This window comes from Phyllobates terribilis, unplaced genomic scaffold (assembly GCF_046119375.1).
Source record: "Phyllobates terribilis strain yellow unplaced genomic scaffold, ASM4611937v1 Scaffold_3__8_contigs__length_932513732, whole genome shotgun sequence".
Taxonomy (NCBI): Eukaryota; Metazoa; Chordata; class Amphibia; order Anura; family Dendrobatidae; genus Phyllobates; species Phyllobates terribilis.
In genome coordinates, this window is record NW_027362763.1 from 563,887,787 (window position 1) to 565,041,219 (window position 1,153,433).

The 1,153,433-nt window shown below is 42.8% G+C and overlaps 1 protein-coding gene across 1 annotated transcript; it reads left to right on the forward strand.

The window, feature by feature from the left end:
- Positions 1 to 51,085: 51,085 nt before the first annotated feature.
- Positions 51,086 to 907,964, forward strand: PACRG (parkin coregulated). Its single transcript, XM_073673251.1, has 5 exons — positions 51,086 to 51,403; positions 266,091 to 266,225; positions 522,610 to 522,781; positions 541,735 to 541,884; positions 907,058 to 907,964. Exons 1-5 carry the CDS (start codon positions 51,311 to 51,313, stop codon positions 907,216 to 907,218), a joined length of 711 nt encoding a protein of 236 aa, XP_073529352.1. The 5' UTR covers positions 51,086 to 51,310; the 3' UTR covers positions 907,219 to 907,964.
- Positions 907,965 to 1,153,433: the final 245,469 nt, after the last annotated feature.

A 1,153,433-nucleotide genomic window follows, 5' to 3' on the forward strand; every position in this document is an offset into this window, starting at 1 on the left:
AAGATGAGAAGGTCAAAGAGTGAAGATGAATCTGACTATCTTAGATATACTGTGACAAGTAATCTTAAATGTCTTCCTTTTTGGCTGCAATTTTCTCCCTCCTTATGCCCAATGTCTCCACTAAGTGACATCTTAGCCTCAAAAATGTCTTGCAGCCAAATGAAGCTCAACTTCCATTAACATCCTTTGGTGGGTCACCTTCAACCGACAGGCTATATGTTGTGCAGGTCTGACATATAACAGAAATATTAACAATAATCAATACAGGGTTGAAACCATTAAAAATATACATTAATATGCTTTTTTTTTCCTTTAGTTTTTTAGATACCAAAATACCATAAGCTTCTACTAAAATGCATCTTCAAAATAATGAAATTTGAAACATTTTTAATATATCTAATAAATCAAGACGCCAGTAATCCTGTTCACCCTTACATATAGGCGAAAGGTCCATTTTGTTCAATTTCTTTTTAGAGCTTAAAAAATATAAAACACACAACCTAGGGCAGTGAGTAGACTAAAGCAATCTCCACACTCTATTCGAAACAGCCATTTAGATGTGAGATAAGTTCTTTGCTTTCTTTTTCTTAACTTTTGTTCTCCTATCGATTGTTATCGTGTGAAGTAATCAATTTCCTTAAATGTACCATGCATTTTTGTAGATAAAAAGGTGTGAATGGTGTAAATCGTAATGTTTTTAGAAATATAAAGCAAATCAAATTACTAACATTATCCACCCCCCCCAAAAAAAAAAATACAAAATAAAAAAAAGTAAAACATGTCATAACTGTTAGTAAATGCTTTAGGAAATTTGAAGTTTCAAAACAACACATTTTATTCATGTATTCTCCAAAACTTTTGTCTTAAAGCTCACCTCTACATAAAACCAAGCTGTAAATAAGGCTAAACTCAATACCCTACCTTCTCTCATTTCATAGCCACAAAGCATGAAAGTGTAACTAGTTTTTTATAAAATTTTTGGTATATCACATTGACTTGATTCAAGTTATAATAAGTGAGGTTCCAAGTACTGATATCCCACCAATCCTTAAAGCGAACTTGTCAGCAGCATCTTACAAAGTAAACTACAGGCAGTGTCATGTTGGGGCTGCTGCACTGATTATTATGATACCTGAGGTGAAGAAATCCGTCTCGTGGTTCTTGCGTAAATAGTGTTTGCAGTTTTGAGTTAATGATATGTCCATGCTCCCGGGAGGGACTGTAGGCCGGGTCTTTCCTTGGTGCTCTAAGCCAGATCAGCAAGATAAGACCTGCCCACAGGCCGCTCCAAAGCACAAGTATGTTCCTCATCATAGAGACAGCCAGACAAGAGAGACAGCAACAGACAGCCAGAGAGAGAGATAGGGGCAAGCAAGTGGACAGGTAACGTCCAGAGGCTACAAATTATACCACAAGGCTTATATGTGATGCCTTGCTGGTATAAGAAAAAAAATGATGTTTCTTTGAGAGATTTGGTTGAACTGAAAAAATCAAGTTCCTTCAATTATTAGCCCTTAGATGACACACTGACTCCTGAGCAGCAGTATGAGTGTTGCACGATACTGTTTCGGGACGTGTTTGTATTCATAGGCCACTTCACTGCTGTCCCAGCCTTATCCTCTTTCCAGTCTATCACTATTCCCAGGCCCTTCCCCATCCCACCTCTCATTCTACACACTTACATTCTTTCTCTTCACTTCTCCACTTTCTTCCATGTCTTCTTTTCCCTCACATTTTTGTCCTCACTCTACATAATCTGGCATACCTACTCTTCTTATCCATTCTCTACCTCTTCTGCATAGCTTCGTGTAACATTTAATTTGTGTCCAAAACGTTACCACAATTAGCCAAGCCAGAAAAAATATGAAATCAACCAAAAATGCTAGAGAGGGTTTTATGTGGACAAAAAGGACAATTCAACAGTCTTCATGTAATATTGGAGTGGAGCAGAGTTTCCAATTTAAAATTTTAAATAGGTGTAGCAAAACAGTCTTGCACAATTAATTTTTTAATTTATTGTAATTGCAAATTTTAGATCAAAGCACATAAGTTTCCCTGGCCAGAGAGGACAGTTAAGAACTAAAGCCAGGAGGTAGGAACATAGTCTACAAATGTTGCAACAGGCCACGGTATAGTTGTGTGGTGTACCATAGCCAAATTGGAATATTACAATACGTATGCAAAAAAGTAAAATGTGCAACTATAAATAACTTTTTCAAAATAATTTTTTTGGAGGAGTGGGGAAGGGTTATATATTTTAAATTTTAAATTCTCCCATTCTTAAACCCCCTTTCACACCATTAACAAAAATTGCTTCTCCTTTCAAAAACAATGTTGCTATGTAGTACACAAATGATAAAAGTAATTGACATTAGCTTACATAACCCTAAATTGCTACATTGCAAAGTACAGTAGCAACACAGGTTCACAGCTAAAATGAAAAGGAAACAAAATCATGTAGTATGATCGTGTAATATAATAATACATAGAAACACATAGAAAACACCTTCAAAGGTGTCCAAAAGCTGACAAACTGCTCAGAAGACACAACTAACACATGGAAAAGTGACAAGAACATATAGTCATGTGAAAAGAAAAGAGGTGGAGGAGTAAAAGGAGGGGGGACACAGATATAGCAATGTCATGCCCTTCTAAAATCCAAAAAGTGAGAAACCGACACGTTCAGTCCGCTCCTGCCCGTGCCACCCTATGTGTCGCCGGGTTTGTGCCAGAGCCGCGGTGAACCCTGATGGCCAGCCCCCCTCTCCCAATACTGGTGCCTGTCCGCTGGTGGGTCGAGCGAGCGCCCCTGTGGTGGAGGCAGCTCTAAGCTTTTTAATTTAAATGGTCTCTCTAATTTGAATGAATACACTTTAAATCCATTTACAAGGATCTATTGGAGGGCAAGTCTCATGCCAGCAGCCGCGTAATTCCAGCTCCAGTAGCGTCCACTAAAGCTGCTGCAGTTAAAAAGCTTTTATAAGGATCGAGCTTGGCTGTCCACCGCAAGGCATCCTACTGCCAGTCCCAGCCCCTATGCCTTGGGGTGCCTCCTGATGCTCTTCACTGAGTATCCCGTGGTCCCGAAGCATTTCCTTTGAAAAAATTAAGTGTCCAAACTACAGGTGGTGTAGCTTGCTTAACAGCCGGGATAATCTGCTGACTAGCAGACACTGCTACTAGGCACAAAATATTTCCTGGGCTAGATGCAGTTAAAAATTTGTAATTAGATACTCTCGTTGGATGCTGAGAAAGCATTCCATAGAGTCTCCTGGCACGCCATATATGATTCTCTTAAAAAGCTTGGGGTAGGGGTCTAGGGGACCCTTTTATAGCCAAAATCACGGCCCTGTATCACAATACGTCACCTAGGCTGAAGATAAATGGAACTGTAGCACCCTGAGGGCTCGGTTGCTACAGACGTATTGCACCTCACCCAGAGGTGTGATATCTCACTCTCAGGTAAGGATGGAGTGTGGATCAGGACCCGACACCTGCATGCATTACACCACATTGCCGTGGGGCAGGGCGACCAATATGCCTCTGAGATGGGCACGACAGTCCCTGTCCCTGGCTGGAGTGGGGGGAGGGAACACTGAGGAAGGGGAACCCTGTAGTGCAGGAGCAGGGAGGAAGCAGTTCCTTGGTGCATTGAGAAGGGAGTAGAAAAGGTGGGCACCATCTTAGTTCAGTGCAGAGAAGTCTGAGCAGAAGTGGCAGGGAGAAGGGGCTCTGCATGAGCTCTGCTCCGGAGGCGGGCCTAGTAACAGAGGCCCAGGCCTGGAAGAGGGAGAAGGAAGGAAGAGGAGCGGAGAAGGCTCCAGGAACAAGGAATGAAGGGATCCCAGGGGTGCGGACGGGCGAGTCGCCACCGCACGCCCGAATCCACCTGCGTGGAGGGGTCAGGCCAAAGGGGGAGACCGGTCCCCGAAACTAGTGGAGGCAGGAAACGACCCTCAGCTAGAAACCGGAGGCTGTGACATTTTATGTGGCGCAGCCCCTCGCTACACCCGCTAGGAAGGCACCACATAGGGTCAGGGAAACTGGCGCCAAGTTTAGCAAGAGGAGGCCCGAGGCAGCCGGACAGAAGGGTTGGTAAGAAAGGCCAGACAAAGGACACACAAAGGGGGCCCTGTGAAGCACTCCAAAGTTATCTGGAAGTTGTCTGAGCCCCTCACCTGGTGAGCACAGTACGACGTGGGCAGCCGTTACCTGCAGACGTGGTCTGGATAATAAGAACTGTGAGTAAAGGCCCTGGACTGCATCACTGACTCTGTGTCGTTACTGCTGCTGCCCTGCACCATCACCCCCATCCTCCGCATACACTGCCCTGAGGCTATACTCCTCCCATTGGGAGTTATGCTACGCTCTGCTGCACCCACAACACCAGCCTCAGCGGTCTGCCCTGCAGCGGCGGTTCACTCTGACCGCAATCCACGGGTGGCGTAGTCGGACATTTAAACATCAAAACCACATAAATAGTTCCGCCACTGGTTTGACCACCCTGAGCCACGGAACCGGGTCGCCGCCACGAAGACTACAACCACCAGCATCCACCAAAAAGGGTCCGGCTCCGAGTGTCCCAAGGCCCAGGGGGTGCATCAGAACATTTTCATCACCTTTCACAATCACCAATGGGACAAGGCAGGGATGTCCTCTGTCCCCTCTCTTATACATCCTAGTGATGGAGCACCTGCTCTCATCAATTCGCCATAACCCCAATATTAGGTGGATTGAGGTGGGAGGCACCGAGTACAAGTGCTCTCTATTTGCTGATGATGTCCTAGTATATATCACTCAATCACATATATCCATCCATGCTGTTATGGCTGAAATAGATCACTTTGTTACATGGTCAAATTTTAAAATCAATGCAGCGAAGTCTGAGGCCCTCGATGTCTCCCTCCCCAAATCCATATAGGATTCCATCCAGTCCAACTTTCCCTTTGCCTGGCCCTCACAGGGTATCAAATACTTAGGAATTCCTATTCATAGAGACCTCTCCCATCTATGTTATCTTAATTTTGGGCCCTTTATTGAACAACTGCATACAGACCACGGTTGGCAAGTTAGAACTGTAAGATTCACTACGTGAACCACTGGTGTTTTGTGGAAAAGCACATGTACACTGTGTTCCAAATTATTATGCAAAAAGTGTTTAGGAGTGATAAGGGAAGAATTTGTTTGTTTGTCAGTTAAACTCATTGATGGTGATGTGTGTCAGGGCTCTTTATATCACTGTAAGCAATTGCAGACACCTGTGCTAATTAGTTTGGCAGGTGTGTCCAATGAAAGGCAAGACTACTTAAGAAGGCTGTCTCACATTATTAAGCAGCCTACATTTTCTGCCAAAATGGGAAAGAAAAAGGATGTGTCGGCTGCTGAGAAGCAACAAATTGTGGAGTGTTTAGGTCAAGGCATGACTACAATCAACATTGTGCGATGATCAGGATGAAGTGTCTTGGCAATCAAGAAGTATGTAGCTGATTCACAGTACACACGTGTGCGTGCTGATAAGGGCAAATTGAGGACTCTTTCCTACAGGCAATTACGTCAGGTTAAAAGAGCAGCGGCAAAAAAGCCTTGTCATAGCAGCAGACAAGTTTTTGAAGCTGCTGGTGCCTCCAACGTCCCCCGAACAACAAGATGCAGGGTCCTTCAGAGGTTTGCAGCTGTGCATACGCCATCCTGTCGACCTCCTCTATCCACTTCACACAAGCAGAAACGGCTCCAGTGGGCTAAACATTACATGAAGACTGATTTCAAAACTGTTTTGTTCACGGATGAGTGCCGTGCAGCGCTCGATGGTCCAGATGGATGGAGTGGAGGATGGCTGGTTGATGGACACCCCACACAAACACGGCTACAGCGCCAACAAGGAGGAGGTGGAGTAATGTTTTGGGCTGGAATCATGGGGAGAGAGATTGTCGGCCCCTTTAGGATCCCTGAAGGCGCTAAAGATGAACTCCATAATGTATGTGGATTTTCTCAAACAGCACTTCCTGCCATGGTTCAAGAAGAAGAACCGTGTATTTCACAGCAAGATCATTTTTTTGCATGATAATGCACCATCTCATGCTGCACATAAAACATCTGCATCTCTGGCTGATATGGGCATAAAAGGGGACAAACTTATGGTGTGACCCCCATGCTCCCCTGACCTCTACCCCATTCAGAACCTCTGGAGCATCATCAAAAGGAGTGTCTATGATGGCGGGAGGCAGTTCACATCTAAGCATCAGCTCTGGGAGGGAAAACAACTGAAGCAGAAACCATCCAAAACCTGACAAATTCAATGGACGAGAGAGTTCAGAAGCTCCTTTCGAACAAGGGGTCCTATGTGAAAATGTAACATCACCTAGAATAAAGTTTTGAGTTGAAAACTGTTTGATTTCAGTTTCTAATAACCTGCTAATGCTTATAATTTCAAAAATGACAATTTTTTTGGTCTTTATTAAAATGAAAAGGTTGATCGAAAAGTTTGGGGGATCTAAGAGTGCGGCAACCCAGTAGTCATGATTACTTAGAATTCTGACAATATGAGGGTCATGTTGCAGGTAGTGCAGCAAGAAGGCACTTATGTGTCTTGCGCATCTCGGAGCCCCAAAATTATTTTCCGGGCTAGATGCAGCTAAAAATTATTATTAATTTTAAATCTGGTGGAGCTTAGTATAGATGGCCTAATAGGATCAGTGCTGCACACTGCTACAAAGCCCAAATTATTTTCCAGCCAAGATACAGATAAACATGATTAGTAATTTTAAATCTGGTGGAGCTTATTATAGATGGCCTAATAGAATCAGTGCTGCACACTGCTACAAAGCCCAAATTATTTTCCAGCCAAGATACAGATAAACACGATTAGTAATTTGAAAGCTTAAAACGGTTGGTAGGGTGATTTTAACCAATCATCAAGCTTTTACTCTCCCCAGGATGACACAGGGGTAGAAAAGTCGTTTCGGATCCATGATTTGTTCATCTTTATGAACGTGAGTCTGTCTACATTATCAGTGGAGAGCCGCGTGCGCTTATCTGTCAGCACACCACCAGCAGCGCTGAACACACGTTCAGACAGAACGCTGGCTGCGGGGCATGACAAGATCTCCAAGGCGTAAGTGGCTAGCTCCGGCCATTTATCCAGATTGGAAGCCCAAAAAGAGCAAGGGTCCAGTGACACAGTCATGGCTTCAATGTTTACTTGGAGATACTACTGTACCATCGTCTCTAGGCGTTGACTATGTGTCAGACTTCTTGTCTCCTGTGGCCTTGCAAAGGATGGGCTAAAAAAGTAGTGAAATGATTCCGCAAAATTGATGTTACCAGCAGATACTGTGGTTCTGTTACGGTTTGAGTGCTGAACACTTGACGGTCCCACGGTTGGCAAGTTGGAACTGTGAGATTCACTACGTGCACCACTGGTGTTTTGTGGAAAAGCACATGTAAGATTCTGCAACAGTCTCTGCTGATACTCCTGCATGCGTGCATCCCTTTCTATGGCAGGAATAATTTCGGCAAATTTACTTTTGTACCGGGGACCTAACAGTGTGGCAACCCAGTAGTCAGGATTATTTCTAATTCTCACAATTCGAGGGTCATGTTGCAGCTAGTGCAGCAAGAAGGCACTCATGTGTGTTGCGCATCCAGGAGCACCAAGTCCCTGTTGTGTTGGTGGCGAGGTAACAATCATGCTTCCTTCCTCTGTCCTCTCCCCCCAACCTCGCACAACAGAAATGTGATCAAGGTCTCCCTCATCTGATGAGTCTTCCATCAGTTCGTCCTCCACTTCTTCGTGGGCTCCTGCACCTTCCTCACTAGTTTGGCTGCTACCATGCGCCCTGGTAAAACCATCTCCCCCACCCTCACATGCCTGCCGCCTTGGTGCTGCCGACCGTCTGGACCTTGCAGATGTTAGCCCTTCCGCATACAACTCCTCCTCCTCTTGTGCCACCACCTGACTCCGAATTCTGTTTAACATGTGCTCCAGCATGTAAATCACCGGAATAGTCATGCTGATAATGGCATCGTCAGCACTAAACATCTTCGTCGCCATTTCAAAACTGTGCAGAAGGGTGCATAGGTCCCTGATCTGAGACCACTCCTCCAGCGTGATTTGCCCCACCTCTGGATCTCGTTGGCCCAGGCTATACGTCAGAACGTATTGCACCAGGGCTTGTCGGTGCTGCCACAGTCGCTGCAACATGTGCAGAGTTGAATTCCACCGGGTAGGCACATCGCATTTTAGCCGGTGAAGTGGCAGGCCCAACGACTTCTGTAGAGATGTAAGTCGCTGAGCTGCGGGATGCGAACGGCGGAAGTGAGCACACAGCGACCGTGCCCTCTGCAGAAGGCCATCTAGTCTGGGATAGTGGGCTAAAAATTGCTGGACAACCAGGTTCAACACGTGAGCCATACAAGGCACGTGTGTGACATTGCCCCGGCGAAGGGCCGCACCCAGGTTTGCAGCATTGTCGCACACGGCCTTCCCTGGTTTCAGGTCCAGTGGAGACAACCATTCATGAAATTGGTTCTCCAGAGCTGACCACAACTCCTCAGCTGTGTGACTCACATTTCCCAGACATTTCAAAGTAAAAACCGCCTGATGACGTTGAGCCCTACTGCCAGCATAGTAAGGAGGTGTGCAGGATCAATTCTGCGCAGTTAGAAAGCTTGTGGCATGACCAGACAGGCTTTGGGTGCAGGTGGAAGACCGAGAGGAGGTTGAGGAGGCAGAAGCAGTGGAGGAACTTTGACATAAAGAGGATTGACGCACAACTCGTGGGGACGGCAAGACTTGGACAGCAGCCCCTTGTCCTGCTGTCACCATAGTTACCCAGTGCCCAGTCAGCGACATGTAACGCCCCTGTCCATGCCTACTCGTCCAAGTGTCTGTGGTGAAATGCACCCTGTTACACACAGAGTTTCTGAAAGGAAGCGGTGATGTTGTGTGCGACATGCTGGTGGAGCGCAGGCACACCTTTCTTTGAGAAGTAGTGCCGACTGGGCATCTGGTACTGGGGCACTGCGACGGACATAAGGTCTCGAAAATCCTCTGTGTCCACCAGGCGGAAAGGCAGCATTTCTGTAGCCAAGAGCTTGCAGATGGTGAAATTCAACCTCTTAGCTTTCTCATGGCTAGGAGGAAATGGTCTTTTACTTGTCTACATCTGAGGGACCGAGGGCTGGCTATTGTGCTTAGACGGGGTTGATAAGAGTGTCCCGGGCAAACTGCCGGTCTGTGAGGAAGATGCAGGCGGACATGTTAGGTTGCCTTGATCCAAAGGTGGTGCTATCGATGTCGGACAGCGCTCAACACCAGCTGGTGTTACCACCTCCAAAGAAAATGATGACCTGCCAATCACGCTGGCTGTTGCGGGTAAAGAGGTGGCAGGTCTGCGCCCCAAAACAGGTGTGACTGCTGTCCCCCCAGTCACAGAGGATGAAGAGGCCGCGGATGCACAAGATATGGCAGACGGTGGTTGGCCCGGCCGGCTAGGCCGCATTGTAGCACACTGAGCTTCCCACTGCAACTTATCTTTCATGTCCATGTGCCGGTTCATGCATGAAGTACTCAAACTATGTATTTTTTGGCCTCTACTTAGCTTTTGCTGACAAATGTTACAGATAACACGAGTTGGGTCATCTTTATCGATCTGAAAAAATGCCCAGGCTATGCAAGGCTTAGCACCCATGCGACCTGAAGAGCCACCACGACTTGTGGTGAGAGGCAGAGTTGTGTTTGAGGATGCAGTTGTTGACGTGCTTCCAGTACTACGTCTCTGTCCAGGAAGGCGCAACCTGACCTCGTCGTCACTAGCATCTTCCTCCACCTCCTCTGCTGACCTCATCTCTTGGCTGACTGTGGGTTGACAGTAAGTGGGATCTCCAACCTCATCATCATCACCCTGTGCGTTATCACACCCGTCGTCCTCAGAGCCAACCTGTTCCTGCCCTGACAAAAAACTAAAGTTGTCGCTCCAATCATGTATTTGAGTCTCATCATCGTCTTCCTCATTGTCTCCACCAACAGGAGTTACAGTTTGGGAATGAGGGTCTACATTATGGTCAGAACCTTCTGCGTCTTTTCCTGGATCCGACTCATAAAGATTCTGGGCATCAGTGCAGATCATTTCCTCGTCTGGATTCACAGAAGCGCTGGAGTCGACCTCTGATTCCCAGGCTATAGTATGAGTAAACAGCTCTGCAGACTCAACCATCTGTTCTACCTCATACTCAGACGGGCTGCTGGAGATTTGGGAGCTGTGAGGAAGCAAGTGCGATTGGGGTGACACCTTTGAGGACTGGAGAATTTGTGATGTTGAAGTTGTTGTGGAGGAGAGCCCACTTAAAGGAGCACTTGATATCCGTTGAAGCACCTGCTGTTTTTGTGCCTCATGTGGAATTTGTAGCGATTGGTGTGGCCGTAAAAAAGGGATCTTATCACATTGTCCGCTAAAAGAAGTAGACATTTTAGTTTGGCTGGAAGATGGTCTTTCTTCTGCAGATGTTACTGTTGCTTTAACACCTACCCCACGGACACAACCTTTTTTCCCCTTCCCAACACGCCTATTCCCCTTTCCACCAGCAGCAGGCCTTTTTCCACTCATTTTGGTGGTTAACTAATTCACAACTCTGGAGTTGTTTGCACAAAAAAACAATGGATGGGAACCGAGCAGAGCTGAGTGGCCAAACTGTGGTATTAGGCCAAAACTATTGGCTGGGTTAGATGCAGAAAAAAATTATATTCGATTTGCAACCTGATGGAGGTCAGTATAGATGGACTAATAGAACAAGTCCCACACACAGCTAGAAGCCCAATATTTTTTCAGAGGTAGATGCAGAAAAAAAATTATTTTTAATTTGCAACCTGATGGAGGTCAGTATAGATGGACTAATAGAGAAAGTCCCACACACTGCTAGAAGGCCAAATATTTTTTCAGAGCTAGATGCAGAAAAAAATTATATTCAGTTTGCAACCTGATGGAGGTCAGTATAGATGGACTAATAGAACAAGTCCCACACACAGCTAGAAGCCCAAATATTTTTTCAGAGGTAGATGCAGAAAAAAATTATTTTTAATTTGCAACCTGATGGAGGTCAGTATAGATGGACTAATAGAGAAAGTCCCACACACTGCTAGAAGGCCAAATATTTTTTCAGAGCTACAGTGCCTACAAGTAGTATTCAACCCCCTGCAGATTTAGCTGGTTGACACATGCGGAATTAACTTGGCATTGTGACATTTGTACTGTAGATCAGCCTGGAAGTGGGAAATGCACTGCAGCAACTTTTTTTTTATTTTTTTATTTATTTATTTTTTTAAAACGTTAAAAGTTAATTCAGAGTGTCATTTATTACTCAACCCCTCAAACCACAAGAATTCTGTTTGGTCCCCCTAAAGTATTAAGAAGTAGTTCAGGCACCAAGAATAATGAGCTTCACATGTGTGGATTAAAGATCTCTTTTGCCAGCCTTTTATGACTATTTAAGACCCTCCCCAAACTTGTGAACAGCACTCAGACATGGTCAACATGCTAAAGACAAAGGAGCATTCCAAGGCCATCAGAGACAAGATCGTGGAGGGTCACAAGGCTGGCAAGGGGTACAAAACCCTTTCCAAGGAGTTGGGCCTACCTGTCTCCACTGTTGGGAGCATCATCCGTAAGTGGAAGGCTTATGGAACTACTGTTAGCCTTCCACGGCCTGGACAGCCTTTGAAAGTGTCCTCCCGTGCCGAGGCCAGGCTTGTCCGAAGAGTCAAGGCTAACCCAAGGACAACAAGGAAGGAGCTCCGGGAAGATCTCATGGCAGTGGGGACATTGGTTTCAGTCAATACCATAAGTAACGTACTCCACCGCAATGGTCTCCGTTCCAGACGAGCCCGTAAGGTACCTTTACTTTCAAAGCGTCATGTCAAGGCTCGTCTACAGTTTGCTCATGATCACTTGGAGGACTCTGAGACAGACTGGTTCAAGGTTCTATGGTCTGATGAGACCAAGATCGAGATCTTTGGTGCCAACCACACACGTGACGTTTGGAGACTGGATGGCACTGCATACGACCCCAAGAATACCATCCCTACAGTCAAGCATGGTGGTGGCAGCATCATGCTGTGGGGCTGTTTCTCTGCCAAGGGGCCTGGCCATCTGGTCTGCATCCATGGGAAGATGGATAGCACGGCCTACCTGGAGATTTTGGCCAAGAACCTCCGCTCCTCCATCAAGGATCTTAAGATGGGTCGTAATTTCATCTTCCAACAAGACAACGACCCAAAGCACACAGCCAAGAAAACCAAGGCCTGGTTCAAGAGGGAAAAAGTCAAGGTGTTGGAGTGGCCTAGTCAGTCTCCTGACCTTAACCCAATTGAAAACTTGTGGAAGGAGCTCAAGAATAAAGTCCACATGAGACACCCAAAGAACCTAGATAACTTGGAGAAGATCTGCATGGAGGAGTGGGCCAAGATAACTCCACAGACCTGTGCCGGCCTGATCAGGTCTTATAAAAGACGATTATTAGCTGTAATTGCAAACAAGGGTTATTCCACAAAATATTAAACATAGGGGTTGAATAATAATTGACCCACACTTTTATGTTTAAAATTCAATAAAATTCAACTGAGCAACATAACTTTTTGGTTTGTAAGATTTATGCTTCTGTTCATAAAACCTACTCTCGTTTGCAGTTTGAAGGCTCTAACTTATTTGCATCTTATCAAACCAGCTAAATCTGCAGGGGGTTGAATACTACTTGTAGGCACTGTAGATGCAGAAAAAAATTATATTCAGTTTGCAACCTGATGGAGGTCAGTATAGATGGACTAATAGAACAAGTCCCACACACAGCTAGAAGCCCAAATATTTTTTCAGAGGTAGATGCAGATAAAAATTATTTTTAATTTGCAACCTGATGGAGGTCAGTATAGATGGACTAATAGAGAAAGTCCCACACACTGCTAGAAGGCCAAATATTTTTTCAGAGCTAGATGCAGAAAAAAATTATATTCAGTTTGCAACCTGATGGAGGTCAGTATAGATGGACTAATAGAACAAGTCCCACACACTGCTAGAAGCCCAAATATTTTTTCAGAGCTAGATGCAGAAAAAAATTATATTCAATTTGCAACCTGATGGAGGTCAGTATAGATGGACTAATAGAATGATGCTATGCCCAAAAGATTTTACTTCACTAGGTGCAGTAAAAAAATTGGTATTCTATACACAGGTGGTATATCTTGCAACACAGATAGGCTACTCCACTGACTAACACACTCTGCAATAGGCCAAAAAGGATTAGCTTTGCTAGATTCAGCCAAATGCTGTGAAAAAAACTTGCACAGCACTAGCACAGACCTGCCTGGCAAAAACTGATAGGAACTGATGTAACCTAGTCCTGAAAAGGACTGCAATTACAATTAGTCTTTACTCCCACAATCTATCTATTTAAGAGCACAGACCTGCCTGATAAAAGTCGTAGGAAATGCTGTAACCTAGTCCTTAAAAGGACTGCAATCACATATATTCCCTACTCCCAAGCTATCTGTAGATTTGTGCGAAAATTGGCTTGAAATTAACAAGGTATAGCGCACACAGCAACAGCGGTGCCGTCTAACACGCAGCTGCAGCAGTGAGAAAATGGTGGCGACGGGGAAAATGGCTTGGTCTTATAGGGCAAGGACATGTGACATACACTGCCAATGACACATGCCCTTGCTTGTGTGAAAAACAGCAGTTCGCTCCGTGTGTGCGCTGCTGATAGGCTGACAGACTGCACCTCCCCACTGCAAATGCGGGAAAGAGAAAAAAAAATGGAGATCTTCATTATTCCTGCAGAGATCCATCCCCTGCCCCTCCCCCCACCCCGCTGTACACTCAAACTGCGTATTGACATTAATTTCATCATTACTGAGAAAAAATCCAGTTATGATTTTGGTGCACGAACAGTTATCGAACATAACCTCGAACAGCCGAATTTTTCTCAAATCGTTCGTGTTCGCCGAACGGCTCGAACAACGCCCAAAACAGCTCGAATTTGAGATTGGCGAACAGTTCGAGTAGAACAACGCTCATCTCTAGTTTTAAGTGCTACATATTTTCGAAAAAATGCAAGCAACTTATTTTATTTAATGGGCGCAGAAATGGGGCAGAAAATCTGCAATATCAAAAAAATTCACCAAAAGCTCAAGGAAACTTAGCCACAATCCCGAGAAACGGAGCTTTGAAGACCATCATGTTAAAGGAGCTGTGGTCAAGCATGCACACTGCTGCATCATTCATGTGTAGCTCTTCAAATAACTCCTTTTAAGGTCCCCTTCACACTTCCGTTACAAAACCAGTACCGGAAAACACAGTACCATCAGTGTCATCAGTGTTTTGGATCAGTTTGTCATCCATGTTTTTCCATTTTGGATAAAGAATGAAATTACAAAGCTTCTCTTATATTTTGAAATGTTAAACACGTATAGCACATGGATGCCATTTTTTTCGCTGACCCATAGACTTGTATTTGCCCCTGTCATCCGTACTGCCGGTAAAAAACGGACATGTCTCCATGTGATTTACAAAGGCACACAGTCCGGGTTAAAACACAGACATGTGCACAGCAGCATAGATTATAATGGGTAAGTGTGGCATCAGTGGAAAAAATGGCACACTTACTGCAAACACGAACATGTGAAAGGGACATGACAAAGTATAGCACAATTCATTGATCGGGGTGATGGGTGTTATAATATGTGGGCTGGTTTGATTTGTGTGCAAGGGCTGCTTTTTTGTCCCAGTCTGGTCCTGCATTAAGAACTATCTTTAGTGTAAAGAAAAACAATGAGTCACGAAAGTGATGATATGGCCCCACAGAGCTCTGATCTCAACATAGTTTTGTGTGTTTTGTGTGGCATTACATAAAAGGAAGAGTATGAGCAAACATACAGTACAGACCAAAAGTTTGGACACACCTTCTCATTTAAAGATTTTTCTGTATTTTCATGACTATGAAAATTGTACATTCACACTGAAGGCATCAAAACTATGAATTAACACATTTGGAATTATATACTTAACAAAAAAGTGTGAAACAACTGAAAATATGTCTTATATTCTAGGTTCTTCAAAGTAGCCACCTTTTGCTTTGATGACTGCTTTGCACACTCTTGGTATTCTCTTGATGAGCTTCAAGAGGTAGTCACCGGATATGGTTTTCACTTCACAGGTGTGCCCTGTCAGGTTTAATAAGTGGGATTTCTTGCCTTATAAATGAGGTTGGGACCATCAGTTGTGTTGTGCAGAAGTCAGGTGGATACACAGCTGATAGTCCTACTGAATAGACTGTTAGCAGCTTTTTTCTTGCCAAAATACAAATTCTAAGTAAAGAAAAACGAGTGGCCACCATTACTTTACGAAATGAAGGTCAGTCAGTCTGAAAAATTGGGCAAACTTTGAAAGTGTCCCCAAGTGCAGTTGCAAAACCCATCAAGCGCTACAAAGAAACTGGCTCTCATGAGGACCGCTCCAGGAAAGGAAGACCAAGAGTCACCTCTGCTTCTGAGGATAAGTTTATCCGAGTCACCAGCCTCAGAAATCGCAGGTTAACAGCAGCTCAGATTAGAGACCAGGTCAATGCCACACAGAGTTCTAGCAGCAGACACATCTCTTCAACAACTGTTAAGAGGAGACTTTGTGCAGCAGGCCTTCATGGTAAAATAGCTGCTAGGAAACCACTGCTAAGGACAGGCAACAAGCAGAAGAGACAAGTTTGGGCTAAAGAACACAAGGAATGGACATTAGACCAGTGGAAATCTGTGCTTTGGTCTGATGAGTCCAAATTTGAGATCTTTGGTTCCAACCATCGTGTCTTTGTGCGACGCAGAAAAGGTGAACGGATGGACTCTACATGCCTGGTTCCCACCGTGAAGCATGGAGGAGTAGGTGTGATGGTGTGGGGGTGCTTTGCTGGTGACACTGTTGGGGATTTATTCAAAATTGAAGGCATATTGAACCAGCATGGCTACCACAACATCTTGCAGCGGCATGCTATTCCATCCGCTTTGCATTTAGTTGGACCATCATTTATTTTTCAACAGGATAAGGACCCCAAACACACCTCCAGGCTGTGTAAGGGCTATTTGACCAAGAAAGAGAGTGATGGGGTGCTAAGCCAGATGACCTGGCCTCGACAGTCACCAGACCTGAACCCAATCGAGATGGTTTGGGATGAGCTGGACCGCAAAGTGAAGGCAAAAGGGCCAACAAGTGCTAAGCATCTCTGGGAACTCCTTCAAGATTGTTGGAAGACTATTTCCGGTGACTACCTCTTGAAGCTCATCAAGAGAATGCCAAGAGTGTGCAAAGCAGTCATCAAAGCAAAAGGTGGCTACTTTGAAGAACCTAGAATATAAGACATATTTTCAGTTGTTTCACACTTTTTTGTAAAGTATATAATTCCACATGTGTTAATTCATAGTTTTAATGCTTTCAGTGTGAATGTACAATTTTCATAGTCATGAAAATACAGAAAAATCTTTAAATGAGAAGGTGTGTCCAAACTTTTGGTCTGTACTGTACATCCACAGATCTGTGGTCAGTTGTCCAAGATGCTTGCAACAACTTTCCATTGAGTTCCTTCAAAAACTATATGCAAATGTACCCAGAAGAATTGATGCTGCTTTGAAGTCAAAGGGTGGTCACACTAAATATTGATTTAATTTAGATTTCTCTTTTGTTTATTCACTTTCCGGTATGTTAATTTATTTGTTTATTTTACTCACTTATATAGCATGAATTCCACAGCACTTCACAGACAATACCGGCACTGTCCCCATTGGGGCTCACAATCTAAATTCCCTATCAGCATGACTTTGGAGTGTGGGAGGAAACCGGAGAACCTAGAGGAAACCCACACAAACATGGGGAGAACATACAAACTCCTTGCAGATGTTGTCCTTGGTGGGATTTGAACCCAGGACCCCAGCGCTGTAAGGCTGCAGTGCTAAGCACTGAGCCACTGTGCTTAATTAAAATAACTATTAACACTTTTAGCACCTGCCTAAAAATTTTGCACAATACTGTATATAAAAATGATCTTATTTACACACATCTTTAGCAAAAAAAAAAGGTAACTTTCTGGCTTTATGATCTACACTGGAAAAAATCAAATCTGCTCTAACACATTATAAACTAACAGATAGCATTAGCTACATTTCTAGTATAAGCTGCCATTTACCCATCTGGTTGGAAAATATCCCAAAGGGGGGCGTGGCCTGGACACAGGAGATGTAAGAAGCAGGAGTCTGGAGCTCTGTGAAGGCTACACAGAAAACCTACGCACACACCTACTTGAAGAAGATTTTTCTACAAAATTTATTTAAGTCTCAGGAATCTTTTGAGACCAAAAGTAAGAAGATTGGACTTATACAGACTGAGCTACACCGTCTTGAAGTTGGCGGTGTAGCGGAGCCGCAGTCAGGGGATTTCCCCTCCCCTGTTTACTATAACAGAGGACCGCGCTTTGTGGGGCATGCAGCCATCTTTGTCCCCCTGGAGCTGACACCCTGCTGCAGTAAGATCCTGTCAGACCAGAAGACATGCGTGATCAATTGATCGACTGGAGCCAAGGACTGACAGGAGCTCCAGTGGATCAGCTGACTAGTCGGCAGCTCGGCGGGGAAGCACGACTCTGTTTCTCCTATGCACCGGCTGAGGCCTGGACAAGATGTACAGGCTCAAGACTCAGCTGCAACAGGATCAGGTCGCCCACCTAAGTGTCCCTAGACCCCATCTCGCATTCTGAGATGGCACAGCTGAGATCCCCACGGGAATTATCAGCGGGACCATGACTCAGCTGTTCTTCAGATACTGCGGGCAGGACTTTGCTGTCGGCTGCTGCTGGGGAAAGCAAGGGTCACCGGACCTGTCAAAGCAAACCCTGCCATGGCTAATTACATACTTACCTTCACTTGGGATCCCTTCAGATTCCTCCTGGACCTCCGGAACTGGACCACAGGAAAAGTCTAGAAGTACCGTCGGGACTGCGATGCCCTGAGTCTCCGGTGCACCAGAGAAGCGCAGAAGAAAAAGGACAGCGACAGCTGGATCGCCATAGAGGACCACAGGTTTACTATAAGGTCTAATTAAAAGCTACAGTCGCCACTATATTTTGTCAGAGGCTGTGACAGAAGCGCAGTGCCGGCATAAATCTTGCAGCGGAGCGCATAGCATCAGCTGGTACTATATCCTTACCAGAGGGTCAGTTGTCAGCTGGAGTTGCACAAGACCTGGAATAATTCCCTTCAGAGGGGACGTCGAGCCCCCCCTCCCCATCCTGTGGCACAGGAGTAAGTCGCCATTCGGAGGTTGTCTGACCAGATGCAAAAGCACACTCATATAGCTGGTAAGGGGTGAATGCTCAAACGGGGTCTCTCTTGGTATGTGACAGTGTCATAGCCTGGGGCTGTTTGGGTCCCTGTGGGGAATATTCTGCCATTTAAATCACTGGAAGTGAAGATTACAGGGGCTTTTTATGAAGATCGTTTGTGGGGTACTCTGCAACCTCCCCCACTTTAATTTTGCAGAGTAGTGTCAGTGAGGGGATTTAAGCGCTCCCAGGTAACTATAAACCTCAGCGCCTACAATAAAGGAATAAGTACATATCACTGGAGAATCAATGGTGAACATTCATCATACCATCTCTACATTTTCCCTAACTATTTTTGGAAAAATCTGATTCACCAAAATCTATATTCATGGATCCCTTAATAACATAAGAGATTCCGTCCCAAGTAGTCTGTGGAGCTGATTTTATAACTTGGACACTGTGAACTTCACTGAGGAGATCTGCAATTGGTAATTCCAAAACATAGGCAACAGACTTCCATAACCAGTCATCCATCTATACTAAATTTTTCAAGACAAGATCTGGTGACTTGTTTGTTATCTGAGATTTAAATGGTGAAAAAGTTTCTGTCTATATATTATATTATATGCACATAGGTCCTTAAAGGCCCTATACTCTTAACAGTGTATCCAACATTCACCTGTCTATATTCATATTACTGTTTTAAACACTTCAAGAATTTCTTGAATTATTATATATCTCACATATTCAACATATTTTCTATATATTGTACCCTTTAGCATTCTCAGAAAGTTACTCTACTATACAACTTTGCTGTTAAGCAACTTTATTGTAACATTAGTTTAACAGTTGTTTCACTATACACATTTATCTGTTTTGAGTACGTTGATAGGGCCATTACAAAAGTCTTGAAATACTCTGTTATAACAAATCTTAGTTTTATATATAAGGTTATAAATAGTGTTGAGCGAACATGCTCGACACTGCTCGGTACTCGCCCGAGCATCACGCTACTCGGGATGTTCGGCGAGCACCGAGCATTTCCGGGTTACTCGGGCGGGAGCTCGGGTCTCCGCCCTGCATGTTTGGCGCTCTTTACAGAGCCAATGAACATGCAGGGATTGCCAGCCAGTCACTGTAATGCTGCAGCCATGTTGGTTGTGGGCATTACAGTGATTGGCTGGCCGCACAGCGTCACCTCGAGTATTTAAAACGGGGCGCCGCCATCTTGGACACAGTCGCTCCGGATTAGACAGTGTAGGGACAGCGCTGCTGATTTAGGGAGAGATATAAACTGCGAAATAGTTAGTGTAGGGTCTGTAAAGGCTGCCAGAACAAACAAACAGTCCTTTTCAGGACTAATATCCATCCCAGATACCAGGCAGGCAGGCTGTATAGGAGACACAGTGGTTATACCAGCAAACGCTGCATTACAGTCCTGTGTGCTCCTGTTGCTGAAATTGCTGGACTTAGCACCAGGTGTCGGGGGCCAGGAAAAATCCTTTTTTTTTCATCTAAATCCTCCTTTTTTTTTCCTCCTTCACACTGTACAAATAACCGTCTTATTAACCTTTTGGTGTCCCCCCCCCCCCCCAAAAAAAAAAGCCTGTCTCTGATTTTTCAGACACAAATATAACTGTTGAAAATAGTCTGGTGTAGGCTAGAGAAACAGAAGTGTTGTTTTGCACTTCCACGGTTCAAACCTCTGTATTATCCATTTTGGGCCATTTGTATCTAAAAAAAAAAACAGTTTGAGTGTGTCGCTCACTGTTCAGCCGCAAATATCTCTATTTAAAAAAGTGTGGTATACCCCAGTAAACAATAACTGTGGTTTTGCCATCCCACGGTAAAAAATCTCTATTATTCAGCTTTTGGTAGTTTTTTCCGTAAAGAAAAACAGTAGTGTCTCCTGACTGTTGTGACACAAAAATATATCTGTTGAAAATAGTCTTGTGTAGGCCCAAGATCCCAGTGTGGTTTCGCAGTTCCACGGGTCAAATCGCTGTACTATCCAGTTTTGGGCCTTTGGTATCTAAAAAAAAAGCAGTTTGAGTGTGTCGCTCACTGTTCAGCCGCAAATATCTCTATTTAAAAAAGTGTGGTATACCCCAGTAAACAATAACTATGGTTTTCCTCTTCCACGGTTCTAATCTACTCTTTATTACCCTTTTTCCATTGATAGTGCAAGTGTAAGCTATTTTACTTAATTTACAATGGGCAAGGCGCATGGCAAGGGACGTGGAAGTGGACGTTCTGGTGATGGTTCGTGCAGAGGAGGGGGCCGTGGCCAAGGTGAAAATGTGCCACAACCAACAGCCACATCTTCTCGCTCCCACTTCTTGACCGAATTACTAGGGAAGCACAGAACAACACCAGTATTGAGAACTGATCAGTGTGAACAGGTTATTAATTGGATAGCAGATAATACTTCCAGTTACCTGTGCACCACCACCTCCGGTCTGTCTTCTACACGGTCAACTCTTAGCAGCCGTGAGTCTCGACCGCATACTCCTCCTCACCCTGATGCTCCTTCCTCCCACCATGCCGAGTGTCATCAGACAGCAAGTGATCCCACACTTGGACACTCTGAAGAGCTGTTCACTGGTCCATTTCCATATTTGGGCCCCTCGCCTGATACGCTTGAAGTGGTGGAAGAGGAGATCCCATGTTGCGATGCCCAAATATTTGAACAGCCACGGCCACAGGAAGTCGACGTTGGCAATCTGTCACAAGAGGTGGACGATGACGAGACACAGTTGCCAGGAAGTGAGGAGGAGGATAATGGTGCGCAAGTGGAAGAGGAGGAGGTGGTGGATGATCTAGTAACTGACCCAACGTGGAAGGAGGACATGCAGAGTGAGGCCAGCAGCACACAGGGGGAGGGAGGCAGAGTACCCCAACAGGCAGGAAGAAGCAGTGTGGTGGCCGCAGACAGAAGGCAGGCAACCGTTCCCCGTAACACCAACACGAGGGACGTTGCCAGTACAAGCGGTAGGTCTTCCAGAGTCTGGAATTTTTTTAAAGACTCTGCTGATAACACCAAAAAGGCCATATGTTCCACCTGCCAAGCCAGCATCAGCAGGGGTGACAAAACTACCAGCCTGACCACCACCAGCATGATCAGGCACATGGCAGCAAAGCACCCGACTTTGTGGGGCGAAACCCAGGGTCCACGACCAGTGTCAGCGGTTGTCACCACTGCTTCTTCCACTGTTGTGCGTGCAATAGAACCCCCTGTTATGTGTGCAAGGCAATCCCCTGTCCATACTGCATGTAAAGATGCCCCCTCCTCTCAGTCTTCACTTGTTATGGCAGTTTCTAAAGAAACAGCATCAACGTCCACGTCCACGTCCCACCGCAGCGTTCAATTGTCCATATCCCAGACCTTTGAACGAAAGCGGAAATTCACAGCTAAAGCCCCACAGGCCACAGTCCTAAATTCGCACATTTCATGACTGCTTGCATTGGAAATGCTGCCTTTTAGGCTGGTGGAGACGGAATCCTTCTGCAATCTTATGGCGGTGGCCGTCCCTCGGTACTCGGTCACCAGCCGACACTATTTTGCCTGGTGAGCCATCCCCGCACTACACAAGCATGTGTCCCAAAGCATCTGCCGTGCCCTCAACAATGCAGTTACTGGGAGAGTCCACCTGACAACGGACACGTGGACAAGTGCTTGTGGCCAGGGACGGTACATCTCTCTGACGGCACATTGGGTAAACATAGTGGAAGCCAGGACCCAGTCGGACTTTGGGACGGAACACATCCTCCCCACACCGAGGATTGCGGGCCCTATGTCAGTCAGAGTTGCCCCCACAGTGTACAGCTCCTGCGCATCCTCCTCCTCCTCCTCATGTTCAGCCTCCATCTCAGATATCACCACATCAGTTACAAGCTGGAAGCATTGCAGTACTGCCTCCGCCAAGCGGCAACAGGCTGTGCTGAAACTCATAAGCTTAGGTGATAAACCTCACACTGCTTGTGAGTTGTGGACAGCTGTGAAAGAGCAGGCAGATCTGTGGCTGAGACCGCTGAACCTACATCCCGGCATGGTCGTGTGTGACAATGGCCGTAACCTGGTGGCGGCTCTGAGGCGAGGTGAGATCACACACGTACAATGCCTGGCTCATGTGCTTAACTTAGCGGTTCAGCAGTTTCTTAAATCGTACCCCGAGTTGCCAGATCTGCTCGTGAAAGTACGCCGCCTGTCAGCTCATTTTCGCAAGTCGGCTACAGCTTCCGCCGCCCTTGCTGTGTTGCAGCAGCGTTTGCAGCTTCCGGCACACCGACTAGTGTGTGATGTCCCCACAAATTGGAAGTCTACCCTCCACATGTTGCAAACGATTTGTGAGCAGAAGAGAGCAGTTGTGGAGTACCAGCTGCATCAAGGCGGTCAATATTCAGGTCAGACTCCACACATAAGACGTCAGGAGTGGACCTGGATGTCTGACATATGTACCATCCTGACAAACTTTGAGGAGGCCACCAAGATGGTGAGTGGCGATGACGCCACCATTAGTGTCAGCATCCCACTTGTCTGTCTTTTGCAACGCTCTCTGCAGAGAATTAAAGAGGAGGCATTGCAGCCAGAGTATGATGAGATGGATCAAGAAGCCGTAGCGGGCGATTACACACAGCCCAGCCTCATCTCATCCCAACGTGCATTGGGGGACAATGAGGGAGAGGAGGAGGAGGAGGAAGAACAGGAGCTGCTATCATGCGTTGTAGACGGTAGTACCTGTACAAGTGTCATACCGTCGGTTCAGCGTGGGTGGCCTGAGGACAGGGGGGAGGAGGAAGAGGAGGAGGAGAGCATGGTCAGTCGTCATCTTGGTGAGGACACGGAAATCTTGCCCGTTACCAGTCTGGCACGCATGGCTGACTTTATGTTACGCTGCCTTAACCGTGACCCTCGCGTTGTCAAAATGTTGGGTGACAGTCATTACTGGTTGGTGACACTTGTAGACCCCCGCTACAAGGAGAACTTTCACTCTCTTATTCCTGAGGTGGAGAGGTCTACAAAAATGGGGCAATACCAGAAGGCCCTTGCTGCAGAACTGTTAAAAAAATTCCCATCTGAACACGCTAGCGGTAGAGGTCACAGTTCGTTGCCCAACAAAGGCGTACAGGCGAGAGAGATGCAACTCCAATCCAGCAGAGGCAGGGGAACACTGTGAACGTTCTGGGACAGTTTTCTGACACCCGCCCAGCTTACAGGCCCTGAGGCGCGGGGTACTCTCACAAGGAGTGGAAAGTTTCAAAAGATGGTGAGGGAGTACCTTGCCGATCGTACCAGCGTCATCCGTGATTCCTCTGTGCCTTTTAATTATTGGGTATCCAAGCTGGACACTTGGAATGAACTCGCTCTGTACGCCTTGGAGGTCCTGGCCTGCCCTGCCGCTAGCGTGTTATCAGAGCGTGTTTTTAGTGCCGCTGGGGGAATTATAACTGATAAGCGCACTCGCCTGTTAACTGACAATGCTGACAAGCTGACCCTTATCAAAATGAACAAGGGCTGGATTGGGCCAGACTTCTCATCACCACCAAATGACAGCAGAGTAACAAAGTCAAATCCACTGTGTTATTTCGGGAGGTGTATTCACATGCACCGCTTCACACCCACACATGGGTATACGCTTCCTCGTTTCGGCTGTTAATTCTTCTTCTCCTTATCCTCAGCCTCCACCACCACTATACCACCAGGGTGCCAGCATTGCAAGTTCCTCCGTCCTTATTTTTGGCAGCTTTTGCTTGCAAGGCATAAGCAAATACTATGGGACACCCACTCCCCAATAATGGGACTTATGTTTGTAATATGCTGCACTGCATGGCTCTTGTAAGGGGCATTTCAAGTTGCTCCGTCCTAATTTTTGGCAGCTTTTGCTTGGAAAGCATAAGCAAATACTATGGGAGACCCACTCCCCAATAATGGGACTTATGTTTGTAATATGCTGTACTGCATGGCTCTTGTAAGGGGCATTGCAAGTTGCTCCGTCCTAATTTTTGGCAGCTTTTGCTGGGAAAGCATAAGCAAATACTATGGGACACCCACTCCCCAATAATGGGACTTGTGTTTGTAATATGCTGTACTGCATGGCTCTTGTAAGGGGCATTGCAAGTTGCTCCGTCCTAATTTTTGGCAGCTTTTGCTGGGAAAGCATAAGCAAATACTATGGGACACCCACTCCCCAATAATGGGACTTATGTTTGTAATATGCTGTACTGCATGGCTCTTGTAAGGGGCATTGCAAGTTGCTCCGTCCTAATTTTTGGCAGCTTTTGCTGGGAAAGCATAAGCAAATACTATGGGAGACCCACTCCCCAATAATGGGACTTATGTTTGTAATATGCTGTACTGCATGGCTCTTGTAAGGGGCATTGCAAGTTGCTCCGTCCTAATTTTTGGCAGCTTTTGCTTGCAAGGCATAAGCAAATACCATGGGACACCCACTCCCCAATAATGGGACTTATGTTTGTAATATGCTGTACTGCATGTGACGCGCCCCCTGGGCCGTGTGTACACGTGTGTGGGATACCCGCAGCCGGGTCTCTGGGGTCTGTAGTCTCCGTGGCGGTGACCCGGTCCCGTGGCTCAGGCTGGTCAAACCAGTGGCAGTCTTTCTTAGGTTTTGAGGTTAATTGTCCGACTGCGCCACCCGTGGATTGCGGTCAGGGAGTACCACCGCTGCGAGGCAGACCGCTGAGGCTGGTGTTGTGTGCGCAGCATAGAATGGGATAACTCCCCTCGGGAGGAGTATAGCCTCAGGGCAGTGAGTGTGGATGATGGGGGTGATGGTGCACGAGCGCAGCAGGAATGACTCAGAGCCTTTGCAGTGCAGTTCAGGGTCTTTACTGATGATTATAAGGTAGACCCTCCCGGGAGTACTGGCTAGCATAAGAGGCCTGGTCAGTCTGTGAGCACGCAGGAGTTCCCCTGGCCAGGAGGAGTTGTAGGCCTCCCCATCTGTCTGCACTCTTCCTGGCTACCTTGCTGTAAGCGGGTAGAAGTAGCCCACGTCCCTGAGTGTACCGTGTAGTGCTCACCCGTATGGCTGGTGACTTGTGGCCTTCTGTTAGCCTCCGCTCCACGATGGCGGTGTTGGTCCCTTGCTTGTGACTGAGCCTCCGGGCTTCTATGGCCAGAGAACCTAAAATCCCCTGCCGGCTGGTTTCTGCTGCTGGATATATAAGTCCTCACAGCTTCGGACTCCTGTGTCCGGTTCCTATTGTCTTCTGCCAGTGCAAGCTCTGCTCAGCTTCCAGCCCCTGGTCTTTAGCTCCTAGCTCCTACAGAGCTCCTTGCTGTTACTTTCCCTTGCTCTCACTCTGACTCTGACTGTTCTCTGACGCACTCAACCCCGCCCCAGATCCAGTTTATAAGGGCAGAATTCTCCCCTCCCAGGATTGGGGCAGGAGGATGTTGCATGTTTAAGGGATCCTGACCAGGAAACCTCCCACTTGCTCTCCGACGTAATATCTCTATTACTGTGGTGACCAGACCCCTGGGGTGCCACACATGGCTCTTGTAAGGGGCATTGCAGTTCCTCATAATTTTTGGAAAGCCTTCCATTCACTGCTTAGGCCAACAGTGCACGGGAGACCCAGTTGCTATAAATGGAAAAAAAGGTTTAGTTAACGCCCTCTGACCTCCATGTCATTTCCAAGGGGCATTGGAGTGGCTCGAAATTTTTGGTAGGCATTGCACTCACTGTATGCCCTATAACTGTGTAGCCGAACCGCTCCTTTTGTTACAGAAACAGATCCTACAAGACATATCTGGTTGACTGGCCTGATATTGATGTGAATGGTCCCTGTTCCTCCTGCTCTTTCTCCTTTGCCACTACCTCATCCATCATTTATCACCTGAAGCTTTGTTTCAGCAAGAGTCATAGAACTTGGATAGTAGCAGGAAAACATCCTGCAATCCTCGGAGGAGGTAGGATATGCGCCAAAACGCTGACCACCTCAGGCCTAGCCGCTACTACATACATGCGCTTGCATTACAACAAAACAAAGCAGATGCTAACTTCTATCATCCTCATCATGCTCCTCACCTTGGCACTCTCAACTCCCCTGATGGAGAAGCCAGGGCCCACCGGAGGAGTCTGATAGTCCGGTGGGCTCGGCCAATGCTGCCCTAAAGCAGGCCAGGCTAAGAAAAGTGTGGGAAAGGTTACCGGGATAAATAGGGGTGGCTGGGGACCGAGTATGGCCACCCGGCCACCCCATGGAGGCTGGGGAGCAAGCGGGGACACCCGGCCACCAGGCGGCTGGGGACTGAGTATGGATACCAGGCCGCCGACACAGCCATGGCGTGGTGGCCAGATTCCGCCTCCACATGCCTAAAAGGCCCAATTTAAAGTGCAAGCAAGCAAGCAGTATGGTATTGCAGCCTGGGGGTGGGTGGGTGGCAGGCTGCATACTTGCGCTTGCATTGCAAGGAATGGGAGAGGTACAATTGAACACTGCCCTGGGACAAGGACTTGAATGGGGATAGTTGCAAGTCTGCAATGACAGGTGCAAGGTGGGAGGCATCTTCGCATGTACCATGAACAGGGGTTTGGCATGCACACACTACAGCGGAATAGGCTCTCCTTCCCACTAAATGCACTGGGGAGGGCACAGGTAATGTTTTGGTATACGCGCTTAATCTTATGTATAAGGCACACCAGGACAAATATGGGCGGCTGGGGACTGAGTATGGATACCTCGCTGCCGAAGCAGCCATGAGGTAGTGGCCAGCTTCGGCCTCCTCCAAACTAAAAGGCCCCATTTCAAGTGCAAGCTAGCAGTATGGAATTGCAGTCTGGGGGTGGGTGGGTGGCAGGCTGCACACTTACACTTGCATTAAAAGAAAACATAGCAGATGCTAACTTCTGTCATCACCATCATGCTCCTCACCTTGGCACTCTCAACTCCACCGATGGAGAAGTCAGGGCCCACCGGAGGAGTCAGCTTCTCTGGTGGGCTCGTCCAATGCTGACTAAAGCAGGCCGGGCTAAGAAAAGTGTGTAGGGGGATGTTCCAAGGAGAAATAGGGGCGGCTGGGGACCGTTTATGGACACCCGGCTGCCCCCAGGCGGCTGGGGACCGTGTGTGGACACCCGGCCGCGGGGCGGCTGGGGACCGAGTATGGACACCCGGCCACCGGGCGGCTGGGGACTGAGTCTGGATTCCAGGCCGCCAACACAGCCATGACGTGGTGGCCAGATTCCGCCTCCACATGCCTAAAAGGCCCAATTTCAAGTTCAAGCAAGCAAGTGTAGCACCCCGAGGGCTCGGCTGCTACAGGGGTATTGCACCTCAAACCAGAGGTGTGATATCCCACTCCCGGTTAAGGATGGAGCATGGATCAAGGCTCAGTAGGCTGCATACAGCACACTCACCCCATTTCCGAGGGACAGCTCAACGGTGCTCCCACTAGACAGAGTGCAGGCACGACAGCATCTGTCCCTGGCTGGAGTGGGGAGGGGGGTGGAATACCAAGTGCTGTAGGGGCAGGTAGGGGTTGGTTCCTGAGCGTAGGCAGGAGCCCATTGGTTGCTAGTCACCTGGGCTCATGGTCAGAGTGAGGTATAAAAGGGAGGAGCCATCTTAGATCTAGGTTCAGTCTGGGAGAGGAAGTGACAGAGCAGGGCCTCTGTGGAGCTCGGCTCCGGAGGCGGGCCTAGCCTGTGAGGCCCAGCCAGCACTGAAAGAGAAAGAAGAAGTTCAGTCTGTGAGAAGTGGAGAAGGCAGGGAGCAGGGCTGCTGTATGGGCTTTGCTCCCTGGGCAGGCCTAGGGTGAAGGCTGGAGCCAGAAGGAAGGAACAGAAACAGAAAGGAAAGTAAGAAAGGAACAGGAACACGGAGAAAGGCCCAGAGACACGAGGACAGAAGGAACCCCATAGGCCCAGGAGATTGCGGGTGACGGGTTGGCAGAACAGGGTACCGAAACCCAAATTGGTGGAGGCAATAAATTCCTCAGCCAAAGACCGGAGGTTGTGACCACAACTTGGTGCGACCCCTCACTACATCCACCAGGAAGGCATACCACATAGGGTCAGGGAAACCGGAGATAGGTTTCGCCAAGAGAAGGCCCCAGGAAGCTGGACAAAAGTGGGTCACTGATGGGGACGGCCAGAGAAAGGAAGGGAAGGGAGCCCTGTGCCACGCTCTGGAATTGCCTGGGAGTTGGTCGAGCCCCTTGCCTGGTGGACGCAGCACGGCTTGGGCAGTCACCGCCGGTACCGAGGTGACTAGGACCAGTAAAGAACTGTGAGTAAAGCATTGGAAACTGCAACCACACGTCTCTGTGTTTCATCGCCGCACCAGCACCATCAGTACTGGGACGCGCACACCATCACTCTCATCATCCACATTAGCTGCCCTGAGGCAATACTTCTCCCGTGGGGAGTTATCCCATACTTGGCTGTGGATACAGCATCAGCCCCAGCGGTCTGCAGCGCAACACTTGTTATTACACTAAGACTGCCACTGAATTGACCACCCTGGGCACGGACCGGGTCAACGCCACGGAGACTACAACCCACAGCATCCCACAGAAGGCCCGGTTCCGGGTTCCCCACGTGGCCCAGGGGGCGCGTCACAAGCAGCATGGTATTGCAGCCTGGGGGTGGGTGGGTGGCAGACTGCATACTTGCGCTTGTGTTGCAAGGAATGGGGGAGGTACAATTGAACACTGCCCTGGGACTAGAACTTGCATGGGGATAGTTGCAAGTCTGCATCTTCTGATGCGGTAAGGATCACTTATGATGGGCACACTTTTAGACAGTGACCTGGGAGTCAGAGATGCTTCCAGGGGTCTTCCCCATGCTGTTCCCTTGTCTTTTCAGCACTTTATGCATGTGTCACACAGCACATGGCCAGATAAGGTTGTAAAATTTTAAAATGACATTTCACGGTGAATGCATTTGTCATAGTTGAAAGCAATACAAAAGTGCAAAAACGCATAAAAAATGCTACTTGTGAACATAGCCGAAGGTGTGGAGGAGTATTTTTGTTTTTGGTCATTTATTTTAACTTATACACAAGTATTTACCCTGGAAAGGATGTTCCTTAACATATTTCACAGGAAAAAAGTTTCACTTTCGTTTTTGAACGTTTTATTGTGAGCCTGTAAAAGTGGCTTAATACCTCTGACCACGTTGTTGACAGCAGTGACCTGGGGGTCAGAAATGCTTCCTGGGGCGATCCCCATGCTGTCCCCATGTCATTTGAGCACTGTCACTATCATTTTGGGCACTTGTTAGGCTTTTAAAAGACTGCCGGGGGTGCCACCGCAAAAATGCTCGAGTCTCCCATAGACTAACATTGGGCTCGTTGCTCGGGTCGAGCACCCGAGTATCACGGCGAGCTCGGCCCGAGCTTCGAGCACCCGAGCATTTTAGTGCTCGCTCAACACTAGTTATAAACTTATTATTCGGACTCAATTTTAATTTCAACTTTCTGTTTAACAAATAATATCTTACGATGGCTTCTAAAACTAAAAATACTTCCTCAACGGTACATAAATCTTCTGACTACGTTAATAAACCTAAAGTTCAAAAGGACAAAACCTCTCACTACCACTTCTATTCTAACCCTTCATAGGACTCGCCTAAGCTTTTGAGTCCTATCAAGTCAAGCTCCCCCCTTAAAAGGGTGGACGACAAAGAGGATCCTAAAAAGTCTAATATGCCGCTTTCCTATAGTAAAGCAGCTAAAAATGAAGGTTCACAAAAAACCCACATAATTACATCCTCCAGGGAGCCAGGAGATTGGGGCAATAAAAGCTCAATACCCTCAGAAGACTCAGAGGACGACTTTGTCGACTCAACTCATAATTTAAGCCCAGATAGAAGATGCTCTAAAAGGGATTCACCCCCTCCTAACAGAGGGAAAGAAATCTATGAAACAATTAGTTTAGCAGATCCCTCTTTGTCTGAATTTAAAGACATTGGAACCTATTTGAATAATCTTACTAAAACAATTGATAAAAATATAAATATTGGTTTTAATCATTAAGTGGAGATAATTCAAACTTCCCTCGACGCTTTTGGCCAAAAATTAGAAGATAATGCTAAAAGACTTACATTAGTGTAGGAAAGAACTGAAAAAATGATTACTGAAAACCAGGATAACAAATCAGAAAACTCAAAACCAAACTAGCGGACTTAGAAGACCGAAGCCGCAGAAACAATTTAAAGATTAGAGGAATCTCAGAAAGCATAGAACCCTCTAATTTATCTGAATATGTTAAAACATTATTAAAAAAAACATTCCTTCACTAACTAATGTTGAAGTAAATATAGACAGAATTCACCGTTTACCACGCCCAGCGTCAATTCCCGCCGGCAAGCCTAGAGATACTCTATTACGCATACATTTCTTTAGCACCAAAGAAAAAATTCAAAATTATATAAAAGAGGAGAAAACATTCCCTGAACCCTACTCCCACTTAAAAGTTTTCGCGGATCTTTCCAAGGAAACAATGGAAGCTCGGAAAACATTTAAAGAGATCACAGCTTCCCTGAGAAGCTGGGGAATTCAATATAGATGGGGATTTCCTCTAAAGCTTCTTGTGTTCTTTAAGGGGAAAACCATTCATCTATTTAGCCCGGAAGAGGGCCTTAAATTCATCTCCCCTCTAAAGGACAATTCCCCCTTGGTGCCAAACTATCCTAAACGTTGAACAACTAGTCTCACGAACAATGTTCTCTTATTTAAATACAACATTTTTCTCAAAACAGATCTTTTTGGTCTTATAACTAAGAAGAACCGAAAAAGATCTTTGGAAGGTTATATTACCTTTTTGTTAAATCATTGAATTGTTATAAGGTTTATTGGTTTTATGACAAGAGACAATGTAATGTCTTGACATTTGTATTTTATTCCATTCTATTCTTCTTTGAACTATTTACGTGAATTCTTCTATACTGACGGCCTTCATGGTCTTTAACCACAAACTTCCCGCCCCCCCAAAAAAAGGAGAACCTCAGTTGAGTAAGGTTCCTTCTGGAAGACTTTGGATAAGAGCACTGTTATATGTACAACGCGTTTTTTGTATAAATAACCTATTGTATTGTGATTTATTGCTAAGTTTGATTTTACTAATCATTCTATCTAGTTTAATTGTCTCATTCATCCTCATTTAAGAACTACTCACACACTTTGTATCCCACCATCTTAAGAAATGTGCATTCATTCACCAACTTTATTGCAACCGTAAATCTCTAAGTACCCACACTCATTATGTCCATCAAACTCCTATCTTACAACGTAAGAGGTTTAAATAGCCCCAATAAGACATTCACTTTGTGGAAAGAACTAAATAATTACCACGCAGACCTAGCATGCATCCAAGAAACCAAGTTTGCAAAAGAGTAACACCCCAATTTTAATCACAAAAATTTTTCCCCATATTTATGAATCAGTAAATAGTAGAGAAGTAGCTACAATCATAAAAAACTCTATACCATTTGAATTTCTGGAGGAGCTTAAAGATACACAGGGAAGGTTTCACATTCTTATTTGTAATCTGAATAACCATGAGTGCACCATAGTAAATGTCTACGCTCCAAATAAAAAACACACCACGTTCTTGGAGAAATTAATGAAAAAATTCGAAAAGATAAGAAAAGACGAGATTTCAACATAGTCCCAGATGGGCACTTAGATTCTTTCTCTACTACCCGCCACCTTTCTGCCACATTAAACAATTGGCTTTTCAAAAAAGAACAATTCGATGTTTTTAGGTGCCTGAATACTACTTCTAGGGAATACTCCTACTTCTCAGAAGTACATCAATCTGCATCGCGTATTGATCTAATCTTGACAGATGTTTTTTCTTTTATAAAATTAAAAAAGTTTCTATAGGCACAAAATCCATTTCTGACCATGCCCCAGTCAGAGGTGAAATTTCCCTAGGCCCACTCCTAAAAAAACAATTTTTTATGGAAATTCCTCCCTCTTATTCACTCCCAAACATAAAGCGGAAATTGAGAAAGCTATTATCAATTATTTTAAAGAGAATAGCTCGAAACCTACCAATCCTTTCATAAAATGGAATGCACATAAGGCCGTCTTGCAAGGCATAACTATACAAATCTCTTCTAGACAAAAGAAAGAAAACAGGGCAAAGATAACCAAACTACAATCCCTAATCAGAGAAAAAGAACAAATGCAAATTAGATTTCCTTCTCTGTCAATAATTATCCAAAAGGAATTATTAAATTAAAGACAAGAATTGAAATCCGAGATTTTTGCATCTTTCGACTCGGTCATTAAAAACTCTAAGTTCAAACAATACTCTGCACTAAATAAACCCACTCGCTTTACGGCACGACGTATAAAACAAAAAAGAAATTTTAAAAGAACAGACAAAATTACAGCCCAGGATGGAACCACCTACTCTCATCCGAAAGACATTGCAAACCAATTCGCTAATTACTATAAAAGCCTATACAATCTAAATCTAAACTCTTCCTCTCCACAACCAGATAAAGAGATCATCAATACATTTCTTTCCTCTATTAGCCTCCCTAAAAGTAAACTCTTCAGATTTGGAATCTTTAAATGCCACCTTTACTGCAGAAGAAATTTTAAATACTATTCACCAATTAAAACCTTTCAAATCTCCAGGCCCAGATGGATTCATTAATGAATATTATAACATTTTTAACCAACATCTCATCCCCCATTTAACCCAAATTTTCAACTCAGCTTCATTAGGATCCTTCCCTGCAGAAATGCTCGAGGCCACCATCATTTTAATACCCAAACCCAAAGGAGAGCTAGACAATGTTAAAAACTACAGACCCATTTCATTAATTAATTCTGACGTTAAAATATATTCAAAAACTTTAGCCAACCAACTTAAAAATACTCTCCCATATCTGATCAATAATGATCAAATTGGATTCGTAGAAGGAAGGCAACCCACAGAAGGCACAAGAAGAATATTAACCATCATCAAACTGATTAACTCTTCAAAACTCCTAGCAATCCTTTTAGCGTTAGATGCAGAGAAAGCTTTTGACAGGTTAAATTGGAATTATTTAAAACTTTCTCTTCTCAAATTTGAATTCAATAACCAATTTCTCTCTTCTGCTATGGCACTTTACTCGAACCCAAGTGCCAAAGTGTATGTCAACAATCATCTATCAAATCCATTACCTATTTCCAATGGCACAAGGCAGGGATGCCCTCTTTCCCCTTTACTCTTTGTAATCGCAATGGAACCCCTTGCCCAAAAAATAAGGGAAAATCAAAGGTTTATCAACTCCATCTCATCACTACAAAATAAGTTTATTTGCAGACGATATCATGCTTACCCTCTGGGATCCTGCCAACTCTGTAAATGAAATCTCTAAAATATTGGATTCTTTTTCAGAAATATCATATTTTAAAATTAATAACAAATTTAAACTGATACACTTTAATCTAAGCGACTCCACTACAAATATATAAAAAAATAGCTCTTCCTTTGGATGGGCCGAAAATGATATTACATACTTGAGGATATCTATTTCTAAAGATATTAATACCATTATTTCTACCAACTTGGAATCCACAATTGATAATTTATTTAGAGAGATCCTTAGATTACAGAGATCAAGACATTTCATGGTGGGGCAAGATACTAACAATTAAGATGTTTATCCTCTCAAAAATCTTATATATAATTAGGAATCTTACTTTAATTATTCCTCACCCATACCTTCTTAGATTACAAAACTTAATAAACACTTGTGTATGGAATAACAAAAGAGCTAGGATTTCCACAAATATTCTTTATAAACATAAATCTAATGGTGGACTGGGGTTACCGAATATTGTAGCTTATTATTTAGCCAATCTTATTAAGCAAAGTGCATACTGGCTTAACCAAGAAAATCCACCAGCTTGGATTGACCTAGAAATTTCAATCAACAACAATTCCCCCCCACGAGATTTACTCTACAAACATTTTTTAAAAAAACTTACCACGATCCAACTCACCCAATCTTTCAGGCTGCTATATTTGCCTGGAAAAAGCTATCAAAACAAAAACAAACACACAAAAAGGTTTAAACAAATTTAACTACTTAAAGAATTTTTTGCTTTCTTTCATAGCCTCTCTCTACAAATCATCAATTCCTATCTTCTGGGAAAGTCAGGGGTTAAAGAAAATAAAGGACTTACACGATGGAACAAATTTTATTCCATTCAAAACCGTTAAAAACAAATTTAATTTAACCTCATCAGACTTTTTCCAATATTCAAGCATGAAAGAATTTATTCACAAATTTCTCACAAATAAACCGTCAATTTAGAATCAGCATCAAACCTCATCTGCAATTATAACCATAACATTTTCTGGAGTTTAAAAAATATATACAATGGGTTCAACAATGATTCACAATTTACAAAAAACTCGTATATGATAAAGTAGGAAACAGACCTAAAAGACTCCTTTCATATTGAACAATGGGAAAATGCATTAGCATTTACATACTCGTCTAATATTTCCATGCCTCTTCAGGAATCGTATTATAAACTGCTATCAAGCTGGTACTATACGCCAACAAGACTCTCTCACATTAACCCCAATAACTCCCCTTGTGCTGGAGAAATTGTGGCCAAAGGGGTAACATTTTACATTTATTTTGGAGTTGTCCCAAGATTCAAAAATTATGGGCAGAAACATTCAATCTAATTAACAGCTTTATGAACAGGTCTATAGTCATTTCTCCTCAAATGGTCCTACTCTCAATTGGTATGGAAGCTTTTAACTCATCAGAAAGACTCATCTTAATCCATATTTTTTTAGTCGTTAAAAAAGCAATAGCATTTCACTGGAAAAATCCAGCTATACCTTTATCAACAGATATAGAAAGAATAAATCTACATAGGTCATACGAAAAAAGATTCGCTACTATTAATAATTGCTTTGATAAATTTTCAAAAAAATGGGACAAATGGACTGTTAAATTTCCATACTAGATGTGTGAGCTTAGTATAACTGCATTTTGTACTTTATAAAGTTAACTACTGCAACATGTCGATGAATGTTTTGTTTGTTATATTATATGTAACACTATATTGTTCTATATTTGCTTGTTTCAAGATCTTCCCCCAGATTTTCCCCCATATTGTCCTACCCCATCCCGCTTTCATTTCCATATCCCCTTACTCCCCCTTCTTTCCCCCATATTATGATTAAAAATGTTTCAATAAAAATTATTGAAAAAGGAAAACATCCCAAAGGGTCAGTTTTTGAGACTTCCTCGAAACTGCACGGAGATTGATGAATTCAATATGAGAGGATTATCCAGGCAATAAACTACTGGATAATAAAGAGTATGTGGAAAAAAAATCCCTAGGGAAAATCTATTAGTGGATAAAATAAGAAGTAAACCAGTACAGCTGGTATTACCTTATAGAGCACTAAAAACTCCAATAATAAAACAATATTTTGCCAATGCCAGAATGTTGAAATCCAGCAATAATAAACATTGGAACATTTTAACCCTTTCACCCCCCGAGCCGGTTTTCACCTTCCTGACCAGGCCAATTTTTTCAATTCGGACTAGTGTCATCTTATGAGATAATAACTCTGAAACCCTTTAAGGGTATGTGCACACACGTTGTGTTTTGCTGAGTATTTTCTGCATATTTTTATGGAAATTATCAGCTGCGTCTGGCAGTACCAGCAAAGTCTATGAGAAACCAGAATTCACTGTTCCCACATGTTGCTTTTTGTTCGCTGCGTATTTTCAGTGATTAGAAAAACGCTGAAAGAAGTGACATGCCACTTCTTTCAGCGCTTTTTCACCCATAGGAAGTAATAGGGGGGGATGAAAAACACTACAAATACGCAGCAAAAATGCACCAAAAAATGCACCTGCATATTGTGCTGCGTATTTGCAGCGTTTTTGGGCCAGAAATGACAGAGATAACAGGATGTGACATCAGATGAGGGGGCAATAGTGTGTCGGAATCTATTCCCCCGCTGGGATGAAAGTGATGAAAAGCTTCAGTGGGAAATTGGTAAGTTTTATTTTTTTAAATAGCACTATGACTTGAACTGTATTGCAATAACCGACGAACAATTGCATTGTTGAAGAATTGAGTGAAACAATGAACTGCATCTCTGTGTGTGAACCAGCGTCTACCACAGGAATGATTCTTCTTTTATACTCCAATATATATATTTTTTTCATTATAGAAAAAGATGTCATAAAACGGTGGAGGTCTGTAAGAAATCGCTTTATCCAATGTATTGCAGCAGAAAATAAAAGTGGATCTTCCCTGTCAAGGAAGAAATGTTCATTTTATTACCAACTACAATTTCTGCAGACCAGCAGAGAAATTCATGCGTAAGAATTTTCTAAAAAATAGCTCCATATGTCTTTCGATGGCCTTGCTGACCTCATGATGATTAGCAGTTGGCTTACATTACATGACCACCGAGGAACCGTTTGCCAATCATGTCATTTATCAGGCACGCTCCATCAACAGAGCACACTGGAAAATAAAGGTGCTGCCCTTTTGACAAGACATGTTTTTTGCCTACATAATGATGTGACATATTCTACATAGGAATGTACTAAATAATTTTATATACACTGTTCAAAAAAATAAAGGGAACACTTAAACAACAGAATATAACTCCAAGTAGATCAAACTTCTGTGAAATCAAACTGTCCACTTAGGAAGCAACACTGATTGACAATCAATTTCACATGCTGTTGTGCAAATGGAATAGACAACAGATGGAAATTATTGGCAATTATCAAGACACCCTCAATAAAGGAGTGGTTCTGCAGATGGGGGACCACAGATCACATCTCAGTACCAATGCTTTCTGGCTGATGCTTTGGTCACTTTTGAATGTTGGTTGTGCTTTCACACTCGTGGTAGCATGAGACGGACTCTACAACCCACAGAAGTTGCTCAGGTAGTGCAGCTCATCCAGGATGGCACATCAATGCGAGCTGTGGCAAGAAGGTTTGCTGTGTCTGTCAGCGTAGTGTCCAGAGGCTGGCGGCCCTACCAGGAGACAGGCCAGTACACCAGGAGACATGGAGGGGGCCGTAGGAGGGCAACAACCCAGCAGAAAGAAAGCTACCTAAGCCTTTGTGCAAGGAGGAACAGGACGAACACTGTCAGGTCCCTGCAAAATGACCTCCAGCAGGCCACAAATGTGCATGTGTCTGCACAAACGGTTAGAAACTGACTCCATGAGGGTGGTATGAGGGCCCGACGTCCACAGATGGGGGTTGTGCTCACAGCCCAACACCGTGCAGGAAGCTTGGCATTTGTCACAGAACACCAGGATTGGCAAAGTCGCCACTGGCGCCCTGTGCTCTTCACAGATGAAAGCAGGTTCACACTGAGGACATGTGACAGACATGACAGAGTCTGGAGATGCCGTGGAGAGTGATCTGCTGCCTGCAACATCCTTTAGCATGACCGGTTGGCAGTGGGTCAGTAATGGTGTGGGGTGGCATTTCTTTGGAGGGCTGCACAGCCCTCCATGTGCTCGCCAGAGGTAGCCTGACTGCCATTAGGTACCGAGATGAGATCCTCAGACCCCTTGGGAGACCATATGCTGGTGCGGTTGGCCCTGGGTTCCTCCTAATGCAGGACAATGCCAGACCTCATGTGGCTGGAGTGTGTCAGCAGTTCCTGCAAGATGAAGGCATTGAAGTTATGGACTGGCTCGCCCGTTCCTCAGACCTGAATCCGATTGAGCACATGTGGGACATCATGTCTCGCTCCATCCACCAACGTCACGTTGCACCACAGACTGTCCAGGAGTTGGTGGATGCTTTAGTCCAGGTCTCGGAGGAGATCCCACAGGAGACCATCTGCAACCTCATCAGGAGCATGCCCAGGCGTTGTAGGGAGGTCATACAGGCATGTGGAGGCCACACACAATACTGAGCCTCATTTTGACTTGCTTTAAGGACATTACATCAAAGTTGGATCAGCCTGTAGTGTGTTTTTCCACTTTAATTTTGGGGGTGACTCCAAATCCAGGCTTCCATTGGTTAATACATTTGATTTCCATTGATAATTTTTGTGTGATTTTGTTGTCAGCACATTCAACTTTGTACAGAACAAAGTATTCAATGAGAATATTTCATTCATTCAGATCTAGGATGTGTTATTTGAGTGTTCCCTTTATTTTTTTGAGCAGTGTATATATATATATATTTTTTTAGAAGTGAAGGTAACATACCTACATTACCTGAAGACTACCCAGAAGAAACATTATCAGAGGCTGAAATGGAAAGCAGTGAACTTCAGCTGGAAAACACAGATGAGAATCCAGACGTGGAACTTCTGACCCCAACACCGTAAAGAGACCCCCTCAAAGCCAGCGTAGTGACAGCTTCACCTCACAACCATCAAGACCAAATAGCAAACAAACGCAGTCAAAACTTGAGAGCTTTTCCAGAGAGGCACTAGAGATGATGAAGCGGTCACAGCAAATAGATGAATATGACAACGTGGCCTCTGTTTTTGCCAGTCGTGTCTGACGCCTGAGAATGGAGAGGCAATCCCCTTTTCTTTCTGTAGTGTTTTCATTGAATGTTTTGAGAGCTCAGACCCCATCCCCAGGAGTGCAGAAATTATTCGTGTGATGACCTCTGCTTTTCAGCCAGCAGCAGGACAAAATTATCCACAAATGGATAGCCCCAATCGCCTACCCATTACCCAACCTCCCACTTCCATGTTACCATCAGGCCATTATATGTCCCAACTACACCCACCATCATTTTGCCCCACTAAGTCATACAGCCCCCAAACCTTTAACCCCCACCCTACTGCCAGGACATCCACTACTGTCCGTGAAGAGGAATTGGCATCCCATCCCCTCAATATCATAGTTTTAATTAAAATATATTACAGTTTTACAGTTAAGTAGTTCATTAGTAGTAGTGGTAGATTGCTTTGTTTACAATAATTGTGTTGTGTTTTCCAATTATAACCAAGAAAACATATAGGTGTGAGCCTACATGTAGAACATTACACAAATAAATGACATTTTTCTTTCAATTTTTTTTATTAACATTACTTGAACAAAAAAAATTTTTTTTTTTACAAATTTAATAAAACAATATCACATATTTAATGGCAAAGGAACACAAAAAGATGGGATGTAGTAGTCTTTGGTTCTAGTTGGAGGATGTCTGCTGTTGGGGCTGCACACCAGGGACACAAGAATATTGCCATGACACGGCACCTTCCGGACCAACCCAATTGATAGATCTGTATAATAAAGGCAACTGTGACTCCACAACCTGCTCTGTAGTGTACTCACGAGCATAATTATGAAGTACACAACATGCCTTTATAACAGCATCTATTGTGTGCTCTTCCAATTGGATAGCTGTATGCAACACTCTCAATTCACTACTATAATTCCAAAAGCACACTCAACAATTCTTCATGCACAGCTTAGCCGATAATTAAAGACCCTCCGCCGGGCATTCAGTCCCCTTTGTGGGTACTGGCGTAGCATGTTTGGCATCAGCGGAAAAGCCTCATCCGATACCAACACAAAGGGAACTGGAATGGTGGAACCCGGCAAAGGCCTGTTGGCAGGTAGTGTACGGCAATCTTGGAGAACTTGTAGTTCAATCTGTGAACATCGCAAAACACCCGAGAGTCCCTTGTACTGCCACAGGCACCCATATCAATTGCAAAAAAACGGTAATGTGCATCAGCCACCACCATCAGGACCACAGAAAAATACTTCTTGTAATTAAAGAATTGGGATCTTTAGTGCGGAGGCTTTTGCACCAGTATATGTTTACCATCAACGGCACCTATGCAGTTAGGGAAGTTGGCCACAGGTTGAAAGCCAGCTGTGACCTGCAGCCAAGTCTGCTCAAATGAGGTAGGCATCACAATGGGCTGCAACTTCTCCCAGATTACTTTGCATGTACACTTAACAATCTTAGAAATTGTTGACTTCCCAACATGAAATTGTAGGTGAAGCGCAGATTAGTTTTCCCCCGTGGCCAAAAACCTGCAAAAAGGATAGAAAAAAGGTTACTATAACGTCAACCACTTGTTTCACACACAAAAAGGCCTTTAAATACCAACAGCTCAAACCTGTACCGTTAGCTACAAAGGGGATGGAAAATTGTTTTTTTCCATCCCCTTTTTCTATGCAGATAAGATTAGTTGTACTTTGTGTTTGCTTTCCTTTTAGTAACTCCGTCAACAAGCAATTAATAAACTTCACGTGTCGACTCCATGATTGGACCGATCGACTATCGTCTCTACATATACACTTATGTACATTTCAGTGTCTTATACCTATAACTAAGGACATGTATGACCGAAACGCGTAAAGTTGTATTTTTCCTCCCCCCTCCTCTTTATTTTTGTTCTTTATGTCCTTTATGTATTTTTACCTTGATATGCAACAATACATTTTATATTTTTTATACATATTTTTATACATATTTTTTTCTATGATGGATTTTCTTTTCCATTTTGTGGTTCCACGTCTGGTGCTGGTCCAGCATTTTTATTCATGCATCGATCTTGCATTCCGGTATTGATGACAACTGATATTTTTGTTTTTTCTTGTATTTTTCCTACCAATTTATCGCACTTCCATTGCTGTGTATCCCAGACGTTTCTTCGCATGTATGTTTTCTATTATATATTTTTCCAAACATACATTTTTTTCTAATACTTTTTTTTTCAATTGTATGCATTTTTTCCATCTGCTTATTTTCATTTTGTGTGGGATATTATACTCACATAGGGTCTCATTATACAGGGTGGTCCAAAAGTAGGTGGCCAGAAAATAATAATATTTATTTTGATTTATATATAAAATTATATTTACTAACACAAGCTTAACATTGACAAATAAATTTTATTCTGAACAATAATACAAAAGCCCTTACATTTTACCAACGCAGGTGCTCAAACTGTTTTCCATTACACAGCTTTGAAGACTGCCTCTTACGCTTCAACAAACTTTTTGGCACAAGTCTCTTTGGGTATTAATTTCTTGAAATGCATCTGTTATGTAATTTTTCAAATCACTGACACTTTTTGGTTTTCGACTATAAACTTTGTCCTTGAGTACTCCCCAAAAGAAAAAATCCATTGGGGTCAAGTCTGGTGATCGTGCCGGCCAATCCAGTTATTAGAAAATATTTCATCAAGATACTCGCGGACTACTCTTGAATAATGTGGAGGGGCCCCATCTTGTTGGAAATAAAGGTCATTTGAATTAGGCTGCTGCTGTAACTGGGGAACAACTTGATTCATTAGAATTTCAAGATACTTCTCTCCTGTGGCTGTACCATCAAAAAATATTGGTCCTAAAACACCAAAACCTGAAATACCACCCCAAACATTGACACCAGGCTCATTTAGTTGTTGCTCTAATGTTAAATGCATGTTCTCATTATACCAGTAAATACAATTATGTCTGTTAATATGGCCGGATAATTTGAAAGAAGCTTTATCACTCCACATAATGTTATCTAAAATTACTGGATTTTCTTCAATTTCGTTAAGCATAATCTCACTAAATTGCAGCCGCCTGTCTGGATCATCCTCCAATAAACCATGAATTAGACGTGGACGATAAGCTTTCCACCCAATAGATTTCAGGATTCGCATGATAGAAGCTCGTGAAATTCCCAATTCCAAAGAGACTCTTCTGGTGGACTTTTTTGGACTCTGAACAAATGTTTCAGCAACAAGTTGTTTATTATCTTCTGTACAGACTGTTTTGGTCGACCAGTTTTTGGAGCATTAAGGATTGAGCCAGTGGCATTGAATTTGTCACGAATACGGTAAATGGTTTGTCTCTTTGGGGCTTGAGTACCAAATGTTTCAACCCAATTTGCTCTAACGGTTTCAGCATTTTGAGATTTCCAATACTATGTTAAAATCCATTTTCTTTGATCTGTATTTAAATTATTTGCCATTATGTGTTATCTGAATTATCTGAAAAGAAAACAGATTTGGGGGAGATCTATCTGTGAAAACTAGATATGTGAAACTGGCTCAGTTGCTCTTAGCAACCAATCAGATTCCACCTTTCATTTTCCAAAGAGTCTGTGAGGAATGAAAAGTCGAATCTGATTGGTTGCTAAGGGCAACTGAGCCAGTTTCACTTTACACCATGTTTGATAAATCTCCCCCTTCATAACCTTATTACACTTTCTGTCCACCTACTTTTGGACCACCCTGTATATTCTTTTCAGTCTAACATGGATACTGACACGTGTTTCACGCCCATTAATAATGAGGATAGACTCAGGAAAGCTGAACTCCTTTTCTCTCTGGATCAAGGATATTCTATCACACCAAATTCCGATCTTCATGATATTTTTTTTTTAAATTGGAAAACAACAATGATAGGTCTCAAAACTTGGTGGGATTCCATTACCTTACAAAAATCTATAGATCGCAGTATGATACCTAGAGGTTTACGATTAACAGAGTCTCCAAATATGATATATGCCAATAATTTCATCAAAGATTGGAATGATATTTTATCAGAGTGCTTGGTCAAACTCATGCAATTAATTGTTAAAACTGAAAAGACTAAACTAGAAGAATTGGAGACGCTCATCTCCCAACTACAAGAGTATATCAAGGATTTTTTTAATGATTCGAACTATGAGACACTTACAAACTACATAAAAAGATCAATACCATTGAAGATACTATTGTAGCCACCAAGAAATCCAAATTTGAACGTGATTGTCGTGATTCTAAATCAAATTCTGTGTATTCTTACAAAATGATTGACAAACCTCGTTCCATTCTTAGAAAGACTCCTTCGAGATATGTAAACAAATGTAATAGGAAAGTCAGCTTTACCTCCTCTGATAATGATGTCTCATACAACTTCATAGATGTTTCAGGTTCCAGTTTTAATTTTTTAAGGTCACCATGGAATGTCGCACGTTCTTACCAGAGTGGCACTTCCAAAATACAGAGGAAACATAGAGCCGGTCAGAAACACAAATGTAAAACGCAGATATTCGATGCGGTACCGCAAGCAGAACATGTCAATGATGAGTCATCATTATTTACGGTTATCAATCCGTCTGTGCACATCCTGTCCACAACACAAATTCAAGTATTGGAGAGAGGACTCAATGTCATTCCTACCATCAGAGCCAATCTATTTCAAACGATCAGAGATGTATATGTCTACTCACTGTCAAAAGACTTTTTCAAACGAGTGATTCCCTGGACAATCCCATTCTATATGTAGAGGATCAAAAATATTCATAGAATATTCCTTTGTCCATGGAACTTCAGGAACAACTTTCCACACTCACTCTAATGGATTTGGAACGGGTATCTATTGTATCTACCAAATTACAATCTACTAAAGATCAGCACAAATGACCTAATCCTGATTTTCACCCCATAGCAATGCGAGTTCCTGCGATGGACACTTATTCTGGAAAAAGAACTAAAGAATCTCCTGGAATCCAATAAACAGGGTATGCATAATCTTTGTTACACCGAAAGAAAGGCTCTTCAGACTTTATCTATCAATGATATTATAATACGCCCCTTGAATAAGGAAGGGGGATCGGTGGGGATTCTAGACAAAGATCTATACAAACGGGAGGTCATGTCCCTTCTGACAGACACCACTAATTAAGAGTTCCACATCATCCCACCAATACTGTCAGACAACACCTCGAATCCATTTTATTGGAAGGTGTCCAGTTGGGACTCATAGATACAAAAGGAATATTTTTTGTAGGGGATCGCGTTACTCCTATATTTCATGCATTACCTAAAACTCAAAGCACAGTTTCCTCCTCCACTACATGCTATACTGGCTGGGATCGACTCAATTACTGAACATTTATCATCTTGATTAGATGATCTTTTCCAACCCATGGTACAACAGAATGCGTGATACATACGGGATACCAAAGATCAAAAGTCTACTATACAGAATATTAAATGGACTGAGGACTCATTTTGGGTTACCTCGGATGTTTCCTCATTGTATTCCTCCATCCTCCATGACTTATCCCTATCTGCATTAATGTATCATTTCAAAAAATGTAATGAATATTTTGATACTTTAAGTTACTACATTCTGTCACCAGGTTTTCATTGAAAAGTTTTTTTTTCTCGTTTCATGGGTTCTTTTTCTTCCAGGTATGTGGTTGTCCTATGGGGGTTAAGTTTTCACCGTTCTTGGCTAACCTGTATATGTCATGGTGGGAATTCAAATTTAATTTTTGTTCACATAACCACTTTCTCACTTCTATCAGGTGGTTCGGAAGATATATCAACGGCCTGATCATGATTTGGCAGATTTGTACACCAGTCACTTTGATATAATTTCTGTGTTCAGAGATTATCTCAACAAGAATTCACTGAATTTAAAATTTACTGTGGAAATATTCAGCAACACTGCCCTTTTCTAAATGTGCATCTCATTGGGGAAGCATCTAGTGGGGTTATTCTTTCCTCTTTGAATAGAAAATCTACATGTGGCAATTCTCCACACTGCAAGCTGTCACCTAACACATGTGATACGCAATATCCCGGTGGGAGAATACATCAGAGCACGCCAGGAGTGTTCCACTACATCTTCTTATGAAAAGGAATGTGTACATATCAAAAATAATTTCCTTAACCCTGATGTATTGCTTCGGTCTATTTGACCGTAGAAAAGTTTGTGAAGCAGCAGATTATTTATTATGAGGATCGGCAAATCGTGGTTAGGCAAGTTTGTTTATGGATAAGTGTTGTTATTATTGAGTGTCGTTTTTTTTTTAATTATTTTAACTTTTTGTATGAAATAATAATTGTTACATATGTACTGTTAGGATCAATATGACCCGATTGTGTTTTATACAGATCTCCTGTCAAATTTTCAGTCACATAAACGATTTATAATATCATTGTGGGTTATTTATTGCATCTACTATTGTTTTTAATCTTCTCCAGTTCCTGCCGGTATGTGCGCTCGATATGTTTGCAAGTTACTGTAGATGGATGGGCTTTGAGTACAGGTCTGTTTTGCTGTAGTTTATAAGCTCTTACTGGTTAGTAGTTGTTGCGATTTTACTATTTATTCATATAGTGCTATTTTATTCCAGAACACTGATTTTATTCGATGAAAGTGGCACGTGTTCATTATTTCTAAAGTTGTATAAAAATGTGGCGAAGATGACCATTGCGTGAAACTGAATTGCAAAAGCTTGCCAACTACTCAGATTCTGAAGAAGATATCCAATTGAAGAAAATGTCCAAAGATGAGGACCACATAAGTGGCGGGGAAAGTGATTGAGAATTCTGATTCTGAAATTGACTAAGATGAGGCACGATATCCAGACAACTAGGCCGATGCAAGCAATTCAGTCTAAAAACAAAAATTAAATTTAGAACTTGTAGCCTTCTGCCCAAGCAGGAAAATTGTCCTCTGCTAACATCATCTAACTCTCTAATAACTAGCCGCTATAAGACAAGTTTGGAATAAATGGATAGAGATTTTTCCAAAATTATACAATACTGGTGAAAATGTCACTGTGGATTGTGGTAGTCCAAGGTAGGTGCCCGTTCAAACAATACATACCGAGTAAGCTAGCAAAGTATGGCATCAAGATATGGACACTTTGTGACAGCAGCAGTTCATATATACTCTCAGGTATATACAGGAAAAAAGCCTGGAGAAAAACCTGAAAAGAATCCGGGTATGCGAGTCATTTCAGATTTGACAACTTTTTTACATCACACCAACTGGGGAAGTTGTTGCTGAAATGAAAATTTACAATGCTGGGCACTGTAAGAAAAAGAAATCCTGAACTGCCGCAAGGTGTCCTTAGTAAAAGAGATGTTCATAGTTTAATGTTTTACTTTACTGGAGATATGACAGTGGTTTCTTACATTTCCCCCAAAAAACAAACAGGTCATTCTGATGAGCACGAAGTAGTCAAGATGACAAAGCCACAGATGATATTAGATTATAATGTCACGAAAGGGACAGTTGATACACTGGATCGACTAATAGTTATGTACACAAGCAAATGCAAAACCAATCGGTGGCCAATGGTTTTATTTTAGAACATTGTTGATGTATCTGCCTACAATACTTGTGTTTTTTGTCGTGAAATAAACCCCAAGTGGAACACCAATAAACTGCATAAATGAAGACTCGTCCTGGAAGAATTAGGAAAGTCACTTGTTATGCCATCTATTTTAGGAAGAAAAGTAAGACCCCGAAGTGAAGAAGCAGCAGCCATGGTAAACGGTATCCAGCAGCTCATCAACGTGAACCCATGGCCTCCACCAGCACTGGAAAAGCCTAAAAGGAAAAGATGCAGCATTTGTCCATCTTCACGTGATAAAACAAATATTACATGTCCTAGTCGCAGTAAATATTTATGTAAAGTACATGTGAGTTATTTCTGTGCAGACTGTAAGAATTCCTGAAGATAGAAATAAGTGAACAGGTATAAGTACAACCTTTTATAAAGAAAATAAAGCAAACAGAAGATTTGATTTTCATTTGTTTTTGACCAACCATGTTCACATACAGTTAAACAATGTAATTGGTATTCATATAATATGTTTAGAGTAGATAAATGTCAAAATTAAAACACTTTAATAGGTCGGGTCACATTGACCCGAACAGTACAAGTGTACAGTCAATACCAATAGAACAGCAGGGTTAAAATGGGTTATAGATGTAGTACCCTAAACAGAGCCATGTCCATCATGGCTAATAAAACTCGGGAGTCTCTTTGGTAGACCCACTTACCAGCAGTGCCCGTGTCTCCGACACCCGACAGTGTATCACCTTCTCAACTCTTATAGTGTTGACTATTTGCATATAAGCAACAACTTTTGAGGTATTCATCTTAGGGCTATAGGGATATTTTTTAGTTTGTAAAGTAGCAATCTTCAAGGTATTCAACTTTTAATTCTCTGCTTTTTGCTGCCCATCTGGCAGTGATGTCAGCAGGATAATCCCTGGCCAGAATTTCCCCAGAGAAACACCCACTACTGAAAATAAACAAAGACCCACAAAGAGATGCCACGTATACTTAAAATGAGGCAATAGGAAGGACACAATACACCAATGAGAAACCTGCCCCACAAAACTTGGCCTACGCATCAAATAATCTTTCCAAACGTATCAAATTTTGGGGGATTTTTAAATTTATTTTTAAAATTTAGGTTGCTATTTCACAAACTACAAATTCTTACTACAATACCCAGAGATGAATACCTCAAAGGTTCTCACTTCATAAACTAAAAATTATCCCTTTACCTCTATCTGAATACCTCGAAGATTGCTGTTTACCAATTTTCTTTTAATATATAAAGCCCAATGAATGGCAACTTATTTTTCATTTCATCTTGAATTCACCTTCTACCTCCAGGTGTTTTATACAATAGATTTTTCTTGCACTAACACATTCTAAAAAATAAAAAAAGAGATGGTTACACCTAAAGCGGTTGTCCAGGCTTAGGAGTCAGCGGTCACTCTATATGACTGCTGACTTGTTCTCTAAGGCTGGAAAACACCTTAAGGCTGTGTGCCCAAGATGCGTTTTTTAAGAGTTTCCGCAGCTGCAAAAACTCTTAAAAAACGCATGGTAGAAGGTCTGCCATGTTCCCCAATGATAATCCCCATGTGCTGTGCACATGCTGCGGAAATTTCCGCTGCGGATTATCATTGCGGAAAAAAATGCAGCACTACCAATTATTTTGCGGAAGTGCTGCGTTTTAGCCGCCATGGACTTGCATTAGACTGCATGGATTACGCATCACTGCATATGTAGACGCGCATTCCATGCGTTCCAATGTGCGGATGGTACCCAGGTCTAGAGGAGACTCTCCTCCGGACCCGGGTACCATAGAAACTGTAAAAAAAAGAAGAATAAAATAAAAAATAAATATGATACTTACCTTCTGACGGCCCCCGGTGCGCTCATCCTCTCATGCCGGCAAATCACGATGGACTGAAGGACCTGCGCTGACGTCATAGTCATGTGACGGGTCACGCGACACTGACGTCGGCAGGTCCTTCAGTGTACTGCGATCTGCCGGCAGTCAGCAGCGAGTGAAGCAAGACTGCGGGGGCCATCGGAAGGTAAGTATAGATTTATTTTTTGACATTCTCTCGGGTCACACTATATAAATCCATCCCGGTTGCATGGATTTATATAGTGTGACCAAGTTGTCAAGCACTTTCTAAGTGATGCTAAAATCGCTTGGAAAGCGCTTGTCAACCCGCATGCAGAAATGCATGTGAAGAACACTTCATTTCCGCATGTCCCTGGCAGGAAAAACGCATGTACAATCCGCATGCACAATCCGCATGTACAATCCGCATGTGTTTTTTCTGCCAGGGAGATGCAGAAATGCTCAGGAAAAATCCGGACCATTTCTGCATCGTGAGCACATAGCCTTAAGCAGTAGGTGCGGACTGGCGACTCAATAGTATCAGCGCAGCGGTGACAATGGACTAGAGATCATTTCTGAAGGTGACACACTGCCTAAAAGGGTAATTTGGATGGCATGTGGCATTGCCACCTAACAGAAACTCAGGCTGTGGGCAATCTACAGGTAACCAACAGCATAGTGCTGATTCTGCTTTTAGCAGTGATATTGATACCTAATACAATTATGCAATCAAAAATTTTATTTACCCCACCCTACCCTCAAAATAAAAATAAAAAAAGATGCTTCCACTTAAACAGTAGGTGTGGACCAAACTGGCAACTCAGTAAGATTAGACCGATCGTGACAGCGTACTGGAGATCATTGCTGTAGGTAATCTAGTGGTAACCGGGGAAAAAAATGATGCTTCAATTCAAAATGGTAGTTGCGACTGAGGACAGTAGGATCAATCTGACTTTGCTATATTGCTGCATGCAACAAGCTACATAAAAGGGTAATCTGGAGAAATTGCTACCTAAGAGAAACTTGGGCAGTCGGCAATACAGGGGTAGACACGTAATATAATTAAGAAATAAAATAAAAAATAAACAATGCTTCCACTTAACCCCTTGGCAATTTTCCGTTTTTTTCCTCCCCTTCTTCCAAGAGGCATAACTTTTTTATTTTTCCAGCCATATAGGCAAATGAGGGTTTGTTTTTTGTGGGATTTGTACTTTTGAATGACACCATTGATTTTACAATATAGTGTACTGGGAAACAGGAAAAAAAATCCAGATTTGGTGAAATTGCAAAACAAATGCAATTCCATAATGGTTTGTGGTTTTTTTTATTTGACATGTTCAATATATGATAAATTGACATGGTAATATGATTCCCCAGGTGAGTACAAACACGTAAATACCAAACATGTATATATATATTTTTTTTAATTAAGTGGTGAAAAAAAATTCAGAAATTTGCTTTTACCACCATTTTCTGAGACCTGTAACGTTCTCATTTTTTGGGATCTGGGGCCGGGTGAGGGCTTATTTTTTGTGCCCTGAGCAAACGTTTTTACTAATACCATTTTGGGGTAGATCACCTCTTATTGCAAAATGTTGCACCGACCAAAAAAATGTAATTCTGGCATTTTGATTTTTTTCTCATTACACCGTTTACTGATCAAATTAATTTTACATTTTGATAGATTGGACTTTTTTGAACGCAGCGATACCAAATATGTGTATTTTTATTTTATTTTGTTTTTAATGGGGCAAAAAGGGTGTGATTACAGCTTTTGTGGGGGTTTTTTAACTTTTTTTTTTTTTTGTTTACTTTTTATTGTATTTAATAGTCTCCACAGCATTGCTATTTATAGCAAAAATCACCATCTCCGGCATTCACAACAGAATTGTGATGACAGGCACGAGGGTCTTCAGCAGACCCCCGGCTGTCATGACAACCCATTGGTGCCCAGTGATCACGTGACAGGGGCGCCTATGAGTGGGATCAATGACATGTTTCCTGTCTGCGCAAGTTAAGTGGCGCTGACAGTGATTGACAGCGGCATTTAACTGATTAACAGCTCGCGGGTGGATTTCAGATCTGGGAAAGATGCGGGCTCAGCGCGTGAGCGCGCAACAAAGGCAGCGACATTGCTGATGACATATATATACGTTATCGGTCATGAAGGGGTTAAACAGCAGGTGCGGACTGGATCAGGCCGACTGTGACAATGGACTGGAGATCATTGCTGTAGGTGGCACCCTACCTAATCTGGTCATTGCTACCTAACAGAAACTCCGTCTATGCGCAATCTAGGAGTAGGAGACAGCACAGCGCTGCATCTCCTTATACCAGTGATTATGACATCTATTTATGGCATTCAAAATGAAATGTAATCTTCCCTAATCCCCCCCACCCTCCTAAAAAAGATGTTTCCACTTAAATACTAGGTGCAGACTGGTGACTAAGATCAGACTGACTGTGACAGCGGACTGTAGACCACAGTTACAAAGGGGAAATGTAGATGACACGTGTCATTGATACCTCACAGAGACTCGGGCACTATAGGGGTAGGAGACAGCAATGAGGTCTGGTCATAGCTGGGTTAAGCCTGCCCTAGCTATAGCCGGCAGCAAACGTTAATGCTTTCCTGCCATGGGCTGTCAGCAGTTGTAGTCACTGTACTCACAACCACTACTACAACTCCTATCATGCTTTCCCGGCAGCCATGCCCGCTGCAGGCTACTCCCACAGCTGGTAATGGGCATGAGCGTACAGAGCAGCACTGCGGACCAGCAGCTGCACCCACACACTCACATCACAGCCACACACGTCTGGAACACAGAGCGCATGCGCAACAGAGCAAAGCATGTCGGATTGGGGAGGAGTGAGCCGCTGTGTTACGCCGTTTCCCGGGTCGCAAGCTACGTCACTAGTATAGTTGACACGTCGCCTAGCAACAAGGGTCAGCGTCTCCAGTTGTTGCCTTGGTAACGGTCATAAACTACAGGACCTAGCTCCGGCTCCATCGTACATCGTCCAGCGACATCTCACCCCAGCCGAGACCCTGACCATGGTGATCGAGAGCAGCGCCAACAAGAGCAGGGACAAAACAGCGGCTGCCTCCGAGGGATTTACCGTGAAAGCCCTGATGAAGAATGCAGTGGTAAGTGAGAGCAGGGATGGCCGCTGTTTCCCATGTTATGTGATGCTGCCCCTTAGCCTGCCACTGACATCTGCACCACCATGCCATACTGTGCACGTCTGTGCAACGCCCCTAGTGGACAGAACTGCACCGTACTACATGGTGCCATGTGGGGGATGCTTGCATGGTGGTGGTGCACAATATCGGGATACTGCCCTTCTGTGCTTCAGATCGCCTTCCGCTGAGATCTACGTGACCATGCTGTGGGTTTCTGTGTGCTCCGTCTGTGTCTCTGTATGGGGCCATATTGCGGCACATTATGGGGTGTATGGCAGCACACAGTTTGGGGATACTGCCCCTCTGTGCTTCAGATCACCTTCCGCTGAGATCTACATGACCATGCTGTGTAATTTTGTGCTGTCAGTCTGCTTTCCTCTGTGGCGCCATATTGCAGCACATTATGGCGTGCTTGGTACCTTAGCGCACAATTTGGGGAATTTCCCATTTCTGAAATAGAATAGATGCACAGCAATCATACCCATTCATATCAATAGGCAAAATGTGCAATTCGTGGCATAGCAGCCCCAAACATCTCAATAGTTTACCACTAAAAACGACATGTCACTGACGGCATAGGAGTGTCATGTGTGGCTGTAATGTATATGGAAGTGCAGGACCACGCTCAGCACATATCATCAGGCTTCCTGTATTATATACTGAGAATCTGATGACAGCCACAGACTGCCCCCTATTATACCGCCACATACACCTGAGGCCTAGCAGTCAGTGCATTGGAGCGCTCTGTGGAGTCACTGGCCAAGTTGTGTGCTGATATAATAGGGAGACTCAATGACAATGGGTTATAACACATTCAGTCCCAGAGAACACATCCTAGGCTAAGAGCGGACCACCGGATGTTTTCTCCAAGAGAATCGGGTCTATTATGCAAATCACACTCTGGTCAAACTCTAATCAGAGTGTAATCATAGTGTGCTCTGATTTTCTCGGATAAGGATAAGATGGAGAAAAAATGTTTTCCATCTTCATTCTGTAAGTCTATGAAAATCGGCTGCACTCAGATGACATTGAAGCGCAGTTTGATGGTTTCCACAGACTCATTGACTTTCATGGCTGAGTGCAATCCCAATATCAGGCATGTAGCGATTTTTTTCCTCAGACCGGCTTGGTCACATTTCCAATTCAGAGAGCAACTGCAAAGAAACGATACAGTGCGACACTCGTTTCTGTACAATGGGTGCCTATGGCGGTCAGATGCCTCAGCTTTCATTCTGACTGCGGCCACTGTCGGGTGCACACCTCCCCGCATATGCACCTGACAGTGAGCACAAGCACCATCTGGAAAATGTCCAAAGAGATCGTCCGTGACTATTGAGGTTTATCTCATTTCCAGTATGGGGTCTGTTATTTTACCCAAGTAAATAGTGCAGCATGCGGCTCCTTCCGGTAATAAGGACAGAACAGGACGGAGCCTCTATTGCAGATGTGAACAAAGATTAAGGGGGTTGTCTAGTGAAAGCAAGGGATCACTTCTCAATAACATAAATGATAACAACCGATCGGTGGGTGTCCGACCGCTATATACTATATATACCGTGGTGTGAAATAATGTTTGCCCCCTTCTTGATTTCTTATCCTTTTGCATGTTTGTCACACTTAAATATTTCAGATCACAAAACAAATTTAAATATTTGACAAAGATAACACAAGTAAACACAGAATGCACTTTTTAAATGAAGGTCTTTATTATTAAGCGAAAAAGAAATCCAAACCTTAAAACATAAATTAACTGTGATTTGTTACATCATTGGGAAGCTGAGTTCAATTTCCCTAGCCACACACAGGCCTAATTACTGTCACACCTGTTCTCAATCAAGAAATCACTTAAATAGGACCTGCTTGACAAAGTGAAGTAGACCAAAAGATCCTCAAAAGCTACACATCATGATGCGATCCAAAGAAATTCAGGAACAAATCAGAAACAAAGTAACTGAGACCTATCAGTCTGGAAAACTCATAAAGGCATTTCTAAAGCTTTGGGGCTCCAGCAAACCACAGTGAGAGCCATTATCCACAAATGGCAAAAACATGTAACCGTGGTTCCCAGGTTACCAGAAGTGGACGGCAATCCAAAATTACCCCAAGAGCGCAGTGACGACTCATCCAAGAGGGCACAAAAGACCCCACAACAACACCCAAAGAACTGCAGGCCTCACTTGCCTCGGTTAAGGTCAGTGTTCATGACTCCACCATAAGAAAGAGACTGGGCAAAAATAGAAAGCATGACAGAGTTCCAAGATGAAAACCACTGCTGAGCAAAAAGAACATAAACGCTCGTCTCTGTTTTGCCAGAAAACATCTTGATGATTGCCAAGACTTTTGGGAGAATGCTCTGTTGACTGACAACACAAAAGTTTAACTTTTTGGAAGGTATATGTCCCATTGCATCTGGCATAGAAGTAGCACAGTATTTCAAAAAAGGAACATCATACCAACAGTAAAATGTGGTGGTAGTGTGATGGTCTAGGGCTGTTTTGCTGCTTCAGGACCTGGAAGACTTGCTGTGGTAAATGGAACCATGAATTCTGCTGTCTACCAAAACATCCTGAAGGAGAATGTCCGGCTGTTCGTGACCTCAAGTTGAAGCTCACTTGGGTTATGTAGTAGGACAATGATCCAAAACACACCAGCAAGTTCACCTCTGAATGGCTTAAGAAAAACAAAATTAAAACTTTGCAGTGGCCTAGTGAAAGTCCTGACCTTAATCCGACTGAAATGCTGTGGCATGACCTTAAAAAGGCGGTTCATGCTCAGACCCTCCAATGTGGCTGAATTACAACAATTTTGCAAAGATGAGTGGGTCAAAATTCCTCCAGCGCGTTGTAAAAGACTCATTGCCAGTTATCGCAAACACTTGATTGCAGTTGTTGCTGCTAAGGGTGGCCCAACCAGTTATTAGGTTTAGGGGGAAATCACTTTTTCACACAGTGCCCTGTAGGTTTGGATTTCTTTTTCCCTTAATAATAAAGACCTTCATTTAAAAACTGCATTTTGTGTATTTAAATTAGTTTTGTGATCTGAAACATTTAAGTGTGACAAACATGCAAAAGAATAAGAAATCAGGACGGGGGCAAACACTTTTTCACACCACTGTACATATTATTGTACATCTCTATAAATCGCCTGCTACTTCAGCACCGATCATTGGTGGTCTCCATTGGACTCTTACTGCCTTGAAGAAGAGAGTATAGTTTTTTTTATTATTTAACTATTTCCTGCTCTTGGCCAACTTTTCACAAATCCCCGAAAACCCCTATCATTAGAATACATTATACTATACTTTAGTTACAGATTTTCAATGAAGGTTGCAAAAGAAAATCTGCAACAAATCCAGCAAATGGTGTCAGATTTGACATTTCTTAGAAGTGGAGCTTGGCCTCTGGAGGTTTTTACCTATGAATATAAGGAAAACTGTTTCTATTTAATAACAATGAGAAAATATTTTGCAGCAGGTGATGGTTTCCCATAGCAACCATTTATTTTATGCCTTTGATTTTTCCAGGTCAGTTCAAAAATGTGAAACTGTAATCTGATTGGTTGCTATAGCAACACTGACCTTTTGCTAGAAAGTTGTTGTTTTTTTTCGCATCAGTTAAAGTTTATTAGAAACTTGCGTAGCATTTCATTACACAATGACTGAATTTATGATTAGATAACGGGATAACCCCGTATAAAATCCTCTAGATTAATTAAAGCGAATGTCTCAGTTGAGATGTAATACCAGGGAAGGTGGCAAGCCGTTGATTTTGGAAGCATGTGATTGTCTGCAGCATCTTCTGTAGGGGAAAAGTATAATTAGATGTCATTGTTCATCTGCTACAGAAAAGCCGTCCATGTAAAACACGTATGTGTCATGTCTGCCAGAGACAGTCCATCTTGTAGTGACTCGCAGCTCTGCCTTTTAGTGGAGAGTCCTGAGCAGGTGCCCTACTCAGGGGGCGCTACTGAGCATCCACCAAAGGAGTAATTCATGAATGAAGTTTAGAGTGTGTTGGCCCTCTCAGCACCCGATGTATCACTTGGCATGTCACATGACATTTTTGGTAAGTCATGTGATAGGTCGCGTGACAAACACACAGGTTCTCTGCTGCACATCTGCAGATGAACCGAGATAAAATGATCAGAATGTGTAGCCAAATTTTTCCCTTTATGTACAGCGCTATTCATAAAAAAGAGAATACTATGTAATAAGGGATGGCGCTATACATAACAAGAGGGAATGCTATGTAATAAAGGACGACGCTTTACACAACAAGGATGCTATGTAATCATGGATGGCGCTATACATAACAAGAGAGGATGCTATGTATTGTAGGATTGCACTATACATAACAAGAGGCCACTATATAATAGGGATAGCACTATACAGTGGTGGCCAAAAGTATCGGCACCCCTGCAATTCTCTCAGATAATACTCAGTTTCTTCCTGAAAATGATTGCAATCACAAATTCTTTGGTATTATTATCTTCATTTAATTTGCTTGCAAGGAAAAAACACAAAAGAGAATGAAGCAAAAATCAAATCATTGATCATTTCACACAAAACTCCAAAAATGGGCCAGACAAAAGTATTGGCACCCTCAGCCTAATACTTGGTTGCACAACCTTTAGCCAAAATAACTGCGAACAACCGCTTCCGGTAACCATCAATGAGTTTCTTACAATGCTCTGCTGGAATTGTAGACCATTCTTCTTTGGCAAACTGCTCCAGGTCCCTGATATTTGAAGGGTGCCTTCTCCAAACTGCCATTTTGAGATCTCTCCACAGGTGTTCTATGGGATTTAGGTCTGGACTCATTGCTGGCCACCTTAGAAGTCTCCAGTGCTTTCTCTCAAACCATTTTATAGTGCTTTTGGAAGTGTGTTTTGGGTCATTGTCCTGCTGGAAGACCCATGACCTCTGAGGGAGACCCAGCTTTCTCACACTGGGCCCTACATTATGCTGCAAAATTTGTTGGTAGTCTTCAGACTTCATAATGCCATGCACACGGTCAAGCAGTCCAGTGCCAGAGGCAGCAAAGCAACCCCAAAACATCAGGGAACCTCCGCCATGTTTGACTGTAGGGACCGTGTTCTTTTCTTTGAATGCCTCTTTTTTTTCCTGTACACTCTATGTTGATGCTTTTTCCCAAAAAACTCTACTTTTGTCTCATCTGACCAGAGAACATTCTTCCAAAACGTTTTAGGCTTTCTCAGGTAAGTTTTGGCAAACTCCAGCCAGGCTTTTTTATGTCTCGGGGTAAGAAGTGGGGTCTTCCTGGGTATCCTACCATACAGTCCCTTTTCATTCAGACGCCGACGGATAGTACGGGTCGACACTGTTGTACCCTCGGACTGCAGGGCAGCTTGAACTTGTTTGGATGTTAGTCGAGGTTCTTTATCCACCATCCGCACAATCTTGCGTTGAAATCTCTCATCAATTTTTCTTTTCCGTCCACATCTAGAGAGTTTAGCCACAGTGCCATGAGCTTTACAATTCTTGATGACACTGCGCACGGAAGACACAGGAACATTCAGGTCTTTGGAGATGGACTTGTAGCCTTGAGATTGCTCATGCTTTCACAATTTGGTTTCTCAAGTCCTCAGACAGTTCTTTGGTCTTCTTTCTTTTCTCCATGCTCAATGTGGTACACACAAGGACACATGACAGAGGTTGAGTCAACTTTAATCCATGTTAACTGGCTGCAAGTGTGATTTAGTTATTGCCAACACCTGTTAGGTGCCACAGGTAAGTTACATGTGCTGTTAATTACATGAATTAGAGAAGCATCACATGATTTTTCAAACAGTGCCAATACTTTTGTCCTCACCCTTTCTTAGGTTTGGTGTGGAATTATATCCAATTTGGCTTTAGGACAATTCTTTTTGTGTTTTTTCATTGAAGACAAATTAAATGAAGATAATAATACCAAAGAATTTGTGATTGCAATCATTTTCAGGAAGAAACTGAGTATTATCTGACAGAATTGCAGGGGTGCCAATACTTTTGGCCACCACTGTACACAACAAGATAGGGTGCTATATATTAAGGGACGATGCTATATATAACAAGACAGGACGCTATGTAACTAAAGGACAGCGCTATATATTGCAAGAGAGGAAGCTATTTAATAAGGGACAACGCTATACATTACAAAAGGGGAAACTATTTAATAAGGGACAGCACTATACATTACAAGAGGGGAAGCTATTTAATAAGGGACAGGGCTATATATTACAAGAGGGGAATCTATTTAATAAGGGACAGCACTATGCATTACAAGAGGGGAAGCTATTTTATAAGAGACAATGCTATACTTTACAAGAGGTGAATCTATTTAATAAGGGACAGCACTGTACATAACAAGACCAGAAGCTATTTAACAAGGGACAGTGTTGTACATAACAAGAGAGAACACTATATACTAAGGCACGGTGCTATACATAATGATGGACTTTCTTTTACAAATGAGTATTACTCCCATTATTTCTCTGCTACTAAAGATGCATTTACACTGAAAGATAATCGTGTATGAGTTTACTTAATATTAACAATGTAATAATGCTCTTTTAACAATAATCTTTCAGCATAAATGGTGTAACAATGTTTTATTACTAGAATATACTTTATTTTATAATTTATAAGTACTGTTAATTTTGTTACTATACTGGCCTCGGGCAATGGGTGGTAGCTCAGATTTCCCTCACAATAATCCGCCCCTGACAATGAGTACGCAGCAAATAGTTAGGAAAACCTGGATTATGAAGAGAAACTGGGAATTAAACTTTTGAGCTAAACATGGCCTTTGGCTGCATGCTTTTCTTTGAATGATGTGTTTGACATTTGTAGTGATGGCCATTGTGATGGCTTCTAGATAGTAACAGTGCTAATCATACGATGCAGCGCGTCTCCGAAGTCGTTCCATCTGCCTTCTTCATGTTAGGCCCCCTTCACACGTCCACTTAAAAAAATGTATGCGTGAGACGTTCCATTTTTACTATACATGTGGTTTTCTGTTGGCCATCCGTGTGTCTGTGTGTACCATCCGTGTGCCTCCCATGTGAGGTCTGTGTGCCTTCCGTGTGCCATCCTTGTACCGTCAGTTTGACACCTACCGGAATAGAATGCAGAATAGAAATTACTGATTTTTATGTGTTAAAGATGTGCAAAGATAATAGATAGATACATAAAGAGATCAATAATAGCTAAGATATCTGTCATATATAATTTGTGCCTTGCATGTGTTGCTTACTGTACATGTATTAACCTTGTAAATAATTAAATAAATGGGAAAAACAACATGGTGTACCCCCTATTTTTGATAACCAGCCAAGGTAAAGCAGATAGCTGCGGGCTGATATTATCAGGTTCGGAGGGTCCTTGGTATTTAGGCCCTTCCCAGCCGAAAAATACCAGCCTGAGATCACATGAGATGCTCCAATATTGGCTCTTTGACTTGGCTCTTCCCGATGCCTTGGTGCGTTGGCAATCGGCTTGGGGTTGATGACAGCTGTCAATTGTCCAAAAACACAGCTGACATCAAGCCCTGGTGTTAGTAAAGGAGATGTGTCTATCAGATGGGGGGGCCTTAATGGGAGACCGTCAGCAGATTTTAATTTTTCAGCCAATGCTGAGTTGTGGACTCAAATAGGATCTGTCACCAGGTCAGAGCTGCCCAGTTTTACCCCGTTTTATTCCTGCTGTTTCCCTGAGGATTCTGTTTTCTTTGTTTTGTTTTTTTTCCATGTACCTTGCTATTAATGCTAATTTTTATGATCTTTACCAAGAGGGTGTGGCTCACAGGATACTCTGGGGGCATGTCTTCAGGCTGCTGTGCCTAAAAATTTGCGCCAATTAAAAAGGCCAATATTTTTGGGAATAGTGGGATTAAAATTAGAATAAAGTCCAGGTCCTGAAACCCCCTGTGATTGCTCAGAGAGCCCCCTGAGATGTGCACAATTCAGGAGATAGGAGCACACAGCTCCTGCCTGAGGGCGTACACAAAGCTGGAGCATAGATACAATAGAAAGCATAGGTTTTCTACTGCGTCCTGTGACCCCACCGATCTGCTTGCAATTAAAAGGAAGAAAATGAATTTGTACCTGTTATGCAAACTGGCTTACAAGTGCCCAGTGGGGATTCCCAAACTAGGTGATCCCTCCTTACCCCACTTTCTCATGGCGTTCACTGCTGCAGTTCTTTTGCTGCACTTAAACACTTTGCTTCGCTGCGCAGAATGCAGTGCTGCAACCGAGCAGTGGAGATTCTCCGTTATTCCAAGTGAATGTAAACTAAGCTGCAGTACCCGAGAACGACCACTACACGATGTATGAAGCTATTCTGTGCCAGCTCCGTACACTGTTACATGCGACTACCGGAGCTGCAAGTAGGTGATCCTACACCGATCTGATATTGCTGACTTATCTATCCTAAGGGCTCATTCAGACCTCCATTTTTTGCATCCGCATGCTATCCATTTTTTTCACAGATAACACTCATACATATAATGTTGAATGGGGCGGTTCACATGTCTGTGATCTTTTGCAGACCGAACGGTCAGCGCAAAATCTTGGAGACATGTCTGATATTGATCCAAGTGTCAAATCAAAATGGACACTGCAAGTCTATGGGTTCATGAAAAAATCAGACAGTCTGTTTTTCACGGACTGCTAGATAGGAAAAAATAGACAAACTTTTTTTTTTTCTTATTCGAGAAAAACTGATGAAGCTCTGACCAAACTCTGATGGTAAAAGCTGACACACTGACCGAATTCTGATGGTAAAAACCGACACACTGACCGAAATCTGATCATAAAAGCTGACACACTGACTGAATTCTGATGGTAAAAGCTGACACGCTGACCGAAATCTGATGGTAAAAGCTGACACGCTGACCGAAATCTGATGGTAAAAACTGACACTGCCCATACTCTGATGGTAAGAACCGACACACTGACCAAACTCTGATGGTAAAAACTGACACTGCCCATACTCTGATGGTAAGAACCGACACACTGACCAAACTCTGATGGTAAAAACTGACACTGCCCATACTCTGATGGTAAGAACCGACACACTGACCGAATTCTGATGGTAAAAACCGACACACTGACCGAATTCTGATGGTAAAAGCCGACACACTGACCGAATTCTGATGGTAAAAACCGACACACTGACTGAATTCTGATGGTAAAAACCGACACACTGACCGAATTCTGATGGTAAAAACCGACACACTGACCGAATTCTGATGGTAAAAACCGACACACTGACCGAATTCTGATGGTAAAAACCGACACACTGACCGAATTCTGATGGTAAAATCTGACTCACTGACCAAATTCTGATGGTAAAAGCCGACACACTGACCGAATTCTGATGGTAAAAACCGACACGCTGACCGAATTCTGATGGTAAAAACCGACACACTGACCGAATTCTGATGGTAAAAGCCGACACACTGACTGAATTCTGATGGTAAAAGCTGACACACTGACCGAATTCTGATGGTAAAAGCCGACACGCTGACCGAATTCTGATGGTAAAAACCGACACACTGACTGAATTCTGATGGTAAAAGCTGACACACTGACTGAATTCTGATGGTAAAAGCCGACACGCTGACCGAATTCTGATGGTAAAAGCTGACACACTGATCGAATTCTGATGGTAAAAGCCGACACGCTGACCGAATTCTGATGGTAAAAACCGACACGCTGACCGAATTCTGATGGTAAAAAACGACACACTGACCGAATTCTGATGGTAAAAAACGACACACTGACCGAATTCTGATGGTAAAAACCGACACACTGACCGAATTCTGATGGTAAAAACTGACACACTGACCGAATTCTGATGGTAAAAGCTGACACACTGACCGAATTCTGATGGTAAAAACCGACACACTGACCGAATTCTGATGGTAAAAGCTGACACACTGACCGAATTCTGATGGTAAAAACCGACACACTGACCGAATTCTGATGGTAAAAAACGACACACTGACCGAATTCTGATGGTAAAAACCGACACACTGACCGAATTCTGATGGTAAAAACCGACACACTGACCGAATTCTGATGGTAAAAACCGACACGCTGACCGAATTCTGATGGTAAAAACTGACACACTGACCGAATTCTGATGGTAAAAGCTGACACACTGACCGAATTCTGATGGTAAAAACCGACACACTGACCGAATTCTGATGGTAAAAGCCGACACACTGACCGAATTCTGATGGTAAAAGCCGACACACTGACCGAATTCTGATGGTAAAGACTGACACACTGACCGAATTCTGATGGTAAAAACCAACACACTGACTGAATTCTGATGGTAAAAGCCGACACACTGACCGAATTCTGATGGTAAAAGCCGACACACTGACCGAATTCTGATGGTAAAAGCCGACACACTGACCGAATTCTGATGGTAAGAACCGACACACTGACCAAACTCTGATGGTAAAAACTGACACTGCCCATACTCTGATGGTAAGAACCGACACACTGACCAAACTCTGATGGTAAAAACTGACACTGCCCATACTCTGATGGTAAGAACCGACACACTGACCAAACTCTGATGGTAAAAACTGACACTGCCCATACTCTGATGGTAAGAACCGACACACTGACCGAATTCTGATGGTAAAAACCGACACACTGACCGAATTCTGATGGTAAAAGCCGACACACTGACCGAATTCTGATGGTAAAAACCGACACACTGACTGAATTCTGATGGTAAAAACCCACACACTGACCGAATTCTGATGGTAAAAACCGACACACTGACCGAATTCTGATGGTAAAAAACGACACACTGACCGAATTCTGATGGTAAAAACCGACACACTGACCGAATTCTGATGGTAAAAACCGACACACTGACCGAATTCTGATGGTAAAAACCGACACGCTGACCGAATTCTGATGGTAAAAACTGACACACTGACCGAATTCTGATGGTAAAAGCTGACACACTGACCGAATTCTGATGGTAAAAACCGACACACTGACTGAATTCTGATGGTAAAAGCCGACACACTGACCGAATTCTGATGGTAAAAGCCGACACACTGACCGAATTCTGATGGTAAAGACTGACACACTGACCGAATTCTGATGGTAAAAACCAACACACTGACTGAATTCTGATGGTAAAAGCCGACACACTGACCGAATTCTGATGGTAAAAGCCGACACACTGACCGAATTCTGATGGTAAAAGCCGACACACTGACCGAATTCTGATGGTAAAAACCAACACACTGACCGAATTCTGATGATTAAAACTGACACACTGACCGAATTCTGATGGTAAAAGCTGACACACTGACCGAATTTTGATGGTAAAAGCTGACACACTGACCGAAATCTGATGGTAAAAGCCGACACACTGACCGAATTCTGATGGTAAAAACCGACACGCTGACCGAAATCTGATGGTAAAATCTGACTCGCTGACCGAATTCTGATGGCAAAAACCGACACACTGACCGAATTCTGATGGTAAAAACCGACACGCTGACCGAATTCTGATGGTAAAAACCAACACGCTGACCAAATTCTGATAGTAAAAGCCGACACACTGACCGAATTCTGATGGTAAAAACCGACACGCTGACCGAATTCTGATGGTAAAAGCCGACACACTGACCGAATTCTGATGGTAAAAACCGACACACTGACCGAATTCTGATGGTAAAAACTGACACACTAACCGAATTCTGATGGTAAAAGCTGACACACTGACCGAATTCTGATGGTAAAAACCGACACACTGACCGAATTCTGATGGTAAAAGCCGACACACTGACCGAATTCTAATGGTAAAAGCCGACACACTGACCGAATTCTGATGGTAAAAACCGACACACTGACCGAATTCTGATGGTAAAAACTGACACACTGACCGAATTCTGATGGTAAAAGCTGACACACTGACCGAATTTTGATGGTAAAAGCTGACACACTGACCGAAATCTGATGGTAAAAGCCGACACACTGACCGAATTCTGATGGTAAAAACCGACACGCTGACCGAAATCTGATGGTAAAATCTGACTCACTGACCGAATTCTGATGGTAAAAACCGACACACTGACCGAATTCTGATGGTAAAAACCGACACGCTGACCGAATTCTGATGGTAAAAACCGACACGCTGACCGAATTCTGATAGTAAAAGCCGACACACTGACCGAATTCTGATGGTAAAAACCGACACGCTGACCGAATTCTGATGGTAAAAACCGACACGCTGACCGAATTCTGATGGTAAAAACCGACACGCTGACCGAATTCTGATGGTAAAAACCGACACGCTGACCGAATTCTGATGGTAAAAACCGACACGCTGACCGAATTCTGATAGTAAAAGCCGACACACTGACCGAATTCTGATGGTAAAAACCGACACGCTGACCGAATTCTGATGGTAAAAACCGACACGCTGACCGAATTCTGATGGTAAAAACTGACACGCTGACCGAATTCTGATGGTAAAAACCGACACGCTGACCGAATTCTGATTGTAAAAACCGACACGCTGACCGAATTCTGATGGTGAAATCTGAGACGGACTGAAATCTGATGACACTCTGATCAAAAACACTGATGTCGCTCGGACTCTCTTTCACGTCCAAGAAAATCACTGACGTCTGAGTGAGCCCTAAGGAATGTAAGTAGTGGACAAGCTCTTTAACCCCTTACTGGCCAAGGGTGTATTAGTACGCCCCAGGCCATCACCCCCGGTTCAGTGATGGCTCCGGCGCTGAGCCCGTACTGAACTGGGCACATGTCAGCTGATTCTTACAGCTGACATGTGCCCGTAACAGCCGTGGGTGGAATCGCGATCCACCCGCGGCTGTTAACATGTTCAATGCCGCTGTCAATCTTTGACAACGGCATTTAACATCACCGCGCCGGAAGCGCGGCATTAGCCCTGCCCATCGGTAACCCCGTCACGTGATCGCGGGTCACCGATGGGTGGTCATGACAACCCTGGGTCTGCAGCAGACACCAGTGGTTGTCATGTAAAGATTACTATGAGCGCCACCTAGTGGTCGGCGCTCATAGTACAGGAGCATTTCTGCTACATAGAGGTAATCTGCTCATCACCTCTATGTAGCAGAGGTGATCAGACAGTTGCTGCTTCTAGTCTCCTATGGAGACTATAGAAGCAAGCAAAAAGTTTAAAAAAAATGTTTTTAAAAATATTTAAAAAATTTAAAAAATGTAAAAGTTTAAATCACCCCCTCTTTCGCCCAATTCAAAATAAAATAATAAAAAATAAACCCCACATACATATATTTGGTATCGCCGCGTTCAGAATTGCCCGATCTATCAATATAAATAAAGAATTAATCCGATCGGTAAACGTCGTATTGAGAAAAAAATTCTAAACGCCAGAATTACATTTTTTTGGTCGCCGCAACATTGCAATAAAATGCAATAACAGGTGACGAAAACATCGGATCTACCCCAAAATGGTATCAATAAAAACACCAGCCCGGCACGCAAAAAATAAGCCCTCACCCGGCCCCAGATCCCAAAAAATGGAGTCACTACGGGTCTCGGAAAATGGCGTCATTTTTAAAACATTTTTTTTAGCAAACTTTGAATTTTTTTTTCACCACTTAAATAAAAAAGAACCTATGCATGTTTGGTGTCTACGAACTCGTAATGACCTGGAGAATAATAATGGCAGGTCAGTTTTAGCATTCAGTGAACGTGGTAAAAAAAATAAAAAAAAAACATCTGTGGTGTTGCACTTTTTTTGCAATTTCACCGCACTTGGAATTCTTTTCCTGTTTTCCAGTACATGATATGGTAAAACTAGTAAAGGCGTTTAAAAGTACAACTCGTCCCGCAAAAAATAAGCCCTCACACGGCCATATTGACCAAAAAATAAAAACGCTATGGCTCTGGGAACACGGGGAGCAAAAAACGAAAATGCAAAAATGGAAAATCCCAAGGTCGCGAAGGGGTTAAACCTGTTTAATTTTTCTTACAATTACATACAATTACCCTCATTCCATTGTCCACCGAGGATTATTGCTACTTATTGGTCCTGATTTGAAATAATGAAAAAATTGAATAGCCTATATTTAGAGGTCGTCAGATATTTTTTTACGTTTCATACAAATGGTAAAACATATTGCTTTTAAACAGATGAATGCAGATCTGTCTAAGTAATTCCCTGCCATTCATGCAGAGGAAAGGCTGATTAAAATAATAGCAGCGCAGTCAACCAGAGGCTCCCAGACACCATTAATACACCAATACCCTTGTTATAGCTCACTATATTGGGTACTTAATTAGTGGTGCGCCAGCAATCAGGATCATTGCCAAAAAAGAAAGCAGCCATCGATCATCAATGCTCATAATAAAACGTCAGGTATTTATATCTACTGCAGACTTGATGGCGGCCAGTGAGACCGTACAGATATTGATCACATCACTAAAACGTCAAAGCAGAAAAGCAAAACAGCAGATTTTGAGCGTTCACTGATCTTGATGTGTGAAGAAATTGTTCAATTTGAATCATAGCGGAAAAGGAGGATATTATGTCTCAGGAGACTTGGCCGCCGATAAGCTTGAGCATTTTAGTCTCTTTATTATGGCTGGCCGTCATCCATACTGTCCACTACACTTACCTTCACAATGAGATAGATGACTATAGAACCGTCGCCTGGTCACCAGTGATGTGTCCGTGCTGAAATACAGTAGCACTTTATTGGTGATCTATGTGAGACCCTCCAAAAACCACTCATGTGCATGGGACCCTAGAATCAAACATCACTGATCTGATGGCAATGTTGGCAGCTTGTCAGGAACATACCTGGAAACATCACTGGTGGCATCAGCTAGGCGCTGTATGGCTCTATTTTTGCTTACCATATACCTTTACTTCTTGGAGCTCTTTTGTAAGCACAGTATATGGACACAGTGTGAAACTGCAATTTGGCACTGTATGGCATTATTAAAATTCAGTATCTATTATTATATGAGCAATATATCAGTTATAGAAGTAATATCTCTCCTTATGAGAGCTCATTCAAATGTCCGTTTTTTTGCATACAAGTTCTATCTGTGTTTTGTATGGCTAGAACTCACACCTATGATAGTCTCTGGGGCTGTTCACGTGTCCCAGCAATCCCAGCAAAATCGCGAAAAGGAAAATCGCACTCGGATGCCACCCATGTGCTGTCCGTTTTTCAGTAGCTCAAGGGAGAAGGTAGTGCAGTAACTCATAGGAGAAGGTAGTGCAGTAACTCATAGGAGAATGTATTGCAGTAACTCATAGGAGAAGGTAGTGCAATAACTCATAGGAGAAGGTAGTGCAATAACTCATAGGAGAAGGTAGTGCAGTAACTCATAGGAGAATGTATTGCAGTAACTCATAGGAGAAGGTAGTGCAATAACTCATAGGAGAAGGTAGTGCAGTAACTCATAGGAGAAGGTAGTGCAGTAACTCATAGGAGAAGGTAGTGCAGTAACTCATAGGAGAATGTATTGCAGTAACTCATAGGAGAAGGTGGTGCAATAACTCATAGGAGAAGGTAGTGCAATAACTCATAGGAGAAGGTAGTGCAGTAACTCATTGGAGAAGGTAGTGCAGGAACTCATCGGAGAAGGTAATGCAGTAACTCATAGGAGAAGGTACTGCAGAAACTCATAGGAGAAGGTAGTGCAGTAACTCATAGGAGAAGGTAGTGCAGGAACTCATCGGAGAAGTTAGTGCAGTAACTCATAGGAGAAGGTAGTGCAGGAACTCATCGGAGAAGGTAATGCAGTAACTCATAGGAGAAGGTACTGCAGAAACTCATAGGAGAAGGTAGTGCAGTAACTCATAGAAGAAGGTAGTGCAGTAACTCATAGGAGAAGGTAGTGCAGTGACTCATAGGAGAAGGTACTGCAGTGACTCATAGGAGAAGGTAGTGACTTTTTTTTTCCTCTGAGTAAAACTGAATAAACATGGACCAATCTCTGTTGAAATCTGGTGAAATTCTGAACAAAATCACTGAAAAGAAAACAGACGTCTGAATGAGCCCCATCATATATATATATATATATATATATATATATATATATATATATATATATATATACACACAGCACAGACCAAAAGGAGAAAGTAGTGCAGTAACTCATAGAAGAAGGTAGTGCAGTAACTCATAGGAGAAGGTAGTGCATGAACTCATCGGAGAAGGTAATGCAGTAACTCTTAGGAGAAGGCACTGTAGAAACTCATAGGAGAAGGTACTGTAGAAACTCATAGGAGAAGGTAGTGCAGTAACTCATAGGAGAAGGTAGTGCAGTAACTCTTAGGAGAAGGTAGTGCCGTAACTCATAGGAGAAGGTAGTGCAGTAACTCAAAAGAGAAGGTAGTGCAGTAACTCTTAGGAGAAGGTAGTGCAGTAACTCATAGGAGAAGGTGGTGCAGTAACTCATAGGAGAAGGTAGTGCAGTAACTCATAGGAGAAGGTGGTGCAGTAACTTAGAAGAAGGTAGTGCAGTAACTCATAGGAGAAGGTAGTGCAGTAACTCATAGAAGAAGGTAGTGCAGTAACTCAGGAGAAGGTAGTGCAGTAACTCATAGGAGAAGGTAATGCAGTAACTCATAGGAGAAGGTAGTGCAGTTACTCATAGAAGAAGGTAATGCAGTAACTCATAGGAGAAGGTAATGCAGTAACTCATAGGAGAAGGTAAGGCAGTAACTCATAGGAGAAGGTAGTGCAGTAACTCACAGGTGAAGGTAGTGCAGGAACTCATAGGAGAAGGTAATGCAGTAACTCATAGGAGAAGGTAATGCAGTTACTCATTGGAGAATGTAGTGCAGTATCTCATAGGAGAAGGTAGTGCATTAAGTCATAGTAGAAGGTAGTGCAGTAAATCATAGGAGAAGGTAGTGCAGTAACTCATAGGAGAAGGTACAGTAGAAACTCGTAGGAGAAGGTACAGTAGAAACTCATAGGAGAAGGTAGTGCAGTAACTGATAGGAGAAGGTAGTGCAGTAACGCATAGGAGAAGGTACTGCAGAAACTCATAGGAGAAGGTAGTGCAGTAACTCATAGGAGAAGGTAATGCAGGAACTCATCGGAGAAGGTAGTGCAGTAATTCATAGGAGAAGGTAGTGCAGGAACTCATCGGAGAAGGTAATGCAGTAACTCATAGGAAAAGATACTGCAGAAACTCATAGGAGAAGGTAATGCAGTAACTCATAGGAGAAGGTAGTGCAGGAACTCATCGGAGAAGGTAGTGCAGGAACTCATCGGAGAAGGTAATGCAGTAACTCATAGGAGAAGGTAGTGCAGGAACTCATCGGAGAAGGTAATGCAGTAACTCATAGGAGAAGGTACTGCAGAAACTCATAGGAGAAGGTAGTGCAGTAAGTCATAGTAGAAGGTAGTGCAGTAAATCATAGGAGAATGTAGTGCAGTAACTCATAGGAGAAGGTACAGTAGAAACTCGTAGGAGAAGGTACTGTAGAAACTCATAGGAGAAGGTACTGTAGAAACTCATAGGAGAAGGTAGTGCAGTAACTCATAGGAGAAGGTAGTGCAGTAACGCATAGTAGAAGGTACTGCAGAAACTCATAGGAGAAGGTAGTGCAGGAACTCATGGGAGAAGGTAGTGCAGTAACTCATTGGAGAAGGTAGTGCAGGAACTCATCGGAGAAGGTAATGCAGTAACTCATAGGAGAAGGTACTGCAGAAACTCATAGGAGAAGGTAGTGCAGTAACTCATAGGGGAAGGTAGTGCAGGAACTCATCGGAGAAGTTAGTGCAGTAACTCATAGGAGAAGGTAGTGCAGGAACTCATCGGAGAAGGTAATGCAGTAACTCATAGGAGAAGGTACTGCAGAAACTCATAGGAGAAGGTAGTGCAGTAACTCATAGGAGAAGGTAGTGCAGTGATTCATAGGAGAAGGTACTGCAGTGACTCATAGGAGAAGGTACTGCAGTGACTCATAGGAGAAGGTAGTGACTTTTTTTTCCTCTGAGTAAAACTGAATAAACATGGACCAAGCTCTGTTGAAATCTGGTGAAATTCTGAACAAAATCACTGAAAAGAAAACAGACGTCTGAATGAGCCCCATCATATATATATATATATATATATATATATATATATATATATTATATATATACACAGCACAGACCAAAAGTTTGGACACACCTCATTTAAAGATTTTTCTGTATTTTCATGACTATGAAAATTGTACATTCACTCTGAAGGCATCAAAACTATGAATTAACACATGTGGATTTATATACTTAACAAAAAAGTGTGAAACAACTGAAAATATATCTTATATTCTTCAAAGTAGCCACCTTTTGCTTTGATGGCTACTTTGCACACTCTTGGCATTCTTTTGATGAGCTTCAAGAGGTAGTCACCGGAAATGGTCTTCCAACAATCTTGAAGGAGTTCCCAGAGATGCTTAGCACTTGTTGGCCCTTTTGCCTTCACTCTGCGGTCCATCTCACCCCAAATCATCTCGATTGGGTTCAGGTCTGGTGACTCTGGAGGCCACGTCATCAGGCGTAGCACCACATCACTCTCTCTCTTGGTCAAATAGCCCTTACACAGCCTGGAGGTGTGTTTGGGGTCATTGTCCTGTTGAAAAATAAATGATGGTCCAATTAAACGCAAACCGGATGGAATAGCATGCCGCTGCAAGATGCTGTGGTAGCCATGCTGGTTCAATATGCCTTCAATTTTTAATAAATCCCCAACAGTGTCACCAGCAAAGCCCCCTCACACCATCACACCTCCTCATCCATGCTTCACGGTGGGAACCAGGCATGTAGAGTCCATCCGTTCACCTTTTCTGCGTCGCACAAAGACACAGTGGTTGGAACCAAAGATCTCAAATTTGGACTCATCAGACCAAAGCACATATTTACACTGGTCTAATTTCCATTCATTGTGTTCTTTAGCCCAAACAAGTCTCTTCTGCTTGTTGCCTGTCCTTAGCAGTGGTTTCCTAGCAGCTATTTTACCATGAAGGCCTGCTGCACAAAGTGTCCTCTTATCAGTTGTTGTAGAGATGTGTCTACTGCTAGAACTCTGTGTGGCATTGACCTGGTCTCTAATCTGAGCTGCTGTTAACCTGCGATTTCTGAGGCTGGTGACTTGGATAAACTTATCCTCAGAAGCAGAGGTGACTCTTGGTCTTCCTTTCCTGGGGTGGTCCTCATGTGAGCCAGTTTCTTTGTAGCACTTGATGGTTTTTGCAACTGCACTTGGGGACACTTACAAAGTTTGCCCAATTTTTTGGACTGACTGACCTTCATTTCTTAAAGTAATGATGGCCACTCGTTTTTCTTAACTTAGCTGCTTTTTTCTTGCCATAATACAAATTCTAACAGTCTATTCAGTAGGACTATCAGCTGTGTATACACCTGACTTCTGCACAACACAACTGATGGTCCCAACCCCATTTATAAGGAAGAAATCCCACTTATTAAACCTGACAGGGCACACCTGTGAAGTGAAAACCATTTCCGGTGACTACCTCTTGAAGCTCATCAAGAGAATGCCAAGAGTGTGCAAAGCAGTCATCAAAGCAAAAGGTGGCTACTTTGAAGAACCTAGAATATAAGACATATTTTCAGTTGTTTCACACTTTTTTGTTAAGTATATAATTCCACATGTGTTAATTCATAGTTTTGATGCCTTCAGTGTGAATGTACAATTTTCATAGTCATGAAAATACAGAAAAATCTTTAAATGAGAAGGTGTGTCCAAACTTTTGGTCCATACTGTACATTATATATTATTATTTATTTACAGTATATAGCATGATTGATTCCATGGTGCTGTACATGAGAAGTGCTTTCATACAAAATACAGATATCACTTAGCAAACTAATAAAGATAGACTAGTACAGAGGTAAGAGGAGCCTTACATTCTGTATATATAATACAATATTGTAAAGGCCGACACATTTTTCCTAGGTTAATAACTAAGCTATGGTGAGATTACATGGGTACATTTGGAAACACATTCTTGCGGTACTATTAACATTATTATTCCGTTTTTTAAATTCACTAATGTAGTTTAATATTTGGAGGACACCACTCAATGCATTAGATGGCAGCATCTGATTGATAGTGGCATGCTCGCCACCACTTAACAGCCTCTCCTAAAATTACCATTAGTGCTAAAGCTTTTTGAAATGCAGTAATCATCAGGAAAGGGATTGTCACCTCTGGACATCACCTTGTTAAATGAAATGTCCTTCAGTGCTGATTTGACGCATGGGGGGCTTATCCTAGGAATTCCGGCATTACAGATCTCGGATGTCAAGCCTTTATGTTTGTGCTTGTTACCCAGCGCTGCAAGTAAACAAAGCACTACAGGCCATTCCAGAACCACAGCAGCAGCATACACATGTGCTAAAAATATGTACAGAACAATGATTTGACACAAAGGAGAACATCTTTAAAGGGAACCTATAAGAAGGATCTTGCAAGGGGAACTAATGGTACTGTATGGCTTATACGCCCAAAGGCAACATCAACAATTACACAAATCTTGCAGTAATGCCATGTGCCAGCACTGAGAAATCAAGCTTTAAATGTAAATCATTTGAAGAACAGAAAACAATGTTGAAGCTTTTAACCCATCCTATACAAGGCGATTTTTGACTATGTGTTTTAATTTTTCCCTCCCCTTCTTTCAAAAGTCATAACCTTTTCATTTTTCCATGGATATAGAAATATGAGGTCTTGTTTTTTGCTGGATGAGTTGTAGTTTTGAATGACACCATCCAGTTTACCATACAGCAACGTACGTATATGCAGAGACTTGTCAGTCACTGTCATCAGATGCTTGGGACCTGCCTGTAACACTAGTGCATAGTGTAGCTCAGTCCCCGGCAGGTATTAAAAGTATATTTTTCTTTGAAACGCCGCAACGTTTCAGAGTCAAACATACATGGCTGTGATCGTACAGCCAGTGCCTGATACATGCTGCTCACAGTTTGGACAGCATGTATCACCTGTCAGGTTCCCTTTAATGTACAAAAAAAGGTAAACTGCTTCACACACCCTGATGTATTGTTATGTGAAGAAGCAAGCTGCCACTAACAGCCAGCACCTGCCTCTATCAGCAGTGACCTGAGCTGGCACTGATTGCTGCTGTTTAATTAATTACATGCTGACAGTGGCATTTTAGTGTCATGATCCCAAAGGGCAGTCAATTCTGGCACCCACAACACAACACCATAACACAATTGCAGTGTGTCTATGGGTAGCTATTGCAGCTGTAGGTATTTTGAAGGCCACTTCACTGCCTTAAGCCCCCTTCACACATCCGCTTTTCATGTCCGTATGCGGTCCATTTTTTAAGAACCGCAAATATGGACACACGCACAACAATTGTATTCGATGGTGGTGCGAACATGTCAGGTTTTTTACACGGACCGTGTAACATGTACGCAGACATGTACGTTTTTTACCAGCACCACAGACGAAATGCGTACTGCACACGTGCACACCAATGGCACACGGATGTGTCATCAGTGTGACACGTCCAGCGCCTGGAAAAAGCCGTACAGTTCGCGCTGTTCCTAGTCGCCAGGTGTTGAAGGCAGCTCTCATCATTGTTGCCTCCCTAAGATCAGCGTGACCAGGCGACACTAATGGTAGTTGTATTCAGCACCGTGTTTGTACATAGTGTATAAATAAATAAATGAAAAAAAAAAATCATGTGGTGTTCCCCATAATATTCATAAACAGCAGAGGGAAAACCGACCACTGGGGGCTGATGTTAATAATCTGGGAAAGGGGCCAATAGCCCTAAAGGTTCCCAGGCTATTAGTAACAGCTCACAGCTGTTTGCTTATCTTTTACTGGTTAGATTATGATTAATCTATGATCTATAAGAATTAACCACCAAAGGATAAACAGACTGCTGTGGGCTGATATTAATATTCAGGGAAGGGGTCATGGATATTGGCCCCCTCTCAGACTAAGAACATCAGCCCTCAGCTGTCCCAGAAATGGCACATCAATACGATGCATCAAATGTTCCGCTTAGCCTCACTCTTCCCACTTTCAATTTCACAGAAATAAATGGATAAAAGAGAGTGGGGAGTGTTTATTTCAAATAAAGGGTTTTTTTAATGTGTGACTTTTTTCTGTGTTTGTCTTTATTTAATTTTCACTACAAGGTTAGTAATGGGGGTGTATTATAGATGCCTCTCCATTACTAACCCCTGGGCTTGATGTCAGCTGACATTAAAAAGCTGACATCAACCCCACAAATATTACCCCACTTGCCACCGCACCAGGGCAAGTGGAAAGAATTTGCTGGTTGTAATTATAGGGGGACCCTACGTAATTTTTTTTCTTGAGTCCCCTAGTAAACCAGTAAAGGCTAAGCAAACAGCTGTGAGCTGTTATTAATAGCCTGGGAACCTTTAGGGCTACTGGCCCCTTTCCCAGATTATTAACATTAGCCCTCAGTGGTCGGCTTTCCCTCTGGTTATGATAATTACAAGGGATTTAACAACTTTTTTTTTATTATTATTTATTTATTTTAAAAAAAGTACAGGAAAAAACACACAAAGCACTGATTATATAGCACACTGACATATTTCTATCTATCTATCTATCTATCTATCTAAAAGCAGCACTAGCAAGCAGTAAGATGAGATACTGGTGCCAATCCTTCCAGCCGTATACCAATCCTCAATATAGAATAAAAAAATGAAAAAATTGAATACACCATAGCGCTGTCTTCACTTTTTATTCTATCTATCTACGGTATCTATGTATCTATCTATCTATCTAGCTATCATGTTCCTCATCTCTATATATCTCTATCTTTGAACATCTTTAATACCTAACACTCTTTAATTTCTATTCTGCATTTTATTCCATACGTGTCACACTCACAGCACACGGACACATGGATGTGTCACGGATGTCACACAGATGTCACATACTTACACACTGACCACGGATCACACCAGTACTGTTTTTTCCTGTATAGAAATCACCAGGACGTGTGAAGGAGACCTTACTTCTGTGAAGTCCTGCCATAAACTTTATATGTAGGAGAGCGTAGTATTGCAGTATATAGTATAAGGATCAAATTATCACAGATTGAAGTCCCTTATGGAGACTATAAAATACAGTGAATTAAAAAGTTTTACAAATATTAAAATAAAAAAACCTTAAAAATGCAAATCATTACTCGTTTTACCCATTTAAAAAAAAAAAGAAATGAAAAAAAGGCTTATTCAGAAATGCTACATCTGTAAAATCTGATCTATCAGAATGTAAAATTAGTTAACCTGTTAAGTGAACAACATAAAAAAAAAGAAGCTAAAATTGCTGTATTTCAGTCAGCACACCATCCCCCCAAAAAATGTAATAAAACAATATGAAATCATCGTACAAGTTGATAACAATAAAAACTACAGCTTGGCATGAAAAAGGCAAGCCTTCATGCAGCTCCGTCATAAGAAAAATACAAAAGCTACAGGCCTCAGAAAATAATGACACAAACCATATACTGAAAAAGTTATGGCTCTCAGAAAAAGGGGAGGAAAAAAAAAAGCAGGAAAACAAATATTGTCTGCATCCTTAACCCCTTAATGACCGCTGATACGGCTTTTCACGGCATCAGGGAACGGTACTTATTCCTCAGCGCCACTGTTCCACGGCGCTGAAGAATAACTGTGTAGCGCCCCCCAGCATCAGAAAATCTCCGGGATCTCAGCTGCCAGGGGTAGCTGAGACCATGGAGAACATGATCAGGGCCGGTTTTTACGGTCCCCTGTCACGTGATCGCCGTTATTCACCAAGTAACGGCGATCACAAAAAAAGTCAGATTTAAAATTAATTTCACTCACCTCTGATAATATCTAACATGTCAGAGAGGGGAGAAGTAAGGTCCCCGATCCCCCATGGTACCTTAGGTTCCGTGATATACGATCCCCGTCTCTTCTCCTTCTTCTGACGAAAGAAAATGGCGGGTGCATGCGCAGTGCGCCCGCCAAGATCTACCTCCCTGCACCCGGCTCAAAAGCAAGGATTTTTCTCATTGGCTGGTGGCTTTTGATTACTGTGAAAGACCCTATCACAGTGATCAAATGCCCCAATAATAGGTTCAGTAAATCTCCTAAACCTCATTGATCACCCCCCCTTCTGTGTCATCTCCCTTGTCAGATTACTTTTTTTTATATAATCTTTTTTTTCATCCTTGTAGTTAGGGTTAGGGTTACTAGGGTTAGGGTTACTTAGGGTTAGGGTTGCTAGGGTTAGGTTTATTTAGAGTTAGACTTATTAGGGCTAGGCTTATTAGGGTTAGGCTTACTAGGGCTAAGCTTACTAGGGCTAAGCTTACTAGGGCTAGGCTTATTAGGGTTAGGCTTATTAGGGCTAGGCTTGTTAGGGCTAGGCTTGTTAGGGTTAGTCTTACAGTTTTTTTAAAAGTAAAAAAATATATAAAAAAATACTAGTGTTAGATTAGGTTTAGGTCTAGTAGTGTTAAGTTTAGGTCTAGTAGTGTTAGATTAGGTTTAGGCTTCTTTGTTAGGCAGGCATATAAAAAATACTAATGGCTTGAAGAACATTCAACGCAGAGCAGGCGTACACCCTACTTTGCTCCTTGTGCTCCGAGCTCTGCCATTTGTCCAAACAGAACTTTTTGACTACATGTGGGGTATTGCCGCGCTCGTAAGAAAGTGGGTAACAAATTGTGGGGTCCACTTTTCAGTGTTACCTCTGGCAAAAGTGAGAAATTTGGGGCTAAAGCAAGATTTGTGAAAAAAGTCAACGTTTTCAATATGATGACCTAATGTTATCAAATTCTGTGTTGTACCTGTGGGTTCAAAATGCTCACTATACCCCTAGATTAAATACTCGAGGGGTGTAGTTTCCAAATGGTGTTAATTGTGGGGGTTTCCACTGTTTAGGCGCATCAGAGGCTCTCCAGATGCAACTTGACGTCTGCTCTCAATTCCAGCCAATTTTGCGTTCAAAAAGTCAAACAGTGTTCCTTCCCTTCCGAGCCCTGCCGTGCAACCAAACAGTGGTTTTCCCCCCACATATGGGGTATGCTCAGGAGAAATTGCTCAACAAATTTTATGGTCCATTTTCTCTTGTTACCCTTGTGAAAATAAAAAACATTTGGGTCTAAAGTAAAAGTTTTGTGAAAAAATGTTAAATGTTAATTTTTTCCTTCCACGTTGCTTCAGTTCCCGTAAAGCACCTGAAAGGTTCATAAACTTCTTAATTCTGGTTTTGAGCACCGTGAGGGGTGCAGTTTTTAGAATGGTGTCACTTTTGGGTATTTTCTGTCATATAGACCCCTCAAAGTCACTTCAAATGTGATGTGGTCCCTAAAAAAATGATTTTGTAAATTGTGTTGGAAAAATGAGAAATCGCTGGTTAACTTTTAACCCTTATAGCTCCCTAACAAAAAAAATTGTGTTTCAAAAATTGTGCTGATGTAAAGTAGGCATGGGGGAAATGTAATTTAGTAGCTATTTTGTGTGACATATCTCTCTGATTTAAGGGCATAAGAATTCAGAGTTTGAAAATTGTAAAATTTTCGCCAAATTTCCGTTTTTTTCACAAATAAACGCAAGTGATATCAAAGAAATTTTACCACTATCATGAAGTACAATATGTCATGGAAAAACATTCTCAGAATCAGGGGGATCCGTTGAAGCGTTCCAGAGTAATTACCTCATAAAGTGACAGTTGTCAGAATTGTAAAATTTGGCCTGGTCATTAAGGACATAATTGGCTGGGTCACTTAGGGGTCAAAGGGAACTTGTCAGGTCAAATAACACTATTAACCTTCAGATAAAGAGTCATCTGCAGGTCAATAGCAATAGAAAGGTGCCTGGCCTCCACACTGAAAGTGTGGCTGCTGGGAGATTTCAACTTTAAATCTCCTGGGAACCGCTGGCTGTCAGTCAGTGCCGGTGCGACTACAGTCCACAGCACTGTGAGCGGCGTCTGTAAGCATACCCCAGCACTGACTGATAGCCGGCATGGCAGTGCCTCAGTGCAGAGCCTTCTGTCAGTCAAAGTGATTACCGCCGCCACTCACAGTACACTGAGGGATGACTGAAGCCGCTCTAGCACGCCTCTACGACTGAAAGTCGGCTGCTCCTGGGAGGAATAAAGTTTATTTTTTCCCAGTTGCTGTACTTTTATGGAAGCTGGGCACCTTTACAATGCTATTAATCTGCAGATTAACCCTATATCTGCAAATTAATAACATCTGACCTGACAAGTTTCCTTTAAGAAGTTAACAGGGGAAAAGACCTGGTTGTGAACTGGTTAAGAGGCGTTTGAGATGCCTCCTATCTAGCAAGAGAAATGAGACTGGATGCTAATATTATTAATATGGAAGACGCATGTAGGATAAAAATATCATAGAACAAAAATGTTGTTGCTTGAGGTATAAACATTGGTAAATTTAGTGCAGCTGTTATACAAAGGAATGAAATAGATATAGGGATATTTACAGCCCACGGTCCTGCATCTCCAGACGGCAGGATGAATGTCCCTGGCATGATGAGACGTACAATTAGGACTGAGACCCATTTAATCACTGATTCTGCAGCACTGTAAATAAGACCGCAGCCATCTAGTAAATAATAGAAGTAAAATGACTCCGTCCTGCGCAAAGTATAATGGGAAGATTCTCCCTGCCGCCCTGACTAATGTAGCGGGATGAACATGGATTGTAACGCGCCTATTGTACAGTCACCGAGAAAGTAATTAATACTATTGAGTAAATAAAAAAGAATCATCATTTACATATTGCCGAGTTTTCCATGGACCACGTACAGCTGGTTATTTATGCTGCTGGCATTTCTGAAAAGTTGCTTTACAATACCAATGTTTCATTTACAAATAGCTTCTTTTTTTTTTTTCGCTTTCAAGTCACTAAAACTGTTCAATGAATTTTCCCTTCAAGATGTCGCTTGCCAAAAGCTGCCATAAATCCACAGATAGTCGGTCAAATTTATCAGAGTGCTTCTATAAATACTGCTACTATACACCTTGTCTTGCATTAATAAATTTGAGTGAGGTACATTTGACCTTGGTTGATGAATCGCTGTTCCCTTGGATTCCGTTTTTTCTCTTACTGGTGGGCAGAGATGTCGGGAAACCTCATTAGTGGGTTTAGAGATTAATCTTTTAGAGACACGTGTGTTTCGGCGTACAGAAGCTCTTCAATTATATGTGACAGGTATAGCAGTATTGCTCCGCTTGTTATAGAAAGAACCCGCGTCGTCATTGATGACAGTAATGGTCATAGGGTGTCTAATTTGGAGAAAGGAAATGTATAAATCCCTATTACTGTATTTATTATTGTATTTATATTAATGACATAACAAGATGAATAGTTAGCTGTTGCAATTTTGGAAGTCATTTTTTACCTGGACAGAATTTTGTTGGCACATAACCGTTGCACCTGCCTTAAGATTCTTTTTAAAGCACCACTCCAGCGTCTTTTTTTTATTTCAGCTCTGGAGTGGCGCTACTAATCTAAGTTCCCTTACAATATTATCATACTCACCAGCCACTGTCTTCATCCCGCGCCACCATCTTTTGACCGCAACTTCTCAGTGACCGGAAGTCAAAGGTAACAGCCACAAGCTCTCAATATAAGTCTATGGTTGCCTCGTTCTGGCTTTCATAGACTTACATTGAGTAGTGACTTCCGGATCGACCAGCTAACACTGGAGCAAAGAGGCAGGTAACAAACTCTGGAGATTGACCGGAGCAGCGCTGATAACAGATGAAGATAACGGCTGGTAAGTATAAGACTAGGAGCAGGGAACTTAGATAAGTAGCACCACTCCAACGGTTCAATAAAAAAACACTGGAGTGGTGCTTTAATGTCACCAATACAAGGTAAACATGTGGCTGGACATGGTTTTCCTTTTGCGTTGCAGGTGGTCTCTAAAGCCAGACAAACTGTGTTCACCTGACTTGACAACATCATGTGAATGAAAAGTTGACTTTATAAAATCGTTGCTCTAAACATACAGCAGGCACATTTATGTATGGCAATAGACATGTTTGTAAAAAAATTCTTCAAATATCTTCTTCAGAGAAAAAGTGGATATGAATTCTAGTAGCACCTAACTTGACTTACCCTTAGAATCCGTGTCAGAAGCCCCTTGCCTAGCCAACCAGTTCTCTTTCCTTGCACTGATGAGGTTCAAAACCCCTGAAATACACCTACAATGGGAGGTTCTCATCCTAAATCATTGCATGGCCTATAAGTCTCACTATGCCAACTTAGCATTCTCCACTGGGAAAACCGTAACACCTTTCCTTTGACCCTCAAAAAATAAAAAAAATGAAATAAAAAAAAATAATAATAATTAAAAAGAAAAAAAATAAATATATATATATATATATATATATATATATATATACACAGTCATGGCCAAAAGTGTTTGCACCCTTGAAATTGTTCCAGAGAATGAAGTGTTTCTCCCAGAAAATTATTGAAATTACACATATTTTGTAATCCACATGTTTATTTCTGGCTTTTATGAAAGGCCTTTGACTGGGTTCTAAGTGGTAACATCTCTTCCTGTGTAGAGAGACATGCCTGATATGCCTGTGTAAGGAGACTTATAAGCCAACATTTTAATTGACAGCCCCACTACAAAATCTGGTCTAGCCTGCGGGCATTTCCCCTAGTGCCTCCCATCTTTCATTATTTGCTAGCTATTTAGCTGGGTTGCTGTCTGCAGTCCAATGTCAGTTGTAGCTTTGCTTAAGTTAGGTGTGTGCGCTTGCTCTGTGTTTGACTTCTTGATCTTGTTTCTGACCTCGGATTTGTTGTGACTATTCATGTGCATTATCCCTTCTGCTTTTGACGCTCTCTAACTTCAGGTATCTGACTCCGGACTGGGCCTCTGAGTATGTGTTTTTTGTATTCCCAGATCTTGATTTACCCTCCTGGCATTTGACCCCGGGCTGTTATCTGATCACGCCTTTGCCTAACCCCTCTGTACTACGAGCCCTCCTGGTATCTGACCGTTGACCCCCTGACTACTCTTCCTCATGGCTTGTCCATGAGTAGTGACTCAGTGTCACATTTACACGATGTGCTGCCACATTTCAAATATATATTTTTTGGACTAAAAAGTGACTTTGATTATTTGGACAGAGCAATTAGTTGCTACATTGTGGAAGCCATACTGTGACAATAAGTAATTGGAACATAAATATTTTACTATGTACAGCTAGAGAACACATACAATGTCTATGTGATTTCTATCCATTTTTACTTGGCTTGTCTGTAAGATTTTAGTATGCAGGCAGTGCCTTTTCATATACAGTTAAAGGAAAAAATTGAGCTGACCTTAAGATAACTCATGTGTGGTATTTCATGTTCATATATATAATTTCATTTTTATGTTTCTCATTTAATTTGATAGCAGCAACCTAGAAATCCCTGCAGATAGAAGTGAATAGAATAAGTACTGTACAATAATATCACTGACTGTACAACACAAACAGACGGTTCTGGGACGTGCAGGTTGTTTGCTTTTTGAAGGTCACTGGCACAGGAGCAGAATCAATTTTATCAATGAAGATTGTCCATTTTCTGGGTAGTAGTGATAATATTAACATTTATGATAACAGTATCTGTGGTATAGGAAGATGTCAGCACGAATATTTAAATGGATTTTCTAACCACATGAATTTTTTTTAGAAGCAGCTTACAATTGACATTGTGACAGCTGCCGCCAATCATTGGCTGCTGCATGGAATTCTTTAATACTACTACAGCTAGTGATTGGTTCCTGCTACATATTGCTGGAGACTGGTAAACAAAGATTCTTAGGATAGCGATGACTCCATTTATTTGAGAGGAATTACATTTTACTGGAATGTAAAATTAAATCTGCATTTTTGCAGAATTTTGAGAACACAGTTTTTTTGTAAATTTGCTTTACGCCGATTCCGCAAAACGGAGACCGGCTAGCCATCATTTTGCTGAACTGTAGATGACCAGCTAAAGTTTTTTAAAAAAAAAAAAAATATATATATATATATATATATATATATATATGTATACTCACCTTACCACTAGCTTGTCCTCAGGGCCTCTTCTTTGTGCTGTCACATCTTCCTGCCTGTTCACTCTAGATAGGGTCTTCTGGCTGTAACCAGACCTTGAAGGTCACTGCATGTTGCACATCATCATGTCATGGACGTGCAATTCGCAGTGACCTCTCAGACCTGGCAGAGGCGGTAAGTCCTGGCCTAGGGTGACCAGATCAAAGATGCGACAGCGGAAAGAGGAGCGGAGAGCGGGCAGTGCTGCTCAGGGCTCAGAGGTCTCTGCACATCGTCCATTACATCACGACGTGTGATGGGCAGTGACCTCCAAGGCCTAGTTACGGCTAGAGCCTAAAGTGAACAGACCGGGAGACGTGGCTCGCGATGGGGAAAAGAAGAGGCTAGATGACTAGACAGCGCGCAGCCAGCAGTAGAGGGGTCAGACAGGAGAGCTGCGAGTATGGGGTTTTTTTGTTTGTTTTTTACATCTTATTCACAAAAAATAACTTTTCTACAAATAGATTTTCCTGGGATATTCTGCATGATTTAGCGAATTCTAATTTTGTCAGATAGGCTCATCTTTAGTGGGTGACCAAGGAAGTCTTAACATGGCTGTGGCAGGAATTAGTAATACAAGTATTAATCTTTTTTTTTACGTTTGTGAAAAAAAAATTATTGGGTTGATTAACCCTTTTAAAGCAGGTTCTTCCGTAAAAAAAAATACTTATAAATCAATGGGGATCCGACAGCTGGGACCCACACTGATTGGCAGAACTGAGAACTTTTCAATGCACTAGAAGAATGGAACATCCGTGCGTATGCTTCCGACCTTTCCCAACGGGCGGCTCGCCATTTATTCTCTGTGCAGCTGCCAAATAAAGCCAATCACAGTGCTTAGCAGCTCCATAGGGAATAAATGTAGAGCCACAATGGCATGCGCACTGCCGCTCCATTCTAACAGGGATAATAGTTTCCCATCGATGATAAAGTTCCCCAGTGCTCTGCCGATTGGTGCGGATCCCAGCGGTCAGACCCACACAGATCTATAAGTCGTCACCTATCCTTCAGATAAACTTCACTGAATAACCCTTCTACGGAAGTAATATGCAGGGACGTAAGGTCCATTTACACTGCATGATTATTGTGAACGAGCATTCATAGGAATGTGTAAACAGGACTCGCGCTGCTGAGAATAATGGCAGACTATGTGCACTGAACAATCTATTACCATATTAACCAATCGGCAGTAATTCAACTCCATAATATTGGATAATGTAATTGCAGTTTTATATGTACACCTAGAAAATTTGTTTAATCTCTGATCTAGATTTTATAGAATCATTACCCATTTGTTTCATTTGCAGTTGTTTCTGTCATGTTTTAAGCCTGTAAATACATATATAATTCCAGTCAAAAGTTTGGACACATCTGTTCACGCAATGGTGTTTTGGGTCATTTTCTTGTTGCAACACAAATGATGGACCCACTAAGTGCAAACCAGGTGGGATAGCATGTCGTTACAGAATACTGTGATAGCCATTCTAAGTAAATGTACTTTGAATTTGGAATTAATCACTAACATTGTCACTAGAAAAGCACCCCCACACCATACACCATAACAACTCTCCCTCCATACTTCGTGGTGCATCACTTGTGTAGAAACCATCTGATCAACTTTCCTGCGTCTCACATAGACTTGGAAGTTGGTACCACAAATTTTGATTTAGCAGACCATAGTAGAGATTTCCATTAATTGACCCAAAAAATCTCTTCTATTTGTTTGCGGTTTTTAGTGGAGACTTCTTTGCAGCAATACCATAAAGGCTTGCTTCTCGCAGTCTCCTCTGGAAAGTTGATGTTGAGATATGTCTGCTACTTGATGTCTATGCATCATATATGAGGACTATTCTCTTAAGTGCTGTCAATTTGAGGTTTCTGAGACTGGTTACTCTGATGAACTTATCATCTGCAGCAGAGGTAATTCTTAGTCTTCCTTTTCTAGGCTGACCCTCATGAGAGCCAGTGACTTATGGTTTCATGACTGATCTTGAAAATTTCTTCAAACTTCTAGCAATTTTTCGGATTGACTGACTTCTATGTCTTAAATTAATAATTGGCTGTCATTTCTCTTTAGTTAGTTGCCATATTCTGGCTTAGAACATATGTGGAATAGAGCTTGGCATTGTATGGAACTGTTTGAGAAAGGCTTGTTGTAGAGCCAAAACCTTGCACACTATGTGGTGGTAATAAATCCACACTTCTCAATTTTTCAAGACCCTTGGTGCTGCTCTCTTTAAATGTATAGATATGTATTTATGTGAAAAGATTTGGTGCAAGTATGTATTTATTGAGAAGCGTTTCTGAAAGGTCATTGCTTTACAGACACCATCATCACTGTCCCCATTGGGGCTCACAATCTTCCCTATCATGTCTTTGGAATGTGGGAGGAAACCGGAGAACCCAGAGGAAACCCACGCAAACACGGGGAGAACATACAAACTCCTTGCAGATGTTGTCCTTGGTGGGATATAAACCCAGGACCCCAGCGCTGCAAGGCTGTACATATACAAATGCACAGTTCTGAATTTTTGATACATATATCTAAAATATATATAATATATATATTACCCACTAAGATCTTCATGTGCTTTATAAGATTATATGCTGATGTTGAGTATATTGGGTATATTGAGCAATCACACCTGGTGCACCATCTTCTTGCCCCTTGTCGTGGTTCTGTTGTTGCAAAAAGGCTGCTGCGCTTCTCAGGCTTCTCCTTATTCCCCATCATTAATATCAGATTGTCACTGGAGGGTCACTTGGAAGAGGACCAATGATCCCTCCTGACATTTCTGATTTAGTAAATACTCCAAAATAACAATGTTGGAGCATCTTTTATAAAAACTGTGTATTGTGCGGGTTCGCTGTTAATCTTACTAGAAGATGATGAATAAATTGATTCATGGTTGTTACCAGTTGGGGGGGTGCTCTTGCACAGCCTGACACTATCCAATCAGTGTTGACAAGGTAGAAATACGCCCATTTGACGTGAGGAACGTTAACACCCAGTTGTCAATTGTTTTACAATTATAAAGGAGGAATAATAAAGGAACAGCACAATATGGAGTTTATGGAGAGATGCTCCACTATTGACTCCTGTGAGATATTGAGATGTGTCGGGTAGGGCTTTAAGTAACTTCATTTAGCATTTTTCTGTTAAAGTTGCCGTTTCTTTCTCATTTCGGAGTAGAATGTGTATCAGTAGATGTTAGGTATCACATCTTCTCGGTCAGACCACTGTGGATCAGCTTTGCTGTCTCTGTCTAGTAAATTATCATGATGGAAACTAAAATATTCCATAATACACAATTACAGTAAAATCTAATTTGCCAGTGGCAGTTGTCAATGATTTGTGAAACAATACAAGTCGTCTGTCTTTGTCCTTATTGCTGACATACACATCAAACACAAAGTATTGCAGGGAATTGACAGAATTGTACCACTGTGGAAGGAGCTGTAGTGACGGAGATAATAAATCAATCTCAATATGCTTCTGTCTGTCAGTGTCAGAAATGACACATATTTTAACATTTCAGAGCAAAGCCACAAATTGATGGATATCACAGAATAAAACATTAGCTCAAATAAATTGATTCTGAGTTTCTGCGGCATGCATACAAATTTCTTTTATCAGACTTGGTGCCATGTATTGAATATATTGTAAAACAACCTGCATATTCTGCGCCAGCACAAACACTACCATTAATGTGCCCGTCTTAGGAAAGGGAAGGTCAGTCTGATTTGCTCCTTTGTATGGCTTAGAAAAAAAATTGAGTCCATTTTCCTGATGCACATAGGAAAGGTATATGGTCCCATTTAGACAGGTCAATAAATGGAAATTGCTCATTCCCAGCCGTCTACACAGGCCAGCAAACATGCCGAGGCTAAAAATGCCCGTCTGTTGGGTGCAATGACTTTTAATATGGCTTCGTAGCTCTCTACACATGGGATTCTGGGCTTCTTCTCATGTCCGGGATCAGGCAGTGTAAATCAATAGGGTTAGAGTAAGAATCCTTAGTATTCCAGACCTCTGCTGCCAATCACTGCAGTGGGAAACCCTGTTACTGGCGTACCGGAAATATCAGAAGACGCTGATTCCGAAGGCAGGACATCTTTAGAGATGAATATGAAGGAGAGTCATTCTTTCCCATGAGGTTACTGATCATTTCTGCTTTCTTAGCCATTTTTAGGATTATAAGACGCGTCGTATAAGTGCGTCTGATAATGCAAAGGTATGGTATTTTACCTGGGGGGCGGTGTCGGTGGAGCGGGGTCACAGATACAAGAGGTTGGCGGTGGCTGTGGCAGGAGTCAGGCGATGCTGATTCAGGATGACTTGGGCGCTGGTGGCTGCAGGAGTGGAGTGATACTGCCAGCCCCGTCCTCTCAAAAGTATTCGGTGGCGAGCAGAGGTTCCCTCTCTTGTACATAGCCCTGCGGTATGCTTCGGGAAAATGGCCAGAGCATGCGCAGATTGAGATCTCGGGAGCTGAGATCTCGTCTTTTGAGGTCTCGATCTGCGCATGCTCCGGCGGCCATTTTCCCGAAGCCCACTGCAGTGCTATGTATGGGAGAGGGAGCCGCCACCACTGCCCAAGGCATCCTAAATCAGCGACGGGGCCAGCAGCATTGCTCGACTCCTGCCGCAGTCGTCGCCAACCTCTAGAAGCGGAGACCTTGACCCCCGCTCTATCACTGCCGCCCCCCAGGTAAAACGGATTATAAGGGGCACCACTTGATTTAAAAAAAAAAATCCTATTTTCCACCCCAATTTGGGTTGCGTCTTATAATCTTCAAAATACGGTATGTATCAGACTACAAAAACGTTGATAGTTGCATTGTCTCTGATTTGCTCCACCATGAGAACATTTCCGCTATGGAGCTAGGGTGAAATATCTTCATGTAAGGGAGGCCATAGCTGCAGCAATCGCTGCTTATAAACACTTTATTTTGTATTGGCTTAATAAAAAGGTAGATGGATCACACAAAAAGCCCATCCTTGTATCAGACAGGATTGTTTTCACATAACAAACATGACCTTTAAAATGAAATAAAAGCATGCATGTGAAAAGGAAAAGTCAATAAGACATTTAGATTTTATGATACACATATAAGCAAAAGGGCAGAGGATTTACCCAATTAAAGTGTTCCTGAGTGAACTACTTGACCCTGGAAACAAACAGGTGCAGGGTCTCAATGAAGAGTCCTAGCCTTCAGACAAAGTATTTGACAGTGGTACGAATTTAAAGGGAATCTGTCAGAAGGTTTTGCTTTGTAATCTGACAGCACCATGATGTAGGGACAGAGACCCCAATTCCAGCGATGTGTCATTTAACTTACTGGGTGCAACAGTTTTCTCTGCTGTAGATCTAGCAGAGCTCAGTTGTTGAGCTGTTGTGTATAGCCCGCGCGCACCACAGCTTTCTGTGTACATTGTATAGTGACAGCGAGCTGCTCATCACTGCTGGGGGTGGGGTTGGATCAGCATGCACAAGGCCAGTTGTCCTGTAGTGATAATCTCCTGCTGATAAACCACTTATTGTATTGAAACAGCAAAACACAGCCTAGTAAGTAACACATCGCTGTAATCAGGGTCTCTGCAACTACATTATGTTTTACATTTTTATTTGACAGTTTTCAGAAATTGTAGTGTAATATCAGTTTGTGACACACTGAATTCTCAAGATGCTCCAAAATGATTACAAGATTTATGCCTTTTCATTCATTTGGCAGCCTTCTGCCCAGGATTGGCATGAAGCTGGCTATACACATTAGATCGCTGTCGACCATGATCAGCGTATTCTCACCAGTACTAATAGCACGTTTATTAGTTCATATGGTAAGAACTGTTCACCTTAAAGAGAACAGCCGAGTATGGAGTCATACATGCAGTGCTCTAAGTGTAAGATAAGCCAGGGAAAGCAGGAAACTGCTTGCAAATACCTCCTAGAAGAGGTAGCTATCACGTAAGTGATTGTCATATGTCCCTGGTCATGATGCAATGCTTGCTTAAAAAGTGAACATTGTATTATTTTTTTTCAGAAATCAATAGTTCAAATAAAAAACTTTGTAATAAAGCTGGACTGATCTCTCATTCTCAAAATAATCAGATTTTCCCATTACTGAGATTGGAAATGCCAGTTGGTGCTTATAAAGTTCTATGGGGAACTGTAACTGACTTTTCAGTAGAACTTTCAACAGAATGTATCTGCCTCTAGCTCCTCCCTCCTACATAGAATTTGAAAAGCACCAACTGTCATCCCTTATCTCAGGAATGGGAAAATCAGTCTTCACTGAATACAGATTATACCTGTGAATTGAAAGTGAAAGATCAGCCCAAGGGAAGCAAATTCCTTTGATAATGTATTACAAAGTTTCTTATTTTTATGTGTACTGTTGATTTATGCAAATTGCCTCTTCAGAGAGGAAGAGGACCAGAACTCTAGTGCCACCTACAAGAAGTAGCAATCCTAAAAGGCAATATCGACCCTTTAACGAGCCTTATCACATGACTTAGGATAAAAGCCAATACCAGAAACTCAATTTACAGACACTGTGTTTTGGGGTACTGCCCCTCGTCAGTGCAAAGTGTGAGTTCTGGTTTGGCTGGATGAGAGGCGTCAGACTGGTATCTAGGGGTACTATTTCTCCTTGCGGAGAGAGACGTGTTAAGCACGTCAGATGAGGAGACTTTTAAAGCTGCTTAACATGTCACTCTCCGCAAGGAGAAGTATTACCTCTAGATACCGGTCTGACGCCTCTCATCCAACCAAACCAGAACTCACACTTTGCACTGACGAGGGGCAGTACCCCGAAACACAGTGTCTGCAAATTGAGTTTCTGGTTCTGGCTTACATCCTAAGTCATGTGATAAGGCTCGTTAAAGGGTCACTATTGACTTTTAGGATTGCTCCCTCCTGTAGGTGGCACTAGAGTTCTGGTCCTCTTCCTCTCTGAAGAGACAATTTGCATATTTCCCAGAGGAGCATTGCGGCTTTAAAAGTCTCCTCCCCTGACGTGCTTAACACATCAATCTCCGCAAGGAGAAATATTACCCCTAGATACCTATTGATTTATGAAATTCAAATTTAAATGAAGTTTACTCTTTAAAGGTTGTACATCGACTTGTAGAGTAGATATTGTTAACTCTTCTATGTGATAGTGCACCGGCTCACACTAAAATCCTTCTGTCCTGCATATGGCTGGAGCTCGAGACACAGCACAAGCACACTGAAAGGGATTCACTAATACTTGAATATATAGGTGTAACCCTATATGATTACAGGTTTTGTAGCATTTTTGACATTTAGGTATGAAATTTATAGTTGTATGGTGCGCAGACACTGGCGTAGAGGCAATGCTCCATGGAAAAAAGTGTATAAGTAAGCTAATGTTAAAAAGGAAGAAAATATCAACCAAACGAGCCACCTATCTGTAGACAGCTGTATCAGGGTTGTTACCCCTCATCAGTGCAGAGCAGGGTGCTGGTTGCTGGAGATAGCTCTGCTGCTGCTCAGGAGAAGTGTTGGCTCGTATTAAAGGGACCTGGTGTATGCAGATTTATCTACAGGCAGTGCTCAATGGGAAAAGTATACAGATTAGCTCTGCGTAGTGGCCCAACTGCATGCTATAGTGTTAAATCACAATGAGATAATAGTTTTCATATTTCCAGAAGAGTCACTGCAGTCCATATAGTACATAAGTACCTATTTTTTGGCTTTATTTTTTTGGTTGCCACAAACAATCCATATGTATAAAGGCTTTATTTCAAGTACATTCTGCTTTTTACAATGTGCATAAAAAAATGTGAACTTCTTTTTATTAGGAGACAGTCAGGAAAGCATCCGTTCCTGTTCAGTGCTTCTCTTCAGTCTGCGCCTCATGAGGACACATATCATCTTGTCATGAGATACGGACTGGGCTACAGCCCAACAGCACAATTCCACCTTGAGTAGTCAAAAAGACACATAAGCTGGGAAGCTGTCATAATAAAAAATGCCTATCTTAGCTGGAAAAGTAGACTCGTATGAGAATTTTTAAAAATATTTCTAGCATGATATAATGTTTGAGAATATCATATCTTAAATGGTGAACTTAAAGGAGTTGTCTTGTTTTCAGTCTTCAGTAGTGCACCGCACTTTTGCTTGCCTGATGATTGACAGATCGGGTGTGCTCTGGTGCTGCTAACAGGAGCAGCATTTACATAGCTACGTAGGCTGAAAAACACCAAGGTCCATCAAGTGCAAATATCCGGATCCAGCAATCCGGACAGCTTCAGAGTAGCTATTGGAAGGTGTATAGTAAACAGCTTACAAGCGTACACCAATTGCCTAGGAAACTGTCCACCTCTGAGGTGTCTGGTAGCCTTGGCAACAAGATATAAGCTATAGAATTATACTTCCCTCTGTTCTTGAGAACAGAGAAGATTTGTAATGGGGGGGGGGGGGATTGCAAAGTTGCTTGTTTTTACAAACGCTGCAATTTTTCCATTTTATTAAGATGAATCAACTATTTAATACTATAAAGCCTATAACAGAGTATATTTAGTGTACATTTATACTGGCCAAGACTCAGTCAGGTGAAACGATGAACACAGCAAAATTGTATTAGTGATCATACTGGCTTACATGTAGCCAATTGGCAGCCACAATCAGCCAGTGAAAAAGGAGTGAGGAGGCTATTAGAGTTTACCAGACAAATCAGAAACTGCTACCGGATGAGTGAGTGTTACTATCGATCCACAGAACACTAGTTGATCTTTGCTATGGAAATCATCATACTCATAGTTATACACAGTTGAAATCAGAAGTTTAAATACACTATATAAAAAGAAAGATATGCATGTTTTTCTCAATATCTGACATGAAATCAGAATAAACCTTTCCCGTTTTAGGTAATTAGAATTACCAGAATTTTTAATATTTGCCAAATGCCAGAATAATGAGATAGAGAGGATGTTTTAAGGCATTTTTATTACTTACGCTTGGAGGAAAAAGGGAGAAGCTTAGAAGCCTAAGAACAACATCCCAACTGTGAAACATGGGGGTGGCAGCATCATGTTGGTGGGTTGTTTTTCTGCAGGAGAGACTGGTGCATTTCACAAAATAGCTGGCATCATGAGAAAAGAAGATTATGTGGCAATACTGGAACAACATCTGAAGACATCAGCCAGGAAGTTAAAGCTTGGGCGGAAGTAGGTCTTGCAAATGGACAATGACCCGAAGCATACTGACAAAATGGTAACAAAGTCAATGTTTTGGAGTGGCCATCACAAAGCCCTGATCTCAATCCTATTGAAAATTTATGGGCAAAGCTGAAAAGGCAGGCGCGAGCAAGGCGACCTACAAACCTGGATCAGTTACACCAGTTTTGTCAGGAATGGGCCCAAATTCCGACCAACTATTGAGAAGCTTGTGGAAGGATATCTCAACCCTTTGACCCAAGTCATTTAGTTTAAGGGCAATGGTACCAAATACTAATGAAATGTATGTAAACTTTTGCCTTTGCAGTAAGTAATAAAAATGCCTTAAAACATTCTCTCTCTCTCATTATTCTAGCATTTGGCAAATATTACAAATTCTGGTAATCCTAATTGACCTAAAACAGGAAAGGTTTATTCTGATTTCATGTCAGATATTGAGAAAAACATGCATATATGTCTTTTTATATAGTGTATGTAAACTTCTGGTTTCAACTGTAGGTTAAAAAAGGCCCAGCTTCATCAAGCTCAACCTTTCTCCACCAGTGATACATTACTGATCACTAGATTGTCTATAACTTATAATGCTATTTATTGGGAGAAAATCATCCTGCCCAATTTTAAATCCAGATATCTTTTTGAATTTACTAATTTATCATTTGCTTTAACACCATATAATCCGGTTAATGAATGATTACCATGAGCTTCATGTGTGAACATTAATTAGAACTACAGCCATTAGTAATATAACTGATGTCCAAACAGGCCTAAAACATTTAATCAAATGTTATTTTCTTCCGCTTCTGTCTGTAATGGTCCATGTCCTGTTGAAGTGTCAAATAAAATATTGAGTGATCCAACCACAATTGTGGATGCTGGTGAACTTTATGGTTTTTGGGCTGCAACTGCTATGAACAGGGTGGGCAGACCACTTCTCTATTTTTTTTTCTGGTCATTTGTAAGGTCCATGATAATCAGTTTTTTGCATTGACCACACAAACTAATACATGTGAGATCTTTGAGGCATCTTCTAAATAAAACAAGCCCAACTTTTCTAACCTCTCATTATAGTAAAGGCCTTCCATTACTTGTAATAATAGGTAGGTGCTAGTGTTGATCGAGCACTAAAATGCTTGGGTGCTCGAAGCTCGTGCCGAGCTCGCCGTGATACTCGGGAGCTCGACCCGAGCAACGAGCCCAATGTTAGTCTATGGGAGACCCGAGCATTTTTGGCGCGGCACCCCCGGCAGTCTTTTAAAAGCCTAACAAGTGCCCAAAACGATAGTGACAGTGCTCAAATGACATGGGGACAGCATGGCGATAGCCCTAGGAAGCATTTCTGACCCCCAGGTCACTGCTGTCAACAACGTGGTCAGAGGTATTAAGCCACTTTTACGAGCTCACAATAAAACGTTCAAAAACGAAACTGAAACTTTTTTCCTGTGAAATATGTTAAGGAATTTCCTTTCCAGGGTAAAGACTTGTGTATAAGGTAAAATAAATAACCAAAAACAAAAATACACCCTCCACACCTTGGGCTATGTTCACAAGTAGCCTTTTTTATGCATTTTTGCACTTTTGTATTGCTTTCAACTGTGACAAATACATTCACCGGGAAATGTCATTTTAACATTTTACAACCTATCTGGCCATGTGCTGTGTGACACATGCATAAAGTGCTGAAAAGACATGGGATCAGCATGGGGAAGACCCCTGGAAGCATCTCTGACACCCAGGTCACTGTCTAAAAGTGTGCCCATCATAAGTGATCGTTGCAACTATCCCCGTGCAAGTTCTAGTCCCAGGGCAGTGTTCAATTGTACCTCCCCCATTCCTTGCAATACAAGCGCAAGTATGCAGCCTGCCACCCACCCACCCCCAGGCTGCAATGCTATACTGCTTGCTTGCACTTGAAATTGGGCCTTTTAGGCATGTGGATGCGGAATCTGGCCACCACGTCATGGCTGCGTTGGCAGCCTGGAATCCATACTCAGTCCCCAGCCGCCCGGCGGCCAGGTGTCCATGCTCGGTCCCCTGCCGCCCCGCGGCCGGGTGTCCACACACGGTTCCCAGCCGCCTGGGGGCAGCCGGGTGTCCATAAACGGTCCCCAGCCGCCCCTATTTCTCCTTGAAACATCCCCCCACACACTTTTCTTAGCCCGGCCTGCTTTAGGGCAGCATTGAACGAGCCCACCAGAGAACCAGACTACTCCGGTGGGCCCTGGCTTCTCCATCAGGGTAGTTGAGAGTGCCAAGGTGAGGAGCATGATGATGATGACAGAAGATGCAGACTTGCAACTATCCCCGTGCAAGTTCTAGTCCCAGGGCAGTGTTCAATTGTACCTCCCCCATTCCTTGCAATACAAGCGCAAGTATGCAGCCTGCCACCCACCCACCCCCAGGCTGCAATACTATACTGCTTGCTGGCTTGCACTTTAAATTGGGCCTTTAGGCATGTGGAGGCGGAATCTGGCCACCACGCCATGGCTGCGTCGGCGGCCTGGTATCCATACTCAGTCTTCAGCCCCCCAGTGGCCGGATGTCCCCGCTTGCTCCCCAGCCTCCAAGGGGCGGCCGGGTGTCCATACTCGGTCCCCAGCCACCCGTATTTGTTCCGGTAACCTTTCCCACACTTTTCTTAGCCTGGCCTGCTTTAGGGCAGAGTTGGCCGAGCCCACCAGACAACCAGACTCCTCCGGTGGGCCCTGGCTTCTCCAACAGGGGAGTTGAGAGTGCCAAGGTGAGGAGCATGATGAGGATGATAGAAGTTAGCATCTGCTTTGTTTTGTTGGAATGCAAGCGTATGTATGTAGTAGCGGCTAGGCCTGAGGTGGTCAGCGTTTTGGCGCATATCCTACCTCCTCCGAGGATTGCTGGATGTTTTCCTGCTACTATCCAAGTTCTATGACTCCCGTTAAAACAAAGCTTCAGGTGATAAATGATGGATGAGGTAGTGGCAAAGGAGAAAGAGCAGGAGGAAAAGGGACCATTCACATCAATATCAGGCCAGTCAACCAGATATGTCTTGTAGGATATGTTTCTGTAACAAAAGGAGCGGTTCGACTACACAGTTATAGGGCATACAGTGAGTGCAATGCCTACCAAAAATTTCGAGGCACTCCAATGCCCCTTGGAAATGACATGGAGGTCAGAGGGTCTTAACTTAACCTTTTTTTCCATTTATAGCAACTGGGTCTCCTGTGCACTGTTGGCCTAAGCAGTGAATGGAAGGCTTTCCAAAAATTATGAGGAACTGCAATGCCCCTTACAAGAGCCATGCAGTACAGCATATTACAAACATAAGTCCCATTATTGGGGAGTGGGTCTCCCATAGGATTTGCTTATGCCTTCCAAGCAAAAGCTTCCAAAAATTAGGACGGAGCAACCTGCAATGCCCCTTACAAGAGCCATGCAGTACAGCATATTACAAACATAAGCCCCATTATTGGGGGCTGGGTCTCCCACAGTCTTTGCTTATGCCTTCCAAGCAAAAGCTGACAAAAATAAGGACGGAGGAACATACAATGCTGGCACCCTGGTGGTATAGTGGTGGTGGATGCTGAGGATAAGGAGAAGAACATAAAACAGCCGAAATGAGGAAGCGTATACCCATGTGTGGGTGTGAAGCAGTGCATGTGAATACACCTCCCGAAATAACACAGTGAATTTGACTTTATGTTACTCTGCTGTCATTTGGTGGTGATGAGAAGTCTGGCCCAATCCAGCCCTTGTTCATTTTGATAAGGGTCAGCTTGTCAGCATTGTCAGTTGACAGGCGAGTGCGCTTATCCGTTATAATTCCCCCAGCGGCACTAAAAACACGCTCCGATAACACGCTAGCGGCAGGGCAGGCCAGGACCTCCAAGGCGTACAGAGCGAGTTCATTCCAAGTGTCCAGCTTGGATACCCAATAATTAAAAAGCACAGAGGAATCACGGAGGATGCTGGTGCGGTCGGCAAGGTACTCCCTCACCATCTTTTGAAACGTTCCACTCCTTGTGAGAGTACCCCGCGCCTCAGGGCCTGTAAGCTGGGCGGGTGTCAGAAATCTGTCCCAGAACGTTGACAGTGTTCCCCTGCCTCTGCTGGATTGGAGTTGCATCTCTCTCGCCTGTACGCCTTGGTTGGGCAACGAACTGTGACCTCTGCCGCTAGCGTGTTCAGATGGGAATTTTTTTAAGAGTTCTGCAGCAAGGGCCTTCTGGTACTGCCCCATTTTTGTAGACCTCTCCACCTCAGGAATAAGAGAGTGAAAGTTCTCCTTGTAGCGGGGGTCTAAAAGTGCCACCAACCAGTAATGACTGTCACCCAACATTTTGACAACGCGAGGGTCACGGTTAAGGCAGCGTAACATAAAGTCAGCCATGCATGCCAGACTGGTAACTGGCAAGATTTCCGTGTCCTCACCAAGATGACGACTGACCATGCTCTCCTCCTCCTCCTTCCCCCTGTCCCCAGGCCACCCACGCTGAACCGACGGTATGACACTTGTACAGGTACTACCGTCTACAGCGCATGATAGCAGCTCCTGTTCTTCCTCCTCCTCCTCCTCTCCCTCATTGTCCCCCAATGCACGTTGGGATCAGATGAGGCTGGGCTGTGTGTAATCGCCCACTACTTCTTCTTGATCCATCTCATCATACTCTGGCTGCAATGCCTCCTCTTTAATTCTCTGCAGAGAGCGTTGCAAAAGACAGACAATTGGGATCCTGACACTAATGATTGCTTCATCGCCACTCACCATCTTAGTGGCCTCCTCAAAGTTTGTCAGGATGGTACATATGTCAGACATCCAGGTCCACTCCTGAGGTCTTATGTGTGGAGTCTGACCTGAATATCGACGGCATTGTTGCATCTGGTACTCCACAACTGCTCTCTTCTGCTCACAAATCCTTTGCAACATGTGGAGGGTAGAGTTCCAACGTGTGGGGACATCACACACCAGTCGGTGTGCCGGAAGCTGCAAATGCTGCTGCAACACAGCAAGGGTGGCGGAAGCTGTAGCCGACTTGTGAAAATGAGCTGACAGGCGGCGTACTTTCACGAGCAGATCTGGCAACTCGGGGTACGATTTAAGAAACCGCTGAACCACGAGGTTAAGCACATGAGCCAGGCATGGTACGTGTGTGACCTCACCTCGCCTCAGAGCCGCCACCAGGTTACGGCCATTGTCATACACGACCATGCCGGGATGTAGGTTCAGCGGTCTCAGCCACAGATCTGCCTGCTCTTTCACAGCTGTCCACAACTCACAAGCATTGTGAGGTTTATCGCCTAAGCTTATGAGTTTCAGCACAGCCTGTTGCCGCTTGGCGTAGGCAGTACTGCAGTGCTTCCAGCTTGTATCTGATGTGATATCTGAGATGGAGGCTGAACATGAGGAGGAGGAGGAGGATGATGCGCAGGAGCTATACACTGTGGGGGCAACTATGACTGACATAGGGCCCGCAATCCTCGGTGTGGGGAGGACGTGTTCCGTCCCAAGGTCCGACTGGGTCCTGGCTTCCACTATGTTTACCCAGTGTGCCGTCAGAGAGATGTACCGTCCCTGGCCACAAGCACTTGTCCACGTGTCCTTTGTCAGGTGGACTCTTCCAGTAACTGCATTGTTGAGGGCACGGCAGATGCTTTGGGACACGTGCTTGTGTAGTGCGGGAATGGCACACTGGGCAAAATAGTGTCGGCTGAGGACCGAGGGCTGAGGACCGAGTACTGAGAGACGGCCACCGCCATAAGATTGCGGAAGGATTCCGTCTCCACCAGCCTAAAAGGCAGCATTTCCAACGCAAGCAGTCGTGAAATGTGCGAATTTAGGACTGTGGCCTGTGGGGCGTTAGCTGCGAATTTCCGCTTTCGTTCAAAGGTCTGGGATATGGACAATTGAACGCTGCGGTGGGACTTGGACATGGACGTTGATGCTGTTTCTTGAGAAACTGCCATAACAAGTCTAAGTCCAGCAATTTCAGCAACAGGAGCAGCACACAGGACTGTAATACAGCCTGCCTGCCTGATATCTGGGATGGATATTAGTCCTGAGAAGGACGGTTTGTTTGATCTGGCAGCCTTTACAGACCCTACACTAACTATTTTGCAGTTTATATCTCTCCTTAAATCAGCAGCGCTGTCCCTACACTGTCTGATCCGGAGCGACTGTGTCCAAGATGGCGGCGCCCGGTTTTAAATACTCGAGTTGACGCTGTGCGGCCAGCCAATCACTGTAATGCCCACAACCAACATGGCTGCGGCATTACAGTGACTGGCTGGCAATCCCTGCATGTTCATTGGCTCTGAAAAGAGCGCCAAACATGCAGGGCGGAGACCCGAGCTCCCGCCCGAGTAACCCGGAAATGCTCGGTGCTCGCCGAACATCCCGAGTAGCGTGATGCTCGGGCGAGTACCGAGCAGTGTCGAGCATGTTTGCTCAACACTAGTAAGTGCCAGTTCAAAGGCAAAAACTCAAACTTTCCAATATACATTTAAAAATATGGAGCCCAAAACCATATCCCATATTCTAGATGTGGCCTTACAAGTGATTTTGTCTTTTTTTATACAAAGTTATATCTTGTTTGCTTTTGCATCTGCTGCTTGACTTTGAGTATTGCTGCTTAGCTTACTTGTAACCAGGAAACCTAAGTTTTTCTACCGTTCTGTAATCTCTAGTATTTTTCCCTTAAATGTATATGCAGTAATAGGATTACTTTGGCCTAGGTGAATTACTCTACATTTATTAACATTAAACCTAATCGGCCATGTGTTTTGCCTATGCAGATGTTTATTTTATCTAGATCCTGTGTAATATTATACTATAAAGCTCAGTTTTTATCCTACATAGTTTTTTGTCAATACCTATGTACGAACAATAATTAAAGGGGATACTTCCAAAAACATATATACCCAATACCCAAAAAAAAGGGAAATAGATACACCCAAATGATAAAATATAGAAATTTTTATTATCCACTTAGCTGTTTTTACTAAGTGTATAATAAACATTTCTATATTTTTTCATTTGCGTGTATTTACTTCCCTTTCTTTTGAGTATATAGTTTTGTGTCATCAGCAAACAATGACACTTTACTCTCAAACACATCCACTAGCTCATTAATATAGAGGTTAAAATGAATTGTTCCGAACACAGATCCTTGTGGTCCCACTTCTCCCTATACTGATCCTTGTGATCCCACTGCTCCCAGTACTGATCCTTGTGGGTCCATTGCTCCCTGTACTGATCCTTGTGGTCCCACTTCTCCCAGTACTGATCCTTGTGGTCACACTGCTCCCAGTACTGATCCTTGTGGTCCCACTGCTCCCAGTACTGATCCTTGTGGTCCCACTGCTCCCAGTATTGATCCTTGTAGTCCCACTGCTCCTTGTACTGATCCTTGTGATCCCACTGCTCCCAGTACTGATCCTTGTGGTCCCACTGCTCCCAGTACTGATCCTTGTGATCCTCACTGCTCCCTGCACTGATCCTTGTGGTCCCTCTGCTCCCAGTACTGATCCTTGTGGTCCCACTGCTCCCAGTACTGGTCCTTGTGGTCCTTCCGCTCCCAGTACTGATCCTCGTGGTCACACTGCTCCCAATACTGATCCTTGTGATCCCACTGCTCCCAGTACTGATCCTTGTGGTTCTACTGCTCCCAGTATTGATCCCTGTAGTCCCACTGCTCCTTATACTGATCTTTATGGTCCCACTGCTCCTTGTACTGATCCTTGTGGTCCCACTGCTCCCAGTACTGATCCTTGTGATCCTCACTGCTCCCAGCACTGATCCTTGTGGCCCCACTGCTCCCAGCACTCATCCTTGTTGTACCACTGCTCCCTGTACTGATCCTTGTGGTCCCACTGCTCCCAGCACTGATCCTTGTGATCCTCACTGCTAACTTTATCCCATCTAGAGAATTTATATTTACGTACCGTATGTTCCAGAGTATACGACGACTGGGTGTATAAGACGACCCCCAACTTATCCAGTTAAAATATAGAGTTTGGGATATACTCGACGTATAAGGCTACCCCGCTTCTAAAGCACATACGGTAAAAATTAAAAAAAAATCAGATTTGATTTCAATATGGTAATTTTAAAGTGATGAACCTTACCGGCGATTGGCTGGTTGTTGTATACAAATCCTGCTTGGATTGGTCAGCTCTCCCTGCCTGCCCAGCTCTCCCTGTCTCCAAGACTATCAGAGCGGTAGCACATCTCTCTGGCCCGCCCTTGTATCCTATTACTGGTACCTCCTTCTCTGCCTCTCTGATCTCGCTCTTGAGGACTGCAGTGACGAGGTGAGGGGGAGCCTCACCGGGAAGGTGTAAGTGAACCAAGCTGCAGGTGTCCGGGACGCCTGGAGTATGGAAAAAAGAGAAAGAGCGGTGCTGTGCCCAGAAAAACACGCCTCTTTCACTTTTCTGGCCTGCCCTTGTATTACCTCCTTCTCTGCCTTTCAGATCTCGCACATGCGTGCCTGTGCCACTTCACTGCCGTCCTCAGGAGCGAGATCTGAGAGGCAGAGAAGGAGGTAATACAAGGGCAGGCCAGACAAGTGAAAGAGGTATGTTTTTTTGGGCACAGCACCGCTCTTTTTTTTTCATACCCCGGGCATCCCGGACACCTGCAGCTTGCTTCACTTACACTTTCCCGGTGAGGCGCCCCCTCACCTCGTCACTGCAGTCCTTAAGAGCGAGATCAGAGAGCAGAGAAGGAGGTACCAGTAATAGGATACAAGGGCAGGCCAGAGGGATGTGCAAATTTAAGGGGGAAGACCGGGGTGTAAGTGCTTTCAGAACAAGGGATCCGAAACTGCCGGGGCTGTGCCTCTGGTTGCAGGGGGAAGACAGACTGCGATCACAGGAGTCAGGTGACCGGGAAGCTGGGGGGCATGGCCAGAGCTCAGGGGTCAGGTGACCGGGGAGCTGGGGGAGTGTCTAGGAAGAGGGAGAAAAAGGAGGTTTGCGCGGGAAAGCAGGGAGTTGTGAGTTGGTGTCAAGCCCGACTAGAGGGAGAAGAGACGCAGGGTCCGTTTAGCCGAGCAAGTGAGGTGCATTGTTATGGACTAGGGGCTCAGCGGGTCAAACCAGAGACCGCCCACTGCCACCAGAAGACGTGGAGCCGAGCAAATGAGGTGCAGTGTTATGGACTAGTGGCTCAGCGGGTCAAACCAGAGACCGCCCTCTGCCGCCAGAAGACGGAGCATTGTTTAGGCGGGGAAGCCAGAAGAAAACAATACCGGCATCAGCCGGCAACTGCCTTATGGGGAACAAGAGTTAGCTAAGTGTAAAACTGCCGATTACAACCGTTTCGACTCTGCTACATCTAGCCAAACTGTGGATTGTCGGTTATAGCCTGTAAACTGCTACTCTCCTTGTTGTCCCCGTATTTCCCCTGTTACTCCCTGCGTGGAGATTGACCCTGTTACAATAAATCCCCCCATGTTTATTAACTCTGTACTGGCTGCTCTGTGTTTCTGTGTCACTGCATCTAAAGTACCTGTGTTACACTACCGCTCTGATAGTCTTGGAGACAGGGAGGGCTTATAAATTACCATAAATACCGTATTTTTCGGACTATAAGACGCACCGGACCATAAGACGCACCAAGGTTTTAGAGGAGGAAAATAGAAAAAAAATGTAAGCAAAAAATGTGTTCACAATGCACTTTTAAGGGGGAGGGGGTCTTCTGCTGACACTGGTATCGGGGTAATGTCACCCAATTCTGACAATATCCCCCATCCTGGTATATATGCCCCCCTTCCTTTTCTAAGTGGCCCCCATCCCCATCTTGGTATTCCTGGCATCCCTCCATCCTGGTATGCATTCACCCCTCATCTCTATCCTGGTATGCATGGCACCCCTCATCCCTATCCTGGTATGCATGGAACCCCTCCATCCTGGTATGCATGGCACCCCTCATCCTTATCCTGGTATGCATGGCACCCCTCATCCTTATCCTGGTATGCATGGCACCCCTCATCCCTGTCCTGGTATGCATGGCACCCCTCATCCCTATCCTGGTATGCATGGCACCCCTAATCCCTCTCCTGGTATGCATGGCCCAGCAAACCCCATTCTGGTATGCATGGCACCCCTCATCCCTCTCCTGGTATGCATGGCACCCCTCATCCCTCTCCTGGTATGCATGGCACCCCTCATCCCTGTCCTGGTATGCATGGCACCCCTCATCCCTGTCCTGGTACGCATGGCACACCTCATGCCTATCCTGGTATGCATGGCACCCCTAATCCCTATCCTGGTATGCATGGCACCCCTCATCCTTATCCTGGTATGTATGGCCCCTCATCCTTATCCTGGCATGTATGGCCCCCTCATCTTTATTCTGTTATGTATGCCCCCTCATCCTTATTTTGGTATGCATGGTCCCCCTAATCCCCAAAATAAACACTCCTACTCACCTTTCTTCTCTCCTCCAGCGCTGCATCCTGTCTGCCCGCACTGATCTCACCATGTGAGCCACGCATGGCGTCACTACCATGCGCGGCTCACAAGGAGAGATCAGCTGCCGGAAGTCACTGCTCCCCACGCTGGGACTGTGTGCGCGGGGAGCAGTGACTTCATTCTCCTTAATAGCCGGAAAACAGGGTAGCCGCAGCGCGGCTCCTGCTGCTGCCAGGCGATCGTGTGTGCCCGCTTTTAAAGGGCATGAATATTCACCCCTCCCCACGCCCATGGGCGTGGAGAGAGGTTGAATATTCATGCCCTTTAACAGCGGGCACAGGCGATTCCGGCAGCAGCAGGAGCCGTGCTGCGGCTACACTGTGTGCCGCTATTAAAGAGCATGAATATTCACTGCTCCCCAAGCCCCATGGGCGTGGAGAGCACTGAATATTCATTTTCTTTAGCAGTGGGGACAGTGTAGGCTGCAGCAGGCAGCTGCTGCCTCCTGTGCCCCGCTGCTCCGCGGCTATCGCTCCCCCCTCACCCCACACATCATATATATATACCCCCTCCTCCCCCAACATTCGGACTATAAAGGTATATGCCCTATAAGATGACACCTGGTGTATAAGACGACTCCTGACTTTTGAGAAGATTTTCAGGGGTTAAAAAGTCATCTTATACGCCGGAAAATACAGTACATATATTTATTTATGTACATATAGTGCCTTCTAGTCCCTGCGTCTGGGGCTTCAGTATAAGGCTGTTGTGTGCTACAGTATCAAATGCCTTTGCAAAGTCCAGATAGATATATCACATCAACAGTCTGACCAACATCCAGATTTTCACTTATCTTCTCATAGAAACCTAGCATGTTGAGTTCTGGACATGATCCCAGTCTACAAGACTAAGCTCTTCCCTAAATTGATTGAATTTAGCTTTCCTAAAAATGCTGGCTTTTGTATTTCTCTTTGTTATGTTTTATTGAATATTACATTGAAACTTGCCGTAATATGGACACTGCAGCCAAATGCTTCCTGACCTGTAGATCTAATATTGTATCTGGCCTGTTTGAAAGGACCAAATCTAACATATTGTCTCCTCTGGTTGGTTCATCAACCAACTGAGAGAGGAAGTTGCCTGAAGCCGACACGACATCTTGGTCCAGTTATTTATGAACCCAAACCATTCCTTCCTTCCTGCACCAGTTTTAAGCCAGTTATTTAACTCCCTGTCACCCATGGCATTGAGAGTATTTCTGAAAACACAATCTTGGAGACCTGGACTTCAGCTTCTCTCTTACCGCCCTAAAATAGTATTTAAGGACTATTTATCACCTTCTAACTTTGTCATTGGTACCAATATGTACCATTACCCCTGGGTCTTTCCAAGCTCCACCAGCAATATGTCTTTCCAGTCTGCAACATACTGAGCCCAGGCACCAGGAAGACAACACACTGTTCGGTATTCCCTTTCTCGGCAGCAGATGATCCTGTCTGTCCACCTAATTATAAAAGCCCTTACCACCAACATGTCCTGACTTTCCTGCACTCCTATTTCCCGCCTTCCTACAGCATTCATTGTTCTGGTTGCTGGGCCAGTGATCCTAGTCCTGGACTTGCATTATCCATAATATCAAACAAACTGTCATAATTACTAGGGTGTGGCAGTCCAGTTCAGGACTAGCCTCCCTGACACTACTTTCTCTACCCCTTTTTCTTACTGTTACCCTGCTTTCCTTCTTCTTGGTCTTGATCTTGCCCACCTCCACCCACTTCCATATCATTGACCCCAGTCAGAGCATGCTCAGTGAGCTCTAAACTCCTCTCCATGTTTGCACTGCTAAGTGTGACAAGCTGCATATTTAGATCCATTGCTTTGGCTTACCAACATTCAAGATGCTGGAATTGTCCACGGAGGACACACTTAAATGGGGACAAGCAGTACAGAGAATGTCTGAAAAACAATGCAAAAACAAAGAAAACGCCAAATCTTGGTTTTCTATGTTCTTGTGTTGAATTATTTTATTGTGAGAAACAATGCACTTATCTGATCTTCGCCCTTGAAGGCAATCCTCTCTCCTTTCAGTAAGCCTTGCTTGGAGTCTCTAGAACCTGTAGTGCAAATAAGCTGCAGGTTCAATAAAATGCCTATCAGTCCCGCAAACCGATCCAGTCAACCAGTAGGGTACCATGGTATCTGGGGCCTGCTGAAGGCCATCTTAGCCATCCTGTGAAGATCAGCCACATGCTGAGCTCCATAGGAGGACAACGATTTCCCATACGCTGCATTACTATTACTGCTATTATTATTTCTATTATTATTATTATTGCTGCAGAGTTTAAGCCTCAAAGCGGTAGAGCAGTCAAGCTCATAAGGAGTAGCCACTGAGTCCTGATGCACCTGGCAGAGAGGTGCAGCTTGGCTGTGCAAATAATACTTGACTCTTAGTCATATAAAGTATTCAGCTCTATGAAAGATTTGGTAGGGAATTTAGATTGTGAGCACCAATGGTGATGATGATGTTTTATATAGCGTCATCATATTCCACAGTGCTTTACAGTGAAATAACTAAATATGTGCTAAATGGGTGCAAAATCTGCAGCTCTGGGGCCATGTGTGTTCTGGATGACCACTCTTTGCGGCTCCCAACCATATAGCCAGAGACATGCTTTATTGTATATGATGGCTTCCCATGCGTATTTTCCATGCCAGACAGAAGAGGGAGTGGCAAGTATGGGAGGTATGGGTATGTACTATTGGTAGCCTTTGTGGCCATCTCTGGGATCCCTGTAGTTATGAGGCATGGTGTCTTCCTTTCTGGAGTACAAATGGAGGAGAACATGGCCTCCATCTTTCTGCTGGGTACCTGAAAATGGAAAACAATGTCTATCATACATTCATGGCATATACTTGCAACTGGTTATTCAACCCTTTGCATTGGTTCTTTCCGACAATATGACCCTAAAACCAGAAAAGGTTGTGCACCCCTGGTCTATAGCAATCAATATCTATCACATTTGCCTTTTTACCACTGAGCCTTTGGCCTCACCGTAGATCTGTATCACATTGCAGATCTTTGTTGTTTTATTGCGTATCTGTATTACTGTATTCTGTATGGTGATTATCACAAGTATCTACAGGGATGATGATTACCATTATTACATGGCCATTGCTGCCATCACATTTGTCTTATTTTGCCTAATGCTGTTGGTGCTCCATTTTGCTATAAACTACACTCTTTCTACAGCCAATATGCTTTTTAGCGCCATAGATCTATACCTGTGATAATAAAGCGTAGAGAGAATTCATAATCACCACCGCAGAACTCATGAAATGATTCTCCCTTTGACCTATAGTGTTATAATTGGGCTCAACCTTGAATTTCACCACCACCCTTCAAATAAATGATCTGTGAGCTGGTGCCATTGCCTGAGGAAGGAAGCTAAGTGGTCATGAAAGCCGGCAGCTAAAAACATTCATTAGCCTATAATAATATGATCTTTATTGAACCTTTGTGAGCTTCTCTGTCAAGCAATTGTGATGAAACCACTGGAAGTCTCTGCGAGACGTTACCTTTCCTCCGGCCCTATGAGGTGTACTAGGATGAAGTGAGCGGCACGTTCCTTTACCTTGGTACCGTATCCAAATGCGCCTCATTCATTATTAACAGCATTTCCTATACAGTGTGTTACTATTACAGCACCCAGCATCCCTATTATCTACATCCAAACACAAAAACACATAGATACATTTCTTTTCCACTTTCTAACGTAGTTTGACATCTTTATGGTGATGAATATGTATGCTATGCCTCTATAATGTGCCAGTAAATGATAAATATTAGCCGGCTGCCATTTGCTTGCGTTGTAAATACTGCGGGTGCGCTCTGGGTTATGATTGATTCACATGAGTTTTATTGTGTTTTGCTGCCCCCCTGCTGGTAAAACAAAAATTCAGACATTTCTTATGCGAAAATAGCTAAATATAAAAGAAGTAAGATGTGTTGTTGACAATTCAAGCAAAGGAAAAATGATTTCTGTAACTGTATAAAGACATTTTGCAGGTTAGTAGTATACTTCAACTTATTGGGCAATACTTTACATTTTTTTGTTTTTTATGATGTAGCGTACTAGTAAAGATTTATAGAATATCAGAGATAATTTTGAAATAATAGAGCACATGGAACGCTAACATTTTCTAATTTATAACCTGTTAAAACTCAATTTCTGCGTTGATCGCTTAAGGCGCTGATGAAAGAAAGGCGGGTATTTCTTTCAAATGCCATATTATCTGTCTCAGCTGATACCCGATGTGATTTGGTCTGAAGAATCAATTAATTTGATTTGCCAGAGCTATGGCATAATGGTATGGCAATTTAACTCCTTGGCCTTACCACCATTAAAAGCAACCATACACATTAGACTAATGTCAGCCGAACCCACCGATATTTTCATGTTCGTCTGACAATCTGTGTATGGTTGGAAGAGATCCCAGGTCCAGAAATTCCTGCACAGTCCAACAAAATGGGGAATTTTTTTCTACAGCCCATGAAAAATTGTTGATGTGTCCATGATTTTTTTGGAAGCTGGAGAGACCTGTGCAGATTTTTATGACTCTTTGATAACCCTTTTACAGTTTACAGTGAAGTCAGCTGATGTCTCCATAAAAAGTTCACACTTTTTAGTAATGGATCATTTAATGTGTCCTTAAAAAAAAATTGTCTATCCGTTATTTTTTGAGAAGCTGTCCAGAAAAAAAAATAAATAAATTTGACAACCCTGTCAATCAGGATGGCATTTTTTTCCTGGAGATAATCTGCCAGTCAAGTGCTCCTGTGTATGGGAGAGTCAGCTGAGATGGTTGTCGGCCAAACGATTGGTTGAAGCATTGTTCGGCTGGCAGCCATCTAATGTGTATGGGGCCTTTACACTTGGGTGAGCCAGCGGGCTGTGGAAGACATGTACAGTATAGCTTTTTCTGTAATATCTGTTGCAAACATTGTTGATAGTTTGCACAAAGGCAGAGACCTCATAACATAAGAATTGCTGCAGATTCTCTGCAATCTTCTAATTAACAGAAGGTATAGCTTTTTCTTAAGAACAGTTGTGTTTCAGGATCTTGCACAATTTTACAAGTTGGTCCATCAATAGAGATGCTAGCATATAGGAACCCATTTTAGAAGCCTGATCTTCCTTGGAGCGCTTCGAGCTCGTAATCCAGAACACACGATTATCAGGACCTAAGGGCTCGATTAGACAAGTGTATAATCGATCTGTGTGCTGTCCATGTATGACAGACTGCATAGAGAGATCATAGACCCATTATAGCCTGTGTGCCAGTGCACATGGCCAATTTCCCACACGGACCGATTGTCTGCATGGAAAAAATCGGAGCATGTACTACTTCGGCCTGTTTTTCGTTCAAGAATAATGCATGCATTGCAAATGTAGCTCCTGCACCCATCCGCAATGTGGAGAAGAACACAAAGCTGCACCAAACAGGTCCGCAGATTCCAGTTGCAAATGACCCACTTTCCAATATGGCAATCTTAAAAAAAAGTAATAGAATACTAATAACTGCTAATTATTTACCAGTTCCAACTGCCAATGTCACAGCTGGAAATAGGATGCTCTATATATTGTACAATGAAAGCATGCTAACAGATGGGAAAAACTAAAATGTTACAAAGATATAATGTTTCTAATATTAAAGTGGCTGTCTGATCGATGGGGGTGCGATACCCGGCACCCCCGCCAATCACCTGTACCCAGTGTTGGCAGCAGCCAAAACTGTTCAGTTACGGAACTGCACAAGTCCATCAACAGAATAGTGGCTGCGACCAAGTACTGCACATCCACCCCCTATTGATTTGAATAAGGGACAGGTGTGCAGTACCCTGCTGTGGCCACTATACAGTAGATGGAGCAGTACTGTGCAGCTCAATAACTGAGCAGTTCCGTTCGCTGACTACATCGGAAATAGCTGATGCTGGGTGTAGCAACCCCCCCAATCCGAATGCAAGGATATAGGCAAGAATGAAGTAAAAATAAATTAACAGTGACACTATACATAAAGAAAACATTCTGTGGTTGTTGTTAAACAAGTGTAACATTTCTTCAGCAGTCTTGGCTAGTAATAGCAAGCATAAAATATTATAGTTTTATACATATATTATATTTATATGTATTATAGTATCTATATGTCAATAGTGTTTCATATAAAGCATGGGGCTTGCTTGTTAGTACTGCAGATAAGAATTATTCCAATATTCATCTCTACTAAATGGTATAGACATTCACCTATACTGTATTTACTTATAAAATATTTCACTATGGGGAGTGGCAGACAGCTGTATAAGGGCCCTTGGGAAAGGGGTGCCCATTCGGCACTGCATGTTTGTCTGGCAATGCTGTGGGTTTTCCACTTTCTCTTGGTATAGATTCTCCATGTCTGACTCATGACGAAAGGGGAAGAGTCCCCCTACATCTCTGTATTCTCACTAAATGCATTCATTATATACAGTGGTGTGAAAAAGTGTTTTCCCCCTTACTGATATCATGTTCTTTTGCATGTTTGTCACACTTAAATGTTTCAGATCACAAAACAAATTTAAATAGAAGACAATAATAACACAAGTAAACAAAAAATGCAGCTTTTGATTAAAGACCTTTATTATTAAGGGAAAAAGAAATCCAAACCTACAGGGTCCTGTGTTAAAAAGCGTTTGCCCCCTAAACCTAATAACTGGTTGGGCCACTCTTAGCAGCAACAACTGCAATCAAGCGTTTGCAATAACTTGCAATGAGTCTTTTACAATGCTCTGGAATTTTGGCCTCTCATCTTTTCAAAATTGTTGTATTTCAGCCATATTGGAGGGTTTCCGAGCATGAACCCCATTTTTAAGGTCATGCCACAGCATTTCAATCTGATTAAGGTTAAGACTTTGACTAGGCCACTCCAATGTCTTAATTTTGTTTTTCTTAAGCCTTTCAGAAATGGACTTGCTGGCTTGTTTTGGATAATTGTCCTGCTGTATAACTCAAGTGTGCTTCAGCTTGAGGTCACAAACAGATAACCGGACATTCTCCTTCAGGATTTGTTGGTAGACAGCAGAATTCATGGTTCCATTTACCACAGCATGTCTTCCAGGTCCTGAAGCAGCAAAACAGTCCCAGACCATCACACTACCACCACATATTTTACTGTTAGTATGACGTTCCTTTTCTGAAATGCTGTGTTACTTCTATTCCAGAAGTAATGGGGCATACACCTTCCAAAAAGTTCAACTTTTGTCTCCTTAGTCCACAGAGTATTCTCCCAATATTTTTGTCTTGCAACTCTGCCATGCATGCCATTTTTGCCCAGTCTCTTTCTTATGGTGGAGTCATGAACATTGACCTTAACAGAGGCAAGTGAGACCTGCAGTTTTTTGGATGTTGTTGCTGGGTCTTTTGTGACCTTCTGGATGAGTTGTCACTGCGCTCTTGGAGTAATTTTGGTTGGTCGACCACTCCTGGGAAGGTTCACCATTGTTCCATGTTTTTGCCGTTTGTGGATAATGACTTTCACTGTGGTTCGCTGTAGTCCCAAAGCTTTAGGAATGGCTTTATAACCTTTTCCTGACTGATAGATCTCAATTACTTTGTTTTTCATTCTTACCTGAATTTCTTTGGATCGCAGCATAATGTGCAGATTTTGAGGATCTTTTGGTCTACTTCACTTTGTCAGGTAGGTCTTATTTAAGTGACTTCTAAATTATAATAATAATTTTTATTTTTATAGCGCCAGCATATTCCGTAGCACTTTACAATTTAAGGGGGACTTGTACAGACAAAAAGACATTACAGAATAAGCATAACTCAGATATCAAATGGAGTGAGGGCCAGCCTTGCTTGCAATCTTACAGTCTATAAGCTTGATTAAGAACAGGCGTGGCAATAATCAGGCCTGTGTGTGGCTAGGGAAATTGAACTCAGCTTCCCAAAGATGTGATAAGCCACAGTTAATTTATGTTATACAGGGCCCTTTTTTAGACAGGACCCTGTAGGTTTGGATTTCTTTTTCCCTTAATAATACAGACCTTCATGTAAAAATGCATTTTGTGTTTACTTGTGTTATCTTTGTCTAATATTTAAATTTATTTTGTGATCTGAAACATTTAAGTGTGACAAATATGCAAAAGAATAAGATACCAGGAAGGGTGCAAACACTTTTTTCATACCACTGTAAAATTAACTAGTAGCTTTTTTAAATGTTTAAATATAATATTGTACGTTTTTTAGCAATTGAATTAGTAAAATAGCTTATTCTAAAAGGAGCTTTACCTGTTAAACACAGCCTGCTCTGCAAAGTATAAGGGATTTTTTTGTTTAAAGAATGAAATGCTGTTCTTCTTTACAGGCATATTGTGCTGATACAGAGAGAAATGTCTCCATATACCAGTACAGCTCTAAGTACGTGTGTCTTAAGGATTAAAGAAAAGTGAACAGATTTTTTTTCCTAAAAAATTAACTCTTACAATAATTACATTTTTAATACACTTTTTACAAATAAATGTCACAAATAAGTAAATAATATAAATATATTTGGTATCCCTACAATTGTATAATCCAGTGAACAGTATCTTTACGGTGATCAGGAAAAAGTGTTACAAAATGGCGTGATTGGTTTTTTTTCTCCATCACATCCATAAAAAAGTTAATATAATTGTAGCTCTTATATACGTGTTTGGCAAAATAACACTTAAAGAAGCACTCCCAACCAAATTTTTATCCTTTTAATATATTGTAATCATCATATTATACCGCACTGTGTACTTACAATTGCTCATTTTGCAGTTAATTTTCTTTTCCATTAGGTCTGTGATATCACGTGATGAAAAACTGACGAGCTGAATCCTTCTAAGCTCTATGTAAAAACATGAGGTCAATTTTGTCTGCACAAGTCATGAGTCACTGCAAAAGTCTATGGCAGGGGGTTGGAGGGAATGATAAATGCAGGAACAAGAGACTTCCTGTTTCTACACAGAACAGAGAAAAGAGGAGAATTAGCTGTGTAGAAAGGCAAAATGAGCAATTGTTAGTACACAGTGCTATATAATATGATGATTACAATATATTAAGAGGATAAAAACTTTGATGGGAGGAGTGCTTTTTTAAAGGGAACCTGTCATGCATTGCGCATGATCGGAGGTTTTCTGCACTTCTGCAAAAAATCATCTAGGCACGTGAGCAAAAATGTAATTGTATACATGTGTATGTGTGTATTTTTATATGCATGTGTGCATGTTTGTACTTTGTACAGTATATGCGTGTAAAACTTGTAAGTGCGCGTATATGATACTGTATATTTGCAAGTACAATTTTTATTATTTTGTGCATATTGTGAATATATATGTAAATATGCATGTTGATGCTGGGGCCCAGACAGAAGTCTTGCACAGGCGCCCGCCACTGTCCGTGTTAGAGAGAGACATATATCTTGATCTGTGGAGTTGTGACACTAGCGGGGAAGAGGAGAACATTAAACACTAATGTTTTCATACTTTAAGCAGCTTTGTCATTTCTTCCTGGTGTCTTGGTAAAGTCTGATTTTTCATCACTTATGAAGTAAAGGAACTTGCACAATAATAGCTGTGTAATTAGATCTTGGCCAGATGAAAGGCTAGAAGCTTACAATGAAGCCCCTATTCTTTGAGACCAGCATGATTGGTAGCTATGGGGAAATTGTGGAGCCACATGAGTTCATATAAGCAAATGTTGTAATGAGATAACTGTTCCCGAACTTAAACGGATAACAGAAGAATGTGAAATGGACTGTCAGCATTCTGTTACAAATGAGATCTGGTGAAAATACTGTAATGTACAAACTAAAGAATCCTCGAAAAAGATGTCAAATTGGTATATCCAAGATATAGAAGATCCCTTTTATATGCAGAATGTGCAGGTAATGTCGCTTATGGGATTGTCACTTTCTGAGCTGATACCCCGTTACGCCTGGGAACCATTTATGGCCGAATTTATCAAAACTATGTAACAAATAAACTGACCTTTTTGCCTCTAACAGTCAATAAAGTGCAGTTTTATTTTTCAGAGCTGCTAAAATCGATTGTACATAATTGGAAAAACGTGACAGCCACAATATCTATCTACCGGTTGTGTCTGGTATCTGAGCTCAGCTACACTAAAGTGATCAGGACTAGAGATGAGCGTTGTTCTACTCGAACTGTTCGCCAATCTCAAATTCGAGCTGTTTTGGGAGGTGTTCGAGCCGGTCGGCGAACACGAACAATTTGAGAAAAATTCGGCTGTTCGAGGTTATGTTCGATAACTGTTCGTGCACCAAAATCATAACTGGATTTTTTCTCAGTAATGATGAAAATTAATGTTAATACGCAGTTTGAGTGTACAGCGGGGCGGGGGGAGGGGCAGGGGATGGATCTCTGCAGGAACAATGAAGATCTCCATTTTTTTTTCTCTTTCCCGCATTTGCAGTGGGGAGGTGCAATCTGTCAGCCTATCAGCAGCGCACACACGGAGCGAAGTGCTTTTTTTCACACAAGCAAGGGCATGTGTGATTGGCAGTGTATGTCACATGTCCTTGCCCTATAAGACCAAGCCATTTTCCCCGTCGCCACCATTTTCTCACTGCTGCAGCTGCGTGTTAGACGGCACCTCTGTTGCTGTGTGCGCTATACCTTGTTAATTTCAAGCCAATTTTCGCACAAATATACAGATAGCTTGGGAGTAGGGAATAGTTGTGATTGCAGTCCTTTTAAGGACTAGGTTACAGCATTTCCTACGACTTTTATCAGGCAGGTCTGTGCTCTTAAATAGATAGATTGTGGGAGTAAAGACTAATTGTAATTGGAGTCCTTTTCAGGACTAGGTTACATCAGTTCCTATCAGTTTTTGCCAGGCAGGTCTGTGCCAGTGCTGTGCAAGTTTTTTTCACAGCATTTGGCTGAATCTAGCAAACCTAATCCTTTTTGGCCTATTGCAGAGTGTGTTAGTCAGTGGAGTAGCCTATCTGTGTTGCAAGATATACCACCTGTGTATAGAATACCAATTTTTTTACTGCACCTAGTGAAGTAAAATCTTTTGGGCATAGCATCATTCTATTAGTCCATCTATACTGACCTCCATCAGGTTGCAAACTGAATATAATTTTTTTCTGCATCTAGCTCTGAAAAAATATTTGGGCTTCTAGCAGTGTGTGGGACTTGGTCTATTAGTCCATCTATACAGACCTCCATCAGGTTGCAAATTAAAAATAATTTTTTTCTTCATTTAGCTCTGAAAAAATATTTGGGCTTCTAGCAGTGTGTGGGACTTGTTCTATTAGTCCTTCTATACTGACCTCCAGCAGGTTGCAAATTGAATATAATTTTTTTCTGCATCTAGCTCTGAAAAAATATTTGGGCTTCTAGCGGTGTGTGGGACTTGGTCTATTAGTCCATCTATACTGACCTCCATCAGGTTGCAAATTAAAAATAATTTTTTTCTGCATCTAGCTCTGAAAAAATATTTGGGCTTCTAGCAGTGTGTGGGACTTGGTCTATTAGTCCATCTATACTGACCTCCATCAGCTTGCAAATTAAAAATAATTTTTTTCTTCATTTATCTCTGAAAAAATATTTGGGCTTCTAGCAGCGTGTGGGACTTGTTCTATTAGTCCATCTATACTGACCTCCATCAGGTTGCAAATTAAAAATAATTTTTTTCTGCATCTAGCTCTGAAAAAATATTTGGGCTTCTAGCAGTGTGTGGGACTTGGTCTATTAGTCCATCTATACTGACCTCCATCAGGTTGCAAATTAAAAATAATTTTTTTCTGCATCTAGCTCTGAAAAAATATTTGGGCTTCTAGCAGTGTGTGGGACTTGGTCTATTAGTCCATCTATACTGACCTCCATCAGGTTGCAAATTAAAAATAATTTTTTTCTTCATTTAGCTCTGAAAAAATATTTGGGCTTCTAGCAGTGTGTGGGACTTGTTCTATTAGTCCTTCTATACTGACGTCCAGCAGGTTGCAATTTGAATATAATTTTTTTCTGCATCTAGCTCTGAAAAAATATTTGGGCTTCTAGCGGTGTGTGGGACTTGGTCTATTAGTCCATCTATACTGACCTCCATCAGGTTGCAAATTAAAAATAATTTTTTTCTGCATCTAACCCAGCCAATGGTTTTGGCCTAATACCACAGTTTGGCCACTCAGCTCTGCTCGGTTACCATCCATTGTTTTTTTGTGCAAACAACTCCAGAGTTGTGAATTAGTTAACCACCAAAATGAATGGAAAAAGGCCTGCTGCTGGTGGAAAGGGGAATAGGCGTGTTGGGAAGGGGAAAAAAGGTTGTGTCCGTGGGGTAGGTGCAGAAGAAAGACCATCTTCCAGCCAAACTAAAATGTCTACTTCTTTTAGCGGACAATGTGATAAGATCCCTTTCTTACGGCCACGCCAATCGCTACAAATTCCAGATGAGGCACAAAAACAGCAGGTGCTTCAACCTATATCAAGTGCTCCTTTAAGTGGGCTCTCCTCCACATCAACTTCAACATCACAAATACTCCAGTCCTCAAAGGTGTCACCCAAATCGCACTTGCTTCCTCACAGCTCCCAAATCTCCAGCTGCCCGTCTGAGTATGAGGTAGAACAGATGGTTGAGTCTGCAGAGCTGTTTACTCATACTATAGCCTGGGAATCAGAGGTCGACTCCAGCGCTTCTGTGAATCCAGACGAGGAAATGATCTGCACTGATGCCCAGAATCTTTATGAGTCGGATCCAGGACCAGACGCAGAAGGTTCTGACCATAATGTAGACCCTCATTCCCAAACTGTAACTCCTGTTGGTGGAGACAATGAGGAAGACGATGATAAGACTCAAATACCTGATTGGAGCGACAACTTTAGTTTTTTGTCAGGGCAGGAACAGGTTGGCTCTGAGGACGACGGGTGTGATAACGCACAGGGTGATGATGATGAGGTCGGAGATCCCACTTACTGTCAACCCACAGTCAGCCAAGAGATGAGGTCAGCAGAGGAGGTGGAGGAAGATGCTAGTGACGACGAGGTCAGGTTGCGCCTTCCTGGACAGAGACGTAGTACTGGAAGCACGTCAACAACTGCATCCTCAAACACAACTCTGCCTCTCACCACAAGTCGTGGTGGCTCTTCAGGTCGCTTGGGTGCTAAGCCTTGCATAGCCTGGGCATTTTTTCAGATCGATAAAGATGACCCAACTCGTGTTATCTGTAACATTTGTCAGCAAAAGCTAAGTAGAGGCCAAAAAATACATAGTTTGAGTACTTCATGCATGAACCGGCACATGGACATGAAGCATAAGTTGCAGTGGGAAGCTCAGTGTGCTACAATGCGGTCTAGCCGGCCGGGCCAACCACCATCTGCCATATCTTGTGCATCCGCGGCCTCTTCATCCTCTGTGACTGGGGGGACAGCAGTCACACCTGTTTTGGGGCGCAGACCTGCCACCTCTTTACCTGCAACAGCCAGCGTGATTGGCAGGTCATCATTTTCTTTGGAGGTGGTAACACCAGCTGGTCTTGAGCGCTGTCCGACATCGATAGCACCACCTTTGGATCAAGGCAACCTAACATGTCCGCCTGCATCTTCCTCACAGACCGGCAGTTTGCCGGGGACACCCTTATCAACCCCGTCTAAGCACAATAGCCAGCCCTCGGTCCCTCAGATGTGGACAAGTAAAAGACCATTTCCTCCTAGCCATGAGAAAGCTAAGAGGTTGAATTTCTCCATCTGCAAGCTCTTGGCTACAGAAATGCTGCCTTTCCGCCTGGTGGACACAGAGGATTTTCGAGACCTTATGTCCGTCGCAGTGCCCCAGTACCAGATGCCCAGTCGGCACTACTTCTCAAAGAAAGGTGTGCCTGCGCTCCACCAGCATGTCGCACACAACATCACCGCTTCTTTGAGAAACTCTGTGTGTGACAGGGTGCATTTCACCACAGACACTTGGACGAGTAGGCATGGACAGGGGCGTTACATGTCGCTGACTGGGCACTGGGTAACTATGGTGACAGCAGGACAAGGGGCTGCTGTCCAAGTCTTGCCGTCCCCACGAGTTGTGCGTCAATCCTCTTTATGTCATTTTTCCTCCACTGCTTCTGCCTCCTCAACCACCTCTCGGTCTTCCACCTGCACCCAAAGCCTGTCTGGTCATGCCACAAGCTTTCTAACTGCGCAGAAGGGATCCTGCACACCTCCTTACTATGCTGGCAGTAGGGCTCAACGTCATCAGGCGGTTTTTACATTGAAATGTCTGGGAAATGTGAGTCACACAGCTGAGGAGTTGTGGTCAGCTCTGGAGAACCAATTTCATGAATGGTTGTCTCCACTGGACCTGAAACCAGGGAAGGCCGTGTGCGACAATGCTGCAAACCTGGGTGCGGCCCTTCGCCGGGGCAATGTCACACACGTGCCTTGTATGGCTCACGTGTTGAACCTGGTTGTCCAGCAATTTTTAGCCCACTATCCCAGACTAGATGGCCTTCTGCAGAGGGCACGGTCGCTGTGTGCTCACTTCCGCCGTTCGCATCCCGCAGCTCAGCGACTTACATCTCTACAGAAGTCGTTGGGCCTGCCACTTCACCGGCTAAAATGCGATGTGCCTACCCGGTGGAATTCAACTCTGCACATGTTGCAGCGACTGTGGCAGCACCGACAAGCCCTGGTGCAATACGTTCTGACGTATAGCCTGGGCCAACGAGATTCAGAGGTGGGGCAAATCACGCTGGAGGAGTGGTCTCAGATCAGGGACCTATGCACCCTTCTGCACAGTTTTGAAATGGCGACGAAGATGTTTAGTGCTGACGATGCCATTATCAGCATGACTATTCCGGTGATTTACATGCTGGAGCACATGTTAAACAGAATTCGGAGTCAGGTGGTGGCACAAGAGGAGGTGGAGGAAGTAGAGGAGGAGGAGTTGTATGCGGAAGGGCTAACATCTGCAAGGTCCAGACGGTCGGCAGCACCAAGGCGGCAGGCATGTGAGGGTGGGGGAGATGATTTTACCAGGGCGCATGGTAGCAGCCAAACTAGTGAGGAAGGTGCAGGAGCCCAGGAAGAAGTGGAGGACGAACTGATGGAAGACTCATCAGATGAGGGAGACCTTGATCACATTTCTGTTGTGCGAGGTTGGGGGGAGAGGACAGAGGAAGGAAGCATGATTGCTACCTCGCCACCAACACAACAGGGACTTGGTGCTCCTGGATGCGCAACACACATGAGTGCCTTCTTGCTGCACTACCTGCAACATGACCCTCGAATTGTGAGAATTAGAAATAATCCTGACTACTGGGTTGCCACACTGTTAGATCCCCGGTACAAACGTAAATTTGCAGAAATTATTCCTGCCATAGAAAGGGATGCACGCATGCAGGAGTATCAGCAGAGACTGTTGCAGAATCTTACATGTGCTTTTCCACAAAATACCAGTGGTGCACGTAGTGAATCTCACAGTTCCAACTTGCCAACCGTGGGACCGTCAAGTGTTCAGCACTCAAACCGTAACAGAACCACAGTATCTGCTGGTAACATCAATTTTGCGGAATCATTTCACCACTTTTTTAGCCCATCCTTTGCAAGGCCACAGGAGACAAGAAGTCTGACACATAGTCAACGCCTAGAGACGATGGTACAGGAGTATCTCCAAGTAAACATTGAAGCCACGACTGTGTCACTGGACCCTTGCTCTTTTTGGGCTTCCAATCTGGATAAATGGCCGGAGCTAGCCACTTACGCCTTGGAGATCTTGTCATGCCCCGCAGCCAGCGTTCTGTCTGAACGTGTGTTCAGCGCTGCTGGTGGTGTGCTGACAGATAAGCGCACGCGGCTCTCCACTGATAATGTAGACAGACTCACGTTCATAAAGATGAACAAATCATGGATCCGAAACGACTTTTCTACCCCTGTGTCATCCTGGGGAGAGTAAAAGCTTGATGATTGGTTAAAATCACCCTACCAACCGTTTTAAGCTTTCAAATTACTAATCATGTTTATCTGTATCTTGACTGGAAAATAATTTGGGCTTTGTAGCAGTGTGCAGCACTGATCCTATTAGGCCATCTATAATAAGCTTCACCAGATTTAAAATTAAAAATAATTTTTAGCTGCATCTAGCCCGGAAAATAATTTTGGGGCTCCGAGATGCGCAAGACACATAAGTGCCTTCTTGCTGCACTACCTGCAGCATGACCCTCATATTGTCAGAATTCGAAGTAATCATGACTACTGGGTTGCCACACTCTTAGATCCCCCAAACTTTTCGATCAACCTTTTCATTTTAATAAAGACCAAAAAAATGGTCATTTTTGAAATTATAAGCATTAGCAGGTTGTTAGAAACTGAAATCAAACAGTTTTCAACTCAAAACTTTATTCTAGGTGATGTTACATTTTCACATAGGACCCCTTGTTCGAAAGGAGCTTCTGAACTCTCTCGTCCATTGAATTTGTCAGGTTTTGGATGGTTTCTGCTTCAATTGTTTTGCATGAGGACAGAATACCCTCCCAGAGCTGTTGCTTAGATGTGAACTGCCTCCCGCCATCATAGACACTCCTTTTAATGATGCTCCAAAGGTTCTGAATGGGGTAGAGGTCAGGGGAGCATGGGGGTTGACGCGCCCCCTGGGACATATTCCTTTTTGAGGGGAATACCCGGCACCGGATCAGATGGGGGGGTTTGTAGTCTCCGAGCGGCTGTGACCCGGCCCGTGCCCAGGGCGTCAAGCTCAGTGTTATGTGGCAGTCCTACAGATGTTATTAAGAGTTCTTTTGTGTCGACTACGCCACCCGTTGTGATGCGGTCACTGTGGCCGCCACTGCAGCAGGGTCCGCTGAGGCTGATGGTGGGTGCGCAGCTTGGTGGGATAACCCCCAACGGGAGGGGTATAGCCTCAGGGGGGACAGGTGCAGAGGATGGGGGTTGTGGTGGTGCAGTGCAGACGGCAATGAAGACAGAGTCGGGTTGTGCAGTTAAGGGTGTTTACTTACTGCAGATGTTGTACTGGTCACTCCAGCTGCGAGTGACCACCCGAGCCGTGCTGCGTCCACCAGGTCCTGGATCCAGCCAACCCCCAAACAAGTCCGGAGCGTGGCCCTGAGCTCTCCTTCTGTCCCGTTCTCTGGCCGTCCCCACCAGTGATCCACCTAGGTCCAGCTCCCTCGGGCCTTCTGTTGGGACACCCTTGGCCTTGGGTTCCCTGACCCTTCATGTGGTGTGCCTTCGGGGTGGATGTGATGGGTGACCGTGACAAACGCTGCCCACGGTCTCCGGTCTCTGGCTGGGGTGTGTTTTCTGCCCCCACCAGCTTGGGTTCCGGTACCCTGTGCCGACTCCTCACCCGGTGCTTTAATTTGGGTTCTTGGGTCCTCTCTGTTCTCCCCTCTGGGTACTCCTTCTCTGCTCCTCTCTCACTCAGGGTCTCTCTTCTCCCTTGCTGCAGGCTGACTTCCTCTCTGCTTGCTGTCTGCTCCTCTGCAGCTGTCTTGCTGTCTCCAACTGACTTGTTCTCTGCATCTGACTTGTTCTCTGCATCTGACCCTGTTCTTAGTTGGTGCCCACCTTATATACACCCTCTATGTGTGAGCTCAGGTGACCAGCACCCAATGAGCTCCTATCTTTACCCAGGCTGCTCCCCCTATCTGCCCCTACACTACTTGGGATGTACCACCCCCCTCCCACTCCAGCCAGGAACAGACTCGGTCGTACCTGCACATTTCTAAGTGGGAGTACTGTCGGTCTGCTCCTCGGAAATGGGATGTGTGTAGTGCATGCAGCCTACCGAGCTCAGTTCCACACTCCATCCTTACCCGGGAGTGGAATACCACACCTCTGGGTTGAGGTGCAATACCCCTGTAGCAGCCGAATCCTCAGGGTGCCACATTCCCCCCTGGTAAATCACAGCACGTCCTCGGGCTGTAAGACATAACACCAAAAACATACAAAATTTTTTCATAAACATATAAAATATATAAAACATTATATATATAAAACTTTCTCGTCGCCTCTGGCTCCTCCTCCGGTCACTGTGCAACGTGTGACCGGGTAAAGTGCGACAGTCTTTCTGGAAAACTGGTTTTCCTATAAAACCGGTAGGGGGCGCTTTAGGAAGCGCAACTATGTACAAGGGTATGGCCGCTCTCAGTCCTCGGCCAGGTAAAGGGAAGGGAATGGCTGCTCACAGTCCTCAGCCTGGTATGGATTACGGAATAACGGGTACACAGTTCACTCATACTGGTCCCAACGGGGACTATATATATTTAGCAACAGTTTCTTTATACCCGGTCGGGTAACTATTTACATCTCCTGCTCTGCCGCACTCAACGGCGTCTTCCTCCTGCTCTTTGCTTGTAGCTGGTTGTAGCTTCAGACCCGTCCGGGTCCTCTTGCTCCTCCTCCTCGCACCGCAACTCCTCCTCCGTCAGGCGGTGTACGTGGAGGGCATAAGGTCCTTTGGCACACTTGTGCCGGGTGAAGGTGACCTCGTCTCCGATGTAGAGGTCACGACCTCTGTGCCCCTCCGGCAGATGGGACTCCACGTCTCTGCGCGTGACAAAGACGTCGCCGGGGGTGTTGTTGTCTCGAATGAAGCCCCACCCATGCTGCTGGTTGAACTTGATCACTGTCCCGATGGTGCGGGGACAATGCGCTGCACGGGGGTCCCTCCTGGTCCGGCTCTTCTGCTCGGCGCTCCTTATTTGGGCCTGTTGTTCCCGGACCCGCCTCTCTCCGCTCCCTCGCAAACTCTTCGAGCTGCTGTCGGCAACACTCAGCGCGCTCTGCTGCAGCTGCCCTAGTTTCCTGAGTGAACCCCATTAGATCTTCTCCGGTGGGGTCCCACTCAAACTGTGCTTCCTCTAGCGGGGGCGAGATCCGTGCCACGGGCTTCGGAGCCGGAATCAGGGGTTCATCCAGGGGTCTTAGTCTCTGCTGCCGTTCCAGCTCATGGTATTCTTCGGGCCAGATGAAGGGCCGCCCGTCCGGCCATGTGAGCTGGCTGAACAAGTCCTCCCCCAGGTGTGGCACCCTTGGTTTTACGGGCGCGGGCGCGGTGGTGGTGGCGCCCGGGTTGCCCAGGCCTTGCGGCCAGGCCTGGGGCACCTGGAAGGTGAAGGGCACCGTTAGGACGGCGGCGCCCTGGGCTACCTGGCCTTGCGGCCAGGCCGGAGGCTCCGCGGAGGTAGGGGGCGCTGTTGGTGATGCGGCGCCCGGGGGTACTAGGCCTTGCGACCAGGCTGGTGGTATTTCCTGCTTTGTCACGCTCCGGGTCGAGGCGCGTGACGTCACAGGGGTCGCTGCGGCGGCTTCCGGTCGGGGCCTAGTCCATAGCGGTGACATGGCGGCTACGGGCACAGCAGGGGGACTTTCGGGCTCTGCGACGGGGAGCTGGGGCAGGTGGGCGGTTTCCCGGCTTGGGGTATAGGCGTCCCCTTTACCTGCCTCCATGCGTTCGGCTCCCTTCTCGGCGCCGTCTTCAGCCTTTGGTCCTCCCGCGCCATCCTCAGAGGCGGTCGGCTTCCTCTTCCAGGGTAGCGTGCTCCGTTGACTGGTCTCAGCTTGCTGGGTCATCTCCCGGCTCCATTCCGCCAATATCTCGCGCTGTACCCGGGCCATCCTCCGTGCGAGGCCCTCCAGGGCAGTCTGTGCACACTCCCGGTCTCGGGGGAGCTGTGCAAGGACCTCCACTAGGCCTAGTGGGGTCGTGGTGTCTAGCAGGCTCCTGACCAACGGGTCGGTGCTGCTCTGCTCTTCTTCCAGCAGGCTCCTGGCCAGCGGGCCGGTGCTGCTCTGCTCTCCTTCCTCGGTCTCTAGCAGACTCCTGGCCAGCGGGCCGGTGCTGTTCTGCTTTCTCTCCATATCCGGGTAAGCTCCTCCGATACTCTTCGTTAGACCTCTTGCCTCCGGGTGCGCTCGCTCCAGACTCCTCCAGGCGGCACCCATCTTCGTTCTTTTCTTTCGTCTCCTCCCACTTCGAGGGCGGTCCCGGGGCAACTCGGTGACTGTCAGCTCCAGGGGTAGTTCTTTCACGCTGACAGACACCTCCAGCATCACAGTCTCTGTTGGTGGGGGCGGTTTCCACTTTTGGCGCCATTTTCTGTCCTGGCCCACGATGGGAGGCGGCCTCTTGCCCTCCTTTGGCACGCCCATAATGGCGTCCGCTGCTCTTCCAAGGCGGGAAATCTTCGGATTTGGCGGGAAGCGTCGCCCAGTGGCGGGAAACTCTGCAGATGGCGGGAACAAGCTGGAAATGGCGGACAATCGGCGGGAAACGACCTGTGATGGGGTCCGATGGCGTGGACCCTCCGGAACCGGCGGGAGACTTCTTTCTGAGGTAAACTCGTTCTTTTCTTCAGGCACGCAGTACCCGGGTGTTGCGGGCACGTAATCCTGCCGACTACGCCAAAGTTGACGCGCCCCCTGGGACATATTCCTTTTTGAGGGGAATACCCGGCACCGGATCAGATGGGGGGGTTTGTAGTCTCCGAGCGGCTGTGACCCGGCCCGTGCCCAGGGCGTCAAGCTCAGTGTTATGTGGCAGTCCTACAGATGTTATTAAGAGTTCTTTTGTGTCGACTACGCCACCCGTTGTGATGCGGTCACTGTGGCCGCCGCTGCAGCAGGGTCCGCTGAGGCTGATGGTGGGTGCGCAGCTTGGTGGGATAACCCCCAACGGGAGGGGTATAGCCTCAGGGGGGACAGGTGCAGAGGATGGGGGTTGTGGTGGTGCAGTGCAGACGGCAATGAAGACAGAGTCGGGTTGTGCAGTTAAGGGTGTTTACTTACTGCAGATGTTGTACTGGTCACTCCAGCTGCGAGTGACCACCCGAGCCGTGCTGCGTCCACCAGGTCCTGGATCCAGCCAACCCCCAAACAAGTCCGGAGCGTGGCCCTGAGCTCTCCTTCTGTCCCGTTCTCTGGCCGTCCCCACCAGTGATCCACCTAGGTCCAGCTCCCTCGGGCCTTCTGTTGGGACACCCTTGGCCTTGGGTTCCCTGACCCTTCATGTGGTGTGCCTTCGGGGTGGATGTGATGGGTGACCGTGACAAACGCTGCCCACGGTCTCCGGTCTCTGGCTGGGGTGTGTTTTCTGCCCCCACCAGCTTGGGTTCCGGTACCCTGTGCCGACTCCTCACCCGGTGCTTTAATTTGGGTTCTTGGGTCCTCTCTGTTCTCCCCTCTGGGTACTCCTTCTCTGCTCCTCTCTCACTCAGGGTCTCTCTTCTCCCTTGCTGCAGGCTGACTTCCTCTCTGCTTGCTGTCTGCTCCTCTGCAGCTGTCTTGCTGTCTCCAACTGACTTGTTCTCTGCATCTGACTTGTTCTCTGCATCTGACCCTGTTCTTAGTTGGTGCCCACCTTATATACACCCTCTATGTGTGAGCTCAGGTGACCAGCACCCAATGAGCTCCTATCTTTACCCAGGCTGCTCCCCCTATCTGCCCCTACACTACTTGGGATGTACCACCCCCCTCCCACTCCAGCCAGGAACAGACTCGGTCGTACCTGCACATTTCTAAGTGGGAGTACTGTCGGTCTGCTCCTCGGAAATGGGATGTGTGTAGTGCATGCAGCCTACCGAGCTCAGTTCCACACTCCATCCTTACCCGGGAGTGGAATACCACACCTCTGGGTTGAGGTGCAATACCCCTGTAGCAGCCGAATCCTCAGGGTGCCACAGGGTCACACCATAAGTTTGTCCCCTTTTATGCCCATATCAGCCAGAGATGCAGATGTTTTATGTGCAGCATGAGATGGTGCATTATCATGCAGAAAAATGATCTTGCTGTGAAATACACGGTTCTTCTTCTTGAACCATGGCAGGAAGTGCTGTTTGAGAAAATCCACATACATTATGGAGTTCATCTTTAGCGCCTTCAGGGATCCTAAAGGGGCCGACAATCTCTCTCCCCATGATTCCAGCCCAAAACATTACTCCACCTCCTCCTTGTTGGCGCTGTAGCCGTATTTGCGTGGGGTGTCCATCAACCAGCCATCCTCCACTCCATTCATCTGGACCATCGAGCGCTGCACGGCACTCCTCCGTGAACAAAACAGTTTTGAAATCAGTCTTCATGTAATGTTTGGCCCACTGGAGCCGTTTCTGCTTGTGTGAAGTGGATAGAGGAGGTCGACAGGATGGCATATGCACAGCTGCAAACCTCTGAAGGACCCTGCATCTTGTTGTTCGGGGGACGTTGGAGGCACAAGCAGCTTCAAAAACTTGTCTGCTGCTATGACAAGGCTTTTTTGCCGCTGCTGTTTCAACCTGACGTAATTGCCTGTAAGAAAGAGTCCTCAATTTGCCCTTATCAGCACGCACACGTGTGTACTGTGAATCAGCTACATACTTCTTGATTGCCAAGACACTTCATCCTGATCATCGCACAATGTTGATTGTAGTCATGCCTTGACCTAAAAACTCCACAATTTGTTACTTCTCAGCAGCCGACACATCCTTTTTCTTTCCCATTTTGGCAGAAAATGTAGGCTGCTTAATAATGTGAGAGAGCCTTCTTAAGTAGTCTTGCCTTTCATTGGACACACCTGCCAAACTAATTAGCACAGGTGTCTGCAATTGCTTACAGTGATATAAAGAGCCCTGACACACATCACCATCAATGAGTTTAACTGACAAACAAACAAATTCTTCCCTTATCACTTCTAAACACTTTTTGCATAATAATTTGGAACGCGGTGTACATGTGCTTTTCCACAAAACACCAGTGGTTCACGTAGTGAATCTTACAGTTCTAACTTGCCAACCGTGGTCTGTATGGAATTGTTCAATAAAGGGCCCAAAATTAAGATAACATAGATGGGAGAGGTCTCTATGAATAGGAATTCCTAAGTATTTGATACCCTGTGAGGGCCAGGCAAAGGGAAAGTTGGACTGGATGGAATCCTATATGGATTTAGGGAGGGAGACATCGAGGGCCTCAGACTTCGCTGCATTGATTTTAAAATTTTACCATGTAACAAAGTGATCTATTTCAGCCATAACAGCAGGGATGGATATATGTGATTGAGTGATATATACTAGGACATCATCAGCAAATAGAGAGCACTTGTACTCGGTGCCTCCCACCTCAATCCACCTAATATTGGGGTTATGGCGAATTGATTAGAACAGGTGCTCCGTCACTAGGATGTATAAGAGAGGGGACAGAGGACATCCCTGCCTTGTCCCATTGGTGATTGTGAAAGGTGATGAAAATGTTCTGACGCACCCCCTGGGCCTTGGGACACCCGGAGCCGGACCCTTTTTGGTGGATGCTGGTGGTTGTAGTCTTCGTGGCGGCGATCCGGTTCCGTGGCTCAGGGCGGTCAAACCAGTGGCGGAACTATTTATTTGGTTTTGATGTTTAAATGTCCGACTACGCCACCCGTGGATTGCGGTCAGAGTGAACCGCCGCTACAGGGCAGACCGCTAAGGCTGGTGTTGTGGGTGCAGCAGAGCGTAGCATAACTCCCCACGGGAGGAGTATAGCCTCAGGGCAGTGTATGCGGAAGATGGGGGTGATGGTGCAGGGCAGCAGCAGTAACGACACGGAGTCAGTGATGCAGTTCAGGGCCTTTACTCACAGTTCTTATTATCCAGACCACGTCTGCAGGTAACGGCTGCCCACGTCGTACTGTGCTCACCAGGTGAGGGGCTCAGACAACTCCCAGATAACTTTGGAGCGCTTCACAGGACCCCCTTTGTGTGTCCTTTGTCTGGCCTTTCTTACCAACACTTCTGTCCGGCTGCCTCGGGCCTCCTCTTGGTAAACTTGGCGCCAGTTTCCCTGACCCTATGTGGTGCCTTCCTAGCGGGTGGAGCGAGGGGCTGCGCCACATAAAATGTCAGAGCCTCCGGTTTCTAGCTGAGGGTCGTTTCCTGCCTCCACTAGTTCGGGGACCGGTCTCCCCCTTTGGCCTGACCCCTCCACGCAGGTGGATTCGGGCGTGCGGTGGCGACTCGCCCGTCCGCACCCCTGGGATCCCTTCATTCCTCGTTCCTGGAGCCTTCTCCGCTCCTCTTCCTTCCTTCTCCCTCTTGCAGGCCTGGGCCTCTGTTACTAGGCCCGCCTCCGGAGCAGAGCTCATGCAGAGCCCCTGCTCCCTGCCACTTCTGCTCAGACTTCTCTGCACTGAACTAAGATGGTGCCCACCTTTTATACTCCCTTCTCAATGCACCCAGGAACTGCTTCCTCCCTGCTCCTGCACTGCAGGGTTCCCCTTCCTCAGTGTTCCCTCCCCCCACTCCAGCCAGGGACAGGGACTGTCGTGCCCATCTCAGGGGCATATTGGTCGCCCTGCCCCACGGCAATGTGGTGTAATGCATGCAGGTGTCGGGTCCTGATCCACACTCCATCCTTATCTGAGAGTGAGATATCACACCTCTGGGTGAGGTGCAATACGTCTGTAGCAACCGAGCCCTCGGTGCTACAGTTCCATTTATCTTCAGCCTAGGTGACGTATTGTGATACAGGGCCGTGATTTTGGCTATAAAAGGGTCCCCTAGACCCCTACCCCAAGCTTTTTAAGAGAATCATATATGGCGTGCCAGGAGACTCTATGGAATGCTTTCTCAGCATCCAACGAGAGTATCTACTTACAAATTTTTAACTGCATCTAGCCCAGGAAATACTTTGTGCCTAGTAGCAGTGTCTGCTAGTCAGCGGATTATCCCGGCTGTTAAGCAAGCTACACCACCTGTAGTTTGGACACTTAATTTTTTCAAAGGAAATGCTTCGGGACCACGGGATACTTAGTGAAGAGCACCAGGAGGCACCCCAAGGCATAGGGGCTGGGACTGGCACTAGGATGCCTTGCGGTGGACAGCCGAGCTCGATCCTCATAAAAGCTTTTTAACTGCAGCAGCTTTAGTGGACGCTACTGGAGCTGGAATTACGCGGCTGCTGGCATGAGACTTGCCCTCCAATAGATCCTTGTAAATGGATTTAAAGTGTATTCATTCAAATTAGAGGGACAATTTAAATTAAAAAGCTTAGAGCTGCCTCCACCACAGGGGGGCTCTCTCGACCCACCAGCGGACAGGCACCAGTATTGGGAGAGGGGGGCTGGCCGTCAGGGTTCACCGCGGCTCTGGCACAAACCCGGCGACACGGAGGTGGCACGGGCAGGAGCGGACTGGCCGTCTCGGCTTCTCACTTTTTGGATTTTAGAAGGGCATGACATGCCTATATCTGTGTCTCCCCCTCCTTTTACTCCTCCACCTCTTTTCTTTTCGCATGACTATATGTACTTGTCACTTTTCCATGTGTTAGTTGTGTCTTCTGAGCAGTTTGTCAGCTTTTGGACACCTTTGAAGGTGTTTTCTATGTGTTTCTATGTGTTTTTGTTTGCCTGCCATTGGTTTTAACGGTGTTCGAAGGTGTTCGACGAACAGTTCGACGAACAGTTCGGCGAACACACGGGTGTTCGACGAACCGAACCGAACTCGAACACTACGGGGGTGGCTCAACACTAATCAGGACAGAGCAGCAGTACGACAAACAACCTGGCTGTGGCACTAGTTGTGTAGATAACTATGTAGTATTTATGGGTAACTAGACATTTTGTTGCTATAAATATAGGTTAATTGGTTTTCTGGAAAATGGCTTCTTATTTATTTCATATGTAAGAGTAAATTTAGTATGTGCATACACAGTCTATTGTGGCTGATGTTCAGCCCATCCTAACATCCTGTAGAGCAAGATGTCCGCACTGATATCAATTAGCAATACATGGGCAGCTCTAGAGCGATCGTTATACCTAATATCGGTGTGGGTGAAACAGCAAGCAACTATTGTTACAGGTAGCCCCACCTTTCAAGACAGGGACAGTGGTAAATCAGACCATCATTTTTAATAAAAAATCATTTTTTATAGAATTCATACGTCTCAGTCAGAAGACGTGCGTCTGTTTTTACCATCAGTGTGTCATCAGTGTATATCTCGTGCGTCCGTTTTTACCATCAGTGTGTCATCCGTATATTTCCAGTGTGTCCCTTTTTACCATCAGTGTGTCATCAGTGTATTTCCAGTGTGTCCGTTTTTACCATCAGTGTGTCATCAGTGTATATCTCATGCGTCCGTTTTTACCATAAGTGTGTCATCAGTGTATTTCCAGTGTGTCCCTCTTTACCATCAGTGTGTCATCAGTGTATTTCCAGTGTGTCCCTCTTTACCATCAGTGTCATCAGTGTATTTCCAGTGTGTCCGTTTTTACCATCAGTGTGTCATCAGTGTATATCTCATGCGTCCGTTTTTACCATCAGTGTGTCATCAGTGTATTTCCAGTGTGTCCCTCTTTACCATCAGTGTGTCATCAGTGTATTTCCAGTGTGTCCCTTTTTACCATCAATGTGTCATCAGTGTATTTCCAGTGTGTCCCTCTTTACCATCAGTGTGTTATCAGTGTATTTCCAGTGTGTCCCTCTTTACCATCAGTGTGTCATCAGTGTATTTCCAGTGAGTCCCTCTTTACCATCAGTGTGTCATCAGTGTATTTCCAGTGTGTCCCTTTTTACCATCAGTGTGTCATCAGTGTATTTCCAGTGTGTCCTTCTTTACCATCAGTGTATTTCCAGTGTGTCCGTTTTTACCATCAGTGTGTCATCAGTGTATTTCCAGTGTGTCCCTCTTTACCATCAGTGTGTCATCAGTGTATTTCCAGTGTGTCCCTCTTTACCATCAGTGTGTCATCAGTGTATTTCCAGTGTGTCCCTCTTTACCATCAGTGTGTCATCAGTGTATTTCCAGTGTGTCCCTCTTTACCATCAGTATGTCATCCGTATATTTCCAGTGTGTCCCTTTTTACCATCAGTGTGTCGTCAGTGTATGTTCCGTGTGTCCCTCTTTACCATCAGTGTGTCATCAGTGTATTTCCAGTGTGTCCCTCTTTACCATCAGTGTGTCATCCGTATATTTCCAGTGTGTCCCTTTTTACCATCAGTGTGTCATCAGTGTATTTCCAGTGTGTCCCTCTTTACCATCAGTGTGTCATCAGTGTATTTCCAGTGTGTCCGTCTTTACCATCAGTGTGTCATCCGTATATTTCCAGTGTGTCCCTTTTTACCATCAGTGTGTCATCAGTGTATGTTCCGTGTGTCCCTCTTTACCATCAGTGTGTCATCAGTGTATTTCCAGTGTGTCCCTTTTTACCATCAGTGTGTCATCAGTGTATGTTCCGTGTGTCCCTCTTTACCATCAGTGTGTCATCAGTGTATTTCCAGTGTGTCCCTTTTTACCATCAGTGTGTCATCAGTGTATTTCCAGTGTGTCCCTTTTTACCATCAGTGTGTCATCAGTGTATTTCCAGTGTGTCCGTTTTTACCATCAGTGTGTCATCAGTGTATATCTCATGCGTCCGTTTTTACCATCAGTGTGTCATCAGTGTATTTCCAGTGTGTCCCTCTTTACCATCAGTGTCATCAGTGTATTTCCAGTGTGTCCGTTTTTACCATCAGTGTGTCATCAGTGTATATCTCATGCGTCCGTTTTTACCATCAGTGTGTCATCAGTGTATTTCCAGTGTGTCCCTCTTTACCATCAGTGTGTCATCAGTGTATTTCCAGTGTGTCCCTTTTTACCATCAGTGTGTCATCAGTGTATTTCCAGTGTGTCCCTCTTTACCATCAGTGTGTTATCAGTGTATTTCCAGTGTGTCCCTCTTTACCATCAGTGTGTCATCAGTGTATTTCCAGTGAGTCCCTCTTTACCATCAGTGTGTCATCAGTGTGTCCCTTTTTACCATCAGTGTGTCATCAGTGTATTTCCAGTGTGTCCTTCTTTACCATCAGTGTATTTCCAGCGTGTCCGTTTTTACCATCAGTGTGTCATCAGTGTATTTCCAGTGTGTCCCTCTTTACCATCAGTGTGTCATCAGTGTATTTCCAGTGTGTCCCTCTTTACCATCAGTGTGTCATCAGTGTATTTCCAGTGTGTCCCTCTTTACCATCAGTGTGTCATCAGTGTATTTCCAGTGTGTCCCTCTTTACCATCAGTGTGTCATCAGTGTATTTCCAGTGTGTCCCTCTTTACCATCAGTGTGTCATCAGTGTATTTCCAGTGTGTCCCTTTTTACCATCAGTGTGTCATCAGTGTATTTCCAGTGTGTCCCTCTTTACCATCAGTGTGTTATCAGTGTATTTCCAGTGTGTCCCTCTTTACCATCAGTGTGTCATCAGTGTATTTCCAGTGAGTCCCTCTTTACCATCAGTGTGTCATCAGTGTATTTCCAGTGTGTCCCTTTTTACCATCAGTGTGTCATCAGTGTATTTCCAGTGTGTCCTTCTTTACCATCAGTGTATTTCCAGTGTGTCCGTTTTTACCATCAGTGTGTCATCAGTGTATTTCCAGTGTGTCCCTCTTTACCATCAGTGTGTCATCAGTGTATTTCCAGTGTGTCCCTCTTTACCATTAGTGTGTCATCAGTGTATTTCCAGTGTGTCCCTCTTTACCATCAGTGTGTCATCAGTGTATTTCCAGTGTGTCCCTCTTTACCATCAGTATGTCATCCGTATATTTCCAGTGTGTCCCTTTTTACCATCAGTGTGTCGTCAGTGTATGTTCCGTGTGTCCCTCTTTACCATCAGTGTGTCATCAGTGTATTTCCAGTGTGTCCCTCTTTACCATCAGTGTGTCATCCGTATATTTCCAGTGTGTCCCTTTTTACCATCAGTGTGTCATCAGTGTATTTCCAGTGTGTCCCTCTTTACCATCAGTGTGTCATCAGTGTATTTCCAGTGTGTCCGTCTTTACCATCAGTGTGTCATCCGTATATTTCCAGTGTGTCCCTTTTTACCATCAGTGTGTCATCAGTGTATGTTCCGTGTGTCCCTCTTTACCATCAGTGTGTCATCAGTGTATTTCCAGTGTGTCCCTTTTTACCATCAGTGTGTCATCAGTGTATGTTCCGTGTGTCCCTCTTTACCATCAGTGTGTCATCAGTGTATTTCCAGTGTGTCCCTTTTTACCATCAGTGTGTCATCAGTGTATTTCCAGTGTGTCCCTTTTTACCATCAGTGTGTCATCAGTGTATTTCCAGTGTGTCCGTTTTTACCATCAGTGTGTCATCAGTGTATATCTCATGCGTCCGTTTTTACCATCAGTGTGTCATCAGTGTATTTCCAGTGTGTCCCTCTTTACCATCAGTGTCATCAGTGTATTTCCAGTGTGTCCGTTTTTACCATCAGTGTGTCATCAGTGTATATCTCATGCGTCCGTTTTTACCATCAGTGTGTCATCAGTGTATTTCCAGTGTGTCCCTCTTTACCATCAGTGTGTCATCAGTGTATTTCCAGTGTGTCCCTTTTTACCATCAGTGTGTCATCAGTGTATTTCCAGTGTGTCCCTCTTTACCATCAGTGTGTTATCAGTGTATTTCCAGTGTGTCCCTCTTTACCATCAGTGTGTCATCAGTGTATTTCCAGTGAGTCCCTCTTTACCATCAGTGTGTCATCAGTGTGTCCCTTTTTACCATCAGTGTGTCATCAGTGTATTTCCAGTGTGTCCTTCTTTACCATCAGTGTATTTCCAGCGTGTCCGTTTTTACCATCAGTGTGTCATCAGTGTATTTCCAGTGTGTCCCTCTTTACCATCAGTGTGTCATCAGTGTATTTCCAGTGTGTCCCTCTTTACCATCAGTGTGTCATCAGTGTATTTCCAGTGTGTCCCTCTTTACCATCAGTGTGTCATCAGTGTATTTCCAGTGTGTCCCTCTTTACCATCAGTGTGTCATCAGTGTATTTCCAGTGTGTCCCTCTTTACCATCAGTGTGTCATCAGTGTATTTCCAGTGTGTCCCTTTTTACCATCAGTGTGTCATCAGTGTATTTCCAGTGTGTCCCTCTTTACCATCAGTGTGTTATCAGTGTATTTCCAGTGTGTCCCTCTTTACCATCAGTGTGTCATCAGTGTATTTCCAGTGAGTCCCTCTTTACCATCAGTGTGTCATCAGTGTATTTCCAGTGTGTCCCTTTTTACCATCAGTGTGTCATCAGTGTATTTCCAGTGTGTCCTTCTTTACCATCAGTGTATTTCCAGTGTGTCCGTTTTTACCATCAGTGTGTCATCAGTGTATTTCCAGTGTGTCCCTCTTTACCATCAGTGTGTCATCAGTGTATTTCCAGTGTGTCCCTCTTTACCATTAGTGTGTCATCAGTGTATTTCCAGTGTGTCCCTCTTTACCATCAGTGTGTCATCAGTGTATTTCCAGTGTGTCCCTCTTTACCATCAGTATGTCATCCGTATATTTCCAGTGTGTCCCTTTTTACCATCAGTGTGTCGTCAGTGTATGTTCCGTGTGTCCCTCTTTACCATCAGTGTGTCATCAGTGTATTTCCAGTGTGTCCCTCTTTACCATCAGTGTGTCATCCGTATATTTCCAGTGTGTCCCTTTTTACCATCAGTGTGTCATCAGTGTATTTCCAGTGTGTCCCTCTTTACCATCAGTGTGTCATCAGTGTATTTCCAGTGTGTCCCTTTTTACCATCAGTGTGTCATCAGTGTATGTTCCGTGTGTCCCTCTTTACCATCAGTGTGTCATCAGTGTATTTCCAGTGTGTCCCTTTTTACCATCAGTGTGTCATCAGTGTATGTTCCGTGTGTCCCTCTTTACCATCAGTGTGTCATCAGTGTATTTCCAGTGTGTCCCTTTTTACCATCAGTGTGTCATCAGTGTATTTCCAGTGTGTCCCTTTTTACCATCAGTGTGTCATCAGTGTATTTCCAGTGTGTCCGTTTTTACCATCAGTGTGTCATCAGTGTATATCTCATGCGTCCGTTTTTACCATCAGTGTGTCATCAGTGTATTTCCAGTGTGTCCCTCTTTACCATCAGTGTCATCAGTGTATTTCCAGTGTGTCCGTTTTTACCATCAGTGTGTCATCAGTGTATATCTCATGCGTCCGTTTTTACCATCAGTGTGTCATCAGTGTATTTCCAGTGTGTCCCTCTTTACCATCAGTGTGTCATCAGTGTATTTCCAGTGTGTCCCTTTTTACCATCAGTGTGTCATCAGTGTATTTCCAGTGTGTCCCTCTTTACCATCAGTGTGTTATCAGTGTATTTCCAGTGTGTCCCTCTTTACCATCAGTGTGTCATCAGTGTATTTCCAGTGAGTCCCTCTTTACCATCAGTGTGTCATCAGTGTATTTCCAGTGTGTCCCTTTTTACCATCAGTGTGTCATCAGTGTATTTCCAGTGTGTCCTACTTTACCATCAGTGTATTTCCAGCGTGTCCGTTTTTACCATCAGTGTGTCATCAGTGTATTTCCAGTGTGTCCCTCTTTACCATCAGTGTGTCATCAGTGTATTTCCAGTGTGTCCCTCTTTACCATCAGTGTGTCATCAGTGTATTTCCAGTGTGTCCCTCTTTACCATCAGTGTGTCATCAGTGTATTTCCAGTGTGTCCCTCTTTACCATCAGTGTGTCATCAGTGTATTTCCAGTGTGTCCCTCTTTACCATCAGTGTGTCATCAGTGTATTTCCAGTGTGTCCCTCTTTACCATCAGTGTGTCATCCGTATATTTCCAGTGTGTCCCTTTTTACCATCAGTGTGTCGTCAGTGTATGTTCCGTGTGTCCCTCTTTACCATCAGTGTGTCATCAGTGTATTTCCAGTGTGTCCCTCTTTACCATCAGTGTGTCATCCGTATATTTCCAGTGTGTCCCTTTTTACCATCAGTGTGTCATCAGTGTATTTCCAGTGTGTCCCTCTTTACCATCAGTGTGTCATCAGTGTATTTCCAGTGTGTCCGTCTTTACCATCAGTGTGTCATCCGTATATTTCCAGTGTGTCCCTTTTTACCATCAGTGTGTCATCAGTGTATGTTCCGTGTGTCCCTCTTTACCATCAGTGTGTCATCAGTGTATTTCCAGTGTGTCCCTTTTTACCATCAGTGTGTCGTCAGTGTATGTTCCGTGTGTCCCTCTTTACCATCAGTGTGTCATCAGTGTATGTTCCGTGTGTCCCTCTTTACCATCAGTGTGTCATCAGTGTATTTCCAGTGTGTCCCTTTTTACCATCAGTGTGTCATCAGTGTATTTCCAGTGTGTCCCTCTTTACCATCAGTGTGTCATCAGTGTATTTCCAGTGTGTCCCTTTTTACCATCAGAGTGTCATCAGTGTATTTCCAGTGGGTCCCTCTTTACCATCAGTGTGTCATCAGTGTATTTCCAGTGTGTCCCTTTTTACCATCAGTGTGTCATCAGTGTATTTCCAGTGTGTCCCTCTTTACCATCAGTGTGTCATCATTGTATTTCCAGTGTGTCCCTTTTTACCATCAGTGTCATCAGTGTATTTCCAGTGTGTCCTTCTTTACCATCAGTGTGTCATCAGTGTATTTCCAGTGTGTCCGTTTTTACCATCAGTGTGTCATCAGTGTATATCTCATGCGTCCGTTTTTACCATCAGTGTGTCATCAGTGTATTTCCAGTGTGTCCCTCTTTACCATCAGTGTGTCATCAGTGTATTTCCAGCGTGTCCCTCTTTACCATCAGTGTGTCATCAGTGTATTTCCAGTGTGTCCCTTTTTACCATCAGTGTGACATCAGTGTATTTCCAGTGTGTCCCTCTTTACCATCAGTGTGTCATCAGTGTATTTCCAGTGTGTCCCTTTTTACCATCAGTGTGTCATCAGTGTATTTCCAGTGTGTCCCTCTTTACCATCAGTGTGTCGTCAGTGTATGTTCCGTGTGTCCCTCTTTACCATCAGTGTGACATCAGTGTATTTCCAGTGTGTCCCTCTTTACCATCAGTGTGTCATCAGTGTATTTCCAGTGTGTCCCTTTTTACCATCAGTGTGTCATCAGTGTATTTCCAGTGTGTCCCTCTTTACCATCAGTGTGTCGTCAGTGTATGTTCCGTGTGTCCCTCTTTACCATCAGTGTGTCATCAGTGTATTTCCAGTGTGTCCCTCTTTACCATCAGTGTGTCATCCGTATATTTCCAGTGTGTCCCTTTTTACCATCAGTGTGTCGTCAGTGTATGTTCCGTGTGTCCCTCTTTACCATCAGTGTGTCATCAGTGTATTTCCAGTGTGTCCCTCTTTACCATCAGTGTGTCATCCGTATATTTCCAGTGTGTCCCTTTTTACCATCAGTGTGTCATCAGTGTATTTCCAGTGTGTCCCTCTTTACCATCAGTGTGTCATCAGTGTATTTCCAGTGTGTCCGTCTTTACCATCAGTGTGTCATCTGTATATTTCCAGTGTGTCCCTTTTTACCATCAGTGTGTCGTCAGTGTATGTTCCGTGTGTCCCTCTTTACCATCAGTGTGTCATCAGTGTATTTCCAGTGTGTCCCTTTTTACCATCAGTGTGTCGTCAGTGTATGTTCCGTGTGTCCCTCTTTACCATCAGTGTGTCATCAGTGTATGTTCCGTGTGTCCCTCTTTACCATCAGTGTGTCATCAGTGTATTTCCAGTGTGTCCCTTTTTACCATCAGTGTGACATCAGTGTATTTCCAGTGTGTCCCTCTTTACCATCAGTGTGTCATCAGTGTATTTCCAGTGTGTCCCTTTTTACCATCAGTGTGTCATCAGTGTATTTCCAGTGTGTCCCTCTTTACCATCAGTGTGTCGTCAGTGTATGTTCCGTGTGTCCCTCTTTACCATCAGTGTGTCATCAGTGTATTTCCAGTGTGTCCCTCTTTACCATCAGTGTGTCGTCAGTGTATGTTCCGTGTGTCCCTCTTTACCATCAGTGTGTCATCAGTGTATTTCCAGTGTGTCCCTTTTTACCATCAGTGTGTCGTCAGTGTATGTTCCGTGTGTCCCTCTTTACCATCAGTGTGTCATCAGTGTATTTCCAGTGTGTCCCTTTTTACCATCAGTGTGTCGTCAGTGTATGTTCCGTGTGTCCCTCTTTACCATCAGTGTGTCATCAGTGTATGTTCCGTGTGTCCCTCTTTACCATCAGTGTGTCATCAGTGTATTTCCAGTGTGTCCCTTTTTACCATCAGTGTGACATCAGTGTATTTCCAGTGTGTCCCTCTTTACCATCAGTGTGTCATCAGTGTATTTCCAGTGTGTCCCTTTTTACCATCAGTGTGTCATCAGTGTATTTCCAGTGTGTCCCTCTTTACCATCAGTGTGTCGTCAGTGTATGTTCCGTGTGTCCCTCTTTACCATCAGTGTGTCATCAGTGTATTTCCAGTGTGTCCCTTTTTTCCATCAGTGTGTCGTCAGTGTATGTTCCGTGTGTCCCTTTTTACCATCAGTGTGTCATCAGTGTATTTCCAGTGTGTCCCTTTTTACCATCAGTGTGTCATCAGTGTATTTCCAATGTGTCCCTCTTTACCATCAGTGTGTCATCAGTGTATTTCCAGTGTGTCCCTCTTTACCATCAGTGTGTCATCAGTGTATTTCAAGTGTGTCCCTCTTTACCATCAGTGTGTCATCAGTGTATTTCCAGTGTGTCCCTTTTTACCATCAGTGTGTCATCAGTGTATTTCCAGTGTGTCCCTCTTTACCATCAGTGTGTCATCAGTGTATTTCCAGTGTGTCCCTCTTTACCATCAGTGTGTGCTTTTCACTGATGGATGAATAAATGACAAAGCTTCTCCTATAATTTGCAGTGTAAAATACGGACAGCACAAGGATGGCATCCGTGTTCTTTACGTGCTTTTCATGGACTCATAGACTTTTATAGGCAGTTTTCATCCATGATAAAACAAAACAACCAATCATATCTCTGTGAGTTCTGTATTGCCACAAGGTCCGTGAAAAAGCACAAATATGTGAGTAGCACCATAGATCTGGCATTGAGCAGACCAGTCCATCAGCCTCCTCTGATTGAAAAACAGCTTTACCACAGTGCTTTCAGTTGGACGAGGCTGATGGACTGGTTTTCCGCCCCATAGGAAAAAAGGGCAGTCAGCAGCACTCTCTAGAAAGACGCAAGATCAGAACATCCAAGGAAGATTTGAAGATAGTCCAATACATTCACAAGAGACAGCGTCCAAATCCCGGGTGTAGAAGTAAAACAAAAGATATCACTTTTGTATATGGCTGAATGAATTTTGTTTTACTTCTACACCCAGGATTTGGACGCTGGTCTTGCCCCCCATCAGCAGGAGCACTGTGCAGACTGAAAGGAAGTCAGCACTTATATATTAACTCCATCTCATTTAATAAAAGAAAGCTTACAACTTAAATATAAAATCAGGCTAAATAATGTTTTGATTTTTATTATTTTTTTTTTTTACAAGTTTTTGTTTTCTTTAATAAAGCAGATCACGGCAAATTTCCAGACACAATGAGGGAGATTCCTAGCATATCTCCCTAGCATAAAACTCTTTGAAAAGTTGTACATTTTTTGCATAAAGTGGAGTTGTTAAAAAAAATGTGAATTTTGGCATTTTCACGCCAGTTTCAATCAGCCCCGTCAAAATGGGCGAAGCTGGGAGGAAAGGGAGCAGGGTAGGTGATGACTATGCCCGCCCTACAAATTCACCAAAATTGTAGGCGTTTTTCACGCCAGAAGTGCTCCTCCAGTCAGAGCAGCATTTCTGCTGAGGCTCACAGAGGCGCACGTCACAGAGGGAATGTGCCAAATTCATTAAGCGGCATGTGCCTCTTAATTCGGAGGATCATATTTCAGCGAGTCCTTCATTAAGGTTGGCATACATAGCACCAGACTTAAGGACAGACCCTTTGTCCATCTGACTCCTGGTATTTGCCAGACTCAACATATACTGCAAAATGAGCACTTTTTGTTTCTGGCTAAACGCACATGACTATATTTTTACATTATATACTTTTCTTTGAAATGTTAGCCTTAAACATAATTTATGTCTATAACGACAGGGCGCGTGATAATTGGTGAAATCACAAGCTAATAGACATACAGCGGCTTTATGGTCCTCAGGATGATCATGTGTTTATATGATAGTGGAGATCACTTTCATCTTTGTACAATATAGAAGTAACTTTGTACACATACAACTTGTCCAAAAATAAAATGCATCGTATCAGCAACAACAATCTAGCAAAATATAAATCAGAAAAAGATTCAGATTTTTTTTTAAAGAACGAGTGTACAGATGTAACTTGCCAGTTGAGCGAAATCCATTACCATTCCCAGATGTCTCTCTGTCGAAAAACGTGTTTTGTTCTTAGTTTTGAGATACATGAAGAACTTCTGTAACTGTTTCCAAAAAGTGTCAAAAATAATTAGTCCCATTGGTTTTCCTTGTGACTGTGCAGTTTTATGTAGTCACAAAAATATTATATCAAGCGTTTACTAGCCTAAAATAAAAAAAAAATATTACAAATGTTCTCTGATACTTTCCCGAAGGACTAATTAATGCAGTGCATTAAACATGTAGATGGCCATTACCTTATCATTGCACAATATGCGGAAAATCATGTCCACATTTCCGTTGTGCGTATAATAAATGTAAAACTATGGAACAGCTGGAGAAGATCGAATCTGTGGACTGCACCTTTTATCAACATAATACGGTGTGAAGATGAAATAAATACCAAAGTAAAATTAGTCATTCAATAAAGTGGTCCTATATTACATAATTTTTATGCTAAAATATGATTTTTAAAGAAAAGCAAATGGGCAGCTCACCCTTCTATACAATTATGGGTAAGGCGTCAAGAACATTGGCAAAAAGTGTTTACAGTATTCTCAAAGAGGATTAATCGAAAAGAAAGAAGGCACGCCAGGTATTTTAGAATATCCAGCTACCGTATATATTATTATTATAATCCAAATTTCACATGATGATTAAATAATAAAATAAAAACTGATTGTGACGACCCAGCGTCAATCTGGTCACTGGTGCGGGGGGTGAATTATTCTTAATTATGCCAGAAGTATTGTTCCTTTGTTCAGTAGGTCATTGGACATGAGCCATTGTTTCATATGAGCCTGTATGTTGGCTCTTGTTGTATTAATCTGTGTAATGCCTGCTGATTACATATTGTATCAGCCCCCTGCGGGTTTATTAGAATACACACCTTGAAGGACAAATATGCAGGTTAATTAAACAATCAAACAATGAGGGATTACCTCCCCCCTCCTTCCCCCAATCCTGTGGGAGAATGTAAAGAATGAGAGCTGTGGAATATAAAAGGGGTCTGCCCCCATCTCCACAGAGACTGTACAGGACATCAGCTGAGAAACCATGGCTCTTACTGATGGAATACAGATCTGCTCCACTGCCCATCGCTGAACCTACGAAGACACTTGGAGAACCCAGGTTGGGACAATCATGTCACTTGGCCGCATACCTCATCTGTACTCAGATAGCATCCTAAACTTGCCGCTACCTCATTCCGGTGGATGTCCACCAAAAGTGGGGTTCTACTGGTTGGGGTAATTGGCCCTGGATGCCCCGAAGAGGTTCTACTCCCTGGCAAGCCAGCGGAAGGGCGATACTCTGTCATTTGCACCATCTTGTGTACTTGCTGACAATATACTACTTATTGTTGACTCTTAGTGATCCAATAAAGTATTACTGCAGTGTGTTACCCTCACCCTGTGTTGTCTGAGTAGTGTTCTGCCCATGGGGAAGGAGTGCAGGCATTCAGTGGGATGAGTCCTGGCCCATGTGTTCTTTCTAAAGACAGCCAGGCCAGCAGACATCTCAGAGCACCCACTGTCCCTTGTGCATCCACACTGATAAAGGCCAATAATATCGATGTCTGAAGGGCTGGATTTATTTTCTTTACAAACAGACTCAGACTGGCCCACGGACGAGCAGGTGAATTCTCAGGCCCCTTGCAGGAGTGGGCCCTTACTTCCCCACATGAGTCGTACTTGGCATAGTGTATTTGATCTACTATATAGAGACAAAGGCAGCAAATTATTGTTCATTTATCAAATTACCCAGATTATTGTGATATAGTAGTATAGGCAAAATTGTGAATGTGGATAATGTAATATTTGCATGTAGCTGACCAGTGGGCCCCCAGAGTGAATGTTACTATTTGGCCTTTGGCATCTCCATTCGACCCTAGATGTACCATAGTCATACCATACCATAGTCTTCATGCAGAACTGCACTTTCCAAAGACTTTACAGATGTGGCATAGTGATATATCAGAAGTTTTTAGTTAGAGGTATTTGGGTACGGAGAATGCCGCCAATTGCTAAAATAAAAGATCTGAAGCATTAACCTAGCCCTCACCCTGAAGTACATGTATATCACACACAGGGTGCCGATTGTCTACGGTAGGCTTAAGTACTACAGTCCTGCTCATTGTTATTGACACCCATGAAATTTAAGTATATAATGAAACAGTTTTTTTGTATAGTGCACTCGTGTTAAATACAAAAGAGCAAATGATAAACAAATGATAAACAATAATTTAAAACAAAAGGCAGGGAAAAATAGAAAAATCTAAAGCTTGCTGTGTCACTGGTATTGGCACACTTTACATTAATTTAGTATGGAAAGACATTTTGACTCGCCTGTGGTAAATCACATAAGAAATTCACCTGTGATTAATTGTCGGTGCCCATGTGACATGAATTAGCCAATGAATGATGACTTCAGTGTTTTAAAAAGCCACATGATAGGCCCTGCCCTGTTCCTGTGTCACAATAGTGAAGACAAAGGAACTGTCTGTGGACATCAGAACTGATATTATTAGCAAACACAAGACTTCCAAAGGGTATAAGGTCATTTTCAAAGATATTGGTATCCCAGTTTCAATAGTGAGCATAGTTATTAAGAAGTTTACCAAGCATGGAACTGTCAAGAACCTCCCTGGACCTGGGGGAAAGATGAAAATTGACAAGAGATGTCTTCGAAGGTTGGTGCGAATGGTAGTAAAAAAAAACATGAAAAACTTCCAAAGACCTGAAGGCCAACCTGTAACAGTCTGGGGTCATGGTTTCAACAAGTAACATACGCCGCACACTATACCAAGCAGAGCTTTATGGGCAAAGGCCAAGGAACCATTGCTGAAGAAAATACATAAAAAGGAACGACTGATCTTTGCCAAAGAGTACCTTGAAAAAACACAATCCTTCTGGAAAAATGTTCTGTGGACAGATGAAACAGAAGTAGAGCTTTTTGGCAATGCAAAGCAGCAGTTTGTTTACAGATGGCACGATGAAGCGTATAAGGAAAAGAACTCCTTCCCAACAGTTAAGCATAGTGGAGGATCCATAATGCTGTGGGATTGCTTTGCTGCGTCTGGTGCTGGAGGCCTTGACAGTATCACAGGAATCATGAAATCAGAGAATTATCAAGAGATTTTAGAGTGAAATGTCCTACCCAGTGTAAGAAAACTTGGTTTGAGTCGAAATCATGGGTCCCCCAGCAAGACAATAACCCAAAGTGCACATCCAAAAGTACACAGGAATGGTTGAATACTTTGTTCTGTACGAAGTTGAATGTGCTAACAACAAAATCACACAAAAATCATCAATGGAAATCAAATTTATTAACCAATGGAGGCCTGGATTTGGAGTCACCCCCAAAATTAAAGTGGAAAAACACACTACAGGCTGATCCAACTTTGATGTAATGTCCTTAAAACAAGTCAAAAAGAGGCTCAGTATTGTGTGTGGCCTCCACGTGCCTTTATGACCTCCCTACAATGCCTGGGCATGCTCCTGATGAGGTTGCAGATGGTCTCCTGTGGAATCTCCTCCCAGACCTGGACTAAAGCATCCTCCAACTCCTGGACAGTCTGTAGTTCAACATGACATTGGTGGATGGAGCGAGACATGATGTCCCAGATGTGCTCAATCGGATTCAGGTCTGGGGAACGGGGGGGCCAGTCCATAGCTTCTATGCCTTCATCTTGCAGGAACTGCTGACACACTCCAGCCACATGAGGTCTGGCGTTGTCCTGCATTAGGAGGAACCCAGGGACAACCGCACCAGCATATGGTCTCACAAGGGGTCTGAGGATCTCATCTCGGTACCTAATGGCAGTCAGGCTACCTCTTGCGAGCACATGGAGGGGTGTGCAGCCCTCTAAAGAAATGCCACCCCACACCATTACTGACCTACTGCCAAACTGGTCATGCTGAAGGATGTTACTGTTCACAATAACAGTAATTTTGACCAGGGGTGCCCAAAATTTTACATGCCACTTTATATATATGTATGAGGGCCCGACGTCCACAGATGGGGGTTGTGCTCACAGCCCAACACCGTGCAGGACGCTTGGCATTTGCCACAGAACACCAGGATTGACAAAGTCGCCACTGGCGCCCTGTGCTCTTCACAGATGAAAGCAGGTTCACACTGAGCACATGTGATAGACGTGACAGAGTCTGGAGACGCCGTGGAGAGTGATCTGCTGTGTGCAATATCCTTCAGCATGACCGGTTTGGCAGTGGGTCAGTAATGGTGTGGGGTGGCATTACTTTAGAGGGCTGCACAGCCCTCCATGTGCTCGCAAGAGGTAGCCTGACTGCCATTAGGTACCGAGATGAGATCCTCAGACCCCTTGTGAGACCATATGCTGGTGCGGTTGGCCCTGGGTTCCTCCTAATGCCGAACAATGCCAGACCTCATATGACTGGAGTGTGTCAGCAGTTCCTGCAAGATGAAGGCATTGAAGCTATGGACTGGCCTGCCCATTCCCCAGACCTGAATCCGATTGAGTATATCTGGGACATCATGTCTCGCTCCATCCACCAACGTCACGTTGCACCACAGACTGTCCAGGAGTAGAGATGAGCGTTGTTCGACTCGAACTGTTCGTCAATCTCAAATTCGAGCTGTTTTGGGCGGTGTTCGAGCCGTTCGGCGAACACGAACGATTTGAGAAAAATTAGGCTGTTCGAGGTTATGTTCGATAACTGTTCGTGCACCAAAATCATAACTGGATTTTTTCTCAGTAATGATGAAAATTAATGTTAATACGCAGTTTGAGTGTACAGCGGGGTGGGGGGAGGGGCAGGGGATGGATCTCTGCAGGAATAATGAAGATCTCCATTTTTTTTTCTCTTTCCCGCATTTACAGTGGGGAGGTGCAATCTGTCAGCCTATCAGCAGCGCACACACTCTGCGAAGTGCTTTTTTTCACACAAGCAAGGGCATGTGTCATTGGCAGTGTATGTCACATGTCCTTGCCCTATAAGACCAAGCCATTTTCCCCATCGCCACCATTTTCTCACTGCTGCAGCTGCGTGTTAGACGGCAACGCTGCTGCTGTGTGCGCTATACCTTGTTAATTTCAAGCCAATTTTCGCACAAATCTACAGATAGCTTGGGAGTAGGGAATAGTTGTGATTGCAGTCCTTTTAAGGACTAGGTTACAGCATTTCCTACGACTTTTATCAGGCAGGTCTGTGCTCTTAAATAGATAGATTGTGGGAGTAAAGACTAATTGTAATTGCAGTCCTTTTCAGGACTAGGTTACATCAGTTCCTATCAGTTTTTGCCAGGCAGGTCTGTGCCAGTGCTGTGCAAGTTTTTTTCACAGCATTTGGCTGAATCTAGCAAAGCTAATCCTTTTTGGCCTATTGCAGAGTGTGTTAGTCAGTGGAGTAGCCTATCTGTGTTGCAAGATATACCACCTGTGTATAGAATACCAATTTTTTTACTGCACCTAGTGAAGTAAAATCTTTTGGGCATAGCATCATTCTATTAGTCCATCTATACTGACCTCCATCAGGTTGCAAATTGAATATAATTTTTTTCTGCATCTAGCTCTGAAAAAATATTTGGGCTTCTAGCAGTGTGTGGGACTTGTTCTATTAGTCCATCTATACTGACCTCCATCAGGTTGCAAACTGAATATCATTTTTTTCTGCATCTAGCTCTGAAAAAATATTTGGCCTTCTAGCAGTGTGTGGGACTTGTTCTATTAGTCCATCTATACTGACCTCTATCACGCTGCAAATTCAAAATAATTTTTTGTCTGCATCTAGCTCTGAAAAAATATTTGGCCTTCTAGCAGTGTGTGGGACTTTCTCTATTAGTCCATCTATACTGACCTCCATCAGGTTGCAAATTAAAAATAATTTTTTGTCTGCATCTAGCTCTGAAAAAATATTTGGCCTTCTAGCAGTGTGTGGGACTTTCTCTATTAGTCCATCTATACTGACCTCCATCAGGTTGCAAACTGAATATATTTTTTTTCTGCATCTACCTCTGAAAAAATATTGGGCTTCTAGCTGTGTGTGGGACTTGTTCTATTAATCCATCTATACAGACCTCCATCAGGTTGCAAACTGAATATAATTTTTTTCTGCATCTACCTCTGAAAAAATATTTGGCCTTCTAGCTGTGTGTGGGACTTGTTCTATTAGTCCATCTATACTGACCTCCATCAGGTTGCAAACTGAATATAATTTTTTTCTGCATCTAGCTCTGAAAAAATATTTGGCCTTGCAGTGTGTGGGACTTTCTCTATTAGTCCATCTATACTGACCTCCATCAGGTTGCAAATTAAAAATAATTTATATCTGCATCTAGCTCTGAAAAAATATTTGGCCTTCTAGCAGTGTGTGGGACTTTCTCTATTAGTCCATCTATACTGACCTCCATCAGGTTGCAAATTAAAAATAATTTTTTGTCTGCATCTAGCTCTGAAAAAATATTTGGCCTTCTAGCAGTGTGTGGGACTTTCTCGATTAGTCCATCTATACTGACCTCCATCAGGTTGGAAACTGAATATATTTTTTTTCTGCATCTACCTCTGAAAAAATATTTGGGCTTCTAGCTGTGTGTAGGACTTGTTCTATTAGTCCATCTATACTGACCTCCATCAGGTTGCAAACTGAATACAATTTTTTTCTGCATCTACCTCTGAAAAAATATTTGGGCTTCTAGCTGTGTGTGGGACTTGTTCTATTAGTCCATCTATACTGACCTCCATCAGGTTGCAAATAGAATATAATTTTTTTCTGCATCTAACCCAGCCAATAGTTTTGGCCTAATACCACAGTTTGGCCACTCAGCTCTGCTCGGTTCCCATCCATTGTTTTTTTGTGCAAACAACTCCAGAGTTGTGAATTAGTTAACCACCAAAATGAGTGGAAAAAGGCCTGCTGCTGGTGGAAAGGGGAATAAGCGTGTTGGGAAGGGGAAAAAAGGTTGTGTCCGTGGAGTAGGTGTTAAAGCAACAGTAACATCTGCAGAAGAAAGACCATCTTCCAGCCAAACTAAAATGTCTACTTCTTTTAGCGGACAATGTGATAAGATCCCTTTCTTACGGCCACGCCAATCGCTACAAATTCCAGATGAGGCACAAAAACAGCAGGTGCTTCAACGGATATCAAGTGCTCCTTTAAGTGGGCTCTCCTCCACATCAACTTCAACATCACAAATACTCCAGTCCTCAAAGGTGTCACCCCAATCGCACTTGCTTCCTCACAGCTCCCATATCTCCAGCTGCCCGTCTGAGTATGAGGTAGAACAGATGGTTGAGTCTGCAGAGCTGTTTACTCATACTATAGCCTGGGAATCAGAGGTCGACTCCAGCACTTCTGTGAATCCAGACGAGGAAATGATCTGCACTGATGCCCAGAATCTTTATGAGTCGGATCCAGGACCAGACGCAGAAGGTTCTGACCATAATGTAGACCCTCATTCCCAAACTGTAACTCCTGTTGGTGGAGACAATGAGGAAGACGATGATGAGACTCAAATACCTGATTGGGACGACAACTTTAGTTTTTTGTCAGGGCAGGAACAGGTTGGCTCTGAGGATGACGGGTGTGATAACGCACAGGGTGATGATGATGAGGTTGGAGATCCCACTTACTGTCAACCCACAGTCAGCCAAGAGATGAGGTCAGCAGAGGAGGTGGAGGAAGATGCTAGTGACGATGAGGTCAGGTTGCGCCTTCCTGGACAGAGACGTAGTACTGGAAGCACGTCAACAACTGCATCCTCAAACACAACTCTGCCTCTCACCACAAGTCGTGGTGGCTCTTCAGGTCGCATGGGTGCTGAGCCTTGCATAGCCTGGGCATTTTTTCAGATCGATAAAGATGACCCAACTCATGTTATCTGTAACATTTGTCAGCAAAAGCTAAGTAGAGGCCAAAAAATACATAATTTGAGTACTTCATGCATGAACCGGCACATGGACATGAAGCATAAGTTGCAGTGGGAAGCTCAGTGTGCTACAATACGGCCTAGCCGGCCGGGCCAACCACCGTCTGCCATATCTTGTGCATCCGCGGCCTCTTCATCCTCTGTGACTGGGGGGACAGCAGTCACACCTGTTTTGGGGCGCAGACCTGCCACCTCTTTACCCGCAACAGCCAGCGTGATTGGCAGGTCATCATTTTCTTTTGAGGTGGTAACACCAGCTGGTGTTGAGCGCTGTCCGACATCGATAGCACCACCTTTGGATCAAGGCAACCTAACATGTCCGCCTGCATTTTCCTCACAGACCGTTAGTTTGCCGGGGACACCCTTATCAACCCCGTCTAAGCACAATAGCCAGCCCTCGGTCCCTCAGATGTGGACAAGTAAAAGACCATTTCCTCCTAGCCATGAGAAAGCTAAGAGGTTGAATTTCACCATCTGCAAGCTCTTGGCTACAGAAATGCTGCCTTTCCGCCTGGTGGACACAGAGGATTTTCGAGACCTTATGTCCGTCGCAGTGCCCCAGTACCAGATGCCCAGTCGGCACTACTTCTCAAAGAAAGGTGTGCCTGCGCTCCACCACCATGTCGCACACAACATCACCGCTTCTTTGAGAAACTCTGTGTGTGACAGGGTGCATTTCACCACAGACACTTGGACGAGTAGGCATGGACAGGGGCGTTACATGTCGCTGACTGGGCACTGGGTAACTATGGTGACAGCAGGACAAGGGGCTGCTGTCCAAGTCTTGCCGTCCCCACGAGTTGTGCGTCAATCCTCTTTATGTCAAAGTTCCTCCACTGCTTCTGCCTCCTCAACCTCCTCTCGGTCTTCCACCTGCACCCAAAGCCTGTCTGGTCATGCCACAAGCTTTCTAACTGCGCAGAAGGGATCCTGCACACCTCCTTACTATGCTGGCAGTAGGGCTCAACGTCATCAGGCGGTTTTTACTTTGAAATGTCTGGGAAATGTGAGTCACACAGCTGAGGAGTTGTGGTCAGCTCTGGAGAACCAATTACATGAATGGTTGTCTCCACTGGACCTGAAACCAGGGAAGGCCGTATGCGACAATGCTGCAAACCTGGGTGCGGCCCTTCGCCGGGGCAATGTCACACACGTGCCTTGTATGGCTCACGTGTTGAACCTGGTTGTCCAGCAATTTTTAGCCCACTATCCCAGACTAGATGGCCTTCTGCAGAGGGCACGGTCGCTGTGTGCTCACTTCCACCGTTCGCATCCCGCAGCTCAGCGACTTACATCTCTACAGAAGTCGTTGGGCCTGCCACTTCACCGGCTAAAATGCGATGTGCCTACCCGGTGGAATTCAACTCTGCACATGTTGCAGCGACTGTGGCAGCACCGACAAGCCCTGGTGCAATACGTTCTGTCATATAGCCTGGGCCAACGAGATCCAGAGGTGGGGCAAATCACGCTGGAGGAGTGGTCTCAGATCAGGGACCTATGCACCCTTCTGCACAGTTTTGAAATGGCGACGAAGATGTTTAGTGCTGACGATGCCATTATCAGCATGACTATTCCGGTGATTTACATGCTGGAGCACATGTTAAACAGAATTCGGAGTCAGGTGGTGGCACAAGAGGAGGTGGAGGAAGTAGAGGAGGAGGAGTTGTATGCGGAAGGGCTAACATCTGCAAGGTCCAGACGGTCGGCAGCACCAATGCGGCAGGCATGTGAGGGTGGGGGAGGTGGTTTTACCAGGGCGCATGGTAGCAGCCAAACTAGTGAGGAAGGTGCAGGAGCCCAGGAAGAAGTGGAGGACGAACTGATGGAAGACTCATCAGATGAGGGAGACCTTGATCACATTTCTGTTGTGCGAGGTTGGGGGGAGAGGACAGAGGAAGGAAGCATGATTGTTAACTCGCCACCAACACAACAGGGACTTGGTGCTCCTGGATGCGCAACACACATGAGTGCCTTCTTGCTGCACTACATGACCCTCGAATTGTGAGAATTAGAAATAATCCTGACTACTGGGTTGCCACACTGTTAGATCCCCAATACAAAAGTAAATTTGCAGAAATTATTCCTGCCATAGAAAGGGATGCACGCATGCAGGAGTATCAGCAGAGACTGTTGCAGAATCTTACATGTGCTTTTCCACAAAACTCCAGTGGTGCACGTAGTGAATCTCACAGTTCCAACTTGCCAACCGTGGGACCGTCAAGTGTTCAGCACTCAAACCGTAACAGAACCACAGTATCTGCTGGTAACATCAATTTTGCGGAATCATTTCACCACTTTTTTAGCCCATCCTTTGCAAGGCCACAGGAGACAAGAAGTCTGACACATAGTCAACGCCTAGAGACGATGGTACAGGAGTATCTCCAAGTAAACATTGAAGCCATGACTGTGTCACTGGACCCTTGCTCTTTTTGGGCTTCCAATCTGGATAAATGGCCGGAGCTAGCCACTTACGCCTTGGAGATCTTGTCATGCCCCGCAGCCAGCGTTCTGTCTGAACGTGTGTTCAGCGCTGCTGGTGGTGTGCTGACAGATAAGCGCACGCGGCTCTCCACTGATAATGTAGACAGACTCACGTTCATAAAGATGAACAAATCATGGATCCGAAACGACTTTTCTACCCCTGTGTCATCCTGGGGAGAGTAAAAGCTTGATGATTGGTTAAAATCACCCTACCAACCGTTTTAAGCTTTCAAATTACTAATCATGTTTATCTGTATCTTGACTGGAAAATAATTTGGGCTTTGTAGCAGTGTGCAGCACTGATCCTATTAGGCCATCTATACTAAGCTCCACCAGATTTAAAATTAATAATAATTTTTAGCTGCATCTAGCCCGGAAAATAATTTTGGGGCTCCGAGATGCGCAAGACACATAAGTGCCTTCTTGCTGCACTACCTGCAACATGACCCTCATATTGTCAGAATTCGAAGTAATCATGACTACTGGGTTGCCACACTCTTAGATCCCCCAAACTTTTCGATCAACCTTTTCATTTTAATAAAGACCAAAAAAATGGTCATTTTTGAAAATATAAGCATTAGCAGGTTATTAGAAACTGAAATCAAACAGTTTTCAACTCAAAACTTTATTCTAGGTGATGTTACATTTTCACATAGGACCCCTTGTTCGAAAGGAGCTTCTGAACTCTCTCGTCCATTGAATTTGTCAGGTTTTGGATGGTTTCTGCTTCAATTGTTTTGCATGAGGACAGAATACCCTCCCAGAGCTGTTGCTTAGATGTGAACTGCCTCCCGCCATCATAGACTCTCCTTTTGATGATGCTCCAGAGGTTCTGAATGGGGTAGAGGTCAGGGGAGCATGGGGTCACACCATAAGTTTGTCCCCTTTTATGCCCATATTAGCCAGAGATGCAGATGTTTTATGTGCAGCATGAGATGGTGCATTATCATGCAAAAAAATGATCTTGCTGTGAAATACACGGTTCTTCTTCTTGAACCATGGCAGGAAGTGCTGTTTGAGAAAATCCACATACATTATGGAGTTCATCTTTAGCGCCTTCAGGGATCCTAAAGGGGTCGACAATCTCTCTCCCCATGATTCCAGCCCAAAACATTACTCCACCTCCTCCTTGTTGGCGCTGTAGCCATGTTTGCGTGGGGTGTCCATCAACCAGCCATCCTCCACTCCATCCATCTGGACCATCGAGCGCTGCACGGCACTCATCCGTGAACAAAACAGTTTTGAAATCAGTCTTCATGTAATGTTTGGCCCACTGGCGCCGTTTCTGCTTGTGTGAGGTGGATAGAGGAGGTTGACAGGATGGCGTATGCACAGCTGCAAACCTCTGAAGGACCCTGCATCTTGTTGTTCAGGGGACGTTGGAGGCACCAGCAGCTTCAAAAACTTGTCTGCTGCTATGACAAGGCTTTTTTGCCGCTGCTCTTTTAACCTGACGTAATTGCCTGTAGGAAAGAGTCCTCAATTTGCCCTTATCAGCACGCACACGTGTGTACTGTGAATCAGCTACATACTTCTTGATTGCCAAGACACTTCATCCTGATCATCGCACAATGTTGATTGTAGTCATGCCTTGACCTAAACACTCCACAATTTGTTGCTTCTCAGCAGCCGACACATCCTTTTTCTTTCCCATTTTGGCAGAAAATGTAGGCTGCTTAATAATGTGAGACAGCCTTCTTAAGTAGTCTTGCCTTTCATTGGACACACCTGCTAAACTAATTAGCACAGGTGTCTGCAATTGCTTACAGTGATATAAAGAGCCCTGACACACATCACCATCAATGAGTTTAACTGACAAACAAACAAATTCTTCCCTTATCACTCCTAAACACTTTTTGCATAATAATTTGGAACACAGTGTACATGTGCTTTTCCACAAAACACCAGTGGTTCACGTAGTGAATCTTACAGTTCTAACTTGCCAACCGTGGTCTGTATGGAGTTGTTCAATAAAGGGCCCAAAATTAAGATAACATAGATGGGAGAGGTCTCTATGAATAGGAATTCCTAAGTATTTGATACCCTGTGAGGGCCAGGCAAAGGGAAAGTTGGACTGGATGGAATCCTTTAAGGATTTGGGGAGGGAGACATCGAGGGCCTCAGACTTCGCTGCATTGATTTTAAAATTTGACCATGTAACAAAGTGATCTATTTCAGCCATAACAGCATGGATGGATATATGTGATTGAGTGATATATACTAGGACATCATCAGCAAATAGAGAGCACTTGTACTCGGTGCCTTCCACCTCAATCCACCTAATATTGGGGTTATGGCGAATTGATGAGAGCAGGTGCTCCGTCACTAGGATGTATAAGAGAGGGGACAGAGGACATCCCTGCCTTGTCCCATTGGTGATTGTGAAAGGTGATGAAAATGTTCTGATGCACCCCCTGGGCCTTGAGACACCCGGAGCCGGACCCTTTTTGGTGGATGCTGGTGGTTGTAGTCTTCGTGGCGGCGACCCGGTTCCGTGGCTCAGGGTGATCAAACCAGTGGCGGAACTATTTATGTGGTTTTGATGTTTAAATGTCCGACTACGCCACCCGTGGATTGCGGTCAGAGTGAACCGCCGCTGCAGGGCAGACCGCTGAGGCTGGTGTTGTGGGTGCAGCAGAGCGTAGCATAACTCCCCACGGGAGGAGTATAGCCTCAGGGCAGTGTATGCGGAGGATGGGGGTGATGGTGCAGTAACGACACGGAGTCAGTGATGCAGTCCAGGGCCTTTACTCACAGTTCTTATTATCCAGACCACGTCTGCAGGTAACGGCTGCCCACGTCGTACTGTGCTCACCAGGTGAGGGGCTCAGACAACTCCCAGATAACTTTGGAGCGCTTCACAGGACCCCCTTTGTGTGTCCTTTGTCTGGCCTTTCTTACCAACCCTTCTGTCCGGCTGCCTCGGGCCTCCTCTTGGTAAACTTGGCGCCAGTTTCCCTGACCCTATGTGGTGCCTTCCTAGCGGGTGTAGCGAGGGGCTGCGCCACATAAAATGTCACAGCCTCCGGTTTCTAGCTGAGGGTCGTTTCCTGCCTCCACTAGTTTCGGGGACCGGTCTCCCCCTTTGGCCTGACCCCTCCACGCCGGTGGATTCGGGCGTGCGGTGGCGACTTGCCCGTCCGCACCCCTGGGATCCCTTCATTCCTCGTTCCTGGAGCCTTCTCCGCTCCTCTTCCTTCCTTCTCCCTCTTCCAGGCCTGGGCCTCTGTTACTAGGCCCGCCTCCGGAGCAGAGCTCATGCAGAGCCCCTGCTCCCTGCCACTTCTGCTCAGACTTCTCTGCACTGAACTAAGATGGTGCCCACTTTTTATACTCCCTTCTCAACCCAGGAACTGCTTCCTCCCTGCTCCTGCACTACAGGGTTCCCCTTCCTCAGTGTTCCCTCCCCCCACTCCAGCCAGGGACAAGGACTGTCGTGCCCATCTCAGAGGCATATTGGTCCCCCTGCCCCACGGCAATGTGGTGTAATGCATGCAGGTGTCGGGTCCTGATCCACACTCCATCCTTACCTGAGAGTGAGATATCACACCTCTAGGTGAGGTGCAATACCTCTGTAGCAACCGAGCCCTCAGGGTGCTACAGTTCCATTTATCTTCAGCCTAGGTGACGTATTGTGATACAGGGCCGTGATTTTGGCTATAAAAGGGTCCCCTAGACCCCTACCCCAAGCTTTTTAAGAGAATCATATATGGCGTGCCAGGAGACTCTATGGAATGCTTTCTCAGCATCCAACGAGAGTATCTAATTACAAATTTTTAACTGCATCTAGCCCAGGAAATACTTTGTGCCTAGTAGCAGTGTCTGCTAGTGAGCGGATTATCCCGGCTGTTAAGCTAGCTACACCACCTGTAGTTTGGACACTTAATTTTTTCAAAGGAAATGCTTCGGGACCACGGGATACTCAGTGAAGAGCATCAGGAGGCACCCCAAGGCATAGGGGCTGGAACTGGCAGTAGGATGCCTTGCGGTGGACAGCCGAACTCGATCCTTATAAAAGCTTTTTAACTGCAGCAGCTTTAGTGGACGCTACTGGAGCTGGAATTACGCGGCTGCTGGCATGAGACTTGCCCTCCAATAGATCCTTGTAAATGGATTTAAAGTGTATTCATTCAAATTAGAGAGACAATTTAAATTAAAAAGCTTATAGCTGCCTCCACCACAGGGGGGCTCGCTCGACCCACCAGCGGACAGGCACCAGTATTGGGAGAGGGGGGCTGGCCGTCAGGGTTCACCGCGGCTCTGGCACAAACCCGGCGACACGGAGGTGGCACGGGCAGGAGCGGACTGAACGTGTCGGCTTCTCACTTTTTGGATTTTAGAAGGGCATGACATGCCTATATCTGTGTCTCCCCCTCCTTTTACTCCTCCACGTCTTTTCTTTTCGCATGACTATATGTACTTGTCACTTTTCCATGTGTTAGTTGTGTCTTCTGAGCAGTTTGTCAGCTTTTGGACACCTTTGAAGGTGTTTTCTATGTGTTTCTATGTGTTTTTGTTTGCCTGCCATTGGTTTTAACGGTGTTCGAAGGTGTTCGACGAACAGTTCGACGAACAGTTCGGCGAACACACGGGTGTTCGATGAACCGAACCGAACTCGAACACTACGGGGGTGGCTCAACACTATCCAGGAGTTGGAGGATGCTTTAGTCCAGGTCTGGGAGGAGATCCCACCGGAGACCATCCGCAACCTCATCAGGAGCATGCTCAGGCGTTGTAGGGTGGTCATAAAGGCATGTGGAGGCCACACACAATACTGAGCGTCATTTTGACTTGTTTTAAGGACATTACATCAAAGTTGGATCAGCCTGTAGTGTGTTTTTCCACTTTAATTTTGTGGGTGACTCCAAATCCAGGCCTCCATTGGTTAATAAATTTGATTTCCATTGATGATTTTTGTGTGATTTTCTTGTCAGCACATTCAATTTTGTACAGAACAAAGTTTTCAATGAGAATATTTCATTCATTCAGATCTAGGATGTGTTATTTGAGTGTTCCCTTTATTTTTTTGAGCAGTGTATATATATATTGTAGGCTTGCAGCCAGACAGGATCTCGAGGGGAGCTATGTGTCACAGAGATGCTTAGCCTATGATGTAAAGACCGAAAAAAGCAGGCTCCAGCACATGTAGCGCAGAGGTGGTTAATAGGGCATAGCAAGGTTTTTAGGAGCAATCAGAATGAGATGGGCGGGACTGGATGCTTCCATATGTCCACCCTTGAGGGTGGTACAGCCTATATAAATTTGCCAGGCTGTCTTATCGGGGTCTGTGTGTGCAAGGCGACAAGACCTTGCTTGTGTGTCTCAGTTTCTGCTAGTAGAGGCTGAGTGAAGGTCTGACGTTTAAAAGGATAAGCCCATGCTATATATATACTGTTTATTTTCTGTTTTCGTTCTGTTATACCTTTTGTACCCAGAGGCGGCTGTTTTGTTTTGAATTTACGTGGAAGTTTATGGAGATAATAAACTACAGCTGTTTTGGACCCAACTGTATTGCCTGCCTGTGTGAACACTACCGCCTAAAAGTGAGTGAATACTCACTATATATATATACAGTACAGACCAAAAGTTTGCACACACCTTCTCATTTAAAGATTTTTCTGCATTTTCATGACTATGAAAATTGTACATTCCCACTGAAGGCATCAAAACTATGAATTAACACATGTTGAATTATATACTTAACAAAAAAGTGTGAAACAACTGAAAATATGTCTTATATTCTAGGTTCTTCACAGTAGCAACCTTTAGCTTTGATGACTGCTTTGCACACTCTTGGCATTCTCTTGATGAGCTTCAAGTGGTAGTCACCGGAAATGGTCTTCCGACAATCTTAAAGGAGTTCCCAGAGATGCTTAGCACTTGTTGGCCCTTTTGCCTTCACTCTGCGGTCCAGCTCAACCAAAACCATCTCGATTGTGTTCAGGTCTGGTGACTGTGGAGTCCAGGTCATCTAGCGTAGCACCCCATCACCCTCCTTCTTGGTCAAATAGCCCTTAAACAGCCTGGAGGTGTGTTTGGGGTAATTGTCCTGATGAAAAATAAATGATGGTCCAACTAAACGCAAACCGGATGGAATAGCATGCCGCTGCAAGATGCTGTGGTAGCCATGCTGGTTCAGTATGCCTTACATTTTTAATAAATCCCCAACAGTGACACCAGCAAAGCACCCCCACACCATCACACCTCCTCCTCCATACTTCACGGTGGGAACCAGGCATGTAGAGTCCATCCATTCACCTATTCTGCGTCGCACAAAGACACAGTGGTTGGAACCAAAGATCTCAAATTTGGACTCATCAGACCAAAGCACAGATTTCCACTGGTCTAATGTCCATTCCTTGTGTTCTTTAGCCCAAACAAGTCTCTTCTGCTTGTTGCCTGTCCTTAGCAGTGGTTTCCTAGCAGCTAATTTACCATGAAGGCCTGCTGCACAAAGTCTCCTCTTAACAGTTGTTGTAGAGATGTGTCTGCTGCCAGAACTTTGTGTGGCAGTGACCTGGCCTCTACTCTGAGCTGCTGTTAACCTGCGATTTCTGAGGCTGGTGACTCGGATAAACTTATCTTCAGAAGCAGAGGTGACTCTTGGTCTTCCTTTCCTGGGGCGGTCTTCATTTGAGCCAGTTTCTTTGTAGCGCTTGATGGTCTTTGCAACTGCATTTGGGGACACTTTCAAAGTTTTCTCAATTTTTCGGACTGACTGACCTTCATTTCTTAAAGTAATGATGGCCACTCGTTTTTCTTTACTTAGCTGCTTTTTTCTTGCCATAATACAAATTCTAACAGTCTATTCAGTAGGACTATCAGCTGTGTATCCACCAGACTTCTGCACAACACAACTGATGGTCCCAACCCCATTTCTAAGGCAAGAAATCCCACTTATAAAACCTGACAGAGCACACCTGTGAAGTGAAAACCATTTCCGGTGACTACCTCTTGAAGCTCATCAAGAGAATGCCAAGAGTGTGCAAAGCAGTCATCAAAGCAAAACATGACTACTTTGAAGAGCCTAGAATATAAGACATATTTTCAGTTGTTTCACACTTTTTGGTTAAGTATATAATTCCACATGTGTTAATTCATAGTTTTGATGCCTTCAGTGTGAATGTTCAATTTTCAAAGTGATGAAAATGCAGAAAAATCTTTAAATGAGAAGGTATGTCCAAACTTTTTGCCTGTACTGTATATATATAAATATATATATATATATATATACACATACATATATATATATATATATATATATATATACACATACATATATGTGATATCTCTATGTCCATAAAAGACTGATCTATGAAAATATAATATTAATTAACCCACATGGTAAACAGCATAAAGAAAACAGGAATTAAAACAGCCTGAAGTGCTGTTTTTTTAATCACTGAACCCAGCACTCAAAATTCAATAATAAGCGATCAAAGCATTGTATGTACCCTAAAATTATACAGATAAAAACTACATCCCACTACACATTAAGCAAGTCCTTATACAGTTCCTTTGACAGAAAAGTAAAAAAGATATAGATCTCAGAGATACAATATTTTTAGAAAGTTCTGATTTTTTTAACTATTAAAGTATAAAAAAAAATAAACAAATTTGGTATCACCATAATCAAAATTAACAGACGTATCATATGGCCAGGTCGTTTTTACCATACAATGAGCATTGTAAAAACTAACCGCCAAAAAACATTGGCAGAAATGTTTTTTTTTCACCATTTCATCCCACATGAAATTTTTTTTGTTGTTTTTCAGTACATTTTTTTTAGCAAAGTTAATGGTGTCATTCAATACAATTTGTCCCACAAAAAATAAGCCCTCAGGCTACGTTGACGGAAAAATAAAAAACTTATGGCTCTTGGAAGAAAAGGAGAATTAAACGAATGCCCAAAACCGAAAATTTGTCCCAATCCCAAAGTTAATCTTTTGTCTCCTCCGAGACTCCTTCGAGATCTTTGATCTTGGAGAATGAGCAGCACTTGGCTGAACACCTTTGTTTTCGTGTTCATAGGGTTCTCAGAACTCAGAAAAGTGCTTTGATTGGTCCATAAATCAGCTTAGAAGATCATTCTGGAGAAAAGAGATAAGAAAATGGCTTAGCTTATTCTAGTCTAGCCTGCACCAAACTGACCATGGCACACAAAATGAATTATTGCTTTACTAAATACTATTTTTTTATTGAAGTATAACTGCTATAAACTGTGACAGCACCAAATAATATAATTCATTATGTGGTTACATTTTGGAACAATAACTTCTGTTAAAATTGCAAAAATTAAAATTTTAGTTCCCAAATGTAACCTTAGATCTGTCAAGCCATCGCATCAGGAGTTTGAAGCAGAGCAGAGATTGCATATAGCCAACATTTACACACAGATCAGCTGTTGACTGCTGTAGCTGCAAGATAAAATAACGTGACCATAGTGTGGTAAGCTTCTGAAATAAGAAGGACTGAGCAGTGTTTTACTACTGTACATGGTATTATATAGGTGCAAAAGAGCAGACACATGGTTTGTCAACTTAGAATTCCGTATTATACTCATATTCTGAGAGCTATAAGTTTTGGCGGTGGATGAATGGGTTAAATAATGGGACATTTTTATAGCTAGGTTCATTACAAGAGTGTCGATACCAATTATGTACTATTTTTTACATGATATCAAAAGGTTTAAAAGGAACCTGTCAGAAGATTTCACCCCCAAATGATTTATATGTGCATGAAGCTCTTTCAAAGGAAACTCCAGCAATACCTTTACGTGGCCAGTTCGTTCCTCTGTTACTTAGAAATAAGTGATATGCACATGAGGCTGAAGAAATATTTGTAGATCTGAAGCCTCTGTCACACCTGCTCTATTCCCTGCTTAGAGCCACTTCCTTGTGCTTGTATGACAGGCTCCTTTGGCTGATGTCACACAGCATTGAGGCTGTCAGTGAGGCAGCAGAAGGCAGCTCTGGGTGGAGAATAGAGTTAAAGTGACAGAGGCTTCAGATCTTCCGTAAATATTTGCATATCAATTCAAACACTGATTTCTCATTAACGGTGGAGACCCCACCCCATAACCTATGGGGAACTTGTCAGTAACCCTCCTAAGCCATCTATCTGGGCATATAGATTACTGAAAGCTGAATAAAACGAAAAATAAACTCTGTAGGCAGATTCTCAGCGAGATCAGTGTCAGGCCCTTATATGTTACAAGCTCATTTACACATTAAGAAAAACGTAGCTTTCGCTGGAATAAGATCTCGAATCGCAGATATCAAGATATCATTTTATTTAACTTCTTATGACCTACATGTCTATATAGATGGCATAGGAGGAGTGTGATCCTACTGACAGTTTCCCTTTAAAAATGCTAACATTTTGGTGTCCTAAACCATGGGACACCTTCAGAGGTCTTGTTTGCCCAGATGAGTCCATCGTGTTGCCAGATGGACATAACATAAAGATGACCCTGCATCTCACAGGTATTGTTGACGCAGCGGAGTATGGGAGCATAATCATGACATGACATAGATCTGACATTGAAGCCATGTTTTTTCTGTAAGAGTTTTGTGAATTCTAAGCCAGCAAATGGCAATGATTCTCTAAAGTAGCAGATGTAGGGAATATAAATCTAGTATTCACAATAAAATCATTTTAGAACTGTGTTACTGGGTAATTTTTCTACCTTTTTGGAGGTTGTTAAAATAATATAGTCACGTGCTAAACTTTAATTAAATGATATACATAAGGAGACGACAGAGAAATGTAAGTGAGGAAGAAGAATTACTCTACCATTAATTATAAACCAACTCTCTTGTCATTCCCCTATGTTGATCACCAATCATTCATTATGCAATCGACTTTTATTACATTAAAAACACTTTCACATCTCAATAAGCAGAACCTGTATAAACTATAAGATGAACAGATTTCATGGGAAAGAACACACAGCTCAGAGTCCATTGTGTTCTGCTTTTTATCTCCAATTGCTTGGTAAAGCCAACTGGCACAGCCATCCAGATCTGCATCTGAATATCGTCCCCTTGCTATTTTAACGGTTATGCACTGTGGGTTCTGTTTTAACACTGGTTTTCTCTGGATGGATCTTTTGAAAGCAGTGCTAAGAATCTGGATTGTTTTGCTTTTAGACAAGTGGAACTAAATGCTTTGGAGCCAACAGAGGAAGCCATTTACAAAGCTCAAAAGCACTTTCCGATTGCCAAGCACAGTTACGCTTCATGGCAGGAGATCTCTTGGTGATGTCAGGAAGTCACCAAAACAGGAATGGAATAATGGCAGTCAGACAAATCACATTCAATAAATTCTCTTGCCCTTATTGTGGGATGAAAGCATTTCTTTTCACAAAATATTGCAAAACATGTTAGCTCTACAGCAATCAGAGTTTAATAAACTAAACACATTTCTGTAGGTGATTTGTCTTTCTTCATTTTCACATTTTTAATTCCAGGTGAAAAAAAATAATTATACTCAGTGAGCTTATTATTAGATTTCCATTTTCACGAGAAAGATGTTGCTTTCAGATTTTTTTTATTATTAATAATAATAATAATAATATACACACATATGCAGGTGCATCTCTCAAAATTATAATATCATCAAAAAGTTAATTTATTTCAGTTCTTCAGTACAAAAAGTGAAACTCCTATATTATATAAAGTCATTACAAACATAGTGATCTATTTCAAGTGTTTATTTCTGTAATGTTGATGATTATGGCTTACAGCCAATGAAAACACAAAAGTCATTATCTCAATAAGCTGGAATAATTAACAAAAAACACCTGCAAAGGCTTCTGTCTGTTTCAGTAGGCTCCACAAACATGGGGAATACTGCTGACTTGACAGATGTCCAGAAGGCAGTCATTGACACTAAGTAAATGCAAAGTACACTTTGCATTTCATTTGGAAATCAAGCTCACAGAGTCTGGAGGAAGAGAGGCACACAATCCAAGCTGCTTGAGGTCTAATGTGAAGTTCCCACAATCAGTGGTGGTTTGGGGAGCCATGTCATCTGCTGGTGTAGTTCCACTGTGTTTTATCAAGACCAAAGTGAGCGCAGCCGTCTCTCAGGAAATTTTAGAGGACTTCATACTTCCCTCTGCCGACAAGCTTTATGGAGATGGAAATTTCATTCTCCAGCAGGACTTGGCACCTGTCCACACTGCCAAAAGTACCAATACCTGGTGTAAAAACAACAGTATCACTGTTCTTGATTGGCCAGCAAACTCACCTGACCTTAAACCCATAGGGAATCTATGGGGTATTGTCAAGAGGAAGATGAGAGTCACCAGACCCAACAATGCAGACAAGCTGAAGGCTGCTATCAAAGCAACCTGGGCTTCCATAACACCTCAGCAGTGCCACAAGCTGATCGCCTCCATGCCACGCCGCATTGATGCAGTAATTGATTCAAAAGGAGCCCCGACCAAGTATTGAGTGCATTTACTGAACATACATTCAGTAGGCCAACATTTCGGATTTTAAAAACATTTTCCAAGCCGTTGTTATAAAGTATTCTAATTTACTGAGATAATGACTTTTGTGTTTTCATTTGCTGTAAGCCATAATCATCAACATTAACAGAAATAAACACTTGAAATAGATCACTCTGTTTGTAATGACTCTATATAATATATGAGTTTCACTTTTTGTATTGCAGAACTGAATTAACTTTTTGATGATATTCTAATTTTGAGAGATGCACGTGTGTGTGTGTGTGTGTATATATAGATATACAGTACAGACCAAAAGTTTGGACACACCTCATTTAAAGATGTTTCTGTATTTTCATGACTATGAAAATTGTACATTCACACTGAAGGCATCAGAACTATGAATTAACACATGTGGAATTATATACTTAACAAAAAAGTGTGAAACAACTGAAAATATGTCTTATATTCTAGGTTCTTCAAAGTAGCCACCTTTTGCTTTGATGACTGCTTTGCACACTCTTGGCATTCTCTTGATGAGCTTCAAGAGGTAGTCACTGGAAATGGTTTTCACTTCACAGGTGTGCCCTGTCAGGTTTAATAAGTGGGATTTCTTGCCTTATAAATGGGGTTGGGACCATCAGTTGTGTTGTGCAGAAGTCTGGTGGATACACAGCTGATAGTCCTACTGAATAGACTGTTAGAATTTGTATTACGGCAAGAAAAAAGCAGCTAAGAAAAGAAAAATGAGTGGCCATCATTACTTTAAGAAATGAAGGTCAGTCAGTCCGAAAAATTGGGAAAACTTTGAAAGTGTCCCCAAGTACAGTTGCAATAACCATCAAGCGCTACAAAGAAACTGGCTCACATAAGGACCGTCCCAGGAAAGGAAGACCAAGAGTCACCTCTGCTTCTGAGGATAAGTTTATCCGAGTCACCAGCCTCAGAAATCGCAGGTTAACAGCTGCTCAGATTAGAGACCAGGTCAATACCACAAAGACTTCTAGCAGCAGACACATCTCTTCAACAACTGTTAAGAGAAGACTTTGTGCAGCAGGCCTTCATGGTAAAATAGCGGCTAGGAAACCACTGCTAAGGACAGGCAACAGGCAGAAGAGACTTGTTTTGGCTAAAGAACACAAGGAATGGACATTAGACCAGAGGAAATCTGTGCTTTGGTCTGATGAGTCCAAATTTGAGATCTTTGGTTCCAACCACCGTGTCTTTGTGCGACGCAGAAAAGGTGAATGGATGGACTCTTCATGCCTGGTTCCCACCGTGAAGCATGGAGGAGGAGGTGTGATGGTGTGGGGGTGCTTTGCTGGTGACACTGTTGGGGATTTAATCAAAATTGAAGGCATACTGAACCAGCACGGCTACCACAGCATCTTGCAGCGGCATGCTATTCCATCCGGTTTGCGTTTAGTTGAACCATCATTTATTTTTCAACAGGACAATGACCTCAAACACACCTCCAGGCTATGTAAGGGCTATTTGACCAAGAAGGAGAGTGATGGGGTGCTACACCAGATGACCTGGCCTCCACAGTCACCAGACCTGAACCCAATCGAGATGGTTTGGGGTGAGTTGGACCGCAGAGTGAAGGCAAAAGGGCCAACAAGTGCTAAGCATCTCTGGGAACTCCTTCAAGATTGTTGGAAGACCATTTCCGGTGACTACCTCTTGAAGCTCATTAAGAGAATGCCAAGAGTGTGCAAAGCAGTCATCAAAGCAAAAGGTGGCTACTTTGAAGAACCTAGAATATAAGACATATTTTCAGTTGTTTCACACTTTTTTGTTAAGTATATAATGCCACATGTGTTAATTCATAGTTTTGATGCCTTCAGTGTGAATGTACAATTTTCATAGTCATGAAAATACAGAAAAATCTTTAAATGAGAAGGTGTGTCCAAACTTTTGGTCTGTACTGTATATATGTATATACAGTACAGACCAAAAGTTTGGACACACCTTCTCATTTACATTTTTTTCTGTATTTTCATGACTTTGAAAATTGTACATTCACACTGAAGGCATCAAAACTATGAATTAACACATGTGGAATTACATACTTAACAAAAAAGTGTGAAACATCTGAAAATATGTCTTATATTCTAGGTTCTTCAAAGAAGCCACCTTTTTCTTTGATGACTGCTTTGTACACTCTTGGCATTCTCTTGGTGAGCTTCAAGAGGTAGTCACCGGAAATGGTTTTCACTTCACAGGTGTGCCCTGTCAGGTTTAATAAGTGGGGTTTCTTGCCTTATAAATGGTGTTGGGACCATCAGTTGTGTTGTGCAGAAGTCAGGTGGATACACAGCTGATAGTCCTACTGAATAGACTGTTAGAATTTGTATTATGGCAAGAAAAAAGCAGCTAAGTAAATAAAAATGAGTGGCCATCATTACTTTAAGAAATGAAGGTCAGTCAGTCCGAAAAATTGGGCAAACTTTGAAAGTGTCCCCAAGTGCAGTTGCAAAAACCATCAAGCGCTACAAAGAAACTGGCTCACATGAGGACCGCCCCAGGAAAGGAAGACCAAGAGTCACCTCTGCTTCTGAGGATAAGTTTACCCGAGTCACCAGCCTCAGAAATCGCAGGTTAACAGCAGCTCAGATTAGAGACCAGGTCAATGCCACACAGAGTTCTAGCAGCAGACACATCTCTACAACAACTGTTAAGAGGAGACTTTGTGCAGCAGGCCTTCATGGTAAAATAGCTGCTAGGAAACCACTGCTAAGGACAGGCAACAAGCAGAAGAGACTTGTTTGGGCTAAAGAACACAAGGAATGGACATTAGACGAGTGGAAATCTGTGCTTTGGTCTGATGAGTCCAAATTTGAGATCTTTGGTTCCAACCACCGTGTCTTTGTGCGACGCAGAAAAGGTGAACGGATGGACTCTACATGTCTGGTTCCCACCGTGAAGCATGGAGGAGGAGGTGTGATAGTGAGGGGGGGGGGTGCTTTGCTGGTGACACTGTTGGGGATTTATTCAAAATTGAAGGCATACTGAACCAGCATGGCTACCACAGCATCTTGCAGCGGCATGCTATTCCATCTGGTTTGCTTTTAATTGGACCATCATTTATTTTTCAACAGGACAATGACCCCAAACACACCTCCAGGCTGTGTAAGGGCTATTTGACCAAGAAGGAGAGTGATGGGGTGCTACCCCAGATGACCTGGCCTCCACAGTCACCAGACCTGAACCCAATCGAGATGGTTTGGGGTGAGTTGGACCGCAGAGTGAAGGCAAAAGGGCCAACAAGTGCTAAGCATCTCTGGGAACTCCTTCAAGATTGTTGGAAGACCATTTCCGGTGACTACCTCTTAAAGCTCCTTAAGAGAATGCCAAGAGTGTGCAAAGCAGTCATCAAAGCAAAAGGTGGCTACTTTGTTTCACACTTTTTTGTTAAGTATATAATTCCACATGTGCTAATTCATAGTTTTGATGCCTTCAGGGTGAATGTACAATTTTCATAGTCATGAAAATACAGGAAAATCTTTAAATGAGATGGTGTGTCCAAAGTTTTGGTCTGTACTGTATATATATATATTCTTAATACATAAAGTATTTTTATCTGTAATAAGGCAGGTAAATTAATAATTATGAAGACTTTGTTTGAGACTAAACTATTGTTGATCTATCTATAAAATTGGCCATCGACATTAGATTATTGGAGTCTGACATCCAGCACCGCTGTGATCAGCTGATCAGTGGTGGTAAGATGACTGGATGTAAGCTAGTAATGGCTAGATGTAAGTAGTGTATGGAGTGGAACACCGCATTGTTTAGTGGCCGCTGCCTATTACTTCAGATAATTCCAAAATGATAATTCATCAATAGATTAGTCCTGGTCAATCCCTTTTATAAAAATATTTTTTAACTAGATCTTAGACAAAACAGACATAATAGGGTTAAAAAGTTAATCGTCAGTGCTTGGGGGTTTTGGGCTTGAAAAGTTTCTCTCCACTGTATAAACAACCCATCAGTGACACAAAATAAGACAAAATATCTATCTAACTACCTATCTCCATATGTGTAAATATATTTGTCTCAAAATGTGGGGCAAAGTTGGTCAACCAGTAGCTGGTGTGATCTTAGGGTGCATTTATACCGCGCAATTATCAGAATCATTCATCACGTGAAATGGGCTTAAAAGTCATCGTAAACAGGACTTGTACTTCCGAGAACAATGAAGTCTTTGTGCACAAAACAATCTCTGTGAACACCGTAAACAGAGTCAGCCTTTATAAAGTGGCTATTAAACTACCGCCGAATAGGAAACTTGTAGCCGATTTAACACCGCGCATCATGTACTGTTAACGAGCCATTACACAAACAATATACCAAATTTATTGTCCAGCATAAGTCGTTTTGATAAGTTTGGCACAATTTAAGACTGTTTAGTCTATGTTAACATTGTCTAAACATTGAACAGGATTAGTAAATCTTCCCCAGTGTATATGCAAAGTCAACTTACAAAAAGCTAAACTAGCTGAATAAACCAAATAACTAAATAAACTAAAATAATTGAAGCAAATTTTCAGAATAAATTACAAAATTTGATATAGTATAGTTCCCCAAAAAATCAAGCTCTTTGAAGGATCTTGGTGTGCAGTGGGAATCCTTTCCCCATGTCATGAAGTTTGGTGAACAGTACATATACCTACTCCATACTGTAAATGTGCCTGTAGTGGGGCAAAAAGAAAATATGCCCTTTACATTATTACCCATCTGGTTACAGAGAATCACATTTGTGAACGTAGAAAAACAATGAGATTAATTTTAATTAAGCGTAGGCTAATAATTAAAGTGATTGTCCAGTCACAGAAGAAAAGTCTTCAGTCACTATATGTTACTACGGACAGCCAAATCATGACAGTGTGCGCACACTGTCACGATTCCCCTGTATTCTTCATGCAGGTAAAATAGTAACGTGACCACATGTATATGATTTGGAAACAAACTTCTTAATAATTTTATTCAGTTTTTTATTCAGTCCCACTACCACAGGTATAAGAAATCAAGCACCTAGCCATGTGGACTTCTTTACAGGGACCTTTCGCTGGATAATTGGAACTGGGTGCCACCTCCTATTGCCTCTGTGCCTCTTTTCCACTGATTCTGGAACAGTTTTTTTCTGTGCTCCTCTGTTGTAAAGGTATGCCCCCCATTAGTAAAGATGTACATTTTCCCTTATAACAACTGGGCGTACACGTGTGGTCAAAATTGTTGGTACCCCTCGTTTAATGAAAGAAAAACCCACAATGGTCACAGAAATAACTTGAATCTGACAAAAGTAAGAATAAATTCAAAATCTATGAAAATGAATAAATGAAAGTTAGACATTGCTTTTCAACCCTGCTTCCACAGAATTTAAAAAAAAATTTAATTCATGAAATAGGCCTGGACAGAAATGATGGTACTCTTAACTTAATATTTTGTTGAACAACCTTTTGAGGCAATCACTGCAATCAAATGATTCCTGTAACTGTCAATGAGACTTCTGCACCTCTCGACAGATATTTTGGCCCACTCCTCATGAGCAAACTGCTCCAGTTGTCTCGTGTTTGAAGGTTGCCTTTTCCAGACTTCATGTTTCAGCTCTTTCCAAAGATGCTCAATAGGATTTAGGTCAGGGCTCATAGAAGGCCACTTCAGAATAGTCCAATGTTTTCCTCTTAGCCATTCTTGGGTGTTTTTAGCTGTGTGTTTTGGGTCATTATCCTGTTACAAGACCCATGACCTGCAACTGAGACCAAGCTTTCTGACACTGGGCAGCACATTTCTCTCTAGAATCCCTTGATAGTCTTGAAGTTTCATTGTACCCTGCACAGATTCAAGACACCCTGTGCCAGATGTAGCAAAGCAGCCCCAGAACATAACAGAGCCTCTTCCATGTTTCACAGTAGGGATAGTGTTCTTTTCTTGATATTCTTCATTTTTCCGTCTGTGAACATAGAGCTGATGTGCCTTGCCAAAAACTTCCATTTTTGTCTCATCTGTCCATAGGACATTCTCCCAGAAGCTTTGTGGCTTGTCAACATGTAGTTTGGCAAATTCCAGTCTGGCTTTTTTAGGATTTTTTTTAACAATGGTGTTTTCCTTGGTCATCTCCCATGAAGTCCACTTTGAATCAAACAACGACGGATGGTGCAATCTGACACTGATGTTCCTTGAGCTTGAAGTTCACCTTTAATCTCTTTAGAAGTTTTCCTGGGCTCTTTTGTTACCATTCGTATTATCCATTTCTTTGATTTGTCATAAATTTTCCTCCTGCGGCCACATCCAGGGAGGTTGGCTACAGTCCCATGGATCTTAAATTTCTGAGTAATATGTGCAACTGTAGTCACAGGAACATTAAGCTGCTTGGAGATGGTCTTATAACCTTTACCTTTAACATGCTTGTCTATAATTTTCTTTCTAATCTCCTGAGACTACTCTTTCCTTTGCTTCCTCTGGTCCATGTTGAGTGTGGTACACACCATGTCACCAAACAGCACAGTGAGTATCTGTAGCCCTATATACAGGCCCACTGACTGATTACAAGATTGTAGACACCTGTGATGCTAATTAGTCGACACAACTTGATTTAACATGTCCCTTTTGTTACATTATTTTCAGGAGTACCATCATTTCCGTCCAGGCCTATTTCATGAGTTTAATTTTTTTTTTAATTCTGTGGAAGCAGGGTTGAAAAGCCATGTCTGACTTTCATTTGTTCACTTTCAAAGATTTCTAATTTATTATTACTTTTGTCAGATTCAAGTTATTTCTGTGACCATTGTGGGTTTTTCTTTCATTAAATGAGGGGTACCAACAATTTTGACCAAGTGTGTAAATCACAGAATTTCTGTCATAGATGATAAAAAGCAAATATGACCATGTGAGGGCTTGTTTTTGCGAGATGAGTTGTACTTTTGAATGACATCATTGGTTTTACCATATTGTGTGCTGGAAAATGGGAAAAAAATTCAAACTGCGGTGAAATTGCAAAAAAAGTGCAATTCCACAATTGTTTTTTTCTTACCATGTTCAGTAAATGCTAAAACTGACCAGCCATTATGATTCCCCAGGTCATTATGAGTTCTTAGATACCAAACATGTATAAGTTCTTTCTTATTTAAAAAAAAATCCAAAGTTTGCAAAAAAAAAGACACCATTTTTCAAGACCCGTAGTGTCTGGTGCTGGTGAGGGCTTATCTTTTGTGCACCGAGGTGAAGTTTTTATTGATACTATTTTGGGGTAGATACAGTGTTTTGATCGCCTGTTATTGCATTTTATTGCAATGTTGCAGCAACCAAAAAAACGTAATTTTGGAGTTTTGATTCATTTTATCATTATGCCGTTTACCGATCGGATTAATTATTTTTATATTTTGATAAATTGAGCGTTTCTGAACGTGGTGATTCCAAATATGTGTATATTTGATTTTTTTTTTTGTTTTATTTTGAATGTTGCGAAAGGGGGGTGGGTGATTTGAACTTTTATATATTTTTTATTTTTTCATATTTTTAAAAGCTTTTTTTTTCTTTACTTTTCACATACTTCAATAGTTTCCATTGGAGACTAGAAGCTGCGATCATCCGATCACCTGTGCTACAGACAGCAGAGCTTCAGCCCTGCTGGGTGTAGCAAAAATGCTCTCTTGCTATGAGTGCCAACACGCTTCCAGGGCGTGCATGTTAAATGCCGCTGTCAGAGATTGACAGCGGCATTTAACATGTTAACAGCCCCGGGGGAATCATGACCCGTGGCTGTTAGGGGCTCATGTCAGCTGTACAGATCAGCTGTCATGTGCCCAAAAACATGTGTGCTCTGCGCCGGAGCCCTCATGGAGTGCAGGGATACGACCTTGGACATACTCATACGTCCCAGGTCATAAAGGGTTTGTCCAATACTAGGACAACCACTTCTCATCCCCCTTGTTTGGCCATGATAAAATAAAAATGCTTCTACTCAACTCCCGTGCCGGCACCATTCCAGCACAATAAGAAACAAGAGATGGAGTGGTGCAAAGCACAATGCCACTGGACTCTGGAGCAATGGAAACATGTTCTGTGGAGTGATGGATCAAGCTACTCTGGCAGTTTGCTGGACGAGTCTGGGTTTGGCGGATGCTGGAAGTACGTTACCTGCCTAACTGCATTGTGCCAGTTGTAAAGTTTGGCGGAGAAGGGATAATGCTCTATGTTGTTTTTCAGGGGTTGTCCTAGGTCCTTAGTTTCAGTGAAGGGAAACCTTAATTCTTCGGAATGGCAAGACATTTTGGACAATTTTGTGCTTCCAGCTTTGTGCTAATAATTTGGGTAAGGCCCTTTTCTGTTCCTGCATGACTGTGCTCCAGTGCACAAAATAAGGTCCATAATGGCAAGGTTGGGGGAATTTGCTATGGAAGAACCTGACTAGCCTGCACAGAGGCCTGACCTCAACCCCATCAAATACCTTTGGGATGAAATAGAATGGATATTGTAAGTCAAGCCCTCTCATATAACCATCTCAGCCTGACCTCACAAATGCTCTTCTGGATGAATGTGATAAAATGTCCACAGACACATTCCAACATTTTGTAGAAAGCTTTCCCAGATGAGCAAAACCTATTATAACTCCATGTGAATGCATATAGATGTAGAATGGGATGTGATCAAACCTCCACTTGTAATGTAATAGGTTTCCAATACTTTAATCCTGTCTATAGCTCAGAACACTGCTATGAACACATTAGCAGTAAAATGGTGATATCTACAATACCTGTAGAAGTTCTTCTAGCCTTAAAAATTGCAGAAAATTTTATTTTCCAAAATAGATTCTTGGTCACCAACCAAAGTTCCCCTAATATTGTAGAATGTGTGTGAATCTCTAAGCCTGAATTGCAACATAAAATGTATTGTAATCACAGTTTGCATTATATACAGCTTAGTAGGCATAGTTTACCAGTATCTTCATCTCTGCTGTCCAAGGTCTACCCTCCAAACCTGCTGAGTTTCTGGAAACAACCATTTTTACAAGCTCTATAATTTGGACAGAGGGAGTCAGCATTCTCCCCATGGTAGCATTTTAATTATTATTCTATATAATCAGATTCATTAAACTACATCACATCTGTGCGGCAAAGAAATGGGTTTTGTTAATTTTATTCTCATTCCATTGAAGGTAACTTCAAAAAGACCTGTTTGTTCTTCACACCTTTTAAGTAAAACCCATAACACTGGAATTCTTTAGAAGGTTGATGTTTTATCATGAGACTTATATTACACTTTTCTCCTTGACCAAACTTTTTGTAGTCATTTGGTTTATTTTACCTTAAAAAAAACCCTTAAAGTAGACAAAACAATCAGTGTATCTTTTCCCTAATGTATAAAGTTATATTACACAGTAGATGCATCTCAGTGAAATATTAATTACCTGCTATGAATGTTTCCTTGCTAAATGTAATGCATACAATCTTAAAAAGATTAATTAATGGAAAATATATTCCAAACTTCTACATTTTAGCCGGTAATTTGTTTCTGTGGCTTTATGTTGCATGGTTGTCAGCCTTTGAAAACAATGACTATGATTTTCAAACAGATTTTTAATAATCTGTGAAGTGAAATAAACACATGCTGGTGTTTAGTGGTTTTGCAATAATGACAATAAGAAGTTCTTAAAAATTGTTTGCTGAGCCTTTGCAGCAACCTGGAGATATCTGCCAGTTTATGCCTGCCTTAAGACCTTTTCAGCCAAGAAAATACCAAGTAGGCTTAGCATATTTCCTGAAATTCTGCCTGTATGTATTCACTATTAAAATTGATATTTTCCTATGTGCACACTAAATTTCCAGTCATATTAAAAAGCACACAGACATCATGACCAATTTGGACAATAACACAATATCAGGATGAACTGCTGTGATAAAGAATCCTTAGTACCAAGATGAGTTGAGCCGGTTTTATTTCCACAACATGTTTCAACGCTGGACTAGCATCTTTTTCAAGTGAAAAAATGATTGCAATCGTTTTTTCACTTAAAAAAGACTCTTGTCCAGCATACTCACATAAACCCTTTCTGAGGAAGAAAGTCCATGCTTCCTCAATGTAAAGTCCATACTTCCTCATGTAAAGTCCATGCTTCCTCATGTAATGTCCATGCTTCCTCATGTAAAGTCCATGCTTCCTCATGTAAAGTCCATGCTTCCTCATGTAAAGTCCATGCTTCCTCATGTAAAGTCCATGCTTCCTCATGTAAAGTCCATGTTTCCTCATGTAATGTCCATGCTACCTCATGTAAAGTCCATGCTACCTCATGTAAAGTCCATGCTTCCTCATGTAAAGTCCATGCTACCTCATGTAAAGTCCATGCTACCTCATGTAAAGTCCATGCTTCCTCATGTAAAGTCCATGCTTCCTCATGTAATGTCCATGCTTCCTCATGTAAAGTCCATGCTACCTCATGTAAAGTTCATGCTACCTCATGTAAAGTCCATGCTTCCTCATGTAATGTCCATGCTACCTCATGTAAAGTCCATGCTACCTCATGTAAAGTCCATGCTTCCTCATGTAAAGTCCATGCTTCCTCATGTAAAGTCCATGCTTCCTCATGTAAAGTCCATGCTTCCTCATGTAATGTCCATGCTTCCTCATGTAATGTCCATGCTTCCTCATGTAATGTCCATGCTTCCTCATGTAATGTCCATGTTTCCTCATGTAATGTCCATGCTTTCTCATGTAAAGTCCATGCTTCCTCATGTAAAGTCCATGCTTCCTCATGTAAAGTCCATGCTTCCTCATGTAATGTCAATGCTTCCTCATGTAAAGTCCATGTTTCCTCATGTAATGTCCATGCTTCCTCATGTAAAGTCCATGTTTCCTCATGTAATGTCCATGCTTCCTCATGTAAAGTCCATGCTTCCTCATGTAATGTCCATGCTTCCTCATGTAATGTCCATGCTTCCTCATGTAAAGTCCATGCTTCCTCATGTAATGTCCATGCTTCCTCATGTAATGTCCATGCTTCCTCATGTAAAGTCCATGTTTCCTCATGTAAACCCTTTCTGAGGAAGCATTGCAAGTGAAACGCGTGTAAAAGGGTACATCTGGGTAATGTAACTATCTTTATAATCTGTCTTCTCTGTAGTATGCATTTTGGTATGTGGGCATTGTGGGGTCTGACACATTCTTGCTGCTTCTGGATGTATGCACTGGCAATGAGGATTCTATGTGAAGCAGTGACCGTGTCATGCATATAATTCCGCACAGACCCTATGGAACAAGGTATCTAGCAGTTTTTGCTTACAATATACTTTCAATACTTTTATGAGCACTGTCACTTTATTAGATTATGGACTTTTTTATATATGAATTGTAAACTTTCCCTATTTATATAGTGAATTATTACTTACCACTATGTGGAGATGTTGCACTGAAAACTGTCAAGAACATAGATTTGTATGGTGTGTGAGTGTTGTACTTTTTCCATATGGGCGTCGTACTCAAATCTGCATATATGTAAATGATTTTTGTGAATTACTTCTTGAGACGGATTGGAATACATTTATTTGTATACTTGCTCTATGATTTTTCTTTGCACTGTTATTCTCTTTTTTAACCCCTTTACCCTCGGGCCATTTTCCATTTTTGCGTTTTCGTTTTTTGCTCCCCTTGTTCCCAGAGCCATTTTTCAGTCAATATGGCCATGTGAGGGCTTTTTTTTTTTGCGGGACAAGTTGTACTTTTGAATAACATCACTGGTTTTACCATATCGTGTACGGGAAAACAGGAAAAAAATTCTAAGTGCTGTGAAATTGCAAAAAAATGCAATTCCACAGTTATTTTTTGGTTGTCTTTTTTACCACGTTCACTGAATGCTAAAACTGACCTATCAATATTATTCTCCAGATCATTATGAATTCATAGACACCAAACATGTATAGGTTCTTTTTTATTTAAATGGTGAAGAAAAAAATCAAAAATTTTCTAAAAAAAAAAAGAATGGTGCCATATTCCGAGACCCGTAGCGTCTTCATTTGTCGGAATCTGGGGTCGGCTGATGGCTTATGTTTTGCGTGCCGAGCTGACATTTTTATTGTTACCATTTTGGGGTAGATACGATGTTTTGATCGCCCGTTATTGTATTTTACTGCAATGTTGCGGCGACCAAAAAACGTAATTCTGGCATTTAGAAATGTTTTCTCGTTACGCCATTTATTGATCGGATTATTTATTTTTTTATATTGATAGATCAGGCAATTCTGAATGCGGTGATACCAAATATGTGTATACCTTTTTTTTTATTGTTTCATTTTGAATGGGGTGAAAGGGGGGGGTGATTTGAACTTTTATATTTTTTTTAATATTTTTAAAAACTTTTTTTTTACTTTTTGCATGCTTCAATAGTCTCCATAGGAGACTACTGTAGAAGCAGCAGTTGCCTGATCAGCTCTGCTACATACAGGCAATGAGCAGATCGCCTGTATGCAGCAGATGTGCTCACTTGCTATGAGCGCCGACCACTGGGCGGCGCTCATAGGAATCTTGCCATGACAACCACAGGGGTTTGCTGCGGACCACGGGTTGTCATGCCAACTCATTGGTGACCCCGATCATGTGACGAGGTCACCGATGTCCGGAACCAGTGACGCGCTTCCTGCGCGGTGATGTTAAACGCTGCTTTCAGAGATTGACCGCCGCATTTAATTGGTTAACAGCTGCGGGTGGATCGCACCCGCAACTGTTGCGGGCACATGTCAGCTGTATAGATCAGCTGACATGTGCCAGGTTTAGCACGGGGGCCCAACACCGGAGCCCGCGCTCAACAGGTGGTTATGACGTGGGGCATATTAATACGCCCCACGTCATAAAGGGGTAAATATGTTTTTATGTATTTTGTTGAAATAAAGAAATAGTTTTTTTTTACTGAAATTTTTTTATGGGAGTAATTTCTGTAGGTTGTGCTGCTCAGGTGAGCACCTTCCTTTTGCTTTCCTTTGCACCCAAAAGGGTATCACCCGATGGTCTTCTGCGCTTTTGTTCCCCTATAGTCTTTCTACATGGACATCATGGCTTCAATACATAATGGAGTCCTGAAATCTATGCCGGCTCTGTCTTTACATACTTCCTGAGAAATCCTCTTGTATTCTATTGGGTTATTAGAAAAGCATGGTTGCTTTTGTTTCCAGAAGTGAAGCTATACTAGTCCATAAGTTTTCTCTCGTATGCTATATAGCTTTATTGAAGTGGGTCTGAATGGAAATACCACGCACACAACTTGTGAACCATCGGTGTGGCACTGTTTCTGCTAAAACAGGCATATTTTTCTAAAAGACTCTCTTAAGTCCCTACGCAGATAATAGCTATGTTTCCCGACTCATCTATGCACAGAAGTGCTCTGCATAGCCGAGCATTCCTGTGTTCTCTGTGAGAAAGCCACTGCCAGACTTTGGCAGCCCAAAATTGGATAAGTTGTATCTTTATCTCCTCCAACATCATCTGCCAGGGAAGAGTTGGGAGGCCGCTTACACATTAGACTGTCGGATGAGCCCATGGATATCGACACTTCAGGAGAAGACCATTGTGTATGAGGGACCTTTATTCTCCTTACAACAGAGCAATTTACGTAATACCATTGGTGAATCTTCATGTGTGAATTGACTGTATTTGTTCATCTACATCATGGTTCTTAGTAAAATTTGAACATTTTCACACATCTTGTATTCCAGACCTTATCAGTGACCCAACCTTGTGAATTAATCAACGCTTGTTACACAAAAATCACTCAACTTACTTCATTAACACAAAAACCTTCTTAGCCTTTGATAAATGATCCCCATGGCTCCAAAACCACAATAGGAAGTTTTCATGCATAGAGCTATACTTGGTAATCAATTTAATGAACAAATTAATTTGGCTTCTTGTAATGAAGTGCTTAATTAACATCCATTGTCCTTCAGTGAGATTGGTATTTCTCCGATGCAAATCCCACTGCATTCAGTAACCATTACATAAAAAAACCCTACAATATTGAAGTGTAACAGTAACACAATATTAAATGATAAAATCCACTATAAACCTTTCCATAAAGTTTGTAAAGCGAGATGTTTTTTGTTTTGTCTTCCATTTATCGAGGTCGAATAGAATATAAATATTTTTCTGAAAGTGTGATATCAATTGTAGGCTTAAATGCCCTTGATTAATAAAAATACATGTGGTTGCAAAGTATAGCTCTGCTTTTAAGCTGTTAAGAAGAACATAAAATGATTATAGCTTGCAGTAAATGTTATTACTGATCGGAGATGTTTCCTGAGGGATCAAGCAATCTTCTGCACTTTTCTTAAAGCTGACCCTCTCACCTTGAGAAAGCAGACATGAAGGAGAGCTGCAAATACAGGACCACTGTCAGGTCAAGCTGTCGTGGCTCTGACAGGTCTCTGATATAAAACCCAATTTACTGTATAAGAAGCACATCCATTATCCTCCTGATTTTAAAATAGAACATACATCAGCAAAGTTATAAAAGAAAGTGCTTAAGAATTATGAAAGTCAAGGACTATGTCATATTGGAAAGTTTTTTTTGCATATTACTGATTCAAATTACGTTAAACCTTAATAACATTCTTCTTTCTTCATATTTCATACAAGTGCTTAGCACCACAGAAAATGAATTGCTCATCCAAATTTATCCAGCAGCAGCCATTAGATTAAATATATTGCTGTTTCTTCCTTCGAGCAGAGTGTAAAAACAGTTCCCTCATATGTTATAAATATGCTACTTAATTATGTTTTGTTTTATACGCCGTTTGACTTAGTAATGTTTAACGGGATGTGCAGTTGGCTGCGTGACCTCATAAATTGCATTTCGGTTTCTCCATACGTTTAGGCTTGTGGCATGAAGGATCACAATGATTTATGTTCAATGCTTAAATGTGGGTGATTTTTATGGAGTTAGATGAAAAGCTGTGCATAGCCAGTTCATAAGATATCTATTTAGTGGAGCTTTAAATTCATTGGTCTGGAATTATTAAAATGATAGCATGCAAATGATCAACCCTTATTCAGGATGAGTCTCATGCATCTCTGTATGTTCAGGCTATGAATAAGTAGCAGATAAACCAGTGATGCAAAGATCTGCTTTATAATGACTTTTCTTCATGTGACGTCAAAAGGCTTCATGTGGTTGCTTTTTTGCATGCTTCTTGGAAATACCTACGATCTCTCCAAAACCAATTTTCCCAAAATGACACCTAGTCAGAAAGGCAGTATCTATTCTGGTCGGGTGTAGAAAAGTCAGCAAAATGTTATTTTGATCTGTACTATGACTGTTTCAATCATACTGTTATGTAGTCATTATAATATATACCCTCCAGCGATCATATAGCCTGAGCCCATCTGGAGACTGTAGAATATAGTAAACTACTCGTTTTAGCTTTTTGATGGATGCTTAGGAAAACTGTTAATTCATAATCCTCCATGCCAAGAGGGTGGATGATTGCTGCAGTGAGAGGGCACAATTTCACTAGTTAAAGGGAATTTGCCTCCAAATTTGTGACTCCTAATTTGAGAACACATCATGTAGAGACAGAGATTCTGATTCCAGTGATGTACTGTGCTGCTTGGTGAAGTTTTGATAAAATGAAAGTTTTATCAGCAGGAGATTATCACTAGAGGTCTAGTAAACCTACAGCTATGTAGCTTGACCAAGACCCCACCACTGATTGGCAGCTTTATGCCTATGCACAGTGTACACAGAAAGCAGCGAAGCAGTAGTGTGGGTGGTGTTATGCTGAGCTCAGCATTCAGAGAACTGCTAGATCTGCAGCAGATAAAACTGTGATTTTATAAAAACTGCAGCCCCGTAAGTGTAACATTGCTGCAATCAGGGTCTCTGCCCATAAATCATACTGTATTATCCTTTGAAAAATAGCAAAAAAGAACATAGACATTTTTGTCTTTGAATATCGATGTAAATACTTTTATGCCCAAAAAAGACAAAAGTATTCAAGGAGTGATACCTTCATTGCCTAACCAGAAAAATGATATATGCAGCATTCAGAGCACAGGGGCTCCTTCATTAGGCGGGTTTACAATACAAACTTGACTGATGAAGGGGCCTCTGTGCTCTGAAAGCTTGGAAATATATATATTTTTGTTAGCCAATAACGGTATCACTCTTAGAATACTTTTATCTTTTTTGGGCATAAAAGTATTTACATTGATTTTTCTGATTAACACCATACCACAATACACTTTTTAATTGTAAATCATGTCTGAATATAAAATAATGGTTTTGCAAATGTATTTGTGCTTTACTTGACACATAGAGCATTAGTATATTATTTTATATTATGATGTTACAATTTCACACATTAAAGACTAGACAGTATAAATAATAGTTGAATTGCAGTGTCATTAGCTTCCGTTTTCCTTAGCTTGTGAACGCAGTTTTTCCTTTGAGCTAAGTAGTGTTGGCAATGAAGCGAGATCAATATAAGAATGAAGTTAGATTTAATGTATTTGCAATAGTTCAGAGGAAAGGTTTAGTAAATTGAGTCACATTGCACAAGAAAAAAGAGCCGAAATTTAAAAGCAATAAATAACACTTGTAGTTCAATCACATTCCTAGCTCCAGAAGGATCTGTGTCATTAACCAAAAATGATTTTTCTGAAAGGTCAAGAATGGTTCCTTAAGGGTAACCTAGCAGGTCTAAAGGATTGAGAAGAGTAGTTCCAGTTCCTTATAAAATGTAAAACTTTACTTAGTCATCATTAAAAGCAGATTCCAAATTAAACTGGGAAAAGAGAAAGTACACCGCGTCTGAGCTGAGTCTCAGCATTTCCCAAAATGCTTATATATCGAAGCTAAGCCAATATAAAAATAGGAATCACATGAAATATACAGACAAAACAGATTAAAAAGTCTGATGAAAACAAGAAAGGTTCATTTTTACAAAAATCATAATGACATATAAAGAAAATGAGATTAAAAAGAGTGAAAAAAATCCATAATGGATAGTCTGTCTTTTCCCCGTGTAACTTGGTATCTGCTTTTAATGAGGACTAAATAAAGTTTTACATTTTATAAGGATGTGGAGCGACTCTTCTCAATCCTTTTACTTACGTATGGTCAATACGGCGTTCTGTGCACTGCATACCTCAGGCCTCTATGATGAGCTGGTATCAGGTCACCAACTGCGACTATTGCGGTATACCCTCCAAATCTAATAAGGTGTATGATGTAAAATACTAATGACACAGTATCTTGAGAATTACCTTTTATTCTACAGCGACTGTTATGCTAATGAGACTCGGCTAATCCAGCTCTTCCCCAGGCTAGTCCTGCCTCAGATCTTCTAATCACACCTCTTTGGGTGTGACTGACAGGCTGTGTGATGGTCCTAACATAATGGGCATGTGTTTGCAGGCTGGCAATCACTCTCAGTGTATGACAGGTGTCCACATGTATGTCTTCCATTCAATATTGGTTTACCCTAAGGCTCGTCATCTTTACATTCCAGTATGCATATCTACGGAAAGTAGTGGGAGCATAGGAGTAGTAGTCTGCGCTGCTGATGTAATTAGAGCAATTAAAATACTTAATATTGTGATTCTCCTGATGAAGAAGTTGGTCAACTTCGAAACGCGTTGAGAACAAACTGCATGGTCAGTCCTGCTCAACGTCTTCTGGATTCTGGCATTACATAAGCAGCACGGACTACTACTCCTATCCTCCCACTACTTGCCCTATACGGAGGGATCTCCCAACCTGAGGGTCCTGCAGTAGCTGTCAATCCTTGATTCCTTGGTTGGGGGCTTAACATCCCCAGAAGGTGAGCAATTTATTTCTCACCTATGCAAATTTAATAAGACCCTATGGTCATGGTATTCTGATGGTGTCCCCTGGTTTTCTCTTAGTATACATATCTAGACTGATTCTATTTATACAGTCACTATGTTGTATTGACTCTGGCTATTATATTCCTGCTGCATATACCTGTTTTCGATCATGTTCTTTATTTTATATATTTCTTTTACTTCCCTGGTCACAATACTATGTAGACATAAGGAGGGAAGAGCTATTGACAGAGCGCCCCCCCCACTCCCGTCTACATGGAAGTGTATCAGTAGCAGCTGCCATCTCCTATCTCAGTAATGGGAAAGTCTGTCTTCACTAAATACAGATTTTACCTCAGAATTGAGAATTTTGATAATGACTGATCAGTTCTGGCAGAGAAAGAAGCAAATCCATCGGATTAGATATATTACAAAGTTGCTTATTTTTATGTGTACTACTGATTTATGAAACAAAAATTAAAACGACAGGTACTCTTTAATGTAGATTAAAAAAATATGAATCCTATCGATAAACGGCATAACGAGAAAAAAATCAAAACGCCAGAATTACGTTTTTTTGGTTGCCGCAACATTGCAAATAAAAATGCAATAACGAGCGATCAAAACATTGTATGTACCCAAAAATGGTATCACTAGAAACGTCAGCTCGGTGCCCAAATAATAAGCTCTCACTCGGCCCCAGATCCCGAGAAATGAAGACGCTAAGGGTCTCGGAAAATGGTGCCATTTTTTTCCAAACTTTGGAATTTTTTTTTCACTACTTTAATATACATGTTTTGTATCTACAAACTCGTAATGACCTGGAGAATCATAATGGCAAGTCAGTTTTAGCATTTAGTGAACATGGTAAAAAAAAACATAATAATTGTAAAATTGCACTTTTTTTGGTATTTCACTGCACTTGGATTTTTTTCCCCTTTTTCCAGTACATTATATGGTAAAATCTATGGTGTCGTTCAAAAGTACAACTCGTCCCGCAAAAAGCAAACCCTCACATGGCCTTATTGATGGAAAAATGAAAAACGTTATGGCTCTGGGAAGAAGGAGAGCAAAAACCAAAAGTGCAAAAACAGAAAATCCCAAGGTTGTGAAAAGGTTAAAAACTATGAAACTATAAAAAATTATATTGATACTGTTAGGAGGGTGGTTGCAGACAACTTTATTATAATGGAACGCAACCGACCCCGGGGTCCGCGATGCAGCCTGGTGGGCTGCTGCCGAACACTTTCCGGGTGAAAAGGAAAGTAACCAACTTAAATGATAAACCCTTCCGTGTTACTGCACACAGGAACGGGTATAGCGGTTCGCTCTATCTCCATTAACTGCACGGGAGATGCGCGACCGGGGAAGTAGCTGTAGCCCTGTTTACTACACAGGGACTACACTGGCGGCGCTAGGATGCGTGTGTGACTACGCCGACGGGTACACGTGCCTCCAGCCGGCGTGCTACCGGACTGAAGGGTATTATTCCACGTGGCTGACAGGCGATATCCATGGACAGGACGTCTGCAGGCTGCTCGGGGTGTTAGGCGACCCCTTTGGCAGAGCCAGACTGCAAGACGGAGCTACCTGCCTATTTCCACTACACCTGCCTATGGAAACTACGTGGAACACAGTCGCCCACACATCAGCATCACTGCTCAATGATCAGAGCGCGCCGCCATGTTTATGGGCGGGTCTTTTAAAGACTAAGCCCTGCCCACCTTCGCACTATTGGTGGCGTCACCCGCAACCAATTAGGCTGTGCCAGGTCACCGGATCAGGTGGTTGCCAAACCACCAATCACGGTCCGCCAGGTCACGGACATGCTCAGTGCGGAGAATCCTGGACTTAGGCTCCAACAGCCCTTTCTACCTCTGCAACCTATGCTTAACATTGCTAGGCACAAATGCCTGAGTGACAATCTGTACAACTCGTGGACCAGCTAGGTGTTGGGGCTGATGATGATGCTGAGCAGCATCAGTCCTGGCTGGACTAGAATGGGAGACCACAGAAGTTTCTGGACCCATTTCAAATCCAGCAACAGCTCAACGCCTAACAGATCCTATCTAATAAGCTTCTATTTTTAGATTACTTCTGATTCATTCCGGTCATGTTTATGCCTTTTTGCTCATGGGTTATCAGGACATTCATTTACCAACCTATTATATGTTGCTCTTTTTTATTGGAAGGTAAGACCTGAATGACTTTGATATCTCTCATCTTTATGGCATATCCACAAGATATACACTGCTCAAAAAAATAAAGGGAACACTCAAATAACACATCCTAGATCTGAATGAATGAAATATTCTCATTGAATACTTTGTTCTGTACAAAGTTGAATGTGCTGAAAACAAAATCACACAAAAATCATAAATGGAAATCAAATTTATTAACCAATGGAGGCCTGGATTTGGAGTCACCCCCAAAATTAAAATGGAAAAACACACTATAGGCTGATCCAACTTTGATGTAATGTCCTTAAAACAAGTCAAAATGAGGCTCAGTATTGTGTGTGGCCTCCACGTGCCTGTATGATCTCCCTTCAATGTCTGGGCATGCTCCTGATGAGGTTGTGGATGGTCTCCTGTGGGATCTCCTCCCAGACCTAGACTAAAGCATCCGCCAACTCCTGGACAGTCTGTGGTGCAACGTGACGTTGGTGGATGGAGCGAGACTCTCAGATGCGCTCAGTCGGATTAAGGTCTGGGGAACTGGCGGGCCAGTCCATAGCTTCAATGCCTTCATCTTGCAGGAACTGCTGACACACTCCAGCCAAATGAGGTCTGGCATTGTCCTGCATTAGGAGGAACCCAGGGCCAACCGCACCAGCATATGGTCTCACAAGGGGTCTGAAGATCTCATCTCGGTACCTAATAGCTGTCACGTCTGTCACGTGCTCAGTGTGAACCTGCTTTCATCTGTGAAGAGTACAGGGCGCCAGTGGCGACTTTTCCCATCCTGGTGTTCTGTGGCAAATGCAAAGCGTCCTGCACGGTGTTGGGCTGTGAGCATAACCCCCATCTGTGGACGTCGGACCCTCATACCACCCTCATGGAGTCGGTTTCTAACCGTTTGTGCAGACACATGCACATTTGTGGCCTGCTGGAGGTCATTTTGCAGGGCTCTGGCAGTGCTCCTCCTGTTCCTCCTTGCACAAAGGCGGAAGTAGCTGCTGGGTTGTTGCCCTCCTACGGCCCCCTCCACGTCTCCTGGTGTACTGGCCTGTCCCCTGGTAGCGCCTCCAGCCTCTGGACACTACGCTGACAGACACAGCAAATCTTCTTGCCACAGCTCGCATTGATGTGCCATCCTGGATGAGCTGCACTACCTGAGCTACTTCTGTGGGTTGTAGAGTCTGTCTCATGCTACCACGAGTGTGAAAGCACAACCAACAATCAAAAGTAACCAAAACATCAGCCAGAAAGCATTGGTACTGAGATGTGGTCTGTGGTCCCCACCTGCAGAACCACTCATTTATAATTGCCAATAATTTCCATCTATTGTCTATTCCATTTGCACAACAGCATGTGAAATTGATTGTCAATCAGTGTTGCTTCCTAAGTGGACAGTTTGATTTCACAGAAGTTTGATTTACTTGGAGTTATATTCTGTTGTTTAAGTGTTCCCTTTATTTTTTTGAGCAGTGTACCATACATGTCTGAAAGATGTATGTCCCACCCCTAGACTGACAGATATAGTGAAAATAAGGACATGCCTATATATAGACATACTGATAGGGAATGTAGATTGTGATCCCCAATGGGGACAGTGGTGATAATGTCTGTAAATTGTTTGAATTGTAAAGTGCTGCGGAATATGTTGGCGCTATATAAATAAAAAGATTATTATTATATTTTATGCTATAAACAACATGATACTAATGTAAGGTGCCCCAGCAAGGTAGTCGTGGGCGAGCTTTAGTCCCCACTCGCTATGGAACCCTACAGACAATACGTGTCCTCCCTCTGAAGTGTGGCTGTGTATGTGTTGCTCTTCACTTACTTCAAGCCATCCGATCGCGGCTGTCTCCAGGCATTTCTCTTCTGGGACCAGGGCAGCAAGAACTTCAGAGGACACAAGGCTCTTAACCAGAACTTGAACTTTACTTGGGGAAGAGGGATATATACAGTATTTACAGGCAGATATAATGGATAAGGGCCGACAGGCTATCATCTCTCTCACAGGCACTGACAACATCTTCAGCCCTGGTTCCCTCTTTAAGTGAAGCATCTCTTGTGACTCTATCTCTAGTCCACGAGACTCTTCTGTAACATTATCAGTGACCTGGATCAAATATCTCCCCCACGTCCTAGCCTGGAGTCCTATTTATCTTCTTCTGCTTCCTGCAGACTAGAAGTGCCTCGGGTCCTCACTAGCTCTGATGAGTTTCTCCGACCAGCTAACAGGACTCTTGCTCTTGCGTGAGGAGACTTGCACAGTAGTGATCCTACTGTCTGAGGGTGTAGAGCTCCCGTCTACCCTAGCAGCCACTATAGTCAGGCTGCCCGCACGAATCCCCGTACTGTCTCTTAATGGCCTCTGGACACTAAAACCGAGGCTTTTTGTCAATGTGCCCACCCCCTGTGAGCTGTCATAACACAGCATTAACTCACCACTGCCTGCAACCCTGCTAGCAGACTCAACCTGACATCTGCACTCAGAACAGTGGCATCTTGTTGCTGTTTACCGGTACTGCAGCCCACAACGAATTATGCCAGGAACAAGCTCTATATCACTCAAGGCTTGATCCGGGCACTAAGTTCCCCCTTTACTCTACTGACTGGACCAGTAAAGCTAACCCCTTAGCTTGGTCTACCAACAGTTCAGAAAGGTCTGACTTCAGGAACACTCCCTTTAACTATCTCAGTACCAAGGGAAGGCTAAGCCCTTCCCCACTATTACATTCCCCGACACTTTAATATTGGTCGTCCCCGACCACACTAAACAATAAACACAAATCAGCAGCTATGACATTATATCACATTACTAAATTTTACTAAAACATTTTAGCAAACGATTGGTCCTGAGGTCATCTTCTTGGATGGAACACCGACCCATCTCGGTTAAGGGCCCCGGAACAGCAATTCAGGACAGTCCGTTATCCACTTTTCAGAGGTACCGGTCCTTCTTGGTAAGGACCCTGGAAACGCAATGTCCATGTCCATATTTTTAGGGCAGACCAACACCTCAATAGCCCCCAATCTCCTTCCAGGGCTGCATTCTGAGGCACACAGTCACAGGTAACACCCTGTGAGTCTCTTTCTTCTTGGCCCTAGCGGGGGTCACCGGTTCTTCCCGCCAAGTCTCTTAGGTTTGGAGGATATCCATCCTCAAGGTGTGCCTCAGCATTATAAATTCCAGCAGAAAAAGGCGCAACAGGCGCAGCGAAAAGAAAAATAAAAAGTAAAAAACAAAAGAGCAGCTCTCCTGGACACACAACTTTTGGGTGCTGCTTAAGGCCTTCCTGGCCTGGGAGGTAGGGGAACAGTCCTCCATTTTTATTTTTTTTCACTTAAATCAACATGGGGCACTCCGCCCCCACTGGGTAACAGTCCCAAACTGGAGACAGGACCAACATCGATGGGTCCTAAAGAGTAAAGTGGAAGGTCAACGGACCTTTCAGCCAGCTCACTTCTTTCAGGCCTCCTTCCTTTCCTTCATTAAGGCGGCCCATGCTGTAGAGGAAGGTGGCTTCTTCCACCTCCTGGGCTAGTCAGGGTATCGGCTACGCCCGGAGTCCTCATCCGAGGAGGTGGCGCTGCCACAGCCAACTTGTGTGGGGCCGTAGCTAGTCACGGTAAAGTTGTGAACCTCCTGACTGACAGCAGCCTGAGTCCTTTCGGTGACTCCACGACTAACCGCCTCGGCCCCTTCTGGGTGTTTGGTGGTTGAGCCTACAGCCTCACTGGGAGAGTCAGCCCTACTACAACCTGGGACATCCTCCTCTTTTTCGACGCCATCACCCCGCTGCTGGCGTCTGGACTCTTCTTCCTGTGGGATGCCGGCCTTGGGAGGGGACACGAATCCTCCAGGGGCTTCCCTAGCCCGACGTTGCCGAGCCTCCCTCTCAGCTCTTCGCCGGAAGACCTGCCTGTCCTTTTCCAGGACGTCCTCCCATTTATATGGGCGGGTGACCCCAGCCGCGTACCACCCCCCTGCACATTCGTATTTTACGAAGCGAACAATCTCCCCTTCATGCAGGTTGTGGAGGCGATCGGGCAGGTATTCGCGCTTGACGGCTTCCTGGCTGACAAACACCTCATGCCGGGTCCACTCTTCCTCGAGGAACCCGTATCCCTCGCGGACACGGAACTCCACAACCCGCCCCCGGGTCTGGGAGTCCTCCACTGACTCCATCCGCGCCGCGTTGGACCCCTCTAGCCAGCCTCTTAGGAAGGTGTCGGTCCACCGCCGCTGCTCCCGCGAGGTCATCGGAGGGTCGCGGGTGGCCCACTGTGGACTTCCGGGCTTGGTGTACCGCTCTGCGGAGGGGGAAAGTAGGGCCTCCAAGGCCAATGACCAGAAGCTCTCTTGCGGAGCCTTTATTTTAGGGGGCTTCTCCTCTGCTCCGCCTCCTGAGGGCCTGAGGGCCTCTGTTGCCGCCGAGGCTGCTGGGGCAGGTTCTACAGGGGTGACCGGCCGCTGGGGCATGGACCGCTCACCTTCTCTTAGCTCCGCTGCAACTATGGCTCCGGCCCCACCGGGATATTCTCCTCCCTCAGCCGAGGGGGACAACTCCTCCGGTATCCGGCTCCAGCACCACACACGAAGCTCGTGAAGAAGCAGGCCCAGCTCCGGATCGGGCCTAGTGGCCCACTGGACAGCCACTGGGGGTAAAGGCAACGGTTCGCGGGCAGCGCCCGCCGGCGAACAGCTTCCAGCCGCGGCCCCTGGGGTAATAATCTGCAGGGTTTCCAACTCTCCACCGGTCTCTCGCACGCTGTTAGGCTCTGAGGCTGCCATTCTTGCAAGACATCCGCTGCCGGATCTCCTTCTCCTGACGTGTCGGACAGAAAATGGCGCCGGTCGCTTACCGGTGACGCGCGTCCTGCGCGTCCAGCTCCGCCTCTTCCTAGGCCGGACCCCTGACGCGAGTACGCCAAATGTAAGGTGCCCCAGTGAGGTAGTCGTGGGCGAGCTGTAGTCCCCACTTGCTATGGCACCCTACAGACAATACGTGTCCTCCCTCTGAAGTGTGGCTGTGTATGTGTTGCTCTTCACTTACTTCAAGCCATCCGATCGCGGCTGTCTCCAGGCATTTCTCTTCTGGGACCAGGGCAGCAAGAATTTCAGAGGACACAAGGCTCTTAACTAGAGATGAGCGTTGTTCTACTCGAACTGTTCGCCAATCTCAAATTCGAGCTGTTTTGGGCGGTGTTCGAGCCGTTCGGCGAACACGAACAATTTGAGAAAAATTCGGCTGTTCGAGGTTATGTTCGATAACTGTTCGTGCACCAAAATCATAACTGGATTTTTTCTCAGTAATGATGAAAATTAATGTTAATACGCAGTTTGAGTGTACAGCGGGGTGGGGGGAGGGGCAGGGGATGGATCTCTGCAGGAACAATGAAGATCTCCATTTTTTTTTCTCTTTCCCGCATTTACAGTGGGGAGGTGCAATCTGTCAGCCTATCAGCAGCGCACACACGGAGCGAAGTGCTTTTTTTCACACAAGCAAGGGCATGTGTCATTGGCAGTGTATGTCACATGTCCTTGCCCTATAAGACCAAGCCATTTTCCCCGTCGCCACCATTTTCTCACTGCTGCAGCTGCGTGTTAGACGGCACCGCTGTTGCTGTGTGCGCTATACCTTGTTAATTTCAAGCCAATTTTCGCACAAATATACAGATAGCTTGGGAGTAGGGAATAGTTGTGATTGCAGTCCTTTTAAGGACTAGGTTACAGCATTTCCTACGACTTTTATCAGGCAGGTCTGTGCTCTTAAATAGATAGGTTGTGGGAGTAAAGACTAATTGTAATTGGAGTCCTTTTCAGGACTAGGTTACATCAGTTCCTATCAGTTTTTGCCAGGCAGGTCTGTGCCAGTGCTGTGCAAGTTTTTTTCACAGCATTTGGCTGAATCTAGCAAAGCTAATCCTTTTTGGCCTATTGCAGAGTGTGTTAGTCAGTGGAGTAGCCTATCTGTGTTGCAAGATATACCACCTGTGTATAGAATACCAATTTTTTTACTGCACCTAGTGAAGTAAAATCTTTTGGGCATAGCATCATTCTATTAGTCCATCTATACTGACCTCCATCAGGTTGCAAACTGAATATATTTTTTTCTGCATCTACCTCTGAAAAAATATTGGGCTTCTAGCTGTGTGTGGGTCTTGTTCTATTAATCCATCTATACAGACCTCCATCAGGTTGCAAACTGAATATAATTTTTTTCTGCATCTAGCTCTGAAAAAATATTTGGCCTTCTAGTAGTGTGTGGGACTTTCTCTGTTAGTCCATCTATACTGACCTCCATCAGGTTGCAAACTGAATATATTTTTTTCTGCATCTACCTCTGAAAAAATATTGGGCTTCTATCTGTGTGTGGGTCTTGTTCTATTAATCCATCTATACTGACCTCCATCAGGTTGCAAACTGAATATAATTTTTTTCTGCATCTAGCTCTGAAAAAATATTTGGCCTTCTAGTAGTGTGTCGGACTTTCTCTATTAGTCCATCTATACTGACCTCCATCAGGTTGCAAATTAAAAATAATTTTTATCTGCATCTACAGTACCTCTGAAAAAATATTTGGGCTTCTAGCTGTGTGTGGGACTTGTTGTATTAGTCCATCTATACTGACCTCCATGAGGTTGCAAACTGAATATATTTTTTTCTGCATCTACCTCTGAAAAAATATTGGGCTTCTAGCTGTGTGTGGGTCTTGTTCTATTAATCCATCTATACAGACCTCCATCAGGTTGCAAACTGAATATAATTTTTTTCTGCATCTAGCTCTGAAAAAATATTTGGCCTTCTAGTAGTGTGTGGGACTTTCTCTGTTAGTCCATCTATACTGACCTCCATCAGGTTGCAAACTGAATATATTTTTTTCTGCATCTACCTCTGAAAAAATATTGGGCTTCTAGCTGTGTGTGGGTCTTGTTCTATTAATCCATCTATACTGACCTCCATCAGGTTGCAAACTGAATATAATTTTTTTCTGCATCTAGCTCTGAAAAAATATTTGGCCTTCTAGTAGTGTGTCGGACTTTCTCTATTAGTCCATCTATACTGACCTCCATCAGGTTGCAAATTAAAAATAATTTTTATCTGCATCTACAGTACCTCTGAAAAAATATTTGGGCTTCTAGCTGTGTGTGGGACTTGTTGTATTAGTCCATCTATACTGACCTCCATCAGGTTGCAAACTGAATATATTTTTTTCTGCATCTACCTCTCAAAAAATATTGGGCTTCTAGCTGTGTGTGGGACTTGTTGTATTAGTCCATCTATACTGACCTCCATCAGGTTGCAAATTGAATATAATTTTTTTCTGCATCTAACCCAGCCAATAGTTTTGGCCTAATACCACAGTTTGGCCACTCAGCTCTGCTCGGTTACCATCCATTGTTTTTTTGTGCAAACAACTCCAGAGTTGTGAATTAGTTAACCACCAAAATGAGTGGAAAAAGGCCTGCTGCTGGTGGAAAGGGGAATAGGCGTGTTGGGAAGGGGAAAAAAGGTTGTGTCCGTGGGGTAGGTGTTAAAGCAACAGTAACATCTGCAGAAGAAAGACCATCTTCCAGCCAAACTAAAATGTCTACTTCTTTTAGCGGACAATGTGATAAGATCCCTTTCTTACGGCCACGCCAATCGCTACAAATTCCAGATGAGGCACAAAAACAGCAGGTGCTTCAACGGATATCAAGTGCTCCTTTAAGTGGGCTCTCCTCCACATCAACTTCAACATCACAAATACTCCAGTCCTCAATGTTGTCACCCAAATCACACTTGCTTCCTCACAGCTCCAAAATCTCCAGCTGCCCGTCTGAGTATGAGGTAGAACAGATGGTTGAGTCTGCAGAGCTGTTTACTCATACTATAGCCTGGGAATCAGAGGTCGACTCCAGCGCTTCTGTGAATCCAGACGAGGAAATGATCTGCACTGATGCCCAGAATCTTTATGAGTCGGATCCAGGACCAGACGCAGAAGGTTCTGACCATAATGTAGACCCTCATTCCCAAACTGTAACTCCTGTTGGTGGAGACAATGAGGAAGACGATGATAAGACTCAAATACCTGATTGGAGCGACAACTTTAGTTTTTTGTCAGGGCAGGAACAGGTTGGCTCTGAGGACGACGGGTGTGATAACACACAGGGTGATGATGATGAGGTTGGAGATCCCACTTACTGTCAACCCACAGTCAGCCAAGAGATGAGGTCAGCAGAGGAGGTGGAGGAAGATGCTAGTGACGACGAGGTCAGGTTGCGCCTTCCTGGACAGAGACGTAGTACTGGAAGCACGTCAACAACTGCATCCTCAAACACAACTCTGCCTCTCACCACAAGTCGTGGTGGCTCTTCAGGTCGCATGGGTGCTAAGCCTTGCATAGCCTGGGCATTTTTTCAGATCGATAAAGATGACCCAACTCGTGTTATCTGTAACATTTGTCAGCAAAAGCTAAGTAGAGGCCAAAAAATACATAGTTTGAGTACTTCATGCATGAACCGGCACATGGACATGAAGCATAAGTTGCAGTGGGAAGCTCAGTGTGCTACAATGCGGCCTAGCCGGCCGGGCCAACCACCGTCTGCCATATCTTGTGCATCCGCGGCCTCTTCATCCTCTGTGACTGGGGGGACAGCAGTCACACCTGTTTTGGGGCGCAGACCTGCCACCTCTTTACCCGCAACAGCCAGCGTGATTCGCAGGTCATCATTTTCTTTGGAGGTGGTAACACCAGCTGGTGTTGAGCGCTGTCCGACATCGATAGCACCACCTTTGGATCAAGGCAACCTAACATGTCCGCCTGCATCTTCCTCACAGACCGGCAGTTTGCCGGGGACACCCTTATCAACCCCGTCTAAGCACAATAGCCAGCCCTCGGTCCCTCAGATGTGGACAAGTAAAAGACCATTTCCTCCTAGCCATGAGAAAGCTAAGAGGTTGAATTTCACCATCTGCAAGCTCTTGGCTACAGAAATGCTGCCTTTCCGCCTGGTGGACACAGAGGATTTTCGAGACCTTATGTCCGTCGCAGTGCCCCAGTACCAGATGCCCAGTCGGCACTATTTCTCAAAGAAAGGTGTGCCTGCGCTCCACCAGCATGTCGCACACAACATCACCGCTTCTTTGAGAAACTCTGTGTGTGACAGGGTGCATTTCACCACAGACACTTGGACGAGTAGGCATGGACAGGGGCGTTACATGTCGCTGACTGGGCACTGGGTAACTATGGTGACAGCAGGACAAGGGGCTGCTGTCCAAGTCTTGCCGTCCCCACGAGTTGTGCGTCAATCCTCTTTATGTCAAAGTTCCTCCACTGCTTCTGCCTCCTCAACCTCCTCTCGGTCTTCCACCTGCACCCAAAGCCTGTCTGGTCATGCCACAAGCTTTCTAACTGCGCAGAAGGGATCCTGCACACCTCCTTACTATGCTGGCAGTAGGGCTCAACGTCATCAGGCGGTTTTTACTTTGAAATGTCTGGGAAATGTGAGTCACACAGCTGAGGAGTTGTGGTCAGCTCTGGAGAACCAATTTCATGAATGGCTGTCTCCACTGGACCTGAAACCAGGGAAGGCCGTGTGCGACAATGCTGCAAACCTGGGTGCGGCCCTTCGCCGGGGCAATGTCACACACGTGCCTTGTATGGCTCACGTGTTGAACCTGGTTGTCCAGCAATTTTTAGCCCACTATCCCAGACTAGATGGCCTTCTGCAGAGGGCACGGTCGCTGTGTGCTCACTTCCGCCGTTCACATCCCGCAGCTCAGCGACTTACATCTCTACAGAAGTCGTTGGGCCTGCCACTTCACCGGCTAAAATGCGATGTGCCTACCCGGTGGAATTCAACTCTGCACATGTTGCAGCGACTGTGGCAGCACCGACAAGCCCTGGTGCAATACGTTCTGACATATAGCCTGGGCCAACGAGATACAGAGGTGGGGCAAATCACGCTGGAGGAGTGGTCTCAGATCAGGGACCTATGCACCCTTCTGCACAGTTTTGAAATGGCGACGAAGATGTTTAGTGCTGATGATGCCATTATCAGCATGACTATTCCGGTGATTTACATGCTGGAGCACATGTTAAACAGAATTCGGAGTCAGGTGGTGGCACAAGAGGAGGTGGAGGAAGTAGAGGAGGAGGAGTTGTATGCGGAAGGGCTAACATCTGCAAGGTCCAGACGGTCGGCAGCACCAAGGCGGCAGGCATGTGAGGGTGGGGGAGATGGTTTTACCAGGGCGCATGGTAGCAGCCAAACTAGTGAGGAAGGTGCAGGAGCCCAGGAAGAAGTGGAGGACGAACTGATGGAAGACTCATCAGATGAGGGAGACCTTGATCACATTTCTGTTGTGCGAGGTTGGGGGGAGAGGACAGAGGAAGGAAGCATGATTGTTACCTCGCCACCAACACAACAGGGACTTGGTGCTCCTGGATGCGCAACACACATGAGTGCCTTCTTGCTGCACTACCTGCAACATGACCCTCGAATTGTGAGAATTAGAAATAATCCTGACTACTGGGTTGCCACACTGTTAGATCCCCGGTACAAAAGTAAATTTGCCGAAATTATTCCTGCCATAGAAAGGGATGCACGCATGCAGGAGTATCAGCAGAGACTGTTGCAGAATCTTACATGTGCTTTTCCACAAAACACCAGTGGTGCACGTAGTGAATCTCACAGTTCCAACTTGCCAACCGTGGGACCGTCAAGTGTTCAGCACTCAAACCGTAACAGAACCACAGTATCTGCTGGTAACATCAATTTTGCGGAATCATTTCACCACTTTTTTAGCCCATCCTTTGCAAGGCCACAGGAGACAAGAAGTCTGACACATAGTCAACGCCTAGAGACGATGGTACAGGAGTATCTCCAAGTAAACATTGAAGCCACGACTGTGTCACTGGACCCTTGCTCTTTTTGGGCTTCCAATCTGGATAAATGGCCGGAGCTAGCCACTTACGCCTTGGAGATCTTGTCATGCCCCGCAGCCAGCGTTCTGTCTGAACGTGTGTTCAGCGCTGCTGGTGGTGTGCTGACAGATAAGCGCACGCGGCTCTCCACTGATAATGTAGACAGATTCACGTTCATAAAAATTAACAAATCATGGATCCGAAACGACTTTTCTACCCCTGTGTCATCCTGGGGAGAGTAAAAGCTTGATGATTGGTTAAAATCACCCTACCAACCGTTTTAAGCTTTCAAATTACTAATCATGTTTATCTGTATCTTGACTGGAAAATAATTTGGGCTTTGTAGCAGTGTGCAGCACTGATCCTATTAGGCCATCTATAATAAGCTCCACCAGATTTAAAATTAAAAATAATTTTTAGCTGCATCTAGCCCGGAAAATAATTTTGGGGCTCCGAGATGCGCAAGACACATAAGTGCCTTCTTGCTGCACTACCTGCAGCATGACCCTCATATTGTCAGAATTCGAAGTAATCATGACTACTGGGTTGCCACACTCTTAGATCCCCCAAACTTTTCGATCAACCTTTTCATTTTAATAAAGACCAAAAAAATGGTCATTTTTGAAATTATAAGCATTAGCAGGTTGTTAGAAACTGAAATCAAACAGTTTTCAACTCAAAACTTTATTCTAGGTGATGTTACATTTTCACATAGGACCCCTTGTTCGAAAGGAGCTTCTGAACTCTCTCGTCCATTGAATTTGTCAGGTTTTGGATGGTTTCTGCTTCAATTGTTTTGCATGAGGACAGAATACCCCCCCAGAGCTGTTGCTTAGATGTGAACTGCCTCCCGCCATCATAGACACTCCTTTTAATGATGCTCCAAAGGTTCTGAATGGGGTAGAGGTCAGGGGAGCATGGGGGTCACACCATAAGTTTGTCCCCTTTTATGCCCATATCAGCCAGAGATGCAGATGTTTTATGTGCAGCATGAGATGGTGCATTATCATGCAGAAAAATAATCTTGCTGTGAAATACACGGTTCTTCTTCTTGAACCATGGCAGGAAGTGCTGTTTGAGAAAATCCACATACATTATGGAGTTCATCTTTAGCGCCTTCAGGGATCCTAAAGGGGCCGACAATCTCTCTCCCCATGATTCCAGCCCAAAACATTACTCCACCTCCTCCTTGTTGGCGCTGTAGCCGTGTTTGCGTGGGGTGTCCATCAACCAGCCATCCTCCACTCCATCCATCTGGACCATCGAGCGCTGCACGGCACTCATCCGTGAACAAAACAGTTTTGAAATCAGTCTTCATGTAATGTTTGGCCCACTGGAGCCGTTTCTGCTTGTGTGAAGTGGATAGAGGAGGTCGACAGGATGGCGTATGCACAGCTGCAAACCTCTGAAGGACCCTGCATCTTGTTGTTCGGGGGACGTTGGAGGCACAAGCAGCTTCAAAAACTTGTCTGCTGCTATGACAAGGCTTTTTTGCCGCTGCTCTTTCAACCTGACGTAATTGCCTGTAGGAAAGAGTCCTCAATTTGCCCTTATCAGCACGCACACGTGTGTACTGTGAATCAGCTACATACTTCTTGATTGCCAAGACACTTCATCCTGATCATCGCACAATGTTGATTGTAGTCATGCCTTGACCTAAACACTCCACAATTTGTTGCTTCTCAGCAGCCGACACATCCTTTTTCTTTCCCATTTTGGCAGAAAATGTAGGCTGCTTAATAATGTGAGAGAGCCTTCTTAAGTAGTCTTGCCTTTCATTGGACACACCTGCCAAACTAATTAGCACAGGTGTCTGCAATTGCTTACAGTGATATAAAGAGCCCTGACACACATCACCATCAATGAGTTTAACTGACAAACAAACAAATTCTTCCCTTATCACTCCTAAACACTTTTTGCATAATAATTTGGAACGCAGTGTACATGTGCTTTTCCACAAAACACCAGTGGTTCACGTAGTGAATCTTACAGTTCTAACTTGCCAACCGTGGTCTGTATGGAATTGTTCAATAAAGGTCCTAAAATTAAGATAACATAGATGGGAGAGGTCTCTATGAATAGGAATTCCTAAGTATTTGATACCCTGTGAGGGCCAGGCAAAGGGAAAGTTGGACTGGATGGAATCCTATATGGATTTGGGGAGGGAGACATCGAGGGCCTCAGACTTCGCTGCATTGATTTTAAAATTTTACCATGTAACAAAGTGATCTATTTCAGCCATAACAGCAGGGATGGATATATGTGATTGAGTGATATATACTAGGACATCAACAGCAAATAGAGAGCACTTGTACTCGGTGCCTCCCACCTCAATCCACCTAATATTGGGCTTATGGCGAATTGATGAGAGCAGGTGCTCCGTCACTAGGATGTATAAGAGAGGGGACAGAGGACATCCCTGCCTTGTCCCATTGGTGATTGTGAAAGGTGATGAAAATGTTCTGAAGCACCCCCTGGGCCTTGGGACACCCGGAGCCAGACCCTTTTTGGTGGATGCTGGTGGTTGTAGTCTTCGTGGCGGCGACCCGGTTCCGTGGCTCAGGGCGGTCAAACCAGTGGCGGAACTATTTATGTGGTTTTGATGTTTAAATGTCCGTCTACGCCACCCGTGGATTGCGGTCAGAGTGAACCGCCGCTACAGGGCAGACCGCTGAGGCTGGTGTTGTGGGTGCAGCAGAGCGTAGCATAACTCCCCACGGGAGGAGTATAGCCTCAGGGCAGTGTATGCGGAGGATGGGGGTGATGGTGCAGGGCAGCAGCAGTAACGACACGGAGTCAGTGATGCAGTCCAGGGCCTTTACTCACAGTTCTTATTATCCAGACCACGTCTGCAGGTAACGGCTGCCCACGTCGTACTGTGCTCACCAGGTGAGGGGCTCAGACAACTCCCAGATAACTTTGGAGCACTTCACACAACCCCATTTGTGTGTCTTTTGTCTGGCCTTTCTTACCAACACTTCTGTCCGGCTGCCTCGGGCCTCCTCTTGGTAAACTTGGCGCCAGTTTCCCTGACCCTATGTGGTGCCTTCCTAGCGGGTGTAGCGAGGGGCTGCGCCACATAAAATGTCAGAGCCTCCGGTTTCTAGCTGAGGGTCGTTTCCTGCCTCCACTAGTTCGGGGACCGGTCTCCCCCTTTGGCCTGACCCCTCCACGCAGGTGGATTCGGGCGTGCGGTGGCGACTCGCCCGTCCGCACCCCTGGGATCCCTTCATTCCTCGTTCCTGGAGCCTTCTCCGCTCCTCTTCCTTCCTTCTCCCTCTTCCAGGCCTGGGCCTCTGTTACTAGGCCCGCCTCCGGAGCAGAGCTCATGCAGAGCCCCTGCTCCCTGCCACTTCTGCTCAGACTTCTCTGCACTGAACTAAGATGGTGCCCACCTTTTATACTCCCTTCTCAATGCACCCAGGAACTGCTTCCTCCCTGCTCCTGCACTACAGGGTTCCCCTTCCTCAGTGTTCCCTCCCCCCACTCCAGCCAGGGACAGGGACTGTCGTGCCCATCTCAGGGGCATATTGGTCGCCCTGCCCCATGGCAATGTGGTGTAATGCATGCAGGTGTCGGGTCCTGATCCACACTCCATCCTTACCTGAGAGTGAGATATCACACCTCTGGGTGAGGTGCAATACGTCTGTAGCAACCGAGCCCTCAGGGTGCTACAGTTCCATTTATCTTCAGCCTAGGTGACGTATTGCGATACAGGGCCGTGATTTTGGCTATAAAAGGGTCCCCTAGACCCCTACCCAAAGCTTTTTAAGAGAATTATATATGGCGTGCCAGGAGACTCTATGGAATGCTTTCTCAGCCTCCAACGAGAGTATCTAATTACAAATTTTTAACTGCATCTAGCCCAGGAAATACTTTGTGCCTAGTAGCAGTGTCTGCTAGTCAGCGGATTATCCCGGCTGTTAAGCAAGCTACACCACCTGTAGTTTAGACACTTAATTTTTTCAAAGGAAATGCTTTGGGACCATGGGATACTTAGTGAAGAGCATCAGGAGGCACCCCAAGGCATAGGGGCTGGGACTGGCAGTAGGATGCCTTGCGGTGGACAGCCGAGCTCGATCCTTATAAAAGCTTTTTAACTGCAGCAGCTTTAGTGGACGCTACTGGAGCTGGAATTACCGCGGCTGCTGGCATGAGACTTGCCCTCCAATAGATCCTTGTAAATGGATTTAAAGTGTATTCATTCAAATTAGAGAGACAATTTAAATTAAAAAGCTTAGAGCTGCCTTCACCACAGGGGGGCTCGCTCGACCCACCAGCGGACAGGCACCAGTATTGGGAGAGGGGGGCTGGCCGTCAGGGTTCACCGCGGCTCTGGCACAAACCCGGCGACACGGAGGTGGCACGGGCAGGAGCAGACTGGCCGTGTCGGCTTCTCACTTTTTGGATTTTAGAAGGGCATGACATGCCTATATCTGTGTCTCCCCCTCCTTTTACTCCTCCACCTCTTTTATTTTCGCATGACTATATGTACTTGTCACTTTTCCATGTGTTAGTTATGTCTTCTGAGCAGTTTGTCAGCTTTTGGACACCTTTGAAGGTGTTTTCTATGTGTTTCTATGTGTTTTTGTTTGCCTGCCATTGGTTTTAACGGTGTTCGAAGGTGTTCGACGAACAGTTCGACGAACAGTTCGGCGAACACACGGGTGTTCGACAAACCGAACCGAACTCGAACACTACGGGGGTGGCTCAACACTACTCTTAACCAGAACTTGAACTTTACTTGGGGAAGAGGGATATATACAGCATTTACAGGCAGATATAATGGATAAGGCCCGACAGGCTATCATCTCTCTCACAGGCACTGACAACATCTTCAGCCCTGGTTCCCTCTTTAAGTGAAGCATCTCTTGTGACTCTATCTCTAGTCCACGAGACTCTTCTGTAATATTAACAGTGACCTGGATCAAATATCTCCCCCACGTCCTAGCCTGGAGTCCTATTTATCTTCTTCTGCTTCCTGCAGACTAGAAGTGCCTCGGGTCCTCACTAGCTCTGATGAGTTTCTCCGACCAGCTAACAGGACTCTTGCTCTTGCGTGAGGAGACTTGCACAGTAGTGATCCCACTGTCTGAGGGTGTAGAGCTCCCGTCTACCCTAGCAGCCACTATAGTCAGGCTGCCCGCACGATTCCCCGTACTGTCTCTTAATGGCCTCTGGACACTAAAACCGAGGCTTTTTGTCATCACACAGCATTAACTCATCACTGCCTGCAACCCTGCTAGCAGACTCAACCTGACATCTGCATTCAGAACAGTGGCATCTTGTGGCCGTTTACAGGTACTGCAGCCCACAACGAATTATGCCAGGAATAAGCTCTATATCACTCAAGGCTTGATCCGGGCACTAAGTTCCCCCTTTACTCTACTGACTGGACCAGTAAAGCTAACCCCTTAGCTTGGTCTACCAACAGTTCAGAGAGGTCTGACTTCAGGAACACTCCCTTTAACTATCTCAGTACCAAGGGAAGGCTAAGCCCTTCCCCACTATTACACTAATACTCAAAAAGTGCTCTTATTCTCTGTATTGAGCTTGACCAGTCTTTCATTTAATAGCTGCTTCTTTTATTGTGAACACTTCCATTAGCAGGAACCTGTCAGTCAATTCATGCTGCCAAAGCTATGCTCCTGTGTTTCAGAGAAAGCATAGTTGGAGGAGCCAGCCCGGGACTATGGGAATGGGTGTGATAGTCTGCCGCCGCTCCAACAGCCTTTTACCGCACTGCTCTAGATGATTGACAGGTCTCTCCCTATTCTTTCAGAGATACTACTAGGCTTTCATTCATACTACCCGTAGTTTGGGCAGCATAAATCGAGTGACAAATTCCCTTTACATTTGTTAGAATGTATATTAACCCATACATCCTGATTCCTGTACTTTTTCCAAAGCCTCCTGAAACCTCAGTATCTTTAACACAGCATAAATAGGCTTTTATTAAAGACCTTAGAGGCAAGAGAGAAAGGACTCTATATTCATCCACAAACTAAATTACACCAAATAACGTTTGTGCTAATTTTTGCAAAAACTTTGAATCTCGTGTTTCTCCCATTTGTTGGAACTGATTCGAAATGCATGAAGACAGTTTCATGACCGTTAATCACAAACATTGCAGATGTCTGACATCTATCTGTAGAGAAAAAGAATGAAAACAATAAAAGCGAATCTTGTGTTTTTTCGAATACACTTGCAAGTCAAGATAGTGTATGGGAAGTGATATATGCTTTATAGAGGTGTTGTCAACAGCCAGCCGCTTCCTGCAAGGAAAGTGAGTGCACACAATGGATGCTGTGGGAGGTGAGAAAGATTATTGGATTATGACAACTAAATAGGATGAGAAGATTAATAGAAGGCGACAAGCTTTAGAGAGGTACGAGTGATGGATAGCACTGTTCTGTTATTACAGATGATATCCGCTGCATCTTACTCTGGTTTGGAGAGCCAACTCACTATAATAAATGTACAAAGCACCTAAAGTAATTACAATGCAGTGATTGGTAATGTAGAAACTAGACTTGTAAGTGTATAGTTATATTAGATATACCGTACATACACTTGTGCGTGTTCGGCACTTGACGTGTATACACGTCTAGAGGAACATACACATGTAATAACTAGTGTTGAGCGATACCTTCTGATATCGGGAAATATCGGATCAGATTGAATCAGACCGATACCCAAAAAATATCGGATATCGCCTATTCCGATACCGGAAACCAATGCAAGTCAATGGGACACAAATAGCGGAATGAAAATAAACCCTTTCTTTCCTTGTAGGTTAATTCTACATGAAGGAAAACAACTAAGAATAATGTAGAATGTATTACACGCTGTCAGTGACGTGCATGAGGTGAGCTGAGTTCATTGGACATGATCTCGGCTCATCTGGATGCCGTCAGAGCCAGACACTGAGGAGCGCAAGCATGCCTGCGCTTCTCAGTGTCTGCGGCATGGCAAGTTGGATGGCAGCTTTCGGCTGCGATCCAGCCTGTCATGTGAATGTAGCAGAGCTGGAGCCGAGATCATGTCCAATGAACTCAGCTCACCTCATGCACGTCACTGACAACGTGGGAAAATTCTCCTGCGCTTGCACTTGCCGTGAGCGCAGGAGAATTCTCTCACTCTCACCGCATGCGCAGGAGAATTCTCCCACGCTGTCAGTGACGTGCATGAGGTGAGCTGAGTTTATTGGACATGATCTCGACTCATCTGGATGCTGTCACAGCCAGACACTGAGGAGAGCAAGCATGCCTGCACTTCTCAGTGTCTGCGGCATGGCAAGCTGGATGGCAGCTTTCGGCTGCGATCCAGCCTGTCATGTGAATGTAGCAGAGCTGGAGCCATCCTGGGAACCATGGAAAGGTAAGGATGAGGTTGCTTTATTATTTTACTTTTATTGCAGAAGACATTGGCTTATAGAATCATAGAATCATAGAATGGTAGAGTTGGAAGGAACCTCCTGGGTCATCTGGTCCAACCCCCTGCTCAAAGCAGGATTCACTAGATCATCTCAGACAGATGTCTGTCCAGCCTCTGTTTGAAGACGTCCATTGAAGGGGAACTCACCACCTCTCGTGGCAGCCTGTTCCACTCATTAATCACCCTAACTGTCAAAAAGTTTTTTCTAATATCTAATCTGTGTCTCCTCCCATTTAGTTTCATCCCATTGCTTCTAGTCTTTCCTTGTGCAAATGAGAATAAAGATGATCCTTCTACAATGTGACAGCCCTTGACATATTTGTAGACAGCTATTAAGTCTCCTCTCAGTCTTCTTTTTTGCAAGCTAAAGCTGGAATAGGCGTGATGGTAAGTATGGTTTAATTTAGAACATTAAAGAATTGTGTGTTTATTTCAATTAAAGGACTTTATTCTGGGTGTTGTGTTTTTTTTTAACTTTGACTATGGGGTTAGTAATGGGGGTGTCTTATAGACGCCTCTCCATTACTAACCTGGGCTTGATGTCAGCTGGCATTATAAGCTGACATCAACCCCAGCCCTATTACCCCACTGCCACCGCTACAGAGCAGTGGGAAGAGCGAGGCTAAGTGCCAGAATGGGCGTATCCTATGGATGCGCCATTCCTGGGGCGGCTGACGGCTGGTGTTTCTAGCCTGGGAGGGGGCCAATATTCATGGCACCCTTCCTGGGCTATTAATATCAGCCCCCAGCTGTCTGCCTAGCCTTTGCTAGCTATTAAAATAGGGGGGACCCCACGTCATTTTTTTTGGGGTCCCCCATTTTAATAGCTAGTAAAGGCTAGGTATTCAGCTGGGGTCTGATATTAGTAGCCTGGGAAGCTCCGTGGGTATTACCCCCTTCCCAGGCTTCAAACATCTGCCCCAGCCATCTGCTTAACCTCCGCTAGAGACTAAAATTACGGGGAACCCCACGGCAATTTTTTTTTTTAATAAAACCTTTATTTTAACACTAAATGACAAGTACAGTAAACAACACTATCACTGTACTTCTTATATATGTGACTGACATGTTTCTATGTATCTAATCTATGTGTGATGCTCTATTCTTTCTGTTATAAATTGTCGGGTACCGATGCTGAATTGCCGGCCGGCTTTTTTAAAGAGACGGTGCATGAAAACACTATTATTTTTTTTAATAAATCCTTTAACACTAAATGACAAGTACAGTAAGCAACACTTTCACTGTACTTCTTATATATGTGACTGACATGTTTCTATCTATCTAATCTATGTGTGATGCTCTATTCTTTCTGTTCTAAATTGTCGGGTACCGGTGTATACCGCTGCTGAATTGCCAGCTTTTCATGTAATACATTCTACATTATTCTTAGCCATCCAGCTTGTCATCCTTCAGAGACACTGCAGAGCGCAGGCATTATGGGAACTTCCGATACCGGTATTCGATATTCTAAAAGTATTGGAACTCAGTATCGGAACTCCGATACCGCGAATATCGGTCGATACCCGATATTTCAGTATCGGAATGCTCAACACTAGTAATAACACTTACATTTTAGAGATCAGCAAAAACATTTTCAGGACCCTGATCCAGCAACTGTATCAGTAGTCTGTGGACATACATGAGGTTGCCCACCGGGCCTACTATTTAGAAAAAGCACTAGGAATGCCATTAGGGTCTACCAATGTGGAAGCTGGACCATGATCCTGCAAACCATTTTGCTAATCTCTGACGTATATACCGTTTTTTTCGGACTATAAGACGCACCGGACCATAAGAGGCACCCCAAATTTTGGGGTGGAAAATAGGAAAAAAATATATTTTTTTATAAAATAGGGGTCCGTCTTATAGTTTGAATAGTTATCTTACCTGGCTAGGGCCGGTACCTGTGCCTGGCTGGGGCTGGTGCCTGGCTGGGGCCTGTGCCTGTGCCTGGCTGGGGCCTGTACCAGGCTGGGGCCGGCATCGGGCTTTGAGCGGCGTGCGCTGCTTTCTGGTGGCAGTGAGACAGTGCAGCAGAGCGGCGGTTAGGAAGAGCGGTGGGTGAGGCGGTGCAGCAGAGCGGCTTTCCGGTGGCCGCGGCCATCTTCCTGAAGCTTTGATCTACTGGAAAATGGCTGCCCGAGCTCCCAGATTGCACATGTGGCGGCCATTTTCCTGTAGATCACGTCTTCATGAAAATGGCTACAGCCACCGGAAAGCCGCTCTGCTGCACCGTCTCACCGCCGTTCTGCTTCACCTCTTCTCTGCTGCACCGCTTCACCACACCACTGACAGCATCTATCCTTTCTTCTGCTGCTGCCGCCGCCGTGTTCCTGAGGGAGGGAGGGAACGGAGGGCTCTGTGATCCCACTCCACCACCACCCCAAATATACAGTAAGCTACGTTCGGACTATAAGATGTACCCCTCATTTTTCTCCCAAATTTGGGGGAAAAAAGTGTATCTTATTGTCAGAAAAATATGGTACGTTCTTTGGTGGAGAATGTCTTCTATTGGAGGGATTAATCACACACGGAATAAAACAGTTCCATACATTTTACAGGAATTATTTTTGATACATGCTGATATATTTCTACAAACCACATCCAGACGAATGGGACAGGCTCAGACATTTCTGCTACAGATTCAGCACCCAGCAGGATCATGCAGCAGAATACAGGATGCCACTTGCAGTAGCCATTTTTTAGAGCTAGCGCACTGCAAAAACTGTTTATAGAGTTTGGGTTTTCATTATATTTATTCTGCATTTAGATACTGTAACATACAGTTATATGAAAAAGTTTGGGCACCCCTATTTATCTTAAGCTTAATGTTTTATAAAAATTGGTGTTTTTGCAACAGCTATTTCAGTTTGATATATTTAATAACTGTTGGACACAGTAATGTTTCTGCCTTGAAATGAGGTTTATTGTATCAACAGAAAATGTGCAATCTGCATTCAAACAAAATTTGACAGGTGCATAAGTATGGGCACCCTTATCATTTTCTTGTTTTAAATACTGCTACCTACTTTTTACTGACGTACTAAAGCACTTTTTTTGGTTTTGTACCTCATTGAGCTTTGAACTTCATAGCCAGGTGTATGCAATCATGAGAAAAGCTACTTAAAGTGGCCACTTGCAAGTTGTTCTCCTGTTTGAACCTCCTCTGAAGAGTGGCATCATAGGCTCCTCAAAACAACTGTCAAATGATCTGAAAACAAAGATTATTCAACATAGTTGTTCAGGGGAAGGATACAAAAAGCTGTCTCAGAGATTTAACCTGTCAGTTTCCACTGTGAGGAACATAGTAAGGAAATGGAAGAACACAGGGACAGTTCTTGTTTGAACCTCCTCTGAAGAGTGGCATCATAGGCTCCTCAAAACAACTGTCAAATGATCTGAAAACAAAGATTATTCAACATAGTTGTTCAGGGGAAGGATACAAAAAGCTGTCTCAGAGATTTAACCTGTCAGTTTCCACTGTGAGGAACATAGTAAGGAAATGGAAGAACACAGGGACAGTTCTTGTTAAGGTCAGAAGTGGCAGGCCAAGAAAAACATCAGAAAGGCAGAGAAGAAGAATGGTGAGATCAGTCAAGGACAATCCTCAGACCACCTCCAGAGAGCTGCAGCATCAACTTGCTGCAGATGGTGTCACTGTGCATCGGTCAACTATACAACGCACTTTGCACAAGGAGAAGCTGTATGGGAGAGTGATGCGAAAGAAGCCGTTTCTGCAAGCACGCCACAAACAGAGTCGGCTGAGGTATGCAAAAGCACATTTGGAGAAGCCAATTTCTTTTTGGAAGAAGGTCCTGTGGATTGATGAATCCAAGATTGAGTTGTTTGGTCATACAAAAGGCGTTATGCATGGCGGCAAAAAAACACAGCATTCCAAGAAAAACACTTGCTACCCACAGTAAAATTTGGTGGAGGTTCCATCATGCTTTGGGACTGTGTGGCCAATGCCGGCACCGGGAATCTTGTTAAAGTTGAGGGACGCATGGATTCCACTCAATATCAGCAGATTCCTGACAATAATGTTCAAGAATCAGTGATAAAGTTGAAGTTACGCAGGGGATGGATCTTTCAGCAAGACAATGATCCAAAACACCGCTCCAAATCTACTCAGACATTCATGCAGAGGAACAATTACAATGTTCTGGAATGGCCATCCCAGTCCCCAGACCTGAATATCATTGAACATCTGTGGGATCATTTGAAGAGGACTGTCCATGCTTGGCGACCATCAAACTTAACTGAACTGGAATTGTTTTGTAAAGAGGAAGGGTCAAAAATACCTTCATCCAGGATCCAGGAACTCATTAAAAGCTACAGGAAGCGACTAGAGGCTGTTATTTTTGCAAAAGGAGGATCTACTAAATAATAATGTCACTTTTCTGGTGAGGTGCCCATACTTATGCACCTGTCAAATTTTGTTTGAATGCAGATTGCACATTTTCTGTTAGTACAATAAACCTCATTTCAAGGCAGAAACATTACTGTGTCCAACAGTTATTACATATATTAAACTGAAATAGCTGTTGCAAAAACACCAATTTTTAAAAAACATTAAGCTTAAGATTAATAGGGGTGCCCAAACTTTTTCATATAACTGTATTTGCCTGTCGTCTCTCCAATGGCATCTGCCTTTAGTGTCAGGTGCTGCGACTCTGACTCACTGACTGCTGGGGAGACTGAGATGATCGTCACTGGACAGAATGCTTGCTGCCTAGCTCACCTTTCATTCAGGAGTCTGATCTCTCTTCCTGCTAGGTGGTGTACATGCCACCTAGTTAAAGCCTTAAAGGGTTTGTCCGGTCAAAACCGATAAGTCTGCAGTCACTCTATGTGACTGCAGACTTATGAATCCCCCAAGTACACACCATGCGCTGCAGGGATTCACCGGTTTCAGAGCTGGGACCAGATGGTACATATGAGTTATTCATACTCCCGGCCAGTGGGGGCGGCCTCGCTCTCTATACCCTAGTATTGAGTGACAAGTGTATGGAGCAGGGCACGCCCACTAGGGTTTCTATTACTCATGCATACCCCTCATTACTGGGTCTGAAACTAGGCGGGTTCATAAGTCTGCAGTCACATAGAGTGACTGCAGACTTATCAGTATTGACAGGATAAACCTTTAAGACTTTCTCAAATGCTGCTGTACAGCATGACTGCCACCTACCTATTTGTTTAGTTCTATTCATGTATGTACAGTAAGTGAGGTCTTGCAGGCTGGACATAGATTTGTGATGGTTAACAGTCCAATGGAAAGGAAAATTCTGCTACCAATGACTACATCGCAGCTTGATGATTCTGTCATTTTTCCTTTTCCTCTAGTCCAGATCCAGCAAGCCGACAGTACTTCCTTCATGTCACTCCCTCATTCAGCAGCTACTCTGTGGACACAACCCAGGGCCTCTGCAATGAAAGCCATTCACTTTATAGAGACCTGCTATGGAGTGTCTTTAGCCAAGTCTGTCAATAAAAATATGAATTGACAGATTTTCATGTCAGAAACCACATGCCCAATCTATGAACTCAAACAGGGTAAATGCGGGAAGTTTGAAATTTCTCACTGGGTATATTTTGATTGCTTGTAAGTCTGTTCAACAATAACATTATATTCTTGAGTGTCTAATGTAATTAATTTCCAATATGAGTTTCACTTAAAATGTGGTTCAACAGAAACACAGGGGACTAGGTCTTGTAGCTGTTATATGGACATTGACATTTGGTAAAATTACGGCAGTCTAAACTCCAGTCTAAACCATAAATTACTGAAAAGACTTTTAGCTTAAAGGGGTTATCCCATAAACAAAGTACACTTTAATCAATAGATCTTGGAATAATAATAACTTCCACAATTGGATGTGTTAAAAAAAAGTTCCTGTGCTGAGATAATCTTATAAATGTGCCCCTGCTGTGTACTGTGTAATGGCTGTGTCTGACTGTACAGGAACACGGTCTGATCATACCACAGCTCCTGGGCAGGGGAGGAAGCAAAAGAGTATACAGACATTACAGCAGGGGATCACAGCTGATTCTTTCTGTGAGGTAAAACATGTTTTTAAAGAAGGCAAGGAAATGTTTTACCTCTCAGAAAGAATCAGCTTTGATCCCATGCTGTAATGTCTGTATCCTCTTTTTCTCCTCCCTTGCCTAGGAGATGTGATATGATCAGACCATGTCCCTGCACGGTCAGACACAGCCATTACACAGTACATAGCAGGGGCACATTTATAAGATTATCTCAGCACAGGAACATTTTATTTAAACACATCTAATTGTGGAAATTATTATTATTCCAAGATCTATTGATTAAAATGTACTTTGTTCTTGGGAAAAACACTTTAACAAATTCTGTGCAAACTTTAATAGCGATCTCCTGTTTTCAGGGTCATTCTTTGCCAATAGAGACACAGTTTCAGTGTTATTACTGAATATTATATTTATTATTACTACTTACTACCAGTATTTAATAATGATAATAAATGTCATTAATGCTCAGAAATGCTTAAAAGGATCTGCTCCCCTGCAATAGTTAACAAAATGTGTTATTTTACTATATTATCAGCCTTATCCCATATCAACTAAAACACCCTGTTCACCTTGTTACCAGCAATAGGAAGCAGTGATAATAACTGAGCAAGCCTTTAGATCTGCTTATCTGCTCACAAAGACTGAGGTCTTATGTTCAAATTCTATTAAAATTCATATTTGCATCTTGCTACAAACTCCAGTGCGATTTTTCATCACAGAAATTCATTAAATTCACATTGTTTTCATTTTACAAATCTCCGCTCCTGACAGGTTCCTGTGATTAGTAAACACAATATATATGCGATCTGACACCGCTGATGATGGAATTGATGCTGACATGATATTCAGAAAGCATTATTTATCCCCACTTCGTATTTTACTTGTACTGTTTGGAATCTTTCTTCCTAATTAATAAAAATTCTTGACTTCCGCAGGCAAAGCATGTTTAGTTTTTCTGCAAAACAGTCTTCATTATTGAACTGTTATAGAGTTAGGAAAATATTATATCAACTTATTTATTATCTTTTTCCCAGAAAAGGAAGTTATTTTAACGTTTTGGGAAGGTCTCCTCAGGTATGGTGGGCACTCAGTAGCTGAGCTCCCGCCACACGCAGCAGATACCGGCTATATCACACAGCCGGCATCTATCTCTAACCATGACAGCTGGCGACAAGTTCCAGCCACAGCTGGTAGCCATTTATATACCTCTGTCAATCACTGACAGCTGCATTTAAATGGAACATGTGCCAGTGCCTGAGCGCACCATCTCCCATCGCCCTGGCCATGTAGGTTACTATGATAGCTGGGGGTCTGCTGAAGACCATCGCTGTCTTCTTGATACTCCTATGAAGCTCAGCCATAGGTGATTCGATTGCACTTGGACCAAAAATCTTGATCCTCCTTTGAGGCTCAGCTGTAGGCGATCCAGTTGCACTTGGACCGAAAATACGGTCTATCGTCTGCATGAGCCCTAAAGACAAGCTACCAATATGAAAGCACCGGACAACCCATTTAATAATGATTGGACCATATAGAAATAGAGGCCATGCTAGCAGGTTGTGCTGAGCCATAACGCGGCCATGTGAAAAAGGCCAGCACAAGAACATTTCCAAATTTTAAGGAACTTTGTAGACAATCTTACATGCATATGGGAGGTTCAGTTGATGTCAATGTAAAATTTTCTTGTTGAAATATAAAAAGTATTTAATCCATCATTTTTTAATACAGCGCACACATTTTTCTCTGTCCCTACACAAACATTATAAAATATAGCAGTTACAGATTAAAAATGATTTAAGTGACCTCGGCGCAGAGGATTAAATGCCTTTGCAGCAAGTGTTTTTTTGAGATAATTCTCTAGACTCTTCAATAACTTATTATACCAAATAATTGTAGTATATTTGCATTGTGAGAATTCTTCCTCTACTGTCCGTCCTATTGTACCATTGTATTTACAAAATGTTTCCGACAGTGATATCAATTGCAAAACATTTCTAAATTGACTTTTCAGGAAGGTCTCATTGCCTAGCAACTACTTGGAATTCACATTTTTGAAGGCAATTTTCATCAATTCTGCTTATTGAGAAGAGCTCTCATTTTCATGTCTCTTGGAATAAAAGTGGATATAAATTACACATATGGAGAAAATGAAGTATAGATGGTTACATTTTCTGCCTCCCATGACAACAGTGAATTTGTTGGCATATTGAAGTCTTCCTTATCTTCAGATGGTTAAGAGTTCTTAGTTCATGACTGGTTACTACGGAAAACACAACCGGATATGAACATTTAGATGACTATCATAATGACTAAATACTGAAGAGACAAAAAATACTTAAAGGGTATCTGTTAGTTAAATCAAACCCCCCAACTGAATATATGGTCAAGCAGGTCCATGTAAATCCATCTACACCTTTATATCTTCTATCTGTTGCTCCATTCCTGGTAAATTAATATTTTAATACATATACCAATGAGGCATTTATTGCTCTGGGCATGACAGACAAATTAGCAAGCGTCTGCCTCCCGAGGATGTTTCTGTGTCCTCTGTGTGTGATGTCAGGCACCAAGCAAGGAAATCAGATAGTGAGCTATCAATCAAGATGAAGTGGCTGGTGCTGGGTGGGGAAAAAACCTCAGAAGGCAGATACTAGTTAAGTGCTTTGTCTCGCCCAGAACTTGTAACATCTCATTTGCATATGAGTAAAAATCTCATTTCTATGGTGTCTGGTCTGCCAGCACAAAGGTATAATGCAGGAGGAGCTGAAGAGATTGACATATAGGTTTGTGGGAGAAGATTCTGTATTCGGTGTTGGAGGGGTTTAATAGCGATCAATGTAAATACTAATATAGAAGTGATTAATTGGGACCACCCGCTTAACTCCTAAGCCCAGAATGATCAGATATTTTAATAAATAACATTGGACAAAAACAGTTTTGCTTCCGGAACACTTTTGGGTGTATCTAATCTAATTTGATCACCTTGAAATGTTCCTGTCATGTACCGTTTTTCTAAAATCTTCTATTTGAACTATTTTTTTTTTTCATATTTTCATGCTGTCCATGTATTGTCCACAATATATGTGCTGTTATGTAATTTATATGCAAGCAAAGGCAGCAAGCAAAGGCATGCATTCCTTGCATTTCATTGAAGTTGCAAAACTTCAGTGTAATTGTTACAGACTAGGCACAACCAGGGCCGGCGTCAGCACCCGGCGCACCCGGGCAAATGCCGGGGCCCTGAGCAGGCAGAGGGGCCCACTGGCAGTCGCGCACCCCACTGGGCTATGGGCGGAGGAGAGTGGTGTCAGCGCCCGCCCTTCTCCGCCGCTTGCTCAGGGCCCCGGCAGCTGGATACTTACCTCTCCCCGTGCCTCCGCAGATCAGCTCTCTTCCTGCTCTGCGCTCCCTGTGACGTCTCAGGTCAGAGGGCGCGGTGACGTCTTTACACCGCGCCCTCCCCTGAGCCGTCACAGGGAGCGCTGAGCGGGAAGACGCTGACAACGCTGGAGTTCGGACCCGAGCAGCGGGCAGCGGGTAGCGGGTAGCAGGTGAGGAGAAGGGAGGTGAGTATTTGATTTTTTTTTTTTTAATGTATGGAGTCATGGGGCATTATAAAGAGGGGGGGGGACATCCTGCATGGGGCATTATAAAGAGAGGGGGGGCATCCTGCATGGGGCATTATAAAGAGAGGGGGGGCATCCTGCATGGGGCATTATAAAGAGAGGGAGGGACATCCTGCATGGGGCATTATAAAGAGGGGGGGGTGACATCCTGCATGGGGCATTATAAAGAGAGGGGGGGCATCCTGCATGGGGCATTATAAAGAGAGGGGGGGACATCCTGCATGGGGCATTATAAGGTGGGGAACAGCCTGCATGGGCCATTATAAAGGGGGGGGCAGCCTGCATAGTGCATTATGTGGGGGGGAACAGCCTGCATGCAGCATTATGTGGGGGGTAACAGCGTGCATGGAGCATTAAAAGTGGGGGGGCCTGTATGGGGCATTATAAGGGGGGGACAGCCTGTATGGGGCATTATGTGGGGGGTAACAGCCTGCATGCAGCATTATATGGGGGCCAGTATCCTGTATGGAGCGTTATAAGGGGACCGGTATCCTGTATGGAGCGTTATATGGGGGTCAGTATTCCGTATGGAGCCTTATATGGGGGCCAGTATTCCGTATGGAGCCTTATATGGGGGCCAGTATTCCGTATGGAGCCTTATATGGGGGCCAGTATTCCGTATGGAGCCTTATATGGGGGCCAGTATTCCGTATGGAGCCTTATATGGGGGTCAGTATTCCGCATGGAGCCTTATATGGGGGCCAGTATTCCGTATGGGGCCTTACATGGGGGCCAGTATTACTTATGGGGCCTTATATGGGGGCCAGTATTCCGTATGGGGCCTTATATGGGGGCCAGTATTCCGTATGGAGCCTTAAATGGGGGCCAGTATTCTGTGTAGAGCGATTCACCGGTTTCTGAGCTATTGTGGAATTTACAGTAGATATCACTCATGTAATGTAAGAAGTGAAATCTTTGCATTGTACTATATATATATATATATATATATATATATATATATATATATTTCTCCACCGTATCTGTGCATCATGAATCGTGGTATGTGTTAAAGGGGCCCACTGAGACTCTTTCGCCCGGGGCCCAGAAAAACCTGGATCCGGCCCTGGGCACAACTAGACATGTCTGGGACAAGTCAATGCTGTTTGCTGTCCCAGTGATATGGGGGGATCGGGGGGATCATGTGACCGACTTACTACTGTCTAATTAATGTCTCTGGTTTCTCCGCTAAGAATAAGAAATCCACGGAATATCCCAAATCTGTCTTCAGCTATGAGACCAGTGCCACATGCTGAAACTCTTCCAGTATCAATACCAACGCTGATTCAAACTTTGAGCCGTGTATGTCTGGTGAGCCTCATCTTAAAACCGAGCCAGAACTGAAGAGGATGGCATTTTCTGTCACCTGGTACAAAGGTTTCTGTCTTTCGAAGCCGCCAAGATGACAACACAGTCTTTTTAACAGGTTGACAACCAACATTGATGGGTTGTAAGCAGCTTTGGGTTGTGAGCATGAGCCGAAACAGTGTTGTCTCTGTATTGCCTCATCAGTGTTAAGCCTCAAGGCTGTCTTGTTACACAATGGTAATGTTCATCCTTCAATACCTGTTGGCTATGCTGCACACATGAAAAATACATACGAGAACATGGAACTGTTGTTGAATCACATCAAGTACAGTAACTACAACTGGAACACCTGTGGAGATTTAAAAGTAGTGGCACTGCTGCTTGGATTGCATCTCAGATATACCAAGTACTTCTATTTCATTTGTGAATGGGGCAGCTGTTCTAAGCAGTCACATTACAGTAGAAAGAAGTGACCAATCCGTGACTAGTAATGCCACCATTTCACATAAAACTTGGGCTGATGAAAAATTTTGTGAAAGCAATGAACTCTGAAGAAGAACGTTTTCATTATTTGAGACAAATGTTCCAAGAATAACCAATGCCAAGATTAAGGAAGTCACTTTTGTTGGTCCACAAATCCAACACATTATGAATGGCAAGCACTTCAAAGAGCTGATAATAGGACCTGAGAAAATTGCTTGGAAATCATTCAAGGATATTTCCGAGAATTTCCTTGGCAACTGTCCAGCACCAAACTACATCAAATTCGTTGACAACCTTCTAGAAGCTTTCAAAGTGATGAAGTGCAACTTGTCATTGAAAATTTTCTGCATTCACATTTCGAATTTTTCCCTGAAAATCTTGGTGCTGTCAGTGACAAACATGGCAAGCGGTTTCACCAAGATATTGCCACTATGGAAAAGTGTTATCAAGGCTACAGGAATCCATCAGTGTTCGCTGACTATTGTTGGACACTAATAGGTGATGCATCGGACGTTGAGTACAAACGAAAATCAGCAGCAAAACACTTTTGGTTCAGTTGAACTAATGCTGCGGATAACATTTAAATGCTTCATAATCAGTAAAACTTAATCTCATGTTTCTCAAAATTTCTATGTGATATAGACTATCCCAAATTATATTTTTGCTTAGCTCGAATGGGTTTATCATAATCACCTCAAATTTTCAAGGAAGAAAAACTTCCTAAAAAATTTGTTGTCCGGTGTAATATACAAGTAATATAGGTAAGGCCTCATTAAGACATCTATAAATCACGTACGTGTTATTTTAGCTGTGTGCTTAGGGTCATTGTCTTGTTGGAAGATGAAACTTCGGCCAAGTCTGAGGTCCAAAGCACCCTGGAAGAGGTTTTCATCCAGGATATCTCTGTACTTGGCCGCATTCATTTGCAACCAGTCGTCCTGTCTCTGGAGCTGAAAAACACCCCCATAGCATGATGCTGCCACCACCTTGTTTCACTGTTGGGATTGTATTGGGCAGGTGATGAGTAGTGCCTGGTTTTCTCCACACATACCGCTTAGAATTATCACCAAAAAGTTCTCTCTTGGTCTCATCAGACCAGAGAATCTTACTTCTCATAGTCTGGGAGTCATTCATGTGTTTTTGAGTAAACTCTATGTGGGCTTTCATATGTCTTGCACTGAGGAGAGGCTTCCGTCGGGCCACTCTGCCATAAAGGCCCTACTGGTGGAGGGCTGCAGTGATAGTTGACTTTGTGGAACTTTCTCCTATCTCCCTACTGCATCTCTGGAGCTCAGCCACAGTGATCTTGGGGTTCTTCTTTACCTCTTTCACCAAGGCTCTTCTCCCACGATTGCTCAGTTTGGCTGTACGGCCAGGTCTAGGAAGATTTCTGGTGGTCCCAAACTTCTTCCATTTAAAGATTATGGAGGCCACTGTGCTCTTAGGAACCTTGAGTAATGCAGAATTTTTTTGTAACCTTGGTCAGATCTGTGCCTTGCCACAATTCTGTCTCTGAGCTCCTTGGGCAGTTCCTTTGAGCTCATGATTCTCATTTGGTCTGACAAGCACTATGAGATGTAAGGTCTTATATAGGCAGGTGTGTGTCTTTCCAAATCAAGTTCTATCAGTTTAATTAAACACAGCTGGACTCCAATGAAGGAGTAGAACCGTCTCAATTAGGATCACAAGGAAATGGACAGCATGTGACTTAAATATGAGTGTCTGAGCAAAGGGTCTTAATACTTTTGACCATGTGATATTTCTGCTTTTTTTTTAATAAATTTGCAAAAATTTCTACATTTCTGTTTTTTTCAGTCAAGATGGGGTGCAGAGTGTACTTTAATGAGGAAAAAAAATGAACTTTTTAGAATTTACCAAATGGCTGCAATGAAACAAAGAGTGAAAAATTTAAAGGGGTCTGAATACTTTCCGTACCCACTGTACATTAATGAAAGTTACAGAAACCAATAAGAAACTAAGCCAATGTTATAGGATGTCATTTTTGACCGAATGACAACAGTCATTTACTCTTTTAGCTCTAAAACCGACAGCCATGCCAAAATGACATATAAAGCTGCATTTACACTGTTAGATAATCATGAACCAGCGTTATTAAAATGCTTATTTCATGATTATCCTTCAGCTGATGACCCTATGAACATGCAAAACTTTTGTTTAGAAGAGTGAAATGATCTTTTGTGCGGTTCATCATCCTGTGTAAACAGGACTTGCACGGCCAAGAACCATGGCATCTTATTCGCACTTTGCGATCTGGTAAAGATTGCTAAGTTAACATCGTTTGCTTTGGTATGCCTGCGTAATCAGTCATTTATATGACCGGCTACAAGGAAAAGTTTAAAGATTGGCAGTCATATCTTGCCACTGGTGGGTCCACATGGACCCTTAGAATCACCCAGACACAAATGGAAGTTTGTTTCCCAAAATCCTGAATATCTGCGAACAAAAAAAGTCATGTTTTATTGCATATGGTAATACAAAGATATACTCATTGTGGTACTATTAGGTGACAAATAATACAGTACATAATCAAAGGGACACAGTGCACCTATACAGGCACTGTGCACATGGAAATGCTCTGTGCATGGAACCTTATTCATAAAGTAAATTAAATGCTAAAATGATGGAAAGTATATTTGCCAACACATAGTATGGCAAAACTAACAGAATGTGAATGGTGTTACTTATATGTCCCAAGTTCACTTTATTATACTGCAGAATGTGGTTGACCTTTTACTCCAGAGGTTTATTATATGGTATAATGCAACTCTATTTTAGAGGACCTTCTACTTCTTAGCATACACATTGCGCTCTTATGGGAAATGTATTATTAGTCCGTGCACATGTTTCAAATGTTAATTTTATGAACACCCAGAATCTGTCAGTAAAGCTCAATGTTTAGTAGAAAATACCAATACCAATTATATTCATTTGCCCAGCCAATAATATAAACAGGCTGCAAATCGACTTTTGTCATATTACAGTGGATTATACAAGATGTTGAAAATTCCAAAATAATAGAAGAAAGCAGCTACAAAAAAATAGTGCACAAATAGTGGTAAAAGTTATATCAAAACATGTCCCTCATGGGTAGGGCTTGTGGAGTGTTGATGGGTGACCATCAGAGATGATTCACACTATCCTGGTCCGGCAAACACTTTGTTTCTCCATGGCAGCCAAACCAAGGCAGTGTGAACTTGCTGGTCCCCGGGGTGACTTTTGTGATTGTAAGGCCCAGAAGACATCACGACTAACATCATAATGTCGCAGCATCCTAGTAATTGCAAGAAGTGTCCAGAATGCGGCATCTGAGAGTCAGCTGAAGAAGGTCGCATTTCCCTGGATTGACTGTCGCAGACTGAATTGGACACCGGACCAGGGTAGTGCGAGTCTTTATGCTCATCTCTAGTCACCATAGCTTCTACCTATTAGGTTATACCAGATAAATTGACATTACATAATGCTTTCTAAGTAATTGCAACTGTAAATCCTCCAGTGGGACTGAAAAGAACAAAAGAGAAATTTGAATCAATTAAGTGTAATATAAAAAGTCGCACTTTCCAATGTTTTTATTTTTATAAAAAAAAAAATTGTATGCTTAAGTGTACCCAGTTTTATTTAGCTGCAGCCTTGCCGGAGAAGCTTGGAGAATGAAAGGTATGAAGTATGAGACCGGTTATGGTGATCGTCTGTGTTTAATCTTTGATGCTGTCACAAGAAAGCAGTAATTTTATTAAGACTGGAGATGGAATCCATATTTGTTGTTTTATTAGTTGTTTGATAAGCGACAGAATAATGTCACTGTTAATAGCAGGCATGTAGTGCTTTCTTATGTCTGATTGATAGTTTCCTGCTGGCCTTCTCTATATGATTGTGAAGTGCTAATTTTCCTTGGAGCATCCTTATAGTCGCTGGAGTGCGTAGCTGAACGCCCTCTTTTGTTTCTCGGAGTCACTTTCGATGCTGACGTGCTGTTCAGATCTGCAGTATAATATTAGTCTTCCCCAACAGGGATTATCAAGCAACTGTCCACATAAAGCATCTTGACGTTGTTAATTACTTGGTGTTAGCTGACATTTGTCACTAACACCCGGGTAGGAACATTTTTCTTCTTTTGTGATTTAATAGTTTGGATGTATTAATGACATGACCAGTAAGTATTACAAACACATTCAGAAATTCTTCCTTCTGTATCTCAGCTTGTGACAGGCTTTCTATTCACAGCTGGATTGTGTACGTACTATACATTTTCTGGTTCATGCAGGACATTTTGAAATGCATGAAATTCACAAAGCAATGGCCTGACCGATAAAGTATAGTATCCAGTTAAGTAATACTAAAGAAGCTGGCTCAGAATAGACCATAGCAGAATATTTCTTGGTGGATATACACCCAATGTCCAATCAGTTGGGGTCCACGTACTGTAACCCCGGTCTATTACTAGCAATGACAATGCCACCCTGTTTCATCTATTGTTGTCTCCACCTGGCTTTTTTCTAGTGGTCACAGTGACCAACAGCAGAAAAAAACAAGAGGATCAAATTGGAGACTCTTGTTGTCCTAGCGTTCAACAAGAGTCACAGTGGGTAGACTACCACCACTCGAACATTGGCTGCATAAACTAGCCACATGCCATAATGTCTTTTATTACACAAACTCTTTATAAGGAATCTGTCATCAGGATTTCATCCCACAAACTATGAATATGTGCAAGTAGGTCTTTCAAAGACAATTCCAGCAATACCTTTACATGGCCAGTTTATGCCTCCATTATTGAGAAATCAACATTTTAGTTGATATGTAAATGAAGCTGAAAGGGCTATGGTAGATCTGAAGCCTGTGGCACTCAAGCTCTATTCCTTGCCCAGCGCCGTGACTTCCTGCTTGACTGACAGCCTCTATGCTGTGTGACTTCAGGAAAAGGAACCATCAGTCAAGCAGGAGGAAGCTTTTGTAGGCTGGGAATAGAGCTGGAGTGACGGAGGCTTCAGATTTACAAATAGTTCTAAGCCTCGTTTGCATATAAATTCAAATGCTGAATTCTCAATAATGGAGGAACAGACTGGTCCTGTAAAAATATTGCTGCACTTCTCTTTAAAAGGGCTACATGCGCATATAAATATTTTGGGGTTTGAAATCCTGCTGACAGATTCCCTTTAAAGTGGATCTGTCACCAGATTTCACAATCCAAATTGCATACTTTATTAAATAGATCTTTGAGAAATGTTGTGCTTGCTTTGAAAATCCGTGTCAGAATGGCTGTATAATCCCCTTCCTATTAAAATGAGCACTTTATGAGTCTAGCTACAGATGATAACCAACATGCCAGCCTCATCAGGTCTGAGTCATCTATGAAGTAATGTATTCAGTTTGTATTGTAAAATCTGATGACAGATCCATATCCTGTTGGTAAGGGATAAATGTCCATTGAGGAATAACCCATTTTATAAGTAATTACAAGATGTAAACATTTTTATTATGAGTCATACATATTTTTTCTCCGTAATAACCTCATATTACAACATGCATACATTTTCAAAGCAAGGATATTGTTCAAATGTTGTAATAAATATTTTTCTCACCACCTGCTACATTCATTCAACTTAGTACTATTGCTTGACAGTGCATTTGCCAAGCTGTCTTAGCTATTCAGGCATTTTATCAACTCAACTAAGACAAAATAGCATGAACTAAATTGAATCTTTGATGACTCTCTGGAGATAATGGGCTCCTGGCAAGATGTATACTAGTGCCATTAAAGATGCAGCCATCACTCATGCTTGACCTATCCTCATCACAGTGGCCTGAAATATTGTACGGCTGAACAATAAGGTCCATATAATAAAGATCTATAAGCTAGTGGGAGGGATATAGTGAGTCTTCTAAGCCAGAATAATTATTTGTGGGGAAACATAATACAATGCAAATGTTTAGGATGCTTGGTACTGACCGATATACATCAATTATTTATTTTCTCATTACATACATTAATAAATCACACTGTCTATGTTTTATACAAATTCTAATCTGCTAATGTTGGAATTGAAAAATCTGCGTGATTTTAGGCAGTTTTTACTTCACATATTGCAATAAGTAATTTTTTAATAATAATACATTTACATATATGTATACATATATATATACATACATATATATATATATATGTATATATATATATATATATATATATATATACAGCTCTGGCAAAAATTAAGAGCCCACTGCAAAATTTACAGTTTCTCTGATTTTTCTCTTTATAGGTATATTTTTGAGTAAAATGTACATTGTTGTTTTAGTCTATAAACTAATCACAACATGTCTCCGAAATTCAAAGCCAAAAATTTCGTATTTATTTGTAGCAAATGATAAAGCATCAAAATACTAAAAAAGAAACAGAGCTTTCAGACCTCAAATTACTCATGTTTTACCTCAGGAGCAGTTCAGAAATCAATATTTGGTGGACTAACCATGATTTTTAATCACAGCTTTCATGTTTGTTGGCATGCTTTCCACCAGTCTTTCCATGCTTTCCAATAGAAAACTGTTCAGTGGTCTCTTAATTTTTGCCAGAGCTGGATATATATATATGTTACTGTAAAAGTCAGAAGGCCGGTAAAACCTAGGATTTACCTGTCAATCTGGACATTTACCGAGGCCGTCGGTAAAAGCTCAAAATGAAAAGTAAAATTGGACTTTTACCGGTGAAGTCTTGGTAAATCTTAACATTTCTCAACAGCGTTGGTAAAAGTCAGATGTATTCCATATAAACGAACGATTTTGGACTTTTACCTGAGCGAATTGGTAAATCTTTACATTTACCAGCATGTGTTGGTAAAAGTAACTACCAGCATGTGTTGGTAAAAGTAACTACCAGCATGTGTTGGTAAAAGTAACTTTGAGTCACAGAATTCTGACTCTTACCAGCAGATGATGGTGGTAAAAGTTAACTAAACGCAATTTCCGACTCTGATGAAGGCCTTAATCGTTAGAAATATTTTTATTCTTCAAAATGCAAATGCAAAGGAACAAATACAAATAGGAAAATGCAAATAGAAAACATTTATGTAGGAAAATACTTCTCAAAAATGACAAATTCCCACAAATACAAGAATAACGCAACTTCAAAACTAAGTAATTCTGTAATTGTGACTAGGGATAAGCGGATAGATCCGTCCAGACCCGTTATCCGAGCGGATAACGGGCTGTACGGATACAGATAATCCCGATATCTGTCAGATATATCCGTGCCTTCCGATAATGCATGTTTCATGCATCATCGGAAGGCATGGATGGTGCGAGTGTGCAGGGCAGACAGGTATAAAGCTACTTACCGGAGGTTTCCCAGGTCTCGTCGTCCGCGTTCTCCTTCCGGGTCACATGACTGCATACGTCACCACGCAAGTGACGCATGCGTAAGTCATGTGACATAACTCGTGTCACATGACTTATGCACCTGTCACTTTCGTGGTGACGTATGCAGTCATGTGACCTGGAAGAAGGAGGATGCGGCCGGCCGACGAGACCTGGGAAGCCTCTGGTAGCCTCCGGTAAGTAGTGATCTTTAAGTGGTGGAGAAGGGGGGTCCGGCCAGAGGGCGGGATGACCCTAGTGGGCGGGGAGTTCCTACTGCATTTAGGATCCCAGCGGTAGTCCCCATTTGGTAGAAGTCATCTTCTTTTTTTATAATAATCGCAATGATCGACTTAGGGTCCATTTTTAAACGGTCGATGTCTGGAATTCTGATTCTGATGTTCTGTCCAATGTTAGGTTCGGGTAATTTTTGACTGGAACATTTCAACATTTTCTTGGCCTGTGTTTCAAGTCCTTCTCTTGCAGCTTTTCGAACTCTTCTGACCGCACCAATTCTTCTATTGATTGTATGCAAAATCAAAACGTCAGGTTGCTGATCATCATGAAGTTCTCCATCTTTCTTAGAAGGCTTTGACTGGACACTTTTTTCTTTTAGGTCTTCATTATTCTTGGACGGCAAAATTGGTTGAGTTTCATATGCTGTTAAGGTGTGCGGACAGTTGGATAAGTCCAAAGCTTCTCCTTCCGTTGTGAACAGCTGATGACAGTTGGATTCATCCGAAGCTTCTGCTTCTGTCGGTGCTGACGTGTGATGAAAGTTAGATTCATCTGACCCTTCGGCTTCTGTTGGTGATGTCGGATCACTAGGTTCCTCTTGCAAACCAACAAACATTTTTTCAAGATCTTCTTCTGAAGAGAGATTTCTGATCCCATCACTAGGAATTTTGGAGGTAGCTAGACCCATCTGCATTTTTACTCCGAACATAGCTTCATAGGGCAAGCATTTTATTCCCTCATGGTATGCTCTATTTTTCATTGCTTGTACAAAGCGAAGGCCCTCAGACCACTTAGGTGTCTTATTTGTTTCCATCCACATTGACAACATGTTTTTAATGTCTTGATTTGCTCTTTCCATGGAGCCTTGGGACTGGCTGTGTCTTGGTTTACCATGCACTATTTTCATATCAGGCCACATCGCGCACAAACTCTGTATGACCTTGTTACAAAATTCCCTCCCATTATCAGAATGCAGAATATACGGGGCACCAAAAGTGGAAAAAATGTCAAGGAGGTGGTACGCAACCTCTTCTGCTCTTTTAGTGCATAAAGCACGTAGAAGAACAAATTTAGTGACGTGGTCTTGATAGACGAATATGAACTTGAAATCATTATCACAATTGGATTGCATGTCAATGAGATTGACTTGAGCACGAGAATTCATTTCACTGTGTAGGATGGGTTTCACAACAAGGCCTTTTTTGGTAATTTTCTGTTTTTTCTGGCATGGCTGGCAGAGTCGCAAATAAATAACTATTGACTCCGTTGTGACATTTTTGAACTTACGGTTCACCTCCTTTAGGATCCTGGTCCGCCCTCCGTGGCCGGTACTGATGTGCGCATTATGAATGACACTAAAGAGTTCTGCACACCGAACGTAATGCAACACGTTGTCTTTTTCACATGAGATTGGTGCAACTTACTTTTCATCACTTCCGACGGTCATGATGTCGTACCTCTTCAAACGCCTGTAGTGAATACTCTGTTTAGGTACCGCCACCTTAGCCTCCTTCACTTCTTTCAATATATTCTCGTATTTATCGTCCGTGAGATAAAAATTATCTCGCTTTTTCTCCACCACTTCATTCAAGAGCTCCTCACTCATGATCTGACAATCAGCTAGTGCCTGTGCAGCTTTGACAGGCAGTCGGCTATGCAGCTTTGAGCAGTATGTGCAGCTTGCAAAACACTCAGGCAGTCGTCCAGCATGAGGACACAAACAGGAAGTACGCCCATTTACCCACATTGCTTGGCAAGAATCCCATGTTCTTTTGTAATAGGGTTACTCAGCATTGTGTGAAAGACTGTACAACAGCACCATCTACTGGTCTAACACTGCCATTGATGAGTTAGTGATTTTCTTCAGGCAGTGATTGGGCAGTAATCTAAGAAGAGAAGCCCAGGAAACTAGGACTTGAGGCAGGAGCTATTTTAGGGAGAGTGAGAGGACTGGTGCTGTGCTGACTAGACTGAGCCCAGACAGGGCTGTTGCGCTGTTTCCTTCCAGCCTTTTCTCGGAATGCGCTGTCTTCCGATTCCCCTGATCAGAGACTACGGTGCTCGGGTGGAACAGACCATTCATGGCACCCAGCAACTCCGGCTCAGAGCTTATCTGCATATCTTCTGGTTCTACCACATTGGCGCGGCAACGGTAAATCGTGTGAGCGGTGATAGCGTCCACCTTGCAAGGGGCCCTTGGAAAGACTTTGGACTCTGCGCTCTACAGGAAGCTAAGTACAGGACAATTTATACACTACTATACCGGCAGCGTGTGTACTTCTTGTAACTTTTTGTGAGAGGGTTCTGCGGAACACTGATACCCTAAGATTCATAGGACGTTCTCTTTTGCATATTTTAGTGTGGGGTTAGTGGTTGTATGTTAGCGGGAAGAGGGCACTTTTTGTATGATCGGAACAATAATCATAGGATAGTCAGGATTGACATCTGTATATATAGAACGTACATACATTAAGGATAGTCAGGATTGACATCTGTATATATAGAACATACATATGTTACAGGGTAGCAGATACCTTACAGGGTAGCAGATTTTGTTCATTGTTATTACCATATTTTCCCCATTTACTCTTATTACATTTATAAAAACTTTGAACACTGTGTCCTCCATTTCCTCGCTGTATCTGCCTAATCAGACACCTTTCCCACTGTGTCCTCCATTTCCTCGCCGTATCTGCCTAATCAGACACCTTTCCCGCGGTGGCTTACACTTTTTATTACACCCTTCTCAGCTACATTTACCAAGAAGCCGTGGTAAATGTGCACATTTACCAACTGCGCTTGGTTAAAGTCAGATGTTCCATCTTCACACCTGATATTTCTGACTTTAAACACGCTCGAAGGTAAATGTTAACATTTACCAAGACTTCACAGGTAAAAGTCCAATTTTACTTTTCATTTTGAGCTTTTACCGACGGCCTCGGTAAATGTCCAGATTGACCGGTAAATCCTAGGTTTTACCGGCCTTCTGACTTTTACAGTAACATATGTATATATATATATATATATATATATATATATATATATATACACTACAGACCAAAAGTTTGGACACACCTTCTCATTTAAAGATTTTTCTATATTTTCATGACTATGAAAATTGTACATTCACACTGAAGGCATCAAAACTATGAATCAACACATGTGGAATTATATACTTAACAAAAAAGTGTGAAACAACTGAAAATATGTCTTATATTCTAGGTTCTTCAAAGTAGCCATATTTTGCTTTGATGACTGCTTTGCACACTTCTGGCATTCTCTTGATGAGCTTCCAGAGATATTCACCGGAAATGGTCTTCCAACAATCTTGAAGGAGTTCCCAGAGATGCTTAGCACTTGTTGGCCCTTTTGCCTTCACTCTGCGGTCCAGCTCACCCCAAACCATCTCGAATGGGTTCAGGTCTGGTGACTGTGGAGGCCAGGTCATCTGGCGTAGCACCCCATCACTCTCCTTCTTGTTCAAATAACCCTTACACAGCCTGGAGGTGTGTTTGGGGTCATTGTCCTGTTGAAAATGAAATGATGGTCCAACTAAATGCAAACCGGATGGAATAGCATGCCGCTGCAAGATGCTGTGGTAGCCATGCTGGTTCAGTATGCCTTCAATTTTGAATAAATCCCCAACAGTGTCACCAGCAAAGCACCCCCACAACATCACACCTCCTCCTCCATGCTTCACGGTGGGAACCAGGCATGTAGAGTCCATCCGTTCACCTTTTCTGTGTCGCACAAAGACACGGTGGTTGGAACCAAAGATCTCAAATTTGGACTCATCAGACCAAAGCACAGATTCCCACTGGTCTAATGTCCATTCCTTGTGTTCTTTAGCCCAAACAAGTCTCTTCTGCTTGTTGCCTGTCCTTAGCAGTGGTTTCCTAGCAGCTATTTTACCATGAAGGCCTGCTGCACAAAGTCTCCTCTTAACAGTTGTTGTAGAGATATGTCTGCTGCTAGAACTCTGTGTGGCATTGACCTGGTCTCTAATCTGAGCTGCTGTTAACCTGCAATTTCTGAGGCTGGTGACTCGGATAAACTTATCCTCAGAAGCAGAGGTGACTCTTGGTCTCCATTTCCTGGGGCGGTCCTCATGTGAGCCAGTTTCTTTGTAGCGCTTGATGGTTTTTGCATCTGCACTTGGGGACATTTTCAAAGTTTTCCCAATTTTTCGCACTGACTGACCTTCATTTCTTGCCTTCTGACCTTTTTTTCTTGCCATAATACAAATTCTAACAGTCTATTCAGTAGGACTATCAGCTGTGTATCCACCAGACTTCTGCACAACTCAACTGATGGTCCCAACCCCATTTATAAGGCAAGAAATCCCACTTATTAAACCTGACAGGGCACACCTGTGAAGTGAAAACCATTTCCGTTGACTACCTCTTGAGGCTCATCAAGAGAATGCCAAGAGTGTGCAAAACAGTCATCAAAGCAAAAGGTGGCTACTTTAAAGAACCTAGAATATAAGACATATTTTCAGTTGTTTCACTCTTTTTAGTTAAGTATATAATTCCACATGTGTTAATTCATAGTTTTGATGCCTTCAGTGTGAATGTACAATTTTCATAGTCATGAAAATACAGAAAAGTCTTTAAATGAGAAGGTGTGTCCAAACTTTTGGTCTGTACTATATATATATATATATTTCTTTTATGAAATTCTATGGTGCCCTAATCATTCGACGTATGAAACATTGGCAGGCTCCGACCTTTTTAAGAGCAGAAATGTCTTAAAAAGAAACAAGGGTGGAGAGAAGTGTCTGCTGGTTGATACTTTTCCAGCTTCTTCCGGGCCTGACTCAGCTTGATTAACAGATCTGTCCCTATGTGCAAGTAGGATGATGAGTGTGACCCAGACCGAGCTGGTGATGGTGGAGCTGATGGGAGCAGCCTAGAAGATACTTCTTCTCGTCTCGTGATGGTGGAGCTGATGGGAGCAGCCTAGAAGATACTTCTTCTCGTCTCGCGATGGTGGAGCTGATGGGAGCAGCCTAGAAGATACTTCTTCTCGTCTCGCGATGGTGGAGCTGATGGGAGCAGCCTAGAAGATACTTCTTCTCGTCTCGCGATGGTGGAGCTGATGGGAGCAGCCTAGAAGATACTTCTTCTCGTCTCGCGATGGTGGAGCTGATGGGAGCAGCCTAGAAGATACTTCTTCTCGTCTCGCGATGGTGGAGCTGATGGGAGCAGCCTAGAAGATACTTCTTCCCGTCTCTTGTTTTTTTTACAACAATGGGTCTCACCAACACTGTCTAAAAGAAAAACTGTTACCCATAGCAAATGATTTGTTAGACTGGTCTGGTAAAATGGTAATAAAATTGATAAGGTTTTTTTTTGCCAATGTTTATCCTTAAAGGATTCATCCACCCGTACCATTAAAAAAACTTCCTTCTTAAAATGCAATAGGTTATATGCTAATCATATGCAATTATGTCATCACTGATAATCTCCAAAATAACAATTTGAATCAAGTAGACCTAAGGCCCATTTACATTAGTCTATATATGGCACTTAATGACCGCTGATCGATAAACAAGCTGCTGATTGGTGATCATTAAGTTGTTTAATTGCCTGCTTATACAGGCAGACTGCACTCCTGATGTGCATTGAACGATCTGTAATGGCGGGATCATTGTGCATAATCTATCGTTGTTTTCGGCAGCATGAGTCCTGTTTGCACAGGATGGTGTTCTACCCAGAATGATGATTTTAAGACAGCTTAAAAATCATTTCCCCCGACAAATAAGTGTTTTGCATTTAGTTCATCCAGTGATTGGCAGTCTATTTACACTGCAAGATTATCATGAAGTGAGCGTTCCTAGGAATGCGCATTCACAATAGTATTGCTGTGTACATGCACCCCTAGACTGAGCCTATGTAGTTCATTTCTTTTGACTTCACCTATTTATGATCAGAAATATATAGTAAAGCAGATACCGTTGACTATTGCAGACATATTTCATGCGTTCACATATTTATGGCTATATACAGTGAATAAACTGTCTAGAGTTAGAATATGTTGGCATTTTGTGGTTTCTCTTCGCATTTTCAATAAATGGTACACAGCAGTAAGCATTGACATTTTAAAAGTTATTTTAGTTTTGCTGCTGAAGAATCAACCTTTGCCCCTATATCAACAAATCCTGCAAGCATATAGTTTTCAGCAGCACCTTCAACCTGGCGGCATGCAAAGAGGTAGAATACCCCAGAGAATTATTGTGGCTGTAGAAATTGGCTCTCACCCTCACTTCTTAGTTTTTCTTAAGAAAAAAAAACAGATATAAACCAGGTTTTACATTTTTATATTGGTAACATATTCTTATATTTATCATATTAAAAAATAAAATCCACAAAAATCAGCATTTTTCATGTTTTTTTTTGTACTTGAAATATTTTGTCACAATAAATCTTGCATGCTTGTCCGGTGAATAAACTCCTTTTATTTAAGTTAGAGCCCTGCGGATCTTCTTATGTCACTTCTTTAATGCTCCCTTAATCTAGCAGGAGCATTTACGGTCCTCAGCAGAAAGAGACAGAAGGGGACCCTGAGTAAAAGACACAAGCGGTTTATATATATAATGAATAGAAACATCGGCAATATTGATGCTAGTATTGGGCCCAGCATTCACATGGTCACTATGTGTCTACCTGGCTTTGCAGGGCTACTGGGTCATAGCAGATCCAAATCAGCTCTGCCAGTTACTTACAGTCATGGAAAAGTGTTGGCACCCTTGAAATTGTTCCAGAAAATTATTGCAATTACACATGTTTTGTTATACACATGTTTATTTCCTTTGTGTATATTGGAACCACTCTAAAAAAAACTGAGAAAAAAAGTAGAATTGGACATAATTTCACAAAAAACACCCAAAATGGGCCAGCCAAAATTGTTGGCACCGTTCCAAAACAACTTTGTTTCAAGCATGTGATGCTCGTTCAAAATCCCCTATGGCAAGTAACAAGTATGGGCAATATGTTAATCACACCTGAAACCACATAAAAAGGGGAGAAGTTGACTCAATCTTTGCATTGTGTGTCTGTGTGTGCCTCACTAAGAATGGAGAAAAGAAAGAGAAGAGAACTGTCTAAGGATAATATAGTTGAAAAATAATCCATCTCCAGAGACCTAGATGTTCCTTTGTCCACCATGCACAACATAATGATAAAGTTTACAACCCATGGAACTGTAGCTAATCTCCCTGGACGTGGACGACAGAGAAAAATTTCTGAAAGGTTACAACTTAGGATACTCCGGATGGTGGATAAGCAGCGCCAATCAAGTTCCAGAGAAATTCAAGCTGTCCTGCATGTTCAGGATGCACCAGTGTCAGCTCGAAGTACATTTGAATGAAATGAAACGCTATGGCAGGAGACCCAGGAGGACCCCACTGTTGATACAGAGACATAAAAAAGCTAGACTGCAGTTTCCCAAAATGCACGTGAGTAAGCCAAAATCCTTCTGGGAAAGCGTCTTGTGGACAGATGAGACGAAGATAGAGCTTTTTGGTAAAACATATCATTCTACTGTTTACCGAAAACGGAATGAGTCTTACAAAGAAAAGAACACTGAACCTCCACTATATTTGACTGTAGATACTAAGATGTTTTGGTGTTGTTTTGCTGCCTCTGGCACTGGGCGCCCTGCTGTGTGAAAGGCATTATCAAATCTGAATACTATCAAAATATTTTGGGTCCCAATGTAGTGCTCAGTGTCAGAAAGCTGAGTTTGCATCCTAGATCATGGGTCTTCCAGCAGGACACTGGCCCCAAACATACTTCCAAAAGCACCCATAAATGAATGGTAACGAAGTGCTGGAGAGTTCTGAAGTGGCCAGTATGAGTACGGATCTAAATCCCATTGAACACCCGTGGAGAGATCTTAAAATTGCTGCTGGGAGAACACACCCTTCAAATATGAGAGGCCTGGAGCAGTTTGCAAAAGAAGAGTGGTGCAAAATTCCAGTTGAAAGGTGTAAGAAGCTTGGTGATGGTTATAGGAAACAATTGATTGCAGTTATTTATTCCAAAGGGAGTGAAACCAAATATTAAGTTCTGGGTGCCAACAATTTTGTCCAGCCTATTTTTGGGGTTTTGTGTGAAATAATGTCCAATTTGCCTTTTTTTCTCTTCTTTTTTGTGTTGTTCCAATACACAGAAAGGAAATAAACATGTGTAAAACAAAATGTGTAATTGCAATAATTTTCTGTGAGAAATACTTCCTTTACTGGAACAATTTCAAGGGTGCTAACACTTTCGGCCAAATTTATTGGATATTTTAAACTTTTTAAAAAAATTAAAAACTGAAAAGTGGGGCGTGCAATATTATTCAGCCCCTTTACTTTCAGTGCAGCAAACTCACTCCAGAAGTTCAGTGAGGATCTCTGAATGTTCCAATGTTGTCCTAAATGACTGGTAATGATAAATAGAATCCACCTGTGTGTAATCCATCTCCGTAATAAATGCACCTGCTCTGTGATAGTCTCAGGGTTCTGTTTCAAGTGCAGAGAGCATCATGAAGACCAAGGAACACACCAGGCAGGTCCGAGATAATGTTGTGGTGAAGTTTAAACCCGGATTTGGATACAAAAAGATTTCCCAAGTTTTAAACTTCTCAAGGAGCACTGTGCAAGCAATTATATTGAAATGGAAGGAATATCAGACAACTGCAAATCTACCAAGACCCGGCCGTCCCTCTAAACTTTCATCTTGAACAAGGAGAAGACTGATCAGAGATGCAGCCAAAAGGCCCATGATCACTCTGGATGAACTGCAAAGATCTACAGCTGAGGTGGAAGAGTCTGTCCATAGGACAACAATCAGTCGTACACTGCACAAATCTGGCCTTTATGGAAGAGTGGCAAGAAGAAAGCCATTTCTCAAAGATATCCATAAAAAGTCTAGTTTGAAGTTTGCCACAAGCCACCTGGGAGACACACCAAACATGTGGAATAAGGTGCTCTGGTCAGATGAAACCAAAATCGAACTTTTTGGCCACAATGCAAAATGATATGTTGGGCGTAAAAGCTACACAGCTCATCACGCTCAAAACACCATCCCCACTGTCAAACATGGTGGTGGCAGCATCATGATTTGGGCCTGCTTTTCTTCAGCAGGGACAGGGAAGATGGTTAAAATTGATGGGAAGATGGACGGAGCCAAATACAGGACCATTCTGGTAGAAAACCTGTTGGAGTCTGCAAAAGACTTGAGATTGCGAAGGAGATTTATCTTCCATCAAGACAATGATCCCAAACATAAAGCGAAATCTACAATGGAATGGTTAAAAAATAAACGTATTCAGGTGTTAGAATGGCCAAGTCAAAGTCCAGACCTGAATCCAATCGAGAATCTGTGGAAAGAGCTGAAAACTGCTGTTCACAAACGCTCTCCATCCAACCTCACTGAGCTCGAGCTGTTTTGCAAGGAAGAATGGGCAAGAATTTAAGCCTCTCGATGTGCAAAACTGATAGAGACATACCCCAAGTGACTTGCAGCTGTAATCGCAGCAAAAGGTGGCGCTACAAAGTATTATCTCAAGAGGGCCGAATAATATTACACGCCCCACTTTTCAGTTTTTAATTTTTAAAAAAAGTTTAGAATATCCAATAAATTTCGTTGCACTTCACGATTGTGTCCCACTTGTTGATTCTTCCCAAAAAATTTGAATTTTATATTTTTATGTTAGAAGCCAGAAATATGGCAAAAGGTAGAAAAGTTCAAAGGGGCCAAATACTTTCACAACGCACTGTATGTACACATACATATATATATACATATATATTGTGTGTGTATCTCTACACATTGGATTTGAACCCTTGATCCTATGTTCTGTGGTCGGCATCTCTTTACGCTGGGTCACAGCAGATACACCTTTTCTTTGGATGTTTTAGTTCTGTTATCTTTATTTCTGTAGGTTTTAGGTAACAGGTGTTTTTAATTTACTCTGTTTGTCTGCCCTATCACCTTTCAGGTGCAGCTTTATATTCCTTACCCTGCTGGTGATAGTCTTTGTTCAATTCTTTCACTTTGCCGTAGTTTATGTTGGTTGGAGTGGTTTTCTATGTGATTCCTTTGTTGCTTAGGGAATTGCTACTCTAGCCATTCTAGGAGCTGCTAAAGACATTCAGAGTAAGCTGCCGTCGATGGGGGCGCCATTGTGTTATGTTAGGGTGCCAATCTCCACGGTCAGGCAGGGACAGACCAAAGTCTGTGCAGACAAGGAGGGCTTTTTCTATTCTGAACAGGAATCTGTCAGGTTCAGGTATTTGTCCCCCTGGTTTGTACACTACCCGTGTGAATGTGCTTTAGCAGTTATAACGGATAATGGTAAAATATAGGAGAAAGAGAGGTCCCATTCCAAACATAGCAAAAAAAATTGAAAAAAATGAATTTCATGCCAAAGGCACACAACGTTTTGGCTCAAGGTGTGGGCCCTTTTCAAGTGAACATACTAGTGCATCAAAAGACCATGCACATGGCTGTAGATAATTACATAATTAACATATGATAAATATAAAAACACTACTTGTAGTGTATAATTAAATCCTTTCTTTTTCTCCCTTTAATATGAAAGGTTTTTTTTTAAATATGATATTAATATTCCTGATTCCTATTTTGGACATTTATGACATATTTCCTGGAGCACGCCTGCTCTGCAGTTTTCTGAACTCACATAGAAGTGAATAGAAAGAGCCATGGGTGCATGGACTACTCTTCATTCTCAGGGGCATAAGAGACTGTTTTTGTGACATGTGCAGATCCGAGTGGTGGTACTAACATATATCAGGTATTTATGACATATCTTGTAGATTTCCATAAACGTTTTCCATAAAAATTTCCCTAAATGTCTGAGATGGGATTACCCTGAAAATAAACGGATTCCTTTATTATTGTTTTAAAATTCATATTCACAAGAAAGAAAAATTTTATAATAATTTTGCAGTTTAAGTCGGATATTAAAAATTGCCTCTGCTAGGAAGGCCTCAGTCATGGCAACCTGTATTAAACTATGAGCATGCGAGGCATGAATTGAAGATCCTGAGCTCGCTTCTCTGAAATAGAACATATTTATTGATACTCTATGAAAGAATACAAATATAATGGATATAATAATGGTGAAATCCCTAAAAAGCACCACTCTGGTACTTCACTTTGTTATTCACTTGTTAATCATTGTGCTATACACGTGGCACACTGATATAAGTAATTGATTTTACCTTTAGTATTAGTACGACACCGGCTAGCACCCCCGGTTCAGCGCGGGCTCCGGTGCTGAGCCCGCACTGAACCGGGCACATGTCAGCTGATAAATACACCTGACATGTGCCCGCAACAGCCGCGGGTGAATCTCTGACAGCGGCATTTAACTCGCGCTTCTGGAAGCACATCGTTAGCCCCGCCCATCGGTGACCCCGTCACCGGTGGGTTGGCATGACAACCCGGGGACTGCAGCAGACCCCTGTGGTTGTCATGTCCTGATTGCTATGAGCACCGCCCAGTGGTTGACTCTCATAGCAAGTGAGCATTTCTGCTGCATATAGAGGATCTGCTCATCCCCTGTATGCAGCAGAGCCGATCGGGCAAGTGCTGCTTCTAGTCTCCCATGGAGACTATATAAGCATGCAAAAAGTGTAAAAAAAAGTTTTTAAAAATATTAAAAAAATAAAAAATATATAAAAGTTGAAATCACCCCCCTTTTGCCCCATTCAAAATAAAATAATAAAAAAAAACCCACATACACATATTTGGTATCGCCGAGTTCAGAACAGAATCGCCCGATCTATCAAAATAAAAAAATAATTAATCCGATCGGTAAACGACGTAACGAAAAAAAAAAATTCTAAACGCCACATTTACGTTTTTTTGGTTGACACAACACTGCAATAAAATACAATAACGGGCAGTCAAAACATTGTATCTACCCCAAAATGGTATCAATAAAAAACTTCAACTCGGCGCGCAAAATATAAGACCTCACACGGCCCCAGATCCTGAAAGATGGAGATGCTACGGGTCTTGGAAAATGGCGGCATTTTTTTTTTTTTTTAGCAATCGTTGCATTTTTTTTTTTCACCACTTAAATAAACAAGAACCTATACATGTTTGGTGTCTACAATCTTGTAATGACCTGGAGAATAATAATGGCAGGTCAGTTTTACCATTCAGTGAACGTGGTAAAAAAAACAACAACTGTGGAATTGCATTTTTTTGCAATTTCACTGCACTTGGAATTTTTTTCCCATTTTCCAGTACACAATATGGTAAAACCAATGATGGCGTTCAAAAGTACAACTCATCCCACAAAACATAAGCCCTCACACGGCCATATTTACCAAAAAATAAAAATGCTATGGCTCTGGGAACAAGGGGAGCAAAAAACGAAAACGCAAAAACGGAAAATCCCAAGGTTTTTAAAGGGTTAAAGAAGACCTTTCACAATATTTTTTAATTTTAAACTGAACAGCTCACTAAAAAGGAGGTGATTAAAACTTTATTTTTCTTTTTGTTTTTTTTTCTCCACCCTTTTGCTGAGATATGGGCATTTGAAGTTAGGGCGCCCAATATGCAAGTTTCCTCTTCCACTAAAGGGGCAGTAAAAAAGATTCTTATCTGGGGGTGATTTCTTTTTCCCTTTTATGACACTGTCAGTTATAAGAAGGCAGCATCATAAAGGAGATGAAAAAGCAGACATCCCCAGAAAAGGTCAAAAACGGGCATTTCCAGCGTGATCTGGTGAGACTCACTTGACCTTGCTGAGAACTTTTCACTCCCGTTGTTTCCTGTGACTATGACGCCGGGAGAGAAGGAGAGCTGTAGCATGGGTAGCCCCCCGAGCAGTGAAGATCATCGTGGGTCAACATGTGTCAAATAATGGACCTACTGCAGGTATCTAAATAATCCAAGGAAATTTAGGGATAACTCGGGCAGCACCAAATCCAAGTGGCGAGACAAATTCTCTATCCACAAAATGAGCGTTTCTTTATCAAGTGATAAAATACTGTGTTAAATGTATTTTAATACATACAAAAGAAGCTCTGGTTTTGTAGACCTACCGTTTAACTCTCCACTTGGATTAATTGTGCACCCTTATATGTACACCCCATTGTGAATAGAGTGCTTTCACAAACCGTCAAAACGGCACCTGTTAACACCCTCTGAGTCATAGGGCTACGGCTGCAGTCAGTTCGTAGACGGCAATCGCTGCTAGCCGTGTTATAGTGGGTAGTCTAGATTTCTCATGACAATGACATTTCCTAACATTTACAGCGGCTCCAAACCGGAATTTTTCTCTAGATTGTAATAAAAGCCAGGGTACTTCTAGCCTAAAAGATGCATGTTTCCAGTAATTTAGAAATGTTCTAATCATTTTTCTCGCACCAGCCTTATCTTAAGTATTATTTGTTTACAGTTATTATCCACGAGCAAAGCAATTGAGGCAGGATCCGCGGTAAAATTTGGCCAATTATAATGATTTTCATCCATATGTGGGAAATAGAATACATTTATTTCATTTTAACTAATTTGTATCTTGAATGTTTACAGAAACAACGAGAAATTAATCATTTCATTTTTATTTTCCATTAGCAAAAAGATATGTAAAATTATCCTTTCTAATAGAATGGCTGAAGCACTGCTTGGGTTTTATAATGAAAGCTAGTGTTGGTTATGTATAATTTTTACATAACGCACAAGGTGAAATTTGTTTGCTCTGGAGAATCCAATTGAGAATCTCTGAGCCTTGCAGCAGGTCACAAAGAACTAATTAACCTGCAGAATTGTCAACATCATTTGGACAAAGCTCATCTATGTATTGGAGACAATCAATAACACTTTTCTTCAAAAGGAAATCAAGGTAATAGTGAATAATGGGGTGTAGGAACCAATTTTCTAGTATAGCATGAAAAATAGAATTTTTTTGGAAATGTAATAATGCAGTTACACCCTCTTTCATAAAAGCTACCTGCATGTCCTTAGCCTGAATGGGGTTCTCATATCCTTGTCTGGTTATATGTGATCCTTCTAGTTATCTATATTAGGGCTTATACATACTGTAGTGTTATGTAATTGTGGTGTACGGTCTTTGAAACGTTAGTTATTATGGATGCTTTCTCCTGTAGAAGTTCAGTAACGTACTGCTTCGTGGTAAGAATATGGTGCATTACAGTGCACTACACAAGGGTAGAGGCTCACTGGGCCACCATTGAGATTCTGTCCTCGTGGCTTGGTTATATGTACAGAGGGCACCCCTGATCAAAATTACTGTTATTATGAACAGCTAAGCAAGTTGAAGATGCAATGATCTCTAAAAGGGCAAAAGTTAAAGATGACGCATTTCCTTTGTAGTTTAGGCAATAAAAAAATATATATATTGTCATTTTTTACATTTTAAAAATTACTAAAAGGAAAATGGGTAGATGCAAAAGTTTGGGCACCCTTTGAGTGTGCTCAGGTAACTTTGACCAAGGTTTCAGACCTTAACCCCTTCACCCCTGAGCCATTTTCTGTTTTTGCGCTTTCGTTTTTTGCTCCCCTTCTTCCCAGAGCCATAACTTTTTTATTTTTCCGTCAGTAAGGCCATTTGAGGGCTTGTTTTTTTGCAGGAGTTGTACTTTTGAATGACACCATTGATTTTACTATATAATGTACTGGAAAAAAGTGCAATTCCACAATTGTTTTTTTTTTTACCATATTCACTAAATACTAAAACTGACCTGCCATTATGATTCTCCAGGTCATTACGAGTTCACAGATACCAAACATGTATAGGTTCTTTTATATTTAAGTGGTGAAAAAATTCAAAGTTTATTTAAAAAAAAATGGTGCCATTTTCTGAGACCTGTAGTGTCTCAATTTTTTGGAATTTGGGGCTGGGTGAGTGCTTATTTTTGCATGCTGAGCTGACGTTTTTATTTATACCATATTAGTCCAGATATGATGTTTTGATCGCCTGTTATTGCATTTTATTGCAATGTTGTGGTGACCAAAAAAATCGTAATTCTGACGTTTTGATTTTTTTTCTCATTTCACTGTTTACTGATCAGATTAATTCTTTTTATATTTTGATAGATATTCAGCCCTGCTATGTGTGGCAGAACTGCTCATCTGCTATGAACGCAGACCACTGGGCGGCGCTCATTGCAAATTGGGTATGACAACCACAGGAGTCTTCTGCAGATCTCGGGTTGTCATGCCAACCCATCGGTGGCCCGTTAACATGATAACAATTCCACCCGCTGCTGTTAGGGGCACATGAGAGATGATCAGATCAGCTCTCATGTGCCTGAAATGATACGAGCTCAGCGCTGGAGCCCGAATCAAAGGGAGGTGACATATGATATATATATGCGTCGTATGTAGTGAAAGGGTTCATTAGCCTCTTAGGGTTATGGCTTGTTCACTATCATCATTAAGAAAGGCCAGGTGATTCAAATTTCCCAGCTTTTTTAAAACCCAGCCTCCTCTAACCTTGTTTCAAAAAACAGCCGTCATGGGTTCTTCTAAGCAGCTGCCTAGCACTCTGAAAATTAAAATGTTTGAGGCCTGCAAAGCAGGAGAAGGCTATAAGAAGATAGTAACGTGATTTCAAGTTGCCCTTTCCTCAGTTCGAAATGTAATTAAGAAATGACAGTTAACAGGACAAGTGGAGGTCAAGATAAGGTCTGGAAGACCAAGGAAAATTTCAGCGACAGCTGCTCGTAGGATTGCTAAAGAGGCAAATCAGATACCCCACTTGACTGCAAAAGACATTCAGAAAGATTTAGCAGACTCTGCAGTTGTGGTACATTGTTCTACGGTTAAGAGACATTTGCACAAATATGGCCTTCATGGAAGAGTCATCAGAAGAAAACCTTTTCTGCGGCCTCACCATATAATTCTGCATCAGAAGTATGCAAAAGAACATCTAAACAAGCCTGATGCATTTTGGAAAAAAAGTCCTGTAGACCAATAAGGTTAAAATAGAACTCTTTGGCCACAATGATCAAAGGTATGTGTGGAGAAAAAAGGGCACAGATTTTCAGGAAAAGAACATCTCGCCAACCATTAAGCATGGGGTTGGATCAATCAGGCTTTTGGGGTTGTGTTTCAGCCAATGGCACGGGGAACATTTCACGGGTTTAGGGAAGAATAGATTCAATGACATTTCAACAAATTCTTGATGCAAACATAACACCATCTGTAAAAAAGCTGAAGTTGAAAAGAGAATGGCTTCTACAAATGGATAATGATCTAGACTAGATCAATAGACTACCTCAAAAGGCGCAAGCTGAAGGTTTTACCATGGCCCTCACAGTCCCCTGATCTGAACATCATTGAAAATCTGGGGCTAGACCTCAAAATAGCAGTGCATGCAAGACAACCCAGGAATCTCACAGAACTGGAAGAGTTTTCCAAGAAAGAATGGATGAAGATCCCTCAAACAAGAATTGAAAGAATCTTGGCTGGCTACAAAAAGTGTTTACAAGCTGTGATACTTGCAAAAGGGGGTACTACTAGGTACTAACCATGCAGGGTGCCCAAACTTGCCTAAATTACAAAGTAAATGTGTCATATTTAACTTTAGCCCTTTTAGAGATCATTTAATCTTCAACTTGCTTAACTGTTCACAATAACAGTAATTTCGACCAGGGGTACCCAAACTTTTGCATGCCACTCTATCTGCCCTAATAAATAAAAAAAATAGAGGCAACACTTTAATGAATAATGAGAAACAATGTGGATTTATTCACCAAAGATGTAACGTTTCAGCTGACCTTTTCTATTACTTGAAAAAATATTTGGCTTTTCCCCTTAGGAGGATATTAATGCACCCACGATTTAGGACTGTATTGCTAAATCCAATTGTATTTTTTCCTAATACAGGTGATCCTCACAAAATTAGAATATCATCAAAAAGTTAATTTATTTCAGTTCTTCAATTCAAAAAGTGAACTCATATATTATATAGAGTCATTACAAACAGAGTGATCTATTTCAAGTTTTTATTTCTGCTAATGTTGGTGATTATGGCTTACAGACAATGAAAACACAAAAGTCATTATCTGAGTAAATTAGAATAATTAACAAAAAACACCTTCAAAGGCTTCCGAAGCGTTTAAAAAGGTCTCTTAGTCTGTTTAAGTAGGCTCCACAGTCATGGGGAAGACTGCTGACTTGACAGATGTCCAGAAGGCAGTCATTGACACACTCCACAAGGAGGGTAAGCCACAAAAGTTCATTGCTAAAGAAGCTGGCTGTTCACAGAGTGCTGTATCCAAGCATATTAATGGAAGTGGAAGGTAAAAGTGTGGTTGAAAAAGGTGCACAAGCAACCGGGATAACCGCAGCCTTGAAAGGATTGTTAAGAAAAGGCCATTCAAAAATTTGGGGGAGATTCACAAGGAGTGGACTGCTGCTGGAGTCATTGCTTCAAGAGCCACCACACACAGACGTATCCAGGACATGGGCTACAAGTGTCGCATTCCTTGTGTTAAGCCACTCATGATCAATAGACAATGCCAGAAGCGTCTTACCTGGCCAAGGAGAAAAAGACCTGGACTGTTGCTCAGTGGTCCAAGGTGTTGTTTTCAGATTAAAGTAAATTTTGCATTTCATTTGGAAATCAAGGTCCCAGAGTCTGGAGGAAGAGTAATTACAAACAGAGTGATCTGTTTCAAGTTTTTATTTCTGCTAATGTTGGTGATTATGGCTTACAGACAATGAAAACACAAAAGTCATTATCTGAGTAAATTAGAATAATTAACAAAAAACACCTTCAAAGGCTTCCGAAGCGTTTAAAAAGGTCTCTTAGTCTGTTTAAGTAGGCTCCACAGTCATGGGGAAGACTGCTGACTTGACAGATGTCCAGAAGGCAGTCATTGACACACTCCACAAGGAGGGTAAGCCACAAAAGTTCATTGCTAAAGAAGCTGGCTGTTCACAGAGTGCTGTATCCAAGCATATTAATGGAAGTGGAAGGTAAAAGTGTGGTTGAAAAAGGTGCACAAGCAACCGGGATAACCGCAGCCTTGAAAGGATTGTTAAGAAAAGGCCATTCAAAAATTTGGGGGAGATTCACAAGGAGTGGACTGCTGCTGGAGTCATTGCTTCAAGAGCCACCACACACAGACGTATCCAGGACATGGGCTACAAGTGTCGCATTCCTTGTGTTAAGCCACTCATGACCAATAGACAATGCCAGAAGCGTCTTACCTGGCCAAGGAGAAAAAGACCTGGACTGTTGCTCAGTGGTCCAAAGTGTTGTTTTCAGATTAAAGTAAATTTTGCATTTCATTTGGAAATCAAGGTCCCAGAGTCTGGAGGAAGAGTGGAGAGGCCACAATCCAAGCTGCTTGAGGTCTAGTGTGAAGTTTCCACAATCAGTGATGGTTTGGGGAGCCATGTCATCTGCTGGTGTAGGTCCACTGTGTTTTATCAAGACCAAACTCAGCACAGCCATCTACCAGGACATTTTAGAGCACTTCATGCTTCCCTCTGCCGACAAGCTTTTTGGAGATGGAAATTTTATTCTCCAGCAGGACTTGACACCTGCCCACACTGCCAAAAGTACCAATACCTGGTTTAAAAACAACAGTATCACTGTGCTTGATTGGCCAGTAAATTTGCCTGACCTTAACCCCATAGAGAATCTATGGGGTATTGTCAAAAGGAAGATGAGAGACATCAGACCCAACAATGCAGACAAGCTGAATGCTGCTATCAAAGCAACCTGGGCTTCCATAACACCTCAGCAGTGCCACAGGCTGATCGCCGCCATGCCACGCCACATTGATGCAGTAATTGATGCAAAAGGAGCCCCGACCAAGTATTGAGTGCATTTACTGAACATACATTTCAGTAGGCCAAAATTTCGGATTTTAAAAACATTTTTCAAGCTGTTGTTATAAAGTATTCTAATTTACTGAGATAATGACTTTTGTGTTTTCATTGGCTGTAAGCCATAATCATCAACATTAACTGAAATAAACACTTGAAATAGATCACTCTGGTTGTAATGACTCTATATGATATGAGTTTCACTTTTTTTTTTTGATATTTTGAAATTCAAATTCGCAGACTTCACCATTTTCCCAAAAAATTAGATTTGCTGTGATTGCATTGGCATCAATCTCAGTATTTGAAAGCATATATTTTCTTGGAAAACTTCAAGTGAGAGAGAGGACCCTGCTGACCATAAGAGCTTACACTCTACAGGAGAGAGAGAGGAGCCTGCTGATCATAATAGATTTCACTCTATAGTAGAGAGAACTGACTCCACTGACCATAAGCGCTTACAATTTACGTGTGAGAGAGGACCCCATTGACCATAATAACTTACACTCTATAGGACCATAAGAGCTTACACTTTACAGGCTAGAGAGGACTTCTCTGGCTATAAGAGCTTATACTTTACAAGAGAAAGAGGACCCTGCTGACCATAAGAGCTTACACTCTATAGGAGAGAGAGAAGACCCCGTAGACCATAAGTGCTTATACTCTATAGCTCTATAGGAGAGAGAGAAGACCACGTGGGCCATAAGAGCTCACACTTCAGAGTTAGAGAGGACCCCGCTGACCATAAGAGCTTACACTCTACAGTACAGACCAAAAGTTTGGACACACCTTCTCATTTAAAGATTTTTCTGTATTTTCATGACTATGAAAATTGTACATTTACACTGAAGGCATCAAAAGTATGAATAAACACATGTGGAATTATATACTTAACAAAAAAGTGTGAAACAACTGAAAATATGTCTTATATTCTAGGTTCTTCAAAGTAGCCACCTTTTGCTTTGATGACTGCTTTGCACACTCTTGGTATTCTCTTGATGAGCTTCAAGAGGTAGTCACCGGAAATGGTCTTCCAACAATCTTGAAGGAGTTCCCAGAGATGCTTAGCACTTGTTGGCCCTTTTGCCTTCACTCTGCGGTCCAGCTCACCCCAAACCATCTCGATTGGGTTCAGGTCTGGTGACTGTGGAGGCCAGGTCATCTGGCGTAGCACCCCATCACTCTCCTTCTTTGTCAAATAGCCTTTACACAGCCTGGAGGTGTGTTTGGGGTCATTGTCCTGTTGAAAAATAAATGATGGTCCAAGTAAACGCAAACTGGATGGAATAGCATGCCGCTGCAAGATGCTGTGGTAGCCATTCTGGTTCAGTATGCCTTCAATTTTGAATAAATCCCCAACAGTGTCACCAGCAAAGCATCCCCACACCATCACACCTCCTCCTCCATGCTTCACGGTGGGAACCAGGCATGTAGAGTCCATCCGTTCACCTTTTCTGCGTCGCACAAAGACACGGTGGTTAGAACCAAAGATCTGAAATTTGGTCTCATCAGACCAAAGCACAGATTTCCACTGGTCTAATGTCCATTCCTTGTGTTCTTTAGCCCAAACAAGTCTCTTCTGCTTGTTGCCTGTCCTTAGCAGTGGTTTCCTAGCAGCTATTTTACCATGAAGGCCTGCTGCACAAAGTCTCCTCTTAACAGTTGTTGTAGAGATGTGTCTGCTGCTAGAACTCTGTGTGGCATTGACCTGGTCTCTAATCTGAGCAGCTGTTAACCTGCGATTTCTGAGGCTGGTGACTCGGATAAACTTATCCTCAGAAGCAGAGGTGACTCTTGGTCTTCCTTTCCTGGGGTGGTCCTCGTGTGAGCCAGTTTCTTTGTAGCGCTTGCTGGTTTTTGCAACTGCACTTGGGGACACTTTCAAAGTTTGCCCAATTTTTCGGACTGACTGACCTTCATTTCTTAAAGTAATGATGGCCACTCATTTTTCTTTACTTAGCTGCTTTTTTCTTGCCATAATACAAATTCTAACAGTCTATTCAGTAGGACTATCAGCTGTGTATCCACCTGACTTCTGCACAACACAACTGATGGTCCCAACCCCCTTTATAAGCCAAGAAATCCCACTTATTAAACCTGACAGGGCACACCTGTGAAGTGAAAACCATTTCCGGTGACTACCTCTTGAAGCTCATCAAGAGAATGCCAAGAGTGTGCAAAGCAGTCATCAAAGCAAAAGGTGGCTACTTTGAAGAACCTAGAATATAAGACATATTTTCAGTTGTTTCACACTTTTTTGTTAAGTATATAATTCCACATGTGTTAATTCATAGTTTTGATGCCTTTAGTGTGAATGTACAATTTTCAAAGTTATGAAAAGACAGAAAAATCTTTAAATTAGAAGGTGTGTCCAAACGTTTGGTTTGTACTGTATATGGGAGTGAGAGATAGGTCTCTGCTGGCTATTTCTGCTGAAATTGACTCTACCATGCAAACTGTGCTCCACTGGGAACCGCTGATCTGTGATGGTCCATGTACTGAATCCCCAGTAAAGATTGACTACACCGGCCAAATACACCTGTACAGCACGTCATCAATGCAAGCCTAGAGAAGGCAAGTGGTGACCACCAGAGTTATGTTGCTGGATATCCAAGGAAAACAGGTACAGTGGTGTGAAAAAGTGTTTGCCTACTTCCTGATTTCTTATTCTTTTGCATGTTTATCACACTTAAATCTTTCAGATCACAAAACAAATTTAAATATTTGACAAAGATAACAAACGTAAACACAAAATGCAGTTTTTAAACGAAGGCCTTTATTATTAAGAGAAAAAGAAATCCAAACCTACAGGGCCTGTGTGAAAAAGTGATTTTCCCCTAAACCTAATAACTGTTTGGGCCACCCTTAGCAGCAACAACTGCAATCAAGCATTTGTGATAGCTGTCAATCTTTTACAATGGTCTGTAGGAATTTTGACCCACTCATCTTTGCAAAATTATTGTAATTCTGCCACATTGAAGGGTTTCCGAGCATGAACAGCCTTTTTAAGGTCATGCCACAGCATCTCAATCGGATTAAGTTAAGGACTTTGACTAGGCCACTCCCAAGTCTTAATTTTGTTTTAAGCCATTCAGAGGTGGGCTTGCTGTGTTTTGGATCATTGTCCTGTTGCATACACCAAGTGCGCTTGGTTCCGAACAGATGGACGGACATTCTCCTTCAGGATTTTTTGGTAGACAGCAGAATTCATTGTTCCATTTACCACAGCAAGTCTTCCAGGTCCTGAAGCAGCAAAACAGCCCCAGACCATCACACTACCACCACCATATTTTACTGCTGGTATGATGTTCCTTTTCTATAATGCTGTGTTAATACAATGCCAGATGTAATGGGACATACACCTTCCAAAAATTTAAACTTTTGTCTCATCAAAAGTATTCTCCAAAAAGTCTTGGCGATCATCAAGATGTTTTCTGGCAAAACTGAGACATGCCTTTATGTTTTTTATGCTCAGCAGTGGTTTTCGTCTCAGAACTCTACCAAGCATGCATTTTTGCCAAGTCTCTTTCTTACTGTGTAGTCATGAACACTGACCTTAACTGAAGCAAGTGAAGGCTGCAGTTCTTTGGATGTTGTTGCGGGATCTTCTGTGCCCTCTTGGATGAGTCGTCACTGCTCTCTTGGGATCATTTTGGTCGGCCGGCCACTCATGGGAAGGTTCACCTCTGTTCCATATTTTTGCCATTAGTGGACAAAGGCTTTCACTGTGGTTCACTGGAGTCCTAAAGTTTTAGAAATGGCTTTATGACCTTTTCCAGACTGATAGATCTCAATTACTTTGTTTCTCATCTGTTCCTGAATTTCTGTGGATCGCAGCATGATGTCTAGCTTTTGAGGATCTTTTAGTCTACTTCACTTGGTCAGGCAGGTCTTATTTAAGTGATTTCTTGATTGAGAACAGGTGTGGCAATAATCAGCCTGTGCGTGGCTAGGGAAATTGAACTCAGCTTCCCAAAGATGTGATAAACCACAGTTCATTTATGTTTTAAGGAGGGAGGGAGGGCAATCACTTTTTCACGCAGGCCCTGTAGGTTTGGATTTCTTTTTCCCTTAGTAATATAGACCTTCATTTAAAAACTGAATCAGGAAGGGGCAAACATTATTTCACACCACTGTAAGTATACATTTTTTTTATTTTACAATTTTTCTGGCTATTATTACATTTTTAAAAAATCCTGGACAACCTCTTTAAGTTTTCAGGGTACACAGAGGTATACTAGAAATGTGCTTACTTGCTATATATGCTTTATTTGTTATCTCAGGGCTCTGAATGTAATTGTAAAGGAACATTATTTTAATACTGGTGTCATTGCATTCTTACTCTCCCACCTCCCGCCTGGGATTCCGTTATGCTCACTGCTGAGCCGTGTCCTCTGCTCCAGCTCCCGTGTCCTAAGGTCTGCACACGCCACACAGGTCTTCTAGCAGCGCGCTTAGGGAGTACGCGCGCACTGCCTGACTCTTAAAGAGACAGCATGCATGCACTTGATATGTCTCCAGCCAATAGCTAGGAGGCTCTTAGTATTTAAGGCACCTTTACCTGTTGGAAGGTGCCTGATCAACTTTAGTACATTGTCAGTTTGTACTTGATTCCTTGTTGTGAGGTCTCTGAATCCGTCCTGCCTGAACCTTATCCTGTACTATCCTGTCAGAACCTTTTCCTGTACCTGACCAGCAAATACCTTGTCCCAAACCTGAAACTCCCTTGTCTGGTCCTGTCTTGTATCCAGAAGCCTCACAGTCTGAACTCATACCAGCGGCCATCCTGTCTTCTATCCTGAAGCTCTACAGTCTGAACACGTACCAGTAGCTGTCCTGTTTTCTATCCAGAAAATGAACAGTCTGAGCCCATACCAGTGGCCGTCCTGTCTTTTATCCAGAAGCCGCACAGTCTGAACCCATATCAGTGGCTGTCCTGTCTTGTATCCAGAAGCCACACTGTCTGCACCTGCACCAGTATCCGGTCCTGCCTGGGACTCCGAACCTAAACCAGCGTCCCTGAGCCTTGGGGTCAGCTGCTACTGCTCCGGAGACTGCTCTGGAGTGGTACCTGGCGGCTACCTGCAGCTCAAGCCAGACCTCACCACTAGAGGCTACAGTGAAGACCAGGTAGCCATTTAGTTACAGCACTCCAGGGTAAGCCCGGCCAGTGGCACAGTGTGTCCACGATCCACCAGCGTGATAACTACTGTGCATACAGTGGGTCATTTTAGTCAGCTGTCTTGTCTTCATGTATTGACTGAAAAATCTACCCATGGTGCCATATTGTAGTTACGTAAGATTAAAAGGTTATTCCTGATTCATTAATTGATTTCCTATCCATTGCTGGTAGTCTGACCACTGTGACCCCAACTGATCCTGAGAATGGGGCTCTAAACTGCCATGTTGTGGTGGCCGGCACTGTACTCGGTTAACTCCAGCAGTCCCAGTACCAAAGAATAGAGTGGGAGTACTTTTGTGTGGATCCACTCCATTCTATAAGGGCATTTCTCTGGATCAGTGGGGGTCCTAACGGCCAGACCTCCAGCAATCAACAAGTTATCAGCTATGCTGTGAATAGGTGGAAATCCCCCTCTAACAAATTAGTGTATGCCTTATAAAGATATTTACCCTGACGTTTTCAGTCTTGCTTTCCCTTATGGAAATGACATAACTTTTCTCTATTAGCTATATCTCTTGCATGAGTCTGTTCTTATGGAGTTCATCACCTAACATACTGTGCAGAGCTGCAGACATGCTGCGACTATAAATAAATGGTAACGATAATAATAAAATGTGTATTTGAACTACATATTATAAGCTATTGAGTGAGAGATGATTTACTAGCCCCCCGCAATATCCCACCGTTCAGGTGTGCGTGAAAGCTTAATTAGGTCCGTGCTGCATGTATTATTTCTCTGCATTTGGCCATGAGTGATACATTGCTGGACAGATAAAGCAATTTTTCACTTCACGATGCCACATTTAAATCGCCACAGGATCTATGCATCTCGCTGAGTGGAGGTCTATTTTATTTGCTCAACCTCCTGGTGTTTTCTTGTTCCTTCTGCTTCCTTTAGCCTGAAGAACTCCTCCACAAACAGACAACACACCATATTAATAAGACGCGATGCAATATAAACACAGCGTAAAGCATCGAATCATTTTACTGGGCTTTTTCCATGCTCAGTCTGTGCTTACGTTTCAGTTAGCACGTTTGCTTGGAACGTTAAAAGGGCATAAAATGAAGTAGATAGGAAGACATGTAGCGATCCTTGAAGCTGCGGAGGATGTATTTATATATATATATATATATATATATATATATATATTGGGTTGTTTGATGTTGGTTTTCTATTAGCCTTGTTGACCAGCCTTATCACATACTGTTCTGTAAAATACCACAGTAAATGTCATCAGATCCATGGGCGAAGAGTGATTTTCCCCTCTTTGTTATTCCGCTTGGTAGTGAAACTTGGATCAGTAACTTGTGTTGCTTTTGAGGAAGATAATCCTCACATATAGGAGATGTTAGAGACAAGTAGCCATTACTTTGCTTTCTGTTAGTTTTCATTGTGCCCACAGAAGTAGTAAATGTGGATGATGATAACAATGATAGTGGGTCATTTAAGTGTCTTTTACCCGAATGGTGCAGCTACAAACGGAGCAGAGCTGAGCTTGTCATCTGGCATACCGCCTATCGTTTTCCATTTACAGACACAATTAGGCCTTATTCACTATTATAGTAGAATAAAGTTCTCTGATGGAATGACCAGGGGCAGAATTACTATATGTGCAGCCTTAAAAAAGGGGCTACTGTGTCCCTAAAAGCAGCTATCTGCTATAGGATGGCATGTATGGCACTGACCTATTGTTAATGCATCATAGGTACTGGTTGGAGAACAAGTGGCCCATTTACTGTTCTCACACAGGGGTCCTCTGCTGTCTGTGTCCTCCCCCAGGAATGTTGTGTGTCACCTATGTATTGTCAACCATAGAAACTAAAGCCTTATTCAGACTTCCATGATTTTTCATGTACATTAAAACTTGGATCGTAGTTCATAAGTGTTTCGGATTCCATTTTCGTCAGTTTTTGTTCCGCTTATCAACTTTGACTATGAGGATTTCATCAGTGATTTATCACTGAGAAAAAAACAAACATTACAAAAAAAACCTATCCATTACAATATTAATCCCATACAGCACACAGATTACACACTGATACCATCCCTGTGCTGTCCGTCATTTTTCCAGACCCATAGACTTGTATCTGTATTTTTGATCATAGACTTGTATAGGTATCTTTAATTGCAGACTTGTATGAGTATTTTTATTGCAGACTTGTATCTGTATTTTTTATCGTAAACTTGTAGATATTTTCGCTGATAGACTTGTATGGGTATTTTTTATCGTAGACTTGTGTGGGCATTTTTGATCATAGACTTGTGTGGATATCTTTAATTACGGACTGGTATGGTTATTTTTGATCGTAGACTTGCATAGGTATTTTTGATCATAGACTAGTATGGATATTTTTAATCACAGAGTTGTGTGGGTATTTTTGATTGTAGGTTTGTATGGTTATTTTTCATCATAGACTTATAATGGTAGATTTGATCCATGATTTAGATATTTAGACCACTTGGTCGACAACAAATACGTAAACATGTGAACAGCCCAATTCACCATAATGGGTACGTGTTCTATCTGCGAAAAACACAGCTAGCACTCATACATGACTCACAAATGTCTGACTGAATCTTTAATCTTTTCACTACACACCGATTACTAGGAGAGTAGGCACAAAATACTGCAGTTATCAGTTATAACATTGTGTTAAAGGGAACCTGTCAGCAGGATTTTGCTAAGTAAAGTTCACATGTGGCCTTATTGGCGCTGACATACTGATTAAAACGATACCTGTGGTGAAGCAATCCGTTTTGTGGATTTTGTGTGATCAGGGTTTGAAGTTTTCTTATAATCATAACTTCGTTCCGTCATCGTCCTAGTCACGGGCGGCGCTTGCGCCCATTGATCTCCTGGCACTCTTCAGAAAAATGGTGCAGGCGGCGGCACATGTGCAGATCAAGGTTTAAACCAGGTGGACGATGAAGACAACAGGAGCAGCAGGGGGCCAGGACAGAGACAAAGACCCTACCCACAGTCCCGCCCAATGCAGTAAGCTATGATTAGAGATGAGCGGTGTTCGACTAGAACTGTTCGCCAATCTCAAATTCGAGCTGTTTTGGGCGGTGTTCGAGTTGTTCGACGAACCCGAACGATTTGCAAAAAATTCGGCTGTTCGAGGTTATGTTCGATAACTGTTCGTGCACCAAAAGCTTGTCCTGCATGTCTGGCGCTATTTAGAGCACCAATCATGCAGGGATTGTCTACCACTCACTGTAATGCCACAGGCATGGTGGTTGTGGCATTACAGTGATTGCCCAAATCGATGGGAACAGTGCCAACAGTGAAACATGAAAAGCCGGCAATTCAGCAGCGGCATACACCGGTACCCGACAATTTAGAACCGAAAGAATAGAGCTTCACACATAGATTAGATAGATAGAAACATGTCAGTCACATATATATGAAGTACAGTGACAGTGTTGCTTACTGTACTTGTCATTTAGTGTAAAGGATTTATCAAAAAAAATAATAGTGTTTTCATGCACCGTCTCTTTAAAAAAGCCGGCCGGCAATTCAGCAGCGGTACCCGACAATTTGGAATAGAAAGAATAGAGAATCACACATAGATTAGATAGATAGAAACATGTCAGTCACATATATATGAAGTACAGTGACAGTGTTGCTTACTGTACTTGTCATTTAGTGTAAAGGATTTATTAAAAAAAATAATAGTGTTTTCATGCACCGTCTCTTTAAAAAAGCCGGCCGGCATTTCAGCAGCGGTACCCGACAATTTAGAATAGAAGGAATGAAGCATCACACATAGATTAGATAGATAGAAACATGTCAGTCACATATATAAGAAGTACAGTGATAGTGTTGATTACGGTACTTGTCATTTAGTGTTAAAATAAAGGATTTATTTAAAAAAAAATTGGCGTGGGGTTCCCCGTAATTTTAGTCTCTAGCGGAGGTTAAGCAGACGGCTGGGGCAGATGTTTGAAGCCTGGGAAGGGGGTAATACCCATGGAGCTTCCCAGGCTACTAATATGAGCCCCCAGCTGAATACCTAGCCTTTACTAGCTATTAAAATGGGGGACCCCCCAAAAAAATGACGTGGGGTCCCCCCTATTTTAATAGCTAGCAAAGGCTAGGCAGACAGCTGGGGGCTGATATTAATAGCCCAGGAAGGGTGCCATGAATATTGGCCCCCTCCCAGGCTAGAAACACCAGCCGTCAGCCGCCCCAGAAATGGCGCATCCATAGGATGCGCCAATTCTGGCACTTAGCCTCGCTCTTCCCACTGCCCTGTAGCGGTGGCAGTGGGGTAATAGGGCTGGGGTTGATGTCAGCTTATAATGCCAGCTGACATCAAGCCCAGGTTAGTAATGGAGAGGCGTCTATAAGACACCCCCATTACTAACCCCATAGTCAAAGTTAAAAGAAAACACAAATACCCAGAATAAAGTCCTTTAATTGAAATAAAGACACAATCCTTTATTGTTCTAAATTAAACCATACTTACCACCACGCCCATTCCAGCTGAAGCCAACGATCTCCTGCAATAAAAGTAAAATAGTAAACCAACCTCATCCTTACCTTTCCATGGTTCCCACGACAGCTTCAGCTCTGCTACATCGAGATGACAGGCTGGACCGCAGCAGAACGCTGCCATCCAGCCTGTCATCCCGCAGACACTGAGAAGCGCAGGCATGCTTGCGCTCCTCAGTGTCTCGCTGTGACGGCATCCAGATGAGCCGACAATGAACTCGGCTCACCTCATGCACGTCACTGACAGCGTGGGAGAATTCTCCTGCACTCAGCGCTTCAGCGTGAGAATTTTCCCACGCTGTCAGTGACGTGCATGAGGTGAGCCGAGTTCATTGGACATGAATGAGCTCACCTCATGCACGTCACTGACAGCGTGGGAAAATTCTCACGCAGAAGCGCTGAGTGCAGGAGAATTTTCCCACGCTGTCAGTGACGTGCATGAGGTGAGCTCATTCATGTCCATTGAACTCAGCTGACCTCATGTACGTCACTGACAGCGTGGGAGAATTCTCACGCTGAAGCGCTGAGTACAGGAGAATTCTTCCACGCTGTCAGTGACGTACATGAGGTGAGCTGAGTTCATTGGACATGACCTCGGCTCATCTGGATGCCGTCACAGCCAGACACTGAGGAGCGCAAGCATGCCTGCGCTTCTCAGTGTCTGCGGGATGACAGGCTGGATGGCAGCGTTCTCCTGCGGTCCAGCCTGTCATCTCGATGTAGCAGAGCTGAAGCTGTCGCGGGAACCATGGGAAGGTAAGGATGAGGTTGCTTTATTATTTTACTTTTATTGCAGGAGATCGTTGGCTTCAGCTGGAATGGGCGTGATGGTAAGTATGGTTTAATTTAGAACAATAAAGAATTGTGTGTTTATTTCAATTAAAGGACTTTTTTCTGGGTGTTGTGTTTTTTTTAAATACTTTACTAGAAATTCATAGTGGTCATGTCTAATATTGGCGTGACCCCATGAATTTCGGGCTTAGGGCCAGCTGATAATGCCAAGCTGGCCCTAACCCCTTTATTACCCAGTGAGCCACCGCACCAGGGCCCTGGATGAGTTGGGTACAGCGCCAGAAGATGGCGCTTCTATGAACGCGCCATTTTCCGGGGTGGCTGCGGACTGCAATTTGCAGCGGGTGGGGCCCAGAAAGCTTGGGCCTCCCTGCGTTGCAGATTCCAGCCCCCAGCTGCCTAGTTGTACCTGGCTGGACACAAAAATAGGGCGAAGCCCCACGTATTTTTTTTTTTAATTATTTCATGAAATTCATGAAATAATTAAGGAAAAAGGGGCTTCCCTATATTGTTGTGTCCGGCCAGGTACAAATAGGCAGCTGGTGGTTGGGGGCAGCCCGTTCCTGCCTGCTGTACCTGGCTGGACACAAATATAGTGCGAAGCCCCACGTCAATTTTTTTTAAAATTATTTCATGAAGCTAGATGGTGGCCCGATTCTAACGCATCGGGTATTCTAGAATATGTATGCGGCAGACCCGGCGCAATCAGCAGAGCGGTGTTTAAATTTGGCGCCAAAATCGCTGACTGGTCGCGGCCAGCAACCGCGACCAATCAGCAAAGCGGTGTTGAAATTTGGCGACTATATCACTGATTGGTCACGGCCGGCGGTCGCGACTAATCAGCAGAGCGGGGTTTAAATTTTGCGCCAATAATGCTGATAGGTTGTGGTCGCGACCAATCAGCAAAGCGGTGTTTAAATTTGGCGCCAATAATGGTGATTGGTCACGACCTCGACCATTCAGCAGAGCGGTGTTTAAATTTGGCGGCAACAATGTTGATTAGTCGCGGCCGGCGGTCGCGACCAATCAGCAGAGCGGGGTTTAAATTTGGCGCCAATAATGCTGATTGGTCGCAATCGCCGGCCGCGACCAATCAGCAGAGCGGTGTTTAAATTTGGCGTCAAAATCGCTGATTGGTCGCGGAAGGCAACTGTGACCAATCAGCCGAGCAGGGTTTAAATTTGGCGCCAATACTACTGATTGGTCGCGGACGGCGACCGCGATCAATCAGCAGAGCGGTGTTTAAATTTGGCGCCAATAATGCTGATTAGTCGCGGCCGGCATCCGCGACCAATTAGCAGAGCGGGGTTTAAATTTGGCGCCAATCTCGCTGATTGGTCGCGGCTGGAGTCCGCGACCAATCAGCAGAGCGTTGTTTAAATTTGGCGCCAATCTCACTGATTGGACGCGTCTGGCGTCCGCGACCAATCAGCAGAGCGTTGTTTAAATTTGGCGCCAAGCTCTCTGATTGGTCGCGGCCGCTATTTAAATGTGGCGCCCAAATCGGTGATTGGTCGCGGGCAGCGTCCGCGACCATTCAGCAGAGCGGTGTTTAACTTTAGCGCCAAGATCACTGATTGGTCGCGTGCGGAGAGCGCGACCAATCAGCTAATCGTATTGGTGAGGACCGGGGAGCGCCGCTGCCTGGTCGGATACTTCCGTTGCGAGAAGCCAGGAGATGAGCGACTGCTCGCAGCAGAAGTATCCCGACCCGCAGCGCCGCTCCCCGTCCTCCCTTGACACCCTAGCCGCTGATGTCCCCACAGTATCCGCATGGTGTTACAAAGATCCGGACATTTGTGTTAAAAATCGCTGATTGGTCGCTGGCGCTGCCCGCGACCAATCATCGATTTGGGCGCCAAATTTAAATATCGGCCGCAACCAATCACCAATCTTGGCTCCAGATTTAAACACCGCTGTGCTGATTGGTCGCGGAAGCTGGGCGCGACCAATCACCGATTTTGGCGCCACATTTAAATAGCGTCTGCGACCAATCAGTACAGCGGTGTTTAAATGTGGAGCCAAGATGGGTGATTGGTCGCGGAGGATATTTAAATTTGGCGCCCAAATCGGTGATTGGTCGCGGCTGATATTTAAATTTGGCGCCCAAATCGGTGATTGGTCGCGGGCAGCGCCAGCGACCAATCAGCGATTTTCAACACAAATGTCCGGACCTTTGTAACACCATGCGGATACTGTGGGGACATCAGCGGCTAGGGTGTGAAGGGAGGACCGGGGAGCAGCGCTGCGGGTCGGGATACTTCTGCGAGCGCCCGCTCATGTCCCGGGTTCTCGCAGCGGAAGTACCCGCACAGGCAGCGCCGCTGACATCCATGCGGCTAGGGTGTGAAGGGAGGACCGGGGAGCGGCGCTGCGGGTCGGGATACTTCTGCTCCGAGCGCCCGCTCATGTCCCGGGTTCTCGCAGCGGAAGTATCCGCACAGGCAGCGCCGCTGACATCCATGCGGCTAGGGTGTGAAGGGAGGACCGGGGAGCGGCGCTGACATCCAATTGGTCGCGGCCGCTATTTAAATGTGCCGCACAAATCGGTGATTGGTCGCCGTCTTGACCGCGACCAATCACTGATCTTGCCGCCAAAGTTAAACACTACTGTGCTGATTGGTCGCGGACGCTGCCCGCGACCAATCACAGATTTGTGCGCCAAATTTAAATATCGGCCGCGACCAATCACCGATCTTGGATCCACATTTAAACAACGCTGTGCTGATTGGTCGCGGCCGATATTTAAATGTGGCGCCCAAATCGGTGATTGGTCGCGGTCTTGGCGCGCGACCAATCACTGATCTTGCCGCCAAAGTTAAACACTACCGTGCTGATTGGTCGCGGACGCTGCTCGCGACCAATCACCGATTTGTGTGCCAAATTTAAATATCAGCCTCATGCACGTCACTGACAGCGTGGGAAAATTCTTCTGCACTCAGCGCTTCAGCGTGAGAATTCTCCCACGCTGTCAGTGACGTACATGAGGTGAGCTGAGTTCATTGGACATGACCTCACCTCATGCACGTCACTGACAGCGTGGGAAAATTCTCACGCTGAAGCGCTGAGTGCAGGAGAATTCTCCCACGCTGTCAGTGACGTGCATGAGATGCGCCGAGTTCATTGGACATGACCTCGGCTCATCTTTATGCCGTCACAGCGAGACACTGAGGAGCTCAAGCATGCCTGCGCTTCTCAGTGTCTGCGGGATGACAGGCTGGATGGCAGCGTTCTGCTGCGGTCCAGCCTGTCATCTCGATGTAGCAGAGCTGAAGCTGTCGTGGGAACCATGGAAAGGTAAGGATGAGGTTACTTTATTATTTTTCTTTTATTGCAGGAGATCGTTGGCTTCAGCTGGAATGGGCGTGATGGTAAGTATGGTTTAATTTAGAACAATAAAGAATTGTGTGTTTATTTCAATTAAAGGATTTTATTCTGGGTGTTTGTGTTTTTTTGTAACTTTGACTATGGGGTTAGTAATGGGGGTGTCTTATAGACGCCTCTCCATTACTAACCTGGGCTTGATGTCAGCTGGCATTATAAGCTGACATCAACCCCAGCCCTATTACCCCCTGCCACCGCTACAGGGCATTGGTAAGAGCGAGGCTAAGTGCCAGAATTGGCGCATCCTATGGATGCGCCATTTCTGGGGCGGCTGACGGCTGGTGTTTCTAGCCTGGGAGGGGGCCAATATTCATGGCACCCTTCCTGGGCTATTAATATCAGCCCCTAGCTGTCTGCCTAGCCTTTGCTAGCTATTAAAATAGGGGGGACCCCACGTCATTTTTTTGGGGGGGTCCCCCATTTTAATAGCTAGTAAAGGCTAGGTATTCAGCTGGGGGCTCATATTAGTAGCCTGGGAAGCTCCGTGGGTATTACCCCCTTCCCAGGCTTCAAACATCTGCCCCAGCCGTCTGCTTAACCTCCGCTAGAGACTAAAATTATGAGGAACCCCACGCCAATTTTTTTTTTTAATAAATCCTTTATTTTAACACTAAATGACAAGTACAGTAATCAACACTGTCACTGTACTTCATATATATGTGACTGACATGTTTCTATCTATCTAATCTATGTGTGAAGCTCTATTCTTTGTGTTCTAAATTGTCGGGTACAGATGCTGAATTGCCGGACGGCTTTTTTAAAGAGACGGTGCATGAAAACACTATTATTTTTTTTAATAAATCCTTTACACTAAATGACAAGTACAGTAAGCAACACTGTCACTGTACTTCATATATATGTGACTCACATGTTTCTATCTATCTAATCTATGTGTGATTCTCTATTCCTTCTATTCTAAATTATCGGGTACAGATACTGAATTGCCGGCCGGCTTTTTTAAAGAGACAGTGCATGAAAACACTATTATTTTTTTTAATAAATCCTTTACACTAAATGACAAGTACAGTAAGCAACACTGTCACTGTACTTATTATATATGTGACTGACATGTTTCTATCTATCTAATCTATGTGTGATTCTTTATTCTTTCTATTCTAAATTGTCGGGTACTGAATTGCCGGCCGGCTTTTTTAAAGAGATGGTGCATGAAAACACTAATATTTTTTTAAATAAATCCTTTACACTAAATGACAAGTACAGTAACCAACACTATCACTGTACTTATTACATATGTGACTGACATGTTTATATCTATCTATGTGTGAAGCTCTATTCTTTCTGTTATAAATTGTCGGGTACCGCTGCTGAATTGCCGGCCGGCTTTTTTAAAGAGACGGTGCACGAAAACACTATTATTTTTTTAAATAAATCCTTTACACTAAATGACAAGTACAGTAAGCAACACTGTCACTGTACTTCATATATATGTGACTGACATGCTTCTATCTATCTAATGTATGTGTGATGCTCTATTCCTTCTTGTCTAAATTGTCGGGTACCGGTGTATGCCGCTGCTGAATTGCCGGCCGGCTTTTTTAAAGAGAGCGTCTTCTGAGCAGTTTGTCAGCTTTTGGACACCTTTGAAGGTGTTTTCTATGTGTTTCTATGTGTTTTTGTTTGCCTGCCATTGGTTTTAACGGTGTTCGACGGTGTTCTAAGGTGTTCGACGAACAGTTCCTCGAACATCCCGGTGTTCGACGAACCGAACCCGAACACTACGGGGGTGGCTCAACACTAGCTATGATTATAAGAAAACTTCAAGCCCTGATTACATAAAATGCACAAAACAGATTTCTTCACCACAGGTATCATTTTAATCAGTATCACAGCGCCAGTATGGCCATGTGTGTACTCTATTTAGCAAAATCCTGCTGACAGCTTCTCTTTAAATATTGTAAAATAAAGAGCTTTGTTAGCATTTAAAATTGCTCCAATGTGCATAGGACTGTAAATATTGCATACGTTCCAATAGGACTGCCAGTATTGTGTACATTTGTATAAGATTGCAAGTACTGCATACATTTTCACAAGTATTGCATATATTTTGGATAGGATTGCAGATATTGCATACATTTGCATAGAGATTCCAAATTTTGCATACATTTGCATAGGATAGCATTTTGGGACTAGTGTAAGAAAGTCTATTAAAACACCTAGCGGAGGCATATTCCACACGATCAATTTTATCTGAAGTGCCTTCGGAGAATTAGACACAAATACTAATAGTCTCACCTGCTAGCTTTGTTTTGTCTTTTTTTCAGGCTACTAAGGAGAAAATTGTTTCAGGTAACAGCGAGGTACTTCCAGAACAGCAAATATTGATGTTTTGTGTGCTTCCTGCCTTCCCAACCTGACACTTACTTTGTAGTCGCACAGCTATAGTTGATTTTTAGCATGAAGAGCTGCGAAAGTAAAATTCTTTTGAGAGCCAAAGACCTGAATTATATTTCGTAAAAGAAAACTGATTTATAAGAATAGCTACAAGTATCAAACCTATTGAGATATAATTGTCAGAAGCGTTGTAGAAAGGCTCTATATGCACACATTTAGCGCTAGGTTAGTCTGCGGTCTCTTTAATGGTGCGATTTGAAAAGAAGCTCTTATCAGAAAGTTTACTAATGGGACATACTTTCTAAAGCAAAAGAACATAATAACATATTTTAGTTCAAACTGCGCTGAATCCAATTTCCTTGTGTGTTTTTAGCATTGAGGAAATGTAAATGTGGTTGTCTTTTGTACCCTTGTCTTAAAGCCAGAAACGCTCGTAAATGCCTTTTTGGATTGATATTCCAGCTACTTTCCTCATCAAATCACTAAAGACGTTGTCTGATAAAAAAAAAACTTTATTTTCAGATTAGAGCACGTTGGTAGGGTATATATACTATTTCTCAAAATGAAGGTTGGTTCCCATTGGTCCTTGCTTCTCGTACGCCTGTACTTGATTTCAGCTGTCATTCTGTACTGACAGTCCCTTTAAGTGGTAAGAACAGATTTGGAAATTTGCAAAATAATTTTTTGCTTCTTTTGACATTTTCCAAGACATGTAGCATTTTTATTTTTTGGATCTGGGGCTGTGTGAGGGCTCATTTTTTTGTACCTTGAGCAGATGTTTTTACTGATACCATTTTGAAGCAGATGTGATGTTTTGATCGCATCTGATCCATTTTATTGCAATGTTGTGGCTGCAAAATTCTGGTGTTTCAATGTTTTTCTCGTTAAGCCATTTACCGATCGGATTAATTTATTTCATATTTTGATAGATTGGACTTTTACGAATGTAGTGATTCTAAATATGTTTTTTCTTAATTGTTTTATTTTTAATGGGGAAAAAGAGGGAGGATTTGAACGTTTGTATTTTTTACATTTTTTTCATATTTTTTAAAAATTTTTTTTACTGTATTTAATAGTCTTCCTAAGGGAACTTGAAGCCGTGATCACTTGTACTATATAATTCTGATCTCCTCTGTGTGCCAGTTAAAAGCTGGCTTTCACAGAAGAATCATCATGACATGCAGGGAGGTCTTCAGCAGACCCCTAGCTGTCATGGCAAATCATCAGCGCCACATGATCACATCACAGGCGTGGACTCCCCCTTGCCTGCACATGTTAAATGCCGCTGTCAGAGATTGACAGCAGCATTTAACAGGTTAACAGCCACATACAGAGCTGTGCTATACTGTAGCTCTGCTCTGCCTGTGGCTGTTAGAGGCACATGATGGCTGATTAAGTCAGCCATCATCTCCCGGTAAAGGTGTGGGTTTGGCGTATGAGCCCACATCAAAGTCAGGAATTTTCTCCTGATCCACTGTCTCTGTGTTTTACCACACGCTGTCTAATAAAGTGCTAATGGTAGCCATTAGTCATGCTTTTAATGAAAATACATGGCAAATCAATACATTTGCAGTGAACTATGGTGATTTTTCATCATGGACAGTGATTAGAAAATAGAAATTTTACTAATTCATTGATCTACTTAAAATGGAAAAAACTGATCCACCAGGTTTGACATTTTCATTAAATCCGCCTTGTTCACTGCAGAAGTGTAAAGAATAAGGATCAGGCATCCCCATCAGTATACGTATGATGCCTTCAGCATTTCTCTTCTCACCTTGTGCTAATATTTGTATAGTCAGAATCAACCATTTTCAAATAGTAAACTGCTAGCTTGGGTTTTTCATGGTCAGAAGAAGACATGATAGAGAATTCTGTCTCATTACTCAGCTTTTTTTTTACATTTATTTAATTAAAACAATCTCTCTGCACATCTATTTTCATGAATTAGGTGAAAGTATCTCCACATTTAATGCTAAGTTAGATCACTACTGCAAGTACACTGATCTACATGCTGATTTATGGCAGATTGCATCATCTAACATTTATTACAGTAACCACTTAATAGAAGACAAGAAGTGTTTAAAATCATAGCCAGACAGCAAGATTTAATGCTAAGGGCATCACTATGCAGGTTATACAAGATGTTCAAAGACAGACTTAGAATGAGAGGAGAGATGAGCTGATCAATTCAATTCAGATTGACTGTGTCAAACTTTTTGGAATTCCCTGGACCTGGCCAATTCAAACAATTTGCAATTCATTTTGTGTGAAGCAACAAATCTACCTGCTGCCATTTTACCAAAGGCCAGGAAAGGCTTAAATGAGCTCGACCACAGCCAGTCTTCCCATAATGCCTTAGTTTTATTACATTATACAGAGAAGAGACTATCGTAGCCTGCATAAAAGCAGAGGCAGGGAAAGCAGCAACCATTTTGTGATGAACCTGGATCACAGCTTCAGTGGACACATTCTACAGAAAGTGTATGTTAGTCAAAAGCAGTGGTGAAGAAGGTCAATGTAGTCTGTGAAGAAAAAGAATAATAATTAGATCAATTGATAGGGGGAGAGAGAAATAGGAGAGCTATCAGTAGTGTTTAATTCAGTTTCATTTTTTTTTTTTTTCATTTTTCATGCAGTAGCAAGCCAACAATATTGGTGAAAAGAAACTTCAGTGTTGGCAAGACAAACTGAGCGAGTCAGAAACGACTATCTGAATTGTCCGGTGTGAATTTCCCCGGTGTTATCCTGCACAGGATTGGGTCCTTGTGCAGGGCTGGACACAAAAGACTAAAACATTTTTAAAACAAAATTCATGAGCTTTCCATTGTTACAATTTTATTTTACCACCATCCTCATTTTTTTGTAAAAATCAATATTTTTTATGCATTGACTAGGGTGAATTTGGCCTATAGGCCAATGAGTCCAATGGACAGGGCAGGGAACGAAAAGCTTTTTTTGTTTTTGTTTGTAAATTCAGGGTTTCTTTAATTTTTTTTAAATTAAGTGTCTCTCGTTCCATGACTGGTGGTCACTACCTTGGCTAGCTTTGGGCATCCACTCATGACCAGGAACATAAGAGGATGTTGTACTGTTACTTTTTATCACTAATCCACATAGTTGGACATGGCATTCAAATTAGGAATCTACTAGGAATCTACATTTCTGGTGGTCTGGACATCAAGGTAGACAGAAAAACCTACATAAAAATGGACATAGAAAGCTGATAGGACAGAAAGTGATGCAAGAATGGATGGTCATCATGAAGTCATGGCCCCTGTGTTCATAGTTTATAAAATGCAGTTTATAAGATGCACGGTTAGACCAGCTTTCGCGTTGGCCACAGGCCTATGTAGGAGAATTCTTAGCAGAGCCCTATCAGGAACATCTCACTTGTTCTCCTGGACTTACTGTATAGGCAGCGAATGAACAGTCTGCCTGATAACAAATGATTAGATTAATAATTTTTGGATCTTTTTTCATTCTAAAAAGCATGAGTGTGTTATTAAATGGGCTGTTGATTTCTGTCTGTACCGTTTTTTATGGTGAGGTCCCTTTGACATTATTAAGGTTATGTGCCCACGATGCAGAAATGAAGCAGAAAATTTCTGCAGCATTTCTGCATCTCCCTGGCAGAAAAAACACATGCAGATTGTACATGCGTTTTTCCGGCAGAATACATGCGGATCCACATGCAGATTCACATGCTTTTCCGCATGAAGATTGACAAGCGCTTTCCAGGCGATAGCATCACTTGGAAAGTGCTTGACAACTAGGTCACACTGTATAAATCCATGCAGCCGGCATGGATTTATATAGTGTGACCGAAAAAATAAAAAAAATAAAGCTATACTTACCCCCCGATCCCCCGCCGCGTGTGCTGTCGAGCTCGTCCTGGCTTCTTCCGGGTTGCCGGCATATCGCGAGACAGCCAGCGGTCACATGACCGCGACGTCATCTCAGGTCCTGGAAGGAGAAGCGCTGCAGGGGCCGCCGGACAGGTGAGTATAAACTTTATTTATTATTTTATTCTTTTTTTTCCAGGTACAATGGTACCCAGGTCAGGATGAGAGTCTTCTCTCCTCCAGAACTGGGTACCATCCGCACATTGAAACGCATATTATCCGCTTGTACAAATGTACAGACACGGATTCTATGCGTCTCAATGCAAGTCAATGGCGGCGCTTCCGCTGCGCTTCCACAAAATTAATGAACATGCTGCGGATTTATGAGCGCCGCAGAAACGCTGCCAAAAAATCCGCAGCATGTACATTGACATTGCGGAATGCCATTGGGGACCATAGGGTGCGGATTACCATGCGTTTTTGATGCAGAAATTCCGCAGCGGAAATCATGAAAAACGCATCGTGTGCACGCAGCCTAAGTCTGTGTTTACATTTAACAGTTTGAAAAGTGGTTGGATACAGTCCTAGGAGCTTGGTACTATTAACAAAATACAGAGAATCAAGTTTTATAAAAAAAAAAATTGTCAAAGCTGGCAAATTTGAATTTCATCTCATCTTTAATATACAGTTATGAATAAGATGCATTTCTTTCTGTTGTAGTTGTTATCAAATTTACCTGTGGAATATGTGAGAAATGTGTACTCCAGATATACATGATAGGGTAAATTGGACTATTACCCTGAGACCTGAGCATTACCATAGCCCGTGTAGAATTTGACTCCAATTCTTATGGAGCTGCTTCTATTTCTTGGCCACATTCTCTTTACGGGCCAGAATGGGGACGCTGCAGGAATATCTCACTCCAGGAGACCAGGCTCATCCATGTCTTTTATATTCGGCAATTCGTTGGAATGGTTGATATATGATACTTTCTGTATAGTACACAGCTTTCCCCTGAGAAATGTCTGCTAAATGCTCCTTCAGCTGGCAGTGAGAATGTAGTAAAAAGAGTAAGCATCTTATGTTATGGGGGAACCAGGTATTAATCATGTTTAACTAAAGCATGCCTGATCCTTCTGTTATTGAATATTAAATTGTCCCATACACATTAGGTTGATGAATCCCACTAAAATTACAGGCTTTACTTAAAGTACCCTGCAAAATTCAGTGGGACCAGCCAATCATATAATGTGTTCAGCGGCTTCCTAAATCCTGCCTCACACATGATGCTGAGAGAAAGAATGATCGAGCTTGTAGAATTTCATTTCCTAATGCTTTAGTTCCTACTGGAGAAAGATGCTTCATCTCCCCTTTGCCAGAGCAGTCCGAGAGTGGCTTATTCCCCTTTTCCTACTCCAAACATAGTCATGCTCAACTAAACTAAGCAGGCATGTGTATGGATGGTCAGGAGAACAAGCTATGGGGTGGGAATCCTTACACCCTTTTTACAGAAAAACAGGATGTCTAGTCTTAAGTGCTATTCTTGCTATCTAAAAAGAAAATCCTGATTAAAACCTGGTTGAGCCATTAGAGGTTAATGAGATCCATCAGGATTCATTAGGATCTATCAAGGCTTTCATGGCTCTATAATTTCAGCTTGAGTAGAGCCTTAATCTACAACCCCAATGGTAGACATCATAAATATTTTTGGACCAAGTTCTTACTCTAGCCATCCTCCAGCCTCTCAGGCTATGCAATATTTTTGATTTTCACACATACACAATTGCATGTTCCTTGTTCATAGTGACCTTTAGGTGAAAGATACAGATGTAGGAGGATGACCAAATATAATTCCGGTCCTTAATATATCCAAATGCTACAATCTGAGAGCAAAATCGAACAAAAACTTTACGGAAATCATTACATTCTTGAGCAGTTCTGTCTTACTATTACCAAGTGATGGAAGTAGAATGGTGAGAGCTGCACAATATGGAGTTCTTCTCCAGACAGGAGTAGTTTGGGGCTGAATTCATACATTCAGTGGTAATTGTAGCCTTGTTCTGTGGGGTGTTTTAAAATCTTCCAAAGTACAGCACCGCTGCTGAAATGGACTTATATATATAGGCTTTAGAATTGCAACAGCGTTTTCTCATTGAATAACTGTGTAACAAAGCATTATCGTTATAATAAGAAGTTCTGCGGCTTTAAAAAAATATTTGAAACCTTTAAATTGATTGCTGATTCCTTTCACTTCCTCTTGTGTCTTAATCTATCAAAAGAGAGAGAATTAAAATGAGATTTGACACGTCTTTCTTATACCCTGCCAAAGTGGTTTTACAAGCGGTAATTGTACTTGCTGCAGCTAAGTATACACGCGCGGTATGAGGCGGCTCTTTGCATCTTTCAATTGGTGTTGTCATTATTGAGCTGGAAGCAGCAATGTGTGATCTGTTCATAGAAAAGCCGCTCTATGCCAATGGGCTGAAATTGAAATCTAACAAAGTTTACAATATGAAATCAATAGTTTCATTAAAAAAACATTTTTTTTGTCTAATCTTGCTTTCACATGTGGTTGGACCATAATAGACATTAATGCTGCTGAACTAAACATATTCTTTTACCAGTGTCCTCTTTGTTAAAAGACAGCACATGGATAATTTAAGAACTGAACAATGTATTAAATTCCACTGTGCATGTACATTTTCTTATATCATTCATTAAATATAACCCTCTCTAGACCTTTCTGGAGATTGACAAGGAGAAACTGTAGAGCTTTATGCCTTTTTTATTTTTCAATGCGAGGTAACCTTATGTTTTGAGCCGCATAACGCTAAATTGTTGTGCGTGCAATGTGTTATTTTTGTGTTTTTGTTTCCTTCCCTGAAGGCAGAGTAGGGGTACGATATTTTATCTGCAGAATAGCAATACCATTTTCCATCTCAGGCTGTGGTCTTAAACTGGCCATACTCATAAGATTAGGATCTGCAATAATGCAGCTGATCAGTCACTTGTAAGTACATTTGTACGAATGATTAGACATTAAAGAGAATCTGACAGCCGATTTCACCCCCAAATTATTTATATGCATATGTAGATCTTTCAAAGACAAGTCCAGCAATACATTTACATGTGCAGTCTGTTCTTCCATTACTGAGAAATCAACATTGGAATTGATGTGCAATTGAGGCTGTAGATCTGAAGCCTCTGTCACTCCAGCTCTATTCCCTGCCTAGTGCCACCTCCTCCTGCTTAACTGACAGCCTATACGCTGTGTGACTTCAGGCAAAGGTGTTGTCAGTCAAGTAGAAGGAGGCGGCCCTTGGCGGGAAATAGGGCTGGAGTGACAGAGGCTTTTAATCTGCAGCACATCAATTAAAACGTGGATTACTCCATAATGGAGGAATGGACTGGCCATCTAAAGGTTTTGCTAGACTTATCTTTGGAAGAACTACATGCACATGTAAATAGTTTGGGGTGTGAAATTCTGCCGACAGATTCCCTTTAATATGCTAGATTGAATTGACTGATCAGGAGCACAACAAAAAAAATGTGTTTAACACCTGTTAGGATACACATTGGTGAACGATCCCCCAGTAATGGCCAACCACATCATAAACACAGTTTCAGCAGATGAGTAGTCAAAAAAACAACACGACTTGACACGGTTACCTTTTTCATAAGACTCGGATGATCCATTGGGTAAAATGTTAAAACTATGATTAAGCGAAATGATTAAAAACACCCATTTCTGGAAAATCTCGTGTTATGCAAATTGGCTCTAGGACTAGACCTGATCTCAACCTATAAGATCTGTAAAGACTTTCCCAAAGTGCTCTATGGTAACTAGTATGTGTGTCTGTAAAGTACGAGACCCTGATAAAGTTTTATGCTAATATGTTGTCACGCTGAGCATGCCAATGATAAAATGGGTCTAATTCATTAAGTGGTCTCTTAATATCATTTTGTGCATCATATTCCTGCACACCACTTATTAAGGTGGGTGTGCAAAACGCCAGTCTTAATGAATCAAGACCATAGTATGGATCGGGGCCATAATACTCAAATTTATTCCATATTTAGGGTAACTTGCATCCTACTGTATGTTTGTGTATGTAATCAGAAGCAACAAAAAATATATATGGCCACATTTGCTATTATTCTACTGGAAGTGGCACCTTTTATTTGCCACAAATCATTTCAGATAAATGTCCTAGATATTTTTGCCTCATTAGACATTCTTGAAAATGTCTAGAAAAGAGTGCTTGGTTTGGTGAGTCTAAAAATGCCACACTATTTTTTGGCAATGGCTGTTTTTGATGCAAATTATTGGTCTAGACTAGGGATGTTAAACACACAGAGGGCCAAAATTAAAAACTTGGGCAAAGTTGGGGGCCAACCGGTATACAGTATAGTGGGCCTCACATAGTCCTCCATATAGAATAATTGGCCCCACAAAGTCCTCTATTCAGAATAATGGGCCCCACAAAGTCCTCCATACAGAATAATTGGCCCCACAAAGTCCTCCATTTAGAATAATGGGCCCCACATAGTCCTCCATACAGAATAATGGGCTCCACATAGTCCTCCATATAATGGGCCCCACATAGTCCTCCATACAGAATAATTGGCTCCACAAAGTCCTCTATTCAGAATAATGGGCCCCACAAAGTCCTCCATACAGAATAATTGGCCCCACAAAGTCCTCCATACAGAATAATGAGCCATACAATGTCCTCCATACAGTATAATTTGCCCCACATAGTCCTCCATACATAATAATGGGCCCGATAAAGTCCTCCATACAGAATAATTGGCCTCACAAAGTCCTCCATTCAGAATAATGGGCCCCACAAAGTCCTCCATACAGAATAATTGGCCCCACAAAGCCCTCCATTCAGAATAATAGGCCCCATAAAGTCCTCCATACAGAATAATGGGCCCCACAAAGTCATCCATACAGTATAATGGCCCCACATAGTCCTCCATGCAGAATAATGAGCCCCACATAGTCCTCCATACAGAAAAATGGGCCCCACAAAGTCCTACATACAGAATAATTGGCCTCACAAAGTCCTCCATACAGAATAATGGGCCCCACATAGTCCTCCATACAGAATAATGGGCCCCACATAATCCTCCATACAGTACAATTGGCCCCACATAGTCCTCCATATGTAATAAGGAACCCCACATAGTTCTCCATACAGTATAATGGGCCCCACATAGTCCTCCATACAGTATAATGGGCCTCACATAGTCCTCCATACAGTATAATGGGCCCCACATAGTCCTCCATACAGTATAATGGGCCCCACATAGTCCTCCATGCAGAATAATGCGCCCCACATAGTCCTCCATACAGTACAATTGGCCCCACATAGTCCTCCATATGTAATAAGGAACCCCACATAGTTCTCCATACGGTATAATGGGCCCTACATAGTCCTCCATACAGTATAATGGGCCTCACATAGTCCTCCATACAGTATAATGGGCCCCACATAGTCCTCCATACAGTATAATGGCCCCACATAGTCCTCCATACAGTATAATGGGCCTCACATAGTCCTCCATACAGTATAATGGGCCCCACATAGTCCTCCATACAGTATAATGGGCCCACATAGGGGTGGCGATTCTGGTGTCGTGGGCTAAAAAAACACACTGTGGGCCAGATTTGGCCCACGGGCCAGACTTTGACATGTGTGGTCTAGACTCTAAAGTAAGCCAAGTAAGAGTTGGAATTGGTAAAAAGAATATGTCTAATATTTTGGATGAGCCAAATCTATTACTAAGGGTATGTTCAAACGCTGCACTTTTGCAGTGACTTGGCAGGACTTGGCAGGAAAAACACTACGTATAATATGCACGTTTTGTACGTGTTTTTAAGTGCGATTTTGCAGCATTTTTCACCCATTTATTTGATAAAAAACAAAACACTGGAAAGAATTGACGTGCTGCATCTTGGAAATAATGTAGCGGGGCTCAAAATACGTTTGGAAAGAAATCTCAGCGGGGTCATGAGATTCCAGAAATCTCAGCGATTATGTAGTTACAGTAAAAAGCTGTGTATGTTATTCATAGTACACTGCGTAAAAACCGCAGCGTAAACACCATGTGTGAACATACCATCAGTGTGTGGCAGTGTGATACATTTGGCATGTTTTCACCCTGCCTAGTCTAAGGTTATACGCCGTTTAACTATTAGAAAGCATTAGTAAATGGGGGCCATAATCTACATAATCTATACATTAGTAAATGGGGGCCATAGTCTATACATTAGTAAATGGGGGCCATAATCTATACATTAGTAAATGGGGGCCATAATCTATACATTAGTAAATGGGGGCCATAGTCTATACATTAGTAAATGGGGGCCATAATCTACATAATCTATACATTAGTAAATGGGGGCCATAGTCTATACATTAGTAAATGGGGGCCATAATCTATACATTAGTAAATGGGGGCCATAATCTATACATTAGTAAATGGGGGCCATAGTCTATACATTAGTAAATGGGGGCCATAATCTATACATTAGTACATGGGTGCCATAATCTATACATTAGTAAATGGGGGCAATAATCTATACATTTGTAAATGGGGGCCATAATCTATACATTAGTAAATGGGGGCCATAGTCTATACATTAGTAAATGGGGGCCATAATCTATACATTAGTACATGGGTGCCATAGTCTATACATTAGTAAATGGGGGCAATAATCTATACATTTGTAAATGGGGGCCATAATCTATACATTAGTAAATGGGGGCCATAGTCTATACATTTGTAAATGGGGGCCATAGTCTATACATTAGTAAATGGGGGCCATAATCTATACATTAGTAAATGGGGGCCATAGTCTATACATTTGTAAATGGGGGCCATAATCTATACATTAGTAAATGGGGGCCATAGTCTATACATTAGTAAATGGGGGCCATAATATATACATTAGTAAATGGGGGCCATAATCTATATATTAGTAAATGGGGGCCATAGTCTATACATTAGTAAATGGGGGCCATAGTCTATACATTAGTAAATGGGTGCCATGGTCTATACATTAGTAAATGGGGGCCATAATGTATACATTAGAAAATGGGGGCCATAATGTATACATTAGTAAATGGGGGCCATAATCTATACATTAGTAAATGGGGGCCATAGTCTATACATTAGTAAATGGGGGCCATAGTCTATACATTAGTAAATGGGTGCCATGGTCTATACATTAGTAAATGGGGGCCATAATGTATACATTAGAAAATGGGGGACGTAGTCTATACATTAGTAAATGGGGGCCATAATCTATACATTCGTAAATGGGGGCCATAGTCTATACATTAGTAAATGGGGGCCATAGTCTATACATTAGTAAATGGGGGCCATAGTCTATACATTAGTAAATGGGGGCCATAGTCTATACATTAGTAAATGGGGGCCATAATCTATACATTAGTAAATGGGGGCCATAGTCTATACATTAGAAAATGGGGGCCATAGTCTATACATTAGTAAATGGGGGCCATAGTCTATACATTAGTAAATGGGGGCCATAGTCTATACATTAGTAAATGGGGGCCATAGTCTATACATTAGTCTATGATATCATGTACCTCAGAGACATGACATATCTTTTGCTCAGACGTAAGCACAGCTATATGTCAGAAGACTATAACAAAAGACTTTGAGGCTTTACAGCACGATGAATATTTGTATTTTTAAGGAGGTCTGCAGTAAAAAGCTCCATTAGCGTTATTGCTTTCTGCTTCGCCAAAGTTCCATTCCATTATGATTGTCAGAAGTATTAGACATGCCATTTTCCCTGTCATTGGCTAAATCTCAGAAAGTGGCTGCATTAATGAATCTGAAGAGGTCAAACAATAAGATTGCTTCTGACTTGTACTTTTCTTAATGAAATTAAAGGTCTATACAATTGAGAGTGGTGGCTAGATTGATGGACAGTCTCACTTCTCTAGTATTACTAGGAGAAATATCAAATCATTGAAAATATGTTGATGGTATCAATTTATATACATGTGTGTGTTTTTATACCCTTGATCATTTACCTATACATTATGCTAGAAATCAAATTATTAAGTCTGATTAACCAACCCTTTAAAGATCTATGATGTATATTATGTTCATCACAGGTCACGTGAATGGTGTATGGTTTGGGCTCATACCGTGCACATGCTTTCTGTGTTACACAGCCTGCATCTGCTGGTAAAAGTAACATCCAGAGCTACTGCTGTTTACCATTTAAATGTCACTGTCATTTACTGACAGCAGAATTTAAAGGTTCCGGTCGGTCGTGAACCCTCTCCCATCAGGCTCCTGCTATGCAATCAGACAAAATAAATGTATTACTATGGCAACCGGAGGCCTACTTAAAGCCCCTGTCACTGCCATCTTGGTTCTCCTATGAAGTTAAATCTGTGGCTGGGCGTCATAGGAGACCATATGCTGCAATGCTGTAGTAATGCAGTATACAGTTAGGTCCAGAAATATTTGGACAGTGACCGAATCTTCATGATTTCAGCTCTGCATGCCACTATTTTTTATTTAAAATGAAACAACTGAGATGCAATTGAGGTGTAGAATCTCAGGTTTAATTTTAGGGGTTGATCAAAAATATCCTGTGAAACGTTTAGGAATTGCAACCATTTTTCTACAAAGCCTCCTCATTTCAGGGGCTCAAAGGTAATTGGACAAATTAACTTTACCATAAATAAATGTTCATTTGTAATACTTTGTAGAGAATCCTTTGCAGGCAATGACTGCCTGAAGCCTGGAAGCCATGAGTCACACCAAACGCTGGGTTTCCTCCTTTGTGATGCTTTGCCAGGCCTTTACTGCAGCTGACTTCAGTCGTTGCTTGTTGGTGGGTCTTTCTGCCTTCTTTTGTCTTAAGCATGAGAGATGCTGCTCAATGGGGTGCAGATCTGGTGATTGGTTATTTTGATGGGGTCTACCTATAGTCTTATGTATATCAGCTGCTGTATGGGAGTACAAGGATCATTGCGGCACCATCCTAGTTACTGTAGGGAGAATAAAAGCTCATTTCCTCCCTGGAACTATTCCTCCAGTAAACCTGATCGATATGATTTATGGTCCATTTACCCTGCATGATTATCATGAACAGGTGTTGCTAGGAACGCTTGTCTGACAATAATCCTGTAATCTGAACAGGCTCCTGATCATCTGATGAATGACGGGCATGCAAGTTCATCAGGTGAAATGATCTTTTGTGCTGCACCTACTGATCATTGTTCTTGGCAATGCTTATCCTGCTTGCACAGGACACTTGTAGCCTTGGCACGCTGCACTACCTGTTACAGATCATACAGTGCTCCTCTGAAGCGGGGTCGGCCTGGAGGTGACAGGTTCCCCTGTCTGAGGACTTCCATTATGCACAGAGTATAACTGCATGCAAGGTAGGGTTCACCATTTGGCACTGTAGGCATGTGCTTGCACAGCTTTCCTCCATGCACAACAAAGGTGCCAAGCGGAGGGAATAAATAACATATGTATGGGATGAAAGGAGACATGTATTGGATGAAAGGAGATATCTACCTCATGGTATCTGGGCTTTCTGTTCTCAGGATCAGTATTTGCCCTAAAAGTCAGGCCCCCGAAACTGCCCATTCATGGCATCACCAGTCAATATGCCATACGTTTGTCACGAGAAACCCCCTTGCAGGTAAAACTTGCTGGATACTCTTGACAAAATATTTTTTAGCCTACAGGGTCCTTTCTGATAAAGTATTGAGTGTAAGGAAGCAACTTGGTACCAGTGCCACACTGGTAGGCTTGGGTCACACCACCATATTTTCTCATTCTGGGGAATTGGGCTGATTATTCTAGTGACACTCTGATAAGAGTATGATTACAGTGTGATCCGATTTTCTCAGATGAGAAGAAGATGGAAAAAAATGTCTCCATCTGCTTCATTCTGTCAGTCCATGAAAATCGGACTGCCCTCAGATGTCATCCGAGTGCAGCATGATGTTTTCCACCAACTCATTGACTTGCATGACCGAGTGTTATCCGAATATCAGATGCAAATCGTGCATGCTGCAATTATTTCCTCCGACAGACTCTGTCCAAGGAAAACATCGGACATGTGCACGGCCCCATAGAATAACATTGGTCTGAGTGTGATGCGATATTTTGCCAGATCGCAATGTAGCCAGAATGATTTGTGACCCCACTAACTTACATTTATGGTATATGTAATAAACATAGGAGAAGTGTGTCCGGGGAGGAACCTCTGTGACTACACATAGCCCTGCATCCTGTACCAGAGTCAAATGCCCGGGCAAGTTCTCCAATATTGTCCATTACTTATTGAGTTTGCTGCTTTTCATTTCCTATAGAAGTTCTGATAGAAATCATTACATATATGACTAAATGAGTATTCACTATTTGTATTGCATTGAACACACGCTGGGCCATTTAGCTTGATCAATATATGGAGGACATCGTGTATCAGGTTATGGACATACATTAAGAAATTGCTTTTCGCAGATCTCCATAGAAGAGGCATTACCATGCAGAGCTCATTTCCATCTCCCCCCCCAATGCTTTGTGCTGTAACATTGAATATATGTACAAGTATGATGAATGAGACAGCGGGGTCTCACTGATATATGCATTGCTTTGTAGGTGAGAGGCCCCCCTGCCGCGGGAGCATTCAAGGAGCGACCTGCAAAGCCCACGGCTTTTCGCAAGTTTTATGAGCGAGGAGACTTCCCAATTGCCCTTGAACATGATACGAAAGGAAACAAAATCGCCTGGAAGGTAAGTGCGGGCACAGCTGTGATGCCAGCTGTGCCTACTGAAGGGACATGTTCTGGTGCCAAACAAAGTTGGCTTCTAAGTAAATAAACCGGAGACATTTCTTTACAAATGAAAGTTTTTTGGTAGAAGCTGTTCAAAGGCAGCCCCCCGAGCCGCCCGTCCTCCTTGCCTAACAATTAAGTTATCGTCTGGAAGAGAGGAAGATGACAGAGCCTCTTTGCCTGCGAGAATTATCTCCTACATCAATTCATCTCTATTTTTATGAGGACCTGGCAACCCTGGCTGCTTCAGACAGTCCATCAAGTGATTGCATATTGCTAGCAGTAGCCATTTATCTCCCCCAAATTTCACCTTCCTGCAGGACACTTCCAAATGGAAGCTTTAATTACCTAAATGGATAGGTCAGATCTGGCTGCTCCCTGGGAAACGCGGAGCAGAATAGAGACGAAGGCAGATTCTTATTCCGAGCCTGTGCTTTTAGTCTGCAGCATATGTCAAGCAACGTAATCGCTGTCATACATGCCTCTGTTAGAGGCTGACCTCCACCGCTGAAATCATTACAGCGCCGACATTTCTCTGACAAAAGGTTAATTGGCTTCAAAATAAATGTATTGCCTAATGACTCCATTCCGATACGGCGGGGCTCCTGTCTCCGAGAGGACCACTGATGTTATTTGTAAAAGCTTGCCAATCTCTTTAACTCACCAGGGCAAGCTTTTACATTTCATTTGAAAGAACGGATACTGATCTTTTCCCAGCCCCGGCCATTTAATTATGTGTCTTCCCGGAATCTTTTCTTCCTCCTTTATTTCTCCTGGTCAGAATCATAAATTCATCAAAACAAAATAAGTGAAAAATTATTGTTTCAGCGTTACAGCAAGACAGATTGTATGAAAGCCAATGCTGGTTCCAGCCCAGGCTAGTGACTCTGCACAGCGCAGCCGCTCGCTGAGTGTGAACAGAGGCGAGGCTGTAGACCGGCGGCCCCTTCTTGCCTTCATCAGACTAAATTGCAGAATGCCATTGACAGACAACTGATATTATATGTATTTCCCAGATTTGCTTTGCTCTCCTGCTGGCCAGAAAAGTAACATCTTTAAGAAATGTGGCTGGTTTGATAAATTGGATTTAATAAGATATCCAGCCATTTATTGTAAAAGACTTTTAAGAAGAGCTGCAGATTTTACTTACACTGTGCAAATATTATTTTTTCTTTGTCTGAGTAAACCCGACTGGAAGGAAATTATTCCAAAGTTTAGATGGTTCCAAAATTTAAAGTCCTAATATTACGTCCTTCATTTGACAGCTTGTGATCTGAACCTAAGCAGATTATGTATCTGTACAATGATAATGGCTGATATGGTTGTTTGTGAATAGGAAAGCTAAGCAGATCATAGCGCTCCTATGTCCCCGAGCTGAATCCAACACAGTGTGGTATTCTCTCAGATTTAACTGCTGATTAGACGAGTCCTAATACATGAAAAACAATTGCCGATCTAGATATATTTACTAGGTATGCCTGCTCGGAATAGAAATGGTTCAGATACTGTATATGAACATCATTCTTTCCATTAGGCGTCATTACTCATATCCCTGCCTTTACTGTATAGCATTTCACTTACTTGTCATTTTAATCCTAATGATAAAGAACAAAGGTCTTGGTTATAGGAAGGAAAAGCATTGCTTTAGTGATCACCTTCTACTGCTGATCTACTTTATTCTGGTGGCCTGTGGTTGCATTCTTAAGGGGAATCGGCCACCAGGTTTTTGCCACCTAATCTAAGAGCAGCATGATGTAGGGACAGAAACCCTGATTCCAACGATGTATCGCTTACTGGGCAGCTTTATGTAGTTTGATGAAACCACAGTTTTATCAGCAGGAGATTATCTCTTGAGGACTAGTAAACCTGCTGCCAAGTGGTCCTTCATATTCATGAGCTCTGTATAACCCAACCCCCACCACTTATTAGCAGCTTACTGCCTATACACAGTGCACAAAGAAAGCTGCCAGCGATGTGGGCCGAGTTATACATTGCTCACTGCTCAGTACTCAGAGAACTGGTAGATCTGCAGCAAAAAACTGTGATTTTTTAATAAATAGAAGAAGAAACTCAGTAAGTGACACATCTTTGGAATCAGGGTCTCTGTCTCTACATCATGCCGCTCTCAGAAGGGGTAGCAAAAACCTGGCTACAGATTCCCTTTAAGTCTCACTACAAACTGGTTGTCACTACCCAGCCCAACAGTGATTTTATAATAAATACAAGAAGAAGGTCAGTAAGTGATACATCACTGCAATCAGGGACTCTGTCTCTACGTCATGCTGCTCTCAGATGGGGTAGCAAAAACCTGGTGACTGCTTCGCTTTTAGTCTCACGACAAACTGGATGTCATTAACATGCTCAATAGTAATTTTATCAAAACTGCAGCAAGCCGCCCAATAAGTGATACATCATACTACTCTCAGATATAAGCAAAAACCTGGCAACATATTCCCTTCAGGTTTCTGTGTCTGCTAGTCTTATCTCCCGGCCCCCCTCCTCTCTCCATAGAGGTTATTTGAAGAAGCAACCTAAAACGTCCTTGTGGTGGCATTTAGTCTTGATTTGACCAAGATGGATTTGAGATGTTTTTCAGAGTGGAGAACAAGTTCAGGAGGCAGGAGGGTGCAGAAAAAGAGGCTCATAGGTGGGGAAACAAGCAAGCTTTTCCCATAAGATATATTAGAAAGTTTCACTTGTACTATTAAGTTCTTGGCAAGTTTGTTAAAAAGACAGTGACTGTTTAAATAGACCGTTTCATAGATTTAGGCCAGTGATGGTCGAACCTTTTGGAGACCGAGTGCCCAAACTACAATCCAAAACCCCTTTAATTATCGCCAAGTGCCAACATGGCAATTTAACCTGAATACTGAGGTTTTGGTTCAGAAAAACAACTCATACATTAGCATGCTATGGAGTCTATAGCAGAGAGCTTGTAAGCACTGCACTCCAAGCCTAAGATACTAGCCATCGATTGCAGAGGAGGTCTGTTCTTGTGAATGGAGAGGATTTTTAATTTGCAATTGTAACCCTTTACCTTGACGATAATAACCCTTTAAGACAGGGATGTCAAACTCAAATACACAGAGGGCCAAAGTTAAAAGCTTGGATAAAGTCGCGGGCCGACCTTGATATTTGTTTAAAAAAAAATGTATACAATTGAGGAAGTTTTTCCTTATCAAATAAAACAATTAACTTTTGGAATTTTATTGATATGATATAATGTTATGTAAAAGCAGTAAAAAGCATATGGTCCAATGGCCTCATTTAAATATGTAATAAAGGGCAAAAAACCTTGAATAATACAGATAATAAAGTATGATGACAACAAACACGGTATGAAACCTCAACAGTGAATTTCTCCACACGCACAGTATGACAACCCTACGGTACCCCTCTCCTTCAATCCCCCCAACAAAGAATGGTGACCCCATCACAGTATGATTCTCCAACTGTAATCCTCACACAGCCCTACATACAGAATAATGGGCCCCACATAGTGCTCCACACAGGGTGATGGACCCCAAACAGTGCGATTGACCCCAAACAGTGCTCCACACAGGGTGATGGACTCCGCACAGTGCTCCACACAGGGCAATGGACCCCACACAGGGCGATGGACCCCACACAGTGCTCCACACAGTGCGATGGGCCCCACACAGTGCTCCTCACAGGGCAATGGGCTCCACACAGGGCGATGGACCCCACACAGTGCTCCACACAGTGCGATGGGCCCCACACAGTGCTCCTCACAGGGCAATGGGCTCCACACAGTGCGATGGGCCCCACACAGTGCTCCTCACAGGGCAATGGGCTCCACACAGGGCGATGGGCCCCACACAGGGCTCCACACAGAGCGATGGGCTCCACACAGGGGGATGGGCCCCACTCACTTCTCCACACCGGGCGATTGACCCCACACAGTGCTCCACACAGGGCAATGGGCCCCACACAGCACTCCGCATTGGGCGATGGACCCCACACAGCGCTCCACACAGGGCGATAGACCCCACACAGGGTGATGGGCCCCACACAGCGCTCCACACCGCGTGATGGACCCCACACAGGGCTATGGGTTCCACACAACGCTCCACACAAGGCGATGGGCCCCACACAGCACTGCACACAGGGCGATGGGCTCCACACAGGGCTCCACACAGGGTGATGGGCCACACACAGCGCTGCACACAGGGCGATGGGCCCCACACAGCGCTCCACACAGGGCGATGGGCCCCACACAGGGCAATGGGCCCCACACAGTGCTCCACACAGGGTGATGGGCCCCACACAGGGCGATGGGCCCTACACAGCACTCCACACAGGGCAATGGGCCCCACACAGCGCTGCACACGATGGGCCCCACACAGTGCTCCACACAGGGCGATGGACCCCACACAGCACTGGGCACAGGGCGATGGGCCTCACACAGCGCTCCACACAGGGCGATGGGTCCCACACAGGGCTTCACACAGGGCGATGGGCCCCACACAGCACTCCACACTGGGCGATGGGCCCCACACAGCGCTCCACACAGGGCGATGGACCCCACACAGCACTGCACACAGGGCGATGGGCCTCACACAGCGCTCCACACAGGGCGATGGGTCCCACACAGGGCTTCACACAGGGCGATGGGCCCCACACAGCACTCCACACTGGGCGATAGGCCCCACACAGTGCTCCACACAGGGCGATGGGCCCCACACAGGGTGATGGACCCCACACAGTGATCCACACAGTGCGATGGACTCCACACTGCGCTCCACACAGGGCAATGGGCCCCACACAGCTCTCCACACTTGGCAATGAGCTCCACACAGGGTGATGGACCCCACACAGGGCACTGGGCTCCACACAGGGCGATGGGCCCCATACAGTGTGATGGGCCCCACACAGGGCTCCACATAGGGCAATGGGCCTCACACAACGCTCTACACAGAGCGATGGGCCACACACAGCGCTCCACACAGGGCGATGGGCCCCACACAGCCCTCCACACATTGTGATGGGCCCCACACAGGGCGATGGGCCCCACACAGTGCTCCACACAGGGCGATGGGCCCCACACAGGGCGATGGGCCCCACACAGCGCTCCACACAGGGCATTGGGCCCCACACAGGGCTCCGTACAGGGCGATGGGCTCCACACAGGACTCCACACAGGGCGATGGGCCCCACACAACGCTCCACACAGGGCGATGGGCCCCACACAGCGCTGCACACAGGGCGATGGGCCCCACACAGCACTCCACACAGGGCGATGGGCCCAACACATGGCTATGGGCCCCACACAGCGCTGCTCACAGGGAGATGGGCCCCACACAGCGCTCCACACAGGGTGATGGGCCCCACACAGGGCGATGTGCCCCACACAGCGCTACACACATGGCGATGGGCCCCACACAGGGCGATGGGCCCCACACAGCACTCCACACAGGGCGTTGGGCCCCACACTGGGCTCCGCACAGGGCGATGTGCCCCACACAGGGCGATGGGCCCTGCACAGCGCTCCACACAGGGTGATGGGCCCCACACAGGGCGATGTGCCCCACACAGCGCTCCACACAGGGCGATGGGCCCCACACAGGGCGATGGGCCCCACACAGCGCTCCACACAGGGCGATGAGCCCCACAACACACAGTGCAATACGGCTCCACGCTGTATAATGGCCCCAGATTAAAATAATAATAATAAATACTCACCTCTGCCCGTTCCAACACTGATCTGGACTTTACATATTACAGCCCTATCTGTGGGCAGTGCGCCGTCTCCTCACACTCCTCAGCGCTTCACTGCTCTCATCAGACCGCGCACCCAGCTCCCTTCAGACCGCGGCTCTAGTGAGAGGCGGACATTGCGGGCTGAGGCGAGTGGTGGCGGTGGCAGTGCTGAGGAAATGGTGCACGTGCCCACCAGGAGGGCTCTGCGTGTCCTCTCTGGCACTCGTGCCATAGGTTCGCCACCACTGATTTTGGCTATCCTTTTTATAGATAGAAGCTGCTGCAAGTTAATCCATCAACATGGGTCCAGCTTCCCACTCCTTCAGTAATAAATACATGATTTTGCCTAGAGATCTTTATGTCAGCTATACATTCTCTCTGCTTTGGCCACTAGAGGAGAGATACGGTATTGCATGCAAGATATTCAAGTGAATGGTCCATGTAATACATCTTGCCAATTATAAGTTCAAAATGTTTTTTTAATATAAGGTAATAGAGGCTGCAACTTCATGCCTAGGTCCATCAACTTTAACCTTCCTCTACCAATTATACATTTTGTCACTAATTTAACTGTAGCCCACAATGTTATGTGTATCGAGGAAATCGTCCAGCCCTTCTTTGAAAGCTGTTATAGTGTCTGCCATCGGTACCTCTTATGGCAGGGTATTCCACAGTCTGACTGCTCTGACTGTAAAGAACCCTTTCCTGTTTAGGTGACGGAATTGCCTTTCTTCCACCCTTAATGAGCGCCCCCTGGTCCTTAGTATAGTCTTTGGAAGGAATAAGTCATGTGCTAGTCCTTTGTACTGACCACCCATATATCTGTACATGTAAATGAGATCTCATCTGAGGCGTTGTTTTTCTAAGCTAAACAAGCTCAACTTTTTCCACCTCCCATCATATGAGAGGCCTTTCATCCCAAAACTGGATCCCATATTCCAGATGTGGCCTCACCAGTGATTTATAAAGGGGTAACAGTACCTTGGGATCGCGGGATTTTATTTCTCTTTTTATACATCCTAAAATCTTATTTGCTTTTGCGGCTGCTGCTTGACATTGAGTACTGCTGCTCAGCTTACTTGTAACCAGAATCCCCAAGTCCTTCTCCTGTTCTGTAGTCCCTAGTATACTCCCATTTAATGTATATGTAGCAATAGGATTACTCTACATTTATCTACATTAAATCTCATTTGTCATACAGAACTCCAAATCTATTACTTAGGCATAGTAGAGAAAGGTAATCTGCTAGCTACCTGCAGCTGCCACTAGAGGGAGCATGGGTGCTTACTGCATACTGTCTTATCTTTGCATTTACTGTGTAGCAGCCTCTAGTCAGGTCCTAAGCTCCCTCTAGTGGTGGCTGCAGGTAGTCAGCATGTTTTGTACAGTATGTCTATTTATGTGTATCCCAGATACTTGGAGCTCTGTATCCGACCACTTTTCAAATATATTAAGGCATTAAAAAGCAATTATTTGTAAGCATTCTTAGGTAAAAGTCTAAAAAAGCATTCATAATTATTTTAACCTCTGAAATCACCATGATTTATTTTACTTTTGGTTGGCCTCTTCTCATTGCAAAAAAAGTTGTATCAAGATTTTAACAGATTTCTTCTGAAATGCAGATATGAGATATTTTTTAATCTCTATAGCTGGGTAGAGTAGTCATATTTAAGAAGTCTCCTATAAAGAACAAGAGATCAGCCTCAATATATATGTGCTACTATTGTCATTGCCACTAATATTTTACTTTCTGGGTCTATTATATGTTCTATCTTCATTTTGTCATTGTAATGAATCACAGTTGTGTCCATAATGACAATTTGAGCAGATTGGCTAAAAAGATTGGCTTTTTTTATCTTTTCTATATATTTTTACTCTGACTTAGTGGGGAGTTGTAGTTCTACTAGATTTAAAGTAAGCCTGACACCACGTTTTTGCCGCCTAATCTGAGAGCAGTATAAATGTAGAGACAGATACCCTGATTCCAGTGATTTGTCAATTTGTCACTTACTGTGCTGCTCGCTGTGGTTTAAAAAATGTCCTGCATATAAAGCAATGATTTTATGACTAGTCCTTCATAGTCATGAGGTCTGAATTATCCCGCCTCCACCACTGATTGGCTGTTTTCTGCCTATGCACAGTGTTCACAGAAAGCTGACAATAAGTGGTGTGGGTGGGGATATAGACAGCTCAGCATTCAGAGAACTAGTAGATCCGGAGCTGATAAAACTGTGATTTTTTCAAAACTGCAGAAAGCAACCCAGTAAGGAATTCTTCGCTGAAAGCAAGTTTTCTGCCCCTACATAATGCTGCTCTCAAATGAGGTAGCAAAAGCCTGGTGACAGATTCTGAGAACGAAAATATTTAATCAATAAGGGAAAAACCATAACAGCAGTACAGTTATATTTAGTTAACAAAAGGGTGAAACTGTGGATATACCAGTATTGTAAGAACAAAGGGGTTTTTGCTGGAGGTGTCAAATCTGGCACTTAGCTCCTGAACAATGAGATTCACAGGGTGTGAGGGGGCATGCATTTATAAAATGGTCTATACTTGGCAGAATATTTCCTATTGTCTGTATAGGAAGACACAGGTATTTGAAACGCCACAACTTCGCTTATAGTCCCTTCATAGACAGCATCATTTAAATAGACCAATCCAGGTAATCCTGGAAATCTGAGCCTATGGTCCAGACTATAAAAAGCTGGGTGACACAAAGAGAAGTGTTCACATGTGAGGGCAGCTTAAGCGCTGATGTGCTCCATGATTTACTCTCCTTCCATCAGAAAAGCAGGCGATAACTGCAGACGGAAACCCTGATGTATCTTTGTTATTTTCTCCCTTTTTATTTCATATCTGTTTTGCATATTTCGGTGTCATTTTATTTTTACCTTTTTATATATTTATTGTAAGCACTGTATATTTTTATGTTAAAGCTTGAAACCTTTAAGAAGTTGATCCTTGTTCGCTCTAAAGAACCTATAGCTTTTAATAGCGTGTGTGACCCTTTTTGATTGTCTGACAGTAACATAGATATCGGGGAGTCATCACCCCATGTGTTTGATGAGTAGTGGCAGCGTTAAGTAATCCAGGAGGGCTGAATGTGTTGGGGTGTGATTTATGCTGAAAATATAGCCTTAAACAGAGGTTAAGTGCTGTATTGAGTGCGAGGAGATGAGTTAACCCCTGCGGGCGCACTCCAGGTCACGTGCTGAGAAGTGTGTAAGTGACAGATTCCCTTTAAGTCAGTGATATAAAGTGATACAATGTCCGTATTACAGTGAGCAGCGACACTTACCTTTGCACAATCTACTTTGGTCTGAAGCTATGGCAGACAGGCTGCTCACAGTACAGCCTGAATAATATTACGCAGCGTAATAAACTGCCATAATTTATACCCCCACTGCCTAAGTGCAGTTATTAATTCACTATTCATTTGTGCAGTATAAAATGTACAACATTTTCCTAAGAACCTTCACGGCGCTATCCACGTTACCCGTGATGTCATGCAGAACCGAATGGCGGCTAGAATTACAAGCTTTGGTCTTGCTTCAGTAACACGGCATTAAATTCTTGGATGCAAAGCTTCCTAGCACAGTGGATCTAATCTTCTATCCGCGTGCGAGCACATATATTGCTTGTAACGACACTATTTGCTGTGCTAACAGGCTGATTAAACCTGTAAGCACAGAACAGCCTTAGCATTCAATCATTATCATCCTCTACGTGATTGGGGTAATGCCTGTCATCAATCGCAAAACTGCAAAAATGTTTAGAAAAGAACAATTCTTCACCTTCCATCGGTTGATATAATGGACTGAAGAAATTCTGACCCGCTGATCTGCTCACCCTGTAAATGGCGGTAAGAGGAAATATATAGAGCGCTGGACAGAAGGCACTGGAGCAGTACAGCTGAAGAACCGCTCTTCCCAACAAGTGCATTTAGTAGTCTAACTTCATCCTACTGAAGGAAGCGTTTAAGGAATATTGCAGATAGTGATGTTTTCAATGAGGATGGATTCTCTACACATGCCTAAGGTACTAAATTCTGTAACAAACCTCTCAAGCAAGGCTTTAGGAGTTCATTAAGCAACCTACATGGAGGGATACAGCAGTGAGTAATGAAAAGTGTTTTACACACAAGTGTTGGATGTAATCTAAACCCTTCCAGCAAAGTTGAAAGGATGATTATGCAGCTATTTTTTTCACTCATAACAAACCAAGTTGTATTTTCCATAATTGCTTAGAAGCATATTTCCCCTGATATACCAATTGCATGAAGAGCTACGAAAAGCACAGTGTGACGCCTAAAAATACTGTAATATGGAATATTTGGGATTTCTGTTGAAAATAAGACAGCAAAGGAGACTAAATAAATCTAATATGTCTCTATTTGTGTGTGTATATGGGATTTCAGAGGTGCAAGATTATGAAATATTGTGGATTTTCGGAGCGGTCATTGTTGGAAGACTTAATAAAATACTCATCTGTCACTTTGTTTTTCAGTCTGTGGAATTTTTTGAAGTAATTTGCGCTGCCCAGTCTTCTACTTGCTTTTTTATATACATATAAAGTATTATCTTGTGGGTCTCTTAAGCAGGGCCTGGCTGGGAAGTTTGAGTATGGGTAGGAGGGGGAATAAACACACAGCCCTTGTCTTTTACATGAATCACACTATTAATACACAGATAAAAATGTGAGGTTTTTAGCGCTACATAGATACCAGATGGTTCCAGAACCAAACTCACTGAATAAATACGTCTACAGAACAAAACTTACTACATAGATGTGGTAAAGCTAAAAAGTGAATAAAACCAGCAGTAAATGCAATAGTAGAAAGAGATATACGGATAATTCTGTTACACTGCTGGTCAAGAACATATCCAATAAAGGTGAAGGTGTTGAACAAAGAGCAGTTTTATTTTTAGGAAAAAAAACTGATGAAGTTTGTTCAACTCTGAAACATGTAGATTAATAAAACTGCTCTTTGTTCAACACCATCATTTCCGTTGGATATGTTCTTGACCAGCAGCGCAGCAAATTTATCTGCATAGGCTTTAGTCTGCGTCCATCGCCTTAAATATCTATTGCGTAAGTGTGAAAAATAAGAATTATACCAGAATTGAATCAGAAGGGAACTGAAGGTAACTGGATACTTGGACACTGTAAACAATTTTTGTGTTTGTTTTCACTCTCACCCCCATAATCCTTCACTTTTTACAATCACCCCTAATCCCTACACCTAGTAATGAACTCTTCATCTCTCCTTCCATCTTCCCCATTCATCTCACCTCCTTCTCGGAACTATTCCTCAACATTTAATCCTGTGTCTCTAAGCACAGACAGCCACCTCATGCTCTTTCCTACTCCCACCTACTAACACTTTCTTTGCTCCTACTCACTGCCGGCGATATCTCTCTAAATCCTTTACGCAGTCACCAAATCCCCACAGTCACTTCCACCTCTCTTCCACAATCTATCACAATCTCTCGCAACCCTTCTAACTTTAAAACATCCACCCAGCCTCCCACTTCCCCAGTCTTCCTAACAGGAGCTCTATGGAACGCTCACTCCATCTGCAACAAACCTTCCTACATCAATAATCTTTTCATTACTAACAAACTTTCCTACATCCATGATCTTTTCATTCCTAACAAACTTTCCTTCCTCGGCATCACTGAAACGAAACCTGGCTCACCCCTTCTGACACAGCCTCTCCAGCTCCACTTTCGTATGGCGAATTGCATTTTTCTCACCCCCCCGCCCCATTGGCAAGCATGGTGGAGGAGTAGGGTTTCCCCTGTCAGATAACTGCTCCTTCACCCAAATCCCACTGCCACCCTCCGTTACTCTCCCTTCTTTTGAGATGCACTGTGTGCTTATTTACTCCCCCTTCAGCCTCCAACTGGCTGTCATCTACCACCCCCTAGAACCAGCCACCACCTTCTTTGACCACTTCACAACCTGGCTACTTTACTTCCTTTCCGCTGACATCCCCACTATCATCATAGGTAACTTCAACATCCCCATTGACACTTCCCTCTCAGCTGTCTCTAAGCTTCTATCCCTCACTTCCTCCTTCGGCCTTTCTCAATGGTCTTCCGCAGCCACTCACAATGATGGCCACAATCTGGACCTCATCTTCACCCGCCTCTGTTCCCTATCTAACCTCTCTAACTCAACTCTCCCTCTTTCTGACCACAACCTACTTACATTCTCTACCCTCTCCTCTCAAGGGCCACAATCCCCACTCCACAAACTTGCACACCCTCGCAGAAATCTTAAACACCTTGACTTACACTCACTCTCTGAATCCCTTCTCCCTCTTACAGACATTAGTTCCTTACATGATGCAGATGTTGCTGCCGCTTTATACAACACCACAACAGCTTAAGCTCTCAATTCGCTCACACACATGCCAAAGCTCGCAAAATCAACAGGCTGAGCATAGATGGAAATGGTCCCACTCCAATGATCACTTCACCGCATTCAAACTATTCCTCACTACCATCAAGTCCACACTGACTGCAGCAAAACAAATATATTTCTCATCTCTCATATCCTCCTTGTCTCACAATCCTAAACAGCTATTCAACATTTTCAATTCTCTCCTCTGTCCCCCAGCGCCTCCTCCCTCTCCTCTATCTCAGCCGAAGACTTTGCCTCATTCTTTATACAAAAGATTGGCACCATCAGACAAAGCTTTTGTCTAAAGGCCCCGCAGCCCCTCCTCATATCTGCTCAATCCTCCTCCTTCAAAACCAGCTTCTCCACCATTATGGAAGATTGACTTTCCTCTTTACTTTCCCTAGTCACACCTCACCACCTGTGAACTTGACCCAGTCCCGTCCCACCTCATCTCCAACCTTACCACTATCTTCAGCCCAACCCTAACCAACCTTTTCAACCTGTCACTAACAACTAGTGCCTTCTCCTCATGCTTAAAACATGCCTCGATCACACCCATCCTCAAAAAGCCCTTGACCCATCCTCTCTGACTAGCTATCGCCCCATATCACTTCTCCTCTATTCCTCAAAACTACTGGAACAACATGTCCATTTTGAACTGTCCTCCCACATCTCCTCATGCTCCCTCTTTGACCACTTACAATCTGGCTTCTGGCCGCACCATTCTACTGAAACTGCCCTGACTAAAGTCACCGACGACCTACTAATCGCCAAATTGAAGCGGCACTACTCTGTCCTCCTCCTCCTGGATCTGTCATCTGCCTTCGACACAGTGGACCATTCCCTCTTACTACAGGCTCTCTCATCACTCGGCATCACAGACTTGGCCCTATCTTGGTTCTCTTCATACCTAACAGACAGGACATTCAGTGTCTTCCACTTACACACCACCTCCTCATCTCTCCCCCTATCTGTCGGTGTCCCCCAAGGTTCAGTCCTAGGGCCCCTGCTCTTCTTCATTTACACCTTTGGCCTGGGACAGCTCATAGAGTCTCACGGCTTTCAGTATCACCTCTACGCTGATGACACACAGATCTACCTCTCTGGACCCAATATCTCCTCCCTACTAACCAGAATCCCACAATGTCTGTTCGCTATTTCATCCTTCTTCTCTGCTAGATTTCTAAAATGTAACATGGATAATAATTCATCATCTTTCCATCATCTCACTAAACCCCCCCCCATCTGACCTATCCATCAACGTCAATGGCTATCCACTCTCTCCAGTCCCATAAGCTCACCACCTTGGGGTAACTGTGGACTCTAATCTCTCCTTCAAACTACATATCCAAGCCCTTTCCACTTCCTGCCAACTCCAACTCAAAAATATCTCCCGGATCCGCACATTCCTCAACCACAAATCTTCACTAGTGCATGCCCTCATCATCTTCCCCCCTCAACTACTGCAAGCTCTTGCTCTGTGACCTCCCTTCTAAAACTCTCGCACCCCTCCAATCTATCCTAAACTCTGCTGCCCAACTAATCCACCTGTCCCCCCGCTATTCCCCGGCCTCTCCTCTCTGTCAATCCTTTCACTGGCTCCCCATTACCCAGAGACTCCAGTTCAAATCCATAACCTTGGCATACAAAGCCATCCACAACCTGTCTCCTCCATACATCTGTGACCTAGTCTCCCGGTACTTACCTGCACGCAACCTCCGATCCTCACAAGATCTTCTTCTCTATTACCCTCTTATCTCCTCTTCCCACAATCACAAACAAGATTTCTGCCGTGCATCCTCCCTACTCTAGAACTCTCTACCCCAACATATCAGACTCTCGCCTACCGTGGAAACCTTCAAAAGGAACCTGAAGACCGACCTCTTCTGACAAGTCTACAACCTGCAGTAACCACCGCTCCACCATACCACTGCGCGACCTTCTTTACCCTCACCTACTGTATTCTCACCCATCCCTTGTAGACTGTGAGCCCTCACGGGCCGGGTCCTCTCTCCTCCTGTACCATTCGCCATCACATTTTTGTTCAAGATTATTGTAATTGTTTTTGATATTTATGCCCCTTTCTCACATGCAAAGCGCCATGAAATAAACGTCACTATAATAATAAATAATGATAATATCCCTTTCTACTATTACATAGACATGATAATAGAATCAAACCTAATACATAGACAATTCAACAGAATTATGCTTGCTACCTAGATTTAGCAACAGTACCAAGCTTACTACATAGACACAGAAACACAACTAGGCTTGCTACTTAGATACAGCCACAGAACAAAACTTACTACATAGATATGGCAACAGAACCAAGCTTACTATATATGGTAAAGGAACAGAACCAAGTTTACTTTATAGCAATACTAGCTTTTACCCGCGGCTTCGCTCACGTGGAATTTGGTCTACCACATTAAGTTTCGTGACAGATCATTTTAATAGTAAAAAAAAATAATCTTAATAGTAAAAAAAAATAATCTTATTTAGTTACTCGTACATCCAAAATTTCAGATGTCTAACTTCAAAACTGACGGATTCCATACAATCTTTGAACCCCTATAATAGGAAGAGGGAAACTCTTGAGGGTGGAATTATCAAAATTCCTTTCTTAGTGCTCATTTAACCCTCCGTCACATACAATAGGCCTGACAGGTACATCTCTTTTATTTGGCTGGAGTTTTGAAATGTTTGTATTTCAGAGTTATTCGTTTTATGTTAAGTAAATGGTTTTTTTTTGCACCTGATTATGTGTAGTCTCTTTTATTACATCCCTATGAAGGTCACTGATCACTTTTAGAGCACTGAAATTTCAAACATTAGATATTATAGGTATTTTTCTAGCCTGCGCCTGACAGTCACATTGTATGTGAACTCGTTAGAACCGATATTGTATGTGACGGAGGGTTAAGCTATAATAGAACCTATCTGCAAATTTCAAGATGCTAAGCTCAGTGGTTTCGGCTGTGCGTTGACCGCTAGGTGTGTCAGTCAATCAGGTTTACAGTTTTATATAATCTTCGCCTGTATGGTGTGTTTATAAAAAGTAGCCCTATGTCCTTCCCCAGGCTTGAAATTATCCATATCAAATTTCATCACAAACGGATTACTAAACACTGATTAATAAACAGGACGGACTGAAGTTACTTGCGTTTAATATTGTTTGTGTTAGTAAAGAATTAGTATGTAATTGGAATAATGGACATCTGCAGGTAATTTATCTATGTGTTTTTACTGCAATATACTCCTGTAAACTATGTTATTTGATTTCTTTCGTTCTGCGAAAATATGTAGATTTTGCGATTTAGAAACACGTGAGCAAGCTACGTATAGCTGACCGTGGGAAAAACAGGGCGTGCCTAAATGTATCCCCGCTACCTTCAAAGTTTGCCCTTGCGATTTATTGATGGTCATTGAAAATACAACTTTAAGTGGGAACTGCAACCGTTTGAAATTAAAGGGTAAGTTATTGGGTATTATTGGGATGCGTGGTATAAGAATATTTTCACCCTTAGCTTCTCCAGTTAAAATTGTGGCCTTTACAATGTGCCTGCCTAGTTCAGTGACTCGCAATCTAGTGCCATTACATAATCTCGGGGCGTCCAAGTTGCGCATTAACAAAATGGGTATACCGACCTTTAATTCGAGCTTATGAGATGGGACCCCGGATAGCTCCAAAGAGTTAAGAAACTCCACTGGGTAGCTTGTACAGTCTTCAGATGACATGACTGTGTCGATGGAGTTGTAGGTTGTTGCATCGCTGGTTCCTTGGTCCAAGATAATTTATTGATTTTCGCAACTGTTTCATTTCTTGGTGCTAGTATAGTTCTTTCACATATCCAATTTTCATCGTGGATGTTTTGTTGCAAATTTGGAAAAACTTGAGCAATAAGTGCGTCTTCCGAATCCACAACATGACAAAATTGGTTAGTGAATAGAACCATACCTTCTTTGTCAGTTTCGATTCGACCTTCACCGATCTCGAGCAGTTTCTCAGCAAACGCGCCCGACTCTAGATCACTGAATAACTGGACACGCATGTTGGTGGTGAGGTGCAGCTTTTCAACTTTGGTCCATAAATATGAGGATTTCAGACATGCGTTAATTTCGTCTGCTGCAGTGCCTCGCTCGATGACAGGCAAAGTTTGCCTAAAGTCTCCAGCCAATAAAACAACCACACCACCCATTATTGTTTGTTTACTGTGTAAGTCTTGTAGACAACGATCAAGAGCTTCGATGGCACGTTTGTGTGACATTGTGCACTCGTCCCAAACTCGTCTTCAAATGTTTTTAAATCCGAGAAGTTGGTTGGACCCCTTATTACATTCAGCAGCATACGCAAGCAATAACATTCAAAATTGCTAACGTGCACCGTGTAAATGCGACCTAGAGCGTCTCCTGCCTTCACACCTGGCCAGCCATCGACAGGCGTTCCTTGTAAACGACGTTTCCATTGCTTCCGTGCCACATTCCAAGTATAGTAGCGAGACACGTCAATGTAAAGTATTGTTTTTGCAAACGTATCACTTTGGCACAACAGGAAAAATGCAGTTAGTGTAGTTTTAGGTGGTGCTTCTAATCTCTCTCTAAAATTATTTTCCGTAAAGTAAACCCTCTCACCATTGGGTAAATGAATCGCGAGATGAGTGACGGTTGGGTGTCTCTCGTGCAGAGGCAGACCTAAGATCCGCCACGCTGCTTCGTTACTACTAACATATCGGCCGGTTCTAAAGGTCTGCACCTCATTTCTTGGGTCAATGTTAACATTCCCTTGCTGGCGGATGTTAAAAATAGCCTGGTCGCTACCCTTATTAATATATTTACAAATATATTTTATCGCCTGTACCGTATTACAGAACTCGACATTTAAATGAGAATTAAAAATTTTTGATAAGAGTGGAGAATATGGGACCACCCAGCTATTGTCCAACAATATTTCCTGTGTTCCTCTATGGGTTTTTATAATCGTCGTGCGTCCACCATTCTCTGGTGCTCTGCGCCAGTACAAAGGATAACCTTTGTCATTGGTTTGAGTATCTTTTAAAAGCTTCCTCGGATATTTTTTGGTACATTTTCCTTCCTTCATGCATGGCGATGAAGAATTGAATGTACCACATGGCCCGTGAATCATATTCTTTGTCACTGTATCATAGAGCTTTTGATCGGTTTCTGGGTTTGGTATCTCAGCACATATGATTTCGTCAATTTGGTTCGGATGCAATTTTTCCTTTAACCACAGCAGTAAGTGCACATGAGGCAAACCTCGCTTTTGCCACTCGATCGAGTACATGAAGCATTGCATATCACCAAATATGTTACCTTTTGTAAGTAGAGCTACCAACTTCTGTACTTTTATTCTAAATACTCGAGCTGTTAAGTCATGTCTGTCCGTTGAATTTTGACCAGCCATAAGCTCTTTGGTGATTTCTGGCCAAGCGGGGTTGCAAGTCATTGTAATAAATAAATCAGGCCTCCCATAATTACGTACGTATGTGAACGCATCTTGTGTGTATTCGTGTAGGTATCTCGGGCTATTTACAAATGATGACGGGAGAATCACCATCTGACCTAAGTTATTTGGATCCAAATCCGCATCATTTCTTATTGCATCTTGCAAGTGAATATAATTTTCTGCGCGCAGTTTTTTTTTATTTAAAGAAATGAACCTTAAGCGCTCACTTTCCATCTTTACATACATGTCGTCCAGAAACTGATGAAGTAGGAGCCTACACTTAAGCATCAAATTAAAATCGCTGCGACGGACCATCAAGTGAAAGGCATAAAAATCTTTGCAGGACACCTTTTTGCTTGGCATTGCTTGTTTGGTAATTGGATTTATCTAAGGAATATCAATGCTGTACCCCTCTTGTCCTTTCCAAAAAATTATTGGGTACTCGAGAGCGTCATAGAATCTATGTGTATCGGGAGCCCTAGTGAGCATGCCATCGCGCGGCTGCACAACGATGTCCCGAGACATAGTTTGTTCGCTACTAACTATTACAGCAGCTATTTCATTTGTAGTAGGGGCATTGAATCGTCTCTCATGTTGACCACGTGGTGCACGGTCTGGGTGAATCACTACTTTGAAATGATCGTCATTGATCATTCTGTCTCTAGCCGTTTTAAATTCATGCACCAAAATGTTGTGGTCGTGAAGTACTCGTTGTAATTTTTTAACTATGTTTCTATCTACGCTTTGCACGCACTCAGTACGCCTGTTGATTTGTTCTTCTTCGTCACCTATGAAATAAACTTGTAAAAATTGTGGTTGCGAAATGGACGTAGGAATTAAAGAACCGATACGGTGGTATACTTGTCCTTGTATTGTAAAGGTCGGGCAAAACCCTGGCATTAAGACAATTTGATCTGCTCCAAAAGACGTCATATGAAAGCACATGTTGTATTTTCTTATATTATTTAGAAAAAGGCGAGATTCATCAGTTTCATTAGAGAAAAGCTCTTTTAAAGGTTGAACTGGCTCGTCTATATAAGGAAGAGCTACTTTCCCGCCCAAACAACACATACCTGCTGCTTCCTCTTTCCACTTAGGAGCTCCGCAATATTTGCAATCTATGGTCATTGCATCTATTTTTATAAGCTTGTGAGTTTCATAATCAAGAGTCTCGTCATACTCAAATGCAGCTTTATTAAACAATATCCATGTATTTCTTGTAAATGTTTGACGTCGCTGTGCTGCCCTTCCAGCAACAGTGCGTCTGCGAGATTCGGCCATTTCATAAGTTTCAGTGGCTCTTTGGGACGCCATGTAAGTCGCTTGCTGCTGACGTCGAGCTTGGGACTGTTCTGGAGTTTCAGCAGCCCGTTGAGACGCCAGATACTCCGCATGCTGTTCACGTCGGGCTTGGGACTGTTCTTGAGTTTCAGCAGCCCGTTGAGACGCCAGATACTCCGCATGCTGTTCACGTCGGGCTTGGGACTGTTCTGGAGTTTCAGCAGCCCGTTGAGACGCCAGATACTCCGCATGCTGTTCACGTCGGGCTTGGGACTGTTCTGGAGTTTCAGCAGCCCGTTGAGACGCCAGATACTCCGCATGCTGTTCACCTCGGGCTTGGGACTGTTCTGGAGTTTCAGCAGCCCGTTGAGACGCCAGATACTCCGCATGCTGTTCACCTCGGGCTTGGGACTGTTCTGGAGTTTCAGCAGCCCGTTGAGACGCCAGATACTCCGCATGCTGTTCACGTCGGGCTTGGGACTGTTCTTGAGTTTCAGCAGCCCGTTGAGACGCCAGATACTCCGCATGCTGTTCACGTCGGGCTTGGGACTGTTCTTGAGTTTCAGCAGCCCGTTGAGACGCCAGATACTCCGCATGCTGTTCACGTCGGGCTTGGGACTGTTCTGGAGTTTCAGCAGCCCGTTGAGACGCCAGATACTCCGCATGCTGTTCACGTCGGGCTTGGGACTGTTCTGGAGTTTCAGCAGCCCGTTGAGACGCCAGATACTCCGCATGCTGTTCACCTCGGGCTTGGGACTGTTCTGGAGTTTCAGCAGCCCGTTGAGACGCCAGATACTCCGCATGCTGTTCACCTCGGGCTTGGGACTGTTCTGGAGTTTCAGCAGCCCGTTGAGACGCCAGATACTCCGCATGCTGTTCACGTCGGACTTGGGACTGTTCTTGAGTTTCAGCAGCCCGTTGAGATGCCAAAAGCTCCGCATTCTGTTCACGTCGGGCTTGGGATTGGTCTGGAGTCTCTGCAGCTCTATGTGCCGCACAACGCACCGCCTGCTCAAGCCTTCGTTGCTCGGCTTGTTGAGACGTCTCATCACGTCTAATTATTTTCATAGCTCGGGCTTTATTAGAGCTTTGCGAAATGTTAGACTTACGCTTTCGCAGCATTTTTATAAGTACTAATTACAAAATAGGTACTTAGTAAAGTTCAAACAAAATACTTAAACAATCTAATTAGTTATATTACGATCGCTGTACAGACGATATCAGTTGTATATGACTGGTCTATGAGGAGCAGCTGTGGCGCGGTTACCCATAGCAACCATTCCCAGTGGGAGCTGAGAGCAGCCTGCTGGTGCTGTGGGTGACATGCTGCGCTGCACACACACAGGGCTGTGCTGCACACAGGAGGGGAGGACGCCATTTGTGTAGCGCTGCTGCCGGTGCTGTCAGGCTGCAGTGTGTGCATCCTCCATGGAGCCGCGCTCAGGTTACTGCCCCTCCCCGTGTGTGAGTCACTTCCCCTCCGCCCAGGTGAGGCGCTCGGAACTTTCCCGGCTGCAGCAGCTGGCGCAGGTGAGCGCATGTTTTATTATACAGTGTTATGTGGAGGGACAGTGGCGGCGGGGACCCCCTGTGTGAGGACAATGACGGCCCGGTGCCCCCGGGCAACCTGCAGGAGGAAGCCTCACACTCCCCCCGGGCTGTGGGCGCGGGCAGGCCGTGCTGGGACGTGTAGTTCCCTAGTAACCTGTTCCTGACATATGGGCTGTTTTCTGGGCTATTTTTTATTTTTTTTTTTAAGTCTGAGAAAATGTCATAAATTATCCTTCTCCCTTCAGCTGTTTCCAGAGTGTAATGTATCAGGGTGAGCTCATGACTGACAGCTGCCAAAGTTTCTAGGAAATGTCAGTCCCTGGGGGTCGTGTGTGAACCCCCTGTGCCACACTTGTACCTGGCCACGGTATATGATCACCCCTGTATTCTGACTGTGGACAGACGGCAACTGTGACCTCACTATACAATGATCCACTATGGGCAAATTATTGTATTATCAATCTCTTCTGACTGCTGTAAATCAGCCATTTAAATATCACCTGTGTATGTGTGTATATAAGAGAGCTCTCAGAGGCCAGATTTTTTTCCGACTTAATTGACATGTATCGTTATATTACGACCAAAATTACATAAAATCATTACAAATTGTAGCCTATATGTTATTCCGATGTATAATCTATATTACTGTAAAGTTTCATGCAAATCCGTCCAGTAGTTTTTTCGTGAAAGAGTAACAAACATACATACTCACAAACTTTCGCATTTATAATATTAGTAGGATATGTATATATACAGTTAAAACCATAAGTTTACATACACTATATAAAAAGACACATATGCATGTTTTTCTCAATTTGTCCGTTTTGATTGCAAAGTGTCTTTTTAAAGTAATTCTGATAAAGGTTTGGAGGTCCAAAAATATGTCCAAGTCCTTAAATTTGTAGGTGGGACAAAAGGATAACCCTTTGGACAGTAGGGAAATTTCATGTTTATTTAGTGCATATGATGATAAATACGTTGGATATTTCTGATTTGCTATGCTCTGCTAGTTAATTAATCCTTTTTTGCTTCCCTCTCCCTCTACAATCTCTCCTGTGTTTTTTCGTTTTCCTAGTCTCTTGAAGTAATAGTTTAACATGTCCTGTCTGGGAAAGGGCCCGGGGTAAAAAATCAGTGACACATGAGGGACTGTCATTATTAGTATTGTATTGTCAACCAGTGTTGTGTTGTCCGGTATGACGCGGGAGTTCGATGTGTGATTTGTTAAACTAGTTATGTTTGTGGATATATAAATCTATATATATACCGTTGAAACCAGAAGTTTACATACACTATATAAAAATACACATATGCATGTTTTTATTAATATCTGACATGAAATCAGAATAAACCTTTCCCGTTTTAGGTCAATTAGGATTACTATAATTTTTAATATTTGCCAAATGCCAGAATAATGAGAGAGAAAGAGAGAATGTTTTAAGGCATTTTTATTACTTACTGCAAAGTCAAAAGTTTACATACATTTCATTAGTATTTGGTACCATTGCCCTTAAACTGAATGAATTGGGTCAAACATTTGGGATATCCTTCCACAAGCTGCTCACAATAGTTGGTTGGAATTTGGGCCCATTCCTCCTGACAAAACTGGTGTAACTGATCCAGGTTTGTAGGTCGCGAGGCGACCAGGCTTGTAGGTCGCCTTGCTCGCACCTACCTTTTCAGGATTGAGATCAGGGCTTTGTGATAGCCTCTCCAAAACATGGACTTTATTATCCTTAAGCCACTTTGTTACCATTTTGGCAGTATGCTTTTGGTCATTGTCCATTTGGAAAACCCATTTCTGCCCAAGCTTTAACTTCCTGGCTGATGTCTTGAGATGTTGCTTCAGTATTGCCACATGATCATCTTTTCTCATGATGCCATCTATTTTGTGAAGTGGACAGTCCCTCCTTCAGCAAAACAACCCCACAACATGATGCTGCCACCCCCATGTTTCTTTTCTTTTGGAGTAATGACTTCTTCCTGGCAGAGTAGTCCTTTCAGCCCATGTTTATACTGTACTTGTTTAACTTTCGATATTGACACAATCTTACTAGCTTCCGCCATCATCTTCACAAGGTCTTTTGCTTTTCTCCTTGGGTTGATATGCACATGTCGGACCAAACCATGTTCATTTCTGGGACACAGAACCCGTCTCCTTCCTGAGCGGTATCATGGCTGGACATTTCCATCTTGTTTGTACTTGCGTATAATTGTTTGTACAGATGAACAAAGCACCTTCAAATATCTTGAAATTGTACCCAAGGATGAGCCAGACTTGCAAGTCCACAATTCTCTTCCTGATATCTTGCCTGATTTCTTTAGACTTTCCCATGATGCTACACAAAGAAGCAGTGTGTTTCAGGTGTGCATTAAAATACATCTAGACTGAAAAAAGATAATTAGCTCATATCACCTGGTCTATCTTTCATTCTTAATAACAATTATTTCACTTTTCTTCAACATACTTACCATCAAATCAAAGGGACCGTGATGGGGTCAAAGGTCGCACCTACTTTCGCTAATATTTTCATGGGCGTCTTCGAACTGGTGTTCATCTATAGGGGTTCATTCTGGGAAGGCATTGTATTTTATAAGAGATACATTGACGATTTGATTTTTATCCTAAATAGGAACATCGCACAAACCCATTGCTTTTGTTATGTATATCCCTATCACATGTAAAGCGCCACGGAATAAATGGCGCTATAATAATAAATAATAATAATAATAACCCTCAGCCATTACTAGTTTCCTAAATAATAACTGCTGGGGTATTTCCTTCAATTCTGATTCAAGTGATATCAGCATTAATTTTCTAGATCTGACTTTATTTATAGAGAACAACAGGATTTGCAACCAAGACTTATTTCAAGAAAGTGGATGCGAACACTTACATTCAGTATAGTAGCAGACACTACCACAAATGGCTACCCAATATTCTTTTTAACCAATTTCAAAGGATCAGTAGAAATTGCACTTCTGAAATGGATTTTTTAGAACAATCAGGTACGCTCAAACAGAAATTTCTGAAACAGGGTTTTCCTAAAAATCTTGTTGAAAAGGTGAAGGATACCTGCAGCCAGAATTCAGTTCTTATAAGATCAAGCTCGGATAAAACAACCTATGAGCACAGTGTAAAATTCATCACCATTCAGGTTTGGCGCCAGTTTTTTTCACATTTTTTTTCTTTTTGATCTTGTTTATATGTATGTCCACACCTTGTTATACCCAGTATAAGCTAAGCACTTGATGTAGTGGACAGGGCGTCCACGAAACGCGTCTGATTTTAGCTTTTAATAAATGGACTCATAACTAAGCACTGGATATTGCATCCTTATTTGGACCGGGAGGAGCGCGGATTTTCGGACACTTCTTGCATCCACTACTTACGTACTCGGACCCTTGAGGTTTGGTGTCTCCTGCAGCACTCCATTTACCATCATATGAGTTGTACATTCTCACAACTCACCAAGGTGAGCGTCTTCATCTTTTTACTACTGGTTATCTGGGTAACAGCGCTATTGGCGCCCCCTCTCCTTCTTATTGCACAAACATATCAGACATATATTCATGTATGGACAAATTTTGACATATACACATACACAATGTACATATAAACACACACACACATGTATTTACATCTCCACACATATGCGCCATCGATGTCTAAGATAAGTGCTCCATGGCTATATTCATACATTATATTAAAACAATCATACATACGCATATACATATTGATCGATATACATATTCAAACATGATATTTACATAAACACACAAGTATATACATACTTTACACATATACATATATATATATATAACAACCGCTTCCAGTAACCATCAATGAGCTTCTTACAATGCTCTGCAGGAATTGTAGACCATTCTTCTTTGGCAAACTGCTTCAGGTCCCTGATATTTGAAGGGTGCCTTCTCCAAACTGCCATTTTGAGACCTCTCCACAGGTGTTCTATGGGATCCAGGTCTGGACTCATTGCTGGTCACCTTAGAAGTCTCCAGTGCTTTCTCTCAAACCATTTTATAGTGCTTTTGGAAGAGTGTTTTGGTCATTGTCCTGCTGGAAGACCCATGACCTATGAGGGAGACCCAGCTTTCTCACACTGGGCCCTACATTATGCTGCAAAATTTGTTGGTAGTCTTCAGACTTCATAATGCCATGCACACGGTCAAGCAGTCCAGTGCCAGAGGCAGCAAAGCAACCCCAAAACATCAGGGAACCTCCGCCATGTTTGACTGTAGGGACCGTGTTCTTTTCTTTGAATGCCTCTTTTTTTTCCTGTACACTCTATGTTGATGCTTTTTCCCAAAAACCTCTACTTTTGTCTCATGTGACCAGAGAACATTCTTCCAAAACGTTTTCGGCTTTCTCAGGTAAGTTTTGGCAAACTCCAGACTGGCTTTTTTATGTCTCGGGGTAAGAAGTGGGGTCTTCCTGGGTATCATACCATACAGTCCCTTTTCATTCAGACACCGACGGATAGTACGGGTTGACACTGTTGTACCCTCGGACTGCAGGGCAGCTTGAACTTGTTTGGATGTTAGTCGAGGTTGTTTATCCACCATCCGCACAATCTTGTGTTGAAATCTCTCATCAATTTTTCTTTTCCGTCCACATCTAGGGAGGTTAGCCACAGTGCCATGTGCTTTAAACTTCTTGATGACACTGCGCACGGAAGTCACAGGAACATTCAGGTCTTTGGAGATGGACTTGTAGCCTTGAGATTGCTCATGCTTCGTCACAATTTGGTTTCTCAAGTCCTCAGACAGTTCTTTGGTCTTCTTTCTTTTCTCCATGCTCAATGTGGTACACACAAGGACACAGCACAGAGGTTGAGTCAACTTTAATCCATGTTAACTGGCTGCAAGTGTGATTTAGTTATTGCCAACACCTGTTAGGTGCCACAGGTAAGTTACAGGTGCTGTTAATTACACGAATTAGAGAAGCATCACATGATTTTTCAAACAGTGCCAATACTTTTGTCCACCTCCTTTTTTAGGTTTGGTGTGGAATTATATCCAATTTGGCTTGAGGACAATTCTTTTTGTGCTTTTTCATTGAAGAGAAATTAAATGAAGATAATAATACCATAGAATTTGTGATTGCAATCATTTTCAGGAAGAAACTAAGTATTATCTGACAGAATTGTAGGGGTGCCAATACTTTTGGCCACTACTGTATATATATACACACTTTACACACTAATTCTGATTCTATCCATTCAGTCGTGTCCGATCTTTGGATACTCTATCGGCCATTTCTCGGCATGCTTCCCTGATCTCCCCAGCTTCTTTCAGTTGCTTGTTGCTCAGTCCAGTGTCATTCTTATTGTTATCCAGCCAACAGGTCATCGGTTTTTCTGTTTCCTTTTACCACTGACCAACACTTTCCACACATAATCATGAAACATGCATACACATTACATGCACAGATATACTAACTCTCTTGTGCAGGTAGCATTTCTTCTTCATTATCATGTAGCAGAGGACAATACTCTCTGGTTCCTTTTGTGTGGGGAGGAGTCCTATTATAAGAAATTAGCAACCATAGGGAGAGTTGTTCACAGAGGACTGAAACCACCCATTCTAGTCTCAGCCCTGCATTGACCCTGATGTTACACATTCCCTCCCACATACTCTGTCTCGACTTCTGACCTGCGAGTAGCAGGAAAGGGAGGAAAACGTTAGAGCTGCGGTTTGTCCACAGCAGCCATGGAGGAGGAGCTCAGCTCTAAAATCTTCCTGGCCTCTCCCTGGCTGTCTTCTTTGCCATGCATACTTGGTCTTGCCCACCTCCTCTAATTGGATTGTCTGGCCGTTTTCTGGCTTCATATCATTGGCTGAGTGTAGGAGAGGCAGCGCGAGACTTGTAGCTGTTGCTTGCTCAGCGCTGCTGTGTCCTTCTGGCTTATGCAGTAGAAACTTCAAGGTGATAACTTCAATCAGCCATTCCGACCACGAACATCTAATGGGGGACTAACATGGGGAACAAATGTCCCCCTGCCCTCCAGCCAAGCTGGCTCCTGCTTTTAAATAACAAAATTGCTGCTTTTTAATAGGATCTGGATCATTCTATGCTGCATTAAAAAAGAGCAGTCAGCTTTCTTTGTAATTGTGCCATGGTATGTCCTCCCATGGCACCGTATGATATATATATATATATCATACGGTGCCATGGGAGGACATACCATTGGACAGATGCACAGGGACCCGATAGTTAAGAGGGCCCCCTTCCACCTCCAAAACTAGTGGAATTGTGCATTATAATGAGCTATTGGACAGTAAAGGGCTCATATATTCTTCTTGTACAGGGACTAGAGATGAGCGGTGTTCGACTAGAACTGTTCGCCAATCTCAAATTCGAGCTGTTTTGGGCGGTGTTCGAGTTGTTCGACGAACCCGAACGATTTGCAAAAAATTCGGCTGTTCGAGGTTATGTTCGATAACTGTTCGTGCACCAAAAGCGTGTCCTGCATGTCTGGCGCTATTTAGAGCACCAATCATGCAGGGATTGTCTGCCACTCACTGTAATGCCACAGCCATGGTGGTTGTGGCATTACAGTGATTGCCCAAATCGATGGGAACAGTGCCAACAGTGAAACATGAAAAGCCGGCAATTCAGCAGCGGCATACACCGGTACCCGACAATTTAGAACCGAAAGAATAGAGCTTCACACATAGATTAGATAGATATAAACATGTCAGCCACATATATACGAAGTACAGTGACAGTGCTGCTTACTGTACTTGTCATTTAGCGTAAAGGATTTATCAAAAAAAATAATAGTGTTTTCATGCACCGTCTCTTTAAAAAAGCCGGCCGGCAATTCAGCAGCGGTACCCGACAATTTATAACAGACAGAATAGAGCTTCACACATAGATTAGATAGATAGAAACATGTCAGTCACATATATATGAAGTACAGTGACAGTGCTGCTTACTGTACTTGTCATTTAGCGTAAAGGATTTATCAAAAAAAATAATAGTGTTTTCATGCACCGTCTCTTTATAAAAGCCGGCCGGCAATTCAGCAGCGGTACCCGACAATTTATAACAGACAGAATAGAGCTTCACACATAGATTAGATAGATAGAAACATGTCAGTCACATATATATGAAGTACAGTGATAGTGTTGGTTACTGTACTTGTCATTTAGTATTAAAATAAAGGATTTATTATTAAAAAAATTGGCGTGGGGTTCCCCTTAATTTTAGGCTCTAGCGGAGGTTAAGCAGACGGCTGGGGCAGCTGTTTGAAGCCTGGGAAGGGGGTAATACCCACGGAGCTTCCCAGGCTACTAATATCAGCCCCCAGCTGAATACATAGCCTTTACTAGCTATTAAAATGGGGGACCCCCCAAAAAAAATGACGTGGGGTCCCCCCTAATTTAATAGCTAGCAAAGGCTAGGCAGACAGCTGGGGGCTGATATTAATAGCCCAGGAAGGGAGCCATGAATATTGGCCCCCTCCCAGGCTAGAAACACCAGCCGTCAGCCGCCCCAGAAATGGCGCATTCATAGGATGCGCCAATTCTGGCACTTAGCCTCGCTCTTCCACGCTGCCCTGGTGCGGTGGCAGGGGGTAATAGGGTTGGGGTTGATGTCAGCTTATAATGCCAGCTGACATCAAGCCCAGGTTAGTAATGGAGAGGCGTCTATAAGACACCCCCATTACTAACCCCATAGTCAAAGTTAAAAAAAGCACAAACACCCAGAATAAAGTCCTTTAATTGAAATAAAGACACAATCCTTTATTGTTCTAAATTAAACCATACTTACCGTCACGCCCATTCCAGCTGAAGCCAACGATCTCCTGCAATAAAAGAAAAATAATAAAGCAACCTCATCCTTACCTTTCCATGGTTCCCACGACAGCTTCAGCTCTGCTTCATCGAGATGACAGGCTGGACCGCAGCAGAACGCTGCCATCCAGCCTCTCATCCCGCAGACACTGAGAAGCGCAGGCTTGCTTGCGCTGCTCAGCGTCTCTCTGTGACGACATCCAGATGAGCCGAGTTCATGTCCAATGAACTCGGCTCACCTCATGCACGTCACTGACAGCGTGGGAAAATTCTCAAGCTGAAGCGGTGAGTGCAGGAGAATTCTCCCACGCTGTCAGTGACGTGCATAAGGTGAGCTCATGTCCAATGAACTCAGCTCACCTCCTGCACGTCACTGACAGCGTGGGAGAATTCTCCTGCACTCAGCGCTTCAGCGTGAGAATTCTCCCGCTGAAACGCTGAGTGCAGGAGAATTTTCCCACGCTGTCAGTGACGTGCATAAGGTGAGCTCATGTCCAATGAACTCAGCTCACCTCCTGCACGTCACTGACAGCGTGGGAGAATTCTCCTGCACTCAGCGCTTCAGTGTGAGAATTCTCCCACGCTGAAGCGCTGAGTGCAGGAGAATTTTCCCACGCTGTCAGTGACGTGCATGAGGTGAGCCGAGTTCATTGGACATTAACTCGGCTCATCTGGATGCCCTCACAGAGAGACACTGTGGAGCGCAAGCAAGCCTGCGCTTCTCAGTGTCTGCGGGATGACAGGCTGGATGGCAGCGTTCTGCAGCGGTCCAGCCTGTCATCTCGATGTAGCAGAGCTGAAGCTGTCATGGGAACCATGGAAAGGTAAGGATGATGTTGCTTTATTATTTTTCTTTTATTTCAGGAGATCGTTGGCTTCAGCTGGAATGGGCGTGATGGTAAGTATGGTTTAATTTAGAACAATAAAGAATTGTGTGTTTATTTCAATTAAAGGACTTTATTCTGGGTGTTGTGTTTTTTTTAAATACTTTACTAGAAATTCATGGTGGTCATGTCTAATATTGGCGTGACCCCATGAATTTCGGGCTTAGGGCCAGCTGATAATGCCAACCTGGCCCTAACCCCTTTATTACCCAGTGAGCCACCGCATCAGGGCCCTGGATGAGTTGGGTACAGCGCCAGAAGATGGCGCTTCTATGAACGCGCCATTTTCCGGGGTGGCTGCGGACTGCAATTTGCAGCGGGGGTGGCCCAGAAAGCTTGGGCCTCCCTGCGCTGCGGATTCCAGCCCCCAGCTGCCTAGTTGTACCTGGCTGGACACAAAAACAGGGCGAAGCCCCACGTCAATTTTCTTTAAATTATTTCATGAAATAATTAAGAAAAAAAGGGCTTCCCTATATTGTTGTGTCCGGCCAGGTACAAATAGGCAGCTGGTGGTTGGGGGCAGCCCGTTCCTGCCTGCTGTACCTGGCTGGACACAAATATAGTGCGAAGCCCCACGTCAATTTTTTTTAAATTATTTCATGAATTTCCTGAAATAATTTAAAAAAATTGAAGTGGGGCTTCGCACTATATTTGTGTCCAGCCAGGTACAGCAGGCAGCAACGGGCTGCCCCCATCCACCAGCTGCCTATTTGTACCTGGCCGGACACAACAATATAGGGAAGCCCTTTTTTTCTTAATTATTTCATGAATTTCATGAAATAATTAAAAAAAATTGAAGTGGGGCTTCGCACTATATTTGTGTCCAGCCAGGTACAGCAGGCAGGAACGGGCTGCCCCCATCCACCAGCTGCCTATTTATACCTGGCCGGACACAACAATATAGGGAAGCCCTTTTTTTCTTAATTATTTCATGAATTTCATGAAATAATTAAAAAAAATTGAAGTGGGGCTTCGCACTATATTTGTGTCCAGCCAGGTACAGCAGGCAGGAACGGGCTGCCCCCAACCACCAGCTGCCTATTTGTACCTGGCCGGACACAACAATATAGGGAAGCCCTTTTTTCTTAATTATTTCATGAATTTCATGAAATAATTAAAAAAAAAGTACGTGGGGCTTCGCCCTATTTTTGTGTCCAGCCAGGTACAACTAGGCAGCTGGGGGCTGGAATCTGCAGCGCAGGGAGGCCCAAGCTTTCTGGGCCCCCCCCCGCTACAAATTGCAGTCCGCAGCCACCCCGGAAAATGGCGCGTTCATAGAAGCGCCATCTTCTGGCGCTGTACCCAACTCATCCAGGGCCCTGGTGCGGTGGCTCACTGGGTAATAAAGGGGTTAGGGCCAGCTTGGTATTATCAGCTGGCCCCAAGCCCAAAATTCATGGGGTCACGCCAGTATTAGACATGACCGCCATGAATTTCTAGTAAAGTATTTAAAAAAAACACAACACCCAGAATAAAGTCCTTTAATTGAAATAAAGACACAATTCTTTATTGTTCTAAATTAAACCATACTTACCATCACACCCATTCCAGCTGAAGCCAACGATCTCCTGCAATAAAAGAAAAATAATAAACCAACCTCATCCTTACCTTTCCATGGTTCCCACGACAGCTTCAGCTCTGCTACATCGAGATGACTGGCTGGACCGCAGCAGAACGCTGCCATCCAGTCTGTCATCCCGCAGACACTGAGAAGCGCAGGCATGCTTGCGCTCCTCACTGTCTCGCTGTGACGGCATCCAGATGAGCCGAGGTCATGTCCAATGAACTCGGCTCACCTCATGCACGTCACTGACAGCGTGGGAAAATTCTCACGCTGAAGTGCTGAGTGCAGGAGAATTCTCCCACGCTGTCAGTGATGTGCATGAGGTGAGCTCATGTCCAATGAACTCAGCTCACCTCCTGCACGTCACTGACAGCGTGGGAAAATTCTCCTGCAATCAGCGCTTCAGCGTGAGAATTTTCCCACGCTGTCAGTGACGTGCATGAGGTGAGCCGAGTTCATTGGACATGAACTCGGCTCATCTGGATGTCGTCACAGAGAGACGCTGAGCAGTGCAAGCAAGCCTGCGCTTCTCAGTGTCTGCGGGATGAGAGGCTGGATGGCAGAGTTCTGCTGCGGTCCAGCCTGTCATCTCGATGTAGCAGAGCTGAAGCTGTCGTGGGAACCATGGAAAGGTAAGGATGAGGTTGCTTTATTATTTTTCTTTTATTGCAGGAGATCGTTGGCTTCAGCTGGAATGGGCGTGATGGTAAGTATGGTTTAATTTAGAACAATAAAGGATTGTGTCTTTATTTCAATTAAAGGACTTTATTCTGGGTGTTTGTGTTTTTTTTAACTTTGACTATGGGGTTAGTAATGGGGGTGTCTTATAGACGCCTCTCCATTACTAACCTGGGCTTGATGTCAGCTGGCATTATAAGCTGACATCAACCCCAACCCTATTACCCCCTGCCACCGCACCAGGGCAGCGTGGAAGAGCGAGGCTAAGTGCCAGAATTGGCGCATCCTATGAATGCGCCATTTCTGGGGCGGCTGACGGCTGGTGTTTCTAGCCTGGGAGGGGGCCAATATTCATGGCTCCCTTCCTGGGCTATTAATATCAGCCCCCAGCTGTCTGCCTAGCCTTTGCTAGCTATTAAATTAGGGGGGACCCCACGTCATTTTTTTTGGGGGGTCCCCCATTTTAATAGCTAGTAAAGGCTATGTATTCAGCTGGGGGCTGATATTAGTAGCCTGGGAAGCTCCGTGGGTATTACCCCCTTCCCAGGCTTCAAACATCTGCCCCAGCCGTCTGCTTAACCTCCGCTAGAGCCTAAAATTAAGGGGAACCCCACGCCAATTTTTTTAATAATAAATCCTTTATTTTAATACTAAATGACAAGTACAGTAACCAACACTATCACTGTACTTCATATATATGTGACTGACATGTTTCTATCTATCTAATCTATGTGTGATGCTCTATCTTTCTGTTCTAAATTGTCGGGTACCGCTGCTGAATTGCCGGCCGGCTTTTTTAAAGAGACAGTGCATGAAAACACTATTATTTTTTTAAATAAATCCTTTACACTAAATGACAAGTACAGTAAGCAACACTATCACTGTACTTATTATATATGTGACTGACATGTTTCTATCTATCTAATCTATGTGTGAAGCTCTATTCTTTCTGTTCTAAATTGTCGGGTACAGATGCTGAATTGCCGGCCGGCTTTTTTAAAGAGACGGTGCATGAAAACACTAATATTTTTTTTAATAAATCCTTTACACTAAATGACAAGTGCAGTAACCAACACTGTCACTGTGCTTCTTATATGTGTGACTGACATGTTTCTATCTATCTAATCTATGTGTGATGCTCTATTCCTTCTTGTCCAAATTGTCGGGTACCGGTGTATGCCGCTGCTGAATTTGTCGGCCGGCTTTTTTAAAGAGAGTGTCTTCTGAGCAGTTTGTCAGCTTTTGGACACCTTTGCAGGTGTTTTCTATGTGTTTCTATGTGTTTTTGTTTGCCTGCCTTTGGTTTTAACGGTGTTCGACGGTGTTCTAAGGTGTTCGACGAACAGTTCGACGAACAGTTCCTCGAACATCCCGGTGTTCGACGAACCGAACCGAACCCGAACACTACGGGGGTGGCTCAACACTAACAGGGACCTCTTATGTCTGTGTCCGCTCCTGTACAGTTCTGTGCAAAATTTTTAGGCAGGTATGGAAAAATGCTGCAAAGTAAGAAAGACACTTTCAAAAATAAAAGTAATAGTAATCTTTATTCTATGAATTAACAAAATGCAAAGTGAGAGAACAAAAGAGAAATCTAAATCAAATCCATATTTGTTGTGACCAGCTTTTGCCTTCAAAACAGCATCGATTCTTCTAGTTACATTTACACAAAGTCAGGAATTTTGTAGGATTATAGTCGGGTGTATCAGTAACCACCTACACCGGATAGGTGATACTAATCATCATTTTCATATGGAGGGTGTAACAGAAATTAATAGAAACAGAAACAGCTGCGTTGGAGGCTTAAAACTGTTTTATTGCATTGGTCACCTGACACTCCCATCCAAAAGTGGAAGCCAGCAGACCTTTTAAAAAAATTAATTGATTAAGTAATTACTTTATTTATTTCAGCATTGCTGTTTATTAGTATTGGACAACCCTTAATTACAGCATTCAATAACATGAATAAAACAAGGAGACCAGCCACTAAATTCTAACGTCAGAATATAAGCCTGTATTCTCCTTATATTCTCCTTGTCATAACCTGAACCGAGCAAATCCTGCCTTTAGCGTCCCTTACATAATATGCTCATATGTATATACAGATATATTTTCACTCTATTGTAATAAAGGACTGAAAAAGACAGTGAGAAGCTTCCTACCTCCTTCACTGTGAGGCTGACACAATAGAATTGCAAATTTCCCTGTCATCAATTAATAGCTAGGGCTTATCACAAATTTTTCTGAAATCTTGAATAGTGCAGCATGTAATTTATTGCTCTCCTTTTTTGGGATCCAGACACAATTAAAGACGTCTTTTTATTTGATGTAAATTGCAAACTCTTGGAAACATACAGGATGAAAATGCAGTCATGTATTAGAAATAACTTTAATTTAAATTTGCTAAATGACCTCCGAAAGCTAGATGAAAGATTTTCTGCTGAATGGGCTGACGCACCATGCCTGTATAATTTATGTGGGAAATTAGTGCGAATGGTTCACTTTTATGGAGAAGTGCTGCTTGTAGCAGGCCGGCAGAAACCATTTTCCCCCCAAGCTTCCATCTGTTCTTGAAACCAGGGCATATGCCATCTCATCGAGCTTGAAAGTCAACTGATTTATAACTCCTGAAAAGTGCATAGATTGAAAAGAAAGGTCGACTGCCGTTATATGACAGTGATTTGTTAGGCACTTGGATAAAGACAATTCACATTACTATGGACCCGAGGGAAAACGAGCGATTCTGTAAGCTTCAAAACTTGCCGGATTGACAAACAGGATAAAAAAAAAAAACCACTATTGAGTTAAAATTCTATTGTTGACCGTTTTCTCCTTTTACAATGCAGGGGTTAAGGGTGGGATGTAGAGCAACAAAGCTAAAATGATATTGTTATCAATTTGTTTCAGGCAGAATAAGGTTTCTTCCCCGGCTGCAAAGGTTGCCATCTAAAAGTGTCAGAGCTTGTTACACTTTAATCTCTTAACTGTAAGCTGAGACATCAGTCTTAAAAGTGCCGCTTGCTGCTTGTCAGAAAGTTCCGCTCAGAATCACATACAAGGCGCTGATGAGTTTTCTCAAGCTGCCCTGAAGGTGAATCCTCCTCCGTCCAGGCCCAATTAGCAATTTAATAAATGTTTAAGGCTTGGTTCCATCACTTTAATTCTTCCCACCCACCAATAATACCGCAGGACTACACAGTAATAAACCGTCTGTTGGGTAGGGAACCAAATCAAATTGACAATATGTCCGTAAAAAGAAATCAATGTGCGTTTTGATGTTTTCATTTGAAGCTGAATTCCTTCCTATATTTTCGCATTTGAATCAGTGAGATCTGGGATTCTGTGCTCTCTGCTGGAGGAAATGGTTTTATAGGATATTTAAATTAAAGCCGAAATATATCATAGTTACATAATACATGTGAGACAGAACAAATAAGTCAAATATGGGAAAATTCTTTTGCTGACACATTTTACAAATTTGTGCTAATATGTATATTTCGGTATATATTTATGTATATATGTAGATTTTGATATATCCCCCTACTATAGTTCTGCAAAGAACACTGTTCCATATCTGTCTTTAATTAAAATCTTTAGTAAAAATTGTCCATTTGTCATGAAGGGTCATCAATACATCTTCTGGAAGGGGTTTCCTTGGTCGGGCAAAATTTTGCCAAGGTGTGAAATGGGATAAAATGATTAAAGACCAAGTACTCATTATTGTAGTCAACCATGTCGTCACAACAGCCATATAAACAGTAATTGATGGGGATGACTGAAGCATTAGTGCTAGAATGGCATTGGCAATTAACAGGTTAGTACTTATTTCATCCCATTTCACCTCCTTGGGTAATTTTCTGATATCTGTTTAACTATAGTCCTCACGGCCCCCCACAGGTCATGTTTTCAGGATTTCCTTAGTGTTACACACGTGATGTAAGTATCATCAAGGCATCAGGAATTCTCTCACCGGTCAACACTATGGAAATCCTGAAAACATGACCTGTTGGGGGCCGTGAGTACTGGAGTTTTGGAAACATCGATTTAGCTTGAGAACAAGACTCTACTGCTCATACTGCATAAGTTGAATTGGGATTAGACACAAAAATCTAGGACTACAGGTACCAACAAATGGTCCCTGATGGACCCCATCAACTCCTAATGCAGTAAGTTGTCATTATACATTTTTCTATATACATTATTGACACTACAAATTGATGATCAGTGGGGGTCTGCGTTCTGGGATTCCCACCGATCACACAAAGCATTGCTCTTAAGTGCTGAGCTGCTGTATGCAACGGGCACACAGATCGGTATACAGGTTCAATAGAGAGTCTATGCATCCGTTCACCGCTTTATGAAATGGAGTGTATAGATCCATAGACTTACTATTAAAAGGAATCTGGCAGCAGGTTTTTGCTACCTCATCTGAGAGCAGCATGATGTAGGCAAAGAGAAGCTGAATCCAACAATGTGTCACTTAGGTTACTGGGTGCAGCTGTTCTGACACCGAGTTTTTAGCTTTAACAATGCTTCAGAGCTGAGAAAGCTACCCTTGCCCAGACCAGGCACTGCATTTACATTGTCTATTGACAGTGAGCTTCTTATCACAGGAGGGGGCGGGGTCAGACTAGCAGCTGTAGTCTGGGCAATGATAATCATCAGGTGATAAAACCTTTATTGTAAGAAAACAACAGCACACAGCCTGACATGTGACACATTGTTGAACTCTGTGTTTTAACCCCTACCTCATGCTGTCCTCAGATTACTTATCAAAAACCTGCTGACAGATTCCGTTTAAGTCCTTACACTACTGTGTGAGCTGCACCCCTTAGAGCATTATTTTATGAGATCGGTGGGGGTTTCTGATCACCGATTGGCAGTTATTTGCAGTGTCTATATTATATAAATAATATGCATAATGGCCGTTATGGCCGGCTGCGTCCTGGTGTGCATTTTTCCTGATACCTTGGCTGGTGAGTACCATTGCCTTTTTGCTGTTTTCTGTAATGGCAGTTATACTTGAAGCCATTCCGGTGCACTTTTGGATTGTTTAGGGCTGGGGTCATGCCAGAAAATGTATTAATAACTCATACATTATTTATTATAAGTGGTTAACTAATCATTCATCAACTAGTTTACCCAACTGGTAACATATGCACTATGAGCTGCAAATGGAAGCAGAACAATTCCACTTGTGGTTGGGTGGTAATTGTAAGTAATATATTGTGGAAATATCCCTCAGTGAACACTGGTTTTAAAAGCAAGACATAAAAGAGTGGCTTTATCTGTAGCTCGTGAAGCTGTGCGCAGTTTATGATTCACTGAATAAAGCCTTTGTCTTTACTATGATTACAGCTTTCACTAAGTGTTAAGCGTATTACAAATAACACTTCAATGCTGTATATCAGGCACGGCTTCATAAGAGTTTGTATAAGCTTTTCTGTAGTATTCTTGTTTAGAATATTGATAGTTTGAGGTCCCTGTAGCTGTTACAGTATGGTGCTGTTGTTTTATTGTCATTCTATTGTATGATGGTACAATATTTTCTGCTTTTGAAAATGTCCCATTGAGGGTTCAAAAAATGTATTTATGTACAGTTGAAACCAGAAGTTTACATACACTATATAAAAAGACACATATGCATGTTTTTCTCAATATCTGACATGAAATCAGAATAAACCTTTCCCGTTTTAGGTCAATTAGAATTACCATAATTTTTAATATTTGCCAAATGCCAGAATAATGAGAGAGAGAGAGTGTTTTAAGGCATTTTTATTACTTACTGCGAAGTCAAAAGTTTACATACATTTCATTAGTATTTGGTACCATTGACCTTAAACTGAATGACTTGGGTCAAACGTTTGGGATCTCCTTCCATAAGCTTCTCACAATAGTTGGTCGGAATTTGGGGCCATTCCTCCTGACAAAACTGGTGTAACTGATCCAGGTTTGTAGGTCGCCTTGCTCACACCTGCCTTTTCAGCTTTACCCATATATTTTCAATAGGATTGGGATCAGGGCTTTGTGATGGCCACTCCAAAACATTGACTTTGTTATCCTTAAGCCACTTTGTTACCATTTTGGCATTATGCTTCGGGTCATTGTCCATTTGGAAGACCCATTTCTGCCCAAGCTTTAACTTCCTGGCTGATGTCTTGAGATGTTGCTTCAGTATTGCCACATAATCTTCTTTTCTCATGGTGTCATCTATTTTGTGAAATGCACCAGTCCCTCCTGCAGCAAAACAACCTGTTTTGCCAAGTTTTTAACACTAATCTTTGGATACGGCTTTAAAAAAGGCAACCACTTGCGATATAACACAATTTTATTTATAATAGTTGATTTAAAAGATAAAATACACAATTAAAGGAATAGTATGATATTATGATATTGTGTACACTTTTCTATATGTTAACATACAAATGTTAAGTGCATATACTTACATCATCACCAAGTAGCTTTTAAACATCATCCATCTGGAATATCAGAGAAGCAACCACCAAGACACAGAACCCCTGGAAATATCACAACGCTGCATGGGCGTCCCCACTTATGCAGGCATTACAACACTACACACCAGTGAAGGTACAACTTTGGCTTCTGTCTTAGTAATATTTCTCTGGCCTTATATATAGTGAATCTACACTAGTAAATCTCGTTCACCTTTATCCTCCAGTGGCCAGCCTTCAGAAAAAGATCAGAGACACAGGCTCTCATCTAACAATGGGGACAATAAACCCACTCAATTCAAAAGCTCTCAGGAATCACATAAGTCAACTGCAGACAAAGAAACAAATCTCCATGTTTTACAATTACATATAATAAACAAAAGACGATTTGAGAAGTGAACTTTCAGACAATGTGAGTAAATAGTTTCTCAAGATTTTGTTACTATGAACATTGTCTGTGTGTAAACATAAGACAAGACTTGGACAAAATATCTATCTGTGAATATATAACCAGACCAATGCTTGTCTGTCACGGTTTGAATGTATTCTGTATATTTCAATATGGACTCAAAATATCCATTTTTATGTTCACACACAACATGATGTTGCCACCACCGTGTTTCACAATTGGGATGATGTTCTTAGGCTTCCAAGCTTCTCCCTTTTTCCTCCAAATGTAATAATGGTCAATATGCCCAAAAAGTTCAATTTTAGTTTCATCAGACTACAGGACGTGTCTCCAAAAATTATGGTCTTTGTTCTTGTGTATATTTGCAAACATTAATCTGTTTTTTTTTATGTTTCTTTTGGAGTAATGGCTTCTTCCTGGCAGAGTGCCTTTCAGCCCATGTTGATACCGTACTTGTTTCACTGTGGATATTGACACAATCTTACCAGCTTCCACCATCACCTTCACAAGGTCTTTTGCTTTTGTCCTTGGGTTGATATGCACATGTCAGACCAAAGCATGTTCATCTCTGGGACACAGAACCCATTTCCTTCCTGAGCGGTATGATGGCTGGACATTCCCATCTTGTTTGAACTTGCATATAATTGTTTGTACAGATGAACAAGGCACCTTCAGGTATCTTGAAATTGTACCCAAGGATGAGCCAGACTTGTGCAAGTCTACAATTCTCTTCCTGATATCTTGGCTGATTTCTTTATACTTTCCCATGATGCTACACAAAGAAGCAGTGTGTTTCAGGTGTGCATTAAAATACATCCACAGGTGTGTCTCCGATTAACTCAGATGTTGCCAAAAAATCTATCAGAAGCTTCCAAACATATGACATCATCATATGGGCAATCCAGAATTGTTTAAAAGCATAGTAATCTTAGTGTATGTAAACTTTTTACTTTGCAATAAGTAATAAAAATGCCTTAAAACTTTCTCTCTATCTCATTATTCTGGCATTTGGCAAGTATTAAAAATGATGGTAATCCTAATTGACCTAAAATGGCAACGGTTTATTCTGATTTAATGTCAGATATTGAGAAAAACATGCATATGTGTCTTTTTTATATAGTGTATGTAAACTTCTGGTTTCAACTGTATTTATTTCCAAAAAACTGATGCCCAAAATGTTTTTCCAGGCCTAGGACAATGGGAAAGGTAAAGGCAGTTTTCTATAGAGCCGTTGGTTTGCCCACTGTATAGATTAGCTGCCTATAGTGCCATAAGGTGTGGGCTAGGATAAGCACTTTACTCTTTATGTGCTGGTGAAAAAACAGCATTTCTCATGCAGGAACAAACATGACGACAATGTAGACATGTACCCAAAAAAGCTTGTCCCACCCATACAAGAAGGAAAAGGGTATAAGAAATGACCATACAGAATTAATAAAAAACAGGGACGTACTGTTGATTTTAGTTCAGTTTTGGCCATTTTTTAACAAATGTGATATTTCATTTAGCTTGCTGCGTCCTCTAACGGAGAAAATGCAAGGCCAAAAGTGTCTTCGATGAAAATAGAGGAGGTTGTTGAGTTTTTGTAAAGCTGAACTTCAGGACTCTTTGTTAGACTACTCTTTTAATCTAAATAATGCATCTATTTAATATCAAGTAGGCTACTTTCTACAGTCTGGCTAACTCAAAGCGTACATAAAAAATATATAAAAATACAAACCTCTAACTTCAGAAATTCAAATTATAAAGGCAAAATTGAGAGGATTGGAAAAGCCCAGAAAAGAAAAAAATTACAACAGCGTAAACATATCCATTGATCCGTTATGTGAAAAATTAATAGTTTTTTTCCAAAATGAGAATTTGTAATATATGATCAAAATAGGATAAAAGAAATGAATATTAATAACTTAGGCAGCATGTCTCCTTTTTCAAGCCAAAAGATCCCCAAAACATGTTGCCTATTTTGTAAGTTATTCATATTTATCTCTTTTATCCTCCTTTTTTTTATCATATTTCACAAGTTTTCCCTTTTTTATACATTTGTAATAAACCTGTTCGTTTTGCACATTAAGGATCAGTGGATTTATTTGTTCTATATTTTTTCCTTTTTTTTCTGTTTTTTCTTTTATATTTTATATCAGCGTATCTTAGGCTAAGGTGGCTACCGACGTCTAGGGATACTGGAAAAATCAGCTGCATTTTCCATATCAGTCCAATATTTGTAATATTCTAGGCAAGCACCATTTTTTCCATTATCTCATACTATAATATCCGTTAACATACTCACTCTATGTACTACTTTTTTTTTCCATTTTTTACTGCTTTTCTTGTAAAAGAAAAAATATATACACTTGCATATCAAATCATATAAAACGAGGCACTTTTGTATTCTATTTTAACACTTTATATGCCTACTTTTAATAAATTCATTCCTTAAATATCTAGATAATATAGTTAATAAACACTGTATATTTCACCACGTTGTGCAGCCCAGAATTTAGTGCGGTAGACAGTACCAAATTCCGCTATCAAGGTCAAGAATGGCAACCTTATATTTACAAAGTATGGTAGTGAGTTAGTCAACTGCTAAGAACAGAAAAAGTAGGAAATGACTATAAACTTTTCAGAAAGCATAAAACATTGAAGACACTAAACTGATTTGTGTATTGTGATATAAAATGAATTGCTGTTGTAGGTGCGGTAACAAATCCGTCACATTAATGGCCACAAAGAAAGAACAGGAGAGAACGCAACTGTAATAGTTATATTGCATGGTAAAAGAAAAAGCCACACAGATGCCGTACTAAAAATATAAACTGAACAAAGCCTTGTAGAGTCATAAAGTGAGGAAAAAGATACATTTAGAAGCAAGGGGGAAATAAAAACCTTTCAATAAGATCTGACCTCAGCTGACACAAAAGGACTTGGAGTTACTAAAATAAACCGAAGCAGCTCAGGAAAGTTGGCCGGAGAAGCGAAGTGAACGTTAAGGCCTCGGCCACTTTTAATAAGAACTTAAAATGATGTAGAAATAGTTTCATTTGATATATTTTTATGTATATTTAGATCATTCGTAAGATTGTTCATTGTCGATTTGCTTGGCTTGTGTCCAGCGACAAGGTCACCACCAATATTGACGCTGTCATTGACTCTTAATACCAGCAGTTCATTCATATTCGGACTCATTAACTGAGGCCAACAAGTGGATATAGTGACATTTTAATAACTGAACAGCATTGTTGAACTTGTATAGATAAGTAGCACCCAAGCTTTTAATGCAAGGACTACTTGCTTAAGATGAGCTGGAAGTTTTTGCCTTAAACAGATGAACAAGTAGCTCTTTTCTTCTGTCTTCTGGCATCCGAGCTTCTTAAAGCTGGTTTCACAAATGGTGTTTTTATCTTTTTGGGGGTTTTTTTGTGTGTGGCCAGATGTTACATTATGGTCGGTATGAGATATAGTACATACAACACATTTTATTTTGTAGTGTTTTGTTGGTATTTTTTAAGTCAGTGGCTTTAGGGAAGGAAAAAAAAAGATAAAAGAAAATTCTGGGTTTGACTTTTTTTCTTCCCATTTTTTTATGGATAGGGTTCTCCGTAGGAATTGGCAGGAAAAAGGCTTGTACAAAATGACTCTAAATAAGAAATGCTAGAAGAGCAGAATTATCAGTGGGGCCTCATCGTCTATTTCCCCACCAATCAAAATTGTCGGTATGACTTGTCAGACGTTAAAAAGTTAGTTACAATTAGTTAAAATTGGAGTTACACTTTGTCTGCTTCATTTGGGAAATTGAAGACTTTGCCTACCAAAGCATTAATCATAAAAGATTACTGCTACATCCTGCAACTTTATCAAAATGTCCCTAAAACTCAAAAAGCATCCATTTATTGGTGCAGCTAGATGGGTAATTCTGCAGTTTTTAAGCAATGCCTTTATACACGTCCTTCCTTTATATTTCTCCTTTCTTTGAAACCATTTTTAACACAGAAAAATGTCGTAAAACAGGAATGTGTGATTCCAGCCTATCATTTCTGTCCGAGCCTCATAGACAAGAAGTAATGAAACTGTCACTGCAGGTTCCATGATAATAAAATATTGCACAATAGGAAACACTGTGCTATCTATCACTTTTGGGTGTACCTGTTTCCAAGGGAATCTGTCAGCAGCATTTTGCCACCTAACCTTAGACCCTGAGACAAGCTTAATGTAGAGAAAGAGACCCTGATTCCAGTGATGTATCACTTACTAGACTGCTTGCTGAAATTTTCATAAAATCACTGTTTTATCAGCAGAAGATTATCAGTAAACCTGCTGCTATGTAATCAGTCACAGATATAACAACTGTCTAACCCCACCCGCATCACAGATTGGCAGCTTTCTGCCTATGCACAGTGAACACAGAAAGCTACCAATCAGTGGTGGTTGGGATTTTACACAGCTCAGCATTCAGAGAAAGGGTAGATAAAAAATTTGATTTTATAAAAAAAATACAAGAAGAAACTCAGTAAGTGACACATCGCTGTAATCAGGGTCTCTGTCTCTATGTCATGCTACTCTCAGAAGGGGTAGCAAAAACCTGGTGACAGCTTCCCTTTATGACTCACTACAAACTGGTTGTTGCTATCCAGCCCATCATCTTTTAGTAATATTAAAAACACAAATATATATATAAAAAATAACTCGTAGCAAGTACATCTCCATTTACCTATCAGTGACAAACAGCAGGCAATTCAATACATTTTTTAGACACAAAAAATACAAGTTTTCTTAGTGAGGAAATATGAGTCCATAAAAATGAGCCTAGAAGGTTCCTTTCGCCCCAGCTCTGCAGTCCGCGGCAATCCAACGGTGCACTTTGTAATTCTTATGCAAGTGTAATCATCAGCAGAGCAAATATACTCTGTGCAGAGGCTTTGCAGAATAGCAGGGTCATTATTATTCTTGGCATGTCCAACGTCTTCTATCTCATTTAAAAAAGTGATTAACCCATTCAATGTAGCGTCTGTACATCAGATACAAAGTATAAACAATTTCTTGCACCTCACTGCAGTTTCTTTCCCTTTACTTTGATATAAGAGTCAAGTACAGAAGGTTTTTAGGATGGTTATTGTTTTTACAGCCTCACCGTAAAATGTAAGCAATTTCCAATTAAGTCTTGGTCCACATATGTCCGGCCGTTCTTCATCGTTCCCATTCAGCTCATCAGGTTTGGCAGTAGACAGGGGCAGGTGCTGTTCCAGTGATCTTCATGTAGAATAAAAAGCCTAATAGTAACTGATACAATTTTGCACCAATTTTGCCATCAGTTGAGTTGCTTAACACTCAAAAGACTGATCCCTAATCAGCAGATGTATGTGAACCCAGCCCAACATCTACAGTATTTCTTACTGTTACACTCCACTGTCTAGCAGCGATGTGTAGACCTGTGTCATTGCTGCATTAATTTGTAGCAAGAACTGTCAAATTGAACGATATTACTGCTTTATATAGGGAATAGGATGCTGAATGAGCATTATCTCTACTTACAGGACTACTTATATCTAGTGCACATTTATGTATATGTCCATATCGTCTATTTTATCTGTTATTTAAAGGAGATGTCCAATGGATTCATTTTTGTAAAGGCTATGAGTGGCATAAAGGAGCAGAGAAATAATACTAACCTCTAGCAATCCCCCACCACTACCTTCCCAATGCTGATCAGGTCCCCTCGGGTCTCTGCATTTTGCTCCTGTCTCAGCACATAAAGGAAATGCGAGCTTAACCAATCACTGACCATAGTGGTGACCGACATCAGCCAGTGATTGGCTGAACGTTCATTTTTTATGAGTAAAGCTTAGTGGGATAAAGTACGGGTCAGAACAGTTCTGGTGGCAGGCATTCCTTCTCTTCTGTTTTAATGCTATTCAGAGCCCTTTAAAAAATGGATCAGGAGCCCTCGTAATAATAATAATAATAATCTTTTTATTTATATAGCGCTAACATATTCTGCAGCGCTTTACAATTCAGAAAATTTACAGACATTATGGGCACTGTCCCCATTGTGGCTCACAATGTACATTCCCTATCAGTATGTCTTTGGAGTGTGAGAAGAAACCAGGGTCCCTGGAGGAAACTCATGCAAACACAGGGAAAACATACAAACTCCTTGCAGATGTTGTCCTTGGTGGGATTTGAACCCAGGACCCCAGCGCTGCAAAGCTGCAGTGCTAACCACTGAGCCACCACACTGCCCTTAAATAATTGTGTTCTTTCATTTTTGCTACCATTGAGTCATGTGAACTGCGTATAATGTTTTTCTGAGATTTTATGAACTTGTCTGCCAAATTTTTTCTTACAGTTTTTAAGAAACAGTATAGATCCAGGAAATAGATACATGGATATACATGAAAAGAGGATGTAATACAGCACTAGTCATAAGTCTGGAGACACCAGCTCATGCTATGGGGTTCCTTGCTCTTATTGGAATGTGCACATTGTAGATTCAGACTGAATGCAACAAAACTACAAAGGAACACATATGGAGACAAAGAATAAAGAAACACGTGTGAAACAAATCAGAACATGTATTACACCTTAGATTCCTCAAAGTACCCCCTTTCACCTTGATGACAGCGTTACATCCTCTTGGCATTCTCTCATGCAGCTTCATCAGGTGGTCACCTGGAATAGCTTTCCAACAGTCCTGAAAGAGTTTGCAGAGGTCCTGAGCACTTGTTGGCTGCCTTCCCTTGGCGTTCCAACTCATCCCAAGCCATGTCAGTTTGGTTGGCGTTGGGTGATTATGGAGGCCGTGTCATCTAATGTAGCACTCCGTCGCTCTCCTATTTGGTCACATAGCCCTTACATAGGCTGGAGGTTTGCGCTACATCTTTTCATATCTCTTACCCTTTGTAATGGAAAGTGACTGCACACACTTTTATTATAATCTGCTATATTCTGTATCTATTTGACAGGCTATAAACATGTTTTATTGGAAATCCCCTGTAGGATATAAGTACATTTTCTCTAAAATGATATATGACTGTTCTGTCAAAATGTTTTATCGATTTGAATATAGCACCTGTCCGCCATTATAGGCTGGTTGATGGATTCTATAACTGCAGATATACATGCATAATCTACATGCCTTCACATGCTTTGTATCATATGCAGCTTCGTTAGGTTCATGGTTTGTCTTTCTACCCCCTGTAGGGGTGCTCGCGTTATTTACTGCCAGTCAGCCATGGTTAGATTCAGTCTTTTTTTGACAGGCCTGTTCCTTTAGGTTATTTGGTATCTTCAATTCTCTAGCCACTAACTAAGAAAGTGTTTTATGCCACAAAAGAGACCCTAGGGAAAGCAACCGGGAGTTAAAAGGTGGATTTCTTTGTCCGTAATGCAGTTGAAATATGTATGTCCTTACACTGTGATGTACTCAGAAAGGTTAGACTTTGCTGGAGGTTTATAGTAAGTGGATACTAACATGATGCACTGAATGAAAGGTGAATAAGTTACCTGCTTTACAGAAGGAAGCTTTTTGAAGTCTCTATGTTGTAAGCTGGTATCATACAAAACTATTTTCTTTTGTTCTAACAAGGAGAGCTTCCAAAAATGCTTCTAAACACAAAAAAACCCCATAAAAATAGCTATAAATGTAATACATAATATAAAATATGGTGTGTATATGTATAGAGATGTATGTATATATATATATATATATATATATATATATATATATATATATACAGTACAGGCCAAAAGTTTGGACACACCTTCTCATTTAAAGATTTTTCTGTATTTTCAAGAAGGGGGCTGGAGGCATGGGAACCTAGAAGGAAGCCCCACATGACCGGGATTGGCCAGGAGGGTGCAATTTTTAAATCCCAATGGTCGGGATTGGGTATAGGCTTGGAGGGGCTGGCATTTGGATGGGGGTGGGGCAAAGGGGGGAAGAGGTATAATAGGGAAAAGTGCGGGAAAACGGGCAGTCCAGGGAAGAAGTCATTGAGAGAAGTTCTGGAGCACTGATCAAAAAAAAATATATATATATATATTTTTACCTTTCTAATTGCTTGGACACTCTTCTCGCTATTATGGAGTCCGTGGAGTCCCTTATCGCCAGGCTGAGGGAGACTGCCAGATCCAGGCAAGGAGGGTGGCTTGAGGCCCAGCTGGCCGGACTTCTGGGGAATGCCGGAGAGGAAGAATCCCCGTCGGGTTTGGGAAGAAGTGCCAGGAGGACGCGGCCCCCCGAGAGGCTTTCCCCGGAGATGGTTGGTACGGGCAGCAGGCGCAGGCTGCGGAGCCCCTCAGTGGACCCTGCATCCGGGGAGCATGCCGGCCGAATCCCCTGCCGGTGTGCCCGCCGCGGCAGGAATCCGCCCAGCCGGTCTGCGGGCTCCCCCTGCATCGGGTCGCGGTCCGCGACTGAAGTTCCCCGGTCCGTCGTGGTGCGGCCTCCCCCGTCGGCGCGCCGCAGTACTAGAGCCCAGGCCGCGCCGGAAGCAAGGCCCGGGCCGCAGACGAGTCATCCGGGGGGCGGGGCCTCACCGGAAATGGGGACTACGTCACTTCCGGCCCCGGAGACAGACAAAAGGGACGCACAGCCAATGAGCGGCGGGCGCAGGGACACGCCCCCTGCTCCAAGATCCAGCGGCGATTCAAGACGCCGGTTATTCAAAAGAAAAAAGGGCGGCAATCCTGCAGCGGGGAACGGAGGGAACACCAGCGCGGCAGGCACACCTGGCGACGTTCCTGTCGGGGTGCCTGCCAGTCAGACCAGAGGGCGCAGACAGCAGCGGAGCTACACGGGCAGGCAGCAACAATTCCAGGACCTGCTGCCTGGCTCAAGTTTCTCCAGGCAGAGGGATGGAGCGGCGGGCAGCAGCACGGAGTTGCCTGGCAGTTATCCACGGACCAACACGGATCGGGCTGGTGAGTCCGGGTCTAAAAATCGCGGAGGTGCACGGTCGGCGGTGAGGACTGGAGGACGAACGGTGGGGAGGTCGGCACGGGCTCGGGTCCCCCCTGGTGACGAGGAGGCCAGGGGCGCGGGCCTTGAGCAGCAGGGGTCGGTCCGACTGGGTTATGGAGAAGAACAAGACGAACCAAGGACTCATCAGGACTCGGGGAGTACGGCTGGCAGGGACACAGCACCTGCACAGCTTCGTGAGTATGCGTCTATGTATGGTTTGTCGCCCGCGGGGTCTGTAGCGGATGGGTTAGGTGATAGGCAGGTGTCTGGGCCCAGCAGGGAAAATGGTAGGGGAGGTAGTGGGTCAGATGTAAGCGGGTTTAGGGATTTGTTGGTTAGCATGTCGCGCATTTTGGCGAGAATAGACGGCGGGGGGGCCATTCAAAGGGGGTTGTCACCGGTGGGGGCTTGGCTACCTAGTCAACCGGCGTTGTTGCAGGTGGGGAGCGAGTCGGCCAGGTCGGCGGGGTGTACAGCTGGGACACCTTCTGGGGTGTCGGTGTGTGTGCAGACAGAAAAGGAAAATGCGGATAGTATAAAACTGGATGATAGGGCGAAAGGGGAGGTATACGTGTGCTTTGAGGGGCCATTGGGGGTGCATTTAAAAAAAGAGGTTAAAGAAAAAATTTGGCGGGACGAGTATGTCGAAATTTTTTCCCTTCTTCCGTTGGAAAAGTTTAACCTGGATAAGGGAAAAAAGGAAGACAGTAAAAAAGAGGAAGAAGAGAAGCGTAGGTGGAGGTTGATTCCACAGACGTTTGTTAACTGGTTACAAGCTTTTGCAATAATGGCTAGCGTTATTGGAGAATAAGCTCCTGATAATTGTTCGGGTTTGTTTTGCTACCTTGATGCTATTGGGGAGGCTCATAGGACTTACGGGGGTCAGGCATGGTTACGATATGACGAGCAATTTCGGCAGAGGAAGGCAGTCCGCCCTGAGATCAGATGGGATCAAAAGGACATTGGTTTGTGGCTGAAGGTTATGGCCCCAGTAAGGTATGGGCAGTCCTTTCACGGGAGCAGCAGTAGTGGTAACCAATCAGCAGGACAAGGGGGAGGTAACCAAGGGGCACAAAGCACTAAGAAGGAAGTGGGAACTTGCTGGCAATTTAATGACGGCCAATGCAAGTATGGGACCTCCTGTAAATTCAAACACGTGTGCTCCCATTGTAATGGAAGCTCACACGGAGCATCAAAATGCTTTAAGAAGGGTAAGGGAAAGCCGACAGTGGGTACCGGTCAAAGGGTTGACTCCGTTGAGGGTGCACGCGATGGCCCCCTTTCTAAGTAGGTATCCGGATCAGTCGAAGGCTAAGGTCATTTCGGATGGGTTTTTGGAAGGTTTTAGAATCCCTCCTCCTGAGCACGAGGTCCCCTTTTCACTAAAAAATTTGACGTTGGCTTCCCTTCATCCGGATGTGGTTAGCGTGAAGTTGGCTAAGGAGGTGGAATTGGGCAGGATGGCGGGACCGTTTCGAGTATTACCTAGCAGCAGGGTGATTATCTCGCCACTGGGGGTTGTGCCCAAAAAAGAGCTGAATAAGTTTCGTTTGATTCAGCATTTGTCGTACCCGAAGGGGCTCTCGGTGAATGATGGCATTGCACAGGAATTATGTTCAGTTGAATATACATCATTTGATGCGGCGGTGCGATGGGTACAGCGATATGGGTCAGGATCGTTGCTAGCCAAGACGGATATCGAGTCGGCTTTTCGGTTGCTGCCATTTCACCCGGATAGCATCCCGTTGTTAGGTTGTTTTTGGAATGGGGCATATTACATGGATAGGTGTTTGCCAATGGGTTGTGCAATTTCGTGTTCTTTGTTTGAAACGTTTAGTACCTTTTTGGAATGGGTGGTGAAGGACCTGGCATCAGTTAATTCAGTCATTCATTATTTGGATGATTTTTTGTTTATAGGCCCTCCGCAATCGTTATTGTGTAGGAATTTGTTAGGTACTATGGTGTGGGTAGCGGAGCATTTTGGCGTACCATTGGCAAAAGAAAAGACGGAAGGCCCTTGCACAATCCTAAGTTTTTTAGGCATTGTTATTGATACAGAAAGGATGGAGTGCCGGTTACCTGAAGATAAATTGTGTCTGCTCAAGCAGGAGGTCGATAGAGTCGGGAGGTCGCGCAAGGTGACCCTGAGGGAGCTACAATCGCTGTTGGGGCGCTTAAATTTTGCATGCAGGATTATGCCAATGGGCAGAATATTTTGTCGCAGGTTGTCAGGCGCCACAGCAGGAGTGCGTGGGGCTCATCATTTTATCCGCCTAAATAAGGAACACAAGGAGGACCTGAGGGTTTGGAAGTTGTTTTTGGAAAGCTATAATGGCAGGTCATTAATCCAGCAGGAGTTTGTAAGCAGTTTTGATTGTGAGATTTTTACAGATGCTGCGGGAGGTGCTGGATACGGGGCCTACTGGAAAGGGAGGTGGAGTGTTGGGGCATGGCCGATTGGGTGGACGGAGAGGGGACTTACGAGGAACCTGGCGTTTTTGGAATTGTTCCCTATTGTTGTTGCGGTTACTATTTGGGGGGAGTGTTTTGCCAACAGGAGAATTCGGTTTCATTGCGATAACATTGGAGTGGTGTCTGTCATCAACAGCTTGTCTGCTTCGTCTCCGCCTGTGATTAGGCTGCTCAGGGAACTAGTACTTTGTTGTCTCAATTTGAACGCTTGGATTACAGCAGTCCATGTTCCAGGTGTACAAAATTCTATAGCAGATGCCTTATCTCGTTTTCAGTGGGACCGTTTTCGGGCGCTAGCACCAGAGGCAGGGGACGTGGGTCAAGAATGCCCTTCGCATTTGTGGCAACTGGTTATGGAGGAGCCGGACGGTTAATAAGGGAGTCCATTACGAGGCAGACCTGGGCATCATACGAGGCATCGTGGCGAGTATGGCAAAGTTGGATTCTGGAGTGGGGTGTGGTGGAAGGTGAAGGAGATAGAGAGATGGCGGTGTTGTTTCTTGTGGGAAGGGCAGCAGAGATTGGATGGTCTGTGTCAAAAGTTGGTAAATTTGTTGCAGGATTGGCATTCGGTTTTAGATTACAGGGGTTAAAAGATGTTACAAAGTCCTTTTTAGTGAAGCAAGCACTTAGGGGCTTTAGGAGAGGAAGTAAAGTGTTAGATAAACGAAGACCGGTGACTTTTAGTATTTTAGAGCGGTTGGGTTTAGTGTTGGATAAGATCTGTTGTTCGGTTTTTGAAGCCACACTGTTTAGATTGGCTTTTTCATTGGCGTTCTTTGGCGCACTAAGATTAGGTGAGTTGGTGGCACCAAGTAGGAATAAGGTTGGGGGTTTGTTTGCTGAGGATGTGAGCGGTCGGAAAGGGGGCATCGAATTTTGGATTAGGAGGGCGAAGATGGATCAATTGGGCAGAGGCAAGCTAGTGGTATTGGGTGAGGTTAATGCATCTTTTATTTGTCCTAGGAGATGTTTAATGGCTTACTGGCAGGTTTGGTCGGGACGTAAGGGCCCATTATTGTGTCATAAAAACGGAAAGTTTTTGTCACGTTTTCAATTTATTGCAGTATTTAAAAAAGGGATCCGGGAGTTGGGCCTTAGTCCTGAGGTGTACGGGTCGCATTCTTTCAGAATCGGTGCAGCATCAGAAGCGGACGGTTTGGGTTTAGGAAAGGATGTGATAAAACGCATCGGGAGGTGGAGTTCAGATCGTTATCTGTCCTATGTACGGCATTAGGTATGCGGAATGGTGGTTTTTATTTTGTCCAGAAGTGAATACCCCCCCCCCCCTTTTTGGTTGTCTTGTTGCAGGTGACGTCCCGTTATTAGTCTGGATTCTTGGACACTCTTTCGTTCATTGGGGGGCGCTGCGGGCGGATATGAGGCCAAACGGTAGGCAACTGGGTTTTAGCAGAGAGCAAGTGGTGGTCCGGTGGCTGGGTTTTAGAGGGATGGTATGGAGAAGGGTGCTGCCTGAATTCCTTAAGGCAGCTCGTTTGGACCGGGCGCCGGACATTTTGGTGGTGCATATGGGGGGGAATGATTTGGGGGTTCGGCCAGTTAGGGAATTGATGAGGGATATTCGGATCGATTTTTTAAGGTTGTGGACATCTTTTCCGGGGGTGTTGACTAGAGATGAGCGTTGTTCTACTCGAACTGTTCGCCAATCTCAAATTCGAGCTGTTTTGGGCGGTGTTCGAGCCGTTCGGCGAACACGAACAATTTGAGAAAAATTCGGCTGTTCGAGGTTATGTTCGATAACTGTTCGTGCACCAAAATCATAACTGGATTTTTTCTCAGTAATGATGAAAATTAATGTTAATACGCAGTTTGAGTGTACAGCGGGGTGGGGGGAGGGGCAGGGGATGGATCTCTGCAGGAACAATGAAGATCTCCATTTTTTTTTCTCTTTCCCGCATTTACAGTGGGGAGGTGCAATCTGTCAGCCTATCAGCAGCGCACACACGGAGCGAAGTGCTTTTTTTCACACAAGCAAGGGCATGTGTCATTGGCAGTGTATGTCACATGTCCTTGCCCTATAAGACCAAGCCATTTTCCCCGTCGCCACCATTTTCTCACTGCTGCAGCTGCGTGTTAGACGGCACTGCTGTTGCTGTGTGCGCTATACCTTGTTAATTTCAAGCCAATTTTCGCACAAATATACAGATAGCTTGGGAGTAGGGAATAGTTGTGATTGCAGTCCTTTTAAGGACTAGGTTACAGCATTTCCTACGACTTTTATCAGGGAGGTCTGTGCTCTTAAATAGATCGGTTGTGGGAGTAAAGACTAATTGTAATTGCAGTCCTTTTCAGGACTAGGTTACATGAGTTCCTATCAGTTTTTGCCAGGCAGGTCTGTGCCAGTGCTGTGCAAGTTTTTTTCACAGCATTTGGCTGAATCTAGCAAAGCTAATCCTTTTTGGCCTATTGCAGAGTGTGTTAGTCAGTGGAGTAGCCTATCTGTGTTGCAAGATATACCACCTGTGTATAGAATACCAATTTTTTTACTGCACCTAGTGAAGTAAAATCTTTTGGGCATAGCATCATTCTATTAGTCCATCTATACTGACCTCCATCAGGTTGCAAATTAAAACTAATTTTTATCTGCATCTACAGTACCTCTGAAAAAATATTTGGGCTTCTAGCAGTGTGTGGGACTTGTTCTATTAGTCCATCTATACTGACCTCCATCAGGTTGCAAACTGAATATATTTTTTTCTGCATCTACCTCTGAAAAAATATTGGGCTTCTAGCTGTGTGTGGGTCTTGTTCTATTAATCCATCTATACTGACCTCCATCAGGTTGCAAACTGAATATATTTTTTTCTGCATCTACCTCTGAAAAAATATTTGGCCTTCTAGTAGTGTGTCGGACTTTCTCTATTAGTCCATCTATACTGACCTCCATCAGGTTGCAAATTAAAACTAATTTTTATCTGCATCTACAGTACCTCTGAAAAAATATTTGGGCTTCTAGCAGTGTGTGGGACTTGTTCTATTAGTCCATCTATACTGACCTCCATCAGGTTGCAAACTGAATATATTTTTTTCTGCATCTACCTCTGAAAAAATATTGGGCTTCTAGCTGTGTGTGGGTCTTGTTCTATTAATCCATCTATACTGACCTCCATCAGGTTGCAAACTGAATATATTTTTTTCTGCATCTACCTCTGAAAAAATATTTGGCCTTCTAGTAGTGTGTCGGACTTTCTCTATTAGTCCATCTATACTGACCTCCATCAGGTTGCAAATTAAAACTAATTTTTATCTGCATCTACAGTACCTCTGAAAAAATATTTGGGCTTCTAGCAGTGTGTGGGACTTGTTCTATTAGTCCATCTATACTGACCTCCATCAGGTTGCAAACTGAATAGTTTTTTCTGCATCTACCTCTGAAAAAATATTGGGCTTCTAGCTGTGTGTGGGTCTTGTTCTATTAATCCATCTATACTGACCTCCATCAGGTTGCAAACTGAATATATTTTTTTCTGCATCTACCTCTGAAAAAATATTTGGCCTTCTAGTAGTGTGTCGGACTTTCTCTATTAGTCCATCTATACTGACCTCCATCAGGTTGCAAATTAAAACTAATTTTTATCTGCATCTACAGTACCTCTGAAAAAATATTTGGGCTTCTAGCAGTGTTGTGGGACTTGTTCTATTAGTCCATCTATACTGACCTCCATCAGGTTGCAAACTGAATATATTTTTTTCTGCATCTACCTCTGAAAAAATATTGGGCTTCTAGCTGTGTGTGGGTCTTGTTCTATTAATCCATCTATACTGACCTCCATCAGGTTGCAAACTGAATATATTTTTTTCTGCATCTACCTCTGAAAAAATATTTGGCCTTCTAGTAGTGTGTCGGACTTTCTCTATTAGTCCATCTATACTGACCTCCATCAGGTTGCAAATTAAAACTAATTTTTATCTGCATCTACAGTACCTCTGAAAAAATATTTGGGCTTCTAGCAGTGTGTGGGACTTGTTCTATTAGTCCATCTATACTGACCTCCATCAGGTTGCAAACTGAATATAGTTTTTTCTGCATCTACCTCTGAAAAAATATTGGGCTTCTAGCTGTGTGTGGGTCTTGTTCTATTAATCCATCTATACTGACCTCCATCAGGTTGCAAACTGAATATATTTTTTTCTGCATCTACCTCTGAAAAAATATTTGACCTTCTAGTAGTGTGTCGGACTTTCTCTATTAGTCCATCTATACTGACCTCCATCAGGTTGCAAACTGAATATAATTTTTTTCTGCATCTAGCTCTGAAAAAATATTTGGCCTTCTAGTAGTGTGTCGGACTTTCTCTATTAGTCCATCTATACTGACCTCCATCAGGTTGCAAATTAAAACTAATTTTTATCTGCATCTACAGTACCTCTGAAAAAATATTTGGGCTTCTAGCAGTGTGTGGGACTTGTTCTATTAGTCCATCTATACTGACCTCCATCAGGTTGCAAACTGAATATATTTTTTTCTGCATCTACCTCTGAAAAAATATTGGGCTTCTAGCTGTGTGTGGGTCTTGTTCTATTAATCCATCTATACTGACCTCCATCAGGTTGCAAACTGAAAATAATTTTTTTCTGCATCTAGCTCTGAAAAAATATTTGGCCTTCTAGTAGTGTGTCGGACTTTCTCTATTAGTCCATCTATACTGACCTCCATCAGGTTGCAAATTCAAAATAATTTTTTTCTGCATCTAACCCAGCCAATAGTTTTGGCCTAATACCACAGTTTGGCCACTCAGCTCTGTTCGGTTACCATCCATTGTTTTTTTGTGCAAACAACTCCAGAGTTGTGAATTAGTTAACCACCAAAATGAGTGGAAAAAGGCCTGCTGCTGGTGGAAAGGGGAATAGGCGTGTTGGGAAGGGGAAAAAAGGTTGTGTCCGTGGGGTAGGTGTTAAAGCAACAGTAACATCTGCAGAAGAAAGACCATCTTCCAGCCAAACTAAAATGTCTACTTCTTTTAGCGGACAATGTGATAAGATCCCTTTCTTACGGCCACGCCAATCGCTACAAATTCCAGATGAGGCACAAAAACAGCAGGTGCTTCAACGGATATCAAGTGCTCCTTTAAGTGGGCTCTCCTCCACATCAACTTCAACATCACAAATACTCCAGTCCTCAAAGGTGTCACCCAAATCGCACTTGCTTCCTCACAGCTCCCAAATCTCCAGCTGCCCGTCTGAGTATGAGGTAGAACAGATGGTTGAGTCTGCAGAGCTGTTTACTCATACTATAGCCTGGGAATCAGAGGTCGACTCCAGCGCTTCTGTGAATCCAGACGAGGAAATGATCTGCACTGATGCCCAGAATCTTTATGAGTCGGATCCAGGACCAGACGCAGAAGGTTCTGACCATAATGTAGACCCTCATTCCCAAACTGTAACTCCTGTTGGTGGAGACAATGAGGAAGACGATGATAAGACTCAAATACCTGATTGGAGCGACAACTTTAGTTTTTTGTCAGGGCAGGAACAGGTTGGCTCTTAGGACGACGGGTGTGATAACGCACAGGGTGATGATGATGAGGTCGGAGATCCCACTTACTGTCAACCCACAGTCAGCCAAGAGATGAGGTCAGCAGAGGAGGTGGAGGAAGATGCTAGTGACGACGAGGTCAGGTTGCGCCTTCCTGGACAGAGACGTAGTACTGGAAGCACGTCAACAACTGCATCCTCAAACACAACTCTGCCTCTCACCACAAGTCGTGGTGGCTCTTCAGGTCGCATGGGTGCTAAGCCTTGCATAGCCTGGGCATTTTTTCAGATCGATAAAGATGACCCAACTCGTGTTATCTGTAACATTTGTCAGCAAAAGCTAAGTAGAGGCCAAAAAATACATAGTTTGAGTACTTCATGCATGAACCGGCACATGGACATGAAGCATAAGTTGCAGTGGGAAGCGCAGTGTGCTACAATGCGGCCTAGCCGGCCGGGCCAACCACCGTCTGCCATATCTTGTGCATCCGCGGCCTCTTCATCCTCTGTGACTGGGGGGAGAGCAGTCACACCTGTTTTGGGGCGCAGACCTGCCACCTCTTTACCCGCAACAGCCAGCGTGATTGGCAGGTCATCATTTTCTTTGGAGGTGGTAACACCAGCTGGTGTTGAGCGCTGTCCGACATCGATAGCACCACCTTTGGATCAAGGCAACCTAACATGTCCGCCTGCATCTTCCTCACAGACCGGCAGTTTGCCGGGGACACCCTTATCAACCCCGTCTAAGCACAATAGCCAGCCCTCGGTCCCTCAGATGTGGACAAGTAAAAGACCATTTCCTCCTAGCCATGAGAAAGCTAAGAGGTTGAATTTCACCATCTGCAAGCTCTTGGCTACAGAAATGCTGCCTTTCCGCCTGGTGGACACAGAGGATTTTCGAGACCTTATGTCCCTCGCAGTGCCCCAGTACCAGATGCCCAGTCGGCACTACTTCTCAAAGAAAGGTGTGCCTGCGCTCCACCAGCATGTCGCACACAACATCACCGCTTCTTTGAGAAACTCTGTGTGTGACAGGGTGCATTTCACCACAGACACTTGGACGAGTAGGCATGGACAGGGGCGTTACATGTCGCTGACTGGGCACTGGGTAACTATGGTGACAGCAGGACAAGGGGCTGCTGTCCAAGTCTTGCCGTCCCCACGAGTTGTGCGTCAATCCTCTTTATGTCAAAGTTCCTCCACTGCTTCTGCCTCCTCAACCTCCTCTCGGTCTTCCACCTGCACCCAAAGCCTGTCTGGTCATGCCACAAGCTTTCTAACTGCGCAGAAGGGATCCTGCACACCTCCTTACTATGCTGGCAGTAGGGCTCAACGTCATCAGGCGGTTTTTACATTGAAATGTCTGGGAAATGTGAGTCACACAGCTGAGGAGTTGTGGTCAGCTCTGGAGAACCAATTTCATGAATGGTTGTCTCCACTGGACCTGAAACCAGGGAAGGCCGTGTGCGACAATGCTGCAAACCTGGGTGCGGCCCTTCGCCGGGGCAATGTCACACACGTGCCTTGTATGGCTCACGTGTTGAACCTGGTTGTCCAGCAATTTTTAGCCCACTATCCCAGACTAGATGGCCTTCTGCAGAGGGCACGGTCGCTGTGTGCTCACTTCCGCCGTTCGCATCCCGCAGCTCAGCGACTTACATCTCTACAGAAGTCGTTGGGCCTGCCACTTCACCGGCTAAAATGCGATGTGCCTACCCGGTGGAATTCAACTCTGCACATGTTGCAGCGACTGTGGCAGCACCGACAAGCCCTGGTGCAATACGTTCTGACGTATAGCCTGGGCCAACGAGATTCAGAGGTGGGGCAAATCACGCTGGAGGAGTGGTCTCAGATCAGGGACCTATGCACCCTTCTGCACAGTTTTGAAATGGCGACGAAGATGTTTAGTGCTGACGATGCCATTATCAGCATGACTATTCCGGTGATTTACATGCTGGAGCACATGTTAAACAGAATTCGGAGTCAGGTGGTGGCACAAGAGGAGGTGGAGGAAGTAGAGGAGGAGGAGTTGTATGCGGAAGGGCTAACATCTGCAAGGTCCAGAAGGTCGGCAGCACCAAGGCGGCAGGCATGTGAGGGTGGGGGAGATGGTTTTACCAGGGCGCATGGTAGCAGCCAAACTAGTGAGGAAGGTGCAGGAGCCCAGGAAGAAGTGGAGGACGAACTGATGGAAGACTCATCAGATGAGGGAGACCTTGATCACATTTCTGTTGTGCGAGGTTGGGGGGAGAGGACAGAGGAAGGAAGCATGATTGTTGCCTCGCCACCAACACAACAGGGACTTGGTGCTCCTGGATGCGCAACACACATGAGTGCCTTCTTGCTGCACTACCTGCAACATGACCCTCGAATTGTGAGAATTAGAAATAATCCTGACTACTGGGTTGCCACACTGTTAGATCCCCGGTACAAAAGTAAATTTGCAGAAATTATTCCTGCCATAGAAAGGGATGCACGCATGCAGGAGTATCAGCAGAGACTGTTGCAGAATCTTACATGTGCTTTTCCACAAAATACCAGTGGTGCACGTAGTGAATCTCACAGTTCCAACTTGCCAACCGTGGGACCGTCAAGTGTTCAGCACTCAAACCATAACAGAACCACAGTATCTGCTGGTAACATCAATTTTGCGGAATCATTTCACCACTTTTTTAGCCCATCCTTTGCAAGGCCACAGGAGACAAGAAGTCTGACACATAGTCAACGCCTAGAGACGATGGTACAGGAGTATCTCCAAGTAAACATTGAAGCCACGACTGTGTCACTGGACCCTTGCTCTTTTTGGGCTTCCAATCTGGATAAATGGCCGGAGCTAGCCACTTACGCCTTGGAGATCTTGTCATGCCCCGCAGCCAGCGTTCTGTCTGAACGTGTGTTCAGCGCTGCTGGTGGTGTGCTGACAGATAAGCGCACGCGGCTCTCCACTGATAATGTAGACAGACTCACGTTCATAAAGATGAACAAATCATGGATCCGAAACGACTTTTCTACCCCTGTGTCATCCTGGGGAGAGTAAAAGCTTGATGATTGTTTAAAATCACCCTACCAACCGTTTTAAGCTTTCAAATTACTAATCATGTTTATCTGTATCTTGACTGGAAAATAATTTGGGCTTTGTAGCAGTGTGCAGCACTGATCCTATTAGGCCATCTATAATAAGCTCCACAAGATTTAAAATTAAAAATAATTTTTAGCTGCATCTAGCCCGGAAAATAATTTTGGGGCTCCGAGATGCGCAAGACACATAAGTGCCTTCTTGCTGCACTACCTGCAGCATGACCCTCATATTGTCAGAATTCGAAGCAATCATGACTACTGGGTTGCCACACTCTTAGATCCCCCAAACTTTTCGATCAACCTTTTCATTTTAATAAAGACCAAAAAAATGGTCATTTTTGAAATTATAAGCATTAGCAGGTTGTTAGAAACTGAAATCAAACAGTTTTCAACTCAAAACTTTATTCTAGGTGATGTTACATTTTCACATAGGACCCCTTGTTCGAAAGGAGCTTCTGAACTCTCTCGTCCATTGAATTTGTCAGGTTTTGGATGGTTTCTGCTTCATTTGTTTTGCATGAGGACAGAATACCCTCCCAGAGCTGTTGCTTAGATGTGAACTGCCTCCCGCCATCATAGACACTCCTTTTAATGATGATCCAAAGGTTCTGAATGGGGTAGAGGTCAGGGGAGCATGGGGGTCACACCATAAGTTTGTCCCCTTTTATGCCCATATCAGCCAGAGATGCAGATGTTTTATGTGCAGCATGAGATGGTGCATTATCATGCAGAAAAATGATCTTGCTGTGAAATACACGGTTCTTCTTCTTGAACCATGGCAGGAAGTGCTGTTTGAGAAAATCCACATACATTATGGAGTTCATCTTTAGCGCCTTCAGGGATCCTAAAGGGGCCGACAATCTCTCTCCCCATGATTCCAGCCCAAATCATTACTCCACCTCCTCCTTGTTGGCGCTGTAGCCGTGTTTGCGTGGGGTGTCCATCAACCAGCCATCCTCCACTCCATCCATCTGGACCATCGAGCGCTGCACGGCACTCATCCGTGAACAAAACAGTTTTGAAATCAGTCTTCATGTAATGTTTGGCCCACTGGAGCCGTTTCTGCTTGTGTGAAGTGGATAGAGGAGGTCGACAGGATGGCGTATGCACAGCTGCAAACCTCTGAAGGACCCTGCATCTTGTTGTTCGGGGGACGTTGGAGGCACAAGCAGCTTCAAAAACTTGTCTGCTGCTATGACAAGGCTTTTTTGCCGCTGCTCTTTCAACCTGACGTAATTGCCTGTAGGAAAGAGTCCTCAATTTGCCCTTATCAGCACGCACACGTGTGTACTGTGAATCAGCTACATACTTCTTGATTGCCAAGACACTTCATCCTGATCATCGCACAATGTTGATTGTAGTTATGCCTTGACCTAAACACTCCACAATTTGTTGCTTCTCAGCAGCCGACACATCCTTTTTCTTTCCCATTTTGGCAGAAAATGTAGGCTGCTTAATAATGTGAGAGAGCCTTCTTAAGTAGTCTTGCCTTTCATTGGACACACCTGCCAAACTAATTAGCACAGGTGTCTGCAATTGCTTACAGTGATATAAAGAGCCCTGACACACATCACCATCAATGAGTTTAACTGACAAACAAACAAATTCTTCCCTTATCACTCCTAAACACTTTTTGCATAATAATTTGGAACGCGGTGTACATGTGCTTTTCCACAAAACACCAGCGGTTCACGTAGTGAATCTTACAGTTCTAACTTGCCAACCGTGGTCTGTATGGAATTGTTCAATAAAGGGCCCAAAATTAAGATAACATAGATGGGAGAGGTCTCTATGAATAGGAATTCCTAAGTATTTGATACCCTGTGAGGGCCAGGCAAAGGGAAAGTTGGACTGGATGGAATCCTATATGGATTTGGGGGGGGAGACATCGAGGGCCTCAGACTTCGCTGCATTGATTTTAAAATTTTACCATGTAACAAAGTGATCTATTTCAGCCATAACAGCATGGATGGATATATGTGATTGAGTGATATATACTAGGACATCATCAGCAAATAGAGAGCACTTGTACTCGGTGCCTCCCACCTCAATCCACCTAATATTGGGGTTATGGCGAATTGATGAGAGCAGGTGCTCCGTCACTAGGATGTATAAGAGAGGGGACAGAGGATATCCCTGCCTTGTCCCATTGGTGATTGTGAAAGGTGATGAAAATGTTCTGACGCACCCCCTGGGCCTTGGGACACCCGGAGCAGGACCCTTTTTGGTGGATGCTGGTGGTTGTAGTCTTCGTGGCGGCGACCCGGTTCCGTGGCTCAGGGCGGTCAAACCAGTGGCGGAACTATTTATGTGGTTTTGATGTTTAAATGTCCGACTACGCCACCCGTGGATTGCGGTCAGAGTGAACCGCCGCTACAGGGCAGACCGCTGAGGCTGGTGTTGTGGGTGCAGCAGAGCGTAGCATAACTCCCCACGGGAGGAGTATAGCCTCAGGGCAGTGTATGCGGAGGATGGGGGTGATGGTGCATGGCAGCAGCAGTAACGACACGGAGTCAGTGATGCAGTCCAGGGCCTTTACTCACAGTTCTTATTATCCAGACCACGTCTGCAGGTAACGGCTGCCCACGTCGTACTGTGCTCACCAGGTGAGGGGCTCAGACAACTCCCAGATAACTTTGGAGCACTTCACAGGACCCCCTTTGTGTGTCCTTTGTCTGGCCTTTCTTACCAACACTTCTGTCCGGCTGCCTCGGGCCTCCTCTTGGTAAACTTGGCGCCAGTTTCCCTGACCTTATGTGGTGCCTTCCTAGCGGGTGTAGCGAGGGGCTGCGCCACATAAAATGTCAGAGCCTCCGGTTTCTAGCTGAGGGTCGTTTCCTGCCTCCACTAGTTCGGGGACCGGTCTCCCCCTTTGGCCTGACCCCTCCACGCAGGTGGATTCGGGCGTGCGGTGGCGACTCGCCCGTCCGCACCCCTGGGATCCCTTCATTCCTCGTTCCTGGAGCCTTCTCTGCTCCTCTTCCTTCCTTCTCCCTCTTCCAGGCCTGGGCCTCTGTTACTAGGCCCGCCTCCGGAGCAGAGCTCATGCAGAGCCCCTGCTCCCTGCCACTTCTGCTCAGACTTCTCTGCACTGAACTAAGATGGTGCCCACCTTTTATACTCCCTTCTCAATGCACCCAGGAACTGCTTCCTCCCTGCTCCTGCACTACAGGGTTCCCCTTCCTCAGTGTTCCCTCCCCCCACTCCAGCCAGTGACAGGGACTGTCGTGCCCATCTCAGGGGCATATTGGTCGCCCTGCCCCACGGCAATGTGGTGTAATGCATGCAGGTGTCGGGTCCTGATCCACACTCCATCCTTACCTGAGAGTGAGATATCACACCTCTGGGTGAGGTGCAATACGTCTGTAGCAACCGAGCCCTCAGGGTGCTACAGTTCCATTTATCTTCAGCCTAGGTGACGTATTGCGATACAGGGCCGTGATTTTGGCTATAAAAGGGTCCCCTAGACCCCTACCCCAAGCTTTTTAAGAGAATCATATATGGCGTGCCAGGAGACTCTATGGAATGCTTTCTCAGCATCCAACGAGAGTATCTAATTACAAATTTTTAACTGCATCTAGCCCAGGAATTACTTTGTGCCTAGTAGCAGTGTCTGCTAGTCAGCGGATTATCCCGGCTGTTAAGCAAGCTACACCACCTGTAGTTTAGACACTTAATTTTTTCAAAGGAAATGATTCGGGACCATGGGATACTCAGTGAAGAGCATCAGGAGGCACCCCAAGGCATAGGGGCTGGGACTGGCAGTAGGATGCCTTGCAGTGGACAGCCGAGCTCGATCCTTATAAAAGCTTTTTAACTGCAGCAGCTTTAGTGGACGCTACTGGAGCTGGAATTACGCGGCTGCTGGCATGAGACTTGCCCTCCAATAGTTCCTTGTAAATGGATTTAAAGTGTATTCATTCAAATTAGAGAGACAATTTAAATTAAAAAGCTTAGAGCTGCCTCCACCACAGGGGGGCTCGCTCGACCCACCAGCGGACAGGCACCAGTATTGGGAGAGGGGGGCTGGCCATCAGGGTTCACCGCGGCTCTGGCACAAACCCGGCGACACGGAGGTGGCACGGGCAGGAGCGGACTGGCCGTGTCGGCTTCTCACTTTTTGGATTTTAGAAGGGCATGACATGCCTATATCTGTGTCTCCCCCTCCTTTTACTCCTCCACCTCTTTTATTTTCGCATGACTATATGTACTTGTCACTTTTCCATGTGTTAGTTGTGTCTTCTGAGCAGTTTGTCAGCTTTTGGACACCTTTGAAGGTGTTTTCTATGTGTTTCTATGTGTTTTTGTTTGCCTGCCATTGGTTTTAACGGTGTTCGAAGGTGTTCGACGAACAGTTCGACGAACAGTTCGGCGAACACACGGGTGTTCGACGAACCGAACCGAACTCGAACACTACGGGGGTGGCTCAACACTAGTGTTGACGGTTTGGTCTGACATTGTGCCGAGAAAAAATTGGAGGGAGGCCAGATCAGTGAAGGGCATTAATAGGGCACGAGTAAAGTTGAATAGAGCCATAGCAGCTTTTGTTGGTAGAAATGGGGGTGTAAGTGTTCGGCATCTTGATCTTGAGGCAGGGGTTGGTGATTTTTGGGCAAAGGATGGGGTGCACCTGAACGATATTGGGATTGATTTATGGGCATTATCTATACAGGAGGGGATTGAGAGGGCTTTGGCAGTGTTGGGGCGCTCACGAGCCTGAGGTGGTCAGGGCTGTTCGTTTGTGGCGGGGGGTGGGGTTCTTGGAGTTGGCACAGAAGTGTCGGTGGGAAAGTTATTGGAAATTTACAGGCAGTGGCTTGATTAACCGGGGTGATCTGGCATTTGGTTTTTGGGGCTCTGGACGGGGTTTTACCCTGGGAGCTTTTGGTGCCCTTGAGCTGGTGATGGACGGCTGAGGGTAATACGGTGGTTCGATTTCGGTTTAATTTATGCCAGATCTAATTTTAACTCCAAGAACCCTCCCTTCTTATTTATTTGAATAATAATGTTTATATGTTAATGTTGTTTGTTAATAAAATGGCCGCTGTGGCCAAATTTATCCAAAGAAATTACAGGTGCAGTGTTTTTATTTGTTAAGGTACTTGAGGTCGGTAAGATGGGGAGGGATCTTACGGAACTATGGAACCCGGGTTGGCCGTACACGGTCAAGAAGGGGGCTGGAGGCATGGGAACCTAGAAGGAAGCCCCACATGACCGGGATTGGCCAGGAGGGTGCAATTTTTAAATCCCAATGGTCGGGATTGGGTATAGGCTTGGAGGGGCTGGCATTTGGATGGGGGTGGGGCAAAGGGGGGGAAGAGGTATAATAGGGAAAAGTGCGGGAAAACGGGCAGTCCAGGGAAGAAGTCATTGAGAGAAGTTCCCACCCACCCACCCTCTTTTTTGTTTTCCATTGGTATATTTTGTGATTAATGGTAAAAGGGTGGTTGTTTATCGTGAAAGAATTAAAGGGGTATTTGATGTTGTGCATTATACTGGGTTATATTAAAAGTGTTATGTAAAGTTGTGTAAGAAGGTATGTCGCAGTGGCTTGGCGGGGGGTGGGGTTCTTGGAGTTGGCACAGAAGTGTCGGTGGGAAAGTTATTGGAAATTTACAGGCAGTGGCTTGATTAACCGGGGTGATCTGGCATTTGGTTTTTGGGGCTCTGGACGGGGTTTTACCCTGGGAGCTTTTGGTGCCCTTGAGCTGGTGATGGACGGCTGAGGGTAATACGGTGGTTCGATTTCGGTTTAATTTATGCCAGATCTAATTTTAACTCCAAGAACCCTCCCTTCTTATTTATTTGAATAATAATGTTTATATGTTAATGTTGTTTGTTAATAAAATGGCCGCTGTGGCCAAATTTATCCAAAGAAATTACAGGTGCAGTGTTTTTATTTGTTAACGTAATTGAGGTCGGTAAGATGGGGAGGGATCTTACGGAACTATGGAACCCGGGTTGGCCGTACACGGTCATGACTTTGAAAATTGTACATTCACACTGAAGGCATCAAAACTATGAATTAACACGTGTGGAATTATATACTTAACAGAAAGTGTGAAACAACTGAAAATATGTCTTATATTTAGGACTGCATTGCACACTCTTGGCATTCTCTTTATGAGTGTTACGCTCGCGCCCGGACTGACTGGCATGAGCGTGATTAGTGATCCCACTGTACAATGAACCGAGGAGTGCCTGGAGGGGCGAAACTAAGTGTCAACCCGATCCGACCAAGGTCGCACGGCGGCTTAGTCGTCTCTGTGGACCAAGGAGGAACCGAGCAGAGGGACCAGGTGCGACTCCAGCTCAGACCCCGGTCACAGTTGTTGACCCACACCGGGGAATGCAGGAACAGGCAGGTTAGACTGGCAGACAGGCAGGTGGGTATTGGCAAGTACGGCTGGTATGTAAACAGGTGGGCACTGGCAAGCACGGCTGGTATGCAGACAGGTGGGCACTGGCAAGCACGGCTGGTATGCAGACAGGTGGGCACTGACAAGCACGGCTGGTATGCAGACAGGTGGGCACTGGCAAGCACGGCTGGAGTGCAGACAGGGAGGTACTAGCAGGTTGGAGCGCAGGCTGGATAGGGTCCAGTACAGACTGGGAGACCGGTTCAGAGCCGCAGATGCGGTAGTCAAGCAGAGCAAAGCGAAACCGCTGGTGCGGTGGACAAGGCTGAACAGAGCGAAACCGCAGGTGCGGTGGACAAGGCTGAGCAGAGCGAAACCGCAGGTGCGGTGGACAAGGCTGAGCAGAGAAAAACCGCAGGTGCGGTGGACAAGGCTGAGCAGAGCGAAACCGCAGGTGCGGTGGACAAGGCAGAGCAGAGCGAAACCGCAGGTGCGGTGGACAAAGCTGAGCAGAGCGAAACCGCAGGTGCGGTGGACAAGGCTGAGCAGAGTGAAACCGCAGGTGCGGTGGACAAGGCTGAGCAGAGCGAAACCGCAGGTGCGGTGGACAAGGCAGAGAGGACAGGGCTCTGTTCACATGGAACAGACAGGAAAATGCAGGAAGATGGCTAGAACACAGGAGGAAGATACGGAGGAAAAGGGACAAACAGAACCAGATACACACAAGGTACTACACATGAAGTAGCAAGTGGACACAAAACTCACAAACAGAAGTACAGAGACAACGAGTTGGAGATAGGTGCAGGTTCAGATACTGCAGGAAAAGGGAAGGTACCTACATAGAGACAAACAGGCTAGGAGAGTTTTCAGACAGGAATTGACACTGCAACAAGATACAGGAGCGAGTCTGGGTATACGGTCCCCAGAGAGGCGGAAAACAGGCTAAGAGATAGTTCAGACAGGCCTGGGAATACAGCCCCCAGGTTGGCGGACAGGCAAGAAACAGAACGGGACCTGGCTCATCAGAGGCAAGGAGCCCTCTGAAGGTAAGAGTTGCTCAGGCATCTCCTACAGGGTGGAGTGGGTTTAAATATCCAGTGACTCACAGCAATAAGCTGGGGACGCATTAGGAGTGTGCCCACTGCAGCGGTAAGAAACAGGAAGTAACCGGGCCACCGCGCTAAACAGTCAGACCAGAGCATACACACAGTAGAACAGGAGCACGGCTTACAAACTGGTCTGAAGGTTAAGATGCGATCTTGCATAGTGGGAGATGTTGCACTATGCAAGCATGCTGCCAGGTATGTTACAATGAGCTTCAAGAGGTAGTCACTGGAAATGGTTTTCACTTCACAGGTGTGCCCTGTCAGGTTTAATAAGTGGGATTTCTTGCCTTATAAATGGGGTTAGGACCATCAGTTGTGTTGTGCAGAAGTCAGGTGGATACGCAGCTGATCGTCCTACTGAATAGACTGTTAGAATTTGTATTATGGCAAGAAAAAAGCAGCTAAGTAAAGAAAATCGAGTGGCCATCATTACTTTAAGAAATTAAGGTCAGTCAGTCCGAAAAATTGGGCAAACATTGAAAGTGTCCCCAAGTGCAGTTGCAAAAACCATCAAGCGCTACAAAGAAACTGGCTCACATGAGGACCGCCCCAGGAAAGGAAGACCAAGAGTCACCTCTGCTTCTGAGGATAAGTTTATCCGAATCACCAGCCTCAGAAATCGCAGGTTAACAGCAGCTCAGATTAGAGACCAGGTCAATGCCACACAGAGTTTTAGCAGCAGACACATCTCTACAACAACTGTTAAGAGGAGACTTTGTGCAGCAGGCCTTCATGGTAAAATAGCGGCTAGGAAACCACTGCTAAGGACAGGCAACAAGCAGAAGAGACTTGTTTGGGCTCAAGAACACAAGGAATGGACATTAGATCAGTGGAAATCTGTGCTTTGGTCTGATGAGTCCAAATTTGAGATCTTAGGTTCCCACCACCGTGTCTTTGTGCAACGCAGAAAAGGTGAACGGATGGACTCCACATGCCTGATTCCCACCATGAAGCATGGAGGAGGAGGTGTGATGGTGTGGGGATGCTTTGCTGGTGATACTGTTGGGGATTTCTTCAAAATTGAAGGCATACTGAACCAGCATGGCTACCACAGCATCTTGCAGCGGCATGCTATTCCATCTGGTTTGCGTTTAGTTGGACCATCATTTATTTTTAAACAGGACAATGACCCCAAACAAACCTCCAGGCTGTGTAAGGGTTATTTGACCAAGAAGGAGAGTGATGGGGTGCTACGCCAGATGACCTGGCTTCCACAGTCACCAGACCTGAACCCAATCGAGATGGTTTGGGGTGAGCTGGACCGCAGAGTGAAGGCAAAATGGCCAACAAGTGCTAAGCATCTCTGGGAACTCCTTCAAGATTGTTGGAAGACCATTTCCAGTGACTACCTCTTGAAGCTCATCAAGAGAATGCCAAGAGTGTGCAAAGCAGTCATCAAAGCAAAAGGTGGCTACTTTGAAAAACCTAGAATATAAGACATATTTTCAGTTGTTTCACACTTTTTGGTTAAGTATATAATTCCACATGTGTTAATTCATAGTTTTGATGCCTTCAGTGTGAATGTACAATTTTCAAAGTCATGAAAATACAGAAAAATCTTTAAATGAGAAGGTGTGTCTGAACTTTTGGTCTGTACTGTATATATGTATATTATGGGTATAAAACTCTACATATTTACAGTATATTCTGTATAGATAGATAGATCTATATATACAGTATATATATTAACGGTATAAAATGTTACATATTTACAGTATATTTATACATATAGTAACTTTTCAAAGAGAATGTATTCCGTGATATTCGTCCCCAGTGACCTATCTTAGACATGTCGTTCGCTTGAATGCACATACACTTTTGGGCTAATTTCACAAGAAGCCAATTGTCCTAATATTTTGTTTTTGAAATGTGAGTTCACTCAAGGAAAAAGTCAGTGAGGCATGCAGAGCATTAACCATCACTCTGCCATCCAAGGAAATTGTTAGTTATTACATTGAGTTTCATTAATCTGTCTAAGGCTTAGTTCACATTGCTCCGGAGTGCATGCACTGCAGTTATTGCTGTTAAAATGACAGAATCCTGAATGCAGATTATATGCTACATATAAATAATAATATATACAGTACAGACCAAAAGTTTGGACACAACTTCTCATTTAAAGATTTTTCTGTATTTTCATGACTATGAAAATTGTACATTCACACTGAAGGCATCAAAACTATGAATTAACACATGTGGAATTATATACTTAACAAAAAAGTGTGAAACAACTGAAAATATGTCTTATATTCTAGGTTCTTCAAAGTAGCCACCTTTTGCTTTGATGACTGCTTTACACACTCTTGGCATTCCCTTGATGAGCTTCAAGAGGTAGTCACTGGAAATGGTCTTCCAACAATCTTGAAGGAGTTCCCAGAGATGCTTAGCACTTGTTGCCCCTTTTGCCTTCACTCTGCGGTCCAGCTCACCCCAAACCATCTCGATTGGGCTCAGGTCTGGTGACTGTGGAGGCCCGGTCATCTGGCGTAGCACCCCATCACTCTCCTTCTTGGTCAAATAGCCCTTACACAGCCTGGAGGTGTGTTTGGGGTCATTGTCCTGTTGAAAAATAAATAATGGTACAACTAAACGAAAAACCGGATGGAATAGCATGCTGCTGCAAGATGCTGTGGTAGCCATGCTGGTTCAGTATGTCTTCAATTTTGAATAAATCCCCAACAATGTCACCAGCAAAGCACCCCCACACCATCACACCTCCTCCTCCATGCTTCACGGTGGGAACCAGGCATGTAGAGTCCATCCGTTCACCTTTTCTGCGTCGCACAAAGACACGGTGGTTGGAACCAAAGATCTCAAATCTGGACTCATCAGACCAAAGCACAGATTTCCACTGGTCTAATGTCCATTCCTTGTGTTCTTTAGCCCAAACAAGTCTCTTCTGCTTGTTGCCTGTCCTAGCAGTGGTTTCCTAGCAGCTATTTTACCATGAAGGCCTGCTGCACAAAGTCTCCTCTTAACAGTTGTTGTAGAGATGTGTCTGCTGCAAGAACTCGGTGTGGCATTGACCTGGTCTCTAATCTGAGCTGCTGTTAACCTGCGATTTCTGAGGCTGGTGACTCAGATAAACTTATCCTCAGAAGCAGAGGTGAATCTTGGTCTTCCTTTCCTGGGGCGGTCCTCATGTGAGCCAGTTTCTTTGTAGCGCTTGATGGTTTTTGCAAATGCACTTGGGGACACTTTCAAAGTTTGCCCAATTTTTCAGACTGACTGACCTTAATTTCTTAAAGTAATGATGGCCACTCGTTTTTCTTTACTTAGCTGCTTTTTTCTTGCCATAATACAAATTCTAACAGTCTATTCAGTAGGACTATCAGCTGTGTATCCACCTGACTTCTGCACAACACAACTTATGGTCCCAACCCCATTTATAAGGCAAGAAATCCCACTTATTAAACCTGACATGGCACACCTGTGAAGTGAAAACCATTTCCGGTGACTACCTCTTGAAGCTCATCAAGAGAATGCCAAGAGTGTGCAAAGCAGTCATCAAAGCAAAAGGTGGCTACTTTGAAGAACCTAGAATATAAGACATATTTTCAGCTGTTTCACACTTTTTCGTTAAGTATATAATTCCACATGTGTTAATTCATAGTTTTGATGCCTTCAGTGTGAATGTTCAATTTTCAAAGTAATGAAAATACAGAAAATTCTTTAAATGAGAAGGTGTGTCCAAACTTTTGGTCTGTACTGTATGTATAAATATCTGAAGACAGAGAGAGATAATGTATATATTGATATATTGTATATATTGTATGTGCGTTAAAGGAGTTTTCCTCTAATGGATAATCCCTTCTTAATTGGTAAAGTGCTTCATGTAAAAATAAAATAAAAAATATTTACTCATCTCAAAGACTGGTGCTGCTTCTTCTATGTCAGCACTGTGTCTCCCACAAGTCACATGACATTATATCACGTGACCGCTGCCGCCAAATGTTGGCCACTGATCAGCTGCAGCCTTCACTATTCCATCAGAAAGTTGGCAGCAGAATATAATTTACACACTAATCTGCCATCATTTCCATCTGTCAGTCATACACACTGCAGTTTGTCATGTTCATTAGTCCACAGATACTTGATTTGAAGCAGAATACTTTAACTATTGCCCTATGCTGATGTGACAGAGTTCTATCAAAGTCAAGAAACAAGGCAACTAAGCTGAAGCCATTTGTGTTTTTTTCTCTGTTTAATGAACTAAAAACAACGCTGGGGAAGTGGAACAAGTAATGAGCATGAACTGCACAACTCTTTCTTTGCACTTTGCTTATTAAGAGATTGCTTAGGAAACTTTGTTTACATTGAGCATGATAATGATGAAAACAATGTATTTCCACTGTAGCAACAAGCCGTAATTAACTAGCTCTAAGTGCAAGCGAGTAGTGACAGAGGGTTATAATTTATAGCTTGTATGTAATGATTAATTCATCGCTGTTTAGCGTATGATGACTGAAGTAATGGAATAAGATGTGATACAACCTGCTGCTGTATTCTTACAGCCATTACCCTAACACTGGAAAAGTATCTATAGCGAACCTGGAACTGAAGTACTCAGTGCCTAATACCATGGGGACTCACTGCCCTTTAAAGGGATCAAGTAACATTGAGAATATAGGCAAATCGGCATGTGCCATGTTAGGCCTCATTCACACATCTATGTTTAACAACGTACATGAAACAAATAATACCGGAGTCATCAGTGTTTTGGATCAGTGCATCATCAGCGTACGGTCCGTGTGTCATCAGTGTTTTCACAGATGGATAAATAAACTACAAAGCTTTTCCTAATGTTAAATACAGACAGCCGTGATACCAGTGAAAAACGGACATGTCTCCATGTGTTTTGTATGGACACACGGTCCTTGAAAAAACATGGACATGTGAATAGCACCACAGATTTTAATGAGTACATGTTTTATCCAAAAAAATAACGCACATGGACGTGCAACACGGACATTACACAGGATCTATCTCATGAAACAATGGGGGCAATTCATTGAGATGCATATGCCTGAATTCTGCTGTGAACACCTTAATAAGTTGCAATATTTTTGCGCAACACAGCGTTACGCCAATGATAATGAATCACCCACTATATATCAATCTGCTCATCTCCTCCTGCTCTGTATCACACTACCTGCAGAGTAGATTGCATTATTAATGTTACATGTCCCCTTAAGACAGTGTATCTCCATGTTTTTTGGTACCGACTAGTGTTGAGCGAGCACTAAAATGCTCGGGTGCTCGAAGCTCGGGCCGAGCTCGCAGTGATACTCGGGTGCTCGACCCGAGCAACGAGCCCAATGTTAGTCTATGGGAGACCCCAGCATTTTTGCGGTGGCACCCCCGGCAGTCTTTTAAAAGCCTAACAAGTGCCCAAAACGATAGTGACAGTGCTCAAATGACATGGGGACAGCATGGGGATCGCCCCAGGAAGCATTTCTGACCCCCAGGTTACTGCTGTCAACAACGTGGTCAGAGGTATTAAGCCACTTTTACAGGCTCATAATAAAACGTTCAAAAACGAAAGTGAAACTTTTTTCCTGTGAAATATGTTAAGGAACATCCTTTCCAGGGTAAAGACTTGTGTATAAGTTAAAATAAATGACCAAAAACAAAAATACTCCTCCACACCTTCCGCTATGTTCACAAGTAGCATTTTTTATGCGTTTTTGCACTTTTGTATTGCTTTCAACTATGACAAATGCATTCACCGTGAAATGTCATTTTAACATTTTACAACCTTATCTGGCCATGTGCTGTGTGACACATGCATAAAGTGCTGAAAAGACAAGGGAACAGCATGGGGAAGACCCCTGGAAGCATCTCTGACTCCCAGGTCACTGTCTAAAAGTGTGCCCATCATAAGTGATCCTTACCGCATCAGAAGATGCAGACTTGCAACTATCCCCATGCAAGTTCTAGTCCCAGGGCAGTGTTCAATTGTACCTCCCCCATTCCTTGCAATACAAGCTCAAGTATGCAGCCTGCCACCCACCCACCCCCAGGCTGCAATACCATACTGCTTGCTTGCTTGAACTTGAAATTGGGCCTTTTAGGCATGTGGAGGCGGAATCTGGCCACCACGTCATGGCTGTGTTGGCGGCCTGGAATCCATACTCAGTCCCCAGCCGCCCGGCGGCCGGGTGTCCATACTCGGTCCCCAGCCGCCCTGTGGCCGGGTGTCCACACACGGTCCCCAGCCGCCTGGGGGCAGCCGGGAGTCCATAAACGGTCCCCAGCCGCCCCTATTTCTACTTCTATTTCTACTTCTATTTCTTAGCCCAGCCTGCTTTAGGCAGCATTGGACGAGCCCACCAGAGAACCAGACTCCTCCCGTGGGCCCTGACTTCTCCATCGGTGGAGTTGAGAGTGCCAAGATGAGGAGCATGATGATGATGACAGAAGTTAGCATCTGCTATGTTTTCTTTTAATGCAAGTGTAAGTGTGCAGCCTGCCACCCACCCACCCCCAAACTGCAATTCCATACTGCTAGCTTGCACTTGAAATGGGGCCTTTTAGTTTGGAGGAGGCCGAAGCTGGCCACTACCTCATGGCTGCTTCGGCAGCGAGGTATCCATACTCAGTCCCCAGCCGCCCATATTTCTCCTGGTGTGCCTTATACATAAGATTAAGCGCGTATACCAAAACATTACCTGTGCCCTCCCCAGTGCATTTAGTGGGAAGGAGAGCCTATTCCGCTGTAGTGTGTGCATGCCAAACCCCTGTTCATGGTACATGCGAAGATGCCTCCCACCTTGAACCTGTCGTTGCAGACTTGCAACTATCCCCATTCAAATCCTTGTCCCAGGGCAGTGTTCAATTGTACCTCTCCCATTCCTTGCAATGCAAGCATGCAGCCTGCCACCCACCCACCCCCAGGCTGCAATACCATACTGCTTGCTTGCTTGCACTTTAAATTGGGCCTTTTAGGCATGTGGAGGCGGAATCTGGCCACCACGCCATGGCTGTGTCGGCGGCCTGGTATCCATACTCAGTCCCCAGCCGCCTGGTGGCCGGGTGTCCCCGCTTGCTCCCCAGCCTCCAGGGGGTGGCCGGGTGTCCATACTCGGTCCCCAGCCACCCCTATTTGTCCCGGTAACCTTTCCCACACTTTTCTTAGCCTGGCCTGCTTTAGGGCAGCATTGGCCGAGCCCACCGGACTATCAGACTCCTCCGGTGGGCCCTGGCTCCTCCATCAGGGGAGTTGAGAGTGCCAAGGTGAGGAGCATGATGAGGATGATAGAAGTTAGCATCTGCTTTGTTTTGTTGTAATGCAAGCGCATGTATGTAGTAGCGGCTAGGCCTGAGGTGGTCAGCGTTTTGGCGCATATCCTACCTCCTCCGAGGATTGCTGGATGTTTTCCTGCTACTATCCAAGTTCTATGACTCCTGTTAAAACAAAACTTCAGGTGATAAATGATGGATGAGGTAGTGGCAAAGGAGAAAGAACAGGAGGAACAGGGACCATTCATATCAATATCAGGCCAGTCAACCAGATATGTCTTGTAGGATATGTTTCTGTAACAAAAGGAGCGGTTCGGTTACACAGTTATAGGGCATACAGTGAGTGCAATGCCTACCAAAAATTTCGAGCCACTCCAATGCCCCTTGGAAATGACATGGAGGTCAGAGGGCATTAACTAAACCTTTTTTTCCATTTATAGCAACTGGGTCTCCCGTGCACTGTTGGCCTAAGCAGTGAATGGAAGGCTTTCCAAAAATTATGAGGAACTGCAATGCCCCTTACAAGAGCCATGTGTGGCACCCCAGGGGTCTGGTCACCACAGTAATAGAGATATTACGTCGGAGAGCAAGTGGGAGGTTTCCTGGTCAGGATCCCTTAAACATGCAACATCCTCCTGCCCCAATCCTGGGAGGGGAGAATTCTGCCCTTATAAACTGGATCTGGGGCGGGGTTGAGTGAGTCAGAGAACAGTCAGAGTCAGAGTGAGAGCAAGGGAAAGTAACAGCAAGGAGCTCTGTAGGAGCTAGGAGCTAAAGACCAGGGGCTGGAAGCTGAGCAGAGCTCGCCCTGGCAGAAGACAATAGGAACCGGACACAGGAGTCCGAAGCTGTGAGGACTTATATATCCAGCAGCAGAAACCAGCCGGCAGGGGATTTCAGGTCCTCTGGCCATAGAAGCCCGGAGGCTCAGTCACAAGCAAGGGACCAGCACCGCCGTCGTGGAGCGGAGGCTAACAGAAGGCCCCAAGTCACCAGCCATACGGGTGAGCACTACACGGTACACTCAGGGACGTGGGCTACTTCTACCCGCTTACAGCAAGGTAGCCAGGAAGAGTGCAGGCAGACGGGGAGGCCTACAACTCCACCTGGCCAGGGGAACTCCTGCTTGCTCACAGACTGACCAGGCCTCTTATGCTAGCCAGTACTCCCGGGAGGGTCTACCTTATAATCATCAGTAAAGACCCTGAACTGCACTGCATAGACTCTGAGTCATTCCTGCTGCGCTCGTGCACCATCACCCCCATCATCCACACTCACTGCCCTGAGGCTATACTCCTCCCGAGGGGAGTTATCCCATTCTATGCTGCGCACACAACACCAGCCTCAGCGGTCTGCCTCGCAGCGGTGGTACTCCCTGACCGCAATCCACGGGTGGCGCAGTCGGACAATTAACCTCAAAACATAAGAAAGACTGCCACTGGTTTGACCAGCCTGAGCCACGGGACCGGGTCACCGCCACGGAGACTACAGACCCCAGAGACCCGGCACTGGGTATCCCACACACGTGTACACACGGACCAGGGGGTGCGTCACATGCAGTACAGCATATTACAAACATAAGTCCCATTATTGGGGAGTGGGTGTCCCATGGTATTTGCTTATGCTTTCCAAGCAAAAGCTGCCAAAAATTAGGACGGAGCAACTTGCAATGCCCCTTACAAGAGCCATGCAGTACAGCATATTACAAACATAAGTCCCATTATTGGGGAGTGGGTGTCCCATAGTATTTGCTTATGCTTTCCCAGCAAAAGCTGCCAAAAATTAGGACGGAGCAACTTGCAATGCCCCTTGCAAGATCCATGCAGTACAGCATATTACAAACATAAGTCCCATTATTGGGGAGTGGGTGTCCCATAGTATTTGCTTATGCTTTCCCAGCAAAAGCTGCCAAAAATTAGGACGGAGCAACTTGCAATGCCCCTTACAAGAGCCATGCAGTACAGCATATTACAAACATAAGTCCCATTATTGGGGAGTGGGTGTCCCATAGTATTTGCTTATGCTTTCCAAGCAAAAGCTGCCAAAAATTAGGACGGAGCAACTTGCAATGCCCCTTACAAGAGCCATGCAGTACAGCATATTACAAACATAAGTCCCATTATTGGGGAGTGGGTGTCCCATAGTATTTGCTTATGCCTTGCTAGCAAAAGCTGCCAAAAATAAGGATGGAGGAACTTGCAATGCTGGCACACTGGTGGTATAGTGGTGGTGGAGGCTGAGGATAATGAGAAGAAGATTAAACAGCCGAAACGAGGAAGCGTATACCCATGTGTGGGTGTGAAGTGGTGCATGTGAATACACCTCCCGAAATAACACAGTGGATTTGACTTTATGTTAGTCTGCTGTCATTTGGTGGTGATGAGAAGTCAGGCCCAATCCAGCCCTTGTTCATTTTGATAAGGGTCATCAGTTATAATTCCCCCAGCGGCTCTAAAAACACGCTCCGATAACACGCTAGCGGCAGGGCAGGCCAGGACCTCCAAAGCGTACAGAGCGAGTTCATTCCAAGTGCCCAGCTTGGATACCCAATAATTAAAAGGCACAGAGGAATCACGGAGGATGCTGGTACGGTCGGCAAGGTACTCCCTCACCATCTTTTGAAACTTTCCACTCCTTGTGAGAGTACCCCGCGCCTCAGGGCCTGTAAGCTGGGCGGGTGTCAGAAAACTGTCCCAGAACGTTGACAGTGTTCCCCTGCCTCTGCTGGATTGGAGTTGCATCTCTCTCGCCTGTACGCCTTGGTTGGGCAACGAACTGTGGCCTCTGCCGCTAGCGTGTTCAGATGGGAATTTTTTTAAGAGTTCTGCAGCAAGGGCCTTCTGGTATTGCCCCATTTTTGTAGACCTCTCCATCTCAAGAATAAAAGAGTGAAAGTTCTCCTTGTAGCGGGGGTCTACAAGTGTCACCAACCAGTAATGACTGTCACCCAACATTTTGACAACGCGAGGGTCACGGTTAAGGCAGCGTAACATAAAGTCAGCCATGCGTGCCAGACTGGTAACGGGTAAGATTTCCGTGTCCTCACCAAGATGACGACTGACCATGCTCTCCTCCTCCTCCTCCTCTTCCTCCTCCCCCCTGTCCTCAGACCACCCACGCTGAACCGACGGTATGACACTTGTACAGGTACTACAGTCTACAACGCATGATAGCAGCTCCTGTTTTTCCTCCTCCTCCTCCTCCTCTCCCTCATTGTCCCCCAATGCACGTTGGGATGAGATGAGGCTGGGCTGTGTGTAATCGCCCGCTACGGCTTCTTGATCGATCTCATCATACTCTGGCTGCAATACCTCCTCTTTAATTCTCTGCAGAGAGCGTTGCAAAAGACAGACAAGTGGGATGCTGACACTAATGATGGCGTCATCGCCACTCACCATCTTGGTGGCCTCCTCAAAGTTTGTCAGGATGGTACATATGTCAGACATCCAGGTCCACTCCTGAGGTCTTATGTGTGGAGTCTGACCTGAATATCGACGGCCTTGTTGCAGCTGGTACTCCACAACTGCTCTCTTCTGCTCACAAATCCTTTGCAACATGTGGAGGGTAGAGTTCCAACGTGTGGGGACATCACACACCAGTCGGTGTGCCGGAAGCTGCAAACGCTGCTGCAACACAGCAAGGGCGGCGGAAGCTGTAGCCGACTTGCGAAAATGAGCTGACAGGCGGCGTACTTTCACGAGCAGATCTGGCAACTCGGGGTACGATTTAAGAAACCGCTGAACCACGAGGTTAAGCACATGAGCCAGGCATGGTGTGTTATCTCACCTCGCCTCAGAGCCGCCACCAGGTTACGGCCATTGTCACACACGACCATGCCGGGATGTAGGTTCAGCGGTCTCAGCCACAGATCTGCCTGCTCTTTCACAGTTGTCCACAACTCACAAGCAGTGTGAGGTTTATCACCTAAGCTTATGAGTTTCAGCACAGCCTGTTGCCGCTTGGCGGAGGCAGTACTGCAATGCTTACAGCTTGTAACTGATGTGGTGATATCTGAGATGGAGGCTGAACATGAGGAGGAGGAGGAGGATGCGCAGGAGCTGTACACTGTGGGGGCAACTCTGACTGACATAGGGCTCGCAATCCTCGGTGTGGGGAGGATGTGTTCCGTCCCAAGGTCCGACTGGGTCCCGGCTTCCACTATGTTTGTAATTGTGTCTCGTCATCATCCACCTCTTGTGACAGATTGCCAACGTCGACTTCCTGTGGCCGTGGCTGTTCAAATATTTGGGCATCGCAACATGGGATCTCCTCTTCCACCACTTCAAGCGTATCAGGCAAGGGGCCCAAATATGGAAATGGACCAGTGAACAGCTCTTCAGAGTGTCCAAGTGTGGGATCACTTGCTGTCTGACGACACTCGGCATGGTGGGAGGAAGGAGCATCAGGGTGAGGAGGAGTATGCGGTCGAGACTCACGGCTACTAAGAGTTGACCGTGTGGAAGCAGACCGGAGGTGGTGGTGCCCAGGTAACTGGAAGTATTATCTGCTATCCAATTAATAACCTGTTCACACTGATCAGTTCTCAATACTGGTGTTGTTCTGTGCTTCCCTAGTAATTCGGTCAAGAAGTGGGAGCGAGAAGATGTGGCTGTTGGTTGTGGCACATTTTCACCTTGGCCACGGCCCCGTCCTCTGCACGAACCATCACCAGAACGTCCACTTCCACGTCCCTTGCCACGCGGCTTGCCCATTGTAAATGAAGTAAAATAGCTTACACTTGCACTATCAATGGAAAAAGGGTAATAAAGAGTAGATTAGAACCGTGGAAGAGGAAAACCACAGTTATTGTTTACTGCGGTATACTACACTTTTTTAAATAGAGATATTTGCAGCTGAACAGTGAGCGACACACTCAAACTGCTTTTTATTTAGATACCAAAGGCCCAAAACTGGATAGTACAGTGATTTGACCCGTGGAACTGCGAAACCACCCTGGGATGTCGGGCTTACACAAGACTATTTTCAACAGATATATTTTTGTGTCACAACAGTCAGGAGACACTACTGTTTTTCTTTACGGAAAAAACTACCAAAAGCTGAATAATAGAGATTTTTTACCGTGGGATGGCAAAACCACAGTTATTGTTTACTGGGGTATACCACACTTTTTTAAATAGAGATATTTGCGGCTGAACAGTGAGCGACACACTCAAACTGCATTTTTTTTAGATACCAAAGGCCCAAAACTGGATAGTACAGCGATTTGACCCGTGGAACTGCGAAACCACACTGGGATGTCGGGCCTACACAAGACTATTTTCAACAGATATATTTTTGTGTCACAACAGTCAGGAGACACTACTGTTTTTCTTTACGGAAAAAACTACCAAAACTTGAATAATAGAGATTTTTTACCGTGGGATGGCAAAACCACAGTTATTGTTTACTGGGGTAAACCACACTTTTTTAAATAGAGATATTTGCGACTGAACAGTGAGCGACACACTCAAACTGTTTTTTTTTAGATACCAAAGGCCCAAAACTGGATAGTACAGTGATTTGACCCGTGGAACTGCGAAACCACCCTGGGATGTCGGGCTTACACAAAACTATTTTCAACAGATATATTTTTGTGTCACAACAGTCAGGAGACACTACTGTTTTTCTTTACGGAAAAAACTACCAAAAGCTGAATAATAGAGATTTTTTACCGTGGGATGGCAAAACCACAGTTATTGTTTACTGGGGTATACCACACTTTTTTAAATAGAGATATTTGCGGCTGAACAGTGAGCGACACACTCAAACTGCATTTTTTTTAGATACCAAAGGCCCAAAACTGGATAGTACAGCGATTTGACCCGTGGAACTGCGAAACCACACTGGGATGTCGGGCCTACACAAGACTATTTTCAACAGATATATTTTTGTGTCACAACAGTCAGGAGACACTACTGTTTTTCTTTACGGAAAAAACTACCAAAAGCTGAATAATAGAGATTTTTTACCGTGGGATGGCAAAACCACAGTTATTGTTTTCTGGGGTATACCACACTTTTTTAAATAGAGATATTTGCGGCTGAACAGTGAGCGACACACTCAAACTGCTTTTTTTTTAGATACCAAAGGCCCAAAACTGGATAGTACAGCGATTTGACCCGTGGAACTGCGAAACCACACTGGGATGTCGGGCCTACACAAGACTATTTTCAACAGATATATTTTTGTGTCACAACAGTCAGGAGACACAACTGTTTTTCTTTACGGAAAAAACTACCAAAACCTGAATAATAGAGATTTTTTACCATGGGATGGCAAAACCACAGTTATTGTTTACTGGGGTATACCACACTTTTTTAAATAGAGATATTTGCGGCTGAAAAGTGAGCGACACACTCAAACTGCTTTTTTTTTTAGATACCAATGGCCCAAAACTGGATAGTACAGCGATTTGACCCGTGGAACTGCGAAACCACACTGGGATGTCGGGCCTACACAAGACTATTTTCAACAGATATATTTTTGTGTCACAACAGTCAGGAGACACTACTGTTTTTCTTTACGGAAAAAACTACCAAAAGCTGAATAATAGAGATTTTTTACTGTGGGATGGCAAAACCACAGTTATTGTTTACTGGGGTATACCGCACTTTTTTAAATAGAGATATTTGCGGCTGAACAGTGAGCGACACACTCAAACTGCTTTTTTTTTAGATACCAAAGGCCCAAAACTGGATAGTACAGCGATTTGACCCGTGGAACTGCGAAACCACACTGGGATGTCGGGCCTACACAAAACTATTTTCAACAGATATATTTTTGTGTCACAACAGTCAGGAGACACTACTGTTTTTCTTTACGGAAAAAACTGCCAAAACCTGAATAATAGAGATTTTTTACCATGGTATGGCAAAACCACAGTTATTGTTTACTGGGGTATACCACACTTTTTTAAATAGAGATATTTGCGGCTGAACAGTGAGCGACACACTCAAACTGTTTTTTTTTTAGATACCAAAGGCCCAAAACTGAATAGTACAGCGATTTGACCCGTGGAACTGCGAAACCACCCTGGGATGTCGGGCCTACACAAGACTATTTTCAACAGACATATTTTTGTGTCACAACTGTCAGGAGACACTACTGTTTTTCTTTACGGAAAAACTACCAAAAGCTGAATAATAGAGATTTTTTACCGTGGGATGGCAAAACCACAGTTATTGTTTACTGGGGTATACCACACTTTTTTAAATAGAGATATTTGCGGCTGAACAGTGAGCGACACACTCAAACTGTTTTTTTTTTTAGATACAAATGGCCCAAAATGGATAATACAGAGGTTTGAACCGTGGAAGTGCAAAACAATACTTCTGTTTCTCTAGCCTACACCAGACTATTTTCAACAGTTATATTTGTGTCTGAGAAATCAGAGACACGCTTTTTTTTGGGGGGGGGGGGGACACACCAAAAGGTTAATAAGACGGTTATTTGTACAGTGTGAAGGAGGAAAAAAAAAGGAGGATTTAGATGAAAAAAAAAGGATTTTTCCTGGCCCCCGACACCTGGTGCTAAGTCGAGCAATTTCAGCAACAGGAGCACACAGGACTGTAATGCAGCGTTTGCTGGTATAACCACTGTGTCTCCTATACAGCCTACCTGCCTAGTATCTGGGATGGATATTAGTCCTGAAAAGGACTGTTTGTTTGTTCTGGCAGCCTTTACAGACCCTACACTAACTATTTCGCAGTTTATATCTCTCCCTAAATCAGCAGCGCTGTCCCTACACTGTCTAATCCGGAGTGACTGTGTCCAAGATGGTGGCGCCCCGTTTTAAATACTCCAGGTGACGCTGTGCGGCCAGCCAATCACTGTAATGCCCACAACCAACATGGCTGCAGCATTACAGTGACTGGCTGGCAATCCCTGCATGTTCATTGGCTCTGTAAAGAGCGCCAAACATGCAGGGCGGAGACCCGAGCTCCCGCCCGAGTAACCCGGAAATGCTCGGTGCTCGCCGAACATCCCGAGTAGCGTGATGCTCGGGCGAGTACCGAGCAGTGTCGAGCATGTTCGCTCAACACTAGTACCGACTACTTCAGTTCCAGGTTCTGGTGGGCAACATAACTTAACCATCTTTAATAACATTTAATTGGTAATTCATGTTAATTGCTAATTAAATATTTTTGAAAATAATATTTTAATTTCATACTTAAACAAATGCAAACTAGTGATAAACTATTATTTCCCAACAAGGAAGCTTTTAAATGGTTTGTCTCAACTTTATAAATGAGTAAAATTGCAAAGTACTTTTAAAAATAAGCAACCTTTCAATTTATCTTTTATTAAAAATCATGACCATTCACAAGGATGGACTGATTTTTAATTGTACAGTTTACTGTAAAAAAAAGTTTTTTTCGTCATACCGCCAAAAACAAGTTGAATAAAATGCGATCAAAAAGTCGAATGTAAATAAAATGGTATAGATGAAAATATAATCTTGTCCCCCAAATAACGAAAGGCCATTCAGCTCTGTCAGCAGAGAAATAAAAAAGGTATATCTTTCAGAATATAGCAATGCAAAAGCAATTCTTTTTTCTATAAAATAGTTTTTATTGTGTAAGAGCAGTAAAACATAAAAATAATTATTTAAATGTAGTATTGCTGTAATCGTACTTACCCGAAGAATAAAGCAGTCGAATCACTTATACCGCATGAGAAATGGTGTAAAAAATAAATAGAACCAATTCTCGACCTTCTGTTGATCTTTTCATTCTGCCCCCGAAAGGGCTCACATTTATCTTGTGTTCTATGCTGAGCGCTTACATTGGTTTTTCCATGTAAATCTCTGAAATATGTGATTCAGACATAACCCCTGGCAGAACATGCCCTATAATGAGGCAAATGGAGACACCTTGGATGCCGTCTGTCCTATGATCCTGCAGTGTCCATCTTTTTAAGCTTGCATAAAAGCTATAGTTTTGTGCACCTCTGAAAATAAGGACACCTCTGAACAGAGGCCAGATGGGGGTCCAGAGTAACCCTGCTTCCTTATTATAGTGAATGGACTCGTCAGGGGTTTCAGCTGAATCATATCATTGGGAGATTTAGATGGAAACCCAGATGTAATAGTGTAGAGCACAGGATAAATGTGATCCAAAATGTTATGTAAAAGGTTTTGAATAAAAGCTTCAACTCAATCCACACAAAAGCCCCCCACTCAGCTCGGTCATTTGGCATTTTTGCCACCCAAAAGAAATCCAGTGAATTCTGCGCTCCCAAATCCAAATGCACCACTTCCTTCTGAGCCCCAGTGAGCCTAAACCACATTTAGCGTCCATGTGACGGGAGCTAGTTACCCCATCCGCAGAAAACCCCCATGTGGCAAAATCTTGGAGTACGGGGTTGATCCGTCACAGTCCACATTTGCCATTTCTATAGCAATGAGAGCCCGCTTAATTTACGGTTGCATGTCTCCAGAAGCACGAGCTGGGCACAATGTGTGGGAGCTAGGCACAATGTATGGGCACTACAATGTACTGTGCACTACAGTGTATGGGCACTGCAATGTATGGGCCCTACAGTGGCAGATTTGCAATTTTCACGCAGCAACATCCACTGTTGCTTGTTTCTGAAAAACACCCATAGAATCAAAATCAAAATCATCATTATACATGTAGATAAATTCCCAGTGGGGTGTAATCTGCAAAATGAGGTCACATGAGGGGGTATTCTTCTCTTCTGGCACTTGGGGGCTCTGTATATGGAGTCCACAAACTATTCTACAATAATTTTTTCTCCTAGAGTCAAATAGCGCTCCTTCCCCTCCGAGTCTCTCTGTGTGACTAAGCAGTACTGTACATATGGGGTATTTCCACGTTCAACAGAAATTGTGTGACAAATTTTTACCCATTTTCCCTTGTGAAAATGGGAAATCTGGGGTAAAATAATTTTTTGTGGTAAAAATTTAATTATTTTTTCTTCACTGCCCAATGGTATAAAATTCTGTGACACACTCTTGGTGCCAATTAGAGATGAGCGGTGTTCGACTAGAACTGTTCGACAATCTCAAATTCGAGCTGTTTTGAGCGGTGTTCGAGCCGTTCGACGAACACGAACGATTTGCAAAAAATTCGGCTGTTCGAGGTTATGTTCGATAACTGTTCGTGCACCAAAAGTGTGTCCTGCATGTCTGGCGCTATTTAGAGCACCAATCATGCAGGGATTGTCTGCCACTCACTGTAATGCCACAGCCATGGTGGTTGTGGCATTACAGTGGTTGCCCAAATCGATGGGAACAGTGCTCACAGTGAAACATGAAAAGCCGGCAATTCAGCAGCGGCATACACCGGTACCCGACAATTTAGAACCGAAAGAATAGAGCATCACACATAGATTAGATAGATAGAAACATTTCAGTCACATATATAAGAAGTACAGTGATAGTGTGGATTACTGTACTTGTCATTTAGTGTTAAAATAAAGAATTTATTAAAAAAAAAATTGGCGTGGGGTTCCCCGTAATTTTAGGCTCTAGCGGAGGTTAAGCAGACAGCTGGGGCAGATGTTTGAAGCCTGGGAAGGGGGTAATACCCATGGAGCTTCCCAGGCTACTAATATCAGCCCCCAGCTGAATACCTAGCCTTTACTAGCTATTAAAATGGGGGACCCCAAAAAAAATGACGTGGGGTCACCCCTATTTTAATAGCTAGCAAAGGCTAGGCAGACAGCTGGGGGCTGATATTAATAGCCCAGGAAGGGTACCATGAATATTGGCCCCCTCCCAGGCTAGAAACACCAGCCGTCAGCCGCCCCAGAAATGGCGCATCCATAGGATGCGCCAATTCTGGCACTTAGCCTCGCTCTTCCCACTGCCCTGTAGCGGTGGCAGTGGGGTAATAGGGTTGGGGTTGATGTCAGCTTATAATGCCAGCTGACATCAAGCCCAGGTTAGTAATGGAGAGGCGTCTATAAGACACCCCCATTACTAACCCCATAGTCAAAGTTACAAAAAAACACAAACACCCAGAATAAAGTCCTTTAATTGAAATAAAGACACAATTCTTTATTGTTCTAAATTAAACCATACTTACCATCATGCCCATTCCAGCTGAAGCCAACGATCTCCTGCAATAAAAGTAAAATAATAAAGCTATATCATCCTTACCTTTCCATGGTTCCCATGACGGCTGCAGCTCTGCTACATTCACATGACAGGTTGGACCGCACCAGAACGCTGCCATCCAGCTTGCCGTGCCACAGACACTGAGAAGCGCAGGCATGCTTGTGCTCCTCAGTGTCTCGCTGTGATGGCATAAAGATGAGCCGAGGTCATGTCCAATGAACTCAGCTCACCTCATGCACGTCACTGACAGCATGGGAAAATTCTCCTGCCAAGCGGTGAGTGCAGGAGAATTTTCCCACGCTGTCAGTGACGTGCATGAGGTGAGCTCATGTCCAATGAACTCGGCTCACCTCATGCACGTCACTGACAGCGTGGGAAAATTCTCAGCACTCAGCGCTTGAGCAGGAGAATTCTCCCACGCTGGGATGGCATTGAGATGACAGGCTGGATGGCAGCTGAGCGCTGCCATCCAGCATGCCATCCTTCATAGACACTGCAGAGCGCAGGCATGCTTGCGCTTTGCAGTGTCTCTGAAGGATGACAAGCTGGATGGCAGCACTCAGCTGTGATCCAGCCTGTCATCTCAATGCCATCCCAGCGTGGGAGAATTCTCCTGCTCAATGGCTGAGCGCTGAGAATTTTCCCACGCTGTCAGTGACGTGCATGAGGTGAGCCGAGTTCATTGGACATGAGCTCACCTCATGCACGTCACTGACAGTGTGGGAAAATTCTCCTGCACTCACCGCATGCACAGGAGAATTTTCCCATGCTGTCAGTGACGTGCATGAGGTGAGCTGAGTTCATTGGACATGACCTCGGCTCATCTTTATGCCATCACAGCGAGACACTGAGGAGCACAAGCATGCCTGCGCTTCTCAGTGTCTGTGGCACGGCAAGCTGGATGGCAGCGTTCTGCTGCAGTCCAACCTGTCATGTGAATGTAGCAGAGCTGGAGCCGTCATGGGAACCATGGAAAGGTAAGGATGATGTTGCTTTATTATTTTACATTTATTGCAGGAGATCATTGGCTTCAGCTGGAATGGGCATGATGGTAAGTATGGTTTAATTTAGAACAATAAAGAATTGTGTCTTTATTTCAATTAAAGGACTTTATTCTGGGTGTTTGTGTTTTTTTGTAACTTTGACTATGGGGTTAGTAATGGGGGTGTCTTATAGACGCCTCTCCATTACTAACCTGGGCTTGATGTCAGCTGGCATTATAAGCTGACATCAACCCCAACCCTATTACCCCACTGCCACCGCTACAGGGCAGTGGGAAGAGCGAGGCTAAGTGCCAGAATTGGCGCATCCTATGGATGCGCCATTTCTGGGGCGGCTGACGGCTGGTATTTCTAGCCTGGGAGGGGGCCAATATTCATGGTACCCTTCCTGGGCTATTAATATCAGCCCCCAGCTGTCGGCCTAGCCTTTGCTAGCTATTAAAATAGGGGGGACCCCACGTCATTTTCTTGGGGTTCCCCCATTTTAATAGCTAGTAAAGGCTAGGTATTCAGCTGGGGGCTGATATTAGTAGCCTGGGAAGCTCCGTGGGTATTACCCCCTTCCCAGGCTTCAAACATCTGCCCCAGCTGTCTGTATAACCTCCGCTAGAGCCTAAAATTACGGGGAACCCCACGCCAATTTTTTTTTTAATAAATCCTTTATTTTAACACTAAATGACAAGTACAGTAATCAACACTATCACTGTACTTCTTATATATGTGACTGACATGTTTCTATCTATCTAATCTATGTGTGAGGCTCTATTCTTCCTGTTATAAATTGTCGGGTACCGCTGCTGAATTGCCGGCCGGCTTTTTTAAAGAGAGTGTCTTCTGAGCAGTTTGTCAGCTTTTGGACACCTTTGAAGGTGTTTTCTATGTGTTTCTATGTGTTTTTGTTTGCCTGCCATTGGTTTTAACGGTGTTCGACGGTGTTCTAAGGTGTTCGACGAACAGTTCCTCGAACATCCCGGTGTTCGACGAACCAAACCGAACCCGAACACTATGGGGGTGGCTCAACACTAGTGCCAATATGATCACTGCACTTGCTCGATTAATTCATTGAGAGGTGTAGTTTGTAAAATGCAGTCACTTATTGTTGGAGTTTTGTTGTTCTGCACCTGGGGGGCTCTATCACGCTTCTTCACTTCTGAGCTTTTCACTGAGCCTCAAAAGTAGTTTTTGACTACATATGGGGTATTGGTATTCTCAGGAGAAATTGCATAATAAATTATACCATTCATTTTCTCCTCGTCCCTTTTGAAAATTAAATCTTGGGACCAAAGCAACGTTTTAGTGGAAAAAATGGTAATTTCCCATTTACACAGCCTAGTGTTATTCAATTCTGTGAATCGCCTGAAGGTTAAAAATTCTCACTACACCCCTACATGAAATCTTTTAGAGGTGTAGTTTCAAAAATGTGGTAATTTTTGGGGGTTTGTCATTGTTTAGGCACATCAAGGGCTCTGCAAACGCGACGAGTCCGCTACCTATTCCAGCCAATTTTTCCCACCAAAAGTCAAACCATGCTCCCTCCCTCACCACATATTGGAATCTGCGTACTCAGGAGAGATTGCACAACAAATTGTACTTTCCATTTTCTCCTGTCACCCTTGTGAAAATGAAAAATTTGGGGCAAAACCAACATTTTTGTGGAAAAAATGTATTTTTTCATTTTCATGGCACAACCTTATAAAATTTTGTGAAGCACCTGTGTGTTCAAGATGCTCAGCACACCTCTAGATAAGTGTAGTTTCCAAAACCAGGTCACTTCTTGAGGGCTTCCACTGTTTAGGCATATCAGGGGCTCAGCAAACGTGACATGACATCCACTGTTTATTCCTGTAAATTTTGCTCTCCAAAACTAAAATGGCTCTCTTTCTCTTCCTAACCTTGCTGTGCGTCCAAACAATACTTTTCCACCACATATGGGATATCAGCTTACTCAGGAGCAATTGCACAACAAATTTTACTGTCCATTTTCTCCTGTTACCCTTGTAAAAAAAATTGGGGCTAAATCAACATTTTTGAGGGAAAAAGTAACATTTTCATTTTTTCCTTCCACATTTTTTTAATTCCTGTGAAGCACCTGAAAGGTTAATAAAATTCTTCAATGTGGTTTTGAGCACTTTGAGGGGTGAAGTTTTTAAAATGATGTCACTTTTGGTTATTTTATGTCATATAGACCCCCAGAGTCACTTCATGTGACTTTCGGAGGTCTAAGAGATGTAGTCCCTTAAAAAACAAATTTCTACAATTTGTTGGCCAATTGAGGAAATACTGATCAATTTTTAACCCTTTTAACTTCCTAACAAAAAAAATATGTTTCAAAAATGATGCTTATGTAAAGTAGACATGTGGGAAATGTTATTCATTAACTATTTTGTGTGATATAACTACCTGTTTCAACCCTTTCACTACATATGATGTATGTATATACGTTATATGTCGCCTCCCTCCTTTTGATGCGGGATCTGGCGCTGAGCCCGCATCGTTTCATGCACATGACAGCTGATCTGATCAGTGTGTCCAAACTTTTGATCTGTTCTGTACATGACCGCGGGGCCCCGATGGGTTGGCATGACAACCTGGGATCTGCAGGAGACCCCTGTGGTTGTCATAGCCAATCTGATATGAGCGCCACCCAGTGGTCAGGGTCCATAGCAGATGAACATTTCTGCAAAATATAGCAGGGCTGAAGCCTTGCTATGTGTTGCACAAGCGATCAGAAAATCACAGCTTCAAGTCTTCTCTTGAGACTATTGAAGCAGGTGAAAAGTGTAAAAAATGTTTTAAAAAATATAAAAAATATATGTAAGTTCAAATTACCCCCCTTTCGCCCCATTCCCACATTCAGAAACACCTGATTTACCAATTTACCTTTACCAGAGGTCCCTTTCCTTTTATTGATTATGGTCTATAGTGATGGGAGCCTCCACGCGTGATTAATCCTTACCCTTATGGCGCCAGTAAATTTGTTCAAAATATAAAAAGAATTATTCCGATCGGTAAACAGAGTAACGAGAAAAAAATGAAAACCCCAGAATAAAATTTTTTTTGTTTGCCGCAATAAATTGCAATAGTGGACGAGCAAAAGATCTTATCTACACCAAAATGGTATCAATAAAAACGTCAGCCCGGTACGCAAAAGATAAGCCCTCACTTATCTCCAGATCCTGAAAAATAAAGATGCTACAGGATTTGGAAAATGGCGCTATTTTTTTTGTGTGTTCAGAATTTTTTTTCACCACATAAATAAAAAAGAACCTATACTTGTTTGGTATCTATGAACTTGTAATGACCTGGAGAATCATAATGGCAGGTCAGTTTTAGCATTTAGTGAACATGCTAAAAAAAAAGAAAACAGTTGTGGAATTGAACTTTTTTGCAATTTCACCACACTTCCCAGTACATTATATGGTAAAATCAATGGTGTCTTTCAAAAGTACAACTCGTCCAGCAAAACCAAGCCCTTACATGGCCATACTGACCAAAATTATAAAAGTTATGGCTCTGGGAAGAAGAGGAGCAAAAAATGAAAAGCGCAAAAATGGAAAATGGCCGAGGGAGCCACTAAGGGAGGTTAAGGGCATAACAATTTAACCAGTTCCCGACCGCCCACTGTACATAAACGTCCGCGCTGCCTGGGCTCTGTGCAGCGCGGACGTTTAAAAACGGTGGGTGGTCTCGCAGCGCTCAGGACCCCCAGGGTCCTGCAAGCGCTGCGATTCCGGTGCAGAGCGTTAGCTCTGACAGGGAACATCATCGGGACCTGATTGGATCAGGTCCCAGTAATGTTAACCCTTTGCTGTCTTCTATATGCTGCGATCTATAGTGATCGCGGCATATAGGAGACAGCAGGAGGAGAGGGGGTCGTCTTACTTACCTCTGAAGACCTCCGATTCCTTCCAGGACCTGGGGTTGCTATGGCAGCTGGAGGTCACATGACCGCCTCCAGCTCTGCCATATATGGTGTCCTGTCTGGCTCAGCCTGCAAGCTGAGCCAGACAGGAGACTCTGACTGAAACAGGGAAGATCTCATGTAATGTAATGTAATATATGTCTATTACATTACATGAGATCAGTGATCAGAAAAATAAAAATTAACGTCCCATACTGGGACTAAGAAAAAATGTAAAAAAAAGTAAAAAAAAAAGTTTTTAAACTGTTAAAAAAAAATCACAAAATAAATAAAAATAAATAAATAAAATATTAAACCAATAAATCAGTATATTTTTACAAAACCAAAAAAAGAACACATATTTGGTATTGCCGCGTCCAAAACAACCCGAGCTATAAAACTGTCACACTAATTAACTCCTTCTGTGCACACCATAATAAAAATAAATAAAAAACGGAGCAAAAAAATATGCTTTTTCATCATATCGCCAAACAAAAAGTGGAAAAAAATGCGATCAAAAAGCAAAATAGAAATAAAAATGGTACCGCTGAAAACGTCATCTTGTTCCGCAAAAAACAAGCCGCCATACAGCTCCATCAGTCGAAAAATAAAAAAGTTATAGTGCTCAGAATAAAGCTATGCAAAAAAAATATTTTTTTCTATAAATTTGTTTTATTGTGTAAAAGCGCCAAAACAAAAAAATGTACAGTAAGTGTAGTATCGCTGTAAATGTACTGACCCGAAGAATAACACTGCCTGATCACTTTTACCACACGCAGAACGGCATAAAAAAAACCCTCAAAGAACAATTCCTGAATTGGTTTTTGTTAATTTTACCTCCCAAAATACGGAATAGAAAGCGATCAAAAAATGTCACGTGCCCAAAAATGGTACCAATAAAAATGTCAACTTGTCCCGCAAAAAACAAGCCAGCACATGACTGTCGGCCGAAATATGGAAAAATTATAGCTCTCAAAATATGGTGATGCAAAAACTAGATTTTGCAAAAAAAAGCGTCTTTTAGTGTGTGACAGCTGTCAGTCATAAAAACCCGATATAAATCTGGTATCTCTGTAATCGCACCGACCCGAAGAATAAAGTAATCTCATCACTTATACCGCACGAGGAGCGGCGTAAAAAATAAATAAAACCAATTCTTCACCTGCTACTGATTTGTTTATTATGTCTCCGAAAGATCGCAGTAAGGCTCTGCTCACATTTATTCTGCGCTCTGCGCTGAGCACTTACACCAGAGTTTCCGTGTAAATCTCTGAAATACGTGATTCAGACGGAACCCATGACGGAAGATTCCCTGTAATGAGGCAGATATAGACCACTGTGGACGCCGTCTAGCCTGGGATCCCACGGTGTCATTTGTTTTAGGCGTGCATAAAAGTGCGGTTGGCCAGTTTTGTGCACTTCTGAAAAAAAGGACACCGCTAAACAGAGGCCAGACGGAGTCCAGAGTAACTCTGCTGCCTCATTACAGTGAATGGATCCCGCAGGGGTTTCATCTGAATTATATCACTTGGAAATTTAGATGGAAACCCCGATGTAAGTGCTCAGCCTAGAGCGCCGGATAAATGTTACATAAAATGTTCCCAATAAAAGCTTCAACTCAATCCTCAAAAAAAGCTAGTCCCCACTCAGGTCTGTCATCTGTTAAAAATATAAGGGTCTTCCAAGTTACTGGTAGCAGAAAGGCTCTGGAAAAGCGAAATGGCCCTTGCCCCCCAAAAGAAATTCAGAAAATTTTGTGCTCCCAAATCCAAATGCCTATTCTACAATAATTTGTTCTCCAATTGTGAAATAGCACTCCGTCCCCCCCAGATCTCACCGTATGGCTGAGCGGTACGATACAGCCACATATGTGGTATTGCCACTTTTAGAAGAAATTGTGTGACACATTTCGGCACCATTTTTACCCATTGCCCTGTGTGAAAATGTAAAATCTGAGGGGAAAACATTTTTTTGTGGTAAAAATATAATTATGCTTTTTTCACTGCCCAATGGTATAAATTTAAAAATTAAAAAATACTCACTACTTCCCTAAATGAATTCCTTGAGAGGTGGAGTTTACAAAATGGGGTCACTTGTGGGGGTTTCTGCTGTTTCGGCATGTCAGCGACTCTTCAAATGTGACATGGTGTCTGCCACCTATCCCAACCAACATAGCGCTCCTTTCTCTTCCGAACCCTGCCGTACACCAAAGCAGTGGTTTTCCCCCACATATGGGGTATTGGCGTACTCAGGAGAAATTGCACAACAAATTTCATGGTGCAATTTATCCTATTACCCTTATGATAATGCAAAATTAAGGGATGAAAAACGGTTTTGTGGGAAAAATTAGAAAATTTTATTTTTACAGCTCAATATTATAATCTTCTGTGAAGCACCTTGGGGTTCAAGGTGCTCACCACACATCTAGTTAAGTTCCCTAAGGGGTCTAGTTTCCAAAATGGTGTCACTTGTGGGGGGTTTCCACTGTTTAGGCACATCAGGGGCTCCCCAAATGCAACATGGCGTTCGCTAATTATTCAAACAAATTTTACATTCAAAAAGTCAAATGGCGCTCCTTCCCTTTCAAACCCTGCCGTGCGCCCAAACAGTAGTTTGTCTCCACATATGGGGTATCAGCGTGTTCAGGAGAAATTGCACAACAAATTTCATGGTACAATTTTTCCTATTACCCTTATGATAATGCAAAATTAAGGGATGAAAAACGTTTTTGTGGGAAAAATGTGAAAATTTTATTTTTACAGCTCAATATTATAAACTTCTGTGAAGCACCTTGGGGTTCAAGGTGCTCACCACACATCTAGATAAGTTCCCTAAGGGGTCTAGTTTCCAAAATGGTGTCACTTGTGGGGGGTTTCCACTGTTTAGGCACTTCAGAAGCTCTCCAAACGCAACATGGCATCCGCTAATTATTCAGACAAATTTTACATTCAAAAAGTCAAATGGCGCTCCTTCCCTTTCAAACCCTGCCGTGCGCCCAAACAGTGGCTTGCCTCCACATTTGGGGTATCAGCGTGTTCAGGAGAAATTGCACAACAAACTTCATGGTGCAATTTTTCCTATTACCCTTATGATAATGAAAAATTAAGGGATGAAAAATGTTTTTGTGGGAAAAATGTGAAAATTGTATTTTTACAGCTCAATATTATAAACTTCTGTGAAGCACCTTGGGGTTCAAGGTGCTCACCACACATCTAGATAAGTTCCCTAAGGGGTCTAGTTTCCAAAATGGTGTCACTTGTGGGGGGTTTCCACTGTTTAGGCACTTCAGGAGCTCTCCAAACGCAACATGGCGTCCGCTAATTATTCAGACAAATTTTACATTCAAAAAGTCAAATGGCGCTCCTTCCCTTTCAAACCCTGCCGTGCGCCCAAACAGTGGTTTGCCTCCACATATGGGGTATCAGCGTGTTCAGGAGAAATTGCACAACAAATTTCATGGTGCAATTTTTCCTATTACCCTTATGATAATGCAAATTTAAGGGACGAAAAACGTTTTTGTGGGAAAAATGTGAAAATTTTATTTTTACAGCTCAATATTATAAACTTCTGTGAAGCACCTTGGGGTTCAAGGTGCTCACCACACATCTAGATAAGTTCCCTAAGGGGTCTAGTTTCCAAAATGGTGTCACTTGTGGGGGGTTTCCACTGTTTAGGCACTTCAGAAGCTCTCCAAACGCAACATGGCGTCCGCTAATTATTCAGACAAATTTTACATTCAAAAAGTCAAATGGCGCTCCTTCCCTTTCAAACCCTGCCGTGCGCCCAAACAGTGGCTTGCCTCCACATTTGGGGTACCAGCGTGTTCAGGAGAAATTGCACAACAAACTTCATGGTGCAATTTTTCCTATTACCCTTATGATAATGAAAAATTAATGGATGAAAAATGTTTTTGTGGGAAAAATGTGAAAATTGTATTTTTACAGCTCAATATTATAAACTTCTGTGAAGCACCTTGGGGTTCAAGGTGCTCACCACACATCTAGATAAGTTCCCTAAGGGGTCTAGTTTCCAAAATGGTGTCACTTGTGGGGGGTTTCCACTGTTTAGGCACTTCAGGAGCTCTCCAAACGCAACATGGCGTCCGCTAATTATTCAGACAAATTTTACATTCAAAAAGTCAAATGGCGCTCCTTCCCTTTCAAACCCTGCCGTGCGCCCAAACAGTGGTTTGCCTCCACATATGGGGTATCAGCGTGTTCAGGAGAAATTGCACAACAAATTTCATGGTGCAATTTTTCCTATTACCCTTATGATAATGCAAAATTAAGGGATGAAAAACGTTTTTGTGGGAAAAATGTGAAAATTTTATTTTTACAGCTCAATATTATAAACTTCTGTGAAGCACCTTGGGGTTCAAGGTGCTCACCACACATCTAGATAAGTTCCCTAAGGGGTCTAGTTTCCAAAATGGTGTCACTTGTGGGGGGTTTCCACTGTTTAGGCACATCAGGAGCTCTCCAAACGCAACATGGCGTCTGCTAATTATTCAGACAAATTTTATATTCAAAAAGTCTAATGGCGCTCCTTCCCTTCTGAACCCTGCAGTGCGCCCAAACAGTGGTTTTCCCTCACATATGGGGTATCAGCATGCTCAAGAGAAATTGCACAAAAAAATTTGGGGTCCATTTTTTCCTGTTACCCCTGTGAAAATAGAAAAAATTGGGTCTAAAGTAACATTTTTGTGAAAAAAGTTAAATGTTAATTTTTTTCTTCCACATTCCAAAAATTCCTGTGAAGCACCTGAAGGGTTAATAAAGTTCTTGCATGTGGTTTTGAGCACGTTGAGGGGTGCAGTTTTTAGAATGGTGTCACTTTTTGGTATTTTCTGTCATAAAGACCCCTCAAAGTGACTTCAAATATGATGTGGTCCCTAAAAAAATGTTTTTGTAAATTTTGTTGGAAAAATGAGAAATCGCTGGTCAACTTTTAACCCTTATAGCTCCATAACAAAAAAAAATTTTGGTTCCAACATTGTGCTGATGTAAAGTAGACATGTGGGAAATGTTATTTATTAACTATTTTGTGTGACATATCTCTCTGATTTAAGGGCATGAAAATTCAAAGTTTGAAAATTGCAAAATTTTCAACATTTTCGCCAAATTTCCAATTTTTTCACAAATAAACGCAAGTGATATCGAAGAAATTTTACCACTATCATGAAGTGCAATATATCACGAAAAAACAGTCTCAGAATCAGGGGGATCCGTTGAAGCGTTCCAGAGTAATTACTTCATAAAGTGACAGTGGTCAGAATTGAAAAAATTGGCCCGGTCACGAAGGCAAAAACAGGCTCTGGTGCAAAGTGGTTAAGGGCATAAAAATTTAAAGTTTGAAAATTGCTAAATTTTCAAAATTGTTGCCAAACTTCAGATTTTTTTCACAAACAAATGCAAAAAATATTGGCCTAAATGTATCACTAACAAGAAGTACAATATGTCATGAAAAAATAATCGCGGAATCACTGGGATATGTTGAAACGTTCTAGAATTATTACCACATAAAGTGACGCTGGTCAGAATTGTAAAATTTGGCCTGTTCAGGAAGGTGAAAACAGGCTCGGGGATGAAAGGGTTAAATCGCAACTATCATTTTAATTTTTATTTCATTACTCAATAGTGTACATGAAAATAAGCAACTTTGTAATATATAGAATCTCATCAATAGAAGCTGCCATCTCCTATCTCAGTAATGGGAAAGTCTGTTTTCACTGAATACAGATTTCACATCAGAATTGAGAATTTTGATAATGACTGATCAATTCTGTCACAGAAAGAAGCAAATTTCTCTGATAAGATATATTACAAAGTTTATTACTTTCATATGGACTTTTGATTTATGAAGTAAAAATTAAAATGATAATTACTCTTTAAATAAATATAAATAACTAAGTACAAAAGGCTTGAAGATGGAGGAACTGCACTAGTAATGATTCAGTAAATTATGTTATTAATTGCTAAGGATGGCAATTAATCTATGAATTGTAGTAGGGTGGGTTCTTTAATTATTTTAAAGTGAATTAAATCATGAATAATTACACTAGAAAGCTGCAGAGTGAGTCTCTGAGCCCTGCTTTGGTCTGGATATAAAATATGTTCAATCTTAGACTGTAAATTAATAAATATATACTGTATATATATATATATATATATATATATATATATTTGTCCTATCCTGTGTAGGTCTACTTCCTGACAGGCGACATGCTGAAAATTAAATGGTGTAATGCAATTGGAAGGAAGCATACAGCGAGAAGCAGTACTTACCATATAAGAGTTTGACTGAAATTATCCATATTAAGTACTGCCCATCTGAGACTGTATTGTAAGCTAGGTCGTCTAATGCAATTAACAACAAAAAGGGAGGGGAAGCGGACAGCCCACAAACAGATGAACCAAGACAACATGATTATGAATATACAAAAATATTTTATTAATTTAAAAGAACATACAAGTGAGGTGAATGGATAACATACAAGGGGATACACAAGTAGACATCCCTGGAGAACACGGCCAAAGTATTATGTACACGGCACAATATTGTGTACAACGGTATATAGAGGAAATCGGGTAGTAATTATAATAGGGACATAATTTTGTCTAGAGTCCTCATATATACCAGCGTCAAAAAATACAACTAGCGGTCACTAAAAGTCTATATATACAGTACAGACCAAAAGTTTGGACACACCTTCTCATTTAAAGATTTTTCTGTATTTTCATGACTTTGAAAATTGTACATTCACACTGACAAACTTAGAGAGGTGGAGGAAATATGTGAAGTAAGACAAATATTACATTCATTGGAATTAAGGACCAGGATGAGCTCCTGACATTGCTCCACTGATCCTGTCCACAACAAAAGCATATCGTCTATATAACAATACCACCTATAGACATGTTACTTGAAAGAAGCCAGTGGGTACACGCGTGCCACCAACCGAGGAAAAGGTTGGCAAAGGAGGGGGCACAATGTGCACCCATGTCTGTAACCGAAACCTGTCGCTAGAATGTCCGATCATACACAAAATAGTTGTGTGAAAGTATGTACGATAATAGTTTGAGAAGGAATGAGCTGTGTATCCACTCGGCAGGGTCACAGTCCTGTAGAAAAGATGCAACTGTCTGTAGCCCTAGTTCATGTGGTATGCTAGTGTAGAGGGACTCCACGTCCAGGGAAACCAAGAAGGTCTCTGGTGGGATGTGGAGTCCCCTCAAAGCTTCCAGGAGATTCATGGTGTCACGCACAAAAGTATTTAATTTAAATATGTGTGGCTGAAGATAAAAATCTAAATATTGACAGAGCTTTTCACTAAGGCTTCCAATTTCTACCACAATCGGTCTACCTTGGGGGGTTGTCATGGGCTTGTGGACCTTAGGTAAAAGGTTGAAATGACAGGTTTAATAGTCCAAAAAAAGTTTTGTTCACCTTTATTTATAGTCCCCTGTTTAAAGGCACAATCCATAAGGTGATCTGATTTTTTCTTAAATGTAGGGATAGGGCCTGAGGAAAGAGTAGTGTATAGATTTTTTTATCGCTAAGTTACTTTTTTTTGCTTCAGAAAGATATAGTTCAACGAGCCATAGCACAATGTTGCCTCCGTTACCTGCCTCCTTACTATAAAAGTCTTATTCTCTTTAAAAGTAGTAATAGCCTTTTTTGTTCAAGGGATAAATTATCATATTTATTTCTGTTTACACTCAACCTCTGGACGTCATGTGTCATAACCCGAAAAAAAGTTTGTATGGCTGGCAAAACGCCAAAAGACTGTGTCAATTGTGAGGGGAGGCGTGAATTGAACGGTCTACTGCTTATTGGATTTTCAATTTCCTGTATCAGATCTAGTAAATTACGAAACATTTGATGCTCATCGATTGGCAGGTCATCCATAGCAGATAGTTGATGATGCAAAAATCTGAAGGTAAGGCTCCTGCAGAAAACATACAAATCTTTAATAAAAATGAATGTATCTAATGTCTGCATAGGAAAAAAAGTAAGCCCTTTTTCCAGGACTGACCTTTCAGCATCTGATAGAATATATCCAGATAAATTAATAATCCGTAAGTCTATAGGATGATCTGTCGCAGTGTGATCACCTATTGTTTGTTCTTGTTCTTCAGATTATTGTGTGGGGGGAGGGATTTTTGTATCTGGTGTTTCTGACATTTCTTCGACCTACGCCCCCCACATCTGGTACGCCTTCCTGGTCACTTGTATCTGTCGATAATAAATTGCTGGGAGTGGCTTCTCCATCTTTTGTACTAGGGCCAGACTTGGTTGTGGTGGAAAAGTGTGTCCTCCTGTTGCCCGAGTAAGTCCATTTGAATGCCTTCTGATTGTCAAAGTCAAGTCTATCCCTCTGGAATTTACGTTTTTTGCCCATAATTACATCCCTTTCTTAACGATCCGTCACATGCTTTAGTTTTAAGAGAAAAGGTTGTACCAATGTGACTTTATCAAAAGTATTAAGTCTAGCCTCACACTTATTAATTTTGTCCTTAATTTCAGTCTGTAACTAACGCCTTATCATGTTCAATCAGCATTTTTAAGATAATTTGCAAACATTGCATTAAATCTGTTTCCCATGTTCTTCTAAACTCTTGGTCACATTCCCAAGCTGGGAAAATTTGCACACGCACACCTCTAGGGATGATGGATAATTTGGAGTATTCCTCTAGACTGTTGGCATTCCACCATACTTGGATATAAGATTTATGTAACTTGAGAAGTTCCTCTGAAACAATCTGAAAATCGTCATTATAGATGACTTAGGTAGTGGTTTGAAACATGGAAGAGACTTGATCTCTCCAAGACGCCTCCCTGGCATCGAGATCAAATGCCATTATAGGTAACTAGATAAAAAATAAACACAATATAAATATCATAAAATAATATCAAATTGAAAACCAAAAATTAAGTGTGCCAAAGTTCTAAATGGGGGTAGAACACCCACAATGCAAACAACTAGGGAAACCAAAGAAAGCTGGCACTACAGAAATAATAAACAAGGATATTGTGCCATACAACCAAAATGTTGGGGACAATGACATGGAGAGAAGGTAGGGTGTATATACGGCACCAGATATCCAAAATAAGACAATAGATACAAAATGTATAAACAGACAAGATTTTTATTGGTATCAAAAGACACACAACACCCTTAAAAACAATTAAAAAAGAGGGGGGGGGTGCAAATTACCCCATAACGAACCTGGCAGGTATCTATAAGAAATAGGGGGGGGGGTTCGCTTTGTTTTTATCAGTGCTGATATAATTTGGTAACGTCTTTTTTGACACCTGAGCCATATTTATTCTAGATCTTATCACATGTGCCGTATTTGTTGTAGCTCGTTTATCCCTAATGAGATTGCTAGCTGCTTATTTATTACTGTCTATATATGTCTAACCTTTATTCATTGTATCAAATTCTTTTAATCAGGTTTTTTATATCTTTTTGTGGTGATTTTGTGTTTCCTTACCTATTTGGCACCTCCACATATTTTGGCTCTTGATCAGTTTGGTATTACTCTTATTTCTAATTCTGTACTTCTTTTCTCGGGGGGGGGGGGGCTTTTTCATGGAGCCCTTCTATTCTGGGGGTGTCTTTCCCCTTAGAAACAATATCCTTCACTCTCCATGGTCCATGGTCATGTTGTTCTAGTATGGTGTGTAATACTATCTGCAATTATTGTTACATCTGAGACATATCATAAGTTTTTCCAATATTGTGTTTTTTCAAACTATGTCATGTTTCTTTGCCTATTTTATGAATTAGTTCTTTGTTATGTGCCTATCTCGTCCTCCAGTTTTTACCAATTCCATTCCTAGCTGTGCGTTTTTATTCTGGAATGCACAACCATATGTCTCTTTTAATCTTGCTCCTTACAGTGAAATGCGTTAGTGCATGTTCTCCAGATCTCATTACTTCTATTTCCGGCTGTGTGTTCCACCGTGGAATGTACAAGCCTTTTCCGGTCCTGCGCATTATGTCGCTTCCGGCTGTGCGGTCCATTTTGACACGCACGCTGGTTGTGTGTGTGCGCATTTGAAGGATGCCTCCCCTGGGATCGTGCCGTTATGGGGAATTACTATGTAATTATGCACAGCTGAGGTAACCCCTTTTATATACCTATTGTGCATCAGCACTCTACCCTGGAGGAAGCTACATTGTAGTAGCGTAACACGTGGGATCTCACTATATTCCCCCTATGGAAGATTGTAAATTTATTGGTCTGTATTAATGTCTTCCTATTTCTTTTGATTGCTTTACTTTTGGTATGTCCTGTATAGCATTTCAGTAGTTTTCATAGTGCATCATAATGAATTATATTCACCATCAATAAGGCTACTCATTTAAGCCATTTATATCTGACACAACTGTTTGATCATATTTATATTATACTTTCTATAATTTATACATTGATTTTGTCAATGTATTAATATTTTATACATGAATAATGCTATTTATTTTGTTAGGCATACACCCATATTATAGATATATTGTCGTGTACCAATAGATTACTATTTATTGTCCATAGGCAATCCCCCTTTCACATCAATTGGGGAGTCAAGGTTTTTTGCTGCTGACCTTGTATTTTTAACAAAGCTAGTATGCCGGGTTCGTTATTAGATAATTTTAACCCCCCTCATTTTTTTTAAGCATGTTTTTGTGTTTTCTCTTATCAATAAAAATCTTGGCTGTTTATAAGTTTTGTATCTATTGTCAATCTATATACTGGTGCCGTATATACACCCTACTTTCTCTCCATGTCAGATTCCAAAGTGACCCACTCTCCAGTTTGCCTGCTGCATGATATAATCTATTACCTCTTTACCCTGCTCGTATAAACGCTCCAGCATATGCAGCATTGAATGGCATGCTGCAAACTTGCAAGTCAAGCAATGCTCAGGCAGACCCTTGTGTTTTGCGCTCTCCTGGACATGGGAACCAACTTCTTCAAGCAGGTATATTTCTTTAAGAAAATTTACCTGTTCAAATTTAGGATGTGTGTCAAGCAGGGAGCATATGTGACTTTGCCCAAAGTAATGCACTCATAATGTTCCAGTACTTGTTGCAATGCCTGGTTGTAGTTGATGGGGAACCTTCCAGCCTGAGATTTGCTGCTTGATGTTGAGGAGCAACCCCTGTAATGCAGTAATGGACACTGACAGTGAAGGGCCCATGTGCAGAACTTATGTCTGGCCCACCCCATCCCATTCAACAGGCCCACCCATGGAAACACATGCACATTTACATGCATATTCACATTAGGCATAATATCATTAAGTGTGTACACGCTAGTACATTATACAATTGCATTTACAGTATATATTATGCATATTCAGTGCATTGTGAAAGTATTTGCCCCCCTTGAACTTTTCTACCTTTTGCTACATTTCTGGCTTCAAACATAAAGATATAAAATTCTATTTTTTTGGGGAAGAATCAACAACAAGTGGGACACAATCGTGAAGTGAAACAAAATTTATTGGATATTTTAAACTTTTTTAACAAATTAAAAACTGAAAATTGGGGCGTGCAATATATTCGGCCCCTTTACTTTCAGTGCAGCAAACTCACTCCAGAAGATCAGTGAGGATCTCTGAATGATCCAATGTTGTCCTAAATGACTGGTAATGATAAATAGAATCCACCTGTGTGTAATCAAGTCTCCGTATAAATGCACCTGCTCTGTGATAGTCTCAGGGTTCTGTTTCAAGTGCAGAGAGCATCATGAAGACCAAGGAACACACCAGGCAGGTCCGAGATACTGTTGTGGCGAAGTTTAAAGCTGGATTTGGATGCAAAAAGATTTCCTAAGTTTTAAACATCTCAAGGAGCACTGTGCAAGCGATCATATTGAAATGGAAAGAGTATCAGACCACTGCAAATCTACCAAGACCCGGCCGTCCCTCTAAACTTTCATCTCGAACAATGAGAAGATTGATCAGAGATGTAGCCAAAAGGCCCATGATCACTCTGGATGAACTGCAGAGATCTACAGCTGAGGTGGGAAAGTCTGTCCATTGGACAACAATCAGTCATACACTGCACAAATCTGGCCTTTATGGTAGAGTGGCAAGAAGACAGCCATTCATCCATAAAAAGTCTAGTTTGAAGTTTGCCACAAGCCACCTGGGAGACACACCAAACATGTGGAATAAGGTGCTCTGGTCAGATGAAACCAAAATCAAACTTTTTGGCCACAATGCAAAACGATATATTTGGCGTAAAAGCAACACAGCTCATCACCCTCAAAACACCATTCCCACTGTCAAACATGGTGGTGGCAGCATCTTGCTTTGGCCTGCTTTTCTTCAGCAGGGACAGGAAAGATGGTTAAAATTGAAGGAAAGATGGACGGAGCCAAATACAGGACCATTCTGGAAGAAAACCTGTTGGAGTCTGCAGAAGACCTGAGACTGGGACGGAGATTTATCTTCCAACAAGACAATGATCCCAAACATAAAGCAAAATCTACAATGGAATGGTTCAAAAATAAACGTATCCAGGTGTTAGAATGGCCAAGTCAAAGTCCAGACCTGAATCCAATCGAGAATCTGTGGAAAGAGCTGAAAACGGCTGTTCACAAACGCCCTCCATCCAACCTCAATAAGCTCGAGCTGTTTTGCAAGGAAGTATGGGCAAGAATTTCAGCCTCTCGATGTTCAAAACTGATAGAGACATACCCCAAGTGACTTGCAGCTGTAATCGCAGCAAAAGGTGGCGCTACAAAGTATTAACTCAAGGGGGTTAAATAATATTGCACGCCCCACTTTTCAGCTTTTAATTTGTTAAAAAAGTTTAACATATCCAATAAATTTCGTTCCACTTCACGATTGTGTCCCACTTGTTGTTGATTCTTCCCAAAAAAATTAGAATTTTATATCTTTATGTTTGAAGCCAGAAATGTAGCAAAAGGTAGAAAAGTTCAAGGGGGCATTGTACTTTCACAATGCACTGTATATATATTATTTAAACACACGCATATATAAAATATGTACATACACAGAAACAGGCCAAAACCTTGAGGATCAGAATATATGTTTTATATATGCTTTATATTTCCTATTTGCATTTCAGCTTTCATATATTTTATTTTTCATGTGATGTAGCTGTATATGGCTTTCTTTTTTGCAGGACAAGTTGTACTGCATGATCTCGAGGTGCATTTCATTTAAAGTACGTTGCATTTGAATTGTTTGGCAACGTAGAAAAATAATTCTGCAGCAGTTTTTAATAATTATTTTACTGCATACACTGATCATCCTAAATGACGCTCGGGATAATTGCTGTGTATAACAGCCCTGATTGCTTGGACACACCAACAGGGCAACGACGCCTCCTTCATGTTGGGCATACGTGTAATTCATCTTCAATATGATTAAGTCCTTGGGTTCCCATTTTTCTATAATATCTCATTCTGAGAAAGCTTTGTGGTGTCCAGTTATAACCAGCATGACAGCTCTTACCAGTATAGTTACTTAATTGAGTAACAGAGGATATTGTCAAGAAGATCTCAGAGAAGAATGACTTGTATTTATTAGTGTTTTCCAGATTGTAGGCAGATGTGTAAAGCTTGGATATCACTGATATTATTCTAATGGGCTGTTGCAATGGGTGTTTTACTTACTACTACTATAATAACAGTCCCATAATGATATGAAAAATTATAAACTGGTATCTGCTGATAAAATGTACAGACAAATGCATTCACCTAGCTTAACAGTTAAAGGGGTTGTCTGGTCCTAATCGATAAGTCTGCAGTTCCTCTGTGTGACTGCAGACTTATGAATCCCCCCAGCTCACGCAGTGTACGCTGCGAGCATTCGCCTGTATTTGAGCTGGGACCAGAGGGTATGTATGTGTTATACATACTCCCGGCCAGAGCCCGTCCAGTCGGTGCGGCCTTGCTCCATACACTTGTATGGAGCGAGGCCGCGCCCTTTAGTCGGCCATGCCCACTTGACGCCCACTTCACTAGTCGGGGCGCGACCTCTCTCTGTACAAGTGTATGGAGCGAGGCCGCGCCCACTGAACAGGCTCTGGCCGGGAGTATGTATAACTCATACATATCCTCCGATCCAGGATCCAGGCTCAGAAACCGGCGAATACTCGCAGCGCACAGTGCGTGCGCGGGGATTCATAAGTCTGCAGTCACACAGAGTGACTGCAGATTTATCGATTTGGACAGGACAACCCCTTTAATGTTTGTTTATGAAATGTAAAATTTAGAAAATAATTTTAAATTTTGAAATAATGTAGCTGTAAGGTAAATTTAGAAATTAAGATATACTGTAGCCCCCCAATTCATCAAAGATAATTGGTGTAAAATTCTTTGAAAAGATGCAAAATTTTGGCATAACATTAAAAAAAAAAAGCTTGCAGTTACCTGGATGCTCAACATTCAAAAGTTCTGACAATGTGCATAATTATCTTATATATGCGATTACATTAAATATGCTTTTCATCCTTATTTTTGTACAAAGAAAATGTACATTTCGGAAGTTGAAGCCATTCACTTTTAATCTCTAGATAGTTGAAATAAATTGCCCGTGTGCTGTATTAGGACTGCAAGAGAAGGCCTTTGTGTAGCAAAGGCTAATGCACAGCTGAAGGTCTCTAAGTGGGCCATTTAAGTATGAAAAATTTCTGTTGACATCCGTAAATGTTCTTATATTAATCTGTGTCAGACCTCTGCAGCAAGAAAGCAGTTTAACATGAGCAAATCATAGTTACAGTATGTTCTAAAACTATTTTCAGGTCTTTTAGAACAATCTGTATTCTAAACATTAAGCTCGGTTTGAAGCCACAGGCTAGTCCTCAAGGTCCAATACTTAAACGCAGTCATGAAAGCAGAAATCAACCACTGTAATTTATAGAATGTCTTTTGGCTATTTTTCATAGCATAGCCTATTTCTTGCTTAGTGACAGATTGAAAAGTTTCTGTCCAGATTTGCTTTCAATAATATATTGCTTTTATTGTGAAGATTCGTAAAAGTGAAAGGAGTGGCCTTGCTTCGGAATTATCATTATTATTAAGTGAGTTGTGTAAATATATAATATAATTTCATGTAGGGTAATGTTATAATATATCTTGGAGCAGTCAGATTCCAATAAAATCCCAAAATAGCATGTCATCAAAATTGTGACTTTACTTATTTATTCATTTTACTCTGCTTTGTTTTGCTACTTCTCAATAAATGGAGAAACCTAGGGTTTAAATAAAACTATCAAACCAGATGATAGTAAAGTCTCCGTCATACAATTTAGATAGGAATTAAGAGTCGGCTCCAGGATTGTGATTTGTTCTTGCGTTACTCTCTATGTCGAATTGTTGAAGTTCAGCAATTTAAATAACGCTGCCAGTGCATAATCGCAATGGGTTACTATGGCATTCGGGACCTTGCTGAAGACCTCTGTAATTTACTTCTTAGTTCTTCTCTGACGCTCGGCCACAGGCTGGGCTTCATAGGACAACTGAAATTTTGCATTATACTGCAATATGTAGTATAAATTATCATACGACCACAGCTCAAGTATTCTAGGGAAAATAACGTAAAAACAAAACAAAATGTTTTATAAAATCTAAGAAAACATATGAGTTCCTGTCTTTAAAAATAAAGAAATTAAAGATTTTACAAAACAAACAAAAAGTCTAATGTGTAAAATTATAAAATAATTTAAACTGTACATTAAAGGGGTGGTCCAGCACCTAAAATGTATTTTCTAAAATTCTATCCTTACACCCTAATCACTTTTGTAATTTGTTTTATTACACAATACCCTAAACTTCTTTCTATCCTGCTAATCTCTAAATGTGTCTTTTTTACTTAATTTCCTGTGACGTTTCATTTGAGAAGAGTCTCGCACTTGATGTCCAGGAGTCTGGAGCTGCACTCGCTCCCTGCATGTGTCCATCGCCCCTCCTGAAACAGGACATCAACAGGGGGCAGCACTGCACTTACTAGTTTCTTGAATCGTCTCTCCTTCTGAAGATTTCCTGGATGTGAGTACATTGGCAGCACTCTGCTTCTATTTCCGCCACTGCTTCTATGAAAGAAGTCGTCAGGGGCAGATATAATAGCAGAGAGTGACACCAACGCTGCCTCTGATGATGATTCATTTGAAAAGCTGTGGGAGATGCTGGTGTTACTCACTACTTTTATCTCCACCCCTTGCTGACATCTTTCACAGTTAGAAGCTACGATGGCGGAGATACATGCTCAGTGCAGGTGCTGCACTCACATCTCAAACAGTGTCTATCAGCATGGATGCAGGATGTCTTCAGAGGGGACGGTGATAAAAGAAACTAGTAATCAACTGCAGCTCTGTCCTGTGATGTCCTCTGCAGCGTCTATTGCACCTCCGGAAACAGAAGTAAGTGCAGCCCCAACCTCCAGTGATGACGTGTTCCACAAGGGGTGGTAGACACTGCAGGGAAGTGAGTGCAGCCCCAGCATCTTGTGACATCACGTTTTAGACTGCTATCAAATGAAACATCACAGGAAGTGAAGTAAAAAAAATACATTCAGGGATTACACAGATAGGGAGAAGTGTAGAGCATTGTGTAAGTCAGCTAATTACAAAAATGGTTAGGGTATTAGGATAGATATCTAAAAAAATAAATTTTAGGTGCCGGACCACTCATTTAATGTACAGTTTATAGAATTTTATAATTTTATACATCAGACCTTTTGGAACATCCAAAACTCCAGACTTGTGATTTTTAAATCATCGCACTTCAAAAAAGAATGCAATAAAAAGTGATCAAAATGTCATATGTACCTCAAAATGGTTTCAGTAAAAACATCAACTGCGGGCGCAAAACACAAACCCTTAAACAGCTACATTGATTGAAAAATTAAAAAAGGTTACAGGTCTCAGAAAATGTCAACCCAAAGTTTGGTATCACTGCCGTCAAAGTAATCTGAAGATTAATGTGTCCAGGCCTTTCCTAACACATCATGAAATCCGTAAAAACAAAAATCTAATAATACATGGTGAAAATGCCTTGTAAGAAAAAATATCTGCATGTTTGGTATCGTAGTAGTCATATTGACTTGGAGAATCATGTTACCAAGTCCTTTTCATCAAATGATGAATGCTGTAAAAACAAAACCCAAAAAACAATTGCGGAATTGCGCTTTTTTCACAATTTTGCTGCATGCTGCGCTTCAAATTTTTTTCCTGTTTTATAGTACATCACATGATAAATGAATGCAGTTGATCAAAAGTACAACTTGTTCCACAATAAACAAGCCCTCATATGGCTAAGTCGGTGGAAAAATGTAAAAAAATTGGCTTTTGAAAGAAGGGTAGGAAAAAACAAAAGCACAAAAACTAAAAATGTGCTGGTCATTAAGGATGTTGATTGTGTTCTTGACTACAGCCACTGTACTGTGAGCAGAGTGTGATGACAGTGGGTGTGGACCCACTGCGCCTCTAGCACGGCTTACACTGGAGGGGTGTGCCTAAGTGACTACCTGGTCTTCACTAGAGTCTCTGATGGTGAGGATAGTCTTTGGCCTTTAGGCTAGTCACCAGGTGCCACTCCAGGGCAGTGCCCGGACCTGCAGCAACTGACCAATGGGTCAGAGGCACAAATACATAGCACAGAGGGTGAAGACACAGTCCGAGGTCAGGGCAAGCAGCACTGGTTCTAAATACAAAGCCGGGGTCAGGAGTACAGAGATCAGATCAAACAAGTAAACAAACCGGGTCGCTACAAGGATAGGCTAAACCATAATGTACCGAGACTGGTAACTAGAGACTGACTGCACCTAGAACCTTCACTCAGGCTCGATGTGGGAGGAGAACATGCCTAACATATCCCCTACTGGCAGGAAATAGGGAAGGGAAGCAAAACTCTGCAAGACACAGTGGTTTTAAATTCCTGCTGAGTCTGGCTGTGCCTCCCTATAGCTGGGTGGAGACTTTCCAGCAACAGGAGGAGGATGTAGCAGTGCTGAGGCATCTCAATGAGATTATTTGACACTTGGAGGAGCAGAGCAGTGCACGCTGTGAATCGGATGGTGGTTACCAACCATACAAGTCACCGGCATGACACAGTGACAGAGCTGTACTGTTATGGCTTCGTTCACACTTGTACACACAATTAACACAATTAGAGGGTATCCTCTTTTGAATCATGGATGGACACAGATGTTTCGGTAACAGCTCAATCAAAATAGGGGTAAAAGATGGTGCCTTTACTTATCAATACAATCTCCTACAAATAAAAAATGTACCTGGACACATCTAGGTGCGTTGTCTTTCTTTTTAAAAGAGTCATTTGAAGGCAGTAACAATGAATCGGAGGAAATTGTTTGAGTGGACAACTGCAAGAAATGGCACAGACTATTTTCATTTGTTTTGCAATTAAAGAATGCCGCAGACATCTGTTTCATTAGTCTAAAACACATCAGAGCACAAGCTGCTGCTCCAATATTTTAAGCTTGCTGTGGATAGAAACAACCTGCCATGATTAGAAATAGCTTATGAGGTAATGCAATAAGCTAGTTTTATAAATAAGCTTATGTGACACAGAAGTTACTGAGAAAGAACATATTAATGGTCAGACAGGGTTTAATAGCTGCAATGGTTGAGGGCTTTACTGGTAGATAATTGCCTGTGACTTAAGTTATGTCTGTACATAAAAAGCACAGGTGCATAATGAAGGTCAAGGACAATTATTAGCCTGCACCATCTACTCAGGAAAGAAGGAAGCAGAATGGTCGTTTTCTGATTTAATTTTCTAAAAATGACTAGACTTTTTTTTTTTTGCATGTCCACATCCTCTTCAGCTGCTAACACTGGAAAAATGTAAGATTGAATGTTTGTCTGAGCCGATGAATCAGTATCGTGCTCTGGCCAAATCAAGACATGATAATGATAGCTAATGAAGATCCATTACATCAACCCAATCTAATGTAACTGTTCATGTTCTATGGTACTTTTATTTGAAAGAAGTATCTAAGCGTTATTCCATATAGTTAGAATAGATGGAGATCGTATTGCTGCGGCCTGCTTCTCTTTTCAGAATGTTGCCCCATTGCATGCCACTTTTAATGGATATGTGGCCACACACGCGCTGCTCACTATTTATATGAGCGTTCCGAAAATTATAGAGCAGATATGCTCCTGTAGATATGCCTTAAAGGGGTGATCCGGCACTTAAATGTAACCCCTGCTGACGATTCATTAGACAGCAGTGCGAGAAGCAGTGAGTGACACCAGTGCCGCTCGCTGATGACAGTTCATTTGAGGGCAGTGTTAGAAGATGTAGGGCGGTGCTGATTTAATTCACTGCTTGTATTTCTTCCCCCTGCCAACATCGTTCACAGTTAGAAGCTATTCCAGCAAAGATAGAAGCAGAATGCGGGCGCTGCACTCACATCTCCCACCGCGTCCATCATTCAGGGCATCTTCAGAGAGGGCAGTGATGCTAGAAACTAGTAAGTAACTGCAGCTTTGTCCCCCAGTGACATCCTTTTCCAGGAGGGGCGATGGACGCTGCGGGGAGTGAGTGCAGTACTAGCCACCTGTGATGTCATGTTTGAGACTCCTCTCAAAAGAAACATCGCAGGAAGTACAGTAAAAAAAAGCACATTTAGGATTTAGATACGAAGATAGAAGCAGAGTGCGGGCGCTGCACTCACATCTCCCACCACTTCCATCTTTCAGGGCGTCTTCAGAGAGGGCAGTGATGCTATAAACTAGTAACTGTAGCTTTGTCCCCTAGTGATGTCCTGTTCCTGGAGGGGAGATGGATGCTGCGGGGAGTGAGTGCAGCCCCAGCCACCTGTGATGTCATGTTTGAGACTCCTCTCAAACGAAACGTAGCAGGAAGTACAGTAAAAAAAAACACATTTAGGATTTAGATAGATAGTGAGACGTTTAGGGTATTAAGTAATAAATCAAATTACAACAGTGGTTAGGGTGTAAGGATAGTTAGAAAATACATTTTAGGTGCTGGACCACCCCTTTAAATGTATGACATGAGAATAACCCTTTAAACTTAAATTCTTTATATATAAGACCTGCTGACTTCCAAGACCCTTGTCAAATAGCTGACTTTGAGACATTGACCTCAAACTTACCCTGGTGCTGCTATAGGAAATTATGTATCCCACGCGGTTATCCATACTAAATGGTTGTCCATGTAAAACAGGATAATTGTTCTCGGCAGCACATCAGTGTATAAACAGGACCTGTGCTGCCGAGAACAATGACGCCCATGCGCATTGAGCTATTACAGGTCTTGCAGTGTGTATCTGAAGCACAGGCTATTAAACGACTGACGACCAGCAAGCAAGTTGCTGATCAGCGTTTGTTTAACTCACAGTGGGTGTAAATTGCACCTTAAACATAACTACACAAAATGAGGAACTAGTTCAGTATTCGTTAACATTTTATTTTTATTTTATTATTATTTTATAGTCTTCCTTCTGTTTGAACACCAAGTTAAATTGGATAATTAAGCATCCTATGCAGACTGTCTGCATAGGATAAGTGCTGCAAAGAGACATTTTCTGACCTCATCAGACACAAGGGTCCTCTCAATTAGGAGTTTTATTAGACATTGAAATCTTTCTGAACTTCTAGTTTGCACTTTTTGCTGTTTAAAACAAAATGTATCATTTGGCTCTTAGAATTTCTTGTACTCTTCCTTATCTTTCCGCATAATAATAAGGTATTTGAGCATATCAATGAACAGGTAGCGTTATTGTCATGCACAGTGTAGGAAAGTGCGACATGAAGAAATGAGGGGAAGGGAGTCCAAACACTAGGGAAAGGGGAAGTGGAGACCCCTAGGCTGATCTAATATCACCCTGTCTCCCCTATCGTTCCTATATTAGTTCCTCACTAATCGCCAAACAGGAAACCTAAGCCCTGTATATCCCTAGAGCTAGGATGATCACTGGTCAGTTCCCACTATAAACTAAAGATAACAAGGGAGACAAACCCAGGGGGCAGAAACTTAGCTTGAGCCGACTTCAGAGAGATTACACCAGATTACACCAAACGTCTTCCAGAGCTCCAGAGAGGAAGTAAGCCGATTGCAATAGCTCCAAGCCTTCACAAGGGAACATGTGAATATCACTGCACCCCCCTACAGCAAACTGAAAGTATTTAAACACCCAGACCAGGGTGTCAATCAGAGCAGGAGGGAGGTAGCTGCTGGGTCCTAAAGTAAGACAGATTTAAGAAGGTGTCAGTAATGTCAAAGTGACCTTCTGCAACCAGCTGCAGAACGACTGTCTGTTACATCTGACATACCCTTGACAGTTATACATAATTTTCCCTTTTTTATTTACTAGATTTCCTCATTATTTACCAACACTGTTGTGACCATACAGCTTATAATTTTAATCAGCCAGACAATTAGATTTGTTAAGCCAATAGAAATACACTATTGTGATTATGTTGACTTGTAAATGTATGTGTATTTCTGTGGCTGGTCAAGAAGGACAGACCAGTATTTGTATAACCCTGATTGTTGACTCCTCTTGGGTCTGTGGAACAATGAATGTTTGCTAAATATGTTTATTAACCATTGTGTGGACCCTTCAGCTTGTTGACTCACAAAACAGGAGGACAAACTATGTAAATAGATTAGCTCAAACAATGAGACCTGAGCCCTGTGAGTATTGCCCTCCCTAACCCCTTACCCGTGAATGTGTACTTTTAAGGGACATATGCCTCTGTAGCAAGGAGATTTTTGAAACAGAGATTGGAAAGAGACTTTACAAGGAGAATCAAGGATCAGACTCTCTCAGACCCTCAGCTTGGAAGCATGGCTTTAACCAAAGAGACACAGATTTGGATTCTACATGATTGAATCATGATACATGATGAATCATGATGCATGAATACTAATTATTATCTTCTTACTCAGGGCCGGCACCAGGTTTTCGTGGGCCCTGGGTGAAAGAGTCTCAGTGGGCCCCTTTAACGCCTACCACAATTCATGATGCACAGATATCGCAGAGAAATATATATATAGTACAATGCCAAAGATTTCACTTACTTCTTACATTACATGAGTGATAAATATTGTAAATTCTTCTATATTTTATTAATATTTAATATTTAATAAAATGGAAGCTTGCGTTCCACATTATGGGAACCCATGTCATCCTGCCCCTATTTCACGTCACTTCCGACCGGAAGTGACGTGTTTTGCGTTCCACCGCTACATTAGGTGGAGCGCACGCCATCGGGCCGGACCGGAAGCGATGATATACGCGAGCGCTCGGCCGGAAATGACGCGTTCTGCGTTCCACAAGCATTGTGGTGAGACTCACGCTATGGATAGGGACACGTGTTTGCGCTCCACAAGCACCATGGTGAGACGCACGCCACAGGAAGGGACATATGCATTGGCTGCCAATACCATGGTGGCCAATGAATGTGTCCACGGGGGATTTGAATGAATGATTACTTATGATTTAATTTGCTTCAGCTGACTTCTCCTCCTTGAGCCTCCTATATTTAGATCAGACATTACACTATGAGACTACCCCTGACGAAGCTGCTAGTAGGCAGCGACACACGTTGGGTGACTGCAACAGGTATACCGACTCTGACCTTTCAATAGCGCATATATTTATTATATTTTGTCTATATTCTTTGTATTCTTGAACTCCACAGGTGCCTGTATATTTGGTGTTTATGATCAATCTCATGATCAGGATGTTTTGGTGATATTACTACCTTATATATCATGGCACCTTATAGTTATTTTTCATTGTATCTTATGATCATGTATATTTGTATTTTGGGCTTTTAATCACCTATTTTTTGGTCAGTATATTATACGTCTTGAATAATCATTGATATCAATATTTATTGAATACCTGTTGGTGCATGTTTTGGGTTACTATTCACTCACATGTCTCTTGTTTTTTTTCTCTTTGAAATGCTTATACAGGAAAATGGACCCCATATAATGCTCCATACTGAATAATGAACCCCATATAATGCTCCATACAAAATAATGGGCCTCATATAATGCTCCATACAGAATAATGGGCCCCATATAAAGCTCCATACAGAATAATGGACTGCATATAATGCTCCATACAGAATAAAGGGCCTCATATAGTGTCCCATACAGAATAATAGACTCCATATAACTCTCCGTACAGTATAATGAGCCCTATATATTGCTCCATTGAGTATAATGAGCGCCATATATTGCTCCATACAGAATCATGGGCCCCATATATTGCTTCATACAGAATAATGAGACCATATAATGCTTCATACAGAATAATGGGCCTCATATAATGCTCCATACAGAATAATGGACCCCATATAATGCTCCATACAAAATAATGGGCCTCCTATAATGCTCCATACAGAATAATGGACCCCATACAATGCTTCATACAGAATAATGGACCCCGTATAATGCTCCATACAGAATAATGGACCCCATATAATGCTCCCTTAAGTATTATGGGCCCCATATAATGCTCCATACAGAATGGGCCACATTTATTGCTCCATACAGCATGGGCCTCATATAATGCTCCATACAGAAAAATGGACCCCATATAATGCTCCATACAGAATAATGAACCCCATATAATGCTCCATACAAAATAATGGGCCTCAAATAATGTTCCATACAGAATAATGCACCCCATATAAAGCTCCATACAGAATAATGGTTCCCATATAATGCTCCATACAGAATAATGAACCCCATATAAAGCTCCATACAGAATAATGGTCCCCATATAATGCTCCATACAGAATAATGAACCCCATATAATGCTCCATACAAAATAATGGGTCTCAAATAATGCTCCATACAGAATAATGAGCCCCATATAATGCTCCATACAAAATAATGGGCCTTAAATTATGTTCCATACAGAATAATGGACCCCATATAAAGCTCCATACAGAATAATGGTCCCCATATAATGCTCCATACAGAATAATGAACCCCATATAAAGCTCCATACAGAATAATGGACCCCATATAATGTTCCATACAGAGTAATGGACCCCATATAATGCTCTATAAAGTATTATGGGCCCCATATAATGCTCCATACAGAATGGGCCACATTTATTGCTCCATACAGCATGGGCCTCATATAATGCTCCATACAGAAAAATGGACCCCATATAATGCTCCATACAGAATAATGAACCCCATATAATGCTCCATACAAAATAATGGGCCTCAAATAATGTTCCATACAGAATAATGTACCCCATATAAAGCTCCATACAGAATAATGGTTCCCATATAATGCTCCATACAGAATAATGAACCCCATATAAAGCTCCATACAGAATAATGGTCCCCATATAATGCTCCATACAGAATAATGAACCCCATATAATGCTCCATACAAAATAATGGGTCTCAAATAATGCTCCATACAGAATAATGAACCCCATATAATGCTCCATGCAAAATAATGGGCCTTAAATTATGTTCCATACAGAATAATGGACCCCATATAAAGCTCCATACAGAATAATGGTCCCCATATAATGCTCCATACAGAATAATGAACCCCATATAAAGCTCCATACAGAATAATGGACCCCATATAATGTTCCATACAGAGTAATGGACCACATATAATGCTCTATAAAGTATTATGGGCCCCATATAATGCTCCATACAGAATGGGCCCCATTCATTGCTCCATACAGTATGGGCCTCATATAATGCTCCATACAGAAAAATGGACCCCCATATAAAGCTCCATGCAGAATAATGGTCCCAATATAATGCTCCATACAGAATAATGAACCCAATATATTGCTTCATACAGTATGGGCCCCATATATTACTCCATACAGTATAATGGACCCCATATAATGCTCCATACAGAATAATGGACCCCATATAATGCTCCATACAGAATAATGGACCCCATATAATGCTCCATAAAATATTATGGGCCCCATATAATGCTCCATACAGTATGGGCCTCATATAATGCTCCATACAGAAAAATGGACCCCATATAAAGCTCCATACAGAATAATTGTCCCCATATAATGCTGCATACAAAATAATGGGAATCAAATAATGCTCCATACATAATAATGAACCCCATAGAAAGCTCCATACAGAATAATGGGCCCCATATATTGCTCCATACAGAATAATGGACCCCATATATTGCTCCATACAGAATAATGGGCGCCATATATTGTTTCTTACAGAAAAATGAGCCCATATAATGCTTCACACAGAATAATGGACCCCATATAATGCTCCATACAGAATAATGGGCCTCCTATAATGGTCCATACAGAATAATGGACCGCATACAATGCTTCATACAGAATAATGGACTCCATATAATGCTCCATACAGAATAATGAACCCCATACAATGCTTCATACAGAATAATGGACTCCATATAATTCTTCATACAAAATAATAGATCTCATATAATGCTCCATATAGAATAATGGACCCTGTATAATGCTCCATACACAATAATGGACCCCATATAATGCTCCATACCGAATAATGGACCTCATATAATGCTCCATACAGAAAAATGGACTCCATATAATGCTCCATACAGTATTATGGGCCCCATATAATGCTCCATACAGAATGGGCCCCATATATTGCTCCATACAGAATAAGCCTCATATAATGCGCCATACAGAAAAATGAACTCCATATAATGCTCCATACAGAATAATGCACCCTATATAATGTTCCATACAGAATAGTGTACCCCATATAATGCTCCATACAGAATAATGGACCCCATATAATGATCCGTACAGAATAATGGACCCCATATAATGCTCCATACAGAATAATGGGCCTCATATAATGCCTCATACAGAATAATGGACCTCATATAAAGCTCCATACAGAATAATGAACCCCATATAATGCTCCATACAGAATAATGGACTCCATATAATGCTCCATACAGAGTAATGCACCCTATATAATGCTCCATACAGAATAATGAACCCCATATAATGCTCCATACAGAATAATGAACCCCATATAATGTTCCATACAGAACAGTGTACCCCATATAATGTTCCATACAGAATAATGGACCCCATATAAAACTACATACAGGATAATGGTCCTTATATAATTCTCCATACAGAATAATGGACCCCATGTAATGCTTCATACAGAATAATTTACCCTATATAATGTTCCATACAGAATAATGTACACCAATATAATGTTCCATACAGAATAATGTACCTCATACAGTATAATGGCCCCATATATTTCTCTATACAGTATCGGATCCATATATTGCTCCATACGGTATGGGCCCCATATAATGCTCCATACAGAAAAATGGACCCCATATAATGCTCCATACGTAAGAATGGACGCCATATAATGCTCCATACAGAATAATGGACCCCATATAATGATCCGTACAGAATAATGGACCCCATATAATGCTCCATACAGAATAATGGGCCTCATATAATGCCTCATACAGAATAATGGACCTCATATAAAGCTCCATACAGAATAATGAACCCCATATAATGCTCCATACAGAATAATGGACTCCATATAATGCTCCATACAGAGTAATGCACCCTATATAATGCTCCATACAGAATAATGAACCCCATATAATGCTCCATACAGAATAATGAACCCCATATAATGTTCCATACAGAACAGTGTACCCCATATAATGTTCCATACAGAATAATGGGCCCCATATAAAGCTCTATACAGAATAACAGACCCCATATAATGCTCTATACAGAATAATGGACCCCATATAATGCTCCATAAAGAATAATGGACCCCATATAATGCTCCATACAGTATAATTGCCCCATATATTGCTCCGTACACTATGGGCCCCTTATATTGCTACATACAGTATGACTCCCAACATATTGCTCCATACATTATAATGGACCCTATATAATGCTTCATACAATATAATGGATCCCATATAATGCTCCATACAGAATAATGCACCCCGTATAAGGTTCCATGCAGAATAATGTACCCCATATAATGCTCCATACAGTATAATGGCCCCATATATTGCTCCGTACACTATGGGCCCCATATATTGCTCCATACCGTATGGGCCCCATATATAGTACCATACAGAATAATGAGCCCCATATAATGCTCCATACAGACTAATCAACCCCATATAATGCTCCATACAGAATAATGAGCCTCATATATAGCTACATACAGTATGGGCCGCATTTATAGTTCCATACAGAATAGGCCCCATATATAGTTCCATACAGAATGGGCCCCATATATAGCTCCATACAGCATGGGCCCCATATAATGCTCCATACAGTATGGGCCCCATAAAATGCTCCATACAGAATGGGCCCTATATATTGCTCCGTACAGAAAGGGCCCCATATAATGCTCCATACAGTATGGGCCCCATATAATGCTCCATACAGAATGATGGGCCTCATATAATGCCTCATACAGAATAATGGACCCCATATAAAGCTCCATACAGAATAATGAACCCCATATAAAGCTCCATACAAAATAATGGACCCCATATAATGCTCCATACAGAATAATGCACCCCGTATAATGTTCCATACAGAATAATGTACCCCATATAATGCTCCATACAGTATAATGGCCCCATATATTGATCCATACAAAATGGGCCCCATATAATGCTCCATACAGTATAATGGCCCCATACTGTATATTGCTCCTTACACTATGGGCCCCATATAGTGCTCCATACAGAATGGGCCCCATATATTGCTCCATACAGTATGGGCCCCATATATTGCTCAATACAGTATAATGGACCCCATATAATGCTCCATACAGAATAGTGGACCCATATAATGCTCCATACAGAATAATGTACCCCAGATAATGCTCCATACAGAATAATGGAACCCATATAATGCTCCATACAAAATAATGGACCCCATATATTGTTCCATACAGAATAATGGACCCCATATAATGGTCCATACAGTATAATGGGCCCCATATATAGCTTCATACAGTATGGGCCCCATATATAGCTACGTACAGTTTGGGCCCCATATATAGTTCCATACAGAATGGGCCCCATATATAGCTCCATACAGTATGGGCCCCATATAATGCTCCATACAGTATGGGCCCCATAAAATGCTCCATACAGAATGGGCCCCATATATTGCTCCATACAGAATGGACCCCATATAATGCTCCATACAGTAGGGCCCCATATAATGCTCCATACATTAAAAACATAAAAATCAAATACTCACCTCTCCTTGTTCCCGTCTGCAGTGCTCCGGACTCCTCAGCGCTCTCTCTGCCCTGTGACTGATCAGCCAGAGGGCGCGCTGTAGTGACATCAACCCGCCCTCTGCCCTGAGATGTCACAAAGTCAGAAGACGCAGAAGAAACCGGAGCTGCGGTGGAACAGGGAGAGGTAAATATTGCAAACATTGCAAGTGCGCACCCTAAGCAAGCAGGGTGGTCCACTCACAGGCGCTGGCATTGGGCTCCCCCAACTCACGGGCCCCATAGCGTGCCAGTGTCCCTGATGATGAGTGCCCCCCCCCACTTGCTCAGGGCCCCAGCACTTACCGGATGCGCCAGGTGGTGATGCCAGACCTGTTCTTACTGCTCTAGTGATAGTATAAGGTTCATGATGGAATAAGTTTTTTTATTTTGTGAACTTTAACATTTGAATTTCTATTTATCTATGGGTCAGTCTATCTAGCTACACTAATGGGCAAAAGTGTTAGCACCCTCCACAAAATGAAGTATTTCTGCCAGAAAATTATTGCATTTACACGTTTTGTTATACACATGTTTATTTCTTTTGTGTGTATTGGAACAACACAAAAACACTGATAAAAATGGCAAATTTAACATAATTTCACACACAACCTCAAAAATAGAGCGGACAAAATTGTTGGCACCCTCAGTTTATTATTTGGTTGTACACCCTTTGGAAAAAGAAACTGCGATTAATCGCTTCCTACAACCATCAACAAGCTTCTTACACATTTCAACTGGAATTTTGGATTGCTCTTCTTTTGCAAACTTCTCCAGGTCTCTCATATTTGAATGGTGCCTTCTCCCAACAACAATTTTAAGATCTCTCCACAGGTGTTCAATGGGATTTAGATCCGGACTCATTGCTGGCCACTTCAGAATTCTCCAGTGCTTTGTTTCCATCCATTTCTGGGTGATTCTTGAAGTATGTTTGGGGTCATTATCCTACTGGAAGACCCATGACCTAGAACACAAGCCCAGCTTTCTGACACTGGGCACTACATTGCGACCCAACATCCTTTGCTAATCGTCAGATTTCATAATGCATTGCACACAGTCTAGGCACCCAGTGCCAGAGGAAACTAAGCAACCCCAAAACATCTTTGAACCACCACCATATTTGACTGTAGGTACTGTGTTCTTTTCATTGTAGGCCTCATTCCGTTTTTGATAAACAGTACAATGATGTGCTTTACCAAAAACCTCTATCTTGGTCTCATCTTTCCACAAGACACTTTCCCAGAAGGATTTTGGCTTACATACATTTTGGCCAACTGCATTCTAGCTTTTTTATTTCTGTGTCAGGAGTGGGGTCCTCCTGGGTCTTGTGCCATAAAATTTAATTTAATTCAAATGTTGATGGATAGTTCGTGCTGACACTGATGCACCCTGAGCCTGCAGGACTTCTTGAATTTCTTTGGAACTTGATTGGAGCTGCTTATCCACCATCCGGACTATCCTGCGTTGTAACCTTTCATCAATCTTTCTGCCGTCCATGTCCAGGGAGATTAGTTATAAAAGCGCCAAAGACCGGCGTCCTGAAAAATGTAACTGCGCATGTCCATGTGTGTCATAGTTGCGTCATAACCATCGCATGCGCGATTTCTTACCAGAACCCCTATTGTTCCTATTGGCTGTTTGGTTATGAGGCGACTATGACTCGCATGGACATGCGCGGTTGCATTTTTCCGGATACCGGTCTTCGGTGTTTTTGTTTAAATCTTAACATATTGAATACATATGGGTGAGTCATACTTCCTATTACACACAATGCATGTGCTCATTTACATGCAATTAATGCACTTTTACACTATGTTATTAAAATACTTGTCATTAAATGTTTTATGATATTGATGTTCTGTACCACATTGTACTTCATGAACTATATCACTGTACACATGTTTTCACATTGAACACTTCTGAATTTTAATGCATTTTTATTAATGAGTTTGTAATTATCTTAATGATATAATGCTGCTAATTATACTTCCTGCTTGTATCCATTCACTGCTTGAGGAAGGTTGTTCACAACCGAAACATTACCACACCATACGGGCTACTAAAGTCCACTTTTTCACCTTTGACTTTTGGAGTGCTGCCTGCTTTTCTCATTTTTATTTACATTACAACTGGACAATTGTTTGGGAGGCCCTGCACCCATAGCTCTTATTGATGGTGCTATTCCATTTTTTTCTCTATGTATCTATCTATCTATTTTTCTATAAAAGGTGATATTATTATGAGCATCCTATTTTAAACAGAACAATCTTAATGGTCTTTATACTGAAATTTTTTAATCCAAAACTCCTGCCGGACTGTATACAATTGCTGTGATATCTGCAAGATTGCAGTGGAATGTGGATGTTTTTGTTTTATTTGTAATAACCCCTTTTAGGTAATTAGAATGTTTTATTGTGTACTCTACATACAATGTTATGCTCATCTTACAGTAGTTTCCATGACTTTAGAGTAATGGTATATCCCTGGGGTGTCCAATTCTTGGGCCCCCAACATTCAATAGACTAAAGGAGCTGCAGTGCACCTCTGGATACTTTTATTCAGGCACAAGAGCTTATCCACATGCAGAGCTGTGCATTTAAGAGGACCTTTTATGAGAGATTACATTTTAAACTTAATTATTTACTGTAAAGTTGGCTACATCCTTAAATTTTCCCTTGAACCACATAGGAGGAAACAGGTTCTCCTAAAGGGTGTATAATTTTTCCAAGTCTGTGACGTTAGCCAATGATAAAAGCATGAGACGTCACAGAGGAGGAAAAGTACACGCCTACTAAAGAGAATCTGTTACCTTCCATGTGGTTGAAGGATACATTTACATACAAACTTTATAAGCTAATATCTCAGGAACGAAAAGGTCTTTTACAAAACTGAAAGAAACGGTTGCTCAGCTCTTCAGCCCCTATATCTGGATGTAGCCTGTTAAATATAAAAAGTCATGAAGGTCCTCTTTAACGGTGGGCAGGCTTCCACTGATAACACGTGGAGGATCTATCCTAAGGAATGTTTTGTTCTTGGAAAAAAAAATTTAAAATATCTTGCAAAAATAATAATTTGGGGATTTATTCTTGACTGCTGTAAAGGTTATCTATTGCAGATTTTTTTTCTTAGTAAATAAGTAAATCTCTACTACTATAATCATAATAATAATAATGGTGATGTGGTAGTTAGTCGGAAAAATGGAATAAAACTCCCAACTCTTAACATTTACTTGCACTGTATTGTAGATCAGTTTTATTGCACTATTGACCTTTACAAATATCTCCATAAAAGCTGATTGATAGATGTATTATTGGTTGACTGCTGCAGCTATTCAGCCATGGTTCATTGACTTGTTCTGCCGGCTTCATTAGAAGAGGCCTATGTATTTTTTTCTACCATGGTGTGTTTGGCCAGGCCATAATGTGAATGCCCAAGAGAAGCTTTTGTTTGCTGCACCATAGGATAAAATATTTTGGGTTGTCAGGCTTTTACACAGTAATTTGTTACGTATGTATTACCTGTTTAGGGTTAATAGCTTTATGGCTCAATAAATTATCTCCAAAATGTTACAAAAAATGTATTCGGTACCATGTTATTAACTTGAAGGATACTACAATTCTTTAGTTTAGCTGGGTAATTTATAGCACAAGATCTCTATAGCCCATATTGGACCTTCCTGGTGTTTTCTCCATCTTTTATAACTTCAGTGAAGTAATAATAGGCTTATTACTCTTTGCAGTAAGAATGAAGGTCAGGTTGGTTTGACAGTTTTTCCTATATCCATACAGGGTCTGGTGCAAACTCAAAACACCGCAGACACTGAGCCAGCAAGGAATGTTATGAGTTCTCAACTCTAAAGAAGGAAAATATTTACAAGTACCTGATTGTAAATGAATTCTATAAAAAGTTTAAATCATTTTAGAAAAGTTGGCCAAGATTAGAAAATTTTGTAGAAAAAAAAAAAAATTCCTATTATTGAAACTTCTTATTCAGCACTATTTAGAGGATGGTGGATGGGTTGGCACCACTGCAGGACTAGCGGAGACAACTAACACGGCAGAAATTGAGTAGCGGGGGATTTAATGCATAAATAATGGTTATTTACTTATATTGTACTTATTTTATATACTTTTGGCCAAGTTTTCTTTAAAGGCCAGAAAAGAAAAAGTCTACACCAGAATATTAAATAGTTGTAAAATAAAAATAAAAAAAGATATTCAGAATAGAATCCAAAAAGATAAACGTTTTTTGTGTGTGACTTTGTCATAACTTTTCTTAATAGTTGGAAGTTTTAAGTAAATTATTGCTTTTCATTTTGCTAATGCATTAAAATAAAATCCTGGCTTTCTCGTAATTGCAATAAAAAAGGACCATTAATATAATTAAATAATTTTAAAGTGCACTAGAGCATATTTACATGCGCAGTATATTACCACATTCCCAGAAAGAACACGGTCATATTCTATATACATTTCAAGGAAAACATTTTACCATTTTATTGCAGACAAGACCGGAAAATTTAAATGGTAATTTCTCAAAAGTGACGGAGTCTAATTTATCTAACAGATAAGCTGATCTTAAGTGCAGTAAACTACAGGCATATCTAACAGTACGTGGAAATCCTCACTGACACTCGGCTGTGCTAGCTTGTCTGGTTAGTAGTGAAAGTATGCTTCTTACAATATGTCACTGACCTTTAAAGGGAATGTATCGTCATAAAATGACTTACTGTTTAAATCAGATTCTTGTGTTAAATGTTTATTTTTCTTATAACTTGCCATTTTTGTATATCACAATCTGTATTTAAAATAACAAAAATAGAAATCGTGCAATATTCATACCCCACACCTCCAGGACTATTTTTATTTTTACTATGCACCTAAAAACTAACAGGCATAAAGTTACTAACAGAGGCAACTACCTGTTTTATCTGGCACCGGGTCAGAGCGGTAATTGACCGCTCCTGCCAGCGATTCAGCTGCTCCAAGTCAGCAGAGCAGCTGTTCCTTTTCTGGGCCACTCTGTCGACGTGGCGTTACTTATGATGTCATACTGATTGACAGCTGGCTCCCCGCAGTTGGTCAGCGGGGAGCTGGCTGTGAATCAACATGACATCATGCCCAGTCAACAGAGCAGAAGAGAAGCCACTGCTGTGCTGAGATGACATCAATGGGGCCAATGAATCGCTTGCAGGAGTGGTCTGTGACCACTCTGTGCTGGTAGAGACTGGTGCCAAGTGCAACCGGGAGGAAGGAAGCACCTAACTGCCTGTTAGTTTTTAGGTCATAGTAAAAAAAATAAATAGTCCTGAATAAACCCTTTAATTCCACCACTAAATCTCCACAAACGATGAGATAAAGGTGTCAAAATACCTAGTCGTAGGAGTTGTGAGAAAATTGTTTGTCAAACTACATATTAATTTGTTATTTATATATTATTTTGAATGTGTCACATGTTAATCAGAAAATATGTAAATCTGTATATTCCAGTTCATATGGAGAGACCATTGGGCTTGCAGTTGCACCACACTGGACGATATAATTATGTTCTATGTTATTTGTGTGGTCCATAAGCATTTGCATTGAGAAATTTGTCATCTTTATTATTCATAGTAATAATAATAATAATAATAATAATAATCGTAGTAGCAATAAACTCCTTACCTGCAGCAACAGGAATCACTATGTAGAACAACTTACAAAAGGTTTCTTTTCATCTCCAGAGTGGAAAAAATAGATTTGCGTGGGGTCTTCTCTGCATTCACCTATCATTAATAAGGCAGTTTATCCTATGAATATATAAGCATTACGACATTACGCTTAGCTATATAGAAATCAAATTATCTCCTTTTGAAAATGTTTCATTTTTCATGCTAACAAAAGAATCGGTGTAGCTTGTAACTCGTATTGCATAAAATGGAGAAGGCAAATAATTGTTATTGTGTGCTGAAGAACCTTTATTGCACCCTTACGAAATCTAGCACTGCTATGTGTTACTTTGGTAGACATAGTTAATAGCACTGCAAACTCTTAGAGAATATTACCTATACTTTGTCTGGCATCGGTATATCTTAATGTACCAGAAGGAAATAAGCTTAAAAGCCTTGCTTGTTCCACGCCAGACACAGGGAACATTGTCACCATTAGGTGGCTCACTATGAATGCACATGAGAGAAAGTCAAGCAACCCCTCCTCCAGCCATCATTCTGCTGTTGCTATGTGCTTTTCCATGACAGCACAGTCTCAGCCCTGTGTGTGAGTCATTGAGAAGAATAAAACAGAGGGAAAAATGCCGGCTCGGAAATCTAGAATAGCAGAGCCGAGGTCTTGCTCTGTGGACTGTTCAAACCGGAGACCAAGCCGAGAGGTCTATTTGTTGTATGGAACTGCTGCTCCTTTGTTTCCTATGTTCTTGGCGCGCTCTGAAAGAGCTGGGTCTGTATTACTTGGGCCCTGCTGTGTCACTTAAGGGAAATAATAAACCATTGTATTCATTAAGCAACCCTTGTTTTAGCAAACAAATCCCAGATACTGAAAGAGGAACATTTTTGAAGAGGAAGAAATAGTAAGAATGCTTTACAAAATTCCCTAGAGAAACGGCTTTGTTTCCACTATTTTATTGCTACTTACTGGGAAGATTCATATTCAAATCGGTTAGGGTTGTGAATCGGCCGTCAGAACATTCTCATGCACTCAGGAAGGCTATGATTATGGCGAATTACAATGAGGGATGGAATACGTACAGCACGGCTCAATCAGATTCCTGTTCTAGCATGAAAAGGCCGTGGCCAGCCAATGGAGGTGTGATTTTAGTCATTACCAACAATGGATCTGTCTGAAGCTTTGTAAATTGACTTAAAGCTCTGATTAATCACTGTATTTCAAGCTGGAAACATAGCTAGCAAATGACTGTAATAGGACAAAGATTAACCAGTCCCGGGTTTTCCAGGAATTTCTAAAAAGAATGCAGGAAGCGAGAAGATGACTGAGAAGCAGCCGACCCTTACATTAATCCCTGAGTCAACACCAAAGGTCACCCTAAGGATTTCTGCTCTGCCACAATCACATATATTTTATTGTCTGATGCCGTCCATATTTCATACAATGAACATTTTACATCTCAGCCACTTTACATTTCTCGAACAGGCTAGATTGTTATTGTTTGCATTGCGAGAAGAATAGAAGAAATGCAAGTACTGAACTCGTCTAATCAAGTGGCACAGAAATGTCACCTCAGCCACAGGCGGAATACAGACACAGGCGCATCATTTAACTCCTCTGACCTAAGAATTATTAGTATTTAAGCAAGAAATGATGTGTGCATTTCTGCTATACACAGAACGTTGCCAGCCTTGGTTTTTTTTAGCATTTTTGTCATATAAAAAGGCGTTATATAAACCTAAACATGAGCCGTACTTGCTTAGTTCGTGCAAGGGGGGAAATGCTGGCTTGTTTTTACCTTATAAGTAGAATCTGTCACTAGGATGTTTACACCTTATATAGCGTCAACTTATTCAGCAGTGCAGTACAGAGATTGTCATCTCTCGCATCAGTAGTATCACAGTATGAATGGGATTCTGTGCCATATTTTTCTTTATTCTCCCCAATGGCATTAAAGGAGTAGATTAACTAATTTGTCTGAAAACACAACAATTTTTTCACAGTTGTTCATGAATTTAGTACATCTTCAGACACTTTGTACCAGTCATTAGTTTGCACTTTTTTGACCCTAAATCTTAGTGCAATTTGTGCTATTTGAGCTACGTCCCTTCCCTTTAATCATGGAAAGTCCACTATCCCATAGCTCTTGTTTAATAAGCTACTTTATCTTAAATCCAAGCCACGTGTTTCTCAAGAGGAATAAGTCTTACACATGGCATCTTATATGTTACACATTTTTTGCTTTTTTTACCACCCATGTGAAGATATGGGGGTGCACATGCCACCATAGGACTGTGATGCTGCGAAATTTAGGATCCATAAAAGATAAATCCCAGATACTTTCATGTGCATGAACCCTGTATGTTGTGTATTTAACTGCCTCAGTTTTGTTTTTTTCTGGATAAGACACAGTGGTTTGCAGATAGAGGGGTTGTGCATTTCATTTTCATTCAAGTAAATGGTGCTGAATTGCTATGCCATGGACAGTTGTGTAGTTGTTTATGGAAGAAAGAAGCCATATTTTTCATAATAAACAACCCTTTAAAAGGACTCATAATGACTGTCCAAACCAAATGCTCTCGGTGCACCCTTGGTGTGACCAAACAGTTCAGTGCACCCTCCCACCTACTTGTTTCCATCTATCTCCCGTCTTCTTTGATTGACAGCTCAGGCTTTCTACAGCGGCGATAGATGGGACACAAGCAGGTGGATAGGTGCACTGAAGTGTGTGGCCACGCCAGGGGTGCACCAAGTGCCTGTACGTGGGTTTAACAGTCATCCTGGGCTGACAGATTCCCGTTAAAGACTTCATGCACAAAGCTATGTTGCTGATCTGTGTTGTACAGGTCTTGTAATACAGCTTCGTACTTTACCTTTAAGTACCTCTGATTTTGCAGAGCTTTGTTACTTCAGTTCTTGAAGAATTGTTACAAATCCTCATCGTGACCCTTTCCACCATTAGGATTTGGTTCTTGGGGAGAATCCTGTTGTGCACAATTGCACCATAAAACAACAAAAGGAGTATAAATAGCTCAGTAATACAGAACCATAAAGTCTCCATGCACTGCTATACAGTCTCCGTACATATAAGTTTGCCATGTGGATGCAAATGATATTTCTGTATGCATGAGCTTTCTGTTGGATAGCATTCTGGTTTTGTATTTGTAAATATTTCTTTATTCTAAGTATTTGATTAAAAACAAGTGTTACATTTCACTTTGTTAAGCGGAACGGTGTGTATGTCTAGCCTCCGTGTGTAGATCCATTTTATTACTCAGACAACTGTTATGTGTCATAGTTTTGAAAGCAGATATAGTGATGATTGAAATGTGACAAATGCACTGCAGAGCCTTTTATAAAAGGAAGGTGCTAACCTCTGATGAATTATTTGCTTTATCTGTTAGCACATATGTGGCAGGTGCGGGCTCTTTACAAGTGCAGCCAGTCATAGGAACAGCTGTTCACAAGCGCAGCTGCCGTAAAACAGTGCTGGGCTTGTGTGTGATGGAGTGTCTTAAACGTATTACCTTAGGTAATGTGTCATATTAGATTGGGGCAGGAAATGAACACATGGTCGGATTTTCTTAAGTAATTATTACATTTCAGCACTGTGACAAGGAAGCACAAAATGTCAGGAGTGAATTATATTCTGATGTGGATGGCCAGTCTTTGGTCAACATAGTAAAACAGCTGGCACTGGACTTTGCTGGTCTGGCTCTTTCATAATGTGCTCAGACTAGAAAATTGTGTCTATAATCTCTGGGAGCAAATGTTAAACCTCTGATCCGGGGGCGACATACGATTATTGCAACCTGTGCAGGCTCCCAGGGGCCCAAGAAGGAGGGGGCGAGTTCTACCTCCAAAATAGGTTTAATTGTGCATTACTATGAGTAATTGGACTGTAAAGGGCCCATAAATTGCTTTTGCATAGGGGCTCTCATGTCTGGGCCCTTGACTTTTTATAAAGCTTTTGTTTTTTCAGTAAAATTGTAGAAGTTCTTGAAAAACTTATTGCTAAGATAGAGCATAGAAGCATGGTGGCTCAGTGGTTAGCACTGCTGTTTTGCTGCACTGGACAACATCTGCAGGGAGTTTTTATGTTCTCCAAGTGCATAGATGGGTTTCCTCCAGGCTCTCCGGTTTTCCTTCTTCTTGTGTTTGCGTGAGTTTCCTCCAGGTACTCCGGATTCCTCCCACAGTCCAAAGACATACTGATGGGGAATTTAGATTGTGAGCCCCAATGGGGACAGTGCCGATAATGTCTGTAAAGCGCTGTGGAATATGATGCCACTATATATCCAAGCATAATAAATAAATAAAAATCAAATAAAAATCCCATGTAAGGGCATATCTAAATGAGTGTGTTCTTGTCCATGTTCTGTCTCTTTTAAAAATGGACAGCACATGGATCAATACAATGTAACAAATCTATTCACACATCTGTTTTTTAAATGGATCCATGTGTCCAATCCCTTAAACTCAGTGAATGTCTTCCAGGTTCAGACAACCATGCTGAAACTCCGACTAGTGGACATGAGCGGCTCCGTGTGCAGCTCCGTGTGCTGGTCCAGTTGTGCTTGTCCATGTAGCAGACGAGCAGAGGAGCTGCCTGTATTCGACATGCACTAACCTGGTGTGTAGATTGGGCCGAACTAGTGCATACTGCATTTTTTTTCACGTGTGAAAATTTGTTGGTGTGAACAAGCGCCCTGGATATTGTTGAATCAGATTGCTGCAAATTGACATTTTATCAGTATTCTGACCATAAATATGGCCGCCTGAATTCATCCGTTTTTACAGACCAGAATCAGCCAATTCAATATCAGAGGCTATATTCTAAGAAAATCCATTAGACTCGCAAAAATGTACTCTGCGTGTCCTAATGAGAATTCTGGAACTCTGTAATATACTTTTAGTTCTCTACTTTTCATTGAAGATTGAGTATTTTTCCAGAGTTTTTTCAGCATTTTAATGTAGTTGTGCCCCAATAGCTCTATTTAATTTCTCTTTAATCTGTAGGACTTTTTATTGCTCAATTTGCCCTTTTGACTATTTAGTGCATCATATGTGCTATAGAGCTACCTGCACTTAGGTGAAAGGCTGCATTCCAAGTGTGTCTGAAGGAATACACCGTCGCCATCATTACTTCTCTGATGACTGCCAAGAATGAAGAAGAAGTAAACATGAACAGCTTCTAGTGTATCTCCCACAGTCTCAATCAATTTTCCTAATGAAAATACTATGGGCCTATCTATTATCCTATCAATTCATTTATCTATGGCATTGAATAAGAGGCAGATAATTATGGGCATTTTCTTACATAATGGCACCATAATGAATGAGTAAAGAGTATATATGATGCTCTTATAACTACGGTTCTATTCTAGCAAAGCAGAAAATGCTGCTTACAATCTTATGGGTTTGCCAGCGATTTCAGTGTTTTTTGCTCCCCTATGTTGAAGTGCACGCTGCCCCACGGTACACCCTACTACCCTCATTAGTTTTGCTACTATCACAGCTCGGTATTAAATATTGAAGGAAAGATACATTTATAGAAGATGTATGGATGATAATAACAAGGCAGGTTATGTATGTAAAATATTTTATTTATACCTACCACATTTTATTTATTGGGATCTGATGCCATATTTGTTGTCATATACCGTATATGCACTTGTTCATGTCTATTTCTGCATTGCCAAGATTTACCTTATACTGTAATACAGTCTGGGTAACACTGACAGGAGGCACTTTTATAAAGTCACTAGACAACAGTAAAACTCATGGTACTGTAGTGGGTACAGTATCACATCTTTAGGAAGACTTGTAAGTCACTGATCTTTCAGTGTCAGCTCTTACAGGTGCATCTCACTAAATTAGAATATCATCAAAAAGTTAATTTATTTCAGTTCTTCAATAAAAAAAAGTGAAACTCATATAGTATATAGAGTCATTACAAACAGAGTGATCTATTTCAAGTGTTTATTTCTGTTAATGTTGATGATTATGGCTTACAGCCAATGAAAACACAAAAGTCATTATCTCAGTAAATTAAAATAATTAACAAAAACACCTGAAAAATCTTCCTAAGCATTTAAAAAGGTCCCTTAGTCTGTTTCAGTAGACTCCAAAATCATGGGGAAGACTGCTGACTTGACAGATGTCCAGAAGGCAGTCATTGACACACTCCACAAGGTCACAGAGTTCCAATTTTCATTTGGAAATCAAGGTCCCAGAGTCTGGAGGAAGAGTGGAGAGGCACACAATCCAAGCTGCTTGAGGTCTAGTGTGAAGTTTCCACAATCAGTGATGGTTTGGGGAGCCATGTCATCTGCTGGTGTAGGTCCACTGTGTTTTATCAAGACCAAAGTCAGCGCAGCCGTCTACCAGGAAATGTTAGAGCACTTCATGGTTCACTCTGCCGTCAAGCTTTATGGAGATGGAAATTTCATTCTCCAGCAGGACTTGGCACCTGTCCACACTGCCAAAAGTACCAATACTTGGTTTACAAACAACAGTATCACTGTGCTTGATTGGCCAGCAAACTCGCCTGACCTCAACCCCATAGAGAATCTATGGGGTGTTGTCAAGAGGAAGATGAGAGACCTCAGACACAACAATGCAGAAGAGCTGAAGGCTGATATCAAAGCAGCCCGAGCTTCCATAACACCTCAGCAGTGCCCCAGGCTGATCTCCTCCATGCCACATTGATGCAGTAATTGGTGCAAAAGGAGCCCCGACCAAGTATGAGTGCATTTACTGAACATACATTTCAGTAGGCCAACATTTTGGATTTTAAAAACATTTTCAAGCTGTTGTATTCTAATTTACTGAGTTAAAGACTTTTGTGTTTCCATTGGCTGTAAGCCATAATCATCAACATTAACAGAAATAAACACTTGAAATAGATCACTCTGTTTGTAATGACTCTATAAAATATGAGTTTCACTTTTTGTATTGAAGAACTAAAATAAATTAACTTTTTGATGATATACTAATTTAGTGAGATGCACCTGTATATATCTATCTACAGTGGTGTGAAAACGCGTTTGCCTCCTTCCTGATTTCTTATTCTTTTGCATGTTTGTCATACTTAAATGTTTCAGATCACAAAATAAATTTAAATATTAGACAAAGATACAAGTAAAACAAAGTAAACAAAAAATGCAGTTTTTAAATGAAGGCCTTTGTTATTAAGGGAAAAAGAAATCCAAACCTACAGGGCCCAGTGTGAAAAAGTGATTGCCCTCTTAACCTAATAACTGGTTGGGTCACCCTCAGCAGCAACAACTGCAATCAAGCATTTGCGATAACTGGCAATGAATCTTCTACAATGCTCTGGAGGAATTTTGATCCACTCATCTTGGCAAAATTGTTGTAATTCAGCCACATTGGAGGGTTTCCGAGCATGAACCGCCTTTTTAAGGTCATGCCACAGCATTTCAATCAGATTAAGGTCAGGACTTTGACTAGAACACTCCAAAGTCTTAATTTTTTTTTCTTAAGCCATTCAGAGGTGGACTTGCTGGTGTGTTGTGGATCATTGTCCTGCTGCATAACCCAAGTGTGCTTCAGCTTGAGGTCACGAACAGATGGCCGAACATTTTCCTTCATGATTTTTTGGTAGACATCAGAATTCATGGTTCCATTTACCACAGCAAGTCTTCAAGGTACTGAAGCAGAAAAACAGCTCAAGACCATCACACTACCACCACCATATTTTACTGTTGGTATGATGTTCCTTTTTTGAAATGCTGTGTTACTTCTACACCAGATGTAATGGGACTTACACCTTCCAAAAAGTTCAACTTTTGTCTCGTCAGTCCACAGAGTATTGTCTAAGCGATCATCAAGATGTTTTCTGGCAAAACTAAGATGAGCCTTTATGTTCTTTTTGCTCAGCAGTGGTTTTCGTCTTAGAACTCTGCCATATATGCCATTTTTGCCCAGTCTCTTTCTTATGATGGATTCTTGAACACTGCCCTTAACTGAGGTGAGTGAGGCCTGCAGTTCATTGGATGTTGTTGTGGGGTCTTTTGTGACCTTTTGGATGAGTTGTTGCTGCTCTCTTGTGGTAATTGTGGTTGGCCAGCTACTCCTGGGAAGGTTCACCACTGTTCCATGTTTTTGCCATTTGTGGATAATGGCCCTCACTGTTTTTTGCTGGTGTCCCAAAGCATTAGAAATGGCTTTATAACCTTTTCCAGACTGATAGATTTCAATTACTTCAGGATCTGTTGGTCTACTTCACTTTGACAGGCAGCTCCTATTTAAGTGATTTCTTGATTGAGAACAGATGTGGCAGTCATCAGACCTGTGTGTGGCTAGGGAAATTGAACTCAGCTTCTCAAAGATGTGATAAACCAAAGTTAATTTATGTTTTTTTGGGGGGCAATCACTTTTTCACACATGGCCCTGAAGGTTTGGATTTCTTTTTCCATTATTAATAAAGCCCTAAAACTGCATTTTGTGTTTACTTGTGTTATCTTTGTCTAATATTTAAATTTGTTTTGTGATTTGAAACATTTAAGTGTGACAAACATACAAAAGAATAAGAAATCAGAAAGGGGGCAAACACTTTTTACCACCACAGTATCTATCTATCTATCTATCTATCTATCTATCTATCTATCTATCTATCTATCTATCTATCTATTATCTATCTATCTATCTATCTATCTATCTATCTATCTATCTATCTATCTATCTATCTATCTATTACACTGGTATACAGTGATTTTGGTGCCAACAATGTCTGAATGGTTTTATATTAAGTTTATGGTGCTGATTAAGAATATGACTTTGGGTTTTCCAGATTGTGTCATGTTTCTGAGATATTTAGTAATGAATTAATTACAGTAGAATTCTGGCTTCAGAAAGACGCAAATTGAAATACAATAAAATTATATAGGATACTTTATTACCTAAGACACTGTTAAAGAGTCAAAAGACCGACCAAAAAACCAAAAGCTGTTGCATTTGTTCACAAACAAGTCACATTGGGGGAATGCATTATTTTCATGGATGAATTATCTCAAAAACTAGAACTTACTCAGCAAAACTAATTAAATTTGTTAATTCTGCACCCTCAAAATACCCTAAATCCATTCAAAAAACATTGGCATCTGAAAAAAATTTTTTTGTAGACCTGTGTTATCTATCTTGTATTAGGTATTTATCACAGCAATTCTACTCAAAAATTCTAAGTGGGGCTTAAATAGTATTAGGGAAGCAAAGTCACCGAGCCATGCCGGGCAACCTGTAAAACCCAGACAATAGATGACAGTGGACTGAGGTGAAGGCAGTGTTGCCCACTGGACTTTCATATTTTTTCTGGACAGCTTATCAAAAAATCACAGACCAACAATATTTTTTATGGATACATAGGAAAACCATAATAAATCATTATGATTATAAGTGATACTTGACTACAGACCATAATACTGCTAGGAAGACATCAGCTGCATTCACTGTAACATGATGATAATTACGTTTCATCAGCTTCAAAAACTTATGGACACCTTAAATTTGCCCTTTTTTTATGGACTGTCCAGGATTTTCTGGACAGTTGGAAACCCTGGGTGATGGTATCATAGCCCTTTACACCCAGGACAGGTGTACACCATAGTGTCCTCAAAAAGATCAAACTACATTTCCACTAATCAATTCCATTAGCCAATCACAAGGTCCCTATAACCACAACATTCCCAAATGCTGCACATGAAAGTGACAGAATCAATGTCCCCAAAAGAGGGTCTACCTCTTATACCCATATTGCCACAGTCCTTACTATGAAACCACTGGATGATACCCCCTCTTTTGCATATTCCCCCATGGCTGACTTGTAAAGGAGAAGAACCTTACCTAAATGATCTGCTAAAAAAAAGGTACATGAGGTACATACAGTAAGGCATGGCTTAGAAAAGGCCCTGGTACTATGGACTGAAATATTGTTGCACATTGGGTATATCAAGGTAGAGAGGCCTGAGAGACAATAGCTCTAATAGGGTCTTATCCAACAAACATTTAAGGTGAAAAAAAAGATTATGCTAACCTGATCCATTGAATAATGCGTTTTTAAAAACGTTTTTCAGCTACTGCGAAAGATATGTGGTTATTCCCTGAAGAAGTGTGTTGTACTTCGAAACAGGTTGAATAAAACCGCATGTTAATATTTCTTGTCAATTGATGTCTTCAATCCTCAGCAGCGCGAAATAACTCCACTTACCCTCCATCCTCACATTGGGTATATAACATTCAGCTCTTTTTGCACAACATTTTTTGGAGTGCTGCTTCTCTTCAGTATCTATATACGACCACTAGGTTATAGTCTGAGGGTTTGCACCCACATACGCAGGACTGGACTGGAGGATAGATAGACAGACAAATAGATAGATAGATAGATAGATAGATAGATAGATAGATAGATAGATAGATTTTGTGTATGTGTAAAGACATGCATAAAGGTCCTAGTCAATCAGAAGACAGAGAGATAGAGATATATTCGGTGACATGTAACCTTACAGCCACTATTACCCCACATTTAACTTGTCGTGTTGGAAGATACTGTTACAAGGTCTTCACCCCGTTAGGATGAGAACTTGCTAATGTGTGAAAGTGACTCTGATTGCAGTTATAATTGCATATTATCACATGCCAAAGTAGATGTGAACGCAGGCTGCAAAATGAGAACACATTGGAGGAAGAGATTTGGTGAATGGAGACTAGCAGCAATTAGTTTATTTTGAGTCCTAACTTTAACGATCCAGTTAATTTATATTTTCACCTTCACAAATGAGAACTTTCATCAGGTTGCTATTAGAACAGGTATTTGTAAAGTTTTCTGACAATATTTCCATTTTTACTTAATTCACAGTAAATCATTAAGCCTTCACTATAGACAGACTCAGATACAATAGTCTATATTTTCTGGCCAGAGGTGGTATCATATTTAGAAATATCTTAAATTATATCTGGATCAATCGTGACATTTCTCCCAATGAACGAAGCTCACATCCATGCTCCTGGGACTCAGCAAATGTGTTTGTTATAGACAAAGCTTCTCTTATCTACTCATTTGAAGGCAATGAAGGTTTTAAGAAATTTGTCTCATTGTTTAGGCATCATTTCTTACAAATCAGTCGCCCAGCTAACCTTTTAGCTTCTTAGCTCTATTTGATGGAAGCAATTATTTTATATGGCCCTAATGTCCTTAGGCTTCAAACCTTCCCCTGGTCTTCAGAGATAACATTAGATCATCCCTTGTACAGCATTTGCATGGATATCTGGGATTAGTGGCAGAGCTTTCCAGACTCTGCAGCGTGACACTTGTGATTCTGAACTCCTCGGGCTGCCCACTCTTCCCAGTAATCGCTGAAGTGTGACCTCCACCTGGCATATGCAGAAGACGGAAACAGGTGTTTCGTAAAATGCTGGATGGCTTTATAATAGACACTTATTTTAAAGAGCATGCTAAACCATGCAGCAACACTTCCATGTGGCTGACAACTGGTCAAATCCCTACATTTTATGGATTCTTTTTACAATCTGATGCCTATGATTTAGTTACTGTACTATCAATCTTTTTGTGTTTTGGTGCATATCTGTTTTTCTTAGCAGCATGAACCAATATAGGTGATATGGCATTATGGCGTAAGCACCACCTGGACCTGCATATATCTTGAGAATGTCCTGCTTTGTGCTGTCACAAATAGAGAGGCGGACACAACTTGCTCACCAGTTTTCAGAACTTCCATATAAGCAAATGAAGAGATCCACACATAGATGACCTATTCTTCTTTCCCGGCAGCATGCAACATGGCCCATCTCTAAAGTTTAATGCGGGATCCACATCTAACCTAAATATCCTGTAATAGTTGGGAATACCCATTTTTATTTATTATAGCATGCTGGGCTTACTATCAGCCTCCTAAGGAACCTGGTTATGGAGAAACGCGTCGAGGCAGTCTAGAGATGGTCTAGAGGCAATGTAGATAGCATCATATAAATAAGTACTTTTCCATTCTGTCACATTACTTATTGCGGCCAGCAATACGTATCATTGACTGTTTTACTACATTTATAAAGGTGACCTAGAGTTACTTAGGGACAGTCTTCGATGAGCGGAGGCACTATTGTCGCAATCATTATAGGCTGGTGTTAGTATAGGTCTACCTAGGGACATCTAACCCCCTGGGGATGGACCGTTGGAGATTGACCTTTGTTATTAGGCACGTCCAATCTGCACTGTGCCACTTTATCCATATTTAGGGGGTTAACCCTTATTGGTTTTGGTTTAGTTTTTTTTAGTTTGTGCTATCTTGGGAATTTTTAATGCATATCCGTTAAATATATGTTATAAAGGGATTCTTTACATTATACATATTGCTTCCTTGAGCTTTAGGCGGCTCTTTGTTATATGACACTAACATCTTTACATTACCCCTTTAAGCTACATTGATGCCTTGTAAATTTTGATGTTTCTTTATTTTGGACCCAGATACGTTTCAACACTTCCCTATGTATAATACTCAAACCAAAGTTGCTGCCTTTCTATTTTTGAATATATTTTCTATTTGCTTGAATATTTGACGGCTTTTGCACCACCGGGAAATTCCTGTCACAGCTGAGCCAGCCACAATACTCTGGAGACTGGTGCCTATAAACCCCTTATTGTATATTGAAACCAAACTGTGCTGTGTAAACCTGGTCTTAAAGGGTTACATCAGCCATATATACAGTGGGGGAAATAATTATTTGATCCCTTGCTGTTTTTGAAAGTTTGCCCACTGACAAAGACGTAAACAGTCTATAATTTTAAGGGTAGGTTAATTTTAACATTGAGAGATAGAATATCCCCCCAAAAAATCAAGAAAATCACATTGTATAAATTAGATACATTTATTTGCATTTTACAGTGAGAAATAAGAAATAATATCCCTCTGGCAAACAACACTTAATACTTGATGGCAAAACCTTTGTTGGCAAGTACAGCAGTCAGACGTTTTTTGTAGTTGATGATGAGGTTTGCGCACATGTCAGGAGGAATTTTGGTCCACTCCTCTTTGCAGATCATCTCTAATAATTAAGATTTTGAGGGTGTCGCTTGGCAACTCGGAGCTTCAACTCCCTCCATAAGTTTTCTATGGGATTACGGTCTGGAGACTGGCTAGGCCACTCTATGACCTTACTGTGCTTCTTTTTGAGCCACTCCTTTGTTGCCTTGGCTGTATGTTTTGGGTCATCGTCTTGCTGGATGACCCAGCCACGACCCATCTTCAATGCTCTTACTGAGGGAAGGAGGTAGTTGGCCAAAATCTTGCGATACATGACCCTATCCATCTTCCCTTCAGTACAGTGCAGTCGTCATGTCCCCTTTGCAGAAAAGCACCCCCAAAGTATAATGTTTCCCCCACCATGCTTCATGGTTGGGACGATGTTATTAGGGTTGTACTCATCCTTCTTCTTCCTCCAAACACGGCGAGTTGAGTTAATGCCAAAGAGCTCAATTTTTGTCTCATCTGACCACAGCACCTTCTTTAATGCAGGTAACGAGTTAATTAGGAGTGTCTAACTGGTCTGTAGGAGTCAGAATTCATAATGGTTTGTAAGGGATCAAATACTTATTTCTCACTGCAAAATGCAAAAAAAAAAAATCTAATTTATACAATGTGATTTTCTTGATTTTTGGGGAGATATTTTATGTCTAAATGTTAAAATTAACCTACCCTTAAAATTATAGACTGTTCATGTCTTTGCTAGTGGGCAAACTTACAAAAACAGCAAGGGATCAAATAATTATTTCCCCTACTGCATGTAGTGAATATTAGCAAAATGTCCATTTGGCTATTTTCTGTCATAAAGTATTTTGGAGACAGTTGAGCAAACACAAGAATACCCATAATGAAGCCCACAGAACAAGCGCTCCTGTGTATGGGAGTCGGGCGAGATATGTGGCAGCCAAACACTCGGAAGAACCATTGTTCAGCTGACACCCATCTAATGTGTTTGGGGGAGAGGGAGGCTTTAGACTGCCATCATTTTAGTTATGCAGAAAGCCCTTCCACAAGACTAGCTTGCTTACATGTCTATTTGTATCAGCCCTTATGGTAATTTCAACATCGAGCACCATATTTCTTCCGACAAATTCTGATCTGCGAGTGTAGCGTACACATTGTTGCACATTCAGCAGCATTGTATATATCCTCGGGATGTATAAATGACTTTGTCTGTTAAACTAAGAACCTCAAAGTCATTGACGGCTTGCGTATATTAGATTTTTATCAGCACTTAGAATTAATGAATAACTCCCTCTGTCTGCCCTCTACTTGCAATTGAAAATGTGTCAGGGATCTCAATCATGAAACGTTAATACCAAGTTTTTCCTGAGCGTTAAACAATACATTTCTGACCTGACTGTAGACGCTCGGACTCCTTATCAATTGAATCAACCACTCAATTGGCTTGTTACAATCAGGAAGATCAAAGGCCTCTCTTGTTATTAAAGAATCATTTGCTTGGCACCTTTTTTAGCTCCTTTATAAATTCCCTGCACTTTTCCCCGTTTGTTGCAGTATGCTTTATAACTTTCCATTGATTACTGCGTCAGTCAGGTTATTTAGTTATAAATCATAAGATGACTTCTTTCGCAGTGTGTGCAGCCAAGGGGCTTACAGTATGCAGAATTACTGACTGCACGTTGCTTACATATTGTACTCTAGTCTTATACAGAGAAAATTAAATATATATAGATAGTGAACCTTTCTATTCTTCACAATTCGAGAAGTAGTAGTAAAGGTTGCAGACATATGTGTTTTGATAATTTCCTGCAGCCTCTGATGGTGCTCATACGCATCTGACTGTTATATACAATTCACGTCCACAAATATAATAAAATATGATAGTATTTATGCCCAAAATGTGCCGCTTGACACATACTTATCCATGCAACTTAGGGAATTTAACACTAAGTTTTTATTTCCTAATCTGCAGTTTAATGTAGAACTGTGGTTTTGATAACATCACTGTTTTATCAGCAGGAGATTATCCTGCTGCCATGTAGTCCTCCATGTCCATAAGCTCTGTATAACTCCACCCCCACCACTAAATGGAAGCTTTATGCCTATGCACAGTGCACACAGAAAGTTATCAATCAGCGCTCAGCATTCACAGAACTGGTAGATCTGCAGCAAATGCAACAGTTTTTAATTAACACAGCGGCAGCTACCCTAGTAAGTGATACATCGCCCCTGCATCATGCTTTTCTCATTTTGAGGTGGCAAAAACCTGATGACAGATTACCTTTAAATTCTTCAACAAGAAGGGAATAAGACAATGCCATAAGCAGCTATTTCTAAAGGAAATAATGCATCAGACATGTTAAAATTTAAAAGAGATATTTCTCTCCCCATAAATATCATATTTTCAGTCGTCCCTAACATTTACTTAAAATAATAACTATGAGACTGATTCATTAAAACTGGTGTTGCTTACTGAATTCATTAAGAGTTGCTTGCCACCTACTGAATTTGGTACACTTTCTCTGTGGCATGTGCCTCCATACTTCTCGCCAGAAATGCTACTCTTGTGAGTGACTGGAGTAGCATTTCTGGCGTTTGAAACACTGGAACTTTTGTTGCATTTAACCCACAAGCATAGCCACACTGCTTTCTGCCCCTTCCATGCTTCACCCATTTTGGTAAAACTTCTTTAACCACTTCGCGCCAGAGCCTGTTTTTGCCTTCGTGACCGGGCCAATTTTTTCTATTCTGACCACTGTCACTTTATGAGGTAATTACTCTGGAACGCTTCAACGGATCCCCCTGATTCTGAGATTGTTTTTTCGTGACATATTGTACTTCATGATAGTGGTAAAATTTCTTCGATATCACTTGCGTTTATTTGTGAAAAAATCGGAAATTTGGCGAAAGAGAGATATGTTACAAAAAATAGTTAATAAATTACATTTCCCACATGTCTACTTTACATCAGCACAATTTTGGAACCAACTTTTTTTTTGTTAGGGAGCTATAAGGGTTAAAAGTTGACCAGCGATTTCGCATTTTTCCAACAAAATTTACAAAAACATTTTTTTAGGGACCACATCATATTTGAAGTCACTTTGAGGGGTCTTTATGACAGAAAATACCCCAAAGTGACAACATTCTAAAAACTGCACCCCTCAAGGTGCTCAAAACCACATTCAAGAACTTTATTAACCCTTCAGGTGCTTCACAGGAATTTTTGGAATGTGGAAGAAAAAAATTAACATTTAACTTTTTTCACAAAAATGTTACTTTAGACCCAATTTTTTTTATTTTCACAGGGGTAACAGGAAAAAATGGACCCCAAAACTTTTTGTGCAATTTCTCTTGAGCGCACTGATACCCCATATGTGAGGGAAAACCACTGTTTGGGTGCACTGCAGGGTTCGGAAGGGAAGGAGCGCCATTAGACTTTTTGAATGTAAAATTTGTTTGAATAATTAGCAGACGCCATGTTGCGTTTGGAGAGCCCCTGATGTGCCTAAACAGTGGAAACCCCCCAAAAGTGACACCATTTTGGAAACTAGACCCCTTAGAGAACTTATCTAGATGTGTGGTGAGCACCTTGAACCCCAAGGTGCTTCACAGAAGATTATAATATTGAGCTGTAAAAATAAAATTTTCACATTTTTCCCACAAAAACGTTTTTCATCCCTTAATTTTGCATTATCATAAGGGTAATAGGAAAAATTGCACCATGAAATTTGTTGTGCAATTTCTCCTGAACACGCTGATACCCCATATGTGGAGGCAAACCACTGTTTGGGCGCACGGCAGGGTTTGAAAGGGAAGGAGCGCCATTTGACTTTTTGAATGTAAAATTTGTTTGAATAATTAGCAGACGCCATGTCGCATTTGGGGAGCCCCTAATGTGCCTAAACAGTGGAAACCCCCTATAAGTGGCAGCATTTTGGAAGCTAGACCCCTTAGGGAACTTATCTAGATGTGTGGTGAGCACCTTGCATCCCCAGATGCTTCACAAAAGTTTATAATATTGAGCCGTAAAAATAAAATTTTCACATTTTTCCCACAAAAAATGTTTTTCATTCCCTAATTTTGCATTATCATAAGGATAACAGGAGATATTGCACCATGAAATTTGTTGTGCAATTTCTCCTGAGTACGCCAATACCCCATATGTGGGGGTAAACCACTGCTTTGGTGTATGGCAGGGTTCGGAAGAGAAAGGAGCTCTTTGTTGGCTGGGATAGGTTGCAGACACCATGTCACATTTGAAGAGTCGCTGACATGCCGAAACAGCAGAAACCCCCACAAGTGACCCCATTTTGTAAACTACACCTCTCAAGGAATTCATCTAGGGTAGTAGTGAGTATTTTTTAATTTTTAAATTTATACCTTTGGGCAGTGAAAAAAGCATAATTATATTTTTACCACAAAAAAATGTTTTACCCTCAGATTTTACATTTTCACACAGGGCAATGGGTAAAAATGGTGCCGAAATGGGTCACACAATTTCTTCTAAAAGTGGCAATACCCCATATGTGGCTGTATCGTACCGCTTAGCCATGCGGCGAGATCTGGGAGGGACGGAGCGCTATTTGACAATTGGAGAACAAATTACTGTAGAATAGGCATTTGAATTTGGGAGCACAAAATTTTCTGAATTTCTTTTGGGGGGCAAGGGCCATTTCGCTTTTCCAGAGCCTTTCTGCTACCAGTAACTTGGAATATTTTTAACAGATGATGGACCTAAGTGGGGACTGGCTTTTTTTGAGGACTGAGTTGAAGCTTTTATTGGGAACATTTTACGTAACATTTATCCGGCGCTCGAGGCTGAGCACTTACATTGGGGTTTCCATCTAAATTTCCAAGTGATGTAATTCAGATGAAACCCCTGCGGGATCCATTCACTGTAATGAGGCAGCAGAGTTACTCTGGATTCCGTCTGGCCTCTGTTTAGCGGTGTCCTTTTTTCAGAAGTGCACAAAACTGTGGCCAACCGCACTTTTATGCACGCCTAAAAAAACTGACACTGTGGGATCACAGGCCAGACGGCATCCACAGTGGCCTATATCTGTCTCATTACAGGGAATCTTCCGTCATGGGTTCCGTCTGAATCACGTATTTCAGAGATTTACATGGAAACTCTGGTGTAAGTGCTCAGCGCAGAGCGCAGGATAAATGTGAGCAGAGCCTTACTGCGATCTTTGGGAGACATAATAAACAAGTCAGTAGCAGGTGAAGAATTGGTTTTATTTACTTTTTACGCCGTTCCTCGTGCTGTATAAGTGATGAGATTACTTTATTCTTTGGGTCGGTGCGATTACAGAGATACCAGATTTATATCGGGTTTTTATGACTAACAGCTGTCACACACTAAGAGACGCTTTTTTTTGCAAAATCTAGTTTTTGCATCGCCATATTTTGAGAGCTATAATTTTTCCAAATTTCGGCCGACAGAGTCATGTTACGGCTTGTTTTTTGCGGGACGAGTTGACATTTTTATTGGTACCATTTTTAGGTATGTGACATTTTTTGATCGCTTTCTATTCCATTTTTTGGGAGGTAAAATTAGCAAAAACCAACAATTCAGGAATTGTTTTTTGAGTTTTTTTTTTATGCCGTTCTGCGTGTGGTAAAAGTGATAAGGCAGCATTATTCTTTGGGTCAGTACGTTTACAGCGATACTACACTTACTGTATATTTTTTTTATGTTTTCGCGCTTTTACACAATAAAACAATTTTATAGAAAAATTATTTTTTTTGCATCGCTTTATTCTGAGCGCTATAACTTTTTTATTTTTCGGCTGATGGAGCTGTATGGCAGCTTTTTTTTTGCGGAACAAGATGATGTTTTCAGCGGTACCATTTTTATTTCCATTTTGCTTTTTGATCGCATTTTTTTCCACTTTTTGTTTGGCGATATGATGAAAAAGCATAGTTTTTTGCTCCGTTTTTTATTTATTTTTTATTTTATTTATTTATTAGTGTGACAGTTTTATAGATCGGGTTGTTTCGGACGCGGCGATACGAAATATGTGTACTTTTTTTTGTTTTTGCATAAATATACGGATTTATTGGTTTAATATTTTATTTATTTATTTTTATTTATTTTGTGATTTTTTTTTTAACAGTTTGAAAACATTTTTTTTACTTTTTTTTTACATTTTTACTTAGTCCCTGCACGGGACATTAATTTTTATTTTTCTAATCACTGATGTCATGCAATGTAATAGACATGTATTACATTACATGACATCTTTGCTGACTGTATCACAGTCAGTGTCTCCTGCCAGGCTTCAGCTGCAGGCTGAGCCTAGCAGGACACCATATATGGCAGATCTGGAGGCGGTCATGTGACCTCCAGCTGCCATAACTACGGAAGGTCCTGGAAGCTATCAGGGGGAGAGGTAAGTTGACGACCCCCTCTCCTCTCACTATCTTCTATATGCCGCCATCCATCACTATAGATCGCGGCATATAGAAGATAGCAAAGGGTTAACATCATTGGGACCTGATTCAATCAGGTCCCGATGATGTCCCCTATCAGAGCTATCGCTCTGCACCGGAACCGCAGCGCTTGCAGGACCCTGGGGGTCCTGAGTGCTGCGGGACCACCCACCGTTTTTAAACGTCGGCGCTGCACAGAGCCCAGGCAGTGCCGACGTTTATGTACAGTGGGCGGTCCTGAACCGGTTAAACTGGAGTGGATCCAAAGGGTAACATTTCTCCTTGTGGAGAGTAACATGCCAAGCCTGGCATGCCAGTGTGAGGAGACTTTTAAGCCTTGCAATGCTTCTCTGGGAAATTAAATATGCAAATTGCCTCTTCAGAACTCGAGTTTGGCTGGGTGAGAGGCGTCTGACAAGGAGAAACGTTGCCATTGGATTCCGGTCAGATGCCTCTCATCCAGCCAAATCAGATCTCACACTTTACACTGATGAGGGGTAGCACCCTGAAACACAGTGTCTGCAGATTGAGATTTTGGTTTGGCTTTTATCCTTAGTCATGTGATAAGGCTCATTAAAAGGTCATTATTGACTTTTACAATTGCTACTTCCTCTGGTGGAAGTAGAGTTCTAGTCCTCTTCCTCTCTGAAGAGACTAAGTGCATATTAAACTGTCGTGAAAATTCCAAAAGTTGCCAAATTTTTGTGAAACTCTGCATTGCGCAAAAAATTGTGACTTATCAAAGTTTTTACTCCAGTTTTCCATTGTAAAAGTTTGGATTTATCAGGTCACATGTTTTTTACATTTTAGTTCTTGTTTTTTTATTTCTTCATCTTTCACATTTATGTAATTTCTTAAGACATAGCCAAAACAACGCAAGACTTTCCCAAACGGTTTCCAACTTTATATACCAAGATTTGATCTTCTAGTAACCACAAAGAGGTCAATTCTGCTTGCTGCAGCCATTCACAGTCTTCATAAACAGTAAAAGCATAAATACTGTAGTGCCTTGAAAATACAAGGTAATAATACAAGATCATATAGAAAGAAATAAAAGATGGTGACAACAACATAACATCTAGTATTAAGAATTGCAAGTATAGGAGTATATTTATTAAATCTGGAGGCGTATAGCCCAGATTCTAAGTTGATGTAATCCTCTTGTACAAAATTGGACACCTTGGAGGATGTAATTCCTTTTATTGGTCTGACATAAACCATAATGTATTTTATATAGAACTGTTCATAATGGAATGACACAAGAACAATGCATCCCTTCCCCTAAAGGTTGTGATGTGTTATTTTTCATATCAATTTTGAAAAAGGAAATGAAAGACTTTGTTGTTGGACTGCAATATTTTGCCGAATGCAAATCTTTGTACTGAAAGTAAAGCACAAAGAGATGGTCTAGGGTTGTACATATTAATATTAGTGCCATGCAAGAGAGGTTTCATTGAAGATTATGTGAAATGTGAGCAAAAAGTAAATACATTTGGCAGGATTTAAAAGATAAAACCAAATATAAAAGAAAAAAATAAGCTCAAAAGCAATGGAAAAAGGTCCCTACCAATACCACAGATAGTTAAAAAAAGAATCCAGTTGAGGATTTTATTGTGGTCTTCATAGTTTACACATTTTATTGTGGTGTAATTATTGTTAGAATTTGATTTAATGATCATTTTTAAAGCAAATTAACCCCTTCACCCCCTGGCCATTTTCCATTTTGCTCTTTTGTTTTTGCTCCCCTCTCTTCCCAGAGCTTGTGATGGCTTGTTTTTTGCGGGACAAGTTGTACTTTTGAACAACACTATTGGTTTTACCATATAATGTACTGGAAAACGGGAAAAAAAATTCCAATTGTGGTGAAATTGCATTCCACAGTTGTTTTGTGTTTTTTTTTTTTTCACCATGTTCACTAAATGCTAAAACTGACCTGCCATTATTATTCTCCAGGTCATTACAAGTTTGTAGATACAAAATGTGCATAGGTTCTTTTTTATTTGAGTGGTGAAAAAAGATCCAAAGTTTGTTTAAAAAAAAAAAAAAGTCGCTATTTTCCGAGACCCGTAGCTGGGTGAGGGCTTATTTTTTGCGCGCAGAGCTGACGTTTTTATTGATACAATTTTGGGGTAGATCCGATGTTTTGATCGCCTGTTATTTAATTTTATTGCAATGTTGTGGTGGCCAAAAAAAACGTAATTCTGGCGTTTTAATTTTTTTTCGTTACGCCGTTGACCGATCGGATGAATTGTTTTTATATTGATAGATCGGGCGAGTCTGAACGCAGCGATACCAAATATGTGTATATTTGATTTTTTTATTGTTTTATTTTGAATGGGGTGAAAGGGGGTGATTTAAACTTTTATATTTTTAATTTTTTTTAGATTTTTAAAAACTTTTTTTATACTTTTTACATGCTTCAATAGTCTCACGGGAGACTGGAAGCTGCAATGAGCAGATCGCCTGTGTGTAGCAGAAATGCTCACTTGCTATGAGCGCCGACCGCTGGGCGTCTCTCATAGCATGGCAATAACAACCACAGGGGTCTCCTGCAGACCCCGGGTTGTCATACTAACCCATCGGCGACCTGCCGCTGCCATGTTGCTAAAATCATTAATGCTGGCTATGATTGAAAGGCCTCTGGATACACAATGCATCACAGCCACAGACTGTCTAAATTGTCTAAACTGATCTGTCCATGGCCAAAAGGTGACTACAACCCCTGGCAAAAACTATGGAATCACCGGGCTCGGAGGATGTTCATTCAGTTGTTTAATATTGTTGAAAAAAAGCGGATCACAGAATTCTGAGGAAAAAATTATGGAATCATGAAAAACAAACACACAAAAGAACACTCCAATACATCACTAGTATTTTGTTGCACCACCTCTGGCTTTAATAACAGCTTGCAGTCTCTGAGGCGAGGACTTAATGAGTGACAAACAGTACTCTTCATAAATCTGGTTCCAACTTTCTCTGATTGCTGTTGCCAGATCAGCTTTGCAGGTTGGAGCCTTGTCATAGACCATTTTCTTCAACTTCCACCAAAGATTTTCAATTGGATTGAGATCCGGACTATTTGCAGGCCATGACATTGACCTTATGTGTCTTTTTTCAAGGAATGTTTTCACCGTTTTTGCTCTATGGCAGGATGCACTATCATCTTGAAAAATGATGTCATCATCCCCAAACATCCTTTCAATTGATGGGATAAGAAAACTGTCCAAAATATCAATGTAAACTTGGGCATTTATTGAAGATGTAATGACAGCCATCTCCCCAGTGCCTTTACCTGACATGCAGCCCCATATCATCAATGACTGTGGAAATTTGCATGCTCTCTTCATGCGGTCATCTTTATAAATCTCATTTTAACGGCACCAAACAAAAGTTCCAGCATCATCACCTTGCCCAGTGCAGATTCGCGATTCATCACTGAATATGACTTTCATCCAGTCATCCACAGTCCACGATTGCTTTTCCTTAGCCCATTGTAACCTTGTTTTTTTCTGTTTCTGTGTTAATGATGGCTTTTGTTTAGCTTTTCTGTATGTAAATCCCATTTCCTTTAGGCAGTTTCTTACAGTTCGGTCACAGACATTGACTCCAGTTTCCTCCCATTCATTCCTCATTTGTTTTGTTGTGCATTTCCTGTTTTGGAGACATATTGCTTTAAGTTTCCAGTCTTGACACTTTCATGTCTTCCTTGGTCTACCATTATGTTTGCCTTCCCATGTTGTTTGTATTTGGTCCAGATTTGAGACACAGCTGACTGTGAACAACCAACATATTTTGCAACATTGCGTGATGATTTACCTTCTTTTAAGAGTTTGATAATCCTCTCCTTTGTTTCAATTGACATCTCTCATGTTGGAGCCATGATTCATGTCAGTCCAATTGGTTCAACAGCTCTCCATGGTGTGATCACTCCTTTTTAGATGCAGTCTAACGAGCAGATCAAATTTGATGCAGGTGTTAGTTTTGGAAATGAAAATTTATAGTGTGATTCCATAATTTTTTCCCTCTGCTTGGTCTGAAAAAAATCACCCTTACTGAGTACCACATTTTTATCTTGATTTCTTTTAGTGTTTCTTAAAGCCATAAAGTTGCCATTTGAAATGACTTTAATTTTGTGCCATGTCTGTGATCTGCTTTTTTTCAACAACATTAAACAACTGAATGAACATTCCCCGAGCCCGGTGATTCCATCATTTTTTCCAGGGGTTGTATAATGCACACTTGAGCATCAGAACTGCTTCATGAAGTGAAAGAAGGCAGTCTAGTGAATCATGTTTATTTTTACATGTGGATGGCTATATGTGTGACCTGGGGAAGATAGAGCATTAAGATCAATGGTGGTATTAACACAAACTAGACAGTGTGATGCTTTGAGCAATTCTACCAAGAAACCCTTGGAGCCAGCATTTATGGGGATATTACTACCTAAACTTTGAGGCAGACCTGATACACCCCATTGTGATGCTATTCCTTAATTGTAGGGACCTCTTTTAACAGGATAATGTATTTTCCTCCAATGCAAAACTTGTTCAGGGCTGGTTTGAGGAACATGATAAAGAGTTCAATGTATTGATATGTCAGAGATAGATGCTGGGAAAGGAAGATGTTTCTGCGCTCTTAGAGCGCAGAAACAACTTCATTTCCCAGTATCTATCTCTGACATATCCATAGGAAGCTGCAGCATTTGGAGTCCAGGCTTTATAGGTGTTGTGTCCCACACAACCCTACTAGGTGAGCAGTTTTTAATACTTTTATGTAAAATTTATTTATTGGATAAGACCCTATTGCGCTCTTGCATTTTTCCATAACAATGTGTTGATATGGCCTCCAAATTCCCCAAATCTTACATCGATCAATTATATGTGGGATGTGCTGAAAAAGAAATTCATACCATGTAGGGCCCTCCTCACTACTTTCTGATCTACTGCTGATGTATTGGTTCCAAATATTACAGGACACTTTCAGCAGTCTGTTTTGGCTGCGCAACAGGTTAAATATATTAGAGATAATCAAAATTTGCCAAATTTTTGATTTGTGACAAGTGGTCCAATTGCCCTTAAAAGAGGTGTATAACACTCTGATGTCTCCTAGGACTATATCCAACCTCTTTTATTTCAAACACAGCCATTGTAACATGAAGGTAACCTTAGCATATGTTATATGGCTCTGGGTAAACAGATTGGAACCTATTTTCACTGCAGAGAATTTGTGCTCAGTTTTCTGGCTTTCTCTGAATTTCTCAATGGTCAAGGTGTGTGAATATCTCAATGGCCAAGGTGTGAGCTGTGACGTCCTCTCACTATCCAGTTTTACCACAAAATGGCTGTTGTTTTCCCTGCTTTTTATAGTATACAGACTACGATGGTCCCTCCTGATTAGCTGTGCTATACCATGTGATGTGATCGGTACTAGGGATTTTCAGGAATCTAGCTATTCTCACCCCATGTCTGATGTTATGTGAGCCTTTTCTAGTTCAGTCAATCTTCTGCAATGTGTAAAATGGCGAAGTCAGTCACAAATTGTTGAACTTGAGTCATCAAATTCCTACTAATTCAACATGAATTTTATTCACTGAACTCACAAGGAGACCAAGCTGGAATATGCTTTCATACTATCACTATATATAGATAAAGTGGAAGTGATATTCTTCAATTACCCTAGAGAACAACACATATTCATATTCATATTTCATATTCTTAATGAAAGCTGATACTGAGTGTGTCTGGTCGCCCTCATACATTCCATATTTAATTATTGGGAGATCCTGAAAAATGGCAAGATCCGCTATTCCAGCATCCAAATAAAATGTTATCTCCTGTAGTCTGTGCTGCATGATACCCATAAACTGAAGAATTGGGCAGACAGCACAGAATCTCTATCCTAGGCTCCGATATTCGCCTGGCAGCACTGATGTGTTTCGGCTTGTGGAATACATCCAGCATGGATCACATAGGGTTAATCTTGCCTGTGATGAGAAAGAAACTAATTACGGTGATGCCACCAAACCATGCTTACTGCAGCCTTTCCCTATGGATAGAGGAAAGCCATATTGTATGTGATGATCCAATCATTCGACTGCTAAAACTGTGCCAGCTCATTTATGTATTGGCTATTGACCTTGGCCATAGGCCTCGAGGGTTCGGGAATATTTGCAGACATGGCTTGCATGTATCTTTTTTTTTTCACTATCCTTTACAAGAGCAAGGGTTAACAGATGGGAATAAAAAGTAGATCATATCTACAAGATATCTGATGAAACTCGATTTTCTGCAGTGAAAAGATAAAATAAATGAACTAGTAAATGAAAGAGCGAAAGCAGAAGTGAAATGTTTTACAGCCAATCACTTTTAGCTGGGGATTTGCATGCCTCTGCTTTTTCTGCTGTGGTATTTATTTAATTTTAAAAGAAATGGGATTACAGCCTCCAAGCTCCAAGGTTTTTAAGCACTCAGTTGCTAATACGCTGATCCATTTTGTTCCGTTGTCAAGCGATTGAATTTTTTTCCCTAATGGTAAGATTAGAGCTCGCTTTGCTTCCCTTGCCAAAGCCTAGATCTTCGTTTTCCTTTGTAAAAAAGTGTAGACCCACTTAGGAACAACTATTGTGGATGCAAATCAATGAAAATGGCTTGCCAATTTGCAACGTCTTAAGCATTTGTAGCATTTAATACATACCCTCATGAGGATTATACATATTGCTGTACCTGTTGCAATAGTCTATTGTTTTTCTCCAGTAATACCTTACAAATAATGAGCAGAAAGCACACATTCACTATGCTGATATCAGAAGACACAATTATGTCGTGCTTTGGCATGGATGAGAGGTATTCTACTCCAAGGAAATGGCTTTATGCCTAAAATTATGATTTATTGGTATAGTAAGTATTGATACATATGAAGAACACCTACTCATAAGATTGTATGGTGACACAAACTTACTTTTTTTTTGTTAAAAAAATTCTGAATTTTTTTCTCTATTTTTATAAACAGCCACTATGCCACTTTGATATCGTGGTAATCATACTGATCTGCAGAATCAATAAATGGCATAAAACGAAACAAAAAAAAAAACATGGGACATTTGCATTTTTTCCCCATTTCATCAGACTTGTATTATTTTTCTCTTTTTTTCAGTACATTTTATGCAAAAAATTAATTGTGTTATTCAAAACTACAACTTGTTCTGCAAAAACCAATCTCTCATATGGCTATCTCGGCAGAAAAATATAGAAGTTATGACTTTTAGAAAAAGAAATGGAAAAAACGAAAGATCAAAAAAAAAAAAAATTTGCCTTGTCATTATGGGCTAAAATGGGGAATTCAAGGGGAATCACATTTAGGCTTATTTCACGCGTCCGTTTTTCACTGTCTACTGTTGCACCAAGCGTCCTGGATGCTTCCACTGGTCTCCAGACCCAAACTTGACCATCTCATATATACCTATGAGTCTGTCGAGTTTGGGTCAGTAAGCCTGCAGTTAATCAGTGCATTGTAGTCCGAACACTGGCCACTAAATTAGAATATCATCAAAAAGTTAATTTATTTCAGTTCTTCAATACAAAAAGTGAAATTCATATATTATATAGAGTCATTACAGAGTGATCTATTTCATGTGTTTATTTCTGTTAAAGTTGATAATTATGGCTTACAGCCAATGAAAACACAAGAGTTATTATCTCAGTAAATAATTAACAAAAAAACACCTGCAAAGGCTTCCTAAGCGTTTAAAAAGGTCCCTTAGTCTGTTTCAGTAGGCTCCACAATAATGGGGAAGACTGCTGACTTGACAGATATCCAGAAGGCAGTCATTGACACACTCCACAACGTCCCAGAGTTCCAATTTTCATTTGGAAATCAAGGTCCCTGAGTCTGGAGGAAGAGGGAGAGGCACACAGTCCAAGCTGCTTGAGGTCTAGTGTGAAGTTTCCACAATCAGTGGTGGTTTGGGGAGTCATGTCATCTGCTGGTGTAGTTCCACTGTATTTTATCAAGACCAAAGTCAGCGAAGCCGTCTACCAGGAAATTTTAGAGCACTTCATGCTTCCCTCTGCCGACAAGCTTTTTGGAGATGGAAATTTCATTCTCCAGCAGGACTTGGCACCTGTCCACACTGCCAAAAGTACCAATACCTGGTTTACACACAACAGTATCACTGTGCTTGATTGGCCAGCAAACTCACCTGATCTTAACCCCATAGAGGATCTATGGGGTATTGTCAAGAGGAAGATGAGAGACACTAGACCCAACAATGCAGATGAGCTGAAGGCTGCTATCAAAGCAACCTGGGCTTCCATAACACCTCAGCAGTGCCACAGGCTGATCGCCTCCATGCCACGCCGCATTGATGCAGTAATTGATGCCAAAGGAGCCCCGACCAAGTATTGAGTGCATTTACTGAACATACATTTCAGTAGGCCAACATTTTGGATTTTAAAAACATTTTCAAGCTGTTGTATTCTAATTTACTGAGTTAAAGACTTTTGTGTTTCCATTGGCTGTAAGCCATAATCATCAACATTAACAGAAATAAACACTTGAAATAGATCACTCTGTTTGTAATGACTCTATATAATATGAGTTTCACTTTTTGTATTGAAGAACTGAAATAAATTAACTTTTTGATGATATTCTAATTTAGTGAGATGCACCTGTATGTGTGAAACCAGTCTTACAACCAAGCATTAGTATGAAAGTCATTCGTTTGCAGCATTAAGGCCACATGCAGACTTTTATTTTTCACGTACTTGTTCTGTCCGTGCTTTTCATAGATAGAACATTTTAGATTATATAGATTATAATTTATGGGGCTGATCATTGTTTTTTGGGATTGTGTGTCTGCCATAATATCATGAAGACATGTCTGTTTTTATCGGCGTTATGTCTATGAAAATCATATACTGCGCATGGATGGCATCATCTGCAATCTGTGTGCTGTCCGTGATTAACATTCTCATCATTTAGAAGCTTTCTTACAGGAAAATATATATCTTGATAGCATGTTAGCCAGTAGATAGAAAAATATTAGAAATCGAGAGTCCTCAGCGGTGATACCTTTTAATGGCTAACTGAAAAGGTAACTGAAAAAGTAGCAAACTGTTGACCTGAGTAGTCTGGACAGCTTGCTATTTATTACCACCTTTTCAGTTAGCTATTAAAAAGGTGAATATTTTTTTGCTAGAAACTTTGTAATTTATTTATTTATCCATATATAAAAGTCACCCGGTGGTAAAACCTGGCACACTGACCTAACACTGATGAAAATGAAATGAAAAACACTGATTACACTCGGATTCTTTTTTCTTTGCCCACGTGAGAAATGATTGATGTCTGATTGAGGCCTAGCATATACTCAGGTTTAGGAACAGTATCTTTAGATTTTAGGCTAGGTTCACATCTGCGTTTCTGTTTTAGTTTTTATGTTCCATTATTGGAACAGAAAAACCAAAACGACAGCAATGCTTGATACGTCACATCCGTTGACTGGATTCTGTCATGGTGTCTATCTTTTCCGTGCTTTGCTATTTTTTTTCGGCATTTATTTGTGATGTAGGCTTCTAATGCCGATGTGAGCCTAGCCTTAATTGTATAATCCCGGAAAGAGATTGTGTCCTTCCATACATCTTATTTTAAAAACACAGCGAGGAACAGATTCAGTCCCTGGAATTCAGTCCGTTGAAAAATACATGTTTGTATTTTCTTCTCTCTTTCATCTTCACGTAAGACTGTGAAGTGATCTACAAACCTCTTCAGTGCTGAGGCTGTTATAGTCTAAAGCTAATCTTGTGGAGTCTTTGTAGACTTAGGTTTGAAACTCTGTTGCTTTATTTAGAGTGGACTCTGAAGTACCTTTATGTATGCAGTTATAAAAATACCAGCAAGGAAATATCTCAACAATGCCAAATAGGAGGCACTATTACTTGTTTTTTTTTGTACACAAAGCTCCTTAATCTTGGCCTGGATTCTGAAAAGGAATATACAAATATCACACTTTTCCACCTGAAAGTGAAGTTTTCTTTTTTTTTGGGTTTAACAGGAAAATCAAACTAGTAAAAATGACAGAATTCATTGTAGTGCCAGTCTAAAGGAGCACTCTTATATGTTCTAAGTCAAGAATCCTTTAACTTACTCCTGGTGCAATTGAAGATTCAGTGGTTACTGTGCCTCTGCTCCAATTTCCCAGTGCCAGCTCTTATACTCTTGTTCTCAGCATTTCAATATCATCATTTAAAGGTCTTTTAGGGATTTTATATTCCTGGTCTGTCCAGTGTTGTGATGTTGAGCATAGCAGTACATATTTGATGGAAAGCATTAAAGGGGTTATCCGGGACTAATGTTTTTTTTTCTTATGGGGGTAAAAACTTCTAAGCACATAGTTGCTAACTACCTGCCTGTCCTGCTTTGTGACAACATCTTTCCACTGTCCTGCCAGCAATTCTCCGACTTCCTTTGACTTCACAAAAACAGAGCAGGTATGCTTCTTCCTGTGTACTCTGTTGACTGGGCGTTACTGTGGATTGACAGCTAGCTCTCCGCTGCCTATCTGCTGGGAGCCGGCTGTCATTTAGCATGACGTTTTCAGTGACGCCTCATCGAAAGAGCAGACCAGAAGAGGAAGAGCTGTTCTGCTAAAGTGAGCTCAAAAGAAGCAGGAGAACCACCAGCAGGAGTATTCAGTGACTGCTCTGAGCCTGAAGATATCATCACAGGGCATAGCAGACAGGAAGGTAACAACTACCTGTCAGTAAGTCTTAGCCACAGAGAAAAAAGAAGTCCTGGATAACCCCTTAAAATTGCAGCGATATGTCACCTTTGTACATGACACAAGTTGCAAGGCTATCAATCCTTGCATGTCATTGTCACATTGCAGCATAATGCAAATTAATGGAGTTACATAGTGATCCACAATGTACCTTAACCACGACAAGCAAGTTACAAAAAGTCAGAATTGGTTGAATTTTTTTCTTGTCACAGTACCTTGCGGGTCACAATGCACCCCCATTCATTTGCACTATGCTTTGATTCAGCAGTGGCATACAGTGACGATTGCCCATTGGACTCTGTCTTGTGACCAAAGTCACCGTGTAGTCCCAACCTTATGGACACAGCTTTAATGAAATATTTTTCAAGTTTAGTCTGCTTAAAGGGTTTGTTCACTACTTAGACAACCCCTTCTCAATCTCTATGTTTCAACCTTGTAAAATAATAACACCTGTACTCACCTATGGCACTGTTCCAGTGGTCTCGACACTGGCTCTCCATTGTTATGTAATGTGATCCCTGCAGCCAATCAGCCCCTTATTCACTCTCCCTACCTTTTGATGAATCACAATCATCTGGAAGAAGTGAGAGCGCTGCAATTTGGCCGCAGGGATCACATGGCATAACACTGTCACGCGATCCCCGGGACAGCGAGTGCTGACACCGCTGGAATGGAACCGGCACCGGAGGTGTGTATAAGTGTTATTATTTTCAAGGGGGAAACAGAGGTACTGAGAAGTTGTTGTCTGAGTAGCGGACAACCTCTTTAATGTTGTTCAAGCTAGCCTGCAAAACCTAGTTAGCTATAAAATTCATAAAATGTACCTATTTGGTATGTTTTTTTGTGTAATCAATTATAAAGTCATTGCAATTTCTCAGGTATCATAGTATCCCCATGGTGTTAATGTATCCCCTAAAAATATAGAGTACAAAGTTCCAGCAGGCACATCCTAATGTCATGTATTGTTTGATTTATAGTGCAATGTACTGTGCTGTTATAATACTTCTTGTAGTGTCATATACTCCACATCCATATCAAGATTACAAAAAATGTAATCCCTGTCCCATCCACTTGTCAGAATGGCATGTTCCAAAAATACCTTCAGGGCTTTTCAATAAGTAATACAGTTAATGGTTGTGTGGTGGTAAAGTGTAGAGAATACAGCCCAAAAAGGAGAACTTTTTTGTAAGCTTTACAAATATGCTGCAGTAACTTCAATGTTATTGCACCGTACTTTGGTATTGGGACTTATTATTTTCACCACAACACCTTGTAACTTTACGTAAATGTCTTTTTCTAAAAATATAGCTTTGGTGTATCAAGCAGAGCCATTCTTCCAAAGGGTTACTGCTTGAGACTCAAGTTGTTGTCACACTGCCAAGGATTAGTCCTAACATAAGTTTTCTAACTATCACTGAAGAAACATCTCAAGAGTAAGGAAAGACACGTAGGACACATAGTTTGTATGAGTACATACAGACTGTTCAAAATCCTGTTCTAGCCCTTATTTCTGAATTCTTTCCTAGCATCCCAATGGTTAATAGGCACTTTTCATCAAGAGTTGCTAGGCAACTAGTTGGAGTTAAAAAAAGAAGTTCTGTAGCGTTTGTTACCTTGTCAGTTATAAGAAATGTTATTTAAAGAGAGTTATATAATACTTGCAAGTTATTATATCCATCTGCCTTAAATAATACCACATTGAAGAGAAAAAATCACTCTGGCTGTGATAATGTAACTATGCTTTACGAGCCGGACCTTTCAAGGTAATGTAATGTTGTATGACAGTATAGGACGGTAAATCATAAACATTATAGAAGTCTTTTCAATCTATACATTTTATAGGTAGTTCAGATGCTTCCCTGTGAATTTGTTCCACCTTGAGATGGTTTACATCCTACTACATGTGTGTCCCCTGGCATTGTTCAACGTACATTAAGGCCTCAAGTCATGGGGGTGTTTATGTAAAACACCTTCAAATGTCTCAAAATTTTAACACGTCACAAAGTTACACAATATTTTTTTACTTTTGGAGTTTTCACACCATTTTTGGCCAAATCCACCAAAATGGATGGAACTAAGGAGGAGCTGGGGAGGACGGGGGCGTGGTAGCCCCATTTTTTCATTAGAAGTTGAATTGTGCCTTATACCAGAAATGGTGTATTCCAGCGAAAAGATGCTCCGAATTCATTACAGTTATATGAAAAAGTTTGGGCACCCCTATTAATCTTAAGCTTAATGTTTTATAAAAATTGGTGTTTTTGCAACAGCTATTTCAGTTTGATATATGTAATAACTGTTGGACACAGTAATGTTTCTGCCTTGAAATGAGGTTTATTGTACTAACAGAAAATGTGCAATCTGCATTCCAACAAAATTTGACGCATCGGCAACCCACTGTCATCTGACACGGGCACCGATGGGCGGGACTAGTGACGTCCTTCTGCTGTGACCATGTTAAATGCCTCTGTCAGAGATTGACAGTGGCATTTAACATGTTACCAGCTGCGGGTGGATCGCGATTCCACCCACGGCTGTTAGGGGCACGTGACAGCTGATCATATCAGCTGTGATATCCCCGGAAAGGTGTGCGCTCATGGCCGGAGCCCGCGCCAAAGCAGGATACACGCGATTCACCGTATCACTGGATTTTATTATTTAAACTGAGTACCTCCTCCAATTGCCGCTTATCCACTGATTCAGGAATAGCTTTTTCCTCCATTCAAAAGTTATGCCCCCTTCTGTCATCAACAAGAAAAAGCAGTTGCCCACTTAGAAGTTCTGGGGTATATGCCCAGTTCACTGAAGGGGAAATTTGGATCTTTATTACTGGGGAGGGGGTACATTTGAAAAGAGGGGCACAGAAAAACAAACTGTTCCAGAATCATTGGAGCAGCGGACATTGGATGGGGTATTCAGTTAAAAATTCCAATGAAAGGTCCTCTTTAATTTGCCTATAAATATTAGATAGTGGTTACCTAAAGGTTCGTTCAGCCGAAAGCTATCTTTTCAAGCTCTCCTGTGTACATGCAGGCTCTACTTGGCCAAGAGTGCTTGATTTTCAATTGGGAGAGTGAAGTAAGTTGCTGCCAGACACCACAGATGGCGATTTATCTCCTGCAGAAACAAAAGGATTGGGCATTGTCAATTAACATAGTCTGCAAGAAAGAGGAAAGAGACCCCGTACACATTAGATGGTAGCTATTTGGCTGACATTATTCCACTGTATATGTGTCACTTAAGGTGTGGGAAAGTGCAACACAGAGGGAAAAGGGAAAGTGAGCCCAGACACTGGGGAAAGGGGGGAGTGGAGACCTCCTAGTCTGGTCTAGTGTCACCTGTCTCAACTACCGTCCCTATATTGGCTCTTCACCAATCACCGCACACCCCTCGTCCTGACTTTCCCTAGCGTAAGGCTAAGGCTAGGGAAGGAAAGAGATGAGCACTAGTCGATCTCCACTAAACTCTATAGACAACAATGGTAGAGAAACAAGAGGCAATTACTTAGCTTTAGACTACTCCAAACAAATGCGCACATGGCCTCAAGCTCCAAAGAGGACAAAGTACGGCTCTTGCTAAAGCCTCACAAGTAGTGATGAGCGAGTATGTTCGGTTAACCCTTTCGCCGAGTATACTCGGCCAAGCACCGAGTATTTATAGCGTGCTCAGGCTTTAAGTTTTCGTCGCTCCGTGAACATGATTTGCAACTGTTTGACAGATTTAATACATGTGAGGAATGCTGGTAAAACAGGGTTAACCGAACATACTTGCTCATCACTACTCACAAGTAGTAATGAATATCGCCGACACCTCCCTCTTAGACACACCAGGTATTTATACACCCAGGACAGGGAGCTAATTAGCCAGAGGGAGGTAACCGCTGGGTCCTAGAGACAGCCAGCCTCTAAGAAGATGTCTGTAATGCCAAATGTAGAGATCTCCTGCGACCAACTGTAGGGCGACTGTCTGTCACCTCTGACACACCCCTGACAATATGTCTTTAATAAAGTACTGCTCATAGTTAATTCTTCTGATTGATCACTAAAATTATCGCTGCTTGTTTATTCTTTCTCTCCTTCGTTTCATAACTATCGTCATCAAGGCATCATCACAGACTTGGTTGCTCCATTTAAAGAAACTTGTAATTTTTTTGCAATCTTCCAGGTTGAGTGACTTTTATTTCTTAAATTAATGATCTGTTATTATTCATCTTTACCTTGACTCATTCTAGCCTTATTGTGGGCTACTGCAAACAATATTTTGGCACAGTTTAGATGTCATAAAAACACATCAGAAGTTTTTATTGGTGGGTTCCAAGATAGAACAATGCTGGAGCATCAGAACACATAGTGACTATGGCGCTTAATGACTTTTTCATACCAAATTTATAAAGAGAAGAGGTCGCCTGATAAATTACAATCCAATTCTTGAAGATGCTTTTCAATTCATTTTAACTGCATAGTTTTCTTATATTGAAGGGTGCCAGAAATAGAGACGAAGACTGTTGCTTTAAAGGTTAGACTTTCTTAGAGTTCTTCAGAAGTTGTACACATTCAGGAAACTGAAAGTCTTTTATACTTTTTGCTTTTTTCTCTAATAGTGCTCCGTAACCTTGCCTAAAGTCACTGATCTTAAACAGACTATCGTATCATAAAAGCGAAGCATCGCAGGTGCACTGTGAATGCCTTTTAGAAGCTTTTTTTTTAATATACTAAAAATATATAGAGAATCAGACAAACTGCTGCTTTATGTCAGACATATTGAAGCTCACGATGAAGAAAACATGATGAAAAGAAATATTTTATATTCTAAGATACTAATATTTTATTCTGAGATCTCATCACTCATTAATACATACATGCTTCACTAAAAAAAAATTGCTAAAATGTTAAAGTCTTTGCTGATTTTGGGATTTATCACTTGCAGGCATGATACATACTAGTTTAAGGAACACAGCGTCTTTCTTTTATCCTCTTATTATGAATTTACTGTAGCTCTCCATGTACATCTGTTGGTTGTATTTTAACATTCTATCGGCTGCCCAAAGCGCTCATAATGAGTAGAGACAAGGCAGATGCTGTACCAATACAACAGACTATAGTCATTCTTAGGAACAAGTGATATTGAACCACGGGGGAGCTAGTCAGCAAAGAGTGACTTACAAAAAACATGAAGAACAAGTAATAGAACACATGCCAATTCATACAGCGGGCCGCATACTGCAGGGAATCCTACAAATTCCAATAAGTGTAGCATTAGTTTATATTGTAAAAGTACAGGCCTGTGTTTCTTCATGGCTGAAATAAGTCTTAATTCAGAAAATGATCATATACATGATATAAGAACATTATCTCTCTGCAAGGATGTCTTTAATTGCCCTCATTTAGAAATAACCACTAGCAAATGGACATACTACATGCAACAGAAATACAACATGAGCAAAAGGCAAGAAAGTACTGCAATTATGCTTGCTGAAGACATAAGAAAAGCACATTATACTCATGAATTCATCCGACGTTCCTTCCTATTTTAGACGCCATGATTACCACAACATGGCCAGTGATGTCAGACCTATTTCAAGTACTATAGAAGTGATTAATGTCATCAATTAAACAATCACTGCATCTAGATATAATCAGAAATAATCATGAAGAATATCTGAATATAAACCAAGCCTTAAGTGGGTGTCCACCTAATTTATTTATTACTTAAATGTATATGCATTTGGGCCTAAAAGTCATTTTTGCAACGGTTTTCATGAAAAAACATGCTCACCGTTTTGCTTGTACAGGTTCCTTGTTTCCCTGCACATTCAACTTTGATGTGGTCTGTGGTCTAAATCAGCTTAGAGGAGACATATAAGGCTATGTTCACACATCATGTTTTTTTTGGCATCAATTTTCTGCTGCAAAACCTGATCTTCGAGGGCATTTTGTTCACGATTTTTCTTGCAGTTTTGGTGCTTTTTTATGCGTTTTTGGTGCGTATTTACAGCGTTTTTTCAGCATTTTTTTTCACTGTTCTTCTGTCTCTTTTTATGCATGTACATAAAGTTCTGTGAAAAAAAAAAAACAAACATTCTATTTTGGCATCAAAAACACTGAAAAACCGCTGATACAAATTTTGATGCGTTTTTAATGCAATTTTTCAGCTTTTTTTCACCACCCATTACTTCATATGGGTGGAAAAACGCTGAAAGAAGTGACATGCTCTATTTTCCAAAAAAACACGCAAGGCACAAAATCCTGAACAAAAAAAAGCCATGATGCGTGAACAGAGAATTCTGGTTTCTGCTGCAAGGAATAGATAGTACGACACAGAGGCTATTGAAAATGCTAAATTTTTAATGAAACCCAATAGCAAAAGTGATTTTTAGCCCCACTAAACGACCAAAAATCAACTACTTAGCTTCTGATCAATGATTGTCTGCTTACACAAGCCCCCCGTGTTAAATGATGCTCGCTAAATAAACTGCGATCGATCGTTCAGTGTGCATAGGACGCCATTTTTCTAAGCAACACATGTCCTGTATATACAGAACAATGTCTTATCAAGAACAAAACCAAGCCAAAATCTAATTTCACTCGACGGACAAGCATTTTGCTCATTGATTGAGTGATCAGCAGCCTGTTTACACTGCGAGGTTATCTTGAATGAGTCTTCCAAGGAACACTCAATGCATGATAATCGTGTCATTTACCATATGCATTCTAAAGAATTAAAGATCTGTCACTTAACGCATATGGCTGTTGATGTTTGTCCCAATAAATGCTTCATTAGAATGCAATTTCAGTATGTTGATCTCCCTTTTCTCTACACAAAATAAGAGACACATATGGGGAGATTTATGAAACGAATAAACCCATAACAACCAATCACAGCTCAGCTTTCATGTTCTTTTTTGTTTTTGAAAAATGTAAGCTGCCCACTGATTGGTTGCTCTGGGCAATGCAGACAGTTTTTCTTTTAAGCAGTTTCGGAAATCCGCTCCAGTCTGTACATTTGTGTGTTATGGGATATCCAGAAAATTTATCGATAGCTAGAAAATGGTTATTATTGTCTGGGAGTGCTAATTCGCATGCAACTACACGTTTTGTACTTGGGTTTATTAGGGGAATGGATTAAATGCTGCATACATGGATAGCACATTTTCATGGTAGCCAGTCATCAGACAGCCCAGCACTTTCTATTTATGGTGTATTAGGTAATTGTTGAATTGTTAACTAGAGATACAATTCTCATGTTTTGCAAGTAGTATACAAACAACTGTGTTATCACCCCGAGACAGGCCATTGTCCAGAGTCTCTGCTATTAAAATGGAGTTTCAGTGTGAAAAAGAACACTATACAATAGCGCTTTAGATGGATTTATGAAATGGTATTCAATAGACAAAAGACTCTTATACTGGTACAATACGTATCACCCAACATTAGGTACAGATGTCGCTACACTACATCTCCCGTGATGCCTCGGAAAGAAATCCATTAGTTCTATTTAGATTATTTGCATTCAGCTAATTTTGACACTTTATATTTGTTGGAAAAAAATGGAGAACTGCTGCAAAAAAGAATAAAAACAAGCAAATGATATATCATTTTATTTATCTCATCAGTAAAACAGCTCGGCATTGCTTCTATTTATTTCTCAACTTTTAAATGGTAAAAGAAGCTGACATCTAATTGTTACCATGAAACTCAAAAATGTTTGCTTTATAAAAGGGGCTGAGAGCAGTGTCTTTCTAGTGAATGGTCCATTAGCAACCTAATGTATTAGAACTGTATTTTGCAACAGTTTTTCTATATTCAGCACGATTGTACAAAACAAGAAAACTATTTTCTGAAAGTCTGCAGCTGGTTAGTTTCCATAGTGGGGTTCAGAACTACAAGGTTTTTCCCTCGTGGAAGTAAGTGGTTCTAAAAGAGAGAAAAACATTCATGCATAAGTTTCACAAACTAAATTAATGTTAAAAACAAAATCATGCATTCTATAAAAAATAAATCTATACAAATGAAAATATCAAAAGTTCTGATCATTTATTATCCTATTGATTTTCTCAATTCTGTATTTCCAGTTAGTTGTCTATAATGTGGACAATTCATGGCTAAATTTAACCCCTTTACCCCCGAGGGTGGTTTGCACGTTAATGACCGGGCCAATTTTTACAAATCTGACCACTGTCACTTTATGAGGTAATACCTCTGGAACGCTTCAACGGATCCCGCTAATTCTGAGGTTGTTTTTTCGTGACATATTGTACTTCATGATAATGGTAAAATTTCTTCTATATAACTTGTGTTTATTTGTGAAGAAATTGTAAATTTGGCGAAAATGTTGAAAATTTCGCAATTTTCAAAATTTGAATTTTTATGCCCTTAAATCAGAGAAATATGTCACACAAAATAGTTAATAAATAACATTTCCCACATGTCTACTTTACATCAGCACAATTTTGTAACCAATTTTTTTTTATCAGGGAGCTATAAATGTTAGAAGTTGACCAACGATTTCTCATTTTTACAGCAAAATTTACAAAACCATTTTTTTCGGGACCACATTACATTTGAAGTGACTTTGAGGGGTCTATATGACAGAAAATACCCAAAAGTGATTCCATAAACCACATTCAAGAAGTTTATTAACCCTTCACGTGCTTCACAGGATTTTTTGGAATGGGGAAGAAAAAGATGAACATTTATCTTTTTTCACAAAAATGTTACTTTAGACCGAAATTTTTTTATTTTTGCAGTGGTAACAGGAAAAAATGGACCCCAAAATTTGTTGTGCGATTTCCTCTGAGCATGCAGATACCCCATACGTGGGGAAAAAACACTGTTTGGGCGCACGGCAGGGTTCGGAAGGGAAGGAGCGCCATTTGACTTTTTGAATGTAAAATTTGCTTGAATAATTAGCGGACTCCATGTTGAGTTTGGAGAGCCCCTGATGTGCCTAAACAGTGGAAACCCCCCACAAGTGACACCATTTTGGAAACTAGGCCCCTCAGGGAGCTTATCTAGATGTGTGGTGAGCACCTTGAACTTCCAGGTGCTTCACAGAAGTTTATAACATGGAGCCGTGAAAATAAAATTTTCACATTTTCCCATAAAAATGTTTTTCAGCCCCTAGTTTTGCATTTTCATAAGGATAACAGGATAAATTGCACCATGCAACCCTAACATGAAGCCGTGAAAAAAAAAAAAAAACTTTTTCCACAAAAATGATCTTTTAGCCCCAAATGTTTTTATTTTCACAAGGGTAAGAGGAGAAAATGGAACCTAAAAACTGTTTCTCCTGAGTACACCAATACCCTGACTGTTTGGGCGCATGTCAAGGTTGTAACGGGTCTGGGAGGTGGAACCTCTGAGCAACTATACAAAGGGGCAGTCCTTGTAAGGAAGCGGGTGACTCCCAGGGAAGGCGGGCAGGCAGTCACGGCTAGTGACGGGGACAGTCTCTGGGTAAGAGGGCAGGAGGTCATGGCAAGTGACGGGGACAGTCTCTCGACAGGCGGGTGGTCACGGCAAGTGACGGGGACAGTCTCTTGACAGACGGGTGGTCACGGCAAGTGACGGCTAAGCCTCCAGGTAGGCTAGCAGGCAGGTAGCAGGTGGATGCTCCCAGGTGAGCGAGCAAGAGTCTCTGGACAGACAGGTGGTCACAGCAAGTGACGGCTGAGCCTCCAGGTAGGCTAGCAGGCAGGTAGCAGGTGGACGCTCCCAGATGAGCGGGCGAGAGTCTCTGGACAGGCAGGTGGTCACAGCAAGTGACGGCAGAGCCTCCAGGTAGGCTAACAGGCAGGTAGCAGATGGACGCTCCCAGGTGAGCGGGCAAGAGTCTCTGGACAGGCAGGTGGTCACAGCAAGTGACGGCAGAGCCTCCAGGTAGGCTAACAGGCAGGTAGCATATGGACGCTCCCAGGTGAGTGGGCTAGAGTCTCTGGACAGGCAGATGGTCACAGCACGTGACGGCAGAGCCTCCAGGTAGGCTAGCAAGCAGGTAGCAGGTGAGCGCTCCCAGGTGAGCGGGTAAGAGTCTCTGGACGGGCAGGTGGTCACAGCACGTGACGGCAGAGCCTCCAGGTAGGCTAGCGGGCAGGTAGCAGGCGAGCGCTCCCAGGTGAGCGGGCAGACGGATCCATAGACAGACTGGCAGGGCTGGTAGGCAGACTGTCGGACTGCAGGAATGTCAGCAGATAGACACGTATCAGGCAGGTATCAAACAGGAAACTGGCAGGTAACTGGCAGGTATCTGGCAACGGGACCTGAGGGCTGAAGCAGAGTGAAAGGCTATGCTACAACATTGCTCGGGCACCTCTATTTTGGAGGAGGTGCCTTATATATGGAGAGGTCCTCCGGCCATTGGCCGGGGACTCCTTAGGACGGCGCGCGCGGCCCTTTAAGAGAGGGGGAGCGCGCGCGCGCCCTATGCACAGTGGCCGGGAAGGAGCGCGCGCTGCCAGCAGAGCGGGAGGAAGACCCCGGGCACGGAGCGGAGAGGTGAGGGGACGCCGACGCTACAAAGGTTCAGAAGGGAAGGAGCACTGACTTTTTGAACGCAAAATTGACTGGAATCAAGAGCGGATGCCATGTTGCATTTCGGGAGCCCCTGATGTGCCTAAATAGTGGAAGCCCTCCACAATTGACTTCATTTGGGAAACTAGAACGCTCAAGGATTTTATCAAGGGGTATAGTGTACATTTTGAACCCAGAGGTACGACAGAATTTGATAACATTAGGTCATCATATTGAATAAGTTGAGTTTGCATCGGGTACTCGGGTATGCACCATGTATCACGGGTGCTCGAGTGACATGTTCTGGTCCCCACCCCGCATGTTTCATGGTTGTTAGACACCCAAAAAAAACATGCGGGGATCACTTGTGCATGGTCGGCGATCCTAGCAACGTTTTTTGGGGGCGCGAAGCATATGAGGCAGAGACTCGAGAATGTGACTCGAATACCCGTGATACTCAGTGCATACCCGAGCACCCGATGCAAACTCAACTAGCGAGCACTTTCGCTCAACACTGGTCGCCATATCGTCATCATTTTTATTTCTTTACTTTAGAAAAAATCCCAACCGTAATACAACCCCAACCCTAACCCTTGCCCAACCCTAACCCCAACCCTAACCCCAACCCTAACCTCAACCCGAACCCTAGTCCAAACCTAGCCCAACCCTAACCCAACCCTAGCCCAACCCTAACCCTAGCCCAACCCTAACCCTAGCCCTATCACAACCCTATCACTAGCACAACTCTAACCCTAGAGCTTGTTTTTTGTGGGACAAGTTGACGTTTTTATTGGTACCATTTTTGGGCACGTGATATTTTTTGATCGCTTTCTATTCCGATTTTTGGGTGGCAGAATAAGCAAATAACAGCAATTCCGGAATTGTTTTTTGGGGTCTTTATTTATGCCGCTCTGCGTACGGTAAAATTGATAAGGCAGCTTTATTCTTCGGGTCAGTACGTTTACAGCGGTACCGCATTTATATAATTTTTTTATGTTTGGCGCTTTTACACATTAAAAACTATTTTCTAGAAAAAAGAGTTTTTTTGTATCGCTTTATTCTGAGAGCTATAACTTTTTTCTTTTTTTGAATGATGGAGCTGTATGTTTTTTTTATGGGACGTTTTCAGCGGTACCATTTTTATTTACATTCGTCTTTTTGATCGCGTTTTATTCCATTTTTTGTTTGGCGGTATGATTATAAAGCATTCTTTTTTGCTTCGTTTTTTTTTTTTTTTTTTTTACCGTGTTCACTAAAGGGGTTAACTAGTTGGACAGTTTTATAGGTGATGTCTTTCCGGACACGGCGATACCAAATATGTGTACTTTTATTGGTTTAATTTTTTTTTTTTTTTTTCTCTTTCCTACCCTTTTTTTTACTTTTACACATTGTCCCACTATGGGACTTTCACTTTTTTCAGCCTTATTGGCTGTATATCATAGAGAGCAGCAGCTCCCTATGCTATGCAGCCTGTCAGCGCTGCATACAGGGGAGACATTACTTTGGTCATGCACTGTGCATGACCAAAGTAACATCCTGCCTCCTGGTGACCAGGATGTTGTCATGACGACATCGGGTCATCATGACAACATCCGGGAGCCGCCGCAGACATCGCTGGAGGCTGGAGAAGAGGTGAGTATCAGCGCTTACCTCCCCGCTTGCCCCCACAATCCTGCGATCAACTTCGATCTCAGCATTGCAGGGGTTAATGTGCAGGGAGCGGGACCCCTCCTGGCACATAGCACCAGGTGTCAGCTGTGACAATCAGCTGACACCCGGCTGCGATCGCTCCGCACCGCTTGTGTGCAGGCGCGATCACATTTTGCGTGGTAGTACGTAGCTGGTCCATAAGTCCCAGGGCGCAGGTACGTACTATTACTGACTTGGTCAGAAAGGGGTTAAAGAGCATCAATATCCATAAAGTTGTGTCAACATGCTACTGCTAACTGTGCTGTCAAAACACCACGTACATCCCCCCCTACAAGCCTATGATTGTGAAACTAAATGGTTTAGCCATTGGTTCACAAAGGGTTAGCAGCCCAGCCAGCATTAGCATGCAGACACACCCTAAGTCTTTCCCTGATTCAGGTTTACCCAGCATTTTACTATTTAATATGTAATTGTAGATTTGTTTCATTAGCCCAACTGCATGACATTTCATTTATCCACATTAACCCCTTTACTACTTTGGGTTTTTCGATGTTCACTAAATGATAAAACTGACCTGCCATTATGAATCTCCAGGTCATTACAACAGATTCGCAGATACCAAACATTTTATTTAGGTGGTGAAAAAAAAATCTAAAGTTTGTAAACGAATAAGAATGGTGCCATTTTCCGAGACCTGTAGATTCTCCATTTTTCGAGATCTGTGGCTGGGTTAGGGCTTAATTTTTTGCGCGCCGAACTGACATTTTTATTGATAAAATTTTGAGATAGATACAATGTTTTGCTCGCCTGTAATTGCATTTTATTGCAATTGCAGTGACCCCAAAAAAATTAATTCTGGCGTTTTGATTTTTTTCTCATTACGCCATTTACCAATCGGATGAATTCTTTTTAGATTTTGATAGATCGGGTGTTTCTGCATGCGGCGATACCAGACGTGTATTATTGTATTTTTTATTATTTTATTTTGAATGGGGCAAAAGGGGGGTGATTTGAACTTTTTATATATATTTTTTTTTATGTTTTTAAAAACATTTTTTTCTACTTTTCACTTGCTTCAATAGTCTCTTTAGGAGACTTGAAGCTGCGATCTTCTGATCGCTTGTGCCACACATAGCAGGGCACCAGCCCTGCTATGTGTTACACAACTGCTTATCTGCTATGAACACCGACCACGGGGTGGCGTTCATAGCAGATCGGCAATGACAACCACAGGTGTCTCCGGCAGACCCCGGATTGTCATACCAACACATCATCACCCCACGATCATGTGACAGGGGAGCCGATGCACGGAGCTAGTGATGCGCTTCAGATGAGGCAATGTGAAATGCCACTGTCAGAGTCTGACAGTGGCATTTGATATGTTAACAGCCACGGGTGGATCACAATTCCACCCGTGGCTGTTAGGGGCACCTATCAGGTAATGAAATCAGCTGTCATGTGCCAGAATAGATGCAGGCTCATCTCCGGAGCCCGCATCAAACAGGGGAAGGCGACCTATAACATACATATACATCATCTGTCGTAAACGGGTTAAACATTCCTTGTGTTAGAGCTGAATATCAGCTTAAAGTATTTCATTATACTGTATAACACATCAACAAGGTTATTGATAACATATTAAAAAGAAGAAGGCCCAGTTCTGACCCTTGTTGTACACCACTGGTAGCTGTGAAGCAATATTTTGTCTCTAAAAGAAAATACCTATATTTCCCATTTCTGGAACATCTTTGAATAAACGAATGAATGAATGAATGAATCATTTAATAAATTGCCATGTGTGTGTCTTTTTGTTATTTTATGCGAAAAAGTATTTTTACTAAAGCCATGAAAAGTTTGTACACCACTTGCATTCCTAGTACAAAATTTCTAATTAAACCCATATTTGTTTTGTAATTTCGGAAGAAATAGATCCGCTTGAAATTTCAGATGTTCCTAAGAATTTGTTTTCTCTTTTTTTTTCTGACAATGTTGAGAGGATTTTGCTTTCAACTTCAAAGAAGCTTTCAAAAGTATTACATATACCAGTGATGCCCTGTCCTATCCTATTCTCAACCTATTGGCAATATCAAGAATAACATTTTGTAGGCAGCTAGAGTTATTAGATTTTTCATGTAAATGCCATAGACTATTTCAATTTTTAGTTCAGTGCTCCCTTTGAACTGTATATGATTTTGCAGAAAATGAATTTTATTGTCACTTTCTTTGTTAAAATGTAACACTTTTTTTAGAAATATTCAGCAAAACTGAATCATCAAGAGGAAATGGAAGCTAATTTTTTTAAGTTCCTTCAATCTGCAGAACATTAGTAGATACAGATAATATAACTGTTGGATAAACATTATAGTGTGTGGATCTCATTCACAGACTGTACATTTTTATTAGATAGATAACTATATAAGAAAGGTATTCCTCTCCATGCTGTACCATATCACAATAGAGTATTTCCATAATTATATTAGTTCATAGATATTCTGTCTTAGTCTGAATATTATAATATGAATATTAATACATTATTTCATAAGCTATTTGACATGTAAATGCATAGCACTATATTCTTTACCTGCTCTATTTTGGGCCACAGATCAAAAGGTCTCTTTAAGGCTACATTCACACAACCATACTTTTGATCTGTGCGCTGTTCGTGAAAAAAACATTTTTCAATTAGGCTGTTCACATGACAGTTTTTCACGCAGATCGTGTGAAAAAACATACAGCATGCACTAATCTCTTACATATTCATGTTTCACCTATTCAAATAAAAAAAAGCACAAAAAAAAACACATCCCATACAGATCAACCGCATACGATTTTTACAGATACATTTTAATTTTAAAAATAGAAAAAAACATTTTTGGTCTTGTCAGTTTTAATCACTGCTGATATATAAAAACGGATGTCATACTTGTACCAAATGGTATGCAATACAGATGAAAAATCATCCATTTTTTTCTGGATGAAAATTGACCAATTTTTTATATGGTCATGTGAACTTAGCCTAAGGCCACGGTCCCACTATCAGTATTTTATCAGTATTCGGTCAGTATTTTTTCTCAGGAATGGGAGTCAAAACCAGGTGAGGAACAATCAGAGAAAAGGTATAATAGAAACAAGTCACCAATTCTGTATTTATCACCCACTCCTGGTTTTGGCTCCCACTCCTGAGAAAAAATACTGACCCAATACTGATAGTGAGGCCATGGCCTAAGAATGACACCACTTTGTCCAGACCTGTTTTCCTGTAATTGTTTTTCAGTTCCACCATGTATTAGCCATACTGATCATCTTCTTTGAGAAGATCATCCCCCTAGACGACCCCTTTCAATGCAATTTTGGGTGGTTATTTCACTGTATATGGTCATGTGCAGCCTCACATCACTATTGTTTCTGATCTGTTCCAACTATTTCTTAAAAATACAAAAATCCAAGTGTAACATGAAACTAAAGCTTTAAAGTGAGCATTTAAAAATGTCCGTTAGGAAATGTTCCCGTATACAATAATATATTTGAAGTTACTAGCTTTACTTTTTTTTCTTTAATAAATCACAGCTAGGAATAAAGAGTAAGGACACTCCATGGAGTGGCACATGAATATCGTGACATGTAAAAGTTTGGGCACCCCTGGTCAAAATTACTGTTATTGTGAACAGTTATGCAGGTTGAAGATGAAAGTATCTCTAAAAGACCTAAAGGTATACAAATTTCCTTTGGATTTTAGGCAAAAAAAAAAAATATATATATATATATATATTACCCTTACCCTTGGAGATTTGTGTGCTCAGATTACTTTGACCAAGCTTTAATTAGCCCATTTGGGCTCTGGCTTGTTCACTATCATTGTTAGGAAAGGCCAGGCAATACAAATTTCCCAGCTTTATAAAAACCCAGCCTCTTCTAACCTTGTGCAAAAAAACAGCAGTCATAGGTTCTTCTAAGCAGCTGCCTAGCACTCTGAAAATGAAAATGGTGGACGCCCACAAAGCAAGTGAAGGCTATAAAAAGTGTTTTCAAGTTGCCTTTTCCTCAGTTTGAAATGTAATTAAGAAATGGCAGGTAACAGGAACAGTGGAGGTCAAGATAAGGTCTGGAAGACCAAGCAAAATTTTAGTGAGAGCTGCTCATAGGATTGCTAGAGAAGCAAATAAGAACCCCTGCCTAACTGCAAAAGACCTTCAGAAATATTTAGCAGACTCTGGAGTTGTGGTACATTGTTCTACTGTTCAGAGATCCCTGCACAAATATGGCCTTCATGGAAGAGTTCTCAGAAGAAAACCTCTCCTGCGCCCTCACCATAAAATTCAGCGTCAGAAGTATGTGACGCGCCCCCTGGGCCAGTGCTGTTTGGGGGATTACCCGGAGCCGGATCAGATGGGGGTTGTAGTCTCCGAGTGGCGGCGACCCGGTCCGTGCCCAGGGTGTCAAGCTCAGTGTGTGGCAGTCTTTACAGATGTTACTGATATTCTTAGTGTCGACTACGCCACCCGTTGATTTGCGGTCAAAAGGCCGCCGCTGTAGCAGGGTCCGCTGAGGCTGGTGGTATAGGTGCAGCTGTGGTAGTATAACCCCCAACGGGAGGGGTATAGCCTCAGGGGGTCAGGTGTAGAGGATGGTGGTAGTGGTGGTGCAGTGTGGATGTTAAGAAGACTCAGAGTCGGGCTGTGCAGTTCAGGGTTTTTACTTACTGCTGTTCTGTTGGTCACTCTGGCCTTGAGTGACCGCCCGAGCCGTGTTGCGTCCACCAGGTCCTGGACTCGGCCAACCCCCAAGCAATTCAGGAGCGTGGTCCTGAGCTCTCTTTCTGACTGTCCTCTCTACTGGCCGTTCCCACCAGGGGTCCACTTATGTCCGGCTCCCTCGGGTCTCCTGTTGGGTGAACCTTCTTTGGCTTCCCTGACCCTATGCTCGGTATGCCTTCTTAGTGGACTTGGTGAGGGGCTGCCCCACATGTAATGTCGCAGCCTCCGGTTCTTAGTTGAGGGTAGTTTATCTCCTCCACTAATTTGGGATCCGGTTCCCTTGCGTGCCAACCCTTCACCCTTCTGGTCTAATTCTGGGTTCTTTGGGTTCCTTCTTCTTCCCCTCTGGGTCCTTCTCTTCTCCTCTCTCTCTGCAGGCTCTCCTGGACCTCTCTCAGGACTGACTGACCCTCTACAGAAGACTGACCCTGTCTCTAGATGGTACCCACCTTATATACTCCCTCTATGTGTGAGCTCAGGCGACCAGCACCCAATGAGCTCCTAGCCTTACCCAGACTGCTCCCCCTATCTGCCCCTACACTACAGGGATGTTCCACCCCCCTCCCACTCCAGCCAGGGACAGACACAGTCGTACCTGCACATATACTGGTGGGAGTACCGTCGGTCTGTCCCCCGGAAATGGGATGTGTGTAGTGCATGCAGCCTACTGAGCTCAGTTCCACACTCCATCCTTACCCGGGAGTGGAATATCACACCTCTGGCATGAGGTGCAATACCCCTGTAGCAGCCGAATCCTCAGGGTGCTACATTCCCCCCTGGTAAATCACAGCACGTCCTCGGGCTGTAAGAAAATAAAACATCCATAAACATACAATTTTTTTTTTTTTTTCATAAACATATAAAACATTATATATATTTATCTGCAGCATAAAACTTTTTCATTATCAACATTCTTGGAAACTTTCTTATTCCTCCGGCCACGGTGCAACTTGTGACCGGGTAAAGTGCAACAGTTTCTTGTAAAATGGTTTCCCATAAAACCAGTAGGGGGCGCCTTAGAAAGCGCAACTATATACAAGGGGGAAAATGGCCGCTCTCAGTCCTCGGCCAGGTATAAGGAAAGGACGACCGCTCTCAGTCCTCGGTCAGTGGGACTAGGGACACACGGGTTAAAGTTCAATTTGCTGGTCCCAACGGGGACTACATTTTAACTAGCAGCAGTAACAGTTCCTGTACCCCTACGGGTAACTATGTACAGTTCTTTACCGCACTTTAATGACGGCGTACTCCTGCTCCTTCTCGGTATTCTTCAGACCCGTCCGGGTCCTCTTGCTCCTCCTCACACCGTAGCTCCTCCTCCGTCAGCCGGTGTACATGGAGGGCGTAGGGTCCTTTGGCACACTTGTGCCGGGTGAACGTGACCTCGTCCCCTACATATAGGTCACGACCTCTGTGTCCCTCCGGCAGATAGGACTCCACGTCTCTTCTCGTCACAAAGACGTCGCCGGGGGTGTGGTGATCCCTGATGAAGCCCCACCCGTGCTGCAATTGAAACTTAATCACAGTCCCGGTGGCACGGGGACCGTGGGCTGCACGGGGGTTCCTCCTGGTCCTGCTCTTCTGCCCTGCGCTCTGTTCCTGCAGCCGCTGCTCTCAGACCCGCCTCTCTCCGTTCTCGCTCGAAGACTGCCAACTGCTGGCGGCAGCACTCCACACGCTCCGCTGCGGCTGCCCGAGTTTCCTGAGTGAACCCCATGAGGTCTCCTCCGGTGGGGTCCCACTCGAACTGCGCTTCTTCCAGCGGGAGCGGGGTCCTCTTAACGGGCTTCGGAGCCGGAATCAGGGGCTCGCACAGGGGCCTTGCTTTTTGGAGTTCCAGTTGGTAGTACTCCGGTGGCCATTTAAAGGGCTGCCCATCCGGGCACGTATGCTGGGCAAATAAGTCTTCACCCAGGTGTGGCGCTGTGGATGTTGAGGGCGCGGTGGTGGTAGCGGCGCCCGGGTTCACCAGGCCTTGCGACCAGGCCTGGGGTACCCTGAACGTAAAGGGCACCGTGAAGACGGCGGCGCCCGGGGTAACTTGGCCCAGCGACCAGGCCGGTGGCTCCGCGGAGGTAGGGGGCGCTGTTGGAATTGCGGCGCCCGGGGGTACTAGACCTTGCGACCAGGCCGATGGTGTTTCCTGCTTTGCCGCGCTCAGGGTTGAGGCGCGTGACGTCACAGGGGTCGCGGCCGCGGCTTCTGCTTGAGGCCTTGTATGGAGCGGTGACGATGCAGCGACGGGCACGGCAGGGGGAATTTCGGGCTCTGCGACGGGGAGCTGGGGCAGGCACGCGGTTTCTCGGCTCGGGGTAGTAACGTCCCCTTTACCTGCCTCCGTCCGTTCAGCTCCCTTCTCGGCGCCGTCTCCGGCCTTCACTCCTCCTGCACCATCCTCAGAGGCGGTCTGTCTCCTCGTCTCGGGTGGCGTGCTTCGCTGGCGGGTTCTTGCCTGCAGTGCCATCTCTCGGCTCCACTCCGTCAGCGTCTCTCGCTGCACCCGGGCCATCCTCCGTGCGAGGCCCTCCAGCGCGGTCTGTGCACACTCCCGGTCTCGGGGGAGCTGTGCCAGAATCTCCACTAAGCCTAGTGGGGTTGTTGCTTGCAGCAGGCTCCTGACCACTGGGTCGGTGCTGCCTGTCTCTCCTTCCATCTCCGGGTACGACTTCTCCGGAGTCCTCTCCAGACTTCTTGTCTCCGGGTGCGCTCTCTCCAGACTCCTCCAGGCTGCACCCATCTTCGCTCTTTTGTTCTGTCTCCGCCCACATTGAAGGTGGTCCCGGGGCAACTTTGTGATTAACAGTTCCAGGGGCAGTTCTCTCACGCTGATGGACACTTCTATCATCACAGTCCCTGTTGGTGGGGGCGGTCTCCACTTTTGGCGCCATTCCTCGACTTGGCCCACGGTGGGAGGTGACCTCTTGCCACCCTCCGGCACGCCCATAATGGCGTCCGCTCTTCCAAGGCGGGAAATCTTCTGGAAATGGCGGGAATCGTCTCCCAGTGGCGGGAAACTCCGTGGATGGCGGGAAAAAGCTGCAGATGGCGGGCAACTGGCGGGAAACGATCCGTGATGGCGTCCCATGGCGGGGACCCTCTGGAACCGGCGGGAGACTTCTTCTTGAGGTAAATTTGAACTTTTCTTCAGGCACGCAGTACCCGGTGGTTGCGGGCACGAAATCCTGCCGACTACGCCAAAGTTGACGCGCCCCTTGGGCCAGTGCTGTTTGGGGGATTACCCGGAGCCGGATCAGATGGGGGTTGTAGTCTCCGAGTGGCGGCGACCCGGTCCGTGCCCAGGGTGTCAAGCTCAGTGTGTGGCAGTCTTTACAGATGTTACTGATGTTCTTAGTGTCGACTACGCCACCCGTTGATTTGCGGTCAAAAGGCCGCCGCTGCAGCAGGGTCCGCTGAGGCTGGTGGTATAGGTGCAGCTGTGGTAGTATAACCCCCAACGGGAGGGGTATAGCCTCAGGGGGTCAGGTGTAGAGGATGGTGGTAGTGGTGGTGCAGTGTGGATGTTAAGAAGACTCAGAGTCGGGCTGTGCAGTTCAGGGTTTTTACTTACTGCTGTTCTGTTGGTCACTCTGGCCTTGAGTGACCGCCCGAGCCGTGCTGCGTCCACCAGGTCCTGGACTCGGCCAACCCCCAAGCAATTCAGGAGCGTGGTCCTGAGCTCTCTTTCTGACTGTCCTCTCTACTGGCCGTTCCCACCAGGGGTCCACTTATGTCCGGCTCCCTCGGGTCTCCTGTTGGGTGAACCTTCTTTGGCTTCCCTGACCCTATGCTCGGTATGCCTTCTTAGTGGACTTGGTGAGGGGCTGCCCCACATGTAATGTCGCAGCCTCCGGTTCTTAGTTGAGGGTAGTTTCTCTCCTCCACTAATTTGGGATCCGGTTCCCTTGCGTGCCAACCCTTCACCCTTCTGGTCTAATTCTGGGTTCTTGGGGTTCCTTCTTCTTCCCCTCTGGGTCCTTCTCTTCTCCTCTCTCTCTGCAGGCTCTCCTGGACCTCTCTCAGGACTGACTGACCCTCTACAGAAGACTGACCCTGTCTCTAGATGGTACCCACCTTATATACTCCCTCTATGTGTGAGCTCAGGCGACCAGCACCCAATGAGCTCCTAGCCTTACCCAGACTGCTCCCCCTATCTGCCCCTACACTACAGGGATGTTCCACCCCCCTCCCACTCCAGCTAGGGACAGACACAGTCGTACCTGCACATATACTGGTGGGAGTACCGTCGGTCTGTCCCCCGGAAATGGGATGTGTGTAGTGCATGCAGCCTACTGAGCTCAGTTCCACACTCCATCCTTACCCGGGAGTGGAATATCACACCTCTGGCATGAGGTGCAATACCCCTGTAGCAGCCGAATCCTCAGGGTGCTACATATGCAAAAGAACATCGAAACAAGCCTGATGCATTTTGGAAACAAGTCTTGTGGACTGATGAAGTTAATATAGAACTCTTTGGCCACAATGATCAAGGTATGTGTTGAGAAAAAAGGGCACAGAATTTTAGGAAAATAACATTTCACCAACCATTAAGCATGGGGGTGGATCAGTCATGCTTTGGGGTTGTGTTACAGCCAATGGCACGGAGAACATTTCAGGGATAGAGGAAAGAATGAATTCAATGTAATCTCAACAAATTCTTGATGCAAACATAACACCATCTGTATAAAAGCTGAAGTTGAAAAGAGGATGGCTTCTACAAATGGATAATGATCCTAAACACACATCAAAATCCACAATAGACTACCCCAAAAGGCACAAGCTGAAGGTTTTATAATGATCCTCACAGTCCCCTGATCTGAACATCATTGAAAATCTGTGGCTACGCAACAAAATAGCAGTGCATGTAAGGCGACCAGGAATCACACAGAACTGGAAGAATGTTCCAAGGAAGAATGGATGAAAATCCCTCAAACAAGAATTGAAAGACCCTTGTCTGGCTATAAAAAGGCATTTAGAAACTGTGATACTTTCAAAAGGGGGCTCTACGAGGTACTAACCATGCAGGGTGCCCAAACTTTTGCACCCCAGCATGGATCTGTAAATCAGACTTGTTGCTACTCCTTGTTCTGTCATACATGTTAATGCATACTACTCTGATTTGTGCATGTGCCCTCCTGCTTAGGGCCTATTACAGATGGCCATAAAATACCGTATGTTGATTTGTGCCAGTGTTAAAGAAACACCTCGATCTACTGGAATTATAGTAACACTTGTCTCTGTGATGCTGTAATTCCAAGTCTGATTTACGGCACAAGATTTTAGTGTTGCGTTTTTAATGTGGGTCCCTAAAAACTCCCCCATATTATAATTATCTTAAAGCTGCCTTAAACTAATGTAAAAAGGCCTTAAAGGGAATATGTTTCTAATATTTTTACCACCTAATCAGAGAGGTGCATAATGTTGAGGCAGAGATCCTGATTCCAGTGATGTGTCACTTACTGGGCTGTTTGCTGTAGTCTTGATAAAATCCGTGTTTAATCAGGAGGAGTTTATCATTAGAGAAATAGTAAACCTGCTGCTATGTAATCCTCTGTAGTCATTAGTTGGGAATAACCCCGCCTCCCCACTGATTGGCAGCTTTCTGCCTATGCACAGTGTACATAGAAAGCTACTTCAGCGTGGAGGGTGGGGTTATACAGAGCTCAGCACTCAGAGAACTGCTAGATCTGCAGCAGATAAAACAGTGATTTTATCAAATCTTCAGGAAGCAGCCCAGTATGTGACACATTGCTGGAATCAGGATCTCTGCCCCTATATCATGCTGTTCTCAGATGGATAACTAAAATCTCATGATAGATTCCCTTTTAAAACAGTTCAACAATGTTTTAGCTACTTGTGATTTTTTTTCAGTAATATATTCTTTATGTGGCATCTAAGTGCACCTTTAAGTGATTGTGTTTAGATTTTTATTCTACCTTATTATAGCATTATTATGAAGCAGTTAGGAACTGTTAGTAACACTGCACTTTTAGCAATAACAATAGATTTGCTTGTAGCGTATACACATTTCTAAACAGGAATTTTAGCAAACTACAAAAATATTCAGCATGATGGAATATCATTCAAAGTTGTTATTATTAGGAGCAATGCTGTTATTGTCACATATTGTGATGAAATGTCTGCACAGTCTAAACTGCAGTACAATAATGATCTCTATAAAAACAAAAACTTCAGGAGTCTGTCTATTCGCCTGCCGTGTACTTGTCAGAAAAGCATCTTTTTACTAGATAATGTAGCTCTTCTTCTGTTGCAAGAATTTCCATGCAAATAAGATCAGTTTTATGCATCATTACCAGAGCTAAGTAGCATGGAAATAAAACACTATTTCCTGTAGTACATTTCACAAACTCAGTCCTTGCTTTGACCGATATAAATTTGACAACACTTATACGACTGGTTCCAGAAACATGGAAACTGAAAATTAAAAAGTAAATATTTTATTAGCTGAGAATGATAGGTTGCACATTAGATATGCTCATAGTATAAAACCTGAGAACAGAATGCTCCAGCTAATGGTAGGAAATCACAAACGTCTTACCTGATATCACTGAACAGAGGATTAAGAAGATAAACAAATGTTTCCTCGAAAAAGTATACTGATCAGAATATGTGGGCATCTTTTGTACTTTAAAGGAACCCGTCATGTCCCCAAATCCTATTAACCTGCAGGTATAGGGTTAATCTGTACGTTAATGGCATTACTAATAGTGTTGAGCGATACCTTCCGATTTCGGGAAATATCGGATCGGATTGGATCGGACCGATACCCAAAAAGTATTGGATATCGCCGATTCCGATACCAGAAACCAATGCAAATCAATGGGACACAAATATCGGAATGAGAATAAACCCTTTCTTTCCTTGTAGGTTAATTCTACATAAAGGAAAACAACTAAGAATAATGTAGAATGTATTACATGAAAAGCCGGCAATTCAGCAGCGGCATACACCGGTACCCGACAATTTACAACAGAAAGACTAGAGCATCACACATAGATTAGATGGATAGAAACATGTCAGTCACATATATAAGAAGTACAGTGATAGTGTTGATTACTGTACTTGTCATTCAGTGTTAAAATAATGGATTTATAAAAAAAAAAATTGGCGTGGGGTTCCCCCTAATTTTAGTCTCTAGCGGAGGTTAAGCAGACGGCTGGGGCCGATGTTTGAATCCTGGGAAGGGGGTAATACCCACGGAGCTTCCCAGGCTACTAATATCAGCCCCCAGCTGAATACCTAGCCTTTACTAGCTATTAAAATGGGGGACCCCAAAAAAAATGACGGGGAGTCCCCCCTATTTTAATAGCTAGCAAAGGCTAGGCAGACAGCTGGGGGCTGATATTAATATCCCAGGCTAGAAACACCAGCCGTCAGCCGCCTCAGAAATGGCGCATCCATAGGATGCGCCAATTCTGGCACTTAGCCTCGTTCTTCCCACTGCCCTGTAGCAGTGGCAGTGGGGTTTTAAAGGGCTGGTATTGATGTCAGCTTATAATGCCAGCTGACATCAAGCCCAGGTTGGTAATGGAGAGGTGTCTATAAGACACCCCCATTACTAACCCCATAGACAAAGTTAAAAAAAAATAGGGCGAAGCCCCATGTATTTTTTTTTTAATTATTTCATGAAATTCATGAAATAATTAAAAAAAAATTGACGTGGGGCTTCGCACTATATTTGTGTCCAGCCAGGTACAGCAGGCAGGAACGGGCTGCCCCCAACCACCAGCTGCCTATTTGTACCTGGCCGGACACAACAATATAGGGAAGCCCTTTTTTTTTAATTATTTCATGAATTTCATGAAATAATTTAAAAAAAAATACGTGGGGCTTCGCCCTATTTTTGTGTCCAGCCAGGTACAACTAGGCAGCTGGGGGCTGGAATCCGCAGCGCAGGATGGCCCAAGCTTTCTGGACCCCCCCCCCCGCTGCAAATTGCAGTCCGCAGCCACCCCGGAAAATGGCACGTTCATAGAAGCGCCATCTTCTGGCGCTGTACCCAACTCATCCAGGGCCCTGGTGCGGTGGCTCACTGGGTAATAAAGGGGTTAGGGCCAGCTTGGTATTATCAGCTGGGCCTAAGCCCAAAATTCATGGGGTCACGCCAATATTAGACATGATCACCATGAATTTCTAGTAAAGTATTTAAAAAAAACACAACACCCAGAATAAAGTCCTTTAATTGAAATAAACACATAATTTTTTAATGTTCTAAATTAAACCATACTTACCATCACGCCCATTCCAGCTGAAGCCAACGATCTCCTGCAATAAAAGAAAAATAATAAAGCAACCTCATCCTTACCTTTCCATAGTTCCCAGGACGGCTCCAGCTCTGCTACAATCTTTTAAAGTGCTTAAACAGAATATCTTGAAACCCCGGTCTACTTTGAAATCTTTGCCTGTGAGGGTCCTTGCTGATGCAGTATAACTACCTTTTGTCTTGTTGCTGTGCTCAGTCATGCCATGGTGTATGACCTGTGACATGAAACCATCTTCCACAGCCTCACCTTTGAAGCTAATTTTGGCTGTTGCTCACCCAGTTTTATGCCTCTTACACAGCTGTTTCTGTTAATGGCTGTGTTTCAACCTATATATAAATATGATAACCACTATCTATAATTGGTTACTCATACATTTGACCATAATCCTTCAAATTTCCAGACGTTGTGCAAGTGTACATTGAAAAATTGATGCTGTTTCGAAGGCAAAAGGTGGGCACACCAAATATTGGTTTCATTTAGATTTCTCTTCTGTTCATGTAGGCAGCACGGTGGCTCAGTGGTTAGCACTATAGCTTTGCAGCACTGGGGTCCTGGGTTCAAATCCCACCAAGGACAGCATCTGCAAGGAGTTTGTAAGTTCTCCCTGTGTTTGCCTGGGTTTCCCCTGGGTTCTCTGGTTTCCTTCCACACTTCAAAGACATACTGATAGGGAGGAAACTGGGGACAGCAATGTGGAATATGATGGTGCTTTATAAGCAAAGCATAATAAATTCACTTTGAATTTTGTTTGTCGATAAAAAGAAACTATTAATACTTCTCTTTGTGAAAGCATTCTTACTTGCAGCATGTTTCCACTCCTGACTACTATTCATCTTCAATTGTCACAAAACATGTACTGCACTTTATAACCCCAGGTCAAATAAACTTCAGGTATATCAATCTGTGCAATTGGAACTCATAAGCAGCACAGTGGTTAAGTAGTTAGCATTATATACTTGCGTCATTGGAGCCCTGGGTTCAAATCCCACCAAGGACAACATCTGCAAGGAGTTTGTATTGTGTCCCTGAGTTTCCTCCCACACTCCAGACACATACTGGTAGGGAATCTAGTTTGTGAGCCCTAATGGGTGTCTTGATGGTGTCTGTAAAGTGCTGTGCAATTGATTGCACTATATAAAAATAACTAAGCCATTGTATATCGCCTGTTTTACTGTAAATGAACCTAACATTAGCTGCATTAAAACATTAACAGCAGAACAACCCCTAAAAAGGGGAATGGTTTTGTTAGTGGTGACCACACACAATTACTCTCTCCTTATCCTTCCTGATTGAATTTTTGCACTTTGCTACTGTCCTTTTCACTACTGGCGTCATGAGACAGCATAATAGACTATTCAAGTTCCAGCCCCATCAGGATAGCACATCCATAGGTGTCGTTGCAAGAAAGTTTGTTGTGTCTCCCAGCACAGCATGGAGCAGATAGTGAATATGGTACATTACGCGAGGACAGGCAACAAGGCAGTAGAAGGACATTAGCCCATGTCCTACTCCTTTTGTGAGGAGGTCCACTGCCAGAGCCCTACAAATGACCTCCAGCAGGCTATGTTTCTGGCTAATTTGTTAAAGACAGAATCCTTCAGTGTGGCATGAGGGCCTAACATTCTGTAGTGGGTTCCTACTGGTGTAGAAAAATGCCCAGCCTCATTTTGTCACAGTGTGTAGACTGTTCCTCAATGACTAGGGCAATCCTGAATCCTATTGAAAACCTTAGGGACATTATGTACCGTTGCAGGCGATTCCACCAACACTGTCCAGGAACTCCCTGATCCAGGTCTGGAACGTTCCCTCAGATACCTAAGTACGTCATCTGCCTTTTCATCAGGAGCGTGCCCAGATGTTGGGAGTGCATGCTGCCATATGGTGGTCAAATACAGTACTGAGTTAAAATATGAATTGCAGTGATGGAAATTGGACACAAATTGGAGCCTGCTGTGATTTCCAATTTTTAGTTTGGTCTTTGGGGTTATTGTGTGTGATTTAAGAATTCGCTTAATTTTTTGAGCAATATATGTGTATGTACAGTACAGACCAAAAGTTTGGACACACCTTCTCATTTAAAGATTTTTCTATATTTTCATAACTATGAAAATTGGACATTAACACTGAAGGCATCAAAACTATGAATTAACACATGTGGAATTATATACTTAGCAAAAAAGTGTGAAACAACTGAAAATATGTCTTATATTCTAGGTTCTTCAAAGTAGCCACCTTTTGCTTTGATAACTGCTTTGCATACTCTTGGCATTCTCTTGATGAGCTTCAAGAGATAGTCACCGGAAATGGTCTTCCAACAATCTTGAAGGAGTTCCCAGAGATGCTTAGCACTTGTTGGCCCTTTTGCCTTCACTCTGCGGTCCAGCTCACCCCAAACCATCTCGATTGGGTTCAGGTCTGGTGACTGTGAAGGCAGGTCATCTGGCGTAGCACCCCATCACTCTCCTTCTTGTTCAAATAGCCCTTACACAGCCTGGAGGTGTGTTTGGGGTCATTGACCTGTTGAAAAATAAATGATGGTCCAACTAAAAGCAAACCGGATGGTATAGCATGCAGCTGCAAGATGCTGTGGTAGCCATGCTGGTTCAGTATGCCTTCAATTTTGAATAAATCCCCAACAGTGTCACCAGAAAAGCACCCCCACACCATCACACCTCCTCCTCCATGCTTCACCGTGGGAACCAGACATGTAGAGTCCATCAGTTCACCTTTTCTGCGCCGCACAAAGACACAGTGGTTGGAACCAAAGATCTCAAATTTGGACTCATCAGACCAAAGCCCAGATTTCCACTGGCCTAATGTGTTCTTTAGTCCAAACAAGTCTCTTCTGCTTGTTGCCTGTCCTTAGCAGTGGTTTCCTAGCAGGTATTTTATCATGAAGGCCTGCTGCACAAAGTCTCCTCTTAACAGTTGTTGAAGAGATGTGTCTGCTGCTAGAACTCTGTGTGGCATTGACCTGGTCTCTAATCTGAGCTGCTGTTAACCTGCGATTTCTGAGGCTGGTGACTCGGATACACTTATCCTCAGAAGCAGAGGTGACTCTTGGTCTTCCTTTCCTTAAAGTAATGGTTTCCACTCGTTTTTCTTTACTTAGCTGCTTTTTTCTTGCCATAATACAAATTCTAACAGTCTATTCAGTAGGACTATCAGCTGTGTATCCACCAGACTTCTGCACAACACAACTGATGGTCCCAACCCCATTTATAAGGCAAGAAATCCCACTTACTAAACCTGACAGGGCACACCTGTGAAGTGAAAACCATTTCCGGTGACTACCTCTTGAAGCTCATCAAGAGAATGCTAAGAGTGTGCAAAGCAGTCGTCAAAGCAAAAGGTGGCTACTTTGAAGAACCTAGAATATAAGACATATTTTCAGTTGTTTCACACTTTTTTGTTAAGTATATAATTCCACATGTGTTAATTCATAGTTTTGATGCCTTCAGTGTGAATGTACAATTTTCATAGGCATGAAGATACAGAAAAATCTTTAAATGAGAAGGTGTGTCCAAACTTTTGGTCTGTACTGTATGTTGTAATGCAACCCACATTAATAGGATTAGTGAACCATTGATCACAAAATGCATGAGTTTCCCCTGAGAAGCAAGGATTCTGTTGTTCACAATGCATGTATCATTAAAGATTTCATGCTGAATAATTTTCGATATATCACTGACTACAAATTCTTTGTTCATTGCATTCTGCATTGGTGCAAAAGAAACAGATTAAGAAAAATGTGAAATTTGCTACTGCAGAAATGTATTTTTTCTTTTAAAATTCAACATGGCAGCAGGAAACCAGTAATTATAATGATCATTAGTATAATTGTTGTCACTATTATTTTATGATCATCATCCTAGATTATAAAAAAGCCATCTATTATTCTACATGGGATAAAATACTTTTTTATATCAACTTCTAAATACTAAATTGCGTCTTAACACCTCTGCACATTCATATGACATCCACATAAATAACAAATGAGCTCATTACTATGCATATTGTTAAATGAATGCAAAATCAATTATTAATCAAATAATCCCTATGAGCTGGGAAAGGTTTACTCTTAACACTATGGAAATGTATGCTGAGAAGGTATTTGCCCGGGGTACTTATTTTTCTTTCCCTATTACTCATTTATTTTAAAAACTAAACTGTATTTCCGACTTTATTGGTTCGAACAAGTTGTATACAATAGGAGTGATTTTATAGTGGCGTAGATGGTGTCAAAGCAGTGGGCTTCCTAATAGATCACTTGAAGTAACAAAACTGTATACATTAAATTACACTTTAGTTCTACATTTCTAAAAAATCATCTTCAAGGTAATGCAATTGATAAACAGCGTAACTTTTTTAAATATTCCAGGACCTTCCAAACTTAAATGTCCGGGCAGCCCCCCTCCTACTCTGCAACGATGTTCTAACAGGTCACTACATTGTAGTGCAGCTATTCTCTAATTGTGGAAGGGGGAATCTGTCACACACGACCGGAGTCCCCATAGGGAAGGCAGAGATGGTTTATTACCATCTGTGTCTTTTCTATTGCTGTGTACACAGTAATAGGAAGTAATAGCACTAACAGCGCAGAGTATAGTTAGAGAGCAGGAGCTGCTGGGTTATAGTAAACACAGACAGTCCTGCAATTTCCCTTGTAACTGGGACTAATATACCAACCCCAGTTACAGTGTAAATAATATGAATATAAAAATATTTCAATATTTAAATGCCCCCCAAAAGGTATTTTATGACAATAGTGGGGGCTCAATGTGCAAAAATAAATGAACAATAAATTTAAAATAACAAGTAAAAAGTAAATAAATAAATAAATAATGCCAGTATCAATCCAATTTGCTGTTACTAGTCCTACCCCATAAGTGTCCAATATATAAAAATATTTGTTATAGAATGGAAAACTATTTTTAAATGTGTTTTCGTGGTCCTCTGTGGTCATACAAAAATGGAAAAAACAACCACTTATTTCTCTTATTTTTCCACCAATAAAGCCCAATATCAGAAAAAAAAGAGAATATGTATCATGAAAAAAAGGCACAAAAATTTGTTGAATATCCAAACGAGAAATATTTTTTACAGCTCTTTAAACAGAATGTATGAAAAAAACGAAGATGTGCTTGATTAGGGCAAAATGGCCTGGTCTTGAACTGGTTAATCTATTTTTTTCTCTCAGTTTCTTTCTCATTTTGTACAAATAGAAGTTGATTTAATACATTTACTCATTATATTTTTTGAGATCTGTATTTTCTACCTTTTTATTTTAACATACTCTCATTATATTCATATACAGTGGCATGTAAAAGTTTGGGCACGCCTGGTCAAAATTCCTGTTATTGTGATTAGTTAGGCAAGTTGAAGATGAAATGATCTCTAAAAGGCCTATAGTTAAAATTGACACATTTCCTTTGTATTTTAGGCAAAAAATACATATTTTTTCATCTTTTACATTTTAAAAATGACAAAAAGGAAAATGGGTTGATGCAAAAGTTTGAGCACCCTTGGAGATTTTTGTGCTCAGATAACTTTGACCATGGTTTCAGACCTTAATTAGTCTGTTAGGGTTATGGCTTGTTCATTATCGTTGTTAGGAAATGCAAGGTGACGTAAATTTCCCAGCTTTATAAAAACCCAGCCTCCTCTAACTTTGCGCCAAAAAACAGCAGCCATGGGTTCTTCTAAGCAGCTGCCTAGCACTCTGAAAATAGTGGAGGCACACAAAGCAGGTGAAGGCTATAAGAAGATAGCAAAGCATTTTTAAGTTTACCTTTCCTCAGTTCGAAATATAATTAAATAACAGGAACAGGAACACTGGAGGTCAAGATAAGGTCTGGAAGACCAAGCAAATTTCAGTGAGAGCTGCTTGTAGGATTGCTTGAGAGGCAAATCAGAACCCCCAATTGACTGAAAAAGACCTTCAGAAAGATTTAGCAGACTCTGGAGTTGCGGTACATTATTCTACTGTTCAGAGACAACTGCACAAATATGGCCTTCATGGAAGAGTCATCAGAAGAAAATCTCACCATAAAATTCAGCGCCAGAACTTTGCAAAAGAACATCTAAACAAGCCTGATGCATTTTGGAAACAAGTTCTGTGGACCGATGAAGTTAATATAGAACTCTTTGACCACAATGATCAAAGGTATGTGTGGAGAAAAAAGGGCACAGAGTTTCAGGAAAAGAACATCTCCCCAACCATTATGCATGGGGCTGGATCAATCATGCTTTGTGGTTGTGTTGCAGCCCATGGCACGGGGAACATTTCACGGGTAGAGGAAGAATGAATTCAATGAAATTTCAACAAATTCTTTATGCACACATAACACCATCTGTAAAAAAGCTGAAGTTGAGAAGAGGATGGCTTCTACAAATGGAAAATGATCCTAGACACACATCAAAATCCACAGTATACTACCTCAAGGCGCAAACTGAAGGTTTTACAATGGCCCTTACAGTCCACTGATCTGAACATCACTGAAAATCTGTGGCTAGACCTCAAAATAGCACTGCATGCAAGATGACCCAAGAATCTCACACAACTGGAAGAATTTTCCAATAAAGAATGAATGAAAATCACTCAAACAAGAATTGAAAGACTTGTCTAGCTACAAAAAGCATTTACAAACGGTGATATTTTCAGAAGGGGGTGCTACTAAGTACTAACCATGCAGGGTACCCAAACTTTTGCATTGACCCATTTCACTTTTTGTAATTTTTAAAATGTAAAAGATTTTTTTTTGCTTAATATAGAAAGGAAATGTGTCATCTTTAACTTTAGGCTTTTTAGAGGTAATTTCATCTTCAACTTGCTTAACTGTTCACAATAACAGTCATTTTGACCAGGGGCGCCCACATTTTTACATGCCACTGTAAAATTTGTGATCTTTTTCTAACTATTTGTATTAACAAGTTAAAAAAATCCCAAGAAGTAATAGAGAATTGTGGTACACGCATGGGTATCTGATACAATTCAAGATATTTCACACCAGCATTAGAACAAAACTAAGGTGACATTGATCTCTGACATGCTTTTGGTTGGGGAATGTCTAAAGGGCTGTTTAGTACTTTCATTTAAGAACACATGCTGCTGGTTAGATGCATACGTCAGCTGTTTTTAAAAATAGTCATATCTGTTGTATTAAACTATGATTGGAATGTATTAAGTCAGTGAGCATGATTCTGCATACACCGCCCAGATACCTACAGTCAACAAGGACACTTTCATGTCATTTTTTTGCTGATGGAAACAAAAATTACTGATCAAAAGAAAACCTATCATCAAAAGTTATGTTTTATGTTGCTGTCAGTTTTCTAAGAACTTTTTGAAGTGCTGGTTTGTTATTTTGTTGGCTTTCAGAAATAACATTAATTAGTTAATTCACCTGAAGTCATCTGCATTTTTGGAATATAGTCATTGTCAGCTATTGGCCTGTATACAAACATAATTAGGAGCATCCTGACTGTCCCCTTCCAGATGAAGTTGGGGAGGAAAGGATTGGGAATATTCAATTACAACACCCAATCCTTTAATTTCTCCAGGAAACATGTCGCCTCCGGGTGTCTTACAGGGGCATAATTCCCTTTCCCAATTGAAATCACATGAATTCCCTACTAAGCTGAGCCTACACTTGTAAGGGTTAGTCGGGAGAGAGAACGCTAATGAGTGTTTGGCCAACCGCTGTCTGAGGTGTATTGGTACTTATAGTCTCACTTTATGAGATGAGTTTTGTTCTGCAATAAAATGAATGACAGTATAAAACAGGACCCAACATTTTGTGCCTCTGTGCATTCTGCTTAATGAGAACCTGTCAATGTTGTAATTACATTGAAAGTACTCCTAACATAAGATTTGGAAACTTTCCAATCTAATTTATTAAACTATATGAGGTGGAAAACATTACAAATTTAAATTCCAGATTCGTAAAAGGTGCATATAATATTTAAATGGGACATCTAATGCTCATCACAAAATTTGCCAGCAAACACTGTCAGCAGTTCTAGCAACCTTTCAGAGATTAGTTATATTGCATAATATTTTTCTTGTCTCACTTAGTCCAAGAATCTACTGAAAGAAATTATTTAAGATAATCATTTAGAGCTTCAAGAAATATCAAATTTCTACTTTCTTGTCTACAACTCAGTTGTCTGAATGGCTGATGCTGTTTATGAAAGCCTTTATTCTGTCTATAGTACTGTTGATGAAGGCTGTTAAAGAGGTATTTTCATGTTATGAAATTGTATAGTTTGTATTTGACTTTCTTTTGCTATTTGCTGTTATTCTTCTGCTATGAGAGCTTTTATCTTACATAGTGTACAACTTGTTGCAAAGGAGACTGACCCCCAGAGTCTGGCTCAGCATTCACAGTAGCTGCATTCCAGTCTGAGGAATTAACTCATGAGATTCCAGCCACCTCTTTTCAGCCTATTGATTTCTATAGAGCATTAAGCTGCTCACCTCTTTAACCCTCCCTGTCAGCTCCCTGTCAGCTCCTAACTTGTTATCAATCCTGCAAAATCTGTATACCTCATCCCTCATCATCAACAGTTTTCAGTTGAGCTATACCTGCACTTCAAAGGCTCTGCTATTTCTATACGCAGATATAGTGATGACAATGTAGACATCAGAACAAGCCCTTAAGTTAATGTGTCACAGTAAAATAATGAATGAAGCTACTGACCGTGAAGTATCACTCAATAAGGAGTTTTTTTATTTACCCTGTTTACTATATGATAAAACTAACCTGGCAGTATGATTACCCAGGTCAGTACGAGTATGCAGATACCAAACATGTATAGTTTATTTTTTATTTAAGAGGTAAAAAAAATTCTAATTTAGTACGAATAAAGGTTTTTGCTTTTGTCACCATTTTCCGAGACATTTTCATTTTCCGGGATCTGGGGCTGAGGTATGGGGCTGAGGTGATCAATGTTTTGATCACCTCTTATTGCACTTCATTGCAATGTTGTAGCGACCAGAAAACTGTCATTTGTTTTACATTTTGATAGATTGGATATTTCTGAATGAAGCGATACCAAATGTGTGTATTTTTTTAATTGTTTTATTTCGAATGGGGCAAAAGGGGGATGATTTGAACTTTTGTATTTTTTTAAAAGAAAGCATTTTTCACTTTTTATTTTATTTAATAGTCTCCTCAGGAGACTTGAAGCTGCGATCGTCCGATCGCTTGTGCTATACATAGCAGTGCCACAAGCCGGCGTTCCCAGGAGAATTGTAATGACAGGCACCGGGGTCTTCAGCAAAATTGTCATGACAGCACCAGTAGTATGACTGGCATATAAATGGGAGAGCCATTTAGTACTGCAGATTTTTCAGCAAGGCCTAGAAGCTTCGAGTTATGCATCTGGTTAAATTTATTGTATATTTAATTTAGCCATTTAAATGCTCAGAATTAAAGTGAGTCTGTCAGCACAAAATAATTCAAACCAAGCACAACGATTCAAACCAAGCTCTCGTGGCATGGTCAAACAGTTCAGTGCACCAATCTCACTTAGAGTTTTTCTATCACCTTCCTTTACTAGTTAAACCGGAACTGGCAAAGACCTGAGGGTGAAGATAGATGTAAAACAAGAAGGTGGGAATGTTCACTGAACTGTTTGGCCACGCTAAGGGTGCTTGGTTTGAACAGTCATTTTGTCATGCCAGACTCTGTTTAAGGTATTGTATTTGCCTTGTGGGTAAAATAAATGTTATCAATATTAAAAAAGCAGTAAGATATTATTTCTGTAACATGACCAGGCTATGTATAGACGTAGAATATATTTTGTGTAGAGTCCTCTGCACTAACCAGGCTATGTATAGACGTAGAATATATTTTGTGTAGAGTCCTCTGCACTAACCAGGCTATGTATAGACGTAGAATATATTTTGTGTAGTGTCCCCTGCACTAACCAGGCTATGTATAGACGTAGAATATATTTTGTGTAGTGTCCCCTGCACTAACCAGGCTATGTATAGACGTAGAATATATTTTGTGTAGAGTCCCCTGCACTAACCAGGCTATGTATAGACGTAGAATATATTTTGTGTAGTGTCTTCTGCACTAACCAGGCTATGTATAGACGTAGAATATATTTTGCGTAGAGTCCTCTGCACTAACCAGGCTATGTATAGACGTAGAATATATTTTGCGTAGAGTCCTCTGCACTAACCAGGCTATGTATAGACGTAGAATATATTTTGCGTAGTGTCCCCTGCACTAACCAGGCTATGTATAGACGTAGAATATATTTTGCGTAGAGTCCTCTGCACTAACCAGGCTATGTATAGACGTAGAATATATTTTGCGTAGTGTCCCCTGCACTAACCAGGCTATGTATAGACGTAGAATATATTTTGTGTAGAGTCCTCTGCACTAACCAGGCTATGTATAGACGTAGAATATATTTTGTGTAGAGTCCTCTGCACTAACTAGGCTATGTATAGACGTAGAATATATTTTGTGTAGTGTCCCCTGCACTAACCAGGCTATGTATAGACGTAGAATATATTTTGTGTAGTGTCCCCTGCACTAACCAGGCTATGTATAGACGTAGAATATATTTTGTGTAGAGTCCTCTGCACTAACCAGGCTATGTATAGACGTAGAATATATTTTGTGCAGTGTCCTCTGCACTAACCAGGCTATGTATAGACGTAGAATATATTTTGTGTAGAGTCCTCTGCACTAACCAGGCTATGTATAGACGTAGAATATATTTTGTGTAGTGTCCTCTGCACTAACCAGGCTATGTATAGACGTAGAATATATTTTGTGTAGTGTCCCCTGCACTAACCAGGCTATGTATAGACGTAGAATATATTTTGTGTAGTGTCCCTTGCACTAACCAGGCTATGTATAGACGTAGAATATATTTTGTGTAGAGTCCCCTGCACTAACCAGGCTATGTATAGACGTAGAATATATTTTGTGTAGAGTCCCCTGCACTAACCAGGCTATGTATAGACGTAGAATATATTTTGTGTAGAGTCCCCTGCACTAACCAGGCTATGTATAGACGTAGAATATATTTTGTGTAGAGTCCCCTGCACTAACCAGGCTATGTATAGACGTAGAATATATTTTGTGTAGAGTCCCCTGCACTAACCAGGCTATGTATAGACGTAGAATATATTTTGTGTAGAGTCCCCTGCACTAACCAGGCTATGTATAGACGTAGAATATATTTTGTGTAGAGTCCCCTGCACTAACCAGGCTATGTATAGACGTAGAATATATTTTGTGTAGAGTCCCCTGCACTAACCAGGCTATGTATTGACGTAGAATATATTTTGTGTAGAGTCCCCTGCACTAACCAGGCTATGTATAGACGTAGAATATATTTTGTGTAGTGTCCCCTGCACTAACCAGGCTATGTATAGACGTAGAATATATTTTGTGTAGAGTCCCCTGCACTAACCAGGCTATGTATAGACGTAGAATATATTTTGTGTAGTGTCCTCTGCACTAACCAGGCTATGTATAGACGTAGAATATATTTTGTGTAGTGTCCCCTGCACTAACCAGGCTATGTATAGACGTAGAATATATTTTGTGTAGAGTCCCCTGCACTAACCAGGCTATGTATAGACGTAGAATATATTTTGTGTAGAGTCCCCTGCACTAACCAGGCTATGTATAGACGTAGAATATATTTTGTGTAGTGTCCCCTGCACTAACCAGGCTATGTATAGACGTAGAATATATTTTGTGTAGAGTCCCCTGCACTAACCAGGCTATGTATAGACGTAGAATATATTTTGTGTAGAGTCCCCTGCACTAACCAGGCTATGTTGTTCCTCTGGTCCTTGCATTTTATGTAGGGAAAAGGAATTACAGTTGCCAGAGAGATGTTCAACCTCATCACACAAATCAATTGTTACAGAGGCCACTTTTTCATTCTCCAGAGACCAATTATGCTACTTATTTAGTGCTGTGACATTTGGTTTCCCACATATTGAAAGTTTGAAAGATCCAATACCGCACACTTGATGTATCCTGTGTTATCTCTGTAATTCAGAATGAGACAATGTCTTTTCCACTACACGTTAAAAACGCAGCTAGATTTTTTTTTCTATCCATTCCAGCAACAAGAAAAACTGGGTGGCATGAGAGATAACGCGAGCGTGTGTTCTCTTTAGGGATGTAGCCTGAAGTCCTAAATGAAATGAGTTTGATAGTATCAGCATGGTCTCCAGTGTGCACTACAGGTTCGAGCTGGAGGAATAATTCCACAGTTAGACATGATTGATGGCCTTTGTTTAGGAGAAGACTGAAAGTGAACTAACATACCGACCAAATTGCATCACGCCACTAAAGAACATGATCCCTGCAGATCAGGGTTATATTACTTGATGAACTCATATTATAGCTTTTTGCTACTCGCTTGCTTCCTGCTGAGATAGAAAAAGCTTTGCTACAAAGCACATTAGTTGAATCGTCACATTTTATCTATAGAGACACACACATAAATGCTATTTTGCTATAATTCTCCAACTGTAGTACTGCCTCAGTTATTGCTCACTTACTCGTTAAATAATAAAACATGGGGTGTCAGTAAGTAATGTGACATGCAAAGTTTTCTCACCTTCAATTTAACCATCATCTTTTAAGATACCATATAATAGTGGAAACCTCCTTTGGAAATAATGGAAAAGGTATTTTTGTGATTGCTTTTCTGAGACATTTTTGATTTTTTTTCTGAGACATGTATGAAGCACGATGCACAGTATATTAAACCTCCACATGCAGTTGACGGGTACATTCTACTTTAGTTATGGTGGACTTCCCAACTTAGACATTAATGACTTATCCCTTGGATGCACAATCAATGCTTGATCTCCACCAGATCTCCACAATTACATCAAACAAAACGGTCATGACCCTTTAAGCCCATCTTTGACGCAGCGCTATCGAGCAGGCAATGTGTACATAATCGTAGTATAGCCTGATTCAGACTGACCTTCTTCAGAACATAAGCTGGGCCATTGCTTTTCACTGAACTATGGGACATTTTTGTTTAGACAATGCTTTGGGTTCCTAAAGTTGGACACCTATCAGTCAGACTCCAATGGCATATTAGTGCCCCTGCTATAAATATTTAAAAATATTTCAGTTCCTCTATTTGTATAGACTTTCATTCATATGGTCACTCTTTTTGAACTCTTTGGTGACTCATAAAGTTACATACAGATGTTTCCCAACTTAATAATAATAATCATTTTATTTATATAGCGCCAACATAGTCCGCAGCGCTTTACAATTCAGACAATTACCAACTTAACTTGTTTCTAATCCCAACATATCCCAAGATGTATGACCACAGATGCTAAACAAACATGGAATAGAAAATATATTCATGTAACGGATGCCTTGACGGATGCCATCCATCATCTACCTGTAAGCCATCCATCACTCATAGTGTCCCATATTGAAAAAAAAACAATGTATAAATGAACAAATACTTTTTTTTACTGGATTGCAGTGATGGATGCATCTGTTAGATTCCAATTGTTAGCAATTTTTCAGCCATAGACTTCTATGTTAATATAATGTATATACAGTGGTGTGAAAAAGTGTTTGCCTCCTTCCTGATTTATTTTTCTTTTGTATGTTTGTCACGCTTAAATGTTTCAGATCACAAAACAAATGTAAATATTAGACAGAGATAACACAAGTAAGCACACAATGCAGTTTTTAAATGAAGGGCTTTATTATTAAGGGAAAAAGAAATCCAAACCTACAGGGCCCTGTGTGAAAAATTAATTTCCCCCTAAACCTAATAACTGGTTGGGTCTCCTTTAGCAGCAACAAATGCAATCCAGCGTTTGCGATAACTGGCAATGAGTCTTTTACAACGCTCTGGAGGAATTTTGGCCCACTCATCTTTGCAAAATTGTTGTTATTCAGCCACATTGGAGGGTTTTCTGAGCATGAACCGCCTTTTTAAGGTCATGCAACAGCATCTCAATCAGATTAAGGTCAGGACTTTGGGCCACTCCAAAGTCTAAATTTTGTTTTTCTTAAGCCATGCTGAGGTGGTCTTGCCGATGTGTTTTGGATCATTGTTCTGCTGCATAACCCATGTGCGCTTCAGCTTGAGGTCACAAACAGATGGCCGGACATTTTATATCAGGATTTGTTGGTGGACAGCAAAATTCATTGTTACATTTACCTCACCAATTCTTCCAATTCCTTAAAGGAGTTGGTCAGTACTTTTTATAATTGCCCCAATAGATGGACTATGTGCCCCTCAGTGTTTTTCTAATTACCTCCTGCTGTCCTTCTTACCTGTGAGCGGTGCTACCGCTGGCCGCTCACAAGCATCACGTGCCCCCCTGCTGATGTCACGTCAAGTGAGGAGTGACATGATCCCCACGGTGGCTAATGGGCTGTGGGTGGGGTTACCCCGCGCATCACACCCAGCATCCACCGCGCGCTTTCCTCATGAATGGGGAGAAAGAGAGCGCGAGGTGAATACTGGGTGTGACGCGCAGGGTAATCCCGCCCACAGCCCAGCATCCACCTTGGAACGCGGAAGTAAGTCACCCCCGGCTGCAGCCAGAACTTGACGTGACATCAGCAGATGTCAAAGCCGGCTGCAGCCAGGGGTCACATGATGCCTGTGAGCGGCGCTATCGCTGGCCGCTCACAGGCAAGAAGGACCGCAGGAGATAATTAGAAAAACACCTAGGGGCACAGGGTCCATAGATTGGGATAATCATAAAAAGTAGTGGCTAACTTCTTTAAGTAGCAAAACAGCCCCATACCGTCAGACTACCACCACTATAAAGACCTTCATTTAAAAACTGCATTTTGTGTTTACATGTGTTATCTTTCTCTAATAGTTAAATTTGTTTTGTGATCTGAAACATTTAAGTCTGACAACATTTTAAGAAATCAAAAAGGGGGTAAACACTTTTTCACAACACCATAGGTTAAATTATCCATTTTTATTGGATTACACAAGATTGACATCATATGAAAAAGAAGAGATGGAGCTGACAGCTTGGTGAGGGTGCGGAGATCCAACTGAGAGACAGCAGCATGGATGCTTATGGTTTGTGATCCTTCTATATCCTACTAGAAAGAAGAGCTAGAACAAACAGTGCCATTTTCTGTAAGCTGCTTCTAAAAGTAGTTTACAGCTGCATGAGGAAATAAGCAGAATTGAAAGAGTTGATGGTGATGGTAAAGCAGAGCCAGCTTGCAGAAGTGAATGATACAGATTTTAGTAATTACTACGTGGGGAGTAAAGGTTGTGGATAGTGCAGGGATTGAGAAGAGTAGGGACAGGAGAGGAACAGTTCACAGCTAGTAAAAGCAAAGTCTCGCTCTGTGTTATGTGATTCATCTCTGCTTCTCTGTTACTAGAGATGGATTAACCTAACAACAGGCAGTGGACAGCAAGATGCAGAGGAGGGAGACACCTAATGATTGACATGGTAGGGCATTTTTACAGGGTAAAATATTTTCTGGAAATAAATTGATTTACAATGTTGCTACTAAGTACATTGGCTATGCAGATAAATGTATTGAAATGACAGGGACCATTTCAAGGTGTACTCACCTGTCTATGTGTAGGAAACTAATTTCCTCTTCAATTTGTTGTATGATCTTGCACAAATAGGTAATTTTTCATAGGCTTGCTACAGATTTCACTTTGTACATGAAAAAGGTTGAAATTCATAGTGATTTAAAAATGTATATCATGTCAGTCTCCATGCTGAGAATTGTCTAGAATGTTAATGAAATTAATAAATTATTTACATTGTTTCTACTGTATCCTGTAGTAGATTTTTGCAACCAAAGTCTTGTTCAAAATCTGCTTTACATTTACAATGCGTACCATTACCTTAAATTTGTATGTGATCATCTTTTCATGGCCCTGTTAGTTTCAAGCATCAAACGTGTATATTTTTAGTGAGTCTTTAGTCAAAACAATCTAAAATCATATTTAACTACTAATGTGTATTATATCAAGTATAATTTTTATCAGATTGCTCAATAACCTTTTTGACTTTTGAAAACTTTTAGGTTTGGATAACCTCCAAATTTAGTTTTGACTGACAGTCAGGCTAACTTATCATCAGCTTGAAGTGACCCATCCCAGGGCTAGCCCTGAGTTTGAGTTGTGATTGACAGTGTCATTTTTATTCCAAAAACAGAAATCAAAATTTCTTTTGCTTTTTCTTATATTTCTACATAAAAATGGGAAAAATTAAGCAAAGTTGACACCGTATGAATAAACTGTTTAAATATCAAGTACCACATTAAATAATTTTTCTAGAATATTTTAGTTAACTTACCATTATATTTTATTTTTTTTTACTTTTCCTCTTTTGGATTACTTTATTTCTTATGGGATTCCTAGTTTATTTTTAGAAAGAGCCTTTGCAACAGTTAAAGATGACCTGTCATTTGCTCAAAAAAATGTAGCTAAACGCTTTAAAAAATCCCTGAACTCTCCCGATTTTGCCACTCTTTTAAATTTTTTGCTGTATCACTTCATTGTAAAGATATTCACATTTGTTACTTTTGGAGCACACTATGTGAAATTTCTGCTTGTACTGCAACTGGGTGTTTCTTCAGTCATCTCTTGAAGCATGCACTGTTACCCCTCTATCCTAGATTCTACCTATAACAGTTCGACTTATTTATCAGTCTTATCAGTTTCAGACGCTGCTGAGCTATAATTTGAAGCATATGGGAGGGAGGCGTGAAAGCACACGCACTCCGAAAATACTGTAGAAATGCAAAGTTCGTCTGCAAGCAGAGATTTCACATGCTGCGCTGTAAAAGCAACAAATGTGAGAATCTATGCAATGGAGTGACGTAGTGCAAAGTGGAAAAGAGCGGAAGAATCAGGGGAGCTAAGGGATTTTCACAAGTGAAAAGTCCTTTTTTAACTTGCTATACATGTGAAGGAAAATTAGTCCAAGCCTGAACCAAGTGTGCATGTTCATGATGTGGTTGTCAGAAATAGCGGTTGATTGGCTTCATATTGGCTGAGCTTTCAGGAAATGGAGAAGGGAGGCAGAATGTAGCCCACCATAACAAGGCAGGTTTATATGATGTTTTACTCACCCCTGAGTTGTGTATTTTAGTAAATAATTGCATTCCTCATTGAATAACAATTCTGAAGTACATTTTCTTAGAACTCTGCATTCAACTTTTCTTCTGGTATTCCTTCTAAAAATACATGAATACATTGCCAACTGGTCTGTACAGTTATTCTTCTCAAAAGGGTGTCAATATTCATACATTTCTATTAATTTCTAGGAATAACACAGGAACGGTGCAACTTAGAGTTCTCCAGCAATATGCTCCAATAATTGTCACATTATGGAGGAATACAAGTAATTTACTAAAATATCATACATGGAGATCTGAGCTTCTTTTTAAGGTTTGAGAAAAGCTATAGGTTAGACCTTATGGATACTATTGTCACTGTTGAAAAAAAACGACATCTGAGAGGCCAAGATGATTTAGAAACAGCTTAAAAAAATCTTTACTGAAATCTTATTTTAAGAGGACTTGCTCTTTATGGCTAAAGCTTGCAGGTACTTTTTATTAACTCATATATTTGGTAAGTTTTTCTACTGCAAGTAAAAATGTACAGTGTACCTTATTGATCCATTAAGATTAGACTGAAGAAACATGTAAAGTATTTATAATGAAATATGTCAAACCTGAGGTAACAGTTCTCACTCCTGCATTCTTTACTGTTTCCTAAACGGAATAAAATTACAAGTGTCCGGGATATCACAAGCAAGTGCATTGTTTACTGCTTCAATAATGTCATTGTACCAGTAATAAAAGTATATGGTGTGATACGTCTCATTGCCTAGCCCACTGGTGAAATTGCCAACAACCATTTTATCTTCCGGAAAGGTAAATCGACTGCACAGGCTATAATTTAAGGTAGCAACACCATCTAACCAAGAATTTATTTCAATTTTATTTGCTGCAAACTATCACTGTACTGGAGGGATAAAATATGTGAACAATATATCAGGTACTAGGTTTTCAACCCAAAGGCACATACTGAGGTGAAGGTTGATCGTCAAGTGGCAGTCTAATGTCAGCTCTGAAGGAAAAACATTCTATTTTATTTCTTAAATTATCTATGACTTCTCATCTGGAATAAAGGTGTTATAGTTTAGTCTTCAGGAAACAAAGAGTCTCTGCTGACTAGAGGTGCCTGATACATATTTATATATATTTCATACACAAAACTATGTGTATATATATATATATATATATATATATATATATATATATATATATATATGCTTATATATGTGTGAAATATGTATATGTATGTATATATATATATATATATATATATTTATATCTACATACAAATAGATAGATAGATAGATTGAAGGAAATAATTATTTGATCCCTTTGTGTTATAGACATGAACAGTCTATAATTTTAAGGATAGGTTAATTTTAACATTGAGAGATAGAATATCCCCAAAAAAAAATCAAGAAAATCACATTGTATAAATTAGATAAATTTATTTGCATTTTGCAGTGAGAAATAAGTACCATATTTTTCGGACCCCCATCTTATAAAAATATTTTTTTTCTATATTCCACCCCAAAATTTGGGGTGCGTCTTATGGTTCCCTGCGTCTTATGGTCCGAAAAATACGGTATTTGATTCCTCTAGCAAACAACACTTAATATTTAGTGGCAAAAACCTTGTTGGCAAGTTAAGCAGTCAGACGTTTTTTGTAGTTGATGACGAGGGTTGCGCACATGTCAGGAGGAATTTTGGTCCACTCTTTGCAAATCATCTTTAAATCATTAAGATTTTGAGTCTGTCGCTTGGCAACTCGGAGCTTCAACTCCCTCCATAAGTTTTCTATGGGATTAAGGTCTGGAGACTGGCTAGGCCAGTCCATGACCTTAATGTTCTTCTTTTTGAGTCACTCCTTTGTTGCCTTGGCTGTATGTTTTGGGTCTTGCAGGTAGACCCAGCCACGACCCATTTTTAATGTCCTAGAGGAGGGAAGGAGGTTGTTACTCAGGATTTTACAGTACATGGCTCCATCCATTCTCCCATTGATGCGGTGAAGTAGTCCTGTGCCCTTAGCAGAGAAACACCCCCAAAACATAATGTTTTCACCTCCATGCTTGACAGTGGGGACGGTGTTCTTTGGGTCATAGGCAGCATTTCTCTTCCTCCAAACATGGTGAGTTGAGTTAATGCCAAAGAGCTCAATTTTTGTCTTATCTGACCACAGCACCTTCTCCCAATAACTCACAGAATCATCCAGGTGTTCATTGGCAAACTTCAGACGGGCCTACACATGTGCCTTCTTGAGCAGGGGGACCCTGTGGACACTGCAGGATTTTAAACCTCTAAGGCGTAATGTGTTACCAATGGTTTTCTTGGTGACTGTGGTCCCAGCTGTCTTAAGATCATTAACAAGTTCCCCCAGTGTAGTTTTAGGCTGATCTCTCACCTTCCTCATAATCAAGGATACCCCATGAGGTGAGATTTTGCATGGTGCCCCAGATCGATGTCAATTGACAGTCATTTTGTATTAGTTCAATTTTCTTACTATTGCACCAATAGTTGTCTACTTCTCACCCAGCATCTTACTTATGGTTTTGTTGCCCATTCCAGCTTTGCGCAGGTCTAAGATCTTGTCCCTGACATCCTTAGAAAGCTCTTTGGTCTTGCCCATGTTGTAGAGGTTTGAGTCTGACTGATTAATTGAGTCTGTGGACAGGAGTCTTGTATACAGGTGACTGTGTAAGACAGCTGTCTTTAATGCAGGTAACGAGTTGATTAGGAGCGTCTAACTGGTCTGTAGGAGCCAGAACTCATAATGGTTTGTAGGGGATCAAATACTTATTTCTCATTGCAAAATGCAAATAAATGTATCTAATTTATACAATGTGATTTTCTTGATTTTTTTGGGATATTCTATCTCTCAATGTTAAAATTAACCTACCCTTAAAATTATAGACATTTCATGTCTTTGTCAGTGGGCAAACTTACAAAAGCAGCAAGGGATCAAATAATTATTTCCTTCACTGTAGAAGAATAGATACCAGGCACCTCTAGTCAGCAGTAATTTTTGTTTCCTGAAGACTAAACTCTTAACACATTTATTTCAGATGAGAAGTCACAGATAATTTAAGCAAGAAACAGACTACAGCAGACATCTCCAGTCAGCAGAGACTCCTTGTATGACTGCTAATAAACCTACATATGAAAATGATGATCATTATCCCCCGTTTGGTATAATTGGTTATACATACACCTAGCTATAATACTGTAGTGCAAAATCCCTGACTTTGCGCAAAGTTGCTGTTTTGAAGGAAAAGGGTGGGCACACCAAATAATAATATGATTTAGATTTTTCTTATATTTATTCATTTTCGCACAGTAATGGATAAATACAGCTACACACATGTTCTTTTCGGAGAAGTCTGGCCAGAAGTCATCTACATGGAAATTACCTTCAACATGGAAACAAGGCCAAGTGACTCAATATTGTACCGAAAAAAAACTGGGATGCAGAAAAATGGCAGTAGATGCCCTGGACTGTTGAGTCAATTTGTGAAATATTTGGCTGTAACAGAAGGCAGTTTATTTGCTGAAAGCCTGGAGAGTAGTGCAGTAAAGAGTGTCATCAGGCAACAATGAAGCATGGTAGAGGTTCTGTGCAAGTTTGGGGCTGCATTTCAGCAAATGGTGTTGGGGATTTGGTTAGGATAAATTGTGTCCTCAATACTGAGAAATACAGATACTTATCCATCATGCAATACAGTAAGGGATGCGTCTGATTGGCTCCAGATTTATTCTGCAAATGGACAACAACCCACACATACAGCTGTAGATAAGAATTGTTTTTTTTTCCTACAATCCAGTGAAAAATGCATATATGTCACTATAGTCTAGGCCAGTGTTGTAAGGGAACGCGCATATAGTTATAGCGCATGCAGGGACTTCCCCCATTCTAGCCTCACAATCCGTGTTTTTGATAAAGGACCTTTTTATTAGACAAAAACATCATATCTGGAAAATTTGTCAGTGAATTGGAGAAATAAATCATTCTTGCATACCAATGCAAAAAATTGGGGTGCCAAGTTCTTTTGTACATCATATCTTAAGGAGTGGAACCTTACTCAGGCACCCAATTCTCAGTGTGCAGTGTACCCTGTCATAGCCCAACATACAGCCAATGTTATTAAGAACGTAAAGAAGAACTAGGAGTCCTGGAAGTGGTGATATGGCCACTACAGAACCCTGATCTCAACATCAATGAGTCTGGCTGGGATTACATAAGGAGACAGAAGGATTCAAACAATCCTACATCTATGTAGGTATGTATGTATGTATTTATACAGTGGGTACGGAAAGTATTCAGACCCCTTTAAATTTTTTCACTCTTTGTTTCATTGCAGCCATTTGATTAAATCTAAAAAGTTAATTTTTTTTGTCATTAAAGTATACTCTGCACCCCATCTTGACTGAAAAAAAACAGAAATGTAGAAATGTTTGCAAATTTATTAAAAAAGACTTTTTGCACTTAACTAAACTTAAGAGCACGACTCGTTAAAGGGTTGATTGTGACTTGTAGGATTGCTGCTTCCAATAGGTGGCGCTATAGAGTACAAGTCCTCTTTTTCTCTGAAGAGGCAATTTGCATATTAAATTTCCCAGAGGAGCATTGCATGGCGAATAAGCCTCCTTACCTTGACGTGCCAGAGCTGGTGTGTCACTCTCTATAAGGAGAAATGTTACCCCTTAGAGCTCAGTCCAGAGCCTATATATATATATATATATATATATATATATATACATATATATAAAATCTTTTATATAAGCACAAAGTTGCTGCCTAAACATCTTTCCAGTTGCTACTTTTCCACAACTTACCCTTCCTTTTCCAAACTTACAAAAACTTCCCGGCTGGCTTCTTCTGCTTTCTGTGCCTGTTGCTGCTCCACTTGCCTTATTATTGGACAAAATGGCAGGCACAGTGCCCCAAATAATGTACTTAAGGAATAAGGGTTTCATATCTATTGTCACTCCCAAAAAATAGTATCACGCAGATATTATTTCAACGCTACAGAAAACAATTATGCAATCAAAAATAATAGTGCTAAACGTATTGTGGACTACCGAAAGTGATGATATTATTAATACACACAATCAGTAATAGGGTCCTGTCTTAGGCCCCACAAGTGCTACCGACACAGTATTAACGCCCATCATACTTCCCTCTACAAATGAATAATGTTCTTCTAGACAGTTATAATGCAGCTTTGACAGTAATGCTACCACCTTTCTACCCCAAAACTAATAATGACTTTCTTTGTTTCCCTACATATGATTAATGCTCCCTAACAAATAATAAAGGTGGGCATTTTTATTGTGTGGGTGTCACACATGGGACAGCTATTTCTGCTTTGGGGGAGAAACAGGGTATACATAGTAATTGGAATTAATGGTGCTCTAAAAGTAAATATTAATAATAATACCCTCATTCCACCCCACAGCAGTAATAAAAAAATCCTGTTTGCCAACACAAAATAAAAATACCCATCTTTGTGCCCCCAAATGGGTAACAGCTTCTCCTTTTTTCTACAGATGATATTAAAGCTTATACCCACCTTTCTCCCATCTTATGACAAGAGGAACATCTTAGGTTTCTTCTGGCCTGTAAAATGAGCAGCCCAGTGCAGATGGTTGGACAGCGTCATGTCATCGCACCTCCTGTGTATTACTATCATAATCTTTTCATGATTATTACATTGTCATTACATTTTTGGGGATTTGGAGACTAAGGTCCTTTATATTTTCATGATGAATGAAAATGTCACACGCTTTCTGTGAAATTTCCTGTAAGTGAGGTGAGCTTGGAAAGAAATACAATTTCTGCAAAGTAAGTGATAGGATCTGTAGCTAAACATTCACAGTGATGAGCAGATGTGACCATATGGTTTGAAATGGTAGCATGTTAGGACATTTAGATGCCCATCTGGTAAAGCAAATTAAATGATCCTAGACACAATTGGATTGATGAAAAAGAGGAAAGAGTGACCATCCATAACTGGCTGTGTCCCCTGTGTCTATTTGACATTGCATAAAAAGAATTCATTCACATTACACAGAATGAAAGCGTCCTGCCAGAATTACAATATAGAAATGTAAAACTGCTATACAGTTTGCTATTCTATTACAATGGTTCAATCCTTCAACTATGTGTTATACAGCAATAAGATGATTATATTTATTATTCTTTGTTATGCTTTGTCTGGTAAACTATAACTATATGTATTTTTAAAGAATTTCCAGCATTCTTAAAATATTCTTCAAAGAGATTAATGGCTGGAGGGGTGTCTCGAGGTGCCTCCGAAACAAAGGTGTATCTATTTCAGTTGCGTATTGAGTCACGAACAGTATGCACCATAATTATCAAGCTTTGACGAATGCCGATATTTCAGGTTTTCTGTTGGGTTGTGACATAAAACATAGGCCCCATGAAATACTGATGTATTGCAGAGCCATGGGCCACTACTTGTGACAATGGCAATTAGTTGTATTCCTGGACATATAACATAGGTCTTAAAGGGGATAGCTCTGTATGTGAAATGTCTTTATCCAGCAAATCTTGTATTTGGCTGCAGGGTCTTCTTGTTTAATGCAAGTATGGAGTTGGGTTGCTGTAAGTATTCCGTAGGAAGATTTTCAAAGGGAAGGTCTAAGAGACTTGTGCTTAAAATGGAAATAACTATTTTTTATAAAGAAGAAAGAATGTTTCAGTCTCCTTAATATGAATGGCATATCATTTCCACAGTGCCTTACAGTATAAGTTAAAGGGAACCTGTCAGGAAATTCATGCTGCCCAAACCACGGGCAGCATGAATAGTAGCCTGGCTGCACGATTACAGCATGCATATTGTTCTCTGAAACACTCCAACGTTTCAGAGAACATATACTTTAGAGATCCTGCCAGAGACAAGACTAGCCCGGCTCCTCATCTGGCCGGCTCTTCCCTGAGCTGCTGCAGCTGATTGACGGGTCTCTCCCTTGTGTGTTCATATGGACAGACCTGTCAAATACCTGCCCCACACGGGGAAGAGCCGGCCAAGGGCGCAGACAGGTTAGTCTAGTCTCTGCCTATTGTCCATGACCTGGTCTGCAAAGTATAATTTTTCAGAAAATAATTTATCTGGCTGAGGTCATGCAACCACGAGTGATTTGGAGAGCATAAATCGTCTGGAGGTTCCCTTTAACATTACTCAAGCTTATAGCTATTGGTAACAGTCTGAAGTGGAACAGATTGATGTCCCATAACAGGGCTCACAAGAATGATGATGACGTGCACAGGCTATGAACTAGAGCCTTTATAGTAGTAAGTAATCTGTGCGCTTGTAAGTAGTCTGTGTGCTGCCATATGTTGTCTATGTGACACACCATACCCTGCCCATGGCTTCTGAGGATCTATAACATGAGGTGTGTTGACACACGCCACAATTTATTACTTATTACTTTCACTAGAAACCCCATTTATCAGAATGGTCTAAAAAAAAAAAAAACAATCCTTGTTGCCCATAGCAACCAATCACAGCTCAGCTTTAATTTCTCAAACAGCTGTGGTAAAATGAAAGCAGTGCTGTCATTGGTTGCTATCACAGTATTTCTGTATAAAATGAGATGGACACTAATGTATGTTATGGACACACCACAGTCTGTGGTTGAATTATTACTGATCTGTACAATATGGATGCCACGTGCATAAGCAGAGACCAGCGAATCAATCAAATTGTTGCAAAACCTGCATTTTTTGGGACTCGCAAAATGGCAGCCTGCCATTTCCCTGCATTCTTTTGAGCCTCTGAAAGAGCTTTCAATAAAAAAATCTGATTATAGTCAACTGTGCTAAGCCGTCACCTAACTCCTTACACCGCCTAATGCAGCCAATAACATGTCACCCCCCATATGACTGCAGAGGCCTCAGAACCAAAGACCTGCAGAGGCGACTGTGGAGCTGTGGCAATAGTGTAAGGAGTCTTGTGAGGCAAAGGACAGGTGAGTGTAATGTGTTTTTTAACCCCTTGCCTCTCTTCCATTTATTCACCTTGGGGGTCTGGAAATATAGTAGAGGACAATGAACGTCTTTTCAGTGCAATCAGGGCACTTTAGATTCAGAACAATTTTATCCGGACCAAATTTAATCTCCCTGCCAAATCCGCCAAAATGGATTTCAGTACATTCACTAATCTCTAGCTCTTGCTCTTTAACTATATAAAAAGACATTTTATGGTTTACATGAAGCTGAAGCTAAGCAGTAGCCCATTATATAAGCAGAAATCCAAGGCTCGTATAGTTAAAGGTTTAATGACAGGATGTGCGGGGAAATGATATACATGCCGAGGCTGACACAGTATTACTTAGATAATAAAGAGGTAGATGCTGCATGTGATCCGTCTTGTACCTGTTATGGTGTTGTTAGCGGTAACAGCTCAATGATCAGAAGTATGTCAGCTCTTTGATTTATAATGGCGAAGACTAGAATTCATGACAAGATAGTTTAATTCGACAACTCAGAGTAGATAAGAAGCTTGTCGGAATTATATTACTAGATGCTTCGGGATGTCTTTTGAAGTTGTTCTGTTCTGACAATTAAGAAAGGCTTCTCTTTGATAACTCCATTATATTTAGACACGCAGCAGATAGATTTTCTTATTACTCTTGACTGTGGCAGCACAAAATAGTATACTTAACTTATTACTCAACAATAAAATACGAGTACAATAATCTCATTTCATTTACTAATGAACACTATTACTTCTGCAATTCAGGAGTCTTATTTATCTAAGGAAAGGCTCTGAGCATTATATCCACATATATTTTAACACATCATTAATTATGTATGAAAATCTAGCAAACCGTCATTAAATACAACCATTTTTCTATATCTGTCTTTGATAAAATGACTGTACCTAGTCACATCAAAGAAGTGTTATATGAAACCTATGCATCTAAAGGCTAAAACAGTTGTGTACATAGAAATAATGGGGCCCCATGGCAGAAGTCCTAATTAGGTCCCCTCACCCCAAAAATTTGGCGTAGTAAGTGTGGTCATACCTCCTAACTTTTAAAATCAGGGAGAGGGACACGTATTACGGTAGGTACACACTAATTATTCTAATACTGAAGCCTTTAGTGTTGTCACCACTACTATACTTTTTTCATGACATTAATAGAGTATAATGCCCTAAAAATTCACCTGCCATAATGCATGATACCTCCACAGCCCCCTATCATGCACATTATGATGACACCAAAGTGCCTGTAGCAAAGTATGATGCCGCCACAATGACCCCAACACAGTAGAATACCTCCCACAGCTTGATGCCCCTAAAGTGCTCCCAACACAGTATGATGGCCACACATTCCCACCTAAAAATAGCATGGAGGCTCCACAGCCCCCTAATCACAATATGATTGTCCCTTTGGCCCCACACACAGTATGGGGGTCCTCACAAACAATATGATGTCTCCAAGAGAACCCACAGTCAGCGTGAGAGCCCAAACACAGAGTGCAATGTTACACACAGCCCTCCACAAAATATGAGAACCCCCACACACAATGATGTCCCCTGTAGCCCCAACATGCAAATTGAAGGCTCCATAGCTCTCTACATAGCATCAAGTCCATACACACATTATATTGTCCCCCACAGATCCCACAGGCAGTATAAGGGCCCCCCCACACATAATGTCCTCTACAGCGACAACATGTAATATGAGGGCCTCAAACACAGTATGATGGTCTACACACAATATGATGCCCCCTGCAACCATCCAATCAGTATGAGGGGCCCTTACACACAGTTTCATAGCCCTCCTCCCACAAACAAACCCACACTATGCCTACTAAGGCATCATGTCCCAACAAGCAACGATAATGACAAAATATAAACTACTCACCGTCCGCTATTTCCCCGATGTCTGCTCCTTTCAGTGCACTATGCCGAATGAGGCTCCATCCACACAGGAGGCATGATGTAAGGATGTATTTGCGCCTGCTGTGCTGAGTCACTCAGACGCACAGACAGAGGGGTGCGGAAGCGAGCTGACAGCTCCCTCCTGCCCCTTCTATTCAATGGATGTGGATACTGTTGGATGCAGATACTGTTGAAATTGTGACAACAGTCGGGTGGGCGTTGGGTGTGGTGGTGACACTCAGCACCGGACCACCTCAACTCACGGGTCCTTTAGCGGCCAGGTGGTCTCCCGCTATGGGCATAACCTCGGCTAAAGCTGAACCTGGAAACTTGGTGTGACCAAAGTTAACACATGGTATTGTACATACTCTGTTTTTTCACAAGGAGATATAAACTGAGGAATGTGGAAATGGCAGGACTTGCAAAAAAGAATTACAGAAGGCAAGATTCCGGTCAAACACTGACAGAAGAGAAATGATTGAGATAGGTTAAGTTCCCACAATGAGTTTTGATGCTGAATAATTTTTCTGTGCCAAAAAAAGTAGTCAGTGTCTTACAGTAACAGCAAAGTGGATTGGATTCATAGAAATCTCATGCCCACTGTGCAGAAAAACTGACTTGCGGTGCATACATACAATACGTAATATGTCAACTTCTCCTGCATTAGATGCGGAAAATACGCAGGTAAAAAAAACATATTGATTGGTTTCTCCAACAGAAACGCACTAAAAAAGCATGTAATCCGCACATGACTGTATCAATAAGCTTTTGTAAAGTTTTGTAAAAGCCAAATACCAGGAAGCAGCTTTACTTAAAACATGCCATACTAAAAAAGAGAAACATGGCAGCATTAAAAACAAGATAAAAACAGATCTAAAAAACTACCTAAAGTGACCTAATTTAGCTAATAGGTGCAGAAATGCTGCAGAAAATCTGCACCATCAAAAAATTCACCAAATACTCATCATGGGAGCATAGCCTTACACAGGCTAAAACCACCCTAAAACCACCATATAATGAGATGCACCGTACAAAACGCTAAGCCATTATCGATCGTAATGCACTTATTCATTTCTAGTAAGCTGCTATGAGACACAGCTCCATTCAAACTCACCCTCACTGTAATGAGTAGAAACTGGTAGCTTGGACCCCCTTTTTTAATGATCAGTTGGATCTCATCATTGGGATCTTCAGTGATCAGACATTTTTTTCAACATCCTGTGAATAGGTGATAAATGGCCTTTGTTGGGCAAACCCTATAAAGAGATATTATGGTTTCAGAAAATATATTCTATTGTGTAATGAAAAGTTATACAATTTATCAGTATACTCTCTAAGTTTATTTCTCACAATTTTGAAAATCTCTCACTAGGAACCTTCACTGATTCCTGAGGATAGGAATTTTTCCTGGTGGTGTGACGGACACACGGGTGTAGGATTGATTACAGTATGTGTAGCGGAGCTGTGCCTTGTAACAAGCCAACCAGATATATGTCCATCACATGACAAGACTGATTCTTATCCTCTGGAGAATAAGTAGAAAGCTTGAAAAAAAAAACATACAGAATTGATACAAAATGTGTATATGGTGAAATATTATGCAAACAATAAATTTCCCATCTTTTGGATTCTCAGACTAAATAAAGGATTTATCTTCTGAGATGAAGAATCCTAAACTGTATATTTAAATTGAGAAGCACAAATCCAGCTTTTGATTATGCGTATGAGATTAAGGATCACTGATAATATCCTTGCTTTACATGACTTTAATGCTTCTTAATACTAAACGATAAAACATAGGCTCCTGTTTTTACCACTAAACTCTTTCTTATAGAAGCACATGGGATTTTTCTTTTACCTTTACCTTTATGTTTATAGTACATCACATAAAAGGTTGCACACTCAATTGTTTTATTATAAAGCAAAACAAATATCTATAGTCAGATCTAGAGTCGGGTCGATCGATTCTGGCTGCTGAACAGGAGGGTTCACAAATCTCTTACCTTCCCGGATCCCTGATGCAGTTTTTGATTAACTTAATTGGCGCAATGGTATCTGATCATCACACCACAATGATGTTGTGGGAGAATGGTTAATCAAAAGCCACCCTTGGGATCCCAAAAGGTACGAAATTTTTGAGCCTACTGTCCAGCTGCCATAAACCCGGCTGATGGATAAGAGTCCGCAAATCAATCCGCTTAACTTAAGTCAGCTCAACAGCCTAGACCACCAAGTTCCTCAGAACTGAGACAGGGCAACAGCATACTGAAAAACAGACAATCCAGCAATCAGGAATGTCTTCATAAAAATATTCAACTTTATTTAAACCATATTAAAATCCCCATGGAGCTTGAGTGTATGGTCCGGCCGACATGTTTTGGACTGTAAACCATGTTTAGGGACTGATGCAGTCAAATTTATCAAACATCATGTAACACTGATAAATTTGGCACAAATGAAGGCAACACAGCCATATATACAGACATGGACAAAATTTATTGGTACCCTTTCATTAAAATAAGAAAAATATACAATGGTCACTGTAATAATTCCCAAAAGTAATTTTACATTTAAGTTTACTTAGTATCAACTCATGAAAATCACACATTGCTTTTAAAATGTGGTTCAACAGAAAAAAATTATAAAACAAACCCATGAAAATGATCTGGACAAAAAAGATGGCATCCTTAACGTGATACGTTGCACAACCTTTTGACATAATCACTGCAAACAAATGATTTCGGTAACTCTCAATGAGATTGCTGCACATGTCCACAGGTTATTTTGCCCACTCCTCATTAACAAACTGCTCCAGTTGTCTCAGATTTAAAGGGTGCCTTCTCCAGACTTTATGTTTCAGCTCCTTCCACAAATGTTCAATAGGATTAATGGAAAATCATGGCTCATAGAACCCACTTCAGAATAGTCCAATGCTTTGCTCTTAGTCATTTTTGGATGTTATTAACTATGTGTTTTGGTCAATATCCTGTTGCAGGACCCATGACCTGTGACTTAGTCCAAGCTTTCTAACACTGGGAAGCACATTTCACTCAAAAATGCCTTGTTAGTCTTTCATTGTACACTGCACAGAGTCAAGAAACCCAATGCAAAATGTAGCAAAGGAGCCTCAAAACATAGCCAAGCCTCCTCCATGTTTCACAGTAGGTACAGTGATCTTTTTTTGTATGCTTAATTTTTGTGTCTGTGAACACAGAGCTGATGTCACTTGCCAAAAAGCTCCAGTTTTGTCTCATTTGTTCGAAGGACGTTCTCCCAGATTTGTGGTTTGCCAATATGCTTTTAGGCAAATTCCAATCTTGTATTTTTATGATTTGCTTTTAACAGTTGTTTCCTCTTCGGTCTTCTTCCATGAAGTCCACTTTGGCTAAGACAGTGATGGATGGTACAGTCTGACACTGATGTACCTTGACCTTGGAGTCCAGCTCAAATCTCTTTGGAAGTTGTTCTGGCTCTTTGGTTACCATTCGTATTATCTGTCTCTTCAATTTGTCTTTAATTTACCTCTTGCGGCCACATTCATGAAGGTTGTCTCATAGACTTTAAACTTCTGAATGTAGTAACAAGACCATTAAGCTGTTTGGGGACTTTTTATGTACTTTACTTTTAATATTTTTGTCTATAATTTTCTTTCTAATCTCCTGAGAAAATACTCTCATTAGCTTTCTTTGACCTATATTCAGTGTGGTACACACCATGATATCAAACAGCACAGCAACTACTTTTCACTCTTTTAAACAGGCAAACTAGCTAATTACAAGTTTGTAGACACCTTTGATGCTAATTACTGGACCCACCATAGCTTAACATGTCCCTATGGTCAATTTATTTTCTATCTTTTTTCGAGGTACAATCATTTTTTGTCTAGCCCATTTTCATTAGTTTGTTTTTTTACATTTTTCTGTTGAACCACGATTCAAAAGCAATGTCTGAGTTTATTAATTGATAGTAAATTTAAATAAAAAATTACTTTTGTCAGTTTCAGTGACCATTCTATGTCTGTAAAACTGACTTAAAAAATTCCTTTCACTATAATTACCCTCCATTATGTATGTGTTCTCACTTCTAATAAATGTGCGCTCTGTATAATCTTCTTAGTCTTGATCTTTTAAAATGTTATACATTATATAGAGAAATATAACTTTCACAATTGCTGCAAACCATGCAGTTTGTCTTTATTCTGTGCCGGAGTCAGTGGACTGGAGCATGGTCAACTATCCTATTGTAATCTTTTTTTTCCCCTTGTTTCCTAATTTATAACCCATGTTTTGGATGTCATTTTATGAGCATCACACAGATAAGAAAGCAATGTTTTACAAAGCTCACTTGCTATTGGAATCTGTGAGGAAGATCTTAAGAAGTGTGTAAAGGTGATATTGATCTCAAAGGTTGAGTGAGAATAGATGTTGCTTGTCTTGTGCAGATTTAAGCTCTGGTGATCTTCAAATACAAATGTCTGAAGCCAGGGATAGACAAAGTATCTGTTGTTTCCAGTACAGCTGTCATCCATTTCAGGTTCAATAACATGTGTACATGGCGGCACTGGCCTACATTTTTACACAATGAGTTTAAATTGGTTCATAAAAAAATAGAAAGTTATATACAATTGTACAGAATACTGACATTTTTATTCAATGGATATATGCTACACAACATACATTGAGAAGTAAGCAGTAGAATTTGTAGGTTACAAGAACAGGGTATATTATATCGACACACTGGAAGGGAAGTCTTTATTGTGTTAACCTGATATGAATATGGCCATGTTCACATCAGGTGTGTTTGGAGCAATTACCAGTGTATGCACTGGCATGCCATAAACCATCATTTACCCAAAGGTATGCCAAAAGTGTGTACTGCTTTAACCCCTTAACAACCCTTGACGTCTTAGTACGCACATTTGCGTACCCCCCGTTCAGTGAGGGCTGCTGCGCTGAGCCCTGACTGAACGGAGCACATGTCAGCTGATTATTACAGCTGACATGTGCCCGCAACAGCCGCGGGTGGAATCGCGATCCACCCGCGGCTGTTAACATGTTAAATGCCGCTGTCAATCTCTGACAGCGGCATTTAACGCGCGTTTCCGGGTAGCGCGTCATAAGCCCCGCCCATCGGTGACCCCATCACGTGATCGCGGGTCACCGATGGCTGGGCTTGACAACCCAGGGTCTGCAGCAGACGCCTGTGGTTGTCATGATCTGGTCAATATGAGCGTCACCTAGTGGTCGGCGCTCATAGCACAGGACCATTTCTGCTGCATGCAGGGGATCTGCTGGTCCCCTGTATGTAGCAGAGGCGATCGGATAGTTGCTGCTTCTAGTCTCCTATGGAGACTATAGAAGCATGCAAAAAGTAAAAAAAAAAAGTTTTTAAAAATATAAAAAAAAAAAAATATATATAAAATTTTAAATCACCCCCCTTTCGCCCCATTCAAAATAAAATATATATATATAAAAAAAAACCTACATAGACATATTTGGTAGCGCCGCGTTCAGAATCACCCGATCTATCAATATAAAAAAATAATTAATCCGATCTGTAAACGGCGTAACAAAAAAAAAATTCTAAATGCCAGAATTACGTTTTTTGGTTGGCGCAAAATTGCAATAAAATGCAATAACGGGCGATCAAAACATCGGATCTACCCCAAAATGTTATCAATAAAAACGTCAGCCCTGCGCGCAAAAAATGAGCCCTCACCCAGCCCCAGATCACGAAAAATTGAGACGCTACAGGTCTTGGAAAATGGCGCTATTTTTTTTTTTTTTTACCAAATTTGGGAAATTTTTTTCACCACTTAAATATAAAAGAACCTATACATCTTTGGTGTCTATGAACTCGTAATGACCTGTAGAATAAGAAGAGTAGGTCAGTTTTAGCATTCAGTTAACGTGGTAAAAAAAAAATTAAAAACAACTGTGGTATTGCACTTTTTTTGCAATTTTACCGCACTTGGAATTTTTTTCCCATTTTCCCGTACATGATATGGTAAAACTAGTAATGGCGTTGAAAAGTACAACTTGTCCTGCAAAAAGTAAGCCCTCACATGGCCATATTGACCAAAAAATAAAAACGCTATGGCTCTGGGAACAAGGGGAGCAAAAAACGAAAATGCAAAAACGGAAAATGCTTCGGGGCTTAAGGGGTTAAAGGGAACCTGTTTTACAAAACATGCTGCTCAACCCACTGGTAGCATGAATCGGAGCCTGGCTGCACAATTGCAACCAGATATGATATGTTTTTCTCTGAAATACTCCGGCGTTTAATGAGCCATTCCAGAGACTATAAGGAGAGACCTGATTAGTCCGATGCCACACTTGGCCCGCTTCTCCCCACACCGCTCTAGTTTAGTGACAGGACTCTCCCATGTGTTCTTCAAACCATGTATTTTCTGAAGTTATGGAGAATTTCAGACAAAAAACATACCTAGATTAAATTGTACATCCAGGCTCTGATTCATGCTGCCCATGATAGAATAGGGTCTCTTTAAAATGTTATCAAGGACATTCTCAAGGGCAAGTCCAAGGAATATGTAGAACATAGCTTTCTGGTAGTTTGGGAATTAAGGGTTCACCTAATCCACAACCCCATTATTTTTAAGGTTAATTGACACCCAGAAAATTTGATGCAGGAATTTCTATGACTGTTCTGTTAATCTGTGAGTGTAATCCAAATACCTGCTGTCAAAAAGTCTTTCTTTGCATTTAGCACATATAGTACTTGTTCTGGATCACCCAAATGTGATGGAGCAGCACCTAATTTAAAGGCATGGGTTATCAAGACAGCAATCTATATAACTTTTCAGTATACATGTTCTTGTACTCACCCAGCCCTCCCTGAATCAGAATAACTGCTACCAGAAGACAGTATATCATCCTGGTGAAGTCTATGTATAATTGTACTTCCAAGTCTTAAAATCCTTAGATTTCCTTCCTGTAACAGTCCCGATTTCAATAATTAATAAATGCTCTAAATTGATGCTCTAGATGAAAGATTAAATAGTGTTTAGACATTAGGTGCTGTGTGCTATTATTCCAAGTTTCTAATTCATTAATGATGCAGAATATAAACATTTTTAACAAATGATAAAAGATAAAGAGCTAGATGTAATCTGGAGACAATATTGCGTATTATGACTTGTAATCAGCATTTATCTGAGACCAATCGCAGAAACCACGGTATGATTTTATTTGGATAATAGTATCATTTGATCTGAAATTACATCCTATTAAATTGATGTGATCTGATTATAACATCTTCAATGATGAGTAAGACATTATTTCCTTGGGATGAAGGGAAATAAGGATTAAACATACCTTGAATCATTGTATTGAATACTGTTGATGTCTACATTTTTTATACAAACCCTGCGTACTGACGCCGCACTGCACTTTTTACAGAAGGGTGATATACTCTTCTTAGTATTTTTGAAAAGTATTTTTAGCCAAGGAGGAGTACATAACTTGCAGTAGCCCAAATTTGTGATACAAACTTTAGGTATACGTAATGTTAAGAACTCGCTATTTATATATGAAAACCTGAATATTCCTTACAACAAAGCTTTCATGAACAGAGGTTATTCTAAACCAATATTATATCATACACTAGCAATTATAAAGAATACAGTTCTCTCCTATATTCATGATGATCAATGTCCCTTATAGTGACGGTCACTGCAGTATACAATGTAAGACAGTGGTAAAGATGTCAGAAAAGTGTCTTAATAATCTAGGGACTGCTGTATTATATCAAACATCTAAATATTATTCTGAGAAAGCCGACTAGATGACACGCGAAACGCGCGTTGGGAAGCGGCTTACTTTTTTATTTCTTGGCACAACCACGGCCTGGGGTAAGCGTTACCACCTTCTATCCAGTTAATGCTGTCGCTACTAAATCTTGAAGTGACTTACCGTCACATTGCTAATTTATCATGGCTAGTATACTTTACAGCTACCTAATGGATATCAAATTGCCATGTTAAATATTTAACCTACAGAGGTAAATGGGGTTTAGCTAACCTGCAACAGTAACTTTATTATGTGATGTATCGGTGTTGTTTGTACTTAGCAACCTGTGATAGCGATCATATTATGTGATTCTATGTAGCCTTCCCCTCGCATTGTTGGTGCCCTGCTGCTACTCTTTCCAGCCCTCTGGCACACGTCCCTTCTTTTAATGATATGTTTTGTCTTGCTCTAATTATTTGTCAATAAAATTTATATAACTTTTACAACATTTGAAAAACTCTTCTCTTCTGTGTTATGCATATTATTCTGAATACAGTCATAATATTCTTAGCATCATAAAATTTGAATGAATATGACTACAATATTCCATCCTGCACTGATCAGTGGGAGGTCAGAATCCCCTTGACCTTAGAATTAGGCAACCACATATAGAAAAATCCCTTAAAGGGGTTATCCAAGTTTGGAAATTATAGTATAGGATAACGTCCCAATCACTGGGGATCTGACTGATGGAAGCTCCACTGATCCCCAAAACTGGGGCTCTGAAGAACCCTGTGTGAATGGAGCAGTGGTCAATCATACTCGCTGGTACTCCAGTCACTCGTTATGAGTACAGTGGAGATAGCCAAGCGCAGCGCTCCCATTAAGAATGACTGGGGCAGAGATATATGCTCATTCATCGTGTATGGGACTGCCAAAACTAGTGGAGCGCTGTTTTTGGCTTTATTGGGCCGTCCTATAGACTATGAATAGAGTGGAGGTTTATGGTATCGTTGATGATCACAACAGTTAGATCCTCAATTATTAGCAAGTCATAAGCTATTTCTTTGCTATTCTAACTCTTTAACCCCTTATCAACATCCATTATACATGTATGGTGCAAGTTGGGATCAGGGTATGGAGCAAGTTCACAGGGTGAGTCTGCCCTATACCAGGCAGATAATGGCTGTGACACAAAGCCAGGATTTGCCTCTAACAGCCGGGGGTGGAGTGGATCTCCAGTCCGCAACTGTAACATGTTATATACCACTGTCAATCTCTGACAGCAGCATTAACAATGCACTGGCATGAAGGCACATCATTCTTCAAAGGAGAGTATGACTTTTGCTATATACAGCAGTACTTTAGTATTGCTGTAAAAAGCACAAGCGATCAGATAATTGCAGGTTCAAGTTCCCTAAGTGGACTAACAAATACAGTTAAAATAAAGAAAAGTAACACAAAAAAACCCATAAAAGTTCAATTCATTTCCCTTTCCCCCATTAAAAATAAAGATAGTAAGAAAATAACAATACACTTATGTGGTATTGTCACATACATAAAAGTCCGATCAATCAATATATAAAATTAATTAAGCCAATTATTAAACCTTGTAAACACCGCAAAAAAACTGCTGTAAGAAGCCATCAAAATGTCACATCTATCCCAAAATGGCAAAATAAAATGCCAAAATGGCACCATTAAAATAATAAAAAAGCTGGAGAATTTTGGTATCACCATAATCACACCGACGAGGAGAATCAAGATGCCAGGTCGTTTTTACCACACAATGTGCGCCGTAAAACAATTCCCAAACGACAATGTCAGAGTTGCGGGGTTGATTGTATCAATTTGCTTATTCTTTTGCCTATCCTATCCACCTTTATTATGTCTGTTATTCCCTTTATCAGTGCAGCCATGTAGTGTATGTCTGTGCCTATTCACAGGCTCTGGGAGCTGAACTTTAAAGAGTCAAGTCAGTCTGCTGTATACAGTGAAAGGAAATATGACAGTAGGATCAACCTTCCTAAGCCGTTCATATGGGTATGCAGGTCATAGGAAGCTGAATAAAACGATACCTTAATATCTGCAATCTGATGTTTTATTCCAGAGAAATCCACATTTTTCTTATATGTAAATGAGTTGTTCCACGGTCCATACACTGATCTGCATGAGAATCTGCCTCCAGAGGTGTTACCAGTGTGATGTGTAATAGTTACCTATGTGATGTGTAATGGCCGCTCTCTGCTCCCCTGTGTGTGATTATACCTGACACATCTGCTGGCTCCTCTCAGGGTTCAGCTTCTATCTCACAGGCAGACAGGGTTGTAATATTGTTCCAATACAGCAGAGCTGTGAGAGCTGTCACAAATGTGTTTGCAAGAAGATCAGTTTTACTTTTCTGTGTTAGTTAGACCCCCTTCACACATCCTAATACTTCTGGTACTGGAAAAAACAGTACCGATGCTATCCTTGTCTGTGTGTACGTGTGTGTCATCCCTGTGGCTGTAAGAGGGGTGGACTGTACTGTCACGTTTCTACCCCTGAAGCCACCAATTGTGTTATAACAGAGTGTGAGTACTGTTAGTATAGTATTTTGATAGGGAAGTTCTGCCCAGCAACAGACAGCCGGGTTAGTCAGAGATAAGATTGGGACTAGCCCTCAGTGGGAGGGGCTAGTGCCAGGGAAAGCAAACTACTTCCTGATAGTTAGTCAGATAAAAGTTAGAGTTTGGGGAGTTACAAGTATGCAGTGCTGCCAAGGGGTGATCCACAGCTAAGAAGAGACTGAAGCAAGGATTAGCGAGATCCTAAAGAGAGAGTTACTGAAGAGTCAGAGTGGCCCTCCACCTTAAAGGATTCCTTGTATAGGACGACGTGTCACGAGAAACCCGAGAGCTTGCTAGTGTTGAAGGTAACGGACCTAAAGATGACTGAGCGTGTTTGACTACTGAGGGTCCTGAGCGGTCGATCCAGGGCAACCATAGTAATAGGATGCAGAACCGCTAAGCGAGTAGAGAGAAACTCGCTGATCAAGACTGTGGGCTAAGAGCTGGGTTGTGGCGAAGTACGGTGAAACAGTGTGCCCTGGAATAGACTACAATGGAAGGAGACGATGTGTGTGAAAATGCTTCTCATTGTCAAGCAAACGTGTTTAAGACTGTGTACTCGCTATCCCTTATACATAACCCTTATCAAGATCAGTAAAGTCTCCATGTTTGAACGGAAGTCTACTTTATTAATCTGTGGAATTCGTGGTCCTGGCCAGCCAATATCATAAGCTACCGATGGCCTGCACGAGCCACCTTTAGCTGAACAGCTAATTTACATATAAGAAAAACATGGATATCTCTGTAATAAGACATTGGATCGCAGATATCAAGGTAATAATAATAATAATTTTTAATTCTATAGCGCCAACTTATTCCATAGCACTTTACATTTTAGCGGGGACTTGTACAGACAATAAAGACATTACAGAATAACACATAACTCAACAGATACCAAAGGAGTGAGGGTCCTTCTTGCAAGCTTATAATCTATGAGGAAATAGGGAAGACACAAAAAGGGAATGGTAAAGAGTGCTTGTATTTTATTGTCCTGTCATTAATAAAATAACTAGGGTATTCATCTAATGCTGCATGAACCGGCCACCAGCCAGTATGTGTACAAGTAAAGACACAGAGGATGTGTGAACAGGTGCTATGAGGGTCCTGATTTGTAAGAAAATTTTGTATGGGCAAAACGAGGATAGTAAGATAAGTGAGGTGAGGCAAAAGGCCAGTGTAAAGAAATGCGCTTTTAGGCCACGCTTTAAACTGTGGATATTAGTAATTATTGAATTGTCCTGGGTAGTTTATTCCAAAAAATTGGCGCAGCACGCGGGAAGTCTTGGAGACGGGAGTGTGGGGTTCGGATTATTGAGGATGTTAGTCTTAGGTCATTAGCAGAACGGAGGGCACGGGTAAGGTGGTAGACTAAGATGAGGGAGGAGATGTAGGGTGGGACCAACCATGGAGCTATTTGTGGGTGAGAGTGATACGTTTATATTGAACTCTGTAGCAGATGGGCAACCAGTGCAGCGACTGGCACAGCATGGAGGCATCGGTGAAGTGGTTAGAAAGGTTTATGATCCTGGCTGCTGCATTCAATACAGTTTGGAGAGGGGAGAGTTTATTAAGAGGGAGACCGATTAGTAGAGAGTTGCAGTAGTACAGGTGACAATGAATAGAGCAATAGTAAGAGTTTTTGCGGAGTCAAAGGTAAGAAAAGGTTGAATTCTAGAGATGTTTTTGAGGTATAGGTGACATGAACGAGTGAGTGATTGGATGTGGGGAGTGAAAGGAAGATCTGAGTCAAATATGACTCCAAGACAGCAGGCATGTTGCTGGGGAGTAATGTTAGAACCACCCACAGAAATGGCAAAATTGGGCATAGGTAGATTAGAGGAGGGAGGAAACATAAGGAGTTCAGTTTTTGACCGATTCAGTTTTAGATAGAGGGAAGACAAAATGTGAGAGACAGCAGAAAGACAATCACTGGTATTTTGTAGTAATGCAGGGCTGATGTCAGGACACGATGTATAATTGGGTGTCATCCCTTAAAGAGATGTTACTGAAGGTATTATTTTATTCAGCTTCTAATGACCTACATGCCCTTATAGACGACTTAGGAGGGTTCATCTTACTGACAGATTCCCTTTAAGCTATTTCTTCTGAACATCAGGTCACTGTCAGGAGGGGAGATTTCTTGCCGTGTAGTAAATTCAGGTAGTGCCGACAATTAGAAGAAACAGGTCCCACCAATCCTGCAATAGGAATACACTTGTACTCACACCAGATCCAGATTTATGGTGCACAGGGGCTGGAAACATGCAGGCTCTTTTGACTTATTTTGACTAACCTGCTTGCTTTAGGGAAGATGACAGAACACTAACACCTAACCTGCCCTAACAATGTTTGAAGGAGTAGTAGAAGGGGTCGGATTTTTATCTTAAGACGGATAGGCTTCTCTCACCCCTCCGTCATATTTGTAGATGAAGTGCAGAAGTCGAGAGAGGGGTCAAGGCACCACAACTCGCTGTGCTAGCCTGTGCTTTTTTATGCAGAAGTCTCATGCATAGTAACTCGTATGAGACTTTTTTTAAAGTTTGCAAAGCCGTCAATGACACCTGTGCTGGTATTATTTTAACTTTTGTGTATAATAATTAAACTTTTTTGTGGCTTATGTAGCCCTGACATGATTCTGTTCCCATGGCTGCTCACAATCTTGTGTATTGCAGACATTTTACATGCACACTAGGGATTATGTAATTATAATGCAGCTAGCATTGCACCTGTTTGAACTCATTACCTGTATAAAAGACACCTGTTCACACACTCTATCAATCATACGCCAACCTCTCCACCATGGCCAAGACCTAAGAGCTGTCTAAGGACACCAGGGACACAATTATAGACCTGAACAATGATGGAATGGGCAACAGGACAATAGGCAAGCAGCTTGGTGAGAAGGCAACAACTGTTGGCACAATTATAAGAAAACGGAAAAAACACAAGATGACTGTCAATCTTCCTCTGTTCTGGGGCTCCATGCAAGATGTTGCCTCGTGCGGTAAGGACTATTCTAAGAAAGGTCAGGAATCAGCCCAGAACCATACGGGAGGACCTGGTCAATGACCTTAAGAGAGCTGGGAACAAAGTCTCAAACATTACTGTTAGTAACAAACTACGCTGTCATGGATCAAAATCCTGCAGGGCGCGCAAGGTCCCCCTGCTCACGCCAGCACATGTCCAGGCTTGTTTGAAGTTTGCCAATAACCATCTGGATGATCCAGAGGAAGCATGGGAGAAGGTCATGTGGTCAGATGAGACCAAAATAGAACTTTTTGGTATCAACTTCACTCGCCATTTTTGGAGGAAGAAAAAGGATGATTACAACCCCAAGAACATCATTCCAACCGTGAAGCATGGTGGGGGAAACATTCTTTGGGGGTGCTTTTCTGCAAAGGGGACAGGACTGCTGCACCGTATTGAAGGGAGGATGGATGGGGTCATATAACGCGAGTCTTGCAGCATGATAATGATCCGAAACACACAGCCAGGGCAACTAAGGAGTGGCTCTGTAAGAAGCATTTCAAGGTCATGGAGTGGCCTAGCCAATCTCCAGACCTGAGCCCAATAGCAAATCCTTGGTCTTCATGATGCTCTCTGCACTTGAAACAGAACCCTGAGACTATCACAGAGCGGGTGCATTTATACGGAGACTTGATTACACACAGGTGGATTCTATTTATCATTACCAGTCATTTAGGACAACATTGGATCATTCAGAGATTCTCACTGATCTTCTGGAGTGAGTTTGCTGCACTGAAAGTAAAGGGGCCGAATAATATTGCACGCCCCACTTTTCAGTTTTTATTTTTTTTAAAAAGTTTAAAATATCCAATAAATTTCGTTCCACTTCACGATTGTGTCCCACTTGTTGTTGATTCTTCCCAAAAAAATTTGTATTTGATATCTTTATGTTTGAAGCCAGAAATGTGGCAAAAGGTAGAAAAGTTCAAGGGGGCCTAATACTTTTACAATGCACTGTATATATATATATATATATATATATATATATATATATATATATATATATGCATACATGTGTATATATATATATATATTACTATGGCCTTTATTCTGTGTATTGAGCAGTAGATGGGGAGTCTTAAAAGAATCATTACTCAGACAACTCCTTCCCAATCACTATCCCCCCCCCCTTATAAAATAATAACATTTACAAACATCGTTGGTTTCACCACCATTCTGGCAGGGTCAGCACTGGCTCTCCTGGGGCTAGTGTGACATTGTTATGTCACACAATTCCTGCGGCCAATCAGAAACCACTTCACTCTTCTCTTCTTTGGACGTAACTGACTTCCGGAGAAAGTGAAAACTGCAGCTGTTCTCTCACTTCCTCCAGATGTCTGATTTGTCTGAAGGAGAGGAGAGTAAAGTGGCCGCTGATTGGCCTCAGGGATTGTGTGACATATAAATGTCTCGCGAGCTCAAGAAGAACCATTGCTAACACCACTGGAATGGTGCTGATACCAACGGTGAGTAAAAGTGCTATTATTTTATAAGGGGAAATATGGTGATTGAGAAGGGGCTGTCCGAGTAGTGGACAACCCCTTTAAGATAGTTAAAACTGTAGAAATAGTAACAGTCTAAAAATGAATTTATTTTAAGGACTTGCTGCTATGCAGGACCCTTATCTTCAAGTATTGGATTTATTATGGTAAATCTTCACCATTTTTATATTTTACAAGTCTGCTTTACTTAAAATAAAACAATGCATTGTTCCATTATAGAGAATGGCTGACTACTAGTTCTATTTTATTGGTACATTTTATTTTACTCACATATTTAGCGTCATTAGTTCACAGCACCTTACCAACATCGTTATCACTGTCTCCATTAGGGCTCAGAATCCAAATTCCCTATCAGTATGTCTTTTGAGTTATCCTATGTGAATGTCCAGTGTCCCACAGAGTGTGCTGTTAACATCTAAAATTAAAATATTTGTTGATGGACTAGTCCTCACTTTTACTATGTAGAATTTTAACATGCGTTATTTTTGGTTATTTGTTTCTCTTCCTTAGTATTAAAGCTTTACTACATTAAATAGCAGGTAAGAGAGTCATTTGGTAGTTGAAGCACAGATTGTCTTAATAGGTTGGAGCAGCATTTTTAGAAGTCAAAATGTACCATGGGAGATACAAATGTTAGCTAGGCCAAGAGCAAAGCTATTTCTAGCAAGGTTTCGGCAGATAAATTAAAGTGTTACCAGGCTATTGAGTCATAAAGAACAATGATCATATATTGTGGAGAAGCAAGGTCTGGCAGCTTAAAAGTCATGTGGGATTTTTGTAATGGTTTTATAATTTGGAGCATAAAATAAATATGTAAGATTATTTCTTACCTACTTTATAGTATATGGTCCATATAGCTTACACTGATTTCAGACTGTATGGGCAGAGTGGTAGGATGCTTGCTTGCAATAAGGATGTTAAAGGGATAATATGATATACAAAACTTTCCTCCCAATAAAAGTATACATTACATATTAAGTATCATCAACATATAGTAATTAAATCTTTTGAGTTGATTCCTTGATAATAGCTCACAACTTCCTAACTGTTGTTTATAGCCTGTTGCATTGGATTAAGCTGGCGATAATCCATCAGATTCTAAGAGTAACGAGTCATCATTTACTATAATTGTGTAATGTGAATGTGTTGAACGACTGAGCGGTGTGCCCAAAAATGTTTATTTCATGCGTGAAATAGTTGAAACAGTTTATGCGAGCGAAACAATTCTCGTTCGACTTTCGAAAATTGCATAATGTCAATTGAGATTTTTCATTCTTTCGACGATTAGACTGCCAGAAAGGAGGAGCGGAAATTCAAGTCGTTAATAGGGCTGATTGTGCTCCAAGGCAATAGTCCAGTAGATGTGAAAGCATTGGAAGAAATAAATATTTGTTTTATCAAAAAAATTTTGTTTTGATGATTCAATTACCTTTTTTTGTTAAGTATCATCAGACGTTGGTACAATGCCTTATGATTTTATGTATTCAAAATAATACCACTTATGTGAAGGTTGAACCTACTTACACTTCAGATTATCGGTCTGTGATCACCGTGCTCGATGCTCAATGTAATGATGTAACGAGCACTATTTAACCATTTCATTTACGATATTTTTCCTATATAAGCACTTATCTGATATTGTGTGCCAGTCCAGAGTTACGATTGCATCGTTCGTCGTTTCAATGAATATCTACTTGTGTAAACGAACCCTTACATTTTGTAGTTCCACTTCTCTTGTCTGGTTGATCATGCTGAATTCTAGCACTATGATTTGTTGGACGGTGTAGATTAGAATTAATTTGAGAGGAAATGAGGAGCATAATATGAAGTGCACAAGAAAATGGAGAATTGTAGACAGCAGCTCTCGAAAACGAGGAGAAGAACAGCCTGAGAAAAAATGTCAGCACTTCATTTTGGAAAAATAGGTATTACAAATATTTAGGATGATTCGCAGGTAATCTAATTTGCTCTATTAGTAATGACCGTGTAGTGTTATTTCAAGTTGCTAATCTGAATGTCAGAATAAGTCTTTAATTGTACAGATATGTAAAGATATTCTAAACATGTATAGCAAGGTATTCACGTAACTATAACTCAAGTTAGACTAGAAACGTACATGAATGTCATATCCATAATGTTTTATGTACCCCTCACCCAAAAATGTAATTATTGTACTTGGAATCAGCTTTGACATAATATTAAATGAAGCTAATGTGATCATTAGGGAAGACTGATGGCGACTGCTTCTATTCTCTATAAAATGGACAGAAAGTGTAGTGGTTAAAACTTGGAAATGATATAATTCAATACAAATCTAACAAGAAAGACTTCAGTGGGACTTAGTCATGATGTTGACCTATGTACCGTGCCAGCAGCTGCAAAGCTTTATATCAAAAAGCCACCTACCACTTTCAAATTTTTGTATGTGTCTTGATCATCATAAGCCGTTTCGAGCCTCGCGGATTCTTTTCACAAAGCTTCCTATCATAATCAAAGTGAGCAGGTCAAGAGCAGGCAGCTTCTCATTAATGATCGCTTATATGGATTCCAACCACTGGCCTACTTCAAGTCAATACTTACTAATGGTAAAAAATTGTACTCTGTCATTTTATTACTAACGGGAAGAAAAATATGTCTAACGTTTCTTCTTACTGAAAGATATATATTTCAAAACTTTTGAAACCATTTCTTTTGGATTTAATTTGAGCTTAAACAATGATATATCTGAAATGTCATAATGATTGCAGCCTAATTGTATAATAATTGTATAAATCATTAAATGAAAAATATTATAAAATATTGACCCTATTAGTAATGAAAGAAATAATTATGTTGGGATATTGAGAGTGATATTACCTAAATCATTCTTTTGAAATAGCAGCACCACATCACTATTGCTGTGTAGCCATATTTTTGCAGATCGAGTGTGTTGAGATATGGATTGTACATATATGCAGTTTATTCCCTGGTAGTTCTTTCAGTGGCTCTACCTATTAGTTATTTTTGAATTGTATATTTGCCTATAAAAGGTCCTCCTGGGTAAAAGAAGATGTAATTTATTTGTCTGTCTGTCTATCTACCATGTATCCATTTATCTCTGTAAATAAAGATATGAAATGCTTGCGGTAGGTCAGAGTAGATTTTCTGTAGGGCTTCATTGATTAAAGAGGTCATACATTGATCTGTTCACCTTGAAACATAAGCATGTTTTTCAAATAAGATGATCAATCCACGTTCTGCCCCATCTTGAGTAGGAGTCATTTGTCATTTGGCAATATGTTACCTAATATGTCATGACTGAATTCTAAACAACATGTAGTGAAAAGCTGGAAGAAACAAAATATGTCTTTGTAGATTGTGAGAATGAGAAGAATGAACAGAAGTCGCCTTGGGGAATATTAGGAACATATTTTAAAAGTAGTTTTAGAATAAAGGGAGTATGTGACTTACATGTGTAAATATAATAATAAGAGTAATAATATAGCTGTAATTAGGTAAAGTATGGAATGTGGCACATTCCTGCTTAGCTAAAGGGGTTGTCCAATCCTTATGTTTGGCCTTGATATAATAAAAACACCTATACTCGCCTTCTGTGCTGGCGCCATTCCAGTGGTGTTGACACTCAAGTTCCCGGGGCTCATGTGAGAGTGTTACTTCACACAAGCCCTGTATCCAATAAGTACCAGCTTCACCATCCTCGCCTTCAGACATATTGAACATCAACAGGAAGTCAGGCCTGCGGCTGCTCTCTGAATTCCACTTGATGTTTGATTTGTCCAAAGGCGAGGTCAGTGACGCCAGCGCTGATTGGGTGCAGGGACCGTGTTACGTGACAACCTCACATGAACTCCGGGAACATGAGTGCCCTCTCGAACCTCTCGAATGGTGCCAGTACTGGAAGTGAGTGTTTTTATTTTAACAGGGCCAAAGATGAGGGATAAGAAGGGGTTGTCCTAGTAGTGGACAAACCTTTAATGGAGGTTGGTTTACCATACTCTGGACTTTTTACCCATATTAAAAGTACTCTGGACTTTCACTTGCAAAACCTAATTTCCCTTGGTATGTATGTGTAAATTGCCTCATAATCTTTCCTTTTTCACTGGGGGTTAATATTTTATACTTATTAACCTTTTTTTCTGTAAAGAAAATTAACTTCCAACTGATTGATGTTCTTCTCAACTTGAGATGCATTTGATGTAGAGCTGTAAGGAGAGAAAAGAACTGCTGGAACAGTGATCAGACAGGAGGAGTTTGTCAGACTACCTCAGAATCCCTGTAGACACTGTAGCTAAACTGTAGTCACAGTTACCAGCTTTTTCTAAATATAAGTTCCCTAAAAAGTAACCAAGCAGCAAGCGCTAATAAATAGCAGCCGAGTGTAATTGATAGGTTCTGACTAGTGATGAGCGAGCATGCTTGTTATTCGAGATTTACGAGCATGCTCGGGTGTTTCCTGAGTATCTTCAGCATGTGAGGAATGCCTGTTTCTTAGGCATTCCTCACATGTATTAAAGCTGTCAGTGGCAAATCATGGACACAGCCGACTCAAACATAACACCTGAGCATGCTGAAGATACTCGGCGAGCACGCGAGCATGCTCGCCGAAAGGGTTAACAGAACATACTCGCTCATCGCTAGTTCTGACCTGCATCTCATTTTTAAGTTCACAAGTGCACATCAAAGCCCACTGGTGTAAAATGTGAACTCCAATATTCCTTATATCTGAATAGGTACAATACGCAAATATTTCCATGTACACATGTCAATTAATAGTTGCAGATAATCTGGTTTTATCTCTACAGCTTTAATACTTGAATTTTTGCCTTGACCAAATGACTGCTTCAAACATAAAAAAGACATTAAAGAACTGTGACCCGATGTGTCCAGTCAATCCCTGAGTGCTTGTAAACACACTCATCTGATTGTGGCACGGCAGATCCAACAGACTAAAGATCACTCAAAACTAACCGAGAGCATGTCTTGGTTAGTGCTGTCAAATAGAAAATATGGTGGATTTGAAGCATTTTACTATAGTTTGTTTATATGATTTATATCACCATTTTTGTGAGAAAATTGAAATATTTTCTTCATTATATTTTTGTATCCTAAGAAATCATGAGATTTACCAAATATGTCATAAATAATGGTCAAAAAAGGTTCACATTGACTTGTATGGTTTTGTACAGTTGAAAGAGCTAAGTTTTAGAGAGCAACTGCATTATTAGAATAGTTCCTTGGTTATCATTATTTTTTTTATCATTTTTCTGAATTGCATTGGAAATGTATTGGCTTTTGTATTTTTGACGCAAAGACAGTGAACATTTAAGTGAAACAAGAGAAACATACAAGAAATAATATCTTGTGAACTGTAGTCCTTTACTGCTTTCAATGGAAATGTGCAGCGTTGTATTTTCATATAAATGCTATATAGGTAGACAGCAGTTGTTTCTTTGCAATTCATTATATATTTATTACAAAATTGTATAGAAAACTTCATGAAAAACTCTCTAGTTTGATGTACTTGATGGTCTGTCACTGGCTGTCACTGACATCTTCCGTTCCTTTTCCTGGCAGGGAATGAAAATAATTGCTAGAAACTGTATTGTTGGGTTACCTGAAAACACTTGGAATCCCTAGGTCTAGTAAGAGGCACAGAGACGTTCTACATATGAACAATTTAGACGTTAGGGCTTATGGGAACAATTGTTTTGTCTTGTAAATTATTGCAGTTAGTAACAAACGGAAGTGCGGCTCATTAAGAACGTGAGAAAAATAAAGGAGGGTTTATATTACCAGATGTGGCACAGTAAAGGACCGCCGATCAGTAAATATTTAACACCGGTCATTTAATAGTCTGTTAAACATGTCGATGCGCACTGAACCATCTGTAATAAATCGTTCAGTGTGCACAGGCTGCCATTGATCTCGGCAGCACGGGTTCTGTTTACACAGGATGATGCGCTGCCACCGAAAATGATGATCTTTTGTTAAATCCAAAAGATTATTTTACCCAGTGGAATAACGTTTTTGCTAGTTTATCTGGGGATTGGCTGCCTATATAGACTTCAAGATTTTTGTGAAATGAGTGCTCCTGGGAATGCTCATTCACAATAATCTTGCATTATAAATGCCTTTATACCATACCATATTACGAAGCTTAGTCATGAAGGGGTTATAGAGACATTGAAAAAGCAATGAAAGTCATCCAAAAAAAGTCATACAAAATCAGTTTTCCTTTGTTTTCCTAGTTTTGCCTTCTCCCTTTGAACCTTTTACAATAAAGCTGACCATTTCATCACTCAGCTGAATAGAAGTGATTAGAGATTAGAGTTTTAAATGTAAATTAAGGTGTTTCATAGATGAAATATGAAGCTTAATGGCTTTTTTGATCTGTGACGCCCAACACAATTATACCTTAGTTGTCTCATCATGTACATGCAGAAAATAGCAAAACCTGAACAAAAACACATTCACTGAATCGGCGGGGAAGCTAATTGCTAACTGAGGAGATAATCTCTGGCCATTATCGTGTATATTCTTATTTGCTTGAAAATAAGGGTCCAGATTTTTTACCACTTGCTTTTCTAATTGTATTTCTGCTCAGACATTTAAATAAATATATTTGTGCCCCCCCCCCATGTTTTGACTGATTATCTCATATCAGATTGTACTTTTAATACTAAGTATGATAGAACGCTAAGTAGAGATTATTTTCTTCATTTATATATAAATGAAGCATTAATTTTCCCACAAGGAAGTCCCTTGATGGCTAGAATGGTTTTAATGCCCAAAATGTAAAATGTGGCATTATATAAGTTTGTAAGACTTTTCTCAAACATATTCTGAGGATTTCCCTTCGTATTTCAGGAAGGCAGCTCTCACTTTTAGCTTCACCAAAGTGAGCACAACATCTGGTGAGATTCTCTTTTTTTAGGAGATACCTATTGCGAGCTGAGAGATGATTCCATATGCCGCATCGGAATAGTAAAGTGGGTTGTGCTCACATCTGACACAATTCGGACTGTTTCGCTGTTTTGTCACCTCTCTAGTCCCTAGAATAAGGATAAGAGAATCAATTCACCTATTTTTCTAATAATTTATGTAAACAAGTATCATGAACAGGGTGAATTAATTCCCTAATGCATCCTAATGTACTCCCAATCATCAAATTGAAAATTAGGCAAAATCTCCCTCGTCTTCAACCAGAAATCTGAACTTTACATTATTCAGAATATTATTACTTATCAGTCATGTAATGAGATGTCCTTTTGGATTATGCAGTCCAGCTAATAGAGCAGGGGTCCACAACATGTGGCTCGCGGGCCCATGATGTGTGGCTCATGGTTGTTTGCCAGCTTAGCTCATTAGTACCAGGTCTAGCAAAGAGCTTTGGAGAGCAGGACTCCAGATGGTGACATTTGTGACTAGCCTTGCACAGAGGCTACATATTTACTGGTTTTGGGGGTTTCGAGATAAGTATGGTAAGCTGGCAAAAGGATGATACTACGTGTCAGAGGAGGTACTTGAAGCTGGATGCAACAGTGTGGTGGGAGAACTTGACTCTGAAAATACCGAATGGGGGTATTGTGGGGCTCTTGGATCTTGTTATCTTGCCTCAGTGTGATTTCTGTGAAAAAGCTTTGGTTGTCATTATACCGGTGATGGGGGGCTCTAGTTGTCACTACTGTGAAGGGGTGGGAGCTGGTTGTGGCTCACGACTCTCACTCACAGCTGAATGTGGCCCGCGACCCACACTCACAGCTGAATGTGGCTAGCAACCCTCTCTCAGAGCTGAATGTGGCTCGCAGCCCTCTCTCAGAGCTGAATGTGGCTCGCAACCCTCTCTCAGAGCTGAATGTGGCTCGCAACCCTCTCTCAGAGCTGAATGTGGCTCGCAACCATCTCTCAGAGCTGAATGTGGCTCACAACCCTCTCTCAGAGCTGAATGTGGCTCGCAAACCTCTCTCAGAGCTGAATGTGGCTCGCAACCCTCTCTCAGAGCTGAATGTTGCTTGCGACACTCTCTCAGAGCTGAATGTGGCTCGCAACCCTCTATCAGAGCTGAATGTGGTTCGCAACCCTCTCTCAGAGCTGAATGTTGCTTGTGACCCTCTGTCAGAGCTGAATGTGGGTCTCAAGGTCAGAAAAGTTGGGGACAACTGTAATAGAGCAAGATAGAGCTCCTTCTATGGGGTTAATATGCACGATGAGCCACTTAAAAGGAGGAGGATATAGCTGCTTGTAAAGGGTTAATCTGAATCTCTCACTATGTGCTCTCAAAGAAGAAAGCTACAAAATACTGAGGGGAAGCTGTGATAGAATTTACCTTTGTTGCTGCTTCTAGCCTCCACCTGATGATCCATAATACACAGGCATCCATTTTAGATCTCTTCTTACATTTTTACATCCAGAATGATGAAATCTGTTGCAAACATCTCTCCTGTTTGGATGTCTCCCAGCTCAGAGGCATGAAAGGAGTTGTCCCACGAACAAACAACATTTGAATTAATAGATCTTAGAATAACCAGATGTTCCACAATTGGATGTGTTTAAATAAAATGTTCCTGTGCTGAGATAATCTTATAAATGTAACTCTGCTATGTACTGTGTAATGGCTGTGTCTGACCGTACAGGAACATGGCCTGATCATACCACATCTCCAGGGCATGGGAGGCAAAATAAGTGGCTTGCAGCTGCTGCTTTCTGTGAGGTAAAACATTTCCCTGTATGTTTTATTAGAGGATTGATTGTTTCTGCCATGTCTCCGGTCTCCTGAGCTCATCATGAATCAAGTCAGTGAGGTAGGAGCTCATAAGTTACTGACTTGATTTACAATAGTGCTGAAGATGCAGCAAAAACACTCGTTCATGATATAACAGTCAGTGAAATGTTTTCCATCACAGAAAGAATCAGCTACGATCCCCTGCTGTAATGTCTGTATACTCTTTTGCTTCCCCCTTGCCCTGGAGATGTGGTAAGATCAGACCGTGTTCCTGGACGGTCAGACACAGCCATTACACAGTACATGAGACAAGTATGGGGCAAGTCTCATAAAGTTTAAGTCTCATACAGCTGTCTAAATTGTGAGACAGCAGAGATCCCAACTGTAGGTGACTTCATTCTCTCTTTTTTAAGGGTCAAAAAGTTCATCTCTAAATTAGACAGATTTTATTAGTTTTCCTAATCTGATATATTTTGGAAAGGTTTTATATTTTTGTGGCACCCCAGGGGTCTGGTTTCCACAGTAATAGCAATATTACGTCTGAGAGCAGGTGGGAGGTCTCCTGGTCAGGAATCCTATGCATGCCTCACCTCCTGCCCAGTCCTGGGAGGGGAAGAACTTCCCCTATATAAAGCTGGGGCTGAGGCAGGGTTAGGGAGTAAAGAAGAAGAGGAGTCCCAGACAGAGACATAGTCTGGTCTGGAGAGGAGTGGCTATAGGAAAGAAAGATCAGGAGCTCAGTGGGAGCAGTGCTGAAAGGAATCAGGGGCTGGAAGCTGTAGAGCTCGCCCTGATTGAAGAGTTCTTACCGGACCCGGAGTCCGAGGCTGTGGGGACTAATCCTTACCCAGCAGCAGAAACCGCCCGGCAGGGGATTTCGGGTCCTCTGGCCAAGAAACCCGAAGGCACGGTCACACGCAAGGGACCAGCACCGCCGTCGTGGAGCGGAAGCTACCAGAAGGCCCCGAGTCACCAGCCATACGGGTGAGCACCACACGGTACACTCAGGGACGTGGGCTACTTTTACCCGCCTCTAGCAAGGTAGCCAGAAGAGTACAATTAATTGGGGAGGCCTACAACTCCGCCTGGCCAGGGGAGATCCTATCTGCTCACGGACTGACCAGGCTCCGATCGCTAGCCAGTACTCCGGGAGGGTCTACCTTGGTCATCAGTAAAGACCCTGAACTACACCGCACCGTCTCTGAGTGGTTCCTGCTACCTGCATGCTATTCTGCTACCCCCTTCAAACACGTCGGCTGCCCTGAGGCCATACCCCTCCCGTTGGGGGTTATACCATCTACGCTGCACAATTGTACCACCGGCCTCAGCGGTCTGCCCTGCAGCGGCGGCCTCATAGCCGCATTCAACGGGTGGCGTAGTCGAACACCGTACCATCTTCTGCTAAACTCTGCCACTCAGCTTGACTCCCTGGGCACAGACCGGGTCACCGCCACGAGACTACTACCCCTATCAGATCTGGCTCCGGGTAGGCTCCCGCGTGCGCAACGCTGCGCGACTCAGGCCCAGGGGCGCGTCAACTTTTGGCGTAGTCGGCAGGATTTCGTGCCCGCAACCACCGGGTACTGCGTGCCTGAAAAAGAGACTTTTAAACTTACCTGTGCTGAAGATTCCCGCCATCCGACGCCATCTTCTACCTTCTTCCCGCCATCCGTGGAGTTTTCCCGCCGTTGGACGCCATCTTGAAGACGCCGCGCGGGAAGAAGAGGGGCGTGGACTCCGAAAAGCCCGCGAGAACTGAAGCCCCGCCTCACGTCCGGACGTTGCGTAAGGTCCTGGAAGGAGCCCAGCAGACGCCGACGTCACAGGAGCGCGACGGAAGGTCCTCGACCCTGACGATCCACTGCGGAGCCGCGGCCTACGGAAGAGGATCATCGCAAGGTAGGCCACGGTCCACTAGGGGGGAGGAGGATGTCGGATACGGAGGAGAGCTTCACTGCCACAGTCACCGCCAGCGCCACCGCTGCAGCGGTCATGACTTTCACGATGCCCTATATCCCGGGGGCAGCCTGGCTACCCCAGTACTCAGGGGAGTCCCATACCATGAATGACTTTAGAGAAAAGCTGGATAGCCTCTTCCAGGTGTACCCCCTCACAGAAGAGCAAAAAGTGAGCATCCTGGTGGCCCAACTAACCGGGGCAGCCCAAAGGGAGGTAAAGTCCTGGCCACCTGGGAGGAGGACTGTAGCAGGGATATTAACCCGGCTGAAGGACACCTTTGATACCCGCACCTCAGCTGAGATTAAGCTTAGATTCTACGGGTGCAAACAGCGAGCACATGAGAATATAAGGGACTATGCACTAAACCTACAAGAGGCCCTGAGAGCCATTAAGCAGACCGACCCTGACGGCGTGGGAAACGAGGACAGGCTGTTGACCGAACAATTTATAGAGGGACTATATTGCAATGCCCACCGAACCCAGTTGCGGGCAATGGCCTTACAGGATCCTCATCTGGACTTTGCACAGTTCAAGGACAGAGCCATCCGGGTGCTCCGAGAACCGGCACCGGGTGGCGTTGTGACCCACCGGCGCCCTACTACCGCTTACCACCAGGAGGCGGCGCCCTTGTCGGCAGGGCCTGTGGGGGCTGATGCGCAGGCTTTGAACAATGACCCGGCTCCAGACCTGCACCATCAGGTCCAAGAGCTAGCTAAAAGCGTTGCTGCGCTAACCCGAACTGTGCAGTCGTTACAGGTTTCTGCTCCAGGGAAGATCCAGCTGGCATCCCGACCGGAGGACATCCCGTGGCATCGACCAAGGAGGACCCCACCGGCCAGAGGAAGACCCAGCGACCGATACAACGAGGACGGACAACCCATCTGCCGCCGCTGTAATCAACCCGGACATATGGCAAGGTACTGTCCTTTAAACTGGCACAACCTGGGGTAGAGGGCCAACCCCTAGGAATAAGATCACCAGGCCCATCGAACTGGCGTGACAAATATGTGGGAGGACGTCCAGTCTTGCCTGTGGTACTGGATGGCTTTCCTATGAGTGCCCTACTTGACACCGGGTCACAGGTCACCACCATCCCGTACGTGCTCTTTAAGCAGTACTGGAATGACTCGGATTTAACCCGCTACCCTGACGACGACTTGAGTATCATCGCCAGCAATGGTCAACCCATGCCACAGATCGGATTCAAAGAGATGACCATTAAAGTCGGTAGAGTCGAACTGGCAGCACAGGGACTGATCATTGTAGACATTGACAAGCGCGAGAGTCACCCAAAGATAACGCTAGGAACTAATGTGATTGAAAATTGTCTTGCAGAGGTGATTTTCATTTTACAGCAAGTTGCCAAGAACGCCGCTCCGGCCAGCAGCGAGTGCTCCAAAAAGAGATCCGGGCACTGATGCGGCAGCAACAGGTGGAACTCTCCGGTGGTGAGATTGGAAGCGTGAGAATGTGTGACTCTTTCCCAATTGCCATGCCCCCAAAAAGTGAAATGATGATTTGGTGCCGGGCAGCTATTGGTCTAAGAGGTAGAGACTACCAAGCAATGGTAGAACCCGTCTACTCAGACAGTAGGCCCACCATTTTGACAGCACGGGGGGTGGTTGATGTACGCCATGGGAGGGTGCCCGTTCGCATAATAAACATCGGGAAGAGAGAAGTACACCTGCCCCGGTATGCCATGCTAGCTAAATTGTTCACCATAAACCAGAATTCTGTACAGGCCGTGGAACCCTTGCCTCCATCTCAACCAGAGGAAGGTAACGGCTCTAAGAAACCAATGGAGGACTGGTGTCAGCAACTACATCTGGGTACTGACTCCACTCCCTCACACCAGAAACAAGGAGTCTATCGGGTGGTTCAAGAGTACGAGAGAGTGTTTAGTAAACACCCGTTAGACTTCGGGCGAGTAAAGGGGGTAGAACACCACATCCCCACGGGAGACCATCCTCCCATAAAGGAGAGATACCGACCCGTACCCCCTGCACACTACCAACACGCCAAGGGGATGCTTAGAGACATGAAGGAGGCTGGGGTAATCAGGGATAGCTGTAGCCCCTGGGCAGCTCCACTAGTCTTGGTTAAAAAGAAAGACAACACCATGAGAATGTGTGTAGATTACAGGAAAATCAACCGTATCACACACAAAGATGCGTACCCCTTACCAAGGATAGAGGAGTCTTTGGCTGCTTTAAAATCTGCTAACTTCTTCTCCACTTTGGATCTCACTAGCGGGTACTGGCAGGTTCCTGTAGCTGAGGCGGACCGGGAGAAGACCGCATTCACCACCCCGATGGGACTTAGCGAGTTTACCTGTATGCCGTTCGGACTCTGCAACGCACCAGGAACCTTCCAACGGTTGATGGAATGCTGTCTGGGACACCGAAACTTCGAGACGGTCCTGTTATACCTGGACGATGTCATCGTCTACTCCAAGACCTACGAGGACCACCTGAAACACCTGGCAGAAGTGTTCGAAGCCCTGGCAAACTACGGCCTAAAGGTGAATCCCTCCAAGTGTCACCTCCTGAAACCAAGGGTGCAGTACCTGGGACACGTGGTGAGTGCTGACGGAGTGGCTCCCGACCCTGATAAGATCACCGCGATTAAGGAATGGCCAAGACCCTCCAGCGTAAAGGAAGTGCGGCAGTTCCTCGGGTTGGTAGGCTACTACCGAAGGTTCATTCCCGGTTTCACCAAAAAGGCAGCTCCTATGCAGGACCTCCTGATAGGCCAGTCCAGGAAGGCCAAGAACCAGAAGCCGCCCTTCAGATGGGAGAAGCTGGAAGAAGAGTCCTTCCGCCAGCTGAAGATGGCCCTCACGGGGGATGAAATCCTGGCGTACCCTGATTACAGCCAGCCCTTTATCCTCTACACCGACGCAAGTAACATCGGGCTAGGAGCCGTACTGTCCCAGATCCAGCAGGGGAAAGAACGGGTAATTGCTTACGCCAGCCGAAAACTGCGACCCACCGAAAGAAACCCTGAGAATTACAGCTCATTCAAGCTAGAGTTCCTGGCAGTGGTGTGGACAGTCACCGAACGCTTTAAGCACTACCTCGCCTCTTCCCGGTTCATCGTGTACACGGATAACAACCCGTTGACACACCTGGATACGGCAAGACTCGGTGCCCTGGAGCAGAGATGGATGGCCCGCCTGTCCAACTATGAGTTCACGATCAAATACCGGGCAGGACGCTCCAATACCAACGCGGATGCCCTGTCCAGAATGCCAAACCTACCGGACGTAGGGGAAGATCCAGAGGAATTGGAAGAAGTTGAACTCCCCGCGTTCCACCGTCATGGGACTATCCAGTATTCCCACCGTGTAAGGGGTAAGCAATCTGCTACGTTCAACCCCTTACCTCATTACAACTGGGCGGAAACGCAAGACAGTGACCCCGCCGTCCGACTGGTGAAGGAAATGCTGACTCAGCCAGATGCCCGCCTTGACCCAGACGCTCCGGAGGAGACCAAGCAACTGTGGGCTGAGAAGAGTCGACTGTTCCTTTACAAGGGGAAGTTGTGCCGCAGAATGGTTAACTCCCGGACGCATGAACTGATCTGGCAAGTAGTGGTGCCAAGAAGAGACGCGGCTATGGTACTGGAGGCATACCACGACGGAGCTGGGCACTTCGGATGGAAGAAGCTGGAGTTCCTGCTGCGCGGGCGGTTCCACTGGGTAGGCATGAGAGGAACCATCGAGAGGTGGTGCAGAGACTGTGGACCGTGCCACCTAAGAAGGAAGGACCGTGCCAGCCAGAAGACTCCCTTGCAGCCCATCATCACCCGACAGCCACTGGAACTGGTAGCCCTGGACCATGTGAAACTGGCTCCAAGCAGATCTGGGTATGTCTACGCCCTCACAATCGTAGATCATTACTCCCGGTTCCTGGTGGTGGTCCCGGTCAAGGGATAGACCTTCTGAAAACATTGCCCCTGGAAGAACGCAATCTGTGGCCTGAGAAACTGCCTGATCTGGTGGACCTATACAACCACATCCCGGTAGGTTCTACCAACTGTACCCCGGCTTACCTAATGAGAGCAAGACCTGGTAAGCTTCCTGTTGATCTGGAGATGGGAGTCCTGACACCCGAGGACACTTCACCAGAAGCAGACTGGGACACAGAAAGGCAGCAGCAGTACCGGAAAGTACAGGAGAGCGTGGAGCGAAGTCTCTGTCAAGCTAGAGAAAGACAGGAGAAGACTTACAACCAGTATGCTCCCGCTGTTCCCCTGGTACCTGGAGAGCAGGTCTTGAAGAGGAAGAGACGCCTCCACAAGTTGGACGACCAGTGGGAGAAGGACCCGTACACCGTACTGCCCTCAAGCCATGAGAATCCGAAAGTCTGCATAATCAGTAAGGACGGAGGAGAAACCACAGCCATTGTATCCCGAGATCATCTGAAGAAGTGTCCCGAGCAGTTACGAAACCCTGAAGAAGATCAAGAAAATCCTCAACCCGTAGAGGAAAGGGAGGAGATGGTTAGTACTGTACTCGGAGACTTCCCTCGGTCTTGGACACAAGTGAATGGCGCTGTTGTGGTACCCGTCCTCACCTTCCTCCAACCAGCATCCCAAGTGCCTACGGAGAAACAGGTAGAGCTGGAAGAGCAGCCGGTCCAGGAGGCAGAAGACCCCACACAAGCAGACCAGGAGGATCAACCCTCTCCTTATAGTGAGCCTGCCGTACCCCTAGTGAGCCAAAGAGCCCGTAGACAGCTGCCCAGTTTATCTTTGACAGCTCCTACACCCCGTAGCTCAGGACCAGTCAGTCAGCTCCGTAGGTCCACTAGAGCCACTAGAGGCCAGTTGCCCGTACGTTGGAGGATCTAAGTGTTTAGACTGCTTTATTTGTATTTACCTGTTTATTGTTGCTTGTGAATAATTATGTATCTCTAGTTATTTTATAGGTGTCAGTTATGGATTATCCGGAATCCTTTGTATATATGTTTGGAGCGTAACCCAGGAAAGGACTAAGACTGTTAAAGACTCGGGGTAGGACAGACCCCTACCTGGTTACGGCTCCCTGTTCCTTGGTGAAATGGACACCCTTGTTTTCTTCAAAAACTGCACCCGGTTGCGGACACGCCGTGGCCATCATAATGTGTTTTTCTTTATTGTACTGTTTTTGTTTTTAACTTGTTTTGTTTACAAAAATATGTTTAGTCCCGGAGTACTAAATTTCACTAGGGGGGAATGTGGCACCCCAGGGGTCTGGTTTCCACAGTAATAGCAATATTACGTCTGAGAGCAGGTGGGAGGTCTCCTGGTCAGGAATCCTATGCATGCCACACCTCCTGCCCAGTCCTGGGAGGGGAAGAACTTCCCCTATATAAAGCTTGGGCTGAGGCAGGGTTAGGGAGTAAAGAAGAAGAGGATTCCCAGACAGAGACATAGTCTGGTCTGGAGAGGAGCGGCTATAGGAAAGAAAGATCAGGAGCTCAGTGGGAGCAGTGCTGAAAGGAATCAGGGGCTGGAAGCTGTAGAGCTCGCCCTGATTGAAGAGTTCTTACCGGACCCGGAGTCCGAGGCTGTGGAGACTAATCCTTACCCAGCAGCAGAAACCGCCCGGCAGGGGATTTCAGGTCCTCTGGCCAAGAAACCCGAAGGCACGGTCACACGCAAGGGACCAGCACCGCCGTCGTGGAGCGGAAGCTACCAGAAGGCCCCGAGTCACCGGCCATACGGGTGAGCACCACACGGTACACTCAGGGACGTGGGCTACTTTTACCCGCCTCTAGCAAGGTAGCCAGAAGAGTACAATTAATTGGGGAGGCCTACAACTCCGCCTGGCCAGGGGAGATCCTATCTGCTCACGGACTGACCAGGCCCCAATCGCTAGCCAGTACTCCGGGAGGGTCTACCTTGGTCATCAGTAAAGACCCTGAACTACACCGCACCGTCTCTGAGTGGTTCCTGCTACCTGCATGCTATTCTGCTACCCCCTTCAAACACGTCGGCTGCCCTGAGGCCATACCCCTCCCGTTGGGGGTTATACCATCTACGCTGCACAATCGTACCACCGGCCTCAGCGGTCTGCCCTGCAGCGGCGGCCTCATAGCCGCATTCAACGGGTGGCGTAGTCGAACACCGTACCATCTTCTGCTAAACTCTGCCACTCAGCTTGACTCCCTGGGCACGGACCGGGTCACCGCCACGAGACTACTACCCCTATCAGATCCGGCTCCGGGTAGGCTCCCGCGTGCGCAACGCTGCGCGACTCAGGCCCAGGGGCGCGTCATTTTGGTCTCCTGTTACTTTTGACATAAAGCTTTTTAATACTTTTCTTAATGATTAATCTGCATATCCATGGTCTCTTCACCCATGTCATGCCTCTGCACTTTTTCCTATGTAGTTTATCTGTAATATCCAATAGTATAGTGCTCATAATCTAGTGCCACATATGTATATATTGTCATTAAAATAGTGCAGCATGTATAGTACACAAGCAATAATGGTGGAACATATAGTTCCCCCATAATAGTGTTACTGGAAGTCCCGATTGCATTATATCAATATTGTATTTATATTTTTATCTGCACTTAAAGAATGTATACCATAGCATACCATTTTTATATATAATGACGATGAGGGAGATTTACGAAGCTAAATGTGATAGGATTTGCATGAAGAAGATGATGTGCATACCCTTGAGCCACATTTATTGCTTTAGACAGTTTTTGTGTAGACCTTGACATGGAGTGTGGCTTAGAAGGAAAAGGAGGGCTTCATCTTTGACACTCTGCACCAAACTTTTGGCATAAAGTAAGACAAAAAATGGTTGTAATGTTAAACAGAAGTTTATAAAGACGCACAAACGGACCATCCAGCTTGAACCACTGTGATGAACTTTGTGCATCTTCAGTCTGTGTAGTGTAAAAATTAGGACTATTTGGTGTATAGAGCCCCTCTAATGCAGCCGATTAACGAGTAGTTAGTTTTCATGGTTTAGGAAGTAATTGGTGACATTCTCGTACACTCTTGTCTCTATGAGTAACATCCTTGTGCCGTGTGATTGTATCTAATCCCAGCCAGTGTTTACAGCCGAGCAGATTATCAATTACTTAACATCTGTCTTCTGTACTTTAATTCCCTTCATTAAACTGGTATATAATCTTAAAAACAGGCTTTTTTCTTCCTCATTACTTGCATATTCATAGTTGTTCTATTTGCTCGATGGGACTGGGACTTACTGTAACAATTTGCTTAATAATTGACAAGCTTCATGCTTCTTACAGTTGTGTCGAATACGTTGCTGCCTTATAAATAAGCGATAATAATAGAGTAATACTAACTTGAGGCTAAGCTAACATAATCCTTGGAGATCTGCCAAATGTCACTCATTTAAATTGCATCTCATTATAAGGCAGACACTCATTCAGCACATGACTTACTGTAACCCACGGTCTTGACCCTTTCACTGATGGAAAAGTATGGGACATTTTTAAAGGCTATGAAAGCCTGATATTGAAGCGAGCAGAAGAGATCCTACTAAGATATGATGCCTTACAGGAACAGCTTTAGATGACCTTAGCATGTGATATGCGAGTACCATGGGTCACATACAGTCACAGCACTCTTCGCATGTTATTGTCATCCTGCATGTCGGGCTATGATAGTTATGGTTCATCGCAGTCATGAAGGTCTTTCAAAATGTCATGATAAAAGTTTTGCCTGATTTTGTTCATTATTCTGTGATTGCTCTTAGGTCACTTACCTTCTGTTACTGCCTTCAGGGTTTAGGGAAGAAGAGCAAATTATGCAATACTCCCAGTTACCACCAGTCAAGGGAACACTGTTATCCGGAGGCAATAAGTGCTTCCTGCCAAACCTTCTGAGCAGCTGTTCCCTGGATTAATTAAGCTGCTTTTGTTAATATACACAGCTTGCACATAAAGATAGCAGTCCTCCATGTCAGCATTCCACTGACCTTGTTTTTATGGTCAAAAAGAGTATTTTTGTTCAACAAGGTGATTATATGTGTTTGCATTAGTTTGGATGGATGAATGGATGGAAAGATAGATATTAGATAGTTACGCAAACAAAAGAATACAGCGGCACTTGGTATGCACTAACATACTGTATATGCAAACATTAAATATGTGAAATTTAGAATGATTTACTGCTATATAGGGTATACTTATAACATAAGGGTACTTAGCACACAGATGAGCTAATTCATGAGAGCCCACCAGCCATGACAAGGTGACCTTTCTTTGATTGGACCCTAAACCTAAAATTTATCAAACATGCCTCTCCCAGGCTAAACGCCTACAAATTTAAAGGGGCAGATACTACCCAACACTTACCAACAACGGCCCTAGGCTGATGGTAGGAGTTCTCAGCTAAATATGGAGACAGTCACGACCTTCAGCAGTATGCTACAATTAAAAAAAAAAACTGACCAGCACCTCCAAATAGAATAAATCAAATGTGAACAGGTGCAAGCTGCCATGACTGTATAATAAACAAATAAAAGAATATAGCAGCACTGTGTAAGCGCTAAGATGTATGCAAATATTGAATATTTGAAATATTAGGTTCAATGTCGTATCAGAGAAGGGTTGCATTATCTTGGCTGGTGGGCACATATGAATAGGTCAATTTGTGCACTAAGTACCTTACTTTTTCTAAGTGTATTCTATTTAGTTTAAATGTCATACTCTATGTTTGCATAGATCTCACTGCATAGAAAGTACTGCTGTATTATTTGGTCTGCTTATTGTGCAATCATAGCAGTTGGCACCTGTTCACACTTGCTTTATTCTGTTAGGAGGTGTTGGTCGGGTTTTTGTTATTTGTAGATATATATTAAAGGATAGATACTCGTGCACTAAAGCCCCCATCTCACATAGGGAGATCGCTAGCGAGATCGCTGCTGTGTCACGGTTTTGGTGACGCAACAGCGACCTCACCAGCGATGTCGCTATGTGTGACACTTTGCAGCGATCAGGCCCCTGCTGTGAGGTCGCTGATCGCTGCAGAATGTCTTGGACCATTTTTTGGTCGTTGCCCTCCCGCTGGTCAGCACACACCGCTGTATGTGACCAGCGGGAGCAGCGATCAGGCTGGTAACTATGGTAAACATCGGGTTACTAGCGGCACACGCGCACCTAGTAACCCGCTGTTTATCATGGTTACGAGCCTGCTAAAGTGAGCGGTAACCTCCCGCTCACCGTAGCAGAGTGGTAACCATGATAAACAGCGGGTTACTTTGTGCGCGTGTGCCCCTAGTAACCTGATGTTTATCATGGTTACCTGCCTGCTCCTGCTTCAGCAGGCTGGTAACCAGGAGCAGGACATCGTGGAAAGATTCTTTCCACGATGTCGCTGCTCCCCTGATCGCTGGTGAGCCTGCCTATTTGACATCTCACCAGCGACCACATAGCGACGTAGCAACGATCCCTGACAGGTCGTATCGTTGTCGGGATCGTTGCAGCGTCGCTAAGTGTGACGGGCCTTAACAGTTTCTGAAGTTCTAATGCTAACTTATAAATAGATATAGAGTTAAATAGATGATAGATAGATAGATAGATAGATAGATAGATAGATAGATAGATAGATAGATAGATAGATAGATAATTTGTTACAGGACACTGGAAAGCTCAAGTTTTTTGTTTTCTGTTTGTATGAAGCAGTTTTTCCTCGGCTTGAAATCTATTTTAGGATTTGTAGGTCAAATATCTGTTAGATGTCATGAGTAATTTTAGAAGTGACTTACAGACACAGTACACAGTAGTTGATCATAGATTTTGGAAAGCTTAAGGGGACTTTTATTAGTCACCACTCACCACCTGTTATTCTGTAAGTCTGTGCATAGTTATCCGTTTCATGTTTCTTTCTTTGACTGATGCCACCGACACAATCTTACTTACTTATATACTTTTGAGTGAGTTCATTAAATCAGCTTCATGCAAAGTAGAATATTCTTGATTTGATGTTGCTTTTAGATTAGTTTCTTGCCATGCGTTATGAATGGGTGATATGCAATCGGTAATATGCTAAACTTTCCGATGTATATAGATAAAATATTCCTATTACAATATAAAATCCTACAGTAATTTATATGACCAGTATAGGCATACATGATATAAAAACTCATTCATTCTGTAGTCCTGGCCCAGCAGAACTTGACTATATAAATTCAGTTGATTACTACCCACTCCCTGTTCCCTCCCTTACTAAGGCTCATTTGCTTTAGTATTTATGTGACGATTATTTGTTTTTTCGTTTTCACTGGTGGTATAGTAATTAGTAATAATTCTGATCTTACCGGACCAGAAATCCGCTCTCCATGTGCTGACATCCTTTTAAGGCTGTCATGGACTTGTCTCTATACAGCAGTCAATCTGAGGATGCAGAGCTGCAGGGAGGAGAAAGAGAGCTGCAGCAGCGACCAATGAGGAGGTGTGTCTCAGACTACTTTAGGCTCCGGATATACATTGTAGCTAAGCTGTAGTCACAGATTACAGCTCTGCCTTGATAGAACTGACCTAAAAAGTAGCCACGTTGGCAGATCCAAGGAAACTAATTTGCAAGTGAACATCTCTCTTAGTTCTTGACTTACGGGTATTGAATCTTGTCTATTAAATGAGGAGGCATAGGCTAAGTAATCCCAAATACACCATTTATCCCTTTTATACAGTACACTCTGCTATAAGACATCACTGGGTGATAGAAAGATAGTACTGTATATATCTCTGATCCAGTGTTCTATCAGCGGCGGAACTTGAAGCTTGTTAGTTCCAATGTAAAATCTCAAAAAGAGCTTTATATAAGTGTAATAGCATTGGTCTTTTTATTTGGACCAGGACTATCTTTTGTTGCAGCTGAATGTAAGCTGGTTAGTCAGATTTTCAGTTCACAGGATTAAAGGTGCATTCACATCTGTGAGATTTATTGAATATAGACAGGCTATACAATTATATGTGCCACCTCTAGGACCCACATCTTTCCCTGTTGGAAATGTGGAAGATGGGCCAACACCTTTAAGGCTAGGTGTAGATGATAATCGGGTCAGTTATACAAGTCACACTCTGATCACACTCTGATTATTCTGATCATAGTATGATCTGATTCTCCCAGATGAGGAGAAGACGGAGAAAAAAAAGTCTCCATCTTCTCCATTCTCTCATCGGACTGCACTCATTTTTCACAGACTAATTGACTTGATTGGCTAAGTGCTATCTGTACTCTTGATGGATAGCACTCGACCCCATGTTATTTTATGGGGCTGTGTACATGTCCGATTTTTTTCTGACTCTGCCCAATGAACAAATCTTACATGCACACGACCCCATAGAATAACATGGGGTCGAGTGCTATCTGTCAAAACGATGGCTAGCTCTCGTCGGATTATTAAGATCGTGTGCATGAGCCCTTGGGCTAGAGCAGTGTTTCCCAAACTCCAGTCCTCGAGGCCACCAACACATCACGTCTTCAGGATTTCCTTAGTATTACACAGGTGGCAATTTCTGATGCCTAGATAATTCCATCACCTGTGCAATATTAAGGGAATCCTGAAAACATGGGGGCCCTGAGGACTGGACTTTGGGAAACAATAGGCCAGGGTCACACGACAGTATACAAAAATCCTTCAGCGTTGCAGCCAGAAAAGTGAGATGATTTTTTTCTGACTTGTCACCTGTATGCTGAACATGAGCAGTCTGTGTATGCAATACATTTTGTTAGTTAGCAGCCATTAATCACTTACATGATCATTTACAATGTTTTTATGTTAAAGAACTGCAATGTATCCGTGAAAATCAGATGTTATACTGTGTCTCCGTACGGCATCCCACTTTTTCTCACGCCCATAGACTTGAATGGAGGAGTCTCATCACATTTTCAGAGGAGTCAGTCAGTGAAATAAGTTTCTCATCTGCACTGCGCCATTGAATAACATTGGTCCGAGTGTGATCCGTTTTCTTAACAGGTAGCACTCGGACTGAAAATACATTGGTGTGCACAAGCCCTAGTGGTGGAAATACATTATGACTTTGGGAAGATTAGCCTCTACTTAAAATGCTTTGTTGGTGCCATATGTCAGAGAAATTGTCCTTCAGAAGCATAGAGGAATTTGGCAGATCCATAACCTCAATATTAGGAAAGAATATATGTATAGTATTCACAAATTGTATTAATATTTTTAAACCCGATGGTGTTAGTGCACGTGTAAGGACTTAGCTTTGATATTCCATTATCTGAATGGAAATTTCTGCCAGTAATGTGTTTTCATTTGTTCTAGAAAAAGTGAGAAAAAAGTGTTAGAAAATATTTATTTAGCTGCTATCTTTCACGTATGTAGGAGGTTAGCAACCACGTTATCATACCTACTTGGAAAATGCTTAACACTAATTGAGTATTTAATGCTATGCAGTAGGTCTGCGCTACCATACATACAGAATATAACACGCCATGGGACCCGGATCTATGGAGCATTATCAGAAAGGTGAAATGCAGCATACAATATTCATACATACAATTTACTACTACAGTATATAAAGAGGAATGGAAGTTCGGATTGTTTTGCATTTGGCCGCAGGGTTTATTAAAGTTTTACGCTGCATTTAGAATATACCACAGATAAATGATGTAGCTAATAAAACATTCCCTTCTTAATTTTGCTGTGGTGATATAAGGGTGTGAAACTTTTATAAGTATTTTTGCCGTTGGGTCAACTCTTTCTGTTTGATAAATGTCTCCATTATCTTTCATCAGGAAAACAAGAGTGCAAACCCCTAATACTATGTCACTAGGGTGACACTAATAAATGGAACTGGCAAGTATGGGATCCCTCCAGTAATTTTGATGCATTACATATAATTTATATCTATTTAAGTATGCGGGGCTCATCTGACGGAGTACATCGTTACTGATATGTTATGACATTCACAGATTAGAATATTTAGAGGCCACAAAATAAAAAGAAAATATAGAAAATAATAATGTAAGGTGGAATGGCACTTGGCATGAGAGCAGTCGAGCTGTAAAGACAGTTTACAGGTATAAGTCAATTATTGAACTTTTATTTTTTATTTATGCATCAGACCTTCTCACTAAAAGTTAGTGCTATTTTTTTATTAATACATTTACTTTAGACTTTTTTCTTTCAATAAATCCACCAAGCTATGAATCTAACTTCTTTAACCCTTGGCTTTCATTTGTTAAGTCAGAACATGCGGCCACTCGTTTTGTTGCGCAGATTGATTCGTAGAACTTTGATCCACCACCATGCCTGGAGTCTCTGGCCACTGGACTTTTGGGATCTCTGCCATGGCTTTTGATTTCAGTAGGTTAGAGATTTGCAAGCCTCACGTCCAGCGGCCAGAGACTACTGAGCTGTCCAATGGACCAGAGTCCCGCAAATCGATCTGCCCAACTTTAGTTGCTATATAGTATAATAGATATTTGTGCAGAATCTCAGTCTTTATTATTTATTTCTACTTATTTCATTATGCTTGCTTATTTTACAATTCTACTGCATTTTACATATATTGTCATCATCAATATCAATACTGGGGGTTCACAATCTAAATATCCTATTATTATGTCATTGAAGTGTGGAAGGGAACTGAAGTACCTCGAGTAAAACACTGGAAGAACATACAAACGACACAGATGTGGTCTATGGTGGGATTCAAGCCAAGGGCCCCCCCAGTTCTGCAAAACTGTAGTGCTAGCCACTTAGCCACCATGCTGCCCACTCTGCTTTAACCTGTAGAGGAGAACTCAAGAATATACCCCAATATGGAACTGCTGTATTTATTTTCATTTTTTTTATCCCATCAATCACCAGCTGATAATAGTATCAAATGTAATAATTAGTTTTATTTAAATAAAAATAGTGCAGATCGTAGAGCTGTAAATTCTGGTAAGAAACTGTGTTTTGTTTTGTTTTTTAATGTACTTTTTACCTCTTCCTTGAACAATATGCAGTATGTTCTTCATAGAAAACCTTGTGCTAGAACAACGCTGCACCGTTTTAAGAAGTTGTAGCTGTATGGTATTAATAGCTACACTATATGTGAATTGATTCACCTGATTCTTTTGTTCTCTCTGCCAATCACTGAGGCAAAATACATCATGCTTACATCTCTTAATAGATTATAGATAGTGTCTATGGAGTGGCAGAATATCTGACTTTACTTTCCCTCACTGACTGTCTTTTGTTTCTCCATACAACAACATACATGAATGCGTGATTGACATCTTTTATACAGCAGAAGTGATTTCTGATGGATTCCATATAGAAGAAACCATTTGGCTGGTGCGGAGATAAGAGTCTGTTATTTACCTTGTACAGACAGTTCCTGAGTGCATTCCACATTTATCAGTCTTGTCTGCTGGACACTTTAATTAGTATGGATCTGGCATGTGCTGCAGCTTCCGATCACTGTTCTCTACTTAGTCACCCATTAAATTAGGGATGTTTCTGTTTTAATATCCCTTCAATCAGCAAAGCAAACAAACACCCTATTCTTGTCAAAAAATTACATGTTCTAAACTGCTTGTGTTTGTTAAGGATTTTGAATTCTTTATGATAGCTATAGAATTAAATATCCCTAGACAGTAGAATATTTTAGCTGTCCATCTTTTAAAGGATAACAAAATCCCTTGGTAGGGGAAAATTAGTTGTGATCAGGAAAAGTTCCATTATATTCTCATTGGTGGAGACCCAACTTTCTGGGACTACAACTCATGTGAAGAAGTTCCTGCTGAGTTTTTCCTTTCTCGGCAATGCCTGCCACACTGCAAAGCCCCACTCAAATGAATAGAGCTGTCTTGTTGTTCCATTCACAGTGGGTGATCGGGGGCATCACTGTTCTTGTGCTGTCCATACACACATTAGATGCTTGTCTGCCAAAAGATGCTTTGGTCAGTTGTTAGCCAACAGTCATCTCTCCCATACACAGGAGTGCTCACTGGGCTCAGCGACCTGTGTTCTCTCTGAGAGAACTGCCAACTGACATATTGGCCAATCTCTGGGAGAAGAATGCAATCGAAAGTCCAAAATCACACAGTTCAATCTCTCTCATGACCATAAGTCACATGGTGCCCCATATACATTGGACCAGTGGTCCCCAAACTTTCTGACCTTGAGAGACACATTCAGTTCTGAGAGAGGGTTGGAAGCCACATCCAGCTCTCACCCCCCTCACAGTAGTGACAACCACAGCCCCCATTACGAGTATAATGTAATTTAAAGTTTTTCCACAGAAATCACCCTTAAGCAGAATACCAAGATCCATGGGTGCCCACAATATCCCAATTCAGTATTCTCCCTTCAAGCACTCCACACTGTCGCATCCAGCTTCAAGCACCTCCTCTGACAGGTAGTATCATCGTGTCTCCAGCATACCATACTTAAATTATCTCTAAAACCCTAAGACCAGTATATATGCATTAAGATCTGCTCTTCTGTGCAGGGCTACTCACTAAATTCACAATTTTTGAGATGTGCTTTTCATACCTGTTTGCTAGATCTGGAGCAAATGCACCAAGCTGGCAAACCGTTGCGAGCCACAATTCACAGGACCGCGAGCCACATGTGTCTCCCGAACTACAGGTTGGGGACCCCTGGATTAAACCATTGACCAAACCTGTCCATATCAGCCGACATTAGCCTAATGTTTATGGGGAACAGTGGAGTTCTTGGATCTCAGAGTGACATTAAGCATTTATTATGCTTATGTAGCATCATCATATTCCATAGTACTCCACATACCTACTGGCACTTACAACCTAAATTTCCCTCATTACGTCTTTGGAGTGTTGGAAGAAACCCACAAAAGCATTGGGAGAACATATGTTTTCCTTGATGGGATTTAAATTCAGGACCCTAGCACGGCAAAGCAACAGTGCTAACCACTGAGTCAGCATGGTACCCATAAGCAGTATGCCATCACTTAATCTGAGGAGAGAAAACGATAGAAATAGCTTTTCCCTTAATTCATGTCAGCCACAGGACACAATAACAGGACTAACATGATATTTTGACTTCCCGTTTGAGTATAATCACAGGTGACATTACAATACAACTAAATTAGTTTTTTATAGGTTGTCGTCATTGAATTAAAATATAACTCCCAAATGTGTATTTATTTGCTTTTAGTATTAGACTATTGTTCTACCAATGACTATTAAGGGAAACCAACATATCTTGTTACAGATCATATATTTTCTCACCACAAACTTCCATTATTTTCTCCCTCTAAGGATTCCTAATTAGTTAAAAAAAAATCTACTCGGAAACAGTATAAACTATGACCATTGTATCTATCCACCACTTAACAAAACAGGCCTGCTAGCAAAATATAAAATGCAATGCTCTGCTAAATAGATTTCTTTTCAAAAGAGTGTTTAATTAACTGAAGCCATCAAATGATATCACTAACAGCCTACAATGGAAGCGGTTGTTGAGTAAAAGCGTTTCCCGGAACACTCAACATCTAGTTAAAGGTGTAAAACCATTATATTACGCTATAATACTTCTGTGCGTGAAGACAATAAATATAGGTCAGCATGTAAAACTAAATATTGTGAAATATACAAAAAGTAAAATCACATTTTGTAAGTAAATTTAACAATTTCCAGATACTCTTTATATTTAAAAAAGAAAATTGAGCAAAACACTATATGTAAAGCAAGTTACATACAGAGCTAAGCTGACCCAACTGTTGTGATCAACCGGTTGAAATACCCAATTATTTTGATGCAGAGGAAAATATAACAAGCCCTCAATATGACAGTTGTCATTTTGCCTTTAACATGGGTTTTTAAAGGTTTTTAAATATCAACATTTTCATATACAATATTTCAAGTAATATACAACTAATATTCGTATTGTAATATAAGTGCACAATTGTGATATTAGTCTACAAAATCAGTCTACTAGTAATTTGACATATTGAGAAATAAGTGTATAAGATATACACTTATAGTGTACGGGATCCATAGGCATATGGAGTTTTTGCACAGTGCAAAAAAACAGAACCTGACTGAAGTGATCATGTATTTTGCTTCAGTTTCAATCCCACAGAGATAATTAGGATCCTTCTGTAATATTTTGACCAAATACGTGTGAAAAAGACAAATGCTAATGTGAACTAACAAATAATTTAACATCTAGCAAAATCTAGGTGATTTGAACATCTTAACAATATTAGTTATTAAAATAATTGAAACAATTTGGTTTTAGTTCAGATGTACTGTATCTACCTTTTCTAACAATAAAGCAGGAGAATTTATGTATTTCCTAGATTTTTACTTTCGAAGAGGACTCTGATTTGGCTAAATCCTTAGTCACATGGAAAGACTTGTTATAGGGTTGAATATTGACTTATCGTAGAATTATACCATCATTGAATGTTAGAGTTGAAAGGTACCTCCAGGGTCATTGACTGATAGGGTAGATACACCCGGATGTTGGTCTTAGCAAGGTTTTTTCTCATTTACATTAATTTTTTCATTTTTATTAATTTTTCAAATTTTCCTTGGGAGCATTACCTGAACTTTTTAAGGCCCCCATACACCAACAGGTTTGGCCAACACTCTAATGTGTATGGGAGTGCCAGCCAACTGATCATTGGGGAAGATGTCAATCCGACATGTCTTTGCTTTGTCATTGCTTTGTTCTCCCAGAGATAAGCTGTCAGCAGAGATATCTGTCTCCTGTTTTTTTATAGAGAGCATAGGTGCGATTGGTTGAACAAGCACTCCTGTCTATAGCAGAGACAACCGAGATGGCTGTCAGCTGAACAATCAGCTGAAGCTTTGTTCTTCTGACTGCCTTCTAATGAGTATAGGGGAATTTAGTCTTCCTTCAGCTGACATTCTACATCTAATATGTATAGGGGCCTTTTGTCTTCCTACACCTGGCAGTCTGTATTTAATGTGTATAGGGGCCTTTCGTCTTACTACAACAACTAGCAGTCTACATCTAATGTGTATAGAGGCCTTTAGTCTTCATACACCAGCTGGCAGTCAACATTGAATATGTATAGGGGCCTTTTGTCTTTTTACACCAGTTGGCAGTCTTCATTTAATGTCTATTGGGGCCTATAGTCTTCCTACACCAGCTGGCAGTCAACATCTAATATGTATAGGGGTCTTTAGTCTTCCTACACCTCCTGGCAGCCTACATCTAATATGTATAGGGGCATTTAGTCTTCCTACACCTCCTGGCAGTCTACATCTTATATGTATAGGGGCATTTAGTCTTCCTACACCTCCTGGCAGCCTACATCTAATATGTATAGGGGCCTTTAGTCTTCCTACACCTCCTGGCAGTCTACATCTTATATGTATAGGGGCCTTTAGTCTTCCTACACCTCCTGGCAGTCTACATCTAATATGTATAGGGGCCTTTAGTCTTCCTACACCAGCTAGCAGTCAACATCTAATATATATAGGGGCCTTTAGTCTTCCTACACCTCCTGGCAGTCTACATCTTATATGTATAGCGGCCTTTAGTCTTCCTACACCTCCTGGCAGTCAACATCTAATATGTATAGGGGCCTTTAGTCTTCCTACACCTCCTGGCAGCCTACATCTAATATGTATAGGGGCCTTTAGGCTTCCTACACCTCCTGGCAGTCTACATATAATATGTATAGGGGCCTTTAGTCTTCCAACACCTCCTGGCAGTCTACATCTTATATGTATAGGGGCCTTTAGTCTTCCTACACCTCCTGGCAGTCTACATCTAATATGTATAGGGGCCTTTAGTCTTCCTATACCTCCTGGTAGTCTACATCTAATATGTATAGGGGCCTTTAGTCTTCTTATACCTCCTGGCAGTCTACATCTTATATGTATAGGGGCCTTTAGTCTTCCTACATCTCCTGGCAGTTTACATCTAATATGTATAGGGGCCTTTAGTCTTCCTACACCTCCTGGCAGTCTACATCTAATATGTATAGGGGCCTTTAGTCTTCCTACGCTAGTCAGCAGTCTTTACAAGGAGAAACAATAGTACTACATATTGCGCAACTTAAGAAAATGAGATTATCAGCAGGGCTAAATAAATGACATTGCTTATGTATGGTATGTCTAATTATGAGGGAAATGTATTCTGCCTCTCCTCCCCATACAGTAGATAAACATTTGCAATTGTACATGTCGGAAAGCCGAACACATTAGAAAAACATAGCATAGGCTTAATTTATATTGAAAGGACTGAAATGTATTACCCTTTACTATGGATTATGCTCTCATCTATCCCTTCCTCCCTCCAGCACTAAAGTAGTTAATTAAACAAGCTGCTTATATAACCTTGAAAGGTCACGTTATAGGAATACTTATTACAGAAATTGAAATAGCTTAGAAGAATGGCCTTGAAACAGTGCCAAATGATCAATTTCTTAATTGAAAAAGTCCTATATAAAGTGAGTAATACGGGCTAAAATGAATAGGAGTTTAGAGGGTGAAGCCACACTTAGCATCTTATATTGAATTTGCAGTAAATGAGTCGCCCTGTGACAGTCCTTTTAATAAATAAATTGTGAGCGTTTTCCTTATGTTCTGTAGGAGAATATTTCTCACTTTCTCTGTGGCAGCTGCATATAAATATATGAAATAGGTTACTGTACCATACATGCACAGCTGGCTGTGGGCAGACATAGGTAGCAGTCATTTTGAAGATCTCCATATGACATAATCTTGTGTCCATTGCCCATCTAGCTGGCAGTTCTTTTTTTTTTAGACGGTCACCATGTCCTCTTAGTCTTCAGTTCATCTTAGTCATCAGTTCAGGTCTTCTGCACTGTAATCACTGATGATCATGGTAAATGTATCTCTACAATTGGGAACATCAACTTGCTCTTGTCGCTTTTGTGAGTTAAGAATAAGACTTTTCTATCCCTGTGGACTCATCAATAATATAATGGCTTTTCTGTGAGCCGGCAAGGAGCTGAGTATTTTATGAAGCATGGAGCAGCAGTTGAAGTCATGCTTGTGGCACTACTTTAGCTGCATAGACCAGATGCATTTCCTACCTTGGGTAAGGAGTATGGACATTAGCAGTGTGGGGAAGAAACTAGCTTTCAAGAACCAACTATTGGGTGTAGATACCAATCAATCAAAGTCCAACCTTCTAATGAGCTTTGTAAAATAACAAGGGATATTAGCCAAGCCAGACACCATCTACCTGTTATAGATCTGTAAGGTAGCTACTTCCAATAGGTGGCACTTGTTAAATTTTTCTGTCTTCTGAAGAGAGCTCGTTTGTATATGTTGTTCCCACCCAATCTTGCCAATGAGTCTTATCCACTTAGGGGACAACCAAATAAATGAAAAAATAAAAGTGACATTTGTCTCATATAAAGAACGCTCTTTCTCAAAGAAATGACTTTGTACATTGCAAACTTTATAACTGTGGAGAACTTTTAGGGTTGGGCTGGCCTGAAGAAAATGATGGCACTGAGCAATTTACAATAGATTACTCCATCCTCATAGGTTTCTATGTTTACACAGGTCAATTCACCGCCAAAAACGATGATCTATTTTTGCGCAAAGAGTCATTTCACCCAATTTTACCTGTTCATCTGGTGCTTGGCGGCCTGTTTACAGGGAAAGATAATCATGAAACGAGCTTCATTGAGAACACTCCTTCACGATCATCTCTCAGTGTATTTGTAGCGTAAGTCTGGCAATCTGATTTTAGAATTGCGCAACCATTATTTGACTGATCTCATGATGCATTATTACCCAAAATACCATGACTTACATGAAGGAAACCTTTATGTCTCTTACCTTACTATCACGCAAAGGACAATGATATGTTGAAGCAATACAGATGACAGCGTGAGTAAACCAGTAACGATACCTCACTAGCACACGTATGAATGGCTCTAATTCCATTTATCACATTTCAATGTAAATAAGGAAAAGGCATTTAAAGCAGAGCTATGATTTCATATATGACGTGTGGGCCTGAGTGTGAATTTATTCTCTGCTGAGAAATGAATTTAACTAACCAATCGTCTGAATGCAGCAATTTACCAGAAGTACATTTTAGAGATTTCTTTGGCAGAAGACTGCAGAAATGAACATTTTTTTTCGGATCGTAAAACAGGTTCTGCAGCCTGTACAGTAAACTATTAACATATGGCTAATTAAAACAAACATTATTCATTATTCCAGTTTGTGGTGCCCTACAAATTATCTGCTAGTGGCAAAGTGTGCAATGCGGGAACTAACTAGAGCTACATTTTACAGCAACAACTAATCAGTTTAAATAACATTTTACGATTTTATCTAATCGCTTTACTGAGAATATTCAGCAAAATCAGACTTGGTTAAAAGCTACACTTAGAGTTTTTTCTATAATAATAATTGAAATGCGTCAACCAAAAATACGCAAATCAACTGTGTTACATGACCTCAGCAATGGATGTCACCAACTGTTGTCCCACTTTGGAAATCTGTTGGTAAGAACACATTGGGCAGCTTGATGGCACAATTTTTAGTAATGTGTGTCCTGTGCAAAATATAGTTGTACTATTTAGACCCCATGTATATAGCTGATTTTACCATTCACTTACACTTTATGCATGGAGGCTGCGTTAATTAATACCAGTCTTAATGAGGGGTGTGCACCAAATTCATTGAGACGTGCACCTCACTTAATGAGTTTGGCACATCTTATCTGTGCGCTTCCCCAGAAATGTTCCTCCAGGCAGGGACTGGCATAACATTTCTGGCATAAGAAACATTGGCACTATTGATGAATTAGACGGTCGGGCATAGTCATGTCTTGCACAAGCTCCTCCCCAACTCCACAAATTTGGTAGTGCTGATTGAAACTGGTGTAAAAATGCCAAAAGTTGCAACTTATCTGAGCAACTGCTAATTTTACAAACATTCTATGACTTTTCAAGTGTTTTAACCCATTTTTGTGGAGTGAACACTTTGATGAATCAGGGCCTTAGTTCAGCTAACAAAGTATGTAGTAGTAAAGCCTATGGACACAACTGTTTAACATAATTGACCCCTAAAATATAACCTTTAATAATGATATTAAAATGATCCACACAAAAAAATCGCACAAAAAATAATAGTGAAGTAAGTGCATCAAAATAATAGATATCAATACGTAGACTCATTATGAATTCGTGGAGAATATACAGACTGCTCGCAGATGTTGTTCTTGGTGGGATTTGAACCCAGGACCCAGCTGCAGTGCTAAACACTGAGCCAATTATCAATCCAAATAACAATCTTTCACCTTCATCTCATATATCTGGTGGGAAAGCATGTCTACATATACTGAAGACCGGCATGTGGATCGATAAGTATCATGGCACATGTCGCTTATTATTATATATGTGCTTACCATATCACTAACAATTCATCGGATCTATGTATTTAATTATATTCATATATCAGTTGTTGGATTGTCTCCTGCACTATATATTCATCAGGAGATCTTTGGTTAAGTGATCCCTATCTAAATATCATGCAGATTTATTGCACCAATCAAGGCCTTAGTTATAATAATAACTAGATGGTGGCCCGATTCTAACGCTAATAACGGGTATTCTAGAACATGTATGCGGCCGACCAGGCGCAATCAGCAGAGCGATGTTTACATTTGGCGCCAAAATCGCTGATTGGTCGTGGCCCCCGGTCGCAGGGGCAGAGGTGCGGGGACCCATGCCGTTGGTCCCGGTACCCAGAACGCTGTGATCGGTCAGTCAATCTGACTGACTGATCACAGCATGAAATATCAGCACCTTCTGCCCAATCAGTTGCACTAGCAACCAAGAGCCCAGCCTCACCCCGGGGCTGTTAACCCCCTAGATGCTGAGATCAAGCGCGATCGCAACATTCAGAAGGCAGGCAGAGGGACGGGAGCGCCTCAGGGTTCAAGGTGCCCACCACACATCTAGATAAGTTCCTTGAGGTGTCTAGTTTCCAAAATGGAGTCACTTGTGTTTTTTTTTCACTGTTTAGGCACATCAGGGGCTCTCCAAACACGGTATTGTGTCCGCTCTCAATTCAAGACAATTTTGCATTCAAAGAGCCAAATGATGCTCCTTCCCTTCCAAGCCCTGACGTGCACCCAAACAGTGGTTTTCCTCCACACATGGAGTATCAGCGTACTCAGAAGAAATTGCAGAACAAATATTGGGGTCCATTTTCTCCTGTTACCCTTGTGAAAATAAAAAAAAATTGGGTCTTAAGTAAAATTTTTGTGAAAAAAAGTTATGTTAATTTTTTCCTTCCACGTTGCTTCAATTCCTGTGAAGCACCTGAAGGGTTAATAAATTTCTTGAATGTGGATTTGAGCACCGAAATTGTGCTGATGTAAAGTAGACATGTGAGAAATGTTATTTATTAACTATTTTGTGTGACCTATCTCTCTGATTTAAGGGTATAAAAAATAAAATTGAAATTTTTAACATTTTTGCTAAAATTGCATTTTTTTCACATATAAACGCAAGTTATATCAAATAAATTTTACCAAAAACATTATGTCATGAAAAAACAATGTCAGAATCAGCTTTTCGATCCGTTGAAGCGTTCCAGAGTTTTACCTCATAAAGTGACACTGGTCAGATTTAAAAAATGAGGCTCGGTCATTAACCTACAAAGTGGCTCGATCCTTAAGGGGTTAATATAGCACAAACCAATTCTGCATCAATTTACTATTCAGATGGTACATGTACAAACATGTACAGACAGAATCAGAAATGTCATAGTTATAAACTATGTGATTCAGACAAGAACAGTAAAGACCCTGTTCACAAGAGCTTTCAATCAATGCTTTTTTATATAGCGCAGATATATTCCACAGCGCTTTACATCATCATCATCATTGTCCCCATTGGGGCTCACAATCTACATTCCCTATCAGTTATCTTTGCAGTGTGGGAGAAATCCGGAGTACCCGTAGGAAACCCACGCAAACACAAGGAGAAGGAAAACTGGAGTACCCGGAGGAAACACACGCAAACACAAGGAGAAGGAAAATGGAGTACCCGGAGGAAACCCACGCAAACACAAGGAGAAGGAAAACCGGAGTACCAGGAGGAAACCCTCGCAAACACAAGGAGAAGGAAAACCGGAGTACCCGGAGGAAACACACGCAAACACAAGGAGAAGGAAAATGGAGTACCCGGAGGAAACCCACGCAAACACAAGGAGAAGGAAAACCGGAGTACCAGGAGGAAACCCTCGCAAACACAAGGAAAACCAGAGTACCCGGAGGAAACCCACGCAAACACAAGGAGAAGGAAAACCGGAGTACCAGGAGGAAGCCCTCGCAAACACAAGGAGAAGAAAAATGGAGTACCCGGAGGAAACCCACGCAAACACAAGGAGAAGGAAAACCGGAGTACCCGGAGGAAACCCTCGCAAACACAATGAAAACCGGAGTACCCGGAGGAAACCCACGCAAACACAAGGAGAAGGAAAACCGGAGTACGGGGGAAACCCACGCAAACACAAGGAGAAGAAAAACCGGAGTACCCGGAGGAAACCCTCGCAAACACAAGGAAAACCGGAGTACCCGGAGGAAACCCACGCAAACACAAGGAGAAGGAAAACCAGAGTACGGGGGAAACCCACGCAAACACAAGGAGAAGGAAAACCGGAGTACCCGGAGGAAACCCACGCAAACACAAGGAAAACCGGAGTACCCGGAGGAAACCCACGCAAACACAAGGAGAAGGAAAACCAGAGTACGGGGGAAACCCACGCAAATACAAGGAGAAGGAAAACCGGAGTACCCGGAGGAAACCCACGCAAAGACAAGGAAAACCGGAGTACCTGGAGGAAACCCACACAAACACAAGGAGAAGGAAAACTGGAGTACGGGGGAAACCCACGCAAACACAAGGAGAAGTAAAACCGGAGTACCCGGAGGAAACCCACGCAAACACAGTGGGAATTGAACCTAGAACCCTGGCGCTGTTAATCATTGTGGAAATTAATGGCACTATAGAAACTAACAAAATCAAGAAACAAATTAATAAGGAACAAATATTTGTTTGTACATTCATATTACAAGTGTGTAATAAAGAAAAACTTCACTTTAAGAAAAAATAAGATAATAAAACCATACAAAAACTAATAGGGAATATTCAAATATACTGTAGTAATAGTGAAATGAATAAATAAAATGCAAATTAAACATGTATACATTTATATGTTTATTTCAGTAGAAATCTACAGGAAATCTTAAATTGACTGCCATAGTAGTAGCAATCACATCCTCGTGTTGTGAAAGCCCCTAGGCCATCTACAACTTGTAGCCAGTCAATTACCTTCATTTTCAATATCTGTCTCCTCCAAGTGCCTTTAATATTACACTGGTGTATGTGTGATTTCAGACGAAGCACCTCTTTCAGTAATCCCTTGTTTTCTCCATTAGCTCCATTAAATGTTAATTATACCTTCTATTTTTCTTTACTTGTTTTAGGTGGAGATAGAGAAATTGGATTATCACCACTACTTGCCTCTATTCTTTGATGGTCTTTGTGAAATGGCACATCCCTATGAGTTTTTTGCACGTCAAGGAGTCCATGACATGCTAGAGCATGGAGGACCAAAGATTCTTCCTGTCATTCCGCAGCTCATTATACCCATAAAAAGTAAGTCAGGCAAAATGAAAGTTTATGTCATTTTCTTATTTTATTGTGTATTTGAAATATAGTATTCTGCTATGACCAAGTCACAAACTTTAACAGACACTGGAGAGTTACAGAATCTTACGATAAAATCCCTTTTCTGCTTTACTGGCAAAAGGCTGTACCATTTTTGCTGAATAGCCGAATCCATTTATTTATTTTTTTATGAAATATTACATTTCTTTTGGCCAGCACCTTATTTTGAAGCCCTTAGTGTGACGCCATTGTTGGCAATATATGTTGTGGATATTTCTTCAGACCTTCAGTTTTGAACATAGCCTCCATAGAACCATCTTTTATAAAGTCCTTGACTATGAAATGATCCTATGTTACATCTAATGTTTTTAAATGCAATTATTAACAACTTCTCATTTTATTGCAATTGGTAATGTAATGTATTTCCCCAGGTCTCCATTAAGTCATAAAACTGGGAGCATTATGAGGGTTTCTAAATGATCAGAAATGGAGTCAAGCACTTCTTACTAAAGGATTTATTAAAAAACATAAAACTTCAATTTAAAACAGGAAAACAAAATTAGGTTCTATAAAAAGGTGCTGATCTTACACAAAATGCACCTGGTATTAAAGCACCTGCTCTTATATGACTTATACAATATATACACTCGGCATTCAATATAGCAGATGCAGCATGTAGCATCATTTGCAACAGTGACACTCATTAGGCTTGTGTAAGTAATGGTCAGAAGATGCATCACGCCTTTGGAGCATTAAATTGTGTTAAATTCGATTGATCTTAGATGGAAGAATGGATTTTGGGTTAGTCTAATCATAGCATACCTTGAGCAAGCCTATAGAGTGTTAGGTTAAATCAACTGACCAGCAAAAGCAAACAATGTTTTGAACTTTTGACTGCCCGGCTCCATATCTCACCATCCACTACTGCTTTGAATGTGAGAGGTTGATTGCCAAGCAAAATGTCATTGGTTAGAATTGCAGAGCAGCCAAGAAGAAGATCTCCCAAGAAAAGAGAAACAGCATCATCCAGCTCATCGATAGCGGTCTCTCGGCCAAGAAAATTGTCAAACTGCATTATGTGAGTGCCATGACAGTTGGAAAAATAAGAAGGAAGGTCCGTCCATTAATTCAAAAGCCAAGAGGTGGACGTCCAGGCAAAATATCAGAGTCAACAAGTCAGCTCATCACAAGGTCTATCAGTTCTGGCGTGAGAAACACGGCAGTGGAGGTGGCTCGTATGCTTCATAATAATGAGATCACAGACGTCTATGCAAAAAACACTTTACACATCTCTGAAATGGTGGCCCAAAAAAAGGCGAAGAAGCCTTGACTTCAATATCATCATAAGACACGTCAGCTCAAGTTTGCAAAAAAGTACGAAAAGTGGACAGTAGAAGATTGGAAACGGGTGATTTGGATCGATGAGATGAAAGTCAATAGACTAGGCTCTGATGGGTGCAGATAGGTCTGGAAGACGCAAGGGAAAGAGGGGCTAACGGGTCGAGAAATTGAAGGAACTGTCAAGTTCGGTGGAGTAACCCTGATTAAATGGGGTTGTTTCATAGCAAAAGGCATGGACACTTGAACAGGATCGATGGTGGTTTCAATACTGAGCTATATGTGAGCATCCTACAAGACGAGTTACTTTGTACACTCGAGTACTATGGGTATGCAAATGATTACATAGTGTTCCAGCAAAATAATGACCCAAAGAATACGCTGAGATTGGCAAAAAAATGGGTCAATGACATTGAAGTAGAGGTGCTGGATTGGTCCCCACAGACCCCAAACCTCAACCCAATCGAACACTTGTGAGTAGAGTTGAAGAAAAAACTGTATACATACCCAAGTGAGTCGACCAGTATGCCCCAACTTTGGGAACGTGTAGAAGAGACCTGGCATCAGATTTCGGTTGAGACAAGCTTGAGTCTGATCAAGAGCATGCCCAGAAGGATTCGGGCAGTGTTGAAAGCCAAAGGTGGATTTACAAAATACTAACAGAATAATAAAAAAAAAAATTTAGATTTTTAGAAGCAAAACAGTAACAATGCAGTGACAAGACAAGAATCTGCATAACTAATCATATGCTAAATAGTTGCAAGTCAAGTTTATGTATGAGATAGCCAAGATGATTGCCTATAAAATGATGTTAGTCTCACGTTCAAAACAGTAGTGGATGGTGAGATATGGAGCCTGAAAGTCAAATGTTCAAAACATTGTTACCCTTTTGCTCATCAGTGTATATGGCATCTTGGAAACAAACCTGTCAGCAGGTTTTTGCTACCCCTTCTGAGAGGGGCATAAGTTAGAAACAGAGACCCTGACTCCAACAATGTATTACTTACTTAGCTGTATGCTGTCATTTTGTTAAAATCACAGTTTTATCTGCAGCAGATCTACCAGTTCTCTGAATGTTGAGCTCTGTATAACTCTGCCCACACCACTGATTGGAAGCTTTTGCCCATGTACAGTGTACAAAGAAAGCTGCCAATCAGTGGTGCGGGTGAGGTTATACAGCGCTCATGAATTCTCTAGACTACCTGGCAGCAGGTGCTATAATGATAATCTTCTGCTGATAAAATCGTGATTTTATTAAAACTACACTATGCAGCCAAGTAAGTGATACGTCAATGGAATCAGGGTTTCTGTGTCAACATTATGCTGCTCTTAGATTTAATTGCAAAAATCTGGTGACGGATTCCCTTTAACCCCTTTACAGCCTGTGGCGTATTAGTACGCACCAGGCGGTCACCCCATGTTCAGCGCGGGCTCCGGCGATGAGCCCACACTGAACCGGGCACATGTCAGCTGATTGTTACAGCTGACATGTGCCCGCAACAGCCGCGGGTGGAATTGCGATCCATCCGCTGCTGTTAACATGTTAAATGCCGCTGTTAATCTCTGACAGCGGCATTTAACATCGCCACGCTGGAAGCGCGTCACTTACCCCGCCCATCGGTGAACCCGTCACGTGATCGCGGGTCACCGATGCATGGGTATGAAACTCTGGGTCTGCAGCAGACGCCTGTGGTTGTCATGAGCTGGTCGCTATGAGCGCCACCTAGTGGTCGATGCTCATAGCACAGGACCATTTCTGCTACATAGAGGTGATCTGCTCATCACCTCTATGTAGCAGAGGCGATCAGACAATTGTCTCCTATGGAGACTATATAAGCCAGCAAAAAGTGAAAAAAAATGTTTTTAAAAATATTAAAAAATTAAAAAAAATCTAAAAGTTTAAATCACCCCCCTTTCGCCCCATTCAAAATAAAATAATAAAAAAAAAACCCACATACACATATTTGCTATCGCCGCGTTCAGAATCGCCCAATCTATCAATATAAGAAAAGAATTAATCCAATCGGTAAACGGCGTAGCGATAAAAAAATTCTAATCGCCAGAATTACGTTTTTTGGTCGCCGCAACATTGCAATAAAATGAAATAATGGGCGATCAAAACATCGGAGCTACCCCAAAATGGTATCAATAAAAACTTCAGCTCGGCACGCAAAAATTAAGCCCTCACCCGGCCCCAGATCCCGAAAAATGGAGGCGCTACGGGTCTTGGAAAATTGCGTAATTTTTTTTTTTTTTTTAGCAAACTTTGGAATTTTTTTTCACCACTTAAATAAAAAAGAACCTATACATGTTTGGTGTCTACAAACTTGTAATGACCTGGAGAATAATAATGGCAGGTCACTTTTAGCATTCAGTGAACGTGGTAAAAACATTTTTAAAAAAGCATCTGTAGTATTGCACTTTTTTTGCAATTTCACCGCACTTGGAATTTTTTTCCTGTTTTCCCGTACACTATATGGTAAAACCAGTAATGTCGTTCAAAAGTACAACTTGTCCCGCAAAACATAAGCCCTCACACGGCCATATTGACCAAAAAATAAAAACGCTATGGCTCTGGGAACAAGGGGAGCAAAAAACGAAAATGCAAAAACGGAAAATCCCAGGGTTGCGAAGGGGTTAAAACCATACTTACTCACATAAAGTGAACTGTACATGATAAATAAATTGGATAATCTTGATTATCATCATTATTAAGTCTTTAGGTCCTCTCTTCTAAGTTTTAGAATCGAAATAATCATGTACACTATGCAGAAGTTATAGTCAGAGGACTTTTAAAGGGATTCTAACTTGGAAATGCTATTATATCAACGCATTGCAAATGTTTCTAAGAAGAATTGTTAACTTTGCAGAATTCAGTCATTAGGAAGCAGACAAGACAAGCTTTATCTGTTCCTTAACAGGTTGACTTCCTGTTGTCACAATGTCCGAAATAAGTGACTGTGATTTCTTTATACTTTTTTTTTATTGAATACACTAATAACAGAGCCAATGTGAAGGAAGAATAGCCTGCCTTCTTGGGGGCTAGTGAGGTGTCAGCACAAACTGTGGGAACAAATAACAGTCACACAAGGCAGCGTTTTATAACATCAGGACCGCAATCCATCTTTTAGTACATTCAAGGCTTTGACTAATAAAGGCCTTTTTACAATTCCCAGCGGAGTCCAGCTTAATTCCCTACGGTGCCTCAGGGGCCTGAAATACATTGCTTTGTTGTAATAAAAAAGGGAAAAAAGTGAAAGCGTAAAAAGCATAATCAGTGTTTTTATAACTGACCCACATGAGTAAGGGTTAAGGGCTCTGTACCAACAAGTGACCTTTAACCCTGACTTAAAATCATCACAATTTCCCTTTGGAAATTGAAAGAAAGCTGTTAGTGAGCGAGAAATAGTAAAGCTATACTAAATGTTATTGCAGAGGACCATATTCTGACATCTCATCGTTATAGTTCTGAAGATCCACAGTATATTAAATGCATTTCATTTGTATGTAGTAAGTACAGTATGGATCACAATGTGGACCAGAATGCAGAAAAGCTGTCTATTCTGTATATACGGTATGTACCGTATATTCCGGCGTATAAGACGACTTTTGAAGACTGAAAAATCTTCTGTCTAGTCTGGGGTCGTCTTATACGCCGGTAATGCTTTTAAACTTTCAGAAATTGACATGCGGGGATACTCTGGGGGTGTTAATAAGCTGCCGTGGCCGTATCCCTGCCATGTCGGAGTTAATATAAGGTGGAGGGAGTTAAAATACGGCGGCGGTAGGTCCAGACAGTCAGCGCTTCTGTGCTGAAACGGACACATCGCTGCGTATTCCCAGCTCCGGACACAGCGCAGGGCTTCTGTGCCGACAGCTTTCACTTGTCACAGAAGCGCTGCGCTGTGTCCGGAGCTGGGAATTTCGCATCGCTTCTGTGACAATATATGAAAAGCCGGCAATTCAGCAGCGGCATAAGCCGGCACCCGACAATTTAGAATAGAAAGAATAGAGAATCACACATAGATTAGATAGATAGAAACATGTCAGTCACATATATATGAAGTACAGTGACAGTATTGCTTACTGTACTTGTCATTTAGTGTAAAGGATTTATTAAAACAAATAATAGTGTTTTCATGCACCGTCTCTTTAAAAAAGCCGGCCGGCAATTCAGCATCGGTACCCGACAATTTATAACAGACAGAATAGAGCTTCACACATAGATTAGATAGATAGAAACATGTCAGTCACATATATATGAAGTACAGTGATAGTGTTGGTTACTGTACTTGTCATTTAGTATTAAAATAAAGGATTTATTATTAAAAAAATTGGCGTGGGGTTCCCCTTAATTTTAGTCTCTAGCGGAGGTTAAGCAGACGGCTGGGGCAGATGTTTGAAGCCTGGGAAGGGGGTAATACCCACGGAGCTTCCCAGGCTACTAATATCAGCCCCTAGCTGAATACATAGCCTTTACTAGCTATTAAAATGGGGGACCCCCCAAAAAAATGACGTGGGGTCCCCCCTAATTTAATAGCTAGCAAAGGCTAGGCAGACAGCTGGGGGCTGATATTAATAGCCCAGGAAGGGAGCCATGAATATTGGCCCCCTCCCAGGCTAGAAACACCAGCCGTCAGCCGCCCCAGAAATGGCGCATCCATAGGATGCGCCAATTCTGGCACTTAGCCTCGCTCTTCCACGCTGCCCTGGTGCGGTGGCAGGGGGTAATAGGGTTGGGGTTGATGTCAGCTTATAATGCCAGCTGACATCAAGCCCTGGTTAGTAATGGAGAGGCGTCTATAAGACACCCCCATTACTAACCCCATAGTCAAAGTTAAAAAAAACACAAACACCCAGAATAAAGTCCTTTAATTGAAATAAAGACACAATTCTTTATTGTTCTAAATTAAACCATACTTACCATCACGCCCATTCCAGCTGAAGCCAACGATCTCCTGCAATAAAAGAAAAATAATAAACCAACCTCATCCTTACCTTTCCATGGCTCCCAGGACCGGTCCAGCTCTGCTACATCGAGATGACAGGCTGGACCGCAGCAGAACGCTGCCATCCAGCCTGTCATCCCGCAGACACTGAGAAGAGCAGGCATGCTTGCGCTCTGCAGTGTCTGGCTGTGACGGCATCCAGATGAGCCGACAATGAACTCAGCTCACCTCCTGGACGTCCGTCACTGACAGCGTGGGAAACTTCTACTGCGCATGCGGGGAGCAGGAGAATTTTACCACGCTGTCAGTGACGTGCATGAGGTGAGCCGAGTTCATTGGACATGATCTCGGCTCATCTGGATGCCGTCACAGTCAGACACTGAGGAGCACAAGCATGCCTGCGCTTCTCAGTGTCTGCCGCATGGCAAGCTGAACGGCAGCGTTCTGCTGCGGTCCAGCCTGTCATGTGAATGTAGCAGAGCTGGACCGGTCCTGGGAACCATGGAAAGGTAAGGATGAGGTTGCTTTATTATTTTACTTTTATTGCAGGAGATCGTTGGCTTCAGCTGGAATGGGCGTGATGGTAAGTATGGTTTAATTTAGAACAATAAAGAATTGTGTGTTTATTTCAATTAAAGGACTTTATTCTGGGTGTTGTGTTTTTTTTAATTACTTTACTAGAAATTCATGGTGGTCATGTCTAATATTGGCGTGACCCCATGAATTTCGGGCTTAGGGCCAGCTGATAATGCCAAGCTGGCCCTAACCCCTTTATTACCCAGTGAGCCACCGCACCAGGGCCCTGGATGAGTTGGGTACAGCGCCAGAAGATGGCGCTTCTATGAACGCGCCATTTTCCGGGGTGGCTGCGGACTGCAATTTGCAGCGGGGGGGGGCCCAGAAAGCTTGGGTCTCCCTGCGCTGCAGATTCCAGCCCCCAGCTGCCTAGTTGTACCTGGCTGGACACAAAAATAGGGCGAAGCCCCACGTCTTTTTTTTTTAATTATTTCATGAAATAATTAAAAAAAAAAGGGCTTCCCTATATTGTTGTGTCCGGCCAGGTACAAATAGGCAGCTGGTGGTTGGGGGCAGCCCGTTCCTGCCTGCTGTACCTGGCTGGACACAAAAATATGGCGAAGCCCACGTCAACATTTTTGGGAAAAATTAATTACAAAATTAATAATAATTTAGGGACTGCATCTTTATTAACCCCTCAATTGTCATTTAGTGTTAAAATAAAGGATTTTTTAAAAAGAAAATTGGCGTGGGATCCACCATCATTATAGTCTCTAGCGGAGGTTAAGCAGACGGCTGGGGCAGATGTTTGAAGTCTGGGAAGGGGGTAATACCCACGGAGCTTCCCAGGCTACTAATATCAGTCCCCAGCTGAATACCTAGCCTTTACTAGCTATTAGAATGGGGGACCCCCCCAAAAAATGACGTGGGGTCCCCCCTATTTTAATATGTTTATGAGTGACAGTTTTCCTGCTATATACCTGCATGTCATAAGAATTTAAATTAAAAAAGGACCATGTTAAATTCAAATCTGTTTTTTTTTAATTTTTACCAGTGTTTGGTATGCGTTGGAAAAGGGGTAGTCTTATACGGTGAATATATCCTAACCTCTATATTTTAACAGGAAAGTAGGGGGGTCGTCTTATACACCAGGTCGTCTTATACGCCGGAATATACGGTACTTATGTGAAGGAGTGAATGACAATGGACATTTCCTCTATTTCTGGAAGAAGTTCTTCATATTTAAAAAGTACCTACTGTATCTCCAGTATATGGCTACCTATTTTATTTCAGAAAATAATACTCAGCACTTTTCTAAATATTTCCAATTTAAAAAAGATAGAAATCTTTCTCTAAACTGCCTATAAAAGACCCATGTTTTTTACCAAAAGTCGAATGCAAACTAGCAAGTTGTGGAACGCAGCCTGCTGTGCGGCTTCCCTCAACCTTCCATGGCTGCATTTACAGTCACACTGTGAGATTACCGCAGGTTATATCGAGACCTCGCTGTTCTGGATCAATGTGTGATGTTTGTACTTTAAAACAACAGTTACCTATCGGCGGCTGCCTATTCTTTTCTTAAATAAAATAGATAGTCACATACTGGTGATAGGTTCTCTTTAAGAAGTAATTAAAAGGTGAATTTGGATGGTAGCATTTAATGACTACAAGCCGGAATCTTGAAAATGTAAAATAATTAAAGGGGTTTTCTCAGGCAATGAAGCAACTTCTACAGTGAGTGTATCATCCTGAATTCTGTGTACACTGTTAAGATTTTGCTCCTCCTGCCGGTGTGAGCGGTCGCCATGTCAATGCTCATATGTGATTTGTAGTTGCGGTCAATGTCCTGATCAGCTTCTCTTCCTGCTTCTCTCACTGTTCCAATGATCTATTGAAAAAAGCAGGAAGAGAAGTTATTCGGCATGTGGCTACCAGTAAAGATGAGTTTCTTAACGTAACAAAGTCCAAGAGGTAAAGTTTGTCTGGTCTCCAAGTCGGTGTCTCCAAGGAGACTTAAAGGCCATGCAATGCTCCCTTAGAAATTTAAATATGGAAATAGACTCTATAGGGAGAAAGAGAACTGGGCCTTCTGTGCCACCTATTGGAAGTATGAAAGAAAAGACAATTTATGGATTTTGGGCTGTGTTGAAATGAAGATCCTTGATCTAATAATATAAAGAAGCAGTTATTATTCCACAACACGTTTGTAGGCTGAACTGGCATCTTTCTCAAGTGAAGAAAACAACTGAACCTGTTGGTTTTTAGATTTGAGAAAGACGCCAGTCTGGCGTGGAAACACTTTATGGAATAAAAACCTCTCTTTTATATTATTGGATCAAGGATCTACATTTTGGTTAGTGCAGTCCAAAGCCGTGAATTGTCTTTTCTTTCAAGCATCCTGGTAGAGTTCATTCTCAGCCACGGGTCAGCAACAGCCATCATAGAGCTTTCACAGGAGTTGTGCCTACACAACTTGCTCAGGTAGGTGAGCAGATTACCTGAATTTAATATATCCTTTTATAAAGGCATCACCTTATTGTCTGGTGTGTTTTGTTTCCCTACTGTGTTTATTTACCTATTGGAAGTAGCATTCCTAAGTTATTATTGACCCCTTAAAGAGCCTAGCCACATTACTTAGGATAAAAAGCCAAACCAAAAGCTTAATTTGAAGATATGTGTTTCGGCGTCAGTTCAAGACTGGTCAACTGACCTGGCAGGGTGAGAAGCTTCTCATCAAACAGTTCTCCTGCTTTGAACTGATGAGGGGCAAACACTCTGAAACACTTGTTTGAAAATGGAGTTTCAGGTTTGGCTTCTTATCATAAGTCATGTGGCAAGACCCGTTTAAGGGTCGATATTGACTTTTAGAATTGCTTCTTCCAATAGGTGGCACCTGAGTTCCAGTACTCTTCCTCTCTGAAAACATAACATAACACATTAAGTTATACCATGTCACAGAAAAGTATCATGATACAAAAAACTATAACTGGACACTTAAAGAAGCTCTACCGGCATTTTTTCCCTGGTCTTCTCTAAATATTTATGTAATGTGGTGTAAGTGTATTAAAATAATTAACAATCACCATCTTTCCCAGTTTCCATCGCTTCTTCTTTACCAAGGGACCTCAAATCAGACATGCCAGTTCAGTTAGGGGTTTATGCGTGGATCGGAAGTAAACTTCTCAATGTAATTCTATGGAATTCCTTAGCAAGTCTCATAGACTTTCTCTAGGAAAACAGATTCTGCTCCACACAAAACACCATTAGGGAGTTGGAAAAGCTGAAGAGCAGTCACATAGTCCAGAGGAGGACTAGAGCGGTTCTGAAAACCAGAGAAGGCGATCAATATGTTTTTAAGACACTTAGAAAACAAAAATTATTATTATTTATTTACTACTTCAAAGCGAACGTATGTCCATAAAAGGTATTAGATTGCAGATATAGGTTTAATCTGTAGGTCTATAGCGTTCCACAGCTGCACTGAAAGAGGAAATTAACTTTATTCCTTCAAAACCCCACAACTTTCAGTCATAGAGGTAAAGTCACTGCTCAGTACACAGGCTGGAAGCACACCCCAGCACTTTGATCGACATCTCACTATGCAGCGCATCAAAGAAAGTACGAGGGCGTGCTTGCAGCGGCTGTTTTCAATGCTGTGAGCGGTAGCGGAAGCTGCTCCCGGGCACTCCTCTATGACTGAAAGCTGGCGGTTACTGGGAGAAATGAAGTTCGTTTTCTCCCAGTAGCCACTTTCAGTAAGATAATGGAACGCTCTTAGCCTGCAGATTAATGCACTTATCTGCAGGTTAGTAGCATTTAGGGATGTGCCAGGTCCCCTTTAGTAAGAAGTCACTGAACATGTTAAGCTAAGTGTTGCAGTACACTTTTCTTCACATGATATCTGGTTGTAATGGGTTACTTGTGATAGATTAAGAAATCTATATGACAACCCCAAAAATTGGCAAGTGAATCAGTGTTAGGATTTGGCATGATACAGTTACTGCCAAATTTGCTGCCTTGCCCTGAATTTTCATAAGAAAAATGTTGTCTTTAAACATTTCTATCAAATTGTAACTAAAAACCAAAATGAATCACGAGTCCATTGACTGCCAGATGAATTCTCTTTTAGCCACCTGGCACTAGTGAGGGTCCCAGACATACTTTAGGTACTCTTTAAAGCATCTGCTTGTGATAAATGTATCAATGAAAAGAACTCCCAGGTTATCATCATTTCACAATTAATTGCATCAGAAAATCTGATATTAAAGGTAATCTATATAAAGAAGGATTCTGATCGCATGCCGGCAGCTGATAAATCTATTCATGATGAGAAAAGCTTCATTGTGTGCTGAGAACACAAAAATACATTCACAGAGATGAGGGGCACACAGATAGAAATGAATGAGCATAATATTTTTCATTGTGTAGTTAGTGATTTAATTATACAGCATTACTTCTAATTAATTCATGACTTTGTATAACTTAAAGTAACATTCCTAACATAATGCAACATTCATTGGCGCTGCATCTAAGCTGCTGTTCTTTATAAAACAGTTTATATTACTACAATATTCTATGGAAATGGACATTGCCCGCAAATACGTACAGTCCACATCTGTCGTCTCTTTCTGAGACATGAGTAATTCTCTGATTGTTGGTTTAGAAGGAATGCTTGCCTTGGTTATCTTCCTACTAAGTACTCATATGAAAAGAGAGGATGAGACAGCTGTGTCTGTATTGTAACAGGTTTCCAAGAAAGATGCTACTGCAAATGTTAAGTCTGCTGTATTTTACTGCTTTGAAAAGCTTCACTATAGCTTAAAATATAAAACATTGGCAGTACTGCAAGTCCGTCAAGGTTTCAGGTATTTTTGAAGACAAGTTTTACATTCTTTTGTGCTATTTTTGTTGACAGAATTCATTTTTAGTCAATGGGTTTTATCAACATTTATCAGTATCCATTGTAAAAACTGATCTACAGGGCGATTCACTCGCAAATTTACCCGGAAAAATTGCTGTAAGTTCTAAAAGAGACGATCTATCGAACTGAAATGTGGACTGTACATACCTTGGTTCATGAAAAACTGATGTTTTAAAGCAGGTGTTGAAAATATCCATCGTTTGCATTCAAGCACGCCTGCAAGCGCCATTCCATATTGTGAAATGTATTCCACAGGAGGTCTGGAGTCATAGCCTGAATTTCTCACTGTATGTTCTCTTGGATGCCTGTAATGTTCATGACTTGTTACTGTACCCCCGACCCTTCAAATGTCCCCAAAGAAAAAAACTGGCAATCTTGTATTATTTTCTCTTGATCGGGCGCTTTCAATTCCTGAATGACAGTGACTTTGTACTGGTGAACACGACCTTTATTGGCCGCTCGTTGACATGTGGAATACAACAGGCCTGTCTCCTGGGAAAGCCTGTACAACGATTTACATGGAGATGCCAGAAGTCTCTGCTTCACATCTTGAATTGTTTCCTCAGACATTTTCGGATGTCCTCCATGCCTATCCAGTAATGTTTCTGTACGTTCCATCTTATTCACCAATGACAGGATACACGATGTGAAAGGCGGATTTCGACCTCCAAATTCTTCAGAAACTCACTTTGGCACTTCTTTAAGGACTCCATTTTCCAATATGTTTTGACAATAAAAACACGCTCCTCCACACTGTGTCTGTACATTGTGGGCAAATGAAGTAGGAATTCAGCAGAAGTGAAATGCAAGCACCACCATAAACTACTGACATGCAGAAAGCCGAGCAGAAAGTCTATGTCCTGGTGGAGACAACCGGTGGGGCGACAAGTCAGCGAGACCACTCGGCAAGAGGAAGTTTCTTGTCGCAGTCACTGAGGTTCATTGCACTCTCACTTCTCATGAATATAAGTATGTACAGTCCAAATTTCAGTACAGTAGACCGTCTTATTTAGAAGTTACCGGAGTTTTTCTGGGTAAAGTAGCCAGTGAAGCACCCTGTAGAATTGCTGTCAATGAGTATGTTCAAATGTAGTTTTTTGAAGTGTTTTTTTCTCTCTGCATGAAAAACGCAGATAATAGCCAGAAAACCACATCAGAGTTTTTGCCATGCTTTGGTGCATTATTTTTTTGCATTTTTGGCTGTTAGCCCATTTCGATCTTATTAAGGAAAAACTACAGTAAACTGCTGAAAGAACTGACATTAAAAACACATGATAGGTCAAAAAGGCCAAAGAAAAAAATTAGACAAGTCTTAAAGTTTTTACTCTTATTTTATTATTGCTTCTCCACTGAAAATTCCACTGCCATATGGTTTCAGACATATAGGTCTTTCTATTTAGTGCTAATTTTTATGGTCTTTATAAGAGTGTTTGGGTCACAGGATAATAATGCAGAGCAGCCTAAAGACATGCACACAGACAATCCTGTGCACTGCCCCCTTGGTGAAAATTAGCACTTAATAAAAAAAAAACAATATCTCTAGAACCGTATGCCAGATGTAAAAAAGACACGAAAACTAATTAATCAGTGGGAATAAATTAAAAGCAGAAAGTGGCCACTATTGACCTGACAGGTCCTCTTTAGCTCAAACCTCTCAGTCTAAGGGAGATTTTGTCTTTTCTCACTTATTATTAAGTATGATGTATGTGTCATGTTTGCTGTCTGCTATGTACAGTTGCTCATAAATATTTCTTAAATATTATGTAAAAAAAATTCAAGCAAGAAAAAATGCACCATGTGAATAAGACTTTAGAAACTTTTGCTGTTACTGTAAATCACTGCTTTTACTGTAAATTGAGTGCCATACTTAAAGCTTTTCTGGCTGAGATGTAGATCTGACTTGCAAATCACTCAAATACATTTATTTCGATGATCTAGCTGACTTACAATAAATCTTGACTGCAAAATTTTCTTTTGAAATCAGGTATCTTATGAATATTGTTTGGACTGGTCGGGTAATTGTTGATATACTTCACATTTTTTGAGCAATCAATGAGTCGATCTTGTTTAACCATTGTTTTATTATTAGCTATTCCTTTATATCACTTTATAGGTCCTTAAAGGGGTTGTCTAAATAACTAATGGGCTTTTCATAGGATTGATGATCAATATAAGATCTGTGGGAGTCTGGCATCTGACACCCACACCATACCGAAATGTGTTCTTACAATGACCAGGTGTAAGCCCCATTCATAACTCAAGTGAATGTGAGATGAGCAGCAGTACTCTGCAGTGGCCTCAATGCCACGTACGGGGCTGCTGTGTTCTACCCTACACATAGCTTATATTTGATCACTGCCCGATCAGATTACTGGGGGTACTGGGTGTCAGAGCTCCACCAATCTCATTTTGATGACTTATCATATAACTAGAGTCATACAATTCTAAAATTTGGTCCAATTTTCGTCCAGAAAAGTGTGATTAATTGTTTTCTAACTTGTCATCCATGTGCAATCTGTGTACAAAATATTTTTCCACTCAGCAACAAATGATCATTAACAAGACCTTTTACAGTTTCCTATGTTACAGAATTGCAATAAAAAGTGAATGTTATACTGTTGCTCCGTATGGCATCCGATTATTTTCTGACACCAATAAACTTGAATGGATGAGTCTCATCCAATTTTTAGTGCAAAATCGTGCATGCTGCGATTTTTTTCACATGAAGATTCAGTCAGTGAAAAATATCTTTCATCTGCCCTGCCTCTTTAAATAACATTGGTCCAAGAGTGGTCTGTTTTTTAAACCATTCACGACCGATGACGTATATTTACATAATCAGCTGTGTCCCTGCCTTTGATGGCATTGAGCCCGTATCTTTCCCCGCACTTGATGGCTAATTTAATCAGCCATCATGTGCCTCTAACAGCTGCCGGCGGATCCGAGACCAGTTAAATGCCGCTGTCAATCACTGACATTGGCATTTAACACACACCGGCCAGAAGCGGATCACAAACCCCGTCCATCGGCACGCCAGTCACGTGATCGCGGGGTGCCGATGGGTTGTCAAGACAGCCGGGAATCTGCAGAAGACCCAAGTGTCTGTCAGCACGATGCTCCTGGCCAGCATTCATAGGAGATCGTAATTTTTGCTATACATAACAGGGCTGAAGCACTGCAATGTATAGCACAGGCTAACGGATGATCCCTGCTTGAAGTTCCCTAAGGGCACTATTAAATAAAGTAAAAAAAAGTTTAAAAATATATTAAAAAATAAGAAAAACACAAAAGTTCAGATCACCCTCTTTTGCCCCCCCCCCCCAAATACACATATTCGGTATTGCTGCATTCAGAAATGTCCAATCTATCAAAATATAAAATATTAATCAGATCTGTAAACTGCATAACGAGAAAAAAATCAAAACGCCAGAATTATGTTTTTTTGGTCACTGCAACATTACAATAAAATTCAATAAGAGGCAAATTCAATAAGAGGCAATCAAAACATTGTATCTACCCCAAAATGGTATCAATAAAAACATCAGGTCAGGGTGCAAAAAATAAGCCCTCACATAGCACCAGATCTCTAAAAATGAAAACGCTACAGGTTTCAAAAGTAAAACTCATCCCGCAAAAAACAAGGCCTCATACGGCTATATTGATGGAAAAAATATATAGCTTGGAAGAAGAGGAGGAAAAAACGACAACGAAAAATGAAAATTCTCCCTGGGGTGAAGGGGTTAACAGATAGCACTCAGACCAAAAATACAGTTGTGTGCACGAGCACTATGTATAGGTCATTAGTTGTTTAGTTCCGGACAACCCCTGCATAATCAGTTGTACATTTGTTTGGGGATTTGCTCTATAAGTACTCTGCTAGAAATGAATATGTTGAAAATGTATTGATCATATACACTGCTCAAAAAAATAAAGGGAACACTTAAACAACAGAATATAACTCCAAGTAAATCAAACTTCTGTGAAATCAAACTAACTGTCCACTTAGGAAGCAACACTGATTGACAATCAATTTCACATGCTGTTGTGCAAATGGAATAGACAATAGATGGAAATTATTGGCAATTATCAAGACACCCTCAGTAATGGAGTGGTTCTGCAGGTGGGGACCACAGACCACATCTCAGTACCAATGCTTTCTGGCTGATGTTTTGGTCACTTTTGAATGTTGGTTGTGCTTTCACACTCGTGGTAGCATTAGACGGACTCTACAACCCACAGAAGTTGCTCAGGTAGTGCAGTTCATCCAGGATGGCACATCAATGCGAGCTGTGGCAAGAAGGTTTGCTGTCTGTCAGCGTAGTGTCCAGAGGCTGGAGGCGCTACCAGGAGACAGGCCAGTACACCAGGAGACGTGGAGGGGGCCGTAGGAGGGCAACAACCCAACAGCAGGACTGCTACCTCCGCCTTTGTGCAAGGAGGAACAGGAGGAGCACTGCCGGAGCCCTGCAAAATGATCTCCAGCAGGCCACAAATGTGCATGTGTCTGCACAAACAGTTAGAAACCGACTCCATGAGGGTGGTATGAGGGCCTGACATCCCCAGATGGGGGTTGTGCTCACAGCCCAACACCGTGCAGTACGCTTGGCATTTGCCACAGAACACCAGGATTGGCAAAGTCGTCACTGCCGCCCTGTGCTCTTCACAGATGAAAGCAGGTTCACACTAAGCACATGTGACAGACGTGACAGAGTCTGGAGACGCTGTGGAGAGCGATCTGCTGCCTGCAACATCCTTCGGCATGACCGGTTTGGCAGTGGGTCAGTAATGGTGTGGGGTGGCATTTCTTTGGAGGGCCGCACGGACCTCCATGTGCTCGCCAGAGGTAGCCTGACTGCCATTAGGTACCGAGATGAGATCCTCAGACCCCTTGTGAGACCATATGCTGGTGCGGTTGGCCCTGGGTTCCTCTTAATGCAGGACAATGCCAGCCCTCATATGGCTGGAGTGTGTCAGCAGTTCCTGCAAGATGAAGGCATTGAAGCTATGGACTGGCCCGCCCGTTCCCCAGACCTGAATCCGATTGAGCACATCTGGGACATCATGTCTCGCTCCATCCACCAACATCACGTTGCACCACAGACTGTCCAGGAGTTGGCAGATGCTTTAGTCCAGGTCTGGAAGGAGATCCCACAGAAGACCATCCGCAACCTCATCAGGAGCATGCCCAGGCGTTGTAGGGAGGTCATACAGGCACGTGGAGGCCACACACAATACTCAGCCTCATCAGGAGCATGCCCAGGCATTGTAGGGAGGTCATACAGGCACGTGGAGGCCACACACAATACTGAGCCTCATTTTGACTTGTTTTAAGGACATTACATCAAAGTTGGATCCGTCTGTAGTGTGTTTTTCCACTTTAATTTTGAGGGTGACTCCAAATCCAGGCCTCCATTGGTTAATAAATTTGATTTCCATTTATGATTTTTGTGTGATTTTGTTTTCAGCACATTCAACTTTGTACAGAACAAAGTATTCAATGAGAATATTTCATTCATTCAGATCTAGGATGTGTTATTTGACTCTTCCCTTTATTTTTTTGAGCAGTGTAGTTAAGAGTCAATTCTTTTTTAAATGTAAGTAGCAGATATACCATAAGTATAAAGTATGAAGCTTTACAGGGGTTCAGTAGGTAAGGGAACCCACTGCCACCCTAACTGCAGCATACTGCTTTTTATTAGATTGCATGTATAGATTAATGAATTGCTTAGTTTACAATTACTGATTGTTGGATTGTTAGGCTGCGTGCACACGATGCGTTTTTCATGCGTTTATGCTGCGGAATTTCCGCAGCGGAAACGCATCAAAAACGCATGGTAATCCGCACCCCATGGTCCCCAATGACATTCCGCAATGTCAATGCACATGCTGCGGATTTTTCCGCAGCGTTTCTGCGGCGCTCATAAATCCGCAGCATGTTTATTAATTTTGCGGAAGCGCCGCCATTGATTTGCATTGAGACGCATAGAATCCGTGTCTGTACATTTGTACAAGTGGATTTTATGCGTCTCTATGTGCGGATGGTAGCCAGTTCTGGAGGAGAGAAGACTCATCCAGACCTGGGTACCATTGTACCTGTAAAAAAAAGAATAAAATAATAAATAAAGTTTATATTTACCTGTCCGGCGGCCCCCGCAGCGCTTACCTTCCAGGACCTGAGATGACATCGTGGTCATGTGACCGCAGGCTGTCTCGCGAGATGCCGGAAACCCGGAAGAAGCCAGGACGAGCTCGACAGCACACGCGGCGGGGGATCGGGGGGTAAGTATAGCTTTATTTTTTTATTTTTATGGTCACACTATATAAATCCATGCCTTTTGCATGGATTTATATAGTGTGACCTAGTCGTCAAGCACTTTCCAAGTGATGCTATCGCTTGGAAAGTGCTTGTCAGTCCACATGCGTTAACGCATGTGAATCCGCATGCACAATCTGCATGCGTTTTTTCTGCCAGGGAGATGCAGAAATTTTCTGCTTCATTTCTGCATCGTGGGCACATAGCCTTAGAGGGACATAAGTGGGTGCTCAGTGATGAGCTTTAAGAGAGCAAATGGCAATCTGCTGTAACAGATTATTTATATTTATTTTACTCACTTATATAGCGCCATTAATTTCACAGCGCTTTACAGACATTATCGGCACTGTCCCCATTGGGGCTCACAATCTACATTCCCTATCAGTATGTCTTTGGAGTGTGGAAAGAAACCGGGGAACCCGGAGGAAACCCACGCAAACACGGGGAGAACATACAAACTCCTTGCAGATGTTGTCCTTGGTGGGATTTGAACCCAGTACCCCAGCGCTGCAAAGCTGCAGTGCTAACCACTGAGCCACCCTTATTACCTGATTATCAAACATCAATACATGGTAGAAGATAGCAGACTGAATATCAGACATTCATGAGTAGCATAGTACTGTCCAGTGATGCTTGTGCTTAGATTTATACAGTTTAGACAGAATCAGAAGAAATGTACATTCATTATATAATCCATAAACAATGACACCATACCAATTATCAATAAACTCCATGGATTTAATAATGGGTATTATATGCTTGATATTTTAGAAGTATATTTAAAGTGTGGCCAGTATGGACCGGTCTTGACTTTGACCAGTGCTTTATTAAGCGTCTCTCATGTTGGGGATTTTATATATACTTTGCAATTTAAACCTTATAACCTTATATAATCTTGTTTTAGATGCTTTGAATATCCGTAATCGTCAAGTAATATGCACCACCCTCAAAGTACTACAGCACCTGGTAGTTTCTGCTGAAATGGTTGGAGAAGCTCTTGTACCTTACTACCGTCAGATTCTCCCAATTCTCAACATCTTCAAGAACATGAATGGTAGGTCTGGCTTTTTACATTCATATTTATACAGTAACCATCAGCAATCTGGGGCGTGGGCAGCCCCAGATTGGTGATTTTTCTAAATATCACCTCTTAACAAAAATGGCCAGAAGTAACCCTAATGCCCCTGAACGGCCCCACATTCTAGCGGAAGTCGGCTCCGAACTTACAAGTTGTTGGATCCCTGCATGTAGAGAGAGATCCCACAACGCTTTGTGGTCCCTCTCACAGTGTATGAGCAAAATCTCCCAAGATCTCGTTCTTTACACTAACCCAGGACTGTCGAGTACTTTAGTAAGCCATTGCAGAAACATCATGTCGCAGATACATATTGCAGATACATCTTTTGATAAGTGCTTAGTAAAGTATGCGACAGCGCTTGGTTAGAACTAGGAGCAAGATCCCCCTCTTTCATTGTGAGACGGACCATGGAGGGTTGTGGGAGCCTGCTCTGCTTGCCTTCATCTCACAACCTGGAACATAGGGACATACTTTTGCCAGAAAGTCGGGGGACAGTAGGGTTCCTTATGGCCCCTTTTGTTAATAGGTGATATTCAGAAAATCACCAATAGAGGACTGCCCACTTTTTTATGAAATAAAGACAGCCGCAGATTGGTGATATGTGCTTTCTAAGCCTCATCAAGAAAAGTGTCGAAATACAGATTGGATGTCTCTCACGAATGACTTTTTTCTCTCGAAACTGTAACTGTACATTATCTTGTAAATTGATTCAATTTATTTTAAAGTAAAGGGAATCATGGGGTATGGTAACAATGCTTAGATAATATATTTTCACAGCTAAATCCATTTGGAGATCAGCTACCACATTTCCCAGTGCTGTATTGTAATAAAATTAATTTTTAATTTATAACACATCTCACGTACAGCTTATTAAACAGAGTGCAGAAGCGCTGGAGCCATTGGATAATCTCCTAATAATTACATTCTAAAGTTCTGTAGCTTTTGATGAGATGAGCATTTGTTGTCAGTTTGTGTGCTATAAACACGAGCTTATAATTTGGACGGGCTCTTGATACAACCAAATTCCAATTGACAGCCATTGTTACTGGTTCATTTGATTCATAGCCAGACTTAAGTGATAATGGCAGTTTCTTCATTTCTGCAACAAAGAAAACTTGTTACTTTAACTGTATTAACATCTCGGTATTCCACATTCTATTTAGCACATAGTCACCATGGATTCTTTCTCCACAAGGTCTGATAGAATCAATTACCACTAATTTAACTGTTCACATTCTTCTATGTGATGTAATACAAATATAATGGAAGGCAATTTCTTATGTAATACTCTAAAATCTGTCTCACTATTCTAGGTAGAAAAAAAATGGAAGAAAAGTGAGCGTGATGCCTGATTGTGCCATATTAGCCAAGATGTGTTTCCTTCAGTAGCAGCTTGACTAATTTTAGTTAAATGAGACTTAGAGTAAGAAATGATAAATGGCACAATTTGCTGTGATATATTCCGAGCGTAGTGCTATATGTCTAAAATTCAATAGATATTATTGAGTAGTTACAGACTTGCTCTATAAGTAGACGATTATTAATCGGATCTCAGAGAAAGAAATCTAGATGTTGTCCTCCATTTACTCATAACAGTAGCCTCACTGGTTTACAAATCCATTACATTAATATCGACTCAATCCACCAAATTTGGCCACTTAATGTGTTTGAACATGTCCCGACTTTCTCCCAATGGATTTGGAGAGAGAAAGGTTCTGGCCAATAACTGTCTAGAGTTTGTGGCCAGCTTCACTCATTGTCCAATGTCCCCTTGACATGGGTGGCAGTAAATACAGAAGATACTATATATCTTCTGTCTGCAGAAAAAATAGTAATCCAGTTGGCTGAAAAACCTTTAGGTCAATGATATTTGATGGCTGAAATGGTTATCTTTTCTAGTCTGCAAGAACGTGAGAGAAAGGCCTTCAGTGGACATCTCTAAAGAAGTAGAACATTTGTCCAAAATATATGCTTGAAAAAAAAGGAAAGAGAACCGAACATAAGATCCAAAAAAATATAATAATGGAAAGGCAGGGATATAATGTATAAAATACCTTTATTAGACAGGGTGGTATACCATACGGTTAATAAAAAATCGTACGCTGAACCGGCGATTACATAATTAGAGAAAAAAATAACCACTAGGCCACTATCGATTAAATAGAAATATTAGAGAAAATACACTACTGCAGCGTCACGTGGCCGGCTATTACTCTCAGGTACAATATGAGCGTCTTAGCATCTACTCTCTCGTTTTGTATACTTTTTTGAATCTTCCCTCTCTTTTCTTTTTACTCTATGACAGTTATTACTGTCAGTAGTGTATTTTCTCTACTATTTCTATTTAATCGATAGTGGCCTAGTGGTTATTATTTTGTCTGGCAGTGCACACTTTTGGTATTTTACAATACTGTATTTATTATAATATGTATTATTAATTATTATCACATTATTATTCTTAATATTTATTGCATGCCTATACATGCCACGCCTCTTGGTAATTTCTCGACAGTAGTCGCTCATACATTTCTCTATCATGTGTTTTATATGTCCATAATTTAATTAATTTAATTTTTTTCTCTAATTATTTAATCGCCAGTTCAGCGTACGCTTTTTTATTAACCGTATGGTATACCACCCTGTCTAATAAAGGTATTTTATACATTATATCCCTGCCTTTCCATTATTATAGTTTTTTGGATCTTATGTTCGGTTCTCTTTCCTTTTTTTTCAATTTATTATACCGAATGGTCTGCCATTCATTGGTCCTTATATTGTATTTCCAGCCTTGGATTTTAGCCAGTGACTGGAGTGATTTTGGTCTTGCATATTCTAAATACATTGTACAGTGGTTTTCCTCTTTTTCCCAAAATATATGCTTGTAGGTATCTGACTTATCTGATGTATAAGAAATTAGTTCACTGCACACTCATAGATTCAATTGCAATGTTCATTTATTTACAGGCAAAACATCAAACCAAATTTTTATAACGGCGACAGTAGACGTTTCGGCCTTAACCAGGCCTTATTCATTAGGTCGCTACTGTAAAAGAGAGGTAGGACGTTAGAATATACAAATAAGAGGAAGACAATGGTAGCAAGTAGTACTGTATATCCATTTGTAAGGAATGGTGGAGGACGAGGAAAGGTCTGTGGTGGGTGGGGGTAAGGTGGGTTGAGGAAGGCAAGGAAAGGTAGGCCGAGGGGTTTAGGAAGGGGTCCAGTAGAGCACTGTAATAGAGCGCCACGCCGGAAGTGTGTCACGGGAGGGAGCGCCACCCTTCCCTCCGTCCCCCTGTGTGACACCACCTATAATTGCGCAGCATCATGTCATTCCCCTGACAACCACTATCATATGTGCCCAGCAGCACAGCGCGCATGCTAGGCAGTGTGCGATGAACTAATTTCCTGTACCTACCGGGCACTACATGCCCACTTCATCAGCACCTCTACCTTACAGACAGAGTGCACGCTAATTATCCATTTGATTATCTGATGCATACACAGAGCACTATTTATGACAGTTGTGCTGAGGTCATTATCATTGCACTCTCTTTTGATAACATTTGCGCTGTAAAATTATTTCCTACTCAATCTCTACCTACCGAAATAAGTTACTTCAAACATCAACGTAACAAATTATCACAGTTCTAGAAAATGTCTTTTTGGTATTAATGGCTCTGAACCCTTCAAGGACTAACCATATATTTGCATGTAATGTAATGTGAGCGTATTAATTTACTCACCTACCACTGCTCTCTCCGGTGTGCAGTGCCGTTCTGCTTCGCTTCTGAATGACGTCACTTCAGTTGAGAGTAGATGGCTTAATCAACACTCTATGCCTGAGTCGGAAGTCACTTTTACAATGTAAGTCTATGAAGCCTCGTTCTGATGCTACATAGGCTTACAGTGTAAAGGCCACTTCCGGGTTACTCAGAATTGGAGAAGAATGGCACTGGAAACAAGAGAGAGCAGTGGTAGGTAAGTATATTAATACGCTCACATTACATTACATGCATATATACAAATATTTAATAAATTCAAAACTCAATGTGAGTGTTTCTTTAATTTAAGGATGAAAATCTTCAGATTAGAACTTTCCACAGTGTTAACTTGTTTCTAGTTTGTGAGTATACAAAGATTCCCCTGTATACTCACAAACTGCATTATCTATCCACAAAATAGGTGATAGATGTATTATCTGTGGGGATCCAACTCCTGCGAACTCTGCTTATCCCAAGAAAGGAAGTCCCATGTACCCCTTACAAATAGAGTAGTAGGCGTCAAAGGGAGCAGTAGCATACATGCGTGTACATACCACAGCTGCATTCACCAATAGGATACGAGACCACTGTTATAGGGATTCTGAAGGTCAGACCCCATGAATCATACATTAACTTCTTTCTTGCCAATAGCTGATATAGTGATGTGAAAAATGTGAAAAAGTGTTTCCCCCTTCCTAATTTCTTATTCTTTTGCATGTTTGTCACACTTAAATGTTTCGGATCACAAAACAAATTTAAATATTAGACAAAGATAACACAAGTAAACACGAAATGCAGTTATTAAATGAACGCCTTTATTATTAAGGGAAAAAGAAATCCAAACCTACAGTGCCCTGTGTGAAAAAGTGATTTCCCCCATAAAACATAAATTAGCTGTGGTTTATCACATCTTTGGGAAGCTGAGTTCAATTTCCCTAGCCACACACAGGCCTGATTATGGCCACATCTGTTCAATGCAGAAATCACTTAAATAGGACCTGCCTAACAAAGTGAAGTAGACCAAAAGATCCTCAAAAGCTAGACATCATGCTGCGATCAAAGAAATTCAGGAACAAATGAGAAACAAAGTAATTGAGATCTATCAGACTGGAAAAGGTTATAAAGTAATTTCTAAAGCTTTGGGACTCAAGAGAACCACAGTGGGAGCCATTATCCACAAATGGCAAAAACATTGAACAGTGGTGAACCTTCCCAGGAGTGGCCGGCCGGCCAAAATTACCCCAAGGGCGCAGCGATGACTCATCCAAGAGGTCAGAAAAGACCCCACAACAACATCCAAGGCCTCACTTGCCTCAGTTAAGGTCAGTGTTCATGACTCCACCATTAGAAAGAGACTGGGCAAAAATGGCATGCATGGCAGAGTTCCAAGACAAAAACCACTGCTGAGCGAATAGAACATAAAGGCTCGTCTCAGTTTTGCCAGAAAACATCTTGATGATTTTCAAGACTTTTGGGAGAATACTCTGTGGACTGATGAGACAAAAGTTGAACTTTTTGGAAGGTGTATGCCCATTACATCTGGCGTAGAAGTAACACAGCATTTCAGAAAAGGAACAACATACCAACAGTAAAAATGGTGGTGGTATGTGATGGTCTGGGGCTGTTTTGCTGCTTCTTAACCTGGAAGACTTGCTTTGGTAAGTGGAACCATGAATTCTGCTGTCTACCAAAAAATCCTGAAGTGCACTTGGGTCATACAGCAGGACAATGATCCAAAACACACCAGTCCACATCTGATTGGCTTAATAAAAACAAAATTAGGACATTGGAGTGGCCTAGTCAAAGTCCTGACCTTAATCCGATTGAGAATCTGTGGCATGACCTTAAAAAGGCGGTTCATGCTCGTAAACCCTCCAATATGGCTGAAGTAGAACAACTTTGCAAAGATGAGTAGGGAAAAATTCCTCCAGAGCGTTGTAAAAGACTCATTGCCAGTTATCGCAAACGCTTGATTGCAGTTGTTGCTGCTAAGGGTGGCCCAACCAGTTATTAGGTTTAGGAGCAATCACTTTCTCACATAGGGCCCTGTAGGTTTGGATTTCTTTTTCCCTTACTAATAAAGACATTAATATTAAAACTGCATTTTGTGTTTACTTGTGTTATCCTTGTCTAATATTTTAATTTTTTTTGTGATAAACATGGAAAAGAATAAGAAATCAGGAAGTGGGCAAACGCTTTTTCACACCACTGTAAATGCTTTTCTTGGGATATCCCCTTTCACTATACAGGTAGTCCCCGAGTTATGAGCATCTGACTTACAGTACTATGATGTATGACTCATAACTATGAATGTAAGATGTTAAAAGAAAACAACTAATACCTCATCACTCACCTCTCTGACCACCCCACTGCCCGCCAATCGATCCTCTTCTTTCTCCTGCCTCACTTAACAACTCTGGCCTCTTCACTATAGGCCAGGACTTCTGGTTACATCCAGGCCTTTGGGTCACTGCATGTTGTAAGGTCATGATGTCATGAAATCTAGAAGTGTCATGAGATCTTATGATGTGCAGTGACCTTCGAAGCCTGAACCCGACTGGATGCCATAGCTTATAGTGAGGCTGCCCTTGATGGCAGAAAGAAGACTGGATGGTGGGGTGGTAAGAAAGGTGAGTGATGAGGCAATTTGTTATTTTATTTTACCATTTGCAAGCTCTGTACCTGTTCCAAATTGCATATAAACTCAACTTATGAACAAATCTTTATAAAAACATAAAAAAGTGTAAAATGACATTGCACAAGGATGAAACAAAAAAAGAAGGGCAGTCCGAGCACAGCACAACATATATACAGCGGCTGAAATGAGTATTGAACACGTCACCAATTTTCTAAGTAAAAATTATTTTAAAGGTGTAGTTGACATGAAATTCTCACCAGATGTCAGTAACAACCCATCCAATCCACACAGGCAAAGAAATCAACCCATAGATGTCTATAAATTAAAGAGAATCTGACGCGTCCTAGTTGCTATGTACACAGCCCCCATTGGTTTGTTAGTGATGCAATGTGCATCACTAACAAGCTGTTTTCATGAAAATCTGTGGTAGTATAATGATGTTATTACTTTATATACACTTTGTCCTACCTGCTGTATTCAGTCATAGGGGTGTGATTCTCACATTCAGTCATGGGCGGGCGCAGCATTCAGTCACTGCTGGTGCCGCCCATGTATTTGAATCCTGCTCCGGCAAGGTTGCGTCTAGATTGGAGGTGATTTTTTGAGGCCCTCACTCCAGCAACTACGATCTAGTCTCCTCAGCAGTGAAGCGTCTAGATCAGAGGTGATTTTTGTGCTCCTCACTTTAGCCTCTGATCTAGACGCTTCACTGCTGAGGAGACTAGATCGGAGTTGCTGGAGTGAGGGCCTCAGTAATCCCGTCCTGCTGTTATAATTTACGCCACTTTTGTGCTGTACTTTCTAATGATTCTGCCGGCTGCTCCATCACTGGCTGAGACTTCTGGACATACAGGAAAATTTTAATTCTATCAAAACAGAACAATCAGAGCTGTGTCTATTTTTTTATATTATAGAAAGTGATAATAAAAAAACTCACTTTATTAATTAAAAAAAAAATTCACAAAGTGGCCGAGCTTTCTCCCTCCCTAATTGACATCACAAAAGTGGCATCAATTACAACAGCAGTGTTCTCCAGTGACCTTAGACATTCCTGTAATAATTTGTCACTTCTGTGCTGTACATTATGGTGACTGTAGGGGGCGCTCTTTTATCCCTCTCCCCGCGGAGCTCCGCCCACTTTTCACAATGTCGGTGCTGCGGACAGGACTGTGGACCAAAGGAACGAGTCACATTCTGGCAAAACTGAACAATCAGTGATAAGGGGAAATTTTTTATATTACATAAAGCGACAATAAAAATGTAATTTCATTAAACAGGAAAAAAAAGAATTTTGCCCAAATCCATAAAATAGCAACTCCGATCTAGTCTCCTCAGTAGTGAAGCGTCTAGATCGGAGTGGCTAAAGTAAGGAGCCCAAAAAATCACCTCCGATCTAGACGCAACCTTGCCGGAGCAGTATTCACATACATGGGCGGCGCCAGCAGTGACTGAATGCTGCGCCTGCCCATGACTGAATGTGAGAATCACACCCCTCTGACTGAATACAAGCAGGTAGGACAAAGTGTATATAATGTTATAAAATCATTATACTACCACCGATTTTAATGAAAACAGCTTATTAGTGATGCACATTGCATCACTAACAACGCTATGGGGGCAGTGTACATAGCAAATAGGATGTGACAGTTTCCCTTTAAGTTATGTGCAATAATGAGAAATGACACAGGGAAAAAGTATTAAACACGTTACTGAAATTTATTTATTTCTTTGTACAAAAGCCTCTGGTGATGACAGCTTCAAGACGTCTCCTATATAAAGAAACTAGTCACATGTATTGCTCAGGTATAATTTTGTCCCATTCTTCCACGCAAACTATCTTCATATGCTACAGGTTTCATGGGCTCCTTCTATGAACTCTGAGCTTTAGTTTGTTCCATAAATTTTCTATTGGATTCAGGGTCATTCTAGCAACTTTATTTTCTTTCTCTGAAACCAATTGAGAGTTTCCTTGGCTATGTGTTTGGGATCATTGTCTTGCTAAAATGTTAAACCCTCATTTCCATTTCATCAAATGTCTTGGTACATTTTTCCATTCATCCTACCATAATCATATGAAGTTTTCCATAAGTTTGAAGTGCCATATGCTTAAAAAAAGCTCCCCACACCATGAAGTTACCACCTCCAAACTTCACTGTTGGTATGGTGTTTTGGGGGTGATATACAGTGTCTTTTGGTCTCCAAACATGGTGTATATTATAACATTCAAATAATTCAATTTTGGCCTCATCTGAGCGGGCTATAGTCTCCTAATATTTCACAGTCTTGTCTAGATGTTGTTGAGCAAACTTTAAACACGCTTCAACATGCTTTTTGTTCAGCAATGGAGTCTTGCATGGAGAGCGTGCATACTGGCCATGGAGATTGAGTGCATTACTTATAGCTTTCTTTGAAACAATTGTACCTGCTGATTCCAGGACTTTCTGTACTCTCCACACATGGTTCCATGGCTCTTAGACATCTCTTTTGATAATTATTTTCACTACTCTGTCTGAAATCTTGCGGGAAGTACCTGGTCATGGACGGTTTATGGTGAAATCATGTTCTGCTCACTGGAACCTTCAGTAGGTTATAAATTCTTTTGTAACCAATGCCATCAGTATGTTTTGCAACAATAAGGTTGTGAAGGTCTTGAGACAGCTCACTGGTTTTACCCATCATAAGATGTTTTTTATGTGGCACTTTGATAATGAGACACTTATAGGCCATCAGTTGAACCAGCTGATATTATTTTTCACTAGGTGGCAAAATTCCTTTCTAATTACTGATGGAATCAGCTGGTGTCATGCTTTTCTATGGCTTTTTGTACCTCTCTTCATGGGTTCAATACTTTTTCACTGTGTCATTTCTCATTATTACACATAACTTAATTTATCGACATCTATGGTTTTATTTCCTTGCTTGTGTAGATTGGATGAGTTGTTACCAAAATCTGGTGAGAACTGCATGTCAATAGCATCTTTAGAAATAGATTTACTTAAAAAATTGGTGACGTGTTCAATGCTTATTTCACCCTCTGTATGTTATAAGCATATGTAATATAACTGACATGTAGTCCAAGCCTGATTATACATATACAGTACAGACCAAAAGTTTGGACACACCTTCTCATTTAAATTTTTTTCTGTATTTTCATAATTACTTAGCTGCTTTTTTCTTACCATAATACAAATTCTAACAGTTATTCAGTAGGACTATCAGCTGTGTATCCACCAGACAACTGATGGTCCAAACCCCATTTATAAGGCAAGAAATCCCACTTATTAAGCCTGACAGGGCACACCTGTGAAGTGAAAACCATTTCCGGTGACTACCTCTTGAAGCTCATCAAGAGAATGCCAAGAGTGTGCAAAGCAGTCATCAAAGCAAAAGGTGGCTACTTTGAAGAACCTAGAATATAAGACATATTTTCAGTTGTTTAACACTTTTTTGTTAAGTTTATAATTCCACATGTGTTAATTCATAGTTTTGATGCCTTCAGTGTGAATGTACAATTTTCATAGTCATGAAAATACAGAAAAATCTTTAAATGAGAAGGTGTGTCCAAACTTTTGGTCTGTACTGTACATATATGCTGTGCTATGATCCGACTGCCCCTATTTTTTGGCTCATCTTCATGCTGTGTAATTTTATACATTTTTATGTTTCAGTAAAGATTGCTTCTATAACTATGGTATTGCTTTAGTTTTTTACCTTGCGCACTTCTAGTTTTGATGCTATGTCTTACACCATTGCATTTTTTGCCTAATAGGTATTATAGTTTGTAGGTGTTGTAGTAGACATTACATTTGAGGAGCTCTATTATGTGATCAATACAGAACCTATCTAGTTCACAACCCAGGAACTGCCTGTAATAATCTTGACAAAACAATGAAATGTATCTAAAAAAGAAACAGCAAAAAACGAGTAGTCTATTCATTGCGGTACAGACTTTGCACACCGTAAGCAGTGGTTGTACAAGATAAACAGTATCTCTATAAAATAAGCAGTGGCTTTCCTACGCCTGATTGAGATCACTCTTAAAATCTGTCTGCTACCATCATATAACCAGTGTGAGAGATCTGTATTCTCCCGCACTGATATGCATTTGCATGTGGGGTATTGCAGAGAGATGAAAGGATACAGCTGATCCACTGCCTCTATATCTGTTGTAGACTCTTATCTGCCCTTAGAAAGAAATTGTAAAAATACAAAATAAAATGGAGAGATGCCGATGCCTTAAACCCTTTTGATTGTAACACGATTCATCATTTGAAATGCAGCGAGGAAGTGGCTTTGATTGCTGAATATGTGTCATAACTTACAAGTATCCAGATGTTCGCGACGTGGATCATTTCTATTCTGCTGTATATTCGTGCACGCTCTTATGTGCTTGGCTGATAGTACGGCTCTCTTCCCGGTAACCTAAAGCCGCATTTCCACTGCTTGCCTACTATGACTGCCTTCTCCATCTTCTTGGTGCTTTGCCCCGATGTTTACTTTAACGCGCTATGCTAATTATGATTGTATATGTATATTGTTCGGCATTGTAGACCTCCACAACAAAGCTGTCAGAGCACAATAGCTGATTCAATGATGCCTCAATGTTCTGCATCAAAAATATAATTTTAATGGAAATATTCATACTTCAAAGAGTGCACTTCTATTGATGTCTATGAAGCTAGTAGCACTAAAAATGAATGATGCTACTTTGCAAGGAGTGAGAGTACTTCTTAATGAGTGAAATTTAACAAGCACAGGCCATTGCTGTATAATAAGAAAGTCATCATCTTTCATTTCTATGAAGTTGTACACGGGAAGGAGCTTTCTATCTCCTTCTTCGCTGCCTTTCACCGTGTATCTAGATCTACCGCCAACTTCCCACTTTTCATAAATGTTTGATGCGATTTGGGGAAAGAAGAGGGACTGGATATAGTAAAGCATAAAGCGGTTACTATATGGAATGGAAGTAACACTGGCGGCATTTCTGATCACAAATACCATCTACTCTATGGAACCATTGAGCCATTCATATTACATGCTCTGGAGAGTCCATTCCTCCGCTATTCTGTTTTTGCAGTATATTATTTAATTCACATTAGCATTTTACAATGCTGCTTTCCCGACTTTCAGGCAAGCAAATTGTCAGTTATGGGATTGCCTCATTAAGAGTTCTTAACTACTAAACTTCATTTTAGAAAAGATATTTGGAATTATAGCTCTTGTACATTCTGTGATCTCGGCATTTCTAATGATCTACAAAGGCCTAGAGATTTCTTGATAATGTTGTTATTGATGTGTTTGTGTAAGATAGGCAGCAATATTTGTCTCCTGTGTACATAATTAGAACCAGCAGCCTAATCTTGCAGGTAATGAACAAAAAAAAAAAGCTAATCTAATGATGATGATTCAACGAGTTACGTCCAAATATCAAACTGTCTCATGACAAGACAAATCTCTCTACGTCCCTGCTGCACACACGGCTCTTGGTATTTGTATTGTACCATGGTAATTGCTTTATACTTGATGATAATTTTATAATTGCATGTTGTATGTGATTAATCCATCTAAGGTTGTATGTATATTAAACATGTTGTACAATACTTGCAGGAAGAGTTGGGCGGGTGGATTAATGGGATTCCCATCCATTGGCCAGGTCAGCAGTCCATGACTACTGGACAAGAGGCTACCTTATGGGATCCCCGGTGAGGCTTTTGATTAGCCAGCTGGTCTGATGTCATCATTGCAATGTGACATACAGATGCTACTGCGTCATTAAAAAAAAAAGCCGTGCCAGGTATCCCGGAAGGTATGAGATTCCCAAGACTCCAGGGATTACTGCCCTGGCCAATGAACTGAAGTCCCACAAATTGATCCACCCAACACTATTCATATGTATTATTAGGTGGTTTTATAGTCTGCTGGTTACACAGGACCACAGGAGTAGTAACATCAATAAATATTTATGGTATATCTACAAGATAAGGATATAGAGGAGATCCAGCTCAAGATGTCTTGAGCTGGATCTCCTTTAAGGGAATCTGTCAGCAGGTCTTTGCTATTTAAACTGAGGACAGCATGAGGTTAGGGGTTAAAACACTGAACTCAATGATGTGTCACATGTCCATCTGTGTGGGGTTGTTTACTTAGACAGAAGCTTTAATGCCCTTTTGATTAACATTGCTATGACTAGCTGGACCTGTAAGCCCTGGCCCGACTCCGCCCCATTCTGAGATTAGCAGTTCATTGTCTATTGACAATGTACACAGAGTGCCTCGTGGGGGCGGGGTTAGCTTTCTTAGCTCAGCTGCATTGCTTGAATTGCTAAATCTAAAAGCTTTGATTGTGTTAGAACAGCTGCACCCAGTAACCTAAGTGACACATTGTTGGATTCAGCTTCTCTTTGCCTACATCAGGCTGCTCTCAAATGAGGTAGCAAAAACCTGCCAACAGATTCCCTTTAATTGTTTGATGTCCTTGGCAGTGGCAATGTTCCAGTCTCTGGAGGACCCATTGCATTTGTGAGCTGGCTTTTTCTCTTTTTTTTATATCTACAAGTTACTTACCAATATTCAGGACATCAAATTCAGGACTTTTAATCCCTGCCCCTGGAATGTCTGGAACCCCTAAAACACCCACTTTTGAGCATGGTTCTGCTAAACTCTACCTTTGTTTCTGGACCAGTTTGTATGCATTTGTTGCAAAATTGTGACTGTTGGAAACTGCGGCAATTTTTTTTTCCGAAATTTATATGAACCCTATTCATCTGATTTCGATAAGTACATGGATTACTGTAAGCCCCATGTAGATGAATTGGACATTTGCAAAAATGTCTGCACCAAGTCTGATACATGTGGATTCACCCCAAATGTCTGATAGGTGCAAGTTCCATTTCTGTGGTTGGTGTACACCATCTACCTTATCTGGTGTGTTAGGAGTCAACTGAACCACTGTTTTTGACATAGATAAAAGCCCAATTTACGGCACATCTCTTGGAGATTGAAATATCCCTTTAACAATAAATTTAGATGGGCATGTCAGGCCTTATTTGACCTATGTAGTAATTAGACTTTAAATGTAGTTCTAAATTATGGAAATAACAACACAGTATACAGACACTATATGCAGAACAATGGAGGAGTTACTTTTCTGATACTTTTGTATTTATTTTCCTTGAATAATGCAGCACCATTTGTCCATTTTCGTTCTTCATTTTCCCTGTTGCCTTTTATGTTAAGCATGCACAGAAAAAAACTCTAAATATTATGCAGTGTTAGACCAGACTCAAACATTCTGGTTTTGGTAAAGTTTGACTTGCTTGTATTTATGGGATAGTATCTAACAGTCCATGGCTAATAGAAAGCGTACTGAATCAAGCAGATCTTAGGCCTACTGAATCCCACACTTATGAGCACACAATTGCTGCATGTAGTTTTTTTTCTCTTAAGAAAATAATATTCTCAACTGGTTGCAGAAAAAAGTGCCACGTTTTACCTTGCAATTGCATTCCTCCTCATTTACAAAGCACAGATACATGGCATATAGTCTTTCAGATTGATCAGTGTAGTAGCCTCCATCCTTCTAAACATCATATCTATTCCAAAGGACTGACTGAGTCTTATGGATATGTCACAGTATACGCTTCTGTAACCTAATAAATATGCTTTGGAGAATCTCTTTTTTTTTAAGGAACCATTTAAGTAAATGTTTACCGGCAGTCCACCTTTAATGTTGTACTTTGCATTGAAATTCTGACATATTGTTGTATATACAGCACCAGCAAAGGGGAAATTAATTATTATAATATGGCCACTATCTGTATAATGTATAGATATACGATGTTCCAGAAGATCTTTGTAGATGCAATCCCCTCTGCTTAAGGTTGCAAATCAGGATCTCTCCAATATTCTGCACATTTAATGCAGAATATGAAAAAGAGACTTGCTTTGATACAGATATTTTTAAATGTAAATTGGGATGCAATTATAGCTTAAATGTATTTACTACACTATTACTTTATATTCCATTTATGTTTATAGCAGTGACCCGAGAAGTTGTGAATAGAATTTGATTAATGTATTCATTATAATGTATTGGATATGGCGAGGCAAAGTATCTGCTCTGCTCCAATTAGCTTCCTACTATAGCAGCAACCAGAGCTATCTCAACCCATGATGATTGACATCTCCTATTTTTAGTGCCAGCGTCCATTATTTCTTGCATCCATTGCCCTGTATTATCTTTGTGTGTTTAGAGTTTGTACGTGTGAACATATAAACTATTAATGAGCTGTTTGGGTGCACTGTGCAATTGTAAATGATCTCTATGAGCCACACAATCCTATGCTGTATCCTATAATATGCGGAGGGGGTTCAGTTTGCAGCTAAAGGAACTTTCTGAGGTCATGAGCACAACTGATGGCTTTATTGGAGCGGATTTGTTTTATAGATTTAATATAAAGAAGCATTCATTCAATGTATTTTCTATAAAATTCTAATCACTAAGATATCTGGAGACATATGATATATTTATTATTTTAAAATGTATTATTATATTTACTATACTTTAGTAAATAAACATTTAGATCAAATTGTGCAAGCCCATCTGCCACAACAAGGCGACCTCATTCAGATGACGCCTTACATAACAGGAGATGTTTATTTCAGACCTACAAAAAGAACTTGGCTTTCTTCTAAACTAATTAAAAACAGCTTTAGATAGCTGGGAGAAGTGCACAACCAAGATCGAGGCCCCAAATGTACAATGCTAAAGACAAAATTGGTCAGCACCTACTAACAAAGTGAGATATTTAGACAAATTCAGATCTATTCTGACTATAAGGAAACTACATAGATGCATGTGTTGGTTACACCTAAATGTTAGGGTCTTGCACATTTTGATTAAATTGTGTGAGTCCACCTGCTATGTCAAGGTTGGTCCATACACTAAACAGTTGAACCTATAGAACAGGTTGTGACAGGTGGGCTCTTGGGCACTCAAAAATGAACACTAAGAAACTCAGATGTACATATATATAATGAATATAAGCATGTTTGTGTTTGTTTTATTTCACTTTGTTAGGAGGTGCTAACTTTGCTATAACTAGACACAAATGTTCTAATGTTATGATGGTGCGGTGTAGCACACCTTGCTTGTTAGTTTTACATTTGCTACATCTGTCTCATTCATCTCTGTATGTGCTCACTGTAAAAACGCAATTCAGATAAATGAAACCGATTGTCAGTTGCAGAAATTTCCACACCAAATCTCCAAGTTGTGGATATACTAGATATGAATGAATTGATTTGATGCTAAATAGCTAATCAAATTTTTAAGAGCACGTTGATCCCGGCGAATTCTAACAATTTATGTCTGGCATCACTGTAATTGTCTAAAATAATTGCTGCCATTTTACACTTTGGTTGTGCTATACCATGTGTTGTGATACCTGCAAGGAATTATATGTAATCCTACCACACTCGAGATAATTTAATCCTTCTCTGACTGATGCAATATTAAGCAATCAGGAGGAACAATCATTGCCTATACAAAAACAGGAAATACAGAAGCCATTTTGTAGTGCATCTGGATAGTGAGAGGACGTCACAGCTCACAGTTTTACCCTAGATATAGGGAGAGAAAGCAATAAAATACTGAATAAACTGTACAGATCATGTGTGACAGCACAACAGTGAAGAAAATCAGTGTTTGAGGAAAAGAGAATAATTCAGATTTAAATACTAGATAAAGAGATAGGAGAGCATATCAAGTCTGTAATCGAAGGCAAGGGGGGCCACGTAGCAGGTTGGTGTAGCTATAGTGCTGCTGGTTCTTCAATTCAGTCATTTTTTTAAATATGCAAGCCACCAAAACTTGCATTTTTGGTGCAGATTTTCCCCCACTTATTAGTGTGAGTGAAGTCCGCAGCAAAAATGCTGAAAGAATTGGCATTGTGACATGCAGAAGTAGTGCTGTTGCAGAGTGTGACATGCAGAAGTAGTGTTGTTGCTTTAAAAGCATTTAGCAACTATTAGAAGTAACACAAGCACATGAGACAGGAAGTGTTGTGCTCCAGAAGCATCCATTGACTAGAAGGGTTAACACAGTCACAGGAGAAGGGGAATGTTTTTGCAGAGTCGCAGGGGGATTTTGGGGAAGTTGTTGACTGTCTGTCTGGAGCCGAAGAGAAAGGTGGTGTGTGTGTATTCTGTATCTCACAGAAGCAGCCCCTGCAAGTGAAAAGAATTCAAGTCAGGAGTGAAGCTAAGCTCAGGTCAGGTAGAGTTCCTGAACTAGCATTGCAGAGTATTGTCAGGCAGAAAGATAAGAACTGGAAGAAATGGTGTCACAGGGATCATCTCCCTCATCAACCCCTCCCCCCCACCTCCATCTTACTGTGCTGTAAAGAATGCTGTATTCATTAATGTGCCTTTGCATTAGAACTGTGCTGTGCTGTACTACTTTGAAGACTGTGAACTGCTGTGCTGCTAAGGAAACTGTTAGTCACTGGAACCTGTTGCTCATAAGACTTAACTTGCACTGCTTCTTATTAAATGCTACTGTTCTACCGTTTATGAGGACTCTTGTCAAGTGTGTCTGGTCAGCAAGTGAAACAACCTACGTGTCTGTGCCTGAGGGTCAATACCCCTGTGTGCCTGAGAGAAGCCGCAGCACATGGTCTATGGTCACTCTGAGTAGTGGTTCCGCCAGGATTCCAAAGAATTCATGTAACCTGTCTCGCCCCTATCTGAACCTAGCGGCGTGCATGTAACAGCATGCTGTAGATTCAAATCTGCAAGTCACAGATAAGCAACGTGTGCATGAGACTTCAAGATTCTCATTCACTTTGCTGGCATCAGGAAACCCTTAAGGCTTTGTGACAAACCTTCGCAGAAAAAAAGCGACAAATCTTGAAAAATCTGCAATGTGTGCACAGGCCCTTAATGTTATGGCAGATTAGTAATATACAAGTATTTTCATTGGCTGTAAGCCATAATCATCAACATTAACTTGAAATAGATCACTCTGTTTGTAATGACTCTATATAATATCTGAGTTTCACTTTTTGTATTGAAGAACTAAAATAAATGAACTTTTTGATGATATTCCAATTTAGTGAGATGCTCCGGTATGTGTTGCAGTCAGAGCTGAAGGCTGAATTTATATACACCTTCATTGCATAGAGTTTGCTCTGCTTCATTTTGTGCATTGCCTTTTTTTTTTGTTGTTATTTTAAATATGGAACTTAATTAAAGAAAACAAACAATTTTGCAGAAATAATGTCAACTTGATGACTGTTTCCAACAGTCTACAAAAAGCTGAATGCCTCTTTTGACTTGAATGCAGGGTATTGTAACCCCAGGCCATTAGAAGATAAGTAATGCAGGCTTACTTATCCTATGGAAATGATTACAATTTGTATCCTGTATAAAAACAATACGGCTACTTAGTGACCGAAAATATGAAGCCTAAGCTAAGTGCGCTAGACCTGGTGTAAAATAGATGACACATCCTCTATATCACTATATATAATAAGTGGACACCTAGCATTATTGCACTTATGTATTCGCAATGTTCCGAGCATTTATATATAGAGATGGGAAAAGATGATGATGTGATGTGTATACAGCGTCCCAGGCTCCCGGCATCCCTAGAGGAGAAGGAGTCTATTGCTTCCCAGGGTCTCGGCAGCATCAAGTGACAGCTGCAGGAAATTTAGAAGTGAATTGCAGATTTCTAAGTATGAAGAGGTTGAACATCCTCTCTAATTGCTCAGCAAAGGGGCCGTGTTTCCGCACCGGGGTGTGAAAGAAAAATGCTCGAGAAAGACTGAGATTCCATTGGGATGATTGCATCCATTTTTTTTTTTTTTTCCTTTTGTAGGACTGCGCAAAATGTTTTTAGTAGCGTGTCACTAAATATCTGTAAGCTATGGATTTCTTTCTGTACTGTGAGATCTGCCAAGAGAAACAACACGTAATTTAAGTATCGGTTTTCTTACGAGAGAAAATGATAGTTATTTTGGCGCACGGTGAGCTTTAAATGCGGCGAGGTTTGGAACAGGCGGCGAGAAGGCAGGCAGCGATGAAGGGGTTAAGCAGTAATGTGTCATTTGAACAGCGTGTATAATTATCTCAAAGGAAATCAGAGTGCTCTAAGTATTGACAATGAATGAGGTTTTATCGTTGAAACAATGGCAAAAAAAAGTGCTATTTATGCAAGATAGCGCTGGGGCTTGGATACGAGCCACCAACTGTTCTGACCTGTCAAATCGAAATCCATGCTAATACAGAGCCTATTAGTCTCTGGAAGGGAAAGGCAAATGAGAGCATCTATATAGCAAGTGGAATGGTAAATAGCACCATATTCATTTTAGCAGTGCATTTGGCAAGTGTGTTGTGTTGCTCATATATCTGGTGACATTCGCCTGCGGAAAGCATAAAGCATTTCTAAGTGGCGTTCATTACACAGGCTCGAGACTGAAAGCATGATCGGAGAAAATGCAAAGCCTTCTGACATGTTTTCAACTCGAGAACTAAAGAAAAGCTCAAACTAAAGAGACTTTCCGTCTTTCCAGGAGATTTTCTTTTTCCTTACTTAACAGAAGCTTATCAGAATATCTCCTGTGGCGAAAGATTTGTTCTTACTGATGTTTTTCATTATTTTAGTAGAACTGTCATTATAGAGGATTAAATATAATATATTTCCTAAATCTGAAAAATGTAAATGTAACCTTGCATGTATCTATGAATGTTTAATATCGCTTCATTATGATAGATCTCAGCCTCACTAATCCAATGCTGCTAATGTACGGCATCCTGGTAAAAGCAGAAGAGGTGTAAAGGTGCAAGTATGAAATATTCATTATCAGCCGGACATGGCGTTAGCAAAAATGTCACTAAAAATGATTCAAATATTTATTATTGCCAATCAATAATCATGGCTGAATAGACATTATATTTACCCTTTCAATTACTTACATGGTCATATCCACTGCACTTTCAGATAACTTGACCTCACTTCATACATAATGTGCTAAATAGGCAATCTGCAAATCACTTTATTTAAAAATGATGTGGTCATTTCAATGTTTTGGCCACTAGGTGTCTCCCTTCTGTCTAACTTGATGTTTATCTGTTGCGGAAGTGGGTCTTTGTCTCTCTGCTCCTGATCTACTATCTGTCATACTGCATAGGGCCATAATAGAGAGATAGGCTTTCAATTCAATGCAGGACAATGGCAAGCGCAATGCAAGAGAAAGGTAGTCCATGCACCTATAGTGCTGGCAGAAGAAAAAGACTGGATGGGTGCATGGCTTGTTGTAGACTATGAGGATTTGGATAGTTCCTGGACATATTACATATGATATTATCTATTACATTTTGTATCTTTAGCTATTGAATTCTATTTACCTGCTGTATCAGATGAAAATTTTAAACAGGCATCTATAAGATGTATAAACATGAGCATGTCTATGTGTGTCAATTTGAGAATTGTACTAAGCCATATATCACATGTCAACTCCATTTTTTCTACTTATACCACCAGTTTTATTCAATAGAAAAAAGATTGTGGCACAGTTGGTGTATTAGGATATATGCATGTACCCAATTTTGGTAACAACACTAGGCAAGTTTGTTGCAGATAGTTTTACGAATAAAAAACGGTTCCTTGTTTCTTATTATGCAGCAGTCATATGGATTTCTGCATGCGCTAGTCAAATGAGTGGGACAATTACAGATATTTCTACAAAAAATCCTAAAGGGAATCTGTCAGCAGGTTTTTGCTATCTGAGAGCAGCCTGATGTAGACAAAAAGACCCTGAATCCAACGGTGTATCACTTAAATTACTGGGTACAGCAGATCTGACACAACCAGAATTCTTGAATTCATCAATACAGCAGAGCTGAGAAAGCTAACCCTGCCCACAACATCTTTGTATATACAACGTCCATAGATAGTGAGCTGCCTATCACAGGAGGGGCATGTTAGACCAGGAGGCACATGCTGCTTTGTCCCAGCAATGATAATCTCCTGGTGCTAAAACAATCATTGCAAGCAACAAAACCTCGAGCTTGATAAGAGAGGCATTGCTTACATTTGTGTTTTAACCCCTACAGCATGCTGTCTTCAGATTACATAGCAAAAACCTGCTGACAGATTCCCTTTAAAGACTAACGTTAAATGTAGGAGAAGTAAAAGACAAAATATGGCAGAGTCTATAAAAGACTTTGACTTTCTTTAAAATCTTTTCAAAATGGTTAGAATTATTTTTTTAGCAGTATATACTGGGATTTCTGAGCAAGTATAAAAAAAGTTCTAGGTTATTTTTCATTAGTAGAAAATTAGGAAAATAAGTTAGAAACCTCTAGCAAATCCATCATTATATTGAGTCTGCCAGCACAGATGACTGTTCAAACCAAGCACAGGCACTTGGTGCACCATTTGCATGGCCATACAGTTCACTTAACTTTCTGACTTACGTGTATCCTTTTAACTCCACCCTCTTCCTCTTGTAAAGCCAGTGCTGTCAATCAAGTAAGAGGAGGGTGGAGATAGATGTAAAACAATTGGGTGGGAAGGTGCACTGAACTGTTTGGCTACACAGAGGGTGCACCGAACTGTTTGGCTACACTGAGGGTGCACTGAACTGTTTGGCTACACTGAGGGTGCACTGAACTGTTTGGCTACTCTGAGGGTGCTCTGAACTGCTTGGCTACACTGAGGGTGCACTGAACTGTTTGGCTGCACTGAGGGAGCACTGAACTGTTTGGCTACACTGAGGGTGCACTGAACTGTTTGGCTACACTGAGGGAGCACTGAACTGTTTGGCTACACTGAGGGTACACTGAACTGTTTGGCTACACTGAGGGTGCACTGAACTGTTTGCTACACTGAGGGAGCACTGAACTGTTTGGCTACACTGAGGGTGCACTGAACTGTTTGGCTACACTGAGGGTGCACTGAACTGTTTGGCTACACTGAGGGTGCACTGAACTGTTTGGCTACACTGAGGGTGCACTGAACTGTTTGGCTACACTGAGGGTTCACCAAGCTCCTGTGCTTGGCTTGAACACTCATTTGATGCTGACAAACTTCCTTTAAACTATGAATAACTCCATAAAAATCTCCCTATAAAAAGTTTGGTGTATCCCTAGGCTAAAGAGTATAGTCAGTAAAATATAATATGAAATATTCATAAATAACTGAGAAAAAAGGTTAAAATAGTATTGATAGAATGAAATGTTCTCTCCCTCTCATTTGAGAAGGCCATAAACAGTGTTTATTTACTTGACCACAATAATCGTTAAGCTAAATCAATGTAATAACCTTTCTGATTGATCTGTCTGAATATTTTTCTTTTCCAGCTGCATATAGACACAATTTTGCTGTAGTATTCAAAGTTGCCATTGACCAGCTTTTCCAAACACTGGACAACCTGTTCTTAATACTTCACAAGTAAATTCTATCAGCTCTGAACCGCAAATTGTTTCTGATTATGCTGCATGTAGAAAAGGCTGGCTAATGACTGGAAGGGGACAAATAAAATGAGAACTGCTGCTCGGAGCCAGAAATGTTTCCTCCGAGGCTAGAACAAGGTTAAATTCAGTTCCCGCTCATAGAGAATTATAATCTAACTCCTTAATCTAGCAACCGTGAACAAGAAATATATCGGCAGCATTTAAAACAAATGCAACCACGATTAAAGGGAATCTATCATCAGCAAATGTGCTGCTCTTTAAATCAAGGTATTATGATAGGCATATTCACATTTCTCACATATATATTTCTCACATTTTTTACATTTTCACAGTAAAAATCTCTCATTTTAAGACTCCCAGAAATCTTGCAGTTTTAACTCTGGCCATTGAGTCTCATAATGGACTGACACTTTCTGGTCGGTAGAGATCCGCCATTCATAAGAGGTGATGATCAAAGCTCACCTCCTCCTCCATCCTGCACAGCGGTCTCTACACAAGCTCTCACATAGAAGAGTGGTCTTCAGACTATTGCCTCCTATTGTGTGTAGCTGCTGTAAACCATAGCTCTAAATGTCATTACCAGCTCAGGCAAGATGGCTTTCCCATAATCATGTACAAAACAGAATATATTTACAATCAGAAAATGAAAGATTAGAAAAAAATGAATGTGTATCAGGATTCTATTGTAATTAACAAAAAAAATAATATAGATGATACATTTCCTTTAAACATTTCATAAAGGAGATTGGATGTTACTTTCCTAGCTGCAATTCTATTAATTAATGTTCCGATTGATGACCCTCAGATGACTATATCCTGGCAGAATATTGAATTAAAGGAGCCTGTCACCATGAAAATGAAGTCCAGTCTGCAGGCATCATATGATAGAGCAGAAGGAGCCGAGAAGATTGATGTATAGATGTGTGAGAAAAGATTCAGAATAACCTTAGTTATAATCATTTAACCCTCTGTTCTTTAAGAGATTTTCAGTCCAGTGGGCGGTGCCATCAGTGACTGACAGCGTTCTATGTATAAGTGTGCATACAGAGCTAGTTGTCAGTCACTGATAGCCCCGCCCACCCCAGAAAGAGCGGAGGGTTAAATGATGTGTGAGAAAAGATTCAGAATAACCTTAGTTATAATCATTTAACCCTCTGTTCTTTAAGTGATTTTCAGTCCAGTGGGCAGTGCCATCAGTGACTGACAGCATTCTACAGTATGTTTAAGTGTGCATACAGAGCTAGCTGTCAGTCACTGATAGCCCCGCCCACCCCAGAAAGAGCAGAGGGTTAAATGATGTGTGAGAAAAGATTCAGAATAACTTTTATTATAATCATTTAACCCTCTGTTCTTTAAGTGATTTTCGGTCCAGTTGGCGGTGCCATCAGTGACTGACAGCGTTCTATGTATAAGTGTGCATACAGAGCTAGCTGTCAGTCACTGATAGCCCCGCCCACCCCAGATAGAGCAGAGGGTTAAATGATGTGTGAGAAACGATTCAGAATAACTTTAGTTATAATCATTTAACCCTCTGTTCTTTAAGTGATTTTCAGTCCAGTGGGCAGTGCCATCTGTGACTGACAGCGTTCTATGTATAAGTGTGCATACAGACCTAGCTGTCAGTCACTGATAGCCCCGCCCACCCCAGAAAGAGCGGAGGGTTAAATGATGTGAGAAAAGATTCAGAATAACCTTAGTTATAATCATTTAACCCTCTGTTCTTTAAGTGATTTTCGGTCCAGGTGGCGGTGCCATCAGTGACTGACAGCGTTCTATGTATAAGTGTGCATACAGACCTATCTGTCAGTCACTGATAGCCCCGCCCACCACAGAAAGAGCGGAGGGTTAAATGATGTGTGAGAAAATATTCAGAATAACTTTAGTTATAATCATTTAACCCTCTGTTCTTTAAGTGATTTTCGGTCCAGTTGGCGGTGCCATCAGTGACTGACAGCATTCTATGTATAAGTGTGCATACAGACCTAGCTGTCAGTCACTGATAGCAGCACCCTCCCCAGAAAGAGCAGAGGGTTAAATGTGTGTGAGAAAAGATTCAGAATAACTTTAGTTATAATCTTTTAACCCTCTGTTCTTTAAGTGATTTTCAGTCCAGTGGGCAGTGCCATCAGTGACTGACAGCGTTCTATGTATAAGTGTGCATACAGAGCTAGCTGTCAGTCACTGATAGCCCCGCCCACCCCAGAAAGAGCAGAGGGTTAAATGATCTGTGAGAAAAGATTCAGAATAACTTTAGTTATAATCATTTAACCCTCTGTTCTTTAAGTGATTTTCAGTCCAGTTGACGGTGCCATCAGTGACTGACAGCGTTCTATGTATAAGTGTGCATACAGACCTAGCTGTCAGTCACTGATATCAGCACCCACCCCAGAAAGAGCAGAGGTTTAAATGATGTGAGAAAAGATTCAGAATAACCTTAGTTATAATCATTTAACCCTCTGTTCTTTAAGTGATTTTCAGTCCAGTGGGCGGAGCCATCAGTGACTGACAGCGTTCTATGTATAAGTGTGCATACAGACCTAGCTGTCAGTCACTGATAGCCCCGCCCACCCCAGAAATAGCAGAGGGTTAAATGATGTGTGAGAAAAGATTCAGAATAACCTTAGTTATAATCATTTAACCCTCTGTTCTTTAAGTGATTTTCAGTCCAGTGGGCGGTGCCATCAGTGACTGACAGCGTTCTATGTATAAGTGTGCATACAGAGCTAGCTGTCAGTCACTGATAGCCCCGCCCACCAAAGAAAGAGCTGAGGGTTAAATGATGTGTGAGAAAAGATTCAGAATAACCTTAGTTATAATCATTTAACCCTCTGTTCTTTAAGTGATTTTCAGTCCAGTGGGCGGTGCCATCAGTGACTGACAGCGTTCTATGTGTAAGTGTGCATACAGAGCTAGCTGTCAGTCACTGATAGCCCCGCCCACCCCAGAAAGAGCAGAGGGTTAAATGATGTGTGAGAAAAGATTCAGAATAACCTTAGTTATAATCATTTAACCCTCTGCTCTTTAAGTGATTTTCAGTCCAGTGGGCGGTGCCATCAGTGACTGACAGCGTTCTATGTATAAGTGTGCATACAGACCTAGCTGTCAGTCACTGATAGCCCCGCCCACCCCAGAAAGAGCGGAGGGTTAAATGATGTGTGAGAAAAGATTCAGAATAACCTTAGTTATAATCATTTAACCCTCTGTTCTTTAAGTGATTTTCAGTCCAGTGGGCGGTGCCATCAGTGACTGACAGCGTTCTATGTATAAGTGTGCATACAGAGCTAGCTGTCAGTCACTGATAGCAGCGGCCACCCCAGAAATAGCAGAGGGTTAAATGATGTGTGAGAAAAGTTTCAGAATAACCTTAGTTATAATCATTTAACCCTCTGTTCTTTAAGTGATTTTCAGTCCAGTGGGCGGTGCCATCAGTGACTGACAGCGTTCTATGTGTAAGTGTGCATACAGAGCAAGCTGTCAGTCACTGATAGCCCCGCCCACCTCAGAAAGAGCAGAGGGTTAAATGATGTGTGAGAAAAGATTCAGAATAACTTTAGTTATAATCATTTAACCCTCTGTTCTTTAAGTGATTTTCGGTCCAGTTGGCGGTGCCATCAGTGACTGACAGCGTTCTATTTGTAAGTGTGCATACAGAGCAAGCTGTCAGTCACTGATAGCCCCGCCCACCCCAGAAAGAGCAGAGGGTTAAATGATGTGTGAGAAAAATTCAGAATAACTTTAGTTATAATCATTTAACCCTCTATTCTTTAAGTGATTTTCGGTCCAGTTGGCGGTGCCATCAGTGACTGACAGCGATCTATGTGTAAGTGTGCATACAGAGCAAGCTGTCAGTCACTGATAGCCCCGCCCACCCCAGAAAGAGCAGCGGGTTAAATGATAACACAGGTTATACTGAATCTATTATCACAAACTGATCAACCTACTCAGCTCTCCCTGCTCTGTAACATGTTGCTTACAGATTGGACTGCATTTTCATGGTGACCGGTTCCCCTTAAGGTATTTTTCAAAAATGTTTGTGCACTTGTGGATCAGTCCTATCCCTGAAGCCATATCTGATGAGGTTTGCTTCATATCTCTATCCTTAGGACCAGGGGTTTTAGATTTCCAGTAATATCTAGCTATCTTTAAGGTATCGTCAGATCATGATTATTATTTTATGTTGTTTTTATTCAACTTACTAACTTTTCCAATGTCCTTAGTGCGTTGCAACAGTCTTATGGCTTCTCTTGTTATACCTCTGCAGATCACCTGTCCCTGACTAATAATTGAGCATTGAGCTCAAGTACATTAGTGATGATGGGTACATCTGAGTGAAGACATTAGACATTGTGGACTGTTTCCTCTTCTTAAAGGGATTGTGTTATCAGGTTTTTGAGAGCCGCATAAAGTGGGGGCAGAGATCCCGATTCCAGCGATGTGTCACTTACTGTACTGATTGTTGCAGTTTTTATAAAACTACTGTTTTCTCTGCTGCAGATCTACCAGTTCTCTGAATGCTGAGATCTGTATAATCCGCCCACACCACTGATTGACAGCCTTCTGTGTGCTGTGCATAGGCAGAAAGTTGGCAATCAGTAATGGGGGTAGGCTTATATGATACTCATGAATATGGAGGACTACCTGGCAGCAGGTTTAGTAGTCCTCAGGTGATAGTCTCCTGCTGATAAAACAGTGATTTTATCAAAACTACTGCAAGCAGCTCAGTAAGTGACACATCGCTGGAATCAGTGTCTCTGTTTTTATATTATACTGCTCACAGATAAGGTGGCAAAACCTTTTGATTCCCTTTATTTAGTAGTTTTTCGAGTATTTATCTTGTTTTGCCTGTAAGATGATTTGACACAGTGTAATACAGGTGCATTTTTTTGTGCTCATCTTACTAGACATTCAATACTCAAGCCATATTGTTGACTCCCCCTTATTTCCTGAGCTGCTTTCCCATTTTTAAGCTATTGACAGATCATGATTATTGGTTTATGCTGGCACAGACACAGCTGTAAGTAAAGTGCTGTACCTGTGTATAGAACCACTGGTGGAGGTGCTCAGAGTTGGACCGCCACTGGTCAAATACCGATGGACTATGCAGAATCTAGTCCATTCTGGCCATGATAATGCTGTGACATTTTGTTTTATCGAAGGTAAAACAAGTCTTGTTGTGGAAGATATTTAAGCATTTAACTGGTGTAATCCTATATGGTAGCGCTGCATCATTTCCTTTAACCCTTTGCACATATGTCTTACCAGAAAACTGCACGTGCCTGAGGTGTTAGCACCGGCCTTTGTAAGTCCTGTACTCAAACACTATTAACTTATCCCCTTTGGATAATATAAGTGTTTGTAAATGTGTGATTATTAAACTCACATAGGAATTTCAATCTTAGACTGAAGGAAACTGTGTACTTAATGACCCTCCCAAGCCTCTAATTACAATGCTAATTATTCTCCGCTACTGTGATAGTCTCACCTGCCTTTCTGTGTTCACAGAGGAATAACTAAATGCTGAAGTGAACTCTTTTCCCCATGTTACTGACTGGTAAGCCAAGCACAGTGATACAATGGTTCATTAAAATAGTATATCATCATTATGTGAGCAGACGGGATCCCACGCTAATAATTACTTGAAGGTCAGCCATTTTCTTCCTACTGAGACCCATAGTCTTGTGCTAGGTGCAGTATGACAGTATTCAGTATATGCGGTGAAGAGAGATGCTGAACCTAGTTTGCATGTTCACAGGCGTTGTCACATCCCGATCTTTACCCTCATTACTTAAATTAGCGATGGCTAACCCGATAAAAATAGTAAAGAAAAATATGCTTACACTGTGTCATCCAGAAGATAGAAACGTGCCCATAGACATGAGATAGCAGAAGACAGTAAGTTAATTCGACAGCTATCTCCCCATTATACTTGACTTGCCCGAGCAATCGCTTTACCAATGGGTATGGGGGAGAAAGCTACTGTCAGATCGCACTAGTTCCTTCTTCCTCTCTTCTGAGAACTAAAGGATCTGATGGCTAAATTTACACTGCCCAATCTTCTCCCCTGTCATCATGTGTGGAGGGAGTATCAGGAGGCCCTTATATACAATAAATAATTGGAAGATCCCACCAAAATCAATGGAGGAAAGAACAACGACTTTGCTGACAAATGCTAGATCAGTAGTCTAGCATTTAATTACTGCGTAAAAGGATTGTCCACTACTTTTATATTGATAGTCTATCATTTGGATAGGTCATCAATATCAGATCATGTGTGGTGACACCTGGCATCGCCACCTATCAATTGCTCCAGCGGTGGATGGATGTGATCAGTTGTGGAGCTGAAGAGCACAGCTCTGTCAACGGTATCTTGATGTCACAAGTGTGTCAGAGGTGACAGACAGTCGCCCTGCAATGGTTTGCAGGAGATCTCCACGTTTGGCAATGCAGACAGCTGCTTAGATAGGAGGCTATGTTTAGTACCCAGCGACTACCTCCCTTTAGTGTATATATACCTGGTGTGTCTAGGTGGGCGTCATGGGTTGTACTCATTTCTACTCGGAACTTGGCTGAAGCAGCATCACGTCGTTTCTGGAGTCTTGAGGCCATGTGCCCTGTTGGAGTTCTTCTAAAGCTGAATTGTTGTTCCCCTGTGTTGTCTACCCCTTTTTTCTTTAGAGTGCTAGCAGAAGTTGACTATTGCTCCCTATTGCTTCCTCCCCCAGCTATAGCCTTTCGCCAGGGATAGTAGGGTGAGGCACGTGATTTGCGACAGCTGCGGAGGCTGTATAGGGATGTTAGGGGGAGACAGGGTGACGCTAGTCCAGATTAGGAGGTCACCTCTTCCCCCTTTCCCTAGTGTCTGGCTCCCTTTCCCCTCTGTGTTGCACTCACACCTGGCGTGACTCTCTGTGTTGCACTCACACCTGGCGTGACACTTGGCCGGAGCCAGTTGCTGCACATCCACCTCTACTTGAATGGCTAGAACCGGCAGTATCCTGCTGCTGCCACTATACATTTGGCAGAGCTGTGCTATGCAGATTCACAACTGATCACATATGGCTTCCACCGGCAATGGAAACAGCTGATCAGCGGCAATGTTGGTGTCTCCACCAACCAATCTGATATTGATGACCTATCCTAAGGACAGGCCATCAAAATAAAAGTTGTGGACAACCCCTTTTACTATGTCTGTTGAGGAATAAGCCATGGAAAATTAACTTTTTGCATGGAAGAGTGAAGCACACATGCAAGAATCTTTAATAAGTCTAATTTTATGCATCTTATAAACTCCAGCCCTTGTTTGGGTCTTGAGAACAACAAAACACTCAAAGCTATAAATTGAGCTTCTAGGTTCTGCCATGTGTCACCCTAGTATGCTGTTTGCTTATTTGGGCACACCATATAGTTTAATGTTGTTGATTTTTATTGATAATATTTCTGTTCTGATAATTTTTAAGAAAAACATAAAAAAAAGACATTTTATGATTCAAGTAAACATCAACACTGGAGTGATAAGAATCTCAAGTACTCTCATTCACAGGAATGTAATGCAAAGTCATTCTATCTTCACTGTTGTAGTTGTTCAATACAACTAATAAAAACTGTAGAAAAAATAAATAAAAAATGTTCTAAGTGTCAGAGAAAGAATTTTAGAGACTTTCTAAGGGTCGTTGAGCAGGCATGCCATTCTTTTCCATGCAGTAATTCACATTGATAGATGTGCCTTGATACTATGTGTTCAAGGAGTCAAGTTGAGTCAGAGTAAAACAGAAGCCAGTTCCCGTTGGGATAATCCTGTGCAACTTTTAATAACAATTTACGTCTTTAATAATTTGGCATAGTAAATAGCAATAAATACTTGGAGAGTCACGTTGCATCACAAGATTGCCTGCCTTAGCCCCATTTTTCCTTCTACATACGTTCTCCTTCTATCCCTGTTGCCAGAGCTGACTTTTTCCATTTATACTACTTCTCTTTCATCTAAAGATGAAAAGTCTTGGAAGGCCATTAGTTAGGCATCAGAACCTTCGATAATGATCCACGTTTCCTTTCTTCCTTTTAATTTGATCAGATAAGGAAGAGACAGATATTTGTATGTAATTGAGATTTACTTGTTAATAATATCATTTTTTTTATAAGGAAATACAGGACATGTAGTGTGAACAATCCTGGAGAATAAACATTATAAAATACATCTATCCAGAGACCATCCCAGACAGACATATACAGGAGCCAATGCCAGATCTACTTACTGAAATGTAACATTTCCTTATTTCTCAACACATTATATTTGTAAATGAAAATAAAGATGTTCCATTTTAGAAGACATATGTTTTCCAGTATGTTTTGTATAACATCATGTTTATCTGCTGTAAATGATTTTGTCAAGGTAGTTCCTGAGAGATAAATAACTCCCAAATGATCTAGAGGTTGTTTTCTATATAGCTCTTCAATACAAAGGGAATTTGGATCAATCTGCTATTATACTGCTTTTTAGTTCCTAGAAGCCAACATTTTATCTATTTATTTCTAGGATGGATTGGCGCACAGCATAACTTTATTCTGACCTCTGCTTGTTAAGTAAAAATTTCCTAAATATATTATTAAATTCTTACTGGTTACAACTTGAACAAGAAGGAGAAAAATAACTAATGGGTTTGTCACTTTATAAAAACTGAATTGTTAAAAGTCACTAATCTGTTTGTTGAAGCACAATAATCTGCAAATATATCCTCATACTTTATCCCAGCTGCTCTTTAGAAGGTCCCCAGCTGCCCATCTATGGGACATGTAGACCGTGAAGAACTGCCGTCACCCTGTCCATAGGAAGCAAGATGGTGGCAGTCATCGGTATTGCCCACCTAACTGGCCATGCCTGGATGTTTCGAGTCCCATGCCCTGAATGGTAACTGAACACGTTCAGTTCACGCACAGATAAAGCAGAGCTTGCGGTCAGCGCAGTCTCCGTATCCGCACAACATGTTCAGTTTGTTGTTTCACCAATCAGTTTTTATTGTTTTTGGGTAATAGTTTTATAAAGTGAACGATGTACTTGCGTGTCAGGATACATTGTTACCCACCATTATGGCCAGAGTGACAGGAACAGGGAGTGAAGCCATATTTGTTTTCAACTTTTAAATTAGTTTCTCAGTAAATTCTCACTTTGTTATTGCTTGAACAGGGTAACAAATTTACATTTCATCATCAAGCTAATTCAAAGATGACAATGTCAATGCAATATCCTTAAACAAATACATCAATATATATATAAACAAATATGTACATATATATATATATATATATATATATATATATATATACAGTACAGACCAAAAGTTTGGACACACCTTCTCATTTAAAGATTTTTCTGTATTTTCATAACTATGAAAATTGTACATTCACACTGAAGGCATCAAAACTATGAATTAACACATGTGGAATTATATACTTAACAAAAAAGTGTGAAACAACTGAAAATATGTCTTATATTCTAGGTTCTTCAAAGTAGCCACCTTTTGCTTTGATGACTGCTTTGCACACTCTTGGCATTCTCTTGATGAGCTTCAAGAGGTAGTCACCGGAAATGGTTTTCACTTCACAGGTGTGCCCTTATCAGGTTTAATAAGTGGGATTTCTTTCCTTATAAATGGGGTTGGGACCATCAGTTGTGTTGTGCAGAAGTCTGGTGGATACACAGCTGATATTCCTACTGAATAGACTGTTAGAATTTTTATTATGGCAAGAAAAAAGCAGCTAAGTAAAGAAAAACGAGTGGCCATCATTACTTTAAGAAATGAAGGTCAGTCAGTCCGAAAAATTGGGAAAACTTTGAAAGTGTGCCCAAGTGCAGTTGCAAAAACCATCAAGAGCTACAAAGAAACTGGCTCACATAAGGACCGCCCCAGGAAAGGAAGACCAAGAGTCACCTCTGCTTCTGAGGATAAGTTTATCCGAGTCACCAGCCTCAGAAATCGCAGGTTAACAGCAGCTCAGATTAGAGACCAGGTCAATGCCACATAGAGTTCTAGCAGCAGCCACATCTCTTCAACAACTGTTAAGAGGAGACTTTGTGCAGCAGGTCTTCATGGTAAAATAGCTGCTAGGAAACCACTGCTAAGGACAGGCAACAAGCAGAAGAGATTTGTTTGGGCTAAAGAACAGAAGGAATGGACATTAGACCAGTGGAAATCTGTGCTTTGGTCTGATGAGTCCAAATTTGAGATCTTTGGTTCCAACCACCGTGTCTTTGTGCGACGCAGAAAAGGTGAACGGATGGACTCTACATGCCTGGTTCCCACCGTGAAGCATGGAGGAGGAGGTGTGATGGTGTGGGGGTGCTTTGCTGGTGACACTGTTGGGGATTTATTCAAAATTGAAGGCATACTGAACCAGCATGGCTACCACAGCATATTTAAGCGGCATGCTATTCCATCCGGTTTGCGTTTAGTTGGACCATCATTTATTCTTCAACAGGACAATGACCCCAAACACACCTCCAGGCTGTGCAAGGGCTATTTGACCAAGAGGGAGAGTGATGGGGTGCTACACCAGATGACCTGGCCTCCACAGTCACCAGACCTGAACCCAATCGAGATGGTTTGGGGTGAGCTGGACCGCAGAGTGAAGGCAAAAGGGCCAACAAGTGCTAAGCATCTCTGGGAACTCCTTCAAGATTGTTGGAAGACCATTTCCGGTGACTACCTCTTGAAGCTCATCAAGAGAATGCCAAGAGTGTGCAAAGCAGCCATCAAAGCAAAAGCTGGCTACTTTGAAGAACCTAGAATATGACATATTTTCAGTTGTCTCACACTTTTTTGTTAAGTATATAATTCCACATGTGTTAATTCATAGTTTTGATGCCTTCAGTGTGAATGTACAATTTTCATAGTCATGAAAGTACAGAAAAATCTTTAAATGAGAAGGTGTGTCCAAACTTTTGGTCTGTACTGTATATACACATATTTATATATACAGTACATATGTAACCCCAGTGCAATCATTTGCATTTTTTTAAGTCCTTTTTCTTTTTTTGTCTTGTGGTATTCGTCGTTGTTTTTTTTTGCATCAAGTTCTTTAAAATTCAGTTTAGGAATTTTGCATAAATTAAGCAAATGGTCTTTATTTTTGTCTTTAACTTTCGCATAATGGCCCAAATATTGCTAGCATACATAAAGTCACTCCAGTGAGTGACTGCAACAATTTTTGCAACTTTTCAAAAAGTTCCAACTGAGTCAGGAAAAAGTATTTGTAGACCCTACATTCTGTCCAAAGTGGTGAGTATATAAAAACGAAACAGGTGAACAACACATGTAACATAGACTTAAAAATAAAGGCGTAAATGGAAGGAGGAATATGGCGCATACAAAGCAAAGGTGCAAAGCACTAAAAACTTGACAAAAAACAGGTGCATATGCAATGATGAATCGGGCCCACACAGTCTTTTGATGTCGGAAGTTCATTAAAATATAGAAAACGATTAGCGGTCATCTGTCTGGAACACACTGACAAATGACAGAACTCATTTCCACCATTGGACAAATAGTAGGAGTAGGACATGGAGCCAGCTGTGACCTTATGAATGTTTTTCTGAAGCTAGTCTTTTGTTTCTGTTTTTCCTTTTTTGCTTTTTCTTATATTTAGTCATATTTTAATCCAGAGTTTATTTTCAAGCTGATTGTGAACTGTAGTGTATGTAAAAACTTTACATAATGATTTCTAATGAGAGCAATTGGAAGAAAAACTGAAACTGAAAAGCTTTCAAATAGCATTGATTTTCAGTTCCTACTAACCTGAGCTAGATTTGAGCCTGGAGCAAAGCTCCTCCGTATCCCAGTGCAATCTATTGAGCCATTCAATTCCTATATTTTCTCCTTTTTAACCTTTTGGGTCTTTCTCTCTATGATTATACAATAACTCATGCATTGTACAAAATCCCTGTCTGACTACTTAGTAGCAAAACCAATATACTAGGTGTGATAAATGACAGCGTGAAATCTGAGAAGTCATATTCTCGTCACAGCTGAATTCTTTTTTAAGTAAAATTAAGAAGCCCAAATTCAATTTTAAGATTTTTATGTTTCACAGAAATAGTATATCCAGACATATCAGTTTTTATCTTGCTATAAACATAGGATATTAGTTATTGATTTGGATTCCTCTATTAACATGTATGTTGGATTTCAATAAAGTAGCGGGGAATAGTGGATGCTGGATACCTTAGACGACAAAATAATAACTGGAAATTTAACCCATGGTTACATTTCCTGTATAGATGTTAATGGAGACGTCTGGGGCAAAGGAGCGAATGCTTCTCCAACTCCTCTTCTCCACCCTGCTACATCACATGATTGCTGCAGCCAATTACTGGCCTCACATCACTGCTACAAAGGCTGGAGGGGGAGCAGCGGGGAGGCGGCACTGGAATTCGATAGATGAGTAAAACTGATTTTGTTATTTTACACCATTACCGGCATATGCCCCAATATTGTCCAATCTTATACAACCAGTTTTCCATGACATGATATTCAAAATCCACCATCATAAGTCATATTTATTTGACCAGCTTACTGATGAAATGTCCTGTTGTGGACAAAAAGTATCCAAGGCTTGAACAGCAGAAAGCTAGTAAAGAATCATTTCCTACAACTGAGTTCATTTTGTATCTTTGCATCCATTGTTCTCAAATACAGATAACTAAATAGATTAGAGTGGAATTGAATTCTACTCGAATTTTACAAAAATCTGCATTGGCCAAAATTAAGATTTTTTGTATTTCGCTTCCTTGTGGATTCAGCAAAAAGGCGGCCGCTGGCAATCATTTTTCTGAACCTAAAAGGCCATAAAAATGTTAAAATAAAAATCCTTATATTCACCTCTCTGGCCCACTATGTCTGTCCTCTCCTTGCCACATTGTCCGCTGAAATCCCCGGACCTCTCACGCTAAGCCGGGACTTCCTGCTTTCATGATAGTCCAAAAAGAGTTCTACACAAACCCACGAACCCTCTCAGGTTCCATCAAACCAAAGTCCCGACCCACCATGAGAGGTCCTGAGAACTGGACATTAAATTCACAGAGAATAACTTCTCTGCAAATCAAATTTCCCAGGAAAAAATGCGCAAACAGCCTGATCCGCTCATCTCTACTCTCAGAAAGGGAAGAACATGTTAGTTTGGGGAATCATTTATGTTTTCAGGTGTGCTATTTTCACACATAGACATGCGGTCTAGAGCATAAAGATCATATTGATTACAAGGACAGCCGCAAGTTCTTGATCTTTCTGATTGGAGAAGCTCTGCTGATATTTGCTAAATATATACTTATCACAGTAATGGGCCTGATCATGCACCCAATTGCAACACACATTTTTCAGCTCCAGTATGAGACGGTTTAATGAATTCCTACGGTGCAGGTGTTTGGAAAGCTTTTCTAACCTTCAAAACGCAGAAACTTGATTGTTCAAGTGCTGTGAAATGTCAATGATGAGGCCTTGGCTATCTCCTTTGTGCTGTACCTGGGCTATATAGGAGCAGATGATGTCAGCACGAGAGATGTGATAAAGAATGCACATACCAGAGTGATTATAGAGTACGTGTATGTAGAAATAAAATAAAGATACCTAATGGGGGATTGTGGTCCACAATGCAGCATGATAAGCAATTAATAGGATTTGTGCGACTTTATTCCCCCGTCTCATTCCATCGACCATTTCAGTGGTCTGTGGCTGCTACATGGGACACGGAGTACCTCCTCTTACCTGGTGGTATCTGTGGCTCTTATTTTTAATAGCCGGCCTGGTGCAATGTCACACGTGCGTCACATTGCAGTGATGACGTCAAGCCAGGCTGACTGATCAAAAGACGTCAGCAGGTAAGAGGCGGTACACCCTCTCCGATGCAGCGGCCACATACTACTGTTAATTACCTGATATAAAGCTTTTATCATTATTGTCCCCATTATGGAAGCAACTCTACTAGAGCAATGGCATCTAATAAAGACGTCATTTACTGCACTTATAGCATGGGAATTGTAGCCATGCCTGTTAACACATTACTACAGTTGCTACAGCCACGGTAAGGTGTAAAAGTCGCACTGTGATTTTTTTGCAACCAATCTTATGCTTGTGAATATACCGAGCAGTCTATGCACAGATTACAGTTGGCTGTGAATGGTCGATACACTCATATACTCTGCTTATGGCCCCTGCACTCCTCTGTTAGCAATACATTGCTAAGAAGAACATACTTATGAATTGGCCTAAAGCTGGTCACAAGCTGGGCAAGTTTGGACTGCAGCAATTCCTTCCTATCCCCCCATACAAGTGCCCATTAGCTCATGTGTTCTGAGTTTAGGTGGGAGAAAACTGCTGCCAGACGTCTCTGGTGGATGCTTATCTCCCACGAGAACAAAGTTATCAGGCGTCTTGAAATCCAACAGCTTCTCCGACATCTGCAATCTAGGGAAAGTTGGGACAGTCCATAGAGATTAGATATTTGACCAGTGTCCCCAAATTCAATAAGTACGGCTGAAATGTAATATGTATGGTCAGATTTATTGTGAAAAGTTCCAAAAAGTTTTTATGTTCCTAGATTATGAGTAGAGGTATGTGGTCACCTATCCAATATTTTACACACTCATGTAAACCCTACAATGCAGGTTTTGCTGCATTTTTTTATGGGCCAAAACCAGAAGTAGATCCCTCAAAAGAAACATAGATCGTTCCTTTGTCTCATTCCCATTGGATCCAGTTCTTGCTTTGGCTAAAAATTCTATGTCAAAAATTGCATGTGTGATTCCAGCCAAAAAAAGTAATGTGTAATGTGATTACAAAATTAATCTTTGTTTTCAAAGCAAAAAAATGTGTGTGTGCTGGCAATCTCAACACAAGCAGTTTTGTGCAGAAAATAGCTGTGTCAATCACTTTCTTTTATGTCAATAGATATTCTAATATTGAAAGAATTATGCAAGAAAAGGGAATTTATCAGAAAAGGATATTGCATTGTTTGCAGAAATGAGCTTGCATACAGATGGCGATTTTGGGTCTAGCGTAGTTCTAGGAAGGATTTGATTTATGACCTAAAAATAATGGTTGCTTTTAATTGCAAATAGTTTTTCCTTTTTATAGAAAAATCAATACTTCATTGAGAAAGTACTACATTCCGAAGCTTTTACGGATGCAATTTAAAATATCTATATAGAGAAAAACAATATGCCGGCTTTCTGCAAGTAAAATGTAGTTAATCTCCGTTTGCATATGTACATTAAAATAAATGTATGCCGTGCTACACCTGGCAGCGTCGGCGTCAGTCTGTTCCCAGCACATTAACGGTGTAATGGAATTAGATGGGACATACAATATCATTCAGACTTGTGTTTTTATATTTCATAGCAGTAACAGAAGCCACCAAATATCACTTCATAATATCATTATTCTGTTCTCTACACATAAGCAAAGGGTCTAGATCTTATTTCTCAATGTCTTCAGCCTAATTGTATTTCTTTTCATTCTGTAGATTTAATAAATTTTGGATTATAAATTAAAGGGAATCTGTCACCAAGTTTTCCCCATCCCACCTGAGAGCAGCATGATGTAGATTCCAGTGATAAATCACTTACTGGGCTGTTTACTGCAGTTTTGATTAAAACTGTTTTATCTGCTGCTGATCTACCAGTTCTCTACTCTGAATGCTGAGCTCTGTATAACCTCACCCACACCACTGATTGGCAGCCTTCTGTGTACACTGCGCATAGGCAGAAAGCTGCCAATCAGTGGAGGGAGTGTGATTAGACTACATGGCAGCAGGATTACTGGACCTCTAGTGATAATCACCTGCTGATAAAACACTGATTTTATTAAAACTACTGAAAACTGCCTAGTAAGTAAGGGCACCATATTCACATGTGCAGATTTGTTGCCAAAATTGTTGGTACTGTCCCACCATTCATATGTATTACTTGCAAAAACACCAAGGAGAAATATAGTTGAAGTGGCACAAAACCATATTGTGCCTATGTGGCACCCCAGGGGTCTGGTTTTCCACAGTAACAGCAATGTTATGTCTGAGAGCAGGTGGGAGGTCTCTTGGTCAGGGATCCTATGCATGCCACACCTCCTGCCCAGTCCTGGGAGGGGAAGAACTTCCCCTATATAAACCTAGGGCTGAGGCAGGGTGAGTGAGTAGAGAAGAAGCAGAGAAAAGAAGCAAATATAGGAAGAAACAACAGGAGCTCTGTGGGAGCAGTGTTACAAGGAGTCAGGGGCTGGCAGCTGCAGAGCTCGCCCTGACTGAGAAGTTATCACCGGACCCGGAGTCCGAGGCTGTGGGGACTAACTCCTATCCAGCAGCAGAAACCGACCGGCAGGGGATTGCAGGTCCTCTGGCCCAGAAACCCGAAGGCCCCGAGTCACCGGCCATACGGGTGAGCACCACACGGTACACTCAGGGACGTGGACTACTTATACCCGCCTCTAGCAAGGTAGCCAGAAGAGTATCGTTAGTTTGGGAGGCCTACAACTCCGCCTGGCCAGGGGAGATCCCATCTGCTCAAGGACTGACCAGGCCCCAATCGCTAGCCAGTACTCCGGGAGGGTCTATCTTTGTCACCAGTAAAGACCCTGAACTACACAGTACCGTCTCCGAGTGGTTCCTGCTACCCCCATCATCCACATCTGCTGCCCTGAGGCCATACCCCTCCCATTGGGGGTTATACCATCTACGCTGCACCATCCATCCACCGGCCTCAGCGGACTGTCCTGCAGCGGCAGCTCCATAGCTGCATTCAACGGGTGGCGTAGTCGTACAACATCTACCGCTGATACATCGCCGCTCAGTTTGACTCCCTGGGCACGGACCGGGTCACCGCCACGAGACTACAACCCTCAACAGATCCGGCTCCGGGTAAGCTCCCGCGTGCGCAACGCAGCGCGACACAGGCCCAGGGGCGCGTCAGCTTTTGGCGTAGTCGGCAGGATTTCGTGCCCGCAACCACCGGGTACTGCGTGCCTGAAAAAGACTGTGAAAACTTACCCGTGGTGAAGATTCCCGCCATCCGGCGCCATCTTCCGCTTTCTTCCCGCCATCGGTGGAGTTTTCCCGCCATCCGGCGCCATCTTCGGCCTTCTTCCCGCCATCCGTGGAGTTTTCCCGCCATTGGACGCCATCTTGAGGACGCCGCGCGGGAAGAAGAGGGGCGTGGACTCCGAAAACGCGCGAGAACTGAAGCCCCGCCTCACGTCCGGACGTTGCGTAAGGTCCTGGAAGGAGCCCAGCAGACGCCGACGTCACAGGAGCGCGACGGAAGGTCCTCAACCCTGACGATCCACTGCGGAGCCGCGGCCTACGGAAGAGGATCATCGCAAGGTAGGCCACGGTCCACTAGGGGGGAGAAGGATGTCGGATACGGAGGAGAGCTTCACCGCTCCAACCCCTGCCAGCGCCACCGCTGTTGCGGTCATGCCTTTCACCATGCCCTATATCCCGGGGGCAGCCTGGCTACCCCAGTACTCAGGGGAGTCACATACCCTGCAGGACTTTAGAGAAAAACTGGATAGCCTCTTCCAGGTGTACCCCCTCACAGAAGAGCAAAAAGTAAGCATCCTGGTGGCCCAATTAACCGGGGCAGCCAAAAGGAAGGTAAAGTCCTGGCCACCTGGGGGGAGGACTGTCGCAGGGATACTAATCCGGCTGAGGGACACCTTTGATACCCGTACCTCAGCCGAGATCAAGCTTAGATTCTACGGGTGCAAACAGCGGGCACATGAGAGTATAAGGGACTATGCCCTGAACCTACAAGAGGCCCTGAGAGCCATTAAGCAGACCGACCCTGACGGCGTGGGAGACGAGGACAGGCTGTTAACTGAACAATTTATAGAGGGTTTATATTGCAATGCCCACCGAACCCAGTTGCGGGCAATGGCCTTACAGGACCCTCATCTGGGATTTGCACAGTTCAAGGACAGAGCCATCCGGGTGCTCCGAGAACCGGCACCAGGTGGCGTTGTGACCCACAGACGCCCCACTACCACCTACCACCAGGAGGCGGCGCCCTTGTCGGCAGGGCCTGTGGGAGCTGATGCGCAGGCTTTGAACAATGACTCGGCTCCAGACCTGCACCATCAGGTCCAAGAGCTAGCTAAAAGCGTTGCTGCGCTAACCTGAACTGTGCAGTCTTTACAGGTTTCCACTCCAGGGAAGATCCAGCTGGCATCCGGACCGGAGGACATCCCGTGGCGTCGACCAAGGAGGACCCCACCGGCCAGAGGAAGACCCAGCGACCGATACAACGAGGATGGACGACCCATCTGCCGCCGCTGTAATCAACCCGGACATATGGCAAGGTACTGTCCTTTAAACTGGCACAACCTAGGGTAGAGGGCCAACCCCTAGGAAAAAGATCATCAGGCCCATCGAACTGGCGCGACAAATATGTGGGAGGACGTCCAGTCTTGCCTGTGGTACTGGATGGCATTCCAATGAGTGCCCTACTGGACACCGGGTCACAGGTCACCACCATCCCGTACGTGCTCTTCAAGCAGTACTGGAATGACTCGGATATTACCCGCTACCCTGACGACGACTTGAGTATCATCGCCAGCAATGGTCAGCCCGTGCCACAGATCGGATTTAAAGAGGTGACCATTAAAATTGGTAGAGTTGAACTGGCAGCACAGGGACTGATCATTGTAGACATTGACAAACACGAGAGTCACCCAAAGATAACTCTAGGAACTAATGTAATTGAAAATTGTCTTGCAGAGGTGATTTTCCTTTTACAGCAGGTTGCCAAGAACGCCAGCTCCGGCGAGCAGCGAGTGCTCCAAAAAGAGATCCGGGCACTGATGCGACGGCAACAGGTGGAACTCTCCGGCGGTGAGATTGGTAGCGTGAGAATGTGTGACCCTTTCCCTATTGCCATGCCCCCAAAAAGTGAAATGATGATTTGGTGCCGGGCAGCTATTGGTCTGAGAGGTAGAGATTACCAGGCAATGGTAGAACCAGTTTACTCAGACAGTAGGCCCACCATCTTGACAGCACGGGGGGTGGTTAATGTACGCCATGGGAGGGTGCCCGTTCGCATAATCAATATCGGGAAGAGGGAAGTGTACCTGCCCCGGTATGCTACGCTAGCCAAATTATATACCATTAACCAAAATGCTATACAATCTGTGGAACCCTTGCCTCCATCTCACCCGGAGGAAGGTAACGGCTCTAAGAAAACAATGGAGGACTGGTGTCAGCAACTACATTTGGGTACTGACTCCACTCCCTCACATCAGAAACAGGGAGTCTATCGGGTGGTTCAAGAGTACGAGAGAGTGTTTAGTAAACACCCGTTAGACTTCGGGCGAGTCAAGGGGGTAGAACACCACATCCCCACGGGAGACCATCCTCCCATAAAAGAGAGGTATCGACCCGTACCCCCTGCACACTACCAACACGCCAAGGGGATGCTTAGAGACATGAAGGAGGCTGGGGTGATCAGGGATAGCTGTAGCCCCTGGGCAGCTCCACTAGTCTTAGTCAAAAAGAAAGACAACACCATGAGGATGTGTGTAGATTACCGGAAAATCAACCGTATCACACACAAGGATGCGTACCCCTTACCAAGGATAGAGGAGTCTTTGGCTGCTTTAAGATCTGCTAACTTCTTCTCTACCTTTGATCTCACTAGTGGGTACTGGCAGGTTCCTGTAGCAGAGGCGGACCGGGAGAAGACCGCAATCACCACCCCGATGGGACTTAGCGAGTTTACCTGCATGCCGTTCGGACTCTGCAACGCACCAGGAACCTTCCAACGATTAATGGAGTGCTGTCTGGGCCATAGAAACTTCGAGACGGTCCTGTTGTACCTGGACGATGTCATCGTATATTCTAAGACTTATGAGGACCACCTGAAACACCTGGCGGAAGTGTTCGAAGCTCTGGCAAGCTACGGCCTAAAGGTGAAACCCTCCAAGTGTCACCTCCTGAAACCAAAGGTGCAGTACCTGGGACACGTGGTGAGCGCTGACGGAGTGGCTCCCGACCCTGATAAGATCACCGCAATTAAGGAATGGCCAAGTCCCTCCAGTGTAAAGGAAGTGCGGCAGTTCCTCGGGTTGGTAGGCTACTACTGCAGGTTCATCCCCGGTTTCACCAAAAAGGCAGCTCCTATGCAGGACCTCCTGATAGGCCAGTCCCGGAAGGCCAAGAACCAGAAGCCGCCCTTCAGATGGGAGAAGTTGGAAGAGGAGTCCTTCCGCCAGCTGAAGATGGCCCTCACGGGGGATGAAATCCTGGCGTACCCGGATTACAGCCAGCCCTTTATCCTCTACACCGACGCAAGTAACATCGGACTAGGAGCAGTGCTGTCCCAGATCCAGCAGGGGAAAGAACGAGTAATCGCTTACGCCAGCCGAAAACTGCGACCCACCGAGAGAAACCCTGAGAACTACAGCTCATTTAAGCTAGAGTTCCTGGCAGTGGTGTGGGCAGTCACCGAACGCTTTAAGCACTACCTCGCTTCTTCCCGGTTTGTCGTGTACACGGATAACAACCCGTTGACACACCTGGACACGGCAAGACTCGGTGCCCTAGAGCAGAGATGGATGGCCCGCCTGTCCAACTACGAGTTCACCATCAAATACCGGGCAGGACGCTCCAATATCAACGCGGACGCCCTGTCCAGGATGCCAAACCTACCGGACGTAGGAGAAGATCCAGAGGGACTGGAAGAAGTCGAACTCCCCGCGTTCCACCGGCATGGGACTATCCAGTATTCCCACCGGGTAAGGAGTAAGCAAGCCGCTACGTTTAACCCCTTGCCTCACTACAACTGGGAGGAAACGCAAGACAGTGACCCTGCCGTCCGACTGGTGAAGGAGATGCTGACTCGGCCAGAGGCTCGCCTTGACCCAGACGCTCCGGAGGAAGCCAAGCAACTGTGGGCTGAGAAGAGTCGACTGTTCCTTTACAAGGGGAAGTTGTGCCGCAGAATGGTTAACTCCCGGACGCATGAACTAATCTGGCAAGTAGTGGTGCCACGAAGAGACGCAGCCATGGTGATGGAGGCATACCACGACGGGGCTGGACACTTCGGATGGAAGAAGCTGGAGTTCCTGCTGCGTGAGCGGTTCCACTGGGTAGGCATGAGGGGAACCATCGAGAGGTGGTGCAGAGACTGTGGCCCGTGCAAACTAAGAAGGAAGGACCGTGCCAGCCAGAAGACTCCCCTGCAGTCCATCGTCACCCGGCAGCCGTTGGAACTGGTAGCCTTGGATCATGTAAAACTGACCCCAAGCAGAAGTGGCTACGTCTACGCACTAACCATCGTGGATCACTACTCCCGGTTCTTGGTTGTCGTCCCCGTCAAGGACTTAACAGCTCGAACAGCAGCTAGAGCCTTCCAGCAGCATTTCTGCCGTCCACACGGGTACCCGGACCAAGTGTTGACAGACCAGGGACCTGCCTTTGAAGCGGAGGTCTTCCAAGAATTCTGCACTCTGTATGGCTGCCGGAAGATAAGGACGACACCCTATCATCCGCAAACTAATGGACTTTGTGAGAAAATGAACCAGGTGGTAATGGATCTTCTGAAAACATTGCCCCTGGAAGAACGCAGTCTGTGGCCTGAGAAGCTGCCCGATCTGGTGGACCTATACAACCACATCCCGGTAGGTTCCACCAACTGTACCCCGGCTTACCTAATGAGGGCGAGACCTGGTAAGTTACCTGTTGACCTGGAAATGGGAGTCCTGACACCCGAGGACACTTCACCAGAAGCAGACTGGGACACAGAGAGGCAGCAGCAGTACCGGAGAGTATAGGAGAGCGTGGAGCGAAGTCTCTGTCAGGCTAGGGAAAGACAAGAGAAAACTTACAACCAGTATGCTCCCGCTGTTCCCCTGGTACCCGGAGAGCAGGTCTTGAAGAGAAAAAGACGGCTCCACAAGTTGGACAACCAGTGGGAGAAGGACCCGTACACCGTACTGCCCTCAAGCCACGACAACCCGAAGGTCTGTACCATCAGTAAAGACGGAGGGGAGACCACAGCCATTGTATCCCGGGATCACCTGAAGAAGTGTCCTGAACAGCTACGGAACCCTGAAGAGGAACAAGAAGACCATCGACCCGTACAGGAAAGGGAAGATATGGTTAGTACTGTGCTCGGAGACTTCCCTCAGTCTTGGACTCAAGTCAATGGTGCAGTTGTGGTACCCGTACTCACCTTCCTCCAACCAGCATCCCAAGCACCTACGGAGCAACAGGTAGAGCTGGAAGAACAGCCGGTCCAGGAGGCAGAAGACCCCACACCAGCAGACCAGGAGGATCAACCCTCTGCTTGCAGTGAGCCTGCCATATCCCTAGTGAGCCAAAGGGCCCGTAGACCGCTGCCCAGTTTACCCTTAACAGCTCCTACACCCTGTAGTTCAGGGCCAGACAGTCAGCTCCGTAGGTCCACTAGGGCCACTAGGGACCAGTTACCCGCACGTTGGAGGATTTGAAGTGTATAAATTGTTTTATTTGTGGTTACCTGTTTATTGTTGCTTGTGTATAATTATGTGTTTCTAGTTATTTTTAGGAGTCCTTGGTGGATTTACCGGGAATCCTTTGTACATAGTTGGAGCGTAACCCAGGACGGACTAAAGACTGTTAAGGACTCGGGGCAGGACAGACCCCTACCTGGTTACGTCTCCCTGGTTTGGTGAAATGGACACCTTGCTTTCTTCAAAGACTGCACCCGGTTACGGACATGCCGTGACCACCTTTATGTGTTTCTTTATTGTTATTGTTATATCTTGTTATGTTTTTCTAAAATATGTTTAGTCCCGGAGTACTAAATTTCACTAGGGGGGAATGTGGCACCCCAGGGGTCTGGTTTTCCACAGTAACAGCAATGTTATGTCTGAGAGCAGGTGGGAGATCTCTTGGTCAGGGATCCTATGCATGCCACACCTCCTGCCCAGTCCTGGGAGGGGAAGAACTTCCCCTATATAAACCTAGGGCTGAGGCAGGGTGAGTGAGTAGAGAAGAAGCAGAGAAAAGAAGCAAATATAGGAAGAAACAACAGGAGCTCTGTGGGAGCAGTGTTACAAGGAGTCAGGGGCTGGCAGCTGCAGAGCTCGCCCTGACTGAGAAGTTATCACCGGACCCGGAGTCCGAGGCTGTGGGGACTAACTCCTATCCAGCAGCAGAAACCGACCGGCAGGGGATTGCAGGTCCTCTGGCCCAGAAACCCGAAGGCCCCGAGTCACCGGCCATACGGGTGAGCACCACACGGTACACTCAGGGACGTGGGCTACTTATACCCGCCTCTAGCAAGGTAGCCAGAAGAGTATCGTTAGTTTGGGAGGCCTACAACTCCGCCTGGCCAGGGGAGATCCCATCTGCTCAAGGACTGACCAGGCCCCAATCGCTAGCCAGTACTCCGGGAGGGTCTATCTTTGTCACCAGTAAAGACCCTGAACTACACAGTACCGTCTCCGAGTGGTTCCTGCTACCCCCATCATCCACATCTGCTGCCCTGAGGCCATACCCCTCCCGTTGGGGGTTATACCATCTATGCTGCACCATCCATCCACCGGCCTCAACGGACTGTCCTGCAGCGGCAGCTCCATAGCTGCATTCAACGGGTGGCGTAGTCGTACAACATCTACCGCTGATACATCGCCGCTCAGTTTGACTCCCTGGGCACGGACCGGGTCACCGCCACGAGACTACAACCCTCAACAGATCCGGGTAAGCTCCCGCGTGCGCAACGCAGCGCGACACAGGCCCAGGGGCGCGTCACCTACTTTCTAAAAAATCATGGATCTGACAAGGTACCTGAATGGATGTAGTCTGCATTTTGAATGACTCAATGTTTTAGAAGAAATAAAAAGGCTTCCTGTAAGTACCATTTATAAAGCACATAGTCTCTGATTGTAGCTTCCACCATCTTCCCTAGAAGTCAGGGCTATTTAAAGGGGTTGTCCCACAAACAAAATACATTTTAATCAATAGATCTTGGAATAACAATAAGTTCCACAATTTGATGTGTTTAAATAAAATGTTCCTGTGCTGAGATAATCTTATAAATGTAACTCTGCTGTGTACTGTGTAATGGCTGTGTCTGACTGTACAGGAACACGGTCTGATCATACCACAGCTCCTGGGCAGGGGGGAGCAAAAGAGTGTATACAGATAGCACAGCAGGAGATCACAAATGAACATTTCACTGTTTTTAAGCAATGTTTTACCTGAAAGAAAGAATCATTTGCAATCACATCCTGTCCTGTCTATTTACTCTTTTTCTCCTCCCCTGCCCAGGAGCTGTGGTATGATCAGACCATGTTCCTGTATAGTCAGACACAGACATTACACAGTACACAGCAGGGACACATGTATAAGATTATCTCAGCACAGGAACATTTTATTTAAACACATCCAATTGTGGAACTTATTATCATTCCAAGATCTGTTGATTAAAATGTTGATTAAAATTAACTTTGTTTGTAAGAAAACCCCTTTAAGACCTGACAACATTTCTCTATAATATTTGTATTTTTGAGAGGTGGCCTCAAATTATGTTTTTTTTCTCTAGTTATTAATGTTAGGTCATTAACACTGATTGTTATTAGCTGTTTACGCTGTCATTATTTTCATATCGTAACACTATTTCTTCACTAATTCCGAATATATATGTATTTGCTGGTGTAAAAACTTAATAAGTAACAAACACATGCTGCAGGAAAAGTACTTGTAATCAGGACGTTCACATTAATTTACAGTTATTGCTTTTTCCCTGCCATAAAGTCACACATTAATAAAGTACAGATGACATTGTACTTGCAGATATCTTTAGAAACAGCTCATGCTGCGCAGCGCTCCTACTTTTAGGTTGTACTTGTTATTGTACGGTTTAGTATCTGCATTTTCTGTGTACACACATATACTTTACATGTATACTTTGCTATGTACACATAATACAGACCACATTACTCTAGTAATACCTTCCTGTACGTATACTGAAGGTGAAGATAGAACGCGCTCCATATCATCAAATGCGGAACCATCCATAGCATCATATTTGCTGAGAATCGCTTTCTATATACTTACTGCCAACTATGAGACTTTGTATAACTCCACCCACTACACTGATTGGAAACTTCCTATGTACACTGTGCATAGGCAGAAAGCTACCAATCAGTGGTGAGGGCGGGCTTATCCAGCGCTAGTGAATATGAAAGACTACAAAGCAGGTTTACTAGTCTTCTAATGATAATCTCCTGTCGATAAAATTGATTTTATCAAGACTGCAGCAATCAGCTCAGTAAGTGACAGATCATTGGACTCAGGGCCTCTGTCTCTACATTATGCTGCTCTCAATTTAAATGGCCAAAACCAGATGACAGATTCCTTTTATACTAAAAATTAGGAAAACAGTGCAAAAATAACATTTGCCTCATACACACTCAACATTCATGCATGGATTTTATGCTAGAATAAAACATTTTTGCAATTAGGTTTCATTTACAGGGTTGTTTTTTCCCTGCACATTCAACTGTGATGTGGTCTATAGTCATCAGTTAGCTGAGATGAGCTCAGAAAAAAAAAGAGATAAAAAAGTTGCAAACTCTCCTAGCAGACCATGAGATGGGTCATCAATGTTTGGGATCCAAGGGTGTGTGACACCCAGCACACTCGCCGATCAACTGTTACCCGCAGCACCGGTGGCTAGAAATTCAGCATCGGCAGCACCATAAAAACTATAGTGGCTTCAGCCAAGTACTGCACATCCGCCGAATCTTCACTCATTTGTTATAGAAAGGACAGAGCTTCTGTATTCCTGAAGCATCTGAACACTTCCGGTAGCTGCCACCAATGTCAGCTGATTGTCGAGGGTGCGTTGTGTTGCCTCCCCACCGATCAGATATTGATTGGCTATCCAAAGGATAAGCCATCAGTAAAAGAGTAATGACTAACCCTTTAAGGATCATGCCCTCCTAGCTAACAAAACTAAATGTATTCACAAGTCACAAGAAATCAGGAGCAGGGGTTACATATCAGGAGCTGGGAGGCATTGGAGCAAAAAAAAAACCCAAAACTACAGATTCAGGGGAACACCAGCAATTAGACAAGGAAAAAACTGGCAAGTGACAGGTCCTCTTTAAAGCTAAGGTTATACTCAAGACACAAGTATTGGTCAAAAGAGAAGAGGAGAGAAGAACAAAAATAAAATACTAGAAAACTGATCACTAGGGCCGATGCCTGGGGGTCTGTAGTTCCCAATATACATTTACTTGGAGTGTGATGTCACCGGTGGGATTCATTGACATAAGTCTAATTTTCACTGGTAGTTTATCATGAATTATAGATGGATTGACAGTCGCTATTTAGTATTATTTGCTGTTTATTGTAAGGTAGACAAGCCTTTGTATCCTCTGGACTTTGACAATAAATTAAACAAAATAATATAGAGTGACAATAGCTATGTCTGCAAATTAAATCCATCATTTATTCTTTTATGCCATTTTGATATCAGTGTGTACCACTACAGCTAAGGAGACCTATATTCTTGCCATAAATTGTCACAGTAATGTGCACTAAAATATATTCTCTATTATTCCATTTGATTACTGGCAGTGATTTAGGTTTCTGCTGCTCGCTGATTGCAGTTGTTCTTTTTTAAATGATATACTATTAGAAAAACAACCTTAAGAAATAAAGAACAATGCTTCCTTAGAACCAAGAGTCCTTTCGCTGCCTGCACATAGTTATTTCTGCCAGAAAGTCATTGGCAGGTCACATAAAGGCAAAGTTAAAAGTAAAATTGTAAGTGGAAAAGTATGATTACTCACCAAAAAGCAGAAAAAAAGTGCATTTCACCTGCCTGTCCTATTTACCCCGCTACTCATACAGTAGCTAAAGGAATGTAATTTTACCTGTCATTGCAGTTGACATGCCATCACTCAAATACATTTTGAGATTGTTCAAAAGAATGCCTATATTTTCTTAGCTGTAATATACTGGTATTTCCAAGCTGAAGTGACAACCTCTTGAAAGTTTTAATGGAAACTAACTACAGTACTTTAACACATTCCTTGCATTTAGAGCAGTTAGGAGACATTTCTAGAACCTGTATATACTAGTTATGACACTGGAAAAAAAGTACACTTGTGTGAGAAATTACCTCCATCTAGAGTTAGTTTTCATATATGTTGTTGATTAGCGTTATAAATCATTAATTAAGCTGGAAATACTGTAGGTAGTGGCTGGACATCTGCAATTGTAGAACACTATAACATGATCATTTGAAACATACCCCTTAAATTGCCTGGCACCAATCAGTATACAGTCTAAAGCCCCCAATATACATAGACTACTGTCAGCCGCACCCACCCATATCGACAGGTTTGGTCAGCACTCTAATATGTATGGTGCACAGTCCGACTCATTGTCGGGGTAGATGTCGATCAGGTTTTGGCTGCAGATCGCATTGTTCTCCCGGAGATAAGCCATCGGCAGACATATCTGCCAGCGGCTTTCTCATAGTGAAAAGAGTATTATATGTATGTAAACTCTCTTCACATCCAATTGTCAGGAGAAAATGAAAGGGTTCATCCAGTCAGTTCAGCGCTCCCAGGAGACAGGCACCAGGCAGAGGTATTAAAAGTCTTCAGAAATTTACTTAGATAAAAATCATCATAAAAAAGATACATAGAACAACGCGTTTCGGCTATATATTTGTACAGAATAGCCTTCCTCAGGTAAGATATTGCTTTACAGTCTGCTAGAGTTATATAATCTATATAGGTTCACTTGAATAAATTAATTAATTTAAATGGTCAAGACTAGAGATGAGCGGTGTTCGACTAGAACTGTTCGCCAATCTCAAATTCGAGCTGTTTTGGGCGGTGTTCGAGTTGTTCGACGAACCCGAACGATTTGCAAAAAATTCGGCTGTTCGAGGTTATGTTCGATAACTGTTCGTGCACCAAAAGCGTGTCCTGCATGTCTGGCGCTATTTAGAGCACCAATCATGCAGGGATTGTCTGCCACTCACTGTAATGCCACAGCCATGGTGGTTGTGGCATTACAGTGATTGCCCAAATCGATGGGAACAGTGCCAACAGTGAAACATGAAAAGCCGGCAATTCAGCAGCGGCATACACCGGTACCCGACAATTTAGAACCGAAAGAATAGAGCTTCACACATAGATTAGATAGATATAAACATGTCAGCCACATATATACGAAGTACAGTGAAAGTGCTGCTTACTGTACTTGTCATTTAGCGTAAAGGATTTATCAAAAAAAATAATAGTGTTTTCATGCACCGTCTCTTTAAAAAAGCCGGCCGGCAATTCAGCATCTGTACCCAACAATTTAGAATAGAAGGAATAGAGAATCACACATAGATTAGATAGATAGAAACATGTCAGTCACATATATATGAAGTACAGTGACAGTGTTGCTTACTGTACTTGTCATTTAGTGTAAAGGATTTATTAAAAAAAATAATAGTGTTTTCATGCACCGTCTCTTTAAGAAAGCCGGCCGGCAATTCAGCATCTGTACCCGACAATTTATAACAGACAGAATAGAGCTTCACACATAGATTAGATAGATAGAAACATGTCAGTCACATATATATGAAGTACAGTGATAGTGTTGGTTACTGTACTTGTCATTTAGTATTAAAATAAAGGATTTATTATAAAAAAAATTGGCGTGGGGTTCCCCTTAATTTTAGTCTCTAGCGGAGGTTAAGCAGACAGCTGGGGCAGATGTTTGAAGCCTGGGAAGGGGGTAATACCCACGGAGCTTCCCAGGCTACTAATATCAGCCCCCAGCTGAATACATAGCCTTTACTAGCTATTAAAATGGGGGACCCCCCAAAAAAATGACGTGGGGTCCCCCCTAATTTAATAGCTAGCAAAGGCTAGGCAGACAGCTGGGGGCTGATATTAATAGCCCAGGAAGGGAGCCATGAATATTGGCCCCCTCCCAGGCTAGAAACACCAGCCGTCAGCCGCCCCAGAAATGGCGCATTCATAGGATGCGCCAATTCTGGCACTTAGCCTCGCTCTTCCACGCTGCCCTGGTGCGGTGGCAGGGGGTAATAGGGCTGGGGTTGATGTCAGCTTATAATGCCAGCTGACATCAAGCCCAGGTTAGTAATGGAGAGGCGTCTATAAGACACCCCCATTACTAACCCCATAGTCAAAGTTAAAAAAAACACAAACACCCAGAATAAAGTCTTTTAATTGAAATAAAGACACAATTCTTTATTGTTCTAAATTAAACCATACTTACCGTCACGCCCATTCCAGCTGAAGCCAACGATCTCCTGTAATAAAAATAAAATAATAAAGCAACCAAATCCTTACCTTTTCATGGTTCCCACGACAGCTTCAGCTCTGCTACATCGAGATGACAGGCTGGACCGCAGCAGAACGCCGCCATCCAGCCTGTCATCCCGCAGAGACTGAGAAGAGCAGGCTTGCTTGCGCTCCACATTGTCTCTCTGTGACGGCATAAAGATGAGCCGAGGTCATGTCCAATGAACTCGGCTCACCTCATGCACGTCACTTACAGCGTGGGAGAATTCTCACGCTGAAGCGCTGAGTGCAGGAGAATTTTCCCACGCTGTCAGTGAGGTGCATGAGGTGAGCTGAGTTCATTGGACATGAGCTCACCTCATGCACGTCACTGACAGCGTGGGAGAATTCTCCGGCACTCAGCACTTCAGCGTGAGAATTTTCCCACGCTCTCAGTGACGTGCATGAGGTGAGCCGAGTTCATTGTACATGACCTCGGCTCATCTGGATGCCGTCACAGCGAGACACTGAGGAGCGCAAGCATGCCTGCGCTTCTCAGTGTCTGCGGGATGACAGGCTGGATGGCAGCGTTCTGCTGCGGTCCAGCCTGTCATCTCGATGTAGCAGAGCTGAAGCTGTCGTGGGAACCATGGAAAGGTAAGGATGAGGTTGGTTTATTATTTTTCTTTTATTGCAGGAGATCGTTGGCTTCAGCTGGAATGGGCGTGATGGTAAGTATAGTTTAATTTAGAACAATAAAGAATTGTGTGTTTATTTCAATTAAAGGACTTTATTCTGGGTGTTGTGTTTTTTTTAAATACTTTACTAGAAATTCATGGCGGTCATGTCTAATACTGGCGTGACCCCATGAATTTTGGGCTTGGGGCCAGCTGATAATACCAAGCTGGCCCTAACCCCTTTATTACCCAGTGAGCCACCGCACCAGGGCCCTGGATGAGTTGGGTACAGCGCCAGAAGATGGCGCTTCTATGAACGCGCCATTTTCCGGGGTGGCTGCGGACTGCAGTTTGCAGCGGGGGGGGCCCAGAAAGCTTGGGCCTCCCTGCGCTGCAGATTCCAGCCCCCAGCTGCCTAGTTGTACCTGGCTGGACACAAATATAGTGCGAAGCCCCACGTATTTTTTTTTAAATTATTTCATGAAATTCATTAAATAATTAAGAAAAAAAGGCCTTCCCTATATTGTTGTGTCCGGCCAGGTACAAATAGTCAGCTGGTGGTTGGGGGCAGCCCGTTCCTGCCTGCTGTACCTGGCTGGACACAAATATAGTGCGAAGCCCCACTTCAATTTTTTAAAATTATTTCAGGAAATTCATGAAATAATTTAAAAAAAATTGACGTGGGGCTTCGCACTATATTTGTGTCCAGTCAGGTGCAGCAGGCAGGAACGGGCTGCCCCCAACCACCAGCTGCCTATTTGTACCTGGCCGGACACAACAATATAGGGAAGGCCTTTTTTTCTTAATTATTTCATGAATTTCATGAAATAATTAAAAAAAATTGAAGTGGGGCTTCGCACTATATTTGTGTCCAGTCAGGTGCAGCAGGCAGGAACGGGCTGCCCCCAACCACCAGCTGCCTATTTGTACCTGGCCGGACACATCAATATAGGGAAGCCCTTTTTTTCTTAATTATTTCATGAAATAATTTAAAGAAAATTGACGTGGGGCTTCGCCCTGTTTTTGTGTCCAGCCAGGTACAACTAGGCAGCTGGGGGCTGGAATCCGCAGCGCAGGGAGGCCCAAGCTTTCTGGGCCACCCCCGCTGCAAATTGCAGTCCACAGCCACCCCGGAAAATGGCGCGTTCATAGAAGTGCCATCTTCTGGCGCTGTACCCAACTCATCCAGGGCCCTGGTGCGATGGCTCACTGGGTAATAAAGGGGTTAGGGCCAGCTTGGCATTATCAGCTGGCCCTAAGCCCAAAATTCATGGGGTCACGCCAATATTAGACATGACCACCATGAATTTCTAGTAAAGTATTTTAAAAAAACACAACACCCAGAAAAAAGTCCTTTAATTGAAATAAACACACAATTCTTTATTGTTCTAAATTAAACCATACTTACCGTCACGCCCATTCCAGCTGAAGCCAACGATCTCCTGCAATAAAAGAAAAATAATAAAGCAACCTCATCCTTACCTTTCCATGGTTCCCATGACAGCTTCAGCTCTGCTACATCGAGATGACAGGCTGGACCGCAGCAGAACGCTGCCATCCAGCCTGTCATCCCGCAGACACTGAGAAGCGCAGGCTTGCTTGCGCTCCACAGTGTCTCTCTGTGAGGGCATCCAGATGAGCCGAGTTAATGTCCAATGAACTCGGCTCACCTCATGCACGTCACTGACAGCGTGGGAAAATTCTCCTGCACTCAGCGCTTCAGCGTGGGAGAATTCTCACGCTGAAGCGCTGAGTGCAGGAGAATTCTCCCACGCTGTCAGTGACGTGCAGGAGGTGAGCTGAGTTCATTGGACATGAGCTCACCTTATGCACGTCACTGACAGCGTGGGAAAATTCTCCTGCACTCAGCGCTTCAGCGTGAGAATTTTCCCACGCTGTCAGTGACGTGCATGAGGTGCGCCGAGTTCATTGGACATGAACTCGTCTCATCTTTATGCCGTCACAGCCAGACACTGCAGAGCGCAAGCATGCCTACGCTTCTCAGTGTCTGCGGGATGACAGGCTGGATGGCGGCGTTCTGCTGCGGTCCAGCCTGTCATCTCGATGTAGCAGAGCTGGAGCCGTCGTGGGAACCATGGAAAGGTAAGGATGATGTTGCTTTATTATTTTTCTTTTATTGCAGGAGATCGTTGGCTTCAGCTGGAATGGGCGTGACGGTAAGTATGGTTTAATTTAGAACAATAAAGGATTGTGTGTTTATTTCAATTAAAGGACTTTATTCTGGGTGTTTGTGTTTTCTTTTAACTTTGACTATGGGGTTAGTAATGGGGGTGTCTTATAGACGCCTCTCCATTACTAACCTGGGCTTGATGTCAGCTGGCATTATAAGCTGACATCAACCCCAGCCCTATTACCCCCTGCCACCGCTACAGGGCAGCGTGGAAGAGCGAGGCTAAGTGCCAGAATTGGCGCATCCTATGAATGCGCCATTTCTGGGGCGGCTGACGGCTGGTGTTTCTAGCCTGGGAGGGGGCCAATATTCATGGCTCCCTTCCTGGGCTATTAATATCAGCCCCCAGCTGTCTGCCTAGCCTTTGCTAGCTATTAAATTAGGGGGGACCCCACGTCATTTTTTTGGGGGGTCCCCCATTTTAATAGCTAGTAAAGGCTATGTATTCAGCTGGGGGCTCATATTAGTAGCCTGGGAAGCTCCGTGGGTATTACCCCCTTCCCAGGCTTCAAACATCTGCCCCAGCTGTCTGCTTAACCTCCGCTAGAGACTAAAATTAAGGGGAACCCCACGCCAATTTTTTTTAATAATAAATCCTTTATTTTAATACTAAATGACAAGTACAGTAACCAACACTATCACTGTACTTCATATATATGTGACTGACATGTTTCTATCTATCTAATCTATGTGTGAAGCTCTATTCTGTCTGTTATAAATTGTCGGGTACAGATGCTGAATTGCCGGCCGGCTTTCTTAAAGAGACGGTGCATGAAAACACTATTATTTTTTTTAATAAATCCTTTACACTAAATGACAAGTACAGTAAGCAACATTGTCACTGTACTTCATATATATGTGACTGACATGTTTCTATCTATCTAATCTATGTGTGATTCTCTATTCTGTCTGTTATAAATTGTCGGGTACCGCTGCTGAATTGCCGGCCGGCTTTTTTAAAGAGACAGTGCATGAAAACACTATTATATTTTTTAATAAATCCTTTACACTAAATGACAAGTACAGTAAGCAACACTGTCACTGTACTTCATATATATGTGACTGACATGTTTCTATCTATCTAATCTATGTGTGAAACTCTATTCCTTCTTGTCTAAATTGTCGGGTACCGGTGTATGCCGCTGCTGAATTGCCGGCCGGCTTTTTTAAAGAAAGCGTCTTCTGAGCAGTTTGTCAGCTTTTGGACACCTTTGAAGGTGTTTTCTATGTGTTTCTATGTGTTTTTGTTTGCCTGCCATTGGTTTTAACGGTGTTCGACGGTGTTCTAAGGTGTTCGACGAACAGTTCGACGAACAGTTCCTCGAACATCCCGGTGTTCGACGAACCGAACCGAACCCGAACACTACGGGGGTGGCTCAACACTAGTCAAGACCTGGTGGTTCTTCATTAGCTTAATTGCTGCTTGGTGGTTTTCAGTATGCAGCTTTAGCTTGTCCTTGTTTCTTTTTTTGTTACAAGTATATTTGCAATACATGATAAAATATATGGTGAAAAACACACACACACACATAAAAAACATTACAAACATTGATTTGCGTGTATACAACAGCATGAGTGGATGTATAAAAAAATGTGCATCTATAGCATTATCCACACATACAGCATATATTCAATGATCATATTAGGACTATTATATTATACTTCTTTTACTAGAAAAACTTTTCTAATGAGAGAAAACGCAACACAAAAAAAAATAAAAATAAATAAATAAAAATAAATAAATAGAAATAAATAAATAAAAAAATAAAAAAAATAAATAAATAAATAAAAAAATAAATAAATTTAAAAAAAAGAATAATCATATTACATTAATCTAATCATATTGTGAGTTCTATGTCTTTAATTGCTGTGGGAACTTTTTAGATAAGTTAGTTTTTTCTACTGGGATTGAACTCGTGTAGTCCACACTCCAGGGTCTATCATGTTTCTCTCATTGGTATTTACCTCTATGCTGTGGATGTCCTCATGATGCTGGCTTCACTAGTCAGGGGTTTATGGGCAAACCCAAGAATATATGATAAAAAATATATCCAGCCTGGGTTACCATATATTCTATTATTTCTATATATTTCTATTGGTCAGCAATGCTGTCCTGATCTAATTCGGTGTTCTATATGTTCTCCAGTCTATCATTGAGGCCGCCGGGATGTAGAGAGCGCAATCTGTACATCCAGAAAGCCTCTTTCTTGTTCATTAGATGGATTCTGTTTGATATATTCTGCAGAATTTCTTCGACAGGAGTCAAACTTATCTCAAAGCTCTTATTATGATTTAGTAAGAGATGTCTTGATAGGCTATGTGTTAGTAGCCCAATTTTCGCATTATGTCGGTGTGCGTTTAACCGTGATCTGACCATCTGTGTGGTCCGGCCAACATATTGCATTCCGCAACTGCATCTAATTACATATATAACATAGCTGCTAGTGCAAGTCAGGTGATGTTTTATGGGAAAGGTTTCTCCTGTGCTATTGGAGGTGATAGATTGGTGGCCATGGGTTATTGTTTGGCAGCATTGGCACTTTTTCTGGTTGCATTTAAAAGTGCCATTGAGTGTATTGGTTGTCTTTTTTGTTATAGGATTAGTAGTATTAAATTGAAGAGACGTTTGTTTTTTTCTTCCAGAGCTTTTCATTACAGATGTTTTCAAGCGACTAGGTGCTATAATGTTTCTGAGTGTTTTACCCCTTCTAAAGGTGATGCCTGGTCTCTCTGGTAGTACATCTCGTAGAAGGGGATCTTGTCTCAGTATGTACCAGTATTTTTGTAGTATTTCTCTAATTTTTTGGTTACCTTTATTATAAGTGGTGACAAAGTTGTGTGCCCATCTCCTGGGATTGTCTATTTTCTGAGCATTTCTTTTTTTGTTGTCTGGTGAGGTAAGATTCCCCAAACAATCCTTCTGAGTTTTATTTAAATTAATCCTGCATGCCTCATTGACAATTTTTTTAGGGTATTTTTTCATCATAAATCTTTCCTTTAGAAGATCAGATTGCTGTTCATAGTCCAATTCCCTCGTATTATTCTTTCTAATACGAAAGAACTGGCCATAGGGGATATTGTTCTTCCATTTGGTATAATGGGCACTCCTGTAATCCAAGTACCCATTCACATCTACTGATTTGAAATGAGTCTTGGTGATTATTCTGTTATTTTCATGCATAATTTCAAGATCTAAATAAACTGCTTTCTCTTTCTATATATTTGTGACAAATGATATGCCCCAGGTATTATCATTCAGATCTTTAACTAATAGTTCAGCATCCTCTCGGGTACCGTTCCATATGATGATCAAATCATCAATATAGTGTCTATATAGTATTATATTCTGTGCATATCTGGAGGAGCATAGGGTTTGACAGGGACTCGAATAGCCCCATGAACAAGTTAGCAAAACTTGGGGCTACCCGAGTCCCCATCGCGGTCCCGTGTCTCTGTAAGTACAACTGGCGCTCAAACTCAAACAGATTATGTTTGAGTATGAAGTCCAGAGCCGTCACAAGAAATTCTACCTGTTTTTCAGGCATATTTCCATTTTTTTGTAAATAATATTTAGTCGCATTTTTTCCTAACTCATGATCTATATTGGAGTATAAGGCATTTACATCAAATGTAATTATCCAGTAATTTTCATTCCAAGATATTATGTTTAATTCATGGATTAGCTGGGTAGAATCTATAAGGTAAGAAGGTAATTCCTTAACATGTTCTTGGAGATGAAGGTCAAGGAAGTGAGATAGAGGACTAGTCAGGGAATTAATCCCTGAGATGATAGGGCATCCCGGAGGGTTGATAGGGTCCTTATGGACTTTAGGCAAATGGTAAAAAAAGGCAGTGGAAGCCTCGTTATTAACTAAAAAATTCCTTTCCTTTTTATTCAGAATGCCTTCGGAGAAAGCCCTATCAATTAGATCATGATATTCTTTTGTGAAGATTTTTGATGGATCTGTAGATAGTTTTTGGTAGTATTTACCATCGGATAAAATTTTGTATGCTTCATTAATATAGGCTTCTCTGTCTTGGACAACTACCCCTCCCCCCTTATCGGCTTCACGGATTACAATTTCTCTATTATTTTTTAATTTAGCAATCACCATTTGTTCTTTCCTCGTTATATTAGCCTTCTGGATGGGGTTTTTGGTTTCTCTAGTCACTTGATTTTTCTTTTTCTTCACATCCAATTGTGGAACTTATTATTAGATCTATTAATTAAAATGTACTTTGTTTGTGGGACATCCCCTTTAAGAACTGAATGTATATGATACAAAACATTCCTATTTTGCAACAGTGTTAATTTTTTTATTGAATCATGTATAGAAAACAAAGACTTCATAGTAGTTATTGGTTTGACATACGTCCACATGATGTTTTCAGCGCATTGGTGATAGTAAAAATCTGCATCTGGCTGACGAGAGGCATTGTATACTCTGAGCTGTGTTGAAGACCCAGCATAACAAGCATTCTTCCAGTCATTATATGAATGATTAATAGACCATTTTCTTGTATTTCTGTTTTATGTCAGATTTGTTTAAAATCTGTACAGGGAGGTTGTATGCGTGCTCTATTCTGCGGAGTTCATGAGCGTCCTTATTGGCGATGTGCATACCTCTTAATAACCATTGTAGACCAAGCATATCATAGATGCCGTATACAAACAATATGAAAACAATTCAGTAACATTAATGATGGTCTCTTGGTTTTGTTTCTCTGGAATAAAAAGAAACGCTTTCTAGAAGAAATAATACATGGACCATGTAATTGAATAAACCAAATTGTGCTATAAATATTTATTACGGTTGTATTATTTTATTATTGTAATTGTATTTTATCGTCTTTCCAGTTCTATCAAGTAGACTACAGTCCAAAATAATTCTTCTACATCCTTTGACATGTCTGGAATTTAACATTCACTGGTAGTTGTTATTTTATAAAATGAAGCAGAAATCCTAGAAACTAGCACAAGGCCGTTGATATTTTCCTTTCTCCTTCTCTGAATGAACATAGGACATTGGTATTTTTGAGAAATTATTGTTTTGTTTTACTATTGTATATTTGACCTTGGAATTGCAAGGATTCTTTTTGACACTTAGAGGACTTATGTGAAGCCCTGAAGATCAGAAGCAGTTAGCATTCATTTTAACAGGCTCTGCAAAGGCCATTTTTCATGGTGACAATATTTTAGCCCATGATACATTATGTTGAGATTTCTAGCATGGACTTCTCTTCTGCCAAGACAAAGAGAACTGAAGAATCATTTTCCAGCGTTTCTCCTTGTTCTTGCTATTACTTTTTAAAACTGAAGGTGTTTAAGTGGTCATCCACTTCTTCTATATCCATGACCTATTATTATGAAAAGTAATCAATATATAACACCCGGCACCCTCACAGATCAGCTGTTATCACATTCGGCAATGGCGCTATATATAAAATGTACTGAGCGGAACAGCACAGCTTTGTACACTGTCAAGAACTTGAAATCAAATCCTATTGAAAAGAATGGAGGCTAATCTGTAATACCTGTTAGCATCTACTAAACAGTGTATTGAGGTGTTCTGTTCCTCACCATAAACTGTTTACACCCGACCTTGGCAGAAGGGATAACATCTGATCAGTGGGAGTGATAGACACCCACATATCTTATACTCATGACCTAAGGATAGGTCATTAATAGTGTTGAGCCACCCCCGTAGTGTTCGAGTTCGGTTCGGTTCGTCGAACACCCGTGTGTTCGCCGAACTGTTCGTCGAACACCTTCGAACACCGTTAAAACCAATGGCAGGCAAACAAAAACACATAGAAACACATAGAAAACACCTTCAAAGGTGTCCAAAAGCTGACAAACTGCTCAGAAGACACAACTAACACATGGAAAAGTGACAAGTACATATAGTCATGCGAAAAGAAAAGAGGTGGAGGAGTAAAAGGAGGGGGAGACACAGATACAGGCATGTCATGCCCTTCTAAAATCCAAAAAGTGAGAAGCCGACACGTTCAGTCCGCTCCTGCCCGTGCCACCTCCGTGTCGCCGGGTTTGTGCCAGAGCCGCGGTGAACCCTGACGGCCAGCCCCCCTCTCCCAGTACTGGTGCGTGTCCGCTGGTGGGTCGAGCGAGCCCCCCTGTGGTGGAGGCAGCTCTAAGCTTTTTAATTTAAATTGTCTCTCTAATTTGAATGAATACACTTTAAATCCATTTACAAGGATCTATTGGAGGGCAAGTCTCATGCCAGCAGCCGCGTAATTCCAGCTCCAGTAGCGTCCACTAAAGCTGCTGCAGTTAAAAAGCTTTTATAAGGATCGAGCTCGGCTGTCCACCGCAAGGCATCCTACTGCCAGTCCCAGCCCCTATGCCTTGGGGTGCCTCCTGATGCTCTTCACTGAGTATCCCGTGGTCCCGAAGCATTTCCTTTGAAAAAATTAAGTGTCCAAACTACAGGTGGTGTAGCTTGCTTAACAGCCGGGATAATCCGCTGACTAGCAGACACTGCTACTAGGCACAAAGTATTTCCTGGGCTAGATGCAGTTAAAAATTTGTAATTAGATACTCTCATTGGATGCCGAGAAAGCATTCCATAGAGTCTCCTGGCACGCCATATATGATTCTCTTAAAAAGCTTGGGGTAGGGGTCTAGGGGACCCTTTTATAGCCAAAATCACGGCCCTGTATCACAATACGTCACCTAGGCTGAAGATAAATGGAACTGTAGCACCCTGAGGGCTCGGTTGCTACAGATGTATTGCACCACACCCAGAGGTGTGATATCTCACTCTCAGGTAAGGATGGAGTGTGGATCAGGACCCGACACCTGCATGCATTACACCACATTGCGGTGGGGCAGGGCGACCAATATGCCTCTGAGATGGGCACGACAGTCCCTGTCCCTGGCTGGAGTGGGGGGAGGGAACACTGAGGAAGGGGTACCCTGAAGTGCAGGAGCAGGGAGGAAGCAGTTCCTGGGTGCATTGAGAAGGGAGTATAAAAGGTGGGCACCATCTTAGTTCAGTGCAGAGAAGTCTGAGCAGAAGTGGCAGGGAGCAGGGGCTCTGCATGAGCTCTGCTCTGGAGGCGGGCCTAGTAACAGAGGCCCAGGCCTGGAAGAGGGAGAAGGAAGGAAGAGGAGCGGAGAAGGCTCCAGGAACGAGGAATGAAGGGATCCCAGGGGTGCGGACGGGCGAGTCGCCACCGCATGCCCGAATCCACCTGCGTGGAGGGGTCAGGCCAAAGGGGGAGACCGGTCCCCGAAACTAGTGGAGGCAGGAAACGACCCTCAGCTAGAAACCGGAGGCTGTGACATTTTATGTGGCGCAGCCCCTCGCTACACCCGCTAGGAAGGCACCACATAGGGTCAGGGAAACTGGCGCCAAGTTTACCAAGAGGAGGCCCGAGGCAGCCGGACAGAAGGGTTGGTAAGAAAGGCCAGACAAAGGACACACAAAGGGGGTCCTGTGAAGCGCTCCAAAGTTATCTGGGAGTTGTCTGAGCCCCTCACCTGGTGAGCACAGTACGACGTGGGCAGCCGTTACCTGCAGACGTGGTCTGGATAATAAGAACTGTGAGTAAAGGCCTGGACTGCATCACTGACTCCGTGTCGTTACTGCTGCTGCCCTGCACCATCACCCCCAATCCTCCGCATACACTGCCCTGAGGCTATACTCCTCCAGTGGGGAGTTATGCTACGCTCTGCTGCACCCACAACACCAGCCTCAGCGGTCTGCCCTGCAGCGGCGGTTCACTCTGACCGCAATCCACGGGTGGCGTAGTCGGACGTTTAAACATCAAAACCACATAAATAGTTCCGCCACTGGTTTGACCACCCTGAGCCACGGAACCGGGTCGCCGCCACGAAGACTACAACCACCAGCATCCACCAAAAAGGGTCCGGCTCCGGGTGTCCCAAGGCCCAGGGGGTGCATCAGAACATTTTCATCACCTTTCACAATCACCAATGGGACAAGGCAGGGATGTCCTCTGTCCTCTCTCTTATACATCCTAGTGACGGAGCACCTGCTCTCATCAATTCGCCATAACCCCAATATTAGGTGGATTGAGGTGGGAGGCACCGAGTACAAGTGCTCTCTATTTGCTGATGATGTCCTAGTATATATCACTCAATCACATATATACATCCATGCTGTTATGGCTGAAATAGATCACTTTGTTACATGGTCAAATTTTAAAATCAATGCAGCGAAGTCTGAGGCCCTCGATGTCTCCCTCCCCAAATCCATATAGGATTCCATCCAGTCCAACTTTCCCTTTGCCTGGCCCTCACAGGGTATCAAATACTTAGGAATTCCTATTCATAGAGACCTCTCCCATCTATGTTATCTTAATTTTGGGCCCTTTATTGAACAACTCCATACAGACCACGGTTGGCAAATTAGAACTGTAAGATTCACTACGTGAACCACTGGTGTTTTGTGGAAAAGCACATGTACACTGTGTTCCAAATTATTATGCAAAAAGTGTTTAGGAGTGATAAGGGAAGAATTTGTTTGTTTGTCAGTTAAACTCATTGATGGTGATGTGTGTCAGGGCTCTTTATATCACTGTAAGCAATTGCAGACACCTGTGCTAATTAGTTTGGCAGGTGTGTCCAATGAAAGGCAAAACTACTTAAGAAGGCTGTCTCACATTATTAAGCAGCCTACATTTTCTGCCAAAATGGGAAAGAAAAAGGATGTGTCGGCTGCTGAGAAGCAACAAATTGTGGAGTGTTTAGGTCAAGGCATGACTACAATCAACATTGTGCGATGATCAGGATGAAGTGTCTTGGCAATCAAGAAGTATGTAGCTGATTCACAGTACACACGTGTGCGTGCTGATAAGGGCAAATTGAGGACTCTTTCCTAAAGGCAATTACTTCAGGTTAAAAGAGCAGCGGCAAAAAAGCCTTGTCATAGCAGCAGACAAGTTTTTGAAGCTGCTGGTGCCTCCAACGTCCCCTGAACAACAAGATGCAGGATCCTTCAGAGGTTTGCAGCTGTGCATACGCCATCCTGTCGACCTCCTCTATCGACTTCACACAAGCAGAAACGGCTCCAGTGGGCCAAACATTACATGAAGACTGATTTCAAAACTGTTTTGTTCACGGATGAGTGCCGTGCAGCGCTCGATGGTCCAGATGGATGGAGTGGAGGATGGCTGGTTGATGGACACCCCACGCAAACACGGCTACAGCGCCAACAAGGAGGAGGTGGAGTAATGTTTTGGGCTGGAATCATGGGGAGAGAGATTGTCGGCCCCTTTAGGATCCCTGAAGGCGCTAAAGATGAACTCCATAATGTATGTGGATTTTCTCAAACAGCACTTCCTGCCATGGTTCAAGAAGAAGAACCGTGTATTTCACAGCAAGATCATTTTTTTGCATGATAATGCACCATCTCATGCTGCACATAAAACATCTGCATCTCTGGCTGATATGGGCATAAAAGGGGACAAACTTATGGTGTGACCCCCATGCTCCCCTGACCTCTACCCCATTCAGAACCTCTGGAGCATCATCAAAAGGAGTGTCTATGATGGCGGGAGGCAGTTCACATCTAAGCAACAGCTCTGGGAGGGTATTCTGTCCTCATGCAAAACAATTGAAGCAGAAACCATCCAAAACCTGACAAATTCAATGGACGAGAGAGTTCAGAAGCTCCTTTCGAACAAGGGGTCCTATGTGAAAATGTAACATCACCTAGAATAAAGTTTTGAGTTGAAAACTGTTTGATTTCAGTTTCTAATAACCTGCTAATGCTTATAATTTCAAAAATGAACATTTTTTTAGTCTTTATTAAAATGAAAAGGTTGATCGAAAAGTTTGGGGGATCTAAGAGTGTGGCAACCCAGTAGTCATGATTACTTCGAATTCTGACAATATGAGGGTCATGTTGCAGGTAGTGCAGCAAGAAGGCACTTATGTGTCTTGCGCATCTCGGAGCCCCAAAATTATTTTCCGGGCTAGATGCAGCTAAAAATTATTATTAATTTTAAATCTGGTGGAGCTTAGTATAGATGGCCTAATAGGATCAGTGCTGCACACTGCTACAAAGCCCAAATTATTTTCCAGTCAAGATACAGATAAACATGATTAGTAATTTTAAATCTGGTGGAGCTTATTATAGATTGCCTAATGGAATCAGTGCTGCACATTGCTACAAAGCCCAAATTATTTTCCAGCCAAGATACAGATAAACATGATTAGCAATTTGAAAGCTTAAAACGATTGGTAGGGTGATTTTAACCAATCATCAAGCTTTTACTCTCCCCAGGATGACACAGGGGTAGAAAAGTCGTTTCGGATCCATGATTTGTTCATCTTTATGAACGTGAGTCTGTCTACATTATCAGTGGAGAGCCGCGTGCGCTTATCTGTCAGCACACCACCACACGTTCAGACAGAACGCTGGCTGCGGGGCATGACAAGATCTCCAAGGCGTAAGTGGCTAGCTCCGGCCATTTATCCAGATTGGAAGCCCAAAAAGAGCAAGGGTCCAGTGACACAGTCATGGCTTCAATGTTTACTTGGAGATACTCCTGTACCATCGTCTCTAGGCGTTGACTATGTGTCAGACTTCTTGTCTCCTGTGGCCTTGCAAAGGATGGGCTAAAAAAGTGGTGAAATGATTCCGCAAAATTGATGTTACCAGCAGATACTGTGGTTCTGTTACGGTTTGAGTGCTGAACACTTGACGGTCCCACGGTTGGCAAGTTGGAACTGTGAGATTCACTACGTGCACCACTGGTGTTTTGTGGAAAAGCACATGTAAGATTCTGCAACAGTCTCTGCTGATACTCCTGCATGCGTGCATCCCTTTCTATGGCAGGAATAATTTCTGCAAATTTACTTTTGTACCGGGGATCTAACAGTGTGGCAACCCAGTAGTCAGGATTATTTCTAATTCTCACAATTCGAGGGTCATGTTGCAGGTAGTGCAGCAAGAAGGCACTCATGTGTGTTGCGCATCCCGGAGCACCAAGTCCCTGTTGTGTTGGTGGCGAGGTAACAATCATGCTTCCTTCCTCTGTCCTCTCCCCCCAACCTCGCACAACAGAAATGTGATCAAGGTCTCCCTCATCTGATGAGTCTTCCATCAGTTCATCCTCCACTTCTTCCTGGGCTCCTGCACCTTCCTCACTAGTTTGGCTGCTACCATGCGCCCTGGTAAAACCATCTCCCCCACCCTCACATGCATGCCGCCTTGGTGCTGCCGACCGTCTGGACCTTGCAGATGTTAGCCCTTCCGCATACAACTCCTCCTCCTCTACTTCCTCGACCTCCTATTGTGCCACCACCTGACTCCGAATTCTGTTTAACATGTGCTCCAGCATGTACATCACATGAATAGTCATGCTGATAATGTGTCACGGGTGTGTCGCCACGAAGATCGTCACCATTACACAGCCTGACTTCTCGCAGCTGACTTTTTGGTGCTTTGTGTTTTTCGGCAGTGAGGGAGTTAATTCTCTCTCTCTCTGTGTGCTAGACGAGGTCCAGCCTCGCCCAGCTGCAATCAATGCTGCTGTAGTGAGACTCCTTCAAATGCCTGCTGGTCTGTTAGGGAAGTGTCGGTGAAAGCATTTCATGCAGACTAACAGAGCGGATCGTGGTATTTGGAGTTTCAGAGATAAGTGTATTCGGAGAGTTTTTTCCCTTCTACGCTTTATCATTTATCTCCTTTCCCGTTGGTGTTCCCTCTGTTGTAGTTGTGTAGTTTTTGTATGCAAGGTGGTTTTGGTTTTTCCCTTGTACTGTCTCGTTCGTCTAAGTACTGTGTGTGGGCATATTATTACTTGTCCCCTTTTGTTGTGATCGGGGTCCTTCTCAGGACTAGATTACTTAGGTGCAGGGATCCTCAGGAGGTAGGGGTTACGCTGGCGGCCTGGACCTCTGTACCTTTAACAGTACCTCCAGGTTGAGGGATTAGTCAGGGCCCCAGCTTAGGGTCAGCTTAGGCCCCCTACCTCCAGTATACAGAGACAGCGTGACATTTTCACCGACCGCTTAGATTTTCTCCAGCTACCATGGATCCAGTAGCCGGTCTAGCTCGGCAGTTGCAGAGTTTGTCCATGGAGCTGGCGGACGTTAGGTCCAAGGTTTTGTATCCTCAGGAGCAAGCCAGACCAGAACCTAAAGTAGCTCTCCCTGACAGGTTCACTGGGGGGCGGGACAAGTTTTTTGTTTTCCGGGAGGCATGCAAGTTGTACTTTCGGCTGCGGCCTCGGTCATCGGGGAGTGAAGAACAAAGGGTGGGAATTGTCATCTCGCTCCTACAAGGGGACCCACAATCTTGGGCGTTCTCTCTTCCCCCGGGCTCCCCGGCTCTCCAGTCAGTGGATAGGTTTTTCGCTGCTCTGGGACTCGTATATGATGACCCAGATCGGATCTCCCTTACTGAGTCTAAGTTACGTAGGATTCAGCAGGGAGATCGTCCGGCGGAGGAATTCTGTTCGGAGTTCCGTAGGTGGGCCACGGACACCCAGTGGAATGACCCGGCTCTTAGGAGCCAGTTTTGTCAAGGTTTATCCGACAAATTACAGGATGTGTTGGCACAGTATGACAGTCCCGCGTCACTGGAAGCCGCTATGGCCCTTGCTATTCGCGTTGACAGACGGCTTCGGGAGAGGTGCGGGATAACTCTACCCCCTGTGATGACTCCACCTCCTACAAGGTCCCCTCATATGGTGGTTCCCCTGGTCAGTCCAGAGGAGCCTATGCAATTAGGAGGGACATCATTTCGGGGGAGGGGACCGGTGGTGCGCCATAAGACAGGAAGGTGTTTCTTCTGCGGGAGAAAGGGACATTTTATTGGGGGGTGTCCATCCCGTCCCTTGCAGAGTGAAGAGTCGTCGGAAAACTGTTGATCCCAGGTTGTGTGGTGGACGGCAATCTGGGAGTAGGTATTTCGTCCCTAGGTTAGTCTCAGTTTCTCGTACCGGCGGAGGTGGTGGTGGGTACGAGAACTGAGAGGATATCTGTTCTTCTGGATAGTGGGGCCGGGGCTAATCTGGTTGATGCTCGGTTTGCCCGGGTTCAAGGTATGCGATTGAGTGAGTTGGCTAAACCCATCCCCATATTCTCGATCGATGCCAGGCCTCTCGGTCAGGGAAGTTTTTTGCAAGCTGTGCATGACGTAAAACTTCAAGTGGGGGCCATACATAAAGAACTGTTGTCTTGCTACGTGTTGGAGGGTCTTCCCACTCCTATAGTGTTGGGCCTTCCTTGGTTAACTAAGCATAACCCGGTTATTAATTGGCAAACCAGAGAGATAAGCCAATGGAGTAAATTCTGTAATAAAAACTGCATGAACACGGTCATCAGTGCGGTTACTCCTTGGGTCTTACCTCCATTTCTGGCGGACTTTGAGGATGTATTCTCGGAGAAAGGGTGTCAGGAACTACCTCCTCATCGCGAGTATGACTGTTCTGTAAAACTGCTCCCTGAGGCCAAGTTACCTAAAGCTAGGTTGTATAACCTTTCTGGTCCTGAGAGGCAGGCCATGAAGGATTATATTTCAGAAAGTCTGGCTAAGGGGCATATTAGACCTTCATCTTCACCGGTGGCTGCGGGGTTCTTCTTTGTTAAGAAGAAAGATGGAGGCCTACGCCCTTGCCTGGATTTCCGTGAACTTAATCGGATTACGGTCCGAGATCCGTATCCGCTCCCACTTATTCCCGATCTCTTTAATCAGATCGTGGGCGCCAAATGGTTCTCTAAGTTGGATCTCAGGGGGGCGTACAATCTGATTAGGATGAAGGAGGGGGATGAGTGGAAGACGGCGTTTAACACTCCGGAGGGGCATTATGAGAACCTTGTCATGCCATTCGGTCTGACTAATGCCCCGGCGGTGTTCCAACACTTTGTTAATGACATTTTTCGCCGCCTGGTGGGACAGTTTGTTGTCATATATCTGGATGATATCTTAATTTACTCGCCGGATCTGGTGTCTCATCAGGAGCACGTTAGGCAGGTGTTACAGATCTTGCGGGATAATAAACTGTATGCCAAATGGGAAAAGTGTGTGTTCACCGTACAGGAACTCCAGTTTTTAGGCTTCCTGGTTTCAGCGTCCGGTTTTCGTATGGACCCTGGGAAAGTGCGGGCAGTTCTTGAGTGGGATCGGCCAGAGAATCTTAAGGCACTACAACGTTTCCTGGGGTTTGCTAATTATTACCGGAAGTTCATTCGTAATTTCTCGTCCATGGTTAAGCCTCTCACAGACATGACTAAAAAGGGGACGGATTTTTCTAGGTGGTCTGACAAGGCTTGTCAAGCATTCTCCTCCTTGAAAAAATGTTTTGCCTCGGCACCCATACTCATTCAACCTGATGCGTCACAGCCATTCATTGTAGAGGTAGACGCTTCCGAGGTAGGGGTGGGAGCAGTATTGTCACAAGGTTCATCCCCTGGTAAGTGGCATCCGTGCGCCTTTTTCTCTAAAAAATTGTCGTGCGCTGAGAGGAATTACGATGTCGGCAATAGGGAACTCTTGGCCATTAAGTTAGCTTTTGAGGAGTGGCGCCATTTTTTGGAGGGGGCAGTCCATCCGGTCACCGTCATCACCGATCACAAGAACCTGCTATATCTGGAGTCCGCGAAACGTCTGAATCCCAGACAAGCTAGGTGGTCATTGTTTTTTACCAGGTTTAATTTTGTCGTTACATATCGTCCTGGGTGAAAAAATGTAAAGGAGGATGCCTTATCTCGTAGTTTCCCTGGGGCCGGGAATACGGACGACCCGATTCCTATCCTTCAGGAGGGGGTGGTGGTTTCGGCAGTATGCTCTGAGCTGGAGGAGGAGGTATTGGAGGCTCAGGGGGACGCCCCTGTTGGACCTCCGGGGAGACTGTTTGTTCCAGATCAGTTGCGACAAAAGGTGATCGAGGCACACCATAACTCAGTTTTTGCAGGACACCCGGGGAGTAAAGCAACTGTGGATCTCCTCTCGCGTCGGTTTTGGTGGCCTAACTTACATAAGGAGGTGGTAACTTTTGTCGCGTCCTGTGGGGTTTGTGCGCGCTCTAAGACCTCACATACCCGTCCGTCTGGGGCCCTCTTACCTTTGAAGATCCCGGAGCGTCCTTGGACTCATCTGTCTATGGACTTTATTACGGACCTCCCTCCGTCTTCGGGTAAAACGGTCATACTCGTTGTAGTGGACAGGTTCAGCAAGATGGCACATTTTATCGCTCTTCCTGCTCTCCCTAATGCTAAAACTCTTGCGCAGGTGTTCATTGGGGAGATTGTGAGGCTTCACGGGGTGCCCTCCGAGGTGGTGTCTGATCGGTGGTCTCAGTTTGTGTCCAAGTTCTGGAAGGCGTTTTGTGCACGGCGGGGGATGCATTTGTCGTTCTCATCGGCTTTTCATCCTCAGACCAATGGTCAGACGGAACGAATGAACCAGAGCTTGGAGACATATCTCCGGTGTTTTGTGTCAGAGAACCAGGAGGACTGGGCTTCTTTCTTACCTCTGGCAGAGTTTGCTCTTAATAATAGGCGGAGCGAGTCCACTGGTAAGTCCCCGTTTTTTGGGGCATATGGTTTTCACCCCCAGTTTTGTACTTTCAGTAGGGGGGGCTCTTCGGGGGTTCCTGAGGAGGAACGATTTTCCTCATCACTCGCTTCAGTATGGAGAGGGGTGCTGAAGAATCTGAATACTATGGGGAACCGATACAAACGTATGGCTGATAGGAGGAGAGTGTCTGGTCCGGACCTAAGTGTGAACGATCGGGTATGGTTGTCTACCAGGAATATAAAACTTAAGGTTCCCTCCTGGAAACTGGGTCCCAGGTTCATCGGGCCGTACAGAATCAGTTCTATAATTAATCCGGTGGCATTCCGTCTTGAACTCCCCCCTACGTTTAAAATTCACAACGTGTTCCACAGATCGTTGCTTAAGAGGTATGTGGCGCCGGTGGTACCGTCACCTTTACCTCCCCCTCCAGTGGTGGTCAATGGTAACTTGGAGTTCCAGGTATCGAGGGTCATCGATTCACGCTTTAATCGCCGGTCCCTTCAGTACCTGGTTCATTGGAAAGGGTATGGTCCTGAGGAGAGGATGTGGGTTCCTGCGTCGGATATTAACGCAGACCGATTAGTTCGGGCCTTCCACACGACTCACCCGGATAAACCTGGCCCTGAGGGTCCGGAGGCCCCTCGTAGAAGGGGGGGTACTGTCACGGGTGTGTCGCCACGAAGATCGTCACCATTACACAGCCTGACTTCTCGCAGCTGACTTTTTGGTGCTTTGTGTTTTTCGGCAGTGAGGGAGTTAATTCTCTCTCTCTCTCTGTGCTAGACGAGGTCCAGCCTCGCCCAGCTGCAATCAATGCTGCTGTAGTGAGACTCCTTCAAATGCCTGCTGGTCTGTTAGGGAAGTGTCGGTGAAAGCATTTCATGCAGACTAACAGAGCGGATCGTGGTATTTGGAGTTTCAGAGATAAGTGTATTCGGAGAGTTTTTTCCCTTCCTCGCTTTATCATTTATCTCCTTTCCCGTTGGTGTTCCCTCTGTTGTAGTTGTGTAGTTTTTGTATGCAAGGTGGTTTTGGTTTTTCCCTTGTACTGTCTCGTTCGTCTAAGTACTGTATGTGGGCATATTATTACTTGTCCCCTTTTGTTGTGATCGGGGTCCTTCTCAGGACTAGATTACTTAGGTGCAGGGATCCTCAGGAGGTAGGGGTTACGCTGGCGGCCTGGACCTCTGTACCTTTAACAGTACCTCCAGGTTGAGGGATTAGTCAGGGCCCCAGCTTAGGGTCAGCTTAGGCCCCCTACCTCCAGTATACAGAGACAGCGTGACATAATGGCATCGTCAGCACTAAACATCTTCGTCGCCATTTCAAAACTGTGCAGAAGGGTGCATAGGTCCCTGATCTGAGACCACTCCTCCAGCGTGATTTGCCCCACCTCTGGATCTCGTTGGCCCAGGCTATACGTCAGAACGTATTGCACCAGGGCTTGTTGGTGCTGCCACAGTCGCTGCAACATGTGCAGAGTTGAATTCCACCGGGTAGGCACATCGCATTTTAGCCGGTGAAGTGGCAGGCCCAACGACTTCTGTAGAGATGTAAGTCGCTGAGCTGCGGGATGCGAATGGCGGAAGTGAGCACACAGCGACCGTGCCCTCTGCAGAAGGCCATCTAGTCTGGGATAGTGGGCTAAAAATTGCTGGACAACCAGGTTCAACACGTGAGCCATACAAGGCACGTGTGTGACACTGCCCCGGCGAAGGGCCGCACCCAGGTTTGCAGCATTGTCGCACACGGCCTTCCCTGGTTTCAGGTCCAGTGTAGACAACCATTCATGAAATTGGTTCTCCAGAGCTGACCACAACTCCTCAGCTGTGTGACTCACATTTCCCAGACATTTCAAAGTAAAAACCGCCTGATGACGTTGAGCCCTACTGCCAGCATAGTAAGGAGGTGTGCAGGCATCCTTCTGCGCAGTTAGAAAGCTTGTGGCATGACCAGACAGGCTTTGGGTGCAGGTGGAAGACCGAGAGGAGGTTGAAGAGGCAGAAGCAGTGGAGGAACTTTGACATAAAGAGGATTGACGCACAACTCGTGGGGATGGCAAGACTTGGACAGCAGCCCCTTGTCCTGCTGTCACCATAGTTACCCAGTGCCCAGTCAGCGACATGTAACGCCCCTGTCCATGCCTACTCGTCCAAGCGTCTGTGGTGAAATGCACCCTGTCACACACAGAGTTTCTCAAAGAAGCGGTGATGTTGTGTGCGACATGCTGGTGGAGCGCAGGCACACCTTTCTTTGAGAAGTAGTGCCGACTGGGCATCTGGTACTGGGGCACTGCGACGGACATAAGGTCTCGAAAATCCTCTGTGTCCACCAGGCGGAAAGGCAGCATTTCTGTAGCCAAGAGCTTGCAGATGGTGAAATTCAACCTCTTAGCTTTCTCATGGCTAGGAGGAAATGGTCTTTTACTTGTCCACATCTGAGGGACCGAGGGCTGGCTATTGTGCTTAGACGGGGTTGATAAGGGTGTCCCCGGCAAACTGCCGGTCTGTGAGGAAGATGCAGGCGGACATGTTAGGTTGCCTTGATCCAAAGGTGGTGCTATCGATGTCGGACAGCGCTCAACACCAGCTGGTGTTACCACCTCCAAAGAAAATGATGACCTGCCAATCACGCTGGCTGTTGCGGGTAAAGAGGTGGCAGGTCTGCGCCCCAAAACAGGTGTGACTGCTGTCCCCCCAGTCACAGAGAATGAAGAGGCCGCGGATGCACAAGATATGGCAGACGGTGGTTGGCCCGACCGGCTAGGCCGCATTGTAGCACACTGAGCTTCCCACTGCAACTTATGCTTCATGTCCATGTGCCGGTTCATGCATGAAGTACTCAAACTATGTATTTTTTGGCCTCTACTTAGCTTTTGCTGACAAATATTACAGATAACACGAGTTGGGTCATCTTTATCGATCTGAAAAAATGCCCAGGCTATGCAAGGCTTAGCACCCATGCGACCTGAAGAGCCACCACGACTTGTGGTGAGAGGCAGAGTTGTGTTTGAGGATGCAGTTGTTGACGTGCTTCCAGTACTACGTCTCTGTCCAGGAAGGCGCAACCTGACCTCATCGTCACTAGCATCTTCCTCCACCTCCTCTGCTGACCTCATCTCTTGGCTGACTGTGGGTTGACAGTAAGTGGGATCTCCAACCTCATCATCATCACACTGTGCGTTATCACACCCGTCGTCCTCAGAGCTAACCTGTTCCTGCCTTGTCAAAAAACTAAAGTTGTCGCTCCAATCAAGTATTTGAGTCTCATCATCGTCTTCCTCATTGTCTCCACCAACAGGAGTTACAGTTTGGGAATGAGGGTCTACATTATGGTCAGAACCTTCTGCGTCTGGTCCTGGATCCGACTCATAAAGATTCTGGGCATCAGTGCAGATCATTTCCTCGTCTGGATTCACAGAAGCGCTGGAGTCGACCTCTGATTCCCAGGCTATAGTATGAGTAAACAGCTCTGCAGACTCAACCATCTGTTCTACCTCATACTCAGACGGGCAGCTGGAGATTTGGGAGCTGTGAGGAAGCAAGTGCGATTGGGGTGACACCTTTGAGGACTGGAGTATTTGTGATGTTGAAGTTGATGTGGAGGAGAGCCCACTTAAAGGAGCACTTGATATCCGTTGAAGCACCTGCTGTTTTTGTGCCTCATCTGGAATTTGTAGCGATTGGCGTGGCCGTAAGAAAGGGATCTTATCACATTGTCCGCTAAAAGAAGTAGACATTTTAGTTTGGCTGGAAGATGGTCTTTCTTCTGCAGATGTTACTGTTGCTTTAACACCTACCCCACGGACACAACCTTTTTTCCCCTTCCCAACACGCCTATTCCCCTTTCCACCAGCAGCAGGCATTTTTCCACTCATTTTGGTGGTTAACTAATTCACAACTCTGGAGTTGTTTGCACAAAAAAACAATGGATGGGAACTGAGCAGAGCTGAGTGGCCAAACTGTGGTATTAGGCCAAAACTATTGGCTGGGTTAGATGCAGAAACAAATTATATTCAATTTGCAACCTGATGGAAGTCAGTATAGATGGACTAATAGAACAAGTCCCACACACAGCTAGAAGCCCAAATATTTTTTCAGAGGTAGATGCAGAAAAAAATTGTATTCAGTTTGCAACCTGGTGGAGGTCAGTATAGATGGACTAATAGAACAAGTCCTACACACAGCTAGAAGCCCAAATATTTTTTCAGAGGTAGATGCAGAAAAAAAATATATTCAGTTTGCAACCTGATGGAGGTCAGTATAGATTGACTAATAGAGAAAGTCCCACACACTGCTAGAAGGCCAAATATTTTTTCAGAGCTAGATGCAGACAAAAAATTATTTTTAATTTGCAACCTGAGGGAGGTCAGTATAGATGGACTAATAGAGAAAGTCCCACACACTGCTAGAAGGCCAAATATTTTTTCAGAGCTAGATGCAGATATAAATTATTTTTAATTTGCAACCTGATGGAGGTCAGTATAGATGGACTAATAGAGAAAGTCCCACACACTGCTAGAAGGCCAAATATTTTTTCAGAGCTAGATGCAGAAAAAAATTATATTCAGTTTGCAACCTGATGGAGGTCAGTATAGATGCACTAATAGAACAAGTCCCACACACAGCTAGAAGGCCAAATATTTTTTCAGAGGTAGATGCAGATAAAAATTATTTTTAATTTGCAGCCTGATGGAGGTCAGTATAGATGGACTAATAGAGAAAGTCCCACACACTGCTAGAAGGCCAAATATTTTTTCAGAGCTAGATGCAGACAAAAAATTATTTTGAATTTGCAACCTGATGGAGGTCAGTATAGATGGACTAATAGAGAAAGTCCCACACTCTGCTAGAAGGCCAAATATTTTTTCAGAGCTAGATGCAGACAAAAAATTATTTTTAATTTGCAACCTGATGGAGGTCAGTATAGATGGACTAATAGAGAAAGTCCCTCACACTGCTAGAAGGCCAAATATTTTTTCAGAGCTAGATGCAGATAAAAATTATTTTTGATTTGCAACCTGATGGAGGTCAGTATAGATGGACTAATAGAGAAAGTCCCACACACTGCTAGAAGGCCAAATATTTTTGCAGAGCTAGATGCAGACAAAAAATTATATTCAGTTTGCAACCTGATGGAGGTCAGTATAGATGGATTAATAGAACAAGTCCCACACACATCTAGAAGCCCAAATATTTTTTCAGAGCTAGATGAAGACAAAAAATTATTTTTAATTTGCAACCTGATGGAGGTCAGTATAGATGGACTAATAGAGAAAGTCCCACACACTGCTAGAAGGCCAAATATTTTTTCAGAGCTAGATGCAGATATAAATTATTTTTAATTTGCAACCTGATGGAGGTCAGTATAGATTGACTAATAGAGAAAGTCCCACACACTGCTAGAAGGCCAATTATTTTTTCAGAGCTAGATGCAGAAAAAAATTATATTCAGTTTGCAACCTGATGGAGGTCAGTATAGATGGACTAATAGAACAAGTCCCACACACAGCTAGAAGGCCAAATATTTTTTCAGAGGTAGATGCAGATAAAAATTATTTTTAATTTGCAGCCTGATGGAGGTCAGTATAGATGGACTAATAGAGAAAGTCCCACACACTGCTAGAAGGCCAAATATTTTTTCAGAGCTAGATGCAGACAAAAAATTATTTTGAATTTGCAACCTGATGGAGGTCAGTATAGATGGACTAATAGAGAAAGTCCCACACACTGCTAGAAGGCCAAATAATTTTTCAGAGCTAGATGCAGACAAAAAATTATTTTTAATTTGCAACCTGATGGAGGTCAGTATAGATGGACTAATAGAGAAAGTCCCACACACTGCTAGAAGGCCAAATATTTTTTCAGAGCTAGATGCAGATAAAAATTATTTTTAATTTGCAACCTGATGGAGGTCAGTATAGATGGACTAATAGAGAAAGTCCCACACACTGCTAGAAGGCCAAATATTTTTTCAGAGCTAGATGCAGACAAAAAATTATATTCAGTTTGCAACCTGATGGAGGTCAGTATAGATGGACTAATAGAACAAGTCCCTCACACAGCTAGAAGCCCAAATATTTTTTCAGAGGTAGATGCAGATAAAAATTATTTTTAATTTGAAACCTGATGGAGGTCAGTATAGATGGACTAATAGAGAAAGTCCCACACACTGCTAGAAGGCCAAATATTTTTTCAGAGCTAGATGCAGAAAAAAATTATATTCAGTTTGCAACCTGATGGAGGTCTGTATAGATGGATTAATAGAACAAGTCCCACACACAGCTAGAAGCCCAAATATTTTTTCAGAGGTAGATGCAGAAAAAAATTATATTCAGTTTTCAACCTGATGGAGGTCTGTATAGATGGATTAATAGAACAAGTCCCACACACAGCTAGAAGCCCAATATTTTTTCAGAGGTAGATGCAGAAAAAAAATATATTCAGTTTGCAACCTGATGGAGGTCAGTATAGATGGACTAATAGAGAAAGTCCCACACACTGCTAGAAGGCCAAATATTTTTTCAGAGCTAGATGCAGACAAAAAATTATTTTGAATTTGCAACCTGATGGAGGTCAGTATAGATGGACTAATAGAGAAAGTCCCACACACTGCTAGAAGGCCAAATATTTTTTCAGAGCTAGATGCAGACAAAAAATTATTTTTAATTTGCAACCTGATGGAGGTCAGTATAGATGGACTAATAGAGAAAGTCCCACACACTGCTAGAAGGCCAAATATTTTTTCAGAGCTAGATGCAGATAAAAATTATTTCTAATTTGCAACCTGATGGAGGTCAGTATAGATGGACTAATAGAGAAAGTCCCACACACTGCTAGAAGGCCAAATATTTTTTCAGAGCTAGATGCAGACAAAAAATTATATTCAGTTTGCAACCTGATGGAGGTCAGTATAGATGGACTAATAGAACAAGTCCCACACACAGCTAGAAGCCCAAATATTTTTTCAGAGGTAGATGCAGATAAAAATTATTTTTAATTTGAAACCTGATGGAGGTCAGTATAGATGGACTAATAGAGAAAGTCCCACACACTGCTAGAAGGCCAAATATTTTTTCAGAGCTAGATGCAGAAAAAAATTATATTCAGTTTGCAACCTGATGGAGGTCTGTATAGATGGATTAATAGAACAAGTCCCACACACAGCTAGAAGCCCAATATTTTTTCAGAGGTAGATGCAGAAAAAAAATATATTCAGTTTGCAACCTGATGGAGGTCAGTATAGATGGACTAATAGAGAAAGTCCCACACACTGCTAGAAGGTCAAATATTTTTTCAGAGCTAGATGCAGACAAAAAAATATTTTTAATTTGCAACCTGATGGAGGTCAGTATAGATGGACTAATAGAGAAAGTCCCACACACTGCTAGAAGGCCAAATATTTTTTCAGAGCTAGATGCAAAAAAAAATTATATTCAGTTTGCAACCTGATGGAGGTCAGTATAGATGGACTAATAGAACAAGTCCCACACACAGCTAGAAGCCCAAATATTTTTTCAGAGGTAGATGCATAAAAAAATTATATTCAGTTTGCAACCCGATGGAGGTCTGTATAGATGGATTAATAGAACCAGTCCCACACACAGCTAGAAGCCCAATATTTTTTCAGAGGTAGATGCAGAAAAAAATATATTCAGTTTGCAACCTGATGGAGGTCAGTATAGATGGACTAAAAGAGAAAGTCCCACACACTGCTAGAAGGCCAAATACTTTTTCAGAGCTAGATGCAGATATAAATTATTTTTAATTTGCAACCTGATGGAGGTCAGTATAGATGGACTAATAGAGAAAGTCTGACACACTGCTAGAAGGCCAAATATTTTTTCAGAGCTAGATGCAGAAAAAAATTATATTCAGTTTGCAACCTGATGGAGGTCAGTATAGATGGACTAATAGAACAAGTCCCACACACAGCTAGAAGGCCAAATATTTTTTCAGAGGTAGATGCAGATAAAAATTATTTTTAATTTGCAGCCTGATGGAGGTCAGTATAGATGGACTAATAGAGAAAGTCCCACACACTGCTAGAAGGCCAAATATGTTTTCAGAGCTAGATGCAGACAAAAAATTATTTTGAATTTGCAACCTGATGGAGGTCAGTATAGATGGACTAATAGAGAAAGTCCCACACACTGCTAGAAGGCCAAATATTTTTTCAGAGCTAGATGCAGACAAAAAATTATTTTTAATTTGCAACCTGATGGAGGTCAGTATAGATGGACTAATAGAGAAAGTCCCACACACTGCTAGAAGGCCAAATATTTTTTCAGAGCTAGATGCAGATAAAAATTATTTTTAATTTGCAACCTTATGGAGGTCAGTATAGATGGACTAATAGAGAAAGTCCCACACACTGCTAGAAGGCCAAATATTTTTTCAGAGCTAGATGCAGAAAAAAATTATATTCAGTTTGCAACCTGATGGAGGTCTGTATAGATGGATTAATAGAACAAGTCCCACACACAGCTAGAAGCCCAATATTTTTTCAGAGGTAGATGCAGAAAAAAAATATATTCAGTTTGCAACCTGATGGAGGTCAGTATAGATGGACTAATAGAGAAAGTCCCACACACTGCTAGAAGGTCAAATATTTTTTCAGAGCTAGATGCAGACAAAAAAATATTTTTAATTTGCAACCTGATGGAGGTCAGTATAGATGGACTAATAGAGAAAGTCCCACACACTGCTAGAAGGCCAAATATTTTTTCAGAGCTAGATGCAAAAAAAAATTATATTCAGTTTGCAACCTGATGGAGGTCAGTATAGATGGACTAATAGAACAAGTCCCACACACAGCTAGAAGCCCAAATATTTTTTCAGAGGTAGATGCATAAAAAAATTATATTCAGTTTGCAACCCGATGGAGGTCTGTATAGATGGATTAATAGAACCAGTCCCACACACAGCTAGAAGCCCAATATTTTTTCAGAGGTAGATGCAGAAAAAAATATATTCAGTTTGCAACCTGATGGAGGTCAGTATAGATGGACTAAAAGAGAAAGTCCCACACACTGCTAGAAGGCCAAATATTTTTTCAGAGCTAGATGCAGATATAAATTATTTTTAATTTGCAACCTGATGGAGGTCAGTATAGATGGACTAATAGAGAAAGTCTGACACACTGCTAGAAGGCCAAATATTTTTTCAGAGCTAGATGCAGAAAAAAATTATATTCAGTTTGCAACCTGATGGAGGTCAGTATAGATGGACTAATAGAACAAGTCCCACACACAGCTAGAAGGCCAAATATTTTTTCAGAGGTAGATGCAGATAAAAATTATTTTTAATTTGCAGCCTGATGGAGGTCAGTATAGATGGACTAATAGAGAAAGTCCCACACACTGCTAGAAGGCCAAATATGTTTTCAGAGCTAGATGCAGACAAAAAATTATTTTGAATTTGCAACCTGATGGAGGTCAGTATAGATGGACTAATAGAGAAAGTCCCACACACTGCTAGAAGGCCAAATATTTTTTCAGAGCTAGATGCAGACAAAAAATTATTTTTAATTTGCAACCTGATGGAGGTCAGTATAGATGGACTAATAGAGAAAGTCCCACACACTGCTAGAAGGCCAAATATTTTTTCAGAGCTAGATGCAGATAAAAATTATTTTTAATTTGCAACCTTATGGAGGTCAGTATAGATGGACTAATAGAGAAAGTCCCACACACTGCTAGAAGGCCAAATATTTTTTCAGAGCTAGATGCAGAAAAAAATTATATTCAGTTTGCAACCTGATGGAGGTCAGTATAGATGGACTAATAGAACAAGTCCCACACACAGCTAGAAGCCCAAATATTTTTTCAGAGGTAGATGCAGATAAAAATTATTTTTAATTTGCAACCTGATGGAGGTCAGTATAGATGGACTAATAGAGAAAGTCCCACACACTGCTAGAAGGCCAAATATTTTTTCAGAGCTAGATGCAGAAAAAAATTATTTTGAATTTGCAGCGTGATGGAGGTCAGTATAGATGGACTAATAGAACAAGTCCCACACACTGCTAGAAGGCCAAATATTTTTTCAGAGCTAGATGCAGAAAAAAATTATATTCAGTTTGCAACCTGATGGAGGTCAGTATAGATGGACTAATAGAACAAGTCCCACACACTGCTAGAAGCCCAAATATTTTTTCAGAGCTAGATGCAGAAAAATATTATATTCAATTTGCAACCTGATGGAGGTCAGTATAGATGGACTAATAGAATGATGCTATGCCCAAAAGATTTTGCTTCACTAGGTGCAGTTAAAAAAATTGGTATTCTATACACAGGTGGTATATCTTGTAACACAGATAGGCTACTCCACTGACTAACACACTCTGCAATAGGCCAAAAAGGATTAGCTTTGCTAGATTCAGCCAAATGCTGTGAAAAAAACTTGCACAGCACTGGCACAGACCTGCCTGGCAAAAACTGATAGGAACTGATGTAACCTAGTCCTGAAAAGGACTCCAATTACAATTAGTCTTTACTCCCACAATCTATCTATTTAAGAGCACAGACCTGCCTGATAAAAGTCGTAGGAAATGCTGTAACCTAGTCCTTAAAAGGACTGCAATCACAACTATTCCCTACTCCCAAGCTATCTGTAGATTTGTGCGAAAATTGGCTTGAAATTAACAAGGTATAGCGCACACAGCAACAGCGGTGCCGTCTAACACGCAGCTGCAGCAGTGAGAAAATGGTGGCGACGGGGAAAATGGCTTGGTCTTATAGGGCAAGGACATGTGACATACACTGCCAATGACACATGCCCTTGCTTGTGTGAAAAAAAGCACTTCGCTCCGTGTGTGCGCTGCTGATAGGCTGACAGATTGCACCTCCCCACTGTAAATGCGGGAAAGAGAAAAAAAAATGGAGATCTTCATTGTTCCTGCAGAGATCCATCCCCTGCCCCTCCCCCCGCCCCGCTGTACACTCAAACTGCGTATTAACATTAATTTTCATCATTACTGAGAAAAAATCCAGTTATGATTTTGGTGCACGAACAGTTATCGAACATAACCTCGAACAGCTGAATTTTTCTCAAATTGTTCGTGTTCGCCGAACGGCTCGAACACCGCCCAAAACAGCTTGAATTTGAGATTGGCGAACAGTTCGAGTCGAACAACGCTCATCTCTAGTCATTAACCCCTTCCTGACATATGACGTACAGTTACGTCATATGTTCGGTCCCTGACTTTGATGTGGGCTTGCATACCAAGCCCACAGCTTTCTCGCGGTTGTTAACCTGTGAAATGCCACTGCCAATCTTTGAAATTGGCATTTAACGTGAGCCAGCAGGGGGCGCGTCATTCCATGCTCCCATCATGAATTGTATAAGAAAATCCTGCATTTTTTGTATAATTAATAAAGCCATTTTTTTCTACTGAATGATTTTGTTTGGGTGTGCACTGTCATTGCCATGCAGCTTTTTCTTCTACAATTCATTACTGCCTTCCTTTCTAGTTATTACCTTTGTATTTACTTTTTGTAGTGCCTACTAAAGAATTCTGTGTTGTTCCATGCACCCATCGGTGCACCCATGATGTGATCGATGGGCACTGATAGGTTGCCATTACAGATGGGGGTCTGTTGAAAACCCTGTGCCTGTCATTACAGTACTGCTGTGAAGGCCAGCCTGTAGCTGGTGTTCATAAGAGACCATAATTTTTACTATACATAGCAGTGCTGATCCACTGCTGTGTATAGTACAGGAGATCAGATGAGTGCAGGTTCAAGTCCCCTAAGAAATACAGTATAAAGTAAAAAAAAGGTTTTTAAAAATATGAAAAAAAAAGTTAAAATCACCACCCTGTTGCACCATTAAAAATAAGGAAATAAAAAACAAACATTCATATATTTGGTATCGCTGCATTTATAAAAGACCGATTTATCAAAATAAAGGAATCCAAACAGTAAACAACGTAACGAGAAAGAAAATCAAAACGCCAGAATTATGTTATTTTGGCCGCCGCAACATTGTAATAAAATACAATAAGAGGTGAGCAAAACATTGTATCTACCCCAAAATGGTATCAGTAAAAACATGAGCTCAAGGTGCAAAACATAGCACTTACCCAGCCCCAGATCCTGAAAATTTTAAATATTATAGGACTACTTGGAAAATGGAGATACAAACAAAATGTATTTATTTTTTTTTACAAATTTCCATATTTTTTTTCACCACTTAAATGAAAAGAAAGCCTATACTTGCATGGTATCTGTGTAATTGTACTGACCTGGAGAATCATAGTGCCTGGTTAGTTCTACCGTATAGTGAACGTGGTAAATTAAAAACCAAAAAAACAGTTGTAGAATTGCACTTTTTTGAAATTTCTACACACTTGGAATTGTTTTCCCATTTTCCAGTACACTATATGGTAAAATCAATGGTGCCATTTAAAAGTATAGCTCGTCCAACAAAAAACAAGCTCTCATACGGCTATATTGACGGAAAAATAAAAAAGTTATGGCTCTTGGAAGAAGGGGAGGAAAAAATTAAAACAAAAAAAAAGAAATTAGCTGTTGCATGAAGGGTTTAATATAATACTAGTGGACAACCCTTATAAATATACCTATCTAAGTAAACTGGTTTAGCTCATGAACATGTGAGCTACTTCTTAATATATTTTTTTGAAAAATGTGATTATTAGTACAGCCTCAGATGTAGAATTATGAACAGTGACTTTCCTCCTCCTCTGCCCTCAGCATATTGTAAATCTAGCTTTCAGCACAAGAAAGTATTCCTGGTCGGGTTGCTAGGCCATATACTGTCTAACAATTAAAATGTTCTTTAAGCTGTCATCAAAGTAAGGACAGAGAAGCATCTGGGAGTCTTGACAATACTTGAATTATGCTGTCTTTCACAAAATATTAACAAAAATTTAGTGCAAGTGTATTTTTGTTGAAATAAAGGCTAATTAGGAATTCCTGTTGTGTTGGACACGTGTCAGTGAATCTATTACTTTTGGCTTTCAGGTGATGTTGTAATGTTTTTCTAATGGAACATTTTAGACATTTTTTAAAGGTTATTTTTGTTAACAAATTGGTAGACGAACATGAAAAAAAGGAAAACCATTTTTGATGCATATTGGGGGCACAATTACTAGCAAGGGTGTATTTATTATCGAAACAACTTCAAACAGCTATGTTCTAAATGATAACTAGGGGCCAAACTAAGGTCTCCTGCTAATCGTCTACACAGAATTGCCCATAGTCTCTGTGTACTATGTAGCCGTAAGGGCACCATAGGCTTCAAAGAGAGGAGAGTTTTAGAATAAGGCATCTGATGGAGCATACCACAATTCTTTTATGTTGGATTGATATTGCATCAAAAGAAAAAAAACAATATTGTTAAGTGTTTTAAAAGTTTAGAGTCTAATTCTAAAATCTGTGTTTTTTTATGGTAACAGTAGTCATTAATTTAAATGTAAACTGTATTGTGTTTACTATATATATATATATATATATATATATATATATATATATATATATATATATATGAAGGCAATGTGCAGCAAAGGGTTTCTGTACAATATTGAATTCTGTGCACAAGCTGCCCACACAGCCAATACTATCTTCATAAGGGTGACCTGACATCTCAATTGATTAATTCACGTACAAGAACCTTAATTAGTATTGTTTGAAGCGGGTGATCACAGTGCAATCTGTGGTTTTCAGCTTTATTGATTTGTTTATAAACTGAATATTTTGAGTGACAGACACATTGCTTTGAAATGCCTAAATCATGCCATACTGAAACACAGGCAGTACATGAACACATATGCAAAGGAATGACTGCCGGCTACGGAGGTCATGGATCAAACATGTCCTGTGCTATGCCACTATTTCACTATCTAAATATATTTCTAAAAATGTTCCTGGCATTTCAGGTCTTGGCACTGCTCGAATAGGGTAGAAAGCCTATATATTATTATTAGCTCTCAGTATTGAGGATGGACAATTTATTGATAAATGGGGAAAAATATAGAACACAATATCCTGATGTTTTTGTTGTCCCATTTTGTAAGCTTTACATTTAGTTTGTCAGATGTACAGTGAAAATCTCATATGTCCATATGGACAAGATATTAAACCTATAAAGATTGCCTCCACCTTAAGATAGGCCACCAAGCTAACTTGATATGTTACCTAAAAATCATAAACATCCCTTGTAATCAATCATCCAGGATAGGAAGAGTACTTACTGTCTGTAATCACTTATAGCTAGCTATTATGTCTGCCCAATTAAAGAGCTTTGATACTTGACTAGTGATTTTAGCCAAACCCATCTCTTCCAAAAGTAAGACAGTAGCTTGGGTTTCTTACCACACGTCAGTACAAGCCAGGGTACTAGTGGGCAGGATTATAGGTCTCAATGCAACTTTTGGTACCTTCTTCTGCTTTGCCGAGGAGCAAGAATCCTAATATGTCTGCAGCTGGGAGTTCTAAAATATTCTTGTTATGACACCACCATGTCAAAATATTCTTACAATGCTCCATGAGTCTAAACACAACTCCATACCATTTCATATATAATGCTCAGAAGTTTTATGTTAACAAACCTTTAAGAAGCGAACATACTAACCAGTAGACGCCATGTTACACTGAATGTCGGAAATCCCGCTGCCCCACTAGCGCAACAAGTATTTGACCTGTCACCTTTTCAAGGAGATGTTGTATAGCTATGTATCAATAACCATTTCTAATGAGTATTGGAGCTAAACCGGTATGTGTTAGTAATCGATTATAGGAGATGGTTAGGGTTTAAAGTTAATATGATGTTAATAGCGTTATTAATGTATCTGCTCATACAGACCTTGTGTGCAAGTGACAGCTGGACGGACAGGTAGCCTTCACCATTTATGTAATACACCAGAAAAGTTATATTTTTTAGAAAGAGATGGCATCCAGTCACCAGTAGAAAACAGTTAGAACACATGTATCTTTATCACATTTATTGTGCTACTTGAATTCCATAACTGAATTCTAGGAAAACACGCACATATAAAGTGAAGAGTAACCATGAGCAAATCAACTAAAAAAAAAATCACCTTGAAGCTTTGATAGAATATAATGTACCTACATCCCACATTGCATACCATCTGTTCTCAGTACATTAAATCACTGTTACTTAAGTTTGAATAACTTATTTTCTTAGTAAAAGAAATGGCGTTGTACATTTAAGGCATCACTCTAACAGAATAAATAGCTGGCTTATTTATAGCCCTGGAAGCGATGTGACCTGATTAATAATGAAGTTATAATACAGTACCAGTCAAAAGTTTAAACTATGCCATCATTTTATAATTTTTCTTATTCTTATTGGAATGCGTATATTTTAGACTGCCGGCATCAGAACAACAAAAGAACACATATGAAAACAAAGAAAAAAGAAACACTTGTGAAACAAATCAGAATATGTGTTAAACCTTAGATTTCTTAAAGTACCCCCCCCCCCTTATATTTTGATGACAGCTTTACACACCTTTTGAATTCTTTCAAGCAGCTTCAACAGGTAGTTACCAGAGATTACTTTCTAAAAGTTTTGAAGGAGTTCCCAGAGGTGATATGCACTTGTTGGCTGCAGTCCAACTCACCCTAAGCCATGTCAGTTGGGTTGAGGTTGCGTGATTTTGGAGGTTGTGTCAATTGACACAGCATGCTAGATCTTCCTGTCTTGGTAACATAACCCTTTCATACACTGTTGGTTGAGTTTTGGGTTATTGACCCGCTTCAAAACATATGATGGTCCCAATAAGTCCAAACCAGATGGCTGTGGCAGTTATGAAGGCAAAGCATGCCTTGAATTTGTAACAAATCAACAACAACTTCACCAGCCAAGCACTCCTACACCATCACGCCTCCTCCTACATGATTCATAATGGGCACCACACATATAGAAACCATCCACTTACCCTTTCTGCATCTCATAAAGATGACTTGCCCTTGGTACCAAAAATCTAAAATATTGACTCACTGCACCACAATACAAATTTCCACTGATCTGATATCCAGTCTCTGTATTGCTTGTCCCAAACAAGTCTCTCCTTATCAGTAGTTCTCAGTAGTGACTTTTTTGCAGCAATTCAACTTCTCCTTTGGACAGTTGATATTGAGATGTTTACCACTTTATGTTGGTGTATCATTTAGGAGAGCTGTTTTCTGAAATGGTGTCAATTTGCATTTTCTGAGGTTGGTAACTCTGATGTACTTATCCTCTGCAGTATAGGTAATTTTTGGTTTTCCTTTCTTCAGGTTTTTCTCACAGGAGCTAATTTCATCATAGAAATTGGTGGTCTTCATGACTGCACTCGTGGATACCTTTAAGATTCTAGCAATTTTATGCACTGATTGACCTTCATCTCTTAAAGTAACGATCCACAAATTAACTCTTGACGAGGCAAATTTGTCATTGGAAGTCATTCCAAGTGACTGATGAAGCTGCTTGAGAGAATATCAAGGATGTGTAAAGCTGTAATCAGGGTAAAGGGGGTACTTTGAGAAATCTATGGTTAAACACACATGCTGGGTTATTTCACCCACGTATCTTTACTCCTGATTTTCTTACGTGTTCCTATGTTGTGTTGCTTCTTTCTCCTTGAATCTACACTGTCTAAATTCCAGGAAAAAAACTACATGAACAAGTGTGTCCAAACTTTCACTGTATAAAAGAAAATAAATGTTATAATGTTTGGGTATTATCCCATTACAAAAAGCACCTTTAAACTGAGAGCTACCGTGATCTTTTAGGCTTCGAGACATCTGGCCAAAAGCTCACTTTGCTGGAGGAACTACCCTATGAGCAGTTATTACCCTCACCCACAGTCCCCTTCTTCCCTCTCCCTCAGTACCCGACTGTCACTTATTTAGTTTATGTAAATGGTTCATAACAATCAAATCTATGGTTTATCATGAATTGATCAAAGTCAACTTTTATCTGACCCATACAAAATGTAAAAGGGTTTTTTCACTACTGTGATATTGATGACCTATTCTTATGATAATTTATCAATATTAGATATGAGGACATTCAACACCTGGCACCCCCACCAATAATCTGTTACTAGCTCTGATAGCGGCCATAAATAAATAATGTACAGAGTGTAAAACCACAGCTTCACACACTGTTTTGCGATCTTTTCCAGGTACTGCAAATAATAGTAGCTGATCTGCAGTGGTTGGCAGCGTCCACTAAACAGAGCTGCGGTATTCTGCTCCGCACAGGGTTTCCATCTAGCTGCTGCCAGGGCTGGTAACAGCTGATTGGTGGGGGTGCTGAGTTTTCGACTCCCATCATTCTTGTATTGATGACCTATCCTAAGAATTGATCATCAATATCATAGGAGTGAAAAACCTGTTGGGGTGCTCACTAAAATAATAGCTTGTAACCTTCTTTAGGCTGTGGTCAACATCTGCAGTGTGAATGGAGTTTTCTAAACTCTACCCATATACAATAGAAAAAACCCTCACAGATTTTCTAATCTACAGCAGGCTCGATGTTGTGAGGATTTTCTCTGTAATGCACAGAGATCGGTGACCAAATCTACGATATAATGTCCATGTGACACATTTTGTTGTGGATTTGCAGCGGAAGTTTTCCACCATGTGTGAACATAACCTAAAAATTGATTTATTTGATTACGTTTTCCTGCTTCTAGACCACCATAAATAATCTGCAGGTATCATGAATGCAGATCTCAGACCAACGTGTACTTGAATCTATGCGTTCATTCATTTGGAGCTGAGATTTCTTCCTAGCAATTCTTACTGATTGCTGTTTATTTTCATTTGCACACAATATTAAAAAATGGCATCTACAATCAAACCGGCTGTTATGTGTCCCATCAGCATGTGAATATGTATTTACAATTGCCCCTCCTTTGGTTTTATGTTAATATAATGAATTGTACATGGCGGGGTGGGGGGATCTAGCTCGGTGGAATGATAGACGTGATATCTTTGCTATGCTCTGGCAAGACACAGAAACTCTGTTAATGGCGGTGGTGTCATGTGCTGCAGTAATTGTGTGTTTTCTCATTTGTGGCATTATTATTTCAGGATATGAATATTTTACAGACCAGTGATGGGTGCATCATAGCTTCGGTACGCAGGAACAGCAGACTTTGTGTAAATGAATAGCTGTGTAAAATGAAGACAAACAAAGATAATCGGGATGACAGCCCAGGGACTGATTTAGTTGGGGCTGTGCTTTTGAAATGCGAAGCTGGAGTAGTTTGCTTGGAGAATTTAATCAGCCACACCGCATTTCTGCCATTATTCCCTTTGAGATTCTAATACTTTAATGTCTTATTGATTCATCGTTCTTAGCTTATTGTATAACTCAATTTAAAATCCTGCACTGTGACAATTTTATCTTCTGGCCCCATTACAGGAGGAATTCATTTTGGTTTTGAGGTTGAATTCTACAATCGAATGACACAAATGCAGAGAAGATGCTAGAGAGGATAGACGGCTGTAGAGACGCATTTACAGTCCAGGCTTTTTTTAAGCAGATAAATGGTGACATTGAAGCAGGAAGAAATGAAATGCTATCAGGAGTGATGTAGCCTTTATTTTTAATAGCGCTTTCCTCACTTCCATTAGTATTTTTCCTACTCAACTTCATTTGTCACAGATCATTTTTCAGGATAATAGTATCATAGTGTTAGAATGGGAGGAAGATATGGATAGCCTTGGAGAATTCATTTTAATGTTTCTTCATCGCCAGATAGAAGGAAAGCAGGTGCAGCATGGGAATGCCAGCGTTTGTCTGGCAAGAAGAGTGTTCTTCGCCAATGAATGAAGATGTGCTTCATAGGCAGAAGTAGTCTTCTTCTTCATTGTTTGCTGATTTTAGCTTTTCTTTCCAAATAAAGGAATTGTTGGGTTTCTCATTCTTGCCAGTTAGCGCTTTCATTTATTAGGAACCTGGACTTTTGTACAACATTTGTCACACAGTTTCAACATCCAAAAATACATCTCTTTGTGTGTTAAATGTGTCACTTCTAATATTTTACTACGGTCGTATCACATTTTACAACTTCTCATTGCGAGCAACATTTCCGAAATTTATTGTAAACCCTCGTCACTTGCTCGGGGAAAGGTCTCGGCAGGCGGGTGCTTTAGCATCCAATTATTGCTTTCAAATTGAACTCGAGTAATAACATTGTTGCCAACACATTGCACTCTTGAAAGGGAGGAATTTACATAGAAATACATAGTATTCTTCTGCTATCCATACAATATGTAATTCACTTGGAAGATTGCAATATAACATCCTCAAGGAGATATTTCACTAACCTCTTCACTGGAGTTATTATTTCAACCTCTTATAAACTCCAAATGCATTTTCTCTTTCTACTATTAATCTCCTAGAAATAAACTGCATTTCTACCTAGATAAAAGGCTGGAAGTGAATGGTATTGCTGACTGGCTATTAGTGTGAATGAACAGTGCATTAACAAAGAGGCGCATTGTAGATAGAGCTGAGATACAGTATGTGGTGACCGGTTTCAATGCTGAATATGGATGTCTGCTACATTATTATGATAAAGTACACCTACAGACTCTTAAGACTATTATCATATTGCTTGCTCACATTTACAGTACCTTTTGTCATAGACCAACCGAGGTAGGGATTTCAGATATTCAATGCCTGACATTTCTTTTGATGACATTTTATATGTGTGAAGATAATTTCATGTATTCATTTATTTGTTTTAAATTGGTCTTGCCACCCCAAATGTACCCGGTACAATACAACATGCAGCTTATTTTCAGTAATTCCCATGGGGAGGAAAATGAATGGCTCAATGTAAGTCCCACACAAGACCACCAAAACAATGGCACCAAGGCACAAGTATGTCAAGACAGATCAATAGATTTATATATCTAATATCCTCCAATGTTTTAAAGCATACCTGCCCCTTCATGTAAAGCTAGAGTAAAAGCTTTGATATTTCTGCACCCAACATTTCCCACAAAAACTTAAAGGTAACCTGTCATCTAATTCATGTTGCCCAAACCAAGGGCAGTATGAATCAGAAACTGGCTGCATAATTGAAGCCAGGTATATTTTTCTCTGAAACGTTCCGGTGTTTGAGAGAAATATAGTTAGAGGATCCTGCCGTGAACCAAAACTAGAGATGACACTTGTCTTTCTCTACCACAGCCGGCTCTTCCCAGCGCTGCTGCAGTTGATTGACTGGTCTCTCCCTCTCACAAGGAAGAGATCTGTCAATCACTTCTTGCAGCACTGGGATGAGACAGCCAGACTAGTCTGGTCTTCAAATATGAATATTCTAACTATATCTTCTCAGAAACGCTGGAGCGTTTCAGAGAAAAATATACCTGGAGTTGATTCTTGCTGCCCGTGATTTGGGGAGCATGTATCAGATGACAGGTTCACTTTAAACACTGTCACGGGGTTACCGCGACAGTTTGGAGCCAGAAGACCTCAGCATCGGATGGCTCCTACTCCAGCTCCGAGAAGAAGCACTTCTCCGTTATTTTAAATGTGTTTATTTCTTCCGGCAGAACAGGGGTTAAGCGGCCATGTTGGAAATCCCCGTGCTCACAGCTAACCTCGGTTAGCCACTCCTTTTTCCTTTATAATCTGGGCTCTGATACTAATCCTTGTCGGAGCTAGCTTTTGCTGCATGGCTAACGGAGGGAGAGGAGTTCTTATGAGAAGGAGTGTTGGAGGAATTATTTGTGACTATTGTCTGGTTTGTATGCATTGGTTTATTCCTCTACCTTCACACCCCGGTGCTTTCCTCTGTTATATGTGAGTGTCTATTCTGTGTGCCTGGAGTTTTCTGTTAACCCCTGTCTATGTAGCCCTGTTTGTCGGGTTGGTGTACTAGGGTGCACAGCAGCACCCCCTTCTCTGGGTGGGAGGAGTTAACAGATGAAGGGCTACTCAGGAGTTAGGGCGAGGGTGGAGGCCCCGGTATCCTCACCTTCAGAGGTATCTCGGGAAATAGGGCAAGCTAGGGCGTCCCCTAGTGGTAGGGATAGGGTAGGAGCCCCTGGTCCCTGGTCACCCGACAGTTGTGTCGTGACAAATACTTTGAGAAAGACCCACCTTCACATCCTGTATTTTAACTTGTATTTGCTACAGATGGATGTCTTAAAATAGACGACACTTTAGAGTGATTTTTCAGGGTTAAGTAACTTGCAGATTGTATATTCAATCATTTATATAATCACTGATGCTCTTATCTCCCATTATATCCTACAAAAATAGAAGTTAGACCACAACAGCACATAAAATATCTCAATTTTAATCTGATAGCCTTTGAAAAACAAGAATAAACTTTTTTTTGTAGATTAATCTTCAAGTAAAATGTTTTCTACAGAAAAGTATAGAAAAACTACAGATAAGTATAAATTGCCAAGATGTCATAGCCACCAGCTTTTTTTTCCATCTCATATTTTTGATTTTTAATAAGTTGAACAAAATTTAATGTGTAGCCTAATACAGATGTGTTGTTGAAAATTAAATGTCTTCCAGCAAGACTTTTGGAAACCAAAGTTTCATTTGCTTATGGCTGTCTGGTTTTATAATCATGGTGATTATATTGATTGAAATTACAGTGCTTATGGTAATACAAACCTTTGTCTAATTGAATGTTTGTTGATTGCACGGTTTAAGAGGAATATTTCCTATGTGTCATGTAAATATTGAAATGGCTAATCGTTATAGTGCAGTTAATGCAGCTATTTCTTCTAAATATATATTGCATGCATTATCTTTACTCTTCCAATGTTTTTCTATGAGCTGCAGAACATGTGTACCTCTTATTAATACTTACATGATAGGCCATGTCACCTTTTCTGCTCCCCGGGCAGGCCCAGGAGGAGATTGTAAAGCATGAAGCACTGTAAAATTGGCTGCCAAGTAAATGCACCATCAGTAAATACTAATGGTCGAATGGGTTTCCAGGACTAGGACCAAATCAGGATTGCAACATCAAACTACTAGTGTACAAGAACTGCTAAAAGTCATCTGCTTTGACATACTTTTGAGGAGTTTTGTTATGAAATAGTGAGAAAAAGAGTTGGCATCTTGCAAAGTGAATCAGCGATGGTTCCTAACCTTATTACATTATGGACCAGACAAATGTTTTTGCTTCAGGGAGCCCTTACTGTAGCGTCGGCATCCCTGCCTCCTGCTAGGCAGGGACGCCGTTCCCCTCACCTCTCCGCTCCGTGCCCGGCAGCTTCCTCCCGCTCTGCTGGCAGCGCGTGCTGCTTCCCGGCCTCTGTGCTTAGGGCGCGCGTGCACTCCCCCTCTCTTAAAAGGGCCGCGCGCGCCATCCTAAGGAGTCCCCGGCCAATGGCCGGAGGACCTCAACATATATAAAGCACCTCCTCCAAAATGGAGGTGCCCGAGCAATGTTGTTGCAAAGCCTTTCAACTCTGCTTCAGCCCTCAGGTCCCGTTACCAGATACCTGCCAGTTACCTGCCAGATCTCTGCTTGATACCTACCTGGTTCCAGTCTATCTGATTGCATTCCTGCGGTCCGACAGTCTGCCTTCCAACTCCTGTCAGTCTGTCTATGGATCTGCCTGCCCGCTCACCTGGGAGCGCTCACCTGCTACTTGCCTGCTAGCCTACCTGGAGGCTCTGCCGTCACTTGCCGTGACAACCTGCCTGTCCAGAGACTCTTGCCCGCTCACCTGGGAGCGCTCACCTGCTACCTGCTACCTGCCTGCTAGCCTACCTGGAGGCTCTGCCGTCACTTGCCGTGACCACCTGCCTGTCCAGAGACTCTTGCCCGCTCACCTGGGAGCGCTCACCTACCTGCCTGCTAGCCTACCTGGAGGCTCTGCCATCACTTGCCGTGACCACCTGCCTGTCCAGAGACTTTTGCCCGCTCACCTGGGAGCGCTCACCTGCTACCTGCCTGCTAGCCTATCTAGAGACTCTCTCCCTGCTGTCACTTGCCGTGACCACCTGCCCGTCTAGAGACTCTTACCCTGCTGTCACTTGCCGTGACCGTCCGCCTGTCAAGAGACTGTCCCCGTCACTTGCCGTGACCTCCTGCCCTTCTACCCAGAGACTGTCCCTGTCACTTGCCGTGACTACCTGCCCGCCTTCCCTGGGAGCCACCCACTTCCTTACAAGGACTGCCCCTTTGTATAGTTGCTCAGAGGTTCCACCTCCCAGACCTGTTACACTTACTACCACTATTACTTTTGCAAAGCTAGTGTAGGGGGGCAAGCAAAGCAGTTTATAATTTTTGCAGAGTGTCTTTGAGCATTCTATAATCAGTTTGCCAGTCTTACAATAAAATCGTAAGGTCCTACTGTTGCTGTTTTCTGGGATATCCTTAAGAGGTTTCAAGGAACCTTGGTTGGGAAATATTATCTTAGGCAACAAGTGACCCACATTTTGCTCTTGCACAAACATCTTTTCTGTGACTATCTACCCTTGCTTATATGCCATGAGTTTAAAGAAGAAGTCTGTAATTTCAGGGTATTTCTCTCTTAGTTGAGAAATAATCATGTTTTATATATATTAGAGATGATTGAATTGCTTCCCACATCCCCGGTCCATGATCCAGGTCAGTGCTCTTGGGTTGTGGACAGGAGCTGCACGAATTTTCTGACCACCTGAGATCCGCGATACCCTGCTTGTCTTATGATTTACTGTGCTGGTGCGTCGTCACCGGTGTACATAGATGAAATCACACCAGGCCAGTGAATCCAACAGTCTTGAAATAAGGTAATATCAGCTCACCCTTGTTGGAAACTCCTTATGAGTTTCAGTGTTGTAAGCAGAGGATCACTTCTTTGCCAGACGTCAATTATACTTGCAAGAAACTTAAGGATCCAGCTTCAGTTCATAAAATCCATAAAGTTTTATTGATTCTTTTAAAACATAGCAAGCACTACTGCATACACCTTAGCATAGGTGTGAGTTGGGGATAAGGGGTGTGAGGAAAACTCTGGACATGTTTCAAACGCTAGCTGCGTTCTTCGACTCGGCTAGAGTCTAAGAATGAAGCTAGCATTCGAAACGCGTCTGGCGTTTTCCTCACACCTCTTATCCCCAACTCACACCTATGCTAAGGTGTATGCAGTAGTGCTTGTGTCACGCAAGGTGAGGGAAGGAACAAGTGTACAATGATGGGAAGAGGGGGAAGGGAGCCCAACAACTCGGGAAAGGGGGAGTGGAGACCCCTAGGCAGATCTAATATCACCCTGACTACCCTATCGTCCCTATATAGGTTCTGCACCTGTCGTCGAGCAGGAAACCGAATACCTGAATGTCCCTAGTGCTTGGTCCTAGGTAGGGAGGGGACGGGGTGAACACTAGTCACACCTCACTGTAACTTAAGACAACAAGGTAAACAAACAAAGGGGATACACTTAGCTTGAGAAGACACCAGAGAGAGAACACCAACTGTCCTCCAAGGGAAGTCCAAGAAGAAACTAGCCAACAGCTAGTACTCCAGGCATGGACAGAGGAACATAGAACTATCAACAGCGAGTCTCTGGAGACACTGAGAGTTTTTAACTACCAAGCAAGGGTGTGTCAGTTAGCAGCAGAAGGTGGAGGTCGCTGCTGGGTCATAAAAGGAGAAGTATATCACTACACTACAGAGTTGAGAGGATCAAGAAGGCATCTGCAATGCCAAGCACAGTGACCTTCTACAGCCGGATCCAGAGCGACTGTCTGTCACACTTGATACACCCGTGACAGCTTGCTATGTTATAAAAGAAACAATAAAACTTTATGGATTGAAGCTGGATCCTTATCTTTCTTGCAGTGAATCAAATGCCACATTGAGAAACCTGGAAGGTCAGGAAATTCGCCCAGCTCCTGATTACGGCCAGAAAGCACTGACATGGACTGTGAATCGGGGTGGCACAAATCAATACGCTCATCTCTGATATATATATATATACACTGCTCAAAAAAATAAAGGGAACGCTCAAATAACACATCCTAGATCTGAATGAATGAAATATTCTCATTGAATAATTTGTTCTGTACAAAGTTGAATGTGCTGACAACAAAATCACACAAAAATCATCAATAGAAATCAAATTTATTAACGAATGGAGGCCTGGATTTGGAGTCACCCCCAAAATTAAAGTGGAAAAACACACTACAGGCTGATCCAACTTTGATGTAATGTCCTTAAAACAAGTCAAAATGAGGCTCAGTATTGTGTGTGGCCTCCACGTGCCTGAATGACCTCCCTATAATGCCTGGGCATACTCCTGATGAGGTTGCGGATAGTCTCCTGTGGGATCTCCTCCCAGATCTGGACTAAAGCATCCGCCAACTCCTGGACAGTCTGTGGTTCAACATGACGTTGGTGGATGGAGCGAGACATGATGTCCCAGATGTGCTCAATCGGATTCAGGTATGGGGAACGGCGGGCCAGTCCATAGCTACAATGCCTTCATCTTGCAGAAACTGCTGACACACTCCAGCCACATGAGGTCTGGCATTGTCCTAGGAGGAACCCAGGGCCGACCGCACCAGAATATGGTCTCACAAGGGGTCTGAGGATCTCATCTCGGTACCTAATGGCAGTCAGGCTACCTCTGGCGAGTACATGGAGGGCTGTGCGGCCCTCCAAAGAAATGCCACCCCACACCATTACTGATCCACTGCCAAACCAGTCATGCTGAAGGATGTTGCAGGCAGCAGATCGCTCTCCACGGCGTCTCCAGACTCTGTCACTTCTGTGACATGTGGTCAGTGTGAACCTGCTTTCATCTGTGAAGAGCACAGGGCGCCAGTGACAACTTTGCCAATCCTGGTGTTCTGTGGCAAATGCCAAGCGTGCTGCACGGTGTTGGGCTGTGAGCACAAACCCCATCTGTGGACGTCGGGCCGTCATACCACCCTCATGGAGTCTGTTTCTAACCGTTTGTGCAGACAGATGCACATTTGTGGCCTGCTGGAGGTCATTTTGCAGGGCTCTGGCAGTGCTCCTCCTGTTCCTCCTTGCACAAAGGCGGAGGTAACGGTCCTGCTGCTGGGTTGTTGCCCTCCTACGGCCCCCTATATTCTGATGTTTAAGTGTTCCCTTTATTTTTTTGAACAGTGTGTATATATATATATATATATATGTCATTAAAAACTTGTAGCCATCAGCAATCCCATATTGCTTGCCTCCACAATTCTCCAGTATGTTTTAGTCAAGGGTAAGGAAGTATATGATATCATGATCTGTTGTTGCTCAGTCAGAACACTGGTCTAAGCACAATGCAGATAAATTCCATAAACCTAGGGAAGACGTTCTGCCTTTGAGCCAACAGTCTTGAAAACGACTGATCTGCAACACTTTTTAATAAAACATTTCAATTATGAGAGAAACAATGCAGATGGTATTTATATCATTCATTACTTGTGAAGAGAGGATTCTGCTTAGGAACCCCCGCTGTATAAAATGTGCAAACAATGTCAGTTCTGTGCCTTCTCAATGACTCGATCTGTTATGTTTACAGAATAGCTGTTTAGTACATTGTTACAAGGCTGAGTGGGTTAATTAAATGGAACGCAGTGGGCAGAAAACATCACGTTTCATCTACTTTACCTACTCACTCAAGTATTTGTCTTCAAGTCTTATGATAATGGTAGTTTATTGTACAAGTTAGAGGAAAATGCAGTTCAAGGGGATGAGGAGCAACCATTGCTTTCATACACCACCGCAATGTCTTTTATACGGATGAAGTACTTGAAATCCTTGTTAGCAGATTTCTCAGATTTTCCCCTGAGACTTTGGCTAGCTATTTAATTTATTAGAGTGTTCTGTGGTGGACCACAAACCTAAGTGGATGCCCCTAGATTGTTATATAGAAAACTAATGTGAAAAATGGAAATGTTCTGCTCCCATATTTTCTTATATTGTACATTCACATGAGAAATACTTTTTGTCATTTCTAACTGCTTAGTGATAGACCATATGTATCTTCCAAATTTTCATCATTCTCCATCTTTGTGCAGACTACCACCTATTAGTAGGAATCCTGATTCATTGCATCTAAAGGAAAATCCACATGATGGAACAGAAGGGTATGTTCACACCACATCTTTTTTCTAGTGGATTCTGCCTGTACGCCACCTGAAATAGCGCTAAAAAAAGCCAAAAATATTGAACATATGCACTGCAATGTCAAAATGACATACTGCTCATATGTTCCATCAATTGTCACTTCTAACCGTTTAAGGTTTCAAAAACTGTGAAAGCTAAAAGAAGTGACCAGTCCATTCTTCTGGTGGCTTCCGAAATGACGTCAGAAGACGTTTCAGGTAAAACACTGCCGCCATTTTCTTGAAGTATCTTCTGCATTAATAAAGATGTGGGTATGCCAGCATCTACAAGACCCTGTGTGCACTTACCCTGGGTTGTATGAAGGGAGTCTCTGAGTTATTGACTTATGTCACCTCTGTACATTGATGGAATATTTCATGTTTTGGACTCAGTGTATTAAACCTGACACATGGTTCTTGTGGGTGGCCAGTTTCTCAATTCTCTTGCTCCAAAATCATCTGAACCCGGATGCTGAAAAGGTAATTTCTTCAGAATGGTAGAGCCTGTTTCTGATCTAGGTATAAATAATAATAATAATAATAATTCCTACAACAAAACCAGTCTGTGCAATTTTGAACAAATTACCTTGTTCAGCATATGGATTCTGTTGATTATTATTATTATTACTTTAATATTTTTTTTTTCACTCTGCAAATGCACAGCAGAAGAATTATGAGTGAAATATAAAGTAAACCGACATGAAAAGAAATGTCTCGCTCAGCGACAGGTATATATAAAATACAAATTTCTTCTTTGAAGTGTGTTAAGGCATCAGAAATGTCCTTTGAAAAGTCTGGCAGGTCATATCATGGCAATGATTATGCACACGTCCTTTCAGTATAGAAAATAAAAGATAAACTATTCGGTGAATTAATATCTAAAGAATTTGTCTAGCCACAGACCGGTCCTAAAATCTTGGAGTTGCCTGGATTCCTCTTGACTGTTGGGTCACTAGAGCGGGCACCATTGATTGTTTACCAGCATTCTGCCCCGGTTAATGAAGAGGGTTTGGAGCATGGGACCCCCTCTATATTGTCTATACCCCTTGATGTAACAACAGCTTTAACCATAGTTAATTCTAGTATATAGTGCCTTGATGCAAAAGTTTGTGCACAGAATCAATATTCTTCAGCCTTTATAGAACCATCCTGAAGCAAGTAACTCTATAACATGAAGTTGCCCTATTCCTGGAGCTTTTCTGCATCTTAGGTTGCATGCCGTTCAAGTATTGGCTGGAAGGCTCTTACAAGCTATACAATGGGGGATTGACCTGTGGGCTTTTGCATCCCTTCTTTCACTATGATGTACAATATATGATCTATGTACTTCCTCTGGCAAATGGCAAAAGTTATACATTTAATTTAATTTTAAAATTAATTATGGAGGGTGTAGAATTGTCAGTTTAATATGGATGTAGCAGAGATAAATATGTTATTTTACTCTTTTATGCATAATAAAAACTGTGAAAGTACAATAAAAACATGTAAAAAAATGATTATTTTTATTTAGGTTGTGCCAAACCGCAAGGTATGCTCTTAACTCTGCAACACTGATAAACATTACTCTCCTACATGTGTCATATTAATGAATATATTTACTTTTTTTATACCTATTATCTCTTTTCTTACATTACACCTTCCATGGTCATATTAAATGTTTGAGCTGTGTTGGTCCAGGATGTTTTCACCTTATCTCATGGAAAAACAGCGTTCTTTAAAAATAGTAGTGGTTAAATGTTGCCGATATCCTGCTCATTACCCAGAGCTGATGGAGCTCAACATTTCTCCCTCCAAACAATGCAAAACAACCCATTAGCTGCCTTTCTGGAGCAAGAAAACCATATTGTAGCAATTACAGATTCAATTGCAGCTAAGACTGTTTTCTAATACATGGGCTGTGAGCCATATTCATGTATGCGTCAGAAAATTACTAATATATAGCTGAAATGTGATATGTCTTACATACACAGTATGTGTTATGCATCCACTATATGGAATATTATTATTTATTATTAGAGCACCATTGATTCCATGGTGCTGTAGATGAGAAAGGGTTACATACAAAATACAAATAAATTACAAAGAACCAACTAACAATGACAGATGGGTACATAGGGGAGAAGGCGCTGCCCTTGTGGGCTTACAGTCTACAGGGTAACGGGGAAGCAGACAGGCTGGGGGGTTGCAGTAGCTCTGGTGGTGGTGAGGTGACAGTGCCGTCTTTGTAGGCTGTAAACTTTCTTGAAGAGATGAGTTTTCAAGTTCTGCCTGAAAGTTCCGAGTGGAGCGGATAATCGGACATATTGAGACACAGAATTCCAGGGGATGGGCGATACTTGGGAGAAGTTTGGAGACGATGGGTTGAGAAACGTATAAGTGTGGAGGAGAGAAGGAGGTCTTGGGAGGACCGGAGATTATATTAGGGAAGATATCGGGAGATTAGTTAAGAGATATTCAGTGGAGAAAGGTTATGGATGGCTTTGTAGGTCAGTGTCAGCAGTTGGAACTGGATACGTTGGGGAATTGAAAACCAATGAAGGCATTTGCAGAGGGAATAATGCAATATGTATAATAGGGAATATATATGTTTAATAGTCAGTCATACTAATACGTTGAATTCGACTGGCTTGAAATACTACATTTCAGATAAGTGTAAGATTAGATACATCTTCAGTTATAACAGATGATTTTGTGTTCTTTATATTTTTGTAAGAAATCCCACACCTGCTTCGGTCTTTCTAGAGGCAAGTGATGGTCAGTGCGTGCACCCATTTGCATCTTCAGTAGCCCTAACAATGACATAAGGAACGCTAGAATGCCAGAAAAATAGAAATGGGCGGGGGTTGACGAAGCATTGATGGCAGGATAACGTCCATGGTTTAGCCACAACCAGCATGGAGCAAGCCGGAATTAGAGTTCACTTTTATAGCTATGCTAGTTGCTAGTTGTTTGCTGGTGTGAATGGTAATGTTACATGCATTCATTTTAGGTAAAGTTTCTAAAGATTACCTGGTAGGTCAGTAAGTAAATATTTTCCTTGCAGAATCATTCCTAGCATAGCTGTCTCTATGGTGAATCCTCACATTTTAGACACAGTCTCAATAGACTGACTGGTCCTAAGCGAGTGACCTTTAATCACAAGGGTAGACTCAGTATAACAAGTGACAATTACTTCACCATAGTTTTATTTCAATGTTTAAGCAGGTTGCGGTTTCTGGATTAACATTTGGTCTTTAGTTTGAAACCTAATCTAAGACGGCATACATACAGTCACTATTTATAGCTTACTCACATGTGTCTTTGGATTTTAGCGTCTTATCATGGAGGAGCTTGCCTTTTTTAGGTGTAAGTGGAATGTAAAATATCACACACAAACTGGAGGTTTCTAATTCTGTACAATGCTCTTAAATCGGTTGTCCCACAATTACAACGTCTACCTTAGTCACGTGATAGGTGCAAAATGTCCAGCAACTAAAGACCCGTTTACTCGAGCATCTAATCGTGAACGATGCAATTGCAAATCATGGCTAGCAAGGGATGTCAGACTGGTGTTTATACAGCATGAGAGTCGTGAATAAGATGGTGGAATAGCGATTGTTACATCGATCACCGAGCACTGGGATCACACAGGTAATCTGAAGTGTAGGTGGGTTCAACCTTCACATCCCATAAGTGATACTATTTATTTCTTAATACAGTAATTCATAAAGGTATTGGACAAACATCTCCGATGATACTGTACAATGAAATTTTAATCTAATTAGCGAAGAAAAACTGTTTTTGATAACCATGAATATGTACTGGTCCCATCTGCTACTGATCTATAGATTACTGTGGAACATAACCAGTCCTATTTATGACCTGAATTTCTGCTCCTCCTTTTTGCCGATCAAATCGTTGAACAAGTGAATAATCTCCATTTACATTACACAATTTTCTATATTTGAACGAGAATTTTTTTGCTGACACATGCTGAATTAATCAGTCGCTCAGCCCATCCACATTACACAATTATTGTGAACGGTGGGTCAGTAGTTTTAGAATTTGACGGATTATTAGCCGGTGTAAATGCTGTTTAAGGTTTGCACCACTGGCCCCAATGGTCATGTGAATAGGAAGCCTTACATTTGCAGTGTGACCCCATTCACTGTCTATATGCTGTCAGTGGCAATTATGATAGGGATCTTCTGTCTTAGGACTCGCTCACACGAGCGTATAACACGGCTGAATGCTGATGTTTTATCGGATATCACTCGGCCCAGTGTTATTCTATGGGGCAGTGCAGATCTGTGATTATTAAGTTCTCCGTCTTCTCCGATCCTGTAAAGCGAGAGAATCAGATCACACTCAGCCCAAACTTTAAATTTGATCTGAGTGTCATTAGCATAATTGGCCCGTTTCCCTTAGACAGAATCGACGGCCGTGTGACCCCAGCCTTATAATTTGTGTGGGTTCCAGTCATCCAACATAAACAGATGACATACTAATCTTTTTATTTATAATAATCTTTTTATTTATTTAGCGCCAACATATTCCGCAGCGCTCTACAATTCAGACACAGCATTGGCACTGTCCTCATTGGGGCTCACAATCTAATTCCCTATCAGTATGTGTATTTAGTGTGGTAGGAAACCGGAGAACCCGGAGGAAACCCATGCAAACACGGGGAGAACATACAAACTCCTTGCAGATATTGTCCTAGGTGGGATTTGAACTCAGGACCCCAGCACTGCAAGGCTGCAGTGCTAACCACTGAGCCACCGTGCTGCCCTACTGAGAGCATATGATATAGACATGCATCATTCTTTATGCCACTTTCAATCTGCATTTGTATTTAGCATTCACAACTGGATATATTTATGTATTCCAGTTTTATATTGTTGTTTTTTGTTCAATTAAACTTTGTCATTAATAAAATGAATTCTAACACTTGTTAAATCTTCGGAGCCTCAGAGACCCGCTCTCTTCCCATCCTTTATTACAGAACACTAAACTTGCTGAACCAGTTACAGTGTTTTCTCTTTAACATAAAATATTAATGAAAGCTGTTGAGTTCATTCGGAGGCGTACACACACGTCTAACTATTTGTTCATCATATTTAGTCAACAGCTGCATAATACACTGCAGAAAAGCATGAAGCACAGCAGAGTCTATGAATATTAGATTGACATTAGACTGGAGATCAGCAGGTCTAAAATGCCGAGGCTCCTTATCCGGCACACTGAGTTTTGCTAAGACGAGGTGCGATATAAAGGAAATTATTATAATTACTGCATTTTCTGATGCCTTTCAATGATTAAATATTCCAAGTGAATAACACTAATGTCAATGTTAAATGGCTAGACAGAAAAAAAGTACTTATACATTTTGTTTCAGAAAACATTGTGAAATATCCTAGAAAATATGTGTAGCCTTTCTCAAGAATGTCAGAAAAGTGCTGGGTACATAGTGACAGTATTATAGGTTGAATATGAGAGTAGTGCCCTAGGCATTGGGGGCTTATGTTGCACTAGCAGTAACCATTATTATATTCATAGAGTTAAAGAGAAGCTATCAGCAGAAAATTACCTATTGTTGAAATCAATTATACATGTATTTAAAAAAAAAATCCGCACACTTTTTCTTTCATACTATGATCTGTATTAAAAAAAAACAAATTAATAATCTTGCAATTTTCACATTGGCCACTGGGGCTTTTTTAGACTTTTACTTTCTGTCTTTTCAGGAGAAGCATCAGGGGCAGAATTACCATGACTGGCTGCACCTCTATTCACAACTGACACAACAGGCACAATAGTTGAAGTCATAGCTGACCCTGCCCCCTCCCTTAACAATGATCTTTGGACAGGCTCATTAGATACTTAAATAGAAAAGATAGGTTCGGGACTGACCATTGTGGCTATGTACATTTATTGTTTCCTGAAACAATAGGAAGTTAAAGTCTAGCATAGCCTCAGTGTTACTGGTCCGGGAGGTGGAACCTCTGTGCTGCGGTGCAAGGAGGGACCCAGAGGGGCGTAACTAAGTATCAACTCAGACCGACCCTGGTCGTACGGCGGCTAACGACTCCATGACCAGGGAGGGACCGAGCAGAGGGACCAGGTGCTTCTCTGGGGACGACCTTGAAAGGGAGCAGGTGACTCCCGCGGTACAGATGGCAGGGACTGACCGGAATAGCAGGTAGGCACAGCATGCAGGCTGGCGAGCAGAAGCCACCAGGTAGACTATCAGGTAGACACGGCAAGTGACAGCAGGAGTCTCTCAAGGTGGGCTGGCAAGTGGTCACGGCAAGTGACGGCAGGAGCCTCTGGGTAGGCATGGAAGGTAACAAGTGGGTAACCGGTAGGTCACAGGCAAGTGCTCCTAGGTGAGCGGGCTGGCAGGCATGGCAGGTAACAGGCCGGCAACTTGCAAGTGCTCCCAGGTGAGCGGACTGGCAGGCCCGGCAGGTAACAGGCAGGTAACAGGCAGGTAACAGGCTGGCGGGCAGGACTGATAGTCAGGCTAGCAGCGGGACCTGAGGGCTGAAGCAGAGGTCAGAAACACTGTGCAACAACTTTTGCTTGGGCACCTTCATTTTGGAGGAGGTGCCTAATATATGGGAGGACCCTCGGCTATTGGCGCCCTAAGCACAGTGCCCAGGGAGCTGCGCGCGCCGGCAGCAGGAAGAGGAGCGCTGGAGAACGCAGAGCTGGGAGCGCGGGGAGCGAGGAGGTGAGTGGGACAACGTCTCTGCCTGGCAGGGGGCAGAGACGCCGATGCTACACTCAGTGGCCAGTGTGAAAATTGCAAGATTACTAATTTAGTTTTTTAATAAAGATTGTGATATAAAAAACATTTTTTTAAGAAATATATGTAACACAAAAACATGATTTTAACAATAGGTCATTTTCTGACAATAGCGTCCCGTTAAAGACCCGTGAAAAGAGGACTGGGCAGTTTTAGTTAGTCATATTCGCCTTTCTCAATGACTGTGAAAAACCTATGTAAACCTCTTTACTTGTCCTCTTTAGTTCTAACCATGACTAAAGAGGAAATGACAATTTTAGGATGTGCAGTGCTGCCCTCCTAAAGGGACATGAAAGGAATAAGGGAGGGCAGCGAGTACTAGGCATGTAATGACATAGACCAAAAACAACACCTCATTTGTGTTTTTGCAGCTACATTTTTAGAGCAAAATGTATACAATGTATCATGCATAGTGTTAAGTTAAAGGGGTTGTGCAAAAGCAAATTCCTGTAATATAGCAGGGTAAAAGTTTTGCTTAAAGTTTCTGTTTTTCTTTTGATATAAAAATGCATTTCCATTTCATCACTGTTATCACTCTTATCTTCAGCAGTGTTCCTCACAATCTACTTTCTATGTCTCCTTGCTCACTAATATCGACTTCACTGAAGCTCCTCATTATAAACTTGAATCATCATTCACTTGAATGGAGGATGAGGTGCAGTACCCTTTAGTGACCACTAAACAATGTATGGAGCCATGCTGTTTTGGCTTTGTACACTGCCGGGGCGCATAACAGTTGATCATGTGGGACCGGAATGTCACCCCCCACCGATCTGATATTGATGATTTATACTACAGATAGTTCATCTGTATTAGTCCTGAAATACACTGTGTTATGTTTATGGCCCCTTCAAGCAATTAGAAAACATCCTTTGCTGATGGAATGACCGCTGCGGAAAAGCTCCCTGAAGTCTTCTAGTATTACCATTGAAAGACAATCCAGCCACACATAGGTGGTCTGTAGTGTTCAGTAGAGATGAGCGTTGTTCTACTCGAACTGTTCGCCAATCTCAAATTCGAGCTGTTTTGGGCGGTGTTCGAGCCGGTCGGCGAACACGAACAATTTGAGAAAAATTCGGCTGTTCGAGGTTATGTTCGATAACTGTTCGTGCACCAAAATCATAACTGGATTTTTTCTCAGTAATGATGAAAATTAATGTTAATACGCAGTTTGAGTGTACAGCGGGGCGGGGGGAGGGGCAGGGGATGGATCTCTGCAGGAACAATGAAGATCTCCATTTTTTTTTCTCTTTCCCGCATTTGCAGTGGGGAGGTGCAATCTGTCAGCCTATCAGCAGCGCACACACGGAGCGAAGTGCTTTTTTTCACACAAGCAAGGGCATGTGTGATTGGCAGTGTATGTCACATGTCCTTGCCCTATAAGACCAAGCCATTTTCCCCGTCGCCACCATTTTCTCACTGCTGCAGCTGCGTGTTAGACGGCACCGCTGTTGCTGTGTGCGCTATACCTTGTTAATTTCAAGCCAATTTTCGCACAAATCTACAGATAGCTTGGGAGTAGGGAATAGTTGTGATTGCAGTCCTTTTAAGGACTAGGTTACAGCATTTCCTACGACTTTTATCAGGCAGGTCTGTGCTCTTAAATAGATAGATTGTGGGAGTAAAGACTAATTGTAATTGGAGTCCTTTTCAGGACTAGGTTACATCAGTTCCTATCAGTTTTTGCCAGGCAGGTCTGTGCCAGTGCTGTGCAAGTTTTTTTCACAGCATTTGGCTGAATCTAGCAAAGCTAATCCTTTTTGGCCTATTGCAGAGTGTGTTAGTCAGTGGAGTAGCCTATCTGTGTTGCAAGATATACCACCTGTGTATAGAATACCAATTTTTTTACTGCACCTAGTGAAGTAAAATCTTTTGGGCATAGCATCATTCTATTAGTCCATCTATACTGACCTCCATCAGGTTGCAAACTGAATATAATTTTTTTCTGCATCTAGCTCTGAAAAAATATTTGGGCTTCTAGCAGTGTGTGGGACTTGGTCTATTAGTCCATCTATACTGACCTCCATCAGGTTGCAAATTAAAAATAATTTTTTTCTTCATTTAGCTCTGAAAAAATATTTGGGCTTCTAGCAGTGTGTGGGACTTGTTCTATTAGTCCTTCTATACTGACCTCCAGCAGGTTGCAAATTGAATATAATTTTTTTCTGCATCTAGCTCTGAAAAAATATTTGGGCTTCTAGCGGTGTGTGGGACTTGGTCTATTAGTCCATCTATACTGACCTCCATCAGGTTGCAAATTAAAAATAATTTTTTTCTGCATCTAGCTCTGAAAAAATATTTGGGCTTCTAGCGGTGTGTGGGACGTGGTCTATTAGTCCATCTATACTGACCTCCATCAGGTTGCAAATTAAAAATAATTTTTTTTTGCATCTAGCTCTGAAAAAATATTTGGGCTTCTAGCGGTGTGTGGGACTTGGTCTATTAGTCCATCTATACTGACCTCCATCAGGTTGCAAATTAAAAATATTTTTTTTCTGCATCTAGCTCTGAAAAAATATTTGGGCTTCTAGCAGTGTGTGGGACTTGGTCTATTAGTCCATCTATACTGACCTCCATCAGGTTGCAAATTGAATAAAAAAATTTTCTGCATCTAGCTCTGAAAAAATATTTGGGCTTCTAGCGGTGTGTGGGACTTGGTCTATTAGTCCATCTATACTGACCTCCATCAGGTTGCAAATTAAAAATAATTTTTTTCTGCATCTAACCCAGCCAATAGTTTTGGCCTAATACCACAGTTTGGCCACTCAGCTCTGCTCGGTTACCATCCATTGTTTTTTTGTGCAAACAACTCCAGAGTTGTGAATTAGTTAACCACCAAAATGAGTGGAAAAAGGCCTGCTGCTGGTGGAAAGGGGAATAGGCGTGTTGGGAAGGGGAAAAAAGGTTGTGTCCGTGGGGTAGGTGCAGAAGAAAGACCATCTTCCAGCCAAACTAAAATGTCTACTTCTTTTAGCGGACAATGTGATAAGATCCCTTTCTTACGGCCACGCCAATCGCTACAAATTCCAGATGAGGCACAAAAACAGCAGGTGCTTCAACGGATATCAAGTGCTCCTTTAAGTGGGCTCTCCTCCACATCAACTTCAACATCACAAATACTCCAGTCCTCAAAGGTGTCACCCAAATCGCACTTGCTTCCTCACAGCTCCCAAATCTCCAGCTGCCCGTCTGAGTATGAGGTAGAACAGATGGTTGAGTCTGCAGAGCTGTTTACTCATACTATAGCCTGGGAATCAGAGGTCGACTCCAGCGCTTCTGTGAATCCAGACGAGGAAATGATCTGCACTGATGCCCAGAATCTTTATGAGTCGGATCCAGGACCAGACGCAGAAGGTTCTGACCATAATGTAGACCCTCATTCCCAAACTGTAACTCCTGTTGGTGGAGACAATGAGGAAGACGATGATAAGACTCAAATACCTGATTGGAGCGACAACTTTAGTTTTTTGTCAGGGCAGGAACAGGTTGGCTCTGATGACGACGGGTGTGATAACGCACAGGGTGATGATGATGAGGTCGGAGATCCCACTTACTGTCAACCCACAGTCAGCCAAGAGATGAGGTCTGCAGAGGAGGTGGAGGAAGATGCTAGTGACGACGAGGTCAGGTTGCGCCTTCCTGGACAGAGACGTAGTACTGGAAGCACGTCAACAACTGCATCCTCAAACACAACTCTGCCTCTCACCACAAGTCGTGGTGGCTCTTCAGGTCGCATGGGTGCTAAACCTTGCATAGCCTGGGCATTTTTTCAGATCGATAAAGATGACCCAACTCGTGTTATCTGTAACATTTGTCAGCAAAAGCTAAGTAGAGGCCAAAAAATACATAGTTTGAGTACTTCATGCATGAACCGGCACATGGACATGAAGCATAAGTTGCAGTGGGAAGCTCAGTGTGCTACAATGCGGTCTAGCCGGCCGGGCCAACCACCGTCTGCCATATCTTGTGCATCCGCGGCCTCTTCATCCTCTGTGACTGGGGGGACAGCAGTCACACCTGTTTTGGGGCGCAGACCTGCCACCTCTTTACCCGCAACAGCCAGCGTGATTGGCAGGTCATCATTTTCTTTGGAGGTGGTAACACCAGCTGGTCTTGAGCGCTGTCCGACATCGATAGCACCACCTTTGGATCAAGGCAACCTAACATGTCCGCCTGCATCTTCCTCACAGACCGGCAGTTTGCCGGGGACACCCTTATCAACCCCGTTTAAGCACAATAGCCAGCCCTCGGTCCCTCAGATGTGGACAAGTAAAAGACCATTTCCTCCTAGCCATGAGAAAGCAAAGAGGTTGAATTTCACCATCTGCAAGCTCTTGGCTACAGAAATGCTGCCTTTCCGCCTGGTGGACACAGAGGATTTTCGAGACCTTATGTCCGTCGCAGTGCCCCAGTACCAGATGCCCAGTCGGCACTACTTCTCAAAGAAAGGTGTGCCTGCGCTCCACCAGCATGTCGCACACAACATCACCGCTTCTTTGAGAAACTCTGTGTGTGACAGGGTGCATTTCACCACAGACACTTGGACGAGTAGGCATGGACAGGGGCGTTACATGTCGCTGACTGGGCACTGGGTAACTATGGTGACAGCAGGACAAGGGGCTGCTGTCCAAGTCTTGCCGTCCCCACGAGTTGTGCTTCAATCCTCTTTATGTCATTTTTCCTCCACTGCTTCTGCCTCCTCAACCTCCTCTCGGTCTTCCACCTGCACCCAAAGCCTGTCTGGTCATGCCACAAGCTTTCTAACTGCGCAGAAGGGATCCTGCACACCTCCTTACTATGCTGGCAGTAGGGCTCAACGTCATCAGGCGGTTTTTACATTGAAATGTCTGGGAAATGTGAGTCACACAGCTGAGGAGTTGTGGTCAGCTCTGGAGAACCAATTTCATGAATGGTTGTCTCCACTGGACCTGAAACCAGGGAAGGCCGTGTGCGACAATGCTGCAAACCTGGGTGCGGCCCTTCGCCGGGGCAATGTCACACACGTGCCTTGTATGGCTCACGTGTTGAACCTGGTTGTCCAGCAATTTTTAGCCCACTATCCCAGACTAGATGGCCTTCTGCAGAGGGCACGGTCGCTGTGTGCTCACTTCCGCCGTTCGCATCCCGCAGCTCAGCGACTTACATCTCTACAGAAGTCGTTGGGCCTGCCACTTCACCGGCTAAAATGCGATGTGCCTACCCGGTGGAATTCAACTCTGCACATGTTGCAGCGACTGTGGCAGCACCGACAAGCCCTGGTGCAATACGTTCTGACGTATAGCCTGGGCCAACGAGATTCAGAGGTGGGGCAAATCACGCTGGAGGAGTGGTCTCAGATCAGGGACCTATGCACCCTTCTGCACAGTTTTGAAATGGCGACGAAGATGTTTAGTGCTGACGATGCCATTATCAGCATGACTATTCCGGTGATTTACATGCTGGAGCACATGTTAAACAGAATTCGGAGTCAGGTGGTGGCACAAGAGGAGGTGGAGGAAGTAGAGGAGGAGGAGTTGTATGCGGAAGGGCTAACATCTGCAAGGTCCAGACGGTCGGCAGCACCAGGGCGGCAGGCATGTGAGGGTGGGGGAGATGATTTTACCAGGGCGCATGGTAGCAGCCAAACTAGTGAGGAAGGTGCAGGAGCCCAGGAAGAAGTGGAGGACGAACTGATGGAAGACTCATCAGATGAGGGAGACCTTGATCACATTTCTGTTGTGCGAGGTTGGGGGGAGAGGACAGAGGAAGGAAGCATGATTGTTACCTCGCCACCAACACAACAGGGACTTGGTGCTCCTGGATGCGCAACACACATGAGTGCCTTCTTGCTGCACTACCTGCAACATGACCCTCGAATTGTGAGAATTAGAAATAATCCTGACTACTGGGTTGCCACACTGTTAGATCCCCGGTACAAAAGTAAATTTGCAGAAATTATTCCTGCCATAGAAAGGGATGCACGCATGCAGGAGTATCAGCAGAGACTGTTGCAGAATCTTACATGTGCTTTTCCACAAAATACCAGTGGTGCACGTAGTGAATCTCACAGTTCCAACTTGCCAACCGTGGGACCGTCAAGTGTTCAGCACTCAAACCGTAACAGAACCACAGTATCTGCTGGTAACATCAATTTTGCGGAATCATTTCACCACTTTTTTAGCCCATCCTTTGCAAGGCCACAGGAGACAAGAAGTCTGACACATAGTCAACGCCTAGAGACGATGGTACAGGAGTATCTCCAAGTAAACATTGAAGCCACGACTGTGTCACTGGACCCTTGCTCTTTTTGGGCTTCCAATCTGGATAAATGGCCGGAGCTAGCCACTTACGCCTTGGAGATCTTGTCATGCCCCGCAGCCAGCGTTCTGTCTGAACGTGTGTTCAGCGCTGCTGGTGGTGTGCTGACAGATAAGCGCACGCGGCTCTCCACTGATAATGTAGACAGACTCACGTTCATAAAGATGAACAAATCATGGATCCGAAACGACTTTTCTACCCCTGTGTCATCCTGGGGAGAGTAAAAGCTTGATGATTGGTTAAAATCACCCTACCAACCGTTTTAAGCTTTCAAATTACTAATCATGTTTATCTGTATCTTGACTGGAAAATAATTTGGGCTTTGTAGCAGTGTGCAGCACTGATCCTATTAGGCCATCTATAATAAGCTTCACCAGATTTAAAATTAAAAATAATTTTTAGCTGCATCTAGCCCGGAAAATAATTTTGGGGCTCCGAGATGCGCAAGACACATAAGTGCCTTCTTGCTGCACTACCTGCAGCATGACCCTCATATTGTCAGAATTCGAAGTAATCATGACTACTGGGTTGCCACACTCTTAGATCCCCCAAACTTTTCGATCAACCTTTTCATTTTAATAAACACCAAAAAAATGGTCATTTTTGAAATTATAAGCATTAGCAGGTTGTTAGAAACTGAAATCAAACAGTTTTCAACTCAAAACTTTATTCTAGGTGATGTTACATTTTCACATAGGACCCCTTGTTCGAAAGGAGCTTCTGAACTCTCTCGTCCATTGAATTTGTCAGGTTTTGGATGGTTTCTGCTTCAATTGTTTTGCATGAGGACAGAATACCCTCCCAGAGCTGTGTGGGACTTGGTCTATTAGTCCATCTATACTGACCTCCATCAGGTTGCAAATTAAAAATAATTTTTTTCTTCATTTAGCTCTGAAAAAATATTTGGGCTTCTAGCAGTGTGTGGGACTTGTTCTATTAGTCCTTCTATACTGACCTCCAGCAGGTTGCAAATTGAATATAATTTTTTTCTGCATCTAGCTCTGAAAAAATATTTGGGCTTCTAGCGGTGTGTGGGACTTGGTCTATTAGTCCATCTATACTGACCTCCATCAGGTTGCAAATTAAAAATAATTTTTTTCTGCATCTAGCTCTGAAAAAATATTTGGGCTTCTAGCGGTGTGTGGGACGTGGTCTATTAGTCCATCTATACTGACCTCCATCAGGTTGCAAATTAAAAATAATTTTTTTTTGCATCTAGCTCTGAAAAAATATTTGGGCTTCTAGCGGTGTGTGGGACTTGGTCTATTAGTCCATCTATACTGACCTCCATCAGGTTGCAAATTAAAAATATTTTTTTTCTGCATCTAGCTCTGAAAAAATATTTGGGCTTCTAGCAGTGTGTGGGACTTGGTCTATTAGTCCATCTATACTGACCTCCATCAGGTTGCAAATTGAATAAAAAAATTTTCTGCATCTAGCTCTGAAAAAATATTTGGGCTTCTAGCGGTGTGTGGGACTTGGTCTATTAGTCCATCTATACTGACCTCCATCAGGTTGCAAATTAAAAATAATTTTTTTCTGCATCTAACCCAGCCAATAGTTTTGGCCTAATACCACAGTTTGGCCACTCAGCTCTGCTCGGTTACCATCCATTGTTTTTTTGTGCAAACAACTCCAGAGTTGTGAATTAGTTAACCACCAAAATGAGTGGAAAAAGGCCTGCTGCTGGTGGAAAGGGGAATAGGCGTGTTGGGAAGGGGAAAAAAGGTTGTGTCCGTGGGGTAGGTGCAGAAGAAAGACCATCTTCCAGCCAAACTAAAATGTCTACTTCTTTTAGCGGACAATGTGATAAGATCCCTTTCTTACGGCCACGCCAATCGCTACAAATTCCAGATGAGGCACAAAAACAGCAGGTGCTTCAACGGATATCAAGTGCTCCTTTAAGTGGGCTCTCCTCCACATCAACTTCAACATCACAAATACTCCAGTCCTCAAAGGTGTCACCCAAATCGCACTTGCTTCCTCACAGCTCCCAAATCTCCAGCTGCCCGTCTGAGTATGAGGTAGAACAGATGGTTGAGTCTGCAGAGCTGTTTACTCATACTATAGCCTGGGAATCAGAGGTCGACTCCAGCGCTTCTGTGAATCCAGACGAGGAAATGATCTGCACTGATGCCCAGAATCTTTATGAGTCGGATCCAGGACCAGACGCAGAAGGTTCTGACCATAATGTAGACCCTCATTCCCAAACTGTAACTCCTGTTGGTGGAGACAATGAGGAAGACGATGATAAGACTCAAATACCTGATTGGAGCGACAACTTTAGTTTTTTGTCAGGGCAGGAACAGGTTGGCTCTGATGACGACGGGTGTGATAACGCACAGGGTGATGATGATGAGGTCGGAGATCCCACTTACTGTCAACCCACAGTCAGCCAAGAGCCAAGAGATGAGGTCTGCAGAGGAGGTGGAGGAAGATGCTAGTGACGACGAGGTCAGGTTGCGCCTTCCTGGACAGAGACGTAGTACTGGAAGCACGTCAACAACTGCATCCTCAAACACAACTCTGCCTCTCACCACAAGTCGTGGTGGCTCTTCAGGTCGCATGGGTGCTAAACCTTGCATAGCCTGGGCATTTTTTCAGATCGATAAAGATGACCCAACTCGTGTTATCTGTAACATTTGTCAGCAAAAGCTAAGTAGAGGCCAAAAAATACATAGTTTGAGTACTTCATGCATGAACCGGCACATGGACATGAAGCATAAGTTGCAGTGGGAAGCTCAGTGTGCTACAATGCGGTCTAGCCGGCCGGGCCAACCACCGTCTGCCATATCTTGTGCATCCGCGGCCTCTTCATCCTCTGTGACTGGGGGGACAGCAGTCACACCTGTTTTGGGGCGCAGACCTGCCACCTCTTTACCCGCAACAGCCAGCGTGATTGGCAGGTCATCATTTTCTTTGGAGGTGGTAACACCAGCTGGTCTTGAGCGCTGTCCGACATCGATAGCACCACCTTTGGATCAAGGCAACCTAACATGTCCGCCTGCATCTTCCTCACAGACCGGCAGTTTGCCGGGGACACCCTTATCAACCCCGTTTAAGCACAATAGCCAGCCCTCGGTCCCTCAGATGTGGACAAGTAAAAGACCATTTCCTCCTAGCCATGAGAAAGCAAAGAGGTTGAATTTCACCATCTGCAAGCTCTTGGCTACAGAAATGCTGCCTTTCCGCCTGGTGGACACAGAGGATTTTCGAGACCTTATGTCCGTCGCAGTGCCCCAGTACCAGATGCCCAGTCGGCACTACTTCTCAAAGAAAGGTGTGCCTGCGCTCCACCAGCATGTCGCACACAACATCACCGCTTCTTTGAGAAACTCTGTGTGTGACAGGGTGCATTTCACCACAGACACTTGGACGAGTAGGCATGGACAGGGGCGTTACATGTCGCTGACTGGGCACTGGGTAACTATGGTGACAGCAGGACAAGGGGCTGCTGTCCAAGTCTTGCCGTCCCCACGAGTTGTGCTTCAATCCTCTTTATGTCATTTTTCCTCCACTGCTTCTGCCTCCTCAACCTCCTCTCGGTCTTCCACCTGCACCCAAAGCCTGTCTGGTCATGCCACAAGCTTTCTAACTGCGCAGAAGGGATCCTGCACACCTCCTTACTATGCTGGCAGTAGGGCTCAACGTCATCAGGCGGTTTTTACATTGAAATGTCTGGGAAATGTGAGTCACACAGCTGAGGAGTTGTGGTCAGCTCTGGAGAACCAATTTCATGAATGGTTGTCTCCACTGGACCTGAAACCAGGGAAGGCCGTGTGCGACAATGCTGCAAACCTGGGTGCGGCCCTTCGCCGGGGCAATGTCACACACGTGCCTTGTATGGCTCACGTGTTGAACCTGGTTGTCCAGCAATTTTTAGCCCACTATCCCAGACTAGATGGCCTTCTGCAGAGGGCACGGTCGCTGTGTGCTCACTTCCGCCGTTCGCATCCCGCAGCTCAGCGACTTACATCCCTACAGAAGTCGTTGGGCCTGCCACTTCACCGGCTAAAATGCGATGTGCCTACCCGGTGGAATTCAACTCTGCACATGTTGCAGCGACTGTGGCAGCACCGACAAGCCCTGGTGCAATACGTTCTGACGTATAGCCTGGGCCAACGAGATTCAGAGGTGGGGCAAATCACGCTGGAGGAGTGGTCTCAGATCAGGGACCTATGCACCCTTCTGCACAGTTTTGAAATGGCGACGAAGATGTTTAGTGCTGACGATGCCATTATCAGCATGACTATTCCGGTGATTTACATGCTGGAGCACATGTTAAACAGAATTCGGAGTCAGGTGGTGGCACAAGAGGAGGTGGAGGAAGTAGAGGAGGAGGAGTTGTATGCGGAAGGGCTAACATCTGCAAGGTCCAGACGGTCGGCAGCACCAGGGCGGCAGGCATGTGAGGGTGGGGGAGATGATTTTACCAGGGCGCATGGTAGCAGCCAAACTAGTGAGGAAGGTGCAGGAGCCCAGGAAGAAGTGGAGGACGAACTGATGGAAGACTCATCAGATGAGGGAGACCTTGATCACATTTCTGTTGTGCGAGGTTGGGGGGAGAGGACAGAGGAAGGAAGCATGATTGTTACCTCGCCACCAACACAACAGGGACTTGGTGCTCCTGGATGCGCAACACACATGAGTGCCTTCTTGCTGCACTACCTGCAACATGACCCTCGAATTGTGAGAATTAGAAATAATCCTGACTACTGGGTTGCCACACTGTTAGATCCCCGGTACAAAAGTAAATTTGCAGAAATTATTCCTGCCATAGAAAGGGATGCACGCATGCAGGAGTATCAGCAGAGACTGTTGCAGAATCTTACATGTGCTTTTCCACAAAATACCAGTGGTGCACGTAGTGAATCTCACAGTTCCAACTTGCCAACCGTGGGACCGTCAAGTGTTCAGCACTCAAACCGTAACAGAACCACAGTATCTGCTGGTAACATCAATTTTGCGGAATCATTTCACCACTTTTTTAGCCCATCCTTTGCAAGGCCACAGGAGACAAGAAGTCTGACACATAGTCAACGCCTAGAGACGATGGTACAGGAGTATCTCCAAGTAAACATTGAAGCCACGACTGTGTCACTGGACCCTTGCTCTTTTTGGGCTTCCAATCTGGATAAATGGCCGGAGCTAGCCACTTACGCCTTGGAGATCTTGTCATGCCCCGCAGCCAGCGTTCTGTCTGAACGTGTGTTCAGCGCTGCTGGTGGTGTGCTGACAGATAAGCGCACGCGGCTCTCCACTGATAATGTAGACAGACTCACGTTCATAAAGATGAACAAATCATGGATCCGAAACGACTTTTCTACCCCTGTGTCATCCTGGGGAGAGTAAAAGCTTGATGATTGGTTAAAATCACCCTACCAACCGTTTTAAGCTTTCAAATTACTAATCATGTTTATCTGTATCTTGACTGGAAAATAATTTGGGCTTTGTAGCAGTGTGCAGCACTGATCCTATTAGGCCATCTATAATAAGCTTCACCAGATTTAAAATTAAAAATAATTTTTAGCTGCATCTAGCCCGGAAAATAATTTTGGGGCTCCGAGATGCGCAAGACACATAAGTGCCTTCTTGCTGCACTACCTGCAGCATGACCCTCATATTGTCAGAATTCGAAGTAATCATGACTACTGGGTTGCCACACTCTTAGATCCCCCAAACTTTTCGATCAACCTTTTCATTTTAATAAACACCAAAAAAATGGTCATTTTTGAAATTATAAGCATTAGCAGGTTGTTAGAAACTGAAATCAAACAGTTTTCAACTCAAAACTTTATTCTAGGTGATGTTACATTTTCACATAGGACCCCTTGTTCGAAAGGAGCTTCTGAACTCTCTCGTCCATTGAATTTGTCAGGTTTTGGATGGTTTCTGCTTCAATTGTTTTGCATGAGGACAGAATACCCTCCCAGAGCTGTTGCTTAGATGTGAACTGCCTCCCGCCATCATAGACACTCCTTTTAATGATGCTCCAAAGGTTCTGAATGGGGTAGAGGTCAGGGGAGCATGGGGGTCACACCATAAGTTTGTCCCCTTTTATGCCCATATCAGCCAGAGATGCAGATGTTTTATGTGCAGCATGAGATGGTGCATTATCATGCAGAAAAATGATCTTGCTGTGAAATACACGGTTCTTCTTCTTGAACCATGGCAGGAAGTGCTGTTTGAGAAAATCCACATACATTATGGAGTTCAACTTTAGCGCCTTCAGGGATCCTAAAGGGGCCGACAATCTCTCTCCCCATGATTCCAGCCCAAAACATTACTCCACCTCCTCCTTGTTGGCGCTGTAGCCGTGTTTGCGTGGGGTGTCCATCAACCAGCCATCCTCCACTCCATTCATCTGGACCATCGAGCGCTGCACGGCACTCATCCGTGAACAAAACAGTTTTGAAATCAGTCTTCATGTAATGTTTGGCCCACTGGAGCCGTTTCTGCTTGTGTGAAGTGGATAGAGGAGGTCGACAGGATGGCGTATGCACAGCTGCAAACCTCTGAAGGACCCTGCATCTTGTTGTTCGGGGGACGTTGGAGGCACAAGCAGCTTCAAAAACTTGTCTGCTGCTATGACAAGGCTTTTTTGCCGCTGCTCTTTCAACCTGACGTAATTGCCTGTAGGAAAGAGTCCTCAATTTGCCCTTATCAGCACGCACACGTGTGTACTGTGAATCAGCTACATACTTCTTGATTGCCAAGACACTTCATCCTGATCATCGCACAATGTTGATTGTAGTCATGCCTTGACCTAAACACTCCACAATTTGTTGCTTCTCAGCAGCCGACACATCCTTTTTCTTTCCCATTTTGGCAGAAAATGTAGGCTGCTTAATAATGTGAGAGAGCCTTCTTAAGTAGTCTTGCCTTTCATTGGACACACCTGCCAAACTAATTAGCACAGGTGTCTGCAATTGCTTACAGTGATATAAAGAGCCCTGACACACATCACCATCAATGAGTTTAACTGACAAACAAACAAATTCTTCCCTTATCACTCCTAAACACTTTTTGCATAATAATTTGGAACGCGGTGTACATGTGCTTTTCCAAAAAACACCAGTGGTTCACGTAGTGAATCTTACAGTTCTAACTTGCCAACCGTGGTCTGTATGGAATTGTTCAATAAAGGGCCCAAAATTAAGATAACATAGATGGGAGAGGTCTCTATGAATAGGAATTCCTAAGTATTTGATACCCTGTGAGGGCCAGGCAAAGGGAAAGTTGGACTGGATGGAATCCTATATGGATTTAGGGAGGGAGACATCGAGGGCCTCAGACTTCGCTGCATTGATTTTAAAATTTTACCATGTAACAAAGTGATCTATTTCAGCCATAACAGCAGGGATGGATATATGTGATTGAGTGATATATACTAGGACATCATCAGCAAATAGAGAGCACTTGTACTCGGTGCCTCCCACCTCAATCCACCTAATATTGGGGTTATGGCGAATTGATGAGAGCAGGTGCTCCGTCACTAGGATGTATAAGAGAGGGGACAGAGGACATCCCTGCCTTGTCCCATTGGTGATTGTGAAAGGTGATGAAAATGTTCTGACGCACCCCCTGGGCCTTGGGACACCCGGAGCCGGACCCTTTTTGGTGGATGCTGGTGGTTGTAGTCTTCGTGGCGGCGATCCGGTTCCGTGGCTCAGGGCGGTCAAACCAGTGGCGGAACTATTTATGTGGTTTTGATGTTTAAATGTCCGACTACGCCACCCGTGGATTGCGGTCAGAGTGAACCGCCGCTACAGGGCAGACCGCTAAGGCTGGTGTTGTGGGTGCAGCAGAGCGTAGCATAACTCCCCACGGGAGGAGTATAGCCTCAGGGCAGTGTATGCGGAGGATGGGGGTGATGGTGCAGGGCAGCAGCAGTAACGACACGGAGTCAGTGATGCAGTTCAGGGCCTTTACTCACAGTTCTTATTATCCAGACCACGTCTGCAGGTAACGGCTGCCCACGTCGTACTGTGCTCACCAGGTGAGGGGCTCAGACAACTCCCAGATAACTTTGGAGCGCTTCACAGGACCCCCTTTGTGTGTCCTTTGTCTGGCCTTTCTTACCAACACTTCTGTCCGGCTGCCACGGGCCTCCTCTTGGTAAGCTTGGCGCCAGTTTCCCTGACCCTATGTGGTGCCTTCCTAGCGGGTGGAGCAAGGGGCTGCGCCACATAAAATGTCAGAGCCTCCGGTTTCTAGCTGAGGGTCGTTTCCTGCCTCCACTTGTTCGGGGACCGGTCTCCCCCTTTGGCCTGACCCCTCCACGCAGGTGGATTCGGGCGTGCGGTGGCGACTCGCCCGTCCGCACCCCTGGGATCCCTTCATTCCTCGTTCCTGGAGCCTTCTCCGCTCCTCTTCCTTCCTTCTCCCTCTTGCAGGCCTGGGCCTCTGTTACTAGGCCCGCCTCCGGAGCAGAGCTCATGCAGAGCCCCTGCTCCCTGCCACTTCTGCTCAGACTTCTCTGCACTGAACTAAGATGGTGCCCACCTTTTATACTCCCTTCTCAATGCACCCAGGAACTGCTTCCTCCCTGCTCCTGCACTGCAGGGTTCCCCTTCCTCAGTGTTCCCTCCCCCCACTCCAGCCAGGGACAGGGACTGTCGTGCCCATCTCAGGGGCATATTGGTCGCCCTGCCCCACGGCAATGTGGTGTAATGCATGCAGGTGTCGGGTCCTGATCCACACTCCATCCTTATCTGAGAGTGAGATATCACACCTCTGGGTGAGGTGCAATACGTCTGTAGCAACCGAGCCCTCGGTGCTACAGTTCCATTTATCTTCAGCCTAGGTGATGTATTGTGATACAGGGCCGTGATTTTGGCTATAAAAGGGTCCCCTAGACCCCTACCCCAAGCTTTTTAAGAGAATCATATATGGCGTGCCAGGAGACTCTATGGAATGCTTTCTCAGCATCCAACGAGAGTATCTACTTACAAATTTTTAACTGCATCTAGCCCAGGAAATACTTTGTGCCTAGTAGCAGTGTCTGCTAGTCAGCGGATTATCCCGGCTGTTAAGCAAGCTACACCACCTGTAGTTTGGACACTTAATTTTTTCAAAGGAAATGCTTCGGGACCACGGGATACTTAGTGAAGAGCATCAGGAGGCACCCCAAGGCATAGGGGCTGGGACTGGCACTAGGATGCTTTGCGGTGGACAGCCGAGCTCGATCCTTATAAAAGCTTTTTAACTGCAGCAGCTTTAGTGGACGCTACTGGAGCTGGAATTACGCGGCTGCTGGCATGAGACTTGCCCTCCAATAGATCCTTGTAAATGGATTTAAAGTGTATTCATTCAAATTAGAGGGACAATTTAAATTAAAAAGCTTAGAGCTGCCTCCACCACAGGGGGGCTCTCTCGACCCACCAGCGGACAGGCACCAGTATTGGGAGAGGGGGGCTGGCCGTCAGGGTTCACCGCGGCTCTGGCACAAACCCGGCGACACGGAGGTGGCACGGGCAGGAGCGGACTGGCCGTCTCGGCTTCTCACTTTTTGGATTTTAGAAGGGCATGACATGCCTATATCTGTGTCTCCCCCTCCTTTTACTCCTCCACCTCTTTTCTTTTCGCATGACTATATGTACTTGTCACTTTTCCATGTGTTAGTTGTGTCTTCTGAGCAGTTTGTCAGCTTTTGGACACCTTTGAAGGTGTTTTCTATGTGTTTCTATGTGTTTTTGTTTGCCTGCTATTGGTTTTAACGGTGTTCGAAGGTGTTCGACGAACAGTTCGACGAACAGTTCGGCGAACACACGGGTGTTCGACGAACCGAACCGAACTCGAACACTACGAGGGTGGCTCAACACTAGTGTTCAGTGCATCATCTGCAAATATATTAGGATCATTGTATCTCTCATTGTGCGTTTGATCCTAGTTTCTTTTGCAGATCTTTATTTCACTTCAATCTTCATTCATTTTAGGTAATATTTAGGAGACACTTATTTTATTACTGTAAATGAACCATAACTTTCAAACCTCTAACAATTTGTATACCAGATGTTGCTTATATTTAGTTGTATTCAGGCTGGACCAGACCTTACGTGTATAATATGTATACTTGTCCATTTTAATTAGTTTTATTTCATTATTTTAAGAGAAGCATCAATGATAACCCTTACATTTCCCAGTAAAGGTACAGAAATTGAACAATGTTCAGTAAATGATCCCATAATGTCTACAGGCAATAACTTATAATATAACCCATTTTATTAATTGATTTTAAGAAGAAATCAATTCAACTAGTCTTAGGATGCCTACAGCAGTTTGGAATAATTTGTGCACTGTACGAATTTTAATTGCACTGCCCGAGAGATGAACTCTAGTGACCGATACTTAACAGAATTTCTTGCTTTTTTAGTGCTTGAAAGGAAATGTGGATCAATGCAGTTAATGTAGAATATGCTATTCTTGTTATAAAAGTGGTAGGACTTCACGCTGAATATCAGGCTTTCTCCTGTGCTGCAGGTTTTATGAGAACAATATATTCCGTTGTAATAGAAAAAGTGGGATTCGTACTTGATAACACTATCAGCCCTCTGACTATGTTATTTCATTTCCTCTGACAAACAATACCAAGTTTGTTTGTTTGTCTTACTTTTTAGTTCATTGTTACATTTAAGGAAGCATTTCAAAACATATTGGACCTTAAGGTTCTTCTGTTAAAGGGGTTTTCTGTGAGTTGCAAAAAAAAATCCCATAACTGCAGAAAAAAAAACTTGTTTTCTGTATAAATGAAGGAATTGATTACCTTCTGATTTAACATTTTGCCCAAATGTCACGCAAGATGTGGGAAAGACTAAGTGCAACATGAAGGGAAGAGGGGGAGGAAACCCAAACACTAGGGAAAGGGGGAGAGGAGTCCCTAGGCAGATCTAATCTCACCCTGCCTACCCTACCGTCCTTATATAGGTTCCACACTTATCGCCGAGCAGGAGTCTAAACCCTGTAGACCCTAGAGCTTGGCCCTAGATAGGGAGGGGGATGGGTGAGCACCGGTCAGGCCCCATTACAAACTAAAGACAACAATGGAGACAAGCAAAGGGGATTAACTTAGCTTGAGAAGACACCAGAGGAGAAACGCCAACAGTCCTCCAAGGCACCAGAGAAGACGCTAGCCAACAACTAGTGCTCCAAGCCTGTTCATAGAAGTATCACCAGCGATAGTCGGAAGCAAACTGAGGGTTTTTAACTCTCATGCAAAGGTGTGTCAATCAGCAGCAGGAGGGAGGTCGCCGCTGGGTCTTAACGGAAGAAGGATTAACCAGGTGTCTGCAGTGCCAAGCACAGTGACCTTCTACAGCCAGATCCAGAGCAGCTGTCTATTGCACCTGACACACCCATGACACCAGCCATGAACTATTTTACAGTGTGCCAAGTTGTTGTTTTTTTTTTCATTTTAACTCCCTTCTAGGATTGTTTCATTATTTCTGAATAAAACGAGCATGAGCAGTCCTTGTACTCATTGATAGATCTGGGCTCACTGAGCATGGATTGAAGCTACAGTGGTACAAGCACAGCTTGTGATTAATGATGTGATATTCATAGTGTAGTGACTGGTTATGTAAAGTACTGTGCAAATGTTTTAGTTGGGTGTGGAAAAAAAGCTGCAGAGTAAGAATGTTTTCAAAAATAGCAATGTTAATTTATTTTTATCAATAAAATGTAAAGTAATTGAACAAAAGAGAAACCTAAATCAAATGTAAATTAGATCTATATTTGGTGTGACCACCATTTGCCTTCAAAACTGCATCAGTTCTTCCATGTATACTTACTCACAGTTTTTGAAGAAGCTCGACAGGGAGGTTGTTCTTCGAGAACTAACAATAGATCGTCTGTAAATGTAGGCTTTCACAAATCCTCCTGTTTCCTCATGTAATTCCAGACATACTTGATGTTGAGATCAGGGCTCTGTGGGGCAGTATCATCACGTCCAGAATTCATTGTTCTTCTTTATGCTTAAGATAGTTCTTAATGACTTTGGCTGTATGTTTGGGGTCATTGTCCTGTTGAATAGAGATGAGCGTTGTTCGACTCGAACTGTTCGCCAATCTCAAATTCGAGCTGTTTTGGGCGGTGTTCGAGCCGTTCGGCGAACACGAACGATTTGAGAAAAATTCGGCTGTTCGAGGTTATGTTCGATAACTGTTCGTGCACCAAAATCATAACTGGATTTTTTCTCAGTAATGATGAAAATTAATGTTAATACGCAGTTTGAGTGTACAGCGGGGCGGGGGGAGGGGCAGTGAATGGATCTCTGCAGGAATAATGAAGATCTCCATTTTTTTTTCTCTTTCCCGCATTTACAGTGGGGAGGTGCAATCTGTCAGCCTATCAGCAGCGCACACACGGAGCGAAGTGCTTTTTTCACACAAGCAAGGGCATGTGTCATTGGCAGTGTATGTCACATGTCCTTGCCCTATAAGACCAAGCCATTTTCCCCGTCGCCACCATTTTCTCACTGCTGCAGCTGCGTGTTAGACGGCACCGCTGTTGCTGTGTGCGCTATACCTTGTTAATTTCAAGCCAATTTTCGCACAAATCTACAGATAGCTTGGGAGTAGGGAATAGTTGTGATTGCAGTCCTTTTAAGGACTAGGTTACAGCATTTCCTACGACTTTTATCAGGCAGGTCTGTGCTCTTAAATAGATAGATTGTGGGAGTAAAGACTAATTGTAATTGCAGTCCTTTTCAGGACTAGGTTACATCAGTTCCTATCAGTTTTTGCCAGACAGGTCTGTGCCAGTGCTGTGCAAGTTTTTTTCACAGCATTTGGCTGAATCTAGCAAAGCTAATCCTTTTTGGCCTATTGCAGAGTGTGTTAGTCAGTGGAGTAGCCTATCTGTGTTGCAAGATATACCACCTGTGTATAGAATACCAATTTTTTTACTGCACCAAGTGAAGTAAAATCTTTTGGGCATAGCATCATTCTATTAGTCCATCTATACTGACCTCCATCAGGTTGCAAACTGAATATAATTTTTTTCTGCATCTAGCTCTGAAAAAATATTTGGCCTTCTAGCAGTGTGTGGGACTTGTTCTGTTAGTCCATCTATACTGACCTCCATCAGGTTGCAAATTCAAAATAATTTTTTGTCTGCATCTAGCTCTGAAAAAATATTTGGCCTTCTAGCAGTGTGTGGGACTTTCTCTATTAGTCCATCTATACTGACCTCCATCAGGCTGCAAATTAAAAATAATTTTTATCTGCATCTACCTCTGAAAAAATATTTGGCCTTCTAGCTGTGTGTGGGACTTGTTCTATTAGTCCATCTATACTGACCTCCATCAGGTTGCAAACTGAATATAATTTTTTTCTGCATCTAGCTCTGAAAAAATATTTGGCCTTCTAGCAGTGTGTGGGACTTTCTCTATTAGTCCATCTATACTGACCTCCATCAGGTTGCAAATTAAAATAATTTTTTGTCTGCATCTAGCTCTGAAAAAATATTTGGCCTTCTAGCAGTGTGTGGGACTTTCTCTATTAGTCCATCTATACTGACCTCCATCAGGTTGCAAACTGAATATATTTTTTTTTTGCATCTACCTCTGAAAAAATATTGGGCTTCTAGCTGTGTGTGGGACTTGTTCTATTAATCCATCTATACAGACCTCCATCAGGTTGCAAACTGAATATAATTTTTTTCTGCATCTACCTCTGAAAAAATATTTGGGCTTCTAGCTGTGTGTGGGACTTGTTCTATTAGTCAATCTATACTGACCTCCATCAGGTTGCAAACTGAATATAATTTTTTTCTGCATCTAGCTCTGAAAAAATATTTGGCCTTCTAGCAGTGTGTGGGACTTTCTCTATTAGTCCATCTATACTGACCTCCATCAGGTTGCAAATTAAAAATAATTTTTTGTCTGCATCTAGCTCTGAAAAAATATTTGGCCTTCTAGCAGTGTGTGGGACTTTCTCTATTAGTCCATCTATACTGACCTCCATCAGGTTGCAAACTGAATATATTTTTTTTCTGCATCTACCTCTGAAAAAATATTGGGCTCCTAGCTGTGTGTGGGACTTGTTCTATTAATCCATGTAAACAGACCTCCATCAGGTTGCAAATTGAATATAATTTTTTTCTGCATCTACCTCTGAAAAAATATTTGGGCTTCTAGCTGTGTGTGGGACTTGTTCTATTAATCCATCTATACAGACCTCCATCAGGTTGCAAACTGAATATAATTTTTTTCTGCATCTACCTCTGAAAAAATATTTGGGCTTCTAGCTGTGTGTGGGACTTGTTCTATTAGTCCATCTATACTGACCTCCATCAGGTTGCAAACTGAATATAATTTTTTTCTGCATCTAGCTCTGAAAAAATATTTGGCCTTCTAGCAGTGTGTGGGACTTTCTCTATTAGTCCATCTATACTGACCTCCATCAGGTTGCAAATTAAAAATAATTTTTATCTGCATCTAGCTCTGAAAAAATATTTGGCCTTCTAGCAGTGTGTGGGACTTTCTCTATTAGTCCATCTATACTGACCTCCATCAGGTTGCAAATTAAAAATAATTTTTTGTCTGCATCTAGCTCTGAAAAAATATTTGGCCTTCTAGCAGTGTGTGGGACTTTCTCTATTAGTCCATCTATACTGACCTCCATCAGGTTGAAAATTCAATATAATTTTTTGTCTGCATCTAGCTCTGAAAAAATATTTGGCCTTCTAGCAGTGTGTGGAACTTTCTATATTAGTCCATCTATACTGACCTCCATTAGGCTGCAAATTAAAAATAATTTTTATCTGCATCTACCTCTGAAAAAATATTTGGCCTTCTAGCTGTGTGTGGGACTTGTTCTATTAGTCCATCTATACTGACCTCCATCAGGTTGCAAACTGAATATAATTTTTTTCTGCATCTAGCTCTGAAAAAATATTTGGCCTTCTAGCAGTGTGTGGGACTTTCTCTATTAGTCCATCTATACTGACCTCCATCAGGTTGCAAATTAAAAAAAAATTATATCTGCATCTAGCTCTGAAAAAATATTTGGCCTTCTAGCAGTGTGTGGGACTTTCTCTATTAGTCCATCTATACTGACCTCCATCAGGTTGCAAATTAAAAATAATTTTTTGTCTGCATCTAGCTCTGAAAAAATATTTGGCCTTCTAGCAGTGTGTGGGACTTTCTCTATTAGTCCATCTATACTGACCTCCATCAGGTTGCAAACTGAATATATTTTTTTCTGCATCTACCTCTGAAAAAATATTTTCCAGAGTTGTGAATTAGTTAACCACCAAAATGAGTGGAAAAAGGCCTGCTGCTGGTGGAAAGGGGAATAGGCGTGTTGGGAAGGGGAAAAAAGGTTGTGTCCGTGGGGTAGGTGTTAAAGCAACAGTAACATCTGCAGAAGAAAGACCATCTTCCAGCCAAACTAAAATGTCTACTTCTTTTAGCGGACAATGTGATAAGATCCCTTTCTTACGGCCACGACAATCGCTACAAATTCCAGATGAGGCACAAAAACAGCACGTGCTTCAACGGATATCAGGTGCTCCTTTAAGTGGGCTCTCCTCCACATCAACTTCAACATCACAAATACTCCAGTCCTCAAAGGTGTCACCCCAATCGCACTTGCTTCCTCACATCTCCCAAATCTCCAGCTGCCCGTCTGAGTATGAGGTAGAACAGATGGTTGAGTCTGCAGAGCCGTTTACTCATACTATAGCCTGGGAATCAGAGGTCGACTCCAGCGCTTCTGTGAATCCAGACGAGGAAATGATCTGCACTGATGCCCAGAATCTTTATGAGTCGGATCCAGGACCAGACGCAGAAGGTTCTGACCATAATGTAGACCCTCATTCCCAAACTGTAACTCCTGTTGGTGGAGACAATGAGGAAGACGATGATGAGACTCAAATACCTGATTGGAGCGACAACTTTAGTTTTTTGTCAGGGCAGGAACAGGTTGGCTCTGAGGACGACGGGTGTGATAACGCGCAGGGTGATGATGATGAGGTTGGAGATCCCACTTACTGTCAACCCACAGTCAGCCAAGAGATGAGGTCAGCAGAGGAGGTGGAGGAAGATGCTAGTGACGACGAGGTCAGGTTGCGCCTTCCTGGACAGAGACGTAGTACTGGAAGCACCTGTTGGGCCTGCCACTTCACCGGCTAAAATGCGATGTGCCTACACGGTGGAATTCAACTCTGCACATGTTGCAGCGACTGTGGTAGCACCGACAAGCCCTGGTGCAATACGTTCTGACGTATAGCCTGGGCCAACGAGATCCAGGGGTGGGGCAAATCACGCTGGAGGAGTGGTCTCAGATCAGGGACCTATGCACCCTTCTGCACAGTTTTGAAATGGCGACGAAGATGTTTAGTGCTGACGATGCCATTATCAGCATGACTATTCCAGTGATTTACATGCTGGAGCACATGTTAAACAGATTTCGGAGTCAGGTGGTGGCACAAGATGAGGTGGAGGAAGTAGAGGAGGAGGAGTTGTATGCGGAAGGGCTAACATCTGCAAGGTCCAGACGGTCGGCAGCACCAAGGCGGCAGGCATGTGAGGGTGGGGGAGATGGTTTTACCAGGGCGCATGGTAGCAGCCAAACTAGTGAGGAAGGTGCAGGAGCCCAGGAAGAAGTGGAGGACGAACTGATGGAAGACTCATCAGATGAGAGAGACGTTGATCACATTTCTGTTGTGCGAGGTTAGGGGGAGAGGACAGAGGAAGGAAGGATGATTGTTACCTCGCCACCAAAACCACAGGGACTTGGTGCTCCTGGATGCGCAACACACATGAGTGCCTTCTTGCTGCACTACCTGCAACATGACCCTCGAATTGTGAGAATTAGAAATAATCCTGACTACTGGGTTGCCACACTGTTAGATCCCCGGTACAAAAGTAAATTTGCAGAAATTATTCCTGCCATAGAAAGGGATGCACGCATGCAGGAGTATCAGCAGAGACTGTTCCAGAATCTTACATGTGCTTTTCCACAAAACACCAGTGGTGCACGTAGTGAATCTCACAGTTCCAACTTGCCAACCGTGGGACCGTCAAGTGTTCAGCACTCAAACCGTAACAGAACCACAGTATCTGCTGGTAACATCAATTTTGCGGAATCATTTCACCACTTTTTTAGCCCATCCTTTGCAAGGCCACAGGAGACAAGAAGTCTGACACATAGTCAACGCCTAGAGACGATGGTACAGGAGTATCTCCAAGTAAACATTGAAGCCATGACTGTGTCACTGCACCCTTGCTCTTTTTGGGCTTCCAATCTGGATAAATGGCCGGAGCTAGCCACTTACGCCTTGGAGATCTTGTCATGCCCCGCAGCCAGCGTTCTGTCTGAACGTGTGTTCAGCGCTGCTGGTGGTGTGCTGACAGATAAGCGCACGCGGCTCTCCACTGATAATGTAGACAGACTCACGTTCATAAAGATGAACAAATCATGGATCCGAAACGACTTTTCTACCCCTGTGTCATCCTGGGGAGAGTAAAAGCTTGATGATTGGTTAAAATCACCCTACCAACCGTTTTAAGCTTTCAAATTACTAATCATGTTTATCTGTATCTTGGCTGGAAAATAATTTGGGCTTTGTAGCAGTGTGCAGCACTGATTCTATTAGGCCATCTATAATAAGCTCCACCAGATTTAAAATTACTAATCATGTTTATCTGTATCTTGACTGGAAAATAATTTGGGCTTTGTAGCAGTGTGCAGCACTGATCCTATTAGGCCATCTATACTAAGCTCCACCAGATTTAAAATTAATAATAATTTTTAGCTGCATCTAGCCCGGAAAATAATTTTGGGGCTCCGAGATGCGCAAGACACATAAGTGCCTTCTTGCTGCACTACCTGCAACATGACCCTCATATTGTCAGAATTCGAAGTAATCATGACTACTGGGTTGCCACACTCTTAGATCCCCCAAACTTTTCGGTCAACCTTTTCATTTTAATAAAGACCAAAAAAATGGTAATTTTTTAAATTATAAGCATTAGCAGGTTATTAGAAACTGAAATCAAACAGTTTTCAACTCAAAACTTTATTCTAGGTGATGTTACATTTTCACATAGGAACCCTTGTTCGAAAGGAGCTTCTGAACTCTCTCGTCCATTGAATTTGTCAGGTTTTGGATGGTTTCTGCTTCAATTGTTTTGCATGAGGACAGAATACCCTCCCAGAGCTGTTGCTTAGATGTGAACTGCCTCCCGCCATCATAGACACTCCTTTTGATGATGCTCCAGAGGTTCTGAATGGGGTAGAGGTCAGGGGAGCATGGGGGTCACACCATAAGTTTGTCCCCTTTTATGCCCATATCAGCCAGAGATGCAGATGTTTTATGTGCAGCATGAGATGGTGCATTATCATGCAAAAAAATGATCTTGCTGTGAAATACACGGTTCTTCTTCTTGAACCATGGCAGGAAGTGCTGTTTGAGAAAATCCACATACATTATGGAGTTCATCTTTAGCGCCTTCAGGGATCCTAAAGGGGCCGACAATCTCTCTCCCCATGATTCCAGCCCAAAACATTACTCCACCTCCTCCTTGTTGGCGCTGTAGCCGTGTTTGCGTGGGGTGTCCATCAACCAGCCATCCTCCACTCCATCCATCTGGACCATCGAGCGCTGCACGGCACTCATCCGTGAACAAAACAGTTTTGAAATCAGTCTTCCTGTAATGTTTGGCCCACTGGAGCAGTTTCTGCTTGTGTGAAGTGGATAGAGGAGGTCGACAGGATGGCATATGCACAGCTGCAAACCTCTGAAGGACCCTGCATCTTGTTGTTCGGGGGACGTTGGAGGCACCAGCAGCTTCAAAAACTTGTCTGCTGCTATGACAAGGCTTTTTTGCCGCTGCTCTTTTAACCTGACGTAATTGCCTGTAGGAAAGAGTCCTCAATTTGCCCTTATCAGCACGCACACGTGTGTACTGTGAATCAGCTACATACTTCTTGATTGCCAAGACACTTCATCCTGATCATCGCACAATGTTGATTGTAGTCATGCCTTGACCTAAACACTCCACAATTTGTTGCTTCTCAGCAGCCGACACATCCTTTTTCTTTCCCATTTTGGCAGAAAATGTAGGCTGCTTAATAATGTGAGGCAGCCTTCTTAAGTAGTCTTGCCTTTCATTGGACACACCTGCCAAACTAATTAGCACAGGTGTCTGCAATTGCTTACAGTGATATAAAGAGCCCTGACACACATCACCATCAATGAGTTTAACTGACAAACAAACAAATTCTTCCCTTATCACTCCTAAACACTTTTTGCATAATAATTTGGAACACAGTGTACATGTGCTTTTCCACAAAACACCAGTGGTTCACGTAGTGAATCTTAGAGTTCTAACTTGCCAACCGTGGTCTGTATGGAATTGTTCAATAAAGGGCCCAAAATTAAGATAACATAGATGGGAGAGGTCTCTATGAATAGGAATTCCTAAGTATTTGATACCCTGTGAGGGCCGGGCAAAGGGAAAGTTGGACTGGATGGAATCCTATATGGATTTGGGGAGGGAGACATCGAGGGCCTCAGACTTCGCTGCATTGATTTTAAAATTGGACCATGTAACAAAGTGATCTATTTCAGCCATAACAGCATGGATGGATATATGTGATTGAGTGATATATACTAGGACATCATCAGCAAATAGAGAGCACTTGTACTCGGTGCCTCCCACCTCAATCCACCTAATATTGGGGTTATGGCGAATTGATGAGAGCAGGTGCTCCGTCACTAGGATGTATAAGAGAGGGGACAGAGGACATCCCTGCCTTGTCCCATTGGTGATTGTGAAAGGTGTTGAAAATGTTCTGATGCACCCCCTGGGCCTTGGGACACCCGGAGCCGGACCCTTTTTGGTGGATGCTGGTGGTTGTAGTCTTTGTGGCGGCGACCCGGTTCCGTGGCTCAGGGTGGTCAAACCAGTGGCGGAACTATTTATGTGGTTTTGATGTTTAAATGTCCGACTACGCCACCCGTGGATTGCGGTCAGAGTGAACCGCCGCTGCAGGGCAGACCGCTGAGACTGGTGTTGTGGGTGCAGCAGAGCGTAGCATAACTCCCCACGGGAGGAGTATAGCCTCAGGGCAGTGTATGCGGAGGATGGGGGTGATGGTGCAGGGCAGCAGCAGTAACGACACGGAGTCAGTGATGCAGTCCAGGGCCTTTACTCACAGTTCTTATTATCCAGACCACGTCTGCAGGTAACGGCTGCCCACGTCGTACTGTGCTCACCAGGTGAGGGGCTCAGACAACTCCCAGATAACTTTGGAGCGCTTCACAGGACCCCCTTTGTGTGTCCTTTGTCTGGCCTTTCTTACCAACCCTTCTGTCCGGCTGCCTCGGGCCTCCTCTTGGTAAACTTGGCGCCAGTTTCCCTGACCCTATGTGGTGCCTTCCTAGCGGGTGTAGCGAGGGGCTGCGCCACATAAAATGTCACAGCCTCCGGTTTCTAGCTGAGGGTCGTTTCCTGCCTCCACTAGTTTCGGGGACCGGTCTCCCCCTTTGGCCTGACCCCTCCACGCAGGTGGATTCGGGCGTGCGGTGGCGACTCGCCCGTCCGCACCCCTGGGATCCCTTCATTCCTCGTTCCTGGAGCCTTCTCCGCTCCTCTTCCTTCCTTCTCCCTCTTCCAGGCCTGGGCCTCTGTTACTAGGCCCCCCTCCGGAGCAGAGCTCATGCAGAGCCCCTGCTCCCTGCCACTTCTGCTCAGACTTCTCTGCACTGAACTAAGATGGTGCCCACCTTTTATACTCCCTTCTCAATGCACCCAGGAACTGCTTCCTCCCTGCTCCTGCACTACAGGGTTCCCCTTCCTCAGTGTTCCCTCCCCCCACTCCAGCCAGGGACAGGGACTGTCGTGCCCATCTCAGAGGCATATTGGTCGCCTTGCCCCACGGCAATGTGGTGTAATGCATGCAGGTGTCGGGTCCTGATCCACACTCCATCCTGACCTGAGAGTGAGATATCACACCTCTGGGTGAGGTGCAATACCTCTGTAGCAACCGAGCCCTCAGGGTGCTACAGTTCCATTTATCTTCAGCCTAGGTGACGTATTGTGATACAGGGCCGTGATTTTGGCTATAAAAGGGTCCCCTAGACCCCTACCCCAAGCTTTTTAAGAGAATCATATATGGCGTGCCAGGAGACTCTATGGAATGCTTTCTCTGCATCCAACGAGAGTATCTAATTACAAATTTTTAACTGCATCTAGCCCAGGAAATACTTTGTGCCTAGTAGCAGTGTCTGCTAGTCAGCGGATTATCCCGGCTGTTAAGCAAGCTACACCACCTGTAGTTTGGACACTTAATTTTTTCAAAGGAAATGCTTCGGGACCACGGGATACTCAGTGAAGAGCATCAGGAGGCACCCCAAGGCATAGGGGCTGGGACTGGCAGTAGGATGTCTTGCGGTGGACAGCCGAGCTCGATCCTTATAAAAGCTTTTTAACTGCAGCAGCTTTAGTGGACGCTACTGGAGCTGGAATTACGCGGCTGCTGGCATGAGACTTGCCCTCCAATAGATCCAAATTAGAGAGACAATTTAAATTAAAAAGCTTAGAGCTGCCTCCACCACAGGGGGGCTCGCTCAACCCACCAGCGGACAGGCACCAGTATTGGGAGAGGGGGGCTGGCCGTCAGGGTTCACCACGGCTCTGGCACAAACCTGGCGACACGGACGTGGCACGGGCAGGAGCGGACTGAACGTGTCGGCTTCTCACTTTTTGGATTTTAGAAGGGCATGACATGCCTATATCTGTGTCTCCCCCTCCTTTTACTCCTCCACCTCTTTTCTTTTCGCATGACTATATGTACTTGTCACTTTTCCATGTGTTAGTTGTGTCTTCTGAGCAGTTTGTCAGCTTTTGGACACCTTTGAAGGTGTTTTCTATGTGTTTCTATGTGTTTTTGTTTGCCTGCCATTGGTTTTAACGGTGTTCGAAGGTGTTCGACGAACAGTTCGACGAACAGTTCGGCGAACACATGGGTGTTCGACGAACCGAACCGAACTCGAACACTACGGGGGTGGCTCAACACTACTGTTGAACACTACATTTGGAGCCAATCAGATGCCTTCTTGATGGTACTGCAACATTTATAAGTATCTGTCTGTATTTTTCTGCATTGAAGACACAATTAATCTTGACCAAATTACCAACTCCATTGACTGAAAGGCAGCACAAAACTCGCAGGGAATCTCCACCATGCTTAACTGTTCCTCATAGACACTTATTATTGTACCGTTTTGAAGACTTTTGGTGAACAAACTACCTTCTGTGACAATCCGATATTTCACATTTTGATCTGCTGCCATTTTTCTGCATACTAGTTCCTATGTTTTCATGTATAGTTGAGTCATTTGGCCTTGCTTTCATGACAAAAGTATAGATTTTGGCCACAATTTTTCCATGAAGACCACTTCTTGCCAGACTTCTCTGAACAGTAGTTGGGTGTAGCTGGGTCCCAGTAGTTGCTGCCAGTTCAGAGCTGATGACACTGCTGGACATCTTCTGATTTCCAAAGGAAGTAAGCATGAAGATTTTTCATCTGCTGCACTAAGTTTCGATGACTCCATCTATGGTCCTCAACTCTGCCCATTTCTTGGTATCCTCAATTCTGAGAAATACAAGCAGATACTTATTACCATGCAATACTATCAGGGAGGCATATGATTTGCTCCAAATTTACTCTGCAGCAGGACAATGACCTCAAACATAACGACAATGTCATTAAGAACTATCTTCACTGCAAAGAACAAAGAGTCTTGGAAGTGATGATATGGCCCCCACAAAACCCTGATCTCAACATTATCGAGTTTTTGTGGCATTATATGAAGAGTCAGAAGGATTTACATAAGCCAACATCCACGACGATTTGTCGCTACTGCTCCAAGATGTTTGGAACAACCTCTCTGCTCAGTTTCTTGAAAAAGGATGTGCAAATGTACCTAGAAAAATCGATGCTCAGATGTTGTTTTGAAAGCAAAGGTTGGTCTCAAAAATATTGATTTGATTTAGATTTCTCTTTTGTTTATTCATTGTGCTAATTGATAAAAATAATCTATTAACGGTTCTATTCTTGAAAACATGCTTTCTTTGCAGCATGTTTTCCATACCTACGAAGAACTAGTGCACACTACTGTACTTTTGGTCTAGTACTTTGGGCAGCAGACATGGTAGCGTGAAACTTGACAAGATGCAGCAATCATGCAGACTAAAACTTTCTTGGCCATAATTCACAAACATAAAAATAATCAACCTCCACAATGTCTATAGGACCCAGTGCATCCAGATTCCTTTAGCTTTACAACAAGCAATATATTAAATTGTACTGAACTTACATTCTGAGGTATAAGTTGTGGGTAAGACATTTAATACTGATCAAGTTATTGGGATATCCTGAAGTAACATAGGCATAAACATATCAGATTGTAATTAATACTTTTAAAGGTGTCAATAATACAATTCACATTTAATCAAAAATTGGATGGGTGTATCAAGTGTGACAGACAGTTGTTCTGGTTCCGGCTGTAGAAGGTCACTGCACTTGACATTACAGGCGCCTTCTTGAGCCTCTCAACTCTGTAGTGTAGTGATATCCTGACCCAGCAGTGACATCAACCTCCTGCTGCTAATTGACACACCCTTGCTTGGTAGTTAAAAACTCTCAGTGTCTCCATAGAGTCGCCGGTGATAGTTCTATGTTCCTCTGTCCATTCCTGGAGTACTAGTAGTTGGCTAGTTTCTTCTTGGACTTCCCTTTGAGGACAGTTGGTGTTCTCTCTGGTGTCTTCTCAAGCTAAATGTATCCCCTTTGTTTGTTTACCTTGTTGTCTTTAGTTACAGTGGGGCCTGACTAGTGTTCACCCCGTCCCCTCCCTACCTATGGCCTAGCTCTAGGGAAATTCAGGGATTAGGTTGGTAGGTGATAGGTGTGAAACCTATATAGGGGTGATAGGGTAGTCAGGGTGATATTAGATCTGCCTAGGGGTCTCCACTCCCCTTTTCCCTAGTTGTTGGGCACCCTTCCCTCTCTTCCCATCGTTCCTTCCCTCACCTTGCGTGACAATAATATAATATCATATAATATCATATTTGGATCACAAATTGGATTTTTCTAGAATCACAGTATGTAAACACGGGAAGTGAAGTATGGCCACATGGGTGTCAATGTAAGAAAAAATCCTCATTGAGTCCTTTTCTTATAGTGACCTATAACGACTAGAAGTGTAAAGTATCACACATATTGAAATCTTAAATCCTATCTGTGTACGGCCAACTTTTGACTTACTGTATTTTAATAACAAAGAGTCAAAAAATATAACCTTGATGATGTATTGAATGTACTTATAAAGAGGTGTAACTAGGGGTGAGGGGCATGTGGATCACTTACCCCTGATGCAGCCCGCCGTTAGGCCTCCTTTGCCATCCTTAGCATCTCGCTTCATGAGGCAGTCTGAGACAGCCAACTTGGAGTAGAGGTAAAAGGCTGGGACCATAGGGGGAAAGTGTGAGGGCACAGTATGTAAAGTACGCAAAGGAAGGAAAGTATGACTAGTCAGGACAGCTGTATGCAGACTGGACTGTATAGAGGACACTGTGAGGGGAGAGTGTGAAGAGGCCCAGGTTGTAAAGGAAGCAGTGTGGGGTAGACACTAAAAATAGGGACAGTGTTGTGGTTATAGGTAATTAAGGCAAAAAGTGTGGCGGTTATAGTTTATAAGAGTGGACACTGGCGGTTATAACTAATGGGGGTGGACAGTGTGGCAGTGATAGCTAATAGTGCAGACAGTTTGGCAGTTGTAGCTAATAAGGGTGGAGAGGGCGGCTTTTATAATTCAGAAGAGGGTTATTTCATGTCAAGTGAACCAATGAATATTACCACTATTTTTATTTCTTTTGAGAATTTGTTCTTTGGTAATACTGTGTTAGAAGATTCCATACATTTTATTTTTTTTTTAATTAATTTTCAAACTCTTGAAAAAATGGGAATATCTGTGTTGCATGCCTTTTCGTTTCTCCTCATAACTCAGGCAAGAAACAAGATAGAAAAATTAGAAAAACACCATTCAGCTCAGAACAGCAGAGGCTTTCAACAGATATGTCACAACTCACAAGAGTATCTTTGTTAATATTTTACCTGTGCGGAAAACGCAAAGTTTCAAAACGCATTTCTGAAAAATCAATATGATATTAATTTTGCAAAAAAATCACATGTGCCTCCTATGCTCCTAGCCCCATCTGTACCAAAATACAAGTTGGGCTCTCAATGGGATCATGTTTAAAAAAATAACAAAAAAAACCCTATATAAACAGTGTCAATTCGAAAATATTGAATTCACATCTGTTCAATCTGTGGTCTAAAAGTGTAGGGTCTTTGTTTTCCACATAAAAAAAATTTTTTTTTAGATATTGGGAGGGTAGGAGGGTTGCTTCAGCTGCTTCTTCACACGACAAACAGCTGACTGGACCATGAGATGAGCTTTATAAACACTCAAATCTTCCCACTCAGCTGCTCTCCACCAATCCAGTCACATCTCCCACATCTGCCCAGTAATGGATACAACCTGAGAAGATCCTAGAAAGGTGAGTACCCCAAGCACAGCCCAGAAGGGGGCGCAATATAGCAATAATTACAATAAGTGGTTGAAGGTTTATTTTTTATTTTGGCAATGGAGATGGCACAAGATGACAATGGCAATGGATGACATAACCGGTTATCTGACCTGTGAGTATGATCGGCACTGGTGGCTGCTAATGTACTCTTCAAAGATCATGCTAATAAAGAAGCAGAAGTGACTTTTCTGCACCTTCTGGTCCACCGTCCTTTGTGTATCCAAGAAAACAATAAACATATGATTAGGATGAGACTGTATTTAGAAAATCACACTTAAAAATATGATCCCAAGGAGAGCCCAACTTGAATCCTTGTACAAATGTAACTAAGAACTCAAGTAACACATATGCAAATTACTCAGAAATAAAAATGAGATTGCAGATATCAAGATATCATTTTATTCAACTTTCTATGATCTACATTCCTATATAGATGGCTTTTGAGGGATGATCCTACTAAGAGATTCCCTTTAAGGACATGCTGGGAGTTGTATGTTCATGTGATACAATTAACATTGCAATTGATCACTGTACTAAGTGTGGTGATTTATTCATGTACTGAAGGTGGTTCTTGTAGTGAATTTATGTATGGATAATGCTTATGCTTTAGTATTCATGTACTAACAATTGTTCCAGTGATGTATTCTTGTACTGATGATGGCTCTGGTTCTGCATTCATATACTGATGGTGGTTTTGGTTCTGTATTCATATGCTGATGTAAGTTCTGGTGCTCTATTTAAGTATTGATGGTATGAGAAGCATTGTGCCGTTGACAATTTAAGGATTACTACATCTGTATTTATGTTAGGTGCATTAATTTTAAAATTAAGCACTGTAGCATTCCAAATCCTAGCAGCGTGTAATAATCTTACTGTTAGGATTCGGCTTTGAATCACATGACCACTCACATGCAATTTTCATGCGTACTTTCACATGCCAAATATTTTCTCTTACTGGTTCTCTAAATGAAGCAGGGGCTGTGGATCTTCACCGTACACTGAGAGAATTAAGAAAAGATGCTAGTCAGCATGTAAGGGTATGTGTAGACGATCAGGAGCCGACTGCGGCCTCGAGGATTCGGAGAAGCCGCCTCCGGCTTCCGCTCATCATGCAAATGAGCAGCGGCCGGGTTTTTTTTTCCTCACAGGCGGGCTTTCCCCATAGAGATTAGGTCTATGGGGAAAGCCCGCATGCGGACCCGCCGGAGGAAAGACTCACCGCATGTCAGTTTCCGCGGGTGAGCCGCAGACGCATAGTGGACATGGGATTTGTTTAAATCCCATCCACTTTGCTGTAACATCTGGTTGCTGTGGATTGCACGCAACGCACTTGTGCTGCGTCCAATCCACAGCAAACGCTGATTGTGTGTACATACCCTAACTGTAAACATGCAAATCGCATATGCACATTCACATGATGGCTACTCAAACCGCTTAAGCTGCGTATAGAAGGGGACAGCAAACTGAATTTTTGTAATGTGTGCAGGAAACCCAGATTTGCTTCTGACTTAAACTCAAAGAGTTTGAGCATATCACATACACCTAGTTACGACAATTAGCAATTTCCCTATATAACCATATTCTGCTACTTTTCCGACCTCTATTGCACAAAGCCAACGACCACTCAGTAAGAAAGTAAATATTCACTGACGGTTTTCTTTTCAGATTTCAATTGTCACATATCTTGTAGCTCTTATCTAAGTTCTGAAGTAGTTTATATAAGGAGTTATTTTGGCAGAGAGGAAAGCTCTTCCTGGTCGTATTGAGGATTCTAAGTAGATCTGGCCTTATTTTTTTGCTATCCACTTCCACCTCAAGTAGATGTTTGAACTGCCGTGAAGAATGATGGATAACTTTGAAATCGACTAAGGTTTAGTGTCTAGGTTTATTTCTAAGGATTCAGCTTATTTGTTAATGTACCAGTTATTCTTTTTTATAAGCATTGCAGTCTGCTCTTGGAGGGAACACCAGTGGTTGACAGATTATAATGATGAAAGTAAATATACATTATTATTTATGGTATCGCGTGATAGATGTTTAATATTTGATATAGGATAGACTGACGTAGACACAAATTGTGCGGATGTTCAGCTACTCCCCTACGCTGGTTTATTGTCTGTGTTCCATTCTCTAAATCACTTACCATAGATGTAATTTTCCTCCCATCGTTTGCAGAAATATGCTTTTTAAAACATTTTGGCACTATTCCAGAGGACGACAGAGGAAATGCCAGATTTGAAATAAAAAAACCTCAGCAATTTGGATGAGAAGTTTTGAAAAAGCAAAGTTAGGATGTGTCTAATTTCCCTGGAGATGGTATACATCACCTACAGCTTGCCTTCTACTCGCTCCTCGTAGTAGAGTAAAGCTTGGCATACATTTTCGACATGGATTTCCATAAATTTCAAACCATCTGGTGCGATAGTTTACTCAAGTTTTTGCGATTAACCTTAATTAAATCTCTCTGAAAGAGTCTGAGACATTAAACATTAAGAAGCGTAAAACCATTATAATACTTTTGATTCAGTGTAAATGTGAAATTATGATATGCACGTGCCTTTACTGGGAATGGTTTCTTCTTCTTTGTTTGTAAATAGAAGAATAGACTACTTTATTTTGTATCGTAACGTTTAAACCCGGTACATGTTCAGGGCAGCGATAACACTCTCATTACAACACTCAATGTTAAAAAGAACTGCCGTGAAGAATGATGGATAACTTTGAAATCAACTAAGGTTTAGTGTCTAGGTTTATTTCTAAGGATTCAGCTTATTTGTTAATGTACCAGTTATTCTTTTTTATAAGCATTGCAGTCTGCTCTTGGAGGGAACACCAGTGGTTGACAGATTATAATGATGAAAGTAAATATACATTATTATTTATGGTATCGCGTGATAGATGTTTAATATTTGATATAGGATAGACTGACGTAGACACAAATTGTCTAAATCCCTCTAAATCCCTCCCTCCCCAAAAAAAGTGAAAATGTAGTTTTCAGAATTATGATGCTTTAATTATTCCAGAAATAATTATTTTTACGCCTTCTTTACTATGCTTTGCTTAAGGATCTCTCACCCATCGCTCGGTGCACATCAAGTAGCGTGGTCTGCCCGTGTAAACAGGCGTTCAAACAACCACCAATCCCTCGATCTTTACTGACTGGCGGTAATGTAGTCCTACCTGTTGGCTCATGTAAACACCAAGATGCAGTTCTGCTGTTGACCCAGTACATAGCAGATTTCAAAAAGAGTTAGCAGTAAACTTGTCAGTGAGTTAGGCTGACAGCAGTATTTTTATTCCTTATCTCTCTTCTCCTGAACAATCTTCTAATCTGAGTCATGACCAAATAAAAATTGAACATTGGTCATTGTCAGGGACGGCACCGGCAGCATCACACAATATCCCACCGCTGCCACCAATTTGTCAGGGATTCCACCCACACACAGTCAGGACGACACCGGGGAGATCACACAATATCTCACTGTGCCGTCACGCTGTCCGTATTTCGTCCGGAGTCGCGAGCACACGATCCAGACTACTCTCTACGTAGGTATCGGTAAGCAACCAGTGAGCGTATGGCTCAACACCCTGGGTTCCACAGCCTGGAATCCGTGTTTAACGCCCTCCGTACGGTTACTGTCAGCTTCACGATAGCCCAATTATTAATACTCTCTGCCACCACCGGCCGAGTTTAAAATATAATACAGGCCTGGCCGGACGCCTGCGTTTTGGTAGCGTATATGGCTTTGGGGAAGGGAACGATTACAGAACAAAAGCAACAGAACTATTCAATTTTATATTTAATCCAAAAGGGAGGCAGTGTTTAGGAAAAATATATACAAGGATGTTACAAGGGAGACATTAGAATACATATGCAGATACATAAAATAAAACAGGATAAAAAGTGAAACTTACACTATAAAGTTCGCTGCGACGACTCAATATAGGTGGAGGAGGGGCTCCCCGGTTGGAATATGCTGTTATTGAACAGGACCCGTTGCTTATAATTCTTATTCCCCCCTGGCAATGAGTGCTCCTGTCTTCTCCATAGATTCTTTTATACCTAAATTAGATCTGGCCACACGCCCCTTGTGGTGACATCATGTGGGCCGGTCTCCAGCCTGTACCTTTTTATTAGAAACGCTAACTTCTGCGATAACTCATCGCCCGTTGATCGCAGAAGCTTGCAGACTGCGCCATTTTTCCCTTATGATTTTATCTTTATTTTGATATCACACTTCGCATAGCTGCAGTCTGCCATTCTGGTGTTTTTGCGCTGCAGCTCCCTGATTTTGGTTGCAGCCCTGGAAAACTACCTACACATTCCTGGGCTGAAAATCTATGTCAGGCAGATATGGAAGAACATTTTCCTGACATTTATATTTTCCTTACAGCTCCCCCTCTTTGAGGTGGCGTAAGGGGTGATTTACAGATCGCCCTTTTAAGACTACCTCTTCGGTCTCTCCTTGACGGGACAGCCCGTTGGAGTTGCCATGTTCATTACCCTTCTTGTGCTGAATGGTCAAATCATACTGCTGTAGAGCCAGGCTCCACCGCAGTAGTTTACCATTGTCACCGGACACCCGGTGCAGCCAGCTGAGGGGGTTGTGGTCAGTCACTATGGTGAAGTTGCGCCCGTATAGATAGGGCTGCAGCTTCCGCAGGGCCCACACTATAGCGAGGCACTCCTTCTCCACAGTAGCGTATGCCACTTCCCGGGGTAAGCGTTTGCGGCTGAGGAACATCACCGGATGCTCTTCCCCCTGCCCATTTACCTGGCTGAGCACAGCACCCAGGCCAAACGCGCTGGCGTCCGTTTGGACTACAAACCGCCGGGTGAAGTCCGGGGCCTGCAGTACTGGGGAACTGGCCAGGGCTGCTTTCAGAGCCGTTACATAGTTACATAATTTATAAGGCCGAAAAAAGACAAGCGTCCATCCAGTTCAGCCTATTTCTTGTGCACTGCAGCTATTCCGCAGCGTTGATCCAGGGGAAGGCAACAAAAAACCATGCGGTATAGGCCAATTTACATCATTGAGGAAAAATTCACTTCCCGGCTCCAATCTGGCAGTCAGATTAAATCCCTGGATTAATTAACTAAGCATAAGATGTATTTTTATTGTTCTCAAGAAAGGTGTCCAGGCCTCTCTTGAACTCTTTAAGTGAGTTGGACATCACCACTTCCTCTCCCAGAGAGTTCCAGAGTCTCACGGCTCTGACCGTAAAGAATCCCCTTCTATGCTGGTGCAGGAGCCTCCTTTCCTCCAGACGCATAGTGTGCCCCCTCGTCTTTGTCACCATCCTTGGTATAAACAGGTCATGGGAGAGATCTCTGTACTGCCCCCTGATGTATTTATACATGTTTATGAGGTCTCCCCTAAGCCTTCTCTTTTCCAATGTAAATAGGCCTAATTTTGACAACCTCTCTGGGTATTCTAGTCCCTCCATTCCCTTTATTACCTTAGTCGCCCTCCTTTGTACCCTCTCTAGCTCCAATATGTCTTTCCTGAGCACCGGAGGCCAGAACTGTGCACAATATTCTAAGTGCGGCCTTACCAGCGCTTTATACAGAGGAAGAACAATGTTCTCATCATATGCCCCTATTCCTCTTCTGATGCATGCCATGACTCTATTTGCCTTCGCAGCTGCTGCCTGACACTGGGCACTCCAATTTAATTTGCTATTAACCAAGACGCCCAGGTCCTTCTCCATGTCAGATTTCCCCAACGGTTTCCCATTTAATATGTATGGGTGACTGCTGTTTTTCTTTCCCATGTGCATGACCTTACATTTATCGGCATTGAACCCCATTTGCCATTTTTTAGCCCAACTCCCCAATTTATCTAAATCCTCCTGTAGCTGTGCCCTGTCCTCATCTGTATTAACTACTTTACAAAGTTTAGTATCATCTGCAAATATTGCTATTTTACTATGCAACCCTTCCACTAGATCATTAATAAATATATTAAATAATATAGGGCCCAAGACAGACCCTTGAGGCACCCCGCTAGTAACCCTGACACACCCTGAGCTTACTCCATTGATAACCACCCTCTGCTTTCTATCACTCAGCCAGCTATTTACCCACTTGCACACATTATCCCCCAGACCAAGCATTCTCATTTTATATACCAACCTTTTGTGTGGCACGGTATCAAACGCTTTGGAGAAGTCAAGGTATACAACATCCACTGACTCTACCCGGTCCAGCTGTGAGCTCACCTCCTCGTAGAAGGCGATCAGGTTTGTTTGGCAGGAGCGATCCCTCATGAATCCATGTTGATATGGAGTTAGACAGTTATTATCATTAAGATATTCTACAATAGCATCTCTAAGAAATCCTTCAAACAATTTACCCACAACAGACGTTAAGCTGACTGGTCTATAGTTCCCAGGGTCACTTTTAGACCCCTTTTTGAATATTGGTACCACATTTGCTTGGCGCCAGTCTAGTGGGACAGTCCCTGTCCATAAAGAGTGCTTGAATATAAGATACAGCGGCCTGTCTATCACATTACTTAATTCTTTTAGTACCCGGGGGTGTATGTCATCTGGGCCTGGTGATTTGTCTATTTTGATATTATTTAGGCGTTTCTGAACTTCCTCCTGGGTTAGGTGGGTGATATTTAGCGCAGGGTTTACTTTATCACTCTGCATTTCCTCCGATAAATTGTTTTCTTTTGTGAAAACAGTGGAGAAGAAGCTATTGAGTAGGTTTGCTTTACCCTCATCGCCCTCTATGATTTTACCCAGGTTATTTTTCAATGGGCCAACGCCATCAGTTTTAATCCTTTTACTGTTTATATAGTTAAAGAACAGTTTGGGATTCGTTTTACTTTCCTTGGCAATTAGTCTCTCTGTCTCCTCTTTTGCTATTCTTATTTGTTTCTTACAGATTTTGTTTTTTTCCCTATAAGATATTAGCGCTTCCTCGCTGCCTTCTTGTTTAAGTTTACCGAAAGCCCTTTTTTTGTTTTTCATTGCCCTCTTGACTTCCTTATTTAGCCACATTGGCTTCCTCCTATTCCTAGCCCTTTTATTCCCATAAGGTATGTACCTTCTACAGTGACTATGTAGGACTGTTTTGAAAATTTCCCATTTTCTCTCCGTGCTCCTATTACTAAAGATACTATCCCAGTCTATAAGGTGAAGGGCATCTCTTAGCTGATCAAACTTTGCCCTCCTGAAGTTCAGTGTTTTTGTGACTCCCTTGCTGGACACCCTACTGAAGCACATGTGGAATTGTATAATGTTGTGGTCACTATTTCCCAGGTGCCCCCCGACCTGCACCTCAGTTATTCTGTCTGGCCTGTTAGTTAATATTAAGTCTAAAAGGGCCGTCCCTCTAGTTGGCTCCTGCACAAGTTGTGACAAATAATTGTCTTTGATAATTGATAGAAACCTGTTTCCTTTCTGAGATCTACAGCTTTCGGTTTCCCAGTCTATATCGGGGTAGTTGAAGTCCCCCATAATAATCACCTCGTTATTTTTTGCTACTTCGTCTATTTGTCTCATTAATAGACTTTCCGTGGCTTCTGCTATATTTGGTGGTTTATAACAGACTCCTATGATAATTTTATTATTGTTTTTTGCCCCATGTATCTCCACCCATAAGGACTCGACCTCCTCATTACCCTCCCATACATCCTCCCGTATTGTAGGCTTTAGACACGTCTTTACATATAGACAGACTCCACCTCCTTTCCGACTTCTTCGATCCCTTCTAAACAGACTGTAACCCTGTAAGTTAACTGCCCAGTCATAGCTTTCATCTACCCATGTCTCGGTTATTCCCACTATGTCATAGTTACCTGTAGATATTTCTGCTTCCAGTTCATCCATCTTGTTTGTCAGGCTCCTGGCATTTGCTAGCACGCAGTTTACACGATTTTGTTTTGTTCCAATCTTCTCCCTGTGGATTGTATTAGAAATTTTCTTACCTCCCTTACAAGTATCTTGTCTTGGACCTTCTTTGTCGCACTTCATATCTTTCATTAGTATGTTCTCTGGTTGCATGTTCGTGTCTGACGTTTTTCTTCCCATCCCCTCTTCTTCTAGTTTAACGCCCTCCTGATGAGTGTTGCGAGTCTCCTGGCGAATGTGTGTTTCCCGAGTTTGTTGAGGTGTAGTCCGTCTCTAGCAAGGAGTCCGTCATAGAGGTAATTCACACCGTGGTCCAGGAATCCAAATCCTTGTTGTCTGCACCATCGTCTCAGCCAGTTGTTCACCTCAAGGATCCTGTTCCATCTCCTGACGCCATGCCCGTCTACTGGAAGGATAGAAGAAAAAACTACCTGCGCATCCAGTTCTTTTACTTTCTTCCCCAATGCTTCAAAGTCCTTGCAGATTGTTGGTAGGTCCTTCTTTGCCGTGTCATTGGTGCCAACATGTATCAGAAGAAATGGGTGGACATCCTTGGAGCTGATGAGCTTCGGTATCCTATCGGTAACATACTTGATCTTCGCCCCTGGGAGGCAGCATACTTCTCTTGCGGTTATGTCCGGTCTGCAGATAGCTGCTTCTGTTCCTCTCAGTAGTGAGTCTCCCACCACCACCACTCTTCTTCCCTTCTTGGCTGTCCTTTTTCTTGTCGCTTCTGGGTGTTTCTGGGTGCTCTTTCCTTTTTTGCTTGCTGGTAGTTCCTCATCCTTAGGTGTGCCATCTTCGTCCTCCACAAGTCCTTGGAATCTGTTTCTCAGTTGTGTGGTTGGTGGTGTCTCCATGGTCTTCTTGCTTCTTTTGGTCACTTGCCTCCACTTGTCTGCCTCTGGAGGTTCTCTGATGCTTCCTTGACTTTCCGTGACCAGTAGTAATGCTTCTGTTCTGTCCAGGAAGTCTTCATTTTCCTTGAAGACTCCGTGAAGGACCGCTCACAGTCAGCTGTCCAGTCGACTGTCTGCGGCAGCTTCTTTTTCATGAGGTCCATCAGAGGCTTAGCAAGGGCACTATAGTTGGGAACAAACTTCCTATAGTACCCTGCCGTACCCAAGAAGGACATCACCTGCTTCTTGGTTTTGGGGGAGGGTCAGGAGGTGATGGCATCAACCTTCCCGGGCTCTGGCTTCAGAGTTCCGCCACCCACTCGGTGTCTGAGGTACTGCACCTCTGTCATGCCTACCTGACACTTTGCAGGCTTTATAGTCAACCCAGCGCCCTGGACTCGCCTGAGCACCTGCTCCAGGTGCGCCAGGTGTTCCTCCCAGGTGGGACTGAAGACGGCAATGTCATCCAAGTACGCAACCGCGAACCCCTCCAGTCCCTCGAGCAGCTGGTTGACTAATCGCTGGAAAGTGGCAGGTGCATTCCTCATGCCAAAGGGCATGACAAGGGATTCATACAACCCGAACAGTGTAATGAAGGCGGACCTCTCCTGTGCCTCCTGAGACAGAGGAATCTGCCAGTATCCTCGACTCAGGTCCATAATTGTCAAGTACCTTGCTCCGGCTAAGTGAACCAGCAGCTCATCGATGCGTGGCATCGGGTACGCATCAGGAGCTGTGATGGCATTTAGCCTCCTGTAGTCCACGCAGAACCGGGTGGTCCGGTCCTTTTTCGGGACCAGGACTACAGGTGAGGCCCAGGCACTTTTTGACCGCTGGATCACCCCTAGGTCCAACATCTCATCTATCTCCGCCTTCATGTCTTTCTGCACCTCTAGAGAGACACGGTAAGCGGATTGACGAACTGGGGGGTGACTCCCTGTGTCCACCTAGTGGACAGCTAGCTGTGTCCTCTCGGGGACACCCATGAAGGGGGTCAAGTAAGGCCGGAACATCTCTCGCAGCTGGGACTTCTGGTCCATGGATAGCTCCGGATTGAATTCCGCGTCCTCAATAGACCCTCCGTCCCGGGCGGCGGCCAGTAAGTACAGCAGGACTTCTGTCTTGCCTTCTTCGGGGATGCTACATACAGGAAGGGCACAGTCCTCCCTGTCATGATGAGCTTTCATCATGTTGATGTGGAAGACCTTCTGCCTCTTCCTGGCATGGTCAACGGTGACCACGTAGTTCACGTCATTGAGGCGCTGGCATATGGGTTATGGGCCTTCCCAGGCCACCTGAAGCTTGTTCTGGGTCATTGGGACTAGGACCCACACCTTCTGACCCACTTCGTACACTCGCTCCCGGGCTTTCCGATCATACCACAGCTTCTGGCTGGCCTGGGCCTGCACCATATTCTCATGCACCAGCTGTGTCATGGCCTGCATTTTGTCACGGAGCCGCATGACATACTCTATGACGGACACTTCGGGGGTGTTCAGTTCCCCTTCCCAGGATTCTCTTACCAGACCAAGGGGCCCCCAGACTCGTCGGCCATACAGGAGCTCGAAGGGGGTGAACCCCGTTGAGGTCTGTGGTACCTCTCTGTAAGCAAAGAGCAGGTGTGGGAGGTACCGCTCCCAGTCACGCCCATGTGACTCGACCAGCATCTTAAGCATCTGCTTAAGGGTACCATTGAATCGTTCACACAACCCATTGGTCTGTGGGTGATACGAACTTGATACCAGGTGCTGCACCTGCATTTTCTTACAGAGAGCTTCTATTAGGCGAGACATGAACTGAGTCCCCTGGTCTGTGAGCATCTCCCTGGGAAATCCTACCCGTGAAAAAATGGCCAGCAGGGCATCCGCCACCTTATCGGCTTGAATGGAGGACAGAGCTACTGCCTCCGGGTACCGGGTAGCATAGTCTACCACAGTAAGGATGAACTGCTTTCCAGAGCTGCTGGGGATGGCCAGCTGGCCAATGATGTCCACAGCAATCCGCTGGAAAGGCTCCTCTATCACGGGCAAAGGGATCAGGGGAGCCTTGGGGGCATGCCCCGACTTCCCCACTCTTTGGCACGTGATACAGGAGCGGCAGTAGTTGGCAATGTCTGTCCCCATGTGGGGCCAATAGAAGTGGTGTGACAGCCGGGCCTTTGTTTTGCGGCCCCCCAAGTGTCCAGCTAGAGGAATCTCATGGGCAACCCGCAACAACTCCTCCCTAAACTGATAGGGCATGACCAGCTGTCTCTCCCTCATCCACTCCTGTTGGGGGATACAGGGGACAGTTTCTCGGTATAACCTCCCCTTATCCCAGGATACCCTCTCCTTATCGGATTTGGAGATGGGCTTCTCCACGAGGTCCCTTAACGCCTCTAGGCTGACATCTGTACGCAGAGCCGCCTGGAACTCCTGGCTGGAGGTAGCCAGAAGCGACGTTAGGGCCCCAACCTCACTGGAACCATCTGGGACCGGCTCTGGATCCACAGCCAGTTCTGTTGTCCCACCATGGGATGAGGGCCCAGAAGGCAGCGCATCGCGTGCATTCTGGGTACTCATACTCCGGGTGACAGCGGCTATGTAGGCTGTCTTCCCGGAGGACAACAAACCTTTACCATCAGTCTGACAGGCTGGAGGCACCAACTCCCCACCATCCCCCAATACCTCAGGAGCCGTGTCAGTCATGGCGCAGCTGCCACCGGCCAAGTCACAGTCCGTCGTGACACTGGGTGGCGGCACGGGACCACTGGCTTCAAGGTCCCCGGGCCTGCCCCCATCGCCCTCAGCACTCGTGCTGGCTCCGTCTTGGGGGTCCTCAGCAACATCACCCCGCCAGGCGACGTGGCTGAGCACTCCGCTACCACAATACATGTCATCATTATGCATCATATTAGTGTTCATATCACTGGCATTCTCATCACAGACGTCATCGACAGGGGCATTATATGACATATCAGATCTGGGAGGGTTGTCAGGAACATATTGGGCAATCACCCGTCCCAGATCAGTCCCCAATAAAACATTAGTCAGGAGGTTCTCTGACACCCCCACTTCCCACAACCCCCTCCCCGCACCCCAGTCTAGGAAAACCCGGGCCATGGGCAAAGGACGGTGAAAACCCCCAATCCCGGTGACAGTCAGGGTTTTCCAAGGGATAAGTTCTTCAGGGGACACCAACTCAGGGCGGATGAGGGTCCGTTCGGCTCCGGTATCCTTGAGCCCCATAGTGACTTTATCACCCACGGTGACTGATTGCAAATTGTCACAGACCCCCCCAACCACCCCACCCACAAAAAGAACTGCAGCAGACCCCTGGGCCTTAGGTGTGGGGTTCTTCTTCTGCCTCTGCGGGCAGGTGAGGCTGATGTGACCAGTCTTGTCACAGGTATAGCACTTACGGGAGTCAGATGCGGGCCCGGGTGATAAAAGATGGGGCAGGACCCGCTGAGGGCCGGCTGGCTGGAACACTGGGGGCAGTTGTCGGCTTACCCCCTTTCCAGCTGGCGGTGGCTGACTTCCGCACACCAGGTGTGCGGTTGGCCTCATAGGTATCCGCGATCTGGGCTACTTTGGCGGCTTCCCTCGGCTCCTGGTCAAGCACAAACTGTCTCACTTCCACTGGGCAAAGATGAAGAAACTGGTCCTTCACCATCAGGACCTTCAAGTCCTCGAAGGTGGTGACTGACAGTCCTCGGGTCCACTGCTCAAAGTTGGTTCTGAGCCCGTCTACCACATCACTGTAGGTGTCATGTGGTCCACGTTGGAGGGCTCTGAACTTTTTCCGGTAAACCTCCAGAGTCAGCTGGTACTTTTTTATCAGGGCCTGCTTGACGGCTTCATAGTCTTCATCTTGTTCTCGAGGGAGGGAAGCGAACACCTCCAAGGCTTTTCCTAGGAGCCCTGGAGTTAGATATCTTGCCCACTGGTCCGTGGAAAGCTGGTACTGCCTGCAGGCCTTTTCAAAGCCTCGCAGAAATGTGTCCAAGTCCCCATCCTTTTCCATCACAGGGAAGTGCTCAGCACTTTAAAGCAGCTGGCACTGTTGGACTCACGGGTCTCTGTAGAGGATGACTCCTGAATCCCGGCTAGCTCCAGCTGGTGTTGTCGGTCAGCTTGGGCCTGGCGCTCAGCAGCCTCTCTGTCAGCTTGGGCCTGGCGCTCCTCCCGGTCAGCTTGGGCATGGCGCTCAGCAGCCTCTCGGTCAGCTTGGGCATGGCGCTCAGCAGCCTCTCGGTCAGCTCGGGCCTGGCGCTCCTCTCGGTCAGCTTGGGCCCGTTGCTCTGCTCACTCCTGGAATTTCAGGATCAGCTGCAGTCGTCCATCCCGATCATCTGCGGCGAGCTGATCCAAGGCCATCTGCAGGTGGGGGTCCACACTACCCTGGTTGCGGGTATGGCTGGCAATCCCAGGTGGGACCCCTGCAGCAGCGCCATCCGGGCCTTGGCTGGCTGCCCTATCATCAGGGCTCTGCTGTCGGACAGGCTCTGCATCACCGTGCAACAGTTCAGCAATCATTTGGACCTTGGTTTTGCCCGTGGGGTCAATCTGCCTCAGCTCACAGAGGGCAGTGATAGTGATCTTCGTCTGCTGGTGATACCAGGGCTCTCCACGTGTAGCCATTATTGCCAAATAAAGACAGGATAGAAAAACAAGAGAAGGGAGGGGATGCAACTGCTACACGTATAGTAATGTCCCAGATAAAAAAAAAATATTAAAACACTGAGTCTGATTTCTTAAAACTCTGCACAGAATTATCGCAAGAACCGTGCAAGTTTTCAGTGACAGGAATGATTGCTTAAGCCATCCACTGATGTTCTGTAATATCCCACCGCTGCCACCAATTTGTCAGGAATGGCACCGGCAGGATCACACAATATCCCACCGCTGCCACCAATTTGTCAGGGATTCCACCCACACACAGTCAGGACGACACCGGGGAGATCACACAATATCTCACTATGCCGTCACGCTGTCCGTATTTCGTCCGGAGTCGCAAGCACACGATCCAGACTACTCTCTATATAGGTATCGGTAAGCGACCAGTGAGCGTATGGCGCAACACCCTGGGTTCCACAGCCTGGAATCCGTGTTTAACACCCTCCGTACGGTCACTGTCAGCTTCACGATAGCCCAATTATTAATACTCTCTGCCACCACTGGCCGAGTTTAAAATATAATACAGGCCTGGCCGGACGCCTGCGTTTTGGTAGCGTATATGGCTTCGAGGAAGGGAACGATTACAGAAAAAAAGAAACAGAACTATTCAATTTTATATTTAATCCAAAAGGGAGGCAGTGTTTAGGAAAAATATATACAAGGATGTTACAAGGGAGACATTAAAATACATATGCAGATACATAAAATAAAACAGGATAAAAAGTGAAACTTACACTATAAAGTTCGCTGCGACGACTCAATATAGGTGGAGGAGGGGCTCCCCGGTTGGAATATGCTGTTATTGAACAGGACCCGTTGCTTATAATTCTTATTCCCCCCTGGCAATGAGTGCTCCTGTCTTCTCCATAGATTCTTTTATACCTAAGGGAGATCTGGCCACACGCCCTTTGTGGTGACATCATGTGGGCCGGTCTCCAGCCTGTACATTTTTATTAGAAACGCTAACTTATGCGATAACTCATCGCCCGTTGATCGCAGAAGCTTGCAGACTACGCCATTTTTTCCCTTATGATTTTATCTTTATTTTGATATCACACTTCGTATAACTGCAGTCTGCCATTCTGGTGTTTTTGCGCGGCAGCTCCCTGATTTTGGTTACAGCCCTGGAAAACTACCTACACATTCCTGGGCTGATTTTGTCACTACCCATTTGGGTCTCGTTATTGCCGGACGTATGGAACTCATAATATTTCATATCTAATATCGGAGTCAGTGCGTCTAGAAATTTTCCTTTGAGGCTCGGGAAGCCGCTTCAACAGTTACACGCAAATTAGTGCAAGCCTGCGTTTTAATTACCTCCTGCGTCTCTCAGAGACAAGATGCTTGTTTCCTAATGAAGTTATAACACTCCTTGGCTGGCCGTGTTTGCATAAAGTATTTACCAGGCGTGTGTTAATTGGGGCTTTTGTGCTGAGCAGAAGGGGAATAAGGGAGGGGGGTGAAAATCTATGTTAGGCAGATATGGAAGAACATTTTCCTGACATTTATATTTTCCTTACAGTCATAAATCAGGTTAGAAGATATTAATAAGGATCGCAGACTTTGCCACCAGATAAGCTCATAGACAGTTTTCACTGTTAACTCATTCTACAGTCTGCTATTTACTGTGATACACATAGACCATGGAAGATCAAAGTCCAAGAATTTAGGATGCAATCTTATTGCGAATATGCTTATTAGCAAAAAAAAACATGCATTTAAGTAACTAATGCCACCAAAAGAATCTATATGTGTAAGGCCTCATTCAGACATCCATATTGCATGTTCATGTTGTATTTGTTTTTTTTTCACGGATAGAACATATATCTATTATAATCTATGGTGCTATTCACATGTCCGTGTGTGCTCGCGAACTGTGTATGCATGCAAAACTCACAAATACTGGCAGCACAGATGAAAAAGGCCAATACAAGTCTATGGGTCTGTGAAAAACACGTACAGCATACGGATGGCAGCAGTGTGTGATCTGTGTGCTCCCCGTATTTAGCATTGCAGTGTATAGGAGAAGATTTATGTTTTATTTATCCATCTGTAAAAAACACTTATGACACTGATGGTAAAAACGGACACACGGATGACACACGGATGACTCACTGATAGTAAAAACGGACACACGGATGACACACGGATGACTCACTGATACTAAAAACAGACACACGGATGACACACGGATAACTCACTGATAGTAAAAACGGACACACGAATGACTCACTGATAGTAAAAACGGACACACGGATGACTCACTGATAGTAAAAACGGACACACAGATGACACACAGATGACTCACTGATAGTAAAAATGGACATATTGACCGTATGCTTACACACAGATGGTAAATACGGACACACAGACCATATACTGACTCACTGATGGTAAAAACAGACACACGGATGCACAATACTGATGGTAAAAATGGACACACGGACCATGCACTGATGACACATTGATGGTAAAAACGGACACACGGATCATACACTGATGACACACTGATGGTAAACTAAGACACAGGGATCATACACTGATGACACACTGATGGCAAAAACAGACACACTGATGCTAAAAATGGACACACGGATGACACACTGATGGTAAAAATGAACACACGGTTGCACAATACTGAAGACACGCTGATGGTAAAAATGGGCACACAGACCATACACTGATGACACACTGATGATAAAAATGGACACACGGATGACACACTGATCGTAAAAATGAACACACGGATGCACAATACTGAAGACATGCTGATGGTAAAAACGGACACACAGACCATACACTGATGACACACTGATGCTAAAAATGGACACACTGATGGTAAAAATGGACCTACGGATGACACACTGATGCTAAAAATGGACACTCTGATGGTAAAAATGGACACACAGACCATGCACTGATGACACACTGATGGTAAAAATGGACACACGGACCATATACTGATGACACTCGGATCCAAAACACTGATTACACTGATGGCAAAAACAGGCACACTGATGACACTCTGATGATAAGGCCTTCTTCACACGTCCATGTTTCCAGTACATGTGACATCCATTTTTTTCAGATACTAAGCATACCCATTATAATCTATGCTGCTATGCACATGTCCATGTTTTTACCTGGACCGTTTGTCCCTGCAAAATACATGGAGACATCCATTGTTTTATGACAGCCAATACTAGTCTATAAGTCCATGAAAAACACGTACCGCACACGGATGGGATCTGTGTGTGATCTGTGTACTGTCCATGTTTAACATTGCAAGGAGAAGCTTTGTAATTTCTTTCTTTCTTTATCCATACTGGAAAAATACTGATGACACAGTAATGGTAAAAATGGACACACGGATAACACACTGATGAAAAACACTAATGACGCCAGTACCATTTTTTCATGTACGTGATTTACTTGTTGTGCCTAAGAGTGGACACATGGACCGTTCACTGATGACACACGGATTGTACACTGATGACACATGGACCGTACACTGATGACACACGGACCGCACACTGATGACACACAGACCGTACACTGATGACACACGGACCATACACTGATGATACACGGACTGTACACTGATGACACACAGACCGCACACTGATAACACATGGACCGTACACTGATGACACATGGACCGTACACTGATGACACACGGACCGCACACTGATGACACACGGACCCTACATGACAAGCCCAGGGGGATGGGGACGACTCGGTACCCGGGCCTTTGCCTGGCCTTGGGGATGTCGCGGTGGTCGGCTCCCGGGCCCGTACCCTGGGGTCAGCTTTTAAAAGGGGATTATTGGTTAACTTTATGAAAGTTCGTGACATCACCTGTGGTTTCTGGTGAGAATCACCAGCGCTTCGGCAGTCCACTGAGGCCGGTGATAAGGCAGCTCGATGGTATAGCTCCCCACAGGTGGAGCTAGGCCTCAGGGCAGTGTACACAGAGGGGGATGCAGGACAGGCGAGACCCAGCCGGGTCAGAGCAAGAACGGGGACAGACACGATAGTCACTTCAGTACCTTTTACTGATGGAAATTCAGGCACGTCCCGGAGCACTGTAGGGTGAGGGGTGCACGTCCGGATTCTCCCCAGTGAGCAGGTGTAGGGCCTCCTGTCTCTTGCCTCTCTGTAGTAAGTTTCTGACCTGCCTGGAGCTAGGCCTAACTTGGTTTCTGTTCTGCACCTGCTGACTTGGTAATAGGGCCTTCTGTTGGAGATCACTCTCCCTATTCCTTGGGGTCTCCGTGATTCCTGACCCTGGTATGTATCATGGGTTCCGGTTGTTTTCTACTGGTCATAAAGATCCATGTAGACTCTCGGACCCAGTGTGGAGGTGTGTGTATGCTGTGGGGGCCTCTTGTGGAGAAATCCGGTAATACACCCCTCTAGGATCTGTGGTACCAAGCGCAGCTGGGCACCACGTACACTGATGACACAGGGACCGTACACTGATGACACAGGGACCGTACACTGATGACACACTGACCGTACACTGATAACACATGGACCGTACACTGATGACACATGGACCGTACACTGATGACACATGGACCGTACACTGATGACACACGGACCGTACACTGATGACACACGGACCGTGCACAGATGACACACGGACCATACACTGATGACACACGGACCGTACACTGATGACACACGGATCGTACGCTGCTGACACACGGACCGTACACTGATAACACACGGACCATACACTGATGACACAAGGACCGCACACTGATGACACACGGACCGCACACTGATGACACACGGACCGTACACTGATGACACACTGATCCAGATACCAGTACCATTTTTTCCTGTGCGTGTTTAAACAAGGACATGTGAATTTAGCCTTAGTTATCGCCACATGAACTGAAGAATTCCAGAATTCCTGAGTATAGCTGAAAACAGTTTTTTGTTAGTTCTGAACTGGTTGTAATATTACTATTAAAATTGACATGATATTGCCCAAGTAGTTGCTGATGAATTAAATAACTGGCTTGAATGGAAGGATCATGTGAATGTGCAGTGGTATAATCATGGATTTCTACACACGCCAGCATTATATGTCTTTTTTCTGTTTATGAACCTTGTGGATGCTTGAATGCCCAAAATATACTCTGCACTTGCATTGATAAAACTTTTCCACAACGTGCTCTCAGTCATCCTTACCACAATGATTAGCAAGTCTGTGCCGTGCCAGGCTGTTCAATACAGAGGATCATTCTAATCATAACAGCAACTTGCCAAACAGCTCCAATTATTGCCTTTAAGTGCATTAGAAGATTGTTCTCTTTCCTGAAATTAAATCTGAAAATGATGGTTCTAAGAATGTCAGCTCTCTGGCCCGCTCTGCCCGGTTATCTGACCTATTCATGCTTAAAACAGCAATATCATCAGTGTGTGAAATTTGATTTTCCTATTAAACATGGATGCCTCCGCTGTGCTTTGTTTTGTGTTTAACCAACCATATTTATTTTTAATTGGATGGCAGGAGGAAGTCTAGAATCCAGTGCAGATAAGCTTGGTTTTCACTTTAATTTCCATCATTCCATGGTTCTTACAGATACTTAACCAATGATGAATATGCACCAGTATGGGTTGTGAACCAAGCATGTTGAATGCTAAATACACTCAGCTTGAATCCTAATACTTGTGATGAAATATGCATTCATCTGACCGTTAGAGTACATGGAGGAGAGGGAGCTATGAGGCAAAAATAAAAAAGGGCACAATGTGACCCTAAATGGGTCCTCCTGAAATTAAACTTCAATTTGACATCAATTTTTGAAGGGAAGTGATCTGTCCCCAAGACACCTGCTAGCAGCACACTGGCACGATGAAGGGACTTCTCTCTCACTTCAGAGTCCCCATACAGTCTGTATCACCCACTGTAACTGGTGCAGCTATTCCCTAAGTGATGAAAAATTTATGGCTCATCTTTACTATAGATCATCAGTGTAAAAGTCCCACAGAACCCTTTCAAAGGGAATCTGTCACTTGATCCTGCCCAAATCACGGGCAGCATTAATGAGAGCCTGGCTGCACGATTGCAGTTAGTATATTTCTCTTTAAATCGCTTCAAAATCCGGCTAGGGACTATAGGGAGGGACACGTTGAGTCCCGTGTGGTACCCAGACAAATTTTCCCCGTTCCACTCCAGGGGACCAACTAGACTCTCCCTTTGTTCACACATGGGAGAGACCAGTAAACTGGAGGTGGAAGGGCATGGAGACCACATTGTAGTTATCACGTCTCTCCCTATGGTCCCCGAACAAATTTTCAAACTAGGCTCTAGGTCATGCTGTCTATGATTTGGGCAGCATGTATCGAGTGACAGGTTCCCTCTAACCCTTTCATGGCATCCGCCGTACATGGAAGTAGATTTATGGAACGTGCTGACGTGGTGATCTTGCCCCATACTCGGCAAGTGATGGCTGTGTATTATAGTCAGGACCTGCTAACAAGCGCGGGTGTAGCAGAGCTTCATCTGTGATTGTTAACCTGTTAAATACCACTCTCAATCTCATTTAACATGTGCCGTCATCAGCGCGCCTCGTTCTCTCCGCCCATTGGTGCTTCCATGACATCATCGCAGGTCGCCGATGGGTTGACATGACAGCCGGTGGCCAGCTGATGAACACCGTAAACTAAAAAAATTCAAGAATGACAAAATTAATTTTTTTTGCTCACTGCAATTTCACAAAAAATGCTGTAACAAGGTACCAAAAATCATATCTATCCCAAAATTGTAAGAATAAAAACGTCATCTTGCTGCACAAAAAATAAGTCATCACACAGCTCCATCAGCCGAAAAATGAAAATGTTATGGTTCTCAAAAAATTACGACAAAACTCAACTTTTGATTTTTTTTACCACTAAAATAATTTAAAAAACTGGACATGTTGGGTATCGCCATCATCATATTGATGAGGAGAATCATATTGCATGGTCATTTTTATCACAAAATGTACACTGTAAAAACAATTACCAAAACACAATGCCAGAATTGCATTTTTTTCACAATTTCTTCCCACTATGTGGTAAAATGAATGGTGTCATTCTGTCCACTCATATGTTCTGTGTGGACAGAAAAATAAAAGAGTTATGGCTCTGGGAAGAAGGTGAGGAAAAAATGGCAACACAAAAACGGGAATTGGCCGCGTCGTGAAGAGGTTATGGATACCCAGGCTAGTCTTCATTGCAACTGCATGGAATTCCTCTATGGAAGGTGTATGACATATTCTTGTAATTCACGTGCTTTCCTAATGGTAAATGTCTTGTTCACCATTTAATTATATTAGTAGTTACAAGAAATGCAGTTAAACGAGTGCATGGGAGAATTTATTTTTATTTCATTACATATTTTTATTTTTTTGTACAACCACATTTTTGCAACATTTTTTATTGGGTGTCAGTTGGTTAACTAGAAGGGCATAGTCAACCATCCTCGACGGATTTACTATTATTTATGCTAGAAATTGGTGTAAATTACAACGGAAGCCTATAAGCACCGAAATTGCTGTTAGTTGTATACTTCCTGCTGTGACAGTAAGAATGATAAAATATACATTTTTAGGGTCTATGAGAATCTGGGTGTCATCTCCTATGGGTAATGTAAGGATTGTATTAGCCATTGCCATCCAGTATCTATTAAACTGAAATAACTCATAAGTGGCTGCATATTATAATACTTTATACATGAGGACAACTCAAGGACTCCTATTTCTAGGAAATTGCTTGATTTAAGGGGGGAATAACAGAAATGAACCTGAATACCCGCGGGAAGAGAAATAAAACCGTGGCGATATGGTGAATGAATGTGCGCGTGTTTTCATGCTTTGTTTCCAGATACGCCATTGTATTTGGATAGTTTTGTACTGTAATTTACAAGGTAATTTAGCTAATGCATGCTAGATCATATACAGCAGCATCTGTGAATGATAATCTCATATTTGTGAAATATAAGAGAGACCACCTTTGAAAACAGTCATTTTTATGACGAATATAGCTCGCAGAGCTCAGCGTGGCATATGGTTCTCTGATTATACAACTTACAGATGAATTTTGCATAAATTTAGCTAGAAGGACACTCCAGCTCCTGCAGCAATATCCATCTCTGATTGACAGCTTCACTGTTTAATTAGGTCCTGACAGATCCAATGATCCACTATTTCCATGCTGCTGATCATGGCTTATAATTAGACAAGCATAACTACGCTTAAAGAAGACTGACATATTGTTCCCAAGGCGTGACAGCTATGTTATAGATCTGTGAGCTATATGCGCCCACACTTTGGATTATAGAAGAGTTCAATTTCTTGTATGTTGTAAAAAAAATAGTGGTCGTAATTCTATAAAATGCTTTTCTTTTACTATACAGTATAACTCATATTGTACAAAGTCAGCCCCTGTGTTATTAAGGGAATGTCGTATGTTGTCATGTTCATATGTTGTGCTCATGTTTTTATTTGCCTGTACAGTATATGTGGGAGGATTATCACGTACCTGGAGGAAACTGATACATGTGTGAAATATATAAATACACCATGCAGAGGTTAGAGCTCTTAAGAGCCTTGCACCCTGCTGCTAGCCATCAATGAAGACCATGACACATTATGCAAACTGTAGAAATGTAACGAACTTCCCTTGCCGAGGTTTACTTTGGAAGCCCTAAAGACCAAACAGATGGGTCCCTAGGCGTGTGCACTAAAGTTCTTTACTATAAACGTCACTCTTAAGGTGGACTCTGCCATGTCACGGCGGTGATGGGAACCCTTCACAACATTGTAGAATAAGCGAGACCATTTTAGAAAAATTAACTCTTCTTTACTAAGTGTTGGAACTATATACAGATAGTAGCAGGTACTGTTCTTGAATACCTTTCCCTCTGTCTCACAGGATAAAGGCACATACGTGGCAGTTATGGACGGCGGCACATAGCTTGTGGTGAACATTGTTGGTGCACTGCAGGCTACACTGGGGATCGCCATCTTCCTGGTACATGGCCACACAGGTCAATATGTTACACTGTGACCACTGGAATCTAACTGCACTCTGTGTGAATGGTGTAAGGGAGCTTTCTCTAGCTACCACCTTACTGACATGCTCCAGCCTGGCTGACCCTGTATTCCTTCACTACTGATCTCCAGGTCTGGCTAACACTTCACCTGCACTCTGAGACTCTTCTATTAGGTTCCACAACTTGCCTTGCTGAGAAGTGATTCTGTCGTCTCTGTTGCTTGTGTGTTGTAAGGCTTGATACTTCTTGCAATACAGGCTATCTTCAGCACACACACACGGATACAGCTCTGAGAGTCCTATATGTTCCCTAGTTCACTACCAACTAACTACAAACAAGGAACTAACACAAAGGTCCCTATTACCCCTCCCCAACTATGGGCCGGCCCTACAGTTAACTCTGTCACCCCTAACTAACAGGAACTGCAGCCTTCAGGAGGATAAAACATACAATAAAATACATTTTGCATAATATTAAAACACAGGAATCTTTAGTGGGGTGTCTTCTCCACTTTGACAGAAACATACAAATTGGCATCTGGTCAAATTTTAGCTGCAAAATCTAATTCTATGACTGAAGTATTTGCTGAGAGCAGAAGGTACATGTGTGTTGATTCCTTGCTGCCCGACTACACGTTGCACAGGCAGTCAGTTTCTTTCTGCCTGCATTCTGTACAGTAATGACACATCCTGATACAATGACAGATTTGCTGGAGGAAACATAGTGAGTAGTAATTAAGTAGGGCACCCAATGCCATAGCTAGGCAGTGTATTGGATAAATGGGCCTTGTATAGTACGACAGGGCATAGCATCATGTGGACTTTGTATATGGACTCTACATGTGTACTGGATGAACTATGTGTATTGAAAATGTATGGTTCTCTTAGGGCAATGCATATTTTATTTATTATTATTTATTTATTATATCTTAATATTGTCTAATTAAGATATGTTTTCTTTATTAAGGAAATAAATGCATTTATAATGTAAATGTTGAGCTAACATTTTAGCTCAGTATTTTGCATCCCCGGTATTCAAAACCAATATTGATCCTACACAAGGAAAAATTATTAAGGATATATTTGCACCATTTCTGTGTTCTGGATCTATTATTGGCTCTTGTGCCTGGTTAGAACAGTCTCAGTGTATCCAATGTGATATATCCAGCAGGGCCATTATATCCTATGTGATGTATATAGCAGTATCGATGACTCCTAAGTGATGTATACAGAGCTTCAATATATCCTGTGTGTTATATACAGCAGTCTCAGTGTTTACTATGTAATGTATACAACAGTCTCATTGTATCTTATGTGATGTATAAAACAGTCTCAGTGTCTCCAAAATGATGTATACAGCAGTTTCAGTATATCTTATGGGATGTATATACAGTAGTCTCTGTGTTCTATGTGATGTACATACAGCAGTCTCAGTGTCTCCTATTTGATATAAACAGCAGTCTCAGTGTCTCCTATGTGATATACTGTAAGCAGCAGTCTCAGTGTATCCTATATGATAAATACACCAGTCTAAGTGTCTGCTACAAGATGTGTACATCAGCCTCAGTTTCTCCTATATGATGCATTCTGCAGACCTCCCACTGCTTGAGTTTTATAAATGTTATGTGAGCAGGGATTAATCTCCCACTTTGAGGAGTCATGCAGTAACATACATCTGTGTTTGGAACAATTTACTGCAGCAATCAGTTCTTTTCAAAACTTAATATAGCAAAACACTGTCTGTGCTCCAGACTGACATAAATTTGGAAAAGCAGTTGCCAGTAGCAATATCATCAACACCACCTAACATTACGGCCGCACCAAGGAAATGCTGTTCCAGCCGTTACATTAGGGGTGAGTTAATTAGAGGTTTGACCAAAAATAGCAGGATAATTTTGAAGTTAATAATTTTTTTATGGCCCATAAATGATATTCTAAATATCCAAATGACCCTAAGCAAAAAAATGATATATCAAAAATAATTTTTACATAACATACATTTTTACATAAGAAACAGCTTACCAGCCGCTCTTTTGCTAAGTTTCAGGTCGCGATCTTTCTTCCTTCATTTATTTTCATATATCTGATATGCAGTTTGCAGTTGGATCCATCCAAGTTTTAGATTTTTCTTGTGTGGAGTGTCTCTCCCAGTAATGTAGGCTTGATGTGAGATCTGCTTTAAGGAAGCACTCCCATTAAGGTTTTTATTCATTAAATGTGTGTATATATGCATGTAATATAGTTTGATTGTATTATTATACTCACTTACAGCCACTCTCTCCGGATCCAGAGCCACTCTTCTCCTCTTTTTCACCTCAATTGCGACTAGCCTCCTCACTCTATGCTACGTGTGTGAGCCAGAAGTCTCTTTTACAATGTAAACTATGATACCTTGTTCTGATGCTCCATAGACTTACATTGTAAAAGCCACTTCCAGGTCATACAGAGCGCAACGTGACCGACACAGTCTACAGAATAGTGACGTCACTGAGAAGAGAAGAACGATGCTGGACACTGGAGACAGCAGCAGTAGGTGAGTGTTTTAATACACTCATGCTACATTATATGCATATTCAGTGGGCTAAAAAAAGTATTTGAGACACTACCGATTTTGCAAATTTTCTCACCTACAAAGAATGGAGAGGTCTGTAAATGTACACTTCAACTGTGAGAGACAGAACATAAAAATAAAAACCAGAAAATCACTTTGTATTATTTTTAAATAATTAAATTGCATTTTATTGCATGAAATAAGTATTTGATCACCTACCAACCAGCAAGAATTCTGGCTCTCTTAGACCTGTTAGGTTTTCTTTAAGAAGCCCTCCCACTCTGCACTAATTACCTGTATTAATTGCACCTGTTTGAACTCACTACCTGTATAAAAGACACCTGTCCACACACTCAATCACACTTTAACCTCTCCACCATGGCCAAGACCAAAGAGTTTTCTAAGGACATCAGGGACAAAATTGTAGACCTGCACAAGGCTGGGATGGGCTTCAAGACAATAGGCAAGCAGCTTGTTGAGAAGGCAAGGCAACAACTGTTGGTGCAATTATTAGAAAATGGAAGTTATACAAGATGACTGTCAATCTTCCTTGGTCTGGGGCTCCATTCAAGATCGCACCTCGTGGGGTAAGGATGATTCTGAGAAGGTCAGGAATCAGCCTAGAACTACACGGGATGACCTGGTCAATGACCTGAAGATAGCTGGGACCACAGTCTCAAATATTACCGTTAGTAGCACACTATGCTGTCATTGATTAAACTTCTGCAGGGAAAGCAAGGTCACCCTGCTCACGCCCGTTTGAAGTTCACCAATGACTATCTGGATGATCCAGAGGAGGCATGGGAAAAGGTTATGTGGTTAGTTAAGGACGTGTTTGGAGGAAAAAAAAGATGAGTACAACCCCAAGAACCCCATCCCAATCGTGAAGCATGGTGGGGGAAACATCATACTTTGGGGGTACTTTTTTGCAAAGTGGATAGGACAATAGCACCGTATTGAAGGGAGAATGGATGGGGTCATGTATTGCGAGATTTTGGCCAGCAACCTCCTTCCCTCAGTAAGAGCATTGAAGATGGGTCGTGGCCGGGTCTTCCAGCATGACAATGACCTGAAACACACAGCCAGAGCAACTAAGGAGTGGCTCCGTAAGAAGCATTTCAAGGTCCCGACGTGGCCAAGCCAGTCTCCAGACCTGAACCCAATAGAAAATTTTTGGAGGGAGCTGAATGTCAATGTTGCCCAGCCCCGAAACCTGAAAGATCTGGAGAAGATCTGTATGGAGGAGTGGGCCAAAATTCCTGCAGTGTGTGCAAACTTGGTCAAGAACTACAGGAAACGTCTGACCTTTGTAATTGCAAACAAAGGTTTCTGTACCAAATGTTAAGTTCTGTTTTTCTATTGTATCAAATATTTATTTCATGCAATAAAATGCAAATTAATTATTTAAAAATGATACAATGTGATATTCTTGATTTTCTTTTTAGTTTCTGTCTCTCACAGTTGAAGTGTACCTACGATAAAAAGTACAGACCTGTCCATTCTTTGTAGGTGGGAAAACTTGCAAAATCGGCGGTGTATCAAATATTTATTTTTCCCACTGTATACACACATTTAATGAATAAAAAACTTTATTTGGGGCTTCTTTAATATATCAGCACAGCTCTAATTTTGGACTTATTTTCTCTTCATGAGCTTTCATCCTTGTATATAGCTTTTTTTCTGTGCCCTCCAAAATACTCTCTTTCCTGTACACTGCAGAACTGTGTACAATCCTTTCCCACCCCATCCTGCTATCACTAACTGTGAGAGAAGGGAGTGGGATATCGGAGAGGTGTCAGGAGTAGCTCTAACAGATCTGCAACATTTCTGCAAAATGCTCAGCTAGACAAAGCACATACTGTGCAGCTGCAAAATGATAGAAATTTTTTTCATGACGACTATTAAGAAAGTTGCTTATCTTTGCTTTTAAGAAGCAAATGAACATACAAAAAAAATCTGAGTGAAGATGTATATTAAAGGTGTCTTTAATGAAGGACTAGCTTGTATGAGAAACAGTCCTTAATTTGGACCGATAATATTTCCCAAAATTAGTTTTTCTCGCACCATAAGCTAGCATTAGTCTGAAAAATCTGAATACATTTATAATATAAATTGTCAGAAAAAAATTGTTTTTCATAAATTCAGTTAAAATTGACATTCTTTACAGTAATGTACTGCAGTATACAGCCATTTTGAAGTCATAATGATTAAACTTAATTGCTACTTTCTGTATATTTAGTGATTCTGCCGCCTGCAGCAATACATATTTCCTTTTCTTCATGTATCTATGTGACATATGTGGAGAAGTGAAATAGAAATTTCCATTCTGTAATCAAAACAGCAAAAGGGACAATAAATGTGGGTGGCTTCCTTTAAATATACATATCAGCTTCCAGAAATGTTACCTTAGCGGCTCAGTGATGACTGACTGCTTAATGGGTTTGTTGTCTCCCCCTATTTGTTCCTTTCTATAACATGTACCCACTAGGTTTCTGTGTTGTCGTAATTAACCCACCTGCTACTCTATGCTTTTTATTCTTGTCTGTAAATCCTTTATTTGTACTTCACAAAACAGTAGGCATGGATCACAATGAGCCTTTTTATTCTGCAGCATTTCAAAGACTTTCAGCACACTTATGAAGGAATGGAATTGTTTATCATATTTTATATGTACGTTAGTGAGAAAGATTAAACTCAACCGCCCTTTGTTCAGTGACAGCACAGCAATTAATGGGAAACTAAGTATTATTCGGAACAATCAAAAGTTAAAGAAAATTAATAAATCTATACTGAGTGCAAATTTTTGAGTAGTTATATAATTTCCAGGAAATGTATTGAAACTTACAGAGAATGTGAAACCTATACTTTAACCCATTCCCGACATGCGCCGTACATGTACTGCTCTGCGGGAGTTGCATTTCCGCAAAGAGCAGTTCATGTACAGTGCGATGATCAGGCAGGCTCACGTTGAGCGCTGCCGCGATCACATGCGGGTGTCAGCTCTGTGTGAAAGCTGACACCCCGCAGCACCACCCAAAATCGGTGCTAGCACGGATCACGGGCGTTTTAACCCCTCTGATGCCGCTGTCAGTAGTGACAGCGACATCACAGGGCATCACATAGGGAGTGGGCTCCCTCTGTGATCTCATCAACACAACGTGATGTGATCGCGTTGTGTTGATGGACTCCATGGTGACCCTCGGTCCCAAGATGGCCGCGGGGTCCTTCAGGGTCCTGCAGGAAGATGGCCTCTCAGCGCCTGCTCATAATTAAATGAAAGAAATTTGGGACCACGATAAGTCTTCCTAGACCTGGCCGTCCAGCCAAACGGAGCAATCGAGGGAGAAGAGCCTTGGTGAGAGAGGTGAAGAAGAACCCCAAGATCACTGTGGCTGAGCTCCAGAGATGCAGTAGGGAGATGGGAGAAAGTTCCACAAAGTCAACTATCACTGCAGCCCTCCACCAGTCGGGCCTTTATGGCAGAGTGGCCCGATGGAAGCATCTCGTCAGTGCAAGATGAAAGCCCACATAGAGTTTGCTCAAAAACACATAAAGGGCTCCCAGACTATGAAAAATAAGATTGTCTGGTCTGATGAGTGGAAGATAGAACTTTTTGGTGGTAATTCCAAGCGGTATGTGTGGAGAAAACCAGGCCCTTCTGAGCTTTGCACTATGCCTCAAAATTAGTTTTTGACCTTATACGGGGTATCTGCATATTCAAGAGAAATTGCACAACAAATTTTGGGGTCCATTTTCTCCTGTTACCCTTGTGAAAATGCAAAATTTTGTGCTAAAAAACATTCTTGCGGGAAAAATTAGTTTTTTTTATTTTCATGGCTCAATGTTGTAAACTTCTGTGAAGCACTTGGAGGTTCAAAGTGCTCACCACACATCTAGATAAGTTCCCTGAGGGGTCTAGCTTCCAAAATGGTGTCACTTGTGAGGGGTTTCCACTGTTTAGGCACATCAGGGGCTCTCCAAACGCGACATGGCGTCCGCTAATTATTCCAGCAAATTTTACATTCAAAAAGTCAAATGGCACTCCTTCCCTTCCAAGCCCTGCCGTACACCCAAACAGCGTTTTTTCCCCACATATGGGGTATCAGCTTACTCAGGAGAAATTTCACAACAAATGGTATGAGTCAATTTCTCCTGTTACTCTTATGAAAATGCAAAATTGGGGGCTGAAAAACATTTTTGTGGGAAAAATGTGAAAATGTTATTTTTACGGCTCAATGTTATAAACTTCTGCGAAGCACCTGGGGGTTCAAGGTGCTCACTACACATCTAGATAAGTTCCCTGAGGGGTCTAGTTTGTAAAATGGTGTCACTTGTGGGGGGTTTCCACTGTTTAGACTCTCCAAACACGACATGGCGTCCATTAATTATGCTAGCAAATTTTACATTCATAAAGTCAAATGGCGCTCATTCCCTTCCGAACCCTGCCGTATGCCCAAAACAGTGGTTTTCCCTCACATATGGGGTATCAGTGTGCTCAAGAGAAACTGCACAACAAATCTTTGGGTCCATTTTCTCCTGTTACTCTTGTGAAAGTAAAAAAAAATGGGTCTAAAGTAACAATTTGGTAAAAAAAAGTTACATGTTTATTTTTTTCTTCCACATTCCAAAAATTCCTGTGAAGCACCTTAAGGGTTAATAAACATCTTGAATGTGGTTTTGAGCACCTTGAGGGGTGCAGTTTTTAGAATGGTGTCATTTTTGGGTATTTTCTCTCATAAAGACCCCTCAAAGTGACTTTAAATGTGATGTGGTCCCTAAAAAAATGGTTTTGTAAATTTTGTTGGGAAAATGAGAAATCGCTGGTCAACTTTTAACCCTTAGAACTTCCTAACGAAAAAAAATTTGGGTTCCAAAATTGTGCTGATGTAAAGTAGACATGTGGGAAATGTTATTTATTAACTTTTTTTTGTGACATATCTCTCTGATTTAAGGGCATAAAGATTAAAATTTTGATATTTGCAAAATTTTCAAACTTTTTGCCAAATTTCCTAGTTTTCACAAATAAACGTAAGTCATATCAAATAAATTTTACAACTATCATGAAGTACAATATATCATGAAAAAAACATTCTCAGAATCACCGAGATCCATTGAAGCTTTGCAGAGTAATTACCTCATAAATTGACAGTGGTCAGAATTAAAAAAATTGGCCTAGTCAGGAAGGTGAAAACAGGCTTGGGGGTGGGTGAAGGGGTTAACATAGCAGATATATGACATGTTCAAATTCTGTCCCAAATACCCATGGACAGAGGCGTGTGCTTTTTGACTTGCAATACATCACACATGCTTGAAGCTTATTCAAACTTCCACTTCTCACATACATGAACTATGTGCGTTTAATATTGTAAGGAACTGACCTGAATTTCATGTTCTGTAACTTGCATTCTACTCTGTGAGCCGTCAGTTCCTCTTTATTAGGATTTTGCCAGCATTATAGGAGCTAGAACCTAATTTCTCTTATTTCCTGTATGCATTTTAACAAACAGGAGAGCAGGAGCAGATATACAATCCCGCCCCCACTTCCTGTAATTAGTCTCAGAATCTTTGTTACTGGACAAAGATTTGACTTGACAACAGGCAGTGGACAGCAAATTTGGGGGATAAGATAACATAATTTTTATTTAAGTGAATTAATTATACATTGAGTATTAAGTCCATAAATTAAATCATCACATTGATTAGTGGGGACCTGACTATTTACCCAAGGTTCCCTGCCATTTACATTCATGACAGGTGTGAATACTATAAAGGATTGCAAGTAAAAGTGCATTTGTTGAAAAAAGGAAGAGACTATGCATCTAACTATAGCTCTCCCTTTATGAATAACACTAAAACCTGTCAATTCACAGGATCTTTGAGTGTCCATCGGGAGATCAAGAAAGTGAAGTACAACAGCATCAGTCTCATCTCGTTGCATATAGTGATATAGTTTCCTCTATAAAGTATTCAGATACCTTGATAGTTTAACCAGAGGCTAGCTTTTTAGAGTTACAGAAAATAGGATGTCAAGGTGTCCAATTTTTTTGGTAAGAGGCCAGACCTTAAAGGGGTTGTCCGGTCAAAAGTGATAAGTCTGCAGTCACTCTGCATGACTGCAGACTCATGAATCCCCCAGCACAGGCACTACAGTGCATTGTGGAAGTATTTGGCCCCCTTGAACTTTTCTACCTTTTGCCACATTTCTGGCTTTAAATATAAAGATATAAAATTCTAATTTTTTGGGGAAGAATCGACATCAAGTGGGACACAATCGTGAAGTGGAACGAAATTTATTGGATATTTTAAACTTTTTTAAAAAATTAAAAACTGAAAAGTGGGGCGTGCAATATTATTCGGCCCCCTTGAGTTAATACTTTGTAGCGCCACCTTTTGCTGCGATTACAGCTGCAAGTCACTTGGAGTATGTCTCTATCAGTTTTGCACATCGAGAGGCTGAAATTCTTGCCCATTCTTCCTTGAAAAACAGCTCGAGCTCGGTGAGGTTGGATGGAGGGCGTTTGTGAACAGCAGTTTTCAGCTCTTTCCACAGATTCTCGATTGGATTCAGGTTTGGACTTTGACTTGGCCATTCTAACACCTGGATACATTTATTTTTGAACCATTCTATTGTAGATTTTGCTTTATGTTTGGGATCATTGTCTTGTTGGAAGATAAATCTCTGTCCCAGTCTCAGGTCTTTTGCAGACTCCAACAAGTTTTCCTCCAGAATGGTCTTGTATTTGGCTCCGTCCATCTTCCCATCAATTTTAACCATCTTCCCTGTCCCTGCTGAAGAAAAGCAGGCCCAAACCATGATGCTGCCACCACCATGTTTGACAGTGGGGATGGTGTTTTGAGGGTGATGAGCTGTGTTGCTTTTATGCCAAACATATCATTTTGCATTGTGGCCAAAAAGTTCGATTTTGGTTTCATCTGACCAGAGCACCTTATTCCACATGTTTGGTGTGTCTCCCAGGTGGCTTCTTGCAAACGTCAAACAAGACTTTTTATGGATATATTTGAGAAATGGCTTTCTTCTTGCCACTCTTCCATAAAGGCCAGATTTGTGCAGTGTATGACTGATTGTTGTCCTATGGACAGACTCTCCCACCTCAGCTGTAGATCTCTGCAGTTCATCCAGAGTGATCATGGGCCTTTTGACTGCATCTCTGATCAGTCTTCTCCTTGGTCAAGATGAAAGTTTAGAGGGACGGCCAGGTCTTGGTAGATTTGCAGTGGTCTGATACTCCTTCCATTTCAATATGATCGCTTGTACAGTGCTCCTTGAGATGTTTAAAACTTGGGAGTAGTGTTGAGCCACCCCCGTAGTGTTCGAGTTCGGTTCGGTTCGTCGAACACCCGTGTGTTCGCCGAACTGTTCGTCAAACTGTTCGTCGAACACCTTCGAACACCGTTAAAACCAATGGCAGGCAAACAAAAACACATAGAAACACATAGAAAACACCTTCAAAGGTGTCCAAAAGCTGACAAACTGCTCAGAAGACACAACTAACACATGGAAAAGTGACAAGTACATATAGTCATGCGAAAAGAAAAGAGGTGGAGGAGTAAAAGGAGGGGGAGACACAGATATAGGCATGTCATGCCCTTCTAAAATCCAAAAAGTGAGAAGCCGAGACGGCCAGTCCGCTCCTGCCCGTGCCACCTCCGTGTCGCCGGGTTTGTGCCAGAGCCGCGGTGAACCCTGACGGCCAGCCCCCCTCTCCCAATACTGGTGCCTGTCCGCTGGTGGGTCGAGAGAGCCCCCCTGTGGTGGAGGCAGCTCTAAGCTTTTTAATTTAAATTGTCCCTCTAATTTGAATGAATACACTTTAAATCCATTTACAAGGATCTATTGGAGGGCAAGTCTCATGCCAGCAGCCGCGTAATTCCAGCTCCAGTAGCGTCCACTAAAGCTGCTGCAGTTAAAAAGCTTTTATAAGGATCGAGCTCGGCTGTCCATCGCAAGGCATCCTAGTGCCAGTCCCAGCCCCTATGCCTTGGGGTGCCTCCTGATGCTCTTCACTGAGTATCCCGTGGTCCCGAAGCATTTCCTTTGAAAAAATTAAGTGTCCAAACTACAGGTGGTGTAGCTTGCTTAACAGCCGGGATAATCCGCTGACTAGCAGACACTGCTACTAGGCAGAAAGTATTTCCTGGGCTAGATGCAGTTAAAAATTTGTAAGTAGATACTCTCGTTGGATGCTGAGAAAGCATTCCATAGAGTCTCCTGGCACGCCATATATGATTCTCTTAAAAAGCTTGGAGTAGGGGTCTAGGGGACCCTTTTATAGCCAAAATCACGGCCCTGTATCACAATACGTCACCTAGGCTGAAGATAAATGGAACTGTAGCACCGAGGGCTCGGTTGCTACAGACGTATTGCACCTCACCCAGAGGTGTGATATCTCACTCTCAGATAAGGATGGAGTGTGGATCAGGACCCGACACCTGCATGCATTACACCACATTGCCGTGGGGCAGGGCGACCAATATGCCCCTGAGATGGGCACGACAGTCCCTGTCCCTGGCTGGAGTGGGGGGAGGGAACACTGAGGAAGGGGAACCCTGCAGTGCAGGAGCAGGGAGGAAGCAGTTCCTGGGTGCATTGAGAAGGGAGTATAAAAGGTGGGCACCATCTTAGTTCAGTGCAGAGAAGTCTGAGCAGAAGTGGCAGGGAGCAGGGGCTCTGCATGAGCTCTGCTCCGGAGGCGGGCCTAGTAACAGAGGCCCAGGCCTGCAAGAGGGAGAAGGAAGGAAGAGGAGCGGAGAAGGCTCCAGGAACGAGGAATGAAGGGATCCCAGGGGTGCGGACGGGCGAGTCGCCACCGCACGCCCGAATCCACCTGCGTGGAGGGGTCAGGCCAAAGGGGGAGACCGGTCCCCGAACTAGTGGAGGCAGGAAACGACCCTCAGCTAGAAACCGGAGGCTCTGACATTTTATGTGGCGCAGCCCCTTGCTCCACCCTCTAGGAAGGCACCACATAGGGTCAGGGAAACTGGCGCCAAGTTTACCAAGAGGAGGCCCGAGGCAGCCGGACAGAAGTGTTGGTAAGAAAGGCCAGACAAAGGACACACAAAGGGGGTCCTGTGAAGCGCTCCAAAGTTATCTGGGAGTTGTCTGAGCCCCTCACCTGGTGAGCACAGTACGACGTGGGCAGCCGTTACCTGCAGACGTGGTCTGGATAATAAGAACTGTGAGTAAAGGCCCTGAACTGCATCACTGACTCCGTGTCGTTACTGCTGCTGCCCTGCACCATCACCCCCATCCTCCGCATACACTGCCCTGAGGCTATACTCCTCCCGTGGGGAGTTATGCTACGCTCTGCTGCACCCACAACACCAGCCTTAGCGGTCTGCCCTGTAGCGGCGGTTCACTCTGACCGCAATCCACGGGTGGCGTAGTCGGACATTTAAACATCAAAACCACATAAATAGTTCCGCCACTGGTTTGACCGCCCTGAGCCACGGAACCGGATCGCCGCCACGAAGACTACAACCACCAGCATCCACCAAAAAGGGTCCGGCTCCGGGTGTCCCAAGGCCCAGGGGGTGCGTCAGAACATTTTCATCACCTTTCACAATCACCAATGGGACAAGGCAGGGATGTCCTCTGTCCCCTCTCTTATACATCCTAGTGACGGAGCACCTGCTCTCATCAATTCGCCATAACCCCAATATTAGGTGGATTGAGGTGGGAGGCACCGAGTACAAGTGCTCTCTATTTGCTGATGATGTCCTAGTATATATCACTCAATCACATATATCCATCCCTGCTGTTATGGCTGAAATAGATCACTTTGTTACATGGTAAAATTTTAAAATCAATGCAGCGAAGTCTGAGGCCCTCGATGTCTCCCTCCCTAAATCCATATAGGATTCCATCCAGTCCAACTTTCCCTTTGCCTGGCCCTCACAGGGTATCAAATACTTAGGAATTCCTATTCATAGAGACCTCTCCCATCTATGTTATCTTAATTTTGGGCCCTTTATTGAACAATTCCATACAGACCACGGTTGGCAAGTTAGAACTGTAAGATTCACTACGTGAACCACTGGTGTTTTGTGGAAAAGCACATGTACACCGCGTTCCAAATTATTATGCAAAAAGTGTTTAGGAGTGATAAGGGAAGAATTTGTTTGTTTGTCAGTTAAACTCATTGATGGTGATGTGTGTCAGGGCTCTTTATATCACTGTAAGCAATTGCAGACACCTGTGCTAATTAGTTTGGCAGGTGTGTCCAATGAAAGGCAAGACTACTTAAGAAGGCTCTCTCACATTATTAAGCAGCCTACATTTTCTGCCAAAATGGGAAAGAAAAAGGATGTGTCGGCTGCTGAGAAGCAACAAATTGTGGAGTGTTTAGGTCAAGGCATGACTACAATCAACATTGTGCGATGATCAGGATGAAGTGTCTTGGCAATCAAGAAGTATGTAGCTGATTCACAGTACACACGTGTGCGTGCTGATAAGGGCAAATTGAGGACTCTTTCCTACAGGCAATTACGTCAGGTTGAAAGAGCAGCGGCAAAAAAGCCTTGTCATAGCAGCAGACAAGTTTTTGAAGCTGCTTGTGCCTCCAACGTCCCCCGAACAACAAGATGCAGGGTCCTTCAGAGGTTTGCAGCTGTGCATATGCCATCCTGTCGACCTCCTCTATCCACTTCACACAAGCAGAAACGGCTCCAGTGGGCCAAACATTACATGAAGACTGATTTCAAAACTGTTTTGTTCACGGATGAGTGCCGTGCAGCGCTCGATGGTCCAGATGAATGGAGTGGAGGATGGCTGGTTGATGGACACCCCACGCAAACACGGCTACAGCGCCAACAAGGAGGAGGTGGAGTAATGTTTTGGGCTGGAATCATGGGGAGAGAGATTGTTGGCCCCTTTAGGATCCCTGAAGGCGCTAAAGATGAACTCCATAATGTATGTGGATTTTCTCAAACAGCACTTCCTGCCATGGTTCAAGAAGAAGAACCGTGTATTTCACAGCAAGATCATTTTTCTGCATGATAATGCACCATCTCATGCTGCACATAAAACATCTGCATCTCTGGCTGATATGGGCATAAAAGGGGACAAACTTATGGTGTGACCCCCATGCTCCCCTGACCTCTACCCCATTCAGAACCTTTAGAGCATCATTAAAAGGAGTGTCTATGATGGCGGGAGGCAGTTCACATCTAAGCAACAGCTCTGGGAGGGTATTCTGTCCTCATGCAAAACAATTGAAGCAGAAACCATCCAAAACCTGACAAATTCAATGGACGAGAGAGTTCAGAAGCTCCTTTCGAACAAGGGGTCCTATGTGAAAATGTAACATCACCTAGAATAAAGTTTTGAGTTGAAAACTGTTTGATTTCAGTTTCTAACAACCTGCTAATGCTTATAATTTCAAAAATGACCATTTTTTTGGTCTTTATTAAAATGAAAAGGTTGATCGAAAAGTTTGGGGGATCTAAGAGTGTGGCAACCCAGTAGTCATGATTACTTCGAATTCTGACAATATGAGGGTCATGCTGCAGGTAGTGCAGCAAGAAGGCACTTATGTGTCTTGCGCATCTCGGAGCCCCAAAATTATTTTCCGGGCTAGATGCAGCTAAAAATTATTTTTAATTTTAAATCTGGTGAAGCTTATTATAGATGGCCTAATAGGATCAGTGCTGCACACTGCTACAAAGCCCAAATTATTTTCCAGTCAAGATACAGATAAACATGATTAGTAATTTGAAAGCTTAAAACGGTTGGTAGGGTGATTTTAACCAATCATCAAGCTTTTACTCTCCCCAGGATGACACAGGGGTAGAAAAGTCGTTTCGGATCCATGATTTGTTCATCTTTATGAACGTGAGTCTGTCTACATTATCAGTGGAGAGCCGCGTGCGCTTATCTGTCAGCACACCACCAGCAGCGCTGAACACACGTTCAGACAGAACGCTGGCTGCGGGGCATGACAAGATCTCCAAGGCGTAAGTGGCTAGCTCCGGCCATTTATCCAGATTGGAAGCCCAAAAAGAGCAAGGGTCCAGTGACACAGTCGTGGCTTCAATGTTTACTTGGAGATACTCCTGTACCATCGTCTCTAGGCGTTGACTATGTGTCAGACTTCTTGTCTCCTGTGGCCTTGCAAAGGATGGGCTAAAAAAGTGGTGAAATGATTCCGCAAAATTGATGTTACCAGCAGATACTGTGGTTCTGTTACGGTTTGAGTGCTGAACACTTGACGGTCCCACGGTTGGCAAGTTGGAACTGTGAGATTCACTACGTGCACCACTGGTATTTTGTGGAAAAGCACATGTAAGATTCTGCAACAGTCTCTGCTGATACTCCTGCATGCGTGCATCCCTTTCTATGGCAGGAATAATTTCTGCAAATTTACTTTTGTACCGGGGATCTAACAGTGTGGCAACCCAGTAGTCAGGATTATTTCTAATTCTCACAATTCGAGGGTCATGTTGCAGGTAGTGCAGCAAGAAGGCACTCATGTGTGTTGCGCATCCAGGAGCACCAAGTCCCTGTTGTGTTGGTGGCGAGATAACAATCATGCTTCCTTCCTCTGTCCTCTCCCCCCAACCTCGCACAACAGAAATGTGATCAAGGTCTCCCTCATCTGATGAGTCTTCCATCAGTTCGTCCTCCACTTCTTCCTGGGCTCCTGCACCTTCCTCACTAGTTTGGCTGCTACCATGCGCCCTGGTAAAATCATCTCCCCCACCCTCACATGCCTGCCGCCTTGGTGCTGCCGACCGTCTGGACCTTGCAGATGTTAGCCCTTCCGCATACAACTCCTCCTCCTCTACTTCCTCCACCTCCTCTTGTGCCACCACCTGACTCCGAATTCTGTTTAACATGTGCTCCAGCATGTAAATCACCGGAATAGTCATGCTGATAATGGCATCGTCAGCACTAAACATCTTCGTCGCCATTTCAAAACTGTGCAGAAGGGTGCATAGGTCCCTGATCTGAGACCACTCCTCCAGCGTGATTTGCCCCACCTCTGAATCTCGTTGGCCCAGGCTATACGTCAGAACGTATTGCACCAGGGCTTGTCGGTGCTGCCACAGTCGCTGCAACATGTGCAGAGTTGAATTCCACCGGGTAGGCACATCGCATTTTAGCCGGTGAAGTGGCAGGCCCAACGACTTCTGTAGAGATGTAAGTCGCTGAGCTGCGGGATGCGAACGGCGGAAGTGAGCACACAGCGACCGTGCCCTCTGCAGAAGGCCATCTAGTCTGGGATAGTGGGCTAAAAATTGCTGGACAACCAGGTTCAACACGTGAGCCATACAAGGCACGTGTGTGACATTGCCCCGGCGAAGGGCCGCACCCAGGTTTGCAGCATTGTTGCACACGGCCTTCCCTGGTTTCAGGTCCAGTGGAGACAACCATTCATGAAATTGGTTCTCCAGAGCTGACCACAACTCCTCAGCTGTGTGACTCACATTTCCCAGACATTTCAATGTAAAAACCGCCTGATGACGTTGAGCCCTACTGCCAGCATAGTAAGGAGGTGTGCAGGATCCCTTCTGCGCAGTTAGAAAGCTTGTGGCATGACCAGACAGGCTTTGGGTGCAGGTGGAAGACCGAGAGGAGGTTGAGGAGGCAGAAGCAGTGGAGGAACTTTGACATAAAGAGGATTGACGCACAACTCGTGGGGACGGCAAGACTTGGACAGCAGCCCCTTGTCCTGCTGTCACCATAGTTACCCAGTGCCCAGTCAGCGACATGTAACGCCCCTGTCCATGCCTACTCGTCCAAGTGTCTGTGGTGAAATGCACCCTGTCACACACAGAGTTTCTCAAAGAAGCGGTGATGTTGTGTGCGACATGCTGGTGGAGCGCAGGCACACCTTTCTTTGAGAAGTAGTGCCGACTGGGCATCTGGTACTGGGGCACTGCGACGGACATAAGGTCTCGAAAATCCTCTGTGTCCACCAGGCGGAAAGGCAGCATTTCTGTAGCCAAGAGCTTGCAGATGGTGAAATTCAACCTCTTAGCTTTCTCATGGCTAGGAGGAAATGGTCTTTTACTTGTCCACATCTGAGGGACCGAGGGCTGGCTATTGTGCTTAGACGGGGTTGATAAGGGTGTCCCCGGCAAACTGCCGGTCTGTGAGGAAGATGCAGGCGGACATGTTAGGTTGCCTTGATCCAAAGGTGGTGCTATCGATGTCGGACAGCGCTCAAGACCAGCTGGTGTTACCACCTCCAAAGAAAATGATGACCTGCCAATCACGCTGGCTGTTGCGGGTAAAGAGGTGGCAGGTCTGCGCCCCAAAACAGGTGTGACTGCTGTCCCCCCAGTCACAGAGGATGAAGAGGCCGCGGATGCACAAGATATGGCAGACGGTGGTTGGCCCGGCCGGCTAGGCCGCATTGTAGCACACTGAGCTTCCCACTGCAACTTATGCTTCATGTCCATGTGCCGGTTCATGCATGAAGTACTCAAACTATGTATTTTTTGGCCTCTACTTAGCTTTTGCTGACAAATGTTACAGATAACACGAGTTGGGTCATCTTTATCGATCTGAAAAAATGCCCAGGCTATGCAAGGCTTAGCACCCATGCGACCTGAAGAGCCACCACGACTTGTGGTGAGAGGCAGAGTTGTGTTTGAGGATGCAGTTGTTGACGTGCTTCCAGTACTACGTCTCTGTCCAGGAAGGCGCAACCTGACCTCGTCGTCACTAGCATCTTCCTCCACCTCCTCTGCTGACCTCATCTCTTGGCTGACTGTGGGTTGACAGTAAGTGGGATCTCCGACCTCATCATCATCACCCTGTGCGTTATCACACCCGTCGTCCTCAGAGCCAACCTGTTCCTGCCCTGACAAAAAACTAAAGTTGTCGCTCCAATCAGGTATTTGAGTCTTATCATCGTCTTCCTCATTGTCTCCACCAACAGGAGTTACAGTTTGGGAATGAGGGTCTACATTATGGTCAGAACCTTCTGCGTCTGGTCCTGGATCCGACTCATAAAGATTCTGGGCATCAGTGCAGATCATTTCCTCGTCTGGATTCACAGAAGTGCTGGAGTCGACCTCTGATTCCCAGGCTATAGTATGAGTAAACAGCTCTGCAGACTCAACCATCTGTTCTACCTCATACTCAGACGGGCAGCTGGAGATTTGGTAGCTGTGAGGAAGCAAGTGCGATTTGGGTGACACCTTTGAGGACTGGAGTATTTGTGATGTTGAAGTTGATGTGGAGGAGAGCCCACTTAAAGGAGCACTTGATATCCGTTGAAGCACCTGCTGTTTTTGTGCCTCATCTGGAATTTGTAGCAATTGGCGTGGCCGTAAGAAAGGGATCTTATCACATTGTCTGCTAAAAGAAGTAGACATTTTAGTTTGGCTGGAAGATGGTCTTTCTTCTGCACCTACCCCACGGACACAACCTTTTTTCCCCTTCCCAACACGCCTATTCCCCTTTCCACCAGCAGCAGGCCTTTTTCCACTCATTTTGGTGGTTAACTAATTCACAACTCTGGAGTTGTTTGCACAAAAAAACAATGGATGGTAACCGAGCAGAGCTGAGTGGCCAAACTGTGGTATTAGGCCAAAACTATTGGCTGGGTTAGATGCAGAAAAAAATTATTTTTAATTTGCAACCTGATGGAGGTCAGTATAGATGGACTAATAGACCAAGTCCCACACACCGCTAGAAGCCCAAATATTTTTTCAGAGCTAGATGCAGAAATTTTTTTTATTCAATTTGCAACCTGATGGAGGTCAGTATAGATGGACTAATAGACCAAGTCCCACACACTGCTAGAAGCCCAAATATTTTTTCAGAGCTAGATGCAGAAAAAAATTATTTTTAATTTGCAACCTGATGGAGGTCAGTATAGATGGACTAATAGACCAAGTCCCACACACCGCTAGAAGCCCAAATATTTTTTCAGAGCTAGATGCAGAAAAAAATTATATTCAATTTGCAACCTGCTGGAGGTCAGTATAGAAGGACTAATAGAACAAGTCCCACACACTGCTAGAAGCCCAAATATTTTTTCAGAGCTAAATGAAGAAAAAAATTATTTTTAATTTGCAACCTGATGGAGGTCAGTATAGATGGACTAATAGACCAAGTCCCACACACTGCTAGAAGCCCAAATATTTTTTCAGAGCTAGATGCAGAAAAAAATTATTTTTAATTTGCAACCTGATGGAGGTCAGTATAGATGGACTAATAGAACAAGTCCCACACGCTGCTAGAAGCCCAAATATTTTTTCATAGATAAATGAAGAAATAAATTATTTTTAATTTGCAACCTGATGGAGGTCAGTATAGATGGACTAATAGACCAAGTCCCACACACTGCTAGAAGCCCAAATATTTTTTCAGAGCTAGATGCAGAAAAAAATTATTTTTAATTTGCAACCTGATGGAGGTCAGTATAGATGGACTAATAGACCAAGTCCCACACACCGCTAGAAGCCCAAATATTTTTTCAGAGCTAGATGCAGAAAATTTTTTTATTCAATTTGCAACCTGATGGAGGTCAGTATAGATGGACTAATAGACCAAGTCCCACACACTGCTAGAAGCCCAAATATTTTTTCAGAGCTAGATGCAGAAAAAAATTATTTTTAATTTGCAACCTGATGGAGGTCAGTATAGATGGACTAATAGACCAAGTCCCACACACTGCTAGAAGCCCAAATATTTTTTCAGAGCTAGATGCAGAAAAAAATTATTTTTAATTTGCAACCTGATGGAGGTCAGTATAGATGGACTAATAGAACAAGTCCCACACGCTGCTAGAAGCCCAAATATTTTTTCAGAGATAAATGAAGAAAAAAATTATTTTTAATTTGCAACCTGATGGAGGTCAGTATAGATGGACTAATAGACCAAGTCCCACACACTGCTAGAAGCCCAAATATTTTTTCAGAGCTAGATGCAGAAAAAAAATATTTTTAATTTGCAACCTGATGGAGGTCAGTATAGATGGACTAATAGACCAAGTCCCACACACCGCTAGAAGCCCAAATATTTTTTCAGAGCTAGATGCAGAAAAAAATTATATTCAATTTGCAACCTGCTGGAGGTCAGTATAGAAGGACTAATAGAACAAGTCCCACACACTGCTAGAAGCCCAAATATTTTTTCAGAGCTAGATGCAGAAAAAAATTATATTCAGTTTGCAACCTGATGGAGGTCAGTATAGATGGACTAATAGAATGATGCTATGCCCAAAAGATTTTACTTCACTAGGTGCAGTAAAAAAATTGGTATTCTATACACAGGTGGTATATCTTGCAACACAGATAGGCTACTCCACTGACTAACACACTCTGCAATAGGCCAAAAAGGATTAGCTTTGCTAGATTCAGCCAAATGCTGTGAAAAAAACTTGCACAGCACTGGCACAGACCTGCCTGGCAAAAACTGATAGGAACTGATGTAACCTAGTCCTGAAAAGGACTCCAATTACAATTAGTCTTTACTCCCACAATCTATCTATTTAAGAGCACAGACCTGCTTGATAAAAGTCATAGGAAATGCTGTAACCTAGTCCTTAAAAGGACTGCAATCACAACTATTCCCTACTCCCAAGCTATCTGTATATTTGTGCGAAAATTGGCTTGAAATTAACAAGGTATAGCGCACACAGCAACAGCGGTGCCGTCTAACACGCAGCTGCAGCAGTGAGAAAATGGTGGCGACGGGGAAAATGGCTTGGTCTTATAGGGCAAGGACATGTGACATACACTGCCAATGACACATGCCCTTGCTTGTGTGAAAAAAAGCACTTCGCTCCGTGTGTGCGCTGCTGATAGGCTGACAGATTGCACCTCCCCACTGCAAATGCGGGAAAGAGAAAAAAAAATGGAGATCTTCATTGTTCCTGCAGAGATCCATCCCCTGCCCCTCCCCCCGCCCCGCTGTACACTCAAACTGCGTATTAACATTAATTTTCATCATTACTGAGAAAAAATCCAGTTATGATTTTGGTGCACGAACAGTTATCGAACATAACCTCGAACAGCCAAATTTTTCTCAAATTGTTCGTGTTCGCCGACCGGCTCGAACACCGCCCAAAACAGCTCGAATTTGAGATTGGCGAACAGTTCGAGTAGAACAACGCTCATCTCTACTTGGGAGATCTTTTTGTATCCAAATCCGGCTTTAGACTTCGCCACAACAGTATCTCGGACCTGCCTGGTGTGTTCCTTGGTCTTCATGATGCTCTTTGCACTTGAAACAGAACCCTGAGACTATCACAGAGCAGGTGCATTTATACAGAGACTTGATTACACACAGGTGGATTCTATTTGTCATTACCAGTCATTTAGGACAACATTGGATCATTCAGAGATCCTCACTGATCTTCTGGAGTGAGTTTGCTGCACTGAAAGTAAAGGGGCCGAATAATATTGCACTCCCCACTTTTCTTTTTTATTTTTTTTAAAAAGTTTAAAATATCCAATAAATTTTGTTCTACTTTACGACTGTGTCCCACTTGTTGTTGATTCTTCTCAAAAAAATTTGAATTTTATATCTTTATGTTTGAAGCCAGAAATGTGGCAAAAGGTAGAAAAGTTCAATGGGCCAAATACTTTCACAATGTACTGTATGTGCTGTGGGGATTCGCCAGTATGAGACCCGGTTACGGAGGGTATGTATGTTTTTTATATACCCCGGCCAGTGGGCGTGGCATTGCTCTCCATACACTTGTATTGAGCGAGGCCGCGCCTTCTAGTCGGACTTGCCCACTGGCCGTCCTCGTCACTAGACGGGGTGTGTCCTTGCTCCATATAATTATATGGAGTGAGGCGGCGCTGAATGGCCGGGAGTATGTATAACATATACATAGCCTCCAGGCCCGAGTCTCCTACCGACGAATCCCAGCAGCGCACAGTGCCTGCGCTAGGGGGATTCATAAGTCTGCAGTCACACAGAGTGACTGTAGACTTATCACTTTTGACCGGACAACCCCTTTAAAACCAAAGCTCTTCCTTTAGCACAATTCTCCTGCTATGCTTCTAATAGAAGAATATCCTACATTTTCCACGGTACCTATCATAGAGACACCAGCTCAATTTTCTAGCTCCTGCTCTATTAGTACCTTTTTGCCCAGGTACAGAGTAATACATTTCAAACCCTTTTGCAGATTACATTTTTTAACCAGATGTGAATTATTAGCAGAGCTCCCAACTCTTAAGGACACAAGAGTTGCCAAATAATATTATGTGTATGGGGCAGATCGTCTTTTAGTCTTCTACACTGTATTCCAAATTATTATGCAAATAATGTTTTCTCAGATTTTCCCAAATTACCTATATGAATTGCAGTCATTGTAATTTCCCAGTCAAATAACTATTAGAGTACAATTGAAAGGTTTTTGTATAAACTGCCTATGATAACAGTATATTTTTTAAAAAATAAAACACTCAAACTGCACTCAAAATGCATGTTCCAAATTATTATGCACAGCAGAGTTTTCAACCTTTTCACTTTAATAAAGAACAAAAAAATGGTCATTTTTGAAATTATAAGCATTAGCAGGTTATTACAAACTGAAATCAAACAGTTTTCAACTCAAAACTTTATTCTAGGTGATGTTACATTTGCACATAGGACCCCTTGTTCGAAAGGAGCTTCTGAACTCTCTCGTCCATTGAATTTGTCAGGTTTTGGATGGTTTCTGCTTTAATTGTTTTGCATGAGGACAGAATACACTCCCAGAGCTGTTGCTTAGATGTGAACTGCCTCCCGCCATCATAGACACTCCTTTTGATGATGCTCCAGAGGTTCTCAATGGGTTTGAGAAAATATTATTTGCATAATAATTTGGAACACAGTGTAGTCTAGTGCCCGATTTACATGTTTCAATAGTATAAGAAAGATATTTTGCTATATAATTGTATGTGGTTGAACTGTTTAGCAAGAAGAAAACCTTTGGGAATAAATACATTTTCTAAACACTAACCATCTTTTCACAGCAGGAGGCAGAGCTTTGTGAAGAAATTACAAGCAATTCTGCCATCTGTTTAAGCTGTGAATACATTCACAATTGTGATGCTTTGATATTATTTTGAAGTAACATTTTTATTTTCATTTATATAATGTTTGTCCTTAAAAAGTTTTATTACGTAAATATTTCTTTTATTCTGTACTTTCTATAGATGGAGGCAATTTGTACCACAAGTAGACATTCTCTGTTCTGACAGTACACGCCATGTAAAGACATGGTATGCTTCATAGAGAGTTATAGCTGTAACGGCAGCATGGCGGCTCAATGGTTAGCACTGTTACTTTGCAGCGCTGGGGTCCTGCACTGAGATTCCAGCAAAGATGACATCTGGAAGGATTTCGTTTTGTTTTCCCTCCACACGCCAAAGACATACTGATAGTAAAGCTCTGCAAAATATGTTGGCGCTATATAAGCAAGCATACTCAATAACATAACCATTTTCATTGATAGTCCATTTTGTGGTTTACCATTCACGCCATCACTATTTTCTGTTATTAATCTTGACCAATAAAAACCTTCTTGTTGGTTTGAACACTAAGACTGGAATCAAATTAGTGTATGGCATCCGTGGCGAGAGCTTTGTATGCGATATGCTAATGACACTCGGCTCCTGCTCTGCTGAGAGCTGGAGCCGAGTGTCAGTGCTCGGTGCTCCGATCTTCTCTCATGAGAGAATCGCAGCATAGGTGTGGAGGAGATGGAGAAAGTAATTTCTCCATCTCCTCCATGACATGACTCTGCGTATATCGAACTGCACTGTGATGACATCTGAGTGCAGTCCGATGTTTCACACACAGCCATAGACTTGTATGGGCACGAGTGAGCCGAGTCTCCCTGCCAATCGCAAAATGCTGTGATTGTTCTCTCATGCCGAATCATCATGAGAAAATAATCTCAGATCTGAGCTGCCCCATAGAATAACACTGGGCGGCGCGCTATGAGATGTTTTATCACCTAAAACTCGGCTGTGTTATATGCTTGGGTGACCCCGGACTTATAGAATATTCTGATTATTAGTATTAGTATTCTCCTATCACTAGATAAGCTGGTAGATTGTGGGGTCTGGCGGTCGGGGCCCACCACCAGAGAATAACCAGACAAGTGGGTTCCAAATTCCCTGTGTAAAAAGAGTTGAAGTCGAACATTACAGTGTCATTGTCACTTAGTGGTATTAACACTGACCCTGATACAGTACTGCAGTACTGTAATGCACAGGAATGGTTCAGATAAAAATTGTAAATTCGGTAAAAAAACACAAAAACACTTCATATCTTCATTTCAAGAAGAGACAGATATGACAACTCCTTTTCAAGAAGCCCGTGCAAAACACTGAGGACCCAATTCATCAAGACTGACAATCTTCACGCCCGTCTTGATGAAGTGGCTGGGTATATTTTGCGGCTCCTTATTCATGAAGGGGCAGAAGCAATGAATCAGGAGTGTCTGACGAGTGGCATGCGTGTCTGTGTGTGCCTCACCACAAATCTTACTCCAGTCCCTGCTGGAGTAAGATTTGTGGTGTAGCAGACACCACCCCTGGTCATGAATCTGACAATTGGTAGCCGCCACTCTCCTGTCACACCCAAGCTCCAGCCACTTTGTTGGAGCTGGGCAAAAATGGCATAAGACCACCAAAAGACGCAACGTTATTTGAGCAGCTTCCATTTGCACCAAAATGCTTTGACTTTTCAAAGCTTTTTACGCCAGAAAAAAAGCTTTGATGAATTGGGGCCAGAGTGCTTCTATGTCCGCACTCGTTATATGGTGCATCAAGAAAGCCTTCATGAAATCAGAGGAGTATGTAGCAAGAGGATGGGACATGGATTTCTATGGATGATGAATTACTGCTCCTCACAAGTTGGAGCAATCCTGTTCTGTCTGAGGCGCCTTAATATATCTTTACCTGTAAGGACTATTATTTTTCAACCTTCAAGGGGACAGAACAGGATCAAGAACACATTGCGAGATGCTTATTTTTAAGCAGTAGTTTCCTTTAAGCAATGTATGTTCTTTGAGGTGCATTCCAAGTTGTATGAATGTAACTGGATACTTGTACAAATGCAATCTTTGCCGTACATCATACAGGCAGTACCTAACTCCTTTTCAAATGCTGGAGGCACCATTAACTCCCTGTTATTTATGGTGGATCAGTCTTTTAGGAAAGTGTTAGTGTTTACTAGTACTTGAATTGACTGTACAAATCACTGATCTGCTGTGAATCCACCTAAAGGCAGCTTAGGGCACTCATGGCTAACTGCCAATGTGAACGTACCCCAGGAAAACGTGAAACTTACAGAAGCATACATACAGAGCTAGTCGAGAAAATAAAGAGAAAAGGAAATTCAAAGACAAGTAAAGCTTTTCCAGGTTCCCAGAGACAAAACATTGCTACTTACATTAAGAAATACATTGCTGAGCTAACAATAGTGATTCCGCTGTCTCCATCTTCCATCTCTATTTTGTGTTTCTACCTTTAGTATCTGTTCAAAAGAAAGAAAAGCTGCCTGTATGGAATCGCATGGTTTATCTGAAACAGAAGAGCACAGTTACATTAATGATCTTCCTATATGGCAGTGTGAAACTGTAACATATGTCACGTTATTCTTCCCTAAGGAGTGTTCTAGATTTAAGGCGTTATTTACTAAAATGTGACATAAGAGGTTTGACGTCTTTCTTCTGTGCTTTAATTAGGTGTCACCCTTAGATGAGACATTGCACAATTTCCAGTCACTCTCCCTAAAGAAATGTACTTTTCTTTGCACAGACCAGGAAATCTAAGGTCTATACTTCTTAAATATTGCATCTCAGGCAAGATTTCTTATACTCGCGTGTTTCTTATAGTTGATGACAGTATTAATAACAATAAAAAAACATTGTGTTACAAAGTACAACACGTATAATATTTCCGGATAACTGATGAAATATTGCCCCGTCCTGACTTTTAACTTTGTGTTACCTGGAACCCCAGTGAATAATCGCAGAGAATATTAAGAACCAATTTTCTCCACATTGTCAAGTGCCTCATTTATTAGTTTATTAGTTTGAACACTAAATCTGACCAACAAAAAATTAAAGCATTGCATTTTTATTCATTTGATGTTTTTTTTTCTAAAAGCATTAACATTTTCCGTGGCGTTGTAAGAGATTTTCCTATAATACACAACCGATGATTCCTGAACACAATTGGACTTTTAAATCTCAAACAATCTATGACCAATTTCATTCAAAGTCATGTAATAGCAACCCATCAGGAGATTTAGGGTCACTGACTAATTATATTGCTATGTTGAATAGTAAAAGACAAACTGAAACCTACCTTGCCGAAAACAAAAGGAACTTTGAACCTTACTATAAATGAGGATAAAGTAAAGATCTGCTAGTCGATTTGAGGTGCCTTTGCTCATATCTACTTTGTTGGATTCTTCCCTGGAATCCAACAAATTGATGACTGACTGACATTTTTCTGCATTAATTTTTGTGTCCAGATGTGGTAAAAAATTATACTCACTTCACCCAAGCCCTCTTCCATCCCTCTGCACAGCTTACCCCTTGGTTCCCCATACAGGTAGCTCCCTTTAATCCGGTCTTCCTTTCAACACAGTGCTTTTTGTTGCCTTCTGCCGTTCACATAGTCTCATGTGACATCATTGACATGCATTGCCCCCCAACATCATGACATCAAATGAGCTGTAATGAGCTCCAGAAATAACGAAGAGTACCATGAAAATGGAAGACTGGACTGGAGGGAGGTACCTGCGTGGAGGACTAATCAGGTACTTTTGAGGAGGGACAGGTGACAACCAGGGCAAGATGAGTAAATAATTAATAAAAAAACATGTTTATTATGCTCTGGGGTCTGGAATCCACTGCCGCCATATTGTAATTTGGATAAAAATTCTTTGTTCTGCCAATCGATATGGGTCCCAGCGGTTGGACCCCCACTGATGAGTAATTTATCACCTATCGATAACTTGTTTTCACCAGAGAACCCTTTTAAAGGCCTGACTTTTGGTGCTTCTCAGATAAACAATAAACCACATAGAAGATTGTTCTACGTTTCCGCTTACTTGCCATGGCACTTTTCTGTGACCAGTCACCAGTACTCACTGAATGGGAAATCATTGGGGAATTCAGAGATGGAGAAGGACTTGGGCATCTTGATTGATAGCAAACTAAATTGGAGTGCACAAAGTCAGGCCGCTGCTGTAAGGGCAAACAGGGTAATGGGATGTATCAGAAGAGGTATAGCTGCAAAGGATGAGAACATTGTTCTTCCACTGTACAAAGCACTGGTCAGACCACACTTGGAATACTGTGCTCAGTTATGGGCCCCAATATATAGAAAGGATATAAATGAGCTTGAAAAGGTACAAAGGAGGGCAACAAAATTAATAAAGGGAATGGAGGGACTGCAATACCCAGAGAGGTTGGCAAAACTAGGACTATTCAGCCTGGAAAAGAGAAGGTTGAGGAGGGACATAATAAATGTGTACAAATATGTTAGGGGACAGTATAGAGATCTTGCCCGGGATTTGTTCAAAAGGAGGGATATTACGTTAACAAGAGGTCATTCACTAAGACTGGAAGAGAAAAGGCTTCAGCACCAGCATAGGAAGGGGTTCTTTACGGTAAGAGCAGTGAGAATATGGAATTCACTGAGTGAGGAGACGGTAATGTCGGATTCACTACACCAGTTCAAGCGGGGACTGGATGCATTTCTAGATACCAGGCAGATTTCAGCATATACTTAAAAATAAAATAAAATAGTAGGTTGATACAGGGATTTATTCTGACTGCTGGTTTCAGAGTCGGGAGGGAATTTTTCCTCAGGTGAAGATTGGCCAAATCATTTGGGGTTTTTGCCCTCCTCTGGATCAACTTTAGCAACTACATAACTTACAGGTCGAACTTGATGGACGCAAGTCTTTATTCGGCTGTACAAACTATGTTACTATATTAGCTGGGTTCCTGATAGCCTACTTGTTTAAGGTCACAGCAGGAGGTCTTTTTAAGTCTGAAAAGGCTCTTAACAGCAGGCACTGGTTGCAAATAAATTTGAAAACACGCTGTGATCAATACCCAGGAAGGCAAAACATTATATTTCCTTATCATTTCACAAGGAACTATCACATAAAATAATTTATTTTATCTCCAACTCCTGCTTTAAACTATTCCCTGGCTTATAAATGCTTCACTTTGCTGGAATTGAGATTCATGCGCCCACCTTTCTTATACAAGAATGATTTTATGATACAATTCAATTCTTACTTGTTGCTATGACTTTTATCAATATTCTCTCCATAGCCGAGGTAATAAAGAGCTCTATACCTGACTAAACTCGAACCTGTATTGTCAACCATAATCAAATATAAAGACAATTCAGGCTCTTTCTCTAATGTTCTTTGTAAGTCCTTTCTATTCCATGAAGCAAACAACAGCTAATGTTAAGATTTCACCTTAATTCACACCGAACTGTACTCTCCGGTCACCTATTTTCATCTTAGTAAAATAGACTTTTCTTTATTACGGAAGAAATTATTCTGACTTTACTTTCCTTCCTGGTCTACAAAGTGCACCCCAAGGTAACATCCTTGTTATCATGGCACTGGCAGTCAATGGAGGATTACTTTGTTTTCTGGTAAGTTTTCCAGTGAATATATTACAGTTCCCACTGTACAGAATAACACAATTTAGGAAGATCTGTCATGTCTGCAGTTTGCAACATTCAATCATAGTTAGCATTCATTGCCTTTGATTGGATAACATTTGAGATGAACTCTCTTCTCATTGCCCAGGTTTAGCACAATGTGAAAAATATATATGTTTAGTGCTTAATATCCTTGTATCGATTTCAATCCTCTGATTTAGTTGCTCAAGAGACCTTTTTTCTGTAGATGAACTGTAGAAAAAACACACTGTAATTTTCCCCAAAATTGCAAAATTCCCATTATTGTTTGTACATTCTAATCCGACATCCATCAGATCTTCATGCATTCTATAAGGCCCTATTGGGACAAGTGTAGTTTTGGTCTGTTTTCACAGTGATCACAGTGGTCAGTGACACAATTCACATAAAGGATTTTCAACATGTATCCCGTGCCCTAGATTTAAGCCATATGGCACACATTGTTCAGTTTTGAGCACCTGACCTCAGTGAGACCGTGTAATCTCATCTACTTGTGCATGTGAAATGCTTCATTCTTCATATGGTCATTTGAATTCATTTTCAGTAGTAAAAAATATCAGTACCTGAGACATATTCATCGAAGAATGATACATGCTACTTACACTCCAGAGAGTGCATTGCTCTCTGGATTAGCCAATGCAAAGTGCTGCTATGTGAGAGCATAAAATATATGCATATAGAGAGCGAGAGATAGAGAGAGGAAGAAAGAAGGAGAGTGAAGAAGTGAGAAGAGAGAGCGAAAGAGCGAAGGAATGAAAAGAGGTAACTAGAATTTTTACCCCTTTTCCCCTCTTCCTCTCTCTCTCCCCCTCTCTCTGTCCCTCTCTCTCCCTCTTTCACTTTCCCCCTTCTCACTATCTAAATATATATTTTAATAGTTAAGTTACAGTACAGAATGTAAACTAAACAGCGTTATTGATATTGCCTCATTTCCACGCCTGGTCAGACACTGGCAGATCTGCCTGTCTGCTTTTGAAGAATGAATCTTGGGCCAATGTGGACTGACACTCGGCTGTTTAAAAGCTTGTAGCTTGATAACTCCACCCCCCCAAAGAAGCCCTTGTGAAACGTGCTTGGGGTACATTTGGAACTCACTCAGCAACATGGGAAAGAGACTCTGATTCCATCACTATACAGTATTCAGTAGGCACTTTTTGGCTAATTGAGTCTATGCCCTGTACTTAGGTCATACTTAGTGATTGCAACACTATCCTGGTATACTTTCTAGGGAGACTCAAACTGTTGTATACAAACAACACTATCTTCCTATACATAATTGAACGCTGCTGTTAGAACCCTCCTGTTTGTTTTTTTCCATCTTGTGTTTTGCGGTCACATGACCATCTGTCTTTATATTCCTGCTCCGCCCTTTTGGCTGTGCTGGACTTCAGTGTTGTTTGACTGTTTTGCTAGCCAGGTGCTTCTGTGCCTATCTCTGTCAGTTCGCTTGGTCCTTCTGGGACCTCTAGTACCTTTTTGTCAGTTTATCTTTTGTGTTCTGCAACAACTTTCTCTGTTCAGGAGGTGTCCCACTTTTGTTCCAGTCCTTAGTTCTTTTAGGGACCCCTCCCTTTATGCTATAGATCTTCGTTCAGACTAGCCGAGGACTAAGGCGGGTCTGTTTGCAAGGAACAGGCAGCCCGCTACATCGTAGGGATTCAGCTTAGTCTTACTGTAGGGATAGCTTTCCCCTTCTTTCCTTAGTACTTGTTGCAGATCATAACAGTTGCACTTTATACTTTACTTTACATTTTTTGGTCTTTGTGATATTGGGTTACATCTTGCATCGACTGTCACACATTGTATACTTGATCTTCCTTACATGGACTGATGCAGCTCCAATGGGATCATATTTTGAATTGTTATACCATTAATGGATAATATCTGACCTTTGTGACCAAAACATGCATACATGCATTTTTGGGGGATTTCTCAATCCCTGTTCTGTGTGTTGGTCAGTTGTTGTTTCTTGAGTGTTGTTCCTCCGGTTTGAGCTTGATTGAGAACCTCATTGATTATTGTACTTGAAACTTTATGACTGCTATGCGGCTATTTTTATTTGTGTGTGTACATTTTTTGTGACTAATAAAAAACCTTGATATTTTTTTGTAAAAAATTCTTGGAGGCTGTTTGACTTCTTTTTTGATAGAAGATATAGTATGGAATGCAAACGAAACAGCGTTATTGATATTGCCTGATTACTACGCCTGGTCAGACATTGGCAGATCTGCCTGCCTGCTTTTGTAGAATGAATCTTGGGCCAATATGGACTGACACTTGGCTGATTAAAAGCTTGTAGTGCACTTCAGAGCCGTCCCCTGATATGTTCAGCAATCGCAGGTGCTTTGTTCTGTTTGTTCCTTCAAGTATTTAGCTTGAACCCATCTGCCGTAAATAATTATTGAACTTTTTTTTTAACAAGTGCTCTCAGCTAAGATGCCAACCATAGTGCATAGCCTGGAAAAAGTGCACTGATTATAATTGTACACATACAAATAAAAACCTAAAGCACAGGTTTCATCCAATTACAAATAAGTGAAAGAAGGGTCCTCCTGACAATCAAATCCTAGCGAAGAACATAGCAGATAGTTCAGTTCACTCCTGTAGGAAGAGTAATGGATAGAATGTTACTCATATATATAATGATTTATCTGTATTCTCTAAGTAGGAAATAGATGGATAGATTCCCCTGAATGTTTAACATTTTACTACCAAATGCAGATTGGCTCTCTTTTTAAGGACCAGAGGGTCTATGCATTGGCTCACATCATGACATTGAGAGTACAACGACCAGCAGATGAATAACCAGTTAACACCAGTGTAGTCCAGGTCCTTTCTCTACTGGTCACACTGGTCTCACACCTTTAGACATCAATGACTGAGTTATGAGGAGATAAATGCTGGTTTATTAGGTGACCAGTAACTTAACATTTTGCAATTTGGTTAACAGAATCTGACTAGATAAAGGGATTTAAATTATCGATAAATATTGATCGCCGAATATCTTCATCACATATCTGAACTGTCAGTCTACCCCTTTTACGAATTTGCCAGAAAGGTTGTTGTATCTGAGAATAAACATGGATTAGTCTGAATATTTAAAAAAAGACTACTAAGGGATGGGGCAGGGGAATTGTTATACTAGAATGGTTACAAGAAAATAAATACTTTCCTTGTATTTTTGTTTTATATTGAGGATATTGTGCACTTTTTGACAGCTTTTTGACAGCTTTCAAATATGCTTTTAAAAAGTATGAGACACAAATTTAAGCTCTTGGAACCAACGCAAAATCTGTAACAGGGTGTACAACATACCATGCAATATTTAAAATAATGATGTTTCATGCATTGCAGCAGGTCCTTTAACCCCTTTAAGACCTATGATTCATCTATATGTCACAGATCGCCTCACCCTCTTTCATGTGTGCTCCGGCGCTGAGCCTATATCATTTCAGACACATGACAGCTGATCTGTCATCTGCCCCTAACAGCCGATGGTGGACCACCCACGACTGTTAACATGTTAAATGGTACTGTCAAACTCTGACAATGGCATTTAACCTGGCTGCGCCGGAAGCGCGTCACTAGCTCTGCCATTCGGTGCCCCTGTCACATGGCTGAGAGGCGCCAATTGGTTTGCATGACAACCTGGGGTCTGCAGGAGACCCCTGTGATTGTTATAGCTTATCTGCTATGAGCGTCGCCCAGTGGCCGGCGTTTATAGCAGATGAGAAGTTCTGCTACACATAGCAGGGCTGAAGCCCTGCTATATGTAGCACAAGCGATCAGAAGATCACAGTCAGGAAGGAATTTTTTTCCCCAATGTGGAGCTTAGTGTGTGCCACGTAATTTTTTTGTCTTTTTCTGGATCAACATGTTAGGCTATGGGTTGAACTAGATGGACTTAGTCTTTCTTCAACCTTAAAAACTATGTTACTATGTTACAGCTTCAAGCCTCCTATGAAGACTATTGAAGCAAGTAAAAAATAAAAAAAAGTTTTAAAAAATGTAAAAAAAATTAAAACTATAAAAGTTCAAATCAACCCCGTTTTGCCTTATTCAAAATAAAATGAAAAAAAAAAAATCAAAAAGTGCACATATTTGGTATCACCACATTAAGAAACGCCTGATCTATCAAAATATATAGAAATAATTAATTCGATCAGTAAAACAGCGTAACAAGAAAAAAAATCAAGACGCCAGAATTACGTTTTTTTTGTCCGCTGCAACATTGCAATAAAATACAATAATAGGCGATCAAAACATCGGATCTACCCCAAAATGGTATCAATAAAAACATCAGCTCAGTGAGCAAAAATAAGCCCTCACCCGTCCCCAGATCACGAAAAATGGAGATCCTACGCATCTTGGAAAATGGCGATTTTTTTTTTTTAAAACTTTGAATTTTTTTTTACCACTTAAATACTCAAGAACTTATACATGTTTGGTATCTCATAATGACCTGGAGAATCATAACGGCAGGTCAGGTTTAACATTTAGTGAACATGTTAAAAAGAAAAAACGAAAAACAATTGTGTAATTGCACTATTTTTGCAATTTCACCACACTTAGATTTTTTTTCCTGTTTTACAGTGTACAATATGGTAAAATCAATGGTGTCGTTCAAAAGTTCAACTCATCCTGCAAAAACCAAGCCCTCACACAGCCATATTGTCGGGAAAAAAAGTTATGGCTCGGGAAAGAAGGGGAGCAAAAGCGAAAATGCCAAAACGGGAATTCCTACGCGCAACTGCAACCTTTGCTCCCAGTATAGAGAGCCTTAATCTATAATCAGGAAGTGGCCACTTGATAAACTTTTCTTACTGAAATGCAAATATAGTCCATACCAGTCCTTATTGATTTCCTTGTAGCTGTGACAATCCATACATCCAGTGAATGTTGCATCGAATCATGGCCTTAAGGGTCCCATGGAGACCATCTGATCAGCAGCATTGGTGAAGCAGGGAATATATGTATTTTAATTTTTATTGCTTTTAATCCTCCTATGGTAACTACCTTTTTGTTTTAAATATAGGGACAGACCTTACTGTAGGGTCATTCCATTTCAAGTGATCCAAATCTGAATATTTTTTTCACAATATTTTTTGTGACATGCGGTGAAACTCCGCACACAACCCATTAATCAAGGGGGAGCACATCACTGGGTCACGCCCGGCTGCAGCTGGAACTTCACGTGACATCAGCAGATGTTAGATCCGGTGGCAGCTAGTCACGTGATGCCTGGTGAGCGGTCAGCAATAGCGCCGCTCACAGGCAAGAATCACAACACAAAGTACTGACAAAAAATCTTATTTCCACCTTTTAAATCGACAGGGCCATTCTCTATAGTAGTGGACAACCTCTTTAATCGTAAGTCTTTACACTGACCTTTTCTCAGGAATTTGTCCCTTCTACTGGGTGAAATATAATCTTGTCCACAATCTCTTGCTAACAATGGCCGTTTCCATTTGTGTCAGAGTATGTACGGCTGTTATGGGGTTTGGGGCCACCTGAGTTAATATCTGATTTTTGTTTACTTTTAATATGTCTGGTTTTCTTGGATACACATAGGGCGGTGATGGACCAGAAGGTTCAAAAAAATCACTTCTAATTCTTCACTATCATAATCTTTGGAGAGTACATTAGCCGGCCACCAGTGCTGATCATATTCACAGGTCACATAACCAGTTATGTCATCCATTGCCCATCTTGTGCCATCTTCAATCACTTCATAGACTTCACTGTCATTGCAGAATGAAAAAATCCTTGTTTTTATTTCTGTTTCACTACATGGAATGAAACTGTGGTATTGCTGAGTCTCTTTGATGGGTTCTGCAAGGCATTTCACAGTGCCTGCTAAACCTAAAGTGCCATTCAGCTTACACTCGAAAATCTTTCTTGTGATTGAATACATTTATAAAGTTTCTCTTGTTTTTATACTGTGAAGAAGAGCCATGTGAGAAGTAGTAGAGCTTGCTCAAACTTGATAGTATGTCAGTTTTTATCACTGAAATCAATTTTTTTGGGAACAAATGAACAGCTATTGAAACATGAAGTAAGCACTCAGATATCATAACTACACTTTTGTATTTTATTTCTGACTTTGCTTCATCCTGAACAACATTGGAATAGTTCTCTGAAAACTCTAAGCTTATTACTGCCTCACTCTGATGTTTTCTTTGAGGTGACTGTAGTAGCCCGACTATTGGCGAGCTATAATTGAGTATTTTTTTACAGGATCAATTAATAAGTAGTGTTGAGCCACCCCCGTAGTGTTCGAGTTCGGTTCGGTTCGTCGAACACCCGTGTGTTCGCCGAACTGTTCGTCGAACTGTTCGTCGAACACCTTCGAACACCGTTAAAACCAATGGCAGGCAAACAAAAACACATAGAAACACATAGAAAACACCTTCAAAGGTGTCCAAAAGCTGACAAACTGCTCAGAAGACATAACTAACACATGGAAAAGTGACAAGTACATATAGTCATGCGAAAATAAAAGAGGTGGAGGAGTAAAAGGAGGGGGAGACACAGATATAGGCATGTCATGCCCTTCTAAAATCCAAAAAGTGAGAAGCCGACACGGCCAGTCCGCTCCTGCCCGTGCCACCTCCGTGTCGCCGGGTTTGTGCCAGAGCCGCGGTGAACCCTGACGGCCAGCCCCCCTCTCCCAATACTGGTGCCTGTCCGCTGGTGGGTCGAGCGAGCCCCCCTGTGGTGGAGGCAGCTCTAAGCTTTTTAATTTAAATTGTCTCTCTAATTTGAATGAATACACTTTAAATCCATTTACAAGGATCTATTGGAGGGCAAGTCTCATGCCAGCAGCCGCGGTAATTCCAGCTCCAGTAGCGCCCACTAAAGCTGCTGCAGTTAAAAAGCTTTTATAAGGATCGAGCTCGGCTGTCCACCGCAAGGCATCCTAGTGCCAGTCCCAGCCCCTATGCCTTGGGGTGCCTCCTGATGCTCTTCACTAAGTATCCCATGGTCCCGAAGCATTTCCTTTGAAAAAATTAAGTGTCTAAACTACAGGTGGTGCAGCTTGCTTAACAGCTGGGATAATCCGCTTACTACCAGACACTGCTACTAGGCACAAAGTATTTCCTGGGCTAGATGCAGTTAAAAATTTGTAATTAGATACTCTCGTTGGATGCTGAGAAAGCATTCCATAGAGTCTCCTGGCACGCCATATATGATTCTCTTAAAAAGCTTGGGGTAGGGGTCTAGGGGACCCTTTTATAGCCAAAATCACGGCCCTGTATCGCAATACGTCACCTAGGCTGAAGATAAATGGAACTGTAGCACCCTGAGGGCTCGGTTGCTAAAGACGTATTGCACCTCACCCAGAAGTGTGATATCTCACTCTCAGGTAAGGATGGAGTGTGGATCAGGACCCGACACCTGCATGCATTACACCACATTGCCGTGGGGCAGGGCGAAAAAATATGCCCCTGAGATGGGCACGACAGTCCCTGTCCCTGGCTGGAGTGGGGGGAGGGAACACTGAGGAAGGGGAACCCTGTAGTTCAGGAGCAGGGAGGAAGCAGTTCCTGGGTGCATTGAGAAGGGAGTATAAAAGGTGGGCACCATCTTAGTTCAGTGCAGAGAAGTCTGAGCAGAAGTGGCAGGGAGCAGGGGCTCTGCATGAGCTCTGCTCCGGAGGCGGGCCTAGTAACAGAGGCCCAGGCCTGGAAGAGGGAGAAGGAAGGAAGAGGAGCGGAGAAGGCTCCAGGAACGAGGAATGAAGGGATCCCAGGGGTGCGGACGGGCGAGTCGCCACCGCACGCCCGAATCCACCTGCGTGGAGGGGTCAGGCCAAAGGGGGAGACCGGTCCCCGAACTAGTGGAGGCAGGAAACGACCCTCAGCTAGAAACCGGAGGCTCTGACATTTTATGTGGCGCAGCCCCTCGCTACACCCGCTAGGAAGGCACCACATAGGGTCAGGGAAACTGGCGCCAAGTTTACCAAGAGGAGGCCCGAGGCAGCCGGACAGAAGTGTTGGTAAGAAAGGCCAGACAAAGGACACACAAAGGGGGTCCTGTGAAGTGCTCCAAAGTTATCTGGGAGTTGTCTGAGCCCCTCACCTGGTGAGCACAGTACGACGTGGGCAGCCGTTACCTGCAGACGTGGTCTGGATAATAAGAACTGTGAGTAAAGGCCCTGAACTGCATCACTGACTCCGTGTCGTTACTGCTGCTGCCCTGCACCATCACCCCCATCCTCCGCATACACTGCCCTGAGGCTATACTCCTCCCGTGGGGAGTTATGCTACGCTCTGCTGCACCCACAACACCAGCCTCAGTGGTCTGCCCTGTAGCGGCGGTTCACTCTGACCGCAATCCACGGGTGGCGTAGTCGGACATTTAAACATGAAAACCACATAAATAGTTCCGCCACTGGTTTGACCGCCCTGAGCCACGGAACTGGGTCGCCGCCACGAAGACTACAACCACCAGCATCCACCAAAAAGGGTCCGGCTCCGGGTGTCCCAAGGCCCAGGGGGTGCGTCAGAACATTTTCATCACCTTTCACAATCACCAATGGGACAAGGCAGTGATGTCCTCTGTCCCCTCTCTTATACATCCTAGTGACGGAGCACCTGCTCTCATCAATTCGCCATAACCCCAATATTAGGTGGATTGAGGTGGGAGGCACCGAGTACAAGTGCTCTCTATTTGCTGATGATGTCCTAGTATATATCACTCAATCACATATATCCATCCATGCTGTTATGGCTGAAATAGATCACTTTGTTACATGGTAAAATTTTAAAATCATTGCAGCGAAGTCTGAGGCCCTCGATGTCTCCCTCCCCAAATCCATATAGGATTCCATCCAGTCCAACTTTCCCTTTGCCTGGCCCTCACAGGGTATCAAATACTTAGGAATTCCTATTCATAGAGACCTCTCCCATCTATGTTATCTTAATTTTGGGCCCTTTATTGAACAACTTTATACAGACCACGGTTGGCAAGTTAGAACTGTAAGATTCACTACGTGAACCACTGGTGTTTTGTGGAAAAGCACATGTACACTGCGTTCCAAATTATTATACAAAAAGTGTTTAGGAGTGATAAGGGAAGAATTTGTTTGTTTGTCAGTTAAACTCATTGATGGTGATGTGTGTCAGGGCTCTTTATATCACTGTAAGCAATTGCAGACACCTGTGCTAATTAGTTTGGCAGGTGTGTCCAATGAAAGGCAAGACTACTTAAGAAGGCTCTCTCACATTATTAAGCAGCCTACATTTTCTGCCAAAATGGGAAAGAAAAAGGATGTGTCGGCTGCTGAGAAGCAACAAATTGTGGAGTGTTTAGGTCAAGGCATGACTACAATCAACATTGTGCGATGATCAGGATGAAGTGTCTTGGCAATCAAGAAGTATGTAGCTGATTCACAGTACACACGTGTGCGTGCTGATAAGGGCAAATTGAGGACTCTTTCCTACAGGCAATTACGTCAGGTTGAAAGAGCAGCGGCAAAAAAGCCTTGTCATAGCAGCAGACAAGTGTTTGAAGCTGCTTGTGCCTCCAACGTCCCCCGAACAACAAGATGCAGGGTCCTTCAGAGGTTTGCAGCTGTGCATGCGCCATCCTGTCGACCTCCTCTATCCACTTCACACAAGCAGAAACGGCTCCAGTGGGCCAAACATTACATGAAGACTGATTTCAAAACTGTTTTGTTCACGGATGAGTGCCGTGCAGCGCTCGATGGTCCAGATGGATGGAGTGGAGGATGGCTGGTTGATGGACACCCCACGCAAACACGGCTACAGCGCCAACAAGGAGGAGGTGGAGTAATGTTTTGGGCTGGAATCATGGGGAGAGAGATTGTCGGCCCCTTTAGGATCCCTGAAGGCGCTAAAGATGAACTCCATAATGTATGTGGATTTTCTCAAACAGCACTTCCTGCCATGGTTCAAGAAGAAGAACCGTGTATTTCACAGCAAGATCATTTTTCTGCATGATAATGCACCATCTCATGCTGCACATAAAACATCTGCATCTCTGGCTGATATGGGCATAAAAGGGGACAAACTTATGGTGTGACCCCCATGCTCCCCTGACCTCTACCCCATTCAGAACCTTTGGAGCATCATTAAAAGGAGTGTCTATGATGGCGGGAGGCAGTTCACATCTAAGCAACAGCTCTGGGAGGGTATTCTGTCCTCATGCAAAACAATTGAAGCAGAAACCATCCAAAACCTGACAAATTCAATGGACGAGAGAGTTCAGAAGCTCCTTTCGAACAAGGGGTCCTATGTGAAAATGTAACATCACCTAGAATAAAGTTTTGAGTTGAAAACTGTTTGATTTCAGTTTCTAACAACCTGCTAATGCTTATAATTTCAAAAATGACCATTTTTTTGGTCTTTATTAAAATGAAAAGGTTGATCGAAAAGTTTGGGGGATCTAAGAGTGTGGCAACCCAGTAGTCATGATTACTTCGAATTCTGACAATATGAGGGTCATGCTGCAGGTAGTGCAGCAAGAAGGCACTTATGTGCCTTGCGCATCTCGGAGCCCCAAAATTATTTTCCGGGCTAGATGCAGCTAAAAATTATTTTTAATTTTAAATCTGGTGAAGCTTTAGTATAGATGGCCTAATAGGATCAGTGCTGCACACTGCTACAAAGCCCAAATTATTTTCCAGTCAAGATACAGATAAACATGATTAGTAATTTGAAAGCTTAAAACGGTTGGTAGGGTGATTTTAACCAATCATCAAGCTTTTACTCTCCCCAGGATGACACAGGGGTAGAAAAGTCGTTTCGGATCCATGATTTGTTCATCTTTATGAACGTGAGTCTGTCTACATTATCAGTGGAGAGCCGCGTGCGCTTATCTGTCAGCACACCACCAGCAGCGCTGAACACACGTTCAGACAGAACGCTGGCTGCGGGGCATGACAAGATCTCCAAGGCGTAAGTGGCTAGCTCCGGCCATTTATCCAGATTGGAAGCCCAAAAAGAGCAAGGGTCCAGTGACACAGTCGTGGCTTCAATGTTTACTTGGAGATACTCCTGTACCATCGTCTCTAGGCGTTGACTATGTGTCAGACTTCTTGTCTCCTGTGGCCTTGCAAAGGATGGGCTAAAAAAGTGGTGAAATGATTCCGCAAAATTGATACTGTGGTTCTGTTACGGTTTGAGTGCTGAACACTTGACGGTCCCACGGTTGGCAAGTTGGAACTGTGAGATTCACTACGTGCACCACTGGTATTTTGTGGAAAAGCACATGTAAGATTCTGCAACAGTCTCTGCTGATACTCCTGCATGCGTGCATCCCTTTCTATGGCAGGAATAATTTCTGCAAATTTACTTTTGTACCGGGGATCTAACAGTGTGGCAACCCAGTAGTCAGGATTATTTCTAATTCTCACAATTCGAGGGTCATGTTGCAGGTAGTGCAGCAAGAAGGCACTCATGTGTGTTGCGCATCCAGGAGCACCAAGTCCCTGTTGTGTTGGTGGCGAGGTAACAATCATGCTTCCTTCCTCTGTCCTCTCCCCCCAACCTCGCACAACAGAAATGTGATCAAGGTCTCCCTCATCTGATGATGTCTTCCATCAGTTCGTCCTCCACTTCTTCCTGGGCTCCTGCACCTTCCTCACTAGTTTGGCTGCTACCATGCGCCCTGGTAAAACCATCTCCCCCACCCTCACATGCCTGCCGCCTTGGTGCTGCCGACCGTCTGGACCTTGCAGATGTTAGCCCTTCTGCATACAACTCCTCCTCCTCTACTTCCTCCACCTCCTCTTGTGCCACCACCTGACTCCGAATTCTGTTTAACATGTGCTCCAGCATGTAAATCACCGGAATAGTCATGCTGATAATGGCATCGTCAGCACTAAACATCTTCGTCGCCATTTCAAAACTGTGCAGAAGGGTGCATAGGTCCCTGATCTGAGACCACTCCTCCAGCGTGATTTGCCCCACCTCTGAATCTCGTTGGCCCAGGCTATACGTCAGAACGTATTGCACCAGGGCTTGTCGGTGCTGCCACAGTCGCTGCAACATGTGCAGAGTTGAATTCCACCGGGTAGGCACATCGCATTTTAGCCGGTGAAGTGGCAGGCCCAACGACTTCTGTAGAGATGTAAGTCGCTGAGCTGCGGGATGCGAACGGCGGAAGTGAGCACACAGCGACCGTGCCCTCTGCAGAAGGCCATCTAGTCTGGGATAGTGGGCTAAAAATTGCTGGACAACCAGGTTCAACACGTGAGCCATACAAGGCACGTGTGTGACATTGCCCCGGCGAAGGGCCGCACCCAGGTTTGCAGCATTGTCGCACACGGCCTTCCCTGGTTTCAGGTCCAGTGGAGACAACCATTCATGAAATTGGTTCTCCAGAGCTGACCACAACTCCTCAGCTGTGTGACTCACATTTCCCAGACATTTCAATGTAAAAACCGCCTGATGACGTTGAGCCCTACTGCCAGCATAGTAAGGAGGTGTGCAGGATCCCTTCTGCGCAGTTAGAAAGCTTGTGGCATGACCAGACAGGCTTTGGGTGCAGGTGGAAGACCGAGAGGAGGTTGAGGAGGCAGAAGCAGTGGAGGAACTTTGACATAAAGAGGATTGACGCACAACTCGTGGGGACGGCAAGACTTGGACAGCAGCCCCTTGTCCTGCTGTCACCATAGTTACCCAGTGCCCAGTCAGCGACATGTAACGCCCCTGTCCATGCCTACTCGTCCAAGTGTCTGTGGTGAAATGCACCCTGTCACACACAGAGTTTCTCAAAGAAGCGGTGATGTTGTGTGCGACATGCTGGTGGAGCGCAGGCACACCTTTCTTTGAGAAGTAGTGCCGACTGGGCATCTGGTACTGGGGCACTGCGACGGACATAAGGTCTCGAAAATCCTCTGTGTCCACCAGGCGGAAAGGCAGCATTTCTGTAGCCAAGAGCTTGCAGATGGTGAAATTCAACCTCTTAGCTTTCTCATGGCTAGGAGGAAATGGTCTTTTACTTGTCCACATCTGAGGGACCGAGGGCTGGCTATTGTGCTTAGACGGGGTTGATAAGGGTGTCCCCGGCAAACTGCCGGTCTGTGAGGAAGATGCAGGCGGACATGTTAGGTTGCCTTGATCCAAAGGTGGTGCTATCGATGTCGGACAGCGCTCAAGACCAGCTGGTGTTACCACCTCCAAAGAAAATGATGACCTGCCAATCACGCTGGCTGTTGCGGGTAAAGAGGTGGCAGGTCTGCGCCCCAAAACAGGTGTGACTGCTGTCCCCCCAGTCACAGAGGATGAAGAGGCCGCGGATGCACAAGATATGGCAGACGGTGATTGGCCCGGCCGGCTAGGACGCATTGTAGCACACTGAGCTTCCCACTGCAACTTATGCTTCATGTCCATGTGCCGGTTCATGCATGAAGTACTCAAACTATGTATTTTTTGGCCTCTACTTAGCTTTTGCTGACAAATGTTACAGATAACACGAGTTGGGTCATCTTTATCGATCTGAAAAAATGCCCAGGCTATGCAAGGCTTAGCACCCATGAGACCTGAAGAGCCACCACGACTTGTGGTGAGAGGCAGAGTTGTGTTTGAGGATGCAGTTGTTGACGTGCTTCCAGTACTACGTCTCTGTCCAGGAAGGCGCAACCTGACCTCGTCGTCACTAGCATCTTCCTCCACCTCCTCTGCTGACCTCATCTCTTGGCTGACTGTGGGTTGACAGTAAGTGGGATCTCCGACCTCATCATCATCACCCTGTGCGTTATCACACCCGTCGTCCTCAGAGCCAACCTGTTCCTGCCCTGACAAAAAACTAAAGTTGTCGCTCCAATCAGGTAGTTGAGTCTTATCATCGTCTTCCTCATTGTCTCCACCAACAGGAGTTACAGTTTGGGAATGAGGGTCTACATTATGGTCAGAACCTTCTGCGTCTGGTCCTGGATCCTACTCATAAAGATTCTGGGCATCAGTGCAGATCATTTCCTCGTCTGGATTCACAGAAGCGCTGGAGTCGACCTCTGATTCCCAGGCTATAGTATGAGTAAACAGCTCTGCAGACTCAACCATCTGTTCTACCTCACACTCAGACGGGCAGCTGGAGATTTGGGAGCTGTGAGGAAGCAAGTGCGATTTGGGTGACACCTTTGAGGACTGGAGTATTTGTGATGTTGAAGTTGATGTGGAGGAGAGCCCACTTAAAGGAGCACTTGATATGCGTTGAAGCACCTGCTGTTTTTGTGCCTCATCTGGAATTTGTAGCGATTGGCGTGGCCGTAAGAAAGGGATCTTATCACATTGTCCGCTAAAAGAAGTAGACATTTTAGTTTGGCTGGAAGATGGTCTTTCTTCTGCACCTACCCCACGGACACAACCTTTTTTCCCCTTCCCAACACGCCTATTCCCCTTTCCACCAGCAGCAGGCCTTTTTCCACTCATTTTGGTGGTTAACTAATTCAAAACTCTGGAGTTGTTTGCACAAAAAAACAATGGATGGTAACCGAGCAGAGCTGAGTGGCCAAACTGTGGTATTAGGCCAAAACTATTGGCTGGGTTAGATGCAGAAAAAAATTATTTTTAATTTGCAACCTGATGTAGGTCAGTATAGATGGACTAATAGACCAAGTCCCACACACCGCTAGAAGCCCAAATATTTTTTCAGAGCTAGATGCAGAAAAAAATTATTTTTAATTTGCAACCTGATGGAGGTCAGTATAGATGGACTAATAGACCAAGTCCCACACACCGCTAGAAGCCCAAATATTTTTTCAGAGCTAGATGCAGAAAAAAATTATTTTTAATTTGCAACCTGATGGAGGTCAGTATAGATGGACTAATAGACCAAGTCCCACACACCGCTAGAAGCCCAAATATTTTTTCAGAGCTAGATGCAGAAAAAAATTATTTTTAATTTGCAACCTGATGTAGGTCAGTATAGATGGACTAATAGACCAAGTCCCACACACTGCTAGAAGCCCAAATATTTTTTCAGAGCTAGATGCAGAAAAAAAATATTTTTAATTTGCAACCTGATGGAGGTCAGTATAGATGGACTAATAGACCAAGTCCCACACACCGCTAGAAGCCCAAATATTTTTTCAGAGCTAGATGCAGAAAAAAATTATTTTTAATTTGCAACCTGATGGAGGTCAGTATAGATGGACTAATAGACCAAGTCCCACACACCGCTAGAAGCCCAAATATTTTTTCAGAGCTAGATGCAGAAAAAAATTATTTTTAATTTGCAACCTGATGGAGGTCAGTATAGATGGACTAATAGACCAAGTCCCACACACTGCTAGAAGCCCAAATATTTTTTCAGAGCTAGATGCAGAAAAAAATTATTTTTAATTTGCAACCTGATGGAGGTCAGTATAGATGGACTAATAGACCAAGTCCCACACACTGCTAGAAGCCCAAATATTTTATCAGAGCTAGATGCAGAAAAAAATTATTTTTAATTTGCAACCTGATGGAGGTCAGTATAGATGGACTAATAGACCAAGTCCCACACACCGCTAGAAGCCCAAATATTTTTTCAGAGCTAGATGCAGAAAAAAATTATTTTTAATTTGCAACCTGATGGAGGTCAGTATAGATGGACTAATAGACCAAGTCCCACACACCGCTAGAAGCCCAAATATTTTTTCAGAGCTAGATGCAGAAAAAAATGATTTTTAATTTGCAACCTGATGTAGGTCAGTATAGATGGACTAATAGACCAAGTCCCACACACTGCTAGAAGCCCAAATATTTTTTCAGAGGTAGATGCAGAAAAAAATTATTTTTAATTTGCAACTTGATGGAGGTCAGTATAGATGGACTAATAGACCAAGTCCCACACACCGCTAGAAGCCCAAATATTTTTTCAGAGCTAGATGCAGAAAAAAATTATATTCAGTTTGCAACCTGATGGAGGTCAGTATAGATGGACTAATAGAATGATGCTATGCCCACTAGATTTTACTTCACTAGGTGCAGTAAAAAAATTGGTATTCTATACACAGGTGTTAAATCTTGCAACACAGATAGGCTACTCCACTGACTAACACACTCTGCAATAGGCCAAAAAGGAAAAAAACTTGCACAGCACTGGCACAGACCTGCCTGGCAAAAACTGATAGGAACTCATGTAACCTAGTCCTGAAATGGACTCCAATTACAATTAGTCTTTACTCCCACAACCTATCTATTTAAGAGCACAGACCTCCCTGATAAAAGTCGTAGGAAATGCTGTAACCTAGTCCTTAAAAGGACTGCAATCACAACTATTCCCTACTCCCAAGCTATCTGTATATTTGTGCGAAAATTGGCTTGAAATTAACAAGGTATAGCACACACAGCAACAGCGGTGCCGTCTAACACGCAGCTGCAGCAGTGAGAAAATGGTGGCGACGGGGAAAATGGCTTGGTCTTATAGGGCAAGGACATGTGACATACACTGCCAATCACACATGCCCTTGCTTGTGTGAAAAAAAGCACTTCGCTCCGTGTGTGCGCTGCTGATAGGCTGACAGATTGCACCTCCCCACTGCAAATGCGGGAAAGAGAAAAAAAAATGGAGATCTTCATTGTTCCTGCAGAGATCCATCCCCTGCCCCTCCCCCCGCCCCGCTGTACACTCAAACTGCGTATTAACATTAATTTTCATCATTACTGAGAAAAAATCCAGTTATGATTTTGGTGCACGAACAGTTATCGAACATAACCTCGAACAGCCGAATTTTTCTCAAATTGTTCGTGTTCGCCGACCGGCTCGAACACCGCCCAAAACAGCTCGAATTTGAGATTGGCGAACAGTTCGAGTAGAACAACGCTCATCTCTATTAATAAGTCTTTAAAAACTAAGAACTTTTGTCATTTAAGTCATGGTAAATGTCACGAGTTTACCGAGAAAGAGAGGCGCCAGAGGACCATGCGGTCTGATTTTTCATACTCCTGCACTGATTAGAAGCACTTCACCTTCATATTAAACAGTGCAGGTTTCTGCTAGCAGTGCAGGAGTTAAATCTGTTCATGTTGAGTGCTCCTGAAAGCTTTCCTGCTTTAATGCTCTCAGCTGTTCAGTGTTGGCCACTCTCTTCTGCTATATATACTAGCCTCTGGCAAGCAGGCATTGCCAGAGTTACTTTTATGCTGCTTTGTTCAGGAGCTGGAGGCGTTGGTAGTATGAGGAGGCATTTTGGAGTGTTGTTCAAGAGAATGCTATGTGGTGGTTTGTCTGTGTGCATATCCTCAGCCTCTCCTACTTTGTTTTCCCTTCCTGTTCTCTCTAGTGTTGTTTGTGAGTGCATATTTGTATGATTGCCATTTTCATTTATCCCTGTATGTCATCCCTTGTTAGTCTGGTCTGTGTATTCATATACTCAACAACTCGCCACTTCCCTGGGTGGGGAAGGGGACAGATAAGGGTCGATTCAGGAACTCAGTAAGGCATGTGGCCCCAGCATCTTCACTATCAGAAGTAATACAGGGAGCAGGGATAGCTAGGGCTAGCTCTGGGGATAGGGAAGGAGCACCTAGCCCCGGGATATCTTGCTACTGTGCGGTGACAGTAATATTCCCTACCATTCACTCTGTGCTGCAACTTAGAGTTCTGTTTATATTACCCACTTCCTATGGAGATTCGTTTAATAATCCTCAGTGAATGATGGGATACTCAATCGAATCGTTATCTGCTGGCTGAAATTGCTGTCACTCCCCTTTCCATCCTGAAATGAAGCATCATCAGTGGGAGTGTGGGACTTTTCAACACTCCCCTTGCATTGTTTGCTACCCTGAAACAAAGCGTCATCAGTAACGTTCGTTTCAGGGGCTGGTCTCTGCTCTGCCCCTGTGGTGTCTTCTTGTGCAGTGTCTCCCTTGTGCACAGTCTCCCCCAGTTCTCTGTGTAATGAGCACAGCATCCAGTCTGTTGTCTGTTTAGATGAATAGTAATAAGCCAGCAGCAGAGGGGTGTCACTATGCCCGACAGAGACCAGTGACGTCACCTGCTGGGTCGGTGCTAGTCCTCCTGCACACCGGGCATAGAGACACCGCTCTGCTGCCAACTTATTACTATTCAGCTAAGCAGACAGCAGAACAGATGCTGTGCTCATTGCACAGGGCGCTGGGGGAGACACTGCACAAGGAAGATACTGCTCAAGGGAGACACTGCAGAGACCAGTCCCTGAAATGAGCGTTTCACTTCATTTCAGGGTGGCAAACGAAGCAAGGGGAGTGTCGAGATGTTCCAGCTCCCCCCAGCCCCGATGATGCTTTGTTTCAGGGTGGAAAGGGGAGTGACAGAAGTTTCTGTCAGCAGATAATGATTCGTTTGAGTATCCCATCAGGCACTGAGGATTCTCAAAAGAATCGTCATAGCAAGTGGGTAATATAGACAGAACCCTAAGTTGCAGTACAGAGTGAATGTTAGGGAATTTTACCATGACTTAAGTGACAAAAGTTATTAGCTTTTAAAGATTTATTAATTGAAATTTACTTTTGGGTCTTGGACTAATCTTTAAGGACTATCCGTTGGTCACAAAAACATTCTAAATAGTCTTCTGCACTTTTAGAAACAGTGTCAAGAGTACATCTGTCAATAGTTATCCAGTGCTTATACAAGGGTCAGTCAATAAGTAATGCCTCCTATTTTTTTTCTCCTTTTAATTGGCAAGAAATTCAAATGCCATTACATAGGTTGAAAACCACAACATTAACAATTAATTTGTCACTTTACAATATAATCTCCATCCATTTCCACAGCCTTGGTCCACCGTTTAACAAGGGCATGTATTCCAGCATGGTGAAAAGCATTCTTGGGACCCACCGTGTACAAACTTTTCTGTATCCCAGTTGTCCAATAATTTTCATCACACTGCCTTTACTGAGGCTGATAATGCCACACAATTCATTTGCAGTCACCCGGCAGTCACCATGAATGATGTCATCGACTCGCTGAATGTTGCTTGGAGTCACTGCGGTTACTGGCCTGCCACTCCGCATTTTGTCAGCCAACGGTGATGGCCCTTCAGCTGTGTTACAGCGACGAACCCATCGTCTAACAGTACTGACATCCACTGTTGCATCACCGTACACATTTTTCAGTCTCTCATGAATTCGAATGGGCTTTTCACCTTCTGCATGCAAGAATTCAATCACAGAACGTTGTCTAATATGAACATCGATGTCAGCCATTTTGCAAACGGATACAGTCCTGCCACCTGTTGGTGCAGGAAGTTGCAATTGCTGTGGATTGGAGAAGAAGGTTTGAGGAATTGTGCCAAATTCGAATATTTAACATAACTACCTTATTTAAGGAAAAAAAAATAGGAGGCATTACTTATTGACTGACCCTCGTAAGTTATACTATCTACCACAGCATGGACACATTATTTGAGACAAATACTTTGTAATCACCAAGGTAGGATTCAACAATATGAATATCTTTCAGCTCACCTCCTTCAATCACAAGCTTAGTGTTCTGGTGTGCTGTACATACACATACTGAGTGTGTACCACAACCACCAGCCAAGACCAAATTCTTAGGTCAGCAAATTTTGAAAATCCTATTTTGGCAAAAGTTGAATTTTAAAAAAAAATTCATATGTCTCTTTCAAATTGGAAAGAACCAGCCTCTTATAGACTTAAGTTACCTTACCGTTTCATAGACACACAGTCTTTCTTTCAAGGTATAATTCGGCTCACTTCATCACTATTGTAAAAATCTTTCACTGGATCCACTATAGATTTATCTAATGATTTGCCTGGTTTAAGATCAGAACAAGTCATGAAACTTTTTTTTTTATTTTATTTGGAAAATATAGACCACAGGCTGAGCACTTCTGAATTAGAGATTTTTAAATTGACACTATTCATATACTTATTTTTTGAAGTATGATCCCTTTGAGATCCCAACTTGAATTTTGGTACAGATGTGGCTAGGAGCATAGGAGGCTCATGTGAATTTTTTGAAAATGTTATGTCTTATAGTGTTTTTGAAAATGCTTTTCAAAATTTAGCTTTTTCAAAATTTTGTGCTTGAGTTTGCATGGGTAATATATTAACAAAGATATTCTTGTGACATATCAGGTGAAAGCCTATACAGTTCTGAGTGTAAGGGTGTTTTTCCGTTTCTCTATCTTGGTTCTGGCCTGAGTTATGAAGAGAAACGTAAAGGCATACAACACAGAAATTCACATTTTTTTCAAAGCTTTGAAAATGAATAAAAAAACTATGTATAGATTTTTTTTCTTCTTCACATTTTGCATTCTCTAACACACTATTACATTACCAGGGAACAAAATATCAAAAGAATTAAAAATATAGAGGGTAAATTCATTGGTTCACTTAACATGGAATAACTCCATAACACAAACCACTTTTAGGCAACAGAAAATTAAAAAAAACAAAAACTTCTAATTAAAACTTCCCTAGTGATACAAAGAAGTGGAAAAGTCAATATTACTATGGTAGAATAAGTAGGAAATAAATCTATTGTGTTTCTTTACTGAATATACACACAGCTCTGCTACAAACAATCACATCACTGCTACATACACACAAACACTCAGCTTTACTACACACACAACATTGCTACACACAGCTCTGTAACTTGTGCACACATATATTCAACTCTGCAACACACCCAACTTTTCTGTATGGACACACAGCTCTGCTATATGGACACACAAGGCTCTGCTATATTGACACAGAGCTCTGCTACATTAACACATAGTTCTGCTTCATCAAACCACCCACCTCTGCTGCATACTGTATGCACAGATACCACATTTTGAGGTTCCTTCCAGGCATGTGATTGATCAAATGACCTGGAAGGTTCTTGAACTAGTTAGAACCTGAAACATCCATGCCAATATGTGCAGGTCCTGATAACTATCTCTCCTGACCTGCAGTGATCTGACTGATTAGTGTGGGGCAGAAGGAGAGAGAACTGTATTACTACATAGTGCTCTCAGTGATCCGGAAGGACGCTGTGCTAGCGTTCTCCTTGATCAGAGAAAGCTGTCTATGTACGACAGTATTTACCACCCCCCTCCCCTTCCTTGGCATTTTTCGTGTTTTACTACCTCACAACCTGGAATTTCACAGTTTTTTTTAAGGGTTTGCATCAGTTCATGTAAAGAACATTCCTACAACTGTAAGCATTTGGTTTTCTTTTTATTGTGAAGCAAATAAACAATAGGACAAAATAAGTGAAAATGACAGTGTTCATAACTATTCACCCCCCTAAAGTCAGTACTTTGTAAAACCTCCTTTAGCAGCAATTACAGCTGCAAGTCATTTTGGATAAGTCTCAATGAGCTTTCCACATCTTGCCACTGGAGTTTTGCTAATTTCTCAAGGCAAAACTGCTCCAGCTCCTTTAAGTTAGATGGTGTCCTCTGATGAACAGAAACCTAAAAGTCAGACCACAGCTTCTCAATTAGATTAAGGTCTGGGCTTTCACTAGGCCACTCTAAAACATTCACACGTTCCCCCTTAAAACTCTCGAGTGTTGCTTTAGCAGTATGCTTTGGGTCATTGTCTTGTTGAAGGTGAACCTCCATCCTAGTCTCAAATCACTGACAGACTGAAACAATTTTTGCTCAAGAATATCCCTGTATTTCGCACCATTCATCTTCCCCTCGACTCAGACCATTTTTCCTGTCCCTGCTGCCAAAAAACATTCCCGCAGTATGATGCTCCCACCACCATGTTTCACTGTGGGGATGTTGTTCTTGAGGTATGTTGGTTTGGTGCCAGACATAGCGTTTACCTAGGGGCCAAAAAGTTCATTTTTTGTTTCATCTGACTACAGCACTTTCCTCCATACATTTGGGGAGTCTCCCACATCTCTTTTGGCACATTCAAAATAAGCCTTACAACTTTTGTGTGTAAGTAAAGGCTTTTTCTGCCCACTTTTCCATAAAGGCCACCTCTATAAAGAATACGGCTTTTTGTGGTCACATGGACAGATACTCCAGTCTCTGCTTGAGAGCTCCTTCAGCATTACCTTTGGTCTTTGTACTGCCTCTATGATTAATGCCCTCCTTGCCCAAGCTGAGAGTTTTGGTGTGCGCCCTCTCTTGGCAGGTTTGTTGTGGTACCATGTTCTTTCCATTTATCAATACTGGATTTGATAGTGTTCCAGGGGATCATCAGAGATTGGAATATTTTTTTATAACCCAACCCTGACTTGTGCTTCTCAACAATTTTGTTCCTGACTTGTTCGGAGATCTCCTAGGTTCTTGGCTTCTTCATGATGTTTGGTTAGTGGTGCTTCTTGGTTAACAGTGTTGCCACCTCTGGGGCCTTTCTGAAAAGGTGTGTATATAATGACAGACCATGTGAAACTTAGATTGCTCACAAGTGGACTTCATTTCTCTAAGCATGTGACTTATGAAGGTAATTGCTTGAAAGAGATCTCATAAATTTTATTTATGCCTACATTTTTCTCATTTCACTTCACTTACTTAGACTGTTTAGTGCTGATGCATCACACACAAATCGGATTACAAAAATATTTATGCACAGGTTGTAATGTAACAAAATATGTAGAAAGCCAAGAGGGTGAATACTTTAGTAAGCCAATGTATAAGGCTATGTGCCGACGTTGCGGACCTGAAGCATATTTTTTACGCTTCTCCCTGGCGGGAAAATCGCATGCGGATATTACATGCGGTTTTCCCGCCAGGTAGAAGCGTTTGTGAGGCGTCTTTGCATGCATTTCAGCATGCGGGTTATCAAGCACTTCTCCAAGCATCACTTGGAAAAGTGCTTGACAACTTGTTCAGAATGGTAAAAAATAAAAAAATAAACTTTATACTCACCTTCCGATGCATTCTCTGCCCCGTCCGGAGTCTTGAGCGGCTCACGCTGTTGTGTGCAGGACCTGCGGTGACGTCATTGAGTCATGTGGTGGGTCACATGACTCAATGACGTGGCAGGTCCTTCAGACAACAGCGCGACGGAGGGAAAACATCAGAAGATAAGTATAAACTTTATTTTATTCTTTTTTTTACAGGTTCTTTGGTACCCAGGTCTGGAGGAGAGTCTCCTCTCATCCAGACTTGGGTACCATCCGCACATTGATTCCGCTGCGCTTCCGCAAAATTAATGAACATGCTGCGGATTTTTGACCGCAGCATATACGCTGCGGAAAAATCCGCAGCATGGGCATTGACATTGCGGAATGCCATTGGGGACCATGGGGTGCGGATATACATGCGTTTTTCAAGCGTTTACGCTGCGGAAATTCCGCAGCATATACGCTTGAAAAACGCTACGTGGGCACACAGCCTAAGGTGCACCCTTTTTAGCAAGATTTTTTATATAAAAGTTCTTCTAGTCAAAAACATCAAGTACTCCAAACCTAAGACAACCCATTTAAATTTTCAATGTTTCTAGTTAAACCAGTATTAAAAGAAAGTGAAATTGAAAGTATGAAGCTCAACACTAATTCTGTTGTGTTGAATTTAATTTTCCTGTTGTATATTCACATAATTTATTACAGATAATTACTATATGTAAAAGGGATTTTAGTGAGGAATAGATATCTTATCATCACCATGGGTATTTTATGTACATCTTGTTTTAATAATGTGATACCTTTGTTGTGTTGATGCTATTGCATTTCTTTGCCATTGGGACATGTCTTTTAATAAAAGTGCATTGACAGAAGCCAAGTTGAAAACATAAAGATCAATATAGAAAAAGGCACACTTGTAGTAAGTTATGTGTTTTTCCTATAATCCACAAATCAGCATCAATAGCTGTAATATCGTTATCTCTTCAGAGGTGTCCATAGTGTGATAGTTTGACACTGTACGGAGGGATAATAAAATCACTAAAATTATTTCAGCTTTGAAACAATTTGATTTGAATATCTGAACAGCAAATGATTAAAAATGTAGTCTTGTGTTTTATCATATCTATGAATAAGAATTGATTTCTTCTTATACAGAGATCATACAGGTATACAGTATAGCAGGCGAGGGAGAATTATTATATTCCAGTGCTTCACTGTAGAAAGATTCGTTGATAAAACTACAATTAATTTTTCCTTCTCAAATATAATAATGGGTATAGACTCTCATACACATTAAAGTAGGCCAAATTGCCAAATTTCTGCGAGACTGGATGACCATCTAATGTGAATGATGACCTCTCAGCTGTACAGATAATGTCAAGGGAAAGAAGGATCATGAATTTTGAATCTCAAAGCCTGATGCTTGCTTTTGTTTCCCAAGGAGTTAAACCTCCGCCTTATGAATAGACTTCCTCTTCTCTCTTCGTGAGCATGTGGTTGTATGGGGATATCGGCAGATGGCACTACAGATGAGAACTATCTGATCTTTAGGATAAAGATAAATTTAGCAGATGATGCATGAATTCCAATACCTGCGTTCTAGATTTGTGTTTGGAGCAGTAGCGGCATTTTACTAGTCTTTTGGTCTTGTTTTGATATGCATCAATGCTGTATCTAATGATTTAAAGGGGATGTCTAGGCTTGTGACAAAAATGTTTAGTCACTCAGCTCAGCTATACTCCTCCTCTTCACGCTGACATCCTTGAGATGAAAGATGGAGGTGTTTGTAATGATGCTAAGTTCTGCTCTACTTTACACAGTAGATGCAGAGATTAGGGCTGAGAGTAGGGCTCTCTATCATTACTAGTGTTGAGCCACCCCCGTAGTGTTCGAGTTCGGTTCGGTTCGTCGAACACCCGTGTGTTCGCCGAACTGTTCGTCGAACTGTTCGTCGAACACCTTCGAACACCGTTAAAACCAATGGCAGGCAAACAAAAACACATAGAAACACATAGAAAACACCTTCAAAGGTGTCCAAAAGCTGACAAACTGCTCAGAAGACATAACTAACACATGGAAAAGTGACAAGTACATATAGTCATGCGAAAAGAAAAGAGGTGGAGGAGTAAAAGGAGGGGGAGACACAGATATAGGCATGTCATGCCCTTCTAAAATCCAAAAAGTGAGAAGCCGAGACGGCCAGTCCGCTCCTGCCCGTGCCACCTCCGTGTCGCCGGGTTTGTGCCAGAGCCGCGGTGAACCCTGACGGCCAGCCCCCCTCTCCCAATACTGGTGCCTGTCCGCTGGTGGGTCGAGAGAGCCCCCCTGTGGTGGAGGCAGCTCTAAGCTTTTTAATTTAAATTGTCCCTCTAATTTGAATGAATACACTTTAAATCCATTTACAAGGATCTATTGGAGGGCAAGTCTCATGCCAGCAGCCGCGTAATTCCAGCTCCAGTAGCGTCCACTAAAGCTGCTGCAGTTAAAAAGCTTTTATAAGGATCGAGCTCGGCTGTCCACCGCAAGGCATCCTAGTGCCAGTCCCAGCCCCTATGCCTTGGGGTGCCTCCTGATGCTCTTCACTAAGTATCCCGTGGTCCCGAAGCATTTCCTTTGAAAAAATTAAGTGTCCAAACTACAGGTGGTGTAGCTTGCTTAACAGCCGGGATAATCCGCTGACTAGCAGACACTGCTACTAGGCACAAAGTATTTCCTGGGCTAGATGCAGTTAAAAATTTGTAAGTAGATACTCTCGTTGGATGCTGAGAAAGCATTCCATAGAGTCTCCTGGCACGCCATATATGATTCTCTTAAAAAGCTTGGGGTAGGGGTCTAGGGGACCCTTTTATAGCCAAAATCACGGCCCTGTATCACAATACGTCACCTAGGATGAAGATAAATGGAACTGTAGCACCGAGGGCTCGGTTGCTACAGACGTATTGCACCTCACCCAGAGGTGTGATATCTCACTCTCAGATAAGGATGGAGTGTGGATCAGGACCCGACACCTGCATGCATTACACCACATTGCCGTGGGGCAGGGCGACCAATATGCCCCTGAGATGGGCACAACAGTCCCTGTCCCTGGCTGGAGTGGGGGGAGGGAACACTGAGGAAGGGGAACCCTGCAGTGCAGGAGCAGGGAGGAAGCAGTTCCTGGGTGCATTGAGAAGGGAGTATAAAAGGTGGGCACCATCTTAGTTCAGTGCAGAGAAGTCTGAGCAGAAGTGGCAGGGAGCAGGGGCTCTGCATGAGCTCTGCTCCGGAGGCGGGCCTAGTAACAGAGGCCCAGGCCTGCAAGAGGGAGAAGGAAGGAAGAGGAGCGGAGAAGGCTCCAGGAACGAGGAATGAAGGGATCCCAGGGGTGCGGACGGGCGAGTCGCCACCGCACGCCCGAATCCACCTGCGTGGAGGGGTCAGGCCAAAGGGGGAGACCGGTCCCCGAACTAGTGGAGGCAGGAAACGACCCTCAGCTAGAAACCGGAGGCTCTGACATTTTATGTGGCGCAGCCCCTTGCTCCACCCGCTAGGAAGGCACCACATAGGGTCAGGGAAACTGGGGCCAAGTTTACCAAGAGGAGGCCCGAGGCAGCCGGACAGAAGTGTTGGTAAGAAAGGCCAGACAAAGGACACACAAAGGGGGTCCTGTGAAGCGCTCCAAAGTTATCTGGGAGTTGTCTGAGCCCCTCACCTGGTGAGCACAGTACGACGTGGGCAGCCGTTACCTGCAGACGTGGTCTGGATAATAAGAACTGTGAGTAAAGGCCCTGAACTGCATCACTGACTCCGTGTCGTTACTGCTGCTGCCCTGCACCATCACCCCCATCCTCCGCATACACTGCCCTGAGGCTATACTCCTCCCGTGGGGAGTTATGCTACGCTCTGCTGCACCCACAACACCAGCCTTAGCGGTCTGCCCTGTAGCGGCGGTTCACTCTGACCGCAATCCACGGGTGGCGTAGTCGGACATTTAAACATCAAAACCACATAAATAGTTCCGCCACTGGTTTGACCGCCCTGAGCCACGGAACCGGATCGCCGCCACGAAGACTACAACCACCAGCATCCACCAAAAAGGGTCCGGCTCCGGGTGTCCCAAGGCCCAGGGGGTGCGTCAGAACATTTTCATCACCTTTCACAATCACCAATGGGACAAGGCAGGGATGTCCTCTGTCCCCTCTCTTATACATCCTAGTGACGGAGCACCTGCTCTCATCAATTCGCCATAACCCCAATATTAGGTGGATTGAGGTGGGAGGCACCGAGTACAAGTGCTCTCTATTTGCTGATGATGTCCTAGTATATATCACTCAATCACATATATCCATCCCTGCTGTTATGGCTGAAATAGATCACTTTGTTACATGGTAAAATTTTAAAATCAATGCAGCGAAGTCTGAGGCCCTCGATGTCTCCCTCCCTAAATCCATATAGGATTCCATCCAGTCCAACTTTCCTTTTGCCTGGCCCTCACAGGGTATCAAATACTTAGGAATTCCTATTCATAGAGACCTCTCCCATCTATGTTATCTTAATTTTGGGCCCTTTATTGAACAATTCCATACAGACCACGGTTGGCAAGTTAGAACTGTAAGATTCACTACGTGAACCACTGGTGTTTTGTGGAAAAGCACATGTACACCGCGTTCCAAATTATTATGCAAAAAGTGTTTAGGAGTGATAAGGGAAGAATTTGTTTGTTTGTCAGTTAAACTCATTGATGGTGATGTGTGTCAGGGCTCTTTATATCACTGTAAGCAATTGCAGACACCTGTGCTAATTAGTTTGGCAGGTGTGTCCAATGAAAGGCAAGACTACTTAAGAAGGCTCTCTCACATTATTAAGCAGCCTACATTTTCTGCCAAAATGGGAAAGAAAAAGGATGTGTCGGCTGCTGAGAAGCAACAAATTGTGGAGTGTTTAGGTCAAGGCATGACTACAATCAACATTGTGCGATGATCAGGATGAAGTGTCTTGGCAATCAAGAAGTATGTAGCTGATTCACAGTACACACGTGTGCGTGCTGATAAGGGCAAATTGAGGACTCTTTCCTACAGGCAATTACGTCAGGTTGAAAGAGCAGCGGCAAAAAAGCCTTGTCATAGCAGCAGACAAGTTTTTGAAGCTGCTTGTGCCTCCAACGTCCCCCGAACAACAAGATGCAGGGTCCTTCAGAGGTTTGCAGCTGTGCATACGCCATCCTGTCGACCTCCTCTATCCACTTCACACAAGCAGAAACGGCTCCAGTGGGCCAAACATTACATGAAGACTGATTTCAAAACTGTTTTGTTCACGGATGAGTGCCGTGCAGCGCTCGATGGTCCAGATGAATGGAGTGGAGGATGGCTGGTTGATGGACACCCCACGCAAACACGGCTACAGCGCCAACAAGGAGGAGGTGGAGTAATGTTTTGGGCTGGAATCATGGGGAGAGAGATTGTCGGCCCCTTTAGGATCCCTGAAGGCGCTAAAGATGAACTCCATAATGTATGTGGATTTTCTCAAACAGCACTTCCTGCCATGGTTCAAGAAGAAGAACCGTGTATTTCACAGCAAGATCATTTTTCTGCATGATAATGCACCATCTCATGCTGCACATAAAACATCTGCATCTCTGGCTGATATGGGCATAAAAGGGGACAAACTTATGGTGTGACCCCCATGCTCCCCTGACCTCTACCCCATTCAGAACCTTTGGAGCATCATTAAAAGGAGTGTCTATGATGGCGGGAGGCAGTTCACATCTAAGCAACAGCTCTGGGAGGGTATTCTGTCCTCATGCAAAACAATTGAAGCAGAAACCATCCAAAACCTGACAAATTCAATGGACGAGAGAGTTCAGAAGCTCCTTTCGAACAAGGGGTCCTATGTGAAAATGTAACATCACCTAGAATAAAGTTTTGAGTTGAAAACTGTTTGATTTCAGTTTCTAACAACCTGCTAATGCTTATAATTTCAAAAATGACCATTTTTTTGGTCTTTATTAAAATGAAAAGGTTGATCGAAAAGTTTGGGGGATCTAAGAGTGTGGCAACCCAGTAGTCATGATTACTTCGAATTCTGACAATATGAGGGTCATGCTGCAGGTAGTGCAGCAAGAAGGCACTTATGTGTCTTGCGCATCTCGGAGCCCCAAAATTATTTTCCGGGCTAGATGCAGCTAAAAATTATTTTTAATTTTAAATCTGGTGAAGCTTATTATAGATGGCCTAATAGGATCAGTGCTGCACACTGCTACAAAGCCCAAATTATTTTCCAGTCAAGATACAGATAAACATGATTAGTAATTTGAAAGCTTAAAACGGTTGGTAGGGTGATTTTAACCAATCATCAAGCTTTTACTCTCCCCAGGATGACACAGGGGTAGAAAAGTCGTTTCGGATCCATGATTTGTTCATCTTTATGAACGTGAGTCTGTCTACATTATCAGTGGAGAGCCGCGTGCGCTTATCTGTCAGCACACCACCAGCAGCGCTGAACACACGTTCAGACAGAACGCTGGCTGCGGGGCATGACAAGATCTCCAAGGCGTAAGTGGCTAGCTCCGGCCATTTATCCAGATTGGAAGCCCAAAAAGAGCAAGGGTCCAGTGACACAGTCGTGGCTTCAATGTTTACTTGGAGATACTCCTGTACCATCGTCTCTAGGCGTTGACTATGTGTCAGACTTCTTGTCTCCTGTGGCCTTGGAAAGGATGGGCTAAAAAAGTGGTGAAATGATTCCGCAAAATTGATGTTACCAGCAGATACTGTGGTTCTGTTACGGCTTGAGTGCTGAACACTTGACGGTCCCACGGTTGGCAAGTTGGAACTGTGAGATTCACTACGTGCACCACTGGTATTTTGTGGAAAAGCACATGTAAGATTCTGCAACAGTCTCTGCTGATACTCCTGCATGCGTGCATCCCTTTCTATGGCAGGAATAATTTCTGCAAATTTACTTTTGTACCGGGGATCTAACAGTGTGGCAACCCAGTAGTCAGGATTATTTCTAATTCTCACAATTCGAGGGTCATGTTGCAGGTAGTGCAGCAAGAAGGCACTCATGTGTGTTGCGCATCCAGGAGCACCAAGTCCCTGTTGTGTTGGTGGCGAGGTAACAATCATGCTTCCTTCCTCTGTCCTCTCCCCCCAACCTCGCACAACAGAAATGTGATCAAGGTCTCCCTCATCTGATGAGTCTTCCATCAGTTCGTCCTCCACTTCTTCCTGGGCTCCTGCACCTTCCTCACTAGTTTGGCTGCTACCATGCGCCCTGGTAAAATCATCTCCCCCACCCTCACATGCCTGCCGCCCTGGTGCTGCCGACCGTCTGGACCTTGCAGATGTTAGCCCTTCTGCATACAACTCCTCCTCCTCTACTTCCTCCACCTCCTCTTGTGCCACCACCTGACTCCGAATTCTGTTTAACATGTGCTCCAGCATGTGAATCACCGGAATAGTCATGCTGATAATGGCATCGTCAGCACTAAACATCTTCGTCGCCATTTCAAAACTGTGCAGAAGGGTGCATAGGTCCCTGATCTGAGACCACTCCTCCAGCGTGATTTGCCCCACCTCTGAATCTCGTTGGCCCAGGCTATACGTCAGAACGTATTGCACCAGGGCTTGTCGGTGCTGCCACAGTCGCTGCAACATGTGCAGAGTTGAATTCCACCGGGTAGGCACATCGCATTTTAGCCGGTGAAGTGGCAGGCCCAACGACTTCTGTAGAGATGTAAGTCGCTGAGCTGCGGGATGCGAACGGCGGAAGTGAGCACACAGCGACCGTGCCCTCTGCAGAAGGCCATCTAGTCTGGGATAGTGGGCTAAAAATTGCTGGACAACCAGGTTCAACACGTGAGCCATACAAGGCACGTGTGTGACATTGCCCCGGCGAAGGGCCGCACCCAGGTTTGCAGCATTGTCGCACACGGCCTTCCCTGGTTTCAGGTCCAGTGGAGACAACCATTCATGAAATTGGTTCTCCAGAGCTGACCACAACTCCTCAGCTGTGTGACTCACATTTCCCAGACATTTCAATGTAAAAACCGCCTGATGACGTTGAGCCCTACTGCCAGCATAGTAAGGAGGTGTGCAGGATCCCTTCTGCGCAGTTAGAAAGCTTGTGGCATGACCAGACAGGCTTTGGGTGCAGGTGGAAGACCGAGAGGAGGTTGAGGAGGCAGAAGCAGTGGAGGAGAAATGACATAAAGAGGATTGACGCACAACTCGTGGGGACGGCAAGACTTGGACAGCAGCCCCTTGTCCTGCTGTCACCATAGTTACCCAGTGCCCAGTCAGCGACATGTAACGCCCCTGTCCATGCCTACTCGTCCAAGTGTCTGTGGTGAAATGCACCCTGTCACACACAGAGTTTCTCAAAGAAGCGGTGATGTTGTGTGCGACATGCTGGTGGAGCGCAGGCACACCTTTCTTTGAGAAGTAGTGCCGACTGGGCATCTGGTACTGGGGCACTGCGACGGACATAAGGTCTCGAAAATCCTCTGTGTCCACCAGGCGGAAAGGCAGCATTTCTGTAGCCAAGAGCTTGCAGATGGTGAAATTCAACCTCTTAGCTTTCTCATGGCTAGGAGGAAATGGTCTTTTACTTGTCCACATCTGAGGGACCGAGGGCTGGCTTTTGTGCTTAGACGGGGTTGATAAGGGTGTCCCCGGCAAACTGCCGGTCTGTGAGGAAGATGCAGGCGGACATGTTAGGTTGCCTTGATCCAAAGGTGGTGCTATCGATGTCGGACAGCGCTCAAGACCAGCTGGTGTTACCACCTCCAAAGAAAATGATGACCTGCAAATCACGCTGGCTGTTGCGGGTAAAGAGGTGGCAGGTCTGCGCCCCAAAACAGATGTGACTGCTGTCCCCCCAGTCACAGAGGATGAAGAGGCCGCGGATGCACAAGATATGGCAGACGGTGGTTGGCCCGGCCGGCTAGACCGCATTGTAGCACACTGAGCTTCCCACTGCAACTTATGCTTCATGTCCATGTGCCGGTTCATGCATGAAGTACTCAAACTATGTATTTTTTGGCCTCTACTTAGCTTTTGCTGACAAATGTTACAGATAACACGAGTTGGGTCATCTTTATCGATCTGAAAAAATGCCCAGGCTATGCAAGGCTTAGCACCCATGCGACCTGAAGAGCCACCACGACTTGTGGTGAGAGGCAGAGTTGTGTTTGAGGATGCAGTTGTTGACGTGCTTCCAGTACTACGTCTCTGTCCAGGAAGGCGCAACCTGACCTCGTCGTCACTAGCATCTTCCTCCACCTCCTCTGCTGACCTCATCTCTTGGCTGACTGTGGGTTGACAGTAAGTGGGATCTCCGACCTCATCATCATCACCCTGTGCGTTATCACACCCGTCGTCCTCAGAGCCAACCTGTTCCTGCCCTGACAAAAAACTAAAGTTGTCGCTCCAATCAGGTATTTGAGTCTTATCATCGTCTTCCTCATTGTCGCCACCAACAGGAGTTACAGTTTGGGAATGAGGGTCTACATTATGGTCAGAACCTTCTGCGTCTGGTCCTGGATCCGACTCATAAAGATTCTGGGCATCAGTGCAGATCATTTCCTCGTCTGGATTCACAGAAGCGCTGGAGTCGACCTCTGATTCCCAGGCTATAGTATGAGTAAACAGCTCTGCAGACTCAACCATCTGTTCTACCTCATACTCAGACGGGCAGCTGGAGATTTGGGAGCTGTGAGGAAGCAAGTGCGATTTGGGTGACACCTTTGAGGACTGGAGTATTTGTGATGTTGAAGTTGATGTGGAGGAGAGCCCACTTAAAGGAGCACTTGATATCCGTTGAAGCACCTGCTGTTTTTGTGCCTCATCTGGAATTTGTAGCGATTGGCGTGGCCGTAAGAAAGGGATCTTATCACATTGTCCGCTAAAAGAAGTAGACATTTTAGTTTGGCTGGAAGATGGTCTTTCTTCTGCACCTACCCCACGGACACAACCTTTTTTCCCCTTCCCAACACGCCTATTCCCCTTTTCACCAGCAGCAGGCCTTTTTCCACTCATTTTGGTGGTTAACTAATTCACAACTCTGGAGTTGTTTGCACAAAAAAACAATGGATGGTAACCGAGCAGAGCTGAGTGGCCAAACTGTGGTATTAGGCCAAAACTATTGGCTGGGTTAGATGCAGAAAAAAATTATTTTTAATTTGCAACCTGATGGAGGTCAGTATAGATGGACTAATAGACCAAGTCCCACACACCGCTAGAAGCCCAAATATTTTTTCAGAGCTAGATGCAGAAAATGTTTTTATTCAATTTGCAAACTGATGGAGGTCAGTATAGATGGACTAATAGACCAAGTCCCACACACTGCTAGAAGCCCAAATATTTTTTCAGAGCTAGATGCAGAAAAAAATTATTTTTAATTTGCAACCTGATGGAGGTCAGTATAGATGGACTAATAGACCAAGTCCCACACACCGCTAGAAGCCCAAATATTTTTTCAGAGCTAGATGCAGAAAAAAATTATTTTTAATTTGCAACCTGATGCAGGTCAGTATAGATGGACTAATAGACCAAGTCCCACACACCGCTAGAAGCCCAAATATTTTTTCAGAGCTAGATGCAGAAAAAAATTATATTCAATTTGCAACCTGCTGGAGGTCAGTATAGAAGGACTAATAGAACAAGTCCCACATACTGCTAGAAGCCCAAATATTTTTTCAGAGCTAAATGAAGAAAAAAATTATTTTTAATTTGCAACCTGATGGAGGTCAGTATAAATAGACTAATAGACCAAGTCCCACACACTGCTAGAAGCCCAAATATTTTTTCAGAGCTAGATGCAGAAAAAAAATATTTTTAATTTGCAACCTGATGGAGGTCAGTATAGATGGACTAATAGAACAAGTCCCACACGCTGCTAGAAGCCCAAATATTTTTTCAGAGATAAATGAAGAAAAAAATTATTTTTAATTTGCAACCTGATGGAGGTCAGTATAGATGGACTAATAGACCAAGTCCCACACACTGCTAGAAGCCCAAATATTTTTTCAGAGCTAGATGCAGAAAAAAATTATTTTTAATTTGCAATCTGATGGAGGTCAGTATAGATGGACTAATAGACCAAGTCCCACACACCGCTAGAAGCCCAAATATTTTTTCAGAGCTAGATGCAGAAAAAAATTATATTCAATTTGCAACCTGCTGGACGTCAGTATAGAAGGACTAATAGACCAAGTCCCACACACTGCTAGAAGCCCAAATATTTTTTCAGAGCTAGATGCAGAAAAAAATTATTTTTAATTTGCAACCTGATGGAGGTCAGTATAGATGGACTAATAGACCAAGTCCCACACACTGCTAGAAGCCCAAATATTTTTTCAGAGCTAGATGCAGAAAAAAATTATTTTTAATTTGCAACCTGATGGAGGTCAGTATAGATGGACTAATAGAACAAGTCCCACACGCTGCTAGAAGCCCAAATATTTTTTCAGAGATAAATGAAGAAAAAAATTATTTTTAATTTGCAACCTGATGGAGGTCAGTATAGATGGACTAATAGACCAAGTCCCACACACTGCTAGAAGCCCAAATATTTTTTCAGAGCTAGATGCAGAAAAAAATTATTTTTAATTTGCAACCTGATGGAGGTCAGTATAGATGGACTAATAGACCAAGTCCCACACACCGCTAGAAGCCCAAATATTTTTTCAGAGCTAGATGCAGAAAAAAATTATATTCAATTTGCAACCTGCTGGAGGTCAGTATAGAAGGACTAATAGAACAAGTCCCACACACTGCTAGAAGCCCAAATATTTTTTCAGAGCTAAATGAAGAAAAAAATTATTTTTAATTTGCATCCTGATGGAGGTCAGTATAGATGGACTAATAGACCAAGTCCCACACATTGCTAGAAGCCCAAATATTTTTTCAGAGCTAGATGCAGAAAAAAATTATATTCAGTTTGCAACCTGATGGAGGTCAGTATAGATGGACTAATAGAATGATGCTATGCCCAAAAGATTTTACTTCACTAGGTGCAGTAAAAAAATTGGTATTCTATACACAGGTGGTATATCTTGCAACACAGATAGGCTACTCCACTGACTAACACACTCTGCAATAGGCCAAAAAGGATTAGCTTTGCTAGATTCAGCCAAATGCTGTGAAAAAAACTTGCACAGCACTGGCACAGACCTGCCTGGCAAAAACTGATAGGAACTGATGTAACCTAGTCCTGAAAAGGACTCCAATTACAATTAGTCTTTACTCCCACAATCTATCTATTTAAGAGCACACACCTGCCTGATAAAAGTCGTAGGAAATGCTGTAACCTAGTCCTTAAAAGGACTGCAATCACAACTATTCCCTACTCCCAAGCTATCTGTATATTTGTGCGAAAATTGGCTTGAAATTAACAAGGTATAGCGCACACAGCAACAGCGGTGCCGTCTAACACGCAGCTGCAGCAGTGAGAAAATGGTGGCGACGGGGAAAATGGCTTGGTCTTATAGGGCAAGGACATGTGACATACACTGCCAATCACACATGCCCTTGCTTGTGTGAAAAAAAGCACTTCGCTCCGTGTGTGCGCTGCTGATAGGCTGACAGATTGCACCTCCCCACTGCAAATGCGGGAAAGAGAAAAAAAAATGGAGATCTTCATTGTTCCTGCAGAGATCCATCCCCTGCCCCTCCCCCCGCCCCGCTGTACACTCAAACTGCGTATTAACATTAATTTTCATCATTACTGAGAAAAAATCCAGTTATGATTTTGGTGCACGAACAGTTATCGAACATAACCTCGAACAGCCGAATTTTTCTCAAATTGTTCGTGTTCGCCGACCGGCTCGAACACCGCCCAAAACAGCTCGAATTTGAGATTGGCGAACAGTTCGAGTAGAACAACGCTCATCTCTAATCATTACATGTCTCAAATCGAAAGCATGTTCTTTTCACCTGGCATGATGCCTCCTGCTTATGATTGGTCAATATCAGGCAGGGGGAAAAGTACACATCACTAGAGAAGTATCTATGAGCCTTATCATAAGTTATAACTCAAACTTGAGAAGATAATATCTCTGCTATGGAGTTAAGAAATTAAAAAATAAAAACAATGTTTTACTCAGCTCTGTATCCACTATTCCATGATGTTCAGCATGCACAAACTGGTGATAGCCCCTCTTTAAGCAATAACTAGAGCAGTGATAGATGACAGAAATTGATCGATATTGTGAATACATAAAGGTACAAGGCAGTACTCTCATCTCTGGGTCTTATGTGCTTCTGGACAAAAAGAATACAGTAATCTGTGAACAATGGCAGTACATTGGGCCAGAGTGCTCTATTCATGATGTTTTATAGGCTTTTATACACAGAATACATTTCCACCATACATACATACACATATATGTAATTTTCTCATGTCTTTATTCATAAGCTGGGTAATGGTTATAAAACAGGAATACATGAATATATTAGAATGCAGAAAATCTAATATATCCTGAGTGCAGACTGGAGAAAGAATTGAGTTTCTTGTCTGTATCTTTCCATACACGTCCTACATGGATTTCGCTAAACAGAAAGACTGCTTGTTTTCAGGGATTCATGTTGTGATGTTAATTGCTGGAGGAGCATAGTTGAAAGAGTGGGAATACAGAACATGCTGCTGTGTTCACCCACTCCTGTCATTGTCTTGCTGGAAGGATACACAGTGGCCATGTTATAAAATAAATATATATATGCACCTGGCATTCGACCAAATGAGGACCGTAACTTTGCGTATTTCTTTTTATTATGTATCTATAAAATGTGACTGCATTAGGCTGACAACATGCAAAAATATATCTTGTGATTTTTTTAAGAAATTAGGTGATCAGTAAGTCTGAAAACTATAAAAATGACTTACAGTATCCTGCTACATGACACCAAAGGTTTAGTTACCATTGTCTGGTCTCTAGGGTTCTGCAAAAATTACTTTTCCCTACATTTTTTCTATTCTAACAGCCAGATCTCTGAAACACATTATCTGGAAATTGATATTTTGGTTTTGGCTATTATCCTAAGTCATGTGACAAGGCTTGTTAGAGAGTCTATATTGACTTTCAGGATTGCTACTTCCTACACGTGGCACTAGAGTTCTAGTCCTCTTCCTCTCTGAAGAAACAATTTGCATATTTCTCAGAGGAACATTGTGTCTTAAAAGTCTCCTCACCTTGGCATGTCAGGCTTGATATGTCACTCTCCGCAAGGAGAAACGTTACCTCTTGGAATTTGGTTAGATGTCTCTCACCTAGCCAAACCAGATCTCACACTTTGCACTGACGAGGGGCAGTACCCGGAAATACAGTGTATGCAAATGGAGATTTTAATTTTGTCTATTATCCTAAGTCATGTGACAAGGCTCGTTTGAGAGACGATATTGACTTTTAGGATTGCTACTTTCTGTAGGTGGCCCTAGAGTTCTAGTCCTCTTCCTCTCTTAAAAGACAATTTGCAGTATTCCAAGTTTGAATTGTGTTATCCATACAACATTAGCAAGGTGCTCTAAAATCTTTCTTTGAGTATGGGGGCATATTAGTTTCTTCTAATAAAGGGTTGGATGTAACTTATTAGCATTGCAGTCTTTGGAGAATGTAGTTTTAGGCCACAGTGTTGTACATGTAAATAAGGCAGGACTAGTCCAATGGACATCTCTTAATCCTTACTAGTCTTGCATCGGATCTTCTCTGGGCTTGACTGACAACCTGAATATACGGCCATTATTATTATTTATTATTAAAGCACCATTTATTCCATGGCGCTTTACATGTGAAAAGGGGTATATATAATAAAACACAATTACAATATTCTTAGACAATAGAAGTCACCGAATGGTACAGGAGGAGAGTTGACCCTGTCTGCAAGGGCTCACAATCTACAAGAGATGGGTGAGAATACAGTAGGTGGGGGCAGAGCTGGTCATGCAGTGGTATGGTGGAACAGTGGTTACTGTAGGTTGTAGGCTTGTCAGAATAGGTAGGTCTTCAGATTCCATTTGAAGGTTTCCACAGTAGTCGAGAGTCTGATATGTTGAGGTAGAGAGTTCCAGAGTAGGGGGCATGCACGGGAAAAATCTTGTATGCAATTTCGGGAAGAAGAGATAAGAGGTGAGTAGAGAAGGAGATCTTTTGAGGATCGGAGGTTGCGTGCAGGTAAGTACTAGGTCACAGATGTATGGAGGAGACAGGTTGTAAATGGCTTTGTATGCCAAAGTTAGGGTTTTGAACTGGAGTCTCTGGGTAATGGGGAGTCAGTGAAGGGATTGACAGAGGGGAGAGGCCAGGGAATAGCGAGGGGACAGGTGGATTAGTCAAGTAGCAGAGTTTAGGATAGATTGGCAGGATGCAAGAGTGTTAAAAGGGAGGCCACAGAGCAGGAAGTTGCAGTAGTCGAGGCGGTAGATGATGAGGGCATGGACTAGGGTTTTTGCAGATTCTTGATTAAGGAATGTATGAATATGGGAAATTTTTTTGAGATGGAGTCAACAGAAGTGGAAAGGGCTTGGATATGTGGTTTGAAGGAGAGATTAGAGTCCAGGGTTGCCCCAGGCAGTGAGCTTGTGGGATAGGGGATAGTGAGCAGCCATTTACTTTAATTGATAGGTCCGTTGGGGGCTTGAATGAGATGAGGGAAAGATGATGAATTCTGTTTTGTCCATGTTAAGTTTTAGAAATCTTGCAGAGAGGAAGGATGAAATAGTGGACAGACATTGTGGGATCCTAGTTAGTACGGAGGTGATATCGGGTCCAGAAAGGTAGATCTGTGTGTTATCAGCATAGAGGTGATGTGAAGAAGTGAAAGTCGTGGGACTCTATGATCTGTTCCAGGCCGAAGTTGTAAATGGAGAAGAGCAAGGGCCCTAGGAGTGAACCTTGGGGATCACCGACAGATAGGGTGAGGAGATGGTGTGGGAGTGGGAGACACTGAATGTCTGGTCTGTTAGGTATGACTAGATCTAGGAAAGGTCCGAGTCTGTGATGCAAAGAGATGAGAGAATCTGTAGTAATAGGGAATGGTTCACTGTATCAAAAGCAGAGGACAGGTCCAGAAGGAGGGGGAGAGAGTATTGTCGCTTGGCTTTGGCAGTTAGTAGGGCATTGGTGGCTTTAGTCCAAGCAGTTTCAGTGGAGTGATGCGTTTCGAAGCCAAATTGTTAGCAGTTGAAGAGGGAGCAGGAGGAGAGGTGGGAGAACAGTTCAAAATGGATGTGTTGTTCCAGTAGTTTTGAGGCATAGGGGAGAAGTGATATGGGGCAATAGCTAGACACAGAGGATGAGTCAAGGGAGAGATTTTTTAGGATGGGTATGATTGAGGCATGTTTAAAGTATGAGGGGAAGACACCAGTTGTTAGTGATAGGTTGAAGAGATGGGTTAGGGATGGGATGAAGACTGTGGTGAGGTTTGGGATGAGGTGGGATGGGATTGGGTCGAGTGTACAGGTGGTGAGATGTGATCTTGAGAGTAGAGTGGAAATTTGATCTTCTGTTATGGTGGAGAAGCTGGTTTTGGAGGAGGAGGGCTGAGTAGTTCTGAGGAGGGGCTGTGGGGGTTGTAGGCCAAAGATTTCTCTGATGTTATCAACCTTATGCATGAAGAATGAGGCAAAATCTTCAGCTGAGATGAGTGGAGAGGGAGGAGGTGCTGGGGGATGGAGGAGAGAATTAAAAGTGTTGAATAGCTGTTTACGGTTGTGAGACAGGGAAGATATGAGAGATGTGAAGTATGTTTGCTTTGTTGCAGTGAGTGTGGACTTGAAAGTGGTGAGGGATTGTTTGAATGCGGTGAAGTGCTCGTTGGAGTGGGATCTTTTCCATCTCTGCTCAGCAACCCCGGAAGCCCGCCTCAGTTCTTTAGTCAGACTGGTGTGTCAGTGTTGCCTGTTGATTTTGCTAGTTTTTGTATGTGTGAGAGGGGCCACCGATTCGAGAACTGCAGCAATTGTGGTGTTATATAAAGCGGCAGCAGCATCTGCATCTTGTAAGGAACTTATGTTTGTAAGAGGGAGAAGGGATTCAGAGAGTGAGTGTAGATCAAGGTGTTTAAGTTTTTTGCGAAGGTGTGCAGGTTTGTGGAGTGAGGATTGTACACTTGGAGAGGAGAGGGAAGAGAATGTAAGTACGTTGTGTTCAGAAAGAGGGAGAGGTTAGTTAGAGAGACTAGATAGGGAACAGAGGTGGGTGAAGATGAGGTCCATTGTGTGGCCATCTTTGTATGTGGCTGCGGATGACCATTGAGCGAGGCAAAAGGAGGAAGTGAGAAATAGAAGCTTAGAAACAGCTGAGAAGGCAGTGTCAATAGGGATATTGAAATCGCCCATGATGATAGTGGGGTGTCAGTGAAAAGAAAATGAAGTAGCCAGGTGGTGAAGTGGTCCAAGAAGGTGGTGAAATAGTCGAAGAAGGTGGTGGTTGGCCCTGGGGGTGGTAAATGACAGCCAGTTGGAGGTTGGAGGGGGAGTAGATGCGCACACTGTGCACCTCAAAAGTAGGAAGGGTAACGGAGGGTGGCAGTGAAATATGGGTGAAGAAGCAGTTATCTGAGAGAAACTAACTCCTCCACCATGCTTGCTGCTGGGACATGGTGTGTGAGAAAGATTGAATCCACCATAAGAAAGTGCAGCTGGAGAGGCCATGTCAGAGGGTGTGAGCCAGGTTTCAATTATGCAGAGGAAGGAACGCTTGTTAGTAATGAAAAGATCATGGATGTAAGAAAGTTTGTTGCAGACAGAGCTAGTGTTCCATAGAGCTCCTGTTAGTGGGACTGGAGAAGCGGATGGGTATGAGGTTAGAGAGGTTGCATAAAGTTGTGATAGATCCTGGATAGGAGGTGGAAGTGACTGGAGATGTGGTGAGGAGGGCCAGGATTTGGGGAGATATCGCCAGCAGTGAGGAGGAGCAGAGAAAGTGTTAGCAAGTGGGAGCAGGAGGTGGTTGTCTGTGTTTGGAGACAGAGGATTGTACGTTGAGGAACAGTTCTGAGAAGGAGGTGAGATGAATGGGGAGGATGGAGGGATAAATAAACAGTTCATTACTAGGTGTAGGGATTAGGTGTAGGGGGTTTTGTAAAAAGTGAAGGATTCTAGGGGTGAAAGTGAAAACAAACAGAAACATTGTTTACAGTGACTATGTATCCAGTTCCCTTCTAGTTCAATTCTGGTATAATTCATATTTGCACACTTAATCAATACACTTTGGCGATGCACTGCAGGCTAAAGTCTTTTGCAGACTCCTTACTCACAATATATTTACTACAAAATGCATTTAGGTGTGAAAAAGAGGGGAGTGGTCTGTGCTCATCTTGATCACATAATTAAGACTGAGCCAGATGCAGGATATTCAAGGGCAGAGTAAGAAGGAGGTCGTAAACAAAAGTGGGGGTAGGGCAGGGGTTAGATGTAAAACATACCAAGTATATGTAGGAGCAGAGGTAGGGAAAAATCAGGATGGAAAAGCTGAGTGATGTGCCAAGTGTATGCAGGAGCAGAGGTTAGGGCTGTCTGTCATGCCTAGGAAAGGGCGATTAGAGCAGTAGAGACAAGATTAGTCCAGAAAAAGAGACACCTCATCAGACTAGCCCGCCTCATTTGCATATAGCACACTACAGGATAAGGCTATGTTCACACACGTTGTGTTTTTTTCTGCTGCAAATCTGCTAACTTTTCTCTGGTAGGAAAACGACTGCGTAAAAAAAGTGCATATTTGCTGCGTATTTTTGACCACCCATTACTTCCTATGGGTGAAAAATATGCAGCAAAAATGCAGATGCGTTTTCTCCTGAAGAAACGCTGAAAGAAGTGACATGCTCTATTTTCTGCCATACTGAATGCATTTGGGCACATAAATTATCAAGATCCACTGCTGGAAGCTCAGTTTGAAATTGCCAACCTATGCTGTCCAAGATGCGCTCGCGGGAATGCTACAGACCATTGTACTCTTAGACCACACAAGCTGCTCTCAGTTGCACAAGTAACTTATGGCTTGGAGCTGTTATATTGAAAAAAAGCTCCTGGAACACTTTAGAGAAATGGCCGTACCACTAGTTCCACAACCAAATCAATGTAACACCAAACTGTTAATACACCTCGAGTGAAGACTAGAGGGGACTGGCAACCATACATTATGGCACTCCACATCATAATCCTGGGATTAGGACCGGTGTGACATTACCTTGTGAAGGCCTCCTCATAGCCTTGCCCATGTGGTATCAAGACCAATCTCCAGCTGTTATTGCATCCAAGACAAGAGCGGGACTCATCACGGAAGAAGATAGACCACCATTCCAGCCTCCATTTCCATACGGCTCTGCACCATGAAATTGTGGGAACCATAAAGGTATCCTATTTTCTCTGTTTGCCCATATGGTGTGAATTGGCTCTCTTTGTAAGTGCATTTTTTATGGAAATATCATCCTTCAAATAAATGGAAATTTTAATTACACCACATGGCTGGAGTCTCCTCACTCTGGGGTTTGGTATGAAATAAAGGTATCCTCAAGTACAGGCATAAAAACAATCAATCTCTATGATGATGCTAGCTCTCATAGGTATCACCCCAAAGGAAGACCAAGAATTACCTCTGCTGTTGAGGAAAAGTTCAACATTGTTACCAGCCTCAAAAACTTCAAATTGACAGCACCTTCCATAACAGCCCTCATAAATGATGCAGAGACATCAAGTAACACCTCAATATCAACTGTTAAGAGAAGGCTGTGAGAACCAGGTAGAATTTCCGCAAAGAAGTCATTACTGAGGAAACAAGAAGAACAAAATACTTGCTTGGGCCCAACAGCACAAGGCCTGGACATTTGATCTGTTGAGATCTTTAAGAGATGTAGAAAAGGTGAGGGGATGGTTTTTACATGTGTAGTGCTTACTGTGAAGCATGGCAGGGGAGGTGTGATGCTTTGGGGGAACTTTGCTGGTGACACTAATTGTGATGTATTACAAATTTAAGACACACTTATCCAGCATGGCTACCACAGCATTCTACAATTACATGACATCCCATATGTATTGCAGTTAGCGTGACCATCATTTACTGTATGTTAAGCTCAATGACCCAAAACACACCTCAATGATATGTAAGGGCTATGTGACCAAGGAGACTGATGGAGTGATGTCTCAGATGACATTGCCTCCTCAATCACTCAACCTCAACCTAATTGAAATGGTTTGGGATGAGTTTATGCAGTATAACTTGTGTTTTGTAGCTGTACTCAGACTTGACATGGTGTATGAGCTGTGACATGCAACTGTGTTTCACGACCTTACCTTTTGTAACAGAGTTTGGCTGTTCCTCATCCTGCACAGCTGTTTCTGTTTCAGTTAAAGACTTTGTTTCAACCTATCATCAAAATGATGATTGTTATCCCCTGCTTGGTTTAATTGGTTACTCATAAGGCGCCTTATAAATCGGACCAAGATTGGAAAGCAGTGAACAACCTGGCCAGCGGCTCTCCCTACCTGAGCGTGACAGATGCATAGAAATACATGAAGCTGTCACTCTCGGGTTGGCAGAGCTGCCGGCCAGTCCGTGCACTGCGTTCCGATCTCAGTCTCATTCATACAGTCGTCAGACTGCGCCCATGCTGACCACAAAATCCTTGACTTTGTTGCAAGTGTACCTAGTAGATTTGGTGCTGCTTCTCTTTTGTTCATCCCATTGCATTGTGTTAATTGATAATATAAACTATTAACAGTCCTATTTTTTTTTAAACTATTTTTGCTTTGCAGCATTTTTCCTTACATGCCTAAAACGTAGTATATTGTATAAATATTGTACAGTATATTGCAGTCCAAAAGTGCATTTTTATCAATTAGTAAAATGCAAAGTGAAGGATCAAAAGAGATATCTAAATCAAATCAATATTTGGTGTGACCACTTTTTACTTTTAAAGCAGCATCAAAACATCAATTCTTCTAGATACTTTTGCATCTTGTTTTTTAATGAACTTGGCAGAGATGTTGTTCCGAACATCTTGGAGAAATAATCACATATATTTTTGTGGATGTAGACTTGCTCAAATACTTCTGACTGTTCCCACATAGACTCTATGATATTGATATGAGAGTACTGTTGGAGCCATGCCATTACTTCCAGGACTTCTTCTTTATGCTGAAAATAGTTCTTAATGACACTGTTTTGGTTCATTGTCCTGCTGCAGAATAAATTTGGAGCCTCACTGATCAGATGCCTCCCTGATGGTACTTCATGATGGATATGTATCTGTCTGTATTTCTCAGCAATGAGGATGCAAAGAAATGGGCAGTGTTGAGGACTGTGGGTGCAGTGGTCAACCAAGGAAACTTTGTGCTGCAGATGAAAGAGGTATCATGCTTAATTCTCATTGATATTGAAAGATGTCCAACAGCTCAGAACTGGCTGCAACTGTTCAAAGAAGTCTGTCCAGAAGTGGTCTTTGATGAAGAACGGAAGCCTAAAACCATACCTTCAACATGGAAGCAAGACCAAGCAACTCAGCAATGCATCAAAACATAGAAACTGGGGTACAAAAAAAGGGCAACAGGTGCTCAGGATTGATTATTAAAAATTTAAAATATTTGGCTTTGACAGAAGGCAGTTTGCTGAGGAGCTGGAGAGCGGTACAATAATGAGTGTCTGCTGACAATAGTGAAGCATAGTGAAGGTTCTCTGCAAGTTTGGGGCTTTATTTCAGCAAATGATGTTGGGAACTTGGTCAGGATTAACCACTTCGCTCCAGAGCCTGTTTTTGCCTTCGTGACCGGGCCAATTTTTTCAATTCTGACCACTGTCACTTTATGAGGTAATTACTCTAGAACGCTTCAACGGATCCCCCTGATTCTGAGATTGTTTTTTTGTGACATATTGTACTTCATGATAGTGGTAAAATTTCTTCGATATCACTTGCGTTTATTTGTGAAAAAATCGGAAATTTGGCGAAAATTTTGAAAATTTTGCAATTTTCAAACTTTGAATTTTCATGCCCTTTAATCAGAGAGATATATCACACAAAATAGTTAATGAATAACATTTCCCACATGTCTACTTCACATCAGCACAATTTTGGAACCAAAATTTTTTTCTGTTAGGAAGCTATAAGGGTTAAAAGTTGACCAGCGATTTCTCATTTTTACAACAAAATTTACAAAAACATTTTTTTAGGGACCACATCTTATTTGAAGTGACTTTGAGGAGCCTTTATGACAGAAAATACCCAAAAGTGATACCATTCTAAAAACTGCACCCCTCAAGGTGCTCAAAACCACATTCAAGAAGTTTATTAACCCTTCAGGTGCTTCACAGGAATTTTTGGAATGTGGAAGAAAACAATGAACATTTAACTTTTTTTCACAAAACTGCTACTTTAGCCTCAAATTTTTAATTTTCACAAGGGCAGCCAGAAAAATTGGACCCCAAAATGTGTTGTGCAATTTCTCCTGAGCACGCTGATACCCTATATGTGGTGCAAAGCCACTGTTTGGGCGCACGGCATGGCTCGGAAGGTAAGGAGCGCCATTTGACTTTTGGAATGGAAATTTGACTGGAATCGATAGCGGACGCCATGTTGCATTTGGAGAGCCCCTGAGGTGCCTAAACAGAGGAAACCCCCAACAAGTCACCCCATTTTGGAAACTAGACCCCTCAAGGAACTTATCTAGATGTGTGGTGAGCACCTTGAACCTCCAGGGGCTTCACACAATTTTATAATGTTGAAGGGTGAAAATAAAAAAACACATTTTTAACACAAAACTGTTACTTTAGCCTCAAATTTTTAATATTCACAAGGGCAGCCAGAAAAAATGGACCCCAAAATGTGTTGTGCAATTTCTCCTGAGCACGCTGATACCCCATATGTGGTGCAAAGCCACTGTTTGGGCGCACGGCATGGCTCGGAAGGTAAGGAGCGCCATTTGACTTTTGGAATGGAAATTTGACTGGAATGGATAGCGGACGCCATGTTGCATTTGGAGAGCCCCTGAGGTGCCTAAACAGAGGAAACCCACAACAAGTGACCGAATTTTACAATCTACTCCTCTGTATAAATTAATCTAGTGGTGGGAAAATAAGTAGGTAAATGGTCACTAAACCCATAGATGAATTCCCACAGAGGTGTCATTTCCATAATGGGGTCACTTCAGGGGGGATTATGCTGTTCTGGCACTTTTCAGAGTACCAGAGCTAAAGAATCCCCCCTGAAGTGACCCCATTTTGGAAATGACACCCCTCTGGGAATTCATCTATGGGTTTAGTGACCATTTTAACTCGATGGATGATTTCCAGAAACAAGCACGCAATGGAAGGTTTAGATTCTGGAGAACCCCCCCTGGAAATTAAGTGAGCTCTACTCGAATATGTCATTCACTAAATAAACCAAATGTTTGAATGACAAATTGGTATACATTTTTACAGTTTAAAAACGTGATTCTGTGTGGTAGATTTTAAAGAAGTCAGTGACGCATAAGGCTGGCAATGATGGGCATTGTGGGCAATAGTAGCGGGTATCACGCCTGATTCCTCTCTTAGTACATACACGACATCTTTTCTGGGGGTTCCTTCTTGTTTCCGTTGCTGGAATAAGTGCAATAAAATGTCGCTCAGTGAGTCTTTTCACATCCTCAGATTCTAATGGATGAGCGGGGCTAACACTTTGAAAGACAAGATTTTCAATTACCTTTTCTTGATAATCAAGAAAAGGATCTGAATTTCCTGCTTTTTTGTACAACACAAAAGAATTGTATGTGGCCACCTGAAACAAATAGATAACCAACTTTTTATACCAGGTATAGGACTTTCTTGATACCTGGTATGGCTGTAGAACCTGGTCTGCAAGGTCCACACCCCCCATGTGTTTGTTGTAGTCAATGACTGACACAGGTTTTTGCTTCGGAGTGGTGGATCCTAGTTCTACAGTGGCCCTTGTGGCATCTGTGTGGATCGAGCTGAGGACAAAAATATCCCTCTTATCCCTATATTTCAGGGCAAGCAGCTCTCCGTTGCGTACAGCCCCTGACTGCCCCTTTTGGAACTTTTGGTTGACCAATGGTTGTGGAAACCCCTGACGGTTTTTACGGATGGTCCCACAAGCCCCGATGTTGTGTTCAACCAGACTTTTAAATAGGGGTATGCTGGTGTAATAATTGTCCACATATAGATTGTAGCCTTTTTGAAAAAATGGACTTATCAGCTCCCAAACAATTTTTGCAGATGTCCCCAGATAAGTAGGGCACCCTGGTGGGTTTAGTTGGCTATCTTTCCCCTCATATATGCGGAAAGCGGATGTGTATCCGGTTGAACTTTCGCACATTTTATAGATCTTTATTCCAAACCTTGCCCTTTTAGATGGGATAAATTGCTTGAGGTGCAGTCTTCCTTTGAATTTTACAAGGGACTCATCTATAGAAATATTTTGTGTTGGGGTGTAGAGGCTTAAGAATTTTTCTGACAAATTTTCAATGATGGGTCTAATTTTATATAACCTGTCATGTTCTGGGGCATTTCTGGGCAGGCATTGACTATTGTCGTTAAAATGCCAAAACCGCATGAGCATTTCATAACGGGTCCTAGGCAGAATGACTGAAAACATAGGGGTGGCTTGAACAGGGTGGTTGGACCAGTAGGATCGAATGCTCGGTTTTTTAACAAGCCCCATGGCAAATGTAAGTCCTAAAAATTTTTTTATTTCCGGGACATTAGTTTGTGTCCATAAATTTGCCCTAGCATAGTAAGATCGGGGATTCTGGCTTATGAATTGGGATGCATATAAATTTGTTTGCACGACAATATGCTCTAGCAAGCTGTCTGTAAAAAACAAATTAAAAAAATGAATTGGTCCAAAATCTTCCACCTCCACATTTATACCAGGAGTGGCGTTGAAATCAGGGCTGAATGGAGCAGCCGAATCCGAAGCCTCCCATCTGGGAAATGCTAGATCATGTGGCAAAGCCCCTTGTACACTGGCGTGCGCCAATTCACTAGTAGCAGGGACAGCGCTTGTACTGGGCAGTGTTCCCTGATTTGGAGACGTTTCTCCAGTACCGCTATTTACCCCTATTGCAGTACTGGTCCTTGGGCTTGAGGATGGACCAGAATCACTGCTCATTTCTGAGCTCTCAGTGTCGCCGCTACTAAAGCCCTCAAAATCCACATCTCCATCTGAGATTGCGCTGTCATCAGTGTCAGAACATAGCAGGGCATACACCTCCTCTGCGGTATAAGTCTGACGGGCCATTTTATTTTTATATTTTTTGACTGGACTGAACGGACCGGACTGAATGGACGGGACTGATCTGACAGGACTGACTGACCTGACAGGACTGACTGATCTGACAGCACTGACTGACTGACAGATCTTACAGGACTGACTGACTGACAGATCTGACAGGACTGACTGACTGACAGATCTGACAGGACTGACTGACTGGACTGATCTGACAGGACTGACTGACTGGACTGATCTGACAGGACTGACTGACTGGACTGATCTCACAGGACTGACTGACAGATCTGACAGGACTGACTGACTGACAGATCTGACAGGACTGACTGACTGACAGATCTGACAGGACTGACTGACTGACAGATCTGACAGGACTGACTGACTGACAGATCTGACAGGACTGACTGATCTGACAGGACTGACTGACTGATCTGACAGGACTGACTGACTGATAGATCTGACAGGACTGACTGACTGACAGATCTGACAGGACTGATCTGACAGGACTGACTGATCTGACAGACTCACTAACCCTAACTCTTACTTTCTTTTTTATTTTATTTTTTTTACTTTCACAGTGGCAAGGCTGACACAGCTCTTGTCACACTGTTTCTCCTCTGCTCTCTCACTGAGATCGGAGGAGAAACAGTGTATTTATCAGGCAGATCGCCCGGGAAAGTTTGTTGCTAAAACAAACTTTCCTGGTGATCTCTCTGATTGGCTGGTGTGACGCTGACATCATCGAGACCTGAGCCAATCAGGTCTCAATGATGTCAGAGGTCACAGCACCGGGATCCCCGCCGCTCCTGAGGTATGTGGGGGGTCCCGATCGCCGACCACCAGCTGTTACTATCTTTTAAATGCCGCGATCGCTATGGATCGCGGCATCTAGAAGATAGGAACAGGTTAACATCATGGGGACCTGATCCATTCAGGTCCCCATGATGCCACATGTCAGAGCTATCGCTCTGAACCGGTACCGCAGCGCTAGCAGGACCCTGGGGTCCTGAGCGCTGCGGGACCACCCACCGTTTTTAAACGTCGGCGCTGCACAGAGCCCGGGCAGCGCCGACGTTTATGTACAGTGGGCGGTCCTGAACCGGTTAATGGTGTCATCAATGCTGAGAAAATACAGACAGACCACTGCATCTTCAGTCCACAAAGTTGCCCAATTTTTGGTGTCCTCAATGCTGAGAAGTACAAGCAAATACTTATCTCCATCATACAATACGGTCAGGGGAGCATCTGATTGATTCTAAATTTATTCCTCAGCAAGACAATTACCCAAAACTTATAGCCAATATCATTAAGAACTACAGGTGCATCGCACTAACTTAGAATATTATCAAAAAGTTAATTTATTTCAGTTCTTCAGTACAAAAAGTGAAACTCATATATTATATAGAGTCATTACAAACAGAGTGATCTATTTCAAGTGTTTATTTCTGTTAATGTTGATGATTATGGCTTACAGCCAATGAAAACACAAAAGTCATTCCCCATGATTGTGGAACCTACTGAAACAGACTAAGGGACCTTTTTAAATGCTTAGGAAGCCTTTGCAGGTGTTTTTGTGAATTATTATAATTTACTGAGATAATGACTTTTGTGTTTTCATTGGCTATAAGCCATAATCATCAACATTAACAGAGCTAGACACTTGAAATAGATCACTCTGTTTGTAATGACTCTATATAATATATGAGTTTCACTTTTTGTATTGAAGAACTGAAATAAATTAACTTTTTGATGATATTCTAATTTAGTGAGATGCACCTGTATCTTCAGTGTAAAGAAGAACAAGGAGATCCGTGGTTAGTTTGCCCAATGTTTCGGAAAAACCTCACTACTGACTTCCTTCAAAAACTTTGTATAAGTGTACCTAGAAGAATTGATGCTATGATGCTTTTTTGAAGGTAAAGGGTGGTTGCAGTAAGCATTGGTTTGAATCAGACTTCTCTTTTGTCATTCTAGTTTTGAAAGCATTCTTAGTTTGCAGCATTTTTCCCACAACTGCCTAAAATTCATGTAAACTATCGTATATATATATATATATATATATATATATATATATATATATATATATGTATATAAATATATATATATATATATATATATATATATATATATATATACATATGTATATTGGCATTATAGAGATAACAAAGATAAGCTAGGTGTCTTACTAGATAAAATAATGGCATATGGTGTAAATTTTCATTATCAAATGCATTGCATTAAAGGTATTTCTATGATTTTATCCGCTATTTTAGGCAGTAGAATTACTTTGGAAGTAACATGATTTTCATATAGTCGGCTAAGCACTTGAGTGATGTTGACACATTTTAACAGTAAAACAGTCCAGCAATGATAAGCATGATTTAAACTACAGCTTAATTCATTAGGTTGTCTGTTTTAACATAGCTTCTGAAACCTGCATTTCAATGAGACAAAGGAATGAAAAATCCATTGAACAAGTGCACTTTGTGATTGCACTCAAGTACTTTGTGCGAAAAAATAGGTTAAGAATATTCCAGTTACCATTAAAGATCCCAAGGGCACATCCATCTGATACAGACACTAGAATATATTGCTGCCTTTAATATTTATGGCATCGTTTTAATTTGATACAATTATCTGAATGCCGAAATGGGTTTTATTTTCTGACATTGTATTCATCTGTTATGTAAAATAAGCGCACAAATGACTATAACAGTATAACAAATATACCGAGATGTTTGAACAAGAGGTTAAAGAAGACTGCTTAACAATATTTGCATATTTTAAATATCATTTGCATATATTAAGAGTGCCTGATTGAAGATATACCCCTAGGATTTTTCTGTTAGTTATTGCGTTAAAGGTTTAGAGGAAATTTTGGAACATCGTAAAAAATCACATGAGAAGCCGTCCTGGCCCCAGGTATGCTAATTATTTACTACCAAGTGACTCACTAAAGCATTTCTATAGCTTTGTGTTGCAGATTGTCATGGGAAGGAAATGTTTTAATGGCTCTTGGGCCACAACCAAACAAACCATGGAATAACCTTGAGCTTGAAATGTCAGGACTGCGAGCTCCGGGCAGTTCATGTATGTGTTACATTTTTATAAGCGGATGAATGCTTTCGGAGCACGCCACAAATACTGTGGCCAGCAACAAGGCGTTTCCAAGCCAGCGTGTAGATTGACATGTTCTAAGATATTAACCTTTTCAGGATCCTAAAGATAAGGCTTGTTGAAGGAGGTCCTGCATCTGAATGGATTTTATTAACAGTGTATCTAATATTATAGCACATCAACAGCTTGAGATGCCAGAAACTGTTGCAGAGATAAGCACCGTGAAAAAAAAATCCCTGGTCCTATATATAGCTATGTTACCGATGTAAAGGGTTTCATCCAGGAGGAGCGCTACATATATAGGGAAGGAAGATTGCTTGTCCCACACACCAATTTCTGTAATCGAGGCGTTTACCTGGCTTCATTGCCGTTGCTTGGCAGCACGATAGGTCTTTTGTTTAGAGTGAACGATTTGTTTTTCTTGATGCCATTTTCCCCATATATATGCACGACTGTGGATTCAGACTATGAATTATGGATGTTAATGAAATGTCATGTTGTCAGAAATAAGTGTTGGCGATGCAGCAATGTTTGCAGTCTCATTTTAGTACTATGACGTACTGTACATGTCAGGATGTTTCCATAGAAAACAAATTCCCGGACTGTTTGCGTTACTATACATTTTATTGTACACTTTCAAATATTCTAAACATTTTTCCATTTCCATCTTTTTGCCGTTGGTTTAAAGGGAACTTGACATGTTCAAAATGGTATCGGATCTACAGGTAGTCCGTTATAAAGCAGAGGAGCTTACAATTTTTGGAGAAAATGTTCTGTAAAGTTTGCATTTTATTCATTGAAATCTCTTGTGTCTGCATGAATATGAGTCCAGTGGGTGGTCCTACTAGTGAGTGACACAATTCTGTGCATAGAGAGATACCTGTCAATCACTGGATAGGACCACCCACTGGACTCATGCAAACAAGCACATTCAGTTATTAAAATACTTATTTTTTTTTCAACAAGCTCCTATATCATTTTGTTCAGTTTCTCATTCTGTATACTATGGTGTCCACAGATCTTATTACATGTACAGTGTGACAGGTTACCTTTTAACTTATCCAAAAACTGTAGGGAAGTATGGTTTTGTAGGGTAATAGCTTTGTAAGGTGGGCTTCACAGCTTTACAGTGCCACCTTGTACTTCCATAACCATGGATTTCATTCCGTATACCAGTCCCTGTAGTAGTTTTGTCTTTATACTAATACCTAATGTGCATTTGTTATTTCAGGGAACTGACCTTATTTTGTAACAGTAGTGATCCCAAAATGCATGTACTATATTGCGTTACCTATGACCTTCTTCACATAACAGAGCAGTGTGCACTAGTACTGTCCTCTGTGTGCTGCTGTACTGACTATCATGTGCCACAGGTATCAAGGGATTCTTCTACAGGTAAGTATAGCATTACAGCATGCAGCACGTGTTTTTTTTTGGAATTTCGTGTAATCTCACAGTACAAAAAAAACACCTGTTAATACATTTAGCACATGTTTGGGCTGTTTATTCACCAGATAATGAAATGTATGCAAGTCCATAGCTTTTCACAAATATCCCTTACAGCAAATGTTACAATTTTTTTACCCCAGAATCCTTGCATAGAGGGATGATATACTCCCCCTCCAGTATGTTGACTCAAAGCACAACTGGCAATTCAATTGCTTACCCTTATGCAACAATTTTCAGTCCTGGCTCTTCCAGAAATGTGGCATGAAATACTTTGGAAAGTTGCAAGATTTTTGAGAAACACAAATTTACGCAAAAATGTTTCAGCTCTTTGCATTTTTACTCCATTTTCTGGCAGCTCCTCCTAAATGGGTGGGTTGGGGTGGAGCTGGGGACGGACAAGGCGTAGCTATGACAGTCAAATTTACTAAAAGTAGCAATGCTCTTTACACCAAAAATGTTACTCCAGTCCCTACATGCTGGAACATTTGTGGTGAGGCGCACGGACATGCACGCCACTGATAAGATGTGCCAAATTCCTTAAGTAACATGCATCTCTTAATGAATTCACTGCATCTTATTCATGCAGTCACCTTATTAAGACTGCCATACAAAACACCAGTCTTAATGAATCAGGGCCATAGTGAGGTATAGGCTGCATACTCCTATCAGGACAAAGAAAATTCTTTAATGCAGAGCTGGTAAGGTTGTATTCCTCTACAGCCTCAGGCCATGTTCACACGTTCAGTATTCGATCAGTATTTTACTTGAGTATTTGTAAGCCAAAACAAGGAGAGGAACATTCAGAGGAAAAGTATAGAAATATGTCACCACTTCTGTATTTATCACCCACTCCTGGTTTTGGCTTGCAAATACTGACCAAATACTGATCGTGTGAACGTGGTCTCATTCAGAGGTTTGTGAATCATGTACATATTCTATTTATGCTTTCCATGGATATAACATGTACCCATTATAGCTTATATGCAATTTATTTATTATTTTCATACATGAAGATCACTGATGAAACACTGATGGTAAAGACTGACACATTAGCCAAACACTGATGACACACTAGCCAAACACTGATGACACATTGACCAAATACTGATGATTCTTAGACTTTTTTGTGTACCAGAAAACTCACTGATGTCTGAATGAGGCCTAAATTCCAGATGGAGTGTATGTAACTAGGGTAATGTTTGCTCTCTGTGTGCAGCATGTATCAAGGTATCCAATACACATAAGCAAAAACTCATCTGATTATCTGAAGCTGCTGGCTTCTGTGGGATGAGCTAAGGATCTTATAAGCCTTACAACCTATATGCTGGAATATTTCTCTCTAATTATCCCCAGCCCTACTATAATAAACATGCATGCTCTACCATGCTAAGCTTTTATGTTTATATTGCATATATATGGACGTCATGTAATGGGTGAAAAAAAAAGTGAAAATTTGTAAAAATTAGCTTATTTTATGCTATAAATAATAATATATTTTATCCTCCATGTTTAACTTGTTATATGGTTAAATTGATTGCAATTTTGAGCAGTGACAGCAATAGTGTAATTATCACAGCAAAAAAGGCTGAAGTCATATGGCCTGGTATGTGCAGATTTGGCTAATAGGATGAATGGATGAGCGTCGTCCACTATTGACTCTTCTTCTGGAGTCATAAAGTTTCTGGTCTGATAGTCACCCCACATAAAGCGGTATGAACCATTGCGTTGTCAAATATGTCAGCAAATCTGTGAACGATAAACGTGGCACATGTAATATTACCTGTGAAGAACAGCACAGGCGGCCATGAAAGTGCTGAGCTTGAGAAAAAAAGCTCTTAAGAAAATAGATTTTTTCAGAAAGCATCCGTGTCACATTTTGTGTATGCTGCTGACAATATGACGCACCGTCTCTGTTCATCAGGCTGAGAATAGGCAGCGATTCTATGATATTGTCATGTACGAGATATAGTGAGGCTGAAAGATATTCCGGGAGAGATATATGACCTGTGTGCAGTAACTGAGAGATGTTATATCGGAGTCTCTGGCGTGTTGAAGGGCTTTCATTTATCCAGATATAAATATGGCCATCACCCCAGACTATCATTCTTCTTCCAGAGGGAGTGGTAATCATAAAATGAATCTCTTTTTGACATTGAGGGAACATACTGGATTTGTATATTAATCTTTCTCATGACATTGGTTTTATAATCCTTGGAAAAATACTATGACAACATAATCTTACATTTATGGTAATAAACAAAGAAAATCTAATGGCGATGAGAAGGATAACAATTTGTAGAATAACGCTGTGGGCTGTATTCACACCAGGATGGACACATCTCTTGGTTTATTTTTTCATTTTATACTTGGGAACCTGTCACTGACATTTGGCACAAAGCTCATAGTTTTTTTTATATGTTTCTTGTAACTTTCTGCAATCCTCATAATTTCTTTTGCCTTTTATTTAAGAAAACCATCTACAAAACAACAGGCACCAAACGGCATTTTCACCTGAAAAGTGCAGGATTAGATTGGTAATGTCACCCTAAAAACACGAGGCCGGCACTTCTCCAGACCAGTGAGTGACTACATGCGATCTAATGGAGCCGGGCTATATAGCCATCGATCGCCACTGCCGGGCCCAGCCTACATATGCCGCAGCTCTCCCTAAAGAATGACTTTATGAATTATTGCAATAGCATACCAAGTGATCTGCCATAGTTTCCCCTTCACACGTATCCTACACAAAAAAAATAGAGTGAATAGCCAAAGTAGATAAAAAGTTAAATTTTATTTATATATACAATGGACAATACATATATGTTATTAAAAATAGATAAAACAGAGGTACAAGCAGAAAAGTGCAAGTGCATTCCCACACTGATCACCTATGCGGGTTTAAGCAATAGCTATGTAGCTGCCTCAAGAAAACCTACTGGTGAATAAAAAAAAAAAAAGTCAGGATCCAAGCATACATATACCTATTGTCATCAATTCCCCTAATTTCACCTGCAAAGCTGTTCTACGTTGTGGCAAACGACAGTCTATACAATTCAATGTAACATACAATACATAAGAAAACACAGCATTATCCTCAGGGTTAGAATGTTGCAGTAACCAGATAAATCATGGTGCATGAATATATGTCCATACCCTTTCAGCGAGTATGCTCGAGCGAGTACCGAATATCTTCAGCGTACTCAGTGATATGTTTGAATCATTCCCGTGTGCATGATTTGTGACTGTTTGACAGCTTTAATACATGTGAGGAATGTGTAAGAAATAGACATTCCTCCCATGTAATAAAACTGTCAAACAGTCGCAAATCATGCACACGGGAGCGATTAAAGCATATTACCGAGTACGCTGAAGATACTCGATACTTGCCCGAGTATACTCGCCTAAAGGGTTAGCCAAACATACTAGCTCATTACTACTATCCTTGCATACAATCACTAGAGGAAATAAAGTATTTGTAAGTGCCCTGTATAGTGAACAAGAAAGATCTTACTAATGCAAAGTGACTGTGATATAAGCACAGAGTCGTCAAAATGTGTCAAACCCTATTAAAGCAGAGCAGGCATTTCCTCCAGTTATCTGTACTATCATTGCACTTTCACATTAAATTATTGATAGCTTTGATGATTCAGTCATTAGGCATGTGAAGATCTATCAGAAAAAGATTAGCGACAGGTGGAAAATATAGAAGCCCATGTATATGACCTCAACATTAATTGATTATATCTGTAGTATTCTATTTTAGCTTTATTTCTTTAGAATTTTGCAAAGTGCAAGCAAGCAAATAACCAATTACTTAAGTCCACACTCTGAAAACTAATTTGAAAAATATAATTCTCAGTTGATATTATTCGAGAACCTATTCATGTGATTTCTTTAAACTGCATACAATAAACTGAAAGGCTCTTTCATCTGTGACAATCTACCAACTTCATTGTATTTCCATAGCAATAGGAGCATGGAGTGACACAGGGAAATTTATTGCCTGAAGATTTATTTTCATAAAGAGTAACTGTTAGGAAGCTGTGAAAGTAATGCTGAATATGGGCTCAGGATGCCAACCACAATCTTGTATTCTGAGAAACTGATCCTTGATATATATCTCGAGAAGAAAAAAAAATCATACTGTTAATCATATTTTCTAAGGGGGAATTTTGTTACTATAAATATTGTCATCAGGATCACTTTGTAGGAGAAACCTGAGTGTTTTACTGCTATGAGAGGTTGACTTACCTTTAAGGATCTACAGTTCAAATACTGTCTGCAAATGATGTAATTTATACATAGCTTTTATTATTACACATCGGTGTCTAGAAACCAGTTTGAAGCATGCTTATAGTTTTCCCTATGTATCAGAAAGGAATATATGAAAGTTTGTAATAACTCAGAAGTGAAAGTGAAATCTTCCTCACCTTCCAATAGTCTGTAGATACTATTTTCCATCCAGTAACACCTGTAGAAACTTCTTCAACCATCAACATATCCTAGGATAAAGCAGTATATTCTATTCAGCGGGTTGAGGAAAGGTATGTAACTGCAGCAATATCTGATCTTTAGGTCATTTTCACATGTGCAGCTCTCATGGTACAAGTATGGACCGTGATGTCCAGACTGGCCGCTGGTATCCTAACCTGTACTCATCAGCCTTCAACACATATAAGAGGCTCATGAGTTAGGAGTAGATAAATAAAATTTTGTAATATGTCTTAGAAGTAAAAGTGACATCTTCCTCTACTTCCAATAGTCTAGAAATACTATTTTCCATCCTGTAACACATGTAAAAATTTCTTCAACCACCAATATCCAAAGGGTAATATTTCACCTTGCGGAGAGTGACATGTTAAGCATGTCACGGTGAGGAGACTTTTAAAGCCGCAATGCTCCTTTGGGAAATATGCAAATTGTCTCTTCAGAGAGGAAGAGGACCAGAACTCTAGTGCCACCTCTTGTAGATGGCACTAGAGTTCTAGTTCTCTTCCTCTCTGAAGAAACAATTTGCATTCAACCACCAAAAACTCCACATATTCTTGTATAAGGCAGTTTATTCTAGATGGCTGGTTGAGGAAAGGTATGTAGCTGAAGCAATATCTGTTCCTTAGGCCATTTTCACATGTCTGACATTTGTGGTATGAGTATGGACCGAGATGTCCAGACTGGTTGCCGGTCTCTTGATCCAAACTCAACAGCCTTATAGACATACAAGAGACTGGTGAGTTTGGGTCCAGATATCACATTTACTCGGACAGTAAATGCCGGATTTGTGAAATTGACTTTACTCTTTGTGTGACTCTCATTCTATGAAAGGTAAGAAGGAGGAAATGAAGGCATAAAATTGTAGGAAAAGCAGCGCAGGTAGACTGCTAATTGGTCAGAGCCGTGCTCCTCAGCTTCACACTACGAAGAGCCAGACCACTCAGAAGTGTTATACTGCAGTGTGAACAGTGCCATTCGGGGTTCATGGGTATATTCTACCTTTTCCCATACACTATATTACAAATGGTAGTCTAATTAGTGTTTCATCATAATGCATAAATCATAATGTATAATCATATTGAATTAAAAAAAGTCTATAGGAAACCTAGATGGTGGTCACTATACTGGTAGCACTATGCTATATTTTTTTATATTTCTATTATTAGCTAATATTTTGTGTTTTGGATACATAGCTAACATTTTTTCCCCTCTTTACAACATTTCACGGTTATTATTGATATGAAAAGTTGTTTTTAATTGTTTGCAGTTGCCTTACCCCACTCTGCGTGCTGCTCGTGGATAGAGATAGCTCTTAAGATCCACTAAATTGTCAGACAAGTGACCTAACAGCTTGGCGCTAGTTGTATCTGTGTAACTAACTGTCTTCTGATCTCTGACAATGCACCCCACGCTGGAAAACAGATAACCCTTAGAGTGCTAGTAAAATCAGTAGTATGAGCAAATGTTACTAACTGCAGAACGTTGTCTTCAGGTTTTACTTGTTCAAATATAGAATTTTCCTCTAATGCTGTTCAGCAGTAAAAATATTTAACGGGCACATTCTGAGGTCACTTCCCAGGGTGGAAAATAAGGAAGACTGTGGAATAACCCAATGCTACTTTAAATGTGATATGTCTTTAGAGAGATAATAATTGATCTTAAATAGGTTGTTGGAACCTTTAGTTAATTGCTCAACTGGTCTAAGCAGCAGTAAAAAGCACATCACTGTCACAGTTTCAGAGAAGGTGTCAGAGTTAAACCGACCCATTAACTAAAGTGAATCTGTCACCATGTTTTTGCTACCCCATCTGAGAATAGCATGATGTAGGAGCAGAGACAGTAATTCCAGTGATGTTTCACTTACTGGGCTGCTTGCTGTAGTTTTAATAAAATCACCGTTTTATCTGCTGCAGTTCTCTGAATGCTAAGCTCTGTATAACATCACCCACAACTCTGACCGATTTCACAGATTAGCTGCCAATCAGTGGACTACTTGGCACAGGATTTATAGTGATAATATCCTGCTGATAAAATAGTAATTTTATCAAAACTGCAGGAAGCAGCCCAGTAAGTGATACTGCTGGGAATCAGCATCTCTGTCTCTACATCATGCTGCTCTCAGAATAGGTAGTAAAAACCTTATCATGGATTCCTATACAAGGTTAGGCCATAAATGTAAACTCACGGAAAATTAATTTTACAGCATTGTAATCAAAACTTATTATAATTTTTTATTCATTTTTGGAAAAACATGAATTTCTGATTCCTGGTTGCTATGTACATTCTATAAACCATGTCCAGAGCATAGATAGAATGAAGCTTTACCTACATAAAGTAGTATTGCTTTTGCTGTAAGTGGCACAGTGTGACTGGTTAGTGCTGGCGCACGTTTCAGCAGCTACTGATTACAGTTTTCTTGCTGCCGTCATTCATCATTTCTTATCTGAAGTCTAGTGAATTGAGAAGACCCAGAGGCAAGCTTTAATACATGACTGCCACCCAGGATTTCTTGACTGGGAAAACCATTACATGATACATACGCTACACCTCTGACAGGGTTACAGAGATAATACAGTGTTTTAAGTGAAGTACAGCCCTAAGTTTTCCAGTGATGCCCTCCCAAATAGAAGCTGTATAAAGTTATTTTTTTTCTGTCAGTCCTACGAATAACATTATTTCCATAATGTACAAATATTTATGTATGAAAATACTGCTGGAAGCAAAAAATTGGATGAACTTGTCTGTAAAGGATAATAATTGAGGCCTAATACATGATTCTGGGAATACATTTAATAATGTGTTGACTAGAGATGGTACTAGGGTCATAAAAAATTAAGGTTCCAAGGGCCAAGGTTTCTGTCTCCCAATACTTCCTCTCACCACTTAAAAAGGTTGTCCACTACTTTAGCATTGATGACCTATCCTTAGGATACTTAGGCGGATGTGCAGTACCCGGCCGCGGCCACTATCAGAAGATGAAGCAGCTCTACAAGGGAGCATTTCTGGCTGGCGGCCACCACCGCTGACACAGATAATGGCTGATTAGTGGGGGTGCCGGGTGTCAGACCCCAACTGATCAGACATTGATGACCTATCTTAAAGATTGGTCATCAGTGTTAAAGTAGTGGACAACCTCTTTAATATAAAATTATATGCATATATAGTTATCATACAACACTGTTGCTGCTGCCACCCAGGATTTCATGAGTGGTAAAACCATCACATGACAAAGTCACAATTTATTTTCATATTTCCAGCATCATCCCCAACTATCCCTATATAAACTTCCCATCCTTGTGCTAACGCTATGATTATGACCCCTGAGTGCCCTCTTCAAGTCATAATTCACCCCCTCCCCCGATGGCACCCTACAGTAACAATGCTCACCCAATTAACCCTCCAGTAAAAAAGTCCTAGAGTGCCCTTCTGTAATAATGCTCCCTGAGATCCCTCAAGTAATAATGACCCCAAAGTGCCCTTCCAGTAATATTGTCCCCAGAGTGTCCCTTTCAGAAATAATGTCACTCCAATAATAATGCCCCGAGAGCCCCTTCAGTAATAATAACTCTCCAGAGTGTTCCCTTCATTAATAATAAAAGTAATAATGCCCCCTGAGTGACCACCTTCAGTAATAATGCTTTTTCAGTAATAATTTGCCAAGTGTGCCACACACCCCGCAAAATGTAAGCTTTCTCTGTGCTGCATCCTCCATGTCTATAGCCACTGGGTCATCTTCTGGCCTACACCACACTTCAGCTCATCATTGTGGCCTATGCCTAGAAGCTGACTATTTGTAAGCCGAAAGACTACAGCAGCCTGCAGCCCAGACAAAAAGTGGTCACATAGGGAGCCATAATTCAAAGTGGAGCTTGCTGGAAATCTGGGACACTGAGTAAGAAGTGTGGGGCCCGTATCCCGAATCTTTGGTGCTAGGAACACCATTGTTGTCAACCATACTAAATCATCCAAAATTATGGAAGAAAAACCTGCTGTAATAGATGACGGTGCTATGTAAATAGCAAATATGTCAATCATTATAAGGTTTTGTGTGAACAGCAGTGCTTATAGGGGAAAATACTTCTGCATATATGGAGCTTGCCATGATTTTTTTCTGTAAGATATAAAAAAATCCTCTATACGCTTCCATAAAAGTATTTCCAAAAATGAGCCGTTGATACAATTTTCTTTCCAACATTGATCCAATGGCCCCCATAGACGTTAAGCTAATATTGGCAATATCTATGGCTTCAGCCAACAGTTTAATGTGTTTGAGGAACTGATCATTGGGGAAGCTGTAGAACGGACATGTCTGATTTCGGACTGCCGATCACACCAGTGGCCGGCTGAACAAGCAATCCTCTGTATTGGAGTCGGCTGAGATGGCTGTTGGACGAACAATTGGCCAAGGCATCATTTAACAACCATCTAATGTACATTAGCAACAATAAGTCTTCTGCTGAGCAAAAAAAGAGAACAGTTAGAAAATGATACTATGGTATTTGGATATTTATTTAACCTTTGAGGACAAAGGACTTGAGGTGACTTACTGTCCACAAACCAAATTTGAGCTTATTGGAATAACTCATTTTAATGTGAATATTGTTTTGCTGCCTTTCTTGATTTCATCTTAAGTTATTTATTTTGTTACATGGCCCAATATATCGGTAAGAGCTGAACTTCAGCCCATGATGGAAAGCATTGTTTTTAATGTAACTTTGCTGTTTATAAACTTTCTTGGCTTCTACTCATTTAAAATGCATATAAAAATTAATATTTATGACCAGTTTTCATGAAAAGCATTTTATTCCTGCACAGATACTGTACAATTATATCTGCAGGAAAATACAATGTTCTACTCAGATATATTAGAAAAGGACTGCAAGTAGTTTTAGTAACACGAACGTATTAGCATGTGCAATATTTAGAAGTTTTGAGGCAAAATGAAATTACTTTTTCATCATTTTGCCTTACTTCTGGTTGTTATGTTGCAATATAGTCATTCAGGGATATTACATATAACTTTACATGAAAATAGTATATATTGTAAAGGGGTTTATTTTAAAATTGGGGAAAAAGTAATGAATTTTCCAAAATAAAGAAATATAAATGACTTACCCCTTCAGCTGCCTGCCACTATAGCAGTGCCACTCTGGGTATACAGTATGTGTCTGCTAAACAGCAGAAGCCACTGAAACTGCAGCGCTAAACTTGTGGGGGATTTTAATGTCAAGTAATGTTTTTTTCTTTATTGTAGAACATTCCCGGTTCATTGTCTAATTTTAAAACATCCCGACAATCCCTTTAAATGAAGGACTAAAGAACATATTTAAAAGCAATATTCAATGCTTAGTTCATAGATTCATCAGCTGCAGCTTATCTTAAGGTGTTCAATTCACCAATGGAATTTTGATGATCCAAGACATAAGTTTGTATTCCTCGGACATTAGCGTAAAGATGGTAGAATTTGTTAAAGGTATAATTTCCCTGACCTCAATTCAATATACCCATACCTCAAAATCCCAAACTACTCACTTGTATCAAAACTTCATCTATCCATTATGTATCTAAAAGCAAACAGAAGTCTAAGGATCTGTTCACACCAGCCGATGTGCAGCGATTAGTTTGCTGATCCGCCGTAGTTCCATTTCCTGGTTATACCGGCAGACTGCACTTTAGATGTGCGCTGAACAATCAGTAATAGGTCCCTCAGTGTGAAAAGGCTGCCATTGTTCTCGACAGCTGGACATTGTGCTGCAGAGAACTATGATCTCTTGTGTAGAACAAAAGATAATTTCACCCAACGAACAAGCATTTAGCTCGTTCTTTAGGTAATTGGCAGCCTGTTTAAACTGCAAGATTATTGTGAAACGAGCTTCCTAGAAACGATAATCTTTCAGTGTAAATGTACTTTAGGTTTACTTATAAAATCTTGCACTTTAAAAAATCTCACTTTTGCTATCTAAGTTAACCAAAACAACCAATCAACCAACAACAGAAGGACCAAACCGACACGCACAGTTTTCTCTGATCTCTACTCATCCACTTACTAAAATGTACGTAATTTGCAAGTATGTGTCTTAGAGCAGAAATCAACAATAAATTCTAATTAACAAACAAGACTATGTGTATTATGAATAATAGTGTAAGGAATGCATGGCAATAATGCTGTTGGCTTTGTTGTGGACCAGTGTGTGGCCTAGAAATAAGAACTTCCAGGGTTGGGAATAGAAATCAGCTCAGTATGTTATATACTTGTTTTCAGAATATATTTTGGTAACATAGGTCAGAGTTGAACATTTAAAAAAGGGTAAGTGATAAAGGCATAAATAATAGACAAAATAGAAGCATGCTGTTTTTAGAAATTGATCAATGACTAAGCAGGAGATGTGCTTTGAGTACTAAGAGCAAATATTCCCTCTGTTATCCTTCATGCTCAATATAATTTGTTATATCTTTGAAAAATATTTTTTTTAAACAAATTTCCTACATTTCTATATCAGTTTAAAAGGTTCGAGTCATGAGTCACGTGAAATACATATGTGGTTGGTAGGGTGGAACCATTGGATGCTTTGAAAATGTTAGTGTCCAGCTGAATATTATTATTATTTATTTTTATGGCACCATTGAGTCCATGATGCTATATATGTGAAGAGGGTTACATGCACATAACACGCATATGAAATATATATAAAATACCCTAAAAAAACTGTGACAGACTGGTGCAGAGGTTGAGAGGACTCTGCCCTCACAAGCTTACTAACTACAGGGTATTGAGGAGAAAGACAAAGTCGGATGGTTGGCAAAGCTCTGGTGGCAATGAGGTGGCAGGAGGGTTATTGAAGGCTGCATGCTTTCATGAAGATTTCTGAAGATTTCAATTATGAGAGACAATCAGACATGTTGAGGCACTGAGTTCCAGAGGTTGGGGTTGATCAGGAAAAAACTGACCCTGGTGGGTGGGTAAGGAACATAAAGCAGAGGGCGGGAGGTCTAGTTAGGTTCGGAGATGATGTGTGGGGAATTATCAGAAGATTAGCTTGGAGATGTAAGGAGGAGACATGGACAATCTTGTAAATTATTGTTAGTAATTTAAACTGAATTCACTGGGGAATTGGAAGTTAATGAAGGAATTGGCAGATGGCAGAGGTGGAGGAGTAGCGAGGAGAGAGATGGATTATTCAATAATAGATAACATTTGGACTCCATGTAACCTGTGATCAGTCATTATTTTTGTGAAGACAATATAAATCAACTTCTAGCCAGAAATGACAAGTGCTTCTATTCTGAAACTTGTGACTCTATGTAGACATTCATAATAATAATAATAATAATATCAAAAATAATATTACATTTTCACACTTTTACCTTTTCTTTGTTGATTTTGTTTTTTACTTCATATCAGATTCTTGTGACAAGAGTTGAACTGTAACACATGTGAGCCATATATTTTTCTCTCCCTTAAAATTAATAGCTTTCATGGAAAAATAATTTTGCTCTTGGTTGCATTACATTATTATCAGCAGCTTTTGTGTTCAGGAAACTTTGGATGAAAGACAAATAATATTGCCTAATTTAAAGGGACAGTTAGAACTCATGCAAACTTTTGTACTAGTACAACCTCTGAGTTCTATGGAGCCAAAATATGTCAGCCATTTATGTCTATGAAACCCAATTACCTCATTGTGTCAGTGATTTCATGCAAAGACATATAGAGAATTTTTTTATTTGCCAATATCAGTAGAAATCTAATAAAAAAAAAAATTCTTACAAGAGTAAGGGGAGAATACTGTCTGACCGCCAGTGATCATACATTGATCATCGATCCTGTGGGTAATTGACACTTGGCATTTATGAGACAACTCCTTTATTTATTTCTGTAATTTATGCTACCTTTATGTCCAGTCTCACATTTTTGTTGCATTGAGTTTTTTTATGAAGTACATATCTCTCTGCTGGCTATAATATATTTAGAATTTGCAAACAACTGGGTACAATATAATTATTCACACTTCACATATTCACACTTGTGCTTTGCTAGAAATAAATGGTTCTTCCCCAAATGTTCCCGCAGGATAACAAATAGGAAAGATGTATGTGACTCTGTGTGCACCATGCAAACTTAATGTAATCAGAACTAAAGTATTCAAATTAGCGCATGCTGAGATACACTGAAATCTGTCTTGTTTGTAGCCTACAATATATTGTAAAGTTTAAACATCTGATCTCACTATTTCAAGATTTCTTCCTTATTAAAGGAAATTATACAGGAAACAAACCAAGGTCTTTGCACCTGAATCTTTGAAAAGTTTTTTTTTTGAGTTTTTATATTTCCATCTTGCTCTTCACATGGATATAAAATTTATACATAAAGCATTTGTTGTATTTTTCCACTTTAAGAGTTAACACTTATCATACAAAACAATATATGTCTTTGTACCATGTTACCCAATAGATGGAAAAATGAGCAAAATTGGAGACCATAGCGGTTGATACCTTTCAATGGCTAACTGAACAGGTGATGACAAATGACAAGATTTCAAGACTACTCAGGTCTCTTCATCAGGCAAGTATAACACAATATCTGAAAGTCACATATTTATACACAGCAGGACATAGAATATTCCAGTAATAAAACAGGTGATGTGAAGCAGAATTATCAATGTGGGTTGGGGAGAAACAGTTGTAGCAGTAAATATTGGTACAGTTTATAGTGAAGGAGTGTAACAGATTCATTGTGGATTGATCGAGGTCTGGTGCATGGTTGTGATGCCCTCATCAGGTCTGAGAGGCACATTCCTTAAAGTAGGGTGTCCAAGAGGTAACATTTTTCCTTGTGGAGAGTGCCAAGATGACTTAAGGAGGCTTTTAAGCTGGAACCTAGTAGTCACCTAAAATCCAAATCTGGAGGTGTTGAGGGGAGCGCCACAGACCATTATTACAAAAAGATGACGGATGTAAAACCATAGCTCCAGAATCACCTATTCTATATTTTAATCAGCCCTCAACTTTGAGAAGCATCATTGTCAAAGGTTGCCTATCCTTTCCAACAACAACAGGATCATTTTTCTTCAACCATAAAAAATATAAAACCTGTTTGTATGTGGTAACCAGAAAAAGATTCCCAGGATTACAGGATTCTAGGTACTTTAAGCTACACCAAACCTAATGTGGTATAGTTATATGTATCAAATGTGGTCTTTATGTAGGAAAAATAGGGCAAAGGCTTAGAATGAGGATAAAATCTCATTGCCACACAGTAAAAGAAAAAAAAATAGATATCCTTGTGGTCAAACATTTTGTAACCCTGATCACAGCATGATGGACATGAAATTGCTGGTATTGAAAGGTAAATTCAGAGAGAATGAAGAGTCTGGGAGTGCAAACATATGACAACCTTTGTCACAGAAATGAATGTATCACGTGAATTTATGTCTTTCTTCATCAATTTAAAACACCACTCCAGTGGGGTTTTTCACTGAGCTGCAGTTGTGCTTCTAATGTAAGGTCTCTGCTCCATGCCCTCGGTCTTATACCTATCTTCCAGTGTCTTCACCTTTTTTCAGTGCTGCTCCGGTACAGTGGCGCAATGTTGTGACCATAACTTCTGACTGTCTTTAATTCAGAAGTTACGTCACAAATTCATAATGCGAATCTATGAGAGACAGAACGAGGCTCTCATAGACTTGTATTGAATTGTGACTTCCGGCTAGCTCCACTAACACTGGCACGATCTGGCAGGTCACAAACAAACCGACGGGAGTGGCAATGATAAAAGGTGAAGATAGTGGCAGGTAAGTGTAAGAGTGGGGTCAGAGACCTAAGATTAGAAACACCACTCCAGTGATAAAATAAAAAAAAATACTGGAGTGGTGCTTTAAGGAATGTGCTCCTCAGACCTTGTGGGGGTAGCACAACCCAGGACCAGACCTTAATCAGTGGCAATAAAACTTTCACACTCCTTATCTATGAAATGCACCGATATTTACTACCACAGCTAGAGATAAGCAGATCGATTTGTGGGACTCCGTCCAATATCCAGGTTAGTGGTATCTAGACGGGAGGCCCAAGAATCTCTTACCTTTCCTAGCACGGCTTTTGATTAGCCATGACTGGTGTATGGATGCCGTTGCGCCAGCCCTTATAAGTAAAATGCTGCATCGTCGACGTAAGAGATTTGTGGGCATCCCGTCTAGCAACTAGGTAGCACTAACTTGGACGCTGGACCATAGTCCTGTGAATCAATTCGCTCATCTCTTGCCACAACTGGTTCTCCCCATCCCATATTTGTAATTCTGCTTCACATCACTTAACTTATTACTGCACTATTCCTGTGTCCTGTTGTGTGTAAATATGTGACTCTTTAGATTTTGTGTTACACTGATATAGAGACCTGAGTAGTCAAGAAACACTGCTATTTGTCATCACCTGTTCAGTTAGCCATTAAAAAGTATAAACCACTAAGGGCTCTGAAATTCTATTATTTTACGTATCAAATAGGTATACCATCTATGTCTGATAGATGAGATTTGACTGCTTGGACATCCACTCTTGGATAGATCTGAGAGCAAGTTTGGGTAAACCACATATATTAGATTGCTTCCTGCTATGAATATACAAAATAAACCTAGGAAATGCATATGAAATATAACTTTTATTGCAAATATAAAAAATTCACTGCAAGTAGTGCACATCAAGCATTTACAACATCTTAAAGGCTTAAGTACACATGAAATGTACAGTGGTCAAACAAATTGAATAGGGAAGTCTTACCATTATTCTGTCACCTGGTGTAGGCTTACCCCTTCCTTCTACTATGGCTGACCTGTTTTGACCTTAGAACAATCAGCAATTTTGAATTATACTTTACCCTTTGGTTGTTAAACCTAGCTCTATTTTACCTAGTTATTGTCTGTCTACTCGGTTTTGTATGAGGCCTATAGGTCTGTTATCAGCGTAAGACAGTAGCAGGGTTTTAATTCTGATAATAGGGAAATACAATGACATATCATGTCATAGCAACCACACAAATAATACCATATGCTGTATTCACATATCTGTGTGTCATGGTCCGCATATGGACCTTGATTCATGAAGTAGCCGCAGGTCTCCTGACCCAAACATGACAGCCTCATACACTCATGGCCAAAAGTATTGGCACCCTTGAAATTGTTGCAGAAAATGAATTATTTCTTCCAGAAAATTATTGCAATTATACATGTTTTATCACACATGTTAATTTTCTTTGTGTATTGGAACAACAAAAAAACAGAAAAAAGGCAAATTGGACATATTTTCGCACAAAATCCCACAAATGGGCCAGACAAAATTGTTGACACTTTTCCAAAATTGTGGGTAAACAACTTTGTTTCAAGCATGTGATGCTCATTCAAGCTCACATGTAGCTAGTAACATGTGTGGACAATATGAAAATCACACCAGAAACCAGATGAAAAGGGGAGAAATTGACTCAATCTTTGCCTTGTGTGTCTGTGTGTGCAACACTAAGCATGGAGAACAGAAAGAGGAGAAGAGAACTGTCTGAAGTCTTGAGAACCAAAAATTACTTGGGTGCGGGAAGGTCGGCTGGGGTGGAGTCAGGGGCGCTGCTGAAGGAAGCTGGCAGCCGCAGCAGGAGTGGAGCGATACTGTAGGCCTGCGCTGGGAGGAAGGGGTGTGAGGGAGTGTGAGGCTGCGTGGGCACTGGACATTCAGAAAATATCCGGATTTCCTGCACTTCCCATCCTTTTCACTGCAGTGGACTTCGGGAAAATGACTGCCGGGAAGTGGCACATGTGCAAATTGAGATCTCAATTTGCGAATGAAAGTCCGAAGCCTGTGCAGCCTCACACCATCTAACATCTCCTCCTCCCAGCCCTGGAATGCAGCATCACCCCAATCCTGCCGCCGCCGCCGCCAACATCCTGCAACAGCGCCACTTCCTCCTGTGACCCCACTCAAGCCACAGACGAGCTCCCTGGTAAGCTACATTTGGATTATAAGATGCACTACCATTTTCCCCCAAAAAAATTTGGGGAAAAAAGTGTGTCTTATAATCTGAAAAATATGGTACTTCATTTTTGGGAACAACTTCAAGGGTGCCAACACTTTCAGCAATGACTGTATATGACGCTGTCAAGATTGGGTCAGGAGACTCATGGACACTCCTTGCATTACGGTCCATGCTCAGACTGTGACACACGAATGTGTGATTGTCACCTGAGACTGAGGAATCACTCTTGAGGTCTAAAATATCTCACTATACAATTGAATTGATATATTTGGTATTGTTTGTAGATCCCTTATGATGCACTGTTCTTGTATCGATTGAGATGCAATATCGAAGGCATCTACACAGTAAGGCACTAATACAGAAGTTACACCTCTGCACCCAAACTAAAGTTTATCATTTGTCAGCTGTAAATAGTAACATAAATCACACCTAATCCATATCAGCTCCAGCCTGAGATCCGCTTACTCTATAAGGGTATTGTGGAAATTCCTCCTGATAACCCTGTGTGACTATGACAGCCAGTGGCAGAGAATACTATTATTGGCATTTTACTAGTAGTTGATGAGTGGTCATGACAAGCGATTTGTTTAATCATCTAAAAGACATTGAAGATGATCAGTCTCTGCAGCACAACACATATATATATATATATATATATATATATATATATATATATATATATACATATTTATATATATATATATATATATATATATACACTGCTCAAAAAAATAAAGGGAAAACTCAAATAACACTTCCTAGATCTGAATGAATGAAATATTCTCATTGAATACTTTGTTCTGTACAAAGTTGAATGTGCTGAGAACAAAATCGCACAATAATCATCAATGGAAATCAAATTTATTAACCAAAGGAGGCCTGGATTTGGAGTCACCCCCAAAATTAAAGTGGAAAAACACACTACAGGCTGATCCAACTTTGATGTAATGTCCTTAAAACAAGTCAAAATGAGGCTCAGTATTGTGTGTGGCCTCCACGTGCCTGTATGACCTCCCTACAACGCCTGGGCATGCTCCTGATGAGGCTCAGTATTGTGTGTGGCCTCCACGTGCCTGTATGACTTCCCTACAATGCCTGGGCATGCTCCTGATGAGGTTGCCGATAATCTCCTGTGGGATCTCCTCCCAGACCTGGACTAAAGCATCAGCCAACTCCTGGACAGTCTGTGGTGCAACATGACCTTGGTGGATGGAGCAAAACATGATGTCCCAGATGTGCTCAATCGGATTCAGGTCTGGGGAACGGGCGGGCCAGTCCATAGCTTCAATGCCTTCATCTTGCAGGAACTACTGACACACTCCAGCCACATGGTGTCTGGCATTGTCCTGCATTAGAAGGAACCCAGGGCCAACCGCACCAGCGCATGGTCTCACAAGGGGTCTGAGGATCACATCTTGGTACCTAATGGCAGTCAAGCTACCTCTGGCAAGCACATGGAGGGCTTTGTGGCCCTCCAAAGAAAGGCCACCCCACACCATTACTGACCCATTGCCAAACTGGTCATGCTGAAGGATGTTGCAGGCAGCATATCGCTCTCCATGGCGTCTCCAGACTCTGTCACGTCTGTCACATGTGCTCAGTGTGAACCTGCTTTCATCTGTGAAGAGCACAGTGCGCCAGTGGCGACTTTGTCAATCCTGGTGTTCTGTGGCAAATGCCAAGCATCCTGCACGGTGTTTGGCTGTGAGCACAACCCCCTTCTGTGGAGGTTGGGCCCTCATACCACCCTCATGGAGTCGGTTTCTAACCGTTTGTGCAGACACATGCACATTTGTGGCCTGCTGGAGGTCATTTTGCAGGGCTCTGGCAGTGCTCCTCCTGTTCCTCCTTGCACAAAGGTGAAGGTAGCGGTCCTGCTGATGGGTTGTTGTCCTCCTATGGCCCCCTCCATGTCTGTCTCCTAGTGTACTGGTCTGTCTCCTGGTAGCGCCTCCATCCTCTGGACACTATGCTGACAGACGCAGCAAACCTTGCCACAGCTCGCATTGATGTGCCATCCTGAATGAGCTGCACTACCTGAGCAACTTCTGTGGGTTGTAGAGTCCGTCTCATGCTACCACGAGTGTGAAAGCACAACCAACATTCAAAAGTGACCAAACCATCAGCCAGAAAGCATTGGTACTGAGATGTGTGTGGTCTGTGGTCTCCACCTGCAGAGCCATTCCTTTATTGAGTGTGTCTTGATAATTGCCAATAATTTCCATCTATTGTCTTTTATTTTGCACAACAGCAGGTGAAATTGATTGTCAATCAGTGTTGCTTCGTAAGTTTACAGTTTGATTTCACAGAAGTTTGATTCACTTGGAGTTATATTCTGTTGCTCAAGTGTTCCCTTTATTTTTTTGAGAAGTGTATATATAAGTATATATATCTTACTACATAAAGAGCTTAAATCAGTTGTCCAGTACTTTTTTCAATTGCCCCAACGTAATTAGCATGTGCCCATAAGTGTTTTTGTAATTACCTTTAGTTGTATGTATTGCTTGTGAGCGGTGCTATAGCAGGCCATTCACAGGCATCACATGACTTCAGCTGCAGCCGACTCTGACATCCACTGATGCCACTTCAAATTCCGGCTGCAGCCAGGTGTGACTCAGTGCTGCTTTCCACAGTGAGTGATGGACTGTGGGTGGGGATAACCCGCTCGTCACACCCAGCATCGAGTGTGCGCTTTCCTTCTCCTCATTCATTGGGAAAGCGCATGCTGGGGTTACTCCACGTGTCACATCCAGCATCCACCGCGGGGACCGCGTCACTAATGTCACGCCTCACTTGACGTGACATCAATGGAAGAAAAAGCCGGCTGCCGCCGGGTCAGCTGTAGCACCGCACACAGGCAATATATACAACTAAAGGTAATTACAAAAACACTTATGGGCATATGCTAAATACATTGGGGCAATTGAAAAAAGTACTGGACAAGTTCTTTAATGTTGAGGTGACGCTGAGAAAAACATCAGCTGACGGAGCGTTGACTCTGTTGTTGTAGATGACGATGATGAAAGGGAACATTTTCCTATTGAATTTTTAATTAGCTTAACCCTATCAGGCATGCCAAGTCATTACCTTAGACTTAAGGTGGGAAGCATTATTATGTTGTTGAGAAATTTGAATACAAAACGAGGACTCTGCAATGGTACATGATTAGTTGTAACATCACTGAATAGAAATGTTCTTGAGGCAGAGATTTTAACAGGGTCAGCTGAAGGTGATAAGGCAAACAGAGATATTTCCACGCAGATACTGTGTTGTTTATCATGTAAAAAGTCTGAAAGTAAATAGACATGGGTAATTTGAGTTAATTTTTATTATGTAGAGCACATTTTCTAGCTTCCGAAACTTATTTGTTTTGGAACTCGGGCTGCTAGTGCATATATATACAGTGAAGGAAATAATTATTTGATCCCTTGCTGTTTTTGTAAGTTTGCCCACTGACAAAGATACGAAGAGTCTATAATTTTAAGGGTAGGTTAATTTTAACATTGAGAGATAGAATATCCCAAAAAAAATCAAGAAAATAACATTGTATGAATTAGATAAATTTATTTGCATTTTTCAGTGAGAAATAAGTATTTCATCCCCTACAAACCATTATGAGTTCTGGCACCTACAGACCAGTTAGATGCTCCTAATCAACTCGTTACCTGCATTAAAGACAGCTGTCTTACATAGTCACCCTGGATCACGTCAATTTTATTTATTTTGAGCTTGATCACACCTCTGCCCATGACATAGCCCAAATACTTGGCTTCTTCCATGCCCATGGCACATTTCTTCAGGTTGATGAAAAACCCCGCCTTCCGTAGGGCATTGAATATCGCCTGGACTTTGCTCTGTTGCCTTCCCCAATCCTGGCTGTAGATCACGATATCATCCATGTAAGCTGTTGCATGCTTCTTGTGGGGAGCTAGGATCTGGTCCATGGCTCTCTGGAAGGTAGCTGGAGCCCCTTGCAATCCAAACGGCATCTTGGTGTACTGGAAACACCCATCTGGAGTTGAAAAGACTGTTTTCTCCTTGGCATCTTAGATCATAGGAATTTGCCCATACCCTTTTGTGAGGTCAAGGGTGGTGATGTACCTGGCCAGCACTAGCCTTTCAATTTGTTCATCTACCCTGGGCATTTGGTATGAATTGAACTTAGAGACCTCATTCAGTTTCCTATCGTCATTGCAAAACTGCTATTCTCCATTTGGTTTCGGCGCCAAGGCTATGGGACTGGACCAGCCACTCTTGGATTCTTCAATAACTCCCAGACTTAGCATCAGCTTCACTTCCTTCGAGATTACCTCTCGTCGGGCTTAGGGAATCCAATACGGCTTCAGTTTCACTCGGACATGAGATTCCGTAAGCACCTCATGTTCTACGATCTGAGTACACCCAGGTAGATCAGAGAACAGGTCCTTGTTCTGTTGCAGCAACTCTTGGCACGTGACAGTGATTCTGCCACCTTGACGTCTCCCACGTCGGCTTCCGACTTCACCACCAAACACGGAGCTTCCACAGGCTCCCTGTCTTGCCATGGCTTTATCAGGTTGACATGGTACACCTGGTAGGGCTTCCTTCTCCCAGGTTGGTGGACCCTATAGTTGACATCGCTAACCTTTTCAAACACTTCATAGGGGCCCATGCGACTTGGCCAGGAATTTGCTCTCCACTGTAGGCACCAACACCAGTACCCGATCTCCAGGGTTGAAGTGTCTCACCCTTGCCGACCTATTGTACACCCTCAACTGTGCCTCTTGTGCTTTGAGGAGGTGTTCTCTCACAATGGGCATAACTTTGGCAATCCTCTCTTGCTTCTGTGCCACATGTTTGACTACACCCCTGTAGGGTGTAGACTCAGCGTTGCAGGTCTCCTTTGCTAAATCCAGGAGTCCACGGGGGTGCCGGCCATACAACAGCTCGAAAGGGGAGAATCCAGCGGAGAACTGTGGTACCTCTCTGATGGAGAAAAGAATGTACGGCAGTAGGCAGTCCCAGTCTCGGCCACCTTCTTTAACATGGCCTTCAAGGTTTTGTTGAACCTTTCCACCAAGCTGTCCATCTGTGGATGGTAGACTGAGGTCCGTAATTGTGTGATTTTCAGGATCCTGCACAACTCTCTCATCACCTTTGACATAAACGGAGTCCCTTGGTCCGTTAGAATCTGTTTAGGCAACCCCTTCCTGGAAAAGATATGGACCAACTCCAGGGCTATACATTTGGAGGAGGAGTTTCATAGCGGCACGGCCTCTGGATACCGTGTAACATAGTCCAGTGCGTCCAGGATGTACTGATGTCCTCTGTCGAACTTGACCTGGAGTCCCACTAGATCCATGGAGATGCGCTCGAACGGGATCTCAATGACAGGCAGAAGAACTAAAGGGCTACAGAAGTGAGCCACCTGGGAGGTCAGCTGACAGGTGGGACACGACCTTCAATAGCTCACAATCTCTCTGTGACACCCAGGCCAGTAGAACCTCTGGAGGACCCTTTCCTGTTTTTTTTTCGACCCCCAGATTACTATCCAAGAACTGTGCAAGGGCCATATCTAACACCCTGCGTTTGTACGGCCCTGGCACTAGTAACTGCTCAGTTACCTCCCCTCTGAGCTTGGTGACCCAATATAGTACGTAATGGTAGAGAAGATATATGGCACCACCTCTGCTTTAAGTATACTTTCCTTTTGATGTATTGAAACTCCTGGATATACGGTGGTGCATGTCCAAGTAATTAGTCAAAACTTGCAAAAGCCAAAATAAAGGTAGCACTCACCGATGGTTCCAAAGACGTCCTTTATTTGTACTCACAGTACATAGTAACTTGCGGCATCGGACGGAGGTTCCTGAGGGTGTGCGGGGGAGTTGCAAATTTTGACCCAATATAGTAACTCCCCATTTACGGCAAAGTGCAGATATCGAGTGTCAGCCCCCGGCTCCTGAGCAATACCATTAAGAACAGTTAAATTATTAAATGCCCCTTTTAGAGTTAAGTCCCTGAGCTGGGCGGTTCCAAAGTTTCCCCCGGACACTTCCAGCTCAGGGATATAGGCCTCCAGGGATGCTGCCTCATCCTCATCCCCAACAAGCACACAAAAGGGAAACTCATCGGTTGCAGCCTGTGATGAGGTTTTGTCAGCGTGGACTTGGTTGTTGCCCAGACAACCCGACTTCCTTCCACTGTCCCACAAGTCCCAGAACAAGGCAAAGTCCCGCCCTATTATCACAGGGTGCAAAAGGTCCTTGACTACGCCGACCTCATGGGACTCAGTGCCACGGTTTGTGTCTATGACCACTCGGGCCACAGGGTAGTCCTTAGCGTCCCCGTGGATACAACGGACGCTGACCTTTTTCCCCGGAACCAGCTGATGAGGAACTGTGGCCCGTACTAGGGTTATCAAACTCCCCGAGTCTAGCAGAGCAGTCACTTGCATACCATTCACCGACACGAGGCAGGCCTGCGGTCCCTCGCCTGGTTGAACGACAGCACTGCAGGCAGGATATGCAGAAAATATGAGCAACGCCGTCCTGCGCTGCAGTCCATTTGCTCAGTTGTCATGGGGCACCGGGCGGCTATGTGACCTGGGGTGTGACATCGCCAACATACTATGTTATTGGGCGGGACCTTTGGCAGCAACTCAGACCCCTCCTGGGCTCTAGGGCACCCCCAGATGTGGCTCTAGTTCCCCTCTTTGGGTGTCCACCCCCTTTTGAGAACCCCAGTATGGAGACGCTATGACCCCAGGTTTTCCCAAGGAACTTTCCACCGCCTGGTACCTTTCCACCAACCCCATCAGGTCATCGGCATTATGGGGATCTCCCTGGGCAACCCAGGCTTGCACCGACCTTGGAAGGGAGTGGATGAATCTGTCCATGACGACCCTTTCCACCAACTGTGCTGGGGATGAAGATTCAGGTTGCAGCCACTTTTGAACCAGGTGCAGGTGGTCGAACATCTGGGACCGGGGAGGTTTGTCACTGCAATAGGCCCAGCAGTGCACCCGTTGCGCCCTGACAGTCAGAGTCACTCCCAAGGGCACCAAAATTTCTGGTTTTAATTTAGCGCACTCCTTTGCGTCCTGCAAGGCCAGGTCATAATAGGCTTTCTGCGGCTCACCCGTTAAATATGGCGCCAGCACCTCTGCCCACTGCTCCGGAGGCAATCTCTCCTGCTCCACTACCCTATCAAAGACCGGGTGATGACGTTGAGGCGTTCCTGACGGAGTCATCTTTTGCAATGCTCTCCTTACCACTTTCCTGAGGTTCGAATCATCAACCTGGAGTTGGGGGAGGGGCGGCCTCTCTGCTGCGAACTTCTCCCGCTAGAAGATACATCTTCCGTTGTTGCTGCTGAATCTGCTGCACCAGGAGTTTATTAGTCTCTTGCTGCATCTGTTGCTGAACCCTGTGCTGCTGTTGCAGGCTCTGCAAGTACTGCTGGTGCTGCAGTTTTTGGCTTTGCAGCAGATGTTTGAGTAGCTCCTCCATGGTGCCGGACATCTCTGACTGGCTGGCGGCCTTTACCCAGGACATCCACCGATCTCTGTGGCAGGTACACATTTTCCTGGAATCCTGCCCGCATTCTCTACCAAGTGTAAGGGGGTTGGTAATCACAGGAGTCAGTTTCTTTAAAAATGTCAAAAGCGGGTTTATTCGGACTTCATAAACCGCACTCTCCAGGTAAATGAAATATAGCCTTGTCCGGCACAAAGTAACAAAACAAGCAAAACAGTTCATACAGTTCTGCGGGTTCGCCCGCTACCAATCAGTGTCCTGTAGCAGAGACATGCTGGAGGTCTCCATACCTCCAGCCACAGACACTGAATGAGACACTCGGTCTCCATTTTATACACACGTCCTGGGGGTGGGGATATGTGAGCTACCAATCCCAACCGTCTCTTATGACTGCTCGTAAAAACTGACCCTGATACTCTCAATTAACCCTCTCAGCAGCATGTGTGCTGGAGCATGCTTTCCCGGTTTTACATTACTGAAGCTGCCAACCTCAGCGGTACATATCTCCCGTCAAGGACATGTCCGGCAGCCATATTACAATATATATACAGTGTATGTATATATAGCGGGTGAAATTATTATTGAAAAAGTCGACAATTTTCTAAGTAACTGTAAAAAAAGAATTGAAGATTCTTATTGAAATTAATTTCATACTTTGTGCAAAAGCCTTTGTTTGGGATGACAGCTTCAAGATGCTTCCTGTATGGAGAAACTAGTCGCAAGCATTGCTCAGGTGTGATTTTGGACCGTTCTTCCACACAAACACTCTTCAAATCTTGAAGGTTCCATGGGTTCCTTCTATGAACTCTGAGCTTTAGTTCCTTCCATAAATTTTAGGTCAGGTAATTGGCTGGACCATCCTAGAAGCTTTATTTTCTTTCTCTGAAACCAATTGAGAGTTTCCTTGGCTATGTGTTTTGAATCATTGGCTTGCTGAAATGTCCACCCTCATTTCATATTTATCTTCCTGACAGATGGCAGCAGATTTTTATTAAGAATGTCTCTATACATTTGTCCATTCATCCTTTCTTCAATTATGTGAACTTTGCCAGTGCCATATGCTGAAAACCAGCCTCACACCAAGATGTTCCCACCTTCAAACATCACTGTTGGTATGGTGTTTTAACATGGTGTGTATTATGGCATTCAAGGTGTTCTATTTTGGTCTCATCTGACCAGACTATATTTTCCCAGTATTTCACAGGCTTGTCTAAATGTTGTTGGGTAAACTTTAAATGCGCTTTTGCTCAGCAATGGAGTCTTGTGTGGTGAGCATGCATACACACCATGGGGGTTGAGTGCATTAATTATTGTTTTCTTTGAAACAATTGTGCCTGCTGATTCCAGTTCTTTCTGTACTCTCTACATGTGGTCCATGGCTCTTGGACATCTCTTCTAATAATTCTTTTCACTCCTCTGTCTAAAATCTTGGGGAATCACCTGGTCATGGCCGCCGGTTTATGGTGAAATGCTGTTTTTTCCATTTTCGGATTATGGCCCCAACAGTGCTCACTGGAACCTTCAGGAGTTTAGAAATTATTTTTTCAATGTCATCATTATGTTTTGCAACAATAAGGTTGTAAAAGTATTGAGGCAGCTCACTGGTTTTACCCATCATGAGATGTTTCTTGTGCGGCACCTTGGTATTGGGACACCTTTTTATAGGCTATCAGTTGAACAAGCTGATATTATTTTTCACTAAGTGGCATGATTATTTTCTAATTACTGATATATTTCAGCTGGTGTCATGCTTTCCCATGGCTTTTTGCATCTCTCTTTCATCATGTGTTCAATACTTTAATCTGTGTAATTTCTCATTATTTCATATAACTTAATTTATGGACATGTATGGTTTCATTTCTTTGCCTGTGTGGATTGGTTGGGTTGTTACCGACATCTGGTGACAATTTCATGTCAAGATTACCTTTAGAAATATATTTACTTAGAAAATTGGTGACGTGTTCAAAACTTATTTCACTGCTGTGTGTATAAATATATACATATATACACTTCTCAAAAAAATAAAGTGAACACTCAAATAACACATCCTAGATCTGAATGAATGAAATATTCTCATTGAATACTTTGTTCTGTACAAAGTTGAATGTGCTGACTACAAAATCACACAAAAATCATCAATGGAAATCAAATTTATTAACCAATGGAGGCCTGGATTTGGAGTCACCCCCAAAATTAAAGTGGAAAAACACACTACCGGATGATCCAACTTTGATGTAATGTCCTTAAAACAAGTCAAAATGAGGCTCAGTATTGAGTGAGGCCTCCACGTGCCTGTATGACCTCCCTACAACGCATGGGCATGCTCCTGAAGAGGTTGCGGATGGCCTCCTGTGCGATCTCCTCCCAGACCTGGACTAAAGCATCTGCCAACTCCTGGACAGTCTTTGGTGCAAAATGACATTGGTGGATGGCGTGAGACATGATGTCCCAGATGTGCTCAATCGAATTCAGGTCTGGGGAACGGGCGGGCCAGTCCATAGCTTCAATGCCTTCATCTTGCAGGAACTGCTGACACACTCCAGCCACATGAGGTCTGGCATTGTCCTATATTAGGAGAAACCCAGGGCCAACCGCACCATCATATGGTCTCACAAAGGGTCTGAGGATCTCATCTCGGTACCTAATGGCAGTCAGGCTACCTCTGGCGAGCACATGGAGGGCTGTGCGGCCCTCCAAAGAAATGCCACCCCACACTATTACTGACCCACTGCCAAACCGGTCATACTGAAGAATGTTGCAGGCAGCATATCGCTCTCCATGGCGTCTCCAGACTCTGTCACGTCTGTCACATGTTCTCAGTGTGAACCTGCGTTCTTCTTTGAAGAGCACAGTGCGCCAGTGGTGGCTTTGCCAATCCTGGTGTTCTGTGGCAAATGCTAAGTGTCCTGCATGGTGTTGGGCTGTGAGCACAACCCCCATCTGTGGACGTTGGGCCCTCATACCACCCTCATGGAGTCAGTTTCTAACCGTTTGTGCAGACACATGCACATTTGTGGCCTGCTGGAGGTCATTTTACAGGGCTCTGGCAGTGCTCCTCCTGTTCCTCCTTGCACAAAGGTGAAGGTAGCGGTCCTGCTGATGGGTTGTTGCCCTCCTACGGCCTCCTCCACGTCTCCTGGTGTACTGGCGTCTCTCCTGGTAGCACGTCCAGCCTCTGGACACTACTCTGACAGACACAGCAAACCTTCTTGCCACAGCTCGCATTGATGTGCCATCCTGGATGAGCTGCACTACCTGAGCAACTTCTGTGGGTTGTAGAGTCTGTCTCATGCTACCAAGAGTGTGAAAGCACAACCAACATTCAAAAGTGACCAAAACATCAGCCAGAAAACATTTGTACTGAGATGTGGTCTGTGGTCCCCACCTGTAGAACCACTCCTTTATTGAAGGTATCTTGACAAGTGCCAATAATTTCCATCTATTGTCTATTCCATTTGCACAACAGCATGTGAAATTGATTGTCAATCAGTGTTGCTTCCTAAGTGGATAGTTTGATTTCATAGAAGTTTGATTTACTTGATTTTATATTCTGTTGTTTAAGTATTCCCTTTATTTTTTTGGGCAGTTTATATACCATATGTTTCGGACCATAAGACGCATTTTTTTTCCCCCCAAATTTGGGAGGAAAATGGGAGGTGTGCCTTTTGGTCCGAACGTAGCTTACCAGGGAGTTGCGGTGGTGGTGGAGCGAGATTGCAGGAAGCAGGGTCCTTCCCTCATGATCCAGGCAGCGACAGAATCGGTGAGATCGTCCAGGGCTGGTGTCAGTGGTCAGGCACAGCAGAGTTCATTACTTTTCCTGCGGCCATCTTCCTGAAGCCGGTGCATGTGCAAACTGGGATCTCGGCAGCCATTTTCCTGAGGTACACGGCTTTTTCAAGCTTTGGCACCCTTGAAATTGTTCCAGAAAATTTCGGTGTTTCTCCCAGAAAATGCACATTACCCATGTTTTGTTATACACCTGTTTATTTCATTTATGTACATTGTAACAACATGAAAAAAAACCAGAAAAAAAGACAAATAGGACATAATTTCACACAAAATCCTAAAAATGGTCTGGACAAAATTGTTGGCATCTTTTCAAAATTGTGGTTAAACAACTTTGTTTCAAGCATGTGATTCTCGTTCAAACTCTCCTGTGGCAAGTAACAGGTGTGGGCATTATGAAAATCCTGCCATAAACCAGAAATAAAGGGTGAGAAGTTGACTCAATTGTTGCACTTTGTGTCTGTGTGTGCAACACTAACCAAATAGAACAGAAAGTAGAGAAGAGAACTTTCTGAGAACTCGAGAACCAAAATTGTTGAAAAATATCAACAATCTCAAGGTCAATCTCCAGAGATCTTGATCTGCCTTTGTCCATGGTGCGCAAGATAATCAAGAAGTTTACAATCTATGTGCACTGTATCTAATCTCCCTGGATGGCAGAGAAAAATTGATTGAAGGTTTCAATGCAGGATATTCCGGATGGTGGATAATCAGCCCCGATCAAGTTCCAGAGAAATTCAAGCTGTCCTGCAGGTACAGTTTGCCAAAATGTGCGTGAGTAAGACAAAATCCTTCTGGGAATGTGTATTGTGGAAAGATGAGACCAAAATTGAGTTTTTTGGTAAAGAACATCATTTTTGGTAAAGAACATCATTTTTGGTAAAGAACATCATTCGACTGTTTACCAAAAAGTGGAATGAGACCTACAAAGAAAATAATACAGTACGTACGGTCAAATATGGTGGAGGTTCAAAGATGTTTTGGAGTTGTTTCCAGCCTCTGGCACTGGGTGCCTTGACTATGTGCAAGGCATTTATGAAATCTGAAGATTACCAAAGGATTTTGGGTCGCAATGTAGTGCCCAGTGTTAGAAAACTGGGTTTGCGTCCTCGGTCATGGGTCAGCAGGACAATGACCACAAACATAGAAGCATCCAGAAATGGATGGAAACAAAGCACTGGAGAGTTCTGAAATGGACAGAGATGAGATTGGATCTAAATCCCATTGAACACCTGTGGAGAGATCTTAAAATTGCTGTTGGGAGAAGGCACCTTTCAAATATAAGAGACCTAAAGCGGTTTGCAAAGGAAGAGCGGTCAAAAATTCTAGTTGACAGTTGTGAGAAGCTTGTTGATGGTTATATGAAGTGATTGATTGCAGTTATTTATTGCAAAGGGTGTGCAACCAAATATTAAGTTGAGGGTGGCAACAATTTTGTCTGGCCCATTTGGGGGATTTGTGTGAAATTATGTCAAATTTGCTTTTGTTTCTTTGTTTTTTTTGTGCTGACAGATTCCCTTTAATAAGAACTAATATAGGCTTTAGATCTCTGTTGTGTTTTTAATAGAAAGGGCCAATCCGCAAATCTCATTCATAGATTGAGGAGTGGCCCTTATTGGCCAATAAAGGGCCAATCATATGGTTTCTCTCACTACTTCTATTAGAGGGTCTGCATATGGTTTCTTTCACTACTTCTATTAAAGAGTCTGTATGTGGCTTCTTTCACTGTTACTATTAGAGGGTCTCCATATGGCTTCTTTCACTACAACTGCTGTAGGACCTAACCGAAAATAAGCCCCAACATGATTTTACAGGATTTTTGGCATATGTTTGAAATATAAGCCAAACTCCAAAAATAAGCCCTAGTTACAGTCAGGATTGGCATTTGGGGGGGTCGGCAAACTGGTCAATTGTCCAGGGCCCACACTCTTTTAGGGACCCCCAGCATTTCTATTTCGAGATTAAGACTGCTTAAGGATATTTGGTGACATCACAGTCATGTGACCATGATGTCACCAAAGGTCCTTTAACTGCAGGAGTCTAGAGGAACTGAAGAGAAGATAGGCTGGTATGTATTGTATGTGCATTGTGTGTATATTTACATGTGCATATTCAGTGTGTGTATATACATGTGTATGTGCATTGTGCGTGTGTTTATACATGTTTATGTTGTAAGGTTGCAACCAGACAGGTCGTGGACGGGAGTTATGTGTCCCCAAGGTGCCAAGCCTTGGTGATGTAGGACTCGGAAAAGCAGGCTCCAGCACACATAGTGCTGAGAGGCGTTTAATGGGCCCAGATTATAGGGCCGGGTTTTACAAGCAGCTGAAAGAGCTGGGGGGGATCAGCTGCTCACTTTCCTCCAGTCCAGGTCTTGGAAGGCCTGATTTAAGACAGCTGCTCCTGTCTCAGTCAGTCTGTGTTTTATGCAAGTCAGGTCCTTGCATGTGCTGCTCAGACCTGCTGAAGTCCAAGAAAAGCACTTAATTTAAACGACTGAGGCTGTGCTATATATGGACTTGTTATTTTGAGTTTGGTTCTGTTATATCTTTTTGTGCTGGAAAAGGCTGTTTTGTGTTTGCTTAATGAGCAATTTAAGCTGTCAAAATAAACCTGGATTCTCTGACGAAAACGCTTCATGTGCCTACCTCAACCGCAGCCGAGTGAGTACAAAACCCTAAAATTGGTGCAAGAAGTACGGGCACGAATCTCAAGAGGCAGTGTGACTGCTACAGAAAACCGTATATATGTCCTGGGGGAAGGCCGCCAGCCAGCAAGGGTCGTCCAGCAGCATGAAGGGGCTGATAAAGCAACTGGTGCAGGCTAATCTCCAGCAGCATCAACAGCAGCAGCAGTAGCAACAGCAACAGCAGCAGCAGTGGCAACAGCAGCAGCAGATGCAGCAACAGCAGATAGAATTTCTAGCTGAGGTGATCCGTGACAGGGCAGCCTCCCCACCTCCAAGCCAAAGCGACGAGACCCAGGTGAGGAAAACCGTGAGAGTGGCGTTGCAAAAGATGACTCCGGGGGATGACGTTGAGGCGATCCTGGCCTTGTTTGAGAGGGTGGCGGACCATGAGAGACTACCACCAGAGCAGTGGGCAGAGGTTCTAGCGCCATATCTGACCGGGGAACGACAGAAGGCGTACTTTGATTTGGCTCTGCAGGACTCAAAGGAGTATAACAAACTTAAGGCTGAGATCCTGGTGCGGCAGGGCGTAACCCTGGCAGTCAGGGCACAATGGGTCCACCTCTGGGACTTCCACAGGGATAAACCTACCCGGTCACAAATGTTTGTGCTTCTGCACCTGGTCCAGAAGTGGCTGCAGCTATAGATTTGTTCCCCAGTCCAGATGGTCTAGAGAGTGGTCATGGATCGGTTTATCCAGTCTCTGCCGAAGTCGGTTCAGTGCTGGGTTGCCCAGGGAGATCCCCAAAATGCAGATAACCTGGTGGGCCTAGTGGAGAGATACCTGGTGGTAGATGGTTCCCTGAGTGGTCAAGCAGGGGTTAGGTCACCTTTCTGGGGCTCCCAAAGGGGGGGGGCTCCCAAAAGAAGGGGACTAAATCCTCACTGGAAGGGCGTCCAAAGTCCCAGAAGGCTGCTGAATCACTGCTGGGTAATCAGTCCCATTCCATCCTCTGTTGGAGGTGTCATGCCCCTGGCCATATAGCCCCCCAGTGTCTTTTGTACTCTGAACTGATGGACTGCAACATAGGCCGGTGTTGCTCCTATTTTGCCTACCCCGCCTGTAGCGCGGTCCCTCAACATGGCGAGGGCCCTCAGGCATGCTCAGTGTCCGTAAACGGGGTGCAAGTGTCTGGACTGTTGGACATGTTAAAGAAGGTCGTAGAGAAGGACGGCCGAGACTGGGACTGCCTACTGCCGTACCTTCTCTTCTCCATCAGAGAGGTACCACAGTCCTCTACTGGATTCTCCCCTTTTGAACTGTTGTATGGTCGACACCCCCGAGGACTCCTGGATGTGGCAAAGGAAACCTGGGTGGCAGAGTCTACACCCTACTGGAGTGTAATCGAACACAAGGCCCAAATGCAAGAGAGAATTGCCAGGGTGATGCCCATCCTGAAAGAGCACCTCCTTAATGCCCAAGGCCCAAGAGGCACAATCTAGGGTGTACAATAGATCGGCAAGTGTGAGACACTTCAACCCTGGGGATTGGATACTTTTGCTGCTACCTACAGTGGAGAGCAAATTCCTGGCGAAGTGGCAGGGCCTAAACAAAATAGTTGAAAAGGTTGGTGAGGTCAACTATAAAGTCCACCAGCCAGGAAGAAGGAAGCCCTACCATGTGTACCACGTCAACTTGATTTAGCCATGGCGAAATAGGGAACCCCTGAAAGCTCCATGTTTAGTGGCTGAGGCTGACGCCGATGTGAAGGAGGTCAAGGTGGCAGAGTCGCTGTCACGTGCACAAAAGCAACAGTGCAAAGAGTTGCTACAGCAAAATAAAGACCTGTGTTCAGAGTTGCCACGACTCACTCAGGTCATAGAGCATGAGGTACTCTCAGAGCCTCAAGTTTGCGTCAACCAAAAACCGTACCGGAACCCAGAGGCCTGCAGAGATGTGATCTCGAAAAAAGTGAAGCGGATGCTTAACCTGGGAGTCATTGAAGTGTCCAAGAGTGGCTGGTCCAGTCCCATAGTCTTAGTGCTGAAACCAGATGGAGAATGGCGGTTTTGCAACAACTATTGGAAGCTGAACGAGGTCTCAAAGTCCGACGCCTACCCAATACCTAGGGCACATGAACTTATTGAAAGGCTACAACCCGCTCGGTACATCACCACCCTTGACATCACCAAAGGATATAGTTAAATTCCCCTGTCCAAAAAGGCCAAGGAGAAGACTGCCTTCTCGACGCCAGATGGATGTTATCAATACATCAGGATGCCGTTTGGGTTGCTGGGAGCTCCGGCCACCTTCCAGAGAGCCATGGACCGGATATTAGCACCCCGCAAAAAGTAAGCAGCGGCCTACCTAGATAACATCATCATATTCATCCAGGACTGGGAAAGGCACCTTGGCAAAGTTCAAGCCATACTTGTCACCCTAAGGAAGGCGGGCTTTACCATCAACCTGAAGACGTGTGCTATGGAGATGGAGTAAGCCAAGTATCTGGGCTACGTGGTTGCTAGTGGGGAAATAAAACCACAAGTAAATAAGGCCCTGAACTGGCGACAGCCCCTCACGAAGAAGCAGGTCAAGGCATTTCTAGGCTTTGTGGGCTACTATCGAAGATTTGTCCCTATGTTTGCCCTAATAGCAGCCTAGCTGACGGATCTTCTGAAAGGGACGAAGTCGGCTATGGCTAAGTGGTCCCCGGAAGCTGAGGTGCCTTCCAGGAACTAAAACTGGCCTTCTGTAAACAGCCAGTCTTGGTGGTGCCCAACTTCTCCAAAGAGTTTGTGGTCAAGACAGACACATCGGATGTCGGGTTTGGAGCAGTCTAGTCCCAGGAGATTAATGGAGAGGAACACTCTGAAATGTACCTCAGTCAGAAGCTGTCCATGTGTGAGAAGAACTACTCCCTAGTGGAAAAAGAATGGTTAGCCATCAAGTGGGCATTGGACACTCTGAGGTATTACCTGCTGGGTTGAAGGTTCAGATTAGTGTCAGACCATGCCCCACTGAGGTGGATGCGAGAAAAGAAGGGGAACAATGCCCGGGTAACTAGGTGGTTCCTAGCCCTACAAGATTTTAGTTTCCAGGTGGAGCATAGGCCTGGAAAATAACATGGGAATGCTGATGCCCTCTCAAGGTTCTATTGTATGTTGGTGGAAGGTGCCAAGCCCCCCGGCTTTGGGCAGAGGTGGGGGGTATGTAAGGTTGCAGCCGGACAGGTCATGGACGGGAGGTATGTGTCCCCAAGATGCCAAGCCTTGGTGATGTAGGACTCGGAAAAGCAGACTCCAGCACACATAGTGCTGAGAGGCTTTTAATGGGCCCAGATTATAGGGCCGGATTTTACGAGCAGCTGAAAGAGCTGGGAGGGATCACCAGCTCACTTACCTCCAGTCCAGGTCTTGGAAGGCCTGATTTAAGACAGCTGCGCCTGTCTCATTTGGTCTGTGTGTTATACAAGGTGAGCAGGGCCTTGCATGTGCTGCTCAGACCTGCTGAAGTCCAGGAAAAGCACTTCATTTAAACGGCTGAGGCCGTGCTGTATGGACTTGTTATTTTGAGTTTGGTTCTGTTATTTCTTTTTGTGCCGGAAAAGGCTGTTTTGTGTTTGCTTAATGAGCGGTTTATGCTGTCAAAATAAACCAGCCTGGATTCTCTGACGAAAATGCTTCGTGTGCCTACCTCAACCGCAGTCGAGTGAGTACAAAACCCTACAATGTTCAGTGTGTGTATACATGTGTATGTGCGGTGCATTTACATGTATATGTGCAATGTGTGTGTGAGTGTATTTATACATGTATATGTGCAGTGTGGGTAAATACATGTGTGTGTGCGTGTGTGTGTGTGTGTGTGTGTATACATGTGTATGTTCAGTGTGTGTATTTACATGTGTATATGTATATATATGTGTATGCGTATGTGCAGTGTGTGTGGTGACATGATTATATTTTAATAAATATATTAAATGTTAATTTTTTTTGTTCAAGAATAAATGTGGATTGTTATTCATGGAAAAAAATTAAACATACCATGAAAAGAAGCCCTAACCCATCTTTCGGAGCAAAAAATATTATAAGACACGGTCTTATTTTTGGAGAAACGCGGTATTAGAGGGTCATCATATGGCAGCTATTGCCTTTAACCACTTCGCGCCAGAGCCTGTTTTTGCCTTTGTGACCAGGCCAATTTTTTCAATTCTGACCAATGTCACTTTATGTAAGTAATTACTCTGGAACGCTTCAACGGATTCCCCTGATTCTGAGATTTTTTTTTTTACATATTGTACTTCATGATAGTGGTAAAATTTCTTCGATATCACTTGCGTTTATTTGTGAAAAAAATGGAAATTTGGCAAAAATTTTGAAAATTTTGCAATTTTCAAAATTTTAATTTTTATGCCCTTAAATAAGAGAGATATGTCACACAAAATAGTTAGTAAATAACATTTCCCACATGTCTACTTTACATCAGCACAATTTTGGAACCAAAATTTTTTTTTATTTTGGAGCTATAAGGGTTAAAAGTTGACCAGTGATTTCTCATTTTTCCAACAAAATTTACAAAAACATTTTTTTAGGGACCACATCTTATTTGAAGTGACTTTGAGGGGCCTTTATGACAGAAAATACCCAAAAGTGACACCATTCTAAAAACTGCACCCCTCAAGGTGCTCAAAACCACATTCAAGAAGTTTATTAACCCTTCAGGTGTTTCACGGGAATTTTTTGAATGTGGAAGAAAACAATGAACATTTAACTTTTTTCACAAAAATGTTACTTTAGACCCATTTTTTTTTATTTTCACAAGGGTAACAGGAAAAAATGGAATACTCAATTTGTAGTGCAATTTCTCATTAGCGCGCTGATACCCCATATGTGAGGGAAAACCACTGTTTGGGCACACTGCAGGGTTCGGAAAGGAAGAAGCGCCAATAGACTTTTTGAATGTAAAATTTGTTTGAATAATTAGCAGACGCCATGTTGCATTCGGAGAGCTCCTGATGTGCCTAAACAGTGGAAACCCCCCACAAGTGACACCATTTTTGAAACTAGATCCCTTAGGGAACTTATCTAGATGTGTGGTGAGCACCTTGAACCCCAAGGTGCTTCACAAAAGTTTATAATATTGAGCTGTATAAATAAAATTTTCACATTTTTCCCACAAAAACGTTTTTCATCCCTTAATTTTGCATTATCATAAGGGTAATAGGATAAATTGCACCATGAAATTTGTTGTGCAATTTCTCCTTAACACGCCGATACCCCATATGTGGAGGAAAACCACTGTTTGGGCTCACGGCAGGGTTTGGAAGGGAAGGAGCGCCATTTGACTTTTTGAATGTAAAATTTGCTTGAATAATTAGCGGAAGCCATGTTGCATTTGGGGAGCCCCTGATGTACCTAAACAGTGGAAACCCCCCACAAGTGACACCATTTTGGTAACTAGACCCCTTAGGGAACTTATGTAGATGTGTGGTGAGCACCTTGCACCCCCAGGTGCTTCACAGAAGTTTATAATATTGAGCCGTAAAAATAAAATTTTCACATTTTTCCCACAAAAAATGTTTTTCATACCCTAATTTTGCATTATCATAAGGATAACAGGAGAAATTGCACCATGAAATTTGTTGTGCAATTTCTCCTGAGTATGCCGATACCCCATATGTGGGGGAAAACCACTGCTTTGGTGTACGGCAGGGTTCGGAAGAGAAAGGAGCGCTATGTTGGCTGGGATAGGTTGCAGACACCATGTCACATTTGAAGAGTCGCTGACATTCCGAAACAGCAGAAACCCCCACAAGTGACCCCATTTTGTAAACTACACCTCTCAAGGAATTCATCTAGGGAAGTAGTGAGTATTTTTAAATTTTTAAATTTATACCATTGGGCAGTGCAGAAAACACAATTGTATTTTTACCACAAAAAATGTTTTACCCTCAGATTTTACATTTTCACACAGGGCAATGGGTAAAAATGGTACCGAAATGTGTCACACAATTTCTTCTAAAATGTGGCAATACCCCAAATGTGGCTGTATCGTACCGCTTAGCCATATGGCGAGATCTGGGAGGGACGGAGCGCTATTTGACAATTGGAGAACAAATTATTGTAGAATAGGCATTTGGATTTGGGAGCACAAAATTTTCTGAATTTCTTTTGGGGGGCAAGGGCCATTTCGCTTTTCCAGAGCCTTTCTGCTACCAGTAACTTGGAAGTCCCTTATATTTTTAACAGATGACGGTCCTAAGTGGGAGCTAGCTTTTTTTGAGGACTGAGTTGAAGCTTTTATTGGGAACATTTTACGTAACATTTATCCGGCGCGCTAGGCTGAGCACTTACATCGGGGTTTCCATCTAAATTTCCAAGTGATGTAATTCAGATGAAACCCCTGTAATTCAGATGAAACCCTATAATGAGTCAGCAGAGTTACTCTGGACTCCGTCTGGCCTCTGTTTAGCGGTGTCCTTTTTTTCAGAAGTGCACAAAACTGTGGCCAACTTTTATGTATGCCTAAAAAAACTGACACCGTGGGATCACAGGCCAGATGGCATCCACAGTGGCCTATATCTGCCTCATTACAGGGAATCTTCCGTCATGAGTTCCGTCTGAATCACGTATTTCAGAGATTTACATGGAAACTTTGGTGTAAGTGCTCAGCGCAGAGCGCAGGATAAATGTGAGCAGAGCCTTACTGCGATCTTTGGGAGACATAATAAACAAATCAGTAGCAGGTGAAGAATTGGTTTTATTTATTTTTTACACCATTACTCGTGCAGTATAAGTGATGAGATTACTTTATTCTTCGGGTCGGTGCGATTACAGAGATACCAGATTTATATCGGGTTTTTGCGACTGAAAGCTGTCACACACTAAAAGACGCTTTTTTTTTGCAAAATCTAGTTTTTGCATCGCCATATTTTGAGAGCTATAATTTTTCCATATTTCAGCCGACAGAGTCATCTGATGGCTTGTTTTTTGCGGGACGAGTTGACATTTTTATTGGTACCATTTTTGGTTACGTGACATTTTTTGATCGCTTTCTATTCCGTTTTTTGGGAGGTAAAGTTAACAAAAACCAACAATTCAGGAATTGTTTTTTGAGGTTTTTTTTTATGCCGTTCTGTGTGTGGTAAAAGTGATAAGGCAGCGTTATTCTTCGGGTCAGTACATTTACAGCCATACTACACTTACTGTATTTTTTTTTATGTTTTGGCGCTTTTACACAATAAAACAATTTTATAGAAAAAATATTTTTTTTGCATCGCTTTATTCTGAGAGCTATAACTTTTTTATTTTTCAGCTGATGGAGCTGTATGGCGGCTTTTTTTTGCGGAACAAGATGACGTTTTCAGTGGTACCATTTTTATTTCCATTTTGCTTTTTGATCGCATTTTTTTCCACTTTTTGTTTGGCGATATGATGAAAAAGCATTTTTTTGCTCCATTTTTTATTTATTTTTATTACGGTGTGCACAGAAGGAGTTAATTAGTGTGACAGTTTTATAGATCGGGTTGTTTTGGACGTGGCGATACCAAATATGTGTACTTTTTTTGTTTTTGCATAAATATACGGATTTATTGGTTTAATATTTTATTTATTTATTTTTATTTATTTTGTGATTTTTTTTAACAGTTTGAAAAAAATTTTTTGACTTTTTTTAGATTTTTATTTAGTCCTGTATGGGACATTAATTTTTATTTTTCTAATCACTGTTCTCATGCAATGCAATAGACATGTATTGCATTGCATGAGAACTTTGCTGACAGTTTCACACTATCTGTCTCCTGCTGGACTCAGCTGCAGGCTAAGCTCATCAGGACATCATATATGGCAGATCTGGAGGTGGTCATGTGACTTCCAGCTGCCTTAACAACGGCAGGTCCTGGAAAACATCAGGGGGCCATCGGAGAGGTAAGTGGACGACCCCCCTCCTCTCACTATCTTCTATATGCCGCGATCACTATAGATCGTGGCATATAGAAGATAGCAAAGGGTTAACATCATAACATCATTGGGACCTGATCCAATCAGGTCCTGATGATGTCCCCTGTCAGACCTGTCGCTCTGAACCGCAACCGCAACACTTGCAGGACCCCGGGGGTCCTGAGGGCTGCGGGACCACTGACCGTTCATAAATGTCGGCGCTGCACAGACCCCAGGCAGCGCCGACGTTTATGCACAGTGGGCGGTCGGGAAGCGGTTAATACTCAGTCACAATTACTAAATGTACCTTAATTCTCTGTTTTAGTACATTTTCACATTTCAACTTACTGTATTTCCAATCATTATATTATGTGTAGCCAGGAGAAGGCACTAACATTGAGCTATTGAATCTCTTTGTCATCAAGAATGTCTGACCCTTTAGTGAAATGACCCTTCCTTCTGTTTTTGTTTTGTCAGACATAAAACTAAATTAAAAAGGCTGTTGCCATTCACACAACATATGTTGCCATGGTAACAGATTGTGTCAATGAATAATATAGATCAAAATTTGAACGTGTTAAGAAAGGAAACAGTAGAGATTTCTATTGCATCTTATTTTTAGAAAGCTGGAAAATAGTGTACTGTAACACACAAAAGTGGGCTCATTCTATGTCATAGGAAGAATATATTAACACAGACCAGAGGCAGACATATCATTGGTCCAACGTGTGCAGCCACATAGAAGCCCCAAGAGATAAGGGGACCCACTTTCATATTCAAATCAACAGGTCCTGTGATAGACACAAAGAGGGGCCCATAAACTGTTCTTGCTCAGGGACCCTCCTCCGTCTGTGTCCACCACTGTCAAAGACTATTGCAGTATGTTCCCAAGTTTCACAGTATGAAGGACTGGCTTTGGGTCTGTTGCTGATCAGTCTTAATGAATACATTGTCTTAATGTTTGACTGTGTGAACACTTCTGTACCAATGCATGTAAAACATCATTGTTGATTAAATCCAATCTAAAAATTCACTATAACAACTATAAATTTTTAGTGCAATAAGACAATAGGAAGTCAGCTCTTATATGTAGGCTCTGTTCAACACATCTGAGCTATTCTATACCGTTGTTCTGCCCCATCAGAGGAGAAGAGCAGAAAAGGTACATTTATAGAAGGCTGGATCAATTAAATGACAGACATTGCCTGACAGCATGCTGCACCATATTTTCCAGTATATAATACAGACTCCATGATGGAGGCTCCATTACAGATGGGCATCAAGTCTTATATGTACAATTATGGCCAAAAGTTTTGCGAGTGACACCAATTTCCATTTTCACAAATTTTGCTGCTTCAGTATTTTTATGTCTCTTAGTCACATGGTTCTATGGTTACTGAAGAAAAATTATAAGCATTTCATAAGTTTTTAAACTTTTATTGACAAATCCATCACGTACATGTAAAGGCTCAATATTTACCTTGTTGACCCTTATTCTTTAACACTTCTGCAATTCCCCCTTGCAGCTGAATATAAGCTTCTGGGCCAAATCCTAATTGATGGCAATACATTCTTACCTAATCAGGGCTTGGCATTTATCACAATTTCTGTTTTGTTTGTTTTTGTCACCAGCTAAATGACTGACCACAAGTTCTCAATGAGATCTAGGGAGTTTCCTGGCGATGGAACCGAAATTTCAATGTTTTGTTCACCACTTAGTTATTACTTTTGCCTTATGTCATGGTGCTCCATCATGTTGGAAAAAGCATTGTTCATCATCAGATTTCTCCTGCATTATTGGGAGAAGTTCATCTTGGAGGATGTTTAGATAACATTCTTTATTCGTGACAATTGTGAGTCCACTCATTTGGATGAAAACCAACCACACATATATTGGTCTCAGTCTGCTTTACTGTTGGCGTGACACAGAACTCATGGCAGCTCTTACCTTTTCTTCTATAGACCATCATTCTCCCAGATGTTCCAAACAGTCTGAAGTGGGCTTCATCAGAGAAAATAGCCTTTCCTCAGTCCTCTGCAAGCCAGACTCTGTACTTCCTGCATAATGTCAGTCTGTTCTTGATGTTTTTCTTAGTTAGAAATGGCTTCTTTGTTGTCTACTTGACAGCTGCTCAGCCTCCAAAAGCCTTCACCTCACTGTGCATGCAGATGTACTGGCACCTCAGAAAGATCTGCAATAATGTCGAACCAATCATGTAGCTGAATCCTCTACAGAAGACAGTCCTAGCACTTGTTGGACTTTCTTGGGCAACCTGAAGCCTTCACTGCAATTGGACCTCTATGTTTAAAGTAGTTGATGATCCAATAACTGTTTGATTGAGGGGCAAACTTACAAGCAGGAATGTCCGTGCCAGTAAATCACCTTTGCTGGTAAGCATTGTTGACTGCACATTTTTTTGGAGGTGACTATGGTTAACAAAATACAATGATTTCAACCACCAGCCCTCTTTTGAAGCAACCAGTCCGCTCTTATAACTCAATCAGCATGACACTGTAATATCAGCTGCCTTGTCCTCGTTAACACTTTCTCCTGAATTAATCAGAAGATCACTGAAATGATGTAAACAGGTCATTTTGAGCAGGGCTGAAATTCAGTGGAAATAGGTGTTTTTTCATGGCAAGAAATGGCTGCAGTTTTTTTTTTCAATCCATATGATCAATCTTCATAACTATCTAGAGTTAATTCAAAATGCCACTTTGAAAACTGAAACAGATAACTTTGTGAAAACCAAAATTAATGCTAGTCTAAACTTTTGCCCATGATTGTACAGGTTCAATATTAACTCTGCTAAAAAGTAAAAAAATTGTATGGATGGATATAATGTTCCTTTTTTTCTCACTAGAGCAGCTACTTGTGCTTCAGAGCTGCTCTTCCTTTGAATGTAGTATAAGACGGTTGCAGCTTTGGGCAGCCATATTGGAAACTATGGATACTGTTTTTGCTTACTCGGGTTAGTGCAGAATAGTGAGGTGAGCTATTTTTTATTTATCCGTGAGTATATAATAATAAGTAGCTTATTCTCTACTTGGCTTCTAAATCTTGGTACAAGCTTTGGAAATGTTCCTGTAGTTACATTATGCTGAAGCAATGAAGCAACATCACTCAGCAGTATAAATAAGCATACGGAATGAGAATATCCTATAAGATGCATCCATCGGGTTGTAGATCTATGTCTGTTTGCTATTATTTATTCATTAGTACAATAATAATGCCATTGTCTTTAAATCAGGTGTAATTGCCTCCTTGAGAGCATATTGAACATAGCTTCTTATGACCTTAAATAGCATTATTGCATTGTGCCTCCAGCTGTTCAGCTGGTATTGAATATGTCATTGTGCATCCTTACATAGGAGTAGCCGCCACAAATGGCACAATATTATGTTATAGGAAATGCCTATTTTATGTTTGAACTTGATGCAGAATGAAAAATAAATTGTTTAAATGTAAGTAATGTATTCCACATTAATATAGGCAGACACATGAAAGATGCTTTCATAGTATAATGGCATTGTAGGCATTGTCATAGTACAATCAGTTGTATTTTATTTCTAGTGTTATTATAAATAAAATGGATTAAGTAAAACCTGTCTATACTGTGTATGTAAGCTTTGTGCTGCAGTCCAATGTACTCCACTTTTAATAGAAATGTACTCATGGTGTCTGCTGTATTAAATTAATAGCTCCATTGAATGCTTTCCTCTTTGCATTTGTGATATGCCGGTAAAGGATATTGACAGGCTACCAGTCTGATGAAGTGATTAATCTTCACAAGCTTTTCTTGTCAGTGAAACCATTGGATAATGAATAGACTTGAGCATGCATTACAATTTACAATACATCATTTGAATGAAAAACTGCAGAAATAATCTGCTCATTTGCCCTCCTTCTAACCAGCACCTCTAATCCCCAGTGGTTGTGCACTGCTTCAATATGCACTGCCATTATTTGCAGAGGTTTGCATTTCACATATACTGTATTGAAAAGTAGTGAAAATAATAAAATATGTGCATATGTTCTTGTGCAAAGGAAGTACAAGAACATATGGATACAGTTTGTAGGTTTATATTCTGATATATCTATAGGCTTTCATTATTTTGAAAATTGTTGGTATTTGCTTCTTATGTAGGTTTACAATTTCGGTACCTCTTTTAGAGCCTGAATACTGAATGGATAGTGATGCTCATCTTGTCTTTTCAGAATACCCCACAGGTTTTGATTGGGTTCAGATCAAAAGACATATTTGACCACTGAACAAACTTTCACCCTATTCTTCTTCAGAAATGCAACAGATGTGTATTTAGGGTCATCTCAATTTGGAAAAGTGCACGTCTACCAAGGGATTAGAGTGGTGGTAGCATCGTCTCTTTCAATATAAGGCAGTACATCTGTGAATTCATGATACCATCAACTAAATGTAGCTCCTCAACTGTAGCAGCACTCATGCAGTCCTACATTAGGACATTGCTACCACCATGTATTACTGTGGGCACCATTTATTTTGCTTTGTATTGCTCATCTTTGTGACGCCATACAGTTTTGAAGCTATCAGTTCCAGAAACATTTATCTTGGTCTCATCACTTCAGAGTATAGAGTCACAGTAGTCTACATACTTTTCAGTATGGGCCCTGGCAAGTTGTAGGTGGGCTTTTTTGTGCATGGGCTTTTGGAGAGTCTTCTTTCGGGGACAACACCCATGCCTGCTATTCCTCCAAAGTGTAGGTTGTATATTGTCACCAGAAACACTCACCACAGTTAGGCTTTCTACTTCTTGAGTTAACTGAAGTGAACTTCCATGTCGATTTTTTTCAAACCTTCTCTTCAAAACACATTTCTGTTTAGGTGTTAACTTCCATAGTTGACCTGAATGAATCTATGAGTTGTTTGCATTTCCGTCTTTGTACATTTTTGTATCACTTTTGCCACAGTATTCTTACTGATAAGTAAAGCTTTTCTGATCTTCTTGTAGCCTTTACCTTTCTTGTGTAAAGAAATATTTTTTTTTCTTAGGTCTTGTGACATTTCTCTTCCATGTGGTGCCAGTGCCACCAGCATGAAATGAGAAGGGTTTTCTATGTTAAGTAACACCCTTTTATAGTTAACTTTCTGCTGGATACCTGTTTACTGAATAATTAGGCTTACCTGTGGTTGAATTATTGTTAACTAGAATTTTATAGTCTAAACTTTACCTTTGCTTGCAAGACTTTGGGGTGTACTCATTTTTGTAACATGGTCTTGAATGAATTTGTAAGGAAAATTACATTTTTTGGGTGGGCAAAATAACAAATATTGTTTGTTTATTTGTTTGTAATTAATGGTCCACATTTGTGGGCGTATTCTGTGGTATAGCATCCTACAGAAAAAGATGATTTTGAACGGAAACTAAAGGTTTTATGACACATCTGTTGGAATGTACTCATTTATGCTGAGCACTGTATATGTTTTTGATGCAATTTATAATGATTTTAATCTTACATTAAATATATATATTTTTTATAGATCTTTAGTGATTTGTGGGTTTTGGACAAGTGGTTTATTTTTTATTTATAAAGAGTGAGCCACACCGGTTTTATTAGTTATTATAACAACATTTTACTCATCCAGCATTAGAGTAAGAGCACATGGGGCCTTTGGGAAAATATGCTTATTACAGTAGAGACATTGTGAGATTTCCCATTTCATCTACATACTAAATTAAAAATCTGCACTCTAAATTATCTTGCGTCGCAGAATTAAACTCCGCAACATGTCAATTTATGCTATGGCTAAAGGCTGATGTAAATCGCAACAAGATCTGCAAGGGTATTTTCCCATCCCGTGTGTAGAGGGGAATATAGGAGTTAACTCACTTTTCATTCTCTCCTGCTTGATGAGAAACACCAATGTCATTATTCTTATTAATTATCATTACTATAATAGTAATCATAACAGCAGTTAGAAAGAAAATTCAATTATCTGATTTGTTTAGAGAATCAGTAAATGAGGTATCTCAGTTATGAGATACAATTTATCTACTGAACATTATAAAATAATTCTACAAGGCAGAAACCTATTTTCCTGTGGGATCGCCCCTGTCACTTCATGAAAAGCGCATGAAAATAAAGAAAAAAATATTAAAGGGAAAAAAATCCTTCATGTGTTTAAGGATAAGTTTACATCACAAAATGTTATGCTGCTACCACATACTACTGCTCCACTGACTAAATGGGATATACATTATAATATCATTTCAATGTCATAAATGAATTAGAACCTAACACTCCAAGAGCTTCTTAATAAATATGGAATGTAGCCTCTGGCAACCAAGTCCATCCAGCTCTTCTGGTTATCTATGATTGCAGATGAGAGCCAGGAAGCTACTTTATAATGGAAGGTAATTATGTTCTCACGCATAGCGTACTCCCTGTTAATTTATGTCACTAGTCATTTTTTTATATTTTTTCTGAGCTAATGCATAAAAGTATGTCATAAACATCCAAGATACTGTCATATACCTTTATGTTGTTTCAGTAGATAAATATTGAAATTAATTGAATGTTTTAGATTCCTGTTTGCATGTTATAAGAGGAAATCCCTGTCCCCCAACGGGGCTTTATAATATAATTCTCCTATGGCAACACATCACATATAGGAACATTTTTTTCGTTTTTGCTTTTTCCTCCCCTTCTTCCAGGAGCCATAATTTTTATTTACTTTTCCATACACATAGCCATATGAGGGCTTGTTTTTTGCAGGACGAGTTGTACTTTTGAATGACATCATTCATTTTTTTTAAGTGATGTACTAGAAAGCGGGAAAAAAATTCCAAGTGTGTTGAAATGTGCGATTCCCCAATTGTTTTGGGGGTTTTATTAGCATGTTCACTGTATAAAAAACTGACCTGCCAATATGATTCTCCAGGTCAGTATGAGTACGCAGATATTAAATAAGTAGTTTTTTTTTTAATTTAAGTGGAGAAAAACAATTTGGAAATTTGTAAAAATAAAACAAAATTGTGCCCTGAGCTGATCTTTTTACTGATACCATTTTGGGGGCAGATACGATGTTTTGATCACCTGTTGTTGCATTTTAATGCAATGTTGCAGTGGCCTAAAAACTTAATTCTGGCATTTAGATTTTTTTCTCGTTATACCATTTACTATTTGGATTAATTAATTTATTTTATATTTTGATACATCAGACTTTTACAAATGCAGCGTTACCAAATATGAGTATTTTTTTAAAATTGTTTTATTTTTAATAAAGGGGGATTGATTTGAACTTTTTTTTATTTTATTTTACTTTTTACTGTATTCAATAGTCATAGTTTGTAAAGCCGAATAAAGACTTGCGTCCATCAAGTTCGACCTGTAAGTTATGTAGTTGCTAAAGTTGATCCAGATGAGGGCAAAAACCCCAAATGATTTGGCCAATCTTCACCTGAGGAAAAATTCCCTCCCGACCCTGAAACCAGCAGTCAGAATAAATCCCTGTATCAACCTATTATTTTATTTTATTTTTAAGTATATGCTGAAATCTGCCTGGTGTCTAGAAATGCATCCAGTCCCCGCTTGAACTGGTGTAGTGAATCCGACATTACCGTCTCCTCACTCAGTGAATTCCATATTCTCACTGCTCTTACCGTAAAGAACCCCTTCCTATGCTGGTGCTGAAACCTTTTCTCTTCCAGTCTTAGTGAATGCCCTCTTGTTACCGTAATATCCCTCCTTTTGAACAAATCCCGGGCAAGATCTCTATACTGTCCCCTAACATATTTGTACACATTTATTATGTCCCCCCTCAACCTTCTGTTTTCCAGGCTGAATAGTCCTAGTTTTGCCAACCTCTCTGGGTATTGTAGTCCCTCCATTCCCTTTATTAATTTTGTTGCCCTCCTTTGTACCTTTTCAAGCTCATTTATATCCTTTCTTTATATTGGGGCCCATAACTGAGCACAGTATTCCAAGTGTGGTCTGACCAGAGCTTTGTACAGTGGAAGAACAATGTTCTCATCCTTTGCAGCTATACCTCTTCTGATACATCCCATTACCCTGTTTGCCCTTACAGCAGCGGCCTGACTTTGGGCACTCCAATTTAGTTTGCTATCAATCAAGATGCCCAAGTCCTTCTCCATCTCTGAATTCCCCAATGATTTCCCATTCAGTGAGTACTGGTGACTTCCATTTTTCCTTCCCATATGTATGACCTTACATTTCTCCTCGTTAAACCTCATTTGCCATTTAATGCTCCACCTACCCAGCTTATCCAAATCCCTCTGTAGGTCTGCACTGTCCTCTTTTGTATTAATTGTTTTACATAACTTTGTGTCATCTGCAAATATTGATATTTTACTATTTATCCCGTTGACTATGTCGTTAATAAAGATATTAAATAACATTGGGCCTAGTACAGACCCCTGTGGTACCCCACTAGTGACGCTTACCCAATCTAAGTATATTCCATTTATAACCACCCTCTGCCTTCTATCCCTTAGCCAGTTTGCTACCCACTTGCAAACATTTTCCCCCAGCCCCATCATTCTCATTTTGTATACCAACCTATAATGTGGCACGCTATCGAACGCTTTTGAAAAGTCGAGATACACGACATCCACTGGTTCCCCCTGATCTACTCGAGAGCTAACCTCCTTGAAGAGGTCAATCAGGTTTGTTTGGCAGGAGCGATTCCTCATGAATCCATGTTGGTTCGGGATTAAAAGATTATTAGCATCAAGATGCTCCGTAATTGCCTCTTTAATGAAGCTTTCAAAAATTTTGCCCACAACGGACGTCAGACTCACCGGCCGATAGTTTCCGGTGTCACTTTTTGCTCCCTCTTTGAATATTGGCACTACATTCGCCTGTCGCCAATCAAGTGGCACAGACCCAGTCTCAACAGAGTCCTTAAATATAAGATATAACGGTCTGTCTATCACATTACTTAGTTCCCTTAGTACCCGTGGGTGTATGCCATCAGGTCCTGGTGATTTGTTTATTTTAATGTTACTGAGGCGTTTCTGTACCTCAACTTGGGTTAGATTAGTCATACTTAGTGGAGGATTAAGCTTGTCACTTCTCATTTTTCCTTTGTGAAAGTTGTCGAAAAAAAATTATTTAATAGATTAGCTTTATCCTCATCTTTCTCTATGATTTTGCCTTCCTCACTTTTTATCGGTCCAATATTATCCGATTTAATCCTTTTACTATTTATATACGTAAAGAACAGTTTGGGATTTGATCTACTTTCCCTAGCAATACGTCTCTCTGTTTTCTCCTTCGCTATTTTTATTTGTTTTTTACAGGTTCTCGTTTTTTCCTTGTAACACATTAGTGCCTCCTTACTGTTTTCCTGTTTTAACCTCTTGAATGCCTCTTTTTTGCTATTTAACGCCCCTTTTACGTTCTTGTTCAACCATATTGGTTTCCTCTTATTTCTGGCCCTTTTATTCCCATACGGTATATACCTCTCGCACTGAGTATTCAGAATTCTTTGGAAGGTTTCCCATTTACTATTCGTATTCCCTTGATTAAGAACTTTGTCCCAGTCAATAAGTTGAAGGTTTTCTATCAGCTGATCAAACTTCGCCCTCCTAAAGTTTAATGTTTTTGTTGTTCCCTTATTGATAACCCTACTGAAGGGCATTTTGAAGTCGATAATATTATGATCGCTATTACCTAGGTGCCCCTCCTATCTGTACCTCAGTTATTCTATCAGGCCTATTAGTCAATATTAAGTCCAACACGGCCTTCCCTCTCGTTGGTTCCTGCACTAGTTGGGAGAGATAATTATCCTTAATATTTGTCAAGAACCTTTTTCCTTTCTGAGATCTACAGGTTTCTGTTTCCCAGTCAATATCCGGGTAGTTGAAATCCCCCATTGAAGTCCCTTTAGGGGACTTGAAGTTGTGATCATCTGATTACTCATGCTATATATAGCAGTGCATCAGCACTGCTTTGTATAGTGAAAATCACAATCTGCTATGAGCAACAGCAAAACACTGGCTTTCACAGAAGAATTTTAATGACTGGTATGGGGGTCATCAGCAGACCCCTGGCTGTCATGGTAACCCATTGCCCCCCCCCCCCCATGATCACATCATGAGAGTGCTGATGGGCCGGTGGAATAATGCAGCTGTCAGATTGATATTATCAAGTTAGCATCCGTGGGCTGAGGTATGCTCCAACCGCGGTTGTTAAAGGCACATGATGGCTGATTAAATCAGCCATCATGTGTGGGGAAAGATGCTGGATTGGCATACAAGCCCGCATCAAAAGCAGGGACACGACCTTTGACATACAGTACAGACCAAAAGTTTGGACTCACCTTCTCATTTAAAGATTTTTCTATATTTTCATGACTTTGAAAATTGTACATTCACACTGAAGGCATCAAAACTATGAATTAACACATGTGGAATTATATGCTTATCAAAAAATTGTGAAACAACTGAAAATATGTCTTATATTCTAGGCTCTTCAAAGTTGCCACTTTTTGCTTTGATGACTGCTTTGCACACTCTTGGCATTCTCTTGATGAGCTTCAAGAGGTAGTCACCGGAAATGGTTTTCACTTCACAGGTGTGCCCTGTCAGGTTTAATAAGTGGGATTTCTTGCCTTATAAATGGGGTTGGGACCATCAGTTGTGTTGTGAAGAAGTCAGGTGGATACACAGCTGATAGTCATATTGAATAGACTGTTAGAATTTGTATTATGGCAAGAAAAAAGCGCCTAAGTAAAGAAAAACGAGTGGTCATCATTACTGGTCATCATTACTTTAAGAAATGAAGGTCAGTCAGTCCGAAAAATTGGGCAAACTTGAATGTGTCCCTTTGACCAGTTGCAAAAACCATCAAGCGCTACAAAGAAACTGGCTCACATGAGGACTGCCCCAGGAAAGGAAGACCAAGAGTCACCTCTGCTTCTGAGGATAAGTTTATCCAAGTCACCAGCCTCAGAAATCGCAGGTTAACAGCAGCTCAGATTAGAGACCAGGTCAATGTCACACAGAGTTCTAGCAGCAGACACATCTCTACAACAACTGTTAAGAGGAAACTTTGTGCAGCTGGCCTTCATGGTAAAATAGCTGCTAGGAAACCACTGCTAAGGAAAGGCAACAAGCAGAAGAGACTTGTTTGGGCTAAAGAACATAAGGAATGAACATTAGACCAGTGGAAATCTGTGCTTTGGTCTGATGAGTCCAAATTTGAGATCTTTGGTTCCAACCACCGTGTCTTTGTGCAACGCAGAAAAGGTGAATGGATGCCTGGTTCCCACCGTGAAGCATGGAGGAGGAGGTGTGATGGTGTGGGGGTGCTTTGCTGGTGACACTGTTGGGGATTTATTCAAAATTGAAGGCATACTGAAGCAGCATGGCTACCACAGCATCTCGCAGCGGCATGCTATTCCATCCGGTTTGCGTTTAGTTGGACCATCATTTATTTTTCAACAGGACATTGACCCCAAACACATCTCCAGGCTGTGTAAAGGCTATTTGACCAAGAAGGAGAGTGATGGGATGCTGATCCAGACCTGAACCCAATCAAGATGGTTTGGGGTGAGCTGGACCGCAGAGTGAAGGCAAAAGGGCCAACAAGTGCTAAGCATCTCTGGGAACTCCTTCAAGATTGCTAGAAGACCATTTCCGGTGACTACCTCTTGAAGCTCATCAAGAGAATGCCAAGAGTGTGCAAAGCAGTCATCAAAGCAAAAGGTGGCTACTTTGAAGAACCTAGAATATAGGACATATTTTCAGTTGTTTCACACTTTTTTGTTAAGTATATAATTCCACATGTGTTAATTCATAGTTTTGATGCCTTCAGTGTGAATGTACAATTTTCATAGTCATGAAAATACAGAAAAATCTTTAAATGAGAAGGTGTGTCCAAACTTTTGGTTTGTACTGTACATGTATGTCAAAGGTCGTGAAGGGGTTAATATGTGAAGCCGTTACAGAAAGCCCATTGAATATGTAACACCAGTTGAGTTTGTTACATTTCCTAGCAAATATTTTATTGATACATTTTTTAGTTTCTGCCACTAATACCTTCCATATCTGCTTATAAGTAGGTGTATATCACAAATGCAAAAATGATGGTTATAAAAAAAGAACATCTGCTGTAAAACAGGTTGGTGTCTCCCCTTTCCAAAGGGTTAAAGAGGGCAGCTGCATTTAATATCTTTTTGTCTCCCACTTGGTTTTGCCAGTTTCCTCCTACACCTAGACAAAAAATTAGGTTAGGTTAGAATTTCAGCATTCAGTCATCTATATTACTGGTACCATAAACGCCCACGTCTTTTTGCTAAATCTGGCTGCCGTGTAAGAATAATATGTAAATAATCTTTAATTTACTGTATGTTACCTAGTGCTTTGTCCTCGAGTTGTGACCTTGGTTTTGTAAATCACCACCTTGCACCTTTTTCTCTACAATATTCACACATATTATCCATAACCACCTCTAACCTTTTCTTAACCACTTTCCATTCATTTGATTCCTTTATCTATATCAAATGTAAAATGAGATATCTCAGAAAGCCACCTGCTTTCTATCCCAACAAAATTAGCTATTTGATAGGAATGTTTTCTTGTCAGGTCACGAGATTTGGTGATATTGTCAGATTGTTCTTTTACCCGATGGTAAATAGACTATATATTATGCTTTTTTATATCTCCTATTATTAGGTTTTATGCTGAACAGATTGTACCGTGTCTTCACACAATGGAATGAATAATTTGGATTATTAATTTGTGCTTCTATAATTACAGTATACTGTTGGAGTTTTTATTTTTCAAAGTCACTTTCTCATGCAGCCTACATCAATGCCAACATTTCGAGGCTATAAAAAGTGTTATTTTTTTTTAAATGATCTTGCTAGTAATAAAAATTGAAATGTGATAAACCAAATAGAGAAACAAAACAGACAATTAAGGTAGATAAAATGTTATGGTTGAATTACAAATATACAGTACCTGAAAAATCATATGTTGCAGATGCTTTGTCACATATTTTGACAGCATAAATGATTGTGATTGTAGTTTTGAAAAATAGATAAGATAGACATCATGGGCATGATGTACATGCTACATCTAATCATACTCAATTATGTTGGTACAATTATAAGTGGAAGTCATTGAGAATTGTACATTTTGGCCATGCACATTAAGTGTACATGTGTAAAAAAAAAAATCTATGCAAACATTTAACCTGATGAACCTGTAGAAAATTGGTGGGACGATTCAGTGATCTCTGCTAGAGAGATAGAGGGGCTACCATGCTATGGAGAATTACATTCCCCCATTCTTTCTGATTATTAAATGTGTATTCTATTTTTATATATTTTCAATGAAATCTTGTAGATCTAGCTGTAAGACCATTACATTATTTGTGATTTTAATACAGCACATATTTCTATTTCTGTATATGTATTAAATAGTCATCATTAAAAATTCGATTTTTAACTAAGGAATCTTTAGTTAGAAATTATTTGCCTTTGGCAATTTGTAAATAATATGCTGATAACCTACACTGATTCCTTGAACGATTGTTTTGGTTCATAGAATTAACCTTTTCACCCTGAAGCCCATTTTCACCTTCCTGACCAGGCCAACTTTTTTGAATTCTTACCACTGTCACTTTATGAAGTAATAACTCTGGAACGATTCAACGGATCCTGGTGATTCTGAGACTGTTTTTTTCATGACATATTGTACTTCATGATAATGGTAACATTTATTTGTGAAAAATCGGAAAATTGGAAAAAATTTTGAAAATTTTGCAATTTTTAGTTTTTTTATGCCCTTAAATCAAAGGGTTATGTCATACAAAATAGTTAATAAATAACATTTCCAATATGTCTACTTTACATCAGCACAATTTTGGAAACATAATTCTTTTTTGTTAGGAAGGTATAAGGGTTAAAAGTTGACCAGCAATTACTAATTTTAACAACAAAATTTACAAAACCATTTTTTTTAGAGACCACATCACCTTTGAAGTGACTTTGAGGGGTCTATATGACAGAAAATACCCAAATGTGACACCATTCCAAAAACTGCATCCCTTAAGGTGCTCAAAACCACTTTCAAGAAGTTTATAAACCCTTCAGGTGCTTCACAGGAATTAATAGAATGTGAAAGAGAAAAATAAACATTTAATTTTTTTTTTTTTTCACAAAAATGTTACTTTAGACCCATTTTTTTTATTTTCACAAGGGTAACAGGTGAAAGTGGACCCCAAAATTTGTTGTGCAATTTCTCTTGAGCACACTGATACCCAATATGTAGGGGAAAACCACTGTTTATTTTTAGCCCCAAATTTTGCATTTTCACTAGGGTAACAGGAAAATTGCACCATATAGTTTGTTGTGCAATTTCTCCTGAGTACGCAGATTCCCAATATGTGGAGGAAAACTACTAATTGGGCGCATGGCAGGGCTTGTAAGTGAAGGAGCACCATTTGACTTTTGAATGCAAAATTTATTGGAATAATTAGTGGACACCATGTCGTGTTTGGAGAGCCCCTGATGTGCCTAAACAGTGGAAACCCCCCACAAGTGACAGCATTTAGGAAATTAGTCCCCTCAGGGAACTTATCTAGATGTGTGGTGAGCACCTTGAAAGCCCAGGTGCTTCACAGAAGTTTATAACGTTGAGCCATGAAAATAAAAAAAATATATAGAATATTTTTAGCCCCAAATTTTGAATTTTCATAAGGGTAACAGGAGAAAATGGACTCCAATATTTGTTGTGCAATGTCTCCTGAGTAAGCAGATACCCCATATGTGGTTGAAAACTACTTTTGAGGCATAGTGCAAAGCTCACAAATGAAGTAACGCCATATTGGAGTTCAGATTTTGGAATGGTTTGAGTGTGCCATGTCACATTGGTAGAGCCCCTGAGGTGCCAGATCAGCCGAACCCCCCATAAGTGACCACATTTTACAAACTACATCTCTCAATGAATTCATCTAGGGGTTCATATTGACACCACAGGTGTGTCACAGCATTTTACACCATTGGGTAGTGAAGAAAAAATAATTACATTTTTACCACCTAAATTTTGTTTTAGCCCCAGATTTTACATCTTCACACTGGGAAATGGGTAGAAATGGCACCAAATTTGTCCCACAATTTCTGCTGAATTTAGAAATGCCCCATATGTGGCTGTGCAGTACTGCTTAGTCATATGGTGAGACTCGGGAGGGACGGAGCGCTTTTTGCCTCCTGGAGCACAGATTATTCTAGAATAGTTATCGGATTCTATATACAGAGCCCCTAAGTGCTAGGAGAGCAGAATCTCCCTCAAGTGACCCCATTTTGGAAATTATACCCTTTTGTGAATTTATCTACAGGTGTAGTGATGATTTTGACTCCATGGGTGTTTTCCAGAAACAAGCAACAGTGGATATTGCTAATTGAAGATTGCAAACTGCCGTTGTAGTGACCTTTACGTTGTAGTGACCAGTACGTTATGCTCAGCTCATGCTTCTGGAGACATGCATCCATAAATTAGGCAGGCTCTCATCGCTACAGAAATGCCAAACATGTGGAAGCTAACTGCGGTTTAGGCACATTGGGGCTCAAAAGGGAGGGGAGACATTTTTTTTTGGGAGCGCAGAATTTGCTGGATTTCTTTTGGAGGGTGAGGAGCCATTTCGTTTTTACAGAGCCTTTGTGCTACCACTAATGTGGAAGCTGCCTATATTTCCGTTAACAGATCACAGACCTGAGTGGGGACTTGCTTTTTTTGTGAATGGAGTTGAAGCTTATATTGGGAACATTTTACGTAACATTTAGGATCATATTTATCCGGTACTCTATGCTGAGCACTTACAGTGGGTACGGAAAGTACTGTACTGCCACAATTCTGTCTCTGAGCTCCTCGGGCAGTTCCTTAGACCAAATGAGAATCATGAGCTCAAACATGCACTGTGAGCTGTGAGGTCTTATATAGACAGGTGTGTGCCTTTCCAAATCAAGTCCAATCAGTTTAATTAAACACAGCTGGACTCCAATGAAGGAGTAGAACCATCTCAAGGAGGATCACAAAGAAATTGACAGGATGTGACTTAAATATGAGTGTCTGAGCAAAGGGTCTGAATATTTATGACCATGTGATATTTCAGTTTTTCTTTTTTAATAAATGTACAACAATTTCTACATTTGTTTTTTTCAGTCAAGATGGGGTGCAGAGTGTACTTTAATGAGAAAAAAAATGAACTTTTTAGAATTTACCAAATGGCTGCAATGAAACAAAGAGTGAAAAATTTAAAGGGGTCTGAATACTTTCCGTACCCACTGTATATCAGGGTTTCCATCTAAATCTCCGAGTGACGTGATTCAGATAAAACCCCAGAGGAATACATTCACTATAATGAGGTAGCAGATTTACTCTAGACTCCATCTGGCCTCTGTTTAGCGTTGTCCTTCTTTTCAGAAGTGCACAAAACTGTGGCTGGCATCACTCCTATTAAAAAGACAGATACCGCCGGATCACAGGTCAGACAGCATCCACAGTGCCTCCATCTGCCTTGTTATAGGGAATCTTCCACCGGGGTTTCCATCTGAATCACATAGTTCAGAGATTTACCTGGAAACACCAGTGTAAGTGCCCAGCGTTGAGCGCAGGATAAATGTGAGCTGAGACTTACTGCTATCTTTGGGAGGCAGAATGAAGAAATCAACAGAAGGTGAATAAATAGTTTTGTTTATTTTTTACACTGTTCCTTGAGCGGTATAAGTGATTAGATGACTTTATTCTTCGGGTCGGTGCGACTACAGCGATACCAGATTTATATTGGGTATTTAATGATTGGTAGCTGTCATACACTAATAGACTCTTTTTATTGTTGAAACAAGTTTTTGCATCACCATATTTTGTTAGGTATAATATTTCCATGTTTCTGCCGACTAAGTCATGTGATAGCTTGTTGTTTGCGGGACGAGTTGACGTTTTTAAGGAGAAAGATCGATCTCAAAACATCTGAGCACTATAAACACAGGAACCAATACAACACTCTCTTTGCACATGAGAACCTATCATACCTGAGATCCCTTGAATCTCCAATTTTGGGGTATAAGACATTTGAGTTTGGGTCCAAGGAGAGGAGATTTGAATAAGATTCTTCTGCAAGAAGAATCGTGATGGATCTTTAGGCTTACCTCCCACAGCCCTATTGGTCTAAATGAGGGCTTTACGTACACAGAATTTTTATGAGAAGGACTCGGATATTTATCTAAGGGAAGATTGAATTACTACTCATATATACCTGTCGTTATTAAGAAAATTAAAACTTGAGGAAATTTTATTTAGAAATAATAAGTGCAATAATTATTGATCCCATGATTGTTATTAGATGAAGTAATACAATTAACTAATGATCAAATATAGATTCTATCAGCTTAATATAATTATGATGATTAATTACATGTATTCATAGTGGGTCATTCATAAAGTAACTAATAACTAATCAAAAATACATACTTACTATGACATAATAGAAAACATAATTATTAATTTGTAGTAAATATAAGAAGAACCATCAGGATGTAAATTAAGTATTTTATTCAGTTATAGAATCACCTCTATTGTATACGTGATGAAGACACTCATAGTAGAATGTACACATAGGTTATAGTCAGTAATATGTGTAGTGATGTATCAGATCCAGTTGACTGTAGCCAATGACATGCGAGTTATGTAAGTTGTGAATACTAGAAAGTCGTGATATGATTTTCATTCTGGTCTTTGTGTTGATAACCAAGCTAATATTTATGTCATTTGTGTTGGCAACATCACTAATACTTATGTCATTTCCAGTCACATGGTACCGGCAGGTCCTGTTGCAATGTTCTTCTGCACATTGCACAGGTCCTTTTGGTAATAATCAGTCCAGCGCCCATGTCATTTCCAGTCACATGACCTTCGCAGGTCCTGTGATAAGGTCCTTGCTAGTGATGAGCGATCACTAAAATGCTAGGGTACTCATTACTCCGGTCGAGTAAATCATAATGCTCGGGTGCTCGACCCAAGTAACGAGTACAATGTACGTCAATGGGAAACTCGAGAATTTTTCCAGCGGTTCACCCCCCAGAGGTCTGGAGGGGGTCTAAAAATTGGTCAAATTGGAGGAAACTGTGTTGAAATGACATGGGAACAGCATGGGGAAGACCCCTGGAAGCATCTCTGAATCCCAGGTCCCTGGTGCGAACAATGTTGTCAGAGTATTATGTCACTTTTATAGACTGACAATAAAACATACGAAACAAAGCTGAAATGGATTTTCGTGGAAAAAATGTTAAGAAACTTTCTTTCCAGAGTAATGACTTGTATATAAGGCAAAATAAATAACAAAAAACAAAAATGCTCCTTCACACCTTGGGCTATGTTCACATGTAGTGTTTTTGCTGCATTATTGCATTACTTTCAACGGTGAAAATACATTCACCAGTAACTGTAATTTTAACATTTTACAACCTTACTGGCCATGTTGTGTGTGAGACATGATCAGACACATCCTGTTTCAGTTAGGAAAAGGACTCTGAAAGTCCCAATGCCTATTTTTACAGTGCCATCAGGCAGCCCTTACTATTGTTAGAGGGCCATCAGGCGGCCCTTACTATTGTTAGAGGGCCATCAGCCAGCTATGCCTTGCATAGCCATATATTGCTACTGAAATATAATGTATCCATTAAGGTGGTCAAATTTTCTTTTTTGTATATATTCTGTAAAGTTTGAAATTTGGATGTCCAGCAGGTGGCCCTCACAATTTATGGATATCCAGTAGGCGGCCCTCACAATTTATAGAGTGCCAGCAGTCGGCCTCCACTATTTTTAAAGGGCCAGCAGGCGTCTTGGGGACAGATGAGACCAAGATAGAGTTTTTTTGGTAAAGCACATCATTTAACTGTTTACTGTAAATGGAAACAGACCTACAAATAAAACAACACAGTACTTACAGTCAATATGGTGGATGTTATGTTCTGCTACCAGAGCTAAGGAAAGAGAGGAGATCTGTCCCTACGATAGAACTCAGCTGAATCCCTACGATGTAACAGGGAACCTGATCCTGCGATCAGACCTGCTAAAGTCCTAAGCTAGTCTGTACGGAGACCTATAGATGAGGGGAAGGAATCCCTACAAGTACTAAGGACTGGGAGGAAAATGGGACACCTCCTAACAGAAATAGTAGCAGACAGACGAACAAACAAAATATATAGAACATAGAGGTCCGTAGACCAAGCAAACTAACAGAGTTAGATACAGAGCACAGGCTAGCTAGAAAATAGTTATACAATGAAGTCCAGCAAAGCCAGAAGGGCGGAGCAGGATTAAATAGGCCAACAAGGTCATGTGACCAGCAAAGGAAAAAACCTAAGAGCAAGGTTCTAACAGTGGAGGTTCAAAGATATTTAGGGGTTGTTTTACTGCCTCTGGCACTGGGTGCCTTGACTGTGTGCAATGGATCATGAAATGTGAAGATTCCCAAAGGATTTTGGGTTTCAATGTAGTGCCCAGTGTCATAAAGCTGGATTTGCATCCTAGTTCTTGGGTCTTCCAGCAAGACATTGCCCCATACATACTTCAAGAAGCACCCAGAAATGGATGGAAACAAAGCACTGGAGAGTTCTGAAGTGGTAATTCCAGCTCCAGTAGCATCAAGTCTCCCACCACTACCTCTTATATACGGAAGCTACAGAGAAACTGCGAATGGACACATTAAATCTTTACATTTTGTTAGCTTTGATTAATTTCTGTAAAATTTGAAACATTTTTGCCAACTAAGATGAATTTCTGTCAACTATGATAAATTTCTGTCAACTCTGATTCATTTCTGAGTACAGATCACTGTAAAAATTATGAATCGGTCATTGAGTGTATGTGAACTATCAATCAAGTTGTGGACTATGGAAGAGATGTATGTGACCAGAATGAACACTCATTTCCAGCAGATGTTACCACCTAGCACCTGTCGCTATTGTAAATGCAGCTAACAGCAGTATTAATAGGGAATAGAATAGATTTTTTGCAGCAGCACGGAGTATAAGGCAATAATCATTGGCTGAATGCATGTAATATGCTATCTATAGTGTGATAGCTCACCTGCACACGAATTTCAGATAAAAAAAGGTAATATTGGAGAATATAAAATAGATTTTAACCGGCCCCGAAGGTTTTTTTTTGGTACGTGGCAGCACCAAACTATGAATGAATGCAAGCAACCCTGCCTGCTTTGTTGAATGTTTAAGTACAGATCACCGTTAAAAATTATGAATCGGTCAATGAGTGCATGGAAAAAATAAATCAATTCATGAATTGTGGAAGATATATATGTGAACAGAATGAACACTCATTTCCAGCTGATAATACCTAGCACCTGTCCCTATTGTAAAAGCAGCTAATTGTGGTATTAATAGGGCTTAGAATAGATTTTTTTTTAAGCAACAGCACGCAGTATAAGGCAATAATCTCTGGCTGGATCTGTGTAATACACTATCCATACTGCAATGAGTGTAGATAAAATTAATAATAGTAGTGTGGAATCACTGCTTAAAATAACCGCCAATTCTCTCCCTACTCTGCCTGTTTGACGAGTTTGACAGGTAGACTGTGACGAGCATAAGGTCCCGGGTCTTATATAGACCTAATGACGCTATGCGGCCAGCCAATCACTGTACTGGCACAACCAAGATGGCTACCGCATTACAGTGACTGTCAGGCAATCCCTGCATGTTAATTTGCTGTCTAATAAGTGCCAAACATGCAGAGCAGGGACTTGAGCTCCCACTCGAACATTCAAAAAATACTCGCTGAGTAACAAGCATCTCCAGCACTGTGATACTCTGGCGAGTGACGAGTAGTGACGAGCATACTCACTCATCACTAGTCCTTGCATTAGTAATATGGCTAATATCTATGTCATTTCCGGTTACATGGTACCGGCAGGTCCTGTTGCGATGTTCTTCTGTACATTGCGCAGGTCCTTTTGGTACTATTCAGTCCAGCGCCTGTGTCATTTCCGGGCACATGACCTCCGCAGGTCCTGTGATAAGGTCTTTGCGTTAGTAATATGGCTAATATCTATGTCTTTTTTGGTCACATGTACCGGCAGGTCCTGTTGCGAGGTTTTCTAACACACTGCTCAGGTCCTTCATTGGACAGACTAAGCCATGTGTCATGAGCTTGGAAACGTATGAGAGTTTCTGTTGTTTATAGCTCTATCAACAAGCTTAGCTTATTTAGTATAAACTTATTAGATTGGGGGGTGTATTCAAAATGAGGATTGGATGACATTTATGACATCACAACCAATCCTTTATAAGGTCAAGAGATATACCCAGTAGCCATTGCAGCCTCATTACCCCTTGAGATGCCAGTAATGGTGAAACATGTTGGGGAGGTAGTTTTTTTTTTAATAAGCACTAATGTGTTGGTCTAATATGAAAGCAATAATATGTGGTCCGATGCCACATTATGCAGTGTTATGACTAAGATTAGTTCCTATTAACAGAGAGATTTCTTACAGCAATTCAGGAGTTTATCCAAAAACACTCACTCAGTTAAACATCATGATCAGATAGATTGGAATGGACCTCGACTCTAATTCAAACTTCTCTTAGGGTGAAATAATCTTTGATGTTAATGAGATAGTATTACTATCCATCTTGGTTAGCTATTACAGCTATTTATTACTAAAGCCGTATAACGCTGAGAGTCTAAAGAGACTATTATATTGTATCTGTCTTTGAAATAGCTGTATATCGTGCATAGCACTGAGAGCCTTAGAGGCCATATATATTATACTCTATTTTGATTGGAGGTCTACTATTTGTGTTGCTTGATGAATGATCACATCTGTCACAAAATTACTCTCTCTGATTAAGGGAATAAGACCATCACATTATTTGCAATTTTAATAGAGCGCGTTTCTATTTCTGTATATCTATTAAATAGGCATCATATAAAGTTATATTTTAAACTTGGGAATCTTTAGTTAGTAATTATTTGCCTTTGGCAATCTGTAAATAATATGTTGATAACCTGTGCTAATTCCTTGGATGATTGTTGTGGCTCTCGCTGTGTGTTGGATACCCCAAAAATTCTTCATCAAAACATTTCTAGGTTGAATGCCCATAACTAGAGATGGATGAATTGACTTACAGTACTCTGGCCATTGGCCAGGTCAGTAATCTATGATAACTAGATGGGAGGCCTTTGAATCTCCTTATTCCCAGCCCCTCTTCTGATTAGCAAGCTGGTACAATGCCATCATTGCAGCGTGATGCACACACGATGTAGTTCCATCCTGGCTAATCAAAAGAAGAGTCGGAAATGCCAGGAGGTAAGGAGCTTTGAAGTCCTCCCATCCAGTGGTCACAGATTACTGACATGGCCCATTGACCGGAGTCTTGTGAATCAATTTTCCCATCTCTACCTGTAACATCTCAATACTTTGTTTATTCTTTGTGCCTACTATGTTAAAGCTCACTATGCACATGAGAAAGTTACCAGTCCTTTGTTCTACAGACAACTATCTCAACTTACCAGAGCATTCATATGTTTTCAGTGGTGGGAAGGAAGAAAAAGCTACTGCCAGACACCTTATCTCCCCTCAAAACAAAAGGATTGGCCATTTAAATTCGGACACCCTGATCCTTCTCAACCTTGACATCATTGATTGGTCAAGAGTCAGTAGACCCCGCTCTACGCAACAGATGGTCAACCAGTTCCTTTGAAATTGTTGGGTTCTGTCAACAATTTATCAAATATGTTTGGGGGCCTTAAGACACAAATACCATATACTGTATATGTTTATTACACATAAGCTTAAACATCATACGGTATACTGTGGGGTGTGATATACAATTGTAAAAGCAATGCTTTTTTAGAAATGACCGTTATAGGCAGTATTTTGACCAAGGATAATTTTTTGTGCTGGTGAATATAAACTCAGGATGATCTATAATATACGTACATATAAAATTCATAGTTGCAGTTCTGTGTAGCTGCTTGTTGTGTAGCTTACTATTCCTTTTTAGTATACTGTTGCCATTTGTATAATAGCAGGGCAGTATATTAAAATAAATTGTATTCATGTTGAATAAATATTTCTACTTTTCAGCGTTAGTTCAATTTTAACTGTACCTTGTGTATTCGCTGACTGTTTAATGTAGCGGCAAAATGTGGCCTTGGATTTGCATTAGTAACCTATGAAATCTTCAATTACTTTAAAACCTTTTTCTTTTTGTAATTGCTTCTTAGAGTATGGATGTCTGCCAATATTTAGGGAAAGGTTTCACTTCTGCTAAAATTAGTTCAGATCCAAACCAACATTCAAATTGGACCCAATCATGAATTGCAAATTGCTGCAGAATTGAACATAGCATTTTTGATAGCTTGTTTAAAGCATAATTTTCTTAGAAATAGTATGCACACTTGATTGACTGGCTCTTTGTTTTTAGATAAAAAAAATAGGAATCAAGTAGTTTATATTTATAAAGAATAAACTGAGATGTGACCATATTACAAATTAAAGGCAAATGGCTATTGTGTTTAGTTTTACAAATTAGTTATTACTTTTATAAACAAGCAAAAGAGGAAAACAAGTGGACATTTATTTAGTTTTATATTGTTAGAAAGTATGAACTAAAATACATTTTTATGTAGACAATTGCCACATTGTGATATTTGTACTACATACAGGAAGAGTTGTCATGGATTTTTTTTAACAAACAGTTCAAGTGGTAAGAATTGAAGGTAAAGCAATCTCATGTGGATATGCAGTCAGTGGTGCTTGGTGGATTTATTTTATTTTATTAAATTACAATCAAAAAGAAAAGTGAACAAATAATAAAATACATGGACTGAGGAGTTTGGAAAGCAAGAAAAATATTGGAAAAAATTTTTTCTTCCTCTGAAGACCGAGATAGGTAAAGAAGGGGAGTGAGTTTGGAAATTAGAGCAATGGGAACGATGATGTTGGTGGACCCAGTGGAACACCACTAACTTACTCATCCTAGGAGCTGGTTTCATGTATTCAACACTTAATCGAAGGATTCCCTTTTCCTATGACTACAGTTTGAATTATTGTACTATACAGGCCTCAGAAGTTAGGAGGAGACAGTCCTGCAAATAATTTTCTTAGAAACTTAGGTGGAACCAAGAAAGGGTAATACGATATGATACACTTTATTGATCCCGAGGGAAATTACAGATTTACAATTTTCAGAGGGAAATTAATGTAGTAATGTGAATGACTGCGGGTAACAACTAAAGGTTCACAATCACTAATATCTATCAAGTGCGTCAACAATGGACGAAGCAAAGACAAATTGTACAAAGGATAAAGAACAAACCAAAAGTAGAACTAACAGGTGGAAGAGAGGAAAACTCCAGTAGTGTGCACCAACTAATGTATGAAGTCGAAGTTGAACTAGGTAAGGTCAGGAGACAGAGAAAGTCGGCAATCCAGTCTAGAATAGTGCACTTAAAAGCTGTAATTCAGGCAAACAATTTGGGTAAAAGCAGTTCAAGTTATTAACGATTATTAAGGGCACCGGAAACAGGGCAGAATTAGATCTAAATAAGGTTCTAACTTCTCGATTGGTGACCTGTAGACATTATTGGAGTTCAGTGAAGGCTTTTTATAATACATAAAGTATATCAGCTAATATTTTACTAAAGGTTTTTAGGTTCACTCTTTTAGTTATCTGCATACCGAAGAAAATTATCACACCAATGGATTTTCTGATTGCATACTGGTTTGTTGACGCAGTACCCATGCTTCTAATGACCTCTATTTTCTGTGCACTGATACAAGAATGTATCAGACATTTCTCACTTACATTTATGCATGTTTTAATAGACACCTTCCATTAATCAAGTTTGATCTGACAGGTTGGCTGATGAAAACCCTTTGGCATTTACTAGTTGTCAATAGGCAATATTGAAATGGAAGGAAATATGCAGCAATATTTCAGCAATATTTATTCATGCATGGATAACTTGCAAATGATTATTTCTTGTCAGTAATTTATATGGAAATGCAGTGACCACAGCAACTTATAAGCAAATATACATTAATGTCTACAGTACGTCTCTGTATCTATGACATGAACGATGCTTAATAAATAAATTAATTAAAAAGTGGAACTGTTTAAGCAATACTTATATGGCACATTCACTTATGCCCCACGCACTTAGTCCTTCACAGTCTTGACTTTTCCATCCAGCGTTTCACTAAAGCACCAGATGGAAACTGATGCAGGAAGTGATGTTTGCAGTGTGGCGATTCCGTATTCTGCTGCATCAGTTATTATGCTGAACAGCTGCTGATGTCAGTCTGGTGGGCATATTACAATGTGTCATGTAATGCTATGATCCAGCACCTGGAAGTAAAATGATGAATGGTAACTGGGCATTTTTGCATCAGTGTGCCATCAGTTGTGATCTGGTTAAGTTGCGTCAGGTTAAAAAAAAACTGATGCAATGGATATACTGTATGTAAACCCAGCCTTTAGAGATTGATTCTAGTGTAAAGTGTCTGAGAGTGGTAGTCGCGACCAAGCTGCTGTCCCGTCATTCTCTGGCACTTTACAGGAAAATTGTGCGAGTCTTGGCTGGGTGTTGATGTTAGTGTTGTGTGGGCCTTGTGCCCATGCAGGCCACCTTTGGCCAATGGTATTGGTTAGCCAGGACCACGAATTCCACAGATCAATGAACTCTGTGCAAACATGGGAACTTTACTAAACTTAATAATGTTTATGTACAAGGAATAGTGAGTACAGTCTTTAGCACATTTCATTCACAGCAAGAAGCCTTTTCACAGACATCGTTTCCTTCTATTGTAGTCTACTTTAGGGCCGGTGTAGCACACTGTTTCATCACAGCCTAGCTTACTGCCACGGTAGAGTTCAACGAGTTTCTCTACACCCCTGTCAGTGGCTCCACTTTCTATCACTATGGACGCCCTGGATCCACTGCTTCGGACACTAGTCCCACGGTCTCAGTCCTCTTTAGGTCCATACCTTTGGCATTTATTAAGCTCAGAGTTTCTGGTGACATAGCATCCTATCCAAGGACCCCTTAAAGATTGAAAGTCACTCTGTCTTTTCTGTCAGTTACCTTCTCCTTCTAGCTGTAGATCACCCTTTGGCAGCACTGGACACTTGTTGCTCTCTAATTTCTCACTCACTCTATTCAGGAAGTAATCTGCCTTCCTTGACTTTATCCTCTCCCACTGTGGGCCAGTCCCAAACATTAACTGTATCATAACTCTCCTTTTCTCTGCCAGCTACCAGTGGATGGGCAGACTACAGCTTCATACTAACAATGTAAAACATCTCTATACACTAGGCCTATTACACTTTTAATGCTTATCCTACACTATTATATCCTATACTGTACATTGCTTACATCACTACATACATTACATAAGCAGACATCTTACACATCACATGACACAATATGTACACAAGACACAGAACATTATTCAGATTACACATCATATTATACACAACACTGATGTCATCAAGGGAGAGCAGAGCATAATGTCCATCTCTTTACACTAGTCTAACATGCCAGAAGTGTGTAACAATAATACTGTAAATTCCTTTAGTCTGACATTATTGGAACCTCAGAAATGGCTATCAGTTCTTTATAGGAACTAATATAAAAATAAGCTCCTAAAAGGCAGCAATAGCAAAACTTGATTTTCTTTGAAATATGTTTGTTTTCGCTTAGTCTCATTAAGAAGCGTGCAAGTCCTTTCACACAAAAACTGTAGAAAAGCATATTCCTGCTGTCTTCATCTCCAGCATTGACTTAATCCTGCCTTTAGTGCACTTACCAGTTGAATATATCTAGCAACAGTCCCATTTGTCATATGATGCTCAAAAAATACACACATATTCCAAATAGAACATATAGGACTCAAAACTGCATATCATAATTAAGCTATTGATTGACATATACAAGGGCACAGCAGAGTACATGGTAATATCCCTTAATGGGTAATAGACAGTATATATCAATAGTGAGGAAGTCACATAATTAATAGATAATAAATATCTGAACAACCTGGAGGTGAGGAAGGGTACCCCAATGCGCGTTTCACATTAGCTTTTTCCAGAGTTATCTAGGTGGACATCTAGTAAGACAGAGGACGACATTTTGGAGCAATTTTTCAGTGCTTAGATAATATCATTTGAAGTGAAGAGCATATTCCTGATTTAGCACATTACAGTACAAAGAGCATGTTATCTTAGAGAGCAGTGGATTGCTTTCTAATGATATAGCTTTACTCTTCTATAAGTAATTGTTAGAATTTTAATATTGCAAAGATTGATTCTTAACCACATGAAGAAGACCTGGCCATGTAACAGTGGTAATTAATAAATAAGATAAATGTGCATACATGTTTGATTTTTGAAATGTCGACTGTAATCATAGCCACAAAACTCATCTAAATAGAGAAACTTCATTTAAAGGTAATTTATCTAGTCTATAGTCTTTAATAAATGGAAATACTATGTGCTATCTTAATATGCTAATTCGTTATATCGTTTCTCAGCTGGAATATGACATATTTGGATTGGAAACAATTATTGGTAGTGCAATATTGTAGGCATTCATGCTTCATGGTCTTGAGGTCTTATATGATCCCTGGACCTTATTAGAAGGCTTCTCAATTCTGATTGAAAAGCCTGGGGATCATTCTTTAAACATTACCACTTAAAACCAGATGGCTACTGCGTGATAAGTATTTTCTTGCTGCTTCTTCAACTTACCAATGAATAGCAATTCATGATTCCTTCCTTGCTATAAAAATTGTCTCAGCAAGACTCAAAACTGTTATGCAAAGGCAATTTTACAGACATGATATATAAATATATTCCCCTTCTCTAGACCAGTTTTCCTGTGACAATCCTTTAGTTCTACCATAAGTTATGTATACTGGTCACATTTTAGAGAAGACCACTTTTAATATAATTTTGAGTGCTCTTCCCACAGAGGTTTTGTTATAAGTAGGGCATGTGAAATCGGACAGTTGTGCATCAAATATCTGAAAGCCTAGTTGGCTGAACCAGCTGACTTTGGCAGGATTGGCCCATGATCTAATGTTAGGTAGGGGAAATAATGGCAGAAGTATCAGTCAGTGATGGAAAATTAGGAAACAGGACTGTTACCTTAAAATGAAAAATCCTATATTGGGTCAGGGGCCATATACGCACAACTTATCTGTCAGCCGAACAATGGTTTGGCGGATCATTCGGCCAACAGCTATCTCTCCCAACTCCTCAGTGATCTTTAAAGAAAGCTGCCAGACTCCCCTTAAAGTGACTGACTTTTATCATCAAGAACAAAAGGATTGGCAGTCCAAAATCAGTCATGTCGGATTCTTATCTCCCTGGACATAATTTGTCAGAGGAGAATCCGGAGTCCCCCATATACATTAGACAGTATGTCGAGGCCGTCAATAATGGTGGTTTCAGCTATCCTTAAACTTTAGTCACATTTTACAATATTATGGGGTAGAAGAATAGATACAGTTGTGTGTATAATATACTCCCATAAGAAAATCAATAATCACAAACTGACCGTTAATTGTGTATTCTTTTATTATGCAATGTAATCATGTGTCACCCCAATATTATATCAATATATTAATATGGCGTTTAATTAATTAGCTTTATACAGTATATAATTAATAACGTTATACAGTATATATAGAACGTTATACAGTATGCAATAACATTATACAGTATATTTAGACCTTTATACAGTATATTTATAACTTTATACAGTATATAATTAATAACGTTATACAGTTTATATATAACTTTCTACATGATATAATTAATAATTTTATACAGTATATAAATAATACTTTTATGCAGTATATAAATAATAATTAAAGTAGTAGACACATTCCTAAATGTCCTGAGGATATGCATCCTAGGTGTGGAAACCCAATAAAAAAAAATGAAAGCACGTACGTGTTCATGTTACTGAGTAGATTATACTAGTTGATGTGACGGTCCTTAAATTATTACAAAAAGAATTTAGCTATGACTCACTTGTATGGAAAAGCTTACATATATTTGCACATTGTATCTTATGCAATGCATCATATAACAAATATTCCAAAATGACAGTATTGTTATTACCACAAGTGCAGGTTTTATGAGCCTAGCCACTCCTATGATTCATGTCAATTAGTGAGAGTGACCCATTAATTAACTTAAACACTTCGGGTTACATGTATATCATTCCACTGTAACATATATCCAATGTATTAAACGATTGTCTGCTTTACACAACCTCTTTCCATGTCATAGTTCCCTTGACAACTATCTAACTGGACCCTTCACAGGCCGCGGTTATCATGGAGGATGGAGGGCAAATCTAAAATGAATCACTTCCTTTGTTTTGGGCATCTATTAATGTACAGTACAGACCAAAAGTTTGGACACACGTTCTCATTTAAAGATTTTTCTGTATTTTCATGACTATGAAAATTGTACATTCATACTGATGGCATCAAAACTATGAATTAACACATGTGGAATTATATACTTAACAAAAAAGTGTGAAACAACTGAAAATATGTCTTATATTCTAGGTTCTTCAAAGTAGCCACCTTTTACTTTGATGACTGCTTTGCACACTCTTGGCATTCTCTTGATGAGCTTCAAGAGGTAGTCACCGGAAATGGTTTTCACTTCACTGGTGTGCCCTGTCAGGTTTAATAAATGGGATTTCTTGCCTTATAAATGGTGTTAGGACCATCAGTTGTGTTGTGCAGAAGTCTGGTGGATACACAGCTGATAGTCCTACTGAATAGACTGTTAGAATTTGTATTATGGCAAAAAAAAAAGCATCTAAGTAAAGAAAAATGAGTGGCCATCATTACTTTAAGAAATGAAGGTCAGTCAGTCCAAAAAATTGGGCAAACTTTGAAAGTGTCCCCAAGTGCAGTTGCAAAAACCATCAAGCGCTACAAAGAAACTGGCTCACATGAGGACCGCCCCAGGAAAGGAAGACCAAGAGTCACCTCTGCTTCTGAGGATAAGCTTAGAAATCGCAGGTTAACAGCAGCTCAGATTAGAGACCAGGTCAATGCCACACAGAGTTCTAGCAGCAGACACATCTCTTCAACAACTGTTAAGAGGAGACTTTGTGCAGCAGGCCTTCATGGTAAAATAGCTGCTAGGAAACCACTGCTAAGGACAGGCAACAAGCAAAAGAGACTTGTTTGGGCTAAAGAACACAAGGAATGGACATTAGACCAGTGAAAATCTGTGCTTTAGTCTGATGAGTCCAAATTTGAGATCTTTGGTTCCAACCACCGTGTCTTTGTGCGACGCAGAAAATGTGAACGGACGGACTCTACATTCCTGGTTCCCACCGTGAAGCATGTAGGAGGAGGTGTGATGGTGTGGGGGTGCTTTGCTGGTGTCACTGTTGGGGATTTATTCAAAATTGAAGGCATACTGAACCAGCATGGCTACCACAGCATCTTGCAGCGGCATGCTATTTCATCCGGTTTGCGTTTAGTTGGACCATCATTTATTTTTCAACAGGACAATGACCCCAAACACACCTCCAGGCTGTGTAAGGGCTATTTGACCAAGAAGGAGAGTGATGGGGTGCTACGCCAGATGACCTGGCCTCCACAGTCACCAGACCTGAACCCAATCGAGATGGTTTGGGGTGAGTTGGACCGCAGAGTGAAGGCAAAAGGGCCAACAAGTGCTAAGCATCTCTGGGAACTCCTTCAAGATTGTTGGAAGACCATTTCCGGTGACTACCTCTTGAAGCTCATCAAGAGAATGCCAAGAGTGTGCAAAGAAGTCATCAAAGTAAAAGGTGGCTACTTTGAAGAACCTAGAATATAAGACATATTTTCAGTTGTTTCACACTTTTTTGTTAAGTATATAATTCCACATGTGTTAATTCATAGTTTTGATGCCTTCAGTGTGAATACACAATTTTCCTAGTCATGAAAATACAGAAAAATCTTTAAATGAGAAGGTGTGTCCACACTTTTGGTCTGTGCTGTATATGATCGTCCAGAGGTGTTCTTTATCCCAAAAGGTCATTTCATGGAGGGGATTCTATCTATAGTAGACAACCCCTTTAATTGCTTTGTTTTGCGACCTTTTCTAACTTGCATATTCCTATGTGATTATTTCTACAGAAATACAGTTATGAATCTTCTAGGTCTTATCTGTAATATATAATCCTGAAAATGTGTCAGACTGGTCATAAACATATCTCTGAATAGTAATGCCAGTAAATGGCAATTGAATAAATCAGCGGCTGGATTTTAAGTTTACTGTTTTGTTTGCAGCTGAATTGCTGATTCCAACTGTTCTTTCCATGCAGTTTTCTGTTCTATTCATTACAGTGTAATTGTCTTATTCAGATAATTGGGAACACAGATAATTGCAGGCCTGGATATGTAATCAACAGACTTAATCAAAAGAGAAACATAATTGTTTTTATAGTATAAGCCAAAAAGGTGAATGTTTCCTCTACATGGTTAAATCATTTTTCTTAGGAACTTCAGTGCACCAGATCTGCATCTATATGAAACTTTGCCTTCTGCAATAGGGTATCAAGTTTAATATTAATGGGAACCTGTCAACTGATTCATGCTGGTCTAACCATGGGTAGCATAAATGGCTGCATTATTGCTTCCCTAGACAAGTAGGTCTCTTCCAATATACACACACATTGGGAGAGATCTGTCAGTCATGGGCAGCAGGGAGAAGCTGCTGGAGACCTGCCTTGCACTAGTCATCCGAATTGCATAATCATCGGCCGGCTCTTCGGTGTACACTGTAGAGTTTCACAGTAAAACATAAATGGCGGCAATAATGCAGCCTGTGTGTCACTTAGGCAAACCATAGCTTAGGTAGCAGGAATCATGTAAAGCAAGGATGTCAAACTTAAACACACAGAAGGCCAAATTGAAAAACTTAAACAAAGTTGAGGGCCAACCAGTATATAGTATAATGGGCCTTACATAATCCTCCATACAGAATAATGGGCCTCAGATAGTCCTCCAAACAGAATATTGGGCCCCCATAGTCCTTCATACAGAATAATAGGCCTCACATAGTCCTCCATTCAGAATAATGAGACCTTCATAGTCCTCCAAACAGAATATTGGGCCCCCATAGTCCTTCATACAGAATAATAGGCCTCACATAGTCCTCCATTCAGAATAATGAGTCCTCCATAGTCCCTCAAACAGAATAATGGGCCCCACATAATCCTCCATATAGTATAATGGGCCCCACATAGACCTCCATACAGTCATAATGGACCTCACATAGTCCTCCATACAGAAAAATGGCCCCAACATAGGCATGGAAGTTCTGGTGTCACGGGCCAAATGGACCCACCCTGCGGGCAAGATTTGGCCCACAGGCCAGAGTTTGACATGTATGATCTAAAGAAAAGGTAATGCCTGATCTCTGCAATAACTTTGTGTTGTGAGGGTCTCCTAAGGATAGGTGTATCACAGGGTCTTCCATTGCTGTCAGCAAGTGTTGAATTCTCATGGATACTACCACAGGAATATTACACAGTTACCATAGAAATTAATGTGATGCATTAATGTCCTGGGATCTCTTTGTAGCGACCCATTAAATAAGGGTTCTAAATGGGAACCTCCGCCCCTCATTTCAGTCAGTTCTCTCAAGTGGTAACTGTACTTTGCTGTATTTTATCTACAGTGAAACAACCACCTAAAATGGCTTTAAATCTCTTTTAAGGGAGTAGCGTTCTAGAACAAGATGACCAGTATGCATAATATGGCGGAAGTAAAAAGCTGTCATAGGAAATCTTATCTGGATGAAAGGTGGTCTACTCAAAGAGGTGGTAATAAGATAATAAAAGGAGCTGTTTAAACTGCTGACTTCCATCTAGTCTAAGAAAATTTGTCCTGTAGACATGAGAAGCTTTCAGAAAATGAAAATGATCACGATTTTTGTCATGCTAACTTCAAGTGAAAAAGAAAGGCAGTAAAGGCAGGTAGAAGGCTTTTTGTTCCTCTTGGAGGGAAATCATGGCTGCTGTTAAATACAAAACACTTTAAATGTTCAAGTTCAAATGAATCAGCATTACTTCCATCTACTATATGCAGTTCAGTCACATGGACCCTGGTTAAGTGTATGCCTGTGCAGAACATGACTGCATTTCATAGGATTTCTATAGTACAAAAGAACATGACGGCTAAAGTGGAAACTATTGGAAGTACTGGATCCACCCCTGTACTTTAGATCCTTTATTGCAAAACCTATGTACAACACTGTTCACAGCCCAAACTCATCGTAGGTATCAGTGTCCTCCTTGTCAAGGTCATAGAGACTTTCAGCAATAGAAAAGTTGCACAAACCAATAAATTAAACAAACTATTCCAAAAGGCAACCACTCATTACAGATACAGCTTTGCTCAATTGTGTTGTTTTTCGTATAGTATAATAAAAATATAAGTAATAATATTTATATTAGAATTCACTTTTTCTTATGTGCCCTTCCACAATTTGGTGCACTGCTATATTCCTCCAATCATGAATATAATACCAAAATGACAGAACTCTCAGGACTATTGTGACTTGAGGTATGATCACATTTTTACAGTCCATGGGTGCAACAACGAGCTCATGGAGTTGGACATGTAGCCAGTCACGTCTGTAATTTTTGGATGTGGCTTGCCTGATATGTTTAGTGCTCATCCGAATTTAGCCTTAGGCATATCAGTAGGACAGCAGGATACAAGTATTGCCAACCATCTGTAAATGCACAGTCTGTACTTTTCTCCAGAGAACATTATCATATATTGATGTACCTGTGACTGTTTTGAAGCTGGAGGACCTTGTACTGATTATTGTAATTATTACAGTTGAGCGGATCGATTCCTGGGACTCACATCTATCCGCTGGTCAGTAGTCTTTGGCCACTGGATGGGAGGTTCATGAATCTCTTACATTCTGGAATCCCTGGAGAAGCTGCTAATTAGATAGGTCTGACGTCATCTGTTCGTCACGCTGCAAGCAGAGTCCCGAAAACTGATCAGCCCAATTCTAGTAATCATCATTTTATATTTCATGGTATGTCTAACCACTGTAAATGAAGAGTAGTATAGAAAAACCTTCGGCACAGATAGAAAATGATTGATTTCTTGAGCCCAAAATAATGAGAGACAGATTATATCACAATGTTTCGGCCGTTATGGTCTTTATCAAGGTTATTTGCATAAAACACATAATATATGAACAAAGCTTGTATATATACACATGCAGAAAAACAAAAACACTGTCTCATAATATAGATGATAAGGCGAAACTATACATTCTCTCTGGAAAATTATAAATAAATAATAACGCTATATCTTGTGACATAGTTTGTCCATTTCAAGTGAGCTTTCACAGCAAAAGACAAGATTAATGAAATATTTTATAAGAACATGAAAATGAAAGGTCCTGTATAATAATATGAAAAATATAGGTCAGGTGGACCACAGGTATCAGAAAAGCAGAAACAGAGTAAAATATGAAAAGCATGTGTGGCACCCCAGGGTTCTGGTAACCACAGTAATAGCAATATTACGTCTGTGAGCAGGTGGGAGGTCTCCTGGTCAGGAACCCTAAGCATGCCACACCTCCTGCCCAGTCCTGGGAGGGGAAGAACTTCCCCTATATAAACTGGGGCTGAGGTGGGGTTAGGTGAGAAAGAAAAAGAAAAAGAGAAGAAGAGGAGTCCCAGACAGAGACACAGTCTGGTCTGGAGTGGAGCAGATGCAGGGAGAGCAAGATCAGGAGCTCTGTGGGAGCAGTGATAAAAGGGGTCCAGGACTGGAAGCTGTAGAGCTCGTCCTGACTGAAGAGATCTCACCGGACACGGAGTCCGAGGCTGTGGGGACTGTTCCATACCCAGCAGCAGAAACCGTCCGGCAGGGGATTTCAGGTCCTCTGGCCAAGAAACCCGAAGGCACGGTCACACGCAAGGGACCAGCACCGCCGTCGTGGAGCGGAGGCTACCAGAAGGCCCCGAGTCACCGGCCATACGGGTGAGCACCACACGGTACACTCAGGGACGTGGGCTACTTTTACCCGCTTCTAGCAAGGTAGCCAGGAAGAGTACAATTAGTTGGGGAGGCCTACAACTCCGCCTGGCTGGGGGAGATCCTATCTGCTCACGGACTGACCAGGCCCCGATCGCTAGCCAGTACTCCCGGGAGGGTCTACCTTTGCCACCAGTAAAGACCCTGAACTACACCGCACCGTCTCTGAGTGGTTCCTGGTGCCTGCGTGCAATTCTGCTATCCCCATCATCCACGTCTGCTGCCCTGAGGCCATACCCCTCCCGTTGGGGGATATACTACCCACGCTGCACAACTGTACCACCGGCCTCAGCGGTCTGCCCTGCAGCGGCGGCTTCATAACCGCATTCAACGGGTGGCGTAGTCGAACACTATAACATCTTCTGCTAAATTCCGCCACTTAGTTTGACACCCTGGGCACGGACCGGGTCACCGCCACAAGGACTACTAACCCCGACAGATCCGGCTCCGGGTATTCCCCGCGTGCGCAACGCTACACAACACAGGCCCAGGGGGCGCGTCAACTTTGGCGTAGTCGGCAGGATCTCGTGCCCGCAACCACCGGGTACTGCATGCCTGAAAAAGACTGTTAAACTTACCTGTGGTGAAGATTCCCGCCATCCGACGCCATCTTTTGCCTTCTTCCCGCCATCCGTGGAGTTTTCCCGCCATCCGACGCCATCTTTTGCCTTCTTCCCGCCATCCGTGGAGTTTTCCCGCCATTGGACGCCATCTCGAGGACGCCGCGCAGGAAGAAGAGGGGCGTGGACTCCGAAAGCGCGCGAGAACTGAAGCCCCGCCTCACGTCCGGACGTTGCGTAAGGTCCTGGAAGGAGCCCAGCAGACGCCGACGTCACAGGAGCGCGACGGAAGGTCCTCAACCCTGACGATCCACTGCGGAGCCGCGGCCTACGGAAGAGGATCATCGCAAGGTAGGCCACGGTCCACTATGGGGGAGGAGGATGTCGGATACGGAGGAGAGCTTCACTGCTACAGCCACCGCCAGCACCACCGCTGCTGCGGTCATGCCTTTCACCATGCCCTACATCCCGGGGGCAGCCTGGCTACCCCAGTACTCAGGGGAGTCCCATACCCTAAATGACTTCAGAGAAAGGCTGGATAGCCTCTTCCAGGTGTACCCCCTCACAGAAAAGCAAAAGGTGAGCATTCTGGTGGCTCAATTAACAGGGGCAGCCCAAAGGGAGGTAAAGTCCTGGCCACTTGGTAGGAGGAGGACTGTCGCAGAGATACTAGCCCGGCTGAAGGACACCTTTGATACCCGTACCTCAGCCGAGATCAAGCTTAGATTCTACGGGTGCAAGCAGCGAGCACATGAGAATATAAGGGACTATGCACTAAACCTACAAGAGGCCCTGAGAGCCATTAAGCAGGCCGACCCTGACGGCGTGGGAAATGAAGACAAGCTGTTGACTGAACAATTTATAGAGGGTCTACATTGCAATGCCCACCGAACCCAGTTGCGAGCAATGGCCTTACAGGACCCTCATCTGGACTTTGCACAGTTCAAGGACAGAGCCATCCGGGTGCTCCGAGAACCGGCACCAGGTGGCGCTGTGACCCACAAACGCCCTGCTACCATTTACCACCAGGAGACGGCGCCCTTGTCGGCAGGGCCTGTGGGAGCTGATGCGCAGGCTTTAAACAATGACCCGGCTACAGACCTGCACCGTCAGGTCCAAGAGCTAACTAAAAGCGTTGCCGCGCTAACCCGAACTGTGCAGTCTTTACAGGTTTCTACTCCAGGGAAGATCCAGCTGGCATCCGGACCGGAGGAAATCCCGTGGCGCCGACCAAGGAGGACCCCACCGGCCAGAGGAAGACCCAGCGACTGATACAACGAAAACGGACAACCCATCTGCCGCCGCTGCAATCAACCCGGACATATGGCAAGGTACTGTCCTTTAAACTGGCACAACCTGGGGTAGAGGGCCAACCCCTAGGAATAAGATCACCAGGCCCATCGAACTGGCGTGACAAATACGTGGGAGGACGTCCAGTCTTGCCTGTAGTACTGGATGGCATTCCTATGAGTGCCCTACTTGACACCGGGTCACAGGTCACCACCATCCCGTACGCGCTCTTCAAGCAGTACTGGAATGACTCGGATATAACCCGCTACCCAGACGACGACTTGAATATCATCGCCAGCAATGGTCAGCCCGTGCCACAGATCGGATTTAAAGAGATGACCATTAAAATCGGTAAAGTCGAACTGGCAGCACAGGGACTGATCATTGTAGACATTGACAAGCGCGAGAGTCACCCAAAGATAACTCTAGGAACTAATGTGATTGAAAATTGTCTTGCAGAGGTGATTCTCATTTTACAGCAGGTTGCCAAGAACGCCAGCTACGGCCAGCAGCGAGTGCTCCAAAAAGAGATCCGGGCACTGATGCGACGGCAACAGGTGGAACTCTCCGGTGGTGAGATTGGTAGCGTGAGAATGTGTGACCCTTTCCCTATTGCCATGCCCCCGAAAAGTGAAATGATGATTTGGTGCCGGGCAGCTATTGGTCTGAGAGGTAGAGATTACCAGGCAATGGTAGAACCAGTCTACTCAGATAGTAGGCCCACCATTTTGACGGCACGGTGGGTGGTTGATGTACGCCATGGGAGGGTGCCCGTTCGCATAATAAATATCGGGAAGAGGGAAGTGTACCTGCCCCGGTATGCTACGCTAGCCAAATTGTATACCATCAACCAAAATTCTGTACAGTCCGTGGAACCCTTGCCTCCATCTCATCCAGAGGAAGGTAACGGCTCTAAGCAACAAATGGAGGACTGGTGTCAGCAACTGCATTTGGGTACTGACTCCACACCTGCTCACCAAAAGCAGGGAGTCTACCGGGTGATCCAGGAATATGAGAGAGTGTTCAGTAAACACCCGCTGGACTTCGGGCGAGTAAAGGGAGTGGAACATCACATCCCCACGGGAGATCATCCTCCCATAAAGGAAAGGTATCGTCCCGTACCCCCTGCACACTACCAACACGCCAAGGGGATGCTTAGAGACATGAAGGAGGCTGGGGTAATCAGGGATAGCTGTAGCCCCTGGGCAGCTCCACTAGTCTTGGTTAAAAAAAAAGACAACACCATGAGAATGTGTGTAGATTACCGGAAAATCAACCGTATCACACACAAAGATGCGTACCCCTTACCAAGGATAGAGGAGTCTTTGGCTGCTTTAAAATCTGCTAACTTCTTCTCCACTTTGGATCTCACTAGCGGGTACTGGCAGGTTCCTGTCGGAGAGGCGGACCGGGAGAAGACCGCATTCACCACCCCGATGGGACTTAGCGAGTTTACCTGCATGCCGTTCGGACTCTGCAACGCACCAGGAACCTTCCAACGATTGATGGAATGCTGTCTGGGACACCGGAACTTTGAGACGGTCCTGCTGTACCTGGACGATGTTATAGTTTATTCCAAAACCTATGAGGACCACCTCAAACACCTGGCGGAAGTGTTCGAAGCCCTGGCAAACTACGGTCTGTAGGTGAAACCGTCGAAGTGTCACCTGCTAAAACCAAAAGTGCAGTACCTGGGACACGTGGTGAGTGCTGACGGAGTGGCTCCCGACCCTGATAAGATCACCGCGATTAAGGAATGGCCAAGACCCTCCAGCGTAAAGGAAGTGCGGCAGTTCCTCGGGTTGGTAGGCTACTACTGAAGATTCATTCCCGGTTTCACCAAAAAGGCAGCTCCTATGCAGGACCTCCTGATAGGCCAGTCCAGGAAGGCCAAGAACCAGAAGCCGCCCTTCAGATGGGAGAAGCTGGCAGAAGAGTCCTTCCGCCAGCTGAAGATGGCCCTCACGGGGGATGAAATCCTGGCGTACCCTGATTATAGCCAGCCCTTTATCCTCTACACCGACGCAAGTAACATCGGGCTAGGAGCCGTACTGTCCCAGATCCAGCAGGGGAGAGAACGGGTAATTGCTTACGCCAGCCGAAAACTGCGACCCACCGAAAGAAACCCTGAGAATTATAGCTCATTTAAGCTAGAGTTCCTGGCAGTGGTGTGGGCAGTCACCGAACGCTTTAAGCACTACCTCGTCTCTTCGCGGTTCACCGTGTACACGGATAACAACCCGTTGACACACCTGGACACTGCAAGACTCGGTGCCCTGGAGCAGAGATGGATGGCCCGCCTGTCCAACTATGAGTTCACGATCAAATACCGGGCAGGACGCTCCAATACCAACGCGGATGCCTTGTCCAGAATGCCAAACCTACCGGACGTAGGGGAAGATCCAGAGGAACTGGAAGAGGTTGAACTCCCCGCGTTTCACCGTCATGGGACTACCCAGTATTCCCACCGTGTAAGGGGTAAGCAATCCGCTACGTTCAACCCCTTACCTCATTACAACTGGGCGGAAACACAAGACAGTGACCCCGCCGTCCGACTAGTGAAGGAGATGCTGACTCGGCCAGATGCCCGCCTTGACCCAGACGCTCCGGAGGAGACCAAGCAACTGTGGGCTGAGAAGAGTCGACTGTTTCTTTACAAGGGGAAGTTGTGCCGCAGAATGGTTAACTCCCGGACGCATGAACTGATCTGGCAAGTAGTGGTGCCAAGAAGAGACGCGGCTATGGTACTGGAGGCATACCACGATGGAGCTGGGCACTTCGGATGGAAGAAGCTGGAGTTCCTGCTGCGCGGGCGGTTCCACTGGGTAGGCATGAGAGGGACCATCGAGAGGTGGTGCAGAGACTGTGGCCCATGCAACCTAAGAAGGAAGGACCGTGCCAGCCAGAAGACTCCCCTGCAGTCCATCGTCACCAGGCAGCCGTTGGAACTGGTAGCCTTGGACCATGTAAAACTGACCCCCAGCAGAAGTGGCTACGTCTATGCGTTAACCATCGTGGATCACTACTCCCGGTTCTTGGTTGTAGTCCCCGTCAAGGACTTAACGGCTCAAACAGCAGCTAGAGCCTTCCAGCAGCACTTCTGTCGTCCACACGGATACCCAGAGCAGGTGCTGACGGACGAAGGACCTGCCTTTGAAGCGGAAGTCTTCCAGGAGTTCTGCACTCTGTATGGCTGCCGGAAGATAAGAACAACACCCTATCATCCGCAAACCAATGGACTTTGCGAGAAGATGAACCAGGTGGTTATAGACCTTCTGAAAACATTGCCCCTGGAAGAACGCAGTCTGTGGCCTGAGAAACTGCCTGATCTGGTGGACCTATACAACCACATCCCTGTAGGTTCTACCAACTGTACCCCGGCTTACCTAATGAGAGCAAGACCTGGTAAGCTGCCTGTTGATCTGGATATGGGAGTCCTGACACCCGAGGACACTTCACCAGAAGCAGACTGGGACACAGAGAGGCAGCAGTAGTACCGGAAAGTACAGGAGAGCGTTGAGCGAAGTCTCCGTCAAGCAAGAGAAAGACAGGAGAAGACTTACAACCAGTGTGCTCCCGCTGTTCCCCTGGTACCTGGAGAGCAGGTCTTGAAGAGGAAAAGATGGCTCCACAAGTTGGACGACCAGTGGGAGAAGGACCCGTACACCGTACTGCCATCAAGCCATGAAAACCCAAAAATCTGCACAATCAGTAAGGATGGAGGAGAAACCACAGACATTGTCTCCCGAGATCACCTGAAGAAGTGTCCCGAGCAGCTACGAAACCCTGAAGAAGATCAAGAAAACCCTCGACCCGCAGAGGAAAGGGAAGAGATGGTCAGTACTGTACTCGGAGACTTCCCTCGGTCTTGGACACAGGTAAATGGCGCTGTTGTGGTACCCGTCCTCACCTTCCTCCAGCCAGCATCCCAAGTGCCTACGGAAAAACAGGTAGAGCTGGAAGAGCAGCCAGTCCAGGAGGCAGAAGACCCCACACAAGCAGACCAGGAGAATCGACCCTCTGCTTATAGTGAGCCTGCCATGCCCCTAGTGAGCCAAAGAGTCCGTAGACAGCTGCCCAGCTTACCTTTGACAGCTCCTACACCCTGTAGCTCAGGACCGGTCAGTAAGCTCCGTAGGTCTACTAGGGCCAATAGAGGCCAGTTGCCCGTACGTTGGAGGATCTAAAGTGTTCAGACTGTCTTATTGGTATTTACCTGTTTACTGTTGCTTGTAAATAATTATGTTTTTCCAGTTATTTTATAGGTGTCTTTTGTGGATTAACCGGAACTCTGTTGTATATATGTTTGGAGCGTAACCCAGGAACGGACTATAGACTGTTAAAGACTCGGGGCAGGACAGACCCCTACCTGGTTACGGCTCCCTGTTCTTTGGTGAAATGGACACCCTTTTTGCTTCAAAAATTGCACCCGGTTGCGGACACTCCGTGACCACCCTAACGTGTTTTTCCTTATTGTATTGTTCCTGTTTATACCCTGTTATGTTTTCAAAAATATGTTTAGTCCCGGAGTACTAAATTTTACTAGGGGGGAATGTGGCACCCCAGGGTTCTGGTTACCACAGTAATAGCAATATTACGTCTGTGAGCAGGTGGGAGGTCTCCTGGTCAGGAACCCTAAGCATGCCACACCTCCTGCCCAGTCCTGGGAGGGGAAGAACTTCCCCTATATAAACTGGGGCTGAGGTGGGGTTAGGTGAGAAAGAAAAAGAAAAAGAGAAGAAGAGGAGTCCCAGACAGAGACACAGTCTGGTCTGGAGTGGAGCAGATGCAGGGAGAGCAAGATCAGGAGCTCTGTGGGAGCAGTGATAAAAGGGGTCCAGGACTGGAACCTGTAGAGCTCGTCCTGACTGAAGAGATCTCACCGGACACGGAGTCCGAGGCTGTGGGGTCTGTTCCATACCCAGCAGCAGAAACCGTCCGGCAGGGGATTTCAGGTCCTCTGGCCAAGAAACCCGAAGGCACGGTCACACGCAAGGGACCAGCACCGCCGTCGTGGAGCGGAGGCTACCAGAAGGCCCCGAGTCACCGGCCATACGGGTGAGCACCACACGGTACACTCAGGGACGTGGGCTACTTTTACCCGCTTCTAGCAAGGTAGCCAGGAAGAGTACAATTAGTTGGGGAGGCCTACAACTCCGCCTGGCCGGGGGAGATCCTATCTGCTCACGGACTGACCAGGCCCCGATCGCTAGCCAGTACTCCCGGGAGGGTCTACCTTTGCCACCAGTAAAGACCCTGAACTACACCGCACCGTCTCTGAGTGGTTCCTGGTGCCTGCGTGCAATTCTGCTATCCCCATCATCCACGTCTGCTGCCCTGAGGCCATACCCCTCCCGTTGGGGGTTATACTACCCACGCTGCACAACTGTACCACCGGCCTCAGCGGTCTGCCCTGCAGCGGCGGCTTCATAACCGCATTCAACGGGTGGCGTAGTCGAACACTATAACATCTTCTGCTAAATTCCGCCACTTAGTTTGACACCCTGGGCACGGACCGGGTCACCGCCACGAGGACTACTAACCCCGACAGATCCGGCTCCGGGTATTCCCCGCGTGCGCAACGCTACACAACACAGGCCCAGGGGGCGCGTCACATGATCTAGGAGAAAAGTGACATGTCTCTCAAAGAGGAAAAACAAAAATAAAATAGAGTACATATAAACCACAAATCCCTATAAGGAGAAGGATAATACAGGTGCTTTACCTGTCACATGTGCTCATCTGTGATAAATCTGTGAAGCATTATATAAATATAGCATTTGTGGACCAGGCACTAAAAGGTAAGTTATACAGGGCTACAAAGAAACTGACAGTATTACCTGTAAAGAGGTGAGTGGGTATGGTGTGTGGCCACACAGCGGTATGTGTGTGAAAGTCGGAGCCACCAGATGTATATGGGGAGGGAGAAGATGATTTTTACTAGACGCAGCAGTGTGGAGCTATCCCGCCGTTATAGAACTGTGCATGGGCAAATTTGACAGTTGGTCGGGAAAAACCGAAGATTTCCGAGACTACCAACAAGCGTGTCCGGTCAGCCCAGAAAAAAGGCCAGTAGTGCACAGGAAAAAGGCCAGTAGTGCGCATGCGTGAGACCGCGGCGCACCACACAGAGGACCTGTGGTGAAATGATGATGGTGAATGAGCATAGGGGGCAGAAATTGTGTATATATTAATGAAATGCAAACATGATGCTGAAAAGGGAAAGGGGAAAATGACTAAAGCTGAGCATAAAATGATAAATATGGGTTAAAAGAAGAAAGTTTTATTGTGAAAATAAATAAAGTAAAACCAACATGAGAGTACCAGGGAAAGAAAAACGAAGGAAAAAAGAAGGAAAAAAAGGAGGGATGAAGGGGAAGGAGAGATGAACAGGTATTAAACAAAAGGGGAAGAAAAAAGAGGGAAAAGGGAGGATCAAAGGGGTGGAACAAGAGGGTAAAGGGGGGTTAAAAAAGAAAGATACCTGATGGATCGCTAGCTGACCTGAAAAGCAAAAGGGAGAAAAAGGGGAAAAGTTTAGACCATAAATATTGGCAGTAACATACCACAAGTAAAGGAATACCAAACCGACATTAATAAAAAACCTCGTATTCCCTGTTTAGTCCATAGGGTTCAAGTGTTTGTAGCCGGTATATCCAGAAGGCCTCTCTCGCCTTTAGTTTGAGGACTCGATTACCTCCCCTCCTAGCTAAAGGTATTGATTCCAAGACTTGAAACCGTAACTGGGTTATAATATCGCTTATTGTGATAAAATGAGATGGAATAGGCAGCATGTTTTTTTGCACCTAATGGTGGACTTATGCTGGGAGATGCCTTCTCGGATATGTTGGGTGATTACTCCAACTTCGGTGTAGCGCAGATCCCTTTTCATATATCTTACACTGTTAAATGAAGAATCTGTAGGAAGAATCCCCAAAACACAATCATGCTGGGCCAACTGCATGTTCACTCAACAGGGAGAGGGGTGTAAGCCTCTGCCAGAACATACCTACCGTAAACATTTGCTGGAAAGTCAGTAGAGCCCCATATACATCAGATGGTCAGTTGGTCCCACCATGGGCGAACATATCATTGGTGCAACTTATGCAGATGCATATGGGCCCAAGAGTTAAGGAGCTCTATTTCCACCTCCAATGCAGATGACATTTTTGATTAAAATGAGTAACTGGGCTGCAAAGTACACATGTACTTCTCTAGCACAGGGGCCTTTTTTGGTCTGTCTGCCAATGGATCCTACCAAAATAGCAACTTTCAGCCAAGATAATTCTAATGTGTCAGGCCACCTCAACTGCTGTTTTGGCATTTGTATTAGTATTTGAGCACTTAGCTCTCTGTTACTCTCTTTGGATGTTTTTTATATAGCACATGCCATATCAGGTCCATGCTGCTATTTGTTTTAAAGAAAGTTAGCATAGTTATATATATATTCCTATTTTTACTTCATAGCTAGAGGTACACCTTTAACCCCTTTCCGACATTGTACGTAATAGTACGCACCACGTCGGCATCCCCCATATTGAAGCATGTGAAAAGTAAAAAAAAAAGTTTTTAAAAATATTAAAAAAATATGAAAGTTCAAATGACACCCTTTTCGCCCCATTCAAAGTAAAACAATAAAAATACACATATTTGGTATCACCGCGTTCAGAATCACATGATTTATCAATATATAAAAAAAAATTCATCCGATCGGTAAACGGAGTAATGAGAAAAAAAATCAAAACGACAGAATTAAGTATTTTGGTCGCTGCAACATTGCAATAAAATGGCGATAAACTCAAAATAGCATCAATAAAAATGTCAGCTGGGCAAGCAAAAAATAAGCCCTCACCTAGGCCCAGATCCCAAAAAATAGAGACGCTACGGGTCTCGGAAAATGGCGACTTCTTTTTTTCAAACTTTGGATTTTTTTTTCACCACTTAAATAAAAAAGAACCTATACATGTTTTGTATTTGCGAACTTGTAATGACCTGGAGAATCATAATGGCAGGTCAGTTTTAGGATTTAGCAAACATGTTGAAACAAATAAAAGAAAATAATTGTGGAATTGCACTTTTTTTTTGCAATTTCACAATGATTTGAATTTTTTTCCCGTTTCCAGGAAACGATATGGTGAAACAAATGGTATCATTCAAAAGTACAACTCACAAAAAACAAGCCCTAACATGGCCATATTGACAGAAAAATAAAAAAGTTATGGCTCTGGGAAGACAAGGGAGCAAAAAATGAAAATGCAAAAATGGAATAACCCAGGGTGGTAAAGGGGCTAAGTTGCATTTTAATGCATGAAATAAGTTTTTTATCACCTACCAACCAGCAAGAATTTGACTTTGGAGATGCTCTTTTGTAAAGGGGACAAGATAACTGTACCGTATTGAAGGAAGGATGGATGGGGTTATGTATCATGAGATTTTGGGCAACAACCTCCTTCCCTCAGTAAGAGCATTGAAGATGGGTCATAGCTGGGTCTTCCAGCATAACAATGTCCCAAAACACACAGCCAGGGCAACTAAGGAATGGCTCCGTAAGAAGCATTTCAAGGTCCTGGAGTGGCCTAGCCAGTCTTTAGAACCTGAACCCAATAGAAAACCTTTGGAGGGAGCTGAAAATCAATGTTGCCCAGCGACTTCCCCAAAACCTGAATGATGTGGAGAAGATCTGTATGGAGGAGTGGGCCAAAATCCCTGCTGCAGTGTGTGCAGATGTGGTCAAGAACTGCAGGAAACGTCTGACCTCTGTAATTGCAAACAAAGGTTTCTGCACCAAATATTAAGCTCTGTTTTTCTATTGTATCAAATACTTATTTCATGCAATAAAATGCTAATTAATTATGTAAAAATCATACAATGTGATTTTTCTGGATTTTTTTTAGATTTTCTCACAGTTGAAGTGTACCTACGATAAAAATTACAGACCTCTCCATTCTTTGTAGGTGGGAAAACTTGCAAAATCGGCAGTGTATCAAATACTTATTTTCCCCACTGTATATTTAAATGAACAATAAGGTATTTCAAGCCTTCCAAGGCATTAATATTGGAACACTTGTAGTCTTTTCAAAGCAAATAAACAGCTTCTCTAAAGTCCCGACCACCAGCGCCATGCTGCAAGTTGAAATCTTTTACTACATGTTGACGGTAGCTTTCTTTTATAAGGAATAGTTATCAGACATAGAAATATATTTCAGTAGCTGCCAAGTACATTTCAGTAAGACTCACAGCAGGGCAAGTTAATCACTAGAAATAAAGTCCACCATGCTGTGAGTCAGAACACTGAAAGAAAGAGGCCAGTTACAAAGGAGAGATGCTGTAATGTAATCTGGCAAACTTCAGTCATGTCTTGCCCTTATGAATTTAGCAGCTTTCCAGTGAATGGACAGGATGTGCAAATTAGTCTATGAATTGTGTTATACATAGTATTGTACCTGTGTCTACAGCCCCTAAATGTTTTCAGTCAGATTAGTAAAGAACCATAATTACTAATCTGAGACAAAACATTGCAAATAATACCAAAGATCACAGCTGAGCTCTCGCAGAATGCAAGAAGATGGATAAGTTCTGTTCTCTGTCTGACACCCAAATAGGTCCCTTTTGATGGCTACATTTTACGTGCACCTGATAGCCGCCCAACGAGAACAATATGGAAACCACTAATGAAATTAGAAGCTTAATACGTTAGCTGAGAAATTCATCTTACAAATGTCCTAATCCTATATGAAGAAAAATCTTAATTAGTAAACCTTTTTGAAGTGAACCTGTCACTGGGAAAATGCTGTCTAACCAAGCAGATTTATTACAATGTTGGGTTATTTTAGGTCTAGGAGTCTTTAGACAGAGTCAATCAATAATTGTCAAACTCCATGTATGAGTATGCATATAAGGATAGCTGTCAATCACTGATAAGAACCGCCCATTGGACTCCTAAACCCAGAATAACTAAAGATTTTAATCAGTAAGATATTAGTTTACTGTATCTTTTTACACAAAACCATATATCAATCTGTTTAGGTCCTTCTGCTCTATGACAGGCTGCTGTTCGATCAGACTTCTTAATGTGATCTGTTCCCTTTAACATACGATGTTTCTAGCCTCCTCAATCTAGAAACATCAATAGCAATATCCATTAGTGTAATTAATTAATGAAAGGGCTTAAAACGGTTGTCCACTATTTTCATAGTGTTGACTTATCTTTAGCATAGGTCATTAGTATCAGATTGATGGGGTCTGATAGCAGCAGCTGAGCTGCAGTTTCCAATAGCAGCAACTGAATGGTATTCAGCTATTTCTCTCTACACTTTCTACATCCAGCTGCTATAAGGCCACGGTCAGTTTTTTACCTCAAGCCGAAACCAGGAGTGGGTGATAAATACAGAATTGGTGACTTGTTTCTATTATACTTTTCCTCTGATTGTTCCTCACCTGGTTTTTGCTTAAAAATACTGATGTAAGATACTTACCAAGTACTAAACGAGTGAATGTGGCCTAAGAAAACAGCTGATTCGTGGGGGTGCCAGGTGTCAGACCTCCACTCATCTGATCTTCATGACCTTTCCAAGGGATAGGTGGACAACCCCTTTATCCGTTATACCTTATGGTCAGAACTGGGGCACTTTGTCATATACTTCATGAGATCCTAGGCATTTTAAGTTTGTAGTCTATATTAACTTTATCCTGATGGATCTTCATGTGGGGTTTCCCGTTCCCTCGTCACTTATGTCCTGCTGTAGCTGATTCTTATACATCCCATATCATATTTGTGATCCATATATGAGGATCCATATTTTGATATGTCACCGTGGTCTTAAAATGGGCACCGTCACACCTGCAAGTTAACAGTTCAGATTATTTCTTATCCTTTTTAGCAACATTAAGCAAACATCATCTAATACAATTTAGAGTTTGTGTGAAATGGTTCACGCAGCCCACTCCATCGACCTCGACTGTGGTCTGTGGACGGCAAAGGGAGTACCGCTTCTTACCTGTTGGCAGCTCTACTTCTGATTAGCCGGCCTGGCACAATGCCGTCATTATGGTGTGATTCACGGTCATGGCCGATGGACTTAGGATGTGCGAATAAGCTCGTGCCAACTCTAATAATATTACATGTAACACTAAAATAATATAAGTTTCAGGCACAATTATTAGCATAAACTTATGTGTTCTTCACAGTCCCCAGTGAAGTATAGTATATTGCTTTCTACTTGTTCTTTGAGACATATGAAGCTTGAACAGATAATGCACAAACATCACTTCCGCAGTGTTAATAGGGGACACAACCGTCTCTACAACTGTCGTAAAGACTTATCTACTGCAAAGTCTGCGGCAGTACTGCCATATTCCACTTCTCCAGCAATGCATCCATTGAGGTAAAAAGGTCACATATGACATCCTATGATGAATTTGTTGTGAGAGGTTTATTATACAAGCAATTATATGTTGTGTTTTATTATTGTTAATTTTATTACAGCAGTATGAAAGGTGCTAACATAATTACGCTTTCTTTTTTGTAATAGCCCCATGGAAATATCGTCTTATATTGTTTGATTCAGTGTTCTTAAGCTTGGGGTTGTGCACATAACTCAAGGACATGCATAATAAAAACGATCTAAACAGCTATTCAGATATAAAGGCTGAAGTGCATTTGCTTCTTAGAGAATATACAGTCATATTTTCCTTTTTTATGCTTTTTTAAGTATTTGGGAAGTAAGTGAGTTAAGGGGAATTAGTTCTTCTGAGCAGCACAAAAGTGCCATCAGAGAAATTAGTGACATTTTCATTTAATGCCATTAAATTGTTAATTGGATTTTGCATTTCATTTACATTTTTTTTTGCTCTTATGTAAATATAGCGATAAAACTTCTTAGGCATGCCTTTGAGCTTATGAGACACGTTCTGGTCATCAGAAAGCATTTTTTAAATTTGCAGCGTGCAAACAAGACCCATGACTATACACAGAAAGTGATGCCGAATTTGTTCTAAGCTCATTTTCATATTACACTAATTAGACTACGCAACTATAAAATCTGCAAAATTAATTCCATCTATTGCTCTCTGGCATATTCTCATTCTCCTAATTCTCAGATAAGATGAACTTTTACAAAGTAGATTATTTAATTGCAATTGCAAGCTGAATGGTGGGGCTGAGGCTGATGCTCTGATACAGTCTGTCCGTGACTGTAATGATCATTCTAAGTTTAGGCAATGGAGTAGAGGATTTTTTTAATGTTGGAGCTTTTACAATGAATACAGATGACAGAATTATTCAACCTGATTTACTAATATATCTGATTTGTCATGCTATAGAGCACAATTGGAGAATCCATTCACCTGTTGGGCTCATAAATTGACTTAATAGCCTTGAATCTGATGTGCTGATTCTTTAGTGCATCCTAATGATTCAGTAATTATGCCAATCTTAACGAACCTCCAATCTGGGGAATTATTTGTGCATCTCTATCAAAAGACATGTTTAGGGTCAACAGTATCACGATGATTATGATATTCACATATAACCATTACTCACAGGAATACTACACCTGTATTATAGTCCTTTTTTCTCAGGAATGGCCCATCCATGTGAGATGATAATTGTAAAGAAGAAGGGAAAGGTGGTCTAAAGATCACAGCTATAGGCTCTTTGGGCTTTGTATGCATATTAGTGGTCAGCTCTGTATATAGACCCCTGAATAAGCAGAGAATTTAAAGGGAATCTTTATCCAGGTTTTTGCTACCTAATCTAACATCAGTAAGATATAGGGGTAGAGACCCTGATTCAAGCGATATATCACGTGTGGGCTTGGTTAAGTTTTCATAAAATCACTAATTTATCAGCAGGAGATTATCACTAGAGGACTAGTACACCTGCTGCGGTGCAGTCCTTCAAATTCACGAGCTCACTATTACCCCACCACTAATTGGAAACATTCTGCCTATGCACAGTGTACCCAGGAATCATCAATGAGTGGTGTGGGTGGGGTTATACAGAGCTCACCATTCAGAGAACTGGTAGATCTACAGTGATTTTATCAAAACTGCAGCAAGCAGTAAAGTAAGTGACACATCACTGGAATCAGTGTTTCTGCCCCTATATCATGCTGCTCTCAAACAGGGTAGCAAAAACGTTGTGACCGATTCCCTTTTAGACAGAAGTTAAAAACTGAAAACATAGTTTTGGACCTACTGTATCTAGACATATCGTGTAAAACCATAATTGCAATACAAAGTAAACAATGCGACATCCATATAATCAGTTTTAAAGAATTAAAAAATCATGCGATAATTACATATAAACCTCAGCAATTCCTGGTAACTCTAAGAGGGAGATTTTCATGGCCAGAGCTCCACATTTGATATTGGGCATTTCGGCTGCCATTGTATAAGACTTTAGGTTCCGTTTTTCAAATATTGCAGAATCACCCAGCACATAAATAAGACTTTTGTGTGATTTCTCATTATGCAAGGTAATCTAATTATCTGTATTTGACAGAAAGTTTTTTTAATTGCCTTAATTAAAATGATCCACGTATAATGATATGAATATAGTTAGCATTACCTTTAATGGATGTGTTTTTTTTTCATTTTCTCAGTTTTCGGAGCAAGCCAGGCATCGTAATATTGTTCACGGGTTATCATTAAATAAGCAAGTCTGCAGTATTTATACAGAAACATGTCACTGTTCTTGACCCATAAGGCAATCTTGAGTGATTTATTTATGACAGTTAATTACTGTATAAAATATGAAAAGCAATGCATTCAAAATGATGCCTGCAATAATGAAATCATAAATGCTCATTCATTCATAATATAGACATTAATGCATTATTTTAGAAAATAGCTCTTCCTTTCTTACATGTGCAAACAAAATAAGACATTACACATAATTCAACACAAAATAACAATTACAACTTTGGACTAAGGGACCTACAGTGGCTCGAAATGTGTAATCGGATGGCTCTTCTTTTTGTCCTCTATACTTGATATGGATTATAATCACACTGGCATTGTTTTCTTTCTGTTATATTGGCTCCACTGCTTTCCCAGGTGAGCGGACAGTCTCTTTTCTACAAATATTTTAGTTAGGTAGGTAGTTATGCCAGGGAGAGGGACTGAAGAAGGTGAGAGGGTAAAGGGTCACTGTTGAAGGTAGTAGGGCAAGAAGAAGCATGGAGCCTGGTTGGTAATTTCTTTGGTGACTGGTTCAAAGACAGAACGTGAGGTTGGTGAAGTGCAGGAGGGAAGATGATGCATGATATTGGGAGATTAGGAGACAATTTTCTATCAGATATGATCACTCGATGAACAAGCAAAACTCTTGTGCGTCGGCAGCACGTCATCCTGTGTAAACCTGACCTCTGCTGCCGAGAACAATGTCCACATCTTATATGAATGAGAGAAAAACTTAAGAGAAAATAATCAAGCTGGAAAAATAGCAAAAATGTGAAATATACGTATTTCCAATATCCATAGTCCCATTATTATGCAAATGAGAGCGGTGTGGTAAACTACGTATGCTTTGAACTCAATACATTGAAAAGAGGTTTAGGGACAGTAATTCCCTTTAACCAATAAGAGTAATAAAAAATATTCAAGTTCCTTAAAAATTTCATTTTTAATAAATGAGATACAATTCAAAGGGACTCAAAATCAAGAAATAATTTTGTAAAGTGATTTATAGATGAGAGAGTGATTATTTACATTCATGTTACAATATGTATGTCTAGAAACATATACAGTGTACTGTATATCTTCTGGATATATGGATATATACATATATATATATATATATATATATATATATATGTACTGTTGAAACCAGAAGTTTACATACACTATATAAATAGACACATATGCATGTTTTTCTCAATATCTGACATGAAATCAGAATAAACCTTTCCTGTTTTAGGTCAATTAGGATTAGCATAATTTTTGATATTTGCCAAATGCCAAAATAATGACAGAGAGAGGATGTTTTAAAGCATTTTTGTTACTTACTGCAAAGTCAAAAGTTTACATACATTTCATTAGTATTTGGTACCATTGCCTTTAAACTGAATGACTTGGGTCAAACATTTGGGATATCCTTCCATAAGCCTCTCACAATAGTTGGTCGGAATTTGGGGCCATTCCTCCTGTCAAAACTGGTGTAACTGATCCAGGTCTGTAGGTCGCCTTGCTCGCACCTGCCTTTTCAGCTTTGCCCATACATTTTCCATAGGATTGAGATCAGGGCTTTGTGATGGCCACTCCAAAACATTGACTTTGTTATCCTTAAGCCACTTTGTTACCATTTTGGCAGTATGCTTCGGGTCATTGTCCATTTGGAAGACCCATTCCCGCCCAAGCTTTAACTTCCTGGCTGATGTCTTGAGATCTTGCTTCGGTATTGCCACATAATCTTCTTTTCTCATGATGCCATCTATTTTGTGAAGTGCACCAGTCCCTCCTGCAGCAAAACAACCCCACAACATGATGCTGCCACCTCCGTGTTTCACAGTTGGGATGGTGTTTTTAGGCTTCCAAGCTTCTCCCTTTTTCCTCAAAACATACCGATGGTCATTATGCCCAAAAAGTTCAATTTTAGTTACATCAGACCACAGGACATGCCTCCAAAAATGAAGGTCTTTGTTCCTGTGTGCATTTACAAACATTAATCTGTCTTTTAATGTTTCTTATGGAGTAATGGCATCTTCCTGTGTGGCCTTTCAGCCCATGTTGATACAGTACTTGTTTTCACTGTGGATATTGACACAATCTTACCAGCTTCCGCCATCATCTTCACAAGGTCTTTTGCTTTTGTCCTTGGGTTGATATGCACATGTCGAACCAAAGCACGTTCGTCTCTGGGACACAGAACTCGCCTCCTTCCTGAGCGGTATGATGGCTGGGCATTCCCATCTTGTTTGCACTTGCATATAATTGTTTGTACAGATGAACGAGGTACCTTCAGGTATCTTTAAATTGTACCCAAGGATGAGCGAGACTTGTGCAAGTCCACAATTCTCTTCCTGATATCTTGGCTGATTTCTTTAGACTTTCCCATGATGCTACACAAAGAAGCAATGTGTTTCAGGTGTGCATTAAAATACATCCACAGGTGTGTCTCTAGTTAACTCAGATGTTGCCAAAAAAACTATCAGAAGCTTCAAAACATATGACATCATCATATGGGCAATCCAGAATTGTTTAAAAGCATAGTAATCTTAGTGTATGTAAACTTTTGACTTTGCAGTAAGTAATGAAAATGGCTTAAAACATTCTCTCTCTCATTATTCTGACATTTGCCAAAAATTAAAAATTATGGTAATCCTAATTGACCTAAAACTGGAAAGGTTTATTCTAATTTCATGTCAGATATTGAGAAAAACATGCATGTGTCTTTTTATATAGTGTATGTAAACTTCTGGTTTCAACTGTACATATATATATATATATATATATACACATATATGTGTGTAATTTAGTATATGTGTATAATATACACATATTTATGTATATACTGTATATAATAAAAAGAGACAGCCATGGCACTATTCCTGCACAGTGACCCTGCACAGTTCACAGAGAATGCCCAGAATGTGCTCCAATTGAAGTCAATGAAAATCTCCAGACTAGCATAATGGAAATCATTACTGTTTATATTGCTTCAGCCTTCAGAGAAATAGAAAAAAAGGCACAATAGAAAAGTTATAAAGTTACTCAGAAATATAATGTGTCCAAACTTGATTTTATCGTGATCTGTAACTGTTATTTCATTTCTACAATTATTATCATCAACCAATCTTAATAGACAAAGTGATTTCAATGCTTATAAAAGAACCAAAATGTCACATTATAGCTGCTAAATTGCACATTAAACCATAATAATGCGAATGTATTACTTTACTAAGTAGAACAAATGCTCTGTAAATTGTATAAAAAAAGAACATTTAGTTTGCGTGTTTGGACCAAAGTGTGACATTTGTATCAAAAAGAACAACTTAATCCTAGGTAAATGATTGCAGGCATATTCTGCCTCTCATAGCAATTGATTACAGAGAGATTAAGGCAGTGTGAAATCCACAATGGTACCTGCATGCGCTCCTACATTACAGCAGGCGTTGGTACTGGGAAAACAAATGATTATTTGTCTGGCGCGGGCTTTAGTAATGCATCACCATGTGTGAATGCTTTCAGGGTGACACTAGGTTTGATCCTTTTATACAAGCGCCTTGTAATGAATACATAAATTGTGTTTGTTACATAAAGCTAAACATTACTCCGCAGTTTCTATTCTACCTGGGAATGCGTAGCTGTTCTGCACCTAGAAAAGTTTGCTGCCATGTCTTGGTATAATGTTGAGTTCCCGGGATCCAGAAACTGTTTGTTTAATCTCCCAGAAGCTGGAGAGCAAATAATTATAACTTTCCGTCTTTAAACAGAAAAAGGCAAGTGTTCATCTTTCAAAGTATTTGTTAAACGAAGGAAGGTTTACACAGCTTGTGCGGAATTATTTTCTATGAAATGAAACCCCCTTTCTTTGGATTTTTACTATATGCACATGCCAATTCTCCCACTCACCTCATAGCAGTATGCTAGGAAGTAAGAAACTGTCTGTCAAGACATACTGCTGGTATTTTTCTTGGAATTTGTCTTAATTATGTCTCCTTACTGTATCCACTTCTAGTGAGTGTAGATATAAGGCTAATGTTAAAACCATTACCTTAAAGAGAATGTGTTGTCAGAAAATGACCTATTGCTTAACCCCTGAAAGACTCAGAATTTTCATTTTAGCACTTTGGCTTTTTCTTCCCCTTATTCCAAGACCCATAACTATTTTTATTTTGCCTTCCTTATATAACCATGTGAGGGCTTGTTTTTTTTGTTGCGGGACAAGTTTTAGTTTTGAGTGACATTTTACCATATAATGTATTAAAAAACAGGAAAGATTGCCAAGTGCAGTGAAATTGCAAAAAAAATCTTATTTGCGCAAATATTTTTTGGACTTTGTTTTTACGGCATTCATTGTGTAGTTAGCATGACCGGGTAACGTCATTCTTAATTTCAGTATGATTATGGTGATACCAAACAGTTTGTTTTTTCTTTTACTTTAGTGGTGAAAAAGAAATATGAAATTTGTAATTGTGAAATTTGTATTGCCGTCTTCTGAGACCTGTAACTTTTTTTTTGTATTTTTATCTTGCTGCAGCGGTTTGAGATGTTTTTTTGCTTTCTCAGCTCATATTTTTTATTGATATCATTTTGGGGTAAACTTGAGATTTTGGTTACTTTTTATTGTATTCTTGGGGATTATGAGCGGAAAATGAAAAATGGCAATTCTTTCATACAGTTTTTTCTTTTTTTTCAGCATTTAGTCTATGGTTTAAATAATTTAACCATAGACTAAATGAAAAATAAGTTTATTTTAATACTTTTGTATTTCTTTATTTTGAAAAATAAAATTGGGGTCACTTAAACTTTTATATATTTTAAACTTTTTCACTTTCTTTCACCCTAGGGGACTTGAACCTGCGAAGACAGTAGTGCAGTACATAGCTAAGCTTCACAGGAGGGCTCAACACAGTTATTGGAACCCTGGCTGCCATTGTAATTAATCAGTTCCCCTCTATCACGTTTTACGCTCACTCACCGGCAATGATGCCATTTATATGTGAGATTCACAGTGGTATTAAAATGGTAAAATTGCTGCAATCAGAGCAAGCTCTGGTTGCTGCATTTACAGAAAGATGCTGACATCTGACTGGCATCAGCCAGCTTTATACTCTCCTTAGCAACCTATGATAAAAATGTACTTCTTAGTTTGCTAAGGATTTAAAATCAGGTTTTTGTGTTACATTTATTTATTTTCTTACCTTTTTTTTTATCACAATTAGTGATGAGTGAGTATGTCCGGTTAACCCTTTTGCCGAGTATGCTCGGGCGAGTACCGAGTATCTTCTGCGTACTCGGTGTTATGTTTGAATCATTCCCGTGTGCATGATTTGCGACTGTTTGACAACTTTAATACATGTGAGGAATGTGTAAGAAATAGACATTCCTCCCATGTAATAAAGCTGTTGAACAGTCGCAAATCATGCACACATATCACCGAGTACGCAGAAGATACTCGGTACTCGCCCGAGCATACTCGCCAAAAGGGTTAACTGAACATACTCGCACATCACTAATCTTGCAATTTTAACACGGGCCACTAGGGATAGACTTGTACTTCCTGTTCTTTCAGGAAGAGTTTTCATCAAGGCTCCTTGTTATCAGAGGCAGGATTACAATGAGAGGAAACATCTCTATACACAGCTGGTAACACAGGATCCACCATTCATAATAGGTGAAATCACAGGTGATCCTGCACAATGACCTTTGCATGCACTCATTAGATGTGACAATGCAAAATGTAGGGTCAAAGCTTGTTCATTGATACTAATGTACACATGTTGATTTTCTGAAACAACAGCAAGCTATAGTCTAAAAAAGCCCCAGTGGCTGATGTGAAAATTGCAAGTGTTCTAAAGTTTAATGAATAATGTATTATTCATTCATTCATTTTACTCACTTATATAGCGCCATTAATTCCACAGCGCTTTACTGACATCATCATCACTGTCCCCATTGGGGCTCACAATCTATATTCCCTATCAGTATGTCTTTGGAGTGTGGGAGGAAACAGGAGAACCTGAAGGAAATCCACGCAAACACTTGGAGGACATACAAACTCCTTGCAGATTTTGTCCTTGGTGGGATTTGAACCAAGGATCCCAGTACTGCAAAGCTGCAGTGCTAACCACTAAGCCACCGTGCTGCCCATATGCTCTTATGGGAATAATATTGCCAAAAATACATTTAACACAACAAACCTGATATAAACAATAGGTCATTTTCTGATAGCACAGTCACTTTGATGAGAATATCCTTGAAAATCATTTTATTTAAAAAGATCAAAACTTCGGCATTGATTGATTCTCTAATATATTTTCATAGCAGTTAGAGATGCATTTTTGCAGAGCTCCTAATTGCTTGCATATACGTAGAGTTAAATTATTGAATTCTGGTTGCCTGAAGCCACAGCTAAAGGGAATGTAGGATATTACCTCCTACTGTATATCAAATTTAAACATCGTATATAACCAAAGTGTTAAATATACCACTGACCGACTAAATACATCCATCATATAAAGTGTGACATATTGCTCAGTTATGCAGATGTTCAGAATACTACCAACAACTCAGTGATTCTATTTGATTGCTTAAAGAAAGATTGTTAGTTACATTTCTGTTCTTTACAAAGGCAAAATTGACTTGTTGGCAACTGTATTCAAAAGGTGATGATTTAGAATGCAAATGTGTTTTCCTGCAGTCCCGTGAGCAGCACAACATAAGGAGATAGTCTCTGCCCCGCGAGCTGATAGGACAGGTGGACATTTTAATTTACACATGAACACTATATACACTGCGCGCAGAATTATTAGCCATTTGAGGATTTTGACCATATCATTATTATTATGCAGATTTTCCAATTCCGAGCTGTATAGACATGAATGCTTATTGGATGAAGCATATAGGTGATGTGTACTTGTGTAATCAGGGAGGGTGAGCCCTATGATCCAACACCCTTTATCAAGGAGAGAAGAATTATATTAGGCAGCTTGTTTTCTTCAGGCGAAAAGGGTCAAAAAAGATTTAACTGACTCTGAAAAGTCACAAATTGTCACAGGTCTTACAGACGGATGCAGCACTCCTGAAAATGGTAAGTTATTGGGGTGTAGTCACAGAAACATCAAAAGTTTTGTTACAAATAGTCAACAGGATTGTAAAAAAACGTGTTGAGAAAAAAACACAGTTAGCCAGTTGAAAAAAGATTGCTCTCAGTGGGAAAAACAAGATAATCTTGTAGTTATGATACCTTTCAATGGCTAACAAAAATAAAATAAATGATGTTATAAAGCAAGCTTAGAGAGTGAGTCCTTAATTGGTTTAGATTAGTGGTGTTAAAGTGTTATGGTCCCAATATCCATGTAAGGTCAGAGGTCTGATGCCCTCACTGTCTCTGGAGCAGATTCCTCTGATCTGTCTCACTACAATGCCCTCCCATCTAGTCCTCTGCTCAGCTCCCTTGGGCCTCTCCTTTCTTTCATAATTGCACACATAATGTCCTCTTCTTGCATCTTCACTCTGCTGTTTGGCTTCTGGTGTCAAGTATAACTCATGTATCACAATATGCATTGCACAAGGAGAAGTCTAGGAGGTCTTTGGTGGTGTAAAAAGGCCTTCTAGGCATCAGAATCCCCAATGCAGAGTGAAGAGGCAGAAAAAGGTCATCAAATGCATGATGACAGAAAGGAGAGGCAGGGGAGAGCTGCGCAGAGGACAGGACAGCATCAAGGAATTTTTTCACCCTACATTTATTATGTTCTGGATAGGGATGAGTGGACCCGTGGATGTTCGGGTTTGACCAAACTTTTGTCAAAAGTTCGGTTCGGGTACCAGAACTCTATCCGGACCCCATAGAAATCAATGGAGATCCAAATTTTGGTGTTGTAAAGGGCTGCCTAAGGATGCAGAGTACCCCCACAGAGTCTTCAGTGAGAAGTCCATATTTAGAGTTCAGCTCCTAGTCCTGTACGAACCTTAAACGTTACAGTATGGGTTCGCTCATCTCTAGCTCTGAAGAGGATCATGAACATTCAATTCACATAATTTCAATCCAAAACAAATTTCCTGACTAAATTTGAGCTGAATCTGATACACATACAGTTATATGAAAAAGTATGGGCACCCCTATTAATCTTAAGCTTAATGTTTTTTAAAAATTGGTGTTTTTGCAACAGCTATTTCAGTTTGATATATGTAATAACTGTTGGACACAGTAATGTTTCTGCCTAGAAATGAGGTTTATTGTACTAACAGAAAATGTGCAATCTGCATTCAAACAAAATTTGACAGGTGCATAAGTATGGGCACCTCACCAGAAAAGTGACATTAATATTTAGTAGATCCTCCTTTTGCAAAAATAACAGCCTCTAGTCACTTCCTGTAGCTTTTAATGAGTTCCTGGATCCTGGATGAAGGTATTTTTGACCATTCCTCTTTACAAAACAATTCCTGTTCAGTTAAGTTTGATGGTTGCCGAGCATGGACAGCCCTCTTCAAATGATCCCACAGATGTTCAATGATATTCAGGTCTGGGGACTGGGATGGCCATTCCAGAACATTGTAATTGTTCCTCTGCATGAATGCCTGAGTAGATTTGGAGCGGTGTTTTGGATCATTGTCTTTCTGAAAGATCCATCCCCTGCGTAACTTCAACTTTGTCACTGATTCTTGAACATTATTGTCAAGAATCTGCTGATACTGAGTGGAATCCATGCATCCCTCAACTTTAACAAGATTCCCGGTGCCGGCATTGGCCACACAGCCCCAAAGCAAGATGGAACCTCCACCAAATTTTACTGTGGGTAGCAAGTGTTTTTCTTGGAATGCTGTGTTTTTTTGCCACCATGCATAATGCCTTTTTGTATGACGAAACAACTCAATCTTGGTTTCATCAGTCCACAGGACCTTCTTCCAAAAAGAAATTGGCTTCTCCAAATGTGCTTTTGCATACCTCAGCCGACTCTGTTTGTGGCGTGCTTGCAGAAACGGCTTCTTTCGCATCACTCTCCCATACTGCTTCTCCTTGTGCAAAGTGCGTTGTATAGTTGACCGATGCACAGAGACACCATCTGCAGCAAGTTGATGCTGCAGCTCTCTGGAGGTGGTCTGAGGATTGTCCTTGACTGATTTCACCATTCTTCTTCTCTACCTTTCTGATGTTTTTCTTGGCCTGCCACTTCTGGCCTTAACAAGAACTGTCCCTGTGTTCTTCCATTTCCTTACTATGTTCCTCACAGTGGAAACTGACAGGTTAAATCTCTGAGACCGCTTTTTGTATCCTTCCCCTTAACAACTATGTTGAATAATCTTTGTTTTCAGATCATTTGACAGTTGTTTTGAGGAGCCCATGATGCCACTCTTCAGAGGAGATTCAAACAGGAGAACAACTTGCAAGTGGCCACTTTAAGTAGCTTTTCTCATGATTGCATACACCTGGCTATGAAGTTCAAAGCTCAATGAGGTTACAAAACCAAAAAAAGTGCTTTAGTACGTCAGTAAAAAGTAGGTAGGAGTATTTAAAACAAGAAAATTATAAGGGTGCCCATACTTATGCACCTGTCAAATTTTGTTTGAATGCAGATTGCACATTTTCTGTTAGTACAATAAACCTCATTTCAAGGCAGAAACATTACTGTGTCCAACAGTTATTACATATATGAAACTGAAATAGCTGTTGGAAAAACACCAATTTTTAAAAAACATTAAGCTTAAGATTAATAGGGGTGCCCAAACTTTTTCATATAACTGTATTGTAAACGTGCACACACACATATATACATTGCCCACATACATGTACAGCATTTACACACTGCACAGACATATACCTTATACAGTACACTACCTGTGACACACATGTATACAATATATACACCCACGCTACACACAGACAGTATATATACTCATACTGTGCACATATAGTATAAATACAAACGCTGCGCACATACATTACATATACACGCTGCGCACATACAGGATACATACACACACGTGCGAATACATAATAATTCCTACAGAGAGAATTGAATTAATAAAAAAAAATAAAGTAAAGACAATCACAATACAGTAGTATAAAAAAAAATCAGAGGTGAAAACTATGATGAAGATCATACATGGTCAAGGCACAATTAGTAAAGGAGAGTGGGTCGTATAACAAGGTGTAAATATATAATGCATGGATAGACAGTGATGAAGTCACTAGCTTATCTAATGAAAAATAACACCAGAATAGAAAGAACTGTCCACGACCCAACCCCTATCGTTTACCCATTGCTCCCTGTGTCAGGCCACGTATCTGTAATCCCAACATGTTTCATGTGGGCTTCATCGGAGGGTTGTGGTGGGACTGAGTGCCAAATAGAAATATATAGAGGTGTAGAGAAACCACCACAGGTATCAGTATTGATTGCATAAAACACTGCATGTGCATCAGCACATACAGTATATGTATATACACTCTGCGCACAGACGGTACATGTATATAAATATATATACATACACACGCTCTACGCACAGCTAGTATATATATATATATATTTATATACTGTATATATATATACACACGCTGCACACGGACAGTGTATATACACACACACACGCTGTGCACAGACAGTATATACACACGCACTGCACATGTTTACATGCAGCTCTTATCCCCTTAAGGACGGCACCAATTATGTCCTCAATGACCAAACCAAATTTTACAATTCTGACCAGTGTCACTTTATGAAGTAATTACTCTGGAACGCTTCAACGGATTCCACTGATGAAGAGATTGTTTTTTCATGACATATTGTACTTCATGATAGTTGTAAAATTTCTTCGATAGCACTTGTGTTTATTTGTGAAAAAATAGTTAATAAATAACATTTCCTACATGTCTACTTTACATCAGCACAATTTTTGAAAATAATTTTTTTATTAGGAAGTTATAAGGGTTAAAAGTTGACCAGCGATTTCTAATTTTTCCATTAAAATTTACATAACCTTTTTTTAGGGACCACATCACACTTGAAGTGACTTTGAGGGGTCTATATGACAGAAAATACCCAAAAGTGACACCATTCTAAAAACTGCACCCCTCACGGTGCTCAAAACCACATTGAAGGAGTTTAGTAACCCTTCCTGTGCTTCACAGTGATGGAGAAACCTATGAAAAGTTTTAGGAGAAACTCAAGAGGTTTCACATGTCTACCAGTTTTGATCAAATCAGAGAGTTGATCGATCAAAGACAATAGAAACACAACCAATTCTGTCTTTGTCCCAGACTTGTCTGCCCTCATATGCCAGGTTACAAGTTTTTATTACGAACCACAAAGATAAGGAAAGTGGGAGTGCCTTACATTACGGTACCTAAAAAGGAAGATAAGTTGGGAAAAACAAAGCCGTAAATTATGTATTCTGCTGCATTTCTTAGGATCTGGCTATATCTAGTTTGCTATATGTTCAGAAATGAAGGCTTTAATACATTTCTATATCAGAGACAACACCCTGTTATTTAAGAATAACACTTATAAATCTAATATTAAAATACAAAATTATCAAAGATATTTGAATTGTCTAAATAATAAAGCAAAGTATAAATATTTACCATAACAACAGGAACTGAAGCAACAAGGAAGGAAAATATGAACATATAACTTTTTTTTCACAAAATGTTTACATCAGATCCAATTTTTTTATTTTCCCAAGGGTAATGAGAGAAAATGGACCCCAAAATTTGTTGTACAATTTCTACTGAGTACGCTGATACCCCATATGTGGGGTAAAACTACTGTTTGGGCGCATGGCAGGGTTCAGAAGGGAAAGAGCACAGTTTGACTTTTTGAATGGAAAAATGTCTGGAATCGAGAGCAGTCGCCTTGTTGCATTTGGAGAGCCCCTGATGTGCCTAAACAGTAGAAACCCCCCACAAGTGACCCCATTTTGGAAACTAGACCCCTTAGGGAATTTATCCAGATGTGTGGTGAGCTCCTTGAACTGCCACCAGGTGCTTCACAGAAGTTTATAACGTAGAGCTGTGAAATAGACAGCAGTACCAGCATAGTTCTTATTTTTATTTTTGCGCAGTTCACCGTGCGGTATAAGTGATAAGGCGGATTTATTCTTCAGGTCGGTGCGATTTCAGCGATACCAGATATATATGAGTTTTTTTTCAGATATTGCTGCTATCACACAGTGAAATGCTTTTTTTTATATAAAAAGTAGTTATTTTTCTTACAGCCATATTCTGAGAGCTGTACGTTTTGCATTTTTTGGTGAGCAGAGCTGTATGAGGGCTTATTTTTTGCAGGACGAGTTGCAGATTTTTTTGTACCATTTTGGGGCACATAGTAATTTTTAATCGCATTTTATTAAGATTTTTCAGACACAGAATGAACAAAAACCAGCAATTCAGTTATTGTTTTTAATTTTTTGTGCCATTCGCCGTGTGGTAAAAGTTATAGGACCAATTGTTCATTGGGTCGGTATGATTACAGCTATACCAGATTTATATATTTTTTTATGATTCACCATTTTTACACACTAAAAACAGTATTTTACAAAAAATAATTTGATTTTGCATCATCACATTATGAGAGCTGTAGCTGTTTTTACTTTTTTGCCGAATGAGCCATATTATGGCTTGTTTTTTGCGGGACATTTTGGCGTTTTTATTTATATTTATTTTACATACAACTTTTTGATCACTTTTTATTCACTTTTTTGTGAGTCAGTATGATGAAAAAACTTAATTTTTTGCGTGTTTTTTATTTTTTTACGGCGTTTGCCAAACGGAATAAATAACGTGGCAATTTTACAGAGCGGGTCATTCCGGAGGCGGCGATACCTATTATGTGTACGTTTTTTCATTTATTTTTGTTTTATGACAAACGCTACGTTTTGAGCGGCGAAACGGATTTTAGCGATTTGTGTGCACTTTTTGTGTTATTTTACTTTTTTACATATTTTATTTCACCTTTTTTTTACTTTTTCACTAAGTTCCACTGTGGGACATGTATATTTTTTATTCTGATCACTGATCTCATCTCATACACTGCAGTACAACTGTACAGAAGTGTATGGCTACGACCCCAGTATCAGTATTTGGTCAGTATTCAGTCAGTATTTTTTCTCAGGAGTGGGAGCCAAAACCAGGTGAGGAACAATCAGAGGAATAATAGGTATAATAGAGGTATAAAAGGTATAACAGACACAAGTGCACCAATTCTGCATTTATCGCCCACTCCTGGTTTTGCCTCCCACTCCTGAGGAAAAATACTGACCGAATACTGATAGTGGGGCCGTGGCCTATGAGACCTGTCAGTGAGTCACTGACTCACTGACTGTGCCTGTGAGATCCAGCTTATTGCTGGCTCTCACAGGCCACTTTACCCTGGGATCATCACATGATCTCAGGGTACCATGGTAACCATCGGGACCCGTGATTCCCATCGCGGGGGTCCGATGGTAACTAAGGGGGTCACAAGACCCTCTTGTAACCACTTAAATAGCGCTGTCACGATTGGCAGTGGTATTTAAGGGGTTAATCGTTCCCTATCGGCATCGAAACTGGCCGGGGCCAATACTGCAGGGTGTCAGCTGTGATATACAGCTGACACCTGCGGGAATCACCGCCGCTAGGCGGAACTATACACTTATGCATCAGCGACACATTTTCACGGCGTTGAGGCATAAGTACCCTTAATGACCACTGTAAAAATGCGTTACGGCGGTAGTTAAGGGGTTATATATACTTTACACTCGTGCATGCACTTTGCACATATGCAAACATTTCACAGATTTACAGTGCCTACAAGTAGTATTCAACCCCCTGCAGATTTAGCTGGTTGACACATGCGGAATTAACTTGGCATTGTGACATTTTTACTGTAGATCAGCCTGGAAGTGGGAAATGCACTGCAGTAAATTTTTTTTTGTTTTTGTTTTTTTTGTTTTTTTTAAAACGTTAAAAGTTAATTCAGAGTGTCATTTATTATTCAACCCCTCAAACCACAAGAATTCTGTTTGGTCCCCCTAAAGTATTAAGAAGTAGTTCAGGCACCAAGAATAATGAGCTTCACATGTGTGGATTAAAGATCTCTTTTGCCAGCCTTTTCTGACTATTTAAGACCCTCCCCACACTTGTGAACAGCACTCAGACATGGTCAACATGGGAAAGACAAAGGAGCATTCCAAGGCCATCAGAGACAAGATCGTGAAGGGTCACAAGGCTGGCAAGGGGTACAAAACCCTTTCCAAAGAGATGGGCCTACCTGTCTCCACTGTTGGGAGCATCATCCGTAAGTGGAAGGCTTATGGAACTACTGTTAGCCTTCCACGGCCTGGACAGCCTTTGAAAGTGTCCTCACGTGCCGAGGCCAGGCTTGTCCGAAGAGTCAAGGCTAACCCAAGGACAACAAGGAAGGAGCTCCGGGAAGATCTCATGGCAGTGGGGACATTGGTTTCAGTCAATACCATAAGTAACATACTCCACCGCAATGGTCTCCGTTCCAGACGAGCCTGTATGGTACCTTTACTTTCAAAGCGTCATGTCAAGGCTCATCTACAGTTTGCTCATGATCACTTGGAGGACTCTGAGACAGACTGGTTCAAGGTTCTATGGTCTGATGAGACCAAGATCGAGATCTTTGGTGCCAACCACACACGTGACGTTTGGAGACTGGATGGCACTGCATACGACCCCAAGAATACCATCCCTACAGTCAAGCATGGTGGTGGCAGCATCATGCTGTGGGGTTGTTTCTCAGCCAAGGGGCCTGGCCATCTGGTCCGCATCCATGGGAAGATGGATAGCACGGCCTACCTGGAGATTTTGGCCAAGAACCTCCGCTCCTCCATCAAGGATCTTAAGATGGGTCGTAATTTCATCTTCCAACAAGACAACGACCCAAAGCACACAGCCAAGAAAACCAAGGCCTGGTTCAAGAGGGAAAAAGTCAAGGTGTTGGAGTGGCCTAGTCAGTCTCCTGACCTTAACCCAATTGAAAACTTGTGGAAGGAGCTCAAGAATAAAGTCCACATGAGACACCCAAAGAACCTAGATAACTTGGAGAAGATCTGCATGGAGGAGTGGGCCAAGATAACTCCACAGACCTGTGCCGGCCTGATCAGGTCTTATAAAAGACGATTATTAGCTGTAATTGCAAACATGGGTTATTCCACAAAATATTAAACATAGGGGTTGTATAATAATTGACCCACACTTTTATGTTTAAAATTTAATAAAATTCAACTGAGCAACATAACTTTTTGGTTTGTAAGATTTATGCTTCTGTACATAAAACCTACTCTCGTTTGCAGTTTGAAGGCTGTAACTTATTTGCATCTTATCAAACCAGCTAAATCTGCAGGGGGTTGAATACTACTTGTAGGCACTGTATATATACACACACACACACACACACACACACACACAAATGCTTATACACTGCCCAGATACAGGTATTGGTAATAAATTAAACCCATCTGGTCTGGCATACCTCTTCTTTGAGTAGGTAGTTTCTGTTGCCAGCACCTCTCCTCTCACCCCTGTTTGCTGTGACACAGTGGTGGAGGGTCACAATAAGTGCACTGGCAAATTGGAGTCTTTCAGTGGTAGGGTGAGGAGGAGGAGGGAGGTAATAGCAGACCTCAGCAAGGACATCGAGCAGGGCTTTACAGAAAAGGGAGGTGGAAGAAAGAAATGCAAGGGAGCAGTTCAGATCGTTTGCAGACACAGAGCTCTGCACCCTGATTGGTCCGCCCGGCAGCTGCAGAGCAGGATGGCTGGGTTATTGCTGACTCACAGCACAATGGTTACCTTTATATACAGCAGCCCAGAGATCCTGCTCTGCATCTAGAGCAGCACCGCATACCCTTCACATAAATGTCAGCAGCACTGAGCTCAACCAGGATCAGTCACAGTGCCTGTGACCCCTTCTGTGAGATTATGTCCCTCTCCAATTTGACCCCTTCTATGAGATTATGCTATTTACCATACCCTATATCGGATTATACCCACTTGATACCCTCATGATATCCTTGATACCTTCGTCATACACATGTAATTTTCATCCAAACAGGATATACACTAAGTACTTATATACCTATTACTTATATATCTTTCATGAGTCTGTACATACATATTTCTCCTGGTCCCTTGTACTCTTTCTCTCCTGTATAGTCTTGTATACATCATGTATAGTCAGACTTGGCCATATAGACACAGTACACAGCTGGGGCACATTTATAAGATTATTTGAGCACAGGAACATTTTTTAACACATCCAATTGTGGAACTTATTATTTTTCCAAGAGCTATTGGTTAAAATGTACTTTGTTCTTGGGTCACCCCCATTAATAAAGACCTGCAAGTGAAAAAAGAATCTGTTTGTCTACTCACCACCTGGTTCATTGAGCTAAATAAAACAGAAGAAGTTTGGGGCACTTTAGATAATGTTTAGATATTGTTCAGGTTTCCAGCTTTTCTATCAGCTCATAGGGCTGAAAAATTCCCCATATGTCTTGCTGCTGTAAGGGAATAGTTAGTATGAGCATTTTATTTCAGGAAATGCATTAGATTGGGAGTCAATCATAGGATTAGCACACAGTATAAGAGATTTCTTATAGGATATAATCATATGTGAAACATGGCCGTTCAAATTTTACAATAGTCCAGTTGTGGAATTATTTTAATGATGCTGCTAAACATCAATGGCCCAAACATCTCTTATTAAGTAGTTAACTAATGTGAAAACTGACAAGTCTTTTCTAAGATGTATTTAGCCGTTATCAGCAATGTAGTGCATAAAGTAAAGGAATGAAACCATATTTGAGTATCAAATTCCAAAGACTTCCATGTTGAGAACACTCAAAAGTATCATAGGACCCAGTTGTGTGCCAAGTCTCAAATATGCTATTGCACAACAATTGCAAATATGAGAAAATTCCTCAACTATCTTCAATGAGTTTTGAGTATCACTTCGTAAAAAAAAATCTTTGGCATTCCAATATGTGTGCTAACTACCCCAAATATTGCATTCCTATCTTGTTTTGCTTAAGAAATCGCCAACCTGAAAAACTAGTTTTAAATTATTTTTGCTTTTTGTCGTGCATACCCAGACTGAAAAAATTTTGATTCCTCTTACTTGGGTAAGACTACCCCTCTAGAGAGCTAGAGGATTCTCTGAGGAGCTCAGGCTTTGACAAATTATGGAGTCCCAATTACCAGAGGGCACAAAAGGCTAGCAGTAGACAACTCAATTTAAAATACTTTTTGAAATCTGTTACTAGGATCTATTACTTTTTACTGATCTTTCACAACTAACCTTCATTCAACCTTATTAATGTGTCTAATGTGTGCAAGGAAAATAATCCTAAATTTACCATGAAAAGTAGACATAGACAATCTTTGTGTAGATCAGGGATGTCAAACTTAAACACACAGAGGGTCAAAATGAAAAACTTGGACAAAGTCGCTGGCCAACCAGTATATAGAATAATGGGCCCCATATATTCCTCTATACAGAATAATAGGCCCCAAATAGTCCCTCATACAGAATAATGGGCCCTATATAGTCCTCCATACAGAATAAGTGGCCTCACATAGTACTTTATACAGTATTTTGGGCCCTACATAGTCCTCAATGCATAATAATGGCCCCACATAGTCCTCCATACAGAATAATGGGCCCCACATAATCTTCCATACAGAATAATGGGCTCCACATAGTCCTCAATACAGAATAATAGCCCTCACATAGTCCTCCATACAGTATAATGGGCCTCACATAGTCCTCCATGCATAATAATGGGCGCCACATAGTCTTCCATACAGAATAATGGGCCCCACATAGTCCTCCATGCATAATAATGGCCCCACATAGTCCTCCATACAGAATAATGGGCCCCACATAGTCCTCCATACAGTATAATGGGCCTCACATAGTCCTCCATACAGTATAATGGGCCCACAAAGTCTTCCATGCAGAATAATGGGCCCCACATAGTCCTCCATACAGTATAATGGGCCTCACATAGTCCTCCATACAGTATAATGGGCCCCACATAGTCTTCCATACAGTATAATGGGCCTCACATAATACTTCATATAGAATAATAGGCCTCACATAATGGTGGCGGTCCTGGTGTCGTGTGCCAAATATAACCACCCTGTCGGCCAGATTTGGCCCAACAGCCGGGGTTTGACATGTATGGTGTAGATAGAAGGTTGGCTTTCATTTAATTTTATGGACCAAGAAACTACATTGCTACCTCTTAGCCATTCATGGGGATTGAAAGTGACAATGATTCTGGATAGAATTCTGGCCCATCACCGCTGTTGTCATTTTTCCAGACCAAGCAATATAAATTTGCCATCATTTTTTCAAAATGTGTTCTATGCATTGTAATATTGATTTTTTTCTGTTACTTTTTGTGCATGTTTTTAATGTACATCTAAGTGCTGGCATGTCTCTTATTTGTGTACTAGAATAGTTATTTTAATGACCACAATGCCACATGCTTTAAAAAAAAGCAATTATTGTAGGAAAATATAATTAGAGTCTTTTCTGCTTCTGTAGAGAGAAATATCACACGACCGTGGCAGGTTACATTTGTTAAAGGAAATTTAAATATTGGGTTTATTAGAGGCAGCGTTCATTGTTACTTTTCATTACTTTGCACAAAAATCACAGCAAACAATACTTCTAGAGAATGCAGATGTCACGTCGCACTAATGAAATGGCTATATGATTGCTGCTTTATCTACGCTGCAAACTACCACTCGTACAGACAATCCGCTATGTCTGTGTAAACTGTGAAGGGTATGGCTTCTTTATTATACCATTAGTGTTTAAGTATAAGAAAATGTCATCATTTAATTAGATAGCTTGATTGATTTATGACTATTATTTTAATTTAATAAAAAAAAAAATGATGTCCATATATGTACTCTATACGTGGTACTAGTGTTAGTTTTCATTGCATTCTTACTTTGCAGTATTTTGTCTACATCTGCCTAAACTTTTTGCACTGTACAGTGATGCTGACCATTATTGGCACCCCTCATTTTATTCATAGACTGTACAGTATTTTCAGAAATAAATGGAAATGTACCAAAGTTATATCCTCAGGATTTTTTAATTAGTGAAAAAGTAAAAGAAATACAATAATAACACATTGTTTTTCAACTTCCATGTTGCAATTTCAAAGAAGAAACAGAATAATCAGCATGTGCAGCAATAAAGGCACCCCTAATTAATACTTGGTTGCACACCCTTTGGCATTGCTGACTGTATCTAAACGTTTCTTGTAGCCATCTATAAGCTTCTTGAACTTCTCAGCTGGAATTTTCTCCCACTCTTCCTTTGCAGTTTGTTCAAGCTCTTGAATGTTTGCAGGGTTCTTTTTCCCAATGGCAAATTTCAACTCACCCCAAAGATTTTCAATAGGATTGAGGTCAGGACTCATTGGTGGCCATTTTAAAACAGTCCATTTTTTCTTTTTCAACCATTCTTGTGTACTTTTGGATGTGTCATTATCTTGCTGGAGGACCCATGATCTTCGACTCAAACCAAGTTTTCTTACACTGAGTAGGACATTTCACTCTAAAATCTCTTAATAATTCTCTGATTTCATGATTCATGTGATACGGTCAAGGCTTCCAGTACCAGACGCAGCAAAGCAACCCCTCAGCATTATGGATCCTCCACCATGTTTAACTGTTGGTAAGGTGTTCTTTTCCTTATAAGCTTAATAGCGCTGTCTGTAAACAAACTGTTGCTTTGCATTGCCATAAAGCTCTATTTTATTCTGTCCACAGAGCATTTTCCCAAAAGGAAAAGGTTCTCTTTGGCAAAGATCAGTCGTGCCTTTTTATGTCTTTTCTTCAGCAATGGTTTCTTCCTTGGCCTTTGCCAATAAAGCTCTGCTTGGTTTAGTGTGCTGCATGTGATACTTCTTGAACTATGACCCCAGATTGTTCCAGGTTGGCCTTTAGGTCTTTGGATGTTTGACGTGGTATTTTTCCACCATTCGCACCAACCTTCGAAGACATCTCTTGCCAATTTTCCTCTTTCCCCCACATCCTGGGAGGTTCTTGTCAGTTCCATGCTTGGCAAACTTCTTAATAACATACTACACTGTTGAAACTGGGATACCAAGGTCTTTGGAGTTGGCCTTATACCCTTTGGAAGTCTTGCGTTTGTTAATAATAGCAGTTCTAATGTCCTTAGACAGCTCCTTTATCTTCACCATTGTGACAAAGGAACAGGGCCTATGTGGCTTTTTAAAACACTGAAGTCATCTTTCATGGGCAAATTCATGTCACATGGGCACCGACTATTTATCACAGGTGAATCTCTTTTGTGATTTACCACAGGCGAGTCAAAATATGTTTCCAAACTAAATTAATGTAAAGGGTGCCACAGAAAGCTTTAGGTTTTTCTATTTTTCCCTCCCATTGTTTTTTGTTTTAAAATTATGGTTTATCATTTGCTCTTTTGCATTTAACACAAGTGCTCTATACAAAAAACTGTTTCACTTGATTCATTTTTTCAGGAGATATTCCACATTATGTACTTAAACTTCATGGGTGCTGATAACGATGAGCCGGACTGTATACTACAGTCTGCTACTGTAGAGCATGTGTAAGCTATATCTTTAACACCTTAAGGCTATGTGCCCGGGGGTGACGGTAGCAGAGCCTGTCTGGTGACCTTGCCCAGGTACATAGCTATTTTAGCTTATTTATGACCAATTGTCTATATTACCTCTATCTGTATAAGGGTTTTAACCCTTTTGTTTCTGGGTATTTGGATTGTGATGGGATATTATTGTTTTGGGGGTACTATTTGGAAAAGGTATTTTTGATGGGTAGTATATATTTATTAATATATGTGACCCTATTGCTATCCCCCTTATATCTCCACTTGCTATATAGGCTGACCTTTCGGGCGCTGTGTCACAGTTTTTAACATTGTTTTATTCATGTGGATCCAGCACTCTGTCTCCATTCTGCCGTCCGCACTTATTTTTGTAATTTGTGTTTACTACATGTGTTAATAAAGGAATTTTCTTACTTCTTTACTATTTTGAACTTGTGTGGCCATCTTTTTGTTTCTCTGTTTCACAGAGGAACGAACCCCCCCCTTTACTGTTACAAGATGATGGCCCGTTCTTTTTATTAGTCCTATATGCAATAACATGGGTCCATTGGGATCAGACCTATCTTTACTGTGTTGTTTGCATCTGTGTTTCTGTCTCTCACTATATGTGCCCACGATGCAGAAAAGAAGCAGAAAATTTCTGCAGCATTTCTGCATCTTCCTGGCAAAAAAAACGCATGCGGATTGTACATGCGTTTTTCCTGCGTAATACATGCGGATTCACATGCGTTTCTGCATGCGGATTGACAAGCGCTTTCAAAGCGATTTTAGCATCACTTGGAAAGTGCTTGACAACTTGGTCACACTATATAAATCCATACAACCGGCATGGATTTATATAGTGTGACCAAGTTAATAGTTAAAAAAAAGAATAAAAATGGTAAAAAATAAAAAAATAAAGATTATACTTACCTTCCGATGGCCCCCGATGTTTTCTCCTCTCCGTCCGGTCTGTTGTATGAGTCGCGGTGGTGTGAAAGGACCTGCGTTGACGTCATTAAGTCATGTGACAGGTATAATCTTTATTTTTTATTTTAAATTATTTTTTTAACAGGTTCTATGGTACCTGAGTCAGGAGGAGAGTCTCCTCTTCTCCAGACCCGGGTACCATCCGCACATAGAATCGCATAATATCCTTATGTGCAAATGTGTTATTATGCTATTATGCGTTTAAGTGCAAGTCAATGGCAGCAATTACGCTGCGTGTCCACAAAACTGCGTGTCCAATGATAATCCGCAGTGGAAACTTCCGCAGCCTGTGCACAGCACATGCGGATTATCATTGGGGAACATGGGGCACGTATTACCAAGTGTTTTTTAAGCGTTTTTGCTGCTGAAATTCCGCGGCAAAAACACTTGAAAAACACATAGTGGGCACACAGCCTAACAGCAGCAGCCAGGGCTGAGCGCTGATCACTGCTGATAACCATTTAGATGCTGGTAACCTTTCAATCCCAGGAGTGCCTGTTTGATTAGTATCTTGTGTGAATTGGTCCCTGGTGGCTTTTAAAGTATGATTTTCTCTGAAATGCTGCAGGGTTTCAGAGTGGCCGAGATCATTTAGCCAGTGTCTGATACATGCTGCCTCTGGATCGGGCAGCATATATCACCTGTCAGGTTCCCTGTAAGGGATACACATACATAAGTTTTTACTAGCTGACCTCACCAAGAGAAATGAATACCAGACACGGTAGATTTACATTGATGAAAAATATGTGCCCTCCCCATTCAATGTCTGTTAGCTGTTGTTCTCTATTACTCCATAGAAAAAACTGCCTGTCTGCTTGTAGTGAGGAGGTCAGAACGAATAGCAGTAGTCTTCAGTCACAGCAGCAATCACTATACAATGTTAACATTCAGGAATATGAAGGGTAAATTGGTTTATTTATCGGGAGTACTCCCGGCACAACGTGGGTGTGTATGAAACGACTCAGTTTGCACATATATTTACAAATATATATATATATATGGATATATAATATTTTAATGAGATATATTCTGACTGGGAATCTCTGGACACCAGAGGTCGGTGCTAAGGTTATAGAGATGTCTTCTTTGAAGCTGGGCTCAAATTGCAGCTGTCTGCACTATACCTGGCTCTTAGATAAATAGAGGACTTTTGTTTCCAGTGCTGCCAGTACTTTAACCTTCATGAGCACCGGTGTTCAGTCTGGGGTCTGTGCATTCACAAAGCCGGTCTCTGGAGACTTACACAATCCATCAGCCATTTCTGCTCTTTCATCTGTGGTTTCGAAAGCATTTCTACCGCATGCAACTTCATGTTCCTATTAAATATTCTGATTGGAGAAATGACCCTTCTCTTTCAGCTAACAAAAGGTACTAACAGGAAAAAAAGACAGAACAAATATTGGACGCTTTACAAGTATGTTTAGTGAGCTCCTGTTTGAGACTGGCATAACACACAGGAATATTAAAAACGCAGCTTATAGCGTTAAAAATGTCCAGAGTTTCCTCACTTCTATTCTTGGCTAAACTTCTTTATTATCTCCTTTCACCATAGCTGTAAATATTGTAATACTTTTCTATGTCTCAAACATAAGCTGGCCTTCCTGCATTCAGAAGATCTAAGCTTTACAGTCTTTTTTCAGTTTTAGACTAAAGGCCATTCACATTAGATAGGAGTAGGGTGATGGTTGAACATTATGCCGACACCTTTTAGTCCGTGTCCACAGTTAGCATTCATATAGGTTTATTAATATTACTCGCTTATATAGCACCATTAATTCCACAGCGCTTTACAGACAACATCATCACTGTCCCCATTGGTGCTTAGAATTTACATTTCCTATCAGTATGTCTTTGGAGTGTGGGAGTTATCTGGTGGAAACCCACATATATACAAAGAGAACATACAAACTTGTCCTTGGTGGGGGGTGATCCCAAGACCCCAGCGCTGCAAGGCTACAGTACTAACCTGCATGTTAAGTGGCAAAATTCTGGAGACAGATTCCCTTTAAGAACATCAGTGTCAATGTATGTGCGTGTATTGGTAGCAATATTTCAGTTGTTTTTCTCTTATTTATATATATATCTTATAGATGGAAACTAGCACAGATTTATAGGACTGGAATAGCTTACATTTAAGGTATGAAATGCATCTTTTTAAATCAATTTTATTTGTCACATACGCATTCATCATTTCCTGAAGGAGGATGTAAAAGAATCAAAACATTGTATACAAAGCAACTTATACAATGAGTAACGTATAATGGGTATTATCAGTATTGTCAGTACTGTAATATGGATCATGGTGAGGAAATGCTCCTGGTAATGTATGTAGCTGCCATGTTATATTTATTATGAACAGGGTAAGGACTTGGTTATAAATCTGTATATATGTCATCATATTATTATAGTTACTGTGTTTGTAGGTAAATTGGAATAATTCATTAGATTGGAAAATTAACTAAAAAGGAGCTAAAAATACAATCAGAACATGAACTAATGTCAGAATTTTAGCTTTCCTAATAGTGTTACAAACCTCCAGTTCAGTGATTAATGACTTATTGAAATGTTATACTGTTGCTGCTTACTAAGCTTTTGTGATTTTCTGGCAGGCATAATAGTGCAGTTTTATTCTACATGGAAATAAATCAGTTTATGCATAGATTGTTTTTCAGGTCTGGCAAGCAGCTCTTATCAAGGAGTATATAAATTGTTGTTTTCTACTTTCACACCTTTTGCAGTGATAATCTATCTACACAGTTACACAACTGTTTAACAAGAGTCCTCAGATGAAATAAACACAGTTTGTCTATCAACGCAGACTAAAGGCCCCGTCACACTTAGCGACGCTGCAACGATCCCGACAACGATACGACCTGTCAGGGATCGTTGCTGCGTCGCTATGTGGTCGCTGGTGAGCTGTCAAACAGGCAGGCTCACCAACGATCAGGGGAGCAGCGACATCGTGGAAAGAATCTTTCCACGATGTCCTGCTCCTGGTTGCGAGCCTGCTGAAGCAGGAGCAGGCGGGTAACCATGGTAAATATCGGGTTACTAGGGGCACACGCGCACCTAGTAACCCGTTGTTTATCATGGTTACCACTCTGCTACAGTGAGCGGGAGGTTACCGCTCACTGTAGCAGGCTCGTAACCATGATAAGCAACGGGTTACTAGGTGCGCGTGTGCCCCTAGTAACCCGATATTTACCATGGTTACCAGCCTGATTGCTGCTCCCGCTGGTCACACAGCGATGTGTGCTGACCAGTGGGAGGGCAACGACCAAAAAATGGTCCAGAACACTTTGCTGCCATCAGCGACCTCACAGCAGGGGCCTGATCGTTGCAAAGTGTCACACATAGCGACATCGCTGGTGAGGTCGCTGTTGCGTCACCAAAACCGTTACACAGCAGCGATCTCGCTAGCGATCTCACTATGTGAGACGGGGGCTTTACTTATAATACCATGCACACTATTTGTTCAACAGCGATCCATCTGATAAAGGTCTGAGTGTCAAACCAAAACATTACAAATACTGGATTTCAGTTCCAATAAAACTATGTTTTTCTTCTTACATCTGAGTGCTGAATTCTCTCTTTTATATAAAGCTTGTTTACTGTAGGGAAACATTGTGGATGCACAGTCATGCCATAATTTTACTTTGCCCTCTAATGAAGTAGAGCGAAACGTGCTTTGAGGTAGAGACACACAAAGTTACATGAGATTCATTTGATTCTGTGTAGTGCTTCACTCCTATGTCCTTGTGGATTTTTTATGGATATTAGATTTCTGACTACATCTCTGGCCTATTGTTTGTCCCCATATTGAGTTACCTTGTGTTCTTGATAACTCAATATACTCTGCTCAAAAAAATGAAGGGAACACTCAAATAACACATCCTAGATCTAAATGAATGAAATATTCTCATTGAATACTTTGTTCTGTACAAAGTTGAATGTGCTGACAACAAAATCACACAAAAATCATCAATGGAAATCAAATTTATTAACCAATGGAGGCCTGGATTTGGAGTCACCCCCAAAATTAAAGTGGAAAAGCACACTACAGGCTGATCCAACTTTGATGTAATGTCCTTAAAACAAGTCAAAATGAGGCTCAGTATTGTGTGTGGCCTCCACGTGGCTGTATGACCTCCCTACAATGCCTGGGCATGCTACTGATGAGGTTGCGGATGGTCTCCTGTGGGATCTCCTCCCAGACCTGGACTAAAGCATCCGCCAACTCCTGGATAGTCTGTGGTGCAACGTGACGTTGGTATATGGAGAGAGACATGATGTTCCAGATGTGCTCAATCGGATTCAGGTCTGGGGAACGGGTGGGCCAGTCCATAGCTTCAATGCCTTCATCTTGCAGGAACTGCTGACACACTCCAGCCACATGAGGCCTGGCATTATCCTGCATTAGGAGGAACCCAGGGCCAAGCGCACCAGCATATGGTCTCACAAGGGGTCTGAGGATCTCATCTTGGTACCTAATGGCAGTCAGGCTACCTCTGGTGAGCACATGGAGGGCTGTGCGACCCTGCAAATAAATGCCACCCCACACCATTACTGACCCACTGCCAAACCGGTCATGCTAAAGGATGTTGCAGGCAGCAGATCACTCTCCAAGGCATCTCCAGACTCTGTCACGTCTGTCACATGTGCTCAGTATGAACCTGCTTTCATCAGTGAAGAGCACAGGGCGCCAGTGGCGACTTTGCCAATCCTGGTGTTCTGTGGCAAATGCCAAGCGTGCTGCACTGTGTTGGGCTGTGAGCACAACCCCCATCTGTGGACGTCGGGCCCTCATACCTCCCTCAAGGTGCACCGTTTGTGCAGACACATGCACATTTGTGGCCTGCTGGAGGTCATTTTGCAGGGCTCTGGCAGTGCTCCTCCTGTTCCTCCTTGCACAAAGGTGAAGGTAGCGGTCCTGCTGCTGGGTTGTTGCCCTCCTACTGCCCCCTCCACGTCTCCTGGTGTACTGGCCTGTCTCCTGGTAGCGCCTCCAGCCTCTTGACACTACGCTAACAGACACAGCAAACCTTCTTGCCACAGCTCGCATTGATGTGCATCCTGGATGAGCTGCACTACCTGAGCAACTTCTGTGGGTTGTAGAGTCCGTCTCATGCTACCACGAGTGTGAAAGCACAACCAACATTCAAAAGTGACCAAAACATCAGCCAGAAAGCATTGGTACTGAGATGTGGTCTGTGGTCCCCACCTGCAGAACCACTCCTTCATTGAGTGTGTCTTGATAATTGCCAAAAATTTCCATCTATTGTCTATTCCATTTGCACAACGGCATGTGAAATTGATTGTCAATCAGTGTTGCTTCCTAAGTGGACAGTTTGATTTCACAGAAGTTTGATTTATTTGGAGTTATATTCTATTGTATGTGTTCCCTTTATTTTTTTGAGCAGTGTATATTTAACTTATATTTCCAACAAAGCTTGTGTGCTTTAAAACACAGTGGCACTCTATTGTATTTTGTGAAGGTTTTTCAAATTTTATTTCTAAACTGCTACGACCAAATATTGCTATGTAGCCCAAGCTTAGATGTTACCAGTAGAAACCAATCAGACTATCTTTTATTTCCTTTGTTCCATCTAGAGAATTTGAATGGGTTTCTATGTGCAATGTGGCATTTTTCTTCTTCTCTGAGTTTGTGGTCCAATATCCTTAAATTCTGAAATCTTATTACATTTTGATGGCTGTATATATCTATATGGTAACCTTTTTGTAAAATGACTTGCGTGACAAGACAGGTTTTGTTTCCCTTTCTATTATTAGTGTATATTTAGATGCTTGGTTTATTCACAATGCTCAGGCTGTGTATCCAGTTTATGGTCTGATTATTTCAGTATGTATCTGAATGCAGAGACATACAGCTCCTTTTATTTGTGGCGGAGCCAGCAAGGTTCGTGTGTGTAACATTATTCAGCCCCACTTTGTTTCGTTATTGATCTTTCTTAGCTGCACAAGCAATTTTGAAAGTTTTACCTTATTATTACAGCAATAAAACTGCTCAGCAACTCAGATAAAAATATCAATCCCTTTTACAGTGATTTAATATATCATCTGCTGTTATTTGTCAGGGAAAAACACGCGCGCACACATTGCCTTTGTTTTCATATTAGGACTTCAATAAAAAATGTGAAGTAGGCAAGGATTCTGTTTGATCCTGGCTAGTATTTCCAGGGAATGGAAAATAGTGATAACAGCTGTCATACTGGCTTCATTTCAATGTATTTGTTTCAGGAGCAAATCACAAGTGTATTTGTACTTGACTTGCATCATTCGTAAAACTTGTCCATGTGTTCCACCGTCACGGAGACATCTGACAGGGGTTTTTTCAGAAATGTTTCTGCATATAGCATTGTGTCTTGCAGTAGTTTATAAGGACATGACACAGTAGTTTTTTTTATTTGCGTTGCGTTTCCAACTTCTCTTTGTATTGATGTAGTGACTACAGGAAAGGGGACTGTAACAGTGGTTAAATTAGAAATAGAGACTTGTGTATGCCTCGTTGTTGTCCTGAGCTTCCTGTGCGGGTAATAAAGACACTTTCCTGAGCAGAACCAATATCCACAGGAATGCAGCATTGCATGTTATGTATTGCCACCAGAAACCTAATGGTGTGAAACCTCTACGATATCTCCACAAATTACAAAGCAGAAGTTTAAACTATGAAGTAATTTCCTAGGCCACTGACTACTCCGTGTTATCAATTTCTCTAAGCACACTACTTTATACCAGTGCCTAGGAGCAAATCTCAGGAATCACATCTACAAGTATTGGTTTCCATATGTCTACGCTTGAGGAATTTGTACATATATTTCAATGTTTGCATTCCTTCACCATGGACAAGAAAAATGTAATCCAGTGTAGTCCAAGGACAACATAGGCTGTACACGCAGATAGCTCTGCCAGATTTCAGAATTGCTGCTTTAAGCTTCAAAATGAGAAATAGCAGGTGAAGAAGATATTTTAGATAATATAGGTTGATTATAGTCTTCATAGCTCTTACAATGCGGTGTTTGATGTGTGTTTCACTTTTTGCACCTTTGGCACATTCACTTTCGCATATATTAAGTATTTTCCACTCTATTTATATGTTATTCACTTTTATGTCCTGTGTGCTTTGTGGTCATTTTACATAGCATATGATGCTCTGCGCCTCACTATTGTGGATATGGAGCGGTGTTCCTCACCTGACCGCTGCACCCACTTCTGGCTTGTTGGAGTGCATGATGCGTTCCACGCTATTCTGCCCTCATCCCTCATTGTCATGCCTACTGTAGATATTTACCTGCATGTTGGTTTTTGCACATGTTTTACTAGACCAAATGACAATCATGTACGCCACACTTATACCACACCCTGATGGCACATTTTGCTTTTCGTACATGTACTTAGCTATCATTTCTTATCATGTCCTTCTTTGCCAGTGTTGAGTAGCTGGAGTTGAAAATACTGTCAAATGTTAATTGCAATTTTGAACAAAATGTATGATAAAAGAAAATGTGGTCATACTACCACCAAACACAAACCAAAATTGACCTCCTTTGCTTCCAGGAAGCATATTAGTAGGGAGGAAGTAGTGAACATTATTGGATATATGACATATCACTCGTCTCAGCCGCAGAAGGATGATGTTACCTTTGACAGTGACCCCGTAAGTTTGAGTTGGTGTTCTGCACAGTACAGTCTGCCTGATCATAAATAACTAGGAGCGAGAGTGTTTGGGCCATTTATCCGTCAGTGTACTGTGTTATTATATGAGCTGTTACTACAGGGTTACCATCTCCTTCTATAGTGAGATCATGTTGATATTACTGAGTCTGTGTTTGTGTTGAAGAGTTTGAAAAGGGTTGGATTCATTCCTTGCAGTATTGCAATTTGCGGCAAATCAATTAGCTGTGAATTTAATTTTTTTGGCAACATTTTTCAAACTGGTAATTTTAAATTTCAAAATAATTCGATCATCTCTGAATGGTTATATACTATCCAGAAGGACCAAATTGTGAGTAGATAAGTGGAAGGAAAATGTGTGAATATAAAAGTTAGACAATCAACAGGTTCTAAAATAAGATTTTTTGGGCCTGGCAAAATATTTTATTAAATCATGAAGAAAACAATGTATGTAGTCACGCGTGACTGTAAATGCTGAGATTTTGGTTTCCTATTTCATCATCTCATATTGGTAATGTGATGAGTCACTAGATAATTAAAATCATCATCTCATCTGTACATAATAAAAACAGCTGCTGATGTCGTGTATAAATCTGAATCTGTTCTTTCTAGACGTAGCAGCTTGAGCGGTTTAAAGAAGGTATTTGTTAAGTCCTTTGAATATTTCTTTTTTTTGCCTTAATCCCCATCATTGCTATTTTCAGTGTATGTAGGAAATTAATATACTGCAGAAAGCAATTGACATAAAAGACTTGCTGTATGAACATTTACGGTGGGGAAAATAATTATTTGATACACTGCAGATTTTGCAAGTTTTCCCACCTATAAAGAATGGAAAGGTCTGTAATTTTTATTGTAGGTACATTTCAACTGCGAGAGACAGAATCTAAAAATAAAATTCAGAAATCACATTGTATGATTTTTAAATAATTAAATTTCATTTTATTGCATGAAATAAGTATTTGACCACCTACCAACCAGCAAGAATTCTTACTCTCACAGACCTGTTAGTTTTTCTTTAAGAAGGCCTCCTACTCTGCATTCATTACCCATATTAATTGCACCTGTTTGAAGTATTTACTTGTATAAAAGACACTTGTCTAACAACCAATTACACTCCAACCTCTCCACCATGGCCAAGACCAAAGAGCTGTCTAAGGACACCAGGAACAAAATTGTAAACTTACACAAGGCTAGGAGGGTCTACAGGACAATAGGCAAGCAGCTTAATGAGAAGGCAACAACTGTTGGCACAATTATTAGAAAATGGAACAAACATAAGATAACTGTCAATCTTCCACGGTCTAGGGCTCCATGCAAGATCCCGCCCCGTGGGGTAATGATGATTCTGGGAAAGTTCAGGAATCAGCCCAGAACTACATGGGAGGACCTGAACAATGACCTGAATAGAGCTGAGACCACAATCTCAAAACTACCATTAGTAACACACTACGCCATCATGGATTAAAATCCTGCAGGGCATGCAAGGTCCCCCTGCTCACACCAGCACATGCCCAGGCCCATTGGAAGTTTGCCAATGACCATCTGAATGATCCAGAGGATGCATGGGAGAAGGTCATGTGGTCAGATGAGACCAAAATAGAACTTTTTGGTATCAACTCCACTCACTGTGTTTGTAGGAAGAAGAAGGATGACTACAACCCCAAGAACACCATCCCAACAATGAAGCATGGTAGGGGAAACATCATACTTTGGGAATGCTTTTCTGCAAAAGGGACAGGTCAACTGCACCATATGGAAGGGAGGAGGGTGGATGGAAGGGGTCATTTATCGTAATATTTTGGCCAACAATCTCCTTTCCTCAGTAGGAGCATTGAAGATTGGTCGTGGCTGGGTCTTCTAGCATGACAATGATACGAAACACACAGCCATGACATCTAAGAAATGAGTCCGTAAGAAGCATTTCAAGGTCCTAGAGTTGCTTAGAAAATCTTTGGAGGGAGCTGAAACCCAATGTTGCCCAGTGACAGCCCCAAAACCAGAAAGATCTGGAGATCTGTGTGGAGGAGTGGGCCAAAAATCCCTGCAGTAATGTGTGCAAACTTGGTCAAGAATGACAGGAAATGTCTGACCTTTGTAATTGCAAACAAAGGTTTCTGTACCAAATATTGAGCTCTGTTTTTCTATTGTATCAAATATTTATTTCATGCAATAAAATGCAAATTAATTATGGAAAAATCATACAATGTGATTTTCTGGATTTTTGTAAGATTCTGTCTCTCACAGTTGAAGTGTACCTACGATAAAAAGTACAGACTTTTCCATTCTTTGTAGGTGGGAAAACTTGCAAAATCGGCAGTGTATAAAATAGTTATTTTCCCCACTGTATATGTAAATATAAAAAGTTAAGTTTATGCCAAAAAATAACTCGTAATTAAATAATAAAGATGTTTTCATTAAAAAAAAAATGTATTTTTAAAATGCAAGAGATGAATTTTCTATAAATTAAACCTAAAAGTGCCATACACATTGCATAAAACTAATATGATTTTCGATGGCCATTTATCTAATGTCTTAGGTGGGTGTCCCTCCTCCACAGCAGAGTTGTGGGATTCTGATGACTTATTCCCCTTTCCCAATTGAAAACACAAGTGGCTTGGATGACAGATACTGCACGTCTGAGCATAAAAAACTAGAATGTATGAAAAAGAAAAGTGATGCAAAGAAGCAGCCACACAAACTTTGTGGTACCTACACATCCTAAAGGATTATTCCATCGGCAACATATACCTAGGTGGTGAATGGATTGGGGAAAGTCTAACTATTGTTTCCTCATGATCATGAGAAGAGGATCCCCAGTTGTCATGGTTTTGAGCGATAGTATCAATTCTGATCTATTGGAGCAATGGTAAATACCGCTAACATAGACCCCCCGAAGTGAGAGGAGCAGTAGTCAGGCATGTTCACTACCACTATATTAACATAGGAGTTTTGGACATAATTTTTCAGGATTGGTTGGGGTAGTAAATGCATCAACTGTCAAGGATAGGTTATCATTTCAAGGGATATCCCTGTTAAGAGAGAGGGCAAAAGCCTGAAGAAAGCCAAGAAAATAAATGTTAGACATAGGGTAGAGGTAGAATAAAGCACCAATCCTGAGTGACAAAGATGGCACAATCCAGCTGTATCATGGGATTCCCAGTGTGATTATCTGGATCTTCCCAAACAAACAGCACCTTCATTATATACTTTGTAGCATATATTCCAGGTACTGGGTATGTGCTTCAACATAGTTGAAGAAAATGTCATGACTATGTGTGTAACCAGTTTCAGATAAATTTGTATACTTTGCTCTAGCAAACATTGCTTCACATTACACAGTGGCTGCTTCTGATCCCGGAGGCAAGAGGATCACCTTAATGTTAGATATCTCAATGTACTGTAAATGTTTCCAGTAAAGCAGGAAAGAATATGTCTTGTTACATTAAAATATATCTCTCACTGCTTTTCTTCTATTAAAGGAGTTCAGCATTCAAACGCTGCTCATTATTTCTGGATAAGTAATGTAACCACATTCAGGGGGCAGGTGTACTTTAAAGCGTATCTGTATCTGTGCATTTCATAGAAACCTTTCTGGAACATAATCAAACATTATTCAGTGAGTAAGAAATGTAACAGTACATACAGCTTCTGCAAAAAACCCTGACAGCAACATACCGGCAACTACTTTATATTGTGTCTCTATATCGCATGTAGAAAGAATACTCTCATTATTTCCTTTTTATTAATTGATATGGCTATAATCAGGCACCACTGGAAGCATTTACATCCACAATCAATGTTTGTATGGCATTGAGAGCAGATTCCTGCATTATAAAGCCCGGTCTCCGCATGGTGCACTGATATAAAGTAACAGTTGGAGGGACGTCTCCGGAAAACCTCATGTATCAGTATCAATTTGCTTCAAAGTACAGATGATGACTGCATACTTAACATTAGGTGTTCTGAACAAATCAATGCGATTCATCTTTCTTGTACAGACAGTCATTGTACCGTTTCACTGAATTCATCCCTAATTATCTCACTTTGAGATGGAATATTTGCTAATTTCAGTAGAGATAGGGAATAAGCAGTTATTGTACTTGGCAGGTGACTTTTGCTGTGAAGCTGACCATTTTAGTCAAATCACATCTGAGAGATCATTTTATACTTGAAGGCAGAGAATAGTAAGATTTCTCGTGGATAGGTGTTCCATAGAGCCCTGAGAAAATCTATAATAACAGTCCTACTGAATTGCTCAATTGTATAGAATGTACCTTCCATTTACTAGGTTTTTCCTTTTTTAGCTGCTCAAACAATCTTTTGAGGATTTACAAATATTTATCAGCTGTTCTGCTGTCAATATACATAATATATACAGATGTAGACAAAATTGTTGGTACCCCTCTGTTAAAGTAAGAAAAACCCACAATGGTCACTAAAATGACTTGAAAACGACAATTCACCATTTCAATTAACCATCATTTCACAATTATGACCAACCGTAGATGGTAATCTGCCCAAAAACTGATACTCAGGTAAGCTACATACTAGAGGTGAGTGAGCCACTTCATTTAAAATCTCCATTGCACTTCACAAAAAATTGGGATCTGCCAGAACCTGAATTTTTGTGATCCAATTTGAGAAAAAAACAGCAAATGATGGGCGTCTGCCATGTTGCTAATTTCAAAGGGTCAGGAGTGAGTTGAAAAATGAATACTCATCTCTCCTCAGGTCTCACCTTGTTCTCGCAGGTTCCCACTTGGATGTTTTGGTCTGGCCTTCATTCACAAGCCTCTGGTCATTTATATGCCACAGGTCCCAACACATCTTTGATGGAAGCATTGGTGTGACAAAGAATGGCAACCTGTGAATGAAACCCAAACCTCAATGGCCAAATAAAGATGGCTGAGGAGAGGTGAATATTAATTATTTCTTTTCATTCTATTTATTATGCAGTGGGATCTCGAGATTTCATGACCAGTTTCGAGCAAAGTTCCAAATTTAAATTTCGGCAGATTCACTCATCACTACTACATACACACATGCACCCAACCGTCAAATTCAAGAATTGCTGTTCACTTGCTGCCTAATTTATCCCACCCTATGTCATTCTCTCCCTCTGTATATATATATATATATATATATATATATATATAGTATCACAGCTCTAAGTGAGTTTTCCATTAGGAAGCCTATTTTTGACCTTACCATTACTTTCAGAATGCAACACTTATTCTTTAGCAGGTTCTTAATATCATATACTGTATTTAGAATATGGTTAGTGTGATATTATATCTAATTTAGTCCATATCGTTCCAAGCAACTGATGACTCATATACAGACAGTAAAAGAAAGAAACCATCGGTGATATAACAAGGGGGAATTTGTGACTATTAATATCATTTAAGTGAACATGAAAATAAAAAGTATTCTGTTATATTAGCACCAGTATGAGAATTATAGGAAAGAACTAGCTAAAACAGAGCACTGCAGAGATGTGTTACATTTGAGGTAGTATACTGTACTTTTGCTTGTTCCTAAATTAAAAGGAAATATGTTAATAGCAAATTTGGTATTTATTTGAAACATTTTACAATCTATAGAATTTCGAATTGGCGATTGTTAAATGCATATACTGTATATGTGTAATATCGTGTGTGTCGCCTCAGCCAGTGTAGCACTTTAATAGCCTGATAATATAGTTGAATATATATTTTAGGGTGATGACCTTCACTGTAAACTGCTGATATTACTCATTTCTTAATGAAAACCTTTTTATTCGTATCTGCCAGTGGAGAATTATCCTGTCATTGGGATGTTTTAACTTGAACTATCCAACCTACTTTGTTAAGAAATCTCAGCAATGTGATTATAAAAAATTATAGGGAAATAAAAACCAGCAATGGCTAGATTTGCCTAAGAAGAAGAAGCGTGGGCGATTGAACATGCCCTTGATTGAGCTAACTGCTTGGGCTAAAAATAAAGGCTACCTGCTGTGACAAATAGAATAATGATTTTCTATGTGTCACTTATTGTATGAAAATCTTATATATTCCTTACCGGAACATATATTATGTATCTGCACTAGACTGTAGATGTAGATTAGATTAGAGAAAGTTTTCTAGGCCTATTAGAAGGGTACATAGTCTTATGAGTCTATACAGATGGATTCAGAGAACTTAGCACTGTTTGTTGCTGCATTAGGATCCTTCGTAGCATTAGGATTATATGTTTGGGTTTTCACACACTTTAGAAACCTTTTGATGAATTAAATGGTTATTTCTCTTATTTAGATGCATCATAATGCTGCTTTAAGATTATCAATCTCATATTGGTGTGAGGCGGTCTCGTAGCACGCATACGATGAGCTGATGGAAAGGGTAGTGGTGCTCTGATGAGTGCTACATGCCCTTCATTGTTTACCAGGCACAGCTTCATAATTTTGTAGCAGCTATTCCCGGCATTGCAGCTCAGTCCTATTCCTTGAATGGGACTAAGCTAGAAAGAGATGTACTGCTAGATTATCTGATTGATGGCCTATTCTAAACCCCGCCATACACATCAGATGGTTCTACCAATCACTCAGCCGGCTGCTATCTCTTGCACATAAGAGCGCTTGCTCTGCTGAATGCTCCTGCGTTCTCTGTGAAAAAGCAAACGCCAGACATTTCTGGCAGCTGCTTATCTCCAAGAGAACAAAAGAAATGGTGGTCCAAAATTGGACATGCTTGATCGTTTACTTCCCCACCCATCCATTGTCCAGACCCCCATACATATTAGATTGCTGGCCAAACCCGTAAATGTTGGTGGGTTCAGCTGACATTAGCCTAGTGTGTATGGGGAACAATCTATCAATATGTAAGTTCCTGAAATCGCTTTAACTGTATTTATGTGCATACATATTTGCCAAGTTGGAAACCCATATTAGGGGACATTAAAGCCCCACTGTGATATCATTTAGCGATAGAATTCCCTCAAATAGGTCAGGAGAACCTTTTCTTTTCATGCAGAGTAGCACAATATCTGCCTTTTTTGTGGTCTAGTTTGTGGGGCAGTTTCACGATTGGACTGTTAACAAGTGCAATATGTGGTTGGTGTACGAGTCGTATGCTGTGCATATATTTTGTGTGTGGCGTGTGATATGCACAGGATTACTAGATGCAGTTTGTGCTGTTTTATAATCAATGCATGATAAATAAATAGCACAGATTGACATTATTTGTATTCACCAGTATGAATGACAGATGGCTGATCATTCTGAATCTGTGAGCACGATCTGTAGATATCTAAGCTACGCAGCAATAAAAGGTTTCGATACTCTTGAAGCCCCAAATGCAAATTAAAAGGAAAAAATGCTTCATAGCTCAAGAATTGTTTTCTCTATATGATTAGTATCGATCCATTGGTTGCCCTTTTTAGTTGTAGGTCACTTTGATAAACTTTACAAAAGCACTTTAGATAATGAATAGTTCTTGTAAATTATGCAGACTTTGCTCCCGTAGACTGAACTGACAAGAGTCACTTGTTATAGTAAATCAATAGTTTACACTCATAAAGTTTTTATTCTTTAACTTTTATCTTCTATTCCCCTTGCAAATTTTTGCTCCACAACGTGAAGTAAATTAAACAGAATAGAAGAGGCCATTGTATTAAGTCTATAAATTCCCTACATAACTCAGATTTATGGAAGACCTTTTAATACCCGTTAAGTTTCTCAATGAACAAAAATGAATTCTTTCTTTAGAAAATGTTATATGATTTTCAAAGTATTTGGGAACATGAATATGAGAGAATTTTAGGGAATTTCTCTTTTTAATAAGGAAATTATTGCAGTTTTCTTTGTAATCACTTGTATAATAAATAATAATCTTTTTATTTATATAGTGCCAACATATTCTGCAGTGCTTTAAAATTCAGACAAATTACAGACATTATTGACACTGTCCCCATTGAGGCTCACAATCTATATTCTCTATCAATATGTGTTTGGAGTGTGGGAGGAAACCCACGCAAACACAGAGAGAACATACAAACTCCTTGTAGATGTTGTCGTTGGTGGGATTAGAACCCAGGACCCCAGTGCTGCAAGGATGCAGTGCTAACCACTGAGCCACCGTGCTGCCCACTTGTATGTTGCTTTTTTGCTAAGTATCTAAAAGCTCCAATTCTGCTTCTTTTTAAAATAATTATTTCAGTCATTATTATTATATAAATGTTTCTGGTTAGGCAAGTATATAAGTATTTTACTACATGTAGCATCAAAGTGAAAAAAAAAAAGACTGAGAACTAACAGCGATCTCTTCTTCATGCAGTAAACTCCGGAGATGGCATTGACTACAGCCAGCAAAAACGTGAAAATATCGGAGACTTGATTCAAGAAACACTAGAAGCCTTTGAACGTCATGGAGGAGAAGATGCCTTCATCAATATAAAATACATGGTCCCTACCTATGAATCCTGCTTGCTAAACTAGAATAAAATAGAATAAGCGGGCAGATTGCAAAGCCCTTCATGTGCTCCTGAAACGGCACACCAATTTGTTAATTTTTCTGCTATTTATGACTTTCTTTCTTCACATCTGCTAAAATGGGATCTTTTGGCCATTTGACTGTTAGTACTATTGTGCACCAGGCTATGGAATACATAAACACTGACTGTTTCATACATTACAATGGTGTACTGTGCTTTTTTGTACCATGAAAGAATACGCTCTTTATGGCTGAGCTGACTGAAATGAGAGTCAGAGTTAAGACTTCGCTTGTACAGACCATAAAACTATAATTTTCATATGCAATTCAGCAATTGCTGCTCTGTGTTCTGTTGCCCTAAGGGTTATGTCAGAGGTTTTAATGAGGGTTTGCACTGACTACTTAATAGGTGTTTGTCATGGAAAAGAACTAGCAGTTCAGCTGTGACTTTTCTGCAGCTGTGCAATGTAAAGTGTCCACTTGCATAGTAAACCACTTAATTTATTGTATACATTAAGGAAAAGTGACATTGTATGGAGCTTTAACTAAGATTGTCATATATTAGAAGGGGTTTTATAATAGCAACTTCATATACATCATCAAGCCTAAGAATGCTACATCTATCTACATTGAAAATCCCTTGCATATTATTTAATGGAGAGTTTGCATAGGTGGTTTCACATCTATACATTATATCAGCTCTATTACCAGACCACAAGTATATCCACCCAAGAAGGAAGAATGTAAATATCCTTCAGCATCTTTGCTATATTCACACCTATGAAGTGATTGATTCTAATAATTGAAACAATTGTGGTTCTTTGATGTAGGCCTCATTAAGTCATCCGTTTCTCAAGTATGCATTCTTTACATGTTTTTCAACGATAGACTATGTACCCATTAAAATCTTTAGAGCTGTTCACATGTCCAAGTTTTTTTGGCAAACATAACACAGAGATATGTCCATTTTTATTTGGAGTCACAACTCAAAATTACTCATACAATGAGTATGGGTCTGTGAAAATCACGGACAGCACACAGAAGACATCAGTGTGCAGTCCGTGTCCTGTCGGTGATTGATATTACAATGGGTGGGAGAAACTTATTAATTTATTTTTTATATGTGATATTCACTGATGACAATGTCTGAATGAGGCCTGATATGTATAGATTTACCTAAGGTTCGCCTACAAAAGATGGAATATTAACCCCTTTACCCCCGAGGGTGGTTGCACGTTATTGACCGGGTCAATTTTTACAATTCTGACCACTGACATTCTATGAGGTAATTACTCTGGAACGCTTCAATGGATCCCCCTGATTCTGACACTGTTTTTCCATGACATATTGTACTTACTGATTGTGGTAAAATTTCTTCAATATGACTTGTGTTTATTTGTGAAAAAAACTGAAATTTTGCGAAAATTTAGAAAATTTTGCAATTTTCAAAATTTTAATTTTTATGCCCTTAAATCGGAGAGATATGTCACACAAAATAGTTAATAAATAACATTTCCCACATGTCTACTTTACATCAGCACAATGTTTTTTTTATTAGGGAGCTATAAGGGTTAAAAGATGACCAGCGATTTCTCATTTTTCCAACAAAATTTACAAAGCCATTATTTTAGGGACCACATCACATTTGAAGTCACTTTGAGGGGTCTTTATGACAGAAAATACCCAAAAGTGACTACATTCTAAAAACTGCACTCCTCAAGGTGCTCAAAACCACATTTAAGAACTGTATTAACCCTTCAGGTGCTTCACAGGAATTTTTGGAATGTGGAAGAAAAAAATTAACATTTAACTTTGATAACTTTAGGTCATCATATTGAATAAGTTGTCATTAGTCTTGAGCGCAAGTGCTCGCTACTTGAGTTTGCATCAGGTACACGGGTATGCGCCATGTATTGCGCGTGCTCGAGTGACATGCTTGAGTCCCCGCTCGCATGTTTCAGGGTTATTAGATGCCCCAAAAAATATGCGGGGATCGCTCGTGCATGGCAGGCAATCCCCGCCAGGTTTTTTTGGCCACAAAGCATATGAGGTGGAGACTCGAGCATGTCACTTGAGCACCCGCGATACTCAGTGCATACCCGAGCACCCGATGCAAACTCAAGTAGCGAGCACTTGCGCTCAACACTAGTCGCCATATCGTCATCTTTTTTTTTTTTACATTTGAATAAAATCCCTAGCCCAACCCTAACCCTAACACAACCCTAACCCTAAAGTATATTTTTTATGCCGTTCCTCGTGCGGTATAAGTGATTAGACGACTTTATTCTCCTGGTCGGTGTTATTACAGAGATACCAGAATCATATTGGGTTTTTATGATTGACAGCTGTCACACACTAACAGACACATTTTTTTGTAAAATCTAGTTTTTGCATCGCCATATTTTGAGAGCTATAATTTTTCCATATTTTGTCCGACAGAGTCATGTCATGGCTTGTTTTTTGCGGGACGACTTGATGTTTTTATTGGTACCATTTTCAGGCACCTGACATTTTTTGATCGCTTTCTATTCTGATTTTTGGGAGGCAGAATAAACAAAAACCAGCAATTCCAGAATTGTTTTTATGTTTTTTTTTATGCTGTTCTACGTGTGGTAAAATTGATAAGGTAGCTTTATTCTTCGGGTCAGTACGTTTACAGCGGTACCACATTTATATAGTTTTTCTATGTTTTGGCTTTTTTACACAATAAAAGCTATTTTATAGAAAAAAATATTTTTTTGCATCGCTTTATTCTGAGAACTATAACTTTTTTATTTTTCGGCTGATGGAGCTGTATGGTGGCTTGTTTGTTGTTGGACAAGATGACGTTTTCAGCGGTACCATTTCTATTTATATTCGTCTTTTTGATCGCGTGTTATTTTGTTTTTTGTTCGACGGTATGATGATAAAGCACTGTTTTTTGCTTAGTTTTTTTTTTTTTAACCATGTTCACTATAGGGGTTAACTAGTGTTTTATAGGTCAGGTCATTCCGGACGCGGCGATACCAAATATGTTGTTGTTGGATTATTTTTATTTTTATTTTTTTTTCATTTTTTAACACTTTTTGGACTATTATTCTGTGTCCCACTCTGGGACTTTCACTTTTTTTATTCTGATTGCCTGTATAGCACAGGAATGCAGCACCATCCCTGTGCTATACAGGCTGTCAGTGCTGCAGATGTAGAAGATATTTTGGTCATGCACTGCGCATGACTAAAATATCTTCCTGCTGTCTGGTGACCCAGATGTTGTCATGATGACATCGGGTCGGCATAGCAACATCCGGGAAGCCACGGCAGACAGCGCTGGAGGCCAGGAGAGGAGGTGAGTATTGCCCCCGCAATGCTGCGATCGACTTTGATCGCAGCATTGAGGGGGGTTAATGTGCCGGGAGTGGTGCGGGACCGCTCCCAGCACATAGCATCGGGTGTCAGCTGTGACTATCTGCTGACACCCGGCGGCGATTGTCCCGCACCACTTGTGTGGGGGCGCGATCGCCATATGACCTAATAATACGTCGTTGGTCCAATCGGCCCAGGTCACTATGACGTACCATTAGGTCATACGTCAGAAAGGGGTTAATAATGAACCATTTGTGCCCAGAGCAGTCACTGAGAAATGAAGAAACAGCTAAGGCTATGTTCATATGTCCAGTAATCATCTGTTAGAATGGATCCAGCAGCAATCCCTTGACAAAGAAGTTGTGCAGAAACAACGTTTCCGTCCAGCTAAAAATAAATGATTTCAGCTGGATCGGTTTTAACTTTGAAGTCTATGGAAAATGGATCCTTTAACCCCTTAAGCCCCGCGGGTGGTTTGCACGTTAATGACCGGGCCAATTTTTACAATTCTGACCACTGTCACTTTATGAGGTAATTACTCTCGAACGCTTCAACGGATCCCCCTGATTCTGAGATTGTTTTTTCGTGACATATTGTACTTCATGATTGTGGAAAAATTTCTTCGATATCACTTGCGTTTATTTGTGAAAAAAACGGAAATTTGGCGAAAATTTTGAAAATTTTGCAATTTTCAAAATTTGAATTTTTAAGCCCTGAAATCAGAGCGATATGTCACACAAAAGAGTTAATAAATAACATTTCCCACATGTCTACTTTACATCAGCACAATTTTGGAACCAAAATTTTTTTTTGTTAGGGAGCTATAAGGGTTAAAAGTTGACCAGCGATTTCTCATTTTTCCAACAAAATTTACAAAACCATTTTTTTAGGGACCACATCACATTTGAAGTCACTTTGAGAGGTCTTTATGACAGAAAATACCCAAAAGTGACACCATTCTAAAAACTGCACCCCTCAAGGTGCTCAAAACCACATTCAAGAACTTTATTAACCCTTCAGGTGCTTCACAGGAATTTTTTGAATGTGGAAGAAAAAAATTAACATTTAACTTTTTTCACAAAAATGTTAATTTAGACCCAATTTTTTTTATTTTCACAGGGGTAACAAGAAAAAATGGACCCCAAAATTTGTTGTGCAATTTCCCCTGGGCACGCAGATACCCAATATTTGGGGAAAAAATACTGTTTGGGCGCACGGCAGGGCTCGGAAGGGAAGGAGCGCTATTTGACTTTTTGATTGTAAAATTTGCTTGAATAATTAGCGGACGCCATGTTGTGTTTGGAGAGCCCATGTGTGCCCAAACTTTGGAGCTCCCCCACAAGTGACCCCATTTTGGAAACTAGACCCCCCAAGGCACCTTTCTAGATGCATAGTGAGCACTTGGAACCCCCAGGTGCTTCACAAATTGATTCGTAACAATGAAAAAGTGAAAAAAAAAAACACTTTTTCATTTCTATGAATCAATTTGTGAAGCACCTGAGTGTTCCAAGTGCTCACAATGCATCTAGATAGGTGCCTTGGGGGGTCTAGTTTCCAAAATGGGGTCACTTGTGGGGGAGCTCCAATGTTTGGGCACACAGCGGCTCTCCAAACGCAACATGGTGTCGCTAACAATTTGAGCCGATTTTCTGTTAAATTTGTTAGAGGACACCATGTTGCATTTAGAGAGTCCCTGTGTGCCCAAACATTGGAGCTCCCCCACAAGTGACCCCATTTTGGAAACTAGACCCCCCAAGGCACCTATCTAGATGCATAGTGGGCACTTGGAACCCCCAGGTGCTTCACAAATTGATTCGTAACAATGAAAAAGTGAAAAAAAAAACACTTTTTCATTTGTATGAATCAATTTGTGAAGCACCTGAGGGTTCCAAGTGCTCACTATGCATCTAGATAGGTGCCTTGGGTGGTCTAGTTTCCAAAATGGGGTCACTTGTGGGGGAGCTCCAATATTTGGGCACACAGCGGCTCTCTAAATGCAACATGGTGTCCGCTAACAAATTTAACGCAAAATTGGCTCAAATTGTTAGCGACACCATGTTGCGTTTGGAGAGCTGCTGTGTGCCCAAACATTGGAGCTCCCCCACAAGTGACCCCATTTTGGAAACTAGACCCCCCAAGGCACCTATCTAGATGCATAGTGAGCACTTGGAACCCCCAGGTGCTTCACAAATTGATTCGTAACAATGAAAAAGTGAAAAAAAAAACACTTTTTCATTTTTATGAATCAATTTGTGAAGCACCTGGGGGTTCCAACTGCTCACTATGCATCTAGATAGGTGCCTTGGGGGGTCTAGTTTCCAAAATGGGGTCACTTGTGGGAGAGCTCCAATGTTTGGGCACACAGGGACTCTCTAAATGCAACATGGTATCCGCTAACAAATTGAATGGAAAATCGGCTCAAATTGTTAGCGGACACCACATTGCGTTTGGAGAGCTTCTCTGTGCCCAAACTTTGGAGCTCCCCCACAAGTGACCCCATTTTGGAAACTAGACCCCCCAAGGCACCTTTCTAGATGCATAGTGAGCACTTGGAACCCCCAGGTGCTTCACAAATTGATTCGTAATAATGAAAAAGTGAAAAAAAAAACACTTTTTCATTTTTACGAATTAATTTGTGAAGCACCTAGGGGTTCCAAGTGCTCACTATGCATCTAGATAGGTGCCTTGGGGGGTCTAGTTTCCAAAATGGGGTCACTTGTGGAGGAGCTCCAATGTTTGGGCACACAGGGACTCTCCAAATGCAACATGATATCCGCTAACAATTTGAGCCGACAATTTGTTAGCGGATATCATGTTGCATTTGGAGAGTCCCTGTGTGCTCAAACATTGGAGCTCCCCCACAAGTGACCCCATTTTGGAAACTAGACCCCCCAAGGCACCTATCTAGATTCATAGTGAGCACTTGGAACCCCAGGTGCTTCACAAATTGATTCATAAAAATGAAAAAGTGTTTTATTTTCACTTTTTCATTTTTACGAATCAATTTGTGAAGCACCTGGGGGTTCTAAGTGCTCACTATGCATCTAGATAGGTGCCTTGGGGGGTCTAGTTTCCAAAATCGGGTCACTTGTGGGGGAGCTCCAATGTTTGGACACACAGGGGCTCTCCAAACGCAACATGGCGTCCGCTAACAATTTGAGCCGATTTTCCATTCAATTTGTTAGCGGACACCATGTCGCGTTTGGAGAGCCCGTGATGTGCCTAAACAGTGGAGCTCCCCCACAAGTGTCCCCATTTTGGAAACTATACCCCTCAAAGATTTTATTAAGGTGTATAGTGAACATTTTGAACCCAGAGGTACGGCACATTATTTGTTTACATTAGGTCATCATATTGAATAAGTTTTCATTATTCTTGAGCGCAAGTGCTCGCTACTTGAGTTTGCATCGGGTACTCAGGTATGCACCATGTACAGCGTGTGCTCGAGTGACATGCTCGAGTCCCTGCTCCGCATGTTTCACGGTTATTAGACATCCAAAAAAAAACATGCGGGGATCGCTCGTGCATGGCAGGCAATCCCCGTAAAGTTTTTTGGCCGCGAAGCATATGGGGCAGAGACTCGAGCATGTCACTCAAATACCCACGATACTAAATGCATACCAGAGCACCCGATGCAAACTCAAGTAGCGAGCACTTGCTCTCAACACTAGTCGCCATATCGTCATCTTTTTTTCTTACTTTTGAAAAAAATCCCAACCCCAGCCCTAACCCTAGCACAACCCTAGCCCCAGCACAACCCTAGCCCCAGCACAACCCTAGCCCCAGCACAACCCTAGCCCCAGCACAACCCTAGCCCCAAACCCAGCCGTAACCCTAGCCCAATCCTAACTCAAGAGTTTATTTTTGACGCCGTTCCTTGTGCGGTATAAGTGATTAGACGACTTTATTCTTCGGGTCGGTGTGATTACAGCAATGCCAGAATCATATGGGGTTTTTATGACTGACAGCTGTCACACACTAAAAGACGCATTTTTTGTAAAATCTAGTTTTTGCATCGCCATATTTTGAGAGCTATAATTTTTCCAAATTTTGGCAGACAGTCATGTGACGGCTCGTTTTTTGCGGGATGACTTGACGTTGTTATTGGTGCCATTTTCAGGCACGTGACATTTTTTGATCGCTTTCTATTCCGATTTTTGGGAGGCAGAATAAACAAAAACCAACAATTCAGGAATTGTTTTTTTTTGTTTTTTTTTATTCTGTTCCGCGTGTGGTAAAATTGATGAGGCAGCTTTACTCTTCGGGTCAGTACGTTTACAGCGGTACCACATTTGTATAATTTTTCTATGTTTTGGCGCTTATACACAATAAAAGCTATTTTATAGAAAAAAATATTTTTTAGTATCGCTTTATTCTGAGAGCTATAACTTTTTTATTTTTCGGCTGATGGAGCTATATGGCGGCTTGTTTTTTGCGGGACGAGATGACGTTTTCAGCGGTATCATTTTTATTTATATGCGTCTTTTTGATCGCGTGTTATTCCACTTTTTGTTTGGCGGTATGGTGATAAAGCATTGTTTTTTGCTTGGTGTTTTTTTTTTTTTTTTTACCGTGTTCACTGAAGGGGTTAACTAGTGGGACAGTTTTATAGGTCAGGTTGTTCCGGACGCGGCGATACCAAATATGTGTACTTTTATTGTTTTTTTTTTATTTTTTTTATAATAATATTTATTGATGGGTACATTATATTTTTATTTTTGGTGTATTATTTTTTTTATTTTTTTATAATATTTTTGCACATTTTTTTTTTTTTTTTTTTCCACTTTCACACAGTTTATACACTTTATTACTTTGTCCCACTCTGGGACTTTCACTTTTTTTTTTCTGATCGCCTGCATGGCACAGGAATGGAGCACCATCCCTATGCCATGAAGGCTGTCAGAAGTGCACAGTGTGAAGATTGCTTGGAGATGCACTGCGCATGTCCAAGCAATCTTCCTGCTCTCTGGTGACCCGGATGTTGTCATGACGACATCGGGTCGTCATGGCAACACCCGGGAAGCCTTTGCAGACTGCGCTGGAAGCCGGAAGAGGAGGTGAGTATCGGCGATCACCTCCCCTTGCCCCCGCAATGCCGCGATCGACTTCGATCGACTTCGATCGCAGCATCGCGGGGGTTAATGTGCTGGGAGCGGTGCGTGACCGCTCCCTGCACATAGTACCGGGTGTCAGCTGTGACAATCAGCTGACACCCGGCGGCGATCGCGCCCGCACAGCCTGTGTGCGCGCGCGATCGCCATGACGTACTAATACGGGTCTGGCTCTTAAGTCCCAGGGCACAGACGCGTATTAGTACGTCAGATGTTATTAAGGGGTTAAATAGCCATTTGTTTTCTTCCTAAAAAGGCAGTTTGACACAGTTTTTAGTGTTTGGAGATAATGTTTAGTGCCATTCACATCCCAGAAGGTTACTAAACATAATTATTGAAACACCTATCCCCCTCCCAGCAAACAAATAGGGCACAGAGTAAGATTACAGGACAAATCCCTGCCAGATAGGGATGGGTCAGGTAACAAGCTCTGACAACCACTTTCACTAGAATTGTTAGCTTTTTCACCAAAAAATAACAGCAAAGGTAAAAAAGGTAAAAAAAAGTTGTGTACTTTAGGGATGCATCTTAACAGGGAGTGCAATTTCATAGATATAGAAATCGCTCATTGTTTGCAGACCGTTTACACAATACCATGTACAAAGAGCATAATTTAAATGTAAAACCCAAGGATAGTCATGGAAACTAACATACTGGGCTGTTTAGTTTCAGTTAAGTTGTCCAGCAATTACCATTTAACCCAATGGAAATTAAACAGACCACATTACAGTTAAAGAAATATGTTTGATGGTATTTGTGTCCATTATGGGACAAGTACAGCTTGCTATAAAACTAATGGTGGTTCATGTGCATTATTTGTATATTGATGACGGTTTTGGTGCTGTATCCATGTACTGATGGTGGTTCTGGTAATGAATTCATCACGAGAACCATCATCAGCACATTAATACGGCACCAGAACCACTATCAGTACATGACTACAAGAACAAAGATTAGTAAAGCCTTCAATTGCAGTATCAGGTCAGACCCATATACAGTACATTTGTATCGTATGAGCCATAACAATGGTAAGGAGATTCTGGAAGATGTTATTAACAGCTATCCTCAGACTGTGGACCATTTTGGACGCTCAGTACTGATTAAACACAGTCCAAATCTCAAATAAACAATTACATCCAAGTACTTTAAAGGTGATGTATTCTCTGATTGGAGTAATTCTTATGCCTTTTGTCTCCACCTGTTCCAGTAACTATGATGACTTTTCACAGTTAAGCGTTGTCTCTGCAAACTCCCCTCTTCTCAGGCATACTGGAGCACATTCCGACATCGTGGCTTCAAAAATAAGAGTATGGATATATGTTTTTATGTCCTCTGCTTAAAAACATCTTTCCATATGTTGCCCAAAATAAGGATTTTATGATATATGGCCTCCATACTGTCCATCCTTATGAGCTATAACCGCCACATTGTCAACACTTATGAACTCTAACTGCAGTGATGTCATCCAGCTAGGCGTCAGCCACCAACAAGATGCAGGCTGGAAGCAGCATGAGGCCTGGTGGAGGAAATGGCAGAGCAGAGAGCTTATTGAAGCTCACATCTTCAATCGCATTTGTGTCTTAAAGATGCGTATACAATTTAATGCCAAGACTGAATGACAGCTGGGGTGCGGGCAGAGAGAGCAATGTTATTGACTCACGGAGACTGCTCACCTGTGTGCCTATGTCCCAGCCTTCACTTTGCTGAATATTAGCCAACTGAATGGCCACAGGAACAGTTAATTTTTTTTCAAATTGCTGGTGAGCAGCTGCTTACCAGCGGAGTAAGCAGAGGGATCAGACTTAACAAGCTATGCTGGTACTAGTTCAACATAAAATCTGATCCAAATAAGTCTATCAGTAGCAATAGGCAAAAGAGGTATCAGGCAGGCAAAGGCTCAAACCAGCAAAGGCATTCAAGGGTTAAACACAGCCCAGATTAGAACACAGAATTTTAGCCAAAGTAACGCGCCAGGGTAGCATCTTATGTTTATACAACGGATGGCACCAGGGACGGGGTATAGGAAATTTGATTAGAGCTCTTAAAATAGGGATTGGTCATCCAACCCATCTCCTAATTACTCTGCTTACCAGCTCTTTTAGTTGACTAGTCAGCCAGCCAGACCACCTAACTGTCCCATATTACTGCCAGTCATATCATCTGTCATGGCAGCATCTGACAGATATAATCACGCTGGTGAATGCACAAATGAGTATTAAACATAAACATAGTTCATGGGGGTAACTGAGGGATCTGTGTGAACCATGAGAAGAGGCATTTTGGTGTGGTTAAGATCAAAATCTGCAAATATATAAATTATATATAGAAAAAATCAATAAAACAAGGGCACCTTCTCCAACAGGTAGCAAAAGGGATTAATCTCCCGTTGAAAAAAAGGGTTCTTTACTAGAAAGGTGTGGTTCATTTCTTAGCAAAAACAGCAGATAGCTTCAAGAATTGGATACTTTCTTGAAGCACAATAATTATTATTTTTTATTTTTAGAGCACCATTCATTCCATTGTGCAAGACATGAGAAGAGGTTGCATACAAAATACAAATATACAGCACAGACCAAAAGTTTGGACACACCTCATTTAAAGATTTTTCTGTATTTTCATGACTATAAAAATTGTACATTCACACTGAAGGCATCAAAACTATGAATTAACACGTGGAATTATATACTTAACAAGAAAGTGTGAAACAACTGAAAATATGTCTTATATTCTAGGTTCTTCAAAGTAGCCACCTTTTGCTTTGATGACTGCTTTGCACAGTCTTGGCATTCTCTTGATGAGCTTCAAGAGGTAGTCACTGGAAATGGTTTTCACTTCACAGGTGTGCCCTGTCAGGTATAATAAGTGGGATTTCTTGCCTTATAAATGGGGTTGGGACCATCAGTTGTGTTGTGCAGAAGTCTGGTGGATACACAGCTGATAGTCCTACTGAATAGACTGTTAGAATTTCTATTATGGCAAGAAAAAAGCAGCTAAGTAAAGAAAAACGAGTGGCCATCATTACTTTAAGAAATGAAGTTCAGTCAGTCCGAAAAATTGGGAAAACTTTGAAAGTGTCCGCAATTGCAGTTGCAAAAACCATCAAGCGCTACAAAGAAACTGGCTCACATGAGGACCGCCCCAGTAAAGGAAGACCAAGAGTCACCTCTGCTTCTGAGGATAAGTTTATCCAAATCACCAGCCTCTGAAATCACAGGTTAACAGCAGCTCAGATCAGAGACCAGGTTAATGCCACACAGAGTTCTAGCAGCAGACACATCTCTTCAACAACTGTTAAAAGGAGACTTTGTGCAGCAGGCCTTCATGGTAAAATAGCTGCTAGGAATCCACTGCTAAGGACAGGCAACAAGCAGAAGAGACTTGTTTGGGCTAAAGAACACAAGGAATGGACATTAGACCAGTGGAAATCTGTGCCTTGGTCTGATGAGTCCAAATTTGAGATCTTTGGTTGCAACCACCGTGTCGTTGTGCGACTCAGAAAAGGTGAACGGATGGACTCTACATGCCTAGTTCCCACCGTGAAGCATGGAGGAGGAGGAGTGATGGTGTGGGGGTGCTTTGCTGGTGACACTGTGGGGATTTATTCAAAATTGAAGGCATACTGAACCAGCATGGCTACCACAGCATCTTGCAGCGGCATGCTATTCCATCCAGTTTGCGTTTAGTTGGACCATCATTTATTTTTCAACAGGACAATGACCCCAAACACACCTCCAGGCTGTATAAGGGCTATTTGACCAAGAGGGAGAGTGATGCGGTGCTACGCCAGATGACCTGGCCTCCACAGTCACCAGACCTGAACCCAATCGAGATGGTTTGCGGTGAGCTGGACCGCAGAGTGAAGGCAAAAGGGCCAACAAGTGCTAAGCATCTCTGGGAACTCCTTCAAGAATGTTGGAAGACTATTTCCGGTGACTACCTCTTGAAACTCATCAAGAGAATGCCAAGAGTGTGCAAAGCAGTCATCAAAGCAAAAGGTGGCTACTTTGAAGAACCTAGAATATAAGACATATTTTCAGTTTTTACACACTTTTTTGTTAAGTATATAATTCCACATGTGTTAATTCATAGTTTTGATGCCTTCAGTGTGAATGTACAATTTTCATAGTCATGAAAATACAGAAAAATCTTTAAATGAGAAGGTGTGTCCAAACTTTTGGTCTGTACTGTACATTACAGAGAACAAAGTAGAGAGAATGGAGGTCTTTAGAGGATCAGAGGTTACGAGTTGGAAGATATTGGAAGATTAATTTGGAGATATACGGAGGAGACACATAAGTGCAGCTTTGTAGGTTAACGTTAGTATCTTGAACTGGATATGACGCGCCCCCAGGGCCGTGGGGTACTCGGCAGCCGGGCCTCTTATGGATGCCGGTGGGATATCACGGTGGCTGGCCCGGTCCATGACCCAGGCGGTCAGTGCAAAAAGGGGGTACTTTTATATGGGATTTTGGGGATTTTTTGTGACGCCACCTGTGGATTGCGGCTAGAGGGAGCCGCCGCTGCAGAACAGTCCTCTGGAGCTGGTGTTGCGGCAGCAGGGATACTGTGGAGAGCCTCCACAGGTAGAGCTAGCTCCAGGGCAGTGTAGAATGTGTAAGGTGCGCTGGGCGTTGTAGTGCAGGGGGAAAGATGGTGCAGACGAAATAACTGGACAGAGGCGGTGCGGTGCAGGCATCCGTGTCTTTACTCACAGTTCTTTAGTTCCTCAGGGTGCACTGTCAGCTTACAGCCTCCCGCGTCGGGCTGCGTTCACCCCGCAGGGGTTCAGTTCTTCCTCAGGTAGATCAGGGGTACCTGGCAGAACCCCACTTTCATGTGTTCCTAGTTAGACCGACTTCACGCTTTCTCCCTCCTGCCCTGCGCTGCCGACTCTCAATCCCGCCCGGGTGCTCTGAAGTCCCTCCTGTGCGTCGGATTCTGGACCTGCTTGACCCTCCTGCGGATTGGAATGCGGCTTCGGCAACCGACTATATAAGCCAGAAGCCTCCGCTTTTTTTCCAGCCGGGACCTGAAGTACACGACTGGGCCAGGGGCTGGTCCCCTTCCTGCGGCATACGATCCCTCTGTCTTCTGACAGATGCGGGGCATACGGGTGCCTTCCTGCACTCGCCGTACCCCCTAGGATTCCTTCTTAGAACGGAGCCTACTCCCTGCTCCCCTCCTGGGCCTCTGACACTGGGCCCTACTTGTGGAGCAGAGCTACTACTGAGACTCTGCTCCCGGACTGTTCTTCTGAACAGTCCTCTCCACTGACTGATCTGCCACCCTAAGATGGCTTCCCTATTTTATACTCCTACTAAAGTGCTCCCTCTAACTACTTCCTCCACCCACACCCACTACTGGTTCCCCCTACCTTTCGGTTCCCCCCACTCCTGTCAGGGTCAGGGCTCAGCAGCTGCGCTCTGCATGTTGCCCCTCCATCCGGCCTCGAGCAGTGTAGTGTTGGATGCAGGTGTTTTGGGGTTCCGTGCAGCACTCCCTCCTTACCTGAGAGAAGGGAGACACCACACCTCTGGGTGGGGTGCAGTACCTTTGTGGCGACTGAGCCCTCAGGGGCACCACATTGCCCCCCGGTAAAACACAGCATGTCCGCGGGCTGGAACAAAGCAAATCAGGGATATATTGACATGCAAAATTTTAAGAATGCATTCGCATATAAGACAGTAAAATATTCTTCCCTTTATGGGAGGCACATCACTTTAATGTTACAGGTTACATTTTCAGAGACATCATAAAACTTTATTAAATAACATTTTTCTTTTCAATAAGTGCAACTGGTAGCAGCATGAGGGACCCGTCCGCAAACCCTCAACGTAGACCCTGGGCGTGGATGCAGGGCATAGGTGATCCTGGTGATGGACCACGTCTTCCGCCACGCCAAATGGGTTTTTCTTCTGAGGTCATGGTTGTTGATATAAAACCAATAGGGTGCACTTTAAGAAGTGCTGAACTATTTACAACTTTAACGTCCGGCTGTTCACAGTCCCCAGCCTGTATACCCTAGTGTTGGATGCAGGTGTTTTGGGGTTCCGTGCAGCACTCCCTCCTTACCTGAGAGAAGGGAGACACCACACCTCTGGGTGAGGTGCAGTACCTCTGTGATGACTGAACCCTCAGGGGCGCCACAGATATGTTGGAAAATTGGGAGCCAGTGAAGAGATTTGCAGAGGGGAGAAGCAGAGGAGTAGTGAAGAGAAAGGTGGGTTAGTTGGGCAGTTGAGATGAGGACAGACTGGAGAGGTGCAAGAGTGTTAGATTGGAGGCCAGAGAGAAGGATATTGCAGTAGTCAAGGGTGGAGATGATGAAAGCTTGCACTAACATTTTACTAGATTGAGGATTGAGGAAAGGACAGATTATGGAAATACTTTTGAGTTGGAGGCAGCAGGGGGTGGTGAGAGCATGGATGTGTGGTTTGAAGGACAAGGCATAATTGAGGGTTACTCTGAGGCAGTGGATTGGCTAGGGGGGGTTAGATGAGATGGAGAAAAGATAGCGAGTTCAGTTTTGTCCACATTGAGCTTTAGGAAGCAAGAGGAGAAGGAGGATATGGCTAATAGACACTCTGGGATTCTTGACAGCAGAGAGGTGACATCTAGGCTGGAGAGGTAGATTTGAGTATCATCAGCATACAGGTGATACTTGAAGACATGGCACTATGAGTTGTGCCAGGCCAAAGGTGTAGATTTAAAAGAGATGAGGTCCCAGGACAGAGCCTTGAGGGACAGAGACATAGAGAGGGTAGGATGATGTGGAAGTTGGAGACGATAAATGTTTGTTTGAAGAGATATAAGGAGATCCAGGAGACGGCAAGGTCTTTGATGCCAAGGGAAGAGAGTATTTGTAGTAGTAGGCAGTAGTCTACTGTATCGAAGGCAGAGGACAGATCTAGAAGGAGGAGTATAGATAATTGTCTGTTAGCTTCGGCAGCAAGCAAGTCGTTAGTATTTTTGGTCAAGGCAGTTTCGGTGGAATGGTGGGAACAGAAGCCAGATTGTAGATTGGCAAAGATCGAGTTAGATTAGAGATGGGAGGAAAGTTCAGGAATTTGGAGGCGAACGAAAGCAGCGGTATGGGGCGATAGCTGGGCGCAAAGGCTGGGTTGAGGGATGGTTTCTTCAGAATAGGTGTGAATATGGCATGTTTGAAAGCAAAGGGAAGGTACAATAAGTGTTGTCCAAATAAACAAAATGTATGTTTATAACATTACTAGATGGTGGCCCGATTCTAACGCATCGGGTGTTCTAGAATACGTATGTAGTTTATTCTGTCATCCTCATTGGCGTATTTTCGCTTACGACCCATTGGAAGACAGGAAGCGTAAATCGTGATAGCATACAGTAAAGAAGTATCTGTTCAGCGCATTGTGACTGACAGAACTTGTTAAGTCAATGTGACTGAACTACATGGCACTGTGACTGACAGAACTTGTTCAGCCAATGTGACTGAACTACGTGGTGCTGTGAATAACAGAACTTGTTCAGTAAATGTGACTGAACTATGTGGCACTGTGACTAACAGAACTTGTTCAGTAAACGTGAGTGAACTACGTGATGCTGTGACTGACAGAACTAGTTCAGTAAACATGACTAAACTATGTGGCACTGTGACTGACAGAACTGGTCCAGTAAACGTGACTGAAATACGTGACACTGTGACTGACAGAACTGGTCCAGTAAACATGACTGAACTACGTGGCACTGTGACTGACAGAACTTGTTCAGTAAACGTGACTGAACTACTTGGCACTGTGACTGACAGAACTTGTTCAGTAAACGTGACTGAACTACTTGGCACTGTGACTGACAGAACTTGTTCAGTAAACGTGACTGAACTATGTCGCACTGTGACTGACAGAACTTGTTCAGTAAATGTGAGTGAACTATGTGGCACTGTGACTGACAGAACTGGTCCAGTAATCGTGACTGAACTACTTGGCACTGTGACTGAGAGAACTTGTTCAGTAAACGTGACTGAACTACGTGGCACTGTGACTGACAGAACAGGTCCAGTAAACGTGACTGAACTACGTGGCACTGTGACTGACAGAACTTGTCCAGTAAAGGTGACTGATCTACGTGGCACTGTGACTGACAGAACTTGTTCAGTAAACGTGACGGAACTACGTGGCACTGTGACTGACAGAACTTGTTCAGTAAATGTGACAGAACTATGTGGCACTGTGACTGAGAGAACTTGTTCAGTAAATGTGAGTGAACTATGTGGCACTGTGACTGACAGAACTGATCCAGTAAACGTGACTGAACTATGTGGCACTGTGACTGACAGAAGTGGTCCAGTAAACGTGACTGAACTACGTGGCTCTGTGAATGACAGAACTTGTTCATTAAACGTGACTGAACTACGTGGCACTGTGACTGACAGAACTTGTTCAGTAAACGTGACTGAACTATGTGGCACTGTGACTGACAGAACTTATTCAGTAAACATGACTGAACTACGTGGCGCTGTGACTGACAGAACTTGTTCAGTAAACGTGACTAAACTACATGGCACTGTGACTGACTGAACTTGTTCAGTAAACGTGACTGAACTACGTGGCCCTGTGACTGACAGAACCTTTTCAGTAAACGTGAATGAACTACGTGATGCTGTGACTGACAGAACTTGTTCAGAAAACGTGACTGAACTACGTGGCACTGTGACTGACAGAACTTGTTCAGTAAACGTGACTGAACTATGGGGCACTGTGACTGACAGAACTTGTTCAGTAAATGTGACTGAACTATGTGGCACTGTGACTGACAGAACTTGTTCAGTAAACATGAGTGAACTACGTCGCGCTGTGACTGACAGAACTTGTTCAGTAAACGTGACTGAACTACGTGGCACTGTGACTGACAGAACTTGTTCAGTAAACGTGACTGAACTATGTGGCACTGTGACTGACAGAACCTGTTCAGTAAATGTGACTGAACTATGTGGCACTGTGACTGACAGAACTTGTTCAGTAAACGTGAGTGAACTATGTGGCGCTGTGACTGACAGAACTTGTTCAGTAAACGTGACTGAACTATGTGGCACTGTGACTGACAGAACTTGTTCAGTAAACGTGACTGAACTATGTGGCGCTGTGACTGACAGAACTGGTCCAGTAAACGTGACTGAACTACGTGGCACTGTGACTGACAGAACTTGTTCAGTAAACGTGACTGAACTACGTGGCACTGTGAATGACAGAACTTGTCCAGTAAAGGTGACTGAACTACGTGGCACTGTGACTGACAGAACTTGTACAGTAAACGTGACTGAACTACGTGGCACTGTGACTGACAGAACTTGTTCAGTAAACATGACTGAACTATGTGGCACTGTGACTGACAGAACTTGTTCAGTAAATGTGAGTGAACTATGTGGCACTGTGACTGACAGAACTTGTTCAGTAAACGTGACTGAACTATGTGGCACTGTGACTGACAGAACTGGTCCAGTACACGTGACTGAACTACGTGGCACTGTGCCTGACAGAACTGGTCCAGTAAACATGACTGAACTACATGGCACTGTGACTGACAGAACTTGTTCAGTAAAGGTGACTGAACTACGTGGCACTGTGACTGACAGAACTTGTTCAGTAAACGTGACTGAACTATGGCACTGTGACTGACAGAACTTGTTCAGTAAACGTCACTGAACTATGTGGCACTGTGACTGACAGAACTTGTTCAGTAAATGTGAGTGAACTATGTGGCACTGTGACTGACAGAACTGGTCCAGTAATCGTGACTGAACAATGTGGCACTGTGACTGACAGAACTGGTCCAGTAAACGTGACTGAACTACGTGGCACTGTGACTGACAGAACTTGTTCAGTAAACGTGAGTGAACTATGTGGCGCTGTGACTGACAGAACTTGTTCTGTATACGTGACTGAACTCTGTGGAACTGTGACTGAAGGAACTTGTTCAGTAAACGTGACTGAACTACGTGGCGCTGTGACTGACAGAACTTGTTCAGTAAACGTGACTAAACTACGTGGCACTGTGACTGACTGAACTTGTTCAATAAACGTGACTGAACTACGTGGCGCTGTGACTGACAGAACTGGTCCAGTAAACGTGACTGAACTACGTGGCACTGTGACTGAGAGAACTTGCTCAGTAAACGTGACTGAACTACGTGGCACTGTGACTGACAGAACAGGTCCAGTAAACGTGACTGAACTACGTGGCACTGTGACTGACAGAACTTGTCCAGTAAAGGTGACTGATGTACGTGGCACTGTGACTGACAGAACTTGTTCAGTAAATGTGACGGAACTCCGTGGCACTGTGACTGACAGAACTTGTTCAGTAAACGTGACTGAACTATGGGGCACTTTGACTGACAGAACTTGTTGAGTAAATGTGAGTGAACTATGTGGCACTGTGACTGACAGAACTGATCCAGTAAAGGTGACTGAACTACGTGGCACTGTGACTGACAGAACTTGTCCAGTAAAGGTGACTGATCTACGTGGCACTGTGACTGACAGAACTTGTTCAGTAAACATGACTGAAATACGTAGCGCTGTGACTGACAGAACTTGTTCAGTAAACGTGACTAAACTACGTGGCACTGTGACTGACTGAACTTGTTCAGTAAACGTGACTGAACTACGTGGCCCTGTGACTGACAGAACCTTTTCAGTAAACGTGAGTGAACTACGTGATGCTGTGACTGACAGAACTTGTTCAGAAAACGTGACTGAACTACGTGGCACTGTGACAGACAGAACTTGTTCAGTTAACGTGAGTGAACTACGTCGCGCTGTGACTGACAGAACTTGTTCAGTAAATGTGATTGAACTACGTGACGCTGTGACTGACAGAACTTGTCCAGTAAATGTGAGTGAGCTATGTTGCACTGTGACTGACAGAACTTGTCCAGTAAACGTGAGTGAACTGTGTGGCACTGTGACTGACAGAATTTGTTCAGTTAACGTGAGTGAACTACGTCGCGCTGTGACTGACAGAACTTGTTCAGTAAACGTGAGTGAACTACGTCGCGCTGTGACTGACAGAACTTGTTCAGTAAACGTGACTAGTCTACGTGGCACTGTGACTGACTGAACTTGTTCTGTAAATGTGACTAAACTACGTGACACTGTGACTGACTGAACTTGTTCAGTAAATGTGACTGAACTACGTGGCACTTTGACTGACTGAACTTGTTCAGTTAACGTGAGTGAACTACGTGGCACTGTGACTGACAGAACTTGTTCACTAAATGTGACAGAACTACGTGGCACTGTGTCTGACTGAACTTGTTCAGTAAACGTGACTGAACAACATGGCGCTGTGACTGACAGAACTTGTTCAGTAAATGTGACTGAACTACGTGGCACTGTGACTGACAGAACTTGTTCAGTAAACGTGAGTGAATTATGTGGCGCTGTGACTGACAGAACTTGTTCTGTATACGTGACTGAACTCTGTGGAACTGTGACTGAAGGAACTTGTTCAGTAAACGTGACTGAACTACGTGGCGCTGTGACTGACAGAACTTGTTCAGTAAACGTGACTAAACTACGTGGCACTGTGACTGACTGAACTTGTTCAATAAACGTGACTGAACTACGTGGCGCTGTGACTGACAGAACTGGTCCAGTAAACGTGACTGAACTACGTGGCACTGTGACTGAGAGAACTTGCTCAGTAAACGTGACTGAACTACGTGGCACTGTGACTGACAGAACAGGTCCAGTAAACGTGACTGAACTACGTGGCACTGTGACTGACAGAACTTGTCCAGTAAAGGTGACTGATCTACGTGGCACTGTGACTGAAAGAACTTGTTCAGTAAACGTGACGGAACTCCGTGGCACTGTGACTGACAGAACTTGTTCAGTAAACGTGACTGAACTATGGGGCACTTTGACTGACAGAACTTGTTGAGTAAATGTGAGTGAACTATGTGGCACTGTGACTGACAGAACTGATCCAGTAAAGGTGACTGAACTACGTGGCACTGTGACTGACAGAACTTGTCCAGTAAAGGTGACTGATCTACGTGGCACTGTGACTGACAGAACTTGTTCAGTAAACATGACTGAAATACGTAGCGCTGTGACTGACAGAACTTGTTCAGTAAACGTGACTAAACTACGTGGCACTGTGACTGACTGAACTTGTTCAGTAAACGTGACTGAACTACGTGGCCCTGTGACTGACAGAACCTTTTCAGTAAACGTGAGTGAACTACGTGATGCTGTGACTGACAGAACTTGTTCAGAAAATGTGACTGAACTACGTGGCACTGTGACAGACAGAACTTGTTCAGTTAACGTGAGTGAACTACGTCGCGCTGTGACTGACAGAACTTGTTCAGTAAATGTGATTGAAATACGTGACGCTGTGACTGACAGAACTTGTCCAGTAAATGTGAGTGAGCTATGTTGCACTGTGACTGACAGAACTTGTCCAGTAAACGTGAGTGAACTGTGTGGCACTGTGACTGACAGAATTTGTTCAGTTAACGTGAGTGAACTACGTCGCGCTGTGACTGACAGAACTTGTTCAGTAAACGTGAGTGAACTACGTCGCGCTGTGACTGACAGAACTTGTTCAGTAAACGTGACTAGTCTACGTGGCACTGTGACTGACTGAACTTGTTCTGTAAATGTGACTAAACTACGTGACACTGTGACTGACTGAACTTGTTCAGTAAATGTGACTGAACTACGTGGCACTTTGACTGACTGAACTTGTTCAGTTAACGTGAGTGAACTACGTGGCACTGTGACTGACAGAACTTGTTCACTAAATGTGACAGAACTACGTGGCACTGTGTCTGACTGAACTTGTTCAGTAAACGTGACTGAACAACATGGCGCTGTGACTGACAGAACTTGTTCAGTAAATGTGACTGAACTACGTGGCACTGTGACTGACAGAACTTGTTCAGTAAACGTGAGTGAACTATGTGGCGCTGTGACTGACAGAACTTGTTCTGTATACGTGACTGAACTCTGTGGAACTGTGACTGAAGGAACTTGTTCAGTAAACGTGACTGAACTACGTGGCGCTGTGACTGACAGAACTTGTTCAGTAAACGTGACTAAACTACGTGGCACTGTGACTGACTGAACTTGTTCAATAAACGTGACTGAACTACGTGGCGCTGTGACTGACAGAATTGGTCCAGTAAACGTGACTGAACTACGTGGCACTGTGACTGAGAGAACTTGCTCAGTAAACGTGACTGAACTACGTGGCACTGTGACTGACAGAACAGGTCCAGTAAACGTGACTGAACTACGTGGCACTGTGACTGACAGAACTTGTCCAGTAAAGGTGACTGATCTACGTGGCACTGTGACTGAAAGAACTTGTTCAGTAAACGTGACGGAACTCCGTGGCACTGTGACTGACAGAACTTGTTCAGTAAACGTGACTGAACTATGGGGCACTTTGACTGACAGAACTTGTTGAGTAAATGTGAGTGAACTATGTGGCACTGTGACTGACAGAACTGATCCAGTAAAGGTGACTGAACTACGTGGCACTGTGACTGACAGAACTTGTCCAGTAAAGGTGACTGATCTACGTGGCACTGTGACTGACAGAACTTGTTCAGTAAACATGACTGAAATACGTAGCGCTGTGACTGACAGAACTTGTTCAGTAAACGTGACTAAACTACGTGGCACTGTGACTGACTGAACTTGTTCAGTAAACGTGACTGAACTACGTGGCCCTGTGACTGACAGAACCTTTTCAGTAAACGTGAGTGAACTACGTGATGCTGTGACTGACAGAACTTGTTCAGAAAACGTGACTGAACTACGTGGCACTGTGACAGACAGAACTTGTTCAGTTAACGTGAGTGAACTACGTCGCGCTGTGACTGACAGAACTTGTTCAGTAAATGTGATTGAACTACGTGACGCTGTGACTGACAGAACTTGTCCAGTAAATGTGAGTGAGCTATGTTGCACTGTGACTGACAGAACTTGTCCAGTAAACGTGAGTGAACTGTGTGGCACTGTGACTGACAGAATTTGTTCAGTTAACGTGAGTGAACTACGTCGCGCTGTGACTGACCGAACTTGTTCAGTAAACGTGAGTGAACTACGTCGCGCTGTGACTGACAGAACTTGTTCAGTAAACGTGACTAGTCTACGTGGCACTGTGACTGACTGAACTTGTTCTGTAAATGTGACTAAACTACGTGACACTGTGACTGACTGAACTTGTTCAGTAAATGTGACTGAACTACGTGGCACTGTGACTGACTGAACTTGTTCAGTTAACGTGAGTGAACTAGGTCGCGCTGTGACTGACAGAACTTGTCCAGTAAACGTGACTGAACTGCGTGGCACTGTGACTGACAGAACTTGTTCAGTAAACATGACTGAACTATGTGGCACTGTGACTGACAGAACTTGTTCAGTAAATGTGAGTGAACTATGTGGCACTGTGACTGACAGAACTTGTTCAGTAAACGTGACTGAACTATGTGGCACTGTGACTGACAGAACTGGTCCAGTACACGTGACTGAACTACGTGGCACTGTGCCTGACAGAACTGGTCCAGTAAACATGACTGAACTACATGGCACTGTGACTGACAGAACTTGTTCAGTAAAGGTGACTGAACTACGTGGCACTGTGACTGACAGAACTTGTTCAGTAAACGTGACTGAACTATGGCACTGTGACTGACAGAACTTGTTCAGTAAACGTCACTGAACTATGTGGCACTGTGACTGACAGAACTTGTTCAGTAAATGTGAGTGAACTATGTGGCACTGTGACTGACAGAACTGGTCCAGTAATCGTGACTGAACAATGTGGCACTGTGACTGACAGAACTGGTCCAGTAAACGTGACTGAACTACGTGGCACTGTGACTGACAGAACTTGTTCAGTAAACGTGAGTGAACTATGTGGCGCTGTGACTGACAGAACTTGTTCTGTATACGTGACTGAACTCTGTGGAACTGTGACTGAAGGAACTTGTTCAGTAAACGTGACTGAACTACGTGGCGCTGTGACTGACAGAACTTGTTCAGTAAACGTGACTAAACTACGTGGCACTGTGACTGACTGAACTTGTTCAATAAACGTGACTGAACTACGTGGCGCTGTGACTGACAGAACTGGTCCAGTAAACGTGACTGAACTACGTGGCACTGTGACTGAGAGAACTTGCTCAGTAAACGTGACTGAACTACGTGGCACTGTGACTGACAGAACAGGTCCAGTAAACGTGACTGAACTACGTGGCACTGTGACTGACAGAACTTGTCCAGTAAAGGTGACTGATGTACGTGGCACTGTGACTGACAGAACTTGTTCAGTAAATGTGACGGAACTCCGTGGCACTGTGACTGACAGAACTTGTTCAGTAAACGTGACTGAACTATGGGGCACTTTGACTGACAGAACTTGTTGAGTAAATGTGAGTGAACTATGTGGCACTGTGACTGACAGAACTGATCCAGTAAAGGTGACTGAACTACGTGGCACTGTGACTGACAGAACTTGTCCAGTAAAGGTGACTGATCTACGTGGCACTGTGACTGACAGAACTTGTTCAGTAAACATGACTGAAATACGTAGCGCTGTGACTGACAGAACTTGTTCAGTAAACGTGACTAAACTACGTGGCACTGTGACTGACTGAACTTGTTCAGTAAACGTGACTGAACTACGTGGCCCTGTGACTGACAGAACCTTTTCAGTAAACGTGAGTGAACTACGTGATGCTGTGACTGACAGAACTTGTTCAGAAAACGTGACTGAACTACGTGGCACTGTGACAGACAGAACTTGTTCAGTTAACGTGAGTGAACTACGTCGCGCTGTGACTGACAGAACTTGTTCAGTAAATGTGATTGAACTACGTGACGCTGTGACTGACAGAACTTGTCCAGTAAATGTGAGTGAGCTATGTTGCACTGTGACTGACAGAACTTGTCCAGTAAACGTGAGTGAACTGTGTGGCACTGTGACTGACAGAATTTGTTCAGTTAACGTGAGTGAACTACGTCGCGCTGTGACTGACAGAACTTGTTCAGTAAACGTGAGTGAACTACGTCGCGCTGTGACTGACAGAACTTGTTCAGTAAACGTGACTAGTCTACGTGGCACTGTGACTGACTGAACTTGTTCTGTAAATGTGACTAAACTACGTGACACTGTGACTGACTGAACTTGTTCAGTAAATGTGACTGAACTACGTGGCACTTTGACTGACTGAACTTGTTCAGTTAACGTGAGTGAACTACGTGGCACTGTGACTGACAGAACTTGTTCACTAAATGTGACAGAACTACGTGGCACTGTGTCTGACTGAACTTGTTCAGTAAACGTGACTGAACAACATGGCGCTGTGACTGACAGAACTTGTTCAGTAAATGTGACTGAACTACGTGGCACTGTGACTGACAGAACTTGTTCAGTAAACGTGAGTGAATTATGTGGCGCTGTGACTGACAGAACTTGTTCTGTATACGTGACTGAACTCTGTGGAACTGTGACTGAAGGAACTTGTTCAGTAAACGTGACTGAACTACGTGGCGCTGTGACTGACAGAACTTGTTCAGTAAACGTGACTAAACTACGTGGCACTGTGACTGACTGAACTTGTTCAATAAACGTGACTGAACTACGTGGCGCTGTGACTGACAGAACTGGTCCAGTAAACGTGACTGAACTACGTGGCACTGTGACTGAGAGAACTTGCTCAGTAAACGTGACTGAACTACGTGGCACTGTGACTGACAGAACAGGTCCAGTAAACGTGACTGAACTACGTGGCACTGTGACTGACAGAACTTGTCCAGTAAAGGTGACTGATCTACGTGGCACTGTGACTGAAAGAACTTGTTCAGTAAACGTGACGGAACTCCGTGGCACTGTGACTGACAGAACTTGTTCAGTAAACGTGACTGAACTATGGGGCACTTTGACTGACAGAACTTGTTGAGTAAATGTGAGTGAACTATGTGGCACTGTGACTGACAGAACTGATCCAGTAAAGGTGACTGAACTACGTGGCACTGTGACTGACAGAACTTGTCCAGTAAAGGTGACTGATCTACGTGGCACTGTGACTGACAGAACTTGTTCAGTAAACATGACTGAAATACGTAGCGCTGTGACTGACAGAACTTGTTCAGTAAACGTGACTAAACTACGTGGCACTGTGACTGACTGAACTTGTTCAGTAAACGTGACTGAACTACGTGGCCCTGTGACTGACAGAACCTTTTCAGTAAACGTGAGTGAACTACGTGATGCTGTGACTGACAGAACTTGTTCAGAAAATGTGACTGAACTACGTGGCACTGTGACAGACAGAACTTGTTCAGTTAACGTGAGTGAACTACGTCGCGCTGTGACTGACAGAACTTGTTCAGTAAATGTGATTGAAATACGTGACGCTGTGACTGACAGAACTTGTCCAGTAAATGTGAGTGAGCTATGTTGCACTGTGACTGACAGAACTTGTCCAGTAAACGTGAGTGAACTGTGTGGCACTGTGACTGACAGAATTTGTTCAGTTAACGTGAGTGAACTACGTCGCGCTGTGACTGACAGAACTTGTTCAGTAAACGTGAGTGAACTACGTCGCGCTGTGACTGACAGAACTTGTTCAGTAAACGTGACTAGTCTACGTGGCACTGTGACTGACTGAACTTGTTCTGTAAATGTGACTAAACTACGTGACACTGTGACTGACTGAACTTGTTCAGTAAATGTGACTGAACTACGTGGCACTTTGACTGACTGAACTTGTTCAGTTAACGTGAGTGAACTACGTGGCACTGTGACTGACAGAACTTGTTCACTAAATGTGACAGAACTACGTGGCACTGTGTCTGACTGAACTTGTTCAGTAAACGTGACTGAACAACATGGCGCTGTGACTGACAGAACTTGTTCAGTAAATGTGACTGAACTACGTGGCACTGTGACTGACAGAACTTGTTCAGTAAACGTGAGTGAACTATGTGGCGCTGTGACTGACAGAACTTGTTCTGTATACGTGACTGAACTCTGTGGAACTGTGACTGAAGGAACTTGTTCAGTAAACGTGACTGAACTACGTGGCGCTGTGACTGACAGAACTTGTTCAGTAAACGTGACTAAACTACGTGGCACTGTGACTGACTGAACTTGTTCAATAAACGTGACTGAACTACGTGGCGCTGTGACTGACAGAATTGGTCCAGTAAACGTGACTGAACTACGTGGCACTGTGACTGAGAGAACTTGCTCAGTAAACGTGACTGAACTACGTGGCACTGTGACTGACAGAACAGGTCCAGTAAACGTGACTGAACTACGTGGCACTGTGACTGACAGAACTTGTCCAGTAAAGGTGACTGATCTACGTGGCACTGTGACTGAAAGAACTTGTTCAGTAAACGTGACGGAACTCCGTGGCACTGTGACTGACAGAACTTGTTCAGTAAACGTGACTGAACTATGGGGCACTTTGACTGACAGAACTTGTTGAGTAAATGTGAGTGAACTATGTGGCACTGTGACTGACAGAACTGATCCAGTAAAGGTGACTGAACTACGTGGCACTGTGACTGACAGAACTTGTCCAGTAAAGGTGACTGATCTACGTGGCACTGTGACTGACAGAACTTGTTCAGTAAACATGACTGAAATACGTAGCGCTGTGACTGACAGAACTTGTTCAGTAAACGTGACTAAACTACGTGGCACTGTGACTGACTGAACTTGTTCAGTAAACGTGACTGAACTACGTGGCCCTGTGACTGACAGAACCTTTTCAGTAAACGTGAGTGAACTACGTGATGCTGTGACTGACAGAACTTGTTCAGAAAACGTGACTGAACTACGTGGCACTGTGACAGACAGAACTTGTTCAGTTAACGTGAGTGAACTACGTCGCGCTGTGACTGACAGAACTTGTTCAGTAAATGTGATTGAACTACGTGACGCTGTGACTGACAGAACTTGTCCAGTAAATGTGAGTGAGCTATGTTGCACTGTGACTGACAGAACTTGTCCAGTAAACGTGAGTGAACTGTGTGGCACTGTGACTGACAGAATTTGTTCAGTTAACGTGAGTGAACTACGTCGCGCTGTGACTGACCGAACTTGTTCAGTAAACGTGAGTGAACTACGTCGCGCTGTGACTGACAGAACTTGTTCAGTAAACGTGACTAGTCTACGTGGCACTGTGACTGACTGAACTTGTTCTGTAAATGTGACTAAACTACGTGACACTGTGACTGACTGAACTTGTTCAGTAAATGTGACTGAACTACGTGGCACTGTGACTGACTGAACTTGTTCAGTTAACGTGAGTGAACTAGGTCGCGCTGTGACTGACAGAACTTGTCCAGTAAACGTGACTGAACTGCGTGGCACTGTGACTGACAAAACTTGTTCAGTAAACGTGACTGAGCTACGTGGCACTGTGACTGACAGAACTTGTTAAGTAAACATGACTGAACTACCTGGCATTGTGACTGACAGAACTTGTTCAGTAAACGTGACTGAACTATGTGGCACTGTGACTGACAGAACTTGTTCAGTTAATGTGACTGAACTATATGGCACTGTGACTGACAGAACTTGTTCAGTAAACATGACTGAACTACGTGGCACTGTGACTGACAGAACTTGTTCAGTAAATGTGAGTGAACTACGTGGCACTGTGACTGACAGAACTTGTTCAGTAAACGTGAGTAAACTACGTGGCACTGTGACTGACAGAACTTGTTCAGTAAACATGACTGAACTACGTGGCACTGAGACTGACAGAACTTGTCCAGTAAATGTGAACGAACTACGTGGCGCTATGACTGACAGAACTTGTTCAGTAAACGTGAGTGAACTATGTGGCACTGTGACTGACAGAACTTGTTCAGTAAACGTGAGTGAACTATGTGGCACTGTGACTGACAGAACGTGTTCAGTAAACGTGAGTGAACTACCTGGCACTGTGACTGACAGAACTTGTTCAGTAAACGTGAGTGAACTATGTGGCGCTGTGACTGACAGAACTTGTTCTGTATACGTGACTGAACTCTGTGGAACTGTGACTGAAAGAACTTGTTCAGTAAACGTGACTGAACTACGTGGCGCTGTGACTGACAGAACTTGTTCAGTAAACGTGACTAAACTACGTGGCACTGTGACTGACTGAACTTGTTCAATAAACGTGACTGAACTTCGTGGCGCTGTGACTGACAGAACTGGTCCAGTAAACGTGACTGAACTACGTGGCACTGTGACTGAGAGAACTTGTTCAGTAAACGTGACTGAACTACGTGGCACTGTGACTGACAGAACAGGTCCAGTAAACGTGACTGAACTACGTGGCACTGTGACTGACAGAACTTGTCCAGTAAAGGTGACTGATCTACGTGGCACTGTGACTGACAGAACTTGTTCAGTAAACGTGACGGAACTCCGTGGCACTGTGACTGACAGAACTTGTTCAGTAAACGTGACTGAACTATGGGGCACTTTGACTGACAGAACTTGATGAGTAAATGTGAGTGAACTATGTGGCACTGTGACTGACAGAACTGATCCAGTAAAGGTGACTGAACTACGTGGCACTGTGACTGACTGAACTTGTTCAGTAAACGTGACTGAACTACGTGGCCCTGTGACTGACAGAACCTTTTCAGTAAACGTGAGTGAACTACGTGATGCTGTGACTGACAGAACTTGTTCAGAAAACGTGACTGAACTACGTGGCACTGTGACAGACAGAACTTGTTCAGTTAACGTGAGTGAACTACGTCGCACTGTGACTGACAGAACTTGTTCAGTAAATGTGATTGAACTACGTGACGCTGTGACTGACAGAACTTGTCCAGTAAATGTGAGTGAGCTATGTTGCACTGTGACTGACAGAACTTGTCCAGTAAACGTGAGTGAACTGTGTGGCACTGTGACTGACAGAATTTGTTCAGTTAACGTGAGTGAACTACGTCGCGCTGTGACTGACAGAACTTGTTCAGTAAACATGAGTGAACTACGTCGCGCTGTGACTGACAGAACTTGTTCAGTAAACGTGACAAAACTACGTGGCACTGTGACTGACAGAACTTGTTCAGTAAACGAGACTGAACTATGTGGCACTGTGACTGACAGAGCTTGTTCAGTAAACGTGAGTGAACTATGTGGCGCTGTGACTGACAGAACTTGTTCAGTAAGCGTGACTGAACTATGTGGCACTGTGATTGACAGAACTTGTTCAGTAAACGTGACTGAACTACGTGGCGCTGTGACTGACAGAACTGGTCTAGTAAAAGTGACTGAACTACGTGGCACTGTGACTGACAGAACTTGTTCAGTAAACGTGACTGAACTACGTGGCACTGTGACTGACAGAACTTGTCCAGTAAAGGTGACTGAACTACGTGGCACTGTGACTGACAGATCTTGTACATTAAACGTGACTGAACTACGTGGCACTGTGACTAACAGAACTTGTTCAGTAAACATGACTGAACTATGTGGCACTGTGACTGACAGAACTTGTTCAGTAAATGTGAGTAAACTATGTTGCACTGTGACTGACAGAACTTGTTCAGTAAACGTGACTGAACTATGTGGCACTGTGACTGACAGAACTGGTCCAGTAAACGTGACTGAACTACGTGGCACTGTGTCTGACAGAACTGGTCCAGTAAACATGACTGAACTACGTGGCACTGTGACTGACAGAACTTGTTCAGTAAAGGTGACTGAACTACGTGGCACTGTGACTGACAGAACTTGTTCAGTAAACGTGACTGAACTATGTGGCACTGTGACTGACAGGACTTGTTCAGTAAACGTGACTGAACTATGTGGCACTGTGACTGACAGGACTTGTTCAGTAAACGTGACTGAACTATGTGGCACTGTGACTGACAGAACTTGTTCAGTAAATGTGAGTGAACTATGTGGCACTGTGACTGACAGAACTGGTCCAGTAATCGTGACTGAACTACGTGGCACTGTGACTGACAGAACTGGTCCAGTAAACGTGACTGAGCTACGTGGCACTGTGACTGACAGAACTTGTTCAGTAAATGTGACTGAACTACGTGGCACTGTGACTGACAGAACTTGTTCAGTAAACGTGAGTGAACTATGTGGCGCTGTGACTGACAGAACTTGTTCTGTAAACGTGACTGAACTCTGTGGAACTGTGACTGAAAGAACTTGTTCAGTAAACGTGACTGAACTACGTGGCGCTGTGACTGACAGAACTTGTTCAGTAAACGTGACTAAACTACGTGGCACTGTGACTGACTGAACTTGTTCAATAAACGTGACTGAACTACGTGGCGCTGTGACTGACAGAACTGGTACAGTAAAACTGACTGAACTACGTGGCACTGTGACTGAGAGAACTTGTTCAGTAAACGTGACTGAACTACGTGGCACTGTGACTGACAGAACAGGTCCAGTAAACGTGAGTGAACTACGTGGCACTGTGACTGACAGAACTTGTCCAGTAAAGGTGACTGATCTACGTGGCACTGTGACTGACAGAACTTGTTCAGTAAACGTGACGGAACTACGTGGCACTGTGACTGACAGAACTTGTTCAGTAAACGTGACTGAACTATGGGGCACTTTGACTGACAGAACTTGTTCAGTAAATGTGAGTGAACTATGTGGCACTGTGACTGACAGAACTGATCCAGTAAGCGTGACTGAACTACGTGGCACTGTGACTGACAGAAGTGGTCCAGTAAACGTGACTGAACTACGTAGCTCTGTGACTGACAGAACTTGTTCAGTAAACGTGACTGAACTACGTGGCACTGTGACTGACAGAACTTGTTCAGTAAACGTGACTGAACTACATGGCACTGTGACTGACAGAACTTGTTCAGTAAACATGACTGAAATACGTGGCGCTGTGACTGACAGAACTTGTTCAGTAAACGTGACTAAACTACGTGGCACTGTGACTGACTGAACTTGTTCAGTAAACGTGACTGAACTACGTGGCCCTTTTACAGACAGAACCTTTTCAGTAAACGTGAGTGAACTACGTGATGCTGTGACTGACAGAACTTGTTCAGAAAACGTGACTGAACTACGTGGCACTGTGACAGACAGAACTTGTTCAGTTAATGTGAGTGAACTACGTCACGCTGTGACTGACAGAACTTGTTCAGTAAATGTGACTGAACTACGTGACGCTGTGACTGACAGAACTTGTCCAGTAAATGTGAGTGAGCTATGTTGCACTGTGACTGACAGAACTTGTCCAGTAAACGTGAGTGAACTGTGTGGCACTGTGACTGACAGAACTTGTTCAGTTAACCTGAGTGAACTACGTCGCGCTGTGACTGACAGAACTTGTTCAGTAAACGTGACAGAACTACGTGGCACTGTGTCTGACAGAACTTGTTCAGTAAACGAGACTGAACTATGTGGCACTGTGACTGACGGAACTTGTTCAGTAAACGTGACTGAACTACATGACGCTGTGACTGACAGAATTTGTTCAGTAAGCGTGACTAAACTATGTGGCACTATGACTGACTGAACTTGTTCTGTAAACGTGACTGAACTACGTGGCGCTGTGACTGACAGAACTTGTTCAGTAAACGTGACTAGTCTACGTGGCACTGTGACTGACGGAACTTGTTCAGTTAACGTGAGTGAACTACGTGGCACTGTGACTGACAGAACTTGTTCACTAAATGTGACAGAACTACGTGGCACTGTGTCTGACTGAACTTGTTCAGTAAACGTGACTGAACAACATGGCGCTGTGACTGACAGAACTTGTTCAGTAAATGTGACTGAACTACGTGGCTCTGTGACTGACAGAACTTGTTCAGTAAATGTGACTAAACTATGTGGCACTGTGACTGACTGAACTTGTTCTGTAAACGTGACTTAACTACGTGGCACTGTGACTGACTGAACTTGTTCTGTAAACGTGACTTAACTACGTGGCACTGTGACTGACTGAACTTGTTCAGTAAATGTGACTGAACTACGTGGCACTGTGACTGACTGAACTTGTTCAGTTAACGTGAGTGAACTAGGTCGCGCTGTGACTGACAGAACTTGTCCAGTAAACGTGACTGAACTGCGTGGCACTGTGACTGACAAAACTTGTTCAGTAAACGTGACTGAGCTACTTGGCACTGTGACTGACAGAACTTGTTAAGTAAACATGACTGAACTACCTGGCATTGTGACTGACAGAACTTGTTCAGTAAACGTGACTGAACTATGTGGCACTGTGACTGACAGAACTTGTTCAGTTAATGTGACTGAACTATATGGCACTGTGACTGACAGAACTTGTTCAGTAAACGTGACTGAACTACGTGGCGCTGTGACTGACAGAACTTGTTCAGTAAACATGACTGAACTACGTGGCACTGTGACTGACAGAACTTGTTCAGTAAATGTGAGTGAACTACGTGGCACTGTGACTGACAGAACTTGTTCAGTAAACGTGAGTAAACTACGTGGCACTGTGACTGACAGAACTTGTTCAGTAAACATGACTGAACTACGTGGCACTGAGACTGACAGAACTTGTCCAGTAAATGTGAACGAACTACGTGGCGCTATGACTGACAGAACTTGTTCAGTAAACGTGAGTGAACTATGTGGCACTGTGACTGACAGAACTTGTTCAGTAAACGTGAGTGAACTATGTGGCACTGTGACTGACAGAACGTGTTCAGTAAACCTGAGTGAACTACCTGGCACTGTGACTGACAGAACTTGTCCAGTAAAAGTGAGTGAACTACGTGGCACTGTGACTGACAGAACTTGTCCAGTAAACGTGAGTGAACTACGTGGCACTGTGACTGACAGAACTTGTCCAGTAAACGTGAGTGAACTATGTGGCACTGTGACTGACAGAACTTGTTCAGTAAACGTGACTGAACTATGTGGCACTGTGACTGACAGAACTTGTTCAGTAAAGGTGAGTGAACTATGTGCCACTGTGACTGACAGAACTTGTTCAGTAAACGTGAGTGAACTACGTGGAACTGTGACTGACTGAACTTGTTCAGTTAACGTGAGTGAACTAGGTCGCGCTGTGACTGACAGAACTTGTCCAGTAAATGTGACTGAACTGCGTGGCACTGTGACTGACAGAACTTGTTCAGTAAACGTGACTGAGCTACGTGGCACTGTGACTGACAGAACTTGTTAAGTAAACATGACTGAACTACCTGGCACTGTGACTGACAGAACTTGTTCAGTAAACGTGACTGAACTACGTGGCACTGTGACTGACAGAACTTGTTCAGTTAACGTGACTGAACTATATGGCACTGTGACTGACAGAACTTGTTCAGTAAACGTGACTGAACTATGTGGCACTGTGACTGACAGAACTTGTTCAGTAAACGTGAGTGAACTACCTGGCACTGTGACTGACAGAACTTGTCCAGTAAACGTGAGTGAACTACGTGGCACTGTGACTGACAGAACTTGTCCAGTAAACGTGAGTGAACTACGTGGCACTGTGACTGACAGAACTTGTCCAGTAAACGTGAGTGAACTATGTGGCACTGTGACTGACAGAACTTGTTCAGTAAACGTGACTGAACTATGTGGCACTGTGACTGACAGAACTGGTCCAGTAATCGTGACTGAACAACGTGGCACTGTGACTGACAGAACTTGTTCTGTATACGTGACTGAACTCTGTGGAACTGTGACTGAAAGAACTTGTTCAGTAAACGTGACTGAACTACGTGGCGCTGTGACTGACAGAACTTGTTCAGTAAACGTGACTAAACTACGTGGCACTGTGACTGACTGAACTTGTTCAATAAACGTGACTGAACTACGTGGCGCTGTGACTGACAGAACTGGTCCAGTAAACGTGACTGAACTACGTGGCACTGTGACTGAGAGAACTTGCTCAGTAAACGTGACTGAACTACGTGGCACTGTGACTGACAGAACAGGTCCAGTAAACGTGACTGAACTACGTGGCACTGTGACTGACAGAACTTGTCCAGTAAAGGTGACTGATCTACGTGGCACTGTGACTGACAGAACTTGTTCAGTAAACGTGACGGAACTCCGTGGCACTGTGACTGACAGAACTTGTTCAGTAAACGTGACTGAACTATGGGGCACTTTGACTGACAGAACTTGTTGAGTAAATGTGAGTGAACTATGTGGCACTGTGACTGACAGAACTGATCCAGTAAAGGTGACTGAACTACGTGGCACTGTGACTGACAGAACTTGTCCAGTAAAGGTGACTGATCTACGTGGCACTGTGACTGACAGAACTTGTTCAGTAAACATGACTGAAATATGTGGCGCTGTGACTGACAGAACTTGTTCAGTAAACGTGACTAAACTACGTGGCACTGTGACTGACTGAACTTGTTCAGTAAACGTGACTGAACTACGTGGCCCTGTGACTGACAGAACCTTTTCAGTAAACATGAGTGAACTACGTGATGCTGTGACTGACAGAACTTGTTCAGAAAACGTGACTGAACTACGTGGCACTGTGACAGACAGAACTTGTTCAGTTAACGTGAGTGAACTACGTCGCGCTGTGACTGACAGCACTTGTTCAGTAAATGTGATTGAACTACGTGACGCTGTGACTGACAGAACTTGTCCAGTAAATGTGAGTGAGCTATGTTGCACTGTGACTGAGAGAACTTGTCCAGTAAACGTGAGTGAACTGTGTGGCACTGTGACTGACAGAATTTGTTCAGTTAACGTGAGTGAACTACGTCGCGCTGTGACTGACTGAACTTGTTCTGTAAATGTGACTAAACTACGTGACACTGTGACTGACTGAACTTGTTCAGTAAATGTGACTGAACTACGTGGCACTTTGACTGACTGAACTTGTTCAGTTAACGTGAGTGAACTACGTGACACTGTGACTGACAGAACTTGTTCACTAAATGTGACAGAACTACGTGGCACTGTGTCTGACTGAACTTGTTCAGTAAACGTGACTGAACAACATGGCGCTGTGACTGACAGAACTTGTTCAGTAAATGTGACTGAACTACGTGGCTCTGTGACTGACAGAACTTGTTCAGTAAACGTGACTAAACTAAGTGGCACTGTGACTGACTGAACTTGTTCTGTAAACGTGACTTAACTACGTGGCACTGTGACTGACTGAACTTGTTCTGTAAACGTGACTTAACTACGTGGCACTGTGACTGACTGAACTTGTTCAGTAAATGTGACTGAACTACGTGGCACTGTGACTGACTGAACTTGTTCAGTTAACGTGAGTGAACTAGGTCGCGCTGTGACTGACAGAACTTGTCCAGTAAACGTGACTGAACTGCGTGGCACTGTGACTGACAAAACTTGTTCAGTAAATGTGAACGAACTACGTGGCACTGAGACTGACAGAACTTGTTCAGTAAACATGACTGAACTACGTGGCACTGAGACTGACAGAACTTGTCCAGTAAATGTGAACGAACTACGTGGCGCTATGACTGACAGAACTTGTTCAGTAAACGTGAGTGAACTATGTGGCACTGTGACTGACAGAACTTGTTCAGTAAACGTGAGTGAACTATGTGGCACTGTGACTGACAGAACGTGTTCAGTAAACGTGAGTGAACTACCTGGCACTGTGACTGACAGAACTTGTTCAGTAAACGTGAGTGAACTATGTGGCGCTGTGACTGACAGAACTTGTTCTGTATACGTGACTGAACTCTGTGGAACTGTGACTGAAAGAACTTGTTCAGTAAACGTGACTAAACTACGTGGCACTGTGACTGACTGAACTTGTTCAATAAACGTGACTGAACTACGTGGCGCTGTGACTGACAGAACTGGTCCAGTAAACGTGACTGAACTACGTGGCACTGTGACTGAGAGAACTTGTTCAGTAAACGTGACTGAACTACGTGGCACTGTGACTGACAGAACAGGTCCAGTAAACGTGACTGAACTACGTGGCACTGTGACTGACAGAACTTGTCCAGTAAAGGTGACTGATCTACGTGGCACTGTGACTAACAGAACTTGTTCAGCAAACGTGACGGAACTCCGTGGCACTGTGACTGACAGAACTTGTTCAGTAAACGTGACTGAACTATGGGGCACTTTGACTGACAGAACTTGTTGAGTAAATGTGAGTGAACTATGTGGCACTGTGACTGACAGAACTGATCCAGTAAAGGTGACTGAACTACGTGGCACTGTGACTGACAGAACTTGTCCAGTAAAGGTGACTGATCTACGTGGCACTGTGACTGACAGAACTTGTTCAGTAAACATGACTGAAATACGTGGCGCTGTGACTGACAGAACTTGTTCAGTAAACGTGACTAAACTACGTGGCACTGTGACTGACTGAACTTGTTCAGTAAACGTGACTGAACTACGTGGCCCTGTGACTGACAGAACCTTTTCAGTAAACGTGAGTGAACTACGTGATGCTGTGACTGACAGAACTTGTTCAGAAAACGTGACTGAACTACGTGGCACTGTGACAGACAGAACTTGTTCAGTTAACGTGAGTGAACTACGTCGCGCTTTGACTGACAGAACTTGTTCAGTAAATGTGATTGATCTACGTGACGCTGTGACTGACAGAACTTGTCCAGTAAATGTGAGTGAGCTATGTTGCACTGTGACTGACAGAACTTGTCCAGTAAACGTGAGTGAACTGTGTGGCACTGTGACTGACAGAATTTGTTCAGTTAAAGTGAGTGAACTACGTCGCGCTGTGACTGACAGAACTTGTTCAGTAAACGTGAGTGAACTACGTCGCGCTGTGACTGACAGAACTTGTTCAGTAAACGTGACAAAACTACGTGGCACTGTGACTGACAGAACTTGTTCAGTAAACGAGACTGAACTATGTGGCACTGTGACTGACAGAGCTTGTTCAGTAAATGTGAGTGAACTATGTGGCGCTGTGACTGACAGAACTTGTTCAGTAAGCGTGACTGAACTATGTGGCACTGTGATTGACAGAACTTGTTCAGTAAACGTGACTGAACTACGTGGCGCTGTGACTGACAGAACTGGTCTAGTAAAAGTGACTGAACTACGTGGCACTGTGACTGACAGAACTTGTTCAGTAAACGTGACTGAACTACGTGGCACTGTGACTGACAGAACTTGTCCAGTAAAGGTGACTGAACTACGTGGCACTGTGACTGACAGATCTTGTACATTAAACGTGACTGAACTACGTGGCACTGTGACTAACAGAACTTGTTCAGTAAACATGACTGAACTATGTGGCACTGTGACTGACAGAACTTGTTCAGTAAATGTGAGTAAACTATGTTGCACTGTGACTGACAGAACTTGTTCAGTAAACGTGACTGAACTATGTGGCACTGTGACTGACAGAACTGGTCCAGTAAACGTGACTGAACTACGTGGCACTGTGCCTGACAGAACTGGTCCAGTAAACAGGACTGAACTACGTGGCACTGTGACTGACAGAACTTGTTCAGTAAAGGTGACTGAACTACGTGGCACTGTGACTGACAGAACTTGTTCAGTAAATGTGACTGAACTATGTGGCACTGTGACTGACAGGACTTGTTCAGTAAACGTGACTGAACTATGTGGCACTGTGACTGACAGAACTTGTTCAGTTAATGTGACTGAACTATATGGCACTGTGACTGACAGAACTTGTTCAGTAAACGTGAGTGAACTATGTGCCACTGTGACTGACAGAACTTGTTCAGTAAACGTGAGTGAACTACATGGCGCTGTGACTGACAGAACTTGTTCAGTAAATGTGACTGAACTACGTGGCTCTGTGACTGACAGAACTTGTTCAGTAAACGTGACTAAACTATGTGGCACTGTGACTGACTGAACTTGTTCTGTAAACGTGACTTAACTACGTGGCACTGTGACTGACTGAACTTGTTCTGTAAACGTGACTTAACTACGTGGCACTGTGACAGACTGAACTTGTTCAGTAAATGTGACTGAACTGCGTGGCACTGTGACTGACTGAACTTGTTCAGTTAACGTGAGTAAACTACGTGGCACTGTGACTGACAGAACTTGTTCAGTAAACATGACTGAACTACTTGTCACTGAGACTGACAGAACTTGTCCAGTAAATGTGAGCGAACTACGTGGCGCTATGACTGACAGAACTTGTTCAGTAAACGTGAGTGAACTATGTGGCACTGTGACTGACAGAACTTGTTCAGTAAACGTGAGTGAACTATGTGGCACAGTGACTGACAGAACGTGTTCAGTAAACGTGAGTGAACTACCTGGCACTGTGACTGACAGAACTTGTCCAGTAAACGTGAGTGAACTACGTGGCACTGTGACTGACAGAACTTGTCCAGTAAACGTGAGTGAACTACGTGGCACTGTGACTGACAGAACTTGTCCAGTAAACGTGAGTGAACTATGTGGCACTGTGACTGACAGAACTTGTTCAGTAAACGTGACTGAACTATGTGGCACTGTGACTGACAGAACTTGTTCAGTAAAGGTGAGTGAACTATGTGCCACTGTGACTGACAGAACTTGTTCAGTAAACGTGAGTGAACTACGTGGCACTGTGACTGACTGAACTTGTTCAGTTAACGTGAGTGAACTAGGTCGCACTTTGACTGACAGAACTTGTCCAGTAAACGTGACTGAACTGCGTGGCACTGTGACTGACAGAACTTGTTCAGTAAACGTCACTGAGCTACGTGGCACTGTGACTGACAGAACTTGTTAAGTAAACATGACTGAACTACCTGGCACTGTGACTGACAGAACTTGTTCAGTAAACGTCACTGAGCTACGTGGCACTGTGACTGACAGAACTTGTTAAGTAAACATGACTGAACTACCTGGCACTGTGACTGACAGAACTTGTTCAGTAAACGTGACTGAACTACGTGGCACTGTGACTGACAGAACTTGTTCAGTTAACGTGACTGAACTATATGGCACTGTGACTAACAGAACTTGTTCAGTAAACGTGACTGAACTATGTGGCACTGTGACAGACAGAACTTGTTCAGTAAACGTGAGTGAACTACCTGGCACTGTGACTGACAGAACTTGTCCAGTAAACGTGAGTGAACTACGTGGCACTGTGACTGACAGAACTTGTCCAGTAAACGTGAGTGAACTACGTGGCACTGTGACTGACAGAACTTGTCCAGTAAACGTGAGAGAACTATGTGCCACTGTGACTGACAGAACTTGTTAAGTAAACATGACTGAACTACCTGGCACTGTGACTGACAGAACTTGTTCATTAAACGTGACTGAACTACGTGGCACTGTGATTGACAGAACTTGTTCAGTTAACGTGACTGAACTATAAGGCACTGTGACTGACAGAACTTGTTCAGTAAACGTGACTGAACTACGTGGCGCTGTGACTGACAGAACTTGTTCAGTAAACATGACTGAACTACGTGGCACTGTGACTGACAGAACTTGTTCAGTAAATGTAGTGAACTACGTGGCACTGTGACTGACAGAACTTGTTCAGTAAACGTGACTAAACTATGTGGCACTGTGACTGACTGAACTTGTTCTGTAAACGTGACTTAACTACGTGGCACTGTGACTGACTGAACTTGTTCTGTAAACGTGACTTAACTACGTGGCACTGTGACAGACTGAACTTGTTCAGTAAATGTGACTGAACTACGTGGCACTGTGACTGACTGAACTTGTTCAGTTAACGTGAGTAAACTACGTGGCACTGTGACTGACAGAACTTGTTCAGTAAACATGACTGAACTACGTGTCACTGAGACTGACAGAACTTGTCCAGTAAATGTGAGCGAACTACGTGGCGCTATGACTGACAGAACTTGTTCAGTAAACGTGAGTGAACTATGTGGCACTGTGACTGACAGAACTTGTTCAGTAAACGTGAGTGAACTATGTGGCACAGTGACTGACAGAACGTGTTCAGTAAACGTGAGTGAACTACCTGGCACTGTGATTGACAGAACTTGTCCAGTAAACGTGAGTGAACTACGTGGCACTGTGACTGACAGAACTTGTCCAGTAAACGTGAGTGAACTACGTGGCACTGTGACTGACAGAACTTGTCCAGTAAACGTGAGTGAACTATGTGGCACTGTGACTGACAGAACTTGTTCAGTAAACGTGACTGAACTATGTGGCACTGTGACTGACAGAACTTGTTCAGTAAAGGTGAGTGAACTATGTGCCACTGTGACTGACAGAACTTGTTCAGTAAACGTGAGTGAACTACGTGGCACTGTGACTGACTGAACTTGTTCAGTTAACGTGAGTGAACTAGGTCGCACTTTGACTGACAGAACTTGTCCAGTAAACGTGACTGAACTGCGTGGCACTGTGACTGACAGAACTTGTTCAGTAAACGTCACTGAGCTACGTGGCACTGTGACTGACAGAACTTGTTAAGTAAACATGACTGAACTACCTGGCACTGTGACTGACAGAACTTGTTCAGTAAACGTCACTGAGCTACGTGGCACTGTGACTGACAGAACTTGTTAAGTAAACATGACTGAACTACCTGGCACTGTGACTGACAGAACTTGTTCAGTAAACGTGACTGAACTACGTGGCACTGTGACTGACAGAACTTGTTCAGTTAACGTGACTGAACTATATGGCACTGTGACTAACAGAACTTGTTCAGTAAACGTGACTGAACTATGTGGCACTGTGACAGACAGAACTTGTTCAGTAAACGTGAGTGAACTACCTGGCACTGTGACTGACAAAACTTGTCCAGTAAACGTGAGTGAACTACGTGGCACTGTGACTGACAGAACTTGTCCAGTAAACGTGAGTGAACTACGTGGCACTGTGACTGACAGAACTTGTCCAGTAAACGTGAGAGAACTATGTGCCACTGTGACTGACAGAACTTGTTAAGTAAACATGACTGAACTACCTGGCACTGTGACTGACAGAACTTGTTCATTAAACGTGACTGAACTACGTGGCACTGTGATTGACAGAACTTGTTCAGTTAACGTGACTGAACTATAAGGCACTGTGACTGACAGAACTTGTTCAGTAAACGTGACTGAACTACGTGGCGCTGTGACTGACAGAACTTGTTCAGTAAACATGACTGAACTACGTGGCACTGTGACTGACAGAACTTGTTCAGTAAATGTAGTGAACTACGTGGCACTGTGACTGACAGAACTTGTTCAGTAAAGGTGAGTGAACTACGTGGCACTGTGACTGACAGAACTTTTTCAGTAAACATGACTGAACTACGTGGCACTGAGACTGACAGAACTTGTCCAGTAAATGTGAGCGAACTACGTGGCGCTATGACTGACAGAACTTGTTCAGTAAAGGTGAGTGAACTATGTGGCACTGTGACTGACAGAACTTGTTCAGTAAACGTGAGTGAACTATGTGGCACTGTGACTGACAGAACGTGTTCAGTAAACGTGAGTGAACTACCTGGCACTGTGACTGACAGAACTTGTCCAGTAAACGTGAGTGAACTACGTGGCACTGTGACTGACAGAACTTGTCCAGTAAACGTGAGTGAACTACATGGCACTGTGACTGACAGAACTTGTCCAGTAAACGTGAGTGAACTATGTGGCACTGTGACTGACAGAACTTGTTCAGTAAACGTGACTGAACTATGTGGCACTGTGACTGACAGAACTTGTTCAGTAAACGTGAGTGAACTATGTGCCACTGTGACTGACAGAACTTGTTCAGTAAACGTGAGTGAACTACATGGCGCTGTGACTGACAGAACTTGTTCAGTAAATGTGACTGAACTACGTGGCTCTGTGACTGACAGAACGTGTTCAGTAAACGTGACTAAACTATGTGGCACTGTGACTGACTGAACTTGATCTGTAAACGTGACTTAACTACGTGGCACTGTGACTGACTGAACTTGTTCTGTAAACGTGACTTAACTACGTGGCACTGTGACTGACTGAACTTGTTCAGTAAATGTGACTGAACTACGTGGCACTGTCACTGACTGAACTTGTTCAGTTAACGTGAGTGAACTAGGTCGCGCTGTGACTGACAGAACTTGTCCAGTAAACGTGACTGAACTGCGTGGCACTGTGACTGACAGAACTTGTTCAGTAAACGTGACTGAGCTACGTGGCACTGTGACTAACAGAACTTGTTAAGTAAACATGACTGAACTACCTGGCACTGTGACTGACAGAACTTGTTCAGTAAACGTGACTGAACTATGTGGCACTGTGACTGACAGAACTTGTTCAGTTAACGTGAGTGAACTATGGGGCACTGTGACTGACAGAACGTGTTCAGTAAACGTGAGTGAACTACCTGGCACTGTGACTGACAGAACTTGTCCAGTAAACGTGACTGAACTACGTGGCACTGTGACTGACAGAACTTGTCCAGTAAACGTGAGTGAACTACGTGGCACTGTGACTGACAGAACTTGTCCAGTAAACGTGAGTGAACTATGTGGCACTGTGACTGACAGAACTTGTTCAGTAAACATGACTGAACTACGTGGCACTGTGACTAACAGAACTTTTTCAGCAAATGTGAGTGAACTACGTGGCACTGTGACTGACAGAACTTGTTCAGTAAACGTGAGTGAACTACGTGGCACTGTGACTGACAGAACTTGTTCAGTAAACGTGAGTGAACTACGTGGCACTGTGACTGACAGAACTTGTTCAGTTAACGTGACTGAACTATATGGCACTGTGACTAACAGAACTTGTTCAGTAAACGTGACTGAACTATGTGGCACTGTGACAGACAGAACTTGTTCAGTAAACGTGAGTGAACTACCTGGCACTGTGACTGACAGAACTTGTCCAGTAAACGTGAGTGAACTACGTGGCACTGTGACTGACAGAACTTGTCCAGTAAACGTGAGTGAACTACGTGGCACTGTGACTGACAGAACTTGTCCAGTAAACGTGAGAGAACTATGTGCCACTGTGACTGACAGAACTTGTTAAGTAAACATGACTGAACTACCTGGCACTGTGACTGACAGAACTTGTTCAGTAAACGTGACTGAACTACGTGGCACTGTGATTGACAGAACTTGTTCAGTTAACGTGACTGAACTATAAGGCACTGTGACTGACAGAACTTGTTCAGTAAACGTGACTGAACTACGTGGCGCTGTGACTGACAGAACTTGTTCAGTAAACATGACTGAACTACGTGGCACTGTGACTGACAGAACTTGTTCAGTAAATGTAGTGAACTACGTGGCACTGTGACTGACAGAACTTGTTCAGTAAAGGTGAGTGAACTACGTGGCACTGTGACTGACAGAACTTTTTCAGTAAACATGACTGAACTACGTGGCACTGAGACTGACAGAACTTGTCCAGTAAATGTGAGTGAACTACGTGGCGCTATGACTGACAGAACTTGTTCAGTAAACGTGAGTGAACTATGTGCCACTGTGACTGACAGAACTTGTTCAGTAAACGTGAGTGAACTACATGGCACTGTGACTGACAGAACTTGTTCAGTAAATGTGAGTGAACTACGTGGCTCTGTGACTGACAGAACTTGTCCAGTAAACGTGAGTGAACTATGTGGCACTGTGACTGACAAAACTTGTTCAGTAAACGTGAGTGAACTATGTGGCACTGTGACTGACAGAACGTGTTCAGTAAACGTGAGTGAACTACCTGGCACTGTGACTGACAGAACTTGTCCAGTAAACGTGAGTGAACTACGTGGCACTGTGACTGACAGAACTTGTCCAGTAAACGTGAGTGAACTACATGGCACTGTGACTGACAGAATTTGTCCAGTAAACGTGAGTGAACTATGTGGCACTGTGACTGACAGAACTTGTTCAGTAAACGTGACTGAACTATGTGGCACTGTGACTGATAGAACTTGTTCAGTAAACGTGAGTGAACTATGTGCCACTGTGACTGACAGAACTTGTTCAGTAAACGTGAGTGAACTACATGGCGCTGTGACTGACAGAACTTGTTCAGTAAATGTGACTGAACTACGTGGCTCTGTGACTGACAGAACTTGTTCAGTAAATGTGACTAAACTATGTGGCACTGTGACTGACTGAACTTGTTCTGTAAACGTGACTTAACTACGTGGCACTGTGACTGACAGAACTTGTTCAGTAAACGTGACTGAACTACGTGGCACTGTGATTGACAGAACTTGTTCAGTTAACGTGACTGAACTATAAGGCACTGTGACTGACAGGACTTGTTCAGTAAACGTGACTGAACTACGTGGCGCTGTGACTGACAGAACTTGTTCAGTAAACATGACTGAACTACGTGGCACTGTGACTGACAGAACTTGTTCAGTAAATGTAGTGAACTACGTGGCACTGTGACTGACAGAACTTGTTCAGTAAAGGTGAGTGAACTACGTGGCACTGTGACTGACAGAACTTTTTCAGTAAACATGACTGAACTACGTGGCACTGAGACTGACAGAACTTGTCCAGTAAATGTGAGCGAACTACGTGGCGCTATGACTGACAGAACTTGTTCAGTAAAGGTGAGTGAACTATATGGCACTGTGACTGACAGAACTTGTTCAGTAAACGTGAGTGAACTATGTGGCACTGTGACTGACAGAACGTGTTCAGTAAACGTGAGTGAACTACCTGGCACTGTGACTGACAGAACTTGTCCAGTAAACGTGAGTGAACTACGTGGCACTGTGACTGACAGAACTTGTCTAGTAAACGTGAGTGAACTACATGGCACTGTGACTGACAGAACTTGTCCAGTAAACGTGAGTGAACTACGTGGCACTGTGACTGACAGAACTTGTCCAGTAAACGTGAGTGAACTATGTGCCACTGTGACTGACAGAACTTGTTCAGTAAACGTGACTGAGCTACGTGGCACTGTGACTAACAGAACTTGTTAAGTAAACATGACTGAACTACCTGGCACTGTGACTGACAGAACTTGTTCAGTAAACGTGACTGAACTATGTGGCACTGTGACTGACAGAACTTGTTCAGTTAACGTGAGTGAACTATGGGGCACTGTGACTGACAGAACGTGTTCAGTAAACGTGAGTGAACTACCTGGCACTGTGACTGACAGAACTTGTCCAGTAAACGTGACTGAACTACGTGGCACTGTGACTGACAGAACTTGTCCAGTAAACGTGAGTGAACTACGTGGCACTGTGACTGACAGAACTTGTCCAGTAAACGTGAGTGAACTATGTGGCACTGTGACTGACAGAACTTGTTCAGTAAACATGACTGAACTACGTGGCACTGTGACTAACAGAACTTTTTCAGCAAATGTGAGTGAACTACGTGGCACTGTGACTGACAGAACTTGTTCAGTAAACGTGAGTGAACTACGTGGCACTGTGACTGACAGAACTTGTTCAGTAAACGTGAGTGAACTACGTGGCACTGTGACTGACAGAACTTGTTCAGTTAACGTGACTGAACTATATGGCACTGTGGCTAACAGAACTTGTTCAGTAAACGTGACTGAACTATGTGGCACTGTGACAGACAGAACTTGTTCAGTAAACGTGAGTGAACTACCTGGCACTGTGACTGACAGAACTTGTCCAGTAAACGTGAGTGAACTACGTGGCACTGTGACTGACAGAACTTGTCCAGTAAACGTGAGTGAACTACGTGGCACTGTGACTGACAGAACTTGTCCAGTAAACGTGAGAGAACTATGTGCCACTGTGACTGACAGAACTTGTTAAGTAAACATGACTGAACTACCTGGCACTGTGACTGACAGAACTTGTTCAGTAAACGTGACTGAACTACGTGGCACTGTGATTGACAGAACTTGTTCAGTTAACGTGACTGAACTATAAGGCACTGTGACTGACAGAACTTGTTCAGTAAACGTGACTGAACTACGTGGCGCTGTGACTGACAGAACTTGTTCAGTAAACATGACTGAACTACGTGGCACTGTGACTGACAAAACTTGTTCAGTAAATGTAGTGAACTACGTGGCACTGTGACTGACAGAACTTGTTCAGTAAAGGTGAGTGAACTACGTGGCACTGTGACTGACAGAACTTTTTCAGTAAACATGACTGAACTACGTGGCACTGAGACTGACAGAACTTGTCCAGTAAATGTGAGTGAACTACGTGGCGCTATGACTGACAGAACTTGTTCAGTAAACGTGAGTGAACTATGTGCCACTGTGACTGACAGAACTTGTTAAGTAAACGTGAGTGAACTACATGGCGCTGTGACTGACAGAACTTGTTCAGTAAATGTGAGTGAACTACGTGGCTCTGTGACTGACAGAACTTGTCCAGTAAAGGTGAGTGAACTATGTGGCACTGTGACTGACAAAACTTGTTCAGTAAACGTGAGTGAACTATGTGGCACTGTGACTGACAGAACGTGTTCAGTAAACGTGTGTGAACTACCTGGCACTGTGACTGACAGAACTTGTCCAGTAAACGTGAGTGAACTACGTGGCACTGTGACTGACAGAACTTGTCCAGTAAACGTGAGTGAACTACATGGCACTGTGACTGACAGAATTTGTCCAGTAAACGTGAGTGAACTATGTGGCACTGTGACTGACAGAACTTGTTCAGTAAACGTGACTGAACTATGTGGCACTGTGACTGACAGAACTTGTTCAGTAAACGTGAGTGAACTATGTGCCACTGTGACTGACAGAACTTGTTCAGTAAACGTGAGTGAACTACATGGCGCTGTGACTGACAGAACTTGTTCAGTAAATGTGACTGAACTACGTGGCTCTGTGACTGACAGAACTTGTTCAGTAAATGTGACTAAACTATGTGGCACTGTGACTGACTGAACTTGTTCTGTAAACGTGACTTAACTACGTGGCACTGTGACTGACAGAACTTGTTCAGTAAACGTGACTGAACTACGTGGCACTGTGATTGACAGAACTTGTTCAGTTAACGTGACTGAACTATAAGGCACTGTGACTGACAGAACTTGTTCAGTAAACGTGACTGAACTACGTGGCGCTGTGACTGACAGAACTTGTTCAGTAAACATGACTGAACTACGTGGCACTGTGACTGACAGAACTTGTTCAGTAAATGTAGTGAACTACGTGGCACTGTGACTGACAGAACTTGTTCAGTAAAGGTGAGTGAACTACGTGGCACTGTGACTGACAGAACTTTTTCAGTAAACATGACTGAACTACGTGGCACTGAGACTGACAGAACTTGTCCAGTAAATGTGAGCGAACTACGTGGCGCTATGACTGCCAGAACTTGTTCAGTAAAGGTGAGTGAACTATGTGGCACTGTGACTGACAGAACTTGTTCAGTAAACGTGAGTGAACTATGTGGCACTGTGACTGACAGAACGTGTTCAGTAAACGTGAGTGAACTACCTGGCACTGTGACTGACAGAACTTGTCCAGTAAACGTGAGTGAACTACGTGGCACTGTGACTGACAGAACTTGTCCAGTAAACGTGAGTGAACTACATGGCACTGTGACTGACAGAACTTGTCCAGTAAACGTGAGTGAACTATGTGGCACTGTGACTGACAGAACTTGTTCAGTAAACGTGACTGAACTATGTGGCACTGTGACTGACAGAACTTGTTCAGTAAACGTGAGTGAACTATGTGCCACTGTGACTGACAGAACTTGTTCAGTAAACGTGAGTGAACTACATGGCGCTGTGACTGACAGAACTTGTTCAGTAAATGTGACTGAACTACGTGGCTCTGTGACTGACAGAACGTGTTCAGTAAACGTGACTAAACTATGTGGCACTGTGACTGACTGAACTTGATCTGTAAACGTGACTTAACTACGTGGCACTGTGACTGACTGAACTTGTTCTGTAAACGTGACTTAACTACGTGGCACTGTGACTGACTGAACTTGTTCAGTAAATGTGACTGAACTACGTGGCACTGTCACTGACTGAACCTGTTCAGTTAACGTGAGTGAACTAGGTCGCGCTGTGACTGACAGAACTTGTCCAGTAAACGTGACTGAACTGCGTGGCACTGTGACTGACAGAACTTGTTCAGTAAACGTGACTGAGCTACGTGGCACTGTGACTAACAGAACTTGTTAAGTAAACATGACTGAACTACCTGGCACTGTGACTGACAGAACTTGTTCAGTAAACGTGACTGAACTATGTGGCACTGTGACTGACAGAACTTGTTCAGTTAACGTGAGTGAACTATGGGGCACTGTGACTGACAGAACGTGTTCAGTAAACGTGAGTGAACTACCTGGCACTGTGACTGACAGAACTTGTCCAGTAAACGTGACTGAACTACGTGGCACTGTGACTGACAGAACTTGTCCAGTAAACGTGAGTGAACTACGTGGCACTGTGACTGACAGAACTTGTCCAGTAAACGTGAGTGAACTATGTGGCACTGTGACTGACAGAACTTGTTCAGTAAACATGACTGAACTACGTGGCACTGTGACTAACAGAACTTTTTCAGCAAATGTGAGTGAACTACGTGGCACTGTGACTGACAGAACTTGTTCAGTAAACGTGAGTGAACTACGTGGCACTGTGACTGACAGAACTTGTTCAGTAAACGTGAGTGAACTACGTGGCACTGTGACTGACAGAACTTGTTCAGTTAACGTGACTGAACTATATGGCACTGTGACTAACAGAACTTGTTCAGTAAACGTGACTGAACTATGTGGCACTGTGACAGACAGAACTTGTTCAGTAAACGTGAGTGAACTACCTGGCACTGTGACTGACAGAACTTGTCCAGTAAACGTGAGTGAACTACGTGGCACTGTGACTGACAGAACTTGTCCAGTAAACGTGAGTGAACTACGTGGCACTGTGACTGACAGAACTTGTCCAGTAAACGTGAGAGAACTATGTGCCACTGTGACTGACAGAACTTGTTAAGTAAACATGACTGAACTACCTGGCACTGTGACTGACAGAACTTGTTCAGTAAACGTGACTGAACTACGTGGCACTGTGATTGACAGAACTTGTTCAGTTAACGTGACTGAACTATAAGGCACTGTGACTGACAGAACTTGTTCAGTAAACGTGACTGAACTACGTGGCGCTGTGACTGACAGAACTTGTTCAGTAAACATGACTGAACTACGTGGCACTGTGACTGACAGAACTTGTTCAGTAAATGTAGTGAACTACGTGGCACTGTGACTGACAGAACTTGTTCAGTAAAGGTGAGTGAACTACGTGGCACTGTGACTGACAGAACTTTTTCAGTAAACATGACTGAACTACGTGGCACTGAGACTGACAGAACTTGTCCAGTAAATGTGAGTGAACTACGTGGCGCTATGACTGACAGAACTTGTTCAGTAAACGTGAGTGAACTATGTGCCACTGTGACTGACAGAACTTGTTCAGTAAACGTGAGTGAACTACATGGCGCTGTGACTGACAGAACTTGTTCAGTAAATGTGAGTGAACTACGTGGCTCTGTGACTGACAGAACTTGTCCAGTAAACGTGAGTGAACTATGTGGCACTGTGACTGACAAAACTTGTTCAGTAAACGTGAGTGAACTATGTGGCACTGTGACTGACAGAACGTGTTCAGTAAATGTGAGTGAACTACCTGGCACTGTGACTGACAGAACTTGTCCAGTAAACGTGAGTGAACTACGTGGCACTGTGACTGACAGAACTTGTCCAGTAAACGTGAGTGAACTACATGGCACTGTGACTGACAGAATTTGTCCAGTAAACGTGAGTGAACTATGTGGCACTGTGACTGACAGAACTTGTTCAGTAAACGTGACTGAACTATGTGGCACTGTGACTGACAGAACTTGTTCAGTAAACGTGAGTGAACTATGTGCCACTGTGACTGACAGAACTTGTTCAGTAAACGTGAGTGAACTACATGGCGCTGTGACTGACAGAACTTGTTCAGTAAATGTGACTGAACTACGTGGCTCTGTGACTGACAGAACTTGTTCAGTAAATGTGACTAAACTATGTGGCACTGTGACTGACTGAACTTGTTCTGTAAACGTGACTTAACTACGTGGCACTGTGACTGACTGAACTTGTTCTGTAAACGTGACTTAACTACGTGGCACTGTGACTGACAGAACTTGTCCAGTAAACGTGAGTGAACTACGTGGCACTGTGACTGACAGAACTTGTCCAGTAAACATGAGTGAACTATGTGGCACTGTGACTCACAGAACTTGTTCAGTAAACGTGACTGAACTATGTGGCACTGTGACTGACAGAACTTGTTCAGTAAAGGTGAGTGAACTATGTGCCACTGTGACTGACAGAACTTGTTCAGTAAACGTGAGTGAACTACGTGGCACTGTGACTGACTGAACTTGTTCAGTTAACGTGAGTGAACTAGGTCGCGCTGTGACTGACAGAACTTGTCCAGTAAACGTGACTGAACTGCGTGGCACTGTGACTGACAGAAGTTGTTCAGTAAAGGTCACTGAGCTACGTGGCACTGTGACTGACAGAACTTGTTAAGTAAACATGACTGAACTACCTGGCACTGTGACTGACAGAACTTGTTCAGTAAACGTCACTGAGCTACGTGGCACTGTGACTGACAGAACTTGTTAAGTAAACATGACTGAACTACCTGGCACTGTGACTGACAGAACTTGTTCAGTAAACGTGACTGAACTACGTGGCACTGTGACTGACAGAACTTGTTCAGTTAACGTGACTGAACTATATGGCACTGTGACTAACAGAACTTGTTCAGTAAACGTGACTGAACTATGTGGCACTGTGACAGACAGAACTTGTTCAGTAAACGTGAGTGAACTACCTGGCACTGTGACTGACAGAACTTGTCCAGTAAACGTGAGTGAACTACGTGGCACTGTGACTGACAGAACTTGTCCAGTAAACGTGAGTGAACTACGTGGCACTGTGACTGACAGAACTTGTCCAGTAAACGTGAGAGAACTATGTGCCACTGTGACTGACAGAACTTGTTAAGTAAACATGACTGAACTACCTGGCACTGTGACTGACAGAACTTTTTCAGTAAACGTGACTGAACTACGTGGCACTGTGATTGACAGAACTTGTTCAGTTAACGTGACTGAACTATAAGGCACTGTGACTGACAGAACTTGTTCAGTAAACATGACTGAACTACGTGGCGCTGTGACTGACAGAACTTGTTCAGTAAACATGACTGAACTACGTGGCACTGTGACTGACAGAACTTGTTCAGTAAATGTAGTGAACTACGTGGCACTGTGACTGACAGAACTTGCTCAGTAAAGGTGAGTGAACTACGTGGCACTGTGACTGACAGAACTTTTTCAGTAAACATGACTGAACTACGTGGCACTGAGACTGACAGAACTTGTCCAGTAAATGTGAGCGAACTACGTGGCGCTATGACTGACAGAACTTGTTCAGTAAAGGTGAGTGAACTATGTGGCACTGTGACTGACAGAACTTGTTCAGTAAACGTGAGTGAACTATGTGGCACTGTGACTGACAGAACGTGTTCAGTAAACGTGAGTGAACTACCTGGCACTGTGACTGACAGAACTTGTCCAGTAAACGTGAGTGAACTACGTGGCACTGTGACTGACAGAACTTGTCCAGTAAACGTGAGTGAACTATGTGGCACTGTGACTGACAGAACTTGTTCAGTAAACGTGACTGAACTATGTGGCACTGTGACTGACAGAACTTGTTCAGTAAACGTGAGTGAACTATGTGCCACTGTGACTGACAGAACTTGTTCAGTAAACGTGAGTGAACTACATGGCGCTGTGACTGACAGAACTTGTTCAGTAAATGTGACTGAACTACGTGGCTCTGTGACTGACAGAACGTGTTCAGTAAACGTGACTAAACTATGTGGCACTGTGACTGACTGAACTTGATCTGTAAACGTGACTTAACTACGTGTCACTGTGACTGACTGAACTTGTTCTGTAAACGTGACTTAACTACGTGGCACTGTGACTGACTGAACTTGTTCAGTAAATGTGACTGAACTACGTGGCACTGTGACTGACTGAACTTGTTCAGTTAACGTGAGTGAACTAGGTCGCGCTGTGACTGACAGACATTGTCCAGTAAACGTGACTGAACTGCGTGGCACTGTGACTGACAGAACTTGTTCAGTAAACGTGACTGAGCTACGTGGCACTGTGACTAACAGAACTTGTTAAGTAAACATGACTGAACTACCTGGCACTGTGACTGACAGAACTTGTTCAGTAAACGTGACTGAACTATGTGGCACTGTGACTGACAGAACTTGTTCAGTTAACGTGAGTGAACTATGGGGCACTGTGACTGACAGAACGTGTTCAGTAAACGTGAGTGAACTACCTGGCACTGTGACTGACAGAACTTGTCCAGTAAACGTGACTGAACTACGTGGCACTGTGACTGACAGAACTTGTCCAGTAAACGTGAGTGAACTACGTGGCACTATGACTGACAGAACTTGTCCAGTAAACGTGAGTGAACTATGTGGCACTGTGACTGACAGAACTTGTTCAGTAAACATGACTGAACTACGTGGCACTGTGACTAACAGAACTTTTTCAGCAAATGTGAGTGAACTACGTGGCACTGTGACTGACAGAACTTGTTCAGTAAACGTGAGTGAACTACGTGGCACTGTGACTGACAGAACTTGTTCAGTAAACGTGAGTGAACTACGTGGCACTGTGACTGACAGAACTTGTTCAGTTAACGTGACTGAACTATATGGCACTGTGACTAACAGAACTTGTTCAGTAAACGTGACTGAACTATGTGGCACTGTGACAGACAGAACTTGTTCAGTAAACGTGAGAGAACTACCTGGCACTGTGACTGACAGAACTTGTCCAGTAAACGTGAGTGAACTACGTGGCACTGTGACTGACAGAACTTGTCCAGTAAACGTGAGTGAACTACGTGGCACTGTGACTGACAGAACTTGTCCAGTAAACGTGAGAGAACTATGTGCCACTGTGACTGACAGAACTTGTTAAGTAAACATGACTGAACTACCTGGCACTGTGACTGACAGAACTTGTTCAATAAACGTGACTGAACTACGTGGCACTGTGATTGACAGAACTTGTTCAGTTAACGTGACTGAACTATAATGCACTGTGACTGACAGAACGTGTTCAGTAAACGTGAGTGAACTACCTGGCACTGTGACTGACAGAACTTGTCCAGTAAACGTGACTGAACTACGTGGCACTGTGACTGACAGAACTTGTCCAGTAAATGTGAGTGAACTACGTGGCACTATGACTGACAGAACTTGTCCAGTAAACGTGAGTGAACTATGTGGCACTGTGACTGACAGAACTTGTTCAGTAAACATGACTGAACTACGTGGCACTGTGACTAACAGAACTTTTTCAGCAAATGTGAGTGAACTACGTGGCACTGTGACTGACAGAACTTGTTCAGTAAACGTGAGTGAACTACGTGGCACTGTGACTGACAGAACTTGTTCAGTAAACGTGAGTGAACTACGTGGCACTGTGACTGACAGAACTTGTTCAGTTAACGTGACTGAACTATATGGCACTGTGACTAACAGAACTTGTTCAGTAAACGTGACTGAACTATGTGGCACTGTGACAGACAGAACTTGTTCAGTAAACGTGAGTGAACTACCTGGCACTGTGACTGACAGAACTTGTCCAGTAAACGTGAGTGAACTACGTGGCACTGTGACTGACAGAACTTGTCCAGTAAACGTGAGTGAACTACGTGGCACTGTGACTGACAGAACTTGTCCAGTAAACGTGAGAGAACTATGTGCCACTGTGACTGACAGAACTTGTTAAGTAAACATGACTGAACTACCTGGCACTGTGACTGACAGAACTTGTTCAATAAACGTGACTGAACTACGTGGCACTGTGATTGACAGAACTTGTTCAGTTAACGTGACTGAACTATAATGCACTGTGACTGACAGAACTTGTTCAGTAAACGTGACTGAACTACGTGGCGCTGTGACTGACAGAACTTGTTCAGTAAACATGACTGAACTACGTGGCACTGTGACTGACAGAACTTGTTCAGTAAATGTAGTGAACTACGTGGCACTGTGACTGACAGAACTTGTTCAGTAAAGGTGAGTGAACTACGTGGCACTGTGACTGACAGAACTTTTTCAGTAAACATGACTGAACTACGTGGCACTGAGACTGACAGAACTTGTCCAGTAAATGTGAGCGAACTACGTGGTGCTATGACTGACAGAACTTGTTCAGTAAACGTGAGTGAACTATGTGGCACTGTGACTGACAAAACTTGTTCAGTAAACGTGAGTGAACTATGTGGCACTGTGACTGACAGAACGTGTTCAGTAAACGTGAGTGAACTACCTGGCACTGTGACTGACAGAACTTGTCCAGTAAACGTGAGTGAACTACGTGGCACTGTGACTGACAGAACTTGTCCAGTAAACGTGAGTGAACTACATGGCACTGTGACTGACAGAATTTGTCCAGTAAACGTGACTGAACTATGTGGCACTGTGACTGACAGAACTTGTTCAGTAAACGTGACTGAACTATGTGGCACTGTGACTGACAGAACTTGTTCAGTAAACGTGAGTGAACTATGTGCCACTGTGACTGACAGAACTTGTTCAGTAAACGTGAGTGAACTACATGGCGCTGTGACTGACAGAACTTGTTCAGTAAATGTGACTGAACTACGTGGCTCTGTGACTGACAGAACTTGTTCAGTAAATGTGACTAAACTATGTGGCACTGTGACTGACTGAACTTGTTCTGTAAACGTGACTTAACTACGTGGCACTGTGACTGACTGAACTTGTTCTGTAAACGTGACTTAACTACGTGGCACTGTGACTGACTGAACTTGTTCAGTAAATGTGACTGAACTACGTGGCACTGTGACTGACTGAACTTGTTCAGTTAACGTGAGTGAACTAGGTCGCGCTGTGACTGACAGAACTTGTCCAGTAAACGTGACTGAACTGTGTGGCACTGTGACTGACAGAACTTGTTCAGTAAACGTGACTGAGCTACGTGGCACTGTGACTAACAGAACTTGTTAAGTAAACATGACTGAACTACCTGGCACTGTGACTGACAGAACTTGTTCAGTAAACGTGACTGAACTATGTGGCACTGTGACTGACAGAACTTGTTCAGTTAACGTGAGTGAACTATGGGGCACTGTGACTGACAGAACGTGTTCAGTAAACGTGAGTGAACTACCTGGCACTGTGACTGACAGAACTTGTCCAGTAAACGTGACTGAACTACGTGGCACTGTGACTAACAGAACTTGTCCAGTAAACGTGAGTGAACTACGTGGCACTGTGACTGACAGAACTTGTCCAGTAAAAGTGAGTGAACTATGTGGCACTGTGACTGACAGAACTTGTTCAGTAAACGGGACTGAACTATGTGGCACTGTGACTGACAGAACTTGTTCAGTAAACGTGAGTGAACTATGTGCCACTGTGACTGACAGAACTTGTTCAGTAAACGTGACTGAACTGCGTGGCACTGTGACTGACAGAACTTGTTCAGTAAACGTGACTAAGCTACGTGGCACTGTGACTAACAGAACTTGTTAAGTAAACATGACTGAACTACCTGGCACTGTGACTGACAGAATTTGTTCATTAAACGTGACTGAACTATGTGGCACTGTGACTGACAGAACTTGTTCAGTTAACGTGACTGAACTATATGGCACTGTGACTGACAGAACTTTTTCAGTAAACGTGACTGAACTACGTGGCGCTGTGACTGACAGAACTTGTTCAGTAAACATGACTGAACTACGTGGCACTGTGACTAACAGAACTTTTTCAGCAAATGTGAGTGAACTACGTGGCACTGTGACTGACAGAAATTGTTCAGTAAACGTGAGTGAACTACGTGGCACTGTGACTGACAGAACTTGTTCAGTAAACATGACTGAACTACGTGGCACTGAGACTGACAGAACTTGTCCAGTAAATGTGAGCGAACTACGTGGCGCTATGACTGACAGAACTTGTTCAGTAAACGTGAGTGAACTACATGGCACTGTGACTGACAGAACTTGTTCAGTAAACGTGAGTGAACTATGTGGCACTGTGACTGACAGAACGTGTTCAGTAAACGTGAGTGAACTACCTGGCACTGTGACTGACAGAACTTGTCCAGTAAACGTGAGTGAACTACGTGGCACTGTGACTGACAGAACTTGTCCAGTAAACGTTAGTGAACTACGTGGCACTGTGACTGACAGAACTTGTCCAGTAAACGTGAGTGAACTATGTGGCACTGTGACTGACAGAACTTGTTCAGTAAACGTGACTGAACTATGTGGCACTGTGACTGACAGAACTTGTTCAGTAAACGTGAGTGAACTATGTGCCACTGTGACTGACAGAACTTGTTCAGTAAACGTGAGTGAACTATGTGCCACTGTGACTGACAGAACTTGTTCAGTAAATGTGAGTGAACTACCTGGCACTGTGACTGACAGAACTTGTCCAGTAAACGTGAGTGAACTACGTGGCACTGTGACTGACAGAACTTGTTCAGTAAACGTGAGTGAACTACGTGGCACTGTGACTGACAGAACTTGTTCAGTAAACATGACTGAACTACGTGGCACTGAGACTGACAGAACTTGTCCAGTAAATGTGAGCGAACTACGTGGCGCTATGACTGAAAGAACTTGTTCAGTAAACGTGAGTGAACTATGTGGCACTGTGACTGACAGAACTTGTTCAGTAAACATGAGTGAACTATGTGGCACTGTGACTGACAGAACGTGTTCAGTAAACGTGACTGAACTATGTGGCACTGTGACTGACAGAACTTGTTCAGTAAACGTGAGTGAACTACGTGGCACTGTGACTGACAGAACTTGTTCAGTAAACATGACTGAACTACGTGGCACTGAGACTGACAGAACTTGTCCAGTAAATGTGAGCGAACTACGTGGCGCTATGACTGACAGAACTTGTTCAGTAAACGTGAGTGAACTATGTGGCACTGTGACTGACAGAACTTGTTCAGTAAACGTGAGTGAACTATGTGGCACTGTGACTGACAGAACGTGTTCAGTACACGTGAGTGAACTACCTGGCACTGTGTCTGACAGAACTTGTCCAGTAAACGTGAGTGAACTACGTGGCACTTGTGACTGACAGAACTTGTTCAGTAAACATGACTGAACTACGTGGCACTGAGACTGACAGAACTTGTCCAGTAAATGTGAGCGAACTACGTGGCGCTATGACTGACAGAACTTGTTCAGTAAACGTGAGTGAACTATGTGGCACTGTGACTGACAGAACTTGTTCAGTAAACGTGAGTGAACTATGTGGCACTGTGACTGACAGAACGTGTTCAGTAAACGTGAGTGAACTACCTGGCACTGTGTCTGACAGAACTTGTCGAGTAAACGTGAGTGAACTACGTGGCACTTGTGACTGACAGAACTTGTCCAGTAAACGTTAGTGAACTACGTGGCACTGTGACTGACAGAACTTGTCCAGTAAACGTGAGTGAACTATGTGGCACTGTGACTGACAGAACTTGTTCAGTAAACGTGACTGAACTATGTGGCACTGTGACTGACAGAACTTGTTCAGTAAACTTGAGTGAACTATGTGCCACTGTGACTGACAGAACTTGTTCAGTAAACGTGAGTGAACTATGTGCCACTGTGACTGACAGAACTTGTTCAGTAAACGTGAGTGAACTACCTGGCACTGTGACTGACAGAACTTGTCCAGTAAACGTGAGTGAACTACGTGGCACTGTGACTGACAGAACTTGTTCAGTAAACGTGAGTGAACTACGTGGCACTGTGACTGACAGAACTTGTTCAGTAAACATGACTGAACTACGTGGCACTGAGACTGACAGAACTTGTTCAGTAAACATGACTGAACTACGTGGCACTGAGACTGACAGAACTTGTCCAGTAAATGTGAGTGAACTATGTGGCACTGTGACTGACAGAACTTGTTCAGTAAACGTGAGTGAACTATGTGGCACTGTGACTGACAGAACGTGTTCAGTAAACGTGAGTGAACTACCTGGCACTGTGACTGACAGAACTTGTCCAGTAAACGTGAGTGAACTACGTGGCACTTGTGACTGACAGAACTTGTCCAGTAAACGTTAGTGAACTACGTGGCACTGTGACTGACAGAACTTGTCCAGTAAACGTGAGTGAACTATGTGGCACTGTGACTGACAGAACTTGTTCAGTAAACGTGACTGAACTATGTGGCACTGTGACTGACAGAACTTTTTCAGTAAACGTGAGTGAACTATGTGCCACTGTGACTGACAGAACTTGTTCAGTAAACGTGAGTGAACTATGTGCCACTGTGACTGACAGAACTTGTTCAGTAAACGTGAGTGAACTACCTGGCACTGTGACTGACAGAACTTGTCCAGTAAACGTGAGTGAACTACGTGGCACTGTGACTGACAGAACTTGTTCAGTAAACGTGAGTGAACTACGTGGCACTGTGACTGACAGAACTTGTTCAGTAAACATGACTGAACTACGTGGCACTGTGACTGACAGAACTTGTTCAGTAAACGTGAGTGAACTATGTGGCACTGTGACTGACAGAACGTGTTCAGTAAACGTGAGTGAACTACCTGGCACTGTGTCTGACAGAACTTGTCCAGTAAACGTGAGTGAACTACGTGGCACTTGTGACTGACAGAACTTGTCCAGTAAACGTTAGTGAACTACGTGGCACTGTGACTGACAGAACTTGTCCAGTAAACGTGAGTGAACTATGTGGCACTGTGACTGACAGAACTTGTTCAGTAAACGTGACTGAACTATGTGGCACTGTGACTGACAGAACTTGTTCAGTAAACGTGAGTGAACTATGTGCCACTGTGACTGACAGAACTTGTTCAGTAAACGTGAGTGAACTATGTGCCACTGTGACTGACAGAACTTGTTCAGTAAACGTGAGTGAACTACCTGGCACTGTGACTGACAGAACTTGTCCAGTAAACGTGAGTGAACTACGTGGCACTGTGACTGACAGAACTTGTTCAGTAAACGTGAGTGAACTACGTGGCACTGTGACTGACAGAACTTGTTCAGTAGACATGACTGAACTACGTGGCACTGAGACTGACAGAACTTGTTCAGTAAACATGACTGAACTACGTGGCACTGAGACTGACAGAACTTGTCCAGTAAATGTGAGTGAACTATGTGGCACTGTGACTGACAGAACTTGTTCAGTAAACGTGAGTGAACTATGTGGCACTGTGACTGACAGAACGTGTTCAGTAAACGTGAGTGAACTACCTGGCACTGTGACTGACAGAACTTGTCCAGTAAACGTGAGTGAACTACGTGGCACTTGTGACTGACAGAACTTGTCCAGTAAACGTTAGTGAACTACGTGGCACTGTGACTGACAGAACTTGTCCAGTAAACGTGAGTGAACTACGTGGCACTGTGACTGACAGAACTTGTTCAGTAAACATGACTGAACTACGTGGCACTGAGACTGACAGAACTTGTCCAGTAAATGTGAGCGAACTACGTGGCGCTATGACTGACAGAACTTGTTCAGTAAACGTGAGTGAACTATGTGGCACTGTGACTGACAGAACTTGTTCAGTAAACGTGAGTGAACTATGTGGCACTGTGACTGACAGAACGTGTTCAGTACACGTGAGTGAACTACCTGGCACTGTGTCTGACAGAACTTGTCCAGTAAACGTGAGTGAACTACGTGGCACTTGTGACTGACAGAACTTGTTCAGTAAACATGACTGAACTACGTGGCACTGAGACTGACAGAACTTGTCCAGTAAATGTGAGCGAACTACGTGGCGCTATGACTGACAGAACTTGTTCAGTAAACGTGAGTGAACTATGTGGCACTGTGACTGACAGAACTTGTTCAGTAAACGTGAGTGAACTATGTGGCACTGTGACTGACAGAACGTGTTCAGTAAACGTGAGTGAACTACCTGGCACTGTGTCTGACAGAACTTGTCGAGTAAACGTGAGTGAACTACGTGGCACTTGTGACTGACAGAACTTGTCCAGTAAACGTTAGTGAACTACGTGGCACTGTGACTGACAGAACTTGTCCAGTAAACGTGAGTGAACTATGTGGCACTGTGACTGACAGAACTTGTTCAGTAAACGTGACTGAACTATGTGGCACTGTGACTGACAGAACTTGTTCAGTAAACGTGAGTGAACTATGTGCCACTGTGACTGACAGAACTTGTTCAGTAAACGTGAGTGAACTATGTGCCACTGTGACTGACAGAACTTGTTCAGTAAACGTGAGTGAACTACCTGGCACTGTGACTGACAGAACTTGTCCAGTAAACGTGAGTGAACTACGTGGCACTGTGACTGACAGAACTTGTTCAGTAAACATGACTGAACTACGTGGCACTGAGACTGACAGAACTTGTTCAGTAAACATGACTGAACTACGTGGCACTGAGACTGACAGAACTTGTCCAGTAAATGTGAGTGAACTATGTGGCACTGTGACTGACAGAACTTGTTCAGTAAACGTGAGTGAACTATGTGGCACTGTGACTGACAGAACGTGTTCAGTAAACGTGAGTGAACTACCTGGCACTGTGACTGACAGAACTTGTCCAGTAAACGTGAGTGAACTACGTGGCACTTGTGACTGACAGAACTTGTCCAGTAAACGTTAGTGAACTACGTGGCACTGTGACTGACAGAACTTGTCCAGTAAACGTGAGTGAACTATGTGGCACTGTGACTGACAGAACTTGTTCAGTAAACGTGACTGAACTATGTGGCACTGTGACTGACAGAACTTGTTCAGTAAACGTGAGTGAACTATGTGCCACTGTGACTGACAGAACTTGTTCAGTAAACGTGAGTGAACTATGTGCCACTGTGACTGACAGAACTTGTTCAGTAAACGTGAGTGAACTACCTGGCACTGTGACTGACAGAACTTGTCCAGTAAACGTGAGTGAACTACGTGGCACTGTGACTGACAGAACTTGTTCAGTAAACGTGAGTGAACTACGTGGCACTGTGACTGACAGAACTTGTTCAGTAAACATGACTGAACTACGTGGCACTGTGACTGACAGAACTTGTTCAGTAAACGTGAGTGAACTATGTGGCACTGTGACTGACAGAACGTGTTCAGTAAACGTGAGTGAACTACCTGGCACTGTGTCTGACAGAACTTGTCCAGTAAACGTGAGTGAACTACGTGGCACTTGTGACTGACAGAACTTGTCCAGTAAACGTTAGTGAACTACGTGGCACTGTGACTGACAGAACTTGTCCAGTAAACGTGAGTGAACTATGTGGCACTGTGACTGACAGAACTTGTTCAGTAAACGTGACTGAACTATGTGGCACTGTGACTGACAGAACTTGTTCAGTAAACGTGAGTGAACTATGTGCCACTGTGACTGACAGAACTTGTTCAGTAAACGTGAGTGAACTATGTGCCACTGTGACTGACAGAACTTGTTCAGTAAACGTGAGTGAACTACCTGGCACTGTGACTGACAGAACTTGTCCAGTAAACGTGAGTGAACTACGTGGCACTGTGACTGACAGAACTTGTTCAGTAAACGTGAGTGAACTACGTGGCACTGTGACTGACAGAACTTGTTCAGTAGACATGACTGAACTACGTGGCACTGAGACTGACAGAACTTGTTCAGTAAACATGACTGAACTACGTGGCACTGAGACTGACAGAACTTGTCCAGTAAATGTGAGTGAACTATGTGGCACTGTGACTGACAGAACTTGTTCAGTAAACGTGAGTGAACTATGTGGCACTGTGACTGACAGAACGTGTTCAGTAAACGTGAGTGAACTACCTGGCACTGTGACTGACAGAACTTGTCCAGTAAACGTGAGTGAACTACGTGGCACTTGTGACTGACAGAACTTGTCCAGTAAACGTTAGTGAACTACGTGGCACTGTGACTGACAGAACTTGTCCAGTAAACGTGAGTGAACTATGTGGCACTGTGACTTACAGAACTTGTTCAGTAAACGTGACTGAACTATGTGGCACTGTGACTGACAGAACTAGTTCAGTAAACGTGAGTGAACTATGTGGCACTGTGACTGACAGAACTTGTTCAGTAAACATGAGTGAACTATGTGGCACTGTGACTGACAAAACGTGTTCAGTAAACGTGACTGAACTATGTGGCACTGTGACTGACAGAACTTGTTCAGTAAACATGACTGAACTACGTGGCACTGAGACTGACAGAACTTGTCCAGTAAATGTGAGCGAACTACGTGGCGCTATGACTGACAGAACTTGTTCAGTAAACGTGAGTGAACTATGTGGCACTGTGACTGACAGAACTTGTTCAGTAAACGTGAGTGAACTATGTGGCACTGTGACTGACAGAACGTGTTCAGTAAACGTGAGTGAACTACCTGGCACTGTGACTGACAGAACTTGTCCAGTAAACGTGAGTGAACTACGTCGCACTTGTGACTGACAGAACTTGTCCAGTAAACGTTAGTGAACTACGTGGCACTGTGACTGACAGAACTTGTCCAGTAAATGTGAGTGAACTATGTGGCACTGTGACTGACAGAACTTGTTCAGTAAACGTGACTGAACTATGTGGCACTGTGACTGACAGAACTTGTTCAGTAAACGTGAGTGAACTATGTGCCACTGTGACTGACAGAACTTGTTCAGTAAACGTGAGTGAACTATGTGCCACTGTGACTGACAGAACTTGTTCAGTAAACGTGAGTGAACTACCTGGCACTGTGACTGACAGAACTTGTCCAGTAAACGTGAGTGAACTACGTGGCACTGTGACTGACAGAACTTGTTCAGTAAACGTGAGTGAACTACGTGGCACTGTGACTGACAGAACTTGTTCAGTAAACATGACTGAACTACGTGGCACTGAGACTGACAGAACTTGTTCAGTAAACATGACTGAACTACGTGGCACTGAGACTGACAGAACTTGTCCAGTAAATGTGAGTGAACTATGTGGCACTGTGACTGACAGAACTTGTTCAGTAAACGTGAGTGAACTATGTGGCACTGTGACTGACAGAACGTGTTCAGTAAACGTGAGTGAACTACCTGGCACTGTGACTGACAGAACTTGTCCAGTAAACGTGAGTGAACTACGTGGCACTTGTGACTGACAGAACTTGTCCAGTAAACGTTAGTGAACTACGTGGCACTGTGACTGACAGAACTTGTCCAGTAAACGTGAGTGAACTATGTGGCACTGTGACTGACAGAACTTGTTCAGTAAACGTGACTGAACTATGTGGCACTGTGACTGACAGAACTTGTTCAGTAAACGTGAGTGAACTATGTGCCACTGTGACTGACAGAACTTGTTCAGTAAACGTGAGTGAACTATGTGCCACTGTGACTGACAGAACTTGTTCAGTAAACGTGAGTGAACTACCTGGCACTGTGACTGACAGAACTTGTCCAGTAAACGTGAGTGAACTACGTGGCACTGTGACTGACAGAACTTGTTCAGTAAACGTGAGTGAACTACGTGGCACTGTGACTGACAGAACTTGTTCAGTAAACATGACTGAACTACGTGGCACTGGGACTGACAGAACTTGTTCAGTAAACATGACTGAACTATGTGGCACTGAGACTGACAGAACTTGTCCAGTAAATGTGAGTGAACTACGTGGCGCTGTGACTGACAGAACTTGTTCAGTAAACGTGAGTGAACTATGTGGCACTGTGACTGACAGAACTTGTCCAGTAAACTTGAGTGAACTATGTGGCACTGTGACTGACAGAACTTGTTCAGTAAACGTAAGTGAACTACGTGGCACTGTGACTGACAGAACTTGTCCAGTAAACGCTAGTGAACTACGTGGCGCTATGTTCATTTTAAAATAGAGTCGAGGTAGATATAGTAAATAACCAAGTTATTACGGTATGACTTTAACATTTATATCAGAAAGAATAATCTTGCTTTTACGCAAAATTATTCAGATTTGCTCAAAAATAAAAATGTTCTACACAAAGACACAGGCACAATAAAATAGTATAAAATCTTCAGAAAATTTTACTCACATTCTATTTTGTAAGCATTACAGACTGATCTCACGCACAGTTAAGAGCAGCGATTTTGTGCTGTACATTGTGTTGCTGCAGAGTTAGTAGAAATCCATAAAATTCTAGACTTGATTGCAGTGACGATAATTTTTACTTGGCTAACAGTGAACAAAGTAATCAGTGGTTTGAAATACCCAGCGAGGCTACATTTAAATCACTAGGAAAATAGACTTATCTAAATAATGGATTTAAATCAAGGTATATTGACGAAACTACTTACATTTGTGAATTAAGCAGCAGTAGCCCCACTAGAGTATATCTGCACACAAACATTAGCTTGTGGATGTCACAAAAATAAAATCTTTATGTCAGGATAATAATCATCACAGAGATTTAAAAAATTATGGATTGTGCTGCATGTGTCATTGTAACTCTCTGAAAGAGGGTCTGTGCAAGGTGCGGTCAGGGCTTTTTTGAAATGTGCCACTAAAGTTTTGGACCATTTAGGTACTGGTTCATACAACTGAATGCACCTGACATTGGTGTAAAAGAGTATTAAATATTGCATGGTTTATGTTTTTTGAAGGATCCCTTTTCGCCAATTTTAATAAAGTTAAAAAGTATGCCAAAAGAACACTAAAATGTATTGTACAGCACAGCAGTATTCATGATGGGAATTACTTCCAACAAATACACCTAATATGAATCACAGACATGATGTGAACACAATATGAATGTGTAAAATGAAGCTATCATCAGAAAATTATTTTGTTTCAATCAGGAATTTGTGCTACATTTATTATAATTTTTTTTATTTGGAATTGTTTTTATTTTTTATAATGATGTTTATTAACCCCTTCAGCCCCCAAGCCTGTTTTCACCTTCATGAAGAGGCCAATTTTTACAATTCTGACCACGGTCACTTTATGAGGTAATAACTCTGGAATGCTTCAACGGATCCCACTGATTCTAAGATTGTTTTTTTTTACATATTGTATGTCACAATGGTGGTAACATTTGTTCGATATGACTTTCAAACTTGTAACTTTTATGCCCTTAAATCAGAGAGTTATGTCACACAAAACAGTTCAGAAATAACTTTTCCCACATGTCTACTTTACATCAGCACAATTTTTGTTGGAATAATTAGCAGATGCCATATAGCGTTTGAAGAGCCCCTGATGTGCCTAAACTGTGGAAACCCTGCACAAGTGACATCATTATGGATACTTGACCCCTCGGGGAACTTATCTAGATGTGTGGTGAGCACCTTGAACCCCCCAGATGCTTCACAGAAGTTTATCATGTTGAGCCGTAAAAGCAAAAATATCATGTTTCTCTCACAAAAATATTTTTTGGCCCCAAATTTCACAATTTCGCAATTTCACAAGGGTTACAGGAGAAATTGCACCATACAATTTGTTGTATAATTTTAACTGAGTACGCGGATGCCCCATATGTAGGAGAAAACTACTGTTTGGGCGCACAACAGGGCTCAGAAGGAAAGGAGCCCCGTTTGACTTTTCGAATGTAAAATTTGCTGGAATAATTAGCAGACGCCATTTCGCGCTTGGAGAGCCCCTGATGTGCCTAAACAGAGGAAACTTCCCACAAGTGACAACATTATAGAAACTAGACCCCTCAGGGAACTTATCTAGATGTGTGGTAAGTGCCTTGGTGCTTCACAGAAGTTTATACGTTGAGTCATGAAAATAAAGAAATCAGATTTTTCCACAAAAATGTGTTTTTTTAGCCCCAAATTATGCATTTTCACTAGGGTGACAGGAGAAATTACACCATACAATTTGTTGTGCAATTTCTCCTGAGTACGCTGATAACCAATATGTGGAGGAAAGCTACTGTTTAAGCACAGGCAAGGCTCAGAAGAAAAGAAGCACCATTTGACTTTTTGAATGCAAAAATTTGCTGGAATAATTAGCGGATGCCATGTCAGGTTTGCAGAGTCCTTGATGTGCCTAAACAGTGGAAATCCCCCACAAGTGGCACCATTTTGAAAACTAGACCCCTCAGGGAACTTATTTAGAATTTTATAATGTTGAGCTGTGAAAATAAAGAAATCACATTTTTCCCACAAAAATGTTATATTAGCCCCCAATTTTTTTATTTTCACAAGGGTAGCAGGAGAAATTGCACCATACAAGTTGTTGTTAACTATTAGAGATGAGCGTTGTTCTACTCGAACTGTTCGCCAATCTCAAATTCGAGCTGTTTTGGGCGGTGTTCGAGCCGTTCGGCGAACACGAACAATTTGAGAAAAATTCGGCAGTTCGAGGTTATGTTCGATAACTGTTCGTGCACCAAAATCATAACTGGATTTTTTCTCAGTAATGATGAAAATTAATGTTAATACGCAGTTTGAGTGTACAGCGGGGTGGGGGGAGGGGCAGGGGATGGATCTCTGCAGGAACAATGAAGATCTCCATTTTTTTTTCTCTTTCCCGCATTTACAGTGGGGAGGTGCAATCTGTCAGCCTATCAGCAGCGCACACACGGAGCGAAGTGCTTTTTTTCACACAAGCAAGGGCATGTGTCATTGGCAGTGTATGTCACATGTCCTTGCCCTATAAGACCAAGCCATTTTCCCCGTCGCCACCATTTTCTCACTGCTGCAGCTGCGTGTTAGACGGCACCGCTGTTGCTGTGTGCGCTATACCTTGTTAATTTCAAGCCAATTTTCGCACAAATATACAGATAGCTTGGGAGTAGGGAATAGTTGTGATTGCAGTCCTTTTAAGGACTAGGTTACAGCATTTCCTACGACTTTTATCAGGCAGGTCTGTGCTATTAAATAGATAGGTTGTGGGAGTAAAGACTAATTGTAATTGGAGTCCTTTTCAGGACTAGGTTACATCAGTTCCTATCAGTTTTTGCCAGGCAGGTCTGTGCCAGTGCTGTGCAAGTTTTTTTCACAGCATTTGGCTGAATCTAGCAAAGCTAATCCTTTTTGGCCTATTGCAGAGTGTGTTAGTCAGTGGAGTAGCCTATCTGTGTTGCAAGATATACCACCTGTGTATAGAATACCAATTTTTTTACTACACCTAGTGAAGTAAAATCTTTTGGGCATAGCATCATTCTATTAGTCCATCTATACTGACCTCCATCAGGTTGCAAACTGAACATAATTTTTTTCTGCATCTAGCTCTGAAAAAATATTGGGCTTCTAGCTGTGTGTGGGTCTTGTTCTATTAGTCCACCTATACTGACCTCCATCAGGTTGCAAACTGAATATATTTTTTTCTGCATCTAGCTCTGAAAAAATATTGGGCTTCTAGCTGTGTGTGGGACTTGTTGTATTAGTCCATCTATACTGACCTCCATCAGGTTGCAAACTGAATATAATTTTTTTCTGCATCTAGCTCTGAAAAAATATTGGGCCTTCTAGCAGTGTGTGGGACTTGTTCTATTAGTCCACCTATACTGACCTCCATCAGGTTGCAAACTGAATATATTTTTTTCTGCATCTACCTCTGAAAAAATATTGGGCTTCTAGCTGTGTGTGGGACTTGTTGTATTAGTCCATCTATACTGACCTCCATCAGGTTGCAAACTGAATATAATTTTTTTCTGCATCTAGCTCTGAAAAAATATTGGGCTTCTAGCTGTGTGTGGGTCTTGTTCTATTAATCCATCTATACTGACCTCCATCAGGTTGCAAACTGAATATAATTTTTTTCTGCATCTAGCTCTGAAAAAATATTGGGCTTCTAGCTGTGTGTGGGTCTTGTTCTATTAATCCATCTATACTGACCTCCATCAGGTTGCAAACTGAATATAATTTTTTTCTGCATCTAGCTCTGAAAAAATATTGGGCCTTCTAGCAGTGTGTGGGACTTGTTCTATTAGTCCACCTATACTGACCTCCATCAGGTTGCAAACTGAATATATTTTTTTCTGCATCTACCTCTGAAAAATTATTGGGCTTCTAGCTGTGTGTGGGACTTGTTGTATTAGTCCATCTATACTGACCTCCATCAGGTTGCAAACTGAATATAATTTTTTTCTGCATCTAGCTCTGAAAAAATATTGGGCTTCTAGCTGTGTGTGGGTCTTGTTCTATTAATCCATCTATACTGACCTCCATCAGGTTGCAAACTGAATATATTTTTTTCTGCATCTACCTCTGAAAAAATATTGGGCTTCTAGCTGTGTGTGGGTCTTGTTCTATTAATCCATCTATACTGACCTCCATCAGGTTGCAAACTGAATATAATTTTTTTCTGCATCTAGCTCTGAAAAAATATTGGGCCTTCTAGCAGTGTGTGGGACTTGTTCTATTAGTCCACCTATACTGACCTCCATCAGGTTGCAAACTGAATATAATTTTTTTCTGCATCTAGCTCTGAAAAAATATTGGGCTTCTAGCTGTGTGTGGGTCTTGTTCTATTAATCCATCTATACTGACCTCCATCAGGTTGCAAACTGAATATAATTTTTTTCTGCATCTAGCTCTGAAAAAATATTGGGCTTCTAGCTGTGTGTGGGTCTTATTCTATTAATCCATCTATACTGACCTCCATCAGGTTGCAAACTGAATATAATTTTTTTCTGCATCTAGCTCTGAAAAAATATTGGGCCTTCTAGCAGTGTGTGGGACTTGTTCTATTAGTCCACCTATACTGACCTCCATCAGGTTGCAAACTGAATATATTTTTTTCTGCATCTACCTCTGAAAAAATATTGGGCTTCTAGCTGTGTGTGGGACTTGTTGTATTAGTCCATCTATACTGACCTCCATCAGGTTGCAAACTGAATATAATTTTTTTCTGCATCTAGCTCTGAAAAAATATTGGGCTTCTAGCTGTGTGTGGGTCTTGTTCTATTAATCCATCTATACTGACCTCCATCAGGTTGCAAACTGAATATAATTTTTTTCTGCATCTAGCTCTGAAAAAATATTGGGCTTCTAGCTGTGTGTGGGTCTTGTTCTATTAATCCACCTATACTGACCTCCATCAGGTTGCAAACTGAATATAATTTTTTCTGCATCTAGCTCTGAAAAAATATTGGGCTTCTAGCTGTTTGTGGGTCTTGTTCTATTAATCCATCTATACTGACCTCCATCAGGTTGCAAACTGAATATAATTTTTTTCTGCATCTAGCTCTGAAAAAATATTGGGCCTTCTAGCAGTGTGTGGGACTTGTTCTATTAGTCCACCTATACTGACCTCCATTAGGTTGCAAACTGAATATATTTTTTTCTGCATCTACCTCTGAAAAAATATTGGGCTTCTAGCTGTGTGTCGGACTTGTTGTATTAGTCCATCTATACTGACCTCCATCAGGTTGCAAATTGAATATAATTTTTTTCTGCATCTAACCCAGCCAATAGTTTTGGCCTAATACCACAGTTTGGCCACTCAGCTCTGCTTGGTTACCATCCATTGTTTTTTGGGAAAACAACTCCAGAGTTGTGAATTAGTTAACCACCAAAATGAGTGGAAAAAGGCCTGCTGCTGGTGGAAAGGGGAATAGGCGTGTTGGGAAGGGGAAAAAAGGTTGTGTCCGTGGGGTAGGTGTTAAAGCAACAGTAACATCTGCAGAAGAAAGACCATCTTCCAGCCAAACTAAAATGTCTACTTCTTTTAGCGGACAATGTGATAAGATCCCTTTCTTACGGCCACGCCAATCGCTACAAATTCCAGATGAGGCACAAAAACAGCAGGTGCTTCAATGGATATCAAGTGCTCCTTTAAGTGGGCTCTCCTCCACATCAACTTCAACATCACAAATACTCCAGTCCTCAAAGGTGTCACCCAAATCGCACTTGCTTCCTCACAGCTCCCAAATCTCCAGCTGCCCGTCTGAGTATGAGGTAGAACAGATGGTTGAGTCTGCAGAGCTGTTTACTCATACTATAGCCTGGGAATCAGAGGTCGACTCCAGCGCTTCTGTGAATCCAGACGAGGAAATGATCTGCACTGATGCCCAGAATCTTTATGAGTCGGATCCAGGACCAGACGCAGAAGGTTCTGACCATAATGTAGACCCTCATTCCCAAACTGTAACTCCTGTTGGTGGAGACAATGAGGAAGACGATGATAAGACTCAAATACCTGATTGGAGCGACAACTTTAGTTTTTTGTCAGGGCAGGAACAGGTTGGCTCTGAGGACGACGGGTGTGATAACACACAGGGTGATGATGATGAGGTTGGAGATCCCACTTACTGTCAACCCACAGTCAGCCAAGAGATGAGGTCAGCAGAGAAGGTGGAGGAAGATGCTAGTGACGACGAGGTCAGGTTGCGCCTTCCTGGACAGAGACGTAGTACTGGAAGCACGTCAACAACTGCATCCTCAAACACAACTCTGCCTCTCACCACAAGTCGTGGTGGCTCTTCAGGTCGCATGGGTGCTAAGCCTTGCATAGCCTGGGCATTTTTTCAGATCGATAAAGATGACCCAACTCGTGTTATCTGTAACATTTGTCAGCAAAAGCTAAGTAGAGGCCAAAAAATACAGAGTTTGAGTACTTCATGCATGAACCGGCACATGGACATGAAGCATAAGTTGCAGTGGGAAGCTCAGTGTGCTACAATGCGGCCTAGCCGGCCGGGCCAACCACCGTCTGCCATATCTTGTGCATCCGCGGCCTCTTCATCCTCTGTGACTGGGGGGACAGCAGTCACACCTGTTTTGGGGCGCAGACCTGCCACCTCTTTACCCGCAACAGCCAGCGTGATTGGCAGGTCATCATTTTCTTTGGAGGTGGTAACGCCAGCTGGTGTTGAGCGCTGTCCGACATCGATAGCACCACCTTTGGATCAAGGCAACCTAACATGTCCGCCTGCATCTTCCTCACAGACCGGCAGTTTGCCGGGGACACCCTTATCAACCCCGTCTAAGCACAATAGCCAGCCCTCGGTCCCTCAGATGTGGACAAGTAAAAGACCATTTCCTCCTAGCCATGAGAAAGCTAAGAGGTTGAATTTCACCATCTGCAAGCTCTTGGCTACAGAAATGCTGCCTTTCCGCCTGGTGGACACAGAGGATTTTCGAGACCTTATGTCCGTCGCAGTGCCCCAGTACCAGATGCCCAGTCGGCACTACTTCTCAAAGAAAGGTGTGCCTGCGCTCCACCAGCATGTCGCACACAACATCACCGCTTCTTTGAGAAACTCTGTGTGTGACAGGGTGCATTTCACCACAGACACTTGGACGATTAGGCATGGACAGGGGCGTTACATGTCGCTGACTGGGCACTGGGTAACTATGGTGACAGCAGGACAATGGGCTGCTGTCCAAGTCTTGCCGTCCCCACGAGTTGTGCGTCAATCCTCTTTATGTCAAAGTTCCTCCACTGCTTCTGCCTCCTCAACCTCCTCTCGGTCTTCCACCTGCACCCAAAGCCTGTCTGGTCATGCCACAAGCTTTCTAACTGCGCAGAAGGGATCCTGCACACCTCCTTACTATGCTGGCAGTAGGGCTCAACGTCATCAGGCGGTTTTTACATTGAAATGTCTGGGAAATGTGAGTCACACAGCTGAGGAGTTGTGGTCAGCTCTGGAGAACCAATTTCATGAATGGTTGTCTCCACTGGACCTGAAACCAGGGAAGGCCGTGTGCGACAATGCTGCAAACCTGGGTGCGGCCCTTCGCCGGGGCAATGTCACACACGTGCCTTGTATGGCTCACGTGTTGAACCTGGTTGTCCAGCAATTTTTAGCCCACTATCCCAGACTAGATGGCCTTCTGCAGAGGGCACGGTCGCTGTGTGCTCAATTCCGCCGTTCGCATCCCGCAGCTCAGCGACTTACATCTCTACAGAAGTCGTTGGGCCTGCCACTTCACCGGCTAAAATGCGATGTGCCTACCCGGTGGAATTCAACTCTGCACATGTTGCAGCGACTGTGGCAGCACCGACAAGCCCTGGTGCAATACGTTCTGACGTATAGCCTGGGCCAACGAGATTCAGAGGTGGGGCAAATCACGCTGGAGGAGTGGTCTCAGATCAGGGACCTATGCACCCTTCTGCACAGTTTTGAAATGGCGACGAAGATGTTTAGTGCTGACGATGCCATTATCAGCATGACTATTCCGGTGATTTACATGCTGGAGCACATGTTAAACAGAATTCGGAGTCAGGTGGTGGCACAAGAGGAGGTGGAGGAAGTAGAGGAGGAGGAGTTGTATGCGGAAGGGCTAACATCTGCAAGGTCCAGACGGTCGGCAGCACCAAGGCGGCAGGCATGTGAGGGTGGGGGAGATGGTTTTACCAGGGTGCATGGTAGCAGCCAAACTAGTGAGGAAGGTGCAGGAGCCCAGGAAGAAGTGGAGGACGAACTGATGGAAGACTCATCAGATGAGGGAGACCTTGATCACATTTCTGTTGTGCGAGGTTGGGGGGAGAGGACAGAGGAAGGAAGCATGATTGTTACCTCGCCACCAACACAACAGGGACTTGGTGCTCCTGGATGCGCAACACACATGAGTGCCTTCTTGCTGCACTACCTGCAACATGACCCTCGAATTGTGAGAATTAGAAATAATCCTGACTACTGGGTTGCCACACTGTTAGATCCCCGGTACAAAAGTAAATTTGCAGAAATTATTCCTGCCATAGAAAGGGATGCACGCATGCAGGAGTATCAGCAGAGACTGTTGCAGAATCTTACATGTGCTTTTCCACAAAATACCAGTGGTGCACGTAGTGAATCTCACAGTTCCAACTTGCCAACCGTGGGACCGTCCAGTGTTCAGCACTCAAACCGTAACAGAACCACAGTATCTGCTGGTAACATCAATTTTGCGGAATCATTTCACCACTTTTTTAGCCCATCCTTTGCAAGGCCACAGGAGACAAGAAGACTGACACATAGTCAACGCCTAGAGACGATGGTACAGGAGTATCTCCAAGTAAACATTGAAGCTACGACTGTGTCACTGGACCCTTGCTCTTTTTGGACTTCCAATCTGCATAAATGGCCGGAGCTAGCCACTTACGCCTTGGAGATCTTGTCATGCCCCGCAGCCAGCGTTCTGTCTGAACGTGTGTTCAGTGCTGCTGGTGGTGTGCTGACAGATAAGCGCACGCGGCTCTCCACTGATAATGTAGACAGACTCACGTTCATAAAGATGAACAAATCATGGATCCGAAACGATTTTTCTACCCCTGTGTCATCCTGGGGAGAGTAAAAGCTTGATGATTGGTTAAAATCACCCTACCAACCGTTTTAAGCTTTCAAATTACTAATCATGTTTATCTGTATCTTGACTTGAAAATAATTTGGGCTTTGTAGCAGTGTGCAGCACTGATCCTATTAGGCCATCTATACTAAAGCTTCACCAGATTTAAAATTAAAAATAATTTTTAGCTGCATCTAGCCCGGAAAATAATTTTGAGGCTCCGAGATGCGCAAGACACATAAGTGCCTTCTTGCTGCACTACCTGCAGCATGACCCTCATATTGTCAGAATTCGAAGTAATCATGACTACTGGGTTGCCACACTCTTAGATCCCCCAAACTTTTCGATCAACCTTTTCATTTTAATAAAGACCAAAAAAATGGTCATTTTTGAAATTATAAGCATTAGCAGGTTGTTAGAAACTGAAATCAAACAGTTTTCAACTCAAAACTTTATTCTAGGTGATGTTACATTTTCACATAGGACCCCTTGTTCGAAAGGAGCTTCTGAACTCTCTCGTCCATTGAATTTGTCAGGTTTTGGATGGTTTCTGCTTCAATTGTTTTGCATGAGGACAGAATACCCTCCCAGAGCTGTTGCTTAGATGTGAACTGCCTCCCGCCATCATAGACACTCCTTTTAATGATGCTCCAAAGGTTCTGAATGGGGTAGAGGTCAGGGGAGCATGGGGGTCACACCATAAGTTTGTCCCCTTTTATGCCCATATCAGCCAGAGATGCAGATGTTTTATGTGCAGCATGAGATGGTGCATTATCATGCAGAAAAATGATCTTGCTGTGAAATACACGGTTCTTCTTCTTGAACCATGACAGGAAGTGCTGTTTGAGAAAATCCACATACATTATGGAGTTCATCTTTAGCGCCTTCAGGGATCCTAAAGGGGCCGACAATCTCTTTCCACATGATTCCAGCCCAAAACATTACTCCACCTCCTCCTTGTTGGCGCTGTAGCCGTGTTTGCGTGGGGTGTCCATCAACCAGCCATCCTCCACTCCATCCATCTGGACCATCGAGCGCTGCACGGCACTCATCCGTGAACAAAACTGTTTTGAAATCAGTCTTCATGTAATGTTTGGCCCACTGGAGCCGTTTCTGCTTGTGTGAAGTGGATAGAGGAGGTCGACAGGATGGCGTATGCACAGCTGCAAACCTCTGAAGGACCCTGCATCTTGTTGTTCGGGGGACGTTGGAGGCACAAGCAGCTTCAAAAACTTGTCTGCTGCTATGACAAGGCTTTTTGGCCGCTGCTTTTTCAACCTGACGTAATTGCCTGTAGGAAAGAGTCCTCAATTTGCCCTTATCAGCACGCACACGTGTGTACTGTGAATCAGCTACATACTTCTTGATTGCCAAGACACTTCATCCTGATCATCGCACAATGTTGATTGTAGTCATGCCTTGACCTAAACACTCCACAATTTGTTGCTTCTCAGCAGCCGACACATCCTTTTTCTTTCCCATTTTGGCAGAAAATGTAGGCTGCTTAATAATGTGAGAGAGCCTTCTTAAGTAGTCTTGCCTTTCATTGGACACACCTGCCAAACTAATTAGCACAGGTGTCTGCAATTGCTTACAGTGATATAAAGAGCCCTGACACACATCACCATCAATGAGTTTAACTGACAAACAAACAAATTCTTCCCTTATCACTCCTAAACACTTTTTGCATAATAATTTGGAACGCAGTGTACATGTGCTTTTCCACAAAACACCAGCGGTTCACGTAGTGAATCTTACAGTTCTAACTTGCCAACCGTGGTCTGTATGGAGTTGTTCAAGAGGTCTCTATGAATAGGAATTGCTAAGTATTTGATACCCTGTGAGGGACAGGCAAAGGGAAAGTTGGACTGGATGGAATCCTATATGGATTTGGGGAGGGAGACATCGAGGGCCTCAGACTTCGCTGCATTGATTTTAAAATTTGACCATGTAACAAAGTGATCTATTTCAGCCATAACAGCAGGGATGGATATATGTGATTGAGTGATATATACTAGGACATCATCAGCAAATAGAGAGCACTTGTACTCGGTGCCTCCCACCTCAATCCACCTAATATTGGGGTTATGGCGAATTGATGAGAGCAGGTGCTCCGTCACTAGGATGTATAAGAGAGGGGACAGAGGACATCCCTGCCTTGTCCCATTGGTGATTGTGAAAGGTGATGAAAATGTTCTGACGCAACCCCTGGGCCTTGGGACACCCGGAGCCGGACCCTTTTTGGTGGATGCTGGTGGTTGTAGTCTTCGTGGCGGCGACCCGGTTCCGTGGCTCAGGGCGGTCAAACCAGTGGCGGAACTATTTATGTGGTTTTGATGTTTAAATGTCCGACTACGCCACCCGTGGATTGCGGTCAGAGTGAACCGCTGCTACAGGGCAGACCGCTGAGGCTGGTGTTGTGGGTGCAGCAGAGCGTAGCATAACTCCCCACGGGAGGAGTATAGCCTCAGGGCAGTGTATGCGGAGGATGGGGGTGATGGTGCAGGGCAGCAGCAGTAACGACACGGAGTCAGTGATGCAGTCCAGGGCCTTTACTCACAGTTCTTATTATCCAGACCACGTCTGCAGGTAACGGCTGCCCACGTCGTACTGTGCTCACCAGGTGAGGGGCTCAGACAACTCCCAGATAACTTTGGAGCACTTCACAGGACCCCCTTTGTGTGTCCTTTGTCTGGCCTTTCTTACCAACACTTCTGTCCGGCTGCCTCGGGCCTCCTCTTGGTAAACTTGGCGCCAGTTTCCCTGACCCTATGTGGTGCCTTCCTAGCGGGTGTAGCGAGGGGCTGCGCCACATAAAATGTCAGAGCCTCCGGTTTCTAGCTGAGGGTCGTTTCCTGCCTCCACTAGTTCGGGGACCGGTCTCCCCCTTTGGCCTGACCCCTCCACGCAGGTGGATTCGGGCGTGCGGTGGCGACTCGCCCGTCCGCACCCCTGGGATCCCTTCATTCCTCGTTCCTGGAGCCTTCTCCGCTCCTCTTCCTTCCTTCTCCCTCTTCCAGGCCTGGGCCTCTGTTACTAGGCCCGCCTCCGGAGCAGAGCTCATGCAGAGCCCCTGCTCCCTGCCACTTCTGCTCAGACTTCTCTGCACTGAACTAAGATGGTGCCCACCTTTTATACTCCCTTCTCAATGCACCCAGGAACTGCTTCCTCCCTGCTCCTGCACTACAGGGTTCCCCTTCCTCAGTGTTCCCTCCCCCCACTCCAGCCAGGGACAGGGACTGTCGTGCCCATCTCAGGGGCATATTGGTCGCCCTGCCCCACGGCAATGTGGTGTAATGCATGCAGGTGTCGGGTCCTGATCCACACTCCATCCTTACCTGAGAGTGAGATATCACACCTCTGGGTGAGGTGCAATACGTCTGTAGCAACCGAGCCCTCAGGGTGCTACAGTTCCATTTATCTTCAGCCTAGGTGACGTATTGCGATACAGGGCCGTGATTTTGGCTATAAAAGGGTCCCCTAGACCCCTACCCCAAGCTTTTTAAGAGAATCATATATGGCGTGCCAGGAGACTCTATGGAATGCTTTCTCAGCATCCAACAAGAGTATCTAATTACAAATTTTTAACTGCATCTAGCCCAGGAAATACTTTGTGCCGAGTAGCAGTGTCTGCTAGTCAGCGGATTATCCCGGCTGTTAAGCAAGCTGCACCACCTGTAGTTTAGACACTTAATTTTTTCAAAGGAAATGCTTCGGGACCATGGGGTACTTAGTGAAGAGCATCAGGAGGCACCCCAAGGCATAGGGGCTGGGACTGGCAGTAGGATGCCTTGCGGTGGACAGCCGAGCTCGATCCTTATAAAAGCTTTTTAACTGCAGCAGCTTTAGTGGACGCTACTGGAGCTGGAATTACCACGGCTGCTGGCATGAGACTTGCCCTCCAATAGATCCTTGTAAATGGATTTAAAGTGTATTCATTCAAATTAGAGAGACAATTTAAATTAAAAAGCTTAGAGCTGCCTCCACCACAGGGGGGCTCGCTCGACCCACCAGCGGACAGGCACCAGTATTGGGAGAGGGGGGCTGGCCGTCAGGGTTCACCGCGGCTCTGGCACAAACCCGGCGACACGGAGGTGGCACGGGCAGGAGCGGACTGGCCGTGTCGGCTTCTCACTTTTTGGATTTTAGAAGGGCATGACATGCCTATATCTGTGTCTCCCCCTCCTTTTACTCCTCCACCTCTTTTATTTTCGCATGACTATATGTACTTGTCACTTTTCCATGTGTTAGTTATGTCTTCTGAGCAGTTTGTCAGCTTTTGGACACCTTTGAAGGTGTTTTCTATGTGTTTCTATGTGTTTTTGTTTGCCTGCCATTGTATTTAACGGTGTTCGAAGGTGTTCAACGAACAGTTCGACGAACAGTTCGGCGAACACACGGGTGTTCGACGAACCGAACCGAACTCGAACACTACGGGGGTGGCTCAACACTAATTTTAACTTGTTTTAAGGACATTACATCAAAGTTGGATCAGCCTGTAGTGTGTTTTTCCACTTTAATTTTGGGGGTGACTCCAAATCCAGGCCTCCATTGGTTAATAAATTTGATTTCCATTGATGATTTTTGTGTGATTTTGTTGTCAGCACATTCAACTTTGTACAGAACAAAGTATTCAATGAGAATATTTCATTCATTCAAATCTAGGATGTGTTATTTGAGTGTTCCCTTTATTTTTTTTGCACAGTGTATGTTTGTGAATATATCTTCAAATATGTATGTGCCTGTATATGTATATACATGTGTTTGTGTCTGTATATATATATATATATATATATATATATATATATATGTATGTTTACATGTCTGTATGCTGTATATGTACACATCTGTATATATGTATATATCTCCATCCTGTATGTTTACATGTCCGTGTTTCTGGAGTTGTATGTATGTTTGTAAGATGTGTGTATGTAATAGTGTATTGTGGTGCATGTGTAAGACATTTGTGTATTAGGGCACAACACTAAATCTATAAGCACAGGCGGATTAAAATGAGGGCAATCTGGGCTACTGCCTGGGGCCCGGGACATGGTCAGATTGCCCTCATACAGATTAGCAGCGCATCTCCAGGAGAGCTCCCTTTCCCTCTGCAGTGATGTGTCAGTGCGATGACATCATCAGCTAGCGCACACCAGCATGTATGCTCCAAAAGTACAAATGGAGCCTCGGGGTCCAGAGCAGAGGGCCGGAGGAACGGGAGCGGCGAGAGTATGTGTTGTTTTTTTTATTAATATGTGTATGGGATGTGTGCCTATATGTATGGACTGTGTGAGTTTTCGTACTATATATAGGTTATGTGGGGGTTGATACTGAATATAGGGAGTTATGTGAGGGCTCGTACTGTATATAGGGAGATATGTGGGGGCTTATACTGTATATAGGGAGTTATGTGGGGGCTTATTCTGTATATAGGGAGTTATGTGAGGGCTCATACTGTATAAAGGTAGCTGTGTGTGGGCTTATACTGTATATTGGGAGCTTTGTGCGGGCTCATACTGTATATAGGGAGCTATGTGAGGGCTCGCACTGTATATAGGAGCCTATGTGAGGGGTCACACTGTATATAGGGAACTATGTGGGGACTCATACTGTATAGTGGGGGCTATGTAGGGGCTCATGCTGTATATAGAGGGCTTTGTGGCGGCTCATAACGTATATAGGGGGCTATGAGGGGGCTCATACTGTATATAGGAGGCTATGTGTGGGCTCATACTGTATATAGGGAGCTATGTGCGGGCTCATACTGTATATAGGGAGCTATGTGCGGGCTCATACTGTATATAGGAGACAATATGGGGGCTCATACTGTTTATAGGGGCTATTTGTGGGCTCATAGTGTATATAGGGAGCTATGTGCAGACTCATACTGTATATAGGGAACTATGTGCAGGCACATAGTGTATGTAGGGGGCTGTGTGTGGGCTTGTGCTGTTTGTAGGGGCCATGTGCGGGCATATTGCCTGGGCCTGTGAGCTGTTATCCTCATTGCAGTATGACTTATGGTTTCCCTTTCTTGTCCTGATTGAATTCCCTGATGAACTCCTGAAAGACCAAAAGAGGGGGAAATGCGTAGGAAGAAGATGCCATTAAGCTAAGCTAAGTACACAACTTTTCAGGCCATATAGGCCCTTTCTATCTATCTATCTACAGACACACACACACATATATATATATATATATTTTTATATATATATATATATACAGTACAGACCAAAAGTTTGGACACACCTTCTCCTTTAAAGATTTTCTGTATTTTCATGACTATGAAATAGTCAACAGTGTGCAAAGCAGTCATCAAAGCAAAAGGTGGCTACTTTGAAGAACCTAGAATATAAGACATATTTTCAGTTGTTTCACACTTTTTTGTTAAGTATATAATTCCACATGTGTTAATTCATAATTTAGATGCCTTCAGTGTGAATGTACAATTTTCATAGTCATGAAAATACAGAAAAATCTTTAAAGGAGAAGGTGTGTCCAAACTTTTGGTCTGTACTGTATATATATATATATATATATATATATATATATATATATATATATGGATATATGGATATACGTAGTCTATGTCCATAGAAACATGACAATGAGATATATGGGTTTTTAAAATAAACAAAGAGAGAATTTTTAAGGATTTTTTTGTTATGGTTTACATGTATAAAGGCCCCTTAGGTTGATTGCTTTGGTTGTTGATTGTGGGGGCTACGTGGGGGCTCATATTGTATGTAGGGGGCTATGTGGGGTCTCATACTGTATATAAAGGGATGTCAGCATACTTAATTTTGCTCAATATAAAGCCATATAATTAATATAAAAAATAATTATAATTAATATATTAATATTGAGCAGTATTAATTTCAGCCTATTGGTTCGGCCTTCACAACAGTCACGGTCTGTCATGTGGCCCCTCCGGAAAATTAATCTCCCACCCCTGCTCCATTATGTATAGCGCTATGTTATGTATAGTGCTGTGCATGAGGAAAAAATTTGAGGGGCAGACGTGCACCAGAGAACCTGTGTGGTACTCACATGATCTATCGTATGATCTATCAAAGGGGATCATGTGACATGTCACGTGATACATTGGTTACCTGGGGGGGCACACCTTCTAAGCTGCCCGATGCCCTGGCTACTCTTAATCCCCCCTGTCTATAAGCGCTGGTTCACATACTCATATGTGTTACGGATTTCCATTTGTATTTCCATGTTTAGGAAAAGACAAGTGAAATTACCCCTTCTTGCAACGTGACGTAACTATGTCACCATAAAACCTCCTTCACAAGTCTGTGTTTCTGGTACGCGTTTTATCCGTTTTTTTTCACAGATGCCACATGTACCCATTATAACCTATGGGGCTAACCTATGGGTCTGACAGCGACAATTAGTGCGATGGCTGGTGTATGTACTCATCAGCTTTCATCAGCCCCCTGTGACACAGTTGCAGGTTGCTGATAGATTGCTGTCATGTTGGTCATCCTATGAAGCCCAGTCAAAGACTGGAACTCCTCGGAAGATGTCACAGTCAAAGTGCTGGGAAGTTATTAAAGCACACTCACTTTGTAGTCAGCGCTGACTGGAACAGCTTCTAAACTACCACTATGACTGGAAGCGAGTGGCAACAGAGAGAATAAAACTTAATTTTGTCTCTGTAGCCAACACTTTTCTAGTAAGCCTACTACCCAGGCTTTAAATTCTATTTACCTGCAGATTGACCCTACATCTGCAGGTAAGTAGTGTTTCTGAAGGTGGCAAGTTAACTTTAAAGGGGTGTCTAAAACATTTGTAGAACTTCACTGACTCTTAACATTGTGTAATGTATAGTGATCAGTGCTTGACGAGTACTTCCGGGATGCTTGGGTGGGAACTCAGGTCCCCGCCCAGCATGTTTGGCGCTGTTTAGACAGCAAAAAAACATGCAGGGATTTCCTGCCACTCACAGTAATGCCGTAGCCATGTTGGTTGTGGCATTACGGTGATTGGCTGGCCGCATAGCGTCATCGGGTCTAAATAAGACCGGGCATTGCTATGCTCGTCACAGTCTACCTTGGAAACAGGCAAAGTAGGGAGAGGAGCTACTGAGTGAAGGAGAGAATTGGTGGTTTATTAGTTAGTTATAGCTATTCCACAGCAAGATATATATCCATCTGAACTAACAGTCCTTCTAAGGATTAATCCAGCTGCATATATTAATACTGGTGATAGCAGGAGTTAGTCAGGCAGAGTTTGTGGACAGTGTCTACAGCAGAATAGGGTTCATTGCATGTTCTGTCTGCTACTGCTCTTACAGATATCCATAGCCCTAAATATCAGGGCTAATATTCTTTTTCCTCTTAATCCTGATTATTTGCTTAAAAAGCAATATAATGCTTCATTTTAACTACTCCATTTGCTTGTTAGCAGAATACAGCCAGATTTGGTTGATTTTATTCGCATTGCTGTGTTGTGGAAGCAGAGAAACTTGCCCATCATTAGACGTGATTCAATATTACTGCCGTAATAATCGTGACATTTTGTGGAGCGTGCCAAATATTATACTTCATTTAAAGTCTGCCAGCTGTGTGTTGTTCAACCTATTCACACTTGGTCACTGACCAATATCACACTACAAGGCCACTGCCTAAAACCGTGGTCATCACACGTGATCCCATATTACTGCGGTAGTAATACAGACATTTTATTGCGCATGCCAAATATACTCCATTTCAAGTCTGCCAGCTGTGTATTGTTGAACCTATTCACACTTGGTCACTGACCAATATCACACTACTGGGCCACTGCCTAAAACCGTGGTCATCAGACGTGATCCCATATTACTGCAGTAATAATACAGACATTTTGTACAGCGTGCCAAATATACTCCATTTCAAGTCTGCCAGCTGTGTGTTGTTGAACCTATTCACACTTGGTCGCTATACTACAAGGCCACTGCCTAAAACTGTGGTCATCACACGTGATCTCATATTACTGCGGTAATAATACAGACATTTTGTGGAGCGTGCCAAATATTATACTCCATTTAAAATGGGCAAAGCATGTGGCAAGGGACGGGGAAGTGAACGTGATGATGATGATGCACGCAGAGTCAGAGGCCATGGGCAAGATGAAACTGTGCCTGCTGAGGGAGCACGACAAACACCCACATCATGTCGAACTACCTTCCTGTCCTAATTACTAGGGGGCCACAGAACACCACTCTTAAAGCCAGAGCAGTGTGAAAAGGTTGTTAGTTGGATAGCAGATTATGCTTCCAGTCAGTTTGCCACCACCACAACCCTGTCTTCCACACGGTCCAGTCTCAGTAGCCATGAGTCTGGACCACATATTCCTCAGCCTGATCCTCCTTTCTCCCACTAAGCCAAGTGTCTGGAGACAATTGATCCCACACTTGGACACTCCGAAGTGCTGTTCACTTTTCTATTTATAGATTCGGGCCTCTCGTCCGGCCCGCTTCAAGCGGGGCAAGAGGAGATCGCATCTAGCGATGCCCAAATATTTGAGCAACCACAGTCACACAAAGGTGATAGTGGGAAACTGTCACAAGAGGTGGATGATGATGAAGAGACACAATTGGCACAAAGTCAGGAGGAGGCCCAGGGTGCATACGTGGAAGACGAGGTGGTGGACAATGAAGTCACTGACCCAACCTGGCAAGGTGACATACGCAGCAAGGACAGCAGCACAGAAGGGGAGGGAGTCGCAGCACCACAACAGGCAGGAAGAAGAAGTGGGGTGGCCACAGACACAAGGCGGGCAACTGTTCTCCGGAACACCTACATGAGGGAAGTTGCCAGTCCAACTGTTAGGTCTTCCAGAGTCTGGCTCTTTTTTTAAAGACTGCCGATAACCCCAAAAAAGGCCATTTGCAACATCTGCCATGCCAGCATCAGCAGGGGCAGCAAAACTACCAGCCTGACCACCACCAGAATGCTCAGGCACATGACAGCAAAGCACCAGGCTAGGTGGGCTGAACGCCTGGGTTCACAATCAGTGTCTGTGGGAGACCCCACTGCCTGTTCCGCTGTTGTGCTTGCGCGCCAATCCCCTTTCCATGTCACAGGCGAAGATGCCTCCCGCCCTGCACTTTCAACCACCACTGTCAGCAACCACGTCCTTGTCCCAGCTCAGTGTTCGGTTGTCCCTACCCTAGTCCTTTGAATGCAAGTGCAAATATGCAGCCAACGCCCCATAGGCAACAATACTAAACTCCCACATTTCTCAAATACTTGTACTTGAAATGTTGCTTTCTAGACACGTGGAGACAGAATCTTTCCGCAAACTTATGGCGGCGGCCGTCCCTCGGTACTCGGTCCCCAGCTGCCACTATTTGTCCCGGTGTGACATTCCCGCCTTACACAAACAGGTGTCCCAGAACATTATCCATGCCCTCAACAATGTATTTACAAAATGGGGAGAACCCCAAAAGAGACCCCTCTCTAACAAGCCATAAAACTTAGCTTTTATTTCATATTTGATTAAAACCGCATAGGGGTATATAAAGCTTTGTCCCTAATCTGCCTTTAGTATTTAAAAGTGGTATTTCTATATACACTTAGCGGCATCCCGGGGTGCCTTCATTTAAATGGCAGAATAGGATAAACTGTACTCATAGCACAAGTCCCCCAACATGTTTTACCACATGTGTGGCATCATCAGGGGATGGGACACTAACAAATATGGCTGCCAGTACTAAATAACTTATATATATAGCCTTTGTATGTAATGTTCAACCAATGTGAGCGATCAATACAAATTTTGGGAGTAACCCAGATGTATGTGTCACCAAGCAATTGCATCAAAGCAAAGAGCCAATCACCTCATTTCATACCTGGATAAAAGATGTAACCTGATACGTCAGTAATAAGAAGCGTCTTGCTTAATTGTTGCCATGGAGATGTCCAACCAATAGGAGAACCCATTAATTCAGGGGTCCAATCATGGGGGAGTTTGTCATTGGTGATGTCATAATGACATGGCGCTTGCTGAGTGGCCACATTGCGGTCATCTGACTGCAATAGGAAAACCCATTCATTCTGGGCTCCAATCACCGGGGAGTTTGTCATTGGTGATGTCATAATGACATAGCGCTTGCTGAGTGGCCACATTGCGGTCATTTGACTGCAATAGGAAAACCCATTCATTCTGGGCTGCAATCACCGGGAAGTTTGTCATTGGTGATGTCATAATGACATAGCACTTGCTGAGTGGCCACATTGTGGTCATCTGACCGAAATAGGAAAACCCATTCATTCTGGGCTCCAATTACCGGGGAGGTTGTCATTGGTGATGTCACAATGACATAGCGCTTGCTGAGTGGCCACATTGCGGTCATCTGACCGCAATAGGAAAACCCATTCATTCTGAGCTCCAATCACCAGGGAGTTTGTCATTGGTGATGTCATAATGACATGGCCCTTGCTGAGTGGCCACATGGCGGTCATCTGACCGCAATAGGAAAACCCATTCATTCTGAGCTCCAATCACCGGGGGAGTTTGTCATTGGTGATGTCATAATGACATGGCGCTTGCTGAGTGGCCACATTGCAGTCATCTGACCGCAATAGGAAGACCATTCATTCTGGGCTCCAATCACTGGGAAGTTTACCATTGGTGATGTCATAATGACATAGCACTTGCTGAGTGGCCACATTGTGGTCATCTGATCAAAATAGGAAAACCCATTCATTCTGGGTCCCAATCACTGGGAAGTTTGTCATTGGTGATGTCATAATGACATAGCGCCTGCTGAGTGGCCACATACATCTGACCTCGATAATCCTCCTCCTGATTGGGTATTTAGTTATATCAGGAATGTCATTGTGACATGGCACTTTGTAATTGGTCACACCAGCAGTCACCTGATGTCTAGCCTCCATATTTATATGGCACATTTGGAGTGGCCGTATTAGTAGTCACCTGACCATGACGTCCCGCCTCCTAATTGGATGTTCGTATAAGGCAGAAATGTCATGGTGACATGCGGCCTTATGACGTCCTACGGCCCTTAAATCCTAACCCCATCGTGACTTGGCACGTTCAGAGTGGATGCATAAGCAGTAGTGTTGAGCGAGCACTAAAATGCTCGGGTGCTCGAAGCTCGTGCCGAGCTCACCGTGATACTCGGGTGCTTGACCCGAGCAACGAGCCCAATGTTAGTCTATGGGAGACCCGAGCATTTTTGCGGTGGCACCACCGGCAGTCTTTTAAAAGCCTAACAAGTGCCCAAAACGATAGTGACAGTGCTCAAATGACATGGGGACAGCATGGAGATCGCCCCAGGAAGCATTTCTGACCCCAGGTCACTGCTGTCAACAACATTATCAGAGGTATTAAGCCACCTTTAAGGGCTCCCAATAAAACGTTCAAAAACGAAATTGAAACTGCTTTCCTGTGAAATATGTTAAGGAAGTCCTTTCCAGGGTAAAAACTTGTGTATAAGGTAAAATAAATAACCAAAAAAGAAATACTCCTCCACACCTTGGGCTATGCTCACAAGTAGCATTTTTATGCGTTTTTGCACTTTTGTATTGCTTTCAACCGTGACAAATGCATTCACCGGGAAATGTCATTTTAACATTTTACAACTTTATCTGGCCATGTGCTGTATGACACATGAATACAGTGCTGAAAAGACATGGGAACAGCATGGGCAAGACCCCTGGAAGCATCTCTGACACCCAGGTCACTGCCTAAAAGTGTGGCCATCAGAAGTCATCCTTGCCGCATCAGAAGATGCAGACTTGCAACTATCCATGTGCAAGCCCTTGTCCCAGGGCAGTGTTCAATTGTACCTCCCCCATTCCTTGCAATGCAAGCGCAAATATGCAGCCAACCACCCACCCACTCGCAGGCTGCAATACTATACTTATAGCTTGCACTTGAAATGGGGCCTTTTAGTTTGGAGGAGGCCGAAGCTGGCCACTACCTCATGGCCTCTTCGGCAGCGAGGTATCCATACTCAGTCCCCAGCCACCCCTATTTGTCCCTGTGTGCCTTATACATAAGATTAAGCGTGCATACCAAAACATTACCTGTGCCCTCCCCAGTGCATTTAGTGGGAAGGATAGCCTATTCCACTGTAGTGTGTGCATGCCAAACCCCTGTTCATGGTACATGCGAAGATGCCTCCCACCCTGCACCTGTCGTTGCAGACTTGCAACTATCCCCGTTCAAGTCCTTGTCCCAGGGCAGTGTTCAATTTTACCTCTCCCATTCCTTGCAATGCAAGCGCAAGTATGCAGCCTGCCACCCACCCACCCCCAGGCTGCAATACCATTCTGCTTGTACTTGAATTTGGGCCTTTTAGGCATGTGGAGGCGGAATCTGGCCACCACATCATGGCTGCGTTGGCGGCCTGGTATCCATACTCAGTCCCCAGCCACCCGGCGGCCGGGTGTCCACACTCGGTCCCCAGCCGCCAGGGGGCAGCCGGGTGTCCATACTCGGTCCCCAGCCGCCTGGGGGCAGCCGGGTGTCCATAAATGGTCCCCAGCCGCCCCTATTTCTCCTGTCAACTTCCCCACACACACTTTTCTTAGCCCGGCCTGCTTTAGGGCAGCATTAGACGAGCCTACCAGAGAACCAGACTCCTCCGGTGGGCCCTGGCTTCTCCATCAGGGGAGTTGAGAGTGCCAAGGTGAGGAGCAGGATGATGATGATAGAAGTTAGCATCTGCTTTGCTTTCTTGGAATGCAAGCGTAAGTGTGCAGCCTGCCACCCACCCACCCCCAGGCTGCAATACCATACTGCTGGCTTGCACTTGAAATGGTGCCTTTTAGTTTGGAGGAGGCCGAAGCTGGCCACTACCTCATGGCTGCTTCGGCAGCGAGTTATCCATACTCAGTCTCCAGCCACCCGGGGGCCGGGTGTCCACGCTCGGTCCCCAGCCGCCAGCGGGCGGCCGGGTGTCCACACTCGGTCCCCAGCCGCCAGGGGGCGACCGGGTGTCCATACTCGGTCTCCAGCCGCCCCGCAGCCGGGTGTCCACACACGGTCCCCAGCCCCGAGGGGGCGACCCGGTGTCCATACTCGGTCCCCAGCCACCTGGTGGAAGCCGGGTGTCCATAAACGGTCCCCAGCCGCCCCTATTTCTCCTGTCAACTTCCCCCCACACACTTTTCTTTGCCCGGCCTGCTTTAGGGCAGCATTGGACAAGCCCACCAGAGAACCAGACTCCTCCGGTGGGCCCTGGCTTCTCCATCAGGGGAGTTGAGAGTGCCAAGGTGAGGAGCATGATGATGATGATAGAAGTTAGCATCTGCTTTGTTTTCTTGGAATGCAAGCGCATGTATGTAGTAGCGGCTAGGCCTGAGGTGGTCAGCGTTTTGGTGCATATCCTACCTCCTCCGAGGATTGCTGGATGTTTTCCTGCTATTATCCCAGTTCTATGAATCCCGTTAAAACAAAGCTTCAGGTGATAAATGATGGATGAGGTGGTGGCAAAGGAGAAAGAGCAGGAGGAACAGGGACCATTCACATCAATATCAGGCCTGTCAACCACATATGTCTTGTAGGATATGTTTCTGTAACAAAAGGAGCGGTTCGGCTACACAGTTATAGGGCATACAGTGAGTGCAATGCCTACCAAAAATTTTGAGGCACTCCAATGCCCCTTGGAAATGACATGGAGGTCAGAGGGCCTTAACTAAACTGTTTTTTCCATTTATAGCAACTGGGTCTCCTGTACACTGTTGGCCTAAGCAGTGAATGGAAGGCTTTCCAAAAATTATGAGGAACTGCAATGCCCCTTGAAATAGACGTGGATTACAGCATACTAAAAACCTTCTACCCATTATTGGGGAGTGGGTCTCCCTTAGTTTTCGCCTTTGCATTGAAAAGCAAAAGCTGACTAAAATTAGGAGGAAATGCAATGCCCGTTGGAAGAGTCATGGAGGTTAGAGGTAATTAAAAACAACATTTCAATGCCCCTTGGAAGAGCTGTGGAGTACAGAGTGGCTTAAGAAGATGCTTTTAATGCCCCTTTGAAGAGACATGGAGGTCACAGTAGCTTAACAAGACGGTTTTAATGCCCCTTGGAAGAGACGTTGAGGTCCCAGTAGCTTAACATGACGGTTTTAATGCCCCTTGGAAAAGTGGTGGAGGTCGAAGTAGCTTAACAAGATGCTTTTAAAGCCCCTCAGAAGAGACGTGAAGGTCCCAGTAGCTTAACAAGATGGTTTTAATGCCCCTCGGAAAAGTGGTGGAGGTCACAGTAGCTTAACAAGATGGTTTTAATGCCCCTCCGAAAAGTGGTGGAGATCACAGTAGCTTAACAAGACGGTTTTAATGCCTCTTACAATAGCCATACAGTACAGCATCTTAAAAATATTATTCCCATTATTGGGGAGTGGGTCTCCTACTGTCTTTGCTTATGCCTTCCATGCAAATGCTGCCAAAAATTAGGACGGAGGAACTTGCAATGCCCCTTACAATAGCCATGCAGTACAGCATATTACAAACATTATTCCCATTATTGGGGAGTGGGTCTCCCATAGTCTTTGCTTATGCCTTCCAAGCAAAAGCTGCCAAAAATTAGGAGGAAATGCAATGCCCGTTCGAAGAGTCGTGGAGGTTAGAGTTAATTAAAAGCAACATTTCAATGCCCCTTGGAAGAGCTGTGGAGTTCAGAGTGATTTAACAAGACGCTTTTAATGCCCCTCAGAAGAGACGTGGAGGTCCCAGTAGCTTAACAAGACGGTTTGAATGCCCCTTGGAAGAGATGTGGAGGTCCCAGTAGCTTAACAAGACAGTTTCAATGCCCCTCAGAAGAGACGTGGAGGTCCCAGTAGCTTAACAAGACAGTTTCAATGCCCCTTGGAAGAGATGGGGAGGTCCCAGTAGCTTAACAAGACGGTTTGAATGCCCCTTGGAAGAGACGTGGAGGTCCCTGTAGCTTAACAAGACGTTTTTAATGCCCCTCGGAAAAGTGGTGGAGGTCGCAGTAGCATAACAAGATGCTTTTCATGCCCCTCAGAAGAGACGTGGAGGTCCCAGTAGCTTAACAAGATGGTTTTAATGCCCCTCGGAAAAGAGGTGGAGGTCACAGTAGCTTAACAAGATGGTTTTAATGCCCCTCAGAAGAGATGTGGAGGTCCCAGTAGCTTAACAAGATGGTTTTAATGCCGCTTGGAAAAGTGGTGGAGGTCACAGTAGCTTAACAAGACGCTTTTAATGCCCCTCAGAAGAGACGTGGAGGTCCTAGTAGCTTAGCAAGACGGTTTTAATGCCCCTCGGAAAAGTGGTGGAGGTCGCAGTAGCTTAACAAGACTCTTTTAATGCCCCTCAGAAGAGACGTAGAGGTCCCAGTAGCTTAACAAGATGGTTTTAATGCCCCTCGGAAAAGTGGTGGAGGTCACAGTAGCTTAACAAGACGGTTTTAATGCCCCTCAGAAGAGACGTGGAGGTCCCAGTAGCTTAACAAGACGGTTTTAATGCCATTTGGAAAAGTGGTGGAGGTCACAGTAGCTTAACAAGATGCTTTTAATGCCCCTCAGAAGAGACGTGGAGGTCCCAGTAGCATAACAAGAAGGTTTAAATGCATCTCGTAAAAGTGGTGGAGGTGAGAGTAGCTTAACAAGACGGTTTTAATTCCCCTCAGAAGAGACGTGGAGGTCCCAGTAGCTTAACAAGACGGTTTTAATGCCCCTTGGAAAAGTGGTGGAGGTCACAGTAGCTTAACAAGACGCTTTTAATGCCCCTCAGAAGAGACATGGAGGTCCCAGTAGCTTAACAAGATGGCTTGAATGCCCCTCGGAAAAGTGGTGGAGGTCACAGTAGTAGTGTTGAGCCACCCCCGTACTGTTCGAGTTCGGTTCGTCGAACACCCGTATCTTCGTCGAACTGTTCGTCGAACTGTTCGTCGAACACCTTCGAGCACCGTTAAAACCAATGGCAGGTAAACAAAAACATATAGAAACACATAGAAAACACCTTCAAAGGTGTCCAAAAGCTGACAAACTGCTCAGAAGAGACAACTAACACATGGAAAACTGACAAGTACATATAGTCATGCAAAAAGAAAAGAGGGGGAGGAGTAAAAGGAGGGGGAGACACAGATATAGGCATGTCATGCCCTTCTAAAACCAAAAAAGTGCGAAGCCGACACGGCCAGTCCGTTCCTGCCCGTGCGACCTCCGTGTTGCCGGGTTTGTGCCAGAGCCGCGGTGGACCCTGACGGCCAGCCCCCTTCTCCCAATACTGGTGCCTGTCCGCTGGTGGGTCGAGCGAGCCCCCCTGCGGTGGAGGCAGGTCTAATCTTTTTAATTTAAATTGTTTCTCTAATTTGAATGAGTACACTTTAAATCCTTTTACAAGGTTCTATTGGAGGGCAAGTCTCATGCCAGCAGCCGGGTAATTCCAGCTCCAGAAGCGTCAACTAAAGCTGCTGCAGCTAAAAAACTTTAATAAGGATCGAGTTTGGCGGTCCACCGCAAGGCGTCCTACCGCCAGTCCCAGCCCCTGTGCCTTGGGGTGCCTCCCCGATGCTCTTCACTGAGTGTCACGGGGGCCCAAACCATTTCCTTTGAAAAAATTAAGTGTCCAAACTACAGGTGGTGTAGCTTGCTTAACAGCTGGGATAATCGGCTGACTAGCAGGCACTGCTACTAGGCACAAAGTATTTCCTGGGCTTGATGCAGTTAAAAATTTGTAATTAGATACTCTCATTGGATGCTGAGAAAGCATTCCATAGAGTCTCCTGGCACGCCATATATTATTCTCATAAAAAGCTTGGGGTAGGGGTCTAGAGGACCCTTTTATAGCCCAAATCACGGCCCTGTATCACAATACGTCACCTAGGCTGAAGATAAATGGAACATTTTCATCACCTTTCATAATCACCAATGGGACAAGGCAGGGATGTCCTCTGTCCCCTCTCTTATACATCCTAGTGACAGAGCACCTGCTCTCATCAATTCGCCATAACCCCAATATTAGGTGGATTGAGGTGGGAGGCACCGAGTACAAGTGCTCTGCATTTGCTGATGATGTCCTAGTATATATCACTCAATCACATATATCCATCCCTGCTGTTATGGCTGGAATAGATCACTTTGTTACATGGTCAAATTTTAAAATCAATGCAGCGAAGTCTGAGGCCCTCGATGTCTCCCTCCCGAAATCCATACAGGATTCCATCCAGTCCAACTTTCCCTTTGCCTGGCCCTCACAGGGTATCAAATACTTAGGAATTCGTATTCATAGAGACCTCTACCGTCTATGTTATCTTAATTTTGGGCCCTTTATTGAACAACTCCATACAGACCACGGTTGGCAAGTTAGAACTGTAAAATTCACTACGTGAACCACTGGTGTTTTGTGGAAAAGCACATGTACACTGTGTTCCAAATTATTATGCAAAAAGTGTTTAGGAGTGATAAGGGAAGAATTTTTTTGTTTGTCAGTTAAACTCATTGATGGTGATGTGTGTCAGGGCTCTTTATATCACTGTAAGCAATTGCAGACACCTGTGCTAATTAGTTTGGCAGGTGTGTCAAATGAAAGGCAAGACTACTTAAGAAGGCTGTCCCACATTATTAAGCAGCCTACATTTTCTAACAAAATGGGAAAGAAAAAGGATGTGTCGGCTGCTGAGAAGCAACAAATTTTGGAGTGTTTAGGTCAAGGCATGACTACAATCAACATTGCCAAGATACTTCATCCTGATCATCGCACAATCAAGAAGTATGTAGCTGATTCACAGTACACACGTGTGCGTGCTGATAAGGGAAAATTGAGGACTCTTTCCTACAGGCAATTAAGTCAGGTTAAAAGAGCAGCGGCAAAAAAGCCTCGTCATAGCAGCAGACAAGTTTTTGAAGCTGCTGGTGCCTCCAACGTCCCCCGAACAACAAGATGCAGGGTCCTTCAGAGGTTTGCAGCTGTGCGTAAGCCATCCTGTCGACCTCCTCTATCCACTGCACTCAAGCAGAAACGGCTCCAGTGGGCCAAACAATACATGAAGACTGACTTCAAAACTGTTTTGTTCACCGATGAGTGCCGTGCAACGCTCGATGGTCCAGATGGAAGGAGTGGAGGATGGCTGGTTGATGGACACCCCACGCTAACATGGCTACGGCGCCAACAAGGAGGAGGTGGAGTAATGTTTTGGGCTGGAATCATGGGGAGAGAGATTGTCGGCCCCTTTAGGATCCCTGAAGGGGTAAAGATGAACTCCATAATGTATGTGGAGTTTCTCAAACAGCACCTACTGCCATGGTTCAAGAAGAAGAACCGTGTATTCCGCAGCAAGATCATTTTCATGCATGATAATGCACCGTCTCATGCTGCACATAACACATCTGCATCTCTGGCTGATATGGGCATAAAAGGGGACAAACTTATGGTGTGACCCCCATGCTCCCCTGACCTCAACCCCATTCAGAACCTCTGGAGCATCATCAAAAGGAGTGTCTATGATGGCGGGAGGCAGTTCTCATCTAAGCAACAGCTCTGGGAGGGTATTCTGTCCTCATGCAAAACAATTGAAGCAGAAACCATCCAAAACCTGACAAATTCAATGGACGTGAGAGTTCAGAACAGGGGGTCCTATGTGCAACTGTAACATCACCTAGAATAAAGTTTTGAGTTGAAAACTGTTTGATTTCAGTTTGTAATAACCTGCTAATGCTTATAATTTCAAAAATGACCATTTTTTTGTTCTTTATTAAAATTAAAAGGTTGATCGAAGAGTGTGGGGGATCTAAGAGTGTGGCAACCCAGTAGTCAGGATTATTTTGAATTCTGACAATCTGAGGGTCATGTTGCAGGTAGTGCAGCAAGAAGGCACTCATGTGCCTTGCGCATCTAGGAGCCCCAAAATTATTTTCCGGGCTAGATGCAGCTAAAAATTATTATTAATTTGAAAGCTGGTGGAGCTTAGTATAGATGGCCTAATATAATCAGTACTGCAAACTGCTGCAAGGCACAAATTATTTTCCAGCCAAGATACAGATAAACATGATTAGTAATTTTAAATCTGGTGGAGTTTAGTATAGATGGCATAATAGAATCAGTACTGCACACTGCTACAAGGCCCAAATTATTTTCCAGCCAAGATACAGATAAACATGATTAGTAATTTGAAAGCTTAAAATGGTTGGTGAGGTGATTTTAACAAATCATCAAGCTTTTACTCTCCCCAGGATGACACAGGGGTAGAAAAGTCGTTTCGGATCCATGATTTGTTCATCTTTATGAACGTGAGTCTGTCTACATTATCAGTGGAGAGCCGCGTGCGCTTATCTGTCAGCACACCACCAGCAGCGCTGAACACACGTTCAGACAGAACGCTGGCTGCGGGGCATGACAAGTTCTCCAAGGCGTAAGTGGCGAGCTCCGGCCATTTATCCAGATTGGAAGCCCAAAAAGAGCAAGGGTCCAGTGACACAGTCATGGCTTCAATGTTTACTTGGAGATACTCCTGTACCATCGTCTCTAGGCGCTGACTATGTGTCAGACTTCTTGTCTCCTGTGGCCTTGTAAAGGATGGGCTAAAAAAGTGGTGAAATGATTCCGCAAAATTGATGTTACCAGCAGATACTGTGTTTCTGTTACGTTTTGAGTGCTGAACACTCGACGGTCCCACGGTTGGCAAGTTGGAACTGTGAGATTCACTACATGCACCACTAGTGTTTTGGGGAAAAGCACATGTAAGATTCTGCAACAGTCTCTGCTGATACTCCTGCATGCGTGCATCTCTTTCTAAGGCAGGAATAATTTCTGCAAATTTACTTTTGTACCGGGGATCTAACAGTGTGGCAACCCAGTAGTCAGGATTAATTCTAATTCTGACAATTCGAGGGTCATGTTGCAGGTAGTGCAGCAAGAAGGCACTCATGTGTCTTGCGCATCCTGGAGCACGAAGTCCCTGTTGTGTTGGTGGCGAGGTAACAATCATGCTTCCTTCCTCTGCCCTCTCCCCTCAACCTCGCACAACAGAAATGTGATCAAGGTCTCCCTCATCTGATGAGTCTTCCATCAGTTCGTCCTCCACTTCTTCCTGGGCTCCTGCACGTTCCTCACTAGTTTGGCTGCTACCATGCGCCCTGGTAAAACCATCTCCCCCACCCTCACATGACTGCCGCCTTGGTGCTGCCGACCGTCTGGACCTTGCAGATGTTAGCCCTTCCGCATACAACTCCTCCTCCTCTACTTCCTCCACCTCCTCTTGTGCCACCACCTGACTCCGAATTCTGTTTAACATGTGCTCCAGCATGTAAATCACCGGAATAGTCATGCTGATAATGGCATCGTCAGCACTAAACATCTTCGTCGCCATTTCAAAACTGTGCAGAAGGGTGCATAGGTCCCTGATCTGAGACCACTCCTCCAGCGTGATTTGCCCCACCTCTGGATCTCGTTGGCCCAGGCTATACGTCACAATGTATTGCACCAGGGCTTGTCGGTGCTTCCACAGTCGCTGCAACATGTGCAGAGTTGAATTCCACCGGGTAGGCACATCGCATTTTAGCCGATGAAGTGGCAGGCCCAACGACTTCTGTAGAGATGTAAGTCGCTGAGCTGCGGGATGCGAACGGCGGAAGTGAGCACACAGCGACCGTGCCCTCTGCAGAAGGCCATCTAGTCCGAGATAGTGGGCTAAAAATTGCTGGACAACCAGGTTCAACACGTGAGCCATACAAGGCACGTGTGTGACATTGCCCCGGCGAAGGGCCGCACCCAGGTTTGCTGCATTGTCGCACATGGCCTTCCCTGGTTTCATGTCCGGTGGAGACAACCATTCATGAAACTGGTTCTCCAGAGATGACCACAACTCCTCAGCTGTGTGACTCACATTTCCCAGACATTTCAAAGTAAAAACTGCCTGATGACGTTGAGCCCTGCTGCCAGCATAGTAAGGAGGTGTGCAGGATCCCTTCTGCGCAGTTAGAAAGCTTGTGGCATGACCAGACAGGCTTTGGGTGCAGGTGGAGGACCGAGAGGAGGTTGAGGAGGCAGAAGCAGTGGAGGAACTTCGAGATAAAGAGGATTGATGCACAACTCGTGGGGACGGCAAGACTTGGAAAGCAGCCCCTTGTCCTGCTGTCACCATAGTTACCCAGTGCCCAGTCAGCGACATGTAACGCCCCTGTCCATGCCTACTCATCCAAGTGTCTGTGGTGAAATGCACCCTGTCACACACAGAGTTTCTCAAAGAAACGGTGATGTTGTGTGCGACATGCTGGTGGAGCGCAGGCACACCTTTCTTTGAGAAGTAGTGCCGACTGGGCATCTGGTACTGGGGCACTGCGACGGACATAAGGTCTCGAAAATCCTCTGTGTCCACCAGGCTGAAAGGCAGCATTTCTGTAGCCAAGAGCTTGCAGATGGTGAAATTCAACCTCTTAGCTTTCTCATTGCTAGGAGGAAATGGTCTTTTACTTGTCCACATCTGAGGGACCGAGGGCTGGCTGTTGTGTTTAGACGGGGTTGAGAAGGGTGTCCCCGGCAAACTGCCGGTCTGTGAGGAAGATGCAGGCAGACATGTTAGGTTGCCTTGATCCAAAGGTGGTGCTATCGATGTCGGACAGCGCTGAACACCAGCTGGTGTTTCCACCTCTAAAGAAAATGATGACCTGCCAATCACGCTGGCTCTTGCGGGTAAAGAGGTGGCAGGTCTGCGTCCCAAAACAGGTGTGACTGCTGTCCCCCCAGTCACAGAGGATGAAGAGGCGGCGGATGCACAAGATATGGCAGACGGTGGTTGGCCCGGCCGGCTAGGCCGCATTGTAGCAGAGTGAGCTTCCCACTGCAACTTATGCTTCATGTCCATGTGCCGGTTCATGCATGAAGTACTCAAACTATGTATTTCTTGGCCTCTACCTAGTTTTTGCTGACAAATGTTACAGATAACACGAGTTGGGTCATCTTTATCGATCTGAAAAAATGCCCAGGCTATGCAAGGCTTAGCACCCATGCGACCTGAAGAGCCACCACAATTTGTGGTCAGAGGCAGAGTTGTGTTTGAGGATGCAGTTGTTGACGTGCTTCCAGTACTACGTCTCTGTCCAGGAAGGTGCAACCTGACCTCATCGTCTCTAGCATCCTCCTCCACCTCCTCTGCTGACCTCATCTATTGGCTGACTGTGGGTTGACAGTAAGTGGGATCTCCAACCTCGTCATCATCACCCTGTGTGTTATCACACCCGTCGTCCTCAGAGCCAACCTCTTCCTGCCCTGACAAAAAACTTAAGTTGTCGCTCCAATCAGGTATTTGAGTCTCATCATCGTCTTCCTCATTGTCTCCACCAACAGGAGTTACAGTTTGGGAAAGAGGGTCTACATTATGGTCAGAACCTTCTGCGTCTGGTCCTGGATCCGACTCATAAAGATTCTGGGCATCAGTGCAGATCATTTCCTCGTCTGGATTCACAGAAGCTCTGGACCCGACCTCTGATTCCCAGGCTATAGTATGAGTAAACAGCTGTGCAGACTCAACCATCTGTTCTACCCCATACTCAGACGGGCAGCTGGAGACTTGGGAGCTGTGAGGAAGCAAGAGCGATTGGGGTGACACCTCTGAGGACTGGAGTATTTGTGATGTTGAAGTTGAGGTGGAGGAGAGCCCACTTAAAGGAGCACTTGATATCCGTTGAAGCACCTGCTGTTTTTGTGCCTCATCTGGAATTTGTAGCGATTGGCGTGGCCGTAAGAAAGGGGTCTTATCACATTGTCCGCTGAAAGAAGTAGACATCTTAGTTTGGCTGGAAGAAGGTCTTTCTTCTGCAGTTGTTACTGTTGCTTTAACACCAACCCCATGGACACAACCTTTTTTTCCCTTCCCAACATGCCTATTCCCCTTTCCTCCAGCAGCAGGCCTTTTTCCACTCATTTTGGTGGTTAACTAATTGACAACTCTGGAGTTGTTTGCACAAAAAACAATGGATGGGAACCGAGCAGAGCTGAGTGGCCAAACTGTGGTATTAGCCCTAAAGTATTGGCTGGGTTAGATGCAGAAAAAAATTAGATTGAATTTGCAACCTGGTGGAGGTTAGTATAGATGGACTATTAGAACAAGTCCCACACACTGCTACAAGCCGAAATTTTTTTCAGAGCTAGATGCAGAAAAAAATTTGATTGAATTTGCAACCTGGTGGAGGTTAGTATAGATGGACTAGTAGAACAAGTCCCACACACTGCTACAAGCCGAAATATTTTTGCAGAGCTAAATGCAGAAAAAAATTAGATTGAATTTGCAACCTGGTGGAGGTTAGTATAGATGGACTAATAGAACAAGTCCCACACTCTGCTACAAGCCGAAATATTTTTTCAGAGCTAGATGCAGAAAAAAATTTGATTGAATTTGCAACCTGGTGGAGGTTTGTTTAGATGGACAAATAGAACAAGTCCCCCACACTGCTACAAGCCGAAATATTTTTTCAGAGCTAGATGCAGAAAAAAATAGATTGAATTTGCTACCTGGTGTAGGTTAGTATAGATGGACTAATAGAACAAGTCCCACACACTGCTTCAAGCCGAAATATTTTTTCAGAGCTAGATGCAGAAAAAAATTAGATTGAATTTGCAACCTGGTGGAGGTTAGTATAGATGGACTAATAGAACAAGTCCCACACACTGCTACAAACTGAAATATTTTTTCAGAGCTAGATGCAGAAAAAAATTTGATTAAATTTGCAACCTGGTGTAGGTTAGTATAGATGGACTAAAAGAACAAGTCCCACACACTGCTACAAGCCGAAATATTTTATTAGAGCTAGATGCAGAAAAAAATTAGATTGAATTTGCAACCTGGTGGAGGTTAGTATAGATGCACTAATAGAACAAGTCCCACACAGTGCTACAAGCCGAAATATTTTTTCAGACCTAGATGCAGAAAAAAATTAGATTGAATTTGCAACCTGGTGAAGGTTAGTATTAGAGATGAGCGTTGTTCTACTCGAACTGTTCGCCAATCTCAAATTCGAGCTGTTTTGGGCGGTGTTCGAGCCGGTCGGCGAACACGAACAATTTGAGAAAAATTCGGCTGTTCGAGGTTATGTTCGATAACTGTTCGTGCACCAAAATCATAACTGGATTTTTTCTCAGTAATGATGAAAATTAATGTTAATACGCAGTTTGAGTGTACAGCGGGGCGGGGGGAGGGGCAGGGGATGGATCTCTGCAGGAACAATGAAGATCTCCATTTTTTTTTCTCTTTCCCGCATTTGCAGTGGGGAGGTGCAATCTGTCAGCCTATCAGCAGCGCACACACGGAGCGAAGTGCTTTTTTTCACACAAGCAAGGGCATGTGTGATTGGCAGTGTATGTCACATGTCCTTGCCCTATAAGACCAAGCCATTTTCCCCGTCGCCACCATTTTCTCACTGCTGCAGCTGCGTGTTAGACGGCACCGCTGTTGCTGTGTGCGCTATACCTTGTTAATTTCAAGCCAATTTTCGCACAAATATACAGATAGCTTGGGAGTAGGGAATAGTTGTGATTGCAGTCCTTTTAAGGACTAGGTTACAGCATTTCCTACGACTTTTATCAGGCAGGTCTGTGCTCTTAAATAGATAGATTGTGGGAGTAAAGACTAATTGTAATTGGAGTCCTTTTCAGGACTAGGTTACATCAGTTCCTATCAGTTTTTGCCAGGCAGATCTGTGCCAGTGCTGTGCAAGTTTTTTTCACAGCATTTGGCTGAATCTAGCAAAGCTAATCCTTTTTGGCCTATTGCAGAGTGTGTTAGTCAGTGGAGTAGCCTATCTGTGTTGCAAGATATACCACCTGTGTATAGAATACCAATTTTTTTACTGCACCTAGTGAAGTAAAATCTTTTGGGCATAGCATCATTCTATTAGTCCATCTATACTGACCTCCATCAGGTTGCAAACTGAATATAATTTTTTTCTGCATCTAGCTCTGAAAAAATATTTGGGCTTCTAGCGGTGTGTGGGACTTGGTCTATTAGTCCATCTATACTGACCTCCATCAGGTTGCAAATTAAAAATAATTTTTTTCTGCATCTAGCTCTGAAAAAATATTTGGGCTTCTAGCAGTGTGTGGGACTTGGTCTATTAGTCGATCTATACTGACCTCCATCAGGTTGCAAATTAAAAATAATTTTTTTCTTCATTTATCTCTGAAAAAATATTTGGGCTTCTAGCAGCGTGTGGGACTTGTTCTATTAGTCCATCTATACTGACCTCCATCAGGTTGCAAATTAAAAATAATTTTTTTCTGCATCTAGCTCTGAAAAAATATTTGGGCTTCTAGCAGTGTGTGGGACTTGGTCTATTAGTCCATCTATACTGACCTCCATCAGGTTGCAAATTAAAAATAATTTTTTTCTGCATCTAGCTCTGAAAAAATATTTGGGCTTCTAGCAGTGTGTGGGACTTGGTCTATTAGTCCATCTATACTGACCTCCATCAGGTTGCAAATTAAAAATAATTTTTTTCTTCATTTATCTCTGAAAAAATATTTGGGCTTCTAGCAGTGTGTGGGACTTGTTCTATTAGTCCATCTATACTGACCTCCATCAGGTTGCAAATTAAAAATAATTTTTTTCTGCATCTAGCTCTGAAAAAATATTTGGGCTTCTAGCAGTGTGTGGGACTTGGTCTATTAGTCCATCTATACTGACCTCCATCAGGTTGCAGATTAAAAATAATTTTTTTCTTCATTTAGCTCTGAAAAAATATTTGGGCTTCTAGCAGTGTGTGGGACTTGTTCTATTAGTCCTTCTATACTGACGTCCAGCAGGTTGCAAATTGAATATAATTTTTTTCTGCATCTAGCTCTGAAAAAATATTTGGGCTTCTAGCGGTGTGTGGGACTTGGTCTATTAGTCCATCTATACTGACCTCCATCAGGTTGCAAATTAAAAATAATTTTTTTCTGCATCTAGCTCTGAAAAAATATTTGGGCTTCTAGCAGTGTGTGGGACTTGGTCTATTAGTCCATCTATACTGACCTCCATCAGGTTGCAAATTGAATAAAAAATTTTTCTGCATCTAGCTCTGAAAAAATATTTGGGCTTCTAGCGGTGTGTGGGACTTGGTCTATTAGTCCATCTATACTGACCTCCATCAGGTTGCAAAATAAAAATAATTTTTTTCTGCATCTAGCTCTGAAAAAATATTTGGGCTTCTAGCAGTGTGTGGGACTTGGTCTATTAGTCCATCTATACTGACCTCCATCAGGTTGCAAATTAAAAATAATTTTTTTCTTCATTTAGCTCTGAAAAAATATTTGGGCTTCTAGCAGTGTGTGGGACTTGTTCTATTAATCCTTCTATACTGACGTCCAGCAGGTTGCAAATTGAATATAATTTTTTTCTGCATCTAGCTCTGAAAAAATATTTGGGCTTCTAGCGGTGTGTGGGACTTGGTCTATTAGTCCATCTATACTGACCTCCATCAGGTTGCAAATTAAAAATAATTTTTTTCTGCATCTAGCTCTGAAAAAATATTTGGGCTTCTAGCAGTGTGTGGGACTTGGTCTATTAGTCCATCTATACTGACCTCCATCAGGTTGCAAATTGAATAAAAAAAATTTCTGCATCTAGCTCTGAAAAAATATTTGGGCTTCTAGTGGTGTGTGGGACTTGGTCTATTAGTCCATCTATACTGACCTCCATCAGGTTGCAAATTAAAAATAATTTTTTTCTGCATCTAGCTCTGAAAAAATATTTGGGCTTCTAGCAGTGTGTGGGACTTGGTCTATTAGTCCATCTATACTGACCTCCATCAGGTTGCAAATTAAAAATAATTTTTTTCTGCATCTAGCTCTGAAAAAATATTTGGGCTTCTAGCAGTGTGTGGGACTTGGTCTATTAGTCCATCTATACTGACCTCCATCAGGTTGCAAATTAAAAATAATTTTTTTCTGCATCTAGCTCTGAAAAAATATTTGGGCTTCTAGCAGTGTGTGGGACTTGGTCTATTAGTCCATCTATACTGACCTCCATCAGGTTGCAAATTGAATAAAAAAATTTTCTGCATCTAGCTCTGAAAAAATATTTGGGCTTCTAGCGGTGTGTGGGACTTGGTCTATTAGTCCATCTATACTGACCTCCATCAGGTTGCAAATTAAAAATAATTTTTTTCTGCATCTAGCTCTGAAAAAATATTTGGGCTTCTAGCGGTGTGTGGGACTTGGTCTATTAGTCCATCTATACTGACCTCCATCAGGTTGCAAATTGAATAAAAAAAATTTCTGCATCTAGCTCTGAAAAAATATTTGGGCTTCTAGCGGTGTGTGGGACTTGGTCTATTAGTCCATCTATACTGACCTCCATCAGGTTGCAAATTAAAAATAATTTTTTTCTGCATCTAACCCAGCCAATAGTTTTGGCCTAATACCACAGTTTGGCCACTCAGCTCTGCTCGGTTACCATCCATTGTTTTTTTGTGCAAACAACTCCAGAGTTGTGAATTAGTTAACCACCAAAATGAGTGGAAAAAGGCCTGCTGCTGGTGCAAAGGGGAATAGGCGTGTTGGGAAGGGGAAAAAAGGTTGTGTCCGTGGGGTAGGTGCAGAAGAAAGACCATCTTCCAGCCAAACTAAAATGTCTACTTCTTTTAGCGGACAATGTGATAAGATCCCTTTCTTACGGCCACGCCAATCGCTGCAAATTCCAGATGAGGCACAAAAACAGCAGGTGCTTCAACGGATATCAAGTGCTCCTTTAAGTGGGCTCTCCTCCACATCAACTTCAACATCACAAATACTCCATCCTCAAAGGTGTCACCCAAATCGCACTTGCTTCCTCACAGCTCCCAAATCTCCAGCTGCCCGTCTGAGTATGAGGTAGAACAGATGGTTGAGTCTGCAGAGCTGTTTACTCATACTATAGCCTGGGAATCAGAGGTCGACTCCAGCGCTTCTGTGAATCCAGACGAGGAAATGATCTGCACTGATGCCCAGAATCTTTATGAGTCGGATCCAGGACCAGACGCAGAAGGTTCTGACCATAATGTAGACCCTCATTCCCAAACTGTAACTCCTGTTGGTGGAGACAATGAGGAAGACGATGATAAGACTCAAAAACCTGATTGGAGCGACAACTTTAGTTTTTTGTCAGGGCAGGAACAGGTTGGCTCTGAGGACGACGGGTGTGATAACGCACAGGGTGATGATGATGAGGTCGGAGATCCCACTTACTGTCAACCCACAGTCAGCCAAGAGATGAGGTCAGCAGAGGAGGTGGAGGAAGATGCTAGTGACGACGAGGTCAGGTTGCGCCTTCCTGGACAGAGACGTAGTACTGGAAGCACGTCAACAACTGCATCCTCAAACACAACTCTGCCTCTCACCACAAGTCGTGGTGGCTCTTCAGGTCGCATGGGTGCTAAGCCTTGCATAGCCTGGGCATTTTTTCAGATCGATAAAGATGACCCAACTCGTGTTATCTGTAACATTTGTCAGCAAAAGCTAAGTAGAGGCCAAAAAATACATAGTTTGAGTACTTCATGCATGAACCGGCACATGGACATGAAGCATAAGTTGCAGTGGAAAGCTCAGTGTGCTACAATGCGGTCTAGCCGGCCGGGCCAACCACCGTCTGCCATATCTTGTGCATCCGCGGCCTCTTCATCCTCTGTGACTGGGGGGACAGCAGTCACACCTGTTTTGGGGCGCAGACCTGCCACCTCTTTACCCGCAACAGCCAGCGTGATTGGCAGGTCATCATTTTCTTTGGAGGTGGTAACACCAGCTGGTCTGGAGCGCTGTCCGACATCGATAGCACCACCTTTGGATCAAGGCAACCTAACATGTCCGCCTGCATCTTCCTCACAGACCGGCAGTTTGCCGGGGACACCCTTATCAACCCCGTCTAAGCACAATAGCCAGCCCTCGGTCCCTCAGATGTGGACAAGTAAAAGACCATTTCCTCCTAGCCATGAGAAAGCTAAGAGGTTGAATTTCACCATCTGCAAGCTCTTGGCTACAGAAATGCTGCCTTTCCGCCTGGTGGACACAGAGGATTTTCGAGACCTTATGTCCGTCGCAGTGCCCCAGTACCAGATGCCCAGTCGGCACTACTTCTCAAAGAAAGGTGTGCCTGCGCTCCACCAGCATGTCGCACACAACATCACCGCTTCTTTGAGAAACTCTGTGTGTGACAGGGTGCATTTCACCACAGACACTTGGACGAGTAGGCATGGACAGGGGCGTTACATGTCGCTGACTGGGCACTGGGTAACTATGGTGACAGCAGGACAAGGGGCTGCTGTCCAAGTCTTGCCGTCCCCACGAGTTGTGCGTCAATCCTCTTTATGTCATTTTTCCTCCACTGCTTCTGCCTCCTCAACCTCCTCTCGGTCTTCCACCTGCACCCAAAGCCTGTCTGGTCATGCCACAAGCTTTCTAACTGCGCAGAAGGGATCCTGCACACCTCCTTACTATGCAGGCAGTAGGGCTCAACTTCATCAGGCGGTTTTTACTTTGAAATGTCTGGGAAATGTGAGTCACACAGCTGAGGAGTTGTGGTCAGCTCTGGAGAACCAATTTCATGAATGGTTGTCTCCACTGGATCTGAAACCAGGGAAGGCCGTGTGCGACAATGCTGCAAACCTGGGTGCGGCCCTTCGCCGGGGCAATGTCACACACGTGCCTTGTATGGCTCACGTGTTGAACCTGGTTGTCCAGCAATTTTTAGCCCACTATCCCAGACTAGATGGCCTTCTGCAGAGGGCACGGTCTCTGTGTGCTCACTTCCGCTGTTCGCATCCCGCAGCTCAGCGACTTACATCTCTACAGAAGTCGTTGGGCCTGCCACTTCACCGGCTAAAATGCGATGTGCCTACCCGGTGGAATTCAACTCTGCACATGTTGCAGCGACTGTGGCAGCACCGACAAGCCCTGGTGCAATACGTTCTGACGTATAGCCTGGGCCAACGAGATTCAGAGGTGGGGCAAATCACGCTGGAGGAGTGGTCTCAGATCAGGGACCTATGCACCCTTCTGCACAGTTTTGAAATGGCGACGAAGATGTTTAGTGCTGACGATGCCATTATCAGCATGACTATTCCGGTGATTTACATGCTGGAGCACATGTTAAACAGAATTCGGAGTCAGGTGGTGGCACAAGAGGAGGTGGAGGAAGTAGAGGAGGAGGAGTTGTATGCGGAAGGGCTAACATCTGCAAGGTCCAGACGGTCGGCATCACCAAGGCGGCAGGCATGTGAGGGTGGGGGAGATGGTTTAACCAGGGCGCATGGTAGCAGCCAAACTAGTGAGGAAGGTGCAGGAGCCCAGGAAGAAGTGGAGGACGAACTGATGGAAGACTCATCAGATGAGGGAGACCTTGATCACATTTCTGTTGTGCGAGGTTGGGGGGAGAGGACAGAGGAAGGAAGCATGATTGTTACCTCGCCACCAACACAACAGGGACTTGGTGCTCCTGGATGCGCAACACACATGAGTGCCTTCTTGCTGCACTACCTGCAACATGACCCTCGAATTGTGAGAATTAGAAATAATCCTGACTACTGGGTTGCCACACTGTTAGATCCCCGGTACAAAAGTAAATTTGCAGAAATTATTCCTGCCATAGAAAGGGATGCACGCATGCAGGAGTATCAGCAGAGACTGTTGCAGAATCTTACATGTGCTTTTCCACAAAATACCAGTGGTGCACGTAGTGAATCTCACAGTTCCAACTTGCCAACCGTGGGACCGTCAAGTGTTCAGCACTCAAACCGTAACAGAACCACAGTATCTGCTGGTAACATCAATTTTGCGGAATCATTTCACCACTTTTTTAGCCCATCCTTTGCAAGGCCACAGGAGACAAGAAGTCTGACACATAGTCAACGCCTAGAGACGATGGTACAGGAGTATCTCCAAGTAAACATTGAAGCCACGACTGTGTCACTGGACCCTTGCTCTTTTGGGCTTCCAATCTGGATAAATGGCCGGAGCTAGCCACTTACGCCTTGGAGATCTTGTCATGCCCCGCAGCCAGCGTTCTGTCTGAACGTGTGTTCAGCGCTGCTGGTGGTGTGCTGACAGATAAGCGCACGCGGCTCTCCACTGATAATGTAGACAGACTCACGTTCATAAAGATGAACAAATCATGGATCCGAAACGACTTTTCTACCCCTGCGTCATCCTGGGGAGAGTAAAAGCTTGATGATTGGTTAAAATCACCCTACCAACCGTTTTAAGCTTTCAAATTACTAATCATGTTTATCTGTATCTTGACTGGAAAATAATTTGGGCTTTGTAGCAGTGTGCAGCACTGATCCTATTAGGCCATCTATAATAAGCTTCACCAGATTTAAAATTAAAAATAATTTTTAGCTGCATCTAGCCCGGAAAATAATTTTGGGGCTCCGAGATGCGCAAGACACATAAGTGCCTTCTTGCTGCACTACCTGCAGCATGACCCTCATATTGTCAGAATTCGAAGTAATCATGACTACTGGGTTGCCACACTCTTAGATCCCCCAAACTTTTCGATCAACCTTTTCATTTTAATAAAGACCAAAAAAATGGTCATTTTTGAAATTATAAGCATTAGCAGGTTGTTAGAAACTGAAATCAAACAGTTTTCAACTCAAAACTTTATTCTAGGTGATGTTACATTTTCACATAGGACCCCTTGTTCGAAAGGAGCTTCTGAACTCTCTCGTCCATTGAATTTGTCAGGTTTTGGATGGTTTCTGCTTCAATTGTTTTGCATGAGGACAGAATACCCTCCCAGAGCTGTTGCTTAGATGTGAACTGCCTCCCGCCATCATAGACACTCCTTTTAATGATGCTCCAAAGGTTCTGAATGGGGTAGAGGTCAGGGGAGCATGGGGGTCACACCATAAGTTTGTCCCCTTTTATGCCCATATCAGCCAGAGATGCAGATGTTTTATGTGCAGCATGAGATGGTGCATTATCATGCAGAAAAATGATCTTGCTGTGAAATACACGGTTCTTCTTCTTGAACCATGGCAGGAAGTGCTGTTTGAGAAAATCCACATACATTATGGAGTTCATCTTTAGCGCCTTCAGGGATCCTAAAGGGGCCGACAATCTCTCTCCCCATGATTCCAGCCCAAAACATTACTCCACCTCCTCCTTGTTGGCGCTGTAGCCGTGTTTGCGTGGGGTGTCCATCAACCAGCCATCCTCCACTCCATTCATCTGGACCATCGAGCGCTGCACGGCACTCATCCGTGAACAAAACAGTTTTGAAATCAGTCTTCATGTAATGTTTGGCCCACTGGAGCCGTTTCTGCTTGTGTGAAGTGGATAGAGGAGGTCGACAGGATGGCGTATGCACAGCTGCAAACCTCTGAAGGACCCTGCATCTTGTTGTTCGGGGGACGTTGGAGGCACAAGCAGCTTCAAAAACTTGTCTGCTGCTATGACAAGGCTTTTTTGCCGCTGCTCTTTCAACCTGACGTAATTGCCTGTAGGAAAGAGTCCTCAATTTGCCCTTATCAGCACGCACACGTGTGTACTGTGAATCAGCTACATACTTCTTGATTGCCAAGACACTTCATCCTGATCATCGCACAATGTTGATTGTAGTCATGCCTTGACCTAAACACTCCAGAATTTGTTGCTTCTCAGCAGCCGACACATCCTTTTTCTTTCCCATTTTGGCAGAAAATGTAGGCTGCTTAATAATGTGAGAGAGCCTTCTTAAGTAGTCTTGCCTTTCATTGGACACACCTGCCAAACTAATTAGCACAGGTGTCTGCAATTGCTTACAGTGATATAAAGAGCCCTGACACACATCACCATCAATGAGTTTAACTGACAAACAAACAAATTCTTCCCTTATCACTCCTAAACACTTTTTGCATAATAATTTGGAACGCGGTGTACATGTGCTTTTCCACAAAACACCAGTGGTTCACGTAGTGAATCTTACAGTTCTAACTTGCCAACCGTGGTCTGTATGGAATTGTTCAATAAAGGGCCCAAAATTAAGATAACATAGATGGGAGAGGTCTCTATGAATAGGAATTCCTAAGTATTTGATACCCTGTGAGGGCCAGGCAAAGGGAAAGTTGGACTGGATGGAATCCTATATGGATTTAGGGAGGGAGACATCGAGGGCCTCAGACTTCACTGCATTGATTTTAAAATTTTACCATGTAACAAAGTGATCTATTTCAGCCATAACAGCAGGGATGGATATATGTGATTGAGTGATATATACTAGGACATCATCAGCAAATAGAGAGCACTTGTACTCGGTGCCTCCCACCTCAATCCACCTAATATTGGGGTTATGGCGAATTGATGAGAGCAGGTGCTCCGTCACTAGGATGTATAAGAGAGGGGACAGAGGACATCCCTGCCTTGTCCCATTGGTGATTGTGAAAGGTGATGAAAATGTTCTGACGCACCCCCTGGGCCTTGGGACACCCGGAGCCGGACCCTTTTTGGTGGATGCTGGTGGTTGTAGTCTTCGTGGCGGCGATCCGGTTCCGTGGCTCAGGGCGGTCAAACCAGTGGCGGAACTATTTATGTGGTTTTGATGTTTAAATGTCCGACTACGCCACCCGTGGATTGCGGTCAGAGTGAACCGCCGCTACAGGGCAGACCACTAAGGCTGGTGTTGTGGGTGCAGCAGAGCGTAGCATAACTCCCCACGGGAGGAGTATAGCCTCAGGGCAGTGTATGCGGAGGATGGGGGTGATGGTGCAGGGCAGCAGCAGTAACGACACGGAGTCAGTGATGCAGTTCAGGGCCTTTACTCACAGTTCTTATTATCCAGACCACGTCTGCAGGTAACGGCTGCCCACGTCGTACTGTGCTCACCAGGTGAGGGGCTCAGACAACTCCCAGATAACTTTGGAGCGCTTCACAGGACCCCCTTTGTGTGTCCTTTGTCTGGCCTTTCTTACCAACACTTCTGTCCGGCTGCCTCGGGCCTCCTCTTGGTAAACTTGGCGCCAGTTTCCCTGACCCTATGTGGTGCCTTCCTAGCGGGTGGAGTAAGGGGCTGCGCCACATAAAATGTCAGAGCCTCCGGTTTCTAGCTGAGGGTCGTTTCCTGCCTCCACTAGTTCGGGGACTGGTCTCCCCCTTTGGCCTGACCCCTCCACGCAGGTGGATTCGGGCGTGCGGTGGCGACTCGCCCGTCCGCACCCCTGGGATCCCTTCATTCCTCGTTCCTGGAGCCTTCTCCGCTCCTCTTCCTTCCTTCTCCCTCTTGCAGGCCTGGGCCTCTGTTACTAGGCCCGCCTCCGGAGCAGAGCTCATGCAGAGCCCCTGCTCCCTGCCACTTCTGCTCAGACTTCTCTGCACTGAACTAAGATGGTGCCCACCTTTTATACTCCCTTCTCAATGCACCCAGGAACTGCTTCCTCCCTGCTCCTGCACTGCAGGGTTCCCCTTCCTCAGTGTTCCCTCCCCCCACTCCAGCCAGGGACAGGGACTGTCGTGCCCATCTCAGGGGCATATTGGTCGCCCTGCCCCACGGCAATGTGGTGTAATGCATGCAGGTGTCGGGTCCTGATCCACACTCCATCCTTATCTGAGAGTGAGATATCACACCTCTGGGTGAGGTGCAATACGTCTGTAGCAACCGAGCCCTCGGTGCTACAGTTCCATTTATCTTCAGCCTAGGTGACGTATTGTGATACAGGGCCGTGATTTTGGCTATAAAAGGGTCCCCTAGACCCCTACCCCAAGCTTTTTAAGAGAATCATATATGGCGTGCCAGGAGACTCTATGGAATGCTTTCTCAGCATCCAACGAGAGTATCTACTTACAAATTTTTAACTGCATCTAGCCCAGGAAATACTTTGTGCCTAGTAGCAGTGTCTGCTAGTCAGCGGATTATCCCGGCTGTTAAGCAAGCTACACCACCTGTAGTTTGGACACTTAATTTTTTCAAAGGAAATGCTTCGGGACCACGGGATACTTAGTGAAGAGCATCAGGAGGCACCCCAAGGCATAGGGGCTGGGACTGGCACTAGGATGCCTTGCGGTGGACAGCCGAGCTCGATCCTTATAAAAGCTTTTTAACTGCAGCAGCTTTAGTGGACGCTACTGGAGCTGGAATTACGCGGCTGCTGGCATGAGACTTGCCCTCCAATAGATCCTTGTAAATGGATTTAAAGTGTATTCATTCAAATTAGAGGGACAATTTAAATTAAAAAGCTTAGAGCTGCCTCCACCACAGGGGGGCTCTCTCGACCCACCAGCGGACAGGCACCAGTATTGGGAGAGGGGGGCTGGCCGTCAGGGTTCACAGTGGCTCTGGCACAAACCCGGCGACACGGAGGTGGCACGGGCAGGAGCGGACTGGCCGTCTCGGCTTCTCACTTTTTGGATTTTAGAAGGGCATGACATGCCTATATCTGTGTCTCCCCCTCCTTTTACTCCTCCACCTCTTTTCTTTTCGCATGACTATATGTACTTGTCACTTTTCCATGTGTTAGTTGTGTCTTCTGAGCAGTTTGTCAGCTTTTGGACACCTTTGAAGGTGTTTTCTATGTGTTTCTATGTGTTTTTGTTTGCCTGCAATTGGTTTTAACGGTGTTCGAAGGTGTTCGACGAACAGTTCGACGAACAGTTCGGCGAACACACGGGTGTTCGACGAACCGAACCGAACTCGAACACTACGGGGGTGGCTCAACACTAGTTAGTATAGATGGACTAATAGAACAAGTCCCACACACTGCTACAAGCCGAAATATTTTTTCAAAGCTAGATGCAAAAAAAAATTAGATTGAATTTGCAACCTGGTGGAGTTTAGTATAGATGGACTAATAGAACAAGTCCCACACACTGCTACAAGCCAAAATATTTTTTCAGAGCTAGATGCAGAAAAAAATTAGATTGAATTTGCAACCTGGTGGAGGTTAGTATAGATGGACTAATAGAACAAGTCCCACACAGTGCTACAAGCCGAAATATTTTTTCAGAGCTAGATGCAGAAAAAAATTTAGATTGAATTTGCAACCTGGTGGAGGTTAGTATAGATGGGCTAATAGAACAAGTCCCACACACTGCTACAAGCCAAAATAATTTTTCAGAGCTAGATGCAGAAAAAAATTAGATTGAATTTTCAACCTGGTGTAGGTTAGTATAGATCGACTAATAGAACAAGTCCCACACACTGCTACAAGCCAAAATATTTTTTCAGAGCCAGATGCAGAAAAAAATTAGATTGAATTTGCAACCTGGTGGAGGTTAGTATAGATGGACTAATAGAATGATGCTATGCCCAAAAGGTTTTACTTCACTAGGTGCAGTAAAAAAATTAGTATTCTATACACAGGTGGTGTAGCATGCAACACAGATAGGCTACTCCACTGACTAACACACACTGCAATAGGCCAAAAAGGATTTGCTTTGCTAGATTTAGCCAAATGCTGTGAAAAAAAACTTGCACAGCACTGACACAGACCTGCCTGGCAAAAAGTGATAGGAACTGATGTAACTTAGTCCTGAAAAGGACTGCAAATACAATTAGTCTTTACTCCCAACCTATCTATTTAAGAGCACAAACATGCCTGATAAAAGTCGTAGGAAATGATGTAACCTAGTCCTTAAAAGGACTGCAATCACAACTATTCCCTACTCCCAAGCTATGTGTAGATTTGTGCGAAAATTGGCTTAAAATTAACAAAGTATAGCGCACACAGCAACAGCGGTGCCGTCTAACACGCAGCTGCAGCAGTGAGAAAATGGTGGCGACGGGGAAAATGGCTGGGTCTTATAGGGCAAGGACATGTGACATACACTGCCAATGACACATGCCTTTGCTTGTGTGAAAAAAAGCAGTTCGCTCCGTGTGTGCACTGCTGATAGGCTGACAGATTGCACCTCCCCACTGTAAATGCGGGAAAGAGAAAAAAAAATGGAGATCTTCATTATTTCTGCAGAGATGCATCCCCTGCCCCTCCCCCCGCCCCGCTGTACACTCAAACTGAGTATTAACATTAGTTTTCAGCATTACAGAGAAAAAATCCAGTTATGATTTTGGTGCACGAACAGTTATCGAACATAACCTCGAACAGCCAAATTTTTTTCAAATCGTTCGGGTTCGCCGAACGGCTCGAACACCGCCCAAAACACCTCGAATTTGAGATTGGCGAGCAGTTCGAGTCGAACATCGCTGATCTATACACAGTAGCTTAACAAGACACTTTTAATGCCCCTCTGAAGAGACGTGGATGTCCCAGTAGCTTATCAAGATTTATTGAATGCCCCTTGGAAGAGACGTGGAGGTCCCAGTAGCTTAACAAGATGGTTTTAATGCCCCTCGGAAAAGTGGTGGAGGTCGCAGTAGCTTAACAAGACGCTTGTAATGCCCCACAGAAGAGATGTGGAGGCCCCAGTAGCTTAACAAGACGGTTTAAATGCCCCTCAGAAAAGTGGTGGAGGTCGCAGTAGCTTAACAAGATGCTTTTAATGCCCCTCAGAAGAGACGTGGAGGTCCCAGTAGCTTAATAAGACGGTTTAAATGCCCCTCAGAAAAGTGGTGGAGGTCGCAGTAGCTTAACAAGACGGTTTTAATGCCCCTCGGAAAAGTGGTGGAGGTCGCAGTAGCTTAACAAGACGCTTTTAATGCCCCTCAGAAGAGACCTGGAGGTCCCAGTAGCTTAACAAGACTGTTTTAATGCCCCTTGGAAAAGTGGTGGAGGTCACAGTAGCTTAACAAGATGGTTTTAATGCCCCTCAGAAAAGACGTGGAGGTCCCAGTAGCTTAACAAGACGGTTTTAATGCCCCTTGGAAAAGTGGTGGAGGTCACAGTAGCTTAACAAGACGGTTTTAATGCCCCTTGGAAAAGTGGTGGAGGTCACAGTACCTTAACAAGATGGTTTTAATGCCCCTTACAAGAGCCATACAGTACAGCATCTTAAAATTATTATTCCCATTATTGGGGAGTGGGTCTCCCACTGTCTTTGCTTATGCCTTCCAAGCAAAAGCTGACAAAAATAAGGACGGAGGAACTTTCAATAATGGCAACACGGACAACGGTCACTCTGGTGGTATAGTGGTGGTGGAGGCTGAGGATAAGGAGAAGAACATAAAACAGCCGAAATGAGGAAGTGTATACCCATGTGTGGGTGTGAAGCGGTGCATGTGAATACACCTCCCGAAATAACAGTGGATTTGACTTTATGTTACTCTGCTGTCATTTGGTGGTGATGAGAAGTCTGGCCCAATCAAGCCCTTGTTCATTTTGATAAGGGTCAGCTTGTCAGCATTGTCAGTTGACAGGCGAGTGCGCTTATCAGTTATAATTCCCCCAGCGGCACTAAAAACACGCTCCGATAACACGCTAGCGGCAGGGCAGGCCAGGACCTCCAAGGCCTACAGAGCAAGTGTCCAGCTTGGATACCCAATAATTAAAAGGCACAGAGGAATCACGGAGGACGCTGGTATGGTCAGCGAGGTACTCCCTCACCATCTTTTGAAACTTTCCACTCCTTGTGAGAATACCCCGCGCCTCAGGGTCTGTCCGAAGGGAGGGTCTGAGAAAACAGTCCCAGAACGTTGACAGTGTTCTCCTGCCTCTGCTGGATTGGAGTTGCGTCTCTCTCACATGTACGCCTTGGTTGGTCAATGAACTGTGACCTCTGCCGCTAGCATGTTCAGATGGGGAATTTTTTAACAGTTCTGCAGCAAGGGCCTTCTGGTACTGCCCCATTTTTGTAGACCTCTCCACCTCAGGAATAAGAGAGTGAAATTTCTCCTTGTAGCGGGGGTCTAAAAGTGTCACCAACCAGTAATGACTGTCACCCAACATTTTGACAACGCGAGGGTCATAGTAGGCAGCGTAACATAAAGTCAGCCATGCGTGCCAGACTGGTAACGGGCAAGACTTCTGTGTCCTCACCAAGATGACTACTGACCATGCTCTCCTCCTCCTCCTCCTCCCCCCTGTAATCAGGCCACCCACTCTGAACCGACGGTATGACAGTTGTACAGGTACTACTGTCTACAGCGCATGATACAAGCTCCTGTTCTTCCTCCTCCTCGTCTTCCCCCTCATTGTCCCCCAATGCACGTTAGGATGAGATGAGGCTGGGCTGTGTGTAATCGACCGCCATGGCTTCTTGATCCATCTCATCATGCTCTGGCTGCAATGCCTCCTCTTTAATTCTCTGCAGAGAGCATTGCAAAAGACAGACAAGTGGAATGCTGACGCTAATGATGGCGTCATTGCCACTCACCATCTTGGTGGACTCTTCAAAGTTTGTCAAGATGGTACATATGTCAGACATCCAGGTCCACTCCTGAGGTCTTATGTGTGGAGTCTGACCTGAATATCGACGGCCTTGTTGGAGCTGGTACTCCACAACTGCTCTCTTATGCTCACAAATCCTTTGCAACATGTGGAGGGTAGAGTTCCAATGTGTGGGGACATCACACACCAGTCGGTGTGACGGAAGCTGCAAACGTTGCAGCAGCACAGCAAGGGTGGCGGAAGCTGTAGCCGACTTGCGAAAATGAGCTGACAGGCAGCTTACTTTGACGAGCAGATCTGGCAATTCGGGGTACAATTTAAGAAACCACTGAACCACGAGGTTAAGCACATGAGCCAGGCATGGTATGTGTGTGATCTCGCCTCACCTCAGAGCCGCCACAAGGATACGGCCATTGTCACACACGACCATGCCTGGATGTAGGTTCAGCAGTGTCAGCCACAGATCTGCCTGCTCTTTCACAGCTGTCCACAACTCATAAGCAGTGTGAGGTTTCTCACCTAAGCTTATGAGTTTTAGCACAGCCTGTTGCTTCTTGGCGGAGGCAGTACTGCAGTGCTTCCAGCTTGTAACTGATGTGGTGATATCTGAGATGGAGGCTGAACATGAGGAGGAGGATGATGCGCAAGAGCTGTACACTGTGGAGGCAACTCTGACTGACATAGGGCCCGCAATCCTCGGTGTGCGGAGGATGTGTTCCGTCCCAAGGTCCGACTGGGTCCCGGCTTCCACTATGTTTACCCAGTGTACCGTTAGGGAGATGTACTGTCCCTGGCCACAAGCACTTGTCCACGTGTCCGTTGTCAGGTGGACTCTCCCAGTAACTGCATTGTTGAGGGCACGGCAGATGTTTTGGGACACGTGCTTGTGTAGTGTGGGGATGGCACACCGGGCAAAATAGAGTCGGCTGGGGACCGAGTACCGAGGGACGGCCACCGCCTTAAGGTTGCGGAAGGATTCCGTCTCCACCAGCCTAAAAGGCAGCATTTCCAATGCAAGCAGTCGTGAAATGTGCAAATTTAGGACTGTGGCCTGTGGGGCTTTGGCTGCGAATTTCCGCTTTCGTTCAAAGGTGTGGGATATGGACAATTGAACGCTGCAGTGGGACGTGGATGTGGACGTTGATGCTGCTTCTTGAGAAACTGCCAGAACAAGTGAAGACTGAGAGGAGGGGGCATCTTTGCATGCAGTATGGACAGGGGATTGCCTTGCACACACAACAGGGGGTTCTATTGCATGCACAACAGCGGAAGAAGCAGTGGTGACACCCGCTGACACTGGTCGTGGACCCTGGGGTTCGCCCCACAAAGTCGGGTGCTTTGCTGCCATGTGCCTGATCATGCTGGTGGTTGTCTGGCTGGTAGTTTTGTCACCATGCTGATGCTGGCATGGCAGGTGGTACAAATGGCCTTTTTGGGGTTATCAGCAGAGTCTTTAAAAATATTTCAGACTCTGGAAGACCTACAGGTTGTACTGGCAACGTCCCTCGTGTTGGTGTTATGGGGAACAGTTGCCTGCCTTCTGTGTGCGGCCACCACACTGCTTCTTCCTGCCTGTTGGGGTACTTTGCCTCCCTCACCCTGTGTGCTGCTGGCCTCGCTCTGCATGTCCTCCTGCCACGTTGGGTCAATTACTAGATCATCCACCACCTCCTCCTCTTCCACTTGCGCACCACGAACCTCCTCTTCACTTCCTGGCAATTGTGTCTCGTCATCGTCCACTTCTTGTGACAAATTGCCAGCGTCGACTTCCTGTGGCCGTGGCTGTTCAAATATTTGGGCATCACTACATGGTATCTCCTTCTCCACCACTTCAAGCGGAGCAGGCGAGGGGCACAAATCTTGAAATGGACCAGTGAACAGCTCTTCAGAGTGTCCAAGTGTGGGATCAGTTGCTGTCTGACGAAACTCGGCATGGTGGGAGGAAGGAGCATCAGGGTGAGGAGGAGTATGCGGTCGAGACTCACAGCTACTAAGAGTTGACCGTGTGGAAGACAGACCGGAGGTGGTGGTGCCCAGGTAACTGGAAATATTATCTGCTATCCAATTAATAACCTGTTCACACTGATCAGTTCGCAATACTGGTGTTGTTCTGTGCTTCCCTAGTAATTCGGTCAAGAAGTGGGAGCGAGAAGATGTGGCTGTTGGTTGTAGCACATTTTCATCTTGGCCACGGCCCCATCCTCTGCACGCACCATCACCAGAACGTCCAGTTCCACGTCCCTTGCCACGCGCCTTGCCCATTGTAAAGGAAGTCAAATAGCTTACACTAGCACTATCAATGGAAAAAGGCTAATGAAAAGAAGATTAGAACCGTGGAAGAGGAAAACCACAATTCTATTTCTCTGGCCTACACCAGACTCTTTTAAACAATCTGAACAATCAGGGAGAAACTATTACTATTTTTCTTTACGGAAAAATACCAAAAGCTGAATAATAGAGATTTTTACTGTGGAATGGCAAAACCACAGTTATTGTTTACTGGGGTATACCGGACTTTTTTAAATATATATATTTGTGGCTGAACAGTGAGCGACACACTCAAACTGTTTTTTTTTAGATACAAATGGCCCAAAAGTGGATAATACAGAGGTTTGAACCGTGGAACTGCAAAACCACACTTCTGTTTCTCTGGCCTATACCAGACTATTTTCAACAGATATATTTGTGTCTGAACAAGCAGGGAGACACTATTAGTTTTTTTTTTACGGCAAAAAATGCCAAAAGCAGGATAATAAAGAAATTTAACCCGTGGAACTGCAAAACCACACTTCTATTTCTCGGGCCTACACCAGACTATTTTCAACAGATATATTTGTGTCTTAACAATCAGGAGACACTATTACTGTTTGTCTTTACAGCAAAAAATGCCCAAAGCAGGATAATACAGAGACTTGACCCGTGGTACTGCAAAACCACACTTCTATTTCTCAGGCCTACACCAGACTATTTTCAATAGATATATTTGTGTCTGAAAAATCAGGGAGACACTATTAGTTTTTTTTTTTACGGCAAAAAATGCCAAAAGCAGGATAATACAGAGATTTGACCCGTGGAACTGCAAAACCACACTTCTATTTCTCGGGCCTACACCAGACTATTTTCAACAGATATATTTGTGTCTGAAAAATCAGGGAGACACTATTAGTTTTTTTTTTACGGCAAAAAATGCCAAAAGCAGGATAATAGAGATTTTTTACAGTGGAATAGCAAAACCACAGTTATAATTTACTGGTGTATACCAGACTTTTTTAAATATATATATTTGCGTCTGAACAGTGAGCGACACACTCAAACTGTTTTTTTTTAGATACAAATGGCCCAAAAGTGGATAATACAGAGGTTTGAACCGTGGAACTGCAAAACCACAATTCTGTTTCTCTGGCCTACACCAGACTATTTTCAACAGATATATTTTTGTCTGAAAAATCAGAGACACACTTTTTTTTTTTGGGGGGGGGGGCACCAAAAGGTTAATAAGACGGGTATTTGTACAGTGTGAAGGAGGAAAAAAAAAAGAGGATTTAGATGAAAAAAGAAGGATTTTTCCTGGCCCCCGAGACCTGGAGCTAAGTCCAGCAATTTCAGCAACAGGAGCACACAGGACTGTAATGCAACGTTTGTTGGTATAACCACTGCGTCTCCTATACAGCCTGCCTGCCTGCCTGATATCTGGGATGGATATTAGTCCTGAGAAGGACGGTTTGTTTGATCTGGCAGCCTTTCCAGACCCTACACTAACTATTTCGCAGAATATATCTCTCCCTTAATCAGCAGCTCTGTCCCTACACTGTCTGATCCCAGCTGTCTGTGTCCAAGATGGCGGTGCCCGGTTTTAAATACTCGAGGTGATGCTGTGCGGCCAGCCAATCAATGTAGTGCCCACAACCGAAATGGCTGCGGCATTACAGTGACTGGCTGGCAATCCCTGCATGTTCATTGGCTCTGTAAAGAGTGCCAAACATGCAGGGCGGAGACCCGAGCTTCCGCCCGAGTAACCTGGAAATGCTTGGTGCTCGCCAAACATCCCGAGTGGCGTGATGCTCTGGCGAGTACCGAGCAGTGTCGAGCATGCTCGCTCAACACTAATAAGCAGTCATCTAATCATGATTTTCCACCACCTCTTTGACTAGAACTTATATCAAAAACATTACCCGTGCCCTCAACAATGCAGTTCCTGGGAAGGGCCACCTAACCACGGACACATGGACAAGTGATTGTGGCCAGGGATGGTACATCTCGCTGACAGCACACTGGGTTAATATAGTGGAAGCTGGGACCCAGTCTGACCCTGGGACGGAACCCATCCTCCCAACCCCGAGGATTGAGGGCCCTGGGTCAATCAAGGTTGCCCCCACATTCTACAGCTCCTGCACCTCCTCCTCCTCAGCCTCCATCTCCGAAATTACCACATCAGTCGGACGCTGCAAGCACTGCAGCACTGCCTTGGCCAAGCGGCAACAGGATGTGCTGAAGCTAATATGCTTAGGTGACAAACCGCACACTGCTGCAGAGTTGTTGACAACTGTAAAAGGGCAGGCAGATCTGTGGCTGTCACTGCTGAATCTACAACCAGGCATGGTCAGTTGTGACAATGTCCACTACCTGGTGGCGGCTTTGAAGCTAGGCAAGCTCGCACACGTACCATACCTGGCCCATATGCTCAACCTAGTGGTTCAGCGGTTTCTCAAAACCTACCCGGATCAGCCTGAGCGGCTTGTCAAAGTACGCCGCATGTGTGCCCATTTTCGGAAGACACCTACAGCTTCCGCCGCCCTCACCGTGCTTCAGCAGCGTTTTCAGCTTCTAGCTCACGGACTGGTGTGCGATGTCACCACACGTTGAAGCTCAACGTTGCAGATGTTCAGAAGGATTTGTTTGCAGCAGAGGGCAGTTGTTGAGTACCAGCTTCAACACGCCCATTGTTATTCAGGTTAGCCTCCACACATAAGAGCTGATGAGTGGGCATAGATGTCTGACATCTGTGCGATCCTCCAAAACTTTGAGGACTCTACCAAGATGGTGAGCGGTGACGACACCATAATTAGCATCACCATCCAGCTTCTCTGTCTACTGAAATGTTTGCTGCTCACAATTAGAAAGGAGGCCTTGCAGGCGGAGCATGATGAGATGGAGCAAGGAACAATACAGGGTTATGCCACACACCCCAGCCTCATTTCATCCCAATGCGAATTGGGTGATAATGAGGAGGAGATGGAAGAACAGGAGCTGGTTTCCTGCACTATAAATTGTACTATCCACACAACTGCCATACCGTCTGTTCAGTGTGGATGGCTTGCGGAGAGGGAGGAGGAGGATGAGGAGGAGAGCATGGACAGTCGTCCTCTTGGTCAGGACAGGGAAGTCTTGCCTGTTGGCATTCTGGCACACATGGCTGAGTTTATGTTCCGCTGCCTTCCCAAGACCAAGGAGTACAGGTGAGGGAGACATAAATACTATGCAGCAGAGGAAGGGGAACACTGTCAAAGGTCTGGGACAGCTTTCTCAGCCCCTCCCAGCGCCCAGGCCCTGATGAGCAGGGTACTCTCACAAGGAGGGAAAAGTTTTGGAAAATGCTGAAGGAGTACCTTGCCGAACATACCAACGTCCTCTGTGCCTTTTAACTATTGGGTATCCAAGCAGGACACATGGCAAGAATTGTCTCTCTAGGCCTTAGAGGTCCTGGCTTGCCCTGCTGCTAGCATTTTGTCAGAGCGGGTTTTTAGTGCTACCGGGGTCATTGCAACTGATAGGCGCATCCGCCTGTCAACTGAAAATGCTGACAGGCTGACTCTTATAAAACTAAACAAGGGCTGGATTGGGCCAGACTTCTCAACACCACTGGATGACAGCAGCAGAGCATAAAGTGAAATCCAGTGGCTATTTTTTGGGGGGGTTCGATTCCCATGCACCTCTTCACACCCAGACATTGGTATACGCTTCCTGATTTTGTCTATTTTCTGTTGTCCTCCTCCTTCTTCTTCTCCTAATCCTCCACCACATCACCAGGGTGACCGTGATGCAACACCCACATAATTTTTTAAGGGTGTTTATGATGCCCGTAGGAAATTTTTTTAGAGACCTACCTCTAACATTCTGAATATTATACAGTATGTTCATGTATACCCCTCAGGGGTAAATGTTTTTCAGCCCATGCACTTAGTGCATGGCCATTACCAGTATAGGTAACAATGGTAACAATTGTTTTAATGAGGACCTCCTCTACATCTCTTCAAAGTGGTATTGGAGTGCGTCCAATTTTTTGGCATAATGGGAACAATTATTTTAATGAGGCCATCCTCTCTGTCTCTTCAAAGGGGTATTGGAGTGCGTCCAAATTTTTGGCAGCCATTGCAGTCACTGCACGCGCAACAACAGAATAGGAGACCCCCTCCTTTATAATGGGAATATTTTATTTTACTGAGGCCCTCGTCTATGTCTCTTCAGTGGTATTGGGGTGTATCCAAATTTTTGGCAGCCCTTGCAGTCACTGCATACGCAATAACAGTATAGGAGACCCACTTTTTAATAATGGGAACAACAAAGCATAGCCGACTGATGGCCCTCTAACAATAGTGAGGGCAGTCTGCTGGCCCTTTAGCAATACTAAGGGCCGCCTGATGGCCCTGTAAAAATAGGCTTTGTGACTTTTAGAGTCCCTCCTTCATAAATGAAACACAATGTGTCTGATCATGTCTCACACACCACATGGGCAGCTAAGGTAGTAAAATGTTACAGCTACATTTACTGGTGAATTTATTTTTTACTGTTGAAATCAAAGCTAAAGTGCAAAAACACTACTTGTGAACATAACCCAAGATGTGGAGGAGCATTATTTTGTTTGCCTTTTGCAAGTCATTACCCTGGAAAGAGTGTTCCTTAACATTTTTTCCAGGAAAATCCATTTTGATTTTGTTTTTGTATTTTATTGTGAGTCCGTAAAAGTGGCTTTTATAGTCTAACAACATTGCTCACAGCTGTTACCTGGGAGTCAGAGATGCTTCCAGGGGCATTCCCCATGCAGTTCCCATGTCATTTCAGCACTGTTCTCATCGATTTGGGCAATTTTTAGGCCCCTGCAGACCTCGGGGGGAACCGCCGGAAAAATGCTCGAGGTTCCCATAGACTTACATTGGGCTCGTTGCTCGGGTCGAGCACCCGAGCATTACGATTTTCTCGGCCCGAGCACCTGAGCATTTTAGTGCTCGTTCATCACGCTCTGTATGGTACCATATCTAAGCAGTAAGCTTGTGTCTGGTACCATATCTATGCACTAAGCTTGGCTCTGTTACCGTATCTATGTAGTAATCTGGATTCTGGTACCATATGTATTTAGTAAACTTGGTTCTGTTCCAGCATTTATCTAGGAGGCTTGGTTGTGTTGCTGTATCCATGTAGTAGACTTAGTAAGCATATTTCTGTTCCCATATCTATGTAGTAAGCTTGGTTCTGTTCACATATCTATGTAGTAAGCTTGGTTCTGCTCCCTTATCACTGTAGTAAGCTCAATTTTGCTCCCGTATCTCTGTAGTAACTGCAGTTTTGCTTCCACATCTTTGTAGTAAGCTTGGTTCTGATCCCTTAACTCTGTAGTAAGCTAGATTTTGCTCCCTTATCCCTGTGATAACCTCAGCTCTGCTCCCTTATCTCTGGCCACTTTAATGCAGCGGCCGGAGATAAGCAGGCCAAAGGTGAGCCACTGCAACTCGAGGACCACTGCTTTGTGGTTGCCCCCCAGGCTGAAATGTGCCAGCCAACCACTGGCAGGAATACAGTCCAAACGGTGTCCACAGTGCCTCTATCTGCCTCAGTATAGGGAATCTTGCGCCAGGGGTTCCGTCTGAATCACGCATTTCAGAGATTTACACAGAAACCCCGGTGTACGCGCTCAACATAGAGCGCAGGATAAATGTGCGCCAAGCCTTACCGCAATCTTTGGGAGGCAAAATGAACAAATCAACAGCAGGTGAAGAACTTGTTTTGTTCATTTTTTATGCCGTTCCTTGTGCGGCATAAGTGAATAGACTTCTTTTCTTTGGATCGGCGCAATTACAGCAATACCAGATTTATATTGAGTTTTTTTGTTTGACTGCTATCACACACTAAAATACGCTTTTTATTGCATCACCATATTTTGAGAGCTATAATTTTTCTATATTTCGTCTGCCAGAGTCATGTCAGGGCTTGTTTTATGCGGCACAAGTTGATGTTTTTATTGGTACCATTTTTGGGCACATGACATTTTTTGATCGCTTTCTATTCCGACTTTTGGAAGCCAGAATGAACAAAAACCAGCAATTCAGGAATTTTGTTTTTTTTTATGTTGTTCTGCGTTTGTTAAAATTGATAAGGCAGCTTTATTCTTCAGATCAGTATGATTACAGCAATACCACATTTATATCATTTTTTATGTTTTGGCGCTTTTACACAATAAAAACATTTTATAGAAAAAAATAATTATTTTTGCATCGCTTTAGTCTGAGAGTTATAACTTTTTTTCCCGCTAATGGAGCTGTATGGGGGCTTGTTTTTTTATGAAACAAGATGAAATTTTCAGCGGTCCCATTTTTTTTTACAATTCGTCTATTTGAGTTGTATTCCACTTTTGTTTATTTTTTTCAGAAAAATATTTATTTATGGGTGCAATATATTTTTCGTTTTTTTAGATTTTTATTATTTTTTTCACTTTTTTTACTTTTTCACTTTGTCCCACTATGGGACTTTCACTTTTTGCAGGCTGATTGGTTATAAATCATAGCAATGCTATGCTTTAAAAGCTGTCAGTGCTGCACTGATAGAGAAACTTGCTAACTCATGCACTGCGCATGATTTAGCAAGTTTGCAAATTCTGGTGACCCGGATGTCGTCATGATGACATTGGGTCACCATAGCAATGATTGGCCCCACACGATGACGTGAGAGTGACGATCCAAGGACAGGGGGGCTTCCTCTCTCTGCCTGCTCTTTAAATGCTGCGATCAGTTTTGATTACAGCATCTAGAGGGTTAAAGTGCAGAGAGCATTGTGGCACCGCTCCTGACACTGAGTGCCAGGTGTCAGCTGTCAGAATCAGTTGACACCCAGTGGCAATCGCGCGCACAGCTTCTGTGCATGCAAAATCACCTGGAAGTATCCATCAGTCCATGGTCGTTAAGTACCCACCAACCTGGACATGTGCATACGTCCATTATCAAGAAGGGTTTAAAAAAACCTAAATGATTAATCTTGCAATTTTCACATTGGCCACTGGTTTTCTTTTAGACTCATATATCCTCTTTTTTCAGGAAGATGTTACAGCCAATCATAGCAATTTCAGTGCTTCAGGTAATGACAATTCCTGAAACACTGAGGTCCAGCCTATGATCGGTGCTGTAAAAGCACCGACCATAGGCATGTGCTAGTTAACGGCAGCATCAGCAGTCCCAGCACTGATTGGCGCGATCAGACAATGACACCGATCGCAGAAATAAGTGTGCAGAGATGTGGTCTGACCTCACAGTGACCGCCCTGCACTTCCTCATTCCAGCTTGGAGATGTTGTAGTGAGGTCACTGTGCTGTTCTGTTGTGCATTTTCAGCGCCTTATGGTGCCACAGACTTTTTCAAGCCTGTGCCAACACTTCTGCTGCTGTTCCTGAAAGAAGAAAGAAGTTCCTGATCTTTTCCTGACCTGTTTCTGTCCCCTGATTTTTCCTAATTCACCCCAATATCCCTCTCCCTCCATTCCCCCCCTTTCCATAAACCCTTCCCTACTTCCTCTTCTGCTGTCAAGCACTGATCAGCACTTGATCGCTAATCAATGGCAGTTTTTTTCTTGTGCATGCATCCTGCAGCCAACGAGAACTGATCAGTGACACAAATTACTGATCAGTACCAGTGATCGCTTTTTTCCAGGACTTTTTTTTCCCTGTCCATTTCACCCCTCTCCTTTGCACCAACTACGTGTGTGCGTCCTGCAGCTCCCGAGTGCTGATCAGTGACGCCCATACTGATCGGCACCCATGCTCACTTTTTTCCTGGACTTTTTTCCCTGTCCGTTTTTTCTCCCCCCCTCCTTTGCACCAATTACGTGCGTGCGTCCTGCAGACGCCGAGCGCTGATCAGTGACCTACATCACTGATCGTCAACCTTGCTTGCTTTTTTCCAGGATTTTTTTTCATCCCCTTTTTGCACCGCATCCTCGCGTGCATCCTACACCTGGTCAGTGACGCGCATTGCTGATCGGCATCAGGTTGTTTTTTTTTGTTTTTTTTTGTATGAAAAAATAATCAAATAAAAAATCATTTAGATTAGTTGATAGAACTTGATTAGGGAGAGTAAAAATATACCTTAGTAATCTGTGTATACTACAGTATTTTTTACTGAATAAAATCAGGGTTAGTGTCAGATAGTAAAGCGTATAAAAAGAATAAAAATTAATAATTTAGATTAGTTGGTAGGGTTAGATTGGGGACAGTAAATACAGTGGCATGTAGTTTGGGCACCCCTTGTCAAAATTCCAATTATTATGAAGTTATGCAAAGTTAAAGATGACACATTTCCTTTGTATTTTAGGCAAAAAAAAAAAATATTGTCATTTTTTACCTTTTAAAAATTACAAAAAGGAAAATGGGCCAATGCAAAAGTTTGGGCATCCTTGAAGATTTGTGTGATCAGATAACTTAGACCAAGGTTTCTGCCCTTAATTAGCCTGTTTGGGATATGGCTTGTTCACTATCATCATTTGGAAAAGCCAGGTGATGCAAATTTCCCAGCTTTATAAAAACCTAGCCTCCTTTATAAACTTATGCCAAAAAACAGCAGCCATGAGTTCTTCTAAGCAGCTGCGTAGCACTCTGAAAATGAAAATGTTGGAGGCGCACAAAGCAAGAGAAGGTATAAAAATATAGAAAAATGTTTGCTGTTTCCTCAGTTTGAAATGAAATTAAGAAATGGCTGTTAACAGTAACAGTGGAGGTCAAGATAAGGTCTGGAAGACCAAGAAAATTTTAATTGAGAGCTGCTCATAGGTTTGATAGAGAGGCAAATCAGGACCCCGACTTGACTGTGAAAGACCTTCAGAAAGATTTAGCTGGCTGGAGTTGTGCTACATTGTTCTACTTTTCAGAGACACATGCACAAATTTGACCTCCATGGAAGAGTCATCAGAAGAAAAACTCTCCTGCGCCCTCACAATAAAATACAGAGTCAGAAGTATGCAAAAGAATATCTAAACAAGCCTGATGCATTTTGGAAACAAGTTCTGAGGACAGATGAGGTTTAGATAGAACTCTTTGGCCACAATGATCAAAGGTATGTGTGGAGAAAAAAGGGCACAGAATTTCAGGAAAAGAACATCTCGCCAACCATTAAGCATGTGGGTTTATCAATCATGCTTTGGAGTTTTGTTGCAGCCAATGGCACGGGAAACATTTCACTGGTAGAGGTAGGAATGGATTCAATTAAATTTCAACAAATTTTTGATGCAAACATAACATCATCTGAAAAAAAGCTGAAGTTGAAAAGAGGATGGCTTCTACAAATGGATAATGATCCTTAACACACATCAAAATCCACAATACACTACCTCAAGAGGTGTAAGCTGAAGGTTTTACAATGGCCCTCACAGTCCCCTGATCTGAACATCATGGAATATCTGTGGCTAGACCTCAAAATAGCAGTGCATGTAAGGCGGCCAGGAATCACACAGAATTGGAAGAATATTCCAAGGAAGAATGGATGAAAATCCCTCAAAAAAATGTAAAAGATGAAAATATATTTAGTTTTTTGCCTAAAATACAAAGAAAATGTGTCATCTTTAACTTTAGGCCTTTTAGAGATCATTTCATCTTCAACTTGTTTAACTGTTCACAATATCAGTAATTTTGAACAGGGATGTACAAACTTTTACATGCGACTTTATATACCTTAATAATCAACATCTACTATGGTATTTTTTACTGAATTTAGTCAGGATTAGTGTCAGATAGTAAAGTGTAAAAAAAAAAAGAATCAAAATTAATTTAGATTAGTTGAAAGAGCAAGATTAGGGACCATGTAATCAACAATAAAAATATGCTGTACTAAAACGCTAGAACAACAGTACTTTTTACTGAAATATAATCACAATCCACGGAAGATAGTTGGGGGCGCTCAGTAATTTGTTTTTACTGGCGTCCATTTAGTAATTGTAGTTTCCGAATTTTAGTGGAAAATTCTTGTAGTAATTATACTATAGGTTTAATTCTACTGCATAGAATAATTATGATTAGCGTGATTTAGTTGCGAGCACTCAGTAATTGTATTTATATTCTCCTTTATATTTTTATCTTTTTCTAGATTCTTTTCTTTTATTCTTTCTATTCTTTTTTTTTAGATTATTTTCTTCTATTTTTTCTCTTCTTTTTTTTAGATTCTTTTCTTCTATTCTTTCTATTTTTTTCCTTTCTTCTATTCTAAATGTAATAAAAAATAGTTTACACCATACACTCACACACACCTAAATAAAATGATCCAGCGCCCATCGTTAGTAACTCCCTATGGACCTCACCTCCCGAAAATTGTGAGCCACAGATTCCTGATTTTGTTGCGCAATCAGGAATCCAATTTGCCAAGTCTGGCCTCACAAAAATTGACATTTTCATAGTCTTTTTCTTTGACAATTTTGTAGATCTCATGGTGGCTCAGACAAATATGTACACCCAGAAATTTTTATCCCCAAATCCCACTTCATTATTTGCCAACTGGACCCCTGTAGGTGCCATAGAAATGATGAAGTTTTGGGGCTTAGTTCTTCAAATGGGGATAGTGAAGCAGCCAGAAATTTGACAAAATTGGAGTGTTGATGTTTTATATAACACTCCACTCTTCCACATGGCTATGCCCCAGACACATTACCCCTTAGACCTCAGTTCAGAGCCTCTCATCTAGCCAAAACAGTTCTCATACTTTGCACTGATGAGGGTCAACAGCCCGAAACACCGTGTCTGCAAATTGAGATTCTGATTTGGCTTTTATCCTAAGTCATATTGCACGACTCGTTAAAGGGTTGATTGTGACTTGGTGGTGCTATAGAGTTCAAGTCCTCTTTTTCTCTGAAGAGGCAACTTGCATATTAAATTTCTCAGAGGAGCATTGCACGGCGAATAAGCCTCCTTACCTTGATATGCCAGGGCTGGTATGTCACTCTCCGCAAGGAGAAACGTTACCCCTTAAATCTCAGTCCAGAGCCTCTCACCTAGCCAAATTAGTTCTCATACTTTGCACTGACGAGGGCCAACAGCCCGAAGCACAGTGTCTGCAAATTGAGATTCTGATTTGGCTTTTATCCTAAGTCGTAATGCACGACTCGGTCAAAGGTTGATTGTGAATTGTAGGATTGCTGCTTCCAATAAGTGGAGCTATATAGTTCAAGTCCTCTTTTTCTCTGAAGAGGCAATTTGCATATTAAATTTCCCAGAGGAGCATTGCACGGCAAATAAGTCTCCTTACCTTGACATGCCAGAGCCGGTATGTCACTCTCCGCAAGTAGAAATGTTACCCCTTAGACTGCATTACAAAGGTAATGCACAATGTCCTCTCCAAGATGAACCAAACTTTGACCGACTTTTCAAAGTTTGGCTGGTGATTGATCACTTCATCACTTCAGCAACAAGTTTGCTGAGGTGTACGTTCCCCAAAGGGACATCTGCATAGATGAGTTCCTAATACATATCCAGGGGAGGCTTAAATTCCAGCAATACCTGCCCAGTAAGAGGACCAGGTACGGAATTAAAGGGGTTTTCCTACAAAAAAAGTTAATTTTAATCAATAGATTTTGGAATAAGAACTTCCACAATTTGATGTGTTTAAATAAAATGTCCCTGTGCTGAGATAATCTTATAAATGTGCCTCTGCTGTGTTCATACCACATCTCTTGGGCAGGGGAGGATGCAAAAGAGTATACAGACAGGACAGCATGGGCTCGCAGGTGGTTCTTTTTGTGAGGTAAAACATTTCGCTGCCTGTTTTTAAACAATGCTTTCCTTCAAAGAAAGAATCATCTGCAATCCCCTACTGTATTCTTTTGCTTCGTCCCCTGCCTAGGAGCTGTGGTATGATGAGACCAATGTCTCTGTACGGTCAGACACAGCCATTACACATTACGTATCCATCTCCAGGTGGTATGCGCTCCCGGAACACAGTAGGTAGGATGCGGTGATATATTAAATAACCAAATTTTATTAACATAGCATACAACGCGTTTCAGCTCTTATGATCCTTCTTCAGGTATTACATATAGGCTACTACTTCTTTGTGCATTTTATATATAAAAAAAGTCAGTGCATATCATTTTTGGGTGTGTGTTTTACCAAGGTTTTAACTCTTTCACTCCCATTTTATCAAGAGCTTTACAAGCATAAAAGTATAAACATGAAAAACTAATCTGAATGAATCCAATTAAAAAAAATATTTTTTTTCCAATGTCATGTATAAAATTCATGTCAGTAAAAATCTTTTATTTTTTATTTTTATTATTATTATTTTTTTTTTTCCTCCTTTCTACTGAACAGTTACTGCTTATATATTTATTTTATTCTTATCCTTTATGTGTTTAAATTATTTTCCTCTTTTTTCCTTTTCTTTTCTCAGTACATAGAAGGGGCACATTCATAAGATTATCTCAGTACAGGAACATTTAATTTAAACACATCCAATTGTGAAAGTTATTATTATTTCTAAATTTTTTGATTAAAATGTGTACACCCACAGGTTTAAGGTTTATGAAAGGAAGGACACCCGGATTCAACCCCCTGAATGCCCCCCTGTCCTGGGAGTGGATGGGAAAATTGTGTAGGAATTAGTGCACCCACTGCTGGATCAAGATTATCACCTCTACGTAGATAACTTTTATACCAGCATCCCACTCTTCAAACTCTTTTCTGGCAGAGCTACCATAGCTTGCAGTACTGTAAGCAAAAAGCAGAGATACTAATTGGGCAGCTGCTCAGAAAGAGTGAGAGCAAAGCCCAATGTAGCGACAACATGCTGGTGGTCAAGTATAAGGACAAGAGGGATTTCCTTTTCTTGGCCACTATACATGGTGATGGCAGCACCCCCACTGCTGTACGAGGTTCCTTTACACAGGTCACCAAATGAGACTGTGTCCTGGGGTACAACAAGAACATGGGTGGAGTTGATCTCTCTGATCAAGTCTCCAGTCCTACAATGCCATGCAAAAAAACTAAGATGTTATTCTCTAAGGAGCCTTGTCCCATGACTTAGGATAAGCCAGAACCAGCATCTCAATTTGCAGACACTGTATGTCGGGGTACTTCCTCTCATCAGTGCTAAGTGTGAGATCTGGTTTGACTGGGTGAGAGGCGTCTCGTTAAAGAGTCAATATTGACTTTTAGGATTGCTACTTCCTATAGTTCACACTAAAGTTCTAATCCTCTTCCTCTTTGAAGAGACAATTTGCATATTTCCCAGAGGAGTATTATGGCTTAAAAGTCTCATCACCTTGGCATGCTTGACATGTCACTCTCGGCAAGGAGAAACATTACCCCTTGGATACCACAAAAATTAACACTGGTCAGAATTGTAAAATTTGGCCTGGTCATGAAGTTGAAAATCGGCTCGATGGTGAAGGGATTAAAAAGTAACACAATTTTACTAGTTTTAGTGTTTTCATGCCAGTTTTGCCCTGCTCTGCCAAAATGAGGGGAGCTGGGGCAGCATGGAGATGGAAGGTGATGTGACACCACAGCTTGTCTAATTCATGACGAATTATGACATTCCTTAAGCCAGAAATCTTACGCCAATCCATGATTTAGGGGTATTTGAGAAGTGGCGTGCACATCTGTTGTCCTTGTCACAAATCTTACTCCTGCAATAACTAGAATAAGATTTCTGGAGTAAGGAACGCCATAACTCATTATGAATTAGATGAGCTGTGACGTGACATCCCTGTTCCGCCTCCGTCTCTGACCTAGATCTGCCCATTTTGGTGGAGCGAGGCAAAATTGACGTGAAAACACCTAACAACGTTGAGCAAATATTTTGTGACTCTTCAAAGCTATTTACATCAGAAATTAATTGCTTTGATCAATCAGAGCCGATGTGTGTTATGGCTTTGTATAACCTCTGAGTTGTATAGAGCCCTTATGTGGACTTTCATAGACTTTTTACTTCACTTTTTTTTTTCACAGACGTTTTACTTTACTGTGCTTCAGTGTGCCTCTGATTTCATACGGTGGCTTACAATGGTTCTTTCTGTTTAATTTATACAAAATCTGTCTGATTCATACACAAGAATTTGTGGTATGATTTATCACATGTTGATTGTTGCAGGAGTTGTGCACAACTTGTGCAATTGGTCTTCTGCAGATACTGCAATTTACAGAAAACCATTATGCAGTTATTTTCCTAAATGGTCCTCACATTATTTGTATTCTAAGCAACATTTTAGTCCCATCAATTGCTTTTAATAAATACGGAAAAAAAAGTGGAGTTACTGAATTAATGTTTGTGTGAACACTGAACTATAATGCTTATCACAAAGATTAAATGCCTAGGAATACTATTAATAAAAATAGTCCAACTAAAATAATGCAGTGGAAATAACTGCATTGCAGGCAGCCGCTTGACTTGTTTTCTCTCCCATGATTCATCACGTTCTTCTTTGATGATGTAAAATCCAACAAATTATGCTGGGCAGCGAAAATAGCATTTTAATGATATAAGGAGGATGAGTGTTATCATGATCCCGGCATCACTATATTGCTATACTTGTTATCATTTATTCATACTGTACATTATTATTAATCACAAAGCCAATACGACTCTCATCTGTTAATTTGATAGACAGATAACTTATTAAAAGTGGGTTTCTTCTGTTGTGAAATGCCATTATCCTATTTTATTAAATGTTTCCAGGATATTAGAATTTTTTTTATATTCACCTATCCTATCTCGCTATGAATAACTAATATGTGTAATCTTCCACTGAGTAGACTGCATATATTAATATTTCTCTTGCAATTTTCCCTAACATTTGTTTTATTCATTCACAAGGTAAACCTTTCTATTGTGAAATATCGGTGACAGGGTATATTTGTCTTCCGCTAAGTTAAGTTTAAATTTCTGCTGTATTATGAATTCAAAATCTGGAATTATAAAGTACATAAAGGAAAAGTAAATTACATCAATTACGTAAATTAAACAGTCTTCAGCTCCAAACAAAGAAAAGTTTAGATAATGGAATAGAAATTGACAATAAGGTCTGCAAAATGGAAACTTTTTTTCAAACTGATATTTGGTAGAGATGAAGGAATCTTTTTAAATTTCAAACTCACCGCATTTGACAAATTTTCCCAAGAAATTCAATTTGCAGAGAATTAATTTAATGCAAATAAAAAATACTCCAAAACTTTACATTTTCCTTAAAAATGTGCATGACACTGTTGCCTTTTCCTCACACTTCTTCACTGCTGTGTTGATACACACACAGTCTTTATGGTGAGTTCATACTTTGTGGCCACATTACTTTTTTCTGCAATTATTAGATATATTTGCACCCCACAAGGAAAAACAAACCAATTTCCTCAACCAATATTACTGAGGGCTACAAAGATGTTAGTTGATATTATGGCCAAAATACAGACGCTTGCAAGCCAAAAAATCCCAGAAAAAGACATGCTACACTTACCAATACCTGGTCACAATACTAATGCACTGCAGGATGCTAAAAGGCCCCAGTGATAAAAAGCAAAATAATGATAAACAACCACTCACACACCTACTATCCGTGGGACGTGGGAAGGGGGTGGTTACCTAGTATTAAAATGCACACAGATACCAAAAAATATACTTAGGATTACCAAACGAAAGAAAGTCATGAATTGAACGGGAGGGTATTCTATACATACTGTGTGCTATGTGCAGTATCTTAAAGGAAAATAAAGTATCCTACAGTTTCAACCAGAATCTTAAAGAAAAATGAAGGAAAACTTTACAGGTGAAACATGCCTGGTTAAAACTTCACATAAATGTTTTCGTTTTTTTTCGAAGTAAAAATAAATAACATAGAATCATAGAATATTAGCGTTGGAAGGGACCTAGAGGATCATCATGTCCAACCACCTGCTCAATGCAGGATTCACTAAACTATTTCAGACAGATGTATGTCCAGCCTTTGTTTGAAGACTTCCATTGAAGGAGAACTCACTGTAGCACCATTGCCAGCATCTCAGCATGGTGTCCCCTTCTACCTCCATGCAGGGACACCAGCTTACTCACTGCTCCGGCTCTCCGGCGCGGTCCCTTCTCATGTCTTTCTTCCTCCTCTGTGCATGCCACACTGTGCTCCTGCAGCATGATGAGCATGCATGTGCACGCACACCCCTGCTCTTAAAAGGGCAGCGTGCGCACATGGCAAAATGCCCCCAGCTGACAGCTGGGAGGCATTCTGCTAAAGTAATAACCAGCAAGGTGTAATAACCAGCAAGGTGTCTCCCGGCCAATAGCTGGAAGACGTCCTGTATAAAAGGCACCCTCCCCAATAGGGAGGTGTCTGAGCAACCCCTATAGTTATGTTATGTGGTTTGGTGAGCAACTGTATGTTGCCATGTCCCCCGTCCCTAGTCTGTTAAAGTAATTCCCATATCCTGTTAGTCCAGTATAGTTTGTCCGTGTTCCTGTGATCGACTCGGCAGTGTCCGTATCCTGAAACCGCATAGGCGGTACCTACCTGCTACCCTAGGGGCTGAGTGTCCATGTCAGGACCCTCAACTGTGTCCATGGTATCTGTACCCTGTTACCACATCGGCAGTACCAGAACTCTTGTCCAAGACCAGTGTGTCAGTATTTATCCCAGTGACTGTCCTGTCTGATCATGTCCAAGTGGCAGTCCTGTCTGCACAGTCTGAACCTGTCCCAGTGGTCGTCCTGTCTGAAGTTTTCCAAAGTGGCCATCCATCCCTGTCTAAATGTTGTTTACCCTTGTGGTCAGCTGCTACTGCCAGATGCGTCCTGGAGTGGCAGCTGGAAGCTACCAGCCACACAAGCCTGACTTCACAAGTAGAGACTCCAGAGAGCATGAAGGTAGCTGCTTAGTTAAGCCCCTTCAGGGTAAGTCCGGTTTGTGCCACAGTGGGTCCATGAACCACTTGTACCACCTAGGAGTGCAACACTCACCACTTCTCATGGCAGCCTGTTCCACTCATTGATCACCCTCACTATCAAAAAGTTTTTTCTAATATCTAATCTAATATCTGTTGTTATGCACACGCCCAGACTGACTGGCGTGTGCGTGTTTAGTGATCCCACTGGACCATGAACCGGAGAGTGCCTGGAGGGGAGTAACTAAGTATCTACCCGATCCGACCAAGGTCGCACGATGGCTAACGACGCCAGTGCACCAGGGAGGAACCGAGCAGAGGGACCAGGTGCCACTCCAGATCAGACCCCGGACACGGCTGTTGACCCACACCAGAGAATACAGGAACAGGCAGGTCAGGCTGGCACACCGACTGGTGGGTATAGGCAGGCACGGCAGGTATGCAGACAGGTGGACACTGGTAAGCACGACTGGTATGCAGGCAGGGAGTACTGTGCTGATGGATAAGTAAGTATCTGCCTGTATTACTCAGCATTAAGGACACATTAATCCTGACTACAGATGGTCAAATTGATTTACTGCCAATGAGCTTTGAATCAAATTTCTTGAAATCCGCAGATCCCTGTGAATTTGAATCATTTGTGGATCTAAAGAAAAAGGCCAGGTACCATTTCACTTTTCATTGCTGAAAAAGAGAGCAGGCTGCCATGAAATTAAATGTGCCCTGTACTTATCACACCACATGGCTTAGCACAGACCATCACGGGCACTATAAAAGATGTTAGCAGGGAAAGTAGCTGCCATTTTAGGGTTTTACAACCCAGGGATGGGAGGGCAGGGTGCACAGCTCATTGTAATACATAGTGATTGCCTTTTATAGAGTAAGGTGTACTACTGCTGCACCAAAGAACTTAGAAAATGGAAGTAATAATATCAGCCTGTGACTATTAATACACAAATTGAAGTGATAGGGAGGTGCTGAACCTGCAGAGTCTGTGTGACTGTGAATTTATTCATCCGTGTTATACAGCAACACATGTATATATATATATATATATCTATATATATATCTATATATATATATATATATATATATACAGTCATATGAAAAAGTTTGGGCACCCATATTAATCTTAAGCTTAATGTTTTATAAAAATTGGTGTTTTTGCAACAGCTATTTCAGTTTGATATATGTAATAACTGTTGGATACAGTAATGTTTCTGCCTTGAAATGAGGTTTATTGTACTAACAGAAAATGTGCAATCTGCATTCAAACAAAATTTGACAGGTGCATAAGTATGGGCACCTCACCAGAAAAGTGACATTAATATTTAGTAGATCCTCCTTTTGCAAAAATAACAGCCTCTAGTCGCTTCCTATAGCTTTTAATGAGTTCCTGGATCCTGGATGAAGGTATTTTTGACCATTCCTCTTTACAAAACAATTCCAGTTCAGTTAAGTTTGATGGTCGCCGAGCATGGACAGCCTCTTCAAATGATCCCACAGATGTTCAATGATATTCAGGTCTGGGGACTGGGATGGCCATTCCAGAACATTGTAATTGTTCCTCTGCATGAATGCCTGAGTAGATTTGGAGTGGTGTTTTGGATCATTGTCTTGCTGAAAGATCCATCCACTGCGTAACTTCAACTTTATCACTGATTCTTGAACACTATTGCCAAGAATCTGCTGATACTGAGTGGAATCCATGCATCCCTCAACTTTAACAAGATTCCCAGTGCCGGCATTGACCACACAGCCCCAAAGCATGATGGAACCTCCACCAAATTTTACTGTGGGTAGCAAGTGTTTTTCTTGGAATGCTGTGTTTTTTTGCCACCATGCATAACGCCTTTTTGTATGACCAAACAACTCAATCTTGGTTTCATCAGTCCACAGGACCTTCTTCCAAAAATAAATAGGCTTCTTCCAATGTGCTTTTGCATACCTCAGCCGACTCTGTTTGTGCGTACTTGCAGAAACGGCTTCTTTCGCATCACTCTCCCATACAGCTTCTCCTTGTGCAAAGTGCGTTGTATAGTTGACCGATGCACAGTGACACCATCTGCAGCAAGTTGATGCTGCAGCTCTCTGGAGGTGGTCTGAGGATTGTCCTTGACTGATCTCACCATTCTTCTTCTCTGCCTTTCTGATGTTTTTCTTGTCCTGACACTTCTGGCCTTAACAAGAACTGTCCCTATGTTCTTCCATTTCCTTACTATGTTCCTCACAGTGGAAACTGACAGGTTAAATCTCTGAGACAGCTTTTTGTATCCTTCCCCTGAACAACTATGTTGAATAATCTTTGTTTTCAGATCATTTGACAGTTGTTTTGAGGAGCCCATGATGCCACTCTTCAGAGGAGATTCAAACAGGAGAACAACTTGCAAGTGGCCACTTTAAGTAGCTTTTCTCATGATTGCATACACCTGGCTATAAAGTTCAAAGCTCAATGAGGTTACAAAACCAAAAAAAGTGCTTTAGTAAGTCAGTAAAAAGTAGGCAGGAGTATTTAAAACAAGAAAATGATAAGGGTGCCCATACTTATGCACCGGTCAAATTTTGTTTGAATGCAGATTGCACATTTTCTGTTAGCACAATAAACCTCATTTCAAGGCAGAAACATTACTGTGTCCAATAGTTATTACATATATCAAACTGAAATAGCTGTTGCGAAAACACCAATTTTTATAAAACATTAAGCTTAAGATTAATAGGGGTGCCCAAACTTTTTCATATGACTGTATATATATATATATATATATATATATATATATATATATATATATATTTTGCATTCCTGAGGCACAAAGAAAAATAAAAAAGATGGTCAGTTTAATTACTCTCATTGCAAATTTTTGTGCTTAAGAAAAATATACAAACCAAAGGTTATCTGTCAAGTCAACTGTGCGTTCTTGATTGTGAGACAGTCAAGTCATAAGCTACATCATTTTTTTTCCAATACTTTAGCATACTTTTATTTTTGTAAGGGTAAGGTGTTTTGTGTTTTTTCTTAGAGACCAAATTAAAATCTCAACATTCCAGATATCTAAATGCAAATGTCTGCCTCACAAAGTCTGCATGTTGTAAACATTTTTAAAGAGAAAGTTTACCTAGAAGAATTGATGCTTTGATACAGTCTTGAATGTCCCACCAAATAATTATTTGATTTAGATTTCTCTTTCGATATTCAATTTGCACTTTTTTTATTGATAAAAATAACTATTACCACTTCTACTTTTGAAAATATTCTTACATTGCACATTGCAACATTGTTTACATACATGTCTAAACCTTTTGCACATTACTGTAAATCAATCAGTTTTACAGTGCTTCTCATTAAAGGTAAAATATTTTCATATCCACTATTTTTTGTTAATCTTCTGGATTTTTTCTTACTTTTTGTTTATCACAATTTTATTCTATAGTGACATAGTCCTCTTCAGTAATTAGGGCACTTCATAGTATTCGATCATTTGCATTTGTAATACAGAAAAGGATGTAGCTTAGCCTTTTAAGTCAAAAGAACTAGACCATCTGCAGTAAACTTAATACATCCATTTGCAGCTAGCTCTGCATTACTGCTTAGCATAGCATGGGGAGTTAAATTACAGCTTGTGAATTCTGTTAGGCTGAAATATATGAAGCTACAAAAACTACCACCTTCAGGAAAAACTATTTTTGTACAGGAGCAGACCTACACACTTTTTAACACAATAAAAACACAATGGAGATGTTCATTTAAAATGCCTTAGTTGACCTATCATCACCTGACCTCCCACAAAGTGGACACCTCCAGACAGTAATTCCATGCAAATTGAAATCATTTCTGTAGGATGTTATAATAAAATTAAAGTCAATCTGAAATGACTGTCAGACTGCATCAAATTTACAAAGAATAAAATCCTAACTATGGATCAGTTTAAATGTGAAGTATGGATGCTGAAGTCGGCATTTCTGTTACATTGTGTAAACGACTTTGGCCTAAATGTCATAAGCGTCTATTAGATTTAGCTTAAAAAGGTTATAATTGAATGAATAGCTATGCCATACAGAATGATAAGGCTTCAAACTGATTTAAGGAAATCATGTTCATTGAAAATAAGTTACTTGACTTACTGATCTGTATTTGTCTGATTGCTAGGACCCACACTGATTGGCAGATGGTGATTTTTTTCCCCATGACAAAGTGGAGTGGCAGGCACTCCATGTATTCTCTATGTGGCTGCTTCAAAAAACTGAGCACAGCACTCGGCAGCCCAGAAGGGAATGAATGGAGTGCAGCTCGGGTATCATGCAAGGTGTGGGAAAGACTTAGTGCAACACAGAGGGAAGAGGGAAAGGGAGCCCAGACACTAGGGAAAGGGGGGGAGTGGAGACCTCCTAGGCTAATCTAATATCACCCTGTCTCCACTAGCATCCCTATATTGGTTCTTCACCAATCGCCGTACATGAACCTTGCCCTGTCTTTCCCTGGCGTTAGGCCTTGGCTAGGGAAGGGAGGGGGATGAGCGCTAGTAGATCCCCACTGACAACTAAAGACAACAAGGGGGAACAAACAAGGGAAGATAGCTTAGCTTTAGTCGACTTCAGAGAGATGAACACCTGTCCTCATAGCTTCAGATAGGAAGAAGTAATGCACTTGCTCCGAGCCTTCACAAGGGGTAATGTGAGTATCGTTGGCACCTCCCTCTAGCAGACAGCAGGTATTTATACACCCAGGCCAGGGGGTTAATTAGCCAGAGCAAGGTAGCCACTGGGTCCTAGAGAGATAGCCTCTAAGAAGGTGTCTGTAATGCCAAATGAAGAGATCTTCTGCAACCAACTACAGGGCGACTGTCTGTCACTTCTGACACACCCGTGACATTGGGTATGAGGATGGTTACTCCATTCTAATGGGGATAAAAGTTCCCCATTTTTCCAATCGGTTATCGTCCCAGTGGTCAGACCGCTACTGATCAAAAAAGTTATTACCAATTCCTTGGATACGTTTTCACCAGACACCACCACCATCACTTGACAATCCCAGCTTAATCAATTCAGTTTTCTAATTAAAATAAAACATCACTGCTGCAAGACGTGAGTATATATTGTTTTATTTTAATTTGGTCCTGAATTGATTCAGCTGGGGTTATTGAGTACCAGACAACACCTTAAAATATGTGATCATTGGAAAATGTCTACTATAGTTCTGGGACCCCTGCTCTTCTCCATCTACACCTTAGGCCTGGGACAGCTCATAGAGTCTCATGACTTTCATTATCACCTCTATGCCGATGACACACAGATCTACCTCTCTGGACCCGATATCTCATCCCTACTAACCAAACTCCCACTACGTCTGTCCGCTATCTCATCCTTCTTCTCTGCTCGATTTCTAAAACTTAGCATGGATAAAACAGAATTCATCATCTTTCCGCCATATCACTCAACCCCCCCTACTGACCTATCTATCAACGTCAATGGCTGTCCACTCTCCCCAGTCCCGCAAGCTCGCTGCCTTGGGGAAACCCTTGACTCTGACCTCTCCTTCAAACCACATATCCAAGCCCTTTCCACTTCCTGCCGACCCCAACTTAAAAATATCTCCAGGATCCGCACATTCCTCAACCATGAATCTTCAAAAACACTAGTGCATGCCCTCATCATCTCCCTCCTCGACTACTGCAACCTCCTGCTCTGTGGCCTCCCTTCAAACACTCTCACACCCCTCCAATCTATGCTATACTCCGCTGCCCAACTAATCCACCTGTCCCCCCGCTATTCTCCAGCCTCTCCTCTCTGTCAATCTCTTCACTGGCTCCCCATTACCCAGAGACTCCAGTTCAAAACCCTAACCATGGCATACAAAGCCATTCACAACCTGTCTCCTTCATATATCTCTGACCTAGTCTCCTGATACATACCTGCACGCAACCTCCGATCCTCACAAGATCTCCTTCTCTACTCCCCTCTTATCTCCTCTTCCCACAATCGCATACAAGATTTCTCCCGTGCATCCCCACCACTCTGGAATGCTCTACCCCAAAATATCAGACTCTCGCCTACCATGGAAACCTTCAAAAGGAACCTGAAGACCCAACTCTTCCGACAAGCCTACAACCTGCAGTAACCACCGCTCCACCATACAGCTGCACAACTAGCCTTACCCTCATCTACTGTATCCTCACCCATCCCTTGTAGACTGTGGGTCCTTGCTCCTCCTGTACCAGTCGTCACATTTTGTTCAAGATTATTGTAATTGTTTTCTCTATGTATACCCCTTTCTCACATGTAAAGCACCATGGAATAAATGGTGCTTTAATAATAAATAATAATACCTGTTAACTTCTTCATATTTAAAAAAAAGAGATTTGAAAGCAGCACTAGCAAACAATTGGAATAATATGGGTGCCAAACCTACCAGGCATAGACCAATCCTCCAAATAATTAAAAATAAATGAAGGCAGCACCCATTCAGAATCAGGTGTTTTTTTCTATTTTCGCGGTTTTATTTTTTCCTCCAGTTCTTCCAACAATAATACTTTTTTTATACTGTGTCACCATTTTCTGAGATTCCTTACTTTTTTTATTTTTTTGTCAATAGACCTGTGTGAAGTCTTGTTGCTTGTGTGACAGGCTGACATATTAATACCATTTTATGGTACATGCTATGTTTTAATTGTTTTTTATTGAATTTTTGGGGAGCAAAATGCAGCAAGCAAAAAACTCAAATTCTGGCTTTTTTTTCTGTTTTAATGTTTATTGTATAGGATAAATATTTTTATATTTTGCTAGTTTGGGAAATTATGCACAAAGCACAAAATATGGTATTTTTTTTTTTTTTTTTAAGTTTGCTATTTATGATTGGGGAAAAATATGTTTTTATTTTTTGCGCTTTTTATTAATCCCCTTAAGGTGAGCTGTGAGCTCTTGATCATTCAAAAATATAATGCAATACTGCAGTGTATTGAGAAACTACTGTCCTTTTACTGGGCTTCATAGTAATAATATGATGCAAACACAGAGGCCTTCCAAAGGCCACTGCCATAGCAATCCATAAGAACTCCAATATCGCGGGAGCTAATAGACTCCACACTGACAGTGGCCATCTTGGATACCATTTTAAGTGCCACTGACTCACTTGACAGCTACATTTAGGAAGTGAAACTGATGTGATTGCCTTAGTTACTCGGGTGCTGGCAATTTAATGAGGCTGCCACCCACACTGTATGGAGAGGGCTCAGTTGCTGAGCTCCCTCTGTAAGAGGAGGCGATGACACTCTTGAAGAACCTCTTTAGTGCTAGAAGGCTGCCACCTATTGTCCAGACAGGACCATGTGGAACCAACCGGCACAGGAAGAGTTGCAGGGGGGCGAGTCCAAATGCGACACCCAGTCTGGTGCCTTTGATGACGAAGGTAACTCATATAAAGGTACTGCATACCAAACCGCAAGAGGATTTGGAGCCAAGAGAGAGAAAGGTGCTGTCATGGAACAGAGACGACTCTGAAGCCAGAGTTACAGGCCTCAGTGGAAAGTGTGTGCCAGCTAGGTGATGGTCGCTGTCAGACAAATGTCACCAAGTGTGATCCGAAGCCCTGACTTTGCCAGTCAAGAGCCAGAGCCCAGACTGCACAGATCAAGGTCCAAATCCCCGCTCAATTTCAGTCAAGCTCCAGAGTCCAGACTATGCCAGTCGAGAGCCGGCGCCCAGTCCTCTTTTCCTCAGGCCCAGTAGATGCCCGCCATTGGTCCAGCACTGAATATCTGGAAGGAGACTTTGACAAAAGGAGGATGCCTGTGTTGATAGAAGGGAGACATGAGGGAGATGGGCCATCACTTCCAGAACCAATGTAGGGTACAGGGGTCGGCCTGGGCTAGATGAGGGACCACTGAAGCAAAGGAGGCTCAATGTTTCTTGATAGACTTTGTTAGGAGGACTTGCGGTCTAATGGGAAAACCCAGTGACACCCACTAGGGCCATTGCTTCAAGAAGAGTTAGCGTAGCAGCTCTCCAGGAAACAGTTGTATCACCCCTGTCAGAGAGACACAAGTATAATCCCTAAAATACTTCTCTGTTATTCAAATTGAACTCTAAAACCTATTGCATGCTTAGCATTGTATAATTCACTTGTGCTTACATTGTTACATATTGTTTAACTGTTTCCTAACTAATGTAAGTTCCCACCATATTGGACGGAATAAATAGTTTGTTGTCTGTTCCTGCCTCGTGCCCATCTGCGCATTGCATCCAGTCACCTGCTTTACACCTCCGTAGAGTGATAATGCACAGATAAGAAGTTAAAGGGGTTGTACACCACTGGATAACCCTTAATAATAGCCACAGGGTGTAGTATAAAATAAAACCCTGAACACTTATCCTCCGGACTAGTGCTTGTCATCTGATCTCAGTGTGGTGTCTTCCTATATTCACGTGACATAGAAAATGTCCCGTGGCCACTGCAGAAAATCAGTGGTTACTAATCAGGTGCAGCTGTCACTATTCTGTCAGAGGAGAATAGTTTTTCAGACAGAATATTGAAGGCTGATGCTGATCAGTGGCTGATGATTCGTTACAGTGGTCACCTGAAATGAGCAAAGGGAAACTCATCACTGAGCTCAGAGGGACAGTGCCTTTGCTCAAAGTACAGTTAGGTCCATATATATTTGGACAGAGACAACATTTTTCTAATTTTGGTTCTAGACATTACCACAATGAATTCTAAACAAAACAATTCAGATGCAGTTGAAGTTCAGACTTTCAGCTTTCATTTGAGGGTATCCACATTAAAATTGGAAGAAGGGTTTAGGAATTTCATCTCCTTAACATGTGCCACCCTGTTTTTAAAGGGACCAAAAGTAATTGGACAATTTACTCCAAGGCTATTTCATAGACAGGTGTGGGCAATCCCTTCGTTATGTCATTCTCAATTAAGCAGATAAAAGGCCTGGAGTTGATTTGAGGTGTTTTGCTGTGAAGTAAACATGCGGTCAAAGGAGCTCTCCATGCAGGTGAAACAAGCCATCCTTAAGCTGCAAAAACAGAAAAATCCCATCCGAGAAATTGCTACAATATTAGGAGTGGCAAAATCTACAGTTTGGTGCATCCTGAGAAAGAAAGAAAGCACTGGTGAACTCATCATTGCAAAAAGACCTGGGCGCCCACAGAAGGCAAGAGTGGTGGATGATTGCAGAATAATCTCCATGGTGAAGAGAAACCCCTTCACAACAGACAACCAAGTGAACAACACTCTCCAGGAGGTAGGCGCATCAATATCCAAATCTACCATAAAGAGAAGACTGCATGAAAGTAAATACAGAGGGTTCACTGCACGGTGCAAGCCACTCATAAGCATCAAGAAGTAAAAGGCTAGACTGGACTTTGCTAGAAAACATCTAAAAAAGCCAGCACAGTTCTGGAAGAACATTCTTTGGACAGATGAAACCAAGATCAACCTCTACCAGAATGATGGAAAGAGAAAAGTATGGCGAAGGCGTGGTACAGCTCATGATCCAAAGCATACCACATCATCTGTAAACCATGGCGGAGGCAGTGTGATGGCTTGGGCATGCATGGCTGCCAGTGGCACTGGGTCACTAGTGTTTATTGATGATGTGACACAGGACAGAAGCAGCCGAATGAATTCTGATGTATTCAGAGCCATACTGTGTGCTCAGATCCAGCCAAATGCAGCCAAACTCATTGGTCGTCGTTTCGTACTACACATGGACAATGACCCAAAACATAAAGCCAAAGCAACCCAGGAGTTTATTAAAGCAAAAAAGAGGAATATTCTAAACTTCAGATAGAAAGGCCCACAATCAAACAGCAATTGAAAACCACCGCAGTGAAGGCCTGGCAGAGCATCAAAAAGGAGGAAATACAGTGTCTGGTGATGTCCATGAGTTCAAGACTTCAGGCAGTCATTGCCAACAAAGGGTTTTCAACCAAGTACTAGAAATAAACATTTTATTTACATTTATTTAATCTGTCCAATTACTTTTGGTCCCTTTAAAAACAGGGTGGCACATGTTAAGGAGCTGAAACTCCTAAACCCTTCATCCAATTTTAATGTGGATACCCTCAAATGAAAGCTGAAAGTCTGAACTTCAACTGCATCTGAATTGTTTTGTTTAGAATTCATTGTGGTAATGTCTAGAACCAAAATTAGAAAAATGTTGTCTCTGTCCAAATATATATGGACCTAACTGTAAGTGTTAAATTTTTTTAAAATTTTAATTTTTTTACTGCACCCAGGGGCGAATAATATAAGGTTGATTGGTTTGAACACAATACAGAGTAATAAAGTGATCTACATTCATAACTACACAAAAGATATTCTGTACACACTTCAAGTAAGTGCTTGCTCCTTCACCATTGAGTAACTGCCACTCATATTGTAACATTTGCCTCTACAGTATTTCTTTAATATGCCTATTTTCCTAATCTTATTTTTCCTGCGCCAACTCTTCTATACAATCAAATTACTCCAGTTTGTAATATGTATAAAGTAAATTCTCTAAAATATAATGAGAGATTCACAGAAAGTCATCTATTATTTTTAAGAAGTTTAGAAGAACTGAGCCAAGTTTAAATGCGATGTATATATTCTTAGCATTACTTTGCAGATACAAGTGAGTTACACAAAAATGTAAGATTACTTATTTTTGGTATCTTTTGTTGAAAGTTTTATGCTTGTCTCATTCTTCTGGAACTGCTCCATCTAACTAAGCTAATTGGTTGAAGCTTCCTATTCATCTATAAGCTGCCTTGAACTTGGATGCTCTGAAGCTTAACGGCATCATATGTAAGGCAAAGGCCACATAGCTCACAACATTACACAAAGTAGGTTCAACATTATCTATAGAATTGAGGTTTTTCTCTGAAATATCTTTTATAGCTTCAATGTACAATACAACAAGAATTGTCCAGCTCCTACTCAGCTTCCTCATTATAGAAGTTTTTTACGCTAACTTTTTGAAGGAAAAAAAGTAATAAAAGACATTGGTTATAAAATCTATCTATCTATCTATCTATCTATCTATCTATCTATCTATCTATCTATCTATCTATCTATCTATCTAGGCAATTAGAGGCAGCACTCCAGGATCAGAAAAATAGTGATTGGTTAATTGATCCATTGTGATTGTGACGTTTCGTCCCAAATGTGGAACTTTATCAAGCAATTTAGTGTTACACATGTGATATATAAATAGGTACAGTACAGACCAAAAGTTTGGACACACCTTCTCATTTAAAGATTTTTCTGCATTTTATTGACTTTGAAAATTGTACATTCACACTGAAGGCATCAAAACTATGAATTAACACATGTGGAATTATATACTTAACAAAAAAGTGTGAAACAACTGAAAATATGTCTTATATTCTAGGTTCTTCAAAGTAGCCACCTTTTGCTTTGATGACTGCTTTGCACACTCTTGGCATTCTCTTGATGAGCTTCAAGAGGTAGTCACCGGAAATGGTTTTCACTTCACAGGTGTGCCCTGTCAGGTTTAATAAGTGGGATTTCTTGCCTTATAAACGGGGTTGGGACCATCAGTTGTGTTGTGCAGAAGTCTGGTGGATACACAGCTGATAGTCCTACTGAATAGACTGTTAGAATTTGTATTATGGAAAGAAAAAAGCAGCTAAGTAAAGAAAAACGAGTGGCCATCATTACTTTAAGAAATGAAGGTCAGTCAGTCCGAAAAATTGGGCAAACTTTGAAAGTGTCCCAAGTGCAGTTGCAAAAACCATCAAGAGCTACAAAGAAACTGGCTCACATGAGGAAAGAACCAGGAAAGGAAGACCAAGAGTCACCTCTGCTTCTGAGGATAAGTTTATCCAAGTTACCAGCCTCAGAAATCGCAGGTTAACAGCAGCTCAGATTAGAGACCAGGTCAATGCCACACAGAGTTCTAGCAGCAGACACATCTCTACAACAACTGTTAAGAGTAGACTTTGTGCAGCAGGCCTTCATGGTAAAATAGCTGCTAGGAAACCACTGCTAAGGACAAGCAACAAGCAGAAGAGACTTGTTTGGGCTAAAGAACACAAGGAATGGACATTAGACCAGTGGAAATCTGTGCTTTGGTCTGATGAGTCCAAATTTGAGGTCTTTGGTTCCAACCACCGTGTCTTTGTGCGACGCAGAAAAGGTGAAAAATCATTAAATGAGAAGGTGTGTCCAAACTTTTGGTCTGTACTGTACATCAATTATATTATTAATTAATACATTTCCAAATATTTACAGTGCAATTTCAATATAAAGTGCATTACAGTGACAACTTTAATAATACATAGCAATACAATCACAGCCATGATATTTTTATTGCATAATCATATATGGTGCAGTTGCAATATCATAATATATTTAATCATCTTTAAAGTGACACAAGTACAGAATCTTATCAACTAATTATGACTCACCCCACCACAATGTAAACTAAAGGACCATACACTCCGCACACCGGAGTCCCAGAAGCGCCATTGCACATGTAAATACTAAATATAACATAGAAGCTGCATTTTCCCTCTCGTGCACATGTGCCAGGACATGTTGTAGCCTAAAGCTCCATTTTGTCATAGTCATGCTCTCTACGCATGTCTAAATGCGCAATCGCAATATGCATAGTACAGAAAAATCCATACATTATTTTATTATTGCAACCCCATATTTTCATATAGAGAGGTAAGAAACCACTGTATAATTTTTATAAGATTACACTAATTCATAATTATTAGTCCCCCAGCCGGGGTTGACAAATATATTATTTATTTAAAGAGACAGTGTATCTTCAATAGTTTTATAAACTTTATTGAAGTGCTATTAAGATGTTAAAGTGACAGTGCATAAATAAGTGCAAATATATGCAGGTATATACAACCAGTGCATGAATAAAGTGCAAATGCATACAAGCAAGTATCCCGTGAGTAAACCAGGTGTAGCCAATAGTGTTGAGCATTCTGATACTGAAATATCGGGTATCGGCCGATATTCGCGGTATCGGAATTCCGATACTTAATTCCAATACTTTTACAATATCGAATACCGGAATCGGAAGTTCCCATAATGCCTGCGCTCTGCAGTGTCTCTGAAGGATGACAAGCTGGATGGCAGCGCTCAGCTGAGATCCAGCCTGTCATCAGAATGCCATCCCAGCGTGGGAGAATTCTCCTGATCGTTTAAAAGCCGGCGGGCGGTAAAAAGCCGCCGGCTTTTAAATAATCGCACAGCCCCATACTGCTTCCCCGCAGCCTCCCACCCCGATCCTCCGCTCCCCTCGCCACCTCCCATCCCGATCGTAAGTTAGGACCGGGCGGGGAGCGCAGCACCAAGGAGCGGGGAGCGAAGGACCCGGGCGGGGAAGCCGGCAGTGAAAAGACTTCACCGCCGGCTTTCCCGTTCTATGCTGCGCTTTCCCGCCGGTTATTTCAAATGAACAGCTGAGGTATCAGGTGATGCCGATCAGCTGTTCATTTGAAGTAGCCGCGGTGCCCTCAGAGGGTTCATGTGAGTTCATGCTTGACTGCATTGCATGAACTCACATGAACTTTCCCACGGCCGCACAGGTCAGCCACACCTCCCAGACGATCAGCCCGTCATGATTGGTGTGTGCGGGGTGTCTGTGCGTGTGTCTGCGAGTGTGTGCGGGGTGTCTGTGTGATGTCTGCGGGTGTGTGCGGTGTCTTTGCGATGTGTGCGGCTGTGTGCGTGCAGGCAGACATAGGCCGATGTGACACTACTACTCCCATCGGCCTATGTCTGTCCCCCGTCCACTCGTGCCAGCAGGATCAGCTCGATGGGAGCAGTAGTTCCCATCAGCCTGATCCTGCTATTTAAATTGCCCTACCGTGTCCCCAATAAATTTTAAATACATGTCATTGGTGGCCAGTGGTTGCCTACAATAAATTAGTTTATACATTACCTGTCCCCGCCGATCGCCACCTAAAATAAAGTAAAAAATAAAAAACTACACCTATACTCAACTAGACACCTAATTCCCTGAAGCCATCGATCTCCTGTAATAAAATATAAAATAATAAACCACAACCTTATCCTTACCCCTCCGTAGTAGTCCACGAGTGTCCCACGAAGATCTCCAGTTTAGAGCAGCCACATAGAATGTGACCGCTCTGAACCACTGCCGCCGCTAGAATGATGGGGCCGTAAAGCAGCCTCGTCATTGCATAAGCGGGTTCGCCGGAGTTCAGGCAGCGCTGCTCCGGTTAGCTCCTTTACGGCCCTGCTGTATCGTGAGAAATTCCCACGGTACAGCAGTGCCGTAAAGGAGGTCTCCGGAGCTGCGCTGCCTGAATGCACTCCGGTGACCTCAGTCAGTGGCTCCCGCTGCAAGGAGCGGACGTGTTCCCGGCAGCGTGAGCTTACAGCAGCCATGCACAGCTGTCACCATCTCCAGATGTGACAGCTGTGCATGGGAGATCAGCGCAGGAACGTGGACAGGTAACTATTTTTTTTAAGTAAACTAAGAATTAAATAAAATTGTGTGTTTTATTTCAAATAAATTATTTTTTTCTGGGTGTAGTGTGTTTTTTCTTTTTAACACTTTGTAGGTTAGTAATGGGGGTGTCTTATAGACGCCCATCATTACTAACCTGGACTTCATGGCAGCTGGCGCTGACATGAACCTCAACCATATTACCCCCTGCACCGCACCAGGGCAGTGTGGAAGAGCAAGGCTAAGTGCCAGAATTGGCGCATCCTATGGATGCGCCATTTCTGGGGCGGCTGACGGCTGGTGTTTCTAGCCTGGGAGGGGGCCAATATTCATGGCACCCTTCCTGGGCTATTAATATCAGCCCCCAGCTGTCTGCCTAGCCTTTGCTAGCTATTAAATAGGGGGTACCCCACGTCATTTTTTGGGGGGTCCCCCATTTTAATAGCTATTAAAGGCTAGGTATTCAGCTGGGGGCTGATATTAGTAGTCTGGGAAGCTCCGTGGGTATTACCCACTTCCCAGGCTTCAAACATCTGCCCCAGCCATCTGCTTAACCTCCGCTAGAGACTAAAATTACGGGGAATCCCACGCCAATTTTTTTTTAAATAAATCCTTTATTTTAACACTAAATGACATTTGAGGAGTTAATAAAGATGCAGTCCCTAAATTATTATTTATTTTTTAATTAATTTTTCCCAAAAATTTTGACGTGGGCTTTGCCATATTTTTGTATGCCAGCCAGGTACAGCATCCAGCTTCTATGAACGCGCCATTTTCCGGGGTGGCTGCGGACTGCAATTTGCACCGGCGGGGGGCAGAAAGCTTGGGCCTCCCTGTGCTGCAGATTCCATCCCCCAGCTGCCTAGTTGTACCTGGCTGGACACAGAAATAGGGAGAAGCCCCACGTATTTTTTTTTTTAATTATTTCATGAAATTCATGAAAAAAGGGCTTCCCTATATTGTTGTGTCCGGCCAGGTACAAATAGGCAGCTGGTGGTTGGGCGCAGCCCGTTCCTGCCTGCTGTACCTGGCTGGACACAAATATAGTGCGAAGCCCCACGTCAATTTTTTTAAAATTATTTCAGGAAATTCATGAAATAATTAAAAAAAAATTGACGTGGGGCTTCGCACTATATTTGTGTCCAGCCAGGTACAGCAGGCAGGAACGGGCTGCCCCCAACCACCAGCTGCCTATTTGTACCTGGTTGGACACAACAATATAGGGAAGCCCTTTTTTTCTTAATTATTTCATGAATTTCATGAAATAATTAAAAAAAAAAATACGTGGGGCTTCGCCCTATTTTTGTGTCCAGCCAGGTACAACTAGGCAGCTGGGGGCTGGAATCCGCAGCGCAGGGAGGCCCAAGCTTTCTGGGCCCCTCCCGCTGCAAATTGCAGTCCGCAGCCGCCCCGGAAAATGGCGCGTTCATAGAAGCGCCATCTTCTGGCGCTGTACCCAACTCATCCAGGGCCCTGGTGCGGTGGCTCACTGGGTAATAAAGGGGTTAACGCCAGCTTGGCATTATCAGCTGGCCCTAAGCCCGAAATTCATGGGGTCACGCCATTATTAGACATGACCACCATGAATTTCTAGTAAAGTATTTAAAAAAAACACAAACACCCAGAAAAAAGTCCTTTAATTGAAATAAAGACAAAATTCTTTATTGTTCTAAATTAAACCATACTTACCGTCACGCCCATTCCAGCTGAAGCCAACGATCTCCTGCAATAAAAGAAAAATAATAAAGCAACCTCATCCTTACCTTTCCATGGTTCCCAGGACAGCTTCAGCTCTGCTACATCGAGATGACAGGCTGGACCGCTGCAGAAAGCTGCAATCCATCCTGTTATCCCGCAGACACTGAGAAGCGCAGGCATGCTTGCGCTCCTCAGTGTCTCTCTGTGACGGCATCCCGATGAGCCGAGTTCATGTCCAATGAACTCGGCTCACCTCATGCACGTCACTGACAGCGTGGGAGAATTCTCCTGCACTCAGCGCTTCAGCGTGAGAATTCTCCCACGGTGTCAGTGACGTGAATGAGGTGAGATCATGTCCAATGAACTCAGCTCACCTCATGCACGTCACTGACAGCGTGGGAAAATTCTCACGCTGAAGCGCTGAGTGCAGGAGAATTTTCCCACGCTGTCAGTGACGTGCATGAGGTGAGCCGAGTTCATTGGACATGATCGTTAGCTATTTTTTTGAGGGGGTCCCCCATTTTAATAGCTAGTAAAGGCTAGGTATTCAGCTGGGGGCTGATATTAGTAGCCTGGGAAGCTCCGTGGGTATTACCCCCTTCCCAGGCTTCAAACATATGCCCCAGCCGTCTGCTTAACCTCCGCTAGAGACTAAAATTAAGGGGAACCCCACGCCAATTTTTTTTAAAATAAATCCTTTATTTTAACACTAAATGACAAGTACAGTAATCAACACTGTCACTGTACTTCATATATATGTGACTGACATGTTTCTATCTATCTAATCTATGTATGATTCTCTATTCCTTCTATTCTAAATTGTCGGGTACAGATGCCGAATTGCCGGCCGTCTTTTTCAAAGAGACGGTGCATGAAAACACTATTATATTTTTAAATAAATCCTTTACACTAAATGACAAGTACAGTAAGCAACACTGTCACTGTACTTCATATATATGTGACTGACATGTTTCTATGTATCTAATCTATGTGTGAAGCTCTATTCTGTCTGTTATAAATTGTCGGGTACCGCTGCTGAATTGCCGGCCGGCTTTTTTAAAGAGACGGTGCATGAAAACACTATTATTTTTTTAAATAAATCCTATACACTAAATGACAAGTACAGTAATCAACACTGTCACTGTACTTCTTATATATGTGACTGACATGTTTCTATGTATCTAATCTATGTGTGATGTTCTATTCTTTCTGTTGTAAATTGTCGGGTACCGGTGTATGCCGCTGCTGAATTGCCGGCTTTTCGCGTAATACATTCTACATTATTCTTAGTTGTTTTACTTCATGTAGAATTAACCTACAAGGAAAGAAAGGGTTTATTTTCATTCCGATATTTGTGTCCCTTTGACTTGCATTGGTTTCCGGTATCGGAATCGGCGATATCCGATACTTTTTGGGTATCGGTCCGATCCAATCCGATACGATATTTCCTGATATCGGAAGTTATCGCTCAACACTAGTAGCCAATAATGAAGAAAGTTATGAGTTGGCACAAAGCCAATAGAGGATAATGTGAGATTAAGGGCAATAAATAGGACATAAAAATGGTTGCATAAAAAATAGAGCATATGAATTGGAAATATAGGGATGATAGGCTGACCTCAAAAGGGGGAAGGGGCCCTACAATCACCAGCACATTCCAATAATATAAAAGTAGAAGTAGATAACATCCAGGTCCTGTGGAGGATTCATCCCATAATTCAAAGGTCTTCTCAAGATGGTCAAGGGTATAAATATAGGAGAGAGGCTTGCATATAGAAATAAAAAATGCTGAGAAGTTAAAATCAACATAAAAATATAAATTGTTAAAATAACAAGACGCAAAAGCAAATGACAAGAAATGAGCAAAATGTAAGACCTCATTGAGGCCTTTAGGACGAATGCAGTCTATTTTCATGATCCATTTCGCCTCCACGTTTGTCCACCAGGACCCGATCGATTCCACAAATCTTTAGAAGGCTGGCATTACACCCATTAATAAAGTAATGCCAGCCTTCTAAAGATTGGTGCACTTTATTCATGCACTGGTTGTATATACCTGCATATATTTGCACTTATTTATGCACTATCATTTTAACATCTTAATAGCACATTTTTCTTTCTTTTTTTATTTTTCCTTATCAGCTTTGACCACATTCCTTTTCACCTCTCTTTTTCACTTTGGATCACCTTCGCTTTGATTCATTTCTCACCATTTCCCTGCAGTTTCAAGACCACATGATTCACTTTCAGGTATTTATCATTTAGTGAAGGAAATAATTATTTGATCCCTTACTGCTTTTGTAAGTTGGCCCACTGACAAAGACATGAACAGTCTATAATTTTAAGGGTAGGTTCATTTTAACATTGAGAAATAGAATGTCCAAAAAAAATCAAGAAAATCACATTGTATAAATTAGATAAATTTATTTGCATTTTGCAGTGTGAAATAAGTATTTGATCCCCTACAAACCATTATGAGCTCTGGCTCCTACAGACCAGTTAGATGCTCCTAATCAACTCGTTACCTACAGACTCCGGTCCACAGACTCAATTAATCAGTTAGACTCTAACTTCTCATCTTGGTTCACCTCCAGCCATTCATTCCCTGTGGTTTGCGCTCCTGCCGGCAGCTTCTTGACTGGTTGCCATGGACACGCGTCCCTGTGATGCCACACTCCCCGCCTCCTTGCTGATGTATCAGCTGGGGTGTGGACCTGTGGCACTGGACGCTAGATCCATGTTTTTCGGTCCCTGTGCAAGCCGCCGGAAGCACCACACAGACCGCATTTATGGGTGAGCATTAACCTCCTATATAAAGCCAGCCTGCTGTACCTCTGACATAAACGCCCCCCCCCATCCCCCGAGGAAGCAAAATGTGAAATGCACGTTGGGGCTCTTCCACATTCCACCTGTGTTTTATATTAGGCGTTGTATATATTGCACTTTGTCTCTGGTTGGGATTTGTGTAGGACCTTATATATTTTTTTACCATCCATTCATATGTATATAACTATAGCATCATTTGTTATCTTTGGTGACTTATCTATCTTTTGCATACTCACCTTTGTTAATATTGTATACAGGGGTTACACTAGTTTTCTGACAGTATCATAAATACTGCTAAAAAAAATAAAGGGAACACTCAAATAACACATCTTAGATCTGAATGAATGAAATATTCTCATTGAATACTTTGTTCTGTACAAAGTTGAATGTGCTGATAACAAAATCACACAAAAATCATCAATGGAAATCAAATTTATTAACCAAAGGAGGCCTGAATTTGGAGACACCCCCAAAATTAAAGTGGAAAAACGCATTACAGGCTGATCCAACTTTGATGTAATCTCCTTAAAACAAGTCAAAATGAGGCTCAGTATTGCGTGTGGCCTCCACGTGCCTGTATGACCTCCCTACAATGCCTGGGCATGCTCCTTATGAGGTTGCGGATGGTCTCCTGTGAGATCTCCTCCCAGACCTGGACTAAAGCACCCGCCAACTCCTGGACAGTCTGTGGTGGAACGTGATGTTGGTAGATGGAGCGAGACATGATGTCCCAGATGTGCTCAATCGGATTCAGGTCTGGGGAATGGGCGGGCCAGTCCATAGCTTCAATGCCTTTATCTTGCAGGAACTGTTGACACACTCCAGCCACATGAGGTCAGGCATTGTTCTACATTAGGAGGAACCCAGGGCCAACCGCACCAGCATATGGTCTCATAAGGGATCTGAGGATCTCATCTCGGTACCTAATGGCAGTCAGGCTACCTCTGGCAAGCACATGGAGGGCTGTGCGGCCTCCGAAGAAATGCCACCCCACACCATTACTGACCCACTGCCAAACCGGTCATGCTGAAGGATTTTGCAGGCAGCATATCGCTCTCCACGGCGTCTCCAGACTCTGTCACATCTGTCACATGTGTCAGATCCCCCTTGGCTAACTTCTGCTCTCTGGGCTGAACCTGAGTACCGTCCCCGTGACCCGGGCATATAATAATTCCAAAACTTCAGATGGGTCATAACTCCCTAATGGATGGTCCAAGGGAAGCGGTTCTGGTATCATTGGATCCAGCTCGGCCCCTGCTACTCGTGGAGACTAAACACAGCTGTACTGTTTCCTGCTAGCTATTCTACATATCTCCCCACCCTGTGAGGCCAAAATGGATCGGGACACTGTTCCGTTTGCGGTCTGATCTGGGTATCTCGGAAATATACTCGATGTACAGCTAGAACGTATAGTATTCTCATAACTCGATATGGAATTCCTATCTGTCTGAACAAAGCAGATCGCATGGTTTGGTTTCACAGGTGGTTTTCCTGTAGAAGCTTGGATCTAGCTAGCTGGTGGAGGGTTTAAATCTCTTGTTTGAAAATGGCCAAGTATCTTGTTACATCCTTCACATTCAGTATTTTACATCAGTATTTGTAAGCCAAAACCAGTAGTAGAAAAGTCAGAGGAAAAATGTAATAGAAACATGTGCACTACTTTTGCATTTTCCACCCACTCCTGGTTTTGGCTTACAAATATTAAAGTAAAAAACTCACCAAATACTCAATGTGTACATGTGGCATAAGAGAAATATGCTTCTTAATGAACAAATTATTCAGGACTACAAAAAAAATTTAGTTTATCTATAATTTATGTATACTGTAGTTATTGGTATAAATTGATTTTGCTTATGACTTACAGTAGTGTTCAAAATAATAGCAGTACAATATGACTAACCAGATTAATCACTGTTTTTGGTATAAATGATATTACCACATGTCAAACAATTAAAAGTTGGTGCAGTAGATTGTAAGAAAACCAACCGACTCTGTATTCATGATCGCATGTTTTTGAGTCTTTTTATTTGAATAATTAATTGAAAGGAGGTGTGTTTAAAATAATAGCAGTGTGGAGTTCAATTAGTGAGGTCAATCATTCTGTGAAGAAACAGGTGTGAATCAGGTGGCCCTTATTTAACGGCGAAGCCAGCACATTTCGTACATGCATTTTTCCTTGAAAGCCTGAGAAATATGGATCATTCAAGACATTGTTCAGAACAGCAGCGTGCTTTCATTAAAATGGTGATTGGAAAGGGTAAAACGTATAAATAAGTGCAGACAATGATAAGCTGTTCAGCTAAAATGACCTCTGATGCTTCAAAATGGAAAGCAAAACCAGAGAGACGAGACATGGAAGATTACGGAAGACTACCATTTGAATGGATCAAAGAATAGGCAGAATGGCAAAGGCTCAGCCAATGATCAGCTCCAGGATGATCAAAGACAGATTTAAGTTACCTGTGAGTACTATGACAGTTAGCAGATGCCTGTGTGAAGCTAATCTCTTAACAAGAAGTCCCCACAAAGTCCCACTGTTAAAAAAAGCTGAAGCGGATACAATTTGTCAAAGAACACATCAACTGGCCTAAAGAGAAATGGAGAAACATTTTGTGGACTGATGAAAGTAAAATTATTCATTTTGGGTCTAAGGGCCGCAGACATTTTGTCAGACGACCCCAAACTCTGCATTCAAGCCACAGTACACTCTGAAGACAGTGAAGCATGGTGGTGCAAGCTTCACGAAACAGGCATGTTTCTCTTACTATGGTACTGGACCTATTTACCGCATACGAGGGATTATGGACCAGTTTGCATAAATTAAAATACTTGAAGAGGTTGCCTTACGCTGAAGAGGATATGCCCTTGAAATGGGTGTTTCAACAATATAACAACCCTAAACACATCAGTAAACGAGCAAAATCTTGGTTCCAGTCCAACAAAATTGAGATTATGGAGAGGCCAGCCCAATCCCTGGACCTTAGTTCGATAGAACACTTGTCGGGTGACATCAAAAATGCAGTTTCTGTGGCAAAGCCAACAAATGCCAAAAAATTGTGGGATGTAGTCAAAGCATCCTGGGCTGGAACAGTTGACAGGTGCCAGAAGTTGGTTGACTCTATGCAACATAGATGTGAAGCAGTTCAAAAAAACTGTGGGTATACACCTAAATATTAGGTTAGTGATTCACAGGAATGCTAAATACTCAAAAAAACAGTACATATTGTGAGTTTGTAAAGACAAATGCAGACACTGCTATTTTTTAGAACAGCCCAATGTTCACTTTTTGTTATTTTCTGTAAAGTAGTTAAAAATTATATACATTTCTATTCATATTTTGAATTAGAAAACAGTGTGCAATGTTCTCAATGCATGGAAATAAAAACTAGTATAAAGATTTTGTGCTTAACTCATGTTTCTGAACACACTGCTATGATTTTGAACACTACTGTACATAACAATGACTTAAAATAGTAACTAGGTAATTTGTTAAGATTATATTGAAAGATTTTAAAGTTTGCCTGATATTTTACAGAAATGCATAGCATTACAGAAAATTTATTTAAAACTATTTATAATAATTATTAATTTGTATCTGTGTTAATTAAGCATATAAAATTGAACCTCTAGAATATTAAGTCACGGTTGAAGACTTATTTAATATGTCACTAGTCAAAGATAGCATCCATTATGATGTCAATGAAACAGTGAGAATTTTAATAAACTAGTAGCATAATATGCTAAAAATGATTCAGTGCTAAGTTATAGTTACAGGCTGTTAATTTCTGGCAGTCCCTGCCTGAGATATTTAAAAAGTTCCCTGCAGCAAAGGCAATTAAATAAAAAATTTACGAAAGAACCCTCACCTTTAAAATCCTTTGCCCCTATGCAGTCATATACTAGATAGTCACAAAGAGGTTTATCAAACTGTTTCATAGTTTGGGGAGACTGCTGGACTCTAATAAACGTAAAACATTTGGATTAAAGGGGTTATCCATTCCTTGACAGTGTCTATTTAATGGCCTCAAGGTGTTGAATAATAAGCTGATTAGATGCACCGTTTACCTTTCAGAGAGAACTGAAGAAACCCTGTTTTGCTCGCACATAGTTGTGCAGTCTGCAGCCAAATAGCTGCTAATAGTTGACTGCAGTGGTCAGATAGCATTGTTTATTTCGGAGTCCAGAGGGAGACACATGAAAGAAAATAGAGGAGCAGCTCTGGTCTGGGAAGTTAGATTTTTTAAATAATTGCAGCAGCCATTAATAAGGGTTTGTCCATTAGGCTGGAGTCACACTAGCGTATAAAAAATCGGTCAGATGTTGATCCAGAAAAGTAGGACGAGTGTCATGTGAGTGATATGCGAGTACAATGCGATTTTCCTCACCTAAGCATCCATATGACATCCGTATGACATGCATATGCTGTTATGATCTGCTACAAGCACTAAGGAAAGACAGGAGATCTGTCTCTACAATAGAACTAAGCTAGATCCCTACGATGTAACGGGGAACCTGATCCTGCGATCAGACCCGCTAAAGTCCTCAGCTAGTCTGAACGAAGACCTATAGATGTGAGGGAGGGATCCCTACAAGAACTAGGGACTGGGAGAAAGATGGACACCTCCTAGCAGAAATTGTAGCAGTAAAAGACAAACAAACAACATAGAACATAGAGGTCAAAAGACCTAGCTAAACTGACTGAGAAAGGTAACAAAGCACCTGGCTAGCTTAAGAGTAGAAATTACAATGAAGTCCAGCAAAGCCAGAAGGGCGGAGCAGGATTAAATAGGCAAAAACGGTCATGTGACCAGCATAATAGAAAAAACCTAACAGGAGAGTTCTAACAGTACCCCCTCTTCTATGAGGATCCTGCGGATTCCCTAGGCCCGGGCTTATCAGGAAACCTCTTGTGAAATGCTCTGACAAGTCTGGAAGCAGAAACATCATCTGCCCTCACCCATGAGTTATCCTCGGGACCGAAACCCTTCCAAGCGACGAGATACTGCAAACTCCCTCTATACCGTCTAGAATGAAGGATGCGGGAAATTTCATATTCCCCGTCCTCCACCACCGGAGGAACAGTGGCAGTGGCGTCTCTATCTGATACATAAGCTTTTTTCAATAGAGAAACATGAAACGCTGGATTAATCTTCCAGGAGGTAGGAACCTCCAACCTAACAGCAGATTGGTTAACTACCTGAAGCACCTTAAAGGGCCCTACAAACTTGGGACCAAATTTTTTAGAAGGAATCCTCAACCGCAGATTCTTAGAGGACAACCAAACCATGTCACCAACCGTAAACAAAACCTCTTGACGTTTCCTGTCAAAGTACCTCTTAGATTTTTTGTTAGCCTCCTGAAGATTACCACGCACATCCGTCCAAACTCTTTCCAAATCACCGGAAAAACTCTCCTCCTCAGGCACAGCCGATACCAATTTGGAGAATGACCCAAAAGACGGATGTCTCCCAGAACAACAAAAAAAAGGCGAACACCCAGCAGAAGAGGATGTATGGTTGTTAAGAGCAAATTCAGCAAGCGGCAGAAACTCAGACCACCCCTCTTGATTGTCTGCCACAAAACAACGCAAGAACTGCTCAACATCCTGGTTCTTCCTTTCTGTCTGGCCATTAGACTCAGGATGATATCCATATGAAAATGACAAATGAACTCCCAACCTGTCACAAAAGGCACGCCAAAAACAAGCCACGAACTGAGGTCCCCTATCAGAAACAATGTCAGTAGGAATACCATGAAGTCTGACAATCTCCTTGACAAAGGCCTTAGCGAGTGTCTTAGCGCAGGGCAGTTTGATGAAGGGAACCAAGTGACACATCTTGCTAAAACGGTCCACGACCACCCAGATGACCGTGAAACCCTCAGAGGGGGGAAGGTCAGTAATAAAGTCCATAGCCAGATGTGTCCAAGGTGCACTAGGAACCTCCAGAGGGCAAAGCAACCCCGCAGCAGGAGTATGTGAAGACTTAGATCTAGCACACACAGTACATTGACGCACCCACTTAATGACCTCCTTCTGCCATCCAGGCCACCAAAAACTGCGACCCACAAGTCTCTTGGTCTCAGAAATTCCAGGATGACCTGCCAACCGAGACTCATGACACTCAACAAACAAATCTCTCCTAAAGGTCCTAGGCACAAGCAACCTCCCATGGGGAGTGTTAGATGGGGCATTCTCCTGTGCTTTAAGAATCTCATCTTCCAAAACGGAGTCCAATGCAGTAATCACAACACCTTCTTGTAAAATGCTCTCCTCCTCCTCAGCACTGACCATGGGAGAAAAGCTGCGAGACAAAGCATCAGCTTTAACATTCTTGGTACCCGGGATGTAAGTAACGGAAAAATTAAACCGCGAAAAAAAAAGTGCCCACCTAGCCTGACGGGCATTCAAGCACTTGGCAGCATCAAGATAGATCAGATTTTTATGATCAGTGAAAACCTGAATGGGAAAATCAGCACTTTCCAAGAGATGACACCAGTGTTCAAATGCGAGTTTAATAGCCAGCAATTCCCGATTACCAATATCGTAATTAAGTTCAGTCTCAGAAAATTTTTTTGAAAAAAAGGCACAGGGATGTACTCCATCCTTGTTTTCCTGAGACAACACCGCACCGACCCCCACAGAAGAAGCATCAACCTCAACCAAAAATGGCTTAGTCACATCAGGCTGCATAAGGATGGGGGCAGAGCTGAACCTCTCCTTTAGAAACACAAAAGCTTCAATGGCCTCAGTAGTCCACTGAACCGTATTAGAACCTTTCCTGGTGAGATCGGTCAGTGGTTTAACAATAATAGAAAATTTTTTAATGAATTTTCTGTAATAATTGGCGAAACCCCAAAACCTCTGTATCGATTTCAAACCAATAGGCCTAGGCCATTCCTGCACAGCTTGAACTTTCACCGGGTCCATCTCAAAGCCCTCGCTGGAGATAATGTAGCCCAAAAAACTAATTCTCTGTACAGCGAACTCACATTTCTCCAAATTTAGCAAAAAGCGAATTGTCAATCAATAACTGCAATACCTCACGCACGCTCCGCCAATGAGACTCCAGGTCAGACAAATAAATCAAAATGTCATCCAAATACACAACCACATTTTTGCCGATCAAAGGTCTAAGGATGTCATTAATAAGATTCTGAAAAAATGCTCGTGCATTGGTAAGACCAAAAGGCATAACCAAATTCTCAAAATGACCCACAGGAGTGTTAAAAGCAGTCTTCCATTCATCACCCTCCTTCATGCGCAACAAATTGTATGCCCCCCGGAGATCAATTTTAGAGAACCACTTGGCCCCCACTAACTGGTTAAACAAATCAGGAATCAATGGCAGTGGGTATGGATTGCGTACAGTAATTTTATTAATCTCGCGAAAGTCCAAACAAGGACGTAAACCGCCGTCCTTTTTTTTAAACAAAAAAAAATCCAACAGCCACAGGTGACTTAGAGGGTCTGATATGACCGGCGGCCAAGCTCGTCTGTATGTATTCCTCCAAAGCCTTTCTCTCAGGAATAGTCAGATTAAATAAACGACTTTTTGGAAGAGTCGCACCAGGGACAAATTCAATGGTACAATCGTAGTCTCTATGGGGAGGCAAAATTTGCGACTCCTCCTCAGAAAAAAATTTCCAAAAATCCTGAATAGGTACAGGTAATTCCCCTTTATCCACAGCAGCAATGCGCCCGTTACAACACTTGTCGTAACAATTAGGGCTCCAGGATTTAATTTCATTGGTAGACCAATCCAGTACAGGATTGTGCAATTTTAACCAGGGCAACCCCAAAACTACTGGAGAAGGCAAATTATTTAATACCACCAAATCCAAATTTTCTTGGTGAATACAATTAATAGTGAGGGGAAATTCATAAACCTTGTGAGTAACACATTTCAAGGGAGTGCCATCGACAGAAACCACGGCAATAGGGGATGACAAAGGTTTGGGTTTTAAATTAAGTTTTTCCAAGAATCCCCCATCAATCACATTCAGAGTTGAACCACAATGCACAAATACCCGAAATTCAATTAATTCTTCCTGAGCTGCGGTAGTAGCAGAAAGAAATACACCCTTTGTGTTTAAACAGGCTATACGGGCGTAACTGACCTTTTTTTTTCTTTGTTTATACGAAGCACACAGTTCTTAATGAAATGGTCAGATTTGCCGCAATAGAAGCACAAACCTTTAGAGAACCTGCGGTCTTTTTCCTGAGAGCGGGGTGACATCGCCCCAATCTCCTTCGGCTCTCCAGTTTCAGTACAGACCCTCTCAAGACTTGGAGCTGACATGGCAGAGGATTTACTCTCATTAAGCCTTGCACGCAGTCTCCTGTCCACCCGTATAGCTAATTGCATTGCCTCCAGCAAGTTTCCAGGTGTAGGATAAGCAATCAGCAGATCCTTAACCCTTTCACCTAGCCCAGCAAGAAACAAACTTTTCAGAGCTGAATCGTTCCACCCCACCTGAGCAGACCACCGGCGGAAGTGAGTACAATAATTTTCCACATTACCTGATCCCTGCCTCAAATGTCTCAATTCCGTCTCAGCTGATGAGACACGATCAGGATCATCATACAACAACCCCAAAGCAGAAAAAAAACTATCCACTGATCTAAAGCACGGATCACTAGGTTGGAGAGAAAAGGCCCATCCCTGAGGTTCTTTTCGCAAAAGTGACATTATGAACCCTATGCGCTGTGATTCATCACCAGAGGATCTGGGTCTCAAACGAAAATACAATAAGCAAGCATTTTTAATGGAAAAAAAATCTTGTTGTTCACCAAAAAATAAATCAGGCAATCGTACCTTTGGCTCCACAAAATGCGCTCCAGAACAGCTACTCACGTGTTGTTGGAGCTCGGCCACCTCCAGAGAGAGTCCCTGCAGGCATTGAGCCAAATCCTGAACCGACACCATGATGGAAACTGGAGGTCTTTCCTTAGAGAAATTTTTTGGGCTGGACTTACTGTTATGATCTGCTACAAGCACTAAGGAAAGACAGGAGATCTGTCCCTACAATAGAACTAAGCTAGATCCCTACGATGTAACGGGGAACCTGATCCTGCGATCAGACCTGCTAAAGTCCTCAGCTAGTCTGAACGAAGACCTATAGATGTGAGGGAGGGATCCCTACAAGAACTAGGGACTGGGAGAAAGATGGACACCTCCTAGCAGAAATTGTAGCAGTAAAAGACAAACAAACAACATAGAACATAGAGGTCAAAAGACCTAGCTAAACTGACTGAGAAAGGTAACAAAGCACCTGGCTAGCTTAAGAGTAGAAATTACAATGAAGTCCAGCAAGGCAGAAGGGTGGAGCAGGATTAAATAGGCAAAAACGGTCATGTGACCAGCATTATGGAAAAAACTTAACAGGAGAGTTCTAACATATGCTATCCGTATGCAATGCGTTTTTAACATCAGCTTTTACATACAGTAATTCTTTGTCATTTCAAGCTGGTTTACAAAATAATAAATCAATCTTATTTACAGATATAGCTAGAAAAGATAGAATAGATAGAATAGTTAGATAGAATAAATAGGAAAAATGTCACAATTTAATGTCACAAGCAGCACCCTACATATAATAAACTAGCAACCTTTTGTGCCTTTTATGTGTCACTAAAGAGTGTTAAGCCTATTTATTTAACAACAGCTCACAGCTGTCTGCATAGCCTTTACTGGTTGTTAAAAAGTGGACCCAAAGAAATGATATGGGGTCCCCCCGATCTTTAATAACCAGCAAATTCTAAGCAGACAGCTGTGGGCTGATATCAATAGACTGGGAAGGGGCCATGGATATTAACAAAAAAAAATCCAACAGCCACAGGTGACTTAGAGGGTCTGATATGACCGGCGGCCAAGCTCGTCTGTATGTATTCCTCCAAAGCCTTTATCTCAGGAATAGTCAGATTAAATAAATGACTTTTAGGAAGAGTCGCTCCAGGGACAAATTCAATGGTACAATCGTAGTCTCTATGGGGAGGCAAAATTTGCGACTCCTCCTCAGAAAAAACTTTCCAAAAATCCTGAATAGGTACAGGTAATTCCCCTTTATCCACAGCAGCAATGCGCCCGTTACAACACTTGTCATAACACTTAGGGCTCCAGGACTTAATTTCATTGGTAGACCAATCCAGTACAGGATTGTGCAATTTTAACCAGGGCAACGCCAAAACTACTGGAGAAGGCAGATTATTTAATACCACCAAATCCAAATTTTCTTGGTGAATACCATTAATAGTGAGGGGAAATTCATAAACCTTGTAAGTAACACATTTCAAGGGAGTGCCATCGACAGAAACCACGGCAATAGGGGATGACAAAGGTTTGGGTTTTAAATTACGTTTTTCCAAGAATCCCCCATCAATCACATTCAGAGTTGAACCACAATCCACAAATACCCGAAATTCAATTAATTCTTCCTGAGCTGCGGTAGTAGCAGGAAGAAATACACCCTTTGTGTTTAAACAGGCTATACGGGCGTAACTGACCTTTTTTTTTCTTTGTTCATACGAAGCACACAGTTCTTAATGAAATGGTCAGATTTGCCACAATAGAAGCACAAACCTTCAGATATTGCCCCCTTCCCAGACTAATAACACCAGCCCTCAGCCACCCTTGAAATAAAGCATTCATTAGATGCACCAATTCGGGTTCTTAGACTCATCTCTTCCCGATTGCCCTAATGCGTTGGCAACTGGGGTAATGATTTTGGGGTTTATGTCAGCTGTGTAATGTCCGCTGACATCAAGCTCAGGAGTTAGTAAGGGAGAGGTATCTATCAGAAACCCCCATTACTAACCCCGTAGTCAAAAGAAAGAAACACACATACAGAAAAGTCCTTTAACCCCTTAAGGACTGAGTTACTTTGTAGGTTAATGCCCGGGCCTCATTTTTTAAATTTGAAATGTTATGTGGTAATAACTCTGAAATAATTCAACAAAGTCCACTGATTCTGAGAATGTTTTCTTGTGACATATTGTTCTTCATGATAGTGGTAAAATTTTTTCGATATGACTTTCATATATTTGTGAAGATATTGGAAATTTGGCAAAAATGTTGAAAATGTAGCAATTTTCAAATTTTAATTCTTATGCCTTTAAATCAGACAGTTATGTCACATAAAATAGTTAATAAATACCATTTCCAACATGTCTACTTTACATCAGCACAATTTTTTAAACCTTTTTTTTTTGTTAGGAAGTTAGAAGGGTTAAAAATTGATCAGCAATTTCTAATTTTTCCAAAAAAATTTACAAAACCATTTTTAGGGACCACATCACATTTGAAGTGACTTTGGGTGGCTATATGACAGAAAATACCAAGAAGTGACACCATTCTAAAAACTGCACCCCTTGAACTCCTCAAACCACATTCAAGAAGTTTATTAACCCATCAGGTGCTTCACAGGAATAATTGCAATTTGTAAAGAAAAAATGTTTACATTTGAGAGTCCTCAGTGGTTGATACCTTTTAATGTCTAACTGAAAAGATGGTAACAAGTTGCAAGCTTTCATGACTACTCATGCCTCTTTATCAGGCATAGTATAGCACAAAATGTGAAGAGTCACTTATTTATACAGAAAAGGACACATAAATAATGCAATAGATGAGACAGGTGACGCAAAGCAGAGCTATTGCTATGGGAGATAAACAGTTCTGGCTGTTAATATTGGATTAGTTCATAAATAAGGAGTGTGAAAGTTTTATTGTCCTGTGACTGAGGTCTGGTCAAGGGTTGTGATGACCCCACAGTTCTGAGGACCACATTCCTTAGTTGTTGTAGAATGACATAAATCCATGCGACTCATTCATTCCTGCTCTGAAGGTGTCAAAGGTCACCATGAGTTTATATTCCCAAACTTTTCTGTCTCTCTGAGATTTGAAATTACCTTTTAATACCAATAATTTCATATCTGTGATGCTGTGATCAGAGAAACAAAAATGCTTGGCCACAGGGAGATCTATTCTTTTATTGCGTGGCGATGAGAATTCATCTTTTTCCTAAGTTTTTGCTCTGTCTCCCCTACATACAGACCCCCAGCTGGACATTTGGTACATATCATTAAATATACTACATTAGATGTGATACAGCTGAAAGTACCTGGGATCTTGTAGTCCTGATGTGAATTGGGGATGTTTATCTTGTCTGTGGTCATTATAAATGGACAGGTTTTACATTTTTTCTGGTTGCAGGGAAAGGAACCTGTAGCTGGTGGAGATGATAGGGAGTAGTGTTGAGCCACCCCCGTAGTGTTCGAGTTCGGTTCGGTTCGTCGAACACCCGTGTGTTCGCCGAACTGTTCGTCGAACTGTTCGTCGAACACCTTCGAACACCGTTAAAAACAATGGCAAGCAAACAAAAACACATAGAAACACATAGAAAACACCTTCAAAGGTGTCCAAAAGCTGACAAACTGCTCAGAAGACACAACTAACACATGGAAAAGTGACAAGTAGATATAGTCATGCGAAAAGAAAAGAGGTGGAGGAGTAAAAGGAGGGGGAGACACAGATATAGGCATGTCATGCCCTTCTAAAATCCAAAAAGTGAGAAGCCAACACGTTCAGTCCGCTCCTGCCCGTGCCACCTCCGTGTCGCCGGGTTTGTGCCAGAGCCGCGGTGAACCCTGACGGCCAGCCCCCCTCTCCCAATACTGGTGCCTGTCCGCTGGTGGGTCGAGCGAGCCCCCCTGTGGTGGAGGCAGCTCTAAGCTTTTTAATTTAAATTGTCTCTCTAATTTGAATGAATACACTTTAAATCCATTTACAAGGATCTATTGGAGGGCAAGTCTCATGCCAGCAGCCGCGTAATTCCAGCTCCAGTAGCGTCCACTAAAGCTGCTGCAGTTAAAAAGCTTTTATAAGGATCGAGCTCGGCTGTCCACCGCAAGGCATCCTACTGCCAGTCCCAGCCCCTATGCCTTGGGGTGCCTCCTGATGCTCTTCACTGAGTATCCCGTGGTCCCGAAGCATTTCCTTTGAAAAAATTAAGTGTCCAAACTACAGGTGGTGTAGCTTGCTTAACAGCCGGGATAATCCGCTGACTAGCAGACACTGCTACTAGGCACAAAGTATTTCCTGGGCTAGATGCAGTTAAAAATTTGTAATTAGATACTCTCGTTGGATGCTGAGAAAGCATTCCATAGAGTCTCCTGGCACGCCATATATGATTCTCTTAAAAAGCTTGGGGTAGGGGTCTAGGGGACCCTTTTATAGCCAAAATCACGGCCCTGTATCACAATACGTCACCTAGGCTGAAGATAAATGGAACTGTAGCACCCTGAGGGCTCGGTTGCTACAGAAGTATTGCACCTCACCCAGAGGTGTGATATCTCACTCTCAGGTAAGGATGGAGTGTGGATCAGGACCCGACACCTGCATGCATTACACCACATTCCTGTGGGGCAGGGCGACCAATATGCCTCTGAGATGGGCATGACAGTCCCTGTCCCTGGCTGGAGTGGGGGGAGGGAACACTGAGGAAGGGGAACCCTGTAGTGCAGGAGCAGGGAGGAAGCAGTTCCTGGGTGCATTGAGAAGGGAGTATAAAAGGTGGGCATCATCTTAGTTCAGTGCAGAGAAGTCTGAGCAGAAGTGGCAGGGAGCAGGGGCTCTGCATGAGCTCTGCTCCGGAGGCGGGCCTAGTAACAGAGGCCCAGGCCTGGAAGAGGGAGAAGGAAGGAAGAGGAGCGGAGAAGGCTCCAGGAACGAGGAATGAAGGGATCCCAGGGGTGCGGACGGGCGAGTCGCCACCGCACGCCCGAATCAACCTGCGTGGAGGGGTCAGGCCAAAGGGGGAGACCGGTCCCCGAACTAGTGGAGGCAGGAAACGACCCTCAGCTAGAAACCGGAGGCTGTGACATTTTATGTGGCGCAGCCCCTCGCTACACCCGCTAGGAAGGCACCACATAGGGTCAGGGAAACTGGCGCCAAGTTTACCAAGAGGAGGCCCGAGGCAGCCGGACAGAAGGGTTGGTAAGAAAGGCCAGACAAAGGACACATAAAGGGGGTCCTGTGAAGCGCTCCAAAGTTATCTGGGAGTTGTCTGAGCCCCTCACCTGGTGAGCACAGTACGACGTGGGCAGCCGTTACCTGCAGACGTGGTCTGGATAATAAGAACTGTGAGTAAAGGCCCTGGACTGCATCACTGACTCCGTGTCGTTACTGCTGCTGCCCTGCACCATCACCCCCATCCTCCGCATACACTGCCCTGAGGCTATACTCCTCCCGTGGGGAGTTATGCTACGCTCTGCTGCACCCACAACACCAGCCTCAGCGGTCTGCCCTGCAGCGGCGGTTCACTCTGACCTCAATCCACGGGTGGCATAGTCGGACATTTAAACATCAAAACCACATAAATAGTTCCGCCACTGGTTTGACCACCCTGAGCCACGGAACCGGGTCGCCGCCACGAAGACTACAACCACCAGCATCCACCAAAAAGGGTCCGGCTCCGGGTGTCCCAAGGCCCAGGGGGTGCATCAGAACATTTTCATCACCTTTCACAATCACCAATGGGACAAGGCAGGGATGTCCTCTGTCCCCTCTCTTATACATCCTAGTGACGGAGCACCTGCTCTCATCAATTCGCCATAACCCCAATATTAGGTGGATTGAGGTGGGAGGCACCGAGTACAAGTGCTCTCTATTTGCTGATGATGTCCTAGTATATATCACTCAATCACATATATCCATCCATGCTGTTATGGCTGAAATAGATCACTTTGTTACATGGTCAAATTTTAAAATCAATGCAGCGAAGTCTGAGGCCCTCGATGTCTCCCTCCCCAAATCCATATAGGATTCCATCCAGTCCAACTTTCCCTTTGCCTGGCCCTCACAGGGTATCAAATACTTAGGAATTCCTATTCATAGAGACCTCTCCCATCTATGTTATCTTAATTTTGGGCCCTTTATTGAACAACTCCATACAGACCACGGTTGGCAAGTTAGAACTGTAAGATTCACTACGTGAACCACTGGTGTTTTGTGGAAAAGCACATGTACACTGTGTTCCAAATTATTATGCAAAAAGTGTTTAGGAGTGATAAGGGAAGAATTTGTTTGTTTGTCAGTTAAACTCATTGATGGTGATGTGTGTCAGGGCTCTTTATATCACTGTAAGCAATTGCAGACACCTGTGCTAATTAGTTTGGCAGGTGTGTCCAATGAAAGGCAAGACTACTTAAGAAGGCTGTATCACATTATTAAGCAGCCCACATTTTCTTCCAAAATGGGAAAGAAAAAGGATGTGTCGGCTGCTGAGAAGCAACAAATTGTGGAGTGTTTAGGTCAAGGCATGACTACAATCAACATTGTGCGATGATCAGGATGAAGTGTCTTGGCAATCAAGAAGTATGTAGCTGATTCACAGTACACACGTGTGCGTGCTGATAAGGGCAAATTGAGGACTCTTTACTACAGGCAATTACGTCAGGTTAAAAGAGCAGCGGCAAAAAAGCCTTGTCATAGCAGCAGACAAGTTTTTGAAGCTGCTGGTGCCTCCAACGTCCCCCGAACAACAAGATGCAGGGTCCTTCAGAGGTTTGCAGCTGTGCATACGCCATCCTGTCGACCTCCTCTATCCACTTCACACAAGCAGAAACGGCTCCAGTGGGCTAAACATTACATGAAGACTGATTTCAAAACTGTTTTGTTCACGGATGAGTGCCGTGCAGCGCTCGATGGTCCAGATGGATGGAGTGGAGGATGGCTGGTTGATGGACACCCCACGCAAACACGGCTACAGCGCCAAAAAGGAGGAGGTGGAGTAATGTTTTGGGCTGGAATCATGGGGAGAGAGATTGTCGGCCCCTTTAGGATCCCTGAAGGCGCTAAAGATGAACTCCATAATGTATGTGGATTTTCTCAAACAGCACTTCCTGCCATGGTTCAAGAAGAAGAACCGTGTATTTCACAGCAAGATCATTTTTTTGCATGATAATGCACCATCTCATGCTGCACATAAAACATCTGCATCTCTGGCTGATATGGGCATAAAAGGGGACAAACTTATGGTGTGACCCCCATGCTCCCCTGACCTCTACCCCATTCAGAACCTCTGGAGCATCATCAAAAGGAGTGTCTATGATGGCGGGAGGCAGTTCACATCTAAGCAACAGCTCTGGGAGGGTATTCTGTCCTCATGCAAAACAATTGAAGCAGAAACCATCCAAAACCTGACAAATTCAATGGACGAGAGAGTTCAGAAGCTCCTTTCGAACAAGGGGTCCTATGTGAAAATGTAACATCACCTAGAATAAAGTTTTGAGTTGAAAACTGTTTGATTTCAGTTTCTAATAACCTGCTAATGCTTATAATTTCAAAAATGACAATTTTTTTGGTCTTTATTAAAATGAAAAGGTTGATCGAAAAGTTTGGGGGATCTAAGAGTGTGGCAACCCAGTAGTCATGATTACTTCGAATTCTGACAATATGAGGGTCATGTTGCAGGTAGTGCAGCAAGAAGGCACTTATGTGTCTTGCGCATCTCGGAGCCCCAAAATTATTTTCCGGACTAGATGCAGCTAAAAATTATTATTAATTTTAAATCTGGTGGAGCTTAGTATAGATGGCCTAATAGGATCAGTGCTGCACACTGCTGCAAAGCCCAAATTATTTTCCAGCCAAGATACAGATAAACATGATTAGTAATTTTAAATCTGGTGGAGCTTATTATAGATGGCCTAATAGAATCAGTGCTGCACACTGCTACAAAGCCCAAATTATTTTCCAGCCAAGATACAGATAAACATGATTAGTAATTTGAAAGCTTAAAACGGTTGGTAGGGTGATTTTAACCAATCATCAAGCTTTTACTCTCCCCAGGATGACACAGGGGTAGAAAAGTCGTTTCGGATCCATGATTTCTTCATCTTTATAAACGTGAGTCTGTCTACATTATCAGTGGAGAGCCACGTGCGCTTATCTGTCAGCACACCACCAGCAGCGCTGAACACACGTTCAGACAGAACGCTGGCTGCGGGGCATGACAAGATCTCCAAGGCGTAAGTGGCTAGCTCCGGCCATTTATCCAGATTGGAAGCCCAAAAAGAGCAAGGGTCCAGTGACACAGTCATGGCTTCAATGTTTACTTGGAGATACTCCTGTACCATCGTCTCTAGGCGTTGACTATGTGTCAGACTTCTTGTCTCCTGTGGCCTTGCAAAGGATGGGCTAAAAAAGTGGTGAAATGATTCCGCAAAATTGATGTTACCAGCAGATACTGTGGTTCTGTTACGGTTTGAGTGCTGAACACTTGACGGTCCCACGGTTGGCAAGTTGGAACTGTGAGATTCAGTACGTGCACCACTGGTGTTTTGTGGAAAAGCACATGTAAGATTCTGCAACAGTCTCTGCTGATACTCCTGCATGCGTGCATCCCTTTCTATGGCAGGAATAATTTCGGCAAATTTACTTTTGTACCGGGGATCTAACAGTGTGGCAACCCAGAAGTCAGGATTATTTCTAATTCTCACAATTCGAGGGTCATGTTGCAGGTAGTGCAGCAAGAAGGCACTCATGTGTGTTGCGCATCCAGGAGCATCAAGTCCCTGTTGTGTTGGTGGCGAGGTAACAATCATGCTTCCTTCCTCTGTCCTCTCCCCCCAACCTCGCACAACAGAAATGTGATCAAGGTCTCCCTCATCTGATGAGTCTTCCATCAGTTCGTCCTCCACTTCTTCCTGGGCTCCTGCACCTTCCTCACTAGTTTGGCTGCTACCATGCGCCCTGGTAAAACCATCTCCCCCACCCTCACATGCCTGCCGCCTTGGTGCTACCGACCGTCTGGACCTTGCAGATGTTAGCCCTTCCGCATACAACTCCTCCTCCTCTACTTCCTCCACCTCCTCTTGTGCCACCACCTGACTCCGAATTCTGTTTAACATGTACTCCAGCATGTAAATCACCGGAATAGTCATGCTGATAATGGCATCGTCAGCACTAAACATCTTCGTCGCCATTTCAAAACTGTACAGAAGGGTGCATAGGTCCCTGATCTGAGACCACTCCTCCAGCGTGATTTGCCCCACCTCTGGATCTCGTTGGCCCAGGCTATACGTCAGAACGTATTGCACCAGGGCTTGTCGGTGCTGCCACAGTCGCTGCAACATGTGCAGAGTTGAATTCCACCAGGTAGGCACATCGCATTTTAGCCGGTGAAGTGGCAGGCCCAACGACTTCTGTAGAGTTGTAAGTCGCTGAGCTGCGGGATGCGAACGGCGGAAGTGAGCACACAGCGACCGTGCCCTCTGCAGAAGGCCATCTAGTCTGGGATAGTGGGCTAAAAATTGCTGGACAACCAGGTTCAACACGTGAGCCATACAAGGCACGTGTGTGACATTGCCCCGGCGAAGGGCCGCACCCAGGTTTGCAGCATTGTCGCACACGGCCTTCCCTGGTTTCAGGTCCAGTGGAGACAACCATTCATGAAATTGGTTCTCCAGAGCTGACCACAACTCCTCAGCTGTGTGACTCACATTTCCCAGACATTTCAATGTAAAAACCGCCTGATGACGTTGAGCCCTACTGCCAGCATAGTAAGGAGGTGTGCAGGATCCCTTCTGCGCAGCTAGAAAGCTTGTTGCATGACCAGACAGGCTTTGGGTGCAGGTGGAAGACCGAGAGGAGGTTGAGGAGGCAGAAGCAGTGGAGGTACTTTGACATAAAGAGGATTGACGCACAACTCGTGGGGACGGCAAGACTTGGACAGCAGCCCCTTGTCCTGCTGTCACCATAGTTACCCAGTGCCCAGTCAGCGACATGTAACGCCCCTGTCCATGCCTACTCGTCCAAGTGTCTGTGGTGAAATGCACCCTGTCACACACAGAGTTTCTCAAAGAAGCGGTGATGTTGTGTGCGACATGCTGGTGGAGCGCAGGCACACCTTTCTTTGAGAAGTAGTGCCGACTGGGCATCTGGTACTGGGGCACTGCGACGGACATAAAGTCTTGAAAATCCTCTGTGTCCACCAGGCGGAAAGGCAGCATTTCTGTAGCCAAGAGCTTGCAGATGGTGAAATTCAACCTCTTAGCTTTCTCATGGCTAGGAGGAAATGGTCTTTTACTTGTCCACATCTGAGGGACCGAGGGCTGGCTATTGTGCTTAGACGGGGTTGATAAGGGTGTCCCCGGCAAACTGCCGGTCTGTGAGGAAGATGCAGGCGGACATGTTAGGTTGCCTTGATCCAAAGGTGGTGCTATCGATGTCGGACAGCGCTCAACACCAGCTGGTGTTACTACCTCCAAAGAAAATGATGACCTGCCAATCACGCTGGCTGTTGCGGGTAAAGAGGTGGCAGGTCTGCGCCCCAAAACAGGTGTGACTGCTGTCCCCCCAGTCACAGAGGATGAAGAGGCTGCGGATGCACAAGATATGGCAGACGGTGGTTGGCCCGGCAGGCTAGGCCGCATTGTAGCACACTGAGCTTCCCACTGCAACTTATGCTTCATGTCCATGTGCCGGTTCATGCATGAAGTACTCAAACTATGTATTTTTTGGCCTCTACTTAGCTTTTGCTGACAAATGTTACAGATAACACGAGTTTGGTCATCTTTATCGATCTGAAAAAATGCCCAGGCTATGCAAGGCTTAGCACCCATGCGACCTGAAGAGCCACCACGACTTGTGGTGAGAGGCAGAGTTGTGTTTGAGGATGCAGTTGTTGACGTGTTTCCAGTACTACGTCTCTGTCCAGGAAGGCGCAACCTGACCTCATCGTCACTAGCATCTTCCTCCACCTCCTCTGCTGACCTCATCTCTTGGCTGACTGTGGGTTGACAGTAAGTGGGATCTCCAACCTCATCATCATCACCCTGTGCGTTATCACACCCGTCGTCCTCAGAGCCAACCTGTTCCTGCCCTGACAAAAAACTAAAGTTGTCGCTCCAATCAGGTATTTGAGTCTCATCATCGTCTTCCTCATTGTCTCCACCAACAGGAGTTACAGTTTGGGAATGAGGGTCTACATTATGGTCAGAACCTTCTGCGTCTGGTCCTGGATCCGACTCATAAAGATTCTGGGCATCAGTGCAGATCATATCCTCGTCTGGATTCACAGAAGCGCTGGAGTCGACCTCTGATTCCCAGGCTATAGTATGAGTAAACAGCTCTGCAGACTCAACCATCTGTTCTACCTCATACTCAGACGGGCAGCTGGAGATTTGGGAGCTGTGAGGAAGCAAGTGCGATTGGGGTGACACCTTTGAGGACTGGAGCATTTGTGATGTTGAAGTTGATGTGGAGGAGAGCCCACTTAAAGGAGCACTTGATATCCGTTGAAGCACCTGCTGTTATTGTGCCTCATCTGGAATTTGTAGCGATTGGCGTGGCCGTAAGAAAGGGATCTTATCACATTGTCCACTAAAAGAAGTAGACATTTTAGTTTGGCTGGAAGATGGTCTTTCTTCTGCAGATGTTACTGTTGCTTTAACACCTACCCCACGGACACAACCTTTTTTCCCCTTCCCAACACGCCTATTCCCCTTTCCACCAGCAGCAGGCCTTTTTCCACTCATTTTGGTGGTTAACTAATTTACAACTCTGGAGTTGTTTGCACAAAAAAACAATGGATGGGAACCGAGCAGAGCTGAGTGGCCAAACTGTGGTATTAGGCCAAAACTATTGGCTGGGTTAGATGCAGAAAAAAATTATATTCGATTTGCAACCTGATGGAGGTCAGTATAGATGGACTAATAGAACAAGTCCCACACACAGCTAGAAGCCCAAATATTTTTTCAGAGATAGATGCAGAAAAAAAATATATTCAGTTTGCAACCTGATGGAGGTCAGTATAGATGGACTAATAGAGAAAGTCCCACACACTGCTAGAAGACCAAATATTTTTTCAGAGCTAGATGCAGAAAAAAATTATATTCAGTTTGCAACCTGATGGAGGTCTGTATAGATGGATTAATAGAACAAGTCCCACACACAGCTAGAAGCCCAATATTTTTTCAGAGGTAGATGCAGAAAAAAATATATTCAGTTTGCAACCTGATGGAGGTCTGTATAGATGGATTAATAGAACAAGTCCCACACACTGCTAGAAGCCCAATATTTTTTCAGAGGTAGATGCAGAAAAAAAATATATTCAGTTTGCAACCTGATGGAGGTCAGTATAGATGGACTAATAGAGAAAGTCCCACACACTGCTAGAAGGCCAAATATTTTTTCAGAGCTAGATGCAGAAAAAAATTATATTCAGTTTGCAACCTGATGGAGGTCAGTATAGATGGACTAATAGAACAAGTCCCACACACAGCTAGAAGCCCAAATATTTTTCAAGAGGTAGATGCAGATAAAAAAATTTTTAATTTGCAACCTGATGGAGGTCAGTATAGATGGATTAATAGAGAAAGTCCTACACACTGCTAGAAGGCCAAATATTTTTTCAGAGCTAGATGCAGATAAAAATTATTTTTAATTTGCAACCTGATGGAGGTCAGTATAGATGGACTAATAGAGAAAGTCCCACACACTGCTAGAAGGCCAAATATTTTTTCAGAGCTAGATGCAGAAAAAAATTATATTCAGTTTGCAACCTGATGGAGGTCAGTATAGATGGACTAATAGAACAAGTCCCACACACAGCTAGAAGCCGAAATATTTTTTCAGAGGTAGATGCAGAAAAAAATTATATTCAGTTTGCAACCTGATGGAGGTCTGTATAGATGGATTAATAGAACAAGTCCCACACACAGCTAGAAGCCCAATATTTTTTCAGAGCTAGATGCAGAAAAAAAATTATTTTTAATTTGCAACCTGATGGAGGTCAGTATAGATGGACTAATAGAGAAAGTCCCACACACTGCTAGAAGGCCAAATATTTTTTCAGAGCTAGATGCAGAAAAAAATTATATTCAGTTTGCAACCTGATGGAGGTCAGTATAGATGGACTAATAGAACAAGTCCCACACACAGGTAGAAGCCCAAATATTTTTTCAGAGGTAGATGCAGATAAAAATTATTTTTAATTTGCAACCTGATGGAGGTCAGTATAGATGGACTAATAGAGAAAGTCCCACACACTGCTAGAAGGCCAAATATTTTTTCAGAGCTAGATGCAGAAAAAAATTATATTCAGTTTGCAACCTGATGGAGGTCAGTATAGATGGACTAATAGAACAAGTCCCACACACAGCTAGAAGCCCAAATATTTTTTCAGAGGTAGATGCAGATAAAAATTATTTTTAATTTGAAACCTGATGGAGGTCAGTATAGATGGACTAATAGAGAAAATCCCACACACTGCTAGAAGGCCAAATATTTTTTCAGAGCTAGATGCAGATAAAAATTATTTTTAATTTGCAACCTGATGGAGGTCAGTAAAGATGGACTAATAGAGAAAGTCCCACACACTGCTAGAAGGCCAAATATTTTTTCAGAGCTAGATGCAGAAAAAAATTATATTCAGTTTGCAACCTGATGGAGGTCAGTATAGATGGACTAACAGAACAAGTCCCACACACAGCTAGAAGCCCAAATATTTTTTCAGAGGTAGATGCAGATAAAAATTATTTTTAATTTGCAACCTGATGGAGGTCAGTATAGATGGACTAATAGAGAAAGTCCCACACACTGCTAGAAGGCCAAATATTTTTTCAGAGCTAGATGCAGAAAAAAATTATATTCAGTTTGCAACCTGATGGAGGTCAGTATAGATGGACTAATAGAACAAGTCCCACACACTGCTAGAAGCCCAAATATTTTTTCAGAGCTAGATGCAGAAAAAAATTATATTCAATTTGCAACCTGATGGAGGTCAGTATAGATGGACTAATAGAATGATGCTATGCCCAAAAGATTTTACTTCACTAGGTGCAGTAAAAAAATTGGTATTCTATACACAGGTGGTATATCTTGCAACACAGATAGGCTACTCCACTGACTAACACACTCTGCAATAGGCCAAAAAGGATTAGCTTTGCTAGATTCAGCCAAATGCTGTGAAAAAAACTTGCACAGCACTGGCACAGATCTGCCTGGCAAAAACTGATAGGAACTGATGTAACCTAGTCCTGAAAAGGACTGCAATTACAATTAGTCTTTACTCCCACAATCTATCTATTTAAGAGCACAGACCTGCCTGATAAAAATCGTAGGAAATGCTGTAACCTAGTCCTTAAAAGGACTGCAATCACAACTATTCCCTACTCCCAAGCTATCTGTAGATTTGTGCGAAAATTGGCTTGAAATTAACAAGGTATAGCGCACACAGCAACAGCGGTGCCGTCTAACACGCAGCTGCAGCAGTGAGAAAATGGTGGCGACGGGGAAAATGGCTTGGTCTTATAGGGCAAGGACATGTGACATACACTGCCAATGACACATGACCTTGCTTGTGTGAAAAACAGCAGTTCGCTCCGTGTGTGCGCTGCTGATAGGCTGACAGACTGCACCTCCCCACTGCAAATGCGGGAAAGAGAAAAAAAAATGGAGATCTTCATTATTCCTGAAGAGATCCATCCCCTGCCCCTCCCCCCACCCCGCTGTACACTCAAACTGCGTATTAACATTAATTTTCATCATTACTGAGAAAAAATCCAGTTATGATTTTGGTGCACGAACAGTTATCGAACATAACCTCGAACAGCCGAATTTTTCTCAAATCGTTCGTGTTCGCCGAACGGCTCGAACACCGCCCAAAACTGCTCGAATTTGAGATTGGCGAACAGTTCGAGTAGAACAACGCTCATCTCTAATAGGGAGCTTCTGACAATGATGCTTCTTAAAGTTGGGGGCTGCCTGAAACACAGAAGTGGGGGGTCTGTAAATATGGATTGTAGTTGGGCACCTCTTTGTAGTTGTAGTTTCTGTGCAGCTCTCCTTAGCACCTCCAGATTTGGATTATAGGTGGCTACTAGAGGCACCCAGTTGCTTTCTTGTTTATTTTTCTAATGTAGAGATGATTCCTTGATATTCTGGTGGCTCTTGTAATCTGGTTCTCAATTGTTCTTGGATGGTAGCCCTGATTCAAAAAGTTCTTTCTGAGGCCACCAAGGTGTTTGTCTTTATTCATAAGGTTGGAAGATATCTGATTGTATCTGATGACTTTGCTGTGGACAATAGAGTTTTTTATGTGTTTTGGATGGAAACTGTCCCATTTAAGGTATGTTGGACGGTCGATTGGTTTCCGGTACACGGATGTCTCTATTTCATTGTTCTGTAGCTTGATGATGGTGTCCAAAAAGTTAATTTCAGTACAGGAGTAGTTGAGTGTTAGGTTGATGGTGGGATGAAATTGATTAAAGTGTTCAAGAAACGTCTTCAGTAGTGTTGAGGGAGCACTAAAATGCTCAGGTGCTTGAAGCTCCGGCCGAGCTCACCGTCATACTCAGGTGCTCGACCCGAGCAACGAGCCCAATGTTAGTCTATGGAAGACCCGAGCATTTTTGCGGCGGCACCCCCCGCAGTCTGTAGAAAGCCTAAAAAGTGCCCAAAAAGATAGTGACAGTGCTCAAAAGACATGGGGACAGCATCGCCCCAGGAAGCATTTATGACCCCCAGGTCATTGCTGTCAACAACGTGGTCAGAGGTATTAAGCCACTTTTACGGGCTCACAATAAAACGTTCAAAAATGAAACTGAAACGGTTTTCCTGTGAAATATGTTAAGGAACTTCCTTTCCAGGGTAAAGACTTGTGTATAAGGTAAAATAAATAACCAAAAACAAAAATACTCCTCCACACCTTGGGCTATGTTCACTAGAGATGAGCGTTGTTCTACTCGAACTGTTCGCCAATCTCAAATTCGAGCTGTTTTGGGCGGTGTTCGAGCCGTTCGGCGAACACGAACAATTTGAGAAAAATTCGGCTGTTCGAGGTTATGTTCGATAACTGTTCGTGCACCAAAATCATAACTGGATTTTTTCTCAGTAATGATGAAAATTAATGTTAATACGCAGTTTGAGTGTACAGCGGGGTGGGGGGAGGGGCAGGGGATGGATCTCTGCAGGAACAATGAAGAGCCCCATTTTTTTTTCTCTTTCCCGCATTTACAGTGGGGAGGTGCAATATGTCAGCCTATCAGCAGCGCACACACGGAGCGAAGTGCTTTTTTTCACACAAGCAAGGGCATGTGTCATTGGCAGTGTATGTCACATGTCCTTGCCCTATAAGACCAAGCCATTTTCCCCGTCGCCACCATTTTCTCACTGCTGCAGCTGCGTGTTAGACGGCACCGCTGTTGCTGTGTGCGCTATACCTTGTTAATTTCAAGCCAATTTTCGCACAAATATACAGATAGCTTGGGAGTAGGGAATAGTTGTGATTGCAGTCCTTTTAAGGACTAGGTTACAGCATTTCCTACGACTTTTATCAGGCAGGTCTGTGCTCTTAAATAGATAGGTTGTGGGAGTAAAGACTAATTGTAATTGGAGTCCTTTTCAGGACTAGGTTACATCAGTTCCTATCAGTTTTTGCCAGGCAGTTCTGTGCCAGTGCTGTGCAAGTTTTTTTCACAGCATTTGGCTGAATCTAGCAAAGCTAATCCTTTTTGGCCTATTGCAGAGTGTGTTAGTCAGTGGAGTAGCCTATCTGTGTTGCAAGATATACCACCTGTGTATAGAATACCAATTTTTTTACTGCACCTAGTGAAGTAAAATCTTTTGGGCATAGCATCATTCTATTAGTCCATCTATACTGACCTCCATCAGGTTGCAAACTGAATCTAACTTTTTTCTGCATCTAGCTCTGAAAAAATATTGGGCTTCTAGCTGTGTGTGGGTCTTGTTCTATTAATCCATCTATACTGACCTCCATCAGGTTGCAAACTGAATATAATTTTTTTCTGCATCTACCTCTGAAAAAATATTGGGCTTCTAGCTGTGTGTGGGTCTTGTTCTATTAATCCATCTATACTGACCTCCATCAGGTTGCAAACTGAATATAATTTTTTTCTGCATCTAGCTCTGAAAAAATATTTGGCCTTCTAGCAGTGTGTGGGACTTGTTCTATTAGTCCACCTATGCTGACCTCCATCAGGTTGCAAACTGAATATATTTTTTTCTGCATCTACCTCTGAAAAAATATTGGGCTTCTAGCTGTGTGTGGGACTTGTTGTATTAGTCCATCTATACTGACCTCCATCAGGTTGCAAACTGAATATATTTTTTTCTGCATCTACCTCTGAAAAAATATTGGGCTTCTAGCTGTGTGTGGGTCTTGTTCTATTAATCCATCTATACTGACCTCCATCAGGTTGCAAACTGAATCTAATTTTTTTCTGCATCTAGCTCTGAAAAAATATTGGGCTTCTAGCTGTTTGTGGGTCTTGTTCTATTAATCCATCTATACTGACCTCCATCAGGTTGCAAACTGAATATAATTTTTTTCTGCATCTAGCTCTGAAAAAATATTGGGCTTCTAGCTGTGTGTGGGTCTTGTTCTATTAATCCATCTATACTGACCTCCATCAGGTTGCAAACTGAATATAATTTTTTTCTGCATCTAGCTCTGAAAAAATATTGGGCTTCTAGCTGTGTGTGGGTCTTGTTCTATTAATCCATCTATACTGACCTCCATCAGGTTGCAAACTGAATATAATTTTTTTCTGCATCTAGCTCTGAAAAAATATTTGGCCTTCTAGCAGTGTGTGGGACTTGTTCTATTAGTCCACCTATACTGACCTCCATCAGGTTGCAAACTGAATATATTTTTTTCTGCATCTACCTCTGAAAAAATATTGGGCTTCTAGCTGTGTGTGGGTCTAGTTCTATTAATCCATCTATACTGACCTCCATCAGGTTGCAAACTGAATATAATTTTTTTCTGCATCTAGCTCTGAAAAAATATTGGGCTTCTAGCTGTGTGTGGGTCTTGTTCTATTAATCCATCTATACTGACCTCCATCAGGTTGCAAACTGAATATAATTTTTTTCTGCATCTAGCTCTGAAAAAATATTTGGCCTTCTAGCAGTGTGTGGGACTTGTTCTATTAGTCCACCTATACTGACCTCCATCAGGTTGCAAACTGAATATATTTTTTTCTGCATCTACCTCTGAAAAAATATTGGGCTTCTAGCTGTGTGTGGGACTTGTTGTATTAGTCCATCTATACTGACCTCCATCAGGTTGCAAACTGAATATATTTTTTTCTGCATCTACCTCTGAAAAAATATTGGGCTTCTAGCTGTGTGTGGGTCTTGTTCTATTAATCCATCTATACTGACCTCCATCAGGTTGCAAACTGAATATAATTTTTTTATGCATCTAGCTCTGAAAAAATATTGGGCTACTAGCTGTGTGTGGGTCTTGTTCTATTAATCCATCTATACTGACCTCCATCAGGTTGCAAACTGAATATAATTTTTTTCTGCATCTAGCTCTGAAAAAATATTGGGCTTCTAGCTGTGTGTGGGTCTTGTTCTATTAATCCATCTATACTGACCTCCATCAGGTTGCAAACTGAATATAATTTTTTTCTGCATCTAGCTCTGAAAAAATATTGGGCTTCTAGCTGTGTGTGGGTCTTGTTCTATTAATCCATCTATACTGACCTCCATCAGGTTGCAAACTGAATAAAAAATTTTTCTGCATCTAGCTCTGAAAAAATATTTGGCCTTCTAGCAGTGTGTGGGACTTGTTCTATTAGTCCACCTATACTGACCTCCATCAGGTTGCAAACTGAATATATTTTTTTCTGCATCTACCTCTGAAAAAATATTGGGCTTCTAGCTGTGTGTGGGACTTGTTGTATTAGTCCATCTATACTGACCTCCATCAGGTTGCAAACTGAATATATTTCTTTCTGCATCTACCTCTGAAAAAATATTGGGCTTCTAGCTGTGTGTGGGTCTTGTTCTATTAATCCATCTATACTGACCTCCATCAGGTTGCAAACTGAATATAATTTTTTTCTGCATCTAGCTCTGAAAAAATATTGGGCTTCTAGCTGTGTGTGGGTCTTGTTCTATTAATCCATCTATACTGACCTCCATCAGGTTGCAAACTGAATATAATTTTTTTCTGCATCTAGCTCTGAAAAAATATTGGGCTTCTAGCTGTGTGTGGGTCTTGTTCTATTAATCCATCTATACTGACCTCCATCAGGTTGCAAACTGAATATAATTTTTTTCTGCATCTAGCTCTGAAAAAATATTGGGCTTCTAGCTGTGTGTGGGACTTGTTGTATTAGTCCATCTATACTGACCTCCATCAGGTTGCAAACTGAATATATTTTTTTCTGCATCTACCTCTGAAAAAATATTGGGCTTCTAGCTTTGTGTGGGTCTTGTTCTATTAATCCATTTATACTGACCTCCATCAGGTTGCAAACTGAATCTAATTTTTTTCTGCATCTAGCTCTGAAAAAATATTGGGCTTCTAGCTGTGTGTGGGTCTTGTTCTATTAATCCATCTATACTGACCTCCATCAGGTTGCAAACTGAATATAATTTTTTTCTGCATCTAGCTCTGAAAAAATATTGGGCTTCTAGCTGTGTGTGGGTCTTGTTCTATTAATCCATCTATACTGACCTCCATCAGGTTGCAAACTGAATATAATTTTTTTCTGCATCTAGCTCTGAAAAAATATTGGGCTTCTAGCTGTGTGTGGGTCTTGTTCTATTAATCCATCTATACTGACCTCCATCAGGTTGCAAACTGAATAAAAAATTTTTCTGCATCTAGCTCTGAAAAAATATTGGGCTTCTAGCTGTTTGTGGGTCTTGTTCTATTAATCCATCTATACTGACCTCCATCAGGTTGCAAACTGAATCTAATTTTTTTCTGCATCTAGCTCTGAAAAAATATTGGGCTTCTAGCTGTTTGTGGGTCTTGTTCTATTAATCCATCTATACTGACCTCCATCAGGTTGCAAACTGAATATAATTTTTTTCTGCATCTAGCTCTGAAAAAATATTGGGCTTCTAGCTGTGTGTGGGTCTTGTTCTATTAATCCATCTATACTGACCTCCATCAGGTTGCAAACTGAATATAATTTTTTTCTGCATCTAGCTCTGAAAAAATATTTGGCCTTCTAGCAGTGTGTGGGACTTGTTCTATTAGTCCACCTATACTGACCTCCATCAGGTTGCAAACTGAATATATTTTTTTCTGCATCTACCTCTGAAAAAATATTGGGCTTCTAGCTGTGTGTGGGACTTGTTGTATTAGTCCATCTATACTGACCTCCATCAGGTTGCAAACTGAATATATTTTTTTCTGCATCTACCTCTGAAAAAATATTGGGCTTCTAGCTGTGTGTGGGTCTAGTTCTATTAATCCATCTATACTGACCTCCATCAGGTTGCAAACTGAATATAATTTTTTTCTGCATCTAGCTCTGAAAAAATATTGGGCTTCTAGCTGTGTGTGGGTCTTGTTCTATTAATCCATCTATACTGACCTCCATCAGGTTGCAAACTGAATATAATTTTTTTCTGCATCTAGCTCTGAAAAAATATTGGGCTTCTAGCTGTGTGTGGGTCTTGTTCTATTAATCCATCTATACTGACCTCCATCAGGTTGCAAACTGAATATGATATTTTTCTGCATCTAGCTCTGAAAAAATATTGGGCTTCTAGCGGTGTGTGGGTCTTGTTCTATTAATCCATCTATACTGACCTCCATCAGGTTGCAAACTGAATATAATTTTTTTCTGCATCTAGCTCTGAAAAAATATTGGGCTTCTAGCTGTGTGTGGGTCTTGTTCTATTAATCCATCTATACTGACCTCCATCAGGTTGCAAACTGAATATATTTTTTTCTGCATCTAGCTCTGAAAAAATATTGGGCTTCTAGCTGTGTGTGGGACTTGTTGTATTAGTCCATCTATACTGACCTCCATCAGGTTGCAAACTGAATATATTTTTTTCTGCATCTACCTCTGAAAAAATATTGGGCTTCTAGCTTTGTGTGGGTCTTGTTCTATTAATCCATCTATACTGACCTCCATCAGGTTGCAAACTGAATCTAATTTTTTTCTGCATCTAGCTCTGAAAAAATATTGGGCTTCTAGCTGTGTGTGGGTCTTGTTCTATTAATCCATCTATACTGACCTCCATCAGGTTGCAAACTGAATATAATTTTTTTCTGCATCTAGCTCTGAAAAAATATTGGGCTTCTAGCTGTGTGTGGGTCTTGTTCTATTAATCCATCTATACTGACCTCCATCAGGTTGCAAACTGAATATAATTTTTTTCTGCATCTAGCTCTGAAAAAATATTGGGCTTCTAGCTGTGTGTGGGTCTTGTTCTATTAATCCATCTATACTGACCTCCATCAGGTTGCAAACTGAATAAAAATTTTTTCTGCATCTAGCTCTGAAAAAATATTTGGCCTTCTAGCAGTGTGTGGGACTTGTTCTATTAGTCCACCTATACTGACCTCCATCAGGTTGCAAACTGAATATATTTTTTTCTGCATCTACCTCTGAAAAAATATTGGGCTTCTAGTTGTGTGTGGGACTTGTTGTATTAGTCCATCTATACTGACATCCATCAGGTTGCAAACTGAATATATTTTTTTCTGCATCTGCCTCTGAAAAAATATTGGGCTTCTAGCTGTGTGTGGGACTGGTTGTATTAGTCCATCTATACTGACCTCCATCTGGTTGCAAATTGAATATAATTTTTTTCTGCATCTAACCCAGCCAATAGTTTTGGCCTAATACCACAGTTTGGCCACTCAGCTCTGCTCGGTTACCATCCATTGTTTTTTTGTGCAAACAACTCCAGAGTTTTGAATTAGTTAACCACCAATATGAGTGGAAAAAGGCCTGCTGCTGGTGGAAAGGGGAATAGGCGTGTTGGGAAGGGGAAAAAAGGTTGTGTCCGTGGGGTAGGTGTTAAAGCAACAGTAACATCTGCAGAAGAAAGACCATCTTCCAGCCAAACTAAAATGTCTACTTCTTTTAGCGGACAATGTGATAAGATCCCTTTCTTACGGCCACGCCAATCGCTACAAATTCCAGATGAGGCACAAAAACAGCAGGTGCTTCAACGGATAACAAGTGCTCCTTTAAGTGGGCTCTCCTCCACATCAACTTCAACATCACAAATACTCCAGTCCTCAAAGGTGTCACCCAAATCGCACTTGCTTCCTCACAGCTCCCAAATCTCCAGCTGCCCGTCTGAGTATGAGGTAGAACAGATGGTTGAGTCTGCAGAGCTGTTTACTCATACTATAGCCTGGGAATCAGAGGTCGACTCCAGCGCTTCTGTGAATCCAGACGAGGAAATGATCTGCACTGATGCCCAGAATCTTTATGAGTCGGATCCAGGACCAGACGCAGAAGGTTCTGACCATAATGTAGACCCTCATTCCCAAACTGTAACTCCTGTTGGTGGAGACAATGAGGAAGACGATGATAAGACTCAAATACCTGATTGGAGCGACAACTTTAGTTTTTTGTCAGGGCAGGAACAGGTTGGCTCTGAGGACGACGGGTGTGATAAAACACAGGGTGATGATGATGAGGTTGGAGATCCCACTTACTGTCAACCCACAGTCAGCCAAGAGATGAGGTCAGCAGAGGAGGTGGAGGAAGATGCTAGTGACAACGAGGTCAGGTTGCGCCTTCCTGGACAGAGACGTAGTACTGGAAGCACGTCAACAACTGCATCCTCAAACACAACTCTGCCTCTCACCACAAGTCGTGGTGGCTCTTCAGGTCGCATGGGTGCTAAGCCTTGCATAGCCTGGGCATTTTTTCAGATCGATAAAGATGACCCAACTCGTGCTATCTGTAACATTTGTCAGCAAAAGCTAAGTAGAGGCCAAAAAATACATAGTTTGAGTACTTCATGCACGAACCGGCACATGGACATGAAGCATAAGTTGCAGTGGGAAGCTCAGTGTGCTACAATGCGGCCTAGCCGGCCGGGCCAACCGCCGTCTGCCATATCTTGTGCATCCGCGGCCTCTTCATCCTCTGTGACTGGGGGGACAGCAGTCACACCTGTTTTGGGGCGCAGACCTGCCACCTCTTTACCCGCAACAGCCAGCGTGATTGGCAGGTCATCATTTTCTTTGGAGGTGGGAACACCAGCTGGTGTTGAGCGCTGTCCGACATCGATAGCACCACCTTTGGATCAAGGCAACCTAACATGTCCGCCTGCATCTTGCTCACAGACTGGCAGTTTGCCGGGGACACCCTTATCAACCCCGTCTAAGCACAATAGCCAGCCCTCGGTCCCTCAGATATGGACAAGTAAAAGACCATTTCCTCCTAGCCATGAGAAAGCTAAGAGGTTGAATTTCACCATCTGCAAGCTCTTGGCTACAGAAATGCTGCCTTTCCGCCTGGTGGACACAGAGGATTTTCGAGACCTTATGTCCGTCGCAGTGCCCCAGTACCAGATGCCCAGTCGGCACTACTTCTCAAAGAAAGGTGTGCCTGCGCTCCACCAGCATGTCGCACACAACATCACCGCTTCTTTGAGAAACTCTGTGTGTGACAGGGTGCATTTCACCACAGACACTTGGACGAGTAGGCATGGACAGGGGCGTTACATGTCGCTGACTGGGCACTGGGTAACTATGGTGACAGCAGGACAAGGGGCTGCTGTCCAAGTCTTGCCGTCCCCACGAGTTGTGCGTCAATCCTCTTTATGTCAAAGTTCCTCCACTGCTTCTGCCTCCTTAACCTCCTCTCGGTCTTCCACCTGCACCCAAAGCCTGTCTGGTCATGCCACAAGCTTTCTAACTGCGCAGAAGGGATCCTGCACACCTCCTTACTATGCTGGCAGTAGGGCTCAACGTCATCAGGCGGTTTTTACATTGAAATGTCTGGGAAATGTGAGTCACACAGCTGAGGAGTTGTGGTCAGCTCTGGAGAACCAATTTCATGAATGGTTGTCTCCATTGGACCTGAAACCAGGGAAGGCCGTGTGCGACAATGCTGCAAACCTGGGTGCGGCCCTTCGCCGGGGCAATGTCACACACGTGCCTTGTATGGCTCACGTGTTGAACCTGGTTGTCCAGCAATTTTTAGCCCACTATCCCAGACTAGATGGCCTTCTGCAGAGGGCACGGTCGCTGTGTGCTCACTTCCGCCGTTCGCATCCCGCAGCTCAGCGACTTACATCTCTACAGAAGTCGTTGGGCCTGCCACTTCACCGGCTAAAATGCGATGTGCCTACCCGGTGGAATTCAACTCTGCACATGTTGCAGCGACTGTGGCAGCACCGACAAGCCCTGGTGCAATACGTTCTGACGTATAGCCTGGGCCAACGAGATTCAGAGGTGGGGCAAATCACGCTGGAGGAGTGGTCTCAGATCAGGGACCTATGCACCCTTCTGCACAGTTTTGAAATGGCGACGAAGATGTTTAGTGCTGACGATGCCATTATCAGCATGACTATTCCGGTGATTTACATGCTGGAGCACATGTTAAACAGAATTCGGAGTCAGGTGGTGGCACAAGAGGAGGTGGAGGAAGTAGAGGAGGAGGAGTTGTATGCGGAAGGGCTAACATCTGCAAGGTCCAGACGGTCGGCAGCACCAAGGCGGCAGGCATGTGAGGGTGGGGGAGATGGTTTTACCAGGGCGCATGGTAGCAGCCAAACTAGTGAGGAAGGTGCAGGAGCCCAGGAAGAAGTGGAGGACGAACTGATGGAAGACTCATCAGATGAGGGAGACCTTGATCACATTTCTGTTGTGCGAGGTTGGGGGGAGAGGACAGAGGAAGGAAGCATGATTGTTACCTCGCCACCAACACAACAGGGACTTGGTGCTCCTGGATGCGCAACACACATGAGTGCCTTCTTGCTGCACTACCTGCAACATGACCCTCGAATTGTGAGAATTAGAAATAATCCTGACTACTGGGTTGCCACACTGTTAGATCCCCGGTACAAAAGTAAATTTGCAGAAATTATTCCTGCCATAGAAAGGGATGCACGCATGCAGGAGTATCAGCAGAGAATGTTGCAGAATCTTACATGTGCTTTTCCACAAAATACCAGTGGTGCACGTAGTGAATCTCACAGTTCCAACTTGCCAACCGTGGGACCGTCAAGTGTTCAGCACTCAAACCGTAACAGAACCACAGTATCTGCTGGTAACATCAATTTTGCGGAATCATTTCACCACTTTTTTAGCCCATCCTTTGCAAGGCCACAGGAGACAAGAAGTCTGACACATAGTCAACGCCTAGAGACGATGGTACAGGAGTATCTCCAAGTAAACATTGAAGCCACGACTGTGTCACTGGACCCTTGCTCTTTTTGGGCTTCCAATCTGGATAAATGGCCGGAGCTAGCCACTTACGCCTTGGAGATCTTGTCATGCCCCGCAGCCAGCGTTCTGTCTGAACGTTTGTTCAGCGCTGCTGGTGATGTGCTGACAGATAAGCGCATGCGGCTCTCCACTGATAATGTAGACAGACTCACGTTCATAAAGATGAACAAATCATGGATCCGAAACGACTTTTCTACCCCTGTGTCATCCTGGGGAGAGTAAAAGTTTGATGATTGGTTAAAATCACCCTACCAACCGTTTTAAGCTTTCAAATTACTAATCATGTTTATCTGTATCTTGACTGGAAAATAATTTGGGCTTTGTAGCAGTGTGCAGCACTGATCCTATTAGGCCATCTATACTAAAGCTTCACCAGATTTAAAATTTAAAATAATTTTTAGCTGCATCTAGCCCGGAAAATAATTTTGGGGCTCCGAGATGCGCAAGACACATAAGTGCCTTCTTGCTGCACTACCTGCAGCATGACCCTCATATTGTCAGAATTCGAAGTAATCATGACTACTGGGTTGCCACACTCTTAGATCCCCCAAACTTTTCGATCAACCTTTTCATTTTAATAAAGACCAAAAAAATGGTCATTTTTGAAATTATAAGCATTAGCAGGTTGTTAGAAACTGAAATCAAACAGTTTTCAACTCAAAACTTTATTCTAGGTGATGTTACATTTTCACATAGGACCCCTTGTTCGAAAGGAGCTTCTGAACTCTCTCGTCCATTGAATTTGTCAGGTTTTGGATGGTTTCTGCTTCAATTGTTTTGCATGAGGACAGAATACCCTCCCAGAGCTGTTGCTTAGATGTGAACTGCCTCCCGCCATCATAGACACTCCTTTTAATGATGCTCCAAAGGTTCTGAATGGGGTAGAGGTCAGGGGAGCATGGGGGTCACACCATAAGTTTGTCCCCTTTTATGCCCATATCAGCCAGAGATGCAGATGTTTTATGTGAGGCATGAGATGGTGCATTATCATGCAGAAAAATGATCTTGCTGTGAAATACACGGTTCTTCTTCTTGAACCATGGCAGGAAGTGCTGTTTGAGAAAATCCACATACATTATGGAGTTCATCTTTAGCGCCTTCAGGGATCCTAAAGGGACTGACAATCTCTCTCCCCATGATTCCAGCCCAAAACATTACTCCACCTCCTCCTTGTTGGCGCTGTAGCCGTGTTTGCGTGGGGTGTCCATCAACCAGCCATCCTCCACTCCATCCATCTGGACCATCGAGCGCTGCACGGCACTCATCCGTGAACAAAACTGTTTTGAAATCAGTCTTCATGTAATGTTTGGCCCACTGGAGCCGTTTCTGCTTGTGTGAAGTGGATAGAGGAGGTCGACAGGATGGCACATGCACAGCTGCAAACCTCTGAAGGACCCTGCATCTTGTTGTTCGGGGGACGTTGGAGGCACAAGCAGCTTCAAAAACTTGTCTGCTGCTATGACAAGGCTTTTTGGCCGCTGCTCTTTCAACCTGACGTAATTGCCTGTAGGAAAGAGTCCTCAATTTGCCCTTATCAGCACGCACACGTGTGTACTGTGAATCAGCTACATACTTCTTGATTGCCAAGACACTTCATCCTGATCATCGCACAATGTTGATTGTAGTCATGCCTTGACCTAAACACTCCACAATTTGTTGCTTCTCAGCAGCCGACACATCCTTTTTCTTTCCCATTTTGGCAGAAAATGTAGGCTGCTTAATAATGTGAGAGAGACTTCTTAAGTAGTCTTGCCTTTCATTGGACACACCTGCCAAACTAATTAGCACAGGTGTCTGCAATTGCTTACAGTGATATAAAGAGCCCTGACACACATCACCATCAATGAGTTTAACTGACAAACAAACAAATTCTTCCCTTATCACTCCTAAACACTTTTTGCATAATAATTTGGAACGCAGTGTACATGTGCTTTTCCACAAAACACCAGCGGTTCACGTAGTGAATCTTACAGTTCTAACTTGCCAACCGTGGTCTGTATGGAGTTGTTCAATAAAGGGCCCAAAATTAAGATAACATAGATGGGAGAGGTCTCTATGAATAGGAATTCCTAAGTATTTGATACCCTGTGAGGGACAGGCAAAGGGAAAGTTGGACTGGATGGAATCCTATATGGATTTGGGGAGGGAGACATCGAGGGCCTCAGACTTCGCTGCATTGATTTTAAAATTTGACTATGTAACAAAGTGATCTATTTCAGCCATAACAGCAGGGATGGATATATGTGATTGAGTGATATATACTAGGACATCATCAGCAAATAGAGAGCACTTGTACTCGGTGCCTCCCACCTCAATCCACCTAATATTGGGGTTATGGCGAATTGATGAGAGCAGGTGCTCCGTCACTAGGATGTATAAGAGAGGGGACAGAGAACATCCCTGCCTTGTCCCATTGGTGATTGTGAAAGGTGATGAAAATGTTCTGACGCGCCCCCTGGGCCTTGGGACACCCGGAGCCGGACCCTTTTTGGTGGATGCTGGTAGTTGTAGTCTCCGTGGCGGCAACCCGGTTCCGTGGCTCAGGGCGGTCAAACCAGTGGCGGAACTATTTATGTGGTTTTGATGTTTAAATGTCCGACTACGCCACCCGTGGATTGCGGTCAGAGTGAACCGCCGCTCCAGGGCAGACCGCTGAGGCTGGTGTTGTGGGTGCAGCAGAGCGTAGCATAACTCCCCACGGGAGGAGTATAGCCTCAGGGCAGTGTATGCGGAGGATGGGGGTGATGGTGCAGGGCAGCAGCAGTAATGACACGGAGTCAGTGATGCAGTCCAGGGCCTTTACTCACAGTTCTTATTATCCAGACCACGTCTGCAGGTAACGGCTGCCCACGTCGTACTGTGCTCACCAGGTGAGGGGCTCAGACAACTCCCAGATAACTTTGGAGCACTTCACAGGACCCCCTTTGTGTGTCCTTTGTCTGGCCTTTCTTACCAACACTTCTGTCCGGCTGCCTCGGGCCTCCTCTTGGTAAACTTGGCGCCAGTTTCCCTGACCCTATGTGGTGCCTTCCTAGCGGGTGTAGCGAGGGGCTGCGCCACATAAAATGTCAGAGCCTCCGGTTTCTAGCTGAGGGTCGTTTCCTGCCTCCACTAGTTCGGGGACCGGTCTCCCCCTTTGGCCTGACCCCTCCACGCAGGTGGATTCGGGCGTGCGGTGGCGACTCGCCCGTCCGCACCCCTGGGATCCCTTCATTCCTCGTTCCTGGAGCCTTCTCCGCTCCTCTTCCTTCCTTCTCCCTCTTCCAGGCCTGGGCCTCTGTTACTAGGCCCGCCTCCGGAGCAGAGCTCATGCAGAGCCCCTGCTCCCTGCCACTTCTGCTCAGACTTCTCTGCACTGAACTAAGATGGTGCCCACCTTTTATACTCCCTTCTCAATGCACCCAGGAACTGCTTCCTCCCTGCTCCTGCACTACAGGGTTCCCCTTCCTCAGTGTTCCCTCCCCCCACTCCAGCCAGGGACAGGGACTGTCGTGCCCATCTCAGGGGCATATTGGTCGCCCTGCCCCACGGCAATGTGGTGTAATGCATGCAGGTGTCGGGTCCTGATCCACACTCCATCCTTACCTGAGAGTGAGATATCACACCTCTGGGTGAGGTGCAATACGTCTGTAGCAACCGAGCCCTCAGGGTGCTACAGTTCCATTTATCTTCAGCCTAGGTGACGTATTGCGATACTGGGCCGTGATTTTGGCTATAAAAGGGTCCCCTAGACCCCTACCCCAAGCTTTTTAAGAGAATCATATATGGCGTGCCAGGAGACTCTATGGAATGCTTTCTCAGCATCCAACGAGATTATCTAATTACAAATTTTTAACTGCATCTAGCCCAGGAAATACTTTGTGCCTAGTAGCAGTGTCTGCTAGTCAGCGGATTATCCCGGCTGTTAAGCAAGCTACACCACCTGTAGTTTAGACACTTAATTTTTTCAAAGGAAATGATTCGGGACCATGGGATACTTAGTGAAGAGCATCAGGAGGCACCCCAAGGCATAGGGGCTGGGACTGGCATTAGGATGCCTTGCGGTGGACAGCCGAGCTTAATCCTTATAAAAGCTTTTTAACTGCAGCAGCTTTAGTGGACGCTACTGGAGCTGGAATTATGCGGCTGCTGGCATGAGACTTGCCCTCCAATAGATCCTTGTAAATGGATTTAAAGTGTATTCATTCAAATTAGAGAGACAATTTAAATTAAAAAGCTTAGAGCTGCCTCCACCACAGGGGGGCTCGCTCGACCCACCAGCGGACAGGCACCAGTATTGGGAGAGGGGGGCTGGCCGTCAGGGTTCACCGCGGCTCTGGCACAAACCCGGCGACACGGAGGTGGCACGGGCAGGAGCGGACTGGCCGTGTCGGCTTCTCACTTTTTGGATTTTAGAAGGGCATGACATGCCTATATCTGTGTCTCCCCCTCCTTTTACTCCTCCACCTCTTTTATTTTCGCATGGCTATATGTACTTGTCACTTTTCCATGTGTTAGTTATGTCTTCTGAGCAGTTTGTCAGCTTTTGGACACCTTTGAAGGTGTTTTCTATGTGTTTCTATGTGTTTTTGTTTGCCTGCCATTGTTTTTAACGGTGTTCGAAGGTGTTCGACGAACAGTTCGACGAACAGTTCGGCGAACACACGGGTGTTCGACGAACCGAACCGAACTCGAACACTACGGGGGTGGCTCAACACTAATGTTCACAAGTAGCATTTTTTATGCGTTTTTGCACTTTTGTATTGCTTTCAACCGTGACAAATGCATTACATAGTTACATAGTTTATAAGGCCGAAAAAAGACAAGCGTCCATTCAGTTCAGCCTATTTCTTGTGCACTGCAGCTATTCCGCAGCGTTGATCCAGGTGAAGGCAAAAAAAACCCATGCGGTATAGGCCAATTTACATCATTGAGGAAAAATTCACTTCCCGACTCCAATCTGGCAGTCAGATTAAATCCCTGGATTAATTAACTATCACTAAACATAAGATGTAATTTTATTGTTCTCAAGAAAGGCGTCCAGGCCGCTCTTGAACTCATTAAGTGAGTTGGACATCACCACTTCCTCTCCCAGAGAGTTCCAGAGTCTCACGGCTCTGACCGTAAAGAATCCCCTTCTATGCTGGTGCAGGAATCTCCTTTCCTCCAGACGCATAGTGTGCCCCCTCGTTTTTGTCACCATCCTTGGTATAAACAGGTCATGGGAGAGATCTCTGTACTGCCCCCTGATGTATTTATACATGTTTATGAGGTCTCCCCTAAGCCTTCTCTTTTCCAACGTAAATAGGCCTAATTTTGACAACCTCTCTGTGTATTCTAGTCCCTCCATTCCCTTTATTACCTTAGTCGCCCTCCTTTGTACCCTCTCTAGCTCCAATATGTCTTTCCTGAGCACCGGAGGCCAGAACTGTGCACAATATTCTAAGTGCAGCCTTACCAGCGCTTTATACAGAGGAAGAACAATGTTCTCATCATATGCCCCTATTCCTCTTCTGATGCATGCCATGACTCTATTTGCCTTCGCAGCTGCTGCCTGACACTGGGCACTCCAATTTAATTTGCTGTTAACCAAGACGCCCAGGTCCTTCTCCATGTCAGATTTCCCCAACGGTTTCCCATTTAATATGTATGGGTGACTGCTGTTTTTCTTTCCCATGTGCATGACCTTACATTTATCGGCATTGAACCCCATTTGCCATTTTTAATCCTTTTACTGTTTATATAGTTAAAGAACAGTTTGTGATTCGTTTTACTTTCCTTGGCAATTAGTCTCTCTGTCTCCTCTTTTGCTATTCTTATTTGTTTCTTACAGATTTAGTTTTTTTCCCTATAAGATATTAGCGCTTCCTCGCTGCCTTCTCGTTTAAGTTTACCGAAAGCCCTTTTTTAGTTTTTCATTGCCCTCTTGACTTCCTTATTTAGCCACATTGGCTTCCTCCTATTCCTAGCCCTTTTATTCCCATAAGGTATGTACCTTCTACAGTGACTATGTAGGACTGTTTTGAAAATTTCCCATTTTCTATCCGTGCTCCTATTACTGAAGATACTATCCCAGTCTATAAGGTGAAGGGCATCTCTTAGCTGATCAAACTTTGCCCTCCTGAAGTTCAGTGTTTTTGTGACTCCCTTGCTGGGCACCCTACTGAAGCACATGTGGAATTGTATAATGTTGTGGTCACTATTTCCCAGGTGCCCCCCGACCTGCACCTCAGTTATTCTGTCTGGCCTGTTAGTTAATATTAAGTCTAAAAGGGCCGTCCCTCTAGTTGGTTCCTGCACAAGTTGTGACAAATAATTGTCTTTGATAATTTACAGAAACCTGTTTCCTTTCTGAGATCTACAGCTTTCGGTTTCCCAGTCTATATCGGGGTAATTGAAGTCCCCCATAATAATCACCTCATTATTTTTTGCTACTTGGTCTATTTGACTCATTAATAGACTTTCCGTGGCTTCTGCTATATTTGGTGGTTTATAACAGACTCCTATGATAATTTTATTATTGTTTTTTGCCCCATGTGTCTCCACCCATAAGGACACGACCTCCTCATTTCCCTCCCATACATCCTCCCGTATTGTAGGCTTTAGACACGTCTTTACATATAGACAGACTCCACCCCCTTTCCGATTTCTTCGATACCTTCTAAACAGACTGTAACCCTGTAAGTTAACTGCCCAGTCATAGCTTTCATCTAACCATGTCTCGGTTATTCCCACTATGTCATAGTTACCTATAGATATTTCTGCTTCCAGTTCATCCATCTTGTTTGTCAGGCTTCTGGCATTTGCTTGCACGCCGTTTACACGATTTTGTTTTGTTCCAATCTTCTCCCTGTGGATTGTATTAGAAATTTTCTTACATCCCTTCCAAGTATCTTGTCTTGGACCTTCTTTGTCGCACTTCATATCATTTCACCGGGAAATGTCATTTTAACATTTTACCATCTTATCTGGCCATGTGCTGTGTGACACATGCATACAGTGCTGAAAAGACATGGGAACAGCATGGGGAAAACCCCTGGAAGCATCTCTGACACCCAGGTCACTGCCTAAAAGTGTGCCCATAAGAGGGGATCCTTGCCTCATCAGAAGATGCAGACTTGCAACTATCCCCGTGCATGTCCTTGTCCCAGGGCAGCGTTCAATTGTACCTCCCCATTCCTTGCAATGCAAGCGCAAGTATTAAGCCTGCCACCCACCCACCCCCTGGCTGCAATACCATACTGCTAGCTTGCTTGCACTTGAAATTGGGCCTTTTAGGCATGTGGAGGCAGACGCCGGCCACCATGTCATGGCTGCGTCAGCAGCCTGGTATCCATACTCAGTCCCCAGCCGCCCAGCAGCCTGGTGTCCACACACGGTCCCAAGATGCCTGGGGGCGGCCGGGTGTCCATAAACGGTCCCCAGCCACCCCTATTTCTCCTGGGAACTTCCCATACACTTTTCTTAGCCTGGCCTGCTTTAGGGCAGCATTGGACGAGCCCACCAGAGAACCAGACTCCTCCGATGGGCCCTGGCTTCTCCATCAGGGGAGTTGAGAGTGCCAAGTTGAGGAGCATGATGATGATGATAGAAGTTAGCATCTGCTTTGTTTTCTTGGAATGCAAGCGTAAGTGTGCAGCCTGCCACCCACCCACGCCCAGGCTGCAATACCATACTACTAGCTTGCTTGCACTTGAAATTGGGCCTTTTAGGCATGTGGAGGCAGACGCCGGCCACCATGTCATGGCTGCGTCGGCGGCCTGGTATCCATACTCAGTCCCCAGCCGCCCGGCGGACGGGTGTCCATGCTCGGTCCCCAGCTACCAAGGGTCGGCCGGGTGTCCATAAACGGTCCCCAGCAGCCCCTCTTTGAAGGACAGCCTAACCACAAACACGTGGACAAGTGAATGTGGCCAGGGATGGTCCATCTGACTGATGCCTTCACATTGGGTTAATATTGTGGAATCCGGGACACAGTTGGACACTGAGATGCAACACGTCCTCCAGACATACAGGATTGCGGGTCCTGGGTCAATCAGGCTTCAACACAAAGTTCAGAAGGTAGACAGCAGCAGTGGTCGGCCTCCTACACAATGAGTAAATTATTCATGATCATGAGGCCATCCATCTCCTTAGATTTCTGTTCCTTGGAAAGCAAGCACATGTATGTAGTAGCGGCTAGGCCTGAGGTGGTCAGCGTTTTGGCGCATATCCTACCTCCTCCAAGGATTGCTGGATGTTTTCCTGCTACTATTCCAGTTCTATGACTCCTGTTAAAATAAAGCTTCAGGTGATGAATGATGGATGAGGTGGTGGCAAAGGAGAAAGCAGGAGGAACAGGGACCATTCACATCAATATCAGGCCAGTCAACCACACATGTCTTGTAGGATATGTTTCTGTACCAAAAGGAGGGGTTCGGCTACACAGTTATAGGGCATACAGTGAGTGTAAAGCCTACCAAAAATTTCGAGGCACTCCAATGCCCCTTGGAAGTGACATGGTGGTCAGAGGGCCTTAACTAAACCATTTTTTTTCCATTTATAGCAACTGGGTCTCCTGTACACTGTTGGCCTAAGCAGTGAATGGAAGGCTTTCCAAAAATTATGAGGAACTGCAATGCCCCTTGAAACAGACGTGGATTACAGCATACTAAAAACCTTCTACCCATTATTGGGGAGTTGGCTCCCTTAGTGTTCACCTATGCATTGAAAAGCAAAAGCTGACTAAAATTAGGAGGAAATGCAATGCCCGTTGGAAGAGTCATGGAGGTTAGAGGTAATTAAAAACAACATTTCAATGCCCCTTGGAAGATCTGTGGAGTTTAGAGTGGTTTAACAAGACGGTTTTAATGACCCTTGGAAAAGTGGTGGAGGTCGCAGTAGCTTAACAAGACAGTTTTAATGCCCCTTGGAAGAGACGTGGAGTTCGAAGTAGCTTAACAAGACGGTTTTAATGCCCCTTGGAAGAGACGTGGAGGTCTCAGTAGTTTAACAAGACGGTTTTAATGCCCCTTGGAAAAGTGGTGGAGGTTGCAGTAGCTTAACAAAACGGTTTTAATGCCCCTTGGAAAAGTGGTGGAGGTCGCAGTAGCTTAACAAGACGGTTTTAATTCCCCTTGGAGACGTGATGGAGGTTGCAGTAGCTTAACAAGACGGTTTTAATGCCCCTTGGAAGAATGGTGGAGGTCGCAGTGGAATAAAAAGACAATATCAATGCCCCTTGGAAGAGTGGTGGAGGTCGCAGTAGCTTAACAAGATGGTTTTAATGCCCCTTGGAAGAATGGTGGAGGTCGCAGTGGAATAAAAAGATAATATCAATGCCCCTTTGAAGAGTGGTGGAGGTCGCAGTAGCTTAACAAGACAGTTTTAATGCCCCTTGAAAGAATGGTGGAGGTTGCAGTGGAATTAAAAGACAATATCAATGCCCCGTGGAAGAGCTGTGGAGGTCACAGTAGCTTAACAAGACGGTTTAATGCCCCTTAGAAGAGATGTGGAGATCACAGTAGCTTAACAAGACGGTTTTAATGCCCCTTGGAAGAGACGTGGAGGTCGCAGTAGCTTAACAAGACGGTTTTAATGCCCCTTGGAAGAGACGTGGAGGTCGCAGTAGCTTAACAAGATGGTTTTAATGCCCCTTGGAAAAAAGTGGTGGAGGTAGCAGTAGCTTAACAAGACGGTTTTAATGCCCCTTGGAAAAGTGGTGGAGTTCCCAGTAGCTTAACAAGATGGTTTTAATGCCCCTTGGAGAAGTGTTGGAGGTTGCAGTAGCTTAACAAGACGGTTTTAATGCCCCTTGGAAGAATGGTGGAGGTCGCAGTGGAATAAAAAGACAATATCAATGCCCCTTGGAAGAGTGGTGGAGGTCGCAGTAGCTTAACAAGATGGTTTTAATGCCCCTTACAAGAGCCATGCAGTACAGCATATTAAAAACATTATTCCCATTATTGGAGAGTGGGTCTCCCATAGTCTTTGCCTATACCTTCCAAGCGAAAGCTGCCAAAAATTAGAACGGAGGAACTTGCAATGCTGGCAGCATGGACCATGGTCACTCTGGTGGTATAGTGGTGGTGGAGGCTGAAGATAAGGAGAAGAGCACAAAACAGCCAAAATGAGGAAGCGTATACCCATGTGTGGGTGTGAAGCAGTGCATGGGAACACACCTCCCGAAATAACACTGTGGATTTGACTTTATGTTACTCTGCTGTCATTTGGTGTTAATGAGAAGTCTGGCCCAATCCAGCCCTTGCTCATTTTGATAAGGGTCAGCTCGTCAGCATTGTCAGTTCACAGGCGAGTGCGCTTATCAGTTATAATTCCCCCAGCGGCACTAAAAACACTCTCCGGCAGGGCAGGCCAGGACCTCCAAGGCGTACAGAGCGAGTTCATTCCAAGTGTCCAGCTTGGATACCCAATAATTAAAAGGCACAGAGGAATCACGGAGGACACTGATACAGTCCGCAAGGTACTCCCTCACCATCTTTTGAAACTTTCCACTCCTTGTGAGAGTACCCCGTGCCTCAGGGCATGTAAGCTTGGCGGGTCTCAGAAAACTGTCCCAGAATGTTGACAGTGTTCCCCTGCCTCTGCTGGATTGGAGTTGGGTCTCCGTCGCCTGTACGCATTGGTTGGTCAACGAACTGTGACCTCTGCCGCTAGCGTGGGAATTTTTTTAACAGTTCTGCAGCAAGGGCCTTCTGATACTGCCCCATTTTTGTAGACCTCTCCACCTCAGGAATAAGAGAGTGAAAGTTCTCCTTGTAGCGGGGGTCTAAAAGTGTCACCAACCAGTAATGACTGTCACCCAACATTTTGACAACACGAGTGTCACGGTTAAGGCAGCGTAACATAAAGTCAGCCATGCGTGCCAGACTGGTAACGGGCAAGACTTCTGTGTCCTCACCAAGATGACGACTGACCATGCTCTCCTCCTCTTCCTCCTCCTCCTCATCCCTGTCCTCTGGCCACCCACGCTGAACCGACTGTATGACAGTTGTACAGGTACTACTGTCTACAGCGCATGATACCAGCTCCTGTTCTTCCTCCTCCTCCTCTCCCTCATTGTCCCCCAATGCACATTGGGATGAGATGAGGCTGGGCTGTGTGTAATCGCCCATTACGGATTCTTGATCCATCTCATCATACTCTGGCTGCAATGCCTCCTCTTTAATTCTCTTTAATTCTCTGCAGAGAGCATTGCAAAAGACAGACAAGTGGGATGCTGACGCTAATGATAGCGTCATTGCCACTCACCATCTTGGTGGACTCCTCAAAGTTTGTTAGGATGGTACATATGTCAGACATCCAGGTCCACTTCTGAAGTCTTATGTGTGGAGTCAGTCTGACCTGAATATCGACGGCCTTGTTGCAGCTGGTACTCCACAACTGCTCTCTTCTGCTCACAAATCCTTTGCAACATGTGGAGGGTAGAGTTCCAATGTGTGGGGACATCACACACCAGTCGGTGTGCCGGAAGCTTCAAACGCTGCTGCAACACAGCAAGGGCGGCGGAAGCTGCAGCCGACTTGCGAAAATGAGCTGACAGGCGGCGTACTTTGACGAGGAGATCTGGCAACTCGGGGTAAGATTTAAGAAACCACTGAACCATGAGGTTAAGCACATGAGCCAGGCATGGTATGTGTGTGATCTCGCCTCGCCTCAGAGCCGCCACCAGGTTACGGCCATTGTCACACACGACCATGCCTGGATGTAGGTTCAGCGGTCTCAGCCACAGATCTGCCTGCTCTTTTACAGCTGTCCACAACTCACAAGCAGTGTGAGGTTTAACACCTAAGCTTATGAGTTTCAGCACAGCCTGTTGCCGCTTGACGGATGCAGTACTGCAGTGCTTCCAGCTTGTAACTGATGTGGTGATATCTGAGATGGAGGCTGAACATGAGGAGGAGGAGGAGGATGATGCGCAGGAGCTGTACACTGTGGGGGCAACTCTGACTGACATAGGACCCGCAATCCTCGGTGTGGGGAGGATGTGTTCCGTCCCAAGGTCCGACTGGGTCCCGGCTTCCACTATATTTACCCAGTGTGCTGTCAGGGAGATGTACCGTCCCTGGCCACAAGTACTTGTCCACGTGTCCGTTGTCAGGTGGACTCTCCAAGTAACTGCGTTGTTGAGGGCACGGCAGATGTTTTGGGACACGTGCTTGTGTAGTGCGGGGATGGCACACCGGGCAAAATAGTGTCAGCTGGGGACCGAGTACCGAGGGGCGGCCACCGCCATAAGGTTCTGGAAGGAATGCGTCTCCACCAGCCTAAAAGGCAGCATTTCCAGCGCAAGCAGTCGTGAAATGTGCGAATTTAGGAGTGTGGCCTGTGGGGCATTGGCTGCGAATTTGTGCTTTCGTTCAAAGCTCTGGGATATGGACAATTGAACGCTGCGGTGGGACGTGGACGTGGACGTTGATGCTGTTTCTTGAGAAACTGCCATAACTAGTGAAGAATGAGAGGAGGGGGCATCTTTTCATGCAGTATGGACAGGGGATTGCCTTGCATGCACAATAGGGGGTTCTTTTACACGCACAACAGCGGAAGAAGCAGTGGTGATGTAGCGTCGGCGTCCCTGCCCTCTGCTAGGCAGGGACGCTGTTCCCCTCACCTCTCTGCTCCGAGCCCGGCGTCCTCCTCCCGCTCTGCTGGCAGCGCGCGCTCCTTCCCGGCCACTGTGCTTAGGGCGCGCACGCGCGCGCTCCCTCCCTCTTAAAGGGGCCGCGCGCGCCGTCCTAAGGGGTCCCCGGCCAATGGCCGGAGGACTTCACCATATATAAGGCACCTCCTCCAAAATGGAGGTGCCCGAGCAATGTTGTTGCACTGTTCACTACTCTGCTTCAGCCCTCAGGTCCCGTTGCCAGTTACCTGTCAGTTATCTGCCTGATTCCTGCCAGAGTCCCGCCAGTTTGCTGTCTGTTTCCTGCCTGATATTCCTGCTACCTGCTTGCTAGCCTGAGGTCCGACGGTCTGCCTTCCTACTCCTGTCAGTCTGTCTATGGACCAGCTTGGCCGCTCACCTGGGAGCGCACATCTGCTACCTGCCTGCTAGCCTACCTGGAGGCTCCGCCGTCACGTGCTGTGACCACCTGCTATTCCAGAGACTCCTGCCCGCTCACCTGGTAGCGCTCCTCCGCTACCTGCCTGCTTGCCTACCTGGAGGCTCCGCCGTCACCTGCTGTGACCACCTGCTATTCCAGAGACTCTTGCCCGCTCACCTGGGAGCGCTCCTCCGCTACCTGCCTGTTTGCCTACCTGGAAGATCCGCCGTCACATGCTGTGACCACCCGTTCATCCAGAGACTCTCGCTTGCTCACCTGGGAGCATACATCTTCCATCTGCCTGCTAGCCTACCTGGAGGTTCAGCCATCACAGGTCGTACCTACCCTTTACCCAGAGACTGCCCCGGTCACTTGCCGTGACCTCCAGCCCGTTCATCCAGAGACTGCCCCGGTCACTTGCCGTGACCTCCAGCTCGTTCATCCAGAGACTGCCCCGGTCATTTGCCGTGACCTCCTGCCCGTTCACCCAGAGACTGTCCCGGTCACCTGCTGTGACTGCCTGCCCGTCTTCCCTGGTCGCCACCCGCTCCCTTACAAGGACCGCCCCCTTGTATAGTAGCTCTGAGGTTCCGCCTCCCAGACCCGTTACAGTTTGCTCGGGCCATGGAACCCGGTGGCACCCAAGCTCCCTCGCTCTCGGACCTCTGTCATGAACTGTCCCGTCAGAGGTCCCAACAGGAGTCCATCCTGGGTCACCTGCGGAATGTCAATTCTCGCCTGGACACTCTGACTGCTCCACCAGCAACCACCGCCAGTGCCATGACTCGCAACCCGGCAGCTCCGCTGCCCACCAATACCATGGTATCCTACCCCGGACCCCGGCTTTCTGCACCTCCTCGCTTCGGAGGCGACTCCGCTCAGGCTCGGGGCTTCATAAATCAGTGCACCCTGCACTTTGAACTCCTGTCCCACCAGTTTAACTCCGACCGGGCCAAAATTGCCTTCATCATGTCCCATCTCACCGGGGAGGCCCTGGCCTGGCTAAATCCTCTATGGGAGAGAGGAGACCCCCTGGTGTCCGACTTGCCTGCCTTTCTCACGGCTTTCCGGAAAGTCTTCGATGAACCCGGACGGAAGACCTCATCCGCATCATCTCTGCTACGCCTCCACCAGGGAAATCTCACCGTGGGCCAATATGCCATACGGTTCCGTACCCTTGCCTCGGAGCTGGCTTGGGATAACGACGCTCTGGTGTCTGTCTTCTGGGAGGGTCTGTCCGGCCGTATTAAAGATGAACTTGCCGGTCGAGACATTCCTACCACTCTCGATGACCTAATAACTCTTGCCACCCGGATTGACCTACGGTTCCAGGAGCGTGCCAAAGAGGTCACCCGTGAGAGGAGGTTTCCACGTCTAGCTCCTACTTTTCAGAGACCCGTCACTCCCTCCGTTTCTCCCCAGGTACACTCTCCTGAGCCTATGCAGGTCGACCAGACCAAGATGGTCAAAACCCGTCAGGACTTACGCCGTGCCGAAGGGAGCTGCTTCTACTGTGGCAGTAAGGAGCACCGGATCCGTACCTGCCCGGAGAGGTCGGGAAACGCCTGTGTCTAGGTTCGCTCAGAGAGGTCGACCTAGACAAGAATAAATCCTCTCCATCTCTGCTACTGTCAGTCTCTATTATCTGTGGGGAGAATCGTTATTTCGAACTAGCCCAACTTGACTCTGGAGCGTCCGGGAATCTTATTTCACAGTCCCTGGTAGAAAAATACCGCATTGCCACCAAACCTCTGGCTGTACCATTATCTGTCGCTGCTGTGGATGGGGGCCTCTTACCACGTCCCATCCAGCTCATCACCGAATCCATAACTCTGCAGGTGGGAATGCTGCATTCTAAGAGCATCTCTTTTCATGTTCTGCCTGGACTCTCTCACGCCCTCTTACTAGGTCTACCTTGGCTCCAGAGACATGCACCCGTGCTTGACTGGCAGACCGGAGAAGTCCTTCGCTGGGGACAGGACTGTCATAAGACTTGTTTGGTTCCTGTTCATCCCGTCCGTCCTTCTCCTACCCCAACTAATCTACCTGGACTTCCGATTCCCTATTGGTCATTTGCTGATGTCTTTAATAAAAAGGAGGCAGAGACATTACCCCCTCATAGACCATACGACTGTCCTATCGACCTGTTACCCGGTACTACTCCTCCCCGTGGGCGTATTTACCCATTGTCCGCTGCTGAGACCCGGTCGATGTCCGAATATATTGAGGAGAATTTGGCCAGGGGATTCATCCGGAAATCTACCTCCCCGGCAGGAGCAGGCTTCTTCTTCGTAAAAAAGAAGGACGGCTCTCTCCGTCCCTGTACAGACTATAGAGGCCTTAACCAGATCACGGTGAAGAATAAGTACCCCCTTCCGCTCATTCCAGAATTATTTGATCGCCTGAGGGGGGCTAGAGTCTTCACCAAACTGGACCTCCGTGGGGCGTACAACCTGGTCCGTATCCGTCAAGGGGATGAATGGAAGACTGCATTCAACACCTGGGACGGCCACTATGAATATCTGGTAATGCCCTTTGGTCTCTGTAACGCTCCTGCCGTCTTTCAAGAGTTGGTCAATGACATCTTCCGGGACCTTCTCTACTCCTGCGTTGTGGTGTACCTGGACGACATCTTGGTCTTCTCTCCGGATCTCCAGACTCACCGGAGGGACGTTCGTCAGGTCCTGCTCAGGCTCAGGCAGAACCACCTCTTCGCTAAATATGAGAAGTGCCTCTTTGAGCAGACCTCGCTTCCGTTTTTGGGCTACATTATTTCTCAGACCGGCTTACGAATGGATCCAGAGAAACTGTCTGCCATCGAGAAATGGCCCCGACCGGAGGGGTTGAAGGCCATTCAGCGGTTCCTGGGCTTCGCCAACTACTACCGCCTCTTCATACCACACTTCTCTTCCCGGACTGCCCCAATTTCCGCGCTCACCCGTAAGGGTACTAATCCCAAGGAGTGGCCGTCCGAAGCAGAGGAGGCCTTTCTTTCCTTAAAACAGGCCTTCTCTTCCGCCCCGGTGCTGCATCGTCCGGACGGCAACAAGCAGTTCTTTCTGGAGGTTGACGCCTCCTCCTCTGGAGCCGGAGATGTACTTACTCAAAAATCTTCTTCCGGGAGGATGGTAACTTGCGGCTTCTTCTCCAAACTCTTCTCCTCTTCTGAGCGCAATTATTCCATAGGAGACCGAGAGTTATTGGCCATCATGCTGGCATTGGAGGAGTGGCGTTACCTACTCGAGGGGGCTCTTCATCCGGTAATAATTTACACTGACCACAAGAACTTGGCTTATCTCCAGCATGCCCAGAGACTTAATCCGCGCCAAGCCCTGTGGTCCTTGTTTTTTGCTCGCTTTGATTTTGTTCTACATTTTCGCCCGGCTGACAAGAACATCAAAGCGGACGCCTTGTCCCGATCCTTTCTGGTATCTGACCTCGAGGAAGAACCTAAACATATCATCGATCCCGCCAGAGTAATGCAGGTGGCTCCCGTGAGTCTAAATCGTCTCCCTCCCGGTAAGACGTTCGTATCGGTACCTGATCGGGAGAAGATCCTACACTGGGGTCATTCGTCTAAACTAGCTGGCCACGCCGGTCAGAAAAAGACCCTCCAGCTTATTACCCGGCACTACTGGTGGCCTAACCTGCACAAGGATGTAATAGACTTTGTTTCTGCCTGTGTGTCCTGCGCCCGCAACAAAGTTCCGAGACACCTGCCAGCCGGTCGCCTCCTTCCTCTGCCAGTACCTGCTGCCCCCTGGCAGCATATAGCGATGGACTTCATAACTGATCTTCCCGTCTCTGCCGGTTGTACGGTCATTTGGGTGGTCGCTGACCGCTTTTCCAAGATGGCTCACTTCATTCCCCTGCCAGGCCTCCCGTCTGCACCCGAGCTGGCTAAAGACTTTATCCGCCACATCTTCCGTCTTCATGGCCTGCCCCGTCACATCGTGTCGGATCGTGGGGTACAGTTCACTTCTCGTTTCTGGAGAGCCACTTGTAAATTGCTAGACGTCACCCTGGACTTCTCCTCCGCTTACCACCCACAGTCTAATGGTCAAGTGGAGCGGATTAATCAGATCCTGACCAGTTACCTCCGGCACTTTGTTAATGCCCACCATTCTGACTGGGTGGATCTCCTGCCATGGGCCGAATTCTCGTACAACAATCACGAGAGCGAATCTTCCTCCAAATCCCCGTTTTTTGTAGTCTTCGGTCAGCATCCTCGGATCCCGTTTCCCGTCTCCACCTCGGTGGACAATCCGGCTGCGGAATCTCTTGTTAACAAATTTTCCTCCATATGGGAGAGTACCCGGTCCGCACTCCTTCTGTCATCCGAGCGTATGCAAAGACATGCTGACAAAAAACGTCTGGATCCTCCTCAATTCCGTCCAGGGGATAAGGTCTGGCTCTCGTCCAAGTATGTCCGGCTCAAGATTCCTTCCTATAAGTTAGGGCCTCGGTTCATCGGTCCTCTGGAGGTCATCAGTCAGATCAACCCGGTGGCCTATAAATTGAAACTCCCGGCCAACTTGCGGATCCCTAACTCCTTCCATGTATCTCTCCTCAAACCTGTGGTACTTAACTCTTTTTCCAAGTCTACAGACACGCCTCCTGCTCCGGTTTCCGCTGAAAACGAATTTGAGGTAGAGAACATTCTGGCCACCAAAAGGGTAAGAGGGAAGACCTTTTTTCTAGTAGATTGGAAGGGGTTTGGTCCTGAAGAGAGAACGTGGGAGCCCCGGGAGAACATCCATGCCCCTCTCATCCTTGCTAAATTTCTGTCTGGCCTAAAAAAGGGGGGGCCTAAAGGGGGGGGTACTGTAGCGTCGGCGTCCCTGCCCTCTGCTAGGCAGGGACGCTGTTCCCCTCACCTCTCTGCTCCGAGCCCGGCGTCCTCCTCCCGCTCTGCTGGCAGCGCGCGCTCCTTCCCGGCCACTGTGCTTAGGGTGCGCGCGCGCTCCCTCCCTTTTAAAGGGGCCGCGCGCGCCGTCCTAAGGAGTCCCCGGCCAATGGCCAGAGGACTTCACCATATATAAGGCACCTCCTCCAAAATGGAGGTGCCCGAGCAATGTTGTTGCACTGTTCACTACTCTGCTTCAGCCCTCAGGTCCCGTTGCCAGTTACCTGTCAGTTACCTGCCTGATTCCTGCCAGAGTCCTGCCAGTTTGCTGTCTGTTTCCTGCCTGATATTCCTGCTACCTGCTTGCTAGCCTGAGGTCCGACGGTCTGCCTTCCTACTCCTGTCAGTCTGTCTATGGACCAGCTTGGCCGCTCACCTGGGAGCGCACATCTGCTACCTGCCTGCTAGCCTACCTGGAGGCTCCGCCGTCACGTGCTGTGACCACCTGCTATTCCAGAGACTCCTGCCCGCTCACCTGGGAGCGCTCCTCCGCTACCTGCCTGCTTGCCTACCTGGAGGCTCCGCCGTCACATGCTGTGACCACCTGCTATTCCAGAGACTCTTGCCCGCTCACCTGGGAGCGCTCCTCCGCTACCTGCCTGTTTGCCTACCTGGAAGATCCGCCGTCACATGCTATGACCACCCGTTCATCCAGAGACTCTCGCTTGCTCACCTGGGAGCATACATCTTCCATCTGCCTGCTAGCCTACCTGGAGGTTCAGCCATCACAGGTCGTACCTACCCTTTACCCAGAGACTGCCCCGGTCACTTGCCGTGACCTCCAGCCCGTTCATCCAGAGACTGCCCCGGTCACTTGCCGTGACCTCTAGCCCGTTCTTCCAGAGACTGCCCCGGTCACTTGCCGTGACCTCCAGCTCGTTCATCCAGAGACTGCCCCGGTCATTTGCCGTGACCTCCTGCCCATTCACCCAGAGACTGTCCCGGTCACCTGCTGTGACTGCCTGCCCGTCTTCCCTGGTCGCCACCCGCTCCCTTACAAGGACCGCCCCCTTGTATAGTAGCTCTGAGGTTCCGCCTCCCAGACCCGTTACAGGTGACACCTGCTGACACTGGTCGTGGACCCTGGGGTTCGCCCCACAAATTCGGGTACTTTGCTGCCATGTGCCTGATCATGCTGGTGGTGGTCAGGCTTGTAGTTTTGTCACCCCTGCTGATGCAGGCATGGCAGGTGGTGCAAATGGCCTTTTTGGGATTATCAGCAGAGTCTTTAGGCTGCGTGCCCACGTAGCGTTTTTCAAGTGTATATGCTGCGGAATCTCCGCAGCGTAAACGCTTGTGAAGCGCTAGTTAATCCGCTCCCCATGGTCCCCAAGGGGATTCCGCAAGTTCTATGCACATGCTGCGGATTTTTCCGCAGCGTTTATGCTGCGCTCAAAAATCTGCAGCATGTCCATTCATTTTGTGTTTCCGCAAGCGGAATTGCCTTGTGCAATGCATTAAAAAATGCATGGCAATTCCGCATGTGGAAAACGCGCAATAAACGCGTGCGGAATTCCGCATGCGTTTTTCCGGGAGAGGACTTGCAGAAATGAAGCAGAAATTTTCTGCTTCATTTCTGCAACGTGGGCACATAGCCTTAAAAAAATTCCAGACTCTGGAAGACCTACCGGTTGTACTGGCAATGTCCCTCGTGTTGGTGTTATGGGGAACTGTTGCCCACCTTCTGTGTGAGGCCACCACACTGCTTCTTCCGGCCTGTTGGGGTACTCTGCCTCCCTCCCCCTGTGTTCTTCTGGCCTTGCTCTGTGTGTCCTCCTGCCACGTTGGGTCAGTTACTAGATCATCCACCACCTCATCCTCTTCCACTTGCACACTACAGTCCTCCTCCTCACTTCGTGGCAATTGTGTCTCGTCATCGTCCACCTCTTGTGACAAATTGCCAGCGTCGACTTCCTGTGGCCGTGGCTGTTCAAATATTTGGGCATCGCTACACGGGATCTCCTCTTTCACCACTTCAAGCGGAGCAGGCGAGGGGCACAAATATGGAAATGGACCAGTGAACAGCTCTTCAGAGTGTCCAAGTGTGGGATCAGTTGCTGTCTGACGACACTCGGCATGGTGGGAGGAAGGAGCATCAGGGTGAGGAGGAGTATGCAGTCGAGACTCACGGCTACTAAAACTTGACCATGTGGAAGACAGACCAGAGGCGGTGGTGCCCAGGTAACTGGAAGTATTATCTGCTATCCAATTATTAACCTGTTCACACTGATCAGTTCGCAATACTGGTGTTGTTCTGTGCTTCCCTAGTAATTCAGTCAAGAAGTGGGAGCAAGAAGATATGGCTGTTGGTTGTGGCAGATTTTCACCTTGGCCACGGCCCCATCCTCTACACGCACCATGACCAGAACGTCCAGTTCCACGTCCCTTGCCACGCGCCTTGCCCATTGTAAAGGAAGTAAAATAGCTTACACTCGCACTATCAATGGAAAAAGGAGATTAGAACTGTGGAAGAGGAAAACCACAGTCCTATTTGTCTGGCCCACACCAGAATCTTTTAAAAAGATATATTTGTGACTGAACAGACAGGGAGACACTATTACTGTTTGTTTTTTAAGTAAAACAGGCCAAATGCAGGATAATACTGAGATTTGACCCGTGGAACTGCAAAATCACAGTTCTATTTCTCTGGCCTACACCAGACTCTTTTAAACAGATATATTGGTGTCTGACCAGTCAGGGAGACACTATTACAGTTTTTTTACAGCAAAAAATTCCAAAAGCAGGATAATACAAAGATTTGACCCGTGGAACTGCAAAACCACAGTTATAGTTATGTGGCGTACACCAGAATCTTTTAAACAGATATCTTGGTGTCTGACCAGTCAGGGAGACACTATTACTGTTTGATTTTTAAGTAAAACAGGCCAAATGCAGGATAATACTGAGATTTGACCCGTGGAACTGCAAAATCACAGTTCTATTTCTCTGGCCTACACCAGACTCTTTTAAACAGATATATTGGTGTCTGACCAGTCAGGGAGACACTATTACAGTTTTTTTACAGCAAAAAATTCCAAAAGCAGGATAATACAAAGATTTGACCCGTGGAACTGCAAAATCACAGTTATATTTCTCGGGCCTACACCAGACTCTTTTAAACAGATATATTGGTGTCTGACCAGTCAGGGAGACACTATTACATTTTTTTTTTACGGCAAAAAATGCCAAAAGCAGGATAATAGAGAGATTTGACCCGTGGAACTGCAAAATAACAGTTCTATTTTTCTGGCCTACACCAGACTCTTTTAAACAGATATATTGGTGTCTGAACAGTCACAGACACACTCAATTTTTTTTTGGGGGGGGGGGGGGCGGGAATACTAAAAGGTTAATAAGACGCGTATTTGTACAGTCTGACTGAGGAATAAAAAAAAAAGGATTTCGATGAAAAAAAAAGCTTTTTTCCTGGCCCCTGAGACCGGGGGATAAGTCTAGCAATTTGACCAACAGGAGCACACAGGATTGTAATGCAGCATTTGCTGGTATAACCACTGCATCTCCTATACAGCCTGCCTGCCTGCCTGATATCTGGGATGGATATTAGTCCTGAGAAGGACTGTTTGTTTGATTTGGCAGGCTTTAGAGACCCTACACTAACTATTTCAGAGTATAAATCTCTCCCTAGCTCAGCAGCACTGACCCTACACTGGCTTATCCGAAGCGACTGTGTGCAAGATGGCGGCGCCGGTTTTAAATACTCGAGGTGACGCTGTGCGGCCAGCCAATCACTGTAATGCCCACAAACAACATGGCTGCGGCATTACAGTGACTGGCTGACAATCCCTGCATGTTCATTGGCTCTGTAAAAAAGTGCAGGGCGGAGACCCGAGCTCCCACCCGAGTAACCCAGAAATGCTCGGTGCTCGCCGAACATCCCGAGTAGTGAGATGCTCGGGCGAGTAACGAGCAGTGTCGAGCATCCTCGCTCAACACTAGTATCAACCACTGAGGACTCTCAAATCAAAATATTTTTCTATCTACTGGCTGACACGGTACAAAAATATATATTTTCCCAGTAAGTAAAAAATGAACATTTTACTTTTTGTTCACAAGAATTTTACTTTAGCCCCAATGTTTTATTTTCTCAAGGGTAAAAGGAGAAAATGGACCTGAAAATTTGTTTGTTGTTTTTATGTGAAATTTCTCCTGAGTGTGCCAATACCCCATATGTGGGGACAAACTTCTGTTTGGGCGCATGGCAGAGCTTGGGAGAGAAGGCGCACTGTTTTACTTTTTGAACTCAAAAATGGCTGGAATTAAGAGCAGACAAAATGTCGCGTTTGAAGAGCCCCTGATGTGCCTAAACAGTGGAAACCCCCACAAGTGACTCAATTTTGGAATCTAGACCCCTCATGAAATGTATCTAGATGTGTGGTGAGTACCTTGAACCCCCAGGTGCTTCACAGAAGTTTATAACATAGAGCCATGAAAATAAAAAAATCACATTTTCCCACAAAAATGTTCTTTTAGCCCCACATTTTTTGCTTTCACAAGGGTAACAGGAAAAAATGGACCCTAAAATTTGTTGTCCAATTTTTCTGAGAATACAGATACCCCATATGTGAGGAAAAACTACCATTTGGGTGCATGGCAGAGCTCGGAAAGGAAGGAGCACTGTTTGACTTTTGAACGGAAAAATGGCTGGAATCAAGAGCGGACCCCATGTTGTGTTTGGAGGGCCCCTGATGTTCTTATACAGTGAAAAAAAAACATATGTGACCCCATTGTGGAAACTAGACCCCTCAAGGAATTTATCTAGATGTGTGGTGAGCATCCTTAACCCCCATGTGCTTCACAGAAGTTTAAAACGTAGAGCGGTGAAAATAAAAAAGCACATTTTTCCCTTAAAAATGTTCTTTTAGCCTCACATTTTTTATTTTCACAAGGGTAACAAGAGAAAATGCACCATAAAATTAGCTGTGCAATGTCTCCTCAGTACGCTGATACCCAATATGTGGTCGAAAACTACTTTTGCAAAGTTTAGAAGGTAAGAAGCACCATATTGGTGTTCAGATTTTTCTGGAATGGTTAGAGGGTGCCATGTTATATTGGCAGAGCCCCTGAGGTGCCAGAACAGATGAAACCCCCCATAAGTGATGTCATTTCACAAACTAGTCATTTCAAAAACTGCTCCTCTCAATGAATTCATATAGGGGTGCAGTGAGCATGCTGACACCACATGTGTCTCACAGAAATTTATACCATTGGGCTGTAAAGAAAGAATAATTACATTTTTTACTGCTAAAATGTTGTTATAGCCCCAAATTTTTTATTTTTATAAGGGCTAAAAGGAAATAATGGACCTCTCAGTTTCCTGTGCAATGTCTACCCTACATGTAATCGGGAACAACTTTTGAAACACAGTGCAAAGCTCAGAAGGGAAGGAGCGCCATATTACAATGCAGATTTTACTGTTATGGTTTGCTAGTGCCATGACCCACTGGGAGAGGCCCTTAGGTACCAGATCTGAAGAACCGCCCATAAGTGACCTAATTTTACAAACTATACCTCTCAATGAATTCATCTAATGGTTCAGTGATCAAATTGACACCACGAGCGTGTCACAGATTTTCCATTTTCACACGGGAAAATGGGTAAAAATGGCACCAAAATTTGTCACAATTTCTGTTGAATATGGAAATACCTCATATGTTGCAGTACAGTACTGCTTAGCCACACGGCGAGGCTCAGAATGGAAGGAGTGCTATGTGCCTTCTGGTGTGCAGATTTTCCTAGAATTTATCTACAGGTGTAGTGATGATTTGACTCCATGGGTTTTTTTCCAGAATCAAGCAGCAGTGGATGTTGCTGAGTGAAAACTGCAAATCTGCTATCGTGGTGCCCGTACATTGTAGTGCCCAGTATGTTGCAGTGCCCAGTACATTATACCCAGCTTGTGCTTCTGGAGACATGCACTCATACAGTAAGCGGGCTTTGATCACTACAGAAATGCCAAGCATGTGGTCGCTAAATGTCGTTTAGGCACACTGTGGCTCAGAAGGGATTGGGGCATTTGGATTTTGGAGAGCAGAATTTGCTGGATTTCTTTTGTCTGGTGAAGTGCCATAGGGTTTTCCAGAGCCCTTGTGCTACCAGTAATGTGTAAGCCCCTATATTTCCATTGACAGATGACAGACCTGAATGGGGACTTGCTTTTTTGTCGATTGAGTTAAAGCTTTTATTGGGAACATTTTACATAACATTTGGGATCACGTTTATCCTGTGCTCTAGATTAAACACTTACATCGGGGTTTCCATCTAAATGTCAGAATGATGTTATTCAGATGAAACCCCCATGATATCCATTCACTATAATGAGGCAGCAGAGTTACTCTGTACTCCGTCTGGCACCGTGGCCGAGGGCACTTTTATGCACGCCTAAAAAGATGGACACCGTCAGATCACAGGCCAGACAGCATCCACAGAGTCTCCATCTGTCTCATTATAGAGAATATTCTGCCGGGGGTTCCATCTGAATCACGTATTTCAGAGATTTACACGGAAACCCCAGTGTAAGCGCTTTGGGAGGCAGAATGAACAACTCAATAGTAGGTCAAGAATTGGTTTTAGTTATTTTTTATGTTGTTCCTCATGCAGTATGTAACGGGTCTGGGAGGCGGAACCTCTGAGAAACTATACAAGGGGGTGGTCCTTGTAAGGAAGCAGGTGGCTCCCAGGGAAGACGGGCAGGTAATCACGGCAAGTGACAGGGACAGTCTCTGGGTAGAAGGGCAGGTAGTCACGGCAAGTGACAGGGACAGTCTCTGGGTAGAAGGGCAGGTAGTCACGACAAGTGACAGGGACAGTCTCTGGGTAGAAGGACGGGTACTCACGGCAAGTGACAGGGACAGTCTCTGGACAGGCAGGTGGTCACGGCAAGTGACGGCGGAGCCTCCAGGTAGGCTAGCAGGCAGGTAGCAGATGAGCGCTCCCAGGTGAGCAGACAAGAGTCTCTGGACAGGCAGGTGGTCACGGCAAGTAACGGCGGAGCCTCCAGGAAGGCTAGCAGGCAGGTAGCAGACGAGTGCTCCCAGGTGAGTGGGCAGGCTGGTCCATAGACAGACTGACAGGTGTCGGAAGGCAGACCGTCGGACCGCAGGCTTGCAAGCAGGTAAACGGATATCTGGCAGGTATCAAGCAGGAATCTGGCAGGTGACTGGCAGGTAACAGTCAGGAATCTGGCAGGTGACTGGCAGGTAACAAGCAGGAATCTGGCAGGTGACTGGCAGGTAACTGGAAACGGGACCTGAGGGCTGAAGCAGAGTGAAGGCTTTGCAACAACATTGCTCGGGCACCTCCATTTTGGAGGAGGTGCCTTATATATGGTGAAGTCCTCCGGCCATTGGCTGGGGACTCCTTAGGACGGCTCGCGCGGCCCCTTTAAGAGAGGGGGAGCGCGCGCGCGCGCGCCCTAAGCACCATGGCCGGGAAGCAGCGCGCGCTGCCAGCAGAGCGGGAGGTAGACGCCGGGCACAGAGCGGAGAGGTGAGGGGAACAGCGTCCCTGCCTAGCAGGAGGAAGGGACGCCGACGCTACACAGTATAGATGACTAGACGACTCTATTCTTCGGGTCGGTGCAATAACAGCGATACCAGATTTATATATTTTTTTTCTCTTTGGCTGCTGTCAGTAAAAGACACTTTTCTTTTTGTAAAAAATAGTTTTTGCATCGCCATATTTTGAGAGCTATAATTTTTCCATATTTCTGTCAACAGAGTCATGTGAGGGCTTCCGTGAGAACCAGGCTGCAGTGACGAGCAGTGACGCCAATAATGTTATCGCAGTTTACAGCAGTTCACATGCTTCTCTCAGTGTGTTATGGCAGCCGTGGTTAATGGTCTCGTTACTGATGTCACTGCTCACCACAGCATCCGAATGTAGCAGAGTCATTGAACATTGTGGGATGTCCTTATTATGGATTTACGGCGAACCACTTTGGATTCATTTTTTTTTGTATGGTAATAAATGGGTAAAAGTGGGTCAGGGAGTGCTTTTTACAATTAAAGGACTTTTACCTATGTGTGTGTTTATTTCTTTTGACTACAGGGTTAGTAATGGGGGTGTCTGATAGAGGCCTCTCCATTACTAACCCCTGGACTTGATGTGAGTGGACATTACACAGTATTATCCAGACATCGGAGAGTACTTGGCCCAATGTTATACTATGAGGCAGTGCAGAGCTGCGATTTTTTTTCTCATGCTGATTCAGCATGAGAAAACAATCACAACATGCTGTGAGTGCATCCGATATTCATATCACACTCACCCATTTACGTCTATAGGCACGTGTGAAACATCGCACTGCATTTGGATGTCATCCGAGTGCAGTCCGATGTACTCTTGCATGAGGATACCTACGCTCGTGTGACCCTGGCCATAGCGTTCTCCACTGCAAAGATTGTGATCCTACAATATGTAAAGATATAATAATAATAAATTAAAGCAAATTGTTAATCTTTCCTACCTATTCAGTTCAGGTTCACAAAACAAAGCACTTACTTCATTGATATCAAACATAAACTGCTTGACCTCCATGTTTCATACTCCTTTCTGATAATTCAAAGAGTTTCTCAAATAACTTGAAGAAGAAGAGACTGCTGTTCCCAACTGATTCACATGAGAAACATAATGTGAGGTTTATCTTATAGTCTACATCTTCACTGTTCGATGTTGCATCAGGTAAGCACTAAGAGTCATAGGACTAATTGTTGAATGGTTTCTTAACTCTCTGAAGAGTGACTGGAAAGTGAGGCAGGGGATTGTTTATCGTTTAAACGTTAAAGAAAATGTCTTTATTGTCGAAGTTAAATCTTTTCACTATTTCTAGGAAGGTGAACTGTTTTGTTCAGTGAGCATGTGTTTATGCCCACTCTCCTGGTAGAAGAGTTTTTAACACATATCTGTCGTGATTCACCATTTGCATTTTTTATAAGTCACTTTTCTTTTTTTGGTAATACTGAATCAGGGCCATCATGTTTTAGTCTTGGGATTGCATTGGTTCCGCTTTCGTTTCTACATAAATCTCCTTCCAGTTCAGAGACTTGGGAATATAGATATAGCCTCTTAAGTTTACACAAGCTTTCCATGCTTTATTGGCCAAGATTTTTCAATATTTACATAGACATCAGCCTGCTATATATTTTCACCATGAAACACATATCATGATAGATAATACTTATCTGTTTCCGAAAACCTGATCAGGTTATTAATGTCACATATACTTCACATATTAACAGACTGTGTCTTAGTATATACATACTCTCATCACTGAAAGTGTTGGCACCCTTGAAATTGTTACAGAAAATGAAGAATTTCTCCCAGAAAATTATTGCAATTACGTATGTTTTGTTATACACGTCTATTTCTTTTGTGTATATTGTAACAACACCATTAACAGAGAAAAAAGGCAAAATGGACCTCAATTCACACAAAACCCCCAAAATGGCAGAACAAAATGGTTGGCACCTTACCAAAATTGTGGATAAGCAACATTGTTGCTTCAAAGGGCTTCAGTAGGCAACACACATCCCTCATTAACTGCCAATGTCACATCCTAAAGTAACCACTGCTTCGGCTTTATGGGTATTTGATGTAGTCCTTCACTGCTTTATACTGTTCATTCAAATGCTGCCAACTAATACTGCATCAAATGCCAGCAGGTTATGGTGTTGCAAACCGTGTGATGCTTTGACATCCCTTTTTTTTCTTTTGCAATGCCACGAGGGTGTGCTTTGTCACATAAGACCTATTGAAATAGGATAACACTTTTCTGACCATGGCCACTAACGTTCTCATAGTTTCATAGCTTTTAAGGTTGAAGGTAAATATTAGTCTATCGAGTTTAACATAAAACCTAACATGTTGATCCAGAGAAACGCAAGTTGTCCCTATGCTAGTTATGCAAGTGGTTCCATATTAGGGAGAAAATTCCTTTCTGACTCCACACACAATGTGTGAAAACAAAGAGTGGGCACTCCTTCTGCAAGAAATAATGGTGGTTGTGTGAGAGTGTGAACTGTGATAGCAGCAGGCAGAGCATTAGGACCCTGTGGGTTTTGCCTGCCTGTGCTCAGAGCAGGGGCAGATCGGGAGACCCTGTGTGTTCTGAGGGTGTCTGCTGTGTGAGGCGCTGGATCGGGAGTCTGAGGAGAACTGTGAGGACTGAACTGCAACAAGACTCTCTCTCTACAAGCTTTCCTGTGGGGGTTGTTAACCACTGGCCCTGGTGAAGCTGTGTCCCTGCTTAAGAATGACTGCTGAGCTGGGGAAAGCTGTGTGGCTCTTTGGAGTTTTGTGGAAGTCCATGCTGAGTGACTAGAGACTTTGTGCTGAACGAGCCAAGTGTCGAGTGAGAGGAGGGAAAGAGACTGAGGATATCATCTCTGTGACGGAGCGCGTGGTCGGTGGTCTGGAAAACAGTGAGTGACTGCGAGAGGAGAGATGGGGCCCGGTGCCATTCACATTGAGAGAATACTGACAAGCCTGGTGAACAGTTCTTGCCAGACCTTAACCTGAGGCTACAGGACTAAAGTCCCCGGCGTGTGGGCTCAGCATCGGCTGACAAGACAAGGAACCTTTTCTGTTTTTGTGAACATTGCTTTTTATTTGGTGCCAAAGTTTTCCGGGACTAGCTGCAGCAACCGCGATTTACAGGCTTGTGATAGACCACATCTGAGGTTAACGGTACCGTAACTGTAAGATACCCGGGTATCCCTATACAAGGGGTATAAGAGCAATTGGTATAGTTTCATGCATTGTTATTGTTAATAGTGGTAGGATTGTACTCAGTGTGCCATCTCAGGGGTCCCTATAGAACACCCACTCTAGATTGACACAGTGTTTAGGTAAAATTGTTCCAGATCTTTAGTATAATTCACATAAACTGGAAACCTTGAGATTGGCACATTGATTTCAGCTTTTGCTGATTGTGTGTATTTAGTAGAGACAGTGTCCCAGGTAGAACCTGAGACTGATTCATGCAATACTGAATTTTAGTTTAATCCCTGTTTTAGTAAAGAAAGTGTTGTTTATTCCTGTCTCTGTCTCAGTTTGTGACTCACTGGATCTCTCTCGGACCTCCGGTCATTACAGTTGGATTATATTATTCACTTGTATTGAGTGTGGCCATGCACATCGGGCCAGAATGTGGTCGGGAATATGCATATCGCATATTGGTTTCGCCGCCAGCACCGGAGAATCCTCACAGCGCACAGTGTGGGCTATGTAAGGCATCACAAGTCTGAAGTCACGTAGAGTAACTGCAGACTTTTGCGATAAGCCTGGACAACTCATTTAACCCTAAATAAAGAGGTTGTTACATATGTGTACATGCATGGAAAGTAATTGTGGCAACAGCCAGCAATATTGTTGTGGCACCTACGATTGTTAAATACGACTGGTCTAACAGTTGTAAAACTTTAACCTTTAATTGTTGTTGTTTTTGTTTAGACAATTAAAACTGGTATTCCAAATATAAAAAGTGGCCTCACCTCACTTTCATAAAAGGTGAAGAAAAAATAAAATCACTTCAGATGTTATCAGCACAGTGGCCTGTGAGGAGTTTGACAGAGGGAGATATCTTCCACTGTCAGATTATCAGTCCCCCCTGCAGCGCATTCAAGGGGTGATGATGGTTGCTATAGCAACAAGAAGCCCTATCAATGGACTCTGCCATAAACCTTAGCCTATTATATCCCGCCTGAGGGAAAGTCTGATAGGCTAACTGTCAGTCAAACAATGACCAGTTAGCTAATGCATGTAGTAACACATGTAGTAGAGTGTCCTAACAACATGAATAAAGAATGAAATGTACAAGACCCCTTTCAACAGTAGTACATTTTGTAAAAATAAAAAATGTTTTTACGCTGACAAAAATAATATGAAAGAATAAAATAAAACAATTCCCAGTTTTAACAATAAAAATATTTGCTATTGCTATGTTCATAACAACCCACGTTGTAAAACTATATTTTTATTTATGACGTAAAAAAAATCTGAAAACTATGCCAGAATTCTGATTCTGATCATCTTGCCTCACAAAGAAATAAAATAAGACATGTTAAAAAAGTTATATTATCCCAAAATTATACCAATAAAAAAATATAGCTCATTACACAAAAAAATAAGCCCCAAACAGCTCTATATGGCCACAAAAAATATTAAAGATTTAAAAAAAATTATTTTCTTGTGCAAAAGTAGTAAACCATGCAAAACATAAATACAATATGAATTTGGTAATTGTACTGACCTGCAGAATAAAGTTTACATGTCAATAATACAGCGTAGTTATTTCCATAACATATTCAATTAAAAATCTATTTCAGATTTATTGTTTTTTTGTCCAAGCCCCCCATTACAAAATGAATTAAAAAGTGATCATAAAGTCATGGGTATCTACGGTAAATATTGTACCACTAAACTACAGCTTAACCTGCAAATGCAAGACCTTACAAATCTTAATATACGGAAAATTAAAAAAAATAAAAATAAAAAAAAAATCCAGGTATCAGGATCTGTTGATCAAAAAAAATATTTTTCTAAGCAATTTTTTTAACAAAGGTAGCAAAACATAAAAAATAGGAAAAATATAAATTTATTATTATACCATCCCTCAGAATAAAAATATGTCAATTACACCTAATACTTAATGTTGTTTAAAGAAAATAATCAAAATAAGCTTAGAATTGGAATTTGTTTTTTGTTCATTTTGCTTTCCAAAGAGTGTAACAAAAAGTGATCACAAAGTTACATGTATCACAAAATGGTACCAAAAATGAATAATGAAAATGACATTCAAAGGTAATGAAAAGTACATTTTTTTCATGCAAAAAATAATTGATACAGCTTAGCTGACGGGAAGTTGTAAAACTTAGCGCTTTCAGACCATAGCAACACAAAAATAGTTTTTTTAAGGTGCTGATTCCAGTAAACTGAGCTGCTTGGTGAAGTATGGATAAAATCCTGTTTCCTCTGCTGCAGGTCTAGGAGTGCTTTGAATACTGAGCTCTGTATAACCGCGCCCACATTACTGTGCATAGGCAGAAAGCTACTAATCAGTGGTTGAGGGTTACACAGAACAGTAGGAATACATTGATGGCACAAGACAACAAGGAATTATCTCCTGCTGATAAAACACTGAATAAAAATACAATTTATTAAAAAATAAACCTACAGCAAGCAGCCTAGTAAATGACACATTGCGGGAATCAGGGTGTCTGGCCCTACATAATTTTGCTCTAAGATTACATGTCAAAAGCCAGCCGAAAGATTCTCTTTAGTACAACTCATCCTGGAAATAAAATAGTATGGCTCCTGGAATGCGACAATAAAAAGGCAAAATAAAAAAAAAAGGTTTGTCATAAGGACCAAAACCAGCTATGATGCCAAGGGGTTAATTACAGGGAAGAAGATTACTGACCGTATGACTTATACCCAAGGTGTTTTTTAAAATAAAGTAATTAAGTGGCTCGATGGGTACACAGAATATACTCTAAACTGACAGAAATGGATAGATACTAGAGGCCTGGCCATTATGACCTTATTGAAAGAAACAATGTTAAATCAATTATTAGTTCCTCCATTTTTGAATAAAAATGCTAGTGTAAAAAAAACACTATAGTATCATGTGTGATTAATACAATAAGTGGCATATTATGATACCTGTACTACATGTATTAGGAAAGTATCGAACTGGATTGCCAAAGTGCCACAAGAAGCATCGATTCCAGGGGCCAACTTTTCACCTACATGCAAATATTTCATTGCCCTCTGTTAGGCGCTGGGCAGTTGCTGGATCTGAAATGGGTTAAGAATCATCAGTGGATTCGGTGGTTTCCCATTCAGGTCCAGCCAGGGCTGATGTTGCACAGCATCACCATCAGTCCCAACACCTAGCTAGTGCACAAGATGTGCAAGTGGTATCTTGGGTGTTTGTGCCTAGCTCTATGAAGCACAGGTTGTGGAGAGAGACTAGGCTACTGCAGCCTAAGTCCGAGAGGCGCCGCACTGAGCATGCCCGTGACCTGGCGCATCATGATTGGTGGTTTGGCAACCACCTGACCCGGTGACTTGGCACCGCCTGATTGGTCCACGGGTTGCGTCACCAATGGTGCGACGGTGGGCCGGGCTTAGTGTTTAAATGGCCCGCCCACAAACATGGCGGCGCGCTCTGATCATTTGAGCAAGTGATGCCGCTGTATGGACAACTCAGTTCCACCTGCTCCCTAGCTGTTCACTCCGTGGCCTGCCGATGCCAGAGTTCGCTCGGCTGATTAGCACAGATCGCATAGGCAGGTTAGCTCCATAGAGGCAGGTTAGCTCCATAGAGGCAGGTAGCTTCGCCTGGCAGCCTGGATCAGCCAAAGGGGTCGCCTATCACCCCGAGCAGCCTGCAGACATCCTGTGCACGGCTAACGCCGGTTCGCCACGTGGAGTTGAACCCATCAGTCCGGTAGCACGCCGGCTGGGGGCACGTGTACCCGTTGGCGTAGTCACACACGCATCCTAGCGCCGCCACTGTAGTCCCTGTGCTGTAACAGGACTACAGATACTTTTTCTCTGCCTATCTCTCGTGCAGCTAACGGAGATAGTGCGAATCGCTATACCCGTTCCAGTGTGCAGTAACATGGAAGGGTTTTACATTTAAGTTGGTTACTTTACTTTCTACCCGGAAAGTGTTCGGCAGCAGTCCCCAGGCTGCATCGCGGACCCCGGCGTTGGTTGCGTTCCATTTTAATAAAGTTGTCAGCAACCGCCCCATAACAGTATCAGAGCGCCAGGGTATTGCCGAACATGGCCGACAATCAGCAGCTGCAGCGCTATATCCAGCAACCAGGTTGCGAAGGGCTAACATCTTCACTAAATTAGACCTACGAGGGGCGTATAATCTTGTGCGAATCCGTGAAGGTGACTAGTGGAAAGCCCCCTTTAATAGTCATGATGGTCATTATGAGTATCTCGTTATGCCCTTCGGATTATGCAATGCCCCGGCGGTTTTTCAAGATTTTGTCAATGATGTCTTTCGGGATTTGCTGCTATCTTCCGTGGTAGTCTATCTCGATGATATCCTTATTTTTTCCCTGGACCTCTCCACACACAGAGAGGATGTTCGCAGGGTTTTTGAATGTCTGCGAGCAAATTCTTTATATTGTAAGCTGGAGAAGTGTCAGTTTGAACGTGAGTCATTACCGTTCCTGGGCTACATCATATCCAGTAAGGGATTGGCTATGGATCCACAAAAATTGATAGCGGTACAGAACTGGCAGGAGCCTCATTCTCTTAAAGCGGTGCAACGCTTCATGGGCTTTATTAATTATTGCCGGCAGTTCATACCACATTTTTCCACAATGGTGGCTCCCTTGGCCGCTTTAACCAGGAAGGGTGCCAATCCCAAGATTTGGTCTAAGGAGACATCCGAGGCGTTCCGGGAGATTAAATCCTATTTCTCTAAAGCTCCCATTCTCCATCGACCGGATGTGAATAAGCCATTCTTTCTGGAGGTCGATGCCTCCTCGGTCGGAGCAGGAGCTGTTCTCTCTCAAAAGAATGAACAGGGTCGGACAAGGCCATGTTTTTTCTTCTCCAAGACCTTCTCTCCAGCAGAGAAAAATTATACGATTGGTGACAAAGAATTACTGGCTATTAAGATGGCTTTTTCGGAATGGAGGTACCTCTTGGAGAGAGCTAAACATCCTTTCGTGGTATATTCCGATCATAAAAACCCTTCGTACCTTCACACGGCACAGCATCTTAACCCGAGGCAGGCCAGGTGGTCTCTTTTCTTTTCCCGGTTCAATTTTTCCATTCATTTTTTAAAAGGGGAAAAGAATCCTCGGGCGGATGCATTGTCCCGGTCTATGGATACGGCTGAGGCCAAGGACAAGTCCCGGCTTATTGTTCTGCCAGAGTGTATGCAGACGGTGGCTCCAGTGTCCCTAAACCAGGTTCCTCCCGGGAGGACGTTCGTTCTTCCTAATTTACAGAATGAAGTACTGTCTTGGGCACATGCCTCTAAGATCAGAGGTCATTTTGGGGTCAGACGTACCACGGAGCTTCTCCAACGGTCGTATTGGTGGCCTCGGTTGTCCCAAGACGTTAAGGAATATGTCCAAGCATGTGTCTCTTGTGCGAGAAATAAACCGTCCAGTCAGAGGCCAGCTGATCTTCTTCATCCGTTACCCATGGCGGATAGACCTTGGGAGCTGGTAGTCATGGACTTTATTGTTGAGTTACCTAAATCCCGGGGAAACATGACAATATGGGTGGTGTCGGACCATTTCTCTAAGATGGTTCACCTGGTTCCTCTGCCCAGGGTTCCTTCTTCCCGGGTTCTGGCATCACTGTTCATTCGTCACGTTTTCCATCTCCACGGAATGCCTGATAGGATTGTCTGTGACCGGGGTCCACAGTTTTCCTCCCAGTTCTGGAGAGAGTTGTGCAACTTGCTCTCCATTGAACTGAATCTCTCTACTGCCTATCACCCGGAGACTAATGGCCTGGTGGAGCGCACTAACCAGACGCTTGTGACATACTTGCGCCAGTTCGTTTCGGCCAACCAGAATGACTGGTCGATATTGCTCCCCTGGGCTGAGTTTGCCCTGAACAACGCAGTGGCATATTCCACAGTTCAGACTCCGTTCCTCCTAAATAATGGGCAACATCCGCGAGTCCCGGTCCCTATGCCAGTTTCCTCTGTGGAACCTGGGGTCAGAGATTGGGCTCTGGAGGCGCGGGAGGTTTGGGATCGTACCCAGGAGGCTATATTGGCTTCCAAGAATCGAATGAGAGAGTCGGCTGACACTCATCGCCGTCCGGCTCCCGTATTCTCGCCGTGCGACAAAGTGTGGCTCGCAGCTCGGAAAATCAGAGTACGTGGAGAATCCGCTAAGTTTGCCCTCCGTTTCATTGGTCCATTCAGAATTTTAGCCCAGGTAAATCCCGTAGTGTACCGGCTACAGTTGCCACGACACATGAGGATTCATGACACGTTTCATGTGTCACTTCTTAAGCCGGTTCGCCTGTCAAAATTCTCGGAACCCCAACCTGCTCCTGACATCAGGGGGGATGATTTTGAGGTGCAAGCGATTGTGGGGTCCAAGATGGTCCATGGGAAAAAACATTACCTCGTACACTGGAGGGGCCACGGATCTGAGGATTGTTCCTGTGAACCCGTGGACCACATTCACGCTCCCCTTCTCATTGAGGAATATGAGCGTCAAGTGGAGGGGGGGATAATGTAAGGCGCCGGGTGGTTGCTGGATCTGAAATGGGTTCAGAATCATCAGTGGATTCGGTGGTCTCCCATTCAGGTCCAGTTGGGGCTGATGTTGCACAGCATCGCCATCAGTCCCAACACCTAGCTAGTGCAGGAGATGTGCAAGTGGTATCTTGGGTGTTTGTGCCTAGCTGTATGAAGCACAGGTTGTGGAGAGAGACTAGGCTACTGCAGCCTAAGTCCGAGAGGCGCCGCACTGAGCATGCCCGTGACCTGGCGCACCATGATTGGTGGTTTGGCAACCACCTGACCCGGTGATTTGGCACCGCCTCATTGGTCCACGGGTGGCGTCACCAATGGTGCGACGGTGGGCCGGGCTTACTCTTTAAATGGCCCGCCCACAAACATGGCGTTGCGCTCTGATCATTTGAGCAAGTGATGCCGTTGTGTGGACAACTCTGTTCCACAAGCTCCCTAGCTGTTCACTCCATGGCCTGCTGATGCCAGAGTTCGCTCGGCTGATTAGCACAGGTCGCATAGGCAGGTTAGCTCCATAGAGGCAGGTTAGCTCCATAGAGGCAGGTAGCTTCGCCTGGCAGCCTGACTCAGCCAAAGGGGTCGCCTATCACCCCGAGCAGCCTGCAGACGTCCTGTGCACGGCTAACGCCGGTTCGCCACGTGGAGTGGAACCCATCAGTCCGGTAGCACGCCGGCTGGGGGCACATGTACTCGTTGGAGTAGTCACACAGGCATCCTAGCGCCGCCACTGTAGTCCCTGTGCTGTAACAGGACTACAGATACTTTTTCTCTGCCTATCTCTCGTGCAGCTAACGGAGATAGTGCGAATCGCTATACCCGTTCCAGTGTGCAGTAACACGGAAGGGTTTTACGTTTAAGTTGGTTACTTTACTTTCTACCCGGAAAGTGTTCGGCAGCAGTCCTCCAGGCTGCATCGCGGACCCCGGGGTCGGTTGCGTTCCATTTTAATAAAGTTGTCAGCAACCGCCCCCATAACACCCTCATTCTCAAACTTATATAATAATAAACTGGGTAGTTTGTAAATCTTTGGTACTGTATATTTTTTGCTAGGTCTCACAAATCAGTATTTGTTATATGTCAGTATCTTTTACTGGCAGCACCCTATCACATTATAGTCTATGAGGATATCTACAATTAGGTCCAGAAATATTTTCACAATAACAGAAACTTCATGATTTGGGCTCTGTATGCCACTATTTTGAATTTGAAGTGAAATAACTGAGATGCAATTGAAGTGTAGAATTTCAGGTTTAATTAAAGGGGTTGAACAAAAATATCCTGAGAAACATTTAAGAACATGCAATCATTTTTCTACAAAGCTTCCTCATTTCAGAAGCTCAAAAGTAGCTGGACAAATTAACTTTACCATAAATAAAAAATGTTCATTTTTAATACTTTGTAGAGAATCCTTTGCAGGCAATGACTGATGTTTGGAAGCCATGGACATCACCAAACGCTGGGTTTCTTCATTTGTCATGCTTTGCTAGACCTGTACTGCAGTTTACTTCAGTCATTGCTTGTTTGTCGGTCTTTCTGCTTTAATTTTTGTGTTAAGCATATAAAATGCATGCTCAATGGGGTTGAGATCTGGTGATTGACTCGGCCATAGCAGAATATTCCAGTTCTTTGCCTTAAAAACTCCTGAGTTGCTTTTGAACTTTGTTTTGGGTCATTGTCCATCTGTACTGTGAAGCGCCGTCCAATCAACCTTGCTGTACACTTCTGTATTCATCCAACTGCTTCTGTCTTCAGTCATACCATCAATAAACACTAGTGACCCAGTGCCATTGGAAGCCATGCATTCCCTTGCCATCACACTGCTTCCACCATGTTTTACAGAGGATGTGGTGTGCTTTGGATCACGAGCCATTCCAGGCCTTCTCCATACTTTCTTCTTCCCATCATTCTGGTACAAGTTGACTTTAGTTTCATCTGTTTAAAGAATGTTTTTCCAGAACTGGGCTGGCTTCTTTAGATGTTTTTGGCAAAGTCTAAACTGGCCTTTTTATTTTTAATGATTAATGGTTTGCTCCTTGTTGTAAACCCTCTGTATTTGCTCTCATGAAGTCTTCTCTTTCTTGTAGACTTAGATATACTGAAACACCTACTTCCTAGAGATTGTTCTTCACATGGCTGGATGTTCTAAAGGAGATTTTCCTCACCATGGAAAGGATTGTGTGATCATCCACCACTGTTGTCTTCCGTGGACATCTAGGCCTTTTTGAGTTCCCAAGCTCACCAGTGTGTTTATTTTTTTGTTTGCAGAATGTACCAAACTGTTGATTTGGCCTTTCCTAACATTTCTGCTATTTCTCTAATGGATTTTTCTTTTTCAGCCTAATGATGGTCCGTTTCTCTTTCCTTGAGAGCTCCTTTGACTGCATGTTGTGGGTTCACAGTGTCCTCCTATCTGAGTGTCTGGAAGCAGTGAATGACAGTTCTGCCGTTCAATCTAGGAATGGGGCATGCTGAGCTGTCAGTATGGTGATGGATAGCTCAGCTGTCCAATCGGATCCTGGGTTGTGCTGAGTTGTCAGTGTCTGGAGTGACAGTTTAGCCACCCAATCATTACCAGGGTGTGATGGGGCTTCATCCAGGTGTCTCTTGTGCAGAGTAATTATCTGGCTACTTAACCAGTTCTCTGCCTTTGATTGCTGCCATTTGTAGTTTTGCTCATGTGTTGTGTGCTTGCTCCGTGCTCCTTGTCTGGTATTCTGCTGCTCGACCTAGGATTTATCTTGACCATCCGTTTGCCCAGCTTTTTTGTCGTGACCCGCTACCTTTTTGGAATATTGATCTCGGACTTCGCCTTTGTCTCACCTCTCTGTCAATGACGTACTTTCTTGGCTTTTGACCTTAAACCTCTTGACTACCCAGTCCAACGGCTTATCCATGAGTAGTGACTAGTGTCACACACCGCAACAACTTTCAAATGTAAAATTTACACCTGGAATCAGCTCCAGAACTTTTACTTGCTTAATTGATGTGGGAATAGCCCATGCAACCCATTAAAGAGCTTTTAAGATAATTGTCCAATTACTTTTGGTCCCTTGGAAAAGAGGCAGCTGTACAATACAGACCAAAAGTTTGGACACACCTTCTCATTTAAAGATTTTTCTGTTTTTTCATGACTACGAAAATTGTACATTACACTGAAGGCATCAAAACTATGAATTAACACATGTGTAATTATATACTTAACAAAAAAGTGTGAAACAACTGAAAATATGTCTTATATTCTAGGTTCTTCAAAGTAGCCACCTTTTGCTTTGATGACTGCTTTGCACACTCTTGGCATTCTCTTGATGAGCTTCAAGAGGTAGTCACCGGAAATGGTCTTCCAACAATCTTGAAGGAGTTCCCAGAGATGCTTAGCACTTGTTGGCCCTTTTGCATTCACTCTGCGGTCCAGCTCACCCCAAACCATCTCAATTGGGTTCAGGTCTGGTGACTGTGGAGGCCAGGTCATCTGGCGTAGCACCCCATCACTCTCCTTCTTGGTCAAATGGCCCTTACACAGCCTGGAGGTGTGTTTGGGGTCATTGTCCTGTTGAAAAATAAATGATGGTCCAACTAAACGCAAACCGGATGGAATAGCATGCCGCTGCAAGATGCTGTGGTAGCCATGCTGGTTCAGTATGCCTTCAATTTTGAATAAATCCCCAACAGTGTCACCAGAAAAGCACCCCCACACCATCACACCTCCTCCTCCATGCTTCACGGTGGGAACCAGGCATGTAGAGTCCATCCATTCACTTTTTCTGCGTTGCACAAAGACACGGTGGTTGGAACCAAAGATCTCAAATTTGGACTCATCAGACCAAAGCACAGATTTCCACTGGTCTAATTTCCATTCCTTGTGTTCTTTAGCCCAAACAAGTCTCTTCTGCTTGTTGCCTGTCCTTAGCAATGGTTTCCTAGCAGCTATTTTACCATGAAGGCCTGCTGCACAAAGTCTCCTCTTAACAGTTGTTGAAGAGATGTGTCTGCTGCTAGAACTCTGTGTGGCATTGACCTGGTCTCTAATCTGAGCTGTTGTTAACCTGCGATTTCTGAGGCTGGAGACTCGGATAAACTTATCCTCAGAAGCAGAGGTGACTCTTGGTCTTCCTTTCCTGGGGAGGTCCTCATGTGAGCCAATTTCTTTGTAGAGCTTGTTGGTTTTTGCAACTGCACTTGGGGACACTTTCAAAGTTTGCCCAATTTTTCGGACTGACTGACCTTCATTTCTTAAAGTAATGATGGCTACTCGTTTTTCTTTACTTAGCTGCTTTTTTCTTGCCATAATACAAATTCTAACAGTCTATTCAGTAGGACTATCAGCTGTGTATCCACTTGACTTCTGCACAACACAACTGATGGTCCCAACCCCATTTATAAGGCAAGAAATCCCACTTATTAAACCTGACAGGGCACACCTGAGAAGTGAAAACCATTTCCGGTGACTACCTCTTGAAGCTCATCAAGAGAATGCCAAGAGTGTGCAAAGCAGTCATCAAAGCAAAAGGTGGCTACTTTAAAGAACCTAGAATATAAGACATATTTTCAGTTGTTTCACACTTTTTTGTTAAGTATATAATTCCACATGTGTTAATTCATAGTTTTGATGCCTTCAGAGTGAATGTACAGTTTTCATAGTCATGAAACTACAGAAAAATCTTTAAATGAGAAGGTGTGTCCAAACTTTTGGTCTGTACTGTAATTCCTAAACCTTTACTCCAATTAGGTTGTGATTACCCTCAAACTAAAACTGAGAGTCTGCACTTTAATCAGATATTAATTATATAACTGTATCTTGAATATGTTTTGGAAAACAGCTAAAATGCTAAAATTTATGTCACTGTCCAAATATTTCTGGACCTAACTGTATGTCTTTTTTTTTGCATATGAGAAAACAGATGACACATGGATGGTAAAAAAACAAAAACTGATGATAATCTGATCTGGCACACTGAAGAAAGAAATAGTCTTTGTTTTGTGGATGAAAAAAAACAGACATGAATTTGGCCTTTCTGAACATTTTGTAAAAATTGCAAAATGCCAATAAAATTAGATTTTAAAACTCTGACTTGCTGTTCTCAGGACCCTGAAGGGAGAATGCTAACATTTCCAATTCGTAATACTTCTCTTACGGTAATATAAAAAATAACATAAAGATATGCAATGATTAAATCAATTAACTTGTAAGTGGTCATTAAAAGTAAAGTGCACCATATTAAAGGGATCCTGTCACCAAAAAAAATGCTATTAATCGGCAGGTATTGGGTTAATCTACAGGTTAATAGCATTATTAACTTTATTTCACCCCGGCAGCGTTCGGGTTTCAGTCACGGTGGTGGCATCGGCGCGGGTTCCGTCACCGTGCTGAGTATGTAGAGCAGCGGCTGTAATCACACCCTCAGCTCTGACTGACAGCTGACCCCAATGCAGAGCCAGGGTTAGTAAGGGCTGGGGGCACAGTTACAGACACCGCTCTGCATGCTCACAGTGATAACGGCTGGGAATAAAGTTCACTTTAGTGTTCTTCCCCGACTCTGCATAAATGAATCTTAGTCTTGGTGTCTTTTTCCCAGAACAAATCTCCTGTTGCAATTACATGGTCACTGCAGGAGGCCCCTACTTCAATGAAGGTTGACGTGTCAGCTCTCTCACTTCCTCAGTTATAATTAGTTTCTCTCTTCCCCAGCTATAATTAATCTCATGTGTTCAATGTGAGGGTGATATGTCCCCTCTCCGGGGTGTCTTATGGATTTTAATTTTTCTCTATGACAAGGCTGAAGAGCTATTGTAGATCCGAAGCCTCTGGCACTCCAGTTCTATTCTCTGCCAAACATCACGTCCTCCTGCTTGACTGTTGGCTCATTTGCCTGAAGTCACACAGCATACTGTAGACGCTGTCAAGTAGGAGCAGGTGGTGCTGAGTGTGGAATAGAGCTGGAGTGAGAGAAGCTTCAGATCTACCATTTGCATATCAATGGAGAAACGGATTGGTCATGTAAAAGTATTTCTGGATTTGTTTTTGAAAGAGCTGCATTTAAATAGTTTGGGGTGTTAAATCATGCTGACAGATTCCTTATAACAAATGGAAAGTCAGATGAGAAAGTTCCGAGAGTCACATGTAGTTTCTGAGCTACTGGTAGGCAGACATGGATGCAGACATTTCAGTCCCTTAAAATAGATTCAATGCTTTAAAACTTGAAACATACACAATTTCATCACAAAAAAAAATCAGGCTTGTGGCTTATACTACTAATCAAGTATTACTATGGTGGCAATACTCTGCCTAAGGCTGTGGTCACATAATGTAGGGAATCTGATTGATTACATAAATGACACTCATCTCAAACTCGGATCAGCGTTTGAGCCGAATGTCAGCTTCGTGTGATCCGATTCTCTCGTAGCACAGGTGATGTTATTTTGTGAGGCTGAAGGAATTGGACTGCACTTGGATGTCATCCGAGTGCAGTCTGATTTTTTTCACGCACCCATGAGTGTGATCGGATTTGCTTAGTAAATCGCAGCATGCTGCAAATTTTTCTCATGCCGAATTGGAATGAGAAAAAAACTGCTGGTCAGCACTGCCCCATAGAATTACATTGGTCCGAGTGCTATCCTATAAAACATTGGATAACAATCGTCTGATGTGCATTCTCGTGTGAGAGAGCCCTAAGGCTTGAACTGGACTTATTTTCTCAATCTGTTTGAATCAATGTATCGGTAAAACTACTGAGTGTTAAAGTTACAGTTGACAGCAAATATTGGATGTGCGACAGTATCATGTCAGTTCAGTAGAAGAGAATGGAATTCAATTTGAGAAGAGCAATGTTTGGATTCTAGTGTGAGTTTGGTAAATCTTAAGATCTTAAAGGGGTTGTCTACTACTTGGACAATTCCTTCTCAATCACTATATTTCCCCAATGTAAAATAATAAAAGCAGGCTGGAACGGCACCCGCATCAGAGGTGGGTATAGCTATTATTATTTTACATGAGGGAAATGCAGTGATTGAGAAGGTGTTGTGCAAATAGTGGACAACCCATTTAAATAAAAAGTTGTCATCTGACAAATTATTATTTTATTATAGCTTTATGGACTCTTAGTTCTCATTTTTTTATACATATATATTTTTGAGTTGCTATGCTTATAGGCAATTAATCTTTTTTCTATAAGCAAATCTGGAATTATATAAGCATTCTGATTTAATTATAAAATAGCATCCTATTGTAACATAAATGTATCCCACAAATTCAAATGTCAACTATGGTCCACAAACAACATGTCATAAGGAAGACTCACTAATAACGTTCAGTTTCTAAAAAATCTATTTCATTACCATATACTTAGTCTGTATGTACAACATACAATGGGAGAAGCAGGATAGCAGGATATGATCCAAGATTCAAGAGTGTAGCAAGAGACATCAACGACCTTTCATATTCCAAGCATAATACACTCCGTAGACATTATAGGTTATAACAATTTTCAAGGACTGACGGGCTGATTTCCTCATACGGAAGTGGCGGGTGAGGATCATTTGTATTTTATATTGATCTGTTCTTGCATTTGACGAATACAAGTGTATCATTACTGAAAGATTTTTGAAACAATACATTTTCTATGATACTTATATTTATGTTTAATTTATGGTGAACAATAAGCAACTATTGTATCTACTTTATTGCTCTTCCCTTTTGTCTAAGCAACAATTCATATTGTGTCTGCAGTTTATCAGATTTTTCTTTTGTTCAGTTTTTTGTAAAGCTTGAAATAACAAAATACAATGTCTTCCATGTACAATGCCTATTCAATCTTTGTACCTCCTGCTGAGATAACAGCCTTGTGGCACTAGTACCATCAATCATAATCCGGAATAGATTTTTTTTTATTTTCCTGTAAAAAAACGTAACTTGTGATTTGCTATTTGGTAGGTCACAAACAATGTTTCTTCGTTTTTTTCTTGGAAGTTTCTTTAAAGGATGCTAGGAGGAACATTTTATTTATTTATTTCTAAACCTTTAAGTCAATGCATCATAAAACTTTTTAGAAGTAAAATATGAAAGCTTTTCAATGCTTATGACAGTATTACATTTTTCTTCCCTCTCCTATGAATTTCTTGACATATGGTAAAATGTTCACTGGTACCGTCAGCAGTTGTATTTTGTGGGATTGGCTGGTTGACAGTAGTTTATAAGTGTTTATTGGAAATTTAAAAAAATTGGGGCATTGGATTGAAATACCAAAATCAAAACAGAGTTCTGAGAAGAATAACAAAAACAGTTCTCAAATCTTCTTGACTGAATATTGCTATCATGTATCAAACTAAATGCAATCTATATAAATGCGAACACATAGAAGTAAAAATTTTAATTCAATGAAAAACAAGAAAATACCTAATAATAGGTCAAATACATTGGTATTTTGTCTTTCCACCAATTACCTGTCAACAGTAATCATTTACACTCAAAATGACTGATTTATGTCTTTTCGTATTATTATTTTGTATTGTGAACCAAATTCAGGGGTGTACAGAGAAAAACTATAATTGAAAGATTCATACCTATTCTGTATTTTAGACCCACTTCTGGTTTTACCTTACAAATATCTAAATCCACAATTTTCACCCTTGTTTAAGGGTGAAAAAATGACTTGTAGGGGTAGCTATCTCCAATAGTTTGCATTAAAGGATCAAATTTTTTCCTCTTAAAGCTAATTTCCATTCTTTTTTTTTCCAAGGAGCATTACCTGATCAATATGTTTCCCTACACCATCTTACAGTCTCTACAATCAGAAACACTGCTTCTCTAGACCTCTCTCAAATGGCATTCACACAGGCAACTAGTACACTAATGAGGGAAAAATCCCTGAAGCAGCTGTATTTGAATGGATATCTTTTTCTTTTGGAGAAGACTTTGGTTTGAATGAATACCTTTAATAATGTGGCAGAAGGCAGGGCATAGTTACCTCCAATCGGGGGCACTAGGGAGCCAACTTTCTCATGGAGGAAAGCTAATTCGTAACCCTTCTTCGGGGAGCGTTCATTGGCATATTTGTCTCCTTAATCTTAGCTTGTGGTCTCTGAAAGGACAAACTATATCTTCATAGATTTAAGGCTAAAAGAAATGTCATTCCATTACTTAAAGGGGCTGTTCCATGAACAAAGTTTATTTTAATCAATAGATCTTGGAATAATAATAACTTCCACAATTTCATGTGTTTAAATAAAATGTTCCTGTGCTGAGATAATCTTATAAATGTGCCCCTGCTATGTACTGTGTAATGGCCGTGTCTCACCGTACAGGAACATGGTCTGATCATACCACATCTACTGGGCAGGGGAGGAGAAAAAGAGGATACAGACATTACAGCAGGGGATCACAGCTGATTCTTTTGTTGAGGTAAAACATTTTTTAAGAACAGGAAGGAAAACGGTTTATCTCACAAAAAGATTCAGCTGTGATAAATCACTGAACAATTGTATCAAATGATTGTATAATATTCAGTATACATTCACAGGATATACACATCTAAAAACATCTCTTTATTGTTAATCATTAAAACCTGATATTGGCTATAATCATTATATATCTTATATACCCCAAAAAAGTGAAAACCAAGAAGAATAGTGATATAAAATATATGTACCGGCTAGACTAGATTAGACTTGGGGGAAATTACCCTATTTTGCCAGCTATTCTCGTGCGTGTTTATAGGGTGCCAATCCTCCTCAACCAGATAGGAAGGAGAATAGCTGGTAAAATAGGGTGACTGCCCCGTAGTATACTCTAGACTACCCGGTATATATATTTTATATCACTATTCTTTTTGTTTTTCACTTTTTTGGGGAATATAAGATATAAGATGATTATAGCCAATAGCAGGTTTTAATGATTAACAATAAAGGGATGTTTTAAGATGTGTATATCCTGTGAATGTCTACAGACACCAGAGCATAGTAGTAAAATAATAATGAATACCCACCTAACGACTCACCTATCCCATCTTCCAGTCCTCCGTGCCTCTTCTTTTTACCTTCCCCTGTCATGCAGATCTTCTTCAGCCTGCTTCACTCTGAGCCGCGGCTTCTGGTCTAGTCAGTGGCTTGGGTGATGCTCATCATAATGTTTTGACATCATGACGTGCGCCGCAAGCCATAGCCCAGAGTGAAGAAAGCTGAAGAAGGCGAAAGTAAGAGGCTGTGGAGCATCAGGATGAGCCATGAGATGAGTATTCATTTTTTTAACCCTTTGCCAGCCCTTTTTGGTTCAGCATAATGGCAGCCAACTAGCAGCTATTTTGTTGAACTTGCGTGGAGTGAATTACAAAAAAATCTGTATTCTGAAGAATACAAATTTTTGTAAAATTTGAGAATTCCACTATTCTACTCAAATAAATTTACTCATTCCTAGACATGATAGGAGAAGGACTGCTAAGATATTTTGCATTACCAAATGCTTATAGGAAATTATATGTCATAAATTTTTTGGCTGTATCTGAGCTGGAAGCAAGCTGGATTATCAGACTGTCTGTATAATTATAAGTGAAATGAAAGACAATTCTCTGTAGTCAGAGTCCTAAGGCCACTGCCCCACTATCAGTATTTGGTCAGTATTCAATCAGTATTTTTTCTCAGGAGTGGGAGCCAAAACCAGATAAGGAACAATCAGAGAAAAGGTATAATAGAAACAAGTCACCAATTCTGCATTCATCACCAAGCTCCTGGTTTTGGCTCCCACTCCTGAGAAAAAATACTGACCGAATACTGACCAAATGCTGATAGTGGGGCTGTGGCCTAAGGCTGATAATATGTGCAGCCTTTGACTATTTGACAGCCAATGTGTAGTGCACCATAACTGTAATACTATTGAGTAAACCAGCGAAGTCTCACACACACATACAAGTGGAGAGATATGTGTTGGCTTCATTTTTCCATTAAGCACTTATAGCAAGAGATTGGCAACTTTAACTTAAAATCTATGACAAATGTCAATAGCAACCAATTTTTCATTTCTGAGATGAGATATTTTACTCTGGTATCTTGCACTGCCTGGAATTGTATTGAGAAAGATGTATTTTGGAGTCATTGGAATGATTCACAGGTTTTATATCAAATGAGGAATCACACTATGTTGCAGAAAACAGCAATGTTCAGAAAATGCCTCAATTACAAAATGATTTATTATAGACCAACATTTCAATGAACTAAACAAAAAATCAATAGACAGGCATATAATATCTCTTGCTTTGTCTTTGGTATACAAAGTGCCATCTCAGGTTAGCTACAAAGTAGCACTCTGGAATAAAAAGGAGAAAATGCATCCAAAAGAGGGTTCTTGGGCCCATTAGCAAATGTGAAAATTGCTCATTTTTTATTTTGATTCAGTGGTACTTTCTACCTCTAAATCAGCTTAAATTTTGCATCCTATTGTTTTGAATGGGAATCTGAGTTGTAGAAAAAAAATTACATATCAAATCATGAGGTGATTATTGCATGGAGACTACAGCAGGTAGCCACACTTGAATTAGCCCCATTAAATACAAAAAATAATGGAGTGCGAATCTGACCCAGTGCAAGCTGTAAATCCCCACAGACTTTTCTTTTTTTTCATTTTCTCTATTTACAAAGATTTTATCAGTACTATTCCATCCTCGAAGCTGGACATGACAAGAGAAAAACAGACCCAACAATATATTTTATATTATATTTCTATTCAAGATATTAAAATTAGTCATTTTTATCCAGACTGATGATTATTTATTAATTGCTTCCTCAAAGTTTTTGGAGATACAGTAATTTTTTTTCCAACTTTTCCACTATACCCTGTTTTGTTCTTGAATAAATTCTTATTATTTTCTCAGTTCATCTAAATCAGTCAAAAGTTAGATTTACAACTATATCTCCTTCTGTTCACGCTGATTTGTACAATAAATTAATTGGGTTACATTTGCTTATATTTCTGATTACTACCATTGCTCAGATACTTTCTAGTTTACATTAAGAGGCTGAAAACACATATAGACCCTTTTCTACTATTATGAAGTTAAGAGCTTAGTTTATTAGTCTCTTAATGTCTAATTGGTAAACTTTTACCTATCGGCGTTCGTTTGACTTCCTGTTTAAACAGGTAGACTAAATCAAACTATCTATACTAAATCACTCAGTGCATATAGTCTGCCATGGTTCTCAGCAGTGCGAGTCCTGTTTACACAGGATCAGGCACAGCCAAGAACGATGATCTTTTCCGCTATGCAAAAGATCACTTAACCTGATGGATGAGCATTTTGGCTGTTCATCAGGTGATGACAGCCTGTTTATGTGGCAAGAGAACTATGAAACAAGTAATTAAAAAAGCTTGTTCACAATTATCTTACAGTGGAAATTTACCTTTTCTCTGTATATCGATCTAGATTGCCCTGTGACACTGGCTCTCTAAATCTCTTCTGATCTGTAGCCAGGCTAGAAATTTCTTTTTACATTGATATACTGTATCAATCCACAAATGTGTGAAAGCAGGGTTATAGGAGTTTTTAAAGAGGATGTTTAGTCTTGATTTAAAAAAAAATTACTCAAAGTACTGTAAAATAATCAAAGAAAAAATACCTCTACCAGCATCATTTACAAAGAAGTTCTTGATTGGTAACTGTCCTTTTGATGTTACTGATCAGTAACTTGATAAGTAAATGATATGATTTAGTTCAAAGCATGAGATTTTGCAATAACACGTTAGATCTTGCTCTTTCACAGTGAGGAAGGCCCTGGAGGGTTGTGGGATCCCTCTCTGCATGCCAGGATCCCCCAACACATAAGTTTGGACCCAATTTTGACTAGAAAGTCAGATCTAGAGATGAACAGATCTTTTGAAATTCAAATTCACCAGGTTCGACAAATTTTCTCCAAAAACTCAATTTGCGGCCAATAAATTTGCTGTGAATTACAATAAAGTGACTAATATCCACTGAGAAGCTACTAATTTTAAGAGGGAGAGAAAGAAATAGATAGAGACCAAGTTTGTTTGCAGTGTGTGAAGAATAAGAATAAAAAAGGCTGTTATTATGGTGCTGTTACTGCAATATTTCACTAATTTCAACACTACACACATAGTATTTCAGTGTGTTACTTGATTATTATTCTCAGACTCAGACTACCACTCCCATTTTCAATGTGGTTGAGCACTACAGTAATATACCACAATTAGAATTTGGCCCTTTTCTATTTCTATGTGTGCTCTGAACTCCTACCCTTACACAGTACAAGCTTAACATGGCACTCCTTGGTTGGCCCCCATCTTTTAAACTTGCAGTGATGGCCCATCTGATTGACTGCACTACAATGATGTTATATCATAGCTGCAGGGCATTAAGTGGTAGCCCACACAGTCTTGCAAAAAGTCATTAGCCCACTTGTTGATGCTTCAAGAGTGTGTGAAATGGCAGCGGGCATGTTCTTTCTGTAATCCTCGTCAAATTGCAAAATGTTGACATTTGCGGGCCATACAGATTTCAGGAAATTGAACTTGAAGTTGATCCTCAGTGGATCGATCCGCTCATCTCTATTATGATCCTTTATTCTGGTATTTGGGACACTGTTCAACATTTTTGTTAAGTTGTATTTAGCAATATTATCATGTGATATGTTTTCTGGTTTTCTATGTAACTCTTTGGTCACAATCTCTGTATAAGTAGTAATTAATAACTGGGATACCCATGTCTGTTCCCATTGCTAAAGGTAAAGTTGAATTAACACAGTCATTGCAACTTAGGAGCTTTTTACTGGTTAATATCCTGCTTCATCCGGTAATGAATGTGATGTCTCTTATGGCACATGCCTTTAAATCTTTGTTTCTGTCATATATTTGATGTATAGATATATCCTCTCCTCTCTTGTACTGTCAGATCCCTTTTCACTTTTCCCCACTTACACTATAAGGCCGTTATTTCACTTGTTAATTAGTTTAGAAGAGAGATACCCCTCATAAAATGCTTCCATCACTTTAATGACTGTCAATAGAACTCACTTGCTCAAACAGTTCTTTTTAATTTTCAGGAAACCATATACCAAATAAGGGTGATTGGTTTATGCAATTTAATTCTGCAGAATGCAAGCCTATTTTGGTGCATCATAAATTTTTATCCAATCCTATAAAGTTACATGTTGCACTTTTATACAGATTCCTAAATTAATTCCATATTTTTTTTACAAGTACAATTCTCAAGGTCATGGAAAGAATCCATTATTACATTACTTTTTCTTTTGATTAGAAATTGCATTTAGTGTGATTACAGAATGGAAGGAAACATTGCCATGAGCATTAAAAAACATGTTTTTCTGTCTTGCCTTGTCTAATCTTCATAGAAAGACCCATGTCTGCAAAGTGCAATAGCAATATCAATTACAAGCAAGACATTCGGCAAGCTGAATTATTCAAGCAATCATTCAATATGATTTATAGAATGGTGGTTACAGGCAGTCGTTAAGCAAGGCATTTTCCATATTCTATGTGGCAATAGATTATCCCTTGCACTGCAGAGTAGCAGTTGTAATCAACTAGAGGCTGAAATGTTTAAAGTCTCCTATTGTTCATATATTTCCATTAAACATAAATTGTCTATGTGTTCCCTTCAATACTGCGATTCCTCAGAACATACACATTTCATTCTGTCTGACAAGAAAATATCTGATCTAGGTCTCGGAAACCTGTGGCTGCCCAGCTGCTGTTGCACAACAAGGAATTTTATACCGATTTTAATTGATTTACAAATGAAAGGATTAATTAATAACCAACTTAATGAGAACTATGATGAGTTTTATTGCACTATTATAAAGAAAAAGATTATAACTTGAATTACACATATGAAGTGGGAAACTGCTAGTGTTAAGCTGGCAATGCACAGAATAACTCTCAGCTGATCACTTATTCTTCTGAGACCTACTGTATGTCTTTTGACTCTTCCAACTTGCTTGTTTTGCTCTTCAGCCATACATTCAAGTGTTCTCAGTAGGAAGGGGAAAGTAAGTTACTGCCAAATACTTATCCCTCCTTTCTTCTGTCATCAGAGTTGATTCGAGAGGCCATCAAAAATATATGCTTGGTCAATTCCTTTTAACACCTAATGTGTAAGGTCATCCTTGCACTAATGCTTAAGAAGTCTAATCTCACTTTTCAAAAAGTGGATCGGAGCAGACTAATGTTTCAATCTAGAATATGCTGGACTAATGGGGTTTTTAACTTTTAAAGAAAGCAGTAAATGTGATAACATAACAAAATAAAGTTACTCACCTGTTATTTCCACAGGTGATCCATTGCTGGCTCTAAGTAGGTCCCACTTTACAACCATCTGTCACTTGACCACTGCAACCAATCAGTGGCCTCCGTGGTCACATGCAGTACTACTGGTATTGAAGTTTCCAGCACTCATTGGTGATGCCAGTAATGTGGCATGTGACTGTTATTACCTCTGAATTGGTGTAGCAGTCTTATGCTGAAGACAAACATTAGAAAGATCACTTGAGCATTAACGCTAAATTGGAAGGGAAAAATGGTGAGTGATGTTTATTTTCTAGCATTCGTGGCTGTTTTAAAAATGTTGCATAACCCATTTAAATTATTGTAGTATCAACTTGAGAGCATTACTAAATGGCTATTTATGGGTATGCCTGAGAATATGAAACAGCATTTCCTAGCTAAACATAGCCGAAACTTAGCTGAATGTAAGTATTTTGGTTAGTCACTGAAAGTCAAAAGTCATCATAAGTAAAGACAATGAGATAGTTTGAATCTTACTTACATAGGTACTATTGAAGAGTAGTGTTGACCACCCCCGTAGTGTTCGAGTTCGGTTCGGTTCGTCGAACACCCGTATGTTCGCCGAACTGTTCGTCGAACTGTTCGTCGAACTGTTCGTCGAACACCGTTGAACACCGTTAAAACCAATGGCAGGCAAACAAAAACACATAGAAACACATAGAAAACACCTTCAAAGGTGTCCAAAAGCTGACAAACTGCTCAGAAGACACAGCTAACACATGGAAAAGTGACAAGTTCATATAGTCATGCGAAAATAAAAGAGGTGGAGGAGTAAAAGGAGGAGGAGACACAGATATTTCTAAAACCAAAAAAGTGCGAAGCTCACACGGCCAGTCCGTTCCTGCCCGTGCGACCTCCGTGTCACCGGGTTTGTGCCAGAGCTGCGGTGGACCCTGACGGCCAGCCCCCCTCTCCCAATACTGGTGCCTGTCCGCTGGTGGGTTGAGCGAGCCCCCCTGCGGTGGAGGCAGGTCTAAGCTTTTTAATTTAAACTGTCTCTCTAATTTGAATGAATACACTTTAAATCCTTTTACAAGGATCTATTGGAGGGCAAGTCTCATGCCAGCAGCCGCGTAATTCCAGCTCCAGTAGCGTCCACTAAAGCTGCTGCAGTTAAAAAGCTTTTATAAGGATCGAGCTCGGCGGTCCACCGCAAGGCGTCCTACCGCCAGTCCCAGCCCCTATGCCTTGGGGTGCCTCCCCAATGCTCTCCACTGAGTGTCCCGGGGGCCCGAACAATTTCCTTTGAAAAAATTAAGTGTCCAAACTACAGGTGGTGTAGCTTGCTTAACAGCTGGGATAATCCGCTGACTAGCAGACACTGCTACTAGGCACAAAGTATTTCCTGGGCTAGATGCAGTTAAAAATTTGTAATTAGATACTCTCGTTGGATGCTGAGAAAGCACTCCATAGAGACTCCTGGCACGCCATATATTATTCCCTTAAAAGCTTGGGGTAGGGGTCTAGGGGACCCTTTTATAGGCAAAATCACGGCCCTGTATCACAATACGTCACCTAGGCTGAAGATAAATGGAACATTTTCATCACCTTTCATAATCACCAATGGGACAAGGCAGGGATGTCCTCTGTCCCCTCTCTTATACATCCTAGTGACGGAGCACCTGCTCTCATCAATTCGCCATAACCCCAATATTAGGTGGATTGAGGTGGGAGGCACCGAGTACAAGTGCTCTGCATTTGCTGATGATGTCCTAGTATATATCACTCAATCACATATATCCTTCCCTGCTGTTATGGCTGAAATAGATCACTTTGTTACATGGTCAAATTTTAAAATCAATGCAGCGAAGTCTGAGGCCCTCGATGTCTACCTCCCCAAATCCATACAGGATTCCATCCAGTCCAACTTTCCCTTTGCCTGGTCCTATTCATAGAGATCTTGTTATGATCTGCTACAGGGACTAAGGAAAGACAGGAGAACTGTCCCTACAATAGAACTAAACTAGATCCCTACGATGTAACAGGGAACCTGATCCTGCGATCAGACCCGCTAAAGTCCTCGGCGAGTCTGAACGAAGACCTATAGATGTGAGGGAGGGATCCCTACAAGAACTAGGGACTGGGATAAGTTTGACACCTCCTAGCAGAAATAGTAGCAGTCAAAGACAAACACACAACAAAAAGTATAGAGGTCAGAAGACCTAGCAAAACTAACAGAGAACGGCAACAGAGCACCAAGCTAGCTCAAGAGTAGAGATGAGCGTTGTTCTACTCGAACTGTTCGCCAATCTCAAATTCGAGCTGTTTTGGGCGGTGTTCGAGCCGTTCGGCGAACACGAACAATTTGAGAAAAATTCGGCTGTTCGAGGTTATGTTCGATAACTGTTCGTGCACCAAAATCATAACTGGATTTTTTCTCAGTAATGATGAAAATTAATGTTAATACGCAGTTTGAGTGTACAGCGGGGTGGGGGGAGGGGCAGGGGATGGATCTCTGCAGGAACAATGAAGATCTCCATTTTTTTTTCTCTTTCCCGCATTTGCAGTGGGGAGGTGCAATCTGTCAGCCTATCAGCAGCGCACACACGGAGCGAAGTGCTTTTTTTCACACAAGCATGGGCATGTGTCATTGGCAGTGTATGTCACATGTCCTTGCCCTATAAGACCAAGCCATTTTCCCCGTCGCCACCATTTTCTCACTGCTGCAGCTGCGTGTTAGACGGCACCGCTGTTGCTGTGTGCGCTATACCTTGTTAATTTCAAGCCAATTTTCGCACAAATATACAGATAGCTTGGGAGTAGGGAATAGTTGTGATTGCAGTCCTTTTAAGGACTAGGTTACAGCATTTCCTACGACTTTTATCAGGGAGGTCTGTGCTCTTAAATAGATAGGTTGTGGGAGTAAAGACTAATTGTAATTGGAGTCCTTTTCAGGACTAGGTTACATGAGTTCCTATCAGTTTTTGCCAGGCAGGTCTGTGCCAGTGCTGTGCAAGTTTTTTTCACAGCATTTGGCTGAATCTAGCAAAGCTAATCCTTTTTGGCCTATTGCAGAGTGTGTTAGTCAGTGGAGTAGCCTATCTGTGTTGCAAGATATAACACCTGTGTATAGAATACCAATTTTTTTACTGCACCTAGTGAAGTAAAATCTTTTGGGCATAGTATCATTCTATTAGTCCATCTATACTGACCTCCATCAGGTTGCAAACTGAATATAATTTTTTTCTGCATCTAGCTCTGAAAAAATATTTGGGCTTCTAGCAGTGTGTGGGACTTGGTCTATTAGTCCATCTATACTGACCTCCATCAGGTTGCAAATTAAAAATAATTTTTTTCTTCATTTAGCTCTGAAAAAATATTTGGGCTTCTAGCAGTGTGTGGGACTTGTTCTATTAGTCCTTCTATACTGACCTCCAGCAGGTTGCAAATTGAATATAATTTTTTTCTGCATCTAGCTCTGAAAAAATAGTTGGGCTTCTAGCGGTGTGTGGGACTTGGTCTATTAGTCCATCTATACTGACCTCCATCAGGTTGCAAATTAAAAATAATTTTTTTCTGCATCTAGCTCTGAAAAAATATTTGGGCTTCTAGCGGTGTGTGGGACTTGGTCTATTAGTCCATCTATACTGACCTCCATCAGGTTGCAAATTAAAAATAATTTTTTTCTGCATCTAGCTCTGAAAAAATATTTGGGCTTCTAGCGGTGTGTGGGACTTGGTCTATTAGTCCATCTATACTGACCTCCATCAGGTTGCAAATTAAAAATAATTTTTTTCTGCATCTAGCTCTGAAAAAATATTTGGGCTTCTAGCGGTGTGTGGGACTTGGTCTATTAGTCCATCTATACTGACCTCCATCAGGTTGCAAATTAAAAATAATTTTTTTCTGCATCTAGCTCTGAAAAAATATTTGGGCTTCTAGCGGTGTGTGGGACTTGGTCTATTAGTCCATCTATACTGACCTCCATCAGGTTGCAAATTAAAAATAATTTTTTTCTGCATCTAGCTCTGAAAAAATATTTGGGCTTCTAGCAGTGTGTGGGACTTGGTCTATTAGTCCATCTATACTGACCTCCATCAGGTTGCAAATTAAAAATATTTTTTTTCTGCATCTAGCTCTGAAAAAATATTTGGGCTTCTAGCAGTGTGTGGGACTTGGTCTATTAGTCCATCTATACTGACCTCCATCAGGTTGCAAATTAAAAATAATTTTTTTCTGCATCTAGCTCTGAAAAAATATTTGGGCTTCTATCAGTGTGTGGGACTTGGTCTATTAGTCCATCTATACTGACCTCCATCAGGTTGCAAATTAAAAATAATTTTTTTCTTCATTTAGCTCTGAAAAAATATTTGGGCTTCTAGCAGTGTGTGGGACTTGTTCTATTAGTCCTTCTATACTGACCTCCAGCAGGTTGCAAATTGAATATAATTTTTTTCTGCATCTAGCTCTGAAAAAATAGTTGGGCTTCTAGCGGTGTGTGGGACTTGGTCTATTAGTCCATCTATACTGACCTCCATCAGGTTGCAAATTAAAACTAATTTTTATCTGCATCTACAGTACCTCTGAAAAAATATTTGGGCTTCTAGCTGTGTGTGGGACTATTTGTATTAGTCCATCTATACTGACCTCCATCAGGTTGCAAATTCAAAATAATTTTTTTCTGCATCTAACCCAGCCAATAGTTTTGGCCTAATACCACAGTTTGGCCACTCAGCTCTGCTCGGTTACCATCCATTGTTTTTTTGTGCAAACAACTCCAGAGTTGTGAATTAGTTAACCACCAAAATGAGTGGAAAAAGGCCTGCTGCTGGTGGAAAGGGGAATAGGCGTGTTGGGAAGGGGAAAAAAGGTTGTGTCCGTGGGGTAGGTGTTAAAGCAACAGTAACATCTGCAGAAAAAAGACCATCTTCCAGCCAAACTAAAATGTCTACTTCTTTTAGCGGACAATGTGATAAGATCCCTTTCTTACGGCCACGCCAATCGCTACAAATTCCAGATGAGGCACAAAAACAGCAGGTGCTTCAACGGATATCAAGTGCTCCTTTAAGTGGGCTCTCCTCCACATCAACTTCAACATCACAAATACTCCAGTCCTCAAAGGTGTCACCCAAATCGCACTTGCTTCCTCACAGCTCCCAAATCTCCAGCTGCCCGTCTGAGTATGAGGTAGAACAGATGGTTGAGTCTGCAGAGCTGTTTACTCATACTATAGTCTGGGAATCAGAGGTCGACTCCAGCGCTTCTGTGAATCCAGACGAGGAAATGATCTGCACTGATGCCCAGAATCTTTATGAGTCGGATCCAGGACCAGACGCAGAAGGTTCTGACCATAATGTAGACCCTCATTCCCAAACTGTAACTCCTGTTGGTGGAGACAATGAGGAAGACGATGATAAGACTCAAATACCTGATTGGAGCGACAACTTTAGTTTTTTGTCAGGGCAGGAACAGGTTGGCTCTGAGGACGATGGGTGTGATAACGCACAGGGTGATGATGATGAGGTCGGAGATCCCACTTACTGTCAACCCACAGTCAGCCAAGAGATGAGGTCAGCAGAGGAGGTGGAGGAAGATGCTAGTGACGACGAGGTCAGGTTGCGCCTTCCTGGACAGAGACGTAGTACTGGAAGCACGTCAACAACTGCATCCTCAAACACAACTCTGCCTCTCACCACAAGTCGTGGTGGCTCTTCAGGTCGCATGGGTGCTAAGCCTTGCATAGCCTGGGCATTTTTTCAGATCGATAAAGATGACCCAACTCGTGTTATCTGTAACATTTGTCAGCAAAAGCTAAGTAGAGGCCAAAAAATACATAGTTTGAGTACTTCATGCATGAACCGGCACATGGACATGAAGCATAAGTTGCAGTGGGAAGCTCAGTGTGCTACAATGCGGCCTAGCCAGCCGGGCCAATCACCGTCTGCCATATCTTGTGCATCCGCGGCCTCTTCATCCTCTGTGACTGGGGGGACAGCAGTCACACCTGTTTTGGGGCGCAGACCTGCCACCTCTTTACCCGCAACAGCCAGCGTGATTGGCAGGTCATCATTTTCTTTGGAGGTGGTAACACCAGCTGGTGTTGAGCGCTGTCCGACATCGATAGCGCCACCTTTGGATCAAGGCAACCTAACATGTCCGCCTGCATCTTCCTCACAGACCGGCAGTTTGCCGGGGACACCCTTATCAACCCCGTCTAAGCACAATAGCCAGCCCTCGGTCCCTCAGATGAGGACAAGTAAAAGACCATTTCCTCCTAGCCATGAGAAAGCTAAGAGGTTGAATTTCACCATCTGCAAGCTCTTGGCTACAGAAATGCTGCCTTTCCGCCTGGTGGACACAGAGGATTTTCGAGACCTTATGTCCGTCGCAGTGCCCCAGTACCAGATGCCCAGTCGGCACTACTTCTCAAAGAAAGGTGTGCCTGCGCTCCACCAGCATGTCGCACACAACATCACCGCTTCTTTGAGAAACTCTGTGTGTGACAGGGTGCATTTCACCACAGACACTTGGACGAGTAGGCATGGACAGGGGCGTTACATGTCGCTGACTGGGCACTTGGTAACTATGGTGACAGCAGGACAAGGGGCTGCTGTCCAAGTCTTGCCGTCCCCACGAGTTGTGCGTCAATCCTCTTTATGTCAAAGTTCCTCCACTGCTTCTGCCTCCTCAACCTCCTCTCGGTCTTCCACCTGCACCCAAAGCCTGTCTGGTCATGCCACAAGCTTTCTAACTGCGCAGAAAGGATCCTGCACACCTCCTTACTATGCTGGCAGTAGGGCTCAACGTCATCAGGCGGTTTTTACATTGAAATGTCTGGGAAATGTGAGTCACACAGCTGAGGAGTTGTGGTCAGCTCTGGAGAACCAATTTCATGAATGGTTGTCTCCACTGGACCTGAAACCAGGGAAGGCCGTGTGCGACAATGCTGCAAACCTGGGTGCGGCCCTTCGCCGGGGCAATGTCACACACGTGCCTTGTATGGCTCACGTGTTGAACCTGGTTGTCCAGCAATTTTTAGCCCACTATCCCAGACTAGATGGCCTTCTGCAGAGGGCACGGTCGCTGTGTGCTCACTTCCGCCGTTCGCATCCCGCAGCTCAGCGACTTACATCTCTACAGAAGTCGTTGGGCCTGCCACTTCACCGGCTAAAATGCGATGTGCCTACCCGGTGGAATTCAACTCTGCACATGTTGCAGCGACTGTGGCAGCACCGACAAGCCCTGGTGCAATACGTTCTGACGTATAGCCTGGGCCAACGAGATTCAGAGGTGGCGCAAATCACGCTGGAGGAGTGGTCTCAGATCAGGGACCTATGCACCCTTCTGCACAGTTTTGAAATGGCGACGAAGATGTTTAGTGCTGACGATGCCATTATCAGCTTGACTATTCCGGTGATTTACATGCTGGAGCACATGTTAAACAGAATTCGGAGTCAGGTGGTGGCACAAGAGGAGGTGGAGGAAGTAGAGGAGGAGGAGTTGTATGCGGAAGGGCTAACATCTGCAAGGTCCAGACGGTCGGCAGCACCAAGGCGGCAGGCATGTGAGGGTGGGGGAGATGGTTTTACCAGGGCGCATGGTAGCAGCCAAACTAGTGAGGAAGGTGCAGGAGCCCAGGAAGAAGTGGAGGACGAACTGATGGAAGACTCATCAGATGAGGGAGACCTTGATCACATTTCTGTTGTGCGAGGTTGGGGGGAGAGGACAGAGGAAGGAAGCATGATTGTTACCTCGCCACCAACACAACAGGGACTTGGTGCTCCTGGATGCGCAACACACATGAGTGCCTTCTTGCTGCACTACCTGCAACATGACCCTCGAATTGTGAGAATTAGAAATAATCCTGACTACTGGGTTGCCACACTGTTAGATCCCCGGTACAAAAGTAAATTTGCAGAAATTATTCCTGCCATAGAAAGGGATGCACGCATGCAGGAGTATCAGCAGAGAATGTTGCAGAATCTTACATGTGCTTTTCCACAAAATACCAGTGGTGCACGTAGTGAATCTCACAGTTCCAACTTGCCAACCGTGGGACCGTCAAGTGTTCAGCACTCAAACCGTAACAGAACCACAGTATCTGCTGGTAACATCAATTTTGCGGAATCATTTCACCACTTTTTTAGCCCATCCTTTGCAAGGCCACAGGAGACAAGAAGTCTGACACATAGTCAACGCCTAGAGACGATGGTACAGGAGTATCTCCAAGTAAACATTGAAGCCACGACTGTGTCACTGGACCCTTGCTCTTTTTGGGCTTCCAATCTGGATAAATGGCCGGAGCTAGCCACTTACGCCTTGGAGATCTTGTCATGCCCCGCAGCCAGCGTTCTGTCTGAACGTGTGTTCAGCGCTGCTGGTGATGTGCTGACAGATAAGCGCACGCGGCTCTCCACTGATAATGTAGACAGACTCACGTTCATAAAGATGAACAAATCATGGATCCGAAACGACTTTTCTACCCCTGTGTCATCCTGGGGAGAGTAAAAGCTTGATGATTGGTTAAAATCACCCTACCAACCGTTTTAAGCTTTCAAATTACTAATCATGTTTATCTGTATCTTGACTGGAAAATAATTTGGGCTTTGTAGCAGTGTGCAGCACTGATCCTATTAGGCCATCTATACTAAAGCTTCACCAGATTTAAAATTTAAAATAATTTTTAGCTGCATCTAGCCCGGAAAATAATTTTGGGGCTCCGAGATGCGCAAGACACATAAGTGCCTTCCTGCTGCACTACCTGCAGCATGACCCTCATATTGTCAGAATTCGAAGTAATCATGACTACTGGGTTGCCACACTCTTAGATCCCCCAAACTTTTCGATCAACCTTTTCATTTTAATAAAGACCAAAAAAATGGTCATTTTTGAAGTTATAAGCATTAGCAGGTTGTTAGAAACTGAAATCAAACAGTTTTCAACTCAAAACTTTATTCTAGGTGATGTTACATTTTCACATAGGACCCCTTGTTCGAAAGGAGCTTCTGAACTCTCTCGTCCATTGAATTTGTCAGGTTTTGGATGGTTTCTGCTTCAATTGTTTTGCATGAGGACAGAATACCCTCCCAGAGCTGTTGCTTAGATGTGAACTGCCTCCCGCCATCATAGACACTCCTTTTAATGATGCTCCAAAGGTTCTGAATGGGGTAGAGGTCAGGGGAGCATGGGGGTCACACCATAAGTTTGTCCCCTTTTATGCCCATATCAGCCAGAGATGCAGATGTTTTATGTGAGGCATGAGATGGTGCATTATCATGCAGAAAAATGATCTTGCTGTGAAATACACGGTTCTTCTTCTTGAACCATGGCAGGAAGTGCTGTTTGAGAAAATCCACATACATTATGGAGTTCATCTTTAGCGCCTTCAGGGATCCTAAAGGGGCCGACAATCTCTCTCCCCATGATTCCAGCCCAAAACATTACTCCACCTCCTCCTTGTTGGCGCTGTAGCCGTGTTTGCGTGGGGTGTCCATCAACCAGCCATCCTCCACTCCATCCATCTGGACCATCGAGCGCTGCACGGCACTCATCCGTGAACAAAACTGTTTTGAAATCAGTCTTCATGTAATGTTTGGCCCACTGGAGCCGTTTCTGCTTGTGTGAAGTGGATAGAGGAGGTCGACAGGATGGCGTATGCACAGCTGCAAACCTCTGAAGGACCCTGCATCTTGTTGTTCGGGGGACGTTGGAGGCACAAGCAGCTTCAAAAACTTGTCTGCTGCTATGACAAGGCTTTTTGGCCGCTGCTCTTTCAACCTGACGTAATTGCCTGTAGGAAAGAGTCCTCAATTTGCCCTTATCAGCACGCACACGTGTGTACTGTGAATCAGCTA

Excerpts from the sequence above, each read along its gene's own strand:
- PACRG (XM_073673251.1), top strand. The coding sequence starts at position 51,311 with ATGGTGATCGAGAGCAGCGCCAACAAGAGCAGGGACAAAACAGCGGCT. Across the intron at positions 51,404-266,090 it reads CCCTGATGAAGAATGCAGTG|GTGAGAGGCCCCCCTGCCGC; the intron begins GTAAGTGAGAGC and ends ATTGCTTTGTAG. Across the intron at positions 266,226-522,609 it reads GAAACAAAATCGCCTGGAAG|GTGGAGATAGAGAAATTGGA; the intron begins GTAAGTGCGGGC and ends TACTTGTTTTAG.